Genomic DNA, 1153433 nt, shown 5'->3' on the forward strand with positions numbered 1-1153433 from the left:
AGGCTCTGAGCTGTCAGCACAGATCCCAAGGCAGATGGGGCTCAAACCCACAAGCTGTGAGATCATGACCTGGGTGGAAATCAGAAGCTCAACCTCTGAGCCACCCTGGTGCCCCAGGGAAGATTTTCACTTGATATCTGAAGGATGAGGAAAGTTAATCTAGGAAGAGGAGGGAAGTGTATTTCAAGCAAAGGGAACAGAATATGATAGAGACCAAATGAAAAGATGAGAATGGCAATTTGGGGGAGAGGAATTTGGGTGGTGGATGGAGAAAGAGAAAAAGAAAGAAAGAAAGAAAGAAAGAAAAAGAAAAGAAAGAAAGAAAGAAAGAAAGAGAAAGAAAGAAGAAAAGAGAAAAGAAAAGAAAAGAAAAGAAAAGAAAAGAAAAGAAAGAAAGAAAGAAAGAAAGAAAGAAAGAAAGAAAGAAAGAAAGAAAGAAAGAAAGAAAGAAAGAAAAAGAAACTGGAGAAATCTGCTCGGTAGATATGCCAAGGAGTTTTTATTTCATTTAATTTAGAAGCTCCTTTTCTGGTAGTTAAACATATCTTGATGAACTCCTTGAATGTCATAAAAAATAGTTAACATCGCAATATGGGCTAACTTGAGCTAGTTAACTAAGAATGTTCTAGTTCTGGTTCTTAATGCTAATTAATAAGAACTAAGATGAGGGGAGCCTGGGTGGCTCAGTTGGTTAAGCATCTGACTTTGGCTCACAACATGATTTCCTGGTTTGTGAGTTTGAGCCCTGCCTTGGGCTCTGGGCTGACAGCTCAGAGCCTGGAGCGTGCTTCACATTCTGTGTCTCCCTCTCTCTGTGCCCTTCTCCCACTTGCACTCTGTCTCTCTCTGTCTCTCAAAAATGAATAAACGTTTATATATAAATATATATATACTTCTTATTAAGAACGAAGATGAGCTAGAGTTTTCATAAGAATTATCTTAGTAAGGTATCTCATATTTATATTACTAATTTATTACTCATATCTGAAGAAATGATGAATTTCAACTAATCATTTTACATTGTTAGACTTTTCTCATAATTTAAGGTTCAAAATGATAACAAACCATGAGCCATCTTGGCTGTAATAGAATTTGGGTTTTTTTTTTTTTATAAAAACGTGTTCTGATATATGCCAGAATACACATAGAGTACACATGACAAATAGGTTTCATCATATGGCTTTTCTTCCTAGAAAAACTACTTAGCTTTATTTTATAAACTAAAACCATTTGGTAAGGCTTTTGAATAGCTGGACAAGATTTTTCTTCACTTAGTCTTGCATGCCTGCTCACTTAATCAGACCATTCTATTGTAGTTTACATGAATTTGCATAGGTAATCAGTGTATCATTGCTTGTATACCTTATATGTCTGTAATTATAATGACTGTTCAGCCTATTACAAGCATATTAAAGAGTCAAGTAAGGGGGCACCTGGGTGGCGCAGTCGGTTAAGCGTCCGACTTCAGCCAGGTCACGATCTCGCGGTCCGTGAGTTCGAGCCCCGCGTCGGGCTCTGGGCTGATGGCTCAGAGCCTGGAGCCTGTTTCCGATTCTGTGTCTCCCTCTCTCTCTGCCCCTCCCCCGTTCATGCTCTGTCTCTCTCTGTCCCAAAAATAAATAAACGTTGAAAAAAAAAAAATTAAAAAAAAAAAAAAAAAGAGTCAAGTAAGTTCTCCTATTGTGCAGTTCATTAGCAGTACTCCTGGTCCATCCAAACACAAGAAAAAGCAGTTTAGGTAAACGAACTAACTAATGCATGTGGATGTGGCCATTAGTTGCATAACAGGCCTAATCTTTAAAATGTTTTGTCAAAGCAAATGTTTCAAGTCAGTAAATTCTATTTCAAGGGAATTTTCCCATATAGAAATGTAACATTATACTTCCACCAGTGGTACCACATTTAGAGACCTATTTTGCCTCCTCTTAAATTAGTTTACGTAAACAAAGAACTAAATGTATTTGAATAGTAGATGAGCAAGAACATTTAAAGATAAACAACTCTATAATCTCTGAGTTTGTTTTATAAGGTCACATTTGTCTTTCATAAATTTTGCCTGGTGAATCAAGATAATTTGAGTTACTTCTATGTAATGCTTAGTAGAAATTTTGTTTTTTTACTTTTTTAATTTTGTCACATCCTTCCCTTGATATTCCCATCCAGCAGACCTTGGACTCTCAGACAACTCCCCTGAATGTTTCTCCTTCTACATATCTCTTCCGTGGTGGTCCCAAACTCTGGGATATTTTCCTCCCAAGTTCATACAATGCCAATTGGCATAACTAACTTATAATTAAAGGACTGATTTCTATGATGTTCCAGGAATTCATATATATTAGTAAGAACACAGACATTGTAGTAGAAAATCAGAAAAATAAAAAAAATGAGCAATTCATAGAAAAATTATAATTTTATTAAAAGAAGCTCAATGTTGGGGCTCCTAGGTAGCTCAGTCAGTTAAGTGTCTGATTTCATCTCCGGTCATGATCTTAAGGCTCCTAATTTTGAGTTCCTCCTCAGGCTTTCTGCTATCAATACAGAACATCCTTCAGATCCTCTGTCTCCCTCTCTCTCTGACCCTCCCCCATACACTCTTTCTCTCAAAAATCAATAAACACTTAAAAGAGGCTCAGCGTGATATATAATTAAGCAAATGCTCATTAGGACAACAGTATACTTTTTTCACCTACCAGATTGGCAAACATTCAAAAAGTTTAATAATAGCTGATACTGATGCATGTATAAAAACAATTATTCTCATAAACTGTTGGTAAATTTATAAACTAATGTTAACATTGTCTTTTGTTTCTTGGCTTTTACATCTTGTAAAACCAAAACTCTATACCCATTAGACAACAACTCTCCATGTCCCCCTTTCCCCAGCCCCTGACAGCCTCCATTCTTTTTTCTTTTGTTATAAATTTGACTATTTTAGATTCTTCATATGAATGGAATCATATCATATTTGTCCTTTTGTGACTGGCTTATTTATGCTATGCAGACAACTTCTAATTCTATATATCAAACCCTTAACTCCGTTACCTTTAAGCAATCAACGAAAATTGACAATGAAAGTGGTAATTAGAGTGGGATTTTATATATTACCACTGTTTGCCTTCAGAGAAAATAGGGACTTAACTGTGGGGCCAAGCGGAGGAGGAGTGAGGGAGGATCTTTTTATCCCAAGAAGAGTGAGCAGTCAGTCCATGGTTGGTAGCAACAGGTGTCAGTGAAATGAACTGTGCCTTCAAAAGGTGAGACTGTGAGGGATTTAGAGGGCCCTGCCACAGAGAAATTCCCACAAAATGAAGAATTCAAGGAAAACATGATGGATGCATCACTTAGAACATTAGGTGTACCTATTAAAGAAAGGATGAATTTAATAAATCACAGCAGGGGTGCCTGGGTGGCTCGGTCGGTTAAGCGTCCGACTTCAGCTCAGGTCATGATCTCACGGTCCGTGGGTTCGAGCCCCGCGTCGGGCTCTGTGCTGACAGCTCAGAGCCTGGAGCCTGTTTCAGATTCTGTGTCTCCCTCTCTCTGTGACCCTCCCCCGTTCATGCTCTGTCTCTCTCTGTCTCAAAAATAAATAAACGTTAAAAAAATTAAAATAAATAAATAAATAAATAAATCACAGCAGACCACTATATGATTATGCTGAAGAGCTATGGTTTCTTCTTTAGTCAGTACCTTAAGATTGCTGAACATTATCCCGTCAGTGTGTGCACATGAGTGTGTGTATGTGTGTGTGTGTGTGTGTGTGTGTGTGTTTGCTTGTTGAATTGAAACTTCTGGTAACTTCTCGACCATTTAATTTTTTACTTCTGTGGTGAAACAATGTCTTCATTGTCGAAAATAAGATGAAGTATCTGGGAGGAGTGAAATTTCTGGACACCCAGTCCAATTAAAGATACTTTTTTTGTGTACCTTTTCCAAACATCTACCTCATTCTGAGATGTATTCAGTTATAGGGATTAAATATTTCAGGTCTTAGGAGTATCAAAAAAGCAGAGTAGAAAAATAATAAAATAATAAAAACTGTGCTTTTGCCATTGATTATATAAGTAAATAAAATGATTATAAAAATAAAGGTGGTGGTAGAAAACTATATATACCACTGCTATATATAGCAGTGTTTCCCAAATATGCCTTATTATATAATCATGTGGAGCTCTTACTGAGCACACAGAGTTTTGGTTCCAGCCCAAACTGAGTCAGATCCTCTAAAATAGGGCAATTAATATGTTTAAAAGGTGCCTTTGGTGAATTATGTGATCAGGTCAGTTTTTAGTAAGTTTTATTCCACAGCAATTATTTTCAATGTATTTTTCCTAGTCCAGGGGCATTAACATCTTCTTAGGACTTGCTAGAAATGGAAAACCTCAGGCCTATTATTATATTCTGGGAGTGAGGTCCAGCAATTAGGTTAGTATAAGCCCTCCAGGTGATCCTGATTAAGGCTAAAGACTAAGAACCACTCTTCTACAGATTTCAGAATGATGAAGAATAAGACTTAGGTGTGTCTACAACAAATCTAAAGTAAAAAAGGTCAATATTGGGAGATGTTAGACTTTATGACAGACAACAGCTATTAAACAGGGACCTCTGTAAAGAATATATGAACACACAACTTACGGATTTTCTCCTTTTGTGAAGAGGCTGCTGTTCTGCCATCCAGTTGAATGGTTACCAAGTGCCTCGCACTGACTAAGCACTTTTCCTACATTGCAGTAATCATTGAACTCCATTTTCAGGTGAACACTTCATGGAAGAGTTGGCATTTTAGTGGGAACTTGAAAGGTAGTGTTTCCACAGGTAGAAGTTGGGAAGAAAATTAATTCTGGACAGAGGCAAGAACGTGAGTCAAAGCAAGGACAAAGAAAAATAAAGTTAATTTGGATAATAATGGAGTAGAGCAGTGGCTCTCAAACTTTATCTGCATGAGAATCACCTGGAGAGTTGATTCTGATGCAGAGTTTGTGATTTACTACACCTGGCGGTGGGCCTGAGAATCCGAACCACCAGTACATTACTGGGTTGTGCTGGGGCTGCTGATCTGAGGACTACACTTTGAGAATCACTGATACGGCGTGTGAGTTGGAGGGTGATGGCAAACAAATGCCGAGAAATGTTGGTTTATGAGGCCGGACTACAGAGGACCTGAATTCATACCAAGAAGTGGTGACTTATTTTAGGTATGTATGAATTTATTCATTTCTCTTGGTTTTGTTTAAGGGAGGAATGGTGACAGAGGCACGGTCATTCTCGACAACTCTGATGTAGTATGTGGGGCTGAGTCAAGGAAGGAGGAACATTTGTTCCTCAATTACTTCACTCCAGTCTCTACTGCTACTACTCCAACCCTTCAGCTCCATGTCTCCGTTAGAGAAGATATGAAATTCTTTCTGTTTTGAACTAAGTGAACAAATGAGATGACGGTGTGAATGACTGATAATTACTTAACACTTCTTAATTATTTGCATTTTAAAGGTGGTACATATTAATCTCCATGAACCTCTGTTTTGAACTTCAGCTACTATAAAGTGTTAAGAGAAAAATGTCAAGCAGTGTGCATGTGAGAGGAAAGGGAATATGCCTTTCTGTGTGTGGGGGAGGCTTTCTTGTAGGTTGCTCCGAAGCTTAGCTCTCTGTGGCGTTTCTGATTTTATATTATCTGCTTCCCTTTCTCAATCCACAGATCTCAAATAATGCCAAGTTTCTTTGTGGTAGATTAGTTTCTGACTGCAGTTCTATCCTGATCCATTGCTAACCAATCAGCTGTGCCAGCTTTGTGTGGTAATCTGACTTTAGTTAGAATGTGGGCTTTCTGAATCTATTTGGAGATTTTAGGTTTCTCTAGATGGTAAAGATTAAGGATATGGCATACCAAGTTTTGTTACTTTTGTATGTGAAAATATTCTCACATCTATATGGGTTTTGGTTTTCCTAAATCTCCTGTGCACATTCTACTTTTATGGTAAGTTTCATGAAATCATTTTGGAAGTTGGCAGGGATATAAATAAATAAAATATGGGAATATCGTCGTATTATTGTTGTCTTTTATGTGCTTCAATTTAAATTATCACTACAGTTCCATATTAGAGACATGTAAAAAACAGAGTTCACTGTATAAGATAATGTTATTTTCTCGGGTAATGATATAAGAAATAAAAGCCTCTCAGCAAATTAACTTGCTGGAGATATCAGGTGGTACTCTAATGAAGCTTCTCGTCTGCAGCCACATTCCTCTGCCTGTTGCCCACTTCAAGGAAGCCTGAAACATTTTAGTAGGTGAAAGCAAGCCATAATCAGAAGGACATTGGAAATTTATCCATGAAAAAAATATTGTCACAGACTTTAACAACCACCAGTGAAAAGGGGACAATAGATTGACAAAGAAACACATAAAATTACCAAGAATAGTAATAACTAGATGAAGATCAATAACTGAAAGACAGAGGTGACTAGAACAAGGCAGAAATGTGAGGCAAAATGGGTGGCCCAGAAATGAAAATAATACGTATCCATTTGGAAAATAGATTTAGGAATGCAATAAATGGGCAGTTTATATATAATTTATGCCCAATTGTAGTGAGACCAATAAATCTAAGACTAACCTTCTTGGCTTATGGTAGTAAATACCAGGGTCATGAAGCTTATTATTTTCTTTTCCCAACAAAGTCCATTGAAAACTACTCAGGAATATTAGTATATACAGAATAGTATTTTACATTGTGGAGAAACATGGAAATGAATAGGCTCTGTTCTTTGAGTGTGCTGTATTTTTTTTTTAACGTTTATTTATTTTTGAGACAGAGAGAGACAGAGCATGAACAGGGGAGGGGCAGAGAGAGAGGGAGACACAGAATCTGAAACAGGCTCCAGGCTCTGAGCTGTCAGCACAGAGCCCAACGCGGGGCTCGAACTCACGGACCGCGAGATCATGACCTGAGCCGAAGTCGGACTCTTAACCGACTGAGCCACCCAGGCGCCCCTACTGTATTTTTAAATGAATCAGAAATGGTGCTGATGATGGGTGGTTTTATTTCTCTATAGCAGAAAATGATATATGGGCTTTCCAACAACACCATCAGGCTGATTATGGCAGTGATAAATTGGACATGATTGAGATTTGAGTGTTTTAAGTGCTATTTTACAAATTCCATGTTTCCTGAAATGAAATATTGGTGATACTTCTCTCATGTCCTTTCATCTCTCAGTATTGGGGCAAATAAAGAAAGGGACAAATAATAGTTGAGGCAAGGTCAGTGTTTAAATCGGGGTGTAAATCTCAGAGGATTTCATATCCAGTATCACTTTTGGCTCTTGACATCAGGGGAAAAGGTTAAAATATCTACTTTTAGGTTACAGGGATCTGTTGCCCTTTTGTTTATGCTGATAACTCTGAGAATGGTGGCTGTGTCCCAGCAGACTAATGAAAAAAAGTTTTTAAAATTGCTATTGAATATTCAAATATAATAGTGTGTCTGTCTTTTTAAAATTGAGTTGTAATTGATATAGCACATATTAGTTTCAGGTATACAACATAGTGATTCAATTTTGTATATATTGTGAAATTACAGTAAGTATAGTGAACATTTGTCACCATACATAGTTACAACTTTTTTCCTTATAAGAACTTTTGAGATATTTCTCTTCGCAGCTTTTAAATATGTAAAACAACATTATTAACTATAGTCACCATGTTGTACATTATGTCCCCATGACTTATTTATTTTATAACTGAAAGTGTCTACATTTTTAGTCCTTGCACACATTTTCTTCATCCTATACCCCCTGTCTTTGGATGGCACTGATCTGTTCTCTGTATCTATGAGCTTGTTTTTTTGTGTTTCTGTTTTTAGATTCCACATATAAGTGAGATCATATGGTAGTTGTCTTTCTCTGTCTGACTTATTTTACTTATAATGCCCTCAAGGTCCACCCATGTTGTCACAAATGACAAGATTTCATTTTTTTATGTGAATAATATTCCATTATATATATGTCACATCATCTTTATATATCACATGATATATATATATCACATCTTTATCCATTCATCCATTGATGGACATTTAGGTTATTTCCATATCTTGGGTGTTAAAAATAACACTGCAGTGAACATGGGGGTGCATATATCTTTTTGAATTACTGTTTTCATTTTCTTTGGATAAACACTCAGAAGTACAATTGCCGGATCCTATAGTATTTTATTTAGAGGTTTTGAGGACCTCTATACTGTTGTCCACACCTGCTGTGACTAATTTACATTCCCACCAACTGTGTACAAGGGTTCCCTTTCTCTACATCCTTGCCAACACTTATTATTTGTTTTTAGTTTTTTGATAATAGCCATTCTGATAGATGTGAAGTGATACCTCATTGTGGTTTTGATTTGCATTTCCTTGATGATTAGTGATATTAGTGATGTTGAACATCATTCATATAGTTTTTGGCTTTCTGTATGTCTTTTTGGGATGTCTGTTCAGATATCTGCCCATTTTTAAATAAGATTGCTTTTTATATATTGAGTTTTACAAGTTCTTCGTATATCTTGGATATTAACCCCTTATCAGATATATGAACTGTAAATATTTTCTCTCATTCAGTAGTTTGCCTTTCCATTTTGTTAGTGGTTTCCTTTGCTGTGCTGAAATTTTTTAGTGTGGTATAGTCCCAGTTCTCTACTTTTGCATTTGTTGCTTTTGCTTTCCATGTCAGATTCTCTGTCTTCCAGTTTATGTAGGGAGCATATTCAGAATAGAGATAGTATTGCCTTTTTTCTCCTGCCATTTATACCTGTAATGGTACTAGGCACTCAGTAAATGTTTGATATTGAAAACATAATACAAAAGGGAGAAAATGATGCATATTCATATGTATAGATTCAAAGATTATTAGAACTAAACAGAGACTCAGCAATCATCTGAAGTGGTGCAACATCAAAGCATGAGATGTGTATCTTAGCAATTAAGTTTGCCATTATGGCTCCATCATTTATTGGCTGTGTGGCTTTGGACTGAGTTTCAGCTTCCTTAGATAAAATAAAATGAAATTATTCAAATATACTGGCTTGAGGGTGGGTTCCTGCAAAAATAGAGACTGAGTCAACTTTCATTTATGTAGCTTATTTGACACATGATCCTAGGATACAGGAGTAAAAAAGTAGGAAAAATGAGACTGGAAAGGAAGTTAAAACAACAGCCTAATAGTTTATTATTGAGTTAGCTATTCTGGGTAACAGGGTATTGATTCCACCAGGGTTTCTGAGAAGAGTTCAGAATATCTTCTAGAAATGTTGCTCCAAAGGAGCATAGGCATTTGTCCTCCACTGGATGCACATAAAACTGTCTACCAAAGCTACAGCAGAAATCAGAGATAGGTTGAAAGGATGTGGGGCATCATAGGGATATTAAATTGTTGAAATACCCAATATGATTATGTAATTAAGGTACTTGATATTTTGTAAGACCTAGGAAATGCTTCTTTTTCTTTCATTTTAAAATAAGAGAAGACATTAGGAGAAGTATTATTCAATTTTATGCAACTATTTAACACTGGAGTGGGCTGGGTCCCATGTCACCTGACTCCCATTTACTTCAATCCCCTTTTTGGCATACCATAAACTTGGTTTTAAGGTACAGTGTTGTATATTTATTATCCTATCTTTAATCGCGCTTAGAATAAGTGCTAGACATCTTAATTGTGTAATGTTTAATTACCATTTGTAATGCTATGAAATTTCTACTTAGTCTTTCCAAAGGAAAGACAAGAAGGGTGGCATTAATGCATCTTATACCTTATATAAATGTGATTAGCTTATCATATGGCTGAAGTCCTGAAGAAAACCTGTTTTTAAGATAATTTTTGAGGGGCACCTGGATGGCTCATTCGGTTGACTGTCTGAATCTTGATTTCGCCTTAGGCCATGATCTCATGGTCATGAGATCAAACCCAGCATCAGGCTCCCTGCTGAATGAGGAGCCTGCTTGGTATTCTCTCTGTCTCTGTCTCTCTTGGTTCCTCCCCCTTCATGTGCACATGCATGTGCTATTTCTCTCAAATTAAAAAAATAAAATAAAATTCTCTTATAAAAAGGATAATTTTTGAAAACTCTTTTGTTATCTTTTGGACATAAGGTAGCAGTCCCCTCCCCACTCCCCCACCTACCACCCTCCCTTCCCCACCCCAAGAACAGGTGGCTTATCAAGGCTGGTTTACTGGGAGCGGGGGAGGGGTAACCATGCCCCTTGGCAAGTAAAGACAGTTTTTGGTTCATTGGTTTTGTTTTTGTTTTAGAATGGCTTATAGCTTTGACTGTTTTTCAAATTTTTGTTTGCGTTTTTTGAAGTTCACTGGTTTTGCATTCACTTACTGACTGTTCTTTATGTTTATTTTTCAAAAATGTGTTCAAAAATAGCTCTTTTCCATCCCACGGTTGGATCCACAGGCTGCCTATATGCTCCTTTGCTCTACCCCACTGCCAACTTGCTTACCACTACTTGGCAAAGAACAACTTCCAACCTTTCTATTAGGATTCCATTTTTACTGAGTTAAGCTATATGGCAGGCAGTTACCTCTTGGTTTTCTGTTTATTCACGTTAACTTGGTCCCATTCTCTGAAGTGACTTGAATGCAAATTCAATGGTTGTGTATAAAATGGGACATCTAAGGTGATCAAGGAAATAGCTTTAATATTGTGGTGCTAGCATATCATTAAAGTGATTTTCTTCTCCCTGGGCATGCAAGAAAACTATATTTCACAGCTTACTTTTAAGTTAGGTATGTTGCCAGGGAAATGCCAATACCTAGAGGAACTTGGGGAGCCTTTTTTTTGATATCAGAAATGACAGTAGCAGGGGTCACTGGATAACTGCAGCAGACCCTCTGCTCTCACCAACCGAACCCAGTCTAGTCTGTTACATAAATGAGAAATAAACTTGTTCTGTTTTAAGTCAGTAAAAGCTTAGGGTTTGTTCGTTACAGCAGTTGTCCAACCTCAACTTATATAGAAATCTTACCTTACAGTTGAAATTACTTCACAAAACATATTTATTGTACTCCCTTGATAGTTACAATTTGTATGACATATTTTTTATACCTATTTCCTAATAAAGGAATTGAAGTAAATAGTGTTATCCGGGGCTTAGGGTCAAGTTCAGAATAGATTTACAAGACTTGAAAGATTAGCAAATACAAACTATTGTGACAGGTTAAGAGATTGAGCGAAAGCAGTAAAGTATGACACAGGAGTCCACAGTATGTAAATATTCATTCAGGATACATAAAATATAAGGGCTGATCCTGGGCCAAGGATGGAGTATTTTCTCCTGTGTATTGGAACTGCAAGTGTTTTCAACAATTTGCGAATGTATAGCTGAAGGGAATGAAGCATCCCCAGAGGTGTAGCTCATTCCTGCTTAAATTAGGTTAGAAGGCTAGACCTTCAGGGAGATGCTTGCACTAACCAGACACTATGCTAACACACACTGCATTCCCAGCTGCTAGACCTCACTCAACTCTCCCAAAGTTTTCCCTTTGTAAGTGCTTCTGAGGAATCCCTATAAAATCTGCCCTCATGTGATAATTGGGGTTCAAAAGTTTTAACAGTATAAAATAAGAGATCATGTTTTTGTAAGGGTAATGAAATCTCTGGGGAGCCAATTACAGCTTGCTGGCAGGGGTTTGGAGGTCTTGATGTGTGATCCAAAAGTGTCCCTTCTCAGGTGTCATTTGGCATCTGTGGTTGCTGTTGTCCCCTCCACTTAATTTCCGTGGAGGTAATATTGGGTCCTATGGTTGGCTGGAACCCCTACAACAGTGGCAGGTCTATTTGTCTAAGTGTTAATGCAAGAATATCTTAATTAATATGGTTTTATAATAATCTTCATGTTTGGTAAAACATGACTGTCTTCTGTGTTCTACCTCAAGAATGTCTTATTCTTCTTGGCCTTTTGCATTTCTACATAAATTTTAGAATAAACTTGTAATTGGTTGGGATTGCGCTGAATCAAGAGACACATTTCAGGAGAATTTACTCACATTTAATATGCAATTTTCCAATCCATGAATATGTAATATTTCCCCATGTATGTACATCATTTCTAATTTCTCTCAATAGTGCATTATAGTTTTCTGTGTAAGATGTTATGTTTTTTTATAAACAACTTTATTAAGATAAATTTATATACTATAAAGTTCAATCCTTTAAAACAGAACTCAGTGGATTTTAATATATTTAGTATAGTCATCTAGTGCCATTGTTTAATTTGGAATGTTTTCATCACTCCAAGAAAAAAAAATAACCCTCCATAGGAGCGGTATTCATACTGCATTTTACAGTCCCCTCAGCACTGGCAACCACGAATCTACTTTCTGTCACTATGGACTTACATATTCTAGACATTTCATATAAATGAAATCCTAAAATGGGATCTTTTGTGATCAGTTCCTTTCACCATGTTTTCAAGGTTCATCCATGCTACAGCATGTATCAGTATTTCATTCCTTTTTTTTTAATGTTTATTTATTTTTTGAGAGAGAGGAAGACAGAGTGCGGGTGGGGAAGGGGCAGAGAGAGTGGGAGACAAAGAATCTGAAGCAGGCTTCAGGCTCCAAGCTGTCAGCACAGAGCCCGACAAAGGGCTTGAGGTCACAGACTTGAGATCATGACCTGAGCCGAAATCAGAGGCTTAACCAACTGAGCCACCCAGGTGCCCCAGCATTTCATTCCTTTTTACAGCTGAATGATATTTCATTGTATAGATGGATATTCCAATTTTTGTTTATCCATTCATCTACTGATGGACATTTGAATTGCTTCCACTTTTAGGCTATTATGAATAATTCTTCTATGAACATTTGAGTACATGTTTTTTTGTGAATATGTTTTCAGTTTTCTTGGGGTATACATCTAGGAGTCCAACTGCTGAGTTTTATAGTATGTCTCTTTTTAACTTTTTGAGGAATTGCCAGATTGTTTTCCAGAGAGTTTGTACTGTTTTGCATGCCCATCAGCAATATATGAGGTTTCTAATTTCCCTATATTGTTGCCAATACTTGTTATTCTTTGTCTTTTTGATTATAGCTGTCCTAGTGGGTATGATGAGGTATCTCATCATTATTTTGATTTGCACTATTAAATTACAAATGACATCTGGAATATTTTTCATTGGCCATTTTTATGTGTTCTTTGGAGAAATGTTTATTCAGATTCTTAGCCCATTTTTGAAATTAAGGTGTAATTGACATATAACATTATCCTAGTTTTAGATGTACAACATGATTCAATATTTGTATACATTGCAAAATGATCACAGAATTGCTAATCTTTAAGTCGGGGTATTTGCCCATTTTTGAGTTGTAAAAGTACTATTTTTTAATTAAAAAAAAATTTTAACGTTTATTTATTTTTGAGAGACAGAGACAGAGCATGAGTGAGGGAGGATCAGAGAGAGAGGGAGACACATAATCCGAAGCAGGCTCCAGGCTCTGAGCTGTCAGCACAGAGCCCGACGCGGGGCTTGAACTCACGAACTGTGAGATCATGATCTGAGCTGAAGTCGGATGTTGAAATGACTGAGCCACCCAGGTGCCCCAAAAGTACTTTCTATTTATAAATATTTCTAGTGATTCTGTGTGCCATCTTTACACTTTCTTGATAATGTCCTTTGAAGGGCAAAAGTTTTAAATTTTGATGAAATTCAATTTATCCTTTTTTTTTTTTCTCCTTTACTTTTGGTATCGTATCCAAGAAAGTATTACCTAATCCAAGGTCACAAAGATTTACTCTTATATTTTCTTCTAAAAGTTTTTACAGTTTTATGCCTAACAGTTAGCTCTCTGGTCCATTTTTGAGTTCATTTTTATATATGATTTGAGGTTGGAGTCCAGTTTCATCTTTTGCATGGGGATATCCAGTTGTACCAGCACAATTTGTTGAAAGTTTTCTTTCTCTGTTGAACTGGTTGGACAGCCTTGTCAGAAATCAATTCATCATAAATGTATAAGTTTATCTCTTAACTTCTTATTCTATATCTTTGATCTATATATCTATTTTTATGTCATTACCACACTATCTTGGTTACTCTAGCTTTAATGTTCATGACTAGTGTACATAAATGGAGATATTCTTTGCATACTGATCCTGCAACCTTACTAAACTTATTAGTGCTACTATTTTTGTACATTCTGTAAAAGTTTCTCTATTCAAGACCAGGCCAACTGAAAATAAACATAATTTTACTTCTTTCCTTCCATTCTTGGGTATCTTTTATTTCTTTTTCTTATCCAGTTGCCCTAGATAGCATCTTTAGTACAATGTTGAATAGAAGTGATACGAGTAGACATCTTTGTCTTGTTCCTGATCTTGGGAAAAAATACCCAGTCATTCAGCATTCAGCAAGATGTTAGCTGTAGGTTTTTCATAAAAATGCCCTCTATCAGGTTGCAAAAGTCCCCTCTATTCCTAGTTTGTTGAGTATTTTTGATCATAAAATGGTGTCAATTTTATCCATTGCTTTGCTGCATCTGTTGATGGGTTATCATGTGGGATTCCCCCCCCCCCTTATTTTGTTTATATGCTCTACTACATTGATTTTAATATGTTTGCTTAATCTTGAACTACTGATAAGTTCCACTCGATCACCAAGTACAATCTTTTTTCTTTGTTGCTGGATTAACTTTGCTAGCATTTTGTTCACAACTTTTGTGGCTATATTCAACAAGAACTTTGTTCTATAGTTTTCTTGTCTTATGATGTGTTTATATGGTTTTGGTATCAGGGTAATACTTCTGGCCTCATAGAATGAGTTAGGAATCTTCCCTTCTCATTTTTTGGAAGAATCTGTGACAGATTGGTCTCAATTATTCTTTAATATTTGGTAGAATTAATTAGGTAAGCCATCTAGGCCCAGGTTTTTCTTTGTGGGAAGTGTTTTGATTAATAACTCAATCTATTTACTTGATATACACTTAATGAAATTTCTCTCTTTTTAAAAAATTTTTAAAATGTTTGTTGAATTATTTTGAGAGAGAGAGAGAGAGAGAGAGAGAGAGAGAGAGAAAGAGAGAGGGAATCCCAAGCAGGCTCCACACTGTCAGTGCAGAACCCAATGCAGGGCTTTATCTCATGAACCAAACCATGAAATCATGATACCAGGTTGGACACTAACTGCCTGAGCCACCCAGGCTCGCTCATTCTCTCTCTCTCTCTCTCTCTCTTTTTTTCTTTTTGAATCAGTTTCTAGGAATATTTCCATTTTGTCTACTTTATCCAATTTGTTGGCATACATTAGTCCATACTTAATACCTTTTAGTTCTTTTTATTTCTTTAAGGCCAGTAGAAATGTCTACTCTTTTATTCCTGATTTTAGTGATTTGAGGCTTTTCTCCCTTTTTATTTGGCAATTATAGCTAAAGTGTCAATTTGTACACCTTTTTAAGATGAAACCTTTTAGTTTCATTGATTTTTCTCTGTTGAATTTTTATCCCCTATTCCCTTAATTTCTGTTCTAATCTTTTTTATTTCTTTTCTGTTTCCTTTAGTCTTATCTACCCTACCTCCTTTCTTTAGGTTTCATAAGGTGGAAGGTTAGGCTATCATTTAGAGTTCTGACTCCTTTTTCCCCCCACCAGCTTTGCTGAGATATAATTGACCTATAATATTGTGTACATTTAAGGTGTACAATGTACTTACTAGATATATTATATATATTGTGAAAAGATTGCCACACTGAGGTAGTTGTTAACACACCCATCACTCACACAGTTTATAAGTACATATATATGTATGTATGTGTGTGTGTGTGCGTGTGTGTGTGTGTGTTTTGTGAGGAGAACTTTTAGGATCTACTTTCTTAGCAACTTTCAAATATACAATACAGAATCATTGCATATAGTCACCATGCTTACATTATATCATTATATCTTCAGAACTTCATAACTAGAAGTTTGTACCCTTTGCTCACCTTTACCCATTTCCCCATCTACTCTTGCTCCCACCTCTTGGCAAGTACCAATCTGCACTCTGCTCTGTTTCTATGAGTTCATTAAAAAAAAATTCTACATACTAATAAGGTCAAACATTCTTTATCTTGCTCTGTATGACTTATTACACTTAGCATAATGCCCTTTAGTTTCAATCATGCTAAGATTTCTTTCTACTTTATGGCTAAATAGTGGATATTTATATAATGTATATATGTATTTCTGTTCTGTCCTATTCTATTCATCAGTTGAAGAATACTTAGGTTATTTCCAAGTCTTGGTTAATGTAAATAATGCTGTAATAAACATCAGGTACTGATACCTCTTTAAGGTAATGATTTTATTTGCTTCAGACATATATCCAGAAGTGGAATTGCTAAATCATATCGTTCTATTTTTAATTTTTTGAGGAACCTCTATGCTGTTTTCCATAGTGGCTTCACCAATTTATATTCCCACCAACAGTGTACAAAGGGTTTTCTTTTCTTCACCTCCTCACCACCACTTGTCTCTTGTCTTTTTGATAATAGCCATTCTGACAGGAATTGTGCTTTTATTTGCATTTCTCTGATAAGTAGTGATGTTGAGCATTTTTTCATGTAGTTGTTGGCTATTTGTATATCCTTTTGCAAAAATGTCTGTTCAGGTCCTTCGCCTATTATTAAATTGAGGCTTTTTGTTTGTTTTGCTAGTGAGTTGTACGAGTTCCTTGTATATTTTGGATAGTAACAACTTTCCACATATGTGGTTTGCAAATATTCTCTGACATTAGGTAGGTTACCTTTAGATTTTGTGAATTGTTTCTTTTGAGGTACAGTAACTTTTTAGTATGATGAAGTCCAAATTGTTTATTTTGTCTTTTGTTCCTTGTGTTTTTGGTGTCTTACCATGGAATTATTGCCTTTTACCCTATGTTTTCTTCTAGGAGTTTTATGATTTCACGTATTATATTTAATTCTTTAATCCATTTTAAGTTAATTATTGTGAGTGCTGTAAGATAGGGGTCCTGTTTCATTTTTTGGCATGGGTCCCAACACCACTCAGTGAAGAGATTATGTTATCCCTATTGAGAATTTTTGCCTCCCTTGTTAATATTAGTTGACCATATAAGCATGGGTTTATTTCTAGGCTCATTGGTGTATATGTCTGTTTTCATGCCAGTACCCTAATGTTTTGATTATTACAACTTTGTAATATAATTTGTAATCAGGAAGTGTGGCTAGTGTTAATGAGGAATTAAATTTGTAATTTAATTTTAATCCATTTACGTTCAAATTTAAATAGGCATGCATGTGGGCAGTAGCTACCATGTTATGTAGTACAACTCTAGTGGACTCACTCTGCTTTCTCTCTTTACTCAGTTTGTGTGATACATTCGATAGCAAGTTTCTTGGGTGGCAACATCTACTTTATCCTTGTTTAATTTTGATACAGGATTTCTTTTATGATTTCAAAAATGATGCTTAGTGCCAGACATACACACAGTCACATTGTTTAGAGGTTCTGCCACTTCTGGAGTGCTTCATGAAGAGTGAAGTGCTAATGGGTCTCAAACCTTCTCCAGTTAACATTAATACTCTTACTCTTCCCTCGTTCACAATGCCTTCTGAATCCTATATTTATAAACACAAAGTTCTCTACTCTAGGACCAAGGACACCCTGATCTCTAAGACCCAAAGCCCTGGCTCCTCATTTTGAGGAAATGACGATTGAAAACCTCTCACATTTTTTCTTTTTCCATGCTGAGATCACAATAGTGAAAACAAAGACATAGTTAATTTCTCAGACAAGCTGTCTTGCTACATGTAGATCAATGTGACAAAAAATTAGGAAAAACCAACAAATGAGGAAAACCATGTGCATTATACATTATATGCTCCTATTTGTCAATGCTAGTAATGTTCTTAGTGCATTACAGAGCACATGGTAAGTGAGGAAAAAAAGTGCTTAGAAATACTCTTTGCAGGCATGAGTTTTGCATTTTCTGGGAACCAAATGCAAAGTAATAACTGTGTAATAATTTGTGAATTATTTTAGAAGTCTAGCAACATTTCTATTTGAGTACATTTGAAACATAGAGAGATTGTAACATAAGTGGTCATAAAGATTCAATGATGATGGTCTTAAAATGTCCTCGTTTCCATGGCAATTCGAAAGTAATTATCTTCTACCAAACATATAAATTTGGGTTTAGTTAGAAAATATTCTGATTATATGTGTATGTCTTGCTGTAATACAAACAACCTACCTTTTTCTATGTTAATGAAAATGCTGTCATGTGACTATTACAGTTTACTTTGGATTCTTTGCTAACCAGCTTTTGCAAATTAGCCAAATAGAATTTATTTTAAATGTTGTATGTGACTTATGAATTGTAATAGGAAATAAAAAGTAAATATAAGCCATAGTAATTCTTGTTAAAATTATGTTGCACTCTCAAAGTACAAGTTTTCTGTGGAGTGAGTAATATTAGCATATTGGTCACAATTAACTGGTAAAAATAGGGAAATCACAAAATCAGCTTGGCTACAAACATAAAAAATAATATGGCTTCGTCTTTAGGAAACATTCAGAATGTAGATTAAGATGGTAGGATTTCTTTGCTGTTATAGAGATGATGCCTCACTTAATACATATTAGAACCATTACTACTTACTTTGAATTAAATATGATATAGTGTAAATAAGTAATATATGAGATGCTGGAAATGCGTTTTATAGAATTTAGAAATCATCATGTGTTAAAATGCAAGATTATTATTTTCTGTTCCATATAGGTCTTTGTTATATGTAGATGCTTATTCTGATGTATATTAGTATAGTAGACACATGCAGCAGGAACCAGAAACCCGACTTTATAATTCTGATTGTATAACTTGCCAGCCATGAGACTGTGAGAAAATAATTTTGGTATTTCTTATTCATAGTTTGTTTACTTACTGACTTGCAATAATTTCCATTCTGTCCACTTTTAATGCCTGATAGAAATGATCAACTGATACTAATAGAGTATTGAGAGTTTGGGATGCATTTTGATTAAATAGAGAGCTACTAAGTAGCCAAAGCACAGATGATTTCAAAGCAAACGATAAGTATTCTGGTTCAAAGAGGCCTTGGGATAGTGATGACATACAATCAAGGTAAATTTATTACCTATCCATTGGGTTGGGAAGTATGTAAACTGCATAAATGTGTATAAAAGTTTTAGTGGCTGCTTAGTATGTATATCCAAAAGCCATATTTCAGAACATAATTCCTTCCCAGTAATGTTATAGAATAGTCCAACTTGGAAAATATGAATATGAGGTAACCAATATATTGGAGGATGTTATGGGGTTGATAGTATTGGGGATAGGATATAAGAAGGCTTAGGGATCAAGTTAAGATTTAATTAGTCTTTGTATAATAGAAAGCCTAAAATAGTGGCTATACAAAATAGAGGTTTATCTCTCTCTCAATAACAAGAAATCCAGAAGCAAACAGTACTTAGCTGGTTTGGCTGTTCCATTGTCATTCAAGACCAGATTTCTTCAGTCTTTTATTTACTATCCTTAGTTAATGACTTTACTCCCCCAATTTGACACATTGTCCAAAATAGCCACAAGTCTTTGTTCCAGGAAGTGGGGTAAAGGGTAGTCAAAAGTTTTTATACTAATTTTTTTGCAAAGTTTTGTAAACCTGAATTCATTTCAAAATGAAAAGTTAAAAAAAAATCACAAAAAAATGGAGGGGGTTCTTAACTGGAGGAGTGGGGACCATTATGATTTGACATATACTACACAATGGCCAAGAGAATGTACTAAGTTTTAAAAATAATAAAGATTATTTAGAGTAGTAATTTTTAATCTTAATATGAGGGGAAGAATTAAATGTGTGTGCACTTAATAATTTTGAAGGGCAAGAGAATTCATTACTTACATCAAAATTTCAACAGAAAGTAATTTAGAACAAATGAGAAAGTTTTGATTTTCTCACTTAAACAATTTCTTCTTATTCAGTTATTCAGAAATTCTGTTCTCAAATATGGGTCAAAACAAAACCCATGGGTTCATGTTATACAAAAAAGAGAAAACCAAAAACAATATAAATAAAAATACAAGATAAAATCCATCTCCTCACTGGTCACAGGAACTAACTAGGACACACTCCTTATTATGAAAATTGGTAATTTGAAGGAAAACAGTTAAACATTTATTTTGTTTTTTCTTATATAAATTACATTGTAGGATAACCAAGTAGTTCATAATGGTAAGAGAAAGTTATTCTTTACAAAAGATTCCATGCTAATAAATGTAGAAGAAATGGTAGTTTTTATAAAATCATGATTTTCCAATTCTTAATGATATTATCCTCATCATATAATACCCATCAAGTTGATGGGTAACTTTACAGTAGGGGGATTCGTTTTCTAACAGATAGATAGCAATTTGAGTTTCAAGCAGCGCTTGTGAAGTATTTTTGCCAAAAGTTTGAATCTTAGTCCACCGAGCCTTCATAAGTAACTTATAGTTTATTAAGAATATGAAGAATAAAAAAAAAAGTTAAATAACACCACAAAGCCAGATAGTCTATACGAACATTGATCCAGTTCTTTCATTAAGTCAGTGGCATAAAAAAGAGAAAAAAGGGACTTAAAAGATACAACTGTGGCAGACAGGTTCCCCTTCAAGAAAACGCTTGTTGCCTGGCTGTGAGCAGTGTGGCTAGTTGACAGCTTCGAGTTGTGAGTTCCTGTAGAATGTCCTCAGCTTGTCTCTCTGCTAATGACTTGAACAGGAATGTGGTACAAGGGCCTGGCCATTTCTGCCAAGACAGGGCACCTCTAAAGGGCAGTCTTTGCTTTGGAGCTTCCTATTGGGTTCACAGAAATTTTGTTACAGTTGCATCATGGCTCTGTGCCTCCCCCTGTCCAATCCTGCTCTCTCTTTTTCTAACTTCCAATAAATTCATGCACACTTAATGCCTGCTGGCTTATATTCTTTCATGAGATGGTCAGTCAGGCGGGACCGCAAGAGGGGACACCAGAAAGGTGCAGGAAAACAGTTTATTATATTCATAATGCTAAAGAGAGAGAGCGTGACCACACAGCATTAGGGGGTTACGCAGGCAGCAGGGGGAGTGCCCAGGAAGCAGCCTCAACCAAACAGGTGGGGAGGACAGTGAGTGGGGAGAGGGCAAACCTGTGGGCAAGTGCCTTCATTAAGGATCAGGGTAGAGAACACAGCAAAAGATAGGAGGGTATTTCATTGGTGCATTTGAAGTCATTAGGTCACAGTCAGGAGAGGGAGAGGAAGGGGGCTTGTGGCAGGAGCCAGCCTTCTTACACTGGGCAGGGTGCTCATAGCCTGTTGGTGGGTATTTGAAGCAGTAGGGAAAAATGAAGTTTTAAAATTTATTATACACCAACTTCATGCCGACTTCATGCCAAATTAGTGCTTCCTCGACCTATAAACTAATATAATGTCCAAGTGGCAATGTGAGGACCTTATGTAAGTTGGGAATCAAACTAAATATGATAACCAAGGGGATGAAAAAACTGTACTGTGAAAACTGTAAGATGTTGGTGAAAGAAACCAAAAAAGACACCAATAGATGGAAACAGATTTCATGCTCATGGATTGGAAGAATTAATATTGTTAAAATGTCCAAAAACAATGTACAGATTCAGTGTAATCTTTATAAAAATGCCAATAGTATTTTTCAAAGAACTGGGACCACCAATTCTAAAATTTGTAGGTAACTACAAAAGACCCGAAACGGTCAAAACAGCCTTGAGAAAGAACAAAGCTGGAGGCACATGCTCCCAGATTTCATACTACACTACAAAGCTATAATAATCACAACAATATGGCACTGGCATACACACACAAAAAAACAACACAAATAAACAAACAAAAAACCCCACAAAGATCAGTGAACAGAATAGAAACCCCAGAAATAAACCCATGCTTATACAGTTAAGTTATTGACAACTAAGGAGGCAAGAATATGCAATTGGGAAAATATAATCTCTTCAATAAATGGTGTTGGGAAAACAGAATGGCTATATCCAAGAGAATGAAACTGGACCACTTTCTTTATATCATACACAAACATAAATTCAAAATGGATTAAAGACCTGAATTTGTAAGACCAGAAACCATAAAACTTCTGAAAGAAAATGTAGGCTGTAATCTCTTAGACATCAGCCATTAGCAACATGTGGAGGGGTATGTCTCCTCAGGCGAGAGAAACAAGCAAAAATAAACTATTGGGACTACATCAAAATAAAAAGCTTTTTCATGGCAAAGGAAACCATCAACAAAAAATCTGCCTACTGAATGACAAAGTATTTGCAAATCATATGTCTGATAAGGGCTAAATATCCAAAATATACAAAGAACTCATAAAATTCTATACCAAAGAAAAACAAAATAATCCAATTAAAAAATGGGTGTACGACCTGAATAGACATTTTACTTTTTCCTTTTTTTTTTTTTGGTTTCTATTTTTTTAATTTTAATTCTACCATAGTTAACAGTGTTATATTAGTCTCGGGTGTACAATATGGTGATTCAACAATTCTATACATTACTCAGTCCTCATTATAAATGTATTCTTTAATACCCATCATCTATTTCACCCATCTCCCCTCTACCAACTAACCATTTGTTGTCTATAGTTAAGAATATGTTTCTTGCTTTGTCTCTCTCTCTCACTTTTTTCTTTGCTCATTTTTTTTGTTTCTTAAATTCCACATATGAGCGAAATCATATGGTATTTGTCTTTCTCTGACTTACTTTGCTTAGCATTATACTCTTTAGCTCATCCATGTTATTGCTAATGGAAAGATTTCATTCATTTTAATGGCTGAATAATATTCTATTGTATCTATCTATCTATCTATACACCACATCTTCTTTATCTTTTTATCAGTCAATGAACACTTAGGCTGCTTCCATAATTTGGCTATTGTTAATAATGCTACAGTAAACATAAGGGTACATATGTCCTTTCGAATTAGTGTTTTTGTATTCTTTGAGTAAATACTCATTAGGGTGATTTCTGGATCATAGGATAGTTCTATTTTTAACTTTTTTGAGGAACTCTTATGGTGTCTTCCACAGTAGTGGCACCAGTTTGCATTCTCAACAACAGTGCATGAGGGCTCCTTTTTTTCCACATCTTCACCAACACCTGTTGTTACTTGTGTTTTTGATTTTAGCCATTCTGACAGGTGTGAGGTGATATCTCTTCGTAGTTTTGATTTGCATTTCCCATGTAATGAGTGATGTTGAGCATCTTTTCATGTGTCTGTTGGCCATCTGGATGTCTTCTGTGGAGAAATGTCTGTGCATGTCTTCTACCCATTTTAATTGGATTTTTAGGGTGTTGTGTGAATTTTTTATACATTTTAGATACTAACCCTTTATCAGATATGTTATTTGTAAATATCTTCTCTCATTAAGTAGGTTGCCTTTTAGTTTTGTTGATTATTTCCTTCACTGTGCAGAAGCTTTTTATTTTGATGTAGTCCCAATAGTTTATTTTTGCTTTTGTTTCTCTTGCCTCAGGAGACATATCTAGAAAGATGTTGCTATGGCCAATGTCAGAGAAATTATTGCCTGTGCTCTCTTTTAGGATTTTTATGGTTTAAGGTCTCACATTTAGGTCTTCAATCTATTTTGAGTTTATTTTTATGTATGGTGTAAGAAAGTGGTCCAGTATCACTCTTTTGCATGTTGCTGTCCAATTTTCCTAACACCATTTGTTGAAAAGACTATTGTTTTCCTGTTGCATTTTCTTGCCTCTTTTGTCAAAGATTAATTGACCATACAATCATGCATTTGTCTCTGAGTGTTCTGTCTCATTCCACTTATTTATTTTTGTGCCAGTTCCATACTTTTTAATTACTACAACTTTGTAGTATAACTTGAAATCTGGAATTATGAAACCTCCAGTTTTGTTTTTCCCTTTCAAGAGTGTTTTGGATATTTGGGGTCTTTTGTGGTCCCATACAAATTTTAGGATTATTTGTTCTACTTCTGTGAGAAATACTATTGGTATTTTGGCATAAGCTGCATTAAATCTGTAGATTGCTTTGAGTAGTACAGACATTTTAACAATATTTGTTCTTCCAGTCTATGAGCATGGAATAGCAGTCCATTTGTTTGTGCCATCTTCAGTTTCTTTCATCAGTGTTTTATAGTTTACAGAGTATAGGTCTTTCACATCCTTGATTCAATTTCTTCCTAAGTATTTTATTATTTTTGGTTAAATTGTAAATGGGATTGCTTTCTTTTCTTTCTGTTGCTTCATCATAAGTGTATAGAGGCCCAACAGATTTCTGGACATTGATTTTATATCCTGAAATCTTACTGAATTCATTGATCAGTTCAATAGTTTTTTGGTGGAGTCTTTCAGGTTTCCCATATAAAGTATCATGTCTTCTGTAAATATTAAAAGTTTTACTTCTTCCTTACCAATTTGGATGCCTTTTATTCTGTTATCTTGTTTGATTGCTATGGCCAGGACTTTCAGTAATATGCCAAATTAGAGTGGTGAGACTGGACATCCTTGTCTCGTTCTTGATGTTAAGGGGAAACCCTTCAGTTTTTCACATTTAAGTATGTATGATGTTTGCTGTGGCTTTTTCATATAAGGACTTTATTATGTTGAGCTATGTTCACTCTAAACCTACTGTTTTGAGTGTTTTTATCATGTATGGATGTTGTACTTAGTCAATGCTTTTTCTGCATCTGTTGAAATGACCATATGGTTTTTATCCTTTCTCTTATTGATGTGATGTATCACAGTGATTAATTTGCAAATATTGAACCACCCTTTCATCCTGGGTATAAATCCCTCTCAATCATGGGGAATGATTTTTTAAAATGTATTTTTGGATTTGGTTAGCTAATATTTTGTTGAGAATCTTTTCATCTCTATTCATCAGATATCCTGGTCCATAGTTCTCTTTTTTTTGTAGTGATTTATTTTGGTTTTGGTATCAGGGTGATACTGGCCTCATAGAGTGAATTTGGAAGCATTTTTTCCCCTTCTATTTTTTGGAATAGTTTGAGCAGAATAGATATTAACTGTTCTTTAGAAGTCTGTTAGAATTTACCTGTGAATCCATCTGGTCCTGGACTTGTGCTTGTGGGGTTTTTCGATTACTGATTCAGTTTCATTGCTGATAATCACTCTGTTCAAATTTTCTGTTTCTCCTTAAGTCAGTTTTGGGAGGTTATATGTTTCTAGGAATTTATCCATTTCTTTTAGGTTGTCTAGTTTGTTGGCACAGAATTTTTCTTAACATTCTCTTATAATCCTTTGTGTTTCTGTGGTGTTGGTTATTATTTCCCTCTTTCATTTCTGATTTTGTTTCTTTGAATCCTCTCTTTTTTTGATGAAGTCTAGCTAAAAGTGTATCCATTTAAAAAAAATTTTTTTTAATGTTTATTTATTTTTGAGACAGAGACAGACAGAGCATGAACAGGGGAGGGTCAGAGAGAGAAGGAGGCACAGAATCTGAAACAGGCTCCAGGCTCCGAGCTGTCAGCGCAGAGCCCGACGCGGGGCTCGACGCGGGGCTCGACGCGGGGCTCGAACTCACGGACTGCGAGATCATGACCTGAGCCAAAGTCAGCCGCTTAACCGACTGAGCCACCCAGGCGCCCCAAATTTTATCCATTTTTTTTATCTTTTCAAAGAACCAGCTCCTGGTTTCAATGATCTGTTCTATTGTTTTTCTAGTTTTTATTTCACTTAATTCTGCTTTGATCTTTACTATCTCCTTTCTTCTACTGGCTTTGGGTTTTATTTGTTTTTCTCTTTCTAGCTCCTTTAGGTGTAAGGTTAGGTGGTTTATCTCAGCTTTTACTTGCTTCTTGAGTTAGACCTGTATTGCTAGAAACTTTCCTTTTAGAATAGCTTTTGCTGCATCCCAAAGATTTTGGACCACTTTATTTTCATTTTCATGAACAGACCTGTGGTTTGTTGTGGAGAATGTTCCATGCACTTGAAACACTTGAAAAGAATGTGTATGCTGCTGTTTTAGGGTAGAATGTTCTGAATATATCAACTTTAACCCATCTGGTCCAGTGTGTCATTCAAAGCCATTGTTTCCTTGTTGATTTTCTGTTTGAATGATCTGTCCACTGATGTCCTACTATTATTATATTACTATCAATTACTTCCTCTGAGACTAGTAAATAACTCCCCCTCTCATATGTCCCAGGCACCTTTTAAACCACTGCTTCTATGCTGTATCTCCATAGGCTGTTTGTTGTACTGTGTCTTTAAGGGTAGGGTCTTAGTTTCCTCTTGTCTTCCTCAGCTTCTCCAAGTGGAGCCTGGTGATTTTTTAAAAATATCCAAGGTTTTAAGTCTCACTGGTTGTAAGAACTCACAAAATTTGACCTGTCTGGTTTTCAAAGCCAAACTCTATGGGGATTTGTCTTATCCATTTTTGTCATCAGCTGTGGGAGTCTGTTTCTCTCCCCTCTCTGTGCCCATGGTGTCCCTCCCTTCTGCTGATGGTCCCGAGAATCCATTTAGTCCTGATCATGTCTCCGCTCTTCTACCCACTTCGTGTGACTTCTTCACCACATTTGGTTGTGGAATATATTCCAGTAGTATTTAGTTCCTTTTCTGGGTTATTTACACAGATGTTAGTGCTATCTAGTTGTATCCGTGGGACCCGGAGAGCCTCGGGTACTCCTCCTCTGCCATCTTCCCTCTGACACTCTGAATAGACATCTTTCTAAAGAAGACATGCAAATGGCCCAACAGACACATGAAAAGACGCTCAACATCACTAATCATCAGGGAATATGATGATTCTCATTTTGATTTAAACCAAAACTGGAATGAGATATCATCTCACCTCAGTCAGAATGGGTAGTACCAGAAAGGCTGGAAATAACAAGTGTTGACAAGGGTGTAGAGAAAAGGAAACACTTATGCACTGTTGCTGGGAATGTAAGTTAGTGCAGCCACTATGGAAAAAAAAGTATGAAAGTTCCTCAAAAAATTAGAAATTGAATTACCATGGCATTCCAGTAATGCTACTTTAAGGTATTTATGTGAGGAATATGAAAATATTGGTTTGAGAGATATATGCACTGCTATGTTGATTACAGCATTATTGGTAATATCCAAGATAAATGGAAGCAACTTAAGTGTCCATCAGTGGATGAATGGATACAAATTATGTGGTATATATTACAAGGGAATAATACTCAGCTGTAAAAAATAATGAAATCTTGCCATTCATGAAACATGGAAAGACCTTACACTAGGTGAGATAAGTCCAACAGAGAAAGACAAATACCATATAATTTCACTTATATGTGCAATCTAAACATAAAAAACAGAACACAGATGCATAAATAGAGCAAACTGGTGGTTGCCAGAGGGGAGGATTGTGTGGGGATGGGTGAAATAGGTGAGGAGTTAAGAGCTACAAACTTCTACTTATAAAATAAATGAGTTATGGGGATGAAAATTACAGCATAGTGAATATAGTCAATAATGTTATAGTAATTTTGTATGGTGACAGATGGTAAGTACCCTTATGGTAGTGAACCTTTCATAATGTATAGAATTGCCAAATCATGATGTTGTACCCCTGAAACTAATATATTATATGCCAATTATACTTCAACTAAAAAAATCAAATGTGAAGCACATTTGTTAGTCAATCTAAGAAGTTTGAATATGACCTGAGTATTACACTTACTATGGTATTTTGTTAATTTCATTTTTTTATGATAATGACATTATGGTTATATGAAAACATTTGTATTTTGGGGAAATGTACACTAAAATAAGTGGTGAAATAGCATGACACTTGGAATTTGGTTTAAAATATTGTTGGTAAGAATATGGGACAGATAAAAAAAATAGAGAAATAATCTTTTTTTCCCCAACATTTATTTTTGAGAGAGTAGGTGCAGGAAGGGCAGAGAGAGAGGGGACAGAGGATCTGAAGCCTGTTCTGTGCTGACAGCAGAGAGCTGGATGCTGGGCTCAAACTCACAAAACCTGTTAGAAGGACAGACAGAAATCATGACCTGAGCTGAAGTTGGAGGTTTAATTAATTGAGCCACCCAAGCACCCGAAATAATCTTAATCTTGGTGATGAGATCATTCATTATATTGTTTGTACTATGGTGTAGTATGTATGAAACACTAGGACTAGTTTTTAGGCATTGAATATGTGACCTTGGGTGAATTGATGATGAAGGGATCTAGCACTTGTGAGAGTGCATGAAATGGAAAAAAGAAATGAGAAGATGGGTAGTTTATAAAGACAGAAGAATGATAGGAAACTATTGGAAATCGGAGCATAAGTATTCTTATTCATTACACTAACATTTTGAAAAGGTGAATTGCTATATGGAGAATACATATCTCTTCAAATTAAAGGGCCTACACTTTATTATTACCTACAACACTGGCAGATTATCTCTCTTAGAATAAATTATTTAACTATATTGAGTTTCAGTTTTTAAAAATATAAAATTGGAAGAATAACTTCCATTCTTCTCTTTTATTATTGATGTTTATAATAAATGGATCAATATGCATGATATGACATATACTAAATGAAATTGAAATTTTTGTAGGTCTAAAATTTGAGTATTGCCACCTCATAGGCTTTAATTTATTATAATCTTGAGATAAAAATATGGACAGAATGTAAAAAAAAAAAAAGGAAACACTCAAAACTATAGTGATTGTCTTCAGGAGTTTTGGGTAGTTTGGTTTTATTCACATTTTATTCCTTCCTATTTATTTCTTCTATTACTATTATATTCTCTAGGTAGTTAGAATGGACATTATGTTGATAATTAAAAGAGAGACTGTAGGAAAAAAAAATCACATTCCCTTAAATTTAAAGGTATCTCATGTGATAATATAAAAAAAGTTCTTTTAAAAATGGAAAATACTATACAATAATAATAGCTAACATTTAACACTTACGTATGAGTGCTTTCCGTGTATTACTTTATTTAATCTCTGCAAGAACACTGATTTTAAGATGATGCATGTAAAGACTGAGGCACAGAGAGGTCAAGCACGTGTTCAAATTTATCTGGCCTGCAGCATAGTTAGAATTCGAATCCAGGCATTCTGGAGCCCTAATCTGTCCAACTAAATGTAGACTAGAATGGCACCCTAGATGTAGACTAGAATGGACAAAGGAATGTGATCGTGGAATGATAACTGTTTGTAATTGTCATACATACATACTGTGATATTCGCCTCCTTCTCTGGAAGCACGAGCATCATTTAAACCTCATTTTTGAGCAGAAGAGAAAAGAAGTATAAACAAACGGAATTACACTGCTTTTCGGGACTCTCTGAAACCTCTCACTTCATTGGCAGGTCTCAAAGTCTTATAGCTACTCATTTAGCCAACAAACATACTTGGATTAGCCCTGTCCACTGTAAACATGCTGGTAAACTTTATTTTTCTGGTTCCATGTAAGCACAATGAAATCCTGTTCTAGCCTCCTTACTTTTTCTCTCACTGTGAGGAGTGAACAGAGCTATTAAGAAGTCACGGTTGGTTAATACTAATCCCACCTCTTCCTTCTGATGCCTACTCTCAGATTGAGTGCTAACAAGCCCTGGAAGGCAGAGAGGGAGACAGCAAGAAGGTGACCAGAAATGCAAGCTCCATAATCAGGTCCTCACAACTTGAGAATTGGAAGAATTTTTTGAGAGCTTAATTCCTTGAGTTATAGATGGCCAGTCACCTTCTATATTTTATTTAACATCATTTATCACACTTTCCACCATCCTAACATTTGCAAAAATAGAAACAGAAAGGCTATCTAGATTGTCTGAAGCCATGAAATTAAATTGGAATATAATTCAGATATTTCTGACAATCATAACTGTATTTGGAGCATGAAGGTCACTCTTGTGAGACTTTTTGTGCTATTTTCTGTATATGCACTTTACCATCTTTTGAAAAAACATTTAATAAAACCTGGAGCTCTGCTTGATAAGTAAGATAAAACTTACTTATAAAGCATCTTAGAATATCCAGTATGGGTCAAGTCATATTTTCCAAGAATATATATACTCAAGAATGTATATAAATATATAATCTAAGAATATGTTTCTATTATCTACATAAAATTTAGAACATATTAAAATCATCCGACATGCTTATTCAAAGGCATATTTTGAAACTTCACCAAGAGATTCTGCTCCAGTATATGTGATGTAGGGCCCAGGAATGTGGGCAGGCAGTTTAATTTCCATTACTTCCCTAAGGAAACCTCATTTCTATTAAGCTATCACTCTCCATTCCCTTCCTCCCTTTAAGCCCTGGCAATCACTAATCTGTTGTCTCTATGGACTTGCCAATTTTGGACATTTCATATAAATGGAATCATATAATGTGGATTTTTCCATTGGGCTTCTTTCACTCAGCATAATGTTTTTAAGGTTCATCCACATTCTAGTATGAATCAGTACTTCTTTCCTTTTTTACGGCTGAATAATATTCTATAGCATGGATATAAATAAAGCATTTTGTTCATCTGTTCATCAGTTGATAGACATTTGGGTTCTCTCTACATTTTAGCTATTAAAAGCTAACTACTGCTATGAGTATCAATGTACAAGTTTTTGTATATACATGCTTTCAGTTTTCTTGGGCAAATATCTAGAAGTGGAATTGCTGAGTCATATGGTAACTCAATGTTTAACTTTTTAAGGAACTGCCAAACTGTTTTCCATAGAGGCTGCACCATATTCCATTCCCACCTGCAAGATATAAGGGTTCTAGTTTCTCCACATCCTACCAACACTAATTATTTTCCACCAAAAATAATTATATCCATTCCAGGGGATATGAGATAGTATCTCATTGTGGTTTTGGTTTTCCTAATAACTAATATTATTGAGCATCTTTTGATGTGTTTTTTGGCTATTTACATATCTTCTCTGGAGAAATGTCTACTCAAGACTCTTCTCCCTTGTTAATGGAGTCATTTGTCCTTTTGTTTAGTAGTGAATGTTTTTCTTTGTTGTGTATACTATACTCCTATCTGATATATGATTTGTAAATATTTTCCCTTGTTCTGTGGGTTGTCTTTTTTCAGTGATACTACTTTTTGATGCAGAAAGTTTTAATTTTGATGAAGTCCAATTTATTTCTTGTTGATTATGCTTTTGGTGTCAAATTAAGATTTAAACCTATGATTTCTTTAGAGAGTTTTATATTTTTAACTCTTACATTTAGATATTTCATCCATTTTGAGTTCATTTTTATATATTATTTGTGGTAGAGACCAGCTTTCTTCTTTTGCATACAGGCATCCTCTTATCCCACCAACAATTATTGAAAAGACCATTCTTTCCCCATTGAATGGTCTGTGCACCTTTGTTGAAAATCAATTTGCTGTAAATAGATGGGTCTTTTTTCTTGACTTTCAGTTCTATTTCATTGATCTATATGTCTATCCTTATGCAAGTACCACACTGTTTTAATTACTGTAGATTTGTGGTAAGTTTTGAAATTGGGAGAGTCCTCAATTCGGTATTTATTTTCAAGATAGTTTGGCTTTTCATGGTTCTTGAAATTCCATATGAAGTTTGGGACCAACATGTCCATTTCTGAAAAAGAAGCAGCTAGGATTTTATAGGGGTTGCTTCAAGTCTATAGATCAACTTAAGGAATATTGGAATCAGGGCAATACTGGCTTTAAGGAATGAGTTAGGAAGTGTTTCCTAATATTTTACTTTCTGGAAAAGTTTGTGAAAGATTGGTATTGCTTATTTAAATACTTGGTAGAATTCACTAGCTAACCCACCTTGGACTTGGCTTTTTTAAGTTTTTAAATTGCTCAGTCTCTTTACTTGAGATAGGTCTATTCAGATCATCATTTTCTTCTTGAGTTAGCTTTAGTAGTTCTTATGTTTCTAGGAATTTGTCCATTTTATCTAAATTACCTAATTAGATGATATACACTTGCTCATAGTATTTCCTTATATTCTTTTTATTTCTGCAACATTAGTAGTAATGATCCACTTTTATTCCTGATTTTTAGAGGCTGAATCTTTCCTTCCACCACCCCCCTCCCCCAGGTTAGTCTATATATTGGTAAGAGAAACTAATTCTAAAGACATGTTACCAATACTGACTATATAGTAAGACCTGGATTAGTATTCATGTTTAATTAACACTAATAGTTTAGCCAAATTGACACATGTGACTATCAGTCTAACTAAAGGTTTATCAATTTTGTTAATGTTTTCAAAGAACCTACTTTTGGTTTCAAGATTATTTGTCATTATCTTTTAAAAGTATTAATATTATACTATTTATTTAAATATAGAAATTTCTTGGGGTACATAGTGGCTCCATCAGTTGAGTGCAAAACTCTTGATTTTTGCTCACGTCATGATTCTAGCGTCATGGGATTGAGACCGCATTTGGCTCTGCGCAGAGCGTGGGGCCTGCTTAAGATTCTCTCTTTCAGAGTCTCTCTCTCTTTCCCTCAGCCCCTCTCCCCTGCTTGTGCTCTCTCTCTCTCTCTCAAAATAAAAAAGAAAAGAAATCTCAGTGAATTCTACTGTTTATTTCCAAGTTTTTTAAAAATACTATTTATATGAGTAATAACCACCATTTTAGAAAATGAGTAAAATTTTTTTTGCAGGTACTTTGGAAGGAGAGTAATCTCACTTTAAAGTAGTTACTGGCTGGCTCAGTCAGGGGACCATATGACTCTTGACCTTGCAGTTGTAGGTTTGAGCTTGGTTAAGTGTAGATGTTACTAAAAACTAAATAAGTAAATAAAGTAGTCACTGATAGGGAGGGACTGACTTTGCCATTTTTCTATGTGTTTTCTACATCCCTGACAGCTTTTTCTGTCTCTCATTTCCTGCATACTATCGTCTTTAGTGTATGGTTGATTTTTTTTTTTTGTAGAGAAATGGTTAAATTTCTTTCTCATTTCTTTTTGTGTATATTCTATAGGTATTTTCTTTGTGGTTACCATAGGATTTCATGTCACATTCTAAAGTTATAACACTGTAATTTCAACTTATACCAACTTCAATAGCATACAAAACTCTACTCCTTGAACACCTCTGTCCCCATCCTTTTGTATTGTTGATGACACAAAATTACACCTTTATAAATGTGTGTCCAAAAACATAAAGTAAGAATTTTTTGATGCATTTGTCTTTCAAATTATGTAGAAAACAGAACGTTGGGGGTGCCAGGGTAACTCAGTTGGTTAAGCATCCGACTCTTGATTTTGGCTCAGGTCATGATCTCTTGGTTTGTGAGTTTGAGTGCCACATCGGGCTCTGTGCTGACAGTGTGGAGTCTGCTTGGGATTCCCTCTCTCTTTTCCTCTCTCTCTGTTCCCCCCTGCATTCTCCCTCTCTCTCTCAAAATAAATAAATTTAAAACAACAACAAAAATGTGGAGTTACAAACCATAGTTATAATAATGCTAACTTTTAGATTATTATTTGTTTTATTCAACTATATTAGTTTTCTCTTTTTTTAATGTTTATTTTATTTATTTTGGGAGGAAAAAGTGAGCATGAGTGAGGGAGGGGCAGAGATACAGGGAGACCGAGAACTGTAAGTGGGCTCCACACTGTCAGCACAGACCCTGACATGGGACTCCATCCCATGAACTGTAAGATCATGACCTGAGCCAAAATCAGGAGTCAGAAGCTTAACTGGCTGAGCCACCCAGGCACTGCAAATGTATTAGTTTTCTAAGTTACATAGCAAACAAAAAGTTGAGTCACACAGTATTGTTACAATAATACTTGTTTATATAATTGCCCATGCCTTTACCTCTGCTGAGGCCTTTATTTCTTCATGTCTTTCAGTTATTGTCTAGTGTCCTTTCATTTCTTGTTGAGAAGTTCTCATGGCAATGTATTCTTCATCTTTTTAAGTTATCTGATATGGCTTAATTTCTCCTTCACTTTTGAAAGACAGATAAAGAATTCTTGGTTGACAGGTTTTTTGTTTTTTTCTTTCTTTTTCTTTTTTTTTTTTTTTTTTTTTTTTTTGAATATAGCAACCCAATACCTTCTGGCCGAGAAAGTTTCTGATGAGAAATCTGTGAATAATCTTATTGAGGATCCTTTGTATGTGACTAGTTGTATGTCTCTTGTGGTTTACAAAATTCTCTCTTTGTCTTTGGACAGTTTGTGATGTCATGTCTTTCATTACATTTAAGATGTTTGGGGCCATTATTGTATCAAATATTCTTTTTGCTCCTTTTTTTCCTTTCTTCTCATTCTGGAACTTTCATAATGTGTATTTTGCTTAGGTGTTAACTTTTCTTCAGTCTTTTTGCTTTGTTTCTCAGACTGTCCTATCTTCAAATTTTCTGGTTCTTTCTTCTGCCTGTGTAAATCTGCATTAGAATCCCTCTAGTGAAATTTTTATTTCAGTTATTGTATTTTTCATCTTCAGAATTTTTTTTCTCTTTAGGTTTTCCATCCCCTTGTTGATATTTTCATTTATTCATACATCATTTTCTTGACTTTCTCTGCATCTTCTTTTAATTCTTTGAGCATCTTTAAGACAATTGTTTTTAAAGTTTGTGTCTAATAGGTTGGCCATTGGGCCTTTTCCAGAGACAGTTTCTTTTTTTTTAATTTTTTTTTTAACGTTTATTTATTTTTGAGACAGAGACAGAGCATGAACAGGGGAGGGTCAGAGAGAGAGGGAGACACAGAATCCGAAGCAGGCTCCAGGCTCCAAGCTGTCAGCACAGAGCCCGATGCGGGGCTCGAACCCACGGATCGTGAGATCATGACCTGAGCCGAAGTCGGACACTTAACCGACCCAGCCACCCAGGTGCCCCCAGAGACAGTTTCTATTGGTTTATTTTTTTTTTTTGAATGGTCTATAGTTTTTTATTTCCTTATATGCCTTGAGATTTGTTAATTGAAATCTGGACATTTGAATGTAATAATGTGGTAACTTTGGGAATGAGATTCATCCCCTTCCCTGGGGTTTGCTGTTTTTGGTTTTTGATTTTAATGTTGTATTTTTTGTTTTTGCAAACTGTCTCTGTGCCAAGGATCAGCCTAAGCTGTAGACTTCAGTCTACTCAGATCTTTTCTAAGCCTGTGCCTTCCCCTGGGCGAAAGTGATGGCTTTCTAATCTCCCCTATACATATGATTGCTTTTGACTGTCCTATTCTTCAATGCCTGGCTCCCAACAGCAGAAAAGAGAAAAACTAGGGGAAAAGCATCAACCCTTTAAATCTCCTGTAAGTCAATTCAACCAGAGGGGGAGGGACTTACAAAGGGGAGAGGTGCATCAGTAGTACCTCTGTGATCAGAAGGAGCAATCTGCAGTCAGACCACAGATTCCCTGTATTCTCTTTATATAAAGAGAGTCCTTTTTGCCCGCCATGGCTCCCATAAGCTGTATGCAAGCTGCTTCAGGAATAATTGCACAGATGTATGCCCTGGAGCTGGGGATGGGAGATGGGTGGCTGCTCCTGTACTAAAAGCTGAAACTGACCAAAATTAACCATGATTTACCATCCCAGGCTTTCCTTGAAATGTGCAAGCCTTCAGTAGAATACAGAGTTCCAAAATGTTACAATATACAGATTCTGCCTCTGCAATTGTTGCCTAAGTAGGCAGACTTCCTACTCTGGATGTTTCTTACTCTGCCAGTCTTCCCAGAATCCTGAAAGGAACCATTGTTTTTTGGCAGTTTGATTGTACTGTGTCTCTGTGTATATCTCTTTGATTTTATCCTAGTTGGCATTTCTCGAGCTTCTTGAATTCTTAGACGTGTAGATTAATGCTTTTCATTAGGTTTGGGAAATTCTCAGCCATTATTTCTTCAAGTATTCTTTCAGCCCCTTTTTCTTTCCTCTTCTTCAAGGACTGCCATTTGTGCATACATTAGTAATCTTAATGGTGTTTCACAGGCATTTTAGCCTCTCTCTGTTTTTATTCTTTTTTATTTCTGTTCTTCACACAGCATAATCTTAAGTAACCTCTCTTCAAATTCACTGAATTTTCTGCTTGCTTAAATCTGTTCCTGAGCCCCTCTAGTGAATTTTTAACTTCAGTTACTAAACTTCTTAATTCCAGAATTCCTATTTGGTTCTTTTACATAAATTTCTGTTTATTAATATTCTTTATTTGGTAAGACATTGTTCTTATGGATTCCTTTAATTCTTTGTCTTTGATTTTTTTTTTTCTGTTTAACTCTTTGAACATATTAGAATAGCTGGCTTAAAATGTTTTCTAGTTAGTCAGTGTCTGGGATTCCCCAGGAATTATTTTGATCAATTGTTTTATTGATCAAGCATTGTCATGCTTCCTTATTTCTTGGCATCCCTCAGAATTGTTTTTCGAAAAGAAGATATTTTGAATATTATAGTGTGGTAACTGTGGAAAATAGATGCCCTTTCCCCAGGGTTTATTGTTGTTGCTTATTATAGTAGTAGTTTGTTTAGTGACTGTTCTCAAGCAATTTTCTAAAGTCTGTATTCTTTGTCACGTGTGGCCACTGAAGTCTCTTTTCCATTAGTTTAATGGTCAGCTAATGATTACATAGAGATTTCCTTGAACTCCTGGAACAAAACAATTTACCACTCTGCATATAAGCCACTTTGTAGATGGGCGCTGTGCCTGTGTGTTGGAGCGTACCTTCAACACTCATCCAAACAGTTTATAACTCTCCTTACTGTTCACTTCTTGCTTGTGCAGAGTCTGAAAGTCAGAGGTGGGAGGTTAGGGCCTTCTCAGGTCTTTCCTGAGCATGCACACAGTCCTGGACATGAGTGTAGACTTCTAGATTTCCAGTAACATATCAGAGTTTTCAAAGTCCATATTCCCTTAAGCATCTCATTCCCCAGACTTTCTTCCCAAGGTTTTGGTTTAGTCTGTCATCTGCCCCAACTCTTTGCCAATGCCCCAAGCAGCAGTGACTTTGGCCGATATATTTTCATGTAAGTGTTTTTTGTCAAATACCGCCTGTGCAGCTGACTCAGCACTGAGAGAGTTCAGAGTTAGGGAAGATACAGCTAAGCCCTTTAGGGCTGGTCTTTCAGGCAGCCACCTAATAGGTCAAAACAAATAACCGCAAGTTTTTGCAGCTGCAGTCCCCTCTGTTCTCTGTAATATGACGTTTATACTGGCAATGTGAGCTGTTTTCTTCAAGGCCATAATCAAGTTGGGCAGTAGAGGAAAGAACCACAAAGGTAATAGTGAGATTTTGCTACTTTTCCTTGATTAATTATTCCTTTGGCTGCTGAAGGCTTTTAGTTAGTTTCCAAAATTGTAAGCAAACTGATTCTGATGGTTTTGCCAGTTCTTTTGTTGCTTTAATGAACTTTTGCAGTTCATTACTCACTCTGTTATTTTTGCTGATTTTACTTTCAAGCTCTCTTTGATTGATATTACCATGTTACATATTTTCCACCACTTAAATTTTAGCCTGTTTGTAGCTTTATATTTAAGTGTGTTTCATGTATACAGCATATAGTTGGTTCTTGTTTTTGTTGTTGTTGTTGTTGTTGTTGTTGTTGTTTGGTCCTGTCTTACAATCTGCCTTTTAATTGGGCTATTTAGACTATTTATATTTAATGCTATCAGTGTAAGAACTATATTTAAATCTATCTTGCTATTGTTGTCTATCTGTTCTGTTATCTTTGAATATATTTGTACTCCACTAAGGGTTCTTTTTTTTTTTTTAATATTTTTAGCATTTATTCATTTTTGAGAGGCAGAACAAAGCATGAGCAGAGGAGGGGCAGAGAGACAGGGAGACAGAATCCAAAGCAGACTCCGGGCTCTGAGCTGTCAGCACAGAGCCCAATGCAGGGATCAAACTCACTGACCTCGAGATCATGACCTGGGCCGAAGTTGGACGCTTAACCAACTGAGCCACCCAGGCGCCCCTCCACTAAGTGTTCTTGAGCTATGCCCTAGAATGAAATTATTTGCAACCCATTTTATCATTTTGTCTCTTGTTTTTATGGTTTCTTAGATGGGTCTGGAGCAGTTCTCTATCTGGGCCTACTTATTCCCCATTACTGAGCCTAGTTCCTTCTCTTTATTCTACACAGTGTCCATGAACTGTGTTGTTTATTTCATTTAGCTTTTGGAAACAAACACTATTCTAGGCCCTTGTGAGCATCAGGCATTGTTACCTCTAATCATCTTGTAAATTTCTTTCCCTGGCCTAATTTCATTTTTTTACATGCATGTGATGATTAGTACTCAACTATCGCACAAGAATATGTTTAGAGCACGCAGAGTGCAAATAATTTTCTGTAGGTTAATTTTTTTTTTTTTTTGCATCAGTCCACATCCCACAAATCTGGGAAAATCAGCCTGCTAGACAATCTAGTGCTCTGCTTTCAAAGCAAAACATTAACTCATAAAATATTTTTTAATAACAACAATAAGCAGCATTTGCTGTGGCCTCAAAAGTAGCAGTGTACTTTCCTCTCTCCATCAGTTTCTGGGACTCTGAAAAGTCGTTTATAGCCAGTGCTAGGGTCCATCACTTGGTATTAAAACCACCTCTCTTTACTTGGTTTACTGGTATTTTTTATTTGGCCAGTGCTAATGGCATGTTAGTAATCACAACAAACGTTATTACTGATTCTCTTTAATGTGTATGTTGGTATCCTAAGGATTATGCATACATGGTTTTATTTACTCCTCAGAAGCCCTATTTTAAAGTTGAGAAAACAGAGGGGATAAATGACTTCTCTAGGGTCACATATAGATGGTAAGAACTAAAACATAGTTTATTAATTCTAGAGTGCTTACATAAAGCAATCGTAGAGTACTACCTTAACTGCTACAAGAAATAATAATGACAGTTAATACTTGTGTGGTTGTTACTACCTGCCAGAGTCACTTTGAAATGAACCCCAGTTATTAAATCATTTAATTCTTAACTACCTTATGGGTATGGTATAGGTCCTATTATTATCCTTATTTTAGGTATGATGAAATGGAGGAACACATAGGTCAGATCCCTAAGAAGTGACAGAACTGGGATCTGAACCCCACACTCTGTTTTAGGACTTGATGATCTTAACCTTTAACCTATGTTGGTTATATTATATGCTACAACATGATCTGCTGGCTTCCAGTTTAGCTTGTATTTGTCTCTATGGTTTTTGTGTGGTTATCCTGCAACCAGTAACTGGCTAAGGAAACAAAAGTTTTCATGTTTTTCTATCCTTTTAATCTTATTATCTATTCTATTGACTTATTTGGGAAATGGCAGATAGCTATAAGGTCATTTCAGTTAAGGTCACCTCTGACTCACTTTAGCTTTGTGTTATCAGAGAAATCAGGCTGTCACTTCCCTTGTGTGTTATAAAGTGTTTTGTTTGCCCTCTATTTATGCTAAGAGATAGTGGGACATGTTTTTACAAATGAAGCACACACACATCATATACACGCATACAAGCTCCTCAACAAATCACAATGAGATGTATTAATAAAGAGTATAAATTATAATGTGTGTATGTGTGTGAAAAATGTCACCTAAGAATGATAACACATCAGAAGGTGTTTTTGGATAAACTAATTCTTTCAAAAGATTTATTATATTCCCCTTTAATCTAGTTTATCTTTCTTCCTGAAATGTATTTATGCCTTAGCACCTTTTATAGACCCTTTCTGGACCTACTTCCTCCTGTCAGATGAGTGTAATAGCTCTTCCTGTGATCCCTCATTTATTTAGTCTCTCCTTGTTCCTCTTATTAGACTCTAAGCCTCTGAATACAAGGAGCTTTTAAACTAGTGCAATAATAGAAGTTAAAAGCAATCTTCAATTCACTTAGTAAAGTCTCGGGAACTTTAATGTTTCTGAGACTATGACTTTGATCTATTTGCAAATAAATTTCTGACAATTCTTTCTCTCCCATACATCATCCCCCGCATCCTGCCATCCTGCCACAGTTCTTTCCTTTGAATTTCCTCCTTGCCCACTGCTTTATTTTCTCTTAGTGATGTGTTTGGAGCTTGCAGGCTATTATTTGTAAGTTAGACATTCTACTTGTGTCATAAGACTTTCAAGCTAAAAATGCTGTTGAATTCCAGAGATAATTCCAAAAGTCAAGTTTAAAAAATAAACAATTCAGTGTGATTCAAACACCTTCACTATGGGTCTCAATTAGTTCTTGGTTATAAGACATGTTTAGGATCATCTATTAGATTCTTTGTAACACAGAGACTGAATTTACTCAGCTTCTATTAGCAAGAGGGAATTCAGGGAGAATGGGAGCTTTGAACTAACTCTAGAGTTGGAAGAGAATTTAAGACCTCTCAACTTTTGCTTCCAGGCAGAAACAGTCCTAATCCTTACTAGACAGCTGGGTGTATATCCTGTTTTTCAAGAAAAGGAAACTCAGATCTTATAGCTCATTCTAACATTTATTAAAAATTCTCCAGGCTTGATGGTGGAGAAAGATGACAAACATTAACACCACCATGTAATCTAGGTCAACATCAACAGTCATGTTGGTTACATATATCTGGATGTGTTGAGAATGACATTTTACCTGTGTGACCTTCCTCCTCCAAACCCATAACCCAACTCTAACCATCAGAAAAACATCAGAGAAACCCAAATTGAGGGACCTTCCACAAAATATCTGACCAATACTCCCCAAAACTGCCAAGGTCATCAAACACAAGGAAAGCCTGAGAAACTGTCACACCTGGGAGAAGCCTAAGGAGACATGACAATGAAATGTAATGTGGTATCCTGAGTGGTATCCTAGAACAGAAGATGGTCATTAGGGAGAAAGTAATGACGTGCAAATAAAGTATAGATTTTAGTTAATAATAATGTATTGGTATCGGCTCATTAATTGTGACGAATGTACCATACTAATATAAGATGTTAATAGTAGGGAAAACTGAATACAAGGTATAGGAGAACTCTTTGTACTTGCAACTTTTCTATAAAAAACTGATCTAAAATTAAAAACTTATTTAAATATGACAAAAATCATCTAATTATAGGAAGGCATTTTTTCATTCAGCTTTAAGAATACTTTAATGCAAGCAGACATGCATGTTTGTCCTGTTTTACTATAATGACTAAGGCTGTTATAGAATTTTGGATTGTGATAAATATTAGTGTTTGAGTTCATTACTTTTTCAGACCTTTGAAAATCCAGAAGGTGTTAATTAGCATCTTAGTCTTTTAAAACTGAATCAATTATACCTTAATTTTTAGCAATTTCTATGAAAGTAAGAGTCCACTTACAGTGAAAAATTTCTTGTTCATGCTCAATTTGTTGCAGAGAGAGTTAACATCAGTGGAAAGGATAATTACTCCTAAAAATTTTGGGAAACAATATTGATATGGTCATTTAACATAGGTCAGGAATCCTGGCACTTCTTGAAACAATGTCCTAAAAATAGCACCGTACTTAATTTTTACATAATCAGAGCAATGGTTATATTTTATCCTATGTTCTAAACTCTGTTTTTAGGACTTGTGCCCTTGTACTTTTAAAGTTTGTATAGAGAAAACACTTCTGCTTTGATCCTATTTTATTCCTAGAACGCATGTAGCTTACACTGGTTGATTGAAGAGTCTACTTAGAAAGCCATCCTGAGACATTATGCTTTCTCTGCACATAATGAAAAGGATAGTGATTTTATGTGTTATATGTTAGGACTCTGTGCCTATTTCATTTAAGGGTTAGGATTGTCCTTTGAACTTTGTCTCTCTAAAAAATGGATTAGTAGCAACTTCAATACTTTGTATGCAATTTTCTGCTATCAGAAATACATAAAACCATTTATTTGACCTTCATAATGAGGCAGAGTTGATATGTAAGGTTAATGAGGCAATTACTCTTACAGAGAACATCAGTCATGAAAGCAGAGTTTCTTCCTCCCTTTAATATGCACATTAATTAAAATAATTTTTTCTTTGCTATTTGCATCGATAAGTGATCATCAATGACGGGAGAGATAATTAAGATTCTAAGTATCTCCATTGTAATTTGGAGCCTTAAATTCATGGTATGGAACTTTTTCTAGTAAAAATATGTACTTTTGTATTTACCCTTAATAATTGTATATAAATACTTTCTCCCATTCACTACAGAGGCAGAAGCAATCGATGTTGGTATGGCTGTCTGTCAATTATGTGGGGAAGAACACACTGAAATTATTTTCAGAATCTGCCCTTAACTACTACCTCAAATACAACACACTTGTTTAGGCATGACATTTAATCATAAACTAATAGTTTAAAATTATTTATTGAGTTTTCTTTCAGATTAACTTGTAGAATCTATCTTAGGGAATAGTAAACATTGTTTTCTGTTAATATGAAAATATACTTTCATAGATATACCGATCAGAACACAGATCATTAATAAATTTTGTACTAACACAAGATGATTCTATCAGTAATGGACCAGCCAAACCTGTGGGTATATAAGTCTATAAAAAAGTGTTGAAAATATTACTTGGCTTGTGCACAATAACTTCTTATATTAAACCCAAACCAAGGGTCATCAGTTAAGCGTCTGTTGGTTTCAGCTCAGGTCAGGATCTCCTGGTTGTGAAATGGAGCCCCGGGCGGGGCTCTGCTTAAGATTATGTCTCTCTTGTGGTGCCTGGGTGGCTAAGTTGGTTAAACCTCTGATTTTGCTCAGGTCATAATCTCACAGTTAGTGAGTTTGAGCCCCGAGTCGGGCTCTGTGCTGACAGCTTGAAGCCTGGAGCCTGCTTCGGATTCTGTGTCTCCCTCTCTCTCTGCCCTTCCCCTACTCACACTCTCTTTCTTTCACACATAAATAAACATTAAAAAAAAAAAGTTAAAAAAGATTGTCTCTCTTCCTCAGCACCTCCCCCACTTGCATTCATTATCTCAAAAAAAAAAAAATAAAATAAAAACTAAACCAAATTTAATTATTACCATTTAAATATACAAATTTGTACCTATCTATATATATTTAGAAATATATTTATATACACATATTGAAGAGAAAATGTAAATAATGTATTTGCATTTGTAATTTAGAGGAATAGAATAATTTTTCTCGAGTTGATATTTTTTATTTGGCAAAATGCTTTGATGAGGCATTTGCTTGTGAAAAATGGGGTTTAGATATAGCTGGGAGGGCTAAGAAGAAAGACAAGTAAACATTAAATTTCTCTTCATAGATAAAATGAGACTTTTCAAATTTCCTGTAGAAGGTTAAGAAGGGGGAAATGGGGCAAGGGAGAGGATCACTGAAAGGAAAGTGGAGAAAGGAGACCAACAAGCCAAGGAAAGCTATGCAGTGGGATGGCAAATGAGTGAGGCAGAAGGATGATTTATGTACATGAATGTCTGCTTTCTAGTAATAAGCTCTTGTTCATGTAAACTCCTGATTGGCTCTTCCTCACCCCACCCTCACTATGTAACTTTCAAAACTTCATCAACAACAGTCTGAGCAGGAGCACACCCACTTGGGGAATGGATGCAGAAGGGTGCTTTTCAGGATTGGGAAGACTGAGAAGAGCAGCCAGCAATCTTGGATAGAGACAGGATCCCCCTGGGTAGAGCAGAACTGAGAGCTAGAAGGGTTCAAAAGCCAGTGAATACGTTCTCTCCTGTGGTTTACACATATTTCATTTGAATGTTAAAGTACATTCAGTACTTCCAATATACATAGTACCTTAGCTATGTCTGGTTATATTTGGATTGTATTTAATCCTCTGTGTACATGATCTGTTAGACTTAGGTTACCAACAGCATCACCATATTCCCAGAGAATATTATCTAAGGATTCATTAGTGAATACCCTGACCTCTATAGAAGTGAACTCTGATTTTGAGAAAGGAAATGGCCCACAGAGTAAAACCTCAGGCCATCTCCCTCCTATATGACAACTTTGTGAGATGAAAGAGCCACATTTCTCTAAAGTCACATAACCTTAACAGAAATCTGGGAAGGAGGGTGTGTTAGTATTCATAGCCTCACAAACTGGATGGAAGGAAGTTGGGCTCAGCTTTGATTTTTTCCATTGGAAGGCAATATTATAAGTAAACCTAAATTTTATTACTTAAATTTTTTAAATGTTTTTTGAAGGGCAGAGAGACAGAGCATGAGTGAGGGAGGGCAGAGAGAGAGGTAAACACAGAATCTGAAGCAGGCTCCAGGCTCTGAACTGTCAGCACAGAGCCTGATATGTAGCTTGAACCCACCAACCATGAGATCATGACCTGAGCTGAAGTTGGATGCTTAACCAACTGAGCCACCCAGGGGCCCCTAAATTTCACTATTTCTTTTCTTAAGATATAGAATGTAAGAAATTATTTAGGGTCATAATTATAAACTGATCTGGATAAAAATAATGTTTAATCCTTGCCCCACATGGCTGGCTATCAACCAGAAAGTCTGTTAACACTGCTAATCAGGTTGGTTGCCAATTGTTATCATTTGAAATCAATATATTTTTGTTTATATATTTTGGGAAAAAAAACTTTTGAGAAGCACAATATACAGTATACACTGAGGGCTGGGTAATTTTTCCCCTTATCAGATTAGAAAGAAAACTGCATTGGATTAAAATTTCAGTCTCTCCCATTAGATTAAGATCCCACAATTTAGAAACTCAGTTAGTTAATAACTGACATCTTTTAAAATGGAAATGTGTGAGGGAGCATTAGTCTTTCATACTTTAGTGTGAATTGTTTGTTAGTTGACCTTTCTTGTAACTTGTCGGTAGAATCAGCCACAATGAATACTTGAGAGAGTTGACAGAGCCAAAGAGAGGTAGGTTAATTTTTGCATAAAGGCCGATGGCAATAGTATCCCCGATAGTGACCCTGCAGGAGAGTCTTTGGGGCAATGAAAAAGATGAAAGCTAAATAAGAATGTATCAACGTAAACTGTGTTCTTTACAGTTTGCTTATCATAGTCCATATGCTAATAATACTCAGGTATTAAAACAAACACATAGATTTAAGATTAGCAGAGAGAATATGGGGAAAGTGGATTCTTCTTTTCTAAATAAAAGTAATGGAACAAGAATTTTAAAATCTATTTCTGTCCAACACTCCTACATTAAAAAAAAAAAAATTGCACTATTTCTGTGTATCTCCCCTCTAGACACCTGCATCTTCCAACAGTAAATCATTAGCAACCTTATGAAGTGCCACAGAGAATGGGCTTTGTGGTAGAAAGATGAACATAAAAGGAGAAGCTGAGAGCAATCAAACATCCACTTAGGAAGCAGTTTTACCTATGGGAATCTTCATTGGGTGCCTTTATTTCATTTTGATTACTGCCTTTACTGTTTCCTGGAGAACAAAGCCCTGATTTCTAGAAGTATGCTTTCTCTCCTGAGCACATAATTTCTGAGCCCATGGGTATCTTGTAGACATTAACTACACTGATTCAATGGACTCAGACAATTTTGTATTTCGGAGTTTTTTTTTTCTAGGTGGATTCTAAAGATTTAGGATAGTTTTTTTCACATATCTATATACAACTGTGTAAAAATAAATTTGCATCACTGACTATCTTGTAGGATAGTTTTCTTTCAAGAAGCTCAACAGGATTTTTGGTGTGAGTCACATTCATTTGGAGCCTCAGTTACAAAGTAGACGCAGTATGTGTATTGGATTTTACTGTGGTACTCCTGAATAGTGAGTGCTGTCCACAAGATTGTGGAAAGAATCACTGGGGGGAAAAAGAATCATTTAAGTATATGAGATAAGATATATAAAGATACCACAAACTATAAAGTGCATATAATCACGATTATCCATGGAATCTTTTCTCATCACCTGATAAAACACACTTTGCCTTATACTACGATACAGAATACACTAAGATGTGGAAAGCATATCAGCGTAAAGAGATTATGGACACATTGTGGTATAAAAGGTGGTAACTATTTCTCACAGTAAATCAGGTAACCCACTTAACCTATTAACTGTTAGGAATTAGATTTGAAGTCCTGGGCTTGGGTGTAGGCTGTCATTTAAGTTTTCTGAATTTCAGTGTCCTTTTCTGCTGCACCAGAGCAGTAGTATCTGGAAGAGCAATTAGAATTGATAACCTCCTGGGTCCTTCCAGTTCTAGTGTCTTATCATTTGAGGACTAGCATGTATTGTGTAATAAGTAGTGAGCTTCCACACTACAGTATAGTTAGGTTTGGGGAAATTTCCCTTATTCTAAATATCTTGGCGTTTCTGTTCGGTAGTAGGGCAAACTATTTTTAGTTTGGGACGTGTCTGTTTATAGAAACTAAGTGTGCAAATTTGCTCATGGTTATGCAGGACTGAGTCACAGAGGAAATGTGTTGTTTTTGAACCTTTTCTTAACATCTTTACATTTCGATTGGGTCAGGATTCACTAAAGGAAACAGGAACCACTCTAGGAATTTTAAGTAGAAAGATACTTATGTGCTTGTGAAATCATTAGAAGGGCTGGAAGAAGCAAGGATTGTGCTGGGCCTATAAGTGTGATCCCCTCCCCCCCAACGCGTGGAACTGACCGATCAGGGGAGCTACAATGGCTGCCAAGCAGTTAAGTCGAGGGTGCAGGAGGCCATGTGAGAATCTCCGTGCTGGTGCTGTGTTCCAGGGAATAGGAAGCTGAAACGAGGCCACTTTTGTAGCTATTGCTGCTGCCAGTGCCACTGCAAAGGCCTGTCGATACCCAGGGGCCACTGCTGCTGGAAGCTGTATGTTACTGTAGAAAAATCCTAGTTCTCTGTACACTTGCTTGCTAGCAGAAAACAACCAGAATGAACATGAAATTAGCTTCTGCCTTTTGTTCATTCTCCAAATCAGAGGAGATGGCATCTAATTGGTGGAACCTGATTCACATGCAGATCCTTAGCTGCTAGCAAATCTGAAAAACAGTTTTTGCTTTCCAGTCTGTGCAACACAAGGAGACAGGGATTCTCAAAGTGTAATCCTTGGAACAGTAGCATTAGCATCCCCTTGGAACTTGTGGAAAATGCAAATTTTTGGCCTATCCATCACCTACTGAATCTTAAACTCTGGGGATGTGGTCCAGCAGGCTGTGTCTTAAGCCTTCCAGATGATACTCATGCCCATTGAAGTTTGAGAACCACTATAGTAAGGCAAACTAGAAACAACTGGAAAAGGATGCTGCTTGCTCTTCAACCATGCTCAAGAAATACGTTAAACACATGCCGTAACACACAGGCAGTCCAAAGAAGGAAAAAGGAACGTTAGTTAGGAATGCTGAAAATTTAAATCCTAGCTTTGTTTATATTAGCTAATTGTAGTATTATTAGAGGTATGGGGCCTTACATTCTTACTCCTAAAGTGGGGTGTCTATTTTTATGGGAGTCGATTCTGCTCAAAAGGAGTAATTAAAAAAAAAATTTTTTTAAATGTTTATTGAGTATTGAGAGAGAGAGAGAGAGAGAGAGAGAGAGAGTGCGAGCAGGGGAGGGGCAGAAAGAGAGGAAGACACAAAATCTGAAGCTGACTCCAGGCTCTGAGCTGTCAGCACAGAGCCTGATGCAGGCCTCGAACTCACAAACTTTGAGGTCATGACCTGAGCCAAAGTTGGATGCTCAACCAACTGAGCCACCCAGGAGCCCCTGAGAAAAGTGATTTTTATGTTTTATTTTCACCCTCCATTACATCAGTACCTTTGTTAATACACCATTAGGTGCACATGCTCCAAACCCCTGGCAAAAGAATCAACAAAGCTTATTAGCTTTTACATACTTTTTCTGGGAAAAAAAATTTTTTTATTACAAAGATATTTGTGTTTCTTTTCAAGCCAAATCAATAAACTTTCTTGAAAAGTAGTTCTGTTCATAGTAAGTCATAAATTTGTTTGATATAATATATTGTTTTCAAAGAAAATGAACTTTTATTGTTGGAGACTCATATATATTTACTTAATTTCCAGAATGTGAAAATTAGCAAAAAAGTGAAAATCTCCTCATAATCTTACCACTTAGAGACAAAATGAAGTTAATCCTCCTCCCTCACCCTTTTCTTCTAATCCTCTCCTTAAAAAGGAACTACTGTTAACTAGATTTTTTGATGCTTATCAAGACATACATATTACGATAGTAATTGAAGTTAATGTATTCATTTTGAAAAAAGTTCTTATTTTTATGTATTAATTTACTTTTTTCATTTGCCAATTGAATAGTGGATTTCTTTATGAACCAGTAATTGTGATGGCTGTATGATATTACGATTGTATGAATGTAACCAATTAATTATTCATTCTATCACTGAATATTTATATTTTTCTGTTTTTTTATATTGAGAACAGCAATGCATTTAATATCTTATACATAATATCTTGTAGATACGTACATAAAAAGTGCTCCTTTTATTTTTTTGGCTAAATATTTAAAATATATTTATTGAGCATCACATTAAAAAATTGAGTAGGTCTTACTAAGGTATCCTCCAAAAAGATTGCTTCAATTTAAACTTTCAATAATAACATACCCTTTGAAACTTTATTACTAGAATAGATTTAAAATGAAATTTAATGGTGTTTAATTTTCATTTTCTTAATTAGATGTAAGGGTGAACAACTAAAAGTTTACTGGTTATTATTTTGTCATTCTCTGTGAGTTATTGGTTCTTATCCATGACTCCTTTTATTCTATTATACTGTTTTCCTTTTCTTCTTTGTAAAATGGAAGATTTTTGAACGTTTGGGATGTTAGCTACTTGTTGAATATATTGCAAATATTTTCTGTTGGTGCAGCACTTTAAAAATTTTTTGTTTTATTTTTTACCATGAATTAGCTTTAAATTTTAGAAATTCATATTTGTTAAGATATTTAATGGTTTTTGGGTTTCATGCCTTGCTTAGGAATCTGTTCCCATCTAGAGAATATTTTTAAAAACTATTTAATGTTTAATTAATTGTAATTATTTATACTTTGGTAGCAGTGTTTCGTACATTATATTTTTAATCTGCCAGTATTTTATAGTGTATATTTGTTTATATAAATGGATAGACAACATCATTTATTAAGTAATCTATTTCCCTTTAATTTAAAATGACATTTTAGAAGATACTCAGTTCTCATATACTCTTGGTCCTGTATCTTATTTTCTAGTCCAGTTTACTTACCTTGTGTTTATTCTTTTTTTTTTTTTTTTAATTTTTTTTTTCAACGTTTATTTATTTTTGGGACAGAGAGAGACAGAGCATGAACGGGGGAGGGGCAGAGAGAGAGGGAGACACAGAAGCGGAAACAGGCTCCAGGCTCTGAGCCATCAGCCCAGAGCCTGACGCGGGGCTCGAACTCACGGACCGCGAGATCGTGACCTGGCTGAAGTCGGATGCTTAACCGACTGCGCCACCCAGGCGCCCCCCTTGTGTTTATTCTTGTCAAACTTATTGTTTTAACGACCATAGCTTTTTAAAATGTTAAATTTTCTCCCCTTGTGATGACTTTTAAACTGGTAGACCAGTAGAACCAATCTCATTCCCCTTATCTTTCAACAGCCTTTAAGAATTACATGTATATAACAATTTCTAATGTATCTGAATTGTCATTTTTGAAAAATTATTTGATCACTGCTTTTGCAGGGTTCAATATAAATATTAATTGACTTTTAATCAGATGCAGCATAAAATCCTTGTATAAATACTTGTTTGTAAATCCCTGGGAGTACTTCTATTATAATGCTTTCAATTTAACATTGCTTATATATAAAGACTTTTTTCGGCAATGTATCTTCTCAAGGAAAACCAAAAAAATCAATAACATTTCAACTACCTAAGAGAATGGAGTTGTCCTTGTTAAATTCTAAGCTGTTATTTAGTAGTGTTCAGTCTTATTAAGAACAAGTCAATAATAGTAACTTATAACAAATGTATATTGAGCACCCAAAGGATATGTGTACACTACCAGAATTCTCTGGAGAATAAAGTAATTCTCTAAAGAAGTCTCTGGCTTCAAAATTTTTCAGTGAGATCATCATGTATTTCTGAAAAGCTCAGAGTAAAACTACATTGCCATAGATTTTTCAAGAGGAGGGATTCAAGGGGTGGGACTGGGGAATTCTAGGACTGGAAGTTCTTTCTTGCGATAGTCTTCTGCCTAACTGAAATATGGGTCTTTCTGCTTGGATCTGATCCATACTGAAATTCATTTTAAAAATTAGCATAAATCCTTTAATAAAATAACAAACATTTTGTAACTTCCAATTCAGTGGACATGCTCAGTGAGTCAATGCTATGGGTTAGCAATTAATCTATTAGGTTGCAATCACCTTTTCAATTGATTTATATTAGAGGCTTCTAGTTTTCTAGCATTTACATATTTCATGTTGTTGACTTTTGCATGATTATTTACAGTTAATTATTTCTTTCTACTATTTTATGTGTATAATTACTTAGATTGACAGTGTCATAATTAGAATGATGATATCAGGGGAATATTAATATTGCCTGCTTTTGAAAAAGGCAGAATATAAGATAAATTATTTCATTTAAAAATAAATGGATAAATGTAACTAACTCATTTTTAAGGAAGATAGTGTAGTTTTTGTATAACAATATGCCATAAAAAATCTTTAATTAACTTTATATCTGGAAAAAGATCTAAATAAATTTAAATTTTTGTTTAATGTTTATTTTTGAGAGGGAGAGTGAGAGAGAGACAGAGTATAAGTGGGAGAGGGGCAGAGAGAGAGGGAGACACAGAATCCGAAGCAGGCTCCAGGCTCTGAACTGTCAGTACAGAGCCCAACCAGGGGTTCAAACTCACGAACTATGAGACCATGACCTGAGCTGAAGTTGGACTCTTTGCCGACTGAGCCACCCACGCACCCCATCTACATAAATTTTAAATCATCAGATAAAAACTATTCTGTTATTTGTTAATCAAAATGCCTGATTTTATAAACACTAATAGATAAATAAATAAATTCCAACCATGATTTATGCAGTATACATGAACTTTCTTTGATTTGCATATCTAAAGATGCTGGTATGAATCACAATATTTTTTTAACTTCTATTTTTATTCAACTGGTGTTTTCAGTTATAAAATCACACTTTCATGTCCCTTGCTTATATATGTCTTCCTCTATACTCTTCACAAATATAAAACGTCATTAAAATGCTGTTTTACAAAATCAGATATACTGCAGCTCAGATCATGTCTCCTAAAACATAAGTACACACAGTGAAATCTTGATGTAAGACAGCTTAAACAAATGGGTGTTTTTACTATTCTCTTGACAGCATCATAAAGAATTTCTGTGAATATCCATGTATAATCCAAGGGTGGGGAGACAGGGGAGATGAATATTTTGTAAACAACAGAAGTTTCTTAATAATCAGTCCTTTCTTTGGTAAGTAGCTTGAGTAGCGCTGGGTGAGCTCAGGACCTTGGGTTAGGTGGCAATTTAAGGTCTGTTTTACTGAATTGTGTTTATTAAGCATCTACTATCTGCCCATCTTCACATTCTGTTGTTCTTGGGGAGGTTTCGAACAGAGATTAGGAGAGAATACCTTCACCTATTCCAACCCAAGTCAGTGATTTTGTCCACTTTTCTAGGCGGTGATTCAGAATTCAAAGAGAAAAATTAAAACAGTGTTTCTCAGACTTTAATGTGTGCAGTAATCACCTGGGTAACTTGTTAAAATGAAAATTTTGATGCAGTAGGGGTGGGGCAAGTATGAGATTCTGCATTCATCTATGCCCTTTTCTACTCAAAATAATGAGTGATAATCATATACTATATTACCTTCACTGGTGTCTCGGCCCACTGCTGCTGAGGTTACTGTCTTGCATAAAAAGTAGTTCCAGTGGACGCCACCCCTCTTCACCACGCTGTTCTAGGAATTGTGGTTAAAGAGATCCAAGTTTTAGAAATGAACTGGTCACTGCTTCCAAAGGGCAAGTGATTCTGTCTTTGTGACCAAGATAATGAAAGTCTAACAGACAAATCTAATATTTCTCTTCTCATTTGGGAAGCCAGTGGATTGGCTTCCTCTGTTTCCTAATGGACGTATTACAAACTAGAAGCCATGCGTAATTTTTCAGGGCAGAGAAAGATACAAGAATGTTTGACATGTCATACTTTCACTTGCTGCTTTTGTTGAAACTTGAGGTAAAGGTTTTTGGAATTAAATGTCGAAGGCTTGAGCGATCACAGTGTAAGAATTTTAGTGGGCGTTTACCTCACAGGTTAAAGAAGGGTGACCAGATGGCAAATGGCCACCACATCACCTTTGTCTACAAGTGCAGGATTTTCAAAGGTCTCGGGATAAATGGCAAATGGAAAAACAAACAAAAGAGAAGTAATCAATTCTACGTGAGGTATTTACAACCTAGCGGTTTTCAAAAATCTTAACTATAAGATAAACTATATTTTATATAAATGATTAGGGTCCGAGTTAAAGGACAAAGCATGAACACACATAAAGTGTGTCTATTTCCAAAAAAATGAGACTTTAAATTGATCTTATTTTAGTTCTTGCCTTGTGATTTGCTTGAAAATTGTCATTTTGTCAAATCTAACAAAGGCTAAGATTTTCCACTTATTTGATGAAAAAAGAAGTGACATTTCCTGAATAGTATATTTATTACCCACAGTCCTTTCTCTCATTGATCCTGACCTTTCTCTATTAATCACATAAATAAACTTCTTTCCAGTGTCTCTGTAACTGTGTCCTCGTAAGATTTAGCACTAGATTCCCTTTGAATCTATCTTAGTCATAATAATTATCCTCCTCCGTGCAGTGGCCATCAGTCTTGTTCCCCTCTTCTCACAATTATCCTCATCTTACCTCTTGCCTTTGTGTCTCTCCTTTACTTCCTATTTTACTATTTTACCAATCAAATGACCCCCAGGTCCTTATGCTTTTTCTCAGATAATCAGATTTTGTTTTCCAGAAGTAACACAGCATTTTGCTTCATTTGTATTTCTATCTATAACTTTTTCACTTTTTAGATTGTTGGTGGAGATTTCCTTTGTGTCTTCCCATATCTCATTCTAGCATAAAATGATTATTGTGACTATTACCTTCTGATTTTTAGTAAATTGTTTCCTTCAGAAATACGATACCCAGAGCTTTAGCAGATTCGTCTCTGGTGCCATAAAGGAATCTTTGTTTTCTTGCTAGAGATTTTCTTCTCCACAGGTAACATCTAAATCTGTAAAAATTGGGTCAGTTTTTTAAAAAAACAACACAAACAAATGAACTTACACCAATTTCTCCCATACAATTGAACTGAATTGTCATCTTTGGTAAAGTCTCAATAGGCCATTCCTGCCACTAATTGACAGGTTATGAAATCGGCCTCCTTTATGTAAGAAAGATTCTAGATTTTTCAGTCCTTTCATATATGAATTGACTTCATATATGATTTGAGAACCAGCATTTATGCACAATTCATATGTCATTTTCTTCCTAACATAGTTTTGAGTTCCTTTTTAATAAAAGACATCTAAACAAGATAATTAAAATCTGTGGTTAAAAGCCAATGAAGAAACAAGTATAGGAAATATAGAGGAATTAAACCTAATATTCCATTAATTTATTCATCAAACATTGTATAATAATACCCATGGTGTGGTAGGTATTCATTAGGCACTGGATCAGAAAATAAAACAAAAACAAGGTTTATGTTATATAGTTCCCAATTTTAAGAAGATCAAAATCTAGAAAAAAAAAAAAGACAGACAAAATTAATTAAATGCCAATATGTTGAATACTGTACCATATATATATGAATATTGCAGTGCATGGAGTCAGAGGACTTGATTTATGCTTCATTTAAAAAATAAGTCAACTTACCTTGATTCTTCTATGGGACAATGGCTGGCTTGGCTGTATGTAAAGGTGAGGCCCGTCTAGATACTTCAAAGATAAAAGAAAAAAATACTTTTACTACATCTTAAGAAAAAATATCCTTAGTTATTTGTTTTGAGCCTTTTTGTTCCATATTATGAATACATATGTGCCATATATTTCAATTAAATGAAGGAAAAGTTAGGTTCAGGCTTCTAGTGCTCTTAAAGACTGATGTATTGCTTTAAGTCACAGTCACAAATAGTTTGTCACCATTGTGCATCCTGAGGAAGTTAGTTGTTTCAGAATTTTATCAGATTTGAAGGAAGCTTGTGATAACCCTTATTCTGCTATAGGATTGACCCATAAGTAGGCTGATGCCCTGGAAAGTCAGGTGTGGATTAAATTTAAGAACACAACAGCAATAATGTTGGAGACAGAATTGCCAAATTGTTTCTATTTGAGAAGAAAAAGAGTTGAAGGATGTGATTATGGAATATCAGGAGACACTGAATCAGATGGATAATGTATACTCATCTGTGGATACCGCCTCTCTTGAATTCTAGAAGTGGTCTGCAGTCCTACTAGAGTTTTCTTTTCATCTGAGAACAAGACTCCAGGCACATGCATGTAATTGATTAATTCAACTCCGCATTATTGCCTTTTGCCTTAACTTTTTGTAAAAACTACCTAACTTGTTTTTAATCCTTGCCTTTATTTTTTCCATTCTAATTCATACTTCCAACTGATGCCATTATGGTATCTATGCCCAGTTCTAGATATTACCACCCTGTTTGCCTTCTGAAAGCCCAAACCTTCTAGCCGGTCCTTAATAACTCTTTATGTTTTGAAATTAACTTACCTTTCCAAATTAGACTTCAAGTGCCCCCTCATCACCCACTGGATGTTCTGTCTTGAACGTACCTACTTAACACTTAGCATGTCTGCACTTTCACACTTACGTCTTTGTTCACGCGATTTCCTCTGTATCTATCTGTATGTGTATCCAAACTGTATATCTCTTTCAAACTTTAGCCAAAAACTTTAGTCCCCTGTGCAGACTTCTGAAATTTCAAGTTGAATACCAACTTTTTATTCTTAACAGGTAAGCATAGCACTGCACCTGTATCTCTTTACATATACCTACTGCTTTCTGGATAACATTAAAAATGAGTATATAAGTTCCTTTAAAATTCATAGGAAAAAAATCTGTGTCTTATTCATTATTGAAATGGTAATAATAATAGTTAACATTTATTGAAGGCTCACTCTGTTATTTTAATATGTTTAATGCAACTGGGCAGTAAAGCTTACTGAATAAAAAGAGAGTCTACTTAAGAAATACAACTAAAAGATGACTAAATTAACTGTTCCATTCAATGTGAGACATACATTATTAGTGCTTGTAACAGTCCTATGAGACAAATATTACTATCCCATTTTAATTGGGGAGAACCAGGGGCGCCTGGGTGGCGCAGTCGATTAAGCGTCCGACTTCAGCCAGGTCACGATCTTGCAGTCCGTGAGTTCAAGCCCCGTGTCGGGCTCTGGGCTGATGGCTCGGAGCCTGGAGCCTGTTTCCCATTCTGTGTCTCCCTCTCTCTCTGCCCCTCCCCCGTTCATGCTCTGTCTCTCTCTGTCCCAAAAATAAATAAACGTTTAAAAAAAAAAATTAAACCGGGGGAACCGAAATCTCACAGAACTCAGAAACTTCCCCAGCATCACATGATCTGACTTTAGATCCAAACCCTTGACCATTCTTCTATGTTGCTGCTTGTGCATTCCCACCTGCATTTTTGTTACCTTTGGCTTCTTAGGTTACATATGTACCCCCCTCCAGAAAGCATTCATAAAGATCTATTGGATAAATGAATGAGTGGCTCAATTAAGAACACATATTTAAAAGTTATATATGTTTATTTATAAGCAGGCTGCAAGATAGAAAAAATTCATTCTTTGTGCTTAGAAGATAATTGATATAGGGACATCTGGGTGGCTTAGTCAGTTAAGCATCTGTCTTCGGCTCAGGTCATGATCTCGCAGCTTGTGGGTTCAAGCCCCCCATCAGGCTCTGTGCTGACAGCTCAGAGCCTGGAGCCTGCTTCAGATTCTGTGTCTCCCTCTCTCTCTCTGACCCTCCCCCGCTCACACTGTCTCTCCCTCTCTCTCTGCCCCCCCTCTCTCTCCCTCTTTCTCAAAAAATAAACATTAAAAAAAGTTTTAAAAAAAGAAGATAATTGATATAAAAATTTCTCCCTGACATGTAAACTGCTAAGATTTATGCCAGAGTTCTGATTTGTGCTTTTTATCACGTAAAATAGGAGAATTACAGTCTTTCAAAATAAATTTACTTCTTTGAAATTTTTAAGAGCCGCAGGAAAAAGAGATGTAGGGGTTCATTCATCAGAAGAAGGATACTAGACAAACCTAAATTTTTATGAAAAGCTCTTTCCTTTAATGTCTGATCTAAGCCTTGACCTATTTGCCCTCAGATCAATTTCTTCTTTCCTCCTCTGTTCTAAATCATAGAGGTGATCCCTGTAGGCTATTTTTCTTAGGCTTTCATGTCATTGGGTTCTAGGTGTGTTTGGACAATGGGAAATACTTGAAGAAAGGAGGAAATGAGAAAAGGAGAAGCTAGGGTGTTTCCTGCCCTATCTGTCCGAAGTGGCATTGTCTTGCTAGCTACATCTCCTCTATGGCTCTGGGTTGATCAGACAGTCCCATTAAGTTTCAGCTTCTACCAGGTGACCCTGGTAGTCATATAATTAGGAGCAGATACTCAAATTCAAATTTTGAGAGAAAGTGGTGGAAAGAGTATTAGATTATAGTATCAGATGACTTGGATTTGAGTCTTGCATTCTGTTTCTTTACTAGCTGTGTGACTTTGGGCAAGTCCTTTAGTATATCTGAGTTCAGGTTTTTTTTTATCAGTAAAATTGGATTATTACTAGTGCTATTAGGCCAACAGTTTATTCCACTAAACATATTCAATATCTCTAAGGAGATTCAAAGATTTGCTGAGGTTTCATGAGATGGAATGGGGGTTATTTTATCTTATTTTCTTTGTAATATATATATAGAATTATGTGTTTGAGGCTTATTGCATTCTCTTTCATTTTCTTTTTTATTCTGAGGATTACGCTTTATGAGAATGAATGGAATCCATGAACATATCTGCTTTCATTACCTTGTTCTAGTTATACTTTTTTTTATATAGTCATAAAGGTGACTTTGCAAGAAAAGCATACTGCATTTCACATTTGGGAGATAATCTATTGTCTTGAAAAAAATTATCGGGACCAGAAAAACAGTGTTCATTTTCTTCCTGAATCTGAGAAATGTTAAATGACAAGATTTCTCTTTTGATTTCTTTCTATTTGTTTCTATTTTTTAGCAAACACAATGATGTAAAGGAATTATACCAAAAATAACCCAGTTTTATAATTATAATTTTTTTATAATTTCTTACATTATTTCTTTGGAAACATCAGAGCTGAATTCAAGTTTCTTTTAATGATGTGTGTGTGTATGTATGTGTGTGTGTGTATATATATATATATATATATATATATATATATATTTATCTTCACAACCATTTGATCAAATTTTAAAATGTTTCTGTTTTTTTAATGTTTATTTTTGAAAGAGAGAGAGCAGGGGAGGGGCAGAATCTGAAGCAGGCTCCAGGCTCTGAGCTGTCAGCACAGAGCCCGACGCAGGGCTTGAACTCAGGAACTGTGAGATCATGACCTGAGCCAAAGTCGGATGCTTAACCGACAGAGCCACCCAGGCACCCCAAAATGTTTCTCTTCTAAACAGAATGTTATAACTCTGAAAATATGACCTATACCTTTTCCAGATATACTTTTAACAAAAATGCTAGTTTTACTTCCTAACTGTGGAGTATAGTTGAATGTATTCATTAATTTTCACAAGGATTCTTAAAAAAAGATTTGTTTTTTGTAATATTAATAATTGTGTTAGTATTGTTTGCACATTTGGATTATATTTTTCTTAAGACAGGGAAAGTTGGAATTATACTTATTTGTAAATAATAGTTATTTTTATACCAGCATTACATGAATATTTTTAGAAAAGTCAAAAAACACAAAAAAGTTTATAACCAAAACCATTTCATCTGATTCACTTATACTTGGAGGATGGGAATGGGTCCTTTCCAAGGTCTGTGTGGGGAGCTTTTAATATTCATATTTCTAAATAATATAGACATGACCAGTAGTTCTAATATCTTCATTTTACACGTTTTGCTCTCTCTCAATGTGGTACTTGAGGATTTTGTTCCTTTGAATTTTTTTTTAATGTTTATTTATTTTTGAGTTAGAAACAGAGCATGAGCAGGGGAGGGGCAGAAAGAGAGGGAGACACAGAATTAGAAGCAGGCTCCAGGCTCTGAGCTGTCAGCACAGAGCCCAACGTAGGGCTTGAACTCACAAACTGTGAGATCATGACCTAAGCCGAAGTCAGATGCTCAACCAACTGAGACATTGAGGCGCCCCTTGGATTTTGTTCCTTTGTACTGTAACCCTTTTACCTCCTTCTGTAAAACTTGAAGTTTTAATTGTATTTTTTGCAGTTTACTGTGCCTAAATAAATATTGTTAATTGCTGAGCCAAACAACGTATTTTTTTAAATAATTTTTTTCCTGGGCATTTGCTTCTTTCTTTACATTTACTAATGTTTCATGTACTCAGTTTTAATTTTTTGCACATTCTCTAACAACTTTTTAAGTATAATTTTCTATAGAGTTGAATCCATCATATAATCTATCAGGCAGAGTAATTTATCATTTTCTAATGAGTAAGTTACTCATTTTCCTAGAGGTCATGCTCCTGGATTCCTCCTGCCTCCTGGGCTAGTCTGCACCACTTATTCTCTAGGCCTGTTTTACAACTTTGCTTTTCTTTCCATGCCCTGGGAATTCCCTTTACCTTCCTCTTCTGTTGAATCCATCATTTCCTAGATTCCACTATTTTTCTTTCTTGGTTTTATACTCTCAATTTGAAGGTAGATACTCTCCAATAGCTTCCACCCAAAGGATGCATCAGGGATAAATGTTTGGAGGCCATTTATGTCTAAAAGTTTTTTTATTTTGCCCTCACACGTCATTAACAGTTTATCTGCATAAATTTGGCACAGTCTCAATTCCTGTCGGAGTTTTTTTATTCCTAAAATCCCAGAATATGCCCTATTGTCAGTCTTTTTATATTCTTATGGGCCCTCAATGGACCTTTTAAATTTGGAAAAATTTCTCATATAATTTTTTTACCTTTTTTTTTTTTTTTTTTTTTTTTACATTTTTTCCTGTATTTTTTCTCAGAGACTTCTACTGGTCAGCAGTTACATCTCCTGGAATAATTCTCTATAATTTTTGTATGTTTTTCTTTCTTTCTGATTTTTTTTTATTTCTTTCTTTTTATTTTGCTTTTTAAATGAGATTTTCTCAAAATCTTCTACCTTTTATCTTCTAATCCTTGTATCAGATAGTAAACATATTTTACCTGTGCTTTTAAAATGTCTCATTTTACCTATGCAGCATTCCATTTTGCTGCATAGATGTAGTAGTTTATATTTTGGAAAGTTAATTTTAATTTTTGACTAATTTCATCTGGTCACTCACTGTATGATTTTAGTAACCTCATATTTCCCCGTTTTGTTGCTATTGTTGTTAATTTTGGTGTCTGTCCTTCATCTAGGTGCTTTCCTTAAATGTTTGGTATCTTTGGATGTCTATGAATGGGACTCTAAGAAGCTAGTTGGAGATTATATACCTAGAAAGGGCTGTGTACTAGAGACCATGGAAGCCATGTTGGCAAACTTGCCAGATTTTGGCCTTTGAGAAATTCTCAAATGCCAGTATCTGTTCTTTCTGTGATTTTTCAGTTCCTTTAGAAATGTTCCTCCATTCTGCTACTTTAGGGGCAAGCTGGAATCAGGCTCAGAATGTGGTAGGCGTCTTAGCATTGATATACAGTCATCTGCTGAAAATCACATTTTCTTCCAGAATCTGGCCACAGTCCCCACGGTGCTTGGTATCTCTGATACCAAGTAACCAGCTGCTAGATGGGATTGAACGGGGTAGGGGCAAGATCAGGGTACTGGGAAGCCCCTGAAATCATTTCTGCTCTTTCAAGCCCTGTCTCCTCTTTCCTTTTGTGGTATCTGACACTCATCACATTTGCCTCTTTGGGTTCTGAGCTGCCAATGACTTGTCTTTTCACTGTGTGCTGCTTTCTTCAGACACTTGATTTTCAAATTCCTTTGCTGTGCTATTACAGGTTGTCTCTTAGTTTTCCATCTTCCACAGTTTTCTTGATGTTTCTTGTTCTCTCATCTGGGGGGGTTTACATGCCATGGAACTTGGGGAGAGAAAGAGGGATAGGTTGCTGAATTTAATGAGAAGTATTTTTACATTTATGATACTCCAATCTTACATTTTTTGAGCACAAAAAGGAGATAAAGAATCTCCTCAAACACAGCAGTATATTTTATTTTATTTTATTTTATTTTAATTTATTAAAAACTTTTTTAATATTTATTTATTTTTGAGAGACAGAAAGAGCACGAGGGGAGAAGGGGGAGAGTGAGGAGGGAAAACACAGAATCTGAAGCAGGCTCCAGGCTCTGAGCTGTCAGCACAAAGCCCACTGTGGAGCTCAAACTCACGAGCCCTGAGATCATGACCAGAGCCGATGTCACTAAACTGACAGAGCCACCTAGGCGCCCCCATCAGTGTATTTTAAAATTGCATTATTATTGTTCTCCTAGTTCAGAAATAATTTAAATAATGCATATATGAACATTTTTATTTCAAAATGTAGCCTGCTAGTTTATCTTCAGGTATTGAAAAAAGGCCATAAGTCAAAACATATGATAATGGATGTTTGTAACCAATGTCTATAGCCATAGTTTGTAATTTACAAAATGAATCAATAAGACATTGAAAAAAAAATGTCTGTTTCTCAGCAAAGATTGTAGATTTCTTCTTTAAAGGATAAATATTTCATGAACTTTAGTCTCCTGATGTCAAAATCAGTACTAACTTTGCCAAGTTAGTTCAGTAACAGCATTTAGTCTTGGATGATTTTATCTAGCTCTCATCTTCAATTGGCCTCATGAGCTTCTTGATTTTGTTTCTTTCAGTCTTATCACTTAGTTTAGGAAGTACAAAGACTTCATTCCGGTATTGAAGTGTGAAAGAATGAGATAAAGATCAAATTACCTGTACAAGAAAGAGAAATGGATGACTTATCATGTTTTCACATTCCTAAGGTTTCTAGGTGAAATTTCCTACCATAAATGTCAGTTAAATAAATGTCTGAAACAACGTGACTTTTTTTTTTTTTATACTAAGAATGGCATTAGAATTGCTATGAATTTCTTTGCTTGTGGGATTAAATTACAGACAGAGCCCTGGAGTTTGTTCTGCCATCACAGTTATACTTTTAGGAGTGAGATTTATTTAATTAAAATAATTGGAAAAGGCTCACGGAGGCATTGGCCATATAAAAAATAGTGAGGAAGTTATAAATAGTCTCTTACAAAAATTGTATTTCTGGAACCAATCATTTAATTTTGTTTCATGACTTTTTATCCCTTCCGTGAAGAAATGGCTTATATAATTTCCTGTGATGAGTTTTAAGGCAGTGTTTGGGGGGGAGAAAAAGGTGGTAATAGGTAGACACAACACATATTGTTGCCTCTCTAGCTGCCCATTCCATAGACTATAAAGGCAGGTATATCATGCCAGATAAGAAATACACATAAAGAAGAAAAGAACCCACACATTTAAAATAATTTTAAAACTAAATCATACATTTGTCCTTCTCAAAATGAGTTCTCCAGATACATATTCTGTACCTATAAAAATGTGTATCTCTGTTCACAAATTGGTTTTGATTCCTGTCAGAGTAGTGAATACTGCCAATTTAACATAAGGAAAAAACCTTTTGTGATTAAGGCTTTGAATGTCTGTCTTCATTCAGATGCATTTGTACGTGTGCTCCTTATACTAGGAATGGGAAAGAACACATATAGGTGGACCCCAGCCCTTGCCCCACAGCATCCCAACTTTTTTGCCATGGAATGATCTTGAGAGCATGCGTGTGACACAGATGTCTTTCCTGGATCTCTCACCGATAACTCACAATCCTTCTGGGCTTATAATAAGATGTAGTGTCGTGTGTGTGTGTGTGTGTGTATGTGTGTGTGTGTGTGTGTGAGTGAGAGAGATGTGGTGTCCTTGATCTTAAAGTGCTTTTGGTAGTTTTAGGGTTTGTAAATCAGAGAATCTTCTAGTCCACACTTTCTGACTGACAAAACTAAGATCTTGGCAATTGGGCTCTGCTCCAGCAAGGTTTATCTGCATATTCAAACCAGTCTTGAATAGCCAAAGTACTGACTTACATGCCTAAGGCCTAAAATAAATGAGGAGAGGCCCACAAAAGGGTGAGACAGCAAAACTAATGAGGCCCAGACAGGGAGCCTACAGAAAAGGGTAATATACTCTACTTCCCCTTCATACTCTTTTGATTAGCTTTTTATCAGGCTCTGGGGAGTGAATTCTGGAGTGTATATGCACTCACTCCAAGAAGATACTTGTTCTCTACAGACCGGCATTATGGGAGCAGTAGCTGGAGATCGTTAATGTGAATGGGAATAATACGAACTTCGCAAGCTGTATAAAACTTTGTGAATCTATAGAGTTTTTGAAAACTCTGTATGGTCTTATTACAGCAGGAATCCATCATTATGGCCTAGCAATTTAAGTTAGATTATATAACCTCTGAGGCAAAGGTCAGCATTTGGCATTTGTGGTTTGTTTTTTTTTTCTCAACATTCCAAAGGTAATCCAGTTGATATTGTTTGAACTGTTTCTATAAGATGTAATTTCTTTATTTAACTGGTTAGTATAAACAAAGATGGAAAGATTTAACTTTCCTAAAATTCCCAACAATTTCAATTTTACATCAAATTATATAGTTTGGAATGAAAATAACCTATCTGCAGATGGTGCTGAATTGCATAAAATTAATTACTACATGTGCAAGTTTTCAGTAATTAATTCCAGTGAGGCCTGTAAAAATCTATTGTGAGCAGAATTACATGCTTCTTAGCCTCTTCTTTTCCAGCCTGATGTGTTGCTCTTTCACTTTTGAGAAGAATTTAAAGTGACATGGAAGCTTAAAAGTCATTCAGGGAGAATTTTGATTTAGGCTTCTTAGGCTATGAAAGAACCAAACTCTTGGGGGATGGCTAGTTCCCACAGTTCCCATAGGACTGTAGGTTTTTGTTTGCAGAGTGATTTTCTCTAAGTGAGGGGGTGGGAAAGTCAATATTGGCAATGTTGGTGCTAGGGCTTTATGTATGTTTTCCAGCCATGCCTGGACATCGATTGACAGTGGCATTTGTCCAGGGTTTTAGTCCTTGCGTTAGTACTGGTATGTAATGTTCATTTTTCCATCACTTTCTGTGGTCTTCATGAGTGACTGTTTGTAATACAAAAACTTAATTCATGCAGTTGAATATTTCGAATGTAATACTAAGTGTATTTTATGAATAACAGTGAAGTTTTGGGGATCACTAAAGAGGGTACTAATATGGGGTGATGAAGAAACAAGAGATTTTCAGACTAACAGTATTTAAAAGTGAGAGTTTTAGGGGCGCCTGGGTGGCTCAGTCGGTTAAGCAGCCGACTTTGGCTCAGGTCATGATCTCGCAGTCCGTGAGTTCGAGCCCCGCATTGGGCTCTGTGCTGACAGCTCAGAGCCTGGAGCCTGTTTCAGATTCTGTGTCTCCCTCTCTCTGACCCTCCCCCGTTCATGCTCTGTCTCTCTCTGTCTCAAAAATAAATAAACGTTAAAAAAAAATTAAAAAAAAAAAAAGTGAGGGGCGCCTGGGTGGCGCAGTTGGTTAAGCGTCCGACTTCAGCCAGGTCACGATCTCGCGGTCCATGAGTTCGAGCCCTGCGTCAGGCTCTGGGCTGATGGCTTGGAGCCTAGAGCCTGTTTCCGATTCTGTGTCTCCCTCTCTCTCTGCCCCTCCCCCGTTCATGCTCTGTCTCTCTCTGTCCCAAAAATAAATAAACGTTGAAAAAAAAAAATGGGAGTTTTACTAGGCATTTAGATTTTATTTTGAATTGTGTGTCTTCAAAATCTTCAAGAAGTTTGGGAATTGTGGAAACTTGTAAGCCATTCTCATCTTAGCCATATGGGATAAGGCTGTCTCTGTTATGAAATTTGATGCTGGATTTTAAATAGAGACATTTATTCATTTGAATGAAATTAAGTGAGATAGATTAAAATACCTTAAATATAACCTTGGAAGGCCCTTAAAGACCTACTGCTCTTAAGAAGTTATAATGGTACTTTTAAGGGCCAATATTATATTACTTTAGGCACACATATAGCTATGATTCTCCACCCTAACTTTGCATCAGAATTAACTATGGGGCTTTTCAAAATAAATGTAATGCTTGCATCCCACCCTTGACAAATGGCACCCACACATACACTCATTCACTCTGATACACATTACTAAGCTATTTCTTGGCTATTATGCTTGAAGAAAAGTGCACACATTTTTTGGGGGGGGCATGGAATTGCTTAATTATTTTGCTTTCTAAGTACATGATTTTCATTCTGGAATCCATGAGGCATCCCCTGCCCTAGGGAGAGATAAGAAAAAAATTACAGAAAAATTTCAAAGTTTAAAAGTAATTAATATTCAGTGTCTACACTCAAAAATTTAACTTCTCAATAAAACAATAGGTTCTATACCAAACTTTTCTTTTGAGGAAGGATTGTCTAAATTTCTTTAACTCCCATTAAACTTATCCTACGTGGTAGGCGACACGTTAGAGTTTTACATGAAAAGTTCTACACATCAGTAGAAAGAGGAAAATTTTGCTCTTTCTGGCTCTGAGAGAATTATGAGCAAAAGAAAGAAAGAATTAGGAGTGCCTAATGAACTTTTTTCTTTTCTTCTCCAAGCTTTGTTCCTCAGAGGAAGAACATTATTTTCTTCCTACTTGCTGTTTGGTACTCTGAGAAGAGGCTGCTTTGCAATTAACAATTTGGATCACAGCTAAATCAAATACAATTGGCATCCTAGAAATGCTGGAAAGGTGAAGGTCCTAAAGTGAAGCTTTACTAAATTCCCCTGGGCTCCTAAGTGATACTGAATGAACCCAGAAATAACTGGGGAAACTTGACAGAGGAGGAAACTATGTTGGTGTAGAATTACCCTGGGGTGTGGCAAATAGGAGACCCCTTGATCTGAGAGTGAATGGAAGTCAAACATAGATGACAAAATTTAAGTTAAATTCAAGTTCAACACAGAGCCACCAGGAGTCTTGCCTTAGCCAAAAGAATGAGAAATCAGCTAAAGACTTCAGCAGAGGAGGCCAACATGGCATTCAGTCACTTGGCAGTCAATGGACATTGTCTCAATGACCCATGCATGCTGGCCAGCACACCCTGAGGAACCATGCAAGGCTGAAGACCCCCTTGTACCCACACCATGAAGACATGTATGTCACACTCTTCTCCTACCGTGTACCTGAATGACATCTTAGGAAGACATCTCCTAGGGGGAGAGAGAGGTGATGATCAGAAAAAAAACAAAACAAAATGAAAGTATGCTAAAATTATTTCAGACTAAACAATTAAGCTTCAAATTTATTAAGACTAACTGGGTTATTTATTTATTTCTATTAACCAGCAGAATAGGGCTGGGGAGAGAAAAACAAATTTGTCCCATATGAATATTTTCTCTGAAAATTTGGGTGACAACGTAAGATATATTTGATACATAGTCTTAGAAAAATTAGCTGACAAAAAAGGGAATCTCTGTGTTTTCACTTATACCACATATTTTCTTAGAATGTAATTGAGAAGCATTCACTGAAACAGAAAAATTCTTTTAAATTTGAATTTTAGCCACCTCACAGGTCTATTTCAGATATAAATGAAAATTTTTGGAATTTTTGCTAGATGTAAATGAATAATGAAATACCATTGATTTAGGATCTAATTAGCCACTGTATTAGTCATCTCTGGCTACCATAGCAAAATATAATAGACGGGGTCGCTCAAAAAATAGAAATTTATTTTCTCACAGTTCTGAGACTGGAAGTCCAAGAGCAAGGTGCCAGCAGAGTTGGTGTCTGGTGAGAGCTCTCCCTTTGGGTAGCATGTGGCTACCTTCTTACTGTGCGCTCACATAATCTCTTCTTTGTGTATTCACAGATCTCTACCACTTTCTCTTTTTATAAGACAACCAATCCTTTTGGATTAGGACCCGATCTTTATGATCTCGTTTAATTTTAATTACTTCCTGAAGGCCCTTTCCCAAAATACAGTCCCACTGGGGATTAAGGCTTCCATATATAAATTTTGAGGGACACAGTTCAGTCCGTAACATCCATGAAACTCAAATGTAGTATTTTTAACACCGTTCTGTCTAATTATACTTTAAGTATATAAACATGACTTCAGGCAGTATAGGACACTGAAGTACCTTATGAAGCATAAGCAAAGAATTAAATGATATCCAGTATATCTCTTACGTTAAATTGCTTTCTAAACTGGTAATTCATGTATAGAGCATATGGTAATATTTGATAACTAGCATAGATAACAAATTGGCCATGCCACTTCACTTTTTATTAATTCTGAGAATATCAAATTCATCGTGTTTTCAGTTTGGGAACAGATCTAACTTATGAGCTGTTTGAATGTGCTGTAATACAGGCATTCATTTAAGCTAAAACTTTTCTAGTATGTAGAATAGCTAGTAAATATGAAGCTACTTTATTTAGCCATACCCCGAGTCATAACCAATAAATTAAGTATACATAATTAGCATAGTATATTCAAACCACTATAATTATATGGTTTTCAATTCTTGTCTTTATAAATCACATTCCCCAGCACTCTACTGCCATTGCAGCCACAGCAATAGGGAGAAAAAATGCTTTGTTCAGAGGCAATAGTCTGTAGTTCGGGGCTGCCACATACAGTTATACAGGTTGTATACTGCATAAGTGTGCTGCATTTAGCAAGGCTCTATTCACATTATAGACAACATAGTTTGCATATTTATTTTAACAAAAATTTCCCAGCAGATGGCAGTCAAATGTCTTATTCTGAGGAAATCGACATAAAGCAACAATTTTCTGACAGATACTAATAAAGTTTTTTTGGGTAAGACCACCTTTTTTCTAATTTACAAAAAGTCACAGAATAGGCTAGCTCATGGAGGATATACCTCATGGGGGAATTTTAAGGATTAATCAAGTCACAATAGTTCCTGACTCATAGAAAGCTCTGGGTAAATGTTAGTTACTAAAAATCCACAATTACTACTGTGTAGACTGCTGTCACCATTTTTGTTATCTCTGTGAGGGCAAGCAAAGAATTTTCACACATATAGTCAGTATCATTTGGGAGAAGAGAGATGGTATGGAATTCTATCTTACCTAAAAATACTGAAAGTTCCATAAGATATTATTTAAACAAGCCCAGCTGAGGACTTAAACTTTAAATAGAATGAATATTCAGAAGAAAAGATACTTAACAAGTTTTAGTTGCCCCCCTCCCAGTATGGTGGAAAGTGAGGGTCAAGGATTTGTAAGGAAGATTATATCAGTTCTGGAAAAGTTGCTATTTTTTCCTGCTTCTGAATGAGGTGCTGTGTCAGTTCAAGTCTTCTGAGAAGAAAACTCTAAGACAAGATAGCAGGACAGAAGATTCAGTGAGTAGAACCCCTGTAGGGATAAGGAGAGAGAGCGCAAGGAGGGAGAAGATTCAGATCGTGATACTCATGGAAGGAGAAACAGAAGGATGGGGACTTGGATAGGAATAGCTCCAGAGCAGAGTGCACTTCTGAGGAAGCCTCAGCCAAACCAACGGAGAGTTCCCAAGCAAAATTTGCCCACTGAAGGAGTCCCACATTGGACAGGAATAGCTTAGGTCTAGAAGTCTCCATTCTCCATGTTCAGTTATTGGCTGTAGACAGCCCAGAAGAAGTGTGTTCTCTGAACACAAGAGTGGATCCAAAGGTTCAGCAGCTGGGGCTGTCAGTCGACTATGTTCCTTATTGGCAGGTTCTCCTGAAGGGACATCTGAATGAGACACCTACATGGCTGCTATGTGAAAATTTTCTGACCCTGCTTCATATGTTTAAAAGCATAAATAACCCACCTACACACACTTTAAAAAATACATAGGAGGGGCGCCTGGGTGTCTCAGTCGGTTGAGTGTCCGACTTTGGCCCAGGTCATGATCCCGCGGTCTGTGGGTTCGAGCCCCACATCGGGCTCTGTGCTGACAGCTCGGAGCCCGGAGCCTGTTTCGGATTCTGTATCTCCCTCTCTCTCTGACCCTCCCCTGTTCATGCTCTGTCTCTCTCTGTCTCAAAAATAAATAAACATTAAAAAAATAAAATAAAATACATAGTAGTATGAGCAGTCATTTACAGAATTGAAGGGGGAACTAGTCAGCTATTCAATAATAATAAGAGACTTCCACATCCTACATCCCATTTTATTTTATTTTATTTATTTTTATTTTTTAAATATGAAATTTATTGTCACATTGGTTTCCATACACCACCCAGTGCTCATCCCAACAGGTGCCCTCCTCAATACCCATCACCAACCCTCCTCTCCCTCCCAGCCCCCATTAACCCTCAGTTTGTTCTCAATTTTTAAGAGTCTCTTATGTTTTGGCTCTCTCCCTCTCTAACCTCTTTTTTTTTTTCTTCCCCTCCCCCATGGTCTTCTGTTAAGTTTCTCAGGATCCACATAAGAGTGAAAACATATGATATCTGTCTTTCTCTGTATGGCTTATTTCACTTAGAATAACACTCTCCAGTTCCATCCACATTGCTACAAAGGGCCATATTGCATTCTTTCTCATTGCCACGTAGTATTCCATTGTGTATATAAACCACAATTTCTTTATCCATTCATCATTTGATGGACATTTAGGCTCTTTCCATAATTTGGCTATTGTTGAAAGTGCTGCTATAAACATTGGGGCACAAGTGCCCCTATGCATCAGTACTCCTGTATCCCTTGGGTAAATTCCTAGCAGTGCTATTCCTGGGTCATAGGGTAGATCTATTTTTAATGTTTTGAGGAACCTCCACACTGTTTTCCAGAGCGGTTGCACCAATTTGCATTCTCACCAACAGTGCAAGAGGGTTCCTGTCTCTCCACATCCTTTCCAGCATCTATAGTCTCCTGATTTGTTCATTTTAGCCACTCTGACTGGCGTGAGGTGGTATCTGAGTGTGATTTTGATTTGTATTTCCCTGATGAGGAGCGATGTTGAGCATCTTCTCATGTGCCTGTTGGCCATCCGGATGTCTTCTTTAGAGAAGTGTCTATTCATGTTTTATGCCCATTTCTTCACTGGATTATTTGTTTTTTGGGTGTGGAGTTTGGTGATCCTATTTTAAATAATACAACAACCAGGAAGAAGATCAATGAGTAAATAGAGGACTTGAACAAGACTATAGAACAATGGGACCTAACAGACATATCCAAAACCCTCCATCCAACAACGGCAGAATATCCATTTTTTTCAAATGTACGTGGAATATTTTCTAGGACAGATCATATTTTAGGCCATAAAATAAGTTCTAATAAATTTTAAAAGATTAAAAGCATACAGAGTATAGTTTCTTATCAGAAAGGAATGAGACTAGACATCAATAGCAGAAAAAAAAATTGGAAAATCCACAAATATGTGGAAATCAAACTACTCCATTACAATAGCATCAGAAATAAAAAAAAAAAAATTCTTAGGGATAAACTTAACCAAGAAGACAAAAGACTAGTACAGAGAAGTCTACAAAGCTTTTTTGAAAGAAATTAAAGAAGACCTAAGTAAATGGAATGATTTCCCATGTGTGTGTGTTGGAAGACAAATAATGTTAAGATGTTGGTATTACCTAAAGCAATCTATAGATTCAGTGCACTCCCTATCAAAACCGTAGTACTGTTTTGTAGAAATAAAACAAACCTCCATCCTAAAATTCATACTAAATCTCAAGAGACTGTTACAACCTTGAAAAAGATAAATAAAGTTGGAGGTCTCACACTTCCTGGTTTCAAAACTTATTAAAAAGTCCCATTAATCGAAAAAGTGTGGTACTGGTATGCTGGGTGGCTCAGTTGGTTAAGTATCCAATTCTTGATTTTGGCTCAGATCATAATCTCATGGTTTGTGGTATCGAGCCCTGTGTCAGGCTCCATGCTGACAGTGTGGAGCCTGCTTGGGATTCTCTCGCTCCCTCTCTGTCCCTCTCCCACTCATGCACATGTACTCTCTCTCTCTCTCTCTCTCTCTCTCTCTCTCTCTCTCTTTCTCTTAAACTTTAAAAAAGTGAAACATGTTTAAAAACAATGCAGTACTGGTATAAAGAAAGAAATATCGATGAATGGAATAGAATACACAGTGCAGAAACAAACCCTCACATATATGGTCAAATGATTTTTGACGAAGACAGTAAGACTGTTTAATGGTGGTGGGGGGGCAATCTTTTCAACAAATGGTGCTGGGTAAACTAGGTATCTGTACATGTAAAACAATGAAATTTGGTCCTTACATATACAAAATTACATATACAAAAAATTACTAAAATTAACAAAATCATATACAAAATTTACTAAAATTATATACAAAAATTAACTATACATATACAAAATTAACTGTATAAAATTAACTAAATATACATATACAAAATTAATTAAATATACATATACAAAATTTAACATGTACATATACAAAAATTAACTAAAAAATGGATCAAAGACTTAAACATGAGAGCTAAAGCTATAAAACTCCTGGGAGAAAAGATAGAGGAAAAACCTTATGACATTAGATATGGCAATGATTTCTTGGATATGATATCAAAAGCACAGGCAACAAAAGAATACATAGGCAAATTGGACTCCATCAAAATTTAAAACTTTTTTGCATCAAAGAACTGTCAACAGAGCAAAAACACAATTCATGGAATATGACAAAATATTTGAAAATTATGTACCTGTTAAGGGGTAAATATCCAGACTGTATAAAGAATTCCCATCCCACCACCACCAAAAGCAGACTTCTTGATTAAAAAATGGGCAAAGGACTCAAAGAGAAATTTCTCCAAAGATATACAACTGGCTAATAATAAGCTCATGAGAAGATGCTCAATATCAATAAACATTAGGGAAATGTAAATAAATATCATAATGAGATACCATATCACATATTACAATAGGATGCTATGGTAAACAAAAAAAGGAAATAACAAGTGTTGTCAAGGATTAGAGAAATCAGAACCCTTGTGCACTGTTGGTGAGAACATAAAATGGTACAGCCATTATGGAAACCAGTATGGTAGTTCCTCCAAAAATTAAAAATAGAATTACCATATGATCCAGTGATTCCACTTCTGGGTATTACCCAAAAGATTTGAAAGCAGGGACTCTAACAAGTATTTGTATATTTTCATATCTATTAATTCACATCATTATTCATACTAGCCAAAAGGTAAAAGCAACCATTTTGTATCTCTGCGCCTTTATGTTTTCCCTTTCTCTCTTTTTGCTTTTCTTTCTTACTGTTCTCTCTCCCCCCTTTCTTTCTCTGTCCCTATTTTTATATCTCTCCCCCACCTCTTCCCTCTTCTTCCTTCCTTTTTCCTCCCCCTCTTCATATTGGCATTTCATTGATATTCTCATCGCTGTCCTGCCCATTGGTTTATAAATGGGTAGGCAAAATGTAATATATACATAATGAAAAATTAGTCTAAAATGGGAAAGAAGTTCTGATATGTGCTCTAACATGGATGAGCCTTGAGAACATTATGCTAAGTAAAACAAGCCAGCCACAAAAGGACAAATACTGTATGATTCCACTTACATGAGGTACCTAGAATAGTTAAATTGATAGAGATAAAAAAATGGCTGTCAGGGGCTGGGAGGAGGAAGAAATGTGGCATTTTTGTTTAATGGCTATGAATTTTTGGTACAAAAGCTGAAAAAAGTTCTTGGGAGAGATGGTGGTGATGGTTGCACAATAGTGTGAATGTACTTAATGCCATTGAACTGTACACTTAAAAATGGTTAAAGTGGTAAATTTTATGTTATATATATTTCCACATCTTAAAAAAACGTTTAACTGAAAATATATTAAAATTCATAGAAAAAACCCAACTCACTTCAGAAAAATGCATAATAGTTTAACAGTATGAATCATAAGTAATTTAAGCAATGATTATTTGGTCAGTAGCAGTAGGTTGGATTTTAAAATATCAGTTTAGGGATGCTGGGCCGCTCAGTTGCTTAGGTGTCTGACTTTGGCTCAGGTCATGATCTTGTGGTTCATGAGTTCAAGCCCTGCGTCAGGCTCTGTGCTGACAGCTCAGAGCCTGGAGCCTGCTTTGGATTCTTTGTCTTCCTCTCTCTTTTCCCCTCCCCTGCTCATGCTTGCTCTTGCTCTCTCTCTCTCTCTCTCAAAAACAGATTATTTTTTTTATGTTTATTTATCAGTTTAGTCATTAAGTTGTCAGGTAAAGGAAGAGCCTAAACATTCAGTTTCTTTCAGGCCTCTTGGATATATTTGTATTCTAAGAATGAGAAAAGCAAACAAACAAAAAACCCTTCAAACTTAGTATAAGGAAATGTCACTTGGGTGAATTAATCCCAACATTCCGCAAGGAATTTTGGTGAAAGAATTGAAGATCTAGTGTTAACCTATTTTCTAGGCTAAAACTTCGTTCCTATTTCAGAATACCTCCTCTTAAGTGCATGATAGATATAATATTAAAGTTTTATGGCTAGGATTTATTCAAACACTTCAGTAAAGTGGGAAAAAAATAGTACCATCATTAGGTGATTATTTATTTTACTCCTTGCTGAGGAAATTTCCCTATATCCCAGAATATTTGAAATCAATATGTGGCTAAAGGAAACACATTATTGAAAAACCACTGACCCCAACAATTGTCATTATTTAAAAACCCAAAGTGTATCTGGTCTCAGTCTTCACTATTTAACTGTTTTGTATTTTGAGGAAGTCTGTTAGACATGATTATTTTCTACTCTAATATTTTCAGAGCATTGGATAAGTGATAAGAAGAGATACTTCTCTCACTTCTCTAAACTTTCACATCTGTAAAGAAGAAATAATTCCTCAAATTTCTTTTCTTTTTTCAAGAAATAATAATTTTTCTTGATGAGAAGACAGTAGAAAAATATATGTATATACATATGTGTACATAAAAAATAATGTTAATAACTCTTTTAAAGGAAAACCATATAAACGATAGTGACATTTTAAATAGTTTATATAATGACAATGAAAGACTGCTGAGTCCATCTGAATATTTTAGAGAGTCAAAATGGAATTAGCTTTTGGGTCTCTAAACTGCATAAATCTATACATCTTCTCCCAAAAAGTTAAGAATCATGCATTGGAGAGGGGCATTAGAGAATGTGTGCTTAGAGTACTTAAAATAGCTTCTCACACATGAAAAAGTCATTTTCATCATCACTGTTATCATTTATACCAGTGATTTTCAGCCAGTGGTGGTTTTTGCCTCCCAGGTGACATTTTGTAGTACCTGGTGATAATTTTGGTTGTCATGACTTAGGGGATACTACTGGCATCTACTGAGTTAGAGGCCAAGATTCTGCTAAAATTCCTACAATGCACAGGGCAGATCCCATACAAAGAATTAGCAGGTCCAGAATATCAATAGTGCTGAGGTTGAGAAACACTGACTTAATTTATTCTGTTGTTGAAGATGGAGTTTAAAGGCCAAGAAACATTTCAAAATGTTGCAATTAATGCTGATTAACCCTACCGTTAACTCTATATTTTCTAAGCTTCTGTTAAGCAAGCTGTGAGTTACCAAGAATCAGAAATCTCCATGAATATACAACTATGGGATAGGGAAAAAGTTTCTGAGGGAATAATAAAATAAATAAGATAACAAATGTGTTCCTACAACATAAAGTAAGAAAGGTGAAACAAAAGACACAGGGGGAAAACTAAAGGGAGCAGGGATTGCCCTGTGAAGAGGGGAATCTCAAGAACATGATTTTAGGGCTTCTGTTCCACCACCCTGCCCCCTAGCATCTGATGTGGGTTTATAACGTTTTAGTTAATTTCAAACTTTGAATGAATGAATGAAGTACCTGATTACAACTCATATCCCTTCACTCTCCCCAAAGTTCCACAGTGCTCTATTCTTTCTCCTAATAATCAGCAAAATGAGGAGAGACTTGGTGCTCCCTAACTACTTTCCACTGAGGAGGAAAATTGGGTTGAGAAGGGATTGGCAGGACTAGGTATAGGAAATGTTGAGATCAAGTGGACCCAGTCCTACCCATATGTAAAGCTCCCTTCAGCCAGCATGTTATTGCATCTCCTCTATCTACTGAATTTGCATACTACTTGACCTGATTTTGGTAGCTGTTTATTGGTTTATTTTTATGGAAATATTTCTTTTACTATGTTCTAAATCAAATCACCGTGAATCAAATCACAGATGGTATGCAATACCTGTGGTTGGAAATCCCTACCATCTTGCAATTCTGATGTAATTTTGTGTATGGGGGGCATTTTTCTTAATATAATGAAATGCTATTTTAAGTTGGAGGTTTTACTATATAGTATATTAAGAAAAATACTAAAAACCAGAACCGAAGGCATTTTCTGTGTTGAAGGTGCTCCGGTTGTGACTCAGTGGCCATTACCATGTTTGCTACACCAAGATGTATGTTTTGTGGGTACTTTCGTTAGAGTTGTAAATCAGATTTCATTTCATAAATACCCAGTAAGTCATCTGGTTTCTAATCAAAAGACATGTAGTGAGCCAGAAAGCAAATATAATTTATATATTTTTTTATCCTATAGTTGTGCTTTTATTTCAACCAACTAAGTATTGATTTGATTTTGAAGTTTCTTATGTTATAAGAAAAACAATTGTGTTTTCTGGAAGTATTCACCCTGTAAAAAGTAGTAAGAGCAGAAAACTATGGAGAAGGGTAGGGGGTAGCCTTTAGGAAAGCAGTAGACTGTAGAGAAAGAAAGGAGGTGGGGGAGGGAGAGGAGACGGGAGGGAGGGATAATAAGGGAGAGAGATAAAAATAGGGACAGTGAAAGAAAGGCAGAAAGACATAGAGAGGGAAACAGATATTTCACAAGATAGAGCCAGAAAACAGGCACTGAACATCAGAAAGAGAGAAATTTGGCAGTTCTGAAGGGTTAAGAAATCTCCAGAAGAGAGTGATAGCAAACAAAGAGAAGTAGAAAATGTGAAATGTTAGATGCTCTGTTAGACTTCCTTCTGTTTCTCTAAGTTTTCTGAATCTTTGATTCTCTAAGATTTCTGCAAATAAATGCTTTTGGAGTTGGATTTTTAAAAACGTAGCAATGTATGTGACTGGCCCCAGAAGTGGCAGAAATAGCCAAGTTATATTTGAGTTACACTTATATACCCCTAACTTAATGGTGTATAGAAAACTGGGAATCATTTTTGAAGACTAATAAAATAATATGCCCTCTAGTATTGTTATTTTTACTTACTTCGTTCCATCTGATAGTTTGAGATCATTTAAAATCAATCTTAAGGGTACCTGGTGGCTCAGTTGGGTAAGCCTCGGATTTTGGCTCAAGCCCTAAATGGGGCTCTGTGCTGACACCTCAGAGCCTGGAGCCTGCTTTGGATTCTGTGTCTCCCTCTCTCTCTCTGCCCCTCTCATGCATGTGTGCGCAGGCACACGCACACACACACACACACACACACACACACACACACTCAATCTCTCTCTCTCTCTCTCTCTCTCCCTCTCCTCTCTCTTGCAAAATAAACCTTAGAAGAAAAAAAGCTGGCCTAATAAAATCAGTCTTACAATTTTGAAGACCCATTGCCAGGTTCCATATAGTGCAGTATATACTTAAATATCACCATTAACCCAACTTTTTCCTAATAATTTTATGCTCTTTCAGCAAAGAGCAGACCCATTTAAAGAAAGAATTTCTCAGTCCTTTTCCCTTAAATTACCAATGAGCAAATTTTCACAGATTTCCATAATTACATAAACCAAAAAAGCAAGCCAGCTTCACAAAGCACAGTTGTTTTTAGGGTACAAATATGGGCAATATTTACAAGACATAAAAATTTTAAAATAGCATATGAAAGCAATGGTCCAAGAGCCAAAACAATGGAGTCCCAGGAACAGTTCTGCCTCAAATTAGTCTTGGGACCTTGGCCACTCTGTTTACACTCTCTTGGTTTTTGTTTTCGTATCTTTTATATGAGAAATTTTATCAAGATGCCCTTTTAAATCTCTTCCAGTTTTAATCTTTATGTGTATTTTGAGGGTTGGTCACTTGCAAAATCAGGAGTCAAAGGGTATGATCCCAGCATGTGCAGTGAGGACTGGTGTTGATGGTTTGCTATAATTTTGATATTTAGCTGTAAAATAGTTAATATTATATAGTATAGCCTGTTTCATAAATTATTTTTAAAGCAGTATGAACTGTCACTGTCTGTATACATTGCCAAATATAATTTTCTGAAAAGATTTCTAAAATTTTTGTGTTCATATAAACTTAAGCATTCATGGAAAGAGAGGAAACCCATATTTTTCAAATTATACTTTGTACTTAGAGATAATTATAGATTCATAGACAGTTGTAAGAAATAGCACAGAGAGATCCGGTGTACCCTTTATCCAGTTTCCCCTGATGGTAACATCTTCCAACACTGTGGTACAACATCATAACCAGGATTTTGACAGTGGTGCACCCAAGATACAGGACATTTCATCACCACTTACTGCACATTAATAATTACCCACCTTCCCTTCCACATCCACCTTAGCCTTCAGCAACCACTAATTGTTCATTGCTATAATTTTCATTTCAAGAGTGTCACATAAGTGGAATTATAATATTTAACTTTTGGGGGTTGTATTTTATCACTCAGCATGATTTTCTGGAGTTTCATCCTGGTTGTTGCCTATATCAATAGTGCATTCCTTTTTAATGCTGAGAAGTATCCTACAGTATGGATAGGTCACAGCATTTAGCAGTTCACCCACTGAAGGACATTGTGTTGTTAACCAGTTTTGAGCTATTATGAATAAAGCTGATATAAATCTTTGCGTACAGGTTTTTGTGTGAACACAGAGAGAGGGACAGATTGAATCCCAACCAGGCTCTGCACTGTCAGCTGGAAACCCACGCAGGGCCCCATCTCATGAACTGTGAGATCATGACATGAGCCAAAATCCAGAGTCAGTCACTTAACCAACTGACCTACCCAGGTGCCCTTTAAAAAATTTTTTTAAAGAGAGAACAAGAGAGTGCATGAGTTGGGGAGAGGAGCAGAGGGAGAAAGAGAATCCCATGCAGACTCTGTGCTCAGTGTGGAGCCTGAAGCGGGATCATGGCCTTAGCCGAAATCAAGAGTTGGATGTTCAACCAACTGAGCCACGTAGGTGCCCCACTTGTTTCATTTTGTAAGAAACTGTGAAACTGCCAAACTTTCAGAGTGGCTGTAGCATATTACATTTATACAATGTATGAGTGATCCAGTTTCTTCACAACCTCCCCAACATTTAGTATTGTCACTGTTTTTTTTATTAATACACTTTTTTTAGAACAGTTTTAGATTTATCTAAAAGTTGAGCAGGTAATACACAGAGTTCTCATATATTCCCTCATACAAATTACCCTATTATTAACTTTTAATATTAGTGTGCTATATTTGTTACAGTTAGTGAACCAATATTGGTACGTTACTATTAACTAAAGTCAGTAGTTTATTCAGATTTTGTTAGTTTTTACCTACTGACCTTTTTCTGTTCTGTGATAACATCTGAGACACCATATTGTATTTAGCTGCCATAGCTCTTTAGGTTCCTCTTGGCTGTGACAGTTTTACTGATTTTCCTTGTTTCTGATGGCCTTTATCTTGATGACTTGCTGTTGTCATTTCACTGATTCAATTTAAGTGTAGAAACCTCTAGGGGCCCCTGGGTGATTCAATTGGTTAAGCATCTGACTTCGGCTGAGGTCATGATCTCACAGTTTGGGGTTCGAGCCCCTCATCGGGCTCTGTGTGGACAGCTCAGAGCCTGAAGCCTGCTTCAGATTCTGTGTCTTCTTCTCTCTCTGCCTCTCCCCACTTGTTCTCTCTCTCTCTCTCTCTCTCTTTAAAAATAGTAATAATAATAATAAAAAATAAATAAAATGTAAAACAAATTTTTTAAATTAAAAACAATAAAGAAACCTCTATTTGCACCCCGTTACCCTTCTCCATTTATAATATAATTGCTTTAAACATTTCCTCTACATACCTTTGGAATCACAAGATAATTCTCAAGAGGAGAAGGAAAGTCTATTTAAGCTACCTGTATTTTTGCTTATTCTGTTCTTTCTTCCTTCGTAATCCTCCAACACTCATTTTATTGTTTCTTTTCTGTTTAAGGAGCTTTCCTTAGACACTGTTTTAAAGAAAGTCTGCTGATGCCCGATCTTTTCATTTTTCGTTCGTCTGAGCAGGTCTTGGTTTTCCCTTCATTCCTGAAGGGTCTGGTGACTGGATGTGGAATGTAAGGTTCACAATTCTTTTCCTTTCAGCCTTAGAAACGATTACTCCACATTTATTGAACTCCATGGTTTCTGATGAGAAATTCCGTATCATTCAGATTGTTTTCCACTATAGGTTGTAAGATGTTCTCTCATTGTTTTCAAGGGTTTTTCTTTGTCTTTGTCTTTCAGAAGTTTGACTATGAGTTGTGTTCGGGTGAATTTCTTTGATTTTTTCATGTTTGGGGTTTGCTCAGCATCTCTAGGTTTATGTTTTTTGCCAAAGTTGAAAGATTTCCAGCTATTATTTTTTCAATAATTTTTCTGAACTTCATCTTTTTCCTCTCTTCTGGGACTTGGATACCACAGGTCCCTGTACTCTTTTTTTTCTCGAGTCTATTTTCTCTTTGTTCTCCAGATTGGCTGATTTCTCTCTCTTCAAACTTACTATTCTCTCCTCTGCCTCACTCCCCCACCCATTCTGCTCCTGAACTCATCCATTAAGTTTTTTATTTGGATTATATATTTTTCAGTTCTAAAATTTCCTTTTGATTCTTTTGTTTTGTCTTCTATTTGCTGAGACTTTCTGTTTCATTGATGAGACTTCCCATTTTTTCATTATTTCAAGCATGTTCATAATTGCTTATTGAAGCATTTTTTTTGTTGGATGCTTCTTTTTGCCAAATCTCAATAGAAGATCTCAGTTATCTTGCATTGACATCTATGATTGTATTTTTCAATTCAACTTGAAATTTTTCTGATTTTTTGTTTCTGATTTTCTGATTTTGACTGAATGTTTATTTTTCTTGTTGTTATGAACGCTACTTCTTATTTAAACCTTATGTTTTAGCTGGCTTCCTATAATGGGAAGAGGAGGTGCTGCTCTTATTATTGCCAGGTGGGGATAGAAGTCCATATTCCCCACTTGTCCTCTTCTAGGGAGTTTTCTTCTTATTGCTGAGTGGAGGTGGGAGTCCCCGCTCCCCATTAGTCTCTTGTTGGGGAGGATGCAAGGTGGCATTATTAGTACTGGGTGATGGTGAAAGTTCTGATTCTTCATTAGGCCTTCTTTGACATCACTGAAGTGAAAATAGGGTGAGGTGTCTTGTAACTGTCAGAGGAGAGTGAAGGCTCCCTACATGGTCTCCATGCCTTATTACTGCCTGGTGGGAGTGAAAGTCCCAACTCTCCTTTTGGTCTCCCTTGATACCAAACTGGAGGGAGGGCTAGAGTCCCTCATTACTGCCTGGTAGAGGTTAAAGTCAGACTTTTCTGGCATGGGTTGAGGTGGGCCTAACAGATTTTTTTTCTGTGCTTTGGGGGATAGATTAGAGCAGTTACTGTCTAAAATTTTATAGTCTCATTAGGTTGCCCCTTTCCTAGTTCTTTGGCTAGAAAGAGCAGGTTTTTGTTGTTTGTTTATTTATTTGTTTTAGTCTTTAGTCATTGGTGTTTCTGGGTTACCAGCTTTTTTCTTTTCTTTTTAGTTAATTTATTATTATTATTTTTTTTTAATTTACATCCAAGAAAGTTAACACATAGTGTAATAATGATTTCAGGAATATAATTTAGCAATTCATCACTTATGTATAACACCCAGAGCTCATCCCAACAAGTATCCTCCTAATGCCCCTTGCCCATTTAGCCCATCCCCACACCCATAACCCCTTCAGCAACCCTCAGTTTGTTCTCTGTATTTAAGAGTATCTTATAGTTTTTATCCCTCTCCATTTTCTTATTATTTTTGCTTCCCTTCCCTTGTGTTCATCTGTCTGGTATCTTAAATTCCACATATCAGTGAAATCATATATTTGTCTTTCTCTGACTGACTTATTTCACTTAGCATAATACACTCTAGTTCCATCCACATTGTTGCAAATGGAAAGATTTCATTCTTTTTGATTGCTGAATAGTATTCCATTATATATATATATATATATATATATATATATATATATATATATATGTATATACACACACACACACACACACACACATACACACACACATATATACATACCACATCTTCTTTATCCATTCATCAGTTGATGGACACTCAGCTCTTTCCATACTTGGGCTCTTGTCACTAGCACTGCTATAAACATTGGGGTGCATGTGCCCCTTGGAATCAGCATTTGTGTGTCCTTTGGATAAATACCTAGTAGTGCAATTGCTGGGTCATAGGGTAGTTTGATTTTAAATTTTTTGAAGAACCTCCATACTATTTTCCAGAGTGGCTACACCAGTTTGCATCCCCACCAGCAGTGCAAAAGTGTTCCTTTCTTTGCATTCTCACCAACATCTGTTGTTGCCTGATTTGTTAATTTTAGCCATTATGACAGGTATGGGGTGGTATCTCATTGTGGTTTTGAGTTGTATTTCCCTGATGATGAGTGATGTTGAGCATCTTTTCATGTGTTGGTTGGCCATCTGTATGTCGTTTTGGGAAAGTGTCTATTCATGTCTTTTGTCCATTTCTTCGCTGAATTATTTGTTTTTTGGATGTTGAATTTGATAAGTTCTTTATAGATTTTGGATACTAACCCTTTATCTGATACTTCCTTTGCAAGTATCTTCTCCCATTCCATCAGTTGTCTTTCAGTTTTGCAGATTATTTCCCTTGCAGTGCAGAAGATTTTCATCCTTATGAGGTCCCAATAGTTCATTTTTGCTTTTGTTTCCCTTGCCTTGACAGACATGTCTAGTAAGAAGTCGCTAAGGCTGAGATAAAAGAGGTTGTTGCCTGTTTTTTCCTCTGATGTCTTCCTGTTTTACATTTAGGATTTTCATCCATTTTGAGTTTATTTTTGTGTGTGGTGTAAGAAAGTGGTCCAGGTTCATTCTTCTGTGTGTCGCTGTCCAGTTTTCCCAGCACCATTTGCTGAAAAGACTGTCTTTTTCCCATTGGATATTACTTCCTGCTTTGTCAAAGATTAGTTGGCCATATGTTTGTGGGTCCATTTCTGGGTTCTCTATTCTGTTCCATTGATCTATATGTTTGTTTTTATGCTAGTACCATACTGTCTTGATGATTATAGTTTTATAATACAGCTTAAAGTCTGGAATTGCAATGCCCCCAGGTTTGGTTTTCATTTTCAACATTGTTTTGGCTATTTGGGTTTTTTTCTGGTTCCATACAAATTTTAGGATTGTTTGTTCTAGCTCTATGAAAAATGCTGGTGTTATTTTGATAGGGATTGCATTGAATGTGTAGATTGCTTTGGATGGTATAGACATTTTAACAATATTTATTCTTCCAACCTATGTGCATGGAATGTTTTTCCATTTATTTGTGTCTTTTTAATTTCTTTCATAAGCTTTCTAAGCTTTCTGTAGTTTTCAGCACAAGTTCTGATTAAAATGAATACTTGGTCTCTTAAAGCAGTCTGCGCCCCTGGCTATTCATTTGTAGATGTAATATGCTTATCTTGTACTTGCTTTGAGTTACACTGAACTCTCATCCATGGTGGGTCCACAAGTATTATGTGTGCATGGCAGATAGGCATATTGCACATATGTAAATTCTGTATTCACATGCATGCTCTACTGTCCCATTGGAATTCTTTTATTAAAAACAAGTATAAAAATAAAATTATTGAGATTTTCAAGACATTGATGGCAGAACATTTAAGAAAACATAGTTCTGAGCACAGAAGTTTGGCTACCTGCATAGCTCATGAACCGTGAAACTTGCCCATTTGAGTCAGAAGCAAGTTTTCTTGTAATTTTTCTTGTAGTGCCCTACACCTAAATTGTCTTATACTTTTTTGCTTTTCACACCTAAATACCTAGTTTTCCTATAAGCTGTGAAATCTGGCATTTCAATTTCCTATTACCTAAAGGATTTATTAGTTGAGCATTTTTGCTTAACCAATTTTTGTTCAAATATTTACTTGGTTCCTATCTCTCTCACATATATTGGCCCTTGTTGTCTCTGTGAGTGCAGTTGTCTTTTTTTTCTCCTATTCTAAGCTTTCTACTTCAACTCCGCTGCATGTGAATTTCATGCTTTCTGCTTTTAAGATCATTGTCTAGGTTAAGACTCATACTTTCTAAATGTGCCCTAATTTACCTGTTTTTTATTCCTTGATTTTTATGTGAAACCTAGTAATGCCTATGGCTTGGTGCTCATGTACTCTAGAGGTATGTTTTTTCAAACTGTAGCAACATATACACGTGTAGATATTGCTTTTTAACACACACATATAAACACAAAGTTGTATGTTGGTTCACAGGATTAAATGCATTTATTTATTTGAGAATTATTTTTTTGTTTATTTATTTATTTTGAGAGAGAGAGAGAGAGAGAGAGAGCAAGCAAGCACACATGCACCAGCAGGGTAGGAGCAGAGAGAGAGGGAGAAAGAGAATCCCAAGCAGACTCCTCACTGTCAATGCAAAGCCTGATGCAAAGCTTGAACCCACGAACCTTGAGGTTATGACCTGAGCCAAAATCAAGAGTTGGATGCGTAACTGACTGAGCCAGCCAGGTGCCCCAAGACTAAATAAATTTACTAATGGGCAAAATGTCTGAAGTCTGGTCTACTATAAGCACAAATTATTTTAATATTGGAATAAAGACTGAGTCATTATATAATTACAATGTATTATAAATTAAGTGTATAATTCCTGATGTACTGAAGGGATACTGGAGTGATCATTGTGCCATAAAGGAATAATCATTGTGCCGTAAGTTTCATCAGGGATACTTGTTGTTACTGTAATCTTCAATGTGGATAACCAGCAGTACTGAAGAGAAGGAGATGGGCCAATAAGGAGAGGAAAGCACATGTGATGGATATAGATGGGATGTGCACATTAGTTTGACTAGAGGATCCAAGGCTTTATGGAAGCAGAGAACAATGACACATTTTCGTTCAGGAAATACAAAAACATTCTTTGTTAGACTATGTTGAATGCTTGGATTCTGAATATGATACAGTCATTTCATCAGAAGGCTACTGGAGATTACTGAATAGAGGAATGATGCTATGAAAGTGGAGTTTGGGTAATTATCTTGATAATAGTTTATATCTTGGATTATAGAAGAGAAAAGCTAAACTTTAAGAGACCATCCAGAGCTGTGCTATCCATTATGGTGGCCACTGGCCAAATGTAGCTCCTGAGCACTTGAAATATGTACATATAACTGAGGTCTCCATCTCTTTTCCATCTGTAAAAACAGTGATAATTGTATCCATGTGAGAGAAGTGTGTGCGGCTTAAATGACTCATCCATGCAAAGCCTTTAGAAAAGTAGCAGGTATGCAATAAGTATTTATAAATAGTGTTTTATTCTTGAAAAATGCTGTGTATTTAAACAAGTGTCTAAATATGTTACAGCCCCAGAAGTATTTAGCATGAGTACTGCAGGTGAAGAAATTCTAAGTATCCTTTAAAAAAATATTCATCTATTGCCATCAAACTATTTCTTGATCTTTTTTGAGTTAGAATAAGTAGATATTTATGAGTCAAATCTCAGAAGTCAGATTATATGGACTTGAAGTTTAAGCAGATCTGACTGCAGGCAAATTACTTAATCTCAGCAAGTCTGATTTCTCATCTCTCGAATGAACATAAAAATGCTCGCTCCATCTGTGTGCCCATTGTTAGGAGATGATGAATGGAAATAGTTAAGAATAGTGTGAGAGACATGTGATTTTACTATTATTCTTGTTTCTTGAGAAGAACCCCTTGCAATCCTGTAAATCTAGCACTTTTTATTTTAATCTCATTACAAGAATATGTTTTTGAATCATGGCCTCAAAAGCTGAAAGACAAATATTTCAATTTTCTTTTCATTTTCTCCCTTATCATTTAAGGCTGCATTTATTATGAAAAACCTATTTGTGTGGGTCTTTTAACCTATTGACTGGCTTATAAAACTGCTAATTGGTTATGGAAAACAGACAGATGTGTGCAAACCTATTTTTTAGCTCAGTAACCCCATTTGAATCTTTTTTCTGCAATGATGTGTTGAGATTTATGTAATTTTAACTTTTTTTCTCTGTATATATAGTTTGCTTAACGAACTCTGTTTCTGTTGACTTGGCTGTAATGACCTTACATTTGGAGGTTTGGGGCGAAATAACTGAATGAGAATCATCCTAAACGATTTTAGTATTTGTTACTCCTTTATATAACAATGCATATTTGCCTCCCAATCCAAGGTCAGCACTCTAGGAAAAGGAACTTTTTAAAGATTGCTTCTCAAACGAACAATTATTTTCTATGTGCAAACACGAGGAGATATTTTGTAAGGAACACTTATTCTGTCGTTGATTAAATAGCTATTCGTTTCTCCCTGTTATATAGAACAGAGCTCCAAAGGACATGCTTTTCCCAGTCATTGCATAGAACTCTAAAGGACATAAATAAACACTGTTCTCTCATTGATTAGATAGCTATTCTTTTCTGCCTAGTTATAGCATAGAACTCTAAAGGAATCTGGTATGTAAGTTCTTTTTACTAGGATCCTGAGATGCTGACCAACAAAGGTTAAGAAGTTTAAAACATTCTTAAAGTCTTACTCTTGGTGTAAGGCATTATAGGGCCTCTGTCAAAATGGGTTGAATTATTTGATTTATCTAATGACAAATTTTACCCTTATTTATTACGTGATCTGTCCTCCATACGATCTAAATGGGATCACAAAAATAACTCTAAGATAGGTCTATGTATTTGTTTACAGAGATTCTGGCCTAAGGATGAGGGCTGCTTTTGGAGCAGAGAGGGTTGCCTTAACCAGAAAAGGTGTTAAAAAAAAATTTTTTTTTTTGAGTATAGTTGATACACAATGTTACCTTAGTTACAAGTGTACCACATAGTGATTCAACTTCTCTACATATTATGCTATGCTCGCCACAACTCTAGCTACCATCTGTTACTTTACATGCTATTACAGTATCATTGACTATGTTCCCTTGCTCAGCCTTTTATTTCTGTGACTTAAATTCATTCCATAACTGGAAGCCTGTATTTCCCACTTCCCTTCCCCTGTCTTGTCCATCCCCCCTACTCTCCCCTCCAGCAACCCTCAGTTTGTTCTCTGCATGTATAGGTCTTATTATGCTGTTTGTGTGTATATTAATTTGTTGTTGTTTTTTTTAGATTACATAAATGAGTGAAATATGGTATTCATCTTTCTCTGTCTTATTTCACTTAGCATAATAGCCTCTAGGTCCATCCATGTTGTCACAGATGGCATGTTCTCATCTTTTTAAGGCTGCATAATATTCTGTTATAGACATATCTTCCTTATCCATTAATTTATCAATAGACACTTAGTTTGCTTCCATATCTTGGCTATTGAATAATGTTGCAATAAACATATGAATGCATGTATCTTTGGGAAAGGCTTTTCAATTTATGTGTCTCCTCATTTTACACACAAAAAAATATCATCCAGGGGTGCCTGGGTGACTCAGTCAGTTAAGCATCCTACTCTTGATTTCGGCTCTGGACATGATATCCTGGTTTGTGGGTTCGAGCCCTACATCGGGCTCTGCTCTGACAGCGCAGAGCCTGCTTGGAATTCTCTCTTTGCCTCTCCCTCTTTGCCCCTCCCCAGCTTGTGCTTGCATGCTTCCTCTCTCATATATGTGTGTGTGTGTATATATATATATATATATATGAGTGTGTGTGTGTGTATGTATATATATGAGTGTGTGTGTGTGTGTGTGTGTGTATGTGTGTGTGTGTATGAATGATGATCCTTCCAATTAGAGTTAGCTTGAGAATTCTCTGTTGTAAGATTAAGTTAATGGTGAGTCCTCATGGTGAGTCCTCAAATATTATATATTTATTATCCTAGTAAGCTTGGGAGGTAATAAAGTTGCCAGGAGAAAAGAGGTAAAGTAAGAAGCAGAAGATTATATAAGGTTAGAAAAAAAAAGTCATGGACCTAAGTATAAGAGCAAGGCCAAAGATAAACACATAAGAATGTGTGTAAATGGAAGAGGAACTTAAACGAGGAGGTCAGTTGGATGAAAAGCAAGGAGTTTCTTCATGTCTAAAATGGACCTTGGAGCTAGTCATATCTTACCTTTAGGTTTTTGAGTTTCACAGTATATTTTTATTAATGTTCCTAACAGTGCCTGGCATCTAGTAAATGCTCAGTCAATGACAGCTATTATTATTATCGTCATTATTTTTATTTGAATTGAGGAATCTGACCCTGATGATATTTTCCAAATATGAAAATATAGAAATGGGTTCTTGTATCCCTTTTCAAACTTAAATGCATATCTGGTGCATGGAATTCAATCCTAATGCCATTGGAGTTCATGTCACATGTGTTCCTTCTTCTTTATTTTTATCACAGAGAGATGCAGCTCCCCTATCCTCATGATGAGTTTAGTGATTTAGAAATCAAGCCCTGTAGCTATATTACCTATTCAGTTGCTGAACTGTGACACACTGTTTCATTAGTCATACCAGGTTGTTTTGGAAACATGTCCTATCAACCTATAAATTATGGAGCTGCTGTTATAAATTCATAACACAACTATATGGGAAGTTTTAGATTAAGTTCATATTCTGTTTAGCTGAATTAAAATATGAATGAGCTACTTTGCATCCCAGACTTCACTGAAAGTCTGAGGTGGGAGGATGATGTTAGAAAAAAAATGAAAATACAGTATTATTTGAAGTCCATATCCAACCTGTCATTTTGACAGATGCATGTTCTTGGCTTATTTTAATACTTGGATTGAAAGAAAAAATTAAGAATTCTAGCTTAGTCTTCTATGGCTTTTCAAATACATAAAGATTTTCACTCCCATAGGGAAGGGGAGATTATAAGATTCTAAATAATAGGAAGTTTTATGTTTGATGATAATTTAAATTAATCCAGGATGTTGTTTATGGCTCTACTAGCTTATTATATTATTTTGCCCAGTTCCTAATTCAATCAGGCAACAAGAATAGATTGATTGAGTGCCAGGTTATATAGTTACCATGCCTGACACCTGTCCTCCAATAGTATGCAGTATAATGGGACACAACATAGGTACAGGAAAAGACAACAGTGGCAGAGAGTCTGTTGTATTGTTAAACAAATGATACCAATAGCAAGTGCTGTCAAACTGCAGAGACTGTCTTTTGCAGAGATTTCATTCTTCGGCTGGAAGTAGCACTTCTTTATGACTCCAGCCTTGCCTCCAGCTCTGACCTCTTTACCACACTCATGTTACTCCTGTCTTATCACTAGCGGGCATACCCTGAAATAGGATTTAACCAGGTTCAGAGAAGAATTTATAGCAAAGCCATATAGTCTTTGCATTATCCTAGGTAACCCGTAAGTTATGGTCCCCCCAACATGTGTTGTCAGATGATGTCAGTTTCCCTTAGTGCTTGACACATAGAAGAAACTTAACTGGTATTTGTGTAATTAGTGGTTTCTAAAGTTGTTTTAACATGCATTCAGATGTCATTGTTTATAAATTTAAAAATATATAATTACAGGTTTTTGAACTGCATTTCAGAGAAGCCCCATGACCACAACTCCTATTTACAGAAGTCTACTTATCATGATCACCTGTGGACATTACTCAACTACCACATCGACTCTGATGTCCCTCAGAAAGGGCCTTTGCATGCACATTCTGTATTTATTCAGGTTTTCTTTCATGCTACATTTATGAAGTCCCAACAATTCTAAGATTCTAGCACTAGGGCTACAGTGGTGGACAAGACCTATGAAGCTTCTGTCTTTGCATTCTGTTAGAAAAAATGAACAGTAAGCTAATAAAGGCATAAAATATCACTAATCATAAGGGCTAATAAGAGAAACAAACCAAAGTAAAAGGATGTGGACAGATTGGTAGTAAGAGAGGAGTTGGTCCCAGTAGTTCTTTCTGAAAAGATAGTGCTTCAACCGAGACTTAAGTGAAGGAGTAAGGTAAGAGCATTCAGGGAGAGAGAACAACAAGTGTGTAGGTACTGAGGCTAGAGCATACCTGGCATGTCTGAGGAACGGCAAGGAGCCCACAGGGCTGGTTGAGATTAACTGATATGGTATGAAGTTGCAAAGGTAGTAAGGACTTTTTTGGAGAAGGACTTTTAGACTGTCATAAAGACTTTGGAATTTCTCTGTGTGAGACAGGAAAGACTATTGACAAGCTCTGACTTTTCCTGTAAAAGGAAATATCTGATGTGTTGAGATTATTACTTAGGAAGTCAAGTTAGAAGCAGGGAGAACATTTAGAAAGCTCCAGCAGTAAACCTGGTGAGATGTAGTGACAGGTTGAACCAGAGGGTAGCTGTTAAATGGGAGAAGTGATGAGTTTTCTTGATTAATTTCAAAAGTAGATCTGAAAGGATTTGTCAGTAGGTTAGGTGTGGGTTGTGATCAAGAGGAATCAAGGGGCACCTGGGTGGCTCTCAGTTGTTTAAGCCTCCGACTTCGACTCAGGTCATGATCTCATTGGTTCATGAGTTCAAGCCCCGCATCAGGCTCTGTGCTGACACCTGGAGCCTTGAGCCTGCTTCAGAGTCTGTATCTCCCTCTCTCTCTCTGCCCCTCCCCTGCTCATGCTCTGTCTCTCTTTCTCTCTCTCTCTCAAAAATAAGTAAACATTTAAAAATGAAAAAAAAAGAGAAATCAAGGATATCTCTTAGATTTTTGTAAGCATGGAATTTATACTTAGCTAAGGAGCATTGAGCGGAGAGCAGGTATCTGTGTGTGTGCAGGGGGGGTGCAAAAAGTTTGGTTTGGGATGTATTAATTTTGAGAGCTATCCGACATAAAAGTTGAGAGGTTGAATTGGCAATTGAATATATGGGCTTAGAGATGGGAGCAGTCAGGGCTGAAAATATAACATCAGGCATCTTCTGCATGTAAATGGCATTAAAGCATGGAGCTAGATGAGCTCACCTATAGACTGAAGACTGATGGAGAAGGGGGTAAATGAGAGGACTAAGTCCTTAGGGCACTCCAAAATGTCAAGGTAGGGGAATTCAGGAGAAATTAGTTATGGTGCCAGAAGAAGCAAGTGAGGAAGGAAGAGTCCCAAGACTTCATGAAAGGAAACATATTCAGGAAGGGGGAAAGTATTAGATGTATTAAATGCTGCTGAGAGAGTGAGTAAAATGAGAACTGAGAATTAAGCAAAAGATTTTAGAATAAGGAGAACACCGGTAACCCCTTTCCTAAAATACCCTTTTCTCATCTTTACATCTAGCTGGTTACTACCCAGCCATCAATCCCCATGGTACAAAAACAGTTATCCCAAAACAAAACAAACAAAAACAGATGAGGAAAGGAGAGAGATAGGGGAGAGGAGGAAAAAATGAGAACATGTAACTGATTATTATATAAATGTATACAAATGTTAAAACAATGAAATGGAGAGTTCTAGATAGGGGTCAAAGCTATATGATAGTATTGACAGATACTGTTGTGTTGCGGGGGTGAGCCCTAGGCTATGCATGCCTATTAACAAACCACGTGAGAGAAAACATCAGTAATATTTTGAGCTTGCTAATGGTAGAGCTTAAACTAACACATAGAAGTGTGTAAAATCAGAGCTTAGCTCTCTTTGTATCATTACCTAACCTGATGACAAATGAAAGTCGATCAGTTTTCAGAAATCTTGTTTTTGCTCTACCAGGGAAACACCTGTTGATTTCACTTTGTTTTTTTGTTTTTTTTAATTTTTGGAGACAGGGGAGAAAGAAAGACAGACAGAGGTGAGGACGGGCAGAAGTGGAGAGAGAGAGAGAAGAGAGAGAGAATTCTAAGCAGGCCTCACACTCAGACCTGGGGCTTAATCCTTTGACTCTGAGATCATGACCTGAGCTGAAATCAAGAGTCAGACACTCAACCAACTGAGCCACCGAGGTACTTCTGTTGATGTCACTTTGTAAAATGTTATTTCTTTTTTACACAAATATAGAAAATATTTTCTGAAAGTACAGTGTATAACCATTTTGAATTAGGAAATAAAATATTTGAGATACAGTGTTGCTTTTTTAAAATGAATTTAATAAGGAAACTAGTAAGTATGAATGAAAAAGGAAGTAAGCGGGGCTTCTCCAATGAAGGAGTAATCATGCAGAAGCTCACTAGATAGCTCAGTGTATTAAGTAAAATACAGTTATCACTTAGAGGTATTAAGTAATCGATTAAACTAAGCCATTTGACAATTGTTTTCTTAAGTCTTGTATTAGGAGAAAATAGAATTGAGATTAAAAAAAATTCTTTGACTTCAACATAGAGCCAAAGAAAGAGAGATGCATAAATAACATTTGGAACACAGATCCATAGCGCAAGAGAAAACAGGGCTAACAGAAAGCGGGTAATGAATAAAAAAAATAGTAATTCATTTTTAATTGTGTTAATTTTTCATGGGATATTATTATACTTTTATCAAGTGAGGAATGGTGATTTGTACTTGATTCTTTCTCAGAGTGAATCTCTTTGGACCTGATTACACCTTAACAGATTAGCTTCCTTTCAGTTTGCACTTTTTCTCATAGATGAACATCATGTTCTTGACTAATAACTGAGCATGTTTTTGGTTTTTTTTTTAAGTTTATTTATTTTGAGAGCAACAGAGACAGCACGAGTCAGGGAGGGGCAGAGAGAGATGGAGGGAGAGAATCTCAAGCAGACTCCATGCTGCCAGCACAGAGCCCAATCTGGGGCCTGAACTCATGAAACCTAGAGATCATGACCTGAGCCAAAATCAAAAGTCTGATGCTTGACTGAGCCACCTAGCGCCCCCAAGCATGCTTTCAGTTAGTGATCAATTTGCAGTTGTCTGTTCCTGTTCATTACCCAGACTTCTTTATGGCCAAGAGGAAACATTTTGACTGTTGGGGAACATTCTGTGGCCATGGGATAGAATGAAGTCAGTAGTCCTATGTAAAGATTGAGACCATGGCCTCATGAGCCCTGTGTTCTAAATCTCAGTTTTATTCAGTTTGTTAATGAGTCAAAGTTTTTGGCTAATGAAGCAAAGAGTGGAGCCAGTGCTCTTTATCCTGTTTCATGAGAGAGAACTGTACTCCTAAACCAAACTATTCAGAAATATGGGCCATTGTTGCTTGAAGAAGGGGTATATATATATTTTTAAATTTAAAAAAATGTTTATTTATTTTTGAGAGAGAAAGAGACAGAGAGAGACAGAGCATGAGCAGGGAGGGGCAGAGAGACAGAAACCCACACAGAATCTGAAGCAGGCTTGAGGCTCTGAGCTGTAAGCACAGAGCCCAATGTGGGGCTTGAACCCACGAACCACAAGATCTTACCTGAGCAGAAGTTAGACGCTTAGCCAACTGAGCTGCCCAAGCACCCCTGAAGAAGAGGAATATTTAAGAAAAGTAGCACTAATACCAATACTGATAAAAGCAACCCCAAATTAATTATTTACATAGAGTAAAACACTGCCTCTTCCTCCTGTTTGTAGCAAGGACAGTGGCTCTCAACCCTGGCTTCCCATTAGTATCACTTGGGAAGTTTATAAAACATTCAAACCTTGGACCACCACCTCTAAAAGTTCCTTTTTAATTGGTAGAAAGGGGTCCTAGGTATCAGCATTTGTGTTAAAGATCCCTGCTTGTTTTGATGTGTAGCTAAGGTTAAGAACCACTGTTTTAAGAGTTAGAAAGGGAAAGTTTACAGATTTCTCTTTTTCAGGCAAAATATAAGCCACACAATAAATGGCATAAAAGCCTTAAGCATTCAATAGATATTTAATAAATAAATGCTGTTTAAAATTGAGAGTATCTCTGCTTAATTGATCTGTTTACTCCCCCAAAAAAGATACAGAAAAAGAGTAATTGATGACATATCTGAAGTTCACAACTATTTCTTTTTTCATCTCTAAACTTAGAAACAAATCTCCATTAATTTTTTAACTGTTTTCTCAGTACCTAATAATACATTTACACCCCTGCTGAGGGTTGTTCAGGGAATTGGATAAACCCCCATTCTCCCATAATATAAATGAAGAGGGTATCATTTTTTGGAACATATTGAAACATATCTTGTTCTGAACTACCTGGAGTAACACTTTCAAGAGTTTTGTCTCTCTCTGAGCAAGTTATGTCTACATATAGCTACTACTCAAGAATTCCAGTCATCTTGTATTTTCTCACTATTTTGCCTTTACTCAGTCTTAGGATTCCTACTTTCATCTCTCACATCCTCAGAAACATAAATTTGGGCATTCCATTCATTTTCTAGGCTATTTTGAAATGATGCTTATCCTATGAAGCCTTCTTTTTTCCTCTGGTCAGAAAAGTTCTCTCCTACATAAGATATTAATTAAGAATTATCTTTAGTAGCCTATCACACCTTTCCTAGTAGTTATTTATGTGTGTTATTGTTACCATCCCCTCAAAAATACAAGCAACTTGAAAGGTAGGACTATGGCTTATGGAAATTTTATTTTTCATTAACTCATATATATACATACATGTATGCATTAACAAGCTAATCATACATTGATTGAATTAAACAACTAATTCTGAATATTATGAATTAATTAATTTTCAATTCAGAATTTTCTGACCTCATCATCAAATTCTTAAACATTATACTTTTTCTTTTATGGACCGAGCACATTATTCAGAATACAGAGGGATTTAGCTAAATCTCAACTCAGGAAGCTAGGCAAATAAAGAAGAATCGGTGAAACACAGAAAATTTCATACTGAGTCTAAATTACAGACAAGGAGGAAAAGCTATAAGAAATTACTGAGTACTTTCTTAGACTCTCATACAGTAGTGAAGCAGCCTAAGTAAGCCCTGAAGAATCTCACAAGTATATTCAACAAATGCTCATTTTTATAATGATAGGGAAGAAACTGAAGAAATTTTATTGAGAACATAACCTAAATTGAACAAATTGGAGCCCTGGAAAAGAGACCAGAAGAGAAAGACCTTAGGATATACAATAACCAAAATATAATTTTTTGGACATGAGAACACTGATGTGAAAGGCTCAACCTCTCAGAAGTAGAGCCAAGACACCTTCCTCCCTCCCTTCCTCCCTCTTTCCTCCCTCCCTCCCTCCTTCCTTCTCCCTTTCTTCCTCCCTCCTTCCCTTCCCTCCTTCTTTCCCTTTCTTCCTTCCTTCCTCCCTCCCTCTCTCCCTCTTTCTTTTCCTTCCTTCCTTCCTTCCTTCCTTCCTTCCTTCCTTCCTTCCTTCCTTCCTCCCTCGATTCAAGGGAAGTTATATTTATTTTTTTATTTGAGCATCGTTGACACACAATTTGGCATTAGTTTCAAGTGTACAACAGAGTGAGTCAACAACTCTATAGGTTATGCTATGCTCCAAGTGTAGCTACCATGTGTCACTGGCAAAGTGATTAGACAACTTTTTGAATCAGGCTTAGCCTCCAGACACAGAAACGGAAACAAAAAGAAGCTATATTTCTGAATGCATCATAGTAACAGCAGAAAAAGGAGCTCTTGAGCCATCTGACTTTTCTCTGCTCCCTATGTAGGAACACTCTTCTAATTCGTTTGTAAAAAACAAACCCAAAAACCAACTTCTTTCAAATACAAAAAACAAAATTATTTACAATCTAACCCCATATAAATTGAAATTTATAAATAAACTGTAAATAAATGTTCCAACAGATAAGGAGAAGACACCAGAAAATGTAGGCAAATTAGACAAAACTACTCTCAGATTTTTAAATGGTCTAGAACATAAAAAAAAGATCAAAGTTTTGCAAGAAAAGCGTAAATCTCTAATACAACAGCTTTGAAGTGAGGTAGCTAGACAATCATTGAATCTGAAAAGACCACAAGAAATAAATAGTGCTCTAGTAAAATGTAAAAGAAAGACATTTTAGAAATAGATATTAAAAAAGAAGACATACAGAACATATAGTTTTCACACACAAAAAGAGTAGTATAAGATACTAGATATAGAATAAAAAATTCAAATTAATGAACAACAGTAAGAACAAATACAACAAAATAAGATCAAAATATTTCACAATTGTTAAGTATTGAAAATAGGCTATATATATACAACACATATTGGTCATATCAATAATTTGAAATTGATTAACTCATCTATTAAAAATAGAATTTTAGCTTGCCAATAAAATAATATTCAATGTTATTGCTTTAATAAGAGACACACATAAATGACTAATAAATATTAAAAATAAAAAGGATGATGGGGCGCCTGGGTGGCTCAGTCGGTTAAGCGGGCCGACTTCGGCTCAGGTCATGATCTCACGGTCCGTGGGTTCGAGCCCCGCGTCGGGCTCTGTGCTGACAGCTCAGAGCCTGGAGCCTGTTTCAGATTCTGTGTCTCCCTCTCTCTGACCCTCCCCCGTTCATGCTCTGTCTCTCTCTGTCTCAAAAATAAATAAATGTTAAAAAAAAAATTAAAAAAAAAAAGGATGGGTAGTGATATATATCAAAATGAGTAATGTTTAGAAGGTATTTAAAATATAGACATTGGAAGTGGCAGGAATACCCACTTACCATCTTGAAAACTGATCGTTAAAAAAAAGAAATAAGCAGTTATCCTACCTCTACAAGAAAACCTGTATTTCAGAGTAACTAAATAACTTCAATAGGTAAGTTCTTCAGTACATAAGCTTTCCAGGTAATTCATGCAGAAGGAAATACAGAATTAGAAATATAACAGTTTTGTGATGTCTAATGAAATAAATGTTCAGACCGAGGTCATAAATAGATGATAAAGCTGTTAGGTTAAAATTAATGGAGAACTTTTCAATGAAGAGATCAAGCTGTCACCATTGATCAGTTTATTTTCAGTAAAAATGAGGTGCTTAGACATCATGTGCCTCCTCATATGATGTAATATGGCGAATACCGCCACCTATAAACTGTTCTTATCACACACACACACACACACGCACGCACACACACAACTTAAATCTACTCTTTAGATCTAGTTTTTAGTCTGTTGAAATTATAGGGGATAAAGGAACAAGTTAACTGACATCAATAGGAAGCAATCAATCAAATACAGAATGGAAATATTTTATAGGAAAAAAACAATCCCCCCAAAAAAATAAGTAAAAAAAAAGGGGGAAAGAAAAAAGGACCCAGTTTCTCTAATGACATTAAAAAAAAAAAAAGATGATGGTGGTGATGCTCTGAATTAAAAACAACTTAAAAAAGACTCAGAGTGAGGAGATTTTCTAGTTGGCTGGGACAGTCATGGTTTGCTCTTATTATCCCACTATAATTATTTTTAATATCCTTCTTTACTTTTACTCCAGAAGTATTAGGGTAAGGTTTAGATTATATGACCACCTTATTCATTAGATATACAATCAAATACACTGAGAAGATCTAGCTTGGATCCTGATCCACACAAACCAAGAAAAAAACTCAAAAACCTCCATGTGCAAAAAATACACACACAAATAGCATATGTAATATATATAATATTTATACATATAAATTAAAAATCTGGAGTTTTCAGTTTATACTGTCTTTTAACAATTAGGGGAATTTGAATATAAATTGGGATTTAGATAACATTATGGAATTTCTGTTAGGGAATTCTGTGTGCAATGACACTACAGTTATATTAGAATATATCCTTTACTGTTGTGAAATGACATGATGTTTCGGATTTCCTTTAAAATAGTCAAGCAAGAGGGGCGCCTGGGTGGCTCAGTCGGTTAAGCGGCTGACTTCGGCTCAGCTCATGATCTCACAGTCCGTGAGTTCGAGCCCCGCGTCGGGCTCTGTGCTGACAGCTCAGAGCCTGGAGCCTGTTTCGGATTCTGTGTCTCCCTCTCTCTGATCCTCCCCTGTTCATGCTCTGTCTCTCCCTGTCTCAAAAATAAATAAAACGTTAAAAAAAATTTTTTTTAAATAGTCAAGCAAGAAAACAAAAGAGGGGGTACTTGGAGTATTGAAACACATATAACAAATATGATAGTTATGGAAACTAAGCAATAGGTAAACAATTATTCATTTTCTCTCTGCTTTTGTGTATGTTTGGAAATTTTCAAAATGAAAGGTTGAAACAAAATAGTTGTTTTTATAAAATAAAAATTACAGTATTGATCAAGCTTGGTATCAACTTATTATCATTATGAATTCTAAATGTTTATGTACCCTATAACAAAAAAATTAAAAAAAAGAAAAAGAAATACAGTAATTCACAATATTAGAGGTTTCAATACCAAACTCTCTAAAAATTGATAGAACAAGCAGACAATCAGTAAGGATATAGACTATTTTAATATCTCTATCAACCAATTTGACCTAATTGACAATTATAGAATACGCCACCCAACAAAAGTATAGTATACATTACATTCTTTTTTCAGTAGATATGGAACATTTGCAAAGATATACAGTGTCTTGGGCCATGAAATAAGTCTCAATAAATGTAAAACAATTCAAGTCATACATCATAAATCCTCTAAGCAAAATAAAATTAAATGAGAAGTAAGTAATAGAACATTTTCTAGAAAATCCCCCAAATATTTGGAAATGAAATGACCAAAATTTCTAAATATTCCATGTGTCAAAGAAGAAATCAAAGTGGAAATTTAGGAAATATCTTGAACTGAATGAAAACAAAAATATGACATATCAAAATTTGTGGCATGCTATTAACTACTTGGAGAGTGGCACCTGGGTGGCTCAGTTTAAGCGTCCGGCTTCGGCTCACGTCGTGATCTCACAGTTTGTGGGTTGGAGTCCTGCATCGGACTCTGGGCTGACAGCTCAGAGCCTGGAGCCTGCTTCAGATTCTGTCTCTGTCTCCTTCTGCCCCTCCCCTGCTCATGCTGTTTCTCTCTCTCTCTCTCTCTCTCTCTCTCTCTCTCTCTCTCTCTCTCAAAAATAAATAAAAATTAAAAAAAAAGAAGTATTTGGAGAAGATTGATAGCCCTAAATATTTGTATTTGAAAATAATAAAAGTCTCAAGTTAATGACCTCAGCTCTACCCAAAGAAATCAGAAAATAAAGGTAACTTATATCTAAAATATGTAAAAACAACACACACACACACACACACACACAAATGATAAAGATCAGAGTGGAAATTAATGAGATAGAAAATGGAAAAATAATAGAGAAAATCAGTGGAAGCAATATCTGGTTCTTTGATATTACCAATAAAACTGTTAATTTTAGCCAAGAAAAAAGGGAGAAGTTACCAATTACAGGAATGATAGAGGTACCATTATTACAGATTCTACAAATTTTGAGATATTATGGAATGCTTATAGCAATATATTCAATAATTCTGATCAAATGGAATAATTTATTGAAAGACAAAAGCTGTCAAAGCTCATTCAAGAAGAAATAGCTAGTGTGAACAGCCCTCTATCTATTTTTAAAATTTAATTTTTAATTAAAAGCCTTCCCACAGAGAAAGTACAAAGCCCAGATGTCTTCACTGGTGAATTCTACCAAACACTTAAGGAAGAAATAATATCAACTCTATACACAACCTTTCAGATAGTTAAATAAGGAATACTTCAAAGTCATTCTATGAAGCCAGCATTATTCAGAGTCCAAAACCAAATACTATACAAGAAAACTGCAGTCAAGTTATGACCAGATCATAAACATAGATGCAAAAATGCTGAACAAAATTTTAGCAAATTGAATTCAAGAGTACAGGAAAAGGGTAAGACATCATGACCAAATGGGCTTTCTCCCAGGAATAAAAGGTTGGTTTAATATTTGAAAATCAACCAATGGAATGTACCACATTAACAAACGTGGGAGGAAAAAAGATGCAGATAAATCCTTTGATAAATTCAATATACATTCCTGATTTTAAAAGAAACAGAAACACTCTCAGCAAGTAGGTATAGAAGGTGTATTAGTTTCCTGTGCCTGCTGTAACAAATCATCATAAACTGGTTGGCTTAAAGAAACAAAAATTTATTATCAGACAGTTCTGGAGGTCAGAAGTCTGAACTCAAGGTGTCAGCCAGGACTGCACTCCCTTTGGAGGCTCTAGGGGAGAACCCTTCTGTGCCTTTTCCAGTTTCTGTTGGCTGTTGGTATTCCTTTGCTTTCTTGGTTCATCACTCCAACTGCCTCCATCTTTACTTCACCTTCTCCTCTGTGTACCTGTGTTGTCTCCTTTTCTATCTCTTATAAAATGCTTGTCATTGAACTTAGGCTCACTTGGGTAATCTATAACACTCTTATCTCAAGATCCTTAATTATATCTGCAAAGATTTTTTTCCCCCCAAACAGGGTAACATTCACAGGTGCAAGGATTTGAACATGGGCATCTCTTTTAGGTGGCTACCATTCGGCCCACTACAGAAAGAAATTTCCATATTTTCAAAAAGGGTGTCTATAGAAAAGCTGTAGGTAACATCATACTTAATGGTGAAAGACTAAATGCTTTTCAGCTAAGAACTAGAACAAGGCATGGATGTGCACTGTCAATACTTTTATTCATCACTGCACTGAAGGTTCTAGTCTGTGCAATAAGGCAAGAAAAAGAAGCAAAAACAGCCAATTTGGAAAGGAATATGCAAGCCTTTTTTTTTTCTGGTGGAATCTACAAAAAAACTACTAGAATGAATAAGTGAGTTTAGAATGGTTGCAGAATGGGGGCACCTGGGTGGCTCAGTCAATTGAGCATCCGACTTCATCTCAGGTCATGATCTCATGATTCCTGAGTTCCAGCCCCGTGTTGGGCTCTGTGCTGACAGCTCAGAGCCTGGATCCTGTCTTCAGATTCTGTGTCTCCTTCTTTCTCTGCCCCTCCTCTGCTCATGCTGTCTCTCTCTCTCTCTCAAAAATAAATAAAACATTAAAAAGACTTATTAGAATGGTTGCAGATGAAAGATCCGTATACGAAAACCACTTTTCTATATTCTAGCAACAAACAACTGGAAACTGAAAAAAAAAATGACCCCCCGGTTGGATTCTTCACCACAATTATTAGTATTAGTGTTTGCTCTAAAGGATGCTTTTTTAAAAAACAAGTGCAAAAGAGGAATAAGTCAGTTGATTATATAGTAGCATTATATCAATATTGATTTCCTGATTTTGATAATTGAACTATAGCTAAGTAACAGACTACTCTTTAGGAAGTACACTGAAATATTTCAGTGTTAAGGGACATTTCAAATAGTTCTGAAAAAAACCCATAATATGTATATGAGAGTCAGAAAAGATAGCACAAATGATAAAGGTGATAGGGAATATGAATAAAGGCTATATAGGACCTGTTTGTACTATTCTTATATCTGTTCTATAAGTAAACCTGAAATTAATTCAAAGTAAAATATTAGAAAATAGAATTTAGGGAGGGAATTGAAAATAGTGTGTATATACCATTCTTCTGAGGAATTTTGCTGAAAATGGCCCTATAACTTATTGGGCACATGAAGTCAAGAGGTATAAAACTTTATTATAATATCTGGCACAGAGAGATGGTCTTGCTATAAGAGGCATTAGCTCATTGAGACAATGCTCAGAGAAAGGCGTATCCAGGTCTTCGTATTCTGATGTGGTGAACAGAAAGGTTAGCAACACTATTCTCTTCTCGTTTCCATTCTTTCGTCTCTCTGCCTCATGCAGTTGAGTTTGTGTAAGTCAAATACCATCATTATACGTTTTATTATCAATTCTTATAACAAGATTAGATGTACACACACTTAATTTAAAATGTCAAAAAAGCAACAAAAGTTGTAATAGAATACTTTTTCTAGTACTTTCGTTACAAAATCTTCATAGATTTCCAAACAAGGATGAGGCAAAGTCAATCACTATCAAGATGTATTGTAACAGCATCTACCAAAACAGATGGAGATGAAAATGCATTTTTATTTTTATTTTTATTTTTTTTTTTCAACGTTTATTTATTTTTGGGACAGAGAGAGACAGAGCATGAACGGGGGAGGGGCAGAGAGAGAGGGAGACACAGAATCTGAAACAGGCTCCAGGCTCTGAGCCATCAGCCCAGAGCCCGACGCGGAGCTCGAACTCACGGACCGCGAGATCCTGACCTGGCTGAAGTCGGACGCTTAACCGACTGCGCCACCCAGGCGCCCCTGAAAATGCATTTTTAAAACTGAATGACTGACTCCCTTGTGAGGAAGCTTCTCCTATTTACTGTCCTCCAAGGAAAGGAGGACAAATGAAAGCTCTTCTGTAAAAGACCCTGATCCTTCATCAGGTTGCAAGGTGCTACTTTAACGCTCTCAAACCATTCTGGGAACTGTGGCCCACAGAATCTTGTTGCTAGTTCTTTTCCACTGCTATGCAAGAAAGGTAATTAGACAGGGAAAGGGTGGTGGGAAAGCTTGTGCTATGGATGCTGCAGTCATTATTTCAATTAAAGTTATGTATTCAGATAGAAAAATACTCTATCTACTCTGTCTATATGACAGTTTTTCTAAAGTTAAGTCAGATCATCACCCTTCAGTAACCAACACACATTTATCTTTGACACCTTACAATATTATTTAGTAGGTGGCAGATTTTTCAAAACTGTCCTGTCTCTTCTTAATAAGATTCTCTAGAAACTGTGGTTCCATTAAGAACACACACACACACACACACACACACACACACACACACACACACAACCCTTCCCTTAGGACTTTTCCCCCCGCTGCAGTGGATGAGTCTTTTTCATTAGGGTAGGTTGTTTTGTATTGTTTTGTTTTTCAGTTTTAGAGGATGCCTGAAGTCTAGAAATACTTTAATATATCTATTACTTACAGTTCCCAAATTCAAGTTCAGTCTTCAATAAATGATATTTAATGTATTATTAGAAGGCAAAGTATAGTGAAAAGAATATTATATTTGTTTCCTGGTGAGGTGGGTGGAGGGAGTGTGTGTGTGTGTGTGTGTGTGTGTGTGTGTGGAAAGGAGAGAGAGAGAGAGAGGAGAGAATGTCCACAATATCCATTCCTGGGGCTCAAAGAAGTAATAGAAATCAATCATAGACTTAAGATCCAGGTTAACTAAGGTAATAGATGTGGAAGTGTACACATTAGAAAGTATTATACGCATATTAAGAGGGGAAGGCTTCTTCCTATGAGTGAAGTGGGACTGTGACAGTGACAGCAGGGTTGGTGGACCAGTTCTGGTGTCCTTACCTTCTCAGCTCAGCGGGGCAGTAGCCCACCTGCCTGCTAGGTGGGCTTCTGCTTAGTCCTTCTAGCTGGAGCGAGTGATCCCCCACCAGCCTTGGAGAGCTTGAGCTGCCTGCTGACCTGCCGGGGAAGGCAGGGCGCAGGGTCCTGGGCACAGAGGGAGACCAAACCAGCAAGCCTTCTAAATTAAAAAAGGGGAGAGAGAAAAAAAAGGAAAGCAATATTTAGCAATAAGGATCTTTGAGATTAGAGATATTTATTTCAGATATATTTTTGTTCTTTACAACCGGTTACACCATAAAATTAGGCAAATTTGTCTATTTATTTGATGTTTACTGGTAAATTGTGACCTATTAAAAGACATGCGGGACACAAAACACTAATGTGATGAAAAATAAAAACTGAGTAAGAGAAATCAAAATATAATTCATGGAAAGATAATTTGAATAATGTCAACTTTTAAAACCTATATGTACATGGAAAAGATGTAGGCAGTGCAATATACAGCCATCATGATATTAGCTGAGTTTCTGCATTCAAAATAAGAAGGCAATACTGTTTCCTATCCTTATCTGGTCAGGCCATTCTTAGTAAATGGAAGTCTTCTGACTATCATAGTAACAGCCAGCAGCAAGGGAATTTGCAGAATATCAAGCAAGTAAACTAGAAACAAAAAGTTTGACTTCTAGTAGAAACAACAAAAACAATCCAATTTATAAAGCTTGGCCAAATTGAAATGGTCCTAGACAAGAATCTGTAGGGTATAAAGGAGAAAGAAAAATTGTTTAGAATGTAGTAATGGGATGCAATTAGGGAAAAGAAAATGTAGGCTGAATATCAGAAACAATTTCCTAACAGTCTATTAGACTGTACATTAGTTTCCCAGGGGAAGAAATGGAAGCCTCATTGCCTGAATCATTTAGAGCTAGACTGATTCCCAAAGGGTGTGGCAACCCAGAAGGAAATGAAAAATGTAGAGTCATGAAAGTCAGTCTGAGTTAATTTTGTAGCACAGTGAAATGCTCTTCTAGGTACTGGAACCTGTCTAAAACCACCGCAAGGAACTTATTCTGTCACTTTAAAATGAATGGTTTACCTAGCTACAAAACATCACCCTCATCAGACGGAGTCAGCTCTCACGTAAATCCAGTACTTTCCCTGGGCCGAATCCTAGGACAGACAGCAGTAGGTGCAATTAAAATGTGAAAACAAAACAAAACAAAAAAAAACCCCACAGTCTGTCTGCAACTTGTTTCAATCCAAGAGGCAATAGAGTTGATTTAGATAATCCAGCTGCCTAAGTATTTATTCACTTCTCTCCTCTTTGCCCTTTGTGTCTCCTCCAAAACTTCACTGAAGAGGTTGGACTCTAAACTAGGCTGTTTTTCAGTCAAGGATAAACACCTTCAAGACTGAACTCCAGACTTGGAAGTGCTTTGGGGACCAGCTTGTACTATTATATTAAAATATATTAGTGACCTTGCTTTTGTTGTTTTTAGTGACATGGAACTTTGCATTGTTTTTTAGTCTTTTGTACTTCTATCTTTCTTCGTCTTACCACCAAAGTAAGGTTCTGTATTTCTGATGAACAGCTTATCTTTCGCACACCAACCCCAAGATTTTCCAGGTAGTTCAGGATACCAGTCAACATTAAAATAAAATAGAATGTAAGTTTATTAGTTTAAGACACCATTATGACTCACAAAGAAAACACATACTTTCCCTTAAACTGTGACACAGTTTAACCCTTAGAACTTTTATCTTAAGCTTATTGAAATCGCTTTTTAAAAATTTTTTGTTACAGATGTTTGTGCATTTTTTTTCATCACACTTGTGCATATTTTAAAATTGGTAAAATAAGTTGTTTAGCATATCTTTAAAACAATTTCATATTTAGAATGCCATTTTTCTGCATCTTTTTTTAAACCCCATAGTTGTTGATCTCTATCTGTGTTTTGTCACAAAATATGGTCTTCTGTGCCATCAAGAGCACTACCAATGCAGCATTTTTTTAAAGAGTGCTCCACTCTGGGATTTCCTCATCACCTGCTGACACCTGTTCTGCAGATTTTTTTTTTTTTTTTTTTTTTTTGCTGGCACTTTCTTGTTTGGCATGTGATAGTCAGTAGAAGCAAAAGATAACACATCTTTATCTTCTTGTAGAGGCTTTCTCCTTTAGTGCCAATAAATCACTTTGTTTTTGATGTCCAAGAAAAGAAATAATAGAATTTGTTATTTTTGGATGGAAATTTGCTTCTCGACTATTAAATATATGTCCTGCTGCATGATTTCTGTGCCTTTCTGAACACACACAACTTTTCATTTCAGTGTAGAATCATAATGTAATTCTTAAAGACATTTTAAGTGGTAATTAAATGCAACACCTGTAGTACTAACATAACTCAACTAAAATGGCAATATGAAAGCCATGACCAAATTTCCTTATGTGCAAGGCAATGGCATCTGTGTCATTACTGCCACCTGGTTGAGAATGACAGTAAGATGTGAAAAACCATGTTTTCCTGAAAAATAAATCCCCTGGTCTTTTTTTTCTTCTGTTTTATGTTATTTTAAGAATTGTTGTTATTGATATAATGGACATACAATGTTCTGTTAGTTTTAGGTGTACAACATATTGATTCAACAATTCTATATATAATCAATGCCAAACATGATAAGTGTAGACATCAGTGTAACCTTACAATGTGATTATGGTATTATTGACTATATTTCCTATGTGGTACTTTTTATCCCTGTGACTTACTTACTTTATAACTGGTTTGTACCTCTTGATTCCCTTGACCTATTCACACATCCCTCAATCTTCCTTCCCTTGGTAACCACCAGTTTGTTCTCTATATTTATGAGTCTGTTTCTGTTTGTTTGTTCATTTGTTTTGTTCTTTAGGTGCCACATATGAGTGAAATCATATGGTATTTGTGTTTCTCTGTCTGACTTATTTCACTTAGCATAATGTGTACATCCATCTTATTGCAAACAGCAAGATCTTCTTTTTTATGGCTGAGTAGTATTCCTTTATATGTGTATACCATATCTTCCTTATCCATTGATGGACACTTAGGCTGCTTCCATGTACTGTCTATTGTAAATAATGCTTCAGTAAACTTAAAGGTGCATATTTATTCTGAATTCATGTTTTTGTTTTCTTTGGGTAAATACCCAGAAGTGGAATTACTGGATCATATGATATTTTTATTTTTAATTTTTTGAGGAACCTCCACTCTGTTTTTCCACTGTGGCTGCACCAATTTACATTCTTATTACCAGTGCACAAGACTTAGCTTTTTTCTAATCCTCACCAGTTCTTGTTAGTTCTTGCTTTTTTTGACTAGTTATTCTGTCTGATGTAGGGTGGTATCTCATTGTGGTTTTGATTTACATTTCCTGATGATTAGTGATGCTAAACATCTTTTCATGTGTCTGCTGACCATCTATATGTCTTCTTTGGAAATTTGTCTATTCATGTCCTCTGCCCACTTTTTAATTGGATTGTTTGGGTTTTTTTTTTTTTTTTTTTTTTGGTGTTGTGTTGTATACATTCTTTATATATTTTGGATATTAGCCCCTTATCAGATGTACTGTTTGCAAATGTCCTTCCCATTCAGTAGGTTTCCTTTTCCTTTTGTTGATGGTTTCCTTTGCTATGCAAATGTTTTTTATTCTGGTGTAGTCCCAATAGTTTATTTTTGCTTTTGTTTCCTTTGCCTGAGGAGACATATCCATATGTATGTTGCTAAGGCCCATGTCAAAGAGATTACTATGTTTCCTTTTACAAATTTTATGGTTTCAGGTTTCACATTGAAGTCTTTAATCCATTTTGAGTTTATATTTGCGTATGGTGTGAGAAAGTGGTCCAGTTTCACTCTTTTGCATGTAGCTGTCCAGTTTTCCTAGCACCATTTATTGAAGAGACTGTCTTTTCCCCACTGTATATTCTTGCCTCCTTTGCCATAGATTAACTGACCATATAATCATGGGCTTATTTCTGGGCTCTTTGTTCGATTGATCTGTGTCTATTTTTGTGTAAGTACCATCCTATTTTGATTACTATAGCTTTGTATTATACCTTGAAATCTGCAATTATGATACCTCCAGCTTTGTTCTTTTTGCTCAAGATTGCTTTGGGTATTTGGGGTCTTTGTGGTTCCATATAAATCTTAGGTTGAATCTCCTCTTCTTCTAGCACTTTCCCCAGGCCTTATTCATGGCAACTGGAAAATTTTACCTATCCCTGAAATTTTACCAAGTTGTGAAAAAAACCCACTTGTATCTTTCCCAAGGGAAATTGCAGGGCTCCTTTGTTTCCTGCTCATGGGAAACATCCTATTTGATGAAAACTCATCCTATTTGATGAAAACTCACGTGTTATAGTACTTGAATCTGCTTGCCATTCTCAGAATTTTTGTTGTTTCTTGTCTGAGGGCCTCTGATCCTATAAAATTAATAAACCAATAAAATTAATTTTCTGTATAACGGCTTTGAAGCAGTTCTTCAGAGGATTTTTTTTTTCTTGCTTTACTAGCTAATAAAGAACAACCCTCCATTCCTTCAGATGTTGGTGATTTCAACAAGTATCATTAATTTTAAGTTGATTTCTTAATTTAGAGATGATAAATTATGGGAAAATACATATCTTAGCATTCATACAATAAAGTATATGTCACTAGACAGTTTTCCTTTCCTATTCGTTTTACTCCAGCTGAAGTTAGGTACCTACGATGTCTGTACTGGGATTCTGTTGTCACCTAGTGAATGTTACTGATCTCACTTTTTTCCTATGGATAATCCCTAACTACTTCAGGTTAGTGCAGACACAGTTCTTGTTTTGTTTTATTTTGCTCGTTTGTGACTAGGTATCATAACCTTTATTCTTCGAAGTATTTTTGAGGGTTACTAATATTGCCAGGGAGTATATTTGCTCTCGGTCCTATAAATCTACGCTACTTTTTCCCAGTGAACAGATGTTTATTAAGCACCTACCAGGTACCATATTTAGTACCAGACACTAGATAGAACAGTGAACAAGGTAGATAATTCCTGACCCCACACTGTGTACAGACTTATTCTGTACAAAGCCTCTATGGAATTCTGAGGGGCTGTGGAAAGCTACTGGATCTGGACAGCTCTGGTATCCCAAGACATGGTCTTAGAATTGTTAGGAAAATAGACCCAAAACAATCCCAAATAAAATGCACTGGAATGACTGTGGTCTGTATCACAGCAGCTTTGGAATTTGTGCATGCACGCGCGCGTGTGTGTGTGTGTGTGTGTGTGTTTTACTGTGGTAAAGGATAGAGAATACATCCGGAATTTTGATTGAAGAGCAAAGAACCCAAACAAAACCTTTAGAAAGAAAGCACTATAGATTGTATGTGGGCACATCTTAATACTATGCAAAGCCTTTTCTTGAAGTGAAAAGAGCCAAACTTTGAGGTCAATAGAATCATTTTGCTGGCCTCTGTACACTTTAAAGACATTAATGGTGAGGAGAAAAGAACTGTTTAAATTTACCAGGAAAGTGCTTTTAAGAGACCCAAATAATCCCCTTCAAATCATTTTAAGTTTCAAAAGGACAAGCAAGTTGTTAATTGAATGTTTAATTAACACTTATTGCTAGCATATTAGTTTTACATGACTCACATTGAGTACTACAGTGGAGTTGTGTTTTTGCTGCCATATGTGCACTTTATAGCATATTCAGTTCCCATACATAATCAACACATATGGTTCATTTATACCCATTTTGTAACACTTGGAATATAATTTCCCTATATTAAATAATTATAAAGGTTTATAGTTCTATCACTACTTTCACCAAATTCAGCAAGAATTTATTGAGAAAACTAAAGTTCTTTGCTAACCACACTATGAGAAGTATAAAGATGAAGTAGATATAATTTCTGATTCTGCTTAAAGAATTCAGCATCTGAAAGGAAGGACAGGTATTATTATGTGCCTGTATGTGCCTTGTGCTATGCTAAGCACCAGAGATACAGAGAAGCCTAAGAGATGGTTTCTGCTCTTAAGCAGTTTGGCTTTAGTGGGGCATTAGAATAGTCAGAAGGAAATAAAAGGATGCTAAAAGGACCAGAGGCAAAAGAGATAAAGCATATGTGCAGAAATGGAAGTGGGTTCAATATATATTAAAAATAGAATGCAAAAGGTGAGAGAAATGCCTGTAAATTAAGCCAAGTAAGTAGGCCAGGGTCTGGCAGTCATAAGCTTCACATGTTATGAAGTTCGGAAGAGAATTATGGATAGTTATTAATGGATTTTAAACCAGTGAATGACACAAGGACATAGTGGCAAAGGGGATAGAGAGAGATTTGAGAGACATGGGGCCCCAATCATTGAGCTAATGAGTATAAGAAGTAGGAGCAATGGGGAGAGGTGAGGATTATGAACTTTTCCTAACAATCCTGTCCTTTTGTTGTACCCTCCATTCTCTGTCTCCAGCCCAGACAATGTCATCTCTGCTTTTTTGTGTTGTTAGGCTCCATTATTCCCTCATATAACAAAGTTATCCTTTCCATACTCCATATTATGTAGTCCAAATCTTGGAAGAAACTGGTCTAGCTGATGAAATTAATGTCTTGGTACAAGTTCTAGAGCAATCTATCAAACTGCATATTGTTACCTGGATATCCCAAAGGTTGACCTGAATTTGAAATGGCCACCTTCTATAAAAAACAGATACATAGATTAGTGGAACAGAATAGAGAGCCCAGAAATAAACCTACATGTATAATGTCAATAAGTTACAATAAAGGAGCCAAGAATATGCAGTGGAGAAAATACAGTCTCTTCAATAAATGTTTTTGCGAAAACTGGATAGCAAAATGCAAAAGAATGAAGCTGTACCATTATCTTAATCCATTCACACAAATTTAACTCAAAATGGATTAAAGACTTGAATGTAAGACCTGAAACTATTTGAATGTAAGACCTGAATCTTCTCCTAGAAGAAAACATAGGTGGTAGGCTCCTTAACATTGGTCTTGGCCATGATTTTTTGGATTTGATACCAAAGGTACAGGCAAGGAAAACAAAAATAAGCAAGTAGGACTTTTTCAAATTAAAAAGCTTCTGCACAGGGGCGCCTGGGTGGCGCAGTCGGTTAAGCGTCCGACTTCAGCCAGGTCACAATCTCGCGGTCCGTGAGTTCGAGCCCCGCGTCGGGCTCTGGGCTGATGGCTCAGAGCCTGGAGCCGGTTTCCGATGATTCTGTGTCTCCCTCTCTCTCTGCCCCTCCCCCGTTCATGCTCTGTCTCTCTCTGTCCCAAAAATAAATAAACGTTGGGAAAAAAAAAAAAAAAAAAAGCTTCTGCACAGCAGAGGAAGCTATCAACAAAAGGAGAAGGTAACCTACTGAATGGGAGAAAATATTTGCAAATTGTCTCTTTGATAAGTAGTTAATATCCAAAATATATAAAGAACTCATACAACTCAACACCAAGAAACATACAATCTGATTAAAAAATGAGCAGTGGGTATGACTAGACATTTTTTCAAGAGAAGACACACAGATGGCCAATAAGTACATGAAAAGATGTTCAACATCACTAATCTTTAGGGAAATGCAGATCAAACCCACAATGAGATATCATGTCACACCTGTTAGAATGGCTATTACCAAAAAGACGAAATAATATGTGTTGGTGAGTATATGGATGGAAGGGAACCCTTATGTATTGTTGGTAGGAATGTAAACTGGTGTGGCCACTATGGAAAACATTATGGAGGTTCCTCAAAAATGTAAAAATAGATATACCCATATAATCTGGCAATTCCACTTCTGAGTATTTATATGAAGAAAATGAAAACACTAACTTGAAAAAATATATGCACCCCCTTGTTAATTGCAGCATTATTTATGAAAGCCAATACATGGAAACAAATTAAGCATCTACCGATAGATGAATGGATAAAGAACATTTTGTATGTGTGTCATACACACAGTGGAGTATTATTCAATCGTTAAAAGAGAATGCAATCTTGCCATTTGTGACAACATGGATGGACCTTGAGGGCATTATGCTAAGGGAAATGACTCAGCTAGATAAAGGCAGATGCTACAGTATCTCACTTATGTGTGGAATAAAAACAAAAACTGCAACAATAACAACAAAACAATCTCATATATACAGAGAACAGATTGTTGATCGTCAGAGGCAGGAGCAGGGTGAGTGTGGGTAAAATGGGTAAAGGGAGTCAAAAAGTACCAACTTCCAGGGTGCCTGGGTGGCTTAGTTAAACGTCCAACTCTTGATTTTGTCTCAGGGCATGAGCTCACGGTTGTGAGATGCAGCCCTGCCTCAGGCTCCATGCTGGTCATGAAGCCTGCTTAAGATTCTCTCTGCCCCTCCTCTGCTTTCACATGCAAATATATACGCATGAAAAGAAAGAAGGAAAGAAAGAAGGAAAAAGAAAGAAAGGAAAAGATAAAGGTACCAACTTCCAGTTCTAAGATAAATATGTCATGGGGATGTAAGTACACTGTGAAAATTGTAGTTAATAATACTCTATTGCAATCTGAGAGTTGGTAAGAGAGTAAATCTTAAGCTTTTCATCACAAGAAAGTAGGTTATAGTTAAGTATGGTGACAGATGTTAGCTAGACTTATTGTGGTGGTCATTTTGCAGTATATACAAATTTTGAATCATTACATTGTAGCCCTGCAACAATATAATGTTTTATGTCAATTATACCTCAATTAAAAAAAAATATTTAAAAGTGATAAAGTGGCCAACTACTGATCCTTGTATTTTGTGCATTTAGTAAATTCCAGGAAATGTGCTAAGCAATTGATATTCATTATTTCATTTTGAAAGACCATGTTGAATGTGTAAAAGAACTAGGAGTAGTGGGACTCCCTAGTTCTGTCTGGGTTCCTGCATCCATGCTGCCCCAATTTCAGGTCTAGTATATCGTTATCACAAACCATAAACTTCTTTGTCTTAAGTTGGTGTGATGGTTAATTTTATGTGTCATTTTAGTAGCAATTTAATCCAACACAAATCTAAGCATTGTTGTGAAGGTATTTTGTAGGTGTGGTAAACATCTACAATCAGTTGACTTTAAACAAATTAGATTACCTTTGATAATGTGTGTCAGCCTCCTCCAATCAGCTGAAGTTCTTAAGAGCAAAAACTAATTTTCTTGGAAAAGAGGGGATTATGCCTCACTTCCAGCCTGCTGACCTGCCCTACAATTTCCTGACTCAAGATGGCAGCGATTCTTGCCTGAGGTTCTAGTGTGCTGGTCTGCCCTACAGATTTTGAATGTGCTAGCCCCTACCATTACCTGAGCCAGTTTCTAACAAGAAATCATACCTTCACCTATTGCTTCTGTTTCTGTGGCGAACCCAGAGACTGACTGATACAGTTGGACTTTAGTTTTGTTTTATCTAAGAAGGTGAGGGGTAAAATGGGAGGGCTACTCTACCTACTCCAATCAAAGAGTGGCTGTGGGACCCAAAGATTGAAAAGATTTGGAATTAATTTCTCCTGACAGTGGTTCCTGTCCTTTTGCTTTCTTTCTTTTTTTTTTTTTTTTAATGTTTTATTTATTTTTGAGAGAGAGAGACCGAGTATGAGTGGGGGAGGGAGGGGCAGAGAGAGAGAGGGAGACACAGAATCTGAAGAAGGTTCCAGGCTCTGAGCTCTCAGCACAGAGCCCAACGTGGGGCTTGAACTTGTGAACTGTGAGATCACAACCTGAACCGAAGTGGGATGCTTAACTGACTGAGCCACCCAGGTGCCCCAATTTGTGTTCTATTTAATACCTGAATCTTCTATTACTTTTATTATGTGGCCTGTCTCGTGTCCTCCCATTGGATGTAACTCTCCATGGGAAATACAATCCATTTGCATATGCTAACTACATTATATGTTTTAATGTTCTATTTGTAACACTTTTCATTAGTTTAATGACAAATGACTTTAGCTGTGCTTAGGTACAGAAACATGAGGTACATAGCTCCTCATGTGTTTCACATGCATACACTGCTTACATTCGTTGAATTCTAAATAATAGGTATTCAGTGTCCCAATAGCCATATGACTTTTTTTTTTTTTATGCTTATTTAGTGTTTTATTTGTAAGGTCAAAGATTCACAACCATCCCTGAATAAAAACCATGGAGGCCTTTATCCCCCTCTATGACTTTCATCACGTTGCTAGCTTCAGAAGCAGGAAAATCTTTTTATATTCACTGAAACACTGTGGGTAATGATCCTTAAAAATTTAGTCATTCCCTCTAATTAGTGCCTCCCCAGGGAGGAAGTAGTGACGGTGAGGGAAAAATTGACTGTATGGGTATTCTATTGATTAATGCTGCTGTAACAGGAACAGACAACAGGAAGACAATTTTAAAATTACTAAATTACTTAAATGGAAACCAATCAGTTGACTCATATTCTATTCAAAGGCAGCAGAGCCACTACCCTTCATAAATGATTCAGAATGTCTATATCATTATTGATACAGTTATAGATTTTTACAGTAGCAAGAGGCATAAAGGCAAGTGGAGTTTTGAGTTCTAGTCCTGACTCTTCCATGAGCTTTGAGCACTGATTCCATGGGCATTTCAGAAACTTCTTATGGTATTTATAAAGATATAAATACAATGACTGGTATAAAATTGAAAAGTAGAATTGAAGAAGTAGAAAGCCTTAAAGTTAGAAGATTATGTGGTATAAGGTGCAACTCAAACCCCACTCCCTGCTCCTACTCACCTTTTTCTGGAAATAATAATTCTTTCTGAGAACTGAAATTTGCATATAGTTGAGCAGAGCTTTGTAAAGTCACTTTAAGGGGGAAAAATGGCTTTAAATTAAGATTTCCAGTTAAGAAACCTTGACAGTTGGGATGCCTGTGTAGCTCAGTCAGTTAAGCATCTGACGTCAGCTCAGGTCATGATCTCACAGTTTGTGGGTTCGAGCCCTGTGTCGGGCCTGGAGCCTGCTTCGGATTCTCCCTCTCTCTCTGCCCTCCCCTGTTCATGCTCTGTCTCTCTCTGTCTCTCTCAAAAATAAACATTAAAAAAAATTACAAGAAACCTTGAGTGTCAACTTTCAAAAGGTGTGAAAATTTCTAAAATAAATGCATTATCATCCAAAAAAAGGTTTAAGTTGTTTTCTTTTTGTTACTTGAACTGAACGCTATTAAAAGAAAAGTTCCTGAAGCTAAAATGTCATCACAGCTAACTTCATGGGTATGTGACCCGTGCTGTTGGGCCAACTCAGTGCCATGTTCAGAAGAGCCCTGCACTTGGTTTATTGCTCTGATAAGAATGTCCTGAAATTCTTAACTGTATCTTTGAATGTGCGTTTTGTAAGTGAAGTCCAATGGGACAGTGAGGAATATGGGTCAGTAGAGGACATACATTTCTAGCAAAATGAGTGTTCTCCATTCCTTATTGCTCCATTCAAATGGCATGTTTATAATGCCCCATGAGCACAGAATTCTTGTGGTGTTAGGATGCACAGAAGTTCAGAGAGATTACAGCAAGTACAAGGTAAACATGTGAAATCAACAACTGAATAAGTGGGAGCACTACTGTCCAGGGAAGCCAGGCTTTCTGTCTGATCCAGAGCTTGCTTCAAATGCATAAAGAAGGCAATAGCATTCTAAGAAACACTAATAATAATGAAAAGCTGCCATATCCTTTCATATGCTTGTTACTTTCCTAAATTAGTCAACCACCTATGATTAAAACCATATAAAGAGCAACCCATAGTTCCTTTTCCTTTCAGTCTTAACTTATCCACCAGTAAGCCTGAAGTAGAGAGTGTTAGAATCTATGCATATCAAGAACTGAAATAAAAACAGTTGAGTCATTTCTATGTCACGTTTCCTTTGTTTACACTTGTAGGAACTGGTATAGAAGTTGTGAAATTTGGGTGCATATGAGATCAATGGTCTTATATTTGCATTTAGGAATGGAATTGTACTCTTAAAAATGAGAGTGCAATTCACGCTAATAGTAAACATTTTTAGTTTTTCTTTACTTAGAATGACATTAGAGAGCAAATGTATAAATCCACAAAACACCATGACAAGTTGTGGAAGAGACCATAGAAGAAGAAAAAAAAAAAACAAACCTCATGTCATTTTTGGGTCTCACTTTTTTCCTGCTTTTGAAACAAGAAGTCTCTTATTTCCATTTTTCCCTGGGTCCTACAAATGATACAGACTGCCCTGGATGCCATCTGCTTTTTTCATCCATCTCTACTCTTGGGTAATACAAAGCATATAAGGAAAGCTCTTCTCAGCTTTCATATGAATTGCTTTCCTATTGGTCTCCGTCCAGTCTCCCATTCTGATACCACGTTCTCAATGTTTTGCGGGTTGCTTTGATTTTCCTTTCTACCTAAGTATAGGATACCTCATTCAATTCTCTTAAATTTAATCATGTTACACTTCCTATTGGCAAAATTGATTTTCTATTAATACCTGCTATCAAAATAGAATTGAGCCCTGAGCCAGGCCGTCTCATTTGGGCAAGGTATCTGTCCTCTCTTCAGAAAGATCTTTTACTTTAATTTAATGTTTGCTCCTGCAAGAGTTATTTCTCTCTTTCTCTTGTATCTTTTTTATCCCCCACTAAGACTGAGAATTTTATTCATAACATTTTGGATTACTCCAGTGACACACGTGGTGGTTATTACGTGTCTCTTTCAATCACCAACTAATTATATGCATGAAATATAATTGATCAGTTTTCCAACTGGGCACACCAACCTAAGATGCTAATCTTTAAGGAGAACAAATATGGTTTTTCCTGCTTTAGTCCATTTAATAAAAAACTCCAAAATTATTTCCAAATAATATTAATAAAATATGTATGTGCCTAGGGGCACCTGGGTGGCTCAGTCGGTTGAGCGACCGACTTCAGCTCAGGTCATGATCTCGCAGTCTGTGAGTTTGAGCCCCGTGTCAGGCTCTGTGTTGGTAGCTCAGAGCCTTGAGCCTGCTTCGGATTCTGTGTCTCCCTCTCTCTCTGCCCTTCCCCTGCTCACGCTCTGTCTCTGTTTCTGTCTCTCTCTCAAAAATAAAGATTAAAAAATATATATATGTGTGCCTTTACATTGTAACCGGACATTAACTGCCAGGTGCTTACATATATATTCTCCACATCTCTTTTTCTGGTACATCCCTATATTTTTACTTATTAAAGAAGTAAAAAATGTCCCCAGTTATATAAATGTCATTTAGTAGTTTCTTAATAGTTAAGTAACAGGTGAGTGATGAAGCACCGACGCTAGAGAAGTAACCTTTGCTTAGTTCTAAACATAATCAGGGCAAACTGCTGAACTATGGGCTCAGCTCTCCTCATTTGCAAAATGAAGGTAATAATAGAACCTAATGTAAACCTCAGTTGGAGGAATGCCTGTACCCCCTCTAAATGCTCAACAAAAGCCTTCTCATACTGCAGTTGTTATTCTTGTTGTTGTTACTGTTGTAGTTAATTGTTAAAAAATTTTCCCCTTCCTCTTGGCTAACGGAAATTGGATTTGGAATCAAAGTGGTGATATTTTCAGCTCAGGTTTTGGGCTGTGATTAGTCTTAGGCAACAATAATGATCCTTTTTCTCACTCTTTCTTAATTTACCTGTATCACTCACAACTAGTGCAGACAAAGGACCTCAGTTAGGCCAGTAAGAGCTAAGCAGAAGTTTTTTCATGAGGTTTCAAAGAAGGCATTTAATTACCTTGTAAAAGGGGACAAATGTGTTTGAAACAGACCCATAAACCCTGCCTCTTCTCTCCTTCTGCCTTCTGTGAATATGGACCTGAGGCAACAGCCATCTTTTGACAAGGCCTTAGGAGAAAAGCCAACACACTCGACCAGGGCAAGCAAAGAAGTATAAAAAGTCTATGTGTCAAATTACAACATTGAACAGTGAGGCACAGTTTGGGGACATCCAGTGCCTGCTGAAGAATGCAGAATGGCTACTTCTAATAGCTTGTCATTCATGACTTTTTAGATAAATAATTTTGCTCTCTGTATTTTGCAATAACCTATAGTGCATGGGGTGTAGAATCTTAAAAATAATTTCAGGAGAAAATGAATTATATCTAGTCTATCTTCTGGATGAAGGTAAGTGGATTTCCTGAAGAATTGGCTAAGTATAACCTTAGAGAAATTTCAAAACGCTTTGACTATTGTCTGCTCATTGCTGGATCTGCAAATGTCATTTAATTTAAATGATTACACATTATTTTAAAAAGTGGTCTTCAAACATAGAGCATCGGTTCTCTACTGAGGGCAGCTCTCAATTGGCAACACATGGAGATATTTTTAGTTGTCACACTGGAGAGTGTGCTACTAAAATGTATTGTGTAGAGGCAAACATCGTGTAATGTGCAGGATTTTATAATACACAGTATACTCCTCCCCTCCCCCGACAAAAATTATCCTGCCCAAACACCAGCAGAACCAAAGTATTTGCAAAGGATTTGGGAAGTGTCTGTTGGGAATGTTAAGGGTCTGCTTAAAAGATATTTTAATGTTAAGGGTCTGCTTAAAAAATAATAAAAAAGTATTTCTTATTACTTAAAGGCCAGATTTTCTACTTGTGACAATGCTAGTGCCAAATTTCAGATATTTCAGTTTCTTTAACTGAAATGATACAAATATATTTTGATTACATGGCTGTAGATGAGAGTAAAATATTAATCTGTAACTACACTCAATAAAAATCTGAGATAATACACATAGTGAGACCATCCTGATGTCATAAAGGGCCTTCATTCTACTAACAAGTGAAGAACTAATGCCATTATTTTTGCAACTTTATCCCTTCGCAATTTCATATACTCCGGTTCAATAATATGTGTAAAATTTGAAAAATTAACTTCGTGTACTTTGAATGTATCTGTTGCCACATACATTTTCTATTAAGTAAATGGTTAGTAAGAGCTTTCTTTGCAGCCAAAAATTAAAGGAGCTACCATAATCTAATGCAGCTCCAGAATTAGAATCCCAAGCATGGGGAGTCCAGTTTTCTAATTAATTTCTAGTGCTTTCTAAGATAAACATGTTTGGACACATATTTTTCAAGATTAAAATTTTCAGTATGTTCCGTCAATTTTTGTACTTTGCTTCTGGAACACAATATCCTATTTTAGTTCTCCAGAAAAAGTGACGGTATCATACAAAGTATAACTGCTTTTTAGTAAGGAACTGGGCTACATTCACAATTCATTATTTTATGACCCTGGAGGCACTCTCTTAGAATTTTGTTTAATGGAGATTGCAATAAGGACTAAATGAGATTTTGCAGGCAAAAAAGTGCTTCACCCCCTACCTGGCACAGAATGAGGTTCTCGAGAATGCTGTTACTTTTTCCCCTCTGCTTTGGTATTCTTGCTCCAACAGAATGCTTGTGATGATTCATGGCTAATGGTCATGCCATAAAACTTACCTTGTTTTGGTCAAGCAGCATCTGTTTCAAAAGAGAGCATAGATCCCTGATGTTCTTTATTATTATTTTTTTTAATTAAAAAAATTATTTAATGTTTATTTACTTTTGAGAGAGCTAGAGACAGAGCATGAGTGGGGGAGGGGCAGGGAGAGAGGGAGACACAGAATCTGAAGCAGGCTCCAGGCTCTGAGCCGTCAGCACGGCGCCGGACGCAGGGATCGAACTCGCTGGCCGCGAGATCATGACCTGAGCCAAAGTCAGACACTCAACCGACTGAGCCACCTAAGCACCACCTCCCCTGCTGTTCTTTTTTAAATCTATCAATTTTGACGTTATTGATTTTGAATATTCTGCTCGTTAGACACAGACAATTTACTTTTAATTGTCTGGACATGCTCTGGATTAAGCAGTGGATTAAGACAAACAGACTTTAAATGAAAAATTGGAATCCCACAACTTGAAATAACATTTATTTTTTTATTTTTTTATTTAAAAAAAATTTTTTTTTTCAACGTTTATTTATTTTTGGGACAGAGAGAGACAGAGCATGAATGGGGGGGGGGGAGGGGCAGAGAGAGAGGGAGACACAGAATCGGAAACAGGCTCCAGACCCTGAGCCATCAGCCCAGAGCCCGACGCGGGGCTCGAACTCACGGACCGCGAGATCGTGACCTGGCTGAAGTCGGACGCTCAACCGACTGCGCCACCCAGGCGCCCCTGAAATAACATTTAAAACAAACAGCGAGTGAAATCCTTTTTTAAACTCTGAAGGTCTTTTTCTTTACCATCAGTGTGAAGCATAACTGTTTTTCCTGCTTTATATTTATAAGAAAAGATGAACTTTAATATTACCAAGTCCATTGCAATCTGTTCAGAACAATTTCTTTGTATTGTTGACTTCAGAGGTGATAACAGAGATGGAGTTAAATAGGCTATTTAGGAAAATGTCTGCCATTTTAGATTGCAACCTACCACTTTGCTTTTCATTGGAAGCCGAGCAAAGCCATATGTGGTGGGGTAAATTGACAGAAGCCCAGCCAGTGTTAACCTGCTTCATGAAGATCTAATGATGTACTTGCCTCTTTGCTGATGACACTTTCGTTACCAAGAAAAAACACAGTTAAGAGATGTAGGTACACAATGTCTGCCTGACAGCTAATGTGAATCTTTCCTAACAAGTATGTAGCAGCAAACCTTTAAATAGAATCCAGTAGCTCTTAAATTAAGAACAATAATACTTATTTTATTTTTTCTATAGTCCCATTGTTTTGAGATTCAAACGTTAACTTATTCTATATTTTTTTAGAGGTTTTTTTTGATGTTTTTATTTGATTTTTGAGAGAGAGGGAGAGGGAGAGAGCCAGGGAGGGGCAGAGAGAGAGAGAGGCAGACAGAGGATATCAAACTCACTAACTGTGAGCCGAAGTTGGACACTTAACCGACTGAGCCACACAGGCACCCCAATCCTATCTTATTTTTAAGCTATAGCTGATAAAGAGCAAAATTTTCCTACCATCCATAGGGCTTTGGAAGGTTCTAGCCTGATTGAACAGATTGAGCTCAGACAGTTTATTCAGATCCCTTCTTAGGAGTAGAAGCTGTTTTGTTTTGTTTTTTTCTTTCCCCCTTTTAAAATGAACAGTTTTAAAGTCCTATGTGTGTCTTTCAGGTGTAAACAGGCACAATCTCTGAACAGAACTAGGTTGGAAATAAGCTTGGAGATTTGTCTAGATTAAACTCAGATCTGCTTTTAGATTCAAAATGACCCTATACATTCAATTTCAGAATCACCTTCTTTGTTTGCTGTGATGTGGATTAGAGACTGCCTTCCCTGAGATTTTCTTTTTCCTTTTTGAGTATGCAAGTGACATTTTCCTGTTCATCCAAAGAATGAAGTAAACCCGATTAGATTTGTTCTCCATCTGGGAGCAGGAAATTAACTTTGAAAATGATTTAAATCTCTTGCCTGGGGAGGGACTTTTACTGCCCTGAGTTCAATAGTTCAATTTGACAGAAGCCTCTGCCAGATTTCTAATACATAGTTGTGTTTAAAAAAAGGATGAAAATAAGGCTGTTTTAAATTTCATTAACTGACTTCTTGTATTAGGCCAAATTTGGAGATTTGTCAGATTGAAAATATTAGCCCAGTAAACCTTTTAAGTAGACATGTATTATAGTTTCAAAGGAGAAGAAATACAGTCTTTTGTTATTGAGAGAAAGTCTTCAAGTCTGGAAGTTATCCCTTGTAATTTTTTATTATGTTGCAGCTGTAAGAATAGGCGGTTGCTTGCCAGAAACTATGACAAGTGGTTGTGCACATTCAGCGTATATTTTGATAAAACAAAACAACAGTTATTCTGACATATTTTAATGATATGCATAATAATTGTGCCGAAAGGTAACTAGTCAAAGATGGCAAGATGTTCACCGAAATAACCTTATTTTGAATTTTTATATCCAAACAGGTGCCAATCTTAGGATTTTTTTTCTTCTCATTTGTTTATTTGCACATATTCATAGTTAACATCCATGATCACAATATTCTGTTATGACTATTCATTACACTGTCACGTACACATTTGTATTTCTATATGCCTTATTCTCTATAACTGGTTTTTCTTTGCTTGGGACCCTTTGTCCCATGTCCTAGGAGTAACATTCCTACTGCTTTCTCCTCAAACCATGGCATTCTTCTTCAGTACCTGTCAATAGTTGAGGCCAAATTGTGGCAGCAAATGACCCTCAGGTTTCTGTCTTTTTTAGAAAAAAGCTTTGATTTTTGCTCCTATTCTGTATCAGTTGGGGGTTGACTACAGTTCTACTGTATTCTTTTTTCATTCCAAGACCCAGGCTGATGGGTCAGTTTCTAATGAGATAGTATCAAATTTATGGCAGAGAAAAAAGAGCAGGGGTGGACTGATAACTTTTAAACTGCTTGGAAGATCACACATCATTCCCCCTCAGGTTTAATTGGCCATGTTAAGTCATGTGGCTAAACCCAACGTCTGTGGGGCAGGAAATATAATTCTCCCATAAGGAGTGGCTTGACAGGGAAGGATCTTAGATATTTGAAATAAATGCGACTAAACCACAAATAGAATACATTTTACATGACCCAGTATGTACATGTGCATATAAGCCAGTGCAAGGACTATAGCAGGTACTCGACAAATATTTGTTGAATGGATAAATGAGTGAATATATTCCTTGATGACACATTAGTATATGATGTACTCGGATATTTCCATTCCATTATATTCTTTTGTATTGGATTTGATTTCATTTTGCGAAGTGCTAATCATGACACACTACATTGATTTCATGATCTCCAATTTAGAAACACTGATTAGCAAATGTCAGACTGAAAGCAATATTATTTTCAACCCTTAAATCTTTTCCCCCTGAAAACATAATAAACCATTTATTAAATATGTTCTCTGTGTGAGGTGAGTGTTAATATTGGTGCTATGAAGTAATTATAGAGAGTTTAATTGGACATCTCAGAAGTCCAAGGTTAATACCTACATCATGAATATAAAAGAAACATGGAGATAGCTCTTAAAAAGAGCTATAAAAATTGAGGGAAACTACAAAGTTTTCCCCAAGGAAGTTATACTTAAAGAAGTCATGATAACAAATAACAGGATTTTGAAACGAAGAAAGAACTGCATGAGAAAATTTTCAATGGCATGAAAATTTATGGTGAATTTGAAGAAGGCCAAATAGTCTAAGAAAAAAGTGGTCAGAAACATGAGAAAATTATGGCCCATATATGACCACCTATGGGGCGCCTGGGTGGCGCAGTCGGTTAGGCGTCCGACTTCAGCCAGGTCACGATCTCGCGGTCCGTGAGTTCGAGCCCCGCGTCGGGCTCTGTGCTGGCAGCTCAGAGCCTGGAGCCTGCTTCCGATTCTGTGTCTCCCTCTCTCTGACCCTCCCCCGTTCATGCTCTATCTCTCTCTGTCCCAAAAATAAATAAAAACGTTGAAAAAAAAAAATTTAAATATTCTTCCTCTACTAGATATATCAGGAATCTCTGATCTGTAATTCTACCTTTTTTAAAAAAGCTAGTGAAAGGAGAGCAGGAAAGTTGTGGAAATGAGAGTTTTATTTCATAAACTGATCAGATTAAAGGTTAACAATTCCTTGTCTCACATATCTATTAGATGAGATTTTTGTGCCTCCATGTGTATGGGCTGATTTTTTTCTTCGTTTTCACGTTTTTTTTTACTTGTAATTTGTCATGTACCAATTATACAACTGTAAAACAAACTGCCCTCAACTTTCCTTATCTATATAAATAAATTCATAATATTTACCTGCTGTGTCTATTAAGAAATACATTTTGCAGCATGTAACCAAAAAAGGGTATAATGTTTTAATCACATAAGGACTAAAGGATAAGTCAGCGCAGATAGAGTGGCCCAAGAATGTGGAGGCCAAGATTGCTGTGCCACTGTGTTATTCCTTCATGCTTGCAAGATAATTGGTAGACTTTCAGTTAAAACTTCCATATGGCAGGCAGGAAGGATGAGAAAGAGACAATGAAGAAGAGACAAGCTGACATCAGTAATCCACACTTTTGCAGAACTCCCCAGCAGATTTTGAATCACACTTCAATGACCTTAGATCATATTCATATCACATGGCCAGTTCTAGCTGCAAAGGAGGCTGGGACATAAACTGTGATATTGCTACCTTGAATAAAATTAGAGTTCCTGATAACAAACAAGGGGAGAATAGTAACTACCACATCCTCTTACCTTTTAGGGTTGTTGAGGATATCGAATGAGAATATAGATGTGTAAGGACTTACAAACTCTCAAATAATCATGCGCAAGTAAAACAGTATCTAGAAAAAAGTAAGAAATGTACAAGATTAAGCTTAGCTAACTAGCTGTTCCTGACATGAAAATCCTTAGGAATTCCAGCAAGCAGCCCAAACACACTCACACAACTCCTCCTATACATAGATGCTGCATTGGTATACATATAAATGTTTAATCATCTATGTATATATGCCTAGATGTATTTTTACAGAAAAATTGTATTAATTTATAATGAAGTTTCACACTTATGTGCATGTGCCTATAAATAATACATACACAATAACTATGAAAAATCAAAAGTACTAATTTTCCTTTTAATTTTAAGCGATTAAGAACTCAAAATCTTCCACCGTGTGATATTGCAAATTTATTGCAAAACCCCCCACCAAAGCACTTGTCATTTACATGGAAATTTTATCTTTATCAAGGAGAATTTCTAACTGAAAACTTGGAATGCACAGATTAATGAAGGGGAGCAGATATATACACATTCACCACAAACTTCACAGGCAATTTGTGAAACACAGTTCTGAAAATGTGAGTAGAGTTTAGGAGCATTGGCTCTCTTGGACAGAGAAACAATGCTGAAGGAAGGTACCATAGCTCACAGGTCCATGAAGGTGTGTTATACAGTTAAATGGCAATATTTTATTGGTTGATAAGGATATGACATGGTATAATGGGTTGAAGCTGTAGCAAAGAGTGTTTTTTAAATAATAGGGGAAAAGGCAATAGTGGCTTCCAGAAAGGTACCTTATGCTCGCTGGAGATATTTAAAGAATAACATTATTGGTATTTTAGAGTCTTTCTGACATAGTGAAAGAGCTACCATATATATATACACACACATATTATTATTACGATGATGATGATGATGGTAGTATAACACAAAATCCTGGGCTGATGTACCATAAAATAGTAGTCTTCTAAGTATAATTGTGGGTTCCTGGGGGCCCCAAGACTATTTCAGGTGGCATGTGGGGTTAAAAGATTTTCACAAGAATGTGAAGATGTATTTGCAATTTTTTACCATGTTGACCCTTGTACTGATGATGCAGAACAATAGTGAACAAAGCTTGGCACTTTAGCAAGAATCAAGGTGGTGGCACCAAATGGTAAGAGTAGTTGTATTTTTCATCAACATGCGCTTGCAGTGAAAACACACACGCACACACACACACACACATACACACAGTGGGTATTAACTTCATTAAATGTTGACCCTTGAGTTCTATGTCTTTTTAATATTCTGTATGATAAAATTGCAGGGTGCGGGGAGGCTCCTGTAGCACTTCTGCTGTGCAGCCAAGTTCCTGGTCTGTTTTGAGGAAGACACATTGTGCTATTACCTGAACTAGCCTCTTTTTTTTTTTTTATTATTTTTTTAAACGTTTATTTTTGAGACAGAGAGAGACAGAGCATGAACGGGGGAGGGGCAGAGAGAGAGGGTGACACAGAATCAGAAGCAGGCTCCAGGCTCCGAGCCATCAGCCCAGAGCCCGATGCGGGGCTCGAACTCACGGACCGCGAGATCGTGACCCGAGCTGAAGTCGGATGCTTAACTGACTGAGCCACCCAGGCACCCCGTGAACTAGCCTCTTTTTAAATTACACTTCTTCTTTTCTCAAAAGAAAAATGACAAACTATGGAATTAAGACTTGGGGCAGACATTTTTCTCAAAAATGAATGAAGTGAGCCTGTCACTTCAAAGAAAATCATTTAAATATGTTTGCTAATGAATATATTTGGAACTTTAAAAATGAAAATTAGAATTTTTAAAAACTTGCATTTGCCACCATGTATTTTACTACTTTTTTTTTTTAATTTTTTTTTTAACCTTTATTTATTTTTGAGACAGAGAGAGACACAGCATGAACGGGGGAGGGTCAGAGAGAGAGGGAGACACAGAATCCAAAACAGGCTCTAGGCTCTGAGCTGTCAGCACTGAGCCCGACGCGGGGCTCGAACTCACAGACTGCGAGATCATGACCTGAGCCGAAGTCAGATGCTTAACCGACTGAGCCACCCAGGCGCCCCTGTATTTTACTACTTTTTAAAAAAATGTTTATTATTTATTTTGGAGAGCGAGAAGGGGGGAGGGTTACAGAGAGAGGGAGATGCAGACTCTGAAGCAGGCTCCAGGCTCTGAGCTGTCAGCACAGAGCCTGACGCAGGGCTCGAACTCACGAATTGTGAGATCATGACCTGAGATGAAGTTGGACGCTCAACTGACTGAGCCACCCAGGTGCCCCTGAATTTTACTACTTTCTAATTCTTATTGACTTTTCTGATGAGATCAGGAGTGAGATTAATGAATATGGTTTTGTTTTGTTTTTGTTTGTTTTTTTTTTTATATTGCGTAATGAAAAGGCAGCATTTGAAAGCTGTGTATAACTCAGTGAAACAATATTTTCCAAATGACCAAGGCAATGAGTAAGAGATCCCTTTAACCTATAAGATAGACCAATGGACTTTAATGTAACAGTACAAGAAGATCATTCATACATGGTTTCTTAAAGGTTAGTTCCAAGGTTGGACCTGAAACCTATCACTTGTCATGTTTTGGTAAAGAATCAAAGAAAAGCATCCATAATGATCTAAAAAGGTTACTAAAATACTTCTTTCTTCCAACCTGTGTATGGCTAGACTTCCCTCATATGTTTCAACCAAAACAATGTGTGATAATAGAATGAATGCAGAAGCAAAGAGGAAGATCCAACTGTCTCTATTAAGTCAGTCATTAGATTTGTAAAAACAGTCATTAGATTTGCAGTGAAAACACACACACACACACGCACACACACATACACACAGTGGATATTAACTTCATTAAATATTGAAGTTAATTAATTAAATATTATATTTGGGTTTTTTTTGAAAACACATTGCTATTTATGAACAATAACTATGAACATTGTCATGGGTTTACTACTATTATTTGCAAGTAGCTCAATACATAAAAAGTTTCAAATTTTTCTATTTTAAATTCAAATATGGTAAAACATCAGTTGATGTAATCACATAAATAAATGCTCATTGGTGTATACATTAATGTTTAAGATGATCAAGGGGTTCCAACACCAAATGTTTGTGAAACAGTTACAAAGAAGCCATTAAAACACATGGTTTAACATTATACCGTTATTTAATACATTTTAGACTTTGATCCGTTTGTTGCTTTTGTGTTCTTCATTATGTCACAAACTTCAGTTTTGTTTTCCAATATTTGTTTTTACCATTCAGATAAGAAGCCTATCTCCTTAAGCTCCCATGCTTTTTAAATCGTGATGATCCCCAAGGCCATTGCATTTCTCACTGCGTTCCACGTTATGCTTATATTTCTTTTCTTCCAGAACTATGTGGTAAGCCAGAAGCCACATACCATGGTGTGCTGGTAAATCCACCCTGAGGGGAAAAAAAACCCTGATTTGAAGCGCTTGCTGATGCCTTTAAGCTACCAAGCTAACATCACACTCCACACTGAGCAGGAGTTGGGAAGAGGTATGAACAGTCGTCTCTCCAGAACGGTAGGAACTGATTCTAGCACACCCTTGGCCCCTGTCAGCATTAGTGGCAAGCGTTTCTATTTTTCATCTTTAAGAAAAGATAATTCCACAGTTTCCTACTTTCGCTCAGAACATATCTATTCTGACATCTCTGTCAAAAAAATAGAGTCTGTTTTTTTTTAACCTCTCTCCATTCAGCAGTCTGCCATTTAGACCCTCAGTGTGGTGTGGAGACACCTGGCATTACACAGAGCCATAAAAGGTATCAAATGTTCTCTGCTCTGGAAGAGCCAAATTCACATAATGCACTTTGAATTGTATAAAACTTTTTAAATGTATATTTATCTTTTGAGAGAGAGAGAGAGAGACAAAACATGAGTGGGGGAGAGGCAGAAAAAGAGGGAGACAGAATCCAAAGCAGGCTTCAGGCTCTGAGCTGTTATGACAGCACGGAGCCCAACATGGGGCTCGAACTCAGGGACCGTGAGATCATGACCCGAGCAGAAATCAGGTACTTAACTGACTGAGCCACCCAGGGACCCCTCAACTTTGAAATTTAAATTTGTCGATTACCTGGGTAACTTTCTCAGTGAGAACTTTAAAGATGAATAGTTTGCCTTGCTACTCAAAGTGCAGTTCTTGGACTTTGACTTACACATCCCCTGGGAGCTTGTTAAATATACAGAATCTCAGGCCTCACCTCCCAACTTCATCAAAATCTGCATTTTAACAAGATCTCCAGGTGATTCTTGTGGGCATAAGGCTTCCAAGTGCTTGGTTTAGGGTAATTTGAACCCTAGTGATCTCAGTTTACCACCTTATATTGGTAAATGGTTACTACAAAAATTCAACTGTCCTAAAATGTGTTATGTTTCAGAGTATTAACCAAAATATTCCATCCACCCTGTTACTTAGTTTATCCTTAATGTTATTTTTACCTAGTTAGTTGAAGTTAAGTCTCTTTCAAATGCTGGAAAGAGCATTTCTGTGTATTCTGTGTTTCTGTATTTTCATAATCCATTTTCTTTAAAACATAGAATTTCTGTTCTTTTTTTTTTTTTTTTTTTTTGGGAGCATCAGATTCATCACTTCAGTTTCCATTAGGTTTTTGTCTCCCTGAAAATATTTAAGTATAAATTCTCTGCTTTGTTGAATGATTACTCAGAGTTGTTACATAATTTTTCTTCCCTTTTGATTTGAAGATTCATTTCTATGTGTTACTAAATTAGTAAAGTGTTAAAATGCTGTGCCTTTGAATTCTGTGAATCATTCCCAGCCCCTTGGCTATAAAGGCTAATGTAATTTACTATCATATAGTTCAAGAGTTTGACAGAGAAATGGACATTTTTTGGAAGAAGAATACATATACCATTAACATATTTCTAGGAGTTTAAATAAGTCTCTCTAAAACAACTGATCCCACTCTGGCTACACTTTAGACTCATCCAAAAAGCTTTTAAGAAACCTAGGACTGAGGCACCTGGATGGCTCAGTCGGTAGAATATCCAACTCTTGACTCTCATGATTTCAGCTCATTGTCATGACCTCATGGTTCCTGGGGTCGAGCCCCACATCAGGCTCTGCGCTGGCAGCACAGAGCCTGCTTGGGATCCTGTTTCTCTCCCTCTCTCTCTGCCCCTCCCCTGATTGCACTTGCTCTCTCTTCCTCAAATAAATAAATAAACATTAAAAAAAAAAAAAAACAAGAAAAAAAGTCTTCCCAAAGACTCTGGTTTAATTTGATCCAGTGTGGTTTTTTATGTGTCAGTATTTTTAAAAACTCTCCAAGTGGTGTAAACCAGGGAGAGTCTGGTTTAATCTGTTAGAGTCACTGCTCTACAGAGTGCCAAAGCCAAGAATAAACAGGCCTTGGCCAGGCACCCTGCTGACAGCATTCTCTTTCCTTAAGGGGTCTACTTAGCCTGTGTACTAATGTGGTGATTAAATTTGTCAGCTAGGTCCATCAAGTTTAATTACGTATCTTTAAGAATTACTGGAATTTTTCTTTTAACTTAGCTTTGTGAATAAGGCAAAAACATTGAACGATGATCAGGAGGTTACACTATCATAAAGTTTAATAAAAATTGCCAATTTAAAGTGAAATCTGCATGCATCAAACTAAAAAGAATATAAAGATGAATATACATGGCAATTTCCTCAAACCTGTTCTCCAAGTAAAAGCAGAATAAATACATAATTTCAGGTGAGCCTGAAGGTATAAACACAAACTAGCCTAATACAATTACCTGCAGTGATTTGAAGTTTTGTTTTTTTCTTCATTTCATGTCAGTTTTGCATTACAGTTCATAAATATATTTCATCATATCTGGTCAATATTATATATGATGAAACGTATATCAATATATTGATCTATTTGATGAACTATGCATATTCTAGTTATTACATATACTTCAAAATACAGATATTTTAATATTAATATGTTTAAAATTTCATAAGAAAACTTCCATTAGAAAACTTTTTGTCATCACCTTCTTCAAGTCAGAGGGATAATAGATTAAACTGTTTGGCTCAATATCATATATCATTATACGTTGGGTAAAGTACAAACATTTAGAGAGAGTTAATGAGTCAGCTTGGACTGTTATAACAAAGTTCCACAGACTGTGTGATTTAAATAACAGAAATCTATATTCTCACAGTCTGGAAGCTGAAAGTCTGAGATCAAGGTGGCAGCTTGGTAGTTTTCTGGTGAGAGTTTCCCCCTTGGGTTGCACAAGGCTACTGCCTTCTCTCTGTGCGCTCACATGGTATTTCCTTGGTGAGTGTGTGCAGGAGAGAATGAACTTTTCTGGTGTCTCTCTTATAAGGTCACTAGTCCTATCAGATTAGGGCTCCACCCTTATGACCCTATTTAACTTTAATTAATTTTTTGAAGCCCCGTCTCCAAATATGGCCACACTGGGGGTTAGGGCTTCCACATATGAACTTGAGTAGGACACATTCAGTCCATAGCAGAGTGGTTCTCAATTGATCATGTATCCCTTTTTTCTCAGACAGCGTTTGTAATATTTTTTCTCAGACAGCATTTGTAATATGCTAGAAATGTTTTTGAATAGGGATTGATGTGTATGTATGAGAATTAGCAAGAACTTTATACTGAGCAGGAGGGAGAATGGGGACCAGGGAGGGAGAGAGACAGAAACATTAACTATAAATGATACATATTACCTGTGGGTTGACATAATCCCCTGTACCCCTCACCCCCACACCCTTCCCAGTGACATGAAATAAATACTATGTCAGAAATACATGTTGAAGCACAGGATCTGTAATACCAAGAATGAGGTTTAGGAAGCTCCTCCAAAAATTTAACAAGAGTAAATCCACCTTGGGAAAGGATAAAGCAGCTGGGAATGATGATCTAGCTCCTGGCTGCCACTTTTTAAGCTTGACTTACGTTCCTGCAGAGGAGCTAAAACATTGAACAGCTTTCACCTCAGCTTTCTATGAGAAACTCATTACTTAGCTTCTTGTCTAATGGAGTGTTTAGAAAATCTTCTGGAGTATCAATCATTCAACCACACCTGGAGAGTCAGGAGCTAAGAGAATAGTTTAAGACCTTCACCCTATCACCTTCCCTAAATAAACACTGGGGAGAGGAATAAGCACTTTCAACAAGGGACTGTCTTGCTTAAAGGTTCTTCGTAACTATTTTAGCCTTGAGGCAAAGTGCTTCTTACTTAAAAAAACAGGTGATTAATAAATGGTAAACGAGGGGCGCCTGGGTGGCTCAGTTGGTTAAGCATTGGACTTCAGCTCAGGTCATGATCTCACAGTTCGTGGGTTCAACCCTGCATCAGGCTCCGCACTGATGGTGCAGAGCCTGCTTGGGATTCTCTCTCTGCCCTTTCTGCGTGCACTCTCTCTCTCTCTCTCTCAAAATAAAAAATAAATAAATAAATAAATAAATAATAATAATAAATGATAATAATAAATGATTAATAAAGGATTTTAAAATTCAAAGGCAAGCCAAGTTCCACTTACGAGATTTATATGAGAATTAAGGGAATTCTTTGGAATGATATGCTAAGGTGCACTACCGGAAGCACTCCTGAAGTTAGTTATTAGTTGACTTAGTTAGAATGATGGTGTTGATTCAGGCTACTAATCTATAGTTTTCCCTTACCAGAGATTTGGTTCTTGCTGTATGTACATCTGTATGTTGCCTCAACCTCTGTCCCAGCCCCTTAAATACCAAGAGACACCGGTAAAAACTCACTTCTCTTGCCAATAAAATATTCCCAATTATTTCATGGCGACACACTTTATATAATGTCTTTATAGATGAAATCATTATAAACCAAACAAAATAGCCAAATTCACTATAATCTAACCAACTATGAGGAAATCTTGAGATTGCTGACCTCATACAAGCATAAAATTCCCATAACGTCATCTGATGTGGTATACTCAGATGATTTTTCTTACATATGTGTAGGGTCAAAAGAATTCAAAATTAAATTTTTTTTTTCTCAAATTTTCCAGACAGATCATGAGTTTGGGAAGATGTGTCAGGTTTATCCTGACTTCAAGCAAGATCAGGGACTACCTTAGACTGAGAGGCAAAAACGGGGAGGAACTCAAACTTACCTCTTTTGGGCTTTAGTGGATCAAGCAGCTACTTTTCACTAATAAAAGTGTTTTCTTTCTCTACTAGATTTGTGGAGAGGATTTCTGGGTTGGAAGAAGATTTTGCTTTTAATCCTATCTCCCCAACGTTGGTTCCCCAGAAATCTAGTTGATCCATTAGTGACCAGTCGGTGACACTGGTCACTTTCTTGTCAATAATAACTATTCTTAGGTTCTGTCTGAAATTGCTCAAAATGCAATCTTAAAAGTTACCACTTTCTCAACCGCATTTTATTGTTTTTGCCACATGTTTGATGGGAATTTGTTTTGCAAATGCCATCTATGAAATCCCATCGTCCCTACATTCCTCAGTTAGAAGGTGTTCTTAAACCTTGTTAATTTTAGGTAGAAAACTTCTAAAGTTCTCTGATTTCAGTTTTAAGGGGTAAATGTTAATTGCTAATCTTGGATTGGATTTTAACTAAGATTGCTGACCTTTATTAATATTAACACTCATAGGATCAATTTAGCTTACTAACAAATGGAAGGAAGGAACAGGCATTCCAAATAAGAGTCATGGTCAATAGAATATGGATTTATAGGAATCAAGGGTAACCTAAGCCACAGCCCTTTTTACCTCCAAAAAGAAAAAAAAAAAAAAAAAAAAAAAAAGAAAGAAGAAAATAAAAAAAAAGGTGTCCTTCTAAAAAGACTTGGAGTTGTACTTTCCAGACAAAATATGCACAGAAAAAAAAAATGTCTGTTAAAATAGATTCTAAAACTATTACTACTGAGACTCAGTCATAGAAAATACATCATAGAGCATCTGTTAGAGTCAAAGAGGGATTGGGATAGTTAACTTGAATGAAAGGAGCCCTCTATAGCACGTGAAACAGCATTTTGAAGGTCATTTGCACATAAATGAAGAGCTTGCTTCTCCACTACTGCCTGTTAAACTTTTGAAACATGCAGCAGGAGAGGAATGGGAGTCTGATTATGCCTTTGGATGGTCTGTTAGAGTCTGCAGTCCATTTTATTCTCCGTGTGGTGTTCAGTAAAGTCAGGTCAAGTAAAAAGATTTTCTCTAGCTCTGTGATTACTACTATGAAATCATCAGCTTGGAGAAAACAAGCTGTCTGTGTTAAATACCTTGGCCAAGCACAAAACAAATCTTTGTCAAAACCCTAAAAAGCACTAATCAGACCTTTCCTAAGTCTAGCTTAAATAAGCATGACAATTCATTTAAATCCAATTTAATGGGCATTTTATTAAGCATGTACTCTATGTTCTTGCCAAGCGCGCTGAAAACTATAAAGAAAGTGTAAGATACAGTTCCTGTCCTTAAGAGAGTGCAGTATTCACACAGAATTGGAATGAACCAAGCACAAGTGTAGAAATAATTTTCCAACCTTTCTTGGTGTACAAAGTAGTGATTTACATTATCTCCTCCGGGTGGGACCCTCTTTAAATGGCTTAAATTTGCATAATGGCCTTTTCTTTTGTTTCTTCTGTTGTCCCAAGTAATTGCTTGCTTATAGCATTATATGGCTCTTTGATGAGTACCTCCCTCTTTCATGAAAAATATAGGTGATCTGGTTTCTTCCAAAGCATAATGCTGACATTGATATCTGCAAGTTGAGGATGGTGTCACATCCCTAGGATACATGACAGAAGAAAAATTTAAGACAAAAGCAAGAAGTGTCCACTTGTATGTCTTTTGTTCTGCTTATTAAGGAAAAAGGAGGCTATGGAGATGGATATAAACCCAGCAAGTCTCAGAGACTACTGTATAAATATTTTAACATTGAATGGGGGCTTTCATTTAGCCATGGTACTTTTCCTTTTTAAGTCAGGCTTGCCTCTGGTGGATACCAAGTAGTCAAAAAAAAAAAAAAAAAAAAAAAAAATCCTGATTCTTTGAGCCAATCAAACTATGTCTTTACTAAGTTATTAAGAGATCTAAGGAACCATAGCTATGATGGGTGGGGAGGAGATAAATGGGTCATTTATTTAGAGCTTTCATTAAAGATGTGCTAAATATAGAGTAATGGTAAATCTAAAAGAAAAGCAGCAGATCAGTTAATAATCCAAGGAAAAAATACTAGATCAGTTAAATATGCAAGAATAACATTATTCAAGACTATTGCAACAGAGGAGAGAAACTGAACTGAACGCAATTCCTCTGAAACAAAAGATGGGAATATTTTAAACAAGGGTAAGGTTGGTGAATGTGATTAAGGCATCAGTGTTTGCTAATTGGTGCTTATCGAGGTTAGATTTCCCCTACCCCCACCCCAGAGACTGGGAGAAAGGGGCCTTATCTCCTTCCATGATTACATTTCAAAGGGAGTCATCCCAGGTCCTTGAGAAAGACCATTCCAGGTTGTACATTTGCATCTCAAAGGATCAGAGAAAGAATTATAATTGCAAGTTTTCTAAAAAGAAATGCTCTAAGAAAAGAGAGGTCAGGAAATATAGTCAGGGGGAATCCTATCTAAAGTTCAGTCAAGCTGAGGGGAATGGTAATGTTGGTCACAAAGATAAAGATAAAGATAAATGTGACTAAGACATATATATGACTTAGACTTTACCTCTTTTTCTTTCCCTCCCTTCCTCTGTTGCTTTTTCTCTCCTTCCCTCACTATCCCCTTCTCTCCCTCTGTCTCACACATCAGACACATATTTCTCACTCCTTCCCTCTCTCTCCCTCCCTCTCTCCCTCCCTCCCTCCCTCCCTCTTCTTTCTTTTCAGTCCATGAAGCCACAATAATGTACATTAACCTTTACTTTTAAGCCTGAGCTGACAGTGGATATTTAGAGCAAGTTATCATATTAATCATAGGTTTAGCAATAGTCAGTTAGAGTGTGATGGACTATAGCAATCCCCAGGTAAAGTGTGATGAAATGTATTCATCACAACGATACAAAATATATTTGAACTTATCATTTATGAAGTGTGGTTTGTGTAAAATCACCATTACCTGTGTAGTTTTTAAATGCGGTAAACCAATTTTGGTTATTTTATAATAGTAACGATTTTGAAATAGAATGTACAAAATAATTTTCATTTTGGTAACGTAATTGATGAAAGCTAATGTTATAAAATAGGCCTATATTTCTAAATGTTATATAGAAAATTTGATACTTTCTCTGTTAGTGTTACTATAAGAGACTAAAGTATTTTTAAAGTATAAAAATGTGATTGAGATTCCAAACGAAGATAATATTATGGTGGTATTTCTATAAAGTATATTCCAAAGATATTCATTATATTAATTTTTTTGACTTGCTCATTCAAATCCAGGTACATTCTGAAACAATATTTTAGACTAGCTTCTGCTTCTACTGATCTTCATAATCAGAAAATGTGATAATCCATGATCAGCCAAGGTTGTTAACTCTGTTTTCTAGAGTTGGCAAAGATAAGCCGATTGCCTATGATTCTCTTTGGTTCTTTTAGGGCTAGTCCTGGGTTACTTGTTGTCTATTAGTAATGTTTTAACCAGAAGGAATCGAAACAAAGAAATGCTATGGTCAAAACACTATTGTCAAAAGCTGAGAAAAACAAGAAAGAATAAATCAACAATTGCTGAAGGGAAAAATAAGGTCAAGATCATGGAGTAAGTAGAACTGCTTTAGTGATAAACCCCATGTTAGCAGGCTGGAATTTGCTTCTGTAATGCGTTCGCTGACAGAACTAGGCATTGGCCTGTCCTCTGGATCTCAACCAGTCCCTTCTTAAAATGGTCAGTGGTGTGTGCCAACATGAATAATGCAGTGCAGCTTCCTTTTTTTCCAAAATTAGATCAAAGAAGATTCTGATACTTTCACATCCTAATTTTGCCTTTCATTTGGATATTGGGGAGACAATATAATGTGGGCATATGAGCACAGGCTTTAGAGACAGCCTGCCTGAATTTGAATTTTAACCCTCCTTCTACTCACTAACTTTATGACCTGGGCAAGTCACCTCACCTCAGTTTGCCGATCTCTCAAAATGGAGTTAAGAGTGTCCATAGGACACGGTTTGTATGAAGACTAAATGAAAAAATAATGGTGTAACAAGATACCACGTTGGAAATCTCATCTTGGGCACCAAGAGAGAAAAGAGATGCTAAAGTGATTTTGTAAAATAGAACGTTCTGTAGAAATTTCAAAGTAGGTTGGATGATGACATATGATAGAAGAGAGTCAGATTATCGGAGATAAGGATATATGTGAGCAGAATTTTCTTTAAGAGAACAGCTGCCATTCTTTATTCGCCTTTCACTACCATGCCAAGGTGTAAGAGTGTGGATGCTTCCACAGTTCTCCCAGTCAGGGGAGAGGGCTTCAATGATAACATTCACAGAATTTACTATATGTGCTATAATTTTGGGCATACAGTAGACTAGTGTCTTATTCCTGCCCTAGAAATCTGGTGAACTTGGGTGGCAGAGTGGAGTAAAATTAAACTCCTTGGCTTTGCCCTGCACTACTACATTACTGACACTTATTCTAGAAATAAATAGATGAATGTGGACTACATGTGTGTTGAGAGATATGTTCAAAGGGGATTCTTGGAGGACCATCAGGCCTCAACATGGTTGAGAAGCTGAATATGGACCATAGGATTTCTAGGAGCTAATTAGAGAGGATCTTATAGAGTCCATTTTCCTGGAAACCAGGGGTCTCTGAGAGAAGGGTCAGATGTGGGGCTTTGGTTGGCAAAGAGAAGAGGACATCATTTTATGAGACCTCTGTTCATGTAAGAATTTTCCTGCCCTCCCTACCCTTCTGTGCTATCTCCCTCCGCTATTAAATTGGGAAATTTGATTGTTATGTGGAAGGGAGAATTTTAAAATTTACTAAACTGGGAATGTGTTTATGACATAAACAGATGGCAGGGCTTTATATTGCCAGTGACAGAAGACTCATAGGGCTTACCCAAGTTTTCTTCCAGAGGAGAGGAAGAAATTTCCCAATTGAGTACATTTTATGGAGAGAGGGAATAAAAAAATAAAGTTGCATTCTGATTATATCCCAGGAGTCAAGTTTGTTCAGTACACACAGTACAAATGTAAAGCATTTGGAACTGTGACTGGCCTATAAGAAGCATTCAGTAAATGTGAGGGCTTGTTTTTGTCAGTTTATTTTGCTTTATTTTAATTTAATGATTCTACTTTCAGATTTTTACCTGGATCCCTAACATTTACCATGTCTGGGATTTGTTTCAACTTTTGCATGCAGGGCATAAAAGCTCCTTTGACAATTTCAGGTGTTGCCCCTAATTTTAAAGGTCTTTATATTTGGTATCCTGCCTTCTTTGTCTTGTCTTTTTGGGTTTTATAGGTTTCTTGGCCATTGATTATTTATCTGAAGTTTTGAAGTCTCACTCTGCCTAATTCTTTTGTATCATCATGGTTTCTGTCTGCCAAACTAGTTTCTTTTTAAAAAAAATTTTTTTTTTCAACGTTTATTTATTTTGGGGACAGAGAGAGACAGAGCATGAACGGGGGAGGGGCAGAGAGAGAGGGAGACACAGAATCGGAAACAGGCTCCAGGCTCTGAGCCATCAGCCCCAGAGCCCGATGGGGGCTCGAACTCACGGACTGCGAGATCGTGACCTGGCTGAAGTTGGACGCTTAACCGACTGTGCCACCCAGGCACCCCGTGCCAAACTAGTTTCTGATTCATGGTTGACTCTAATATCAAGTGTTAAGATATTTTTGGACTTTTTCATGATTTACTCTCATCTTTCAACTCCTACATGTGTTGGGGTTCTGGCCCCTGGACTAGATCACACTGGGTCACAGCTACTCCTGGCTGCAGTGTGAGCACTTTAATCTTACAGAAGTGTGGAATTCATCCTCCCTTCATAACCTTTTTAGTTATTTAATAAAATTATATCTTTTGAGGCCCTTTTCCTGTTCTAGTAACTCAGTTTTGGCATAGGTGAATAAGAAAGTATTGCTTATATATTTTTTCTATATGTGAACATCTATATTGTTCTACATTGTGGCTATGCTTATTTTTCCACATATATACCCCCAAAACCTAGAAGTAGAGAAAAATTCCTTGTGTTAATAGAAATTCAGCTATAACTTACTTTTCTTTTTCCGTCTTGGAGAATTTAATGTGCCAACAGGGAGGGAGAAGGGCATAAGATTTGGAGGCACAAAGCATATAAATTGTAGTCTTGACTTTCAATGGAAACATGGAGCATAATAAAACTCTTCTTCCATCAGAAAGAAGAGAAGATGGATGTTCTTTCCCCTTGTGTGAATTGCTATACAGTGATTGCACTGGAAACAGAATTTAGAGCACACACACTGATAATCAAAGTGTACGTGTCTCTTGCTCAAAGAAGCTGCTGTAATAAAAAGAAATGGGGGAAAGCACAGAACTAAGGATATGATAGAGGATGATGTAATTATTGCTGACTTGAGTCCTACATATTTATAATGTGACTGGTAGTGATCCCTTTGGGTCAGTTGGTTCCTGAGCCTGTTTATTTTATTCATGCCGACAGGAGCACTGCTGACAAACTACATGTGGGTCATCAAATATTTACTCATTATTGAATTGATATAACACCTCTTCTCTTAAGAGCTTACTGTGCTCCACATGAAACTTTTAAATTGTACAACTAACTTGCAGATAAATACTTATGTATGGAAACTGCAAAGCACAATATAGAGCCTGGGGGAAAAGAGATGAACAGTGGAAAGACAGGGCTAGTACTTGAGTCTCTGTGACCTTGACCCAGCTGTGTTCTAAAAGAAATAATAAAAGGATGTTTAATTCAAATGCACAATCTAATAATTACATGAACAGGACCACTGCCCAAGAATTCTGCTTAGATTATCCAGGGAATGGGGCTAGGCAGTTAGAAGGGAATCTTTTCCCTCCCCATCTATCTCCCTCCTCTCAGAGCAGACCCAAAGCAGGCTTTGAGGAGTCACCTCACAATTGTTTCTTCGTTGGTTCCTCTTAACAGCTCAGATTTAAAGATAGTGTCCAAATCTCTAGCCCCAGTATGTACTTTCTTCAGTCCCATCATAAAATTAGCATTTTGTGTAGAGGGAGTGGAGAAAACAGAGGTTGGATAAAAGCTGTTGTAGTTCTCCATAAACTCCATAAGCAAGCTAGTGCAGCCTCCACCCCCTAACAGTGTGGGCAGACAGGTGTCCGATGATGTTATTTATTCATTCATTTATTTCTGTGACCCTACAAAGTGGATGTTGTTCTCTCGCCTTCATTTCTGTTCATTGGAGGCTCTTGAAGCCTTCTTCTAGAAGGTGGTCGTCCTCCAAGTCGAGATGGGTTCAGCAGCTGCCAGGTTAATGGAAGAGGGCAGCCTCATATATAATGGTGACAGTGGTACATGTAGCAGCATAAGAGAATCATCTTAACATAGGGACTTTGCTGACGTCTTCCTAGTTCCTAGCATAGTGCCTAGTATACAACAGATGCTTAGTAAGTATTCACTGAATAAAGAAATGGATACATAGTACATTTATACATACACAAATACTAAATTATTCTTTTTGGTTCTATTTTTCCATGTGAGACTCAGTTCTACAAATGCTGTACATAGAACTTCTTATTTTGTATAATAACCTGACCATCATGGAAAGAAAATCTAGGACCTGGTTCTGATACCTACCCGCATCAGAGTTTTTGGGATGAACATCTTGGCGAGGTGGATTCCACCAGCATATTTTCCAGCACATCTTTTCTTTAACTGCATTTTGTCAAGATAGCTGTTATAACAAAATAAAGATGTTTTGCCCTTGGCCTACAGATGCTAAATGGGGCTTCTAGCAATTCTAAACCACCTAAATATGCAATTAGGGCATCAGAGGACCTAGGGAGTTTGAATATTTGGTATCAGTACCTCCATTCCTTAGTTAAATTCAGGTTTTGTTACATTTTGGTCCAGTTGGAGAACAGTGGCTCCCCATTGGCTGTAGGACAATGTCTATGCAACTAAACCGGACCCATAATTTCTCTCCTCACTCAACTGCTAGAAAATGTATCATGATTATTTTTAAGAGTTTATTGACCAATCAGTGTTACAAGCTATATTTTATTGATGAATATGTGAATACTATAGTAAGAAAAATTTTATTCACTTACTATATCTTACTAAACAGTATAAAGATATTAATATTTATAACTATTAAAAGCTCACATCTGTGATCCCACATTTTGGGAGAAAAGGTTGAAAAAATTAAAAATACCTGGTAGCTGTAATCATCCTTAACAGTGACCCTATGGTCTTAAATTACCAGATGAGTCAATGCTTCCTTCAAGGTAACAGAAAAAAGTAAGTGCTTAAAGATGATCCTTGCAGGTAGATAGGATTCAAATAGTGAGGAAGGCATTTCAAGAGATGTATGCAATAGCACAGAAGCTGGGTATGTCTGACTTCCAGTGGCAAAGTGGTAGGAGATTTGATGGAAAGATGTAGTTTAAATTAAAAAAAAAAAAAAAAAAGGCTTCAGAAGCTAATTATGTCTTAATGTACTTAGGACAAAAAAAAAAAAAAAAAAGACCCTGGCTCTCTAAATTACACAAAAGTTTCTTTCACACATTCTTACTGAATTGGCTCTAGAATAAAAATCTCTTGCCATATTTCTGCAACTTTAGCTGGCAACGAAGTCACCAAGATAAAAGACGTCGCATTGATACTAGTGACATTTTTAGAATTATTTTGTATGTGACTCCTAATATCTTTGATTAGAAGGTTAATGCAAAACTTTATTTAAATTCTCTGTCCATTTCTGAAGCATCTTTACAAATTGTTTATTTCTAGTCATATTTGTAAATACTTATGGTTACATTCATTGTAATACAACAAGAGAATTATTCTTCTTTGTGAAATAAAATGACTTTCTTTTTTCCAGCATAATGAGTTGGGGTTAATGACTGCTAAAATTGCATTTTATGCTGGTCCATTGTTTTTCTTTTTATCATTGTAACATTTGTTAATATTTAGGATGTTCCATAATTTGAGAATGTGCAGAATAAAATATTAATTGCTATATAAACTAAAAGACTGCTCCCACATACTTAACATTTATTTTTAAAAGCCCAGATGATTCCAAAAATAATTCTTTGACGTGCTTTTTGAATAAGTAATACATACAAACTAAAAATAAATATTCCAGTTTTAAATAGTGTACATCCTTGTCTCTTAGCAATACATAAATTTCCCTCACAGCCATATTCTAAGCATTTATAGAGTTTATATAATATATACAAATATACAAACACATATACACACGTGTGTGTGTGTGTGTGTGTGTGTGTGTGTGTGTGTTTCTTGACAAAATTCAAATTTTATTGATTGTGAGCAAGTTGCTTTCCAAGGAGTTGTATCAATTGCACTTCTATAATAAAGCAGCAATATATGAAGATCCCTGTTCCCTTACATCCTCTACAACACTGTACACTATCAAACTATCTGCTTGTTACTGCTTTGTAATCCTAATTTGTATTTTTCTATTATGACAGAGGTGGAACATATTTTTATTAGTTTAACACACAAATTTATTTCTTGTTCTTTGCATGATGTGTTCATATATTCTTGCCATTTTATATTGTTTGTCTTATTAATTTATAGTTGCTCTTTATATATTAAGGAAATTAGACCATAATTTGATATGAGTTGCATACACTTTTTAGAAATTTAGAGTTTCTCTAATTTTGTTTATGGCAAGTTTTTCTAAGGACATTTTTTTATCCTTGTATAATAAAAAATGTTTTTTCCATAGCTCTTTTGAGGTATAGTTGACATTCGGTAAAGTGCACATATTTAAAGTATACAATATGGTAAGTTTTAACATATGAATACACATGTGACACTATAACTTCAGTCAAGATTGTGAACATATTCATTACTCCAAAAGTCTCCTCATGTACCTTTATAATACCTTTAAGTACTTTTTTAGCAGCTTTACACAAAATCTGATTGATTATATATTAATTTTCATTCCATTAAAAATACTTTCTAAGTTTACCTTTGAAGAAACTAAGGCTTGCCTAGGTTGCTTCCCATTCCTTAGCCATCACCATTTGTTTAAAGTAGTGATTTGTGGCCTGATTCTAGTGGCCAGAAGCATGTTGTTTTATATGTCATGTCTAGCTTTTTAGATTAAAAGATAAATCTGGTCCCTACTACTCTATCTTGGGTAGAATCCTATGTAATCAAATTTAACAATTTCTTTTTTCCTGTGGCATCTGGTATTTTGTGTTCCACTTAGCATGGCCTCCAACACTCAGGGTTGTTTTTTGTTTTTTTCTTTTTAACCATCAAGTTTTTTCTAGTATTTTTTTTTGTTTTTGTGGAATTTATATTGAGGTAAATATGAAGTGTAGAGCCAGCATCCTTACCATCACCACCCCACACAAACACTCATGGCTCTCTAATTGTCCCAACATCATTTACTAAGTAATATAGGTACTTGTCATATACTAAATTCAGGATGCATTTGTGTTTATTTCTTGGCCTCTATTTTTCAATTGCTGTCTAATAATGAGCCAGTTCCACACTGTTTTCATTTTTATGACCTTGTAAAATAGAGTAATGTTGGATAGAATTAGTCTTACTTTGTTCTTAATTTTTCAAAAATTCTTTATTTTGCTTATTTATTTTTCTATATAGAATTTAGAAACAGTTTGTCAATTACAAACAACAACAACAAATAAAATTCTGGCTAGAATCAAATTGGATTCTGGGGCCCCTGGGTGGCTTAATTGGTTAAGTGCCTGACTCTTGATTTCAGTTCAGGTCATGATCTCATGGTTGTGAGTTCAAGCTTCATGTTGGGCTCTGTGCTGGCAGCACTGAGCCTGCTTGAGATTCTCTCTCTCCCTATCTCTCTGCCCCTCCCCCACTCTCTCTCTCTTTCTCTCTCTCTCTCTCTCTCTCAATAAATAAACTTAAAAAAAATCTAGTTAGATTCATAGATTATCTTTGAAAGAGTTGATATATGTAAGATGTTGAGTCATCATATGCAAACTGTAGTATCCAAACCTTTTCAATTTGATCAAGAGTTCCTTTAAGTTCTGTGGTAGTGTGTTATGTTTGCTTTATTTAGTTTTTGAATATTTGTTAAGTTTGTAGTTGCATTACTTTTGTAAATATGGCCTTTTTCTTCTATTACTTCTTCTAATAAGTTTTGGTTTTGTGATTTGGTTTATTATTAGTATAAACTTTGTAGGTTGATGTATCTAGTACCAAGTACTCCATCCAAACAGTCTTCTTCCTTGCCTGCCTGCACTATAAAGGTTGTATAAAGTTAAGTACTTGAGTTCTCAGCCTCAATTGGAGGAATAAACATTGACACGTAGCGGCCATATTGTGGCCATGAAGAAAAGGTCTAGAGAATGCCAGAGACATAGCATGCTGTTGTGGAGACACACCCAACACCAGAAACCACATTCTCCCTGCCTGATTTCAAACTTTTGATTTTGAAGAAAAACAAAAACTAAAACTAAAAACTTCTTAGCACTTTTTTCAGAAATAATATATTGAGAGACTTACTGTGTGAAACTATAACCCTTTAACCAGACTATACAGATTAATAATACTAAACTCAGAATTATGCTAGTAACCAAAATGCTCTTTATACAATATACGTGTTTCATAGAATTAAGAATATATAAATAGTATTCTTATAGTAAAATATCTTTAAACATTGTAGAATAACTGTTCTGGGGCAGCTAAAATACTACTTTTTGTTTGTATGTTTAAATCATCTTAACATGACAAATATGAGAGTTGTAAAAATCTTGGTCAAGGAATGAGAATATTTCTTACAGAGCTTTTAATTCAATGATTATTTCACAAAAGGTAAACAGGAGAGCAAAATTAATATCATCGAACATAATAGGCAGACATTTGAGAAGTACTTAAAAAGAAATGTCTATCTTCTTAACTAAAACACCACTCTTACTGTTTTACTGAACAAATATATATATTTTTACTTATGAAATCATGAAGGTAGAAGATATTGGACTCCTGGAAGAAAAAGGCTGAATGTAGAGTGTCCTCAGCCAGGTTAAACCAATGAAAGCAGACCAAGATAGTAAAGGTGGGGTTGGGGGGGGGGGTCAGTGTATCTTTTGAGTTCACTAATGGCACATTGCATCAACATTTTGTCAAGTGTATTTCGGTCGCTTATTTTCACCTTAAAATTTATAGTGACCATTCTCCAAAATAGTACAGTAGTCAAAGATTTGTGCGTGAGTGATAATAGTGACAATTATATGTCATGATTGCACTTAGAATTGAAAAGGCGGTGTGTCTGTAAGAGCCCTGATTTTTATAGAATGAGTTTTGAAAGTCTCTGGTTTATTTGGTCAGCTGCTTGTATCTCCAGACCTGTAAAGCTTTCAGTCAGATAACACATTCCAGATACCATTGCCCCTGCATTCTACAGCTCACCTAAAAGTGCTTTTATTTGCCAGTAAAATTTGCCTTATAAAAACGAAATTGTATTCATCAAATAAGAAGTTGGCTGCTCCATTGCATCTGTATTATAGTTGTAGTGATAAGATATTTTTAATGTGATAAAATTATCCTTTTACAGATTTGTGGGTAGTAAAGCTATTATAGTCAGATGCTGGGACAATGAAACTATCCTGACCAATTAAATAAAGGGGATTCCAATTTATTGAAGGCAATGAGAAAAGGATTTTCTTTTTCTTTCCTCTTTGTCCTCTTCATCATGTAGCTAGCACTATGCATTTGCAGTGAACACCTTGTACTTTTCGTGGGATTTACATGTTACTAGTAATTTCCTCTCTCAGCCTAGGAGGAAGGTCGGTAATAGTTTTATTCCTATTTAAACAAGTGCGGAGTGTGACAGCATGCCACAAGGTATTAGTTTTAGTCAAACCCTGAAGCAGGGAAAGAGGGAAGTGGGCTGCCAGTGCCAAATTTAAATGTAGAATAAGGATGAGGGTGGGAATGAGACTGGAAAAGAACAAGTATATCATCGTTCTATCCTTGCTGGGAACCTCAGTCCTTCACCTTACCTTCTTCGGAACTTCCTCTCATGCTATTATTTTTGTGTGCAGCTCGTGGGACTTTGACCTCAGCTAACATTCCTTGGTAATGAAGGATAGACCCTTCAGACTCAATGTTTGGAAATGCTGGTTCTTCTTCCACAAACTGTGAATGCCAGCTCAAGAAGACCATTGTTAGCAAACGTGTGTGGGTAAAGTCCAGAGATAACGGGGAGGCCAGAGCAAACCTTTTCTTAGAAGGCTGCCACAGACCTGAAACACAAGTCTCAGCCTGAGACTCAGAGAATGACCTATGATCCCTATTTTCCACTCATTCCTAACTCAAACTCTCCTCCTCAGGCAAGCTACTGAGCATGTACTTTCCAAATTATATGCTGTATTCTTCTCTCCATGTCTGTCTCTGTTCTGTACCCTCAAAGTGAGACGTTTGCCTTCCTTCCTTCCTTCCTGAGGTTTGGGGTTTGATTCCTCTATGAGAAACCTCAGTATCACCTAATGAACTTTCTTTTTTGATTTATCTCATTCAGTCTGTATCTGACACCAGCAACTATAATTTGTAAATAATATATATCCAAATATATAAAAGATAATAGAAGTGGCAAAATAAATGTCAAATTTGAATTAAAAGCCAAAGACATTCAGAAGGACAAGTAGTGAAGACATAAAATCTGTGAAACTTAATGGATGAAGTAAAACATAATAAAAAATATAAAGTGAACATACAGCTATAAGGAAAATTAACAAATGTAATTGACCTGGGAAATCTGAAAACATGATTTTCTTTTTATGACAACTAAACTAAACCAGAATACATGTAAATATAAAATATGAATAACATTAAGAAGGTTAATTAAAAAGATACATGGGAAACTTTACACCCAAGAGTCAAAAAGGGTATACATTATTTTCAGATGTCCATGGAACATCTTCAAAAACTTATCCTTTAAAAACTCCAAATGAAAATTAGAAACTGTGGTGACCACATTTTCCAGTTCTGAATCTAGACATGAATAGCAAAGGTATAGGGAGAAAATGTCCTAAAACTCATTTTAAAAAATGGAATTTTGATTTTTTTAAAAAAAGATAATATACTTATGATGAGCACTGAGTAATGTGTAAAACTGTTGAATCATATTTTATGACTGAAACTAGTATAATACTGTATGTTAATTAAAAAAAGATAATACCGGGGCGCCTGGGTGGCACAGTCGGTTAAGCGTCCGACTTCAGCCAGGTCACGATCTCACGGTCCGTGAGTTCGAGCCCCGCGTCGGGCTCTGGGCTGATGGCTCAGAGCCTGGAGCCTGTTTCCGATTCTGTGTCTCCCTCTCTCTCTGCCCCTACCCCGTTCATGCTCTGTCTCTCTCTGTCCCAAAAATAAAAATAAACGTTGAAAAAAAAAAAAAAAAAGATAATACCACAATGTATGCAAGTAAAAACCACATGAAACATTTATTGAATCAGTGGTAAATTCATCACCTAAAAGCTTTTTATAGTAAAAGAGAAAAAGTGAAAATAAGTAGCTAGGCATTCAGCTTCAGTTAGATGAAAAAAGGAAACATAAGAATAGTCTGTAGAAGGAAACAAGAAGAATAAAAGCAGAAAATAATGATTTCACGTGGACAGTGTAATAGGATGAAAAAATCCAAGAGTTTTGTTGTTGCTGTTGTTGTTTTATGTTTTTTAGAAAATAATACATGAAAAGAACCTAGAAGTCCAGTGCAGGGGAAAAGAAAAAAAGAAGAAGAAGAAGAAAAACACAATGATACATGCAAGATACAGCAAATATTAAAAATAAATTATATGCTTTTGGGAAAATATAAATGGCCTAAATTTACTCAGAATAAAGTATAATGCCTGAATAGGCCATTAAGCAGACAATTAACTAAAATAGTGTTCAAATACCAGTAATAAAGTGATTCACAAAAGAGGCAGTTTAATAGACAGTTGCTTCAAACATTAAGGAACAAAATTTCTATATCCTATAAAATGTTCCAGAACCTACAAAAGGAGAAAAAAACTGCTGCTTTTTATAACTTTATAGGGCTAGTGTAACATTTACAATCTGACAAAGATGAATTCTTCATTTTCCTTATGATAATTGTATAACTCAGTATTTTACTGGGCTTTCTAGAAGCACAAAGATAAATTTAAAGTTCAAATATACATATGGTTGTATATTTGTAATCATCTTTTCTTGGTCCTGTTTCTCTCTAGGCCACATTTTTCACTTCAATTATAATTTATTTTATGCATTCTTTCTGTACAATTACAATTTACACATACTCTTGTTGTAAGTCTTTCCAAATACTTTGAGATGAGGATTGGATAGAATTACTTTCTTTAAAAAAACCTTTTTACTTAAGGGCACCTGGGTGGCTCAGTGGGTTGAGCATCTCACTTGGGCTCAGATCACGATCTTGTGGTTCGTGAGTTGAAGCCACACACTGGGCTCACTGCTGTCATTGCAGAGCCCACTTCAGATCCTTTGTCTTCCCCCTCTCTCTACCCCTCCCCTGCTCCTGCTCTTTCAAACATAAACATTAAAAAAATCTTTTGACTTAAATTTCAAGTCCACAGAAAAGTTGTGCGAATACTAATATGAACTTCTTGTGCCTTTCATCTAGATTCATTAACCTTTAGCCACATTTCACACTTTCTCACTCTTATATGAGAGAAGGTTGCCCATCAAGAATCGGAAATTTTCCGTCATCTCACATAATTCCTTCATGCTCTTTTTCAGTGAACCCCTATCCTTGAGAAGTAAGCACTATTCTGATTTCTATCACTATTGGTTAATATTACCTATTCTGGAATTTCATGAAGTTGAACAGTATGTACTCTGTGTCTGGCTTCCTCCATTCAGCAAAATAGTTTTGTGATCCATCTGTGCTGTTGTGTGTATAATTTATTCATTTCTTTTGTAGTCCTGAGTAATATTCCACTGAATGATAACACAATTTGTTTGGCTACTCTTCCTTTGATGGACATTAACATTGCTATTTCTAAGTTTTTGGATAGTAGGAATTCAAATATAAATATTATGAATGAAATTAGATTCTTTTTCTAAAAATGGATATGTTTGTTTCAGTGTCATTTTAGAGATTTTCATTTCCCTCATTGAATTACTTTGACAACACTGAAAATCATGTGACCAGATATGTGTAATTCTATTTCTTTCTCTGTTTTGTTCCATTGGTCTATTTTGTCTATCCTTTGACCACATTTACTTGATATATATTTATAGTAAATCTAGATTCAGGGTAAAACAGATCCTTCAAGTCTATTCTTCTTTTATTTAATTGTTTTGGTTATTTTAGTTCCTTTGTCTTTCTTATCTTTATCTTTATCTTTGTCTTTATCTTAAAAGATAAACTTTTAAATAAGCTTTTAAATTTCTAGAAAGAATCCTGCTAGTATTTTGAGATTTACTGACTATATGGATCAATTTAGGGAGAATTAATGTCTTAACAATATCAAGTCTTCCAATCCATAAATATAGTATATTTCTTTTTTTTTTTTTAAAGATGTAATTTCTAAGGGGCACTCGGTTAAGTATCTGACTTCAGCTCAGGTCGTGATTTCAGGGCTTGTGAGTTCGAGCCCCACATCGGGTTCTGTGCTGACAGCTCAGAGCCTGGAGTGTGCTTCAGATTCTGTGTCTCTGACGCTTTCTCTGCCCCTCCCCCACTCATGCTCTATCTCTCCTTCAAAAAAAAATTTTTTTTTTAATTAAAAAAATAAAAAAAGGAATCTCTACACCCAGTGTGGGGTCGAACTCGCAACCCCAACATCCAAAGTTGCGTGCTTCATAGACTGAGCCAGCCAGGCACCACAATATAGTGTATTTCTCATTTACTTAAGTCTTTTTTTTAATGTTTTTTTTAACATTTATTCATTATTGAAGGAAAGAGACAGCATGAACAGAGGGGCAGAGAGAGGCGGTGACACAGAATCCAAAGCAGGCTCCAGGCTCCGAGCTGTCAGCACAGAGCCTGAAGCAGGACTCGAACTCACAAACCGTGAAATGATGACCTGAGTCAAAGTCAGACGCCCAACCAACTGAGCCACCCTGGTGCCCCTACTTAAGTCTTCTTTAACTCAGAAATGTTTTGTAATTTTCAATGTAGATATGTTATACATATTTTGTTAAATTTATGCATCATATCTAATGTTTTAAATGCTATTATAGGTGGCAGTTTTAATTTCATCTTCAAATTTTTCATTGCTAATATATAAGTACAACTCATTTTTTGTATATTGATATTATATCCTGTGATATTGCTAAACTTACTTATTCTAGTTATTTTCTGGAGAATTCCTTAGGACTTTCTAAATAACACAGTCATGTCATTTGCATGATGAAGATAAAGATGATTTTACTGCATCTTTTCCAGTCTTCATGTTTGTTATTATCTTTTCTTGTTCAATTACACTAGGTAGTAGTCTAGCATAATGTTGAATAGATGAGATGAGAGAAGACATCTTTGTCTTGTTACTGATTTTAAGGAGAAAGCATTTAATATTTCACTATTAAATATCATATTAGCTGTAATTTTTTCGTGGATGCTCTTTATAGTTTAAAGAAGTTTTCTTCTATTCCTAGTTTGCCAAGAGCTTTTAATGGGTACTTATTAATAACTTGTATTGAAATAATTAAATGATGCTTGTATAACTTCTTTGTCTCAAACTGCTAATGTGATAAGGCATAGTGACTAACATATTAAACTAATCTTGCATTTGTGGGATAAACCCCATTTAGTATGAAGTTTATTGTTTTTGTATATTATTGGATTTGACTTGCTAACATTTTGTTGGGAATTTTTGCATCTATAATTTCAGGAATACTTGGGAGAGCAGATGGTTTAACAAACATACTGTCTAATTACAGAGGACATTTATGATTATTAGCATGGGAATATAGCATTGGTGTGAGTGTATGCTTCTTGTTTGGCTTTCTTAAGTAAAAGAAAAGTACCTCCAGCATTATTTGATGACTCCATGGGAAGTAAATCCAAAATAGGGTATTGGGAATTTGCATTGGTACCAGAGATCACAGTGTAAAAATTTGCTCTGAGTTGTGGTTTCTTTTTTGTGAAACCTTTAAAACAAATTTTATAATTCTGTTGAAAAATTTCTCTTCCTAGTTACATTTATGTTTGGGATTTTTCCTCTATTGCTATGTAAATTTTTACCAAAATTATCTTTGAAACTATTCTTGTATTTTTTTTTTAAATTTTTTAAATGTTTATTTTTGAGAGAGAGAGAGAGACAGAGTGCGAGCAGGGGAGGGGCAGAGAGAAAGAGGGGGAGACAGAATCCAAATCAGACTCCAGGCTCTGAGCTGTTAACACAGAGCCCGAAGTGGGGCTCAAATTCACAGACCACGAGATCATGACCTGAGCTGATGTCGGTTACTTAACTGACTGAGCCATCCAGGTGCCCCGATTCTTGTATTCCTTTGATTGGAAAATAAGCAATATAAAATAGAAATGATAACTCATGTAATTTTTATGGGAGCATTCAAAAGAGTTGTAGCAAAGTGACTCTAATGCAGTGTTATTCTACACATAACTGATCATTTCTACTTCAAAGTCATTGCGGATTTCTTCCTGGGGCCAATTTTAATTCATTGCATAAAACAGTGATAAAAAAAAAAAGTACATCAAAAGTAGAGAAACCATCAGACAGAACCATGGTTTTTAAAAAGGCTTCTAAAAAGCACAAAACAGAGAAAACTGGTATTCCATCATTTATAAGCCTTCATCCAGTGATGAAAGCATTTTATAGTGTCACAAAATTCATGCAATAATAATTCAGTAGTCGGGGCGCCTGGGTGGCTCAGTCGGTTAAGCGTTGGACTTTGGCTCAGGTCATGATCTTGTGATTCATGAGTTCAAGCCCCGCATAGGGCTCTGTGCTGACAGCTCAGAGTCTGGAGCCTGTTTCAGATTCTGTGTCTCCTTCTCTCTCTCTGCCCCTCCCCTGCTCATGCTCTGTCTCTCTCTCTCAAAAATAAATATTTTAAAAAATTAAAAAAATAATAATTCAGTAATACTAGCTACCTTCATGATGATGGAAAAGAAATGCAAGGAAACTTTTACAGAAATTATAATTCTGGCATACACTAGCTATAGCTTTGGAGAAGTCATTTCACCTTTCTGAATCTCTTTCCTGTTCTTTAAGATAAGAGACTCAGAAAATATTAAATGGTTTGCAAGATCTTTTCCAGACCTCAAGTTAACTACCACACCTTATAATAATTAATAATTGTCATGATGAGTCTGAAACATTATGAAGACATGGAATGTTTTTGAGTCCTCAAAGAAATTATATTCAGTTTTTTTGTGTGTGTGGACACTTACTGCTTTTTTCCACCTAGCATCTATTCCTTCTTCTCTTGGGACTAGCACTCAAATATTTGCTTGATACTGTTTTCTTCCCCTGATAGTCCACTGCTTCAGGAATGATGCACATGCTTCATTAGGGGTGCCTGGGTGGCTCAGTCAGTTGAGTGACAAACTTTGGTTCAGTCACGATCTCATGGTTTGTGAGTTCGAGCCCCGTGTCATGTTCTGTGCTGACAGCTCAGAGCCTGGAGCCTGCTTTTGATTCTGTCTCCCTCTCTCTCTGTCTCTCTCTCTCTCTCTCTCTGCCCCTCCCCCCACTCATGCTCTGTCTCTGTCTCAGAAATAAATAAACATTAAAAAAAATTTTTTTTAAATTACTGGTATGATTCCATTTCCTGGATTTCAGTGGTTCTTTGGGTACGGTAAAAAAATAAAAATAAAAATAAAAAATAAAAATCTAATTGATTAAATCAGATTCTGCCCCAGATCTCTTATTTAGAAATTAGAGAAAGATTTATTTCTGTGCTTATAAGTGAGAAAGCATCACATCCTGGGAGCTACCCACAACCATCTCAGGACCATGAAGGTGAAACTTGCTGAAAATATAGCCAATACTAAGAAAGAACTGAATAATAAATGAGAATCAAAGTCATAATCACTTTGTTTAAGCTTTCAAATGAAGCCTGTCAGGCGGTGGGAGGGTGTCTTAGTTGAGTGTCAGACTTGGTTTCAGCTTAGGTCATGATCCCAGGGTCGTGGGATCCAACCCCGTGTTGGACTCTGTGCTGAGTGTGGAGCTGCTTGGGTTTCTCTCTCTGTTTCTCTCCCTCTGCTCCTCTCCCCAACTTGTGAACTTTAACTCTCTCTCTAAAATAAAAATAATTTTTTAAAAAATTTAAAAATTCAAATCACGCCTGTCAGAAGACACCAAAATCTTTAGATTTTTTTAGTTACTTACATTCCTTTATCTTCTAAGCCAATTTGGTTTGTGTGTTTTTAACTTATAATCAAAAACATTGCAAAATTTAGAAGAAAGAAAAAAAAAAGGGGGGGGCGCCTGGGTGGCTTAGTTGGTTAAGTGACCGACTTCAGCTCAGGTCATGATCTCACAGTTTGTGAGTTCGAGCCCCGTGTCGGGCTCTTTGCTGACAGCTCAGACCCTGGAGCCTACTTTAAATTCTATGTCTCCCCCTCTCTCTACCCCTCCCCTGCTCGCGCTCTGTGTCTCTCTGTCTCTCAATAATAAATAAACGTTAAAAAAACAACAACAACAAAACACATTGTGCTCATATTGGGGAAATGTTTTGTTTTAAACATAGCTAGATAGGCTGCAAGAAGCATGTATCTCCCCATATGTGTATTTGTCTTCATATCAGTGCATTGTCCTGTTAGTAGTGATTTCTCTTCCTGCTCAGTACCTTTCCCCATCCGCTTCTTTATTAAATAGATCCAATTCCTTTGGGAAATCTTCCATGTTTTCCACCTCGACCAGCTCATACTTTACTTAGGGCTCTCCGTAACTCTCTCCATGTGACAATATCCAAGTCATTTGTGCTAGCCTGGACCAACGGAAGAATTCAGTATTCTTGGCAGAGTAGCTAACATAAGGCTGTACATGTGGCTCAATAGAACTGGAAGTTTTCTTTGTTATCTGTCTATGACATTTAGAAAGAAGAGCTACCTTTACCTGCTTGGGTATCTAGGCTGGGGGGATTTGAATTTGGGCTCCCAATAGCCATGTCCCCAGTCACTTGAAGGAAATGCATATGCAGTAAGAAAGGAACGTAGCCAGCTCAGAAAAAAGCAAAAATCAAGGAGAGAGGGAGCCCAGAAGATAGCATTCAAGACCAATATTCCCGACATGCCTGAAGCTAGGCTTCAAGCTTGAGTTCTTTGTTCATGTAGTCAATAAATTCCTTTTGAGTTTAATATAGCATGAGTAGAGTTTCTGTACTTCTCAAGACCTAGCTTATAATACATAAGAAAACCAGGTGAAATGTCTGTGTACATAAAAATACCTCCTGACTTAATTTAGCTGCATACCTACTCATTTCATTTTCTTCTTGCCATTTATCGTCTGTTTTCTCAGCATTTGATTCTCTCATAGGGTTGGGGAAACTGAGCACTCTCTCCCTGCTCCCCACACTCCATGCTGTGCACTCAGGTCTCCATAATAAGCCTCCTAAGGAGGAAGCAGCCACAGCTGGCTTTTTGAGTCACCGCTTGAGGCCTCATGGCAACTAGACTTAGCAGACACTCCTTTTGGAACTGCCAAATTAAACATACTGGCCTGTGTATGAATTGATTAACTGAAATCTCACCATCATTTTGCTGACTGTGTGCCCAGTGATGGTCAGCTGAGGCTAGGGAGACTATGAAGAGACAGCATTTATATCTTCCTCTTTCTGCAAACTGGTTCGGGGTGGGGAGGGGGGCAGACCCAGCCATTAGAACATATCCCCAAATCAATGGAAACACCCAGTCTCAATCATCACTTTGAATAAATCCAGTTTAGTATTGCATTTTATTCTTATTTTTGTTTGTTAATGGTAAATCTACTTTTTTTTTTCATATTTAGATATTAAGAAATGACCTAAGGTTGGCATGGATGTCCCTACCTTCCTCAACCTGGGGTCAGATTTATGTAGTACCAGTGCTTAGCTGCAGTTGAGGCCACATGGATGGTGTATTTTATTTGACAAATTGTGGTTCTTTAACCATGTCAAACAATGGGTTGGTTAACTCTCAAAATGTCATTGGTTACAGTACATATATTTATACTAAAATGTCCCTGTTGGGGCGCCTGGGTGGCTCAGCTGGTTTAATGACCAACTTTGGCTCAGGTCAGGATCTCGCAGTTTGTGAGTTCGAGCCCCATGTCAGGCTCTGTGCTGACAGCTCAGAGCCTGGAGCCTACTTCAGATTCTGTGTTTCACCCTCTCTCTACTCCTCCCCTGCTCACGCTCTGTGTCTCTCTGTCTCTCAATAATAAATAACATTAAGAAAATTTTAAAAAATAATAATAAAATAAAATAAAATGTCCCTGTTCTTTTATCTCACTGTATCTCTCCTCCACTGCCCTATACACGCATACCATTTATGTGATCAGGTCTCTCCCTTCTAGAGATTGGTATTACCATCCAGTCACAGGTGCTTAGAAAACTAATTGCACATAGTGTTGTCATTCTTGCATTCAAATTTATACTTAAGAAACTGTATTTCAGACAATGGATTGCTTCATCCTTTGTCATCAATTTCTAGTTCATTTAATCTGCAGATACTTATCGAGTGCATATTCTGAGCCAGATACCATGGTAAACAAGAGAAGGCCACACCCTATTGTCGACAAGGTAGCTAATAAAAGGTGAACTGGGGAGCTCTTCACTTCCATTTTCATTTAGTCAAGTGTCCATTTATTAGGGTTTTTAATGCATCATCCAATTATACTTAATATAACTATTGTTTGTGCATGCTTGGTAAATTATACTGTATGCAAATATAAGTAATTAATTGTGTCAATAACTCTAAAAATGACAAGAAGATAAAGAGGGCATTTATTGCAGCTGCTGCTGTTTGTTTTGTATTCTTGTCTCTCTTCTCTCCACATTCCCTTCTCTGAGGTGCCACAGATTTAGAAAAAACTAAAACTTCTTTAACAAGTACTGTGGCAACTTGTTGCATTGCCTGAGGATGTAAGAGTGATCATTTATGGATCAGTGTGATTTAAATTGGAAATCTCCATAATTATACCCAGATATAATAGTTAAAAAAATAGATAATGACATTTTATAGATAACCTAATTAATTTCATGATGGTAGTTAGGTGATTCAGATAATTCTAAACCTGTACTTCTAGTTTGTCAAAGAGAATGAGTGTCGTGAGGAGACCTCTTGGGAGACAACTTGCCTATCTTGAGGCATCACCTAAATACTCACCTGTAGTTGAGAATGAATATGTATTCCAGCATCTAAGTTCTAGTTAAGTTTTTTCTTAATTTTCTCATCAGTAATAATATTTTCATTTTCTTTTCTTAGGATAATGCAGCCTGAAAAGCCCTCTTAACTAGCTTTATCATTCAAATTTATGCAGAAGTGCCTTTTTTATCATTTGGATATAATTTGACAGCAGGCTATAAACTGAGTAGGAAAGAGTTAAGGAAACAAGGCCTCTCAACCCCAGAAGCTGATGATGATCACCTTGTGTCTTCCCTGCAGTAAGCTTTTAGTAATAGAAGAGGAGAAATTTGTTTACCAAAGAGAAAGGTTTGTAGATGTTGGGAAATAATCTTTTTAGTTACATATTGCTTGGAGTTTTCTTTTCCCTACAGAGGACTATAAATAATCCCTCCCACATTCCCTACAGGGATTATAGTCAGTCCCAACCACAAACAGTGGAAAGAGTACAAATTTTGTTATCCTTTCAAATTTGCGAATGTTCATCCATTCAAAAATACCCCCACCATTGTAACAGAAAAACTTACTATCGGATGTGCCTCCTTTTGGATGTGGGCAAGAAGCATGTGCTGAAAAACCGAGTAACCACTACACTAGAAACAAATATTTACTGAGTACACCAAACAGTGTAACCTACTAATATTTTTTTTTGTAATCCACTTTTTGTTGTTTCTGGGTTAGTTATTCTCCTTATAAGGGCTGGGGGACTGGGATTTAAAAAAATAAGTTGTGATGTGGAAAAAGATGGGGACTTTTACAAGTATGGAGTGCTTGTGCTATGCAGAATTTCTAGTATGGGGTATATACTCTAGAAAACTATGGCTACTAAAAACTCATTTTTACTAGACACATGGAGATGTCCTGGGATTGTCTCTTGGACACATAACAGGCCTGTGGTCTCTCAAGGGACCATCAGGGTGACATTTCCCTTTGGTGCACCTTTTCACAAAGTATTTTCTGAGGAAATAAATTCTGTGAGTTACTCCAAAATAAAATAATTTTAGAGGCACCTGGGTAGCTCAGTCAGTTAAGTTTTCAGTTCAGTCAGTTTCGGTTTCAGCTCAGGTTATGACCTCACAGTTCATGAGTTTGAGTCCCGTATCGGGCTTAATGCTGGCAGTATGGAGCCTGCTTAGGATTCTCTCTCTCTGCCCCTCCCCTGCTTTCTCTCTCTCTCTCTCTTCCCCCGAAATAAAAAATATTATATATGTATTTGGAGTCAACTAAGTTTATATCAATCCCACTATGAAAGACTCAAACATGTTGCACATAACACATTAAGGGATCTGAGAAACCGTAAATTAAAGTTTGTTCAATTTCATAGACCCTCTCTTCGTTGAAACAAGTCATATCCTGTAGGTTTACTTTGGATAATAGGACCTTGTGTGAATTTTCCTTCTGATGTTTTCTGTTTACACTTATAAATTTCTGTTTGTCAAGCTACTTTCTTAGATGAGGAAGCTGAGACAACAAGATCTTATGGTTATTAAGTGGCAGAACCAGAATTCAGACACAAACAGCTTGGTATCAAAGTCCAGGCATTTGATCACTACACATCCAGGGTTTAACCTTAAACCTTAAGCTTTTGAAACTTGATTCTGCTTACAAGTCGTGGAATGCTCCATCCTGTAGGGTTGGAGACACATTAAACAAAATCCAGAGACTGGTGTTTCAATCCAAAATGTCTACTTTATAATTATAATAAGAAATTGCCGTGATAAAGATTGGAACATTCAAAGGCATCATTTATGCATTTTTCCTGTGGGAACCAAGAACACATACAAAATGTTGCTGGATGAGAATGGGATCAAAATAAAGGGAATTAATTAGATCACTGTTTCTCATTCTGTGCTTCAGGGACTTAAAATTGGGGGAAAATATTATTTGAAGTTTTTCATCACTGATATAGTGAAGTTTAATTGTTACCACAAAAACTGTCATTAGTAGGGAGATTGCACCAAAAATGAAAGACTGCAAACATGTACCCACTCATCTTCACCTCAAAAAGCCAATGGAAAGAGAAGATTCATTTATTCAGTGAATAAATCCATGACTATGGAAAAGTTATACGGAATGTCATTAGACAACCAGAACTATCAGAAACTTCCTGGAAGATAAAAAGCAAATATGAATAGATTATTGAAGAGTAAAACTTTAAGAAAACAAAATATAAAACATGATCTAAATATTCCTGAAGTAGCACAGATACTTCCTGATTGATCCAGGCCCAGTGCAATGAACACAGCCTGTGGGGTGGAACTTGGGACACTGGGCAGGTTGATGTCATCACTGAACTGCATCTTACACACTTAGAGCAACCAACCCCCCACTTCTCCCCTCTTTAACCCAGCAGTGGTCTGGATGTTGTTATTTGGCTACAGGATAAAGCAGAGAGCCAGAACAGAATTGATTATAAAAGCTAAGCAGGATGATAGGGAGCTGTTAGTTTCCAAGAAAGACAGGGTTGCTTCTACTCATTAGACAATTTAACTCACATCCCAAAATTACCACAGCCTTGCCTTCTCCTCTCCAATAAGCATCAGAGGCAAAATGTGGTCATTGAAGTAGTCAGGGGTTGTCTAATTTAAATATGATTAAGTAGCCAAGAATCACTAAATATCTGAAGGAAATTAACATTATGAAGGAGTCACTAAATTAAGTACATAACACTTGACAAAACAGTGGTAGCAAAAATAGTAAAAAAAAACAAAAAACAAAACAAACTTAGGATAAGAATAATTAATATATTTGAGCAGAGTTGCAACAGAGTATTATGCTCATGAAAAAGAATAATGTAGAAATTTTGGACATTCAAATTTTGTTGAAAGAAAATAAATAAATAATAGAGGGACTTGATGTAAAACAAGCACAACTAGAGAGCCTATTTGTGAGCTGGGAGTTTAACCTAGGGATTTTCCCAAAATCTTAACAAAAGTAAGAGATGAAAAAAAAGTACAATAAAATAAACTCCTAAAAATAAGAGAGAAATTAATTCAGCTAAAAAAAATAACAAAATGTAAAGACCGAGAGGAAAAAACTGGCTGGTTTCTGGAAAATTAATGAAATAGACAAGCCTCTGTAATAATTCATCAAGAAAAAGAAGGAATATGGAAATAATAAATTATATTAAACAAGAGAAAGAGGACATGAACACAGATTCAGAGGAGATTAAAACGTGCAAGAAATTCTGTATAACTTTATGCAAGTAAATTTGAAAATATAGACAAGGGGCGCCTGGGTGGCGCAGTCGGTTAAGCGTCCGACTTCAGCCAGGTCACGATCTCGCGGTCCGTGAGTTCGAGCCCCGCGTCAGGCTCTGGGCTGATGGCTCAGAGCCTGGAGCCTGCTTCCGATTCTGTGTCTCCCTCTCTCTCTGCCCCTCCCCCGTTCATGCTCTGTCTCTCTCTGTCTCAAAAATAAATAAAAACATTAAAAAAAAAATTAAAAAAAAAAAAGAAAATATAGACAAATGGATGACTTTCTAGATAAAATTTGCTGAAGTTAATTCAAGAAGATGCAGAAATTATGAATGGACTAATAACCAATTGAAGAAATAAAAAATATAGGTAATAAGTTACTCTGAAATTGATCTTTAAATTTAGCACAACCATACCTAAATCCCAATAAGCTATTTTAATGAAACTTGATACACTGAGTCCATATGGAAGTAAAAAATTCCAAGAATAGCCTGGAATTCCCTAAAGGACAAGGGAGAAAGCACTTCATCATGAGTTGCCAAAGCATATTATAGCTGTAACAATCTAAAAAAATGTACATCAGTATAAAAAGAGTTAAAAAGCAGTTCAGTGGATATATGAGAATTTTGTTTGAGATGCTACTTAAGTTTAGAGGGGAAATGAACTAGTCAATAAATGATGTTCAAATGGCAAAGAAATAGGGGCATGTGTATATTCACATAATATAGTTAGGATAGATTAAAGAGCTAAATGAAATTCACAAAAAAAAAAAAAAAGCCTCTAAAAAGATTCTAAAAAGATTACAAATACTAGCAGTTTTTCTTTTATTTTTTTCTCTTATTTGTTTGTTTGTTTGTTTTGAGAGAGAAAGTGCACTTGTGCATGCATGAGCAGAGGAGGGGCAGAAGGAGAGACAGTATCTTAACCAGGCTCTATGCCCAGTCTGACACAGGGCTTGATCTCACAAGATCATGACCTGAGCTGAAATGAAGAATCAGATGCTCAACTGACTGAGCCACCCAGGTGCCCCAGGAGTTTTTCTTTTAGTAATGATCTCATGATGCAGAAGACTTTTGTTTTGTGATGATGAACCTCATAAACATGGTTAAAAAAAACTAACAGAAAATATTATTAGTTCCTTTGTTAATAGGTAAATATTTCCTATCATGATATTTCAAACACTACCAAAAATTTATTGGAAGGTAATCATCCCATTGGAAAAAAATGACCCTGCTGAATTCCCTTTCATATGTTATTTTTCTCCATAGTGCCCGACATATATATATATATATATATATATATATATATATATATATATATATATATATATATATATAAAACTTACTTGCTTTATAATGTCTGTCTTCTCCCTAAGACTGCCATATTTTTTTTTTTTTTTTTTTTTATGTTTTGGTCAATTCTGTACTGAACAAAGGGATGCCATAAAGGTTCATGGGCAATTCATAGAACCAAAATACAACTAACCAGTAAACATGTGATGGTACTCTTCAAGAATTAGGGGAGAACAAATTAAAACAAATACTAAATTTTTGTCAGTCACATTGGCACATAAGGGAATAGAATTTTAATATACGTTATTGGAAAGGATATGGAGAAATAAGTTTTTTGTGTGTGATTTTAAATAAAAAGCAAGTTTAGAAAGCAATTTGAAATTAATTATTGACATTTAAAATGCTTAGCCTCTTTGACCACAAAATTTTGCTTCTATGAACGAGTTCTAGGGAGTACTTGCACATATGCACAAGCTATGTGAGCAAGCATATGTTACTGCAACATTGTTTATAATGGTACCCGACTGGAAATAAATCTGTCAATCCATATGAAGTAGATATATATGTATTAATATAGAAAGATCTCAATGATATGTAGTTAACTTTAAATAGTTACAGAAAGATAGTTATAGTTTCCCTTTGTATAAATATAAAATAAAAAGGCATTTAACTGAAGGAAGAGAGAACCAATAGGTTGGGTACACATCCAATTATTATTAGTGGTTACCTCTGGGTAGAAGATAGAAGTTAAAAGAGGATTTAAAAAACTCTTCTCTTGGGGTGCCTGGGTGGCTGAATCAATTGAGTGTCTGATTTTGGCTCAGGTCATGATCTCACGGTTGGTGAGTTTGAGCCCCGCGTGGGGCTCTGTGCTGACAGCTTGGAGCCTGGAAGCCTACTTCTGATTCTGTGTCTCTCTCTCTCTCTCTCTCTCTCTCTCTCTCTCCGCCCCCCCCCCCCCCACTCGTACTCTATTTCTCTTTCTCTCTCATAAATAAATAAACATTAAAAAGAAATTAAAAAATAAAAAATGAACTCTTCTCCGTATACTTTTTTTTTTTTTATTTAAAAAAATTTTTTTTCAACGTTTATTTATTTTGGGGACAGAGAGAGACAGAGCATGAACGGGGGAGGGGCAGAGAGAGAGGGAGACACAGAATCGGAAACAGGCTCCAGGCTCTGAGCCATCAGCCCAGAGCCCGACGCAGGGCTCGAACTCACGGACCGCGAGATCGTGACCTGGCTGAAGTCGGACGCTTAACCGACTGCGCCACCCAGGCGCCCCCGTATACTTCTGTATGTTAAAATAAGAGCAATGTCATGTATTACTTGTACAGTTAAGTATGTGCATATAATTTTCATGTTGTCACAACTGTAATATATTTTAAGTCCTTAAAAACTTTACATTATGTTTGCTATAGGCTTCATAATTACCATTTGTAAAAGTTGTAGGCTCTTTCAATATTCTGTAAAACCAGCTGGTCACTGGTTTTAGGTAGGTTTAGAAACTTGATCAGTGGAAGTAGAAAAGGATTAATGAATTATTTGTTAAGTTAACTTTGGTCCTTGTAGGCAGGGGACATACACATAACTCTTAAAAGCTTGTGAACCCCAAAGCAATCAGCTCTAACAGTGAGAACAGAGAAAATTTGCTTTAAATATGCTTTCTCAGAATGTTTTAAGCAACACCAGTCTTCCAGGGCATTCCAATGGAAAGATTTTGAAAACAAAATTTTGAAAAAAGCAACAGCTACTATATTTTTCCATTATATTGCATTATATTATTACCAAGTATTCCACAAATAACATTAAAATTCTAAGGGGAAAAATATATATCTAGCATAGCTTTAAAAAGTTTTTAAACAATATATTTAACAACGTTATTAGTTTTAGATTGCCTCGTAACAAACTTATCCCAGTAATTTAGCAGCTGAAATTGACAAAAATGTATTATCTCACAATTTTTCTGGGTCAGAAATTTGAGGGTAGCTCAGCTGTATTGTTTTTGGTTCAGAGTCTCTGGCGAGTTTGCAGCCAGCATGTTGCTGAGGGTGCAGCCACCTGAAGGCTTAACTAGCCCTGTAGGATCTGTTTTTAAGTTGGCTCACCTACTTGCTGGTCATGGTCAGTTCCTCACAATTGTAGACCTCTCCAGAGGGCTACTAAATTGTCCTCATAACATGGCAGCTGGCTTCTCCTAGGGCAAATGATCCAAGAGAGAGAGGAAACACAACGTGCCTCCCTCCTTTTTCCTTCCTACTGCTTTTTATGACATTGTTTCTTAAGTTATGTATTGTTTAAAACAAGTCACTAATCACAACTCATGCTCAAGGGGAAGGGACTTCGTTTCCACCTTTTGAAGAAAAGAATATCAAAGAGTTTGTGGACATAATTTGAAACCACCACAATATCAGCATCCATTCTTTTCCCTTGATAATACCTATTAACATTCTAAGGATCACGCTGGGAACACTTGGCAGTAAGGCCCTAACCCTGAAGAAGACTCCTTATGTTTTCTCTTCGATGGAGAGAATAGGAGAAAGTGACTAATTCTGTTTTCAGTATCTACATGGTAATGGCATTTTGCATCTCCTTAGGAACAACATATTTTAAATCATGTATAAATGGGTTGCCTATGATACTTTTCTTTAAACAGAAAATAAGTGCAAATTAGAACAATCAACAACATGTAAATCCTATAGAAAAAATCAAGCAATAGGGGCACAGCATGTGTTATTTTATCTTGAACTTCTCTCTCGTAATCACTCATTCTTCCATCCACCCTTCCATCTGTCAACCTATCTTGACAGCTTAATGTTCAGCGGAACTGTGTTGTAAACTGTCTGTAAAATCTAGGGGCGCCTGGGTGGCGCAGTCGGTTAAGCGTCCGACTTCAGCCAGGTAACTATCTCGTGGTCCGTGAGTTGGAGCCCCGCCTCGGGCTCTGGGCTGATGGCTCAGAGCCTGGAGCCTGTTTCCGATTCTGTGTCTCCCTCTCTCTCCGCCCCTCCCCCATTCATGCTTTGTCTCTCTCTGTCCCAAAAATAAATAAACGTTGAAAAAAAAAATTTAAAAAAAAAATCTAGAGAACAGAAGCCTCCACTCACCTTTTGAAAAAATCATAGTTTTGTGGAAGGAAACACACATGGAATCATTTGTCAAGAAGGGACTAAAGTAAAGACCCTCACAGAGGTAAGACCAAGGATTTGAGAGGAAAGAGATGGGATGAGTAATCATGCCTGCGGAATATGTAGAATGAAACCTTAAATTGTTCTCTCTTGTTAGTTTCCTTTTAATTTGTTGTGAATCCTAGTATCTTAAACCTTTGTTAGAAGTAGCAATTCAGTGTGTGAGTAGTCTACATACACTGTGGAATTTATTCAACCAGTGAATCCTATATACACTCAATAGATTCTGTTTTTTAAAGTATTTTTTGTACCATTCTTCATTTAGGAACAATTTACTACATCAACTATATAGGAGAAAACTAATAGAATCAGATCATAAACATGTGTGCATATATGTATGTGTATATAAATTAGATACATGAGCATACATAACATCAGGGTCATATTCAAAAGTAAAGGATTAGAAAAAAGCTAAATAAAATCTTGATGATTTTCCATATATTTTATTTTTCATAATTTGCTAGAGAGAAACACTTGGCGTATGCTTACTATCTATACAAAATCTCTCAATTGCTCTCCTTATTAAGCTAATGAGGACACTTTAGCCTAGACCCTCAAAATTGTATATTATGTCTTATTTTTTAGCACTGACCACAGGTCTTGTTATAAGACTAGAGTTGAAAAAAGAGCATATAGTCTAAGTGATGGCTTTTTGGGAGGGAATAGGGCCTGTTTAGCATAATTTCTAACCAGCTCAATATTGCTATCAATGTAGTCTAAGTTATTTAAGTTCTGTAAACCTCAATGTATAATGGGCATTATCTTATCTACTTCCAGTATTGTCATGGGAGGATAAATAAAATAATGCCTCTGAATTCCTATCATAGTGGCTGGCACAAAAGAGTTACTCAATGAATAATAGATAATGTCCTTATATGATTATGGTATTTTTAAAACATTTTTGTACCATTCTTCATTTAGGAACAATTATTATAGCGTGTTATTATATAACATATCATTATCATATAACGATAGTATCTTTTATTTATTGAGCACTTATTTTATAACGGGAATGTTTGAAGCACTTTATATACATTTTAAAAATCCTATTAATTTATAGAAAGGGAACTGAGACTGAGAAAGTTTTAGTTTGGGGTTTACCTTGCCCCAAGTCATCAGCCGGTAGTAAATTAGCATAGCATTCAGACTCGAGTGTGCCTGACTGCCCTGTAGTCAGTGCCTTTTCCAGTACTTTAGATGAGACGGTATCAGGCCCATGAAATATGCTTTTTCTCCCTTTCATTTTGGTAAAACATCCTGGAAAAACATCCTGTCTTTGAAAATTGTCTTAGAGGTAAGTGTTGGTCAATTGGGGTCATGTCCTTTTTTTCTAAATCATGTTTAGCTGTTAAAAAAAAAATTTTTTTTTATTAATTTTTCACAAAGAGAGAGACAGTGAATAGGGGAGCAGCAGAGAGAGATGGAAACACAAAATCTGAAGCATGCTCCAGGCTCTGAGCTGTCAGCACAGAGCTCGACACGGGGCTCAAACTCATGAACCACGAGATCATGACCTGAGCTGAAGTCGGGCGCTTAACCGACTGAGCCACCCAGGTGCCCCTCGTGTTTAGCTATTAAAATCAGGAAAAATGATTCATGTCCCTATTGGCATCACCCCAGCCAAGCTCCAAGGAGAATTCCAATTATAGAGAAAGGAAAAGAGGATGTTTCTTATACTCCCTGAGTAATCTCTTACGGATCAATTTTGGCTCTTACCTCCCAGTAGTCACTTATCTCTGTACTTTCTGTTCCTAACCACTCTTTCATGAACATTTTTAGGACACTGCAAAATAATGTAGAATGCAGCACATTATCTGATACATATTGGGGTTCAGTGGCTGTCATTTGATTGAATAATTTTTATAGATGAGTGGATAAATGAATAAAGAAGGAATGGCTGAGAGGCAGAGATGTGAGGGGGGTTGAGCATGAGGTTGAGAGATGATTCTGATACTAGTCATGAGCCACACCTTTCTTAAAAATGCATTAGTATTTCTCAGCTTACTTGTGATGAGCCCCTGGAGTGAGGAAAGCACTCAACATCACTGTGTATTGTGGAGCAGGAACACCTGTGTACAGCATAACAGAACACCTCCAAATGGAAAAGTCACATGCTCCCATCACCCTCCAGTGCTCCGGATTTCCCATCCTTTCCATTTTTATGGACCTAAATATTACAGTTGCCACTGCCACGTTATCTCCTTCCCATAGGTAAAGCAGTCTAAAGCAATCTAAAATGTAGGTTTTTGCCTATTTGTTCATTGTTTCTTTTTATGATTTCCTCCTCTAGAATATAAGGGTCATGAGGACAGGAACTTTATCTGGCTTATAGGCATACCTTGTTTTACTGTGTTTCACTTTATTGCCCTTCGAAGATAATGCATTTGTTATAAATTGAGGGATTGTGGCAACCCTGTACTGAGCAAGGCCCTTGGTACCCTTTTTCCATTAACTCACTGGGTGTCTCTGTGTCACATTTTGGTAATTCTTGCCATATTTCAAACTTTTCCACTATTATTCCATTTGTTATGGTTCTGTGTGATCAGTGATCACTCACTGAAAGCTCAGATGATGGTTAGTATTTTTTAGCAATAAAGTATTTTTCAACTAAGGTAAGTTCATGTTTTTTAGAAATGATGCTATTTCACACTTAATAGACTACGGTGTAGTGTAAACATAAGTTTTACGTGCTCTGGGAAACCAAAATATTTATTTGACTTTATTGTGATACTTGCTTTTCTTTACTATGGGAGTCTGGGACAAAAACCACAATACCTCCAAGGTATTCCCTGTATTTCCTGCCGTAACCTCCCTTCATAAAATAATGTCTGACAATAGTTGCTCAATTAATGTTTTCTGGATGCTTAAGTGAGTGAATGTACATGGTTGGTAACATTTAATTTTACAGTAGCTCTTTTCAACACTTAACAGACTCTTAGGATGCTTTAAGTCTTTGGGACTCAACCTAGAGAGTTTGTTTCACTCATTGTTTAGATACGGCAGCTGTGTTCCAGGGACATTACATCAGTTGTGCAAAATCACATACCAATCGTTACAGCACCGAGATGAGTCAGGTTCTCCTATCTGTCAGGCTGAGGCATTTCTCACTCTTCTACATTTCTTCCTGTTTTTCTTATACCCACTCCTTACTATTATCTTTGTAAAGTCACTACACTCTTACTTTCTTTAGTTATAAGAAACCCTCAGTGTGTTTATTTTTTAATGTTTTTAACTCTACATAAAGATGTTCTTTGACTTTGTCAGTATTCATTCTACTGGATAATGCAAATTCATGTCACAAAGAACTAGAGGAAAACTATTGCCACCAGAAGGTATTTGGCATTCCACAGACCCATGGTATAAACTCTTCCCTTGAACTTGCAAACAAATAAGCAGACAGTAGTATTTGGGTTTTTTTCTACTCAAACAATTTACCACATGATGTTTTGGGTCATCTTTTTGTATACTAGATTAAGGGTAGCTAATTCATCAACTTGACCACAAGTAATAAAGGAAATTTATACTCCAATTAGTTTTGATTCAAATCAGAAGTATTTTAACCCAGAAGCAGTGCTTGACACCTTAAGATGCATTATTTCATTCACTTCTTCAATAGTACCATAGTTCCATTTTATTTTTTTTTTATTTTTTTTTCAACGTTTATTTATTTTTGGGACAGAGAGAGACAGAGCATGAATGGGGGAGGGGCAGAGAGAGAGGGAGACACAGAATCGGAAACAGGCTCCAGGCTCTGAGCCATCAGCCCAGAGCCCGAGGCGGGGCTCGAACTCACTGACCGCGAGATGGGGACCTGGCTGAAGTCGGGCGCTTAACCGACTGCGCCACCCAGGCGCCCCCATAGTTCCATTTTAGACATGAGAGACTGAAGCTCCCAGGTCGCAGCTTGCCTATAATCACATATTAAGAATAAAATTAAAGGGGGCACCTGGTTGGCTCAGTCTGTTGAGCGTCCGACTTTGGCTCAGGTCATGATCTCACGGTTTGTGGATTTGAGACCCATGTTGGGCTCTGTGCTGACAGCTCAGAGCTTGGAGCCTGCTTCGGATTCTGTGTCTCCCTCTCTGTCTCTCTTCCCCTCCCCCACTCACGCTGTGTATGTCTCTCTCTCTCTTTCTTTCAAAAATAAGTAAACATTAAAAAAATTTAAAAAAGAATAAAGTCAGGATTTAAAGTCACTTTGCTGTGTTTATTTACTAAACATGTTGTGACCTCTTTCCTGTAATCTCCCATGGTAGTGGGATGGTGAATGGGAAGCAGACAGACAGTAATGATTATTGATTCTAGTGATAGCATAAGTAATTGGGCTGACTCAGCTGTTCATTTGCCTGCCATGATGATTATCAGAATAGATCTACAATCTGCTTTTTCCTCAATGTCCTTGCTAGGGTTAATAATGCTTCTAAAGATCTCCTAGTGTGACAGTCTCAATTCACTACAAGATGAAGGACTTTTATCTTTATTTCCTCTGATTAAATATAATGCTTTAATCTGTGGAATGATAATAGTTTCATCTTCTCAGTGCCTTCCTGTCCAGTCTCTCAGGGTAGGACTTAAATTATCTTGACCAATAAAGACATTCTAGGTTACATACAGACACAAGGAATGGTGAGATGGGGACCACTTAGTCTCCCAACATTTTCATTTGACATAGAGGTATCATTGTGAATATCAGATTCCTTTATTGTCTCAAAAGTGTACAATGAAGTTTTTGTTTTCTTTTAAAATCATGAACTCAGGATTTTGTTTCTGTGTTAAGAGCTTCAGAGACAGCATGACCTTGGTTTGGATATTAGCTCTGTGACATTGTAGCTTTGTGAACTTTAGCCTGGGAGAACCTCAGTTTTCTCATCTTCAAAATGGGAATGACAACCACAATAATAAAATATTTCATATGCTGTATTTCAGTATTAAATGAGTTACTGCAGATAACAGTTCATAGCTCATAGTAATAATTCAGTATATATTATTATTTGGTAAACTTCACCTAACCAAGACTCTTCTGAGCCTTCTCCTTTGCTTATATTATTTGAAATATTATAGGTGAATATCATTCACAATTTAAAAACATGAACATTCAGAACTAAAAACAAATGAAGAAACAAGCAATAGTGTTGACAGACTATGGTCCATCCATTCCCGTTTCTAAAGTGAGATATCTTCTTTTTTGGGGGGGAATCACTGAATCCCTAGATGTTATTGATTGATAATATCCTACACACAATACCTACCTACCAAAGAATGAAATCAGAGGAATGGTCCAAATCTGTCTAGCTTTGCTGTTCCATCTTTATCAGTACTTATAATGTCAGTTGGACAGACTTAACGTTGACCAATCCATAAAAATCTATGAAAAGTACGTATAGGGTTGTTCCAGGTTTATTATGAAGGATAGTAGTCATTTTCTTCCTCTAAATGTCACTTTTTACTTCTGTTAAGAGACAGAATCCTAAAAGAGAGAGAGAGAGAGAGTGAGAGAAGGAGATAGAATCCTGAGTCGAATAGATTATAGTCTGTCTCAAAATGGCATTTTCTTCCTGGGGTGCCTGGGTGGCTCAGTCTTTTGAGCATCTGACTTTGGCTCAGGTCATGATCTCACAGTTGGTGAATTCGAGCCCCACGTTGGGTTCTGCTCTGACAGCTTGGAGCCTAGAGCCTGCTTCAGATTCTCTTTCTCCCTCCTCTGTTTGTGTGCGTGCTCTCTCTCTCTCTCACAAACATTTTTAAAAAATGGCATTTCTTCCTGAAAGAAAGTGGCTATAGAAAAATGTTTATGTTCCTGTGTCCACTGTACTAGCAGAAGAAACATTGGGCATCAATGGATAGGATGAGCATGAGAGATTTAGGTACAAAAAACTGATGACTTAAAAATCTGACCAAGCATACTGTTTGCTTTGAAATACACTAAAGCTTCCCCATTTGAATGCCTTTCTGGAATATTAGGACACATTATATTTTAAAACTATTGAAATATTTCATCTTGAACTCAATGGCCATGTATGTGGGGTTGAGGGAAGGATTATTGGGGAGCAATTAGCTAGAAGAATGGAATATGATGATCCTATAGTAAGAATGTTTACATTTTAGTTATGAGATGACAGAATATGTATGAAATATTATTAGATTCTAAACCATTCATAGCCTAAGCTATTTTTGTAATATTTGTAGTTGATTAAGTGACTTAGTTAATTTGACTGATGCACTAGAATGGACCCTTGGCATTTGCTAAGGCCAAATATGAGTGATAGGCTTACATACATCAAACATGTACAGTGTCACCTGTTATTTCATTTTGCTTTATCCTAACACACCTCGTGAAAAGCATATTAATGAGAAGACTGAAGTCTAAAGAGTCAATTGTCTTATGTCTTACAAAGTCTGGTTAGCTAGCTTTTTTTTTTTTTTTTTTTTTTTTTTTTTAATGTTTGTATTTGAGAGAGAGAGAGACAGAGTGTGATTGGGGAAGGGGCAGAGAGAGAGGGAGTCACAGAATCCAAAGCAGGCTCCCGGCTCTGAGCTGTCAGCGCAGGGCTTGAACTCACAAGCTGTGGGATCATGACTGGAGCTGAAGTCAGACACTTAACCGAGTGAGCCACCCAGGTGCCCCAGCTAGCTTAGTTTTAATACCAGGCATAGAGCAGACCAGCTACTTGCATTCTCCAGTTGAGCTTTCCTCCCTGACTTCCCAACGTAGGTGGAGAAAACTTTAAAACATTTAGGAAAAATCTCTTTATTAGGCTAGATCTGAACCTACTAAAACCATCAATGTTATGATGACCATTGTAATTCTTAGGGACAAGTTATTTTATTGAGTAGCTGTTTATTTTATTCATTCATTCATTCATTCATTCATTCATTCATTCATTCATTCATTTTAGAGAGAGCACAAGCAGGGAAGAGGGGCACAGGGATAGAAAGAGAATCTTAAGCCGGATCCATGCTCAGTGCAGATCCTGACATGAGGCTTGATCCCATGACTGGGATCATGACCTGGGCTGAAATCAAGAATTGGACTCTCAACCAACCAACTCAACCAGGCACCCCTGTTTTTCTTTTCTATGTATACAGAAAATAGGAAATAGATCACAGCTGATACTTAGTGCTAGTTGAAGCCCATGTCAAAATAAGAGAGATGAGAATTTGGATGCAGATGTGAAGCAATTAAGTATTTTCACCAGAAATAATTGGACTACTGGGATTGAAAAATACATTTAAAATAAACTTATCTATTTGGACATATGTAATTGTTGGGTTTTGTTTTAAATTTGGAAACAGTAAAACTAGTTTCAGACCACATTTTAAACTGTAGTCACTCTACAGGAATTTAAAGACTGATGCATGAAACATTGATTCATTTCAGCCTTCTCAGTGATCAGTGTGGCTGTCTGCATATATTCTGGATATTGATTTTGAAGGATAGCTATGCTTTCATCCAGATTATCTATTTCATTGCCTCAACCATCATCTTATTTTGATGATTTTCTTTCTAAAACACTACCTATTATTAAAGTAATTACTTCTGAATATTTTGTTGCAGCAATGCTTGATAACATTTCGGTATCTTACAAACCACATTTATTTTGATATGTTAGGCAGCCAGAGTGTGTGATTAGAATTAAATATTAAAAATACAAATTAAGAAGAATGTTAATTTATTTTGTTCTGAAAGCTTATTAACTGAAGTAAACTCTGATTTTTTTTATCTATTTTTGAGTATCTTGTGTCAGCAATATCATGTTCATAGCACACCTCATTAAGTAAAGTAATTTAACAAAAAACTATACCCAAATGAATGCTAATAACTTACAAAAGCACAAATAAAATTGAATTTGTTTGGAGAAGTGTTTGTGTCTAGACAGTAGGTAATCATTAACTTCCACATATTTCCTAGAAATAATTAAGAAAATGTCACTGTTTTTGCTTAACCTTGGGATTTTCAAGAATATCATATGAAATTGAAGACAAAAAGATAAGCAATAAATCTTAACTTTTTCCCCAAATTTCCATCTTTTCCAAAAAAAATTTAACACTATTTCAAATCAATTTGCCATTTATTTTCTTATTCTTTCCATGGGTTTCATAAAGTTTCATTTCAAGTTGTTCTCCACATGGATACAGATGAGTTTTTAAAATTTGGAAGGAATTTCCAAAATCTACAAAGAATTTATCAAACTCAACACCCCAAAAATAAATAATCCAGTGAAGAAATGGGCAGGAGACATGAATAGACACCTTTCCAAAGAAGACATCCAGATGGCTAAGACACACACGAAAAGATGCTCAACATCACTCATCATCAGGGAAATGCAAATCAAAACCACAATGAGTTACCATCTCACACCTGTCAGAATGGCTAAAATTAACAACTCAGGAAACAACAGATGTTGGTGGGGATGCAGAGAAGGGGAAACCCTTTTGCACAGTTGGTGGGAATGCAAACTGGTACAGCCACTTTGGAAACAGTATGGAGGTTCCTCAAAAGTTAAAGATAGAACTGCCCTATGACCCAGCAATTGCACAACTAGGTATTTACCCAGAGGATACCAAAATGTTGATTTGAAGGGACAAATGCACCCAATGTTTATAGCAGCACTATCAACCACAGTCAAATTATGGAAGGAGCCCAGATGCCCATCGACTGATGAATGGATAAAGAGGTGGTATATGAATACAAAGGAATATTACTTAGCAATCAAAAAGAATGAAATCTTACCATTTGCAACAACGTGGATGGAACTAGAGTATATTATGACAGCGAAGTAGGTCAGAGAAAGACAAATATATCATTTCACTCATGTGGACTTTAAGAAAGAAAACAGATGAACATAGGGAAAGGGAAGGAAAAATAAGATAAAAACACAGAGGGAGGCAAACCATGAGGTTTTTAAATACAGAGAACAAATTGAGCATTGCTGGTGGGTTGCTGGAGGGTTGCTGAAGGGAGTGGGGGATGGGCTAAGTGTGTGATGAGCATTAGGAGGGCACCTGTAGGGATGAGCCCTGGGTGTTGTATGTAAGTGATGAATCACTGAATTCTGCTCATGAAACCAATACTACACGATATGTTAACTAACTTGAATTTAAACTAAAAAAAAAAAGTCAAAAAACCCCTGAAAAGTAAAAGCAAACAAAACAAGACACAAAAGCAAAAGCAAAAACAAAATAGAATAGAATAGAATAAGGAAGAAAATCGAACCTGAGTAGAAAGTCACAATAAGGGGCGCCTGGGTGGCGCAGTCGGTTAAGCGTCCGACTTCAGCCAGGTCACGATCTCGCGGTCCGTGAGTTCGAGCCCCGCGTCAGGCTCTGGGCTGATGGCTCAGAGCCTGGAGCCTGTTTCCGATTCTGTGTCTCCCTCTCTCTCTGCCCCTCCCCCATTCATGCTCTGTCTCTCTCTGTCCCAAAAATAAATAAACGTTGAAAAAAAAAAAAAAAAAAAAAGAAAGTCACAATAATAATGATGACATTCTGTTAGCAATTACAACATGTTTGAAGGCAAATATTTCCTATAGATGCTCCCAAATCAATCCATTAACAAATGTTGACACCTACATTGGTGAATCACTATTTTGAGACCCATCCTATCAGGGGCTGTGCCTTTGAGAAATCGTTTTGTCGTGTGGTGGTCTGCTTGATACCTAGAAGTTCTAGAATTCAGTCTACCATTATACATGGAATATTCGTTAGGCCACATGTATAATATGGGCAGTTTTCAGGGAAGAGAATGGTTTTTAAAGGAATTTTTAAAATACTTTAATTTTCATGTGACATTTTTCGCTAGACAATTACTGGCCTTAATGTGGATAAACCTTTGAGTATACCTCACCCCTCAGGAAGTTGTAGCTCCTTCATTGGTCATCTGCTGACCTTTATATAACTGATTCCCATTCTTTTTACACATACAGCTTTTTCTTTAATCCCTTACCTTAATTGTTTATGTGTATTTATTGTTGGTTTCTCTAGAATATAAGCTCCATAAAGGCAGAGGCTTTTGCCTGTTTTGTTTTATGCTATGTCATTTTCAGCAGCACACTGAACAAACATTTTCTCTGTCCTTAAGGAATTCAGTTATTATTCTTTTATAGTGCTGAAGAGTAAATGAGCTAAATTTTTTCAATTTGCGATTCAAAAAATATCGTAGTTTTAATCAAAGTCAGTCATTTTGTATTAAGACCTCCAGTCCCTTTAATATGATTACTGTGCAAAGTTTGTTGTAAATATCAAACATATAATGATTATGGGTCACTTATAAAAATTCTTGCTACATTCATTCCATTGCTGTTGGCTCTTTCTACCCCCCCCCCCAAAGTAGTATTATTTTTTGATTTGGGGATTTATTTTCAATTTTAAGAAACTGCTTAATTTAAAAATTACACAATATAGTTATATGTATCAAAAGCCAAAACTATTTAAAAATTTATACTTTGCGAAGTTTGCTTCATTCTTTCTTACCTACTTTGGTAATTATTTTTATAATTTCTCTTTTTTTCTACTAGTGACTATACAAATAGACTCAAAGGCTTATTTTATTAGTAATATTATTGATTCTTTTGAGATCTCATATATGTTATTCATTTAAGACAGTATCTATTCTTTCCAAGGTTCTTATAATGAACAAGAGTGTTAGTCATTATAGTCTGTTATTGGAGAGGCAACATGGCTCTGGAACCAGACAGTTTTGAATTATCGTACCAGTTCTGCTATTTATAGGATGTGTGGTTCTGTAAAGTTAGTCAATGGCTCTGAGCTAAATTTCATCATTGCAAATTAGAAATAATAATAGTTACCTCAAAGATTAAAATAAATGTGGTAGCCATGGGGCTGTGAGACTTAGATATCTCTTCAAGAGAAACTTTGCCTTTCTTTTCTTTTCTCTTCTTTTCTTAGTAATCTCTACTCCTAACATGGGGCTTGAACTCATGATCTTGAGATTAGGAGTAGCATGCTTTACTGACTGAGCCAGTCAGGTGCCCTGAAACCATCCCTTTCTATTAAGGGATAGCATGTCTGCATCAGTAAAGACACCATGAAGGTCTCCTGGAAAGCAACAGATGCCCCTTGAAGTGAAGCCCACATCCTCTCCTGGCTTCTAGGCCAATAACTTGGGTTACTTCTCAGTATAATAGGAATGGAGATGAGCTAAGCCTGGTAATGGATGAAAGATTTTATGTCCAAAGAAGCTATAAGATTGGTCAGCATGTACCAGCTGAACCCAAGGGAATGGATTGGATTTTGAGGCAGATTGATCAAGTAGGTTGGAATGTAAGTCTAAATACGCAAGAATTCAGTGACTTGCATGTCTTTCTTGGAACATAGGATTTAACACTATACCAAGGATCCCAGGGGATAAGATAAGATAAGATAAGATAAGATAAGATAAGATAAGATAATGAATAAAATGAATACTCAGAGAAGAGAGCATGCTGGAATTAATATATTACGTAAGACCAAAAGACCAACCAGAGGATTTTGTTGCATGAAAGATCCTAAAGGACACATCATTCATTAAGGTGTCAAGAATGCATCCATGGTGGGTGATTATGACATGTCAGTATAGGTTCATCCTTGGTAACAAATATACCTGTCTGGTGAGTGATGTTGATAATGGGGGAGGGTATACATGTGTAGGGGCAGGGACTATATGGGAAATTTCTGTGCCTTCCTCTCAATTTTGTTGTGAACCTAAAACTGCTCTGAAAAAATTAAGTCTTTACCAAAAAGAAAAAAAAAAATATGTGCCAATGATGGGAGCATCAGCATCACTAAGAACTTCAATGGTGGCTCTCCTCTGCAGGCCACAGATGATGATAGAAGAAGTATTCACAGAATGGGGTTCAAAAAGAAGCAAAGGGAATAATGGGGCTTGAGAGAATAGAGCCCATTTGGAAGTTCTTAACTGCCTGAAACTAGGGTATCACAGTTACTAGAATGACTGGCAAGGATGACTGACAGCCATGGGACCTTGATTTGCAAGGGGTATGGGGATGGTTAGTGGCATTTCTAGGGGCAGAACAGATGGACAGTAAATAAGGGAGGAGATTAACATTTACACACAGAAGAAGGCAAAAATGAGGAAGGATGCTGTAACAGTGGAGCAAGTGTAGACTGTGAAGATTCCTTCGGTCTCTGGAGCAGATCCTATAGTGTAGGACTTGTCAGTAATGGATAATGATGCAGTGTGGGGCTTATAAGCCCTAGTGGGAAAATTACAACACAGACCCCTTGGGTTCTGGAACAAGGCAATACCATCTGCAGCAAAGGAGTATATGCCTTTTGAGAAACCACTCCTGCTATGTTACTGAGCCCTGGCAGAGACAGAACTCTTGTCCATGGTGTAACAAGTGACTATGCATTCAGAACTACTCATTGTTACTGGGCTTTCTTGGACCCACCAAATCATAAAACTGAGCATGTCCATTAGCATTCTATCAGAAGATGGAAATAGTATATCTTGAATGAGCCTCAGAAGGACTAGAGGACATGAGTATGATTCATGAGCAGGTATCCCAAACCACCATGTCACCCTCCACAGTTGCAGCAGTGTCCCCCCCCCCACACCCACCCCAGCTTACACCTAAAGGCCTGAGGGTGGGGGTTTGGGTCAGATATTGGGATTCCAAATGACCACCTGAAAAAAGAGAAAAAAAATCCTGAGTTTGACTTTTGGATAGGTTAATTTGTATGTGGATATAAGCTGAAAATAGATGTTGACTGCATTATAGTAACATTCAGGGGTGATTTAGAAATTCAGTGGAGAAGATAATCTTTCCTTATGGGTGGAGCTACAAGAAGTGTACATAGTTACTTCTTTATGGGGAAAGAAGAGTGACCTGAGGTGAAAATATATACAGATTCCTGGGGACCAATGACCTAGGACTGGAAAATAAAAGGATTAGAGTAGTGAAGACAAAGCAGTCTGGAGTGGAAATATGTGGAAAGTCATATGGTAGGGAGGCAAAGGTTTAGAGATTTTTGTATCCTAAGTCAATGCCCACAGCAAATCATTTTCCATTGCAGAGGTATTGTATACCTAGCAAAATGATTTAGCTAGTGACTATAGCCAGCTTTTGTCATCAACCACCCCAGAACTGGCATAATGGACATATGAATAGAGTAGTTACAGTGGCAGAGATGGAGGCTACAATTGGCTCTGAAGCATGGATTCCCAAGGCTGATCCAGCTACTGCCACATCTGGAGGTCTGATCACCCAGAAACAGATATCAAGTCAAAACTTGTTAACAATTTAGTTACACTGGGGATACTCCATCTTATAAAGGCCAGAATTCACTCTCACATGGATAGATATCTATTATGAATACAGGTACACTTATGAATTTGACTTTCCTTCCAACAAAGATTTAGTTAGCACCATTACGTGGAGGTTTACTAAAAGTCTGATACATAGGCATTGAATCCTTCACAGCACCATCCAACAGAGAAACCGTGTAGGAATGGATCCACTGATTGGATCACGTACCACACCATTCAGAGGCAGGTCTTCTTACAGAATATTGGAATGGTCTTTTACTGGAGAGCCAGCTTGATGGCAGTACTGTGTGAAGAGGTGTTGCCATACATCAGGACATAATATACACTAACTCAGAGGTCTAAACAGGAGGAATATTTGGGCCCAAGAGCCAAGAGGTTGGAAAGGAATGGTGCCACTTACTGACTACTGTTACTCCTAATGACCCACTGTGGGACTTTCCATTAGACATCCTTGTCTGCAAAGGGGCAAACTCTTGCCAAGGAAAACAGCAGAAATCCCATTAAACTAAAAGCTACAGCTGCCACCTAGGCAGTTTAGACAAATTTTGTCCAGAAAATACCAGGTAATTTGCAGGAGTAATGGATCTGCTTTCCAGAATGACATAAGGCTACTATTTCCATGAGGGAGGCAGAGAGGAATATGTCTGGAATCCAAGTAATTCACTTCACTCTGATATCCTGTGATATTCTCTTATTCAGTTTTAACAGTGAATGGACATCCTAGTCTGAGCAATCCTAGTCTGAGAAAGGATATGATTGCCTACAACTCAGAATCCTCAAGAATGAGTTTTTGGTTATATCACCCGGTAAACCAGCAAGACCTACAATTATTACTCAAACACTAACTGCAGAGACAGGGCTACAATTTCTCCTCCTAATATCCCACTTTTAAGTTTTCTCTAATGAAGAGAGATCCACAGGAATGAAGGGATACTTTCTGAAAATCTGTGGCAGAGAGACTTTATCAGACATGCAAGGAGTGGACTGTGGTGGCCATGGAAGTATACCACTCAGATATCCCTTCTAGGAAACCTGTTGTAAGAAGAGTAGTTGGCAAATGGCGTCTAGTGGCTATACTTTTAGGATCCATTCCAGTACTGGTACTGGTTCATGTAAATCCCATGCTCTCCTGGGCTGCCCCAAATCCATAACTGAGTACAACAGTCAGGTAATTCTCACCTGATGTAACACTCTACTTATAGGCAGTTTTTGCTTTGATGCTGTACTACGCCCCTACCCAACCTTTCTTCTTTCCTTCTCTCCTTTCACAGATGTCAGACCTGCACCAGAATCTGAAGGCTCTTCCTGATCTTGCTCCTTCCCTTTATCCTTTGTAGGCATTTCTCCCAGCAAATCACTTGCACATCTAATTCTTGGCTTCTACTTCTCATAGGAATGAAACTGAGACATTAGATAATGCTGCCTATGGAAGTCTAATCATTGTGATTCAAACTAAGCACTCAAAAATTTTTAACTCCTTATCAGTCAGTGTATATTTTTAATATGTTATAGAAATTGCTTATTTCTTAAACCACAGAGGAGTGAATATTTTGCATGCATATAAGATTTGATTACGTTAAAAAATACATTGTACCATATTTACTAATTCAAAATAACAAATATTCTTTTATACTATTTGCTATGTCCATAATCTATTATAGAAGTATAAAGAAGCAAAATCCAAATATAGTGTATTTTATAATATATCCCTTTTCTGCTCATGAATATCTTTTAAGTAAGGCACATTCTTTCTGGAATCCATTTCTGATCATTGTAAAACTGAATAATAAAGAGTTGAAATGGAAAAAAAAAATCTTTCACATAGTTTTTGTTTGTGCCACTGTCACTGAATAAGAGGAAAGATAATGCTTTTGGATACAATCATCCTCAAAGGCAAATGCATGTAGGTATTGTTCCAAGTATAGGGACTGGGTTGGTTGTTCTACTTCTTAGCTGATAACTGCAGTAATCTGTGGCAATGAATTGAACTGAGGACATGCCAAAAGAGAGTAATTACAGCTAAGTTTATGCTGGTATGCAGTGCACAAAATAAAGGGGTATTAATAATGCTGACCTCATGACTTTTGCATTTGTGTAATAAAAATGAAGTATTTTAAGTCACTGCTACATCAACTTCGGCTCAGGTCATGATCTCCTGGTTTGTGAGTTTGAGCCCCACAACGAGCTCTGTGCTAACAGCTCTTCCTGTCTCCCTCTCTCTGCCCCTCCTCCGCTGGTACTCTGTCTCTCTCAAAATAAATAACATTAAAAAAAAAAAGTTGAAGTCACTGCTATGTCAATTTTAGATTTATATATTTTTAAGATCACAATTTCCTTAGGGATTTGTTTTATATGCTTGTAAAAGATACATATTTTAGACATCTGGTTAAAAAAGAAGATGCAAGAATTAGTTTCTATTCAAACTAATGTTATCAGCTAAAGTATCAGGCTTAGGGTTGTTTTCTTTAGAAAAATATGCTGTGTTTGTTTGGGTTGCTTTTCCCATAAATATCCTCTTGACAAGGACTGTAGACCTTGCTGAGTAGCTGTGAACCCTGAACTATACCATGGGATTCTTTGTGACCAAAGTCACAACTCTACTCCTCTTTTCTTTCTCTCCAGTTTGTTTTGGAATTTCAACTGCCAGATCCCACCTAAAAGAGCCTAGAGTTACTTTCAGTTCATTCTGTTGTGTAGTAAAGAATGTGGCTGGCCTTTGTCCCTGGTTCTTGAGAGGGATCCTATCCTCTAAATCCTTGGATTTCTCAAGATAACAGTGTCTTTGTTCTTTAAGGTGGGGCTCTTGATCCATGCCTGAGTTTATGCTAATGAGATAGCTCCTGAAGTGCCTTTATATAATTTATGCTAACCAGATGAGTCTGGATGGGGGCTGGCCAGGCAGTAAAGAGCAGTAATGTAAATAGAGGTTTGGGGCTTTGAATCCTGTGATATCAGCCTGATCTCTGGGGAGAGAAAGAGGGTTAGAGATGAAGTTCAATTTTATAGCCAATGATTTAGCCAATCATGCCTATGTAATGAAACTCCAATTAATAAAAAAAAAATCATGTACAGTGATGCTCAGTTCAGCTTCCTGAGCTGCTGACTCTCATCAATATCCTGAAAGGCTGATACATCTTGAGGACACAGAACCTTCATGATTGGGAACTCCCACATCTTCCTTTAGGTTTCTTCATTTAGCTTGTCCTAAATTTTATCCTTTATAATAAAACTAGCACTTTCCTGAATCCTGTGAATCATTCTAGTGAATTATCAAACCAGAAGGCATACTGGGCACCTCCAAATTTGTAGCCACTTGGTCCCAAGTATGGATAGCTTGGGAACCCTAAAGCTTGTGGCTAAAGTGGGAGCAGCCTTGTGGGGGACTGTGCCCTTAACCTGTGGAGCTATGTGCTTAACCTGTCCAGTCTGACCTAATTTGGATTGTTAGCATCAGAACTGCATTGCACATTCTTTAAGTCCTAAAGCATAATTTCCTTTAATAGCGAATCCTAAGGCATAATCTACTTTCAGCCAGTTTATCTGCTGAACTTTCTAATCTTCCTCCCATATTATCTACCATTCAGTCCAATTTCTTCTTATTTCATAACATTATTCATTTGCATCTCCTTCATTTCATGTTCTCTTATCACATGTGTATCCCTTTTTCCTTCGGCTAATTCAATACAACTTAATCTGGCCTATCCTCATTGTAGTCTTTTCTGCATTGTTCAGTCAAATTTGTCTCACTTGCCTTTTCCTCAAGCTCAAACCCCTTTTTCAGGATATCTGTTTAATGCCCACTGCAATACCTCTCACATAGCAGGGGCTCATTTATTTGTTGAATAAATATCTCCCTGCTATTCAAACTCCATTGCTCTAAGGAACCCCACATGTTGGTCCCTACACATCTCTTCAATTCTGTAGTTTCTTACTTTCATAAGGGAATCCTTTGTTCCAACCCAATTATTTGCTCCCAAACAATGTGGGTCCATCTCCATTCCACTGAACAAACTGCATGTCTGAAATGCTCTTTTTCCTTCTCTACTGGTCTAAATGCCACCTCCATGAGCCTTCTTGGACTCCCTTCCCCAGGGATTGCTGTACTTCTGAATTCTCTTAGCACACATTGTATGCATATTGTGTGTATTGTATGCAGTTCTAATTTGGATCTTTGTCTAGACCACCTGGAATTTTATATTATTCCAGGTTCTTTTAAAAACCATACCATGGTCTTTTTAAAAAGGCAAATGTAATATGTTTTAGATCTCAAGGACTAATGCATGTAAAAGTGCATAAGATTTCCAGTTTTCCTATAGCTTTTCCTTTGTTCTGTCTAATCAGCACAGGCAGTCAAGTCTGATCTGTAAAAACAATGAAAATGGGAAAATACCTTAGCTACTAATTCTGAAGGTGTTCTAATCAACCCAAATTTTAATGTCTGCAATATTAGAGGTAATATTGTCCATATGGCCCTCCTTGTAGCCGGAATTACAGAGAAACTAATATTTGTTTGTTGTCCTTCAATAGGGCATGTGTGAATTTTCACTTAGTTGTTCTAATCTGAACTTTTCTCACTGGAATCCACTCCAAAGTCAGCAAAGGGTCACATTTTCCACCATGGAACCTAGCTAAAAATACACTTACATGGATAATAGGGTAGCCCTTGCTGTTTCTAAACAGGCAAGGAATCATGCTCCAGACTTTATTTTACAGTGTTTGTAGGCAATTTTGCAGTCCTGACTTTGGCATATCTTCTTACATCACCTGCATGCCCATATATAACTGAAGACTACATATTGGTATTCTTTGTTATTTTGCGGCAAAGAGAAGAAAAACAAGATTCCATTCTCACTAATCAAAAATACACACATACATTGAATGTACACATTCAATAGAGACACACCTTGAGAAGCAATGGCCTTTTTGTGAGAAAAACACAACTTAAAAAAAAATCAAATCTGAAAATGACTGGAGGGAGTTTACTAAACCTTTTGGGCAAGTGGGTTCTGGGGCATTAGGTCTACATTTGTTTTAAAGAGCTTTATATGTTCTGAAACTGACTGATCAACAATAATACTGAAAAACTAGGGTGTTATAAAGCTGAATTTTAAAGTACAGCACGTCCAGTCTGTGAATGAAGATAAATGTGTTTGAAAATAAAGATAGAAGGGACAGTGAAAACTCTGAAAAATATTAGATGTTAGATGTATTAGATCTAAATTTATTAGATAAATTTTAAATTTCCTCATAAGATTCCACATTATTTTTACTTACTGTCAGTGGAAATACATTTTTACAGGTCTTGCTTTGTCAAATATAATCTTGTAGTGATTTCGTAGTCCTACACCTGTGAGTTAATGTTTTCCCTCACATAGTTTTTTCAACCATTTACAGGTTTGTGGGTCACTACACATTTAAAGATACGCAGTAGGGAATTTGAAAATGAACTCCTTAAAGCTCAAAGGGATAGCAAAATTATGTATTGATATAATGGTCTTGTAGAGAGCAAGATGGAGTCACTCATGTCAAGCAGGGATCTGTGTCAAGCAATGATGCAGGCAGTTAGGGGTACTGAAGCTATGAAGTATCATTGAGACCAGCATCAGCTGACACCCTACAACTTACAACAAGCAGAAAGACAGGAGGTCTGCAGGGGCCCAAGAATGATTAAATCCCTTTAAAAAAGGAGGATTTTTGTAGCAAACTGTCAGACTCTTCAACCATGACCCCTCTATGTCTGACCACTTAAAAAGCAGCTGCCGCCGAAGGCTCTGCCCAGTTGATCTCTGAACAGAACTGAGATCCTTCACTGCTTGAACATAATAAGCAGTAAGTGCCAAGAGCTCACTCAGACCCAACTGAGGCCCTATCTCAACTGTGTGCTCACAGACTAACTTCGTGTTTAGTTCATTATCTTCTTAACCCTGGGGCTGTTGTTTGTTGTGTACTTGTCTTGTGTTCTGTTCCGTATGCTGTGTAAGAAGCCAAGTTAATCACGTGGTGAAATGTCATTGAGTTTGGAATCCTGAACCTGCTTCATAATTATGTTAACCTTGCTTTATGACTGAAATAAAGCTGACATTGTAGAAACACACAACTCGTGTGTGCTTTCATAGTGTGCTCATGACAAGTCTATAAAATGAGATAGTGACTGAAAATTTCATTTATTTTTACTTTCTTACTCCTGTTTTTTGAACTACTTGTTAAATATTATACTGAGCTAATAAGAAATCAGACGAAAGAAATGTAGATATGCACATATTTTAAACACCTGTTTATTTTCAAATTTCATAGATGTATGATAGGGTCTGATAACTGAGGATCATACTTATACCAAAGTTGATTTCAGGAGTGAAAGGTAGAGCAAAAACATGAGTAAAGGACTGCTTTCTGGTGAAGGCCTCCAGTTCCGACTATTGAAGGTTCCAATGTTGTCGGCAGTGACTAAGATTATCTTTGGAGGAAAGTACCTAGAACCAAACCAGAGGTACATATTGAGAAAGGCTTCTTGGGAAATTTCTCACATACAGTAAAGGGTTGTATTATGGCAACAATATGGTGTATACTTACAGAGCAGAGTCAATTCTGAACTAATGCCTGAAATGAAGAAGTGCATAATAAGTACCAATGGAGTGAGTTTTCTGTTTTAGGGGTCCTTAGACATTGGGCAAGAGAGGAGAGTGGCCAGGAGACAGTGGCAAGAGGGATGAGCAGGGAATGGATTTCATCATATCACTAAAAGGGAAGAGCTGGGCTCTATGTATGGGGGATATAAACTACCCCAAAGAATGACATCTTGGAGTTTGGTGCATGTGTCTAGGGCTGAGTTGAATGCTGAAGACTTTTGTCAGGATTCTGCATATACTAGCTATTGGTGTCTTTTGGTTCTGTGGCTTTTTAAACTCCTTAGTGAGAGGCACTATTGCTTTAGAAAGAAGTTATTTTAAGTTGGGAGCTCAAGTCATATCTCCGTTTCTTTGATGAACATTTGACTATTTCCAAAGAAGTAAAATTTTATCCAAGTTTAGGAGGTTGGAAAAAGAAAGAAAGAGAAAGAGGTAAAGAAAGCATTTTACCTGGAAGAGATACATCAGTAAGTTTTTGGAATCAGAAATATAGTACCTTATTTAGGAAATGTCATTCTTTCAATAATCATTTTTTAGCATGCCAATACTTTGCCAATACATGTCAATACTTTGGTAGATATTAATTAGAGCTATAAAGATGAATAGGAAATGTTTCTGCCCATTAGAAGCTTACATTCTAATGGAGGATAGAGACAAATAAGCAAAAAATGACAATGCAGTATGTTCCATTTTCTGATGGATTTTCTGGAGGTAGACTGAGAGAGGAGGTATACCTCACCCAAATCAGGAACAAGGGGGAAGGATCAGAAAATATTTTCAAGACAATAGTGCTGAATGAAATTTAATTATCAAATATATGTGCTCATGACTTTGTGTACAAGGCTGTCTGTTGAGTTTTGACGATGAATATATCAGTGGCATTCAAAGATGAGTTAGTATTGGGCCTTAAATGGACATAGTTAATTTTGATTTGATAGAACATTTAAGTTTTCAAACTGGGAGCAACAATATGGTGGAAATGCTTCTAAAGCTTTCTTTCAGTAGGGCAATCAGGTGAAAGGGGATTGGAGGAGGGAGGTAAGCAATGTCAACCACTTTTGTGTGAAGCAGTGGAGACCTCACTGTAGGATGGTGGTTGTGGGGATAGCACAAATTGTCAGAATGTGAGTCTGGAGTCTGAGTTTATTTCAATATTTCTTCCTCAAGAATGGACATTTGGCTGAAACTGGAGGAGAAAAGAAAGCCATATATCAGTCAACAGGAGCACCCAACTGATAATTGGTTTGAAGACTATGAAACTCTCTGAAGATGTAAATACAGGGTTTGAAAGAGATATGGAAATAGATTATATGGAGAAGGTAAAAGTTGGTTGCCAGATGTAGGTATTAGTGTCCACTTACATGCCCATTTATTCCTCTAACAGGGCTGGTGTTGTTTTTCTAGCTTTATGAAAATGTTCTGAAAGAAAATGGGAATGATTGTGTTTGTGAAAAGACTGGCACCAAATAATTTGAGGATGGCTGGTAGAAGTGTGCAAATCGAAATAAAGTTTAATATTACCTGGTAATTGGTAAATATTATTTTAATGCTAAATGATCTTCAGGAAAAAAAAAAGTGTGTTATGTGGCACTTAGAAATGGACCTAATATGAGAATTAAACCCTCTCAAAATAATTTATCATGATAAATATGGAGAAATAGAGGGAAGAAATACTTTATGAGCACTTGTGATATTCCAGACATTATGCTGGGTGCATTATTAGAACAAAATACATCTTAAATTAGAATGTATACATATTGCAGGGCACCTGGGTGGCTCAGTCAGTTAAACATCTGACTCTTGATTTCACCTCAAGTCATGATCTCATGGTGACTGAGCCCTGTGTTGTTGGGCTCCTTGCTGGGTGTAGAGCCTGCTTAAGATTCTCTCTCTCCCTCTCCCCTTCTCCCACTTGCTCTCCCTGTCTCTCTCTGTCTCTCTAAAATCAAAAAATTATTTAAAAAAGAATATGTACATATTGCATTTTATCATTTTAGTGGGAGAGTTTGATGGAATATTGGTTCTTCCGTAAAGTTATAGCATAAACAATTGAAAAAAATAGTTTGGATACAAAAAGTGAATGTTCAGATTCAACCAAAAATGTTTAGGCAATTGATAGCAAAAGGCATATTCTTGATTATACATATTTTCTACCTTAGTTAATATGTAGTTATATTTGGTGGTGCCTATGCTTTAGGGTCAGTCCCTATGAGGACAGCAAATGTTGATCTCCCTGTTGGTAGAAGCTACTTTCTGACAGGGCCATTTTTCTTAGGGATGGATTGCATCAAATTCATCACTGCCACAAGAAAATTAGCAAATCAGATATCTTACAGATCTCAGTTTGAAGTAATCATCTCCATATATGAAGGGCAGCATGCAATTTCACAAATATAAATGAAAACCAATATTCTCCTTCTTTAAACATTCTAATTTATCTGAGTTATCTTGTTTGAAGTATTCATGATTTGAAGTAAAAAAAAAATGAACTGAGTAAAAGCCTACTTAGAACAAAATAAATTACCCTTTGATATCCAGTGTAGCAACCTAGTATTTGAGAAAAACAGAACTTCACAATAGCTTAATATATTCAGAATTTGACAAAGTGTGACCCATTTACTGAAGCAGAAAATGCACCACAGGTTTTTCAGTGTTTCTTTTTTTTTTCTTTCAAAAGCAGATAAATCATATTTATCAGAGAAATAAAAGAACTGCTTTTAGACTTATTGAGGAGAAAATTGGGAAAGAAACAGAGACGGGAAAAAAAACAATTCTGACTCAGAAAGATAGTCCCCAAATAAAATGGGGTGGGTTTTAAAGATTTCATAGGAATGTCAGAATATGGGAAATGTTTAATGAATTTATATAAAAGAAACTACTAGTTAACTTTAGATTTCTTCAAACTCTTTAGATGCTCTGAGGATATTGAACAGTTTATAGAAGCCACACGTTCATGTTGCCATTTTCATAGGAAAATTCTGAGATTCTTGTTGTCAGGATTTTAAATATACTGGAAAAAGGATACAAAACTTGTATTCTGACTTATGTATTCTAAGTACTCATCTCAGTGACGGCACTTTTTACATTTTTCTGCATGTTCCAGTTTGTCAATTCCTTGAAAATGGGGAGCTACGTCTAATATGCCCTCACATACCCAGTTCCTTGTACTGCATTTAACACAAATCGGTTGTATCAACAAATGTTTGTTGGCTATAAGATTGAAGAAATAAAAATAGGAGCCCACGGACATTTCTTCATCCAAGAGTATATATTAACACATAGAATGAAATACTTGTACATTAATCAAGCATTTAAAATAGATGAATATGATCACTGATTATGTTTAAATATTTTATCCTTCCAAAAAGAACTTACATAAAAGAAAACTCATTTCATTTATATCACTTAACAATTTTATAAAATACTGAAAAAGCATCTAATTGTAATTACTATTACTTCAAAAATTCCAAATGGTGAACATTATGTTGACAAGCTAGAGGAATGACTGAGAGATTTCACTTTTCAATCATATTTTTAGATTTCTTGGGTCATTCAGATTTTTTTTTTTTTTGATTCATACTTTAAGCAAAAGTCAAAAGTGGGACTAAAACTGAGTTGTCTAATACTGCGGGTAAATTTTAAATTATACAGGATTAAAAAAGTCTCTTTGTCAAAAAAAAAAAAAAAAGTCTTTCAAATGCAGTTTCTTTATTCATTAGCAGTTACTCCAAGTGGCCTGATGGTGCAGATCAGATGTGGCTGGAATGAGTTGAGTCCACAGTGCTGCAGATGAAATTAATTAAAAAAATTGGAAATCGCTTTTGGGACCCTTGAAAACCATTTCCAGTCTGAAGCCACAGGGCTGAAGTGATCAATAATGGTGGCCATTTGGCACATTCATTGCGTTTAGTGAACACAGTCACAACTCACTAAAAGCATTCTTATAAGATTGGGATGGATTTCAATTATCTGGTGACTGACAGAAATAGAGCTTTTCATGAAACTTGGAGGGAGTTGCACTGCTCCCCACCAACTCTCCTCCCCCTCATTTTTACAACTTGGTGCTGTTTCACAAAGAAAAAATATGTCATCTCAGTACAGACTACAAGTAGTTGATCAGCAACTATCAGCAAAATTCTCCCCATGATTCTTAATGCAGTTTATTTTAGGAAAGCATCCCCAAATTGTGGATCCATTTCAAATACATAAAGTCTAATAAATGTAGGAATAAAGGCTTCATGAAAAAATGGACAGTGAGCTGGTTTAATCATTTTATTAATATTCAGTAGGATCATTTCCATCTCTGCAGTCACTGCCCGAGTTCAAGTAAGCATTAATTTGTATCTAATAAAGTGCCATTAATACTGAGGATCCTTATAAATTGTTTTTGATAAATGAGCAACATCTGGATTATTGCCTCAGTCTCTTAACTTGTCTCACTTATTCAAGTTTCTTCCAATTATTACCTATTTTATATCTAACTGCCAGGAAAAAACAAACAAACAAAAACCCTCTCTTCAATTTCCACCAATATTTAATTCCCTGCTTATGAAACTAGAGTTTGCTTTTTCAAAATTCTTGTGCCTGAGATTAAATTTTTTCCACTGATTTTCCTAAATCCTTATTTCTTCTTATTCAGTTAATCTCTTACTGAATCTATATTCTTTTTTAAAAAAGAAAACAACAACTACGTTTTAATTTTTTGGTGTCATAATCTCAAATAGGGTAAGTTTAAGAACTTCTACAATGAAAATACTAGCCTGTTGGCAAACAAAGACTAGAAGGTCTCTGTGACATCAGGAAATGTCCCTTTCTCAGATCTAAGTCAGTGGTGACTTGGGCAAGGACAGAAGGAGATGTGGGGTTGCAGGTAGAGTGATGACTAATGAGGCCTTTCACTTTGTTGCTTCCTTTACTCCCTCTTTGTAACACTGTATCATCTGAACACAAGAACTTTTACTATTCGGAGGGACAGTAAATATTTTCAGAGCAAATGAACCATGTAGTTACGAATCAAGAGTAATACTGAGTATGTATTTTAACCATTTAGATGGGGTTTTCTGAGGTTCTAGTGTCACAGTTGCATATCACATGGAATTGAATTATGTCTTGTCTTAATATTTCATGTTCCAAGTGGGGACATGAAGATAAATTTCGATCAAAACTCTCTAAAGGCATGAGAGAAATGAGGAGACTTTCAAAAGTCTGTTTGTGTGGTGTGAACCTTCATGTGGGTAAATATTAACTTGAGCAGACAAATTTCAGGCTTTGGAATTAAAAAAAAATTGTTTTAATGTTTATTTATTTTTGAGAGGCAGAGTGCGAGCAGGGGAGGGGCAGAGAGAGAGGGAGACACAGAATCCAGAGCAGGCTCCAGGCTCTAAGCTGTCACCACAGAGCCCGATTTGGGGCCGGAACTCACAAACTGCAAGATCATGACCTGAGCCGAGGTTGGACGCCCAACCGACTAAGCCACCCAGGTGCCCCAATAGGCCTTGGAATTTTAATTGAACACTTTTCATCGCCAAGATTATTTAAATGCCTAGATTCGTTCATAGTTTCTATGTCACTAGAGAGTTATTTCTGAGAATAATATTGTCTTTGTCTTTATACTCTTCGACATCAGTTACAACTTTCCACTTCATGGAATCCCGGAGAATCTGGGCACATCTGCCAATCAGCTCTGTCATGAAGTGTCAACTCTATTATGAGAAAACAATTTCAACAACAATTTATGAGATCAAATATAGAAGCGAGCTATTGAATTTACTTCTTCCCTTGTTTTGCTTCTGTCATCCCGTGTTGAGAAATACATCTCCCACAAATACATTCTCCAATTTCTGCCAAATTATGCCCTTAACTGAGTCTCACACCTAAAATGGACTTTCTCATTTGCCCCAATCATTCTGCTCAGAACTGCCATTTTAACATTTCCAAATGATGCTTTATTCATTTCACTTATATTTTCCAATGACATCCCTACAAAATGAAAAAGAGTCTTTTTATTTCATATAATCAAGGACCTCCATGATTTGATTGCTTTTTACTTGCTCAGTTTTTCTGTATTAACCACCTCCTGAACACTGACTGCTGCATGTGACTCTGGAACATAATTTATACTTATCCACTTGGCTTCTCATCTCCAGTTTGGCCATTTTCTCACTATCTCTTCTATTCCTGAAATGCTCTCCTCTTCTCAGCCTACATCTATCAGCCACCCTCCCCTCTATGGACTTTCCTGGATTTCCCCAACTGCAAGTTCTCTTCATTAACAACACACACATAAGACTTTTTCCATCTAATACAGAGGTTTAAAACTACAGGTGATTTTTCAGTCTTTAAAGATGATATCTGCACATATTTTTGGTTGTCACTAATAAGAAGGTGTTATAGCTCTAATGGGTAGAAACCAGGGATGTTGCTAAACATCCCACAATACAGGACAGCTCTCCACCACTAAGAATGATCGGGTCTAAAATGTCAATTGTGCTACTGTTGAAAAACCTTAACTTAATCCAATTTGAAACCTCTATTTCAATCCTGCTTATAATTTTACTTCAATAGGTATATGTTTAGTTATGTGTATTAGGATATAAGCCTCTGGAATAGCAGGACAACACCTTATGCAGAATTTTATTTCCTCACAAGTCTAGCACAAACTCTGGTATATGAGTACACTCAAAAATATTTTAAAATTTATGTGATATGGAATACATAGAATCAGCATGCAAGAAGAAAATACTTACCAACCAAGCTACAAGTTCAATATATACTTTCTTTGAAAGCTTTGAAAATTCAACTGTCCATTTGAGGATCTTTTAATGATGAAAACCCATTGGCATTATGCTAGTAAAGAGAGAACGTACGGGTCAGTATGTATTTATTGTCGATAAGCAAAAACAAAGACATATTACAAACATTACTGTATTTTCACAGTAGATGAAAAAGGTAGAGTCTGAGGTTTTCAGGGCTAGTATATTTATCCTTAATGGTTATCTTCTATTTCTCCTATGGTAGATTTGTTCAGCTGTCGTTGTTATTGTTGTATACTATGCCACAAATAATTCATCCTTGCTTCATGAAGGTCTCTCAGCTTCTGGGAAGTATGTGTTGGTTAAATCAGCTCCAATTTGTTTGTATTCCTCTAAGTAGTGCATCTAGCTGTTGGGCAAAATAAAACATTAAATTATCTTGCCAGCTTGCTATAAATATTTGAAAATGATTGCTATTGGAATACATAAACAGTTTTTTAAGCTTCCTTATGAAATAAGCTGATGCATGTTGCTTACTAATGGAATATCTATGTTTACATCATGTCCCACATTCTCCAATATATAGAAAAATGAGTGGAGCCGATGTCTCCCTGTTCTAGAAGACATGTTCAAGCAATCTGCCTGCCATTCAAAATCTTCCCAAATCTGCCCCCTACTTACCTGTGTCTCTTTCACAAATGTCCTGAATCAGCTGAATTATTTCACTTATAATCTCTTGAATGCTATTTCTTACTTCCTCCACCTCTAAGGCTTTTTTTTCCTTTCCCCTCAAGTTTTTCAGTCATAGGATGAGTTTCTCTTTTTAGCTCTCTCATGCCTGTTGAATTGCTGGCCGTTCGAAACCATCCATGTCACATGCCAACTTCCCTAAAAAAATCCTTTTATCTTCTAAATCCTGCCTCTGCCTTTAAAACATAGCATCTTATACAGCTTAATTAACTTCTACTGACATGTTGTTGCCATTATATTTGTGCATTATTATTTTTGCTTTTCCTTCAGATTGTGAAGCCCTGTAGCAGTAGGGACCATGATTTACAGACATCTTTGAATCATATTCAGCACTAGTATACTGTCCTGTACATAGTAACTATTCATTATACAGTAGTTGAATGGATGTTGAATGAATTATGGTTTTGCTTTAGAAGTAGAAAATAGGGTGGCAACCCGGCTATAAAATATGAAATGAAATGTGTTTTTCCAATAAATATATGTCAAGAATAAATGAAGGGAGGACTGTTACAGGCATAATAATTAAAAGTGATGTCTAAATCATGTTTGGATGTTGATTTGACCAAACTAACTACAAAGGAACATCTTTGACATAATTGGAGAAATGTGCATATAGAATAGGTACTAGATGATATTAAGGAGACATGATATGACAGAAGTGTGTTATGTCAGAAATAGATTTTTAAAGATAGAAATGTGGGGCACCTGGGTGGTTCAGTTGGTTAAGTGTCTGACTCTTGGTTTAGGCTCAGGTCATGATCTCATGGTTCGCGAGATCAAGCCCTGTGTTTGGGCTCCATGCGGACAATGCAGAGCCTGCTTGGGATCCTCTCTCTCCCTCTCTCTCTGCTCCTCCCCTGCTTGAGCATATGCTGTCTCTCTCAAAATAAATTAATAAACTTAAATAAAATAAAATATTGTAATAAAAAAGTACTAGAGATAATGAAAGAGTTGGCATCAACTGGCAAAAAATATTGATAATTATTGAAGCAGAGTGAAGGCTACATAGTGTTCACTATACAATATCACTCTAGTTCAGTGTAAGTGTAAATGTTTCCACTGAGAGTTCAAATAGATATATAAAGTTCTATAGAAGAACCATAGGAAAGTAATCTTTCAGTCATTTTATATATTTATTCTAAGGGACTCCAGTGGCTTGTCTAAAATTTCATTTTACAATGTTTAACCCAACACTTAGGAGCCAACCGAACATGTGAAAACATTGCACTAGTAACACAATGTCCTACTCCTTTGGATGGCACAGAAGACTATGGGGAGCTTAGTAAGTCATTCTGGCATTTTATCCTTCTCTAAGGACCCCCTTTTTATTATTCATAACTATCTGGCTTGAAGAATGTTAGCGTCAACATAATAGCCAGCTGCTGCCCCCAGATGACTTTACTCTCTTATGCTGAGAATGACCAGCAGCCCTGTAAAAAGCAAAGAATACATTTTTGTCTTTGCTGGCTGAACTGGATCCAGTCACCCTTAATGTCATGGAAGAGAAATGATAAGAAAACTTTTCTTTAACAGACATACGAGGGATCAGGTAAGTCGATACAGAAGCTGTGGACATTACCAAGTAGCAGATGCTATAGGCAGATGGCAAAGACAGAACACATATGAATGTGTGATTTGAACACTAGACTTGGTGTTGTCAAGTCTTTCTCTCATACTCATTCTTGTCTTTCCATCTTTGTTGCCACTTTCCGAAACAAGCTCCTCTTTACAACTCCTTCAGGTGATGATACAAAAGCTGCTAACCTTATCTCCAAAAGCATGCCCAAACCACCCCCAAAAGCATAAAACCTGTTAGAATCTTGTGCTTGATAAAGAAACCCAGCTTCCAAATAAGTCCTTCAGCCTTCCAGCTTTCAATCACCAACATGCCCTTCTTTCTATTGACAGCTACGCACCTCCATTTTCCTGGGGGCTACTTCAACATCTTTCCTGGTGGTCTTTTGGCTTCTAATCTTTTCCTCTTCAACACACACTATCAGATGGTTCTAGATTAGGCTTCCTAAAATATGGCACTTAGACCAGTCTCATGTTCAAAAGCTAGCAATGGCTTACAAATGCTATTACAAAGTCCACTTCCATTCACTCAGCATTTCAGGCCTCACAAATGTGTCTGGAGTCTACTTTTAAGCACTTGAAACTGTAAATCAACAGAACAAATTGCACTTCCCTGAAAATACTCTACTTTTGGGTCTCCACTCTTAGGCTTATAAATGTTGTAATTACATAAAACCTCTCTTTCTGTATATTTCAGCTTGAGACCCTCCAAATCTTCTTTCATCTTCCTATAGAACTTTAGTCTTTCTTGTCTCTGTCAGACTCCACCTCTTTCTCTGTAAGTTTCTTCCAGCTCTTCATGTGTTTCTTGGACTGTTTCTTCTCACTGGTATTGCAACATGGTATGAGCTTCACTTTTTTAATCAACCCTAAGTTTTTTTGTTTTTTTAATGCTTATTTATTTTTGAGAGAGAGAGAGAGGGAGAGAGACAGAGAAAGAGAGAGACACAGCACGAGTGGGGAAGGGGCAGAGAGGGAGGGAAACACAGAATCCGAAGCAGGCTCCAGGCTCTGAGCTGTCAGCAAAGAGCCTGAAGCGGGCTCAAACTCACGAATGGTGATATCATGACCTGAGCCAAAGTCGGATGCTTATCCGACTAAGCCACTTAGGACCCCCTCCAATCAACCCTAAGATTTTAAGAACACAACTTATTCATTTCACCTTTGTATCCCTAGTCTCTGGCACAATGCTCTGTGCTTAGGATATGTTTAGTAAATATTGGTTAAAGGGCTGGTAGAAAGAATACTAAAAATTCTATGCAAAGACAGAGATCAAGGCAAAGCAGTGTTTCCACATGTTTAAATATTAAGGTATTTAAATTCTAATTATTAAATAAATTATTGCCATTTATTTGAGGCTGTAACAGTCATTAGTTTAAGTGCATCTTTACATTGTTACATTTAATCCTCTCGGTTTAATAACTTGCTGGATGAGAAATGTGAGACTTGGAGAGATTAAGTAACTTATCTATACATGGTCTATCTGATTCAAAATCAGGTCTGTTTGAAGTCAAGCCTAGTCACTTTTCTATTATTATGTCTGGGAAGTCCTAGGGTTTAGCAGATATAACTCAAAGGATGCCTTAAGAGATTAAAAAAAAAAAAAGACTTATACAGAAGATATTCCCTTTACCCATCCCTTACTTCAATAACAGAAGCTTTTGTTTTTTGCAGTGAATTTTTTTAGTTTTTATTTTTATCTGCAAGGAGGGACATACACTTTCTCATTTTCACTAATTCCTTTGTTAACTATTGTCTTATATACTTAAGGATTTCATATAATTAATTAGTTTGGAGGCACTGAAATATATAACCCCTCACATAATGTAGCAAGTTGCATTTGCTTCCCCAGAGCAGGCGTGTCATCAGCCTATGTGTGTTTAAACCGTACCATCATATTCTAACATCTATGTTCTAATCCACTTTTGCATCGTTCTCAGAACCAATTTGTAAGTCTTGCAAGAAAATCAATTTCATTACTTGACATTCTCAATTTCATTTTGCTACAAATAGTTTTAATTCTTTGCAGAAATTCTTCAATTCTGAAAGGATGAGGACAATCATGAGGATACTTAAGATGTGGTTTTCAATTTTTATTTTATATTTATTTATTTATTTATTTATTTATTTATTTATTTATTTATATTTTTTATCTTTACCTAAAAACTTTTTTTTAATCTTTATTTTTGAGAGAGAGAGACAGATAGAGCGTGAGCTGGGGAGGGGCAGAGAGAGAGAGAGAGACAAAATTAGAAGCAGTCTCCAGGCTCTGCTTCAGCACAGAGCTTGATGCGGGGCTGGAACCCATGAGCTGTGAGATCAAGACCTGAGCCGAAGTTGGACGCCCAACCAACTGAGCCACACGGGTGCCCCAAGATGTATTTTTAAAGCCAGTTCCCCAAAGGAATTTAAAAAATTATTTGGGTGATGCATGGCTCCCCATGGTGGCCACTTAAAAGATAGTTCACTTGAATGTGTAAATTCTGGTGTGTGTGTATTCTGATCTGTATACGTATAGACATATATGTGTTTTTGATATATATATATATGTATGTGTGTGTGTGTGTGTGTATATATATATATATATATATATATATATCATTAGAACTTATATTAACTACTACTGTATCAGACATTTCAAAAATTTTAAAAAGATATTTCTTGTAGGGATGAAGGTGATAGGAAAGATTTCTTGAAGGAAATGTATTTGAATAAGTAGTTCATGGAGCTCTGGCATGGGAGATGGATAGCCTTAGGATTTGGCATAGCATTTCCTGGAATGCAATTGTATGTGGAAGGGGGTGGTAGTGAGATGGGTGGTCAGATGTGTTGGGAAAACTACATGCCTCCCTGGAGGCTTATGGAGCATAATATTAAAGGCTCAGAAATATTAGAAAAAAAAAGTTTAGCTTTATGTTTCCAACTCATGTGATAATGGATCACCCTTACTTTCTCTATATAACCTCTGATAACACCCCCATTTCCCATGTCAATAGAACTGCTTTTTAGGCTGATGATTATGATGGTGGTAGCACTCATATTTCTTCCAGGAAACACATATTTTGTGTGTGTGTGCCTTGAACAGTTTAACATCTACAAGTTGTATGATTATGGAAAATTATTTAATCTCTCTGAGCCTAAATCTCCTTATTTGTAAAACAGAGATAGTATAACAGCTATTCTTAAAGTTGCTGAGAGGATTAAATGAGTCAGTCCCTGTAAAGTGCTTGGAACCATGTTTAGTTGCTCAGTAATGGCATGATCTTGTCAATTCCCTAGCCTGCAAGAAAGCATTCATGTTTCCACACAGTGGCAATTTTTCCTTTTGGTAGTTTCCAGTTACAGGAATGTTATACAAATGAGCACACAGTGCTGTAGATAGAGGTATGTTTTTCCATAATGAACAATAAATAAACGCTTGGAGCAGCATGTGCAGTATAATAGTTTGTGTTTAGAGAGCACTTTTAGATTTAAACAAAGTAGGTAGGGCCAAAAAAAAAAAAAAAAAAAAAAAAAGAAAGAAAACACAAACTCCTCACCTCTACAGGACCATTTATTATATTAGAAAAAAAATTATAGGAGTGCCTGGGTGGCGTAGTCTGTTAAGGTTCCGACTTCAGCTCGGGTCATGATCTCCCATTTCGTGAGTTTGAACCTCGCATCAGGCTCTGTGCTGACAGCTCAGAGCCTGGAGCCTGCTTCTAATTCTGCCCTCCTCCCGCCCCTCTCATGCTCTGTCTCTCAAAAATAAATAACTATTAACAAAAAAAGCTATATGGGCATTATTATTGGTATGCAAATGTAAAGAACTGGGGAATTGTAGAAAGAGGCCTCAGTATATATTATTGATCTGTCCATCATTAAGAAGATCATTATTCTGATTTCCTGAGCTTACAAAGTTGTAAAGGCTATGGTCTTTGTACTTTGGCTTTTGCCTATGTTCAGAACAGTCCCTGCGGTTCCTTGACGATCACAATACCAGAAAAACACCTTCCAGAAAAACACACTTCATCACCTATGCAATCAGAAAGATTTATTAGGTATTTGGACTCTTGTATCTAACTTTTATCAGGAAAAAGCTCGTAGAAAACGAGTATATATAGGGGCGCCTGGATGGCTCAGTCGGTTGGGCGTCCGACTTCGGCTCAGGTCACGATCTCGCGGTCCGCGAGTTCGAGCCCCGCGTCGGGCTCTGGGCTGATGGTTCAGAGCCTGGAGCCTGCTTCCGATTCTGTTTCCCTCTCTCTCTGTCCCTCCTCCGTTCATGCTGTGTCTCTCTCTGTCTCAAAAATAAATAAACGTTAAAAAAAAAAGAAAGAAAGAAAACGAGTGTGTATATATATATATATATATATATATATATATATATATATATGGTATGTATTCAAATGTACAACCTCTAATCTTCATAACCTCTAATAGTATAGATCTAAGGATAAAATAAGATTACCGAGAAATGATTGTGAAAGCATCCTATAAATGCTAAAACATTATGAAAATACGTTTACTGGTAGCAACAATAATAAATTAGTGTGTGGGATTTTCATACTTAGGTCTAAATTTTACTTATTTCATATCTCAAAGGAGGTACCAACCTCAGTCAGTATTTTCACCAACAGATATCAATAAGTCAATAAAACATAATGTTTATATAAGTTAACATGTAATTATCTACAGTTATATATAATCATAATTACATAAGTTAAATACTGAATTCTAAAACATTTGCTAACCATTTCTCCCTGACATAGAAATTAATTCAGTTCCGTTTTTAGTTGTGACACACAGAGCTTTTAAAAATCATTTATAAGACACACTTTTTAAATTTTGAAATCAGGGTGCTTCTCATAATATCCAAAAAGTTGCTGATTATTTATTTTTTTTACTGAAAAGCTTTCATTAACTATGTCTTACAACTGATTCTGTTTCATAGTTCAGGAAGTAGAGGATATTGTACCACCATGTGTCTAGAGACCTTTTGTGAAGATAAACGCATATCACTCAATTAGCCTCCATCATCTTTTATGCATTTCCTTTATTTATTATTTGCTATGAAGTATTTATGACTGCTTATTCTACATCATTAAAGGCTGTGATGTGTGTCACAGACTTCTCTAGTATTAGTTTTTGTTTTCACAGGCCAAATTGTGAATGATGTACATGTATCTTAGTAAAAAATATACGGAAGCAATGATCTAATGCCGCCATTGCATTCTGAGACCAGCCTTGCCCCTCTAAATGAGAATCAAAAGCTATGGCAGTGAAATCACAAAAAGGGGTTCCAATTAAGAGCAGAGAATTATCTCAGAGGTAACTCATATTCAGATCTTATACAAATTGACCTAACATGCCACTTTTTATTTTAAATTTCATACAAAGAAGCAAACCCGAATTAATATAATGATATTGTAAGGTATACTTTAAAAAGGCCTTCTGTATTATGCCAGCTTGAGTCTTTGTGAAATTAGCTGCCTTTCTAATTACTTACAATATTTTCATGTTATTCTGTTATCTCTACATAGTCCCTATGGTACAGCACTGGGGAGCCCAGTGTCCCAATATCTTTATATTAGGGTAAGAGTGGAATCTGACTTTGTAATGAGAAAGAGAAGTGGCCAGTCATACCATCATCATGGAAGCAAAAGATGTCCTAGTGTTCCCCAAACACTTGAAGCCCTCTGCCACTACATTAGCAGCACGACCCTTTCCTATACCCATTCTAATACAGTCAGATTGTGCAATTCATTCATCTGTGCAGTCAGAAAGTCTGTATTTTGCACTGTCAGGTGGTGTGGTAGATCCTTGGAATTTAGAGATGAACACACATTCTGCCTCAAGGACAGCCTCATGTGGAGACAAATACTAACCAAGAATATGTGGTATAGCAGAAACATAGAAAAACCACAGGAGCAGAGAAGAGGGCGGTCATTCCAATGCAGCTTGGCTTGATGGGGGAAGAGACAGGGTTTTGTCCTGAAGGAGCCAGTGTCTGGCCTGAGTGATAGAGTAGGAGTAGGAATTAACCAAGTGGTTATATTTGCATGCTTTTCCTCTTTACTAGATCTCACATTCTGAAACTTCAGATTTACTCCTGAACCCTCCTGCCTTATTTCTGTATACTCCTCTTGAGGTAGTATCATTGACACTCGGAGGCCTTTAGTGCCATCTCTATGCTACTTATATCCAGGGAGACATCTGAGGACACATCTTTCCTTGGAGCTTTAGGGGGTATTCAAGGATTTTGTGGCTGATCAAGGAAAAAGATGTGACCACAAGGTGGCAGTAGCACTCACAAACTTTATTGGGAGCTGCTTTGGTAAATTCTTTGGGAAAATCCCTCACAGCAGGGGTCTGTCCACTGATGTTGGCCCAGGGCTGCTGCTCAGAAGGGGAGGAGGACAGGGGAAGTCCTGAGGGGGGGGTTGGAGAGGGGGCTTCTGTATGTAGGCACTGTGGCTCAGCAGCCTGGCAGGCAGTCTTTGGGTCAGAGAGCTCAGAAGGGCAGCCAGGGTTGGAGTTTCCATGGCCCTGGGGTCATCTAGTGCTAGCAGATATGGGATGAAATTTTACAGGGGAATGCAAAAACAGGAAGGCTCTAAATGGCTAAAAAAATCTTCTTGTTTGGCCTATTTTAAAAATAAATGGATGTGTAAACATTTGATTTTGTCTCTGGCGGGCTTTTGAGCTAATGGGTCTCAGCCTGCAGTGAAGAAATAAATGACCTAGGGGCCATCTCTGGCTCATTTATATAACAGCTTCACATCAATATAATCAAATGCTTATTTAACATCTCCATTGGGGTGTCATGAAGGTATCATGAAATTGACCCAATCAAGATGGAACTCCTTGTACTTCTTTAGTTTTTTCTTTTCAGTAAATGGAGCTATCAGGCAGATCTGAAGCAGAAAGTTAAGAGTCATACATGGTTCCTGTCTTTCCAGTCTCATCAAGTTTTGTCATTTCTACCTCCTAAGCATCTCTCATAATTTAGTCATCTACATCTCCATTGACATATCTCCAGTCTAAGCTAGAAATCTCTCTTGCTTGGTTTACTCTAATATTCTGCTAGGTCGTCTTCTTATTTTTACTGATATCCCCTTTCGATGAATTCTCCATACAGCAAGCAGGATTATTTTGAAACATAGATCCTGCTTACCCTAGCTCCTTGTATATATACCTTTTAGCAGTGTCCGGAGAATGTCCCAATCTGAAAACCCTGAGTGATCCCACCTATACTTGCCTTCCTAGCTCTTGTCACACCATTGCTTCCCATTGCTCACTGGTGTCCAGTTACAGACCCACTGACTTGTGCACGTTCTTTTTCACACTACGACCTCTGTCCCACTGTTCTTTCTACATGAAATGTGCTCCTCTCCCAGCAATTTGAATGGATGTTACCTTTTCTTCCTTCAGGTGTAGCTTAAATGTCCCTTCCTCATCGAGGCCTCCTGTAATTGCCTCAACATAGCTCTCATCCTCCGCTCTACCCACCTTCATTATTCAATCTCAAGCTCTCCATTTATTTCTGGGGTAACAATGATCTTAATTTATAATTGAGATATATCAAACCCTCTCTAGACTCCAGGCTTCATGAAAATACTTTGCCTTGTTCACTGCTTTTGTTTGTTTTTTTTTTTTTTTGGTTTTTTAAAAGAACTCTAGTTTCTAATATAGTGCTTGGCACATAATAGAAACTAAATAAATATTTGTTAAATGAAATACATTTTATACTTTCATAAAGAACAAATAAGCAGGGAAAGGTGCAGTCAAGTGGAGAAGGATTTTTTCCTCTTTTTTTTAAGAGCTAAAGGTGTTATTGTATTATGTTATACTGTTAACATGGAAAATTTGATGCCTTTCTTGCTAAGGTGAAGGAATTCAAAGAACTATGGGGAATATGAATTGCCTTTAAATGATTAAGTTTGAAAATCATTGAAGTAAATTACTTGTGAGGCCTTAACAAGGCTGGGGTGTTTTTGTTTGTTTTGTTTTTTGTCTTCATTTTTGTTTTTGTTTTTGCTTTTTGGCTGGGGGTATTACAAAGTAGATTGTGATCAGCTATTCTCCAAATTTTTTAGAACAAGAAACATGAAACAAGAGTAATCTTCGTATTTGGTATTTAAAAGTTATATAAAGGGACATTTTCTATCAGGAGTAAGAATTAAAGAAAAACTGTTCAAGAGGACATAACAAAACCTTAAGAATTCTTTCTAGCATGCCATTTTATACCTCTAATGCATCTATGGCAATCTTCCCTTTTATACTTACTGTTACTTATATGTACATTCTCTCTTTTTTTCCTTATTCAGTCTTAGTGGGAATTAATCCCTTCTGCATTAGAAATAAACCTGCTTTAATTTGGAATTGTTCACAAAAACAGTAATACAAAAACTAAGAATATGATTAGTGAGCATTTACTGTGTGTCTACTATGTGCCAGGCATTATGCTAAGGGCTTTACATGTTCTAACTTATTTAATCCAGTAAGTAGCCCTATGAGTTAGGTGTTATTATAATCTCCATTTTGCAGATGAGGAAACAGAAACAAAGCAAGGTTACCTACTTGCCTGTGATCTCACTGTTAGGAAATAGTGGACCCAGGACTTGAAATCAGGCAGTCGGGCTCACTGTCCTTGTTGTCAAAAACCATACCCTGCTGCTTACTCCTGTAATTATGTCCTGCTCTTTCTTTTTAGTGATCAGAAATTTAGGTAGGGGAATGGGGTGCGCATAGTGTCGATATATCCTTAAGATATCAGGACTGTGCTCATAGAGAGGAAACAGAAGGCTGCAGTGGTAAATGTAGGAATGTCCAATTCGTTTTTGTTACGCTATTTGGAAACTGTTAACTTTTTGCTGAAATATTTGTTTTTATTAGTGGGTAGCACCAACAGTGAGCAGCAAAGACTTTCTTGTCTTCCTCTTTCTTCTTTCCAGATAAAAACAAACTGAGAAGTCTGGGAGGCTCTTTCTTGGAGGAGACATTATTGCAAGTCTGTGAAATTTTGGAGTAGAGAGAAGAACATTGACTCCTTTTCTATGCTTCCATTTCTTTCCTCCTTTCACTTTTTGGCCAGTACAGTGTAAGATCTGATGTGACGAAAGTTGGAAAGAATTCTTTGCTCTCATAGCTTCATTCATTCACATGTTATTTATTCAACAAATATTTCTGAGTATGTACTATGTGCCAGGCTCTGTGTTAGGCTTGGGTGTTAAGTGGTGAAGCAAGTCATGGTGAAGAAAACCTGTAGAGGGAAAGAGAAAAATGAAAACATAACACACACATGTATACACCAACACAAATGTTTTTTTTTTTTGTGTGTGTGTATATTACTTACACATATACATGCTTATACTTACATCTATATTTTACACATTTATATAAATCTAACTTGTTTACTTTATGTGCTTATTCTTATACATATATATGTACATATGTATATATACTTATGTATGTATCTCTATATATGTATATATAGCTAGATACAAATTATCCTAAGTGCTATGAAAGAAATGAACAGGTTCCTTGACAGAGAACCAGTTATGGATTGTGGGAACTACTAGAAGGGCCGTGGTGAGTCCTTAGGGGGGAAGTAGCTTAGGGATATAAGGCTTTAAAGAAAAGTGGCAAAGGGGGTCTTGTCCCCCTGCTGCCCAGCCTAGTCCACAGACTCTCTGACCTGGAATAATGGAACAGCTCAGAGCTGTGTTCTGTGTGGTTGACCAAATGCCCATGGCTGTAACACACCGACATGTTCATTTGACAAGGAACTAAAAATACTAGCACAGATACTGGTGAAATCGAGAAGACATTTAGTTCATAAGCCTATGTTGTGAACATGCTGTGAGGACATATAAAAGAAAAGTACCTCTGACCACAAAGATCTGAGTCTAATTGGGTAGAATAAACAGATGCATGAGGAATGGCACCAGAGGCAATGGACCAAAATGTGCAAAGAGAGCCATTATAAATGGAAGAAACAGAGCATGGCTGAGCTCATCCTTTTCAAAGGAAATGAGTTAGAGGCATGGCATTTATTTTATTGATGGTGGAGGCAGTGGGAATATAGTTAGATGGACACTGAAAATTAGGGCTTAAATTTAGGAAGCCAAACACAGAGGATGCAACTTCTACTGAAGGAGACTGTAAACAAGGCAAAGATTTGAGAAGCTCCGTTCCAAAATTGTTACAGTACTTGTGTGCCTATTTCCCTATTTATCAATGTTGCTTATCGATAAAACATAGCACTTCCATATGTGGGGCACAAACACCAGGCAATTTGTGGAATAATCAGTGTCTCTTCTATGTTTGTTAGTAAAATATTCCTAGTACAAAAACGAAACAAACGTTTCATCCCACGATTCTAAAATTAATTTTTTGTCCCGCGTGAGAGGCCTTGGAACTTTCAGCAACAGTTCAACAAATCTATTTTTGAATAATCCCTGAGTGCCAAGGAAGTTATGGAGCAGCAGGACTACAAAGAGGAAACATAGTTCTTTCATTTTGGAGCTTAAAGGCTAACTCAAGACAGAGAGACACAGGCATATATATATCATACAGTGCAGTCTGGGGACCCGAACAAGGGACAACCAGCGTCACCCTGATGATATGTAGGAAAGTTTAGAGAACACTCCTAGAAAGATGGTTATTTGAGAATTGATAACACAAGAAAATAGGAGGAAGGAGGGTCCTTTCAGGATGGGGGAGAAGTGTGACGATGCAGTAGGATGAAGTGTAGGAAAAACATGAAAAGCCTTTATAAAATACTATTTTTAGAAACTCAGCATTAAGGTATGTTTCAATGTTCAAGTCCAAACTAATTTTAGCAAATGCACGGGATGTACAACCTTAGTTTGATACTTTTGGATTGAGATGATATTCATAGAACTAATTTAAACTCCTTAAAACCATTTTAAGATACAGAGTTATTTTGTGACCCAAACTTCCTTTCATGGAAAGAAAGAAGAGGGGCAGAATTTTAGAATAACAACAGCTGATAGATCCTATTCCAATCTTGTCATTCTTTTTCAAATATTTATTTACTTTTTTTATTATTGGGCGAGTGCAAGCAGGGGAGGGGCAGAGGGAGAGGGGGACAGAGGATCTGAAGCAGGCACTGTGCTGACAGCAGTGAGCCAATGCAGGGCTCAAACTCAAGAACCACGAGATCATGACCTGAGCCAAGGTCAGATGCTCAACTGACTGAGCCACCCAGATACCCCTCCAATCTTGTTGTTCTTATATGTGGGAATCATCTGCGGATTCTGGCATCCTTTTCGACTTTCTTTGAAAGGTATTAACATTTGTGAGAATCACAACCGATAGGTGAACTTGCAAGGTGTGGCCAGAAAAAGGGGTCAGACTAGGCTGACAAGTGTAAGGGGTCAGACTAGGCTGACAAGTGTAATGGCTGAGAGTCTTGTGACACTGAGGTTAAAAGAAACAAGGAAACATACTTTTTCTCTGCCTCCATCTCAGGGATACAGCAGCATAGAGCAGGCTCCAGGTAAGATTTATCATGTAACTAAGGGGAAGAGCTGCAAAGGGAACAGTGATTGCAAGAGTTCATGCTCAAGAAGGACCTCTGAGATCTTCATGATGAGTACAGATGAACTGTACTTCCCACAGTGTTATTTGCCTAAGAATTCAGTTGACCAGGTTGCCTTTGTTAGATCTTAGGTCAGTCGGGGTCCAGTCAAGGAAAATGGGATCTACCTGTGATATTCATTAAATGAAGGATTCAAATGCAGGGAACTGATTAAAACATGAAGGAGGTGATAAAAGAGACAGAAGAAGGGAGGGAGGGGAGAGTGGGTGATGGGTATTGAGGAGGGCACCTTTTGGGATGAGCACTGGGTGTTGTATGGAAACCATTTTGACAATAAATTTCATATATTGAAAAAAAATAACAGAGCATTACAGATGAATTAAAAAAAAAAAAAAAGAAGAAGCCAACCAGAGAAAAGTGAGGCAAAAGGAATGAGCTGTAACCAACCCTAGCTTCAGGGACACAGGTTAAGAAGAGGCTGCTGTAAGGCAGGAGGCATGGGTTACCCAGGTAAGAACTGGAACTGTGGCAGGCTTCGTTGTTGGGAGGCGGGCATGGAAGAGACACAGCTGCTGCCTGAGAAGGTGCAGGAGACAAACGATGTGGAGAGAAGGGCCCTGACTGCTCCCTTCTTCCCCATCTCCTGTGTCCTCCCAGTGTCCCCATCCTCAAGTCTCACTGGCAGAAGCCAGCTACAGTTCCCCTGAGACTGCCCTCTTGGAAGGGAAGCCTCAGGGGTCAGAATTTCCCGTCCCCTAGTGAGCCTGAGAGAGGGCTCTCTTAAAACCACTCAAGGCACCATCAAGAGAGTTAAGTTCTAGAAATCACGGGACTATCTTGCTGACAAAAGGAAGCCTTCACTCCAAAGAATGGGTTCTTAGAAGTTTTGAGTATAAGAAAAAAAATGTTTAAAACATGTTTCCTCTTTCTCTGCTTTTCATGGATAGAAGGTCAGCATAACATCAGAACATCTGCATGCACACCCCCAAACTTAGTTCTAATTTGGCAAAAACACTCATCAGTAAAGAACGCTGATTTTTTTTTTCCTCTAAAAGAAATTGCATTTTAATGTCCTATTTTGTAAAACTTAGCCCGCATTGAAGATTTTCTGTTTGTTGTGCTAGTACATTCTACAAATCAGAAAATCCCTGAATTATCAAACAAAGGCTTATTTGCCTAAATTACCATGCTGGCCTGACACTGAGATGTAGGGTTTGTTTTGAGTCTTTGCACATTTAGTGACCTGCGGTATTTTGATAAATGCCATTGCCTAGAACTATTCAGTAGGAGGTTTGGGCACCATCTGTGTTTGTTTCTGTAGGAGCAGTAACTGCCTAGAGAAAAATCTGATGCTCATTTCAAAGATGCAGTATAAACAAAATTCAAGATGATGGCTTTAACATAATTATTCCACCTTTCATTTACATAGTACTTTATGCATTTCAAAGTGATTTGATATGCTTTCATTTAACGGATCTTCACAGAACTTACGGAAGTTAGGTATGGGCTTCTAAAACATGTAAAAGCTCAACAAGGAAAATAACACTGAAAATAGGCAGTCTTTTCAGAGAAGACTATAAAATACCATATAGTTTCATCTCCTGCTGATGGTAATAGAAAATACTTATTGAGCACCTACATGCCCTGTGCCAGGTACTTTAAAAATGCATCACATAGATTAACTCATTTAATCATCAGAACAATCCTATGACGTAGGTATTATTATATTCTTATTTTAAGGAGAGAGGGACTAAAAGAGATGGGGAGGTTAACTGACATAATAAGAGATATGAGCTTTAGCAGTGTAACAAAATACTGTCTTTCTTAAGCAGTGATTTTTTAAATATACACCTAGCAAGCAGTGTTCTTAATTACAGACATACATTTATATTGGGTTTCTTCTTTAAATTGTGCAAGTAACTCAACAGTATGCTGCTGAACTGGCTTTTCTTTCTGCCAAAGAAAAAACAAAGCCGTGATTTGTAGCATGCTATGGTTTGAATGTTTGTTCTGCCCCCACCCCCCAAATTCATGTATTAGAATCCTAACACCCATGTGATGGTGTTAGAAGGTGGGGCCCTCATGAAGGGGAATGATGGGCCTCATGAAGGGAAATCTCTTATAAAAGAGATTTCACAGAGCTCCCTAGCCCTTCTGCCATGTGAGGATAGAAGAAGTCTGCAGTCTGGAAGAGGGCCCTCACACAACCATGCTGGCCCCCTAATCTCAGATGCCCAAGCTATGGAACTGAGAGAAATTAATTTCTGTTGTTTAAAAGCACCAAGTCTGTGGTGTTTTTAAAAAGAACAACCTGAATGGATTGAACTAAGACAAAGCCCTGGACAATTTCCATGGTATAGGTAGTCCCACCAGAGTCCACTTGAAGCTACCAAAGTGAAGTCACTGAAGAGATGCACATATATGGATCATTGGCATATGGGTCCAGCATCCCAGGGGCTGACTGAAATTACTGTTGTACTCAAGACGACATGTAGGCTATGGATGTGATGATCCACTCTTGAAATGTTCTTAAAACACAAATTCATTTTATTTTCAGCTGTTTTATGCAACTCAATATGAATTAAACTGTTTCAGATACGTTCACATTCAATCACTGCTTATAATGAATTTTGTAATCATGTTTATGCTGGAATGTTTTTCGCCGATGATAATCAGGCTTGTCTGGGATAAGGCAGTCATGTGGCAGCTGGAGAGGGGAGAGGAGAGGCCGGAAAAGTGCAGCTATTTATATGATGATCAGTAGATATATACCTTGAGCCAGGTACCAGTCATTTTTCAAACCACAGATCCTTAGGTTATTTTGCAGCCGGTATGGTTACTAAGAGTCCAGTTAGCAATCTGGAAGTTCTGGGTTTGGGTTAACCTAAGAATTCCATGTGTCTATTACAGAATATAGTCACCTCAAGAGTCCATCTAATGGTCCTTTAAGGAAGAGTGGCCATTTGTTAAAGCCCCTCTAGCCTAGAGCCATGTCTGAACCAGAAAAAATGGGGATGGACAATCAGGACTTTCCTTGAGTGGTACCAAGGCTGAGCTCACAGCCATCCTGTTCTGTGAGAGCTGCTTCTACCCAAGCTCCTCCTTCTGGATACTACCTGTCCCTTCTCTAATACCAAAAATAAATATCTGCCCTTATTGTCACAGCTGTCTCACGTTAAAAATGTTTTACAAATACATGTCCACAACTAAACACCATGTAATGCCTTCACTTTCCTTTTTATTCTCCAAAACATACGTGAATAATAAATTAAAAGCTTTGTCATCATGTCACCATATTCTTTTCTCATCTGTGTTTTGTTTTCTGTTTATTCTTTCTTCTTTCTGTTATTTTCTCCCCTAGGAAACTGTTTCCAAAAGCATTATAAAAATTCCACTGGGGGAATATAAATATCTTCTTTATATATGTATATATATATGGAGGTTTGGCAATTTTGTCCTCCGTGGAGAGCCTGGTCTGAAAATAGGGGTTTACCAGTTGTTCTGGGTACAAACATACATGGACAATGCCTCCTGCTGCCAAGATGCTTACAACTCTTTTGCCTTTTAAACTTTTCTTCTTTCCCTTCCATCTTTTTAATTGCTAAAGAAAAAGCCTAAAAGCTTACTCTTATAAAGTAACGATTGTTGAAAGTCTTTGCCAGATCACTGGTTCTGGGTCAAGAAACAAAATACCAAACTAACCAAAACCTTCATAGATCAAATGCTTGATCCTTCAAGTGGAGAATATTGGAATTTTCCCCACAAACAAGGTGGAATGAATAAACTGAGTAAACCTAAATACCTCACTCATTCAATAGACAAATATATGTTATAGGCATATTTTAGATACCAACGTCTATGATAAAGATTTAAGAATTCATATTTGAATAAAATATAGCTTTTGTCCTTGGCAGTTTGCAGTCTAAACTGCATTTACTAATTATGACAAAAATTCTTTATTAAAGGTAGCATAATCTATAATCTCTATACATATATATATATATATATATACATATCTTTCTCTCGCTATATATATACATATATATATATAAATCAATACATAATCCATAATAATATACAAGCTTTCAAGCAAGACTTTAAACCTGAATTTCATATCAGAAGATAATGGAACATTTCCAGGTGTTACAAATTGTATTATCTCTTCCAAAGTAATCCAATAGGAATCTCAAATGCAGGAAGAAAACTTTAAAGGCAAGATTTCATTTTGAGCTAAAAGAAAAAAAAGTTCCGGTTTACCTACCTTCTGTCCATATCTGACTTTTCATCCAAATCTCACCTCTTCTATGAAGCCATCTTTTAAAATCCCAGCCCAGATTAACCTCTTCTTTATTAAGCTGCATAATTAACATATTAATATGTTCCACATATATTTTAATCAGTGGTTGTTATTCATAGTCACTTCAGAATCACCTGCAGAGTTTAAAAAATACACATTTCCAGGCTCCAACCTCAGAAACGTATTAAATCAATGCAAATATGGTCCGGGCATTTGTATTTTTAAAGCACACCACACATAATGTACTCCCAGTTAAGAAACACTGTTCAAATTACACTATATGATTTGGTATCTTATAATAGCATATAATCCATATAATCCATATTTATACATTTATATTCTTAAATCCCCAAGTGAATTTTAAGCATCTTCTGGGTATAGGCACAGACTTCTATTTACTTTGTTCTCTGCAGCACACAGAACCTATTCTGCATGAGGAAGAATTTCTACTTCTTTTCTGAAAAAGGAATTTCCTTGCAACAACCTCTATATAATACGCTCATATCTGCTTTTCTATTCATATTCTTTACACAGTGGTGGAACAAAATTGATTATAAGCAAATATTATTTATTCATCTTTATTTAATATTGGCCTTCAGAAAAGTGTCTGAATTAGGGCAAGCCCTAGAGAGTTTCATAAAAAGATACTATAATTCTAGCATAGTGGAGTTCAAACTTACATTTGTTCAAATCCAAATCCTCTTCTTATTTGGCCTATGGTGAGGAGAAAAACAAAAGAAACAAGTTTATAAAGTGCATGCCCTTAGTAAGCACTCAATGCATGATAGCTAATATAAATATGAGCTATTAAGGAAGTCTCTTCACCCTCCCCCTCCAAATTTTCTTCAGCATACAGATTTCATGCCTTATAGCCTGATAACCAGTTGCTACCAGAGACATCTAATCTAGTCATAGAATGTCAGAGGTGGGGAGGCCTGCCGAAATGAAATGATCCCCCAATCTTCCTTTTAACCTCTGAACCAATTTAGGGCTCATAGCTAGAGCAATCCATACGCATTTGTGGGGTTGAAATGTTCTGCCTCACAGAGCTATTTAAGAGTCAGAAAACACAAGGAAAACCCTAAGTACAAAAACTAGTCACTGAATAAATAATTGTTACTATCATTAGTATAGTAATAGTAATATCCTGAACTATAACCTAGTTCAGTGCTCTTTTCTTGCATCCTAAAATGCACATTCCTTATAAAAATATAGTTTTATAACATCTAGGAAGAATAATAAATTACAAGTCTTGATAATCTTTGACTGTATTCAGTAAAACCAAGTTACTCATATCAACCAGCAAATAGGAAGACAGTGTACCATCGTCTGGCCTATGTTGTTAAAGAGTCAGACCTTTGTCTAGTTTCAGGTTTCCCCACTATGACAGGAGGCCATGCTATTCAGTCTCTCTGTCTCTGTTTCATCAGCTGTAAGATGGGAGCGATAAAATATCTCCCTCATTGGGTTGTTGTGAAGAATTCACTCTACATGAAAGCATTTCAGTATTGGACAAATGACAAGCTTCCAATAAAGGTTATTTTATTATTATTAACATTTTATTATTATTTATAAAGTTAACCATAATTAGTCATCCATACTGGGACACATTTGAGAATGAAAGGTGGTGCTATTAATAATTACACTGGAATAGGGGCGCCTGGGTGGCTCAGTCGGGTCAAGCGTCTGACTTCAGCTCAGGTCACGATCTCACGGTTTGTGAGTTCGAGTCCCGGGTAGGGCCCTGTGCTGACAGCTCAGAGCCTGGAGCCTGCTTTGGATTCTGTGTCTCCCTCTCTCTCTGCCCCTCCCTCACTCGCACTCTGTCTCTGTCTCTCAAAAATGAATAAACGTTAAAAAAAATAATTACACTGGAACAACAGCATAAACCAGGGTGCATGGTCACCTTATCTACACTATATTTTCTAGCTGAAAACAAATTCCTAAGTGAGTGTGAGACTGTGCAGAAGAATTTACATGGAACTCTTTGAAAAGATTGTATGTTTGGGTCAGTTTCAAGATGGGCACAAAATAATGCTGCTGCCTTCTCCCAAACTCCTGTGAGACAAAATAGGAGTCACTGATGTTTGCATTGTATTTATAACTTAGCTGAAGAATTTCCTAAAGTCTCTCTGGCTAGGTCAAGGAAAATGAACTTTAATGTTTTTTCTTTTTTAATTTAATTTATTTTTTTTTTAAATTTTTAATGTTTATTTATTTTTGAGAGAGATCAAGAGACCGAGTGCGAGTGGGGGAGGGGCAGAGAGAGAGAGAAGGAGACACAGAATCCAAAGCAGGCTCCAGGCTCTGAGCTGTCAGCACAGAGCCCAACACAGGGCTCAAACCCACCAGCTGTGAGATCATGACCTGAGCCGAAGTCAGATGTTTAACCGACTGAGCCACCAAGGTGCCCCTTTAAATTTTATTTTAATTACTTTCAAGAGAAACCTTCTGAAATCTCTTATGTAGTTTCCTGTCTCATTAAAAAAATATATATACACTGTAATTTATACTCTTGAAACAAATGGCTCTTTTTAAAGTTTATTTATTTAAGTAACCTCTACAGCCAAAATGGAGCTTGAACTCAAGATCCTGAGATTAAGAGTTGCATGCTCTTCCAACTGAGCCAGCCAGGCACCTCACAAATTATTTTTTTAATAATAATAATAATAAAATAAATACAATAAGACAAAAAGGTGGTATTGGGAAGGATGACTAAGGTAACTCTTCAGACACAGGCTCCATAAAGATGTGTCATGTATAGGGGATGACATTTCCTCTCCTCAGGAACTTTCTGTCCCCCATCTCCGTATTAACAAAGATTGTGTGACTATTCATCACAAGCTCTCAACAAAATATATTTCCTGATTGATTTTTGTTTTAATTTTATTCTGGGACACAGAAATTCATAACCTCAAGCTCTGAAGGTATAAGGCACATGAAAATTGTGTACCCAAGACAATCAGCATATCACTGCTATGCTGCTACAATGTAGGAAGCCCTAGGTAAAAAAAACGAGTCACTGAATAAGTAATTGTTACTATCATTACTATGGTGATAGCAATATCCTGAATTACAACCTAGTTCAATTCAGTGCTCTTGCACCTTAAAATGTACACTCCTTGTAAAAAGATAGTTTTATCATAGCTAGGAAGAATAACAGATTATAACCCATTGAATTATAACATTCATTGAATGTCCCACTTAGCTTCTATCAGATGCAAAGAACTGCTTTATCTGTTTAAGCACTTCTTTTTGGGCACATAACAAAGTGTTCTGTACCTGTCTTGTAAGCAGAGTGCACAAATGAAATCACAAACAGATGAGGGGGCTCACCTCCATCGTTTAAAACATTGAACTTCAGTGTCAGATTTATTCCTTCTTTTGTTTTCTCTATCATACATCTTCACCTATAGTCGCAGATGAGCAGAACAATTTAAAGCATTATGCAGTCGCACATATAGGCATCTCTAAGGCACTCCCATATGGTATATCAATTCAGTTCATGGCAAATTTAACAGCAGCAGCAGCAGTTGTCAGACATACTCAAAACAAAATAAATTACCCATCCAACCCGTTGTCCTTAAGTGCTTTTTATATTCTGTGTTTTAGAAAACCAGTTTAACTTTAAGCAGCATTGTAGCTATGATCAGTCTCTCCTGAGGAAGTTTTTTATGAGATTGAATGAAGATAATGACAACCATTAGTCATTGCCATTAGCATAAGGCATGAGGCACACTACAATATTTATAAGCAGCTAAGTCATGACAGTAAAAATATGACTTCCTATAACTTGGGCAGGCTTCTAACTATGGCTGACTGCCATTCTGTAAAGTGAAACTGGTCTAAGTCTGGTAGTAGTATATTTAATGGCGTGTTCGTCATAAGACCTAATTGTTTTCCACCACAGGGTATGGAACTTTATGTCCTCTATCAACCAAAAACAAACAGTCATACTGCTTAATGGCTGTTCAATTAATGTTTATGTGCTACTTTTACACCCTGAATTATTTGATGAATAAACTCTAAGAAGCTATTTGAGAACTAAGTTTAATGGAACCTCAACTACAATAAAAAATTCCTAGAATTCTAACAGTAGCTCAAATTATCAGCTAGGCAATATAGAACATATATTGATATTCAAAAATCTTCTACTTGCCTGGTGAAGTGACAGAAAAATCAAACTTTGGAAGGAAATGATCTATGTAGCCTGAGCCTTGCTGCCTTCAAATTGAAGATCAAAATAGGATTAAAATTAAAAATGACCAGGTCAGACTAGGTCAAAAGTGAGATGGTTTATTATTCTAAGAAAGGCTCAGCTTTTATATTTCAAGGACTTTCTTACTTTATAACTTTTTACCTGCTAATATTTCTACTTTCCTTACATAAAGACTTAGCAGAAAGTGCCGGTTGATTAAAAATGTGTTAGGTCAGCACCCTCTTTTGTTAGAAGTTTTGTGAAATTACTAAAAAGACACTTTCACTGAAAGATTGGCACTTTAGAATTTATGAGAAAAAGTGATTTCTGACTTTTGTAGTTATTTGGATATAGCAGTGTTATATCGCTCACTTGTTTTTCTTCTGATAAGAGTCCTGATTGGTCTCCAACTCTAGGGCAGTTAATTAATAGTACTCACTATTGTTCCAAATTGGTTGGGCACCATCAGACACAGGAAAAGGAAAAAAAGACAAAAACAACAAAAAACAAGAACCGAGGACATGAAAGATATTGCGAATTTCCTTTGCAAATTACAGATCCTTGAACCCTACACACAGTATTTGTAAATGCTGATGTATATATTTTAATAGAACTGTGGCTGTCCTCTTCTTCCTGTCCTGTGGTTTAAACAAGGTTCATACACGAGGTTCATAACTACATGAGGTTCATAAACAAGGACACGAGGTTCATAAACAAGGACAAATGAGATAGCAAGTTCAAGAGATGTTAAATGTTCTTGACAACTTCCTACTAAAAACACAAGTGAAAAATGACAAACTTCTCACCTGGTTGATTGAGGATTAAATCTCACTGCTTTTGATTACAAGGCAATGAACCTTTCATTTTTAGTTCACTTTGTGTTTCTTAAATAGTGTTTCACTGAAACATATGTAATTGAATTGATTTGAATTTGATTAGTTTAGCACTACAGTCTCATTATTTGTAATAAATACATCTGTGTGGTGTTACAGCACATTAAGAAACATTTTAGCAGAGCGACTGACTTTTATTATGATTTTTAAATGTATCATTACCTGATATTAAAACTAAATTCATTACAACTTAACTGGATACACCTTTTCAAACTCTACATACTGTTAGAAACTAATTAATATTCAAATTCATTTCTAGTCTGTGTTGAAGCTATACTGAGCAAGTAACACGTGACATAAAAATCTGAATGTGTTGGGTGGGCTTGGTAGATTAACTGATAATAAATCCTCAGTATAACTTCCAATGAAAAATTCATATAGTATGTTTCCCCAGTTATTTTATAGCTGATTTTCTTTTTTTTTTTCTTTCTTTTAATGTTTTATTTATGAGACAGGGAGAGACAGAGCATGAACAGGGGAGGGTCAGAGAGAGGGAGACGCAGAATCTGAAACAGGCTCCAGGCTCTGAGCTGTCAGCACAGAGCCCGACGCGGGGCTCGAACTCACGGACCGCGAGATCATGACCTGAGCCAAAGTCGGCCACTTAACCGACTGAGCCACCCAGGCGCCCCTATAGCTGATTTTCATATGTCAAAACTTAGAGTAGAGGAAAATATTTTTAGGAAATAAAATGTCAGGAATAAACTTTGTGTGTCATTATGTTAACATATAAATATTGGTGTTAAATGTAATCAGAGCTACTGGATGGTACTTGAGTGTTTTATGTTGTACATTTTTTCTATTAAGTACATTATAAAGACATATTTTGAAATGTGAAAGGAATTGTGTCACTTAAAAGTGATGATTAGATTCTCCATAAATGCAAAGTAGAACAGAAAGTTAGTAGTTTGTTGGCTGACTTTGGCAAATGTCCTAGTTTGGACTGATTATCACTCAACTTTCTAAACTTCACTGTCTTAAAGTAGAAAAGAAAAGAAACTTTCACAACGGCCTAATCAGTAATATTAGGTGCTGGGAAATGTATGACATGGAAAATAGAAAATTTATATAAATTCCATTACAGTTTGCAGTAAGAATCTTACTCATTTACTTAAGTTCTGGTAAGATCTGAATATCTTTTGAAGGAACCAGTATACCCAGAATTAAAGATTGTGAAATCAGTCTTCTACACCAGTCAGCAAGACCTTGTTTTGTTTTTATATTTTTAATCATAAAGATCATTCACTGCTTCTTTTGTACTCCAATAATTTGATTTTGAAGTTTAATTCCATTACAATGCATAGTCATTTACAAATCAATGAACTACTCCTTGTCCTGAAATTTTTGTTCCCAAATTCTGATTTCAATATTTTACATTGAAGAAAATAAAAGATAAATAAAACAAGTACTATATTTAGGAATCAATAGCCTGATAAGTTAATTATATTTTGATGTTGTCTATGGTCCTTATATTAAGAATAAAAATATTAGTTACATATGTAAAGTATTTGAGAAAGGAGGTATGTGTCCTTTCTATAAAATTGACGGTAACTGTAATATATTGTTAACAACCAAGGTTATTGTGAGAAATAGGTATAATACTATTGTAATGAAGTCTAATTAGAAAATCAATCAAATAAAGTATTTATGGTATATTTTAAAATCACTAAAAACAAATCTAGCCTCAGAAGAGTAGGAAATAATGTTTATTTAGATATTTATCAAACACTATAATCAAATAATTTCTCTTTATAAATATATGCATAATCTAGAAATACTCTGTAGCCTGTCAATATCTTAACTTTTTTGGTGTGGACATCATAGACATAGTTAAAGTCATCTCTCATTTATATTATGTTCCTAGACCCTTCCTTCTCCTACCTTGGGGAAGGGAGGCAGCAAGGATCATTTCATCATCCACTACATGTATTTATTTTACTATTTGCAACTTAAGGTGCTGTATTATATTTATATAATAAGCCCTAATATTTTAATTAGTCACATATTCTTTTTCTTTCTTTTTTTTTTTTAAGAGAGAGAGTGTGAGAATCGGAAAGAGGGGCAGAGAGAGAGAGAGAGAGAGAGAGAGAGAAAGAGAGACAGAGACAATCATAAGCAGGCTTCATGCTCAGCACAGACCCAGACATGGGGCTCCATCCCACGACCCTGGGATCATGACCTGAATGGAATCAAGAGTCAGATGCTCAACCAAGTGAGCCACCCAGGTGTCCCTAGTCACACACATATTCTTAAAAAAAAAAATAAATAAAAAGTGCATTTCTTGATCTTGGTACTTATGGGCTAAATACCCGAATCCCTTCAGATGACTGTACTTCTATGAAAGAAGCCCAAATCTTTGCACTGCTAAATGAAATTGTTTAGTAAATTAAATCAAGATCAACTGATGATCTGTATAATTTAGACTCAAACCTTCTGGGATCTTTTCCTTAAAACAAGAGTGCTTGATTTAAAATTAGGAAATTGCAGTGACTCTTTTTGGCCTTTGCAAATTGAGCCAAAATTAGATTTTGAAACTCACAGAGCATTTAAAATCTCAATTATCTAGTAGTCATAAAGTCCTTTTTTTTTTTTTAAAGATGGGTCTGAACGTAAGTACTAGAAAAAAAATGGCCAAAGTTATGCTAATTCTTGTCTAGTGGTAGGATAATAACCCATTTTGTTTTCTTTTGAAATTCTTTTAATCATAGATGCTAAAGAAATGGAGTTGCAGTTTTGATATGTTATAAATCAAGTTAGAATGCTTCCATTAATTTCTTAGTATTTTACATTTTTAATTAATTCCAATTCCATTCTCTTCCAGCTAAAATCAGAAAAAAATATTAGTTTAGATTTTATAAACTCAGTGCACAGTTCTGTAATCATTAGGGTCTCAATTTGAGGAATTTAATATGTAGCTGACACCAATAGGCTATTCCTTAAAGTATTCAATATTATGGCATGTATTTAGGGAGCATCTAAATATTAATTAGTAAGTTTATGAGAAAATGTTTATGTATAGGTAAAAGTAAGTCTCAATACTTTGGCCATATGTTTTATTGTAAAATGTTTTAATAATTACTGCACACGAACTGTGTTCTCTCTCATTCACCCTTGATTGGTCTTTCCTCTGCCACTGGCTACTAATATGGTTATTTTGGAGAGATTATTGTCTCCAAGATGGTTATTTTGGAGAGGTTAATGTCCCAGCCCAAATCCCACCATTTAGACTTCATGCAATTTTAGACAAACCTTTCAACGCTGTGAAATTTTGTTTTCTTATCTTTAAAACGAGGATAAGGAAATTTGACCTGCTTTCTTCATGGAGCTGTTATGATAAATACAATATTATTGTAAATGTTTTTAAAAGTATCAAGGCATAATAGATAGGTATATAGATAAAAATATGTTATGTGTGAACTTATATTAGCGTTTTACATATAAATATAACTTACATAATCATAAATATTACATAAGAAATACAAGGATCAGAAACAGATGAAGTATATTGATAAATATTTATTCATTAAGTTATACTTGATAAATATATCCCATCAGTCTGGTCCAGTATACTATCTAAGTTAAAAAAACCAACAACCTGATGCCTTTTTCCAAGAGGGCACAGATTTTTCTTTTTTAAAAATTTTTTCAGTATTTATTTTTGAGAGAGAGAAAGAGTGTGAGCACGGGTGGGCGGGAAAAAGGGAAACACAGAATCTAAAGCATTCTCCCAGCTGTCAGCACAGAGCCCAACACGGGGCCCGAATTCATGAACCGCGAGATCATGACCTGAGCTGAAGTTGGACACTTAACCGACTGAGCCACCCAGGTGCCCTGTTTGTTTTGTTTGTTTGTTTGTTTTAAAGATTTTTGTTATAGAAAGGTAAGGCCAGGGTAGTCTTTCTCAAAAGACATCTTGAATACCTTTAAACCAAGATGCTGCTCTTGATGACATTTTTTCTTCTGTGACAGCTAGAAAGGATTTAGCTCAGCAGACTATATTTGCATACACTGAATATTTTTTAGCTGTCAAGTGTCACGAAACCACTTTCTTTTGACTCTATTTCATTTAGTCACAGGCTATTATTTCTAGGCTAATTTGTAGGTTAAAGTGTTTCCTTGAGTGATATAGTGAAATGAGTGATGGAAAACTATGTGGATTCAATAAATAATTTGAATATTACTATAAATATATGAATACCTTGGCCTTAAATCCTGAGATAATTAATTAGTGGTCCTCTCCTACTTCTGGGCAATCAAATCAACTCATTATCAAGTTTTACTTACTAGTAATTAACATTTGATAAAATCCTACATCAGATGTCTTCCTAACAATCTAAATGTAACAAATCATAAATTCTTACTGAGAATCTTTATGGAGTTAATACTTCCAACAAAGCTATATTTTTTATTCAATATGCTCTTTCTCTCTGTCTCTGTCTCCATATGTAAATGTATATAATACCAAATGACAAGATTTTTAATAGATTGGAGGACAGTATCTCTGAAACATCAATATGATTATAAAGCAGTGTAATAAATATTACTTTGGCATATCCTTGGAATTCATAGATTTAGTACTATTTTTTAACATCTTTGAATGATTCAGAAGTTACATGATACGCAATAATTTGTAATGTTCTTTTGCACAAATTTAAATTAACATATGCTATGAAAGACTGGTACACCTGTTTGTTCTTGACTCAACACTGGACACACAGAAATTTTCCAAAGTGGTGCAACACTCTTCTGGTGAAAGTGAAGGGCAAGTGCAATGGTCTATGAGAATCAGATACAGAAGCTAACAGATAATAGAAGTCCCAGATACATTCAGTAGAGAAATGTTCTATATTTGCTCTAAAGGGAAGGCATGTTTTTAATTTCTGAAGTTATTGCCTTATATGATAAGTTGCACATGATGATGATTTATGAAAATTTTAGATCTCAGGACATTACGTTCCCTGAAGGATATAAGGAGGGCCGTATCTCATGTTTCATGCTGCTACCTCTTTCTTCCCCGTGCTTCTAATGGGTCTTTCTCAGCTTTCTAGCTGCACTCCTGCTTTTTCTAAATCATTTTTGTCCTCAGGTCCACCTTCATCCAGTGTCCTATCATTGAGTATAATAAAATATAAAAGACATTTCAGTAGTGTTTATCATCGATATATAGATAAAGGAAAACTCCATATATTTTTGCAGTTGTACAGATTGAGACAAATCAATACAATGGAGCATGCCATTAGTAAACAGATAACTAACTGTTACTATTTTTTATATAAATACATTTTTCCAGTTTATTTTCATTTTTTGTTGAAGTTTTATGTTGTGTTATTTAGGACATCTCAGTCTCCCTGAAGGCTAACTTCTAAACTTAGATACACATGATTCCATTTAAGTAAGGTGAGCAAATAAATATGGTCAGGGTCAACATATATGGAATTTAGGGTTATCATACAAGACTCACTTTCTAGAAAACTCAGGGAAAAGAAGTATTCTGAATATTTTGGTTTATGTATATAGAAATTGTTTAGAAATTCCTAATAGAATTTCTTCTAATTCCTTCTTCCTAGCTTGAATGAATTACACATCTGCATTTTGGTTTCCTCTCAAACTTAGTTTACTATAAAATTTATCATCAAAGACAGAGAGGGAACAGTAGAATGCAGAGGTTAAGGATGAGGTCTCTGTGACTGCCTGGGTTTAGAGTCTACCCCACTGCCCAGTGATGTGAACTTGGGGAGATGACTTATTTTTCAGGCCCAGTTTTCTCATTTAGAAAATGAAGATACCCTATAACTTCAGTTAGAGGGTTGTTGAGAAAAGATATAAAGTTATTCCTCAAAATACTGCCTCTTTCTTCACATTATTATTATTATTATTATTATTATTATTGAAACAATGTACCAAATTATCACTAGTCTCACTTTCATTTTTACCCCTATTTCAATGTGAACTACATATTTGCAACATTATTATAAGATTCTTGTGTATAAATATGTAATACCTGCTGTGAAGATATCCAATACATGTTTGCTTATGAATATAATGACAAACTTTTTTACATCTGTAGTCTAAGGCCTACACTAGTTGATTATTTTAGTAAAGATTTTATTTTTAAAGTTTATTTATTTTGAGAAAAAGAGAGAGGGAGGGAGAGGGAGAGGGAGAGAGAGAGAGAGAGAGAGAGAGAGAGAGAGAGAGAGAATCCCAAGCAGACTCCATGTTATCTGCGCAGAGCCCAACACAGGCTGGAACTCACAAACCGTGAGATCGTGACCGGAGTCAAAACCAAGAGTTGGACACTTAAAGGACTGAGCCACGTGGGCACCCCAGTAAAGATTACTTTAGAAACATCTAAGTTACAAATTGATTCGGATCATACAAGTATTGGTATTGGATCAAACTAGCTTTTATTTACACATTTGATACACAGCATGAAGATATCTTAAAGTTAAATTTTTTAGTTAAGGAAAAATAATTTGGGGGAGAATATTAACTAAATTTGGGGAGGATATAACCACACCTGTATGACTTTACATACCTCACCATACTATGAGTAGTGGTATTATTATCACCTTTTTAGTTCTAAGAACACTGAAGCTTGGTAAGTTAAAGTAACTTTGCTTACAATGTACAGCCTCTATTGTGATTTAAAGTTTCATAATATAAACTATGCAACTTTAATCCTCCACAAACAAATCAGCCCTATGGAAATAGGTATTAGCTCACTTTTTCACAAAGAACCAAATTCAGCTCTCTACTGAAAATTAAAATTACATGTGTATATACAGCAGAATCCCATTTCAAATGAATAAATAAGTAACATGCAGGTGAGGAATAGAGGAAGGAAAGAAGAATAGGAAGAGAAAGGAAATCAGAAGGAATATAAACTGGGTGCCTGGGTGGCTCAGTCGGATAGGTGTGTGACTTTGGCTCAAGTCATGATCTCGTGGTTCGTGAGTTTGAGTCCTGCATAGGGCTGTGCTGATAGCTCAGAGCTTGCAGCTTGCTTCAGAGTCTGTGTCTGTCTATCTTTCTCTGTTCCTCCCCTGTACACATTCTGTCTCCCTCTCTCTCTTTCAAAAATAAATAAAGGTTAAAAAAAAAAAAGGCATATAAACCAATCTATTAAAAGAGTGGTCTCTGAGGATTAGGATTATAGATTTTGGATTTTTACATTATATATTTGTATCATACATTCTAATTTTTTTAACCCTGAGCATGAATTACTTTGTTAAAAAAAAGAGAAAAATATATAATATATATATATATTTCTCTCTCTCTTTTATACATATACACATATATACACATATATGTATATATATATATAAATCTCTCTATATGAACTCATATATAAATCTCATATATATATGTGTATATATATATATCAAAAAACTCTAATTCATTGGCAATTCTGCTATATTCTAAGATACCATTATTTTTACCTGAATGATTTATTTACTAGAAATGAAAAAAGGTCTTTAAGAAGTTAAACCAATTTGTACTTTGGGATTATTGATGATAAAAGGATTCCAGAGAAGTTTCTCTGATGGAATGTGGTATTACTTATTTTAAAAATTAGTGCTTTGGGGGCGCCTGGGTGGCTCAGTCAGTTGAGCGACCGACTTCGGCTCAGGTCATGATGTCATGGTTTGTGATTTCAAGCCCCACGTCAGGCTCTGTGCTGACAGCTCAGAGCCTGGAGCCTGCTTCTGATTCTGTGTCTCCCTCTCTCTCTGCCCCTCCCCCACTCATGCTCTGTCTCTCTCTCTGTTTCAGAAATAAACATTAGAATTTTTTTTTAAATTAGTCCTTTATAAGAAAGCATAAAGCAGCAGATATGTTCTGAATATTAGTTCTAAATACTATATAGTGGTCAGTAAGTCAACTTGTATTCTTAAACCTCCAACAGGCAAGTTGAAAGAAACAGCTTAAAAATTCAGCATTAAGAAGATGATCTTTATGCAACATGTAAATATAATCTTCCTTATTTAAAGACATTAAAACTAGCTCCATTCCAGTCACAGATATTATGCACTGATCTTAGTAAATTCCATTAGTATGTTTATTTCTAATATTAAGGTTTGTATTTTGAAACAGAGAACTTAGACTAATTGGAGACATTTTCTCACCTATTGCCTCCCCTTTATAGCTAAGAATGCAAGATTTTGTGACCAGTAGGTTATATATAAATCCTAATGGTCATTATTTATCTGCCTTAATTAAATGTGATTTTTTTTCTTGGCATACTTTTTGGTTTACAGTGGGCATACTGGTTTTGTGATAAAGACAACATTTCTTAACATGGCAATCTGCTGAATAGGTTGGACAGTGCTCTTTCCCTAGTAGTCATCAACTGCCTTTCTTTTGTTTTCTCATGTTCCCATGTATAATTGGGAAAGTGATGAAGGCATTGGGAAGGAAGGGGCAAGATGATATCAGAGAAGGTGAAAAATGTCCTAATGTCAAAAATGGCAGGCTAAGAGACTAGAATATAGGAAATATGGTATACACGTGGTAGGGCAGACAGAGAATGAGACAGAGGGGAGGAAACATTTTCCTACTGATAGAAGTCATCCTGAGAGGCACTGAGGTGACAGAAAATCTATGTCTAGTGCTGACATTTGCTTCCAGAGGCTCTACAAAGATCTGATCTAAGAGTCTCCAAATTTCTCTTGTGAGTAGACCATTCACTGTATCCTCCTGCAAAGTATGAAACATGATGGAACAGAAATGTTAACTAAATTAGTGCTTAGAAGCTCGCTCCCAATTTTTAAGATAGCTCATTCTGCACTTACTTTTTTGATAAAGTCAGATAAGCTGGCTATTGTTAAGGCATCCAGTGGTATATGAATCAGAGAGCTTCCTCTCCTGTTTTCTCCACTTGCCCGACTATAAAGTATAAGAGACTGAGATATAAAACAGCATATTAAGTAGAGTGACCTGTTTTCTCTCACTGTAAGTGATCTTTCAAGTACCAATTAATAAATTCTATGTAACGAGACTAGGAAATTTATCTTTCTGGTGAATATGGAAGACTAGTGCCTGCCTGTCAACAAGAACAGGTGTTTTACTGTTAACTCAGATATTTTAGTAGGAAACTAGAAATGCTACACATTATACTGGCATCAGGAAATACTTCATTTTAAAATATTTAACAATGAGTGATACCTTCACTTGTGTTAACACATGACCTCATGGATTATACAAAGATATTTCCGATTTGAAACTGACTCTCGTACTTTAAAGCTGAGTCCTGATTTATAGATTGAATAATAAAAGCCTGAAATTGCTTTCATGCTTATTTAATCATGTGAGTGTTTTTTAAAATGTCAAATGGAATCTAGATTATAAATTAATTCATTTGTACTACCGAAGACAGTAGCCATGCTTTACAACAAATGTGGTATGCTTTCATCTATATTTTTCTATGATGGAATCAGAACTTTTGAAAGAATGACAAGCTTGAGGAAAGATCCAAGTAAAGATACATTTCAAGTTAAAATATTTTATCATAATGTTTATTTTAAGTCAATGTTTATCATATTTCTATAGAATAGAAATTATGTTAAGGTTATCAGATTTTAGATTCTCTTTTCAATTAAATTCATTCAAAGTTGGAGATCACCACACCATTTTGGAAAATGTGTGGGTTTTCAAAGTTTGTTTTAAATATTGGCTTTGCTATGTGTTATTAGTGTGACATTAGTTAAACCTCTGGACTTCAACTTCCTGTTCTATAAAATAGGGGTAATCTTGCTGTAAGGATCACAGATATTTCATGTAAGTTTTTATGTGAGAATGATAGTACCTTGCCTGGAAGATATGCTCAGAAAACACATAAATAGGATATTTTCATCATGTACTACACACTTTTTTTGCAGTAAAATATTAAACATTCCCATAGAACCTTCAAGAGTAGCAAGTGAATGGAGTTTTCAGTAACAGGTGGTCTCTTGATACTGACACTAGTACCTGACACTCGGCCAACTCAGGTTACTGATCACTGTTCTCTATTCCCTTAAAACCATAAACAAACCTATACATTTCTTTTTTTTTTAATTTTTAATGTTTATTTATATTTGAGAGAGAGACAGAGTGTGAGCAGGGGACAGGCAGATAGAGAGGGAGACACAGAATCTGAAGCAGGCTATAGGCTCTGAGCTGTCAGGACAGAGCCCAATGTGGGGCTCAAACCCACCAACTGTGAGATCATGCATGACCTGAGGCGAAGTCAGACACTTAGCTGACTGAGCCATCCAGGTGCCCCAGAAACATATAAACTTCTATATTATGTTAACCAATAGACATAGAGATAATGAGAGAGAATGCTGTAGAGTTAAGGGACATTTGTGGTTTTCACAATGGTTTATTTATTTATTTATTTTTAATTTTTATGTATTTTTGAGACAGAGAGAGACAAAGCATGAATGGGGAAGGGTCAGAGAGAGAGGGAGCACAGAATCTGTAGCAGGCTCCAGGCTCTGAGCTGTCAGCACAGATCCCGACGCAGGGCTCGAACTCACGGACCGTGAGATCGTGACCTGAGCCGAAGTCGGACGCTTAACCAACTGAGCCACCCAGGCACCCCACAATGGTTTATTTTTAAGTGAAGAACTAAAGGCACAAGAATAATTTCTTAATAATACAGTTTGAAAACAAACTATTTCCCTGAGAAGAATTCATGGGAACCTTTAATATGTCATTTGTGTCAAATTTATTTAAAAACTGTTAGTGCTTCAATTGTTATTAAGCTAAATGGCCTTAGTTCCATTAATATACTGAAAATAAAAATGATCTAAATAGTACAATTAAGACATAAAAGCACTATTTGGTCTCTTAAATTGCATCAGGTTGATTCTGATTGAATCATACTTGAGTGTAGTAAAACTTTCTTTTGGACAAATAGCAGGCACAAAGACCTTATTCCATATTAATGCTATTATTACTATTTATAATATTTTGTTTAGTGTCCAAGCTAGCTACCTTTGGTGTTTTGGTGAGTTCTTACCTGTCATAGGATCATCACTGTTCCAAGAGTTCCAGCATTATCTGAATAATGCTGGAACATACACAGGGATAACTTCAAGCTGCACTTACATGGAATGCACTATCATTTATAAACCTTAATTTGCCATGCAAGTTTATATGACTTGCAGAAGTGAATGTCAGACTTGAGAATGTTTGTATATCAATGGCAAGGTAGCTCTTTCCTGCCATCTTTGGGTGCCAGCACTCTGAAACTAGTAAGAGCAGACGTGATGTCATGAAGGGATGACGTTGGGATGGGGCATCACTGTGGGATACTGACAAGAGAAGAAGGCACCCTTTGGGCACTCTGAACAGTTTCATTCTATCAAAGGTTTCTGCTAAAAGGCCACTAACTTAGGGAAATTATCATTCCCCATTGCTGGAGAAACCTACTATATTCACTTCTGATTATCTTAAGAGTCAAAGTTTGGTGGATGAATCGCTGATTGATTGATCGATTGGAGTCTACTATTAACACATAACTTTATGTGCTAGTTAAAGCCTACTCAAAATGCAGGCTTTTGAAACTCAAAATCAGCTTTCTCACAAATCATGTTTTTTTGTGCTTTACAAACTCTTACTTTTTAATTCAGCAGCCAAGAATATTCTCTTCTGTTGATCAGCACTGATGTTTCTGCTGTGACAGCCCTGCCCTGAGTTAATGCATTCAAAGATATAGCCTGAATGGTGAGAAAGCCACAGGGTGATGAAACAACAACAGCAATAATAAAAGAATTCCAGTGGACACAAAAACATATTGATTAATATATCAAACTAATAACAGACAGTGACTGGTTTCTCTTTCATTGCTTTACAAGATCAAGCCTATTGTTTGAAAAGCATCAAAGGAGAATACTATGCAGGATATCTGGATTAGAGATTCTTTCTCCCCTTGGTTTATAAAAACAGTAACATTTTTAAAGAGTCAAATCAGGTATGGAATGTTACTGAGAAAGGAAATTTCAGAATTGTATTCTCTGTAACTTTTGATCTTTCATTCTGCGGCTTAACAAAGGGACTTGATTAGTTGAAGCACCTGCAGTTTTAAATAGTTATCTTAACAGTTTGAATTTTTAGAAAAGTTCTCCCAGATGAAGAGGCAGTTAGTAATTATAAAAATGACTAAAAAGTGTGGTTTGCCGTGGTTCTTTGGGATACTTCCCTTAGCTCTGATTATTTACTTCAAACCAAAAGTGGCTTCCTTTTATTTTTCACATAAAATCTGAACAATTTAACATAGCACTCAAGGACAGCCATCTGATTTGACCTTACCTCTGTGCCTTCATGAATCTGGATCTCAGGGTCCATTGCTTTCCTTTCAAACACTTCCTGAACTTTTTGGACTCCATGAAGTTACACAGCCTATTCTCTTCACCAGGTGGCGCTTTGATCCTCATCAATGGACAGGCTACCCCTCTCATCTCAGGGTCTAACCTTAGTTTCTGTCCTACCTTTAGTCGTAAAGATATCTCCAGGCTCTCTCATACTGCTCCTATGGCACTTGTTTAAGGCTACATGGTATTATAGATATTTGTGCAGTAAAAAGAAGACCAGGCCCAGAAGGAGAAATTTGGGGTTTTACCCCTATTTTAAACGCTGTGGCAAGGCCATTTCAATTCTCTGAGTCTCAAGTCAGTCTGTGGATTTCATAACTGCCCTTACATTGTTTTCAGTCTGAGGTTTATTGGCTAAAGTTTTCTACTTGTGCACAGAAATTAAGTCTCAATTTCCTATAACGCTTTGAGTTCAGTAAATATTTGCTGAATCAAATAGAATGGCAGGTGAGAAACAAGAAGTTTATTGACAAGTCCAGTGAAATAACTGGGGAAATTAAGAGCAAGTTTAGTTTTTGTATTTGACTAAATAAATGTTCATGTTGATAAATATTATCTCATTGACAAAAGGTAGGCGAGAGGCTGGTTATGGGGTTCCCTTTCCCACTCCCTCCATCTCAGCCAACAATTGTGATTTCCTTCTCTTAAATGCAGATTAAAGGTTTGAATACTCTTCCTTCGTACAATTAGGGAAAGGCAATATACAGTAATTCGTAGCAAAGAAAAAGACTGAAGATTAACAACTAATTCACGTTTCATTTGACAAGCTTCTGAATAAGCTCAGAAAGCCTTGCCAGGAAAATACCAAGTGAGATCACTTTATTTCAAAGAAGATAAAAATAACTCCATTCCTTCACAACAGTCTCAACCTTTTCAGTATTTCAACAAGTGGCATTTTGTGTCCCAGCTCACTGCCATAGCTCCGTGTTGGTAAAGATTATCTCCCTATTTCGGAGAGGATAAAAAATAAGCTTACCTCTATCCTTCTTAGGCCATCACATCTGCTATTCAATTATGTGCTCTTTGCTTGTGGATACCTGAAATAGTGAGAAAGAATAAAAAAGGAAAATTAAATATAACTCAACAGCATTTTGTGCAAGGCAAACATTTACAATTTTAATCAACGACAGACACACACTTCATAAAACTATTAGCATGCAACTCCAGCTGCAAAAACTGAACAGCAATATGCCTAAGCTGGTTAGCAGCAAAAAAGTAAACCAATCACATCGACAAAAGCCACCATAAACAAAAAAACTGTATTTAAAAGATGAACAGTTTTGGCATTGGTCCCTACCATCAAGTCTTTTGCTTTCTTTTTCCATCAAAATTTAGATTACGTTTGATGTTAGCAAGAGTTGCATTACTATTATTGTTAATTTTAGTTCTGTTTATTACCTTGAGGGTTATATATTGTAAAATAATTTTGGTGCCTCTAGTTAATGTTAATTAGTTGTTTTAATAGCCTATAGACCTATTTGTTAAGTTTTTGTAGGTTTACTTTTTTAACTATCAGGAACTTAATAACTGAGAATATTTAACATTACTGTTGCATAGGCAAAATTACAGAGTTACTATTAGTGTTACCTGTTTAACGTTTAGTCATCCTTTGAGTCCTGCGACATATTTCCTTAATAATCATCAGCCATCAAGTCTGATAGTCTCAAAAGAAATATCAGCCCTCTAAACTGCCTTCAAGGGCGGTGATATTTAGCACTGAAAATTACAAATAAAGTTTTTGAGGTTGAATAGCAACAACTGGCCAGTGACACTGATGATTTGTTTGTCAAAACAAATTGTTATAAACTACGCAAATGAAGTCCACGCACTCCTTTGAGTGAAAACAATAAAGTGAATCTACGCAATGCTTACATGTTGGATGGGATATTTAATGTGCGGGGAAACTCAAAGGTTGAAGAACTAGGCATTTAGACAGTGGTAAGTGGTACTCTTACCTCTTTATACTCCATTACTCTTTCTCACGAGAGACATGCTAATGCAAACAAGTCAATCAGAATTTGTGTTTAGCAAGATAAAGCTTAGAGGATAGTTTAAAATCCATTTATTATTCTAAATCCATTTTTTTCCATTAACATGTTATACATTAGTGTTTACTAACCATGATTCATGTAACAGTTTAGTTTGTTAACTTTTAAATTATTTAACAACCATAAGTTATTAATACAGTTTTTAAGTATTACACAAATATCTTAAAACAGGCTTGGGTTCATTTTTGTAATTTTTAAATAGAAAACATTTTAGGCATCTCTTGAAGAAGAAATAAAGCAGGCATTTAAAGCTAGAAAACAAGTAATTCCAAATTTAGTTTTTACAAAAGTTTTCAGCTTTATTGACAAATTATGGCAAACATATTTGACAAATTGTGGTTTCCTATTTAGAGTAGCTTACACATGGAACTTTATGTGTGTGTGTTTTTTTTCTTTTTTAACAAATACAGGTTAAAACACTGAACAAATTCAGTTAGCTACATACATACAGTAGCTGCTTGTTTTCAACTCCATTAAAACAGCATTTAAAATTAAATTTACAAACTTAATATCGAACATCTTCATCTAACTAACAGATATTAAAAGACAGGTTAAAACATCTTATCTACAACTTTATTATCAGCTAGTTCAAAAATCATATTACAGTCTTTTAGCAACCCTAAACAAAGTTTTTGCTAGTTGATTGAGACTCAAAATCTATTAACAGATTCATGCTCTTTCTTAAGAAAAAAAAAAAAAAAAGGAAAAGAAAAAAAAGAAAAAAAAAGATTACACACAACAATGAAAAACAACCAAGAGAATATCATCCTACTGAATGGTTTATAGACAGTGCTTGCCAATGTCTTTTTTAGTCCGTTTTGTAAAATAATACTAGTGTCAATGTCACGCCAACAGTATAGGGGGAAATACAAGAAATATATGGGAGAAATCATGAGCAGTTATCCCTAGAATAGGAAAAAAAAAAAAAAAAAGGACTATTACTTGTCTTGTTGCTGTTTATGTGGAGACCACAGGCTATGAATTGTCTTTGAGGTGAGGTCACGGGTGAGAAGGACCTTCAATATCTACCATAGGGGTGCTCCCTGTATCCCCCTCTGGCTGACCTTGGCGGTGGTGCCTTCAGGCTGGAGCGGGTTGTGGCCCATTCTTCTGGTGCTATGAACAAGAGAAAGACAATAACATTCACGTGGTTTCAGTTACCAAAAACAGTCATTTAAGACACAAGAGTTGACCCAGAAAAAGAGAAAAAAAGATCTCAACACTAAAGGCTAAAGCCTTACTATGTTTTCCACATGGTGAGATCATCAAAAAAAGTGTATACTTTGAAATGCAGCCATGTGTAATTAAACTTGCAGGGCGTTCTTCAAAGAAGAGAAAGTTAAAGTCCTTGGATAATTCCACATTTATTATGTGCAAAATTTTGTGCCACAAAAGAGAAGAGTATCTGTGTAAACCACTCCATATTTTATTCTTTATGCAGGCATCTAAAAGAAAGTGGATATAGGAATCTAGGGGTGCTTAGCCTTTGATTAACTTGAGAAACAACCTGTGAATCTTAAGACACTACAAAACCAAACCAAAAATGACTAATGCCTGTTCTCTGTCGACCAAACTTAATGATTAGAAAACTACAGGGTGACACCTGGGGCTTGCTGTTTTCCAGTGATCCCCTAGAAGATTCTTAAGTGGTACAGGATGAGATCCTTCTGCTAAACTATCTTAGACAAAGTTAGTGACAGTAGAACAGAGTAAATTTAAGCAGTAAAATTAATAAAGAATATGCTCATGTCAGTTTTTACAAGTACTTTGAAAATAAAGAGGTATTACTACACTAAGAAAACTCCTCATTTACCTGTTAATCAGATTTTCCAGTAACTTTGTGTTCTGGAACCTAGCCAAACAACAACAACAACAACAACAACAACAACAACAACAACAAGAAATAAGATGGCAAGCTTTTGAGTATTGGGGAAAATAGCCTTTGTAAAGTCCATGTTCCCAGAAGAGGAATGTAGGCCTCCCTCAAAGGGCTGTGGACTTAATACTGTGCTCATGATTACTTCTATGTAATTCCTGAAGCTAGGTTATGTGGGTCTTTCAATCCTCATTCAGTTTTCAGTTGAGAGCTGACTTCATGCAAGGAGCTCTGGTGAAAGGAAGTAGGGACATAGAAGGGATTAGTAGAAAGAGACACACTGACATTGACAGCTAATATATAGGATAATGATGGTAATGGACATATCAACTGGAAAGAAACTGCAGATTGAGGCCAACTGATGTAGGGCATGTCCATACATAGTTCAAGTGACCCTAAGAATATTTTTGTACACAGTTCAGGGAGATTAAGGAAAAGCAGTAAGAAAAATTTAAATTGTACTCACTATACTGTATATAAAACAAAGGAGAGTGATATACAATGTAGAACAAGGATTAAAAGCCTATCAACATAGGAAAAAAATAGCATTTAAATGTTTTTTTGGGGGGATATTCTTCATCAGAACTTCTTTATTAAAAATAATACCTAATGAAAAATTTATCTTTTTCATTGTTTAAGGTATATGCTTAAGTTTATCTCAGTATTTGATAAGACATAAAATAGAAATGAGAAACTAAATAAAAATGAGAAATATTACATTTTCTCAGAATACAGATCTACTTAGATCATGGGTTGGCCAACTATGGCCACATGTGGCTAGCTGCTTGTTTTTTTTTTTTTTTTTTTAATAGTTTTATGGAATGCAGTCATGCTTATTTATTTGCATACTGTCTATGGCTGTTTTCACTCTACAAAGGCAGAACTGAGTAATTGTGAGGGAGACCGTACTGTCTGCAAAGCCTAAAATGGATGTGAAGGAGTCTGGGTTTTTACAGAAAAGATTTTCAGACCCCTGCTCTAGATTATGTTGTTTCTTTTGGTTGGATACTGTGGATGTTGGTCTTTCTGATGTGATCTCTTGAGGACAGGATTTCCTAAAGCTGCCCTAATTTCTCAGTAAGACACTGTGAAAAATAATTGTATGTATTTATTTTTGGATTAAATAAAACTTTTTGATGTACTAGAAGGGAAAACCAATTCTACTTCCAGAACTAGCAAGTGCCTTCTTGGTCTTATGTAATATGAGTTTTATACTTTGACTATGAATATCAAGAATATGTCAATGTCCTTGTCTTCTAGTGGTAAAATCTAAGCAGTTCTTTTTTTAATTTTTTAAGTTTACTTATTTACTTAGAGAGAGAGAGAGCACAAGTAGGGTAGGGGCAGAGAGAGAGAGGGAGGGAGAATTTCAAGCAGGCTCCACACAGTCAGTGAAGAGCCCAATGTGGAGCTTGAACCCACAAACCGTGAGATTGTGACCTGAGCTGAGATCAAGAGTCAGATGCTTAACTGACTGAGCCACCCAGGTGCCCCCAACTCTAATCAGTTTTATTAATGAATTTAATAAAAGGAATATAATATGTTTTGCTTCATTCTGTGCTAGAGTGTTAGAGATCCCTGGGTTGTAGTCTATGGGATTCAGAAACTGAGATAATATAAGTTTCAAGTTTTCCCAGTCCTGGATCCTTTGTCAGATGCTTAATGTTCTTGGTAGTTTCTGCAAAATAGTGAAACAACATAAACAGAGTGATAGCAATACCTGCCATAGCTACCTTAGATTTGTCAGAACTTTTAAACTGACATAATCTTGAGAACCGGCCCCAGGGCACATTAAGTATTTAATAAGAACTCATTGATTTAGGTGTACTTGATTTTATCTAAAGCTCTAGGGCAGCTAATGTATGGGCTAAAACCTTTCATTTCCTAACTTTTGGCTAACGTTAAAATGGGGAGTGTCGCTATTCACTGTTGTATCCTCAGTGCCTGGAAAAAGTGCCGTGCCTAGTAGGGGTTGAACACAATGAAAGATGGCATGAAAGACAGGATGAATGAATGAATAAACAGAGGATGTATGAGGCAGAAAAAGCTCCTAATGACAACCTTAAAAACATAATATTTGAGTGGAAGACATTTGATATTAATATGAAAAGCTTCAGAACTAGAAATATTAAATATTTTGGAGTTAAAGTCAGACTTCTTACTCAAGAGGGTCAGGTAGCTAAACAGCAAAAGTATTTCGTGACTGGATTCCATAAAAAATGATAGTAGAATCCCATTACAAAAAAGTATAAAAGCATGTGTCATTGTACAAAAATATGCTCTTTTAATTCTCTGTATGTAAGTTCGTACTGTTCTTTCTTCCTTGCTGAAGTCTTGGAAGGGGAAATACTGTTAGTCTAGGACAACTGTGACCAGAAAGGCAGCCAAAATGTCTTCCTACATAAATCAAAGTTTTAGATTTTCTGAGATTCCTTCCCATTAACAGAGGAATCAGGATATATTTCACTTAATTCATGTTCTAATAGTGAATTGAGATCAGGAAAGGTATTATTTCTATTTGTGCCAAATTTCCTTGGTCTACATTTTTTTTCTAATATCAGAATGTTTATAGATGGCCAAATGTTTACAATCACCTGATAATACAAGCCAGCCTCTTTTAGTGAAGTTATGTTCTTTGAATCTGGACTGGAGAGCACCGACTCAACTTTATCATCATGTAGTGTGTCATTGAGCCTTACAGAGTCAGCCAGTCCCCTCATTGCCTACCATTGGATTTCTTCACTGCAAGTATCAGAGATAAAAGTGATGCTTAGACATCTAAAGAGATTCTAATGTGAGGCCACCATAGAACCTTGCACATGGAAAAGACCCAAGCATAGGAAGAGACAAATCATTGTAAGGTTTTTATGATGGGAATTCTCTAAAATTTGAAGTATAAAGAAAGGCCCAAGAATAGACTTAGAAATTGCTGGTCTTTCTTGGGGTTCTACTATTCTGCAGACAAGATGGACTTAAAATATTTAGAGATTCATACAAATTTTGGAGTCCTTGCCAGTGGTTTCTATTCCCATGATATGGTCTAGGATGCCATTTTAAATATAACACAGACAATGAAACTTAGAGGTAATCTTTGTCCTTTTGGAAAATAATAAAGGATGTAAGATGCTCTCAGTATCAGGATCATTGTCATATGAGAAGCACTAGCTAGACTATGGATGTGAATGAGCAATTAGATAACAAATAATTCCTCAGAGAATGTGCAAAATAGCTGCCTAACAAGTTGAAATTACTGGAATGGTTTACCGAATTGGGGATGTGGAAATAGGAAATGAAGATATGAGAAATAGGCTTCAGTGACTTGATCAAATTCCCACCATTTCTAGGCTTACCAATTCAGATTTTAATGTACCATACAGTATATGAAATAAAGAGGGAAGGAGACAAATAAAGCATTCATGAAATAATTTTTTTTTCTTTACTAAAGATCTCCTATAGGCTAGTCATTGTACTGAGCCCTAAGTATGAGGATACTTTAAGGAGCCTTTAGGAGATCACAGGACAAAACTGGTATGAAATTTCATAGATTATAGTACATTTATAGTTGAAGAGAATGCTGAGGAAGGCCTAGAGGAGAGAGAGCTGCTAATTTCCATTATTCAGTTGAACTTGGATTGAGCTCTAACATCTAATCATCTCAAAGAAGTAATTTTCTGAGCAAATATACAGAGTAACTAAAAATTGAGGTACTGTTTAACCTATTTAAGAGAACTCACCTTCTTTGAAGACTTTCTTATGTTAATTATTTTGTATCACCTGGCCTTGTTTCTTAAACTGGATTCTAAGATCTAGGAGGGGAGAGCCCTTCTGTTGTGGTAGATACATAGGAACAACACCGTAAGTATCTGTAAACTACATTTAAACAGGTGATGTTACTAACCAAAAAGGGATTTTAAAATCAATTCTGTAAAATAAGTAAAACAGAATTCTTACAGACACATTGTTAGCAATTAGGGGATAGTGTTGCATATATTTGAAATATATTAATATATCTTTTAAAAATTACTTCACCTCTGTTCTTTTAATTTAGACTGATTTTTCCCCCCAGTTGAGTCAAGTGTTACAGAATTCCATAGAATGCATCTCCATTACATGCTAATAAGCATCATTGAGGAATATTATACTTTGATAAAGGGGTGTAAATTACCCAGGTAACTCTTCTTGTGCTTTCCATGTTATTCTAGTGACTTCAAAAGCTTCTGCATCTCAAATATTCTGCTTTCAGCAGAATCAGATTTATTAAGTAGTGTGCATTTCTTTTTTTTTTTTTTTTTTTTTTAAATTTTAACGTTTTATTTTTGAGACAGAGAGAGACAGAGCATGAACGGGGGAGGGGCAGAGAGAGGGGGAGACACAGAATGGAAGCAGGCTCCAGGCTCTGAGCCATCAGCCCAGAGCCCGACGCGGGGCTCGAACTCACGGACCGCGAGATCGTGACCTGAGCTGAAGTCGGACGCTCAACTGACTGAGCCACCCAGGCGCCCCAGTGGTGTGCATTTCTAAATGTGCTCTCATTCCTGCCCTGTGACCACCTAGTTTGGGGAGCATTGAGAGCAGGAAAGAAAAATCTGGATGATATTTAAAGCTACAAAGCTGTGTTCTCTGTTCCAGAAGTGCTATCAATATTGAGTTGAAGTTCTTGGTGGGGAAATTGAAGCATTGGAACAAGGCACCAATTTAGGAAAAGTCAGCATCATTTAAGTACCTGGAAAGCAAACTTTTAATGTTTATTTTTACAGAAGTAGGTTTAAAATGCCACCCTCAGAGTACATTAACTTTAGGAATCATTTAGAAAGGATATAGAATATCATGGAGATTATTGAGAGCACCGATTTTATGCTCACAGTTTGCTAGACCCTACATAGCTAGTTGTTTATAGTTCTGATATCTTAAAAAGAACCTAAATTTTTTTTAACTCACCACATTAACATACCATACCATACCATACCATACCATACCATACCATACCATAACATAAAATAAGGGGTGTCTGGGTGGCTCAGTTGGGTTAAGCATCTGACTCTTGATTTCAGCTCAGATCACGATCCCAGGGTTGTGGGATCAAGCCCCGTGTCGGACTCTGTGCTGACTGGGGAGCCTGTTTCAGATTCTCTCTTACTCTTGTTGTCGCTCTCACTCTCTCTTGCTCTCTCTCAAAATAAAACCAACAACACAACACCAACAACAACACCCCCAAAAATCAAAATAAAAATAACTCACCACAACAAAAAGGGAGAGCTCATGCTATTTATTTTTAGTATACTAGAAACCAGTATGTAAAAACCACAAGGAAAGTGGGAAATCTAATTTCTATTATTATAAACCACTGGCGTCTGGTTTGTCAGTCATACAAGAACATTACAAGGTTGATTAAAATTCACCTGGCTCTAAGCCACTCCATTTGTTGGTCTCAGTTAAATTTCTCATATTTCTCTAAGGCATATCTTTCTACTTAAAAGCACGTTTCAAATATATTCTTACATGTTTTGTTATTGCTATTTATTCCCAAAGAGAATATGCTAGATTAGATGTTTTGTTCTTGTAACTCACTATAACAATGTGCATTTTCTTTAATTTTTAAATACCTATCGTTTTAAAAAAAAATTGAGATATTCCCTGTCATCACATCTTCCAAGGGCCAAATACAGTGTGGGGCATTTTATGTGTATTATTAGCAAATCCTCACAACTTCCTGTAAGGTGTGTACCAATGTTGTCTTCCTGTTAAAGATGAGAAAATTATAGCTCAGAAAGTTTGTCTGGAAGACCCAGAATTTTTATAATCATCTTACCATTTTCTACCACTGCCTTCATCTGAAAGAAGCTCCTGGCTTCCACTCCCTTTCTCCTTTTCTTGCCTAGGAAATAGGACTTCATTTATTCTAATCCCCTTGATTTATTTTATAACTAGTGGTTCCTACAACAAATTATTAGCTAAATGAGTGAGAGCATAGCTTTAATTTTGTTAACAAGAGTGTGGGCTGCTTGAACTGAATTTGTTAAGGTGCAAATCTAGGTGTTCATTCCTCTAACATAGAAAGCATGTCTGCTCTGCCCTGAGCATTTTAAAATATTAATGAAACGTTGGCACCTAATGGTTCAACAATTTTATCTACATAGTTTGTATTGCCACCATGTGTAATCGCAGAGTTTATTGTTACAAAATACAGAGGGTAAAATATTATAGTGCAGAAGGGGAAATATGAGTGACCAGCATCTGTTTTCACAGATGAACATACTGAATTATGTTCTAAGAAGAGTTAACTTTGAGTTCACCATCAGTTATGCTCTCAGGAAATTCAGTCAGCTTCTGAGAAGCATTTACAGCTTTTATCACTATTTCAAATTTTTAATTAGATATTCCCTGTTAGAAAAAAGTAACACTTGGAATATTCCATCTAGAGAGTATCAGAGGGCTGGGCCTTTCTAAGCACTCTCTTCTCAACTCCAGAGTTTTGTGATGCACATGGCAGGCACTTGGTAATTATTTATTGAATAAATTAATTCTACTTAAATATTTTACACATTCATTTATACCCATAAAAGAAGCCATAGCCTTCCCTCAGATCTCTTCACTTCGAATGGGAGTCTCAGGGCTCTCTAGCCAGGTCTGCATTTGAATTCTGGTTCTGCCTCTACTTGAAAGACTTTTCTGGCAGGTGGTAAGTTTCTTAATCTGCATACGGATGATACATTTTAATTGTCACAGACCATTCTGAGCTTCTGACATGTATATCTAACTGCCTGAGGGGCATCTCCTCAGGTGTTTCAAAGTCAGTGTTTCCCAAAACTAAACTCATCTTTTTCTCCAAATACTTAATGTTCTTCCCAAGTTTTGTATTGCAGAGACTGATGCTACCACCTACAACTTGTCTAGTTACTCATCAAAACCCTTGGCATCCTCTCACCTTTGCTCAGTCAATCTAATCAATCATCAAGCTTTGTCTTTTCTTCCTTAATGTGGATTATTATATTTTCTTCCTTAATATGCATTTAACTCATCCATCTCTTTCCATCCCTACCAACCCTATTCCATGCCAAGCCATTCTCATCTTTGCCCAGAGTGCTCATGTACCTAGTTCTATCTTTTGGGTCTTTCCATGATTTTAAATGTGTGTGTGTGTGTGTGTGTGTGTGTGTGTGTGTGTGTGTGTGTATATATATATATATATGTGTGTGTGTGTGTGTGTGTGTGTCTACACACACAATATGATGTGATATGTTGTAATATGTTATACATAGGTATATCTTTGTGTGTGTAGACACACACACACACACACACACACACACACACACATTCCCCTAATGTGTGTATGTGTACATTCCTACTCTTCTTCAGCTTCTAGCCAGAGGGACTTTTCTTAGTACAAATGATGAGGCCTGCCTGGTCAATTGCTCTTGTAGCATACTCAAGGTCAAGTCCAAATTCCTTACCAAGGAATTCCATGCACAGTCTAGCATGATCTGACCCTTGATTTTAGAGCATTGGAGTTGATGACTTTGATGATCAACTAAAGTACAGGTATTCTACAGTATTCATTGAAAAAAAATGTCTTGGGTCTTGAAATACAATGAGTGTTGTTGGTATAGTTAAGATTTTAAACTCTTTTTCTCAAAAGGAAGGTCATCTTGTTGTTGCATGGAAATGGACCAATTAGGGGAAGAAACCAGTAGAACGAACCAATCAAAGGTTTCAAGTATAAGACACAAACTTTAGATACCTGTTGTATTTCAGCAAATTAATGATTTCATTTTGCTTAATATGTTGAGAAAAAACTTATATTTCCCTTAGCAACTAGTAAATATTTATAGATTAGTTTTTTTATTGCTTATTTTGATTCATCCTAAGAATGATAATGATGATTTCTGGTAGTGATTCCACACTCCAGAGATGGGCTGGGTGTTTTGGGGCTTCTTAAAAGCTTCTCTTAGCTACTGGGGAACTTCTCCTAAATACCAATAGTTCCTCGAAAACACTGCAATTCATTTTAGTCTTTGAAGAAGCTCTTAGGTGAAGTCCCTAAGTGGTTTTTGAAAGCAGGTGTTTTCCATTGCCCACGTGGACGATGAAACAGATAAGTAAACTGACTCCAAAGTCCATTTGTTGATATAAAAACAAATATGAATTTTTAAAATGTAGTACACACTGAAAATATGCATAGGGGCACCTGGGTGGCTCAGTCAGTTAAGCATCTGACTTCAGCTCAGGTCATGATCTCATGGTTCTTGAGTTTAAGCCTCACCCTGGGCCCTGTGCTGACAGCTCAGAGCCTAGAGCCTGTTTCACATTCTTTCTCTCTCTCTCTCTGACCCTCCCTTGCTCACATTCTCTCTTTCTCAAAAATAAACACTAAAAATGAAAAATAGAAGAGAAAAAATATGCAAAATATTCCAAAATGGAAGGTACAGAAAAAAAAATGGTGGCTGATAATTGGACACAACGTAGAATCTTTTGTGACTTGAGTTTAAAAAATACTTTTACTGTTGTGAAATAAAATCCTGAATCAATCAAAAGTCTGCAGAATTCAGCCACAGACTTTTTTTTGTACATAAGAACTTTATGAAAAATAATGGAAGGATAAGAATGATGATACAAAATACTATTTTATGATTCTCTTCTCTAAGAATTCCAATAATGCCCTCAACTCAGTGAAGAAGGTACTCTAGGTAGCATAGCTTCTTAGACAAAGAAACTGAATTTGTAACAGTTTTGATTGCCTTACTCCCCTCACATCTGTCATTTCTATACTTGAGAACAGAAATGAGCCCAGAGTATATTCTTAGACCAACACCAAGTTATGGGAGTTACAGAATACCAGGTTTTAAGCTCAGCAAAATGTTGACAGGGACCAGCTCTGACTCTGCTTTCCTCTCAGCATGCCTCTGCCTGCTTTCCCAGGTGGGTGCTCACGTTGTTACCACCACCCCCTCCCTCCGGAAACAAACATTTTGACAGCCCTTTGTCCCTGGTTACTGTGAAGTTAAGTCTAAACTCTGGAATGTCCTGGAGTGATGGGAAGGTCTTTGTTATCAGTGGTGGCTCCTCAAACCACACAGGATAGTTCATGCTAATGAGATGACTCAGGATGTGGGCTGGTCCCACTTGAAAGACCAACCAGGAGGTTAGAGGATTTGGGCATTAACCAAGTGATATCAGCCCAATCTGGAGAGAAAAGGAGGCAGGAGTTGGAGATGATTCAGGCATTCATGCTGCATCATGGAGCTATAATGAAAACTCTGGGCACTGAGGTTTTCAAGAGCTTGGCAATACCTTGTGTGTTGTTACACATCAGTATGCCGGGAGGGATAGTGCCATCCTGAAGACTTTCAAAGCTTCATATTTGGGATTCACCCAGGCCCTGCTCTATGTATCTCTCTCTTTGCCTCCTTCTGCTTTCTTTCCTTTTGCTCCAATAAAATTAATTGTAAGTTAGAGCCCTTTCTTTACAGAAGCCCTTTACTTCTGTGAGTCATTCTGGAAAATTATCAAACCCAAGGGGGTAGTGGGAACTCCAAATCTATAGCCAAATGGTCAGAAGAGAGCGTGGTCTAGAGTCTCCCAAACGTGTGACTGGAGTGTGAAGTAGGGGCAGTTTTGTGGACACTTGTGCCCTTAACTTGTGACATTTGGGCTAACTCTAAGCACTCACCCTAATTTCTTTGTTTGCTCTCCCCAGTCTTCTCAGCAGCCAAATTCTACCTAGCTCTTGGCCCATAACTGGACCTATCCCTGCTGGAATTTCCAAATGCTAATGGCCTCCAGGGGTATCTGTCTATCTTTTGCTGCTATACTCCCCTGATCACAAGGGGATTTCTGGAATCTTCCTGCACAGTTGCCAGGCTCCAGAGAAACTGACCTAAGTGTTCTAGATCCATCCTCCCCATCCCCTGGCATATTTTGTTACCAGCAGAACTAAAGGTTTGACAAGATCTTCATATGGTTAGGTCATTTACAAAAAGACACTGATATTAGTCATCAATAATCATAATTATATTTTCAACTGGCATACTTTTTTCAGCATATATATCAGTTCCCACTGAATCATTCAATAAATTATGACGTATTTGATAAATGTATGTTACACATTTATTTCAGGACAAGGTGTCCTGGTCTTTTTAAAATTCATATCCTCTTTTAATAAACATAAAAATCTCCCCAAACTGTGGAAATTTATTATAAAGATCCCCTAAGGTGGTAGGCCTCTAGTATATATTTTTTCTTTGCTAGTGTATTTCTAAGAAAATGTTTTCCCAGCTTTATATTTTGTATTCTGTACTTTGTGTTTTAAAAACAGCTCGTTTTGTATATTCTAAATGAAAATCTATGTCATATTGAATATACTTTTTGTACATGATCTGTTCACCCCAAGATTCTGACAATAAATCACTCAACTCCTCCCTCCCCATCAGTTAAAATGATTGCCCCATTAACTCAGCAGAAAAGAAAGTGATAAAAGAACTTTCCTATGGCTTGGTTTATTGTCTCAACAAGAGAATTGTTGGGTGCTTGTGGGCTATAATTTTTTGTGGACTCTCTATCTGTTGGGTGTATTTTAGACAACGTCAAGTTTAAGATTTAACTGTTCAGCACACCATTGTTCATAAAAAGGACAAATTCTATTTTCCATTAAACTTACAGCTTTTTTTTTTTTTTAAGGTGAACTGAAAATGTCAGGTCCTATAACACAATATTTGCTTTTAACGTACCCAGTGTTCTAAAGGCAGCCTGTGCATAACTTGTGTGGTGCCTTTAAGGATGCAAGTGCCCGGCACAGTTTTGACCATTCATATTAAGATCATTGGCTACTTTTCATCAAGTTCCCATATGTATCTAAAACTTATTCTCAACTTTAGCTTCGGATAGGACCTCTGAGACCACTATTCAACTGATGCCCAGTTCTTATGTCCAAAACTGTGATGGAGCTGATCTTGGGTAGTAACTGGAGTTTGGTATTTTTTTCAAGGTTCACCAGGTGATTCTAAAATCTGTAATTAATCTCATAGAATCTCATGCATTGTGAGTTTGAGCTCCACATTGGGGTCTAGGCTGAGGGTGTGGAGCCTGCTTGGGATTCTCTCTCTCTCCCTCTCTCTCTGCCCCTGTCCTGTTTACTGTCTCTCTTTCAAAATAAATAAGTAAACGTAAAAAATACTTTAGAAGCACCATTTCGTTAATCTTTTTGGTTAAAAATAGAGTTTAAAAATCTGTATTAAAAGTTAAATAGAATAAATAATAGTGGTATTTTTCTCAGTAGCCTATCATGTAGCAATTTCAATATTAATAAGTCCTAGGAAAAATAAATTGGCTGTATACATTAGTTTTTAAAATGTCTGGTAAATTCTTGCCCATATTAAGGAACTCATCTTCATTTGTAAAATCAATTTCCTCAAATTTATATTTCCACTTACTCTTAAAAATGGACAGTCTTTGTTCTTGAATCACATGGATGGCATGATTGCCAGTTAGCTTCATTTTCTTTTGCTGTTTTCACAGATTAATCAATTCAGGGCTTATTTTCATACTGGGATAATAATCATTCCTGCCTCTGAACACAAAATGGGTTTTGTGTTCTGCAGTCGTCTTGAAGTGAGGCACTCAAATACCCTAGAATATAGCACAAAATTCTTTTTGCTTTCATTCATTTCAAGACAGTGTATTAATATTATCCTCCTTGCTTCCACACAGCTGTCATCTTAAATGCCACTAAAGAATGGATGCATAATTAGCTCTTCAGTTCATACATTAAATACATTTTAAAATATTTTTTTTTTAACGTTTATTTTATTTTTGGGACAGAGAGAGACAGAGCATGAACGGGGGAGGGGCAGAGAGAGAGGGAGACACAGAATCGGAAACAGGCTCCAGGCTCTGAGCCATCAGCCCAGAGCCTGACGCGGGGCTCGAACTCACGGACCGCGAGATCGTGACCTGGCTGAGGTCGGACGCTTAACCGACTGCGCCACCCAGGCGCCCCGTAAACACATTTTAATAAACAGTTCTTTTCTCTGAGAAGAGAATCTTGCCGTCCATTCTTAGCTGTCAGTCTCAGAGAGAATTTAGAGAATGTTTCCTATGTGAAATATTGTTTAGCCAAGCTAATCTATGCACTATATTTAAAATGCACCCTTATTGAATTATGAACTATTCAGACTTAACCAAAACAATTATAATGACTCTGATAAGTTAGGAAATATTTTTAAAATGAAGAAACTGATTTGGATTCCTGTAAATCAAATATTTGTGATCCAAAGTAAATTCAAGTTATCAGAAACCTAATATTTAAATATTAATTTAATTAAAGATCAATGAAATGTTTAACACACATGAAACATTAAGTATTAAATATAATAAATAATATATGTTGTAATTTAGTACTAATATTGAAAAGATTTAATATTTAAAATTTTATATTTATAGTGTTACCAGAAGAGTTTAATCGGTAATATTAAATTGTATGCAAATATCTTAAATAATCTGTGATGAAGTCCAAAAGGATGTATGTTTTTCTCTGAAGTGAACATATTTGCCACTTCAACATGAATTATGGGCCTGAAAGAGGCAAATACAATTTTAATCTGGTGATACACACAATTTATGAAGATTCAGAGTGAAGCATCACACTGAATGATTGGATTTTTACTTCCAGTGGTTTATTTCAAGTCATTTCTAAAGGAATCCTAAATGAGAGACTCCATCTGTGAGTCTTTTGAATGCAGGATCCAATTATCCTGAAGAACATTCCTTCCTCCTTTCCCAAAGCTGTTAGCCGCACAGGTCTTTCCACCAACTTGAGCAGGAGAGGCAACTGATTCTGAGCCTCCTCACTTACAGTTCAAATCTGCAGTGTTGCCAGGAAAGTGAGAAGCGGGGCTATTTAGTTTATAAAAAATACAGACTTCCCATTGAGATTTAATATCTGTACCAATGATACAATCAAACTGTAACAAAGAGAAATTACTAATTCAGAAAGGAATTGAACAAATCAGTGGAGATGCAAGGTTTAAGTGTTACTGATTTAAGACTGTGCACAACTCATTAAAGGTCAGCTATAAATGGATATGAGTTAATATGTAAGGAATGGAAAATTAATGAAAAAACATCAACCAATCTGTATTTGAGATGAATAGGTCCTCAAATAACTGTTCCACATGCATATTTAAATTTTATCATCTGCCCATTTGGATATGATAGGATAAGCAACCTATCAGGAAGAAACTTGTACTTGAAGCTCCCTTTGTGTAATAAGCTAACACTAAAATCTGGATGTATATAATGCATGTTAATTTATTAATTAGACTTTAAGATTATGATGCTGAGCGCTTACTATTTCTCAGCTTTTGACTTGGCCCTTTTACTATTGTCTATAGAATATATGAGCATATTGTGAATTCTCAAAATTTAAATCTCATTACTATATGAGATAGTAATAATATGGGTAGACTGCAAGTATTTATTTCCTGGTTATACAAAAGCAGGATCATTTTCAACTGATCATAGTAGTGGTTAATTCTGATACTGCATGTGAAAGTATATTACATTGTGCATTTTGTCAAGGTATAATTGTAATGATTCAGAACTGAAAACAAACTATTTAATGATAGGAAAATCTTAAAAGAATTTTTATTAAGTATCCTATTTTGTGTTCTCTTTTTAAATGTGTATCATGATGGATTAAAAAACTGGCAAAATATATAACAAAAAGTAAAGAATGAATATAGTAGTGTAATTCAGGATGGTTTGAAAAATTTCTGTCTTCTTCAAAACTAACTTTCTATAGTGGAAGTGTATTACTTTTAGAATAAGAAAAAAAATAACTTATTGTTAGGTTAATCAGACCTACGTATCTGCTTAGATTTCTGAACACCTGTGGCAAAAAAAAAAAAACCCACAAAATCTAGAAAAATAAAATCAATTTTACATGTGCATCATTTAAAACAGAATTGCTTTTGTTCAGTCTCTGATCCCCCTTCTGTGGCCTAATGTGTACCAGAGATAGGTTGTAGTGAGCTGAGAGGGTTATGGGGTTGTGGAATGGACCTTGGACAGCTTGAATCCTGGCTTGTGAGCAGCTCCTCCTTCAGTTCCACTGCACTGCACACATATCATTTTCTATGAGATCTACACCAGGAAAGAAGGTTGCAACATATTAGCTAGATTTCTCTGCTTCAGCCCCTGGGATATCACTTCTGACCTCAATAAATAACTAAACTCTCTCCTGAACAATTATCCTTCTGACATGAAAATCAAGAAGCACTTCCTAAATTAGAATGCATAGAGTGTTGACATACCAACATTTTCAAGCAAAGAATAAAAACACCTTGAATGTGAAGTTTATTCTTGAATTAATGCTTGCTCAATAATGTCACAATATGGCAACAGATCCTAGTGGTCAAAGAAAAAGTCATGGCCCTAAACATCAGTCTGTTTTTAGGCACATGTATATACGTAATCTTCAAATGCTAAGAATATGGTCAATTTAGCTGACATTTTAGTTAATAAAATAGGTTAGGTTACTATGTAAAAATTCCTACTTAATAACTTTCTTACTCTGTCCAGTCAAATCCTTTTCTGCCTTTTCTTCATTACTTCATTAAAAAATAATTTATCAACTGTTTCTATGTGCTGAGAATTGGTTATTGGTAAATTGTAATTTGACCCAGGATGAAATTTAGTGCTTTTGGGTAGGTGTAGCTTTTAAAATAAAAGGGGTTGTCTTGAGACTTTGCTGCAGAAGAATCAAATAACCAAGAAAGAATCATGTAAGGCCTATAGGTTACAGAGGTGAGCCCCACTCTCCTGACCATGGCCCCCTTCGTGTCCCTTATAAGATCTGAGAAGCAATAGTTTGTGTTCACACCTTTTCTCTACTACCTTACATGGTGGTAACATTTTAAAATGTAAAAAACTGAGAAAGAGAAAACCCATCTCCTATTACCCAACTACACCGTCAGATTCATCCCTGCCATTGATTTTACTACATGTAATTCCATAAAATAAAGCTCATAGGTGTGATTTTCTTCAAATTGTTGTGCTAAGTATAAAAAGCAATGACTGCATTTTGCAATGAAGATTCCATTTTTTAAAAAAGTGATTTATAAATAATAATGTAAGTGTGAAGAGATTGTTCACTACAGTATCTCCAGAATTGAGAACAATGGCTTACACGTGTTAGCCACTAAATAAATATTTGTTACATAAATAATGTTCTCTGACGTTCTCTTGTATCATATGGTTTATAATCTGGTGCATTATTTCTTTAAGTTTATTTAGTTATTTAAAGAGAGAGAGCTCACACAAGCAGGGAGGGGCAGAGGGAGAGAGAGAATCCCAAGAGACTCTGTGCTGTCAGCACAGAGCCCAGTGTGGGGCTTGATCCCATGAACTGTGAGATCATGACCTAAAATGAGATCGAGTCAGATGCTTGACCGAACAAGGCACCCAGGCACCCCAATATGGCACGAGTTTTTATATGTACCCATCTGTTTCTCAACAGTAAACAGTAGGAACTGAGGAAGGAAAATGTCTATTGTGTACAACATCATGTTCCTACAGCCTGGTGATACCTATATGCACAAAGTTGAATGAATTAAAGAAAGGCCCATGCTGTATCTTATTCATCTATCATCCTTAGTAACTAATTATACAAGGCATATGGCTTGAATCCTATTTGATTAAGAATATGCTTGGAACAATGCAGACTGACTTATTGCTCTGTTGAACTAAGCGAATGCTGTACCAACTGAGCCAGACCTGTGCAAACTTGTCTATCACTTATTTTTTCTGTGAAATAATTTCTGAAAATGTGTTTAAGTTATTTTGGAGAATATGCCTGTCTCTCACAGCAGGGAGATTAGGTTCATTTGGTGCTGGAGAAGCTGGAATCTGAGAGAGAGTGAGCCTAGTGCTCATTTTAGACTATTTTCCTGTAAAATACTGTAGACAACCTTAGATTAGTGGGAGAACAGCTGGAAGGATTTAGAGAAATCTCACTGAGCTCAATTCCCTTCCTTTAAAACAAAGTCAGGTTTAAAGTAGCAGATCCTGTTCTTTCTCACTAGGTCGACTGAACTCTGCCCCCCACTTCCCAACAACAAAATCAGACACACTTGAATTCACATTCTTGCTCTGTCATTTGCTAATTGTTTAACTCAGGCAAGTTGCTTACTGCTCTGAGCCTTAGTCCCTTATTTATTTGTCAAATGCAGATGGCAACAGGAGTGTGTACCCTGTATGTGTCTAATGGGGATTAGATTATATAGATATACATATAAGGTTGAATGAGGATTATTTCTGTTATCTCTAATCCTCGTTATAAATTGCTCAGTACAGAGACATAATAGGTAGGTACTTCATGTGTGGTAGCAGCAATTAATAGCGTTCCAACCACCGATGAGAATATAAAAACCGAAGTCGAGCCTCACGGCTGTACTCTCATATCGGCTTAACCTCTGTTGTTCCGTTTCCTCATTATAAAATGGAGCTCAAAACACTTAATAGTTCAACTTATGAAAAAATAAATGATAAAATATATGTATGTAATCAGCTTATGAATGGCAATCATTGTGGGGGTGCTTTATTTTTCTACTATTTCTGAGCTTGGCCTCATGATTGCCTTAGAGAATTGAGTCTATTTGGTAACTCTAGTTCCAAGGAGGGTGCACTTCCTCCTTTCCCCCTGAGCTCTGGACCTTCCCTTCCGCATCTTTATGGAGCACCGCAACCTTCATAATGTGGAGCCCCAACACAGAGGCAACATTCATGATCTCTTTTACTGCTCCCCATAAAGAGAAATGGAGAGGCCTTGGTATTATTTCAATAAAAATTGGGGGCTGAAAAAATTACATGAGTGTTTTCAAGGTGGTTAACTGGTGATACTGCATATAGATTTTAAGGGATGAAAAACTACGTTTGAAAAGTGATATACTATATTGATATGTCACAGATACTCAATAAATCTTACTGAATTGAATTACAATTAACTTTAAGTATTTTAATTAAATGGTGTATTTTTTGAAATTAATAATTTTTATAGACTGACATGCTGTTTGATTAATTCTCATGCCAAGCATTATGTGGCACTTTTAAGAACTATGCCTATGCACGCTATAAAAAAATAACTTGAAAGCCACATTTTCTGCCCTTAAAAGTTGTAAAATATTTTAACTGTATATTGCCCTGATGATCTTTGTGACAGCAGGAAAGACACAGCATTGTTGTCAAATCAACGAGTCAGACAATGGGCACAGTAGAACATGTAAGACACTATTCAAAATGCTCACTGTTGCTGTTGAAAACGATCTATGATTGTGATTAATTGCTTTTGAAATTTTGATCAAAATTGATCTGTCCAGTTTTCTGGGACTGGCTGTTGGACGTCAGATCTCACCCTGGAATTACATAAATCAATTTAGTCTGGACTTCTGTAAAAACTTGGGGTAGAAAGATAGAAGTAATTTCTGAGTTGTCAGTGACTGATGGATGTTCTGATTTCACAGTTTTAGTAAAGAAAACGTCTTACCGTAGCTGTCATAGGCATCCTCACTTACTCCATGACCGTAGTCATAGTATTCAGGCACACTGCAACAGATTTAGACAGCAATCAATGCTACTGTAATAAGGGGGAATCAACCCAGAAACTCATATGGAATTTGAAAGCAAAATGTGTGCTAAAGTAATATCCCAAGAACCTCTAGCATAAAACACAATCCTAAAAAATACTCTGTAAGACATACAGGTTACTAACAAGGAGTGCTATGATTTTCTCATGCCACCTCAGAACTTTTTTATCTCTAACCTCCAATTTTATAAATCAAATTTTCCTTAAAACACAAGTATCATACTTCAAAATTTGTCAAGAGGAAAGTTATAAAGGTCTATTTCCAAGAAAAAGTGCTATGCTATACAAGATGACAATCTGGTCAACTGTATGTGGCTTTTAATGCTGTTACCTTAAGCATCAATTTCATCTTTACTTCCAAACACTGAAATTATATTTATGCCCCCCTCTAGCCCTTCAACGGCATGTCCATGAACTTCTCAAATATATAAGCTGTTTATTTTTACTTAATATTTTGCTACATGTTTCTGTGTTTCAATAACTGACAAGAAGGTGTCCTTCCTTCATTTCTTACTCAAGTTACTAACAGGCTTCCCCCACTACAGTTGTCATCACTTTGTCCTGCAGTGGTACTTCCCCCTTTAGGGTACCATTCTCACTAGCATCCAAGCATTTCATATATCTCTCATTCCCAAAAAAGTCCTCCCTCACCCCTACATCTTCTTCTAGTGACTTGCCCTTTCTCTGTCCCTTTACAGAAAAATTTCTTGAAAAGAGGCAACTGTTCACTCTCTTCACTGCTTTCCACATGCTTCTGAAGATATTCCAATCAGGCTGTTTTCTCCACTGAAACAGCTCTTGTCAATATCCTGACATTTTCAAATCCAGTGGTCAAGACATGGTCCTCATTTTACATTAGCACCATTTAAAACAGTTGGCCATTTACTGTTCCTTTAGCCATTTTAGTTACTTCTGAGATGTCCTCAGAATAAATTACTATATTAATATATTCACATTTATATTTATATTTACATTTATAATTTATGATATATGATATTTCCCCTCAAAAAAGCTCCTTCATTTTACATCCTCTGCTTGAATCTTCATTTATAATTTTAAATATTATATAAGATAAATTAATAAATAATGTCAAGATTACTAATTCCTTTAAGTACAGTAAAACCTTGGACTGCAAGTAACTTGTTCTGCGAGCGTTCCACCAGACAAGCAAACATTTCTAATAAATTTTAACTTGATAAATGAGCGATGTCTTGCAATATGAGTATTATGTGTTGCCAATGTCACATGATCACAACTGAGGCAGTTGTTCTTCTCCTGCTGTGGAATTATGGGTGATTGTCTCCTCTATTCAGATGCTCAGTCTCAGGCCATGGTGTTTGGCAGAAATCAGTGATTTTTCAGAACACTGGAAGGTGCCCAGAAATGACACTAGTGGATTTTTTTGTCACTTCAAAGCACCTATGGGCAGCCCTTTGCTTTTCCATATAAGAGTAAGCTTAGGAATGCTTTGCTTCATTCTAGGTCAGGCTGCCTGCAAATAAAGACCCTTTCCTCTGCTGCCTTATTACCAGCTACATTAAATACAGGATATGACAAAAGTTTATTAATACTATACTATAGTCAACATCCGTGTGAGCAGATACAATGGCCCTCATGCAGAAAAAGATCCATTGAGCCAATAGATAGCAGTGATTCTGTTAGTGATAGTGAAAGTTGTCCTACAATAATCTTCTCTCTCATCTCCCTCACACCAGCCACGAAGGTTTTCCAAAGTAAGTACAGGTTAATTTATTTTTCCTTATATTTTTTATTTTCCTTATTATTTTGTATTATATTACAGTATTATCATTTTTATATGAATATTTTTGGGTTTTGGAATGAATCATCTGAGTTTCCATTATTTCATATGGGGAAATTTGCTTTGAAACCAAGTGCTTTGGATTACAAGCATATTATCAGAACTAATTATGCTCACAAACCAAGGTTTTACTCTACCTTGGAATATTCAGATCCTCATTTATGTTTACCTAGGAAGCAACACCTCCATACATAAAATAATCCTCTTCCCCAAGTGTTCAATAAAAAGCAGAGATTTTAACTTTGGAGTTCCAGTCTCCTCTAAGAATTTTATTAAATCTATGGGCCACTGGCCCAGTGATGAAGTGTGGCAAGAAAATGGCTTAAGATCAAATACCAAATTATATAACGGCTGAGGGTGGGCCACAGATACCAAAGGGTTAGGTTGAAAGGAGAGATAGGCCTAAAATGTTGTGGTTGTCATTATCCCTCAAGGCAATCTCGTAGGTCTCGTTATATTAAATACTTTAGATTTCATTGATAATAAGGAAAGAGAAGCAAAAAAGAAAATACAAGTCTATGTATTAGAGGTGAAAATGAGAGAGAGAAATTAGGGAGGCAACTGAGAATTCACTTACTCAGTTTTAGTACAAAGTAGTTGGGAAAAAGAGATTACTGAGTGCAGCCTTCATTGCCCAGAATATCTATACACAAATTATCTAGAAAAAAATGTATGGTAGTATGTGTTTCTTCCCACCCTTGGTCTAAGGCCATTGGCTAGTGGCTGGATGTTTCTCTCTTCTTTCACATACTTAGCTTAAAAGGGGTGATACAGCCTCATTGAGAACCCTCATGCATGTGTCGCAAATTTCTGAGAGATGTTACATTGATTTCCTTGATGATTAAGAGATGGAAGTCATGAGAATATGATTTAACAGGCAGCATTCCCATTTATATGGATGAAGAGAAAATGAGGGCATCGACAGCAGCTTCTCTTTCCCTTTGTCACAATCAATCATGTTTCCTTGAAAAAAACCTATGTTTCGCAAAGTGCTGTATGAAGACCACTAGCTCCAAACTCTGTCTAGTGGCATTATTATGTTTCTCATTGGATTTCAATTTGAATTTTTTAATATTTACTTATTATTTTGAGAGAGAGAGAGCAAGAGAGAGAGAGAGTTAGTGGTGGAGGGACAGAGAGAGAGGGAGAGAGAGAATCCTAAGCAGGCTCCATGCTCAGCACAGAACCTGACATGGGGCCCCATCTCACAACTATGATCATGACCTGAGCTGAAATCAAGAGTCAGATGCTTAACTGACTGAGCCACCCAGGCGCCCCCTCAGTTTCAATTTTAATTGATGAAGGTAAGGGATGGGAAAAAGAGAGAGACCATGACAAAGAAACTACAGTTATTGTCTGTCCTAAATGATACATCCACAACAAGAGGGAGTTTTAACTTTTAGCTACTCTAAAAAAGGGAATGTGGAACATATCAGATATTTGTAAAATAATGGATAATGCAAAATAACAGATAATAAGCATAGTGGTCTCTGTCAGAGTCCATACCTTTGCTTGTCTAAACATTACTTCTCATTTCTTCCCTCAGAAAACATTTGCATGGACAAATGGCTGCACTGCGAATAAATACATCCCTCACCTATCCTTACAACTAGATGTGTCCTTGTGACTAAGTCAGGAAGCACAGGGTGTACACATAAGTCAGAGTGGCAACCCTGAGGTTATTTCCAATTCAATGACAAGCTCATCTTGGACTTGTGCAGTCATCTCCTTAGTTGGTAGAAGGCACTCAAAGTAATGATCTGGCAGTTACCATGCAAATAAAGACAGTGCTTTAAGAAGTCATGGGTGGCAACATGAGAGGAACTTCTGTCTCTAAATGATCATGTTGGAGCAGACTTAGTCTAAACCACTGCCTACCTTAGGGATTGTTGTGGGGGAAAAATGGTTTTTATCTTGTTTGAGCCACTGAACTTTGAATCTCTCTGTCACAACAATTGGTCAAAGAAATGAGTATGGAGAAGTGTAGAACTGCCATTAAAATCCCCAAATACTGGGCATTAGCTTAGTGGGAGAGTGGAGAGTGCAAGGAGAAAAATTATAGTAGGGTAGAAAGCTAATAGGCCTTGTTATGCCATTGCCTGTGAACTTGGAACAGTAGGCTGAATATAGGTCTGCATATATTTTGACACTACAGGAAAAAGCTGAACAAAGCCCAAATGTTCTTAATCCTGCTGTTTTTAGAAAGGTTTACAAAAGTCATGAGCTTAAATAAGAATGGGCCATTTTTCCAGAAGAAACAGAAGTGAAGAACTTTGCTAAGAGAAGTTATTTCTGCCTGATTTATGTGTGAGTTCTATAATTTAAAATGAAAGAGTGTTCAGAAACTTGTGGTTTGGCAGGATTAGAGAAGTCAGCTGTTTCTGTATGACAGAAAGAAGAGATGAGGGTTGCTCAAAAATGCCCTCACCCCTTCCCATTAGACTTCACTGCCACGTATGATCCTTAGAACATTCCTCAGGTTCCTGAACATGTACAAGCATGCTGGCTGTAAAAATTATGAAGTCCCCAACGAGGGCACACTATACTTGACTCAATACAGATGCGGCTATGGATTAAGACCATTTATCCATTAGGATAAAGAAGAACCTTCTAGTAAATCTGGTATAATCTCCAGAAAAAAACAAACAAACAAAAAAAACAAAAACAAACACGAAAAAACCCACAAGGTTGCCAGATGCACTACCCAAAAAACTTACTTCAGCGTGGTTGCTTAGGTGTCTTTTAATGTCTACTTGGCAGATTTTATAATTGTTATTGCCTATGGAGCCTTCAGTGTTTCCCAATGAAAGTTTCTATTGTGGTGATTCTGTTCCTTTTCCACCACTTTATATTGGGTATTATGTATGGGGAAGAAAGTTGAGAGTGGCAAAGATAATCTGCTCATCATTTTATAGGTTGTTAGACCTCAAAGAACCATATCAAAACCTAATGTTTTGTATATTTTCCATAGTTTCTGGATTTTGAGCTGGCTGCAGTAATTGGAATTGAACTTGGATTTTCTCTCTTGGGTAGTAGGTAGGTATCTTTGTTTTAATGAGAAGAAGTGTATTCACTTGTATGTGCATAGCTAGAGGGTTGGACAGAGAAGACTTCTAGTTATCCCTTCCAAGTCCATTTGTCTTTTGTGTAAGGAAGACTATCTCAGAATTATATTTCCTAGCATAGATGTAGAGTGATGTGTAAAAATGTTTTAATGATCTGCATAAAAGTAAATTCCTTTGTCCTCTACTTCGTTTCAACTTTATGTAACTGATTGGAAATGTGAATGACTTGGAACTATTTTGGAAAACTGTGTTAATGATGGTGGAGTGAACCAAATCTTTTTGTCTCCCCAAATTTGTATGTTGAAATCTTAACCCCCCCATGTGATAGTGTTAGGATGTGGAACTTTTGGGAAGTAATTAGATCATGAGAGTGGAGCCCTTCTGAGTGAGATTATGCCCTTGAAAAGGGGATCCCAAAGAGCTCTCATGCTCTTTCTTTCTTTACCATGTGAGGATACAAGAAGAAGACAGAAGTCTACAACCTTGAATAGAGTTCTCACTCAAACCCAACCATGCTGGCACCTTGATTTGGGACTTACAGCCTCCAGGACTTTAGGAAATAAATTTCTTTTTATAAGCCACCCCATGTATGGTATTGTGTCATAGCAGCCAAACTAAGACTGATGACATTCCAGTAGCCTAGATCCCTGAATGGCGCCATGAAGCAGAGCGCACCTACTTGTGCATGTCTGTTATATGTGAGGGAGATAAACTTTTTTTCTTGTTTAGGCCACTGAATTGTGGATCTCCTTACTAAGGAAGCTATGCCCCATATCCAAAATAATATGGTGGCAATTAAAGCAGTCCCTTGAAGATAAACAGGCATCCAGTAAACATTTGTTGAATGAATAAATAGAATTCAAAGAAGACATGACTGTGTTTGAACATGAATAATCTTAGTATATCTTGCTATAAATATCTTTGTAAAACTTTGTGTATGCTTCAGAAGGAATATCTAGTTATAGTGACAGTAATGGGAGCAGTGAAAAAAATTTATTTCCTGATATGAATGAAATTCAGATTGACAGCTTAAAAATATTGTAACTCACCAATGCATCTGTGATTTTTATATTGTTATATTATTTTTGAACTTTAAAATCATACATGATTTAGCTAGAGAAAGTAGACTGTAGTGTTGGCTCTATACTTTTCATTATTTCAGAAACTATCATTTCATTACATTTGTTTCGTTTACATGTTCTTAATAATGTTGAAATGTGAATAAAGTGAACAAACAAATTCAGTTTAAACACAACCTGGTTATTTAATTTTCAGTTCACTGTTATTCCACCTTATATTTTAGAAAATTTAGCTCTCAAGGTATCTAAACACATTGCGACAATTGTGGAAGTGTTCATTAAAATGACAATTATTGGTGGTTTGGAACTTAATTACTGTGGTGGTTATAGCATATATAACTTTCCTAGGAATGGGGACGTATATAAAATCAAGATATAACATGTTAGCTAAAATGACTTATTAAACAATATGTAATTATTAGTAAAATTGTGCACAACATTTTGGCCTTTTGATATCAAGACTGTAGACTTCCAATATATAAGGAAGTGAAGTAAAAGAGGTAGGAAAGAGATCAGATTAATTTATTAATGATCAATTGTAAAACGAGAAAGAAAATCAGGTATGGAAAATTCCAGTTCTTTTTTGGTGGACAGAGGAGCATTTTACCCTAAATAGACTATGTTAGCAGTTTACTAAGACAGTTAATCAAGTGGCAGTGAGCACAATAGACAACATTAGGATAAAATGCAGTTTCTAGAAAACCAAATAGTATCATCACCACAATCAAACTATTTTTCCAAGCAAGTTCTTAGTGCACCCACCTGTGACATAATAACACATTTCTATGGTGCTTCACAATCTAGCAGTTGGTGTCCGTGTTTGTGTGGTGGGAGAAACCACACTGATGGTGGATCAGGCTAGTTCAGGAGCTACCGAGACTAACCAAGCTCATAAAGGAAATGTGCTGGACATTCACTTGTTACAAATAGAGATACTGGCAGTAATATAAGTGAGAGCTCTGCTCTAGAAGATGTGTTCATATCATCAAACCAGTTAGACTGGTATAAGTGGGAAAAAAAATAGGGGAGGCAGTTTATTAAAAATCCACACATTGCTTAATTTTCCAGCTGTTTACTTTGGTAGGATATAAAAATTACCAGAGATCATTAAACACGTTACAAATACACCATTGCTTTTTGTGGTCCTCCAAAGATTAAAGCTTCCACATTTATAAGTTTTAGTTGCGTTTAGTTTATGCTATGTTGTCTTTCAGTTCAATCTTTTCTTGATTCTGGAGTAAGATCTGTGTCTATGAAGTAGGACAGATAGATGAGGATGAGTTTTAACTAAAGCTTTATTAATTATTTTCCAAATTGAATAAAAATAAATATATAAAATAATGTTTTAGGGGCACTTGGGTGGTTTTCAGTTAAGCGTCAGACAGCTGACAGCGCAGAGCCTGGAGCCTGCTTCAGATTCTGTCTCCGGCTCTCTCTGCCCCTCCCCGACTCACACTGTCTCTGTCTCTCTCAAAGATAAAAAAAAAAATTAAAAATATTTTTTTAAATATGTAAAATGATATTTTAGGAGAAGAGATAGAGGGGTTTGATTAATGTATTAATATGAGAGACTTATCACTACCTATTTTTAGCCCTTAAGTACTCTTAAAATTTTTACTCTTAAAGAAACTGCTCTCCTGGGGCACATGGGTGGCTCAGTCATTTGAGCATCGGACTTTGGCTCAGGTCATGATCTCATGGTTCCTGGGTTTGGGTTTGAGCCCCAGGCTCTGTGCTGACAGCTCAGAGCCTAGAGCCTGCTTCAAATTCTGTGTCTCCCCCTCTCTACCCCTCCCTGCTTACATATTCATTCATTCATTCATTCATTCATTCTCTCTCTCTCTCTCCCTCCCTCTCAACAATAAATAAAAACATTTTTAAAAAATATGGGGCACTGGCTAAAGGGATTGGATCTTGTACTCATTCTCTTAGCAATGCATTGGGGAACACTGTGGCTTATTAGGTTGTGAAAATGTGGGGGAAAAACTGCTCTCCTAAGCATTTTCGCTGAAGCCTTGTTATGTTGTGCATTTATGCTGTATTTCCAGAAATATTTGTCAAGTAAAGGTTAAGTTTTCAGCCCAGATCCCACCCTCAAATTTCGAATAGGTAGCTCTTTATTTTTATATCTACTTACATGATGATTAAAGCCTTCTGTTAAGTTTCATAAAGCTCCATGAAAGTACTACTTACAAACCTGTAAACCTAGTATGTAGATTATGATTGCAACACACTGATACATTTTGAAAAGCAACCAAATGTACTTGAATTTGGTAACTAATTTGTACAAATGAATGGTGGCCTCTGAATGCACTGCCATGATTAATGCTACGAGCAGATAGAAATGAAGACTCATAATATTTATTGGGCTGCTACCAATTAATTTCAAGGGCTTAGAAATGAAATATTCTGAATTATTAAAACAGATAGATATAAAACACAACTACGATACATCCAGTTATACAGGAAAAACATAGGAAGGAAAACATACTATCACTGCTAATTATGAGTGAATCCACCTATGTATAGTTTAAAATTCTTAATCTCATGTTTTTAGATTAAAATCACAAATACTAATACCACTGTAATTAATAAGAGGTTTAAATATGAAAAATATATAGCTTAAATTACTTAACCACCCTTATGTGTTCATTTTTTATACATTTTGTTTTCCATTCAAGAATTTTCCATTTAGAAATTGGCCTTTATTTTGAGGGCAACTGGAGAATTGAAACATACAAGTTAACTATTATACTAGAAATCAGTGCTCACATATATGATCATGTTCTCTTTTGAGAATTCACTATCGTTGAAATTATTAGTAATAAAAACTTGGTATAAAAATAAACCACATGAAACACTTAAACTTAACTGCATAACTTATACATTCCTAATGCATAAATAAATCAAAAAAATTTTAAATAAATGAAACTCTTAAACATTGAAAATATGTTGATAATTTTGTGTGTGTGTGCTACAAAATATTATATGAAATACATTACTTTTTAAATGTGTACATGTTTCAACTAAAATGCAAATACCTTTTTTTCATGCTCAAATGTCAGCATGGAAATGTTGGCTTTCACAGAGTTCTAACAAGGGAGAAGATCAATGCTTTAGATACATATGTATTTCTAAAGTATCTTTGGAATTCCATCAAATTTGAATAGTTTAAAATATTTTTTGAAATTCATTCATTGATTTCATTCATTCATTCAATCCAACCAATAGTGTTACACAGAAAAGTATTGTGTTATAGAGTGGCCGTATTTGTTTATAAATAGAATATAAATTTGTGCCTTGCAAGATTAACTAGTAAACCAAATACATTGAGCATGGATGGATGGATGGATGGAGAGAGGGAGGGAGGGAAGGAGAGAGGGAGGGAGGGAGGGAGAGAGAGAGAGGGAGGGAGGGAGAGAGAGAGAACACAACCCTTCGCAGTTATCCTGGACAATTTATTTTAAGAAAGTCAAAGATATAAATCTCTCACTCAAAGGTAACTTGTTATGAGACAGAAAAAGTCCACAATCCATTCTTGGATCCATTTGGAGGAAAATCAGTATTTCTTATAGAAATGATACACAGAATACAGAAAAAAAAGTATTTGAACTGAACACTGAAAGCTGTTATTTTCCATTTTCATTGACTGTGTCATCTTGGACAAATCATTTAATCTCTCTGAACTCCAGTTTCTTCACCTTTCATATGGCAATAATAATATTTACCTCAAGTATTAATGAGATAACCTGAGACAGCCCCATGATAAGTGCCTGGTACATATCAGGCACTTAGTAAATATTAATAATGGGTAATTGTCCAATCAATAAAGGCACAGACATAAAGTTCCCCTTTTTCATATTCATAAAGGTTGCAATGCTGATAGAGATTTCATCTTCTTGAAATACTCTGAAACATGAAATAACCATACATGCCCTCTTAAGTTTCAGTTGATGGTATTTAATGTTCACAGGATGAAATATAGGCTGATTATTCATGAGGGAAGTGACATATTTGTTCTGCTCATAGATTAATGATCAAGATAGATGGTCCATATAAGGCATCTAGTGTAGAATTATGATCAGCTTTGCAATGATCTACTTTATAGAAAATGGGTATTTTGAGAGTACAACCTCATGCTCCAAATGAGAGAGAGAAATACATTTAGATATACTTTTGCTTTCTGGATTCAACACTACACATACATTTCTGAAAATGGTCTATTTTTATAGACTCTCTTTAATCATTTTTTTCCAATTCAGCTTGTATTTTTTGCTTACTTTGACCCTTTATTACATAAATGAAGGGTGAGCAATTTTATAACAAAAACATTAATCTTCTGGGGTTTTTTTGCATGGAATTATCATTAGAACATAGCAATTATTTTCTATAAATAAGACCTTCAAGTGACTGATTAATTAGGCTCAGTGATACATGACATTATTAAATGAGCTGTTACATGCTTTTGGTACAAATACATAGAAGTTATTGAACCCTAGTTTGAAATGGACATAATTCCAACTGTATACACATTAGTTTTTTGGCTGAATCATAATTCATGAATATCAGTAAGATTTCAGCTCTGTAAACATCAGTATAATTTCTAATTATTTCAGTACTCTATTCTAGTTGACTTTGAGACTGAATTCATTGGTGCAAACTGCACTATGGCTATGTGTTAATGGTGATTTATATTCTTCCCCATTCAAATTGGAAATGGAATCTCACCTCTATTGCATAATGTTCCAGAACCACTTTTTACTTATTAAAGGATTATTTTCATGTACCAGAGTTTGGAAATTTAAATAAATAAAACAAAGTCTGGGGAAAGTATATAAATTAATAACAATGATTCTGTTTTGACAAGTCTTTCTTTATGTGAGGAAACAAAGCCACATTCTTCCAGAAACTCTCAATATTTAACTAAAGTCAGGTGAGGCTGTGTCTCTGTGCACCATCCTTGTGGCATGCTGTGAACTGAATTGTAATTGTGTATTTTCATGTTTCCCTTTTCTCTAATCCCAGACTGTGAGTGGTAATTCTTTAGTATGGCATACAAGTCCCTTTTGTATCCACATTTTAATGACCTATCTAGCCTTTTCCTTATCACTCCCCTGTTCCCAAACCCTACACCCTGACATGGTAGAATGTCTCCCAAAATCATGAATCATTTCATCACCCCATTCCCCTGACCATGGTATCCTTCAATCTAGATGAACTTCCTCTACTTCTTCACTAAAGAAGGTATCCATCATCCTCTTGGGGTCTAGCTCAATGGTTGGCTTATTAAAGCATTACCTGGCCTCCCAGGCAAGGTGTTACCCCTTCCCATTTGCCTTGCTGACATCTTCATGTAGAGCAGCTCTCATTGAATGAGGATTTTCTTTAAATTCTGTCTCTTCCTTTAGCTCAAGCACTCTCAATACCTAGTGTGCATAAGCATCACAAAGACGCAAGACCCCAAGATCTGCAATTTCATTTGCAGGTGTTTCTCATGCAGAAGTCCAGGATCATATTTTGTAAAAAATAAAATTAAAATAAAATAAAATAAAACAAACAAAAGACAAAAAAAAACCCAAAAAACAAACTGCACCAATTGTGTATAAATCAACAACCGGGCTATGCCTTTTTTGTTTTGAATATATAGGTGCAAAATAGTGACATTCAATGAATGCTTGTTGAGTAAATGAATAGTTTTAAAATACTACATAATTTCTTTGTGAATAGTTTGTATGCTGCCTGACAGTACAGCCATGTAGATTTGTGGCTATGTTTACAACTATTCAAGCAGAATTTTAATTAGTGGTCAATGTCAATTTAAAGGTTGCTACTGAAATATGTCCTTGGTACTCTGTCTTTCTAAAAAATTTTTTTTGAAAAGTACTTGATAAAGAAATATAAGATGTGCTAAGAAATATAGCTAATATTCTGACTTTCAGAATGAATATTCAAAAAAGTAGTTCAAAATCAACAATAGAAGGACTCAACAACAAGGTGAAATGTCACAGAGATGTACACTTCTGCGTTTAGGTTAAAAAAAATGAATTGCAATGATGCAGCATGGTGTGAGAACTGGCTTGACAGAAGTTCATTTAGGAAGAACCTAGGTTTTCAGTTGAAAACAAATTCAATAAAACCCAATGATATGACAATGGTCAGATGATGTTGAAGTGCTTTAAAATAAGAAGCATTATTATACAGGATGTAATCATGTCACTGCTTTGCACCAGGCAATTCTCCTCTGATGTAACGTATTGAGATCACTGTGCCACACCTCAGGATGGATACTTGGACAACTGGAGTCATTGGACTCCATACTTGGAGTCAACCGGAGACAACAGTTGAGGAAAACCATTCTATGTGAGTACTGACCTTGGATACTACATGTTACTGGTACAATAATGTAGCTTAACAAACAATTACAAAACATTAATATCATGCACTAAGAGACAATTGTTTAGGTCGTGTGTTTTTGTTTGGCTAGAGGTTTCCCAGAGGCTGGGATCACTGGGGGCTCTGTTTCAAGCTTGGATAGAACTGGGATTGGACTCCTTGAGGTGCAGACTCCCCATTTCATTCTGGAGCCAAGACTAAGGGCCTAATAGCTATCTAGAGAAGTTATTCTGGCAACAGCAAGAGAGCAAGTGGGAAATGCATAGTCCTCTTAATGTGTAGGCTCAGATGTGACATTATTCCATTAGTCAAAGCAAGATACAGGATAATGAGGAGGCAAACACTCTGCCTCTTTTATGAGAGACACTGAAAAATCACAGAGCAAAGGGTGTGAACTTAGGTAGGGTGCGGAATCATAGCCAAGAATGCATTCTATCACATTCTGGATATTGATAGAGGGACATTATCTTCATAAAGGCTGGTATGTGGACCAAAATGATTTATTATGTGTAGCTTCACAAGCTGATTACTGGTCAATATATATAAATGGAGATTACAGGGGAGAAGATATTACTTCAGTTTAAGAGTTTCCTAATAAGCTGAGGTGTGAGCACTATGGTATTAGTACAAAGTACCCAGTCTTTGGAATTGTACACAAATCAGTTTGAACCTTGTCTAGGCCTGGGCAAGGTAAACATTGGAAACCCAGTTTCTTTGTGATCTGAGGATTAAGCTGTCTACCTCATGTGATAATGTTATGAAATATTCAGTATAGGCCTCTGCATATAGCAGCTGCTCTGTATTATTTTAGAAATGGCCAAGTGTTTCCTAACTAGCCCTTCACATGCCTCTCTTGCTTTTTTCACACATCTATAATTTGGTCTTACTGAATATTATATAATACTAATTCACAATTACTTATAGCACTTGAATTCTAAATACGAAAACTCTGAACTCCCAATTTTTCTTCAACTGAATGTTGAAATCATTAGGCAACAAAATTCTTATCTAAAATGATTTTAGCTATTTATAGCTATTTATGTCCTGCCTACTATAGTCACTCATTTATTTCAATACAATGAGATGAATATATATTTTTGGCCCAGATGCAACATATAATTTATGTGTTGTACTACCTTTATAAAATATAATTAGTTCTGAATATGAAACATCTAGTCCACAGTATTTTAACTATGGAATAGTTATATATACCTGTACTTACATATACCATATAGTTCACTGTTCTCCTTCTAGCCCCTAGAAAATAGCTCTATAAACAGCTTTAATGAAACAGTAAAATAAGGTGTTGAGATTATAAAGGGGAATCTAATTATGGGGAATTACTAATATATGTATCTTATTTTGGCTCTATTCCACATGCATCTGAGATAAATTGTTTCCTTTTCTGAGGTTCTCCAGGGATCTAAAGTGTCCTGTATGTTTTTTTTTCTCTCCCCTACTCTACAGTTTCAAGATCACAAAGTCCATATTTTTCATCTTGACCATGGGTGTTTCAAGAAAAATACCTCCCTTCTCTCATTACCAGTGTTCTAGTGCAATAAAGTAAGACCGTTTTGTTGTTGTTGTTGTTGTTGTTGTTGTTGTTGTTTGTTTGGTTTTTGTTTTTTTGGTTAATTTAAGTGCAAACTGATTGAAAAACAAAAGACAGCAATGAAAGCACAGGAAGATCATTTAGAAAAAGGATGGAACAGCAACTAATAGAGAACTTGCTGAGCTCAAATGACCAAATCTGGCTGACGCAAAAAAAGGATGATCATAACCGTCACCAAAGATGAATTTGGTTTTGCCAACTGTTAGATATGATGACAACCTCAAACTCTATCCAAAAATCATTCTTTTTGTACATCTGAGTGCTATATCTAAGCTTTCCTGTTCCTTTCCTATCATTTCGGCTAAATGCTCTACCATTCTTGAGTATCCTAGGTCACCTGAAGGACATGTAGTTCTTTAGTAATTAATTATATTCTCATATCTTTGTCTTTGTACATACCTTTGTCTGGCTAAATTTTATTTACCCAGTTAAATCACAGCTTGGCATCAGTTCTTTTTAAGAAAACTTCTGGGGGTGTTTGGGGGACTCGGTTGGTTGAGCGTCCAACTCTTGATTTTGGCTCAGATCATGATCCCAGGGTCATGGGATTGAGCCCCACATCTGGCTCCACACAGAGCGCGGAGCCTGCTTAAGATTCTCTCTCTCCCTCTTCCCCTCTCCCCCACTTGTATACGCTCTCTCTCTCCCTCCCTCCCTCAAAAAAAAAAAAAAAAAGAAGCTTCTGGTACTTTCTTGTAACTGTCTACTTGATGGCTTCCTATGTTCTCTCATATCCTCTGGCACCTCTTTCTAGCATAAGTACTTATCACATGCTACATGTTTATTTGCATGTCTGTCTTCTTCACTAATTGTCTCCAAAGAGTCTACTCCTGGACTTTAGGACATCCTTCATGGACCATATAGTGCCCTCAAATAGCCATTTAAAAAAAATATGTTTATTTATTTTTGAAAGAGAGAGAGAGACAGAGACAGAGAGAGAGTGTGAGCAGTAGAAGGGCAGAGAGAGAGGGGGAGACACAGAATCTGGAGCAGGCTCCAGGCTCTAAGCTGTCAGCACAGAGCCTGATGTGGGGCTCAAACCCACAGACTGTGAGATCATGACCTGAGCTGAAATCAGTTGCTCAACCGACTGAGCCACCTAGGTGTCCCCAAATAACCATTTTGAAGGACTCTTTTATTACTGTGCCCTTGGAAGCATTTTCTGGATACTGACTTCTCTATCTTGTTTATTTTGTGTAGAACAGAATTTAGAAAACAATGACCTGGCTACCCACAGTTATATTTGCTTTAGTCTCTATAGTGTTTAACTTTCAAAAATTAGTTGCCAACATTTAAAACATCAGGGCATTGCACTGAAAAACTGATGTGGCAAGTTCCATTTTCCAAAAATGGACACAACATCATTTTCTATCCTTGAACCATTCCCATTCCCCAGTGACTGGTGAGGTCTCATATCCTTTCTCTTGAATCTGGATGGACTTGACAGAATGACGCTAAGTCATGAAAGACAATGCAGCTTCTGTTCTGTTCTGTGGAGTACTCAAATCTGGCGCTTTAAGCTGCCATGCTGTGAGGAAGCTAAGCAATGTGGAATACTACATGAGCATTCTAAGCAGTGGTCGCAATTTAGGTATCAGCTAATATCCAGCATCAGCTGCCAGACAGATGAGAGAAGAATCTCCAGATGATTCCATATCCCAGCCATTGAGTTATCCTTACCTTTTGAGCCTTCTTGCTGAGAGGCTCCAGATGTAGGGGAGAAGAAACAGGACACCCTGCTGTGCCTTGTTAGAATTCCTGATATACAAAATCCTCAATTATAAGAGAGCATGGTAAAGATGGTTATTTTATATCACTTGGCTTTTGGATGGTTTGTTATGTAGCAACAGTAACTGGAAAACAGGATTTCATGGGGAAAAACATCTAACACCCCTGTACCCTTTACTCTACATGAACTATATGGCCATGATATCCTAAACTTGAACAGAAGATAGTTGCCTTCAACAGAGCATGCACTTTCCAGTTTGCCAGTCTCCACCACTCCTTATTGTTGCACCTTGACAATTATATACATTTGTGAGCATTTGCGACCCCTAAATATGTTGATAACTACCTGTTAAATATGTTTTTATTTTTTAAAAAATGTTTATTTCTGGGAGAGAGAGAGAGAGAGAGAGCAAGTGGGGGAGGGGCAGGGAGAGAGGGGAACAGAGAACCCAAAGTGGGCTTTGTGCTGATAGCAGCAAGACCCATGTGAGGCTTGAACTCATGAATGGTGAGATCATGATCTGAGCCAAAGTTGGATGTTTAACCAACTGAGCCACCCAGGCGCCCCTAAATATGTTTTTTTTTCTTTTGGTGGAGCTAAGTATCTTTAATTACTATTGAAGTCAGAATTTCATCTTAGGCTCTTTAACTGGCCTTAATACTAGACTTTTTGCAACACATCAGGTTCTTCAAGAGTCTACGATGATCTAACAGCTCCCTTTTCCAAAGCTCTCACTGCAGATGGTTTGCCTAATACTTTCCTGTTTCTAGTTGAGGTGTGTCTCCATTTATAAAGTAATCTGCTGAGAAGAAATGACTGACATGCTGACATATCATCGTCTCAGTAAATGATTAAACAGGTTTCAGTTACTAAATGGGACACTTCCTTAAGTTTTCTTGGGAGACTCATCATTCAAATGACTAGGGAAAATAGTTTTCTAGCTTTTCTTATTAAAGTCTTGCAAAAGATATCGCGTATTAAAAAAATTTTTTTATGCTTATTCATGTTTGTGGGAGACAGTGAGAGAGAGGGGCAGAGTGCAAGAGGGGGGGGGTCATGGAGAGGAGACACAGAATCCGAAGCAGGCTTCAGGCTCTGAGCTGTCAGCACGGAGCCCAACACGGGGCTCGAACTCACAGACTGTGAGATTGTGACCTGAGCCTAAGTCGGACACTCAACCAACTGAGCCACCCAGGTGCCCTTTATTGCCCTTTATATTTTAAATACAAATTGACTATTTAGAGAAGTAGTTATCAAAATTAATCTTATAGTAATAAAAAATCAACAAATGCAATAAATGGATAATTTGCGAAAACACATTCTTCCTTAAAATCAACAGCAAGTATCCTAGATGCCTAAAATAAGTATTCCAGATGAGGACAAAAAAAAAAAAAAAAAATAGTGTGTATCAATAGCTGGATTCTCACTTTGTTGAAGTAAATCCAAGCAGTAGCCAATCCACTGTTCATGCATGCAGAGGTCTGTAGATGGCATGAAAATACAACTAACTTGTAGAATAACTGGGAAAATATCTCAAATCCAATAACCTTTTGTAAATTCAATCTCATCATTGACTATAGTTTGAAACATAGGAGAATTGAATTACAAAATGAGGGTGAGTCATTTTATAGTGAATAGTACCACTTAAATGAATAGGAAAAGCTGTTATATACTTAATATGATAACTTTTATTAAATTACTGGATAACTGCAGTGACTTACACTTAAATTTTCATTAGAAGGGCTTCCATAGACTCTTAGTATCAAATACAGGGATCGCATTAAATTTACAGCCTAAACACATGGTTTTTCTTGCTTGAAATTATCCTTTTGTCAGAACCTTTTGAAAAGCATGCAAATGACTGACTACATTTTTATTATATTAAATGCATATTCTCTGTGGCTTGTTCAGGTAATAACAAAATCTGTTGACTCAATGAATTGATTTAGTATTTTCAGACACTATTAGTCTTTATGTATAAGGCGTCTAGAGCTAGAAGATGTGATTTTGAATCCAACATTTACTACCTGAATGAACTTGGGAAAATCACTTGACATTTTTAAGCTTCAGTTCTTTCTGCCTCAAATGTTACTGCAAGGATTAAATGAGACAAATTGGCCTAAACAATTAACACAACGGCTAGGCCAAAAGTAATGTTAGTTATTATGAATCATTAGTTTCAAGTAGTCTCTGAACAACACAGCACTGGTTCCCATTGTGTGGGCTCTGACCCTTGAGGAGCCAAGAAATTATGCGAAGGAGTCCGAGAACCCATTGGTTCACCAAATGTACATTTGTATGGTCACTGTGTATTCTGACTTTTTTTTTTAAGTATGTAGATGCTTTCTCATTAATAAAATACGAATTCATTTAAAAGCATTACTGTTTCCATAATGATTCAAGTCATTATTTACATCTTCAAGCAACTGACATTAATATGTACAATTATTAGTTGTTGAGCGTATGATACAATTTTTGTATGCTGTGCTGGCTCTCTTCCCTTTGCCTACCCACTTCCATTCTTCCCTCCAGCCTGCTCTGTACTCTGGGGATGACTAACAGCAACTCCATATACTAGGTTTCTTGTCTTCTGCCTCCTAATGTATTCAACCAATAAGACCAAGAGTAGGAGACTGGAAGGAGGGAGGAAAGTGAGGTCAGGGCGTTAACTCCCTGAACTTTTCTCTTTGTGGGATGACCAGAGCTACCATTCTGAATCAGAAGTCTGAGTTCCTGTCAGGAGGCCTCTCCAAATAGTATTCTCCGTTTCCTCTCAAAACAAATTTTGGTGACAAACACCTTGCCCCAAGGATACTAGTGCCAGGGCATCGTATTGTCTCTTGTGGTTTCCCTATACTCTGCTATTGAAAATAGTTCTCTTATTAAACTTTTCTCAAATTATCCTAATTTAAGAGTAATTTCCCCCTCTACTGTGTGGACCCTGACCAATACAGGTATTCAAAAAAGGGTCTTCATTCTAGAAAACTTTGAGAACTTAAATATCAGAAAGAGATGTATATTTGCTCTCCTAGCACAGTCACTTGGAATTTACAGAAAATAAGATTCTTTTCCTAGTGAATTCCTCACCTGATTCATGAATTAAGGAAAGCAAAGTCTTCCATTTTGATATTTTGCCTATTATACAAATCTGAAGTTAAAGATTTACAAAGGAAAAAAGACAGTCTCTGCAGCAAATGGTGTTGGGAAAACTGGACAGTGGCATGCAGAAGTTCATTAACTTGGACCACTTTCTTACACCATACACAAAAATAAATTCAACATGGATGAAAGACAGGAAATGTAAGACAGGAAACCATCAAAATCCTAGTGAAGAAAACTGTAGCAACCTCTTTGACCTTGGCTGACAGCAACTGGCTAAAAGGCAACTGACAGAATGGGCAAAGATATTGGCAAATGACATACAGGATAAAGGGTTAGTATCCCAAATCTATGAAGAACTTATCAAACTGAACACCCAAAAAACAAAGAATCCAGTGAAGAAATGGGCAGAAGATGTAAATAGACACTTTTCCAAAGAAGACATCCAGATGGCTAACAGACGCACGAAAAGATACTCAACATCACTCACCATCAGGGAAATACAAATCAAAACCACAATGAGATACTACCTCACACCTGTCAGAATGGCTAACATTAACAACTCAGGCAATAACAGATGTTGGCGAGGATGCGGAGAAAGAGGATCTCTTTTGCATTGCTGGTGGGAATGCAAACTGGTGCAGCCACTCCGAAAAACAGTATGGAGGTTCCTCAAAAAATTAAAAATAGAACTACCCTATGACCCAGCAATTGCACTACTAGGTATTTATCCAAGGGACACAGGTATGCTGTTTCGAAGGGACACATGCACCCCAATGTTTATAGCAGCGCTATCAACAATAGCTAAAGTATGGAAAGAGCCCAAATGTCCATCGATGGATGAATGGATAAAGAAGATGTGTTGTGTATATATACAATGGAATATTACTCAGCAATCGAAAAGAATGAAATCTTGACATTTGCAACAATGTGGATGGAACTAAAGCGTATTATACTAAGCAAAAGTGAATCAGAGAAAGACAATTTGATTTCACTCATATGTGGAATTTAAGAAACAAAACAGATGAACATAGGGGAAGGGAAGGAAAAATAAAATAAGATAAAAACAGAGAGGGGGGCAAGCCATAAGAGACTCTTAAATACAGAGAACAAACTGAGGGTTGCTGGAGAGGAAGTGGGTGGGGGGATGGGCTACATGGGTGATGTACATTAAAGAGGGCACTTGTTGGGACGAGCACTGGGTGTTCTGTGTAAGTGATGAATTACTAAATTCTACTCCTGAAACCAATACTACACTATATGTTAACTAAATTGAATTTAACTTAAAAAAATAGAATAAAGGGAAATATTCCAATTAGGGTTTAAGCACCTGTAAAGAAAATATATAGTTCCATCCCAGGTGCAAAGGGTAGATGTAATATTCAAGCAAAACGAACTATATTGCTATCACTTCAGAAGGACTATAAATACTAAACCAAAACAAATAAACAATTTTTTAATTCAGAATTAAATGTAGAAATGAAACAATAAAAAAAAAGCTCGACTATCTAAAAAAAAAAAAAAAGATTTACACTGGAAAATTATAGTTTCTTAACATTTCACTCCCAAATTAAATTGCCCTTAGAATCCATGATCAAAATTGGTCTTTTGATTTTCATTTGCAATATTACTATTTGAGCTTAAGTGCATGCCAATAAATTTTTTTCCTACATCTATGGCTTTGGTTTGGTATAGATTCTTGCTGAAAATTTGGGCATTGAGAAAAGTCAATTGGTTGGTAAAACCTTATGAATTTACATAATTTCAGAAGATTGATCTCTGAAAATGTTAATGACTTTGAGGAGTACATAAAAAATGGGGTTTGAGAACATGGACAGAATTTAATATTTAGTCCAATTAAAGTTGTTAATCACAGGATGTAACTTGTCTTAATCCAAAGACTTCAATAATTGAGTTCCCCTGGAAACTGCAATACTAATACTGCAAGTTGATGCTTGCATAATAAACTCATCAATCCATATTTTTTTAAGCTTTTATTCTCACAGACACAGAGCAAGAGAAAAAGATGGTCCAAGACCCGTGATATCATCGTCCTCTTTACCAGTCCTTAATATGTCATTTATGTTGAGCTGCCTCCTAAGGAATCTTCAGAGAAGTCCCTTTTCTGATCCATTTGAAAATTTCCAGAACTAACGACACCTTACAAGACAACTGGGGATTAATTAAAGTTGTTATAGCTTCTGAACTCCAGGTGAACCTTTCTAGTGTGTTACCTTGTGAACTTCCCTTAGACTCTCTATTGAAGATGATATAATTACTCCATTTAGGTACCTGCCACATTCTACTCTATAATTTCTACAAATTCTGTATTCACCTGTGCCGACTAGTCACTTAAAGACCACTTTCTGTAAAGATTTTTATTTTTTTATATCAATTCTGCTAAGTCACACATAATTCGCTATTTTGCTTTCAGAATCTAAATTGGAATTTCTTCTAATTTTGGCCATGACAGTGCCAAAATAATATTCACATTGTTTATAAATGATGGAGATGTTTTATGCTCATATATTTCTCTTTGGTCAACTTTAGAAACTTTCTCCATTTTCCTCCATAAATCCAAATCATAATTTTAAACAATTTTTTTTTCAACGTTTATTTATTTTTGGGACAGAGAGACAGAGCATGAACGGGGGAGGGGCAGAGAGAGAGGGAGACACAGAATCGGAAACAGGCTCCAGGCTCTGAGCCATCAGCCCAGAGCCTGACGCGGGGCTCGAACTCACGGACCGCGAGATCGTGACCTGGCTGAAGTCGGACGCTTAACCGACTGCGCCACCCAGGCGCCCCCAAATCATAATTTTAAAAGTCCAATTAAAGAACCACCACTTTAAAGAGAAATAGTTCTATACTGATTCTTATAAAAATAAACTTTCTCTCACTTATAAGTTCTAATACTTGGTTACTCTATAGTTGTTTCACTTATAATATGGTTATTTTAATATATACACAGCTCATAAATGACTCTTCAAACAAATTGTTAGGGGCAAATATTAAAATATAATTAAAAATTTCAAAAAATAAGTGTTGTCACTGCATGGCGAGTATACTCTCTGACACATATAATCATTTAATAAGTTCTTATTTAACTAAACTGTTAATATTCCCTTCTGCTGGCATAGTTGGATTGAAAGAAATAATCTAAATATAGGAATTTAATAGATCATGTCATGAATTTTCTCAGTGTTTATCCATTTCTATTACAAATTGGTACTATATTTAAAAATTCTTCTTCACAGAGTTTTCTGAAATGACATTGTTAATTTCATTCATTCATTAATGCATTCATTTATTTTTTGTTCATTTATTCAACAAATCTCTACTGAGAACCTCTAGTGTGCCAGATACTCTACCAATATCGAGGATATGTTTTGACCAAAATAGATATTTTATAATTATTGTATCATAGAATATTAGTATCATTTTAATTAAGTTCATGACTTGTTTTCTTTATCACTTCTGGTTAAACACTAAGATATCTCAGAAATATATAAATATTTTGTCAATAAATGTATTACATAGAATCTTGCATGTTGTATTCTCTTTTGAGGGGAGAGGCTCTATTTTTTTTTAAGTTTATTTCTATATTTTGAGATAAAGAGAGAGATAGGGACAGAGAGAAAAAGGGAGGGAGAGAATCCCAAGTAGGCTCTGTGCTGAGAGTGTGGAGCTTGATGTGGAGCTTAAACCCACAAGTCATAAGATTACGACATGAGCCGAAACCAAGACACTTAAGTGATGGGGTCACCCAGGCACCCCAAGAGGCTCTTATTTTGTATCTTCACAGTGTAGGTAGGCATTAGGTCTGACATTCATGTATTCAACAATCATCTATGCAGTAATACCCTATGAAAGACTCAACACTAGATACTGTGAGGGACATGAAGGTATGAGACAAAGATTCTAGGAAAGTAGTAAAAGTGATAAGTAAAATGTAAGACAGAGAGAGAAAGTGCCATAGAGAAATAAATGTATGGTGCTGATAGAGCAAAACCAGGTTATTCCCAAATAAAGGATTAAGAAAAACTTTTTTGGATGAGTTGGCTTTGAGCAGCACCCACGAGGTTGGGATGAATTTAGCCATAGGAAGTGGAATATATAGGAAAGGGAAAAAATGAAGATAGCAGAAGTGCATAGAAAATATATTTTTACATATAAATTATAGTTCATTAAGAGAAATTTTTTCTGAAATTATTCTATTACTTTTTATGCATACTTAGTTCAATTCTTCTAACATTCACTTTTTAAGTGTTCAAAAATAAGTTATTCTAATCCCCAAATTTTCTTCTTCCTTGTGTCTTAGGGTCAGTTAAGCCCATTTAAGTCTCACCAGAGAAAGATGCAGAAAGTCTCTCACTTTCAGAAAATTATTTCAAAATCTCTATCAGCTGAATGTAGCTCTATAGAGCTAAATCAAGAAATTATTTTACTCTGTTCTAGTTGTGTTTTTAGTGAGTGGTAATTGTTTTTTCTACTAAATCATTTCTGAAACAAGCTATAGAACTTTATTACCACCATTTTTATGCACTAATATACAAGAATGAGCTAATAATTTGACTGAAAATATTAGCAGATGCTATATAAATATATAGCCAGTTTGCATACAATATTTCTGTAACATGATGCAAAACTTTCCCCCATCCTAAATAATTGTGCTGTGTTTCAATATGCAATTGGGACAATTAAGATATCACCCATAATATAAACCCTTAGCTCATGATAGCCCTTCTATTTCACATACTTTGAATTAACCAATTACTCAAAATTGAAGATGGTCATTTCTATAATGATATGTTATGCTTAGCTTTAAAAGTATCAGTTCACACTCATCTTTTTCCTAATTGCCCACAATATTCTAAGTAGAATTTCCCTTCATGCCTTTCACTATGTTGTCCTTCAGACCATACAAAATGCACCTTATGCAGTACATGTAGATTTCCTCCACTCCATAATGACCTTAAAGTTGTTTCTTTCTTTGTCACCTCCCCTCCAAATATTACTTAATGAAGCATACAGATCTCTGTGAGTCCAGTAAAGTTCATCAAGAAATGGACAATGCTATGATTTTGCAACAATTAATTTATTGGTTTCCATCAATTATATGTAGTGAAGACTTACTTAACTGTCATATGGACTCCTACTTTCCCATGATAATTGTAACTTTTTTTTTCAGAAAAATATTTAGAAGATTGATTTTTCTAAGAATGAGTTTGTTAATGCCAATTTTTTTTACATAATTGGAAAAAAAAAAGTAAAACAGAAACAACCTATATATCCTTCAACCCATGAATGAAGTAACTATAGCACATCCTAACAATGAAGCACTACATAGTAATGAAAAGGAAGAGAAATTTGATACATGTAAAAACATAAAATAAATATCAAATACATCATGCTAAGTAAAGAAGCCAGACTCAAAGCCTACATACTGTATCACTTCTACTTAAATGACATTCTAGAAAAGTCAAAAGTGTAATGGCAAAAAACTGATTGTGGTTTCCAGGGCCTAGGAAAAGTTGGCTGTACAGAGCCATAAAAAAACATTTGGGGCTGACTAAATTGCCCTATAACTTAAGTTTGATGTTGGTCACTTGATAGTTTGCATTTGCCAAACTCATACAAACTCTGTACCCTAAATGGGCAAAGTTTAATGTATGTAAATACTACCTCAAAAAAATGACTTTAAAGAAGTAAAAATCCATTGATATTTCAAATTTAATCAATCTAAAGAGATATAGTCAATAATGATTTAGAGATCCATCAAAATAGGAAAGAAATTATTCATTCAATAAGATGTTTTACAAATTTTCCCTTTTCAGAGCACTAAAAGCATTCCTGTATCTTTTGTTTTACAAATAAAAATTACAGGGGTGACTGGTGGCTCAGCTGGTTAAACATCTGACTCTTGATTTCAAAGTTCATGTAAGCTCAGTTCATGATCTTACAGTTCTTGAGATCAAGCCCCACATCTGGCTCTGCTCTAATTGCACAGAGCCTGCTTGGGATTCTCTCTCTCCCTCTCTCTCTCTGCCCTTCCCCTGCTGGCATGCATGCTCTTTCTCTTTCAAATAAATACATAAATATTTTTTAAAAATTACATTTAGGAGGAAAAAGCTCCATTGAGCAAGTCCTTTGTGTTTCATTGTTGTGTTAATTATGAATTTACTAAAATAATTTCTAAAACAGTATTTTGTTACATAAAACTTACTTAATGAGTTTACTGGTTATGATAATCACCTAGTCTTAACACACTACTATTATTTTTAAAAATTTTTTGAGAGACAGAGAGGACACACACATGCAAATGAGTTGGGGAGGGGCAGACAGAGGGAGAGGGAGAATCCCTAGCAGGCTCTATCTCAGAAACCCTGAGATCATATTTGGAGCTTAAATCAAGAGTCCGTAGCTGAACTGACTGAGCCACCAAGGCTTCCCAACACACTACCATTATTAACAATTGCTAGATTATTTTCTTTTACCTCAGTCTAGTAAGCAATTTAGTAATTTAGAGAGACAATGGAGAAAAACCACTGCTAGAAACTCTCACATAATATAACTGGTACTCTGATACAAGAAACAAAATAGCAGGATTAGAAATAATCCTGACAAGGATGCTTTAGACAGCAAATGCCTTACCTTTGCGTTTGGGTGGCATAGCTGTTATCATAAGTCTCATAGGTCTGGTCATCATATTCACCCCCGTAGCCATCATCATACCCCTGAGGCAGAAAATGGTAGAGAGACCTATTAGCAATCAACTTGATTAACTTTGGTCTGTTTTTGCTTAATGAGATTTTATATAATGTGACCTTAATTTAGTTTTTATGTTTGCTTAGTTACTCTGCATCAGATTTTACTAGATGAACAATTTTTTCATAACCTTGAATAATATTTCATGGATCAGAATATGTTTACTAATTAAACTCAGCACATCATTGAAGTAGCAATACCTGCTCTAGGATTTAGCCAGAATTTTGATCAGTAGTACTGAAGAAAATGAATGAAAAATAAATTTTTTTTTGAAAATATTATAGGTAGATAGTGTGCTAACATAATGGTGGTTTTATTTTTTACAGCCCCACTGGGAGTTTTTTTTTCTTACCCTATAAAAACGGGATCCTTAAATTGTGATCAACTTGCAGTGAGAAAATGATAGTCATCATTGCAAAACAAACAAAAAGAATAAAGGGAGGGGGAAGAAAAAGGAAAGAAGATGGAAAAGGAAGGGAAGAAGGGAAGATGAGGAGGAAGAGAAGGAAGAAAGAAAGGGATGGAAGGAGAGAGGGAGGATAGAGGGAAGGAAGGAAGGGAAGAGAAAAAAAAAGAAAGACCATTTATTTGGCTGTGCATTCTATACTTTTTAAGTCTCATGAACAAAATGATGTTGGTGGTGAGCCTTATTATCTAACTAAAATGGTATCAAAGCTAAGGCAGACTTGTCATTGCAGAATGTGAAAGCAAGCTAGCAGTTATCCGATCACTTAGTGAGAGATTTAGTTTTATTTCCCTTTGTAGTCACTGACTTTATTCGAAACCCTAGCCATCCACCTGGACTATTCCCTACTTCTGAAAAAACCTCTAGTTTTTCTGCTTCTGAACCTTTGCTGGTGTGTCTCTTTCCCTGGAATGCATTTCCAACCCATCCCACAGGTTCATAACTTCATTTCAGTCTGGAGGATTATAAATCTCTCTATTGTGTTCAGAAACTTAAAAAATGTGTGGATATGTAAGTTTCTACTTCAATCTTGACTAAGATCATTGATCCCATTTAATCTGAAAACTAATAATTTTCATGAATTTAAGAAAGTTTTAAAAATATTATGACTTCTCCATCTGGTTTACCATTTATATAATGCTATTATTTATAAATGGGGTTTTCGGAGTCTGACTTCAATTTCTTTTATTTTTCCACTTATGGTTTCCATCTCATCATATTTTTGCTCTGCAGTATGCAATAGTTTCTCCAGTTGATCTTTGAATATTCTAATTAGATTCCTATTGAATTAAAAAATTAAATATTTGGAAGTTAATTTTAACGTATAAGATTATTTAAAAATAATACTAAAGGGTTTATGGCCAAAAAACAGCACTTCCTTGTCCCTCTCTAACCCCTGGTTCTCTTTAAGTTTTTTTCATCTATTATTTTAGTATTAATTTTTGTGTTATTAAGTAATATGGTTAAATTAACATTCCTTGATTTATGAATTTTGATTATTTCCTATTGGCTAGCCCTTCAAGTTGTAAAGGATTTAGTTCTGTTATAGACTCTTCTCCATATTTTCCCTACACATTAACATAGTTTTCATCATAACTTTCATTAGTCAATATCTACATTATCATTAAATAACAATAAATATTATTCACTAAGATTCCAAATAGATTAACACACTTATTTTTTTATTCTCACATACTTTTTGTTTTTACTAATGTTAATAATTACTCATTCATTTTATTTTCTTGATTTTCTATATAATTCAAATTATTTGTTTTTAATTATCCCAACAGTTATATCAAACTAGCAATCATATTTTAAAATATTCAACAATACCAGATAACCTATTATTTTGTTTTGTGTTACCTGGAGAGTCTCTCTCACAAGGCCAACTTATTGCACTCTGGTCTGGACTGAGAGCAGAGTGGTTTTCCTAAGGACCACCCCCCCACCCCACCACCACTGTTTGTATATGAAATCTTTTACCAAATTCCATTTTCACTAGTTCTCTTTTCTTCCTGAAATATCTCTTTCAGTAACTTTTACTAAGTGGTATATTGGAAAGTGATACTTATTCTTTCTCTCTCTTTCTCTCTATCCATTCTGGATAGCTGATATTTCATCCCTAAATACTTCAGCTTGGATCTCCTGAGTATAAGGATATTCTCCTACATAAATACAATGGTATTACTCCCACCAAAAACACTCCTAATAATCCCCAAATATCATTTACTGTGTAGTCCATAGTCAAAATTCTGCTATCGTCAAAAACATCTTTTACAGCTACCTTTTAAAAATCAGAATCCAATCAAGATTTGTGAATTGCATTTGGTTATTATGTCTGCTTAGTATTTTTAGAACTAATGTAGTCCTCCAGGTTTTTTGTTAAGTTTTTATTTAAATTCCAGTTAGCTAACATACAGTGTAATATTAGTTTCAGGTGTACAATATAGTGAATCAATACTTCCATACAACACCCAGTGCTCATTACAGCAAGTACCCTCCTTAATCCTTGTCACCTAATTTACACATCTACCCCCCCACCCCAACCTCAGGGGTGAATTAACAGTCTGTTTGTTTCTTGGTTTGCCTACCTCTCTTTGTTTTCTCCCTGGTTTGCCTCCCTCTCTTCCCCCCCCCCCCCACTCCCCTTTGCTGGTTTGTTTTTTTCTTAAATTCAACATATGAGTGAAATCATAGTATTTGTCTTTCTCTGACTTATTTCACTTAGCATAATACTCTGTAGCTCCATCCATGTCATTGCAAATGGCAGGATTTCATTCTTTTTTATGGCTGAGTAATATCTCCCCCTCTCTCTATACAGATTATATATATATATACACACACATACCATTATATATATATATATATATATATATACATATATATATATATATATATATCTGTTATTTATCCATTCATCAGTTGATGGAACTTAGGCTGATTCCATAATGGTACATAATGGCTGTACATAATGGTGTTATAAATATCAGGCTGAATGTATCCCTTCTAATTAGTATTTTTGTATCCTTTGATAAATACCTAGTAGTATGATTGCTGGATCATAGGGTTGTTTTCTATTCTTAACTTTTTGAGGAACCTCTACACTGTTCTCCAGAGTGGTTGTACCAGTTTGCATTCCCACCAACAGTGTAAGAGAGTTCTCCTTTCCTGCATCCTTGTCAACACCTGTTGTTTCCTGTGTTGTTAATTTTAGCCATTCTGACAGGTGTGAGGTGATATTCATGGTGATTTTGATTTGTACTTCCTGACAATGAGTGATGTTGAGCATCTTTTCATGTGTCTGTTAGCTGTCTGGAGGTCTTCCTTGGAAAAATGTCTATTCATGTCTTCTGCCCATTTCTGCCTATTTATTTTATGGGGGTTAAGTTTGAGAAGTTCTTTATAGAGTTTGGATACTAACCCTTTATCTGATAGGTCATTTGTAAATACCTTCTCCCATTCTGTAGGTTGCCTTTTAGTTTTGTTGACTGTTTCCGTCACCGTGCAAGAAGCTTTTGATCTTGATGTAAACCCAATAGGTTATTTTTGCTTTTTTTCCCGTGCGTTAGGAGACATATCTAAGAAAGAAGTTGCTATGGCCAGTGTCAAAGAGGTTACTGCCTGTGCTCTCCTCTAGGATTTTAACTAGACTTCCTAATGTCTCACATTTAGATCTTTAATCCATTGAGAAGTTATTTTTGTGTATGATATAAGGAAGTGGTGCTGCCTTCCAGTTTTCACACCATTTGTTGAAGAGACTGTCTTTTTCCTGTGGGATAGTCTTTTCTGCTTGGTTGCAGATTAATTGGTCATATGGTTGTGAGTTCATTTCTGGGTTTTCTGTTCTGTCCTACTTTATCAATGTGTGTGTTTTTATGCCAGTACCATACTGCTTTGATCACTACAGAAGTCCAGAATTGTGATGCCTCCAGCTTTGCTCTTCTATGTCAAGATTACTTTGGGTATTCGGCGTCTTTTGTGGTTTCATACAAATTTTAGGATTGTTTCTTCTAGCACTGTGAAAGATGCTGTAAAGTTGCAGGATACCAAATCGACATACAGAAATCAGTTGCATTTCTGTGCACCGATGATGAAGCAGCAGAAAGAGAAATTAAGGAATCAGTTCCATTTACAATTGCACAAAAAAACAATACTATACCTAGGAACAAATCTAACCAAAGAGGTGAAAGACTTGTATTCTGAAAACTATAAAACACTGATGAAATAAATTGAACATGACACAAAGAAATGGCAAGTCATTCCATGTTCATGAGTTGGAAGACCAAATATTGTTCAAATGTCTATACTACCCAAAGCAATCTACACATTTAATGCAATCCCTATCAAACTCCTCCAGGCTTTTATTGGTTTCCATTACACTGCCTTTTTGAGTTTTCTAGACCAATTATTTGTAGACTGTCTCACATTCTGAACTTGTTTGATTATTCTCATAATTACATTTTGCTTCAATATTTTGGAAAGGATACTACATATGTGATATTGTTGGCATACTGGACATTTGTCTGGTTATAGATTTTTAAATTCTAATCCCACACTGGATCAGTTAACTGAGTGTAGAAGTTTAGACTGAAAAATGATTTTCAATCAGAATTTTTGAGAGCTTTGATTCAGTGTTTTCATCACTACATAATGGTGCTGAGAATTCCTGCTACTTGTATGTGACCTAGTTTTATTTTATTTCATTTCACTTTTTTTCTTGCCTTTATGGATGCTTTTACAAAGTTTACCTCTAGCATTCTGAAATTTTATAATGCTGTGCCTGTATGTGTGTATCTCTTTTCATTCAGTATGCTGGGTACTCAATGAGCTCTTTCAATTCTGGGAGCTTATATTCTCCAGTTCTGGCAAATACCATTGTACTTTTGTTCTCTCTTTCTAGTACTCTTACTAGTGAGATATTGGATCTTCTGCATTGGTGCTTTAATTTTACCTTTGTGTCTTATGTAATATCTCTTCTTCTTTTTTTTTTTTTTTTTTACTTAATAGGAGGATTCTATAAATTAATCTTCCAACCATCCTATAAAACATATAGTTTTATTTACACAGCCATACCCCACCAACACACATGCATGTATACACACACATTAACAACCATTAGAGTGTGGACATGAGGTTCCTGCGTTCTCAGGTGACGTTTAGGCATCCTTATTCTCAATTCAAGGCTTTATCTCCCCTTGGGTGGAACAACAGTTAACATCATAGCTGGAATTTCCCATAGCTGCAACAGACAATTGAGCTTTCTGTCTTGGGGATCATGAGGTCAGTAACTAGGGGATTAATTGAATTTGCCACAGGTGTTTCCGGGACTGCACCATCTTTTCAAGCATCCATGCTATTGTTCTCCATCAAGATTATAAAAATATGGCTTCATTCACCCTCCTTTGTTACTCAGGACTCACGAGCTCTGACTTCCATGAGCAACAAGCAAACAAGCGAGTTTTATTTTGTTTAGTTCCATTTTGTTGTTGTGTTTGTGTCCCAAACTAGAAGAGCCAAGGAGGGGGAAAGTACATGTCTTCAGAGTTTCTAACCCCTAAACTTCTTCTGCTTTTCTTGTTTCTATCTGTTGAAATGCTACTGATGTCTAAAAGTTATTATATGATCTTTAGGAAAATTTTCCTGCTTCTTTCAAGCTTATGGTAACGCTCTATTCTCTGAATTCTATTTTTTATGTTTATTTATTTATTTTGAGAGAGAGAGAGAGACAGAGAGCATGAGCAGAGGAGGGACAGAGAGAGACACAGAATCCAAAGCAGACTTCAGGCTCTGAACTGTCAACACAGAGCCAATGCGGGGCCTGAACCCACAAACTGTGAGATCTTGACCTAAGCTGAAGTTGGACGCATAACCGAGCCACCCAGAGGCCTGTATTCTCTGAATTCTAATAGCCTGTTGCTTTTATCTCATCAGTACTTAGGATATATTATATGTACAGTACTAAATATATACTGTATATTTATTTTTACAATTTTATTTTATTTTTTTTAGAATTGAAGCTCCTGAAAAACATGGATTCTATCATAATTACTTTTTTAGATACCTTATGGTGCTTAGCATAGTTTATTCCATAGAGTATTTGCTCAATAAATATGTATTGAACTGTTAAATTAGCACAAAGGAGAGTATTCTCATCTATCACCACTAAAAGAGAAATATTTCAAATGATGATTACACAGTAGTATTATCTCTGTTTATGAAGAATAGCTTTACCATTTAGTTTGTGGAAGACTAATACATTTTCCCTCCTCACTTACACTTTATTTTTTTAAGTCTTACACAGAAAATCCATAGAATATATAGAGATCTTTCCTGGCAACCCATAATTTCATAAAATATATGGTACAGTAGTCCCCAAATAATTCTCCTTACTGTAAAAGAGAAAGTAAATGTGGATACTTGTATATAATCTATTTTTGTTTTCTAACACTTGATATAAGTATTTATGTAATTTTCTTAGGACAAGTAAAATTATGGATCATGCTGGTAATGTTCTGAGATAAATCAGTAAAATAGACATGCACCCTAAAAAGTCAGTTGGTATCCGCAAGAGATTCAAATTAAATATGAATATTCAACTAAGAAATCAAAAACATTTTTCCCATTTTTGCCCTACTGTTTCTGCTGTTACCTTTGAAGAAATTGCTATCTTATGTCTCAGCCTATTCACACATTTCTACTAAAAAATTAAGACTCTTTCAGATGCTACTTATCAGGGTGTCAGAGTAGCATTTCCTACATTTCCTACTCGTGTCCCAGTAAAAGCAAAAACACTTCCTGAAATTAAAAGTTTTAACTTTGGGGGCACCTGGGTAGCTCAGTCAACTGACTGAGCATGACTTCAGCTCAGATCACGATCTCACGGTTGGTTCATGAGTTTGAGCCCCACATCAGGCTCTGTGTTGACAGATCAGAACCTGGAACCTGCTTTGGATTCTGTGTCTCCTCCTCTCTCTTCCCTCCCCTGCTCATGCTCATGCTCTGTCTCTCTCAAAAAATAAATAAACATTAAAAAAGGTTTTAACTTTATTTTCTTCTAGCTGACAACAGATGATTTGGCATCTCTCACAAAAAACCAAAATGCCCAAAGAAAAAAGATTCATTTTTTTCTGGAACATGGTCATGAAGAATATCTCTTCTATCTTGAATTCCTTCATATTTGTGAAATTATAAGTTCTTTAGTTTTCTGTTCTTTGAACCAAATAAAAGCAGATCCTTAGAAAATGCAGTCTTGACTGTTTTCCAGATCCTCACCATGTCCTCTACTATTTGCTTAAGTTACAATGTGAAGTGTAGCCTGACAGGAAGGCCTGAGCGCTATGAGGAGATGATGATTTCTTCATAGTTTCTTATGAATTATAGGTCTCATTATACATACACTCTATGAGTACTGGCTAAAGCAGCATACAGGACAGATGTGTATTACTATAAATACATAGCTGTACAAAGCCAGCCCTTTTCAAATATACTTCTGTATAATATACTTCTCTGCCTTATTATGTTACTAATTCAGAAAAATATATTCAGAAAAATATACTTCTCTGCCTTATTATGTTACTAATTTTTCAATTTGATTTAAACACTCCATCTTGAACTATGATTTCTTCACCAATTTTGGGTTTTCAAACCTAAATAGTATTAGCTCTCTATATAAGCTTAAAATAATAGTAATTCACCAGACTTTGTATCAGCTACTGAATTTATTATCCAGGCAATAAAGATAGAAAAACAAGACCTAATTCCTGTCTTTGAGAGGTTCTCAGCCTGTGGTGTTCTGATAAATGATTAACAAATGGCTCTTCAAAAAATTGCATGTATGTGTTTATGTGTGTGGTGTGTGTGTGTATGTACATAATTTCACTGTAAATTTTACTGACATAACCACACATTTTACAAATAAAAATCAAATTTATAAATATGTATAATGTATAAATTACATTTATACTCTAAGATTATGTATTTTATATTAAAGTTTATAGCACAGAACTTATAGATAAAATATATAATTTAAGTTTTATACACATACAACTTCAGTGTGACATGCTATCTCTTGTAAGATAAGTTTTATAATTCTGCTATTGCAGTGATACCACAATAAATCACAACATAGATAAAACGTGATTACTTCTTTTTTCAAGATACTCTATGAACATTAATTAGCATAAATACAAAGAAAATACACCTGGGAACATCCTAATAAAACTGCTGAAAATTGGAATTTTAAAAGCACCAGGAAAAACTGGTACATTATCCCTGGAGTGCAACAAATGGAGACAAAGCAGAATTTTTCAACAGAAATGATGGAAGGGAGAAGACATTGGAATGGTGTCTCCTACATATTACTGTCTTATTCAGCAAGTAAGACTCCTCTATATCCATGAACATTATAATTCTGACATAAATGTCATTTGAAATTTTCATTAATGTTGGCAAGTAAAATGAAAAGAAAACCTCAACTATGTATGTCAGAACTTTACTCATTTGTCAGTTATGTGAGCAGCTCTGTTCTAAATTGGACCATGGTTTTCATATACTAGAAGAACATTTCCTCAATTTTGTGTTTTGTTCACAATGCAAAGGCTATAGGCATAACAAATTTTAGTTTATTTTTTTAAGTTTTTTTTTTTTTGAGAGAGAGATTGTGTGCACACACACATACACACTTGCATGCACATGCTGAAGAGGGGCAGAGAAAGAGGGAGAGAGAATCCCAACCAGGCTCTGTGCTGTTAGCACTGAGTCTGACTTGCGGCTTGAACTCAAGAACTGTGAGACCATGACCTGAATTGAAATCAAGAGTCCAATTTGACAATAAATTTCATATATTGAAAAAAAAAAGAAAAGAAATCAAGGGTCAGAAGCTTAACCCAACTGAGCCATCCAGGCATCCACCATAACACAATTTTAAGTTAAATCTGTATTATTCATTTTTTTCTCCATAGTTTCTTAAATCCAAATAATCAACATAATAAAAGATCAAGTCCTGGCTTTTAGGATTTACTGGTACTATGGTATAAATACTTATACTATGGGTGATGTCAAGCTATCAGCATGAAAAACAATAAATTTGGGAAGAGATAAACAGTAATACACTATTATATATTATTTCCACCATACAAAAACAACAGACATAAATAATCTAGAGCATAGATTGTAACAAAGTAATCACATATTGATGAAAATATTAACTATCTCTGTCTTTAATAATTTTTTTAATGTTTCTTTATTTTTTGAGACAGACAGAGAGAGAGCGAGCATGAGCAGAGGAGGGGCAGAGAGAGAGAGGGAGACACAGAATCTGAATCAGGCTCCAGGCTCCAAGCTTTCAGCACAGAGCCCAATGCAGGGCTGGAACCCACGAACTGTGAGATCATGACCTGAGCCGAAGCTGTACGCTTAACCAACTAAGCCACCCAGGAACCCCTAATTTAATTTTTAATAATAGCTCTGTTTAACAACCAATTCACAAAGTCCCTAAAAATTTTACACAGGGTCTTGTGAGCTAGCACAAGTCAGTTGTAGCACACCACTGCTCTTGGCCTACTGTAGGAGACCAACAAATATATAAAAAAAAATTGAAATTCTTGAAATGGAAAAGTGTTTAATAGAGTATGTAATGAGTGCTATGGAACTACAATGGAAGGAATCAAAGAATTTCTCAGGAAAGGTATTTGGGATGGTTATTTGTGGATAAATAAATTATTTCTAGGTGGACCAGCAAGTAGTATGAGAGCATTCCAGTTTCCAAGAACATCAGGCGTGAATGCATGACACCATAAAAGAAAGAACTGTGTTTGGTGAACTGCTAGTAGTTGGATCTAACTAAAGCAGAAAATATCTATGAAATGGTAGGCAAGTCTGGTTAAAGAAATAGAAGGAGTAAAGTTTGAAATTCTTCCTATGATATGGTAAGGAGTTTATTTGTATCCTGTAGAGACGGGGGCCATGGAAAGGTTTCAAGCAGTGGAATGACAAAATATACATCTGCATTTTGTAACTTACTTTTTTGACTCTTAAAAATGCCAAGTCTTTTGGGACTAGGCTCCATTTTCCCCCTCTATTTTCTTGAATATGTTAATCATAGTTACTGAAAATCCCCTGGATGACAACTCCAACATTTGAATCATCAGTGCCTTTATTTTTTCCCCTTGGTTTGTATTGAATTGATACTGTTTTTAACAATGTCTTGTAATCTTTCAGTGAACTCTCCTCAATACTGTATACGGAAACTTGAGAAAGCTTTGGCTGACGGTATTTCCTTCCAAAGGAGATTAAATGTTCCTCTGGCAGGCAGTTAGAAAAGCTGCAGATGACCTTGATGTCATGCGAGTTGGTTTCAGGTAAGTGGACCTAGGGGGTTGAGGCTTAGGTAGTCTGGACTACAAATAGAGCTCTGGAAGTCATCAACAGATAGATGACCATTGAAATAACAACCACCAGAGTATCTACTGAGATGAAAAGCTTAGGCTACTTCATGTTCTACATGAACAGGGTGTTATAAGCCCCACTCCTCTCTTTAATTGGTCTTCATCTCACTAGGAAATGAAGGCAAAACACCCAGTATAATAAATATAATCATGTTTTCTACAAGAAGAACCCACACTAAAAAGAAGATCAGTCTTGATTTAATAGAAAGATGTTATTTGTTGAAAATCCTGTTGTAAAAGATGCCCACGCCGATGTGTTTTCTTAACATTGACCTGTACCTATGAGAATCTCTGGCTGTCCCTGTGTGCACATTACTGCCCCCACAGACACCAAACCAAAACATTTTGACAATAAGGGAAACATAAATAGATTATATATTGAATTTCCTCTATATAGAGAGATTTTTCTAATCAGCACTCATTTATGGAATTTCTGAAGATTTCTTATAACTCAAAAAGGCACTCATCATTCAAAAATAGTTGAGACATCTCAGAGCATAGTTTAGGCATGCATAAATTTGTTTCCGAAATATTAAATTCTGTTACTGACAGTGTGGTTAATGATTATTGTAATGAATTTACTTATCTGGAAAGTTAAGTTGGATCATATGAAATTGCCATGTTTGTAGGTCAAAAATGTCAAATATTGGCAATTTTCTACAGTGCAACCTAATACTAATATAGAAACTATAAAAATGAACATTTTTTATCAAATAAAGAGAAGCAAAAATGTCTTATGATGCTAGTAAATTATTGTGACTTCCAGAAGAAAATCATTTGGAAATTTAAATGATATGAAATGTCATCTTCACTCTGTTATATACCCCCACTTTCTTTGAAGACTTTTAAATTTAACAAGCATTAGTGACAGATTTAGCATTTGCTATTATTCTCATTTCAGATTTTATTTTCTGTAAAAGGTCAGTGGATATTAAAAGAAAATAAAAGGAAATAACATTGAATTTTCTAGTACAATTGAGAGAAAAAGAGAATAAAGACAAGCATGCAATCAAGAACCAATAAATATGTTAGAATTAAGTAATTTAATTATTAGGGTCAAGATCATAATTTTGTCACCAAACACTAAAATACTAGGCACAGAAGCAATTTGCAAACGCTGCCCTTTAATGTTATTGAATATAATTAACAGGTCAGATAGGAACTTGACATTTAACTTTCTTTATGAAGTGTGGTTAATTCTTATAAACATATGTTCCTTCTTTAACTTAGTGAGTTAAATCATAAAATGCATAGAATGTCCACTTCATATATGATCTTTTGTTACTATAATAACACTTCTTTATAATTATACAAATTAAAAAAACATATCATGAAATATTATTAAAACAAAAACTAAACACAGAATCCCAATGTCTTAATAGGTAGTATTCCCACAGGATGTAATGATCAATGCTTATGACAAGTATCTCCTAAATTATGGATTATTTATAATTTCTCATGTTTCTTTTCTTAAAAGTTTTATTTTTATGTGAATATCTCCCTACTGCTTTTTTTTTTTTTTTTTTTTTAAATCATGCATTCCCTGTTTGGTGCTGTATAGAAGGATTTCTTACAATACAGAAAGGATTTTAATAGTATCTTCCATTTCTTTTTTCCCACTGAAAGAATGGCTGCCTATTAGAGATTGCTGGTTGGTTTGGAGCAGCATGGCTATGGATACCCCCCAACGTGTAGCTTTTGTTACTGATGCAGTAGGTCAGCTCACTCACTCACCGTGGGAAGTCATTATTTCTTCAAAACCATCCTATAGCATAAGGGTCCACATAATCGGTGGGGAGTCACCACACCTAACAGTCTAGTTCTGCAATGAGACAAAACCTTGAATTTTTGGAAAGTTTTCTATGGAAATCAGTGAATAAGTCCCTAATAAGAGCTACTCTATAATACCTTCATTTCCTATGTAGATTGTGGCTATTAATCAGTTTTCCATATATATGTACACTCAGTATGAAGTTTAGAAATTGCATGTATCTGAAATCTTTGGAAATTAAAAGCTCCCAAAGATCTATAAGACCATCTCTGACAGCTATATGCACATGCATATCTACACTACAAAATTAATCTCTGGGGAGGCTAATTCTGATTTAGATAAGCCCAGTAAAATCAAATAACAAACTTCAGTAGGTACATCTGGAGGTTATGTACATTTCAAGATAAAATTGATAATATCACATTCACGTGAACAGCATTTGGATTTGTATACAACCAGCATGTATGAGAAGACCCTTAAGTACCAGTACATGAAGTGCTTATACACACAGAACTTCCTTAAAAACCTACATCAACCCTATAAAGTATGTTCTGTACCTTTACACATCCATTTTACAGATTAGGAAACAAGTAATTTCATGAGGTCACAGCCCATCAGCAAATGGCCCGTCTAGAATTCAAACCTAGTCTCTGACACTGTCTAGTGCTTAATGTCTATTTATTTTACTAAAAGCCTAATATTGTTAATGGAAAAATATAATTCTCATGACTATTTTAAAATCATTATGAGTATGCAAGTTTTAAATAATAATGAAAATATAGTTTGAGGTTTTAGCTGTTAAAAACATATGGGGAGGGGAGCCTGGCTGGCTCAGTCGGTAGACATGTGACTCTTGATCTCGGGGTTTTGAGTTCGAGGCCCACACTGGGTGTAGAGATTACTTAAAAATAAAATCTTTCAAAGAAAAAACACATGAGGAAATAATTTCAAAACATGCTGGGTTGATAATTTTTTTATTATATATTTTAAAAACAGTGTTATACCTTTAAATGTCAATAACCCTGCAGGGTTTGAGATTTTGATCTACTTTTAAGTTAATAAGCTAACCTATTACTGTTTCATGGATGCTGGCAGAAAACATGAGGCAACTAGGGACTTCATTACTCACAGTAGAGTAATAGCCAGAGCTTCATATTGGATTGTGCCTGTAATTCACGCATCCCACCACCCAGGGGGCAGTGCAGGTGGAGCCAAGTTGGATTCTTGACAGTCATTGGGCTGCATTACAGGGGCGGAGTAGCGAGTTGCAGGGATCTTAAACTAAGCAGAAGCAAACCTACTCTTTGTCTGTGGGAGGTGTTACCTCATTCCTCAGTGTTTCTTGTTCAAAACAAAGCCCTGAAAAACAGCATGGATAATAGGGCCTTGTATTCTTGGCATGCCCAGGCAGAAAGTGCAAAGGCAGTCAGGGTCCACAGTAGATTGCTTCTCCCAAGAAGAGATAAGCAAAATACATGAAATCTAGGAGTCCTTTAAAAGTAATGTTTGATATTGAAGAAAGATAGATAGATGATTATATTGTTTCCTTGTTTATTGAATATCTAAAGGCTAGGTTAGCAGCTCATACTGAGTGCATTTAATTTTATCTCTTCCGAAAAATTGAAGGTGCTTTCTCCTTTTTTTTATTCTGCACTTCTTTTGCTTCCTAGACCTCTATAGTGTTTTAACCAAGGGGAATGGTTAAAACAACCGTTTTCTGTTACTAGCAATAAACATTGTGAATTGTGACATACAATCTCCTAAAACATAGATATACATTTTTAGTGAGACTCCCTGCTTCTTCTGAATATTAACATTTTCTACCATCCTGGTTTCACATTAGCTTCTCTTTATTGGAAAGAATGACTGAAAATTAATTTCCAAGATTTTACAAGTTTCAAAGCTATGTATCTATATTTTTGGTGATCAATACTATTAAATGTGGCTTAAGTTTCCAAGTAGGTGATTCTTATACATGAACACATTTTTAAGTTTTCTGGTAAAAAAGTATATAATAAACCAAAGTACATCACAAGCTCTAGATTAATAAAAATAGTAATTCCTGGTGTTTGGTGAGGACAGACAGAAGTAGTAGCTATTTAAAAAATTCTTCCATGGTTTAATTTAAGTTAGATATCCTGTAATATTTTAGTTATTTTCCATTAGTTATGCCATGAAAAGTTGTTAACTTTACGTTTTTTGAGAAGATTCATTTATTAGTAGGATTCTCCTACTTAATTTTATAAATGCCTTTTATTTTTATTTTATTTTAAATTATCATTTTATTTCAGAAAGAGAGTGTGTGTGTGAGCAGAGGAGAGGGGCAGAGGGAGAGAGAGGGAGAGAGACAATCTCAAGCAGGCTCCACACTCAGTGTGGAGCTTGATGTGGGGCTTGATCCCATGACCCTGGGATCAAGACCTGAGCCAAAATCAAGAATTGGATGCTCAACTGACTGAGCCACCCAGGTACCCCTTTTAACACTTTAGGAATCAGACAGCAGTATGTTCAATCTAGTTAATGAATAGAACAATGACTATCGAAATTGGAAGTTTAAAGTAATATACTAATGAGTGCTAGTTTGCTAATGGATTCATTTTAAATGTGCTAATTAATGCTTTATGTACTTTGCATCATAAGCATCAGTCCTACTTCAGAATACAATCCAAAGCAAATGTTTTAAATCAGTGTTACAAGTGTCTAAGTCCTTCTAATTCACTCAACAGAAAAAAAGATAAACACAGTCATGACTAAGAACAAGATCAAGTTTTAGAAAACAATTCATCTTTTTCATTCATTAAGTACCAAAAGGTTAAAGATGAATAGAAGGGCACTGTCATATCTTAATATATTTCTAATCGTAGGAATTCAGTGAGCTGGCCACACAAGGGGAGTGGTTTTTGTTTGTTTGTTTGTTTTTTGTTTTTTTAGAATTTATTTTTTTAAAGGTCTTTTTACCTCCAATAATCCATAAAGGGCCTTGAGGTTGCTGCTGTTTTAGGCTATAAGAAACTAAAAAAGCCGTTGTAAGGAATCTGATGCAAATGATTTGATTCAACCTGTGTATAGCAGGGAATAAATTAGAAAACAAAACAAAATAGAATCCTTAAAGTTAACACACCATATTGACTCCTGTCATACTTCTTGGCAATAAGATTTTGGTTGTGGAAACAGGGATTTTAATGGCTTGCAAAACAAGAGTATGATGGCATGATGTATCTGTTTAATATTTTTCAGTATTTCTTCCCCAAAACTATTTGAGCTATGATCTTTAGTAACATTTTTTTCAATTAAAAAACAATTTAAGAATCTATCATTTACATTCATAAATAAAGCAATTTTGATATTTTGTTTTATACAATAATCACTTTCTAATAAATTATTCATCAGGCAAATGCAAATCAAAATGAAATAATGATTTCATATAAGCCAGTTAAGTAATCTTCATTTTTATGGTGACTTTTTTCAGTTATACGGTACTATGTGTAACAAAAATTCCTGTATTATCCAAAGGGGAAGGCATTTCTAATATTTACAGATTCCTATGATTAGAAATATATCAAGATATAACAATGCCCTTCTATTCATCCTTAACCTTATGATACTTTGAATGAAAAACATGAATTGTTTTCTAAAGCTTGATCTTGTTCTAAGTCATGAGAGCATTACCAATTTTACTTTTCTGGGATATTTTGTTTCAGCAGTGCTTATTTTCATGGAGAAGATGTAAACATTCAAATTAACTAAGTTAATAATAAAGTATATTGACACTGAGTAGGGAGGAGTCTCACTGCTGAAGTAGGTTTAGTCCTGATCTTTAATATTTTACTTTTTATTTAATGGTTATTTATTTTTGAGAGAGAGAGAACACAAACAAGGGAGAGGCAGAAAGAAAGGGAGACAGAAAATCCGAAGCAGGCTCCAGGCTCTAAGCTGTCAGCATGGAGCCCAACACGGGGCTTGAACTCACAAACTGCAAGATCATGACTTGAGCAGAAGTCAGATGCTCAATGGACTGAGTCACCCAGGTGTACCTTTAACATTCTACTTTTAAAATTTCTCTCACCTACTCTGGTCAGAGTTTACTTTTTTTTTTTTCTTTTTTAAAGGGAACTCAGGTTCTTCTTGGGGCTTGTGATTCAGAAGTATCTTGGAAACCCTCAGCCTGGAAGACTGAGCAGGCAGGGGCCCTCTGTCTTCACTGTAACCAGACTGGCTGTGGTTTAAGTTTTACATGAGATTTCTTTAAAAAAGTCAATCTAAAAAATTTTATAAACCATGGTATAGAGCATTTTGCTTTATTAAACATCTTTACATGTTCTACTATAACTCACAAATGTTAGCTATATGGGCTAAAAATATCAGTTTGTCATATAGAAACTCAATTCGGTATCGAAAGATCATTCAGATTGCTATATTTTTTTATTAACTATTCATTTACTCTGTGGTGATTAATTTCTTTCCAAATTTATCATTGCATTGGCTTATGTTAAAATGCCTGTTATATTTCATACGGGGAGACTTTATATAAGTGCAGTGCTCTCCAGTAGGTATTTCTGTGATACAAGTAGTAGCCTCCTAAGAATTGTGCTGTCCAATATGGCGGTCATAGTCAGATGTAGCTGTTGAGTACATAAATGTGGCTAGGGTGACTTAAGAACTGAATTTTTAGTTTTATTTAATTTTAATTTTAAAAATAAGTGGCCATATGTGGCTACTTGGTACCATATTGGACACTGCGGCACTGCTGAAACATACATATGAAATACTCAGCTCCCAAAACCTTTTTGATGTGTTTTCTTTTTCAGTTCAAACTTAAGGAAAGAGGGAGACAAAGCCAAAGGATTTAGATTTTATAAATGATTTCATTTTGATAGCAAAAATAATATATTTTTTGAATCTGCCATCCACTCTCTCTTCATCTTTTCTGTCTCACTGTATAACGTATGTTTGATTTTCTTGTGATTTTGAGTGATTTTGCTTTCTAGTGAATGAAACGGATTGGGAACTTGGAGGGCATTTTCAGTAAAGTCAATAAACTGACTTTTTTGGGAGTATCCAGAAATAAAATGAAGATACTACTAATGACATAATAATCTTTGATAGTTCTGAGAAAATTTCAATATGCAAACATCCAAACACAGCAAGGAGAAATAAGCTTAAGGGAAATGAAAAACACTTTCTGATTCTGCACTTATCCTTCTTATAATCATTTTAAAAAATCAACAAAAGAGACAAATAGACCCATATGCCTGAATCTTTGATGCTTTCAAGACTGCTATTTTAAAACAGAATCTAATGTTGTCAGTTCTATATTCTTTAATGTTTCCTTATAAACTAATAGAATGACCTCTGGGTTTTGTACTTAAGGAAGCTTTCAACATTCACAAAATTGAAAATGAAAGGTTATTTTTTTCTCAAAATGAACTTTTTTTTGAAGTTTCAAGTTTTTATTTAAATTTTAGTTAGTGCATATACAGTGTAATATTAGTGAAGTTATTTTAAGAATACATAAGATTACTGTGTGGAAAAGGGTAGAAGGCACCAGAAACATGTTATGTGTGATATTATCCATTTTTTTTTTAAACAACAAGAACAGCAAAAGAACATTCTTGCCACAAGGAGATATAAACACAGGGAGAAGAAAATAGGAATTGAGAAAGGCATCATAAGATTTGAAAGGTCAGTTTTGAAAAGTCTGTGCTATGCTTAAATCTGAGACCAGTGAATAAAGGCATACTTTTGTTCCAGTGACAAATGGTAACAGAAGAGAAAGAAGCAGGATGGTGGTAGGGAGGCTTGTGCCGGGGTTGGTAAATATAGAGAACCAAAGGGAACAAGCCAGGCCAGTCTACAGGGTTCTGGCTCATTCTGTCTAGATTTCTGTTAAATCTCCTTAAGACTCTTCTATTAAAAAATAATAAAAATAAATAAATAAATAAATAGATAAATAAATAAATAGGTAAATAGATAGATAAGACTCTTGTAGCCACATAGCACATACTGGGCATTTCTGAACTCCCAGTGTTCCTTTTTATATGTCCTGGACAGTTATGTGCGAGCAATGTCGGTTATAACCATTAGCCTCGCTAATCCACCTGTGGGGGGCGGGGCGGGGCTCTGCTCATGAGCTCCAGCCCATTTCTTTGGAAAGCAATCAAGTGTTCCCAGACAAATCCATCTTCTGATCCTATGCCCCTATACTATTTCCTTTCTAAACTTTTAACATTTCTTTCTTTCCCTCTCATTTTCCCTGTTTACTGCCTCCCTTCTCATTTATGACCACAAGAAGAAAAAAATAAGAACCAGGAAGCAATTAATCATCCCAGGGATTAGTCAAGTTTGACAAATGTTATAGATCTTTCCAAGGATAAATTCCTATGTTTCTGATTTTATCTTGCACAGCCTTCCATATGAATGGTGTCATGATATGCCCGTAGTAAAACTATGGTAGTGATTGTAATGTTATTGCTATTATTAGCATAACAAATAGAAATATACAAATATGGAATTTTATATTATAATATGTCATAGTATAGTAAAGAATTTTGAATGACATATTCTGGGACCTGGTAAACACTTCCCATAGCTTACTCCATTCATTCTTAGGAGGCTACTACTTGTATCATCCTCATTTTACAAGTGAGGATATCCTTGTATGATTTCTTTTATGTTTATTTTTGAGAGAGAGAGAGAGAGACAGAGAGAGAGACAGAGTGAGAGCAGGGGAGGGGCAGAGACAGAGGGAGATACAGAATCCGAAGCAGGATCCAGGCTCTGAGCTGTCAGCACATAGCCTGATGTAGGGCTTGAACTCACAGACTATGAGACCACACTGGCTCAACTTGTTAAGTTCTTGAATAACCATGCATTTTCAATTATACTTTTTTTCAAAATTTATACTCAATTTCCTAACCCCTATAACTACTAATAGTTTCTCTATACTGATTCCTACATAGGGGGTAATGTATGTGTATTTTTAATCATTTGAATTCCAGGGAACAGCCAGCCAATTTGGCAATAGGGTCTATCTATGAAGAAACAGTAAGAATTGGGCATGAAATAAACTTCTCAAGGGGTCACACACAGCAGGTTGTGTCCTACTGCAAGAATCCAAACTTTATAATGCGACACATAGATGGGAAAGATGCTCAGAGAAAAGAGGGCAGAATGATCAGCTAAATGACACAAGGCTGAATTGTCCACGATGCAATCCATCACATTTTTGCTAAATAAACATAATACCTAAATGCTGAATAGTGCTGGATTTCACCTAGAAAAGGAGTAAGGAGCTATTAATTCAATTCTAGGGATTAACCAAATTGGCACACTCTGATGGAAGGGCCTGTTGTCAGAAAAAGCTTGGGGCATGTGTATTTAGTTTGCTAGAGTTGCCATAACAAAATACCACAGACTGGGTGGTTTAACAGAAATTAGTCTTCTCATTGTTCTGGAGGCTAGAAGTCCAAGATCAAGGCGTCAGAAGGTTTACTTTTTTTCTGGTCTTTTCCCTTGGCTTGCACATGCCTACCTTCTCATTGTGTCCTCAAATGGTCTTTCCTCTTGGTTTGCATTCCTGGTATCTGTGTCCTAATCTCCTTTCTTATAAGGACGCAAGGTATATTGGATTAGAGCCCACCCTAACAATCCCATTTTAACTGAATTACCTTTTTCAAGGCCCTGTCTCCTTATAATCACAATCTAAGGTATCAGGTGTTAGGGCTTCAACATATGAATTTAAGATGGGTGAGACACAACACAGGCCATAACAGAAAGTAAGGCACCAAAAATCACAGGCAAGAGTGGGAGGGCCCTCATACATCACAGGTCTGGTCTGGGGTTTAGGCTAAGTCTAGTCAGATTGCCCTGGGTCTGAAAGTCCCATTCAACATTCTGATAGTACTAGAATAAGTTTAATAGGGTATGTCACTCACTCAAGATCTCATAGATTAATAAATAGCAGACAAGACTTGACCTAGCTTTAGCTGATTCTAAATCCTAATCTTTTTCCTAAATCTGCTTTTCTATAAGCCAAATATCCAACACAATTATAACTAAAATACAAAAAGACATGTTACTCAACTGCATTATTTTTAAACCTTCATCTCATTAGCTTTCTCTAATATTTGTCTCTAATATTACAGAATTCAACAAACTGAAAACCTAATTATTTCACTTGACAAATATATCTTGAGTGTCTGCAAGGTGCCAGGGACTTAATCCAGTGATTGTGATACACGAGTAGATAAGACAACAGTCTCTCCATAAATAGAGATGATATTCTAGTTGATGGTTAAAATGAAAACAAAGAATAAACAAAGTGATTAAATGTAGTTTATATTATGCTATGTGGAGATAGATATCTGGAAAAGAATAGAGCCGAGTTTTTGGAACAGGGGCAGTGGGCGTGTAAATTTTAATAAGGTAGTCAGGGCAGGCTTTCCTGAGAGACTGAGATTTATAGCACTGTCTGAATAAGATGTATTTTTGACTGAAATAATATTAGTCACTTAAAAAGAAGACTTGCATAATTCACTGGGATCTAAGTTCTTACTTAACTTTCATTGGCTATTTTCTTCATGGCCATGTATGTGTCTGAAAACCAACTGGAAGTACTTGGATTTGGTAGTTCACAGACTGGAAGGAAAGGTAGCTCTAGGAATGCCATGAACACACCATTTGTGTCATTCTTCCTCACTCTCTCCCCTCTCTCTCCTATTTTTTTCAATTTCTCATCTCTCTGTCTGCCAGGCGTCTCCAATTTGTGGGGAATAAAGCCACCAGCTGTTCTGTAGTCACATTATTTAGCAGCTAACCAAAGAAAGAAGTTTTTCTTTTAGCTTCAGTTTTCAAACTTCAGTGATCAGTGAAGCTCCCATGCTTCTCTTTGTACCTATCATTATTTCTGGGGGATAAGGAATCATGACTTGAATGGTCTGGTACCCTCAAAACTATATGAACACTTCTCAGAAAAAAGACGGTGATAGTAACTGTTCAGGAGAATGTATGTAAACTTCTTTCTTTCTTTTAAAAGTTTTTCATATTTATTTAGTTTTGAGAAAGACAGAGGGCGAGTGTGGGAGGGACAGAGAGAGGGAGGGAGACAGAATCCGAAGCAGGAGCCAAGCTCTGAGCTGCCAGCACAGAGCCCTACACAGGGGCTAGAACTCTCGAACCGCTAGATCATGACCGGAGCCTAAGTTGGACACTCAACAGACTGAGCGATCAAGGCGCCCCTAAACATCTTTCTTTAAGCAGAGATTATAATTTATAGTCAGCTCCACTGAGTGACTCAGTAATGGTTATGCTGAACAAATTGTGGATCATTTGTTTATATTTGTGTAGTGTTGAGATTTTTCTTTTCCTCCCCAGGGTTAAATGAAAGAGAGGAAAGTAGGGAGATGAGAGGAAGTGTGGAGATCTGGCCAGACATGCAGAAAAAGCTTCGAATCTGTTATCCACGTCTACAATTAATGTGTGTTGTGACATGGTGTGGTTGACTGATACTTCCCAAAATATGTCCATGTCTCAGTCCCAGGAAACTGTAAATGTTACTTTATTTGGAAAAAAGGATTTTGCAGATGCAATTAAGTTAAGGATCTTGAGATGAGATTGTCTTGTATTATCTGAATGGGCTATAAATACCATCACAAGCGTCCTTAATAGAGAGAGGCAGAGGGAGATTTTACACACACACACACACACACACACGCACGCACGCACGCACACACGCACGCACAAAGACAACGTGACCACAGAGGCACAGGCTGGAGTGATTCGGTCGCAAGCCAAGGAATGCTGCTAGCTACTAGAAGCTGGAAGAAGTAAGAGTTTCTCCAGAATCTCTAGAGGGAGTACAGCCCAGCCAAGACCTTGATTTTGGACTTCTGGATTCTTAGAACTCTGAGAGAATAAAGTTACCTTGTTTTAAACCACTAAATGGGTGGTAATTTGTTACAGCAGCTGACGGTAGTTAATGCAGATGTGGAGGAGTGAAAAGGCAACAATTTAACTGGGATTCTCAGAACGTGGAGAACCTAGAAGTTGTCTGCATTAAAACAAAGCACCTGAGGAGCACCTGGCTGGCTCAGTCAATAGAGCATGTGACTCTTGATCTCAGGGTCATGAGTGCAAGCCCCATGTTAAGCAAGGGGACTGCTAAAAAGAAAAAAAAAAAAAACAACAACCCTTAAAACAAAACACCTGATCCAGGTCCTCTGGCGAGCGCCTCAAAAAATAAAGTGATAACCTGTTCCATTATTCATAAGTGGGGCAGGATAGCTTTGCGAGGTCCCCAAGCGTGAGGCCTATGTGTGCTGCAGACTTCATGCTCAGTAAGTGAAAGGTGAGCTTGTTACTACTTCCAGAACTTCTGTCTCCCTCTAAATTGAGGTACAGTTTTGAGAATCAAGGATTATAAACCCAGATTATGTTTAGAGGCACACAAGGACAGGTTTTTAGGAAGTCATGAAAGTAATTGTTTTTCAGGTATGGACTAGATTTTATGCTTCTTTGCATCAACCTTCCCACTTGAAGCAGGACCTTACATAGGACCTTGCTCCTGGTTTTACAAATCTTTGTAATTGATTATTGGAAGAAAATGCTGCATCAACTGTGAATGGTACTTATTGACTGTGGAATGAATGTAAGCCAAGAAATAACAGAAGCAAGAAAAAGGAGTGTGTAAAGGCATCAGTAACAAGCATGAAGTTAAGAGAATGTTTCTTAAACTGTAACTTTGAAGGCCAATGTAAGGTATTGAAATGATAGCAGTGTTTTTCAACCCAGTTAACAAATGAGACATTTTTCAGTGTCAAGTTTTTCCTCCAGAAATTGTCATTACAATTTTGACTTTTAATACCAAATTTACTGTAGAATTTAGTATAACAATATCTGCTTGAGCCCAAATGGATATACTTAACTGTTTTACATCTAACAAGTTAATATTTCATGACATTTTGCAAGGATTCATTCTAGGCACTCTCTTCTCGGAATAGTTTGACACGTATGTTGTCCTATGTATCAGATCTTATTTTTATATTCAAGGATGTGTGAAAATAGAACACCAAAAAGGACTAGGTGTAACATATTTTCTAAAGAAATGCTTTAGAAGTTAGATATCAAAATAAATTATTTAATAAAATCTCTTGATATTTTGCCTGGCCCCCCTCCTGAGATTCTAATTTAATTGCTCTGTACTAGGGATGGAGCATTGGTAAATTCTTAAAGTTCTCCAGATTATAGTAATGAACAGACCGATTTGGGGACCACTGTTTTGGAGCCTTATTAGCCCTAGGCTATGGATGAAAGTTCCTAAGAAGGCTGAAGGTTCACCGAAACTAGTCTACAGAGAAACAAACAAAAAAGCAACACACAAGAAATAAAACAACCCCAAGCCCCCCAAACACAGAACCTATAAGAAAGTATCTGTCATAAGAACCTAGGCAGTGCCTGAGGTCATTAACTTGAAATCATGCATAAAAATCAGTAGATTCTTTTTTAAATTTTACTTTAATAATTAATTGCATTTATCAACAAATAACTCCTATCTGGAAATGGTGATCAGTAAATAAACAGCAGTCCATTTAACTGAAATGTGAGACCCTAAAAAATAATAGTTATTAGATAATTATCTCTCCTCCCTGTCACTTTTAGATCTTGCTATCTGAATTTTTAACAGCTTTATTCAACTATAATTAACACATGGCATACCACACAAAACATTTTTCAAATATACAATTTGACACAGGAATGCACAATCCAGATGAGAAACATATCCATCAGCCCCTGTCTCCAGGGAAACATAGTCTGGTTTTTGTTACTATAGATTAGTTTGCATTTTCTAGAATTTTACATAAATGGAATCATATAGTTGTACTCTTTTTCATTTACCTTCTTTCACTTAGCACAATTATTTTGAGATTCATCCATGCTTTGGCTTTCCCTAAAGTTCATTCTTTTTTATTGCTAAATAGTAGTCTATGAGATAAGTCTTTATCCGTTAATCTGTTCCACATGAACTTGAGAAGAATGTGTTTATTCTGCTATTGTAGGGTAAAGTGTTCTACAAACAACAATTAGGATGTGGTGGTAGTGTTGTTTAAGTCTTCTATATCCTTGCTAATTTTCTGTTTACTTGTTCTGTCAATTTTGAGAGTAGTATTGAAACTCTCACTTTAATTTCTGATTTATCCATTTCTCATTACAATCTTATCAGTTTTTACTTAAAATATTTGAAGTGCCATTATTAAGGGATTAAAAATTTAGGATTGTCATATTTTGTGATGTTATGTTACTGCTAATTGGCCTCTTTATCATAGTGAAATTTTCTTCTTTCTCCCTTTTAATATGCTTTGCTCTGAAAATTACTTTAATATTAAAATAGCCACTCAAGCTTTTAAATAGCTTTTTTGACATATTATTTACAACCATCAAGTTCCTATGTTTACAGTTTACAAGGCATTGTTTTTTAGTATATTTATGAGTCAGGGAGCTATCAACACGAACTAATTTTTAAATTTCATCATTTCTTTAAAAAAGCTTGTGTCTATTAGCCGTCACTCTTCATTTACCCCATTCCTGCAAATCTCTTAGTCTAGCCAACTATTCTCATTTCTATCTCTATAAAATCACCTGTTCCAGACATTTAGTATGGGCAGAACCACACATTCTGTAGTCTTTTGTAATTGGCTTCTTTCACCTAACATATTTCATCCATGTTGACACAGGTATCAACACTTCATTCCTTTTCATTACCAAATAATATTGCACTGTATGGATATACTCCATTTTGCTTATCCATTCATCTGGTGATGAGTATTTGAATTGTTTCTACTTCTTGGTTATTATGCATAATGCTGCACTGGATATCTGGCTATCAATTTTTGTATGGACATATGTTTTGTTTCTTTTTGATATATTCCAAGGGATGGAATTGCTGTATGTATGTACTGCTATGTGTAGTTTTATGGAAGTGGCAAACTGTTTTCCAGTCTATGCATATTTTACATTCCCACTAATAACTTATGGAGGTTCCAATTTTTTCACATACTTCCCATCAACTTCCTTTTGATCAGTAGAATGGTCTACATTTTTACATCCTTTTATATGTAACCTATTTGTATTTTTATATTGAAGGTACATTTTTTGTAAGTTGCATAAAGTTGGATCTTTTAAAATCATTCAGTGTGACAATCTTTGCCTTTTAATGGGGATATTTAGAACCATTTATATTTTGTGTGATTATTGACATGGTTAGGGTTAAAACTATCATTTTGCTATTTGTTTTCAATTTGTCCCATCTGTTCTTTGTTCCCTTTTTATGTCTTTTCTGATTTCTCATGAATTAATTCAGTATTTTTTATCATCCAGTTTAATTTCCCTTGTTATCTTATTATTATTGTTATTTTGGTGGGATCTTTATAATTTATAGTATAAATATTCAAGTTGTCACAATCTACATTCATGTGATACACCACTTCATTACTGTGTAAGAATCTTATATTTGTCTACTTCCATTTCTCCCCTGTGCTGTTACGCTATTGTCATACAATTTATTTTCATATATCTTAGTCAAATATGTTTTTTTTAAGTGTATTTATTTTGAGAGAGAGAGCATAAGCAGGGGAGGGGCAGAGACAATGAGAGGCAGAATCCTAAGCAGGCTCCATGCCATCAGCACACAGTCCGATGCAGAGCTCGAACTCACGAACCTGTGAGGCCATGACCTGAGCTGAGATCAAGAGTCTGATGCCTAACTGACTGCACCACCTAGGCACCCCTTAGTCAATTATGTTTTTAAGCAATATAAGTTCTAAGAAAACCATTTTATGTATTTGCTCATGTAGTTATCATTTCTGATGCTTTTCATTCCATATGAAATTCAGATTTTCATAACCATTTTACTTCTGCCTATTAAGTACCTTAATATATATTGTTTTGTAGTTTGAATGTATTGTTGATGAATTATTTCAGATTTTCTATGTCTGAAAAAGTGTTTATTTCACCTTCATTTTTGAAAGATTTCTTTTTTTCTGTGTATAGAATTCTAAACTGACAGATTTTTTTTCCCTTTTATTTTCAGACTTTAAAAATTGCTCCACAGTCTTTTTGCATGCACTATTTCTTATGAGAAATCTGCTATTACCCTTATCTTTGTACCCCTGCACATAATGTGTCCTTTTTCTTTGTCTGGGTTTATAATTTTCTCTTTGTTGTTAGTTAAATCAGTTTAATTATGATGTGCCTTAAAGTAGTTTTCCCGTTTCTTGTTTTTAGTGTGCATTGTACTTCCTGGATGTGTGAGCTTAAATAGTTTTCATGAAAACTGAGAAATTCCGGGTAAAATCTTTTAAAAATAATTTTCTACCCCTCCCTTTTTTTTTTTACTCCTTTATACTTAGCTTCTTGAAATTACTCCATAACTGTGTTCTGTTTATTTTTTTATTCTCTGTGCTTCATTGTGAATGGTTTCTATTATATTACTAGTCTTCAAGTTCACTAATCATTTCTTCAATGTCTTATTTGCTATTAATCTCATTCAGTTTCTTTTTCATCTTACATATTGTAATTATCATATCTAGACATTTGGTAATTATCATATCTAGTGTCTTGTAAAAATATTCTCCATGTCTCTGCTTAATATTTTGGACAATTAGAATATAGTTATAACAATTATTTCAGTGTCTTTTTTACTAATTCTAATATCTGTGTCAAATTCTGGGTAAGTTTTAATTGATTCTTCTCTTTATGATGTGGGTTTTCCTACTTCTTTGCATGTTTGGTATTTTCTGTTGGATGCCATACTTTGTGAATTTTACTTTTTTCAGTGTTGGATATTTTTGTTTTCATATAAATGTTCTAGAGCTTTGTTTTGGGATGCAGTTTAGTTACATGGAAACCAAATTTTCTTTTCAGCCTTGCTTCTGATTTTTAGAATCTGTTAGGTGGACCACAGCAGTACTTAGCTTAGGGCTCATTATTCCCCACTCTTGAGACCATTGTATGTACTCTACTCAATGCCTCATTAATAAATGATGTTTTCCAGTATGAAAATTGGGATTGGGACCTATTCCTAGTCCTGTGTAAATGCTGGATCCTGTTACTATTGATTCTTTTAGGCAGTAATCTTTTCCCCAAACTCAGATATTTGTTCACATATGTGTGCTAATCAATATTCTGCAGATTCTGGAATTCACTGTCTGTGCATCTCTCTCCTATCCAGTACTCTTAGAATCTCTATCTGCCTTGGCTTCCCTGGATTCGCAGCTCAATTCTGGGAGTCTGGTGAACTCACCCTGAGACCCTCCTTACTATATCACAGCCCAGAAACTCTCTCAAGTCTGTAAGCGGGGGCAATTGCTGGGTTCATCTCATTGGTTTCCCATCTCTCAGATACTGCTGTCCATCAATGCCCAGTGTTCAGTGTCATAAAGCTGTTGTTTCATGTGTTTTGTGTGTTCTTTGTTGTTTTAGGTGAAAGAGTACATCCAATTCATGTTTGCTCCATTTGGCCAGAGCACTTGTTATCTGAACTTAATATTCTGCTTGTTAGTATAGCCTTGTATCTCTCTCGTTCAGTAGTTCATGATTTTTTGACAGGTAGATTTTTTCTGGGTGTTCATCTTAATATCTGTCCCTATTGCCAGCTTGGTGTATATATTAAACATTTGATAAGTGTTTGCTGAATTTGAACAATTAAACAAAACTCCAAGTATACATTAGTTCAATGTTGTATGTGGTATTTGCCATAACTTAGTAACATGAAAAGTTAGCCTCCTCCTCCTCCTAGCCTTATTTTATAGCTGTATCAAATATGGCCCATGAGAATTAGTATATTTCCCAAAGCTAGTTAGAGTCCAACATAAAATGCAGTTCTGTTATATGACATTAAGCAAATTCATCAACCTGTAGTGGATGATTTCTATCCACTTATAAAATGGATATAATACTACTGGCTCTAAATAAATGATTGCTGTGTTGCTGAAATGAAAGCTCGGTTTGTGTGTAGTAGATAGTATTCCATCAGCAGCTATCTAAAATATTAATGAAAGCAGTGGTTTTGCATAGAGATAGTTTGATGTTCAAAGGACTCCAATCCTTTCAAAGAATTCAGTGGAAAAAGCATAAGAGAGTAGTCACTCTATCTGTATTCAAAAGAATAAAGCAAAACATTCTTAACTAGACATCTGCTTGTATAGATAGGTTAGCAATGCTGATAACTCTGATGGATACCAACCCATGGCTTATCTAACACTGCCCCACCAAAAGTATTGAACTTTCACACTGCCTTATTCATTTATTTTCTGCATGACGCTTTACATGCTTCTTAAAAACACAAAAGTCAAAATGGTGTGTCCATTCCTCTCTTACAGTACTCTTCTAAATGTATAACAAAAAAGCAGTTGTAATAGTTCCAAACCTTCTTATATCTCATAATTAAAATATTATGAAAATATAATTAAAGTGGATTTACTGTTCTTGAGTCTCTTTTTCCAGTTTTTTTTTTTTTGAGATTTAAGAATTGTGTTTCATCTGCTAGGTTTTAGTGGTACCCCAAAAGTTAGCAAGCTCTCCTTCTAAGTACAGATGAAGTAAAGCTCATGAAGTCACTTGCTCCAAGTAGGTGATTCATGCCTTGGCATTTGTAAAACACCAAACTATTTTAGAAAATATAAGAGCTCTTTCATTTTTCCCTGGTAGCACATTTTAGCCTCAAGTTATGGTGAACAGACAGGCTGCCTGATACAATTGATGGCCATCATAATGGTAGGATTTGGCTAATCAGCAAAAATTAAATGAACACTAGCAGCCTAAAGGAACCAGAATGTGTGTGAAGGACTGTGGTTTCAGCTTTACTTTTGTCTTCTTCCAGAACATGCTGTCTTTTAAGCCTGGCCTAACTTTTTTAAAGGTCTGAACCTGTGGGCAGGCACTAAATGGCAAACTTAATTTACTGGAGAAGACTTCAGTTTGCCTATACTTGTTTACTTATTCATAAAATAACTTGAAAAAGTAACATACGAAAAATATGCGCTAATGTTAAACTACATCCAAAAAAAAAAAAAAAGAGATGAACTATTTAAAATGCATGCTGTATTATTTTTAATTGGAAAATTCAATTATATATGGTCTATCTAAACATTCTAAAGTTCTTATTGGTGAGAGAAATTCAATAAATTTATAATTGTTCTTCTAAAAGCATCTGTATTGTTTTCTTAGAGAAAGTTTGCAAACAAAAGTGGAAATCACAAAGAACAAGATTCCAAAGTGTCCTTGGTACCACTAGACCGGTAGCACTCTGGAGAGGACGATTTGTAAAAAAACAAAAACACACACAATGAAAAACACAAAACCATTACCAACAGAATAGAAAATGATACATTTTGAATATTTTATGACACTCCTGATTTTAACTTATTTGAAACAGAAATAAGGAATCATGGAAACTTATAGAATACCAACTGTTTGGCAGGGTGCCTTCACATGAAATATAAAATCTAAATATGTTAACAGACGTAACACAAATAGTCTTAGTAAGTGACACTTTGGGAAATGCCATGGAGAAATTCTTGAGTAGTTTTGAAAATTTCTTCCATAATTGAGTGTCAAAGATAATTGTTTTTTTCTATCACATGTTGTTTATTATTAATATTAAATATATTTTTAGTTGTAAGACTCAGGCAAAGAGTCAAGATTGAAAGGTGTTGGAAATGAAATTTGTAGCGTCTTTGCTTTCAGCATATTTCCTCTAACTGTATTTTTACTGGACTGGTTTCAGATGCTCTAAGGAATGGCTGTTTCTGTTGTCTAATTTTAGGCAAGGCTTTCCAGAGAAACGGTTCTCAAGCTTTAAAATATGTGGTCAGTGAAGAGATGTAATGCTTGTATGATGCAAATAAGGATGCAGATTAGAGAAAGATGCTGTCAATCACAGGTGTTGCCTCCTTTGGAATTAATCAAGGTGGTTGGGTTTGAATTTAACTGACACTTTTGACTATTACATACTTTAGAAGACAAGTACATGTTTGCTTAGCAATTCCTATAAACACCTATTTGATTTTGTGCCAGTGACAGTCTTTATGTTTCCTATTATAGCAATAATATGCTGGTGATATCAGTTTACAAAATTCTAATGGTTCATTTTAATCTGGAAGATTTTGTACACATCAACTAATATGCCCCTGAATATTTATAAAACAGAATTGCAAATCATTACATTAAGGTATTTGGTACTATTTATCTGGAGACTAACACCATAAATGTCAAATAAAGATCGCCTAGCACAAATTCTTTAAAGCCTGCTGATGGAAATTCTCTGAAATAAATACATATGTATTAAATGGATCTGTCATTACAGAGGAAGGTTATAAAAAGTTTGGGAGATTAGTGTGATGCAGTAGAAAACTATGAAGTTTGAAACCAGATTAACTGCTATTTGCATTCTGCCTTTAACACATCTCCATTTTGTAAATGGTGATACGAATATATACATTGTATTTGGGGGCAGAGAGAAATTTATCTGCACAAATAAACATGGGTGCCTTGGTACCATAAAATTACACAAGACCTAATTTTTACTACATTTGTGTTGTCTCATTAGGCTTGCAAAATACTTCTGTAATCTCTGTTATTACTAACAAAAATATAAGTTCAGTTATAATATCAAATAATGTAAATACAATATCAAATATACTATGAATGAAGGGTGGGAACAGGAAGGAAAAGTCGGTATTTTTCATTGCAAATGAATAATTTGTAGATGTCAATACAAAATGATTTAAACTGAGAAAGGGTTAATTTTCACTAATTATGTTTCATATACTTCAGTAATAAGACTAGCATAAATCAAGGACATAATCCGTAAGAATAAAAAACATTGAGCAATTTGGGGAAATGCCTTAGAAAAATGAAATGCTACACAACCTCTCTGTAACTATTTCTCAGGTTTCTCTGTGGAGAAACTGGTCACTTTTCTCCCCAATTTTTTTTTGTCCTGGAAAGAATCCTTTATGGACTTGTGTATTCCAATAAAATAGGGCAGACTCTTAGCCAGTCTCAGCATGGTGTCACAGAGGAAGAAGCTCAAGTCCAATGCCAATAGCCCTAAACAACAAGCAACATTTAAAGTCTCTCAAACAGGTAGCAATAGGGCTATAACAAAGAGCAAAAGGTCCTCCCAAATCTTATTTACCCGCCTCTCTTCTCACAGTCCTCAGGTAGTAAGCCAGCCTGATCCTCCTGTTCCCCAAATCCTCAAACACTCCAGCCAGATGCAGGGGTGGGGGGTTGGAGGGAGGCCTCTTCCTTGGTTTTTGTAAATCTCACCTCCTCACTCCGTGTTGTGCCTTTGGGATCTATTCTATTGGGATCTATTCTATCTTCTTGTTCATTAAGATCTCCAAGTTATTTTTAAATGTATATTAACATAGCCTCCTCCCAATGTCCCTTCTCACCTAGGAACTCAGAATAGAAGAAAGCCTAGGAGTGGAGAGAGAAATCAAAGGCAACTCCTAGAAGTGGGGAGTGGAAATTGAGAATGGGAGGCAACATGGTGGGGTGTTTGTTTTGCTCACTCAGATATTCTTCTGCCCGTGGCACAAAGGGCTTGATAAATATTTGTTGGATAACTAAACATATGAATAAATGAATATTTAAACCTTTTAATATGTTGATTCCTAATACTCTTGTATCTCTAAATGCTATACTGTGGAGGCAGTGTATGTAGGTTTCTTGGATTTTATTGCGGAGAATTTGGAGCATTGTCTGAACAGTGATGGAAAAGGGGAGTATAATGAGAGGCCCAGAGTCCCTGGAGGATTTATGCCAAACAGCAGTAAACATGCATTGCTGACCAGGTTCAGCTAAGAGATCATTAAGGAGCCTTTTCAGAGTTGAAAATGGGGCAGTTTCTAAAATAAAAATTAAAAAAAAATTAAAAAGGGGGATTTTTTTTATACAATGAAAGCATATGACTGATATAGTATTGAAATCAAACCAATAACAATAGACTATCCCAAGTTTCAAAATGAAAATGAAGAGCCTTACTCAGCACTTTTTAGACTTACATGGAAACCTTACATCATTTTATGATCATCCTCCCAAGGCAGGTGCAGTTTGTGAATTTCTATTCACAATTTGGGTAGATAGGGACTATCTTTTGGTTCATAATTTCTACATCATATTCCAGGTGTGCCTTGATTTACTTTTTCCAAAAAATTCAAAAACTTAAAACTCATGTTAAATTTACAAAAAACTAGATTAAATATAGATTAATAAAATAGAACTATTAGAGGTAATTGTTTAAATTATAAAAGCTATTTCTCAGTTGTCAACAAGAGTATAGAGAATTGAAAATAGTGAACTCATTGATTTTAAAATCTGATTTAACTTACAGAGAATTTAGAAAGAACCTACTTTACTTTTAATTCAAAATGTATCTGTATCATTTTCACTGAAAGTGAAAAAAATCGTATTGTTGACCTTCTCTGATTGTCTTTCTTCAGTGTCTTTGGTGTCTTTGGCCTTGTTTCAGTGTCTTTGGTGATTTTGTTTATATCAAAAATGCATTTTAATATAAAGGTCATGTTGTATGTGACCATTTTTACAGTCTGATATGCTGTATTTTAGGCTGTTAAGTGGAGGTCACCTAAAAATATTTATGATTTAAAAATTACTCTGGATTTGATAAAATATAAATTTCCGGTTTTATATTTAGAAGAGGACCTGAATAAAGAAGAGAAAAAGTGCATTTTGCCATGCTGTGCTATTAACCCATTGACAAAGAGCAACAGTAGAAGCTGTTGTGAAAAGCAGTGAAAGAGTAATGAAGCCATTTTGCTCTTCATTTGCAAATAAGTATTGAAGCAGAGAATGCCAAGAAATCATGGCAAAACAATGAGAAAATTCATTCTCACTCTTACTTACTCACTTGGGAGAGAACAGAGCGGAATTATAAACTGACACACAATGAAAGTGTCCAGAGAGATCCATGTGTAGAAGGAAAAATATTACCTAGGATGTCTATGTTCTCTGGTGATAGAAACCTCAAAGGAAATACCCTCTTTAATTTAGGAAAGAACATAACAGCATATGTTTGATATCTTTCCAGGATTTCAGCACTCATATTAAGGGTATGAAATACAATAAGACATAGCCATAAAAAGAAAAACATTAAGATTTTAATATTATATCATCTACCATACTGTTTAATAAAGTTACTTACCAGAACATGTCTTTGAGACAATGAACAACTACTAAAATATATTAATACCAGCTCTAACAGTCATAATTTCAAGGATTTATTAAATTCCATGCACAACATGGTATTTGGCACTAAAGTATTTAAGTTGGCATTGCTATTATGCCCAGGATTGTGCAAGTCTCTTTCTCATCCTTAATCTCATGTGTAAACCCCCCATCACAATTCAGTGAAACAAGTATTTCTTTCCTCAAATTACACATGAGGAAATTTACAGAGGTGAGGATAATTTACCCAAGACCACATAGCTGGTTAATCTGACAGCAAATTCAAGTACCATGTGTCTCCAAACAGAAAGCATAATAAACATGACTTACAGAGGAGAATAAAATAAAATAGGGAGCTACAATAAAATCTAAAAATACACAATCTATGGATAGAGGTGTCATAGCATAAAGGACAGTTTTCTAAAGACAGCACAGATGACTGACTGGTCTTTGCCAGGACCTAGTGCCACCACACTACAGTTGCTTTTTTTGTGTCTTCCTTCATTTCTTCACTCCACTGTCAGTCCTAAATGACATACTCCACCCCCTAATGTCAAGAGACATTAGATTTTGTTTTTTGATCTCTTTGTTCAGTCAATTTAAAGGACAAGATGTCACAAAGAATAGATTGACTATTGACTGGAAGCCAAACCTCTCTGCCTTGATTTTGGACCCTTAGCAATTTGGTTCCACTTACTTCAGTAACCTTGTTTCCTAGTGCTTTGCTCACCGACAATCCACCACTCATTTCCTGCCCAATCCCTGTTGTGTGTTGTGCATCAGACTCTTTCCACAATGGTATTTCCTTCATTTCTATTAAGCTTATCGTCCAAATGTAGGCAATTTGTAACTGCTTTCAGGGGAGGAAAGGGAGTACTTAATTTACCAGACAATTTGGAATATTAGTAGACATTTTCTCAGTCATAACCCCAACTTCTAAACTAAATATCCTCCTATCCTGCCATCCATCAACAAGAGTAGAACAAGTCTACTCTTAATATTTAATAATATTTAATGATATTGATTTAATAATATTGATTTAAATATTTAATAATATTGATTTAAATATGTAAACGTAGGAGTGCCTGGGTGGCTCAGTTGATTAAGTGTCCAACTCTTGATTTTGGCTCAAATTATGATTTCACAGTTCATGGGATTGAGCCCCATGTCAGGCTCCACACTAAGCATGGAGTCTGCTCAGGATTCTCTCTCTCCCTCTGCCACTCTCCTGCTCACACTCTCTTTGTCTCTCTCAGAATAAATAAATAAATAAATAAATAAATAAATAAATAAATAAATAAATAAAGTAATTTAAGAATGTTTATTTTATTTTAGTGACAGAACATTTATATCATCTTTCTTGGGTTCACTTCTTGGCACCCCACTAATATCTGAAATCCCCCAACTTAGAACTCTTCTCCCATGGATGCCATAAGAAATACACCTCTTAGAGTTGCTACGATGTGGGATAATATAATAGTAAGAGCTAGATGTTTGTCTTAACAAATGTAGCAATAATATAAGGATGAAGACCATATGGGAACTGTGGAATTAAAAAAATACCGATCTTTAGTGTGTTTTTCAAGAAAATTGTAGTTAGCATCACAGGAAGAAAAAAGTGGGATAATATGTAGAAAATAATGGAAAATAATATACTTCTCTTGAATAGTTCAAATTGGGAAATAAAGAGTGAGAACTTTTGACCAGGAAGTATGAAAAATGCCATTATTTTTTAAACCACCCAATCAGAAACCAGCCCAGTTTGAAAATATGACAATGCACAATGATAAACAAGTTACACTTAAAATTTATGTGAATACCAATAACAACATTCAATAGATATGACACTGTAGGCACATTTTTTACATTAAATGTCATAATTTGTTCTGATTACACCCCCAAGAGGTACGTAGTATCCATCCCCACTTTACTCCTCATAAGATTGAGGCATAAACTCCAAAATCACACAGCTAGAATGTGTCTGGGCTGGGAATGAAACCCACATCTGTCTGACACTAAAGCTGATTGCTTAGCATTCATAGATAGAGCTCAATCATAAAATACTATAAAAGTAGAAGAAACTCACCAAATTACAGTACTTTATTTCCTCTCTTGGGTTGCATATCAGTAGAATAACTCTCTGTGCATCTTATAAAAACATGGTAGAGATGTTTTTAAATACATGATGTAGCCTCAGCACATTTTTATCCATGAAACAGACAGGCTTTATTTAATCAATGACTTGAGTAGTGGTCTGAGAAGTTTAATTTAGCTAAACTTAAGACACATTTTTTTTTCAGAAAAAAATTGGAAAAAAATATGTATCTTCAGTACCAAAATGTAAAACACTTGTTGACTTTGGGAAACATGTAACACTATGTTTTACCACATGTGACTTTTATTTCTCTTCTTGAATTCCCTGAATCTATTCAAGATCATCTTCCTCCTGTGCAAAAAAATCCAGCTATGTCTCTCTAGTAATTTCCTTCTAACAAACAACATTCATTTAAACCTAATTGCGGATCCTTCTGAAATCTATAATTTAGCTATTTGGGAATAGAATAAACCATTGATAATAAATATATACCTGCTACCCACTGTTGCCTCTATAAGAATCAACTTGCCTACAGAGTATCTGCTTCTGAGTTTCACCTGGGGGCTCTTCTTTGAAACCATTTTGTATTCTCTCAATGGCATAACCCTGCATATGAGGCACCTATGCCTCTCCCTGTACCTCAGATTCATTTATTATGGAAAACCATGGCATTTTGTTTTGAGGCACCTGGACGATTGTGTGAGCCTCTAGCCAATATTTACAAATAGAACATCCCAAACATATGTCCCAAATTTGAGGAAAATATGCCCAATCATTTTTATATGATGTAATGACACAAAGACAGGATTTAATTTTATTTACATAGATTACCTAACTCCCCTTTTATTCTAGCTGGAGACACTGAATGATACTGAGCATTTTAAGACAAATGTGTATATAATTTATCCATACAGGAACTCTTAAGTCCATGCTTATATGGAATGACTTTGCAAAACAAAGAATGAAATAAAAACTGATTAAATGCAGATATTATTCCCAGGTGGCTCAGTCAGTTGAGCATCCAACTCTTGATTTTGGCTCAGGTCATGATCTCATGATTCGTGAGACTGAGCCCTGTGTTGGGCTCTGTGCTGACAACCTGGAGCCTGCTTGGGATTCTCTCTCTCCCTCTCTTTCTGCTCCTCCCAGCTCTCTCTCTCTCTCAAAATTAAACATTAAAAAAAATAAAAATAATAAAAAAAAATCAGTGTTAAGAAATCCAACTTTCTAAACTCAGGCTAATATTTTTCTACAAATTTCTTTTTCAAAATCACATGAAGTGTAGATACCTCAATGCCATCAGTAAGACATATTTTTCAAAACAAATAAGTAAAAAATAAATAAAATGAGCAAAACTAACAATATCCAGATTAGAAATTTCCAAATATTTCCCTTTTCCCAAGCTTTTAAAAATGGAGAGCAGATGCTGCTGATGTTCCTGGGACAAAGAGAAGAGAATAACAAACCTTGTTATGAACGGTCTTTAAATCCTCTTTGGAGATTCACTGTGAAACTTTGGCACAACAGTAAGAGAGGTCAGTTTTATCCGGGGAATGTAAACATGATCCTGAGCACTGATGATTCCTGTGTGCAAATTAAGAATTCTGAACTCCTGGCGGGAGGAGGCATATAGACGTATACATATCCAGGAAGAGAAATTGAGACGTATTTTGTGGTTGGTTGGCTTGTTGTTTTGCCTGTTTGTTTATTTTTTGTTTTATTTTGATTGTTTTATATTTTAGAATTAAAAATTCAGAGTTTCTATCACACATTAGGAGATCAAAGTCTCTGGCTACTACTGACTGAGCCGTGTTGTGTTTGGGAATATCCGGGCCCATTTAAGTTTGATGTTGTGTAGGCAATGAGCTGTCTGTGCTTGTTTTTCTAGAAAGTAGTCTTGCTGTATAAACAAAGCACCAATTCATTATTTTGGCAGGATTCAGATTTGTACCCCTGTCGTTAGGTCAGTGACCAGTCCAGGATTTATCACCTCATGAGTTTAAGATCAATCAGTTGGTTTTAAATGTTTATTTATTTTGAGAGAAAGAGAGAGAGAGCACACAGGGGAGGGGCAGAGAGAGGGAGAGACAGAATTTCAAGCAATCTCTGTGTGCTGTCAGCACAAAGCCCAACACAGGGCTCGATTCCTCGAAGTGTGAGATCATGACCTGAGCCAAAATCATAGTTGGCTGCTTAATGGACTGAGATACCCAGGCACCCCCTAAGATCAATCAGTTGGTTTTAGTTGCTAGTTTTATTCTATTATAAAACATAAAAGGCCATTTCTTTTTTTAAAATTTTTTATATGTTTATTTCATTTTTGAGAGAGACAGAGACAGAGCGAGAGAGAGACAGAGCGAGAGCAGGGGAAGGGCAGAAAAAGAAGGAGACACAGATTCCGAAGCAGGTTCCAGGCTCCAAGTTGTCAGCACAGAGCCTGATGCAGGGCTTGAACCCACAAACCGTGAGATCATGACCTGAGCTGAAGTCAGATGCTTAACCCACTGAGTCACCCAGGTGCCCCAAAAGGCCAATTCTGAATGGCTCAAATACAATATAGCCCTTTCTGTGCCACAGTCCTGGTTTGTTTTTCAGTTCCAGGGGAGTTTGTGAGAGTTTAATATGATTTAAAATTTTTTTTCAACGTTTATTTATTTTTGGGACAGAGAGAGACAGAGCATGAACGGGGGAGGGGCAGAGAGAGAGAGGGAGACACAGAATCGGAAACAGGCTCCAGGCTCTGAGCCATCAGCCCAGAGCCTGACGCGGGGCTCGAACTCACGGACCGCGAGATCGTGACCTGGCTGAAGTCGGACGCCTAACCGACTGCGCCACCCAGGCGCCCCTAAATTTTTTTTTAGATAAATGTAATTCTCAAAAAGCAGTAACAAATAAAACTATCTCTTCCATTCAGAAAATGTATGTTGATTGTCAACTTGGCAGCATTTACACTCAAAATTCTGTATTAGTCAGCTATTACTGCATAACCACCACAAAACTTTAATAGCACACAAAAATAAGCACATATTCTTCAGTCATGTGTCTATGAGGTGTCTGCAGTTGGGCTGATCTAGGCTGGGCATGGCTGAACTTGTCCTAGGCAGGGGGTTGCATCCACATGTCTCTCATCCTCCCTGGACTAGAGAGGTACTCAGGATATATTCTTCTTATGGAAATGGCAAAAGCAAAAGAGGACTCAAGTACATTTCATGCCTTTTCTTATTTTATTTTCACTGTATCACATTGGCCAAAGCAAATCACATAGGCAATCAAAGAGTGGAGGAGTATACTCTGTCCATGGTCAGGTTATGGCAAATATATGGATGCTGTACCATATATAATATATACCAAATATATAATGCTACTACATGGGAGTGAGAACTGTGCACAAGACTTAAAAGCTGCCATAACTTGTAAGAGAAAATGCAATATTTACACAATGCAATCACTTTGGAAAGAATAAAGTGTGTTGGAAAGAATAAAGATCCTCAGCCTTCCACATCATACAATTTATTTGTAATTAGCTTCCTCCCATCACCCATTTCCTGTTCATTCCTATACCTTGCTTCTTCTTCTAGAATGTCTTCCTCCTTTTTCTTAACCTGATCCATTTGTATTCATCCCTTTAGCTCAGCACATACACTACTCTTTACGGAAAGTAATTTCTGACCATTCTGATTTAGGTCAGAAACACATGCATGTCTAGGTCAGAAACACATGGATGTCTCCCTAGCCCAGCACTTTCCATGTTGCATTGTAATGATCTATATGTCAGTCTCTCCAGAAGGATAAGAGTTCCTTTAAATCTTTTGTTTCTAACACTGCATGTAGCCAGTACTAATTTATATTTATTGAAGGAATACAAATGAAACAAAAGAAGACAAAAAGATACAGTCTCTGCCTTCAAAACTCATGTCCTATGCCCTAAAAGTACATTTCCTTAATAGTTTTATACAAGTGAATTTGAAAGATAAAATCAAATTTATTTCCTTGATGAAATGAAGCCACATAAGTAGTTATCCATTAAAAAAGTAGTACTCTGTTATCTTCTTTAAAATGATGTAACACGTATTTATTCTCCAAAACTAATTGCATTTTTCTTTTACGTAGAATTATGTGTGGGAGATTAATAAGTGTAGTCATTACCTATACAAGCTTGAGCTTAGTTGTTAATCATATGTAAACTACTGAACTGCTATATTAGAAGGAAAATGCAACATTTAATTATTATGAATGGTTGTTAAAAATTACTTGATAATATCAGGCATCACCCTTTTAGATTAGAAAATGTGAATCATTGAAGCAATTAAATCACAGCACTCAAATCTCATTAAAGGCATATGAAAACAAACCTTAGAATGACTCTACCAAGTATGTTTCTTTTATTCAGTTAAAAAAAAGAAACCTGAAATTAAATCTAGCAATATGTGTAGACTTCCCAGAAGTATTTTTTGAAAATACTTATCTAAACCAGAATTACTTTAATATTTAGCTTCAGATATTTAATTAATTATAAATTATTTAATTCAAAAACACATACATATCCCTAAAGATTTTTAGTGTTTTAGCAATCTTAGCCTCATGTTCTGGTATATAGCTTCTAAATAAGAACCTGAAGAGTATTTATTACTTTAATCATTATAGTAATCGACTGATAACTTTTTAATATAGTTTACTTCATTTAACGACTTTTGTCAAGACTGTACTTTGTCATTCAGCATTCTATAAAGATTCTTTTTAATTATCTTGAAATAGTAAATTAAAAAATCTATACCAAGAGTATAACATGTGTGAGAAATCACTCAAGATATGAGTAAGAGTGCTTTTTTTCCAGAATATGATTCCTCTCATCACATACCACTTTTGTGTTATAAATCAATTTAATCTAGAAATTAGCATGGTATCTGGTACATTCTTCAAGTAAAGCACGGTGTGAATTTTTAATACAATTAAATGCAAAAATATGAAATATTAGGTGAATTATTAGGTTGAATCATATGAAGATGACAATATCTATTGATTTTTTTTTAACCTACAAAAGTGGAAATTGCACATGGGTCAACCTAATAAAAATAACAGAACACTGCACATGCATCTGTGTCCTTACAGGAATCTTAGTGCTTCATTTTTAAATTATTGTCAACATTAGAATTTTTAAGTTAACATAAATTTTATGTTTTTAAAAATATATGCATTAACAGACAAAATAAAAACTATTAAAAAGAGTGTAAGGCATGCTACTCAGAATCTAATATTCAAACTTAGGCAAATTTTATAAAATGAGAAGCTATTTTTCTATATCTCTCACTTCAACAAAAATTGCAAATAGCTATTATTCACAATGCAGGAAAAGTAATATTCCTGTTCTTTGATTGTGGGAGTACAGATTTGTATAACCACTTTGAAGAGTAACTGGACAACATTTATCAAAATTTAATGTTCTACATACTCTAGAACCTAGCAATATATATATTGAACTTTATCCCACAAATATACTAGAGTGAAAGGGCAACTGTGCAACTGGACCCTTTCTGAGAAAATGAAATGTGTCTATATGTGTATACATACAAAGATCATAAAGACTTAAAGTCTATAAAAATATTTTTCTGTGGGATTGGTTCAAGGAGGAGGTCTGCTTTTTAAAATTATATTTCCAACAAATGGGGAATAAAGCATCAGGATCACTTTGCTCCTTACTTTCATGTTTACAAACTATTGTATTAAAATTGCTTTAGGACAGGGTGGGGTCGGGGAGGGGGAAGAAATGTTACCTCTCCCTCACCTCCACAGCCAAAGAAGGAAAAACACTGCATACAAGTCGTGACTATATAATAACAGTAATAATGTGGAATGAGCTTCCATTGTCTAATGTGGTGAACCTCTTTTATACTTTCTTCTCCCAGTTTTTTTCAGTTGAACTTATTCAGGCAAATACAACCATTAATTACTTATATCTTTTTTCATGCTGACTAGATCTTTGGCTAAAATGAAACAAAGCCACACGTATATACATACAGACAGTAGGAGTCTCTGTATCTGCCTCTCTCTTTTTCACACACATATACACACACATGTACCCCCTGATCAGCCATGTAGCAGGTACTAAGCACACCTCTAAGACAGTTTGAAAAGTGTAAACACTGCTAGTCTTTAAATTATATTCATTTATTTAATTCTCCTAATGAAGTGATGAAAAGAAGGAAAGGAAGAAAGAGTGAAGAGAGGAAGAAAGTAAAATGGATGCAGAGTGGAAAATTTGCTAAATCAATTAAAACACATATTCATTGGAGAAATTTGCGAAATATTTTGAAAATTAAAATCACTTGTGGTTATGTAGAGACTGCTAGAAAAGCAAAGATCAAATAACCTGCTAGATCAAGCAAAGCTACATTTATTAGTGCCTTCAGATGGGAATCAGAACAGACTATGTATGTATAAAGTCTCAAAACATGAGCTGAGTGATTTTGAGGTGGATCTGGAAAGTAAAGGAATTAGTTGAGATCAGGCAGAATTTATGACATAACTCTGGATTGGTGAATGTGAATAACAAGGCAGAAGATTCTGAATTCTGCCTTTATGCTTAAGCACTTAGTCTTGGCAAATAAACTAAGGTTCAATCTTAATTTCCAGGAGTAGGAACAATAGCTTAGATATTTTCACCTGTTCTCTGTACTGCTTAGCAAACACACACACACACACACACACACACACACACACACACACACACACATGACACCCCCCTCCCCAGCACAGAATTTGTCATAGAATTATTTAGCACAGGGATAGGAAATTATTTTGGTTTTTGTCTTAATATCGTGATCCAAAAATAATCCCAATACAAAATGTTAAATAAATTTCATTACTTACACTTTACATAAGTCTCTATATTTTTACATAACTGTCAGTAATATATATGCATATATATTACTTATTATATATAATAAATGCATTTATACATAAATATATATTTAGACATAATATTATATTAAAAAACTATTTTCCTTATTTTTAAATATTCTCAAAAGTATACTATTTTGGTACATAGAATTATGGTGTAGTTAGGAATGTACAATGATTTATTTTACCAGCTCCCTTTTATTAGACTTTTAGTTTGCTTTTAACATTTGGCTATTATAAATACTGCTCTAATGAACATCTGTGCATATAAATCTTTGACCTCATCTCTCATTATCTCCTTAGGACAGATTTGTAGAAATAAAGTTAATTGCCAAAGAGTGTCCATCTCTGTTTACAATAAAATTATGAGTGAAATGATTTGCAACTTTACCATGATCACAGTTTCAATCTTCCTGAAACTTTTGAGAATATTATATGATAGATGCTATTATAGACAGTGAATGATTTACATATTTTAACTCTTGTGGTTGTTTATTACAGATGCAACCACGGAATTATTTTCTTTAGAAAGTGAAGACTCAGTTTTATCTATGCCTCTCATTAAAAAAGAAAATCAAAAGTATTACATTAAGCACTTCATCCTTTCTGTTACTAAGATTTGGGGGTTTTGTTTTATCTTGTTTTGTCTACTTTGCAAATTGGTTTGACCTATTATCAATCTAAATGTTCTGGTATTCTTCACTAATATCAAGGTCTTAACTTGTCTTCTGGCCCAATGCCAATTTGAGTAATTGCATATTTCCAGATTTCTTCCAATCAGATTCATTTAGGAAAGTTATTCTCTTCTTCCTTGGAAATGACAACAGAATGTCACTTTTACTGTAAAAGTGTGAGTTTCTAAAAGCAGACTGGATCTTAAGCAGTAAAAATTTACCATAATCTTACCCTCAGCTCAAGAAACCTGCAGTCAGTCTTCTCCCTAAAATTGCATGCCTTTCAAAAGTTGTTTTATGTATAGCTCTGAATAACAATACACTGGTGTGCACAATATATCATGATGTTTGATTGTTAGAGAACTCTATTGTCTAAGTACTATATTTTAGTGAACTTGCATTAGTACAAAAAAATTATTTTTTTCTACATGTGTTCCAAATCAATGTTCAATAATTTGGGTAGTTTGTACTTACAGATACAGGCAAAATAGTGACCTCATAAGCTATAAGAAACAAAGTCCCCAGTGAGATATTGTTGGAAAAAAAAATCCTATTCAGCCACTTTGATGCTCTGAAATACTGGCAGTTTTTGACTCTGGCCTATGTTATCTGTGACTAAAGAAAGAAGTATCAGGAAAATTACTGAATTTTCAAATTACTGAAAACTCCTCTTATTTATAGCTGTTAGATGAGATTTGAGTGGTTATTATTTCTAGGCTTATTCTCAATTCAAACAAATCATTTGTAATAAGAGTAGAAGAATAGGCTTTTTTTTCCCCCCAGCTGGAACTCAAATGTTGCTTTATTTTATCATATAAAATATCAGTGGATATACATTTGACATCTAATCTTGAGATATTTATGTAGTATCACACATATTTTTATTTGGCTTTTTAAAAATAAACTTGCATATCTTATGCAAATGTAACATCCCCTTGTTATCAAATGTAGACATCACATATCTAAGTAAACAAAACTCTACTGTAAACTAGATTCATATAAGCTAATTTTATTTAAACTTAAAACTCCCAAGTCTGTTTTTTTTTTAAGTTAGCATGCTGATTTCTGGAGAACAGTTTTGAATTAGAAGTTTTATTAAGGGGTACCTGGGTAGCATAGTCAGTTAAGTGTTCGACTCTTGATCCCGGCTCAGGCCATGATCTTACGGTTAGTGAGTTCGAGCCCCATATCAAGCTTTGGTGCAGAGCCTGTTTGGGATTCTGCCTCTCCTTCTCTCTGACCCTCCCCCAATTGTTCTATCTTTCTCAAAATGAATAAATAAAAACTTAAAAAAATTAAAAAATAAAAAAAGTTTATTAAAAACAAACTGAGTGAAGTTTATACAAAATTTGCCATTCCTAAGAAGTTATATGTTCACCAATTAACCGATTATATTTATAGAAATCATATATATCATAATGTTTGGAAAGATAGACACAGAATTTTCTCTTAATTTTTATTTTTACAGACTAAACCCAAGAAATGTGTAAAAATGATGAATTGTAGATGCAGTAGATTGAAGTTAAGAGTGGGGTTTCCAAACTCAAAATTCTTGGGCTCCAATCACACATTCTCCGCTTAGTTACTTGGGCAAGTTCTTAACCTCTCTGTCTGTTTTCTCATTTGCAAAGTGGTTGTGATAATAGTAGTTATCTTGTAACCTGTATAAACCCAACAGTGCCGGGCATCTAATAATCTTCAATAAACATTAATACCATATTTGTAATTATTTTTAGACATTACATATTCAGTAATTAGTCAGTATTTGTTGAAAACTTAATGGATGCAGAGTATGTGTAGATAATTAGCAATTGGCAAAGATAAATTGAAAAGTCAAAACTTGAGGATTGAAGACTGTAAAAGGTGTAGGAGAAAAGCATGGACATAGTAAGAGAGTGCACAGTTACTAAAGCAGCTGATAGTGAGGGCAAAAGACAAAATTACATACACAGGTTTATGATTAAATATGAAAGAAAAAAGAAGCAAACTGAAAAAGTGCAATCACTAAGCACACAAACATAAAAAGAAGGAAAATATAGTTTTAGTTTTTTGCAAGGAACTATCTGCACAGAGGGTAACATATGTTTTAAAGACCAACATATGGTGATTAGCCAAAAGAAAACTCAGAACAATCAAATAAATTACAGACCCTGTAAATTATGTTTCTAAAATTTTATTTTGATGCACAAAGACCAGACTTTTAGGCTGCTCTAAGAATGGTGCTAGTTTGCCATAACTTCTTTGGCAAACTATATGTCTCATGACCGGGAGAATAGTTTTCAAGATATTACTTTAGGGTTAGAATTTCATAATTTAGTTAGTAAATGGAGCACCTTTAAAGGATGCATGATCACACCTACAATGTTAACCAGTACAAACCTACCTAAGAACATTTATGTCACAAGTATATAGTAAAGGTGCTCTCATGCTTACTTTATTGTCAAAAACCCATGTGGTCAAAGTCCTACAGCACGTAAGTGGCAAAGAAGAAGAAGAAGGGGAAAAAAAACAAAAAAGATCTGGTGAAGTCCTGCCTAAATTCTAAGTTGATTCTTTCCTCTGGAAATCACACTGTTTTGATAAAACTCAAAGAGAGATATTGGACAACAGAAATTGTAGAGGATTAGAAAGAAATGAGAAAAGGAAAACATTGTAGATCTTAAAAACACTGTTCATTTGAAATAAAAGCACAGATAAAGAAGCAGGTGATAGAGGAACATTTGTTTTCAGACTGAAGAGAGGGCTCAAACAAAACTTAGCCAACATAGCACTTTAGTGGTCAGCTGCTTTCACGAAACAAAAGGGTGAGTCCTATTGTTAATTAGGGATTGTACACTTTTCCATGAGATTATTATTATAAAGTTAATTGAAATTCTTGGGAAATGATATTTTAGAAGGAGGTAGTATAATTATCTATTATACATGTTGATTCGGATACTATTGAGTTGATTTCAATGAAATCAATGGCAATTCTATATCCAGAACAAGACTATAGATTGTACTGCCCAAAATGAGTAATGCATTTTCCATATTAAGGGTGCTTGTCAAAAGATGTCTTTATTAGAAACAGAATGAAGATCCTTGTAAAAGTAAAATACTACCAGGATCTCCTCATTAGGTGATCTTCTACCTTCCCCTCTTATTTTGAAGCATTTCCCCTTCAGTTTCATCAAGATTTCTAATCCATTAGACTTGAAAGATGTGTAAATGAGTGAAATGTAAAGCAGCCATTGCTAAAGAAATTAATCAAGGCTCTCACAATACACCTTACTTGCGATTTTTTTTCCTTTAAATAAAACAGAAGCAGACAACAGCAGCCTGAGCCAGCAAGAATAATTCTTTAACAGTTCAACTTACAAACAAATAAAACCCCAAAACAACAAAACAACAACAACAACAAAACCTCTTCACCTGCACTGTTCCACTTGGTACTCAAAATAACTCTAAATTAATCATTTGAATTTCTTTTTAAATCCCTTATTCTGATGAGTTCATTCACTGATTTTTAAATTACACTATCTTGGGTTTGGGGATAAACCTAATTTTCCTATGGTATATTTTCTTTTGTTAAATTATCATTATCAATGCTGCATACAGTTTACTAATTTTTTGTTTAGGATTTTTTTTTTCATCTGTGCTCATTATGAGACAATTTTATCATGTTATATTTTTCCTGGGAATTTGTAAATTGAATCCAAACTCTCACATTTATTACAATGATGTTACTTATAATAAACTTTTGTTATATGACTCTCCATAACTGAGTCTCCATTGTGAGTTTTGGTAATTTGTGAATTATCTCTTTTTGTGATTATTTATTCAGAGGTTTGCCAAATTTATTTTTTCTTCTTTCTTAACAAAAAGAATTAACTTCTGGCTGTTTTTTCTTTTTGAGTCTCTCTTGCAAATGTTTCTATTTCATCAATTCTCTTATTCTTCTACATTTCTCTTTGGGACTGTTTTACTTTTCTCTTTGTTTCACTTTGTTTCCTAAAATGCTTGCTTGGATCATTAAATTTAAGCCTATATTCTTTAATAATATAAGGCTTTAAGGCTCTTACTTTATTTCTAAATACTACTTTAATTACATTTCCAAGGTTTGATTTGTAGCATTTTTAATATCATTGAATTATAAATATTTTCTAATATCCACTATGGTATTTTCCTTAAAGCATTGGTTATATAACATATGTTTCTTATTTCTTTAAATACATTGATATCAGAGAAAATTCTCTATGTGCTCAGAGTTCTTTGAAGTAGGATAGATTTGCTTTAGAGTCTTTTTATGATAAATTTTCCTAAATCATCTCCTGTGTCTTAAAAGAATGTGAGTGTAAAGTTCTCGAATGCACTGCAAACAATTTTAAATTATTACAAGTTATAGATGTGTCGAAGCTTTTAGCATTGTGAAGTTACCATGTTTCTAGTATTTTTTTTACCTGTCATTCTGCTTAGATATTAAAGTCACTAAATGTTTTCTTTTTAAAAAATTCCTTGATATATATTTCCATCCTTTTACTTTATAACATTTGTCTTTTAACTGAGTCCATTAATAAGTTTTGTTAATTACTGATATGTTTGGATTTAATTCCTGCCATCATATCTTGTTTCTTGATTTGTCCTTCGTGTGTTTTATTGTTTTGTTTTTTCCTTCTATTTCTTTAAATGTTTACTTATTTATTTAGAGGAGGGGGAGGGGCAGAGAGAGAGGGAAAGAGAATCCCAAGCAGGCTCCACACTGTCAGCACAGAGCCTGATATGGGGCTCTATCCCACAAACCCTGAGATCATGACCTGAGCCAAAATCAAATTAACTGACTGAACCATCCAGGTGTCCTTTTTCCTTCTATCTTAAATCTGTTGAAAAAAAAAATTGTTTTCTCATTTCATGTTTTGCTTTCTGCTAGTTTGGAAATTGAACCCTCTGTTTCTATTCTTGATTTGTCTCCCTAACTCATTAAAGTCTTTATTTTGTCATAGTTAGCATACTTAATTTATCAGAGTATAGTATAAGGTTAATATCTGTATGAACACCTTAAAAAATAGGACATTAGAACACTTTAATTCCATCCACTGCCCCTCTGCCCTGAGTAGCACATGTTATACTCATTTATATATAAATTTATGTTTACATTTAAACTCTATATTATTTTATTCATATATTATCATTTTATCTTATATAGTTAATACTTGTACACTTTAAAAAACATATTTTAATATTTTATTCATTCTTGAAATTTATAATTGCCATCTGGAATCTTTTTTTTTTTATAAATTCAAAATTTTCTTTAATGAGGATCTGCTGGCAGAATGGCAATTTTTTGGTTTTGGTACTTTGAAAATATCAAAGTATTATCCTATTTTATACCAGTATCCTATTCACATTCTTTCCATTGTTGCTCATGAAAAGTCAGAATGACAAATGATTCTAAAATGTAATGAAATTTTAAAAATACTCTCCCCCCAAATGAATGTTACGTAGCAGTGAGTATGATTTTGGTATGGAATATTCTGAATGGAGAAATGTATCATGTTCTTGAATAGAAAGACTCAAAATCATAAAGGTGTCAGCCCTCCTTAAATTAATCTACAAGTATAATGAAGCTTCAAGAAAAATCACAAAAAAATTATATATATGTGTGTACATCCTGAATTTCATATGGATGTAAAAACAGTAAATAATAGCCAAGAAAAGTATGAAGATTAGGAAGAGTGGTGTGGGGTTTTCTCTACTTAATTTCAAGACTTGTTACAAAGCTTTGGTGACTGATATCCTTGAATTTATATGGGGATAAAAACAAAAGAAGAGAAAGCTGAGAAACAGATCATGCATATATGTGAATTTAGCATATGACACTGTAGACATTATAAACAATGATGAAACTATCAGTAGTGAAATATGATCTATTTGATAAAGGCGTTGGGACAGTAAGCTTAATAAAATAAAATATGGAATCTACCTCACCACATTTATAAAACAGATTTCAGATAAGTAACTAAATCAAAAAAGTGAAATGTAAAAAAAAGTAGGTAAACAGAATAATATATGTATGCCATTGAGTATGGTCAATGCCATACATACCTTGTAAAGTAAGACATGGCATGTGCAAATCATTCTTTAATGTATTCTTTAATGATGTGTATATGCCATGTCTTAATTATATGGATATATAAAAATGTAGTAGAAGTATGAAGATAAAACATGAACTCACCAACATAGGTAAACTAATTACCTCTACGTGAGGAGGTCAGGATAAAGAGATATGGAAAGGGAACTCTAGAGAACCTAGAAATTGACCCACAAATGTATGATCAACTAATCTTCGACAAACCAGGAAAGAATATCGAGTGGAATAAAGACAATCTCTTCAGCAAATAGTGCTGGGAAAACTGGACAGCGACATGCAGAAAAATGAACCTGGACCACTTTCTTTCACCATACATGAAAATAAACTCATAATGGATGAAAGACCTAAATGTAAGACAGGAAGCCATCAAAATCTTTGAGGAGAAAGCAGACAAAAACCTCTTTGACCTTGGCCTTGGCAACTTCTTACTCAATACGTTTCTGGAGGCAAGGGAAACAAAAGCAAAAATGAACTATTGGACCTCATCAAAATAAAAAGCTTCTGCACAGCAAACAATCAGCAAAACTGAAAGGCAACTGATGAAACTGGAGAAAATATTTGCAAATGACATATCAGATAAAGGATTAGTATTTAAAATGTATAAAGAACTTATCAAACTCAACACCCAAAAAACAAATAATCCAGTGAAGAGATGCACAAAAGACATGAATAGACACTTCTCCAAAGAAGACATCCAGATGGCCAACCGACACATGAAAAAATGTTCAACATCACTCATCATCAGGGAAATACAAATCAAAACCACAAAAAGATACCACCTCACACCTGTCAGAATGGCCAACATTAACAACTCAAGCAACAACAGATGTTGGTGAGGATGTGGAGAAAAAGCATCTCTTTTGCACTGCTGGTGGGAGTGCAAACTGGTGCAGCCACTCTGGAAAACAGTATGGAGTTTCCTCAGAAAATTAAAAATAGAACCACCCTATGACTCAGCAATTGCACTAGTAGGTATTTATCCAAGGGATACAGATGTGATGTTTCAAAGGGGCACATGTACCCCAATGTTTATAGCAGTGCTATCAACAATAGCTAAAGTATGAAAAAACCCAAATGTCCGTCGACGGATGAATGGATAAAGAAGATGTGGTATGTATGTATATATGTATGTATGTATATATGTATGTATATATGTACACACACACACACACACACACACAATGGAGTATTACTTGCAATCAAAAAGAATGAAATCTTGCCATTTGCAACTACATGGATGTAACTAGAGGGTATTATGCTAAGCAAAATTAGTCAGAGAAAGACAAATATATGACTTCACTTATATGAGGAATTTAAGATACAAAACAGATGAACATAGGGAAGGGAAGCAAAAATAATATGAAAACAGGGAGAGGGACAAAACAGAAGAGACTCATAAATATGGAGAACAAAGTGAGGGTTACTGGAGGAGTTGTGGGAGGGAGGATGGGCTAAATGGGTAAGGGGCACTAAGGGATCTACTCCTGAAATTGTCGTTGCACTATATGCTAACTTGGATGCAAATTAAAAAATAAAATAATCAATTAAAAAATTAAAAAAAGCAAGGGAGTTTTAACAAAACTATGTTTCATTTCTTTTTCTTTCTTTCTTCTTTCTTTCTTTCTTTCTTCTTTCTTTCTTTCTTTCTTTCTTTCTTTCTTTCTTTCTTTCTTTCTTTCTTTCTTTCTTTCTTTCTTTCTTTTTCAGAAAGACACACAAGTGGGGGAAGGGTAGAGGGAGAGAGGGAGAGAGAGAATCCCAAGCAGGCTCCATGCTGTCAGCGCAGAGCACGACACAAAGCTCGAACTCACAAAACTGTGAGGTCATGACCTCAGCTGAAACCAAGAGTTGGACGCCTAGCCAACTGAGCCACCCAGATGCCCGAATAATATTTTCTTTAAGACAAATTGGGGGGTGCAGGTGGCTCAATAAGTTAGGCATCCAACTCTTGATTTTGGCTCAAGTCATGATCTCATGGCTTGTGAGTTCCAGTCCCACATTGGGCTCTGTGCTGACAGTGTGGAGTCTGCTTGGATTCTCTCTCTCCTTCTCTCTCTGTCCCTCCCCCGCTTGCTCTCTCTCTCTCAAAATAAATTTAAAAAAAGACAAATTGGTTAAATGCCAAATGTTAATATTAGTTGGTGAATATATGGAGATGTGTTACAATATTTTGAATATCTCTTGGTATGTTGCAAATATCACATAATTAAAAAAAATAGATTCAGAAATACCAGCTTGCTTTGTAAATTACAACAGTTACCACAAAACAAATCAAACAATTATTTTTTAATGGCTATATGCATACAATATTTGTGTTCCTAATGAATTCACACTGATTTTTCCAGATGTTACTTCATAAAGAGATGATAATCATCAACAAGTATAGCATTACCTTTGAATTATGAGGGAGTTGATATCCCATGTTATAATAAGAACAGTTCACACGGCAATGGGCAATGACAATTTACCTAAGTGATGATGATTTCGGTATTGCTTTATAGTTCATTTTCAGCATGCTGCCAGGATAGTAACACACATATAGTATGCCTTTGGTCAAAAAAGCATTATATATATATTCAATGTAAAAACAACTTGTAAGAGTAGTCAAAGGCTGAAGAGTTTTGGTAGTACAGTATTAAGACAATGAAATCTTTATATACTACATTAATTATTAATTAATTAATTACATTCATTAAGTTCAATTTACTGACCTCTCACTATGTGCTGAGCAGAGTATCAAAAATTTTATATATTTTGTTTGATAATCACAATAACCCTGGGATGTAATTACCCATATCACTGATGGGGAAACTGAGGTTTAGTGATCCAGTAATGTGCCTGAGAGCAGAGTAAATGACAGAGCCCGGAAAATGCAGCCCAGAATGGTTCAAAAGCCCTGGTCATTAATGACACCTTTATAATTATCAAAGAAGTTGTTGTTTCCATAAAGGAGAATGATGTTTTCTATGGCATATTAGCTAGCATTATTCTAAGCTGTTAAAGTATCTGTACATTTTAGTGTTGGATAATTTTTATCTAGCATCAAATTTAAAATGAATCAGTTAAATGTAATACCTTTTGATTTGACTGGATGAGAATTAACTAATAGATCAAACATTTTTTAGAAATATTGTTTTTATGTCAGAAAATATTTGGATCTTATCCAATGATATAAAAGAACATGGAATCAAAATGGTGGACGCTTTGCAAATTATGAAAACACTGGAAATTTGAAATATAATCAAGATTTCCTCATAAAGTGTGAGGTAAAATATTTCCTTACAAGTTTTAGAAAGTTGTTGTAGTCACATATACATGGTTTTAAAAAGTATGTCCTCGGGGCGCCTGGGTGGCGCAGTCGGTTAGGCGTCCGACTTCAGCCGGGTCACGATCTCGCAGTCCGTGAGTTCGAGCCCCGCGTCGGGCTCTGGGCTGATGGCTCAGGGCCTGGAGCCTGTTTCCGATTCTGTGTCTCCCTCTCTCTCTGCCCCTCCCCCATTCATGCTCTGTCTCTCTCTGTCCCAAAAAAACAAATAAATGTTGAAAAAAAAATTTAAAAAAAAAAAAAAAGTATGTCCTCAAAGACTATTTAATCAGAGAATTTTAGTGAAGCTGACAAATTGTTACAAATTAAGAAAATTTAATATTTTTGTTTGCATATTTTTTATTTTAATTATTTAAGGCTTATTTATTTATTTTGAGAGAGGGAGAGAGAGAGCACGAATAGGGTGGAGGCAGGGATAGAGGGAGAGAGAATTCAAAGCTGACTCCATGCTGTCAGCATATAGCCCACACAGGGCGTGAACTCATGAACCGTGAGATCATGACCTGAGCCGAGATCAAGAGTCAGACACTCAACCAACTGAGCCACACTGGTGCCCTTGTTTGCATATTTTCTATACTATCTTGTAGTTATGTAGTGAGTCTTCTTATGTATACACTAGAAATGCTGTACTCAAAGTACTGAAAGGCACGCTGTTAAGAAATACTAGGGAGGGGGGCGCCTGGGTGGCGCAGTCGGTTAAGCGTCCGACTTCAGCCAGGTCACGATCTCGCCGTCCGGGAGTTCGAGCCCCGCGTCGGGCTCTGGGCTGATGGCTCAGAGCCTGGAGCCTGCTTCCGATTCTGTGTCTCCCTCTCTCTCTGCCCCTCCCCCGTTCATGCTCTGTCTCTCTCTGTCTCAAAAATAAATAAACGTTAAAAAAAAAAAAAAAAATTAAAAAAAAAAAAAAAAAAGAAATACTAGGGAGGGGCGCCTGGGTGGCTCAGTCGGTTAAGCGTCAGACTTCGGCTCGGGTCATGATCTCATGGTCCGTGAGTTCGAGCCCCGCGTCAGGCTCTGTGCTGACAGCTCAGAGCCTGGAGCCTGCTTCGGATTCTGTGTCTCCCTCTCTCTCTGACCCTCCCCCATTCATGCTCTGTCTCTGTCTCAAAAGTAAATAAACATTAAAAAAAATAAAAAAAAAAAAGAAATACTAGGGAAAGAAGGATGATTGGGCATGGCTTGTAATCCAGCACAAACTCAACACAAAGAGTACTCGAAGGGAGGCATGTCAGCTTACACACAAGATTAAATCTCCTGCTGCAAAACATTTTGCAGGTAATAACTTGATGGGGGCCACATACACTCAAAGCTATACTTGTAATACACAAGTACTTGCACATCTTTTTTTTTTTTTAATTTTTTTTAAACGTTTATTTTTGAGACAGAGAGAGACAGAGCATGGAGGGGGGAGGGGCAGAGAGAGAAGGAGACACAGAATCGGAAGCAGGCTCCAGGCTCTGAGCCATCAGCCCAGAGCCTGACGCGGGGCTCGAACTCACGGACCGCAAGATCGTGACCTGAGCTGTAGTCGGACGCTTAACCGACTACACCACCTAGGCGCCCCAGTACTTGCACATCTTTAAAAACTGCTTTACCTAAGGCAGACATATTGAATTCACTGATAGAAGTTATATTTAAAAAAAAAAATCAATGTTTACTAATGTAAGAAGAAAAAGATGGTTTTGATACCACTTTATTCCAATTTCATTTCTCTTCCTTTAGTTTCATGGAAGGTTTTATTTGCCACAATTTTCTTATTTGTGTAGTACCTTTCCAGATCAATGCAGCTTATCATTTGTTCTTCCCCAAAAGATCATTTTTATATTTTACCTCTTTCTTACTGTAAATTATATATTTGAGAAGTGGATAATACACTATACTCTGGTTTGTTTATTGGTCTGCTCTACTTCAATCATCTTTTTTTCAGTTGACTTGAGTACTTTTTTCTGAAATAGTGGGTGGTTATCATCATTGTACTATCATAGAATCCTTGAATGCTAGGATGTTCAAAGGGAAGTGAAGGTCATGGGGGAGAGAAGGAAAAAAAAAAAAAAAAGAGGTTAGAGTAGGAGAGAGCCAAAGCATAAGAGACTCTTAAAACTGAGAACTGAGGGTTGATGGGGGGTGGGAGGGAGGGGAGGATAGGTGATGGACATTGAAGAGGGCATCTTTTGGGATAAGCACTGGGTGTTGTATGGAAACCAATTTGACACTAAATTTCATATATTAAAAAAAAAAAAACAAAAAACAAAAACAAAGGGAAGTGAGGGAAATGAACAAATAACATGGCCTATGGTTAAGAGCATGGGATTTGGAATAAGGTGGAATGGGTGTTAGTCTCAACTTTTGTCATTTTTAGCTAAGACAATTTTGTTTCCTCCTTTGGAAAATGAAAACATTAATAAAGTTATTCTTTCTACCTTCTAGATCATTGAAAATACAAGTCTTTTATAATTTCACGTATTGTCTGAGGTCTTCATAATTTGGCTTTTTATTTGAGAAGTTATGTAAGACAGACAAGCACAAAACATGTTATTCAACTCTTTTCTACTAGTATAGAGAGCTGGTTTTCTTTGGAATGCCTCAATAATTTTCAACTTATGTAATTTTTGATAGGTAACGTATAAAATTCAACATATGTTTCAGTGTTTTCTTGATTCAACAAATATTAACTTCCAATTAAATATCACTCAAGCATGATTCAAATGATGAGAGTTTGGTATTAAACAAAGGAAGCATTATTTTATATTTGCAGAAGTTACTTTTGAATCCATTCCTCTTAAATGTTACATTAAAACCTACCAGTAAGTGGCTTTATATAAGTAAATATAATAGTTGTATAATTGGCAAAATAATATGGTATATAATAACAAAAGAACCACACACATTCTTATGGAATTTGAAAAATATTTAATGCTTTGCATGGTGGTAATTTTAGCTATGTGTGACATTTCTATCATACTTAAATTATATTTAAAAGGGGCCATATCCTTAACTTTCAGACTTTCAAAGGATGTAATTTAACACTATATATTGTGTGCCACAGCAATTGTTTATAAGAACAGGTGGTTTCATTTGAAAATATGTCATGGAGTATGATGACTGTCCATTATTTAATGAGAATTCTTTATTACTCTATAAAATGCTGATAATGAACTTGAGTTTCCAAGCTACCTGTATTTTATATTTCCATATAAATGCAAAACAGAATGTGCAGAACAAATACCACCACTGTTTTCTAAATTATTTGAGTGATAATAGAGAATAAAACTAAGAAGTCTGATCTTTTATAAAAAGAAGCTTCTGCTTTAACAGAGCATCTCTGGATGCATTTTAGGCTTTCTCTCTCTTTTTAAAAATGATTTGGAAGCCTTTTTTAAAAAATATTCATTTATTTTGAGAGAGACAGACAGCTTGAGTGGGGAAGGGGCAGAGAGAGAGGGAGAGAGAGAATCCCAAGCAGGCTGCAAGCTGCCAGCATAGAGCCTGATGTGGGACTTGAACTCATGAACCATGAGAACCTGAGCCAAAGCCAAGAGTCAGACACTTAACCGAATGAGCCACCCAGGCACACTTTAAACAATTTCTTAGTAAATTAAGAGAATGAAAACACACACACACACACACACTAAATAGCACTGAAGACACCTAGCTGAACATACAGTTTTTTAACACAAAAAGAAGGAAAAATGAGGGTCCGGTTTCATGTTGCAATTAGGGGAAGGAATAAATAGAACGGGACAATGTCTGTCCAGCATGAGATGACATACTATGCCAATCACAGGGCTACATGGTTTCCTATCCATGCATAACAGCATCCTAATACCTCATTAGTTGCATCTGAGATATATCTTATTTCATTAATTTTCATAACAACCCAGTGATATAGGTATTGATATCTCCATCTTTATCAACATGGACCCATAGGATCAGAGTTGTTAACTTGGAAGAGAGAAGCATGAGCAGGACCAATAACAAAGAAAAATAGTAACTGATCTTCAAGTCTCCATCATGTTCATTTTACAAACATCTTTATAAGCACTTAGAAGTACTGGGCACTCTCCCAAATATATTAGTGTGTTTTCTTTTCCACTGCCAACTTCTGGGCTGTCAGGCCCTTTCTAGGAAATTCCAAGTTCTACCCTCATTGGTTATACGTCACATGCATTCTCTAACATTGCCCCATTTTAACATAATAGTCTTCTAAGGAAGAGCAACTCACTGACCTCATAAAATAGTCTGATAATAGCATGTCAGTATGGTATAGAAATACACACATGCACACAAACACAACTACTTTAGACAAAAATACATGCATTGGTATAAGCAATTTCAGTGTTTTGACTGAAAAAATATTTATTTAAAATTTTTTTAATGTTTCTTTATTATTGAGAGAGAGAGAGACAGAGCACGAGCTGGGGAGGAGCTGAAAGGGGGAGACACAGAATCTGAAACAGGCTCCAGGCTCTGAGCTGTCAGCACAGAGCCCGATGCAGGCTCAAACTCACAAACCGTGAGATCATGACCTGAGCTGAAGTCAGACACTTAACCAACTGAGCCACCCAGGTGCCCCGAAAAAATATTTCTTGATCTGATTAGTGAAACTATCTCTAGGTAGAGTGGTCATTTTTTTGAAAACTGAAAAGTAATTGACATATAACATTGTGTAGCTTTAAGTTTTACAATGTATTGATACATGTGTATATTGCAGTATGCTTCTTACCTTAGCCTTAGTGAACACCCCTTTATCATCACATAATTATCATTTCTTTTTTGTTGTAGAAACAACTATGATATAGTCTCTTAGCAATCTTGAGATTTATAATACAGTATTGCTGAGTATAATCACAATGCTATGTGTGTACTGGATTTTCAGGACTTACATATATAGTAATTCCCAATTTATACTCTTCAACATCATATCCCCAATTCTCCCCTAGCCCCTGCCAGCCTCTGGTGGAAAAAAAAAAAAAAAAAGAAAAGAAAAAAGAAAAAGAGAAAAAAAAATGAAAAACCTAAACTAAATAACCATCATTCTACTCTCTGTTTACAGGTTTGGCTTTTTTAGATTTTACATTTAAGTTATATCATACAGTATATGTCTCTAACTTATGTCACTTAGCATAATGCCATCAAAGTCTGTAAGTGTAGTTGCAAATTGCAGGATTTCCTTCTTTTTCATGGCTGAACAATATCCCATTGTACCATAAAACTTTTTTAAGTTTATTTATTTTGAGAGCGAGAAAGGTGGGGGGGGGCACACAAGCAAGTGGGGGAGAGGGGAGAGATAGGAAGAGAGAGAATCCCCAGCAGGCTCCTTGCTGTCAGCATAGAGCCCTGATGTGGGGCTCGATCCCACAAACTGTGAGATCATGACCTCACAGCTGAAATCAGGAGTAGGATGCTTAACTCCTTAATTTCATTGATCTTTTCTCTTGTTTTTCTCTGGTCTCTACCTAATTTATTTCTACCCTGATCTTTGTTATTTCCTTCCTCCTACTAACTTTGGCCTTATTTTGTTCTTCTTTTTTATTTCCTGGAGGCGTAAAGTTAGGTTATTTATTTTACATCTATTTTCTGATATATGCATTTATCAGTATAAAGTTCCTTCTCAAAACTGCTTTTGCAGCATCCATAGGTTTTACACATATTGTGTTTCCATTTTCATTTGTTTTGAAATAGTTTGTTATTTTGCTTTTGATTTTTTTCTTTGATCCACTGGTTTTTCAGGAGACTGTTATTTAATTTCCACATTTGTAGATATTGCAGCTTTCCTCTTGTTTACTTCTAGTTTCAAACTATTGTGACTGGAGAAGACACTTGGTATGATTTCAATCTCCTTAAATGTGATAAGACTTTATTTGTGTCCTACAATAGTTCTAACTATTGTTAGAGAAGTTGCATGTGCACTTGAGAAGAACCTACATTCTACTTCTGTTGGATACAATGTTCTAAAAATGTCTTTTGGATTAATTGGGTCCAATGTATGGTTCAAATCCTTCATTTTCTTGTTGATTTTCTGGCTGAAAAATGCCCTAACCATTGCTCAGAGTTGGGTATTTAATTCTTATATCATTGTATTGTTGTTTGTCTCTTCAAATCTGTTAGTAGTTGCTTAATGTATTTAGGTGCTCCAGTGTTGACTGTATACATATTCATGATTTATATATTTTCTTAATGGATTGACCTTTTTATCATTATATAATGAGCTTCTTTTCTTATCATTTTTGGCATAAAGTTTATTATCTCTGATATAAATATAGCTATCCCTGATTTCTTTTGGTTTCCACTTATATGAAGTATCTTTTTCAATCTATTCTCTTTGAGCTCAGGAGTGTCTTTAAAACTGAAGTGAGTCTTGTACACAGCATATAGATAGATGGGTCTTGTTTTTTTAATCCATCCAGCCTCTCTTCAAAATCTACATTTTGATTGGTGAATTCAATCCATTTTCGTTTAGAGTTATTGCTTTGTGAGGGCTTGCTAATGCCATCATATTGTTTTTCATTTCCATTGTTTCTTTTCCCTTTGTTTTTGCTTACCTTTGTAAATTGGTGATTTTCTCTGGTGGTGTATGTTCTGTTTCCTTTTTCCTTATCTTTTATTCTAGTTTTTTGCTTTGTGGTTACCATGAGGCTTACATAAGGCATCTCATAGATAAAATGGTCCATTTTAGGCTGATAGAACTTAACTTTGATCATCTATAAAAGCTTCACCCTTTTACTCCCACCCTTTTTATATTTTTGATGTTATAATTTACCTCTTTTATTTTGTGTATTTCTTAACACACTACAGTAGCTATAATTGCTTTTATTACTCTTTTCCTTTGATCTTTATAGTACGGTTAAGTGGTTAACACACCATCTTGTTACAGATTTGGAGTTTTCTTTTTTTTTTTTTTTCCAACGTTTATTTATTTTTGGGACAGAGAGAGACAGAGCATGAACGGGGGAGGGGCAGAGAGAGAGGGAGACACAGAATCGGAAACAGGCTCCAGGCTCTGAGCCATCAGCCTAGAGCCCGACGCGGAGCTCGAACTCACGGACGGTGAGATCGTGACCTGGTTGAAGTTGGATGCTTAACCGACTGCGCCACCCAGGCGCCCCCAGATTTGGAGTTTTCTAAGTCTGACTCTATGACTGCCTTTCCCAGTGTGCTGTAAACTTTCATATGTTTTCATTTACTGACTAGTGTTTTTTGAGTTCAACTTGAAGAATTCCTCTTAAAATTTCTTGCATGCAGGTCTAGTGGTGATGAACTCACTTAGCTTTTGTTTGTCTAGGGAAGTCTATTTCGCCTTCATATCTGAAAGATAACCTTGCTGAATAGAGTATTCTTGGTTGGCATTTTTTTTTTCTTTCAACACTTTGAGTATGTCATTCTACTCTCTCGAGGATTTCTGTAGGATTTCTAGGCCTGTGGGATTTCTGATGAGAAATCCACTGATAGACTAATGACGGTTCCTTTGAGGATTAAAACCTCCCTCTCTCCACCCCCCAACTCTTTTGCTTTTAGAATTATTTACTTATCCTTGATCTTTGACAGTTTTATCATAATGTGTCTTGGAGAGGTCTTTTGCACTGAGATAATAATGGTAATCTATTAGCTTTGTAAACTTAGATGTCCAATTTTCTTCCCAGGTTTGGAAATTTTCAGCTATAATTTAAAATATTCTGCTCTTCCTTTCTTCTCCTTCTGGAATCCCAATTGTTGCAATATTTGTTCTTTTGATGATATCCCATAGATAAAATAGGTTTTCTTCACCACTTTTCATTCTTTTTTCCTTTATTCTCCTCTAACTGGGTTATTCTAAAATTCTTGTCCTCTAACTGACTTACTCTATCTTCCATTTGCTCTACTCTGCTGCAAATGCCTTTTTATTACATTTTTCATTTCATTTATTGAAGTCTCCAGCTCTAGAATCCCTATTTGGTCCTTTTTTTATGACTTCTGTCTCTTCAAAAAAATCTTATGTTGATCATATATTTTTTGTTCAAGATTTAGTCAAAATGTCTGAGTTTTCTTGTAGCTTGTGGTTTCTCCAAAACAGCTACTTTGCTTTTTGATGGCATGTTTCCTTGATTTTCCATGTTCTTTTAGTTTTGTGCTGCTGCTTTCATATTTGAAGTGGAAGACACCCCTAAACCATTGCTAATTGCTTCTGTTTGCGTATTCTGTTCAATGATGTTTTTATTGGATGGGGGTTTCATCTGTCTCTCTGTGTGGGCATACCCGCTCCACTGTACTTGCTCCCTCTTGTGGCAGGATTCTTCCTTAAGCTTTTATGTCTTTGGTTCTTGCAAGTCATCAGGCTGGCTACTGGAAACCTTTTTTTTTGTTTCCAGAAGATGGCACTATCGCTCAAGTTTGTGACTTCTTCCTTGCTTTGGAGAGCCTGGCCTATTTTCTAGGTGTGTATCAGTTTATGAGCTCTCTTGCCACAGCACTCAGGAGTGTATACAAAGAACCAGCCAGAGTGGGGGGAGGTATGATTTTAGCCCCTCCAGACAGTGTTTGCAGGTCTATGGGACCTAGTTGAAAGGTCCTAGGGTATGTTACTCCTAGAGGCTAATGGATGGACTTTCTACTGAGTACAGTCAGCAAAAAACCTTAACTGTCTCTTTCTCAACCTCCTCCATCCCCCTAGTCATGAAGGTACCACCTCAGTACTCTGGGTATTGCCAGAAAGAAATGGGTTTATATATGTGTCCCACATAACTGGGGGAAATAGGCAATCATTCACTGTTCTCCTTTCTCCCACAAGGGATAGAGCAGTCCTATGCAATGTTTCCTTGTTGGGGAGAGTAGCATTAGGAATGTTTTACAGCTGCCTTCTCTGTGACCAAACTTGTATTTTATTTATTTATTTATTTATTTATTTATTTATTTATTTATTTATTTTCTCCAGTGGTGTCCTAGAATCTCCCCTAGGGAGGGCTGAGCTTCAGAAAATTCCCTCTTATGTGTGGGTATGTGCCCAGGTCAACACTCTCCAGGGTTTTTCCCAACCAGGGCAAGAGAGATCTGACATGTAGACTGTCTCCTTTGGTTCTACAGCTTAATACCTAGGTCATTCTGCCTATTATTGGACACACAGGTGGGTGAGCCTCCTCCTGGAACCCTTGGTGTATGGTGCTAGATTCCACAACACACACAAAAGTACTTTTTGTTTGTGGATGGATATCTGTTTCATTGTTTAAATGGGGGGATAAAAAAAGGAATATTTTACATTGCCATGATGCTGACATCACTCCCCAGAGTAGTCATTTTGATGCATCCATCACACTGTTATCAGACTATATGCACAACTCATTCTGCATAAGAGTGGAAACACACAAATGGAGAAACAAAGAACCCTATGCAATGTGAGTTATTTCATCTTAATGTTCCTGAGCATGAAAGTGCATGATCTATGTTTTTACTGCCAAAGCAGCAAAGAAAATGCAAGACAACATTTTGTACCAGTGAAATTTGTTTAAAGGCATGTAACATCATTAGAAAAGACTGATTTGTTATGGTTAGTTTGGTTAAGGAATACTATAGTTAGTTTATAAGTATACAACATAAATGTTTTCTTCGTACAAATGCATTTTATATTGTCTCCTAAGGTAGTCTAAAAACTACAGAATTTTATGATATTAGAATGAGTTCTACATTGTAAATTTTATAGTTATTCTGCTTGGCCACAACAATCATCATAAAAGCAAATAATTATCTTTTCTTTCTTATTACGTTAATGCCTTGGGTAATGAGGCATTTTGGCTTATTTAATATTTAAACGATATAATTAGAAAGATACTTTTTATGGTTTCCCAGTTATTCTGTAGTTTTCTCTTAAGTAAACAACAACCAAAAAACCCCTATACATTTTTATAGTAGTATATGTCTATAGTATAGATAGTTAGGCATATACTAATATACGTATAAGACAAAAATACTGTTCAAAAGATTTAATTAAGTGATTATTTAGTGACATGTTAAGTTGTTAAAATACTCTAAAAATAAATAGAGAATTAAAGACTTGATAAAGACAGATACCCTCCATTTTTGTGGAATATTTAGCAGCCATCAGATACAGAGTCAAAAGAACAAGCCAAAAACTATCCTGCACTTGAAACATCGATGAGCCCTGTGTTTCCTTCACTAGGTTTTGCAGCATCAGTCATGAATTACAGTACAGTAAGCTTTAAATGCTGCAGTTTTTTGTCCCCAAGGTTTCTGTTCGAAGACATTACACATTTTTTTAAGAGCATTAAATAGGCAGTCAGAGATCTAAGCAGGCACAGATATATGCTATATAAGTGTCTTTTTCCCCCCTTCCATTTAATCATTTTGAATATCTTGAGGGCTTTTCACTGAAGAGTCCTGCTGTTCTTAAAAAAAAAAAAAAGGAAAAGTATTTTATTTCTAAGCTTACTAGGTCTTTCTTTCATCGTTTTGTGAATAATGTATATGTTCGATAAAATAATCAAGAGATACTGCCATCATTATGACACATTAATGAAATGAAGTAATAACTTAGAATATCTAATATGAAAGCAAAAAAATTTTAGAGCACATCATCACAGAACCTCCTTTGGTAGATTATTTTTAGTTAGTTCCCTTCCAGTTCTAGTTTCTCAAGTAAATCCTCCTGACATAAAACCAAAATCTTTATCAACACTACTATGACTCTGGACTTCTCCATTTTGTTATACCCACTTAGGCATGGAATGTACTAGTATAATATTTAGAAGAAGAAAAAATAGGTAGATGGGCAGTAAGAGGTTTGAGGTATAATCTTTATTTGTCCCTCTATATTCATGTCCTTCTATTTGCAACACTATATTTTCCACTGTGGTTCAATAGTATTATGAAAATGGTATATTGGAATATTGATTATTGCATGTGAAAGTTATAAAGTAATAAGTTACATGTATTAATAAAAACATGAGTATCTAAGTTATGTTTATGCCAATGTAAACATACACACATCTCTCAGTGATAAGATTTTCAATATAATATGCCTATCAGAAAGACTGCAAGAGGCACAGTTTTTACATCCTAACCTCAAGTTTAGAATTGTAATGATGCTGCCTGGACCTGTGCTAGTGCCTGAAGGTTCTTTATCCTGTTAGATAAAAATCAGAGTTCTTGGTCCTGATTAATGCTGGCACAAAACTCTTGCAAGGAAAATGATTAAGAAGCTGATTTCATATTTTTGTGATTCAAATCCTTTATAAATGAACTATATTCTGCTACATTATTATATTTTTAGAATAGTAAGTCAGGTGATCCTGTCTAAAAGTACTTTTTTTAAAAATGTTTATTTATTTTGAGAGACAGAGCATGTGTGAACGAGTGTGGGGGGTAGGTAGAAAGAGAGGGAGAGAGACAGAGGAAATCCCAAGCTGACAGCATGGAGCCCCACACGGGGCCCCATCCCAGGACTGCAATCATGACCTGAGCCGAGATCAAAAATCAGAAGCTTAACCCACTGAGCCACACAGGCACCCCTGAAAATATGTTTAAACATAGTTTTTCTCACTGTTAACACAAGGATCTTTAGTTAGGTGGTCACAACTGTCCTTTTTACTGTGCCTTGACTCCCCTCGTTCCTTCCTCATGAGCAGCAAAGCAAATGCTACATTATATTCAAATACCGTAATCTGGTTCTACACTGGAGAGTAGTTGCATAGTAGTGTAGGCAGTGCTACATTTACCTCCTTTAACGTAAACTAATTGGGAAAAAAATCCTACTCTTAGGTGCTGTTTTCAGAATCGTCCTGATTCTGGACCTTTTTCAACTTAATGGCTGGATCTACTTCTTTCGTCAGATACGGGTCCCATCCTGGCTCTAGGAAGGGGGCACAGCTTTCATGTGTCCACTCTTGTTTCTGACCCAGGCATCTCCATCCCATACCCTCGTATGGAAATTCATTTTTTAATTTATTCACCTTTGCGAAAGTTCCTCTTTTAGTTTTACTTATCTTCCCTTTAGAACTGGGATACCATCTTGTTCTTGTGGGTCCTTCACACTTGAATAGTCCTCTTGCTTCTAAACAACTGTAACCGTGGCCCTTCCCAATGCAGATTAGTTTTGTGGATATCTAAATATCATCAGCTCCTAGATTCTGTGCTGCTGTACTTACCTGTCTGTTAGGACATCCTGGGTGGATATGCTGGATTTCCCTCAGGTCAACTACCTGTTTGCATGAATACAACTATGTAATGATGATAACAGGAGTGATAACAACAGTTATTCTCATTTTTACCATGATTCTAATTCCTTTACATGTTTTGTATATTACACTACATCAACAGTTTTTCCTTATTTTCATTTTAGATAGCATGTTATATATGAGAGCAAATGTTTTCTCAAATTTCCATTCGCTATTTTTTATTTAACAAATAATTTTGGAGCATCTTTGTTGTGCCAGCACATTTCCTGGGAATTTTAGGCACTATTTTTTAACCCTAAAGAGTCAAAATACTACTTGGAGAACGAAGTACGATAAAAAAAAGATGATTCTAAAAGAGTATAAAAAGGGTTCCTTAATTAAGCTTGGATGGAAGTAGGGAGGAAACAGCATTAGTGAGAGTTTTCTAGAGGAGGTGACAGCACTTATGTTGACCATCAATGATTCAGTATTATTTAAGACAATGTCTAATGGAATTATATCTGTTTCCACATTTCATTCTAATGAATTGATAATTCATTAGACATATCTGGTAAAGAAAGAAGACCAATGAGCAACTCTTTGGTCTAATTCATTTTGGCTGCATTTAGTCAAAACTTACGTAAGGTGTCACTGCCTCCCTACTTCTGCAGATGATGACCATTGTGACAAGACTGGTGATAACAAACACTTGAGTGTTTATTTATTCCAGGAAATTTGCTAAAATGGCTTTATAACTTTTATGTTTGATTCCACTTGATCCGTATAGTAAGTAAAATTTTAAGATGGCCCCTTAGATTCTTGGCCACTGGTCTACACAAAACTTCTCCTGGTATTCAGTGAAACACTAACCTATGTACCGCTGTGAAGGGATTTTACAGATGTAATTAAGGTCTCAAATTAGTGGACGTTAAGATAGGGGTATTATCCAGGTGGACCTGAATTAATCACATGAGTCCTTTAAGTCTGGTCACAGATAGCAATTGGAGACAGAGAAAGTCAGAGAGATCCAAAGCATGAGAAGGATTCAATGTGTCATCACTGGCTTTGAAGAAGCCACATGGCAAGGAAGTGGGTGACCTCCAGGATCTGAGAGTCAGCCCTGGCTGACAAGCAGCAGAGAATCAAGGGCTGCAGAATCTACCCTGCTGAAAAAATGTATTCTTCCATGACCACATGAGTTTTAAGGAGGACTCCAAGTTCCAGATGAGATTGAAGCCAGGCTGATATCATGGTTTCATACTTGTGAGACCCCCAAGAGAAAACTCAATTGAGCCCACTCAGAGTTCTGACCTCCAGAACTGTGAATAATAAAGAAACAAGTTTTGATCTACTAAGTATGCAATGCAAAAATAGGAAATTGATACAATTCTCTTAACGAATACAGTGGTAACATCACTATACCCAATTGAAGACGAAGAAAGTGGACTTCTGCTCACATTTCCCATGTTATCAGCATGGTTGATAATGTGAAACAGAACTTCAATATTATGCAAATAACACTTTCATATGACACTAGTTAAACTTTTGATGACTAAAGACTTTTGCTAAATCTGTACAGAAGAAATTACAATATTTTCACCCTGAGTCTAGTTCCAAACATGGGCAAAGAAGTCTGAAATGACTCTTGTATACCTAAGAGCAAGAGGCAATACTTAGAAAATGCTTTAAGTTTTATTTGAGGTGAGGTAGGGAGATATAAATGCCCTTCCTTCACTATTTTATCTAAAATTTTACACAATTCTCTGGGTATAATTTGTAGTCATGGGCTTCAGAAAAGCCATTTCTCATCTATTCATTGCCAGATCTTTCTCCTCAGTTAAAGCCTGGATGGGGGTCGTGGAAGAGAAACCTAAAGAGAGCTATATCCATGCCTCCACCCTCCCCATCTTGGAATGGCAGAAGGATGGCAGGGCGAATCAAATGTGTGTGTGTGTGTGTGTGTGTGTGTGTGTGTGTGTGTGTGAGAGAGAGAGAGAGAGAGAGAGAGAGAGAGAGAGAGAACAAGAAAGAGAAAGATGGCATAGAGACAGAAAGTATGGATCCTGATAAAGAACAGATATAAAAATTGAAAGCAATTATCTCAAAAGCTTATGGGGACAAAAGAAGGGAAATCAGAGAAGTTTCCTGAAATGAGCATTTTTGACTACAATACTGACTTTATTTTTTAAAAAAATTTTTTTCACATTTATTTATTTTTGAGACAGAGAGAGAGCATGAACAGGGGAGGGTCAGAGAAAGAGGGAGACACAGAATCTGAAACAGGCTCCAGGCTTTGAGCTGTCAGCACAGAGCCCAACGCAGGTCTCGAACCCACGGACCGCGAGATCATGACCTGAGCCGAAGTCAGACGCTTAACCAACTGAGCCACCCAGGCGCCCCAATACTGACTTAATTTAAATCTTGACTTTGTTTTCATGGACTCAAAATGTATTTTCTGAATCATGAACTGAGTCATACTGCTCCTCCTCCTCCTTATAATCAATTCTTTGGTTGTTAGATGTGAGTGAGAATTGGAAACAAAAATTTTGTCAGTTGTTTGCAGACACAAAGAATTCTAGGCAGCCCTTTTACCTATGGAAACAATGTTTATTAAGAAGGATAAGAATCAAGGTCTTTCCCAGCAACCCTTCTAGAGAGGGACTGAATGTACAGGGGCATCCTTGAAAGGAAAAATATTAAAAGCCTACTGACCCTGGAACTTTAGTGATGACTTAGACACACTATTTGTTATCAAGAATCCACAGACTCATATATGTTCTTATACTTTCAAGTTTATCCGGACAAATACAATTGAATAATTATAACAGCAGACACTTAATCATACTTACTACATGCCAGGCACTGCCAATGGCATTTTTACACATACTATCTCATTTAATCTTCATAACAACACTTTAGGGCAGGCAGAACTATTATCCCTGTTTTAGAGATAAAAACATTGAGGTATATGTTAAACACTGTGTGCACAGTCACTCCTGTAGATTATGGTAGAGCTGGGACATGAACCTAAGCAGTCAGGTTTCAGAGACTATGTCTAACCACTGATGCCGTGGCAGACATTAGTTTCCAGACACATATGCAACAATATTTCCTATTCCCCTATTTTTCTTACAATGTGATATGGGCACACTTTCCCTTCAAGAGGTGAAATCTAGGCCTCTTTTTCTTAAATCAGAGCAGGGTTTGGAACTAAGTTAGAAATGAATGTTAGAAACTATGTAACTTTCAAAGACAGGTCATAAAAGGTGGTATGGCATTCACCTGATACTCTGTTGGGCTACTCACTTTGGGAGCCCTGAGCTGCCATGTAAGCAGTACAATGTCCCTGGGGCCACCATGGTGTGAGGAAGTCCAAATTAATCCACAAGAAGTGAGAACACATGGAGAGCCTTGAGTCTATGTGAAAATGGGAGATGCCCAAGAAGCCCCCAGTTGCTTAGTATCCCCACCAATTCCAGCTTCAAATACCATCTGACTTCAAATACAGGAGAGACCTGAGTCAAAACTGCATAGCCAAGCCACTCCCAAATTCCTGACCTCCCCCCCCCCCCAAACCCCTGAGAGATAACAGAGCTGTTACTGTTTTAAGCAAAATTGTTTGGGGGCAATTTGTTATGTAGCAATAGACACAGATATAGATATTTCTGTAGAAAAGTGAATTTGGTTACAATGAAGTATATACAAACATGTATACTAATTAAACATGTGTTTTAATTATAAGTTTATATTTTGGTATGTGCATTGGTTTCCCAAATAGAAAGTTTCTTACTATGATAACATTGTTTGAATCTCACAAGTCGGTTTAATCCAGTTACCAGTTTTGTTTTTGTCTTCTATTATTGCAAAGGGTAGGTTAATTTCTATAGAAACGACAGTCACTAGATTCTAACACTTGCGACTTTTTAAATTAGTGTAATTTGCTTCCTGTCTTTTCAATGTCAAATAATTTCTTCATGATGAAAGTACTCTACATTCCTGTAAAATATCCCTTTTTTTTGTGAAACATATTTGTACTTTGTGAATAAGGTACCACACATCACTATAATAATCCAGCCAGAGGACCCCTACTGGATAACAATATTAAATCAACTGTCATGTTAGGGGGAGACTTGAAGAACAAATTAAATTCCCATTCAGGCATTCAAATAAAGCAACTGCTTGAATGCTCACTCAGTAGGCCTCATCTCATCACTCGGTGGGCATCGTATTTGAGAAGGAATATTCCCACTGGCAAGCTTATTTACTTCATTTTAAATACACACGTCAAGTAAAATGTGAGAGCATTAGCTCAACTCCCATTAGTAGTTTAAATCTATAAAATTGATTCTTCTTAAATATTTAAAGGTAGAATTATTTCCAGGGAACAATCACATTAAGCACCTACTTTCTATGTATGTCTGCTAGAGAGATACAGAAATTAATATTAATCCATTAATAGGAACTTGGAGTATTCAGATGTGGCCTAAAACAAAATATAAAACTGAGAGTCTATGTGATGCAAGGTTATAAACCAGAATTCTAGTTCTAGTTCCATTAAGCAAGTTTTTTGTTTTTTGTTTTTTGTTTTTTTTTTACTAGGAGTCTGTGTAATTACAGCGAAATTGGGATTCAGCATTAGATTTCTGAAGAAGTATTGACCAAAGGGCAAATGTGATTTCTCCCAGTGACATGATCTATTTTCTCCTAAATATAATTCTGTAAAATGGCACCAGGGGAGTCACGGACAGAGTCATATCTTTGGAGTGTGCACTCATTAAAGATAAAACACTGAAAAGAGATGAATGAGAAATGTGTTCTTCGCAGAATTTCTTAGGTTGAATATGAATTACAGCCTAAAATTCTGTATTTCAATTACTGTAATTGCCACAAACAGAAAAACAGGACATTTTAGGATTGGAAATGAGGTAAGACATTAGGAGAATATGAAAAAATATTCAGATTGCCATTTCATACACTCTTAGCTGTCTTTCTAAATTAAATTCTAATTTTCTTTTTTCTATTTCTTCTGGTGATATCTATATAGACCAAAGCAATGTACAAATTCCTCTTCTCTAAAAGGAATGAAGAAAAGAGTAGAAAAATGAAGTGAAATTTAATTAAATTTGGCGTAAAATGTGTTTAACACAATTTGTTAAATGCAACATCCATTTCTTCATTTCTAGGATTGAGATAAAAATAATCTGTAATGATTTCCTGAGCACAAGTTTCTTATCTTAGTAGTAGCCAGTGGGCTACACTGGAAAAAAGCTCCAAGCAATGGTGTCACTTTTAAGTACTAGACTCCTTTTACTGTATTTGTAGAAGTCAAAATGCACTAATATGAGACTAATGTTTTGTAGTCCCTTCATGTAGATGGTGGCAGAGCCGGCATAATAAATCAATAGAACAAATTGTCAGACCAGTAATGTGGCTTCTGTTGTTCTGCTTCTCATTAAAGGCAGTGGCAATTGAAGAAAAGCTATTACTGCATCCAGAATTCTTAATGAGGTTTGCTACCAATTAGTTTACTGCCCAAGTATATGCTTTGACATTTGGTTAGCTAAAAACTTGGGCAACTTTTCATTTAAAAGGGTATTACTACACATAAGCCTGAAATGCTTAGCAATTCTAATGCTGAGCCAGTTAATAGAATAGGTACATGCAAAATATCTTAAAACATTGACCTTCAAATTCCTGCTTTCTTCTCAGCTCATGTCAAATCAATAAAGAAACCTAAAGCCAATGTTTTATTGATATCTGAACTAATGTGGTTTGCAAAAATTTTTATTAAGCTTTGCAAACCAATGTCAAGTTAAACTATTGTGCCCAGAAAATGTCAGCCTCAAAAAATTGTCTGACAAATGTGATGGAGCTTCTTTGACACATTCTCATCAAGACCCTACTCTGATACCCTCTTCTTTTCAATCACTTCAAGGCTATGAATAAATATTGCAGCAATTTTTATTCTGTAACTAGAATTTTAGCTGTATAAATCATGGGGGAAATCCTGGTACATTGGTTATTGAATATTTTTAGTTTTATCATTGTAAAGAAAGATTTGTAGTGTAAAGAAAATTTTGTAATATATCATAGAAGAAAAATCTATGGCTTGTGTCACAAGATCTCAGGAAAATTCATGTTAAAAAGAATACTAAGGTTCATATACATAAGAGATTTTGGATTATTAAATACCATTTATTACAAACTTTAAAAGAACATAAAGTTATGACAAAAATATTGACTCAGCTACAAAAACCTAAAACATTTAGAAAGCGTCCGAGAATTAAATACAATAAGCTACCTATTTTAAGTCAGAATAGAGTAAAACAATGCAGTACGCCCTGAAGAACACAGTGAAAGTTATTTGGGGGTACGGAGGAAAGGGCATCTAGAATGAACATGCTTCCTGATACCTCAGTTTCAATACCATTTGCTTCATCTGGTTCTTCTTTACTTGGATGGTTTATTTATTCCCAGGCTTAAATCCACTGGACATTTTTCTCATTGCCTTTCTTTCATATTGCTATCATTTTCAGATACCTAAATGTCACAAAACTCCCAACTTTCACTTCTTTGAGATTTATATTCAGCCCATGATCAAATCTGAAGTTTCTTCATGTATAGTTTAGGTTACATTTTCTTACTCCAGTTCCAACACCATTGCATTAATAGCCTTTTAGCTCCTATATCATAGTCTTTAAGTCTTTTATATAATGAAAAAAAAAGTTAACTCCTTTAAGCATTGTTCTGAAAAGTCAATAAAGTTCATATCTTCCTGTCTTAGAGTATGGAAAAAAAATCTTTGCATCTTTCATGATTCTGTATGAATTAGTTTTTCATTCTACTTTGTACTGCTGGATATCATGTTAATGCTAGAGACTGCCTTCCTTTATAATCACAATGATGAATTTCTCTTGCCTTGCTTTAAACACATTTTTATGCCGAATTTAATTAAATTTCATTTAATTTTCTACTTTTGGCTTCCTTTTTTCTTTGTAGAGGAGAGGAATTGGTATGTTGATTCAGTCCAAATACATACCACTAAGAGAGAAAAAAAGGAATGTAATTTTAAAAAATAGCTTAAAATGTATGAAATGTCAGTCTGAATATTTTTTCACATTCCTATAATCTGTTACCTCATTTCAAATCCTAAAGTGTCTTATATTTCTTAGTTACAGTTATAGTAATTGAAATATAGAAATTTAGACTGTAATTCAAATTCAACTTAAAAATTCTGCAAAGAAAGCATCTGATCTCTTACATCTTTCCAACCATCAAGACGCACCAGCCTTTTAGCACTCTCTAAAATAACCCATGGGATTTTGTGTCCTCCAGATTTTTAGGGCATGAGTTGTTCATTAATAGTATCCTATCCTTCTTTGACTTTCCAGTACTATGTACAGTGCTTGGTACATGGTAGGTCCTCAAAAATGTATGAGAAATGCTCCGAGGACAGTGCTTAATAAATGCCAGACCCTTAATGAGGAGTTTTACAGAAGTCACCTGATTTAATCTTTCTAATAACTCAGGAGAAAACCAAAGGCCATAAATACCAAGTAACTCATCCAAAGTCAACAGTATGTGGCATAATTAGTATAAATATATTACAGTAATGCAAAAAAATGCCAATCAGCTACCTTATAACTTAATGGCTAATGTACTTGAATATTTTTTACTAAAGAAACTGTTAACATCACAAAGATCGATAATCGATTTTATATAAGTCAACCTAATCAATGAAAAGATAAAATATAAGATAAATCACTACTTTGGAAAACAATAAATACACATGTAATGTAAAATGTCCTTACAAAGAGAAACAAAAATTCAAAAAATATACATTACAAAACCATAGTTTTAATGTTGAGATATGAACCTGGTTTTTCTAATATAGTCACCCTTGACAATAGCATACTTTCACATGCTTATACAAATATTGAATATTCTTTTTTTGCAGAAATTACATTGAATCTGCAGGTAAGTTTGAGAGGCATTATCTTCGCAATATCAAGTATTCTGATTCATATGCATATATTTTTACATCTTTTTCACATGTATGTTACAATCATATTAAGTTGCCAGATGTCTACTGTTTGATTTTGATAACCACTCAGAATCCAACGTAGCTTGGAACCAATGGGATTTATGTCCCTAGTAAAAGATTTTTAGTCTACCATCGAATATCACGTGTGCATGTAAATGTACTGGGGTGAATTCTGTTTAAAATCAAAATGTAATGGATAAGGAAATGAGAGAGAAAGAAAAGTTGCAAGAAAATAAAATCTAAACCCAAATGCAGGGCTTAGAATAAAAAAAAAAAGCATTGTGGTATTTTGATCATCATTTCATCATGATCCAAGATGAAAAGTTAGTGAAGTTAATGAGTCAGATACTACTCAGATGGAAGACATGATAATATTGTGCTTATAATTATTCTTGCTATTATATTATTATAGCCCACTGACCACCAAGAACCCAACTACAGGCAAACAAAATTGTTTTTTGTTAGTTTGTTGTTGCAAGAAGACACATAACTAGGCAGACAACTGAACTGGCAGGGATTGTCAGAGTTTGTAAACTAAGAAATTGTTGGGACCACATGAGTCTGTGAGGAGTTACTGTTTGCTATAGTTTTTGGATCTGAAAGGTGTGAATGAGCTAACACTAAAAGAGTTTGAGATTACATAATTTATCTTGCATATAATATTTTGGTACAGTTTATCTGTTTTGCAAATCATAGTACTATCTTGCAAGGTATGGTTTCTTTTCTTGTTTTTCTTTCTCTCTTCCTTTCTTTATCTATTTATCTATTTATCTATCTATCTATCTATCTATCTATCTATTTAGAGAGCATGAGCGGGGTAGGAACAGAGAGAGAGAGGGAGAGAGTACTCCAAGCAGGCTCCATGCTGTCAGAGCAGAACCTGATGTGGAACTCAAGCCCACAACCACGAGATCGTAACCCAAGCCACGATCAACAGTTGGATGCTCAACCGAGTGAGCCACCCACATGCCCCACAAGGTATGGCTTCTATTTGAATGCTCAGTTCCCTGCTCATCACTAGCTACTAGAAAGAATTGCTTTTACTTTATCAATATCAATGCAGTCAAATCCCATAAGGGTTAAATGAAATTAACTCATGTTCTGGAATGAAATAGATTATAACTAATTATAACAAAGAAATATTTCTTTCCTCCTTGGTGCCTTCCCAGCTCACAGAGGTAGTTCTGTGGCACTTGCTTGCCACTATCCCTCCATTATTGCTTTGTGTTTTTCCACCTCCCACTGCTGTCCAGAATCTGCTGGACTGTCTATCCTACTCCTACCCCCATGCTGAACAAATGGTTCAGTCCTGGGTTTAGTTTAGTTGAACTCCAGTGAGATTAATGAAAGAAACCACTGAATTTATTTATTCCTTTATGTAGATCTTGCTGAAAATGTACACAAGATGACCTTCAAGTTCCATTCAATGGAGAGTTTCTATGATTCTTTGAAGTGGTAAAAATATGTCAGATGGATTCTTCAAGGCAAAACAGCTGTTTACTTATTCAACAAAAATCATGACTTTGAGCTGCTGTTGGCTTCTGTAATAATATAATGTAACAACCTGCCTTGATTGAAATTAAAATAAACGACTACAATCTAGTCCATGGGCTAAAATAAATATTATTAAAAACTGTGTGCATGATGTTAATACAGTTTAGTCTTACCTAAAATTTGGAATTATAAGCATTTGTTTGTGTTTTAGAGACTGGGGTGGGGAGTGAGAATAAATAATATGATGAAGATAATAATGTTCCATTCCTCCAAATGACATTACTTGCCCTTAAGTAGCTAAGTGCATACTTTAACTTGAAGTTTTAGCAAAAGCTATGTGTTCTTGTTCATCTATTCATATATTTACAGTGTCCTGGACTTTGCATTTGTAAGAAGTTAGCTGGGATTATTCTTAGGGTCAATGGCCATGGACTTGAGAGAAAGTAACTGGTCCCTAGGGTCCATGGCCTCGGTGTTAATAGAAGCCTGGTACAGACTTGATCTCCATGAACATTTCTATCCCTGAAGTAATTATTGAGGGGAAAAATTTTTTGCTCTTGCTTTTAGCGAAAAAATGTGGAATTAATTTACTCAACAGAGCAAATGAGTTCTGGATTCTACTTTCACTTTGGAGGCCTTCTTCCTCTTTGGCTAGGTTATATAACTCTAGGCTATGTACAACGTATGCCTGAAAACCCACCATAAACCCTATGTTGATAATAACTAGTGCATTAAAAAACCCTGCAGAGGGGCGCCTGGGTGGCTCAGGTCATGATCTCACACCTTGCGGGTTCCAGCCTGCATCCGGCTCTGATAGCTCAGAGCCTGGATCCTGCTTCTGATTCTGTGTCTCCCTCTCTCTCTGCCCCTCCCCCGCTCACGCACTGTCTCTCAAAAATAAATAAATGTTAAAAAAAAATAAAAAAAAAACCCTGCTGAATGCATTGTTAAATAAGTTCTACTAGAATATTTGTTAATATTAAAGCAGAATCAATAAAAAAAACCAGATTTTATTATAGGAAGGATTTTTCAACTATGCTCTTCAGTTAAACAGAGAAACAGTTAAACAGCTTACAGTTAAACAGTTAAATAGTTAAACAGAGCTCTCACAAATATCAAAACTTCCTTAGTGAACTGCATCTCACCCTCACCACCCCCCACCAAATCCAAGGTGGTGGAATAATACATTTATCAGACTTATCACTTGCCAAAATAAATAAATGAATTTGAGTTAAATAATTACACACAGTGCTTCTGATCTAGAAAATATTTCCCCCAAACAGTTATGGGCTGAATTGTGTTCCTCAAAATATACGTGGAAATTCCAGCCCCTGTAACCTGTAAATGTGACCTGATGTGGAAATTGCCAGCTATCACTAGCACCTAGGGAGAAGCCAGAAAGGATTCAACCTATCTTCTCAGAGTGAGCACAACCTTGCCGCCCCCTTGACTTCAGACTTCTAGCTCCCAGAATCATAAGAGAATAAATTTCTATTGTTAAAAACCACCCAGTTTGTGCTATTTTGTTACCATAGCCTTAGGAAACTAATAGAACAGTGTTCTCTATTTTTACAATTAAATTTGCCAAAGAAAGCCTAGTTTTCTCTTAAAGAATAAATCTATTAAAATGTGAAATGCCATGATGTTATGTAACGAAACAAAATTAACTCACCATATTCATATAAGGTGACATTTAGAATCCTCCTACATGAATTTTCTTTATATCAATATTTTTATGCATAAAATATTCTTCTTAAATCTGTGGGAGTTGTCCTAATTTAAACCGTGTATTTTCTACAATTGATAACACAGCTAGAAGTTAGTCGATTTCAATTTTGGTGTTCCTACTTAAGACAGTTTACCTGACGATATTTTGGTCATGGTCTCCAGAAACAAAGAACATGGCGGTGGCCACTAAAACACTACACAGAGGTGCCGAGGTATGAAATCAGTATTTATTCCCATATGGCTTTTCCGAATTTTTTTCCCAAACCAACCTGAGATCTCTTGCATCTCTACAAAGAATGTAAATGCTGCCCCCTAAATAATTAACTGTTCTGCAAAGAGATGATGATATTTCCTGAAAATTACATTTAACAGTAATGAAAACAGCATTACTGCTGATGATATTGAAGTTATTATTTTTTTAAGGCACTTATTTTGGAAAATAAGATCATTGCTTTATGATTTTCTTGTGCACATGTAGAAGTCTAAAACTGTTCTAATAGGCCCATTGCCTTCTTTTGTTGAATCCTCTATTTGTTACTTATGGTCAAAATACCACATTAAATGCATTGCTGTGCTATAGAAGAAAGGCAATTATAGAAATGCTAAGCAGTATATTAAAAACCTCACAATGTGCTAACTCTCTACTGGTAAATAGACTTTTTGCTTCTTTTTTTGTTTTCTCTTTCTTTCTTTCTTTCTTTCTTTCTTTTTCTTTTTCATTTTGCTGTAGGGAAATTCTAAATGTTTCTTCTGGAAGAAAAAACATTAGATTTGAAAAAGAAAATGCTATGTTTTTAGATAGTCTGTTTGGTAAATATATTTGGTTTGGGGGAAATTTCAATTCATAAAACCTCTATTTTTACCAGCAACTGTGGCTTTCAATACTTATTAGTTTTTAGCCATATTAGTACGAAGTCAAAGCTGCAGTTTTGTACACCGCGCCCAGAAAGCTTACCCTACTAACCTTTACATAGACTTACAGGTCACTGGTGCATAATAAGTATAGCCTCCACTTAATGAAGCTAGATCTTTATATTTTTAACACTCATTTGGAAAACCAATTAACTCTGGCTCTATTGAACAAATTGAACAGGAAATAAATCAAGTGTTAAAACATTGGTGACGAGCCAGAGTTTCTATAATTAGAGTGTTGATATGCCCAGGGCTGTGTATGCGTAGTTCTATGTTTTGACTGACAACTTCCACATATTAAAGACATTTTTTTTAATATACTACCTATATTCCCCATCTCAAAACCCAGAGACCTGAATCACAGGGAGAATTCCTGAAAATGCCACATGATTTACAATAGGAATTCCACCTGCTGTTTCATATTCATCCTGCCAAGATAATATCTTCTGTGATAAATAACAAGCAGTTCTATTGTTCTTCACATCACTTGCAATTCAGAAAGGACATTTTATTGCCAGGTTTTTAAAAAATAAGACCTTCCCGTTGTTCAAATGCGACTATTAGCCTGAGGAAACATAATGAAGTGAAAAAAAAAAATGGATAGCAGGCATCAGGGTGGAAGAAAGGTTGAAAGAAACAATGATGTCAGGGACACTCAAGAGGTTATTATTGAAAGTTGTTATAATAGTGTAAGATGATGAAAGGAGGGAGTGACTAAAAACAGAAGTGGGAGCTCCAACAATGAGAAGCTGGGAATGTGAACTCTCTGCACTCCTCCTGAGAGACCAAGTAGTTAGCCCCCAAGTGGATGGAGAACCCCACTCTCTGGATGGATGCATTTGGTTTTGGCTACAGGGAATTAATATAGTATTATCAGGGTCTAGGGTCTACCTACTTTACTTTTGCTGTTGTTCCATGTTCACCAGACAGCTTGGATAATGGCCAATGAAAATGATATGACATTCATTGGAAATGTATATAGCAAAACTGCTATATTGACATTTTTATTATACTCATCCATTTCTTGTGGGTTTGGTTAGTATAAGCCATTTCTCCAGAACCTGCTAAGTCTAGAAAGATAGTAGAGCTGTTTCTAGGTTGACAAAGTGAAAATCTGACTTTTTTTTTTTTTTAAGCAATTGTTGTCTAGGATAATGTCCCAGTAGGAATATGCACATCCTTGTACATGTTACTGTGAATTGCTTTACTGATTTGGGAAAGTCTATAATATTCTCAATAGTAACTTTAGTACATAATTGAATTAATTACATCTTTTAAATTTCTCTCTTCTCTCTTAATTTTCCCCAATATCTTTTTCTTTAATATTTTAATATTTGAGAAACCTTTAGCCCTTTTGTAAGGCAGGCCATACTTAATTTGTAAAATATAAAATAATAATTTCATCATACAAATAATCTTAGGGAAATGAATGTGACTGATGAGGCCAAAGAACATGAGGTAATGAGGGATTGAGGGCAGAGTTTTTTTCCACCCAGTTTTAATGGATAATTTAAATTAAAAATTTTATATTAATTTATTCAAAATATTGTATAATACAATGTAACTTGAGGAAATAAAACAACATTGTGAAGCTCACTTTGTCCTTGCTGTGATTCCCACCGCCCCTTCTTCCTGCAAGATATCCAAAGTTCTGGGTTTGATATGTCTCTTCTCTGCCCGTGCTGGATACAGAGATATCTATAGATAATATCTACATTGTGTTTTCAGCATTTTGTTTCTTGTTTTATTGATTTAGTAACTGAGGACACTGCTTTTCCTGAGATTAAATGAAATCTACAAACACTCTTCACTCTTCCAAATGGGACTTTATAGTAAATTTGATTCCTGCCTATAGATATTGTTTTGGGTAATAGGAACAGTAAGTTCCCACTCCCCTATAACTTAGGTGAAGAAATACAGGAAAATTAAAAAAAAAATGGACATTAAAATCATTGAAGTTAGGAGACATGAGGGAAATAAGCAGGCTGATGAGGGCAGCTATCCTAAGGACCTATCTTCCAACAGCCCAACTGATGAGGAAAAGATGGCCAAGCCAAGACTTAGGAATTGGCAATTCTGGTAAAGGAAACAGCAGGTGTCAAAGTCCTGAAGAATGAACAAGTGTGAGAATTTCAACAAACATTCTCAACAAACTTTCTCCAAACTGTCTCTGAAGTACATTCCATTTCATTATTTATTTTTAGGTGAGGCATAGGAAGATACATTCACTTGCCCCAACTAGAAAGCAGTAAAGCCTAAATGCAAGCCTAGATAATGTTTGTTTCCAGAAACTTGTTCTCAACACATATACAGCTAATTGGCTAAGCAAGCAAGGCAATTAATGAAGAGAAAAGGTAGCAAGAGGCCTTGGTTTCCTGTGAAAGGTAACTGCATTTGTTTGTTTTGTCAAATAGCAATGGGAAGACATTGAAGAATTGTAAGCAGTTGAGTGATATCTGATTTATATTCGAAGAAGGCTGATTCCTGCTGCTGGGAAAGAATGGGTTATTGGTAAATTATTGTAGGGAGTTAGGAGTGAAAGCCATTAGAAGACTTTCATGAATTTCCAGGCAAGAGAGGGTAATAGCTCAGATCAGGCCATACTATGGATGGGAAGATCTGGATGTGGTTTTAAGTGCAATCAACATAACTTTCTGATCGATTTGACATGAGAAGTGAAAAAAAAACTCTACATTTTTTGCTTGAGCAATAGGTGAATGGAGGTACTATAAGGAAGACGAAGAATACTGGATAAGGGACAGTTTTGACAGGGCCTGAGGTTACAGAACAGAAATTCTGTTTTAGCTACTTTAAACAGGAAGTTAGATTAACAAATCTCTATCTTGGGGAGAGTTTAATTCTGGAAAATCAATTTAGGTTTGTTGAGAAATGGAGAATCAAACCAATCCATGCTTCCTGTCTGGAATAACTTTGCCCTTAGGGACTCTCTGGCAGTCACATTCATATCAGTAACCATTTTTATGGAAATCTGTATATCACAGACTTCTACAACCCACTTTTGCAAAAGTGGGCCATCATTTCTGATGGCCTCTTCTGTGCATGTGCAACACATTTAATAACAGTGTTTACTAGGGATGTGGTTTTTCATAAGTTTTTGGAGAGAAATTGACATTAAACACTAGATAACCGGGGCAAGCAAAGTGCTACCTGCACAGCCATCTTTATCTTCTTCCTCTCAAGTTTGTAATGATCAACTTTAATGGGGCTGAATAGAATCCCAGTGGTTATAAGGAGAATTTTACTCAGAATTGGGATATCTATATACACTGACTACTTGAGCTGACTGAACCTGGATTTAAACCTGTGAATATTATTATTTTTTCCCTTGGTTTCCTAAGATTAAGCATGATTAAAGACCTCTATGCTTCCTTATCATTAAACAAGTTCACCCCTCAGTAACTTGAATCATGTCTGTCTTGGAATATTTGGTTTTCAATTTCCCCCTACTTCAGAGGTTTTCAAAATGTAGTTTGCAGACCACCTTTGTTAGAATGTACTGGGGCACTATTTAAACAATATAAAAACCCAGGACCCTTCTGGATGCTTATCAGTGCTAATGGACAGGCATCCATGAACTAAAATACCGAAAGCATACAAATGGTAAGATGACATTTCTAAGATCACTTATCTCCGAGTTGAACGTGACACTTTTATTCCAGCTTGCTCTTTCCACCTCTCCCTGATTTCGCTCCTACTCTACTTCCACAGGGTGCTACAATGATGAGAGGCAGAAGCTCCTTTATTGCCACGATGAATTTTTTTCTCCCCCCACTTAAAGCTTTAGGGAAAAAAACCTTTTAGCTAGGTTTTGGGTGTCCTATAGACTGCTTCCATTATTGGCAGGTTTTTTCCCCTTTCTAGCAGAGCAGTCTCTTCATCTTTATGTAACTCTAGAAGCACACTGTGCCACACCTAAGGACCAAGAAAGGGGATTCCTGGTAGAGTAAGCATTCAGTTCAAGAAAGTCTAGCTTCAACAGGTGTCTAGAGTAGTCTAAGGTTTGAACCTGCTAGGATATTCACTCCACATAAAACTTTCTTCATTTATATAGTCAGAAGACACAGTTGGCCCATTGTATGAAATTTCTCAGAATTTTCAGGAATTCCCTTTGATGTTTTTATTACTTGACGTGCTTTCTTGTTTTTTCTTAAAATATCCTCAAACCCAAAATAACCTTAATGATTTAAATTATTTCAGTACCTATTTCTATGGATAAATCCCAATTGTATGATCCCAAACCAGGTTTTTCTGATGAACTTTAGACCGTTATTTCCCACTGTTAATTAGTTACTATTATTATTTTTTTGGATGACCCACAGGGTCCTCCAAATCAGTCTACCTAAAACTAAAATGGAGTTCATTTTCTTCCCCAATATTTGTTCTTCATCCTGTATAACCTATGGCAGTAAATGATACTAACATTTATCCAGTATCCAGAGTCAGAAAGCTGGGCATCATCCTTGAACCATCTGTCCTCCTCCTTTCCCATATCTGGTTGACCACTGAGTCCTGTCAGATTTAGCCTCTACATGTGTCATGAATCTCTCCAATTCTCTTCATCCCCAGTGCCATTGGCCTCATATTAGATCACCACTTTTTCTCACTTTGATTCGTGCTTCAGCCTCTTAACATGGTTCTCCCCCATCTTCTCATTCTTTCACTAATTCTCCATACCAAAGTCAGAAGTTTCTCCAAAATATTTAAAACCCTTAATGGTCTCCCATTTGTCTTAGGGTAGATGTCTAACTTCTTAAAATCTCCTAAAATTTTCTAATTTATGTAGCCCCATGTTAACTCTGCAGGCTAACCTATTTGTACTCCATCCTCCTGTTTTCTTGTTCAGTTCTGTGAGTGTACCAGGTCAGTATTGTTGTCTCCCTCTGAGAGCTCTATCTCAGACACTATCTTCCTCCTCCAAAGTGTCATAGGACTGTAATCCAGACCTACATTATTCTCTCTTTCCCATCCCCTTTTGCAGAGATCTGTATTTCTGTTCTCTGTTATCCATGGCGGCCTACATTATTTCTGTTGGAATCCTTGAAACAGTCTACTACTATTAGCTGTTTTCACAACTGTATTCCACAAGTTGGTCAGCTCCATGAGAATGACTTTTTCACTGTTGTATCTCTAGTGCCCTACACAATGCCTAGGTTAACACTTATGTGCTGAATAATTAATAAGTGGTCATTCTAACCAGTTTACTGAGTTGAGGTAGATTCTAAGCCTCTGAGGATCCAGTAGCAAAGGGGCCATGAGGGTGGATTGGCCATGTCTTCTATAGTCAACAAGTGACATATACTGCACTGCTGCCATACCACAGCTGTCACTAAGGGTTCCCTCTAGCACTTTAGAGAGAAGAAATTAGAAATTTATATTGGAATCTTTCATAAGAGTTGCATACAATTTTTCATGTTAGGCTAAAAATATCTTAAATACATTTTGTTCCGATAAAGCATGTGAGTTGTTTTTTGGAATATATCCTTGCTATTATTCCTAAAATTCTCATTTAAAGATGCTTTTTCTAGATGTAAAGTTTGGCCAGAACTTATCGAGAATAGCCTAGTGCCCCGGGTGAGCAAGTACAGAAACAAAATATCTTCCAGAATGTTGTCCTAACAGAGGTTTATTTTTCTCAGAATGTGATCACATTATAATCAAACTAGTTTTAATGATTGTATTCATCAGTGGGGTAATAGCATCAAAGTGATTTTCCATTATTTGTTTTCCTCACTATCAGGAGGTATCTCGGAATAGTCACTTCCACCATAACATGGTTTGCCTTCAGAGTATTTATGTGTGTTTTGGATGACTTTGTGTTGGAAGTAAAGGCTGCTCAAATTTACAGTTTTCAAAAATGTGTGGCTTCTACAAAATCTGGAGATTACAAAATAAAACTAGGAGGAACTAGGGACCAGTAAAACATGTATATGTGTCTCTTACTGAAGAAATACTGCCTGAAATAACACACTCCAAAATATCAGATCTTTAATCCAAGTTAAATCATGTAAGAATGTTGACTATTATTGATCCTTTCTTAATTTGGTGATAAGAAAAAGCATTTAGTTTTACCTTCAGAGTATCCCCAAAAGACAGTTTTATTTTCCCTCTTCATTTCAATAATACAAGAAATGCAAGACTTTAAAAGTGCAAAGAGTATTTTGAGGTCATCGAACACCTGTGTTCATGGCCAGTCAAGCTCTGAACTGAGTAAAGCTTGTGTTCCTATTCATACGTCTTGTCTAGTCAACATCTACTGAAAGCATAGAACTCTACTTTGCCCTAGGATCTGAGCACCGGGAGGCATGTATTTTAGAACTTCCACTTTCAAATACATTAGGGAAATTAAGGTACCCTGAAAATTCATACAATACACAGAAGTAGTGGTTAAAGTTGCAATAATAAGACATCAAATCATATGTTTCAATAATAAGTTTGTTTTAGGTGATACTATGATGTGGTCCTTGTTCACTTGCTAGATTGTCTGCAAATGACTGCCAGACCTTTACTGGAAACCTAAACTTCCTAAAAATAAAATTTACATATTTTTCAAATGAGAGTAATGCATTAATCATAGTCATGTCACTCAAATGGCTGATTGTCCACTTTGCCGATATTAAAACTGGGTAGATTTAATGTGCTAGGGGGTTTAAAATCTATTATTTCACAGCTCTTATCTGGAAAATTTTCATAGAGACTCATCTTTTTATTACAAATTTAATTCAGTATTCACTTTAATATTAATTTTATTTTAGTTGAAATCAAGGGATAAATTATTTCATTAGCCAAAAGCATTTGGAAAAGGATATAATTTAGGTTCTGAAACTAGAATTCATTTCTGTTAAAAGGGTATTTCTATAAAAGTTATTGAGGCCTCTAAAAATTGTATTTGTCAAATAATTATCATTTAACAATTCATACATTTTTTTTCTTAGGAAAGTAAATGAATTATCAACTTAAAATAGTGCTTCCATATTGGGAAACACATTCTGAGTGTTAGGGATTAACAACATTCACGCTAGATTCAGTCACATTCATCGTTGCCGTAATTCTGCATCTAATCCCGCTTAATCCTCTAAATCCCAGGCTCTGACAAACAGCACCCAGTCTGTGTATATTTACACCAAAATTATCTTGGTTTTTGCTGTAGGTTTGACCGTGAGTAGAAAATGCATTTTTCCTAACAGTCTTACAAACAAGCTAATATAGTTGAGAGGATTGTGAAAATTCACGGGGGAAAAAAATCACCATCTCTGATCTGTTGACGTGGTCACCATTTAAAATTTATTTGTGCTGGGAAATTGGTCTTGCAACAAGTCCCCCATAAAAGCAGCAGCAGGCTGTAGCAGTTAAGAGTATGGACACTGGAGCCCAAGAGCCTGGGTTCAGACGGCAGCTCCCCCACCTGTTATCTGTGTTAACCAGGGGCGCAAGCCACTTCCCTTTCTTTGCATCTTGTTGCCCTTAGCACACTGAATGCGGATGATGAGAATACAGTCTACTTCATATCATTGGATCCAGATAAAATTAAATCAGCATTTGTAAAAACAAAAAAATTTTTAAAGCAGCACCTGCCATACAGTAAGAGCTACAAAACTGATTCTTAAATATAATATTTTAAAACAACAGTGCTAGATTAGGATGTTACCACCTGAATGATCTCTCCCTTCCAAAACCAGAAGATAAGGCCTCCTTAACCTGATGAAATAGATGTAAGGTTACAAATGATGAAATGAAGGGGTATTTCCAAACATTCTGCTTTTCTCCTAACTTGTTTTCAGATGTGGCCCTGATCTTCATAGACAACTTGTGGCATTTTTGGGTTTTTTAATGGTTATTTTCTGTTTCCCTTTCTACACCTATTTCTTGCCTCATCCACTCTGCTATGTGTCCTGGAGGCTGACCTCTACCGGCTGTGTCATGTAGGGTCTTTTCGCCTCCAAGAATTCTCTTAAATTAGGCCAAGGGAAGGCACTGAGAGAAATCTGAGGACAGGAAGAGAAAGACAGGAGGAGGATTATCCTCCACGACCATGTCTGCTGTCTGCTGCTTGACCAAGGTTTGACCGTGGCTCTTGTGGGGCAGCCCCTTTGCCATTGTGTGACTGCTTTCACAGATTCCATAATAGTGCCTTCTGGTTGTCCCCTCATGGCAGAATTCTAAAGGCTCCCTGCTGTCACTAGGCTCTGGCAGCTTCACCATTCCTAAGTGAGACAGTCCCTTCACTGGGGTCTCTCAAATTTTATCTGGGAGTGTACTATCTGGTCCATGCTGGCAACCTGGCCCATACAGGTAGTATACAGGTATTCATTAATTAGCAATGAATTTAATCTTCCTACCCTCTCAAGAAACTCATGTTGAATTTTCAAAATAAGAGGACAATTCATTTGTCCTATCTGCCATGAAAATGCTTATTTGCTAGAGTCAGTGATTCTTTGGAGACATATTTTCAACTATTTTTATGAAAAGCCTGTATTCTTTTCTTCAATTACCCTAAATCTACAAGAATATAATTTCAGGAAATAGTTTGGACTACACAAATTTGGCCACTTGTTTGCTTCACTAGAAAATACAGTACAGTCAGGGGTGCCTGGGTAGCTCAGTCGGTTAAGTGTCTGACTTCAGCTCAGGTTGTGATCTCACCATTCATGGGTTCGAGCCCTGCGTTAGGCTCTGTACTGACAGCTCAGAGCCTGGAGCCTGCTTCGGATTCTGTGTCTCCTCTCTCTCTCTCTCAAGAGTAAATAAAAACATTTAAAAAGATTTAAAAAAAAAAAAAGAAAATATAGTATAGTCAGTTCAATGATGAATCCAATGACCAAGTACTAAAAGTAGAATATACTTCTTGGGGCTTAAAGAAGCGTATTGAGAACAAGTATAAGTTAAAGTTTTACACAGTAGTTAGTAAGCATCATTAATTCACTCATTCTTTTAATAGCTATGTGCTAGGCAGTATGCAAAGTGCTAGGTAAACAGCAGTAAACAAAAGAGTCACTGTCCTCAAGTTTACAGTTGGGATGAACATAGTAAAGCATCCTGTCTATGGTCCCTTCACTCCCTTTGAGGGAGCAGGTGTATGGGTGTTGTTCTGGAAGAAAGAGAAGACAGAAAACCCAGTCTGTTTTCTTGGTCTACTGGACCTCCCATGTCAGCAGACACATCATACTTGCTAGGAGGAGGGATCTTTTTCTATTGAAAGTGCTAGGCAGGATGACCCTGGCTAAAAAAAATTCCATATATAGTCCATAAATGAGTGTATGGATTATAAGGCATAGTTCCCTGGTGAATATACATAATTGGACAACTCTCCAAGAATACTGTATTAATCTGTGTGGGCTGTCATAACAAAATACTATTCACTGGGTGGCTTAAACAACAGACATGTATTTTCTCACAGTTCTGGGGCCTCAGAGTCCAAGATCATGGTCTGGTTCTGGTAAGAGTTCTCTGTGGATGGTGCCTTCCCACTGTGTCCTTACATAGCAGAGAGAAGAGAGCAAGTTCTCTGGTTTCTCTAGTTATAAAGTACTAATCCCATCATGAGGGGCCCACCCTCATGCCTTCATCTAAACCTAATTAACTCCCAAAGGCCCCATCTCTAAATACCATCACACTGGGGGCTAGGGCTTCAACATACGAATCTTGAGGGGCCACAATTCAGTTCACAGCTGATACAAAATGGAGATTTGCATAATCTAAGTGTTCCTTTTTCTGTAAGGTAACCATGAGGACTCACCTAGAGACATCACTGATTTTTCTGGGACATGTCTGATTTGGGAAGGAAGGATCTGGAAGAAGTTTTTGATGCTCCAGAACTCTGTCCTTTGCCAGAGTGTCTGGACTGCCTATATCCTTAACGCTGGGTAAAATCTTTGATGCATGTATCCAATTTGGCAATCTGATCCTGCATCTAATGAGGAAGCAGTGCACAAATAAGCACACAGACAACATCTAATTACAAATTGTGATAAAAGCTATAAAAGAAAAGTGTGGGGTGTCGTAAGAGACTATAAAAGGGAGAACCAAATCTACACTTGGTGTCAACTAAGGTTTCTCTGAGGATGTGACCTCAGGGTTACCACCTAAATGTTAGATTCAGATTAGCAAAGGGGGTTACAGGCTGAGTGTGGGGGTGGGGGACTATAAATGCTCTTTCATTATTCTTTGTACAGTTGTTACCAATTTTCCTTTGTTTTTCAATGTTAATCTAGCATTTTATAAAACATCAAGAGCTCATCATAATGTATGATTAAGTCACTAACTGTATTATTCATTCTCTGTCTTAGCTCAAAAGTCCTCTCTTCTGTGTATCTTGTCTGTGTTCCCCAGGCAGCTGGGAGGTAACTATTTCCACATTTTAGTGGGTGTCTCCATTCTGCTTTGCTCCTCACCTGCCCTTTAATGAGCTTCTCTTACACCATTTCTCATATAGATCCTCTTTGCCCAGCCAGGAGACCCTCAATGTCAGATACAATATTTTATTTATCTTTGTACGTTTTTGCTATCTTTCATGTGCACTTATGTTTATTTGTATGATATCTGTATATCATTGTATATCTGGCACATAAGTGAAACTCTGCAATCTGCCAAATAAATAAATGAACCTCAAGTTGCAAGTGAAAGCATTTGAAACATTTATATTTGTTAGTATGCAATGGATTAGGATTATTAACATATATCCTGGAAACCATTAAGTGCAAGTAAAATGAATGTTGAAAAATTTAGCCTTTGACTCCGAGAGGTCTATAGGGCTATTCTCTATTCACTTTAATTTGGTAATAGCTGTTCATATAACAATAAGAGGCAGAAAGAGAAAGAGAGAGAGAGAGAGAGAGAGAGAGAGAGAAGGAATGCAGTTGAGATTGTATGTGTGTGTGTATATGTTAGTTGAGACTGAGGATTCTAAATAGTTCCTTTTATTATTGACTTTAGATAAATAAAAGAAAGTAAAATGAGTTAAGGAAAAATAAACCCAAGAAACTTAGAAATCAAAAGGATCTAATAAAAGAAAATATAGGGGTGCCTGGATGGCTCAGTCAGTTAAGCTTCCAACTCTTGATTTCAGCTTAGGTCATGATCCCATGGTCCATGAGATCTAGCCCTGCATCAGGCTCCTCTCTCTCAACAGAGCCTGCTTGGGATTCTCTCTCCCCTTCTCTTTGCCCCTCCTCCTCTTGTGTGCACATATGATCCCTCTCTCTCTCTCTAATCTTTAAAAATATATATGCATTTATCATGTTTATTAAAACTATATATCTATAGGTCTGTTAAGCATAGTGGGAAACATAGTTTCATTATAAGTAAGGCTGGAAGTATAAAATAATCTCCATACCCCAGACATCAAGCTATACTGCAAAGCTGTAGTCATCAAGACAGTATGGTACTGGCACAACAACAGACACTCAGATCAATGGAACAGAATAGAGAACCCAGAAATGGACTCACAAAAATATGGCCAGGGAATCTTTGACAAAGCAGGAAAGAATATCCAATGGAATAAAGACAGTCTCTTCAGCAAGTGGTGCTGGGAACACTGGACAGCGACATGCAGAAAAGGAACCTGGACCACTTTCTTACACCACACACGAAAATAAACTCAAAATGGATGAAAGACACCAATGTAAGACAGGAAGCCATCAAAATCCTCGAGGAGAAAGCAGGCAAAAACCTCTTTGATTTTGGCTGCAGCAACTTCTTACTCAACACGTCTCCGGAGGCAAGGGAAACAAAAGCAAAAATGAACTACTGGGACCTCATCAAAATAAAAAGCTTCTGCACAGAGAAGGAAACAATTAGCAAAACTAAAAGGCAACTGACAGAATGGGAGAAGATACTTGCAAATGACATATCACATAAAGGGTTAGTATCCAAAATCTATAAAGAGCTTATCAAACTCAACACCCAAAAAACACCCAAAAATAATCCAGTGAAGAAATGGGCAAAAGAGACACTTCTCCAAGGAAGACATCCAGATGGCCAACCGACACGTGAAAAAATGCTCAACATCACTCATCATCAGGGAAATACAAATCAAAACCACAATGAGATACCACCTTACACCTGTCACAATGGCTAACATTAACAACTCGGGCAACACCAGATGTTGGCAAGGATGCAGAGAAAGAGGATCTCTTTAGCATTGTTGGTGGGAAGACAAACTGGTGCAGCCACTCTGGAAAACAGTATGGAGGTTCCTCAAAAAATTAAAAATAGAACTACCCTATGACCCAGCAATTGCACTACTAGGCATTTATCCAAGGGATACGGGTGTGCTGGTTCGAAGGGACACATGCACCCCCCTGTTTATGGCAGCACTATCAACAATAGCCAAAGTATGGAAAGAGCCCAAATGTCCGGTGATGGATGAATGGATAAAGAAGATGTGGTGTGTGTGTGTGTGTGTGTGTATAAATATACATACATATACACACAATGGAGTATTACTTGGCAATCAAAAAGAATGAAATCTTGCCATTTGCAACTACATGGATAGAACTGGAGGGTATTATGCTAAGTGAAATTAGTCAGAGAAAGACAAAAATCATATGACTTCACTCATATGAGGACTTTAAGAGACAAAACAGATGAACAGGGAAGGGAAACAAAAATAATATAAAAACAGGGAGGGGGGACAAAACAGAAGAGACATAAATGTGGAGAACTGAGGGTTGCTGGAGGGGTTGTGGGAGGGGGGATGGGCTAAATGGGTAAGGGGCATTAAGGAATCTACTCCTGAAATCATTGTTTCACTATATGGTAACTAATTTGGATGTAAATTTTTAAAAATAAAAAATAAAATTAAAAAAATAATCTGCATAAACTCATATACTGAATAATTTTCATAAGAGCCAATAGTAATGTATCAATTTAAAACTGGAAGCATACATGATATCCAATCTTTAGTGCAGTAAAAAATGGTGAGGGCAAAGATTGGACCCATAGTGTGGGACTTTAGAGAGAGTTCAGGCCAGAATGAGAAAACAGGTGCTGTGACTTGATGAGCCCAACTAGAAACCAACATTGGAAAACAGGAGCCAAATTTTAAAATCTGCTTTTATCTTCTTTTCTTATGCCCACTCATTAATGTTTCAGAATAATTGCAAGAAAATTTTTATAATGTCTACTCAACTTACTATTTTGAATCTATTCTTAAATAAGTTGAAAAAAATGGATGTTTTTGCTGTACATAGATAACATCTTGAGAAACTTGAAAGTAAAGAAATATGGCAAATTTGCAATGTGAATCCACACTTTCCATGTCCTTTCTAACTTTTGAAGCAGATAACATCAGAAGCTCAAGGGCATACTGATGTGGGTGAAGCCAATTCTTAGAATACAGGAATGTGGACTCACCTCAGCCTAGTCATGTTTTGAGTGGTTAGAATTTGTTTTTTTTTTTTCCTGTTTAGGACAAGTCCAGGATGAAGTGCAGGAAAGTTATATTGAGATCTATAATTTTGGCAGTTGTTGTTACAGAGCTTCTCTAATGCCGATTATACAAGTCTCCCCCAAATTTATCCTTTTCAAACTGTCTATAAAAGACAAAAACAAACAAACAAAAAAACTGAAGGAATAACTGGTGAGCAATAGAAAATTCTGTCAGCTTGTCTGCAATTTTCCCTAATGTGAGGGAGAGAGATGAATGTTGAAATCTCCATTTATTCTCGAATTCTGCATTTCTGTGTCCTGTACAGAAGTTATTTTTTGAAGCTTTTGATTCATTTTCTTTTTTTCCTCATTGACAAAGAACTGGCAGTCCAATCTTTTCTCATTAGTCTGTCTGCTTTAACTTGGCACTTGTGTCTCTGGCTTCCCAATGTAGGTCTCATGCTATGGCCTCGGTCCCAGGGAAAGCTAGCTTACCATTCTACCTCTGAGCCAAGGGTAAAGTAGAAGTTGAAATAAATATATGCTTGCTTACTGGTAACAGTGTACTCTAAAGACTTTTTACTAGTCATGATCATAAAATTTAAAAATATTAGAGACGTAGATAATTTAGACATTTGGTAACATTGCATTTCATCAAATCTAAGATGATTATAAGACAGGCCATCATTTTATATACCATTAAGGATGTAAAAAATGCTCTCAAATTCTTGACTCTAACATATACCTCTTTTTCAGAGATATGAGAATATGGGAAAAATACTTCTGACAATTTGAGAAAAAATGTAGTTAGATCAGATACTTTTTTTTCTTTCCTTAAAAAAGTGCAATGAACACACTGGCAGGTCTAAGGCTCAGTGATTTCACTCTTTATAAAGTTGGTAAATCTCTGTTACTAGCATCAAGGCTCCTTAAGCCTTTGTATGACATGTTCAGTAGTGTTGATACCAAATGAATTCTTAGCCTTAAAGAACATCTAGCAATATCTTTTTGCTGTTTTAATTCTGGAATATTATCGAATGACTGATTTGTTAGTAATATCTTATTACATTATAGATTTTAAAAATCATAAATAAAAAGTAACATTTCTAGTTACACTTAATGTATCAGCATTGCACAATTCCTGAAGACAGCAAAAGGAAAAATGTGTGTGTGTGTATTAAGGTTGATAATGTACCCTCAGTTTTAATTTATAAAATATTATAGGTTGCTACTAAATATTACTATCATTTGTTTCCTTCATCTATACTACGATTTGTAGGAACTTTTGAAGGATATTGAGATCACAGTCAATATTTATATTTTTTCCAGAGAAGAATTCCAAGCAACTGATTAATATAAGAAACTTTACAGTGTAACTCAGTTACACTGGTTGGGAGTTTCCTATATTTTTTTAATGAAAGTAATTAATCTGTTCAGTCACATTAAATGTACATAATATAGTCAATAGGTTTATCTATAATTTCTTAAATATCTTCTTAAATCTTACAGTGATAACATATTTAAAAAAATTCCTCATTGGCAAACAGATGAAATTATCTAGCTGTTCAAAATATGCTAATAAAGAATAACTTAAGGAATAATTTGATTACATAATAATTTTCCATAAGTTTCCAAGGGCAATCTTAACTGTAATAAACACACTCTGAGCATAATTAGGGATAAGTCATTATATAAAGTGAATATATTTGTATCCTAATAAAGTGGGAAAGTATTAAATGTTTGAAATTTTCTAAATATTATAATGAACAGATATTTCACTCAAGGCTGGCTTTAGAAATAAGGCTATTTAAATCATGATTTGGAGTTTGGCCTGCATACCTGCTTATTTAAAAGTCTCTTTCTTCTATGTGTGTCTCAAATCCTCAAATAACTTCAAAAATGTTAGTAATAGGATAAAGTTAATAAAGGCTGCAATTTGACATCAAGAAATCTGAAATTGGCTGCCACTTCTGCCTTGGGAAAGCCCCGGTTTTGTTTTCTTCAAACCAGATTATAAGAATACTTCTCTCAAAGGATTGCTAGGGAGAGCACATGAGGAAATGTTTGTAAGAGCCTATTTTAAGCTGTGAAGTATCTGGTCAGCAGCAAGCACTTTGCAAGCCATTAGGGGCAGCTGATGGTAACCAAACTACTTTAGAATGGTCCAAATGGAGAAAGATAGATGATGGAACCCAGTCATAATCTGGGTGCTGCTGACCTTTGGTATATTTGGAAACTAAAAGACTTGTGGGGTGGGAGTGTCAAAGCCTTTTGTGTCTAAATGGGTTTGTATGATTGAATTGTAACTGTTTTCCTTTTAAGTCAGAGCAAGGAATGTAATTCCTAAATGTTGTTGAAGATCAGATTTAGGCTTCATATTTTTATCTTTAAAATAGTAAACTGAGGAGCGCCTGGGTGGCTCAGTCGGTTAAGGGTTTGACCCTTGATTCAGCTCAAGTCATGATCTCACAGTTGGTGAGATGGAGCCTTCATTCGGCTCTGTGCTGACAGCACGGAGCCTGCTTGGGATTCTCTCTCTCCCCCACCCTCACTCGTATGCACACATGCACAGGCTCTCTCCCTTTCTCTCTCTCTCTCAAAATAAATAAGTAAAATTTAAACTTATCACATAATAAATTGAAAGTAAATTTTGTATATTTAGGTCAGACATATGCAATTTACGCTGATCATCACTGATACACACGAGTCACCATCTGATTTCTTTTCATTACAACTTTCCTAAAAAACACCACTTCTTTTTAAACTTTTCAATGGATTTACCAGAATAGAACTTAAAAGACAAAATAGGCAGGCTGTTTACATTAGATATCTCAGTATCTATGAAATTACAGGTTGTGGAGCTATTATTGACATTGGTATGAATGATTCCTGTGGCACAGAATCACGACAATTTGTTAGCAATGCTTTCTGGTCTGAGTGACATTTTTCACATTACCTACATTCTTTGTCCTGGAGTCTTTTCAAAGCTCTTGCTGTTGATTAAATTCTAGGCCAGGCAATTGCTAACATCTCTAAAATGTAATATTTTTGAAATAGCTTTGAAAATGCTATTTCATTCACACATTCTGGAAGAGATTCTTTTCCTATATAATACCATATGTTCAGCTTCTATCATATATTCCCAATTCAAAAAACCTTCTGTCTTATGATGCGTCACATCAATCAACAAGGTGTTTATTTGAAAGACATTTGGTCGTGAGCTATAACATTCCTTCCAGATACAAATTAAATGAAACCCTAGCATATAGTTCTCCATCATTCATCATTCGAGGTAGTTGGACAAGACAGGCTTTAATGACTTGAAAAGCTCTTCCAAGGGCAAGTGCAGCTCCAGACATTTGGTGTGAAAAATACTATGGTTACACTGAACTTGTGCCCAGTTTGTTTCCAGCAAAACATTTCTGGGACTTTTTGAGAAAACCTATTGAAAGAACATAATATCCCTGAGCTACTCTCAATTTCTTTAAAATTAAAAAAAAGTAGAAAAGAGTTTATCTTTTTCTCCACCTCTCTCTCTCCTACCTCCCTCCTTCTCACCATTTTTCTGTCTCTCCTATCTCCCTTTTTCCCTCTACCCTTCATCTGAAGCTTTTTCTCCCCCACCCTTTTTAAAGTTTACTTATATATTTTGCAAGGGAGAGAGAGAGAGAGAACGAGTGAGCAGGGGAGGAGCAGAGAGGGAGAGAGAGCATCCTAAGCAGGCTCCACACTGTCAGCACAGAGCCCAACCTTGGGCTCAAACCTACAAACCTTGAGATCACATCCTGAGCTGAAATCAACAGTTGGATGCATAACTAACTGAGACATTCAGGCACCCCATTTGAACATTTTTCAAGTGACCATTACAACCAGAGTTTGGCTGTAGACTATACATGGACATAGAATAGAAATGGACAAACATTTGATAAATAGTAAAAACTTGATCTATATCTGTGGGTAGATTTTCTAAATGGAAGATCATTTTACTTTCATTTTACATGCAAACAAGCCTTCATCTATATTTCCATTAACCTCAGGAGTATTTCCATTTTACTTCTTTTTAACCATTCATACTATTTCTGTATATATTACAAAACATTAATAGCTTAAAAAAAAAAAAAGAAATGCTCTTAAGACAGAGTGAATCAAATGATGAGAACTATTTCGTGCGGCCAACTGTACTTTCTTCATTTGGGGAACCCAAAAGTTTTTTCAGTCTTGTTATTTAAAAACAAAAATATGTGTTTAATCAGCATATGAAATACAAGACACAATGAAACTACATAATGAAGTGAACATGTAAATGTAATCACTTAGCATCATAAAACTAATTAACAGCAGAGAGGATGAGTTTTTTTTTCACCTTTGGTAGTTCTGATTCTGTTTTAATTTTCTTTATCATAATTACAGTAAAGAATATTTCCAAAAGTTAATTCCTTTTGGTTTAAGGGCATCTATTGTATTTGCATTTTTTATGTTTGTTACTCTCGAAGCAAATTCAAAGATGTCACTGTGCCAACATCCTTAGCAGCCTAGAATCATAAGATAGAGACTTGCTTCCCTCCTCCTAGTGATAGTTAGCAGAGTTTTCCATCTAGCTCTTCTCATTAGGAAGGGTACATTGAAAATAGGGCAAGTTGATGAAATATTCTTAAAAATATTTTTAAAAAATTATTTGAGAGAGAGAGCACGAGAGGGGGAGGTAAAGATGGAGGGAGAGAGAGGGAGAGAATCCCAGGCAAGTTCCATGCTGTCAGCACGGAGTCTCATGTGGGGCTTGAACCCATAAATTGCAAGATCATGACTTGAGCCGAAACCAAGGGTTGAAAGATTAACTGATTGAGCCAGCAGAATTTTAAAATAATAAATATATAAATTGTTGATAGAAAACTTACCTTTTAATTCATTTTCTTCCTCCCTCCCTCCATTCCTCCCTCCCTTCCTTCCTTCCTTCATCTCTCACTCTCTCTTTATTCCTTTCTTTTTTTCAAACATTAAGCACCCACGCTTAGCAAAGCAAAGGGATGCAGAGTACATTTCAGTCTTTCACTGGAATTCTTTCTGCCAGAATGATGCCCTCTCTATCACAAATTTTATTCTTGTTAGATTTTTTAATTTGCCAATTTGATTAGGAAAGTGAGAAACGCTAAGGTCCATCATTGGAATTTTGGAGATTAAAGTCTGTAGAGATGCAGCCAAAATCTGTTAACATTCTGACTAATGCAGATGGAGATGACAAGTTCAGACTGTATCACTTGCAGAAGGTTCCTTAAAAACACTCCTTTCATTTCTACACAGTAATTCTGTCTTAAATGTTTCTTATTAATGTGTTTTAACTGCAGTAGCAGTGAGGTGTACAAGGAATCATTGAGTAAGTGTCAGGGGTCTTTTACTAATCAGTTGTGTGTGAACCTTGGGCACAGCTCATTAATCATAGTGTTGCATTTCTCTCTTCCATGGCATAGAGATATTGCCATCAGCGTGAGCCATCTCACAGTGCCATTGCCAGGATCTACTGAGATAATGAATATGAAAAAGCTTTGAATAAAACACAATACTGTAGAAAAGACAAGGACTTAATATTTTAACATAGAATGTACATGATGTTTTCCCAAACACTTAAGAAAATTTTTGGTTTACTCTCCAAGAATAAAGCAATATTGTATTGACATCGTTTCTAGATTCCAAAACTACAGACATAAATGTACCGTGTCATCACTGCACATAATATATATAACATGTCTAAGACAAACTCTAATAGGAACAGTCAAGCTACTAAGAAAATGAAGTATATGCTGCAGGTTCTGAAGGGATTAATTAATCAGCTTTGTAAATCTAATGACCATTATTTATTTCCTCAGCCTTTCATGCACATAGTGAAAATTTGTTATATTTGTTATGTCCGTGGGAAAGTTTCCCAGGATGATAAACACTGATTGTGAGCAATTTAATAAACCACATTACACTATACTCCTTATATTTTCAAGTGATAATCCTGAGGTTCACAAAGGTGTAAGTGCTACACACAAGTCATCTAAATAAGGAGTAGAGCTGAAATAACAATGTCTTCTGATCCCCAATCTGGCTTCCTTTTCACTCTCTACTACATGGAACAAGAACTGTTTAGGTAACTTATGTGTCTGCCCAATAATATCACCTAGCATGGTCTCTTCTTTGCCACCATTTTGTTTGACACAACGTGGTTATTCAAACCACTGTGGGACCCTCTTCTTCCTATGTGGCTGTTTCGGTAGTCAGTGCAAAAACCTTAGTTCATTATACACAGACTCCATATAAGGCAGATTTCATAATTTTTCCATATGAAAGACACATGCATCATTTGATGAACCTGAAAAGCCGACAAACGACAGGAAGATCAGGCAGCTGGCCTTTTTTTTTCTTTTTTACTTTATGAAATTTTTCATGTTTTATTATCTATCTACTCAGATAAAATTAGGTGGGACACATTTTTAATGCTTCCAATAAATAAGAAAAATGTGCCTGCAGCATGAAAAATCCTGTGACTGCCTTGTGTTATTTGCAACAGACGAATCTGATTTGTATTCAGACACCAGTGCTATAACTAACTAGAGAAATAAAATGGATGTCTATGACCTCTCTTCAATTATTTAGTAAGGATGAAGTGTCAAGTGACTAAAAATAATGATGCTGTGACTAGATATAGTGTTACACCTATTAGATAGTGTTATACCTATAGTGTTACACCTATTAGGTAGAAATTCAAGATGGAATATGCACATATACACACATACATATGATAGACTAATAGCATTGATAGTTTAGTAACCCAAAACCACCATATTACTTTTTGGAGACCAAAGTATTTACACTTTAATTTGTTGGTATTGACAAGAGGCTTAACGTTCTTTTTTTCATAATATGCAGATAGAATGCTATTTTTTTTTTTTTTTAATTTTTTTTTTCAACATTTATTTATTTTTGGGACAGAGAGAGACAGCATGAACGGGGGAGGGGCAGAGAGAGAGGGAGACACAGAATCGGAAACAGGCTCCAGGCTCTGAGCCATCAGCCCAGAGCCCGACGCGGGGCTCGAACTCCCGGACCGCGAGACCGTGACCTGGCTGAGGTCGGACGCTCAACCGACTGCGCCACCCAGGCGCCCCATAGAATGCTATTTTTAAAGTTTATTTATTTATTTTGAGAGAAAGAAAGAGCAAGTAGGGGAAGGTCAGAGAGAGAGGGAGAGAGAGAATCCCAAGCAGGCTCCACAATGTCAGCACAGAGCCCCATGTGGGGCTCAGTCTCCATGAATCCCGAGATCATGACCTTAGCCAGTCAGACGCTTAACCAACTGAGCCACCCAGGTGCCCCTATAATGCTATTTTTTAAAGGATTTATATAGAAAACAAATTATTTGGACTTTAAGAATTTATCTACTGAGAAGGAGTAACAGAATTCATTCCTCCATGACACAGCCCTTCTAGACCAGGGGTATAAGGAGTTTTTAAAAGATCTTAAATGTGTAAGAAGGTATACTAAACATAGAGTACCATTCTGAGTTAAACTGAAATGCAGGAATCTTTTTTATCCCTTATGCACACACTCCATATAAGACATGTTTCATATTTTTGAAACTTACATACATCAGTAAATATGCTGATATTAATTATAACTTTTTTTAATGCTTATTTATTTTTGAGACACGAGGGGGCACGAGGGGGAGGGGGCAGAAAGAGAGGGAGACACAGAATCCAAAGCAGGCTCCAGGCTCTGAACTGTCAGCACAGAGCCCCAGGTGAGGCTTGAACTCACAAACTGCAAGATCATGGCTTGAGCCGAAGCTGGGATGCTTAACCGACTGAGGCACCCAGGAACCTTTAATTATAACTTTTAAAAAGCAACAAGAAAATATAATTCAAAAATCAGAACATGTTTTATTCTATCACTAACTCAAGACAAAGCATTAGTATTTGAGTGTCACATACCTATTCAAAGTGTACATTATTCCACATTTTAGAAACTACTGAAATAATAAGGAATATGTGGGATATAATTTTAACACAGGGTCCTGCATTCTTTTCTGCAACTGTTGTCACTAAACATTTTACTCTGGAGATAATCCCTTCCTTAGGCACCAACAGCTAGACATGACTAGCCAACTATTTTGGTGGAGAAGATGGTCACAATAAAACCACAAATCAAAGGCAATGGATTCGTGACTATGAACTAAAAAAAGCAGCCAGCATTAGAGTAAGTCAGAAACATTCAGACACTTACTTTAGAATGACTATTCCTGCCCTATTTCTCCTTTTCTTCAGTGTTATGATTATATGATTGGTGGGAACAGGTAAGGAGAGATTACACCAGCAGGGATGGCTCCTGACTCAAAACTTACAATGTTAAAAAGACCAACTGCCATTTTTTTTTAACCAGCCCTAGGTACCATATGGAAACTGAGCTAGGGACCAGTTACCACTTGTGTTTTTGGGGGTTTTTTGTTTGCTTTTTTTTTTTTTTCTGGGACAGTTAACTAACAGCTTCCAGCAGACCATCAACTGTTGTACAGGAACATTCTTTCTCACCAATTTCTGTGATCACCATCCTTTAGAAACTCAGGAACCAATAGCATGGAAACCAGAAATGGAGGTGAAGAACCTGGACACAGTTAGGAGTAATATGATGCAGATATTCCTTTAGACAGCGAAGAAGGGAAATATATAACTGAGAACTCCCATTGATCCTAGACAATTACCAGAAGAGGATCTGGTACAAGTGTAAGTCAGAAAGAATTTAAACACAACACACTTTTCTTTAGATCTAAGAAAAGGGACAACCAATTTGGGAAAAGCACAAAGGAAGACATTAGTTTGATGAGATTCTTTCTGCCTGCATGTGGATTTTTCCAAAGGGATTAATGACGGATGGTCTCAGTTCAGTGTTGACATGTAATACTTTTCACGCATATAGGTTACAAATGTCGTCAAGTAAAAATTTGGAAATACACAAGTAATTTTGTTTTAAAAAGCTTATGTTGTCTGGCCACCTGGGTGGCTCAGTTGAGTGTCTGACTCTTGATCTAGGCTCAGGTCATGATCTTACAGTGCATGGGTTCGAGCCCCACATCGGGCTCTGTGCTGATAGCACGGAGCCTGCTTAGGGTTCTCTCTCTCCCCACCCCACCCCGCCCCTCTGCCCTACCCTGCTCACTCTCTTTCTCTCAAAAATAAATAAACTTAAAAAAATTAAAAAACTTATGTTGTCATACATATTATATAAATCTTAATTTCTGAGATGTTCCCACTAAAACAGTCCTTAAATCAAATTTCATTTATAGTTGAACAATGATTAAATGCACAGGGGGCACATGGGTGGCTCAGTCAGTTAAGCATCTGACTTCGGCTCAGGTCATGATCTCGTGGTTTGTGAGTTTGGGTCCTGCATGGGGCTCTGTGCTGACAGCTGAGTCTGGAGCATGCTTTGGATTCTGTGTCTCCCTCTCTCTCTGCCCTTCTTCCCCCGCTTACACTCTGTTTCTGTCTCTCAAAATTGAATAAATGTTAAAAAACTTTTTAAATCAAAGATACAAAAAAATAAGGAAACCATATCATATTCCTAACCCTCTCATAAACAAATAACATGATAATGTTTTTTATTTTTTCTTCTTATTATTTCATATATCTTGGAAATATGTCTTTATATATAATTTACCTCAAAAATAATTATATATGCCATTGTCATGATACAATAATGAAAGCACCTGCTGTCTTTTCTAAGGAATCAAAACTCTTTATATTTCCTTCTTCAACCTGTATTCAGTATAAAATCCAGGAAAGATATAAAGGAGACACTGAAGCCCAGGATGATTTGTGATGATTTGTGATGATTTGTGATTTATCCAGGCTCCAGTATTGTTTGTAAATAGAAACATACTTGAATCCATCTACTTTTCTCCATTCCCATCATCACCACAGCAAGCCAAGCCAGTATCATCCTTCACTTGGACTAAGTAATGGATTCATAACTGGTTCTTATTTGTTCATTTGCTTACCTCAAATTCTATGTACAATTAGGGCAATCTTTTAAAATATCCAAATGTGTTCACATATTCTCTTGTTGAAAAGCTCAAAGATTTCTTTTTGCATCAGGTTAAAAAATAGTTAACATGAGTAAAAGCTGCTGACTACTCTAACCATGCCTACCTCTCCAAGGTCATTTCTCACCACCCTCCTACAATGTTCTAGTAACTCTAGATTTCTTTGACTAGGCTAACCCTTTGCCCACCTGAGGGATTTTGCGGACGCCTTTCCGTTGGCTGGAATGGTGTTCCCCTTGACTGGCTAATTTTTCACATCCTCCAGATCTCATGGTAAAGCCTTTTCCCCAGGAAAAAAAGCTCCTTTAGCCTCCAATCTAAAAGAGTCACTCATACTGTCTCATGGCAAAATCTACTTTTCTTACTAGCAATTAGAATATAAAGTTATGTATTTATTACCGTGTAATTTATCTATCACCTCACCCTACTTCGCGGCTGTTTCTAGTTGCTTTGCATTGAATATCCTGTGCCTACCAAGAGCATAGATAGTAGCAAACCACTAAATAATAAACATCTGTGAAAGAGTGAATAAATGAACACACAGATGGCTAGGTGGATGAATGGGTAGAGCCCAATGCTAATCTCTAAAGAGGTGAAAGTATTTAATAGTCAAATGTACAGGGTCCATGGTTGGCTAGGTTTAAATCCCAGCTTGGCTACTTATTTTTCATGTGAGATTGGACAAGTTAATAAACTTTCTAAGTCTTTTAATAATTTTTATGGGGCTGATTTTACTAGAATAGTAAAATTGAAATGATTTATAGAATAAGGATGTTAGCAAAGAGGTACAGAGTGAAGAGAATGAAAGGAAAACTGATATGTTAATAAGTTACTGAAAGCTGATGAAAGGTCAAGAACATGGGTGTTCAGACAGATGAGTAAGAAACAAAAATACTGCCTGAAAGGAGGAGCATGCATAGCATGTGGGATCTGGAAGAAGGAAGAACAAATGATAAAGAGAGATGGAGGAGAAAAGGAGTGCAGAAGTTCATGACTAATGCATTTCCTCCTGAGCAAATATTTAGTTTAGTATGAAAATATCCATATAATGACTGTGCATTAATTCTAAGCAAAATGTTTTCAGTGAAATTACCTATCTAGTCTTTTTTGTTACCTTTATCTAATGATATTTATTCTCAATTACTACTAGTGCAAGAATACAAAAACAAAAATAAAAACAAAAAATCATGTGAGCAAAGAGAAAGGGCCATTTTATACCATGTCATTTCCAATTTAAACAATAGAAGCTTGAACAAAAAAAACTAAGATTTACATTAAAAATGATACTGATATTGCACATATTTAAAGATGTATGCTTGCCTGTGTCAAACTAGTAGTAGGGGACCTTTCTTTCTTTTTTTTTTTTTTTAACATCACCAAAAATAATGACTTTTGACATTGTAAAAGTAGATAACCTAAATATAATTTTGTTTGGTTGCTTGCAACATCTCAGTCCATATATATCAACTGTAGCACATACTCTAGTACCTTTAATAATAGCATTTTTTTTCCTTAATAATTGATGTAACACATAAAAAGTTAAAGTTACTTTCAGTTCTTTGGACCAGAGCTTGCTAAAAACAAATAAACAAACAAACAAACAAACAAACAAAAAACAAAAAGGAAAGAGAGGAACAATTTGAAGCTTACAATTTGCTGCATCAAGAATAAAATATGATAATAAATCATTCTAATGGATTCTAACTAGCTTATGCTAAACTGGCTTTCTCTTAGGAGTTCTGGTCAGCAAGAGAGATAAAAACAACCACAGGTGCCCACTGAGACAAAGGGAGAAGTCACCTTCTAATCCAAAATGGCATATTGGGATGGCACATGGTGATGCCTGTCATAATCGGTGACTTCTGTGCCAGCTTCATTCCATAGCAAGTCCTCAATGTCAGCATCCCAACTGAGCTCATTAAGCTCGGGTTTGAGTGAAGGAGAACTGCAGTTCTCATCCTGCTGCTCTGTGGGCAGAGAATACCTCCCTAACTCCAACCTCCCCTCTTTCATCCCACTAACATAGAAAATGTTCTTTATGAACTGAATAAAAGACATGCAGCCCAAACAAGGGGCCTCAGTGACTGCTGGGGGCCATCTATTTCACATGTATTTATTATATTCTGGAAATAAGTGTGAAGGTTAAAATTTTTATCAAAATAAATCTGAACTTGTAGTCTTACAGTAGCCCTTAAAACAACCTGGGGTCCTAAAATCTCAGGCCATTTGAGCTCTGCTAGTACTAATCAAAAGAAAAGGTAGTTCCCTTAATGTCAAGGTAAACTAAGCATCTAATAAACTCTAACTGGAATATACCAATCTTTACAGCTTCCTTTCCCTTACTGCTATTTAAATACTCTGAAAATAGGTAATAAAATAAAAGCACTAGGTATTGTTTTGCATGGTTACTAGATTGTCAGCCCCCCCAGAAGGCAGGCTCCATGTCTTTAAATTTTCCTCCTCTCCTACAAAGGTGCTTCACAGGTGGAGAATATTCAGTAAATACTTCTTGAATATCTTTGTAACATAAAAGAATTCAACCTCTTAAAATTTCATCATTATGTTTAAAATAAAGCAGCCAAGTAGATATAGAAAGTAAACAAAATCCAGAAGATTAATTTGGCTTTGCAAAAATTAATGTTACTCTCTGATTTTAAAAGCAACCTCATTAATAAATATTTATTGGGTCCTGACTGGTGACATGGCCCTGGTCTTGGTACTATGGATTAAACACTCGTTATTTCCATGCTCTCTGACGAGACAGGATTGACTGCATCTTCCTAAATGAGCCCCACACTCACTTCCTGGGAACAGTATGAATCATTTACAACAGTTAGCATTGAAAAGCGCAGTTGATGTGGTAGCATTTATTATAAAACATACTCATTTGAAGCAGTAATTGTTCTGCTACCAGGGCACAACCCTTTATAACATCCCTTAAACAGTTTTTTTATGAAGATGGAACTTTAATTTTTTCAGTAGCTACCAAGTGCAATGCTTGAGTACCTTTCCTCATTTGTTTTTCATCATGTATCACTACCCAGAGGCAATCATTAGCTAATTTGCTGATTTATGGTTGCAGTTTATGAGCTTTAAACAATGCTAACCCATTTTTGTTCCTTTCTCGGTGCACTGGCAGATGAAGAATGTCTGTCCTTTATATTCTGAGCTGTGTAAAGAAAACGCACCTCGCCCTATGTGTTCTTGGCTTCTATGACATCTGAAATTGCTGCCTTATTGCTTTCCTGCTGGATCTTAACTGAAAGCAATGTTTACCTAGCCACCCAATCCGAAAGCTGCTAAGGTGCTTTGTGCTGCTACCCATGACAAAACAAGGTCAGAACACCAGTTTAGCATTGGGAATCTAATAGCTATTACTTATGCAGGATTACAGTGACATACATACTGAAGAGCAAAATTGGTTACCGCTGTGTAGGCTGACAGGGCCTGGCATCCCAGCTGTGTGAGACATGTTTTCATTATTCAATGAGATACAAACACTCACATCCAAACCTTGTTTTGAATGATGACAGTCTATATTACCTTTACACGTGTGACCCAAATTCCCCAGTAAAGAGAGGAGAGATTCCTAATGCTTCCGAGTACTGACAAAGTAGCTGTGTCTCATATGTCTAAAGAGCTAAGAAGGCCCCGGTGTTCAACTGCATCAGCATGCTTCCAAGTTTGTTGACAAAATACATGTATCAGATGGACAATAAAAAGTGCTGGTGAGAAGGCGGAGTAATTGGAACCCTAATGCATTACTGTTGGAGGGAATATAAAATGGTGCAGTTGCTTTGGAATACAGTCTGGCAGCTCCACAAAGAGTCAAACGCAGTTGTAATATGACTCAGCAACTCCACTCCTCGCCATATACCCAGAGAATTGAAAATATATCCACACACAAACTTTTACACAAATGTTCATAGCAGCATCATTCATAATGGCCCCAAAGTGCAAACAACCCAAATTTCCATCAACTGATGAATGGATAAACAAAATGTAGGATACTCATACGAGGGAATACTGTTAAGCCATAAAAAGGAATGAAGTACTCGCACAAGTTACAACATAGGTGAACCTTGATACATGCTAAGTGAAAGAAGCTGGACACAAAAAAAGCCACAGATATGATTCCATTTTTATGAGCTATCCAGAATAAGCAAATCCACAGAGACTGAAAGTAGACCAGCACTGGCCAGAGTCTGGAGGGACAGTGGAATGGAGAGGCAATGACTGATAATGGGCATAGAGTTTCACTTTGGAATGATAAAAATGCTCTAGAATTAGTTTGTGGGCTTGGCTGCATGGCTGGAATTATACTAGAAACCACTGAAATTACACTTTAAAAGGATTTATGGTATGGTATATGAATTATGCCTTTTAAAAATGCACATTATTGATGTTTTCATGTGATAAGCATCTTCATAGTAGACATTGTTAGGTTGTTATTTTTCCACATGCTCATAGAAAGCTTATGTGGACTAATTTAGGAAGCATTTCAAGTATAAAAACCACTATCCTACATTTTCATTAAGATTCCAGGATTAGTTTCAAAAATATACTTGTTAAAATACCTAATTATCACTTGATCTATCACATTTGATGTATATTACCACTTTTTGCATTCAGTGAACCTCTCATTCTCTTTGAATTTCTTCAATGTGCTTAATCTGGCAATCTTTTCTTTTTAAGATGAGAATTAAATTTTAAATTAAAAAAAATTAATAAACATTAAATTTAATAAACATTAATTTTTTAATGTTTATTTATTTTTGAGAGAGAGAGAGTGAATGAGCCAGAATGCGAGTAGGGGAGGGGCAGAGAGAGGGAGAGACAGAATCTGAAGCAGGCTCCAGGCTCTGAGCTGTCAGCACAGAGTCTGATGCAGGGCTCAAACTCAGGAAGCTGAGATCATGACAAGAGTCGAAGTTGGCTGCTTAACCAACTGAGCCAGACAGGCACCCTGAGAATTAAATCATTTTAATATTCACACTGCATTAAAATCTGAGCTGTTTTTGTTTGTTTGTTTTTTAGTATATCCTATTGCTTTTGGGTAGGGGGGGAAGGAACAGGATTATGCTGTTTTTACTTTTGATTCAGTTTTTGGAAACTATAGAAACAGAGTTCTATCTTTCAAACAAAAATAAATACCTTTTAAAGGCCTCGGATACCATATTTCTCAAACTTTATTCCATGATTTCAGATACTTTATTACTTTTCGCTGGGACTATAAAAATGATCTCATAGGTGGCATCACCCAATCTAGCCCCACCCCATTAACTTCTCCACAGTTAATCTTCACCAAAGCACATTGTTACAGTGCTCCTCTTCAAAAACCTTGAATACCACTTTCCTTTTGATCTTAGTATAATTTCCAGTCTGATATTTTGGCTTTTCTTCCTACCATATTCTACTAATTCCTATATGCACCTCATATTCCAGCCAGATATATTCCTATTTCCTCATATATTCTCGACATGATCCTTGTGTTAGCCCACTGCCTAGACTGATTTCACTTCACCTACTCCTGTTGATATTCTATCCTTTTCTTAGGGTGTATGTAAATCACAGGTAACATGGAAATTTCATGAAAGCAATAACTTTGTCTTAACCCCATTGACTAGAACAGTGCTGTATGCAAAGTAGAAATTCCAGCAACAAATAAGTAAATAAAATTAATTTATGGTTAAATGAAGGAAGTAATAGCTTCTATTGATATCCCAGTTCTCTCTGAAATCATGTAAAACTTTCTCATTGAACTTAATATTCTACTATAAATTTTATTTGAGTATTTATCTTTATCTTCCTTATCTCTCATTCATTTCATATTTCCAGCATTTTATCTTACCCCACCTTGAACGTGGTCTCTGTTCAGTGAACATTTGCTCATTAAATTAATCAACAAAGCTCAGTTTCCCTACTCCAGGAACTGTACCTGCTTTGCATTTTTTCCTCTTAAATTAAGGCTGGTTTACATAAATATTACATGGTTAGAAAGTGAAAAAAATATTTAACAACAAATAAGGTAAATTCTAGGAATTTTAATTATTTAGTTTTTATTTAATATATGTCATGATATATTTCTTTGGGAATTTTGGATTTTATAGAATGTGTCAATTTAAAACTAAGTATGACTGACATGAACCCACACAAATAAAAATCATTCAAAAGACTTGTATAGCTTTTGAATGCAAACATGTATATGATGAGCATTTTCCTACTTTGCCAATAGTATGTGATGGCAGAGGGTATATTGCTTCCCTGTTCTGGTTCACCTTTGGGATCAGAGTTGATGCCAAGGGAATTTTAGAAAATTTCTCAGTTAACTGCTATTGGTTGTGGATGTGGGGAAACTAAATCTGAGATATAAATCTCTATTCATCACTCTTAATTTTTTTTAAACATTCTTTTATTTTTGTGAGAGAAAGAGAGAGAGAGACAGAGTGTGAGCAGAGGAGGGGCAGAGAGACGGAGACACAGAATCCGAAGCAAGCTCCAGGCCCTGAGCTGTCAGCACAGAATCCGACGCAGGGCTCGAACCCACGGACCACAAGACCATGACCTGAGCCGAAGTCTGACGCTTAACCGCGACTAAGCCACCCAGACACCCCATATCCATCATTCTTTCAAAGGAACAGTAGTAGTGTTTCATAGAAGCTATACATCCTTCATTTCCTTAATATTAGCATTATTACCATTTCAAGGCAAGTGTAACACAGAAGTCCTAGACTACTGGTAAAATTATATTCTGCATGCATAATACTTTATATGTCAAGTTATAAGTGAATTTCTCATGTAATAGGAAATCTAAGTACAGTTGCTACCCTTATTTACCCCAAAGTGGCTATAATTTCCATAAAATGAATCATATTGACATGTCCTGTACATTAATCACTACTTTCTTGATTGGCTACACAGTGCCTGGTTGGTATCTACCTGTTGTTAATGAGGTTAAAAAAAAAAAAAAGTCTGTTTGAATTGAGTTTTGCCCTATTTTGAATATTTCTAGATTTAAATATATTTCCATCTCAGAAACTAGAGTTAAAACTTAATACTAATAATAAATTGCTTGCAAATTCAGTTTTCTCTATCCACTAAGAAGTCCTGCAGTAATTACAGAGATTTATAATTCAATTCTCATGCTAGAAGATATTTCTTATAGGCTTTAAATACCTGGAGCATGGAAGTTTTTTTGTGTGTCTCACGTCCATAAAATACAGCCAGACCAACACTAAACCATCCTACACACCTAGCAAGCTGATTGGAGGATTAACACAACAATCTGCACAACCTGAACCACAGAATTCAGCAGGTATGCAGCGCGGACAAGTGAACTTGGGGAGCGAGAAGGCGCAGGAAGGAAGGTGCTTTCGCGAGCGGAGAGAGGACGGAGACTGGGGGTGGTGGGGGGAGAATACAGGAAAAGCACCCCTCCCCAAAAGCAGCTGGATTGAAAGTGGATAATTGGAAAAAGCCGCAGGGACTAAATTAAAAAGGGAGAAAGGAGAGGGTTTAAATTCCATTAAGACTGTAAACAAGGGGAGCGCAAAGGCTACAACTCCACAGCTCCATACCTGGCGGTGCTCTGGTGGGAAGGGCGAATCCCCAGGAACAGAGTGGGGTCCAGGAGGTTCTCGGGCCACATGGGGAAAGCAGTTCCACTGCTGGAAGGACATTTGGTAGAGACTGTTGAAGCCACCTGGTCTCAGCAGACCCCAGAAAATGGCCACATTTGCTGGTGCTGGAACAAGGTCATTAAGGGTGAAGCCTGGTGCCAGATGTGTGTTGTGATTTTCCATAATCCCTGAAACGCTGCTGCTACGCTATCTCGCGAACTTTTTCTGGGGCGGGCTGGCACCTGGCCGCAGTCTCAAGGCACTGGCAGCAGTAGGGTTCAGTAGGCGTTCCTGGGTGCAGCCAGCATTCGGCTATTGCTCGGTGAGACCCTCCCACAGAGGAGCAGAACAGTCAAAGCCGCGGTCCTTCAGAAGTAAGGGGCCGGGGAAAACAGCCACATCTGAGACAAAACTTGAGAGAGAGGTTCTGCCTGGGGTCTGGTCATGGAGAGTGAAAAAGCGGGGAGTAGATGAAAGCTGAAGACAGGACGGGTGCGCCATTGTTGATCCAGGAGAACAGACTGGGTAGGGGGTGAGGCCATTTTTACCTCGCACATGCGCATCCTCCCGTACCGGCAACACAACACTCCACCTCAGTAGGCTAGCAGCGCCATCTATTGGAGAGCGGAGCTGTTACACTGAGCCTAGCCCAACTGGACCAACTTCGCTCTTAAAGAACACAAGTCTCACCGCCTGCTTAGTTTATGGACTATAAAGTGCTACATAGACTGACTTCTAGGGGAAAACGAAGTAATTTCAGTCCTACTTCAATCTGTTAGCAGGTCATCTATTCAATTTTCTTTCTTTTCTTTTTTTTTCTCTTTTACACTTCTTTTTCTTGAATACAGAAAGAGAAAAACATTTTTATTTTTAATTTTTATTAAAAATATTTTTAATTTTATTACTGTATTTTTTACTTTTGTGTAATTTTTTTCAGATTCTATTTTACTTCCATCATTTTATTTTAGTCTATTTCAGTGTATCCACCTTTTCAAATTTTCAAACGATTTCCTTTTTTTTCCTTCTTTTTCTTTTTTTCTCTTTTTCGTTTCTTTTCTTTTTCTTGAATGCAGGAAGATACAAAATTCATGTTTTCTTTCAATTCTATTAAAAATATTTTTCTTTACTTTTTTCACTATATTTTTTGCTTTCATGTAAATGTTTTCAAATTCTATTTTACTTCCATTTTATTTTAGTCTACTACAGTGTATTCACTTTTTCAAATTTTCAAATGATTTCCCTTTTTTCCTTTTTTTATCTTTTTTCTCCTTTTCATTTTTTTCTTGAATACAGAAAAAGAAAAAAATCATATTTATTTTTAATTTTTATTAAAAATATTCTTCTTTAAATTTTTTCTACTATATTCTTTACTTTTGTGTATATTTCTTCAAATTCTATTTTATTCCCATCATCTTATTTTAGTCTACTTCAGCGTATTCATTTTTTCAAATTCTCAAACGATTTCCTTTTTCTTTTCTTTCTTCCTCCCTTTGTTTTCTCTAATCTGTCAAATCATTTTCAATACCCAGACCAAAAGACACCTAGGATCTAGCATCATTTATTCGATTTTTTTTGTGTGTGTATGTGTGTTTACTTTTAATATTTTTAATTTTATTTTTTTAATTTTAATTTTTCTACCTCATTAATTCATTTTCTCTCTTCAAAATGACAAAATGAAGGAATATACCCCAAAAGAAACAGCACAAAGAAACAACAGCCAGGGATTTAACCAACACAGATACAAGCAAGATGTCTGAACAAGAATTTAGAATCACAATAATAAGAATACTAGCTGGAGTTGAAAATAGATCAGAATCCCATTCTGTGGAGATAAAAGAAGTAAAAAATAGTCAGGATGAAATAAAAAATGCTATAACTGAGCTGCAATCATGGATGGATGCAGCGGCGGCAAGGATGGATGAGGTAGAACAGAGAATCAGTGATATAGAGGACAGACTTAGAGAAAATAATGAAGCAGAAAAAAGGAGATTAGGGCAAAAGAGCATGATTTAAGAATTAGAGAAATCAGTGACTCATTAAAAAGGAACAACATCAGAATGATAGGGGTCCCAGAAGAGGAAGAAAGAGAAATAGGGGTAGAAGTGTTATGTGAGCAAATCACAGCAGAAAACTTTCCTAACCTGGGGAAAGACACAGACAGCAAAATCCAGAAAGCATAGAGGACCCCCATTAGTTTCAACAAAAACTGACTGTCAACAAGGCATATCATAGTCAAATTCACAAAATACTCAGGCAAGGAGAGAATAATGAATGCAGCAAGGGAAAAAAGTCTCTAACCTACAAGGGAAGGCAGATTAGGTTTGCAGCAGACCTATCCACAGAAACTTGGCAGGCCAGAAAGGAGTGGCAGGGTATATTCAGTGTGCAGAATGAGAAAAATATGCAGCCAAGAATTCTTTATCCAGCAAGGCTGTCATTCAGAATAGAAGGAGAGATAAAAAGTTTCCCAGACAAACAAAAATTAAAGGAGTTTGTGACTACTAATCTAGCCCTGCAAGAAATTTTAAGGGGGACTCTCTGAGAGGAGAGAAGATGAAAAAAAAAAAAAAAATATATATATATATATATATGGAGAGAGAGAGAGAGAGAGGGGAATCAATACCAAAAGCACCAAAGATTAGAAAGGACCAGACAACACCACCAGAAACTCCACCATTATTGAAAGTAAGGGATGGAGAACCATCTATCATGCTAATGGTCAACAAAAGAAAGCCAGAGTAGCCACACTTGTATCAGACAATCTAGACTTCAAAATAAAGACTGTATCAAGAGATGCAGAAGGGCATTATATCATAATCAAGGTCTATCCACCAAGAAGACCTAACAATTGTAAACATTTATGCGCCAAATGTGGCAGCACCCAAATATATAAATCAATGAATCACAAACATAAAGAAACTCATCCATAGTAATACCATAATAGTAGGAGATTTCAATACCCCACTCACAGCAATGGACAGATCATCTAATCAGAAAATCAACAAGGAAACAATGGCTTTGAACCACACACTGGACCAGATGGACTTAACAGATATATTCAGTACATTTCATCCTAAAGCAGCAGAATATACATTCTTCTCCAGTGCACATGGAATGTTCTCCAGAACAGACCATATACTGGGACACAAATCAGCACTCAGCAAGTACAAAAAGATCGAGATCATACTGTGCATATTTTCAGACCACAACATTATGAAACTTGAAATCAACCACAAGAAAAAATTTGGAAAGGTAACAAATACTTGGAGACTGAAGAACATCCTACTAAAGAGTGAACAGACTAAACAAGAAGTTAAAGAGGAAATTAAAAAGTATACGGAAGTCCATGAAAATGATGACACCACAACCCAAAACCTCTGGGACGCAGCAAAGGTGGTCATAAGAGGAAAGTATATAGCAATCCAGGCCTTCCTAAAGAAGGAAGATCTCAGATACACAACCTAACCTTACACCTTAAGGAGCTGGAAAAAGAACAGCAAATAAAACCAAAAACCAGCAGAAGACAGGAAATAATAAAGATTAGAGCAGAAATTAATGCTATCAAAACCAAAAAAAAACCCAGTAGAACAGATCGATGAAACCAGAAGCTGGCTCTTTGAAAGAATTAACAAAAGTGATAAACCACTAGCCAGTTTGATCAAAAAGAAAAAGGAAAGGACCCAAATAAATAAAATCAAGAACGAAAGAAGAGAGGTCACAACAAACACAGCAGAAATAAAAACAATAATAAGAGAATATTATGAGCAATTATATGCCAATAAAATGGGCAATCTGGAAGAAATTGACAAATTCCTAGAAACATACACACTACCAAAACTGAAACAGGAAGAAATAGAAAATTTGAACAGACCCATAACCAGTAAGGAAATCGACTTAGTAATCAAAACTCTGCCAAAAAACAAGAGTCCAGGGCCAGATGGCTTTCCAGGGGAATTCTACCAAACATTTTAGGAAGAGTTAACATCTATTCTCTTGAAGGTGTTCCAAAAAGTAGAAATGGAAGGAAAACTTCCAAACTCTTTCTATGAAGCTAGCATCACCTTGATTCCAAAACCAGACAAAGACTCCATGAAAAAGGAGAACTACAAACCAATTTCCCTGATGAACAATGGATGCAAAAATACTCAACAAGATACTAGCCAACCAGCTCCAACAATACATTAAAAAAATTATTCACCATGACCAAGTGGGATTTATACCTGGGATGCAGGGCTGGCTCAATATCTGCAAAACAATTAATGTGATTCATCTCGTCAACAAAAGAAAGGACAAGAACCATATGATCCTCTCAATAGATGCAGAGAAAGCATTTGACAAAATACAGCATCCTTTGTTGTTAAAACCCCTCAAGAAAGTAGGGATAGAAGGAGCTAACCTTGAGATCATAAAAGCCATATATGAATGACCCAACGCAAATATCATCCTCAATGGGGAAAAGCTGAGAGCTTTCCCCTAAGGTCAGGAACAAGACGGGGATGTCCACTCTCGCCACTGTTATTCAATATAGTATTGGAAGCCTTATCCTCTGCAATCAGACAACACAAAGAAATAAAAGGCATCCAAATTGGCCAGGATGAGGTCAAACTTTCACTCTTCGCAGATGACATGATACTCTATATGGAAAACCCAAAAGATTCCACCAAAAAACTACTAGAACTGATTCATGAACCCCAAAATGGCCCCACAAATGTATGGCCAACTTATCTTTGACAAAGCAGGAAAGAATATCCAATGGAATAAAGACAGTCTCTTCAGCAAATGGTGCTGGGAAAACTGGACAGCGACATGAAGAAGAATGAACCTGGACCACTTTCTTACACCATACACAAAAATAAACTCCAAATGGGTGAAAGACCTCAATGTAAGACAGGAAGCCATCAAAATCCTCGAGGAGAAAGCAGGCAAAAACTTTCTTTGATCTTGGCCATAGCAACTTCTTACTCAACACGTCTTCGGAGGCAAGGGAAACAAAAGCAAAAATGAACTATTGGGACCTCATCAAAATAAAAAGCTTCTGCACAGCGAAGGAAACAATCAACAAAACTAAAAGGCAACTGACAGAATGGGAGAAGATACTTGCAAATGACATATCAGATAAAGGGCTAGTATTCAAAATCTATAAAGAGCTTATCAAACTCAACACCCAAAAAACACCCAAAAATAATCCAGTGAAGAAATGGGCAAAAGACATGAAAAGATACTTTTCCAAAGAAGATATCCAGATGGCCAACCAACACATGAAAAGATGCTCAACATCACTCGTCATCAGGGAAATACAAATCAAAACCACAATGAGATACCACCTCACACCTGTCAGAATGGCTAACATTAACAGCAACAGATGTTGGTGAGGGTGCGGAGAAAGAGGATCTCCTTTGCATTGTTGGTGGGAATGCAAGCTGGTGCAGCCACTCTGGAAAATGGTATGGAGGGGCGCCTGGGTGGCGCAGTCGGTTAAGCGCCCGACTTCAGCCAGGTCACGATCTCGCGGTCTGGGAGTTCGAGCCCCGCGTCAGGCTCTGGGCTGATGGCTCAGAGCCTGGAGCCTGTTTCCGATTCTGTGTCTCCCTCTCTCTCTGCCCCTCCCCCGTTCATGCTCTGTCTCTCTCTGTCCCAAAAATAAAAACGTTGAAAAAAAAAATTTAAAAAAAAATTAAAAAAAAATGGTATGGAGGTTCCTCAGAAAACTAAAAACAGAACTACCCTATGACCCAGCAATTGCACTACTAGGCATTTATCCAAGGGATACAGGTGTGCTGGTTCGAAGGGACACATGCACCCCCGTGTTTATAGCAGCACTCTCAACAACAGCCAAAGTATGGAAAGAGCCCAAATGTCCGGCGATGGATGAATGGATAAAGAAGATGTGGTATATACATACAATGGAGTTTTACCTGGCAATGAAAAAGAATGAAATCTTGCCATTTGCAACTATGTGGATGGAACTGAAGGGTATTATGTTAAGTGAAATTAGTCAGAGAAAGACAAAAATCATATGACTTCACTCATATGAGGACTTTAAGAGACAAAACAGATGAACATAGGGAAGGGAAACAAAAATAATATAAAAACAGGGAGGGGGACAAAACAGAAGAGACCCATAAATATGGAAAACAAACTGAGGGTTACTAGAGGGGTTGTGGAAGGGGGGATGTTCTAAATGGGTAAGGGGCACTAAGGAATCTATTCCTGAAATCATTGTTGCACTATATGCTAACTAATTTGGATGTAAATTTTAAAAAATAAGAAAGAAAGTTGAATTAAAGAAAAAAAAAAGAAGATGTAGTACATATACACAATGGAATATTACTCAGCCATCAAAAAGAATGAAATCTTGCCATTTGCAATGACATGGATGGAGCTGGACTGTATTATGTTATGCTAAGTGAAATAAGTCAACCACAGAAAGACAAATAGCATATTATTTCACTTGTGGAATTTAAGAAACAAAACAGATGAACATATAGGAAACAAGCCACAAGAGACTCTTAATGCTAGAGAACAAACTGAGGGTTGACAGAGGGAGGCAGGTGGGAGATGGGCTAGATGGGTGATGGGTACTAAGGAGAGTACTTGTTATGATGAGCATGGGTGTTGTATGTAAGTGATAAATCACTGAATTCTATTCTAAAACCAATATTTCACTGTATGTTAACTACCTAAAGTTTAAATTCAAAAAGGGGAAAAGAAGAAGCAAAGAATAAAGAAATTGAAATGATTAAATAAATAAATAAATACCTCTATAAGGAAAGAATTCCAAAAATAAACACTGAAGAATCTGGTGGTTCTGAAAATGTAAGATAAAGCCCTTGCAAAAGAAATATACCTGATAAATATAGGCCATTATTGAGTAATTTATAGCATGAAAACACCAAAACATTGAAAAAATACATTTACTATAATTTTTCCTTCAATGTATTTTAAAAATAGAATAAAAGTGTTATTTTGTTCCAGTGAAATGACAGCTATGGCAATTCATGTATGATGGTTTTTAGTGCAGTACAGACAGAGAGCAAATAAATTATAACTATCACAATTTTTCCTGAGAAATGTACCTTCGTTTCAAACATTTACTGAGTGAAAATTTCATTTTATATAAAATGTATTATGGTCATTTAAAACAAACCACAAAAACTTACCTAGATGAAGAAATTGGTTCTAATTTTTTCTTCTGTTTTATAAGGTCACACAGTGCTTCTCCCAGTATTTACCTTCTACAGTGTAAGGACAAATATAAATTAAAATAAGAGATTAACTTCTCTCTGGTGAAAATAAGGGATTTCCTTTCCCTCTTTTTCTCAGGGTATTTACTTGAGAAAACTTGTGACTCTAAATACTTTCTCCTCTCTTTGAATTTATGTAAATCCTTTTGAAGACTAGATAGGCTTTTTGTCATCTTATGACCCAGGGATGTTTTTCTCAAGGACTTGGGAGTCATCTCTTTGAGATGTAAACATCAAGGGAGATAGCACCCAAATCTTGTCTCCCACTTTCTGTGGGAGGGTAGGAGTCTAACATTGGTGAGTGCCTTGCTCCAAGTAGCAAAACTACCTGTGCTTATAAAGATATGAGAAGTTTGTTTTTCCTCTGGATGAAGCCAGTTAGCAACATGGATGGTCACTCCAATAACCAGATAAAGTTAGGATAAACTATGTGTGACAAATAGGGCTGTCAATTTCTCAACTCATTGAGGACTCATTATTGTTTACCTTGAAAACATGTGGAATGGGTTGCATCAACTTTGCTATATAAAAGGGTGAGATTTCGTTCTTTATTCTTGTAGTGGACTGACTGCCTGTGATGCACATCACATCTGGTGTAATGCTCATTCAATAAAAGAACTTGGTTTTTTTCCTATATTATGTTTGTGGAAAGGATTTCTGTGTTGGGAGAGGATTTTGCTTTTAATTCTATTTCCGCAACAATTTGGAAGTTATTAACAGATATAGGTATGCTATTTCACAGCAATGTATATAATCAATTAATTATATTTCATAGGTTAGAAAACATTTGAGAAAGTCTTCTCAAGTGGTTGCTTCTGCTTATTACAAACTGATTTTATTGTTGTTACATTGAGAAGTCACTGCCTGCCCATAACTGGGATTCATTCAATACTTTTGCATTCTCCTCTCCTTCCTTGGTTTACTGACTGGCACACTTTTGGTGATCTCTAACCCCTAACTAGTCATCTGTTACCATACTAGCTCCTAAAGTTCAGGTTAGTAAGCAACTGCGTGAATATCATTATGTGCCAGACTACACACAGGAGCTACAGGTACAAGATGGTCCAGGGCAAGTGGTTTCAGGAAACTGGTTTTTAAACAACTCTCTTAATTTTTTTAAATTTATTTTTGAGAGAGAGAGACAGGGAGAGAGACAGAGTGTCAGCAGGCGAGGGGCAGAGAGAGAGGGAGACACAGAATCTGAAGCAGGCTCCAGGTTCTGAGCTGTCAGCACAGAGCTGCACAGAGCTTGACATGGGGCTTGAACTCATGAACTGTGAGATCATGCCGTGAGCCGAAGTCGGTCGTTTAACAGAATGAACCACCCAGGCGCCCCCATAAACAAGTCTCCTAATTCTGATGCAGATGGTCTGCAGTCCCCATTTTACAAAATGTCATTTATGAAATATACTATTCTATTTCCTTCTACATGCAATCTCTGACATCTTAACATAGCTATAGGAAATTGCTTAACATATATGCAAGAGAACAAGCAGGTTGCAGTGTTGTATCAACAGTGCTAACATGTAGAGAACTCTTCATCTAGAAATGAAGACAGAAGGAAATGCAACCAAAATTATATATTAAGAAGAGATGGAGGTATATCTCCTGGATCCCAGGAGGTTCATACATCTTATCTGTTCTTCAATGCATTATAGCTCATGTCATCCCTTTAAGGAATTTCCCTGATCACTGAATGTGAAATCCCTAGCCCACTTCAGAATTCCAGTCGTTACTCATTCATATCTCTTTTATTGTGTTTATCATAATACATCGTATACCTCTGTATTTCCCTTTCATGCTGTAAACTACCTGACGATAGGGTAAATTTCTTATTTATATTTTCAACCCAAGTGAAATTGAAAAGCAGACACATGATGTATAATTTTGAATAAAGAAATGTATCTCCACATAAATTTGAATTTATGCATTTTGTCACCAGAAAAGTTATTCAGAACTTTGAAGAAAAACAAAAAGATGGACAGCACAATCTTTAAATATCACACAGAAGTAACAGCTACCCAAGGATAGTCTAGGGAGGAATTTGGTTCATCTCACTGTTTACTTTTCATTAAAGGTCCCAGATTTTGTTTGCTAACTTGTAGATTTTCTCCAGGAGAAATGCAAATGATTTCTGTCTGGGGCAACAGACAGTCATAAAGATTGATGGCCTGTTAGATACTACCCAGTTTGTATCTAATTAACCAGTTTGTATGCTGTTTTGACATTTCTTTGTCAAATTACCTACAAATACCCTAACTTCTTAAATTCTCCTTGAACTGATCACAGTATTACTTCTCCCCTCAGTAGTTAATGAGTTAAATAGAAACTTTGGCATGGATTCCCATATTTGCCTGGAACGTAATGATTTTGTTTCTTTGAAAATTAAACTTCAATAGTAATACTTTTCTTTATTAAAATAGCTATTTTTGTTTTCAAACATCACTTAAAAGTTGCTTATGTGTTGGGACACCTGGGGGGCTTCGTAGGTTAATCATCTGACTTCGGCTTAGGTCATGATCTCATGGTTCGTGGGTTCGAGCCTTGCATTGGGCTCTGTGCTGACAGCTCAGAGCCTGGAGTCTGCTTCAGAGTCTGTGTCTCCCTCTCTCTCTGCCCCTACCCTGCTTGTGCTCTCTTTCTCTTTCAAAAAAAAAAATAAACATTAAAAAAATTTAAAAAACAAATAAGCATAAAAAACTATAAAAAAGGAATTGCTTATACATTAATAAAAGGCATACTATTTTGAAACATTTTCCTTAGAAAAAAACCTACAAAGTACAAAAATTTAAGTTTTATTAAACTAAAAATCTCTTGAGCTCTAAAATAAAGAATTTAGCAGCCATTTTTGGATAATTAATAATGGGTTTATTTTAACCACTAACTTGCTAAGTCCAATAAAATGTTTCTGTCCTTAGCACTGATTTTGGATTTCAATGGCCTGATAAGTAATGTCCCTCAGAGAAATAAAGAGGTTTTTTTTATTTTTTTTTAAATTTTTTTTTTCAACGTTTATTTATTTTTGGGACAGAGAGAGACAGAGCATGAACGGGGGAGGGGCAGAGAGAGAGGGAGACACAGAATCGGAAACAGGCTCCAGGCTCTGAGCCATCAGCCCAGAGCCCGACGCGGGGCTCGAACTCACGGACCGCGAGATCGTGACCTGGCTGAAGTCGGACGCTTAACCGACTGCGCCACCCAGGCGCCCCAAAAGAGGTTTTTTTTTAAACTAAATCTTTCCCCAAAACACAGAAGGAGCTTTCAATGAGATTCATAGAATGCTATTAATATGAATCACAGACCATGATTAAGCCCCTTTAGGATTTCATAGTGGATAAAGATCTTTTAAGATCTTCCTTGTGCTTAAAGGTTTGCCAGAACTAATTTTAGCCTTATGGTGGAAACAGAGAATTGCATGCGGCACAGCTGTTATTGTGGAAAGATCCGTAGCTCACTGACTAGGATGGAAGTACCAATATCCATGGACCATCTTAATGTCCATGAGAAAACTAATATAAATACTTAGTCCAAAATCTGGTACCCATAGGTTAGACTTCCAACATAGCTCAGTTACTATTTTAATAAACTCCCTTGTTACCTACCTGCTTTTTTGGCCAGCCCTAAGTCATTATTATTAAATATGTAACTAAATGTGGCTACTTAATATTTGGGAAAACAATAGTCATTTTTATTGTACCATTAGGAAATACATTTGCACTCGTGAAAAATTAGTCTATTCTAGTTTGAAGACTTCTGTTAATATTTCCAGCTTTCTCTAGCCCTGTGATGTCAATTTTACCAATCACACTTCCAGAAAGGATTTTAGGCACCTGCTCTTTGAAAAATTCAGAGTCAACCATCAGGGTCATTTGACCCAAAATTTATTTACTTATTACTTTTATTTTTTTTTTATTAAAAAAAATTCAAGTTAGTTAATATATAGTATAGTATTGGTTTCAGGAGCAGAACCCAGTGATTCATCTCTTACATGTAACACCGAGTGCTCATCCCAACAAGTACCCTCTTTAATGCCCAGCACCCATTTAGCCAATCCCCCTGCCCACCTCCTCCACAATTTTTTGTTTGTTTATTTATTTATTTTGAGAGAGACAGAGACAGCACAAGTTGGGGAGGGGCAGAGAAAAGCCCAAGCAGGCTCTGTGCTGCCAGTGCAGAGCCTCACGCAGGGCTTGAACTCATGAAACCATTAGATCATAACCTGAACCAAAACAAGAGTCAGACACTCAACTGACTGAGCCACCCAAGAGCCCCAACCCAAAATTTATTTAAAATACACAAAAGTTTTCTATTAAAATTGAACTATTGTAATTTCAGGCATTAGTCTGATTTCAAATTTTGAATTTCTCCTGTCAGTCTAGTGCAGACAGTTGCTAGGGGTAAGGCTAACACAGTGCTTCTGGAGGGACCAGTAGTGGGTTCCCCAGGGGTGGGCCTAAGAGAAGGGCAGGGCAACAAGGATGCTTTAGAACATGGACCTACCTCCTCTCACCTACATCACTGTTGTCATAAGCCATTACCATAGGCATTTTGTTACATGCTCCAGGCCCATTCTTGTTGAAGAAGGTTGTAAATCACTTGTCTAAGAAACAGAAAATGCCTTCTGAATGTTCTTCATTCCCAGTACTCTGGCCACAGTATGGTTGAGAACCTCAGGGTTTCCCTCCTAGGCTGTTTCAGCAGCCTTCCAACTCATCACTCATTTCCATTTTTTCTCTCATCCAGTCTACCCTCTGCAGTATTGTTAGGATTAACTACCCCCAAACAATATGATTATTTTACTTCCTTGCCTAAAAACCTCTTCTGGAAAACTGAGCTATATATATATACACACACACACACACACACACACACACACATATATATATATGTATATGTATATATACATATGTATATATGTATATATATATATTCCAAATAGAATATATATATATGTATATGCATATATACATATGTATATATGTGTGTATATATATATATGTGTGTATATATATATATATATATATATACATATATATATTCCAAATAGAATATATATCCTATTTGCTTTAATACAATGTAAATCCTGCCTTTTGGCATTTGGATATTATGGGCTGAACTGTGTCTCCACAAAATATTTTGAAGTTCTAACCTGTTCCAGTACCTTGGAATGAACTGGATTTGGAGATGGGGCCTTTGAAAAGGTAATTAAGATGAAATGATGTTATATGCATGGTGCTAAACCAAGATGACTGGTGTTTTTTTTTAAGTTTATTTACTTATTTTGAGAGAGAGGGAGTGCATAGAGTGGGGGTCAGAGAGAGAAAGAAGAGAGAGAATCCCAAGGAGGATCTGTGCCATTATGACCTGAGATCATGACCTGAGCTGAGATCATGACCTGAGCTGAGATCAAGAGTCAGACACTTAACCAACTGAGCCACCCAGGTGCCCCAACTGATGTTCTTACAATACAACGAGATTAGGACATAGACAACACTCAAACTGAGGGGTGTCCATGGGATGACAGCAAGAAGACAGCAAATGGGAGAGGCCTCAGAAAAAAACCAAGCCAGCTGACTCCTCAGTCTTAGGCTTCTAGTCTCCAGAATGGTGAGAAAAGAAATTTCTGTTGTTTAAGTGACCCAGTCTGTGGTATTTTGTTAAGGCAAATCTAGCAAACTAACATGTATGTCTTAAAGACATATTCACCAAGTTTCATTCTTTATGTACTACTACATTAGTGAAATAGAATATAGTATATGTTTGAAAGATAGGCAAAAGATATTAATATACAATTTACTGAAGAGAAACTGAAAATTATAAGAAAATGTCTACCTTCTGTATTAATCAAAGAAATGTAAACCAGAGTAACATTGATTTTGTCACCTATCAAATCAATATTTTTTTCCTTTAAAGTATTTGATAATACCAGGTGTGATTAAAGATTACTGGTGGAAGTCTTATTTGCTAGGACTTTTATGGGAAGTGATTAAGAAAATTTTATAAAGACATTTAATAAAACCGTAAAGTAAAATCTGGCCCAGCCATTCTACTCATAAATGATTTATGGAAGTAATCTCAAAAATTTATTGTGTGTGTGTGTGTGTGTGTGTGTACATGGTTGTGTTTACTTTTCTTTACTATTATGTATAATGAAAAATTAAAAGCCACCTACAAATGTGACTATGCTTTATTAAGGATCACTTTAATTAACTTTGCCTGCCACATCCAATCATTTAAGGAAGAACAACCTACAGAAATGCCAAGGCCCTGTTTTCTCCATCCTTGTACACACATCCACACATTCACACAAACACACACAGTTTTGGGTATTGTGCCTTTAGGATGTTCCCCTTGATCTATGAGCTCTTGGCTCTGACTATAGACTGTCCTTCCTTTGGCCTTTGCAAAGTGGTATTTGATATCTTTACTTTCCTTGGCCTTAGATTCAGCCCTTATCTATGGACTCAGCTTTGGTTTTCTCTGCTCTTTGGGCCTTATGTTATTTCAGGGAGTTCTTGCTTAAATTACAGCTTTCTAGCGCCGATCTCTGAATCTACTCACTGAGTTTGTTGCCTAACAAAGCTATTTTTAGTTATCAAGTTTACAGTTCGTAACCATTAAATGCATTTGCTGTGTACTTTAACAACTTACAGCTATTAAAATTTATGTATTAACACTGTAGTATTGTGGAAAAGTAACAAAAATTTGCATAAACATAAATACATTTATGTGACCAAAAGCCTAGGCACTGGAAGAAAGACTATGAAGAAAAGAACTAAAATATTTACAAAGTCTTTTGTCTTCTTTCATCCAGCTGACATTCTGGAATCTACTGAATGTAGAAATGTAATAGAAAGCAAAGGTTACTTAGGCAATTGGATATACACCAGTATATGTCAAAAATATATATCAAATGTAAATCAATATATACATCAGATATATATATATATATATATCAAATATACAAGTCTGTATCTCTATCTGTACATACACAATGGTAATTGATATACATCTATAGCAAGAATAACATTTTATAATTGCTGAATTTTGTCTCTGTATCCAGTAGGATGAGGGTCAGGAAACATAAGCCCCCAAATAGGGTAGTTTAAACAAGATGAAATTTCATTGCTTTTTTGCCTAAAAATCAAGGTCGATGGTTGAGGATTGATGTGGTTTTCTAAATGTCAGCTCCCTGTATTACTACTGCTCTATCCTGCACAACTTTGACCTCAAAGTCCATGTGGTAGCATCTCCTTTCTGACAGCTGGCTGAACGGACAGGAAAAGAATTTTTTACACTGCCTTAAGAAAGATTTTTAGAAACTCCCACACAACATTTTATATTGGCCAGAACTTAGTCACAGGTCTGCACCTTGCTGGGAAGGAAGACTGAGCAAGCTAGTCTCTCTTCAGGATTTCCCTGGTCACAGCTAAATATCAATATTCCTATGGAAGATATAGAGAAGAATTATTAAAGATAAAATTCACCATTTCTGGCACAGTCTCAAGAATTCTGCAAATTTGGAAACAGTTGTCAAATTCAAGTCGTGGAATTTTGTTCTCTCCTTGGCAATTTTACCATATACTTTAAATTTTTCTTCTGCTTACTTATTCTATCAACATCTCCTTGGTTTATGTCATCTTGATTTGAATTTCCTAATTCTTTTCATCTTTTCATTTTCTTCTCTCCTAATCTTCACCACTAGCAAGGTAGAAAACAAGTAACTGATTTGTCTGAAAACTGCTGGCTATCGTATTTTTCTGCTAATAACAAAAATGAAGCTCCTCTATTTTTATTTCTTTGTTAAGAGTCACTTACTTATTTTTACTCAGCACAGATGACTGAGTTTGAAGGAAATTTGCCCAATCTTTATAAACCTGTTTAAATGTCATGGTTTTAACTTACCTGAAATATAGAAGAATATTGTGGGGCATCATGAAAAGTCCATTTGATAGTTACTTTATTTTGAAAAATAACTGTATTTTTTATTTTATTTTATTTATTTTTTTTTTTAAATTTTTTTTTTCAACGTTTTATTCATTTTTGGGACAGAGAGAGAGACAGAGCATGAACGGGGGAGGGGCAGAGAGAGAGGGAGACACAGAATCGGAAACAGGCTCCAGGCTCTGAGCCATCAGCCCAGAGCCTGACGCGGGGCTCGAACCCACGGACCGCGAGATCGTGACCTGGCTGAAGTCGGACGCTTAACCGACTGCGCCACCCAGGCGCCCCTGTATTTTTTATTTTAGACATAAATTTTATTTAGAGAGTTTCTTGTGCTTCTTAGGTCTTTGGAAGGAGACAGATTTAAAAGGTTTTTTCTCGGGTTACTTGAGTTAGTGTGACATTTTGTAAAACCACCATATGTATATGTATATATATACACACATACGCTCTTCCATAGGTGGATAGGTGCATTTTTTTGCTAAGACTTCAATAGCAATGACTTTTAAGATTTGCAGGCACTTAAAGAGATTAAGGCACACTCCTGGGACTGCTGGAGGTAGAGTGAGGACAGCAATACAATGCAGTAGTTTTGTTTATCCTTCTGTGTTTTTACACACAGTGCTACTGGAACATTTTGAGAAGAAGCAGTTTTTCTATCTAGAATGTGAGAACAATTATAAGAGGCAAGTCCCTGACCCTCTTTAAATATTGTGCTGATGAGCATGGCTCTAATCTTGCTATGGGACACATTTAATAATATAATAAACTAGTTCAAGTAATGCTAATAGTGCCAAATAAACTTTCAATAAATGACAACCCTTACTAAACCCCCCCTCCTTTTGTTTTGTTTAAGACTCATGGGTTCCAGTATTTTCTAAATTATGTATTTCAGAAATATATGGGAAAATGTATGCTAGATAAAACTTGGATATAACAGCATACTCATTCTTTTTTCAACTTATATAGTAAAATGACTATGTAAATTGAGTAAAAAGAATTTTAAAATATAACTTTCACTATATAGGTTAAAAGAATGCTTAGATATTTCTCTTGGATTTCCATGACATTTTATGATATTCTATTTTATATAGCCATCAGCTTAATTATAGCTATAGCTTAAAAATTGTCACAAGTAATCAATTAGCATTCATGTAAGGAATAAGGCAGTGTTGTGAAGAAATAAAAAAATTTAAAAAAGGCTGTCGTTACACCTTATTTTCTTTTCATGTCTCTTCAAAATAATTTTCTCTGGATTCTGAAAGAATCTAGAATCAATCTTTCCATGAATAATGGAGGATATAGCTATTTATTACATATTTAAATTTTTTTATGTTTTAATTTATTTTTGAGAGAGAGAGCCAGAACATGAGCAGAGGAGGGACAGAGAGACAGAGAGGGAGTCACAGAATCTGAAGCAGGCCCCAGGCTCTGAGCTGTCAGTACAGAGCCCCACGCGGGGCTCAAACTCACAAACTCTGAGATCATGACTTGAGCCGAAGTCGCATGCTCAACCGACTGAGCCACCCAGGTGCCCCTATTTATTACATATTTTAAAAATAACCATTGAAATTGTCACAGCATCTTTAAGAAAAAGCCCATGTTCGTAAGATACAGATATTGTTGCCAGAGTGAAGCCCAGAAACTTATATACGTATAGCGCCACACACACTGACCTTCCCTTGTAGCTTTAGGAAGTGATCAAATAGCATGTTCTCATAAACCTCAAATAGGGCAATGCCAATGTGATGATAAATCATTTGTGGCAACTCCTGCTCTCTGTAAAACTTTGAAACTCTTAGTATCCAATAACCTCCTTCATCAAAAGACAGACTACAACATGATGTGGATTTTTCACTGACAATATACTTCTGTGTATATGTTAAACCTATTCAACTTGCTAATTGTATTATTTAAAGTTTGCATTGTACCATATTATGATACATCTCATATTTAATATCATATCGCACATCATGTTATAATTGTACAATATCCGAAAAATGCCAGAGTCAACAAATACTCAAAAAGTCAAGTAACTGGGACTCACCATAAAGAACTAAATGCATTCAAGATTGGAATCAGGGCATGGGTTTAAATTAGCCATACTGTCAAATAACCAGACCTATTGAGTTGATTTTTCTATTTTTGATACAGCCAAATGAGGATTTCAGAAGCATGTATTCCTAGTCTCTATCCTATAATCCCTGTAACACCCATTTGTTTCTGATAGACTTAATACTGTACTTCTAAGAAACTTCCTTGCAATTAATACAACAAAAAACAATATAACATCATCCAAGATTTTGCTTATTATCTGGAAAGGCCAAATTTACTCATGAGGGAATAGATTACTCAATACTGAATTTTTAACTCTAATCTTCTATTTTTATCAGCTAAGCAATTTAGAATCTCACATAATATAGACCCTTTATTATTTTTAAATATTAGTTTTTTCTATATCCTACCTTTAACACCTACGCTATGACTTTGAATTTTGTTTCAAATTTTGATTCTTGACACTTATAAAAATGTAATCACTTGAAATTTTATGGAAAGGTATACACTTACAATATTTGGTTTATTGAAATAAGTGATATCAAGACCATCTCTTACCTTACAAACACCAATAGCTTCCAGGGGAAAAATATTTGCAAACCATAACTGATCAGGAATTAATATCCAAAATATATAAAGAACTCACACAACTCACAGCAATAATAACAATATAAAATAATAATCCAATTAAAAATAGGCAAAGGACCTGAATAGACATTTTCCAAATAAGATATACAAAAGGCAAACAGGTATAAGAAAAGATGCTCAACATCACTCACCTTAAGGAAAAGCAAATAAAACCAAAATGAGATATCACCTCACACCTGTTAGAATGACCATGAAAAAGAGAAGAGATAACGAATGCTGGCATGGATATGGAGAAAAGGGAACCCTTGTGCATTATTGGTAGGATTGTAAATTGGTACAGTCACAATGGAAAACAGTATGGAGGATCCTTAAAACAACAACAACAACAACAACAACAACAACAACAACAACACAACCTACCATACGATCCCTCAATTCCACTTCTAATATATCCAAAGGAAATGAAAACACTAACTTGAAAAAACATCTCCACTCTCATGTTCAGAGGAGGATTATTTACAATTAGACAAGACAGGAACACGACTCAAGTGTCAACTGATGGATAAGTGGATAAAGAAATTGTGATATAGGGGCGCCTGGGTGGCTTGGTCGGTTAAGCGTCCGACTTCGGCTCAGGTCATGATCTCATGGTCTGTGAGTTCGAGCCCCGCGTCGGGCTCTGTGCTGACTGCTCAGAGCCTGGAGCCTGTTTCAGATTCTGTGTCTCCCTCTCTCTCTGCCCCTCCCTGTTCACGCTCTGTCTCTCTCTCTCTCTCTCTCTCAAAAATAAATAAAAACGTTAAAAAAATAAAAAAAAGAACTTGTGATATATATACAATGGAATACTATTCAGTATAAAAAAACGAGGAAATTGTACCATTTGTGACAACACGGATGGACCTTGAAGACATTATGTTAACTGAAATGTCAGAAAAAGAAAGACAAATATTATATGATCTCACTTGTATATGCAGTTTAAACAAATTCATAGATAAAGAGATCAGACTTGTGATCACCCCAGGCAGGGGGTGGAGGGGAACTGGAAGAAGCGTCAAAAACTACAAACTTCCAGTTACAAGATAAATATGTACAAGTATGTAATGTATGACATGAAGGCTATAGCTAAATTGTTAAGAGAGTAAATCCTAAGAGTTCTCATCACAAGGAGTTGTTTTTACTTTTTTTTCTTGCCTTTTTTTTTTAATTGTATCTATATGAGATGATGGATGTTAGCTGAACCTACTGTGGTAATCATTTTACAATGTATGTAAATCAAATTATCATGCTTTTTGTCTTAAACTGGCACAATGATATATGTCAATTATTTCTCAATAAAACTAGAAAAAAAAACCCAGTAGCTTCCTATCTTACTATACCACTTTTACAACATGTTGGCCATATGAGTTTCCTAAAGGTCGAAAATCTTTCCTTTAACTGAAGTCTACAAAGAAATAAAAATTTCACAATTATATTGTCTGAAAATAAGAAAATCAGTGCATATAAAAATTTGAGATTAAGTTTTCATGTTCAAAAGGTATCTTCTCTAAAGTACTAACTTTATAATGTTACATACAATAGCTAGTTCCTACATAAGAGTTGTATATTTGTCACATTCTCTGGGAACCCATAAAAGTGCTATAATCTAATTAAGTATTCAAGTTACTATATAGTTGCACATTACTGGAATTTATAAATTTAAAATTATGTCTAGATGTGGATAAAGATGTAAAAAAGAGGAAAAAAAAAACAAAAGTTATTCCCAGAAAGACCATGAGTAAGAAATTCAGTGAAAATGTTTTTAATATATTAGACCTGAGCAAGAAGGATAAAATATATTCTGAAATATGTATTTTTAATCATATAAATGAGCAGATATAAAATAAAGTGTGATTCCATAAAAGTTAAAAAAAACTGTATGGCCCAAGTTTCTTAGAATATCTACTTACATGCATGTTGCCTAATGTTTCATTTTGAATAGGAGGCATGTATGTCTGGGGCAGGAGATATAGTGCCTTTACCACTAACTAGAAAGGAAAAAAATCATGTTAAAAAAATCCCACAAGATATTGGAACTGCTTTATAGGATGAGACATTAGCAGATAAGTAGGAACAGTCATCCAGCAGAAAAAAACAATGGAAATACCTTCCTGAAAGGGTGTCATCTCTGAAAGAAACCAAAAAGAAAATGTCTCTCATTCACAAGGGGTTTAGACCTATATTCATAAAACCAACTGGTCCAAGGACCCTCAAGCTGAAAATCTGGTTAATTAGTTCTGTTTGGTAGTGCTCCCCCAAGCCTGGGAATTATGAATCTGTATATCTTTGGACTTTAAACATAGTCTTAATATGGTTCCAAGGATTCTGAGCTCACACTTCATTAAACACATGAGAAAATCAGCCATCATGAATATGAATCAACATAAACATCAAAGTATAAAATAATATTCAGAGACTGCATGTATCAGAATGACAGCAAGGATGTATGTGTGTTTAATATGTTTGCATAAATGGAAAGAGGGTAATCGAGAAGAATGAGCAGGCAGTAATAGAATTTGACTGAATTGAGATCTAGAACTTCTATAAGTTAAGGTTATAATAATTAAACCAAACCAAATATCAGATTGAATAAAATATACTGGAAGAAAGATCTGAGAAATTACACAGATTCCTGCAAATGACAGGAATTAGGGATAGCATTTAAGAAACACAAAGAAGATAATGAGAAAGTTTAATGTATTATAATCAATGTTTGAGAATGACATAACGGAATGGATGAGAAGAGGAAATTTTTGAAATTACAAAAGCTTTGTAGAATTGATGAAAAATGCTAGTTCACAAATTTAGCAAAGCTTAAAAATTCACAGAATAAATAAAAATGAACCCACACTTAGACACTTCATAGTAAAGAATAGTAGTACATCAAAGATGAGAAGGTCTTAAAAGCAGAGAAACAGATTTCCAATAAGCAGAGATTAGAGTCAAGCTGAATTCTCAGTAGTAGAAGCAGGCTGAATATCTTCAACATAATGAGGAATATATATGGTGACACCAAATTCTATATCCAGTGAAAGCATCTTTCAATGAACAAGAAAAATAAAGACATTTTAGACAGATAAAAATGGAGAGAAATACTGTTAACAGACTGACAAAATGAGCTTCTAAAAAATGCATTGTAGGGGCTCCAGGGTGGCTCAGTTGGCTAAGCATCCGACTTCAGCTCAGGTCATGATCTCAAGGTCCGTGAGTTCGAGCCCTGCGTCCAGCTCTGTGCTGACAGCTCAGAGCCTGGAGCCTGCTTTGGATTCTGTATCTCCCTCTCTTTCTGACCCTCCCCCGCTCATGCTCTCTCTCTCTCTGTCTCAAAAATAAATAAACATTAAAAAAAAAAGAATGCATTGTAGATAGGAAAAAACACTTATCCAAAGAAGGTTTTAGAGCAAGAAAACACAATGAAGTCAGGAAATAAGAAATAAATGGATAAACCTAAAAAAAAGGCATATAAAACAATAAATTCGATCTTTAAATTCAGAAGTAAACTAAAAAATTACCCAATAATAACATACTATTTGAGAAAAACACTAGAACAAATTCATTCTGCATTCATTGTGCTATTCAGGAGGAGGCTTAAAACATTGACAGACTGTATGTTTTATTAGGTTAAATGTAATGCATGAAGGTCCAAATTTATAGGTCCAAAGAATCTTCAGACTTCTAATAATTCTAAATTATTAGAATTAGAAAGAAATTTCATAATATCGCTGGAGATGATAATACACACTAATTAACTGCTATACAACAAAATTAAACATGTAGAGTAATTATGTTAATGCTTTTTTTTAAATGTATCATGTATTAAAGCAACAAAAAAATGTAAGACACCTAAGCTAAAAGATGTGAAAGATTTCCATAGAAAAGCATGAAACTTTTTAAAGGGAATTAAGGAAGAGTTAAATAGAGAGATATGCCATGTACAGAATGGGTACTCAGTCTCATGAAGACATTAATTCATTTCCAAAGAATATATAAAGTAAACTTATATGAAGAAAAAAGAACCAAGGGAACCCAAGATGGTCCTGAGGAAGAAGAGGAAATAGAACCCTTGTGTGATTATGTATCAGAATTTAATTTAAAAGCTATGAAAGATAAGCAGGTGTTAGGCAGGCTTGCAGAAAGAAAAACTAGAGACCAGAGAGCTTGCAAAGTGATTTACATACATATAATAGCTTGATACATAAAAGAACTAGTATTGCACACTTATGGGCCAAGAATAGGATACCCAATATACTGTACTGATTTGATTGGTAAACCATGAAGGGGGTAAAAAAATGAAACCTAAGTCTCTTCATATACCATACATAAAATCTGTTCCTGGCCAATTAATGTGGAGGGAAAAGACAATACTTTTACAAAAGAAAACTTATGCAAGGATTTTTAATACTTCATAATAGGAAAGGATTTCTTAATTAAAACACAAAAATCACACTTTATGAAAGGTAAACTGATAAATGCTACCACATTCATGGAATAACCTATATTCACTAAGCATCAAAAAAGAACACAGGATGAACCACAAACCAGAGGGTGATTTAAGAAACAAATATAAATGACAAAGGGTTAGTATTTAGAATATATAAAGAACTCTTACAAATAAATGCAAAATACAACCCAGTAGAAAAACAGGAATAAGTCATGCAAGAATATCCCAACAGAGAAAATAGCAATGGCCAATAAATATGCAAAAATATAACAAATCTCATTAGTAATCATAAAAATGCAAATCAAAAGCACAATAAAAGTTGATTTCATATTTAATTAGTTGGTAAGAATGTGGAGTAATAGGGACTATAATAACATACCAGGTAACATAGTATATTTTCTGCTTAGAAAAACAACTTATCTCAAAAAGTTGAACATTCTCATTCCCTATGGCCCAGCACCAGTAAGTAAGCACAATGTTCTTGGCAGTGTTGTTCATAAAAGCAAAAAAAAGAAAACCAAAAACCAAAAACCAAAAAAAAAAAAAAAACAACAAAAGAGAGAGAGAGAGACTGAGACTTTCCATTTTGTTTGTTTATACACAACAAAATGGATTTTTAAAATTCTGCTATATTTATTAGTGAAAGTGAATAAGGTACAGCTACCTGCATTAATATGAATAAATCTTCAAATTAAGAATATGCAATCTTGGGTCCCTTTTTATAAAGTTTAAAATAAATAAAACTAAACAATACAAATATAAGTGATTTTGAGCTACATGTTTAGGCGACGAAAGCAAGGTGATGTTATTATTCAGCTTAGGATATTATATCTGAGATGCAACCATGGACAGATGATTGAAAAGAGATGTATAGGTGGCTTGAGACTGGTTACATCTTAGTTTTTAATCTGTGAGCTTTATGCATGTTTATTTTATGAATATTATTATTTAACTGTCCCCATTAATGAAATAAACTCTCATATGCATAAAACTTCACGGCAATAAAGAATAATGAACAAAACTGTTAGGATAGTGGGATTATTGAATTTTTAATTTTTGAAAATTGCCTTTGATTATATAATATTGTTTTCATGCTAAATATCAGAGGAATTAATTCATTTTTAGGACAATTTTCACATAAGAAATAGTAACCATCATTCATTACACACATGCATAATAAATAACTTTAATAATAATAAATGTCATCAAAAATAAATGCTGAGCATTAATTTTTTTCCTAAGAAATCTAATAATTGACACCTTTTTTCACAAAGTACCTCATTTAAAATATTTGTCAATATTGTATAAGAATTCATACTGACAAAACAAAATAACTAGCAGAACAAGTACAAAAGTAATCTCTAATTTAGATCCAGAACTGATGTCACTGAGCCCCCTCCTACCTCAATGTGCATACTTTCCCCCCGCTTCTCCACCAAAACTAGTAATTACTGCTAAGCAAATACTTTATTTACCTAATCAGTAACTAGTCAATATTTGGTCGGGTGCCTCTTTTTTAATGTCTCCACCACAACGTTGACCCCGGTAGAGGAAGCTGCGGTTATACGAATACACAGCTCAACATAGGTGATGGGATAAGCACCTCATCTAAATCTGTCTGAAAGATCTCAGTGATGAGAATCAAGCAGATCTGCACAAATGAGAAAACTAGGTGGAGTTTAGCCTGGATGAATATGGCACAGCCTCCTTTGACCATACCCCCATCCTGTATTAGTCTGGGAGTCTAGTCAGAACTCATGCCATGATTTAAAACCCTCCTGGGATTTCTTATATCCTTCCATCTCCTGGCAGGGGTTCCACATTTCTTTTTAGCTATCTGGCCAGACTGATAAAAGTCATTCGCTTACTTCATTTTTATTGACCACTTATTATTTGCAAAATAATGCAGAAAATAAAGAAGAATAAGCCTGAGATTGCCCTCAATAGGGCATACAATCTAGCGAAAGAGACAGCAAATATGTCATTAACCACATTAAATGTAGACTGAACCAAGCATCACTTTTTAAGGTGTTCAAGGAAAGGTGGTGTGAATTCTGAGTTGGGGATCTGAAAAGTTGAGTATACCTGTCATATATAACAGAGAGAGAGAGAGAGAGAGAGAGAGAGAGAGAGAGAGAGAAACTGTGTGTGTGTGTGTGTGTGTGTGTGTGTGTGTGTGTTTAAAAGATGAAAAGAATTACAGAGTAAAAGCAGGGAGGTGTGAAAATGTGAAAATGCAAGTAATGTTCCGGGATAGGTCAGGCTGAAGGTAGGGTTTATAAATAAAGCAGGATGTCAAGCTTGTCCATAAAAATCAAGTTCTAGGGGAAACAAGAACACCTTATAAAATATGCATGTTAAACGTGCCAAAAAATGAAGTCCTTCCTATCAGTTTTACTCAGACTCTATCCACTCTTGCCTGAAGGTGGCACTCTTCATAAATTGTACAATTCATACTTTGTTAGGATTGAGGCAGGTGTAACTCTAAGAAATGAGTTGCAATTACATGAGTTGTAACCACCTGTCCTTCACAGACCAGAGGGAGCCTGGAACAAGGAACTTCCCACATTTACATGCAGGGTTACATCCACCCTTCTATTGAGTTGTGTCATGACTGTAACATATGTCACTAAAATCAAGCTGCCAATGAGTATCAAGGACAAATATGACTTTTCACCTTCTCTTATCAACTTGATAATTACTCTCCATGCCCATAATGTTTAATTTTATATCACTTTATTTCTGAAGTCAAACTAGCATATTGGTTATGACTCTGCAAATTTAAAATTATCCCTTTCTTGTATTTATTAGATTATCATATTCTTTTTTTTTTTGTCATTTGCTGCTTGGGTTCTGATTTTTCTTGCTGATTCTCTGTGATATTGAAGCAATCTTAAAAGACTCCGGTTTGTTCTCGTCAGATTTAAGAAAAATGACAGAGAGCAAGCATTATTTATTTATTTGTTTGTATTTGTAGAGTATCCTAGAGCTGGAGTAGTTGACAAATAAATGACCAACTTGAAAGATTGGGTTTTGTAACCTGTTCCAATTTCTCACTTTATGGCCTCCTAACCATTACCTTGAAATTCAGTTGTTCCCTCTCTGCCTTACTGATTGCTGAAGTCTCTAAGTGGCCTTAATGTCAAATCTAAGGTGCTAAATTTTATAACAAGATCAATTTTCACAACATTTTTACTGCCAAATACATTTTTTAAAGGATGCATTAAACTTGAGTCTGTCTGAAGCACGATGGCTAACAGGTTCTTTCAGAAGAAAACAAGTAGTACACTTGTGTGAATATTTATCTGCCAGCAGCTTACAATACTAGATTATTACAAATGGCGGGGACATAGCACTACCAGTGAGGTGACACAGGAGAATTTATCATCAGAAGTATGTAGCTATATAGAATATTGGTATTACTGTACCTACATTCTTCTAAAAATTATGAGGATCCAAGCTCATTTATCATTTAGCAAGACACTCACCTGCACGGTGCCTCCATCACCCAGCCTTCAGAAGCTCTGCTGAAAATGAGATTTTTTTTTCCTTAATGGTATTCAGCTGTTTTAGCAAGCAATTTGGCAGTGTGCTACATCACATATGTATCTTTAAATTAAAAGGGCGGGAGGGGCTGGAGATGAAAATAATTCTATGCAAACCACCATCTCTGGCAGTTAGTGATGGAGTGAATTTGATATGGTTTTATGTAATGTTTTAGCCCTCCTCTTTGACATGCAGCTCCTATGAGAAAAGGAGAGGCCTTAGATAATTCACATAAGCTAAAATTCCAGGGTCTTTTTTTTTTTGCCGTCATTGCAGAAATATGTTCCTTGTAAATTTGATTCTGGTATCTGTCATGAGATAAATACAAAATACAGTGGGTGCTACACGTTAGGCCAGGGGTTGGCAAATTATGGCCCCTGGACTAAAAATGGCCCTGTCACCTGTTTTTTCCCGAATAAAGCTTCACTGGAACATTGTCACTTCCATTCATTTGCATATTGTGTATGGCACATTTGTGCTACAATGGCAAAGTTGCATAGTTGTGACACAGACTGTATTTCCCGCAAAGCCAAAAATGTTCACTCCAGGTCATCTGCAGGAAAGGTCTGCTGGCTGACTTCTGCACTGGACTAGCAGTGTCATGTACTCTCTAGAAGTCTTGATTCCAGCCTGTCTGAATGACCAGAAGGAATGGGACAGAAGGCAAGAAACCAGAAGAGATAGAAATGACCAGAAAACATATTGGGAGAATGACAATTCCACCATTCCTATAGAGCATCTTCTAAACACTCTCGTAGGAGTGCAAATAGAAAATTCAATGGAGGATATATGGAAGAGGAAGAGAATCTTTCTGGTAATTGGAAAGCCCTGGTTTTTCTTCCCTCTGTCTCACCTGCAATGCATTTGGGCTTTGTGCCCCCCTCTTCTGACTCAGCCCCGGTTAGCTCCCTCAGGGGCTAACAGCTCTTCCAGACCCTACACTCCTCCCTTGACGGGCTGCTGAGGTCCTGCAAACAGATCTCAGTAACTTCTGAGATCATAAATATAAAACTACCAAGGAAAACAAAACAAAACACTTGTTCCTCACTATTATATAACTGGAACAAGGGCTAAAATTGCCTTTGACAGATGGATGCTTCTAAAAAAAATAGTGTAAAAACCACTTTGTTATGATATTATGTTTAAAACATCTCTTTAGAAAGTGGTTCAAGCATTTGGCTGAAAAAATCCACAGTCATGATATGACTACATTATATTATTTTATTTTTGGTAAAAAAATAAGTATCATTTTTCTCTTCCAAATCTTTTAAAATCTCATTTAAAGACTGTGGATTTCATAAACAATTGTCTAAAATGTTTCCTAACTGATGCTCTTATCATGACATGGATACGCCGGAAAACATTTATAGGAAAAAGATGTGTGATTAAGAAAATAATGTTGAGAGGGTGGGGGAAATGAGGAGATATTGGTCAAAGGGTACAAAGTCCCGCCTATAAGACAAACAAGATCTGGGGATCTAATGTACAGCATGTTGACTATAATTAATAATACTTATTATATACTTGAAAGTTGAGAGTAGATTTTAAATGTTACCATTACACACACAAAACAAATGCAATTATGTGAGAGGATAAAAGTGTTAACTAGCCTTAGTATAAACATTCTGTAATGTCCAATTAATATTTAAGCCAAAAATAAATAGTATTGGATAATTTTCTATTTTTTAATTACCTAAAGTCTTTTGCACAATGATCAGAATTCTGGAATTACTTGGTTTAATTAATTTACTACATCTTCCATAATGCCTCCCATATTGTCCCCTCTTAGCAACTGCACTCCTACAGATATTATTACATAGGCTTTCGATGATGTTTCCTGTCTTCGGTGTCTACTTGCGTCAGTCCCTGCTGATGTGCACAGTTACATTCATTCTTGGATGTCTCGGTAACATTCAGCCAGTTCTCACTAACCATCATCTTACAATTAAATTCTCTTCGAGGCATTTTTTTCCACAACTCATTTTATCACTTTGCCCCAACTCATCTTTCAAGCCCCCTCCTCCACCAAGTCCTTGTTTTTATTTATTCACTTTAGACCAGGAAGATTTACTAGGTGGTTCCTTGAAATACCCCACTCATTTTTTTCTACTGGTATCATTTGCAACTAAGTATCCAAATGATATTTTTGCTAAGCTTCCCTATAGACACCAGAGCAGGGTGGACTGGAGCCAGGTTGTTTGGTTGGAAATCTGCAGCTCATTACCTCGATAATGTTGGCTTAGCTACTAAATCTTTCCCGGCACTTCTCCCTACATATAATCCTTCCTATCTAAGAAAGTAATAGCACTTTTTTTCACAGAAGTGCCAGGAAGGTAACTTGAGTCTATGTGTAGCACCTAGGCAAACACCTGCCATCTGTTAAGTACTGTACTGTTATAGCTTGGAGACTATGGGCAATGCCCTTGCAATCTTATATATATACTAGCTCTGCCGCTCTGTGGCTAGCTAATTTTGGGCATACTGCTTAGCCTCTTTCAATCTCAGTTTCTTCAACTGTAAAATGGACATAATACCAACATAATAATGTGGTAAAAATTAGATGTTGAAGGTGAATAACTTTGCATGGTGTCTGGCTCAAAGTAAGTACTTAATTATATTAGTTGTTTCCATTATCAATATCATTATGATTATAATAATGATTATTATCATTGTTGGATTTTCTGGCTACTTTTAATATTCTAGACTTCCAAAGAACTTCAGTATGTGTATAACTGCTTCAGTCTTTTCTATCCTGACTACCATAAAGTTGAAGATTATTGGTTGCTTTTCCTGTAAATGCCTATATTTGCACTATATCAAATAGCATTATAACTGATTAGTTCTTCGACCTGAGTGGAAGCAAAGCAAATACAAAATATTACAGATAGGTTTAGTTTAATGGAATTTCCAGCAGGTGTCATAACTACTTTATACTGGTTGAGAGGTAGGTCAGGAAATTGTCTAACAATGAAGTCTTGAATCCTCCCTCACAAAGTATACTCTGCCCTGAACCTGTAAGCTTTGTTTTTTGTGCAAGTGTGTTACCTGTTGCCCTTTTAAAGCCAGGAGCTTTGCCTTTACATCTTTATACCCAACAAGGTATTAGCTTTGAAGACAGATCTGTCTGGCTCTTGTATCAGACAGGTGACTGGCAGATTTACCTATTTCTTTGACCCCAAAATTCCTTAATGGAAAAACAAGAATTATACCTCTTACTTTTCATTATTGTTGTGAGATTATGTATGTAAAAGCCCTAACGTACAATAGACATGCATTAAAAATGACCACCATTTTCATCCATCATGCCTCTTCCTACAGAAATTAATATCATAGAGAATGGGCATTCAATAAATATTAGGTAAAACTGAATCAACTAGCACAACGTATTTTAATATTTTCAGAATATATATGAATTTAGTATATTAAGAATTATAGAATTATAATATAGTAAGAATGTATTTAATATGTATTAAAGTTGCTGTTAATTATTGGCTATATAAATTTAAGATTTTTCTCTCTTGCTTTTAGATTTATTTTGTGTTTATTCTTGGCTAAACCTCATTTGAAAATGAAACTCAGTTAACAATAAGCTTGTAAAATTACTGCTCTTCATCTTCTCATAATATCATGTATGTAAAATTAAGAAGTTGAAATTTTAGATTTTAGGTAATGGGAAGAGATAGATGGATATTTCCTAACAAAGGAGTGACATGATAAAGTTAGCATTTTCGGAAAACTAATCTGAGTTTAGCATTTGAAACAAAAGCAAAGAAAGACTCAAAAAATGACTTTTACATTTTTGGGGTTCAACTAAACAGAAGTAGACAAATCAGGAGGAATCCTAACTTGGGAGATGTTGATGAAAGGTTTAGATGCACAAGTGTAGGAAAAGAAGTACTGTTAGAATGGAAATAACTGGAGACTCTCAAACAAATAGGTCAATAGGGAGAGTCAAGGTTTAAGACAGCTTAAGAAATGAAAGCTGAAAATGTGGTGTTATGAGAAAATATGATGTTATATTAAGCCCTGTAAGGAGCTTAGAATAGAAAAAAGGGGAATATAGCTGGATGAAACCTGTTATTTTGGAAGAAATTTTAATGGAGATTGCTTTCTGGGAGGAAGAAGATTTGGTAGATTTATTTGGGCTGGTTATTTGCTGCCTAAATTACAAATGAAAACTATCACATTCTGTTGTCTAAATTTTAAGACTATACTTTCTTATGTAAAAGAAAACCTTAAATGTGATCTAGATAGGAAATTTTTTTTTGTTTCATTACATTTGGAGCTTTATGTGTATAATTCCATTCTGTAGTTTATTGCTTAATATGTTTTAACTTACATTTGGAATGTAGAATGGAATAGATATGTTTGGTAAAAATCTGGTTTCAAACACAGGAGTCTGTTCCGGCTTAATGGCCAAGTACTTTTTACCTACTAAATCCATAGAGATATCTCCTCAAACCTTTTCCTACCTCACAGGTATGTTTTCTACATGACAGTAAACTACACTTCTGTCTTCACAACTAACTCTGTACTGTCGGGTAGAGTTTTACAAAGAAGTAAGAGAGAACATGAGAAATGCATATTCTTACATTTCTATAAATCCTTTTTTTAACAAGAAAATATTTTGATAAGTAAAGGAAAACTGGAATTCCCCTTTTGTTTATGTTTGCTTTTGGTTTGTCAGTCACTAAAAAACATAAAATAAAGACGATATGTACCTGTGTGTGCTTGCCTACCCACACACACGTGTGTGTATGTGTGTGACTTCTAGAAGGCTTTCAGGTTCCTGATAAGGGACGACACAGTCGAAGGAGAAATTTGGGCCCCATAAACTTCACTGGTAAATCTGCTTAGCATGAGGACTCAAACATTTTCTTATGTCATCCTCTCGATCTATTCCTTGTAAATTTTAGAAAAGTTTAAAGCTCAACATGGGTGCCGATGATTAGTCTAGTTAACTGGAAGATACATAAGCAAGTTCATTTGTGATTTTCTTGCTCTTTTTGTAATGTCTGTTAGAAAAAGCACTGCAAGAAAAGTCATGAAACCTGTGACTGGCATTACCAGGTGTATGACTTTAGTTCAGTCATTCATTTTCTGGACCTTAATTTCTTCGACGTAAACTAAAGTAGTGGACTAGATAAGACTCTGTGACATCCAAAAGCGCATGGTGGCTTTTTGCATTCAGAGGACTCTATGTATATGATGAAGTAAAGTGGGTGAGGTAAATTAGATTATGTCCCATTCTCTCTAAAGATGTGGGACACATTGTCCAGGAAAGAGACAGTGATGAATTTCAGCATGATGACAGGCAGAGCACTGGGAATTCTGAAGTCGCAAGTGCCATCAGCTGTAACTGTGATCAGAAGAGGTTTTGGTGCAGTGCAACCATCTGGCTTGGACAAATGCCCCAATGGCTTGGCTAAGGAATCCTAATCTCTAAGCTTAGTTGACTTAATTTGCCTATTTGTGAAAATCTGTTACATTGTATTTCTACTAGAATTTCACCAACGTGGAAGTGGTACAACATTTAACAGCCAGAAAGACTCGGGCCCCAACCAATCAGATCTGAGGTTTGACCAAGCAGAATGGACACCAGCTGGTGCTCTGTACCGATGCAGACCAGATGAATATATCAGTGGTGGGTTCCAGTTACTCTTCTGGCTAGTTATTTATTATTCTGCAAATGCATAAATTCCAGGTACATTATTTAATAAAAAAGACTGCCATGTAACAGAAATTATAACATGGGCTGAAATTACAGCAAAGGACATTGGCTTTTATTTTCATGTAGTTGCATCTAGTAGTGTTACAAGGGGAAGAACAATAAGAACATTAAAAGCAAAATCTCTTTCACTCCCTATGACACACAACCCCCATGACTCATATCAAATGAGTTTGTTGTTTTAATTATTTTCTTACATCAAGAATAGAAGACACACAGGGAAGATTTTGGACTTATTTGTGGAGGTTGAGAAGAAAGGAAAGATCGCCTGAAAGAACAAATTGCTCATCCTCTGCACCCTCAGCTTTCACTCCAGCCCTCATACCAGCTGTATCCGCAGCTCTCCAGCTCCATTAGTATCCATGACAGTGTAAAATAGAGAACAAATTACCTTACATGGATATTTATAGGTCAGAGGTTCTAAGAAGGGCTGCAGTTACATGAAGGAATATGGAAAAAAAATTAAAAGCCCATTAGTGGTATATTCTCTATTTTGTTTCTAAGAAATATAAGACAGAAATAATCCACAACATAGTTTCATATAAAGGGAAAGTAAAGTTTCTCATCTCCAAAAAGGAAGAGAAATTGTCTTAATTCAAATGTTGAGATTACTAAAAGTTATTGCAAAGAACATCTGTAGTTTCCCCAGTAGAAGCCTTTAACTAATAAGATAACACAGAAAATAATCACAAAGATATGTGACTGATGGCAAGATTTAGCAGCCACTATTTTCACCTAAAAGGGGAATCCATAATGAAAGAGGGCCAGAATATGGACAAGGACTCAATGCTATTTAACCATTCCTATTTGGTTTTCTGCAAAAGCCACTGACAATCAAGGCACGTTGTATTTAACCAAGTTTTGTTTGTCAGAGAATGTTAAGGGTGGTGTTGGCAAGACACATAGAATATTGCTTTGTGACCAGCAAAAGAAAAATGACTTTAGGATTCTTAGGTCTGATTTGTCACTTTCTTTAGGGTCTTAAATTTTTAGTGGGGATATCGTAATCAAAATCATAATGAACTCAGAAGAAAAAAAAATGATATACCCAGCACAGCCTTTCAAGAACATATCTATAGAAAGAAATTAGGGCTCAATTCACTTTTATTACTGATCCTTAGACCACGTGTATGGAGCAAAGATAGAAAATAATATGACCTAAAATACACTAATAATTTTAAAAACAAAAAATGGTGGAACTGAAGGCAGAAGTGGCAGTTTGGGGGCATTTTTGCCACTGTTCTCCCTCCCTGTATCTATACCAGACACTGTAAAAGGACCATAACAACAGAGCCTAAAGGAAACTTTAAATACTTTATAATGTTTTCCATCAGCTAACAGTCATCTCAAAAAGGGACGGAGAGGAAACACTATGTTCTTCCTTGTAAGTGTTACAAAAGACATTAGTCATCATGGTAATTATAAGGTAGAGGTTTGGATACAATCCTATGTTGTGGCCACTAAAAGAATCTGCATCTGTTCTAAAATGACTTAAAACCTAAAACATAATGCTAGAAGAAGGATGGTTTATTCAAGCTTCAACTTTAGATGAAAACTGCACACAATTTAAAAAGATGCTACCTTATATTTTGGGGAAATAATTTAATATTTTAATAATCCTTAAAAAACACTACCTATCTATGGGGATTTAAAGCACTGAAGTATTATGCCTATCCGATAGTTTAAAAAAATATTTCGTTAAGTTCACATGTTTTGTTTAATTTAAATATTGGTTACATTTCAAAAAACAAAATCCTACAATGCATTCTAGTAAATTAGTCTCTACTAAGGGGAGACTAGAGCATGAAACTCAAACAAGAATGTTTAATGGAATACAAATATCCAATCTAGAAACTCTAATAAAAATCTCCCTTCGTTGGGTGAAGGCTCTTGACTATTACACAGAAAATCACCACATGTGGCTCCCCTCGAAATGCATTATAGATCAGGCTCATAATCTTTCCTTCCACAAAAATGGCACAAGAATTGATTTCAATTATCATTTAATACTTATTTCCCTCTCCTGTCAAAAAATGTTCCATACACATGAAATTGAAGGTTGGCAGCCTGAACTCATTTATGGAAATTTTAAGGACTATTGATTTACCAGTGAATTTTCTAGTTCTCTCATTGTTACTGAAAGGATGCCTCAGAGTTGTAATCAGTTGATAGGATGAGCTTTAATGCTGATAGGTTTAGTTAAGACTGATGAAGGGAAAAGCTTTTCAAAAATTTGTCAAAATGAATTTTATAAATTCGGTTAACATGATTGATTATACATGGCCAAATTTGTCAGGTAGCATTGAACTGATATTTTCTCTTCCTTTGTTGTGCCCCCATGCACCATTTTGATATCTGGATATTAACTGTTGGAAAAGATTTGAGTTAATTTAAAAATTAATTGGATCTATGTCTTTGGAAGCAGGAAACTATTTTGTGTACCTGAGGGTTTTGTTTTCATTTTTTTTTTTTTTTTATGTTACACCAACATATAAGCCATAAGAGAGTGTTTACTTAAGCAAATATTTATGTTGACAGTATGTTTTCGGATGGACGCTTCTGGAAGTTGTGTGTCTTCAGCTGCACATTTAATTCTTCCACACAACCTTTGTGAAAAGGATAGCATCTCCACAAGGAATAGCATACTTATCAACAGCAGCAACATGGCTGTAGCTGAGCATAGCAGAACAGACTTTCAGTACTGGAAATAAACTCTGGTTACACGGTCAGGTTTTTTCTTTAAACAGTACCCACCCCACTGTACCAGCCCTATATATACCATCCATTTTTTTGCAATTTAGGGGCGCCTGGGTGGCTCAGTCGGTTAAGCGTCCAACTTCAGCTCAGGTCACGATCCCGCGGTCCGTGAGTTCGAGCCCCGCTTCGAACCTATATATATACCATCCATTTTCCTATAAATATTGCCATTGTTTTCTTCTATGGGGGACAGACTAAGAGATTGTGGGTCCATTTTCCTATATATATATATATATATATATATATATATATATACCATCCATTTTCCTATAAATATTGCCATTGTTTTCTTCTATGGGGGACAGACTAAGAGATTGTGGGTCCTGGGGCATCTGGGTGGCTCAGTCACTTAAGTGTCCAACTTCGGCTCAGGTCGTGATCTCACGGTTTATGAGTTCGAGCCCCATATTGGCACTGTGCTGACAGCTTGGAGCCTGGAGCCTGCTTTAGATCCTCTGTCTCCCTCTCGCTCTCTGCCTCTCCCTGACTCTCTCGCTCTCTCTCTCACTCTCTGTCTCTCAAAAATAAGCATTAAAAAAATGTTTTAAAGGAGCTTGTGGGTCCTGAAGATATACAATTTTGCATCTATCTTTAAGAAAAAGGTTACAAAATTATGTATATTAGGCATGAAAGTGAATATTTATTTTGAATGAGAAAAGCAATCATGGCTAAATTGCAAAATTAAAAAAAAAATTAATGTTTTATTTATTTTTGAGACAGAGAGAGACAGAGCATGAACGGGGAGGGGCAGAGAGAGAGGGAGACACAGAATCAGAAGCAGGCTCCAGGCTCTGAGCCATCAGCCCAGAGCCGGAAGCGGGGCTCGAACTCACGGACCGCGGGATGGTGACCTGAGCTGAAGTCGGACACTTAACCGACTGAGCCACCCAGGCGCCCCTAAATTGCAAAATTTTAAAAACTGAAAATACAAACATGACAAGCTCCAGACAACAATACAGTATTTTCATTCACTAGTTGCCTAATACACACCTAGATTATTTTTCCTATTTTTTGAAGGCATAATTTTTGATCACCTCTAATATGACAATGACTTTATAATATTTTCTATAGAGAGGAAAGGAAACTGTTTTGATTTTTTCTTCCTCCAGCGTGGTTGATAGAAAAACACTTATTATTATTGGTAGTTTTGAAAGTTTATCTCAGTTTTACAACTCATTACTGGTTACATTAGAGACTATGAGGATTACTGTCAAATTTGGGGAAGGCTCTTTAACGTTTCTTTCATATCTATCATGTTCTGAATAATGTGGAAAGTTCTCAACAGAACATTTCTGGCTCCCATACAATTCAAACTTGTTTTTCCACCACTAACCAAATACTTCCAGCACTAGTGCCTGAGTTCCCAACTTAAATAAGTCAGATCTGTGTCCATAAACACTTGTGTCATGACACCAGGCAAGATGGGAAGAATATTTCTGGAATTATTTCTATAATAGAACATTAGCAATATGTGATCATGCAAATAAAAATATCCTATTAAACTCGAGATGAATGAACTCCACTGAGCACAATTTCACAAACAACCTTGTCCTCTGGTATCACCTTACCCAAGGGGAAGTGTGACAGGTGGGGAAGTGATCTCAACTGATAGCAGGTGAAAGACCTTACCTCTGCAACTCAGAGACATGGCCCCATGAGGTCATTTGTAAGCCTTGGAAAGGACTTTGTTTAGCTTCAAACTCAATTCTTCACTGCCCACTCCTCCCCATTATAGCCCTTCCTCCTCTCTCAATCTTACCCCTCATACAAGCATACCTTTGAGCCCTGACTGGCTTTTCCTATTCCTCTCACATTCACTTGTCACAAACCCTATTATTTCCATTTTCAGTGTTATATTTGGCCTTGATACTTTTAATCCCATTCCTGTGCTTCCATAATTCAAGGCCACATCTCAGGAAGTCTCACTGCAGTTGATTCCCTAAATCATCTCTCCTTTCTTCACTCTGTTCTCCAATCCACCCTAATAATTGAGAATTATAAAACTGCAAATTATGAACAATTGAGGATCATAAAATTCCTTCAAATCTTTGTTTAATCTCCTGCTGAAAAACCATCAGGTGGTTGTTAATGACAGTCAGTAAAGTTAGAACCTCAGCCTTTAAGGTCAACTGTAATCCTATATTATGTTCACTGCTATCTTTTTTTTTTTTTTCAACGTTTATTTATTTTTGGGACAGAGAGAGACAGAGCATGAACGGGAGAGGGGCAGAGAGAGAGGGAGACACAGAATCGGAAACAGGCTCCAGGCTCTGAGCCATCAGCCCAGAGCCCGACGCGGGGCTCGAACTCACGGACCGCAAGATCGTGACCTGGCTGAAGTCGGACGCTTAACCGACTGCGCCACCCAGGCGCCCCATATGTTCACTGCTGTCTTAAATGAATCCTATTTCCCCAAATTGTTCTCCTAGCTTCTTACAATTTCCTTTGAAAGGTCCCTCTTCTTGCCTTCCCCCTTAGCATTCCTTTTTGCAGGGAGCTTCCTACCCCCTCTCTCTACTTTTCCAAGTTACACTTACTTTTCTTGGTTTGCTCTTGCTGTCTTCCTTGCCTTCTTAGAGGTTTTCCAAAACACCCGTTGCCATGGTGATAATTCTCTTTACTGGAAGCAGGTGTAGTCTCTATTTGACACTTAAAATATGCTGTGTTTTACTTTCATTCATTTAATATTTATATAAAATATGTATATGTACGTGAGTGTGCATAGATATAACACCTTTCCAACAATATCATAAATAGGTTCAATTCAATTGCTAATACTCAGCACTTAGAACTGCAAAGATAAAATAAATGTAAGAAACTCTCTCAGCCTTTAGGATGTTTAAGTTATGGGCGAGAAGATAAGAGCAAAACTTACTTCTAATAGAAGGTAGAGTAAGATAAGAGCCTAAAGCAATTACATATTCTATGTTAATTGTTAGACTAATTCTTTGTCTCTCCCACTAGATGGCATGCTTTTTGAGAGCAGAGGTAGTGTCTCTTTAACCACAGTTTGTGTATGTCCAGCACCTAGCTTCTGGAGGTACTGAGTTCTCCATAGTTGGAGGTGTTCCTGTAGAGGCTGGTAGATGTCCTAAATATTGCTGAGGGGATTCAAGCCCGGACTAGTGGTCTGGATGGGAGGTGTGAAGAACAAATGGTCTGTATACGTGCATGTGAGTTCTCTGTGAAGCAAGTACTATGTAGGATATTTTATGATGACAAAGATACAGAGGTTTGGAGACAGAAAATTGAATGCAAGTCTTAATTCCTCACCTACTAAAATCACTCATCGATAACTGGTTGTTGAGTTATCATGAAATTAAGTTAATTAAAATACTGACTGGAACCTAGTAGGCATTCAAAAGTTTATGTTTCGGTTTACTCGCTCTTAACATATTACCCACTGATACAGATGATCAACTTCATATTTTGTTATGTGGGAGATTTTTTGAACTCTACTTTTCAATTCTGCAAATCTATTTTGATCATGATGATGGATCTGTAAAATTTAAATGTACTTGTTAGTAGAAGGTCAGCGCAAAGAAACTTTAAAATGTTTAAAGTCTGGATTAGGATGTATAACAATTAAACCAAAATTCACATTTTTTTAGACTCTGCTAACACTAATGATGGTTTTAAACAGCAATCTCATTTACTGTAAGCTGTTGCTTGTCAGGCAGGCTGCAAGGAGTGGATTTGATTACCTATATCCATTCTGTGTGGTCAGAAATGTAATGCTGGGACCCAGCAGGGAAGAAAGAGAAGTCTGAGGAGTGAATTGGCTCACAGTGTCATTTATAATAAAGGGAACCTTTTCTAGAAATTTTATCTGAAAGTTAAGAACTCCTTTGAGATTTTCACCATCAACTCAGCATGGTGCTGTTATTTTGTTACGGAAACACTTAAACTTTTGTTTTCCTTACCCCTTACAGAGGAATCAATAGTTTAAAATTAGAGCAGAGAATAGCAGCTCTTGAGTGTTAATCTGAGCTTGGTCTGAGACTTCAGAGATGCTGACAGCAGCTTATCAGCCATGTATTAAACTCTGTACATAATCACTGAATTGTTTACAGGGGAAAAAATTAAAATATGACATATGACAGGTTTTTATAAAACATGGCATAAAAGGGCATTTAAAGGACAGTTATCTACTTTTGCCTGTTATCAAGAGAATGTTATCATAGATATATTTTGGGAAATCTGCCAAGTTCAAAATATATTCTCCTTCTCTGGTAACTAGTGTCTCCCCATATTATCCTTGGGGCTGGGCCCCCAATAACCATGCTCATATTGTGTGAACTTGACTCTTACTCTTCCCTTGCACTGCTGGTTGGTAAGTAGTAGATCCCAGACTTAACATCCAGAAACTGTCCCTAGTCATGGCTGACTGACTAGTGTTGGACACCTGACAAGCCTGGGTGAGTATGACTCCCTCACCTGGGGATCTAGACTGGGACTGAGAGACAGACAGCCAGTCAGTGTCTGTAGGTGATGAGAACTGGACACAAATGTGGCAGCCCTGGGGTGGACATATGTTGATCAAGAGAAGCCAAAAATCCAGTAGATTGTAGACTAAAGTGAATGGAAACATATATGCAGAGAACAGAGATGAGATAGGAAAAGAGATTCTTGACAATTTTCTAGTTCCTCGTTCTAGAACTTTCTTAAGGCCTGATGGTATTGCTATTATTGGACTTCATGACTCTCTATTCATATAATACCCCGCCCCCCCATCTCTGCTGTGGATTTTTAGTTCATTCACTTAACAAGTACTTATTTCATACATACTGTGTCTCAGGAAAGAGATAGCAGAATCAAGACAGGGCTCTGTGTTTCCTGATCTGTGGGCTTGTTTACAGGGTAGAATGTATTTTTGTTTCCAATTTTGCACGTTTAAGATTGTCTAAAATTTTCAATATTGGGGCGCCTGGGTGGCTCAGTCGGTTAAGTGACCGACTTCAGCTCAGGTCATGATCTCAGGGTCCATGAGTTCGAGCCCCGCGTCGGGCTCTGTGCTGACAGCTCAGAGCCTGGAGCCTGTTTCAGATTCTGTGTCTCCCTCTCTCTGACCCTCCCCCATTCATGCTCTGTCTCTCTCTGTCTCAAAAATAAATAAACGGTAAAAAAAAAAAAAAAATTAAAAATAAATAAATAAATAAATAAATAAAATTTTCAATATTGACACCTCCTATTGTATAAAAGATACTTTAGATGAGCACAATTCCCCTTTCCAGTAGAAAGGAAAACCCAAGTTGACAGGAAATCCAAGCCTCAGTGTTTATAAATTGCACCGCTAGTGACATGACAAGAATGCAAACCTCCGGCTGCTGCTGTATGTTTCAAAAGTCAGGTCCTGTCCCCCCAGCAACACAGCTGACTTTCCCGCAGGCCAGACTTTCCACTTCCCTCCCCAGTACTCCTCATCTCAATAAAGGACATCTGGATTTAACCCACTTGCTCAGCTCAAGGTTCAGTTTAACCTGCACTTCACAGAAACGTTGCAAAAATTCCTTTTACTTTCTTTTCTCACACATTACATCTATTTTATCATCCAAAACCTAACAGATCATTTTCCCATGCTCTCACACTCTGATCTCTCTTCTCATCCCCTCCAAGCCATCATTTTGCCAGTGGAGGATACTGCAATGAGTCACTCAGCAGTCTCTGTTTCTATTATTGGCCCACTCCTACCCCATATTCTGTTTTCCATGATGTCAACGGAGCCTCTTAAAACATAAATCTGATCATGGCACTGTCCTGCCCAAAACTCCAAAAGCCTCATCTACGTGACCTCATCTACAACCTCTGCCTCACACACTCTGCTCCAGCTTTAATGTTCTGTTTGCTGCTGGCCCCCAAATGTTCCAGGCAGGTCCCATTTCAGGGCACCTGTGCTTGCTGTTTCCTTTACCAGGGATGCCCTTTATGGAGGCATCCTCTCAGCCTGGACCCTTGCTCCATTAGGCATTTGTTCAAGTCTTTATGGCAGAGAGACCTTCCATAACAGCCCATGCTACTGTAGTGTCCTCCATCCACCTCTCTCCAGAGCACTTATCTCTACCTGGCATTACTTCATTCATTTGTTGACATATGTTTGTTTTCTGTCTCCCCTCACTAAAACGCAAACTTTATGAAAGCAGATATTTGGTCTGTTCTGCTCACAGCTACATCTCCAGGACCTTGAGAACAGTGCCTGAAATAAGAGTGAGGCTCAGTAAATGATTGAGTGAATGAATAAAAGGACTGGATACCTTAGAATCTAAATAAAAAATTCAGATAGTATGGCTTTACATATTTTCTTTTACTTACTCTAAAAACCACCCTCTCCTATTCAGTATATGACCCTTTCACTCATGTTTCTATAAACTCTTCATGCTTTTGTAGTTTACTCTTATTTGGCCTGCATTCCAGTGATCTATCCAACTTTATAAATTGGAATGCATGTGAAAGGCTACCGTGTGTTAGTAGCTACACAAAAGCTTACAATGTTTTGCCAGTCTTCTTCTCTTTCACAGTGCCCTCCATGCCCTGTAACTTCTCTGATTAATAACAATGTTGACCACTACGACCTGAAAAGGTTTTCTCTCTCTTTTAATTTTTGAAATAGAGATCTGACTGCTTAAGCTTCTGTTTGGAAGACACAAGTACCATGGTAACAAAACAATGCACATAAAAATGGCAGAGATAGAAGGTTTCTGAGAGGTTTAAAAAAATTCCATCATCCCATTGTGGATTTTTAATTCATTCATTTAACAAGTACTTATTTCATACCTATTCATACTTATTTCATACTTATTTCTCAGGAAAGAGATGGCAAAATCAAGACCTGGCTCTGTGTTTCCTAACTTGTGGTCATATTTATAGGGCAGAATATATTTTGTTTCCAATTTTGTAATTTTCAGATTAAGTTTTTCAATATTGATGCCTGATATTGATATCTAACTTTTTTGGTATCAAAAGATACTTTAGATGAACACATTTCTCCTTTGCCAGTAGAAATGGATTTCTAAACATAACTTTTCTTCCCTCTTGCAAATATTAGTCAATGTTTCATACTAAGCAGGAACGTCATTCCTAAACACTAACATACTCTCAGCACTAATACATTCTTAGTGATACCTATCAATCATGTTCACTATATTTTGGATTGAGTTTTACTTGGTTATTAACCACGTCATTGAACATTTATGTGTTTTGAGTGCCCCACATGTGACAGTAACTGTCCTTGAAGAGTTTATGCTTAATAAGTAACCATTTACAGAGGACATTTAAGAAGACAGCATGTGTGTGGGTGGCTGGATAAAATAATACCCTAGACCAGGGATGAGCATGCTGGAAAGGTTAAAGACAAAATGAATCTGTTTCATAAGATGACGATTGGCTTGTATCAATTCACTTTAACATTTACAGTGGATTTACTGTGGTTACACAAGTGAATAGGAAACTGTGCCTTTTTATAATTTTATAGTCACAGGGACTAGAATACAATGTGACCAGTAGAATATTAACAACTTGGATGAAAGATCAAAGGGTGTATCAAGTGACAGAGTGCTTGGGAAACGAGGGGACTGCTTACAGACACTACATGTCTTCTGTTCATTCTGTATTTTTTGAATTCTTCATATCTGCCAATTCCATATGTTTCATATGGTGAAAGACAGAGCAAGGATATTTAAGTGAAAGACAAACCACATGGTCTTACATTATTACCACAGTTTATAATACAATAATAGTCAAATACTGCCGAGTGAGTTTTATGCTAGTCTTTAACATGTTCCAGAAGCTTCTGAATATTCAGACATTTTACATTATATTCATAATTATTTCCCTTTTGAGATTGATCTTCTAAAGATAGGAAAATTCTTAAAATGCAAGCTACTTAACTGGTACGAACAATCATGGTCCCTGTAAAATAAAAGCTTTTCTCAAAAAAAGCTCTTGTTTAAATGCACTGATTAACTTCTGATGCAAATGACGTTTGCCTTCTGCAGCAAACATCATCTGCTATATTCATGGTATATGAATGTCTTTGAGGGTTAACTTGTTACCCAATGAATTGAGATCTTCCTAACAATGGGTTTCTCGAGGGTACTTACATATTCTTCATAAGCTTCGTGGGCTGGAGGAGGGGGTGCCCTGTATCCCGGCACTGCCGGTGCTCCGCGGGCTCGTGGAGTAGGGACACCTCTTGCTACAGGAGGCACTGGAAGAGCTCCACGAGTCACAGTAGTCCCTCGAGGGGTGAGGACACCCCGTCCAGGTGGGGGGGGAGGAGGAATGGCGCCCCCACGGCCCCTAGGAGGAACAGGTCATGTACAGATGAGAATCCAGTGATGAGAGAGACTGAAACAGACAGACTACAGTGATGGAAAGAAAACCAAATCTATTTCTGTACGCATGTGCGTGTGTGTGTGTGTGTGTGTGTGTGTGTGTGTGATTGAGACTCTTGAGGATGTAAAGCATTTGACGTCTATAGTAGAATAAATTTTGTAAATGCTATCTATGACTTACTTATAATGAAAATCATATCAAATACTTTACTATAGAAAACCAACCAACCAAACAAACAAACAACCAAATACAAACTAACGCACTCTCATTTTATTCCAGATTTGCCAAGAAGACCCAAATCAGAGTTTCTGGTAACATGTAAGTATCCTCTGCCTTTTAAAAGTTCACCTTATGCCACTTTGCTTTTACAAAAGACTGACTTTAGCACCTGTTTTCGCTAACTGAAAGATATCAGAAGGGGATTTCTGCTTTTATGAAAAAGGCGAAAAACAAAAATAGAGTTTAGTATTTGTTTTTTAGCGAGCCATTATAGGGCCAGTGTGCACCCCAAGCAGCGAGAGTGGAGTCACCAAGCTCCTTCCCCTGGTACTACACTCAGCATCTTACCATCAACTTGCCAGGGCTTTGAACTGTGTGAGCATCTGTGCTTTATCTCCATTTACTTTGTGCATCCATTAGCAAGATGTATCCTAAGGTATCAGAAAAGCCTGAGGTCATTTTTTGAGGGGTCTGAGAGCACTCAAAAATTTTGCATATAAATTAATGGCAATTGCTTCTTTGCTTTATTTCATTTCAGCTTATGAAATATTTCATAGGAATATTCTACTTTTGGATAGCAGGGGAAACCTGTATGGCTCACTGGACCATCTATGAGACTGAGCTGCTAAATGTCAATGTCTCCTGCATGTTGGAGGTTACTGACAGTGAGTGCAACGTTGTAACTTACAACGAAAAAATCTGTGTGCGCTTTCATACTTTAATAAAATGTGGAACTCTAAGCATGGTGATATCATTCTGTTTATTATAGTAGCTTAAGCTTAAGGTCACTGAAATCGGAACTCATTATCACTGATTTGTCATCATGCATACAACCCCCTGAACTGGTATAGTCACTAATATAATTTATTTTCCTATGGTAACTACGGTGTTAGAGAAATACATTAGGATTCTGCAATAAAAGAATAGACTGAATGCTCTGTACTACAGTGATTGACACAAAAGTAACTTGTATTAAAAGCCTAAGATCAAATGGTTGCAGCCAACTTTTATGGTTTTCCAAGGCCTTTGGAAAGGTTGAGTGTTTGAAGTCTTTGGGCAAAAGTGTGGTTATTTCACTTTTTATTATGTCTGAAAGGCTGGCCTCCAGAAAGCACTGCTTTCAGCAGGAACACTAAAGCTTTGGGAAAAATGATGATCATTGGGATGTCAACAATCACACTGCTTGGCTGTACCCACAGATGGGGGATGTAGGTTAGGCTTTCTGCTATGAATAGCAGTCAGCTGGCTCTTTCTTGCTTGCAGAAAATGAGCTTTTGTGACTGAACAGTAAGAATGCTGGTAAAGCTTTTAAACGTTTTAAATAGATTATAGAGCTGATGAATAGAGAAATTATCAGAGAACTTATTGTAAGTCTAATGTATAGAGAATGCTCTCCTAGATTGGGGAAGGTGAAATACAAAAGACCCAGAAGGCCCAGTGCCCACTTCAACCACAACAATAGCTGAGAACACAATATACTATATTATCATCATAATATAAAACACATCTATGAAAAATGATGTAAAGACCAATTTTACCTTCACTGGGCCTCCAAGGGTCTGTTTCCTCAGCAGGGTGAGCATACATCCAGGTTTGCCCAGAATAATTCTGATATACAACTGTTGTCCTAGCTTCCTGTTTAGTTTAGCATTTTAACATTCTCAAAAGTGTCCAGGTGTGGGTAGTAAATGATGTTCACAAGTCTTATTTTAATGAATAATCACAAGGAAGGACTGTAACTCCCCGGGTTTAAGGTGGATTTTTTTTTTCTAATGGGTAAAATCAGATCTCTCAATCTGTAACAACTGTTCCTGCTTTAAAATTATATGATGCTCACATCAAATCTAATTTCTCATCCTATTCCTCCGTCAGTTGTGTCCCAGACACAGCCCTAGAAAACCTGTTTCCTGAATCTGACTCATCACCTCCGTACACTATGTTCTTTCCCTGGAATTTTAATCTCATATCTCTTTTCTCCAATTCAGCTGAAGTTTCACATCATCTATTTTAGGATACTGTCCCCGGCGGAGTCTACACTACAGTATTCTTCATTTTTCTGACTTCTCAAAAGTTTTCCGTCCTCAATACTCCACCTCCTGCTCATTCCAGAACTGAATGCAATCTAGTTATTGCTTCTCCACTTTGCTGAAAATACTCTTTCTGAGATTACCAGTAACTTTTCATTGGTAACAAATCCACTGGATTCATTTACAGTCCCCATTTCACTGAACTTGTTATATTTATCACTGTGGATTACTATTTGGAAAATGCCCTCTTTGGACCCTTGCATTCTCTAAGGCTAATGACGACTGTTACCTGTTTCCTTCCTGACACATGCTATATCCTGGATTATATGCCTTATATCAGAGGTTCCTTAACTTGTCTGCATTTCAGAATTTACCTGAAGACCTTCAAAAAATTCCAAATTCCAGACCACACCCCAGGCCAATTAAATCACAACCTCTAATGGCAGGAAGCCCTCAGTGATTCCAGTATGTAGACCAATTTGGGAACCACTGCCCTATATGTATCATCTAATTCAAAAATCTTGACAAGGTTGTCATGTAGACATTTCTAAGAAACTTTGAAGGTTGAGTAACAAGTCACAAAGTACAAGTCACCTGCTCAAGGTCCTACTAGATCCATAGATCTTGGATAATTATAGGAATAACTATAGTCTTTGTTTAACTTGGTCCCTCACCAAATCTTATTTGATGTCATTAATCTCTAACTAAGCTAGATGTCAAAGAGTTATCCTTGTGTGGGCCACTCTTTCTTCCCCAACATCTAATACAGTACTAATTCCTATAAATTCTTATCTCTAATCTAGCCCTGTATCTCTATACAAGGGCTGTGCATTTCTGTCTTGGATAATGGACTTGTCTCCTCACTGGCTTCCTTGCCATAAATCAGGGTCTTTATGTCTGTCTCTCTTTGATCGCTCTACTTCTCTATCACTCACAGTAATGACTGAGCAGTCTTTCTTAGAAACAAATATGATTATTCCTTTCTTCAACAAACTCCATTTGTTCTCCGTATTCTCATTAATGAACAAAAGCCTTCAAAATCTGCCCCTAATGTTTTATTTTCCACAGTTTGCTCTCAATATATAGTGATGAAGTGCATCAGAGATGTCAAATATATTAATTCTTCAAATATGTACTATGAATTATTATATAGATGTAATGCTTTGTTCTCTGGTATGCATAACGATTGGAGGATTAGGTAGTTTTCATAGATACATTTGCTGCAATGTAAATCGTTTTAATTAAACAAATTATTACAGAAGTTTTCAAATACCCCAGGCACCATTCTTTTTTAATATAAATATAACTGAATAACTTAATAAAGTCATAATTTCATAAGTATGTACAAATTAGCATCCATTAACTCATGTTTTCAAGAACTTTCTAATCAATATGATTTTCTGTTTTGTAAAACTGTTTCCTTATTCTTTTTTTTAACTGTAGATACATTCCATCATGTGGTTTGAAATAAAAGACAACAGAGTTCTGGTCCATTTACTTTCATTAATGTTAATACATTAATGATATCAATATTGCACTGAAGTGAGGTTTAAATTCCAACATTAATTTTATCTTTTTTTCCCATAATACATATGTAGTATTAGATTTGTATGATATATATGGGATATTAAAAACCAAAAATGTTCAAAGAAATTTTTCTTCTAACATTTAAAAATTGGGACCACAAAGCACTATTCTTTATTAAATCATTAAAGAGACTAATATGTTAGAATAAAGCTTTACTGAAATTGAAATCTTATAGGGTTCACTCAAATATGCAAATATAATATTACATTAAAGAACTTCAATAAAACAAAACCTAATAATATGAAGATTTTATAATCCTAAAAAGAAGGTTAATGCATTATTTTAAAAAGATGGTCCCAATTTCAAAGAAAAAGAATAGAAAAAAACTTGTCCCCTCTGTAGATTTTCTAAATATTTATTAGTTTACTTCATGTAAAACTAAAAAATTTGCTATTTTTGGAATCACAAAAGTGACAGCTATGTTATTTAAAGCAGATGATTTAATCAACTTAAGATTACCTGCAATGATGTCATTTCACAACCCATCATGATGAGGTTAGAAATGTACAAGGTTTTATAAATGACTTATTCCATAAAAGTACGTCCACAAAAAAGTATGTCACATTAAAGTTTAGCAATGAAAAATGTTCTTTATCAGCATCAGAGAGCTCTTTTTTTCATTTTTAGAGATAAAAATGTAATAATAAGCTCTCACAGATTTTCAGAAGTTTTTCCTTTAGTCAAATGTAAATTTCAGAATTGCCAGAATTTACCTTTAAATAGTTACTGCCTTGATATATTTTTTTTGGAAATTTATCATTTTTAATTTTTTCCCCCGATTCACTGTAAAATGGAGGCATTTATGACTTAAATGTTAAAACAGTGTTTTTTTTTGACACTGGTGGTCAACAATAATTAGGACATAATTTACTAAATAAATTGAATCAGCAAAGTATCCTAAAATCTCATAAGATGATTTCTATGCAATGTATGAATTAATATTCTAGACCTATGTCTTTTAGAGATTTGAAGGCCAACTATAATCAGGTAAAGAGAATGAATTACACAGTCTGTGCATGAAGGCTATTAGTATATTTTGCTTTACCTCTTTGCAAACCAATGCTTTCTCTTGAAAGCTTGACTAATTCAGAATCGTACAAAACAAACTCTGATGCAGAAAGATGCCAAATTTTTGGAAAGTGAATATCAAGTAAAATCTTCTCTGTTGACCAAGGACATTGCAAAGTCAAACGTAACTGAATTTTAAATACTCTTACCATCAGCCATACAAGAAGTGTGCTCTGGCTTTCTGGACTGGTGGTATAAGTATTATCTACCTGTCTATCTAAATGTCTGTCTATCTGTCATCACCTATGTCTCTACCTATCCAGAAGGACTATCAATTCAAGGGCCACTCAATGCACAGACCAATGTATAGCTTTCTCTTCCTGCAAGGTCATCCTGGTTGAAAAAGACAAAAAATTGTATCATCTGCATGCCCTAATCCTGGAGACAGAACCACAAAGAAGAAAGTCTCAGGTTTGCGCCTCTGATTTTCTTAGGATAGCTGGTTAGAGTTCCACTTGTGAATTCTAGAGTCAGACTGCTTGTGTAACCTCGGGCATATTCTTAACACCTTTCTGGACCTCAATTTCTCACCTGTGAATAATACTTAACCCTGCATGGAAGATTTGATAAGTTAACTTATGAAAGTTCCTATGTGTTATATAAGCATTCACTGTCCTTGCTTTTGTTGTGGTGGTTGTTGTTGATTATGTTGTTTATTCCTAGCTATGATCATGGCACAGAGCAGATCAGTAAAGGCTTGCCATCCTTGATTACAGTTAATTTATTTCAAGTAAGAGCTAATGTACCTTGAAGGGGTTGTGGGGGCTATTCTGATCCCTCTGCCTCTAATACCTCTGCCACGACCAGAGTCCTCTGAGCCATTTAAGTAAGATAATTCACGTAGCTGTTCCTGACGAATTTCATCATTGTAGTCCTAGGGAAACAAAAACAAAAAACATGACCCGATCAGTTAAAATGGGGCATGGGGATCTTAGACCTGAGCAAACACAGTATGAAAGGACATTTTTCATCTATTTTCTGGAGTATTGTCTATGAAAATCTGAAATGATGTAAAAGTGTATATACTTTAAATTCCTATTTTTATAGAGAGAAATGGGAAGTTGTTTCTTTTATCAAGGAAATACTCAGCAGGAAATCAGATGAAATGTGCTGGGATATCACTTGATGTGTTAACCAGAAAAGGAAAGACAGCAATATAGAATGAAATCTTGGAATGTACCACAGTTGTGATTAACATGAAGATTACTGAAAAACAACTCTACTGGGGTGATATGTGTAAATTCGAATGACTGCGTGACATTCAAATAGCTCCTGGTGCATAAACCAAAAAGGTGCAATCTCAAGGCCCGAGGTAGACACTGTGTTAAAATCATAAAGAAGTGCAAATAATATAGCACAGTTTCAGAAAACTGAGAAGCTGTGCAATCCAAGAAGCTTGATGGACAATATTTAAAAGTAAGGAATTTTCTATGTGTTCTAGCATTGGGCTGATAGAAAGATAGCCATAGCAAAAGACAAATTTCGCAGTGATAACCAGAGATTTAGCAAAGTCAAAGGGATTACCTTTATCTTTTGTCAGTGTGGAAATTTATCAGTCATTTCAATGGGACCAAAGAATGGATGTGAGGCACTAAAGATGAATACTCTTTAAAGACAAATATCAGTCTTACCTGTTTCTCCAAACACACACACACACACACACACACATACACACACACACCTGCTTGAATAGTACAAAACTGAATAATTGGTTATTTTTACCAAGTGGCTAATCTGATTAAATTCTTTTTCAGCAAACATATGTTTAAGTGAAATCAATCTGCTGAATTTTCTAGTGCTGGAGAGGTGACTAGAAGTGGACACTAGAAATATTTGTGAAGGGCAGGCTGACAGAAACCATGTTGGAAGTCTAGCTGTGGACCCAAAAAACAAGTGTATTGTTTCACCAAATGTTGCCAGTTTACCTCTGCATATATACGTTAACAGTAATATTACATGAAAACTGTGCTACTCACCCACACACCTCTGTTTAGAAAAAGGCAGGGATGCATTCAACCTATAAGGATTTCTAATGTACAACTTTATGTCATGCTCCAAAAACTGCCTTGATTACAAGAAAAGTACTAGTCACTCCAAAGCATAAATTTTCTGATTTTTAACATGATGCTTTCACATTCATCCTCTTCAGCACCTCATAAGGGGCTGAACACAGCTGGCTGACAGAAGAACTATACAGCAGAAAATTACAGTTTCTAAGAAGTCACATATATTCAATTTATACCTCTTAATTTTCACATGCAAGTAACCACCAAACGGAAGAATATACATGTCCGTTATTTTATTAGGATCAGGAAGTGTGATGAATTGCCACTTCTGAGTGAGCTGACCAGCCATTAAATTCCATAATTAAAATGAAAAATTAATTCCATAATTTTCCCACATAATATTCCTAATTTGCAAGAGAATCTTTGTGTGATTTCTTATCTGAGGAAAACCCATGAATTCTCAGGGTCTTTAAAAATTGTAAAAAGAGAGATCATTGTTGGAAACAATGAAACTTAAAAATTTAGAAGTTTTAGGGGTGCCTGGGTGGCTCAGTCGGTTAAGCGTCCGACTTCGGCTCAGGTCATGATCTCACGGTCCGTGAGTTCGAACCCCGCATCGGGCTCTGTGCTGACCGCTCAGAGCCTGGAGCCTGCTTCAGATTCTGTGTCTCCTTCTCTCTCTGACCCTCTCCCGTTCATGCTCTGTCTCTGTCTCAAAAATAAATAAACATTTAAAAAAATTAAAAACAAATAAAAATTTAGAAATTTTAGATGAATTCAATTTATGTAAAAATTTACTTTTATGTCAGAATCAGAAAATGTAATAATGTGGATGTGGTCTTATTCGTTGTGTAATCTTAAAGAAGAGGAAGATGAGGCTGAGAAGAAAATAGGGAAGAAAGAGGAGGAACTTATTCAGAGAGCAGGAAAGAATAATTCCCAATTTGGTCAGGCCTCCCTGAATGCATACCTTGGATAGGTCGAATCACACTGACTCTGGAATTATTCATGTGATTTGCCTTAGTCAATTGAACAAGAAATGTAACAAAAGCAAAGACTTGAAAAGTCCTTCCATACTGGAGCTTGTCCTTTCTTGTCACTGGAGACTTATGCTACCAGGTGAAGAAGCCAGGCTGGCTTCCTGGATAATGAGAGACCATGTGGAGAGAGGCTCCAGTCACCCCTTCCTTCCCACCATCCCATCTGTTATCCCAAACATAAGAGTGAGGTCATCCTAGGCCATCCAATATGAGTCAAGTTGATGAAGACCATAAAAAAATCACTTACTTACCCCCGGAACTGGTAGAAATAAATAATAAAGTGGTGCTTTAAGCCAGCATTGTGGTCATTTGTTTTGTGCAAAAGCTAACAGAGAGGGGACTGCTCAGCATGGAACATGAGAGACCAAAGTCAGAGGGGCATACTTCAGCAGTCTTTTCCCTGTCCTGTCCAAAGGAGGGTGCTTAGACCCAGATGTGATCTATATATTACCTGGGGTATGTGTAGCCCTGCTATGGAGGGAAATATAACTAATGTCATACCCTGGTGTCATTAAAGTTTGAATTGTCCACTTAAAACACTTTATTCAGAGTCTATGCTCACCAATCCAAATGCAGATTGGAATTCAGCTCCTAGACAGAAATCTGCTAACATGCAGAGAATCTATTTATTTTTTAACAAGAATATTTGACACTGCAGGTTAATTCTTAGTGTAAGTAAAACAACTATCATTGATATGTAATGATATACAATCAGGTTTTCTATGAGCTTAACTAGATATTCTGTTTTGAGAAATGGATCATCTTCCAGGGTTGTGGTGGTCAAGAGAATACAAACCTCCAACTACAGATGTAATTGACTAAAAATTCCAGTTGCTCTGTTCTGAAACCTCTTGTCCCCAATGCCATGCTCCCCATGAGTGACTCTTAGTCAATGGCTAAATGTGGTCAAGATGCTAAAATAGGCCCATTCCTGGGAGTCACAAGACCCATCTTCCTATACCTGAAGGATTCCCTGATAGCCTTGCTGAACTTGTTTTAATCTCATTGCACCAGGGCAGTCGAGGCCCCTCTACCTCTCTTTCCTTTGGGTCAGATATCGTAGTGTGAGGGCTCTCCAGCTTTCTCTGGCTCCCTCCTTATTTTTGTGTTAAAGATAATTTTCCCTAACAAAATCCTTATGTGTATAATCCCAACTTGGCATCTGCTGCTTGAAGGACACAAACCAACATACACAATGTTAGCAAAACCAAGTTGCTAAGATTACAAAACTGAGAGCTTTGGTAAATGCATTAATGTCAATGCTGGTGGAGCCTGTTCTGTTCAACACACCTTATGCTCTGATTAAATTGGAGTGCTTGCCATTCTCTTACTTAAAAATGGTCATATACAGATTAAATGTGAGCTGTGAACTGATTATTGATTACCAAAAAGGGTGGTGATTGATATTTTTTAAGAAAATGAATTGTATGTTGCCTAATTTTTTGTAACACTTCACTTAGTAAGACAATATGAAAGAATCATCAACATATTTTGGGCCGGAGATCAGAACAACTTGGTAGGTGCAGATAAATTGCAGCAACAATGAAAAACTGTGGGTACATGTGTGTGATGGGGTAGCGGAGAAAGAAAATGGGCATCCATGAAAAAATTTAGTAGGAGTCCTCAACTGGGAAGTATATGATATATTTGGGAAAGGTAGGGACAAAAGACATTTAAGGTGCAGAGATGGCTAGAAGTAGAACATTAACAAGATAAAAGAAGGAATGAGGAAAAAAGTGTAGAGGTGGAGAATTTATATTTGGTCTTAATCAGCTTAAATTTAAAATGCCAAAGTGACAGTAAGGGTTATCTTAGAAATTCAGATCTGAGTAGGGAGAGTAAATATGAGAGTCATCTACACATATTTATGATAATAGAAGCACAAAGATTGTATAAGAGATTAGTAAAAGAATGTAGTGATTAGAATTTTCTAATCTACTTTTAATGCAAATTTGTATCCTTGAAGATGTCACTTATTAACTGCAGTATTTGGATCATTAAATATTAAATGACCAGGCCTTTTAATAAACTCAGGTTTGTCTAATTAGACAACCAAAATATACACACTTCTGTATTTATAGTAATGAAGCATCTACATGTTTCAAATAAATATGGAAAAGAACTTTTTAAATGTCTGCATGTAGGAATAGTTGATACTAATAACTTCCTAGACTGAATATATTCTGTGTATTGTTTTATAACATAAATATAATTTTCTAAACCCTAAAATCTGTAATTTTATATTATAGTGCTTACTTCCAGTCTTCATTAAGCACAAACCTATTTTTGAATTAATCTTTCATAACTAGAACCTGAGTCTACCTGAAGCTAGTATATCCAGCTGGACATTTAACTGTGGTATGAGTTGCTGATACTTTAGTTATATAAAATCTTAATGACACGAGTAAACAAAACCTTCCAAGTTTACCTTGTTAATGTTATCTTATCAAAAATATATCACTACCTAGTTCACCTGGTGTTATTGAGTTCTAAGGTGCTGGGGTCATGAAATATGTATATATACGAATGTGTGGTTGTAGTTTTATGGCATTTACAATTTTTATGCCCAATTTGCTAACAACATATTCATTGAGATGTAAAAATATAAGTTTATAAATAGTAATTATGAAAACTTTCATTTTATGATATTATTTCATTTATTACTATAATATTAAGAGATCTTTGAGAGATAAAGACATAAATATAGAAAAATAATTACCTAAGCATGTGATAAAGTTCATAAAGGACAAAGAAAGGTACAATTATGACAATTCAGGATGAACAAAAGTGGAAAAATTAATTTCCAGTCACTTAAAATAAATAAATAATAACATAGATATTTTAATAAATAAAATATAAAATATTATTTATTATAAATGATGAGATAATAAAATAATAAATATTAAATATAAAATATTATATGTTTAACTTGTATGCAAAAGCAGAATATTTCAAAATTTTTGAAATAAAGCTAACCCTCATATTATAAAATTGTTCTTGTCAAGAAAAAATGAAAGTTATACTTACAGATGAAACTTACTATTATTTTAATTAAGATTCAACTGATGAATGGATAAAGAAGATGTGGTTTATATATACAATGGAATACTACTTGGCAACGAGAAAGAATGAAGTCATGCCATTTGCAGCAATGTGGATGGGACTGGAATGTATTATGCTGAGTGAAATAAGTCAGTCAGAGAAGGACAGACACCATATGTTTTCACTCATAAGTGGATCTTGAGAAAGTTAACAGAAGTCCATGGGAGAAAGAAAGGGGGGGAATAGTTACAAAGAGGGAGGGAGGCAAATCACAAGAGACTCTTAAATAGAGAACAAACTGAGGGTGGATGGGGAGATGGAGGAGAGGGGAAAGTGGGTGATGGGCATGAGAAGGGCACTTGTTGGGATGAGCACTGGGTGTTGTATGTAAGCCGATTTGACAATAAATTATATTCATAAGAAAAAAAAAAGATTCCAGTCCTGGGATTCCACACTTCAAATAATAAAGAATGCTTTACTACTTTGGCTATACCAGCAGTAAATAAATCATACGCACTCTAAAAATACTCTTTACCTTGAAGACAAACTAAGTTGCTTTAAAAATGCTGATTGGGTTGATCTGCAGCTTTGGGTTCAGACAGAAGGGGTCATAACAGTGAACTTTTGAATGAATCTATTAAGGCTTAAATAACACATGCATATCATACAAAAACATTTTTAGAATTGATTCAAATTTTAATTTTATTTTCCTACAATGCCCAAAAATTTCGGTTGTTTGCTACCAAAATCAGTTTTTAAAAATTGCTGTCTTGAAATAATAACAAAGATATTCACAATACTTGTTCTATATTCCTTTTGCTTAGGGTGAGGCAAATTAGCCCTATGAAACAATTTCCATGAAATTCATGAGTGCTCCTTTTCGCATCTCCGACAAAGCCCTCCCACCGTGACGGCATATGGTGTAAACAGTATACACAAAAGCTCAGAGCAGACAGATGTTTGGATGTTCCTAGAAAGGACTCATGCTCATAGTCTGCATATTTAATGTATATGCATAATTTCCCAGTTACATACACTCATGTCCATCTGTTATGATGGCATTTTGCCCACATACAAATTGGGAAGATTATTTCACTTGCGTGTTGATGCCAGGTGATGACAGGTGTAGATAGGCTACCTGGGGGCACAGTGAGGGACCATTTTCCTGCCAAATTCCCTCCTCTGAGACTCTGATGGGCATTGGCGTGCACATTTAAAACTGTGATTATAACCACTGGTAACATGTGAACGTATATTTGGCTCTACCAATGCCAAGACTGTCAGACAACGTCAGGGGAGAATGAAATGCAGACTGTAACCCGTCTGGGCCATGACAAAGAGATCTGGGATTTCCTAAGCCCCTACAAACAATTAGGTTAGGGCACTTTCACTAGAGTAATAAACAAGAAAGTGCGGGAGGTAATGGGTCCTGTGCCAATATCAAATCTGTAGCTGGATTGGAATGGGTAGGAAGCTCTTTCAGAAAACAACTAGTGCTGTGCTGGATATTATTTAGAAAAACATCTTAGGCTATTAGATAACATCTTTTAGCCAACACAGGATGAGTTTTAATCAGCCCGGGCGTGGTACCAGAAAACCTCATTAACAAAATGTGGTCAAAGAACAGTCAATTTAGATTTATTAAGAATCTGTTTGGTGCATGACTCTGCATAAGGTCTATATAAAGGCTTTATAAAGCTTATTCACCAAAGGACATCAAATATCACAAAGTAAAAATGTGGACTTTGTATCTTGAACCACTATGGATGGCAACTTCTGTTATTCAAGATTTTTTTCTTTTTCCCCATTATAAAGTAATTTTGCACACTATATAAAAATCATCAAAGAATAAGACAATAATTATACAGATTTTAGGTAGATATTTTGCAGGATTATTGGCTTATTTTCTCTCTTGTTTTATTTTACCTTAGCAAACATCAGCCACAGATATATGAGGTCTAGGAAGCAAGACCTTTTGAATGAGCACCAAAGGATTCATGTAATTGGGTGTATTTGACTTACGTATTTGGTGTCATTACTTCACCCATCCCGGCATATAAGAATCAGCTACTACCTCAGGGTGGATTTAGGGTCATAGATAAATATTTAGATAACAGTAAATGAGAGATTTGGGTTGTTATTCTAAAGATACCAAGTTCCATTTGTTTAAACAGAGCCAAAATGACATTTTTTTCTGCAAATTTCCTTGGCAACTTTACTTGCACACATGATACAGGAGTTCTCTCTCAATTTTAAGTTAAAATAGGCATTGATTTAATACTTTGGCATATCATATCAACCTTAATTTAGGGATGCAAAAAAAACCCCCAAACTTTTGGCTAACACAGAATTGGTGATAGTTATTGGTACATTGATCAAATGGGTCCAAATTCTTCTTAACAAAGAATCAGCATGACAGGTATATATTTAGAAGAGAGTACAAATTCTGTGCATGAAAAACGTTGATAGAATATGGCACATGTGGGTGATTTTTATTAATAACCTTGTAATTCTGGGCCTTCCTTGGACATAGAAAATTTATATATTCAAGGTAGTAATAATGCATCTAACCAACCAGATTTTTTAAAGTGCTTAAAGGGATTTTGCTAAATAAATCACCATTTTATTTATTTAATGTCTTTTTGAGCAGCAAGTACATGTCAGACATTGACGTAGGTGTTGGAGACACAGTAGAGGAAAGCCCCTGAACCAGCAGAACTTAAGTGAATACGGAAAACTAGATCCCTACACCTGTTCATGAAATGTTCTTCTTTCTAGGCAAGGATAGATGCCTTCTTAGACTTGAAAACTGATTTATTCCCAATATTATAATGATGTTTTTAGTGGCTACTACCTTTCTACTTTGTTTTATTAAAAAATGTTGAACTCTACATTTCTGTTTTAGAAAGAAAAGCGTTAACTGAGAAGACCTATCTGGGTGCCCCATGAGAAAATCTCTCCTAGAAGTTCTTTGTTTTTTCCCAAATGAAAACATTGTGATGATTCCTTCTGAGTGTTTTAATCAGGAAAACAACAACCTACTCAGTCATGGCAACTTTTTTGAAGCTCTTTGAGAAGGGTATAAAATATGCTGCACATGCCTTTTTGTTTAAACTTGCCCTTTTATTTGGCTTGCAGTTACCAGTTCCTTCCAAATGTAATCTTTAAAAAAAACCCAAAACTTTGTATTCTTCCTGAACATTTAATCACATTACAGTAGATTAGCCCTTAAAAATAATTAAAGTGCTACTTTTTCAACTGTTGATTAGAAGAGAGCAGGGGGCACCTGGGCGGCTCAGTTGGTTGAGCGTCTGACTTCGGCTCAGGTCATGATCTCACAGTCCTTGAGTTCAAGCCCGATGTCAGGCTCTGTGCTGTCAGTTCAGAACCTGGAGCTTGCTTCGGATTCTGTGTCTCCCTCTCTCTCTGGCCCTCCCCTACTCACACTCTGTCTCTATCAAAAAATGAATAAACATTAAAAAAAAAAGTTATACTAGAAGAGAGCAGACTCATTTAGTAGCTGGGAAAGGTGAATGTAGGACAGAAGCCGAGCAGAGGCAAGCAGGAGTGAGAGTATCCAGCTAAGGTGAAGGATGCTAACTAAAGAGTTCAGCTACTGAAAACTCAAGAAAGGAAAGCAACAAACACCTGATGAAAAACTTTAGTTCCACGATCAGTAACTGAAGAAATGGACTTGTGATATATGAATGTAATACAATGAAGAAGTATTTGAAGACACATCAAAATGTGATGTGAAAGTTCCCAAGTAGAAAGAAATTAGAATTGCAAAGTGAAAAGAACACTGATTTGAAGTTAGAGGAATTGGGTGTACATCCTTTCTTCCTTTCCTTGCTTCCATTAGTTCTGCCTCAATAGGAACTGTGTGTTGAATTGTTCAGCTGGATTCCTCTTCCTCAATTTACTACGGTCCTTTAATGGACTGTAAATCATATTTGTTTATTTGTGGGTGGGTTTGTTCAGCCTCTGAATGGGTCTTGAGTTAGAGCCTCTTCATCAGGTGAGGAAGACTTGGGTTCTTTGCTGTCATGGGCTCATGCAGAGCAGCTGACATGCTGGGCTTCTCTGAACCGGGACAGCACAGCTCTCTGTCCTCAGGCTTCTCCTAATATTCCCTAGTCCCACAGGCCATGTGTATAGCTCTCCTCAAGAGCACTAAAGTCAACTGAATCAGGCAGCCCCCATTCCTTCCTCCACATAATGAACATACATGGCGGTCTGTCAGAATCAATTATTCTGTAGAAAAGGTTCACTGCAGGAAGCCACCAGATCCCCTCAAACATGGGATTGATGGTCTGTTTTTAGGGCTCCTTTCAGGCCTTGGATCTCTTCCTTCTTTAACTCTGCATCTCAAAGAGTAAAGATAATGTCTGCTTTCTTGGAATCACATACAGTATCAGGTACCTCAAGACCATTCAGTTTCCCTACCAAGATACTTGTGTCTGTCAAGTCTTTTCATCAAAGCCAAGGGAGAAATAGTATTGAGAGTTAGCACGCAGGTCACAAACTTTTCCCTAATGCCTTCCCCACTCACTTTTAAGATTTAAGATTTATTCTGTAAACTTTGATTGAAAGAAGGTAACCATTTAAATGTTCTATAAAGAACATGTTTTAGGATTCATCAACATCAGTTCTATGGTCCGTGATGAAGGTTATACTTTGATTTGCTTTTATCCCAACTGGAGAAATTATGGGCTCTCAAGAGGTGGGGAGACCAGTCAAAGGAACTTCAGTTTTCCTTCATTTCCTATGAAATGCAAGATCAAGCAACATCTGAATACTATCTACAGTGTTCTTGTCCTTTGCTTGAAGGCAGGATTCTTATTTTGTTCTAAAGATCTAGAATACTACCAGTGCAGGCTCATATCATTCAGAGCTAGGGATAGAAAGCAGAATTTATATTGAACCTGAACAAACATAATAAGGCCAGGAGCCAGGAAGGGGCATGTGGGACAATTGCATTCCTCAGTGAAAAAATATATTATTATTAAATATAGTAACACTCTCTATATTAAATACAGCAAATATACTTATTTGTTTATATATTTGTTCTAGGTGCTACAAAAACAGTAAACAAATGGCCTTCATTGAATTTACTTACATTCTAAAGCAGGGAAACAGAAAAGAATCCAGGAAGATTTAAATGTCATAAAGTCAGGACAAAAAGCAACAGGGTAGAATAGTCAATAATCCAATTTTCCTAAAACATCATGTCTGAGGTGGATAGTAGAAGGGTGTATGGAGAGAAGGTTGGGAGATTGGAGGTTTGTGTTCTCAAGACAATGAGTATTCACAGAATGGTATCACCATGTACAGGTTTTGGAAGGATCACTCAGGAATGTGGATGATGGACTGGAGTGGCAGGGATGTTATTCGCTTCTTCTGCAGAAACTCAATTGCTGCAGAAGACTTTTAGAGCAGTCCAGACATGAGAAAATAAAGATTGGATTGAGGGCGGAATTCAAGTTTTGCTCTTAAACGAGATTTGGGCCTTTGAACGAGTCATTTCTGGCTCTATTTCTATAGCTGGAAAATGAAAATGTGGTCATAATAATCCAACTAAATAATCCCCAAGGTGTCTCCATACGATTTTCTCATGAAAAAGGATTCCATAGACATCCAAAGGAGGATAGGCTACTGAATTTTTACTTTCCTACTCTAGCACTGAAATACAAATGATTAGGGTGCTATGTGCACATGGAAATGTGGTGGTGTACTTATCTATTTATATAATAATTTCTTCACAAAACACATACTTAAATGACACTTTGCTTTGCAAACCATCTCATTTCACATACTTCTTTACCGCAAAGTCACTGAAACAAAGAGGAATTAAAAAAAAGATTTAAAAAATAGTATCAGCAAATCCTCTTGAGAAGAAAGAAAATGCTATAAAAAGAGATTTATACTTTGGTTTGTTACACCAGTTTTAGTGCTGGTATAGAATATGAATTGCAATTGGAGTCTTAGGACTCTAGTGGCAGTAAAGGGCTTTTGTGGTTATTAAACATCTCAACACTTCAGGCATTTAGCAAACCACAAAAGCCATTAATTGGCTGTCTTCTGCAGTATTACGGATATTGCTTCCAAAGCATCAGTAAGTACAGAGCAGACCTATGGTTCTCTTTCTTTTATCACCCTCCAGACAATTTATAGATTAGAAATACAAACCCAAATCTTGATTTTATAATGAACAAAAACATTCTTCCAAGAAGTTTGACTTCTATAGGTTTCTAAAATATACTTAATTCTAAACTTAATTAGCCTCATGCTTGCAAATCAGCCGTTGAGACTTTGAATTTAATGTGAGTGATTTCCATATGGCCTTGTTCTAAAAAGCTAAAAGGATATGTGTAAAATTTTGTTGGTTTAAGACCTATAATTGTGCTAAGTAATTGATGTTTATATAGGTGAAGGTGTGCATGTGAAGGCAGAGAATTCAACTCTCACAAAATTACTTTTGCTATATCTCTAAATTATTTGCAACACAACTAGAATTTTGAGATTCCACCCAAACTTTCTGGATATCACATCCTCTGATTTATCACTATTTAGAATATAATTATAGTATATTACATATACAAATCAATATGAGAAGAATTGCCAACTCCTGCTTAACTAAGCTTTACAAAGAAAGTTCTACACTCAGCATCAAATGCAAATACGGATTTGTGAAGCCAATAAACAACCTGAACAATAATGTAGGATAAATTTTAAAAATCAATCGGGATTTTAAGACAATGAGAAGACAAGTCAGACTGGGTAAAAATATTTGCAAACAACACATCTGATAAAAGACTATTATCCAGGGGCGCCTAGGTGCCCCAGTTGGTTGAGCATCTGACTCTTGATCTCGGCTCAGGTCATGATCTCATGGTTTGTGAGTTTGAGCCCCACATCAGGCTCTGCACTGATGGTGCAGAGCTTGCTTGGGATTCTGTCTCTCCTTCTCTCTGCCCTCTCCTTGCTTGTTCTCTCTCTCTCTCTCTCTCTGTCTCAAAATAAATAAACTTAAAAACAATTTTAAAAAGACTATTATCCAAAATATACACTTGATTCTTAAAACTCAGCGATTAGAAAATGAACAACTTGATTAAAAAATGAACAAAAGATATGAACAGACACTTCACCATAGAAGACATATAGATTAGAAATAAGTATATGAAAAGATGCTTCACATCATAGGCCATTAGGTAACTGCAAATTAAAACCATAATGAGATATGACTACATACCTCTTAGAATGACAAAAATTCAAAACACTGACAACACTAAATTCTGACAAGGATGTAGAGCAATAGGAACTTTCATTTATTGCTGGTGGGAACGCAAAATAGTACAGCTACTTTGAATGACAGTTCGTAAGTTTCTTACAAAAGTATATATACTTTTCCTATATAATCCAACAAACATACTACTCCTTGGTATTTACAAAAGGACTTGAAAATGTAGATCAGCCCCAAAGTCTGCCCACATACGTTTATAGAATCTTTACTCACAATTACTAAAACTTGGAAGAAACCAAGAAATCTTGCAGTAGGTGAATGGATTAACAAACTGTGGTATATATCCAGACAACAGAATATCATCAACGTCAGAAAGAAATAAGCTATCAATCCATGAAAAGACATGGAGGAAACAAATATATATTATTAAGTGAAAAAAGCCAATCAGAAAAGGCTACATACTATATGATTCCAACTATATGACATTTTGGAAAAGGCAAAACTATGGAGATGATAAAAGGATTAGTGGTTGTCAGGGGCAAAAAAGAGAAGGAAGGGGTGACTAGGTAGAACAAAGAGGATTTTTAAAGCAGCCAAGCTATTCTGTACAATACCATAATGGTGGAGACGTATCTGAGTCTGTTCTGGCTGCTGTAACAAAATATCCATAGGACTGGGTATAAAAAACAGAAATTTCTTTCTCTTGGTTCTAGAGACTGGGAAGTTCAAGAACAAGAAGCTGGCAGAATCAGTGTCTGGTGAGGGTCTTTTTAGTTAATAAATGACCTTTTTTCCCTGGAGTCTCTTTTATAAGGGTATTATTACCATTCATGAGGGCTCCACCACCATAATCTAAAGGTCACCCAAAGGTGATCCCACCCACCTCCTAACACCATCATCTTGGGGTTAGGATTTCAACATATGAATTTGGGGGGAAGCAGGGACAAATGTTCAATCTATAGCAACACATGAGGTTATGCATTTATCAAAGTCCATAGAATGTACAACATCAAGTGTTAACTCTAATGTAAACACTGGACTTTAGATGACAATTATATGTCAATGGTGGCTCAGCAATTGTGACAAACATACTACTCCAGTAGGGGGTGTGGAAAATGGGGGAAACTATGCATATGTGGGGGAGGGTATAAAAGAGAACCCTTTGTACTTTTTTCTCGATTTTTTTGTGAACATAAAACTGCTCTAAAATATCAAATTTACTAAAAAATCAATCAGGAAACTATTCTGATAGCATGATGCTATGAAATAAAGAATTTTCATCAAGTTGAAACAATTTACACAAGCTTCAAAAATCATGGTGCTACCCAATTATTTCTTTGCTCATTGTCAGAGGTAGGAGACTACTGAAAACTCCTCCAATATGCACTGCCAATCTCTAAGGAACTCTAAGTGCATCAGAAGTAGACCAAATTCATCTTTATGGCACCTTGGTGAATGATGAGGGGTTGGAAGATTATTACCCCCATTTGCAGACTCAGAGGTTAAATGATGAATGTGAAGCAAATCAGAAGCAGGATTTAGCAGCAGAAAACATTTTAAGTGCCTTACATTTCTCATTTCTATCCCAGTTAAATTACTCCTTTTTTATTTTCCTCTAGTTCTGAGATCCTGTCAGCCTGGACATGCTGCAATCAAAATAGCATAGCTTTCTGAATCAGAGCTCCAAGTCCTTGCTCTACACATGATATAATGTGCTGTATGGGGGCTGTCCTTCTAAATCACTGTGTTCTTTTTAAAAAAGAAATGGAAATCAAAGAGCACATTGCCCTTGTTGCCAAGCTGATATTATCGCTGCTCCTGTTGTTGGTGTTGGTGGTATATGGCTGTGTTTGACACGTATGTAAAACAAGCATGGTAGCTGTTTGACTAATCAATTGCCACTAGATAAGCAGGTGATATAAATAAATTTGTCAATTGAAGAGGCTACTTTCTAGGCCTGGAAATAGGAATTCTGAGCTCTAGTGTGGATTTTGTCTGTGTGACGTAACAAAATCACCTTTTTTCTCTCAACTATCTATTTTCTTATCCCCGAATGGAGTTAAATAAAACCAGACTCCGTTTCTAGAGACATGAAGACAACTCAAACTATCTGGTGAGCCTCTACATGACCATATGTTATTTTCACACATGTACGTTTACACTCGTGTGTCTGTGCAGTATGCATTTATGTGTCTGTGACGTGTAAAATTATAAAGAAAATTAAAACTGAGGGCAAGGATCAGTAAATAGAAAAGCAGAACACACAGCAGACCAAGGGTGATATTAAAATATGTGATTGTGCAATAATTTTTAAAAATACAAAAGATATGTAAAGGATTCAAGAAACGGTTAACTAGAGCAACAGAAGTGTGGCTCAGGGCACAGAGAAATGGGGCTGAGTAGCTTGCATTATAACAAAATGGGCAATAAATGACAGCATAGTCATTTGTTGATATGCTGGAAATTGACTGTACAAAGCTTGATGAGATCTAAATGCACAATGTGATTAGATGAAACTGTTATGTCAAAATTATTCACGTAGACTAGCTAACTTGTAAGACCCTCCTTGTTTCCTCCAGCCCTGATATACTGGCTAGTTTTTGCATAATTTCAGTTTGTAGAAACACAACTATAACATGATCTTTCATTTAGTGTTTGCCTTCTGAAAAGTAATCTTTTGTTTAATTTCCTCATTATCAATTATTTCTGGTCATGTCCACAGTGGCTTAAAAATCTAAAAAGAATAACTACCAAACCATCATACCTTTCCATATTTTGAAAACTACTGGCCTACTTACAAAATAAGAAAAGGGACACTGGGGTGGCTCAGTCAGTTAACCATCTGACTTTGGCTGATCTTATGATCTCACCATTCGGTTCATGGGTTTGAGCCAGGCGTCGGGCTGACAGCTGGGAGCCTGGAGCCTGCTTCGGATTCTTTCTCTCTCTCTCTCTCTCTCTCTCTCTCTCTCTCTCTGCCCCTCCCCCACTCACGCTCTGTCTCTCTCAAAAATAAATACACATTTAAAAAGTTAAAAAAATAAGGGGGTGCCTGGGGGGCTCAGTCAGTTAAGCGTCCGACTTCAGCTGAGGTCATGATCTCGCAGTTCGTGAATTCAAGGCCTGCATGGGGCTCTGTGCTGATAGCTCAGAGCCTGGAGCCTGCTTCAGATTCTGTCTCCCTGTTTCTGCCCCCCCACCCCCCGGTCACAATCTGTCTCTGTCCCTCTCGAAAGTAAGTAAACTTTAAAAAAAATAATGGAAGACAAAAAGAAAGAAAGAAGTAAAGATCTTCCCACTCTCTGGGAGCTGTAAGACTGGTATTTTCCATGTGGATCCTATCACTGGGTGTTTCAGTTTCAGCGGGTCATGCGGGTGAAATATCACTTCAGTACCTTTCTGTCCCCTTTTACAATTCTAAGAGTTGTGTGAGAAAATCCATTTTTATGTATTTTTAGTTGGAACAAAAATCAATTTCTACTTAAAAAAAATGATACAAGACCTCAAGAGCTTAAAGGAGATAAAAACATGATTGTAACATTACCGTACAGTGGTAGCATTTAGTTGTTTGATTTCACGATATTTTTAGGTGCCATGACAGTTTTTAGGAGAGTTAAGTTTTAAAACTGTGAGAAAAAAAAATAGAATTATCTTTATTGGACTCTGGACAGACAATGTCATGTAGTAATTATGAATGTGACTGTGTGGTCCCACTACCGGGTCAGATTCAGACACTGACATTTATTATCTGTGTGGTTTAATGTAAATGCTAAGCCTTTCAGGGCCTAAATGTTCTTTCTATAAAACGAGATTAATAACACTAATAAACAAAATAATATGGCTGTTGGGAGGATTAAATAAATAAACATATGTAAATTGCTTGAGATGGTGTCTAGCACTTACTGAGCATGTGATGAATGTTAGCTATTATTCTTCCCATGCAGATTACTGGATCCCCTATTCTGATGTACCACTCATTTGAAATGATAAGGCAAGTCTGCCATATCAGTTATTTCTCAGACAAATTTTAGCTAAAAGAAAATACTCAAGTGTTAAATGTAGGTGAAAACATTTTATCCTGTATTTTTCTAAAGTGGTAGACAATCTTAGGACTATAGTAAGTTATGAAATATAATAGATATGTTTTTGGCTATTTATCCTTAGAAGGTTAAGGCCTTGGGTGAGAATGTGTAGGCAAACCCTGATTTGATGAATTCAGGAAGATTCATAGCCATGAATCAGTTTAGGGTTGTTTCTTCGTACAGTACATTTAACAAACAATCAAGTCTGAAGCTATTCTCGACTGAGTATCTGGAAAAGATCCAATTCTAAGAGTTTGCAGCCAGAGCATAATTAGACTTAGTGAACATAATATCACTGGTATGAAATGAAGGTGTAAGAAAGACCAATAAAACATCAATAACAAAAAATGTCTTTCAAAAGGTTTTGTACAAATGCAGCTGGAAAGAAAGGAAAGGGAAACACTTGCAATGAAATAAGAGACTCATGCAAATTAATCCATAAAAGGGAAAATTAATAAAATGTCAACATAAGCCCAAGCAAGTTTTTTTTTTTTGGGGGGGGGGGTTGGGGAGCAGCTAAGGCAGTGTCATTACCCATTTCAAAACCAGACATTTTTTAACTTAACAAAACTAAAATGCAAAGAAAAGTTTAAAAGAAATAAATGTTCCAGACAAAAATTTTAAATTCGATTCATTCAGGAAAGATGCATAAACAAGGAAAACATAAAATACCAGGTTATTACTTCCAACCAGTAGTCTCACCTTAAATTGCATGGCAAGATCCTTGTTGCTCATTAGCAACACAGATCAAAGCTAACAGGACATGTTAGCTGTCATTTCCAGTGCCTTGTCTTTATAATGTTAAATGGCATTTCTCAGCAAGTGTTCTTATATCATTTATTGCAATCCTAGACAAACAGTATACTCTGTTAAATTCTTGAGTTGCATTATATACACATTAAAGCAGCCTTCTTTATTGATTTTCTTTCAATATGTATGTGCATATTTTAGCAAGTTATATTGGAGAGTAGTTGGCAACATTCCTGGGATTTTTAAATTTTTTTTTTATTTTTAAAGTTTATTTATTTATTTTGAAAGAGAGAGAGAGAGAGAGAGAGAGAGAGAGAGAGAGAGCACAAGTGGGGGAGAAGCAGAGAGAGAGGGAGACAGGGAATCCCAATCCCAAGCAGGTTCCACGCTATCAGTACAGAGCCTGATGCTGGGCTTGATGTCACAAACCATGAGATCATGACCTGAGCCGAAATCAAGAATCAGATGCTTAACTGACTGAGCACCCAGGTGCCCCTATTTTTTAACTTTTTAAGGAATATTTACTTAGTATAGCAAGTAATATGATAGAAATATTAATAATCTTTTAAAAATTAATAACCTATCCATGACACCTCTTCAACACATCCTCAAGGTTAAAATAAATAGGATGGAATTTATCCTTTCACTTTTTCCATTGTTCTTTTCTTTTTTCTATTTAAATTTTTATTATTATTATATTATTCTGTTGCTTGTCAAGTTTCTCTTTTACCTGAATGATATATCATGGCCATTCCTCAGGGTCAATGAGACAGAACTCAGTGTTTGTAAACTGGTTAATTAGTTTTTCATAGGATACGTGTAATTTAATAATATATTGACCATTCTCCTATTTATGGATGTTTAAGTGTTTTCCACTGTTTTGCCGCTACAATGCTATGATTATCATTCCTTACATGGTTCCTTTTGATTCCAAGTTTAGAGTCTCTGAAAAGGAATAATTGTGTCAAATGGTGTGTTATTTTTTAGAAAATTTTTTATACACATTACTGGACTTTTCAAAATGGTTTGTGTTATTCACACTACTGTCAACAGGATATTAAAGTGCTTATTTTGGGGCGCCTGGGTGGCACAGTCGGTTAAGCGTCCGACTTCAGCCAGGTCACGATCTTGCGGTCCGTGAGTTCGAGCCCCGCGTCGGCCTCTGGGCTGTTGGCTCAGAGCCTGGAGCCTGTTTCCGATTCTGTGTCTCCCTCTCTCTCTGCCCCTCCCCCGTTCATGCTCTGTCTCTCTCTGTCTCAAAAATAAATAAACGTTGAAAAAACAAAATTTAAAGTGCTTATTTTGTACAACTTTACTAATAATATTAAAGTCATCATCTTTTTTATTTGTCATATATACGGATAAAAACTGCATCCCATGGTGAATATTTTTTAATAACCATTAGAATATCCTCTTTTCAGAACAGTCTATTCATTTCTTATTGGTTATTTGTAATTTTTAAGAATCTATTTGTAGAAACTTATGTTTCAAACCAAGATGGGATCACTGGTAACACAATTACACCCTGATCTGAAAAAACAACAATAGTAGCAGCAACAACACCAACACCACCACCACCAACAACAAAATAGAAAAATATATCCAAAAATATCTACCAAAAAACAACAATAGTTTCAAAGGGACTCTAGGTAATTAAAGATTGTGATACCTGAGTGATGGGAAACAAATGAGGTAAGCGCTATGGTTTACTGCCTTGAGAAAATCTCCATGCCATTGCATAGAGAGGAATAATCCAAGAGAAGCTCAGAAAACTCCTTGAGTTATAAAGACACTGTTGAGAATTCAGGGAGACCAACGAGTATAAATCCTAGGAAAGAGTAATGAAGAGCTACAAAAACAGACAACTCTGAACATCTGAAGAGGATCCCTTTTTGGTTTTCAACAGAGTTATCTACAGTGCCTGTGTGTATGGAAATTAGCTAAGGCCAAGAAAACAACCACCAGAAGACTACTGGGAATAGTCTGTGTTGCTTACATGAGACAAATAGTGAAGGACGACCAACTATACTAGAAACTCAATTCACACAATTCACAGCAATTTAGGGTGCTCAAAAGGGTCTTGTGCCAGTGGTGGGGAATAATTAGCCCTAGATTAAACAGTTCTCTGGTCTTGACTAATAAACAAGTAAGACACAGCAGGATCAAACAGTTTACAAGTAACTTAATAGCATTCCAGAATAAAGTTCGACAATATGTACAGTAATAAAAAAAAATATCCAGCACTTATTACAATAAGATTCACAATGTCTAGCAATCAATCTAGAATTACCAGTCAAGCAAAGAAGCAATAAAATATGATCAATAATCAGGAGAAAAATCAATGAATTGAAACTGATCCAGACATCCAATTGTTAGAATTAGCTGTTAAAAATATTAAAATAGCTGTTACAAACTACATTCCATTTAATGAAACACTTAAGTAGACATGAGGGAAATAGAGGCCTAGAAATTGAACTTCTAGAGATGAACATTACAATGTGTGAAATGAAAAATGTATTAGGACTATTATAGATTAGACACAGCAGGAAAACAGATGGGTGAACTTGAAGACATAGCACGAGAAACTTTCCAAAATAAAGAGAGATAAATAAGAATTCAAAAAATAAAATGAAGAGAAAAAGAGAAGATATGAGTTACTAATATCAGAAACAAGAGAGGTAATACCACTACAAATTCTATATATATTGGAAGTATAATAAAATATTATGACTAACTTCATGCCAACAAAGTAAACCACTTAGGTGAAGTGTACAAATCCAAAGACAAAAGCTACTAAAGTTTACTTAAAATGATACATTTAACAGCTCAAATATCACTTTGTCTATTAAAGACATTGAATTTATAGATTAAGAAAAAACGTTCTCACAAAGAAAAATCCAAGCCCAGTTATCTTCACTGATGAAATTTACCTTTTACAAACGAAATTCTCAGTCTCCACAAACCCTTTCAGAAATATGAAGAGTATGGAATATTTTTCTGACATAAATAAATAAATAAATAAATAAATAAATAACCTTGGCAAAATAGGAATAGAAGCAAACTTGTTTACCATAATAAAGAGTATCTCTGGAAAACCTACAACTAATATATTAATGTTGAAAACTGAGTCATTCTCCTTAAGATTAGAGAAAAGGCAAATCTGCTTGTACCACTTCTATTCAATGTTATACCGTAGGCTCTGGCTAATGGAATAGGACTAAGGAAAGATAAAGGGCATCTAAATTGGAATGAAAAAAGTAAAAGTGCCTTTGTTTGCATATGACATATTTATCTATGTAAGGAATCTAATGTAATTTACTACAAAGTTAATAAATGCCATTAATGAGTAAATTTGGCAATGCCATAAGATATAAAATACATATAGAAAAAATAAACTGCATTTTTATCTACTACAATGAGCAGTTAGTAATTGAAAATATAAAACCATATCCTTTACAACAGAATAAAAAAGTGAGAGAAATAATCTTGCAAAAGATACAAAAAGACCTGCATACTGAAATTTACAAAACTTTGCTAAGAGAAATTAAAGAAAACTTAATAAATTAAGTAATTAATTAATTAATTAGGACATATGCCATGTTATGGGTTGGAAGACTCAATATTGTTAAGTAGGCAATTCTTCTCAAATTGGTTTATTTAATGCAACCTAATCTGTAGTGTGATCCCAGGGACAGTAAGTAGGCTGTGGGGTAGCTGGGAGGAAAGGACCATAAAGAAAATTTTTGTGGGTGATGAAGATATTCTTTTTTTAAATGTTTATTTATTTATTTTGAGAGAGAGAGACAGAGAGAGTGAATGGGCGAGAAGCAGAGAATCTCAAGCAAGCTCTGTGGTGTTAGTGCAGAGGCTGACTCGGGGCTCAAACTCATGAATCGTGAGATCATGACCTGAGTCAAAATCAAGAGTCAGATGCTTAACCGATTAAGCCACCCAAGAGCCCCACAGATATTCTTTATTTTGAGCACAGTGATTGTTTCACAGATTAGGCATATACCAAAACATCAAACTGTCCACTTTAAAATAGGTGTGAGGTTTTATCACTTGGTTTATAATAAATCTAATAAAAATTTACATATAGCTTTTTATTATATTAATCCTTAAACTGTGATACACATGATAATTTTTTCAAGTCTAACATTGATCTTAAGGTTTTATTTATATCTTTTCTTCTATTTGTTTTTATTCTTATATAGATGAATATGTCTACTTGGATAACCACATCTAGTCTTTAACTTATAAAATGTGGGATTTTGGAATGCATTAAAATATTAACAAAAAATAAGGTTATGTAAATATTCTACCTAAATTACTTATATCCACAGATTTTATTCAACTTAGAATTTACTATTCATTAATTTAATTCTAGGTAGAAAAGATATATCAATTATTATACATCAATTATTATTACTAGTGGTTATACAGAAATATATGATAACTTAAAATGTGGAACACAATAAGTTGGCTTAATTATCCTTGCATTTTGTTTTTATTTATGGATTGAATCATTCATTCAGTGTTTACTGAGACCCTATAATGTTATCAGCACAGGAATTCTGAAGTGAACTAAATTGACAAAAATCCTGGCTGGAAGTAAGCTAAAATTTTTGTGGTGGAAAGTGACAGATAATAAAAAAGTAAGATAAGTAATGTGTGATGACATGTGCTATATTAAATATTAAATATGTGATATGTGTGCTATATTATAAACATAATAGGGAAGGGAAATAGATAATCCTGAAGAAGATGGTAGTAATTTCAATTTTTAAATAGGGTTTACTCAGGAAAGTCTTCATATGGCCATTTGTGAGCTAAGACTCAAGGGGGTGAATGAAAAGATCTAAATGAAGAGCTTTATGGAAGCAGAAACACGAAGACAGAGACCTGGCAGTGGAAATACGCTTGTGATGTTTATGGAACATCAGGGAGACCGGTGTGGCTGGAGCAGCCTTTGGCCGTTATCCTCAGTGCACTAGGAATCATTGGGAAGTTGTAAATGGAGGGGCGCCTGGGTGGCTCTGCCACTTAAGTGTCCGACTTCAGCTTAGGTCATGACCTCGCAGCCCATGAGTTCAAGCCCCGCATCTGGCTCTGTGCCAACAATTCAGAGCCTGGAGACTGCTTTGGATTCTGTGTCTCCCTCTCTCTCTGCCTTGTACCTGCTTATGCTCTCTCTCTCTCTCTCAAAAATAAATAAGCATTAAAAAAAGGAAAGTTTTAAATGGAGGAGTAATGTGATATGATATATGCTTTAAAAAGATCCCCAGATCTGTAGTGCAGAGAGTAGTGGGCAGGATGGAGGCCATGGCAGAAGTAGCAGAACAGTTGAGGCATTAATAACCTCTTTGCTGTAACCTATCAACCCAGTACCCAGACAGACAGATCAAGCACATCTGTCTTGAGAAGGAGAACTCTTTCTATGTATTTAATAACCACTCATTGTTTTTCTGTCTAGCTGAAATTAGACCATTCTCCTTAACTCCATAATGGTAATTGGAGTAGAGTGGTCAGACATTAATGGGACTGATTAATTAAACCAAAGGTATAAATAATACGGGACTGGGTTTAAAACTGCTATTACTAATGTTAGGCTATTGAATTCTTTCACTTAAATGAGCATCTTTTTTGTAACGTGGTGACTCTAACAACGTGTAGGCTTTTAATTGAATTGATTGTATTAGTACTTGCAAAATTAGTTTGCTAGAAGAGTGATCACTAAGATTTCCAGCAAAAGGCAGAACAGTGGAGTGGATCTCTGTTTCACAGGTATATACCAGGTACAGAGGGTTCCGATGTGTTTTAAATCACTATTTAGTAACATTATCCAATTTACTACTGATATTTGTGCAATCTGCACTTTCAAAAAAGAAAAATGCAAGATTGAAAATTAATATCATAGAAGCATTAAAGAGTAATAATTCACTAATTTGTAAGAATGTATTGAGTACATACTGTGTGCCAGTCATGAAGAATTACAAAGATAAATATTGCCTTTTCTCCAAAAAATTCACAGTTTTGTGGAGTAATAAAATTTCTAACAGACGTAAGTAAAATAGTATTACTTGGAACACTTACTTATTGAGCATTTACTGTGTACTAAGATTTTTTTTGCATGTATCGTATCTCTAATCTTCACAAACCTATAAAGTAGGTAGTGATATTATTGCTATTTTAAAAAATGAGAAAACTGACACATTAAATGACATGTCTATAATTACTTATGAATTATTAATAATTATTAAAGTGTAACTGTTTATATAAAATGATTGTGAAAAATGTTATGGCATTTTATAAAAGTACAGTGGGTTTACAGAGTGAGGTCCAAGGGTATGTAGAACTATAGCAGAGAAAAAATGACATGTAGTTGGATTCTGTGTGACAGAAAAGAGGCAAAGAGCATCACAGGAGGAACCATATGTGCAAAGGCAGAAAGTATTTTGGTTTTTTTAAAGAACTGTGTAAGCAGTATCAATTGTGGCTGACTTGAGGTGTGGGAGTGGGTAGGCTTAGATGGAGCAAGGAATGGGCTTGGGAAGCAGATTGTGAAAGCATCATTTGTAGGAGTAGGAAATTGATCCCGTAGACAAAAGAGTTACTGAGGTTCCTTAATTTGTTTGTATTTTGTTTTGTTTTTAAGTACAGTGTAAGTGCTATATGAGATAATAGACTGAAAAGGTGTAGAATTCCCTACTGATGTACTAACCGTATACATGCTGGAGATGGGCAGCAAGCAAGTGTGAGTTCCGAGTACAGATTTGGAAACACGAAACCAGGGACAAGTGGTACTACCAGATAAGTGCTCGACTCCAAGTCCCTGCACTCAAAGAGCTACAGGAAAACTGGAGTGTGACTGGGGCCTGGCACAGTCTGTGAGATGGATCTCACGAGGCAGCAGGGTTCTGGGATTACTGACCACGGAAGATCTTGGTATCCAGCAGGATGGGTACTAAGCCTGTGGGTTTGAAACTCAGGAGAGAATTTGAAGCAAGAGTTTTTGATGTTGTCAGCAAGAAGGTGGGGGAGCAAAGCTAAGAAAGTGAAGGATGTCATCCAGAAACAAAAGTTTGAAAGAGACACAAATGGGCCACAGACTAACCACCATTTTCCTGGATTCATATATTAATGATCTCTAATTTGCATATAAATGAAAATTGTGGTAGAGGGTTTCAAACAAGTCTCTGGCTTTCTGACTTCATTCACTATCACTGTCATGCTTATAGCACTCATGCATCATCTAATTCTTTTTTCAGAAGTATCTAGTTGACACAATGTAGCTCAAGAGAAGATGCCTAAAATGTGGAATAGGGCAGACTTTAGATTACTGACTTTGTCAACAAATAGCTGGGTGAACAGAAAATGTGCTTAAGTTTTCAGAAACAATAAAAACAATAACAATAGTAAAAATAGTAGAAATGTTTACTTTATAGACTTGTTGGCGGATGACTGATAGCAAACATAAAACAGCGGGTTGGCCTGTGGTAGATTAACAGATTTATTTTACAAAAAATGATGTAGTAACTACTACATGCTGACTATTGAGATTATTATTATGAACAAGTCACCTCTTTACCCATAAGAAACATAAAAATCTCAATTATAAGCTGCCCTAAAAAACATAAAGAAAGTCACATCAATGGGACTCATTAAAATTTGAGAAGTACTCTCCACTAGGTACTGACAATTTCCAAAGAGTGTGCTTACTACCCAGGGCATTATAGAGAATAGAAAGCATCTTCTATGAAGTCTCCAAGTCAAACCTCTTGGGGCTACCACATCTTTTTTAATAAATGAATTCCATTCCCCCCCCCCAAAAGTAAAATTTCCTCAAATGCCAAAGGTAAGGAAGTGATTGTCCAAACTCCCTAAACGGTCCCTTGAACACCCTAACAATTTGATGGCTCAAGAAAGTCCTGAGACTATATTCATAATGTATCACTTTGAAAATTCAGGTTGATTAAATTCATAAAAACAGATAAAATACGCTGCAATGCATAACACTGTATAATGTACATCTGTTGCAGAGAAATGGGAACATAAAAGGATAAGATATTTATTTTAAATCTTATAGCTGAGTTTTTCAATCAGCTACAAAATTGCAGCATGTGATAGTTATGTATCTACAAACAAAACGGGCTATGACAACAGATAATTATTGGGATTTATTTCACGGGTGAAGAATTTGACATTGTTGACTTTTGTTACTGAACTCTGCCCGATCTTGGATACCCCCTATACTGATCTTGGATACTCCCTACACTTGGAGAGCTTTCTGGTGTCAGAGGAAATACTGGCTAGGTTCTACGTACTGCTTGATTGGTGAGCAAACCATGTTCTTGTGTTTACCTCATTATATAAATGTTAAAATTTCCAGAGACAAATGGAAGTTTCCTACAGAAAACAATGTGGTTGTTATCAATTCACATTTTGATTGCCTATTCAAATTCAGTATATAATACAGCCATTCTTTTCGGCTTCTACATTCAAATTCATACTTTCTCAGTAATTGTAGTCCCTGGAACTTATTTAGTGTAAAATGCTAAGCAAAGCTGAATGAATTCTAGAGGAAATCATTGCTTTTTCCTCCTCCTTATTTACAACTCTCCAATCTCCAGAGGAGAAAAACACTGTTTTCATGATAAAATTATAAAATTGCTATGTGGAAACAGGTTAGTGAAGAGGAAATATGAGTCTGCTATTTGTATAATTCCCATTCTGTTGAGGCAAAAATATTTCAAATTCTAAATTATTCATACTGTTATTCACAATGATCAAATATCTCATACAATTACTTCATTCATTTTAATCTGACTACTCACAAAATGCTTTCTAGTATATTTAAGATTGTGTAAACATAACAAATACACATTATAGTAGGATGCTAGTATTTGAGATGGATTTAAAAGAGGATAGCAAGTGGGTCATTATATTTTTACACTATAGGAAGAATAATTATTCAAACAGATCATCTATGCTTTCTTAAGTTTTATCATGCTTGGTATTTCTACTTACATTTTTAAGGCAAAGGCAATTTATGATTATACCACATTAACAGTAAAAAACAGGTTTCATGATGCTTTGGAAAGATTATAAAACCAGGATTGTTTGTTAGACCATAACATTTATTTTTTTGTATGAGTCTCCTTTTTCCATTGTTGACACTATTTTTAAACACTACTGGCAGCTCTTTGGCAGTGAAATTTGAAAATAAATATTACTACTAATTACAAAATAGGATATTTATTTTATTTTTTGTTGTTGTTTCTCTTTTTAGAGACAGAAAGTGCAAGTGGGGGAGAGGGGGAGAGGGACAAAGAGAGAGAATCTTTTTTTTTTTTTTTAATTTTTTTTTTTTTTAACGTTTATTTATTTTTGGGACAGAGAGAGACAGAGCATGAACGGGGGAGGGGCAGAGAGAGAGGGAGACACAGAGTCGGAAACAGGCTCCAGGCTCTGAGCCAACAGCCCCAGAGCCCGACGCGGGGCTCGAACTCACAGACCGCGAGATCGTGACCTGGCTGAAGTCGGACGCTTAACCGACTGCGCCACCCAGGCGCCCGAGAGAATCTTAAGCAAGTTCCATGCTCATCACAGAGCCCAACATGGGACTCAATCTCATGACCTGAGCTGAAACCAGGAGTCAGATGCTTAACCGACTGAGCCACTCATATGCCCCTAAAATACCATCTTTTTTTTTTTTTTTTTTTTAATTTTTTTTTTTCAACGTTTATTTATTTTTGGGACAGAGAGAGACAGAGCATGAACGGGGGAGGGGCAGAGACAGAGGGAGACACAGAATCGGAAACAGGCTCCAGGCTCTGAGCCATCAGCCCAGAGCCTGACGCGGGGCTCGAACTCACGGACCGCGAGATCGTGACCTGGCTGAAGTCGGACGCTTAACCGACTGCACCACCCAGGCGCCCCCCCATCTTTTGTTTTTAAGTTTATTTATTTATTTTGAAAGAGCGAGAGTGTGCATGAGCAGGGGAGAGGTAGAGAGAGAGGGAGAAAGAGAATCCCAAGCAGGCCACACATTGTCAGTGTGGAGCCTGACCTGGGGCTCAACGCCACCAACCATGAGATCATGACCTAAGTCATTCAGAAGTCAGGCGCTTAATTGATTGAGCCACCCAGGCACCCACAGAATATCATATTTTAATGCACATATTTACATATAAAATTGCATAAAAATTTCAAGTCTCTTACAAGCAAATATTTTTCCTCTAAAGGTGGCTGAAAAAGAATCCAAATTGGGCAAGGAAGTGTAACACCAATCTATCGGAACATTGAATACAGTGAGGTTTTATTCCATGTGGTTGTCCACATTGCCATAAAATAAAGTGGAAAGAAGTGCTAATATGGGAAGCCATAAAGAAATTAGTCATGGAGGATTAGAAATTAGAACTCAAGAGTTCTAAGTTTTTTTTTTTCATTTTTAAGTAATCTCTACCCCCAACATGGGGCTCGAACTTACAACCCCAAGATCAAGAGTTGCATGCTCTACCCACTAAGCCAGTCAGAAACACCTCAAGAGTTTATCATTTTATTAGAATAACACATGTCAGCTCTGTGCTTGAGTGTTTAACAGCTTTCCCCTCCCCCTTTGTCATCAAATTATACCTTAGTGAAAGGTAATGGTTTATTGTACAGTGTTGTAATAGTTCTACTTAACTAGTTAATCCAAAAGTACTGGCCAACATTTTTCTTTTCATTTGCTTGGTTATTTCTAGAAGGTATTTAGTTTTAAAATATTCTAGAATAATAGTATTTTGGACATCCTTGCAAAATCAAACTTTCAAAAAGTGATGCAAATTCTAAATGCCAGTGACATTTAGTTTCCATTGTTTGGATGCCTTATGGATCATTTTGTAATGCCCAATTGTGTTTGTTATTGTTAAAAGTGTTAACAATTTAACAAGTTTTGAACAAGTTTTTGAACAAGTTTTCAAAGCACTCATAAATGTTAAAAGAAATGTACCCAACTGATGTCATATTCTGTCTGAATCAGATGAATGTAAGGTCTTTTTCTTTCAAGTAATTATCAGAAAAACAACTTTGGAAGAAGATTCTTATTTTACTGATAGTTACACCTTAAAAGCAAATTCTTCAGATTGATTCATCATAGCTGTCTTTAACATGTGTGGGTGTAGGCCAAAATCAAAAGCTCCCATCAGTTTTTTTTTTAATCTGCATTAAAATGACTTGGGGAACAATTTATTCCAGTATCTAATTTCCATCACTTAGTCATCTTAATAGCAATATAATATGAGTCTGCCCGGAGGCCATTTTCTACCATCTGGATATCTAAGGGTTATTAAGACCTCTTCAATCATTCACATTCAACTTACTCAGAAGTGGGGAGAAAAAAATCCAGTGATACAGGGAATATTTTAGCAATCTGGAATATATTTCAGGGAGAGATAAAATAGCTTACTCAAAATGGATCAATTGAGCAGGACTCTTTGATGTTATTAAGTTCTTGAGGATTATCATGAAATATAACAAAACTGTACTGTGGATGCAAATTCAATCATAAGCAGAAAACCAACAAGCTGGAAAGGATGTAACTATCCTTTAACAAGTGTTTAAACAGAGGAAAGTTAATCTAAAGATATATATAATATCTTCAAAATTGCTGGATGAAGCTATTGTTTATATTTGCTTTTTGCATGAACTGAAACATATCATCTCTCTACGTTTCCTTGGTCTTCTCATCAGGTAATAAAAGATCAGGATTATTCGATTACTTAATTCTCTCCTCCCCAACCCTAACATTCCGTGGCTTGCCATTTCTATTTATAAAGGCAATTAAAACAGAAGTATTGAGAAATGGCTAAGTTTTCATAACTGCCAATTTTTTTAATGTTTCAATTTACTTTTGCCGGGGGGAGAGGCAAAGAGAGAGGGGACAGAATATCCGAAGCAGGCTCTGTGATGACAGCAGAGAGCTCGATGCGGCGCTTGAACTCACGAACCAGGAGATCATGACCTGAACCAAAGTCTGATGCCTAACGGACTGCGCCACGCAGGCGCCCCAATAACTGGCAATTCTTACAGAAAATGCTCAACGAGTGTAACCTGCACCATTGTGTGCTAATGGTGGACTTTCTGAATTGGCATGTGACAATGTACTCCATTAATCTCCTAAAGAAAGATGAGTAGTGACTATGAGTTTAATGAGAATAGACATAGAAAAAAAAAAGGAGAATCATAATAAAAACAAGTAAAGGGGGAGTTAACTGAAGTTAAGTTAGTTAATGAATAAGTTAAGTACCAGGCTTCAGTAGACTTTTATGTCATTTCAATGTCCAAACCTAGTAATATATTCTGTACTTAAAGAAAGGTAATTCAGAATGAACACATGCATTTTTTCTACTCAGGTGGACAGATAATTTGATAATTTTTGTTTCAAACCAACAACTCTTTTATATATTTGAAATAAACACTCCCAATGTACATAATAAGAATTCAGTCATATTACACACAAGCAATGAATATTTTCTATACATCTTTATAATGGGCAAAAAGAAATTTTAATAAAAACATTAAAAAGTTGTGTGTAAAATTACCACCCATATGAATGTTTAATGGAAATCACTGTAAAAAAATATGGTTTGACTCCTTTGTATATTGTCATATAATAAAATGTAAATAAAGTTAATTTTGAGTGTACGATTATGGATCTATAAACCTCTGATAGTCATTTGCTGAAACTTTCAAGTAACTGAAATTTTTACAAAGTTTGGAAGTTTATAAAAGCTAAGAGAGGGGCGCCTGGGTGGCTCAGTCGGTTAAGCATCCGACTTCAGCTCAGGTCACGATCTCGCAGTCCGTGAGTTTGAGCCCCGCATCGGGCTCTGTGCTGACAGCTCAGAGCCTGGAGCCTGCTTCCGATTCTGTGTCTCCCTCTCTCTCTGCCCCTCCCCATTCATGCTCTGTCTCTCTCTGTCTCAAAAATAAATAAAAACGTTAAAAAAAAATAAAAAAAAAGCTAAGAATAATATTTCCAAAAACAAACAAAAAAATCTGAATATTGGATATAAAAACTTTTATTTGAAATTGTAAGGATATATGTAGATTTATCTAAAATCAAAGAATATATTTTAACAAGATATTATATTATATTATATTATATTATATTATATTATATTATATATATACTTTAAAATTTCTTTATTGTTTATTTATTTTGAGAGAAAGAGAGAGACAGAGGGTGAACAGGGGAGGGGCAGAAAGAGAGGGAAACACAGAATCCAAAGCATGGGCTGTCAGCATAGAACCCGACGCCAGGCTTGAACTCACAACCTGTGAGATCATGACCTGAGCCCAAGTCAGATGCTCAAACGACTGAGCCACCAAGGTGCCTATATATATATGTATGTGTATATACACACACATATATATACACATATACATAAGTATATTATAATTTCATGCTTTTGAAAGAGCATTGCAGACTAGCCAATTCTTGAATCTTACAGAAAAGTGAGATATCACATTGGTACAAGCCACCGTAAAGTGTATACTGGTTACTATCTACTCTCTTGGACATAAAGAAACACATCCAACAAGTATCATCTAATTAAAGAGGCAGATTATCTTTTCTGTATAAGTTGCACAATTCTGGGGGCACCTGGGTGTCTCAGTCAGTTAAGCGACCGACTCTTAAATCTTGGCTCAGGACATGATCTCACAGTTCATGGGATGTAGCCCTGTGTGGGGATCTGTGCTGACAGCACGGAGCCTGCTTGGGATTCTCCATCCTTCTCTCACTCTTCCCTCCCCTACCCCCAAATAAATAAATAAACTTTAAAAAATTACACAATTCTGTGTAGGATCTATTCATTGAAATTTACTCTTGACTTTAAAAAGTCAGTTTTCTTAATAGAAACCTGATTAAGAATGCCTGAATTTATTGTCTTAGAAACTAAAAGAAATCTCATAAAATTGCCAAAGGTGGTATTACTATTTTTTTTTATGAATGGGAAAATGCACTTATAATTCCAAATTGGGTGATAGAATTCTCTCAGATTTATAAGGGCAAAGACTCAGAAAATTTAGAAAAGGCTAAGAGATTCAGTAAACTCATGGTCATATCATACTTCTCTTGTTTTCTAAGACCTTATTTTTTTCATTAAAAGAATTCAGGTAGACTCTTGAGGATTGGGGTTGAGAAACAGATCTCTAAAGAGAGGACATGAGACACTCAGTATTGCCTGAGAGTTATCATCCCTGGAACTTACAGAAGTTAGTAGATTTTGAATGAGAGATGAGTATGAAGTTTACTTATCTTTCTTTTTCCCCTTTCCCATTGTCAGTCTCACCTCTGTCCCTTGTGTCCCTGACTAGCAACTGGACAAGTCAGGAAGGGAGATAATGGCTGCAATGCAACAAAAGGATGTCTCCCGTGGGGATCAGGCAAAGAGGTGAGTGAGAGCAAGGGCAGGGGCAACTGGAGAAAGGGAGATTATATATGTATCCAACCAGGCAGTTCTTTAGAGGTCATTCCTGCATAGCACTGTGTCGGAGACTGTCAGAATGGGTATGAATACTTACTATTTATCAACTAGAAAATTACAGTCACAGAGTATATTATCTGAGGTTTTACAATGCCATAATAGAAATTATGCACATTTTTCTGCAAAAGGGGAGCAAATTCCCCTGAGTGAAACTGTTTGACTCAATGCTGCTAAATCCTCGATATTATTCATATTCTGCACAATGTATTAAGATTGAATGGGACAATTCAGTGCAGTCCGCTCATTTTAAAATTAATGAAATTTGAGGACCAGTAAGGTAAAAAACCATTTACCTGAGGCCAAAGATGGAACAAGAATGCATGGCTCTTCATCCATCTTTATTTTTAGAAACAAAATTTAACCACAGACAATTTCAGAGAGTAACATCTTGATTACTTAACTACAGAAAACTTCAGAAAATCGCAATCCTATCATATTGATTTCAGCATAGGTTATACAATAATAATGTTAAAGTGAAAATTTCCAGCTTCCAGTTTCATTTTATGGCTTCCTTTCTTCCATGTGCATTCTTCCAATTTGTGGGACTAAATTTTTAATTTTCTCTATTCTATCATTCATGCATTCATAAACAAGAAATGATGTATACTCTGCTAATGTTGTAGTAACTTGCTGGTTCCAGTCAATATTGTTTTTAAATATCCATTTATATCGACACATATAATTGTAGTATATACATATATTTTATTATATTTATTCTTTGCTTTTATTTTTTATTCTGTTTTTGTTGTTTCCCAACTTCCCCATTTTTTTGCCTTCTAATAGATTGATCATTGTTCTCTTTCTTTTTCCCCTGTAATAATTTGAAAAATATATGTTCTACTATACACTTTAAACATGCAAAATGACCAAAATATTCCAATACCGTGTAGGATTCATCAACATCAGTAGCCTACCCCATAGGGACTCTTTCACAGTTCTTCTTCCTGAAAATGTGTGCACTTTACTGTGAAATGCCACCTATTTTTTGGTTTTCATTTTAGTGTTAGCCTATATTTTAATGCAATTATTTTAACATCCCCATCCTCCATATATTCTCATTATTATTTTTTCAAGTCAATGAAGTTGACCATTATGCTTTCTCAATATTGGGTCCTGTATTCCATTATTTCCTTTTATGTTAATTTTCCTTTGGGCCGAAGTATGTCTTTGGTAGTTCTTTCAGTGAAGGTCTGCAGCTGATAAATTTGTTGTTTATAAGTCTGAAAAATACCATTATTGTCTTCTGACTTGAATGACAATTTAGCCAGGAATTGAACTGAAAGTAGGTAATAATTATTTTTCTGTCAGTGCTTTGAAAATGCTATTCTTTTATGTTTTTATCTAGTTTGGCTAATGAAAAGTTTTCTTCCATAAAAACTTTAATTTTTAAAAATTGTTATTTTTTAGTCTATAATATGACAAACATATGTCTAATTTACTCTTTCCAGGACTTTTAGTTCCTTTTTACAGACTTAATTTTCTTTTCAGTTCTTAAACCATTCTCAGAAAATATGTTTTCAAAGAGTGCATCTGACCCACTTCCTTGATCCACTTTGAACTTCTACTAAACATGGTAGGAACTTCTCATTCTTTCCTCCATGATTTTCTTATCATCTCACGATGCTGCATTCTAGGTAATCACTTGAAATCCATTCAAGTCCATTCATATTCTCCCCAGTTGTATTTGGTCCACCCTCATAACCCATTCCATTGAGTTTTTTTTTTTTTTTTATTTTTAGTTTAGTTTATTTAGTTGTCTAGAATTTATATGTGGGTATTTTGCAAAGCATTGTATCTTTTTTAACATTTTTTTCATGCCTTGTGAACCACATTTCTTATTTTATTGATTGCCCATTTAAAAATTCTTATTTTAAAGTAACTTTCAGATTCCTCCAATATCAATGGCTCCTTAGCTGTTACTACTCTGCTGCATGATGTCAACGTATCTCATATGTTTTGAAATTTACTGACTTATTTGGGGATCTAATGTGCCCCATGTTTCTTGAACTTACTGGGTGCTTTTAATCTTTTCCTTCTTTGCGAACTTCTGCTGTAAATGCATAAGGTAAGAATTGAGATCACATACCTAGTTCTATTACAAGGCTAGAAATCACAGGCTTTCCATCTGATTTTGTAGTTACAGCTTCAGCCAATAGACTGGTTTTCCACTGGGATTTCCTTTGCTTGGTAATTATATTTATAAAGGAAGCTCAGGTTCAGTACCTTTTAGATCCACATGGCCTACTGTCTTTATTCTGACCTCTAAGCAGAATTAAACTCCATCCTTTATAACAGCGTTATACCCAGGAGCTACCAGGACATCCTCCTAGGTAGTACTGAAAATTTTCTCTTAACTTCCAGCACCTGGAGACTTCATTTTCTTCCTTTTAATTTTAATTAGCCCCCCATTTTTCAATGCAGTAGTTGCATATGAGTAGGGTAGTAGATGTTGTTTTCCTTCTCGGCTAATTTCACCATCTTGGCCAGATGCTCTCAATGCACATTCTACAACTCCAAATAATCTATTCAAATCACTAATACATTGCTGCATTTTTTCTGTGTTAGAACACTGGGGTCTGGGCAAATGTAAGTATAAGTTTTACTATTTCTCTTCAAAGAGTTTATAATCTAGTGTTGACTTAAATGAGATAAAATATTTAAATTTTAACAAGTTAATACACACATAAAATCACTGTGTATTAGACAGGGTCTGCATCACTCTGAATAAATGACATGTGAAGGTTTCATGGAAGAGTTAATTCTCAATCTTATCGGAAAACAGATAGATCCAGAAGACATAAATAAAATAAAAATGCAATTTACCAAAATTTGTGGCATATTGCAAAAGCAGTACTTACAGGGAAAATTATAGCACTTAATGTATATGTTAGAAAAGCAGAAAGAATAGTATACATTAGAAAAGTAGGAAAACTCAATCATCTAAAGTTCCACGGTAGGAAATTAGAAAAAGAAAAGCTAATTAAATCTAAAGTAAGCAGAAGCAAGGAAAAAATGCAAAATAGGACAAAAATCATGAAATTGAATATAGGAAATCAAATAGATAAAATCAATGAAAACAAAAGGTTCTTCGAAAGGATTAAAAAAAAAATAGATAAGCTTTTAGCCAAACTAGAAACAAACTAAATCAACAAGAAAAGGGAGGATATAAATTACTAATATCAGAAATGAAAGAGGGGACATCACTATAGATGCCCTGGACATTACAAGGATTATAAAGGAATACTATGAACAATTCTGTGGCCCCAAAACTGATTATCTCAATGAAATGGACCAACTCCTTGAAAGACACAATATGCCAAAACTCACATAAAAAGAAATAGACAATCTTAATAGGCCTATAACCACTAAAGAAATTGAATCAATAAGTAATAACCTTCCCAAACAGAAAGCACCAGGCCTACATAGGTTCACTGATGAATTCTACCAAACACTTAAGGAAGAAATTATACGAATTCTCTGCAATCTTTTTCAGAGGACAGAAGCAGAGGAAATACTAACTCATTCTATGAAGCCAAGTGATCCTAATACCAAGCTACACAAAGATATTACAAATAAAGAAAACTACAGATCATTATGTCTCATGAACACAGATGCAGAAAGCCTCAATAGAATATTGGCAAATTGAATCCAACAATACCTAAAAAGAATTAAACAGCATGACCAACTGGGATTTATCCCAAGTATGCAAGGGTGACTCATTTGAAAAGCAATTAATTAATGTAATGTATCACATAAACAGAATATTTTTTAAAATCACACGATCATATTAATAGATCAATAAAAAGCATTTCACAAAATCCAACACCCATTCATGACTAAAAAACAAAACAAAAACACAACTCAAGAAACTAAGAATTCCCTGGAAATTCTCTGAGCTTGATAAAGACTATCTTTAAAAAACCCTATAGCTAATATCTATTCAATGGCGAGAAAGTCAGTTTTTCCACTGAAATCAGGCATAAGGCAAGCATGACTCCTCTTACCGCTTCTTTTCAACATTGTACTTGATACATGCGGTAAAATAAGAAAAGGAAATAAAAGATACACAGATTGGGAAGGAAAAAATAAAATTGTATTTGTTCACAGATGAAATGATCATCTATGTAAAAATTCAAAAGAACTGTCAAATCTCTCCAGAAAGCAATTATAGCAAAGTTGCAGGATACAAGGTGAATATACAAAAGTCAAATGCTTTCCTGTACATAAGCATTGAACAAGTGGAATTTGAAATTAAAAACACAGTAGCATTTACATTAGCATGCCCCAAATTAAAATACTTAATGCATAAATGTTAACAAAATATGTACAAGAGTTATATGAAGAAAACCGCAAACTCTGATGAAAGAAATCAATGAATAACTAAATAAATGTAGAGATATTTGATGTCATGGATAGATAGACCCAATTTTGTCTAGATGTGAATTCTTTCCATTTGATCTATAAATTTAATGCAAAATTCAATCAAATTTCCAGTAAGCTATTTTGCAGAAATTGACAACATTTCTAAAGTCATAGAGAGAGGCAAAAGACCCAGAATAAGTAACACAATATTGAAGGTGAAGACAAAGTTGTAGGACTGATTCTATCTGCATCAAGATTTACTATAAAGCTATAGTAATCAAGACTGTGTGGTATTAGCAAAAGAACAGAAAACCAGATACATGAAACATCATTAAGAGCCCAGAAATAGACCCACATACATATTATCAACTGTCTTTGATAAACTAACAAAGATAAGAAAATGGAACAAAGATCGTCTTTTCAACAAATGGTGCTGGAACAATTAGTCATCCACATGCAAACAGACAAACAAACAAAAATAAAAACAAAATCTCACAAACACCTGAATCTAGACACAGACTTAATCCTTTACAAAAATTAATTCAAAATGGATCACTGATGAAATGTAAAATGTGAAACAATAAAATTCCTAAAAGATAACCCTGAAGGAAACCTAGACTACCTTGGGTATGGTGACGCCTTTTTAGATACAACACCAGACATGAACCATGAAAGAAATAATTAATAAGCAATGTAAAAAGAATAAAGGACAAGCCACAGACTGGGAGAAAATATTTGCAAAAGACAAAGCTAATAAAAGACTCATCTGAAGTACAGAAAAAACTCTCAAAACTCAGCAATAACAAAGCAATCTTATTTAAAAATGGGCCAAAGATCTTGCCAAAAACATGGACAGATGGCAAATAAGCATACACATCACAATTCTTGAGGGAAATGCAAATTTAAATAAGAGATACTACTTCACACCTATTAGAATGGCCAAAATTTGGAACAGTGATTTGCTATGATATGAAGCAATAGGAAGTATATGCATTGCTGATGGGAATGTAAAATGGTACAGCCACTTTGGAAGACAATTGGCAGTTTCTTGTCTAACTGAACATAAAAAACATATTCTTACCATACAATCCAGCAATCACACTCCTTGATATTTACCCAAAGGAGTTAAAAGCTTAGTCCACACGAGAAGTGCACATGGATGTTTATGGCAGCTGTATTCATAACTGCCCAAACTTGGAAGCAATCAAGATATCCTTCAGTAGGTGAATAAACAAGTATCTACTGATAAATACATACAGGATAGATATCATGGTACATTCAGACAATGGAATATTATTTAGTAGTAAGAAGAAATGAGCTATCAAGCCAAACAAAGAAAGACCTGGAGTAACCTTAAATGCATCTTACTAAATATTGAAACCAATCTGAAGAGGCCACATACTGTATGATTCTAATTATATGACATTCTGGAAAAGGCAAAGCTGTGGAGACAATAAAAAAATTGGTAGGTGTCAGGGGTGTGGGTTAAGGGAAGAGTAGGCAGAGCACAAGGGATTTTTAGTACAGTGAAAACATTCTGTACAATATGATGGATATGTCATCACACATTTGACCAAACCCATAGGATATACAACACCAGAATGAATCCTGAGGTAAACTACAGATTTGGGGCATTATTATGTGTTAATGTAGGTTTATCTTTGGTTACAAATGTACCATTCAGGTGAGTGATACTGACAACGGGGGTGGGGAGGGAGGCTATGCATGTGTGGGCTGTGGGGTAAATGAGAATTCTCTGTATCTTCTCAATTTTGCTGTGAACTAAAACTGTTCTCAATAAATAACATAAATCCCCACACATTTAGGAAAACTGAAGTGTTAGAAGTATTTCTAGTAAAAAAAAAAAACAAAACCAAAAACCAAAACAGGTTATGCTATGGAGGTAAGGAGGAACAAAGAATATTGTGAGGTAATAATTATTATAGCTTCACATTGAGCAGACTGATGGGCAAAAGACCTGGAACAGACTTTGAGAATTTGAACTTTCTTTACTGAGGATACATATTTTTAAGTTTATTTATTTTGAGAGAGAGAGCATGCACGTGCACAGGGAAGGTGCAGAGAGAGAGGGAGTGAGAGAATCTCAAGCAGGTTCCACACTGTCAGTGCAGAGCCCAATACGGGGCTTGAAATCACTAACTGGGAGATCTTGACCTGAGCCAAAACCAACAGTCGAGGATGCTTAACTGACTGAGTCAACCAGGTCCCCTTTACTGAGGATACTTTAAGTTAGAATGTTATGTTGTTAAATCGTTGGTCTGAGAAAGTTAATCTGTCAGTGTTGTACATTATGGCACGGGAGAAAAGAGGCAGGAAGGCATTGCAATAACTCAGTTGTAAAAGGATAGATGCTCAGCCTAGTAGATTGGTAACGGAAGTGGAAAGAAAGGGAAAACTGACAAAGGCAGCTTAATGTATTTACACCAACTACTTTCTACACAGGATTTAGTGTCTCTGAGAAAATACAAAAAGATGAACTAGAAATATAAGGAAAGATTTTATAAAGAGAAAAAAAAATCTTGCTCTTTTTTTTCTAAGTTTATTTTTGAGAGAGAGACAGAGAGAGTGAGCAGGGAAGGGCAGAGAGAGAGGGAAAGAGAGAATCCCAAACAGGCTCCACAATGCCAGTGCAGAGCGTGACGCGGGGCTCAAACTCACAAACCATGAGATCATGACCTGAGCTGAACACTTAACTGACTGAGCCACCCAGATGCCCCCTAAAATTGTTGCTCTTATGGTTGGCATTGCATATTTGAAAATGTGGTAAGTGTGCTCCTCAAGAGAAGCAAGTTTTTTTCTAGATACAACTTCTGGAAGAAAAAAAAAAACTTCCCTTATTCATGTTGTTAAGTGGTTTTCAACTGGGTACTATTTTGCTCCCTAGGAGACATTTATCATTGTCTAGATGCATTTTTGATGGTCATACTGAGTGAGGAGGAGGGTGTGCTACTGCCATCTAGTGGGGAGAGGTGAAGGATGTTGCTAAATAGCTTCCAATGCACAGGATGGCCCTCACAACAAAGAATTCTCTGGTTCAAAATGCCAACGTGCTGAGATTATGAAACTCAGTAGGGTTAATCTGGCCATTATATGTAAACACATGAATGTGAATCTGAGGAGTGAAACAGTTCTATGAGAGGCACATGCAATTGACCACAACCTGCTCTTTTTTCATTGCACAAAATCAAAATCACTTACTCTTCATGTCAAATTCTAAATTACTTATTTTTATTTCATATTTATCTTCTACGCAACCCCCAGAAGTTGCTTGAACATAAGCTCCATCAGTTTAGGGATAAATTTTGTGCACTGACATTTCCCAATACCAGAACTTGGTACAAGGTAGAACCTTAATAAGTTCTTTTTGCATATATGATTGAATGAAGCTGGTTAAAAATGCACAGATATCTAGTGGTCTAACTAATGCCACAGAAATTTAAAAATTAAAATACGTAGGGGAATGGGGTGTATGTATGACTATAAGTTATCTTTCCCACATCTTACTTGGTTCTTTATACTTCCAAAGGAAGCTACATTTTAGACTTCAAGAATATCTTTTCTTTGAAGAACGGATGTGGTGGATGGAATTCCTTGATGCCGATTATAAAACTTTGCAAAGAAATCAAAGGACCTACTGGTTCATTAGATATTGAAAGAAAGACAACAGGTGTCACAGAGTATGTAGCTGAAAAAGTATAGATTTTTCTATCAATGGGGAACTATTCTACTACTTCCCTAGGAAAAAAGTGGTAGCAGAATGTTTTGTTCCCCTGACATTCAACACAGAATCAAATCCACCCCTTTTTTCTCTTGGCACTTCCTTTCAAACAATATTTTTAATTTTTATTTTTTTAAGGAAGCTCCATCTCTAACATGGGGCTTGAACTCACGACCCCGAGATCAAGAGTTGCAAGCTTTACTGACTGAGCCAGCCAGTAGACCCAGAATCAATATTCTTAATCATAAGTGATATTGTTCTTAATGATATTAAGTCAAAATAACAAAGAGAAAAATTATTGGCAAAAATCTCTTCATATATTTAAATTTATAAGTCTTGGGGTTAACGATATTAACTCCATTATTCTTCAAAGGTAAAGGTAATAATACCATTTAAAATGTTTAATAGATCAATAAAAATATTTGATATTATAAAATATAATAGAAAGGTCTTTGACAATAGTGTACTGGCAAATAAATGTTCCAAAAATAAATGAATTTAGTACCCATACTAAACAACCTACATGGAATGATATAGATCATAAAAATACACCAATGATGATTTGTCTGGCCCAAGTTCATTTTATTAAAAATTAATATTTCATTAATTATAAAAAAACTATTACTAAACATCTCAATACTTTAGAAACATATTTTTAAGATGAATAAATTTAATGAAAACAAAATAATTGCCTTTTTGGAAGGTCCTTTGTTAAAATTTTACTATAAGGAAACAATTATGTTCAAATATTTATTGTACTAAAAAAAATGTGCTTAGCATAGCCAGAGGGCTGAATGTATTACCATTTCTCTTTCCCTTTCAGCTTCTCAGTTCCTACAAACATTTTTTAGTTAGCAAGATACAAAAGACACACTTGAACCACATCATTATTTTTGACTGAATTTAATACCCAAGTACACATAGAAATATCTACATGTAAAATTTTGTTTATTTAGAAGCATTTTTTTTGGTAACGTGTTAGTATCTATTCCCTGCACACTGAATTTCCATGGATTTAATTTTAAATGTCCTTCATTGATTTTTATCTTCTTTCTATTACTTCCACATAAAATTAATCCAAATAACACCTTTCAAAATAAACAGAAACATGATAGGTATAAATAAAAATAATCGACACTCTCAAGCACAAAACACAAAAGAATAACCGGTTATTCATACTAAAATGACTTCTCACTTAGAAAAAGGAGTAAGACTGCACACAGAATGCCAAAATCCAGGTAAATAAAGAACTGGTAATTATGCCTTTATGAATCACATTAATGTTCCGTGTGTTTGTGGGTGCGCGCGTTTGTGCATGTGCATACATGTGCATGTGCTTAAGCAGGCTTGCACACACAAACTCAGTGAGGTGAGAGATAGAGAAGGGGAAGGAAAGGAGGGGAGGGGAGAGAGAAGAGACACAGCTAACCCTTGCACAAAGGTACGAGTAAATAAACTGGGCAGATAAAAGGACCAGGCATAGATATCAGATGATTCAGAAACGTACTCAGAGATCACAGGATCAAGGCTCTCCGTTGCATTTAAAACAACCAGATATTATAAACATGTTTATATATCAACTCTGTACTCCTTATTATAACTTAGGTCCACACTGATGTCCACTAGACTAATCATATAGTTTAAATTCCTTTAGCAATATCATAATGGAAATGTTCACTATTCTAATGGAAATTTCACTATTCTATCCTCCCCCTTCATGTTTTAAGATAGAGTGGTAAAGAGAAAACACATTCTCAAAATAAAAATAAAGACTCCAATCACCCATGCTGTTGTCACGCTTGACATAAGACCTGTGTGTAGGACATGTTCTAGCTCAGTGGCTTTCAAACAGCTCAAAAACTTATACTAAAGTCAGGCCTGTCCCAAATGCTTTAAACCTATCTTTTTTAAGCTAAAGAAAAAAAAATACTATGTTAGTAAAATCTTAGTAAGATTTAATATTTTTTAAAAAACAAAAAATGTTGCTAATCTAAAAAAATACATTGCTAATAGTATAAAAAAAAATCTTAGCAAGAATTTAAAGTCACCCAAAAAGTTCATAGAACAGATTTTAAAGAAAGGGCTACTTGGAGACTTAGGGGTTAGAGACGATAAGCCATCCTGAATCCAGCAGCACAGCAAGACACGACCATCACTGGCACTAAAGGAGCAAGGGGAGGAAATGGTTACAGGAATTCTGGGATCATAAAGGAGAGACTAGGGGGATGTCACTACTCCTAGACACATAGGTCTGAAACAGGAAGGACAGCAGGGTGAAATACCCAGACCTCTCACTCTCTCTTCTCACCTTCTGCATCCCTGATACTGCCTCTCATTGGCCAAACCCAGGCACCCCACCTAAGTCAGGTTAGCAAGTAAGATAGGTACCAGATTCAGGGGTCAGCCTTTCTGGTATTAGAAGAGAGAAGAAAAGAGAGGTGAATGCATCTGAGCTGGGCAAATGGATAAAAATTCCACAGATATCCAGTCTTTTAAAACTGTATTCTCATTTTCACTCTAGAAATATATATCAGATCAAATCAAAGAATCAAGAATCAAGAAGGAAGATTTGCCCAAAACTTCTAGCTAAAACTAAATGTCAATCTTGTATATTACAACTTACCCATTGATATTAGCCTACAATCGTCCATTCCCTACCACTATCTATTATAAGACAACTGCAAAATCAAGGTAGGTACTCGTGTGTCAGTTAATGTGGATTAACAAACACAATCTCAGAGCACAACAGACCCAAAATAATGATTCAGAATAGACCACAAAGTGATCCATTTTCACTATTAACAGCACTGCACAATTCATTACTCAATTCCAGGGCACAGACAATGACATTCTTTTTTTTTTTTTTTTTTAATTTTTCTGATGTTTATTTATTTTTGAGACAGAAGAGAGAGAGAGAGATAGAAAGAGCATGAGTGGGGGATGGGTAGAAAGAGAGGGAGACACAGAATGTGAAACAGGCTCCAGGCTCTGAGCTGTCCGCCTAGAGCCTGATGTGGGGCTTGAAACCACGAACCGTGAGATCATGACCTAAGCCGAGGTCGGACAGTTAACCAACTGAGCCACCCAGGCACCCTCAGACAGTGACATTCTGATACATGCATTCCTGGCACAGTCCCAACAAATATAAAGAGCTCCCTAAATATTTGTTGAAATGAGCTCTGTAGTATGAAGCAGATGTGTAGTATGAAGTACATATTCCAAATGAAAAAACAAGTTTTTGACAAAGGGGAGCAAAACAGGGATGGAAAGGCTAAGGAAAATGTGGCATCTGGCTTTGTAGCCAAAAGTCCCTGACAAAGGAATTAAAAACTGCGGTCCAGGACAGTGTGGGTCATACTTTAATAGTGGCTCAAAGTACAATCTAGTGGGTCTTTAAAAAATATACATTGAAGTATAGTTAACTCCATCTAGTGGGTCTTGACAAACATTTTAAAGAATGAAGAGAGAAACAATGTGAAGTTTCGGTGTATAGTGCGAGCGATGAGGATATGTACTACGAAACTTTTAGTTCACATTTGTAAACGTGAGTATGGTGAATCACAATATGAAATGCATATCTTACTGTAGTTCTCAGTTAAAAAATTTTGAAAACAACTTGTATATGGCAGCAGGACAGGCACACCCTTGATTTCAGATACAGACAACAAACAAACAAACAAACAAACAAACAAACAAACCCTTTACACTGTTATGACAAACCATGAGAGAATAAGGTCTAGGGTAGCTATAGAAAAATAGATATCTTAAAAGTACATAAAGGGAAAATTAATTTCCAAGAATTCGCCTAAGAACAATATTTAAGAAACTGAACTCTTTGAAGACTGGCATTTAAAATTTAATGCCAGTTAAAATTTATTTATACAAAATTTATTTATATAAAATTAAAATTTATACCATAGATACTTGGGAAGAAACTATTCTGGGAAGGCAAATGATTATAAGAAATGCAAATTACATAAAATTCAAGCAAAGAACAAGGCATTTGTACAGAAAATTATATACGTAGCTAACTAATTATAAACTTAACTAAAATTCCTATATAGGAATCTAATTTTGTATAAAATTATTCATTATCCTTCTGTGTGATTTATATCACAGCATTTTTAAATTTTTTCATGTTTGTTTATTTATTTATTTATTTATTTATTTATTTATTTATTTGAGAAAGGGAGTGAGCTTGCATGCACGGGAGCAGGGGAGGGGCACAAAGAGAGAGAGAAAGAGAGAGAGAGACAGAGAGAAAATCCCAAGCAGGCTCCGTGCTGTCAGTGCAGAGCAGAGCCAGATGATGGCTGCATCTCACCGTGAGATCATGACCTGAGCCGAATTCAAAAGCCAGACTCTTAACTGATTCAGCCACCAAGGCGCCCTGTCATTGCATTTTTATAACCAATAATTGTTGCATAGAAAGAGTGATTTGAAATCCAGAGTTCTCTTTTTTAGCTGAAGAAAATCTTAGTTAAAATACACATTTATACTTTTGCCATTTGATTGCCATTTCTGGAGGTTACAGAAGTATCATTCTGGTAACTGAAGAACAGGAGGGATGAGTATGGCATATCCAACAATCTGTGTATTTCTATGTAGGTTTCCTAACTCCAATTTCTTTTGTTGTAAAATGGAGATCCTAATTCTTGACGTAAAGTGTCATTGTGAGGATGATTTTGAAATAACGCATGGTAAGCAGTTCACATATCATGTATTACAAGCCCTTACAAATCAGTGGTCATGATGTTAGTGTTGCTGGTGGTGAGAATAACATTGTGGCAAAGCCCTCCTGCCCCATTTTTCACTTTTCCATGTGGAATGCCTTCACTAAGAAGAAAACTCCTGGTCTTTCCATCTTCTCACAGGATGCATAGCACATTAGCTGATTTATGAGAAGAAATTAGACTATTTGGCTCATCCCTTTGTTCCCTTCCTTTTTTGAGAGCCAAGCTCTGACAGGAAGACATTCTCATTACCCCTATGGTATAGATGTCCAGGAGGAGTATCTGGGGAGTAAGTATGTGACTGTCCTACTTCCCCACTGAACAGGTGGTGCTTCCGTTCAATTAGGGGTGAGAATTAATACTGGCTCTTGGTTCATTAATTGTAACAAATGTACCACACTAATGCAGTATGTTGATAGGAGAAACTGTGGAGAAAGGGGTTATATGTGAATTGTACTTTCTGCTCAATTTTTCGGTGCACTTAAAACTGCTCTAAAAATTAAAGCCTATTGATGTAAAAAAAATTAAAGCTAGTTGATTTATCTTAAATAAAGCTGGTCATATTTTGACTTGTGACTTGATTCTCAATCTGTTTTGAACTCAGTAGGAGGAGAGAGGTTTGCTAATCCCCTATATTTCTAACAAGTCACAATGATGAATATTCCTGTGCTGTTTTTGCTATATGTTTCATGTTTTTTTAAGGTTGACACACAGAATGACCTTTTATTAGTAAAAGACATTGTCTTCAATAGGAAAGTTGAGATCTATTAGGAAGAGGAAGCTACAGGTCTTATTTCACAATTATGCTGTTCTATGTATATTCTGTAACTCAAATGGCACCCATATTCATTTATGCTAACATAGTAATTTTATTCACAGATTTATGTTCACAGGCAAAATAGATAATTTTTATGTATTTATATTAAATTGAGACTAAATTTTAAAAGAATAGCCCACACCCCCTAACAATTTATTTACATTCTCATTTACAAATATTTTCCAGATTTATTTTATTTAAAAAAAAAAATTAACGTTTTATTTACTTTTGAGACACAGAGAGAGACAGGGCGTGAGCAGGGGAGGGGCAGAGAGAGAGAAAGACACAGAATCCAAAGCAGGCTCCAGGCTCTGAGCTGTCAGCACAGAGCCCGATGTGGGGCTCGAACTCACAAACCGAGGTATCATGACCTGAGCCGAAGTCGGATGCCCAACCAACTGAGCCACCCAGGCGCCCCAGTATTTTCCAGATTTCAAGATACCTTCCTAAAGGCAAAAATACCTACAAGTTGTTTTATCTACCATTCTCTTACCTGATATTGCAATTTTGAAATACAAATAGATAATACTACCTAGAGCTAGTTTAACTGTTAAAAAATGATGTGTTTTTCTTGGGTTAGCAGTAAGTTTATCTGCATAATATTCAAAAACAAAATGTGGTATTCTATTACAGTTCAAAGTTCTCAAAGGAATCAAATATACTGGATGCTGTTAATGCTGTCATTTTTTTCCCTTAAAAAAAAAAAACCCTAATAACAGAATCAACAGGAAGGTGGGTGGCTCTGTGACTGAAAATTTTTGTATCTTACAGAATAGCTGTCTTTGGCAAGCTTATTGGATGGCAGCTGATATATTGTCGGAATAGACTCTCCGTGTGAAAATTTTTTGCTTGTGTCTTAATGCTCTTCCCTTGGATACAATACAGTTCCAAGAGTTGAATGGCTTGCTATTTAACAGTAAGTGCTGATGTGGAAAATTCAATATATTACTCTGGTGTAAATGATCCTATAGTAATCACTACTGATATCACCAACTTCCTTCTGAAACAGATGCTAGGAAATGAATTTCCTGAATTAAGACAGTAGAGTGTTGAAATGCTCACTAAAAGTTAACATTCCAGATGTTCCAAGACTCTTTTAATCCTAGACTTTTTTTTTTCATATAGATAGACCTACCGTCTGTTTCCCCATTAATCAATGATACTGATGTGATTGTGGATTTCGTGTTAATATTCTTTACACTGAGTATTAGGAAAGTGTTTAATTTCTATGAAATCCTCTTAACTTGATTCATTTCAACAATGCTACCTTTTGGTTTATTGCCCTTCCTGGAGTAGGATTATTTATCTTTACAAGATTTAAAATGTGTAAGATAAGATATCCTTTGAGGATTTGAAGTGATATTTGCTTTAAGTTGATTTTCCTTGAGGTAAGGCTGAATGTCAAGCTACCCTTCAGAGACGGAAGGAATTTGAAACCCCACTGCCATTTTTTCACGTGATTGTAGTTTTTGTTGTTGTTTATGAGTATGTAACAAACTTAAATATGCTATTACTCTTATTAATTCTCATGATATTTATAGTGATAAAATCTTACCAATATTATTTTCCTGATGAGAGAATATTTACTAGGCACAAATCTGGGGTGACTGAAGTAACGATTATCGTAGGCATATGCCAATACCAATAGGTAAGCTTTCTATATCTTCTGAACTTTTTCTCTAGAGAAGCATGAGGTATGAGATGGCGTGGAGACTGGTCGCAAATTCATGCTATTTTCTGCTCTGTTCTAAGGTTCTTTCATCTCGAAGTACAAAACAGTAAGCACTATTCCAAAATGGACAAGAATAAGAGAAACTTTGATATCAGTGAAACTGTATTAGAGGAAGATTTTTGAAAGACAATTATTGTAGACAAAATGTCTTTGCTGTTCTAAAAAGGTAGAGCTGAAATTGACAAATGGTTCTATGTGCAAATGAAGAGTAAACTCCTTTGGAGAGGAGGGCTTTGGTGTGGATTTAAAACAACTCTCAAAAATATTGGGGGTGAGGAAGCAACTGCATAATTTATAGTTATCAATCAACCATTTTTTTCTACCAACTATTTTTTTTTAATTTTTTAAAATTTATATATTTAGTTTTGAGAGAGTGAGTGAGCGTGTGCATGCACACAAGTGGGGAAGAGGCAGGGAGAGAGGGGAGAGTCCCATACAAAAGTCCCTCTTGCGTCAGCACAGAGTCCTATATAGGATTTGATCCCACGAATTCTGAGATCATGACCTGAGCCAAGATCAAGAATGGGATGCTTAACCGACTGAACAGCCCAGGTGCCCCTCTGCCAACTATTTTTAATTGACATGCAAAACGGCATGTTTTGGTTTTTAAAAATCAACTTTTTTCCCCCCTGTATTAGCACTGTACTAGAAATAGTCTAGTATTGCTACCTTTTTTTTTTTTTTTTTTTTTTCCTCCACAGTATTTCTTAAGAGGCTTGAAAACTGGCCTTCCAACATAATGGTCAGGAATATAGGGCACTTGTACAACATCCTGCCATGCTAATATGTCTTGATTGCTCAGTCATCCAGTTCCTTTAAATGTATTAGCTTGACAGTAAGGTACTTTAAGACATTCAAAGGCAGGATTAGAAAATCAGCATACAGTGTAAATTACTGAATACTTTTATAGGATGCACCAGTCTTGGGTTAGTGGCCATAAAGTGACCTTGACAGAGCTATTTACAGCCATGTTTAAAATGCACAACTTAACCTGAAGTGAATAAAAGGTGTTTATCACATCAGTGTCTGCATAAGTAATCTCTCATTCTCTTGTTGAGGATTTTTTTTTTTTTTTGGCATACTGTCAGAGAAGTTCAGAAAACACATTAGAAAGGTTCTATAATTATAGTTTTTGCAATTCAAATAGCCTTGCTAAAGTGAAGTAAAACATTATCTGTACAATCAAAGAAAACCACTCCTTAGACCAATTCTGTTTACCAGAATTCTCTAACTATACCCAAAACACTGTATTGGAGAATAATGATGTAATTGCCATTAATGATACTGTATATTTTTGACGATGATGAGGCAAAACTCAGAAGATTCCATAAACATTTTCTAGTTCATTTTCATTAACAACTAATCATAAGAACACATAGCAGAAAACTTTGTTCCATTTTTTCATTTTTGATTGATGACTTTAATTATTTTTAAAGCATTGATTAGAAGAGCTTCTCAGTTAAAAACTCTGTATTGAAAAAGCAAATTTCCAGATACGTAAGTCAGAATCACAATAAGGGAGACCTGACTAGGGACAATGGCTTTGGTGTCCCTACACTGAAGACTGGAATTACAAAACATTTCTAGATTCTCCACCTAATCTTTTTTTCCATTATCTTGCAATAATAATATTTTTATTTTCTCAGTTTGGACTGTTAAGACTATTCACTGAGTACACTGAGCATAAACTCACAGTTAGTAATTACCAGTTAAACTTGTTTTTTAATAAATTTATAGATTATCCCATGACACACATCTGCCTTCTTTTATACACTGTATCCTCAAACCAAGTACAGGTTTCCCACCTATTTATCAATATAATTAAAGCAGAACTGTGGAGATTATATAATGCTTACCACAGCCTACGGTGTCACCTGCATTACACATGTTCCTGATGCATCACCATGACTTGCAACCAGTTTAGTCTCCCTACTAATCATTTTGCTCCATTTCAACTCACATCATCAGTGTGGACATCCCACTGTCCTCTCCAGGGGGCTGTATTGCAGCCGTATGGCTATGATGTTTACTCTGGAACATATACTTTAGAAGTTACTTCTTTCTGTTATATTTGTAAAAACTGTGAATAATGACACCAACTCCAAGGTTTTTTTTTTAAATGTTTCTATCTAGTTCAACTTAGAAAATTCCCAAAATGTGTTATGTATTTCATTAAATGTGAAATCTTATGTTTATCTAGGATCTTCAAAACATTTTCATATATATTAGGTAACTGGATATACATAACGGTCCAGTGCAAGGCAGGGAAGCTATGATCCTTTGTTTTTAAGATGAGGGAATCATGGCTTAAGTGATACCATGCAGACTCTGACTCTGACCAATCAAGCATGACTTTTCAAACAATGTTATGGGTTTTGCAAACTATAATAAGTCCTTGGCACACATACTGATAAGCATTAGAAAGATAAAGATTGGAACAGCAAGCATTTTTGCAATTGACCCAATGCTTCCACATTCATGCACTAACATATGCTGAATACAACCACATAAACTGAGAAAGGTAAATTGGAATTTGGGAATATCATTACAATTCTTGAAGTGCTTTAAGGAAAATTCTTGTTATGCCAACTCAGCTTTGACAGAAAGGGCAGAATTTCACTTAATATTGCTAGCATTATGGCATTGCTGCTCTCATGCCTGGTGACAATGATGCCCTTCAGCCACGAACTGAAAAAGGAAGCTACTAGAACGATTTAAGTACTGCTCTCAGCCACAAAATTGTAAAAAAACAAAGCTCTCTCTTTGTGTTCATGAAATCCATTCTTCTATAGGAAAATAAAAAGTATATGACCCACCCATGCTCTAGAAATCAAAACAATTTGCTGATACTGTTGGAGAGATATAGTGCCATGACCTCTCTGCCTTCTTAGAAGATACAAGTGCAGCTTGAGACAGAACAAATTTAGAGGCTGACTCAGAAACAGCGAGTGGAAGGGCATGGGCCACAGCAAATAAAACCCAAGCAAGATACTACAGTTAACTTTGCAGCTAGCAGAGAGGAAAGAAAGCTGTGAGTAAGTAACTTAAAGAAGACCTACGACAAGTTTCTAAACTGAAAAAGAAAAAGAAAAATGGGCCGAGAAAGGAAACAGATGGGAATGGAAACACCACAGTGAATCAACAGACATCAGGACAAAGTTGCCACAAAATCAAGGTCTGTCAAATAGTTACAGAGAAATTCTGGCAGAGGGATGCTCCACAGGCATCTCAGAGAGCCACCAGGCATAATACTGAGAAACATGCTTCAGGGGTATGTCCTTGTTTCCGGAAGCACCTGCCAAGTTCTAGCACTGTCTTCAGTGCTTACTTTTTATTTTAGTCCGAGAACTCAGTCCATGGGGGTGTGTGTAGATTACTAATAGATAGATGATAAATAGATAGATGAAGACATAATGTAAATAATAATCATTAGTATTTACTGAGTACTTTTAAGTACCAATTACCTATCTAAATGCCTAGAAAGATCCTATGAGATCAACACTATTTTTATCTTCAATATACAGATGATGGAGCTGTGTCACAGAACAATTATGACTATGTCCGTAGTCACAGCCTGTAAACAACGGAGCAAGGCTTTCTTTGAATGCAGGCAACCTGGCTCTAGAGTTGATGCTCTTAACACACTCGTGTTATATACTCAAAGCATACTGTATCAATACATGTCATTTCCATTACATATAATTCTGATTCTCATAAATCTTTGCTAATGACTTTTAAAACTGTGTAATATCAACTAGTGCATTTAGAGGATATCATAGGATGTTGTAAAAATTAATAAAGGGAAACCTCACTAGAGTCTGTAATTGATTCTTCTTCCTGTAACTGATGTTGAGTGGTAGCCTCTTCTTCCGAGCCTCCCTCCTCCAATTTAGTGAGGTTTCCCTTTATTAATTTTCACAATGTAAACTGATGACCATCATATGGTTCACCAATGAAAGTGGAATAAAACAGCCTGTCTCTTCTATCTTCTTGATTTTCCTGGGTCACTGTTGTGGCATTCTTATTTAGAGATCTCAGACACTTTCCAACAGTACATCATCTGCTACTTCCCCAGGCTGCTAACCACCATAGCCACTACCGAAGCCACAGGGAGGGAGCACTCAGGAAACAGATCACAGAACTCCACCAATCCCCTTCCCACCCTGTTTACACACAGAAAGAAAAGTCCACGAGGAGTCAATTAGGCTAGTACTTAAAAAAAAAAAAAAAAAAAGGGACCAGAAAAATTCACTGTTCTCCACATATACCTATAACTTGATTGCAAATAAAGATATTCTCCACCAATCTTCCTGGCTTCTTTACATATTAGCTGTGTGCCTAAAGTCTCTAAAACACTCTGTGCCTCAGTTCATACACATTTAAAGTTCAAAACAGTAATACATCATCTGATTGTTTTGAAGTCTGAGTTAAGTCAATTAAAGCAGTACCTTACAAATGCAAGCATTCAATAGGTGTTAGCTGTTTTTGTCACCATCATTACTATAATCTACCTTTATCCCCCCATTCTCATTCATAAATGTTCTTACGGTTCTAGTCCTTAACCCAATCTCTGACCTCTCTATTCACACCTAAGCCATTTGATTCTGTTCTCTGTAGTCAACTTCTGTGATATAACAAAAGACACAACAGAACAAAATACTTTACATTCTCAGTCTGTTGGTAGACAGAATTCACATCTTAACTACAGCCTGGCTCTCCTTTACCTGCAATCCAGTTAGCATAGACTATTTCTGTACATCTTGTATCTGTCTGGGTCACAAAGAGAAGTAGGTTTCCTCTACCCTCGTCAACACTGCTTATAGTGATTAGATTCCTGTTTGGTGGGCAAAAAATGGTAGCACTCTTGAAGAAAAGACCATTTGGCTATGCTTCTTCATATACTATTTTCTGTAAGACGTCCAGATGTCATTTTCATTCCTGACTTTAAAGTTTGCTTGTTGGGGCGCCTGGGTGGCGCAGTCGGTTAAGCGTCCGACTTCAGCCAGGTCACGATCTCGCGGTCCGTGAGTTCGAGCCCCGCGTCGGGCTCTGGGCTGATAGCTCAGAGCCTGGAGCCTGTTTCCGATTCTGTGTCTCCCTCTCTCTCTGCCCCTCCCCCGTTCATGCTCTGTCTCTCTCTGTCCCAAAAATAAATAAACGTTGAAAAAAAAAATTTAAAAAAAAAAATAAAGTTTGCTTGTTTTTTTTCAAACAAACCATCCTTAATATAAAGAATTCAAATAGCCATATGGAGACCTCATCCATTTTTCTAGTTCTCACCGTAGTGGTATTTCCTTCTATTCCACTTCAATGACCCATTGAATGGCCAGACTCTTGAGTCTTAAATTTTCCACATAAGCACCACCATCTTTGTTTACAACTGTATTCCTATTCTATTTTAGGTGTTCTTACCTCTACAACACTCATTCTTTTCTTCAGTGTAATACATAGTCTATCTAATTTCTTTTCTTGACTGCAGCACTCCTGTCTTTTGTCTTTTGTTCCCTCCTCTGTTGAGCTTTGACCCCATGATCTGTAATTCAAACCATGCTCTTGATAATGCCTTCAATTTTCTTAGCTCTTGTCCCTACATCAAACCCACCTGACACAAACCCAACTGTGAGTCAGTCCAAATCTCTGCTTCTTAATATCCATACTCAGGTTACTGTGGACAGCTGGAGGGACAGACAATGCTGCAGAAAGATGCACCCCACCATCAGTGGCACTGTTACAACCTTAACTGATGCCACCCCAACAGCATGTGATTCTTCAAACATTTTAGGGTTTGCCTGATCGCTCCTATTGTCCACAAAAATTTAAAAGCTTTTTACATCTCCCTAGCCTTCTGACCCAGCATCTCCGCCCTTACACTTAGCAGCAAATAACACTGCCTCCTACTTCACAGAAAGTTGGCTGAGATCTTTAAGAATGGAAATATTGATTTGGGTTAAAAATATAAGGGAGTACTCTTAGTTACCACATCGATAGCCAAAGTTTTCAACAACCTGCATTAAAGGAATGCCTACTGAAAAGAATATTTAAAGTCATATTTAAAGCTATCAGTGATTCCTTTAAAGATTTAATCTTAGATGTAGTAAAATTTTAGTTAATGCAAATGGGAAACACTGACTTGTGAAAGTTCTTGAATTTAAATTTTATGGATACATCAGACACAAGTAAATCAAGTCTGCTAGCTCTTAATAAAGTTAGAGAATACATTAAATGGAAAAACACACACATTTCAGCCAGATTTCTTTTGGCATTAACAGACAGTAAAATGATCCACCACACATTGCCAAGCTGCAGAATTTTGTAGACCAGTTCTGAAATGTAGTGTGTAGTTTGTGGCAACCATCTGCTGAAATCGCTTTACTTCCTGTCATTTGACTCACATGAAATTAAAATATCGATAGAAACAATTTCTGCAGGGAAACTGGAAAAGTTAATAGCAAAGTCAATTAAGGGTTTCATGAGATTATACAGTCTGGTTTCTTGATGCTTCTACTATTCTTAATTATATAACAGGACTAAAAACAAAAAATACAATGTAATAGAAAGTAGACTCTGCCAAGTGAAAGCAAAAATACGAAGACAGTTATGGGTTAGGTAAAATGCAATACAGTTTTAGATTCACCTCAAAAGTCAAGTCTTTTATTCAATGGCAGCCATATTAGAAGACAAATAAAACAAACAAACAAACTAACTAAACCTTACCTTAATTTTTTTTAATTTGTTTTTAATGTTTATTTATTTTTGAGGCAGAGAGACAGAGCACAGGCAGGGGAGAGTCAGAGAGAGAGGGAGGCACAGAATCTGAAACAGGCTCCAGGCTCCATGATGTCAGCCCAGAGCCCGATGTGGGGCTCGAACTCATGTACTGTCTGATCATGACCTGAGCCAAAGTTGGAGGCCCAACAGACTGAGCCATCCAGGCGCCCCTAAAACTTACCTTTATAATAAAATATTAAATATGTTTACATTCCACTGTCAGGAGTTTCTTGACTCCCTGCCTCTGTGCTCCTAGATTCCAGCTGGGTATATGTTTTTTCCTTTTCAATTGACTCAAGACTTGATTCTGATTTCATTTAAAAAAAATAAGGATCCCTTGTCTCAGAAAACACTGTTGCTACCAAGACTGGTCGACGAAATATGGAGATTAGAATCAGTGCTTAAATTTACTGACCTTTGTTGCTAAATGTGTCTCTGCAATCTTCAGGCACCTAATATGGCTTCAATGGCTCTCTGTGGTGATTCCCAGGGCTCAGCAGGCATCCTCCTTTAGCCCCTCTATTAATTTTTTTTTTTTTTCTGCAGCTGATCTCCTGTACTCTGAAATCTGCTTCACTGCCTGGGTTTAGAGAATATACTTGCTTTCACTTAGTCTAGCAATCTGCCCTACCCTTAACTCTATAAACCTTGGATATCTTCCAGACCTTTTGCCCCTGATCTCTTTAGACCCATATCCTTCTATTGATATGAAGCAGCTAGTAAGAAAGGATTAATGGTCCTTCCAAAAAGGATTAATAGTGGCTTCCATTAATGGTGGCTTCACCCAAAAACTTTTGTATTAGTCCAGAACAATCAGCAGATACCAACTTAATTCTATGCCAGGGTAAGATTTAAAAATCTGTGACTTAGAATCAAACTTCAGTTCATTAAACTAGAAGACTAATTTAATCCATTTCTTTGCATTAAGTCCTTAAATTTCCAGGAGAGTAAAAATATATTGTTATTTCCTTTTTGAATCACACAGATGGAATCTAGACCCAATCAACATTTTCACATATTTTGAATTGCAATCCACACAAAGCTTTAGGCAAATGATACATATATTCACATAAACATTATCAGTAGTAAATGACTCTAGTTTGCTAATTGTTACTTCATGCTGTCAATAATAATTTATGGAGAAAGAATATGTTTACATACACATTGGACATATAACATTGCACAGCATTCCTGGAGATTATCTTCATAATTTGGAAAGTAGTTTTAACTTTTATTATAAGTCAAATTCAGAGCCAAAATAATGTGCATAAACTCCCACTGAATATGTATTTTTAAAAAGAAATATATAATTTAAATACACAGTTGCTAAAAACCTTGAGATCTTTATAAGCCGATGTTTCTTGAAAAACCAGACTGAAGCCACATGATAATTTTATGTCCTGAAAAAGCACTATACAAAAGAAGAATAGATGTCTGGAAGTCAGTTGTGGTTCACTATTATAAAGATATTAAAGCATAGCTCTTTAAAGGATATTAAAAAGCTCATATGCATTGATTCCCTTCTACTGCTTTTTGGAACAATTACAAATAAGAAAATAAAAATGCTATTTTAATTTACATTTGTGAAGCAACACAGGGAAAAACTACATTCAAGTAGAGTTTTTTTGTACTCAACTGATTGTTAATAATTACAATTATGTGTGGTTTGATGTTTTCCACAATACTGTGGTCAAATAAGGTGGGATAATTCAGAAGCAATAGACACATTGAACCTCAGATCAATAAAGCCATGACTAGCTTATACTGACGGGTTTTATAAAATAAATAAGAAAAGTCAGATCTGCACAATGTCAACAAAGGAGCAGTATGTCTCCACCAAAATAAACAAAATTCAGCTGCAGATAAACTGTTCTAAGCATTTTAACAGACTTGCCCTATGAAAATAACCAATTGTCTTTCCTCTATACAAATTCATTTTTGAGAGAAATTATAAACATTTGACAGTAACTTTTGAGTAAAATTTAAAAAAATTAATGTTTATTTTTTGAGAGAGAGAGACACACAGAGCGTGAGTGAGGGGGAGCAGAGAGAGAGGGACACACAGAACCTGCAACAGGCTCCAGGCTCTGAGCTGTCAGCACAGAGCCCGACACAGGGCTCAAACTCATGGACTGTCTGATCATGACCTGAGCCGAAGTTGGAGGCCTAACCAACTGAGCCACCCAGGTGCCCCTAGAGCCTTAATCTCAATAAAGTAAAGAATAGAAGCAACATTGGAGAGATTCTGAAGAAAAGCAGAAGAAATTGGAGAGATTTCAACACAGGGTAAGATGTAATAAGCACATTCCACACTGTTTCTCCCACTGAATGCATGAAGGAATTTTTTGAAGGCTCTAAAAAGTATTAATGCAGATAGGGGAAGAAGACCAGAATTTGAAACAGCACTGGAACTGGTGATGAGTTTACTACTGTTTTTCCTTGGACTCACAGTAGTCCCGAACTTGGAAGTGGGCATTGTCAAGGATAAGGAGAAACCTGAGAGAAATTCTCCCTGAGTTCCCAATAAGGTGAGCATTACATTATGCTGGGACAACAGACCTACAATAAGCTTTCATTCATTGATTCATCCAACAATTATCTACTGAGTGCTTACTATGAGCCAGGCATTTTTCTTAGCTTTGGTGATAGTCAATAAACAAACCAGAAATCACTGGATCTCATATTGTAGTAGAGAGAGACAGACAGCAAACAAGAGACCCACTAATTAAGCAAATTATGTGGTAGTTTAGAAGGTGATGAGTGCTATATAAAAAGATAGGCCAAGAAATACAGCAGGGTAAGGGAAATCAGGAGTGCTGTCAAGGGAAGCAAGATGAAGTTTCAAGTAGGGCTTTGGGAAGGACTCTTTGGGAAAAAAAAATGACATTTGAACAAAGATTTGCAAAAGATGAGGAAATCTACAATACTGAATCAAGGGGAATGGGTTTCCCACACAGGAAAAGCCTGTTTACAGGCCCTAAAGTAGGAACGAGGCTGACTTGCTCAAGGTTAGGTGAGAAAGTTAGAGTGACTGAAGCAGAAGGCACAAAGGAAACTCACAGAACCTGAGACTGAAGAGAAACTATGGGCAAGCAATTCATGCAGGGTCTTGAAGGCCACCATCAATTCTTTCAGTCTTATTCAGCATGAAGTAGAATGCCTCAGAGCCAGAGGGCTTTGAGCACAGGATTAATATTATCTGATTTGGTTTAAAATGGATCATTCTGGCTACTATGTTGAAAATAGACTATGTGAATGCCATGGAATAAAAACAATAGCACCTTTTATAGGGCTATCTTAGAAAATGTCAGTCTGTAGGGCAATGTGATCATGCAGAAATGTGTGTGTGTGTGTATGTGTGTGTATGTGTTCTTCTTTGACAAGTATCTCCCAGGCCCTCTGATCTATGGAAAATACCCTAGGAAATGTAATTCATACATTTATTTATGATCTAAAGGCACACATATCTAATAGGCAATCTTCAGTAAACATTATGTCTCACAAGTAAGCTTTGATAGGAATTGGGCAGCTGAGCATTTGAGTTTGTAATCTCTGGCAGAATCTGAAGGGCAGGTCTTATTGTGTTGCCAATCAAATGTATAACCATATGCTTTGAAAGTTTACAGTTAAGTGAAAAGAGCTAGTCTTTGGACTGACTGACACAGAGATAGTTTTGGTTATCACTGATTTACAGAACTGGTAGGGGTGATAAATGGTAGTAAAAATAGTCTCCTTCGGATGCCTGTCTTGGTAAAAGGAAACGTTACCATCTTACCATTGGCTTGAGGTAAGGCTGTGACTGTGGGTATATCCAAGAGTATTCTCAGAAAACTGTTCTAACATAGATAAAATAACGTGTGTGGCCCCCAGTTCTCTGCTTTGTTGCAGTCATTCCCAAACCATGGGCTGCAGATACTGGGAGGTCTTTTTTTGTTCGTTTTGTTTTCTTGTGTTTTGTGGGCAGCATCAAGGTTTCACAAAGGTGTCTGTTCATCTACATTTGCATGTGAATTTTACCTTTCAATTAATATAAAATGTATGGCTACTATGCTGTGCAAGAACCACTAAATTTCCCAGCATGACTTAAAATTTGTGGGTCTCTTTTTATAGTTAGAGAACAATCAGTAAATTGTGATAAATACATTTGGAGGATGTATACCAAAAATTATGGTTTTCATTATTGATTGTCTTTTCTTGTTCTTTTTTGCTTCAAAATCTCCTTTTAATTAAAACCTGATTCCCTTCTTATAAGGATGACTCATTTTTTTGCTATTGAGATAAAATTGGTTTAAGAAGTGATGTAAGTTACAGGTTACAGCATTATAATTCAACATCTGTATGCACTTCAAAGTGATCACCACTAAAAGTTTAGTTAGCGTCCATCACCATATAATTGTTTGTGACAAAAAAAAGATAGTAATGCCAGTTATTTAGGCCAGGTAACTCTCAGGTTGTGACAGTAAAATTTTATACAAATCAGATGTGCAACCTATATTCCACCCACTCTTTATACGGAAAATTGACTCTGAAGGCCAAATTTTCAGCTTATCAAAAGGGAGACTAATTTACATGTTAGATGTGATATGAAATGTGTGGCTTAAGTCTGTTCTTCTGGAACCAGATATGATTAAAGAGAAACGACTCAAGTTAAGCCCGTTAATCATTCTGTTCTTATTTCTCACAAAGATAACAGCAGACTTGTTAATTACCAAATATTACTTACGTTGGTTACTATTTATTAGTGACATAAAACATGGCCCGTAAACATGACGGGACAGGGCATTGGTGCAAGCAGATACTATTCTGTGTCAATTTGGCTCTGTAAGACTACGTCTGGAACATGAGGTGAAGCTTATGGTTTAAGGTTATTATAAATTTATGGCATTTAGATTTACGTGATATGTTATGAGAAGATGAACAATGGCATTTTACTAATCTAAGAGAACACCCGAGGATACAGAAAATTTAGGATGAGGTAAACGCCATTATTTTAAGTTAGTTCCACTTCTTTACTTCAGGACCACTCAGAGCCTTTAAAATGGTAATCGAGGTTATGAATCTCTAAAAAGGTAATACAGACAGGAACATTTTCTAAATTTAATTGACCACAGAGACCCTCTAACTTTTTCTTTTCCCACAGACCACAGTGTAGAATGAATGCTCCACACAATATTTTGGGAAATGATGTTCTAACTCGTTCCAAATTAAGAAAGTTCCCTAATTCAGTTGGACTGGGGCACAGAATCTGCAGAATCTTACAGGTCCCCCCTCCTCCTCCACATTTTGATGTGAAAGTCTGTATATGGGCCCAGATAAATCCAAGTAAAAGGTCTCTTCTTGATAACCACACCTGTGATCTATACTGGAATGATAATCTTAGCAATATTGTAAAAAGTAAGCCTGAGGAAATTTTATTTCTTCCTTTATACCTAACTATATAGGCTTTTCCATAAATTAATACACCTGTTAAGAATCTCATATTGTGCCCTGTGGATGGCCAATTTTAATTCTGCTTTCCAGCTGCCTTTATGAAGTGTAGTGATATCTAAAGATAGACTATAGACACATAAATGTACTCCTTCCTTCTGAATATACTGCAATACAAAGTATCAAACTCCCTTGTACTGCAGTCCATTACCTCTTACATTTATGTGGAATAAAACTCAAGAATGAAGCTAAAAGGACTATCATTTATGGTTCATTGTAACAAAATTGATGCTATGGTGGTGCTACGGAGGAATCATGTTGCTCTTTAGAAACCCCAAAATATCATATACATATATTGTTGTAGAAAATTTTCTGGCAAGTGTAAAAATTCAGTTAAACATTTTTAACCTTTTCACATTGCGAAGAGGCCACTTCCATCAATCAATATTCATTGAGGCCAACAGTGTATGCAGTAATTTCAGGCAGCAAGGGCTTGTAAAGTATAATCTAATTCTGATGTTTTTTTCTTTTTAAAGTTTATTTATTTTGAAAGAGAGAGAGAGACAAAGAGAGAGAGAGAGAAAGAGAGAGAGAGAGAGCGAGCATGGGAGGGACAGAGAGAGAAGGAGAGTGAGAGAATCCCAAACAGGTGATGTGGGGCTCAAACCCACGAACCATGAGATCATATCCTGAGCTGAAACCAAGAGTCTGATGCTTAACCGAATGAGCCACCCAGGCCCTCCTAGCTCTGATTTTTGACTTCAGAGGGCTGGGCTTCAAGGAGAAAAGAGGATAGAAGGATGGGCAAATAGCACCTTCACTGTCAATTCATACGTCTTTCCAGCATATTGGCTCTGCACTAGCATACTGATCAAATTAAAATTTCTGAAAAAGGATGAACTATTTCTATAAGATAAACTTTTTTTCCTCCTTAAAATCAACAGACTATTATTACTTGCTGTGATTGGATTTTTGAATTTTTTAAAAAATAACTTCTGAGGAATTTAATTGGTCAATATGATTTAAAGGCATGGAGTTATCTGAAAAGAAATTAAGAAATCATTGTCTTAGTCAAGCTTTCAAGTGTTTCTGACATTCGAGTTGTAACATAAATAACAGATGAATGAGCCAAACAGCAGTGGCAGGAATGTGCTTCAAAAGAAAACCACTTAAGCAGATTTCCACACAGGTGTTTAGACAAAAATAGTGTCTGTCAACAGGATAAAAAAAAGTCTTTAGTCAAATATGTGTACATTTTGTTCAGCAAATGGGGAAACATCTGGATACCTAGAAATATTGAGATATTTTAATGTTTCACTGTATATTGAATTATAGATGTCATTCGTGAATATCGATGTATATTTTGGAGGATTTATTAGTCCTAGCACTTGGATGAAGAGGAGGGTTAGCTAAATTTTGTTGCTGTTTGGAAAAGGGTTCTGACATTGACTTAATAGAACTGAGATGGAACAAATAAAGGGGAAATGCTGAAAGAAAATGATAGGGGCTCACAGGGTTTTTCTATACCCCTTGGCAAGGGTTTGCTATGTAGCAGCAACCAGTTTCAGGGCACTTTAAATACCTGCTCCCAATATCAATCATAGCGCTTATGGGTGTGAAAGCCTGAAGGACTTGAAAAGAGGCAAGAGGGTCCAGATTCCGAACTGTTGCAGGTATGGCCCAGAACCAGGCCTGGGAGGAGGACAGAAGGACATTAGACTTTCTGATCTTTCTCAAGCTCTGATTATTTAAACTCAGATAATAAAAGTCAAGAGGGATTTGGGGAGATGTTTAGTTTTCAGATTAAAATTATTTCCTGCAGTTACTTTTTCCCCTTTAACCGCATGTCCAATGTGTGCTAATGGAGAACACAAGGTGAGGGAGGATTGGTATTTTCCAGATCAGTTGGACATGGGGTAGTGGAAAATCTGTTACCTAAAAACAGTCACCTGGGTCACCAATATGAAAAATTATTTCTTCCATGATAATATTCTACAATTAATTTTATTCCCCCCAAATCAGAAAGGAATAATAGTTACAATTTACAGATAAGGGTATTCTGGTTTATGGTAAAGATTTTCTAGAGTAGATAATATTAAGGCATTCTCTTGTAGGGGAGAGTAGAGAGCCATGGGGCTACTGATATTTTGATGGATAATATTTAGTGAATCACTTCAATTGGAAGTGGAAATCTGAATGACTCCAATAAATTAATCTAAAATGGAATAAATAACCCACAGTCAAGTTTCTTCAAACTTCCATCTATTTTTTATAGTGAGTTCCACTTCTTGATTTTAGAAGTGTAGGGTCAGTTGGCAATAGAAAGTAAAGCTTCATATTTTTTCAGCCTATATAGAATCCTTTTCCTGCTCAATCAGACAAATCTTATGATTGATATTTGGAGGAAGAAATCTCTAGATGAAATATATTCTAATGTACTATAATTGATATGGTACTTGTATCCTGCTTAAAATGAAATTTGGAAGTGAGAAAAGTAATGAATTACAGTTTGGTGACGAAATTACCTCATCATAAGATAAAAAATTCATTCATTTAAGACGATAACTGTAAGAAAACCTACTTTTCTATTATAATTATCTTCAGGTAGTTTGAGGCAAAATGACCTGTGCTTTTCAACATAGATCATTTAATTTTCTAATATAGAATAAATTTAGCATTTTAATACAGTGTCAGTCATGCATTTTTGTATTTCCTTCTCCCATACTAAAGTTTGATGCTTCTAATGCAAGGCTCTTAATCTTGGATCCATGAATATGAATCTCCCTGGACTTTTGTGTAACATATTAATGTACCTGCACATTTTTCTTGGCAGAGTATCTGGAGGTTTCATCTGATTCTGAAGTGATCTCAGAGTGATCAGGGATCTATATGGTGGGAGAAATTAAGCGTGACACAGTGTGGTAAGAAGCCAAAGTCTGTTTGATATCACATGATGTGATAGTCCAATTCTCTGTCTGGTTTTTGTATTTTTTTTTGTCTTATGAATAACATAAAGTTTATTTTTTCCAGCTTTATTGTGGTATACTCTATATTATAAAATTGTAAGATATTTAAAGGCTATAATGTGGTATGTATACATTGTGAAAAGATCCTCTCCTAACAAGTTAATTAACACATCCATCACCTCACATATTTATCTTTTTTTCCCTCCAAATTCTTAATGCTGTCCCTAGCTGCATGAGTACCTCATAAAAACTCTAACCCTGACTTCATCTTTTTGAAAGGTGGATTTCAAGTCCATGAAACCATTAGAATAAGGTGATATTTCATTTTTTCTTGCCTCTCCCTATCCTATATTTAAAGGAAATACCTCCCTGAATAGTAGCATCATTAGATATTTATTCATCCCTATATTTCTAATTTCTAAATATCAACCATTAAAAACTTATTTGGGCAATTTATCAAACAATTCCTAATACATATTTATTAAATGGATGGGATAGTGTTATGAACTAAGATCTGTAAACATTAAAATTTTTTTAAATGTTTATTTTTGAGAGGGGGGAGAGAGAAAGAGAAAGAGAGAGAGAGAGAGAGAGAGAAAGAGAGCACAAGCAGGGGAGAGGCAGACAGAGAGGGAGACACAGAATCTGAAGTAGGCTCCAGGCTCTGAGCTGTCAGCACAGAGCCCAATGTGGGACTTGAACTCACCAACTGAGATCATGACCTGAGCTGAAATTGGATGCTCAACCAACTGAGCCACCCAGGTGCCCAAACATTACGTATTTTTAGCTGGAATACATTTTAAAGGAAAATATGGTTCATGCTCTTTTAAAATTTAAAAAAAATTTTAGCCAGTTCAGATAAAGTCATACAATGTAGCAACACATGAAGTTAAAATTATAATATTATGCTATGTTTGAATTATTAGACTAGAGTAGAATTTCTTTCCCAATGTTTACAAGAAATAGATACATGCCTCCATTGAAATTTAAGAAAACAAAACAAAAGAAAATGAAGAAAGAAAGGAGAGAATGAAGAAAGGAAAAAAGTGAAGAAATTAATACTTGATGATGACACTATATCCGTGAAATTTGGGGCAGAGAAGATTTACATTTGTTTGAAAAGTTTTTTTGATATTTAAGCCAATTTTCCAAGCTGTTTGCCTTGAATCTGTAATCACAGATCAATACAAGAAGATAGAACAAAAAAGCAGCAGTGGGAGCTTTAGCCCAAAGGAGAGATCTCAAGGGCCTGGAGTGAGAGGGAGTGAGGCTCTGATGGCAAAACAAAGTTTGGAAGAGTCACAAAGCATGACTGATGTACAGGAAAGTGACAGAAGGATGGTAGGTAAAGAAGACAGTTGAGAAGAAGTTGAGAAATGAACAGACACACAGAGAAGTGGACCATTTAATGTTGAAGATACTTCTCAAGAGACCCTACTGTGCCTGGGACACCCAGGCTGTAGTTCTTTGTAAGACCTTTTATTACTATCTTTCCTACTCTTACGATTTCCATGAGAATCTGCCCCTAGGCTGTCTGCCTGTCTCATTTTCTCTCTCTCTCTCCATATGTGTTTTTGTGTGTGTATAACTATATAATATAATAATTATAACTATTAATATGAAATTAAAAAATATACCATTTTATTATTATGCCCTTCCCTCCATTCATGCTTATTTGACCTAATCTGAGTGAATCACTTTTCACTTTAATCAGAAGGGTCTCACTGAAATAGAACCACTCTCTCCATAGTGTATGGAATACTGGTTAAACCTATAACTTCGTTACCCAGGCGAGATGACCCTGAAACTCCAAAGTGGGCATTTCAAATGGCATTTTGTTTTTATTCCTGAGAATAACCATTATTATAGGTTCATTACTGTGTCAATCCTTTTTTTTTTCCTTTTGCAGTCTACTTTCTAAATATATCTTAATATGTTGCATTATTAACCATCACTGCTAACTGTGAGAATGGCCAGATTATAATGTAAGGAGGCATCAGCTTGCTGTTAGATGAAAGAGTATTCCTTAGAGTGCCTGGCAATGTATAATTTCAAAATATGTTATTTTAATGTTCCTACTCCTACCATAAAAGCTCTGTCACACATTCGTGACCTATGTTTAAAACAACCGCAAAGTAGTTTTCACCAAGGACAATGCATTTGTGCCATGAAAATAAGAAAGTAGAAGCAAGGAAGAAGTTACCAGGTAGAAGAGACTTATGAAGATATTACTGAATTAATGAGCATCTAAGAATGAGAAGGGAAAGCTGTGCCTGCTTTGCCACTAAAAATAATATTGGCAAACACTTACTGAAAGAAAATAAGTCAGAGTTGTCTGTGTGATAAGAAATAGGCATATAGGATGCTTCAAATACAGAGAAGCCTAATGCTAACTTAAACCATCGCCATCTGCAAGTGACTTGTTTTATCCTCTCCGATAGAACATGAGAGATCTTTAGCAATTGGGCCTTCATATTTTGATAGTTTTCCTGACAAGAAGGCATCTGACCCATTCATCTTTTGCTGCCTGACCTTGGACAGCTCAGGTAACCATGCTCACCTTTAGTATCTTCACTGGTAAAATGAGGGTCAGATTCCACCAGTAGTTTTCAAACTACCCTCTTTGGAAACCCATGGCTCTGAAATTTTTTTAGGGGATTGGCAAAAAAAAAAAAAAAGAAGTATTTTCAATTATTTTCTTCCTAACCATTAAAATTTAAATGGCTTTGGAAACTATTAATTGCCCTGAACTTAAAAATTCTTTCTAGCTCTACAATTAAATGAACGTGAAATGAATTAAATGAATATATAGGTGTGCGGATAAAAGCTTTAACATAGAAAATGCTTTCTAGGTTGGATTTAATTCCAGGGTAGCAGAGTATCTAAATGAAGAATTTTTGGAAAAAAAGATTATCTCTGCTCATAGAAGTTGAAGTTGACTATTTACTCATAGGACCCAAGGTTGACATGATCATTCTTATAGGCATGACCTGTGTTTTGCCCTATTTTGGTTAGGGCATCTACGTTCTAGAGAAAGAGCTACCCTCTTTATATCAGAAACTTGTGCACTTACTAGCTAATTATTAATTCTAATAATTCAGTATTTTTTAAGTAAATCATATTTCTTATACATGGTCTTTTATTTATTTCTTAGACAGTAGGTGTGTTTCATATTTAAAAATATGTTTGCCAGCATGGAGTTTCCTCAAAAAGTTAAAAATAGAACTACCCTATGATACAGCAATTGCACTAGTAGGTATTTACCCAAAGAATACAAAAATACTAATTCAAAGGGATACATGTACCGTGTTGTTTATAGCAGCACTAAAAACAATAGCCAAATAGCTCTTTCCAAATTGGGAAGAGCCCAAGTGTCCATTGACTGATGAATGGATGCTGAAGAAATGGTATATATTTACAATGGAATATTTACTCAGCCATAAAAAAAATGAAATCTTGCCATTTGCAATGACATGGAGCTAGAGAATATTATGCTGAGTGAAATAAATCAGAGAAAGACAAATACCATATGATTCACTCACGTGCGGAATTTAAGAAACAAAACAAATGATCATAGGGGTAAAAAAGAGAAAGGCTCACCAAAAAACAGACTTTTAACTATAGAGAACAAACTGATGGTTCCCAGAGGGGAGGTGGGTAAGAGGTTAGGTGAAATAGGTGATGGGGGTTAAGGAGGGCACTTGTGATGAGCACTGAGTGTTGTACTGAAGTGTTGAATCGCTATTCTGTATACCTGAAACTCATATTACACTATATGTTAACTAACTGGAATTTCAATAAAAAATAAATTAAAAAAATAAAAATGTGTTTGGAATAAGATAATGTCTGTACTTTTCATGCAGACTAATTTTAGCTAAAACCTTGTCCTACCTGTAGCTTAAAAATGGGTTTAAGGAGAGTAGTTGGCTACTTCTATTTATGGGCGGTCCTCCTTTCACTTTTAAAAGAATCTTACTCTGATTCTGAAATCTACTCTTGCTTATAACATGTCTTTTTAAAGCTTCTCAAACTTCTCAACTGAAACATAAATTAGCACTAAGAAGGGAAGAGAAGATAAAATGGACCTCACCCTGGGAAGTGGGCTAATACCACGAGGTGTTTGCTATCACCTTCAATGTGCCCTCGCTAATAGGACTGATAAGGTTGGGTAAAATTATTATAGGAATCTGTATGCTCAAAATTTATTTTGATCTAAACAAAGATAAATACTAGTTGGAGAATGTGGACTATGGGATCAAAAATGTGGTTGAAACAAACAGATTCTAAGATTCTATTATTCTTGTTATAATTTCAGAATAGAGAAAGTGAAAAAAGTAAAGAAATGAAGGGCATCTGGAAAATGGCAGCAATCTAAGAGTAAACTGCTCTTTTGGAGATTTTTAAGAATCTCCAAAGCAATTTGCCCTAAAAAGGGACAAGTTTCCATAGTTATATAATATTAATAACAATGATTGGTTCTATAAATAGAAATACCATAAGTGATTATTTTACACACACACACACACACACACACACACACACACACACACACACTTCGAAGCTCAAAACACCCAATGGTAAAAACCAAATGGAACTATGCAAAGGTGATATTTTCTGTGTTTTATTCAAGTGTAGTTTGTTGCCGATTAATAGCTTTGTAATTAAATGCAGAGGTCTACTGGATCAAATCTTAAACATTCTATTCTTTTATTGTCTAATGTGGAAAACAATGCGCTGTTGTGAGAAAATTAGGGCTTTAAAGTCAGGGGGGTTTAATTATGCCATGCTACTCAGGCTATTTATGCAGCTACACAATCTTGCTCAGGCTCAACCTCCTCATAAGCATTATACACCCTTAGGCTTGTATGAGGATCACAAAAGGTAATGTTGATAAGCTACCCACCAGAATGCCTAAAAGGTCATAGATTCTAAACAAATGCCACTGTTTCTTCCCAAAAGAAAAATCTCTGGTAAAAGATATACACAAAGAGAGTAGAAATAAGCTATTAGCATTTTATTTTTTCTATCAAAAACCATAGTAAAATGAATATTACACTCATAATTGACTATTAATGGCAAATAAGAATAGTTACTGACACATTTATCACTTAAGTGAATACTCTGAATTCCCAAATAGGTTTATCTTAATATTTCCACCATTAAGGAAAGGACTTCACTAGTATTTGTGCACATTAACTTGACAACATCTGTATAATGCATATGGAAATGACTGTGTATCTGGTCTTTATAGGGGTACATGTTCATAGAATACTCTGCTTTTTCTCTTGTGGAGTATATTATCGTATTGTATTTTAAATACGTAATTTCTTCATTACAAAACAAAATACTCACCTTGGAACTGTCACATGATATACAGAGTTCAAACTCCAATGTCTGGCACCTATAAAGTTACATTGGATTATTTCTTCCACATGCTAAATATAAAAAGAACTCATTAAACTAACTGTGGAAGACCTTAGTAATCCTGAGAAGATAGTGACCTAAATGCAGAGCCTTTCTCTTTCTTTACCCACTGTAACATACTGGCATATTTTGGCTGAAATAAAGGCTGAGACCCTCAGAAGCTCATGTGCATGATAGGCTTTGAGTTCTCTGAGAGACCTATGTAAGAAAACTGCCTGCCATAGGCCTTGATTGTGGGTGTGGGTTGAGTGAGTACATGAAATCCAGGGCTGGAAAACCCCAGAATGGTAATGGTAGAGTGAATATTTGAGAAAGAATTTGGCTTGCAAAGATATATACTTTATCTGAGTATAAAGTTGCCGCACAGACTTGCTTTGAGTAGGCCTATTCTCCCTGCCAGCAAGAGGCTAAGAAGAACCAGAATGAATGAGCCCTCGAGTCTGGGAAGGTCAAAAGAGACTGGAGAACACAAAGGTATTTTTCAAGTTCTCACCAAGTTTTTGGTGGCCTGCCTAGTTCTACATTTTTGGTCCAAGTGGGGAAGACTGATGTACTTTCTAACGCTTTGGAGGACTGGTGATTACTAACGGTACCTAAAAAACAGGCCTACATCAAGATAGAAAGAAAGAAAAAAAATGGAAAGAGCATCTGGAGAGAGTAAGAGCAGTCAGAAAACCTGTCCAGTGAAATAAAGCTGCCAGAGAGGATAGAAACAAACCTAGACAGAAGAACAGAAGAAATACCTAAGCCAATACAGTTATAGTATTTTCTAAAGATACAAAACAAAACAAAAAAAGTAAGCACAGTATCTGCATGATTCCATGTACACAATTCAAGGGAATGGAAGACAGCATCATCATTGCTAAATCCTAAATTTGTGGCTTAGAAGACCATATGGACACATGAACAAAATAAGAAGAGGATGCAAATTGATAGCAAAAGACAACTGAAAAAAAAAAAAAAGAAAAAGATTCAGGAGACTTGCCATAAGGTGTAGGAATTACCAAGGAATAAAAAGGAAAATTGTAGAGAAAAGAAAATATACAAATACTAGGGAGATAATTTCCCTGAAAGGAAGACCTAATGCCACTATCAAATGAAAGAGCTTACTGATTTCCAAGCCTAGATGATGAGAAAAGAGCCAGCTTCAGCATATTCTGGTAAAATTCTTCAACCCCAAGGACAAGGTACAATAATCCTTCAAGTTCTCAGAGAGGATGAAGATATTAGGTACACAGGACAAAGCTCACAGGCAACCCTGGAAGCAAGAAGATGGTAGAATAGCGTCAAGACACCTCTGAGAGAAAAGGACTGCCCATCAGATCCCTGCGCTCTTCCCAGACATACTCAGCTGAGAAGAAGGCAAGTTATTTGAGGAATGGCAACAATTCTAGTCTATCATCCATAAATCTCATCAGAGGAAAATAACAAATAACTCAAACCAACCAAACCAACCAAATTACCACAGGACCGGTTTTATAGCCCATCTTGCTCTAATTTCCTATCACTTCCTACCTCATCTCCAAGACCATTCACGGAGCTCTAGGAGCACTAGAAGTTGGAGCATGGAGAAAGTGGGAGGAGATAAACGAATAGACCATGCCTCCCTTCCCACTGCTACTCCCAAACTGTAAATTCAGGGAGGAGTGGAGGTTTGAACTGGACTTGAAATTGAAATCATAAATTAGAACTGGACTTAAAATTGTATAATTAAGACTCTTATTTTTTTTTTAATGCTTATATTTATTTTCGAGACAGAGAGAGACAGAGCATGAGCAGGGGAGGGGCAGAGAGAGACACACAATCCGGAGCCGGCTCCAGGCTCTGAGCTGTCAGCACAGAGCCGACGCAGGGCTGGAAGCCACGAACTGCGAGATCATGACCTGAGCCGAAGTGGGCTGCTCAACCAACTGAGCCACCCAGAAGCCCCAAGTTGAAACTCTTTTTATAGGAGGATGAGTGGAAAGCTGTGATTTGCTCCAACTGTTGGTAATGAATAAGAAATGATGTACTTACGGAAAAATAAAACCAATTCCTATTTGTACAATACTGAGGACAGAACATCCAGTAACCCACTTCTATTTGTCCTTTAAGGAGTTGTACAGTGACCCTTGAACAACATGAGTTTGAACTGCACAGGTCCACTTTTATATGTTTTTTTTTGTTGTTGTTTTTTGGTTAATACAGTACATATAAATGTAATGTAATTTCTTACATTATGATTGATATTTTCTTAATTAACTTTTTCTCTTCCCTGGCTTTATTGTAAGACTACAGTATATAGTATATAAAACATACAAAATATGTGTTAATTGACTATGTTATCAGTAAGGTTTCTGGTCAACAGTAGGATGCTAGTAATTAAGTTTGGGGGAGTTAAAAATTATACACAAAATTTCAACTACATGGGTGGAGATGACACCCCTCCCCCACATTGTACAAGGGTCACCTGTATATGCATCTTCACATACACTATGTAGAGAAATTGGGTGCAACAGACAGAGAAAGGACAAAAACCAAAGATTAGAGATGATATAAAAGATATATTTCTTAGAAGAGTAAGGATTCTTCCAAGTTCCCTGGATATCTAGTTCGAATATTCTCAACGGGAATCAATATATTTCCATTGCAGTTTGCTGAACATGAAATGAGATCAGTTAATCAAAGAAGAGTAATTTAAAATAAGCTTACATTGTATCTTATGTAGCTGCAAAATAAGCTATTTGAGAAGTAAAAACTAATTGTTAGAACAGAAATTGAAGATAATTTCAGAAATACATGATTTTGCAAAAACTGTAAGTTTTAGAATATGCTATTCTCTACTTTTTTCTTGTTGCATTTAAAAAATATCCATTACGAAATAGACTCTTTAACTGTGGGTCACCAACACCTTCAAGAAACTAATGAAAATGCGTTCTTTCTCTTTATTCATACACCCTTCACCTCAGACCCCTGTCCCAATTCTCTCTTTTGGACTCTCTTGGTCTCACTGAATAACCAACTCTTGTCTGTATGGTAGTATTCCTTGTATGCAATTGATTTTCCTTTTTTTAAAAAATTGAGATCAACTGGAATATAACATTGTATAAGTTTCAGGTATACAACACTGTAATTTGATAAATGTATATACTGCAAAGTGATCACCACCACAGGTGTAATTACCATCCATCACCATAAAACTGGCCCCCTTCACACATTTTTCCCACCTAACAACATCCTTCCACTCTGGTAACAATCTGTTCTATCTGTGAGTTTTTGTATTGTTTTGTTTGCTTATCTGTTTTGTTTTCCATATTCCACATATGAGTGAAATCCTCTGGTATTTGTCTTTTTCCATCTGACTTATTTCAGCTAACACCATACATTCCAGGTCCACCCAGGTTGTTGCAAAAGGCAAAATTTCATCCTTCTTTATAACTGAGTAGTACTCCATTATATATAAATATAATACATTCCCTTTATCCATTCATTCATGAATGAACACTGCAGTTGTTTCTGTGTCTTGGCTATTGTAAATAATGCTGCAATAAACATAGAGATGCATATATCTCTTCCAATTAGTATTTTCACATTCTTTAGATAAATTCTCAGAAGTGGAATAATAGCATCATATGGTAGATCTATTCTTAATATTTTCAGAAATCTCCTTACTGTTTTCCATATGGACTATACTAATTTACATTCCCACTAACAGTGCGTGAAGGTTCTCTGTTCTCCACATCCTCTCCAAAAGTTGTTATTTCTTGTCTGTTTGATAAGTCATTCTAACAGGTGTGACGTTGTATCTCATTATGGTTTTAATTTGAATTTCCTAACAATTAGTGATGTTTAACATCTTTTAATGTGCCTGTTGACTATCTGTATGTCTTCTTTGGAAAAATGTCTATTCGGATCCTCTGTCCATTTTTTGATATGGTTGTTTGTTTGTTTGTTTGTTTGTTTTTTGTTGTTGAGTTATATGAGTTCCTCATATACTTTGGAGATCAGTTCCTTATAAGAGATATGACTTGCAAATATTTTCTCCCATTTAATAGGTTGTATTTTCATTTTGCTTTTTCATTTTGATAGTTTCCTTTGCTGTGCATAAGTTTTTTTAGTTTGAAATAGTGCCATTCATTTACTTTTACATCTGTTTGCCTTGCCTTTGGAGTCAGATCCACAAACATGTTGCTTAGACTGATGTCAAGAAGCTTACCACTTCTTCTAGGAATTTATGTATATTGGTCTTACATTCAAGTCTTTAATCCATTTTGAGTTAATTTTTGAATATGATGTAAGCCAGTGGCCAGATTTCATTCTTTTGCATATAACTGTCCAGTTTTCCCAGCCCCATTTATTAAAGAGATTGCCCTTTCACCATTTGATGTTCTTGGCTCCTCTGTTGTAAATTAATTGTTCATATGTTTGTGGTTTGTTTGTTTTTCAGGGATCTCAATTCTATTCCACTTATCTATCTGTTTTTATGCCAATACCATACTGTTTTGATTACTACAGCTTTGTAGTATAGTTTGAAATCAGGGAGTGTGATACCTCTAGCTTTGTTATTCTTTTTCAAGATTGCTTTGGGTATTGGAATCTTCTGCAGCTCCATACAAATTTTAAAATTCTTTCCTCGACATCTGTGAAAAATGCAATTGGAATTTTGACAGGGATTGCACTGAATTTGTAGATTGCTTTAGGTAGTATGAACATTTTAACAATATTAATTCTTCCAATATACGAGCACAGGATATCTTTCCATTTATTATGTCTTCAATTTATCTCATCTGTGTCTTAGAGTTTTCAGTACAGATATTTCACCTCCTTGGTTAAATTTATTCTTAGGTACTTATTCTTTATAATACAACTGTCAATAGACTTGCTTTCGTAATTTCTCTTTCTTATAGCTTGTTATTAGTATATATAATTATATACACTATTATAAATATATATTATACATATACACTATTACATATATTATATTTATAACTATATATATGTAATTATATAATAGCTTATTATTAGTGTATATTGGTTTTGTATCCTACAACTCTGCTGAATTCATTTATTAGTTCTAACATTTTTTTTTTTTTTTTGGTGAAGACTTTAGGGTTGTCTATATACAGTACCATGTCATTTGCAAATAGTGAGTTTTTCCTTTCCTTTCTGCTTTGGATGACTTTTATTTCACTTTCCTGTCTTATTCCTGTGGCTAGGTCTTCCAGTACTATGCTGAATAAAAGTGGCAAGAACAGGCATCCTTGTCTTATTCCTCATCTTCAAGGAAAAACAGTCAGTTTTTCACCAGAGTATGATGTTAGCTGTGGATATGTCATATATGGCCTATATTATGTTTAGGAAGTTTGCCTCTATACCCATTTGTTAAGAGTTTTTATCATAAATGGATATTGAATTTTGTCAAATTCTCTTTCTGCATCTACTGAGATTGTCATATGATTTTTACCTTTTTTTGTTGTTGTTAACATGAAAATATCACACTGATTGATTTACAGATGTCAAACCATCCTTGCATCCCTAGTATAAATCCCCTTTGATCATGGTGTATGATCCCTTTAATGTACTGCTGAATTAGGTTTGCTAATATTTTGTTGAGGATTTTCACATCTATGTTCATCAGGGATACTGGACTGTAATTTTCTTTCTTTCTTCTTCTTCTTCTTCTTCTTCTTCTTCTTCTTCTTCTTCTTCTTCTTCTTCTTCTTCTTCTTTGTGTGTGTGTGTGTGTGTGTGTGTGTGTCCTTGTCTAGTTTGGTATCAGAGTAATGCTGGCCTCAAAAATTGGATTTAGAGGCATTGTTTTCTCCTCAATTTTTTGGAAGAATTTGAGGTAGATAAATATTAAATCTTTGAATATTGGGTAGAATTCACCAGTGCAACTGTCTGATCTTGGGACTTTTGTTTGTTGAGAAATTTTTGATCGGATTTTATCTCTTTGTTAGAAATTGGCCTACTCGTATTTTTTGTTACTTCATGGTTCTGTCTGGGAGGATTGTGTGTTTCTAGGAATTTATCTATTTGTCTGATTTGTTGGCAAATAATTGTAGTAGTTTCTTATGATTCTTTGTACTTCTGTGATAAAGTTGTAACTTTCACATCTGATTTTATTTGAGTCCTCTCTATTTTTACTGGTGAGTGTAACTAAAAGTTTGTCACTTTTGTTTATCTTTTCCAAGAACCATATCTCACAGCAGTATCAGGCTAGAGGAAAGTTCCAAAATGGTGCCTGCCAGTGCCAGCATTAGCAAGTTAGCATGAGATCACAAAAATGGCATATACTAGTGTCTCTGTCCCAGAGAGAGTTCCAACAAGCTCCTGCTTCGTCAGCAGACACCCCAAGATTAGTAAGTAGTTGTCCTTCACACATGGTCCAAGTGCTTATCCAGTTTGCATTTTTATGCTAAGTCCTGGGATGAGTCAGTCTATGTGTGAGCCCTTTAAGAGTGGGTTCTCCCCATTTCCTACAGTTCTATTGCTTTCTTGGACAACTGCCTATAGGTTTTGGGGGGCTCATCTGTCCTAAACAAAATCTAGGGGTGGGAGTGCTTGACGTGGAGCACAGACCTTCACTTCTCAAGGAAAATGTCTGCATTTTTGAGGTCTCTCCTAATTGTGGATTGTTATGCCTAGAGTGTGATTTTTCCTGGAAAGACCGTGTCTCTGCCTCTCCTATCCATTTTGACACCACCCTTTGTCCTTTGTTGTGGAGGCATCAGTCATCCAGGTTTCAGATATTTTTCTGAGTAAATTATTCCATATGTTGTGATAAATCTGTTGTGTCCACAGGAGACTGTGAGCTCAGGATCTTCCTACACTGTCATCTTGAGCTCCTCCTAGGAAACAATTCTCATTTTTTCTTGACTCTAGAATTAACACTTTCTTTTTTATCAACATTGCCTGGTCTGTCATTACTACTGTCCATATTGTCCTTATTATCCAATCTGGTCTCCCATTTTCCATTCTCTCTTAAATACGTCTCCATATTTATCTTTTAAATCTTGAAAATAGCTTCCATAAATTCCACAGGGCCAGTGACCGATGTGACACAAATTCCTAGAATCATGCCTAGCATATATTTGACATTCAAAAATATTTGTTGAATTGTATTAAAACAAACCTTCTGCCTTGCATTGATATTACTTATTTATACTATTCAGCTAAAAATTATATACTTTATTTAACAGATTCTGATTTTTGAGCTACTTTTCTCCCTGGATTCTTTTTTTTGTACCAAATTCTTCAATAGTCATGAGTCTTTTAAAGTTGTTGCCATCTCTAAAAGTATTTGCAGGTCAGTGTTGGCATATGTTTGTTATGTACCTGTGTACAAATGTAGGATTAACATTCAGTAAATGTTCTGAATATAATATAAAATTTTTATTTGATACTCTACAAATTTCCTTATACTAATAAGAATCAGATGAAGTTAAGAGGTAAAGATTTTTTGCCTTGGAGATTAAACCTGTATCCTTAGGAATCACATATCTTTAATAACACAAATAACCTTAGGAATGTTGCTAAGCCTTCATGTTAATGACTAAACTTGGAATTGCAAAAGCGATTATTGTGATTTAATGTCAGTTAATGGGGAAGAAGTAAATCATCAAATTGAAACCAAGGTGATGATAGAAACAAGAGAAGAATGCAGGGCATTTAAAAAATAATAAAAACTCCTAAAAAGAATGGGTTTGGAGAATTCAGATCCCTGACATCAAATGAGACCAGAAATAATTAGTGACAAATTGTTTCTTAAGATAGAAAGGAGATGATCACATCCTACCCTAGATTCATAAAGTGAACATTTGATTATTTGTATTATGAAGAGTAAGAAGATATTTGTATTAGGGTTTGTGGAAAATCAAACTCAAATAATTATCCACTCTTCTTTTTATCTGTCTTCCAGTTTATGCCAATCAATTAGCAATAGTAAAGTGGCCCTGGTTTCAGCAACAATAATAATAAACTGTGTTATTACAATGTTATTCTTATTAATTATGTTATTATAATTAATTACACAATAAAAATTATTAGTTCTGTTCTAAGAACAAGTAATAATTTTAATTATTTTCTAAGTCATAGGTCTGTATTAACTATTACAACTTACCAGATAAGGAAAAATACTTAATGTTAGATGATTATAAATTTCTCCAAATATAATCAGAATATGATCCTAGTACTACAGCAATACAGGAAACATTTTTTTTATTTTTTTTCAACGTTTTTTATTTATTTTTGGGACAGAGAGAGACAGAGCATGAACGGGGGAGGGGCAGAGAGAGAGGGAGACACAGAATCGGAAACAGGCTACAGGCTCCGAGCCATCAGCCCAGAGCCCGACGCGGGGCTCGAACTCATGGACTGCGAGATCGGACCTGGCTGAAGTCGGACGCTTAACCGACTGCGCCACCCAGGCGCCCCAATACAGGAAACATTTTGTGGGATCCAAGGAATTTAACAAAAATCCCCTACCCCTGGACAAGCAGAGCAAGACTAACTCCATTTTGTGCTACACCCACCATCTCATGTATAACCCCCACATGACCTGCTTATTGCTTAAGACACTCCCCCACCCTAGTCAAGCTGCTGAGCACACCCTTACTGGAAACTGGCTCAAATAGGAATGCGGAACACCTAACCGCCAAAGAATGTAAACCCCACCTTTTGCCTGCCAAACTTGTGCGCCAATTCTTAAACCCTGCCTTTTGCCCGCCAAACTTGCATGCCAATTCTGACCAGAGTGATAGGCTAGTTCAAACAGTTACTATAGGGTAAATTGTAATTCAATTGGCCACCTGCGTGTGGACTGGCATGACTATGCAACTTTCTGTGTGTGTTACAATCTCATTGGCCACTTGCCCTTATAAAACTGCTACACCTTTTAACCTAGGGGTCCAAGTCCCTGCTCCCCTGTGTCGGGTATACTTGGGCCCAAGCTCAAGCTTGCAAATAAACCCTCGTGCATTTGCATCGGTATCAGCTCCCTGGTGGTCTCTCGGATTCGAAATCGGGGGCATTACAATTTCTGAGCAAGTAATAATTACATAAATACATGTGGCTTTGTGCTTAGTGCTATCAGTTGCCACACTATTATGAGAGAGAAAAGAGAATTAACTGGTTTTGAAGAGAGTAATTTGAGGAACCTCTTGACAACATTTTAACAACCACCACAACAATGAAGAAATGATACCCAGGTGTGGACTCTGTTTCCTTCTCTGCATTGAATTTTATTTTTTTATTCTCTTACTGATCATTATCTTGCCTATAGGATGTTGTTGCTATACAAGCTGAACTGCTGTCATCAGCCAGGCAAAATGTAGCTGCCATCCCCCACCTTGTCTATAGGTCTTGCCAACTACCAATGGTACTTTTGTTGACTAGTGGGTTTTTACTTAATACATCGTTTTCCCTACATATTCACTTGTATAAAAGACTGTGACCAAATTACCACTTTTTATCAAATTATAACATGCTTTTCAGGGACACATTCTTAGGTTTATAATCTTTCAAAATTTTATAAAATTTTTTTCAATGCATGAAAGTTTTAGATATTCTATCTCCTAGATTGAAAAATGCCCTGCTTTTCTTTTCTTTTCTTTTCTATTTTCCTTTTATTTGCTTTCCTGTATGATTGTTAATATTAAGCAATCAGTGCCATTTTCCCATGTCAGAGCTAGGATTATAGTCTTTGAGGAAGAGAAGGCAAGAATATCCTCTCTTAGCTTTTACTACAAAGAGGGAATAAATTTATTTTTCCTCCATAGTCACATTCTTGAGAGGTTTCCTACACAGGTTTCTAATCTCAAACCATAAATGATAATTGCCCCATTTGGAGAATCATTACTGTCACCAAGACATACATCCAATCTGATGCAGGAAAGAAATAACCTGGAATGATGCACTTTTTTCTATGTTGAATTGTTTTAATATATTCTATTCTTTACTAATGTACAATATAATGTAGTCTATGTTGTAGTCTATTCTATCTATCTTTATATATATATGTGCATATATATATGTATATATAATGCTTTTTCTTTAAATGATACAAATTTCTAATAATGATCATTAAAGGCATATTCCAGGTATGACAAATACTTTTCAAATTCTGTCAGCTCTGTTAATATTATACTGATGTTTAGCATACTGCACTGAGAAAGATTCTGAGGCCATGACCAGGCTTGGTAGAAATGAATATTGTGATCTCTTAATTCTGCCAACAACTAACTCTTGAGCTGGTAACAAAGTAATCTCTTTATTACCTGTGACACAAATCTAATTTCCTGTTTGTGTGGAAACCCATCCTTTCATCTTTTCTATGAAAGAATGGGGACAACTGGGTAGCTTCATCAGTTGAGCTTCCAACTTTGGCTCAGGTCATGGTCTCACAGGTCATGAGTTCAAGCCCCACGTTGGGCTCAATGCTGTCAGTGCAGAGCCTACTTGGGATTCTCTCTCTTTCCCTCTCTCACTGCCCCTCTCCTGCTCTGGTGTGTTCTTTCTCTCTCTTTCTCTCAAAATAAATAAACATCAAAAAAACCCCAAAAAACAAAATATGAATGAATAAACTCACATTCAATGAGCAGAATTTGCTGAAACTTCATAAATTCTAATTATGAGACAATGTACTATGCTTCAATCACAAGTTGATTATTAAGCACAAGTAAAACTTCCTAATTCAACTTATTTGAAGGTGATTTTAACTGATTTAGGAAAATGAAATACAGCATCATTATTTTAAGGAAATCTGATGACTAGGGTTGGAAAAAGGGAAGTTGAATTCAAGGATAACAGGGGGTCTTATTCGCAAACTACAATGTAAATGTTGTCCCCTAGCATTGGGCAAGGCACAACCATACGTGGCAGTCTTAGTGCCTGAACATAAAAGAAAGTACTACTACTACTACTAATAATAATAAGGACAATATTTGTTTACCCCTTTATACACTATAAGGGAAGAGAAGGGCATTAACATTATTGAAACATATATTAGTTTAGGATTTTATATGCTTTTTGTCACTATTTGTCAATCAATTTAATTTGCCTAATCTGTATTTGTAAGAAAAGTTAGCAATAGATGAAAAATTTAACAGAGTATCTGCTCAAAGTAATAGAGACTTAAAATTAGGAAAATACAATTTATTGATGTTTTATTGACCTGCCTCTCAACTTGTTTTGATAAGACTAGTAACTAGATGGAAATCAACAAGTTAGAAATTTTCTCCCAAGGTAATAATAATTATTTTGCCTTTTTTTTTTTTTTTAATTTTTTTTTTTTCAACGTTTATTTATTTTTGGGACAGAGAGAGACAGAGCATGAACGGGGGAGGGGCAGAGAGAGAGGGAGACACAGAATCGGAAACAGGCTCCAGGCTCTGAGCCATCAGCCCAGAGCCCGACGCGGGGCTCGAACTCACGGACCGCGAGATCGTGACCCGGCTGAAGTCGGACGCTTAACCGACTGCGCCACCCAGGCGCCCCTTATTTTGCCTTTTAACAATTCATTTAAAGTACTAAAACTCTGTTGCTTTACAACATTTTACAACATTCAGACATTTCATGAGGAGCTGTATGTTCTCAAGTCAGCAGTCTTGGACAATTACAACCTCTGGATATAGGGCACACTGGGTAAATGTTGGGGTGGGGGGTACCTGGGTGGCTCAGTCAGTTGAGTGTTTGACTCTTGATTTTGGCTCAGGTCATGATCTCAGGGTCATGTGATCAAGCCTTGCGTCAGGCTCTGCAATGAGCATGGAATCTGCTTGAGATTCTCTCTCCTTCTCTCTCTGCTCCTCCTCTACTCATTCTCTCTCTCTCTCTCTCTCTCTCTCTCTCAAAATAAAAAAAAAGAAAAGAAATGTTGGGGTGGGGGAGGAATATAAAAACTCTGACCATGGAAAGACACTCCATTTCATAGAGAAATTAGATGGCAGTGGGACTCGAGTATCTTAGTCTACATTAGCTTTCTAGGTAGTTCTAGCATGCCTCTGACTGGCTATAATTCTTCACCTCCTATATTGGTAAATTTTAATGTCCTGATATGTTAGCACTTCTGTAGACTTTAATATCAAATGTCAAAAGAAACTTGGATCACCAAGTAATTTTTTATAATAACAAAAGAACTGGTTGTTCATGTTTGCCTCCTCTGGTTATGGTGAAGGATGAAGTAGACAGTCGCCATCCTTTGCCTGGTGCTAAGGCAAACAAGGCAAATGGGAAAAATTTATCAAGTAGAAGGACTTCCACTGATTGTAAAATCTGCTAATACAACATTGAGAGATATCAGAAGAGTTATTTATTTAAAAAAATTTTTTTAATGTTTATTTATTTTTGAGAGATAGAGACAGACAGAGCATGAGTTGGGAGGTGCAGAGAGAGAGGGAGACACAGAATCTGAAGCAGGCTCCAGGCTCTGAGCTGTCAGCACAGGGCCCAATGTGGGGTTTGAACCCACAACCTGTGAGATCATGACGTGACCTGAAGTCAGACACTTAACCCACTGAGTCACCCAGGAGCCCCAGGTTATTTATTTTTTAAAAGCTTATTCATTCCATCATTTATTCACCCATTCACCCATACAAAAATATCTATGTATTAAAATTGTTTTTTTATTGCCAAGTAGTATTCTATTATATATATAAACCACATCTTCTTTATCCATTCGTCAGTTGATAGACATTTAGGCTCTTTCCATACTTTGGCTATTGTTGTTATGCTAAGTGAAATAAGGCAGTCAGAGAAAGACAGATACCATATATTTTCACTCATAGGTGGATCTTGAGAAACTTAACAGAAGACTATGGGGGAGTGGAAGGGGAAAAAAAAAGTTACAGAGAGGGAGGGAGGGAGGCAAACCATAAAAGACCCTTGGATACTGAGAATAAACTGAGAGTTGATGAGGGTTGGGGAAGAGGGGAAAGTGGGTGATGGGCATTGAGGAGGGCATTTGTTGGGGTGAGCACTGGGTGTTGGATGAAAACCAATTTGTCAATAAATTATATTAAAAAATAAAAATAAAATAAATAAAATAAAAACTTAAGTTTATTCATTTATTTTTGAAAGAGACAGAGACAGCACAAGTGGGGGAGGCAGAGAGAGGGAGAGAGAGAATCACACTGTCAGCGCAGAGACTAATGTGGGGCTTGAACTCATGAACCTTGAGATCATGACCTGAGCAGAAACCAAGATGCTTAGCCCACTGAGCCACCCAGGCACCTCTAAAAAATATTTATTTACTTTCCACATGCCTGGCATTGTTCAAAATAAGAGAATAAAGCAGTGAAACTAGACAATATCTGCCCTAATGACATTTATATTTTAGCAGGAAAACCAATAATAAACAAATAATATATATGTGTGTGTGTGTGTATATATGTATTATATATATGTATTATAGTTTATAAGAGCTATGAGGAAAATAAGTAGGCGAAGAGAGCTAAAACATAACAAAACAGTGAATTGCACTGTTAAATCAGGCAGCCAGTGATATTGTGTACAAAATATAATAGGACTGTCCAAATGTAGGGAGGTTACTTTGGACCGTGTGGTCAGGAAAGAATTTCCTGCATTGCTAACTTGTGAGCTGAGATCTGAATGACAGGCGTGTCAGTACTCTGGAGAAGAATCTTGAAAGGCCTTAGTGAGGAGTGACCCTGGAGAGCCTGGAATACAGGATGAACAGAAGCCAGCATATCTGGAGCACAGAAAGTGAGCAGCTGGACAGGCAGAGATAAAATCCCAGAGACAGGCAGGAACAGGTCACGCTAGCCAATGTGAGATTTTTGGTCTTCATCTGGATGTGTACAAAGAGAGGATCTTAATTGTGAGGTACTATTCCCCCAACCTGACCTAAATAGCTATTTATATCTGCATCACTGCTGGTGCCTATTAATCAGCCATTCCATCAGTCAGACTCTCAAACAAATAATTGTTGTGCCATGCACAATGCTGAATGATGGGAATATAAGACAGACACTACCAGCCCTGCTCTCATGGAGTATATATTTCAGTGGATAAGTTATAAATGAAATGATTACAGGTATCACAAGGCTGAAAAGGTAAGTGAGATGTAATACTGGCTTTTATAGTAAAATAGGGTTAACCTAGTCTACAACTTAGGACCTATATATATGTAGCAATGAAATAGCATTTCATCTTACATATTTCATCAAATTTCTACATATAACTTCAAAAAGTTATCCCAAGATTCTACCTACTATAATACAACAGATTGAAAACATCCATTTATATAGTGCTTGATAATTTTCTGTCCTTTCATATGCATTACCCTATTTAATATTCATAAAAACTGTGATAGAGGGTCACTTATAATTACCTTTTTTTATTTTTTACTCTTTTATTATTTTTTTAATGTTTATTTATTTTTGAGAGAGACAGAGACAGAGCTTGAGCGGGGTAGGGGCAGAGAGAGAGGGAGACACAGAATCCTAAGCAGGCTCCAGGCTCTGAGCTGTCAGCATAGATCCCGATGCGGGTCTCGAACCCACGGATGGTGAGATCATGACCTGAGCCGAAGTTGGACGCCAACCGACTGAGCCACCCAGGTGCCCCTATCTTCTTTTTAAAGATGAATAAGCTGAAGCTATGAGAATTTAAATTATCTGTCTATAGGCATGAAATGAGTTAGTAATATCAGTAGTCTTAGCCTTTTCCTACACCACCTATATCACTAGAGGTCTGATCTGAACTAAATATAGGAAAGTTGTGTACCCAACAGCTAGGCATTTAGTTTGGAGGCAAATGGAAGAGAGAATATAGCATCCTTATGATTATGAAATATGGGATCTGTTTAGGAAGGTGTTTTGATAAGCACCAGATAATAAATTGTGCAGAAATTCTGTGTGCATATACAGTTAGGGAACAATCAGAGTGGTATGGGATTATTCTATAACCTTGTCTTGAAAGAAATTTTTACTGAGCATATAAATACATTATGTGGTTAGATATTGATGTTTTTACATTCTGAAATTCTGTTTTTCTTCTTCTCTTTTCCCATTCTCAAAATCACTGCCAATCAATGGATCTTACCCACCATTTCCTCTGAATTTATTGCTTACTTTAGAAATCTACAGTGTTCCTTCATTGAACAGATTAATCTTAGCTACTGTCTTCTTCCTCTGCCAAAGACTTCTGCCCAGGCACTCCAGAAAACTTTACTCAGCATTCTCTTCCAATTATCCTATTCCCAGCTCTAAGCCTGATGCCAAGATTTCTATTTGAATGACCTCTTCCTAGAATGCTAAATTGTCAACCTTTATAAAAGCTTCATTCATTTAACCTTCCTCTATTTCTTAGAAAATCAGTAGAGAATTCTATCCAATGTGCAACCCTGAATTTGCTGCCTTACTAAATGAATGCTCTCTGGTGTTCTCATAGAGCGCAATGAGTTTATTTTCCCAATTTTTGTTTGAAGTCAACAAATGTCTGGCTCTATTAATATTGATTATTTGACATGGTGTTTTATAATGAGTCAGCACCTGGCATAATGTCAGATAAGAATGCATTTGATATTTTCAAATAACATCATTGTCTTGTTACAAATATTACATATTTAATCTTTCCTGTCCCATTATACCTGCTTTCTCTATTAATTAAAAATTGCCAAGAATATATGTCAACTACCAAGTGATTAAGACACAAGAGAAAAGTATACAACTTCAATTATATATATATATATAATTATGTTAACTGTCTTATTCTTCATAACCATGAACTGGTGTATGGCATGTGATATACTGAGGACACTGTCAAACCATCATTATGTGATGACAACATGCCAGGTCCTACGCTGAGCATTTGTTGTATTCTATTTTTTTTTTTTACCTTCTTATCAACTCAACAAATAATTAGTTTGCAGTATGACTTTCTGTCTAGAAAGTCAGTGAATATCAAAGGCACATTTTAAAAAGCTTATGAGAAACAATTTTGCGAAAAAGGAAAGACACTTACAGGAACCAGGAATTTTTTAATCTCTTCCAGTGCATGACTCATTCGTGAATAAGCTTCCCCAGGTGGAGCAAACACTTCAATTAATACATGAAGTTCATCACTCAAGTGGGCATACTTGGCTTCCCCACTCTTCCTTAATTCTTCTTCCTGTGAAAGAGGTTATTTTTAGAAATACAAATCCACCCATTTCGCACTGATTTAACATTTACTTAGAATACGACAAAAGGGAATAATCTAAGCAAATTTTCTGTAAGTAGAAACCCTCTGAGAAATAAAAATCTGGTACATTTAAAGATTTTAAAATCATTTTTGAGTGTTTGAATGATTTTTTAAAAAAAGCTGGCATAATTATCATCTACAATAGATTTTAATCAGCTAAATGAAAATGCTAAGCCCCTGAAAAGAAGTTATAGAAATGCCATTAATTTTGCAGTGTACAACACTCAGTTGTGGAAGAAAAGGGTTATTTTTGTGTGTGACGAATAAAATTTTCAGAAAATAAACTAAAGATTATAACTGTTCTTTGAGAAAACCAGAACTTTCCAGCCAGTTTTTGAGAAGTGGTGAAAGGTTACTTGCTCACCATTAAAGTGTGGAAAACCAAGGTATATATCCCAGGCTATGTCCCCACTGGCCCAGATTGTCATCTAGCTTCATACTCACATCTTCTCAATCGTTTGCTGCTGCATTTTGGTCAATAGGAGTATATTAAAAGGATGGTGGTTAAGTACTATGTTGGCATTGATTCTGCATGAGCTATGTATCATCAGCTTAACCAACAACATATTTCTATTAGATCAGATTTTTTGTAGTACTGTACCCAAGCGATTATTGTATCCCGATTAATACAGCACAGGTTCAGAGCAAATCAGCACACAATTCCATATACTTTGCTAACGTGTGCCGGGTATTTGATGTGTATCATCTCTAATCTCACAATAACCTTACACATTATTCACAATTCAGATTAGGAAGCTGAGTTTAAAAGACCTTAAGCAGCTTCAGCAAACTTGGGATTCAAACCTGGCACCTTTTGCAACCAGATTTGTATTTTTCTAGGGTTTCAAGGAAGCAGAATTTCGGTTAAAATATGAACATAAATAATATTAATTATGTTTTACTTTTCTTGACTCCTATCCCCAATAAACTTGTAGTTGTTTCACTAAATATCTAATGATAAAAACTAAAAAGTAATTTTTAGCTTTACTTGGGGATTAATTAGAAAAGTAACATGGACAGACCTAAACTGGATAAATAAAGGCAAATTTGCTATTGATTTCCAATAAGTAACTGTATGACCCATGTTCATGTGCTTATCTGACTAGGAACTAACATCATTTCAGGGCTCCTGGGTGGCTCAGTTGGTGAAGCGCCCAGCTCTCGATTTCAGCTCAGGTCATGATCTCACCATTTGTAAGATCAAGTCCCAAGTCAGGCTCTGTGCTGACAGTGGGGAACCTGCTTGGGATTCTCTCTCTCCCTCCCTCTCTCTGCTGCTACTCCACTCATGCTCTCTCTCTTTCACAGTAAATAAAATACATTAAAAAAAATCTTAAAAAAAAAAAAAAAAAAGAAACTTCCATCATTTCAATACAGGGAAGCTCATGAAAGAGATGGGACAGTGTGCCTGCTTTTCTGTCCAGCCCCACCCACTCAAATCTAACAGTAACACCTTTCAGCCTAATAATCTACTCTCCAAGTGTCCCTGAGCACACTTTTTTTTTAATGTTTATTTTTGAGAGAGAGAGAGAGAGAGAATGAGCAGGGAAGGGACAGAGAGACAGGGAGACGGAGAATCCGAAGCAGGCTCTAGGCTCTGAGCTGTCAGCACAGAGCCTGATGGGGGCTCGAATTCACAAACCGTGAGATCATGACCTGAGCAGGTATCAAGAGTGCGACGCCTAACCCACTCAGCCACCCAGGAACCCCTCCTAAGCACACTTTCTATCTCTAACTAGGAGTTTTTACTTAAAGGGGTTTTCTTAGTGCCCATTTCTCAGTTTAGGGAGAAGTAGCGATTGCCTGAACAACTACACACTCATGGGGTATAGTACACATTTCTTTCCTCTTTGGATTCTGCTGGGAGGTAAGCTGCTCATTATCTCTGGGGTCAGCTTCATTTGTACCTAGGTATTGAGGTGGTTAAATCAGAGGATTCTTCATACTGCCCCTTTCTCCATACTTCCTAAGCTGATTTCCCACTGGGTATTAAGGACTACTTGTTAGCCACATTTAATACTAAGAGGTGTGGCATTCGTATATGAATTATAATATTTAAAAATTTTTAATGTTTATTTATTTTTGAGAGACATGGAGTGTGAGTAGTGGAAGGGCAGAAAGAGGGAGACACAGAATCTGAAGCAGACTCCAGGCTCTGAGCTGTCGGCACAGCTCAGAGATCATGACCTGAGCAGAAGTCAGACACCTAACTGACGAAGCCACCCAGGCACCCCAAAAATTATGATACTTATTTTCAAGGTTTTCAAATAAAGTGAGCCTAACTAGGTATCTCTGCAGTTGAGCCATTAGGCTGATGTTCACGAACAAAATGTAACTTACTATTAAAAAGCACATTTGCCTCTCACCTCCTCAATCACCCTTTATACAAGCAGATGAGGAAGCTGAGGTCCTTAGATATTAAGCAACTTCCTGGAGGTCAAGCATTAGGTTTCCAGGAGGGATCCAGTAAGGTAGGTGTTAGCAATGATAAAGACTTTAAAGGAGAAAAGTTAACACAGCAAAACCTATTGTGAGCTACTACTGGTTATTTTCAAAACTAAACTTTCTATCTTCCAGGTGTGTTATATTTGAACTCATGTATTAGGGTAACTATTTTTTGCTTAAAGTTTATTTATTTACTCTGGGAGAGAGAGAGAGAGAGAGAGAGAGAACAGGAGAGGGGCAGAGAGAGAGGGAAAGAGAGAATCCCAGGAAGTCCCCACACTGTCAGCACAGAGCTTGATCCCACAAACGGTGAGATTATGACCTGAGCTAAGATCAAGAGTTGGATGCTTAACGGACTGAGCCAAGGGTAACTTTTGATAGAGCAGAATTCCCCAAGCTTTAGTTTCTTTATCTGTGAGACTTATATAATAATAGTGAGGCCATAGGATTTTGTGACTTTTGAGAAAATTGAAGAACATCTGTACACTAAAAATGCTCCACCGGGGCGCCTGGGTGGCTCAGTCGGTTAAGCGTCCGACTTCGGCTCAGGTCACGATCTCGCAGTCCGTGAGTTGGAGCCCCGCGTCAGGCTCTGGCTGATGGCTCCGAGCCTGGAGCCTGCTTCCGATTCTGTGTCTCCCTCTCTCTCTTCCCCTCCCCCGTTCATGCCCTGTCTCTCTCTGTCCCAAAAATAAATAAACGTTAAAAAAAAAAATTAAAAATGCTCCACCAATTTATTTTAATAATGAATATTGTTTCTTATATTTTAAGTAGCATTTGAAATAATGTCTGACTGTTCCAACAGAGACCAAAGTAAACGTGACTTACACATGAAGAACAGTTATTTCTTTCTCAAGTAAGAGTCTAAGCTACAAGCAGCTAGAGGAATAGGTGGTTCATCTCTTCACTCATCCAGAGATCCTGGTTCCTCCTCTCTGAACTCAAGCAGCCCCTAACATGTTGCTCTCCTCTGTGCTGATGAAGAAGGCTGCCTATAATCACTTCTAAATTCCACTCCAGGGAAAAGAGAAAGAAAATGCAGACAGCAAAAATCTTATTCTCAAGGACATTTGCCAGACGTTTCATACGTCATTTCTGGTCACATTTCTTTGGGAAAAGTGTACTTACACCGTGGCCCTGGATGCTATGGAAGCTATAATTGTGGTTTCAGGCTGAGTAGCCTTGAGACTAAAATGTGAGGGTTCCATTTATGATGGAAATAAGTGAGAATGGATAGTGGATGACAACTAGCTGTCTCTGCATTCAGTCCTCATTCAGGGCTAGTTAAAATAACACTTATTTATTAAATCTAATCTTGGTGAATAGCTAGCCAATGTCTTCCAGAATGTTTAAATTTTATTTTCAAAAACAATACTATACCTCCAGTTGGATTTATAACATAAACCTCCAAGTTTCATTTGAATATGGGCAGACATCACAGCCATCCTGAATAACACAAGTGTCTAGAGACCGGTAAGTACATTTACAGTAATTTAATACAATCTCTTGAAGTATTTCTTAAACAAGAGTTCCAAATATATTTTGAAAAAAAGAAAAGTTTACCTTTGCAGTAAATTCATTATCTTATAAGTTGATTGTGAATGGGGCAGTGAGTAGTATTTTCATGTTTCTGCCCGATATCTTTTCCATGTTTTATAACAAAGAGCATTGTACCCTAGCAAGTTACACGAGATAGAACAGGGAACCAATAGCAAGAAGTGTAAAAAAAATAATATATATGTATATAAATAAAAAATTTTAAAAATTAAGAAATTAAAAATATTAGAAAAATCTTGAGTGTAAATTGACATATACTATTCCGAAGTTAACATTACAGAAGAGTGAATCTACATCTAATAAAAGCAAAGAAAAGGGCACAGGGAATAAATTAAAAGAATGCAAGATGCACACACTGGAAGGTGAATTGGCTTGACGTGATTCAGATTTCTGCTTAAAAGCCTGTGCACTCAGTTGATATTATTTAATCTTCTATGAAAAAGGTACATTTATTCCATTGAGGACATTTACTTTAACCACTGACCTTCAGAACATGGTTTGTGATGTTCAGCTATTACAAAGGTATCATGAGCTAATTATTTCAAGTACAATTATTAGTTGCTAAACATAAGAAATTCAAAACAAAGTCATTACAAATATCAAATCTAGTTTTACATATCCCCAAACATTCTATTCCCATGTTATACCCTAAGGTAAAATATAAGTAAAACATATCAGTTTTCACCAGTTATTTTATAGAGAATAGCGTGGCACGAAATAGAGTCTAATTTGAATTGCATTCATGTGTTTAATTGTTAAAAGGATTTTTAAGGAAACTTTCTCTTAGGAATTATCAATTGTGTTTTATCTTCCACAAAAGAATGCTTTTGACTGGGAAATAATTTGACAATTAGAAAATTTTCCTCTTAATTCAAAACAGCATGTTCACTGAAGAAAACTTGAAAAAAATCCCCAAAGTACAAATATTTTAAAAGATATCAACAACCACACAATTTTTTTTTTATTTTATTTTTTTTAATTTTTTTTTTCAACGTTTATTTATTTTTTGGGACAGAGAGAGACAGAGCATGAACGGGGGAGGGGCAGAGAGAGAGGGAGACACAGAATCGGAAACAGGCTCCAGGCTCTGAGCCATCAGCCCAGAGCCCGACGCGGGGCTCGAACTCCCGGACCGCGAGATCGTGACCTGGCTGAAGTCGGACGCTTAACCAACTGCGCCACCCAGGCGCCCCAACAACCACACAATTTAAGATAGACTATTAGTATTTTCAGTGTTTCCTCAAGTATCTCTATACAAGAATAGTAATGGAATTGAAGTCATAATTTTAATATTGCTTCTTAGGTCACGCGTATGCAAAGTACCTTCCATAGATTATCTAATTCTGTACGCACAACTTTACTTTATGCTACATAACGTTATTTGCTTCATTTTACTGATGAGGAGACTGATAGAAATATGTCCAGAGTTACACAGACTATAAATCATGGGGTTGGATTAGAATCCAGGTAATTTCATATCAAAGGTCAAGTTCCTAATCACTACAGGTATGTACTGGTATAGGTATGTTCAATGTAAGTAAACATTTTATACATCCAGATATTCCCATGGATATGTCTGTCTAATTTTGGGAATATCATGGCCAGTGGTCTCCCAGCAATTTCCTGGTATTAAGTCCCATGTCCAGGGTATCCTATGGCAGATTACAGGTCCTTATACACCAAGCACATCTGCCATGAATTTCTTCTTCCCTCTCCCAAAAGGTGTTGATTCCTTAGTAGCTGTATGTATGTAATAGGTGAAACCATTATTTTCAAGGTTCTCAGTACTCAGCCCCTACTTTATGAATGACTTACCTAAAAATTGCTAGTGTTCCTGCACCAACCACACTGTTTATAACTAACCCTCTGTTTGCAACCATCAGTTCCAAACAAGGCATTCACCCAAAGTTTTTAAGATTGAGCTCATATTAGTTCATACAACTTCTCATGGATATTCATATTGTATTCCTAAGACAAATGTACCTCATGAAGCATCATTCTCTATTTTCCTGCATAGCTTGTCCAATAGCAGGGGCAGGGTGGTTAGGACCCTCTGTACCCACATTATTGTCTGGAATAAGGACTTAAGTCAGCTTACAAGTGGATATATCATGTTGGCTAATGAAAAATTCCCCCAAATAGGACACAGAATCAGATGTCCCCTTGTGTTGTGGTCCTAAGTCCAGCCACTTGATCCCTGGATTTGCCAACTGTCAATTTTATTTATTTATTTATTTATTTATTTATTTATTTATTTATTTATTTATTTTTCAGTTATTTTTGAGTTATTTATTTATTTATTTTGAGAAAGTGAGGGCATGAATAGGGGAGGGGCAGAGAGAGACAGAGATAGAGAAAGAGAGAGAGAGAGAGAGAGAGAGAGAGAGAATCCTAAGCAGGCTCCATGCTGTGAGAGCAGAGCCCAATGCACTCACATTGGGTGCCCTGCCAATTGTCAATTTTAATGTAAAACTTAAAATTTCTTAAAATAATCTAAAATATCCACTCTTAAAATTATTTATCGGTGGCATAGACTTATTTGAAATAGCAGAGGGGTAAAAAGCAAAGAGGTCACATTGATAATCTCATTATGGACAACTCAAAAAATCCTCATTGTCACAAGTTCCTTTCCTGCTTCATTACACAGTTCCAATTTTTTCTTTGTTGTCTCTAATGTTTGTATTATTCTTTCTTCCCACGTGGAATTTCCTAGGAAATTTCAAATTATTTTCACCCCTATTAACCAGAGTAATTTAGTTAGTGACTGCTAATTTCCAACTGTACATGTCCAACTTATTATGGAGCTCAATGACATAAAGGGCATATCAGTTAATTGACCCTACTCTCTTTAGAAGTCACCGTGGTGATCATCATATGCTACTTGGAATGACCCTTTGGAATCTCTCTTTCTCTCTCTCTCTCTCTCTCTCTCTCTCTCTCTCTCACACACACACACACACACACACACACACACGAGACTCTAGTGAAAGAAAATGTTTCCATTTTGTTAAACTAAGAAGTATTCACCTACTTTGGGCAATTAAAAAAGTATGTTATAAATTGCTCACAACATGAGGTAGACCATGTAATCCTCCGCTATGGTACTCCAGAATTTGGGTTATTTTGTCCCCTGGTATCTCCTGAAAGGCATCCCATTACCAACAGCACCAGCAGAGAGAACACCTGAGTAACTGAGTTGATGTACTATCCATCATTTTTTAAACTATGTGTTCATCTAGATGTATATATGTGGTATCACATATATGTTATATATATGTTATATTGTTTCTCTTAAATATTTAGTCACATTTGAAGTAGTCTTTAGTCTCAACCACATAACTGACTCAACGGATTTGCCAAATATTTATTCCCCCATAAAATAGTGAAGCTAATGTCTATAATAATCTGCCTGCTTTCCAAGTTTTATAAACCATGAATCAGTGGTATTTGTTCCCAAACTTGTTTATACCTGCTGTATTTGTCATTGTTATTGTAATTTACATTTTTATTCTTCCTTTCTACTTTTAAAAAATTATCGAATAACTTTCAAATCAAAAACATGTAGGTAAAGAGAGATTTTACCGTTTTATAAATGCTTTCATAGTTACGTGAACTTACTTATGATTTTTGTACGATATTTTGTTCCTAGATCAATTACAGCATCTTCATTATATTTCACAATTTATCTTTATATATATCTGTTTCATCATTTTCTCACCTCCCAAATTACCCTTCATATATAAGTGTATCTGATAGAACCTGAGGAAGATACTCAATAAATTCTCATTGAATGAATTACTTAAGGGTGAAAATCATGCTGCATTTTTCTTCTGTCATCAAACCATATCTTTACTGCTCAGGCTAAGGTTTTCTTTAAGCGCTCAACCATTTATTGTCCTGAGACCTTGGAATGTAGTAATCTATCTTTACTAACATGACTATTTTCGGCTTAGGAGAACTATCTCCAAATTATTATTACATTCAATGTCTCCTATTAATGAACAATGTATAGATCATATATGTATATTCAATGATAATTTATTATGTAAGCAAATGATTTTGCAATTGCAGTTTATACCACATCAAGTATTTGTTCTGTTATTACAAGCACATAGTCTGGGTAAGTAAACAAAATAGAAGTTTATAACTCAAAAGAGTATTGTGGTGTTAGTCACAAACAAGTTAGAATAAGCAAACTTATTTACAACAGCCCCTCCTATCTAGTCCCTCCTATGGCTTGCTACCTTACTGTATAATGGGATTGGCAATTAGGTTGGTTTTTACTAGGCTACTCCAATTTCAGGAGAATCAAATAGCTGTATAAGTACAGTGCTTACTCTTTGCTCTCTAAGGAATGAAGCTTAGCAAGTTTTAGAGTCCATAGAGAAGATTCCAATGATAAAAACTTTACAGTAATATTTTATCGACAATTGCTTCCATCTTAGAGACTGAAATACATTTTTGTATTGTTTTCTATGTATAAGAACAAATATTTTCAAAAATACTATGAACAAATACCAAGCACTGTTTTTCTGTAGACACTTTTATGTAGCCCTAGGTCCAAGAAAGCGCATGGGACCAAGACTTAGAAGGTGTTGAGTATAACATCTCTTCTAGCCATGGCTCCTCCACCAACTGCAAATTTTAGCAGGTATTTTGCTCTTGTGGCTTCCTTCATATGTAAAAGAAGAAAAAGTTACTAGAGAAAAAAATTTCAAATTGTGCTCTATGCAGCTCTGAGGGTTGACCTCCTTGCTGCAAAATGATTCTCCTCTATGCCACTCAACCATATCAACCAAATTTAGACCTGTTTATGTATAAAAGTTCTGGGTAAGAGAATATTCCACAAGCTCACTAAACAGAAGACAATAGACAACATTAGATATGATGATGTCTAAGGTTTCTCATAGTTTTAAAGTTTCATGACTCACCATGTGACTTTCCTTCACAGCTATCCTCATTCTGCTACTTAAGACATTAGTAGTAGAAAATACTACTTTCCAAATAGAGTATCTTCTAAGATACACTACTAGGAAAATTCAAAACGGAAACAATTCATGTTACTCTTTCAGTATCTACAATGAAGCTGCTCCTGTGTATTTTATACACATTATGTCATTTAATCCTCATAGAACCCCTTGAGGTAGGTAATGGAAGCAGCAGAATGTAATGAAAAGTTAAAAAAAAAAAGAATTCTGGAGTCAGAATGACCTAAATTTAAACTAACGGCTCTGATATTTATTATCTGTAGTATAATAGAAAAGTACTAAATTTTTTTTGAGATTTAGTTTCTTCATCTACAAAACAAGTAAACTCAAGGTCTCTCATGTACAGTGTCGGGCATACTAAAAACCCTCAGAAAAAGTTAAAGGTTTTCTCTCAGAGGAGCTAAGAAACTTGGTTGCAATTATTCAAATATAAGAGATTCGAATTTAGTCTGCCTGACTATAAAGTGCACTCTTATGTTAATGGTTGTTTTTTTATGAGCATTAAATTCATTTGAAAGAATGTAATTATAAAAGTTTCAAATTAACTGTTGCCTCGATGTAAGCAAGAGTGCATCCATTCAATGCTGGTTTACTTATTATTAAGTTAATTTAAATGTATAACTTTAAGAGAATGTATATTTGAAAATTACTCTAGGCCAAAGAGCTCACGTGTTTTAGAAAGATAAGGAAAAATTAACTTCACCACATGTAATTCCTTGAATTTTAACTTTCAAATGAACCACAAATGTATTGTCTACAGTATGTCACATGGACCGTATAACATCGAAAGGCCACATATCATGATACTTAACAGCTCATGATGGCCAGGGTTAAAATCCCAGCTCTTTCAATTAATGGTGCAAAACTTGGGCAAGTGACCTTACTAATTCAGCCTTTGAATTCCTCACCTGTAAAATGATGATAGTAATAACATAGTAGGCACTAATTAAATATGACTATTGCTAAATACTATTATGCTAAATACCCAGGATTCAAAACAATATTCAAACATATATAAATCGAAAGAGTTAGTGTATCCAAAAATCCCAATTATTCTTTCAGAAGTAGTTCTGTCAGTGACAGGAATTTTTAAAAAGTTGAAAACATATAATATAGAGTACATTCAAGTTTTACACTGTGGTTTTTACATTAGCAATTATTTTTGTCATATTTTATCCTCAGAGTTATAATTTACTAGAGTGCTTTTTGCAGGCTTTTTCTTAATGCCCCAGGGAACTTTCTTTTAACATAAATCTTCAGGAATAAATAAGCCTATTGTCTGCACAGCTTTCTCCATCAAGAAGTTCACATAAACACACATTTATTATTTATACCTTGGTCTGAAGGGGATTTGTCTGAATTGTCAATTTAAAAGCAATTTTAAATACACATATGTGGAAATTCTTTTATGCTACTACAAATTAGTTGTCCAAAATTTATCCACACAAAGGGTTTTTGTACAAATGGAGATACATAAATACATGATAGAGAAGCAATGGTTTGATCCTCAAGCACACCCCTCAGGCTTTTATTGCCTTCATTTACAAATTCCGGCCCTCTTGAATTGATAGTGGCAAGAATTATTACAGATTATAGCTATCCATACTCCAAACTGTCAACTATGGGAAAGGAATCTGTTCTCTGCTAACACCATCTAGATTCATGAAGAGTGAAGAACCAGAAACATTGATGGACCCAAGGATGGTATTCTTTTCAAGTAGGTCAGGATTTTAAAAGGACAGAAGTGGATAGTGCCAGAATATTCCCTATGCTTGAGTTTGGTAGTTGAGGGTTTATTAGAGAGTATGAATCTCAAATCAGGACAATCGAATCATACATTCTATGTTACAACAAGAATGGTCTAGCTTCTCAAACTATGAAAGTGTGCTATTTGAAACAGTGAAAAGAGTGTCTAGACACAATAAAAGACCTACTTCACTATTCAAGGAAAATAAAGCAATCAAGCTTGACCAAATGGAACCTATAAGGTTAACAGGTTGTCCTGAATTAACACAAGAAAGGGTGGCTTGTGTCCCTGTATTTTATTTAAAAGTCATTTGCTTATGGGGAATCTGGATGGCTCAGTGGGTCAAGCGTCCAACTCTTGATTTCTGCTCAGGTCATGATCTCACAGTTCATGGGACTGAACCCCACATTGGGCTCTGCACTGACAGCGTGGAGCCCGCTTGGGATTCTCTCTTTCCCTCTCTCTCTCTCTGCCCCTCTGCTGCTGTCTCTCTCTCTCTCTTTCAAAATAAATAAATAAAAATTTTTAAAAATTAAAAAAAAATCATTTGCTTAGTAATTAAGGTACTCACAAACATTTGTTTTGTGGGAATAGAACAATCTGGGAATACAATTATGTAAATATGCTTCTTTAGACTCTTTTCCAAATTCAACTGGATATAAATGGGCTCCATTCAGGTTCAGAGGAATTGTTCAGGGGATGTGAAAGCACTTGTAGAACAGTGTTGGAGCCCAGTGGTGAGACAGAAAGAGGGAATGGATCCTCGGAAGTGTCTGTACTCAGAGATCTGAGCACTTTGAGGACATGGCAGAGTACTGGTTCTGCTTGACCTCAGAAGCTGAGAAGAAACCAAAAAGTAGGCTAGGCATGCCTTGCCTTTGAGGCCAAGAGAAACCAGGAAAACCAGGGACCAGAAGCCCACTAAGGTGGAAATCCCTCTGTCTTCCACTCAGTGTTTAAAGGACTTTATCACTAATCAATTTCAACAACCCTATCTAAGCTGACAATTAAAAGTAGCATACAATACTAGCACCCATAGTCAAGAAAATCAAGCAGAACATCTCAACATATGCTATTTGAACATAAGCCAATTGGACTTGTAGGAAGAGAAACATGAACACTTGAATAAACACATTTTAGGAAGCAGTGAAGGAGAAAAAAATGCAGACACAAAAATTGTATGGTTTTAAAAAATGTGACTTCTAAGGTAAGAACAAACACAAATTAAAAGGAAGAGGCTTTTAAGAGGCTTACTTCGCCCTGTTGGTAATTGATTTCCTTCCCTCCTTTTTCTCAAAGCACTTACTTTAGAAAACTTGTAATTGTAGGTAGGTCTTCCTCTCTTTGAAATGTACAAAGATCCTTTTGAAGCTAGATAGGCCTATTGTTAACTTTATTACCTAGAAATATACATCTCAAGGACTTGGAAGCCATTTCTTTGAAACATAAACATCATGATAGATAACACTCCTATTTCCCAGTTTCTGTGGGAGGCAGAAGCCTAACTTTGGTGGGTCCTTGCTCCAAGGTGCAAAACAACCTCTCATCATAAAAATATAGTAAGTCTGTTGTTCCCTGGGATGAAGCCAATTGGCTAACACTAATCACCCCAATAACCAGGTAAAAGGATGAATTCTGCGACAAATGGTGCTGTCAAGTCTTCTTATTGAGGATGAGTTACTGTTTATGTTGTGAACAAGTATGTAATGGGTTGTATCTGCCTGGATGCATAAAAGAGTGAGATTCCTTTCTATGTTTGCAAGCTCTTAGGGAATTGCCTGTGATGCCCATCACATTCTGGCTTAATGCTTATTCAATAATAAAAGTGTTTTCTTTACTACTTTTGCGGAAAGGATTTCTGGGCTGGGAAATTTTGTTTTAATTATATTTCCCCAATGAAGAAGTGAAAACAGCTAGTGAATTGGGTAAGGGGATCTCAGCAAAGCCATCTTTACCCTGATAGATATTGCCAGAATTGCTTCCAAGCCTCGTGATGCTGAAAGGGCAAGTCGTCACTGCCAACCCATAACAGAAAAGCAAATACTAATGAGTCCAAGCTGGCAGGGAGCAATAGGCCAGATGCCTGGTTCTGAAAGAAAATTTAGAGGTGGCATATCAATTTTGGGAAGGACATCTTGCACAACCAGACACGTTTGTAGAGGACACAACAAGGAGATGCCAAAACAGCTTTGACCGAGCGTGCTGGAGTGACTAGAGACAGAGAAGAGAAAACAAGAACCACAGCAGAAAGGCCACAAAAGCTGCTGAAGAAGTTCCTGCGGAGTTGTAGAGACGCTGCCCACTGGAAATGCAATGGCAGCAGACAGATCAATTTGGCCTTTGAAGATATGATATGGAAGACTTTACTTTGAACAAATGCATTATACTGTTCATCAAGCAACCAGACTGAGAAGCAAACATCATTAGGACCCATAAAGTGGCTAACCACTGACTAGAATATACCTGGTATCAGTGTGAAAGGGCATCCAAATTTACAGCATAAATTCAAGGTCAATAAATGCCATAAGAGAAGAATATTTATTGTTGCCACTTTTAGCTTTCTGAAAAAAAGGGTTTCCGGATCATATTAGTTCCTGCTTACAACTCTCTACCAATACACTATTTACCTAAAATGCAACAATTTCAACATGGCATTGCAGACCTTTTTAATCTGGCACTGGTTTAGCTCATTAGTTACCTCTTCTGCCATCCCCTTTGCAGACACTATTCTCCAATCACTAAAAAATCCTCACCTTTCTCTGAAATCATCATCCTCTTTCAAATCCCTGTGTTTCTTTGTTTTTCTTGCAAGGTTCAGATCACATATATTTATCTAGACTTCACACAGCCAGCAATGCAGAAACAATTGCTCCATAGAATCTTAACAGTAACATCTTCTCAATAATATTATATCATAAATATTTGGAATTGTATTATTAATATTGATTGAATCCTCCATCAGGATATTTGGTTCCATGGATCCATTTAAACATGGAGTATGTTTTTCTATAGGCATCTTGTGTGTGTGTGTGTGTGTGTGTGTGTGTGTGTGTGTGGGCGGAGTGCGTGTGAGAGACGGGAGGGGTGCAGGTGGATGAGGAAAGCATATACTTAAGTGATGTTTCTTAGAGCCTATCTAAATGTTAATAAGATGTATAATGTCTATATACTTTTGTGTTAATTGTTCTAATCAAATGAACACTTAAGCTTTGTTACACAGATAATAAATACTTCCCAGGGGGAATGGGAGACAGGAATTTGACCTCTTGGATATTGCAGTATCTTATTACATAATCATTTTCTCTTTCTATCCTTCACTCTGTCTTAGCAAAAATATATTTGATAATGTCTCAGAGCAAAGTGGTAGTAAGTAAATGCTAATTTTATACATATATTTTTTCCCGAAGAATTCATCTCTGCTTTGTTTTTACAGACTTACAGAATGTTCTGTCAGTGCTACAAAATACAAATCCCAAACCAGAGACACCCAAAACATGTAAGCATTAGAGCACATGGAAAGAGGGCTGTAGTGCCCTTTTTTTTTTTTTTTTTTAATTTTTTTTTTTCAACGTTTATTTATTTTTGGGACAGAGAGAGACAGAGCATGAACGGGGGAGGGGCAGAGAGAGAGGGAGACACAGAATCGGAAACAGGCTCCAGGCTCTGAGCCATCAGCCCAGAGCCTGACGCGGGGCTCGAACTCCCGGACCGCGAGATCGTGACCTGGCTGAAGTCGGACGCTTAACCGACTGAGCCACCCAGGCGCCCCATTGTAGTGCCCTTCTATAACTAACTTTCAAGCACCATTGTTTACCATCAATCTGAAACTGAATGTGTAAAACCGGAGGTACTACAAAATTTCTCTTGTGTATGGAAAGCCCTTTTGCAATTTTGTTTTCTTACAATCTGTGAAATCACTTTTTTGGATAAAGTATTCAGAAGGAGGAGCTATGGACCCAGACTCGGGCTCCTCATGACACTTTATATTTGCTGGTGCGTATCTTGCCTCATATCACCCAGAAAAGATCTTTCTAAGAGAGGAACTTCTCCCTCACCAACACTGACAACAAGTGTTCTTTTCATGCTATTATCTAAAAATCTTTCCATCATCACCTACCTATGTTTAAATGAGGTTTAGACTCATTCTTTTCTTTTTGTTTCAATGTTTACTTATTTTTGAGAGAGAGAGAGACTGAGTATGAGTGGGGAAGGAACAGGGAGACACAGAATCTGAAGTAGGTTCTAGGCTCCAAGCTATCAGCAAAGAGCCAGACGTGGGGCTCAAAGTCACGAACCATGAGATCATGACCTAGGCTGAAGTCAGACGCTTAACAACCGAACCACCCAGGCGCCCCTAAACTCACTCTTTTATTTTTTTAACCTCAGTGTTTTTCAGATGTTTTTAACAAACATCTTTGGATGCTGAGTAAACGGAAGGGAAAAGGAGAATCATTGTAAGGAACTAGGGTTTGTCCCATACCACTGATAAGATACCGTATATCAAAAAAAAAAAAAAAAAATACTAGAGTTTGCAAAGTTTTAATCCAGTCTTTTCTCAGGTTAGCCCCCTCCCTGCCATTGCTAGCCCAACAGCAAATGTGTCTGTAACAGTAGCAGTCAGCAATGACAGATATGTCTAGAGAACATAAGTCAAAAAGAGAAGGTCTATGACTGCCCTCCACTTTTCCACCACAAAAAAAAACATATACAGTAAAACCTCAGTTTGAGAGCATAATTCATTCTGGAAACATACTTATAATCCAAAACACTCGTATACTGAAGCGAATTTCAGGAACCATTGGCACAATTGTGATCATGTGACGTTCAGCATCACATACTACTTCTATTGCAAGACACTGCTTGTTTATCAAGTTAAAATTTATTAGAAATGTTTGCTCATCTTATGGAACACTCATAGAACTAGTTACTCACAATCCAGGGTTTTACTGCACATTATTTTTTGAAGTGAGGGTATATATTCAACTGTTTTGCCTTGGTGCTAACGTTGTTACTTAAGACTCAGCCAAAAACAGAATAAAAGAACATGTACTGACTATCCACAATGTTCTGGAATTATACTAGCATTTTTCTTACTTATGATATATTTGTATCTCACAATAGGTTAACATTATCTGCATTTTGACTTTTAAGGAAACAAAGCATTCTTTGAATAAACCAGACAAAATTTTAGAATATGAACTGACTCAAACATGTGGCTCAATGATAACTATTAAGCCCATATTGATAATCATATCTTATCCTATAGCATAAAAATAAGTAAGACAGGCCTGAGGCTGTATTCTGACCTGCAGGATGTTTTGCTGTTTATCTCAATGTTAGCTACTGGAAGAACTAGTTGGCGGGAAGTCCATGCCCTTTAAAAAAAAAAGGTACTCTTCTTAGTGTGCTAAAAGAGAGTTACTGGATATGTTTCAAGGCCCTCCTCTCAGTGGTCATAGGAATATTAAAAAGACCTTCTAATAAGGAATTCTAACAAGACCTTAACTTTCAAGCATTCTTAATTCTGCAAAGAGGAGTTTTCCAAAGGTATACCTGTCCCCATCTTAAAGACCCTGTTTGGGATGAGGGATTGACAGTGATTTACTTTTATTCCAGAGGCTACCTCTGGTCAAAGGAAATCTATTAATTCTCCTTTTGAAACAAACAGATTTTTTTCTGAAAAATAGGTATCTGGAAAGGCTGCATTGATGGTTGTGTTCTAAGTAATTACAAACATATATGTTGATTTAACTAATAAACATTTAAGATGCATTTTCATGTGAAGGCACTGTGCTATATAAGTTTGGGGAGTAAATCCTGATCTTAGAGAGCTCATTGTTTACATGGACAGATAAAGCATTTGTACAAAATAAATTCTTGTAAGTGACAGAAGTCAGAAGAAAAGTTATGCAAGTTTATTATTGGGCATACATATTCATTCAGCAATATTTACTGAGCCTCTCTGCTGTGGGAGCATAATTAAAATGTAGGGACACAGCAGCAACTGAGGCCAGTCTGCTTACATTTTAGTGGGAGAAGTCAAATAATAAAGGGATATGATTATATATATGCACATACATATATACACACATATATATTGTATATTATATACACACACATATTGCATTATGTATTTTATATATATATATATATATATATTAAATTATAATTGTAATAAATTAAACAAAAGACAAGGGTTGGAGAACCAGATGGACAGAGTATTATTTGGATAAGGTGGTCAAGGGGCTTCTCTGAGCTTAGTGCTGAGTAATGAGAAGGTGCTTATCTACACAAAGCCAAAGGAAGAGTGGGTAGGTGGGAGAGGTATTGTGGGGAAATTAAAGATAAGAGAAAATGTCTTTAGGCAGGAAAATTTTGTCATGTGTGAGGAACAGAGAAAAAAAAAAGCCAGTGTGGCTTGCTCATAGAGAATAAAGTGGAGGCAAATGAGACGTGAAATGGAATATGTAGACAACTATTATAGGGCTTTGTAGATCATGGTAAAAACTTTAAAACTGGGAGAGATGTTTTTGAAGTGCATATGTGTTGTCTCTTTGGGTGAGGGGAGGGACTGTCCTTGAATTGCGTGAAAGTAGTCCAACATAATGCAAAAGGTACAATTAACTGAGATGATTACAATGGTAACAATTATTCAGTTTTCAAGGGAAAAAAAACACTAATATAATATTTCAGAACACTAGAAGAAAAGTACTTCAAACTAAAGTGACTTTTTGCTTTACATTTCAACACATAAGGTCTACTTTCATAGTCTACAAAGTATTAAGGAAGAGGTCATTGGTTCAGCTAGAATTTAAGGATGACTGAGATTTGCAAATGATGAGGGAGTAGGTTAAGAAGAAAGAATCTCATGACTATAATATGTTTGCCTTGGGAGAAACCATGTTTATACCATTGTCTTTGCCCAATAATTAATAGTACCTCCTTTCATCTCAAATGTGGTCAGGTTTGGACACTAAATTAGATGGTCAGCCTTAATCAGCAGCAAGGGCATGGAGGCAGAAAACCATGCACTTGTGTCAGGAACAGCAAAAGCTCCTGCCAAGTGTCACTGGGCAGGTATGCATGGAGTGCAACATGATCTAATGTTGAAGAGTTAGGCTGAATCTGAGCATAGAGGTCCTGTGATCCCTACTGGGGAGTTGGACTTTAATGCTCTACCCTACAGAAGGATACCTGGAGATATGCAAGGAGGGTGAAGTTAATTAGTACCACAATTCAAAGGAAGAAAATCAGCAATGTATGAAAAACTGTATCTGTCTCATTTTCAGTTGACTCACCACCTTTTTCCCTGCCAATTACCTATCTAAATGCCTTAAATCCATGTCTTTCAAATTCACATATTATTTGGGGCTTTAGCAATTACTTCATTTTATTTTTTATATTATTTTTATTTATTTACTCACTTATTTTTTAAGTAGGCTCTGTGTGCAGCATGGAGTCTAACACAGGGTTTGAACTCATGACGCTGAGATGAAGACCTGAGATCATGACTTGAGTTGAGATCAAGAGTTGGACACTTAACAGACTAAGCCACCCATGCCCCCTATTATTTGCTCTGCTTTATTTGATTTATTTTATTTTATTTTATTTTATTTTTAAGTTTATTTTATTTTATTTTGGTGAGGGGAGAGAGACAGAACACTAGCAGGGTAGGGGCAGAAAGAGAGGGAGAGAGAGAGAATCCCAAGTAGTCTCTGCACTGTCAGTTCAGAGCCTGATGTGGAGCTCAAACTCACGAACCCTGAGATCAGGACTTGAGCCTAAGCCAAGAGTGGAATGAACCACCCAGGCACTCCTAACTGCTTCATTTTAAACACAAAGCTACTGTTTGTGGGCACTCAGATGGCTCAGTCACTGAAGCATCCAACTCTTGATTTCCCCTCAGGTCATGATATCACCTGGGTTGTGAATTCAAGCCTGGCATCAGGCTAACTCAGGCTAACAATGCAAAGCCTGCCTGGGGCTCTCTGTCTCTCCCTCTATCTCTGCTCCTCTCTCTCTCTCTCTCTTGCAAAATAAAACAATAAACTTAAAAAAAAAAAAAACTATTGTTTGTGAAAGGAACATTAGTCTATAAAGACTTCCATCAAGGCACACTAGCTTAAGATATTATAGGTAGCCTAATAATATTAGTTAAAAAAGGAAAGGACACCAAGCAATTGAGCACAAGTATATTTTTTTTCTGGGGAAATGACACCTCAATTGGCTATGTAAACAGTTTTTTTAAAAAACACTTTTAAAAGCAATATTATCATGTTTAATCTGCTTACAGGACAGATGTTAAAAATGTATTAATGCTTTATTAAATGGCATGTGTGATTTGGGGTGAAATTTTCAATTAGACATTCAGAAAGTTCTGTGTCACAAACAATTTACATGAAAATGAAAATGATCTGCTAAGGAAAGCTTTTAGATGACCCCAAAATTGACTAATGAAGATAGTGATGTCAAGACTATGATAAAAGTACTATATATATAAAATGAGTAGGAAAAATCACTAAATATATCTCTGTATCCAATTTAGTTTTATAAGTGTATATTTTGTTATTATATCTCTTTTCCTAAATGTTTTTATAATCAAGGTTGCTAAAAATCTCCACCACCAACCCTTGGCTTCTTATTAGAAAACCATTCTCTCTATATTTTGAATTGTAGGAGTGTCTGGGTGGCTCAGTCAGTTAAGCAACTGACTCTTGATTTTGGTTCAGGTCATGAATTCGCTGTCCATGAGTTCAAGCCCCATGTTGGGCCCTCCAATGGCAGTGTGGAACCTGCTAGGGATTCTCTCTCTCCCTCTCTCTCTGAGCCTCCCCTGCTTGTATTCTGTCTCTCTGTCTCAAAATAAATAAATAAACAATATTTTTTTAAAAAAATGTATATTTTGAATTGTATTACATCAAAGAATGGTTGGTAGACCACAAAATGGAAATATTTTCCCTTTGAGAAAGTAACTTACTCCAATCCAAAAGACCCTCATTTTTAAATTTTTTTTTTCAACGTTTATTTTATTTTTGGGACAGAGAGAGACAGAGCATGAACGGGGGAGGGGCAGAGAGAGAGGGAGACACAGAATCGGAAACAGGCTCCAGGCTCCGAGCCATCAGCCCAGAGCCTGACACGGGGCTCGAACTCACGGACTGCGAGATCGTGACCTGGCTGAAGTCGGACGCTTAACCGACTGCGCCACCCAGGCGCCCCAAGACCCTCATTTTTTTTTTTTTTTTTTTTTTAATTTTTTTTTTTTCAACGTTTATTTATTTTTGGGACAGAGAGAGACAGAGCATGAACGGGGAAGGGGCAGAGAGAGAGGGAGACACGGAATCGGAAACAGGCCCCAGGCTCCGAGCCATCAGCCCAGAGCCCGACGCGGGGCTCGAACTCACGGACCGCGAGATCGTGACCTGGCTGAAGTCGGACGCTTAACCGACTGCGCCACCCAGGCGCCCCAAGACCCTCATTTTTAATAAAGTTCTCCAAATTGAGTTGAAATCTAGAAATTAAACTTCCATACACTGCTGTTTTTGTTCTCATGTGTCACACTCAATTTTAGTATCTCTTCATTATAATAGTCTTTTTTTTAATGTTTATTTTTGAAGGACAGAGAGAAACAGAGTGCGAGTGGGTGAGGGGCAGAGAGAGAGAGGAAGACACAATCTCAAGAAGGCTCCAGGCTCCAGGCTCCAACCTGTCAGCACAGAGCCCGATTGGGGTTTGAACTCACAGACCGCAAGATCATGGCCTGAGCTAAAGTTGGCTGCTTAATTGACTGAGCCATCCAGGCACCCCCATTATGATAGTCTTTTAATTTGAAAATAAACATGTACACACATATTTTTAAGCTAAAGTATTTCCATCATTTGTTTTCTAAGTCAGACCATATTTTTGTACCTGTCACAATCCTGGACTCATTCTGATGAGTTCTAGTGTGCTAACATTCCTCTTAAAATGTAGCTTTTAAAATTGTGTACATTTTTTGAGTATTATTTTATCACAGTAGAGAGACAGTAATTATCATCTCATTGGTCTTGAGTGAAAAGGCACATAAATAGCAGCTAATATAGGCTGTCCCATCTTTGACTCCTCTTTAACTTCTAGTCAATGGACACCTTTAGAGCTATTGCATATGTATGTGAACATGTATGTGAACGTGAATGTTCAGAAGTAATATCACTGATATTTTGAAGTTAGCTGTTAAAATTTTTGATTGAAAGAATCAGATGCAGTATATTATTCAAGTTTATCTATACTTATTTGTCCCAAACATTTCTCCCCAAGTTCTCTGTCTTACAAATTTGGTGAACATGTTATTGACATTCCCATCTCAGTCCACTGATAAAATTGTCTTGCCTCAATTTAGGACCTTCTTCCAACTTAACACCTATCTGTTAACTTAGTGCTTTTAGGGTTCAACTAGCTATGAATCCTCCTAATCCTCAATAAAGCCCTTTAGAATATAATTAGAGACAACATATATCACTAACTCTGGAGGACATTCTCTCAAAGCCTTCTCCCAAACTAACTCCCAACCCAGGTTATATGTTCTTTTCCTAAGCACCAATGATATTCGGTTGCCATGCTCCAAAGATGAAGAGTACTCTTCCACAAGACATGCATAGTATTACAGAGAAGACAATGACTATAGCACATTCAGGAGGAATTAGGTGTTCCAAAAAATGTCTGTGAAAAATGCTTTGGACACAGAAGTTGGAGCCTAAAATCAACTAGAATCAACATGCTTGGTTTACTAATGTTTGACAAAGTAACTCAAACAGTATGAAGATGTATTAATCATAATTCATTTTAAAACTGAATTATAGGTGTAGATTAACTTCAGTTCAATTATTATGCATAGAGTGGCACTAGAAATGAAGTATATTTTCTCTTCAATATATTAAATTCAAAACCTGAATGAAGGAGACTCATTGAATACTTTACAGCATTCTGAAAGGCCATGATTGAAATAAAAATTCATTAAAGCAGTTTAACTGAGGCAATTTTGAAGAGTAAAAAGCAATTGGATTAATTCAGTGAATAAGTATTTCAAACAACAATTTTGTAATCATACTTCATTGGCAAAATTTTATCCATAATATACTTGTTGCTGTTTCTTATGCTCCTAAAAGAGTCTAATCTGCATAGTACAGGGTAGAATCAACATCCTTTTCCTTCTCTTGACCTCTCTTATGCCAAAGCTCACCTCAAAATCATACCAATTGCTATTGATTCGTGTAAGTATAACTTCATCCTGCCTTTAGATATAAACATGTATGTACATATTTATTTTTAAACTATATCTAACCAGCTTTAGACTTAGTCATGTTTCCAAATTCTGTTTCCTTGACTAATTCTTCTCATTTATTTTGTTTCTGAACTTTTTATATTTATACATCTATATGGCAAATTACAGATCAATTTGAAAGTTTTCCATTAATTTAAGAAAAAAAAAAAAAAAAAAGACTGAACTAAACCTATAAATAGGCCCAGAACATGACTGGACTCATTCACATTGGGGTAAATGGCCAACAATTTCTACAGTTCCCTTTTCCATTACAGCAAGATCAATCACCTCCTAACCAAATAAACGCATTCTTGAGTGACTTTTTTTTAACAGTCTCTACAAATGCAATATTTTCTTTCTCTATTAGCAAACTAGCAATCTCATAAAAAGATTCCAAAAAAGGATGCCAATTAATTCCAATTAAATTTGTGTAGTTACTGAAATTGGCATTTGCTACATTAATACTTATGTGTAAAACCTCTTCTATAAATTAAAGTGTGGTTAAGCCTCATTATTATGAGCATCAATGTTGACATAACTTAAAGATGTTTTCTCCATACTTTTCCATACTCTACGCACATGTTGCACTTATGAACTCAAAGGAAGGACCTCTCTTAAATTTCACAATTAGTTTTGAAAGTAGTTAGAATTACAAATATTTTTGGGGGCTCCTGGGTGCTTAGTTGGTTAAGTATCCACCTCTTGAAAGGTCATGATCTCATGGTTCATGGGATCGAGTCCCACATTGGGCTCATGCTGAAAGGGTGCAGCTTGCTTGGGAGTCTTCCCTCTCTCTGCCCCTCCTCTGCTCGCACTTTCTTTGTCTCTCTCTCTCAAATATAAAACTTAAAAAAAATTACAAATATTTTTAAAATTATTTTACGTATTGCACTGATTTCAGTCAATCAACTCATATAGGAAAATAAATCATTAGCCCAAGGAGGTTTCAGTAATAGTAAAACAAACTGAATTTTAAAGCCAGTTCAGGACAATATACCTATTAAATCATGGAAAGATATATTTTCTTTTTTGAGTTTTTTTCTGCCCATTAAACTTGCTGTGGTGTCTATTTGACAAAAACTTTATATTAATAAAATATAAAAACATATGTTCATTATAAAAAACAAAAATAAAATTAAAGATTAAATACTCCTTATAATATGGTGGAAATTAAAGGACATTATTTCAAATTTCTCATTAATAACAAAGACAAAAGCAAGATAGACATCAATGAAACTATAGCTGAGCCCAAGTGGATGTATATCTAAGTTGTAATAGGAATAAAATACAAACAAAAGCTAGAAACAATTGGGGTGCCTGGGTGGCTCAGTCAGTTAAGCAACCGACTTTGGCTCAGGCCATGATCTCACAGTTCATGAGTTCAAGCTCCATGTCAGGCTCTGTGCTGACACCTCAGAACCTGGAGGCTGCTTCAGATCCTGTGTCTCTCTTTCTCTCTGCCTGTCCCCCGCTCACACTCTGTCTCTCTCTCAAAAATAAATAAATACTAAAACATTTTTAAAAATTTTTTTAAAAAGCTAGAGAGAATTAAAATATCTGGGGAAAAAAAGCAGTTTTTAATTCTCCCTAAAACATACGATCCATCATTATAAGGTTTATAATAATTTTGTTCAACACTGTCTTGTCATCATGTAGCATGGCTTCTGTGCAAATTAATACTTCAAACTATTTTTTAATAACTAAATGCATCATTTAGACCTAATGATTTGATCCATAATATTTGCATTTATAGCAGGTATGCTTGTAAAATGAGATACATGACTTTGAAAGTACATTTTAATAGGCAGAGACTGAATGCTAAGAATTAAAAACTGAAAAATGGTGCCATTTTTAAAAAAAGTGGTAGAACTTATGAAGTGCCTGGGTGGCTCAGTTGGTTAAGCGTCTGATTCTTGATTTCAGCTCAGGTCATGGTCTCACAGTTCCTGAGACTGAGCCCTGAGTCCAGCTCTACGCTGCCAGGGCGGAGCCTGCTCGGGACTCTCCTCTCTTCTCTCTCTGCCCCTCCCTGGCTGTGAGTACTCTCTCTCTCTCTTTCTCAAAATAAATAAATACACATTTAAAAACTATATTAATTTAAAAAGTGTAAACCTTATGGATATAAAATTAAAGATTTATAATAAATTTTAAGATTCATTAGGATTTATAACAAAAAATGAAAAGAAAATAAAGTTAGACCAATGCTTTTCAAGTGCAGATCTTACTTAGGTCAGTTGGTGATCACTGGTCTGAGTGCCCCTGTTTTACATAAGGAGACCTTTTATTTTAGTTTAAAAGAAAAGTGTAACACAATAAATACAATAGAATAATAATATCAAAGAGTATGTCATATATTAATATTTGAGAAAGAAGTATACACATTTAGTAAGTATCATCTGATAAAACTTTTCTTTAGTTACATATTAATGAATTAGTTTTCTGTTATTGCTCTAACATATTACCGTAAATTTACTGGCTTAAAAAAATACAAATTTATTCTCTTATATTTCTTGAGGTCACTAGTCTAAATCAATGTATCAGCAGGGCTACATTCCTTCTGGAGACTTTAGGGGAGAAATGTTTTTTTGCTTTTCCAGTTTCTATAGGATGCTTGCATTCCTTGGCTTATGGCTCCTCCTTCCATCTTTCTTTTTTTTTTTAACGTTTATTTATCTTTGAGAGTGAGCACATGTGCCTGCAGCGCTCACACGTGCAAGCAATGGGGAGGGGGAGATAGAGAGGGGGACACAGGATCCAAGCTGGCCCTGTGCTGAGAGCAGATGCGGGCTTGAACTCAGGATCCATGAGAACATGACCTGAGCTGAAAGCTGAACAGACTGAGCCACCCAGGCGCCCCTCCTCCTTCCATCTTTAAAGCTGATCTCCAACCTCTGATTCTATCTTCAGATCTCCTCATTCCATCTTTACATATATTTTTTCTAACTGATTCTCCTACCTTCCTCTTAGACATTAGTGATTACATTCGGCCTATATGGATATCCAGCATATTCTCTCCATCTTTAACCTAATTAAATCTGCAAAGTCTCTTTTACTATGTAATTAAGGTTCTAGGATTAAGATGTTGACATCTTTAGAAGGCAAAACTCAACCTGTCACAATTGTGTATGTGCTTGTGTACCTATGTGTGTGTGCTGAGTCATGATGTAAAACATCTTACTGTGAGTTCTGGCTTAAAAGCACAAAACTCATTTAGATCCAGTGACAGCACAGTTATAGCAGAAATGTTACCATCTTCCCAGGTACAGAGCATAGTAAACATCACTAATTGATCTTAAATTTTTTTCTGCTAAGCTCAAATGCAACGTCAGAATCAGAATCATTCCCAACATGGATTCCAACAAGGTATCAATTGATTAGATTTGGAATAGAAACGCAATACTTTTAACTATCCCTGATAATCACACTATTGTTAAAAGAACAAGCAACAATGGGCTCTAGAATTAAACTGAGAGACTTACTGCAAACTTGGAATGGAATAATGGAAGGAAGGGGAAGAGAGATAGAAGTTTCAAATCAAATATCATACAGATTTGTGAGACTTAATCAGTATCCTTCTAAATGATCAATTACAGATGTAACAATTTTCAAATGATTCCTAAATTGGGAACATATGGTCCTTCAATAGCAAAAATAAAAATGAATCTGGTTATTATAAAAAAACTGTTAACTTATCTAAAGTTCTTCAGAAGCATGTTTAATTGATATACAAAGAAATAAATTTAAAACAATTCAAAAGGAATATTGCTTGGAGAAGTAACAACATTTATGTATGAAGAATGATGTATGGTGTTTGAGAAGTAAGCCTTCTTTTTTGCATCAGTCAAAATATTATTGGTGTAGCTCATTGTGTTTTGGTCACCTTATTTGAGAAGGTCAATTTAAATGGTTAGTGAAATGTAAAAGCAGATGAGCAACTGAAGGGCAAAGTCCTTAAAGAACATGCAAATTAGGTTTCAGCCTAATTAGTGGAGTTAATGGGTCAGTAATTTCTAGTTTAAAGTTTAAAATTGGTTAAATATACCCAGAGTTTCATCAGATAGGTAATATACTATTTTCCATGAATGGAGGATCACTAAGGAAATTTATTTCTTAAGCTGATGACATAAAATTGAAAACCTTACAATCATTTATTTTTTTACATATTGGGACTCCACTTACTGTAATGCTATGGTTAGAAACACTGAATATATTGGAAAAATTAAATTTTTTTTTAAAAAATAGCATTAGTTTTGAGAGAATTGTATAAAAATGCAAAAAACTTGAAATTGTCTGGGGTGGAAAAAGATTACAGAAAGCCAAGATTTATAACAAGCAACAAAGCAAGCTTCAGTGATAGTAAACCATAGTCTTAATAAGATTTAATTTGGGGCAGTTGGTAGTAATTGACTTCTGAGTGATAATGCAAGTCATTCATAGATTCTGCATGCATTGCTTTTTAAATTTGCTCAACACCAGGGAAATAGTTTGGCCTTTAGACAAGACACGACCAAGAGGATCTGGGCAAACATTAATGACAGATACAGGAAATGAACTAAAATGACACTAGGGTGGACAAATCTCCGGGGTGAAAAGGTACCAGATTTTGTTTCAGTTTTCTTTGTGCTTACTACTGACACATCTATTTCATACTGAGTTTGAAGAGAGGTGGATTATCTGGCAGGGCTTTTACTGAAAGAAGGTTATTTGAGAAATTATTTGAAAGAAGCAAGAGAACTTGCAAAGTAGATCAAAGAGAAAATTAAATTTGAGCACCTTACAGCACTGTACTCACTTCAGATGAAACATGGGAGATGCAATGTTCCCTGATCGCTGTAAGGCGTTTACCAAATAGTTAAGAGTGTTTTCCTTGAGTAGTCAGAGAGCGAAGGCTATCGAAACCATTCAATTTTGCTATTAAGTTTCCTTTGTGGGCATTAGGAAGCATAGTCAACAATGTGATTTTTTTTTTTAATTCAACCAAAAGTGTTTGATATCTTTCCTCTTGAGTCTCCAAAATTTTCTATTATTAAAGGATGGATCATGTGTGAAAGGCAATGGGGATTACACTGGATGTGAGTGCTTTCCTCGGCATGTTGCTATTGTTAAAATTATGAATAAAATAAGAGCTAAGATTTTTTTTTTAATATCTCTTATTTAGCTGGTGTTGGGGGACTTTTCTGATAAAACTGTCTCTTCAAATCTACTAATGAAATATAATACTGATCTTTTCTACCATTTCTATCTATAATAATTACTACATTGGAATATTTATAAAATCATAGTTGCTTCTTTTATATGAGCATCTTTCTGCTGTAACCAATTATATACTACATTTGTTATTTTGTTGTAAAATATGTATCTGAAAATTTAAATTATAATATATTATTCATCGATATAAAAATCATTAAAATTATTTTAAAATTTAATTGATTCAATAAAAATTACAAAGAATGTACTACAAATGGCTATCATAAAAAACATTTAATTTATGTTCTTTTTCCATAATTATACTTTAGTCACAAATGTCATTATACAAAGAAAGTATGGTATAGGTAAAATTTCTTACAATATTGTTTTCTGTTAATTTTATATTCTATACATTAAATTGAAATATGAGATTGTATGACATAATTTCAAGGTACATAAGTTGGAAAACTGAGACAATTAAGCTTCATAATTCCTGAACTTTTAACAGAACCATTTTGAGAATTAGTATATTTACTACTTCCCATCCTTTGCTTACATGTAGACATTTTCATAGATAAATCTAACGCATATAAAACATCATCCCTTTCCTTTTTGGCTAAATTACACAAATTTTGCAACTGATTTTCCAATGTGTTTTCCTTCATAATTTAACTAAGATAAGAGTCCTTGTCTATCTTCATAATACTATCTCCAAGTGGTGGCTTCCTCCAAATATTTGTGAAATAATTTTTAATTTATAAAATATATTAAAATATAAAGGCAATAACAACAAAACAAAATACCTTTAAAAAGAAAGTACCCAACAGTTTTACTAGGTGACAAATCTTATCTATCATATTATCGTTTTAAATAACATTTGGATAAAACTCAACTTTGACGATATGAAGAATAACATACTAATTTAACCTAAAACTCCACCCTGGAGAGAAAAATTTTTCCAGATGTTGTCAGGGAATAAAATAATAGGCATTCTGGCAGTTTCACTAACCTATCATTTATATTTATTAGTATTGATTATCTATAATACAACATTCATGGCACTAGTCTTCTGACTTAACCTCTTTATAAAAAATTACACATAAATTTTTTCATGTAATGAAGGCAATAGATGTAGTGGAGAACATTGAAAACCCTGTTTTATTACACATCACAGATACTCCATTTCTTACAAATTGAAGGTTTGTGGCAACCCTGCATTCAGAAAGTCTCTAGGTACCATTTTTCCAGCATCGTCAGCCCACTCTGTGTTTCTGTGTTACATTTTGATTATATTTGTTATGGTGATCTGTGATCTTCGGTGTTACTACTGTAATTGTTTTGGGACACCATGAACCATGTCCATATCAAGATGGCAAAATTGAGCAATAAATGTTGTGTATGTTCTGACTGCTCCACTGGCCAGCCATTCTCCCTCTCCCAGGGCCTCCCTGTTATCTGAAACACAGCAACATTGAAATGAAGGCAATTAAAATGGCCTCTTATAGTTCAAGAGAAAGGACATAACTACCGATGTGGTAGAAGTAGCAAGAGAACTAGAATTAGAAGTAGAGCCTGAAGACGGGCCTGAATTGCTGCAAGCTCATGATAAAACCTGAGACTTTGATAAAACCAGGAGAGTTTGACGGAATTGACTCCAATTTTGAACGAAGTTCTACTGTGAGCAAAATGCTGTCCAACAGCATTGCAGGCTACAGAGAAATTGTTCATGAAAAGATGGGTCAATCAATGTGACAAACTTCATTGTTGTCTTATTTAAGGAAGTTGCCACAGCCACCCCAAACTTCAGCAAACTCCACCCTGATTGGCCAGTAGATATCAACATTAAGGCAATGAAGGTATGTACATTATTTATTAGACACAATGCTATTGCACACTATAGACTACAATATAGTGTAAACAAGTTCTATATGCATTGGGAAACTGAAAAATTCATTTGCCTCCCCTCATCACACCATAGTGAACTTCCCAGCTGTCTCGTGGACGATGTCTCTGATGCCTCTTTTGCCTTCAAAGCCCCCAGACCCAGACCAGAGATTCTCCAGCTCACAGTGGACATGTTCCACTTTGCTAATGACCCCCAAAACGTGATCTATATCACCTGCCATCTGAAAGTCACTCCAGCTGACCAAGTCCTCTATCAACTAAACAATGCCTGTTCCTTCATCAAGTCTTCTAACAGGTGGTTCCCAGTAGAAGGCTGATACCTGTAACTGTTGTAACAAAGGTAGTTGTGGACTTCCAGGCCGCTCCAGGGGCTATCCCACCTAGAGAGACCAAGGCGCAAGTTGGTCTTCCTGAAATCAAAATCACAGGCACATGACTAAAGAAGTGGATATCACCATGGGGCCACTGATCTTCCTGGGAAAAGCTGCCGATTGTGGTGTAGAGTGGTCAACCTCTCCTCCCACCTCTGTGATGTGGGGCATAGGCCTGGCCATGGGGCTGTCCCTGACTCTGGCTACCACTGTCCTGGGTCTCCCCAGGAGGTATCACACGGCTTCCTGCCCTATGATCTGCCCTGTTTCTGCTTCCCAATAAAGGAAAAACATGGGGGGGAAAAAGCCACAGCCTTATTGCTGTGGTCTAGAACTGAACCGACTGTTTCTGAGGTATGTCTATATATGCAACGTGGAAAGAATAGTTTTCAAGAAATAATGTTGGCAAACCTGGAAGCCACACACAAAAAGAAGGAAACTAGAACACTATCTTATACAATGTACAAAACCCAACTCCAAATGGATTAAGGGCTTGAATGTAAGACCTGAAACCATAAAATTCCTAGAAGGAAACAGGCAGTAAGATCCTTAACATCAGTTTTGATGATGAATTTTTGGAAGGAGCCCAAAAGCAAACGTAAGCGCAAAAATAAACAAGTTGAACTACATCAAATTAAAAAGCTTCTGCTCAGCAAGCCATCAACAAAATAAGGTAACATACTGAATCAGAGAAAATATTTGCAAAACACACATAAACAGAAGGGTTAATACCCCAAAACATAAAGTATTTGCACAACTCAGTAACAAAAAGCAAAAATCCGATTGAAAAATGGGCCATACGATATGAATAGACATTTTTACAAAGAAGACATGCAGATGACCAACGGGTACATGAAAAGATGCTCAGCATCACTAATCATTAGAGAAATGCATAACACTACCAAATGAGGTATCACCTCATACTTTTCGAACGGCTATTATCAAAAAGACCAGAAATAACAAGTGTTGGTAAGGATATAGAGAAAAAAAGAACCCTTATGCACTGTTGGAATGTAATTGGTGCAGACTCCATGGAAGGCAGTGTAGAGCCTCCTCAAAAAGCTAAAAATAAATCTACCTGATGATCCAGCAATTCCAATTCTGAGTTTGATCTGAAGAAAATGAAAACAGTAACTTGAAATGATATATGCACCCCCATGTTCACTGCAGCACTATTTATAATAGCCAAGATATGGAAACAAACTCAGTGTCCATCAATGGATGAATGGGTAAAGAAAGTATGGTATATGTATACAGTGGAATATTCTTCAAGCATAAAGAAAAGAATTAAATCTTGCCATTTACGACAACGTGGATGGACCTTGAAGGTATTATGGTAAATGAAATAAGTCAGACAGAGAAACACAAATACCATATGATCTCACTTATATGTGAAATCTAAAACAACAGCAATAACAACAATAAAACCAGGCTCACAGATCAGAGAACAGATTGGTGGTTGCCAAAGTTGGGGGTAGTGTGTAAGCCAAATGGTGAAGGGAGACAAAAGCTACAAACTTCCAGTTATAAAGTAAGTATGCCTTTAGGATGTAATGTACAGCATGGTGATTCTAGTTAATAATACTGTATTTCATATTTGAAAGTTGGTAAGAAAATAGATCCTAGTTTCCATCACAGGAAAAAAAGAATTCTGTATATAGTGACAATGTTAACTAGATTTATTGCAGTGATCATTTTGCAATATATACAAATATTGAATCATTATGTTGTACCCCTGAAACTAAAAAATACTGTGTGTTAATTATATCTCAATTAAAAAAACAGATGAAATACATCTTAAAAGATAAGTAGAGGTTGAAGAAATTATAACAAATGTAACACATACATACAAGGAGATGAAACAGTGAAAAACAAGATTAAAAGAAATATAGAATGAGACAGTCTAGCTTATGTTCAACTGTAGTATCCAAAGGAGAAAATAGAGTGAAGAAGAAGCATTCCAAAAGTTGAGAATCTCCAGGAAATGATTCAGGTATCAAAATGAATCACATGTAGGATAAAGAAAAGAAGTTCGTCCTAGATATATAGTAGTGAAACTGCAAAAGAGAGAAAAGAAAAAAAAAGATGAAAGGACATAAAGAATCTGAAAAAATAGCCAGAGGAGCAGAATGAAAGATTACTACTTGTGTAAAAATGACAGTTAGACTGACACAGACTTCTTAAAGGCAACAAGAGAAGCCAGAAAGATGTGCAATGACCACTTTGACATTCTGTGAGTGAAAAACTGCCAGTCTAAAATTATATTTCCAAAAAAAATCTTGCATGAAGAAATGCAAGATAAACATTTTCAGGTTAATGAAAACTAAATGTTCAATATTTTTTCCAAAGAAATTATATATATATATATATATATATATATATATATATATATATATATATATACATTTCAAGGAGGAAATGATCTCAACATGAAGGCCAGAGATGCAAAGAGAAATGAGCAGTGAAATAAGTAAACATATTGACAAATCTAATCAGATACAGACTATATAAAAGTAACACGGTGATAATAATGCCTAAAAGATGGTTTAGAATACAGTCCCACATGTGCTCGCGTGTTTGGGCACACAGGCACTCACACACACACACACACACACACACACACACACACGCGCGCACACGCGCGCACACACACACACACGAGACAGACAGAGAGAGAGAACTAAAATACTGGAACCCATAAAATATAAATTCAGGAGGCATTGAAGTGTTCTTAATTTCTTCTATGGGTGGAGTTAAAATATTAACTTTATCCTGTAAATGGGCATAGTAAATATTTCAAAGTTAACAAAGTTTGATGCGGAATATATAATTTTCAACCACATTTGGGAAAAATTGAACAAAAAGGAGTTCTAACTGAAATTTGAAAGAAAACAAATGAAGAAATGTAATAAAGCAAAACAAATCAAGATAACTACGAATGATGGTAGAGAAATTTAAATATATCAATAAATATAATAATATAAAATCCTAAATTACAATTCAGAAGTTGTTGGATTGAGTTAAAAAATTCCAGCTTTGTGATCCTTAACAAGAAACCCAACTAAAACAAAAAGATACAAAGACATTGAAAGAAAAAAAATGGGGAAACTTACAGCAGGCCATATTAACCAAAATAAAACTTACATAAATGTAAGACAAAATAGAGGTTGCTTCCTTGATATGATAGGCTAGTTCCTGCTGCCATTTCCTGTCGCCATGGAAGCTGGAAAGCCTTCTCGATACTTGCAATTCTTTTCCCTTATAGTTGTAATTTTTGAGAATTCTCTTGCAGCTCCTCCTTATTTTTATAAGGATTCCAGTGCCTTTAAATAATTTCTTTTTTTTATTACTTTGTCTAGATTTAAAAAAAAATTTAATGTTTATTTATTTTTGAGAGAGAGACAGACAGTGTGTGAACAGAGGAGGGGCAGAGGGGGAGAGAGAGAGGGAGACACAGAATTCAAAGCAGGCACCAGGCTGAGCTGTCAACACAGAGTCCCTTGCAGGGTTCGAACTCACAAACCCTAACACCCTGACCTGAGGTGCAGTCGGACTCTTAACCAACTGAGCCACCCAGGTGCCCCTTTAAGATACTTTTTATTATATCTTGTCGAGGAAGGTTATACCCAGTTAATAATCTTTATTTATTTGCTTTTGGTGACCCTGAATGCAAGCGATATTTTGTCCTAAATGAGAACTTTTCTGATGAAGCAAATAGCAAAATTGTGTAATATTTCAATCAGAATGTGTTACTTTTTCAACTTTTTTATTTGAGGAGTTGCATGTTTATATATGATCAACGCTTGGCATATTTTAACATACAAAATTAGGAATTCATTTCTGCCTGGTATTTTCTTTACTTTTGCAGAATTCCTCTACTGGATTTTGTCATTCAAGAGTGGAGTTAGCAAAAAGTGAATCTTATAATTTTCTTGTTTCTCTAGTGTCAAAAATTCCTTTAAAACTATGACGAATATATGAAGACATAAAATGGCAGTTTTGTTTTTTAAATGTATGAGTAAAAGTTTGACTTAAAGAAAAGCTTTGCCTAAGAACAAATTGAGGGTTGATGGGGGGTGGGAGGGAGGGGAGGGTGGGTGATGGGTATTGAGGAGGGCACCTTTTGGGATGAGCACTGGGTGTTGTATGGAAACCAATTTGACGATAAATTTCATATATTGAAAAAAAATAAAAAATAAAAAAATAAAGAAAAGCTTTGCCATTTTTCAGTTATTAAACTTATTTGCAGTGAATTTTAGTTGATATACCTTAAAAAGTGAAAGACATGGTGTGTTTGTTCCTTGTTAAATAGCTGTATGTTTTAATGATTTTATACAGAATGCTAATTACACTTGAAGTTTCACATTCTATTTTTGATAGGTAATAATTAATTCAACAAATTAAAATTGCATGAGAATGTAAGCATAAATAAAATGTGGTCTGTGGCATTAATTATCATACATCTGATGGGTTAAGCAGAGAAATAAATTCATGCATAAATTTTAAAAATCAGGTAAAGCATGCACATGACAAAAAAATTTAAAAAATTAATAAATAAATGAAAAGCTTTGAAGAGCCAAACAATCTTTCTCTGTCATGTTGAATAATGGTGGCAAAGTAAAGTGGTCGTGAGGACTGTCCCATAGATATAATTATAAAATCTGGAAAAATAGGGGCACCTGGGTGGCTCAGTCATTTAAGTGTCTGACTTCATCTCAGGTCATGATCTCACAGTTGGTGGGTTCCAGCCCTGCATTGGGCTCTGTGCTGACAGCTCAGAGTCTGGAGCCTGCTTCAGATTCTGTGTCTCCCTCTCTCTGTGCCCCTACCCCTCTCACACTGTCTCTCTCTTTTCAAAAATAAGTAAACATTAAAAAATTTTTAAAGTATCGTATGCTTCAGGTTTTTTCCACATAAGAGGGATTTTTTTAAGCCTAAAGTTATCACACAAAAGACTTTTACTAGTCAGTCATGTGACTTTGAGTAACTTACTTTATGTATTGACACTAATATCCTTGTTGAAAATGAAGACGGTAATAGTAACTACCTCACTGGAATTATTGTAAGGAATTAAAGAAATATATGTATAGAATTTACCATAGGTCTCAGGACTTAAATATTATGATTATCATTATCTTTATTACAAGTCTATAAATTTTAACTATAATCAATACAGAGGAATTCCATATCCGTGTCGTGTATGGTATCTGATTTAAGGTATGATTAACATCAAATGTTAACCCCCTAAAGCTGAGGCTGATAAAAAATTAGTCTACATTTGATTGAATATTTTGCTAAAATCTCATTTTCTCTCAAATTCAGTTTCATACTACATGAAATGCAATATTGAAAACCACATTAGTAACTGTAGGATGACAGTGCATCAGAGAAATTTCACTTGGAAATTAATTTTTCCAGTTTGAAGTAATAAATTGACATTTTTTGTATAGAAGGAGCTCTGATGGCATGGCAGTAGATTAAGAACACAACCTCTGCGCAGTTAGACACATCTGATTTTAAGTCCCAGATCTGCCATCTGGTACTTATGACCTGATATTAGACAAGTTGTTTAATGTTTCAAAACCCTCAAATTCTTCCTCTGTACAATAGGACAAGGATTCCTACCTCAGAGGCTTCTTGTAAGAAGTAAAGGATGTGGCCTACACAATTACTTAAGTGCAGTCACTGCTGTTGTCATCATAATTATTCTCAACTGGGAAAACAGTTAAAGATGGTAGGCCTCTAAATAAAACCGCAGAGTTAACATTCTCTAACAGCCACCTGTTCTGTGACGCCAAGCCTATAAAAGGGAATATCTCTCTCTTCTTACACACATTAAGTACAGCTTCTTGTTTTGGATGAATTGCTATAGATCACACACACTTAAATTATAACTTCCGGGGGTGCCTGGGTGGCTTAATAAGTTAAGCCTCTGACTCTTGGCTTCGGCTTAGGTCACAATCTCAGTTTGTGAGTTTAAGCACTGCGTCAGGTTCTACGCTGACAGCTGCAGAGCCTGTTTGGGATTCTCTGTCTCTCTCTCTCTCTCAAAATAAAGAAATAAATCAGCATTTAAGAAATAAAGTATAACTTCTGTCATCTAGAAGCATACAGCTTTACTTTAAAAAATCACAAAGAATAATTGAGTGACAAAATTGTAACATGGAAACTATGTGACAGTGTCTGTAAGTGAACAAAAACCTATAGAAGGTACCTATAGAAGGACAATGTTGGACAAGGAGACATTAGAAATTGCAGTGGTTTGGACATGCGTTAATATGTAGAATAGCACAGAGTGGGAGGCCACAAAGACCAACATATTCCATAAACTATCACCTGCAAACCTGTTATTTCTGACACTTCTGACTTTATATGATTTTCCTCAAAAACAGTTTAGATAGATTCTATCAATAACTGTGCATTAAAATGAAAGGCATGGCCTCACATAATAATAAAGTAGAGGTTTTGAATCTTATGTGTATGAACTTTATACAAAACTTAGCAATTCCCAGGGGCGCCTGGGTGGCTCAGTCGGTTGAGCGTCCGACTTCGGCTCAGGTCATGATCTCGCAGTCCGTGAGTTCGAGCCCCGCGTCAGGCTCTGTGCTGACCGCTCAGAGCCTGGAGCCTGTTTCAGATTCTGTGTCTCCCTCTCTCTCTGACCCTCCCCCGTTCATGCTCTGTCTCTCTCTGTCTCAAAAATAAATAAACGTTAAAAAAAAATTAAAAAAAAATTTAGCAATTCCTGGACCTTTTATAAAGTAATCAGAATCTTTCTTAGAAGTTAAAGCAACATTTCTAATATAGCTGATTCTAGGGCTTATACAAGTGAAATGTTTTATGAAAAGAATTACAACAAAAATGTATACCTAAAATTTGACTGATAAGCGCAGATCAACACGAAGCACAGGAAAATGTGACAAAGGACAAACACGACCATTATTTTTTTACTAGTTTTCATTGACGTAATAGTAATTAAATTTTTGTTAAACTCTTAATTACACAGTGCATGTCCAAAATGTTTGCTTTTTGGAAATTCATCTTTTTTAAAATAATGATGAAAAATATATCAGCAAAGATAATTGAGGCCTGCATACCCCACCTCCAGTTTTCCAAAAACAAACAAATCTGTCTTAGTACAGGTTATCACTTTATTTTAAAAAGAAATTTGTAATTTTTTTAGTGTTTATTTATTTTTGAGAGAAAGAGAGATAAAGAGTGTGAGTGGGAGAGGGCCAGAGAGGAGGAAGACACAGAATCCGAAGCAGGCTCCAGGCTCTGAGCTGTCAGCACAGAGTCCGACAAGGGGCTCAAACTCAAGAACAGTGAGATCATGACCTGAGCTGAAGTGGAACGCTTAGCCAACTGAGACACCCAGGGGCCCCTAAAATTTGTTTTAAATTTTATTTATTTATTTGAAGAGAGAGACAGCACGAGTGGGGGCAGGGCAGAGAGAGAGGGGAGAGGTAGAATCCCAAGCAGGCTCCGTGCTGCCATTGCACAGCCCAACTGCAGGCTCGATCTCACCAGCTGTGAGATCACAACCTGAGCCAAAATCAAGAGTTGGACACTTAACCAACTGAGCCACCCAGGTGGCTTGGAGCCAAGAGCTCATTATTAAGTAATAAGTAGGTATATAAGGACGGTAACATTTTGATAACTTATACTTGCCCCTAAAAATGTACAACCAGGCTAGTGTGAAGGAAATTATCAAAACTGAACTTAACAGGATTCTGCCATCTGTCTAGAAGTGCAAATGCTGAACTCAAGGAGCATCTAGAATGCAAAATGAATCAGGTAGAAATAGACTCCATAATTCCTCCTGTGATAGGGACAAAACTGTCATGAAAAATCAAGTGATACTATTTACAATCATGAAGACTATACAAGAATCAACATTACAAAGGAGTAACACAATGTATATGAAAATAAAAACATAAAGTAAACGATTTCACAGCTTGGTGACATTCAACCAATAACAAACATTTCAGGATAGAGAGAATGCATTTTTTTTTTTCAACGTTTATTCATTTTTGGGACAGAGAGAGACAGAGCATGAACGGGGGAGGGGCAGAGAGAGAGGGAGACACAGAATCGGAAACAGTCTCCAGGCTCTGAGCCATCAGCCCAGAGCCTGATGCGGGGCTCGAACTCACGGACCGCGAGATCATGACCTGGCTGAAGTCGGACGCCTAACCGACTGCGCCACCCAGGCGCCCCTGAGAGAATGTATTTTTAACTATGATTTTTGAGATGCAAAGTAAATTTAATTCTATTCATATTGAAACTGAATATTTAATAAAGATCTTAAAAGTTAAAATGAATTTCTCAGCCAACCTCCAAAAATCTTGCTATCTCTCATATATTCTGTTATATTAAAAATCGATAAAATAATATTTTTTTTACCTTAGCACTGAAGTCTATTCAGTCATGTGAAACGAGACAGTGATAGTGAGGAATGCATGCTAATTAATTAATAATTAATGATTTTACTGTATAGAAAGTGATTGGCAATATTTATTGACTTAATTATGTGCAAGCCACAAAGCTATGTCTGATTAATCCAATGATATATATGAGATAGTGTCTGCTTTTCAATGTAAGAAACAAACAGGGAAATGATACAGTCATGTACTTACATGTAATATAAGGGTACTATTAATTGTAAGACCTACCTATATTTAATGAACCACGGAAAAAGGAAAAAAAATACTCAGTTTAACTTTAAAATATTGCTTTCTTCGTTATGACTTTTATTTTATGTTATTGACAGAACCTGTTTAGAATTACAGATGTTTAAAAATCATTATATTGTGTAAATGCAAAAAAATTAAAATATTAGCAAAATAAACTGGTTCATTTCTAAAACTTTTTCACATTCTGAGCATGAATTTTCAGAATCACTTTTCAACTCAAAATTACTGATGTTATTTTCTTCTGTATCAGCTTTTGCTGACTACCAAACTGCCCAAAACTCAATGGAATAAAGCAATAAACACCTGTTGCCCACGTATCTGAAGCCGGCTGGGTGTTGCGTTTGCTAACGTTGGTTAAATTTACTTAGATGTCTGAGGGTTAGATGGCTATTGGCTGGTGGAGTTGGGCTTTAGCACTCTGTCTCATATTCCAACAGGCTATACTAGGAAAGTTCTCATGTTGATGGCGTATATACATGAGCTCCTTTTCAGGCCTCTATTTACACCATGTAAACTAACTCTCCATTGGTCAAAACAAGGGTCCAGTGCCAAAGTATGTAGCAGTCCAACACACTCCCATCATTGGTGCTGGCACTGCGAAGTTGCATTGTAAAGAAATGAATACACAGAAGGGTGAAGAACAAAGTCATCAATGCAGTTTATCTCACAACACAATATGAACTTTGTGCCATGAGGAATATCTGATGAATCAGCATTTCTTAACAGAATGCCTCACCATTGTCCCCAGCACTTTCTTCCAAGTACATAGTCTGCAAGTTTTGAAGTCCATAAGCAATGACAACTATATCACAACTGCTGCTTGGTTCTTCATAATTGTAATATTCACCCCAATTTCAGATATGTGGAAATGTTAAAAATATGCATGTTAAAATCAATGAAAGATGGCAATGCAATACTCCCTAAGTAATACTGCATGTAGGAGAACGCTTTCATTATATAGTACTAGGAAAATATTTACCTCCCCTGAAGAGCTAGTATGTTTTCTCCTTTGCAACCACAAGAATTATGCTAAATATACTACAGGACACTTAGTTTCACTTTGGGCTCAATGACAGTGATAATATTAATACTCTTGGCTTGAACATTCGCTCCTTATCTTCATGGTCTTGATTTCCTATTTTTATTAGAAATTACTTTTTAGGGCTGTTGTGATTAATATTTTTTGATAACAGATCTTTCAAAGCACCTGTAGCAATGCCTGACACATACTACGTCTCAGTCAGTGTGAGCTATGCATCATTATTACTATTTGTTTTAGTTTATTATTTGCCTTCCTTTTATTATAAACTTTCTCAAATGTACCATGAAAAAATGGATTCAGCAAATATAAAGTTGTTGGAACTGTTTCCAAGAGCAGTACAGATTTTTAATGACCTAGAAACAGATTTAGGGCAATATTTACATAAACAAAAAGGAAGAAGCAGTATGAGGTGGTCACATAAAACAAGCAAATAGAAAATAGCATCTAATAAATGTTTCTTGACCTGAACCAAGGAACTGACTTCTCCCAGGATCTTTAAGCTCATATAAAAAATTCCCTTCTGGATGTGTCCATGTAAATGCCTCCTAGTCACCTACAACTAAACTTTATGAGTACAGCCTTACCAGACAGCAATTACTCACATTACCCCAAGAGTCCATGAGTTATTTTTGCTTTTCACTCTTCTTCACCATCTACATCATGTGTAACAATTAGCCCTGCAGATTCTGTTCTCAAAACACACTCGAAAGGCATGTGCTTCCCTCTCTCCTGGTCTCCTGTTCCATCTCACCACCATATATGTTGTGTGACCACTGCCATAGTTTTCTCACCAGTTACCCTTTTTCCACTCTTGTTCACCCACAAACATTTTTACTAAACAGAGACAGTGTTTTTGAGTATAAATCAGATTCTTTTCAAGTTCTTCTCACTTCACTTAGCATGAAACACAAACTGTTCTTTCTGGCTTAAATGCCCTACTTGATCTCAATCCTTGCTAATGTCCCTGACCCTGTGACACTTCCGTCCTTACCTACTACATTCCAGGAAAATTTCTTTAAGTGTCTCAAACACACCAAGCAAGTACCTTCCTCTGGTCTTTGCATTTGCTCTTCCTGCTACCTGACATGTTCTTCCTCTGATCTTGGCTCGCCTCTTCTTGATAGTCAGCTTGTTATCTCAACTTCAACATCACCCTCTCAGAGTGGTCTTTCTTGACAATTCTAACTAGAGCAGCCAACCAAGCATTCTTATCACATCGCTCTATTTCAGTTACCTACACGGCATGTACCACAGCCTGATAGGCTTTCCAGTCTGTTTGCCTGCTTGTCTCTTTTCTTTCATTTCTACAACACCCCTAAATAGAATTTAAGGTAAATGATGGTACACCTAGGTGGCTCAGTCGGTTAAACACTCAACTCGTGGTTTCAGCAGAGGCCATGATCTCGGTTTATGGGCTCGAGTGCCACGTCGGGCTCTGTACTGACAGCATGGAGCCTACTTGGGATTGTCTCTTTCGGCTCTCACTGCCCCTCCCCTGCTCTCTCTCTCTCAAAATAAATAAATAAACATTAAACATTTTTAATAAAGAGAGAGTTTGAGTCAAATGAAAGTAGGGAAAATGTTTTCCTTGTTTAGGTGATATCTCCAGTGTCTAGATTCTAGAATATTTGTGGATTACGGTAAGTCCTCAATAATTATTGGCTGAAGGACTCCTGGGTGACTCACTTGGCGAAGCTTCCAACTCTTGATTTCAGCTCAGGTCATGATCTGTCAGTTAGTGAGTTAGAGCCCTGCCCTGGGCTTTACACTAATAGTGCAGAGCCTGCTTGGGATTCTCTCTCTCCTCTCTCTGCCCCTCCCTCTCTTTCTGTCTCTCTAAACATAAATAAAAAACTTTAAAATTAATAAATACGTATCGACTGATGAAATGAATAGAGGGTAGTGTGGAAGGAGGACTTGGGAACCGAGAGGACACTAATAGGGAAGATCACATCACAAACCATACTCCAAGTGGTTGAATAGCTTCTTCATTCTAGAAAACGGTCTGGTTGCAGAACAGAAATTCTTTGGAATTCAAAGGAGAGCCTATGGAACGAATCTTAACTGATAAAATCTCGAAGGCCCTTTCATAGGGTGGGAGGTTATAAGCAGTTTATTCAGACTACCAGGCAGCCAATAGGGAGAGCTATGAGGCACAAAGAAACTTAGGAAGTAGGATTTCTACCTAGTAGTAAGAGTGAATAGAAATTATAGAAAGAGTATTTCTAATTTTGAGCCTACTTGAAAAATTCTAATTGATAATCTGGTTAAATTATTTCCAATATATTACACCCTGAATGCATACTCATAATTTATTGATACAATTGATTTATTGATACAATTTGACCAAACTGCAGTGGAAACAAAATTTTATTTTATATTCTCTACACTTTAACCTCTATTAGGTAACAATTTAAAAATCATAGAAGAAAAAATGTTACCAGAAGTGCAGTCATTATTATGTAACTACCCCAAAATGATACATTTAATATAATTTAAAATCTTAGCAAAGTTTATCTGTATTATTATTTTTTTTTATAAAAATGAGACAGTGTAAGATAAAAACTTTGTTTCATTTTTTGGGTTTTTTGTGTTGTTGTTGTTGTTGTTGTTGTTGTTGTTGTTGTTGTTATTGAAGTAGGTTTCATGCCCAACAGAGCTCAACACAGGGCTTGAACTCGCAACCCTGAGATCAAGATCTGAGCTCTGATCAAGAGTCAGATGCTGAACCAAGTGAGACACCCAGGTGCCTGTAGGATAAAAGTTCTGAAGTTTACTGCCCAGGGTGACATACATGTTCTACTGTTTACAGTTGGTGGCTATGGCTAACTTTCTTAAACTTTTTAATGCTGTTTTCACATGTGTACAAAAAGAACTTTTCAAATAACTTTGTGAGGGCTGAACTAGAGTACACACACAAATTTATTAGCATAGTACCTGAGACATAATAGTCATATAATAAATGTTCATTACTATTATTAGTGCATTACTTAATTGTGGGGAATAAGCTTAGGAATTCCCTGAGCTTGCACTCATGGGTTAACAAGGCATATAGGAATAGGAAGCGTCAGGATGAAAGCATCTAAGATTAGGTAATCAAGATAGCTGCCTGGGTGGCTCAGTCAGTTAGATGTCCAACTTCAGCTCAGGTCATGATCTCACAATTTGTGAGTTTGAGCCCTCCTTTGGGCTCTGTGCTGACAGCTCAGAGCCTGGAGCCTGCTTAAGATTCTGTGTCTCCCTTTCTTTCTGCCTCTCCTCTGCTCATGCTCTGTCTCTCTGTCTCTCTCTCAAAAATAAATAAACATTAAAAAAACACAAAAGATTAGGTATTCAGGGCAGAAACGCCCCCCCCCCCCCCCACCAATTTAGTACAATAGCAGAAAGCTGTTTTCACAGGAGGGAAGGCAGGAATAGGTAAACAGGTAAACCACTATAGACCACAGCAGGGCAAAGTTGCTCTGAGTGGAGCTTATTAGCAAAAGAAAGGTGCCTTGTTGACCCTGAGTAGCATGCTCTGTCTGTCTTATTCCCTAGGCAAGCTAAGATAAACAGACTTGGCCCCTCATACCTGCCATAAACAACCACTGGCTGGCACCAGGATTTTGTTTTGTATTGACCCAAACTCCTAACACCGCATATCTTCAAAACCCCCTTTCCGTCACACACACGAGTTAATGTTCACGGTTTCATTGTCTCTTTCTGCAGGTCCATCACACTTGTCAGCCTTCTGATCCTCATAAAAAGGAAGCAAGGACGCTTATTCAGGGCTCTTGTCTCCTTCCCGACATTAGCCTCTCTCGTATTTTAATCTTGAGTCAGCTCTCTTGCTGGGCAAGAGAGAACTCGAGACCCAGAGTCTATGACACTTAATGAATAGTTTTAATGATTATTTTTACAAAAACTAGTTTTTGTAGAATGTAACACTTTTTTGGCCTTTTAGGTTTTTGTTTTAATTCTAGTTAGCTAACATACAGTGTTACATTAGTTTCAGATGTATAGTGATTCAAGATTCCCATATATCACCCAGTCCCCCAAAATATAATATTAATATAATTTTAGAAGGAATTGATTAAAAGGCACAAACCAGAGAGGTGTCAGTGCTAGCAACCATGAGAAGGAGAGACGTTTTTCCCACTCCTGATTCTGCAGGATGTTTGTTTGCTAGGTCTCAAAGCTGTATGTGTGCCCAGAATCTTACTACAAAGTTTTGACTGAAACATCTGAATAATGTGTTTAACTGTTGCAATGAGACATGAATGACACTAATGATTATATTTCTAAGAAAATATTATGAAAACATAGTATTAACTATGTTCTGTGTGTATCAATTGAAAATGTATTTTAATAAAATACATATTACTTATTTCCCCATATATTTCTTAGGTTGTATCATTACTCCTAATGAAGTGTATACATTTTTTTTCAGCCTTCAAAATATTAGTTTCAAATATGTTTTCTAGGAATCAATTGTACCATCTTTCCTTTCGTACAGTTTTTCATAAATAACGTATATGTGTACTAGAAGATCTTGCTTCCTGTCTTCCTAGGGATAGAAAGGTTTGTGGGTTTGGGGGTTTCATTAGTTTGTTTTTTTCTAGCTTGGCTTTTTGTATTCAATATTTTAATTGAAGTTTTAGTTTTATCAAGGGAGTCCAACAACTTCTCAAAATGCAAGCTCCAAATTGTTCTCTGAATAACTAAATGACAGTTAAGTTACCTGGGAGTCTAGACATAACAAATTGTATCTGATTCCTTTTGAACCTTTTTATAATATTATTGGCTAGACAGAGTATGAATGACAGAAAAAAAAAAAGAGAGAAAAGGTAATTTAATTCATATTGTAATGCAATACCTGAAACTGGAATTTAAACAATATGAAATCTAACTATTTTTACTAGCATAACAAAGATTAACTGAATAATCTTTCATTCTTAACTAATATTCAACACTTAATTTGGATTCTAAAATTATTTATTTCCTGAACTGGGAAATCTTAGATTTTACTTCTGTCTAGTCATACGACACATGAAATATTTTTTGAATGCAATTATTTTTGGTAGCTGGTCATAAAACTGTCATATATTTAATGAATTATATAAATCACACTCTATAAGAAAACAATAAAAGTATGGTTTTATTTAGGAAGATTCTTAATTCACAAAGATAAGTCTAATCTCCTTTACTTTCCTAGCCTTGGTTTTCTTACTGTGAGTTTTTTGTCTTGGCAAAACATACCTAGCATGTATTCAAGGAAGACTAGAAACATTTTTTTTAAGTTTATTTATTTTGAGAGACAGAACATGAGCAGGAGAGGGGCAGACACAGAGGGAGAGAGAGAGAGGGAATCCCAAGCAGGGGATGGTGGTGCAGAACCAGAAGCAGGGCTCAAATTCACGAACCATTAGACTGTGACCTGAGTGGAAACCAAGAGTCAGACGCTTAACTGACTGAGCCAGCTGGGCACCACTAGACTAACAACATTTGTGATGAAAACCATAATCACGAAATGTGTTCAGGGTTGGACATGTTTGATGCTAACACATCAGGGGCACATTTAAAAGTGATTCTTTCCTGTTGCATCTCTCAAACCTACATAATTAAATAATAACTGTATTGCTAGTTCAATGATATTTAATGCTGCTAAAATTATAGATTAATACACAAGTAGAGTGCATATGACAACATTATAGAATTAGAAGAATTTCCTATTTATGCAATTTGACTTTTACAAATAAAGACTCTGAGTCTTTACACCACTGTTAGTGGTATAAAAAAACATTTCTGAAATGTCACATAGTTTGAAATGGCAAGAACCCAGGCTAGATCCCATGTCCTGGCCCACTTAGCTTTGCAAGATGTAGGGAAAAGTTAGGGAGACATCGGTGCATGAATTATGTCTACTGCAGTATTTTAACACCCCACCACTCTTCACCTTAATCAGTCTACCTTCTTCTAATAGAAACATCTTGTCAAAATCAGTCTAGTTCATGATCAGCCTTTTATCCAAAGGCCCTGTGATCCTCCTTCTAGTGCAGTGACAATTTCCAGCGCTCCAGACAAAACTCTGAAGCACTTTGTGTCCCCACTCACCTACTCCACCTCCAGTTTCATGGTTGGATCCAAGAAATACACAGAGGAGCCCACACAGATGGCAAAAATAGCAGTTCCATCTAGGTTTAAAATGTTTCAAATCACAGGGAAAGCCTTTATATTTTCTGATCCTACTAATGACAGCTAGAACTGTTCTCTCGAAAATTAGATACATTTAATGTCATTTCTAAGTCTCTCATAAAGGTGGTACAGCTAGCATTCCCTCTTGAATTACAAATGCTAAGCTTTTTGAGGATTTTCCTTCTTGCTGTGATGATTTCAGTAACTTCACTCAGCAAAGATAGATGGGGCCATTTATGCCCACTCACTAGCCTTCCTCCTGAACTCTCTCAAGCTGATCTTCCCTCACCCAGGTTTAGGCTTTCAAATATGCTTTTAAATCAATCATTAATCAATAGCCAGACCAAGACAGAAAAAAACACAAATAGTGGCAACTAAGGAACCCTTCTCAAAAAGGATCTTTTCTTTTTCTTTCACTGCCCCTTCCATGGTTCTATTAGCTTGTCCTTGGGAATTTCAACTTTCAACCCAAGGTTACATTTAATGATAGAATGAGGCAGGATGATCAAATCCAACCATTCTAAAAAGCTTTATCACATCAATAATTTTTGGAAATAACCTGGGATGCTGTTGTTTGCATCCATGTATTAGTAGAGAACACTTAATTCTGGTTATACTGGAAGAAATAAAATAGCATTGAACATGTTGCTGACTATATAGTAAGTGTTCGGAAAATACTTGATAACTAATATATTAAGAACTTATACAACACAATACCAAACCAAACCAAAAAAAAAAAAACACAAATTATCTGCTTAAAAGTGTATAGAAGACCTGAACAGACATTATTCCAAAGAAGACATACAGATGGCCAACAGACACATGAAAAGATGCTCAACATCATTAATCATTAGAAAAATGTACATCAAAACCATAATGAGATATCACCTTATACTTGTTTAAATGTCTAATATAAAAAAGACAAGAAATAACATGTGTTAGTAAAAATGTGGAGAAAAGGGGACACTTATGTCCTGTTGGTGGAAATGCAAATTGGTGCAGCCACTGTGGAAAACAGTATGAAGATTCCTCAAAAAAATTAAAAATAGAACCAACATGCCACATAGTCTAGTAATCCCACTACTGGGTATTTACTCAAATAAAATGAAAACACTAACTCAAAAACATATATGCACCCTTACGTTTACTGAACATTATTTATAATAGCCAAAATATGGAAGCTGCCTAAGTGTCCACCAATAGATCAATGGATAAAAAAGATGCGGTGTATATTTAATCGAATATTACTCAGCCATAAAAAAAAATCTTGCCATTTTGTGACATAGATGGGCCTAGAAGGTATGCTAAGTGAAATAAATCAGACAGAAAAAGACAAATACCATAAGACTTCATTTACATGTGCAACCTAAAAAACAAAACAAACAAAAAAACAGGAAAAGAATCATAAATACAAGGAACAAACTAATGGCTACCAGAAAGGAGGGCTTGGAGTACTATGCAAAAGAGGTGAAGGGGACTAAGAGATACAAACTTCCAGTTACAAAATAAAAAAGTCACAGTATGAAAAACAGCCTGGGGAACATAAATAATAATATTGTGATAATATATGGTAGCAAATTATAATTACACTTATTGTGGTGAACACAGCCCAATGTATAGAATTGTCAAATCATTATGTTTTACACCTGAAACTAATGTAACATTGTATGTCAATTATATTTCAATAATTTAAAAAAAGGCAATACTTGAAAACTGATAGCTTTGGCAAAAGTCAAATAAAGTATTGAGGTAAGAAGGAAATAGATATATAGATATAGATATAGATATAGATATAGATATAGATATAGATATATAGATAAATATCTAGATATATATTATATGTATATGTATATAGATACATATGTATCACACATATAGATATGTATATGTATATAGAGATATATGTATATATGTATATGTATATAGATATCTAGATATAGATATAGATATATATTATATGTACACATATATGTACATACATATATATGTACACATGTATGTACATATATATACATTATATGAAATCAGAATAGAACTGTAGTTTCTTATTTTCAAATTTTATTACCTGAAAGTATTAGGTCCCAATAAGAAATATTCAACAAATCATAACAAAACAATCAAATGAAAACAACTATATGTTGGTAGAACCAATTTACCCATTTTTTTCTATCAAATAATTTTCATTCCCTAACCAATAAGAAGTTGTGCCTAAAGTGACATAACAGTGGTGATTTTCAGTAGCGCCCTGAAATCTGTACAGGAAGGTAAGAAGTGCTTTAGACAGGAATTGATTAAATGACAAAGTAGAATAATCATATTTGGCACCAAACGATGATAAAATTCTATAAAAAAATAGCAAAAAGGAACATGTGTCATAAAATTTTAACTTAGAAAACAATTTCATAATTGAAATGTAAATCTGAATTGAATACATTTTAATGTTTTTCATCAATCCTCAGAATTATGCTTTTGTAAATAGTATGGTTTCCTAATTTAAACATCTGAATTATTTTTTATAAGAATTTAGAAAATGGTTTTTGTATGTTGATTGTATATCTTGCAATCTTGCTATGTCATTTATTAGCTTTAGTTTCTTTGTTTTTTGCTTTTTTTTTTTTTTTTTTTTTGACATTCCAACAGATTTTCTCAATAGCCAATCATGTTATCTGTGACTAAGGACAGTTTTATTTCTCCTTTACAATTTGGAGGCCTTTAATTCAACAGTCCTGCCCTACTGCGTTGGCTAGCACTTTCTGCAAAATGTTGACTAGAAATGGTGGGAACAGACCTTCTATCTTGTCCCTAAACTTGGGAGAAAATATTCAGTCTTTCAGGATTAAGTATAATGTTACCCCCAGGTTTCTCATTGATGCTCTCTATAAGGTTGAAAAAGTCTGTTTCTATTCCAAGTTTACTGTATTATCATTAGGAATCGTGTCAGGATTTTGTCAAATGCTTTTAATGCATCTAATTGAGATTATCATATGGTTCTTCTTTCTCTTTCTGTGTCTTGTTAATGTATTTATCTAATTTTGATATGAAGGTAATGGTGGCCTCATAGAATGAGTTGGAAAATACTTCCTCCTCTTCAAAATTCTGGTAGATGTTATGCAGAATTGGTATTATATTTTCCTTATTCAATTGGTAGAATTCACCCATGGAACTATTTGGGCATAGAGTTTTTAGGGAAAGCTTTAAGTACAAAGTTAATTCTTAGTTGATAAAAGGCTATCAGGCTACTTCCTTTAATGAACTGAAGTAGCTTGTATCTTTTAAAGAATATTTCTTTTTCACTGAAGTTGTAGAATATATTGACATAAAGTTGTTCATAACGTTTTCTTATTATCTTGTTAATATCTGTGGATCCATAGTAATGTCTCATTGTTAATACTAATAATTTGTTTCTTTTCTCTTTTATCCTTGAGTAGTCTGGTTAGAGGTTTATCAATTATATTGATTTTTCTCAAAGAACACTTTTTTGAAATTCTTCCTTATATTTCGATTTTGTATTTCAGCAATGTTCTCTCTGATATTTATTATCTTTCTTTGTTTTGTTTAATTTGTTATTTTTCTAGTTTTTGAGGTGGAAGCAAAGGTCATTGATTTGACATTTGTCCTTTTTTAATATATGTTTAATGCTACTGATTTACTGGTATCTCTTGCATTCTGATATGTTGTGAGCACCTGAGAGTAGAATATATAATCTGCTATTTATGTGGGGGAAATATTTCTATAAGTGTTCATTAAGTCACTTACCAAAAATGCCTTTTAACTCTTCCATATCCTTACTAATTGTCTGCATATTCTATATATTATTGAGAGAGGGTATTTCTCAAGCTATAACTGTGGATTTGTCTATACTTCATTGCAATTCTAACAGTTTTGCTTTATATATTTTGAAGCTGTGTTGTTATGTGCATAAACTTTAGAATTGTTATGTTCTCTTGATGAATTGACCCCTTTTATTATCAAATCCCTATCACTAACAATTGAGCATCTTTATCCTTGATAATATTCTTTTATCTGAAATCTAAATTATGTAATACTTATATAGCCCCTCCAACTTCCTTTGATTAATTTTAGCATTCTCTTCCTTTTCTTTTAACTATTTGTGCCTTATATTTAAAGTGTGCTTCTTGTAAGCATCATGTAGTTGAGACCTGTGTTTTTATCCAATTTGGCAATCTCTGCTTTTTACTTGAGGTGTTTAGACTATTTACATTGAGTGTGAATATTCACATGGTTGGGTTTAAATCTTATCATATTAATTTTCTTTTTTTAAATATTGTTTTCTATTTGTCCCATGTGTCACTTGTTATCTTTTATCTCTTTATTTCCTACATTTGGATTAACTGAATATTTTTTTTATTCTATCTTATATTCTTGGTTGGTTTATTGGCCCTACTCTATTTTGTTATTTTTGTGAAGCTTAATGGTGTACAGTATACTTCTTTAAGTACATATATTTAACTTATTAAAGCCTACTCTCAATTACACCTGGGGGGCTTAGTCAGTTAAGCATCTGGCTCTTGGTTTTGCCTCAGGTCATGCTCTCGTGGTTCCTGAGTTCAAGCACTGCTTTGGTCTCCACACTGACAATATGGGGATTCTCTCTCTCTCTGCCCTTCTCCTGCTCATATTCTCTCTTTCTCTCTCTCAAAATAAGTAAATAAACTGTAAAAAGTTAAAAAAAAAAAGCCTACTCTGAAGCTACAGCATACCATTCTACGACTTCTCACCATGTCATATCAATAGATCCTACTATCTATAATGCTTAGTTAAATAATTTCATATATGATTTCAGTGAAACAATTTGAAAACTCTGCCTAAATTTTTCACCCATGCCTCGTATGTTGTTACATAGACTAAAGTAGATTGAATCTGAGTAAGTGTAACAATCAGAATGTAAATTCTGAAAAGACAAGATATCAATATAAAATCGATGTAGTAGTATATTTAGGGTCATAAGATTATGTTTTGCATTGGGAAAATTTTTTTCATTACTTCTGATCACTGTACTGAAAAATGTTACTGAAAGATATTCTATCTCCATATATTTATTCTTTTTTAGCTATGGTATCACTAGTATACATAAATATAACTATATGAGTATATTGTCGCTTCAAATAAATATGGAGCTGCTCATTTACATAGGAGCTAACTGAAAGTGCAGGGCATAATCTAAAGATCTGGATAATTTAAACATGAAGATAAAGTCATTTTTGCTTGAATCAAATTTAAAAAAAAAATTATGTTTTTATTTATTTTTGAAGGAGAGAGAGACAGAGCATGAGTGGGGGAGGAGCAGAGGCAGAGGGAGACATAGAATTTGAAGCAGGCTCCAGGCTCTGAGCTGTCAGCACAGAGCCCGACGTGGGGCTCAAACTCCCGAACTGTGAGATCATGACCTGAGCTGAAGTTGGACGCTTAACTGACTGAGCCACCCAAGCACCCTTGCTTGAAACAAATTTAATGACTATTCACTGCATAAGCCTAAGTGGTCACATACACCTTTGCCCTTTCATAAATCCTCTTTTTACACTTATAAGCTATTTTGGTTAAACAGCCAGAGGCTATGTCCAGGTGAGTTAATAGAATTTACTTTATCTCTCTCCTGGAAGGTAATGAAGCCCTTGAGCCAAAGCTTATTTATTGTTTAATTTAGAATACTGTTTATAGTCATCAAGATAACCATTTTCTTATGTTTCTCAACCACATTCTTAAGATGAAATTTGTCCTTTTCAATTTGCTCATGAAATACAAAGATATTTTGATAGCATGGTCAAATTTAGATTTATGATTAAAGTCATGTCAATATTCAAGGATAATCTTTCATTTCTGCAAACCCCCTCAATATGAAAGAAAAACTTTACATCATATATTTTCCACTGACTTCTGAGACTAATTTGCAAAGAAATTTGATGTTTTTTTTCAAAATTGTAAAAAAAAAATGTAAACATTAAGGAAAACAAGAACACTAGAAAACTATAAATTCACTCCAATATTACCAAGTACTTATTTAAAAAATAATAATGCACCTTCCCAACACCTGAACAGGAAGAACTATGAAGTGTACTTTGTATAACTCATAGTTTAGCTATGAATAATAACCTCCTGCACTTTATAAGAAAATAAAATGAAGCACTGAAGAATGTATGATTTACACTGAATATAAAGAAGGAGTGAGGTTTCTAATCTATTGAAATAGCATGTATGTGACAGGATAATGAGTCATGACCAATAGCAGTCATCTACTTGCCAACCAAAGGCACATTTATCCTCCTTAATGTCACCAAAATGATGTCACCCTAAATGTATTAATATACTACACTTTCATTTTGAAGGTTAAAATGTAGGTGTAAAAAGTGAAATTCTAAAATGGATTAACATAGTACAACATATAATGCCTTCAAGAGTCAGTTTAGTCCTATTGATAGTACAGAAACAAAATTAGAGTCTGTGGAAGGGAAAGAAATCTTTCTAATGAATAAAATGGAAATAGCAACAAAATCTTCTGAAGAAGAGCAGGCCCTTGAAATAAACAGCTAAATGATATTTGGAAAAGAGTTAGTATGCACTCTATGAAGGAAAGTAAAATTTGTTCATGTGCTAAATCAAATATTAGAAAAAGTCTCAATAATTTGGTAGGATTTCACCTTGCAAACGGATTGCGTATAAAGTTGGAAAAGTGATTTCTCTTCATGAAGTGAAAATGTTTAATTAGCCAACTGTAGTGGGAATTTATCACATTCTAAAGCATTCTCAGGTTTGCCAAAGGCTATAGGCGTATTTGAGTTCATCAGTCCTGTATCAAAACAGTAAATCTGGAGAATCTGTATTCCATCCTGTGTTTCAATATAATCATCTTACTAGGAAAAAAAATTCTGGACAAATTATTTGTGTGCTGTATGAAAAAAATACCAATTAAGATTACTAGAACAATTATAACTTGTATGTTGTTTTGCCTATTTTCAGTTGTGATTTTTCATTAGATTTTTTTCCCTATTTCATTTTAACTAAGTTTACTGTCTTCCTTGGAATATTATCTCAGCTTCTAGTTTCTAATGCACCATAGGCAACCATCAAATTTTAACAGAAAGTCCACTTCAAAAATTTTCCAGATTCTCATTTCATCAATGCAATCTTTCAACAGTATATGCATGATATACAGATTTTTCCTATAAGATAAAATTGCTTTATTGCAGAATTTAAGTTCTTTGGTTTTTGCTGTTTTTCTGTAATAATCTTTATGTCATATGGCAGCAAAAAAAATTATTGGTGGTCCTCAGAGAGCTGGCACCAGCTTTTGCAATGAAGTAGCATAATGCCATCATCAAAATTAAGTTCCAAGAGAAACATTTAAAAGCCTGGATTCAAAAGGATAGGCTTCTATGAATTTAGAAATATTGCAAGATGCTCTGCCTGGAATATGTGAAAGAATAAATATGCAGTACCTTCAAAACAATATTTTGCATTTCATCTTAATCATGTGTCTAAGTAAGATTAGGAGAATTTATTTAAAAAAATTGTAATGTTTATTCATTTTTTTTTAAGTTTTCCAACATTTAGTCATTTTTGAGAGACAGAGAGAGCACAAGATGGGGTGCAGGAGAGAGAGAGACACACACACAGAATCCAAAGCAGGCTCCAGGCTGCGAGCTGTCCACACAGACCCCAATGCGGGGCTTGAACACACGAACTGTGAGATCATGACCTGAGCCGAAGTCAGACATTTAACTGACTGAGCCACCCAGGTGTCCCATAATGTTTATTCCTTTTTGAGAGACAGAGCATGAGTGGGGAAGGGGTAGGGAGAGAGGGACACATAATATCTGAGGCAGGCTTCAGGCTCTAAGCTGTCAGCACAGAGCCTGACGCGGAGGGGGGTGGGGGGGTGGGGGGGGAGGGGCTTGAATCCACGAACTCTGAGATCACAACCTGAGCTGAAGTAGGACACTTCACCAACTGAGCCACCCAGAAGCCCCTAGAACTTATTTTTTCAAAAGTTATTTACTAGTATGTATGTAAGAAAGTTTCATAAAAACTGAGTTTATTGAAATGTGTGTCAGATTTTCAAAAATATTAATTTATCAAGCAACTTCTGTCTACAAGAAACAACCTGGCCATGTGTTTGTGCATCTTAGTGGAGTTGGTACAAAACTACAAAGTCTGATTGTAAGAAAAACAGCAGGTTTGAGTCAAATGGTCTTGAGTTAATGTTGGTTTTGGAACAGATGCTCTTTATAAAATCTTAATTGATCATAATGACAAGTTTGCTTCCCAGTGTTCATTTTTCAGACTTAATTGACATTATCCACACTTTATTTTACTTTTTTAATATGAAATTTATTGTCAAATTGGTTTCCATACAACTTTAATTTCTTGTTTAGTTGCAAAACTGTGACTTAAAACAACACCCTACTTTGAAAAAACTACTTTTACTCAAAAATTAGTAGTTTTGTGACTATTATTTTTGGAATACTCCAATAAGTAAAGATCTGATAGTTTTAGAGATTAAGGGAAAATTAAGTTTATTATTATATTTATCACTAAAATAACAACAAAAACAGTGAAAAAAAACCTTATGGCTTCCACAACATTTTGGACCCTTATGTAAATTGAATTTTCAGTCGGCAATATATTTACAATGTAAGACTATAAACATAATAAATTTGAGATTATTTGATATAATTATTTTCTTTGCATACCTAAATAATTTCTTAAATTACTTACATATGCAAAGAATTTACTCTGCAAAATGTAAATATTGCTAAAAAAAAACAAAACCAATATTTTTTAACCTTATATCCATTGTTCTTTAAAACTAAACAATTACTTTTTCAGCATCTATGTAGTTATTTGCATCTTCAGGGCACTACAAGTTCCTTTTCTGGAGTTTATTGATCATATACCTTGACAAAAAGAATTTGTTGAAGGTGCACTTCTTATATAAAAAACACATCGGTGAGTTATATATGCACACAACTTTAATTAACATATTATTGTAGTAAATATTAATATTCTACAAAGTTTAAACATTTTTTAATATTTACTTTCCACTCCACCCATTTATCATCTTACATAACTGTGAAGGTCTCTGCACCTGCATGTAAGGAGCTAAAGCACAGACTGTGAAAATTCCTCTAAATATTTTTTTCTTAAAGAGAGAGAAAGAGACTGCATGAGGGACACAGGGCAAAGGAGAAAAGATTTTAAGCACACTTCACGCCCAGTGACAAGTCCAAAGTGGGGCTCGATCTCACAACCGTGAGATCATGACCTGGGCTGAAATCAAGAGTCAGATGCTTCACCGACTGAGCCACTCAAGGAGCCCCCTCTAAATAATTTTTTTTTAAGTTTATTTTTGAGAGAGAGAGAGTCAGAGAGTGAGTGGGGGAGGGGCAGAGAGAGAGGGAGACACAGAATTTGAAGCAGGCTCTAGGCTCTGAGCTGTCAGCACAGAGCCTAACGCGGGGCTGGAACCCACCAACTGTGAGATCATGACCTGAGCCGATGTTGGACACTTAACTGAGCCACCCATGTGCCCCTAAATAATTTTTTTAAGAAAACCATAAATTACTGCAGTCTTGTCGTATCTAAACTTATTTAAAGTCATAATTTTAAAATCAAAATGACTTACTATAGACACATTTTGAAAGCAAAATATATTATTGTAGAATTTATCAAGATAAAATAATTTATAGACATCAATCTTTCTAAACAAGACAATTAATCTTTAATGTTATATTACAAACCAAATCATTCTTTAGCTATTTAAATTCTATTTGTCATATTTTTGAATTATCAAGGGATCTAATTTCTCTGGGTTTTAAAAAATTGCTGCTTTGAGCTTTTATTTTTTCACCATTCTATTTAATTGTAGCCCTGTAAGGTAATTTAATGGAAATGTTCTATTGTGGCAATGCAAAATTTCTTGTAACAATTGTTAATTGTAACAATTAAAGTATATTAAAAGTATTTATCATGATCCTCACAAATACCAATAACACACAAATAGAAACCTGGAATACATGATCTGTACAAACAATTCAGAAAAATCTCTATTTGTCTACATATAAAAAAGCCAGAACAGCAGCAATTAAACTAAAGCATAAAACAAAAATTTATTTTACAAAAATCAATGAGTATTAAAAATCAATCATTTTCATATCTAAAAATCAGAAGAAAATTACTCTCATGATGAGCAAACATCTCTAAATTTGTCAATATTGTGAGATTCCTATACTAAATAAAATTGAAATTGAATTTTGATGGATACGTGTCCCAGTTTCACACTATAGAGATGGTCCGGCAATGGCATGCAATTCTGCTAAAATACTATGCTAATGATGATTTAAATTTTATTGTCTCAGACATTATGTTTAATTTGACATGTTTCCCTGAATCATTTATCTCAACTTTACTACTATCAACTGCTTACAAGTTTCCTCTTCCTAACTTTTATTACTCCATGAAGTACCTTTAAAGATATTGGGGTATTTCCATCTCTGGGAGGAATATTTTGTAATTACTACTTATTACTTTAGAAAATGCATTTTATAATTTTTTTGTATTGAAAAAACCGTTCTTCCATATATCTACATTTTTTTTTCTAAAAAAAAGTGTATCTGTCTCAATATGTATTTCTAAAGGACAGAGACTTATTTATTTACTTATTTACTTTCCTTATTTATTTATTTTATTTTTAAATTAAAAAATTTTTTTTCAATGTTCATTTTTGAGAGAAAGAGAGAGACAGAGTGTGAGTGGGGGAGGGGCAGAGAGAAAGAAGGAGACACAGAATCTGAAGCAGGCTCCAGGCTCTGAGCTGTCAGCAAAGAGGCTGAAGAGGGGCTCGAACCCACAAACTGCGAGACCATGACCTGAGCTGAAGTCAGATGCTTAACTGACTGAGCCACCCATGCACCCCCATTTTTTATATTTTTAATGTTTGTTTGTTTGTTTTTTATTTAGAGATGCAAGAGGGTCAGAGAGAGAGAGAGAGAGAGAGAGAGAGAGAGAGAGAGAATCCCAAGCAGGCTCTGTGCTGTCAGTGCAGAGCCCAATGTGGGGCTCAAACTCATGAACTGTGAGATTGTGAACTGAGTCAAAACCAAGAATTGGATGCTTGCCCAAGTGAACCACTCAGGCTCCACAAGGACAGTGACTTTTTAAAAAACATAGCTGCATTACTATCATCACCCACAAAAATCAACAATAAAATGTTAATTTCAATATTATCAATTTAGTGTTCATTTATCCAATTTAATTATTTGCATTTTGTTTCTTATTTTGAGGTTGAAATTAACTGCATGTATTGTGATCAGACTCGATGTTTCCTAAGTCTTTTTTTTTTTTAATTTCTAGGTTGTTCCTCAAACTGTCTTACTTCCTCACATTTTTTTTTTCTTTTAGAAGATACTAAGACACTTTTTTCCCCCCCTGTAGGGTTGTGAGAGAACAGCTTTTATTATATCATTGTTATGTTGCTTAACATGTTCTTCCTTCTCCTGTACTTTCTATAAGTTTTTCATTATATCTAAAGACTTGGTAAAAATTAGATACAACTTTCTAGCAAGTAGTTGTTATAGGTGGTATGGCATGCTTCTATCATGAAATGAAAAATATTGATGTATTCAATTCACTGGAATTATTGTCCTTACTGATGCTAAAATTGTCCTGTCTTTGAACAGGGGGAGCCATTTTGAGTTGGCTCCTAAGACTTCTGTACTTAACCCTGAAGTAAACAGATTTCCTAACTTCTATTGTGACAAGGAGCTTCAGGCTCACAGTTTTAATTTACCTACTTGTATTTACAGTTCTCATTTCTTATATAAATGATAGGATGATATACATAATTTTCTTGGCTATGCTTTGGTCATTTAACAATATAACATAAGGATAACACAGTAAACCCATTACATTTGTTTTGCACTGTAAATTACTCAGAACGAACTTATGAAAATATAATTTCATTAGTTCTTGTGTGTTACTTACAATTTAAGCTTTTTATGTAGGGAGGTAGTATGGCTGAATAAAAGTTCTTGGTTCACAGCATCTTATATAGGTTAGTTGATTATCTCTGGCAAAAACCATTGCTGAGATAGTCTGATTTTTTCCCCCTCTCATAAGTGACTTAGTATTTTTGCTTTCATGAACAAAGACTTTTTTTTTTTTTAATTTTCTTTTTTTCTTCAACGTTTTTATTTATTTTTGGGACAGAGAGAGACAGAGCATGAACGGGGGGAGGGGCAGAGAGAGAGGGAGACACAGAATCGGAAACAGGCTCCAGGCTCTGAGCCCTCAGCCCAGAGCCTGACGCGGGGCTCGAACTCCCGGACTGCGAGATCGTGACCTGGCTGAAGTCGGACGCTTAACCGACTGCGCCACCCAGGCGCCCCAAGACTTTTTTTTAAGTATTATTATTTTTATTATGGTATATCTAATACTTTTAGGGTAAATCTAATACAATTGTCCAGAATACATTGTGAACATTTTCTATATGTTCATATATGTTTCTATATGTAGTTTCTTTTATTTTTTTTAAGTTTATTTATTTATTTGAGAGAGACAGAGACAGCACAAGTAGGGAAGGGGCAGAGAGTGAGGGAGAGAGAATCCCAAGCAGACTCCATGCTGCCAGCCCAGAGCCAGATGTGGAGCTCAAACTCACAAAACCATGAGATTATGACCTGCACCAAAACCAAGAGTTGGACGCTTAACCAATTGAACCACCTAGGCAACCCTCTATAAAGAGTTTCAAGAATGCTTTTAGTTCCAGGAAAATTTTATTCATCATGGCTTTTTATTTTGCCCCTTTGCTTGTGTATTCCTTTTTGAGAACTCCTTCTGTATATATGATGGATTTCTTTGCCTGTATTCTATATACACATCCTTTCAAATTCTAATCATATTTAAATTTAAGAAATTATTATTTGCTTTTAGTTGCTCTTTTGTTTCTCCTTTTAAATTTCTTTAAGGTATAGTTGACATAAAATGTATTAATTTCAGGTGAACAACATAGTGATTTCACAATTCTATTTAAAATTCTATTCTTTTGTTTCTCTATTTTTAAGTTCATTTATTTTGAGAGAGAGAGAGAGGGTGTGCACAAGCAGGGCAGGGGACAGAAAAAGAGAGGGTGAGAGAGAATCCTAAGCAGGCTCTACACTCAGAGTAGAACCTGATACAGGATTCAATCCCACAACAGTGGAGATAATGACCTGAGCTGAAACCTAGAGTCGGACATTTAACTAAGGCCACCCAGTCACCCCTCTTTTGTTTCTCTTAATTTATTCTTTATTTCCAAAATTCATTTTACTTTTATTAATAATTCATTTTCTTTTACTTATTTTTTATATTCAAGTTAGTTAACGTACAGTGTAGTATTGGTTTTAGGAGTAGAACCCAGTGATTCATCACTTACATATAACACCCTGCACTTATCCCAACAAGTGCCCTCCTTAACGCCCATCACCCATTTAGTCCATCCCCACCCACCTCCTCTCCAGCAGCCCTCAGTTTGTTCTCTGTCTTTAAGAGTCTCTTATGGTTTGCCTCCCTCTCTCTTTTTATCTTATTCTTTCTTTCCCTTCCCCTATGTTAATCTGTTTTGTTTCTTAAATTCCACATATGAATGAAATCATATGATATTTGTCTTTTTCTGACTGACTTATTTTATTTAGCATAATATACTCTAGTCCCATCCGCACTGTTGCAAATGGCAAGATTTCATTCTTTTTCATCACCTCAGTGGATGGACATTTGGCTCTTTCCATACTTTGGCTATTGTTGATAGTGCTGGTATAAACATTGGGGTGCATGTGTCCCTTAGAATCAGCATTTTTGTATCCTTTGGATAAATACCTAATAGTTTAATTACTGGGTCATAATAATTCTTTCATCAGTCCTGTCATCTCTCTTTATGAATCTCTCTTTTCCCAATTAAATAATTTGAGGTTATTTCAATACTTCCTTTTTTTAGTTTGCTATTAAATATGAAACTACATGTTTTACTTGTTTGGTGTGCATCTTTCTGTTTTGATTTTCATTCTGATGCTTTATCATTTCTTAAAATAGCTCCCTATGTAATTCAGCCAAAATCCTTTCCTGTTGCTCATTTTTAAGTGAAGAGAGATTTTCTTTACTGTTCAGTATGTGGAGTAAACACTACCACCCCCTCTTTTTAGTTTTCCAAAAGGATAAAAAAATACAGCCTCTTGCCTTCTGAAATCTACCTTATCTGCTCAATGATCCATTTAATTTAAATATTCTATTTTTGCCTTTTTTTTTTTTTTTACTTCCTTGCTTAGTTTGGGGCTGTGCCCAGCAGCTTCTCATTGTGTAGCTCAGTCTTAGAATTTCAAGAGTTCATAGAACCTAGGCTTTCCCAGTATCTTCAGATCTTGAAGTGGACTCAATGACTTCACCCATAAATTCAGGTATAAAACACCTCTCGAGGGGCACCTGGGTGGCTCAGTCGGTTGAGCGTCTGACTTCAGCTTAGGTCATGATCTCAAGGTTCGTGAGTTTGGGCCCTGCATTGGGCTCTGTGCTGACAGCTCAGAGCCTGGAGCCTGCTTTAGATTCTGTGTGTGAGTGTGTGTGTGTGTGTCTCTCTCTCTCTCTGCCCCTCCCCCACTGCACTCTGTCTCTGCGTCTCAAAAATAAAGAAAAATAATAAAAATAAATAAAAATAAAAATAAAACACCTCTCAAGGGTCAGCTTCTATTCTTAGATTTACCTGACAAATATTATTACCTGGGCATCTGCCTGTACTTGTGCCATCAGAAACCACACTATTTTGTCTCTGCTTTCCCTCGACAAACGCTAATCTTGCAGCTTTCATTGCTTCATCTCTACCCACTTGCATTTTGAGGTTGGTGGAAGATAACTGTCATGTAGTTTTGGTATACATGCTGATTTGTTTCTAAGTATTTTGTGTTTTCTATCTTATTTGTACTGTTTTTAATTTATTTTCTTTCTACCTATATTACTTATTGTATTCACCATGTATCTTTTGTCAAAGCTCTCAGTCATATATTTTTATTGTACTTTTTAAAATATCAGGGTATGTTTACATGCATGTGGAAATGTATGTGCAAAATCAAACTAGTAATGCTCACTGGCAACTCGTTTTCTTAAAGACATTAGTAAAACACCTGTTTAAAGAAATTAATGTTCAACGGAGGGTTGCTGGAGGGGAAATGGGCAAGGGATGGGCTCAGATGATGTGTATTAGGAGGGCACTTGTGATGAGCACTGGGTGTTACATGTAAGCAATGAATCACTAAATTCTACTCCTGAAATTAATATTACACTATATGTTAACTAACTTGAATTTAAATAAAAACTTGAAACAATAAAATACATAAGTAAAAAATAAAAAGAAATTAAAAAAAATTAATTAACGTTCAACTCTTAACTAATCACTTTCGCAGAATGGGAAAAGTTGCTTGTCAACACATGGGATAATTCACAAGACTCTCTGCTTTAGAGTAATAAGATATGTCTGCAAGATAACCAAGATTAAAAAGTTATAATTTTTATTTTTCTCTTGTGTCGTGAAGTTACTTGCTCCAAGCTATAACTAGAATTCTGTTAAATTATTTGAACAAACAATAAAAATGGTAATATTTTATGTGGAGATGGATCTGGCAAATTTTATCCTTAAACTAAAGAGTTTAAGCCCTCAAAAAGTCAAATATGGTCACAAAGTACAGTATAATTCCACTAAGTATGGGTAATAGTCCCTTATATTTTAAATTTTTTTTAACGTTTATTTATTTTTGAGACAGGGAGAGACAGCATGAACGGGGGAGGGTCAGAGAGAGAGGGAGACACAGAATCAGAAACAGGCTCCAGGCTCTGAGCTGTCAGCACAGAGCCTGATGCGGGGCTCGAACTCACGGACTGCGAGATCATGACCTGAGCCGAAGTCGGATGCTTAACCGACTGAGCCACCCAGGTGCCCCTATATTTTAGAAATTTTATATAATAATTACCCAAATCTTATTATTGGTAGCATATACTTTAATAATATTAAAAATATAGAAAAATTCATAACCACGTTTTAGTTAAAAGACACAATAAAATATTTGGGATAGCAATAATACTTTTTATCAACATCAATATGACCAACTATCATTTATTACTTCACATTTGGGAGAGAAGAGTGTTTATTTGTTTGTTTGTTTATTTGTTTTTTAACATAGATGATGTATGGCACTAGACAAAACCTTCAAATAATTTATAAAACATGCCTGATTTATCTAACATCCTTCTTATGAAACTGTTTCATAAAATGTATCAATATTTTTAAGTAAACTACATCTATCACCTACTATAGTGTCTAAAAAATTTATGAATCACTAACATCATGAGGAAAGATAACTAGGGTTAGAAATTAATTTGTAACTTCCATGCAATAGGCCATGAAAGACAAACATTCTCCACATTAACGATCTAAGTACATCTATCCTCTATAACATAAAATAGCCGAGTGGTTCATCTGCATTCAATGCCTCTAATACGGCATGCAGGAGAAAAAGATCAGAAATCTAAGCAGCAAAGAGAAAGCAGGAGTATGAGATATTACCAGACTTGTGGATTTTCATAATAAATCAGTCTCTAAGATTTTCCCCTAGTAAAGCAATGATATGAGATATGATGTGACGCTCACAGATTACATCTTGGATAAAAATCTATTAATATTATACATAGATTTTGCATGTTTATTTATTTTTAGGTGAAAGTGCATATGCAGATATAAAATACTTATAGTAAGAAATAAAATTCTTTGAGTGAGAGAAAAACAGACATTATCTTTTGAAATAAGCCCTCCATCTTTCATTACAGGGAAAGACTCCTTACAGTCCCAACAGAAAGAGAGACATTGAACTTAATGCCCAGAGTTTAATTTTACAGTAGAAGAGAAAAGAAGAGAAAGCAGAATTTTTTTTTGGAACAGCCACAAGAGATTCACCACTAAACTGTCAGAGCTGAGAAATGGGAAATCTGTTTTAACATCAGATGCGAGGGAGGAGATGAAGACTTTTAATATCACCACTCCGGTGCACCAGCAATAAAACAGGGATCTTGCAGCATCTGTTCAAAGTCTGATGTAATTCTTTGGTGAGTATTCCCTTAGAACAATATAATTTTCTAAAGTATCAACCCTAGAGTGTGCAATTCTTCAGAGAAGGTTAAATTTTCCTCTCAGTTATAGAGATTTGAAAATGCCACTGCTAATTACATGGAAATATTAGACGCTTCATGAATCAATTTGGTAGAACTATTTAAATTGATGCAGATGGCTTCATTTATCTAACAAATCTCATCTCTCTGGCTTGGGAATCAGAATCTCCAGTTTGCATCTGAACTCTGGTAACCTAATTTAGGGCACTGTTGAAAAAAAAAAATTCTCCCAAACCTTAATTTAGAAATGATTATTTGCAGAATGAAAAATGAATAACCAATAAAATAGTCTTTCACGGAACTAATAGATGTCACGAGTGTCGAGTAAACCATACCAAAAATCAGAAAGTAAATTTATGACCAACACGTTAGGAATACTTATTTCTAACTTTCTAAAAAAATATATAGCCCTGTGGCAAATGTATTATATTAATGAAAAAGATTATATTAACGTCCTTGTTCTTTAACTTTCAAAGAATAATTCCCAAATCCTCTATTGTGAAATCATATCTCCATACAATGACATATATGAATCTTTACAGCAGCCTTATTCATAATAGCCTAAACTGTAAACAATCTATAAATAATCATCAAAAAATGGGTAAATTTTGGTGTAGCCACACAATGAAAAACTTCTCAGTGATGTAAAGGAACAAACTATTGATACATGCATCAACATGGATAATCCTCAAAAACATTATGTCAAGAGAAACAACGCAGAAGCAAGCTATATAGTGTGTAAATTAGTTTATGAAATTCTAGGAAAAGTTAAAAGATGGTAACAGAGAGCAGATCAGAGATCTCCTAGGACCAGAGTGTGAGGCAAGGCCCAAAGGACATTTTTGGTGTGACAGAAACATGCTCTATCTTGATTGTGATGGTACAAGCATGACTATGTACATTTGTACACTTAAAAGTGGTAGATTTTCGGGGCACTGGGTGGCTTAGTTGGTTAAGCATCAGACTTTGGCTCATATCATGATCTTACAGTTTGTGAGTTCAAGCCCCGCACTGGGCTTTCTGCTGTCAGCACAGAACCTGCTTCAGTTCTCTGTCCCCCTCTCTCTCTGCCCCACCCCCACTCATGCTTTCTCTCTCCCTCTCTCTCAAAAATTAATAAACATCCAAAAAATTTTTTTTTAAAAAGTGTTAGATTTTTGCATATGTGAATTATACCCTAATAAAAGGCAAAAAAATATGATCTAGGCCTGGTGGCTTTAAAAAACAAACAAACAAACAATGGCTAGAGGTAAAACATGTGCACTTAAATGACATTTTTGGTTTATAGCCTTAAGAATTCATAGCAATGTGGAAAAACTATTACACTTGCAACTAAACATACTGTGACCAATTTTCTGACCTATAAACCTAGAGGGATGAAGAAAAACTCTCTCCTCTTAAAGAGGAAACTCTGGGCTCCTAACACAGGCAGACTTCCCCAAAAGCTCATGCTGCTGTTCCTCTTGCCCTAAGAACAGGACTAGGGTTAGAAAGTGGTGACCTTCTTCCCTGTATGAGTTGTCATGAAATGCAGACAACTGTTACACCCCAACATATGGGCTGTTAACTCAGGGACTCCCGGCACAGGGTCCCTTTCCCCTTTTTCATCCATCTGGGGTGCATACTGTCTGTGATAAACAGCACACAGGTTGGATGAAAGCATTTTCACAAATAAATTATATCTAAACTACTCAGTTTTTTTTAATTAAAAAAATTTTTTTAATGTTTATTTTTTTTTGAGACACAGAGCATGAGCTGGGGAGGGGCAAAGAGAGAGACACAGATTCTGAAGCAGGCTCCAGGCTCTGAGCTGTCAGCATAGAGCCCAACACGGGGCTCAAACCCATGAACTGTGAGATCATACATAACCTGAGCCAAAGTTGGACGCTCAACCAGCTGAGCCTCCCAGGAGATCTTTTTATTTAAAAATTTTTTTTAACATTTATTTATTTATTAGTTTTTGAGAGACAAAGAGAGACAGAGCACAAGCTGGGGAGGGGCAGAGACAGAGGAAGACAGAATCCAAAGCAAGTCTATGCTACTCAGTTTTAAAGAGGCTAGATCATGATGAAAAATCATGGTCAACTCAATCTTTTATATCCTGCAGGTAATTTTATATTATTTAAAGTAATTTGGATCCATTTTCTTCTTACCTTGGGTGTAGCAGTTTAAGAAACAGCAAGATAAAATTTAGTAAAGTCTATTGCTTCCAACGTTATGGCTCCTTGAAATTAATCTGCCAGTTTAAACAAAGTATTTTCATGAAACTGGTCCTCCTATTTATGTTTTCTTTTTTACCTCATATAATTAAATATTTCCTAATAATTTCCCAGTAATCTCAAGCAAACTACTGTCTCTTGGGCAACAATATATTTTGGTTATAAGAATTAATGAACTAAATAAACTAGCATCTTTACTTTCTCTGCCAAGATTATATAAGCCAATGCACACGTGCATGTGTATGTGTATAATATGGAAACACATAGTTTACACCTCTGATCAATTCAGTAAAAATTAAGACCACACCACAGTCACCTTCATAATATTAAGGATTCCTCAAGTTTAATTATTACGATCCAGATTATTATGTTAAAGATATAGAATTGCCCATAAAACATAATTCTGCTTTATCCATATTATGAATTCTTCCTTAAGACAAATGATAATCAAAATAAAAGTTTCTACATGCTTTAAGATTGTTATAGTTATAATTATTTTTAAAATGTGGATATCACTTTTAATCTAAAATGTATAGAATTGAGATCCTAAAAATATTCTTTAAAATTATTTTAATGTTTATTTTTGAGAGAGAGAAAGACAGAATGTGAGTGGGGAAGGGGCACAGAGAGAGGGACACAGAATCTGAAGCAGGCTCCAGGCTCTGAGCTGTCAGCACAGAGAACCAAGTGGGGCTCAAATTCACAAAGCGAGCATGACCTGAGCCGAAATCAACTCTTGACCGACTGAGCCACCCAGGCACCCTGAGATCCTGAAAATATTAAGTCAGCCCAAGGAAGGCTGTGTCTGTTTAGTTGATGGCCTCTTATTCTTTACTGTTTATTCTCCTGGTTTGGTAGTGGTGACTGTTGACTTAGTTCGATTTAAGTAAATATGATGGTGGTGCTGCTGAGGAAATAAATATCTCTCACATATTTCAGTAATATTCAGGGAAGTAGCAATGAGAGCTATTCAGTATTCAAACACTGGAAAATTTTTCCTGATTTTAAATAATTTTAGCTCTAAAATTGTTTTAAGGTAGACAGGTGAAAGGAAGAAAATTAAGAAAAATGGGGGGAAATATCCCATAAAAGTGCCGAATAACTGAAATAATTTTTTTTCAAAACATGCAAAATATCAAAAGGAAGAGAAAACAGTAAGCCTACTATCGAGAAAGAAGCAGCAGCAAATACAGGGCTTAATAAACTTAGAAATGTGAACATAAAAACTGCTGCAGATATTCCAAGTTTTCTAAATCAAGGGTTACATTTTTTTGTTTTGTTTTTGACCCCATAGTGATGAGAAATTGTAGCTGTTTAGCAACTATATACCTATAGGTTAGGCATGCCTTATCTGGGGTAAACTACATGCAAGAATACTGGCATACATTCACAGTTCATCTCAAAACCCTGACCTCAAAAGCAAAAAAAATTAAATGTTAGTATTACCAAAATTAAAACAAATGCTGTTTGCACAGAAAGTATGTGACACAATAAATATCTATGCAAGTAACATTTCAACAATAAACATACTAACAAGAAATGTAGGGGCGCCGGGGTGGCTCAGTCAGTTAAGCATCTGACTCTTGATTTAGGCTCAGGTCATGATCTCGCAGTTTGTGAGACTGAACCTCACATCTGGCTCTGGCCTGACAGCACAGAACCTGCTTGAGATTCTATCTCTCCCTCTCTCTGACCCTCCCCTGCACTCTCTCCCTCTCTCTCTCTCTCTCTCAAAATAAATAAACTTAAAAAAAAAGAAGTTTAGGTAATTTCTGATATTTAGATATTAAGAAAGACATACATGGAAGTGTGTCCTGTACTGACTTGTGGTATGGTCACTCCTGTAACTAGGTTAAGTGCTGGTGACAAGCAGTATTGGACAATTAGAAGCACAGTTCACAGAGAATGCCTTGTGAATGGCATCCCGGGAAGTATATAAAACTTTGTCTCAGCCACTAAAAGTCAAGTGGTGCAATTGATTGTGTTCATAGCAACATACATAAAATTTCATTTGTATCCTGGCTTTTTCATTTTTCTTGGTCTTTTTATTTAAATTTTTTTTATGTTTATTTGTTTTTGAGACAGAGAGAGACAGAGCATGGGTGGGGGAGGGGCAGAGAGAGAGGGAAGCACAGAATCAGAAGCAGGCTCCAGGCTCTGAGCTGTCAGCACAGAGCTCGACGTGGGGCTCGAACTCACAAACCGTGAGATCATGACCTGAGCCGAAGTCGGTTGCTCAACCAGCTGAGCCACCCAGGCGCCCACCGCCTTTTTTTTTTTTTTTTTTAACATTTTTTTAATGTTTACTCGGTCTTTTTTTTTTTTTTTTTTTTAATTTTTTTTTTCAATGTTTATTTATTTTTGGGACAGAGAGAGACAGAGCATGAATGGGGGAGGGGCAGAGAGAGAGGGAGACACAGAATCGGAAACAGGCTCCAGGCTCTGAGCCATCAGCCCAGAGCCTGACGCGGGGCTCGAACTCACGGACCGCGAGATCGTGACCTGGCTGAAGTCGGACGCTTAACCGACTGCGCCACCCAGGCGCCCCTACTCGGTCTTTTTGATTTCAATTTTGGTGAACCAATACAGAAAGCAAAAGTGAACTCAGTAATATTATCCGTTAGACTAAGGAGTTTGGCTACTTTGTCCTTCTCTGGGCTCTGTTTAGCATCATGAACCATAACCAGAAAAAAGAGCTCTCTACTTTTTATCAAGGGTTGTCAAGAGCTCAAACAAAATTTCAAGTATTTATGACAACACTATTCAACTACGAATGATTCGTGTATTTATGGCTGATAAAACTAGATTACTATTTAACTTTTGAATGGTTTGTGAAATTAAAGAAAACAATAAGGAGAAAACAGAGTACAAAGTCAAAAACATCACTGCAACTAATGAAATTCAAAATCTGAATTAGTGCTGATAGTGCACTTAAGTGCAGGATTTTTCTCTTTAACATTACTCCGGTCCCATTATCCTCTTAATTGTATCTCTAAATTCCCCAAGCTGCACTAGAACAAGTAGTCCAAATTTCTCTTCAAAGAACATCTATTGGGGTCAAGTTCTAACAATTTAAAACAAACATGCAACACTATCTTTCTAAAAATGTACAAATAACAACCTTCCATCTAAGGTTTTTCTAAGAGTTAAAAACCATAATTTTTTTTTTAATTTTAGATCACCATTCTTACTTGGTTTGACATTAAAATTACCCATAAAACTAAAAATGTAGTAGTTCTTACAATGAGCAAAATAAAGTTATTTGGGAAATTTTTCTTTCTCATTTGACCTATTATACAGACCCAATATATTCATTGTCTATCTGTGTGGGTCTATTGCTTTGCTCTGGTGATTCTTATGTGTCTACTGGAATTTGTAATGTGTGGGCAGAGCGAAGATTGGGTCTAGTTTAAAAAAGCAAAGCAAATATTAATACTTAAAAAACATATGTTGAGAGGGATAAGCCAACTAAACATATATGTAGCACTAAATATTATAAAATATATTAATAGTATATGAATGCATATCAGTAAATTGAATCACCTTAGGATTCTGCTTAGAAATTCTTCCCTAACATAGGAAACTGGTAAAGAAAGAAGTCAATGGGTAAATAGATTGCAGGTAACCTTGATGGTAGTATACTGTATAACTTGATCCCTTATCTAAATTCCACCATCTGTAAGAAAGTTAAGAAATGATTGATGAAGCAACAAACTCAGTTAATGTTCTCAGCACAAAAATGCCACATGGTCCTTTTCTTGGCTACAACAAACCTTCAACAATCTGACCTGGTCGAAAGGAGGGACTAAGAAAGAAAACTATCCCAATCTTGGTTTGGGGCAGTACATTCCGTATGGTGCAATACCTTCCCCTTCTGGGATCTATGTAACATCCCTGACAAAATGCCATAGCACTCATTTTCGCAGGTTGTAATAAAATTAAGAAACCTTACAAAGAAATAAGAATTACCTAACCACTTAACCTTGATTGAGTCTCTTGGCATTAAAGTAGACATTCAAAGGTACAAAGGCCTTAAACCAGCTTTATGACTAGCTTAATACTTTTTAAGTCAAACATTCTGGAAATCTTTGAATTGTCTTTCTTGGAAGCCTTTTCTCTTACTGGCAACTTCGAAACAGAACTTTGACATATGCTTCAAAATAAGGTGCAGATAAATAACAAAATAATCAAAACACCAAATACACAAACTCACACAAATCCCCAGAAATTTTCAAAGTCTGTAGTAATTGCCATGAGAGGGCAGCAGAAACACAAGAGAACAAATCCAGTATTTGGAAAATTGCTCACAATGTTGAGAATCTTTTAATTTTATAAATAAAATTGTAGGAATATGTTCCAGTCATCTAATGTTATATAAGTAACCATGTCAAACTTAGTTGCCTAAAATAACAAGCATGTTACTATATGCATGGATTCTGTGGGTGAGGGATTTAGACAGAGGACAATGGGGATAATGTGTTTTGATCCCAGAGCCTGGGGCTACACATAGGACTCCAACAATCTGTGATCACTCAAATGGCTAGAGGCCAATACCATCTGGAGAGTTCTTTACTTGCATGTGTAATGCCTGGGCAGGGATGACTCAAACGCTGGGCTCCACTGGGATTCCCCACTGGTACCTACACAAGGCCTCTCCATTTAACTGGCTGGAGCCTGCTTTGGATTCTGTCTCCCTCTCTCTCTCTCTCTCTCTCTCTTCCCCTCCCCGGCTCGCACTCTGTCTCTCAAAAAATCGACATTAAACAAAAATAAAAATAAAACATATATATAATTTTGATTCACAACATGCAAAACACTGCCACCTCATGCTCTGTCAATGAAGCTTATGAAGACCAGAGCCTGGATAGATTTATGGAATTTGTTTTGTTTTGTTTTCATTCTTAGGTCAAAGCCCACTGCAATGAATGACAAATTATTTACACATAAAAGGGTTGAAGATGTTAATGTAAAAATTATTTCTCACTAGTGTGATGATATATTTCACTCTTCAACTCAAACCTGACTATATTAATTGTTTGGTCACTTGGAGTCGTAATATATCATAGGTTGATATAACCTTGTGTTGGTTCACCATTAAAACTGGTTTCCTTGTATTCTCATAAAATATATGTTTGCAATCCAGTGTTCCTTAGCACATGTGCCACTGCTCAGGTGTAACCGTTTAGTCTGTTAAAATCTAATTTCTCAAAATTCAGATCCAAGAAACAGACGAATGCAGTGAATAAATAAAAAATAAATTTCCACCTATCTGTAATTTCTGATATACTCTTTGTCCTTCACAAACTCAAGTGATATTTAAGCAAAGAATAATGCTTACTCCCCTATCTCTGTTTGAAAGTCACGATTGGGCTAAGCATTCTTTCCTGCAGAGGGGAGCTGAGAAAAAAATATTGTTGATCTACGGTGCAGTTTATTACGGGGCACAGCTAAAATTAAAATCATGGTGTCTGGGCTCTTGATTTTGTGGGATTACAAGTTGCTTTGTTGTTGGGGGTGTTAAAAAGTTGAAACAGGAGTCTACATAACCGATCCCAGCCTGACTGACAGGCAGTGAGCAGAGCCTCTCCCCTTCAGGATTTGAGAGACTAACAGTGCTGTTTGATGTGAGGCATAGCCCAGAAGCCAAATGAGAGAAGGATGATTGGTACAGGGTTCACACCCACCAGGCAGCAGCATCACTTTGAAGGTTTTCGGTTGATTTTATTGTTGATGAAAATCAAATTGCCATGAAATCAGAAAGGATTTAGTAAAGTAGCCATCACCCAATACAGAAGATACATTATAAAATAGAAACTGCACATGATATTAGCACATCAAAGAGAGAAAGGCTTGCCTAGAGAATTATCACACAGTTTCACATAAAACTCCACCAAATGGCACTTTACTTTTAACATATAATAACCAGCATGTTCTAAGACTACCTGCCAAAATTTCAACCAAGCTTATTAATAGAAATGCCAGAATACCTGTCATTACAACATCATTTATTTGCAACATGTCTATTTGTGATTTCCATTTAAGGACAATGGAAGTATGCAAGAAATTTGCTTTGATGCTTTCCGTGGTTTCTTCACTGTTATCGGGGTGACTGGCTTTTGTCTGATTTTCTCTAAACTCTCAAACCTTTTCTCTTGAAGATAATATGTTTGCTCCTCACTCTTTTCAAAGATAAGCCTGTAGACCACTGCTTCCTCTGTTCTCCCTCACCAATCTCTGCCATCAGCATCACTAAAAATAGCAACACTCTATCCGAAGCTACAGTAAGTTACCCCTGAAGATTGCTCAGAAGCAACCGCTAGTGAAGCCGGCAGCTGCATGGTTATTTCGAACTGGCTGGCCATATGGTGCATGAGGGACGTAGACTTTAAAGAAATTTCTGAACTGCCAGTTAATTTCCTGAGATATTTTGAAATATCGCAAACATGCTGTATATATTACCTCCTAATTTTCTCTAAGAATACCTTTATCATCACAATTTAAAAGCCAGCTTCTGTTCAAGCATTCCTGCATAGTTTTAGGTAAAATGTGAGTTCATATATTCGGTGATCTGACCACTACAGGAATAAATATATGGTAGGATTTTGCCACTGGTATTGCCTTGGATATTACCACATTTCACTTTGTTTTGGCTCTGTTTCCTTTCTTTGCTTATAGAGTTATTGGCTCGGTATCACGAAACTAAAAGGAATATTTCCCCCAAATCCATCAAAACCAAAATAACACAAATAAAAACATTAAACTTGGTAGAATCTCTTTACTACACTAAACCACTAGAACTATTTTCTATACCATGCAATTTTATAATGATCTTAGAATAAATCTTAAAATGTCATGCTTTGCTAAGGATGAAAACGTCTTATTAGAATTATAAAATTAAATGAGTATGTCACTCTTTCCACCTACTAATTCAATGATTGATGCTTTCTTAACTTTTTTTTAAAGGAAGTGTTAAACAGGGGTGCCTGGGTGGCTCAGTCAGCTGGGTGGCCGACTACAGCTCAGGTCATGATCTCGTGGTCTGTGAGTTCAAGCCTTGCGTCGGGCTCTGTCCTGAGTGCTCAGAGTCTGGAGCCTGCTTCCGATTCTGTGTGTCTCTCTCTCTGCCCCTTCCCTGCTTGCTCTCAGTCTCTCTGTCTCTCTCTCTCAAAAATAATAAACAATAAAAAAAATTTAAAAAAAAAAGAAAGCGTTAAACATATCAGGATATTTAAATTAAAAGTTTTGTGAGGGCTTGACTCATGTCTAATATTTATTTTCTATAGAGCATGATATTTAATCTACATGTAAGCACATAGCAGAAGTACAAGACTTTTGCATTGTTATTTTGTCCTGACTTAGACAACTACCCAAGTATCTCCTTTTTGTCGTGAAGCAAAGATCAAGTTTAGGACATACATTGTGTAGCATCTTAATACCAGAGTCAACACAGAAAAACAATCCGTATTATTTCAATCCATAATAATTATTAAATTGTGCTTATTCACTTATTTATTATCTGTCTCTGCCATTGGAATGTAAACTTTAGGAGGAGACTATGGATGACACTTAGTGTGACACATAGCAACAAATACTTCTGCAATTAATGCATGAATATATTCCTGTGTGGCTGGAATACATACATACATACACACAGAGATACTTCCACAGAAGAATCATATGAGTTTTATTTGTTAAAAGAATAAAATCACATATAAAATCTTTCTTCCTGATCAGGTCATGTTGGGAAGAGGTAAAACAGCAGCATAGTAATCAATGTTTTAACAAGGATTTATTTTTTTATTTTAATAAAGTGTTTACTAAGGTGAACTTTTGCACATCCACATCTGTGGTTTTATGTCATCTTTGTGCCCACCACCCTTGGCAGTTAAGATCTTATCTAGATTCTATAAAATGTAGCTTACAGTGCAATACATTATTGTTGTTCTTTTTTTAATATTAAAAAAAATTTTTAAATGCTTATCATTTTTAAGAGAGAGCACAAGCGGGGGAGGAGCTGAGACGGGGGAGACATAGAATCTGAAGCAGGCTGTAGGCTCTGAGCTGTCAGCATAGAGCCCAACGTGGGCTCTAACCCATGAACCCTGAGATCATGATCTGAGCTGAGGTCAGAGGCTTAACCGACTGAGCAACCCAGGCACCCCTATTGTTGTTCTTAAATGTTCTTATTTTCTTTCATTTTGTAGAAGAACAATGAAAATAGTTGAAGCATAGGCAAACATGATGGATCACCCAAAAAGTAAGCAATGAGAACGTGGATTTCAAGCAACAGCTAATGTTAGTAAATTAAACATAATGGAAACTTAATAGAACCAAATTTGTTTCCTCCTTGATTTTCAAATACTTATGCTGGTACCTAACAGGAAAAAAGGCATCCAATGTACAACTTTGTGAACAGAAAAAAAACTTCCAAATATATGGGGAAAAGCAATAAATACTCATTTACTTTGAAAGCTACGGAGGAAGGGACTACACAGATACTCTGAGTAGGCAAAGCTGACAAGGATATTTCTCCAGCTGGTGGGAGTGTACAGTTTAATGAGAGAAACCAAACATTTCAATAAAATACATTGTGATGAGAGGATTTAGCCTGTCACAGGAGTTCAGGAAATCCCTGTTGGGGAGATGATGCCTGATCTAACTCTTAAGAAAGTTTGAAGAATATAAAAAGCGCACAATATGAAGTTTACATTGTAAGATTATGAGTGACATTTCTCCCTATAAATTTATTCAAGATTTCACATTAACAGTTAAAAGGGAGAACTCCCAAACAATTTTCTAAGTAATTCCCATATTCAGAAATAAATGTTTGAAAATTATATTTTCCATGGTAACATACTGAATCAGAAAAGCATGGCCTGATCAAATAATACTACCTTAACACACCCACCTTTTCTCAATGAATCTTAAAGGATCCTTTATGAATAAATCTCTATAAATGGTTGTTATTTTTCCAAAACAGTGAATTCTAACACATTGAAAATTGCTTTCACTTTATAAAATGGGACGATGATGTCGTTCAGATATGAAGGAAATCATTTCAAATATCAAAGTTCATATATTTCTTAGCTTATTTGTTCTTTTGAGGTCCGGTGAATTGAAACATTTAAGAAAATAAGTGGAATTCTCTTAGATTTGCAGATGAGTATTTGAAATTGCTTTAGATAAGAGGGCCAGAGTGAAATGGAGCAAAGAGATAAAAAGAGACAATGATATAATGGATGTGATTAGGTGACATAGTTGAAGAGAGAAAGGGGATCCAGACAGGGAATTAAAGAAAATGGGCATAGACATATAGAAACATCCTACAGAAGACACAGAAAAAGTGAAAAGATTTGACAACAATTTACACAAAGGACTAAAGAGAATAAAGATATGGAATTACATGTTCTGGGGAAAAAAAGGCGGGTAATTGATTTTTACGAAAATAGAAGAATCAACAGGGAGTGCAATAGGGTGGTCCCAGAAGGTGAAAAATCATAGGAAATGATGGGACAACAGTGCAGATATGCTTGTAAGTTTGGCCATCAGTGTTACAGGTAACCTCCTGTATGTGTTAAATATCAAATTCAAAGTTCAGTACCTTTGCTTTATCTCTCATTGATCCTTTGCCCAGGATAGACATTTTAGCACCTGTTTCTTCCTGTAGTCTCTTCAAGGAGTTTCCTCTTGGTCCAAGCAATTTCCCCACAAAATTGAACTAGGAAACAAAATCAATAGAATTCTGTTTTAAAGTAGAAAAAAGTAATAATTTGCACCAAAAATAAATGATGGGCTGTGGGCTTTTCAAACCTTACCATGCAGAAGAGAGTTATGCCATTCACACACACAGAGACACACACACACAAAACTATTTCAGATCTTCTCATCTACGATCCATTTTAAGAAGGATGCCTCTTCCTAAAAGACTGCCAAAATCAATAATATATTGAACATACCATATACTTACATAATCAAATAAATAAATCACTTACAAAAAAGAAATTAGGGAGGAGCACAATGGTTACAAAATTACTAAAAGCTTTTTCTCTCCAAACAGATTATTGAAAACTACACATATACAGAAAAGTTTAAAACACTACTGATAGTGCATACATACAAAACAGTTTCTCTAAACAGGAAATTCTAGAGGGTCTATTCAGTATGTTATTCTTCCTAAAACATAGTTAAAAACAAGTGAAATAAAAGCAGTATATTGTCAGTTACTAACATACTCCACACCAAATGACTTGAATAATCTTTCACCTATTAATTTAAGAAATAGAAAGGGCTTTGGGGTGCCTGGGTGGCTCAGTCGCTTAAGTGTCCGACTTCAGCTCAGGTCATGATCTCAAAGTCTGATTCGATGGTTTAAGTGCGCATCGGGCTCTGTGCTCACAGCTCAGAGCGTGGAGCCTGCTTCAGATTCTGTGTCTCCCTCTCTCTCTCTGCCCCTCCCCACTCACGCTCTGTCTCTCTCTCTCTCTCTCTCTTTCCCTCTCTCTCTCAAAAATAAAGAAATAAATTATTTTAATAAAATAAAAAATAAAAAGGGGTTAGAATGCACCAAAAACCGTAGAATGCACCAAAAGCTGTGTTGGGTAAATGAAAAACAAAGATAAATAAAATTAAGTAACTTCTTTCTAAACGAGAGTTTTTCTCTATATATTTTAAAATCCATAATCCTGTAGTAAGAAATACACCCTACTGAGTGGTGAAAGACTAAATGCTTTTCCCCTAAGTCTAGGATAAATTCAAGGATGTCTGCTTTCACCACATTTATTTAATACTGTACTGAAGTGTGGATTGTTGTAGCTATAGGGAAGTAGATAAATAGAACAGTACAAAATTCAGAAAGACTACACTTACAAGGTAAATTGATGTTCAGAAAAAGTGCCGAAGTAATAATATTTGAAAAGCAAATCTTTTTAGCAAATGGAGCTAGAACATTTGGATAATCATATGCAAACAAAACAAAACACCAAAAGAAAACAAACACACAAAAAAACTTTTCTGTCCCAACTCGCTTTTAGGCAAACTTTATTTTGAGATCTACCGTAGATCTAAACATGAAATCTAAAATTATAAAAATTCTAGTTAGAAAGCATAGAAGAATGCCTTTGCAAAGTTAAACTGGGAAAAATTACTTAATATGAAGCAAACAGCACTCACTAAAGCTTCTGATGATCCCAAAACCACTAAGATACTGAATAGACAAGCCACAGATTGGGAGACTATATTCCCCGTGTATACATCTGAAAAATGATTAGTATCTAAATGTAACACTGTATGTTAACTGACTGGAATTAAAATACAAACTTTAAAAAAAACTAGTATCTATGGGGTGCCTACATAGCTCAGTCAATTAGCGTCTGTCTGACTCTTGACTTTGGCTCAGGTCAAGATCTCACGGTTCATGAAACTGAGCCCTGCGTCAGGCTCTGTGCTGAGAGCCTGGGATTCAATCTGTCTCTCTCTCTGCCCCCTCCCTGCTCTCTCTCTCTCTCTCTCAAAAATAAATAAATAAACTTTTAAAAAAAGATTAGTATCTAGAATCTATAAAAAATTCCATCAAGTCAATAATTAAACACACATATATCAGAATTACTAAAATAAACAAACAAACAAAGACCAAATATTGATGAGGATAAGGATGTGGAAGTACTGGAGCAATTACTGTTAGCAGTTTAAAATGATACAACTACCTTGGGAAGATTGGCTATTATGTATAAAGTTATACATGGAGTTCTGCTATGACCTAGCAATTCTACTTAGGTATTTAACCAAGGGAAATAGAAGCACATGTTCACAAAACAACTTGTACAAGAGTGTCCATAATATTTTACTCACAGTCACCATTAAACTATAAATAAACCAATGCCTATCCAAGGAGAAAAGATCAACAAGTTTATACATAAATAGAAAGGGATAATTCACTGATTAATATAATGGCATGGATATATCTCACAATTATGTTGAGTGAAAGAAGCCAGATACAAAAAAAGTATATCACATTAGATTCTATTAATACAAAGTTCTAGAGGCCAAAATAATACATAGTGGTAGAAGTCCTAAGAGTGGTTGCCTATGGAAAATAGAAGGCCAGGATTGGACTGACGGGCAAGTGATTTGAAGGAAACATCTGGGGTGATGGAAGTGTTCTATATTGTGTTGAAAGTATAGGTACATTCTTGTCAAAACTTATCAAGTTGTACACTGAAACCTGTGCATTTCACAGTACGTAAATAGTACTTTAATTAAAAATGGAGGCGAAATTAGAAGGTTGAAAACATAGAAATATTTAAGAACAGTATCATAGCTAATACTAATTGCAGGCACTTCTACATAGGAATTTCACTAGACTTTTAGGAAACACATCATTCCAATCTATGCAGATGTTGGAGGAGTCGTCGAGATATGACTGCCAATTGACCCACAACCTGGACTTTGGCAAGCAGAGGCTCTTTATCCCCTCCCTTATCCTTGGAATTTATGTTCCACCCACTGTTCCCACAATCGGAGCCACTTTAAGGACACAGCCTTTAGACCATCTGGACTGTAAACATGACTGAACCATATTAAGGCGTCTGTATAAACTCTTAAGATTGTGGTGGGCAGGTGCTGAGATCTACTCATTTTGCAGTCACCCAAGGCAAGTCTCATATAGAAGTTCCTTGCTTATTAAACCTTTCACCTACCAATCTGGAGTGGCCTACCTCTTTCTTCACTCTGTTCTTGCCCTGCGTGTACGGGAGCCAGTTTTGAAAATCACTGGGAAATTCCTATGCTTGTGAGCTAATAGCAGATTATCCAGAGGAAGAAATGGGGAAATATCCCTCAACTCAGTTAGCAGTCTAGTATAACCTTGATATAAAAGCATATCAGAAAAGAGAATTTATAGAGCAAATCCACTCATGAAATAAAAACCACTTAACAAAATACCAGCCTGCTGTATATACAAAAAACACATGATGATTGAGTTGTGTTTGTCACAGATACACAGGTAGTTTAAGATTTATAACCCCTAAGTTATAACCCTTAATTTATAACAATGGAGAAAAAATGGTTAACGTTTTATTTGGATGTGAAAAAAGGCTAACATTTTATTCAAACAGAAAAATAATTTTATGAAATTCAGTTCCAATCTTTGTAAAACTCCTATCATCTGAAAAATGAAGGAAACTTCCTTCATTTTAGTAGAAGCTTTCTACTAAAAACCCATAAGAATAGTGTATTTATGAGTAAAATAATATTAAAAACAAGGTAAAGATCCACATTCTTGTTTTCTTCAACAATGAATATTCAAGCCACTGAATAAATGTAATAAACATCAGAAAGTAAGAAACAAGGGGCGCCTGGGTGGCGCAGTCGGTTAAGCGTCCGACTTCAGCCAGGTCACGATCTCGCGGTCCGTGAGTTCGAGCCCCGCGTCGGGCTCTGGGCTGATGGCTCAGAGCCTGGAGCCTGTTTCCGATTCTGTGTCTCCCTCTCTCTCTGCCCCTCCCCCGTTCATGCTCTGTCTCTCTCTGTCCCAAAAATAAATAAACGTTGAAAAAAAAAATTAAAAAAAAAAAAAGAAAGTAAGAAACAAAATATATATAATATATGTAAAATGTATATATATTATATATATATATTATATATATATAGAGAGAGAGAGAGCTTAAAGTAATTTCAGAAAAATCATCAGAATAAGTAAAAGAGCTTAGCAAGGTGTTTCATACAAAATCAATATAAAAAATCAATTGTATTTTTGTGCACAAGCAACATATAATTAGTAATTTTTTTAAAAGAGAGATATCACTTACAGCATCAGTAAAAAATAAATAAGATTTCCTAAGAATAAACTGAATTCTGTATAATCAAAACATTTACAGAAAATATATAAAATACATTAATAAAGCTATCAAATGTATATACATAGACTGAGAGGCAGATCATGTTCATGGACATGAAGTCTCAATTTCTAGTATTTTCAATTACATCAATAGCTCAACACAGTTCTAATTACAATCATAATAGGATTTGGATCAACTTACCAATTGGTTGTAAAATTTGTATGAAAACATCAAAGTCCAAGAATAGTCAAAGCATTCAGAAGCAGAAGAACAAGTTGAGGACTATGCCTATCACATACAAAGATTCATTATCAAGCTGTATTAATTATGACAATGTGATATGTATAGTCCTGGAACACAGATAGAAAATGGAGCAGTGGAATCCAGAATCCAGAAACAAACTCCTCCTTATGTTAAAATGATGTATGATACCAGGGGCAGTACAGATCACTAAAGCAGAATAATGGCCCCCTAAAGATGCCCATGGCCTAATACCCAGGATCTGTAAATATGTTACTCTGCAAAAGAGACTCTGCAACTCTGACTAAATTAGGAATCTTGCAACGAAGAGATTATCCTAGATTACCCAGGTGTGCTCAATGTCCTTATACATTAAAGAAAAATGCAACAGAATCACAGGTTGGAGTCATGCAGTTGCTGGCTTTGAAGACAGGAGGAAGCCATGAGGCACAGAATAAGGATACCTTCTAGAAGCTAGAGGAATCAAGGAACAGATTTTCCCATAAAACCCCCAGAAGGAATGCAGCCTTACTGACATCTTAATTTTAGTGCATGAGAACCATTTCAGACTTCTGATCTTTATAACTGTAAAATAAGAAATCTGTTGTGTTTCGAGCCACTTAAGTTTGTGTTAACTATTACAGAAACAACAGAAAACTAATATGTTAGGGAAAGAAGGAACTATCTAATACAGAGCATAATTGGCTACCCATAGTAAGAATAATGAAATTGTTTCCTACCCCATAAAAAAAAAGATAAATAGAGATGGATTATAGATTTAGGAGTGAAAGGCAAAATTTTAGAATTTCTAACAGAAAAATAAAGGAAAATAATGCCTAAGAGTTCTAAGACAAGACGTAAAACATGCTAACAGTAAAAGTTTGATTAAAATTAAGAATATCTATTTATTAAAATAAACCACAAAGAAGACGAAAACATAAGTCACAAATTTGAAAACTATTTACATTATGTTACCAGTAAAACATTAGTTTACAAAAACAAGTACAAAACTGTAAGGAAAAGACAAACAGCTTAATAAATAAATAAAAGATAAAAGATAAAACCATTTTTATCTTTTTTTTTTTATTTTTTTTTCAACGTTTTTATTTATTTTTGGGACAGAGAGAGACAGAGCATGAACAGGGGAGGGGCAGAGAGAGAGGGAGACACAGAATCGGAAACAGGCTCCAGGCTCTGAGCCATCAGCCCAGAGCCTGACGCGGGGCTCGAACTCACGGACCGCGAGATCCTGACCTGGCTGAAGTCGGACGCCTAACCGACTGCGCCACCCAGGCGCCCCAACCATTTTTATCTTAATAAATAAAAGATAAAATCATGAATATGTCATTGAGGAAAGAACAGCAAAAGAAAAATGCATGAAAATTTCAACCTCATTAGAATTTAAATAAAAGTCAAATTAAGATGACAATAAGATGTCATTTTATACACCCAATGATGGTAGAGGTCAGAAACCAAACACGGGTCAGAATGTGGAGACACAAAGATTCATATACCCTGCTTACAGGAATGTAAATAGATTCAACTATTTTGCCATTGTCTTGTAAATCTGCAAATGTATTTAACCCATGTCTCAGCAATTCCGTTCTCAGGTATATTCTGCAGGTAAGTCTTGGTGCATGTAGAAGAACATTAAAAGTCTGAAAGCTTGTAAGAGCAAAAATAATTGGGAAAAGCCATCAATTCAAGAATGGTATGCTGTCAACTTGACCCCATATCAACACTTGTTTATATCTGAGATGTGTTTCCCAGATCTTCTACATATGTTTTCCTTTTGTTTTGGGATTTTGTCAATAACAGGAAGTTGCATGAGATGAGGAAGATGAACATGAATTGGCATCCATTATTCTTGGCAAATTATGGTGCTCAGACATGGCTGTTTTACTGACGTCTATATGAGCCCCACTCTGTGTATATAAAAGCTCCACAGACTGTCTACAAGCTTCCAGTTCTAGGTTCTGTCAGGCTTCAGACTCAGATCTTCACTGCCCATGGGTGACAGCTCTCTTAAGGTCCTGAAAGAGGTAAGGGTACCTCTTTCAACAACATGCTAGTCCTAAATTATAGCTTATAACAATTATCTAGAAAGTAGATCCTATTTATCTCCCAGAATCATGATGGTACAAATGATTGAATAAACTGCGACATATCCATAGTGGGATATTTATACCAGTGAACATAAATTACCCATAACTACATGAAATGTCATTATTAAATCCTAGAAATAAAATTATGAGTAAAAAATTCAAGTTCTAGACATATTACATTGTTTTTATAAAACCCAATGAGCAATAACAATGTTTTATTTATGAATAAATGCTTAAGTAATCTAATCCTCAAATAACAGGCATAATAATAAACATAAAATTCAAGGTTTTGGTAACCTCTGGGAATGGACAGTGGAGAATGTGATCAAAGGGAAACACAGTGATGTCAAAGTGATAAGTAATATTTTAGACTTTAGTTTAACTTAGGGGCTCATGAGTATCCATTTTATTTTATGCTCTACATGAAAAGCACACATATACTTGAATGCATTAAATACTACATAACTTAAAAAATCAAATAGATCAATTCCAGTTGAGTAAATTTTGACTGAACTTCTCTTTAATACTCTGTTGTAGAACTTTCTTGTCCCTTCACAGGTAGCAGTAAAACATCAGATAGAAAAATACCAAAGTGAGGCGCCTGGGTAGCTCAGTTGGCTGAGTATCTATCTGACTTTGGCTCAGGTCATGATATGACAGTTTGTGAGTTCTACGCCTGCTTTGGGCTCACTGTTGTCAGCGCAGAGCCTGCTTGGGATCCTCTGTCCCCCTCTGTCTCCGTCCTTACCCCACTCACGCTCTTTCTCTCAAAAATAAATAAACACATTTAAAAAAAAAGAAAAGAAAAGAAAAATCAAAGCACTTAAAGTGATGTCTCCACTGGGAATGCTTATGACTGAAAGGAAGAGATTGCATTTCACGCATTCCTGGCTGAGGACAGGTTATTAACAAAATATATATATGGGCTACACTCTTGAGAAATTTCTTTTCTTTGCCTTGATTATTGTGACACATTTCCCAACACTTCTTTCTCAACACAGTAGCTTCATTTCTAACCAGTGACCAATCTGAAACCAAATTGTCTAAAGCTGTAAGGGAGACATCCCTTTCAATTCTTTCCCAAACTCTACATTTTGAAATAGAACACATAGATTCAATGGAATGAAGATGTTGTATAATCAGATTTAAACTGATGGAAAGTATCTTTTATGAGTAACATTAATTATATAACATTATTTTAAAGATGCAGAACTTTTAATGTGTTTTTAAAATTTATAAACATAGTCTACCATTTGCTTTTGCAAACAAGTATTTATTTATAATACTTTAAGTTTGCTTATGTGATTTTATCTCTTCCTTAATATCTGCAGTTTTTGGAGCCAACAATGAGGAATGGCACGAAAACTTTTTTTCCCAATTATTATTTGGGTAAGTAAAATGCACCAACATCAGTGAACAATTAGAGCATAATAATTAATAGCATGGTTCTGAAGACCAATTACATGGGTTTGTAAATTTGCTAGCTATATACATTTAGCTACATTACTTAACTTCCCCTTAACTTCATTTTTCTTATCTGTAAATGGGAAGAATAAAGATAATAATACATGCACAATAAGTGCCCAGTAAATGCGGGTAGTTCAAAGAAAGCAAAAACACTAATTTGAAAAGATATATTTACTCTTATTGTTATTGCACCATTATTTACAATAGCCAATATATGGAAGTAATTCAAATGTCCACTGATAGATAAATGGATAAAGAAAATGTGGTATATGCGTTTGTATGTGAGTGTATGTATAATGGAATATTATCAGCAAAAAAAAAAAAAAAAGAGAGAGAGATCTTGCCATTTGCAACAACATGGAAGGACCTAGAGGGTATTATGCTAAGTGAAATAAGTCTCTTTCAGAATTTAAAACAAAGACAAATACTGTATGATTTCACTTATACATCTAATCTAAAAAGCAAGCAAAGAAACAAACAGACCCTTACTTTTTTTTTTTTTTTTAAGTGGGCTCCACACCTACTTAAACTGGAGCCTAATGCAGGACTTAAACTCTCGCCCCTGAGATCAAGACCTGAATTGAGATCAAGAGTCAGATACTTAACCGACTGAGCCACCCTGGTGCCCCAAAATAACAGACACTTAAATACAGAGAACACGCTGGTGGTTGCCAGAGGGGAAGTATAGTTGAAATAAGGGGATTAAGAGGTACAAACTGTCAGTTATAAAACAGATTAGTCATAGAGATAAAGAGTACAGATTAGGGAATATATTCAATAATATTTTAACAACATTCTGTAGTGACAGATGCTGAATACCCTTATCATGATGAACACTGAATAATGTATAGAATTGTTGAATCAATACTTTGTAAAACTGAAACTAATATAACATCATATGTTAGTTATACTTCAGTTTTATAAAGTGGGTTATTATTATTACACAATTATTATTTTTTTCAGTAGATTGTAATAGTATGACACCTATACCGAAATTTGACTTCGGTAACCCTTATTCTTTTATTTTTATATTAATATTTTTATTTTTATATGTTTATAACATATAATGATTTTTTGATTATTGGCTACTATTACTTGCTACAATTAACATATTTTGAAGGGTCACTCTGTGCTGGGCACTAAGTCCTCTACATGGATGATCTCACAGAAAGTGTGGTGACGAGAAGAAATGTTTACAAACACCTCCTCACATGGCCACTTCTATTGTAAAGGCAGGCACTTCCATCCAAAGAATGGATACCATTTCTGTTTCATATTTTAAAACAAGACATAATCATGACGCTGGTACATATTTTGTATACAGTGCTTAGTTTTGGGAAATTTATGTTAAGATAAATTCGGAAAACAAACAATACAAAAGTTGTTCTAATTAAGACTTGTTTTTTTGTGGTTGTTATTGTTGTTCTGCTTTCAGCCTATATTCAGTTCCCTTCCAAACAAAGTCAAATGACATAGTCATGACAGGTGAGTTATCAGTTCACTGAAAACAGTTGGTTCTAACCTTTCTTTAAAGCAAATCTCTTTCAACATGGAAAATAACTCAAACACTACACCATAGTGTCTTCAATATTTAGCTATAATTTAGTAACTTGGGAACCTCCAAGATTCCTTAGGCTTAATAGAGTGAACACAGCTGTGTTTTCAGTATGCTAAATATCTTCAAATAATTTGAAAGTATTTTATCCACATGTATTTAAAGAAAATTAAATTTGTGGATGTCAAATTCATTTATGCTTAAGTCACTGAACAGTTGTTTTGTAATAACTTTTATTTTCAAAAAGCCTTTTGAGCAATTTTAATCAGATTTTTAATTTTTTTCCTAAAAGGAAATATTTAAATCATGTCAAGTAAAATTAACCAAGAGAACACATTTCAATGGATTTGTAAAGCTATAAAATATAATTTGTGGCAAAGCAATTGCTTTTCATAAAAATGGGGACATCTTAAGCAAAATATTTCAGGGACATTTTTTAACACAGTAAATCCAGGAACAGTTTAAAATTAAGTGAAAATATGGGGGCTGGCTGGCTCCAAGAATAGAGCATATGACTCTCAATCTCAGGGTCATGAGTTGGAGCCCCATATTGGCTGTGGAGCCTATTTAAACTTAAAATAATAATAATAATAATAATAATAATAATAAATAAAAACAAAAGAAAATTAGGTGAAAATAAACTTAAATAATATTGGGTATATGTATTTCAAGGTTTACCAATTCACCCTTTAAGTATAGAGTACTCCAGAATCTCCAGTCTCTCATTTTACCCTTTTTTCTTGATTAATTCATTTCTTCCTTTTTAAAATATTTCATCAATACTTGTATAAAATAAACCTTTTTCTTTTTTTTTTTTACCATGTGGCATTTTCCTTTTTTTTTTTCTTTTTTTTAATGTTCATTTATTTTTGAGAGAGAGAGAGAGAGAGTGCAAGTGGGCAAGGGGCAGACAGAGAGGGAGACACAGAATCTGAAGCAGGCTCCAGGCTCCGAGCTGTCAGCACAGAGCCTGATGTGGGTCTTGAACTCACAGACTGTGAGATCATGACCTGAGCCGAAGTAAGATGTTCAACAGACTGAGCCACCGATATGCCCCACCATGTAGTATTCTTCTAATGAAATGTTTGTAAACTAATTCCGGCAGTTCTGTTTGTTCTCAAATAGAAGAGGCAATACACCTAGCCTTAGTTCTCCTTTTGTGGGCACCAAAATTACATCTGCTTTGCAATGAAAGGGCAGGGTTTATCACCAGGGCCACTTGTGAAGAATCTCTGAATTACTAGTCTCTGCTGTTGGCTTCATCTACTTTTTCATATGCCACAACTGGATTTGACCTCCCTCATTTCCTGATCCTCAAATTCCCCTTGTCCTAATGTTTCTTTATATTTGAACACCATTTTCATCTCTATCCTATTCCTGAATTGAGTATGAATCCCTTTTTTAATGAGTAGGAATTCATAGAGCTGCTTGCTGTTCTGTATTTGGGAATTCAACGTTAAGTCATCCTTTGGTATTCTACTCTTGTGTTTGTTGCCATTAAAACAAAGTTAAGCAAATTTGGGCAGACTGCACAAAGAGAGACCACAGTTACAGATTAAAAAATATTCTTTCTGTATAAACAGACAGGAAAAGACAATACTTCAGGTACTCCTCTCAGCAATCATCAAAGGACACTGGTGAGTAAAGGAACAGAGCTTTCTTCAACCACAAAAATATCAAGCTATGTCTGTAGAATTAAATAATACCACTTGGAATTAACAGAGAACTCTATAAAGAAAAGCACTTCCAATTTAACAAAATAGACAAGGATGAGTATTCAAGAAAATGGCAGGAGTAGGGGAGAATGTTTTAGAACCATTAAAGATAGTATCAATATATTATCATAAACTAAATGTTATTCAAAAACATACTTATATAAAATCAAGGATGGAATCAATTCAGTTGCTCACTAAACACATTGGTTTAGCACCTAGAACTTGTGAAATGTATGGAGGATACAAAGTGAACCACATAGATATAAATACTCTTTCAGGAAACTTATACTCCTGTAGGGGGAAAAGGGTATAGATAAGCTGTTAAAATTTTTAAAAGAAACTGGTAAATGCCATAAAAGAAGTACATTAAGTGCAACAAAAATTCAAAGGAAGAAGAAATCGTTTCCCTATGGGAAAGCTTAGGAAGTTTGATGTTTTTGTTAAACCTTGAACAAGGAGGCAGAAGCTGGGCATGGGAAAAAGGCAGGCACATAGCAAAACTCTAAAAGGGGAGGTTAGAGAAGATGTAGTGGAGTGGAGTTGGGGAATTAAAGATGGAGGAGCCTATCAGAAGTTGTTTGGTGTAACGTTGATAGTGATAATGGAACGTAAAGTAGAATGGCAGTCATAGAAAATATAAGAGGACAGGAAGTGAAATAAAGACTGGGGTGGTACCTGCAACAAGACCTGGCAATTTATTAAATTGGAGGAATATGAAGAAAGGATATTGAATTATTAATCAAAACATTCTAAATCTGGAGTGCTGCAAATATATTGTATCATTAATAAAACCGTGGAAGACAAGAATGAAAGTTTTAGAGGGAAACCTGGGTTATAATCCATTTCCCATGCCCTCCAATTGGAGAAATCCAGTAGCCATATATGGATAGACATAGAGAGAGAGAGAGTTAAGATAAAAATATAAGTCTAGCAATTTTCTACATAGAAGTGCTACTTAAAAGTCAAGAAATTACTACAGGAAAGGGATAAGGGAAAAGAAAAAAAAAGCCCAGGAGAGAAATCTGAGGAACACTTACATTTAGAAAGGAAAATAAGGAAGAGGGGCAAAGGACTAGGGTCTGGAGGAATACAAGAGAATGGGGAAAACAAAAGAATGCTAGATTTGTTTAATAAATCACTCAATCCCCAAATATGAATCAAGTGACAATTATGTTCTGAGTACTGTGCTAAAAGAAGATTAGGATTACACGGGAATGTAAAACTGGAGTCCTTAGAAAACTTTCCCTGCAACTTAGCATTTAAGCAGAGAGGGGATGTATAGGAAGCTGAGGCAGGGGCAAAAGATGGGAGTTCTGATGGAGACTTTCCAGGCAAAAGAAATAACATGAAAAAACCCCAGTATGACATTTGATAAACTGGTAAAAATTCACTTTGGAGGTGTAAGAAATGTGGCTGGAAGGGAGACAAACATAGAGAAAATATTCAGGTACTTATGACCCTGTTGAGAATTCTGGTCTTAGGTAAAAGCAGTATAAAGCCTTTGAAGCTCTGAACTGGTGACTGGTGGGGAGTAGGGGTAGAACAAGAGAACTGAGGCCTGATTAACTTACTTTATTATTTTAAAAAAATTTGTTTTAGTCTTTATTTTTGAGAGAGAGAGAGAGAGCACTAGCAGGAGAGGGACAGTGAGAGAGGGAGACACAGAATTGGAAGCAGGCTTCAGGCTCCGAGCCATCAGCACAGAGCCCTATTCAGGGCTTGAACTAACAGGCCATGAGATCATGAGCCGGGAGATCATGACCTGAGCTAAAGTGGGACACTTAACTGACTGAGCCATTCAGGCACCCTCCCCCCCCCCCCCCCCCCCGTTAACTTTCTTGAAAGGCATCTTGCTGCCTGAAGTGTGAGGAATAGAAGGAGTAAGCAAAAGAGGTGGAGAAATCAGGAAGCAATAATTTTAGCAGAGGCTACAGATGGAGGTAGCCTAGGAAAACAAACTGATCATTGAATTTGGCAATTAGGAAGAATTCTTATTCTGTGCTAAAATACCAATCATTACATTATATTTAAACTCAGAATTTAGATAACATTTCAAAATATAACAGTAAATGTCAACACATATATGAACTAAAAGTTTAAATAAGAAGACCTACCAAAAACATAAGCAGCAATTACTCATGCTTTCCCCATGAGATCATAAAATCCCATTTGGGATTGCTCACTTCAGAGGGAAATATTTGAATTTGAAGAAAGCATACAGAGTTGGAGAAGAAGAATCCATTTATACCAAGTATAAAAATGTGGATCCTTTAAAAATGTGGTGATTCAGTATATCTTGGGCTTAATCAATATTTGTCTCTGAAGTTTCCAAAAAGCATAGTCAAGGTTAAAAATCACACTGTCTTTTGCCATTGTACAGAATAGTCCATGTTTTACAGAAACAGCAAAAAACTTGGCAAGATGCTGATAAAAAATGATTGGACATGAATTTTAATAATGTAAATAATTTACCAGTTTTAAATTTTAATAATTTTAATAATGTAAATAATTTAATAATTTCAAACACATATACAATTCATGTCCTATTTGTTCTGCTATAAATAATTCTTTCCTATGTTTCAGCACTATGTGTGTAAATCATATTCTCCTTTTGTAGACAACTAAAGAGCCTTTGGTCATGTTTTAAATGTTTTTCATCCTGTGTGGAACATCCTTAAATGTCTTCTGAGCCCATCTATGTCATATTTATACAACTCTAGGGGCACCTTCTCCAAGCTCAAGTTATTTTTATTTGGGAAGATTCATTTAAATCACTATCATTAGGTGAAAAGTGTCATTAAAAAACAACTATAATCTTAATTATAACCACAGCTCAAACCCAAACACTAATTTGTTCAACATATACAATTGTCTGAATAAAAATGCTTCTAAAATACTATATGATGAGATTACCATAAAGTCATTTATAGAGGTTAATGATTAAGTGTTTACTCAGTACAGTGACATGTAGGCACATAACTTTTTTTTATCTGCATGTTTGCACTTTAAATACTTAGCAGATATTTCTTTGCTTTTCAAATAGTCACTATAATAACATCTTAAGTCAGTTATATTCGTATAGTTTGGAATTTTAAAAATCTTTAAATAAATCACAATGGTGCCATCATATAGAATCCTGAATTTCTAAGGTAAATCTTTTGGGGAACCTGGGTGGCTCAGTTGGTTAAGCGTTCAACTCTTGATTTCGGCTCACCTTTTGTGAGATCAAGCCCTGTGCTGGGCTCTGTGCTGACAGCACAGAGCCTGCTTGGGATTCCCTCTCTCTCCCTCTCTTTCTGTCCCTCCCCTGCTTGCACTCATGTGCTTTCTCTCTCTCAAAAAATAAAATACAATGAAATGAAATGAAATGAAATGAAATAAAACAAAATAAAATAAACTTTAAAAAAATAACTAAACTAAATCCTTTATTTAAATGTCACATATGTCCCTTGTAAACTGTGTTTACATGTCCAAATTAGAGATATTTGTCCTTTACAGGACTTTTTCTTCTCTACACAATGTCATGAAATCAATATATGAGCTTGTGCTTGATAACGACATAATCATTCAAGAAGTGTTTATTGAGTATTTACTATGTATCCGGCACTGTTCTAGACACTAGGAATATAGAAGCACATGAAACAGTGTTTTTTGACCCTAGCGAGCTTCATTCTAAATATAGATTTAGAGGTGCCTGGCTGGCTCAGTTGGTAGAGGGTATGACGCATGATCTCAGGTTTGTAAGTTCAAGCCCCATGTTGGGTGTAGAGATTACTTAAAAATAAAATCTTTCAAACAAACAAACATTTATTTACAACTTAAATCAAGTAACTGCTTTTCTGTTTCCTAAATGCTACCTACTTTTTCCAAGGTTCAGGCTGTGTAAAAAACAACTATTGTATTGTTTAGGATTTTATTGCATACAATATGGACAATTCCAACCATTCTAAAAGGATATCTTAATTCCTTAAGGTTAAATATCAATTCAGTAGTAGAGTAAGAAGAAAGTTGATTTGATTAGCTCATTTAAATATCATCAAGTTGATCAACACTGGTTAAAAGATTGGGTATTGTGAGCAGACTACTCAGGATGCTTTTCACCTGACTACAAGTAGTATTCCTACCTGCTTTTCTGAAATCCTCAACTGAAACTGATATGGATCTGTTAGAAGAGAAAACAGGAAATCCAGATTGCAAGTCCTTCTTTATACCCATTTAGTGATACTAGAAAATAAAAAAGGTACTATATATTTGAAAGGAAACTTCTTATACCAGAAACAGAAACACAATATATTAAACTCAATGATTCTTCTGCTTCGACTTGATTCTTTTAGGACAATGGACTCTGTCGAAACTAAAGATTATCCTCAGAGTTCTGCTGATAAATATAAAATTGCCATAGCTGCCCAGTCCTCATTATCTGACATGACTCCTTCACAAAGTGTCAGCTATTGATTTGAATATTTTGAACATATTTATTAAGGTATAATTCACATACTATAAAATTCATCCATTAAAAGTGTATAATTCATTCTTTTAGTATATTCACAGTATATTTTTTGGTATATTCATATTTAGTATAGTCACAGTACATTCACAGGGTTATGCAACCATTGTCAATACCAAATATTAGAATGCTGGTGTTCTCTTTGAAAGAAACCCCATATCCATTAGACTTACTCCCTATCACATCCCTAAACCTAGGCAACCACAAATCTACCTTCTCTACGTCTGTACGTCTCTACGTCTCCACAGATTTGCCTGCTCTGCACATCTCATATAAATGTGAAATACAAGTTTCACATAATACATGGCATTTAGTGACTGACTTTTTTCACTTAAAAAAGTGCACTTTTTGGTTCTTTCTTTTTATTGTTGGTTCTTTTTATTGTTGAAATATTCCATTGTATTATCATGTTAACTGTGCATTTTCCATAGTTTTCCATAGCTACGCTCTTTCATGTTGAGGACATTCCTTTATAATCCTAGCTTGGTGGGTAGTGAGAGAGGGTTGGATTCTGTCAAATGTTTTTTCTGCATCTGTTGAGATGATCATATGGTTCTACACTTTATTAATTACAATAATGTATTACATTAATTGATCTATAGGTATTAAACCAACTTGCATTCTTGGGATTAGTCCCACTTTTTCAGAGCATACAATCCTTTCCATATATTGCTGGATTTGGTGTGCAGTGTTTCACTGAGGATTTTCTGCACCTACATTCATACCAAATATTGACCTGTAGCTTCCTTTCTCTTTTGCTACCTTTGTCTAAAATAGACAGAATAATGGCTTTATAAAATGGTTGGGAAGTATTCCCTCCTTTTCTAATCTTTAGGAGAGCTTAGGAAAATTGAAATTAATTTTTTTGAATGCTTAGTAGAATTTACCAGTGAAGAATCTGAACCTAGGATATGCTTTGCGAAGTTTTTAATTACTATTTTTAATCTGTATTTGTCAAAGTTTTATTCAGATTTTCTATTTCTCCTTGAGTCCTTGCTAATTTGCATCCATCAATTTATCCGTTTCACTATTTGACTTGTTAGCATACAGTTGTTTATAATATTCCTTCATGATCTTTTTTACTATTTTACAGTTGGTAGTGATGTCCTCACTTCCTTTCCTAAGTTTAATAGCTTTGACTGCTTCTCTTTTTTTCTTTCTTAGTCAGTCTAGCTAAATATCAACTTTGCCAATCTTTGTAAAGAAACAATTTTTGATTTTGGTGATTTTCTCTATTGTTTTTTCTTTTATTCTCCATTTCCTTTATTTCTGCTCTAATCTTTATGATTTCCTGCCTTTTGCTTGTTCTGGTTTTAGGTTTTTTGTTTTGTTTTGTTTTTCTAGGTTAAGGTGGAAGGTTATTTTATTGATTTTGAGCTTTCTTCCTTTTTACTATAGGCATTTATTGTGACAGCAAAAGGGGTCTTCTTGGCTGTGTCTTTCCCTGTTTTTCTCAAACTTCTGGTTGCTGTGCCTTTTTGTTATTTTCATACAGCTCTAAGTTTCCTCTTTTTTAAAAAAAATTTTTAACGTTTATTTATTTTTGAGACAGAGAGAGACAGAGCATGAAAAGGGGAGGGGCAGAGAGAGAGGGAGACACAGAATCTGAAACGGGCTCCAGGCTCTGAGCTATCAGCACAGAGCCCTACGCGGGGCTCGAACTCACGGACCATAAGATCATGACCTGAGCGGAAGTTGGACGCTTAACCGACTGAGCCACCCAGGCGCCCCTCTAAGTTTCCTCTTAATTGCTCTCCACCAAGGTCTCCACTATTCATCAACACTCTTAGCCATGTACTTCTCCACTCTGTCCCAAATAGTATCTGTCCTCACAGGAGAGGGGCAGATCGCTTTGTACTTAAGGCCTTCTTCCTTCTGTAGAACTTCAGCACTACTGTCCCAAATCAGGTATAGGAGCTGGTAGCCTCCACTTTATGATTGTCGATTAGAATCAACTTTGAGGGCCAAAAAGGCTATGAACATGGGCTAGGCTGCATGTACCCTGTTAGAAGCAATCAGAGCAGACACAGAGCAGACCTGAAAGCATCACCCAAACCACACATAGACCCACCAGCATAAGGCTGAATCTTCACTGGCACAAAGGGCTTAAACACAAACTATGTCCAAATGCTAATTCAATAAAAAGCTAGTTTTCATTTAAGCAATGCATGGACTTATGATTCATAGAAACTGATATAATAACTGTGTTTTTTTAAGCTACTATGTTTGTGGCCATTTGTAACACAGCAATAGAAAACTACTCCATCCCATGTACACTGATTTGCTTTATCCCAAATTACACATTCAATAATCTGAGAATAACAATTTTAATAGAACCCTACCCATATGATTACTGTAAACAGTTTAAAGTATCATACCCTCTCCCCCTTATCCTCACATTTTGGAATGTTTCAGTTCAGTTACCCTCTTATAATGCAACCCACTGCTTATGCAGGCATTCAATAAGGTCTAATTTGTGTCACCTCTGAAGACTGGGGGACAGGGGAACTGATAAAAATGGGCCAATGTGTATGCTGCTTGTGTGTGTCTCTGACTCAAGAGTCGTATTTTCTGCCAGCCTCGATGAAATTGTGGCAAGCTAACATGTTAGTTTGGAAATGTGGCAAAACCCAGACCCCTCACAGTTCTTGACAATACTCTATGTATACGTATGTATCATTTTCATTCCTAGTATCGATTATTGGTCCCTAATATTTCTTGATCTGTATCACTAAAGTCTTTTTTTTGTTTGTTTGTTTTGAGAAAGAGAGAGAGAGAGAGAGAGAGAGAGAGAGCGTGAGCATGTCCAGGCGGAAGGAGACAGAGAGAGAATACCAAGCAGGCTCCACTCACAGTGCAGAGCCCTACACAGGGCTTCATCCCACAACTGAGATCATGATCTGAGCTGAAATCAAGAGCCCAATGCTTAACGGACTGAACCACCCAGGCGTCCCCCACCAGAGGTGGGGGTTTTTTTTGACAATTTTTCTCAAGAAATTTTCCTTTAGGGATTATTGACTCTCTTGATTGTTTCTTTCATTTTACTATGTTCCTTTCTGGTCCTAAATTTATTTTTTTATCTCCTACTTTATTTATATTAACTTTATTTTTCTATCTTCTTGAGATGAATATAAAACTAAATAATTTTCAGTTGCTTTGTTTTTCAATATATATATTCATAGCTAAGTATGTCTGGCTGTAGTTGTATCACATATTTTTGGTCATTATGTGGTCAAATATGCTATTTTGAGGTTTGTAAATATGTACAACCTTCTAGCTATAAGATGGCAAAGTCTGATGATCTCATGTAAAATACAGTGACTGTAGATGATAACAATGAATTGTGTAATTGAAATTTGCTGAGAAAGTAGAACTTAAATGTTCTCACACAAAGAAAAGATAAAATACATGAGGTGATGGATGTGTTTATTGACTAGATGGGGAGATCCAATGACATATATATATATATATATATATATATATATATACACACACACACACACACACACACACACACACACACACATACACACACACACACACACATACACATAATGATAATACTTAGCTTTAGTTCTAATAGCAGCTTTAGAAATAAAGCTAGGGCTCCTGGGTAGCACAGTCAATTAAGCGTCCGACTCTTGAACTCTTAATTTCGGCTCAGGTCATGAGCTCAAAGTTTGTGAGTTCGAGCCTCACTGTCAGTGCAGAGCCTGCTTGGGTTTCTCTCTCTCCTTCTTTCTCTCTCAAAATAAATAAATAAACTTAAATACACACACATATATACACACTTCTATATACAGAAATAAAGATATATATATACACACACATAATCTTTTCCTTCTTCTAAAGCTGCAATTAGAAATAAAGTTAAGTATTGTCATTATGTCCTCCAGGATTCTAAACACTTTGTCATAATTTCATGTCTAGCTACACCCTAGAAGATTTTCTCAGATAACCTAGGTAATTGTTTATGTTCAGCTATATCAATTTTGCTGTTTAACATCAAATTCAACATGAATTTGATTTTTAGAATCATTCTTCCATGCTTATTTTTTTTTTATTTTTTAAAAAAATTTTTTAACGTTTTATTTATTTTTGAGACAGAGAGAGACAGAGCATGAACGGGGGAGGGGCAGAGAGAGAGGGAGACACAGAATCGGAAGCAGGCTCCAGGCTCTGAGCCATCAGCCAGAGCCCAATGCGGGGCTCGAACTCACGGACTGCGAGATCGTGACCTGAGCTGAAGTCGGACGCTCAACCGACTGAGCCACCCAGGCGCCCCTCTTCCATACTTATTTTAAATTTCTGTTTCGATTACATATTTTAATTACTTAAAATAAGCTTATGTGTGTGTGTCTGTGTGTGTGTAAAGGAGAAAGTGGAGAGGAGAGAGAGATTGAGAGAAAAGTGAGAATCAGACTTGGATTTTATAAATATGAACATTTTTATGCTGTAATATATAAATATTTATACATCTTTACATTTTATGCTGATTTTAATGGCTTAAGATTCATATACCATATGGGAATATATATCTAGATCCCAACTTTTTTGGCACAGGATTGGGGTTTCAATTTCATGTAGGTGATTTTTCCTCTACCATAACTCCTATAAGGATAAAAACCTTTCTTGCCTGATTGGCGTAATTTTTCTGATCCCATTTTCCTAGTGGTAACTCTTCCTGGTTCCAGACTTTCTGTAGTGAGCATAATTCCAGATCAGCACTACGAGCATGTAAAGATAGGTCTGATTAAGGTAATCTATTACCTTTTTGTAGGCAATAGAGGCCCTGCTTTCAGTATCCAGACCCAAAAGACTATGTATGTGGTCCAATATCCATGCAACACCATGTCAGCAGCCTGACAGTAATTAATCAAATCTCTCTTTCAGTCCCTCTCTTTTCAGAACCTAACCATGACAAAACTTTGCAAGACAGGCTTCCTATGGAGAAGCCGCTATTTCAATATCAGAGTTAGTGCACAGCTACTGAATGGCATTTTACTGGAAGGAGCTGCAGTCAAAGACTCAGGCCCACCAGGCCAGTCATGCTTCTATACACACTTGAATTCCTAGTAGGTACCTCTATGAAGAACTCCTTATCTGGGGTCTTGAATGAGGCAATTTTCCCAGTTCTGATTTAGTAATTTCCACTCCTAGCCTTTCCCCACCTCCATGTCCTCAAAATGTCAGGAGTCTTTTGTTGGGACTCCTTGGTAGAGAGACAACTCCCCCCATCTATGCTACATCCATTTAGCCTTCACCCAGTGTCATTCTGTGGAGAAAAATGGCTGGCACCATTTTGGGCACCTTGATTGCATTGTCACAGTAAGTGAGTAAAAACATAAATGTTACCTTTGGCTTGACTCACTGCCCTAACTAACCACCTTGACATATTGCATCTCACCACATAGTAGGTGCTCTATTAATTAATGGATGGAAAGAATATATTGATGAATTAATAAGTGATGATCTAATAAGAGAAATGTTATAGGGAAATACGAGATTGGTGTACAAACGGAATACATTAGAAACGCACAACACAATAGGCATAATGTCTCCTTGATTAAAAAAAATTAGGAAATACAACATTTATCTTTCTAAGTGAAACATAAGGAAAAATGCATCTTACTACACATTTGAAAGTGCTTGTGTAATGTAGCTACAATGCCATTTTTGGTTGTCTTTAGCAAAGTGACTTAATAAATACTGCTAAGAATTTATAAGGTGTTGCATGACAACTTTTTGCAAAATCACCTAGTCTTCAGCAGTTTTGTAATTCAGTATAATCACGTAACATCTTGACATATTTTATGAACATAATACAGCCTAAATGTGAATTCCAAGTAGCAGAGAAATTTAGAAATTTCTGACTGTGCTTTAGAACTCTACGACCAATATCATAAGATAATATACAAGTAATGAACTATAATATAAAATACTCTTATTTGGGGGTGTGTGCGATTTCTTTTATTGAGGTTCTTAACATATTTATCAGATTTTCACAGATTTATCAGAGATTTAAAACATATTTATTTAAAACATATTTAAAAATCTTCAAATATGACTTCACTCTACGTACCTGCAGAATTTTTAAAAATGTTCCCCAAAATAAAGATGAAGTTTTTGATTATTTGACTTTTAAAGGCAGAAAATCTTAATTTATAACTTACTCTTTATCAGAGGAAGTGAAAAAAGGACACTTTCTTTGTGATTATTTATATCATAGAGTCATGACAGGAATTGAAAGAAAAATTTACTAAATTCATGAAAGTGTGTATGAAATGTAATAATTATTCTACACCTAAGATCTAATATTCTGAAGAAAATTACACCACAGAAAGCATACTTAATGTACTTCAGTTTCTACTTCCGTGGTGTTAAAAGGTTTTAAAGTGCTTTGATGCAAAATGGCAAATGACATACTTCAGAGAAAAATCAATATTTTTTGCATTTGCTACTAAAAGGGAACATTTTTGTATGTCATTGTTGGGAGACTCGCTCATAGAGAAGAAGTCAGCTATATTTTTAAATGATTTCTTCTCAAAATCTTTATAATTAATATCTTACTTCTCCATAGGCAAACTTCATTGCCAACTGATTTGCAAAAGGATGATAATCAATGTGGCAAAATCTATCATTTAATTCTGTGAGACACATCTGAAAACAATTGCTTTAAATCATGAACTAAGCACACAAAATAATTCACCATGGTCCCTAACTGTCTGTCCACTATGAATAAAGTAGGTCTTAGGTTTCTCAGTGAAATGATGCACACTTCACTATGTTTTTATTTAGTATGCTATGCTTTTTAATCTCCTATTGTAAATAAAAAGTGATTTTTCTATGAACTTGATATACTATTCTGTAGAGATTAACATATTAACCATACTTGTAAAATATGACCATTAAAAAAGGATGGCTTTATTTAAGTTAATAATCACCACAATACAAGTCAGGAATCATGTAGCAGCACATACAAGAATTTACAAATTTTTAACTGTCTTTTATATTTGCCATTGCAGAAAATTCTAAGAAAAATCTTCTGCTGCATGCATAAATTTAGAAAAATAGGTACTTTATTTGAGGATCTTTTCAATTTGATAAATATTAATTGTACTCCTAATGTTTACCCTAAGATGAATGGAGATAAGACAGGCATCTTCCCAAGTTTGCACATAACTAAAACCTTACTCTCAGAAGATGTATTCATTTATAGTTTCATAACTCCTTTAATTTTACAAAAAGAACTTTTACAAATAAAATCACACAATAAAATACTGTACCAAACACTACAAAATAGATTAAAAATTAGTGCCTACAGATGTGCAAGCATGGAGACACTATAAGGTTTCTAAGATAGCACTTCTGACCATGAGCTTTCTTGCGGCCAAAGCCCTATTAAAAAGATGAGTTATAAAATTCATAACATTCCTAATGTGAAAAAGGGTATACTTATAGATAAATACAGATGTACATGTACCTACAAAATATACTGAAACATGTGAAATTAATTTTTATGGCACTACACATAGAGAGATTCTCAACTACATGTAGAAATACATTCAGAGACATGTTTTATAATGCAGTTTATTGTAGCATTCTTCAAGGTGAGCCAAAAACACGTTGATCAATACTTACTGAATGTTTGTGATGTGCTAATAACCATGCTAAATGTTTTATATTCAATATCTAATTTTTTTTAATGTTTGTTTATTTTTGAGAGAGAGAGAGAGACAGAGCATGAGCAGGGGAAGGGCAGAGAGAGAGGGAGACACAGAATCGGGAGCAGGCTCCAGGCTCTGAGCTGTCAGCACAGAGCCCAGTGCGAGGCTCGAACCCATGAACCATGAGATAATGACCCGAGGCAAAGTCTGACGCTTAACCAACTGAGTCAACCAGGAGTCCCTTTATCTTATTTAATTCTTAATCCAAACCTACAAGGGGTACTATCTTACAGAGTGCTCATGTGGATTTGCTAAATGGCATACCCAAGCTTTCATGGCATAACATCAGAAAATATTTCAAGGACTGTTATTATATTACGCACAAGGATTTAAGAAAATATAGTCTCTCTAACTATGTGGGATAACTTAGAGATAACCTATAGATTTTCCAGATGTTTAAGTGAGCCAAAATGTAGCAAAAGATACTGTTTCCCTCAATCAAGTATGTGATAAAACTTGAGCAGTGCCCTGATGTCTGTGGTTCTTTTTTATGACAACAAACTGGACTGAGCTGTTGTACATTAACTATTGTTCTGGATAGTCTCCATTTGTCCGTTCAGATCTCCTATTTTTCTCCAACCTAGTCTGTGCCCCCGAGCTTCTCTGTGTTAGTCTGTGGAAGCTGATGTCTCCATGCTCTCTCCCTTTGGCTTCTGGTTGGATTTGGCCAATGAGAGACAATTCAAATAACTGGAAAATAAGACAGAGAAATCAGAGCACTATTTTTCTGGCTCCTTCCTTGATGCATATTTGTTTGCCACTGACTATGTTCCTCTATTATAGGACACAGTTCTTTTCTGTTAGTCCTCTTCTATAATTTAAAGTCTCTTTATCTTCCCTTGGCTTTTTAGGCTTAAGAGTAGTAAGGCTCTTCACGGTTACTATCCCTGGACATATCATTCCTTGTCAGCTACTCTTAACACTGACCATACTACATAGATATCCTCTTCAGTAAAAGTCTGTCAATCATTACCTTTGAGTGCGCTCTGTTTCCTTGGATGATCTGACCAAGACGGTCATGAAAAACAATTTTATACGTTTAAAGTTACTTTTAAAGTACATTTATACATACATAAAGTACCTTTATACATTTAAAGTTACATTTAAAGTTACTTGTTTCCCCCTTTTCTCTAGGTAGAATCAGATTTAAGTATCTTGTATAAGCAAAATATCAGCGATAAACAGAAATGCTATTGCTATTGTTGGCAATAATTGAAGAAATTAAATTTAAAAATTGCAAGAAATCACAAAACACCAAAGGGTATTCGTCTGATAATTTAGAATGAAAAAAATAATTTTACAGCCAGTGGGAATTGATAATTTGCCAGTCAAACAGCTACTTTAGGAGGCGGCTGGGTCAAAGTTGGACTCCTCTCATAAGAGGGGATAATGGTATTCCAGAACTGGAGCTGGATTATGGCCCAATCTCACTTCCTCTTTGAAAAAAGTTACTAAAAAAATTATTAAAGATTATGAAAAAGCAGTCTTCATACAAGGAAAAGGGCCAAAAACAATCCTTAGTTTATTGAAGAAGATAAGAAACAATACTGCATATTACAGGAATATTACTATGGAGATTTTGCACATTTATTAATAAAAGGTGTGTCTGTCCTGGTCTGAGTTGAGAAAAAGGGAATTTAAAGGATTAAAATTAAGAATAGCAAGTGAATTTATTCTGTGTTGGCCTTTTCCTTTTGGGGGTAACTATTTCATATTCTTTCATTACCACATCTACTTCCACACATTTAACTCACACAGCGGTAGACACATGACTTAATCCATGCAAGTCATTGCCCTTTCTTGGGATAGAAAAACAAAAAACAAAAAACAAAAACAAACAAACACACCAAAAAAGCTGGACAAGAGAGCATATCCTCTGCAATGAACTCTAAATATGAAACTAAGAGTTAACAGTAGCTTCTTCTCCGGTCATGTGCAGAAAGTAGATGTCAATGGAAGAGAATGAAGTTAAAACTTAAGAGAAATACAGACAGGAGATCAATAGTGAGCTCTCGCGCTGTCTGAGTCTTGCCTACTAGTTGTTTCTGAGGCCCAGCTTGATCCCTTAAGGTCCCCAAATGTGAATGCTCAATCCTTCCCTCAAGCATATGAGGGAGTCCTCACTCTAAATCAATAATCAATGTGGCAAAATCTATTATTTAATTCTGTGCGACACATCTCAAAACAATCTCCTTTTAAATCTCCCTAGGATGAAGCTAGCACAAATTGAATTTCTGTCACTTGTAATCAAAAGAATCCTGAAAAATGTAGATTCAGTGTTAAACTATTATATAGATGTTTGTATTTAATAGGCTTACAATAGGCTACACCAAAGTACCTAATCACATCAGTTGTTTGCCAAATTTAATATTATCTTCTTGGAAACAATTAAGAAGGTAAAAATGGATATCACCAAGAAAGATACAGAAATAACTAAATGTAACCATGGATCAAATTCCATGGTGAATAGAATACATTCCTAATTTTCATATGTTAGAGAAGTTTATAAGCCAAATATTTTGTTAGTCTCTCCTTGGACTCCTTCAATAAGTACAGATTTCTGTGTGGTCACATAGTCCTATAAGACGCAAATCTAAAGAGATATAAGAAAATGGGGATTGCAAAGGCTTCTTATCTACCTCTGGTACCTCTTTGCATAATGCCTGGCTAAAGGAAGAGGGGGGTATGATTTGTGAAAAAAGAGGAGGAAAATAAAGGAGATGATTCAATGTCTGCCTCTGCTCACCTTCATGGATTGACTTTTAGCTTCTGAAGAACAAGAGACCATTACAAAAGCCAAAGAGATATTTGGAGATTCACCACTATCCAATGATGCCGGAGAGCTCTGGTGATATAGCTCCAGCTGGTGCAGACATTTTCCCCATTTCTGGGTGGAATAAGCAGAGCTCCTAGGAGGCAGTCAGTAAAGAGAAAAAAGTCATGGCACTTTGCCATGTGTACCCAGGAATGAGAAGTTTGTGGAAATCAGCACTTTTCCAGAGGAACAATAGAAAGCCCAGGAGAACATACAGGTATATACTCAGATCCACTTCTGAAAATATGAAAGATGTTTATGTATATATCTCCTAGGCATGATTAAAATGACAAGAAGCAGAAGAAGTAATATTCAGTTAAAGGTTTCTCTGGAAACAATACAATTATTCTGAACTAGTAACAAAGATTAAAGAAAAAATACATGAAATTATTCATGTTGCATCATTAAAGATGAAAAATGTGTTTTCTGTAAATAGTCTTAATGAAGTATTGTGTGGATTTATAATCATGGTTTCTCACATTTCTCTAAATATGCTTCAGCTGTGAAAAGCTCTTCCATTAAATAGTTCATTAAACTTATTTCACCCATTACAGAAGCATGATTTTCATGACAAATTAAATTACAACTATTTTCCTTTTCCTTCAAGGAGGATACATGATTCAGTGAATTCCGAATTCTTATACCACATGTAAATTAACACTAGTGCCTATAAAAATCATTACAACAAAACATTTTAAGCACATACAAGTGAAGCTCAAACATCTAACAATCAAATGACCTCATAAAATTATCTGCATATTTTTAACTTTCTACAAATTAAAATTTAGATATTACTCTATACTTCAGAATTCTGAAGAAGTACTCTTCAGTACCTACTCATTCTCATATTAACTATCTATTATGTTTGATAAATTACAAATCTTAAGGTGCTTAAGAAATAATCATATTATTTATTGGAGATACAAAAGGTCATGAGGCTTGCCAGGTAACACTGTGTTAGCCAGATAGATGTTCTGAATTAAGGCAATGAAGAATGTAGGTGGAAAAAGAAAAAAAAGAAAAGTAAAATTCAATGGATAAGCCAGGAAGACCGTAGAGTAAGGAAAGACAGCTGAGGATCAGCAAAGTAGAGGAGTGGGGGATAAAAGTGGAAGAGAGCATGAAAGGGAATTCTAAAAGAATAGGGAAGATTACTGCTAAGGAAGCAAAGAAAGTTTCAAAAAAAAAAGGGAAAAATTAATGGAAAAACATGCTACAGAAAATCCCCGTTCCTTTTTATTTAATACACAAAGTACCGAATCCATCGTAGTAAAATCTTAATGTGATAAGTGAATAAAACCTTGTATTAAATACAAAGTGTTGTGAAGGAACAAAGTCCACGGAACTTAGTTCTCAGGAAACTGGGGGAGGTACTAAGGAAGGTATTTTCGCTAGAATGATGAGAGGTATAAGGCCTTATGTCAATGTATTGAGAAACAAACAGAAAATGAGAGGTAAGGTTAGAGTCAGGGTTAGGGTTAATTGTAGGGTTGCATGGTCATGGAATGTTATTATACACTGAAAATGCATGCAAGAGGGGATCTTGAAAGGAAGGGATGGTAAGGAATCCAACAAAATAATGAACTTGCATAAAGTTAGTGTTAGAAATACAGAAAGGGGACAGTATCTGATGGAGTCTATTTTCCTTGGGAATTAGTGAAAACTATGATCTGCTAATAGTTAAGAAGAGTGGCTAGAGGGCTTCTGAAGACTTCGTGGTGATTTAGCATTTGCTGCGGAAAATCTGAATAAGTGCTAAGTAAAGATAAGGAAAGTAACTCCCAACGCACATTAAAAACTCAATCCTTAATGTTTCAAAGAGTTTGGAAATTGTGTCTAATTGTGTCTATCAACTCCATTTGTCAATTTGAATGATGCTTGATATATATGAATAAATAAATAAACATAAAAAAACCCAGAAACAAGTCTTGTGGTCAAGAAATAGGGATTATAAGACGATGAATAATAGAAGGTGGGGTCATTGGGCATCGTGTTAAAGTCTTTTTACCACAAGAGATATTTCTGGAGAGCAAGCATTTGTGGTATGGGTGTTACATAAAAGTAATATAGACAAAGTTAAGTAAAAACCCCAAAGTCCTTAACTGAGGGTATCAGTGAGAACTCGATGCTTATACCTCTGTATTCTGTGCCCTGTCTTGTGTTCAGTGCTTGGTTACTGAAAAGTCCCAGAAACTCTGACCAATACATGGGAATCCCTACCACAGACTATGGTCTTGTATAACATTTTCCACTAAAATATAAGAGCTTATTGGACAAAAAGTACATTGGGGGTGGAAAAATCAACAAGGTGAGTATGGAACATTAGAATTGTTGCCATAGCAGATAATGAAAAATTATTAAATACTGTCATACTAAAATACACTAATGTGATGTCAAAAGAACTCAGAAATCAACTTAAAACTGAACAAAACTTCAACTAGCCTAAGATGGAATAATTTGAGTTTCCAAAAGGGTGAAAATTATAATGTATTGAAACCTTTCAAATATATTTCAACCTGAGTTCAGAAAGATACTTTAAAGTTAAGTGGATTTTCCAACTTTGGCAAATTGTAGGGAGTCAATTTATTATCTTGAAAGCTGTTACATAACTGAAAGAGTCATACATTTATTCTGCCAAATTGAAGATAAGTACAAGCATTTATTTGTAATGTTATTCTAGCTAATAAATAAAAAGCAATAAAAGATTTTACAAATTACCAATTTGTATCTCCCAAAGTATTACCAGATTCAGGCACCGGGTATCAACAACTGACGACATCATCAAAACAAGCCACACTACATACAGTAGGTCTGGTCCTGTCAAAAGGATTAAACCTAAGTGATAAAGTTTCTGGTTCTAGTTTCCAGTGTGTAAAAATAAAGGGGTCAGAGGAACGTATTAGACTATACCAGAAGCAATCACAGAACAAAATTAGGCTGTGAGAAACTTGACAAATCAAAATAGTCCTTCTAAACATTAAATAGTAAGAAAAAATCAGGGATAGAAAAGAAACAACAAATGGTCAAAGTTTTACGGTTGAAGAATTAACATTTGAGTGGTGAAACTACAAAGAATTGAAGAACAGTGTTTAGTGTAAAATAAATTAAAAGTACCATAAAAATCTGAAAGCTGGCTAATTTTTGTGAGAGGCAGGTGGTTTTGATTAGAATGGAGTACATGGAGGGAGTCAAGTAAAATTCTATTCCTTAAGCTACGTGTTAACTATAAGGTTTCAGTTTTATAACAATTCTTTAAGCTACATATTTGTTTTGCATACTTTTTTGAATCTATGTTTTATCTCACTCGTCACAGTGGTTATGTTTGTGTATAAAGTGTATGTAAAAGATAAAAAAAGGGGGGGGGATGAAGCAGTTCTAGATTTAGGCAAAACTCATAATGAAGCTGCAGACAAGAGTTCTGTGAAAGAGTACTCAACAGCGATAGTCAAGGAACTGAGAAGCTCTCATCTAACTTGAGTATCCACCCAGATGAAAATGTCTCCTACAAAGATTGTGGACTTTGGAGCACAAAAAAAAACTTTTCTGGGGAAAAAAAGCCTCAATAAATGTTTGGCAGATGCTTACGGTTATAGATGATGGTATAAGAGATGAAGAAATGACAGCACAGCAAAGACAATGACAAAAACAAAAATAAAATGATGTAATAAGAAGGTTTCTTTTTAAAATAATTTGGGACTTGAGGGGGTATCAACAAGAACTGTTTAAAGAAACAGCTCCTGGGGCGCCTGGGTGGCTCAGTCGGTTACGCGGCCGACTTCAGCTCAGGTCACGATCTCGCGGTCCGTGAGTTCGAGCCCCGCGTCGGGCTCTGGGCTGATGGCTCGGAGCCTGGAGCCTGCTTCCGATTCTATGTCTCCCTCTCTCTCTGCCCCTGCCCCGTTCATGCTCTGTCTCTCTCTCAAAAATAAATAAAACGTTAAAAAAAATGAAAAAAAAAAAGGAAAAAAGAAAAAAGAAACAGCTCCTTAACTGTACTCATGAAATTAATCCTTGAAAGAGCTTGGAATTATTTTAATAGGATCTTCTCACAGGTTTAAGTCCCCAGAGTGGTTGGCCCCAAAGAGAGATATTGTTTATTTATCTCAAGAAAGCAAAATAAACTAACAATCATTATCAATAATATGTATTAGTCAACAATTTTGTGTTTGGCACTGTTAAGTGCAGTATATTGGTAGATAATACAGTAGCAAAGCAAATCCCATTATGGTGCATAAATTGTATAATGGAGCAATGCTGTATCTGCCTGTAACCCCCAATGACTATAGAAAAGCTTCTGTTTAGCATTTACTAAGCAACAGTCATGCATGATAATCCAACGAGCCCTGAATCTGTTTATGCACCAGCGAGAACAGAGGTACCATGTATATTACCCAACAGTCTGATTTTAAAAGACATAGAAGTTACTGAAATGAAATGCACACTACAAACACTAGCCTGCATTTAAATGGAAAAATTCTCCAAGGAATTCAAAATTCAGCATTCCTGACGTCATTTTTATCCCAAACTCCTGTAAATGAAGGTGGAAGCATCACTGATTTGTGGTATATTTAGGTACATGACTTTAGCAAGTGTCACAAAAAATACTGACCAACAAGTACTCTAAATACCACTCTGTAGGGCTAGAGTGGCAGGTCCTCCTAGGAGAAATAAAGTTATCACAGGTATAATATCATTCCCACAACCTATGGGTGACACAGTAATTGGGAACAGCAGAACGTGTCCCATCCATCCTTCATTGCAACTCAGCTGCTGCTCAGCCATGGGGAACATAGTTACAGTACCATCTGGGCGCCTATTTGAAGCACAGCACCCTCCTAAAAGGATAGCACTGCCATACTCTATCTCACTGAACAGTACATGTAACTCTGTGTTACACTCAGTTATATTCTCAGGGCGAGGTCCTGATGAGTATATTCATAAAACCTTTGAGCTGGAATTGGCCTTAAAGGTCACCTAGTTCATACACAGAGCTGCTAATGGTGTAATTGCATCATAGTACTCTACGTGTTTTTTTTTTTTTTTTTTTTTTTTTTTTTTTTTAGTTAGGTTGTATAACATACATAAAAAACTATCAATTTCTAATAATTTTAGCATGAAATATCAATATTTATTTAATTACCTTAGTGCTACTCATGAGGAAAATAAAATAGTAATTTGAAACTATAATTCCATTGGTACTTATAAAATTATGAAATTAATCTACTTAAGTTGCTCACTCCATAGAAATGAGGTTGTTGACATTTTTCGTCTTCTTCTCAATAAACTATGTTTCTCTGTAATTACTTGATAGCCCGTATGCTTGCAATTCATAGTTGCAAGTGAGCTGCCAGAATTCCCACTTAATAATCCTTATGATACAAATTTTTTACCACAAAAAGTACCAAGTTTCCATATTATCTCATGGTTATCAGAAGGTAGAGACAGAGTTAAAAATTACAGATGCTAGAACCAGATGACCTAGGTCCCATCCTTGCTTTACTTCTGGAGTCCTTGGAAATATACTTCACTCTCCTATACTGCCATTTCTCTACTGATAAGGCAAGGTTGGTAATAATACTATGATTTATTATAAGGATTCCATAGAAAACATCAAGAATAGTGCTTATCAACCACTAGGTATTTATCCAAAGGATACAGGTGTGCTGTTTTGAAGGAGCATATGCACCCCGATGTTTATAGAAGTACTATCAATAATAGCCAAAGTATGGAGCCCACTGTCCATCGACTGATGAATGGATAAAGATGTGGTGTACATACACACACACACACACACACACACACACACACACACACATATATATATATAAAATGGAATATTACTCAGCGATCAAAAAGAATGAAACCTTGCCATTTGCAACCATGTAGATGGAACTAAAGAGTATTATGCTAAGCAAAATTAGTCAGAGAAAGACAAATATCATATGACTTCACTCATATGTGGAATTTAAGATAGAAAACAGATGAACATAAGGGAAGGGAAGCAAAAATAATATAAAAACAGGGAGGGGGACAAAACATAAGAGACTCTTAATTATAGAGAAAAACAGCATTGATGGAGGGGTTGTGGGCAAGGGACATTAAGGAGGACACTTGTTGGGATGAGCATTGGGTGTTCTATGTAGTGGATGAATCACTGGATTCTTTTGAAACCATTATTGCACTACATGCTAACTAACTTGGATTAAAAAAAAAGAATAGTGCTTTTCAAAGCTCCATACCATATTAATCATCAATTATAATTATTATCCAGGTTCTGGGTAATGAAACCTCACTAAATCAAGGAGCCTCTAGGTGGATGCACAGGGTCGGGCTTTTGTAGGGAGCAAACTTCAAAGCTAGTATAAAATTACCCTACTTGATAGCGAGGACTATTATTGTTGATCTCTAGTCACATCCAATTACACATCTCCTAAAGTCCTGCCTCCTATGTGCTCCAGGGTTGTTGTTGTTTTGTTTTGTTTTGTTTCCCTCTGCCATTCTGTTTCCAATAGTCCTTTACAGTCCCTAGCAATATAAGAATCCCTTATGCACATCCCCCACAGTCAGACTTAGTGGATTTGGAGTTTGGCCCTGGATATCTTGCTGCATAACTCATCCAAATGGCATTTACTGTGCTATGATAATCACAAAGAGGCCAATAAAATCATATTCTTGAGAATGATTTGATGAACACAACCTGGAAATAGGTAATAACTTTAAGGAAATAAACATCTCCAAATAGGTGATCAGCTCCAAATGTTTTCTCTCAGCACCCATTGACATCAGAAAGTGTTGGCACCAACATTACACAAAGCAACTTTACTAGATTCTAAAAAAGTTTCCTATAAAGTTGGATTGTTAAGAACTAATATATGTTATTTTATTTCCCTTATGGTCTCTGCTCATGGGAAAAACAGATACTTCATGCTAATCAGAATTGCCCTCCTAATGGGGGTATACAGGAACTCTCTGTTACTTTCTGCTCAGTTTTGCTGTGAACCTAAAACAGCTCTAAAAAAATCAACTTTACTAATTAAAAAAAATACCTACTTGATTCAAAGGAACATAATATTTCATTGCATTTCTGCCTCTCCTATTACATGTTTTCCTAAAACCTTCTTTCTCTGGAATAGATATGAATTTATAAATGACCTTTATCTTAATCACTCTTCCCTGACTCTACCTTATAGGTAAAAGTGAAAAAATGCACTAAACAATGAAAGGGCAAGGTAACCATTTAATTTCCATTGCTAAAAAAGGAATTATAGTTTTAGGATCAATTAGCAGTTCATTTGTAAGGCATATGAATGTTAGATAAGGATAATATAAAGAATATCCACCGTCTCGCCTCTAGCTTTCATTCAGGCATTAATTTAGATAAAAGCCACTATGGACTACCAGACAGGTTAATTTCGAAAGGGATGATAGCAAGATTTGGAGAGTTTTATATTACTGGTTTATTTAATATTGAGAAATCAATGGAAGGCTAAGTAGATGTTTAAATATTTGTATTTCACATTCAGTTATGAACAACTGACAAATTAAGGTACTCCACCTTTTATTCAGTTAATTAGGCACAAACTATTCAAAAAACCATAAAGCAACTTTCAACAATATATATTGTAAAACAGAATAAAAAATAAGTGGAGAGACTGCTCTGACCTTAGGTAAAGTAAGATAAAGTCAAGAAAAAGAACAATACGCAAAACACAAGTCTCAGGTGGCTTCCCCAAATCCAGGGGTAATATTTAGAGTTTCTACATGAATGGATAAACTTTAGGAAATTCTCTGTCAATGCCACTTCCCTCAACCAAGCTTTTGAGAGGTATTAGATATCAGTAAGTCTGAGGTTAAATCATCTGACGAATGCCTAGAATTCAGATAGTCTAGATTGCAGATTGAGGTAAGATCCATATTTTTTTTTTAAACAGGGTTAATGGCTGACAATAAGATAGACGTTCTCTTATTAAAGAAAGAAAAACAAATAACCTGGTTCTTACCATCTGAAGAGATGACCAGTACTTCTGTATAGAAGTAGATGGAAAAGGGATTTATGGCAAAGGTTCTAAATGCATTTCAACACAGTGACCAATAGTCTTAAATTCTAGGTCATAGAGCTCTGGTTTTCTTCAAAGTACCACAGCTATGACTATGGATGAAAAGGAGACATAAAAGGAACATTTGTGTTTACACAACTCTTTCTGCCAGAAGAGAACTGGGCCAATTATACAGTCGTCTATTAAGGCACCTATTAAATTTCTATCAACTCAATAACAAAAATGTAATATGAATACAAGAAAACACATATGTATCTGCTATCTATAGTAAATGTGGGTAATGGGGAAGAGATATAGGGTACTTGTTCACATCAGAAACTAGAGTCAAGTCATTAAAGCTCAAATTCAAAAGACAAGCTAAAACGCACTTCTGTTTTGCCCCTCTGAAATTTATAATTTTATGTGTACCACTGTCACTCCTTCCCCACACCAAAATCAAACCAAACAAAATTGTTCTGCAGACCATGACACATGAAAAGAATTAGTTAAGATTCTAGAAAAGCAGGTGTTTCTATCAAGTCGACACATCTTAGTCCAATACTAATTCTTGTTCGTATCTTAAAAGCCTAGGAAAAGCCAGGGAATATCACAAACCAGTTTATGATTTTCTTAAAATATTTTCTCCTTAGGGTTGTCGTGAGTATGACACTGATCAGTAACAGAACAGATGTGCCCAAGGCCTGCCTTTTCCTCACATAGGATATTATCTTGAAAGGCCAGATTTACAAACAACTGAGAGAAAAAGTTCACATTCTTAAAATGGAATATAAATTAATACAATAAACCCCTAAATTGAAAGAAGGGCAGTTTAGAGAGTTTTTATATTTAAAATAGAATAAACTACAGTGTAGAGGCCCCTGCGTGGCTCAGTCAGTTAAGTGTCTGACTCTTGATCTCAGCTCAGGTCACGATCTCATGGTTTGTGAGTTCAAGCCCTGTGTCGGGCTCTGTGCTGATAGCACAGAGCCTGCTTGGGGTTCTGTCTCTCCCTCTCTCTGCTTCCCCTCTGCTCACTCTCTGTCTCTCTCAAAATAAATAAATTAAAAAAAATACGCTACAGTGTGGATACTGTCTTTTTTCACTCAAGAGTAGATTACTTCATCGATGCCTGTGACTTTAATAACTGTCGATGTGCTGATGACTCTGTATTCATATTTTTAGGACAGGCATCTATTCAAACTCCATATATGAATTTCCATTTGCCAATGGCCATCACCAAGTTTCATCTGCAAGTATCTAAAATCAACATACCTAAATCAGAATTCACAATCAGGAGAACATGATTCTTTCCCAACATTCCCTAATTATAGTAAAAGGTCTTATACTCCACACTCCATGCAGTTGTGAAAGTCCAAACATACAATCTTCATTGACACAGCTCTCTATTTTGCAGCAATATCAATCCTGCTGCTTTTCCATCTTAAATATCCTCCTTTCACTTTTATCCATCTCCACTGTCACCACCCCAACCCAACAACCTCCATCTCCTGCCTGGCACACTGGATTGGCCTCCTAACCAGTTTTATAACATTCATTCTCTCCCTTTTTAAATCTGTAATACATGTGTATTTCAGTAAGACAACTTTTTAAATAATAAATAATATATTACTCTGATACTAAAAATTTTCAAAAGCATGATTAGAATGAAGTCGTCAATCCTTGGTTCAATTTAAGGTCCACAATCTTCATCTTCTATGTATTTCTAACCTCTTCTGGCACCACACCCTTCATTGCTCTTTGCTCTCCATACACACCAGCCTTTATTCAGTTCCTATCCAAAGATCTTCCTGTTTCAGGATCTCCACTATTGAATCTATCAGTCTATCAGTCTACTTCCACCTTCCTAGGCTTTGCAAACATATCCCTTGCACATTTCAGATCTCAGTTCAAATCTCACTTCCTTGGGGAAGTTATATCCGATTTTCTAGATGAGACTAGAAATAATGAGACAAGGTCTCTAGATGAGATCCTATAATAAAATCCATCAAAACTACCATAATTAAATATTTCTATAACTATTTAACTGCTGTCATTATCCCATAGGGATGTAAAATATCTTGGGGCAGGACTTTTGTTCATTTTTCTCACCCAGACTCTAGTTCAGTGCCTGTTTTACAATAGGCACAAAATAAGCATCTTTAGACTAAAGAAACATGAGTCTATTGTGTCACAGCTGTAGATTTTTACAAAGATTAACAAATTGATAAGGAGAGAAATTTACCAATCAGGGTAGTCCTCCAATAGGTTCATGGGTAGAAAAATGTATCTCTAGTGCCTGAAAGAGCATGAATTTTAAAATCATATTTACAGGAAGAAGAGAAGTAAAGCTCATTTGCAATGTGGCCTTGAGCTTAAAAGCTTCAGGTATTTGATCAGATAGTTCATTTTTTATTTATAATGTAGGGAAAGTAAAATATGCAAGGTATAAAAGCCTAGGCTTCAATAATCAAAATAATTCAAATTTTACCTAAGATAATCCTGTTCTAAAAGGTATCATTCTACCTAGCTAGATACAATAGTCCATCTCAGATTATACTAAAAAATGTCAACAAGCACGTCATTGAGGCAATGTACTCAAAGGAGGGAGTGAGGTTGAAACAGATGATATAGTACTTCCTAGGCAACTGCAAGGTCTTGGGCTTTTATGGAGTGAAACAGGGACCTCCACAGGTTTTGAGCAGATGAAAGTCACAGTCCACTTGAAAAGATCACTTTGACTGCTTCGTTGTGAATAGATATAGGCAATACAAAGCAAAAAGCAAGGAGATGAGTTGGGAAGCCACTGCAATGTCCTTGCAAGGGATGACAGAGGCTCAATCAAAGGGAAAGCCATAGTGGAATGGCAAGTGAGATTCCTGATACATACTAAAGGAGGAGTTCATGGACTTCTTGACTGATGAATATGGGGTCTGAGAGAAGGGGTAATCATAAAATTGTTTTGGTCTGGCAAAAGGAAGAATTAAAAGTAAAGGAAATTTGTGGGGTGGGTAGAAGACCAGGAATTGAGTTTTGACACACTGACTGAGGGGATGTTCATTTTTATATATAAAAGTTCATCATTAAGGACCCAAAATTCAATGCAAGGGCCACATGGCTTTTCTTCTTCTTTTTTTTTCTTTCTGCTTTATCCTTTTTCCACACATATTCATAAACTCAAAGAAACAATCATATTAGCATAACATGATCTTACACTCTTCGAGCACTATGACTCTACTATTAAGTTACTCATATTAATAGAGCCTTTTCCCCTGAGTCTGTAAGACCTGAAATGTAAGCAAATGCACTAATTGTGCCATTGTTTCAGGTACTCAGCAACATTCTTTAATTAGAATATCTAAATCAAATTTTTTGCCTATGTTTATTTTTACAGTTATATTGATAATAGTAAAGCACTATATTCTACAGTAATTATTTAATCGGTCCTAAAAATACATGATCCTTTAACCTCATCAATTAAGAAACCCACAAACTTTGAACATAGAGGGAGTCTCAAAAACCCATTGCAATATTTAAATATTTATAATAGAGTGACTAATATATTGTATATGCTCCTATTTAAGATTTATTTTTAGAAATTATATAATTAAAAGTAGATCATTTAAAAATGTAAATTGTTTTGATTCAATGTTTCCAAAATAATCAGTGATCACTAGAATAATAATTGAAACAAATAATAATCTAAGGATGTTAACAGAATAATAACCAAACACAAAAGCAGAGATAACACAAGTGCAAAATAATACTTGCCCATTTGCACTAGTTAATATTTTTAACCTTTTCCATTTAATTTAGTGCTGTTGTGCACAGAGACAGACTAGCAATAATATTTTTTTTATTTTTCTGCAAGTAAAAATGAAACTCCTCACTGCCTACAGTTGAAAGAAATGTAATTTTGAGATATACCATTGAGCATACATTAAGATATGCCATTGGGCAAATATTGAGCCACTGCATATTGCATACCAAAAACAGTTATGCAAATAAAATACAAAAATTATATACATTTTTTCTGGTGCCTCAAATGCAGGTTTTCTTACATACTGAAGAAAATTACAGGGGAACGACCGGTGAAAAATCAGAGCTAAAGACAGGTGGCTTTTTAAGTTCCAGGCCAAATAGAGAAGCCAGGATTAGATTTACCCTCCTGACTGAAACAACCAAAAATAAATCAGAAAAAAAAAATATATTAATTGGGCAAGGGGAACACTTTCCAAGATAGTGCTTATCAGTAGGTACTGCTTATCAGGTAATGAAGGAAAGCTCCCTAGAAATAGAAAACAGATGAGGTGAAGCCGAAGTCTACTCCAGTTTACTGCTTGACAAGAGTTTCTAGGCAGTGAGATAGGGAAGGAAATCACAGACAGATGCATTGCATTCTCTGAATTTAAGAGGCAAGCCTAGGAGTACAGACAGACCAAGGCATCTGGAGTCCATCTAAGAGTACCTGTGATCTCCAGGGTGTTCCCTCAAGTATTCAGCATAATACTGATTAGCAGATAAATATGAGGAAATTATTTGAGGTAGAAAAAACAGTCACCTGAAATGACTCAAGGGAAGAGTGCCTAGCACTCACACCGGGCTGGAAATAGTCCTCTTTCCCATAAGTCAGCTTGGAAAAACTAAAAATTCACATCTACTGGATATAGTGCCCATACACTATGGAAGGCTGTGTCTTAGTAGTGGGGAATAATTAGCCTTAGCTTGAACACTGCTCCAAGATTGCCTGGCATCCCATTAAAGCATGACCTGAAAGAGTCAAACTGTCTCCAAGTAGCTCAATTGCAGTTCAGAAAAAAACAAAAAACAAAAAACAAAACCAACTCATAATCATAGCAATATTTATAACGATGCAAAAGTATACAACACTCAACAATGTTAAATTTACAATTTGGCATTCAGCTAAAAATTTCCAAATGTGCAAAGAAGCAATTAAGTATGATCCACTATTTGGAGAAATATCAGTCAAATGAAATGGACCCAAAACTAATACAGATGATAGAGTCAATAGACAAGAACATGAAAATACTTATCATACTATATTCCATATATTTAAAAAGTTAAAGAGATATAGATTCTTAGAAGACCCAGATAACTTCAAGAGATGAAAGCTAGAATACCTAGGATAAAAAACAGACTGGATGGGATAAGTGACAGATTAAACATTGCAGAGCAAGAAATTAGTGAACTTGAAGATATAGCTAGAATATATATAGAAATATAGATAGAAGCTATCCAAAATGAAACAGAACAGGAAATTTTTTTTAATAAATGAAGAGTATTAGTGAACCATGGGACAACTTCATGTAATTGAAGCACCCACAGTGCACAAAAAATTTTTTTTGAAGATCCTTTTTCCCAAATCTGTGAAAACTATGAACCCAAAATGCAAGTTCATCACTTACCAAACACCAGAAACATGAACAAAACTACACCAAGGCACAACTTAACTGAACTGCTCAAACCAGTGATGAAGAGAAAATCTGAAAAGCAGCCAAAGAATAAAAAATATTGGAACAAACAACAAGGATGCAGCACAGTTTTCATCAGAGATTATTCTACTGAGAAGAAAGTGAAACAAGACTTTCCAAGTATTGAAAGAAACAAAACTGTCCATCTATACAAGGTAAAATATCTCTTAAAAATATAGGTGAAATAAAAGAATTTCAGACATACTGAAAATATTCATCAGTAGTAGATCTTTATCACCAGAAATGTAAACAATGCCCTTCTGGCAAAAGAAAAATGATACCACAGGGAAATATAAATCTACAAAAGAATGAAGAACATGGAGGGGCGCCTGGGTGGCTCAGTTGGTTAAGCATCCGACTTCAGCTCAGGTCATGATCTTACAGTTCGTGAGTTCGAGCCCCGCGTCAGGCTCTGTGCTGACAGCTCAGAGCCTGGAGCCTGCTTCGGATTCTGTGTCTCCCTCTCTCTCTGCCCCTCCCCTGTTCATGTTGTCTCTCTCTGTCTCAAAAATAAATAAAAAAAACATTAAAAAAAAAGAATGAAGAACATGGAAATAAAAGCATATAGGAAAACATATGAGATTTTATTTTTTAAAATCACTTTGAGAGACAAATTGATTGCTTAAAAATACTAAGAAGGAAGACAATCAGTAAGGAAACAGAAGCTTCAAGAAGACTATCAACCACTTTGAGCTAAGTCTTCAGAACACTTTATCCAACAATAGCCCATACACACTCTTTCCAAGTATACATAAAATATTTACCAAAATAGAGCCCAGTCTGATCGTTTTTTCAAGTCTGATTAAATTTAAAATGATTCTAATCATTCAAAGTATGTTCTGTAACCACAATGGAATTAAACTGTATATCAGTAATAAAAAGACCTCTTGATTATCCCAAAATACTTAGAAAGTAAATAACATACTTCTGTATAGCATAGCAGTCAAAGTATAATCCAAAGAGAAATAAGAAAGTCCTCCAAACTAAATGAAAATCAAAAATCAACAAGTCAACACCTACAGTTTCACCAAAACACTCTATAAGGGAAACTAATGTCAATATGTTCTTATATTAAGAGAGAAAGGTCTCAAATCTATCACTCTTGGCTCAAACTTAAATAACTGGAAAGAAAATAACAAATGAAATCCAAAGTAAGCAGAAGAGAAAAAAAGACTAGGGTGGATACAAATGAAATAGGAAATTAAAGAAAAATCAATTAAACAACTAAGTGGTTCTTGCTGAAGATGAATAAAAGTGATAAATATGCACAGACTGGTCATGAAAAACAAAGATACAAAATATCAATGACAGGAATAAAAGAAGTGACATCATTACAGAATCTAGAAATATTAAAAGAAAAAAATTTAATGTCATAAATAATATTGTTCTTATAAATTTGACAACATAGAAGAAATGGACAAATTCCTTAAAAAACACACTACAGCATATCTCATCAAAGAGAAAGTAATAATTCGTATAGTCTTATATCCATTTTAAAAATTTGTGTTTTAGTGAAAAAATTTTCTACAAATAAAACCAAGTCAAGATGGCTTCACTGATGAATTCTATCAAACATGTATGGGACACACATACATACAAACTCCTCCAGAAAACTGAAGAGGAGCAAACCCATTCAGTCAGGCTAGCATTACCCCAGCACCATAAACAAAAATATATAAGGAAACTACAGGTCAATCTGCCTCATGAACATAAATTCAAAAACTCTAAATAATATTTTAGCTAATAGAAATGAATATTGTATAAAAAGGATTACCAAGGGCTGTTTATCCAAAAGTACAAGGTTATCTTAAATATTTGAAAATTAATCAAACATTCATTGCATTAATAATCTAAAAAGGAGGAATTATGTAATCATTCTAATCATCTCAAGATAATGAAGAAATATTTTAGAAAATCCAACATCCATTCCTTTCAAAAAATGATCACCAAACTGGGAAGAGGAGGAAAATTCATCGGTTGTATAAAAGGCATCTTCCAAAATCCTACAGCTAAAATTATACTTAGTGGAGTAAAAGGTATTGTACAAGGATGTTTAGTTTCATCACTTCTATTCAATCTTACCCTGGATGTTTAGCCGATATGGTCAGGAAAGAAAAAAAATAAATTGGCATCCAGATTTGAAAATAGAAGTAAAACTCCATTCACTGATGATGTGACCAATTATGCAGAATAGTCCATGAAATCTACAAAATAGCTACTAAGAGGTAGATCAGCAAGGTTATAGTATATTAAGGTCAATATACAAAAAGAAATTGTGTAGTGAAAATAAATAATATAAATTGAAATTTAAAATACCATTTAAAATATCCAAAAATGTGAAGTACTTAAGTGTAAATTTGAAAAATATGTGGAGAACTACAAAATATTCTGAGTAAAATTAAAGAGGGTTTAAGTAAATTAAAAGATACACTGTGTTCAATAATCAGAAAACACAGGGCACGTGTGCGACTCACTTGGTTAAGCATCTGACTCTTGGTTTCAGCTCAGGTCATGATCTCACAGTTTTCTAAGATCAAGCCCCATTGTCTGGCCCAGCCCTGTGCTAAAGACACAGAGCCGGCTTGGGATTCTCTCTCCCTCTATCTCGGCCCCTCCTCCACTCATGCTCGTTCACTCTCTCTCACTCACTCTCTCTCTCAAAATAAATAAACTTAAAAAAAAAGAATTAGAAAACTCAATATTGTTAAGATGTCCTTTTTTCCCAAATCTACATCATCGGTATTCATTTATAGACTCAAAGCAATTCCAATCAAAATCCCAACTGGGTTTTTTTGATAGACATTAACAATGGATGCTAAAATTCATACAGAAACTCAAAGGAACTAGAATATCCAAAACAACTTTGAAAAAGAAGAACAAAGTGGAGGAGTAAGACTACTTATTTGAGTCTTATTATAAAGATAGATCAATAGAACCAAAAAGAGAGTTCAGGAAAAAATCTACACATATATGTACAAATGCTTTTACAACAAAGGTTCAAAGTCAACTTAGAGCAATCGTTTTGGCAAATGGTACTGGAAACATTTGATATATATATATGCCAAAAAAATGGAGGAGAGCAAGTAGAGAAGTAGGAGGAGGTAAGGGGAGGAGCAGAAGGAAGGAAGGAAGGAAGGAAGGAAGGAAGGAAGGAAGGAAGGAAGGAGAATAATTTCTAAGAACTTCACATTGCACATAGAAATTATCTAAAAATGGATCCACGCTGGGGCGCCTGGGTGGCTCAGTTGGTTAAGCATCCAACTTCGGCTCAGGTCATGATCTCGTGGTCCGTGAGTTCGAGCCCGGCGTCGAGCTCTGTGCTGACCGCTCAGAGCCTGGAGCCTGTTTCAGATTCTGTGTCTCGCTCTCTCTCTGACCCTCCCCCATTCATGCTCTGTCTCTCTCTGTCTCAAAAATAAATAAACGTTAAAAAAATTTTTTTAAATAAAAATAAAAAATAAAAAATAAATAAAAATGGATCCACCTTAACGTAAAACCTAAAACTTGAAAACTTATGGAAGAAAACATATGAGAAAACTTTGTGACCTTGGGTTAGGAAAAGATTTCTTAAATATGAAACCAAAAGCAAGTTCCATATAAAGGGAAATGTTGATACACTGATAAACTGGATTCCATCAAAATTAAAATTCTGATCTTCAGAGTAAGAAAATAAAAAGATAAGTGCCAGACTGGGAGAAAATATGTTCAAAACATATATTTAATACAGGACTTGTAATCAGAATACATTAAAAAAATTCTAAATTCGGGACACCTGGGTGGCTCAGTCAGTTGAGCATCCAACTCTTGATTTTGGCTCAGATCATGATCCCAAGGTCGTGGGATCGAGCCCTGTGTTGGGCTCTGCACTGAGCATGGAGCCTGCTTAAGGTTCTCTCTCTCTCTCAAATATAAATCTACATTAAAAAAAAGAAAAAAATAATAAAATTCAAAATTCAGTAATGAAAAAGCAATGCAATTTTTTAAAAAAAGGCAAAAAAAATCTGGACAGTCATCAAAAAGATGTACATGTGGTAAATAAGTATATGAAAGGATGTTCTATATAATTAGGCATTAGGGAATTTCATTTTTTTTTTTAATTTTTTTTTCAACGTTTATTTATTTTTGGGACAGAGAGAGACAGAGCATGAACGGGGGAGGGGCAGAGAGAGAGGGAGACACAAAGTTGGAAACAGGCTCCAGGCTCTGAGCCATCAGCCCAGAGCCCGACGCGGGGCTCGAACTCATGGACCACGAGATCGTGACCTGGCTGAAGTCGGACGCTTAACCGACTGCGCCACCCAGGCGCCCCTCATTTTTTTTTAATATATGAAATTTATTGTCAAATTGGTTTCCATACAACACCCAGTGCTCATCCCAAAAGGTGCCCTCCTCAATACCCATCACCCACCCTCTCCTCCCTCCCACCCCCCATCAACCCTCAGTTTGTTCTCAGTTTTTAACAGTCTCTTATGCTTTGGCTCTCTCCCACTCTAACCTCTTTTTTTTTTTTCTTTTTTCCTCCCCCTCCCCCATGGGTTCCTGTTAAGTTTCTCAGGATCCACATGAGAGTGAAAACATATGGTATCTGTCTTTCTCTGTATGGCTTATTTCACTTAGCATCACACTCTCCAGTTCCATCCACGTTGCTACAAAAGGCCATATTTCATTTTTTCTCATTGCCACGTAGTATTCCATTGTGTATATAAACCACAATTTCTTTATCCATTCATCAATTGATGGACATTTAGGCTCTTTCCATAATTTGGCTATTGTTGAGAGTGCTGCTATAAACATTGGGGTACAAGTGCCCCTATGCATCAGTACTCCTGTATCAGCATTAGGGAATTTCAAATGAAAACCACAATATGACTCTATGACGCACCAAGTACAATGGTTAAACTTAAAAAGACTGACCACATGAAGTATTGGTGATGATGTGGAAAAACATCTGCTGATGAAAATGTAAAATGATACCACCACTTTGGAAAATAATCTGACAGTTTCTTAAAATGCCAACATACACCTAACATATAATCTTACCATTCAAATCTTACAGAAAAAAATCTTGCAAAATAATTATTCTGGATTAAGGAAGCCAAAAAGACCTTCCCCTTAAAAAGAAACACCACATACTGTATGATTCCATTTATATCAATTTCAAGGGTATGCACATTAATATATAGTAACTGAAAAAGAACAGCAGTTGCCTTGGGCTAAGGTGGAATAGCGAGGGTAGGCGTGAGGGTCTACAATAAAATCTTTTGGAAAGGAAAACAGGCGTTATGAGGTCATCATCTTGATTTTAGTGATGGTTTCACTGGTGCACATACACGTAAAAGCTCCAGTTGTATATGTCATATATGTACAACTTATTGTCTGTATGTCAATTTTATCTCAATAAAACTGTTAAAAATAACAAAAAATGTAAAGTGCATTTTGACAGTCTACTCCGCTAATATATTTGTGTGTTAAAATTTAGAACTTGCTTCTAAGTATAGTGGACCTTTGGAATAATGCCATTAAATATGAAGTAACTATTTTATTCTTCTGTAATACCTAAAGAACTACAGTAAATGCTTCCATCTTTTGACAACAAAATTCAGTACCTGATCAGTTGTTGCAATTTAATTCTATTGTATTCTCATACAATATACTTTAGACATACTTTATGACTCTTTTGAAAGTTAAAGTATCCACGTATGTACCTAGAATTCATAGCTAGATCTGTTTATTACCATTTTAGGAAAAAATGTGCAATGTACTAAGTCTTGCCTGAAATAAAAATATGCCAAATATGCTGCATATTGGATCACATTTTTTAATTCTAAAATGAGTATACAATTATAAAGCCTAAATGAACTGGGTCTGCATAGAATTCATTCATTCATTCAATAAATATTTTTGAATGCCTCATTTATGTGTTACCTTTATCACAGCATACCTTATATAAAGTTATTTGATGGTGAGGTCCAACAAGTATTTTGTGAAAGTGGAAAGTGTGTTTTAAGAAATTTACACACTTCAGGAGCACCTGGATGGCTCAGTTGGTTGAGTGTGCAACTTTGGCTCAGGTCATGATTCTTGGCTCGTGGGTTTGAGCCCCACATCAGGTGTGCTACTGTCAGCCTGCCAGTGCAGATCCCACTTCAGATCTTCTGTCCCCCTCTTTGTGCCCCTCCCCTGCTTGTGCTCTCCCCAAAATAAGTAAATATTAAAAAAATAATAAATGTACATACTTTAGATATCAATTTAATTTTCCTTTGGCAAGTTAGATGATTTATTACAGTAGTTCTCAAACCTTAGCTGCACCTAATTCAACTGGGGAGAATGCTAAAAAACATATTGCTGAACGCCAACTACAGAGTTTCTGACTCAGAAGAATGAGCTGGGTACAGGGTATTTGCATTTCCAGTAAGTTTCTAGGTGAGGCTGGTGCTGCTGGCCCAGGAGCCATTCTTTGTGAAGCACTGATTTATTAGAAATAATTTTATAATTTCCATGTGAATAATTAAGAAAATAATTTGCTCCTGGGGAGTAATAAAGACAAGGTGCCTCAACAGAAAAAAAAATAGGGAAAACCTCTTACTTTAAATTTCACTTCACATATCATATCATGATTACAAATGTGAAAGTCTGTAGTTAAACTGAGCAAGCATTCCTATATGTGGCCATTTACACTTGCAAAATTTCTTAACAAAATTGGGGGGAAAATGTCTTTCTGACTGACTTCTCCAGTTAATGGGAAAGACGTATTATAGCAACTTTGATTGGACAAATGATTATGATTACTGTATGTTTGAGCATTCATATGGCTCAAGTCATCTATATCTCTACCCTGAGAATATTAAAATATCACAGTGGAGCAACAGAACCAGAAAAAACCTTTTGGGCACATGAGATTCAGGCAACACTGAATAAATAGGGCATCTCCACTGGGATTTATACACCAGCAAATCTGTTCACTGATTTCTCATGAGGAGAGTGAAACAGAAGACTGGAACTTAAATAGAAAAAGGTAATAAAATCAACCTCATATCTTATACAATAATCCTATCCAAAAATGAAAAGAGTTATATAATGAAGGGTGGTAGCAAAATCTAATAAAGATGCTAAATTACTGTGTAAACTTCCTGTGTATTTTTATCACACTTATATAAACTACTTTGTGGTGACAAATAAGAATGATTATCCACCAAAAAGTTCAACAGAAACCATGCCTTCTGCAAAATAGTGCAATACAAACATTTTTAGAATAACAGAGCAGCCAATGCATCAAAATCATCTTTAACCAGAGATCCTCCCTGGATTTTTCATGTAAATGGAAATATTTCACAGAAAAACTAAAATATGAGTCAAATTTGTGATAGCTATCTCTATATCCATCCATTCATCCATTCACACACCCGCGTTTCTATGTAGTTAGCTATCATTTCTTTTAAAGTACCATTTATTTCTAATTGATGGTATCCAAAATGCTTTGAGGTTATTTGGTTAAAAGCAACGAAGTTGCCGAGAGGATGGATTGCTTCAAATATCTCTTTTAATGGGATCTAATCTAAGGGAATTGTGCCACTACAGGTGTCGTACATTATGTACTAAAACCTAAAACAACTAATTGAATTAATGTTCTTTTTTAAAAATATTTATTTATTTTGAGGGAGGAAGGGAGGGAGAGAGAGAGAGAGAGAGAGAGAGAGAGAATATGAATCACAAGGAAGCTCTGCACTGTCAATACAGAGCCCTACATGGGGCTTGAACTCACGAACAGTGAGATCATGACCTGAGCCAAAATCAAGAGTCGGACACTTAACTGACTGAGCCACCCAGGTGTCCCTGAGTTAATATTTTTATGCACACATTATCTCACAGTATTCAGGCTCTTGTCTGAGCAGATGCTTCATGGAATATACAGACTGCTATATAAGCTCATGATTAAGTTAAGATCTAAAATTAAGAAAAAAAGGGCAAACTGTTCTAGTCCAAGTTTGAATTTCTAGGGACAGATGAGAATATAATTTTTCACATGGTTAAAATATATTTTTTACTGAGATAATATAAATTACAAAATGTTAATTTGGAAAAAATGGTTTCAGAAACATACCTTTAGGTTTAATATTAAATGTGGAAAATATAATAAAAATATTGCTTTGTTTTAACCTCTTTCAGAGAATTGTGGCATGGCATTTTTACGGAGAGATAACAAACCTTATCATCTTTCCATGTTTCTCCAAATGCTATTTTTAAAAAATTACACAGCTTATGTGTTCATAACTGAATAATACTGTGGACATTTGACTCTCTCTAGAGACTTTTTTAAATGTGTGAAATAACTTAGATACTTGGTATTTATCAATTGAGAAAAGCTATCTGACAAGTTAGCAGGAATAATCAGAGATCTGACAAAATATTTTCACTAACAGAATCTGTAAATCCCAAACTTTAATGTAATCACAATTTACACGCTCAGGAGCTGGCAAGATGGCAATATGCCCACTCTGTGGATCATCATGTCTGAATAAGACATCTTTCATCATATTTCCCCCTTAACAACAGCAATTTGGTATCACTACATGGACAAAAGTGCCCTTGTGAGAGTTGTGTGATCCAGTGCCATATGCCAAGAGACCCAGGAAGAGTCTTGCCCACCTGTGTATGGGCAGACTTTGGTTACAGTTGTGAATTCTGAAGTAGCATATAAACCGACTCCTACCCATTTGAGCCATGGTCCAGGATGGTCTGGAAAATTCTGTCTTAGACAATCACCCATGGATGAATGAGCCTTTGTGGAAGTCCAGGTTTTTCAGCAGAGAAGTTTCAACACACCACTGAAGAAAAAAAATACAATTTTGCTGCACTGGAGAGGATAGGAGAAACAGTTTGATTTTACTTGCACTATCCCTCCAAGGCAACTTAGCTCAGGACCAAGAAAGAACTTCTTATCCTGTGATTTCTCCCATGCGGGAAAAATGATAGCATGTGAGTGAGCATCCACTACTCGAGCTGTGCAGGATGCTGCCAAAGAAGCCCATTTCTCTCTTGCCACAACCAGAGTACTGAATCATGAGCTCCATAATTCGGGGCAAGAAGAGATTATAGATAAAACTCTAGGAGGGCATTAAAGAGACATGAATCCTACTAAATGTGTCATGGATTCCATCAAGAGCCAGCCCCAAAACTGCTGGGGATGCCTTGCTTGCAGACTCCCACCCCACCCCCCTCTCAACTGGAACTGTACAGGCCTTACCCACACACACCCCTATCCTGTGGCTACCTCTCTATGCCCATTCTTCATGATGGCAGAGAGAGAGCTTTGGCAGACAGCTTAGTAAACATGTGCAGAAAACTGGCCTGAATCTGAAGACCAGGAAGAGACCACAAACTTGAGCTTTAGTGTCAGCTGTGGGAAAATAAAAGGGAGGCGAGGCTGTGAGCACCTGGCCTGCCATGTTACAGGATCAAGAGAATGAAAACAAGCTAAAGACATTCTGCCACAAAAGCAAGAAAGAAGAGTGAAACAAATGTATCCAATAAAAGGACTTGCAGGATATAATGGATATTTCTCTTCCAAAAGTACTTAATAAAGATTAGAGAAAATGGCTACTACTTCAAATGCAAAGCCAGCAATACAAAACTTGAAAGAATACAAAAAATTAAGGAAGCATGACACCACCAAAAAAATCAAAACAGTTGTCCAGTAACTGATCTGAAAGACATAGAGATCTGCAATTTACCAGATAAAGAATTCAAAATAGCTGTTCACAGAAACTCAATGAGCTACCACAAGGCACAGAATGACAGTCAATGAAATCAGGAAAACAATACAGAAACAAATGAGAAGCATAACAGAAATCATAAAAAAGAACCAAACGAATTCTGGAGGTGAAGAATACAATGAATGAAAATTTCAAAATGCATTGGAAAGTATCAACATCAAAACGGATCAAACAAAAGAAAGAATCTGCAATTTAGAAAGTAGGCACTTTAGGCACAACTGAGATTATCCAGTAGGGGAGAATATAGGATTAAGAATGAAAGACAATGAAGAAAGCCTATGTGAATTATGCTATACCAACAATTTGTGACTTCTTAGACTTCCAGAAAGAAGATAGACGGGGGCGCCTGGGTGGCTCGATCGGTTAAACGTCCGACTTCGGCTCAGGTCATGATCTCACGGTCCCTGAGTTCGAGCCCCGCGTCAGGCTCTGTGCTGACAGCTTGAGCCTGGAGCCTGTTTCGGATTCTGTGTCTCCCTCTCTCTCTGCCCCTCCCCTGTTCATGCTCTGCCTCTCTCTGTCTCAAAAATAAATAAGCATTAAAAAATAATAATAATAATAATAAATTTAAAAAAAAGAAAAAAAAAGAAGATAGAGGGAGAGGAAGGAAGTAGTTAAAGAAATAACTACTGGGGCGCCTGGGTGGCTCAGTTGGTTGAGCATCCTTCAGCTCAGGTCATGATCTCACAGCTTGTGAGTTCAAGCCCCGCTCAGGCTCTGTGCTGACAGCTTGGAGCCTGGAGCCTGCTTCAGATTCTGTGCCTCCCCCTCTCTCTGCCCCAAACCACTCACATTCTGTCTCTGTCTCTCTCAAAAATAAATAAACATTAAAAAAAAAAATTTTAAAGAAATAACTACTGAGAATTTCCCAAATCTGAGGAAAGATTTAGATATCTAAATTCATGAAGCTTATATGTCACCAAATAAATTCAACTTAAAGAGATCTCTCTAAGAAACATTAAAATAAAACTGTCAAAAATCAGAGACAGAGATTCTTAAAGGCAACAAGAGGAAAGAAGCTTGTAACATACAAAGGAACCCACATAAAGCTATCAATGGATTTTTCAGCAGAAACTTCCAGACCAGGAGAATGTGGAATAATATATTTAAAGAGCTGAAAGAAAAACTAACAATGAAGAATACCTAGCACAGTTATCCTTCAGAAATAAAGGAGAGATAAATACTTTCCCAGACAAACAGAAGCTGAGAAAATTCATCACCACTAAGACGTGCACTACAAAAAACAGTGAAATAGATTTTTCAAGATGAAACAAAATGGTAGTAATTGGTAAAGAAAACATAGGAAACAGGAAAATACACAAGACACTGATAAAAGTAAGTGTTAAATTAAGAATACTCTACATCATAATATGGTGATATTAACCACTTAAATTTAGTATAAAACTTATAGTAAAAAGGCATTAAAAATAAATATAGCTACAAAAATTTGTTAATGAATACATAATATTTAAAAACAAGATAAACTGTGATATTAAAAACATACAGGGAAGGAATAAAAGAGTATTTGTATGCCTTCTAATTTAAATTGTTACCAGCATTAAAATAGATTATTGTATCTATAAGATGTTTTATATATAAGCAAAAATCTACGGTAGATACACGATAAAAACAAAGTAATCCAAGCACACCACTAGAAAATACCATCAATTCACAAAGAGAGGCAGGCAGCAAGAAAGGAGGAAACAACCGAGCTACAAAATAAACAGGAAAAAAAAAGGACGGTATTCCCACATCCTTACATATCAATAATTATTCTGAATGTACTTGGATTTAATGCCCTAATTAAAGAACACACAATGGCTGGATGGATTAAAAAAGAAGAAGAAGAAGAAGAAGAAGAAGAAGAAAAGAAGAAGAAAAGACAAGACACAACTATATGCTCCTTGTAAGAGACTCACTTCATTTTTAATAAAACGTCATTTTTTTATAATTTCTTAAATCTAATTTTATTTTTTTCATCATAAGTGTACTCTTTAATCCCCATCACCTATTTCATCCACCCACCTACCTCCCCTCCAGGAACCATCAGTTTCTTCTCTATAGTTAAGAGTCTGTTTCTTGGTTGTCTTTCTCTTTTTTATTCCTTTGCTCATTTGTTTTGTTTCTTAAATTCCACATATGAGTGAGATCATAGGTTATCTTCCTTACTCTGACTTACTTCATTTAGTATTATACTCTCCAGTTCCATCCATGTTGTTGCAAATGGCAAGATTTCATTCTTTTTTTGGTGACAGGATAATATTACTATATAGGTGTGTGTGTGTGTGTGTGTGTGTGTATGTATATATATGTATACATGTATGTATGTATATGTATACATGTATATATGTATGTATGTATACATGTATATATATACATATATATACCATTCCTTCTGCATCCATTCATCTGCTGATAAACACTTGGGCTGCTTCCATAGTTTGGCTATTATAAATAATGCTGCAATAAACATAGGGGTGTAGGTATCCCTTTGAATTATCATTTTTGTATTTTTAGGTAAATGCCCAGTAAGGTAATTCCTGGATCATGGGGTAGTTCTATTTTTTAACTGTTTTGAGGAAACTCCATGCTGTTTTCCACAATGGCTGCACCAATCTGCATTTCTACCACCAGTGCAAGAGGATTCCCCTTTCTCCACATCCTTGCCAACACTTGTTTCTTGTGTTTTTGAATTTAGCCATTCTGACAGGTGGGAGGTGATATCTCATTGTAGTTTTGATGGCAGTTCCCTGATGATAAGTGATATTGAGCATCTTCACCTGTATGTCTTCTTTGAAGAAATGTCTGTTCATGTCTTCTGTCCATTTTTTAATTGATTATTTGGGTTTTTTGGGAGGTGTTGTTTTTAAGTCCTTTATATATTTTGGATACTAACCCTTTATCAGATATGTCATTTGTAGATTCTTCTCCCATCCTGTAGGTAGCCTTTTAGTTTTGTTGATCATTTCCTTCACTGTGCACAAACATTTTCTTTTGATGCAGTTCCAATAGGTTATTTTTGTTTTTATTTCAATTGACTGAAGAGACAAATCTAGAAGCATGTTGCTAAAGCTATTATCACAGAGATTACTGCCTATGCTCTCTGCAAGGATTATTATGGTTTCAGGTCTCACATTTAGGTCTTTAATCCATTTTGAGTTCATGTTTGTGTATGGTGAAAGGAAGTATTTGTTTCATTCTTCTGTATGTGGCTGTACAGTACTTCCAAACACCACTTCTTGAAGAGACTTTTTCCGATTGTATATTCATTCCTCCTTAGTTGAAGGTTAGGTAAACATAGAATAGTCAGGGGCGCCTGGGTGGCGCAGTCGGTTAAGCGTCCAACTTCAGCCAGGTCACGATCTCGCAGTCCGTGAGTTCGAGCCCCGCGTCGGGGTCTGGGCTGATGGCTCGGAGCCTGGAGCCTGTTTCCGATTCTGTGTCTCCCTCTCTCTCTGCCCCTCCCCCGTTCATGCTCTGTCTCTCTCTGTCCCAAAAATAAATAAACGTTGAAAAAAAATAAAAAAAAAAAAACCATAGAATTGTCAGTTTATTTCTGGGTTTTCCATTCTAGTCCATTGATATGTGTCCTGTTTTTATGCCAGTACCATACCATTTTTTTTTTTAATTTTTTTTCAACGTTTATTTATTTTTGGGACAGAGAGAGACAGAGCATGAACAGAGGAGGGGCAGAGAGAGAGGGAGACACACAGAATCGGAAACAGGCTCCAGGCTCTGAGCCATCAGCCCAGAGCCTGACGCGGGGTTCGAACTCCCGGACCGAGAGATCGTGACCTGGCTGAAGTCGGATGCTTAACCGACTGCGCCACCCAGGCACCCCCAGTACCATACCATTTTAATTACTAACCCTTTGTAATATAAATTGATCTGGAATTGTGATACCTCTAGTACGAATTTTCTTTTTCAAGATCGCTTTCACTATTCTAGGTCTCTTTGTGATTCCATATAAATGTTAGGATTGCTTGTTCTAGTTATGTGGAAAATTCTGTTGATAGTTTGATTTGGATTACATTAAATCTGTATATTGCTTTGGATAGTATAGACATCTTAACAATATTCTTCCAACCCATGAGCAGGGAATATCTTTCCATCTCTGTGTTGTGCTGAATTTCTTTCATCAGTGTTTTATAGTTTCAGAGTACAGAGTACTGTACTCTGTCATGTCTTTGGTTAAATTTATTCCTAGATATTTTATTGTTTTTAATGCAATTGTAAATGGGATTGTTTTCTGAATTTCACTTTCTGCTACTTCATTATTACTGTATAGGCATGCAATAGATATCTGTACATTAATTTTTATCCTGTGACTTTACTGAATTCATTTATCAGTTCTAGTAGTTTTTTGGTGGAGTCTTTAGGGTTTTCTATATATAGTATTATTTCATCTGCATATAGTGAGAGTTGTACTTCTTTCTTACTGATTTGGATGCCTTTTATTTCTTTCTGCTGTCTAATTGCTGTGGCTAGGACTTCCAGTACTAGGTTGAATAAAAGTGGTCAGAGTTAACATCTCTGTCTCTTGTTCCTGACCTTAAAGGGAAAACTCTCAGATCTTTACCAATGATATTTGGCTATGGGTTTTTCACATAAGGTCCTTATTATGTTGAGATATGTTCCCTCTAGACCTCCTTTGCAGAGGGTTTTTCAGCATGAATGTGTGTTGTACTTTGTCAAATGCTTTTTCTGCATCTATTGAAAGGATCATATGGTTTTTATCTTTCCTCTTATTGATGTGACATATCACACTGATTATTTCGTGAATACTGAATCACCCTTGCATCAAGGAATAAATCCCACTTGATCATAGAGTATGATTTTTTAAATATTTCATTCAGTTTACTAATATTTTGTTGAGGATTTCTGCATTTATATTCATGAGAGATATTAACATGTCTTTCTCTTTTTGTGGTGCTATTATCTGGTTGTGGTATTGAAGTGATTCTGGCCTCAAAGAATGAATTTGGAAGTTTTCCTTCCTCTTGTATTATTTGGAATAGTTTGAGAAGAATGGGTGTTAACTCTTTTTTGGATGTTTGGTAGAATTTGCCCATGAAGACATCTGGTTCTGAACTTTTTGTTTTGGGGGAGTTTTTTTTTTTTTTTATTACTAATTCAATTTCATTGCTGGTGTTTGGTCTGTTTAAATTTTCTATTTTTTTCCTGCTTTAGTTTTGGTAGGTTATATGTTTCTAGAAATTTATCCATTTCTTCTAACTTGTCCAATTTATTGCCATATAAACTGGTTTTTATAATATTCTTTTTCTAAGGCTTATTTTATTTATTTTGAGAGAGGGAGAGAGAGACAGAGAATGCAAGCGAGTGTGAGCAGAGGGGTGGGGATAGGCAGAGAGATAATCCCCAGGAGGTTCTGTGCTGACCCTGGAGCTGCCAATGCAAGCAAGGCTCAATCTCATGATTTAGGTGTAAGGTTAGGTTGTTTATTTGAGACTTTTCTTACTTCTTGAGGGAGGCCTGTATTGTTGTGAACTTCCATCTTAGAATAGCTTTTGCTGCATCCCTAAGATTCTGGATGGCTGTTTTTCTATTTTCATTTGTTTTCATGTAATTTTTTATTTTTTCTTTGATTTCTTGGTTGACCCATTCATTGTTTAATAGCGTGTTATTTAACCTCCATGTATTTGTGTTCTTTCCAGATTTTTTCCTGCGGTTGATTTCTAGTATCATAGCGTTGTCATCAGGAAAGATGTAATAATATTATTTCAATCTTTTTGGATTTGTTAAGACTTGTGTTGTGGCCTAATATGTGATCTGTTCTGAAAAATGTCCTGTATGCACTTGAAAACAATGTGTATTCTGTTTTAGGACAGAATGTTCTAAATATGTCTAATAAATACATCTGGTTGACTGTGTCATTCAAAGCCACTACTTCCTTGATGATGTTCTGTTTGGATGATCTGACCATCCATGTAAGTGGGGAGTTAATGTTCCTTCTTTTATTGTACTGCTATCAATTATTTCTTTAATGTTTGTTATTAACTGTTTTATGTGTTTATGTGCTCCAATGTTGGGTGAATAAATATTTGCAATTGTTATACCTTCTTGTTGGATTGTTCTCTTTATTATTATATACTGTACTTCTTTGTCTCTTGTTAACAGTCTTTATTTTAGTCTATTTTGTCCAATATAAGTATTGCTACCCTAGTTTTCTTTTGGCATCCACTTGCATGATAAATATCTCTCCATCCTCTCACTTTTAATCTGCACGTGTCTTTTAGTCAAAAAGGAGCCTCTTGTAGGAAGCATATAGATGGGCTCTTATTTTTTTTATCCACTGTGTCACCCTAAATCTTTTAATTGGAGAATTTAGTCCATTTACATTCAAAGTAATTATTGATAGATACGTATTTGTTGCCATTTTGTTACTTATTTTGTGATTGTTTCTATAGATTTTCCCTGATCCTTTTTTTTCTCTTGCTCTCTTTAACAGTTTATTGGCTTTCTTTAGCAATATACTTGGATCCCTTTCTCTTTATTCTTTGAGTATCTGTTACTGGTTTTTGTTTTATAGTTACCATTAGGTGTGTATATAACATCTTCTGCATATAACAGTCTATATTAAGTTGATGGTTGCTTAGGTTTAAGCCTATTCTTCACTCCTCTCCCTCCTATGTTTTAGACATATGGTGTCATATTTTACATGATTTCATTTTGTCAATCCTTTGACTGATTTTTATATAAATATTTTTATTGATTTTGTGTTTTTTAATTCTCACTCTCAAAAACCATCTTCCTTTCCACTCAAAGTGTTCCCTTTAATATTTCTTGCAAGGCTGGTTTACCAGCCTTTAGTTGTAATGAACTCCCTTAGTTTTTGTTTGTCTGGGAAACTATCTCTCCTATTTTGAATGATAGCCTTGCTGGGTAGAGTATTTTGGGCTACAGATTCTTCCCCTTCAGCACTCTGAATATATCATGCTACTCCTTCTGGCCTGGAAAGTTTCTGCTTGAAAATCTACTGATAGCCTTATGGGGTTTCCCTTGTATGTATATGTCTTTTCTGTTGATGCCTTTAACTTTTTTTTCTTTTTTGTTACTTTTTACCGTGTTCATTACTATGTGTCTTGGTATGGACCTCTTTGGGTTGAATGTTTGTTGGGGATCTCTGTGCCTCCTGGATATGGATATCTGTTTGCTTCTCCAGACTGAGAAAGTTTTCAACCATTATTTCTTCAAGTAAATTTCTGTCTAAATTTCTGAATTCCTATAATGCAGATGTTAGTACACTTGATGGAATCACTGAGTTCCCCAAGACTATTCTCAATTCGCATAATTTTCTCTCCTCTTCTTTGCTCAGCTTGATTACTTTCCATGACTCTGTCTTCCAGGTCATTAATTCATCCCTCTCCTTCATTTGGCCTGTTACTTATTCCATAAAGTGTATTTTTAATTTCATTTTTTATGTTCTTAATCTCTCATTGGTTCTTTTTTATATCTGTGTTAAGGGTCTCACTGACATACTCCACTCTTTTCCCAAAACCAGTGGATATCTTTATAATTATAACTTTAAATTCTTTACCACACGTTATTTCTATTTGTTTCACTTTGGTCTCTTGCTGCAGATTGGCAACGATTAATACTATTAACGATAATAGCCGTATGAAGAAGAGGTCATGTAGTGCCCTGCTGTGCAGATCCCCCATTCCCCAGGGCCTGGCACTTCAGGGAATGTCTCCTAGGTGTTTTGCATGTGCTTTGCTACTGAGTCTTGGCCTCTTTTTCCTTCAGTCTAATTATCTGCAGAGGCTCTCTTTGCCTATCATGGGCAGTGAGGTGTTCAGTGGTCTGCTTGTGAAACAAGACCTGCCCCCACTGTTGCCAGAACTGAAGTCCCACAAAACACATGGCTCAGGAGATGCATTGTTGGCAGGATTTGTGCTGATCTTCTGGTGGAGGGGTCTGAAGTGCCTGGACTGGGGCCAACCTGACTGGGAAGGGCAGATATGCCAAAGCATGGGAGGCAAGGCTCAGTGCAAGCAAGTTAGGTAAGGAGTGCTGGTATTGTGCTGGCTGCAGCAGGTGGCTGTTATTTATCCTGGTGGGGAAAGGAAATGGAAATGGTACCTGCCAGCTCTTTGGTCCCTTGTGGTATCTTCCTGCGAGTCTGTCTCTCCAGGCTGTGCTCTGACATGAACAAATCATCCTTGCTCCCATCTGCCCCCATTGTTTTTCAAACTGCTAGTTCTAGGCTGTATCCACACAAGCTGTTTGTTGTTCTGCCTCTTTAAAGCCAGGGACTTTTGTTTTTCAATGCCCTCCATGCTCTCCAAAACTAAGCCCACAGATTTTTTTAAGATTCCAGACTCCCACTGGTTTTAAGAACTCACGAATTTCAACCCCTCTCAATTTCAAAGTAAATATTACGGAGATTAATTCTCTCTGTTTGTGGGTTCCTCAGCATGAAAGTCTATTTCCTGCCCTTTGTACAATGGGCTCCTTCCCCACATTGGATAGCCACAGTCTGTTTTGCTCCGAGGCCAAATCTTCACTCTTCTTAACTTCTTCTATTTGGTTTCTTCCCTGCTTTTAGTTGTGGAGTTTGCTCTGCCAGTCTTCTGGTCATCTTCTGAGTTATTTATAGTGCTCTGGGTCTTATCTAGTTGTATCCTTGGGAGAAGGTGACCTTGAGGTCCCCTAACCCTCCATCTTCACAGCTGACCAAAAGGCCTCCATTCTGATACTCACTTCAACTTTAATGAAGACATACGACCAAAGTGTAGGAATGGAAAAAGATATTCCATGCAAATGGAAACAAAAAGAGGGTAAGGGTAGCTACACTTACATCATACAAAATAGACTTTAGGCCAAAAATAGTAACAAAAGACAAAGGTCATTATACAGTGAAAATGGGGTTAGTCATCGAGAAGCTATAACAGACATGAGTATAACACACCCAACATGGAAGTACTTAAATTTATTAATCAAATACTAACATATTTGAAAGGAGACACAATACAATAATAGTAGAGGACTTCAATATCTCACTCTGAATAAAGGACAGATTATCCAGAGAGAAAACCAGTAAGGAAACAATGGACTTGAAACGTATTTTACCAAATGGACCTAACAGACATATATAGAACATTCCATTCAATAGTAGCAAAATAGACATTCTTCTCAAAGCCACATGGAATATTCTCCAGGATAAATCATGTGACAGGTCATAAAACGAGTCTTAGCAAATTTAAGAAGACTGAAATCATAACAAGTATCTTTTGTGATCATAATGGTATGAACTAGAAATCAGTAACACAAGAAAAGCTACAAAATTCACAAATCTGTGAAAAGTAACAACACACACCAAACTCCTGAAAACCCAATGAGTAAAAGAAAAAATAAAAAGGAAAATAAAAAATATCTTGAAATAAATGATAAAAAACCCACAACATACCAAACCTGCAGGATGTAGCAAAAGCAGTTCTAAGAGGAAAGTTTAAAGCAGCAAATACCTACTTCAAGAGAAGAAGAAGAAGAAGAAGAAGAAGAAGAAGAAGAAAAAGAAGAAGATCTCAAAAACACCCTAACTTTATACTGTAAGAAGCTAGAAAAAGAACAAAAATGCCCAAATTTAGCAAAAATAAAGGAAACAGCAAAGAACAGAGGAGACAAAAAATAATAGAAATGATCAATGAAACTAAGGGCTTTTTTTTAAAAAAAAATAAACCACATTAACAAATTTTTAGCTAGTCTAAGAAAAAAAGAAGAGTATACTGAAATAAATAAAAACAGATATGAAACAGGAGATATTACAACTGATACCACATAAATATGAAGGATCATAAGAAGCTACTATGAACAATGATATACCAACACAACTGGTAACCTAGAAGAAATGGATAAATTCCTAGAAACATGCTACCAAGATTGAATCATGAAAAAATAGAAAATCTGAACACACCAATTACTAGTAAAGAGATTGATTCAGTAATCAAAAACCTCCTAATAAAACAAAGTCCAGCACTAGGTGGCTTACCTGGAAAATTTTACCACATATTTTAAAAAGAATTAAGGCCAATCCTTCTCCAACTCTTCCAAAATTTGAAAAGAAGGGTACACAACCAAAATAATTTCAAGAAGCCAGCATTACCCTGATACCAAAGACAATAAATACATTACAGGAAAAAGAAAATTACAGTCCAATAACACTGATGTATATAGATACAAAAACTCTCAAAAATATTAGCAAACTGAGTTCACCACTACATTTTATTTTTTATTTTATTTTTTTAATTTTTTTTTCAACGTTTTTATTTATTTTTGGGACAGAGAGAGACAGAGCATGAACGGGGGAGGGGCAGAGAGAGAGGGAGACACAGAATCGGAAACAGGCTCCAGGCTCTGAGCCATCAGCCCAGAGCCTGACGCGGGGCTTGAACTCACGGACCGCGAGATCGTGACCTGGCTGAAGTCGGACGCTTAACCGACTGTGCCACCCAGGCGCCCCCACCACTACATTTTAAAGATCATACACCATGATCAAACAGGATTTATTCCTTCCTGGGTTCAACATACACAGATCAATCAAAGTGATACACCGTAAAAACAGAATAATGGATATAAGTCATATAATTATCTCAATAGATGAAGAAAAATCATTTGAAAAAATCCAACATCCATTCATGATAAAATCTCTCAACAAAATGGGCAAAGAAGGAATATGTCTCAATATAATAAAGGCCACATAAGACAAGCCCACAGTCAACATCATATTCAACAATGAAAGGCTGAAAGCTTTTCCTGTAAGATCAGGAACAAGACAAACTTTTCTTACTACTGCTATTCAACATAGTACCAAACTCCTAGGGAGAGTGATTAGACAAGAAAATGAAATAAGATGCATCTAAATTGGAAAGGAAGAATTAAAACTGTCTTCATTTGCACCTAATATGATCATATATATCAAAAAACCCAAACACTCCACCAAAAAACAGTTATAAGTAATCAACATATTCAGTGTTTTTTGTGTGTCTCGCGTCCATGAAATACAGCCAGACCCAACACTAAACCATCCTACACACCTAGGAAACTAATTGGAGGATTAACACAACAATTTCCACAACCTGAACCACAGAATTCAGCAGGTATGCAGCGTGGACAAGTGAACTTGGGGAGCGAGAAGCCGCGGGAAGGGGGGTGCTTTTGCAGGCAGAGAGAGGACAGAGATGGGGGTGGGAATATGGGAAAAGCACCCCTCCCCAAAAGCAGCTGGAGAGAAACTGGAAAATTGGAAACAGCTGCAGGGACTAAACTAAAAAGGGAGAAAGGAGAAAGAAGAAAGGAGAAAGGAGAGGGTTTAAATTGCATTAAGACTGTAAACAAGGGGAGCACAAAGTCTGCAACTCAGTAGCTCCATATCTGGCAGTGCTCTGGTGGGAAGGGTGAATCCCCAGGAACAGAGTGGGGTCTGGGAGGTTCTCAGGCCGCATGGGGAAAAGTGGTTCCACTGCTGGAAGGACAATTGGTAGAGAATGTTGAAGCCACCTGGTCCCAACAGACACCGGAAGGCGGCCACATTTGCTGGTGCTGGAACAAGGTCATTAAGGGTGAAGCCTGGTGCCAGATGTGTCTTGTGATTTTCCATAATCCCTGAAAAGCTGCTGCTACACTATCTCATGAACTTTGTCTGGGGCGGGCTGGCACCTGGCCGCAGTCTCAGGGGACCGGCAGCAGCAGGGTTCAGCAGGCGCCTGGGTACAGCCGGCATTCGGCCATTGCTCGGTGAGACCCTCCTGCAGAGGAGCAGAACGGGTCAAAGCCACAGTCCTTTAGAAGTAAGGGGCCAGGGAAAACAGCCACATCTGAGACAAAACTCAGGAGAGAGGTACTGCCTGGGGCTTGGTCACAGACAATGAAGAAGCGAGGAGTGGACAAAAGCTGAAGACAGGACGGGTGTGTGGCTGCTGATCCGGGATAACAGAGTTCTGCTACTAGAGATTGGGTAGCTGGGTGGCACCATTTTCACTGCAACTGTGCATGTGCATACTCACCTACAAGTGCCACAACACTACACCCCAGTAGGCTAGCAGCACCATCTAGTGGAGAACAGAGATGTTACACTGAACCACGCCCAACTGGGCCAACCTTGCTCCTCAAGAACACAAGTATCACTGCCTACTTAGTTTATGGGCTATAAAGCGCTACATAGTCTGACTTCTAGGGGAAAACAAAGTAGTTTCAATCCTACTTCAATCTGTTAGAAGGTCTATCAATTCAATTTTCTTTCTTTTTTTCTCTCTTTTACACTTCTTTTCTTTTTCTGAATACAGAAAGAGGAAAAATTCATTTTTATTTTCAATTTTTACTAAAAATAATTTTTATTTTTTTTTACTATATTTTTTTATTTTCTGGTAGTTTTTTTCAAATTCTATTTTACTTCCATGATTTTATTTTAGTCTACTTCAGTGTATTCACCTTTTCAAATTTTCAAACGATTTCCGTTTTTTTAATTTTTCTTTTTTTATCTTTTTCATTTCTTTTCTTTCTCTTGAATACAGAAAGAGAAAAACTTCATTTTTACTTTCAATTTGTATTAAAAATACTTTTCTTTAGTTTTTTAAATATAAATTTTTGCTTTTATGTAAATTTTTCCAAATTCTATTTTACTTCCATCATTTTATTTTAGTCTACTACAGTGTATTCACTTTTTCAAATTTTCAGACGATTTCTCTTTTTTCTTTTTGCTCTTTTTCATTTCTTTTCTTTTTCTTGAATACAGAAAGAAGAAATTCATTTTAACTTTTAATTTTTATTCAAAATATTCTTCTTTAAAATTTTTTCTACTGTATTCTATATTTTAGAGTATATTTTTCAAATTCTATTTTACTCCCATCATCTTATTTTAGTCTACTTCAGTGTATTCATTTTTTCAAATTCCCAAATGATTTCCTTTTTTTTTTTTTTTTGGTTGCATTCCTATATAGCAACAATGAAGCAACAGAAAGAAAAATCAAGGACTCGATCACATTTACAGTTGCACAAAAAAACATAAAATACCTAGGAATAAATCTAACCAAAGAGGTGAAAAACCTATACACTGAAAACTATAGAAAGCTTACGAAAGAAATTGAAGAAGACACAAAAAAATGGAAAAAGATTCTATGCCCCAGCAATTGCACTACTAGGCATTTATCTAAGGGATACAGGTGTGCTGTTTTGGAGGGAAACATGCACCCCCATGTTTATGGCAGCACTATCAACAATAGCCAAAGTATGGAAAGAGCCCAAATGTCCATCGATTGTTGAATGGATAAAGAAGATGTGATATATATACAATGGATATTACTCGGCAATCAAAAAGAATGAAATCTTGACACATGCAACTACATGGATGGAACTGGAGGGTATTATGCTAAGTGAAATTAGTCAGAGAAAGACAAAAATCATATGACCTCACTTATATGAGGACTTTAAGAGACAAAACAGATGAATATAAGGGAAGAGAAACAAAAATAATATAAAAACAGGGAGGGGGACAAACCAGAAGAGACTCATAAATATGGAGAACAAACTCAGGATTACTGGAGGGGGTGTGGGAGGGGGGAGGGGCTAAATGGGTAAGGGGCACTAAGGAATCTACTGAAATCATTGTTGCACTATGTGCTAACTAATTTGGATGTAAATTTTAAAAAAATTTAAAAATTTAAAAAAATGTATAAAATGACTCAAATTACAAACAAAATATCAAGGTCAAAAGCAAATGGTACTTCTATGTTAAAAATTAATAGACCGTTGGGCTCTTGGTTGTCTCAGTTGGTTGAGCGACCAACTTCGGCTCAGGTCATTATCTCACAGTTTGTGAGTTTGTGCCCCACGTTGGGCTCGGTGCTGACAGCTCAGAGACTGGAGCCTGCTTCGGATTCTGTGTCTCCCCCTCTCTCTGCCCCTCCCCTGCTCATGTTCTCTTTCTCTCTGTCTCTCAATAATAAATAAACGTTTAAAAAAATTCAAAAAATTAATAGACCGTAATGAGAACATGATCATGAATTTCTTGTGATTTTTAAAGAAATCTTAGTGAACATTAAAAAATATATAAAATAAAAATATAAAAAGCATCTGCACAGCCAAAGAAATAATGAACAAAATGAAAAGGAAACGGATTGGGAAAAAATATTTGCAAATCATTTACCTGATAAGAGGTTAATATCCAAAATATATACAGAACCATACAACTTAACAGGAAATAAATAAAAACCCCAATTAGTAAAATAGTCAGAGGATCTAATAGAAATTATTTTCCCCAGAAGACATGCAAATGGCAAATAGGTACTTGAAAAGATGCTCAATATCACTAGCAATCAAAGAAATGCAAATCAAAACCACAGTGAAATTTCATCTCACACCTCTTATAATAGCCATTATAAAACAGACAAGAGATAACAAATGTTGGTGAGCAGGTGGAGAAAAGGGAACTTTTGGGCACTGTTGATTGGGTGAAAATTTGTTCAGCCACTATGGAAAAGAGTATAAAGTTTCCTCAAAAAAATAAAAGTAGAACTACCATATTATTCAGAAATCTCACTCTGGGTATATATCCAAAGGAAATGAAACCAGGATATTGAAGAGATATCTGCACTCACATATTCATTGCAGCATTATCTACAATAGCAAAGATATAGAAACAATTTGTGTTGGATATAGTGGACATGTGACAGATACATATCTATATAGGGATATACAGATATACATACACATATACATGCATAAGTATGACATATGTATGTATATGTATACATACATACAATTTAATATTATTTAGCCATGGGAAAGAAGAAAATCCTGCCATTTGTGACAGTGTGGGTGGACCTTGAGGTCATTATGCTAAGTGAGATAAGAAGACAGAGAAAGACAATTACTCTATGATATGTATGCAATCTAAAAAACCTGAACACATAAAAAAAGAGTAGAATGGTGGTTGCCAGGGGCTGGGAAGTGAAGAAATGGGGAGATGCCACTCAAAGGGCACAATAAGTTCCAGGGTTAGTTAACAATACTGTATTACATATTTGAAAGTTGCTTAGACTTAGATCTTAAGTTTTCCCACCATTAAAAAAATAAATAAAAACAGTAATTACGTGACATGATGGAAGTCTTACCCAATGCTACTGTAGTAATCATTTCACAATACATAAGTGTATCAAATGAAAAAATTGTACAACTTAAACTTAAGGATATATATCAGTTATATGTCAATATACTGTAAAAACCAAATGCAACAAAAAATAAAAATTAATGATTCCGGGGCATCTGGGTGGCTCAGTCGGGTAAGCATCTGACTTCAGCTCAGGTCATGATCTCACAATTTGTGAGTTCGAGCCCATGTCGGGCTCTGTGCTGATAGTTCAGAGACTGGAGTTTATTTTTAAAATAAACATTTTTTAAAAATTACTGTTTCCCACTCTGTGGAATTAATGAGAGTCCATAAAATGCTTGAGTGACCAAATAAAATGTCACTTGCAAGAAACATTTACTTTCTATAAAGGAGCTAGGAGGGCTTTTCTCTTCAATTGTGAGTTTACAAAAAGGAAAAACAGCATGTTTTAGTGACCTACTTCTACAATATAATAGTTTTAAGATGTTAAGCAGGTCACTAATCCTTCCTGAGCCTATTTTTTCCTTATTTGAGAAATGGGATGGAAATAATATCAATCATAAAAAGTATTAAATAAAATAAAATGTAAAATATTTTAAAATCTTACAATTCTGTATAAGTATTTTTTTCATCAACTAATCATATTATGATCTAAGTGACAGAAGTTATAATCTTGGTATTATCAACAATGACAGCTTATATTTAATATGCATTGTCATTTACTAGGCATTATTCTAATCATTTTATCTATATTAACTCATTAACAGTCTTATTATGCCCATTTTACAGACAAAGAATCAGGAGAATTAAAGGGGAATCTAGCACACGTTGGTTCCAGAGTACACATTCCCAACTTCAATCTTATTAATCCTAATCAAACAAACAAGCAAAAGCCATGGTAAATTCATGTTGCAATATACATGTTATTTTTAAAATTTTTTTAAATGTTTATTTTTTAAAGAGATAGAGTGTGAGTGGGGGAGGGGCAGAGAGAAAGGGAGACACAGAATCTGAAGCAGGCTCCAGGCTCTGTGCTGACAGCTCAGGGCTGAACTCAGAAACTACAAAGTCATGACCTGAGCCAAAGTCTAATGCTCAACTAACTGAGCCACCCAAGCGCCCCTATGCATGTTATTTTTTTTAATTTAAAATAAATAAGATAAATAAAATTTAATTTAAAATAAATAAAATTATGTTAATTTTTTTAAATCATGTGAAAATTTGAAGAGTCTTAATATTGAAGAAACATCACATTCAATATTTAATAATTTCCAGATCTATGAATCACTTTACTGGCATAAGTATTTAGTAGAAGAAATTAATATCTGCCCATTAAAACTACTTCTCAGTTGTCCACCCATTTCCAATCATTTAATTTAGGAATGGTTCAGTTGATTCTGATTCTGTATGATAAAATGATTCTAAACTACCACAGTTTCTCCCTTCTTTTAAAAGTATCCAAATTGATGTAAATTTTCAATTCCAAAAGTATTGTTTTGATTGTCATTTATTTCAAAAGTCTGCTTTACTCCAACAAAGAATGAGTTTGAATATAAATCACAATTAATTTTTACATTACGGGTATCTACAACATGAGGCCATGGAGAAGAGAGTCAAGGATGATATGTTTATACTGTGCAGAACACCATACCCACTAATGGTCCAGTTCATGCCTGGCGTCCTGCTGTTGAAGTCAGAATTAGAATTTGCTGCTGGCTGTAGGTGCTACCATTATCTCATTACGAATTATTTCACAGACATGGAGCTATAAAAGCTTAGAGAGGGCAAGTAAATTTTCCAAGGGTAGAGCATCAAATGGCAAAGGTAAAATGAAAGGCACACTCCAAAGTCTTAAGCATCTGGATTAACTTAATCTTACAGTTGTGAGATGATCTTTCACTAAAAATAGAATGCTGACAGAATCAATCGGAGGAAAAAAATATATTTATGTGTGTGTAATGACTTGCTTTGTGCAAGCAATTGCTGAAGGTACATCAACTTTCAAAACTCCAGAAAAATTTTGTTTTCTAATTAGCAAATTTCTTATTTTGTGAGGTTATTTCCATGCTCTAATAATATACAACCTGTTCTCTCTCTTTATCCTCTTAAAACACCAGTGTCCACTACAAATGAGTGATAAGGCCATTTAAACAAGGTCAGCTTCATCAGCATTATCAAATTACTTGAGGACAAACTCCAAACATATTTTTTAATTTTTTTATGTTTATCTATTTTTTAGAGAGATAGAGTGTAAGGTGGGGAGGCGCAGAGAGAGAGGGAGACACAGAATCCGAAGCAGGCTCCAGGCTCTGAGCTGTCAGCACAGAGCCCAGTGCGGGGCTCAAACTCACAAATGGTGAGATCATGACCCGAGCCGAAGTCGGACACTCAACTGACTGAGCCACCCAGGTGCCCCTCCAATCCTATTTTTTAAAGTTTTCTAAAACATGCTACAAATTTATCCTAAGCCCTTAAATTTTGCCTTCTGTTTTTCAATACAACATTGCCAAACCTCTAATGCTTTCAAATTAGTGATTCCATAATTTTTATATTGCACACTATCCAATAAATTACATTTGCTCAAAGTTGTATCTAATTTTTTAAGAAGCATTAAGCCACAAAATAGAATGTTAGCACCTTGCAATGTGATGCATTTTATATGCTTGTGTTCAGATGGGCAAATCCTATGATGCTATTCGACAACATCAGACAGTGGTAGTCTCCATCCTGTGGACATTCATAAACACTGTTCCCTTTGTTATTGGTATGTTTTGGTTTTGGCAGTTTTGCATTTATCAATTAAAATACAAACAAATGATATGTTCTTTGTAAATAGCTGTCTTTTTGAGCCTTGATAAGATGTGGGTGGATAAAACAATATCACACTGATTCATCATTTTTTCCTCCTGTATGTGCCCGTCTCAGTGTGTGTTTAAACTGCTTTGGCAAAGGTTACGAATATTTCCAAATACTGCTAAATTTGATGGCCACTTTTCTGTTCTCGTCTTACCTCACAGCTTGTAAAGAGTTGGAGATTCTAAATACTGGTGTCCCCAGGCATCTGAACGTGGCCTTCTGCTCCTGCCTGCGTGACCTTCTTCACCTCTTTGGCTTCCAGTGTCACATAATAAATGTCTACTTGGAAACTCAATCTTGAGCACTAATCTCAAGCAATCTGCAACTTCTTACAAGATAGAGGCTGTCCCTGATTCCGCATCCCCTGTAAAATAAAGTCCCAAGTTTTTAGAGTTGGATACATGAGTTGGTGTTCATCTACTACTCTCTGAAGTGTTTCCCTCAACTTATACCACTTTGAACTGTGCTGTGGGCCACAAAACAATTAGAGTTCCTTCGTACACAAACCTGTTTCATACCTTATTCACATATTTCCTTTTTACTGGAATTTCCTTCTTAATTCAATGGAAACTTGCTCAATTTAAGAATCAGTTCTGGGGGCACCTGGGTGGCTCAGTCAGTTAAGCATCCGACTCTTGATTTTGGCTCAGGTCATGATCTTGTGGCTTATCAGATCATGTAATTCAGTATTACATACAGACATTCAGTAATTACAAAAAGTTATTTCCACTGTGGTTAATTTTAGCACTGATTTTTTTAGTCTTATAAACAGTGATATCGATATAAGCTAGAATATCCATAAAGAATTTGGTCTGGTTAAAAATGGCTTTGTGTAAGTCTAGTCTGTTACCTACAAATGCCATTTATCTTTATGGTTTCTTTTGCACCCTCCTCTTCTCTGACTCATAAACTTCCTAATCATAGTTCAAGGGTACTCATTATTACCCTAATCTTAACAACAACCATGCAATGAATCAATCCTTATTTGTAGATCTCTGGCATATTTTCCCTCCTTCCTTAGAAGAATACATCTTCTACAAAAGATTTTTCTTCTCCCACATCTCAAAGTTTTCCATTCTTCATAAATTTAAACAAATTCTCCCACTTTCTATTATTCTTTCTGGAGTCCCTAGGCTGCTATTTTGATGGTTCCCATTCAGAGAAAGAACCTGATAAACCTCACCTGAGCTTTAGAACCATGATTTCTTTAATTTTATATATGGGTTTCCCTGGCTGAACAACTAGAGACTATGCACACCCTTTATTTACTTGAGTTTTCCTGCTCCTAACCCCTCGTTTTGTCAATTTTAGCCTTCTTCCACATGGCTGAATGAGTGAGTCATGAAACAGGGCTGCAACATTTTTCACAATATGATGAGGAGGTATATGATAAAGTCCTGTTAAACTCAAGACCGAGAGATTTCATTTGGTGGAGTTTAGAGTACAGACCTTGTAAGGAGGAGTCACTTATCTTAATACAATTAAAGATTCAAAACTTAAGCTGCTGAAATGGAGACAAAAGATATGTATGAGGTATGAACAGATATTTTTCCAAAAAAAAAAAAAAAATCCAGATGACTAACAGACACAGGAAAAGATGCTCAATATCACTCATCATCAGGGAAAATCAAAACCATGATGAGATACCACCTCACACCCATCCGAATGGCTAAAATGAACAACACAGGAAACAAGAGATATTGGTGAGGATGCAGAGAAAGGGAACTCTCTTATATTGTTGGTGGGAATACAACCTGGTGCAGCCACTCTAGAAAACAGTATGGAGGTTTCTCAGAAAGTTAAAAACAGGACTACCTTATGATCCAGCAATTGCACTACTAGGTATTTACCCAAAGGGTGCAAAAATACTGATTCAAAGGGGCACATGCACCTCAATGTTTACAGCAACATTATCAACTATAGCCAAATTGTGGAGATAGTCCAAACGTCCATCAACTGACGAATGGATAAAGAAGATATACAATGGAATATTATTCAGCTATAAAAAGGAATGAAATCTTGCAGTCTGCAACAATGTGAATGAAAGTAGAGTGTATTATGCTAAGCAAAATCAGTCAAGAAAAGACAGAAACCATGTGATTTCACTCATATGTGGAATTTAAGAAACAAAACAGATGAACATACGAGAAGTGAGGGGGAGGGAAATGAGAAGAAAGCAAACCATAAGAAACTCTTAACTACAGAGAAACAAACTGAGGGTTAATGGAGGGAGGTGGATGGGGGGATGGGCTAGATGGATATGAGTATTAAGGAGCGAACTTGTTGTGATGAGCACTGGGTATTATATGTAAGTGATGAATCACTAAATTCTATACCTGAAACCAATATTACCCTATGTGTTAACTAACTGAAATTTAAATAAAAACCTGAAACAACCAAACAAAAAAAGATATGCACAATGACTATGTGTGAGCTGGAAATGTTGTTAAAATTAAAATATTCACAATACTATGTGTTACCAATGTTTCCTCGACTTGACCATTGAAACTTCCCAAGGAGCACAGGCTTTCAAAAGAAATAAAAAAAACCCTTCAATATCATTTGTTTTCATTTTTACTTCATTTAATCTTTTTCTTGAGTGTGAGAATATTTCAGTTCACTCTTTTAGCAAATTTCAATTACATAACAGTGTTATCAACTATAATCACCATGTTTTACATTAGTTCTCAGAATTTATTCATCTTATAGTTGATTGTGCCCTTTTATCAACCTCTCCTTATTTCTCCCTCCCACTAGCTCCTGACAAATGATAGATCTGTAGATCTGTTTCTATGAATTTGACTTCAGTTGTTTTTTTTTTTTTTTTTTTTGATTCCACATGTAAATGATACCATACAGTATTTGTCTTTCTTTCTCTCTCTGGCTAATTTTACTTAGCATAATGCTCTTAAGGTCCATCCATGTTGTCACAAAGGGCAGGATTTCCTTCTTTCTCATGGTGAATATTATTTCATTGTATACAGACCACATTTTCTTTATCCATTCACCCTTATGCAGACACTTAGGTTGTTTCCTTATCTTGGCTATTGTGAATAATGCCACTAAGGAACATGGGGTGGGGGGTGGTGGTGGTGCAGATATCTTTTCAATGCCATAATTTCATTTCCTTTGGATAGATACCCAGAGTGGGACTACTGAACCAGATGGTAGTTCTGTTTTTAATGTTTGCAGAACTTCCATAATGTTTTTCATGGTGGGCAAACCAACAGTGCACAAGGGTTCCCATTTCTCTATAGTCTCCCCCACATTTGTTATCTCTTATCTTTTTGATAATAGCCACTCTAACAGGTGTGAGATTGTATCTTACTATAGTTTTGATTTGTTTCAGTCTTATATTCACACCTTTAATCCTATTTGAGTTGATTTTGTGTATGGTGTGAGACAGAGGTCCAGTTTCATTCTTTTTAATGCGATTATCCAGTTTTCCCATCACCATTTATTGAAAAAACTATTCTTTCCCCATTATAAATTCTTGGTTCCTCTGTTGTAAATTAATTGGCCATATATTCATGGGTTTATTTTTGGAATATTTATTCTGTTACACTGAAATGTGTGTCTGTTTTTATGCCAATATTATATTATTTTCATTACCATAGCTTTTTAATATATTTGAAATCAGGAAATGTGATGTCTCTAGCTATGTTCTTCTTTTTCAAGATTGCTTTGACTATTCAGGATCTTGTACATTCTATGGGTTTGGACAAATATATAATGACATGTATGCATTATTATAGTATCATAGAGAGTATTTCTTACCCTAAAAGTCCTATGTGCTCCATTTATTCATCCCTCCCTCTCCTCCCAAATCCTTGGCAACCATTGATTTTTTTTTTTTTTTTTTTGTCTCCATAGTTTTGCCTTTTTCAGAATGTCATCTACTTGGAATTAATCCGATTTTGGAATGGCTTCTCTCACTTAGTAATATGTTTAAGTTGCCTCCATGTTTTTTTCATGGCTTGATAGCTCATTTCTTTTTAAAACTGAGATATATTGTCTAGATTTATCACAGTTTATTTATCCATTCATTTACTGAAGAACATTGCCAACTTTTGGCAATGATGAGTAAAGCTGCCATAAACATCTATGTGTAGGCTTCTGTGTGGATATAAATTTTCAAACCCTTAGGTAAATACCAAAAAGTATGATTGCTGAAGTATATGATAAGAGTTTCTTTAGTTTTGTAAGAAATTGTTAAACTGTCTTCCAAAGTGACTGAATTCTCCAACATTATTAAACTCCCTTTTATGAATACAAATATTTAAGCTTTGTGGGGTGGGGAAGGGTGAAATAAAGGGGACTAGAATAGAAGTATAAACTTTCAGTTATAAAATAAGTCACACAGATGAAAAGTACAGCATAGCGAATATTGTCAATAATATTGTAAATACATTGTATGGTGACAATAATGACCACACTTATTGTGGTCAGCAATTAAGGAAGGTATACAACTGTCAAATCAATATATTGTACATCTGAAACTAATATAACGTGTAAATTACACTTCAATAATTAAAAAATAGATCAAAATTTAAAATTCTTACTATAACATACTAGTAATCTAATAGGTTACAAACTAATAGTGTAAAATATATGGAATTTGAAAAGAAAATGAAGTTTTTATTAGACTAAGGTTTCTTAAATTTCATAAATTAAGATACAAATGGGAACAACTCTTAGGTAATTCTTTATTTTGTGTCAAAATTTACTGTGTTATAATTTCTACTAATTTTTGCCCTCTGTAACCATACAGGATGTATCTTCCTGGTCTTTAATTATCTGAAAAATTTTTACTAATATAAAGGCTATATTTACCTTTAAACCTAATATTTCTAGTTTCCTTATAACATTTTGAGATCCTATGAACACTTCTGGTTATGATTTTCTGTAGTTTCTCATTCACTGATTGATCCATTCACTGTTTGATTAATTCACTTATTCAATCATGCCATTATTATATGCCTAGAATCTTCCAGGCACCATGGGTTATGCTGAGAAGCCACTGAAAATAGACATAAAAAACAGTCTCTGTTTTATATCTCTCCCACTTTTTATAGAATTAATAACTTTTCCTTCTATCCTTTTGTATCAGCTTACTTGAGTCTACTGCAACCAGTAACTTTCCTGCATTTAAATGCTTACAAATCTATGCCCTCCTATTAGTCTACAGTTTCTCCAGGGCAGGGACAGTTAAGTAAGTGTTTACATAGAGTTGTAGTTCAGAGCATTCACTCTTGAGCCAAACGAGGCTCTGACCCTTACTCCTTGTAGGACCTCAGGGCAAATTACTCCCTGTTCCTATTTCCCCAGCTGGCAAATGGGGCTATTAGCAGTAGTTACTTCATAGGGTTGAGATGATTCTTGTTATTGAATTTTTCAGTTTATTTCCTTTGGTTTGTAGTTGATGAAAAGATCTCTATGATTCTGGACAGTTGGATTGTGAATTCAAATATTCACTGTGTAAGATTTTCTCTTTAAGGATGGATTTTAATAAGTATTTTAGTGGAAATGTAGGAGGGATGATTTTTAGGCAATAGATACTATTTAAAACAAAGAGTCCAAATTTCTCTTAAATATTGTATTTTATAAAGAAAGTGAGAGTGTCACAGTCTCTTAAAATAATAACTGCCTTTCAAATCTGTTCAGAATGAACTGCATTAACTATTTTCATTCAACTGATAAATTTAAGATTTATACCTTTCTAAATACATCTTTAATGTTGATATTCATAAGCATGACAGAATTAATAACTTCCTCCATATGAAGACTATTATAAGAACACATTAAAAACATCAACATTTTAAAACCACATCCCAGCCAATAAACAGATTAATATAAAATTAAAAACAAATTTAAAGTAGTTATTTTCTACTTATATACCTGACATGATTATAATTATATAATTACTATGGAGTAACAGAAGAGTTTCAGGATATAACTGACTCCGTTACAGACATGATAAATATAATGTGTATGACTATTACTGCATGATAAATAGGACCTTTTTTATTCATGAGGTTGGATGTCAGACTCAACTGAAAAATGTGTATCATATTCAATGTATTTATTCCAAGGCTTGTTAAAATTACTCTATTTTGCTGAAGATGGATAAAATAACAACCATTTTTCTATGTTTTATGGATTAAAACAGTATGAAATGATGGCTTTAAATTTCCTATGTTTACAACTTTATTAAAACCCCACAACAAGTTATATACTTGATTAAAGATTTATGGAAGACACATTGAATTGCATTCTTATAGGTAACTGTCATGATTTCATGGGGGATGACTGCTCAAATATTAGAGCACCCTGACAACATCCATCACAGCTACAGAAAGTAAAGTTCCAAAGTGCAAAAAATGCATTCATAAAAAATATATCACAGGAACAAAAAAGAATAAGTCATTAGACATAGAATACATAAACCAACTATATATTTTTGATACTCTGGGTTAAATTTAAATAGCAATAGAAATAGAGCTATTAATGAAGAAGATCTAAATCTTCTTAAGGACTTAAATATTGTAACTATTTGCAGGTTTTAAAAGAACCAGATTAGTACCCCAATGTTTATAGCAGCACTCTCAACAATAGCCAAATTATGAAAAGAGCCCAAATGTCCATCAGCTGATGAATGGATAAAGAAATTGTGGTTTATATACACAATGGAGTACTACGTGGCAATGAGAAAGAATGAAATATGGCCCTTTGTAGCAATGTGGATGGAACTGGAGAGTGTAATGCTAAGTGACATAAGCCATACAGAGAAAGACAGATACCATATGTGTTCACTCTTATGTGGATCCTGAGAAACTTCACAGAAACCCATGGGGGAGGGGAAGAAAAAAAAAGAGGTTAGAGTAGGAGAGAGCCAAAGCATAAGAGACTCTTAAAAACTGAGAACAAACAGAGGGTTGATGGGGGGTGGGGGGAGGGGAGGGTGGGTGATGGATATTGAGGAGGGCACCTGTTGGGATGAGCACTGGGTGTTGTATGGAAACCAATTTGACAATAAATGTCATATATTTTAAAAAATAAAGTAGAATAAAATAAAATGGCCTAGATAGCATAACACTTTCCAGTTCCATCCATGTTGCTATAAAAGGCCATATTTCATTCTTTCTCATTGCCACATAGTATTCCATTGTGTATATAAATAAGTCATAAAGAGAAAGACAGATACCATATGTTTTCACTCTTATGTGGATCCTGAGAAACTTAACAGGAACCCATGGGGGAGGGGAAGAAAAAAAAAGAGGTTAGAGTAGGAGAGAGCCAAAGCATAAGAGACTCTTAAAAACTGAGAACAAACTGAGGGCTGATGGGGGCTGGGAGGGAGGGGAGGGTGGGTGATGGGTATTGAGGAGGGCACCTGTTGGGATGAGCACTGGGTGTTGTATGGAAACCAATTTGACAATAAATTTCATATATTAAAAAAAAAGACAAAAAAAATAAATAAAAGAACCAGATTAAAATATGCTTTAAATATGTCAACTAAAGAATCAGTGACCAAAGAATGCTGTTTATTTGCTTTCTAGCATTGCGTTACCCAATATGATGGCCAAAAGTCACATCTCACTATTTTAATTTAAATGAATTGAAATTAAATAGCATTAAAAATTCAGTTTCTCAGTCACACTAGCCATATTTCAAATGCTCAAAGCCATATGTAGCTGGTTAGTGACTAATACATTAGATAGTACAGACAGAACATCTCTATCACCATATAAAGTTCTGTTAAAGAAAAGCAGTCTAGAGTTTTAAGAAAACACTACTCTGAAGAAATAGGAATAAGAACCAAATTGTTCTTATCATGTGAAGCCAATGTTCTAGACGTTATATATAATATTTCAAAATGGAAAAATTAGCTAGTATTCTTCATAGATGATTAGCTGAAAAAATGTCCATAGATTTTAAGAGTGGACATGTTATCTGTATGTAACTATTAAACATACACATACATACATATGTATGTATGTATGTGTATATATATGTATATATACATAAATTATATATATATATATATATATATATATAAAATAAAACTAGCTTCATTGCTCATGATCACTGTTTTTTAAAAATTCCAAAATCTTTAGTAGAGATATAACTCTGTCTGATAAAATTAACAGAGAAACCAAAACAGATGGTATTATTCTTTTCACAGTGTTGGCAGGAGGAGGTGAATTAGAAATACTAGGATTTTTTCAAAAATAAATATATTATTTTTAATTTTAAAAAAGGGGCGCCTGGGTGGCTCAGTCAGTTAAGCGTCTGATTTCAGCTCTGGTCATGATCTCGCAGTGTGCAAGTTCAAGTCCTGCATCAGGCTCTGTGCTGACAGCTCAGAGCCAGGAGCTTGCTTCAGATTCTGTGTCTCCCTTTCTCTCTGCTCCTCCCCTATTCACACTCTGCCTCTCTCTCTCTCAAAAATAAAGTAAAAAATAAAATAAATTAGAAATACTAGAATTATAATCATGATAGAATTATCTCCTTAGAAGAGTAATAAAGACATGTAATAAGGTGAGAAAATTGAGAGGCAGTGAAGTTGGGGACCTAGAGGTAGTTTGCTACAGTTCACTAAGAACGGCCCAAACGTCCCCTGCAGAGTGGGGTATGCAAGAGCATGGGCTCAGAATAAGATTCCTGAGCCACTGATCTGACATATATAATCTTAGTCAAGTTCCTTAAATTCTCTATTCCTCAGTTTGTTCATCTATAAAAAGGTAAGAATGGCATATTCTTCATTATGATTTTTATGAAGATACTAGCTAATAGGAAACATAACAAATGTTAACTAATAGTAGTATTTGTAAAGGTAATGAGATTACTATTAACATTAGTAGATCCAGAAAAACCTGTGCTTGCTTTTAAAATGCAGATTTCTAAAATTTATCCCATTTACTACAGTCAGAATTTCTGCCTATGAAGCTTACTGATAAATGTTTCACAAACACTCCAAGTAATCCTTATGTGTACCCACATTTGAGAAACTTTGGTAGTAGAAAGACTGCATTCTTGAACATTAGTACTCAGTTTGGATTGAGACACTTCTTGGAGCTTTAGCTTCCTCATCTGTAAAATGGTAAAATAATATTTATTTCATAAGCTCATTGTAAGGGTGTTATTATTAGTTAGGATCCCAACAAGATCCACTAAAATTGCAATAATTCAGAGGGCTTATTTACAAAAGATATATTTGAAAAGATAAAAGCAGCATATAAGGGTCGCACAAGTGAGTCTCCATGTGGGGCCTATAACATCAAGCTGTATCTTCATGAAGTCTAAAGACAAGAAGGAGCAGAGGTTAGCAGGAGAGGAAGTGCTGTAGAGCAGGATTCCACAAGAGGAACAATGAGACTGATAACAAATAGCCATCCTGAGAAATATCGGAAGTGAACCAGGGGAATAGATATCTTCACCTCATTCTCTATCCTTCTTCTCCCTGATTTCCTGCTGGAGTCCTAATTGGTGAAAACAGGAAGCCAGAGGCTATATAGGCCTGTTGATGGAGTCCATGTACATCACGACTATAGCAGAAAAGGAGGACAGCAGTAGGGATTGAAGAAGTAAATAGGGGGAACCTGGGTGGCTCAGCTGGTTAAGCATCTGATTCTTGGTTTCAGCTCAGGTCATGATCTCAGAGTCATGAAACTAAGCCCCACATCCAGCTCCTCCTTGACAGTGTGCAGCCTGCTTGGAATTCTCTCTCACTCTCGCTCTCAAAAAAAAAAAAAAAGAGATAAAAGAAAAAAATAAATGTAAATGGGAGATATATGTCCTACATATAAGGTGTCTCGTATGGTGTCTCATTTTAAATGAATGATTTATTATCTTTATGGTGGACAGTGTTCTGAGCAAGTACATAAAAGTATCTAATGATATAAATCACATCTGTTCATTAACAAGATATTGAGAATAAGCTGAGGTAAATAGTTATGGACAGAAATCAGCAAAATGATCCAGTTTATTTTGATGAATGACATTGCTAAAAACTAGTTAATATTTTTGAAATGTTTGTAAATGTCTTACATTTTAACAGTGATGTTCAAAATATTAAGCAATTACAAACACTTTAAAATAATCCTATAAGATAGATAGAAATTCATGTCCAGTATATAATTACAAGAAAACTGAGATTTCAACTGGCTGATGAATACAAGAACTCAGATTCAAGTCTTTATTGTAGTTTTAAAGTTTCTGTCCTTTGCTTGAATGATTAATCTACAGTAATCTCATCTGTGGTTTTGCTTTCCATGGTTTCAGTTACCCATGGTCAACCACAGTCCAGAATCAGATGACCCTCCTTTTCACTTATCATCAGGTCAATAGTAGCCTAAATGCCATGTCACAAATGACTAAGGCATTCACCTCACTTCATCTCATCACATAGGCATTTTATTACCCCGTATCATCACAAGAAGAATGAATAGAGTGCAATAAAATATTTTGAGAGAGATCTCATTCATATTCCTCTTATTACTATATATGGTTATAACTGGTCTATTTTATTACTGTTATTGTTAATCTCTCACTGTGCCTAATTTATAAATTAAACTTTATCACAAGTATGTATGTACAGGGAAAAACATAGCATATGTATTATTCAATACTATCTAGGATTTCAGGCATCCACTGGGGGTCTTGAAATACATCCCTCACAGATAAGGGAAACTACTATACTTGTCAGCTAAAATCATCCTAGGGGAGCCTGGGTGGCTCAGTCGGTTAAGTGACCAACTTCTGCTCAGGCCATGATCTCGTGGTTCCTGAGTTCGAGCCCCGGGTCGGGCTCTGTGCTGACAGCTCAGAGCCTGGAGCCTGCAGCCTGGAGCCTGCTTCAGATTCTGTGTCTCCCCCTCTCTCTGCCCCTCCCATTCTCATGCTGTGTCTCTTTCTGTCTCTTGAATTTTTAAATCATTCTTATAACAATGTAAAAGTGAATACGTCAAGTAGGATATCCTTTATTTTCTTATCACTGAATACTTTAATGTTGTGATTTTCAAAGTGTGGTCTCTTAACCAAGCTGCTGAATCAACATCATTTGGGAAATTGTTAGAATTGTAAACTATTGCCCCCACACTCCCCCACCCCCCGTTTAAAAACCACTCTTTTAATGGATTATCCTTAATCAACTGCTGGCAGCCAATATAGCTGAAACCTGAGTAGCTGGAAGGAAGCAAAATGGAGACTCTTCTACAGTTTTAGACTGATTTAATGTGATGAATTTGTCACCATGTTAACCTTTCAATCATTATGTTTGTTTCCAGAAAGGTACCCGGTAGAAACATACAACATGCTAATATTATGTTCATTATGCACCACTTTTAATGTGTTTAAAAAGGATCAGGTCTCTTATTTTCTTTCTTTCTGACGCATTTTAGAAAATCCCCATGAATTCCACCATCAACACCAGAAATTATGCCTCTTAACATGAGATGCATATAGTTTGAACCAGATTAACAAGGCCTACTTTGGTCTGATTTGTTTATGAAAATTAGTTGAGTATCTAAGACATTGGTCAAAATTGCTTGTGTGTGTGTGTGTCTGTGTGTGTGTAGGACCAGATAGTAAACATTTTGGGATTTTCAGACCATATGGTCTCTTTGAACTACTCTGCTATGTCATAACACAAATTAGCTGTAGACAATACATAATCAAAGGGATGTGGTTACAGTCTAATAAAACTTTACCAGGAAAGGCCAAGGATTTGGTCCATGGGTTTGTCAACTCTAGTGAACTAAGGAATCTATTGATAACACTTTACACATGAAAAATAGAACTAAGGAAGATGGATTTTTTTTTCAAATCATATATAGCTTAGTTAAGAGGTGGTTTCAGTAAATGATTTCCAATCTTCTTTAAATATGAGGAACTCATTAAAACTTAAGATTCAGCAGCATTCCATTACTATATAAATGTTTTTATCCATTATAGTTTATTCAAGATTATCTTAATTTTGTATGACTATCGCAAATGGAATAGTGTTTGCTTTTACTTAGATGATAGATTTAGTTTCTTGAAATTATGTTTTATGATGTTAAGGCTTTGACTTTTTTCTCCTTTATGAAAACAACATTAGAAAACCAATTACACTGTAAGACTATCACTAATGTTAAACTGTCAGTGTGAGTGGTTAGCTTGGCCTCTTTATCACAGCCAACAGTCACAATCATATGAGATTTCTGGCTTCTGCCTGGCAAATGCTTGCCAAGCACTTTAAAAGCACAGCGGTTTAGGCACACAGTCTTTTCTTCTGTTCCCTGAGGCAAGACTCATACATAGTTCTTTGGTGACATATGTACGAATTTACTAACAGCACCTGCAAAGTTGGCCTGGTATCCTTATCTGAAATGTGCTCCTTCCCATTCCCTACCGTTTGGTCTGAGCCTCTGGATGCCAAACCTCATTTGATTGACTTTCAGCTCTTTCTTAAATCAGTGTAATGCACAGATTCAGAGACTGCTTGTTTCATCTTCTAGATTTCTTGATGCTAAAGCAGATAGTCGTTGGGGATTACCCATATTAGGTATATAATTTCAAAATCAGTTTAATTAGAGCAAAATTGCAAACTCAAGATCTTCAGGGGCAATTCAGGAAACAATAATGAAAGCAAACTCCAGATATAAATTAAAAAGCACTGCAAGATTCATATTAAGTGACAACTGATAATTTGTCTTCAGTGTCAGTGAACAATAGAAAGGTGCTAGAGACTTGAGCAAACTCAAGTTTGCTCAAATCTGTTTTGAAACAGATTTTTTATGTGAAGTACTTAGGTTTTAAATGCTGTCCACTAATTCCTGTTTCTTAAATATTGTGACTATTGAACACACTGCATGGGCTACTACTTTAGAAACCCTGACTTAGGTTTAATAAATTATTTAAAATCTTTGAGTTTATATCCTGATGTTCCCAAAGTTAAATGAACAAAATTTCCTCTAAGCGGCTTAATTATTGTTCAGTGAGATTTATTTAGCTGGGATCTTCAAATCACATGAAAAAGTTCACAGTGTGTAACCTTTTAATGTTTGCAGCTCTGCATGTTTGCTTTGCTGCTGTGTTCACTTGCACATTTCCTATTCCTTCATTGCCTGGGCCCACCATTGACAGATGTTAATGACAGACTTGTGGACTAACTCTACTATATAGGAGCACAACCATGATTGATCACTACTATATTCTGACGAAGACTTAGAATCAATGCAATAGCCTGCAAAGGCACGCAATAACCTTCTGTCTTCTTGATTCCAAATACTGTATGCATAAAGGTTATCATATGCTCCTCTTCAGGCATCTAGGTGATCTTGACAAGCTTCAATTATTCGGTAATTGCCTCCGTTTTTCAACAGTTGTGCCCTTGGAATGCATTTGCTCTTCTGACTAATCAGATAACTTGAAGATGCAGTGCCACTTCTGCAATAAAACCAATATTGATAAGACTCGCCTGGTATTTTAAAGGATACATATTTCGGGAGAAAATTATACTATCAATTGTGATTTATGTGATATTCTTGTTATTTGTAAAGCAAGTAGGCCTCTAAATTTCTACTTACATAAAACTTACCCAAAAATGTTATCTCTTATTACTGTGACCAATTCAAAGGCTAATAAAAAAAAAGTGATTCTACAGTGAGTTGCTCATATTGCATTTTCACTTAAAACTAAAATGGTAGTCTGCTGCCAAACAAAAGGAACAATGAATAACTGAAGCTTGTCAAGATCATTGAGGAGGGTGATGAAACCTGGAAATGGTTCTGTGTGAAATTGACTGTGAACTAGAATTTACAACCCGTTATATTTTGCAGATATGACTTATACAGGTTACTGCCTTAAGAAATATTTAAGGAAAATAGAGAAATGTCACCAAAAACTACAAGTGCTGTCATTACAACATAGAATAAAGTTAAATATAAACAAAACTGCGTCTTTAATGTTTTATCTTATCAAACTGCCAGCATGTTCTTACAGGAAGAGTGTAAAACTGGGTATTTTAAACTACTCCAAGCAGTGTATAAAACAGCCACTGGTAAGTCATAAGTAATATTTCCTATACAATTTTCTCTTAGCAATGCTTCCTTTTTTATCCTGAAATGGGCAATGCTGAAAACAACTCTGACTTTTTAAAATGAAAAACAAACTTAAAACATAGCATTTTGAAACCTGTAGTTTAAGATTGTATTACTTTTCCAAGAGCAAAAATTTTCAGAAAAAAAAAAATGGATGCCAGTGGAAAGGCAAGACTGGAAACATATATTTTCTAAAAATGACTTTTTAGTTTGAGTTAATTTTTTTTATCATTTCTATATAATGACAAATCTCGAATAAATATAAATATATTCTGAGACTACCATTTATTACTCCATCTCCTAAATATCGATTCAATCCACATAGTTCTCATTATACAGCCCCTTTATCAATCCAACATACACTTAATCAGAGCTGCTTGATACTGATGAGAACAATGAGAAGGTCATTGACTTCTAAACCATTAGAGTAACATGACATAAGTCAAATCATTCACTAAATGACAATCAACCATAAGGGCTACCTTAGCAGTAATTAACCCAGCTTCTCTGCAGATGGTTTATGCTCTGCTACTGCCCCCTAATGCCAGGCCCACTTTCGACTGCGCCAACTGAGACTTGCCCTTTGCTGCTGCTATTATTTCACCCTCCCCATGGTATTTATTTTCAAAAAATCATTTAGAACATTTAAAATGTCTGGATATGAATAAAAATAATCCAAACCCTATGGTCTATTAATCTCTTTCCATAATTACAAAGACAAAAATTTTCCAGCCTTCCTAATTACATTTCTTCCATATTTCTCTCTTAAGCTCCTAGATTTCCGTACTTTCCATTAAGAATTCCAAATCTCTTAGCAATACTTTAAAAAGATACACATTTTTCAGATAAACAAGGTGAAATAACTGATATAGTTTCTGGCCAATAGCATGCACATCATGAAAAGTAATTCATGTGCAAGAGATGACAAGAGATAATGGCAGGAGAGACAGATAGTGTACAAATAATGGGAATAACCCATGATATGTAAAACCTTAAATTTTATAAATAGATTTCCTTTATAGATAATTCTGGGAACTGAATGGAAGATGCATTTGTTGGGGCAAGACTAGAGGCTGGTACAGTTGGGAGACCTCTGCAGTAAACATAAAGATAAATAATGTAAGTTTCAGAGACTTATCAATGGATAGTTAAAGAGAGTAGATGATTAAAAGTTTTAAATCAAAAGTCCACTAATGGGCTTCAGAGAATTCATTAAGTCCTCTGAAATATACAAATGCTGTGTCCTTGTGTAATATGTATGTTATCACCCACTCATCCCCCTTCTTGGAACAAAAAGGCCATAGCTATCTATAGAGTTTCAAAGAGATGTATAAATTAAAACCAAAAGCATTAAGGATCACTAGTGTGGAGTGTTACATGCAATGAATGAGGAATGAAACTCTGAGAAACACTGATATTTAAGGACTCAATAGAGAAAAGAGGCAAAGAGGAAAACGAGGGAAGTATAAGGGGAAAGTGGTAAATGCAGTGCTTTACAATCAAAGGAAATATAAAGATTTAAAAAGGAGAATGAGATTAATTGTGTACAATTTAGTATGGAAGTCTTGCACAGGAAGAAATTGTATTGGTGGTTACACTTAGAATGCCACTACGGCTCTTAAAGAGAACAGTTTTGAAAGAACAGTGATTTACAGTCAGTGGAGATACTATTACACAGGAGGCATGGAAAAATACATGAAGTATTTTCTGATTGTTAGAACTACTGAAATTTAATTCACAGGATCAGATGAGGCTAAACATTTTCAAAAATGTAGAACAGACTTGAACAATGAAGAAATGAGCATGAATGCCAGAATGGGGTGAACTTGGAAGTTAATGGCAGTGCAGAAGTGAACACGATGAGAATTATTTTTTAAAGTTAAAATTAAAAAGAGGGAAAAGATATTAGACAGCAGCTAAATATTTATTCTTCCTTTTCTGAATGGGAAAGGTTTAGATATTAACTTTGAGTAAGAAGAAAAAGTCTGCAGAAAGGTAATACTGACAAACAATACTAATAAGACAAGGCTCTAGACAAGATTGGCAGATGATGTAAGAATTGGCTAAAAAAAAAAAAACTAATTTGAAATTAAGTAGTACAGAGGAAACTTCATCCTATGTGACAAAGGAGCTGTCCTTAGGTTTTAGGGACAGGATAAATGAAAGAGATTCTGACATGGCCTCAGTTTTCTCCACAAAACAGAATTGAAGTTCAGTGTAGTAGATACTTATTTTTCTTCTGTTTACAGTAGCAATTTTTTTTTTTAAATATCATTTCCTGTGCACAATAGACACAATGCTTTGGTTTTAAATGAGATGAAAAAGTTTTGGTTTTTTTTAAAGGATTCTATCATTAGGCTTCATGATAATCATATTTTTATATAGCCAGTCTTGATATATCTATGCAATCTATAAATTTCTATTTACTTTTTTGTTTGTTTTTCTGAGCACTTACTCCTATCCCACACATTACTCTGGTACATGATAACATATAAGGTAGGTAGATTTCCTCTTGTACCTTACATTTACATAAGTGCTAAAATCACTGTACCCTTAGATCTTTCAGTTAGAAAGAAAGCTGATCTATAGAGCTTTTAATGAAATTTATTGTATCAAAAACATGTTTGTGAGTGTGACTTCCCTGAGCTAAAAGTTTTGCCTTCCCTAACGCTTTATCAAACAATACATGGAGTAGGAAATATTCCTGGGTGGTTTTAAATAGCCCATACACCTTAACTCACCAAAATTAGACAAAGACTTGAGTATATTATGCTACATGAAATAAATCAGTCAGAGAAAGATAAATACCACATGATTTCACTCATCTGTAGAATTCAAGAAACAAAACAGATGAACATTGGGGAAAGGAAAAAAAAAAGAGGGGAAACAAACCATAAGATAGTCTTAACTATAGAGAATAAACTGATGGTTGCTGGAGGGAAGGTGGGCAGGGGTATGGGCTAAATGGGTGATGGGTATTAATGAGGGCACTTGTGATGAGCACTGGGTGTTGTATGTAAGTGTTGAATCACTCCTGAAACTAATATTATACTATATGTTAACTAACTAGAATTTAAATAAAAACTTGAAATATTAAACAATAATCATAAAAATAATGATAAAAATAAATAAGTAGAGAAAGGGACATGACAACCATCAGTCCCAGGGCTCTCTCTCTGTATCTATACTACCCACCCTTCTGCAGAATTTCTACACTTTTCTACTGCTTACACTCAGTCTGTGGGAATTATAGGAAGAAGCTACTCATGAGGACAAGCAAGTAGGATTGATCTGTCAAGATATTGTAAAATAGCAGTGGGTAAACGCTAGCCAGTTTTCTGGAGGTCAAAGGCCAACGTCTACACAATGAGGATACAAAATAGGAATAGAATGAAAACCTGCTGCCTTCTTCCTGTCTAACTGCTGTTTTGCTTTAGATTTCTATTTCTGTTTTGATGGGTAAAAATGTGACTGGTAGCCTGAAAGACTGCTGGTTAATATTCCCCAAGTGTACAATTTTGCAATTGTGTATCTCTTTGGGTATATTTACATGGATATCAATGAGAACATTTGGGAGTGTCAATAACAGTTTTCTTAGGTTGGATTGCCCTACATGCAGACTCTGAGACAAAGTCTTTAGTGTGAATAGCTTAGTTGAGAGGGGATTCTGGGGAAGTGAGTAAGTAAAAAGGAAGAGAAGAAAGCCAAGAAAATGCTACTAATCATTAGGTTATTGCTATGAGCAACTGTGGGGACCTCTGTGAAACACTACAACATCCCTCAGGTTATCCACCCAAGAAGTGAAGAAACTAAGCAATAATCCCCCAATGCCATCTGTCATTGGCCAAGGGCTGCTACCAAAGCCAATACTTTCTTGGTACACCTGACATGATCTGTGTTTGGACTAAGAAAAATCCCTCAAACAGCTATTTGAAGGTATTTCAAGTAGGACAACATCAGCACATATCAGAAGGAATACAATTAGTGTCTGCTACAGCTGTTTTTGACAAGCTGCCGTTTTACTCACACACACTTGGATGGTCATGTATCCAAAATGTTTGCTGTTGTATGTTAGGCATGATGATCTGATTCTTACACTTTGCCATTCTATCTATTCATATTCATGTCACTTTAGCTAGTTGAAAGTTGACGCTATTGTTTACTTCATGTAGTTTTCCCTACAAGATAGTCTTTTTTTAAAAACTGTAGATATTATGCAGGTTCGGTTTTCAAAACATGAAAATATATTCCACCTGGGAACAGAGACAGTAAAAACTCACACCTTTTGCAGAGTAAGTAGTGATCCTATTTTATTACCATTATTACTATCGCATGGAGTAAATTAAGTTTTGCTTGAAACATAAATTTCAAATTGTAAACCTCAGCATTTAGCCTCAAATTGCACAGGCAAGTTCATTTGTATTTTAAACATCCTCCCAGAATATATCTTTATATATCTCTGAATATATCTGTTACTACTGACCAGAAATTATGATTTTATTCAGGTTCTAATAAACTAAACCTATACCCAGAGACTACATATGCACTATAAGAACACAAGATTATTTTAAAGAACACAAGTCTCAGGATGTAGCCTTATTCCAAAGAAGTAGTTGGTAAAGTGAACTCTTTAATACTAGTGTCCATAAACATAAGTGCCTAATCACCATGTTTGTTTTATATGTAAATATGGGTTTCTTTTCCATCTAAAAATATAATCAATATAATTATTCTAAAGTAAACATCAATAGCACTGTAAACTTAAGTAAACATCTAGAACACCACAATGGAATAAGCAACATGAATAGTAAAAAAAATTCATGTCAATGAGGAAATAGGACTACTCTAAGTCAGGATACATTATGTCCATAAATTTAAGAAGGAAGAGACAAATATTAAAGTTTCCATCAGCTATATGCTTATACCTTTTTAAAGAACTGTATTCTGAAGTTAAACATCTAATATTACAAACAAGCAAGTGGTGAAATGTATCCAGGAAAACACTTATGCATTATATTATAGATAGATATCAATTTATATATATTGATTTTACTTCATCAACATCTAAAGTACAAGGGTTTCTTATATTTTGGAAAGCAAAAGTATTAACTTTGTATGAATTATTGAGTTTTAAAGTCCCTTGTTTTAGCATCCACAAATTATTAAGCTCAAAAATAAGGTTACCTTAAAAGCTACTTACCACATAATTGACTTATTCTGGTTTGAAAAATATGAGAAATATATATCCAAACTTTTTGCAAAAACATGAGAAAATATACCCAAACTTTTAGCAAAGTTTCTGCATACACTTGATGTCTTATTCTCCTGACAATAAAATTTATGTGATACATTATAAAACCAATTTATTTTAATTAAGCTGATGGGTGTCATTCCTAACTCATCTACACACTTCCCACAAAGGCTTTCCTTTTCTGAAAAACTACTTACATTTTTTCATTACACTGAACTCAGAAATACATATGGCCTGTTGTTTTTGTAAGACACATGCTATTTTAACATTGATAAAATCATTTTAATGCATATATTAAACAGTTTAAAGACACCAGTCAATATCATTCACATTATTTGTACTGGGCTGAAATGCCTCTTTGTATTTGTTCCACATTCAGGGATCAACCTCAAAGGTTTGAAGATTGTTACTTTTTTTTTCTTTCCTGGAGGCCTCTCTTTTCCAAGGTAAATTTCCAGTTCCCCATGCACTTTTCTTCATAGGAGATGATTTTGAGCAACTGTGGATCATATAACAGTAATTCCCTTTTGCTAAGTCTCAGGGTACTTTTTTCCCTGTATTTTAGAATGTCATGTTTAGAACAAAATGTAATATTCTAAGAATCTGAGTAATGCAGAATAGGATTACTCACTTCTTCTGAATAGCATGCTGCTCTTAAGGCTGTCCTACAGTATGGATTTATATAGACAAGACTTATGACATGTGTTGGAAACAAAATACATATTCTTTTATTTACCTCTTTTGAAACTATCCCTTTTTAAGATGCAAAGCCTATCTTAATTCAGTTATTCAATATAAAAGCCATCCTTTGCAGTCTGAAACATCAAAAAAGTGTGATGAACCTACTCTTAGCACCACATTCAAGCCAGTGATAGAAGTAGTGAACATATCTCTGTAGCACACCAATAAACATGTCTTTCAAAAGTGACAATTAAAACCAGGCACATTATTTCATCCAGGCACCAATCCTCCTAAATACTTTTCCCTGTGACCTGTATTTATTATATCATGAAGTAATTGGTAAAATTCCTTACAAAGACAAGAATGTTAAGTCTACTGTATTTTCTTGCCTAAAAAGCTAGTATGGCATGATCTGCCTTTAGAGACCTGTGCTAGCTATTTCTAATTACACATTTTTCCTGTTTTAGATGTTAACAAAGTATGTATTTTTTAAAATAAATTCTTTTAAGATAGCAGTCTGGACTGATAGCAAGTCAACCAGTCAGTGGTTCATAAACTCTATCCACTAATGCTTTATAAAAATTAGCAGGCACTATATCCATCCCGGGTCCCTCAGAGTTCCTCCTAATACACATGTTTCTTTTCTTCAGCAAACACTGACAGTGGCTCAATAATCTTATCTTCAAGTTCCCTTAATACCTGGATATGTAATTTCTATGTTCTAGGGGACCCAAGCTTATGTGAAATAGCTACATGTTTTTCACAATTTTACTCAATTATTTGGATCTCACGTTCATCTTACCAATCAATATTTACTGTCATTTTCTGATGACAGGCACTACCTAATAGAGTTTGAAGGATTTAAGAAAGTCTCCTTTGCAAAAATAACATTGACCTAGTATCTCAAGGATAAGCAGTTTTCAGGTAGATAAGTAGCGTGCAAAGAATATCCCAGAAAGACGATACAGGGTATGTAAAAGCTCTGAGATAAGACTGCATGTGGCACAATGTACAGTGTATGAAGAATAATGATGTTAATGAAAAACAGCAGCATGTCCACAGTGTTAGGGAGGGAAACCATGTAACAGACCTTGTCAAACATTAAGGACATTTCTTTAGTGCACTGGGAAGCTATCAAGTTGTTTCAAGCAATATTCATGATTGGAGATATATTTTTTTAATTTTTTTCATGTTTATTATTTTTGAGAGACAGAGAGAGAGAGACTGCACATGAGCAGGGGAGGGGTACAGAGAGAGGGAGAGAAAGAATCCAAAGGAGGCTCCATGTTCAGTGCAGAGCCCAATGTGGGGCTCAATCTCACAAACCCATGAGATTGTGACCTGAGCTGAAATCAAGAGTTTGATGCTTAACCAACTGAGCCGGCCAGGCACTGCTTATTGTGGAGTTATAGATGTTCCTTTTATATTTTAGTTAAGAGTTCTTCATCACATGTGTCCTTTACAATATTTTTTCCCACTCTGTGGCTTTTCTTCTAATTCTGTGCAGAGCAGAAGTTTTCAATTTTAATAAAGTCCAGCTTATTATCTATTTCATAGATCATGTCTTTGGTTTCTTCTCTAAAAAGTCGTCACCATACCCAATATCACCTAGGTTTTCTCCTATGTGATCTTCTAAGAATTTTATAATTCTGTATTTTACATTTAGGTCTATAATCTATTTTGAGTGTAAGGTCTGTGTCTAAATTCATTTTTTAAAATGTGGATGTCCAGTTGTACCAGCACCATTTGTTGAAGAGAATACCTTTGCTCCATTTTATTGCCTTTGCTCCTTTTTCAAAGATCAGTTGACTGTATTTGGGCAGCTCTATTTTGGGTTCTCTATTCTCTTCCATTATCTATATTTTGTCAGCACCACACTGTCTTTATTATTGTAGTTTTACAGTAAGTCTTGATGTCAGGTAGTATCAATCCTCCAACTTTGCTCTTCTCCATCAATATTGTGTTGGCTATTCTGAGTCTTTTGCCTCTTGAAACAAACTCTATATAACATCTGTTGATATCCATAAAATAACTTGATGGGATTTTGATTGGGATTGCATTGAACCTACAGATCAAGTTGGGAAGAAGTGACATCTTGACAATATTGAGTCTTCCTATCCATAAACATAAAATATCTCTCAATTACTTCATTCATCTTTGATGTCATTCATCAGAATTTTGTAGTTCCTCATAGAGACATTGTATGTGTTTTGTTAAATTTATACCTACACATTTCACTTCAGAGTCGTAATCTAAATGGCATTGCATTTTTAATTCAAATTCCACTTGTTCATTGTTGGTAGATAGGAAAACAATTGACTTGTATACTAACCTTGAATCCTGCAAACTTCCTATAATTGCTTATTAGCTCAAGCTGGGGTTTTTTTGTTGATTCTTTTAGATTTTCTATAGAAACAATTGTGTCATCTGTGAATAAGGACAGTTTTATGTCTTCCTTTCCAATCTGTATACCCTCTATTCCCTTTCTTGCCTTATTGCATTAATAAGGACTTCCAGTACAGTGTAAAAAAGAGTGATAAGAAGAGACGTTGTGTTGTACCTGATCTTAATGGGGAAGCTTTGAATTTCCCACCATTAAAAATAATAGTAGCTGCACAGTTTTTGTAGATAGTTTTTATCAAAATGAGAAAGTTTCCCTCGATACCTAGTTTAGTGAGAGGTTTTTCATGAATGGTTTTTGAATTTGTCAAATGCTTTTTCTATGTCTATTGATATGATTGTGTGATTTTTGTTCTTAGGCTCTTGATGTAATGTATGACATTAACTGATTTTCAAATGCTGAACTAGCCTTGCATGCCTAGGATAAACCCCCCTTGGTTGTAGAATATCATTCTTTTTATGCGATTTTGGATTCGATATGCTGAAAGGGCGGGCCTACGCCGGCAGACTCCATCTTGTTCTGTGTCCTTCACCTTGACCACACCTCCTCCCCTTGAGTAAAACCCCCCCTCACCTGCCTAACAGGACTCGGACCCTTCCCCAGGACCCTTCCCCAGCCAATCGGCTGAGGCCATAGCCATTACCTCACCAACTGCCCCCAGGCCCCAATAAAACCTTTGTCCTTTTGAAACTCGCTCTCTCCCTGGTATCTCACCGCTGCGTCGGTGCAGGTAGGGGATTGAGCTCGAGCTAGCTCAAATAAAGGCTCTTTGCTTTTGCATCGGACTCGGCTCCCTAGTGGTCTTTGGGGATCACTAATTCTGGGGATAACAATGCTAATGATTTGTTGAGGATATTGCATCTATGTTCAGGAGAGGCAACTGGTCTGCACTTGTTTTTTTTTTTTCTTATGATGTCTTTGGTTTTGGTATGAAGGTCCTGCTAACCTCACAGAATGAGTTAGGAAGTATTCTTTCTCCTATCCCCTGAAAGAGATGACAGTCTTAGTTATAATTCTTATAATTTTTCCAACTGGATTTGAGGTTGGAAACCATTTTATAGGTATGTCCATTTTATAGGTACAATTCAGTAATTTCTAGCACAATGATAGACTTGCACAACCATTTCCATCCTCCTTTCCTTTTTTAAGCCCATACTCCACTCAGCACTCTCTGCAATTGCTTTGCTTCCATAACAAAATACCACAGACTGATTGGCTGAAACAACAGAAATTGATTTTCCCACAGTTCTGGAGGCTGGAAATACAAGATCAAGGTGTTGTCAGGGTTGGTTTCTCTTGATACCTCTCTCTTTGGCTTGCAAACTGGCCACCTTCTTGCTGAATCCAAATTTCCTCTTATAAAAACACCAGATTGGAATAGGGCCCACTGTCCTAGCTTCACTTTAACTTAGTCACTTCTTTAAGGGCCTTGTCTCCAAATATGGTCAAATCTGATGTGAGAAGTGTTAAGGGCTTCAACATATAAATTTGGGGGAGGACACAATTCAGTCCATAGAAACAGATAATACTTCCTTTGAGTGAAGACCATCCTATTTACTATACAGCCTCTGTGGTATAATGTTACCTCTTTTTCCCCTTCCTAACTTACACTTTTCCTCTCCAGCTTCTCACATCTGAGAATGAAAACTTCCTCTCACTGACCTGCTTTTGATTCTTGGAGTCAGTTTTGCATTAGTTCTTTCATTCTAGTCAGAAACTCATCTTGCCTTCAGCTTCCATATTTGGAAGTCAGCAAAGGATCCTCAAATGGAATTTGGTAATCATGTTGATGAAATAACAAAACCATTGCTTGTGTTTTCTGTGTCTCTTCCACATCTGTCTTCTCAGAGATTCCATATGCTTATTTCTCTCCTTGAGAATTATCATGTAATTTCGCCTTTATTCTGCCCACAAGGCAAAACTGCTTGGCCACTACACTCAGAATATCATTGATTATTATTAATTATCAGTAAATTAATTATTGTAAATCAATACCTCAGAAAGACAAAAAAAGGCCTCTAAAAGTCCTAGCTCCCTGTTTCCATAATCTCTACCCAAACTGTTTCTATTTGGGTGACCAGTGTCCCAAATCACCTAAACAAAAGAAAATAGTTTAAGAAATCACACGTTGCTGCTTCTTTTCTCAGCTATCCCTTACCTCATTATCTTGCTTTTAATTAACTACTTTTTAGATGGATTGTAAAATAAGAAAATTGAAAGGTTTACAAATTTCTTTATATACGCTGCATCTTGAAGTATGGTTTTTACATGAGTTTCTACAGATTTGATTCTCATTCCTATAAAATGTATTCCCTACTACAATGCTTTCATTCTACCACCAAGGTCTCTTATCCACAGAATAATAAATTATTTTCCTTAAAAGAAAAATAAAGGGAGCACATGCGCAAAAAGTCTATTCATGTGCTAACATCTATAAAGTGACCAAAAGAAAGCTGCCTCCTAAATCATAATTATACCTTTCATAAGTGTTTCCAGATTGATTACCACAATTAAGCACAGGACTAATTGCAGCACTGTGCCCCAATAGCAAAAAAGCAAGATTTATCTTCTTTGCACCAGCCCCAATTCAAGGGTTAAGAAAAAAAATGACAAGTGTACACGTCTATGACGATGCTAATTATTTGAAACACTGGCAGAAACACTCATCTGAAGATACAAAATTATCTGCATAGGCTCTTCTACTGGCTCTGAACTTTGACCTAGAGAATGTGTGGATGAGCAGCTCACACTGTAAAACTCTGCATGTTTCGACTCAAGTCTACACCCCCAGCACTTACATTTACCATCAGCTATTTAGATCTCTTACCATTAAAAATGTTCACAACATACAATCTACAAAAGGACATTCAAATGACCACACATGCACACACAATGAGTCTTCAGAATGGTTCTTCAGAAATTACATTTTGGATGTCTCATTATTCTTGCTTATGGAGTTGCCTAATCCCATGAGGTTAGAAATTTGCATTGTGTTGCCTCAATTTCCCTAGGACAATCAATCTTAGGGATTCAGACTCTGGAGATGGCCCAAACTGAAGTGAGCAAGTTTTTTTTTTCCCCTACCTCTTCCCAGAAATGCTCTACTAAGCAGAAGGTCTTCCTTTAAATCTGCCAAATAACAGCAATATGTTTAGTAAGCTAGTATTCTCTGATTTTACAAATCGCATTATCAATGTGTCTTTTACAGAGAGAAAGAGAAAATATCTTATTTCCCATAAGTCACTGGTCATTGGACACTGCTTAATTTCGCTTTGTTCTATTCCATCACAGGTTTTCTTTTCTTTTCTTTTCTTTTTTCCAAAATCATGTTAGGCTGCATCTATGACTCTTCCAGATCACTACCACAAAAAAAAAAAAAAAAAAAAAAAAAACACCTGCTATTCAAAGAACTTTTACAGAAATAATATGTTACAAGAGGGATGTGTAATAACAAAGAACTCAAATTAAACCCTAGCAATTGCCAACATTTCTGAGAGGTTTCCATGGGGTAGGTAATAGGGAAGTGCAGTGGCTGGAGGGGGATGATAAATGTAATCATTAAACCACTTACAGTGTCTTGTTAAGAAAGGGTGTGTATGTGTGTGATAATGCTGATTACATCTTTTTTGTTTACACCAAGGGTTCTTTCCCTTTCCCTATACCTGTGTCTGAGGAGGTCAAATAGCCAGTGACTAAATAATTTATTTTAGCACCCAAAAGTCTGCATATGAAAGGATAATACAAAGCTCCTACAAATGTTATCCATTTTGGAGCTAGGAGCAAATGAACAAGGACAGACATGGTCCATAGCTATAGTAAAAAGTTAAAGGTTCTGATACCAACAAACTAGAAATATAAGTGCTATTCATGGCAAATCGGTTGACATACATTTTTATCTTAATGCTTACAGAACAGATTGACTTCAAGAATTGACTTTGGAAATTAAAAAGAAATTGTCTGTAAATGGTTTATCTTTGGTCATATTTTTTTTAATTGATTAGGGCCAATATACAAATAAAAGGAAAGTCCTGGTATCCTCTTTTTAAATATTCTCTTTTCTTACCATAGAACAAACCTCTAATACTTGCTGTTTATCATTATAAAGAACAAGGTCCATAATATAGACATAAATGTTAATCTAACAAAGCATTCGCTGACTGCCCTTTATAAGCATGGCACTCAGCTTGGCACTAAGAACAAGGAGGTAAAAGGCAGTCCTTAGCTCTAAGACGCCCATTAGTCTCAGGAACAAGATACTGTGAATTAATACAGATTTATAGTGCAACATGACAAGCATGATAGTGTAGGTAAAGTAAGCACAAGGTCCATCCTAAGAACTAAAACAAGTAAGAAAAAAAAGTAAACACCCAGAATTCTTTCAATTGCACTCAAGTTACTTATAACAATACGGCAAAAACAGAAAGGGCAATGGGTATTCACTTTTAACACCTAGAGGAATCTTACCTCTTCATCACTGCCCTATTCCTTCCCTCTTCATGTAAGTAATTCCTAAATGTCTTAAATCTTTTCCAGATCCTCTGAGGAGCCTTTCCTTACTCTGGAGTTTTGGACAGTGACTGTCTTACTTGCTTTCAAACCATGGTGCAGTTCACTTCACAGGGTCTACTCATACTGTATTGTAGCAGTCTGCCTACTTGTCTATTTCCCAAGCTAAAAGGTCGTTGAAGGAAGAGTGAGCACTTAAGAAACAAGTATAACTACAGGTGTTTATAGTTCTACTGCCTAACATAGTGCATGACAAAAGGAATATGCTCAACAAATATTTATTAAACTTACAGGGAATATAGGTGATGATTAACTGATATAATACAAATAAAACACTTTCAAAGAATTCAACAAACATTAGCCCTCTTAAAATCAAGTATAATATGATTTAGCATGTAACAACTTAACTGAATAAGTCACAGTAAAAAAAAAGCAAGATGAAAAAAGATTTAAGAAAAATAACCCCAGTTAAAGATAAATGTTGGTTATAACATTTAATAACCCCAGATAAAGATGGTTACATTTAATAACCCCAGATAAATATGGTTATATAAGGATACGTATCAAAAGCTTTTTCATCCATATCGGCCTATGTAGTTAGACAAAGCTGTGTTCTAACCTTTTAACTAACATGTACTAACACTGGATGGTAAGCAATCTATCTAACCCAACTGAACTCAATTTTTCTTTTTCACATGTGAAGTAAAGTTTTTGTGTCCATATCATAAATTATTAAAGAGGATTAAATGAGATAACAGATGTGAAGCATTTAGCTCTGTGACTGGCATGCAGTACATCTTGAATTCATAATAATCTTCCTTTCTTCACTTTAAAGCCATGGCAAAATAGATCAGCAATGGGAGCCAGGGGTCATCTTGGAAAGTCACCCAGCCAAGAGGAAATACTACATCCAATCCCACTCTGTTGGGCTGGTTCATTTATTGCCACATTCCAGTCTCATCATATGGGGGAATAAATGGCTCTTCAGTAATGGCCCTGATAATATTTTTGCTGCCACCATGTGGTTGGTGGCAGTCAATACAGGGATCATTCTGAAGGGTTTATTTAAAAAAAAAAAAAAAGAAAAATATATATAGAGACACACACACACATATACACATATATATAGAGACACACACACACATATATATGTGTGTATACATATATATACATACATATATATATATATATATATATATATATATATATATATATATAAACTATAGCATACATTGGGACTTGTTTACCATGGTTCAGAAGGTGTGCTGAGTGTTTTATATTCATTATCTCATTAACTTTTAAAAAACAGAAAAGAAAAGAAAGAAAAGAACAGAAAAAAAAGAAAAGAACAAAACAAAACAAAACCCTATGGGGTTGGTACTCTTTGTATTCCTGTATTAGAGATGGCCATACATCACTGACATGGGAAAGACAGTACCTTGTTTGCACTCATTGCAAATAGTAAGTAGTAGAGCAATATTTGAGATCAGAGCAGTCCCATTACAGTGCCCAAACATCAAACCATAATGTTGTCCTTTCTTTCTAAATGGTGTTCTACTAAAGACTGAAATCTGAATTGTTTTAAAAAATATTTGATCCATGGGTGCCTGGGTGGTTCAGTCATTTGAGCATCTGACTTCGCCTCTGATCATGATCTTGTGGTTCATGAGTTCGAGCCTCGCGTTGGGCTCTGTGCTGACAGCTCAGAGCCTGGAGCCTGCTTCAGATTCTGTGTCTCCCTCTCTCTCTGCCCCTTCCCCACTTGTGTGCTCGCTCTCTCTCTCTCTCTCAAAAATAAATAAACATTATATTCGATCCAAATAGACTCTTTTCAAAGCACCCAAATGAAAAATACTATTTTTTTCTCTCTTCAGTTATTTGGATATTCTGCTTCAATGTAGAAACCATTTTTCCCACAAGGAGTTCGTTGGTCCTTCAGAGTCTAGGGCTGTGCCATAGAAATCTTTATTCCCAGAATCCAGTGAAATTTATAAGGAAGACATCAAATCAATGTGTTAATGATCTTAATGTATAGTTCTGTAAGCAACTGACAGATCTCTATCATGTTCTTAGATCAGCTCAAAAGCCAAAGATAATCCTTCTTTATAACTCATCCTTGGTCTTAATTGGATCTCATTTCTCCCCGGACAATCTTTCAGCTTCACTTTGTAACTTTCATCCCCCACCCTCCCAAGAGATTTTACCTGCATCTTTCGTTACAGGGCAGCAGGATGGAGAGAGGGAGCATACAGGGACTCTGGACTCAGCCCATGGAATTCTGGCTTAGCCACATACTATTGATGTAATCCTGAGGTATTGAAAAATTTCTGTTAACCTTGATTTCCTCATCTCTAAATTGGATATAAGAACTTATTATATCAGAACCTCCCCCCTTGTTGTACAGTCAATAGATATTACTTTCCCTTCCTTCCAGTTCCAAAACCAAATTGGATTCACATACTGTCACATAAAACCCATCTTTTTCTATGCTTCATAAGCACAGTCCCAGAATTAATCTTTTTCTCTCTGAGAATATTCCTGAAATGCTGCTTTCTTGAAAATTAAACAATAGGATTGCTTTTAGATTTAAGATTTTCCCCTTTAGTGATGAATATGGCTTTCTTTAAAGTTTATCTTAAGCAAGAAAAAGGCTTCTAAGAGTACAGAAAAATATGCTATTTAGTCTTCTTCAGACCTGTATAATCTAAGATGGATAATAACACATATCTTGGAGACACAAGTTAACTAAACAAACACCGAAGGAAGTGGCAGCAAGATATTCAAGCTGTTGGGTGGTGAACCAAACTGGGTATTAGCACAAGAAGAAGAAAGGTTATTCATGCATGCATGTGCACTTGCATACACACACAAACACACACATAGTTTCCAATACTGCAAGATAAATAAAAAATGTCAGTAGGCTATCCTAACAAAGATTCAGCACTGATGTTAATCTCAAATAAAGATGACACGTAACACATGGAGTAAAAAGGCTGTATCTGCAAAAGGGTATATTTTATGCAGCAAATATTAATCATATGGGCAAAAAATTTAAAGAAAGTAAAAATACATACAACAGAACAGTGCAGCTAATATTAAGAGCCAACTGTCTGGGTTGACCTAGATCCATATATTTATAGGTATGCAGATAGGCAATACACTTTTCTTGTCTAGGAGTTAGTGTCTTCTTCTATCAAATGGGAATAATAACAATCCTTATCACATTGCGGGGGCACCTGAGTGGCTCAGTTGGTTAAGCATCTGACTTCAACTCAGGTCATGGTCTCACAGTTTGTGAGTTCGAGCCCTGCACTGATTGGGCTCTGCACTGACAGCATTGAGTCCGCTTGGGATTCTCAGTCTCCCTCCCGCTCCACCCCTTCCCCATGCTCTCTCTTGCTCTCTCTCAAAATAAATAAACTTAAAAAAAATTATTAAAAAAAATAATACTGTCACATTGGACTTAAGTGAGGCTTAACTGAGATAATACAAGTAAAAAGCACAGTGCCTGGCACTCAATAAGATTTCATTAAATGTTAATCCTTATGCATATTAAGACAAATGGGGTTGGGTAACTCGCTTCAGAAAAGGCATTACTTTATTTACTTAATCCATTGACTCTTGAGAAAATACATAATTGACATAAAAGAGCTCTTAGTGTGGTATACTAGTACTCACTTAATCAAGTTTTTTAAAAAACTGAAGAGGTAGAATTTTTGTAGGAGACTGTCCAAAATATCATTAAAGATGATGATGGAAAATCTATATTCAAATCTTGACCCGACTAAATTCCTCTTTGCGGTTCATTTATCCCTTTGCCACCTGCTTGCTCCATGGAGACGGCTGGCATAAATTGGAACAGGTTGCTCTGTGGCTGTCATTCACACACACACATTACTCCTCTGGAATGACTGAGAAGTAACTTGTGCATGACAAGCAACCTCAGGGAACATAACTCAGATCTGAAATAAACAAATTAATATCTTCAGCCTGCTACAAGCTCTTTAAATTGCATAGTTAGATTCCATGAACACAGCAGGGTAAAGGTAGGGAGGCCTGGATCCACCTGATATCATCGGGGCTTGGGCCGGCGTGAGGCTCACTGGTGATTAGGTATGTGAATGAAGGGCTTGGAGGGGAAACCCTGGATTGTGAAACATTATTTCACAGTTTATAGCTTGCTCAATGGGATAAACTTTAAACTTCACATTTTAAGGTCATATCTCAAGGATTAGTTTCAGTCTCTTCCAAGACTTTAAATCATTACCATAAACTATGAATGAATTGAGCATTAGGGAATAACCTGCTTAGTGTTTTAAAAGGACATGCTGCACAAATTCCAAATCCAAATTTGCTTGTATAATTCTAATGCTGAGCAAATGGTGAAGGTCCTTAATGCTTATTTATTGTAAAACAAAATCTGGTAACAAAGAAAAAAATATGAGTACGGAGTCATATTTTTGGAATCTGTGCATACTTCATCTCAAATGGCAAGGGAGTACTTTCTTCATACAATGTGCTATGATTGGTGTTATGATAAAAAATGTAATGCATGGCCCTTGAAAAGAGGGAAGAAAAAAAAGATAAGAGGTTTTAGCCTTTATATTGTTAAAAATAAAAGAATAAGCACAATGGTTCCCCTTTTTACGAGTGTGCATTTAAAGATAAGTGATATAAATATTCATTCCAATATTTTTGTTGATATTTTAAAACATGAGGAGAAAATAATAAAATATGATCAGTGCATCCCAAGGCCATGCTTGCATCATGATGCATGGGCGGAGTGGCAGAGATTTAAGAACAGCTACTGTCAGACCCACTCATCTTTCCTTGATGCCACATTTTTCTTGGTCACTAAACCAAATGAAGAACATTCTCTTGCCCTTTTTTAAATGTCTGGCATAATTGAACTCCGTTCTCTTGGACCATGGGTATAAGGCAAAGGAGATTCTTTTGCAACCACCAGAAAACTTCCACCAAGATTTTGACTCAAGCGTTACTAGTGTGAAGTTAAAGGTAACAATCTCAAATATTTCTCATAGGCATCCTACTTAATCATCCCACACCCGCCTACCCTAAAGTCACAAAACAAAACAGATCCTTCTCAAGGAGTTTGGGGTACTAGAATCCTGGGTATTTGCTTTCTCTTTTTCACTAGCAGGAACTCTTTTATCACTGGATCAATCATCTTTGTAGTAGAATGGGCACAATACTTCCTAGACAAGACAAAAGGGGGGAAGCCAAGCAGGGTACTGATGCTGCATAATAAAAGGCTCCATCAGAGAAGGCTTGGCACGAGCAAGTGCTCCTTCAGAAGAGGTAGTCATAGAAGTGGAACAAATATGCCTGGGCTCCCGGGACACACCACCAGGTGTCACTGCAATTTCTGTCTCTGTGTTCTCTCTTGATATCTCCCTCTTCCATTCCTATTTTCTTCTGCCTTATTTCATCTGTTGCATTATTTTCTAACTTAGATTTGAATGAAAGAAAAAGGGAATGAAAAGCCCTGAAATGACTTCACTATTTAGTGACTTTATAGGACTTCTAGCCAGAATACTTCAAGAGTATATAAAATTTGAATTAAAAAAACAGCAAATAATACAACCTCTGTGTTTTAGGCTATATATTGAAGAAAGAAGAAGGGTTCCAACTTATATGCTCTTGCAATTTCAGCTAATGTCTCTTTGTGGAAGGATTCACTTCTTGGCATTCTCTCAGTTTCTTCAATCCATCTTAAGAAGTGCATGGAAATAAAACAAAAAAGCTAAAGGGTTTATACATAAAGTGGTAAAAGAATCAAGGAAACAAAAATGATAAAATAGTAAGAGTTATCACAAATGATGTTGAGGAGAAGAATATCAACTGACGGGACACTGTTTTAAAAATACAAGACCACAAAGGGAGGAGCCAAGATGGCGGAACAGCAATGGAAGTTTAGTGTGTATCTCGCATCCATGAAATACAGCCAGACCAACATAAACCATCCTGCACACCTAGAAAACTGACTGGAGGTTTAACACAACAATGTGCACAACCTGAACCACAGAATTCAGTAGGTACGCGGCACGGAGAAGTGAACTTGGGGAGCGAGAAGGAGCAGGAAGGGAGGTGCTTTTGCAAGCAGAGAGAGGATGGAGACCGGGCAGGGGAGAATACGGGAAAAGCACCCCTCCCCAAAAGCAGCTGGAGAGAAAGTGGAAAATTGGAAACAGCCGCAGGGACTAAACTAAAAAGGGAGAAAGGAGAAAGAAGAGGGTTTAAATTCCATTAAGACTGTAAACAAGGGGAGCACAAAGTCTGCCACTCTGCAGCTCCATACCTGGCGGGGCTCTGGTGGGAAGGGCAAATCCCCAGGAACAGAGTGGGGTCCGGGAGGATCTCGTGCCACACGGGGAAAAGCGGTTCCACTGCTGGAAGGACATTTGCTAGAGACTGTTGAGGCCACCTGGTCCCAGCAGACCCCAGAAAACAGCCACATTCGCTGGTGCTGGAACAAGGTCGTTAGGGTGAAGCCTGGTGCCAGATGTGTCTTGTGATTTTCCATAATCCCTGAAACGCTGCTGCTACGCTATCTCGCGAACTTTTTCTGGGGCGGGCTGGCACCTGGCCGCAGTCTCAGGCACCGGCAGCAGCAGGGTCCACAAAGTGTTCCTGGGTGCAGCCGATATTCGGCCAGTGCTTGGTGAGACCCTCCCACAGAGGGGCGGAACAGGTCAAAGCCGCGGTCCTTCAGAAGTAAGGGGCCGGGGAAAACAGCCGCATCTGAGACAAAACTCTGGAGAGAGTACTGCCTGGGGCCTGGCCATGGAAAGTGAAAAAGCAGGGAGTGGAAGAAAGCTGAAGACAGAGGTCAGGTGCGCGATTGTTGATCCGGGAGGACAGACTGGTGGATGGGTGGGGCCATTTACACCCCTCCCACACATACACATACACACCTACCAGCAGCTGCAACAATCCCCTGCAGTAGGACAGCAGTGCCATCTAGTGGAAAATGGAGCCATTACACTGAGCCCCGCCCAACTGGGTCAACCTCACTCTTCAAGAACACAAGTCTCACCGCCAGCTTAGTTTATGGACTATACAGTGCCACATAGACTGACTTCTGAGGGAAAACGAAGTAATTTCATTCCTACTTCAATCTGTTAGCAGGTCCCTCTATTCAATTTTCTTTCTTTCTCTTTTTATTTTACACTTCTTTTTCTTGAACAGAAAGAAAAAATTCATTTTTATTTTCAATTTTTAATAAAAAATATTTTTCTTTAATTTTTATTACTATATTTTTTACTTTTATGTAAATTTTTTCAAATTCTATTTTACTTCCATCATTTTATTTTAGTCTACTACAGTGTATTCACTTCTTCAAATTTTCAAACGATTTCCTTTTTTCCTTTTTTCTTTTTTCTCTTTTTCATTTCTTTTCTTTTCTTAAATACAGAAAGAGAAAATTTTCATTTTTATTTTTAATTTTTATTAAAAATATTTTTCTTCAATTTTTTTCTACTATATTCTTTACTTCTGTGTATATTTTTTCAAATTCTGTTTTACCTCCATCATCTCATTTTAGTCTACTTCAGTGTATTCATTTTTTCAAATTCTCAAACAATTTCCTTCCCCCACCTTTTTTCTCTCTAATCTGTCAAACCACTTTCAACACCCAGACCAAAACACACCCAGGATCTACCATCATGCATTTGATTTGTGTGTGTGTGTGTATTTAATTTTTTAATTTTAATTTTTATTTAATTCAATTTTTTGATTTTAATTTTTCTACCTCATTAATTCCTTTTATGTCTTCAAAATGACAAAATGAAGGAATTTACCCCAAAAGAAAGAGCATGAAGAAACAACAGATACAAGCAAGATTTCTGAACCAGAATTTAGAATCACAATAATAAGAATACTAGGTGGAGTTGAAAATAGATTCGAATCCCTTCTGCAGAGATAAAAGAAGTAAAAAATAGCCAGAATGAAATTAAATGTTATAACTGAGCTGCAATCATGAATGGACGCAGCGGCAGCAAGAATGGATGACGCAGAACAGAGAATCAGTGATATAGAGGACAAACTTATAGAGAATAATGAAGAAGAAAAAAAGAGAGAGATGAAGGCAAAAGAGCATGCTTTTAGAATTAGAGAAATCAGTGACTCATAAAAAGGAACAACATCAAAATCATAGGGGTCCTAGGGGTAGAAGGGTTATGTGAGCAAATCACAGCAGAAAACTTTCCTAACCTGGGGAAAGACACAGATATCAAAATCCAGGAAGCACAGAGGACTCCCACTAGATTCAACAAAAACTGACCATCAACAAGGCATATCAGTGGCAAATTCACAAAATACTCACACAAGGAGAGAATCATGAATGCAGCAAGGGAAAAAAAGTCCCTAACCTACAAGGGAAGACAGATCAGGTTTGCAGCAGACCTGTCCACAGAAACTTGGCAGTCCAGAAAGGAGTGGCAGGATATATTCAGTGTGCTGAATCAGAAAAATATGCAGCCAAGAATTCTTTATCCAGCAAGGGGGTCATTCAAAATAGAAGGAGATATAAAAAGTTTCCCAGACAAACAAAAACTAAAGGAGTTTGTGACCACTAAACCAGCCCTGCAAGAAATGTTAAGGGGGAATCTCTGAGTGGAGAAAAGATGAAAAAAAAAAAAAAAATATATATATATATATATATATATAGAGAGAGAGAGAGAGAAATAAATCAATACCAACAGCAACAAAGATTAGATAGGACCAGAGAACACCACCAGAAACTCCAACTCAACAAGCATCATAATGGCAATATATTCATATCTTTCACTACTTACTCTAAATGTCAGTGGACTCAATGCTCCAATCAAAAGACATAGGGTAACAGAATGGATAAGAAAATAAGATCCACCTATATGCTGTTTACAAGAGACCCACTTTAGGCGTAAAGACACCTTCAGATTGAAAATAAGGTGATGGAGAACCATCCAGCATGCTAATGGTCAACAAAAGAAAGCTGAAGAAGCCATACTTATATTAGGCAACCTAGACTTGAAAATAAAGACTGAATCAAGAGATGAAGAAGGGCATTATATCATAATCAAGGGGTCTATCCACCAAGACCTAACAATTGTAAACATTTATGCACCAAATGTGAAAGCACTCAAATATATAAATCACTTAATCACAAACATAGAGAAACTCATCGACAGCAAACCCATAATAGTAGGAGACTTCAACACCCAACTCACAGCAATGGACGGATCATCTAATCAAAAAATCAACAAGGAAACAATGGCTTGGAATGACACACTGGACCAGATGGACTTAACAGATATATTCAGAACATTTCATCCTAAAGCAGAAGAATACACATTATTCTCTAGTGCACATGGAACATTCTCCAGAATAGACCATATACTGGGACACAATCGGCCCTAAGTAAGTACAAAAAGATCGAGATCATACCATGCATATTTTCAGACCACAATGCTATGAAACTCGAAATCAACCACAAGAAAAAAAATTTGGAAAGGTAACAAATACTTGGAGACTGAAGAACATCCTACTAAAGAATGAATGGGCTAACCAAAAAGTTAAAGAGGAAATTAAAAAGTATATGGAACACCACACATGAGGCAGCAAAGGCGGTCATAAGGGGAAAATATATAGCAATCCAGGCCTTCCTAAAGAAGGAAGAAAGATCTTAGGTACACAACCCAACCTTACGCCTTAAGGAGCTGGAAAAAGAACAGCAAATAAAACACAAAAACAGCAGAAGACAGGAAATAATAAAGATTAGAGCAGAAATTAATGCTATTGAAACAAACAAACAAAAAAAAAACAGTAGAACAGATCAATGAAACCAGAAGCTGGTTCTTTGAAAGAATTAACAAAAGTAATAAACCACTAGCCAGTCTGATCAAAAAGAAAAAGGAAAGGGCCCAAATAAAGTCAAGAATGAAAGAGGAGAGATCACAACCAACACAACAGAAATAAAAACAATAATAAGAGAATATTATGAGCAATTGTATGCCAATAAAATGGGCAATCTGGAAGAAATGGACAAATTCCTAGAAACATATACACTACCAAAACTGAAACAGCAAGAAATAGAAATTTGAACACACCCATAACAAAGAAGGAAATCATACTAGTAATCAAAAATCTGCCAAAAAACAAGAGTCCAGGGCCAGATGGCTTTCCAGGGGAATTCTACCAAACATTTAAGGAAGAGTTAACACCTATTCTCTTGAAACTGTTCCAAAAAATAGAAATGGAAGGAAAACTTCCAAACTCTTTCTATGAAGCCAGCATTACCTTGATTCCAAAACCAGACAGAGACCCCACTAAAAAGGAGAACTACAGACCAATTTCCCTGATGAACATGGATCCAAAAATACTCAACAAGATATTAGCCAACCAGATCCAACAATACGTTTAAAAATTATTCACCACAACCAAGAAGGATTTCTACCTGGGATGCAGGGCTGGTTCAATATCCGCAAGACAATTAACGTGATTCATCTCATCAACAAAAGAAAGGACAAGAACCATATGATCATCTCAATAGATGCAGAAAAAGCATTTGACAAAATACAACATCTTTTCTTGATAAAAACCCTCAAGAAAGTAGGGATAGAAGGAGTATACCTCGAGATCATAAAAGCCATATATGAATGACCCAACGCTAATACCATCCTCAGTGGGGAAAAACTGAGATCTTTCCCCCTAAGGTCAAGAACAAGACAGGGATGTCCACTCTCGCCACTGTTGTTCAACACAGTATTAGAAATCTTCACCTCTGCAATCAGACAACACAAAGAATTAAAAGGCATCCAAATCGGCCAGGAGGAGGTCAAACTTTCACTCTTCGCAGATGACATGATACTCTATATGGAAAACCCAAAAGATTCCACCAAAAAACTGCTGGAATTGATTCATCAATACAGCAAAGTTGCAGGATATAAAAACAACGCACAGAAATCGGTTGCATTCCTATTACACCAACAATGAAGCAACAGAAAGAGAAATCAAAGAATCGATCCTATTTACAGTTGCACCAAAACCGATAAAATACCTAGGAGTAAATCTAACCAAAGAGGTGAAAAATCTATATGCTGAAAACTATAGAAACCTTATGAAAGAAATTGAAGAAGACACAAAAAAAAAATGGAAAAAGATTCCATGCTCCTGGATAGGAAGAACAAATATTGTTAAAATGTCAATACTACCCAAAGCAATCTACATATTCAATGTAATCCCTATCAAAATAACCAGCATTCTTCACAGAGCTAGAACACATAATCCTAAAATTTGTATGGAACCACAAAAAACCCTGAATAGCTAAAGTGACCTTGAAAAAGAAAACCAAAGCAGGAGGCATCACAATCCCAGACTTCAAGCTATACTACAAAGCTGTAACCATCAAGACAGTATGGTACCGGCACAGCACAAATAAATAGAACAGAATAGAGAACCCATAAATGGACCCACAAACAGATGGCCAACTAATCTTTGACAAAGCAGGAAAGAATACCCAATGGAATCATGACAGTCTCTTCAGCAAGTAGTGCTGGGAAAACTGGACAGTGACATGCAGAAGAATGAACCTGGACCACTCTCTTAGACTATACACAAAAATAAACTCAAAATGGATGAAAGACAGGAAGCCATCAAAATCCTCAAGGAGAAAGCAGGCAAAAACCTCCTTGATCTTGGCCGCAACAACTTCTTACTCAACATGTCTCTGGAAGCAAGGGAAACAAAAGCAAAAATGAACTACTGGGACCTCATCAAAATAAAAACCTTCTGCACAGCAAAGGAAACAATCAGCAAAACTAAAAGGCAACCGACAGAATGGCAGAAGATATTTGCAAATGACATTTCAGATAAAGGGTTAGTATCTGAAGTCTATAAAGAACTGATCAAACTCAACACCCAAAAAACAAATAGTCCAGTGAAGAAATAGGCAAAAGACATGAATAGACACTTCTCCAAAGAAGACATCCAGATGGCCAACCGACACATGAAAAATGCTCAACATCACCCATCATCAGGGAAATACAAATCAAACCACAATGAGATACCACCTGACACCTGTCAGAATGGCTAACATTAACAACTCAAGCAACAACAGATGTTGGCGAGGATGCAGAGAAAGAGGATCTCTTTTGCACTGTTGGTGGGAATGCAAGGTGGTGCAGCCACTCTGGAAAACAGTATGGAGGTTCCTCAAAACAACAAAAATAGAACTACCCTACAACCCAGCAATTACACTACTAGGCATTTATCCACAGGATACAGGTGTGCTGTTTCGAAGGGACACATGCACCCCTATGTTTATAGTAGCACTATCAACAATAGCCAAAGTATGGAAAGTGCCCAAATGTCCAGCGATGGATGAATGGATAAAGAAGATGTGGTATATATATACAATGGAGTATTACTCGGCAATCAAAAAGAATGAAATCTTGCCATTTGCAACTACGTGGATAGAACTGGAGGGTATCATGCTAAATGAAATTAGTCAGTCATAGAAAGACAAAAATCATATGACTTCACTCATATGAGGACTATTTAAGAGACAAAAAATATCAACATAAGTGATGGAAACAAAAATAATACAAAAACAGGGATGGGGACAAAACAGAAGAGACTCATAAATATGGAGAACAAACTGAGGGTTACTGGAGGGGGTGTGGGAAGGGGGATGGGCTAAATGGGTAAGGGGCACTAAGGAATCTACTCCTGAAATCATTGTTGCACTATATGCTAACTAATTTGGATGTAAATTTTAAAAAATAAAAAAATAAAAGTAAAAAAAAAGCAAGACCACATGTCTTTATTTTGTTTAAATTTTGGTTATATAATCACACAAACCTTTGATTTTGGAGGATTAGTCATACCACAAATATACCAAAAGATGGAGATGATTGATAGTAGGATTGAACGGACAGTGAAACCATTCAAATCATATAAAAAGTGTCATGGATATTGGATTTAGGTAGTGGGGAAACCTTGAAGGGTCTGAGGCAGGAGAACAACATTATGTAAAAATACTTACTCAAGATCCTTTATGAAGAATGCATCAGAAGGAGGAAGACTGAATTCTGCAAAACATGTCAGAGGCTATAGCAGAAATGTATGGTAGCCTAGAAGAGGAAGGGTTGGCAGTGGTCCTGGAGAAATATAAACGGATTTGAACTGTGCTTAGAAGGTAAGAATGTATAGGCTTTGGTGATTATAAAGTCAAATCAAGAGTCAAAAATGAACTCTTGGCAGTGGATCACTTGGCTCAAAAAAAAAATGATACCCAAATTTCTCTCCTTGCAACAAAGGGGATGATGTGCCATCCACTGAAATAGGAATGAAAGAGTAAGAGCAGATTCTATTAAAAAGGGAAGTAATTTGGTTCTGAACTTGCTGAGTTTGAGTGGCCTTAGGCACATTCGGATGAAGATGTCAACTAAGTTACTGAAAACATCTGGAAATCAAAAAAGATATCAGCTAAAGATTTGGATTTTAAAGTCATTAGCAAATACATGGTTCTGAAGATCATGGCAGGAGGTAGAATTGCCAGGGACTGATTCAGAACAACATAAGGGACCTGGACCAAGACCATAATCCATATATCTTCTGCTTTGTGTACAGAAGGCCACGAGGTTTGGCTCTCTTCTCAACAATGCCCAGACTAGAAAAATGCATATCATTATCTTATTCAACTTTATCGCTAAGCTATTATTTTTCCTTTAATGTACAAATGCTATTCACATAATCTAAAACTATTTTCTTCTCACATGGTTGTTTTTAGAATGCACAGAATAAGCTATTCCCAGATGTGTCTTCTATAGTTTACAAAAATACAAGAGTTCACATAAGTCATTTGCAAGAAGAATGGAAATGGGGGGAGGGGGGTAAAGTGATAGTTTCTGCATAATCTTTCCATTTTTGTGAAAATTGGAGTGCTCTATCCCACTGGTGTGTGTTGGGGGAAAAATCCCATCATAATTTCAGAGTATATAATGGGCTCACTCCTTTTCTCACATGTGTGAAATATAGTTGCAGCAATTTCTCTGTCTAGTTAGACAACATATTGTCTGGCAGCAGAATTGTGTATGTTAATTTAATGCACTTCGCCATACATTTCCCAGGTTGTAGTCAGAAACAATTCTATCCATACTAGAAAAATAAAAGGTTCTTAGTAATGCCATCGATCCAATTATATTTGATAGTTTAGGTAGAGATTCACTGTGTGTAAAGATGCTTTTAATAATTTCAAACCATCTGTGATACAAACATAAAAATGATAAACATATGAAAAACGTTTCCCAAGTTCCATTAAACTATGTGCTTTTTTGTTGTGTCTTGTACTATATGTTTTTTATCAACCAAGAAGTTACATTTTAATAGTCAATTTCATAGAGAATTTTTGAAGACTACATTAAGTCTTACAATAAAACATTTTTTTCACTAATTCAGTAGCTTTAGATTGTACTAAAGCAAGATGGAATAATGGGGATACATGAACAAATGTGGGTAATAAAGCCAACTGCATGGTTAGTGTGAAACTGTAAAATCAAAAATTATTTGAAGGCTTTAAAATTAGATCCCAACAGATAACCAAAACTATCAAAAGTTTTCCTAAACTGTTCTTTCTTAATTTGATGACAATTCAGATGAGCACTGACCACTTCAGAAATTAAACTTTCCTCATTACAACTTCACCATAAAATATAAATTCTATTTTGGACCTAATGTGAGCATTCTATTTGAATTCCAATAAATAAGAGTACAGAAAGGGAAATACTCTCCTAAGCATTTTGTTAGATTCCATCACTGAAATCATAAAACAAAAAAACTGTTATTACTTTTTCTCCAAAAAGTTAAACTTGTAGCTTTTTATGACACCATAAAATGAATAATTTTTCCATTAGGCTAAATATAATACCTGACTCTAAAAGAAGAAAATAAAAATGATGTAAGCTAAGCCCATGGGTTATGTCTTCCAATTTCACATTACACAGGCTATCATATAAATGAAACAAAGTTACAATTGGCACAAATGATAATGAAAAATTTTGTGAAGCTTCAATATTTGTTGCTTAGTTTTGGAACTCCCTTAAAGATTTCCAACTAAATGAGACACAGAACATTTCACTCTCCTTTAGTTGGCATATGTAATTAAAAATAAACTAGCAGCAGCATCAATTTCTGTCTCTAAGGATATACCTTCAGATAGGAATATAGGAAGTAAACAAAATATACTGTCAGAGTATGTACTCATGTTTTTATACAAAGTGGTATATAACTATGAGTCAAAGAATTAATACGTAAAATTCAGTAATAGCAACAGTTTATATCAACTTCACTTCATAATTTAATATTATATGCACAATATTCAATTTAATGAATACATGACAATTTATGACCATTCACAAACTTCAATTTTCAATTCCAAACATTTGAACAAGGAGGTAGAGACTGTATGTGAGAAATGTTTTATAGCTGTATTTAAATAAATAAGGATGAAATTTAGTTTGTAAATAAACATTGTAGATATTAAAGATAATATTTATGTGTAAGTTACCTTTTCTTCACTCTTATTTAATTATTAAATGTCTATATGACTTTGAACAATTTGATTATCTATGCCTCAATTTCTTTCTCTATATAGTACATATTCCACAGAGATATTAAGTGGAATAAATCAGGTAATACTATAAATCACAGATAAAATTGTTTGATACATAGTAAATAGTCAACAAATAAAAACTTTTATTATCACCAATTTAATCATTTTCCTCTTTCATTTACTTTATCTCTATTTTTATTAATTTCTTAATGTCTCCCTTTCAGGATATTATAGACCTCTTAGGGAAATAATTCCAATTATCTGTTCTATCACACATACACAGAACCTGGCACAGAGTAAGGTGCTTCCCCACCAAAAAGAGTGTTATTAAGTGGGAAAAATCACTATACTTAGGGATTGTACTTGTGCAAGCTTACACTGTATGCCGATACTTGCCAAGTATATGCATATATTCTCATCCCAGATGAAACTTCATGGCATATCATTATACTCATGTTGCAGCTGAAAAATGCTGAGGATGAAGGTGTTTATAGAACTTTCCACTGTCACAGCTGAATGAAGGGGGAGCTGTGACTCACACCTAATTAGGTCTATCTGGTCCAAATTTCTATTATTTTCCCTGTATATTATACTGTCTCTTCACAGCTCTCTTTAGCTTCTCAAAAACTCTACATCTTAATATATTCTTACAGATTTCTTTCCAAAAACAGAGAAGAGACCAGAACTAAAAATTAGCAGTTGCAAAAACCTCCATATAAATTAAAATTTCTCTTTGAGAGAACTTGACAGTAAAATAAACATTCCCCTGATCTTATCCCTCTGCTCCTCTCAGCTCTACATCCCAAATAATTTCCATTTTTTTCTCATCTGCTTTGTTTTTTCAAACAATGGCCTACTTTTCCTATATTTTTGCCAACTTTTAATGCCTCAGTCTCTTACATTTAAAAGAAATTGTTAAAGACAATCTGACTTCAGGCTTTTATTTAAACTAACACAATTCCAAAGCTTCAGGATCCACCCCAGAACAAAGCCATATTAGGACAATCGTTTAAATCTACTATAGGACGTCTTGAGACCCAAGAAAACATCTTTTTAATTTTCACATTTATAAGTCAAATACCAAGTGACTTCCACATAGATCCAATAAATATCTCCTGAATGAATGAACTGAAATTAATATTCAGAATTATGAAGTGAGGGCCTCATAGGCTCTTTTGTAAAAGGTCAAATGATGTTCAATATACTGCGCTTACTAAAAATGGATAATTAAATAATAAAATTATAACATGATATTCAAAAATGACTTGAAAGTAATTTGAGTTAACCTTTAACTTCATTTTAATTAGAAAATTTGGTTAAGTAAAGTAACCGATTATCTGGGCATTAGAATTGAGTAAAATTGTCACTGTAATTGCTTTCTTCTTGTACTTGGGTTGTCTGGAAAGATTACAGTAGCACTGGGATTTTGGTGAAGACAGCAACACTGGGGTTTCTTTTGGAAATCTGTGATGTCACTGCTACAAGTATGATAGGTCCCCTGAAAATTCTGTAAGAGGCAATAGGTGAGAATAGGGAAATCCTTGCTCTGAGTCTGTTCTATAGTAACTGTTTTTCCTCCATCAAGAGTGTCTTAGAAAAGAAGCTATGTAGTTCTTCTACATTCATTCATTCAGCAATTATTTATAAACCATCTAACCATGTGCTAGGCATTGTTCTATGTGATTGGGATACATGATTGATCCAGAAAGAGATGGAGACTTGACATTTTGCAGTTTATATACTAGTGTGGAGAAACCATAAAAATAACAAAGAAGTAAATCACAAAGTACGTTAGAAGGTGATACTTGCTACGGGAAAAAAAAAGAAAACTAGAGAAGGGTAAACGGACTGTGATTACTTGCATAGTGACAGATGAAGGCACTTGTAGAAGCAAAGAGGTTAAGAGGCCATCAAATTAATCCAGGTAAGAGAAGGTGATGGCTTAGGCCAAGGTAGTCAACAGTGGAGGTGGTGTGAGCTATTTGAGCCTTGATGTATTTTGAAGATAAGACTACCACATATTTGCCTGGCAAGTTGTTTCTCCCATATGTGGGAGAAAGAAAGGAGTCAAGGAAGAGTCCACAATTCCTGATTTGTCCAAATAAAAGGATGGTATTGCCAACCAGTGAGACAGACGCGTGGGGTGAGAGGAATATCAATTGAATATGACATGTCTAGACCTCCATGTAGTGAGGTCAAGTAGGTCCCTCCATATCTAAGTCTTGCAGAGAGGTCTTGGCTGGATCATTAGTTTATATGGTCTATAAAGCCATGTCACAGGTGGGATGATGAAGGAAGTGTGAATGTACATAGAGACGAGCACTGTGGATAATCCCCAGGAAACTCCAACATCAAGTTGTGTAAGAGGAGAAACCAGAAGAGGAGGCTGAGAAATGGAACCAGTTTTTAACAGGAGATAAAAATAAATTGTGGTGTTTAGAAGCCAAATGAAGACAATGTATCAAGGATACTTCAATTAAGACCATGGTTCAAGTGTGTCAAGTGAGTTTTTCAGTGATGCAAAAGGCAGAACCAGGACCAATGGCAACTTATAAGGATAAAGATGTATTTGAATGAGAAAAAAATTCAAAAGCAACATCTATTCATTATTAGATCCAGCTGTTTTATAATACAGTGAACTTTGTTTCTAATCACTGGAGGTATTCATAGACAGGCTGATGAGTATCAGAGATATTCTGGAAATGATTCCTAATTGGGTAGAAGATTAGACCATACGACCTATGAGATACACTCCAACTAATGAGTCTATTATTTCTGCCTCACTTAACACCAGAGGAGAAATACATCTGCTTTTCCATCTGTGGGTCTTTGCAATCTAAGCAATCTGTGTCCAGAGTTGTCTCATTGCCTCTTGACAGAAAAAGAAAATGAATCATAACTACGCTTCAATGCAAAGAGATGCTTTGGTACAAACATACCTGAATTTCAATGTTAACACTACTACTAAATCGTCTGGCTTTAGGAAAGCTCCTTAAATATTTTTAAACCTTAGTCTCTTCTTCAGAACTCTCACAGTATTCTTGAAGGAATGAAACAGTTCACTGTGCTTTGTTCAGTGTTTGATACACCCTGGGTTCTGACAAAAACCTTAATTCTTTAAGTGGGAGGTCCCAGATTTAAGGGTTATTTTGATGTTCTAAAGTTAGCTGTTCCTCTAACATTGAGTTTTAGAATACACTCTTCATTTAAGCAGTATACTTACTGATAAACCAGAAAAAGAAGTGTATGGTGTCTTCATTAAGACAGTTTTATTTGGTTTTGAAGTTCATAATAAATTTTGAGGAGTCATGTTTGGAGTCAACTTTTCTACTGTATGTTTTACGATGTCATTTACTTACATTATCGTAATTGAAACACATATTCCAAGGAGGTAAAGACAAGAAGCTCTGAAATTAGAGTGGCTGGATATAAATCCTGAATTTGTAATTTCCTAATAATGTGATTTTGGCAAATGAGCCCCTCTGAGACTCAGTTTCCTTATCCATAAAATAGGAAGGAAGCAATTATTATAATTTTTTGTGAAAATGAAATGAGTTAATATATATGTAAACTACAAAATAAAGTGTCTGATTTATAAAAAACAATAATCCTTATTTTTTCTTATTTGTTCCTCTATTCTAGGAAAAAATTCTAAACAGCACTGTTTCTATTTTAAATTTTTCATTAGCCCAAAAATTTTTAATTTTTTTGTTAATTTTTGAGAGAGAGAGAGAGAGTGAGAGACAGAGAGAGAGAAAGAGAGAGAGAGAGAAAATGAGAGCGCAATGGGGGAGGGGCAGAGAGAGAGGGAGACACAGAGTCAGAAGCAGGCTCCAGGCTCTGAGCTGTCAGCACGGAGCCTGATACGGGTCTTGAACCCATGAACCGTGAGATCATGACCTGAGCCGAAGTTGGAGACTTAACCTACTAAGCCACCCAGGCATCCAAACTATTTTTAACATACCTTTATTATTAGGAAGATGACATGTTAATAGTAACTAATTCAAACAGCACAAAGAGCCTACAATAAAAAAAGGGCCTTCTTCCTTACTTATAATCTATCATCTTATACATATACTATATATATATTTAAACATGTATGTGTATATATATATATATAAACATAAATGGATTCTTTCTATACTCAAGAGGAACAAACTATAATATTTTATGCTTTCACTTAACATTACATATGTGTGTAAATATATAATTCTTAATTGTTAGATATCCAACTGTTTCCAAAAGTCTGTGCCTTTGTGATTTTCATTGACTTTGCAAAATTGCTCCCCCAAATCTCAATGCTCTGAGCAACAGGTTATGGAGTGTATTTTTCCCCATACCCTAATATTATTTTTGGTTATAATCAAACTTCTTAGTCAGTCTGATAGAAAACAGGCATTTCAAATTCATCTGACTTGATTTTTCTAATAAGTAAGATTCAGGACTTTTTTCTATTTGCTTTAAATAGTACATGTGTCAGTATCATTAATTTCTTGTCCAATAGAAAAATTGAGCCCCTTACATATAAAGAAAATGCACTTTCTGTTATGTGTTTCAAATATTTCTCAAAAAGTCATACCGATACATTCTTCCCTGTACAGAAGTTTTAGTTTTATGTTACAAAATATTTTAATTGTTTACTTATGGCTTTAGTATTTTCCATTTCTTTTTGAAAAGCTTTACCTCAATTAAATGTTAGGAAATAAATTTCCCATAATATATTCTACTTTTTTTATTGCATTTAATCTTAGGCCAGTTGAGATTTATGTTGGTGTAAAAGATGAGTTAGGGATTTAGTCTTACTTTTCCCTTGCCCCTAAATGCCTCACTAGTTATTTTTCCAACATTTATTGAGAAAGGATTTCTTCACTCTGATTACACATTATACATACATTATAGAATATATGTCTATGTTTATTTCACAAGGAATGGGAAATCTATGTTATCAAATGATTGATGCTAAAATTCAGTAAATTTTTAAAAGTATGGTTCAGTACTAAACCAGTCTTGCATCCCTGAAATAAAACACATTTGGGTGTAATTTATTTTGCTTGTAATGTGCCATTTAAATGCATTTGCTAGTATTTTTATAACATCATTTTTACTGTGATAAAATACATATAAAATTTACTATTTTAATTATTTTTTAAGTTTATTTATTTTGAAAGACAGAGAGCAGAGGTATGCACAAGTTGGGGAGAAGCAGAGAGAGAGAGGGAGAGAGAATCACAGCAGGTTCTGCCCTGTCAGTGTAGAGCCCGACTCACGACCTGAGTCAAAATCAAGAGTCAGAGGCTTACTCACTGAGCTACCGAGGTGACCTAGTTTAACCTATTTTTAAATGTGCAATTCAGTGACTCTAAGTACATTCATGATGTTGTGCAATCATCACCACACCCATTTCCAGAACTTTTCATCATGCTAAAGACAAATTTTATATCCATTAAACAATAACTCTCCATTTTACCTCTCCACAGCCCCTGGTAACCGCTATTTCACTTTCTGTGTCTGAATTTGCCAGTTCTGAGTACCTCATATAAGTGAAATTATACAATATTTGTCGTTTTGTGTCTGACTTATTTTACTTAACATGCTGTCAATGTTCATCCATTTGTAACATGTAGCTCAATTTCATTGCTGTTTAAGGCTGAATAATATTGTTATGTATGTATATTTATACACACATATACATACATATATATATATATATATACATATACACATTTGTTTTTTGATTTATCTGTTGAGGATATTTGGGTTATTTCTACTTTCTGGCTATTGTAAATAATGATGATATGAACACAGGTACACAACATTTGGTAATAATTTAAAGCTCTTGCATTGATATTCATAACTGAATTCTTACAATGTTTTATTTTTTCTGATATCCTTGTGAAAGCTATATATTTTTAAGAACACTTCTTATAACATGGTAGACATTTAAATGTGTTACATAAATTTACCAATCACTTAAATCTGAAAAAGCCAAAAAAAGTCACAATTTTTCTACATCGATCTAAATTTCTTTCAAAATTTGGTTATAGTCAGGTTCTAACTTAGTATTACAAGTAACAGTAATCCCTTATCTAGATGTTTGGTTGTTAATTTTTAATTCCTGTATCCTTTCCAAAGAAAGTGTGCTTTTCTGCTAATCTTAATATATACAGTGCTTGAATTTATATCAAATTCACTTGCTTCTATATGTCAATAAGTCCTTCAAGGTCAGTAATAATATGGGAATCCATTTGATTGGTAATGTACTGTCTCTTAATTTTAAGTTGTCTTTCTTCTCTAGTCTCTTAAAGATCTATTTATGTAAGAAGCCACATCTACTGCAACAACAGAAGAAATGACAGAAAAACCATCTGTATTCTAATGGGTGCAAAGAAACTTACTCAAGGCTCACTGACTTAAACAAATAAATGAACAAATAAGCAAATGAAGAATGGCAAGATTACAGAAGGGAATATGAGGTGGATGATCTTTTCACCCTCAAGGAACCCTTGAGTTGGGATACAGGTTTGGATACATTTCAAAAGGCACTTGCATTTTAATGATCCTTTTGAAGTAGTTTTCAGTTTTCCATTTGAAGGTAAATGTGAAATAACCTGGCAGAAGGAAACAAGAAATTAAAACAGACTTACTATTCTCTAAGAGATCTAGATATAGTAAAGAAAGATTATTTCAAGGACAAATTTTGTGAGGTTGTGCTGAGCCCATAAAAAAAGGATGTGGTGAGAAGCACATAATTCAGGATTAGGAAGACACAGGTGTTGCACAGAGACAAAAAATATTTTAAGTACTAAATAGAAAATAATATTTAAACACATGGGAAAGGGGTGCCTGGGTGGCTCAGTCGGTTAAGCGTCCGACTCTTGATTCAACTCAGGTCATGATCTCACAGTCCATGAGTTCAAAACCCACATCAGGCTCCATGATGACAGTGCAGAGCCTGCCTGGGATTCTCTCTCTCCCTCTCTCTCTGCTCCTTCCCCACTTGCTCTCTCTCAAAATAAATAAATTTCGGGTTTTTTTCAATGTTTATTTATTTTTGAGAGAGAGACAGAGACAGAGACAGAGTGTGAGAGGGGGAGGAGAAGTGAAAGAGGGAGACACAGAATCCGAAGCAGGCTCCAGGCTCTGAGCTGTCATCACAGAGCCCAATGGAGGGCATGAACTCATAGACCTGAGCCAAAGTCAGACTGAGCTTAACCGACTGAGCTATCCAGGCGCCCAAAAATACATAAACTTTAAAAAACACATACATACATGCACAGGATAGGCATCAGTTAAAAGGTCATTGGAAAAGACAAGGACAAGACATAACATCACTGAAAATTTCTAAATTTTGCTAGAAAACAGTTATTTCACAGGCCATTCTACTAGAGAGAATGCAGTCCATAGCATTTTGGATTTTTTTTTTCTTGTAGAAAATGTGAATCTGAGTGTCATGTTATTTTCCAATTGAGATTTACATTCACAGGTGAGAGACTAGGAAACTGATATGAGTGAAATTGAAATCACAAAGCTCGATCAATCCTCTCTTCCCTTTCCTTTAGAAAAGCAAAAAGCAACACCATGCAGTAGTCTCTGTCTGGTAAAGATAAAACAGGTTTAGGATGTAAGCTTCTGAATGGCTTTTAGAAAACCACATTGCTTAGAAAAATAGAGAGGTGTTTCCAAGATCGTAGGTGGTGATACTGGCTTTGAAATACAGTCCTAGCTTCCACAGTTAGTAACCCTGGATCTCTACTACTTATTCTTAAATGATCTGATGATTACTTATAAAGTTAGAAAGATAACACTCATCAAGAATTTGGATTTGGGTTTTTGTAGTTTGGGGTATAAAGAAAGAAACAAGTTCTGTGAGAAGACACACCAGGTTTCAGAGACTGGTTCCAGACAGGTACAAAAGCAGTCCCTCTCTCTGGGACTGAGCAGAGTAAGATGAACTAGAGGGCAAGTGTGGTGCTTCTGAACATAGTTTGGAACTTTAATTTTCTGCATTAATCTACATAAGGAATTGATTTGAAAAGCAGTACTGGGGAACGTGGCCATGTTTGATCTTAAAAGGGGCCAAATTTGGGGCCGATTTACACTCCTGGTGATCTACAGCTTTAAAAAGTTGGCAGTAGCTCAAGTTGAGAACTAAAAAGTGGGCCTTGAGGCAAATTTAATTGAAGGAAAGGTCTGATGCATTTCAGAGGATTCTGAAGGCAACATCAAAAGATATTTTTAAAAGGCGTTGAGAGGTTGGATTGCCCAGGTGGCCAAACAGGTGTAGTTGCAAAAGCAAGGAGTAGATCCCCCACAAGCGGAGGCCGCCTTCCCATCCTCTCATGTGCTCTCAATTTGTCTACGCTTGTGATAGACGGTCCTTTTGCATGTCTAGCAGTAACAAAGCAGAATACAGACTTAGCCACTTATATGTATCTTTGTTCCTTAGGTCCTGTAAGAAACTTGCTTATTGAGAACCAAGAAATCATGGCATTTTTCTCATTCTTCCAAGGATGAATACTGCCTTCGTTAATATAAAGTTTATAGCCCAAGCTATGATTCTATTCTTTTCTGGTACATGTAATAGCTTGGCAAGTCAATACTAAATCATATTGCAATCTTTGAAGACATTTTAAGCAGCAACCAAAACTCAATCCACATTTTTCAACACAATAAACAACTGGATATGAGAAGGCACGGTCAAGTTTATGTGTGCAATGTTCACAGACAACAGTAATGAGTTATGACCACTGCTTTCCTGATAGAGACTGTAAAACGATTCTGATTATAATATGTGTACCTGTTGGAGATGTTAAAATTTTAAAAAACAAATGCGTATTGGACTATGAAATACAGTGTGTGTGGATTTAAGGAGAAAGAGTTCATGCTAAGGACGGTGAGTTTTCTGCATGAATCTCTCCAGGCCTTCTGCATGAATTGCTTAAGATGACAGAGAAACACACCGCCACATAATACCTCCTTGAAGACTTGACTATCAAGAAATAATTGCACTGATTCTGAAACATCTGTAAATGCAAACAATCGATGTGCAAAGCCTATCTCTTTGCTAATCTTGTTACAAACAAAAATATTGAAAACAAATAAGAAAAGCTGTTCATTATAATAATTTGGTAATACGACATATTTTCGCAAATTAAGTGATTAAACATAAAGCACTAGAGCTAGATAAAATCATTCTTAATGTGTTTGAACAGCATTCTTATATTTTCCATAATTCAAAATCTTAAACTTCTTTCAATCCCTTGTATTAAATAAGTCAGCAACTTGAAACTGGAGACTAATTGAAATAAAATCTATCCAAAAAAGGTCATGTCTTAAAGTCAGGATAAGGCCATTTCCTCAAGAATTCCCATAGTTATTTAATGCCCTTTGTTGGAGAGGGCTGTGTCATCGATACACTAATTACCAGTTCAAACAGACAGCAGGCATCAAGTGGAGAGATGGCCCTGAGAGAAGTCATGAAAAGTAGGTCTTTCTCCAATGTACCCCCCAAGGGATAAGTCACTTTTTGTTATAAAAGATTAAACTTTAAACCCATAAATATGACTGTGTTCTGCTCAACAGTTCATAGTATACACCACACACACCACACATTTTATAGCCCCAAATGTACATCAAATATGGCTCAAGTCTAGTGACTGTAATCTTAACCCCACTGATATTTTTGTGAGAGGTAGGCAATAATCACTCAGCAGGAGAGAATCACCACTTTTGAAACAAACACAGCTTTCAAAAAGTTGGTTTTAATCTATTATAGTATAAAAGCAAACAACAGCAAATGTAGGTCAACTTGATAGATGATTCTGTTCTGTTTCTCAGTACCTTTTTCTGTAAAAGGGCTCTTAAGAGTTCTCTCATTGTGATAACGGGGTGTATGAAATGCACGTCCCTTTAAAAATAATTTAAAGTGGTTTAGCATTCTATTCATCAATTAAAAATGGTAAGTTTTCTAAGGCATAAGTTGTTATTTGATAGTATTCCATAAAACTACTAACTTTAGGAGCTCTCATTCTTCACATTCTTCCATTCCTTTCACATGAACAAGTAATACAAAAATGTGAGCAGGGGCTCAGGTGGTGGCTCAGGTGGTTGAGCGTCCCACTGGTTCAGGTCATGATCTTAAGGTTTGTGAGTTCAAGCCCTACATGGGCTCTCTGCTGTCAGCACAGAGCCTGCTTTGGATTCTCTTTCCCCCCTCTCTCTCTGCCCCCCCCTGCTCATGCTCTCTCTCTCTCTCTCAAAACTAAATAAACAAAACAACAACAAAAAATGTGAGCATATCAGTCAAGTTAAAAATGCAATGACTCACAAAAAGTGAAGAAACTAAAATAACAGCAACCTCTAGGTATCTCCATCTGCAACAAAGATATGTCTTTGACTGATTCATAATTTCCCAATTACCTCATCTGCAAGATAAAAGTTTTGTATAGTCTGTGATTTTGAAGATTAGTTCCGGCTTAACCATTTTGTGATTCTAAAAATTCTAGGAGATACATGAATTTGCTGGTGAGATATGGTCTGTTTCAATACAAATAAGCAGTTTTGTTATTTGATTATCTTTCTATAAATCATGAAATTAAATCACACACAAAAATTAGACACTATACAGTATTCTTGTTTCAATATTTACCATTATGCATCAAATATAGACTATTGCAATATTCAGTATAAAATCACTCATACTGGGGTTCCTGGATGGTTCAGTTGGTTAAGGGTCTGACTCTTGATTTCGGCTCAGTTCATGATCTCACAGTTCATGGGATGGAGCCCCACACCGGGTTCAGTACTGTCAGCAGGAAGCCTGCATGGGATTCTCTTCCTCTCCCTCTCTCTCTGACCCTCCCCCACTGGCTCACACATGCACGCACACACTCTGTCTCTCAAAATAAATAAATAAAAACTGAAAAAAAATCACTCATACTGCCATTTGAAGAACCACCACAATTTGAAAAGCCTTTCACACCTTCCCAACCTGATTTGGTCAGAGATATACAGCTACGTTTTATTGAGAAGGAGATACTGAGTCTGTCACTGGCTTTCCCATATCCAGCGAACAGACAAGTGTTATTCTGAGAAACAGGATCAAGTTATATAATAGTTAAATATATGATATAAAGAACTGATCTTGTACTTCAAAATAGGTTAATTAATCAAATTCCTTTAAAAAAGACATTCTTAATACCCATATTTCTACCATATTTCATTACTAAGTAAACATATTCATGTACATTTTGCAACCCAATTTAATATTCATAAAAACATGATTATGAAATAAATCTAACAAAACTTAAGTGTAAAATATATATCTATTGAACGCACCTCTTCTGTAATAGAGTAAGTCTAGCTAAAACAAAAATAAAAACAAAACACAAAAACCAAGAACTGGTATGCCCAAAAACCTCACCTGAAAGTTAAAATTTTGTGGTTTGGTGGGCTACAACAGTTTATTCCTGTTTGAAATAATTACAAACACAGTATTCTACTTAATTATACTTATTAAAATTTATCATATTAGAAGACAATTGGTAAACTGGAGCATTTATTTCTGTAATCTTTACTATTAGGATAATTACACGGTCATTGTTTACGATTCACTCTTCAGAAAGTAAATTACCACCTAATCTGAGTTTCCATTGTTTGATATGTAATTTATTAAAAAAGAGAAAAGAAAAGAAAAGAAACTCCTTTTACCCAGTAGAATTTATGAATATAAGTGATGAAACCATGCCACTGAATGCTCTATCTTATAATCATGATTCTGGTGATACAAACGTCATATGATATGAAAATGTCTAGTGAAAAATTACTCTCAAGAGAGCAGTATCATAATTATTTTTATAAATGAACCCTGACTACAGAAGACTACAGGTTATAATCTAAGTGTCTAATAAAGACTAGATTGCTTTCCTGCATATAATAATTTCCTGTGGATTGGCTAATGCTGTATATTTAGTTTCATTAATTCTACTCTTTATTACAATAGGAATATGCACTGTAACATGAACCAAAACATAATCAAGTGAGCGTGCATATTTGGACAAATTGTTGAACCATTTACATGTTAAATGAATGATTAAAATATCTAATTATGTTTTACATATTCATAGAATAAAAGTGCTACGGTCTTTAGTTGAAAACTGTTTTCATCAGTGTACTTTCAAAGACTTCTCTTTCTTCTATATCAGTATCATTACTTGTGTATACTAATATAATGAAGCTTTAAATATTGATTTCATGAAAGGCAATGAATGAAACATCAAGTCTTATTTTTATCATTTTTACTTAATTCTATGGGAACAAAGCATATACTGTAGTACCTTTGGATATTGCTTGACAGGAATCAATACCCTTTCTGAGAGCTTTATGTTTTTGTTGCTGATGACATCAAGATATTTCTTTTCTTCATCTTCTTTTTTTCCATCAGAACCTTGAAATTTTTCAATTTCTGAAAAAAAATTCACAAGAAAAAAACAGTAAGTGAAATGAGAAGTCATAAATAATGCTGATTGTTCTTATTACTTGACTTCTTAAAAAAGATTTTGAAGAATCTTGGTAGGACTAAACACCACCTTGTTAACAGCTACGTGAATGCTACCATATATTAAGATGACCTCTGTCAAATGTAACTAAAAAGTTATCATTGAGGATGTGACTGCCTGCCATGAAACAAATGATGAACTTAATTTTTAACATCTACAACCGAAGAAGAAGGAAGGGAGGAAGAATATGCCATTTAATTATTTAAAATATCTAAGCAAACATAACTTTCCTAAGGACAATAAATAGAATAAAATATATTTTAAGGCTATATGTTTTATTTTTACTAAGAATTATTCCTATTCTCTATAATAGGATAGTAATGATAAATAGCATATTATTTTATATTCTAACAAAACTTCAAGGCAATTATAAAGGGGGTCATAGCAAAGTCTTCTAAAGGATTAAATCTGTAAATGCTATCATTCATATTCATCAACATGAAATTATCTGTCCATATGTTTAAGAGGAATTACTAATTTTGCCTTATGAGAATATTCCCAAAATGGATGTTTTTGAGCAAATGTACATTACTTATCTATTCTTTCATTTTAAAATTAATTTATTCCACAAAGACTCTTAAACCTCTATTGTGGGTACCACAGATAAAACAGAAAGCAGAAAATAAGAAAATGTCCCTGCCTTTATGGAATCTATATTCTGATGGGAAAAATGAGCAATTAGAAAGTGAATATATATGTGCATGCATATTTATGTGTGGGGGTAAAGGATAAATAAAATAAAGATATTAAGACAGCTTTTTAAAGTTTTGTCAGATGGAACAAGAAAATGTTGTTTCTGTAATTTTGGAGTAAAGGAAAGGTGGTGATATTTGTTAAGTATGGAAATTCTCAATTCATATTAATTTATATTGCTTTGAAACATTTTTTGAAGATCTGACTACTTCTGGAGGTAAAAGCAATACTGTATTGCATGTAAGAGCTTTGTTCTTTGTTGTTGTTTATAATTAGTATCTTTCCCAAAATGATTTCACATACATTACATAAAATCCCTGTAGTATTCCCAAAGATAATCTTTTAGCATATCGTTTACTTGGCTCATGTGGAATTATTAAAAAATCTTTCTGAAGTAAGATCACATTGCTTACCCACATAGTGGCTGAATGAATGCTATACTGCATGGTTTGCACAGAGTCATTTACAATCACTTTTTTCAGGTATATACTATAATTTCCCTGAAGACAATTATCTTAGAATAAACTGTACTGTTTGAAAAAAAGTTATTTGTAATATGTCTATAATTTCTATGTAGAATGAGGACATCAGATTCTCACTATTCCACTCCAGCAAGTCATTTTAACTGCCTGTCGTTTTCAACCAAAAAGCATTCTCTATTCAGGCTTTCAATCCCGTATACAATTATTACATACAGAACTATGACAACTGCAAAGAAATAATATTCATTATATCTTCTGATCCTGACAATGAACTGTTGATCACTGCCCTTTGGGTACATGCACCTACCTAATACCATACCTAGTTTGAGGCAATTGTAATGTGGGACACAAAGACTCAATTTCCAATCTATTAAATGTACAGTTTCTCCCTTATCACTCACTCCATCACAAAATAAATTGAATTTGTCTGACATTATTTGTTCTCTACAAAACTACTACTACCCTAGGCATTTTTAAACATTTGCAATTTGATCAATTATTAATTCCAATAAATTTTCCATCAAGAAATGGAGTTGAATAAAATACCATTTCCACTGCTTTTTCTGTTCATTTCTACACTTTCCTTTTAAAAATGTTGATATGTCTTTTGCCCTTCTGATACTTTCAGGGAGTTATCTTGTCTTTCCTGACACCTCTACATGACTAACAGCTCAGTCATTGCATTTGTCAACTGGGTAGTCATGGAAAGGTATAAGCCAAATATGCCTGATTTTAAAGCCAGGAAAAGCAATGTATACAACACCTTTCCTTTTTAAATTTTACTTTAAAATAATTCTTTGTTTATTTTATAATTAATGCATGTTCATTGTGCAACATTCAGACAATATAGGTATCCATAAAGATTTAATGGTATCCATGGTCATCTAACAATAACTAAACAGTTTTGTGTAGAGGAGTTGAATAATTTTTTATATTTGTTTGTATGGCCTCTCTTTAAATTTGCCTTCCATATTATTGGGAAAACATATTTAATATACTAGGGCAGGATTATTTTTTGTTGAAAATGTTAAATTACATAGATTTTAGTATCTTCTGTTCTCCTTTCACCATTTATCTATTAATGCCCATATTCATTCAAATGCCCAAATTCATTCAAGAATTTGCTTTAGCATTCATTGACTTATTTTTAGTGGCTCTCTCCATAGTACTAAAATTATGAGAAGATTACAACAGAGTGAACCTGTGGGCATCGGTGTATTCACCTTGTACCCAACTGGTTTTAGTCTGATGGAAGCTATAGTAAGAAATTATACTTTTTGTAATAAAAAAACACATAACCGTACTTCCTATTTAATAATTTCAAGTGTACAGTTCAATAGTGGTAAGTCTATTCTGTTGTTGGCTGTGCATCTCTAAAATGTTTTCAGCTTGCAAAACTAAAATTCTAGAACCATGAAACACTCATTTTCCATCCCCCTCCCACAGGCCTTGGCAACCATCTTTTCACTATCTTTTCTATGCTTGACCACTTTAGGTACTTCATATGAGTAGAATAACACAGTTTTTGCTTTTTTATGAGTGGAGTGTTTCATTTAACCTAATGTTCTCAAGGTTTATCCATGTGGTAGCATGTGTCAAGATTTCCTCCTCTTTAAAGTCTATATAACATTCCATTGTAGATATATACCACATTTTCTGTATCAATGGATATCCGAGTTATTTCTACCTCTTGGCTACTGTAATAATACTTCTATAAACATGGATGTGGAAGTGTCTTTGAGATCTTGCTTTGAATTGCTTTGGACATATACAATTTTTTGGACATATACAATTGTTTGGACATATACAATTGTTTTGGATCATATGATAATTCCATTTTAATTTTTTAAGGAACCTCCATACTATTTTCCATAATGACTGTACCATTTTATATTCCCAAAAAGAGTGCACATGAGTTCCAATTTATCTGCATCCTTGCCAACACTTGGTATTTTCTATTCTTTTGATAGTGGTCATCCTAACAGGCATGAGGTGATATCTCATTGTGATTTTTATTTTCTCTTATGTTTAGTGATCTTGAGTATCATTTCATATGCTGTTGACCATTTGTTTATCTTCTCTGTAGTATTATCTGTTCAGGTCTTTTGCCCATTTTTAATTGGGTTATGTGTTTTATTGTTGTTGAGTCGTAGAATTTCATTATACATTCTGCACATTAACCCTTTACATACATACGATTTGCAAATATTTTCTCCCATCCCATAGGTTACCTTTTCACTCTGTTGATTGTTTCTTTTGATGCACAGAAGTTTTCTTTTAGTTTGATGTAGTTCCCTTTATTTTTTACTTTTCTTGCCTATGCTTTTGATGTCATATCCAAGAAACCATTGACAAATCCAATTCTTGAAGCTTTCCCCCTATGTTTTCTTTGGAGTTTTATAGTTTTAGATCTTACTTTTAGGTCTTTAATCCATTTAGAGTTAGGTTTATGTATGATGTGAGACAAGACTCCAACTTCATTCTTTTGCATGTAGATATCCAGTTTTACAACACGATTTGTTGAAGAGACTGTCCTTTCCCCATTGTATGTTTTTGGACCCTTGTTGAATAACATCTGACCATATACACAAGGGCTTATTTCTGGGCTCTGTATTTTGTTACACTGCTCTGTATTTCTATCTTTATGCCAGTATCACACTGTCTGGATTACTGTTGCTTTGTTATTATATTTTTGTTGTTGCTTTTGTTTTTTGTTTTTTTTTTAAGTTTTTATTTAAATTCCAGTTAGTTAACATATAGTGTAATATTAGTTTCGGTGTAGAATACAGTGATTCAACACTTTCATACAACACCTGGTGCTCATAACAAGGCACTCCTTAATACCCATCACATATTTAACCCAAGCCTCTCCACTGGTAACCATCAGTTTGTTCTCTATAGCTAAGAGTCTTGGTTTCGGTTTCTGTTTCTCTCTCTCTCTCTCTCACTTTTTCCTTCTTGCACTGTTGGTGGGGATGCAAACTGGTGCAGTCACTACGGAAAACAGTATGGAGGTTCCTCAAATTTTGAAAATAGAACTATCATACAATCTAGCAATTGCACTAGTAGGTATTTACCCAAAGAATACAAAAATACTAATTCAAAAGGATACATGCACCCCAAGGTTTATAGTAGAGTTATCTACAACAGTCAAACTACAGAAACAGCCCAAATGACCATCAACTGATAAACGGATAAAGATGTGGCGTATATATACAATGTATTATATTTTGAAAACAGGATTGCAAATCTTCCAAATTTGTTCTTCTCTTTCAAAATTATTTTGGCTATTTGGAGTCTTTTAAGATTCCATATACATTTTAGAATTTTTTTTATATTTCTGAAAAACAAATGCCATAGGAATTAAACAGGGATTGCACTGAATCTGTAGATTGCTTAGGGTATTATGGAAATTTAATCAATATTCAATGTTCCACTTCACAAAGGATTCCTTCCTCTCACCTGCATCCTCCTTGATATTACTGAGTTATTTTTTATAGATTATAGGTAAGAAGGTATTTCGAAGGGAACTTTTAGTTCTGCTTTTGCTTCACTTTTTCATTTTATTTGGGCATATAATTTTAATTGTTTTTTCTTTTTTTTTTTAATTTTTTAAAACTGATTCATTTGCATATTTAATCCATTTACTTTTTCCAGCCTTTAACTTTGATATTAATTTCTCTTTTTATTTGCATTGTTTGTATTTTTATTTTATTTTATTTTATTTTACTTTATTTTATATTTTTTTATTTTAGACAGGGAGAGAGCACACAAGCAGGGGAGATGCGCAGAGGGAGAGGGACAGAGCGAGAAAGAGAGAATCTTAAGTAGACTCCACACTCAGCATGGAGCCCAACATAGGGCTTGATCCCATGACCCTGGGATCCTGACCTGAACCAAAATCAAGAGTCCGATGCTCAGGCCACCCAGGCGCCCCTGTATTATTTCTGCATTTTAGAATTCAATGAAGGATTTCGTAGTGGGTAAATTTTTGGTCAGGACTTATAAGCATTACATGGAAAGGGTGTATATTCTCTGTTGTTGGGTTAAAAGTTAGCTATAAATCAGTGAGATCTTTTTTAACCTATACTGGATCCATCTTGGAGTGAAAAAGGTGTGTGAGAATTTCTTTGGAATATGCATATGAGCTTAATTTTGCTTCATAAAGTATTCACATGCTTAATCTGACTAAACTCCAGTATTTTGTTCTATAAAATATACTAGGCACATTCCCACAAACAGAGCAGAAGTGTTTCTATGACTTGCATTTCCCCCCAATGGCTTAGATGAGTAACCTCACCTAATTCTCCTATAGAAACAAGTCAGAATGCCTAGTATAAAAAAAGAAAGAAAAAAAAAAAAACCCTAAACTCTTAAAATATCCCCACAATCCAGGCGATCTACAAAAACCCTATTTAAAAAGTGGGTTTCTGGGGCGCCTGGGTGGCGCAGTCGGTTAAGTGTCCGACTTCAGCCAGGTCACGATCTCGCGGTCCGTGAGTTCGAGCCCCGCGTCGGGCTCTGGGCTGATGGCTCAGAGCCTGGAGCCTGTTTCCGGTTCTGTGTCTCCCTCTCTCTCTGCCCCTCCCCCGTTCATGCTCTGTCTCTCTCTGTCCCAAAAATAGATAAACGTTGAAAAAAAAATTTAAAAAAAAAAAAAAAAAAAAAAAAAAAAAAAAAGTGGGTTTCTGGGGCGCCTGGGTGGCACAGTCGGTTAAGCGTCCGACTTCAGCCAGGTCACGATCTCGCGGTCCGTGGGTTCGAGCCCCGCGTCGGGCTCTGGGCTGATGGCTCAGAGCCTGGAGCCTGTTTCCGATTCTGTGTCTCCCTCTCTCTCTGCCCCTCCCCCATTCATGCTCTGTCTCTCTCCCAAAAATAAATAAACGCTGATAAAAAGTGGGTTTCTGAAAACACTGAACATAGCAGGAATTCTGCTGGGTCCTGTGTGGGGTAGATTGTGGAAAAAGGAAAATTCAGATGGTTCCAAGAGTCCTAGAACATAGGAATTTCAAGCAAGTACTTCTCAAAAGAATAGATGACCTCTAACATAGAATTCTCAATGATCTGAACAAAAGAAAGAAAAAAAAAACATAAAACTGGACAAGACTATACAAGCTTCAAATCATGAATGATTCTGAAATAAACAATGGAGACCATACAATGTCTGAGGAAAAAGCTGAAGGTACTACAGCAGCATAAGCACTCCAGGACCTCAGAAAGCAAAAGAGAAACAACAAAAATGTCCTTCTTTAAGGGTAAGTCCCTTCCTGAGAGGGGAAAAACTGCCTCAAGCAAGATCCTAATGGAGCATAAACCAAGGACACTACCCAAGCTGAACAGTCTATTCCAACAGAAACCTCTTAAAAGCACAGGCAAAACTTAATCATTTAAACAATAGAAAGAGAAACGGATTGTGTTGAACCTCATGCAAGCATACTAAATAAGAAAACAAAAAAGGAAAATGAACTAAATAATATATTGACAGAAAATGAAAGCAGGAGAGAAATATATGATAACAAAGCAGAAAAACAGAATATTAAAGTGAGTGGAAGAAAGTATGTAATTAGAAAAGTAATAAAAGAGGAAAATGTATCAGAAATAGAAATGGGTTATATAAGAATCAATAAATTAGAGGAGCATGTAAAAACTTCAGAGCTCAGGAATGAAGTGGAAATAGTTTATATCATAAATGAAGAATAAACTAGAAATAACACAAGACTAAATAGATAAAAGAAGAGAAATAGAAGCAAAGGAAAGAATTAAACACTACTATAAAATCAGAAAGTTGAAAAGTTTTGACAGAAAATGAAAGATGTAGAAGATAGGTAACATCTTCATCTCCAAGGGAGCTATACCTGGAGCTCTGAGAAGATGAAAACTAAAGCAATGAAACTGAAGAAACACTAAAAACAATTCAGACTAAAACCTGCTTCATAAAAAACTATATAATAATGTGACATGAACTGAGGACTGTGACCTAGGGAGAGGGAGAGGGAAAGGCAGAAGAAGGAAGAGAGGGAGAGGGAAGAAGGGTGAAAAAGAGAAGGAGATTGATATTGAGACCTGGAGGTGCAAACAATAATGCAAGGTTTAATGGACTAGAAATAATTGCTACAAAATTAGTTCCAGACAGTGGTTAAAGCTCTGGCTCTAAGAAAAAAAAAAAAAAAAAAAAAAAAAAACAAAGACAAAAAACACAATTCTGGCTTTGAAATATGACATGCTGCAAATACCTGCCTCAGTTTCACACCTGGAAATTAGGAAAGAACTCTCGGTGTATTATGAGGATTAACTAAATTAATAAGCAAGGTGTTTAGAAAAGTGTCTGGCAAAAGCATTGTTGTTTTTATTATTATTCTCGTTATTATACATTAGCTTTAAAAGGACCAAGTGCACTAGAGCGATATGGTAAAATGTCACTGAAGAGGGAGCCAGAAACTGATCTCTAGGTTAAGAAAGCATCACAGAGAAATAGGGAAGGTGACTGGCTGGACTCACGAATCATACTATATAATTTCTACATATCAAGAATGGCTTTTCATTTTGCTGATAATTTTTAAAAATATTTTAATATCTGACCTATGTTTGTAGTTTAGTACACTCTATAGCTCCAGGCATAAACAGTGTCAAATCATTTAAAGTTCGATTAAACTCATTCTGAAAATATGAATAAAATTTCAGTCAAGAGGATTCTATTTGAATATCTGAATTTATACCTCCATATTCAAGTCACTTTCTTAATACATGTGATTTTTTTCAGCAGTCATAATTCACACTTCCTAAACTGGGTGTGTTGAGTATTTAATAGTGGTCTCCCATTCACTTCTACTTAGCATTTTTTCGATCTTCAGAATACAGTTGGCTTAAGAATTTAGAAATATCAAAGCCTTAAAATTGATGTGTTTGGCTGTGTCTGTATATTAATGCTTTACACAAGTTATCATGATTATATTTATTTTTATAACTAGCACATTATAGAGATTCATATTTTTAAATATAAATGACATATAATTACACAATAAGAGAAATCACAATTATTTTGTTTCATGGAAAATCAGTTATTTAATATAAATTAACTTTTCTCTTAAAACCAAATTTAAAATTGTGCATTTGCATATTTTAAGCAATCTTTGTAAAATAAATTACTAATCTCCCAGTCATTTGAAAAAGAACATACTTTGCATGATTCAGGGACTTTAAGAATGTCAGTTATTCTAGCCAAGCTAATCGATGTGAGTAATGACTTTATTCTTTCATTAACTCAATAACTACTACTGAATTATAGTCTACCTCATGTGTGGAGGATTAATATAGAAGGAAATGAGTAAAAATCAGGAAATAATGAGGGAAACAGTGACTGAGGTTGAAGAGTCACTAATGGCCAAACTTCGGATAAATCCTGAAGGTAAGACATCCTCTCCTAACTATAGATAGAAAGTGAAGGGGGAGGGAAAGAAGAATAAAGGATAGTCCCTAGATAAGTGATCTTAGTGATAACATTGATCTTGTGTCTGCGTGTGTGTTGTGTGCGCGCACACGCTGACTTACTTCACCAAGAATGACCAATCGTGTTAGAACTATATACTAAATAATAATAAATATGTTCTTAGTCAAGCAAATTACATAGAGCTGTTTATGCCTAATTTTTTCTCTTCTCTTCTCTTCTCTTCTCTTCTCTTCTCTTCTCTTCTCTTCTCTTCTCTTCTCCTTTCCTTTCCTTTCCTTTCCTTTCTTGTGTGTATGTGTGTGTGTGCGCTTAAATTTTTTTCATGAAGTGAAATACATGGTCTTCCAAGGACTTATAATTCTAAAATTCAAATAGCCTGTAGTTCTAAGGAAATTTAAAAAAAATCAAGATACATTTAATTACCAAATAGACTTTGGAAATAATTTCCAGTGCGATATAAGAGAAAAGAACATTTATATGCAAGGTAAAATATATTGAAGCAAAGAACATGGAATTAGTCTGGGAAGAAAACAAGTTATTGTCAATGAAATATAAATGACCTTTAAATATAACAACAGGGAATGATGCCAGTATTGAGTTATTTTGAAATTTATGCTTGTCTAAAACCGAAAAGTCAATAAGAGGTTGTAAAAAATTCTTTTATTTATGGACATTTTCCGAATAGACTTTATAATACAAATCATGCTCAAGTGCCTAATGATTAGAAGCCCTTATTGTAAATGGAGCATGAGCAACTTAGATTTACATAATATAACTAAGCAAAGGCTATCCTATGTGTTCCACCTTCAAATTATACCCTTTAATTTCTACGTAAAAATGTTTTCTGATGTTCATATTTGAATAAGAACCAAACTTTTACTAATTAATGTTAATAGAATGAAAGAGTGCAATATAGAATAATTTTCATCTTCCTTTTAGAATCCCCCATGTAAAATTTCAGACATCAGTATTCTATAATATAGTATTATTCCAGCATTTCAAATTCTAAAAATTGGTCTAAAATGAATGGCTAATTGTACCATAAATAACAACTGCTGCTTGTGAAACATAAACTTAACATAATAATAAAAGTATCTGACAAATGATTTAACACAAATTTTACTTCATTGATATTGATCAGAAACATACAGACTTTCAAATGTCAGTCTCAAAGAATGGGTGAAGAAATACCAATGTTACTTTGACATATGAATTTTATTTTTAGCAGCATAACTCTGTGGGGTAACAATTATCTCCCTTTTCAAATAAATAAGCAGGAGTTCAAAGAGCTAATATAACATATATTATAAATACAAGAAGGAAAACAAGGGGGTAAAAAAGGATTTAAAAATTGGAGAAGAGCAATTCTCAGTAGAGAGAATTGCTATTTAATCAAAAATGATTTTTAAAAAAAACCAAGCCAGACTTTGCTTGAAAATATCATTTAGCAATTTATTCTTGTATAAAATATCTTCTGGGGAGGGAGGCATGAAGGTTTATGTCTTGCCTTACCTGCTTCCTGAAGCTCATGCTAAGTGTCTTTAAGGCAAATTTGCCTTGTTCTAACTTGCCTATGATAAGGATTTCTTGTGTAATTTTTTTTTCTTTTCACCCTCTTTACAACTTTTTGTTTATTCAATGCTGTGATAGCATTTTTAGCCTTAATTCACTCATGCTTTATTATCAGCTACCTCAAAACCATTTCAGAAATAAGTAATAAAGACTTTATTTTAAAATCATTTAATATTCTGTATTAATAATGAATTATTAAGCCAACAATCTCTACTAATACAAAATTTCTCTAAGTTCTGTTTGTGGTCTTAACTCTGGGTGTTAAAAGCAGCTTTGTCACTTGCTAGCTACATAATCTTAAGCAAATTAGCCTCAATTCCTTTCCTAAAAAAAGGAAAGTAAATCTATCAAATGATGACATTATGGGAATTAGCATTTTGTGTACACTTCACTCGCAATAATTATGATGTTTTTAGATAGTATAATGTTTCATATCTGTCTCCTTCTATATTTTAATGTCTGAGCAGATTTATTTTATTCATTTTCAAAACCCCTGAATTTAGCCCAAAGACTACCAAAGTAGAAGAACCTATGCCCTAAGTCTGTGTTTCCCACCATAGAAAAATGAAATCTGTTTCTTACAAAACAGCTTAAATAATAAGAAAGGAGCCTTATGTGTGAACAATGATCTACCAATAAGAGATGTTGTAAAAAGTGGATCTCTCAGACTCAAAGTCAGCAGGGATAATGGATAATGGTCTAATTCCAAAGCCTTTAAGGGATGGAAAGTTGTTCCTAAGCATTGAATGATATTTTTCTTTTATTGAAGACATGAATAACTGTTTCAGATTCACTAATGGTAAATCATAGTAAAATTTTGCAAATAGTATTAAGTACATACAAAGTAATCATTTTGATAATGCAAACAGAAATAGAAACTGCTAAACTTGATTTAAAAATAACCCAACTACTTGTTTTCAACAAGATTAACTGTACGACAACTATTTCAATGACTACCAATTCATTTTAGTACCCCGAACCTACAAAAACTGTGAAATTACTGATATCTACCTGCCCCTCTTTCCCTGGCTGCTTTCACTGTCTCAGCTCACAGGTCCTCTGCCCGGACGGAGTACAGAGTAACTCATGGGGATTTCTCTTTGTGAACTCCTACCATTCAATTCGTGTATTGCATATTCAGTCAGTACTACCTTTCAGTCATAACACAAGGCCACACCCTAGCTCAATGACCTTGGACGAGTCACGGTCAGCATTCTGGGCTCCATCTGTTCCCTCCTACCCACCCACCAACCCACCTTAAAATGGGAATCAAATTGTAGAAAGGGCATCCTAATATATTCTCAAACTCATAGCCTTCATAACATAGTATATAGTATCTGTAACTTCTCAGTTGTATAACACTTGACATCAAGAAGGATGATACCTAGTGTTTTCTAAAAATTTTCTATTTGCTAGGCGGTGATCCTGTACATGGACTAGTTGAGTTCACTTCGTTTACTTAAAAATTTTGTGATGCCTCAGATATCACCTCATACCAGTCAGAGTGGCCAAAATGAACAAATCAGGAGACTATAGATGCTGGAGAGGATGTGGAGAAACGGGAAACCTCTTGCACTGTTGGTGGGAATGCAAATTGGTGCAGCCACTCTGGAAAGCAGTGTGGAGGTTCCTCAGAAAATTAAAAATTACCTACCCTATGACCCAGCAGTAGCACTGCCAGGAATTTACCCAAGGGACGCAGGAGTACTGATATATAGGGGCACTTGTACCCCAATGTTTATAGCAGCACTCTCAACAATAGCCAAATTAAGGAAAGAGCCTAAATGTCCATCAACTGATGAATGGATAAAGAAATTGTGGTTTATATATACAATGGAGTACTATGTGGCAATGAGAAAGAATGAAATATGGCCCTTTGTAGCAACATGGATGTAACTGGAGAGTGTGATGCTAAGTGAAATAAGCCATACAGAGAAAGACAGATACCATATGGTTTCACTCTTATGTGGATCCTGAGAAACTTAACAGAAACCCATGGGGGAGGGGAAGGAAAAAAAAAGAGGTTAGAGTGGGAGAGAGCCAAAGCATAAGAGACTCTTAAAAACTGAGAACAAACTGAGGGTTGATGGCGGGTAGGAGGGAGGGGAGGGTGGGTGATGGGTATTGAGGAGGGCACCTTTTGGGATGAGCACTGGATGTTGTACGGAAACCAATTTGACAATAAACTTCATATATTGAAAAAAAATTTTGTGATGCATTGTTTGCTTGCAAAACAGGTGTAATATCCTCATAAAACTGTTGGCATTTGATGGCAGGGCATAGGGTTTCACTGAAGTCTTTTCCATTATTAACAGATCATGACAGCCAATGCTATCCTATTTCACATGATTACACCTAGTCTTTAGGTAGACTGTTAATTATTGAGGGCACATCCATGACTTACATGTCTGTGTTTTCTTTACCAGACTAATATCATTACGTATATGTTTGTAATATCATATGTGTTGATTTAAATGAGAAATAGGACAAAATGAAAAAGAATAAGAAAAATAATCCCATAGTGATAGTAAGAACAGGGTGTGGAATTAATTTGTTGAAACCTCATCAAAAATATGTTGCAGCTTTTGGACAGTATTGTCACCTAACACTAAACAGTGGTGCTTCACAAAACACGAGAGGTCAAGTTAATTTTTTTTCAACCTTGTAAAGTGTCAGACACAAAGTCTTAAGGTTTAAAATTAATACCTTTTAAAAGAAATAGAATATTTTATTACTACTCATTCCAAATATATCCATTCACATTCTTCCTGGTTTGGCCCTCTTCTCTGAATGCATTCAATGTTTTTATTTTAATTCTTGCTACATTACACACACACAAAGTTACACACAGGAAAGCAAATGCAGAACACATATCTCTGCTTGCTGCTTCTTAACCACAAAACCGATCATTCATCTTCTCACTCACTCACCCCTTCATTCAATAAATATTTACTGAGAGTCTATTGTGTACCAGGTGCCATTCCAGGAACTAGATACATTGCAGTGAAGCAGAGAGAGAGCATTCCTGTCCTCTTAAATCTTACAGATAAATAAGGTAGAAAGTAAGTGGATAAGTAAATTATGACATAATCTGGGTGGGCATAAATGTTTCAAAGAAACATAATGGCACAGAAAATGGTTAGGAGGGTGTGATATTTAGATAGGTGTGATTTAAAAAGGTGTCTTTGGGGAACCTGGGTGGCTCAGTTGGTTGAGCATCTGACTCTTGATTTAGGCTCAGGTCATGATCCCAGGGCCACAGGATCAAGCCCTGCAACAGGCTCTGCACTGAGCACGAAGCCTGTATGAGATTCATTCTCTCTCTCTCTCTCTCTCTCTCTCTCTCTCTGCCCCTCTCCCCCACTTGTTCTCTCTCTCTCTCTAAAAAGAAAAAGAAAGAAAGAAAGAAAGAAAGAAAGAAAGAAAGAAAGAAAGAAAGGAAGAAAGAAAGGAAGGAAGGAAGAAGCAAGGAAGGGAGGGAGGGAAAGGAGGTCTCTTTAAGGAAGTAATACTTGATCAGAGACCTGAGTTAAGTAAGGGGGTAAACTCATGAACATTTAGGTGTAGAGTTTTCCAGGCAGAGGGAACAGCAAGTGCAAAGCATCTGAGACTGCAAAGAATTTGACATACTTAATAAAGTGTCATAAGGGCCGTGTAGTTAGAGTGGTGGAAATATGGGAGAAAATGGTAGAGGATAAGGTGAGAGAGGTAGGAGTAATATCATGAAGGCCTTGTAGTCTGTATGTAGATAGAGTAACACAGTTTTTATGAATAAAATATGGCAGACAGAAGTGATGATGTATGACTTCTGAGATTAGGTCATACAAAATTTTGTGGTTTTTTCCCCCTTGTTCTCTTATATCATGTGTCTGGAGAAAGTAGCTGCCATGTCATGGGGACACTCAACCAGCCCTGTGTAGAGTTCCCATGTTCTGGATGCCTTTTGCTAATAGTAACCTATGGGAGCAGACGCTCTTTCCCTAGTAAAACTTTCAGATGACTGCAACTTCTTCAGAGACCCTGAGGCAGAACCACCCATTCAAGCTTCTCCCAAATTCCTTACCTGCAGAAACTGTGAGATAATAAATGTTAGTCATTTTAAGCTGTTATGTTTGAGGTAATTTATTATGAAACAATAAATAATGCATCATGATATAGAACTTTTATTTTCTACTAAGTGTGATGCAAAGAGTTTGAAGAATTTTACCACCATTTTGATCTGATTGATTTGTGTTCTCATGAGACTATTCTGCAGTCCTATGTAGAAAGGTCAGAGAGGAAGACCAGTTGTGAGGTAGTTACCCTGGATCAGGTGGGATACTATGAAGGCTAAGTAAGGTATTAGACGTGGAGATCTAAAAAGTGGTTGGATTATTCTGAAGGTAGAAGTTTGCTGTACATTGGAATACAAATTTAAGAAAAAGGGAGGAATCAACAACGATTCTCAGGTTTTTGTCATGAGCAAGTAGGTGAAGAGCAGCATTTACAGACATGAAAATGATTGGCAGACAGCAGGCTTGGTAGGTAAAATTATGAGTTGTCTTGTATTATTGTTAGGGAACATCTAAGTGGATATGTATGATGGGAAGTTGGTGTAATTCTGGAGCCCACAGAAAAGGTTGAGGCTTCACATATTGATATTTGAGACATCAGCACATGGTTGATGCTCACATTCATAGCTGTAGATTGGGATGGGGAAAAGAAGATTGCCCAGGACTAAGTCCACTGAATAGAAGAAAGGAGAGCAAACGGATTAAACAGATGAAGTAAGGGGCGCCTGGGTGGCTTGGTTGGTTAAGCGTCCGACTTCGGCTCAGGTCATGATCTCACGGTCCGTGAGTTCGAGCCCCGCATCGGGCTCTGTGCTGACAGCTCAGAGCCTGGAGCCTGTTTCAGATTCTGTGTCTCCCTCTCTCTCTGCTCCTCCCCTGTTCATGCTCTGTCTCTCTCTGTCTCAAAAATAAATAAACGTTAAAAAAAAACAAAAACAAAAACAAAACAAAACAAAAAAAAACAGATGAAGTAAGAAGGGGAAACCAGCAAAGGATTGCAAAGGTTGTGTTAAATAACAAAACTCAACCCAGTAAATTTGAAGGTCTAATTGGCTTTATTAAATTATTCATAAACCGGGCAGCACCCCATCTAGCAAGTAAAGAGTTATTGTAGTTGCTATTGCACATTCCAAGGAGTTGTACAAAATGGAAGGTTTTTATAGAAGGGTAGGGGCAAGTAAGTTATTAGCAAAAGAAAAGGATTGGTCCAGGGAGGGCTTTCTAGGGGAAAAGCAAGGTGTCTTATCATGGAGATAACCTCATCTTTCTTTGGCGGTGGAGAGGATCCCTGTGGCAGCCTCACTGGTGCAGTCTGAAAAATTCCTGACTTACCTATTAAGACTATCTCTGTGGGGGAGGTTAAAACTGCAGTTAGATTTTGTAGTAAGCACCAGTTTGGGAACTCGGTCAAGTAACACCTTTGGGGATTGTATGTTTTTGTTTTGTTTTGTTGAACAGTTGCAAAACCAGGAAAATGCAAAGCACAAAATTCAAGTGCAGAAAACACCTTAAGAATGGGAAAGAAATCAGAACCCCTGCATGGCTCAGTCTGTTAAGCATCGGATTTCAGCTCAGGTCACGATCTCATGGTTCACAAATTTGAGTCCCGCATCAGGCTCTGTGCTGATAGTTCAGACCTGGAGCCTGCCTCAGATTCTGTGTATCCCTCTCTCTCTGCCCATCCCCTGCTTGTACTCTGTCTCTCTCTGTCTCAAAAATAAATAAAACATTAAAAAAAAAAAAGGCATGGGAAAGAAATCAACTGATCCCACTGAGAAGTTTCATTAATGAAAACTGCATTTTGATCACTGGACTTGGCAAGGTGAAGGATGCTGGCGATCTTTCTAAGAATGATGAAAATCACTCACTGAAGTAGATTTATGAGAGAATAAGGTGGAGAGGATGTGGATATAGTAAGTAAGAAGTCTCCCCCGACAGCTACTCTGACTCATTGCCTTCCTGAACCCTGTTCTAAGCTTTCTGAGACCTTCCTGTAACGCAGCTCTTTCCACCTGATTTCCCCTTTCTATCCTTAGAATTAAATCACTTTCTTTGAGGTGACCTGAACTAAGCACACTTCCAGATGACCTTAGCCATGGCCACGATCTGTATCTACCATCTTTCATTTTTTTCAGATGTCAAGCCCAACCTACCTCCCTGAGTTTCAAATCTCTTCTTCTCCTTCTCTTTACTTCTTACTTTATATTTCCACTCTAAAATTATATACGTAAAACTCAGTGTACCTCAAACTGGGTTCCCCTTAGCTCTAAAGCCTATTCTCTCTCCGTCTTCCCTTCCACTACAATCTTTGCAGTCACACAAGAATGAGAACACATTCTTAACCATTTAAACATTGGTTCCTCCCTGCTCCTCACCATTCTACCTGCGGTAGTCACCAAGCCCTATTAATTCCATCTTCGGGCCTCCTCCCAAATCCAGCTTCTCCCCTCCTGGTGCTCCACCACTACTCCGATCCCTTTGCTGTCCATTCTCACCCATGGCAAGGGGCTTTCAACTAGTTTCCTTGAAGACCCACGCATAACTGATCTTTCACATCTGAGCTCTATTTTGAAAACACGGATTTGAGCATTACACATTCCCCTTTTCTGCTGGAGTGTGGTGTTTGTATTGGTTATTCCCTAGCTATATTGAGCATTCAGATTCCCTAGGTTGAATGAATGAGTGTCACTACTCTAACAGGTACCTGCATCTCACTGCCTGAAGGTTACATTCTTAATGTTTTCTGTCACTACAAATTGATAAACCATTCCTTTCTCCTCTCTTGCCACATTCTAGTCTTGGGTCTTGCCATCCTGAAGAAAGCACTGCATTCTATCATCACACATACCCTAAGCAAACCATGTGCTTTCAGAGTCCTTGGGCTTTCACTCACGATTTTTCCTCCTTCCTCTACCAGTGAAGAACTCCTCTTTCATGGAGGCCCAGATCGAACACTCATTTTGCAGGATTTCCCCAATCCTGGGTTACCCTCAGTACACTTTAATAGTGCTCCTATCACTTTGTAATGTGTTATTTATGAGTGTTTTCCCCTATTAAACTGTGGCTTCCTTGAGGCCAGGACATCACGTTTTTTCTTCACTTCCAGCACTCATTACAATGGACAAGGGACAATGAAATATAAGCTCAAAATCAGAATACTCACCAGACTGTGTGTCAGAATAAATTGTTCTAGAACAATTTTTCTTGGTTTTAATACAAAAATTTCTTAGAACATATGTGACTTTTGGGGCGCCTGGGTGGCGCAGTCGGTTAAGCGTCCGACTTCAGCCAGGTCACGATCTCGCAGTCCGTGAGTTCGAGCCCCGCGTCAGGCTCTGGGCTGATGGCTCAGAGCCTGGAGCCTGTTTCCGATTCTGTGTCTCCCTCTCTCTCTGACCCTCCCCCGTTCATGTTCTGTCTCTCTCTGTCCCAAAAATAAATAAACGTTGAAAAAAAAATTTAAAATAAAATAAAATAAAATAAAAAAATAAAAAAAAAAAGAACATATGTGACTTTCAAATGCACTGACTGTTGTTTACATGGGGAAACTTCTATTCATTTTCACAAAGCATAAAATATCCTTTTAAAATCCATATTTATTTCCACAAAATGTAATACAACATTTTTATATTCTGGAGTGGTTTTAATTTCATTTATATGTTTTGAAAAGCCTAAAGAAAGGGGGAGTAACATCTAAAAGAGAGGATAAAGTATTCAGCACAACTTTTTTACAGCCTTATCGTTTAGTGCTCAAGAGATATTTTAGGCATGTTACAACCAAATATGACTTCTTGTTACTTATAACATTGTTGTTTAGCTATAATTTGAGTTTACATTTTATAAAACAGGTTGAAGCTTTTGAGTTGATATGATGTGCATTATAATGTTTTTATGTAAATTATTGGAAAATAAGGTCTCAGCCTTTTTATTCAATGTATTTTATTTTTTAAAATGTATTACTGATGTTAAGTGGGAAGAGTCTGTAGTCATTACTAAGTTATTTCTGATTTTTTTCATATTCATATTCAACTATAGTCATTTCTACACAACGAGTAGAACATCTATCCTATGTTTGTGAGGGAAAGTATGAGACTTTACTTCTGCCATAGACACTTAGAGATATACTATCTTCATAAAAAGAAAACAACACATTTAAAATCAGCAGCTCAAGTTACATTCATTTGGTTCAAATTAAGAGACTTTTTCCTGAGTCTACTTTTACTGTGTTAATTATCTAAATCAGCATTTATTCACCATTTAGACTAATTTTACAGAAATACTACACCCAGATGTGCTCGAATTTGTATTAATTTATTTTCAAGATGTTCAAAAGTCTAATTACATTAGGCATTCCTTGTGCTTGAAAATCAATTTTCCTGAATTGAATAAAGGTGAGCTATTATTCACTGGAGTTAAAAATTCCTAATATGCCAATATCAGAAGGTATTTAAATAGAACTGAATATGACCCGCCTCACATTCATCATGTTGGGACACAATTTCTTTGTCCAATACTTTTACTCATTCAGCAAATGTTACCGAGAGTCTCTTATTATGTATGTCATTGGGAAGGAGAAAAAGAAGTAACATTCTGTCTTCAATTGCTAATTATCTGGGGACCAATAATTGCGAGTATCACGGTGAAACAATTCTTATTTTACTGCTGTTCATATCATGCCCAGTTTATTTGTATATTTCAGTAGTCAAACTATCAAAGGCAAATTTAGAAGTTTATTAAATATATATGCAGTATTTACGAATGGCATAACTATAATTCAAAGTCCTCTTCCTTAGCATCAACGCTATTGTTGAATATAATATATGCAAATAATATTCAATTACGACATTAGTATATAGAAGGAATTAAGAGATTCCATATATATAAATGTGTGTGTATTCCTAAATTCCTACTTTGGTATATATAAGTTCCTACTTTGGTGGATTGCTTTAAAAATTGGAGAGGGTATAATTTATGGACTTGGTGTTTGGGCTAATTTCTATTCTCCAGAAAAAGTTTGCCAACATTTTCTCTTTACCCCAATCATCTTTAACCAACTTTAAAGAGAGAAACTCATCTAATAAATCAAAGTCGAATAATCAGGGGCCACATTAGAAAACAAAGTTTCTATAGTGCTTAAAGATGATATTCTACTTTCCATTCGGTCTTGCTATTCCTTTTTAGTTATTCTTATGCAGATGAAATAATAATAAAACGGGCCTCTTACCACCATGGTGTGGTCCTGAACAAAATGCACGCTAAGGACCTGTCTTTGGTTGCTCTTCTTTAGATGTAGTGAGAAATGTTTTATTTTCTTTGAGCCTGCCCTCCTCTGCCTCTCCTCATCAACAAAGCAATAAATCCTTGAGAAATGAATTTAAGCCCTGGTCCTAAGGAAAAGGCACCAGTGTCTTGTTGGCACTCAGTCTGAATTTAATCTCAATAGATCCATACATCTCACAAATGGCACAGGTTTTCATATGATAAACCAGAAAGTGATTGTGTGGCAAAATCCCAGTTAACAATTTTCTTTTCATTGCTCACTCAGTAGCATGTGGGAACGGGTGGCTGATGGTAGACTTGGAAATATGGATCTTGAGATTTCTCTCCTCAACAGATACAACTGTACCAGCCACTCTGGAGGAACCCAAGAAGGTGCAACTGTCTGCTGTTTTCTTTCTACTGTGTCACATGTTTTGCACTCCCCTTGTCACACTAGACATTTTCCTTTTTTAAATATATGAAGACAAAAAAAATTAAATAAATAAATATATGAAGACATAAACAAGAGTTGAAAAGCTTCTCATTTCTTTTTGTTGCCTGTTACCATTTTGACAATGTCCTAGAACATGAAGTCCGGTTTTCATTACTATTCCCGTGACAAACACAGGTAGCCAAAATATGCCCATTTTATCAAACCCATATGATTATAAACTAGGAATTAACCATGACCATTATTACTAAGATGGCCCAGTACTTTACTACTTGACCTTGTGCAAGTCCATTTACACTTTTAGTACCAAGCTTCATTATCTACAAATGATATTTTTTTCCCTTCACAAATCTGAAGGATCTTCAAATTCTGACATGTGCTGAGTCTTTAATGCAAAAATAGAATGTGATGTCTACAGGGTAAACAGGTTCAATATAATTATTTGGTCTTCTATTTAAAGAGCTAGATGTTAACTTGATTTGAGATATTTTCTCTTTATGTGACTTAATCTTTTTCCCATTTTTACTTATCAAGTTTGCTATTGCTCGGATCCTATATTATAATGGTTAAGAGTGCCCTAACAAATAGGGCCCTATTTTCTTCATCTATCACATGCAGATAATAATATTATTACTTCATGCTGTTGTCTTTGTGCTAATGGCAATAACAACTAAATTGCTTACAATATTACTTGATATACTTTTATTGCTGTCATTGTAATTCTTGATGTCCATGAATCTACCTGTAGAAGAAAACATCATGCTTACATTGTAGTCCTAAACTGCAGACTCACTGGAACTAAAGTTAAAGGAAGAGTCAACAGGATAAGGGAGAACCTATGTCACTCTATCCTGCACAGCATTTATTTACGTTAGTTATTCACAGACTTAACCTGACTGTTTAGATAGCTGAAACTTGGTGTCTTTATTTCCAAATCTCAGCTGTGGTAAAAGAGGAAGTATTCCTGTGTCAAAACAATATTTTATAAATAAAAAGTGATTTGTGTGTGTGTGTGACAAAGTAGATGAGTTAGACAGGATTCCTTGAGTTACATTTTTTGGAAAGAGATATATCTAGGTATAGATATAGATAATTAGCTATATAGATACTAGATGTATAAATATTACATATAAAGATAGCTATCCATATATTTATAAATCTATATAAATCTATATCTCAAGCTTGAGATTATAATTCACACACCATAAAATTGACGCTTTTAGTTTTTTTTTTTCTTTTTAAAAAAAAGTTTATTTATTTTGAGAGTGAGAGCGGAGGAGAGGCAGAGAGATAGGAAGAGAGAGAGAATCCTAAGCAGGTTCTGCACTGTTGGCATGGAGGCCTATGCGGGGCTCGAACTCACGAACTGTAAGATCATGACCTGAGCTGAAATCAAGAGTCAGATGCTTAACTGACTGAGCTACCCAGGAGCCCCAAATTGATGCTTTCAAAGTTACAATTCAGTGAGGTTTTTTAAATACATTGACAGAGTTGTGAAACCATCACCACTATCAAATTGTAAAACATTTCATTCACCAAAAAAATAAACTCCATGCCCATTAGCAGTCACAACTTCTGCTCCCCTCACTGTAGCTCCTGGCAACCAGTAACCACTTTCTGGCTCTGTGGAGTTGCCTATTCTAAACTTTTCAGAAAAAATAGACTCCTACAACATGTACTCTGTTCTGCCTTGCTTCTTTCACTTACTGTGTTTTCAAGAATACTGTGTATTCTTTTATAGCATGCATCAGTCCTTTTATCAGCCAAATAATATTCAATTGTATGGATATGCCTCATTTTTTTTACCGATCCATCAGGTCAAGGGCATATGGGTTGTTTCTACTATTTCAATAAAATAGATAATGCTGTTGCGAGCATCTGTGTGCAAGTTTTTGTGTGGATATACATTTTCAGTTCTCTTGGATAGATTCCGAGGAGTAGAATTATTCAAACAGTAGCTATATCCTTAACATTTGAGGAACCCCCAAACTGCTTTCCAAAGTTACTCTATCATTTTAAAATCCCACCAGCAATGTATAGGAGTTCCAACTTCTCCACATCTTCATCAACACTTGTTGCCTTTCTTTATTTTAGTCATCCTAGTGTGTGTGAAGCTGTATATCATTATGAATTTGATTTCTTTTTTAAATTTTTTTAAGTTTATTTATTTTGAGAGACAGAGAGAGAGACAGAGAGAGAGACAGAGAGAGAGATAGGAGGAGGGGCAGAGAAAGAGAGAGAGACAGATTCCAAGCAGGCTCTGCACCATCAGTACAGAGCCCAATGCGGGGCTCAAACCGCAAACCATGAAACCATGACCTGAGCCGAAATTAAGAGTCAGATGCTCAACTGACTGAGCCACCCAGGTGCCCTTGATTTGCATTTTTAATAACTAATTATGTTAAGCATATTTTAATGTGATTAAATGTAATTTGCGTATATTCTATGGAGGACTGTCTAAAATACCTTGCACATGTTTGATTGGATTCTTTTTATTATTGAGTTGTAAGAGTTCTTTACATTCTTGGATACATGTTCTTTATCAGACAAGTAATTTTCTCCTAATCTATATGTTTTTACTTCCTCCATGATATCATTTGCACCCAAAAATGTGAATTCTGATGTAGTCCGATTTATCCTTTTTTTTTTTTTTTGTCATCTACATTCTGTGTCATATGTAAGAACCCAGTGCCTACCTAATTCATTGTTACAAAAGTTTACTCCCCATAAGAATTTTATAATTTCAGCTCTTAAATTTAGGTCTTTGTTCCATGTTGAATTCATTTTTTGGCATGGTGTGAAGTAGGAGTCCAAATTTATTCTGTTGCATGGATATCTAGATATCCCACTACCATTTTTTAAAAAAGACTATCTGTACCACATTGAATGTTCTTGGCACCCTTGTCAAAAATCAGTTGACTATACGTGAAGATATGTTTCTGGAATTTCAAATATATCCCATTGATCTGTATATCTTTTTATTATTATTATTTGAGAGAGAGAGAGAAAGAGAGAGAGAGAGAGAGAGTGGGGGAAAGGGCAGAAGGAAAGAGAGAATCTTAAGCAGGCTCCAGTGTGGGACTTGATCCCATGACCCTAGGATCATGACCTGAGCCTAAATCAAGAGTCAGACACTCAATCGACTTAGCCACCCAGGTGCCCTACCTGTGTAATCTTCAGTCAATATCAAACTGTCCTGATTGCTGTAGTTTTGGTTTTGAAATCATGAAGTATGAGTTCTCCAAATTTGTTCCTCCTTTTCATGATTGGTTTGACTGTTTAGGTCCCTTGGATTTTCTTATGAATATGTGAACTAGTTTGCCAGTTCATGCAAGAAAGCAGCTTAATTCTGATAGGGATAGCATTATTCGTAGGTCAATAAGGGAACATTGTCATCTTAATAATATTTACTCTTTCAAATCATGAACGTGGGATGCATTTACATTTATTTAGGTCTTTAAATCTTTCAACAATATTTTATAACTTTCAGTATGCAATACTCACATTTCTTTTATTAAACTTATTCTTAAGTGTTTTATTCCTTTTTATGCTATTGTAGATGGAGTTATTCTTTTCATTCATTTTTGGAACTTTCATTTCTGATATAGAAATAAGTTTACTTTTGTATAATCTTGTATTTTGCAAAATACAAGTAATATTATTAAAAAAGTAATAAATTATTAAAAATTTAAAAAATTATTAAAAAAGTAATAAATAAAATACTTTTTTATTTATTAGTTCTAATATTTTTGTGTAGATTCCTCAGAGTTTCTATTTCAATTACATTTTGACATTTACATTCTGTTTAACAATCTACTGAACTTGTTTCCTTCATAAACTCTTTGAACGACAGAGCATCAGGGGCGCCTGGGTGACGCAGTCGGTTAAGCGTCCGACTTCAGCCAGGTCACGATCTCGCGGTCCGTGAGTTCGAGCCCCGCGTCAGGCTCTGGGCTGATGGCTCAGAGCCTGGAGCCTGTTTCCGATTCTGTGTCTCCCTCTCTCTCTGCCCCTCCCCCATTCATGCTCTGTCTCTCTCTGTCCCAAAAATAAATAAACGTTGAAAAAAAAAATTTAAAAAAAGAAAGACAGAGCATCGTAACATTGTTCTTCCAAGTCAGCAAAGTTTTTAATAAAATAAATTTAAGGGAGATGCAATGCCTGAATGAGAAATTTCTTAGTCAGTATACAAATTTTCTCCTCTAGAAAAATAAACATTTGTTTTAAAGCACAGCATATTTTTTTTATTCTAGTAAAACTGAAATTAATGCTCTAAAATAATGACAGCATTCTGAGAATCTTTTCTGAGCTAAGGAATGAAAAAAAAAAAGTCCTTGGGTATTAGACACTCAACAAATCTTCATAGAATGAATGTAAAAATGAATGGTGTGTATAAAAATACATAAAGTGTGCACAGTCTACCTAAGAAAAATCCGTAAATTCCCATCCCTATTCGAAAGTCTCATTGCAGACACGATGGTTCCAGCACTGATTCTTGGCTTAGGCTGGACATAAGGGCACTGAGCTCTATTTCTTGTGAACAAATGGAGGGGAAAAAGAACTAATTAAATATTAAAAAATACTGTTTTTATTTACATTAAAGAAATAATTGGGAGTACTGTTTTGTAAACTGTTAAGATGCCGATGTCTAAACATATTAAAACAGAGGCAGAATAAAGCATCTGTCATGATTCTACAAAGTGACTTTCTATTCTAGGGGGGAGAAACAAACCAAATGATCTCAAAGTTGCCTGTAAGATCTATCATCCTATAAGTAAAAAGAATTCAGGTCTTTAATAAAATGTAAATATTGCCCTTGGAAAAAAGAATTTGGAACCACTGTCCAGACCAACTCCTACCATTTGTAGGGCCTGGGGTGGTCACCCTACAAATAGAAGGCCCTATATCATAAGTCGAAATATTTAAAGTTATAAACCAAGTTAAAAAACTGTTCAATAAAATAAGTTCTATTCTTTTACCACAACAAAGAGACTTTCCTACTTAATGCTGGTATCATCATTCACTACTCCCTAATCAGTATGCTTCCAATTAGGTTAATTGCCTAATAGAATTTAGATGTCTAGAACGTTCTCTGCCAAGTTCTCTGCCATAACAGTACAGGAAGAGCCAGGATCACTCTCAGCTCTACCTAGTACTGAAAAAGGCCATGCCCACATTTGTGTGGACATCCATCCCACATTACCAAATGCCATCTTTGCAAAGAGCCATGTATATCTTGGAATTCTTAAGCCTCGGGTGGTCACATCTGTAGTGTAGTCTATCTTTGGAAAGATGGATATCCAGCCCACACTTCTATGTTCCAGCCATACATCACCTGTACACATTCTTTTAAAGAGGCTCATGGGGTGCCTATGTGGCTTAGTCAGTTGAATACAGGATCTTGACTTTGACTCAGGTCATGGGATCAATCCCCATGTCAGGCTCTGCACTGAGCATGGAGCCTGCTTGAGATTTGAGATTTGATGTCTCTCCCTCTGCCATTCTCTCTCTCTCTCTCTCTCTCTCTCTCTCTCTCTCTCTCCCCACGTCTTTCAAATAAAATTAAAAAGAAAAAATTTAAAATTTTTTTTTCAACGTTTATTTTATTTTTGGGACAGAGAGAGACAGAGCATGAACGGGGGAGGGGCAGAGAGAGAGGGAGACACAGAATCGGAAACAGGCTCCAGGCTCTGAGCCATCAGCCCAGAGCCTGACGCGGGGCTCGAACTCACGGACCGCGAGATCGTGACCTGGCTGAAGTCGGACGCTTAACCGACTGCGCCACCCAGGCGCCCCCGAAAAAATTTAAAAGAGGCTCAGTGTATGCATACATGTGTTGTGGTCTGTCCACAGGAAGATGGAACACCCAGCCTATACCTCCAGCTTCAGTTATACATGCCCTGCACAGAGCCAACTCCTTGGAAACCTTCAGGCTACATTCAAACACTAGCAGTGAGATCTGCCCTCAGAAAGATGGACCTGAGGAATATATTTAAATAGGCTCTAGAAGTGGGTTTGGGCCAAACAGGCAGGAAGTTGAGGGTTTCAGAGTATGCTCTAGAGAATGGGGATAGAGGCTGTGACTCTATATGGGCACAACAAAATTTCTCCCCTGGAAAAATAAATACATTTATTATAAAGTGCAGCTTATTTTTTTATTATAGTAAAATTGAAATACTTTGAAATAATGACAGCACTCTTAGAATCTTCTCTGAGCTAAGAAATGAAAAAAAAAAAAACTCCTGGTTACTGGACACTCAATAAAGTTTTCACTGAATGAACGTAAAAATGAATCGTGTCTAAATTTCTAGCAGAGAAATTTTGTTTGGTCCTATGAGACTCCTTGCCCCATGAGGAAGGCACAGCCAGAGGAGAACAATAAGGTGTTTCCATAAAGCAAAGAGCTCAGAGCAGGGCCCTTCTGGCCCAGGGTTAGTAAGGATGGTACTATGTTGGTCATTCTATAATCTACTTTGTCATCTTGCATTTTACCAAGCAAGATAAAAAACCAAGAACAAAAGAATTTGTACAATAATTAAAGTAACTATATAAGCTTTTAATCTTGTGGGAAAAAATCAGAACAAGGATTCAGAACATGAAATCTTCCCTCAAAAAATGGAGTATTAGATTATAATAAATAAATCTGTCATGTATAAGTAACTTCAAGGTCCCCTGGATATGTAAGCAAATTTAACAGTCTTACGTTTTCCCTAAAATCCCATCATAACCTGAGAAAAATGTGATAAAGATATTTACCATAACATCAAGTTAAAACTTGCAAACTCAATTGTAAACATAGATCAGTAAACATAGATCATAAAGCAGTATTTCTGAAAACCTGTATTTTACTGAGGAAAAGATGTGGTCCAATCAGATCAGCATGAATTCTAACTGGTATCATATACAATACATCACCAATCATTTACAGAAACTGTTCCTTAAGATTACTCTAAGAACACTGCTTCTAAGAATAATGGGTCCTGAAGGAGTTTACTCTTCTAGTAAGACACGTACTTGCCAATTCAAGTATTTATCACACTAAGCATTAAAAATGAGCTTTCTTGAGCCCAGTCTTTCAGACTAATAAACACAAAAGCCCTCTAGTGTGTCTAGTAGAGACAAAGTCCATGAATTTATAAATATAGATTTTAGAGTAGGGATAAGAATTCTAATGCTTATATAAACAGATGAAAGAAGCTTACATAAAAATAGAACAGAAAAGGTGTAATTAAAATGTGGCAAATGTGGCAGACATTTGAAAGACATTTTGAAAGTTGTAAGAAAGCATTGTGAATTTTTAAAGATGCCTAGAACAATAGTGTGCAATTCATATTAAAATGTCCAAGATACTTTAAGACATCACATAAATGACATCTAGCTAGTATAAATAATAAAAGACAATGAGCTACCCATGGGGAAATACATGCATCTAACAAAACTAAATTAATTTATGAAACAAACTTCCAATTTTGCTTCAGAAAAATGGGTGAGAAGAGTAAAATATACTGTCCTATGACCTTAAAACATTAGTCACTGTTATAAAGTCATTTGTGCATAGTGACTTAAGCTAGTAGAGAGGAGTCTATATATAGTCTATATGATAGCTAACGTTCAGTATTATCGATGTTTACACATTTCAAACTTATGCACTTTAAAAAATAAAATTTCAAAAATTAAAGATGAAGATTTGGGGGATTTGTCATTTATCTCCTTAATTTTTTCTTGTGGATATCTAAAAAGTCATCTTTGCGGAGCCTGGGTGGCACAGTCATTTGAGCGTCTGACTTCAGCTCAGGTCATGATCTCATAGCTTGTGAGTGAGTTTGAGCCCCACATCAGGCTCTGTGCTGACAGCTCAGAGCCTGGAGCCTGGTTCACATTCTGTCTCCCTCTCTTTCTGCCCTCCCCCATTCACACTCTGCCTCTCTCCCTCTCTCTCTCAAAAATAAACATTAAAGAAATAAACATAAATCAAAATAAAAAAATAAAAATAAAAAGTCATCTTTAACCCTTAGGGTCAAATATTCTTTATAGTCACTTATTGGCTAATGTAGCAAATACTTGGGATTTTTTAAAAATAGTTTCTAAGCTGTATATGAAAATAAACTTACTTGAAAGGTTTGTTTATTCTGATTATACATTTCTAACGAATATACACATTCTATTACATTAGAAATAGTATTTTATAATGAAGTTATACCATTTCCCAAACTTTATAATCAGTGAACAGGAATTTTTGCTGTTAAATGTTCAGAAACTATGTTCTTCAAACTCCCATGCCAACTCTAATAACTGACCTCCCAACTCAACTTCATTATCTGTCAGTACCTCAAAAACATAGAAGTCCAGCAATTCCCCTGATCTCTTTATCCTTACATATCGAAGACATCACTCAAATCTTTCAGGATTTGAAAGTTTCAGGATACAGACATGTATATACGTGTATGCTTACATGATACATCCATATTCAAGTACGAAATAAGAAGCTATGCTATGCAGAGATACACAGAAATAGGTAGATGATTGATAGATGCACACCTAGATACACAGACAGAGATGGATGGATGGGTAAATGGCTAAATGGGATTTTTCCCTACTGACTTTGTGAGTATTCTTATTTCATATGTAGGCACACCGCTATTGATCTGTCTTCTCCATATTCAGCTACCAAGGCAGTGCTGAGGCAGTATACATCATTTAACAAATGAAGTCTAAAATTTCCACCTAACCATATTTATCTTTCTAGCTATCTACCTACCCACCCACACATACATAAAGCATTAATAAAAATGACATTGGCTAACTGGGGTGCCTGGTGGCTCAGTCAGTTAAGTGTCTGACTTCAGCTCAGGTTATGATCTCATGGCTTGTGGGTTGAAGCCCCATGTGGGGCTCTGTGCTGCCAGCTCAGAGCCTGGAGCCTGCTTCGGACCCTGTGTCTCCGGTTCTCTCTGCTCCTCCCCCGCTCACACTCTGTCTCTCTCTGTCTCTCAAAAATAAATGTTAAAAAAATGATATTGGCAGAAAAAGAATAATATACAAATAAGCAAAGAGCAGAACCAAAAATGTTTAAGGAATCCTACTCTTGGGATTGTTAAACTTCAATCTATGTATCCACGTTTCAGAAATTATTTGTATATTCAACAAATATTATCTATTAGTGATAGGCATTGTTCAAAGTGACTGGGACACATCAGGAAACAAAAAAATAATTGTCTTTTAACTCTGAAAGCCATAATATAAAAATTAAAGTATCATATATGTACATATATAAACACATTAATAACATCAAAATTAATCATTTTAAATGGGATGATTTGCTATTCAGAAATGTACTCCAATATGTGTTACAAATGTCTATTTTATCCACAAACTCAAAGACTAATTTGATTTATATGATTAGTAAGACAGCTGGATCTATCTACCAGCTTAATCTCAGACACTAAAGAAACAGGAACCAGTGTCCTCACATGACAAAACCTGGTATCTATTTAACCAGGAGAGTGAGTGGAAAAAACCCAACCAATTTATCTCCCAAATTACCTGAAGCCAAAATGAAAATCAATGGGAAAGTGGATTTTAAATTTGAATAAAACTTTGCAACAACAACAAAAAGATGTACATAGAAACCTAAAGAAATGTAAAAGGAATCCACAAAACTCTATTCTTACCTAAACATTATTATATGAAGCTAAGCTGTCTCTGACATCTGTGGCCCCCACTGATTGTCATATGGTTAACCATAATGCCATCTCTACATTTGGGGGAGTGTTCATGCAAAGATTATTTTATAAGGTACTGGATTTTTTTAAAGGAGGAAGTAGTAAGTGATTACTGGAAAAGGATGATATAAAAAGCAAAAAGTGCTTCTCAACATCTACCATTGTTCATCCTGGTATCTAAGAAGTGTAAGTCAAAAGGGAAGGAGATTTGAAGAGAAGAATCAAAGACAGAGTAAGACTGAGGCAGATCGTATTATTCTGTGAAAGTGGATGAGCTTCACTCTTGGTGCTTTACAGGCCACTCCTCAAAGTACACACTGTATAAAGTTCTACATACCTCATATGCATATGGCTGTGTGCCCATGTACACACACACACACACACACACACACACACGCACACACACACAGAAACACGCTTGCTACCATACTATCATTAGATACTGGGAAGAGTACACGATGTGCCATTTAGAACTAATATCTCATAAGCAAGAAATATTGTAAATAATTTGATTTGTATTTATCTGTTAAGAAAAATTATTATCAAAGAATACCAGGACATCTACTTTTCCTGGATAGAACAGCAGAAAATGAAGGCGATGTTCTTAAGAATTCTCTGGTTAAATAATAACTTCCTGATAAACACTTAACACATGCTAGTCACAATGGAACAATAAAAAGCATATTATTTTAGTCTTCTTTTTAAATTTTTTAATGTTTATTTATTTTGGGGGGAGAGAGAGAGAGAGACAGAGAGAGAGAGAGACAGAATGTGAGTGGGGGCAGGGGCAAAGGGAGAGGGAGACACAGAATCCAAAGCAGGCTCCAGGCTCTGCACTGTCAGCACAGAACCTGATGAGGGGCTTGAACTCACGAACCATGAGATCATGACCTAAGCTGAAGTTGGACCTTAATGGACTGAGCCACTCAGGTGCCCCTTATTTTAGTATTTTTAAAGTCAGCAGCAAATAATTACCTCTTTTTTAGAAAAGTCATATTTTTTCATGTGTTTCAATTCAAGCATTATTCATAGGACAAATTATTTTATCCGAGAAACCTGAACAAGAATGGTTCAATTAACACTGATTCAGTATAATACTAAATATCACTGATTTTACTTTAATGATTTCAAAGATAAGGTAAGAAACTCTCTGTAAAATATTCTGTAAAATAAAGATAAAAGAGAAAGCCCCAGGTATAGACCACCAAGCCAATGAATTTTTCTTAGTAACACTCTAATGTACTACAAACTTTCATCTGTAATGAATACTGAAAATAAACAAATAAAGCTACGCTAACCCCACCTGTTTCTTTCTCTAAATACACATATGTGCAAACACTCACACAGTTCTAAAAGATCCCCTCGTTTATCTCTTATATTAGGATATCTCTGAAAAAACAAACTTAATACCATAAATTAAGCATCTGAATTCTTGTAAACAACAGATAGTCCTTACCAAAACATATAATGTGTATTCCTTTTCAAGTAATATCATTCTGGAACATTAAATTTCTGGAACAGAAAGTACTACATAAATACGGGCACCTGGGTGGCTCAGTTGGTTAAGCGTCTGACTCTGGCTCAGGCCATGATCTAGTAGTTCGTGAGTTCGAGCCCCGCGTTCTGTGTCTCCTTCTCTCTGTGTCCCTTCGCCACTCGCATTAAACAATTTTTTTTAATTTTTAAAAATTTAAAAAATATTAAATTAAAAAACTACTATACAAACAAAATTCTCAGGAGAACTGACCCTTGATAGAACAGATTTCGTAGATTCAAAGGGGAAAAAAGAAGTCAGGTTGCATTCATAAGATTTCAAAGATGAAACAAGTCTGGGAAATAATATCCTTTTTTGTAATGGAAAATGAATACCTCAGACTTCCAATTCTAATGTATATGTGTTTGCTTTCTCAAATAGGTTTTATGCCAAGGAACACACATGATGATAAAACACTTCGGCATTTACTTTAAGTGTAAAATATATTTAGAAGATAACTGTCAAACTCCAAGATTTTGTCCGTGGCAAATTGGACAGCCTTGTCTTCTATCTTTCTCTCTGCATGCTCAAATCCCGTTTTATGCCTTTTGATGCTTCACTTGTTTACTTTTGAGATGTGATTTATATTGCAGAAAATGCATCCACGGCAAAATTCCCTGGTGCAAAATAAATAACTATTGTGACTGCTTCTCCCTTTATTTTTTGAACTCCACTACACACATTTTATACAATTCCACCATATGCAGAAAAGGATTGTCTATCATAATAGAACCACCGTGCGTGATTATATAAATGCAGGTACGGAATTTTAAGATATTATGATCTTCTTTTAGTGCTCGATAGAACTGCAACCCTGGAAAGCAGTCACAATATGAAATTTTAGAAAATAAAGCTTCCTAGATATAATAACATGCATGAACTATAAACCCATTTAAAAGTTGACATGTGGTAATGGCTGAGTAAGATCTTACCAGACCAATCTTCCCTCAGATAACAAAAAATAAAACCCAGTCATTATAAAGAAAATGAAGGCTTATTGAAGGCATCGAAAAAGGAAAAGAAGCATGCCTAGAAATAGTTGACATCATTTTCACTCACATCCTTTTGATCAGAACTCATTCACACAACTGGAGCTTACCTGAAAGGCATTTTGTTTTTTTGTTTTTTTTTTTCTTTAATCTGAGTACTCAGAAAGAGGAAATTGGCTGAGCAACATCTAGGACGTCTCTGCCACATAAAATGTTACCCACAGTAGCAGAATTTAACTGGACTATAGGTACTCCTCACATATATTTTCTTTCCCTCTCTAACAGATCACAATAATCAATTTCCTCTTATTTCCGCGCCTTTCCACTTCTCCCAAACTTGGCTGAAAGCTTTCATCACTTTTATCAACAGCCGCCCCGCAAGTACTTTTTCCTTCATGTGTTACTGACAATGTTTATTATTTCAGTGAATTTAAGGAAAGAAATACACATGCAAATCAAGACATAAGTGAAAGAAAATAAATTTAAAATATACAAAAATGTGGGTAAGTTCATTAAACTTGTCATTGTTCTCCTGGAAAGCAAAAAGGATTCCTGTAGACAGCATCTTTTATCCCTATGGAAATTCAGCACCAGCTGAGAAATAAAAGTGAGGCACTACTAAGACCAAAATACCCATGTTCATGTTATTACCAATAAAGGAGAAATTTAAAAACATAACCTAGTTATGCAAGGAAGTGCATTTTCCAATTCTTAACCCTAGAATCAATATAACTTTCCTCCTCACCTAGTCATATGCAGCGCTAAGGCATCTCCTCACTAGGAGGGTGGGAATGCTGCCCATTTAATTATAGAACAAGGAGAAGCAGAGAAAACACACATTTCCTATGGGAAAGAGACTTTCTGCAGAAGGAAGGAGATAAAGGATGGGTATCACTCAGTGCCTTCCTCAATCATATAAGCCACTCCTCCTCCTAGACAGAACTGACCAAGGGAAAACAGAGCAGTCTGGTGTGTTAAGTCACTGAAGATTCTTACAGATGAAAAGAAATAGTAGGTACTAGAAAGTAGCCATTCCCAAACAGAGTAAAAAGAAAATATCCTTTAAAAAAATAATACATATTAATGTTTACATTAGAAAATAAAGTCTTCTGGGGCACCTGTGTGGCTCAGTCAGTTAAACTTCTGACTTCAGCTCAGGTCATGATCTCACTGTTCATGAGTTTGAGCCCCTTGTCAGGCTCTGTGCTGACAGCTCAGAGCCTGGAGCCTGCTTTGGATTCTGTGTCTCTGTCTCTCTCTGTCCCTTCCCTGCTCATGCTGTCTCTCTCTGTCTCAAAAATAAATAAACATAGAAAGAAAGAAAGAAAGAAAGAAAGAAAGAAAGAAAGAAAGAAAGAAAGAAAGAAAGAAAGAAAAGTGAAGAAAGTCTTCTTAGCAATTTAAGCCATTCTGAGTCACAGATTTCAGCATTATCTTCCCAATCCAGTGCAATAACAATAAACATTTGATGTTTTTATAGTTTTGGTTCATCTTCCTTAAATTGGGATCTTCTTCAAACCACAAATAATATCTAAACAGTGTGAATTACTCAGCCTTTGCTTTGTAAATTAACACAGGACATTTGAAGACAAATTTTCAATTTTATGCTTATTTATATGCCATGAACTACATATATCTCCAGAAGGTTTTTTATCGCATTTAGAAAAAACACTGAAAAGCAGCACCTGGGTGGCTCAGTTGGTTGAGCATCTGACTCTTGATTTCGACTCAGGTCATAATCTCATGGTTCATGGGATCAAGCCCCACATAGGGCTCCACACTAACAGCACAGAGCCTGCTTGGGATTCTCTCTCTCTCTCTCTCTCTCTCTCTCTCTCTCTGCCCTCCCTGGCTTGTGTGAGCACCCCCCCCAAATAAATAAATAAACTTAAAACTACATAACAGTAAAAATATTTCGCAATGTAGAATTTTTTTTAAACTTCAAACATTTTGGACATATTAATATCTTTATCCATGCTGAGTTGATCAAATGGTGGTTGCAGTCAACATTGTAATCTCTGTTTAATCATAAGCTATATGGGTTGTACATGAGTTACAGAAATTTTTTTTTAATTTTTCTTTACATTTATTTATTTTTGAGAGACAGAGAGACAGAGCACAAGCAGGGAGGGGCAGAGAGAGAAGGAGACAGAATCTGAAGCATAGAAATTTTTATTTAAGACTCCTTTTGTATTTTACATTTAAATCCCCAAAGGAGTCAATAAAATCGACTTCCAAGTACTAGAATCACCATACATAAAAACATTTGCACTGCTACATAAAATGTTCAATGACAATTTGGAATCATGTGACAAAAGTCTGACTAATATGATCAAAATTATGGTTGAGTGATAATTTCTAAATTAAACTGGTGACACACCGATTTATTCTGTGGACCTTCAAAATCTCTCAAAAAAGCTTATATAATCTGTTTTGTTTAAACACAGAGTCTAAAAATTCTTATGAAATACACAGACATGTTTATATGACATAAAAGCAATAAACTACTTAAACGCTAGGGGTCTAAATGGGCTAAATAAGATACCCTAGCATTTAAAATATATTTATTTTAAAGGTCTCTGAGAGACTTTAGTTCTGTAAGATTCATTACAATTATGCATTGCAATGGTGGTGGGTTGGGAAGCAAAGCAAAGAAGTCACATAACTAAAGTTTGCTCCACTTTCTTCAAATAATTTGAAGATAATTTTTTTCTTTCCTTCTTTCTGTTTCTGTTTTGTTTTTTTTTTTTCTTAATTCAGTGCTTGTAGTTTTTCTCTCAATGGAAGAAGAACAAGTTTCAAGTAGAACAGGGTAGACTTGGGTAAAGTTAAAGCCTAGATCCCTAAACCTTGGCTGGATATTAGGAACCTGAAGCTTGCATATGGACAAATTTTCCAGACGTGTAATTTTCATTGCTGGAGAACCAAGTACTATTACTGAAATGAACTTAAGACATGCTAATAGTAGTTATAGGGTTTGGGGATCAAGGGCAAGTGGACTAACAGATTATAGAAGTTGTATGGCCTTAAGGTCTTCAGATCTTCTCAAAAAAAGACGATCTGATTAAAAACATTAGGTGTCAAAGAACAAAATTTGAGACTGTTCCTGTTATCACCAACATCTCCACTACATTTTTATTCTGAACACTGAATCAATTCAAAGAGAATAATACATGTTCTTCAATAATGCATGTGAAATGTCTCTGTGCCCTTTTCAAAAGGAAGCTGAGTCTCTCACAAATCTGAAATCACACATACACACACACACACACACACACAAATTTTTAAAAAGGGGGCGTCTGGGTGTCTCAGTCCATTAAGTGTCCGACTTCAACTCAGGTCATGATCTCATGGTTTATAGCTTTGAGCCCTGTGTCGGGCTCTGTGCTGACAGATCAGAGCTTGGAGCTGGCTTTGGATTCTGTGTCTCCCTCTCTCTCTGCCCCTCTTCCACTCGTGCTCTGTCTCTCTCTGTCTCTCAAAAATAAATAAAAATGCTTAAAAATTTTTTAAATCATATACTAAACTCACACTGAGATTCTTCTTGATCAATCAACATGATATTTAAAAAAAAAAAAGGTAAAAAAAGAATGGAGCCTTTAACAACTAGTCTGTGGTTTCGTATTTAAGGGGTATATATTCAATGCCATGTCATTGATTATTTTTTACTAATATTTCTGAGCATATTTTAAATTTATTTAAACATTTATTGTGGACTTACTAAATTACAGATGCTATGGTAGGTGCTGTGGATACAAATATTAATGATATTCAATCTTTATTTTTGAAGAACTGTTTACAAATGTATAATTGGCAATACCATGTGATAAGTGTGATAAGAAGAATTAGCCTAGTACCAAGGGAGTGGAGAATGAAAAATTAGTTAGAATATCAGAGATAGGCTCATAAGTAAAATGACACTACATTTTCTAGTAGAATGACCAACTGATATCTTGATTAGAAAAGTATGATTCTAAGAAAACGTCTCAAACTGTCTTAAATACATAATATGGAAGTATAATTTGCTTTTCATAATCATAAGGACTTATTTTTTAAAAGCCAAAGAAAAAATTATGGCAACATAAGGCATCAAAATGTAGAATCCTGAGGGGCGCCTGGGTGGCGCAGTCGGTTAAGCGTCCGACTTCAGCCAGGTCACGATCTCGCAGTCCGTGAGTTCGAGCCCCGCGTCAGGCTCTGGGCTGATGGCTCGGAGCCTGGAGCCTGTTTCCGATTCTGTGTCTCCCTCTCTCTCTGCCCCTCCCCTGTTCATGCTCTGTCTCTCTCTGTCTCAAAAATAAATAAACGTTAAAAAAATTTAAAAAAAAAAAAAAATGTAGAATCCTGAAAGTACAAGTAAATGAATTTTTAAAACTAATTACTGTTGGCATTGTACACAAATTCACATCTGATTATGCCAACATAAAATAGCACAAAGTAAAGATAAAGAGAATATATTACATAGAGAAACGAAGGGAGGAGGAGCATGAGACTGACAGATAAGTTCTAAATAACAGCAAGGCTAGTCAGAAGACAACTGAATAATGTCTTCAAATATGTGAAAGAAAACAACCAGAAACCCAGAATTCTATATCAAATAAAAATATTTTTAAAAAGAGAAATAAAAATAAATGCCAATCAGTCAAAACCAAGCTGAGAGAATCAGCTACCAACAAACACAAGCAACTGAAATATTAAAGAGTGTTTCTCAGCAGAAGAAAAATGATCTCAGATGAAAACACAAACATGCAAAGGCAAAGGAGAGCAATAGAAATAGTATCTATATGGGGAAATCTAAATGACTTATCATCTTTATAAAATGATAACAATAACAGGATCTTGGGCATATATAAGCAAACAATACATACACACACTATACAATAGGCACACATATAGGCACACATATTTGATATAATTATACGTATAAACACATGTGCAGACACATACATGAATAAATCATATATTAAGAATATCAGGAGTAAGTGAAATTAAAGTGTTCTACGGAGAAAAGTGGAATTAGTAATTAAAATTAGACTATTATCCTCCAACATCGGACATTATATATTGTAATCTCTAGGCCAATAGATGAAAGAATAGCATAAGACTACATAATTTCACAATGTGGTATATATATGTACAATAGAGTATTATTCAGTAATCAAAAAGAATGAAATCTTGCCATTTGCAACAACATGGATGGAACCAGAGAGTATTATGCTAAGCAAAATTAGTCAGAGAAAGACATATCATCTGACTTCACTCATATGTGGAATTTAAGATACAAAACAGATGAATATAAGGGAAGAGAAGCAAAAAAAATATAAAAACGGGGACAAGGACAAAACACCACAGATTCTTAAATATAGAGAACAAACTGAGAGTTGCTGGAGGGGGTTGGGGGGGATGGGCTAAATGGGCAAGAGGCATTAAGGAAGACACTTGTTGGGAGGAGCACTGAGTGTTACATGTAGGGGATGAATCACTGGATTCTACTCCTGAAATCATTATTGCACTATATGCTAACTTGGATGTAAACTTAAAAAAAAATTTTTTTAAGGAGTACTTAACTTCACAATATAGTAAAAATTGAATAACTAATATCAAATATAAGAAAAAGTATAGTGACATCAAACAAGACATACAGAAAGCATTTAGACTATGGTAAATTTAAAAGCAAATACATCAATGATTATTTTTAATGGTAATGAAATTAAAGTTCCAACTTAAGAAAAATGTTTGATTAGAAATATTTAATAATTTACTTTTTATAAAAAAATCTTTAGGTTAAGGAAAAAGAACAGTGGAAATAAAAGGATATACAAAGATATACTATGCATACACTAAAAGAAAAGAAAACTGTAATAGTCTTGTTAGTATCAAAAAGGTACACACAAAAACTAGCTTTTCTCAGGAAGATATAAAACTTCTTAATTAAACACTTAATTGCATGGCCTCAACATATATGAAGCAAAAACTGATAGCACTTTGAGAGAAAGTTTAAAAATCTATCTCAGTTGGAATTAAACTTGATCCTTACAAAAATTGATAGATTGAACAGAAAAAAGGAAATCAGTATTTTGAACAATTTGAAACTTAAATTCATGAACAGATAGCAACTACTTTTCATTAATGTTAACAGAGTAGTCTATTCAATAACACCTGAAAGTTCACAAATTTACAAAATTGTGTTTTGCTTATCTGAAAACTAGTTTTTGTGAATTTTAATAATTGAAATAATACACAGTCTGTAGTTTATTACATAATACAATTTAGTTAGAAACAAATTTAAAAATGATTAAATAAGTAGAATCCCTATATACTTAGAAATTAAGAAATATATTTCATAAACCATTGATCAAAGATATCACAGTGAAAATTAGAAAATGTTTTTTTTTAATTTTTTTCAATGTTTATTTATTTTTGAGAGACAGAAAGACACAGTACGAGCAGGGGAGGGGAAGAAAGAGGGGGAGACACAGAATCCAAGGCAGGCTCCAGGATCTGAGCTGTAAGCACAGAGCCCGACACGGAGTTCGAACTCATGAACCATGAAATCATGACCTGAGCATAACTGACTGAGCCACCCAGGCGCCCAGAAACTATTTTAAATTGAGTAATAAAATGAAGGAAAATTTAAAATTGTGTGAGAAGTAACAGAAATGGATTGAGTGTACTTCTCACAACATTAGTATTTTTCACATCTTCATGGGATGCAGTGTATACTCGTGTGTGTTCATTCTTTGTGTGTGTGTGTGTGTGTGTGTGTGTGTGTGTGTGTGTGTGTGTTATGTGTCTGTGAAGGGTATGAGTACACATGTGAATGTGACTCCATAAACATAACCTTCTCATGTGGTACTCAGAAACACTAGTTATGTAAACTTACTGACAGGTTCAATACCATTTTTCAACCCGGCACTATCCTATAGATTTCAATAATTACTTTGACATATATGATTTTCTCCTTACGTGCTGACTTTAGAATTTATCTGTATGTAATACTTAAACAAGAGTCAGTCCAATCCATCTTGGAAATTTTATATGAAGTATTTACGAATGAAATATTTAGGAGTGGAAGCATGATTTAAGTTTCCAATGTCTTTTATATGCCACTTTGTGACTTTCTGAGTTATAGGGCCACCAAAGAAATGGAATAATGACTCACTGTCCAAATATCAACAGAGAGAAAAGTTGCATGCTCAAAGATACCCACATCTGGAGCACCTGGGTGCCTCAATTGGTTAAGTGACTGACTTCAGTTCAGGTCACGATCTCACAATTCTTTAGTTCAAGCCCCGTGTCAGGATCTGTGCTAACAGCTCAGAGCCTGGAGCCTGCTTCGGATTCTGTCTCCCTCTCACTCTGCCTCTCCCCTGTTCGCACTCTGTATCTCTCTGTTCTCAAAAAATAAATAAGAATTAAAAATTAAAAAAAAATACCCATATCTGATATGTTAATATAAACACACACACACACACACACACACACACACACACACACACACACATTTCCTGGATGGCTTACCCATCCCCTCAAACTGGGCTATTTTTGATTTTGATACTCCTCTAATAATAGGTAATACATTAATTCTCAATTGCATGTGATTTTACCCCAAGGGGATATTTGACATTATCTGGAGATACATTTTTCCTTCAGAACTGAAGGAAACTGTTTCCTTCAGAACTGATGCTACCAGAATCTGGAGGATAGAAGCCTGTGAAGCTGTTAGACACCCTGCAATACAGAAAACAGTCCCTCACAAGAATGAGTTACCTAGCCCAAAATGTCAGTAGTGCCACACTGAGAAACCCTGGTCTAATCCAATCAACTCAGGACGGTTTTCTTACCTTTCCGAACTTTGTGTAACAGTAAATTTGTGTTGTTTTCTTTGATGTTTTCTATATTGGACAGAAACCATCCTTACAATAAGGAATTAAAAACTAATCTAAGGTATAAAGATTAGGATATATTTACCCTCATCATCTGTAAACTCAATATAATTTTAGTTAACTATTCACACTTCCATGAAAGAAACTTTTAATCACATATTTGATAGGAGGAAGAAATATGATTAGTGTATCAATTTAGAATATGTTCACTTAAGTAAGATTTAAATATTTAAATTATTTCCTATTTTACACACTGGCACGAGAAATACACTGATTCTCATAAAACCTGGAGATCCCCTTTATGCATATCTAGAGATCATGATTCTGAAATTGGCATGTTGGTGGAGGACAAACTCATTGTTTGCTGAAAATCTGAATGAATTACGTCCTTCAATATGCAATGTGCAGACCTGAAAGAGGCTAGTTTGCTTTATCTGCATATTTTACATTTATTTCAATACCCTTTTATTTTCCTCAAGTCTATAAATTATTAAAGCAAAAAATGTTTCATAAAATGGCGCAAGACAGTTTTTGTTTAGTTTTGGAGCAAATTTAGCAGGAAATTAAATGACAAATACAATGACAGACGGAAGAAGCCCAAGAATGAAATTTCTGCAGTATTCTACCATCATTAAGTGACTCACAGCCTCTCTAAGTTGATTTAAAAAAAAAAGCTATTAGAATTAATATCTAAGTAAACTATTAATAAAACTATGAGAGGGGCGCCTGGGTGGCGCAGTCGGTTAAGCGTCCGACTTCAGCCAGGTCACGATCTCACGATCCGTGAGTTCGAGCCCCGCGTCAGGCTCTGGGCTGATGGCTCAGAGCCTGGAGCCTGTTTCCAATTCTGTGTCTCCCTCTCTCTCTCTGCCCCTCCCCCGTTCATGCTCTGTCTCTCTCTGTCCCAAAAATAAATAAACGTTGAAAAACTATGAGATTCAGCTGGAATTTCCAGTTTGTAATAGGATAATGATCTTTTTCCCTTATGAAAGACTGTTTTGTACAAACTATAGCAATATTACACAGTAGTGGCTATCATTGAATTTACAGCCACACTGCTAGTTATCAAATCCTAGCCCTGCTACTTTATAGCAAGTTAAGAGGATTTCATATGTGGAAAGTGATAGTAGTTCCTAGCACTTAGCAGAAATTTTTAATCATTATATTCCAACTATTTAAATATTATTATATTACCCAATTTACTACCTTCCAAAACCTTTTGAAAGTAAGGAGAAAGAAAAATCAAATAAAAATTTGGAGGCCAATGAAAAACCCAAACTATGATATTTCAGCTTGACTAAATCAGACAATATTGCCAGTAACAGGAATTTAACAACTACATGTGCTAAGAATCTGACTGGTTTGATTATTTTCCTCTTTCTGAATAGCCTAGGGCCCGTCAATCACCATATGATCAGCAGCTCATATAAAAATGTGTGATGACTGTAAATGACAGGGAATTGCGTCAAGGCAAATGGAAAATGCTATTCTAGGTCATAGAATAGTCCTTGCCTCATATGGTCATGCCTCATAATCCAATCACTGTATAAGAGGTCCACATTTAAGCACAAATGTAAAACATCCCCAGAAATAAACATGCCAAGAATATTCAACAATATGGAAAATAAAATCACCAACAATACTTTGCATCAAGCCTAATAAATTATGCATATCTAGGTGCAACTAATTGGCAAAAATTATAAAATATTGGTTGTACTACATCTTAATTTCCAAAGAATACCTTTAATATCTTTCATTTTTTCTTTGTTTTAGCTTTCTGAAGAATTTGATTTCTCCGGAAGCATTACTCACAGTGTTTGAGATAAGGTGGAATAAATGGTCTACTTCGTTGTGATGGACTGCTCAAGACACCAATCTGTCTTGATTGCCTCCTGATGAATTCTTATGCAGCACTATTAAAATATTTCTTATAAATATTAATTTATCATATTTTATACTAATGAATTAATACAGGGTTTCCTAGGTTAATATGTTTTTAAATAATTTGCCTCTGTAATGTATTCATTTTCTGTATTCCATGAGGGCAGTTACACTATTGAATCTGAGTTACACTATCATTTTTAGTCACAAAAAACAAAATTATCAGGACAAATAATTTTCTTAGAAGGCAGAGAACATTTTGATTTTTACACAAATTTCAAACTGACATGAACATTACAGATGCTAGAACAGTGCAATATGCTAAAGTAATTCCAAAACAGGAAAAAGTACCAGTCACTTTCCCAATGAAACAAAACACATACCTGAAACACACATATGCACCCATGAGTCTGATACTTACACAAAGTTATCCGAAACACACACACTGAAACTCAATGACTGTACTGTGTTTAATACTTTATTTAAACATACCTTCATAGAGCCAGGTAAATAGATTCCTATCTTCTTTCGCTCATTGTTTTCTATTCTGAAACTTTCTCTCTCAAAATGTTTTACAAGAATCAGTTAGAGGTTGGTTTTAGCTGCTAAGAACAGAAAACAAACTCAAATGGGTATAATAAGGAAAGTGATTATTTGGCATACTAGAATTAAAGCACACCTACCAGAGAACTAGAGTCCATGAACAAAGTAAAACTGGGTCACAGAGAACTTGATTTTCCCTGCTCTGCCACCCCACCAAAGAGAAGTCATGGTTCCTTATCACATCTTCCATGAAGAAAGACCATTCTTGGAACCATGACCATAGTCCTTCCTTTCAGTCTTACTGGACTATATTAAGTGACCCACAGTTGCTAAGAAAATGTCATATGATGACTGCTTTAGATTAATTGGGACCTACTCTTGACACTAGTGGCAGGGGTAGCGCCCTCAGCACAGAGCTGGGTGAAGGAGGCTCAGACACCAGAGCAATATCTGGCTTCTAATGGAAAGGTAGAAAGAATAACTAGTAAGGAGTCATTATACACATCGAACAGTCTTCTTCTCAGTCCCTTCACCCCACTCCCGTCTCAATATTCCTAGTCTCTTGAAAGTATGAAATGGAAATTCAATACTTTTCTCCAAAAGCTATCAATATCACAAAACTGAAGATTCAATTTTCATACTCTACCAATAAAGTTAATTGCTGAGCTTTTAACATTTAAATTTGTTTAATGTTTATTAATTTTTGAGAGAGACAGAGACAGAATGCAAGTGGGCTGGGGCAGAGAGAGAGGGAGGCAAAGAATCTGAAGCAGGCTCCAGGCTCTGAGCTGTCAGCACAGAGCCTGACGCAGGGCTCAAACTCACAACCTGTGAGATCATGACCTGAGCCAAAGTCGGACACTCAACTGACTGAGCCACCCAGGCGCCCCAAGTTTTTAACATTTAAAAGAAATTTAATATATGGATCTTTAAGAATAGCACAGTTTTCAAACATCTTGATTTTTTATTTTTTTAATGTTTATATATTTTTAAGGGGGGTAGGGGCACAGACAGAGGGAGAGACAGAATCCAAAGCAGGTTCTAAGCTCTGAGCTATCAGCACAGATCACAACACAGGGTCTGAACCCACAAACCGTGAGATCATGACTTGAGCTGAAGTCAGATGCTCAACTGACTAAGCCACCCAAGTGCCCCTCAAAAATCTTTCAATGAAGTGAGATATAATCAGAAAATTAGGTTTCACGTTGATAGCTGCCTACAATAATCATGAAGTCAAGTCCTGTTGGGATCTGTATGGGATCCTCAAAAAATAGCACCTTTCTCCCATGCTCAGTTAAGATCAAGATGAGAGCTAAAATAAAGGCTGTGTGAAGGTCAAAATATTGCCTGCATTGATGATAGGGGCTAGGTTGGAGAATGCAATTTTAGTCTGTAAGCTAAATGTGTTCATTAACCCACATGGAGCCTCACAAAGATCTGCCCCCTGTGGAAATAGATCTGGATGTGTGCTTTCTCCTAATGTTCTTGTCTCTCAGGATGAAGCAGGTGGGGCTGAAATGAGTATTCACAAATTTATTAATCAGTTATGTCAGTCCATTTCCAAGGGTGGAGTTCACAAGTGGTCCAGGCTTATAGCAATAGACTACCATGACAAGAAGCAAACTACTGGAGTGGGAAAAACTGTTCTTTACTGTCAGTAAATACTGTTATGCACAAATCATCAGGATAAAAAGTTAAGTTAGAGATAAACGTCTTATATATAAGAAAGTAACTAAACACAGGATTTTATCATAACTCACACTATATGCATTTCAGTACTGTAGATTAATTAAATGGGTTTTGTGTTATAGAATTAAATAATTTTGGAGACAGATTTTTAAAGAAATTATGTATGTATTCCTAATTTTCAATTTTATGAATATGAAATAATGCACAAATGCAGTTAAGTCACATGCACTGCTCAGAACAGTCTGACTGATAAAAAGCAACATTAAGCCTGGAGCCCCAGGCCATCAAGCTCCTAAACTAGCCCCTATGGTTTGGAGAAAAAACAGTACCAGACAGACTGGGTTTCAGTCTCAGTTTGCTACTATCAGTTGGGCAACCTTAAGTAAATCATCTGAGCTCCCCCAAAACCCTGTCTCTCCTGTGTGAAATGAAGGTTTATTACTAACTACAACACCCTTTTCTGTGAAGATTAAGCAACTTGCATATGTAAGAATCAATGCAATTGAGTCAAATGATTTATTAACTCAGTGAAAAAATACTTACTGAGTACTTTTTATTTCCCAGGTACTGGGGACACCATGAAAAGGACATGAAAATATAATCATTACATAATATTTGATGTTCCTCTCATGTCTCAATTGGAAACTTAAACACAATATTTTTAAAAGCGTATCTTATTTTTTAAGTGAAAAGTATTAGTTTGGAAAGTCTAACTCAACAACCACAAAGTAATGAGAACAAGGTTGATAGAGAGAATAGCCATTAATGTCATCAAATTCCTTAATGTTCCTTTGGTGCTGAGTGCCTCATTCCCTGACGCGGGCAGTGAGTGGCAACCAGTTCACGGAATCGTTTCAGAATAAATCCTCCAGCAGAGCTCCTAGCACCACTACAAAATCATGATCTATTACCATCTCTAATGGCTAAAATAGATTTGACAAAGATTAAAGCTGAGTTTTTCGGTCCGGTGTATACCTCCATTTCTCCTTCTGCACCAAAACCCAACTAAATTAAAATTTCAACTATAAAATGATTACTTTTAAAATGTTAGAATACTTCATTTGTAAGTGGTCTGGTTGGTAATAATGAACACCTAATAAAAGATTTAACACAGAGTATAGAGTGGTTATTGTGTTACAAATTAAGGATGTTTCCATTTATGTTAGTTTTTGGGGGGCCAGCTCAACACAACAAATCAATGGACTAATGCTCACATGATCTGTTTCTATTTTAAGCTCTCCATTTAAAGATGACTCTATACTTAATTCACTGGTGGTAAATTATTAAAGAAATACAGCCTTTTCCTACTTTCCAATTCACACTTCCCTTTTATTTCTGTCTTATATGTATCTCCAATTGCTTCTTGATATTCTTATATTGTTAGGATTGTAATGTTGAATCAACTGGTACCACAACCTGCCCCTTGCCCCTAACTCACCTATTTACCAGCTTGCATTCAGCCTCCATTATACCAATCTTGAAAGTGGAAGTCACATTATCTTCTCATATCTTTCTGAGGATAATTAGCACAGAGAATTAGGATAATTATCACAGAGAATTTTGTTTATTTTTAAATTTTATCTTCTGGCCCCAGAATTGCATTTATTTCCTCTGGGACCAGATATTATGTGTGCTTTTCTTGTGTTTTCTTACTGAATAGTCCCAATGACTTTGCCAGGAAGACATTGGAAATGCAAAATTTCCCCAGAGAACTTGATGGAATAATGCAACATTTTCAGTGACACTCATTTGAAAGATTAAAATAGAAAAGCATTCTTAACCCATTTAAAATTTAACCAAAAAGATGGGGGGCCTGGGTGGTTCAGTAGGTTAAGTGTCCTACTTCAGCTCAGGTTATTATCTCACAGCTAGTTGAGTTTGAGCCCTGCATTGGGTTTTGTGCTGACAGCTCAGAGCCTGGAGCCTGCTTAGGATTCTGTGTCTCCATCTCCTCTCTGCTCCTCCCCCACTAACATCTCTCTCTCTCTCTCTCTCTCTCTCTCTCTCTCTCTCTCTCTCCCTCCCTCAAAAATAAATAAACATTAAAAACAATTTTTTTTAATAAAACTTAACCAAAAAGAATGGCAAGATCAGTGAAGTAGTTCTTTCATCACCATCTACCTCCCGAAACAAGCAACATGCCACAACTCTTCTATGGTGTATCTCAGAGCTTTATAAAATGTGAAAACCTATTACTTACTTTGAAACTCATTTGTAAACCTACAGAAAACCTGTTGCTTACTTTGAAATTCATTTGTGAACCTACAGAAATGACGGATCAAACATTGTGGTTTCCCCAGAATTTTTAATGTTTATTTTTGCCAGAGAGAGAGAGAGAGAGAGAGAGAGAGGCAGAGAGAGACGGAGGCACAAAATCCAAAGCAGGCTCCAGGCTCTGAGCTGTCAGCACAGAACCCGATGCGGGACTCGAACCCATGAACTGTGAGATCATGACCTGAGCTGAAGTCGGGCGTTTAACTGACTGAGCCACCCAGGCGCCCGCCCCAGCATTTTTTAAACTAAAACATGAATAGACACTTCTCTAAAGAAGACATCCGGATGGCCAACAGGCACATGAAAAGATGCTCAACGTCGCTCCTCATCAGGGAAATACAAATCAAAACCACACTCAGATATCACCTCACGCCAGTCAGAGTGGCCGAAATGAACAAATCAGGAGACTATAGATGCTGGAGAGGATGTGGAGAAACGGGAACCCTCTTGCACTGTTGGTGGGAATGCAAATTGGTGCAGCCGCTCTGGAAAACAGTGTGGAGGTTCCTCGGAAAATTAAAAATAGACCTACCCTATGACCCAGCAATAGCACTGCTAGGAATTTATCTAAGGGATACAGGAGTACTGATGCATAGGGGCACTTGTACCCCAATGTTTATAGCAGCACTCTCAACAATAGCCAAATTATGGAAAGAGCCTAAATGTCCATCAATTGATGAATGGATAAAGAAATTGTGGTTTATATACACAATGGAATACTACATGGCAATGAGAAAAAATGAAATATGGCCTTTTGTAGCAACGTGGATGGAACTGGAGAGTGTGATGCTAAGTGAAATAAGCCATACAGAGAAAGACAGATACCATATGGTTTCACTCTCATGTGGATCCTGAGAAACTTAACAGGAACCCATGGGGGAGGGGGAGGAAAAAAGAAAAAAAAAAAAAGAGGTTAGAGTGGGAGAGAGCCAAAGCATAAGAGACTGTTAAAAACTGAGAACAAACTGAGGGTTGATGGGGGGTGGGAGGGAGGAGAGGGTGGGTGATGGGTATTGAGGAGGGCACCTTTTGGGATGAGCACTGGGTGTTGTATGGAAACCAATTTGACAATAAATTTCATATATTAAAAATAAAATAAAATAAAATAAAAATAAATAAATAAATGGTTATCAAAAAAAATAAAAAAATAAAAATAAAAAATAAACTAACATAATCTCGACTAAGTCACATTACCTATATGGACTTTCATTTTTCATTCCAGAGGAAGAATATTAGATCATTTTTAAGGCCTTACCATAGTCTCTTTGTTTATAGAATTGTCTTAATGTAAGTAATCATCAAAATTGTTCCCTTTCTTGGCACAGGCAACTAACTCATTCTCAAAAGATATCTCTATTACTAATTATTTTTGACAACCCCTAATATGTGTGTGTGTGTGTGTATTAGTTCTTTATAAATTAGTTATTGGATAGCACTCTCTATACCTCCACAATGAAAGAGAAGATCATAAAAATATTTCACTCATAATATGCACAGGGCAACGAAAGGGGGCAAAAAATATACGAAAACATCAATCGTTGGCACTAGTGGGAAACATTCCATCAGTGCTCCATCTAGTAACAAGAAAAATGTTAGGGTAGTATCTTGTTAAAATCTAAATCAGAACTTCACAAAAAACAAAAACATAAATAGGAATGATACTAAAAAGAAAAAAAAACTTGGAGGTTTCTACAAACTTGGTGTGTGAATATGTTAGCCATGAAAATCTATGAGAAATAAAAGAAAACTGTGAAAGTACAATCTGAAGAGAAATATTTAAATGTTTCTTCACTGTTAAAAAGCTCAAATGTTACCTGAGATTGGAAAATTAGAGACAGAAGCAAAGGCTGTATATACGTCTTGGCTAAAATTTTACAATACCAATCTACTATTTTGCTCAACACTTTTTTTCCCCCTGATTGATCAATCGATAGATAGATAAAATAGTTGATACTTTCCACTATCACACCTCTGAGACTTTAGGCTAATGAACATATCTTTATGGAAACAAGCTTTATGTATGAATATATCTTTATTTCACCTTTATGAGACCCCATGTCTTTAAAATATCAAAGAGACCTAAGTACCAGCCTAATCTTATGTAATGAGTAGTCATAGGTGCCAAGATAAGTAAGTTCTGTCTTTGTCCTAACAATATCCAACTGCATGGTCTTGGACAAATCATTAATACTCTACAAAACTCAATTTTATAATGACTAAAATTTAAGGGTGTGATTAAAGAAGCTAATGTTCTTGTCAAAAAATAGAGGTTTAAAATTATGCATTTCCAATAAAATAGCCTTTTGTAAGAGAATGGCACACTCTTCAGAAGGAAGGGACACAAAGGAGAGCTACAGATATCTTCAGTTCCATCAAAACTGACTTAATATATATGAATAGACAATTTTTTTTTGATTTTGGATTTGTCCTATAGATACTAAAAAAAAAAGTCACTTGTCACTACTAACAAATATTTATGTAGTTTCAAAATGGTTGGGATTTCTACAATATAAATAAATACTGGTCTTATTAAATTTCCCAGGGATACTTAAATACATAAAAAGTGCATCTATATATATCTATATTTATATCTCTATATCTATACAAATACAGATATATTAGTGCTTACATTTTCAAATAGTACATAATCTAAGTAGTGAGTTCAACTACATTAGAGAAAAAGTTTTCCTTTGTTAAAAAAAAAAATACAGTTAGGTTCTTCAACTAGACCATTCTATGAACTTACTGGTTCAATCAACCCTTGCAAGTATTAAACGGAAATACTCATTGTTCCAACACAGTTTCAAGACATTGTTATATACATTGAACTCTGCAAGGAAGTGCCAAATTTTTTCCTGTTAAAGCAAAACAAACAAACAAATCCAAAGTACTAAATTTACTCTCAAAACCTAGGAAGTATTGTACACCAATCATAAATTGATAAAAGCATTAATAATTATGCCTTCTATACACGCTCACCATTACTGCTTAAATCTGAGAAAATAACAAACTCAAGATACAATGAGTTAGACAAAGAGCCAGTATATAAAATGAAAATATCATTAAAATTTATCTAAATTTCTTAAAAGTGACTTTCATACAGTAATTTGTATGCTGGTAATTCTGGTATACGTCATTTTGCATACTAACTCAGCAATACCCATGAATGAAAAATATGCCCCTTTGCGCTCCAGGATAGCATTCAGTACTGCTACGTGCGCATTCTGTAAGAGGCCTTAAGTGCACAGACAGACTGACCCAACTCGCATCTCATACATCAGTTCACTCTGGATCAGCTCATTGTACTGTTTAAATCTGTGTTAGTTTGGCTACTGTTTTTCCCTATCCTACCCACTGCGGGGACATTTAAATTTGCACTTATGATGAATTGCCACTGTTCTTTTGTGCAATAATCCCCAAAGTAAATCTGTCTTTAGAAATAAGACAAAATGAAAAGATGAATTGCAGCAAATGAAAATATCTTCAGGCTGAACCTGTTTGTATATGAAGTTAGCAAAGGTAAGAAAGTATAACCAAAACAAGCATTAATATTTCCCATGAAGGCACATATTTAAATCGAATATGACTGTTTCCAGGCAACTCACCTCTTTCTTCTACCTTTCTCTAACATGGCATCTAAAGCAAAATTTCATCTAGAAATGTTAGCATTGCCTATCGTCAGAATGTTATCTTTCTACTTTTCATTTCACTTTATCTTTTTATGGGCATTTCTCACTTTTAAAAAGTTATAGGTTTGTCTTTAGAAAAAAAGAGAATAAAGCCTTTTTGGTTATAAGTCCCAAATGAGTATGTCAGTAGAATTGTTTTCAACCTTCTCCGAAAAAAAAGTGAGTCATTTATTTGGCCTTAATTTTAGTTCTGACACATTTTCTCAGAAAATACAGTCTCATTTTATAAAAAGAAAAGCATTTTATTAAACATAGTATTTTTACGTCATCACCTCAGAAAGGAACAAAATGAGTAAGGTGCTTAAATCACACACACATAAAAAAAAACCCTTATCTGGAGAAGTTTGTTAGTTACTTCTAAAGTTAAAAATACAGTTACAATACAACACAGCCATCACACTTCACGGAACTTACCCAAGTGAAATGAAACTTACATTTACACAAACACCTATTGGAAAATACCTAGAGTGATTTATTCATAATTACCAAAAAACCAAAACAACCTAGGTGAATGAATAAACAAGCTAGGGTACATCGTATCATGAAACACAACTCAGCAATAAAAAAGGAACAAACTAACAATTCATGCAGAACACAGATGGAACTTAAACACATTTTCCTACATGAAAGAAACCAGAACCAAAAGTATTATGTTGTATGGCTCAATTTAGATGATATTCTGGAAAATATAGAACTACAGGAATCAGTGTTTTACATGGTTTAAAATAAATTAAAAATAAAAATTCTAAAATCACATACAAAGGGAAACTAATATGCCTCATTATGTATCAGATTAATAACATAAACGTAACCACACATACACGATAATTCTAACTACTGTAAATACAGTACTCTGATCATACTACTTTATTAGTTATTCTGTAGGAATAAAAAGAAATGTCAAGCAATCCTAACTTTAATTAGTAGAGCTTTTCAAATTAGTAGATAGTGACATCAGTGTAGAAATTCTGTAACTGGTTCATACATAACTAAGCATAGAGCAAATGAGGAAATACACCGATGTTTAGGGAGCCGGAATTTTCACTATGGGAGAAGGCATATACAGATTGAATACAGGAAGGTGGGAAAGAACTCCCAATTGCTGGATTTGAATTACAAGTATGAAAATGACTTCCTGATTATTTAAATGCACACACACGCACGCATACCTAAATAGGTACATGCATGCATATACACACACGTAGTTTAGTTTTGTTCTAACGTCCTTTGTTTCATGATCCCATCCAGAATAATACATTTAGTTGCTAATCTCCTTTAAGCTTCTCTTGGCTATGATATTTTCTCAAACTTCTTTGTTTTTAATGACTTTGACAGCTGTGAGGGCTGTCAGGTACTTTGTGGAGTATCTGTCAATGGGCATTTGCCTGGTGTTTTTTCTCCTGCATAGATGGGGGTAATATGTTTCGGGGATAAATACCAGAGAATTAAAATGACATTCTTGCTACATTATAACAAGAACACATATTATTAACATGACACCACAACTGATGTTCACCTTGACTACCTAGCTGCTGGGTAGCATCTGTCAGGTACCTTTACTGTAAGGTTACTTTCCTTCCTTACTTTACTATTCTCTTTGGAAGAAAGTGATTCTCCACAGCCCACACTTAAGAAGACAGGAGTTATGATTCACCTCCTTCCGTCTTGAGGGCAAAGTATCTACATAAATTATTTGTAATTCTCTTGCATAGGATATTCGTGTGCTTTCTCTATCTATCTATCTATCTATCTATCTATCTATCTATTATTTACATCAGTGTGGATTCATGGCTATTTATTTTACATTTTGGGTTAAAATCTAATACCAGTTTATTTATTTATTTTATTCAAATTGCTCCAGATTTGTCATTGGGAGTTTTTTCAGTGGGCTCTTGTGCCCTTTTGACATATTTCCATCATTGTGGGCTTTTTTTTTTTTTTTTTTTAAGAACCTCCTTACTTTCTAACACTACAAGATGCTTAGGCTCATTTTGTATATATCCTGCTCTCCGGTTCCACAATCAATGATTTCTACAAAGACACTGGTTTCTTTTAAAATAAGTACAAGTTTGGGGCGCCTGGGTGGCTCAGTCGGTTAAGCGTCCGACTTCAGCTCAGGTCACGATCTCGCGGTCCGTGAGTTCGAGCCCCGCGTCAGGCTCTGGGCTGATGGCTCAGAACCTGGAGCCTGCTTCCAATTCTGTGTCTCCCTCTCTCTCTGCCCCTCCCCCGTTCATGCTCTGTCTCTCTCTGTCCCAAAAATAAATAAACGTTAAAAAAAATTTTTTTAAATAAATAAAATAAAATAAGTACAAGTTTATTAAAAAGCAAGATCTGGGGCACCTGGGTAGCACAGTTGGCTAAGTGTTAGACTTCGGCTCAGGTCATGATCACACAGCTCATGGGTTCAATCCCCATGTCGGGCTCTGTGCTGACAGCCCAGAACATGGAACCTGCTCCAGATTCTAGATCTCCATCTCTCTCTGTCTCTCCCCCATTCACGTTCTCTCTCTCCCTCCCTCCCTCCCTCCCTCTCTCTCTCTCTCTCTCAAAAATAAACATTAAAAAAATAAAAATTTGTAAAAATTCAAAAAAAAGCAAGATCTGGTTTCCAAGTATGCCTATTGCTTGTAGAGTGTCATTGCTTCTAGGCTCTCTCAGAGGACAGAACAAGGAAATGTGTATATTAATCATGAATATATAATATACAGTGTCTATATATTCATGTGTATATTAATCATGAATATATAATATACAGTGTCTATAACCTATATATAATATAATACATGAGTTCATATTGATGTCTTCAACCTGAATCCTTGCTACAAGGATCATTCTAGTCTTCTTCCTTTGCTCAAATGCAGCCACTCATTCCAGCAATGAGAAAAGTGGCACCCACCATCCACCATACATTTACCTCATTGTTCAACTCCAGTATACATATACATAGTAGCTTTAGAACTATTAACCCTTATCTCCTTTATCGACACAATTTTATTGATAAAATACAATGCTTCTGTGCTGTTCCTTTTGCCTTTGATCAGATAGAATGCACTCATTCCCAAAGTTACTTAGATCAACATTTTTTCTCCTACACGGGTATTTTACTTGTGTCCTTTCTACTGGTTTGAAGTATTTTAAACTGAAAAAAAAATTATTGAAAAAATAAAGTAAAATTGTCCTATTTTGGCAAATTTATACCATCATAATAAACCATGGGAACACATTGCTAGGAGCCTTTCCACTACCTTTGAAGAGAACATATATCCTGAAGCTTAAGGTTGATTAACTTCTTGGTATCTTCATGGTTTAACCTTGTGAGGAAAAAGTAAAGACTATGAGACTAGACATCATAAGAGGATGCAGAGGCAAACACTCATCAAGAATTAATAGAAAACGCCCAAACTATCTTTTTTTCCTTCTTTTTTATCTATGACAAAAGATACAAGGTATATAATTGAAATTGGATAAACTTTAGGAAAGTGCTGAAGGCACTAAACAGTTCATCTGAAAATACAAAGACAAAATAAATTAATCACTAAGTAAGTCAGCTGAGGCTGGCAAATATATTTACACCTGTACTACTCCTCACAGTTCTGTGTGATTTTTTTTTCCCGACAGTGTTCAGCTATCCTTAGTAAGAGTGTTGAAGACAAGTATTTGCAACGAGCCAGAAAGGCAGCATGCCATTATGGGAACCACGTGGTTTGAATATCAGTTCCACCATCAACTATGAGTGTTACTTTAGATAAATCACTAAAATACTATATGCCTAATTTTTATTTGCAAATGGGGATGATAAAATGCTGTTATAGTGCCTGGTACATAGTTATTGCTAAAAAAATGTTAGCAATCATTATTATGATTATGCAAAGTCTCAGGTTTGTGAGCCCACTATAGTAGAAGAAAAAATGGGTGTTTATATATATGATACGCTGAAAATACTGCCTTGCTGTATTGGTCTTCTATTCTCTAGGAGAGGAGTTATTTTGTTGGAAGAGTTCCAAGGATCTCCCAAATGTCAGTTTGTAGCATTTCAATATCAGGAAGTTTAGACTATACTAACTTAACAGATTTTGGCATGACAATTGAAAACTTCTATTTTGTAGCCTTTATTAAATGAACTTACACTATTTTTCATCTCAAATAACAAAAACACATATTTAACATTCCATTACTAATATTTAGGTAGAAACTGGTGATCCAAGAGAAAAGTCGTCTTGGACAGGGAGAATGAGAGAAAATGTTAATTGACTTGAACCAGTATGAATGTTACCAGCCATTCTCCACCAGTTGCACAAGATTGAACTTTCTGAATGTTTTAGCCACATCTGCATAAAAGACTCCTATCAAAATCTTAGAAGTTAGGGTACCTATTTCCCTTGATGATCTCTTTTCTTACACTTACTGAAAATAAAAATAAGAATGCATTTTTGAGCAGGGTTTCTCAACTACAGACATTTTGGAACACGTAATTCTTCCTTGTGGCGGTTTTCCTGTCCACTGTAGGATATTGAGAAGCACCCGTGGCCTCTACCCACTAGATTCCAGCAACATCTACTCCATTATGACAAGCAAAAAGTCTCTCCAGACATTGCCAATGTGCCTTGGAGAGATTATCACCCTGGTTGAAAACCAAAACTTTAGAGGAATGGTATTTACTAAATTTAAATAGGAGAACTTTTGATACTACAGCAAATTAAAGTCTTAGTTTAAAAAAGCTTTTTTCCTGAAAGTTAATAGACTAAAATTTTACTCCAAAACAGAGTCAAAGTCAGTAGCACTGTAGACAAAAAGAAAAATACATCTGTTTTATAAATTGCATCCTTACAAGTAGAGTACTGAACAATGTACTCTCTCTCAGAACCAATGCTTTTCTTGTTTCTTTAAAGACATCTGTCTGCCCTTATGGCACCAACACAATTTAAAATCCAATCCAAAGCTGGGCTGCATGTTACACCTGCAGGACATGACTCTTTACTTTTATAGACTTTGCAGGTGCCACAATCATGACTCTCATTGAATGACAAAAGGTATGGAAGAAACAGTGTATGTATATACTCAGATCGTTTTAGAAATTCCTTCCCATCCTGTGAGCTTTGCATCACTATAGCCTCTGAGTATGAAATTAAAGGAAAGTGACACAGTGGACTAAATAAAAGATGCAATGCTACCTGTCTGGGCATGGTATAAGTTGCTCTAGTAATACATATGTATACACACCTTAATAGGATATTTGTTGTGAAAATTTCAGTGTTTTATCAGGCAAGAAACATTCAGTTTCTATGTGCTCCCACAATGGTCAGGGAGTCTCTTAATAAAGATTGACATGACGTAGTTACACGTTTTTGTGGGTCAATTTCAAATTTATAATGTAAAAAATTACTCTAATATAGTAGATACACTAAGATTCAGTGGCCTCAACATAGAAACCTAAAATGAAAACAATTATACTGCTATTCAGGTTTGTAAACTAACTGAAGACATGTAAAGGAATTATATTGACATGTCTACCCTCTAGGGTGATTTTCTTATACTTTACTTTTACTCTGAAGTACAGAGAAAAAGCACAATATTGAGAAGACATAAAAATAAGACATAAGGGGCACCTGACAGGTTCATTCAGTAGAGCATGTGACTCTTGATCTCAGGATCATGACTTCGAGCCCCACTTTGGATGTAAAAAAAAAAAAAAAAAAAAAAAAGACATACTACCTGAAAAATAAAAGTAAAAAACCAAAACCAAAAACACCTCATTGTTATGATATAGAAAAAAATCTAACTACAAGGACGCAGAAGTGCTGTACAAGGGGCTAATGGAAAACTAATGGAAAAGTCTGATTTGGAGTCAGACTGTGGATTCAAATCCTATTTCTCATAATCGTTTGGGTCTTTGTATATAAAGATAACACTGTTGACCTTGACTAACTTCTGAAAAGATGAGTTAGGTATGTAAAATGTCGAGCCAAGAGCCGGACACAACAGACCCTCACTGTTGTGAAGTGGTAGATATAATTCTTTAACAGATAAAATGTCCTACAAACAGTATATTAAGGATCTATTAGAATTTTTTAAATGCTTTTTTCGTAGTTTTCAAGAGCATCTCATGCCTTCTTTTCCCTTTTATCAATTAATGTGATAAATTATATGAATCACATTTCCAATTATTGAATCATGCTGTCATTCCTGGAACAAAACATTAATGTCCCTGTTATCTTTTTTTTTTAATGTTTATTTATTTTGAGAGACAAAGCCAGTGGGGGAGGGGCAGAGAGAGATGGAGACAAGGAACTTCAAGCAGGCTCCACAGTGACAGCACAGAGCCTGACAGGGGCTTGAACACATGAACCGTGAGTTCATGACTTGAGCCAAAATCAAGAGTCGGATGACCAACTGACTGAGCCACACAGACACCCCCGTTCCTGTCATCTTTTAAAAAGATTGCTCAGTTTGCTAACAATTTATTTAGGGTACACATAATTATTCTCTTTTACTTTTGTTTGCTTTATCAGTTTCTTTTTTTTTTTTAATGTTTATGTATTTTGGAGAAAGAGACAGAGTGCAAGTGCAGGAGGGGCAGAGAGAGGAGGGAGACACAGAATCTGAATCAGGCTCCAGGCTCTGTCAGCACAGAGCCCAACACGGGGCTCAAACTCAACGACCATGAAATCATGACCTGAGCCGAAGTCGGATGCTTAACTAACTGAGCCACCCAGGCGCCCCTTGCTTTAGCAGTTTCTTGTGTTGGGTTTTGCTGGCTATCATAAACACAAGTTTAAATATTTCCATATTCTTCTATGTTAGGGAAATCTTTATATATCATAAAGAGCTTAAGGTCAAGGAAAGCTGGATAGGATTTGCCTATTTTTTAAATAGCTTCTTCCATTGTCAGGCAACTGTAGTTTAAAAAAAAATTTAAAGCATGTTAAACTCCATCTGTCTGTAATGTCTCCTCATGGTCTCAAGCTGCTTGAAAAAACAAAGAAGATAGAGAAAGAAGAGAAGTGTAACAAGTGTCAACATTATGAGGTAATAAAGGAGGTATGTAGGCATTGTCAAGTGGTAATTAAAAGACTATTGTGAGAATAAATTAAGGACAATGGGCTGGACCTCAGGGAAGCATAAAGCTTAGGTATAAAGAAGAAATGCATTTTTTCTGATATCCAACATTCTTATCTATGTAGGTAGATGAATGGAGTCACCATGGTATCAATCCAGTGTCCCACCATAAATTGATACATAGAAATACATTAAACAATACATCTGTTTCTAAAGATCTCCATTACAGTTCTCTGTAAGCCTATTTGCGTCCAAATCTCATGTCTTTAGAAGATCTCTACCGAACACAGCAGTTTGCCTCTGCCTTGCCATGCTTCAGCACGTGCATCTGGAACAGCCAGTGACTATTAAGTGGATTACTGGGCAGAGCCAGCCAGGTAAGTATCTGCTCCCCACACCTCAGGGTTGTGGTCCTCTGAGCAACACGGTAGCAGCTTCAACCCTCGCTGGCACCAAGAAAGGTCACTCTCTGCCCAGGAGGAGAGGAAAATTATGGCATTTTACAAGTTCTATAGTTTCTTCCCAAGATCCTCATATACCAGAACACTAAAAACACAGCCAACATATTCACACAGCTGGGAGGGTTTCTGAAGTCTGATTAGTAAATATCCGAACACGAGGTAGAAAGTGCAATTCAAAAAAGCTCTTCATCTTGTTACTGCATACAAGAAGGTATAGTGCATTCTTTTTGTTTTTGTTATTCTTTGTTACTTTTAAACACATTTTCCGGTTGCTTTCCTACCATTTTAATCTCATTAATATATCATTTCTGTAGCCCAGATATCTTAAAAAGGAAATTATAATTGGATGTTTTAACCTTGTGCATATTACACAAAGAAAATCTTAGGGTCGCTACTCTAAAAGAGACTTTGTTGAATATTGTTTTAACCGTAGTTCCTCTGACTTCAAAACTGTGGCTAAAATCTTTTGAAAATTCAACATCAAATAATTACTTTGGATTTTATTTGTTTCTACTTTAAGCACTTTCAGCTGAAAGCAAAGCTCTAACCTAACTGTATGTGATTGTTGAAAGAGCTATTGGCAAGAATCAGTGCAAACAACGTTTATTTACATCTTTAAAAGCGTCTGTCTATATTTTAAACACAAAATAGAGAGAAATGATGTGCCAATATGTGCCTGTTGAGAATTTCTATAACTTGACAGTCATGTCACACACACATATATATGTGGACTCATGCCAAACAATGTGTTCCAAATGGACAATTTACAAATCTTAATGTAATTATTTGGTATATAAAAATCACCCCTCCTATAAGCTAATATTAACCTTATTCAATGTATGGGAGAATTTCATCAATGTGGAGGAATGTGTATTAAAATAAGGGGTTCTTATTATAGTGACCTATCTCTAAACGAGTAAAAGGGAGAAGGCACAGCCAGAGAACCAAGATAAAGAATCACAGCCAGGCTGAAAAGTTCCATGAAATGAACAAGATCTTTTTTGATTATTCAGCAAGTTATATAAGCCAGCTGGAGTTACACAATTTTGCACCTTAGAAAACATACTTTCTCAGCTAAGATACACCTGAGAGACCTAAGAAAAACCTCCACTCCCCTCTCTTGTCTACTGCTAACAATTCATTTTTCAAGTGCAGTTTCCCAGATTTTCTTATCAGCTGAACTGGGAGGATATATAACAGGAATTCTGTTCTTGTTCTTTGCAATCGACAGCATACAACTTTAAATATCCTGCTTTTCAAAATAAAAGAAGAAACTTTCAGTGCAGAGTATATAGGGCATTTAATCAAAGTCAGCTTTCAGAAGAAAGATATAGAGCCATTTTCAAATGCTGACAAAGTAGGAAAAGAAAAATGAACCCTCATGTATCTTTAATGAAGCTTTCAGGGAAATATATCTATACATATCTTAGTGATTTCTGATTTTTAAAATATTTTCCCCAATTTGGTAAAGCAAAATATTACACTGCCACGCCCCCTTTGATTGAGTTCAATTTCAAACAAAAGTATGAATCAAACAGAAAGCATTTTTTTAAATAAAAGAAACTGAATTTATCAGTCACAACATGAAAAGTGGTAACACTGAATAATTACCTGACAGTGAATTATTTTAGGTTTTTCTGAGGAAATCTGTAGATCACTGAGTGCTAGGCCGGTTGAAATAATGTTATCAACACCTCCTTATAAAGATGAAGGCCGTCTGATCAATCCTAAATACACTCATACACACAAACTGTCTCCTGAGAGAGAAAGGAGAGAAACTTCCTCTAAAAGCTTAAGAAGACAGCAACTCTTTCTGTCCTGACTCCTCTGGTAAACAGTACTATTATGGTTAACATTTCTGGTACATTTTAAAATACATCCACTAGGACCATGATTCCACATGAAATTTAGGTTCTACTTCCTTGGAAACTGTAGAACAGATGACACCAAAAGAACATATGCTTAGATGTGAATTCAGTTAACACATATAAGGAATTTCTAGCTTTGCAAGAAAAAAGAGATTTGGCAGAATTATACTAATATGGACTATTTTAATTTGGGAAAGAAACTGTTACAAATACAGTAAAACCTTGGATTGCAAGTAACTTGTTCTGTGAGTGTTTCACAAGACGAGCAAACTTTTCTAATAAATTTTACTTGAAAAAGAGCAGTGGTTTGCATATGAGTAGTACATGACACTAAATGTCACATGATCACAACTGAGCCAATGAGCCAATGGTTCTTTTCTCTCTTTCTCTCTCTTTCTCCTCTCTCTCTCCCTCTCTCTCTCGCTCGCTCACTGAGGGATTGTGGGTGATTGTTTCCCATGCTCAGATGTTCAGTTTCAGGTGCCGCAGTGTTTGGAAGAAATCAGTGATTTTTCAGAACGTCAGAAAGTGTCCACAACTGGCACTAGTATATTTTTTGTCACTTCAAAGCACCTATGGAAGTCCTCTGTTTTCCATACAAGACTAAGCTTAGGAGTGCTTTGCTTCATTCTAGGTCATTGGATAGGTTCCTTGTTAACACTCCACGAAAAGAAAAAGATTCCATTGTGCCATCAGATAGCAGTGATTCTGTTAGTGATAGTGAAATTCATCCTACACGATAACCCTCCTCTCTCGTCTCCCTCACACCAGTTGTGAAGGTTTTCAAAGGTAAGTGCATGTTAATTTGTTTATTTTTCTTTGTATTTGGTATTTTTAAAATTATTTTGTGTTATATTACAGTATTATAATCATTTTTGTATGAATATTTTTGGGTTGTAGAACGAATCATCTGAGTTTCCCTTATTTCTTATGGGAAATTCACTTTGATATACAAGTGCTTTGGACTACAAACATGTTTCTGGAATGAATTATGCTTGCACACCAAGGTTTTACTGTATTATCATGCATGACAAAGGTATTTAGAAGGTAGGTTTTTTGGTGTCTGGCAAACCTGCATTCTAGACCTTTCTGTTTCACTGACTGACTCTTTTCCTTACATTCTCTAAGCCTCAGATCTTCATTCGTCAAAGGAAGTAGAGGATAACTCCTGCTTCACTACTATGAAAAGAGACAAAAGGTTTAAATAGGAACTGATGCAAAAAGAGCTTAAAATTTTTCAGCTACTACTACTAAATAATTGTAGGCAATCAGAATATCATCATTCCTCTTGTCAATAAAGAGGCTATAGATATTAATTTCTTGTTATGGTGTCTATAAAAATAGCTCCATTTTTCAAATCCAATAAAGTTTCAGTGGGAATGAAGAAGAGTTTTCCTATAGTATTAGCAAATGGTCTTCCTTGACATTTTCTTTAACGGAATACTATCCTGAAACAAATATACCATTGCAAATCTCAGTGTCTAAATTATTTTCTGACAGATTCTAACCAGGAAATAAGTTACACATAAATTGATAATTCTCACTTATTGGCCTACATTAGATCTGTTAATCTACTTTATAGATGGTTTGTATACATGGTTTGTAGTCACATGATAAATTTAATCAAATTACCATAAATCATTGTTATGCCTGTGCTAGCTTCCATTATTTCTAGGATTCAAAAAAAAAATCCAAAAAACAAAAAAACAAAAACAAAAACAAAAACAAAAAAAAAAAAAAACAGAAAACCCCAAACCAAACAAACAACAACAAAAAAAAGAGGTAGTTACATAAAAGCATGAGTAATTAATAGAATTAGATACAATTACTAATACAAAGAAGGGAATTTTTAACTTGGATCCAGCAAGATGTTTGATCCAGTCTCATTTTTATTGATGGCATTATGTCTTCAACTTCAAAAGACTGGTGCAGAGCTCCTTTGAATTGTTTGATTTTAGGGGAAAACCCCAAAAGGCAAAAGACTTATTAGAAAATAATTGCAAAGTAAGCATGCTGTACCAATGCAACTGCAAACGGGAAAACACCACAGAGGAATTGAAATCTACTAAAATACATGATAAAGACTATGTCCAAAAGAGAATGGGGACATCTAGGGACTGGGATAGAAAGAGAAGACAGAACAAGACTAACTTAAATGCTATCATTCTTTATAAATGTAACATTTTTGGATAATCCTTTACGTTTTGACCTTGTACATTTAGCAAAAATGTCTGCGGAAGAGTCTCATCAATCTTTTATAACTCAGTGCTGAAAAAAATCTGTTTAAAAATCTATTTAAAAGATGTGTTAAACATGTTCATTCATCCATTTCTATAAAAATTTTCTGAAGTAATTGATAGGCTAAATGTGTAAAATTTCTCAAAGTATTCCACTATTGCTTAACTACCATAATTATTTATATACGTATGTGACATTACACATTTATTTACAGTCCCAATGAGCAAAAATACAGGAAATCCATATATCCTTAAGGAAGATCACAACCTGTATGTCTTCTTCAGTAGATTTTCTATACCGGAAAGTACATTTTCAGAAGTACTGAGAGCTTACCTTAACCTGAAAGTTATTTTTAAGCACCAATTTCTAAGGTAATGTATTAAATATGATAAGGTATTTGTCATGAATAAACATATCTGTGTACCAAAACCTCATTTAGATAATTATATAGTTAATGGTTACTCTAATTTTTCAAACGAAACCATGCAATGTTAAGAAAACATTAATTTGTCTAGTTTTCTCTTCCCTCAATTTATAACTCTTTTATAGAATAAGAGTGTATGACAACTACTAATAGGAGTAATACATACTAAAATAAACTAAAATAATGGGGCACCTGGGTGGCTCAGTCAGTTGAGCATCTGACAGTTGATTTCAGCTCAGGTCATGATCTCACAGTCTGTGGGTCTGAGCCCTGCATCAGACACTGCTCTGATAGCAGATCCTCCAAAGTTAATAGCTTAGGATTCTCTCTCTCTGCCCCTCCCCTGCTTGTGCTCGCTCTCTCTCTCTCTCTCTCTCTCTCTCCCTCAAAAATAAACATTTTAAGAAATAATAAACTAAAAGGAAAAAACAAAAAAAAATAATTTTCATTTCACCACCCCTATAATTTGTGAAATACAAGCTTCCATTTAACCCACACTGAAAACTGCCAGGTTGCTGCTTGTGTGTGAACCAATAACATTACATACGTTCAATTTCTCTATAAAGGGCTTATTTTCCATGTGGAATATTCAGAAAAATGGCTTTCATGTTTATGAAAAGTACACATTCTTCTACTGTCTACTAATGACTAAGTCCATGCTGCACATTTCCATAAAAAAGCCTTCCCTCAGACAACTAATATGATAAATTTATTTAATTAAAGTTCACATTTAAAGAGGAAGCTTCCTCATATGTTCAGAAGTTCCACTGAGGCACCTATTTTACCCACATATTGTCTCTTAATTATCTTTTTATTAACTGTAGTGCTCTGTTCTTTCACTGATGACTAGATTTAAATTAGAAGAAAATAACTTTTGTTATCACTTAACATGATAAATGGAAATAGTTCCAGGGGCAATAGTGTGCTATCCAGAGAGCCTTCAGAAGTCAACCCCAGGGAATATAGAATGCACACTGACTCCCCTGTGAGAAGAAAAAAGGCTTAGTTACAAAAGTGAACACAGAACTTCCTCTAGATCAGCTACTGTTGATAGCATACTAGAATTATAAATCATGTTTAGACTTGTTTGTACATGTACATAATATCCTTTCTTATTGATTTTTTCCTGTAAATAATACCATAAAATACAAACCTCGGAATACAACTAGCTTTGATCTGTGTGCATGTAATTAGACAAGTGTCTTAGACCTGTTTTTAAATAGATAACTTCTAATGAGAATTTCTATAACCTAATTTAGGAAATATATATAGATTTTGACTTCAAATGTGGAAAAACACAGTTCATATGAAAAGGAAGGCAAGAAAAAAGAAAGGAAAGGAGGGAGAAAGGGAGGGATCGAGGAAGGAAGCAAGCAAGGAATGGAAAAAGAGGGCTCTAGCTTTTAGTAGAATGCTGAAAGCTGGGTGGTAATGTGCAGAGAGTGCCAGAGTAGGAAAATGATCATTTCTTCATCATCATGGTAGAAACTGTATCAGGCATCAATTATCAATGGATGTTAATTCTAGAGGGATCTTGAAACATCTCACCATACATTGCTTATTGCTTGCAAGGGGAAAAATTATACAATAAATACAGGAGGTTCTATTTTAAAAGTGGGGGAGGGCTCAGTCCATTGAGCGTCCAACTCTTGGTTTCAACTCCAGTCATGATTTCAAGGTTCATGGGTTGGAGCCTTACATCAGGCTCTGCCATGGCAGTGCAGAACCTGCTTGGGATTCTCTCTCTTTCTCTTTCTCTTTCTCTTTCTCTTTCTCTTTCTCTTTCTCTTTCTCTCTGTCTCTCTCTCTCTCTCTCTCTCTGCTCTCCCCCACGCTCTCTCTCTCACACAATAAATAAATACATTAAATAAGTCAATAATAAAGGGGGGGGAGATGGTGGTACTGTATTCATCAAACATGTCAGTCATCAAAAATAAAGATAGGCTATGAAAATGTTCTAGATAAAAGAGGTTAAAGAGACCTAACTCTTCAATGGAATGCCTTATCCTAAGTTGGATCCTGCACTGGAGAAGTAAATGCTTTAGGACATCATTGTGTCAGCTGATACAACTGTATTAAGAATGATAGATTACATAAAAGTATTGCATCAAAGTTCAACTACTGAAGTCGACAACTGAACTGTAAATATGGACTAGGATGTTTCTATTCGTAGATAATACCTCAACTAAACTACTTAGGAGTAAAGACACATGATGTATGTTAAAACATGTGAATCTGGATAAAGGGTATACTGGTATTCTTTGTACTATTTTCATTTTTACAACTTTTCCCTGTACGTTTGGAATTATTTAAAAATAAAAAGTTAAAAGAATGTGTGGCAAGTGGACTAGTACTTTTAGTACCCTTTGTGCATCTTTTTTATTCATTTAACACTCAAAACATTTATCATGTGCTGTATGAATAACTTTATAACTAACCACCATTTAATTGTTAAGACTCACCTTTGAGATATGCACACTCTTTTTTACAAGTAAGGAAACAGAGACAAAGAGAGATTTACATTTGGGTCCAAATCACAGATTGTATATTGACAGAGCCAAGATTCAAACCTAGAGAGTCTGAATTCAAAGTGCCTACTCTTATGGCAAGTTTTCAAAGTTTCATTAAATAAATAGAGTATCAAGCTGGCGGAAATAGCCAAGGATGCTCAGAGATTTTAATAAATGAAGATGACAATGAAGTTGTACAATTATGCCCACAGATGGGTTAGAGGATACCTACTTTACAACAACTCTGGGACCTAAAACTTTACATATATACTTAACACTTTACTTTTCATGTAATCACATATTGTGGAAATAATGTTCAAAACCAACAAAAACTAGATGACGTTTCTTGCACCCACACATGGCATCATCTTTTTACTTCAAATTCATGATTTTAAAGAAAGAACACGGTAAATGTAGTTTTAGGGATAAGAAAATAAACAATATTTAAAGTTGGAAGAAGAGTACGAATTCTATGAAAGATTAAATGCTGAAAGTAATTTAAAATCCAATTCCATTACCATTTACAATATCTCAAAGCGGGACATCTGTGAACACGAATGAGTAGCTTACCTATTACCAAAGGAGGAGAGCATTCTTGCCATAGCACTTCACATAGTAATATTTATTGGCTGAACTTATAAGAGAAAGGGTATAATAAATTTCTTAGAGATGTGTTCTTTCCCTCAGGTTTTGATATTTTTAATAGACTTTGACCATAAAGATAATATTCATTGCTTGATGATACCACTCATCATTATGAGTGCTAGATTTACTCTAGGAGAACATTTCACGGTCGATGGGTTTGCAGCAATGCTTTGTACCTGTGTACTTCCATTCCACCATCATGCCAGCCAGAATAACATGACTGCTCCTCTCTATTCATCCCTTAAAAACAATCTTACCTCACATCTTTGCTAAAACTTTTCCTGACTATTTCAGACTCAAATGTTTTCATTCATTTAGCCATAAATACCAACTTTAGTATGCCTTCTCATTACTTTGAACAGCTTACTGAAATCTTATTGTAGAAGTTAGTTTTTTTTTTTACTAATGAATTATCTATCTTTTCCAACCAAACTTATTATAATCTCCTTGAAACCAGAGACTATGTAAAATGTCGCTGTATTAATCATAATGTTTAATAGCCTCTGAATGAATCAGTTCAATATGTATTTACTGATTTTATTTTTGATTTTTCTGAAACTTTCATAAAGTTAAAGTGTCTTTAAACCTTGTTTGACAGTACTTGTGACTACTTAAGAGAAAGCAAATAGCATCAATACTCTACCTGTTCTCTCTAGTTAAAATATTCAATTTCTTAAAAATCCAGTTTGAAGGAAAACTTCATAAAATTTTCAAGTTGTCTCGTGTCTTCTCCTGGTTAATCTGTTCACAGCTTCAATTTGAATCACAGATTTATACTTGAAATGTTAAGTAATAACAAACCAAAAACCTTGTATAAAATATAATAATGAGGGGCACCTAGTGGCTCAGTCGGTTGAGCATCCGACTTCAGCTCAGGTCACGATCTCATGGTTCCTATGTTCCAGCCCCGCATCAGGCTCTGTGTTGGCAGCTCGGAGCCTGGAGCCTGTTTCAGATTCTGTCTGCCCCTCCCCTGCTCGGTTTCTCCCTCTCTCTCTCTCTCTCTCTCTCAAAAATAAAATTTAAAAACAAATTTAAAAAAATTTAAAAAATATGATCATGACTTGGAAAAAAGTAAATTATAATATAAAACAACTAGAATGGCATACATAAACACATTATCAATAACAGCCTCAGAATGGAACGCTGGGTGTTTTTTCTCTTGTTTATCCTCCGTGGTCTCCTCTCCCTCACCCCAATACATGCATATATATACCATAAAGAGCATATAAACACCATTTTGACTTTAAAATTGTTATTTGGGGCACCTGGGTGGTTCAGTCAGTTAAGCGTCCGACTTTTGATTTCAGCTCAGGTCATTCATGATCTCACAGTTTGTGAGATCAAGCCCAGCAATGGGCTCTGTGCTGACAGGAAAGAGCCTGGTTGGGATTCTCTCTCTCTCCCTCTCTCTCGATCCACCCCCCCACACCCACCCCGCTCACACTCTCTTTCAAAAATAAATAAATAAAACATTTAAAAAACTATATTGTTTGTTTTATGTGTTCCAAATTTCATTACAAGATTTTTGAGGCCAGTGAGTACTCTCTACTTTTATTTCCCTGATGGCATTTCTAGCATTGTGTTTGGATCACAGGACTGCTTTCAAGTATCAAGACTGTCTCACATTATAAGCAGAGGAGATTTTTCTGGCTTATGTATGTTTACATATGAATTATACATAATTTATGCACATTCACACAAAATTATGGACACCCATGGGATATTTACTTTCTTTTCCTCTCTCTCCTGACCTGGAAAAGAGTTGGCTTAACCAAAGCTGGGTCTACAAGACTCTTCCCTGGGTTTTTTTTTTTTTTTTTTTTTTTTTTAGTTCTGATGATCAGAAAAGTCCTTAAGGTAATCTCTCTTTTTTCCTCCCACCCTCCCTCTCACCTCCTCTCTCTCGCCATTCCTTTCTTTGTCTCTAATAAAATTGCAAGATGTACAACTTGAAAGCTGTTTGACATTCAGGTTCCATTTTCTCTAAAAATATATCTATAATATAAAAAAATAAAGTTGACACACAGAAGAAGGACAAGGAAGAAAATAAAGAAGAGGAAGAGAAAAATAATCCTATTATCACTGTAATACATTTATAGTGACTCTTATAAATAAACATATCTTGTAATCATTTGTACCTACTGTAATAATTACTATGACAGCAATTCATGTGGCTGGAGTCCATATTTTCACCTGATCCTGATACCCAAATGCCTTTCTACTTCTTGAGAAATTTTAAATGACTTGAATGTTGGCCTTAGAAACTCCCGCAATTGACATTATAGTTCTGAAATACTAAAATTTTGCTGTTTCTGGTGTAACTGTGGGAATATTTTTCTCCTCCACACACATAGCCTTGGGGACCATATGCCAGAGCTCTTTTATTTGGGGAATTCTCCCTTTAGTTAGTAGCCATGCAGAACAACACAGGCAAGAATCTAACTTTTAAGAGAGATGGAAATGACTGGCCCAGAACATCACTGTTGACAGAAATTCATGCACATGGGAAGTAGAAATGCAATAGGAAGCAAAACGTGGCATTTCTTCCTTGCAAAAAGGTTGACAAAATAAAGCAAATGTCAGAAAACTATTACATCATAACTTTTATGGTTTTGTTTCATTGCTGCTCATGCATTTTATATGTCCTACTGCCTTAGAGAGCAATAGGTTTCCATTCAAATATACTGAATTCTGTCACTTCACTAGCTCCAAGATGATGGACACATTTTGTAACCTTTCCAAACTGCAGCCATTCATTCAACAAATATTTGAATGCTTAATATATGCCAAGTCCTTTCCTAGGTATAGTGAATCAGAGAGACAAAAGATGTTGCAGTCATGGAATTTAAAATGTGTAAAGGAGGCAGGCAATGCACATAAGTTAATAAAATTAAGTTAGTGACAAATGTTTTCTGTAAAAGAAAAGATGATAATGGGACAGAGGAGGGTGAGAAAGGAGACCACTTGATTTAAACCAGCCATGGGAGACAACTCTGAGCTGAGGCAAGAATGGTGAAATGGAATTCGCCATGCGAAATTCTGGGGGTGATGCTTTCCCAGAAAGGTAAACAGTCAGTACAAAGGGCCTAACACAGGATATGATCAACAACTGGCCAAGAAAAATAAAGGAAACCAGCACTGCTGGGACAAAATTAGTAGTGGAATCTAAGTGGTGTGAAATTAGATGGGAAAGGTAGACAAGACGAGATAAGGAGGAACAGAGTAGACCATGATTTATACACTGTATTTCATTCTAATTGCAATGGGCACTTAGGGTTTGGAGAAGGTTGACAACAGGCTCTATCTAATGTCTCCTAAAACAGGTGAAGGGGGGCGCCTGGGTGGCGCAGTCGGTTAAGCGTCCGACTTCAGCCAGGTCACGATCTCGCGGTCCGTGAGTTCGAGCCCCGCATCAGGTTCTGGGCTGATGGCTCAGAGCCTGGAGCCTGTTTCCGATTCTGTGTCTCCCTCTCTCTCTGCCCCTCCCCCGTTCATGCTCTGTCTCTCTCTGTCCCAAAAATAAATAAACGTTGAAAAAAAAAAAATTAAAAAAAAAAAAAAAAAACAGGTGAAGGAATAGATTATGGTTATAAAAGGATAATAATAGCTTATAGCAGCATTATCAACAAAGCCAAATTATGAAAAGAGCCCAAATGTCCATCCACTGATGAATGGATAAAGAAGCCATGGTAGGAGGAATTCAGATGGAGTAGGAGGACCCTATGCTTGCCTAGTCTCAAACATAGTTAGACAAATATCAAATAATTCTGAACATCCAGAAAATTTATCTGAGAACTGAAAGAACAAACCGCATAACTACACACATTGTAGAAGGTAGGAGGTGCAGATATGTGATTTGGAGGAGAAAAGAGTTGCTGGTGCTATGAATGGGAGGGAGCACTGATCAGGGAAGGAGGAAAGACAGAGAGAGAGATAGAGACAGAGAGAGAGAGAACAGAGTGCAGGGCATTGCACAAGAAAAACACTTCCCCAAAACCACAGATGGGGAAAAGAAGAGGACTGATTATTTCAAGTTTTAACAAGCAGCAGAGCCCAAAGTCTGAAGTCTGAAGTCCCGCCATTGCCAGGTGGAGCGTGGTGAGCACAGAGGTGCTGCTGTGGAGAAGGAAGGCAGAGGCCTGGAAGTCTCACTGGGAGAGACGGTTCTGCTTCTTGGAGTGCATTTGGGACAGGAGGCACTGCTTCTCTGGGGACAAAAGAGCCTGGTGGGAGAAACTGAGTTGCTCTGTTTATTATTCTGTTTATTATTCTGTATTCTGTTTATTAGCATACAAACAGACAGACACCTGCTGAGGGCAGCTAACCTGGACACCTGGTTTTTGCTGTACTTTGCCATAAACTCCAAGCCCCTGAAGGTTAGTTAGGGCAAATGCCCTTCTTGGACAAACTGGCACCAGCACAAGGCAATGAGACCCTTCCCCAGATGATCAGTGTGGGTCCATGCTGTCCCAGATCCCTAAAATTTGGAGTTTTGAAACCTAAAACACAAGAGCGCGGTGTCGCCAAGTGGGCAGAGGGCTCGGACAGAGTGAATGCAGGGACCTGAAGGATGCCGGAACAAATGAGAGGAGATCGTTTGCTCTTCTTGAGGGCTTCCTGAACAGTGGAGGGCATGGACTCTCTTCTCCAGGAATGAGAGAGTGACCTGATGCCATTTTTACCTGTGTCCATCAGCCCGGACAGACTTCAGTGAGAAGCACAGCACCCACAGTGGAGGACTGAGCTGCTTAAACGAAGCCCTGTCCCTCTGCGTTTTGCAGGTGCTTCAGAAGTAGGTCAAGTGTGCCCGAGAGCCAGAGCAGCAGTGGGCCTCTCCTGTAGAAGACCTGCATAAACCCTCCACTCACACCAAGTCTACTGACCATAGAGTGTTACAAAGCTTCAGCTCCAGGGTAAATAGGATCTAGCCTCTTTTAACATGCAAACCAAAACACACCTAGTTAAAACTCACCACACAGTGGACAAGGTCCAAACACCCCTCACTGCAGCCAAGGAGATGCTCTGCAGAGGACAGATCTGAGGGAAAGAGTAGCCAAAACACAACAGCATGCACCAGAAACACTTCCTGAAGCAACAGGCCCTGGACAGTCTATGACTTCTTCTTAACATAGCTATTACTCTCAGGAGCACAAACCATAACAGGCTTTCCTAACACAGAGAAGATAGAGACCTAGACAAAATGGCAGAAGAGAAATTCATCTGAAAAGAAAGAAGAGGAAGAGGTCACAGCCAGGATCTAATCCAAACAGATGTAAGTAATATGCCCGAACCAGTATTTAAAACAACAATCATAAGGACAATAGCTGGGCTTGAGAAAAGAATAGAAGACACCAGGGAGTTCCTTACCACAGAGATAAAAGACCTAAAAACTAGTCAGGCCAAAATGAAAATGATATAACCAAGATGCAAAATGAGTGGTTATAATAACTACAAGAATGGAAGAAACAGAGGAATGGATAAGTGATATAGAAGAAACATTATGTAAAATAATGCAGCTGAAAAGAAGAGGGAAAGCAATATATCAGATCATGAATGTAGACTTAGGGAACTCACTGACTCCATAAAGCATAACATTGGAATCATAGGAGTCCCAGAAGAAGAAAGGGGGAATGAGGGCAGAAGATTTGAGCAAACTAAAGCTGAAAACTCCCTTAAGCTGGGGAAGGAAACAGACATCCAAATACAGGTGGCACAGAGAATTCCCCCTCAAAATCAACAAAAGCAGGCCCACACCAAGAAATATTGAAATAAACTTTGGAAAATATAGAGATAAGGAAAGAATCCTGAAAGTAGCAAGGGAAAAGAAATCCCTAACCTACAAAGGAAGATAAAAAAAGATTTGCAGCAGCTCTGTCCACAGTAACTTGGCAGGCCACATGATACACTCAATGTGCTAAATGGGAAAAACATGCAGTCAAGAATACTTTATCCAGCAAGGCTGTATTCAGAATAGAAGGAAAGGTAAAGAATTTCCCAGACAAACAAAAACTAACAGAGTCTGTGACTACTAAAACAAGTCTTGCCAGAAAAATTAAAGGGGACTCTTTGAGCGAGAAAGACCAAAAGTAACAAAGACCAGAAAGAAACAGAGAAAATCTCCAGGAACACCAACTTTACAGGTAATACAATGGTACCAAATTCACACCTATCAATAATCACTCTGAATGTAAATGGACTAAATGTTTCAATCAAAAGACACAGGGTATCAGAATGGATAGAAAAACAAGACCCAAATATATGCTGGCTACAAGACACTCATTTAGACCAAAAGACACCTGCAGATTGAAAGTGAGGGGATGGAGAATGAGTTATCACACTAATATATGTCCAAAGAAAGCCAGAGTAGCCATATTGATATCAAACAAAAGAGACTTTAAACCAAAGACTATAACAAGGGATGAAGAAGGGCATTATATCATAAAAAAGGGGTCCATCCACCAACAAGATCTAACAATTGTAAATATTTATGCCTCCAACTTGGAACACCCAAATATATAAATCAATTAATAGTAAACATAAAGAAATTCATTAATAACAATACAATAATTGTAGGAGACTTTAACAACCCACTTACATCAATGGAAAGATCATCTAAGCAGAAAATCAAAAAGGAAACCATGGCTTTGAATGACACACTGGACCAGATGGACTTAACAGATATATTCAGAACATTTCATCCTAAAGCAGTGGAATACACATTCTTCTCGAGTGCACAGGGAACACTTTCCAGAATACATCATGTACTGGGTCACAAATCAGGTCCCAACAAGTACGAAAAGCCTGAGATCATACCATGCATATTTTCAGACCACAACAACCACAAGAAACTTGAAGTCAACCACAAGAAAAAATTTGGAAAGACAACAAATACCTGGAGGTTTAAGAACATCCTACTAAAGAATGAATGGGTTAACCAGGAAATTAAAGATGAAAGTAAAAGATACATGGAAGGAAATGAAAATGAAAATGCAACAGTCCAAAACTTTTGGGATGCAGCAAAAGAAGTCATAAGAGGAAAGTACATAGCACCAAGAAGCAAAAAAAGTCTAATCAAAAAGCAAAGCCTCCATCAAGAAGCAAGAAAAGTCTCAAATATACAACATAACCTTACACCTAAAGGAGTTGGAAAAGGAACAGCAAATAAAGCCAAAAGCCAGGGGTCTCTAGGTGGCTCCAACTCTTCTCCAACTCTTGCTGTCAATTCAGGTCATGATCTCATGATTCATCAGTTCCAGTCCCACATGGGGCTCTGAACTGACAATGCAGAGTCTGCTTGGGATTCTCCTTCTCCCTCTAAGTCTCCTTCTCTTTAAACAAACAAACAAACAAACAAACAAACAAACTTAAAAGGAAAAAAGCTAAAAGCCAGCAGAAGAAGGGAAATAATAAAGATTAGAGCAGAAATAAATGATATACAAACAAAAACAAAACAGTAGAAGAGATCAATCAAACTAGGAGCTAGTTCTTTGAAAGAATTAATAAAATTGATAATCCCCCAGCCAGATTTATCAAAAAGAAAAGGACTCAAATTAAAAAAATCACAAATGAAAGAGGAGATATCACAACCAACACCACAAAAATACAAACAACCATGAGTATTACGAAAAATTATATGCCAACAAATTGGGCAATCTGGAAGAAATGGATAGATTCCTAGAAACATATAAAATAAGAAACTGAAACAGGAAGAAATAGAAAATTTTGGGGCGCCTGGGTGGCGCAGTCGGTTAAGCATCCAACTTCAGCCAGGTCACGATCTCGCGGTCCGTGAGTTCGAGCCCTGCGTCAGGCTCTGGGCTGATGGCTCAGAGCCTGGAGCCTGTTTCCGATTCTGTGTCTCCCTCTCTCTCTCTGCCCCTCCCCCGTTCATGCTCTGTCTCTCTCTGTCCCAAAAATAAATAAACGTTGAAAAAAAAAAAAAGAAAATTTGAACAGACCCATAACCAGCGAAGAAATCAAATCAGTAATCAAAAATGTCCCAACAAACAAAAGTCTAGGACCAGATGGCTTCCCAGAGGAATTCTACCACACATTTAAAGAAGAGTTAGGGGAGCCTGGGTGGCTCAGTCGGTTGAGCATCCAACTTTGGCTCAGGTCATGATCTCCACGTTTGTGAGTTCGAGCCCCACGTTGGGCTTTGTGCTGACAGCTTGGAGCCTGCGGCCTGCTTCAAATTCTGTGTCTCCCTCTCTCTCTCTGCCCCTCCCCTGCTTATACTCTGCCTCCCTCTGTCTCTCAAAAATAAATAAATGTTAAAAAAAATTTTTTAAAAGAAGAGTTAATATCTATTCTTCTGAAACTGTTCCAAAAAATAGAAATGGTAGGAAAATTTCCAAACTCATTCTGTAAGGCCAGTATTACCTTGACTCCAAAACCAGACAAAGACCCCCCTAAAAAGGAGAATTACAGGCCAATATCCCTGTAATCTCAACAAGATTCTAGCAAATCAAATCCAACAGTGCATTAAAAAATTATCTACACGTTCAAGTGGGATTTATTCCTGGGCTACAGAGAGAGTTCAATATTCACAAATCAGTCAACATAATACATCACATTAATAAAAGGATAACAATCGTACGATCCTCTGAATAGATGCAGAAAAAGCATTTGACAAAATACAGCATCCATTCTTGATAAAAAACCTTCAAAAAGTAGGGATAGAGGGAACATACCTCAACATCATGAAGGCCATATACAAAAGACCCACAGCTAATATTGTCAATAGAGAAAAACTGACCTTTTCCTCTAAGGTCAAGAACAAGACAGGGATGTCCACTCTCATCATTGTTATTTAACACAGTACTGGAATTGCTAGCCTCAGAAATCAGACAAGCAAAACAATTATAAGGCATCCAAATTGGCAAGAAAAATTCACACTTTCACTATTTGCACATGCCATGATACTCTATGCAGAAAACCCAAAAGACCACCAAAAAATTGCTATAACTGATACAGGAATTCAGCAATGTCACAGGACATAAACTCAATATACAGAAATCTGTTGCATTTCTATACACCATTAATGAAGCCACAAGAGGAGAAATTAAGGAATTGATCCCATTTACAATTGCACCAAAAACCATAATAATATACCTAGGAATAAACCTAACCAAAAAGGGAAAAGATCTGTACTCTGAAAACTATAGAACACTTATGAAAGACATTGAGGAGGACACAAAGAAATGGAAAAATATTCCATGCTCATGGATTGGAAAAACAAATGTTGTTAAAATGTCTATACTACCCAAAGAAATGTATACATTTAATGAAATTCCTATCAAAATACCACCAGCATTTTTCACAGAGCTAGAACACACAATCCTAAAATTTGTATGGAACCACAAAAGACCCCTAATATCCAAAGCAATCTTGATAAAAGAAAGCAAAGCTGGAGGCATCACAATTCCAGGCTGCAAGCTATATTACAAAGCTGTAGTCACCAAGGCAGTATGGTACTGGCACAAAAACAGACACATAAATCAACGAAACAGAATAGATAACCCAGAAATGGACCCACAACTATGAGGTCTACTAATCTTCAAAAGCAGGAAAGAATATCCACTGGGAAAAAGATAAAAAGTTTCTGCACAGCAAAGGAAACAATCAACAAAACTAAAAGTCAACATACAGAATGGGAGAAGATAGTTGCAAATGATATATCTGATAAAAGGTTAGTATCCACAATATATAAAGACCTTATGAAATTCAACACCCAAGAAACAAGTAATACGGTTAAGAAATGGGCAGAAGACATGAATAGATATTTTTCCAAAGAAGACATCAAGATGGCCAACAGACCCATGAAAAGATGCTCCACATCACTCATCATCAGGGAAATACAAATCAAAACCACAATGAGATACCACCTCACATCTGTCAGAATAGCTAAAATTAATAACTCAGTAAACAACAGATGTTGTCAAGGATGTGGAGAAAGGGGAACCCACTTACACTGTTGATGGAAATGCAAACTTGTGCAGTCACTCTGGAAAACATTGTGAAGGTTGCTCAAAAAGTTAAAAATAGAACTACCCTACAAACTAGCAATCTCACTACTAGGTGTTTACCCAAAGGATACAAAAATACTGATTCAAAGGGCGACACGCACCCTGATGTTTATAGCAGCATTATCAACAATAGCCCATCATGGAAAGAGCCCAAATGTTCATCCACTGATGAATGTATAGAGAAGATGTGGTATATATACATATATACACACACACGATGGAATACTAGTCAGCCATCAAAAATGAATCTTGCCATTTGCAAGGACATGGATGGAGCTAGAGTGTATTATGTTAAGTGGAATGAGTTAGTCTGAGAAAGACAAATACCGTAAGATTTTACTTGTTTGTGTAATTTAAGAAACAAAACAGATGACCATAGGGGAACGGAAAAGAAAAAAACAATAGAGAGAGGGAGGCAAATCATAAAGCCAACTTTATCTATAGAGAACAAAATGATGGTTACCAGAGGGGAGGTGTGCTGGGGGTATGGAAGGAGTTAAATGGGTGATGGATATTAAGAAGGGCACTTGTTGTGAAGAGCACTGGGTGTTTTATGTAAGTAATAAATCACTAAATTCTACTCCTGAAAGTAATATTACACTATCTGTTAACTAACTGGAATTTAAATAATAACTTGAAACAAAGAAAAAGTACTGGAACAAAAACAAGAAAAAAATAATAAAAGGATAATAATAATACTATAATAGTTATTTTTGATTTGATAATGTATGCAAAGTGTTAATAAAGTACATAGCATATTGTAAGTCCTAAATAAATGTTAGTGATAATAATTTACTATTGTTTTTCCCCATGATTCCTAAAATCTGGGTAGTGAGTCAAAACCAAATCCTGAGACTCAAATGAAGGTAAACTTCAATTAAGGCCATGCACATGTAATCACTGCACATTGTGGCAGTTTATAAAATGAGAAGAATAGGCAGTTTCCAGTTGACAAGTAGATCAACTAAAAGTTCTCTCATATCTCCCTAAATGGAAATGCAGGGCACATGTTTCTCAGAAGAAAATGAATGCCAGTTATTTTCCCAAAGTAGCCAAGAGAGTTCTTTGTAATCTATAATGTGTTAACAATATTAGTCTACAGTGTGGTGTAAACATCAGAGGTCCATGTTGTATATAAGAGAAAATATAAACAACTGCTACCATTGGCTGGATGCTAAAATGAGTACCAACATAATTCTAAGTCTGTTGCAACATCATAAAGTAGATACTATTGGTGTCTCCATCTTACAGATAAAACACTGAGAACCCCCAGTTAACAACCAGTCCAGGCTGTCAGTTGTTTGCAGAGCAGGAAGTCAAATCCTGGAGGTTCAAACCAAGCTTGCTTTCTTTTAAACCCTCTTAACAACCAAACAATACTGTATTTACTCTCATCCCTCATGCTTAAAAAAAAATCGTATAGAAATTGTAATGTGAATTCTGTGAATTTGCCTGTGAATCCTGATGAAGCTCTTTTTGGAACTTATTAGTAAGTACGTCCTGGTGCTTCATCTCATAATAGAGGGTATCCTACCATCATATCCCAGGTAAAACCATCCTACACACTTTCACAGGACTTGGTAAGTTGGAAACTGAATCTTTAATAAAATTCTGCATTGAAAGAAATTGAAAAACAAACCCAAACAAAAACCTTCAACTCAGGGCCACAGAAGAATTTTAGGTAATAGCTACAAGGGTCACCTCCGCCCAGATACCTGACTCCAGGCTGGGTAATCCCAGGGAAACTTGTCATCTGTTACTGTTTGGCCCAGTACCTGCATCTTCTTACCTGCATCTACTTTTGAAGAATTGAAGTAATTTTTTTTTCTCAAAAACTGCCAGTGGGGCAGCAGTGATAATCAAGTAATCATGGTCAGGGGACCAAAGGAATCCTTTCTGTGCATTCAGGATGCAAAACAGGAGAAACCAACATGGAACAGAGAAACAGAAGATCTTGGATTTATATAAACTGTCTGACTTTGGGCTAGTTTTTGATGCTTTTTCATCTTCAGTTTCCACAAATGAAGCTTGAAAAGTATCTACCTGATAAGGTTGTTGTGCAGATGAATAATAAGAAGGTAGTGGGGGAGAGGAAGCTGCAATAGCTATTTCACTAAGTGCCTCCTGTATGTCACGAACTTTATCAGTGTACCATATGGATTTACTGTTAAAACTACCATAAAGGGTTAGGTTAAATACCATTTCCATCTTACAGAAGAGAAAAGGAAGTATGTGGAAGAGAACTTTTTCCAAGGCAACACACAGTGGAAGTGCTGTCACTGGGATTTGAACACTGGCAGACTAGATCCTCAATCTCAATCTTAATCACAAAGTTCAGCATTCTCCTGGATATACGGTAAGCAATAAAATGTCACTGCTATGATTACTATGGCCATTTCAATTATCAAGTCTATTATTGAGTTGTTAGATGGATTTAAGGAAATGTAAAGCACCAGGACCCTGACTGGCATATCACCAATGTTTCATAACCAATGCTAATTGCCTTCTCCATTCAACAAGGGTGTATTATCTGTTTGGATTTATTAAAACTATCAAAGATGAGAATATATGAAATAACTATAAAAGTGGATTAATTTTACAATACTGTGAGGCAATTAACCCTCCTACAATAGACACTGGAATCATTTATTACTACTTATTTGTCCTTTAATAACTCAGAGTTATTTTGAAAAACCACTGTGACTATTAAGTTAGTGTCACAAAACCTTTAGGCAGTTTACCTTCTACTATCCTTGGATTATTTTCCTCCACGGAATAAGAGAAGGTCCCCATTTTGCTTGCTTAGGATTTGAACAGGTAACTTCAGCCATTTATGCTTATTTCCCTCTTTTCCTGATGCACTTCAAGAGTTTATAACTCTCACTTCAAGAGTTTATAACTCTCACTTCAAGAGTTTACAACCTCTCACTCACCTTGTCTCTAACAAGTTTTTTGGTTTGGTTTGGTTTGGTTTTTTTTAAAACACAAAAACCATGGGGCAAGCACCTTGCTTTTATCCCAGAAGCATAAACTCACACCCATCTCCTAGTCTTTTACCTAATCACAAGAAACATGTTTGCCCTGCAGTCCCAGGGATGACCTGAGTTGGCCTCAAGCCCGAAGCGGGTTTAACTAGTTAGCAACTCATGGAAATGGGTAGTGTTCCCACTGGTGCCCCCTGGCAGGTAGTTCCAGTTCTGTCCATGTTTCCATCAGGGTGACCTCTCAGATAAGACAGCACTCTGAAGAGTGCCCAGTGTTAGTGCAGAAGTGTTATGTGCAGAGCCTTCATCGTACAGAGGAGAAAATGAGGAATGAGGAAATGGATCCCTTCTCAAGGTCCCAGTTAACCCAAGCACAAGGTCCCAGTTAACCCAGGAGCGAAAACAATCTTGTGCTCTAACAGATGAAGAAGGGAAAATGGATACCTTTCAATAGACAAAGAATGGTGCCTGTTAAAAGCATCAACCCAAAGCATGACAGAGTTTCTAAGAATACTTTTCTGATTCTAAAAGAAATAAATGCCATTGTAGAAAATCTGGGATTTACTAAAAATATAATGAAAATAATCATAGATAATTCCAGAATTCAGAGAGAACATATTCCAATATTTATGTCAGGATCATATTGATAATGAAGTCTAATTTTCAAAGTAGCTCTAAGTGGCCAATATTATACAGAGTATAATTTGTTACTTTTCTGTGTGGGTACTGCTCAGCTGCTGTCCGAAAGGCCCCGCGGTGCTGTGCACGGAACCTAGGCTTCACTGTCAGTAAGGTCGAGGTTCAAGCCGAGCTTGGCTACACTCTAGCTGCATGGACCTTGGCTCCATTATCAGCAAGAGGCAAATACTATGTACTCAATAAAGTTCTTTGAGGCTCAAATGAAGTAAAAATGAGCTGTAATCTTATAAACTTTCAGACCTAACATACAATGTGCTCACAGATCAAAGGAAGGAATGACCTCATCAAATACAATTCTTGGTCCCTTTAACAAAATCTAATTACCAGAGAAGCGTGAGTTAAGCTTTGTGTTTTAGATTGAATGGAACACAGTGGCAGCCGTCTTTGACTCTTCCTAAACCACACGACTTGTGTGTCACCCCCTCAGTGTTTCGAAGAAAATAAAAATTCCACATTATTCTCAAGCAGTTAACCACACAGTTGATTTCTGCTTCTCTTTTCCTGTCCAAAGAAAAGCCATCTGGCTTTTTTATCTGAAATTCCCAATGACCTCATTTAAGACTGGATACTTGCAGATAAATGTATCAGCCCTTGAAGTGGTGGGTTTAACCAAAACCGATTATGGAAACAGTTCTCCTCAAGTTTTAGGTCTAACCATTTCCATTTCTATTGCTTCATCACCTTTATTTTAATTATAATGAGTAAACATAATACCTAAGTAAATTTTTAAGAACCAGGCAAAACTAAGAAATATTTTTTATTTAAAAAAGTAATAACAGCTAGTAAAATTGTTAAATTTTGCTAAATTTGCTAAATTTTGCTAAAATTGTTTAAGTTGCAGTGTTTAAATAGATTCGAGCAAATACAATACTTTTACTCTTTACTTAGGATCTAGAATTCCTCCTTTTTTACCAAAAGGATAAATATTCAACTCATTAGGGCATCACTTTCTTTATGATTTTGCCCTAGTAAATTTTTCTAGTCTCAACTGTTCCATGTGTGCCCACATGCTTCAACTCCATGGAACTACTAACCAGTGTTGAGCTAGAAGATCAGAATTAGTAGCAGCATCAGTAGTGTTTTTCATACTGACAGAAGTCCACCAGTCTCAATGAGTTGAGGTAACTCCCATTTTATAGTATAAAAATATGTATTATTATTTTGCTAAATATAATATATATTATAATTATATTATATAATTTATATAATAATTTTTATATAATTATATAATATAATTTGCTAAAATTATACCAAAACTCATTATACGCAATGACTTAAAACTAAAGAGACGTATATATGTTCTTCACAATCCTACCAATATAGTATAAAAATAAGGAGACCGCTGAACAGGAGACAAATGAACCATTTTCCATGATGACAGAGTTAGCCAGCAAGCATTCTTTTTTTTTTTTTTTAATTTTTTTTTAACGTTTATTTATTTTTGAGACAGAGAGAGACAGAGCATGAACGGGGGAGGGGCAGAGAGAGAGGGAGACACAGAATCTGAAGCAGGCTCCAGGCTCTGAGCCATCAGCCCAGGGCCCGATGTGGGGCTCAAACTCATGGACCACGAGATCGTGACCTGAGCTGAAGTCGGACGCTTAACCGACTGAGCCACCCAGGCGCCCCAGCCAGCAAGCATTCTTAAAGCAGAAAGCAAGCAATGTTTTTCATTACCGCTCAAAGTAAATCAAATTAAATGCTAAGAAATGACTTTTAAAATCATGTATTATCCATCTGGTCCACAGGCAATCAGCTGAAAATATATTAATTTTTGGAATTTGTTTATTTTAATCCAATAAATATTAATTCTAAGCTCATGACCATTATCTTGTATTTGGGGGTACTACATAGCCCTTTGGATACTGGATGATATCTGAAAACACTTACCTAGCAAAGACATTCTTCTCTATCCCAAGTCCACATAAATAGCTATTGAAAGCCATAGGCACATACTAGGTGTTTTTCAACTGAAACTTTGATATATTTATTCAAAAACTGGAAAAATTAAACTTCTCTACATTTATTTTGTTTATTCTATGAAGAAGTGGCATGAGGCATACCCAGTATTTAGACACAAATATCTGAATAGCTCTGGAAATACAATACACTTTTAGTACAAGACACCAGATATGAGGACTCAGGGGTCCACTGTGCATTTCTAGCACTTAACCTTTATCAATTACATCATAAAAGTAATTCTAGTTTTGTTATAACCAGGTAAATTAACTTTCAGTGAAATTACATTAAAACATGTCTGTCAGTCATACTATTTGAAGTTATGTCACAGTGTTAATCTATCACTATCAGCAAAATCAAACATATATTAACTTATTTACATATTTAAACAATGAAAGTAGAAATAAAGTTAAAAACTAAATTGTTAATATACAGCTTTTTACAAAATTCACTGAAATTCACTAAACCTCATTTGGAATCTAACCTGATACACTATGTGAAATTCTGAAATGCTAATTCCATGGGGGTCGAGAAGCTTATTTTTAGCCAGGATTGTTTTATCACCTTTGTGTATTAGCATCTAGCGCAGTACTTGAATCAAGCTATACTCAATAAATATCTGCTAAGTTAAATTATTAGAATATGTTTAATGCACAAGAGTGTATATATATATATATATATATATATATATATATATATATATATGCACACCCCTGTTAAAATGAACAAACCGTAGTAGGGAAAAAAGCCACAAATATATAGAAAATATATTTAGAATATTCTCTAGAAAGAAAATGTTCTCTAAAATCAAATATACATAAAACTGGTGCCTTACTCAGCTTTACTGTGTCACACTGACATTCTATCATGCCTGCCTTTAAAACATTCAGGCAAGCAAACAAAAAGCAAGAGATCAAAGTTTGACTATGAGTATAAACACAAAAATTATATGAAACACACCTGATATTCAGACACTGCCATGCACTATATCTGCCAAGAAAATTCAGAGAAAGAGCTCATTAATAACTTAGAATTTTATATTTGCATTTTCTACATCAATTGTAGTAAGTATATTTTGTTCAACCTAATTTTCAAAAGCACATCCAGTGGTACAAAACTTCCATAGTAAAACTATTGCTTTTACTTTCTAGAGTAATTTTATAAATTATTCTTATAAATGTATAATTCAACATAAGATATGGAAGGTTTTTCATGCTTAAAGACCCAGCTTCTTTTTCAGGTATTTTGAGGATCCAGGAGGATCCTCAGTTGTAATAGCAACTCATTTTTTTCCATTACAAAAATTATCAACTATATTATTTTTTTAAGTTTATTTATTTTGAGAGAGGGAGAGAGAGAGAGTATGCACAAGCAGGGGAGGGGCAGAGGGAGAGGGAGAGAGAGAATTCCAAGCAGGCTCCACTCTATCAGTGCAGAGCTTGAGGCAGGGCTCAATCTTATGAACCGTGAGATCATGACCTGAGCCAAAAGCAAGAGTCAGATGCTTAACTGACTGAGCCACCTATGCACTCCTCAACTATACTATTTTCAATTTTTTTTTTTTTTATTTAGAGAGAAAGAGAGTATGCAAGTGGGGAAGGGGTAGAGAGAAAGGGACAGAGAGAGAATCCCAAGTAGGTCCCCCACTGCCAGTGCATAGCCCAATACAGGGCTGGAATTCACGAACCATGAGATCATGACCTGAGCCAAAGTCGGATGCCTAACCTACTGAGCCACCCAAGCACCCCTAAATATTTTTTTAAAATAAGAGTTGCTACATATTGTCTCAACCAAATATTATCCACACGTGATTAAAGTCCACTGCAATGAAAACAACAGAAGATTTCTGTTTAGCAGTGATTCTTAATTCCATCTGGAATATTATACCAATTGTTTTCATATTTTACTATTTTAAAACATTACTGGATCATTCATACCACTGCAAACACACACATATTTTTCTCAACCACACTCTATAACACAAAAATTTAAGAATCTCTTTACAAGTTATGTAACTAATGTTTCTTTTACTTATGAAATAGGACTTCTTTAAATAATAACATCTAGCTATTAGGTTCTCTTGATTACTACTTCATATGCAATAATTTACAAAAATGTGTGCCAAGCCTCAGGTAAAATGACCTCTATTCATTGGTTTTATACCAATGGCTACAGAATAATATTTACAATTAATTCATGCACTAAGTTGAGTTGCTCACAATTGTACAAGTTAGAAATTGCTTTAATTTCAGAAATGAGATCTGAGCCCTCAGGATAAAAACCATAGGACATCACTGTCCTTCCTATTAGCAAATAAAAGAACCACGGGAAGATTTTTTCTCAAAAAGTACAGTAAAATACATACCTATATAATGCAATCAGAAAACAACAACAATATACTATTTCTCATTTAAAGTAAATCTGACTTAATATGACAACTTAATTGAGTATCCAGCCAAAGAAATAAAAAGATATTGGGGCACCTAGGTGGCTCAGTCGGTTAGGCTTCCGACTTCGGCTCAGGGCATAATCTCACAGCTTGTGAGTTCGGGCCCACATGAGGCTCTATACTGACAGCTCAGAGCCTGCAGCCTGCTTCAGATTCTGTGTCTCCCTCTCTCTCTGCCTCTCCCTGCTTGCACTCTGCTCTCAAAAATAAATACACATTAATTAAAAAAAAAAAGAGAGAAATGAAAAGATATTAACAATACATACTCTATTAATCAGGTAGTAAAAAAAAATCATTGAATATAAGAAGTGATTAAGTCATCGTGCTTTTGAAAAAATATTAGCTGGAACCTGACTATATTTCCTTCATGTCCCATATTTTAATGTCAGTATTAGAAATAATAACTAACGTGTTTCAGGGACCTGCTCTCTTTGTAGGGACATGTCATGCCAAAAATCCTTATTACTCATTCCCATCAACAAAAATGCTAAGATCGAAAGAAATATCTCCCTATTTCTTTGACTCCATGCACCCTAATATGGTTGTTATATTAATTTCAGAAGAAAGACAGTTTACTTGTTCACATAGTAATCCTCAAATTCAACTTGGTGGATCTTTGAAGCTACACTTAAGGTGTGACATCAGGAAAGATCACAGGTTGGCTGCTCCCTTTTCCTTTGCTGTCATCTTCATCCTTTCATACGACTACAAAACTTTTTGCAAGGACTCACAGAGAACTGTGAACAGTTTCAAGTGATCTTACTCTCACTGTGAAACGTGAGAATGGATTGGCTTTGCAATGACTGAGATTATTATAGTAGAAGTTTATAGCCACATACTTCTGACCTCACTGATTGGCCATCTTGCCTTTTCCTTTTTTTTTTTTTTTTTTTAATATACATTTTTAGTTCATTATTTCCTTTATCATCTAATTTACTGGACCTATCTTTTCCTATTCCTTATTAGAAAAACTGAATTTCTAAGCTGAAAAGGAGCTCAAAGATTAAGTGGCATTCAAGGTTGTGCTGTCCTTCCAGAAATCCCACAAATACAATTTCTCATGACCGACAACTAAAGAGCGAGTGTTTCAGGTCCCTGCTCCTACCCACGAATCAGGCAATTCCAACTACCTAAACACAATGGATCCAGAGTAATAATAATAGGTGATTTGTACCTTGGCTAATATCAGTAAGGAGAAGGATATATATATATATATATATATATATATATATATATATATATATATATTTTTTTTTTTTTTTTTTTTTTTTTTTTGAGAGAGAGAGAGAGCATGCACGCACATACGAGCACAGACATGCAGAGGGAGACAGAGAATCTTTTACGCAGTCTCCATGCCCAGAGTGGAGCCCAATCTACAGCTGTGAGATCATGGAGATCATGACCTGAGCCAAAATCAAGGGTCACACAGACACTCAACCGACTAGCCCCCCAGGCACCCCACGAGGAGGATATTTTTAAATGAGCTCGGGTTCATAAACTAGTAGAGAACTAGTAAGCCGCAAGTTTTACCTGAAACGTTGTTAAGTCAGCTAAGAGAGAAAACAGGCATCCCTGGAAGCATTTGTAGCACAATACATACTAAAACATTATTTAGACAGAAAACGAACTTAATTGATCTTGCTCATACAACAGGTCATCAAATGATGCATAAGGAAAAAAGGAACCGCTGAAAAAGCTGTCTCCTGCATGCCACCCGAGCTGAATGAACAGTTGTCTCCTCCCAGCTACAAGCCAATTTAAGCTTCCACCTTGATGGGCAGAAATGCCAGGACTAGGGTAATGTGTGTGTGCAAGTGTGTGTATGTGCATACCTCCCCTCACATCATCCGTGCATGTACATACATGTGTTTATGTGTGTGTAGTTTTTGAGACATATCATTAGCAGTTAAATTAAATAGACTCCTCTAGATTTAATGTGTTGAAAAGGATCCAAAAGTATGGGATTTTTTTAATAAGAAAGTTAATTGAGGGGGGATTGAGAAAATAAATTAAATGCTGTATTTTCAATTACATTTAGTTTAACCAACCTGAAAGTCTATAAATATTACAATAGTCAAACGAGAGACCTTATGACTGCTCACAAAAATTCTTTTCTTATTTTCTTCCTCAATTAGGAGTATCTTCTATTCACCTGTTCACTGCAGGCTTTCAGCTCCAGCAGCAAATGGAAAGGCAAAGCGTGGCAATGGGCCTTTTGAAACCAAAAGAAAAGACTGTCACTCCCAAACTACCAGCTATTTCCCTTTTGAATACAAACATACTATTTGAAGTAATTCATTTAGCTTTTTCTAAAGGCACCTTGTATAACCTTGCAAGTGGTGATTTGTAATGTGGCAGGCTGTTATCAGGCAGCTACAATATTTTGCCTCAGTTCAATAAAGAGCAGCATTATTCTAAAGTTCATTCATATAGAAACATTACAGAAGAGGTACTCTCCAAACCTAGTTCATGTTTATCAATGTGTTGTTTGCAGGGGCAGGATGAGTTTGGGTAGACAACCATCTTCCTCCTTATTTAGTTGATTCTTTTCTAACTCACAAGGGATTCTTTCATGTTTTGTCTCTCTGACATAGACAAAAAAAAATGGATTAAATAACAATCCATTGCATTATAGAATCCGATGCATTGCAGTGTCTATGCTTACCTAGCTCCCCTCATCCTTTCAACTTCAAGGCACACCTGCCGATCTTCCAGCAGCCAGCACCTATACATATCCTGCCTAAGGGCTCTCCCTGGCTGTCAGAGCCTGCTTTTTGCCCCCAAGGGACAAGCATGACCTGTCAGGAAATTAATGCTAAGAGCTGCTTTCAACCAATAGCTAATAGGATTTTGTGTAAATACTCTAGCTCCCTCATCCTTAGCTTGTATATGTTTTACGCTGGCTCCCAAAATTTCCCAGTATGATTAAGCATCACTTGTCTGAACTAGTAATTTAATTGAAAATAGATCATTTTTTGGCTGCCTTTCCTTCATGTCTAACTTCCCCATTTCTTGAGATCACCTCCAATTCTTGAGATCACCTCCAAAATAAGTAACTTGGACTCCAATATTTGTTTCAAGGTCTATTTCTGGAGAAAACTGTAAGTCATTATGCACACAACTATTGATAAGTAAGTTTGGACTTAACTTTACCCCAAATGAATAGAAGGTAAATCTGAAATACATATTTACCCTCACATACCATCGACAGTGCAGATGTCGATACAGAGCAGGATTAAGTGATAACTGTATCCTTGCTCATTTATTTCCATTTCTTAGGAGTAATAGGGTTTGAAAAGAAACATTTTAAATAATGGTATGCATTATATAGGCCTTTTTAACTTACGTATAATTATATTAGACTCACCAGCATTCAAACAAAGAAAAATGCTAACTCTTTAGAGACTAATAAAGTTGCTTTGGCATTTTAGTTCATTTCAGGGCTGACAATTAGTGCTACTAAGAGTAAGTTTCTACACTCAAATCTTCATCTCGGGGTCTGCTTTATGAGAACCCAAACTAAAATATTACAAGAGATTCCTATTACCCTGGGACATGTTCTGTTTTTCCTTAGTCAAAGTTATTTTAATTGCAATTGGAGCTATCTTAAATAATTATCAGAAAGTGCATATCTTGGAAGAATTCTGAGGTCTCTCAAGGAACTAAAGTCAGCTGGGCTCCTTCGACTTTCTCAAAAGGAAACTCACGCCTCACTCTATAATCTGTTTTGTTCTGTCTGAAGATTAAACCTAGATTTCCTCTATTCTAGGACAGGAACCAGTCCAAACTGGTTGGCTTCCTCCAGTTTTAATGTCAATTTCTCACCAGAAAGAATTAGGTAACCACTCTTATCCATTCGATTGCAGTCAGGTGAACAAGGGTCTGTAACAGAGCTCTGAAGGGATTGTGGTTCTAAGAGAATAGGGATCAAAACAGACTTAAAGAAGCCCATAAAACATCAATATAATATCAGTTATTAGGGACTAGAAAGCAAATTGCATTCAAGAAAGTTGTACTTATTTTTTCAATTCTAATTGGGAATGATCAAAAAGAGTTACTAATGCTAAACATTAAATGCATCAGAGACTTTATTCCCTCTTATTCACCTATTGTGAATCTTTTATTTTTTTTATGTTTATTTATTTTTTAGACACAGAGAGAGTGCACACATGGGCGCTCACACACGTGCACAGGGAAGGAGGTGGTAAGGCAGAGAGAGAGAGACAAAGGATCCAAAGTGGGATCCTCGCTAACATCAGAGAGCCAGATGTGGGGCTCGAACTCACGAACCACGAGATCATGACCTGAGCCAAAGTTGGGTGCTTAACCAACTGAGCCACCTAGGCAACCCTCAGCCAATGCAAATCTTAAACTATTGTTGTAAAAGTTTGAGACGTGTATAAAAAGACAGTTTATTTCATAGATTTAAATATCTCTATGGACTACTATTTAATATAAGTCATACATTCTTTGTTTTTTTTTTAAGTTTATTTATATTTGAGAGAGAGAGAGATGGACCAAGTGTGAGCGGGGGAGGAGCAGAGAGAGAGGGTGACACAGGATCTGTAGCAGGCTCCAGGTTCTGAGCTGTCAGCACAGAGCCCAGCGTGGGATTTGAACTCATAAACTGTGAGATCATGACCTGAGCCGGAGTTGGATACTCAACCGACTGAGCCATTCAGGCACCCCAGTATAAGTCATACATTGTAACATATTGGTCAGATAAATTTCAAAAGCCATTTTCTTTTATGGTAACATAAAGAATTATTGTCTGATACTATGAAAATTTTAAAATACAAGATAAAATGAATATCCATAGGTCATCTCATCAAAACCTCTATTTCCAAGGATATAGCAATATATATCCTTTGGGAAAAACAAAATAGTTATTTTTTTCCTTTTCTCATAATTTTCTATAGGGGGTTCTAAATACCCCCATGGGAACACATTTCAGTACTTCACAATGTTATATCACCTGATGGCATCTAAATCCATTTTTATTCCCATCCAAATGCAAAAAGAAATTGTCCACTGCATCCCTACACCCCACAACATGATCATTTTCCTTCAGGGAGTTGCCTTCCTGCCTGTATAAACACTCCCCCAAGAATTACCTTGTCAGATGTCAGGACTGATGTATTCTGTCAGTCTGGATCATTGTTAAATCTTCTTTTTGGTTATTAGTGTTGACATGATGAGTACCTACATGTTTACTAAATGATAGTGGTTTGGTACCTGCTTTAGGGATTAATGTAAAGTCACCAGTCACTTATGCCCTTGGGCAATTTCAACAACTTTATGTTGCATTTTCAGTGTGATAGCGATGCTGGCAGTTAATATGACATTGAAGATCAAGAGATAATAAATGGGCTATCATTGTACATGTAGACGTAGGTCTCCACTGTTCGTTCACATGTGTATCTTTTTACCCAGGGTAAGGTTGTCAATTCTGTACAATATATTGTTTCGGTACAATACGCTTTTTTCTTATAAAAATAGAAAGAGCATATAATCTATTATCTAAAATTATATGGCCTTTTAAAATAAATATTTGCTGTGTACACTATTCCCTACTATTTTGTGATACCAGAACCTGCTGTGCAATTCAGGACAGTGCAAATGTTCAGGTTTTAATAGCTATCACTAGTGTTCATGACCACAAATACCTTCCTTCTTTATTGGTAGAATGCTACACCTGTCAGATTCAGTAAATGCCAAGGCCTCTAAGATGGCTAGTCTTCTCCTCAATTATAATAAGAAAAGTGTATTCATGTTTTCTTCAAAGATTCTGTTTTAAATTATGAGGAAAAGGCAAAAGTTTCATTAAGTTACATGTAATTTTAAAGCACATATAGACACATGTCATGCTTAATCATCTTAAGGCAGTCATTATTTCCTTTTATATTGAAATAAACACATGGAGGGTCAATACTGTAAGGTAGTTCACATATACTTAAACATTATGATCTTTATTTTTCTATATTTCATGTGTTTAAACACTACACATCCATCATATTTACACTATTATCTTCAAACATTTAAACACAACAATGAGCAAAGGAAAATATTTTCAGTAAATGAAACTAAAACAACTGGATATTCAAATCCTAAAAAAAAAAGGAAGCATTTTGACCCTATCTTGATACCATATACAAAAATTACTTCTAATTAAACTTAAAGGCTAAACCCATAAAGTCTCTGGAAGAAAATATTGAGAAGAACTTTGGGACCTTAGGTAGGCAAAGATTTTTTAGAGGGGACAAAAACAACACTAAGCATAAGGGGAAAAAATGATAAATGATAAATCAGACTTTACAAAAAGTAACTTCTCTTCAAAAGACACGTAAGAAAATTAAAAGCTAAGCCACATATTGGGAGAAGGTGTTTGCAGTAGGATGCAGACCCAGCACATACAAATAGCTCCTACGACAACAAAATGATCAACAATCCAATTAAAAGTTTGTCAACATTCTAACCAATCACTTACAATAAAAGAATATAAACAAATGGCCAAAAAGCACATGAAAACATCCTCAACATCATTAATCATCAAGGAAATGCAAACTAAAGCCTCAGTAAATTAGCACTTGAAACCACAAAAATAACTGTTGTTAAAGACTAAGAACTTCAAATGTTGGCAAGGAAGCGGAACAACCAGAGTTTTCATACAACACTGGTAGAAGAGTGAAACAGTGCAATCACTTTAGAACACTATTTGGCAATGCCATGTGAAAAGGCTAACTACATACATACATTCTAAGACCCTGCAATTCCACCCCAAGTAAAGAGAACATATGTTCGCAAAAATATTGCACAGGTACATTCATAGCAGCTTATTCATAATACACTAGCACTGAAAACAGCCCAAATATCCATCTTCAAGAGATTGGATAAACAAATTGTGACATTTTTATACAATGGAACACTACTCAGCAAGAAAAATATTAATTATTGGTAAGTACAACAATATGGATGACTTTCAAAAATACCCTGAACTTAAGAAGTGTACATAGTCTATAATTCTATTTATACAACTTGAAGAACAATCAAAGTAATCCATAACAGTAGAAATCAGAATAGTGGCTGGCAAAGGAAATGAAGATTAATGGGAAGGGGATATAAGGAAAGCATCTGGGCCGATGGAAATGTTATCTATCATGCCAAGAGTACTGCTTATACAAGATTACAGAATTATCAAAAGTCATTAAATTGTATACCTAAAAACTGCATTTCACTGTTCATAAAATTTGCCTCAATTTTTTTATAGTAAGCAAACCAAGCAAAGTGGGGTAAGAAAAGAATCTTTACCGATTTCTGCCATTAGATAAACACTGCACATACCCTTGCATAGGATTCATGAGGTGATTGGTTCATCTATGACATAATCGACAAGAGCCTGCTTATTTGATAAATGAGGAAATACAGGTTCAGAGAGATTTAGAAATTTGCCCACAGTTACAAAGTAACCAAATAGAAGATCTGGGACTCAATCACTAGTATTTTGACTTCACTTGATGTGTCCTTTCCACTATAATAGTAGCTCTCTAACATGTTTTACCACATTCCAGAGCAAGAAATATCATATAAACACACACATGATAAATGTTTCAAAAGGAATGTTGACCCTCAAAATTGATCATTCAAATTTTGCATAAGCACGTGTACTCTTTCAGGTCCAACATAGCCAATATTTCCTTCAGTCTGAAACAAACCTATCAAAAATAATCCATGTATCTTTTCACATTATAATGCTACTCAGCATAGAGAAATGCTCATAGTACAAGCTTTAAGGATATAAGAGCACAGAGACACCCATCTCATGCTCACTGTGGATTATACCTCCACTGATTAGAACAAAAGTGATAAATTCTTATATTGATGGTAGAATCACAAATTCAAGGGGAAAGTATATCAAGAAAGTGGCAACGGTCAACAAAGTCATATTGCCAACAAGTCAGTAAGAACCGTCAAGGAAAAAAACAGGTGCATGCAATGGATCTGGGATGAGGAAAGACTCAAATTCAAAGACAGTCTTAGAAAAGAAGTAGGGATTAATTTGACAGTTTTTGATTTGAGATGTAGTTTTGTATAAGGATGCTCCATGTAACACTAAGAAAGGGAGCAAGGTGGAAGCTGAGGGAATGGAGGGCAGTCTACGAATCACTATGTAATTTCAAGTGAGCAAAAGAAGTAATAATGTTTGGCTGTCATTTTCTTGTTAGTTTAGAACCATTAGGGTCTTCATTTTACACATGAGGAAAAGAGGCATATGGAGGTTAAACCAACTCACCCAAAATAATACAGATCTTTAATTATAGGAACAAAATAGAACCCAGGGAGTCTAGTTCCGCTACCTGTGCTTTTAACCACTACACTTAAACATCTCTCTTATATACGTTAAACCATATAAACTTGCTGGGTTTTAGGTCATTATGATTCAATATTATTGATTTCATGTGGTTCAACAAATTAATTACTCCTAGCTCTCCTCCTCAATGAAGCTGAAGTTGTTTGAAGAGTTTTCCAACCTCATTCTCTCACAGTCTCACTCTTCACTCTCAACCTAAAGAAATTTGGGATTTTCTCCAACACCTCTCTCAATTTGTTCCTTGTTGCCAAATCCATTAGAAATGTTTAATCTTTGCTTCAATTGGCCTATCTACAGCACTTGAAAATATTAACCAAATCCTTCATCATTCCAATACTCTACTAACCTGACACTGAACTTACTTGATCTTTCCTACCTATGTTCCAGGACACTCCTTTTAGTCAACTTCAAAGACTACTTTTGTCTGTCTCTCCTTAAGTGCTGACATTCCTCAGGGTTTTATCCTCAGTCTCCTTTCCGTTGTATTCCATATGTTCTCCCCCTCAATGAGCTCTTCTACTATCTAGGTCAATTTATCACCTAACTGCTAATGAAACCTTTACAGGTAGCACAGATCTTTCTCCAAACTCAACTCTCCAAGTGCATTTTCATGCCTTTTGATGTATATCCAACCGAACTCAGCATTAACCTCCTTTTAATTCCTATCTCAGTAACCAATACCACCGTTAAGCCATTACTCAACTGACAGCACCATTACTAAGGAGCAACTCAGACAACAGTCTTGACCACCCTTTATTTTTCATCCCCTCTGTGCAATCCAATCCTTTTTATTTTACTTGCTAAATTTCTATTATATCTGTCTACTTCTTCATGTCTGCATTCTCATTACCTGAACTCAGGTCACCATAACTTCTCTCTCTGATTGCTGTGCTGATGGCTTGCCCATGTCTTATAGCCGTTGAATTCATTCTCCAATAGTGCAGCCACATTATGCTTTACATGAAACTCTGACATCACACTGGCCCTTTTTAAGAGTTTTAAATGATTTAGAAGATTCATTTAAAAATCTTTAAATGAAAAGATTTAAATGATTCATTACTTTTCACATAAATCTAAACTTCTTAACAGTTTCCAAGAATAAGCCTCTACTTATGTGTAATAAGCCTCTACTATTCTCTTTAGACCCACTTTTCTTGATGCTTTCTCTTTCACTGTATTTTCCGAACATACTTAATCTTTTGGATTTCCAGACCCAATTCCAAAGTTGGACGGTGGAGGTGGGAGTTCCTTTCCACATAACACAAACAATTCTGACAGTATAACCAGAGATATCAGATTTCACAGGCTAGGGGTTCAGTCCTATAAGACTGTCCCCTCCCCACTTCAGACACCAAGTCCAGGTTGTTACCTGTACTTCTGATTGGCCAGTTATAGATTGGGGATTCCAATCATCCCTTCCTTGGACTTTAGATGTCAGTCACAAATCTAGGTTGCTACTTGTACATCTAACCCTCTGGCTGTAACCAGCGGTTCTCATGGCCTCCTTGAGTTCGATTAATTTGCTAGAGCAGCTCACAGAACTCACAAACCATCACTTTTATTAGATTACCAGTTTATTACAAAGGATATAACTAGGACGGCTAGATGGAAGATATGCATAGGGCAAGGCATAGGGAAAAGGCACAGAGCTTTTCCATGCTCTCCCTGAGTTAGTGCTCTCCCTAAATCTCCATGTGTTCACCAACCAGGAAGCTCCCCAACCCACTCCTTATGGATTTTTATGGAGGCTCCATTACATGATTAAATCATTGGCACTGGCAATTGATTTGACCTCCTCCCTTTCCCCTTCTGGAAGGTGGAGAGGTGGGGGTAGAACTGAAAGTGACAACCTTCTAATTATGTAATTGGTTCTCCTGACAACCAGCCCCATTCTTTAGGTGGGGTTGAAAAGTCACTTCATTAACATAACAATAGACACCTTTATGGCTATGCACACTTAAGAAATTCCAAAAGTTTTAGGATCTCTGTTCAAGACAGGGAAGAAGACCAAATATGTATTTCTTATTATAAAACACAATATTACACTTAATTTATACCTATTCAAATAAATGTTCTTTCTTTTCAGGCTTTGGAGATATTGTTTGCTGTATCCATGTGTAAGTCTTCTAGATCCTTCTTCACTGAATCCTGGTCATTTATTTAATTGTCTGTAACTCTTGTTCCCTCCTCAACCTAAATGTAAGTCTCAGATGGTAATACAGAGCACATATAATTAAAAAAAAAACAAAAAGCTGAACCAAGTCTGTACTGTTTTGCACTGATTAACCATGTGTAGTATATGCTTAACACACACACACACACACACACACATATTCCACTCATTTTACTCAAAGAGAAACCATTTAGCTTATTACAACTTACTCCAAACACTTACCACTTCCATCTAATTCCATTAAGTGGCTTTTAATTATCATAATGCTTTATTCTACCAGATTTTCCTTATGTGGATAGGACACAATTTCCAATCTTTCACTAATTTCAGAATACTAGCTTAATGCATAGCCATCTATCGTTCCAAAGTCCATTCCAAAACAATATCATATAATAAAATGCCATCTGCCTCAGCACACCAAATGTTCTTTCATCTTCACATAATTCCTTAAAGGCCCTCTCTTCCACCAGATCTTGGATGGATAAAAAGGCAGCTTCTCCCAGAAAGAAAATCTTAGGCTCTCTGGAGACATGGATGGTACTTAATTTAATTTAACACTTGCTTAAATTTCTGATTTAAATAACATTTACGTGCCTAAAAACATATAAGAAATGTATTCTATTATGTATTCATTCATCTACTGCTTGCATTTTATAGTTTCATTTTATACAATGAGTGTATTGTTGCATGTAAAGCAAATTTCTAACCAATCAAATTCATTAAAGTTATTTTAGAGGAAACAATAAATTCTACAGTAACAGGTATTTAACTCTTCAAAAACGGTTTTCAAACCATGTGCTTGGTATTCCCTTAAACAAGTAATATTCTTCAATATTCTTCAATGTTTGATGGCTCCTTTTGACACTCTTTTATACTACAAGTAAACGTTTACCTAACCTCTGACTTACTGCTTAAAAATCCCAAATTGGAGTATGCTACCCTCTAATCAGCTTCTTAATCTCCCCCCCCCCCCCCGCAAATAGGTACAATATTACCTGCCTTTGGGATATAATGTTAGGACCTGAGCCAGGGTGTATGTTCAATAAAAGTATTACTTCAGTCATCCCTTTCTTCTCAAATTAACAAATTCCTTCTCCTTCAGCCTCTTTACCGAGTTTCTGTCACAGAGGCTCCCTCTTCTGAGTTGTAGCCAGGGCCCATCATTTTCTGACATACAATTCCATGAACCTACTAAAAATATCTACACTCTAGAGAAAACACATTCATTCTGCTTTTCTATTAGAAGAGTAAAATCTAATCTTTAATATTTTAAAGGAAATGGGCATCAATTGTGCCATTTCTGATAACAGTGTAATAATACCAGCCAATCTGTTTCAAAGTTATTAAATTCTAAAACCTCGGAACCTATAGATAACATTTTAATCAAGCCATGCTGCTGAGTTATCTGTTTCTGACCACATGTGAAATCTGCTCACTTCCAAATTTTAAACAAAACCAATACCGCCTCAAGACACCAAGAGAGGACCTATAGTTGTTCTTTCTCCCTAGAAAAATTCGGCATACATAAGCAGTTCTCTAAAAGACACAGAAAGAAAAAATGCCTCAGCAAATCACACAAAGTTCTCCAATCACTTTTTGGATTCAAAAGGCAGTGGGGGGGCGGGGGGGAGGTTGAAAATGTTCTACTGTTCCTTGCCACCTCATCACCAAACTCCCTCAGAAACCACAGTCAAAATAAGTCATTCAGAAACATTCAGCTATCTCAATCTTTGACCCAATTCTGTACTTAGGAAAATTTCCCCATTTATGAATTTACTAACCTTTCATATATATCCTTATTGAAGAAGTTTGTGAATAATTCATTCAATACTTGCATTCAGGAACATATCTCAGAAGTTAATGGCAACAACCATGCCAATCTCCAAAACACACTTTGCGTATTAAAATCTGCCTTTCCATCAAAGCCTAACGAAAGTTGTGTCTCTTTCAAAATGGGCAACATGGTGTAATGGTTACACACGATCTTTGAGCAAGAAAGCCTGGGGTTCAGATTTACAAATTGACTTCTCTAATTCTTAATTCTTCTCATTTGTAAAGCAAGGATAATGGTAATAACTATGACATGGGATTGCTGGATGAATTGATTGTGGTAATGCATGCAAGACATCTAGTATAGTGCCTGACAAAGGAGTAATCTCCCAATAAATGTTGACAGCAATGACAAAGATGATGAAGAAAAAGAACCAATGATAACCATGACCAACAAGAGTCATGATCTTCTTTGAATTCCCACGATATCATTGGTTGTAAAACCTAGCAGACCTTCCCATAGACTGTTATTTATATCTTATGTATATGTTGAATTCCCCACAGATTATTTAAAAACCAATGAATTAAATATCTAATACCTCTTCAAATACCAAAAGCATACGTTGCAGACAAGTGTTACCAACATACAGTGAAGGGCATGTGTGATTATATAGTTAAATGTAGTAGAGCTCTAACCCAATGGGATTCATCCCACACACTAGCTAAAGTATAAAGCTATCTATAGTATATGGCCTAAAAATGTGTCATTCTGGTGTTCTCGAATGTTTATTATCTCTCTCTATTGCAGAATCTTTTTGGAAGTAGTGTTCAAGAGACAAAGATAAGCAATGGAGGATATGCTACAAATGACTTGTTTCCCAAAATCATTAATAATGATTGGGCAACAAGATGTTTGGCTATGACTTCTCAAGTTTTTAACAAATAAAACATTCAATCACGTTTATTAACAAAATATACAACATTGAGAAAATGAAGAAGTCATATAGCACAGGTATTTGCTAACAGTAATTTGGGAAATCAGTTATTAACCAGTACTCTGTTATTTTTAATAAATATATTTTCATATCACACTTATTTTATTGAAATTAACTATTTTTGTGAGAAAAGGGATCATTTTTCATTCTCTGAAAGTGTTAAACCGTACACTGTTTATAGCTTTAAAAAACAAACCGGTGCCAGAATATAATTCCAATTAAAATACATTTCTTTTATATTCAGACAAAAAAAAAAAAGATCAAATCAGATGACAAACAAATAAGGGCATAAGAAAAGCAGGCACTACTACAGAGTTCTTTCCAAGGGTTTCCAAAAACTACCTCTAAAACTTTTTTTCCCTTCTATAGCTGCTATGGGAACAAGGAGTTTCAATCTAGATTGTATACTCAAACAGAAACTAAGAATAATGGGGGCACCTGGTTGTCTCAGTCGGTTAAGTGTCTGATTTCGGCTCAGGTCATGATCTCACAGTTCCTGAGTTCGAGTCCCATGTCTTCAGGCTCTGTGCTGACAGCTCAGAGCCTGGAGTCTTCAGATTCTGTGTCTCCCTCTCTCTCTACCCCTCCCCTGCTCACACTCTATCTCTTTATCTCTCTCTCTCAAAAATAAGTAAACATTAAAAAAAAAAAAACTAAGGATGATGATCAGACCTCATTTTATTCCTAGTTTCATGTATCCTGTTACCAAGTCGCTTTGAAATAAGGTAAAGAAAAATATTGTCCCCATTATCCAGAAGGTTTATCCTGGTCATGCTCATTCTTATAAATGTAATTAATGAACTATGAATGTACAATGCATTCATAAGAAAATTTTATAAAGAAATAAATTAAAATTCACAAATGCATAGGGACTGAGTATCATATATAAACATAGAATACTTTGTGAAAGTGAGCTCAGGTATACGCTTCTTTATTCATGTAAACCTTCTCTGGGTTTTTCCTCCATTATAACCCCACACACTGCACATAGGTATATTCGTCCACAGCCTTGCAAGAATTATTAACCTTGTTCTTTGTTATGTTTTCCAGTACTACCTACAAGAACCAGGGAGGGAGGATACTTGATAATGCTTGTTTTGCAGACACAAGTGTAACACACCAGGACCCCTGGATAGAGTCCAACTGTCCAAAACAGCACACAATCCCAGAAATTTTGAGCCTCCCCGTGTCAAGAAGCTCCAAGGCCCATCCAGTTCCTGCCCTATCCCACACATACCTTGCTAGTCCCCGTAGTCCCTAGGCTCAGCAAAGACAGGGCAGATTTGGAACCGACCCCCTGCCTTCTCTGAGAAAAACTTTGTCTAATTTAACCAGGTGACTCAGAGATTGTCTTACTGAGATCAGACACAGGGATCAGTAACAAAAGGAGGAAAAAGGAAAGTAGGCTGTCTAGGTACCACAAGACCGAGGGCTGAGATAGGAGTAGTTTCTGTAGGGTTTTTTTGTGCCTTATATGCACCAAAGTAGATACTAGAGAAGCTGGCAAACTAGAAAAGTCAGTAGGAGCAGACAAAAAGAAAAAACAACCCTCAAGAAAAGCCTGCTAGCCAAAGGACTAGAAAGAGAGCAACTAGCAGGAAAGAAAACTTTTAGACAAACATCTTTCTCTAGCTAAAAAATACAGAAAGAAAACAAACAAACAAGCAAACAGTGTCTCATGTTCACCTCTGTCAGGAAAGTTTAAACAGGAAGCCTAGACCCAGCCTCATCCAGCTGTAAAGAGATATGTTTTCGGGCGCCTGGGTGGCTCAGTCAGTTAAGCGTCCGACTTCAGCTCAGGTCATGATCTCACAGTCTGTGAGTTCGAGCCGTGCATCGGGCTCTGTGCTGACAGCTCAGAGCCTGGAGCCTGCTTCAGATTCTGTGTCTCCCTCTCTCTCTGCCCCTCCCCTGCTCATGCTCTTTCTCTGTCTCAAAAATAAATTTAAAAATTTTTTAAAATTTTTTAAAAAAAGGATATGTTTTCCCCTGTGGCTGGAATCAGAAAAGACTAGATGGGGACTAGGGACTTCATTTCCACCCACGGTAAGGAGGCCTCCTGCAGCGGCAGCAGAGGCCACAGGGAAATCCTGGACTTCCTCACTCATGAACAGTTAACAAGGCCCTTCTCCCTCTACCAGGGTGGTATGAGAGGTCTCATTCTGCTGGAATTTTCATCATGCTCCTGCAGGAATGAAGCCTTCCCCCTACTACTGGTGTCCCTGGAGACCACAAAAGAAGCAGGGACAAGATGTTCCTCCCTTTCCTGGCCAGATGGTATCAATGAATGCCTAGTGGGGAGCCTGGACTTTCACCTCTGCCTCCAAGTATAAAGATGATGCCCCCTCTCCCCCTGCTGGCATGGTGTTAGAGGAAGCCTGGTAAAAGAGAATATAATTAAAAAGCGTGACACGGTCAAACTTTGATTTTGAGTGAATCACTCTGGCAGCACAGCTGGGAAGGGGAGAAAAGGGATAAAGGACGCTGAGCTAAGAACAGAAGAGTAAAACCAACAGTACTATAGTGCCTGGAAGCTAAGGCAAACACCAAGAAGTTGGAAAAAGACCAGCAGTGGAAACAGCCAAGAGACCTTATAAGAAGTCAGAAAACTTTTATTGGATTTCGCAATTAGGAGATGATTCTGTCTCCAGGGTCACTGGTTTTAGGACAATGATGAGGACAGAAGCCAGAATGAAGGGTTTTGAAGAGGTAAACTGAAACTATTTTATCTTTTTTAAGTTATTCAGATTGGATCATGCCTACAGGCTGCTACAATAAAAGAGTGGATAGGGAGGAAGAAAGTGGAGATACTGAAGAAGGGATATAACTGTAGAACAAGTCTTGAAGACATGATGAGCCTTAGGACTAAGGATACTGGTGTACATGAGTCACCCTAGAACAAAAAAGAAACATTTCACCTTCTGGGAATGGAAGACAGTAAGGAGGATTATAGAAATTTTTAGGTGATAGGAGGTTGAAAAACATCAGAAGAGATATATCCATTTCCTACTAAAACAGAGGACGAAATCAGCTGCCAAGAGTGAAGGATGTGTGGGTTTATGACAAGGCCTGGGAAGGTTTGGAATTACCCTAGAAACACACAGGACAAGGGCTAATCAAGCTCAAGTAAAGCAATGAATAAGTGACCAGTGACTGAAGGAACATGATATTTTAAAAACCCTCACTGGAACAATTTTTCATAAGATAATTTGTTTTATAATTTGGTCTCCGAGTTCAAATTTCACTTAGCAGTGATTCAGAGAGTAAAGGCAGTGCTTATCTTCTTACAAAGTCAAGCTTCAAGTTGAGGTCAAGTCTGCAATGCCATTAAAATGTTAAGGAAAATCTTAAAAGTATCATCTCATATTTGTGTAATTTCTGTTTATGTTATTTTTGTATAAAAATTCTATTTACATTTGTATAAAATATGGTTTATATTATTACAAACAATTGTTTTAACCTTAAAACACTCACGGGTGGTAGATATTACTTTTCCTGTTTTACAGATGAAGAAACTGAGAATCAGAGAGGAGGTAAATGACATACCTTACATTTCACAATAGACAAAAGTATCAACACTTTGTCCCAAGGGTTTTGTCTGTTAAAGCAGAATTTTCCCACTATCTCATAAATGTGTTTTAATTGAAAATCAAAACTATCTTGTCATTTTTTTTGCCAATTTTTGTTTTTTATTTAAGAAACATAAGCCAGATTATCCCAAATGTATTAGGAGAAAAAAAGGGGTTACATTAATCAAAAGGAAAGTCACATGAATATTTTTTTTTAACAGAAGCTAGTTTTAGACATTACATCAATACCTTTCCTGAATTTAAGAACTCTCCATGATCTGTGGAAAATATTTTGAGGAATACAATTTAAATTAAATAATGATCCTTACTGAGAATGTACGTGTAGTTAAGTCACTGCAAGTTAGCATTTGTGATAAATATTCCCAGTTTCTCTCATGGTTTTAAAGGTTCATTCCATATCTACAAACATGAAAGCCAATCCTAGATGGAAGGTCAAGCTTTTCACCCAAATTTTAAAATACCACCTAGTGTTCTTAAAAAAAAAAAAAAATTAACTGTTGGGATATTTGGCAATATTTGACTTCCTCATTTGATGAGTCAACCAAAACAATGATGAATCTACCAATATCTGTGAAAAATTCAGGTTAGGAAATCTTGCAAACCAGAGAACTTTGTAATTCTAATGAAGTCCGCGACTACAAAGAAACCTATACATCATCTAGTCCAATTCCTTAATTTCAGAGACAAAGAAACTGGGCCTGGAGGAAGGGAAGTTTATCAACATTCAGTTTAGGCAAAAGTGGAATTAAAATCCAGGTATCTGGATTCACAGTTTAGTGCACTTTCCAGAAGCAGCTTAGATAGAAATAACCTCATCTAATTTCACGTGGCAAGCAAATTCAGAGGCTGAGTGGAACTTTAAGGATCATGCTGAGTTTGCTGTTTTATCATATTCGAAAGCACCTTCCATAACAAAGGGATAATTAAACAATATTATAATCACAGAAGGAAAGTTATATTAATTAGTCAAACATATTATAAGCACTCTTCAAACCATATCATTCAAGATCTTTTCTAAGTAACAATCAAATACATAAAATGTACGGGCTCTTCCATTAGCTTTCTACTGAAAACACATAGCAGAAACAAGTGAAATAAAATTAACTACAATCCAAATAATTAAAATAATTAACAAACTACTACTTTTAACCCCATGGCCTTATGAAGTAGTTGCAAATGAGCACTGATTTGCATTTATCACCAATCAAAAATGCAAAACAAATCACTGTGAAAGCTCATTGGTTTACATCACTGACCTTATATATATTAGCTTCCAGAAAATCATTCCGAAGAACTGAATCATCTGGATCATTTTTATTGCTCACTCAGTCTTGAGACTGTCTGCACAGTACTGACTGAAATGTACTTCAGTGTGCACCTACTCTCCAAATGAATATCTATGTCAGGTTTATTTATAGCCACTGCCTTCAATCAGTGCATTTCCAGGTAAGAGAAATAAAATCATCTCAACATATTCTCCTATAGAGATCTGAAACAAAACCTGGAAATTTTGGCAAATGGCCCTGGATAAAACAATAAAAGATCCATACTGTAAAGTGTACATTAAGATTTATTAGAGATTCCAAAGGACACTCACCTTTTACTCTTCAATAAGTACATTTAAAAAACTTGAGGTACAAATAAAGAATTAATATAAACCTTATGCATCTTTTTTGCATAGCTCTTTATATACTCCGAGATTATAATCATCACTTCCTCCATTCTCTTTTCCTCATTGTGATTTCTCTGAAATTTGAACACCTCCCTTTGTTTCTTACTTAGATATTTTTCTATTTAAGAGCTTTTTCCTCCTAATTCTTTACAAAAGCAGGACATGCTTCCCCCTGCTGGGAAAAAATTAAATTACAAGGACGCTGGAACATGTTTCTAAATATCAAGAAATCAAGTTCCTGGGAAAGATAAAATGCTAAGGAATCAAGGGCATAGCCTTTTCTGACTGTTTCACCAGCCACAGAAACACTTATGCACTCTACTAAGAGTTTCTTATATGCATTTTTTTAGTTTGGCAGTTTTGAGATGTATACTAACTCCACTAACTCTCATCAATGACTTATGAATTAATCATTGAGCCTGCTGTCCCAAAGAGAACTCCAATTAGCAGGTCAGAGAAAATGATCAATTCCAAACTTTTTTTTTTCCATTTTAAAGACGTTATCAGCTTAATAAAGACACTTCTGGAAGATATACTGAAATACATGATTTGAGAAGGCTTAATTGCATTTTTAATCATTTTGAACAATCTTAACTTAAGCATTTATTAACTCATTAATTTTCAATATTCCTATCATTTTTATGCAGTCATCTTTATTTTTAATAAAGTAGAGTGAGAGTTTAATTTTTAAATTGACTTAACTTTTCATCTGAATTTCTAGTTTTTTCATTCAGTAACCAAGTAAGTATCATTGTTTTTTACCTTTCCAAATCCTCTAAAAAACTAACTTGTTCCTTGAGAAGCAGTTTAGCTATTTCACATGTTCAAGATTTTGATAACAAATCTTCCTTAATTGTTTAGTATGCAAAAAGGAAAAAATACCTTGAACTTTACTGTTGTTATAAATAATACTCCATCAATAAAATATTTAAACAAACCTAATGGCTATTTGAATCATACATGGAGGATTACAATTTTTCTTTCCATGTACAACTAAGTCTCAAAAAAGAAAACATTTCATTTAATGAAGAAGGGAAAGGAAGAGGAAGTTGTCACTTTCAGTTTTGCTATAGGTAAGTCCATAACAACCTAAGCTACAAAACTGCATTGTAGTCAATTTGATGATGAAGCAATTCATTATTAATGAAGCATTCATCAAAAAATAAAAAAAAAGAGTTGTTTTTAAAAAGGCATGTATAGATTATTACAGATATTGTATCTTTAGCAGATAGATGGCATTCTCTCAAGATGAATGGAGTAATTGGGCTAATATTTCTGTCATACATAAGTTTGCGTGCGTGTGTGTGTGTGTGTGTGTGTCTGTTTAAACAACCTTTCAAAGCAACACAAAAGACAAGACATACACGTTCCTCTGGGAATGAAATCTCCTTTAACATTACAGGTACACAAAAGAAAATGCACACTTGGTAAAACAGTTGATCAATTGTGGAGTGTTCCCAGGGGCCAGTATCTCACAGAGTACCCAATCATCACACTTCAAATAAATTGAAAAGCACTTTAGCCTTTGCCACATTCACTAACATTGACGAACATGCATAGTTTCATCTAGGTTAATTCTAAGTCTTTCCATAGGAAAGGCTATAATTAGATAAAGGGTATCAAAATCACTTCCCAAATGCAGCAAAAAATAAAATATAAAATAAAATAAAAAATAAATGCTGATTTGTAGCGAAGAAGCTCTTAGAACACTACACTCATCACCATTTACTTCCAAACTGATTTCCTTTTCCTCTGCAAAGTGAAAATATCCCTGTTGACCGCGCTACACTTTACGGTTTCTCCATCAATGATCCTAACAGGTCACATCACCACTGCCATTATATCTCGTAGCTTTGGTCTTCCCCAAATTAAGACGTAGAGAAGGAGCACTGCTGCCCGCCCCAAGAATGGGCTCCGTCCGCCCGAGCTCCGAAGCGAGCATCTTCAGGGGGACAGTTTCGGCGAAGGAGACAGGCGTCCCTCCCCAACTTCACTCCCCTAACCAAGCCGCGGGTGAGATAGGCGGCCAGTGATTTGTGCCCATCTGTGAGAGCAAGTCCTACCTTCCGCCAAAAGGCGCGATGCATGCACAAAAGATGGATCCAGGCTATCTTTCTCTGCCATCAGCTCAGGCAAATATTTCTCCTCTTCCATAGCGCGGACTTCGGACCGTCCCCGGGCGAAGCGCAAGGTTCCGCTCGCTCGGACGCAGGGTCGCCGGGCAGCGCCTTGCTCCCGCGCTGCTCCGCCTTCGCCGCGGCGCGGGGATCTCCGCGCGTCCTCACTGGCCCATGCACCGAGTGGCTGCGACTCCCGCCGTCGGGCTGAGCGGCCCCGCGCCCACACCTGCCCGTCCCTTCCGTCGTCCCTGGCTCGCGCCGAGCCCCGGCTCACACCAGCGGCCTTAACTGGAGAGGCGGGAACAGGGAGCGCCCCACCTCCGCCAACCATTCATTGGTGGCGGCGCATCGAGAGGCCGGGCCCCCGCGAAAGCTGCGGACTCTCATTGGGCCGCGCAGGACGTCGGATCGCCTGACTGGCAGGAGGCAGCTGCAGAGGGGAGGGGAGCGCAGAAGGTGCAAAAGCTTTCTTCTTGCAGCCCAAGCTTTCCCTGGTTATTAGGCATGCCCAGTTGTGTGGAGCACTCCGTCTTCGGCTGAGGTGCGGTGAAAGGAGAGAGCGGGAAAAACACCCGTTTAGCAGAGAAGCTCGGGTCCAAGACAGCAAGGGAGATGGAGATGAAGACTGAGCGGCTGAGGGAATGAGAAAGCACCAGGGAAAGTATCAGGTAGACGGGACTTCACCTGCGTCCCTAAGGTACAGGTGTCCCCCTCTCCATCGTGCAGCTCAGACGCACTCCAGTGTGCAAGAATCAGCAGCGCACCGGGTCTGGAAATATCATGAAGACTGCTTGTGATCGGCGGCTGATATTTCCAATGAGCCTGACCTACATCTCGGAGACGCAGCAGGATGTTCATTGATAAACAAAGCGGCTCTGGGGCGATATTGTACAGCAACATGCTTCCAGTGTACAATCATTAGCGTATTGACTTAGTCCTGGTTTCCTTCCCATCCATCCCGCCTCCCCTAATCCCTATCTATAGGAAAAGGTTCTGGGAGGGGCCTGAATTTTAAAACTAAAAAGCGATATAATCAGTTAACTAGAGTTTGTGAAGGAATTGGGAAAACAGTGGAAGGAAGAGTCCAGAAAATAGGTAACCACGGTTGCTCTAATTTCCCCCTTTCTCCTTATTTTAGATGTGACCGTGCGTTTCACCAGGTGCTGTGGCTGAGCTACTTTGTATCTATCCCACCTCTATTTAAAGGAGAGTTAAACCCTGCAGGTATCACCAACACTGGAAGCAGTGCCCATCCTTAATAATGGAGCCTGAAAATGCAGCTTGCATGCTTCAAGTGTTACAAAACAATCTTTCCACCGTCTTTTTTCAGACACATTCGTTTTCCAATTTGCCTCTCCTCCACTGTTTTCAGTGTAGAAGAATGGGGGCTAATTTCCCTACAAATAAAGCATGCTAAAACTTTTCCAAGTTCTCCTACTGTATTCAAATCTTTTCATTATTTTTCAAGATAAGGTTGGGAGAATATCTTTCACTTATATAATTTTTAAAATATCAATGTGACTTCACAGCCATTATCTCACTTTGCCTTCACAGAAGCACTCTGGAAAACATGGTATGAGTATTGCTTTCTCTCTTTGTAGGTATGGAAATGAAGGCGGAGACGGAGAAGTTCAGTGACCCAGAAGTTACAAATACAATCTCCTTGGTGCCATCCATGTTCATCCCACCCAGAGACTGAGTGTATGTTACCATGGGGCCATGGTAAGGGAATATGTGGCTAACAAATGTGATAGGACTGTTAAAAGTTCATGACATAAGCTGTGATGACTTTGTGATATCAAATTTCATGACGCTGATAATTTTGTTTTCTGACAGTAGGAAAAAAAATCACATTTCTTTAGGAATTTTTTTTTAATCAAGAGCTTTCCTATGTAAAAACCTAACACCTTAAAAGAGTCTGTGCTCCCAATAATGTTTTTTCTCTAGGTGTATAAATTATCTTCTGATAGAGGGATGGGTGAGATGCATGAAGGTAGTCAAAAGGTACAAACTTGCAATGATAAAATAAATAAGTCCTGGGATGTAATGTATAGCCTGATACTGTAGTTAATAATGCTGTATTATATATTTAAAAGTTACTAAGGGATAGATCTTAAAAATTCTCATTGCAAGAAAAAAAATGTTCAAAGCTTATAACTAGTTCATGCTAAAGTTGAGATTAAAATTAGAGTCCACTCAGCACCATTTAGCTCCAGATTGCACTGCTTTAGCCTACCTTTTTGTACATTAAATATTTATTTATGTATATATGCATTCAATAAGTGTTTATTGAATATCAAAAAGAGCTAGCCTATCAGAAAGATTATTTTCTAATGGGAAAAGAAAAATAAAACTAAATGCACAAGAGAACTGGTAATTGCTAATTGCTGACTGCAGTAAAGCCCAAGAGGGGACCAAGCAAGGAGTTAAAATATATAATGCAAGGAAAGACCTTTTTTTTTTTTTTTTTTTTTTGCAAGGTAGACTTGCAGTCTTGCTAAGGAGTTGACATTTAACGAAAAACCTAATGGAAAAGAAGAACCTATCTGTGTAAAATGAACAGAGAAAAGCATTCCAGGCAGATGAATTTGCCCATGCAAAAGCCATGTGACTAAAAAGAATTTGCCTATCCTCAGAACTGACTGGAGTCTATGTGACTGCAATGTGCTGGGTGAGAAAAGAAAAATATTAAAGGTGAGGGATGGAAGGGGACAAAATACCTAAGATTTGATGGTTGGAAAATAACTCAGATTTAATTTTAAGTGTTAGGGGGACCACAAAGGATTGTCATCACTCTGTATGTATGTGCTTCTCAAATGATCTCTTCTGGTTCATATTTTCAAAGAAGTTAAAATATAGAATTAAGGATATGTGTAGAGAGTACTTGTCATTTTAGATGAGTGTGGGTAGGATGTTTCATAGTTGAAGGAAGTTGTGCATTCTGCACCTGGTTTGTACAGAGACATGAAGGGAAATGTGCCACCAATCTTCAGAGAAGTAGCCAGGAACTACTATAGCAATGGAAGGTAGATAAGATGCTAACCACAGCTAATAAATTGTAAATATTTTGGAATGAATATAAATTAGAAAAATTATTGTGCAATAATTACAACTGCATCTTGCATTGTGCATGTCAAGAGATTAAAAGCCTATGACGTTGAGAGGGACATGTACAAACGCGATTTCACGAATCAGAAAGATGCAGTAACTCTTGCTATGTTCAGCAACAGCAACTACATTATCCATCAACAGTTGTTTTTTTTTTTTTATTCCATGATTAAAGGTGCACTAAGAAGGCTGTCCGAGGGCTGATTTTATTATACAATGTCTCTGGATATCCAGGTCATTATAAATATGGTAAGCTAACTTTTACTTTTAGTTATTATCAAAAAGATTTATAATTTTATTTTCCCAGGTAAACTCTCAGCAAATGCCTAAAAATATATTCTAACAGAAATAAAAGTGTTAATGTAGCTTTAAAACGATTTTTTTTTTTTTTTTAGTGAATGCTAACCTAATCTTTAGGATCATTTGTGTATTTAGCACATGACAGACATATAAAATAACAACATACACACTACATTGACCCTTAAAAATCAGTATGCTTCAGAATTGACTCGAAGGTATTGCCTGTTTCCAAACAGGATATGACTGAATAAAGGCAAATTTTTCAACTACCCTATGTATACACTTATCCAGCATCAGATCTATGTGTTTTAAATAAATGACTCTATGTCACTGTGTATTCTCCATTTATTTCGCATATAAATATTTTATAGATATAATTATTTAGTGGATATTCTCAGAGTAACATTATTAATGCAAAAATTGAATAAACATAAATGTAAATAAATTGAGATCCTTCTATAGATGATCGTGGAATAGAATATTATGCGCCAATACATGAATAAATTACAACTACTGATAAGCCCTCTTCTTCTGATGGTGTAAATAACTTAACCAAAATTACCATTGAATTGATTTGTATATCTTAGAAAAGATATATCCCATTTTCAATATGAGTTCTAGTCCTGACAAAAACATTTTAAGATATTTCATTTACTGTACTATTATTTCAATGATAGTATATTATGGAAAATTTTGCACCAACTAAATTTGGTTTTGAAGGATGATCAAGGTATGTGCTGTAGAATATGTCCTGCAGTTAATGTACAAACTGTGTATTCAATACTTTCACAAACCCTTATAAGAAAGGCCAAGTTAAAGGGCATTTACTCAGGCTTATTTTTGCAGACTAATAAAAAGTGCTCAAATGGTATTATTAAATAAAACACACAATTTTTATTTCGGAGTTCTAATCAACTTTAGGGATACCTCACCAGCCTAACTACTTACTCCAAGGATTTAGTAGAAGACACAAACAATAAGAATCATGGGTTAATAAAATTATAGTAGCTCAATAATTTATGTAATGATAATGGAGACTAAGGCATTAATATTTACTAAAGTTTCTAATGTGTTGGTGCCTAGGATAGAGTATAATAAAGGCCCAAAATATTGACTGACATGCTTTCACCTAGTGAAGACTCTGGCAGAGCCCACTAATAAAAGGTGCTGGTTTAATATTTCTATTTATTTTAGTTTCACTAACTAGATAATTGAAATCAGTTCCAGTTTCCTTTTTCACTTCCATGATATATTTTAGGGTTTCCAGGAAGGAAGAAGGGAATTGAGACTTGTCTGTGAAATAACCAATAGCAGAAGTAGCATGTGCCATGAGAAATCTTTCATATGTAATGCTTTCCGAGCTAGAATGTATATACTATATGCTAATATGCCACAGCACAAAATGAAAATTCACCACTCAAAGCTGGTCTATCTATATACAGGGGAAAAGTGTTTTCTGATTGGGAAGCTTTCAAATTAGCATATTGGATTTAAGCTGACACAAGTGTATAACTAAAGGACAGCAGAAAAGAGAGAACAGAAGTGATATATGTTGAGAGCCTACTCTTGTGTTTGGAATACTGCTTTTCTGAATCCTCACAAGTATAAGGAGGGAAGGCCAAGAACTGCAAAAGACCCCAAATATCCAAACCAATATTGAAAAAGAAATAGAGAGTTGGAGGACTCACATTTCTTGGTTTCAAAACTTACTACAAAGCTACAGTAATCATAAAAGTGTCAACTTGCATAAGTATTGACAGATAATGGAATACAGATAATGAAATAGAATTGAGAATCCATAGGAAAGTTATATATTTAAGGCCAAGTGATTTTCAAAAAAGATGCCAAGACCATTCAAAGAGGAAAGAATAGTCTCTTCAGCAAATGGTGCTGGGACAATTGTATATCTAAATGCAAAAGAATGAAGGTGGACCCCATCTCACACTATATACAAAAATTACCCTAAAATGGATCAACAGCCCAAGTATAAGATGTAAAGCTATAAAACCCTTAGAAGAAAACATAGAGGTAAATCCTCATGACCTTGGATTGGCAGTGGAGTCTTAGATATGACACCAAAAACACATGCAACAAAAGAAAAAATAGATGAATTGCACTTCATCCAAATTAAAAACTTTTGTACATCAAAGTACATTTGACTATCCAAAAAGGAAAAGACAATTTATGGAATGAGAGGAAATATCTACAAATAATATCTAATAAAGGCCTTGTATCCAGAATATATAAAGAACTCTCACAACTCATCAACAAAAAGACAACCCAATTTAGAATATTGGCAAAGGACTTGAATAAACATTTCTCCAAAGAAGATACGCAAATGGCCAACAAGCATATGAAAAGATGCTCAACTGCATTGATCATCAGAAAAATGAAAATCAAAATTACAGTAAGTACAACATCATACCCACTACAATGATTACTATTTCAAAAAAAAGGAAAATAATGTTTTCGCAATGATATGAAGAAACTGGAATTCTCATACATTGCTGATGGGAGCATAAAATGGTGCAGTAGTTTGATAACTTCTCAAAATTTAAGCGTAAAATTATCATATAACCCAACAATTCCACTCCTAAGGGTATATGCAAAGGAATAGAAAACTGGTACTCCAACAAATACATATACTCATACATTTATTGAAGCATCATTCACAAAAGTCATAAGATGGAAACAGCCCAAATTCATCGTTCATTGGATGGATTAACAAAATGTGATATATTCATACAATGGAATACAATTCAGCCACAAGAGAAATGAGGTACTGATATGTGTTACAATGCAGACAAACTGTGAAAATGCTACACTAAATAAAGATAGATGCAAAAATTCATATATTGTATGAATCCATTTACTTGAAATAGCCAGAACAAATAAATCCATAGATTCAGAATGCAGACTGAAAGAAATGTCAGTATTTGAGGGGAGATGGAAATGGGAGTGACTGCTTAATGGGAATGGGTTTCCTTTTGGAATGAGAAAAATGTTTTTCAACTGGATGGAAGTGGTGTTTACAACACATTGTGAATCTACTAAATGTCACTGAATTGTTCACTTTAAAACAGTTAATTTTGTTATGTGAATTTCAGCTAAACAAAATAAAAATGTAGAATATTTTTTAAAAAATTACTTAACCTTTATTTATTTGGGGGGGGGGGGCCAAGAGAGAGGGAGACAGAAGATCCAAAGCACTCCAAGCTGACAGCAGAGAGCCTGACATAGGGCTTGAACCCACAAACTGCAAGATTATGACCTGAGCCGATGTCGGAAGCTTAACTGACTAAGCCACCCAAGCACCCCTGGAATAAATTTGTAAAAATAAGTATAGAAGCAGAAAATGCTGCTGTAAGACCTCAAGTTTGGAAATATGTAGAATGCATCTTTATTTCACTTATTGATGGAGATCCCAGGGCTAATAAATCCCCCACGTTGTTCACTTTTTTTCTGGTTAAACACTGTTCTCTTTCATTCAATTCTTTTCTCAAAGTCACTACATAATGATATAGCAGAATTGGAGGTTTACTTAGTTGAAAGGGATTTATGCTTGTGCGTGTACATGTATAAAGAATAAAGAACTTAACTTCATTCATGACATCAAGCTATGCTTGCTAATTACATGAGAGGACTTGGAAAGTTTCAGGTATTTCTTAAAAAATATAATAGGAATGCAAATAGGACGGCAGCATAATCTGGTCAAATTGACCAGGGAGTTGAAATTTTAAAGGAGTGAAATCAATCTTGTGTTCATTGGGCACCAAATAACTTGAGACTTTTAGAAGCAAGCAGCATTATGGAAATGAAAAATAAATAAAATAAACAAGTCTATCAGTACTTTCCAATTTAATCCTAATTTGCTCTAAACCAAGAATAGACAAATACTTTAGGCCCATAATATTTATTAAATATTGGTTCCTTAGAAACCTAGCTCATCAAAAGCTACTTACACAGCAAATCAACCACGAAGAATTTTTTAAATAGATTTCACCGCAATTAGACATTTGGTAAATTTCGTTTGGATCTAAACTTGTTCTCCTATTTAATTAAAAGATTCTCAAAAATTTTTTGCCCTGAGTACCAATTAAGTAATCCAATTCTTCAACAAAATGTTGAAGCCTTACCGCACTCACTCACTATACACATGCGCGCATGTGTACAGACACACACTTCATCCTTCTCGCTTGTTAATTGTAAGTTTCTTCATGCAGCTTTCTGTTGGCCTCATCTGTCCACTTTCTGGCGAGCTAAACCAAAACAATCATAATCTAACTCTGCAGGCAGAGGTCTGGGACTAGGAGTGTGATCCTGACACTTCTAAGAAGCAGACAGGAGCAGAGCCCTAAGGAAATACCAGAGACATTAACGAGCAGGAAGGCTCACCATTCTAGAGTAACTAGATTTGACTATCCATCGCTCCTGATTTGGGTAATTCCCTTAGGAACAGGTAGATGAGATAAGACACATATATATTCATTTGCCCTTAAGAGAAGTATATCAATCGGGCACCTGGGTGTGTCAGTTGGTTAATCGGCCAACTTCGGTTCAGGTCATGATCTCATGGTTCATGAATTCAAGCCCAGGGTCAGTCTCTGTGCTGACAGCTCAGAGCCTGGAGCCTGCTTTGGATTCTGTGTCTCCCTCTCTCTCTGCCCCTCCCCTACTCGCACTCTGTGTTTCTCGAAAATAAGTAAATGTTTAAAAAAGAGAACTATATCAATACCAGTCATTTATGTAATTCTTACTATAAGCCAGACTTATATCAGTTTTTATATTACTTATCTACTATGCAATGAGTCAAGAATTTAGCGACTTATACGAATAAACATTGGTTATATTACACAATTTATGAGGTTCAGGAATCTGGGGTTAATTTAACTGGGTGGTTCTGGCTTAAGATCTAATGAGGGTGCAATCAAAATTTTGCCTAATGCTGGAGTCATCTGAAGGCGTGGCTAAGATACAGCACTCATCCAACGTAGCTGTTGGCCAATGGCCTCATATTACCACAGATTTAGTATCTTAAGACAACAAAAAGTCATTATCTTATAGTTTTGTAGTTCAGAAGCTTCACATGGGTCTCACTGGGTTAAAATATATGTATGCCATCAATGCTGTCTTTATACCATTTTTATGGGAGGTCTGTCTTTTCCATATTCTTTCTTTATCTTTAAAGACAGCAACAGCAGATTGCATCCTTCTCACATTGCATTACTCTGACCTCTCTACTTCCCTCTCTACTTTCGAGGACCCTGATAATTTCATTGAGCCTACTTATATTATCTAGAATGATCTCCCTATTTTAAGGTCAGTTGATTAACAATCTTAATTCCATGTGCAGTTGTGGGAGGCTGTATAACGCCCCCCTCAAATGCCCATGTCCTCATTCCCAGAGCTTGTGACTATGTTACCTTACATGGAAAAGGAAACTTTGCAAATGTAATTAAGTGAAGGACCTTGAAATGACAAGATTATTCTGGATTATACAGATGGGGACCTGGCATCATCACAAAATGGAGGCATGGGAGTCTGAGAAAAAAAGAGAAAGGGAGAGACAGAGACAGAGAGACAGACGTGGAGAAAGATAGGGAGGAGAGGGAAGGAAATTAATAGAGAGGGAGATAAAGGAAGGAAGAAAAAGAAGAGAAAGAGATAATGAGGAGAGCAAGAGAGAAATGTGAAGCTGTGTTTCTGAAAATGGAAGAAGAAGCCACCAGCCAAAGAATGTGGCCTCTAGAAGACTAAAAAAGACAAGGAAACAGATTTTGTTCTAGAGCCTTCAAAAACAATGCAGCCCCACAGACCCATTTTATACCTCTGACCTCCAAAACTATAAAATAATAAAGTTGTATTGTTTTGAGCTACTAAATTTGTGGTATATTGTTACAATATACTAATTCAGTGCAATCCTGACATATTCACAGGGTCGTGGGATTAGGTTGTAGACATAGATGGGAGGCCATTATTCTGCCTACCACAGCATCCATATTTTTAGGCACATGAATTTCTAAGTATACATTCCTGTAATTATAGTGGTCAATGAAGAATTGTCTTCTATTTAAATGAAAATAATTTTCATGCATGATGATGTCCATTATTTCAAAACTGTATTGACTTGCTGGTGGCAGGGTAATGGTTTTCAAAAGCTTTTTCCTTTCTTAAAATTCTCTGATAAATTCCCCATAAAAAGAAAAAATTATTTCTACAAAGCAGCCAAATGGAAATGTGACTGAGCTCAAAATATATAATATTCTCCCATGAATACTAATACATCCTTTCATTAAAAATAAAATACAGCTCAGCTAAAAGTATTGGCAGTGCACTGTTTCACCAATGTTTATGGAGTGTTCTTTGGCATAAGTTAAAAAAAATGTACTAAAGTCTCAAAGATGGCTTGTAGAAAGTAAAATGAGAGGAAGTTTTAATTTCCTACAAGGGAAACCAAAATAACAAGTAAAACCAGATCAATGATGAAAAAAAATAGAGAAAATCCAAATGGTACACCCACATCATGTGACAGAAAATCTTTAAATAAAACTAATCAAAGTACAGACTAGAATAGCTAAGAGCACTGAGAATAATCTAATGTTATTCAAGATAAACATTGATTTCAATTAGTTTTCTATATTCAACACTGAAGGCAAAAGTGTCGTTCAGGGAAAGGCAAAACAAGATATTGCTATTGACAATTAAACACAAACCAAGTTTAAGAGATGTTTAGGATTGACAAACTTTCATAAGGTATTCAGGGACACTTAATCCAACTAGATTGATTTCTAGGGAAAATATGTGATTTTATATTCAGTAGAATCATATACATTATTGTACAGGCAAAAGGCTTTTAATGTATTTTTACATCATTACAAACAATTACAGCAGCAGACAGGGCACTTTATAAGGCCTTCATGAATTTAATCCCTATATTTTTGTGCCTGGACTTGCAGAGAGGTCTTCAAGTCTTTATTCACCAACGTGATTGCAAAAGCTATTCAGACTATTTTCTTGGAAGGCAATGTCTAAACGTGAATTAAAACTTTTGGATTCAACCTTTTTCATTTTCACCTGGAAAGTTGAATCTGATGAAGATAGATTTTAAAACATTATTTCAAATCAGAGCATTTTAAGAACAATTCTGATTGTTTGCATATTTGAGATAAAGTCTAGCTCAATGGGTATTTGTTGAACTGAATGTATTTCTTCTGAACTGTAACTGAGACAAGAAAAATGGAAAAATGACTAACAGAAAGTGAATGCCAAACCACCAATCATTCCATAAAAATATTGGCATCCCTGGGTATTCAAAAGAATTTATATTTCCATCTCCTTTCCTTAATCCTTCCCTTCTTTCCTTCCTTTTTTTCCCCTTTCTAATGCTGATTGAGTGTCTACTATGTCCAGGCATTGTACACTGAGGTAAAAGAAATATGGTCCTCACTTTCATAAGACTTTCAGACTCGTGGATAAAGTAAGCAGATAGAAATCAAACAAGAAAAAATAGATAAATGTCATTGATAGTTAGTGTTATGAAGGGAAAATTTGAGTCTTCTGAGAAAGAACAGGGGGTTGATGGAAGGAGGCAGATTTGTTTGGATTATCAGGAAGATGTATCAAAAAAAGTGATATTAGGGGCACTTGGGTGGTTCAGTCAGTTGAGTGTCAGACTGCAAAGCTCATTTCATGATCTTGCTGTTTGTGGGTTTGAGCCCTGCATCGGGCTCTGTGCTGACAGGAGCCTGCTTCCGATTCTGTGTCTCCCTCTCTCTCTCTTCCCCTCCCCCATTCACACTCTGTCTATCTCTCTCCCTCAAAAATAAATAATTTTAGGGGCGCCTGGGTGGCGCAGTCGGTTCAGCGTCCGACTTCAGCCAGGTCACGATCTCACGGTCCGTGAGTTCAAGCCCCGCGTCGGGCTCTGGGCTGATGGCTCAGAGCCTGGAGCCTGTTTCCGATTCTGTGTCTCCCTCTCTCTCTGCCCCTCCCCCGTTCATGCTCTGTCTCTCTCTGTCCCAAAAATAAATAAACGTTAAAAAAAAATTAAAAAAAAATAAATAATTTTAACTGATATTGAAGAAAATCTGAAAGATAAGGAGTTATCCAGGGGAGGAATGGAGTTAGGACCCTCTAGGCAGAGAACATGGTGTGTGCTAAGACCAGGCAGTGGGAGAAAGTTTAGTGTAACCTTAGATAACTGAAGGCATACCAGGAGTATACTGCAATGTTACAGAGAGAGGCAGACAAGAACCAGATAAAAATTTTAGCTGGTCACACTGATTCAAAGATATTTTATAGGCCCTCTTTAAGTAGTAGGCCATGGGATTAATTTCTGCCCAAAGTTATGCAAACTTATGTATCACATGCATTTTTTCCCTCTTTCCTTTAAACAGAAGAAACATCCTTCTTGCTTCTTCCCTCCATGTGCTCCTTGTGATGACTGGAGCTCTAGCAGTCATCATGGACCATGAGCTTGAGAATCATACCAAATGGTGAGTGGGAAGGACTTAGGTTCTCTAACAGCTTCATAGAAACATCATACCATCTCTGGATTACTTAATTCTACATTTCTTTTATTTTAGGAAAGGCACACAACAAACTTTTTGAAGCAATGATTTTTGGGCGGATTTCTGTTATTGCAGCCAATACCTAATGCAGGAGACTGATGTAATCAAATAAGAGATAGCAATAGCCTGTACTATCACGATAGTGGATATGGAGAGAAAAGGACATGTTCAAGATGTATTTTGAAGGTCGAGAACAAAGGAGTTAACAATAGACTGGATATGGCAGGGTGAGGGAAATAGAAATGTCAAAAATTAATCCAAGATAAGTGACCTGAACCACCACGAACAACCATTTGATAGCTGGTGTCATCATTACTGAATGGGGACAAACTGAAGAGGCAAGACTTGAGAAGAAATAAAGACTTCACTTTGGATGTATTTCAGAAATATGAAGTCCTTCCATCATATTTGTTTTAAATCTGTGCTAAATCTATGAAGCAATGTATATATACCTTCAGAAATGAAGGTATTCACTAAATTCATTATAACATTCATAATTAATCATAATTTCACCAGAAGATCTATAACCATGAGTTTAGGGATTTTCACTGAACCTGAGCTGTTTCTTTTTTTATTTTTTTTTTTCCTTTATCTTACTCATAAGTAGATTAAGTTGCAGTGCAAACATGCCATTTCCTTTTGGTTGTTATGTATTCTAGAGGAAAAAAGAGAACACCCAAACAGGACCTATATTTAAACCAGAAGCTTCTCTCATTTTTCTCTAAAGGGAATACTAATGTTTTTGAAAGCTAGTGATTTACAATGTTATCTAATTCAAACCTTAGTCATAGGGCTTGTCATCATCATTTTCCAGATGGGTAACTTAGAGAAGTTAAGAAATGTCACCAAGGTTACAAAGCTGGAATAAAGCAGAACAAAAATTCAAAGCTAATCTGCCACATCCCGAGGTCTGTGTTCCTACTGCTAAAAATTGCTTCTCTCTTGCATGTTCATCCTATAAATAAAGCCAAACAGATTCCAAGATACTGTCTTCATGCTAATTAATTATAATAATGAAAATTCCTTTTGCAAATATATTTACATATGTATCCATACATATTTATGTATGTACACTCTGAACATTTTCTAATAAAGAACAATATATAAAGAGTTCAACCAGAGTAGAGCTTCTCATGAGAAACCCTATATCTCTTGGTCGCCCCTGGCATTGATTAAATTGAAGTTAAAAAAATTATAATTTAGTTCCATCTTCAGACAGTCCATTATCAAAGCATAATGCCTTTTAAATGAGTTGAAAGAAAAGCCCATAGGCAGTAAAAAGTAGTAAAATCAGGAATGATAGTCTAGTGTGTGATATTTAAATGAGAAGTAAGAGGAGTAAATAAAAGGGCACTGCCAATTCGAGCCAGGAGAAATTACAATACATCCACCAGGGAAAAGGGTGGAATACATTTTTATAGAAAAAATAATAATTTAGTGATATGGGCAATTCTTTCCCCTAGAAAATACCCTTCTTTTCCCTTAGGAAATGTCCTTCATTTTAAAATAAAATAAAGAAAATTATAATAATTTTCTTTATCATAACAATTATTCAGTATCCAGGAGTTTAGTTATTTTACTATCCACATAGTGTAAACCATCATGCAAATTGTTTGTCCTAAGTATTAGAATCAAAGGGAAAGGGTTTATATAAAAACACAAACTATATAATGTTTACAGTCATTGGAAACTCATTATATGAAAGAATTTGCACTTGACTGATAAGTAGATACAAAAGAGAAATAGTGTCTTACCTCAAGGAGTTCTCTTCTCAGTGAAAGTAATATATATATAAATGGGGGTGTATGTATATGTACATGTATATGCATATATATATATATATATATATATATATATATATATATATAACAGTATTTAAGTAAAGGCTCTCATTATAGGTATGCTATATTTATTTTTTTAAATTTTTTTAATGTTTATTTTTGAGAGAGACAAAGCATGAGCAGCGGAAGGGCAGAGAGACAGGGAGATACAGAATCTGAAGCAGGCTCCAGGCTCTGAGCTGTCAGCAGAGTCAGATGTGGGGCTTGAATTCACGAACCGTGAGATCCTGACCTGAGCTGAAGTCAGTTGCTTAGACGACTGAGCCACCCAGGCACCCCACGTATGCTGTATTTCTAAATCAGTAAGACAAGCTTCACTGCTTATGAACTTACTTGGTATATAGTTCACTACTAATGGTTTGTGAGAGGAATAAACAAATATTTAATATACATATAGATTATATTTTGTTATAAGTGGTCTTCAATTTGCACTCAGTTGGCATGTTTGAACATAGTATATTGACTACCCAATCATTTTAAGCTTTAAATGAAGACTTTCCAGCTGACTACCGAACAATTAGAGCAACACTTTACCCCCTGTCCTCATTCGGTACTTTTCCTTCTCAGTGATGTTTCCTAACTTATTTTGGGCTTCATCAGGCCACCCTCCTCCTAGTCTATGCCCCTTTTAAATCAGGAAACTGTACACTTTCAGTGACAGGCGATTTTTCTCTGGAGTCTTCTTTCTTTGCTGTCTCCAAATCACTTGGGCAAGTTCCTGTCTTGGTTCCCTCAGGTGTTGGAATAGATAAGACCGGACAATGGCTTGCCACCTGGGGGTTCCCAAGTTACCTGCTTGAACAAAGGTTATCCCTAGCCCTCTTCCGAATTTAACCCCTGGTTTGTCCAATCTTGCCCCAAAACTTCCAGATAGGCACTTTTTTTTTTTTTTTTTGGTATATTAGAAGTTACATTACTGTTTGATGTCAATTTTACATTTAAAAAGTATAGTCCTCGTAATATCTTTTTCTTAATAAAGACTTTTCTCCAACTTTCCACTTTTTCTATTAATTTATCTTATTAATAACTTTTTTTTTTCAACAGCAAGCATTTGTTTCTTAGTTCTGGAGGCCAGAAGTCTAAGATGAAGGTGCCGACAGATCTGGTATCTGATGAGATATACGTTTTTCCTAAAATAACTGTATCTTACAGAATGTATTATTTTGATCAAAACAGAAATTGCACTATTTTTTCAAATAAATAGTTAGAGCTTACTGCTATTTTAAGTGTATTTTAATGCATTGGGAAAAGAAATAAACTTTAAAAGACTTCTGTAAAAGTGAAATTAGTGTACATAAACACTACTTTTAAGTATGGTGGCAATTTAAGGCCAATAGCTATTTTAAAAAAAAATTTTTGTAGGGGCGCCTGGGTGGCGCAGTCGGTTAAGCGACCGACTTCAGCCAGGTCACGATCTCGCGTCCGTGAGTTCGAGCCCCGCGTCAGGCTCTGAGCTGATGGCTCAGAGCCTGGAGCCTGTTTCCGATTCTGTGTCTCCCTCTCTCTCTTCCCCTCCCCCATTCATGCTCTGTCTCTCTCTGTCCCAAAAATAAATAAACGTTGAAAAAAAAAATTAAAAAAAAAATTTTTTGTACTTGTCTGGCATTTGGACATATTTTTCTTCTAGTGCCAAAAAACTGCCTAATTGAAAATATAGAAATACATTTTAAAATCTCAATGAAAAGTAATTTTTAATTTAAAATTAAGTTTGTTGGGGTTCTTCAGTGGTTCAGTCGGTTGAGCGTTCGACTTTGGCTCAGGTTATGATCTCACAGCTCATGAGTTCGAGCCCCGCATCAGGCTCTCATTAGGAGCCAGCTCAGAGCCTGGAGCCTGCTTCGGATTCTGTGTGTCTGTCTCTCTCTGCCCCTCCTCTGCTCGTGCTCTGTCGCTCTCTCAAAAATAAATAAACAATTAAAAATTTTAAAAAATAATAAAATTAAGTTTGTTTTATACATAACATGTATAGCTTTAAAGTTAAAATTTAAAACAGTGGACTGATAGTAATATTTCCTTATGTGTTAATATAGAACACAAAGAGCAGATATTCTGGGGGGCTTCCATGTATAAACTATTTTTACTCTATGAAAGCAGAAGAAAGCTTTCTTGAAGCAGAACATTCTAGTCTCACACTGCATACCCATTCAAATAAGAAAAGATCAAATTACAGGTCAGATAAAAATTATCATTTTTCCAAAGGAAAAGTTTCTGGCATATTGGCAAACAAATTCTACTTTTTCTAGTTATACGAATGTAGGTTCAGAATAATTCTATGCGAAAATGTATTTTACCAAATGTGACACAAGAAAATTTTACAATATAAAGAGATTATGATCAGGTGAAAGAATGAAAATGATTGAAAGAATTACCTCCTGAAATCTCCAATCTGAGAGTGTTGTACAGTTGAGTTCAATTCAAATTTCTTAGCGCAGCCTTATTCATATTCCATACCATATGTTTCAGGGTAGGGAATTAAGCATTGCCATCATTTTAAGAAGTTAACATAAGTGAGCCAAAACTTAATTTTTTAACATTCCTATTCGAATTATAGATAAAAATGTAAAAATCGTAAGTTAAATATAAGCAAATATGCTCATCAGTATATTAAAATAGTTTCTAGTCATCAAGTGTGATTAATTCTTGGGAATTCAAAGGTAATTTAGTAAAAGAATATAAATTTACATTTAAGGGCAGGTTTGAAGACTAACTCAGCTACTTACTGGACATTTAACTCTGTCAAGTTAATGAAACTTGCCATCCCTCACTTTCCTTATTCATAACACAGGGCTAATGTTATGTATCTCAGACAGGTGTTGTGTAGGTTTAGGTTGGTTAATACTGTTAAACATTTAAGATAATGTCTGGAAAATTGTAAGAGTTCAATATTTGTTAGGTAGTAGTAGTAGTAGTAGTAGTAATTAAGTTAATATATTGATTAAAGGATTAATAACAATTTAACACAGTATACCAGTAGAAAAAAATAAACATAAATATAAACTGAAAAGGCACTCCATAAAAAATTCAACACCTATTACAGCAAACTAAAAAACAATAGGAAGATGAATTAATTTACTTAGGTTGGGAGAGTATATAAGGCTTAAACTCATGATTTATATAATATTATAATTTATAGACATTCTTATTTATTCCAACATCGTCACTCACCTACTTCCCCTGCTCATAAAACACTACATTCTAAATAGCTATGTACAGGTAGAAGAATGGAAGATTTTGAGGGAGAATTTAGAAATCAAGCACATCACTTTTGTGCACATTCCTTTGACCCCGGGACTCAGCCACCTGGTCCCACCTAATAATAGGCAGAATGATAAATGTAGTGTGACAAAGAGAAAAATAAGATAATATTGGTGAGCTCACATAATGTTGTGAGCACTGCCACACACCTACTAATGCAAATGTTGGGATGTTTTCAATATCTTAATAATATAAACAGGATAAGTTATGTCATTTTTCATGTATATGAACCCACCTCTAAGATAACCTTTTTACAAGCAGAGCATAAATATTTAAAATATTGAGAGATATTTCCAAATTAGCCTCCTTTTTTTCTAAATAAAGATTTTTTTTTTTCACAGAGAAGTTAAGGTCACAGTAAAATTAAGAGGATAGTATAGAGATTTCCCATATGCCCCATGGCCCCACACATTCATAACCTATCCCATTACCATCATCCCACCAGAGTGGTACATAAATTAAAGGATAAACATACATTGATGCATCATTATTACCCAAAGCACATAGTTATCATTATGGGTTCACTCTTGGTGTTGCATATTCCATGGGTTTCGACAGATGTGCAATGACATGTATCCATTATTATGCTATCGTAGAGAGTCACAGAGACTCTATGCTATCATAGAGAGTTTTTCACTGCCCTAAAAATCCTCTGTGCCCTGCTTATTCATCACCCTCACCCAACTCTTAGCAACCACTGATCTTTTTACTGTCTTCACAGTTTTGCCTTTTCCAAAATGCCATATAGTTGGCATACTACACTTTGGTGCCTTTTCAGACTGGCTTCTTTAACTTAATAATATGCACTTAAGCTTCCTTCATGTCTTTTCATAGCTTGATAGCTCATTTCTTTTTAGTGATGAATAATATTTCATCAGGTGAATGTACCACTGTTTACTCATCCATTCACCTACTGAAAGACATCTTGGTGGCTTTTAAGTTTCAGCAGTTATGAACAAAGCTGTTATAAACATCTGTGTGCAGGTTTTTGTATGGATATGTTTTCAACCCTTATGAGTAAATACCAAGGAGCATGACTGCTGGATCATATGGTAAGAGTGTGTTTAGTTTTCTAAGAAACCACTAAATTGTCTTCCAAAGTGGCTGTACCATTTTGCATTCCCACCAGCAATGAGTGAGAATTCCTGTTATTCCACATTCTCGCCAGCATTTGGTGTTGTCAGTGTTCTGGATTTTGTTCTGGTAAGTGTCCCTCCATTCCTTTTTTACTGATTTATGCTGCCATCAGTAATGTATCAAGTCCCTGTTTCTTCAGACTTTCATAAAGATAGTGTGTTGTCAGACTTTTGGATTTTTGCTAATTTGATCATAGATGAAACATATTAGCAGTGTTATTTGAATTTGTGTTTATTTTATTAGGAAAGAGATTGAGTATCTCAATATTTATGAGACATTTTTATTTCCTTCTTTATGAACTCTGCTCACGTCATTGGTGATGACAAAAAGATTTTGGTGGTGTTTTTTTTAAATATTCATAGGTACAGTTTATGTATTTTAAAAATGCCCACTATATTAGGAAATGAAAACACATTCCCAGTTGTTAGTGGTTGCTTTATATCTTAACCATTTATTGGTGTCCAATCTATATAGAAAAAAGGTTACAAATCTTAGCATATAGGTAAATAAGTTTCAGACTTAACACACATGTAAAACCAATATATAGGGCAAGAAACAGAACTGTAGAGAGATCTCAAGAGAATCCCTTGTTATTCACCCTCCTGTTCTCTACTCAGTTTCCAAAGATAACCATTATTCTGTTTTCTAATATTTTAGAGTAGTATGCAAGTTTTAAATATTTATGAAATTTAAGTCAAATTATATGTAATTTTTGTATCTTGCCTCTTATGTTTGTGATATTGTGTTTTTAAATTTCCTCCATGCTATTTGGGGTAGCAATTCATTATAATTGCATAATAATCATTATTATTACTATATAACATTGCATTATTTAAATTATACCACATTTACTTACCCATTTTGTTCTTGATGGACATTTGGGGAGTTCAGCTTGGGGCTGTTAAAAATAGTCTTTTGGTGAACATATGTACCAGTCCACCCAGGGACCTAGGAATAGACACATCCATCCAAGTGTCCAGAGTCGGGTCTACAGAATTCAGCCTTTTGTTTTTAAAATTATTTTTGTTAATGTTTATTTTATTTTTGAGAAAGAGAGACAGGGTGTGAATGGGGGAGGGACAGAGAGAGAGGGAGACACAGAACCTGAAGCATGCTCCAGGCTCTGAGCTGTCAGCACAGAGCCCAACGTGGGGCTTGAATCCAAAAATGCAAGATTATGACCGAGCTGAAGTCGGACGCTCAACCCACTGAGCCACCCAGGTGCCCCCAGAATTCAGTCTTGGCTGTGGAAACTGAAAGAGCCCTAGGGCTTTTTTCTAGCCCCTCTCATCCATGGCCCAGGGCCAGTTCTACATGCCAAGGGAACAAAATATATAAGAAACCCATACAACTCAGTAGTAAAAACAAACAATCCAATTAAAAAATGGGCAGAGGATCCGAACAGACATTTTTCCAAAGAAGACATACATACAGCCAATAGGTACATGGAAAAAAAAATGCTTAGCATCATTAACCATCAGGATAATGCAAATGAAAATCACAATTAGATATCACTTCATACTTATGAGATTGGCTATCATCACAGAAACAAGAAATAACAAGTGTGGGCAAAGATGTGGAGAAAAGAGAACCCTCATGCAGTGGTAGTGGGATATAAATTTACACTGTTACAGTGGAAAACAATATGAAGTCTCCCCTCATATTAAAAGTAGAACTACCATATGATCCAGCAATCCTATTTCTGGGTATGTATCCAAAGGCAATAAAATCTCTATCTTGAAAAGATATTCTTCGAGATATTAGCAGTTCATTGCAGTATTAGCCAAGACATGGAAACGATGTCTTGTTAAATATAAAGTAGATTTAAAATATAGATTTTAAAAATACATAATGGAATATTATTCAGCCATGAGAAATAAGGACATCCTGCCATTTGGGACAACATGGATGAGCCTTGAGGACATTACGCCAAGTTAAATCAGTTAGAGAAAGACAAATATTGTATGATCGCACTTATGTGTAGAATCTAAAATAAGCCAAACTCATAGAAAAGGAGACTAGAGTGGTGCTTGCCAGGGGCTGGCAGAGGGGAAAATGGGAATGGGGAAATGTTGGCCAAAGAACAAACAACCAGTTATAAGATGAATAAGTTCTGGGGGGTCTAATGTAAAACACGTGACTATAATTAACAATACTGTATTATATACTACTTGAAAGTTACTAAAAGAGTAAATCTTAAGTGTTCTCACCACACACACAGAAAAGAAAGTAATTATGTGAGGTGATGGATGTGTGAACTAATGCTGTTGTAGAGTTTAAATAAAAACTTGGAACTATTGGTGTTGTGGTAATCATTTTGCATTATATACATGTATCAAATCATCACATTGTACGGCTTAAACCTACACAATGTCGTATGTCATTTATATCCCAATAAAGCTAGGAAAAATAAAAAAATGAAAGCACAGTCTGAATCAATCCAATTCTGTGAAATTTGTTTAAGCTTTCCTTATTGCTTAGCTTAAGATTTTTTGGTGAGAGTCTAGGTATTCTTACAAAATCTATGAATTCTCATTGTTGCTTTCAGTGTTCTAAAGATACTAATTATATCAAATTTGTTCAAATCATTTGTATTTCTTACTTTTTTAAAATCACTTTGTTATATTAGCTCTTGAGAGAATTCTCATTGATTGCAGATAACTAAATTTATATTTCTAATTCTAGTTTGTTTTGCCTTTATATGTTTTGAATTTTATATTATGAAATTTATTGTAAGAATATAAATTTAGGATTATTACATCTTTCTGATTGATTGATGTTTTCATATCACACATTTCAATGTTTTTGTGTGGAGCGATTTTTTTTCTAACTGAAAAATTCCATTAGTTTCTTTTTTTTTTTTTTAATTTATTTATTTTGAGAGAGAAAGAAAGAGCATGAGCAGGGGAGAGGCAGAAAGAGAGGGAGAGAAAGAGAATCCCAAGCACGCTCCGCACTCTCAGCATGGGACCTGATGTGGGGCTTGAACTCATGAACCATGAGATCATGACCTGAGCTGACAAAGGGTCAGACACTTACTAAGCCAACCAGACACCCTCCATTAGTTTCTTCCAATGCAAATCTTCTGTATATGTTTATTTGAAACTATTCATTGTTTTTCTTCTTAAAAGATATTTCAGTGAATGTGGTACTAAACAGTGGCAGGGTTTCTTTTCCCCAGAACTTTAAATATGTCATTTCAATGTTTTTGTTGTTATTGCTTTAAATAAACATTATTGAAATAAAAATTATATGAAGAAAATTCACTCATTTTGAATATACAGTTTGATGAGTTTATTGTGTTTTCTAAAATGTTATATACATCAAATTATACATTACAAAATTCATTATATTTGGTGAACAGATTTTTTGAGGTTCATTCATATGGTTGGAAATATCACTAGTTTATTCCTTTTCTTATTTATTTTTATTTTTTGAAAGACAGAGAAGCACATGTGAGTTGGGGAGGGGCAGAGACAGAGGGGGAGAGAGGATGCAAAACGGGCTCTACACTGACAACAGAGAGCCCGATGCAGTCCTCGAACTCACAAACCGGGAGATCATGACCTGAGCCAAAGTCAGATGCTTAACTGAGCCACCCAGGCACCCCAATTTATTCCTTTTTTGTTCTTTTCCATTACCTGCAAGTTTATTACTCATCCACCTGTTGTTTGACACTTATGTTGTTTTCAATATTTTATTATGAATAAAGCTGGTATGAGATCCATGGACAAGTCTTAATATTGGCATATATCTTGATTTCTATAGGGTATATTCCTATGAGAAGAATTTCGCAGAAATATGATAAGCATTTGATTTTGTAAGAAAATGGCAAAGTATTTTATAAAGTGGTTTGTACAATTTTACATTCCCTCCAGCTATGTGTATGAGCTCTAGCTGCTGTAATTTCTTGCCAACACTAGATACTGCCACTTTTTACTATTAGCCATTCTAATGAAAGAGTAGCAGTATCTTATGCATTTAAATTTATATTAACTGATTACAAGTGATGTTGAACTTCTTTATAAATTTACTCACTATTTGTGTACTTTCATCTGTAAAGTGTATGTTCAAAGTTTTTGTTCATTTTTATTGATTTTGAAGCTTTATTTTTCTAAATGTTAAAAACTATAAATCCTACTAAACAATGCTTTAGCTGAATCTTACTGAATAGTATCATGGCAAATTTTATATGTTGTCATTTTCATTTCATTTCAATTATTTGTAATTTCCTTCAAAATTCTTCTATTCATGATTAAACAGAAGTGTGTTATTTATGTTCCAAATATTTAAAGATTGTTAGGAATTTTTTTTGCTATTCATTTTTAATTTTAGTTCATTGTTATAGAGCACATAGTATAAAGTAAATCATGTTAAACTTACTGAAACACATTTTATTTCTAATTATGAGGTCTGTCTCTGTTAATGTTCCTGAATTTTTGTGTGGAATATGATGTATGTATATGTGACATTGGAGATAGATGATAGGTAGGTAGGTAGATAGATAGATAGATAGATAGATCATCACATTTATCATGTACATATGATATACATAAGATGTAGTAAGTGGTTATATACATGATAGGTAGATAATGTGAAGAAAAGTGTGGTACATATATATTTTTAAGACACTTAACTGATACTTTTTAAGTGATATACTTTTTAAGATACTTTAAGATACTTTTTCTTCTATTAGTATTTGATGGAATAGAGTTGAAATTGTGGAATTCTATTATTTAATTTCTATAAATTTTCTTTGAAGCTCAGTTGTTAGATGCATACACATTTAGGATTTTTATAGTTTACTGATAAATTGATTCCTTTATAATCATGAAATAATTTTTTATCTCCGTAATATTTTTGATCTTCTATAATATTGCTATAGATTTAAAAAATTATTTTAATCTTTATTCATCTTTGAGAGACAGAGAGAGACAGAGCATAAGCAGGAGAGGGGCAGAGAGACAGGGAGACACAGAATCTGAAGAAGGCTCCAGGCTCTGAGAGCTCAGCACAGAGCCCCACGTGGGTCTCGAACCCATGAACTGTGAGTTCTGAGATCATGACCTGAGCGGAAGTTGGACGCTCAACCAACTGAGCCACCCAGGCGCCCCTAGATTTTTTATAATTGATGTTTTCATAGTTTATTTTTTACCAAAATTTCACTTTTAGCATTTTTTTTTTTTAATTTAAAGCTTGGTTACTTATAGACAGCATAAAGTTGGGTCTTATGACTTTGTGCTCTCTGAGAAACTCTTTCAATTGGAATAATTACACTAGATTTAATAAAATAATAAATATATATGGGTTTATATATATTTAGTTCTTTTTGTTTTTCCATATTCCTTTTTTCCCCTTTTCCTGCTTTTTTTTTTTTTCTTCTATAATTTATTAGGCAGTTCTGGGACCATTGCTCAGTCTAGGAATACCTATTTTCAATTACTGGGGTGACAATTCCCGAGTAGTCTACCCTGTATCCTGTAAATTATTAGGTTGTGTTTTGTGTTGTTTTGTTTTTTCAGTCCAGTTGGTTGAAACAGGTACTATTCCTGGCTCTCCCAGATGCTGGACACTGTTCCCTTTAATACTTCCAGATTGTTCTTTCCCCAGGCCCTGGGTAGTTTCCACGCACATATGAACGAATCAGTTTTTTGTTGAACACTTGAGGGAGATCCTTTGCAGGGGACTCTCTGGAGCTCTTTCTGTGTGCAGCTCTCTCCTTTTTGGTACTTTGTCCTGTGAAGTCAAGTTCCCTTGATGTCTCTTCACTGTCACCTCCATCTCCAGCTGGGTGCTTTCTCTGTACCTTGGCTTAGAGGTTTCCCCTCAGCAGTCAAAGCAAAGGAGTAATCAGAGCTCACCTTTTTTGTTTTCTATTTCTCAGAGATCATTGTCCATTATTATCTGATGTCCACTATTTTTTTTTTTATTTTTTCAGAAGATAGATAGATAGATAGCAAATTTCTACAATTACAATTTTAAAATAAAAGTGAAACATATCTGTTTCAGTCTGGATCCCAAACAGAAGTGAATATCCAACCAATTAGAAAAATGTAAAGAATGTTTATATTTAGAAAGGTTATTTGTGGAGATTTGGTTGTGCACAGGGAGGCCATAATAAATAGTATTACAATCCTAGGCTAATAGCGGCAAGATTATTGCTAATTCTGGTGCTTTTGGGTCTAGGACATAAGGTGTTTACTAGAACTCAGAAGCAGAGAATAAAGTAAAGAAGACTTCCTTGAGAAAATGCGTGACTTAAGGTAAAACTGAAGGGAGGAACCAGAGAGAGATACTGACCTCACTCTCTTCCATCCTTTCTTCTGTCTGTGGGCTTAATCTAAATCAGAAGCCAAAAGGCAAGAGGAAATATAGAATAGTTTACATAGGTCAGCTTCTTAGAGCACAGAGAAAGGTGTATTTGCAAAGGAAGTGGAAGAAATCCAGCACATATCCTTTTGGGCATACCTCTATCCATGCAGTTGTGTAAAGCCTGGGAATCATGTTTCATTCTCTCATGTGCCCCACCTCCGCATTCCAATAGGCCACCAATTGTGTAGATTCTACTTTTTAATATGTTACATATTTATTGCTTCCTCTCCAAGTTACTATTGCCAATGTTTTAACTAATGTTGTCACCATCTTCCCATGCACTTTGCCATAACCTCTTACTTGTCTGACCTCCCACTTTTAGTCCCTCCTCTTCAGTCTATCCATTCTTTAGAAATAATGGGATTGTCTTTTCTTTCTTTTTAATTCAAACAGAATCACACCATTTCACACCTTTATATTTTCCAGTTGTTCAAATGTTTCAGTGGGGATTTCAAAATAATCCATTTTCTGGCTTCTACCATTGTTGCCATCTTAAGCAAGAGTAAGTCATGATAAAATACAAAATGTAAAACTGGTTGTTTTTCATAAATTTCTCTTGACAACTCCTATTGTCCGAATCCTTCAAATGTCATCACTCTCTCATTATAGCTGTTACTAGGTTATCTTTTTTCCACAGTGCTGACCTAGCTTCCTATCTCAACTAATTGATGCCTCTTTAGCACTCATTAAACTAAGAATTACTTCTATTAATCTTTGTATTATTTCTCATAATAAAAGACTGGTTTTTATGTAGGGCATACCTTGTATCAACTTCAGATGTGAATTAGTTACTCATTCTTAAAGTATTCAGGATCAATACTTAATTCACTTTATCGCTTAGTGAGCTATCAATTAATTCAGTTTTTAATCCAGTTTTTATTTTATGTGCTCAATGAAACACTTTATATAGTGTGTTAACATTTTAAAATCTTGGTCACAGAGAATCTATTTGAGCCATTTTTTATTTCAAATAAATACACGGAAATATTGTTCAAATGACACTTCATTTATCTAAATCAGTCTACAATTGTAGAAGTTGTTTGCTGTGTTTAGAAGGGAATGTATAATTTGGTGAACAATAATGATAAAATTTGATGTGCACTTACAAGTCCCAGCTTCTCATTATAGTTCCTTCTTCACTAAAATTTTATCCCTTACAACATTACTCTTCTCTTTATATTACATTCCCTCAAAAGTTTAATCATTTCTGAAATGTCTGCATCTTCATCTGATTCCACCACTTATTAGCTTGTGACCTTGGACATGCTTCTTTTGGGATGTTTCCTCATCTGTGAAATGTGAATAATCACTTCTACTTTAGGGCAATTTTGTGAGGAATAACTAAGTTAATGCATTAAAAAGCTTAGAGCAGTGTTTAGAGTATTGGAAGAAATCTACAAGTGTTATTGTTGTTGTGAAATCAGATAGAAATGCTTAGTCTGTCTCCTCCTCTCTAAGGCCAATCAGTTAACCTGATTTGCACTATTGCTCCCCCTCAATTCACATCTCATTGAAGACTTCACTCTCTCAATTATCTTATTTTTCCTGGATCTTCCATTTCTCCCTGTCATTTGCTCTTTCTTATCAGCATTTAGACATCTTTAAATATTTGTTTGACTGTAAACATGCCACTCAAACATGTTCCGTGAGGACAAGTTCTTGTGCTCATTTCTTTTTTTATCACAATATCTCAGTGCCTGATATGTAGTTGCACTCAATAAATATTAAATAAATAAAGGAATTGAAAAATCACAAATTAATCATTTGAGGGCCTGAATGCTTTAGCAATATTGACCTATGTCTCACCCATGCTTCACAGACCAACATCTATGAACACCTACATCTATTTTCATTTCCCACTCATTTCTTATTCCTCAGCAAGCTGATCTCCACTTCCTGCATTTTACTTAAGTGGTTCTTATCAATTAAGTTAAAATATATGTTGTATCAGGGGCACCTGGCTGGTTGAGTCAACAGAGCATGTGACTCTTGATCTTGGGGTAATGAGTTTTAACTCCACATTGGATGTGTAGAGATTACTTGGACGTATTTGCTCCTAACATATGCCATGGAAACATTGGTTATTCATTTTGCTCTTAGCTTCCAAATCAAGTAAGACAAGTTCATCTTTTCTAGGAAGTTAAGTTTTAAAAATTATTTTGAGCTGTTTGAATTATCTTCCTAACAAATATACTTACTTCATTTTAAGTAGCTGCATTTGAATATTCACATGTATGTTCTTAGAAAAAAGTGTCATTTTATTACTTTATCCTCCCATCTGTAATTTGGCATTTAATATGCATATGTATATGCATATCTTATGTTTAATTAAAATATATAATTTAATTATATTATATATTTAATTAATGTATCTATAAATATATATATATATACCTTACTTCTATAAAATATATTTCATAGAACTAACATATACATAGTACTACAACTGACTCTTTGTAATGCACACACACAAAAATTACATTACTTATTCAAAATTTGTATTCAAAATTAACTGTCTGTATATATTTTTATAGTGTTATATGATAACTTAATGTTTTTTAATTATTCCAACATCTAAGCATTATGGATAAAGTAAAATCATGCTCACTATATTCACTAGCTGGGTCTCATTGCTGCAGATGAGAAATTTCATCCATCTTTGTTGGATTCTTATCTCCTTCCCTGTAGTAGATGATGTGGTAAGCCTATTCCTTTCTTTTTCAGTCATCAATTTGCTCTTTCTTCTTTAACCCTAGAAGATGATGGCTTTGTTGGCAATTTATTTATAAAATTGAGCCATCCAGTGTGAATCTCACATATTTCTGTTTTTCCCTCAAGGTATCTTGGCCCTACACTCTTTGTACTGCTATACAACATCCTGGTAAATTCACCCATTAATTCAACTTTTCCTCAGTCTATAACTGACATTGCCCCAAACTCTACTGGGATATGACTGTATTCTTGACCTATCCCTCTCTGTTTTGGAGTTCATATGTGACTAATGACTTCATCATCCTTTAAATGTTCCTATTTCCCTTGGCCCTGATGTTCTTCACCACTTCTCAGTTATTTCTCACATCAAACACCTTTCCTTTACCCTTCTGTCAGCTCAGTTTAACTCAGTATACAATTAATTAATCAATGTGTAAAATAAAAAATGGAAATGACTAGTGAGGCCAAGTTCCAATGCTAGGTAAATGTACTCTAATAAAATTGAATAGTACTCACACAGGTGCTTATCATGAAAGTGAATTAAGGGATTTTAGTGATGTACAGACCAAGTACAATAGGAGCCCAAAAGGCATAATGCCCTCTACAAGGTTATTTCAAAAACATACTAGGGAGGGCCCAAGACGGCAAGCAGCATGGATGTTCTCTGCTTCTCTCATCCCTAAAATGTAGCTATATCAGCACCAAACCATTTTTGCACACCAAGAAAATTGATCTAAAGATTAACACAACAATCTGCATGACTTGAGCCCCAGAACTCAGCAGGTACGTGGGGTGGAGAGGTGAACTGGGGGAGAGAGAAATCTCAGAGGGTAGGGAACTGTTTTGTGAAGAGAGGACAGAGAAAAGCACTCCCCCTGAAAATAGCTGGAGAGAAAGAAAAAGAGTGGAAACACCAACAAGTGACTGAGCAAGAAAGGGAGAAAGGAGAAAGAAAAGGGTTTCAATATCATTAAGACTCTATAAACAGGGGAGAGCAGAGTCAGAAATGTCACAGCTCAATACCTGGTGGTACTCTGGTGGGAAGGGTGAATCCCCGGGAGCAGGCAGTAAGGTCCAAGGGGCCCACAGGCCACACAGGGAGAAGTCGTTCTCCTGCTAGGAGGGCATTTGGTAGAGGCCAGATGACCTTCCCACAGGCAAAGGTTCCAGCGGACCCCAGAGAACAGCCATTGTTGGTGGTATTGAAACAAAGACATCAGGGGGCAGTAAAACCTGGTGCCGGTTGTGTGTTGTGATTTACTATAACCCCTGAACCACTGCTTCTACGATCACACTAACTTTTTCTGGGGCAAGCCAGCACCTGGCCACAATCTCTGAGTCTCTGCAGCAACATGATCACATGAATGTTCCTGGGGTCAAGCCAGTACCAGGCCATTGCTCTGCAACTGTCCACCAGAGAGACTGTGCGGGTTCAAGCTGCAGGGTCCTCAGAAGTGAGGGGTTTGGAAACACAGCCCCATCTGAGATAAAATTCAGGAGGGAGGTGATGCCTGGCGGACTGATGGCTTGGACATGGACAGTGTAGAATTGAGGAGCGAACAGAAGACTGAGACAAAAGAGGGGTACTTGATTGCTGGTTGGTGAGATCGCAGAGCTCTGGTGCTAAAGACTAGGAAGCTGGGTGATGTCATTTTCACCTCTCCCGTGCATGTGCACACAAGCACACAGGTGCCACACCAATCCACCACTGTAAGTTAAGCAGTGTCACCTAGTGGAGAAAAGAGTTGTTACACCAAACCCCCTCCAACTGTTCCAACCAAACCCTAGAGGACCACTACTGGTCTCTCCACCTGCTTAGTGTATGGATTATAAAATGCTTTATAGTTAGAATTCTAAGGGAAACTGATGTGATTTCATTCAGATTTCATTCTGTTTGCTGGTCCATCCTTTTGTTTTGTTTTGTTTTGTTTTGTTTTGTTTTGTTTCTTTTCTTTTCTTACTCTTGGATACAGAAAGAGAAAACATTATTTTTATTTTCTGTTTTTATAATTTTTAATTTTTTTTACTATATTTTTATTTTGTAAATGTTTTTATTCTATTTTACTCTCTTTTTCATTTTATTCTATTTTATTGTATACATTTTAATTTTTAAACGTTTTCTTACTTTTTTTCTTTTCTTTTCTTTCCCTTTTTTCTCTATCAAGCTTCTTTAAACAACAATACCAAAACACACCCAGGATCTAGCTTCCTTTACTTGATTTTTTGTGTTGCTTTTAATTTTTTAATTTAAAATTTTTATTTTATTAATAATTTTTTTTCTTCCCAAACGACAAGTTGAAGGAATTCACCCCAAATGAAAGAACACAAGAAATGACAGCCAGGGACTTAATCAACACAGATACAGGCAAGAACTAGAATTTAGAATCATAATAATTACGGTACTAGCTGGGGTTGAAAAAGCATAGAATTCCTTTCTGCAGAGATAAAAGAAGTAAAATCTAGTCTGGATGAAATTAAAAATAATAAATCTAGATGCAAACTCAAATGGATGCCATGACTGCAAGAGATGGATGAAGTGGAGCAGCAAATCAGCAGTATAGAAGACAAGATTATAGAGAATAATGAAACAGAGGGAAAAAAAAGAGAGAAACTAAGGAAAAACAGCACGATTTAAGAATGAGAGAACTCAGTGACTCATTCATAAGGAATAACATCCAAATCAGAGGAGTCCCAAAAGATGAAGAGAGAGAAAAAGGGATAGAAGCTTTATATGAGCAAATCATAGTGGAAAACTTTCCTAACCTGGGGGAAGACACAGAAATCAAAATCCAGAAAGCACAGAGAACTCCAATTAGATTCAACAAAAACCAACCATCAATAAGGCATATCACAGTCAAATTCACAAAATACACAAGGAAAGAATTATGAAAGTAACAAGGAAAACAAGTCCTTAACCTATAAAGGAAGATAGATCAGGTTTGCAGCAGACCCATCCAGAGAAACTTGGCAGTCCAGAAAGGAGTGACAGGATATGTTCAAAGTGCTGAATCAGAAAAATTATGCAGCCAAGAATTCTTTATCCAGCAAGGCTACCATTCAAAATAGATAAAGAATTTCCCAGATAAAAAAAAATACTGAAAAAGTTCATGACTACAAGCCAGCACTGTAAGAGATTTTCAGAGGGACTTTCTGAGGGGAGAAAAGACAAAGCAAAACAAAAAAGACCAAAAGCAACAATGACTAGAAAGGACCAGAGAACACCACCAGAAACTCCAAATCTACAGACAACACAATGGCAATAAATTCGTATTTTTCAGTACTCACTCTAAATGTCAATGGACTAAACACTCCAATCAAAAGGTAAGAGAATGGATAAGAAACAACAGAATGGATAAGAAAACAAGATCCATCTATATGCTGTTTATAAGAGACCCAGTTTAGATCTAAAGACACCTGCAGATTGAAAGTAAGGGATGGAGAACCATCTATCATGCTAATGGTCACCAAAAGAAAGCTGGAGTAGCCATATTTATATCAGACAAGCTAGATTTTGAAATAAAGACTAACAAGAGTTGAAGAAGGGCATTATATCATAATTAAGCGATCTATCCACCAAGATCTAATAATTGTAAACATTTATGCCCTCAATGTGGAAAATCCAAATATATAAATCAATTAATTACAAACATAAAAAAAACCTCATTGATAATAATGCGATAATAGTAGGGGAATTCAACACTCCACTTACAGCAATGGACAGATCATCTCAGCAGATCATCAACAAGAAAACAATGGCTTTTAATGACACACTGGACCGGATGGACCTAATAGATCTATTCAGAACATTTCATCCTAAAGTAGCAGTATACACATTCTTCTCGACTGCACATGGTACATTCTCCAGAATAGATCACATTCTGATACACAAATCAGCCTTCAACAAGTACAAAAAGATCGAGACCATACCGTGCATATTTTCAGACCACAATGCTATGAAACTCGAAATCAACCACAAGAAAAAATTTGGAAAGGTAACAAATACTTACAGTTTAAACAACATCCTACTAAAGAATGAATGGGTTAACCAAAAAGTTAAGAAGGAAATTTAAAAAGTATATGGAAACCAATGAAAATGATAACACGGCAGCCAAAAACCTCTGGGATGCGGCAAAGGTGGTCATAAGAGGGAAGTATATAGCAATCCAGGCCTTCCTAAAGAAGGAAGAAAGGTCTCAGATACACAATCTAACCTTACACCTTAAAGAACTGGAAAAAGAACAGCAAATAACTCCAAAATGAACCGAAAATGGGAAATAATAAAGATTAGAGCAGAAATCAATGTTATTGAAGTAAAATTTTAAAATAGTAGTAGAACAGATCAATGAAACCAGGAGCTGGTTCTTTGAAACAATTAACAAAATTGATAAACCCCTAGCCAGTTTTACCAAAAAGAAAATAACCCAAATAAATGAAATCAAGAATGAAAGAGGACAGATCACAAGCAACACAGCAGACATAAAAACAATAATAAGAGATATTATGAGCAATTATATGCCAATAAATTGGGCAATCTGGAAGAAATGGACAAATCCCTAGAAACATATAAATTACCAAAACTGAAACAGGAAGAAATAGAAAATTTGAACAGACCCATAAACCAGTAAATAAATTGAATCAGTAATCAAAAATCTCCCAAAAAACAAGATTCCAGGGCTGGATGGCTTTCCAGGGGAATTCTACCAAACATTTAAGGAAGAGTTAACATTTATTTTTTTGAAGCTATTCCAAAAAATAGAAATGGAAGGAAAACTGCCAAACTCATTCTATGAGGTCAGCATTACCTTGATTGCAAAACCAGACAAAGCCTCCACTAAGAAGGAGAACTGTAGACCAATTTCCCTGAGGAACATAGATGCAAAAATTCTCGACAAGATACTAGCCACCGGATCCAACAATACATTAAAAGAATTATTCATCATGATCAAGTGGGATTTATACCTGGGATGCAGGGCTGGTTCAATATCTGTAAATCAATCAATGTGATACATCACATTAATAAAAGAAAGAACAAGAACCACATGATCTTCTCAATAGATGCAGAGAAAGCATTTGACAAAATACAGCATCCTTTCTTGATAAAAATCCTCAAAAATGTAGGGATAGAAGGATCATACCTCAAGATCATAAAAACCATATATGAAAGACCCACTGCTAATATCATCCTCAATGATATTAATCCTCAATCCTCAATGGGGAAAAGCTGAAAGCTTTTTCCCTAAGGTCAGGAACAAGAGAGGGATGTCCATTCTCGCCAACGTTATTCAACATAGTATTGGAAGTCCTAGCCTCAGCAATCAGAGAACACAAAGAAATAAAAGGCATCCAAATCAGCAAGGAGGAAGTCAAATTTTCACTCTTCACAGATAACATAATACTCTATATGGAAAACCCAAAAGATTCCATCAAAAAACTGCTAAAACTGATCCATGAATTCAGAAAAGTTGTAGGATATAAAATCAATGCACAGAAATAGTTTGCATTTCTATACACCAACAATGAAGCATCAGAAAGAGAAATCAAGGAATCGATCCCATTTACAATGGCACCAAAAACCATTACATACCTAGAAATAAACTCAACCAATGAGGTGAAAAATCTATACGCTGAAAACTATATAAAGCTTATGAAAGAAATTGAAGACACCAAATACTGGAAAAATATTCCATGCTCATGGATTGGAAGAACAAATATTATTAAAATGCCGATACTACCCAACGCAATCTACATATTCAATGCATTCCTTATCAAAATAACACTAGCGTTCTTTGCAGAGCTAGAACAAACAATCCTAAAATTTGTGTGGAACCAGAAAAGACCCTGAATAGCCAAAGCAATCCTGAAGAAGAAAACCAAAGCTGGAGGAATCACAGTTCCAGACTTCAAGCTGTATTACAAAGCTGTAATCATCAAGACAGTATGGTACTGGCACAAAAACAGATACTCATATCAATGGAACAGAATAGTGAACCCAGAAATGGACCCACAAATGTATGGCCCACTAATCTTTGACAAAACAGGAAAGAATATCCAATGAAATAAAGACAGTCTCTTCAGCAAATGGTGTTGGGAAAACTGGACAGAGACATGTAGAAGAATGAACATGGACTATTTGTTTACACCATACACAAAAATAAACTAAAAATGGATGAAAGACCTACATGTAAGACAGGAAACTATCAAAATCCTAGAGGAGAAATCAGGCAAAAACCTATTTGACCTCAGCCACAGCAACTTCTTACTCAACACGTCTCCGGAGGCAAGGGGAACAAAAGCAAAAATGAACTATTGAGACCTCATCAAGATAAAAATCTTCTGCACAGCAAAGGAAATAATCAGCAAAACTAAAAGGCAACCGATGGAATGAGAGAAGATTTTTGCAAATGACATGTCACATAAAGGGTTAATATCCAAAATCTATAAAGAACTTATCAAACTCAACACACAAAAAACAAATAATCCAGTGAAGAAATGGGCAAAAGACATGAATGACACTTTTTCAAAGAAGACATTCAGGTAGCTAACAGACACATGAAAAAATGTTCAATGTCATTTATCATCGGGGAAATACAAATCAAAATCACAATGAGATGCCAAGTCACACAAGATGACAAGTCACACAAGTCACACAAGAATGGCTAAAATTAACAACTCAAGGGGCGCCTGGGTGGCGCAGTCGGTTAAGTGTCCTACTTCAGCCAGGTCACGATCTCGCGGTCCGTGAGTTCGAGCCCCGCGTCAGGCTCTGGGCTGATGGCTCAGAGCCTGGAGCCTGTTTCTGATTCTGTGTCTCCCTCTCTCTCTGCCCCTCCCCCGTTCATGCTCTGTCTCTCTCTGTCCCAAAAATAAATAAACGTTGAAAAAAAAAATAAAATTAACAACTCAAGCAACAACAGATGTTGGCAAGGATGTGGAGAAAGAGGAACCCTTTCGTACTGCTGGTGGGAATGCAAACTGCTGCAGCCACTCTGGAAAAAAAATATGGAGGTTCCTCAAAAAATTAAAAATAGAACTACCCTATGGCCCAACAATTACACTAGTAGGTATTTATCCAAAACATACAGGTATGCTGTTTCAAAGGTGCACACGCACCCTGATGTTTACAGCAGCGCTATCGACAATAGCATAAGTTTGGAAAGAGCCCAAATGTCCATCGACAGATGAATGGATAAAGAAGATATGGTATATATAGAGAGAGAATGGAGTATTACTTGGCAATCAAAAAGAATCAACTCTTGCCATTTGCAACAATGTGGATGGAACTAGAGTGTATTATGCTAAGCAAAATTAGTCAGTCAGAGAAAGACATATTATATGACTTATATGTGGAAAACAAATGAACATAAGGGAAGGGAATCTAAAATAATATAAAAACAGGGAGGGGAACAAAACATAAGAGACTCTTAAATATAGAGAACAAACAGTGTTGCTGGAGGGATTGTGGGTGGGGGATGGGCTAAATGGGCAAGGGGCATTAAGGAAGACACTTGTTGGGATAAGCACTGGGTGTTATATGTAGGGGATGCATCACTGGATTCGACTCCTGAAATCATTATATTATATGCTAACTAACTTGGATGTAACTTTAAAAAAAAATTAAAAAAAATACTAATCATTAAAACTTTATTTCAAAATATCTCTGAAGACCAAGTAGAAAAGCATTAAGGTGGCAACAAGGAACTTTAGGCACTGATGTATAATATCAGAAAAATTACAGAGATTGCATAGGAATTGTGATGTAGTAAAACAGAAAGTAATAAGGAGAAAACTATAGATTATGCTAAAACATAAAAATTCTGGAATTGCAGGGAGGAACTTTTTACCAACTTGTATGGGTAACGAACAGCCATTGAAGATTTTATGTGACACATAAGTGAAGTTTCACATTATTACATAATTTTTGTGACACCTACGTTTAGGGTAAATTAGTGTTGAGGGCACCTGTGTTGGAGGATGAGATTCAGGCAGGAGTCTGTTTGAATTGTACTTTAGAAAGTAACACATCTCCAATGGAAGTCAGATGAGCACATGTGTAATATTTTGGAATCTGGAGCCAGACTGTTGCTCAACTCCTGACTCTGTTGATAATTAGTTCAGTGATTTAAAGCAATACTTAAATCTCTTCGGGGATCATTATCCCCATCCAGAAAGCAGAAATGACAATAGTGCCTCCTTTTTAGATTTGTTGAGGACTATATAAGGTAAATCGTGAAAGGCCCTGGTGCACTGGTTACACCTAGTAAGTGTTTACTAAATAATCACAGCTCTTGTCATCATCAATGGTATTAACTAAAAAAGGTGGTTGGAGAAGTGAAAACAGAAAGCAGAGTATGGAAGTAAAATGCACTTGGGAGGTAGATGAGGACTTTTTAACTTATCAAGGAGATGGAGGAAAGAGTCAAAGATGTCTCAGAGGTTTCATTCTGGATAAGTTGGAGGCTGTGTGTGCCATTAATCAAAACATGCAGGTCACCAGGAGTTGCTGCTTTTGGAGCTGAAGTAATAAATTTGGGTTTGCTCATGCTGATTTCAAGGTACAAGTAGGTCATAGAGGTAGAGCAGTTATTATGCCGTTGAACATGCATTTTACAAATCAGGGATAGAAATATAAATCCTGGAATTGCACAGACAGGCCTGAAATCTTGAAAAGAAGGAAAATCCCTAACAGAATTAATCATCGTTTCTGGAATGTAAGTATCGCCACGCCTCAACCATTCCCTGAGGCTTCCTTCCGAATGTATTTCTCACACAGGTATCAAAAATGAATCCTCTTGGTTTCCATGTAGCGGTGCCACCACTGTCCGCCACATCTGCTTTAGTTTGCTCACTCATGACTCATCTTTCTCTTTTTTTTTAAATTTTTTAATGTTTATTTATTTTTGAGAGAGAGACAAAGCACGAGTGGGGGAGGGGCAGAGAGAGAGGGAGACACAGAATCTGAAGCAGGCTCCAAGCTCTGAGCTGTCAGCAGAGAGCCCCACGCGGGGCTTGAACTCACAAACCGTGAGATCATGACCTGAGCTGAAGTCGGACGCTTAACCGATTGAGCCACCCAGGCGCCCCACTCATCTTTCTCTTAACGCCAAAAACACCCACCCACCTGCATCATCTGTACGACTGTTTGCACAAAGCCACGGAAGGAACTGAGGACATCTTTCCTCTTTGTGACTGCTGCTCTGTCAGTGAAACAACTCTGAGGATTTGCTTCCCTTCACCCTGACGCTCACACCAAATCCTAAGGAGTTACACTGGACAATAATTCACATGATATTCACTCATTCAGCATACTCAGAACCTCCTCTCATAATAAATATTTTCCCAGGGGTTTCTGTAGTCCACACTATAATTTTTATCTATTCAAATAGACCCACTGGGCCAAGTGGAATTTTCCCGTTTTTTTTTTTTCTCTGTTTCCCATTTCTTATTCTTTCTAGGAATGAGCTCCCAGATCACTTCCACACTCTCTGAAAAAGAATGCATTTCTAAATTTTCATCTGTCCAGGCCTAAGGATTGTTATTTTTCTGTTCCCGAAGATGTTTCCTCAGGACTTCAGTCTGTCCAACAGTGTCTTTTGTCTCCTCTACTCATCTAGTCTATTACCCTTGAAGCAGCCTCTGGAATAAATATAGTTTGTTAAACTGAATGTCAAAGAAAACTATTATACAAGTTGTGTTTGGGACACTCTATAATTGAGGAGTAGCAGTATGGAGACTGGCTGCAAACTATCTTAGTAACTTGGGTGAGTAGCAAAAGCAGTGCTAGGAGACTGAAAGCATTAAAGCAGAACAAACAAACAAACAAAAAACAACACAAGAAAATTAAGACTATTTTGAGATCTTACATTTCTAAGAGATATACTAAGTTATTTTTAAATAAAATTGATTTGATAAGAGATTTTATAAGTCCCCTTGGTATCTACTTGAGAAATTAAACAGTCATCGTGAATAATTTTCCTTCTTTTTAATAAATTTGTAACTTTTGTTCATTACAATTCCAGCCAGCATTCATGTGTTATGGTGACATTGGTGTATTGATAACCATAATTTTCTTTTTCTATTTCTAAATATAAATTTGATTCATTTTCCTTCTATCCCTAAAGTTAGGTATTTAATCAAAGGGCAGCATGGGGTCAACTCCTGCATTGGACATTGTTGATATGCTGAGGTCAGGGTCATCACCAATGTAATGACTCCTTATAGATTTATGAAGCTCTGGTCCAGCTTCAACCAAAGAATGAAAACACAAAAGGAGAGACACGACTAACCATTGCCAGTATTTTGTTTAGTTCACTTTGAAAAAGTAGATACATTTCAAAGTTGTGCATGCTGTGTTCTTGTCTTGAGATTTGAGGGGCAGGAAAAAAATTTAAAAACAAGGGAGAAGTATTTCCAGATTCCAAAGAATGCCCCAAAAGTAACAGAGTGAATCACAGCATGCCACTGGGTACAAAGGCACATACGGTCCTAGAATCCCAAAGCAGTTAATTTGGGCCTTTTAAAATTTTTTTCCTTGCCAGTGCTATTGAAAGTGAGTAAAAGAAAAATAATCATTATGCTTAGCAAATGCCAAAACACCTGGTCAATAAGACTTTTAAGTAATTCATATGCTTTGTTTTAGCTTCACTGTAAAATACTTCTTTTGCTTTGTCTCAAGTGTATAATTCAATTTTCTACACAGAATGATGGCTCAATAAATGTCATAATGTGGTGATTTACATCTGATACATAGTATTATAACAGATGATATACACTGCACAATTATCTGTACTAATATTTTTATAATTTTGATGTTCTGCAAATATTTATTCAGTGCCTATTATATGCCAATGGTATACAAGGCCTTGAGTATACAATAATGACAAATATCAATCCCTCACTACTTGGAATTTTGTAGTCTAGCATGCCATTCATACGTGCATCTATACTATAGAATGATCTGTGGAGTAAAGTACATTTTGGTATCAGAGAGTAGCCCAGAGAAGCATAATCTGCAGTCACAGATCAATCATAGTTCTCAGTATTAAGAAATACACTTCCCACTGGGGGAGATGATACATAATAAAAGTTGAATGAAACCTAGCTTTTCAGTAGGATTTTACATTTACAAGGCAATTTTCAAATTATGACTTTTAAAGGAAAGGAAGAGATTTTCACAGACATGTAGCTCTATACTGCTAATCATTAATGATTACTTATTCTCTGATTTTGTTTCTGGATTTATTTTTAGTTGGGATACTGTAGTGTTTATAATCTAATATTATACCTCAAATATTCTGAATGTGGTAATTTATTGCCTTTAATGCAACTTACTAAATGTTTATTCCTATGTGCCAAGTGTCATGTGCTCAGTGCTGAGACTACAAACATATCAAAGACAACAGTCCAGTTTAAAGGGATCAATCTAATATGCACGTGGCCTTCTAAATGTCTCTAACGGTCCTTGGTTCCAGTAATAAATATTTAACCAATCCTAAATATAATGTTAAAATAAGACTTTAATTTATAATATCTAATGACCCAGTGAAAATAGTAAATTCATACTGTTTGTTATCTTTAGATTTGTAGGAAAAGAAAAAAAAAAGACCTATAGTGGTATATTATGGAAATTTAATTAATTTAGTTTATTCATTTCAATAACAGATTTGGAAATTACCTATAGATTGCTATCTACTTATTGATTATAAGCTACTTATTTTTGAAATGTTTATGTATTTATTTTTGACAGAGAGAGAGAGAGAGAGAGAGAGAGCGCGCACATGGGAGCAGGGGAGAAGCAGAGAGAGAGAGGGAGAGAGAGAATCCCAAGCAGTCTCTGCACTGTTAGCTCGGAGCCCGCTAGAGGATTGAACACACGAACCGTGAAATCATGACCTGAGCCAAAATCAAGAGTAGGACTCTTAACCAACTGAGCCACCCAGGTGCCCTGATTATAAGCTAATTACTAATAAAACTTAGAGTTGAAAGCTGACATTTTTGCTTATTTAGATTCAACTGTGAAAGATAACAAAGATTTAAGGAAACACAGACACACTAATTAACTAATTACTTGAAGACTACCTTCTGAAGCTTTCCTAAACTTCAATATATCATTGACAGTTCTGTAATCTCAGTAAGTCTTTTTAAATTACAGAAAGCCTAATATCAATGCTGGATTTTGGCATTAGAACTCTATTCTTGTTGTTTAAAGATAACTGTATCTGTGGACTTTAAAAAATTAAGCAAGAAATTAGGGAATTCCATTGCCTTGATAAGATTCTGGTTCTTTATTTTGCACTTCCAAGGGTTGCCCTAGGGCATTCTTCCTTAGGTTATTGCCTTAATAGAATGTTGAGATATAAAAACAGAAAATGCCAGTTGTGGTGAGGGTATGGGGCTCTTACTTGCCCTGTAATGGTTACAGCACACATCTCCCTCCATCCCTGTGGTATGGATGGACAAACTGTGGTAGGTATGGACAAAGCACCAGATGTGTACTCAATATGTTCTTGGTTATTTACTTAGTAAACCTCGACACATGTATTATCCTGACTTGCCAAAATGTTAAAATAGTGTAATAGCTATTTTTCCTAGATTACGGGCTATGGTGAAGATTAACTAAGTTTGGTTATGTGATTGTATGTGGTAAGCTCTCAAACGTAATACAAATACAAGGCATTATTATTATTTCTTTTCTCATGGAAATCTTATCCTTGCTTTGTAGCTAATGCTGATTTAATATTACATCACCCTTAGTCTCAGTGCATGCCTCACAAAAATTAGTGCAGACCTGTTACTGACAAATGTTTATATTATACTTATTTCCACTCCTAATACTATGCATCATATATATTGATAATATGAGTCTGGCAATGCAGTAAAATCTGTCGACCTATATGCTGAGCCATCCTTCACATCTAAGACGTATGCCAGAATCTCTAGGACTGACACGAGGAGGTAAGGAATGTACCTTTAAAAAGTCCTACCTCTGTTGCCATCACCACACCCCTCCCCAGGACCAGCCACTGCGGAAATGGCTGTGATGATTTGCATTTGGTCCCTTATATTCTCTTGGTATGAGCTATTATCAGCCTACAAATATATATTGAAAGCAGATTCACGTTAGGTATGCCTTTGAATCATTCCTGTCTTGCAAGACAATTGTGTCTTGTTAGTCTAGTTGACACATATAATATTACTTAAATTACCTTTCTCTTTCTTAACTTGGGAAAAAGAAGGGCTATCTCACATTCCTTCTCCTTTCATCCACTTGGCAGTTGCTCCTCACCAACTATGTGCTTCCTTCCTCCCCAAGATGAGCCAGGGAGTTAGTGCTCATCACCTGGTCTCTCTGTCTGTCTGTCTCTCTCCTTTCTTTTCTTTAGACCATTTCTCCCTCTGAATGAAAGCTTGTGAGATATCTTCAAACCTTTATTCTCCACATCAGCAAGCAACATCAAGGGAACCTATCATATTTTACCTAAGAGATGAGGTTGCTGTGGATAATTTCATGGTAAAGGGGATGGAAAACTTTCACACAAGTCTAAATACTACTTTTTCCCAAAGTACGAGAGAAGAGCATCCCCAAGTTAAACTCCATATAGATATCCCATTTTCTCTTCTTCCTACCCTGCTCTCAAAATGCAACTCTCTAGCACTTTGTTTTTCTGATCTCTTTGAGAGGAAACTTTATCTATTATCATTGGGGTGAGCTCACTGTGAAATCCATCCCTCTTTCTTTTTAGTACGTGTATCAGTCAGCTTGGGCTGCCATGGCAAAATATCTTAGATTGAGTGGCTTAAACGACAGAAACTTGTTTTCTCACACTTCTGGAGGCTAGAATAAGAGATCAAGCTACCAGGATCCTTGGGCTCTGGTGAAGGCTCTTTTCCTGGCTTACAGATGGCTGCCTGCTTGCTGGGCCCTCACATGACCTTCCCTCAGTGTATGCACTTGAAGAGAGATTTCTCTCTCCCTCTTCTTATAAGGCCAGTGATCCCATCATATTAGGACCACACCTTTTTGACCTCATTTAATTTTAATTACCTTTTAAAAGCTTTATTTCCAAATGTAGTCACATTAGGGTGAGGGCCTCAACATATAAATTTGGGGGACACAATTCATTCCACAGCAGTATGTTTCTCCTTAGGTGTCTTATTCATTTTTTTAAATGTTTATTTATTTTTGAGAGAGAGAGAGAGAGACAGAGAGCATGAGAATGGTAGGGGCAGAAGGGGGCGGACAGAGTATCTGAAGTGACTTCTGGACTGACATCAATGAGCCCAATGCGGGGCTTGAACTCACGAACCACAAGATCATGACCTGAGCCAAAGTCAGCTGCTCAACTGACTGAGCCACCCAGGCACCCCTCTTATTCAGTTTTAATATGGGTCCCAATCTCCTAGAGATTCTACGGAGAGTAGGCACTCTCTATCAGGGCCATTATGAGGTCTCCATATCAGTGAATACTAGTTAATGACTGCACAGATTTCCCTGTATTTTTCTGCTCAGACTCTGCCTTCTGACATTGTCTCTCCTCAGTGTCTGCCCCTCTCTTTATCTTTCCCAAACTCTCTCTCTCTCTCCACCTATCTCTACATCTCCCTTTAACATGCATACGCAGATATACACACACAAACTCTCATCTCCCAAGAACAAATATTAATTTCCAGAGACAACACATTTTAATCCAGAGGCTACAAATTCAAGTTCTGCCAGGGCCAGCTAGGTAATGTAAATATGGAATACAAGAGACAATATATACAATTTGGGAACATGGAGAACTGGAGAATGTATGCTTAACTAAATGCATCATATTCAAATGCACTGTGTGTAGAAAGCAAAATGTCACCCAGCTGAATTCAATCTGTGAATTGCTGCTTTGTGACCCTTGGTGTGAAAACATTTTTAAAATGGGAAATATCTGTGCAACCAACACACAAGCAATCAGGCTACCTATCTGCAGTGGGTTTGCACCTAACACCATCATGGATAGCAGTGTTCTTTTCTTCCTTCACCTTCCCTTACACTTCTTTCAATGGTGGCCCTTCAGGCCTGTGACAATAAAAACATGAGTTCCCGCTTCACTGGGTTCATCCTGACATCCTCAAAGTGGATGAACACTTTCATGTGTCCTGTTATATTCTCGACCAAGGACATTTCTCTACCCAGTCTAAGTCTCAGTGGCGGTTGGGTTGGTTTTCTTTTTCCCCCAAGGAATCCTTATCTGCTCAAGGAAACACACAGGAAGTCAGCCACAATCTTGCTCTGTTGAGAACTGCTTCAGAAGGCAAGGGTGGAGAGGTCACTGTGGAGTCCCTTATTCTGGTCAGCAGCAAATACCCTCTAATCCACTACCCTGACTCCTAGCTAAATGTGGCTCCATAAGGGCTCTGATCTTTGGACTGGGGAGCAAGTCTATTCTTTTTTCCTTTCTAGAGAGGAACTTATTAGAGAAATGTCCTCCATACAGCAGAATAATTTCTCCCAGACTGTATGCATAATATTTTAACCTCTAGTCTTCATGTAATGTATTTCCTAGATAGGATTTCAGTTCCCTAGCCTACTACCCACCATCCCTCAGGCCCTCACTGCCACCCCTGCACACTCATATCCACAGACATGAGTCTGCCCCAACATTAAGGATCGAAAACAAGAGGAGAGAGGAGGCTGCTGACCGTATGTCTCAATACATACTTATAAATTAAACTAACAATATGAAATAAGTGTATTCTATCCTCCTACTTTCATAGCAGCCTGGAAGTCCATATTCAAATTTGCGATTTTTGGACATTTTGGAATTGACTGTGGAAGTGTGGGGAGTACCCCCCTCTACATTGTATCCTAGTCCATGTTCTTGCTACTTCCAGCTCTGTGGTAAATGTGAAAGGCCCTATATACATGTGTGTAGCCATTTTGACAGGTAATAATACAAATGAGCCTCAGTTTTTCTAGTATAAAATCAGACCTATAATACTTAAGGGATAGGATTGTTCAGAGGCTTAAATTATGTTTGTGCTTTAAGTATTGAGTGTTGTACATAATAAGCTCTCAATAAATGGTCCTTTTCCTCATTTTCCCTTTCTTATAAACAATGTATTTACTATTTCCAGTAAACTTATGGTTATATAATTTTCACTTCTCATTCATTACTATTCCATGTCACATTGGACAAAATGGAAACAAGAATGATTAGTGGGTTTCAGCCCACATGGGGAGCCCTGCTCCTTTTCTGTTAGGCATAATGTTTGTGTGCAGCTGTAATGAAAATGCTCTATGTCCAAGTAAAGAGAGTCTTGTTGCATTAATTAAAAGCTAGAAGTACAGACCTGTAGGGAAACCTATACCTTTTTTTTTTCCCTAATCCTGCAGACACTAAACTGTTTTCCCATGAAATGTAGAAGAGGACAAGAGAAGAGATTGAAAAGTAAGCAGGGATGATGAGAACCCAGTCCCAAGGTGTGTATGCGGAGAACTTGCTATAAGAAGGAAACAGCCACATTCAGCCTTAGGTATGAGACTTATCTTTACCATTCATTTTTCTAGGAAAGCTGAGGTTTGGTATTGCCAATAGAGAAAAGTCACATTTCATGGAGAAAGCTGTGAAGGTAACTTCCAACAGCCATTCAGGACCTGCTGGTAATCCCAGCTGTCAGGCAGGCAGCTGCTGAGGTGAGAGTTAGTGGGAAGGGAGGGGAATCCCACAGGTTAACTTCCACAGGGCCTACTGGACCTTCTGAGTTCTGGCCTTGCCAACCCCTTCATCTGCAATTTATGTCACTCTAATTCAGCCATGATGCATTCCTTCTATTCTTTCCCAAAGACTCCTTAATTTCTTTAAAAAAATATAGCTTTGTTGAGATATAATTCACATATTACATAATTCACCCCTTTAAAGTATACAATTCCATGGTTTTTAGTATATTCACAGATATGTGAAATCACAACCGCAGGCAATTTTAGACACTTTTATCACTTCACAAACACCCTTGTACCCTTTAGCTATCACTCCACTGTCCTCTTGTCCCCCATCCCTAGCCCTCAGCAACCACTAATCCACTTTTATGTCTCTATATTTTCTTATTCTGGATTCTCATATGAGTGGAATCATATGTTGTCTTTTGTGACTGGCTTCTTTCACCATAACACTTTCAAATTTAATCTATGTTATAGCATGTATCAATTATTCATCCCTTTTTCTGGACAAATAATATTCTCTTTTATAGATATACCATATTTTGTTTATGCATTTGTCAAGTTAATGGATATTTGGGTTGTCTCTACTTTTTGGCTATTATGAATAATGCTGCTATAAACATTTGTGTGTAATTTTTGTGTGGACATATGTCTTCATTTCCCTTGGGTATGTATCTAGGAATGGAATTTCTGGGCCATATGGCAACTATATGCTTAATTGTTTGAGAAACTGTCAATCCATTTTTCAAAGTGGCTGCACCATTTTGCATTCCTATAAGCAGTATGTGAGTTCTAATCTCACATCCTTGCCAACTATTGTTATTATCTGACTTTTTAAAATGTCTATTTATTTATTTTGAGAGGCGATAGAGAGAGAATGTGAGTGGGGGAAGGGAAGAGAGAGGGAGAGAGAGAACCCCAAAAGGGCTCCACATTGTCAGCGCAGAATTTGACATGGGGTTTACTCCTGCAATCTATGAGATCATGACCTGAACTAAAGTCAAGAGTCGGATGCTTAACCAACTGAGCCACCCAGGTGCCCCTGACTTTTTTTTTTTTTTTTTTATAGCTATCCTACTGGATAAGAAGCAGCATCTTATAATGGCTTTGATTTACATTTCTTTAATGGCCAATGATGTCAAGCATCTTTGCATGTGCTTTTTACCTTTTGTGTATTATCTTTGAAGAAATGCCTGTTCAAATCCTTTAATTATTTTGTCTTTCGACTACTGAATGAGAGTTCTTTACATATTCTATACAAGCCCTTTATCAGATATATGATTTGCAAATATTTTTTTCCATTTCTGTATGTTGTATTTTTGACAGTCTTGATGGTGCTGTTTGAAGCAAAGGAGCTTTAATTTTGATGACTGCCAATTTATCTATTTCTTTTCATTTGTTGCCTGTACTTTTGATGTTATGTTTAGGAATCCTTTGTCAATTCCAAGGTCATGCAGATTTATTCCTATTCTTTCTTCTAAGAGTTTTATAGTTTTAACTTTTATTTCTTATTACCTTTGCCTGGGATACTCTCACTTGGCTTGTAGAGAGGTTGGCTTTTTTATTCTTTAGTTCTTGTCTCAAAAGTCAAATCTTCAGAAAGGTCTTGGCTGCCCACTTTATCTAATGTTGACTTTCCTCTCCACATACCATAATTATTTTCTTCATAGCAACTTCCATAATTGGAAATCACACCATTCATTCACTTATTAATTCATTCATTTGCTTGCTTGCTTGCTTACTCACTTACTTCCTTATCGTCAGTTTCTACCCACTGGAATATGGTCTCCCAAAGTGTTGTGTTACAGCTGGGTTAATAGTGCTAGCACTTTTTAGGTGCTAAATAAATAACACACTAATGAATGGCAAGTGATAAAAAGAAAATTCCCACAGTGTTCCAGATCAGAAACAGCAGAAAAATCTTGGCAAGTCTAAAAATGAGTAGGTGAGTCCATGTTGATATATTTATCTATTAATCAGATAGTAAAAATTGAATTCTACCTGTATTCACAGGTCAAGGTAAGACATTAGGGTCAGTATCAAAATCCAAGTTGAGGGGGAAAAATGTAAATAGCAGAAATCAAGATACAACCTGTTTTCATTTTCTAAGATTAATTTTCTAATAGTTAAAAAAATAAGTTGATTAGAAAGCTAAAGCTTAATATTCAAAAAGTGAGGCTGATATTTAAAGATCACCTTGAGACTATTGATCTAGTCACAAAAGGTCAACGATTTGAATACACAAGTGATTTACACAAATTAAGGGCATTTAAATGCATCACAACCTGAAATAATTTCCACGTTTTAATGTGTATGTCCCTAGAATTTTAATTTAAAAAATAAGCTACTATGAAATTTATCTTTGAATACCATTTTATTTTCTGAGAACTTAAGAAGTTTTCCAGCTTTCAGGATTGTGACTGTGAGTACTAATTTTTGATCTTCTCCCACAAAACCTACCATTCCATAAGGCCTGTCAATCTCCATATCCATCATCCTCAAACTTTTGGAAGTATTTTTGATTATATTTTATTGCGTCCTGACAGTACATCTTTCCATCCAATATCAATTTAGATATTATGTTTTCCTGTTGTTTCCACAACAATATTTTCAGAATAATTTTTAGCTTTACTTTGACAATTACCAACCTAGGCCGATATCAGTTGTATTGTTATATATTTCAGGCAGTATTTCTGCCTCTAGGTTTTCTCCACTATGCTCTCTCTTCACTTTCACCTGAAACGTCTTTCAGAAACACCATTTCATTCCTTTATTCCCTTATCAAGGACCATACATATCTCTTCCAGGTGTTCGAATTTAATCCTACCACCTTGGATAGAATTTGAAGCTGTCTCATGAACTAAGTCCACATTCTCTCTCTCTGCTAATGAAAGTAAATGACTTTACTATCTATTGGACCTGCCAGGATCAGTTCTTCTCTGCCCATTCTAACTCTTCATTCTAAAATAGCCCTCTCCTAAGGCACTTGGTTGGTTCAGTCAGTAGAGCATGAGATTTTGATCTTGGGATCATGAGTTCAAGTCCCATGTTGTGCATAAAGCTTACTTAACAATGAAATAGCCCTCTCCTTTCCTCTATTAATCTCACCTCCACTTTGTTTTTATGGCCTTTGCCATTTCAGGTCTTCTCCAGCCTCAGCCACAGTTGAGATCACAAATATCTTAATCTAAAGGTTCCTCAAAAAATTGAAAGTAAAGCTACCACAAAATCCATCAACTCAATTTCTGTGTGTTCTTTGGGAAAAACAAAAACACTAAATTGAAAAGATGTATGCACTCCCATGTTCATTGCAGCGTTATTTATAATAGCCAAGATATGGAAGTAACCTAAGTGTCCACTGATAGATGAACAGAAAAGAAGATGTGGTATGTATGTGTGTGTATATATTTGTATATACGTTTCTACACACATATATATGTATACATATAGATATGTGAAATTATGTGAAATCACAACCACAAGCATATTATATACATACATATATGTGTGTGTGTGTGTGTGTGTGTATATATATATCTATATATATATATATATATATATATAGATATATATATAACTCAGCCATAAAAAATAAAACCTTGCCTATTGCCACAACATGGATGGAACTAGAGGGTGTCTTGTTAAGTGAAATAAGTCAGACTGAGAAAGATAGCTATCATATGATTTTACTTACATGTGGAATCTAAAAAACAAAACAAATTAACAAACAAAATAGGAACAGATACATACATAAAGAGTACAAACCAGTGGTTGCCAGATGGGGAATGAATGAAATAGGTGAAGGGTATTAGAGGTGCAAACTTCTAGTTATAAAGTAAGTAAGCCACAGGGATATCTCCTGTGACAGTCACAGGGAAATACAGTCACTAACATTTTAGTAACCTTGTATGGTGACAGATGGTAACTAGACCTATGGTAGTGATCATTTTGTAATGTATAAAAATATTGACTCACTATGTTGTACACCTGAAACTTATATAATATTATATGTCGATTATAATTCAGTAAAAAAAGGCTCAGTCTCATTCTCACCACCAATTCGATCCTACAAAGAGTCAAAAAGTTTTAAAGGAATATAATCAGTTTCAAAATCGCATAAAAAAGAGAATAGGAGACATTTAAGCATGTTTTTATGTGGAAGGGAAGGAACCAGAAAAGAAAGCAATTAAGCTTACAAGCAAGAAAGAAAAGGATTCAACATAATGTGTATTAAAGGAGACAGAAACCATAAAGAATTGGTGGGTGGTAGTATTTAGCAGCAACAGGGTAGTAAGATGCATTTTTTCACTGCAGTAAAAAGAAGCCTCCGTATTTTTAAATCAAGAAAGACACTGAGGTCGTGAGAAAGCTACAGACATTCTTGTCAAAGTTGTAAAGCTTAGAAGCCCGGTGTAAGAAATGCACCAAGAATTAAAATTGAGAAGATAATGCGTGTCAGGCCCAAATGAAAAACATTGCCAGAGTGGTGCCAGCTCTGAAAGGCTGCCGAAATTAGGTTTGTCACATTGATTATGGAGATGGACAAACTTGCATTTTACTCTTACTATTGACTCTGTGGTCTTAGACGAGCTAGGCCCCTGTGCAAGCCTCAGTGTCCTCAACTGTTGATTGGGTGATTGTGAGGACTGAGTTAGGAAATGTATGTGAAGTTCTTAGCACAATATTTGGCACATGGTAGGTACACAATGGGTTTCTCTGTCATTATTAATCATGATCTGAAATGCTGACAAGTCTCTGAAAAAATTGCAGTTATTTTGATGAGATCCAAAGGAATCCAACAAATGTAATTAAAATGTAAAATTAAATGTAATTAAATTTAAGTGTAATTTAAAATGTAATTAAATGTAATTATCAAGGAAAAATATCCCATTTGACAAGAGGTGGACAAATAAGAAAAATATACGTTTCAGTTTAAACTTTTCCAGTATGTTTAAAATTGACTAATCTATTTCCTGGTAATTATATATATATATATATATAACACTTTCACATATAGTATTATCTGTTATAGGAATGTTTGTGAAATTCAGAGAAAATGTTTGGTGAAATTCTAAATTTCCTGAATTAAAAACAAAACAAAACAAAACATATGCAGGATATATTCATGACCAACAGCTCATGGACAAAATGTTACGCCAAGAAAGAAGACTGAATTTTTAAAGCAGATGGTTTTGAAATTTTATCATATTGAGACTGTGATTCAATAGACCATGAGAATTACCAACAATGATATCAGGAAAATAGAATTAATAGTTTACTTCTTAGAGAGAGGAACACTACAAGTTGACAAATAAGTTCTGGGAATTATCCAAATGCTGAAAACACTGTGCTAAGGCTCAAAATTAGCTAAGGCTGCAGTACGATGTATCAATTTGTTCAAAAGGAACAGAATAAACAGACATATCTGACAGAAGAATACCATAGGTATCAGAAGAGAGAGACCCTGCAGTCAGGAGCCTCAATGGGGAAACCATACTCTAGGCTGAAATAATGAATCCTCAGATGTTTAAGGGAGAAAATGAGGTCATTTGAATAATATATCTTTCCAGCCATTTAGTGTCTGTTTGGTCCTGATAGTCTACCAAAGCTAATAAGGAAGTGTTTGCGTTTGTTTGTGAGATACTAAAGATAATATTTTTAATGATACAGGTTTTCTACTGACAGTAGATAGACAGTGAGAATGACTTTACTGAACATGATCACAAAACCTAGGAGCATGTCTGTACGTCTCTGCATCTCTTATGTACCTCTTCATGACCTGCCCACCCACTTCTCAACTCCAGCCATTGCGCTAGCTGACAGCTCCCATGGGCACCTCACCTGAGCCTGCACAAGACCTCTCACTTCCTGCACCAGTCTCTTAGAAAACCATCTGACACCCACAGGGTGGCCACTCTAGACCAATGGACAATCTAAATTAATTCTGAGGCACATTTTTGGAGATCCCTCAGAAGGATTGAGTACTCATCTCATAAGGTAGACCTCAGCAGACATATGCTTGTATTTTAACTTCTATGTTTATTCACCCATCCCTCGCTCTTACATCCTAAAATTACATTCGTCAATCAACAGTCTAGAGCTTTGCTTTGGGGGAACCTAGGCTAAGGGACAGCAGTTGTTTCTGCCTTTGATGCACTAGTTTTTCTTTTTATTTATTTATTTATTTTACTTTAATTTTAATTAATTTTAATTTTAATTTAATTTAATTTAATTAATTTTTTTTTTGATGGAACTGGAGAGTGTTATGCTAAGTGAAATAAGCCATACAGAGAAGGACAGATACCATATGTTTTCACTCTTATGTGGATCCTAGTTTTTCTTTTTAATTCTTTTTCTTTCTTGGAAAATGACCAAAGCTCTTTTACCCATGTAGTTGTACAGCTCTAATATTTTATTTGATTGGTGTATTTGTTTGCTTGTTTAAAAGGCAAATAAGGGGCACCTGGGTGGCTCAGTCAGTGAGCGTCTGACTTTTGCTCAGGTCATGAGCTCACTCACAGTTCATGGGTTCAAACTCCACATTGGGCTCTATGCTGACAGCTCAGAGCCTGAAGCCTGCTTCAGATTCTGTGTCTCCCTCTCTCTCTCTCTCTACCCCATTCACGCTCTGTCTCTCTGTCTCTGTCTCTCAAGAATAAATAAACAAAAAAAGAATTCAAATCATACATATAAATATACCCCCCCCCCCTTCAGAAGGGTGGGCTGGGCTTAATGGCTCTCTTTCAAAGAATTGAATAGGGAAAGGGAAAAACAGTAGCTTTACAGTGGAGAAACCTAACAAATACTACGTTAACCAAGCTTAGCATTATCAGTGATATCATGTGTATAGAATGTACCCTCAATGTGATATGACAAAGAAAACACTTCCTCTCTTCCCCCAAAATCTAACCATAAGGAAAACATCAAACAAATCCAGATTGGGGGTAATTCCACAGGACATATGGATGGGGTTCCTCAAAACTTCTAAAACCTTGAAAAACAAGATAAGACTGAGAAAACTTCACAGACCAGAGGAGAGTAGGGAGACCTACCAGTTAAATGCCGGGTGGTGCCTTGAATTGAATCCTGGAAAAGAGAAGGGACATTAATGGAAAAATTGGTGAAATTCAAATAAAGCCTAGACTTTACTTAATAATAATATACCAGTATTCTTTCTTTGTTCTGAAAAATGTACCACAGTAGTGTAACATGTTAAAATAAAGGATATGGATGTGAGGTATATAAGAACTATTTTTATTCTCTTTGCAAATTTCTATATGTCTAAAATTATCTGAAAATAAATATTTGCTTTAAAAAGAGAAAATATTTACTTACACTCACTGTTTACGTAGTTTACTTAGTCATGACAATATATGATAAATTTGAGAAGCATTTCTGACATAATTTTTATTTCAATGGTAAAAATATTTTATTTAGTAAGAAAAACACTAGTAATTTAATAATAATGATAGTTACATTATGCAAAGAGAAAAACCTTCATATAAAAGTAAAATTTTACAGTAATTGAGTCAGTATTCCTCAACTTTTAGTAGAAAAACTTTAAACATGTTAAAATCAGAGACAAGAATATCATATAACATATATTATGACTTTTTTCCTCTCATTTCATCTTAGTTTACTCTGAAAAGTAAGTTCTAAATTGAAATGTTATGGATGATCATGTAAATTCTGTTATATTATTCACAATTTTCAAAGATGATCTATAAACAAACTTGGTATTTTTGACATATCTGTGCTAAATTTTGGTTGCAAATATTGGAAATAAATATCTATTTTGATACCACAAGCAGGTTCCTTGAAATAAAATAACACAAGCTAAAATTTAATAAAATGGTAGTTATGTTTGCATCATTGATAATTCAACACACATTGCCAGAGCATTATGTTCCACAAGGGAACTAAAAGTGTTTTTTGAAACATTTTCCTTTTTCTTTTATATCTTTATAAGATAGTAAGAACAATAATACATTTTTGGTTAAATAATATTTACTTAGCTTGGTTTATTTCACATTTTAATCATAATATTACTTAAAAATGTGTAGAAATAGTATAGAAATAAATCACATCATGAAAAATCATTTCCATTTTACTATTTTCTAAATTCACTGAGACCAGATTCTACATCCCACCCCTCCCACCCCTGTTCTTTCTTGACAGATCTTAACTTGTTTTTTAATTAATATCTTTGCTGTTTTTGTTTAGGGCAATATGCCCAGTTAAAATGCTTATATCCCTTTTCTCCTTGCAGTTAGGGGCGGATTTGAGACTTCACTATGTGCAACAAGATGTAAACAGATGTTTACTGAGAAGGGGCTTCTAAGAATACGGTATCTCTAATAAGGAAGAAAGTCTCATCTAGCATGTAACTTCTGCTTTTTGCATTTTTCCCTTTTTATTCTGCCAGGGACATAGAACTCAAGTTCTGGAGGTAGATCAGTTGTCTGGGAACCATTGCAACAATGTAACTAGGAAAGCAGAACAAAAATCTTGAATAAATCAGGATCCTTGCTTATTTACTTAAGCAATTTAATCAGCTCTGGATGGCCTACTTTAAGATGTCATATAACTGATACATATAAACTGCTATTTTTTCAAAATGCTATTGTTAAATTCCTGTTGTGTGCCAATTCTATCATACTGTATACTGACTTCTGTGTCAGAAATTTATTATGAATCCGTACGCTCATTCTTAGTTTGAAATTATACTCCGTTTGGATATCAAATCTCTTGATCATCCAAAAGGTGGAGAAAAGTTTTGTAGCATCTTTCATTGTAGTTGGTAATTTGAGAATTATAGTAATAATCCTCTAACACATGTATAATCCATAAGCGCCATTTCAGTGCTTTCTCAGTTAAAGAATGATTTCATTTCTCATGGAGAAATTTTTCAACATTATCATCTACATTAAAACGTTTTTAAATATTTGTTTGAGAGAGAGAGAGAGAGAGAGAGAGAGAGAGAGAGAATGTGAGTGGGGGAGGGGCAGAGAGAGAGACACACAGAATCCGAAGCAGGCTTCAGGCTCTGAGCTGTCAGCACAGAGCCTGATGCGGGGCTCAAACCCACAAACCGTGAGATCATGACCTGAGCCAAATTAGGACGCTTAACTGACTGAGCTACTCAGGCACCCCCATCTACCTGTTAACAATGTTTAATATTGGCGTATATGACTGCATTTTACTCCCTCTTCCAAAATGTTGTTACCTATTCCTTATTTAGTTGTATCTTTACATGATATTCTTACATTTGGATAGTTATACTATAGTTATACACGTTCATGCAGTCACAACAATTGCATATATTTTGATAAAAGTTGTTTTTTTTTTAAAGAAACTATCTTTCTTTCTTCTTAGGTCTTTCATATATTGTTAGGGCAAAGTTATAGAGTGCATTCTATTCTATGGGTTATCTGTTACATAACCCATGTTGGTTGTTTAGGATGATGTTTGGCTGAATATGGCAAAAAACCTATTCTACAAAAGTGACATAAATAAGGTAAAAATCCCTCACATTAAGAAAGTCTAGAGATAGGAAGTCCAAATACATTATTTTGGCTTCATGTTGTCATTAGAGAGTATAGTAAATTCTCTTAGTAGACAGTCTCTGTAATAAAGAATTTAACCTTATTCAAGGGGAAGTCTGGCCTTTGGCTCCTAGGAGGTAATTTCTAATCCCTCAGGATATCTTGTCTGTTAAAAATATTTTTGTGTACACCTCAGGGCCTTAGGTCAGTCATATGAAACAATGTGATTTGGGATGAGAACTTTGTGTCACAGCAAGAATGTGATCTAGGTTGGGGGCCTTGGGACGGACAAGGGGGTAACAAAGTGATTTAGGATGGGAGCTTTGGGTCACATGGCATCAGTGGAATTCGAGTAAAGTCAGGCTTATGGGTGTAGGACACCCTACAGGGTTTCCAATATTGAGTCTCTATAAAGACTCTGGACACTAAGGCTCTGGTGAGCATCCTGGCTGACAATAGTCAGTGCATATTGTCATACATCATTGCTGGGAAATTAATGCTGTCTACAACTCTGTCAGAAGACAAAAAACTGGAAGCTAGAAGCTAGATGCTCTGTGTTTAGAACTTTCCTGGGCTCTGCCCTATGTGCCTCTTTCCTTGGCTAATTTTAATCTGTATCTTTAACTGTAATATACCATAATCATGATCTTTCCGTGAGGTCTATGAGTCCTCTAGCAAATTATTGAAACTAAGGGTGGTCTTGGAGACTTTTCAATTTGCAGTTGGTATCAGAAGTGAGGGTGAGCTTTTGGACTGTTCCAACTTAGTAAATTTTTTGTTCTATTTTTTGTTCTACCCAAGGATATGGCTTCTATCTTCTAGGTTAATTTATGGCCCCCAGTGGCTGTTAGAATCCCAGATATGATATCATCATTGAACACTGAAAGAAGTATAAAAGGTATAAGTACAAGTGACAGTCCCTCCAAGCATGCATGAAGAGGGGGAAGGGGAAGGGAGAAGGAGAGAGAGAGAATCTTAAGTAGGCTCCATGACCAGTGCTGAGTCCAACACACAGATTGTGACCTGAGCTGAGATCAGGAGTCGGATGCTTAACTGACTGAGCCACCCAAGCACCCCTGACACCTGGTGATAAAAACCACTTACATGAAAATAAAAATTAAGAAAAATAAAAATGTTAAAAATGTCCACATAGATTGATACATAAATTACCACAGCATTATTCATAAAAGCCAAAAACTTGAAACAAGTCAAATTATCTGTGTACTGAAGAATAGATGTTTTTAAAACATGGTAAGTCCATACAATGGAATACTTTTCATCAATGAAAAGGAACAAATCACTGATAGATACATACTGTCACATGGATAGATCTCAAATCCATATACTTAATAAACGAGAGCAGACAAAAAAAGACCACATAGTGAATGACTGAAATGTCCAGAAAAGGTAAATATGTAGAGACAGAAAGCAAACACCAGACTGCAAAGGGGCATAAGGAAACTTTTGAAGCTACAGGACATATTTTAAAGTTGGGTTGTGATAGTGATTATACAATTTAATAAGTTTACTAAAAATCCTTGAATTGTATTCTTACAACAAATGCATTTTACTGAACGTAAATTTTTACCTCAATAAAGCTATTAAAAAAAAATAAGAGATATGAGCTTCCACGGAAGGCATGTCAAGGAGCTTCCCTAGCAAAAGTAGAGCTCTGAGAAAATGAGTGTTTTGTAGCAGGTCTCATGCAGTGATTCTGAAGTATGTCCTGAGGACGCACACACTGCATTAGTATCGTATAATGAAGCTTGTGACTGATGTCCTTGTACCCCACCCTGGCATCCTAGTTTGGAGCCAGATAATTTTCATTTTAACAAGTTCTTCAAGTGATTATTTTTCACACTAACATCTGAGAGCCACTGGTCAAAAAAGTAGGCGATTCACATTAAGGATATAGTGCATTAAGACTTTGGGTTGGGGCAAATGGAGAGCTGGATGTTTTTAATCTCCACTGAAGTGCTATTTTTACAGCACGATGCTATGATTTGTTCAAACATTGAAAGCAAATCACAAATTCTATTATGATAGAAATACATTTCTTTTAAGTTTTAAATCCACAATATTTTAGGAAGTAAAAACCTACAGCATAAGGTAAAAGCCTCACACATAACTATTTTTTTAGTTGAGAAATATTGAGGAAAAAAAAAGGAATTTGGGGTGAGACTGGTCAGGATTTAATTATAACAAATCAAAAGAAAGTTGCCTAAATTGCCGCAATAGTTCTCTCTTTAAGTGTCAGAAATATAATTCAAAGTTTCTAAAGGTACAAAAACAAGAACAATACAAATTCATACTAATTTTGTCTGAGCTCAAGGGAGAAATATGATACGGGGTAGATTCAGAATAGAAAGTTAATTTAATCAAGGTTAAGAAGTCACAGTATAGATGTTGTCTTAGCATTAGGTACATCATCTCCTTCAAAAAGCAGAAAAAGTACATCCATTTTTTGAGGGAAACTTGCCAGTTCATAGACAGAAGAGAGAACAGATTTAAAAATGTAATAACCATGATCTAATCCTGAATGACTGAATGGATAATTATAATTTAGAAAGTGACAAAAAGTGGGGTAGAGACTTAAAGAGCTTTGGGGAGCAAAAATAATTATTTCTCAAAGAAAATCAGTGACAAATGGGATCCTGTTTTCTTCCAGAGAAAATTCCACATCATTCTGGAGAACAGAGAAAATGACAAGCAATGCCTTAGAACAAAAACTTGTCACTTGAAAAGTTCTTTGCTTGAAAACGCAATTAGTGAAAGGTTAATTACTACCTCAAAAAGAGACAGAGAAATAAGTGTTCAGTGAGGGAACCTAAGATTATCTGGATTCCAATACTGGTAACAGTAAAATTTGGACAAGTAAGTTTATTTCTTTATTCTGTAAATTGGGGCTGATAACCCTACCTACCTCAGATGATTTGGGGAGGATAAAATTGGAGGATAGATGCAAAGGACTTGGCGCAATGTCTGGCACATAAGTCTTTAAGAAATCTTATTATATAATATATATATAACATATAATATGGGTTATAATTGTATATATAGTACACACATATTATACATATAATATACATATAATACATTCATACTATTATACCTAATACATATTTATCTACAATATCTAATTATATATTATATGATATATGTCATTATCATTTTACCTATTATGACTGTTGTCCTAAAAGTTCAGAATTTTTTTTTCTGTTTATTTATTTTTGAGAGACAAAGAGACATAGATCACAAGCAGAGGAGGGGCAGAGAGAGAGGGAGACACAGAATCTGATGCAGGTTCCAGGCTCTGATCTGTCAGCACAGAGCCCGACGTGGGGCTCAAACTCATGGACCTCGAGATCATGACCTGAGCCAAAGTCGGACGCATAACCGACTGAGACACACAGTCGCCCCTAAAAGGTCAGAATTTTTTTTTTAAATGTGTAACACAAAAGAGAAAGCAACCATAGTTTTACTTATCAAATTCTAAGATATTAGAAATACTGGTCACTCCTTTTATTCCACTTTGAGAATGGTTTATGTTTCAGCAACCCTGAACTGTCAGTAGTTTCCAGTTTTGCTGATTCATGCTTCTCCCTGCTTTAATCACACTTTCTCCTCTGCTTGAAATTTCCATTTCTTCTTCCATCTTCCCTCTCTTCCAACTGCCTAACTTTGCTTTAAGTTTTCATACAGTCTTCAATTTTTCCTGAAAGCCAACTCCACCCCTACTAGTACAGTTTAAGAGCTTCTCTTCAGGGTTCTTGTAATACTTGCGTCAAATTACCACTGGCTGTTTCATCATGCTCTTTTATAACAGTGTTTATGTTAGCCAACATTCTTAAAACAGAGTCTGCTGTTATGCCTTTGAATAACATTGATCAGAATAGAAGCTGGTTTATCACAGGCACTTGGTAAATATTATTTGGTTTGACTGGCTTGAGTCAGTAGGTAGAATCTGTTAAAGCTGTGATACAACTCAAAACGAATAATAGATTCAAGGAATTTTTGGAAATACATAGATGAATGACATAATGGCTTATAAAAATAAATAAAGTGCATGGATACATTTAAATATTTTCATGAAGAACATTGCCTTCCAGGCAAATGTCCCTGCCATCAAATGTATCTGGAACCAGCACACATGGTTTAATTAGATAAGCCATGGGTGTTTCTCATTCTAGTATTTCTTTATTTTTTTTTAATGTTTATTTATTTTGAGAGAGCAAGAGACAGAGCGTGAGCAGGGAAGGGGCAGAGAGAGAGAGAGAGGGTGGCACAGAATCTGAAACAGGCTCCAGGTTCTGAGCTATCAGCACAGAGTCCAACGTGGGGCTTGAACTCACAAACCATGAGATCATGACCTGAACCGAAGTCGGATGCTCAACCAACTGAGCCACCCAGGTGCCCCTCATTCTAGTATTTCTTAAGTCTGGTATACACTTGTACTCTTTTAGTTTTCCTCTATTAATTTCTCATTCATTAGCCAGAACCAATAATATTCAAACAAAAGTTTCTAGGGTTAAATAACCCCATTGATTCTTTATAAAATAAACATTTGCTTTGATAATAACATATCAGAAATTGCTCTTACTCTTACAACTTTCAATCCCTCCATAATTTGAAATATAAACTGTGTCTGACACGACACGAAACTTACAAAGTGATTTATGACTTAAAGGATTTTCATTGTAGTATGAATTTGCATAGCAAACCTCAGGTCCCCTCTTTATTTATAAAAATTCTTTTTGAAGCATTTTCCATCTCATTGGTGTTGAAAACAATTCAATTTATATTACCTTCAATCAAAATCAGCATATATTTATTGATTAAGGCAAGAGCAATCACAATATGGTCCTGCCTTTATCTAATGGGCAACCTAGAGGAAAAGACATTTTTATTCACTGACATAATTTTTTTCACCCCTAAAAAACATTTGAAGTACAACATCCATTCATGATAAAAAACCCTCAAAAAAGTCAACAAAGTAGGATTAGAGGGAACATACCTCAATATAATACAAGCTATATATAAAAAAACCCACAGCTAATCATCCACAGTGGGAAAAAACTGACAGCTTTTTCTCTACGGTCAGGAACAAGAAAAGGATGTCCATTCTCACCACTGTTATTTAACATAGTACTGGAAGTTCTAGCCATAGAAATCAGAAAACAAACAGAAAAAAAATAACCAGCCATCAAAATTGGCGAGAAAGAAGCAAAACTTTCACTATTTACAGACGACATGATCCTCTCTATATAGAGTTCTGTAAAGAAAATCTAAAAGATGCCACCAAAAAATTGCTAGAATGGATAAATGAATTCAGTGAAGTTGCAGGATACAAAATCAATGTACAGAACCCTGTTGAATTTCTAATGGTGAAGCAGCAGGAAGAGAAATTAAGGAATCAATCCCATTTACAATTGCCCCCCAAACCATAAGATACCTAGGAATTAACCTAACCAAAGAGGTGAAAGACCATACTCTGAAAACCATAAAACACTGATATAAAAAAAAAAATCAAAAATGACATTAAGAAATGGGAAGACATTCCATGCTCAAGGATTGAAAGACCAAATGTTGTTAAAATGTCTATAGTACCCAAAGAGGGGTGCTGGGTGGCTCAATTTGTTAAACAACCAACTCTTGGTTTTGACTCAGGTAATGATCTCATGGTTTGTGGGTTTAAGCCCTGCATCTGGCTCTGCACTGACAGGGCAGAGACTGCTTAGGATTCTCTGTCTCCTTCTCTCTCTGCCCCTCCCCCACCTGCATGTGGATGCTCTCTCTCTCTGTCTCAAAAATAAACAAATAAACTTTAAAAAAATGTCTATACTACCCAAAGCAATCTACATATTTAATGCAATCCTTATCAAAATACTGCCATCATTTTTCACAGAACTAGAACAAACAATCTTAAAAGTGTACAGAACCACAAAAAAAAAAAAAAGTCCTAATAGCCAGAACAATCTTGAAAAAGAAAAGCAAAGCAGAGGCATCAAAATTCTGAATTTCAAGTTATAATGAAAAGCTGTAGTGATCAAAACAGTATGGCACTGGCACAAAAACAGACACATAGATTAATAGAACAGAATAGAAAACCCAGAAATGAACCCTTAACTATATGGTCAAATAATCTTTGACAAAGCTGGAAAGAATATCCAATGTGAAAAAGGCAGTCTCTTTAACAAATGATGGGAAAACTGGACAGCCACATGCAAAAGAATGAAACTGGACCTCTTTCTTACATCAAACACAAAAATAAATTCAAAATGGATTAAAGACTTAAATGTGAGACAGGAAACCATCAAAATCTTAGAAGAGAACACAGGCAGTAACCTCTTTGACATCATCTGTAGCAACTTCTTTCCAGATATGTCTCTGGAGGTGAGGGAAACAAAAGCAACAATAAATTATTAGAATTTCATCAAAATAAAAAACTTCTGCATAGAGTAGAAAACAATAAACAAAACTAAAAGTCAATGTACAGAATGGGAGAAGATATTTGCAAATGACATATCTGATAAAGGGTTAGTATCCAAAATCTATAAAGAACTTATCAAACTCAACACCCAAAAAACAAATATTACAGTTAAAAAATGGGTAGATGACATGAATAGATATTTTTCCAGAGAAGATATACAATGACCAAAGACATACACATGAAAAGATGCTCAACATCACTCATCATCAGGGATAGATAAATCACAACTATAGTCAGATATCACCTCACACCTACCAGAATGGCTAAAGTCAACAACACAAGAAACAACAGGTGTTGGTGAGAATGTGGAGAAAGGGAAACACTCTTACATTGTTGGTGGGTGTGCAAACTGGTACAGCCACTCTGGAAAACAATGTGGAGTTTCCTTAGAAAGTTAAAAATAGATCTACCTTATGAGCCAGCAATTGCACTAGGTATTTACCTGAAGAATACAAAAATATTAATTCAAAGAGATACATGCACCCTGATGTTTATAGCAGCATTATCTGCAATAGCCAAATTATGGAAACAGCCCACGTGTCCACTGACTGATTAATGGATGCAGAAGAAGTGGTATACACACACACACACACACACACACACACACACACACACACACACATACAGACAATGGAATATTATTCACCCATAAAAAAGAATGAAATCTAGCCATTTGCAAAGACATGGATGGAGCTAGAGAATATTATGCTAAGTGAAATAAGTCAGACAGAGAAAGACAAATACCATATGATTTTACTCATTTGTGGAATTTAAGAGAAAACAAACAAGCAAAGGGAAAAAAGAGAGAGATGGAAGCAAACAAAGAAACACACTTTTCACTATAAAGAACAAACTGATGGTTACCAGAGGGGAGGTGGGTAGCGGTATGGGTTAAATAGGTGATGAGGATTGAAGAGTGCACTTGTTGTGATGAGCAGCAGGTTTCGTATGGAAGTGTTGAATCATGATATGGTACACATGAAACTAGTTTTATTACTCTATATGTTAACCAAAATTTAAATAACAATGTTTTAAAAAGGATTTGAAGAGTTCCTCAAGAAAAGACACTGAAATAGTTTCAAGACAAAGGGGAGACAAACAAGCAATTAAATGTGATGCAAAAGAAGAACGAAATAACACCATAATATACTAGGTGGTGTTGGAACACAGAACAGGAGATATTTCTTTCAAGGTAGAAAAAGATAAGGGAAGACTTCTTGGAATAGGTGGAATTTGAATATGAATTTGATGAACAAGAAATGAATATAAATAGATAAAGGCATGTCAATTCAAGGGAAAAGCTGCAAAATCACAAAATTCTTGCAGAATGAGTATTTTGGTGATGTGGGTATATAGTGTACATGGGAGGGATGTTGGTAAAGGTAACACTAGAGAAATCGACTGGAATCTCATATTGGAAAATCTTGGACTGCATATTAAGCAATTTAGGGCAAGGGAAAAATAGGAAAATTTTGAGAAGGGTGTGACAGGAGAATTCATGCAGCTTTGAAGGAGAAGGAAATGGATGAGGAAAGAACAATTACATAATTATTTTAACAATAAAGGTAAGAAAAGATGGCAATCAGAACAAGGTCAGTGGCAATATTCTTTAAGAATATTGGAGCTGCTGTTTCTTATACTTCATAGAACCTAGCAAACTGCTTTGCATAAAATCAATGCTTAAAGATTATTTGTTGATAGGGTAAAATTTTAAAGAATGCCTTCCTGACCCAAGTCTTTTTTTTTTTTTTCGGCATATGATAGAACTCACTTCATGATGTTATGAATTAACCTTTTTAAAAATGTTTATTTATTTATTTTGAGAGAGAGAGAGAGAAAGCATGCATGTGGGAGGGTCAGAGAGAGACAGAGGAGACAGAATTCCAAGCAGGCTCTGCTCTGTCAGCACAGAGCCCAACGTGGGGCTCGATCTCACTAACTGTGAGATCATGATCTGAACCGAAATCAAGAGCCAGATGCTTAACCAACCGATCCACATAGGAGTCCTGATGAAATAACTTGTAATCTCTTAATATTTTTAGGAATAAGGATTGATTCCTGGAAAATATGAATATATTAACTTGTATAAATTATTGGAAGAATTGCCAGTATGAATTTGAATACAAAATTTAAACTGTTAACTCAAAAAACTAAATATATCATAGAGAAGCAATTTATTCTAGTTGATTGATTTTTTAGAAAGACAAATTATCCAAGGGACTAATGTCAATAATAGAAAATATTTCAATAAATGGAGATTATTGGCCTCATTTGTTGCTAGACATAAGAAATATAGGAATCATATTACTGAAAAAATTGATTATAAGAAATTTTTCTGAGTGTAACATATAATCCTATTACCTTTTCTATTTTCATTTTATCTGTTTCTCCCTTATTCTATTCATTATTAAACAAACTTTATAGTCCAGAATATCCACATATTTATTTTGAGCTCTATTCTCAAGGCTGCGTTATCTTACTGTTAGATGTTTGAGTTAAAAGATTATTCTTCGGAATTCCAAAAATTACCTCGGAACAGCCATCCAGACATACCTCATAGTTTGGATGGTTTCCTTTATCTGCCTCCTTACTGCCAATATCTCCCATTTGTCCATTGTAGATAAGAGCAAGTGGGATTTTAGTTTGGATATTGGTGAATAGGAGCTGTCACAAAGAATTTGAACAGTTGAGTACTCCTGAAATGTAGTATTTCCCCCCTTTTCCTAGTCCTCATTATCTGTACTTCCCACACACACCCAGTGGCATATGTGGCCCAATTCTGAAGTAGGTTGTCTCCGTTTCCTACGAAGTGTGTAAACTGCAGGAATATCATCTACAATTCTTCCAGTACTCCCAGCACAATCTGTTTGGCCACGAACTCCTGAGAGCTTTTTAAGAAAAGTATGTAATTCTACGTTTATTTATTTTTACCCTTTTATCATCTTTTCTAATTTCATTTTTCTTCCTGATTTTTGTCAAGATTGTGGCTCTAAATTATTAAGCTTCTGCTACCAGGAGCTCTTTAAGATAAAGATCAAAGGCAAATATGAAAAAGCCTAACACTGAACTGTCTCTTCAGTTGGGAACACAGCATGCTGTAATATTAACATCATATACATGGAAATAATTAATTACATTTAAAATGAAAAGTGGGAAATCCCTTGTCAATGAAAACCTGAAGTTGCATATTAAGTTCATAGGAGGCTCTTGGAAATTATTAATCAAAGCAATGTGTTTTCGGCATTTCTTAAAAAATAAACAGAACACTTAAACTGAAGTATTCTTCTATAAAAAATAAGGCTCAATTGCTTTGTTATCATTCTCTGAAAGCCACCATTAATATCTAGGTTTGTTTGGAATAAAAGATGAATGCTACATTTCTTTTTGAGAAATATCATTTCTCAATTGAATGGTCCTTGGGAACTCTAGAAGTTAAGACTGACTCTAGAAGGTCTACAATTTATCTATCTGTCCTGAAGAAAGCTGCAGCCACAGAGAGGGGGTGGACATCCTACGACATTTTAAAATTCCTACATCATCGAAATTGTAAAAGACCAAAAGTAGAGTTATTTTACATTCAAGACCTTGAAATAAAGACTCACTCAAGAATACATGTAGTATATTTTATTTTCAAACATAAAATTATAAAAAGGAAAAAGAGTTAATATACTGGGTATGCCAATATTACTTATTTTCTCATGGTTTCTTTCAAGGGATTCATAAACTATAGCAAGACCACGTGGTCTCTCAAAATGGAGACTTTATATTCATCCATGGAGAATTGAAAACAATAGCAATTTTAATTCAGGAAATAGCTTAATGTTATGGCAAACTGTCAAATGCAAGGGATAATGCTACCAAGTTCCTCATTGTCTGGTTTTCTTCCTTATCTAATTGAATGCCAGTCAGGTTTTGGGAAAAATAATTCTTAAAATATAGTGACCATTTGTCTTGCTAAATTCCCCTCTTAGATTGACTTTTCCTTTGTATTTAAGTACAAATAAGATTGTTTAAATTATTACAGCACAGGGAGAGACTAATAAGATGTGTTTGTTCGGTTAGACTCTGAAAATTACCTTGAAATGTTCAAGAAATACAGCAATAAAGTCAGTTTTCAATCTAATCAAAGTAAAATAAATATAACCTAATATAGATTATGGAGAAATTTAAATTATTTATCCCAATATTGCAAAAAAAAGAGAAATATCTATTTAAAATTGCTTTGCCATGATTACGTGAGAGCCACCATTAATTTTAAGTTTAGTCTGGATAAAATATAAATGCTACATAATTTTTGGAAAATGCACTTTCCAAAAGACCTTTTTGGGACATATTTATGATGGATTTTTATCTGCTGATACATATACATATTATGTATGTGTGTATATATATATATGTATATTTGTAAATATGTGTGTGTGTATATATATGTGTATGTACATACACACACACACATACACACACACACACACACACACACACACATTAAGAGGAAATAAAGCCCACTGGTGCTCACAAAGAATACAGAAATATTCTGACAGGTACAGGTGAATATATTTACTAATAAAAGGAATTTTGTTAAAATCTATGATTTATCAGCCTAAGACAGATACCTAACAGATAATAAACCCAATGCTCTTATTATTTATAATTTTGTGTTTTAGAAATTTCAGTTCTCAGGAAGAATTTCATATGACATCAGTTTAGGTTAATTGGCACTGTCTTCTGAGTTACTGGAGCATCTGTATGTTTAAATTTTGCCCTTAATTTTGCCTAAATCCCCATTTGCAACACTTCAAGTGTTTTCTCTTAACTTTGTGTTATCTTTTCAATGAAAGTTATGGATATTACTAAGCAATAAAGATATTTTTGGATACTGTTAGAATATTTCTTTACATTCATATTTGAATAGCTTAGATGTCATTCAGCTAATTTTCACATTAGTTGTTTTGGGGTTTCCCAAATGCCTAGCCTAACGCTATGGAATAATACATATTTTAGTTTGGCATTCTATCCTTAGCTTGCCCCAAACTTTCTCATTCACCCACTGCCTCTAATGACTTCTCTTTTGCCTTTAAAATTTCACAAATCTCAAATTCAGATTAAAAACATCTTTACTTGATTTAAAGAGTTTCCACTGTGTTTCTCTCTTTTCTTTTCATCTCAAAATTCTAGAAAGAATAATCTACAAACTCAGACATTTTTACTCATACTATACCTTCCTTGATCTCTAATGTTAATTTTTTGCATATAAATGAGTCCAAATTGCTTTTTTCACCAGGTTTAGTGTTTTTTTAAGTTCTCTGACTTATGCAACAGTATTCCCTCATGTTTCTCTTCCAATTCCTCTGAGAAAAACTTCTACTTTACTTATTTTTCTTACCCTTTCCAACATTAAATGTAAAATGATATTTGATATTCTCCAAAGGTTAACCTTTAGACCCATACCTTTTATAAATTTTCCCCTCTAGATAATTCAATAATTATTATCATGGAATTAACACTTTTTTTAACTCTTAACTTAAAAAAAAATTTTCTAGTTTATTTATTTATTTTGAGAAAGAGAAAGTGAGAGAGAACATGTGTACTCATGTACAAGGGGCAGAGACAGAGAAAGAGAGAGACAGAGAGAGAGAATCCCAAGCTGGTGCCTCACTTAGCACAGAGCCCCACATGGGGCTTGAACTCACAAATCGTGAGATCATGACTTGAGCCAAGAAAATCAGAGTCAGATGTTTAACAGACTGAGCCACCAGGCCCCCCTAAACTTTTTTTTAGTTCAGGCAAAATTACCTCTTTACTTGGAAAATCCAAGATTATTAAGTTTAAAAATGTACCTAAAATAATGAGAAAATTTGGTGAGGTGCATGCTAAAAAGACTGATGGGTCATTTCAATAGTGACAACAGATTTTTTGGAAAGAAATATAAAGCTAAATATCATCTTCACTTCTATATTAAAATAAATTCCAGATGGAACAAGGATTGAAGTAAAAATGAACCCAAGATTTCTAAAAACAAAAGCTGGATAAATTTATTTGTGACTTTAGAAAATAAAATCAGGGGTGCCTAGGTCACTCAGTCGTGAAGCACTGGACTCTTGATTTCAGCTCAGGTTATGATCTCACAGGTTTGTGAGTTCGAGACCCCCATTGGGCTCCACGTTGACAGCCTGGAGCCTGCTTGGGATTCTGTCTCTCTCCCTCACTCTCTGCTCCTCCCCCACTTGTTTTCTCACTCTCTCTCAAAATAAATAAAAACTTTAAAAAGTAATCAAAAAAGAAAACAAAATCAGAAAAATTACAAGATATATGACAAAGCACCATCTTTTAAAAATTTTTTTTAATGTTTATTTATTTTTCAAGAGAGAGTGATGGAGAAGGGACAGAGAGACAGAGGGAAAGGCAGAATCTGAAGCAGGCTCCAGGCTCTGAGCTGTCAGCACAGAGCCTGACAAGGGGCTCAAACTCACTAACTGTGAGATCATGACGTGAGCCGAAGTCAGCCACTTAACCGACTGAGCCACCCAGGCACCTCTAAAGCACCAGTTGTCTTATAAAGAGTTTACAAGGAATATGAATATCACTGTTTTACAAATCAATAAAATTAAAAGGAACAAAGTATATGTATAGCCAATATACTGAAAGGGAAATAGAAACACAAAGATAAATGAATACATATGAAAAAATGTTCAACTCACTTGTAGCTAAATAAATGAGACACTAATTTTATCAACCGTAAGTAATACCTGGTTCTGACAAAGTTGTGTGTGTGCTATGGGGGGGAGCAATCGTGATGAGTAATTTAAGTATATTTACAAAAATTTTTAATGTGTATCATTTGGATACAATAGTTTCATTATTAGGTGTTTTTAAATATATATGTGTACATATATAAAGATACATCTATAAAGTTTGCAATAGCAAAAAGATCCATAAATTTTCATCAAAAGAGCATCAGTCAAATTAAATCTATTTATATCTGCATAATAATATTTAATCCAAATAAAGTATATTTTCTAATATAGTAAGTATACAATTATATTATTAGATTAAAAAAATAAGTTATAGAATCATATGGATTATTAGTTTGAGTCATAAAATTGCTGGTTAACAATTAGTAATTTTATATGGTTCAAATTAATACATTTCTATGTATAATGAAATGTAAGATAACATAAATTCTTAAAATGGCTACAGTTGGAAGAGAAAATATTTGCAGATTTGGAAGTTTTTCTTGCTACTTGTTAAATTTTCTAACTTTATGGATATTTTATTTTCATTTTAACAAGTTAATATAGATTGCTTATGAATAATTTTGTTGTTTTCATTTGTGTTTTTATGTATATTTACATATGTAAATTGTATAAATATGTATATTTACATATCTATGTATGTATATGTACTTACGTATTTTAAAAATAATTTTTGTCACTAGAATACTCCATGGCCACTGGAATTGTAAACCAGGTACTCTGTAGAATATTCACTTTGAATACAAAAAGATTTGTTAGCAAGCTTTACTAGTGCATTTAAATATCATTTTATTGTCATTAAGCATACTTAAAAGAAATTTGTGTATATGCAATACCTGTTAAAATAAATATTTTCTAGCTTGCTTATTTGTAAATGCTTTAATTATCTGGTTTATTGGGAAATGAATAGCCTTATTAAAAAGTAAATGTTAAAATATCTATTAAAATTATAGAATAATTTGAATTGGCATATTAATATAGAAAATTTTCCTCTACATAATACTTCTTAAAGGGATACAGTTAAACACTAATCTCTAGTACGTGAAGAATGCATTATCCATATTAGGAAAGTATAACTCCATATCACGGACTTTTCTTTTTTTTTTAATTTTTTTTAAGTTTATTTATTTTTGGGACAGAGAGAGACAGAGCATGAATGGGGGAGGGTCAGAGAGAGGAGACACAGAATCTGAAACAGGCTCCAGGCTCCGAGCTGTCAGCACAGAGCCTGACGCGGGACTCGAACTCATGGACCGCGAGATCATGACCTGAGCCGAAGTGGGACGCTCAACCGACTGAGCCACCCAGGCGCCCCTCATGGACTTTTCTTAACTCACTGTTTAGCTAGAGACTCAATTATAAATATTTGATAGTTAACTACCACTATCCCTACTTAACACATAATTACTATTTAAGTATATAGAATCTATTATTGCTGTTATCAGGATTGATACAAATCAATAAATTTGTCTGTTTGACTAAAGATGAATTAGGCATGGTGACAGTCTGCCTAAAGCAACAGGATATTTTTATAAATATATTTTAATTGGGAGTAAGATTTTCTTTTATCCAAAGTTTTTACTTAACGAGTCATGTAGAAGAAGACTGATTAATTTTGGAAATGTCTCATTTTTTTGTCAGAAAGAGGTTCTAGATTAGTTGGATCCCATTTGTTAAGAACTGAATTGTGTCCTCCATAATTCATATGTAGAAACTCTAACTGCCAATATGACCTTATTTGGAGATAGGGCCTTTAGGGAGGTAATTAAGGTTAAATAAACTCAGAAACATGGGGCCCTAATGTGATAGGATTTATAAGAAGAGGAAGAGACACCAGACATCTCTCTATTCCAACGCACAGAGGGAAGGCCATGTAAAGACACCATGAGAAAAGCAGCAGTCTACAAGACATGAAGAGAGATTTTACCAGAAACCAGTCCTGCTGGCATCTTGATTTTGGCACCTTGATTTTAAACTTCAAGATCCTCAAAAGTGTGAAAAAATAAATGTCTGTTGTTTATTCCAACTACTATGTAGTATTTTGTTATGGCAGCCTGGGCTGACAGACATTCCACAACTTTTTATTTTTTAAATTAATTTTTTTTATTTTAGAGAGAGAGAGAGAAAGCAAGTGGGGGAGAGGGGCAGGGGGAGAGAGAGAGAGAGAGAGAGAGAGAGAGAGACAGAGAGAGAGAAAGAGAGAGACAGAGACAGAGAGAGAGAGAGAGAGAGAGAGAGAGAGAGAGAGAATCTTAGGCAGGCTCCATGCTCAGCACAGGGCCCAAGATGGGGCTTGATCCCATGACCCTGGGATCATGACCTGAGCCAAAATCAAGAGTCAGATGTTCAACCAACTAAGCCACCCAGGAGTCCCAATTCCACAATTCTTTAAAAAGTTAATTAGTCATGGATATTGTTACTTAAAATATAAGCCAATTTTAATAACTTTATATTTGATTTTAGTATTTTTGTGAGTTTTCCATGAAGAAGTTGGGCCTACAGAAGTCCATTGTTATCCAAGAACTAGCAGATACTCACTTCAGAACTGATTAGGTCCAAAGCCACATAACAGTTGATCCTTAACATACAAACTAAAGTGCAGGTCACACCTAAGCTAGAGCCTGCAACATGGTCCTGTTTCCAGGTCGTCATGGTCCCGGATAATGTGGCAGGGGATACAGATGATCTGAGAGTAATGATCTGAGATGATCTGGGTTGATAATATAACAACTGATATTTGTTCCCTAAAACTCCTAAATTTGCACTGAATCTGCATGGAGCATGTCAGAATAATCTTGCCCTCCATGTATTCCTAAAAGTCCAGAACTTTGTAAATTGTTTATACTTAAAGCACCTGCCTATCATTCTTCACACTTATGGCACTACCATCTCCTTTCTATGCTCGATAGTATCTGAGATTTTGCCAAGTTTATTTTCTGTGCTTTTATTATAATTGGCTATTTTTGAAAAAGAAGAGCCCAATATACAACAAGTGTATAGCTATTGTGTTAGTGTGTATGTATATTTCACACATTATTAAATATTATTGTTACTTAATAAATAGAAAAATTCCCAGTAAAATCTCTTATACCATAATAATTTGGGCAACAATTTGCCTTCAAATAATGAAGTAGTTAATCCACATTTTCCTTACTCATGGCAAATAGATCCTACGTATGTGGACTTTCATAGGGCCATAGTGTTCTCAAATAAAACATTAACATTCTAAAGGATTATTTTTGTTTCCTGAAGCAATGTAATTTTGAAATGTGTCTAATGTTATTTATGGCACAGATTATTTGGAATAATCCCCAAAACAACAATAAAGGTTACTTGAAGTGGGATATATACAACTTGAGACACTTTGAAATTCCATGCATTTTGGCTTCTGTCTCTTCTGTCTCTACTGAAGTATGCTGAGTTTTGGTTACTGATTTCAATGATCTTTTATTAACGTTCATTTCATGTCTTTCAGAATTTTATATCATTGCCTTTTTTCCCGCTTCTGCCTTGAAACTCTCTTCTCTCTTGTCTTACATGACAGTGCTTCTTCCTCCTGCCTCTTAGACCTCTCTCTCAACTGTCCTTATTGTTTCCAGTTTCTCCTCTTTATCCCTAAATTTATTACAGGCATATCTCTGCTTGGCTTGTCTTTTGTTTTTTTTTTTTTGTATTTATTTTTACTACATTTCATGCACATTCACAGCTTCAACTGTTATGCCTGTCAAATCTACTTTCTGGCCCCTACATTTCCCCCAGATACTAGATTGTGCACCCCTCTTTCCAGAAATTGTTTTATCACTTCAAACTCAATGCAGGTGAGATTCGTGCACTTCCATCTGTCCCAAATCTGCCATGCTCCTTTCTTCTTTCTTTTATGAAGAGCACCACCAAGTGAGAGGCACACTCAGACACAAGAGCAAACACTCCCAGTGATGTATACACTAAAGTCTGATTTTTATCTTGGAAGAATTTTTCTTTTTAAAAAACTTTTATTTTAGAAAGAGAGACAGGGCAAAGGAGAGAAAGTGCAATCAGTGGGAGGGGCAGAAAGAGCGGGACAGGATCCGAAGCAGACTCCGTGTTAACAGCAGAGAGCCCAGGAGGAGCTTAAACTCAAGAACCAACCAAACTAACCATGAGATCATGACCTGAGCTGAAGTCAGATGCTTAAACGGCTGAACCACCCAGGCACCCCTCCATTTTTAGGTTAATGAAACAACTGGTCATTTTAAAGTTAAATAGACATTATGTCCTTACACATTTAAATAACATTCTCTAACCCCTTTTATGACCAACTGTAATTATATAAAATACAGACAATTCTTATAAGATACTCATTAGTAATAACCATAGTCTCCTTCACGTAATCCAGTATATTTTTTCCTGAGCTTTTCTGTAGCTGTGTGGGAGTATTAAGATATGTATGCATGCACTTCTGTGGAAACAAAAGACTGTTATATGCAAAGACAGAAAATTGTAGATACTCTAATTATCTTCCTATTCCTTTCCAGGAACACTATATCTGATGGCTCATCACTTCTGAGAGACACAAGGGTAAAAGCACCAGACAGTTTAAAAGAGCTGTGGTATATTCTCCAGGCACCAAAAGGATTTATTACATGCAAATTTCCATTAGTGCTAATGGAGTTATTATAGGTGATTCATACTTTAAAGATATAAACAAAAACTTGGTTTCATTTTGTTCACTTTGAATGAATCTCTTGTTTTGCAAAATTCATAGGAAAAGATGAGGAATAAATATCAACAATCGAAATATTTCAAAAATAACTATATGTGAAATGGTAATCTTTACGGTTGAGCAATTTCACATGCTAATATTTGAATTTTCAACAATATGCCCCTGACACACCTTTCTCACTTATCCCGGTGTGTAATTAGGCAATGAAGACCAATTTTAATGTTAAGTTGATATGCTGCTATTATCAGTCATATAATACATGACAAAGCCATATAAAAAAGGAATTTTTTGTTATTACTTTAATTTCGAGCATAATTAAAAACATGTTATTATCTAGCTATCATATTTTTGCAATCATATTTATTGGAAACATTCAACGTATTAAACTAGATTGGGATAAGAGCTTTCATCTCGTCTTTGAGAAACATGTGATTTGGTAGAAAAATAATGTAACTTGACATGAGAAAGCAGCTGTTCCCACCCTTTCCCCCCAATATTGCCTGATATCCTATGTATGGCCTTCCTTCTTCGAGTCATATAAAACCTCTAAGATACATCTTAATCCTGATATTGTGTAGTTTTATAATGATATAACCCTGAAAAATGAAGTTGAAATGCTAGAAAATCTATCCCTAGTAAAATCTATAGATTCACTTTTAAGGCCAGTTTAAAATTTTTTTTGTTTGAAAGGGCGCCTGGGTGGCTCAGTCAGTTAAGCATCTGACTTTGGCTGAGGTCATGATCCCTCGGTCTGTGAGTTCGAGCCCCGTGTCAGGCTCTGTGCTGAAAGCTCGGAGCCTGGAGCCTGCTTTGGGTTCTGTGTCTCCTCCTCTCTCTGCCGCTCCCTAGCTCATGCTCTGTCTCTTAATAATAAATAAACGTTTAAATAAATAAATAATTTTTATTTGTTTATTTTTGAGAGACAGAATGTGAGTGGTGGAGGCACAGAGAGAGAGGGAGACACAGAATCTGAAGCAGACTCTGGCTCTGAGCTGTCAGCACAGAACTAGACATGGGGCTCGAGCTCACAAATCGTGAGATCGTGACCTCGGCCAAAGTTGGTTGCTTAACTGATATGGACACATCCTCTGAATTACCCTTACTGATTTTGAAGACTCATTCCCATTCCATTTTGTTTTTTTACATTTTTCTCACATACACTAGGCTATATTCTCTATTATTTTATTATGTGAGCTCACAGAATGGAACTCATTCCCATTTATGTTGTTTCGGTGAATATTTCAATCTCAGGAATAAAAAAAATCTCTAGGATTTTTTGCTCCTATAATGGCATAATGCCAGGTTTATAGCTTTGTCGAGGAGCTTACACATGGCCTTTGTCTATGTGCAAATGAGCAAAGAAGCTTTTCAGAACACCAATCATTCTCACAGACTGCAACCTCCACCATTTCCTAACAAATCTTAAGTAATGGTTCAAAATGCCTGCTGATCTTGATGACATATGCAAAGATGAGTAAAATCAATTTTAGCACCACAGGTGCGGTTTGCAGTTTCAGATCAGTCACTGGTATATAGCAAGCAGACATGGCTTTTTGCAAATTTTCTGTTCTGAGCTCAGCATTTGTGATTTAACTGTATAGTTTCAAGAGATGTTCATAAAAAGTCAAAGAAAGAACTTTAAAGATAAAAAAGAAATTATGTGTGTTGGATCAAAAAAGCTACACTTGATTTTCAGGTGGGAAGATTAAAATTCCCTATAAGGACTGGAATAATCTCTTGGTTTTGGCTTGAATATGCATGCTACACTTACATGTTTTATCAGTCTTTATATTTGTATGTTGGTGACTGAGATGAAGTTCTTTTTTTTTTTTTTTTTAAATTTTTTTTTCAATGTTTATTTATTTTTGGGACAGAGAGAGACAGAGCATGAATGGGGGAGGGGCAGAGAGAGAGGGAGACACAGAATTGGAAACAGGCTCCAGGCTCTGAGCCATCAGCCCAGAGCCTGACGCGGGACTCGAACTCACGGATCGCGAGATCGTGACCTGGCTGAAGTCGGACGCTTAACCGACTGCGCCACCCAGGCGCCCGGAGATGAAGTTCTTATTAGAAATAATATGATGCAATTCCACAAGTATTTCTGAGTACTTTGTATGTTCCAGATACTCTGTTAAGCATATGAAGATGAATGACAGAGTGCCTGTCTTCATGGTTAAGAATGGTTAACAATGAAGTGGAAGATAGACATAATTAATACACATATGTTGTGTGTATGTATATATGTGTGTATTTATAAAATAAAGCACAGAAAGCATGATAATAAAATGAAGTGGAAACCTTAAAAAAAGGTAAGTGGGGAGTCAAATGAATAAAACTTGGCTATTTTATAGAATACAACTGACAACTCTACCCTTCTTGAAAACTGTTTTTTTGGGGCACCTGGGTGGCTCAGTCGGTTGGTCGGCCGACTTCGGCTCAGGTCATGATCTCGCGGTCCGTGAGTTCGAGCCCCGCGTCGGGCTCTGTGCTGACAGCTCAGAGCCTGGAGCCTGTTTCAGATTCTGTGTCTCTCTCTCTCTGACCCTCCCCTGTTCATGCTCTGTCTCTCCCTGTCTCAAAAATAAATAAAACGTTAAAAAAATTTTAAGAAAACTCTCTTTTCTTATTTTTAGCAGCAGCACATCACACTGGCTACTCCTTTCAGTTCGTTTCCCACTTATGTTACTTCTGTACACTCTAAATATTGGAGAACTTCAGGAGGGAATCCTAGTGTGTTTTTCTTCTCCCATCCCTGGTCTTAACTGCCATCCATATTTTAATGACTCCTAACTTTTTGTCTCCATGCTAGTTTTCTCCTGTTAGATCCAGGTTGGGATATCTTACTGTCTACTTGACAACTTCACACAGGTGTTATAGAAGCATCCCAAGTATATTAAAAACATCAACTTGGAGATATTCCTTCTCCTTGCCAGCAAGCATTGTTATGCCCTTAATTTCCCTGTCTCAGAGAATAATGCTAGCACTCACCATGTCTTCAAACTCCAAACTGTAGGAGTAATCTTTGATTTCTCCCTTCCTCCATCCTTCAAATCCAGCCTGGCATCAAATGTGGTAGTCTTCCCAACCAGAATATCATATCCACTTGCCTCTTTTTACCTTGCCACTATCAGGGTAGGAGCCAAATGATCAATTCACCAAAACTTTTTTTTTTAAATAAACAAATTAGTGTAAAACCAATTGTATAAAAACCAATTCATAAAAATGCAAGTTCTGTCAAACACAATTATATGAAATATTTATATGGTTTTCAGCATATTGTGGAGCATGCATGATTTCAAGAGATTAATAGTAGCCTTAATACTGCTAAATATTATTTATTTTAGTTGTTTTGCAGTGAATTTGTTGGTGAGATTTATTTAAATGTCTATTTTAAGAGTGATTCACATTTTAGTCCTTAAGAAATTCTCAAATATTAACTTGTTTGAGCTTAATGATAAATTTGTGACTCTAAATTTATTGGAGATAGAAATTCACTCATTTTAAAGTTCCAAAATTGAATATATGCCCAAGACTTGTCATTAAAAATACAGAAGACAGTCTCATTTCCAACCAGAGAATAGTAACAATCAGGAATACACTAGATTTTTGGCTTGCCAGTATGAAATTACTCATAATAAATTTAAAATAGATTGAATTAAAACTTAAATTATTTGATTAAAGCATTTCAGAAATTTTGAAAGTTTATTAAAACCATCCATTTCGGGTCACCTGGGTGGCTCAGTCGGTTAAGCATCTGACTTCGGCTCAGGTTATGATCTTGCAGTTTGTGGGTTCCAGCCCCTCAACTGGCTCTGTGCTGACAGCTCAGAGCCTGGAGTCTGCTTCAGATTCTGTGTCTCCCTCTCTCTCTGCCTGCCCCCCAACTCATGACCCATGTGTCTCTCTGTCTCTTTCTCTCAAAAAAACAAAAATTAAGAAAAATTTTTTTATTTTTTTTTTAACATTTATTCATTTTTGAGAGTGAGAGAGACAGAGTATGAGTGGGGGAGAGGCAGAGAGAGGGAGACACAGAATCTGAAGGAGGCTCCAGGCTCCTAGCTGTCAGCACAGAGCCCAAGTCAGGGCTCGGACTCACTGACCAGGAGATCATGACTTGAATTGAAGTCAGTCGCTTAACCGATTAAGCAACCCAGGCGCCCCATTAAGGAAAAATTTTTTAACCAAAAAAAGTAAAAAAAAAACCAACCCATCCAATCAGAAACCATTTCAATCAAAATATCTCTAAACTTTATGAATAAATAACATATTCCAGTAAATTGGTAAATTTGGCAAATTCACTACTCAACATATTGATCATTTAACATATTTATGAATTATTTGCAGAGAGTCAGTAATTTTGGAATTGATGTATGCTTTTCTTTTGGACAAATTGAACTAAAATAGTTCATTCATTATATCTTCATTGGAATAATAGAAATGTTTCTAACTAGTCTTCTTCCTTTTTGTTCCTGTGCATTCTACTTACCCTTTCTGTTCACAGAAGCAAGAATAGTTATTTTGAAATGCTATGATGATCATATCACTGCCCGTTTAGAGTCTATTAATGGAGTCTCAATTTACACAGTAAAATCTAACCTCCCTGTCAGAAGCCTACAATCTCCTGGGTGATCTGACTCCTGACTACATCTCCAACTTCCTCTCAGGCCACTCTTTTCCTGTTTACTACACTTTAGCCACCTGGAGCTCTATTCGACTCAAGAAAAGAAAAAAATATTGTTTTGTCTTTGGGGTCTTTGCGTTATTCTTTTTGCCTGAAATTTTCTTTACCTGGTTCTTCACTCAGCTGGCCCCTTTTAATCTAAAATATGAATCCCTTACGTAGTCATTCCTTAACCTTGTATCTATGAAAAAACTGTCTCTATTATGCTCTATCATAGCAATCTAATCCAATAGATTTCCTTTCTAAATCTACTTCCTTCTAGATTTCCTTTGTTTATGTATTAGGTGATGCAATTATTGCCTATCTAACTCCTTATAATATAAATTTCATGAGGAAAAGTAACTTGTCTATCTAGTCCAACTTTTCATCACCCCTGGGCTTAACACATGGTAAGTGCTCCCTATATACTTGTTATTCTATAAAGTAAAAACAATAATATGATATTTGAGGCAATAAGAATAAATTAAATGGAAATGGATTCTTTAATAGAAAAAATAATGGAATCTGGAATATCAAACCAGTATGTTCGATATCAAGATAAAAATTCTACAGCAGATTAAATTACTGATTTATTAAGGAATACACAAGTAATACTGATAACTGCCACCCTTGCTAAAAGGCATCATGTAAAAATTAAATTGACTTACTATGCCCTAATTGGGTCTTTAGACTAATAGATAAAGTGACTGCTCTATAAATAGTATGTTTTTATTTTAGTTTACATTAAGCAAAATGTTCATAGTATTATGGATAAGGTGGAAAAACAGACTCTAGTTTATGGTATAAGCATATGACTAATGGCTATTTGAGCAAGTCTCTCAAAAAATGAGTATTTATTAATTAAATGTCAACCTGAAGAAATTGCTCTAGGGGTATGCCATAGGATTACATATTAGCTTTATTCTATCTAACTTTTTTTAAAAGTCAAGGCATTTCTAAAGACATATAAAGCATTCCGTCAATGTTACAAAGCAAGAAGGATTGTTAAAATATTTGACGACAGGATCAGAATAAAGGTGTATGAAATTAGGCTAGAGTAATGAGCTAAAAAGTCAGATAAAGTTTATTAAGAGTAAATATAAAATTTTGTATTTAAATTTTCTATTTAGAAATATAGATATTAGACGGAAGTTCTTTGAGGGGTGGCAAGTGGAACCCTCTGTAGAACTCAAACTTAACCAGAAGTCACTCTCTTGTGGTCTAAGAATGAAAGTGGAAATTGGAAAAGAAGTTCTATTAATAGAAATATATCCAGACAAAGAAAGACATTAGTTCTATTCTAATAATCACCATTCCAACCAGTTAAGGTATGGTGTATTTAATTCCGGGGTCCACAATATGAAAGTGAAATTAAGAAACAAAAGCTTATCTAGACAATAAAAATGCCTGGAAACTGTTATTTAAACAAAAGTAGTATAAAACTATAAACTAAGAGACTAAGCAGGCATGTAACAAGAAGAAGGAAGGCTGGAGGATTAATAATCTTTGCTTTTTTTTTCAATAGTTAATTTTTCAGATTTTATTATAGCTAAAAAGTACTTTTTAAACCTTAAGCAAGGAAATAATGTAAACAATAGTTCCATAGGGAATGGGAGTCTTATGATAAAAGCTATCATTTTTAAGCTCTTAGGTGCCATGTCCTATAGCACTCACATAGAGTATCTTGGAAAAATGGCATTATTGTCCTTATATAAGTAGCAAATCAAGGCACAAAATAATAAGTTCTCCCAAAGTTCATATTAAGAAAGTGGAAGTATTAGAATTTGAGCCCAGATTTGTTGGACTCTCTAATCCATACTCTTTCCAATGCAACAGGTTGTTTTTATCAGCATAATTACCCTTTTCTATATATTTTATGACAATTATAATAACTGAATTACTCTGATGAGAAATGTTTTGAAGCTGAAATAATAAAATTTCTGAATGTATTGAGTCATGTTCCAAGCCTGGAAGTAAAAGCAGAAAATGGCTTGCAACCAAAGGAAAATTTTTGAGGAAAAAATATTTTTCTCATAAAACATTTATATTCACTCACTTCAATTTTGTAACTGGCTAGTGACAAGGAGGATATTTTTTTTGTATCTAAAGTAAAATAAATACGGTTCTGTGTATTTACAGAAAACAGTTTCAACTTTGGAATACATGCCATTCTCAGAAATCCATGAAATAGGCCTCTACAGCTGCTAACTTAACAATTAACATTTGTGTTATTTTACAGTTCAAGATTGTTATCAAAAACTTCTCCCATTTGAAAAAGAGAGAGAGGCAGAGACAAGCCAAGAAACAGATGCTTGCCTATAGAGAACACACTGGTGGTTACCAGAGGGGAGGCGGGTAAGGGGGGGGATGGGTGAAACAGGTGTTGGAGATTAAGGAGTGCACTTGTTGTGATGAGCACTGGGTGATTAAAATAAAAAGTTAAAGAAAAAATGTTTTTCTACCATTTGATTCTCACAAAACACCCCTTCATTTTACAGATAAAGGAGAATCAGAAAATTGAAGTGACATATTTGAGGCTACAGAGAAAGCAAGTGATAAAATGAGATCACAAGCCAGTAGGCCCAAAATAGCTGAGGAAGGGAAGCACATATAAAATAATACACAACGCTGTCCATAATAAAGGTAGCGTTATTGACAGGAATTCATCAACAGTAACAGTATTAATGCTAAGATTTTGAGGGTTGGAGAGCGTAGTCCTCTGTTAGTACTCTTGTCTTCTCAAAATCTGTGTGATCATGAACTCAGAATCTGTATAATTTTTAAGACCATCTTTATTTTACTTAAGTTTTTTATCTTGCTAGTAACTATAATCTAGGTTTACCATGTTCCTACTGGGAAGAAATTCTGTACTGTCTTTTTATGCAGATTGGTTTTGTTACAGATAAATTGAGTTAATTTGTCACCGAAGTCATGGTGAAGATGCACTCTTTTTAGAAACATGCTATAAAGCTTTAAGTGAGTGAATATGATTTGACATAGAAAATACCCTAATAAATGCTATTTCTTATGACTAGCAACTTCTAGAGGTTAAAATCCACAGGTTACAAATCAATAATCCTTGATAATACACATACCAATGTTTTCACCACTCCAGGAAAACTCTTTACCCTAATTAACAAGTGGGCTTAGATGAAAATTCAAATTTATGATGCTAAGCTGCAAAATACATTGAATTTAACTTAAATTTTAAGGTAATATGTAAATATTACCTGTAAATATGCTGTAACTTCCTTTTAACTGTCACAGAATAAACTGTCTACCTTATGGGTTGTCCTCTAAAGGCTCCTACATCAAAAGTCTACCATTCTTTCAGGGTTTTTATTAACCGATAAAACTGCCTAGTCATTTGACTATCTAGTCATAGTCAAATTAAAAAACACAGAGATTGTAATTTTGTCTTTCCACATCTAAAATTAACCCTGTAAATGTAATTCTAAGATATTCCTGGGCAGTGACTGAGCATGAATTGGAGATAGATGTAGTTGATAATACATAAGTGTCTTAGCAGATCATTTATAAGGCTTTAATATAAATGTATGTGTGCAATGTGAGTGTATAACTTCATATGATATTTAATTATTCTATCCAGACCAATTATGCCAATGGTTGGTCTGAATTTATTTCCCTTGTGTCCTCCCTGTTTTCTCTCTTTATTCTCTACTAATTCTCTAAAAGTATCATGTAAAAAATAACTTTAAGTAGAAAAAAATCTCCAAAAAATTGATGATTCAAAAAATCAAAATAAAATTCTCCTCTTTCCTTTTGATTCTGTACTTCCTTTTAAAAGGATCTTACTTTAATGAATGTTTAATAATTGTTATTCAATAACGTTAATAACTATAATGAATCTGAAGTCCATCTAAGTGGGAGATCGCATCATAGCATAAGAACATAAAAACCTTACTGGAGATGGAAAAATAAAAATTGATTATTGAATTTTCTATTTTGGCAAAATATTAAACAGTATGATATTCAGGAAATAGGGAACAAAATAAAGAAAGCCAGTATGTTTCCAGAAAGCCTAGCTAACAAAATATGATACCAGTGGATCAAAATGCTCCTAGACAAGCTAATAGCCCATAGAATAGTGGTAGTATACAATGTGTAATTTGACCATGAGGCCTACATTTTTACAGATGCTGCTAAATGTCACTACTTCTACCATGTCACAATGGACAAAAGGGTAAGCCCTTAGATGAAACCAACAGCTGTGTCACCATCAAAACTCATCTTAGGCAAACAGTATGCCAGATTCATGAGGGCATTAAAGTCCATCCAGGGACCATGCCATTTGTTCAACTCCATGAGCAGTAGGGATATTACAAGTCTAGGGTCTGCCACTAACAAGACAAGCCCCCATAAATCCCGAGCCAACAAAATCTTTGAGACATTCAATTCTGTTGCAGTCAAATAAACTCAGTGTAAAAATGGATTACAAAAAATGGATTACTGCTCTATGCAAAACTGAGAACAACCAAAATCACAGTAGAAAGATGAAATTCTATGAGGACATGCCTAAGCATAATTTCAAGCAACAGGGCATAGCCAATGACTGCTGGGAAACCATAGCAACAGGCAGACCAAGCTGGCATGTTAGTAATATGAGATGGGATGGTTCTTGTAAAGGGAGGAAGCTAAGCTGTAAGCAGGATCAAGCCTGTAAACACAAAACAAGCGTACTTCTTTTCTCACAGAAAAAAATGTGGCCTTATTAGTTACAATATTCTAATGGATATTAGCAATAATAGCACTGCCATTAAATAGGAATCACACTGGAGTCTCCTATACCTTTAGAATTCATGTGCTAAGAATAATGAAATAATTTTGGTAATTTGGTAATTTATCCATCCTGGATGTCGTCTGAGAAAAATTTATTATTATTATTATTATTATTTTAGAAAGAGTGAGAGTAGGGGAGAAGGGCAGGGGGAGAGAGAGAGAGAGAGCGAGAGAGAGAGAGAGAGAGAGAGAGAGAGAGAAAGAGAGATATACAGAGAGAGAAAGAAAGAGAGAGAGAATCTTAAAATTTTTTTTTTCAACGTTTATTTATTTTTGGGACAGAGAGAGACAGAGCCTGAACAGGGGAGGGGCAGAGAGAGAGGGAGACACAGAATCAGAAACAGGCTCCAGGCTCTGAGCCATCAGCCCAGAGCCTGACGCGGGGCTCGAACTCCCAGACCGCGAGATCGTGACCTGGCTGAAGTCGGACGCTCAACCGACTGCGCCACCCAGGCGCCCCAAGAGAGAGAGAATCTTAAGCAGGATCCATGCTCAGTGCAGAGCCCAGCACTCAATCCCAAGACCCTGGGATCATGACCTGAGATGAAATGAAGAGTCGAATGCTCAACCAACTGAGAAAAATATATTTAAATCCAAGCAATAATAAAGCATTCTAGAACAAGGCCCCAATATATACTATCTGAATCTAGTGACAAAGAATTTCATTTGGTATTCTACATTTAGAAATTGAGGTTGTACAAAAAATGCTATAGGTGATAGCTTTTTCTGATGGAACATGGAGAATCAAAATATTTAAATAGTCCTGTGTGTCAAAAATGGAACATATCATTTTTTAAACATAAGTCCCGAGAACACAAGAAACATACAAATATGGGGGAATAGAAGCATTAGGGATTCATTTTATATTTCTGCAAAGGAAAACACTTTCTTTTTTTCCATGTCTAATATTCGGTATTTAATCTATAGCATAATGTAATGAACTACTGACCACTAATAAGATATAAGGTAATCTCTATATTTCTTTCATTATTACTGTCTTGAATATTTATAAAGCTGGACTACACATTTTCCTGCATGAATTAGCTGTAAATCTCAAGTCATATTTTAGTCAAGCAAATACATCTTCAAGGAAAGACCTTTAAAGAAGAAAAAACTGAGACTTTGAAGCCAAATTTTAAGTACAACTCCCTGAATAGTATTTTATTTGAGACACTTTGCTGTGCTATCAGTATGACAGAAAATCACATTGAAGATGAGAATTTTACGAATTGAGATTGAAAGCAGATGGATAAGTTATCTCCAATAGGGTAAAAGAAATTTTGTAAAAGCCTAAGTATTATATATATGGGTTTAATCACATTAGTTTAAGAAAATCAGTACTATAAAAATTATTCTTAATAACTGGTACCAATAAGTAATTACAAATGCAGGTCTAAACTCATGACAATGTGAGGGTATTTGGACTTTATTACTTCCACTGATTCGTATCAGAGAAAATAAAATGAACAAAATATAGACAAAGACACCTTTCATTAATGAAGCAGAAAAGAGATCACAACTTCAATGCATAAATTCCATCAAAAAACTGTCAAGAACTCTGAAATTTGAACGAAAATATAGAGGCACATGACGAGCCTACACGTACATTCTTAGATACAAGGGGATGAGAGAGGGTTAAGATATTCCTAAAAGTATGAATCAGTTTCCTAAAAGATACATCCAGCAATTCTCTAAAATGAGTGGTCATAGAAGAAATATGGGTGTCGCCTCAGTTCAGCACATTACAAGTTCAGGAGAAATTAGAACTCAAGGAAAGGCTATAATAACTATAAGTTTCTTTCCATTTGAGACAGGTTTTTACCAAAGGAAATTGCCAAAATTAATTGCAACAAACAAAGGAGAAAAACCAGTTCTCATAAGACAGACACCATGAATTAAGGGGTTTAATTATGTATTATATCAACCAACTGAATGTAAATAACTAACAAAGCCATGTCTTGAAAGATAATGGACATAAGAGACCTATAGTGCTCCAGACAACAATCCTGAACCAAAGTTGTGGCTATCCCCAAATGTCTTTCTTCCACACCAAACCACATTAATATTCAGTAAATGGCTGGATTGAGTCACAGATGGATAATAATAAGGAAGGAACCACCATGGTATTTATGTAAGGATATGAACAAAATTCAAGGGATGGAGAATGGGAAATCAATACAATTAAGGTGAAGAATATAGTAAATCTTAAGAGAAAGGGGAAAAGTTTAGATAATCTAATTCTCATTAAATCTTTAAAAGTTTGTTTATTTATTTAGAGAGAGCACACACATGTGGGGGAGGGGCAGAAACAGGAACAGACAGAACTCTAAGTAGCTCTGGGCTATCAGCACAGAGCCCAACATGGGGCTTGAATTCAGGAACCTTGAGATCGTGATCTGAGCCAAGATCAAAAGTGGGACACTAAACTGACAGCTACCAGGTGCCCCTCTGGTTAATTTTTATGTAACAACACACAACATGTTCTCCATAAAGAATGGATACTACAACTGCAACAAACAACAACAAATAAATTTGACAACAGCAACAAAATAGAGAAGAGCTGCTTGAGATAAAGGGCAAGGAATGATAGTTAAGAAAAGCAAGAGCTGATGGTGGCTTAGACTAATATAGTAAAGGTGGACAGAGGGAGATATATTTAGATAATGATAGATATTGGGGGGCAGAGTTTTAACAAATCCAAACCACAGGGGAAAAGAATAAGTTGAGTCCTTTTGATAGTTCATAGCTTCTGTTTTACAGTCTTCCTGGTGTTAATATGCTGCTTTGATTTATATATTTATTTCTTCCCCAACTAGCCCATCTACCTCCCTGGAAGCTGGCTCTGCTTTCGCTTTTAGGACTGACACTAGTCATAATTAATCATGTTAATATGCTACTCTTTGCAGGATTCCAATGTTAAGCAAATCAGTACTTAAACATTTTCCCAATTAATGATATTGGACACATGACAAAATTTGGTCTAATCATACTAAAACAAACAAAAACAAATGAACAACAGCAAAAAAAAAAAAAAAAACACTTTTGTACAGATTAACAAAGAAATTTGTCTTCACAGGATGTGCCTATCCTGTATATGTTGTTTAGGCAGTTGAATAAATGAGTCTTTTTTAATATCAAGGTTGATTATATTAAATTGAGAATTGATTGCTTATAGACAACTGGCATGTTGAATAAGAAGAGCTTATAGAATTCATTTGTAAAAGTAACTTTGTTTTAATTCTCAGTATCTCTTTACTTGCATACGATGACTTTCCTCATCAATGGTCAACAGTAGAAAAGCCTACAGTTATTTAAGACCAAATACAATCTCAAAGCAATTATTGAAAATACAGAGTCTCAATGACAATCAAAACTCTGATTTAAATTGATTTAAATTTAATGATAAATTTACTGCTTTCCCTCCTTACTCCTCTGCTGGCTGGCCTCTTGATGTGGGATAAAGGAATGCCTGGTACTTCTTTCACTCTGTAAGCCTGCTGGCTGTGGTTTCATCACGTCCAATCAGGAAGAGGGGGTTGAGTTAGGTCAGAAAGAATGTTCTTACACAGATTGACAACTTTCCTAGATGGATTTGTGTTGTCTGTGTCTGGTGTATATTTAAAACTTTCTTTTTCTTTCATGGATATTTTCAAAAGTTCTTCAAGGACCCCTACTGGTGATATTTGACTACACTTAATAGATCATGGGACACACATTTTCCTTGGATCCTCCTTTTTAATAATCTCACTCCACTTTTAGCTTCCCATTCCTCTTCTGGCCACTTTTTAGAGGATTTAAACTAGGCTCAGGTTGTCTTTCCTTCCTGCTTCACTCATCTCTCTGATCCATGGAAAATGCTCACATATTTTGTCTGAACAGTTTCCAAATGTCAGGCCAATTCCAATGTAGAAATAACTCTTCTTTAGTAACTTACTCAAGTAGCCAACCAAATCATCTTATCCTTCCAATCAATCCCTGGATGGGAATCAAGCACTTGGCCATACTAACTTCACCAAACAGATAAAACTACTAAACAGAACTAATGAAAAGTGCTTCTCAGATTCAGGAAACCCAACAAACATCAATCATTAAAAATAACAAGAAATACATATCTATATAACTCAAAGTGAAATTGCTATCTCTTTCATATATTTATCCCTTTGTCTCAATATCCTATCTTCTACATGATTTCTTCAGATATAAGTTTGAAATAACTAATTCTCTTTCAATGGTGTTTAATGAAAGTAGAATAAAGTAAGAATGAGGGGGTACTTCTCTGAGGCCAGGATGGCGGAGTTAAATACTAAATCTTCTACTTACTAATCATACAGTCTTAGGGGGCAAATACTCAGTTTTTCTGGTTTTAACCTTTCCTGTTGTTTCTTGTCAGAAATGTTTTCCTTCTTTTTTTGCTAACTCAGCTTTGCCTAAATATCTAGGATAGATAGATAGATAGATAGACAGATAGATAGATGATAGATTAATATATTGACAGTTAGAATTGGAAATTTATATTTAACTTTAGGAAGTGGGAAGACCTAAAGATATGTAAGCAAGTTAATAATGTGATTAGAATCATATAGTGAAACGTTAATCTGCAAGGAGTGTATTGGCTGCATTGGTAGGTTGGACAGTATAGCTGGTGACCTCAATTAGGATTTAGCCTATGCTTAGGAATATTTTCAAATCCAGACAAAAGATATTAGAAACTGTTGTTGATTAGAAAGGATACAATTGGAAATGAATGTTGTAAAAATAACTGCATATAAGGAGTGAGGTACCAAATATTAATATTTGGAACAAAGGAACCTAAGAAAGAAATGTGCTTAGTTGGGTCACACTATGTTTGAAGACCCAAGATGATATCCGGGATGGTGTAGTCAGCATGACATTATTTATTTAGATTTGTAGCTCAGACTCAGATAAAACACACATAGAAATAATAGCTAACTCTGCTAGGAAAGGGAGTGTCAAGAGAAAAGAGTAGTGGACAAACAGTACCCACATATGACAAGAAGTTAATGATGTTACATAAAAGCTAGATATGAACAGTGGGAGGAATGCGTGGAGGAGCCTTCATCTCTTGACTGAAAGATTTCAGAGTGCCAAGTGCTTGAGGGGAGAATGATAGAGTAGGGAGTTAGACATGGGCTAAGGAGAGGATGGTTGTGAGTACATTACACATTAGAAGCCTGAGGGCAAACATCCTGACCTTGTGGCCCCCAAGACCCTGGGGCTAATGTGCCCAGGAGCCACAAGCCCATGCTCTCCTCTTCTACCTCTGTCCCAGGATAGCCCCTAGACTCATTATAACTCATTTGCATTGCTGTTATAGCCACCACCACTGCCCCACCCACTGGAGGAAAGCTGTCATGACAGTTCAAGTAGAAACCTTGTAGGGTCAGAAACTCTTCCTCCCAAAATGTGGGAGGAGTCCCCCAAATGATTAGAAGCAGCCTCCATTAGAGACCACCCTATCCATGATGCAAGACCCTCTCACATAAGAGGAAAGGACACCCGCTCCTCCTATACCTCTCCATAGCCTCAGGGCAGTTGCCACCTCTGTGCCTGTCTGGTCTCCCACACTGAGGGTGTACTGTCCTTAATAAAACTGTTCTCTGCTTTCACTCGGCACAGATGTCTAATTCTTTACTGCATTGGTGCCAAGAGCCTAGATACAAGGCTTTTTGTGCTGACGGTGATACTTATAATGATACTGGGCCCATCACTTGTATGTGCCCCTTCCAAGGCCATGGGAGGGTCCCTAGGAATAGCTTCATGTGGTCATATGATTTTTTAAAATTCGTAAAACAAACATTTTTTTATTCTTTTCTTATAAAAGAGACCCCCTCCCCAATTTTGTAAGTGCTAGGACTCACATAAAAAAATTTATCTGCTTACTTAGTTTGCATACTCATGAAAGTAGGACTTGAGACAAAGACTAAGGCAGGTCATTTATTTGTAAGATGACCCCAGGAAGCAGGAGAGAGGGAGCAGGAAAAGTTGGACCCAGAGAAATGAAACATCTAAATATAATGATGCATTATCAAGGTCGCTGCTGTAAATAATTGAGCTCAGTGCCACCAGGACTTGCAAAAGCATGAAAATTATCTCCTAGAACTGTCCACCTAAAAGCAAGAGGCCAGGGCATTTAGCCACCAGTTCCCATAAGCCATTGGTAGATGACTGCCCCCAGAGATTAATTCTTGCTGAATTTCTGGTCTGCTCCCTGAGTTAAATAGCCAATTCAGAGAATATGCTGGGGGCAGAATGCTGAAAGACATTATGCCCTTGAAGTGGGACACTGATAGCCAAGATGAGTCTGAGCTTGCTCTGAACTGTCTATCAGAATGCATGCTTGAGTCAGAGTTGCACTGAGGGCACTGGATCTTTTATGAGAGAAACCTGTTTCAATCCGACGGGTCAAAGCACAAACTTTAGAATGCTCTTATTCAAGGTGCAAGAGAAGGAGAGTAATAAGAAAATGGGAATGTTTAAATAGTACAAAGATAAGAAAAGAACTAAATCAAAGCAATATCAGAGAAGCAAAGAAAGGAAAGAATGTCAGAATGAAGTCTGGTCAAATATTACATTTTACAGGGTGCTCAAGAACGATATGCTTAAAAGCTACCATTGAATTGGGTTAATGAGAGAAGATAATTGACTTTATAGAAGAATTTCATTGAAAAAGTGGGTCAGAAAATCACATTAAAATCCATAATTACTTTCTTTTCTTGCATTTGTAACAGCTGATCCTTTTCCTGAAAATCTTCCCACCCAAATACCTTTATGTTTCTGTGAGGATTAAATGAGTTAATATATGTAAAGTGCTTAGGACTATGTCTGGCACATTGTGGGCACTATGGAACCGTTTTCTTTTATTATTTTTATTATTTGGAGGATTGTAAAGACATTGTGGATAATGTAATAAGAAGTCAAGTAAAGATCAATGTAAAGATTTTTAAGAAAACAGGAGGTCCTCTTAAGTCAGAGAAGATTATTTCATGGTGGTCTCCAGAGGGCGCAAGGAGTTCAAGATCAAAGGGAAAAAGAGATGATGGGGGAAATCCAGGTTAGGGACAAGAAAAGTCAAGAAGGTCCAGAAGAGGCTCAGAATCAGAACAATAGGGACAGGTAAAGGCTGCTTACAGTTGATCAAAGAACAAATAGGCAAGCGGTTAAGAGATGGAGCTACGGAGATCATTTTCAGAGAAGAATTGTAGAAATGGAGATATCAGAAGTAGAACAATTCTAACCTCCATAGGCACAGGTATAGCTACACCTGATGATATCCAAGTAGAGTGAACATTTCAGAATTAATATAATAATAACATAAAATTATACTTCATAGCTTACAGAAACTTATTTTTCTCAAAACAATGCATGCAAACACACACAGACACATGTATGCAAAATATACATGTATATATAAAAATGTACTATTTATACATGAGGATATTTATTATCCTAAATTAGTGGGAAGCTAAAAATTTAGAAAGATAATTAATAAGACAGATTTTTAGGTTCCACTAGCAAGTTCCCTGGTGATTGATCCTCAATCCTTTATTCTAATTAACAAAATGTGGCAGTGATTTACAGATATCATTTTCCTATTAAAAGCATTTTAATAAAATACTTTTCACATCCTCTTATAATAAAAAATACAAAGTATCTCTTTTTATGTTAAATATAATTTATTGTCAAATTGGTTTCCATACAACATCCAGTGCTCATCTCAACAGGTGCACTCCTGAATGCCCATCACCCACTTTTCCGTCTTCCCCCCATCAACCCTCAGTTTGTTCTCAGTATTTAAAAGTCTCTTATGGTTTGCCTCCCTCCATCTCTGTAACTTTTTTTTCCCTCCCCCTTCCCCATGGTCTTATGTTGTTTCTCAGGATCCACATCCACATATGAGTGAAAACACATGCTATCTGTCTTTCTCTGCCTGACTTATTTCACTTAGCATAATACCCTCCAGTTCCATCCATGTTGTTGCAAATGGCCATATTTCATTCTTTCTCATTGCCAAGTAGTATTCCATTGTATATATAAACCACATCTTCTTTATCCATTTGTCAGTTGATGGACATTTAGGCTCTTTCCATAATTTGGCTTTTGTTGAAAGTGCTGCTATAAACTTTGGGGTACAAATGGCCCTACGCATCAGCACTCCTGTATCCCTTGGGTAAATTCCTGGCAGTGCTATTGCTGGGTCATAGGGTAGGTCTATTTTTAATTTTTTGAGGAACCTCCACACTGTTTTCCAGAGCAGCTGCAGTAGTTTGCATTCCCACCAACAGTGCAAGAGGGTTACAAAGTACCTCAATGTCCATGACTAATAGGTTATAACTAACATTTATTTTTACATTTCTTGTTAATTTTCTGCTTATGCTGTTCATGTGTATTGATGACGTCACTTTTATAGTTTTACATGTTCAAAGAGACCTCCCTTAGTTCTCTCTTTTATATACACACATTCACTTTGTACTTCGAAGTAACGAATTATCTGTCACAACTTACCCCTTTTTGATCTTTACAGCAGTCATTTCCATACATTCCATCTCTGCTTAAGAAATATATACTACCTTTTTTAATCCCATCAGTAGGCAAATATCAGAATATCTAAGATGTCTCTAATTTTACTACACAAAATATTTTTGAGACTATAAGAATCGGTCACTTTTTTCATTAGCACAGAACATTACACTCACAGCTACATCCACCTCAATGCCTTCTAGTTTTCTGAAAAGATTATTTCAAAGTGTAATTGTTTTATACGAAAGAGTGAACACTCATACGTTACCATGGTATTGACTGTTGCAAATCAATATGAATATATTCTTACTATCCAAGCAGGAATATAGAGAAAAAGCACATTATGCTCCATGTGGGTAACAATTCCAGGATAGATCTTTACGGTAGAAGATTAATTTCACACGAGGAGCAGCCTTCTTTGAATTAGTGTATGAATCAACTAGTTACTATCTTCTACTAATGCAGAATATTTTATGGAAATATCTGTTCCATGACCTATGAGCATAAATTACCAAAATGATGAGTAGAAAGACATCTATTTTATTTCACGAGCAAAAGAAGAAAATAAATCTTTCTTATCATTTAGAGAAATTTTTGACAAAATATTGTAAAGCCCTTTTTGGAAAGTTATTGAATTTACTCTATTTGTTTTATCAAATTAGTAGCAAAATAAAAAACTGTACTGGTAAGAAAATACCTTTCAACTTAAAGATGCAATGAGATGATCATTGTTTAATGGCTTCATAAGAAGGGAACTCAGCATTAATTTTTTAATAAGGTTGTAATTTGAACTCAGTGAAATTACTATTGGTAAAGGTCCTCATCTAATTAAACACAAACAAATGTATCTTAATTCATGTCCCCAAAAGAAGTGATCCCTTTATATTACAGTCAAGTTCAATGCTTCCAAAGGATTTAAATAACTGAGAAAGGTGCTTAATCAAAAATAGCTACTTATTTCAATTAAGTTTCTGTTAAACATGAATGATGCTTCATTTCCAATGTTCTGTGCTATAAATGGTGACAATTACTTTATTCATTCGTTTGTGGTCAGTCAATAAATATTGAATAACCACTACATCCATAGAACTATTCAAAACTTTAGAAGTTAAAAAAACTTTGTAGTAATCAAAGAACATCAAATCTAATAGGAAATAGTCATATACTTATATATAAGTAACTAAAATAAAATGTGACAGATTTTAAATTAATGATTCTACTCCAAAATAAAAAATATTATAATGTTATGCCTTTCTTTTCTCCATCAATGGAACTTTGATTTTGGAAATTTTATTTGATCTGTTCTTGACAATATCCATTCCCAATAATGGTGATGGTGGTAGTGATGATGGTGGCGATATTAGTTAAGGGTTATTGGACATTATGTGCCAGTCACTGCCCTAAGTAACTAATATGCATTTTCTCGGTGAATCCTCACAACATCTCTATCAGTGAAATGCTATTATTATAGTCACATTCATAGAGAGGAATCCTGAAAGACACAGAGGTTAAGTATTCTGCCCAAATTCACACAGCTAGTATGAGCAGATCTAGGAAGCAAAATTAAACTACCTGATTCCAGATGTCAGGTTGTGAACCATCACACAAAAGCATAATATAAATCATCATTACATATACCATAAAATATCACAAAATATGCTCTATAATAGAGAAATCATATCTCTACACAAAATTATAAAAAGTATTCTTTCACCTCTTCAGTTAGTTCCATGGAATTATTCCTAGTCACCTCTAAATTCTTGATTAATTGCCTCTGTTCTACTTGATGTGTGACCTTAGAAAAATTAAGATTTAAAAGAATATATGAACTTTTCGAATCTGTTAAATGGAGCTAATAATTGTCCTACCTCCCAGGTTTCTAGAACCTCCTTTATAAGACCAACAGTCTCCTTTAAATTTTGCTCCTTTCCAGGACTGGACAGTTTTGGGGGCCTTGCCAGCCTGGTGGTGTAAAGCAGAAGAAGTGGTCGATCTAGTTTCAGTCTGAAGCAGATGCTGTGTCCATACGTCTTCATGGTGGGACTTTTGAAATAATACTGTCCTTCCTCCAGGTGAAGAAAATTTCTAATGGTCCAGGCTGAGGACTCTTTCTCGTCCCTTTCTGAAGGATAGAGGGATTTTTCGTATTTCCCTTCTTTCACAGTGGATCTTCACATGGTCTTAGGGTCAATATAGTTCGCTCTTCTTCGCCAAAAAGATGAAGGCTTTTGTTCTGTAGAAAATAAGGGTCCAAGTGGGGCTTTCTGATTTTCCCAAGGTGGTGAACATTCTCCTCCTCTAACCTGCAAAATTGAGGTGGTTTATTGGGTCAACAACTCTACTTTCACTTTGTTCTTGAGTATTCAAGTGAAGTTCTCTGTAGAAGCGCCAATGAATTAATGCAAACATCCTTTGGGTCAGCAGCTCTTAAGGCTTCTAAACTCTCACATTAGCCCACACAGAACCTTTAGCATTCATTAAAAGTTTTAGTTGAATTATTTTTCCCACTTGTATGGAATCTTCATTTTCCTCCTGTGGTCTGCCCTACAGAAGTCAGGACTCATACCCCACTTCTACTTGAAAGTGCCTGCCTGTCCTTGGATTACAGACTGGTTAGTTTCTCTGTGACCTAATCTCTCTTATGGTTTGAAGGAAAGTTATACTTTTTGTAGATTATCTGTTTTCTGTATGCTAGGTAGAAACCAGAAGTCTTGCATTTTGATATACATTGTTATTTAATCTATACTAAAGCATTGAATCTTACATATTACTATCATCTCCATTTTGTTCATAAGGAAACCTAATTGTAGAGAACTTAAATCACTGCCCAATAACATTTAATTACTAAAGGACAAAAGCCAGTTCTTTTGACTTCAAGATCAGTTTGCTGTATACAGTTGGCTATGCCATAGGTCAGAAATGTTACAAAAATGAAAAGAAAATTCAGGAATATTCTACCATAATCCAGGTTGTCACCTGGGTGGCTTGTAACTCGGTGGAATTTCAAAAAGTGCATATGTCAGTTTTCCTCCCACGTCGTGCTGGTGATAATGAGAAATTATGCTGAGCAAAATAAACCAGGCACAAATGAGTATATACTGTATAATTGCATTTATATCAAGTACTAGAATGGGGAAACTAAGCTCCGGTGATATATAGGGATGTTAGTAGCTTCTGAAAGGGGGATGTGGGTGGAGATTGTAAAAAACTGACACAAGGAAACTATTCTTTTTTTTTTTTTTTTTTTTTTTAATTTTTTTCAACGTTTATTTATTTTTGGGACAGAGAGAGACAGAGCACGAACGGGCGAGGGGCAGAGAGAGAGGGAGACACAGAATCGGAAACAGGCTCCAGGCTCTGAGCCATCAGCCCAGAGCCCGACGCGGGGCTCGAACTCCCGGACCGCGAGATCGTGACCTGGCTGAAGTCGGACGCTTAACCGACTGCGCCACCCAGGCGCCCCCACAAGGAAACTATTCTATGACAATATCCTTTATATTGATTTTGGTGGTGGTTAAATGGTATAGTTTTAAAAACTTATAGTACTGTACATTTAAAATATATTTATTTTAGGGGCGCCTGGGTGGCGCAGTTGGTTAAGCGTCCGACTTCAGCCAGGTCACGATCTCGCGGTCCGGGAGTTCGAGCCCCGCGTCGGGCTCTGGGCTGATGGCTCAGAGCCTGGAGCCTGTTTCCGATTCTGTGTCTCCCTCTCTCTCTGCCCCTCGCCCGTTCGTGCTCTGTCTCTCTCTGTCCCAAAAATAAATAAACGTTGAAAAAAAAAATTAAAAAAAAAATATATTTATTTTATTATATCTAAACTATACCTCAATAAATTTCAGCTATAACCAGACAGAAAGGAAGATGAAGTTAAATTCATTAATTTAGAAATTTTGTGAGTTCCATGGGAAGTTAGGTATAATTTTAAAATATTTTAATGTGTGTTATTTTATTTAAATTTTACTATACTGGGAAGTATGTATTATTATTATTATGTCCATTTTATACATGGGTTTGAACACAAGTTTGAATCTGTTGAAAGAGTTGGCTACATCATGAATTAGAAATGTTACAAGTAAAATAAATGCAATAATATCTTACTGTAATCCACAGCATCATATGAGTTATCTTGAAACTCTACATGGTAGGAAAAGAGAATATATTCATTTTTTTTTCCATATTACAAAGGTGACAATGAAGCTCCCACCTTCATCATGGAAACCTCCACACCCTAAATGAAAATGGAAATGGTATTCTTGAGTAAATGTCTGCAATCAAAATACATTATTATCATTTCCTTTTTCAAGTTAACCGACAAGAACATTTTTGGCCAAACTGACTGACTGTTTTCAGAACATGTGCAGACAATGGGCCCACCCTGTTAATAGGTTAATTAAAAATAGCTAGTTGATTGTTACTATTGTCATTTGCATACCACATGTTACCAGCATGTTTGGCATACTTTGATAAGACTGTTTTCACACAGATTATAATGAGAAAAATGAAACATATAATTATCCAAATAAAATATAGCATCAATAAAATAGGACCATTTTTATAAAGCTATATTTCATAAAATAAATATGCCTATCACACGTGTCAGGAAATGCTTCACAAAAATTGAATAAATTCCGTGTATACTGTAATAACAGTATATAATATGGCTTAGTCCTGACCCTCTATAAAGACAGGTTGTTATTGCTTATTATGTTCCCTTTGATTCAATGTTCTCATGAAGCCCTAGCCCTTAATAGTGACCTTAGGTTCAAATATTGTAATGGTAGTCCATTTGTAATTTCAAAGGTACAGGACCACATCTAAATAGGTGCTTACCAAATGGAACAGGCATTTAATAATCCAATAACAGTCACTATCACTAAGTATTTTACAAGACTTACATTCTTCCCTGTCTACTCAGTAGTATAACTGCACAGAGATGTTACCTAATGATGGAAATGACTAACATAGTTTGAACTTCAGATGTGGACTAATAATATGCCTCAAGAATGGCTTGATAATTTAGATCAAATTGAGCTTTCTCATCTCCAGTTTCTGTACACACTAGTCCTGGCTCTCCACTGTTGTTATTTCCTAGTTATCATTTGCTCAAAATGTACTTTCTTTGCCATTTGCTCTTGTCTCTGCCTGCCGGGCTTCTGATTGGCTTGAGTAAGGAAAGGCCAAGTGGATGTATTTGTTTAGTGACAGAATATTGACTACCTCCCAGGACATCATTATTTCAGGATTTCCCTAGCATTTGGTGCTGATTATAGTGTCTGGAGCTACTAGTGAATTATTTTCAGGAGGACCGTATGGCTTTATTGTCAAAGTAAAGCTTTATACTATAATTGGGAGGTACCCTTAAAAAAAATTGCAGGGCTGAAAAAAAATGGCTAAGTAGATGCAAATTTTCTCTCTGACAACATTTCTTATGTCCTATTGACTTAAAAAAATCTGTCTTCTATTCTGATCATGCAGTATAATAATAGAGAGGAAATTAAGGGGTGGTTGTGACTCTTGAGATCATAAAGTTGGTATTCACTCTCATTGGTCAGACAGCAAGTAGCCAGTGCTCACTGAAACCTCAAAGCCACTCTCTTCTGGTTTAGTATTTGGTAACAGCACTTCACACCAGAATCATCTTCCTCTCTTTTGAGTTTCTTGATTCCTATTTTTGCCTCCTCATTAGTCAGTGCAATGTTGCGAGTGCCAATAAGTCAGTAAACTAAATGATAATTTCCCTTTCCGACTTGCCAGCTTAGACTGTTACTTCTAAGAGACAGGTGTTTGGAGTTCTATAGCTAACTTGAATTACATATTAAATTAAAGAAAAAAATTCTTAAGTCTCTGCAAGCAGAATGTATTTTCTCTTGCTTTTTTTTGGAGACATAATAATCAGATACTATAGGCCATAAGTCACAATGACAAAGCAGAAATAGAGTTGTCCTAAAAGAGATAACCACCCACACATCTGAAAGCTGACTTTAGAGTGTGTTTTAGTCTCCGTTCCTGCTCTGTGCAATGAATAATGAGTATGTATCTAGTATCCACCTTTCCGCCCTTGTTTTTGTTGATGAGTAGTTCATATAGTGCCTCCATAATGAGATCAATATGTAATTTTTCAATTTTTTGAAAACATTTGTTCAAAAGCCAATATATTATATGTTTTCCAAATCCAAGTCCTATATCCATATTTCACTGAAACCTTAAGAGGTATGTCCTCTTACCACTTCACCCCTTGCCCCTTCCATGCTATAAAGACAATTGTGGCATGTGAGAAAACATATTGACCTTGAAGTGGACTTAATTTCAAGTTCCATGCCAAAGAGTTACTAGCTATGTGATCTGAAATAAGGCAAATAACATTTGTGTGTCTCCGTTTCTTTTTTATAAAATGGGAAAACCATTCACCTTACAAAGGCTTTTTGGGAGTTGGAATGATGTGAAACAATGCACTCTGTAAGTTATATATCAACAATAAAGCCCTTTATAACAGAAGTCAACTTATAAATAAAATACTCTCATTGCAATGGAGTTTTAACTACCTATTCTTTGTAACTGTAGGGATGTGATTGATAATAATATAGCATATATTATGATTATAGATTTTGCTTTCTAAGAAATGTAAAGCCTCCTTAATACTCAAATGTCTCTATGTTTTTATTGCTTGGTTTTTTTTCCACACATAGAGTATTGAAAATTTCCAGAATTTTGAGTGTTGACAAAGATCCCATGCAGTCATCATGAGAGAATTTCATCTCCAGCTTTGCCTCTCTCGGCAGTAAGCCATCAGTTCAGGGAATAGAACTGACAGTAATTTAAGATGGTGTCACATCTCTGGTGCCACTTTTTGGAAAATTATAGGATGTTGTGTTCCATTTGTGTCAAATTTGGTGTTAAGAGATGGCAGAAATGCTAGTGTTGCTACCAGAAAACCACTTCTGTGCTCTGTGACAATGAGAAAACCAGCCATGTTCCTTAGAGGCATAGGTGTGGTGATGACAATCTGTCAATCTGAGAAGTTCAGAAAGCACTACAAAACCGAAAATGGTATGTTTTCCTTCAGTTTGATTTAAACTTCTGAATACTTTTCCTTTGCTTAACTGTTGGCTTGATTTATTCAAGAGTTACAGTAGATGAAATAAACTTTTTAATTTACTATACCTAAGTATTTCTAATTAGATAGTTACAACTACTAAAATATTCACATGGAGAGCAATCATTTCAAGAGCCATCACAGGAAGCAATTGTAAGATGCCTATATTTTGTGTAATTATATAGCTCATTCTTTGTCTTTCTCGAGAGAATTTTGTATGAGATAATAACTTCAGAAAATGATATTAATATATCTGATACCAGAGCTATTACCAATCCTAATTTGCACCTTTCATGCTACTTTGAATATTTTATTTATGCCGAAATGTCAACTATGCAACTGAAAATGGCCTAAAAGGAACATTAGCCATTCATCTCTGTGGGTAGAATGTACCCATATCATTCTTGACAATACAAAATGCTCTAAGACACAGGTTTGCATACATTTTGTGTTTATAGATGATCGCAGAGGATCAAAAAGCCCATAGATAACTTACCCTATTTTCATAAATCTCCATCACAGAGATATACTTACGAGGTACTGATTAAGATCTATATTTTAGGTGGGTGCAGGAGGGTGGCTAACGCAAATAATGCAGTCATTAAAGTGGAGTTACAGAAAAGATGATAACTGCTCCAGAGTCAGAATACCTGGGTCTTCATATAAAATCCTTATGCTCCCTGGTATTAGAGGAAAGCCAAACTCTTTTAGTGAACTAATAAAGAGATATAATAAGTGGACCAGGAGAGAGAAAGTATGGTCTTTATAACAATGACGTTCTGCAGCAACAACCAGTCTGTCTCTTTTCTTTCCAACTTCTTCACTAGAAAGTGCCCCAAACATGCTTTTCTTAAGCTCTAATAATTGATGCCCTCTAACCGGAAAATTGCAAGTCATGAAGACAGCTCAGTTTCTTCTGCTACTAGGGCACAAAAAGGGCAGAGGAGAGGAGGCAGAGCTAAAAGGTGAGCCTAGATCTCCTTCATTTAACATAATGGTAAAGTAAGTGCCTTCCCATGGGTCCAATAGATACTTTAGATGGTTGTAGCATCTTAGGTATTCTTGCCAATCCCTCCAAGAAGACCACCTTCAGGGAGAGGGTTTCACTGCACAAAGCTGTGAGGTAAATGGTGGCATGACTTGGAGAGGGAGAAAAGGAGGAAGTTGCATTTCATGTGGCTCTCCCATGCCAGGAGATCATGTGAGAGTGGGATCCAGTCCTTTGATGAACCAGCAAATGCATAACTAGGAGATGGCTTTAGAGCACACAAAATACAGAAAGCACAAAGAGCCGGTTGGTATTAGGCAGAGAAGCCATGAGGACTAGCAGCACCACACCACTGTACCCAATCTTGACAGGAAGGATGGGATTACTCACATTGTCCTGTCCAATAAGGGTAAGCCTAAAGAAATGCCTTTACTCTCTGTCCTCCTTGTCCCAAAATGAGAGGAGGAGTACTTGGAAGACCACAGTATGACAGGGCAGACCACTTTGCTCTCTAACTTCCATAGCTAGAACTCTCAGCCGAATGCTGCCAGGAATGGGGACAAGGAATATTTTGACTCCTTTTTAATTTTTTTTCAACGCAATTCCATTTATTCACTGTTTTATAACTTAGAATTCTGAAGAGTTTACAATGTAGCATTTCCTAACTTGTTTGTTGGTATTATAGCTTTATTAGTTCAAATCAAGAAAGAGCTCACATGTTCTAATCCATCATGATGATGTAGGATATTTAGCTCTTCTTTGGTGGTGGAACTCAGCAATTTGCTTCTTCTATCTGCTGGGTATTTTCTAAATATTTCAGCATTTGCCTCATATCTCTGTGTTTACTTGTTAATTTGTAAGATACCTTGGTGTTTTGATCCCTCACAGTTACGTTGTAATGATCAATGAGAGGCTCTCCTGGACTCCAATCCCTGCTGTTTGGCCATATATATTCCCTTCGGAGGTTGCCATAGCCCCTTCATTCCAAGCTGTTCTGTCCCTTCGTCTAGTAAATCATAGGGATCCTCTCATACTCACCATGCTTTAACTTGTACTTATTTCTGGTGGGCTTTGAATTAAATGTGAAATTGTTCACTTAAATGAACAAGATCAAGTTTTAATTACTGAAATGAGACTCTCAATAACTAAAATAACTAAAGTTTTATGGACTGAGACTAAGATATCATTAAGGGACATGTCAAACACAGGAAAGGGGAAGTTATAGAGAGCTTAGCAGAAGCAGTTCACAGAAAAATAGAACATAATTGTTTTCATCAAGTCAAGATTCCTAATTTAAACTGGTAATAGATTTTTAATATTTCCATTTGGAATTTTCAAAGGTTTTAGAACAGCAAAATAATTAGTGTGTCTTTGTGCATAAACCTAGAAAAAAATTTTGGCAAGTTTCTTTTTTTTAAAAAAACATTTGTTGATAAGACATTTTCAAAGAGAGCAGCTTATGTAAACCTTTATATTAATACATTGTGAGATATAATCACATTGGTATTTTTTAAAGTTTATTTATTTATTTTGAGTGAGAGAGAGCATGCAGGGGAGGGGCAGAGAGAAAGGGAGAGAGAGAATCCCAAGCAGGCTCCGCGCTGCCAACACAGAGCCAGATGCATGGCTTGAACTCCCAAATCGCGAAATCGTGACCTGAGCTGAAGTCAGACACTTTAACAACTGAGCCAGCTCCAACTCATAAACTGCTAGATTATGACCTGAACAGACATTGGACAGTTAACTGACTGAACCACCCAGGCTCCCCAATAAAATTGGTATTTTAAGACATGAGCTTTAGGAGTAATTTGCAATGCAGCAATATTTTGTAATAATATTTTCGTTTGTTTTATTTTCCAACTGACACAAGCCCTTTTCTCTGTCAAGTAGTTAGGGTAACAGCTGGTCTTCCTCAGTTCAAATTGATCTGAACTTGGAGTGAGTTCACCTATATTCAAGCCCAACTTCCACCCTCTTGGAAGTACAGTAAAACATTGGTTTGCTAGCAAATTCGTTCCAAAAACATGCTTCTAATCCAAAGCACTTGCATATTAAGGCAAATTTCCCCATAAGAAATAATGGAAACACAGATGATTCATTCCACAACCCAAGAATATTTATATAAAAATGATTACAATACTGTAATATAATACAAAATAATAGAGAAAATGCAAAATAGAAAGAAAAATAAACAAATTAACCTGCATTTACCTTTGAAAACCTTCATGGCTGCTGTGAGGGAGACAAGAGAGAGGAGGGTTATTGTGTAGGATGACTTTCTCTACCACTAATGGAATCACCGCCATCTACTGGCTCAATGGAATATTTTCTGCATGGGAGCCATTGTATATGCTCACATGGATGTTGACTACAGTACAGTATCAATAAACTCTTGTCATATACTGTATTTAATGTAACTGGCAATAAGGCAGCAGAGGAAAGGGTCTATATCTGCAGGCAGCCTGACCTAGAATGAAGCAAAGCATTCCTAAACTCACTCTTGTATGGAAAAGTAAAGGACTGTCTATAGGTCACTTTGAAGTGCTAAAAAATACACTAGTGCCAGTTGTGGGCACCTTCCAATATTCTGAAAAATCACTGATTTCTGCCAAACACCATGGACTGAGACCAAGCATCTGAGCATGGGAGACGATATTCCACAATCCCACAGTGAGAGAGAGAGAGAGAGAGACCATTGGTTCAGTTGTGATCATGTGATGTTTGGTGTCATGTAACTCGTATTGCCAGACATGGGCTTGTTTATCAAGTTAAAATGTATTAGAAATGTTCACTCACCTTGCGGAACACTTGCAGAACAAGTTACTCGCAATCCAAGGTTTTACCATATATAGTATTGGTCTTACTAGTAGTTCAGCTGGATTGTGTTGGGGCAGCAGTTTGAGATATTTTTTGTGTATCTTACATTTCAATTCTGTCAGAGCCCTGGACTCTAACACCATGAGAATGTGTATAACTATGCAATTACTCTTTGTTATCTGACCTTCCTCCATGGCACTGTCTTGGTTGAATCAGAGTGTGTATATAAGGGAAAAATTGTTTGGTCATATGATTTGCTTCTGTATTTGGGGTTTCCTGATTTTATTCCATTCTATCTACCTTTACCTCATCTAAGGCTCAGCTGAATTCTGTTTGTCCCTGCAAATATTCTCTATGTTAGGGCCACTCCTCAATTTACCTGTCCCAGACCAAATGCCTGCTCTAGGTATGGTAGTTGTTATGTTACTCATGTAAGAAAGGCTTGTTTTTCTCTGGAATTTAGTTTTTCAAGGTTTTATTTCAAGGTTTTACCTTATGTCAAGGTTTTCTAGCTCTTTGCTAGCCACACAAAATAATATAGTCACTATTTGCTCATATTTTTCTTGTTATCATAAAACAAATGTCTTTCATATCTTATATCCTAATTAGAAGAAGTCTAAGCATTTAAAATTAGGGCTATTATTAGCTATTTCTTGTTATAATTTCTCTTACTAAAATAATCACTTTTGCATTATAACTTCTAATTGAATAATAATTTTGTACCTTCTTTAATTCTAAAAGTTAAATCACATAATTCAATATTATGTCTGTTGCATTGAATAGAACTTCTAAAATGGAACAAAACACCTACGAATAAAATACAGTGCTGGTAGTATTAAGACCAGCAGTTTCACCACAAAATATGATGTTGACAGAAAACTTACATCATATTAAAGACAGATCTTGCCATTACTAATTTTTAAGAGTCCTTTACCAGGAATATTTGTTAAATTTATACCATCATTTGAGAGACTTATATGTTTTTCTTTTTGTATCTATTGATGTGATAAATTATATTAATAGATTTCCAAGATAATATCATTCTTTGACTCCTGGCGTGAACACATCTTAATCATAGTAGCTGATTATTTTCTACTATGATGTTGAAATCTATTCTAATGATGTTATATGGGAATTTATATCTACATTATTTCAAAGTAGTTTTTATAGCAAGAATGGAAAATGCTTGTCATCTGTAGAACCACATGTGTTCATGGCAGATATCATAATTGGTGAAAGCAAATGAGGCTAATGATTCATTATTTACATAATACTTGTCAGCAGCTACTACTAATGAGTCAGAGTTGGAATGAGACCTGAAACTGCTATCATTAATCTATGCTTTTCATTTTTTATGTTCTCATTGTCAGTTTTAGCATTAAGTTGCATAACATTCTCTCCTTTTATGTTTTGCCACAGGTATCATAACATGTAACTTTCTGATTTCTAGAAAGTTTAAAATAATTCAAGCTTAAAAATGTCTGGTCCAGAGATATTCTTTAATAACCTCTTTCAATGTCTTCTATGGCTGTTGATTCATCTAGACTTTTACAAATTCCTAGTAGGTTTATTTTTAGTAAGCATTATATTCTGAGAATATAGTTTGAGTCATACTTTTCCACTCCTAATATAGAGACAATCAATAAGAGGTACTAATTTTTTAATGTCATAAAATTGGATTATAGAACTATACATGCTTACAGTTATATACTTATACATTTCAATTCTGGCTAAATATTGCTTTTAACCTTATTTCAAATAATCATAATCTGTATTTACTTTTAAAATTACTTTTCCTGGGGTGCCTGGGTGGCTTGGTCAGTTAAGCATCCAATTCTGAATTTCAGTTTAGGTCAATGATCTCGTGGTTCATAAGTTCGAGCCCCATATGGGGCTCTGCACTGATAGTGTGGACCTACTTGGGATTCTCTCCTTCTCCCTCTCTCTCTGCCCCTCCCTGACTTGGGTGATCTCTCTCTCTCTCTCTCTCTCTCTCTCTCAAAATAAATAAATAAACTTTAAAAAGTATGCTTAAAAATTATTTTTATTTTTGGTATGATCTTGAAAATATATTGTCAACTTCTTCAGTGGAATTTTACATATGTCTATTAGATGAAGCTTGTGTGGTAATGTATAATTTTTCTAAATTCTTACTAAATTTTGTTGACTTAATCTGTTACTTACCAAGAAAGTATATTATTATCATCGTCTTATTCAGTCAATGCTTATTTGATTTGGCAATAAGCTTATCAGTCTTTTTGCACATTCTTCTTATTTTTATCATATACGTCCATCCAGGATTATTTTCTTTCTAGCCAAAGTACTCGTTTAAAATTTCTTTTACTGGGGCACCTGGGTGGCTCAATCGGTTGAGCGCCAGACTTTGGCTCATGTCATGATCTCACAGTTCGTAAGTTTGAGCTCCGAGTCAGGCTCTGTGCTGACAGCTCAGAGCCTGGAGCCTGCTTCGGATTCTGTGTCCCCCTGTCTCTCTGCCTCTCTCCTGCTCGTGTCCTGTCTCTGTCTCTAAAAGTGAATAAACATTAAAAAATAAAATTTCTTTTACTAATAATCTGTTACATACTCTCTCAATTTTTGTTTATGTGAAAATATCTTTGTTTTAACTGCATTTAAAAATAATTTTGGTGTTTTGTTAATTATGGATGGACAACTCTTTTCTGATATCATATTGAGTATTTTATTATGGTCATAAAAATGGTCACCCAGTGGATGATGCCTTTGAGCATTTATATTCTCATGTAGATGAACCCCTTTAAACTAGGATTAGCAACATGACTAAAGTTTTACTCAAAAAAATGAACCAATGCTGTGTGACTCTCAAGGTTATGTCAAAAAAAAAGCCTTGCAGCTTTCCTGTGGTCTTAGAGTACTTGTTCAGAGGGGTGTCGGACTGTTGTAAGAAGTCTGATACCTTGAGCCTACCATGTTGTGGACAAACCTAAACCAATTTCATGAGGAGAGAGATTCCAAGCTGAGCTCAATCTATCTACAAAACTAACAGTAAGGTGTTTTAAGTCACAAAATTTTGATCTAATTTATTATGCAACAACAGATAACTAGTATAAAATTAGATCCCTCCTTTTGGTGTTTATTTTGTTTTTTAAAAGTTTTTTTTACCAATTGAATTGATATTCCTTTATAGGTAAAACCAAATTGAGGGGTGCAGCTATGAGGATACAGACCACAGAAGACTTTCTTCAACTGCAGGTTTGGGAGGGTTCTCCAAATCACCTTCAATTTTGATAATTTGTTAGAAGGACTCACAGAACTCACTGAAAGCTGTTATCTTTATGGTCACAGTGCATGGGAAAGGATACAGATTAAAATCACCCACAGGAAGAAAGGCATAGGGCAGAGTCCAGGAGGGTTCCTAACATGGAGCTTCCAGATGTCCTTTCTCTATGGAGTCACAGACAGTTGCAATGCCTCTTGGAATCTACGTGTGACAACACACAGGGAGTACTTCCAACCAGGGAAGCTCACCCATGCCTTGAGGTCTGGAGTTTTTATTACGGTTCTATCACATAAGCCTCGTTGACTATCCAAGCGGCTTACCTCAGTCTCTAGTCTTTTAAGAGGCTGAGCTGAAATCCCATGCAGAACCCAAAGCCAAGACCCTACATTACTTTGTTGAAGTGGCTCAAAGCCTCCACCCTAAATCACATTATTACTATGTGGTTGGTCCAAAGCCCCCAGGCAAACAAAGACGCTCTTACTGGGCATGACATTCCAAAGACTTAGAGATTATCTCCTAGGATCTCAAAAGCAAAAATCAGACCAAAGTTACACTCTTTACTAATCTAGTTTTAGCATTTTAGCAGTTTTCCAGCACATTCCATTAAACTCCTGCCTCAAAGAAAAACAAACTATATCTACATAACCCTAACCTTAACCATTAATTCACTTCTTTTTTCTCTCCTGACTAATAATAAGACTCAATAATTTCTAAATATTCTGACGGCCATGAGACAGCTTCTCATATACTGAAATTTAGGAATCAATAAGAGTATGTGGTGCCTGATGTTCATACTTTTAAGAGGGTGACACTCTAAAGAAAGTAAATTATCTAGTATGTATCTATTTGTTATAATCCATTCTAAAAGAACTCCTATAACCAATGTTGCCACTTTGGCAACTAAAAACACAAGATTCTCACTTAAGTTTGAGTTTATTTATTTATTTTTATTTATTTATTTTTATTTAAAAAAAAATTTTTTTTTTCAACGTTTATTTATTTTTGGGACAGAGAGAGACACAGCATGAACGGGGGAGGGGCAGAGAGAGAGGGAGACACAGAATCGGAAATAGGCTCCAGGCTCTGAGCCATCAGCCCAGAGCCCGACGCGGGGCTCGAACTCACGGACCGTGAGATCGTGACCTGGCTGAAGTCGGACGCTTAACCGACTGCGCCACCCAGGCGCCCCTAGTTTATTTATTTTTGAGAAAGAGACAGAGACAGAGAGAGAGGGAAACACAGAATCCAAAGCTGGCTCCAGGCTCTGAGCTGTCAGCACAGAGCCTGACTCGGAGCTCAAACTCACAAACTGTGAGATCATGACCTGAGCCAAAGTCGGATGCTTAACCAACTGAGCCACCCAGGTGCTCCATCCCATCTAAATTTGAATGCTAAATGACAAATACCTATTTATAATTATGTCCCAAATATTACATACATACTTATCCTAAAAACTTACCCATTGTTCATCTGTAAATCAAATTTAAATGAATTTCTTGTATTTTATCTGGAAACCCTACATTCAGAAATCCTTTCAACCAGTGACCATGAGCTAAGAAAATATATGATCATTGGCTTTAGCTTGTAAAAAAAATTCTTGAAGATATAAAAAAATGCTAAATTAAATATATTCTTTTATCAAGTGTTGTCATTTATTATAGCAAATGTGAAGAGTAAACTACAGAGTTGGTTATTCCTTCAAAGTTTAGATCGACTATTCATTACAGCTAATTTCAAAATTGATTCATGGTTTTCTACTGTGATTTCTTAACACATAAATAAGTAAGAAAATTTCAACAAAGGATGAGTCCAGAAGCTGCCCATATTTGGAACACCTCACAACTGTTCTTAATTTTCTTGTACTCCCCTAAAAGTATCCACACAAACAAAGCTTTAGAAATTTACCTGATGATTTAGTGCTTGAATATCAAATACTATTCATGCTTCTGTCTGTGAGCTAAACTCTAGCCACTATAAGTGTTTGATTTAAAATAATGTGTAATTAACCTTAGTTTACTCAATAACATTATGCTGTGTTTTGACAACCAAATAGTGAAATTCACTGTGCTCAACCTCTATTTTATTGAAATCAACAGACAGAAACCAAAAATAATTGTTACAAGCCCTCTGATAGTAACAATTAGTTAACATCATAAAGAAATAGCTGTAAACAAGAACAGTGTTCCAGCCTGAGTTATGAATTATAAATTTACAAATTGATTTTCCTACACTTCTCCATTGACTTGAACCTTAAAAACATGTCATTGATTAAACAGGTCCTATATTATGTATGACGATGAGAAAGAAACCTGAAAAGACTGAAACAACAAAAAACACTGCAATGCATTTATCTTAACAAGAACTATTGGTTGGGGAATCTACTTATTCACCATTTTTCTAACCAATTCAATTATTGGAACTCTTCCTCTAGACTAAGCCATAATATACGGCGTGTTCCAAGAGATTTTGTGAAGGCAGGAAAAATCTTAAGAGGTAAGAGTGAACCATAAATTAGTTTATTTTTGTCTCTGCAAAACTTATAGACACATGAGGTCCTGAAAAATTCTCTTCATAAATACTTCCTGTGAGAAATGTGCCTTTCCATTATTTTCTCCTTTTACATTCATGTCATCTACTCATTTATTCATTATTTCAAATATGGATTGAATTCTTAGTACAATACCACACAAAATGTTATGTGCTGACTATTCCAAGATGAATAAGTAACAATAGCTCCTTTAATGAACTTATAAACTAGTAGAGAAAAATAGATGAGAAAATCAATTATTGTAACAAAATTTAAAAAGTGCTAAAAGCAGTGAAATGCACAGTAAGAATAGAGAAGGATGATTTTTCTCAGATTCTGTGTTGGTGACAAGAAAGTACATTAGAAAACATTTCCACAAGGATATCCATAAGCTAAGAAATTATCCTACATTATTACTAAAAACTATTATCCGAAATGTGTACCATGGAAAAGAATATTGATATGTAGACCTCAAGCATGGGATGGGATAAAGGTGAAGGAAAGGAAAAAAATATGTATGGGTGTTAGAAATTCCACCCTAGATTTCAACACAATTTAGGGGTGGGAGTGGGGGACTAAAAGTAGGCTAAAATGTAGGTCGTGAGTGAAATAAGCAAACTTATAGTTAGCACGTGAGCTCTCAACTACTCAGTCCAGAGATAAAAATATTTAAAATTCATACTTCTTAAATTCTTCTCTAGTTGGATTACCTTCAATAATATTTTCTCATTTATTCATTTAAAAGTTCAAATCAAGGCAAATAAAAAATTTTGTCCCTAAAACCATCCCTATCTCTTCTGTTAATTCTGATTCTTACCAACTCTTCCCCTTTAAATTAACTCTAAAATATGATCTCGACTGATAGATTCAACATATAGGCAATTTCATTTCAAAGATCCATTGAGCGATCCAGTTTTCACTGTGTAATTCTGGAGCTCTTTTATTTTATGACATCAATAAATTATAATCCAGGCTCTCTAATCCAATATTCTGCATGAAGAATAGGTAGGCATTAAACATGTTTATCCCTGTCTTAATCTCTGCCTGTTTTTTTTTTTTTTGTTTGTTTTTTGTTTTTTATTTAAAAAGGAACAAAGATTGTGGGCATATGCTTGGCCTCTTTTCAAGCTTTAGGATATGGACAAGTATGGTTGTGGGTCAAGATGTAGAAATTAATATGGGTTCAGTCTGAATGACCTTATGCAAGCTACATTTAAACAGCAATATGGAGTTAGAACATCAAGGGTAAGAGATCAGAAAACTTGATGTTCTTTCTTCTTTTGAAAATATGCTCAATTTTTTGAATTCAGCTTTGTAAATTCTAAGAAGAATCTTAGTATCACAACACAAGAGCAGCCTCAATTTTTCTTTCAGGTATCTATTTCTATACAAAATACTTTATGTCACATTTTATGACAAATATTCCAAAAAATGTGTATTTTTACTAAATTCCCTTCAAAACAAAACAGATAATTATGGCCAAAACTACATATAAAAATTCACCATTTTGGGGTGCCTGGATGGCTCAGTTGGTTAAGCATATGACTCTTGATTTTAGCTCAGGTCATGATCTCTCATGGTTCATGAGTTTGAGCCCTACATCCAGCTCTGTGCTGACAGCATGCTCACGCTTGTGTGTGTGCTCTCTCTCTCTCTCAAAATAAATAAATAAACTTAAAAAAATTCACCTTTCTTTATTTGGGGTTCATTGCAACTATTCATTGTGGTAGGCCCAGGGTTCTAAAATAAAAATAAAAATCTAGAAAAACAAGATTGGAATTTTTCAGTGGCTCTAATAGCTAGTAATCTCATTCAGTGGATGCTGGTAATATCTCCTTGGAAAGTTTATAAGGTTAAAATAATTTCAGGTATAATATTTACTGATCACTTGTCCACCTATTAGAGTAGATGTAAAGTTATTTCCTATTTATTTTGGTTAAAAATACTTTTTAAATACATAAAATTTATCATCTGATTAGAGCACCAAAGATTCCTATTTATCTCTTCTATGTGCTGTAGTAATAATCATAATAATCATAATTATAATAGTCTTTTAGCACTTAACTTATATCAGGTGCATTGCTAAGCATTGTACAAGCTATCCATTTATTATCACAGAAGAAGTGAATACTGTTATTTTCTCTGTATCACATATGATGAAACTGAGGTTTGGAATGGCTAAGTAGCTTTTCAAGGTCACATGGTTACTACATGGTGGAAATAAAATTACTGTCTGGTAGTCTGACTTCCGAGCCCATGTTCTAAACCACTATGCAATAGGGCCTTCTCTTTTAGGTGCCAGTTTCCAAGACCTTATGCCTAGCAAAAGAAGGGAAAAACTCTTTGCACAAATAGACATTTTGAGAAAGATTAATAAAAGATTAATAAAAGCTCCTTTTTCTTGCTTCTATCTCTCTGTGCCTCTCTTTGTTTCTGTTTTTTGTTGCTCTATTTCATTGCACTTATATCCTTTCCTGTGTGTGTCTTTTTCTCCCTCCCTCCCTCCCCCCCTTCCTTCCTTCCTTTGTTCCTTCGTTCCTTCCTTCCTTCCATTCTCCTTCCCTTTCTCTTACCCTTCCCCCCTTACTTACCCCCCCTTTACCCTTCTTTCCCTTATTCCTCCTTCTCCCTCTCATTCTCCTCTTTTTCTTCTTTAAAGTTTTACTTAAGTAATCTCTACACCCAACGCAGGGCTCAAACTCATGACCCTGAGATCAAGAGGTGCATGCTTTCTGACTTAGCAGGTTGGGTGCCACTAGTTCTTCTTTTTCTTACACACACACACACACACACACACACACACACATGATGTTCGGATCATGCAGCTGGGTATATAACAAGATCACATACAGGAAACTATAGAAGGAAAAATGTGTCATTCAATCCTCTAACTTTTTAAATTAAACAGGTCCTGGAAATGGGTGATGTCAAAGAGTATCTGTTCAATCATTATGTCTTTCTTTCCTTGTTAAAGTAATTTTGAATATCACACTGAGCCAAAGTCAACTTAAAATGCAAAAGAATACTAAAATTTTAAGACCAGATTAATTCATTTCCAATAAAGCTTCGAATAAATATAATTTCTATTTATGTAAATCTATTACTTATTTGGAATCTGCACATATCTGATAACTACAAGTCTGATTAAAATGAGATTAAAGGGGAGCCTGGGTGGCTCAGTCGGTTAAGTGTCCGACTTCAGCTCAGGTCATGATCTCACAGTCTGTAAGTTCGAGTCCCGTGTCAGGCTCTGTGCTGACAGCTCAGAGCCTGGAGCATGCTTCAGATTCTGTGTCTCCCTCTCTCTCTGTCCCTCTCCTGCTCATGCTCTGCCTCTCTCTATCTCAAAAATAAATGAAAACATTTAAAAAATTAAAAAAAAAATAAAATGAGATATTAAATAATCTATATATAAAAAGGGGGTTTCAAAACCATAGTCTTTTAGAAGAAAATAAATCTCAAACACTGTTAAAATATAGCAAGATATAATTCATTCTGAGAATAAGTACATATATTCATAAATATTTACATATATTATTCATGAAATATATATAGTGAGTCATTCATTGGTTGTTTCATGTTATTTAAGGGTCTTAAATTTATGTTCTAGGAAAATTCAAAGAAAATAATGGTCAGATCATTGTGGAGGTGCATAGGTCTGGTATCAGAAATAACACTGCTTTAAGTGATGGCTAGTAAGAAGAGCCTTACCAGTAGGAGCACATGTCCATTTTCTTCTCTTGTTTACATGGAAAATTGGATATTCTAGAAAAAATAAGGTGATTACTTTGAACAGAACCACAAGGTATCTGCTTCAGTAAGGATTTTAGATAAATCAATTTTCTGTTTAATTATTTCTCACTATAAAATATTCAGATCCCACTTAGAATCAGAACATGTCAGAATGTATTATTTTGATTTGCTACAACATAGAATTATAGCTCACATGAGCAGATTAAAAGACATTTGGGGGGAACATGGCGGCGTAGGAGGACGCTGGGCTCACCTGGTCCTGCTGATCCCTTAGGTTCCACCCACATCTGCCTAAATAACCCAGAAAACCGCCAGAAGACTAGCAGAATGGACTCTCCGGAGCCAAGCATAGACAAGAGGCCCACGGAAGAGGGTAGGAGGGTGGCGAGCCGGTGCGCATTACACGGATTGGCGGGAGGGAGCCAGGGTGGTGAAGGGGCAGTCTGCCCAGCAACTGAGAGCCCCTTGCAAAAGCGGAGGGGCCGGACTGCGTGAGTTCTGACAGCCAGTGGGACTTAACATTTGGAATGTTAAAAGTCGACAGCTCTGCTCTCGGAGAGCGGGGAGGGAGATTTGTTGAGCCCCAGAAGACACAGCTCAGCTTGGCAGGGGAACAAAGGCACTGGCAAGCACCATCTCCCTCTCCCATCCCCCAGCCGAAGCATGATGCATACACCCAATGCTGTGCTTCTGTGGATCCATCCCTCTGATGGTTCTGCCTCTCTCCTCGTGCTGCAGGGCCCCTCCCACAGGGAACCACAGAAGGCAAAGCGAGATAAGCCTGCCCCTCCTGCCCCTGTGCACCTTGCAGATCCACCCCTGCTAATATGCCAGATCCCATCAAAGCAGCACCACAAGCCTGGCAGTGTGCAAGTAGCCAAGACAGGGGCCACACCACTCCACAGTGAGTCCTGCCACTGGGAGAGGGGAAGATAAGGTACACACCAGTCTGACTGTGGCCCAGGCGGTGGGCTGGGGGCAGACATTGGGTCTGACTGTGGCCCTGCCCACCAACACAAGTTACCCAGACAGCACAGGGGATGTGCCCTGCAGTTTGGAGCCACTGCAGGGACTACCCAAAATGACGAAACAGAACAATTCTCCTCTAAAGAAACTCCAGGAAGTAGCGACAGCTAATGAATTGATCAAAAACAATTTAAGCAATATAATGGAACAAGAATTTAGAATAATAGTCATAAAATTAATCGCTGGGCTTGAAAGAAGCATAGAGGACAGCAGAGAATATATTTCTACAGAGATCAAGGGACTAAGAAATAGTCATGAGGAGCTAAGAAATGGTATAAATGAGGTGCAAAATAAAGTGGAGGCGACCACAGTTCGGACTGAAGAGGCAGAGAAGAGAATAGGTGAATTAGAAGATAAAATTATGGAAAAGAGGAAGCCGAGAAAAAGAGACACAAAAAATCCAGGAGTATGAGGGGAGAATTAGAGAACTAAATGATGCAATAAAACAGAACAATATCTGTATCATAGGAATTCCAGAAGAAGAAGAGAGAGAGAAAGGGGCTGAAGGTGTACTTGAATAAATGATAGCTGAGAACTTCCCTGATCTGGGGAAGGAAAAAGGCATTGAAATCCAAGACGCACAGAGAACTCCCTTCAGACGTAACTTGAATCAATCTTCTGCACCACATATCATAGTAAAACTGGCAAAATACAAGGATAAAGAGAAAATTCTGAAAGCAGCTAGGGATAAACAGGCTCTAACTTACAAAGGGAGGCCCATGAGACTAGTGGCAGACCTATCTCCTGAAACTTGGAAAGCCAGAAAGGAATGGCAGTCAATCTTCAGTGTGATGAAGGGTAAAAAATATGCAGCTGAGAATCCTTTATCCCGCAAGCCTGTCATTCAGAATAGAAGGAGAGATAAAGCTCTTCCCAAACAAACAAAAAATAAAGGAATTCATCACCACCAAACTGGCCCTACCAGAGATCCTAAGGGGGATTCTGTGAATGAAATGTTGCAAGGACCACAAAGTACCAGAGACGTCACTACAAGAATGAAACCTACAGACATCACAATGACTCTAAAACCATATCTTTCAATAACAACACTGAATGTAAATGGACACAATGCTCCAACCCAAAGACATAGGGTATCAGAATGGAAAAAAAAACAAGACCCATCTATTTGCTGTCTACAAGAGACTCACTTTAGGCCTGAGGACACCTTCAGGTTGAAAGTGAGGGGATGGAGAACTATCTATCATGCTACTGGAAGTCAAAAGAAAACTGGAGTAGCCATACTTATATCAGACAAACTAGACTTTAAATTAAAGGCTGTAACAAGAGATGAAGAAGGGCATTATATAATGATTACAGGGTCTATCTATCAGGAAGAGCTAACAATTATAAATGTCTATGCGCCGAATACGGAAGCCCCCAAATATATAAAACAATTACAAACATAAGCAACCTTATTGATAACAATGTGGTAATTGCAAGGGACTTTAATACCCCACTTACAACAATGGATAGATCATCTAGACACAGGATCAATAAAGAAACAAGAGCCCTGAATGATACATTGGACCAGATGGACTTGACAGATATATTTAGAACTCTGCATCCCAAAGCAACAGAATATATTTTCTTCTCAAGTGCACATAGAACATTCTCCAAGATAGATCACATATTAGGTCACACAACAGCCTTTCATAAGTATACAAGAATTGAGATCATACCATGCACACTTTCAGACCACAATGTTGTGAAACTTGAAATGGATCACAGGAAAAAGTCTGGAAAAGCTCCAAAAGCATGGAGGTTAAAGAACACCTTACTAAAGAATGAATGGGTCAAGCAGGTAATTAGAGAAGAAATTAAAAAATATATGGAAACAAATGAAAATGAAAATACAACAATCCAAATGCTATGAGATGCAGTGAAGGCAGTCCTGAGAGGAAAATACATTGCAATCCAGCCCTATCTTAAGAAACAAGAAAAATCCCAAATACAAAATCTAACAGCACACCTAAGGGAAATAGAAGCAGAACAGCAAAGATACCCCAAATCCAGCAGAAGAAAAGAAATAATAAAGATCAGAGCAGAAATAAACAATATAGAATCTAAAAAAACTGTAGAGCAGATCAACGAAACCAAGAGTTGGTTTTTTGAAAAAATAAACAAAATTGACAAACCTCTAGACTGGCTTGTCAAAAAGAAAAGGGAGATAACCCAAATAGATAAAATCATGAATGAAAATGGAATTATTACAACCAGTCCCTCAGAAATACAAGCAATTATCAGGGAATACTGTGGAAAATTATATGCCAACAAAATGGACAACCTGGAAGAAATGGACAAATTCCCAAGCATCCACACACTTCCAAAACTCAAACAGGAAGAAATAAAAAACTTGAACAAACACATAACCAGCGAAGAAATTGAATCAGTTATCAAAAATCTCCCAAAATATAAGAGTCTAGGACCAGATGGTTTCCCTGGGGAATTCTACCAGACGTTTAAAGCAGAGATAATACCTATCCTTCTCAAGCTTTCCAAAAAATAGAAAGGGAAGGAAAACTTCCAGACTCATTCTATGAAGCCAGTATTACTTTGATTCCTAAACCAGACAGGGACCCAGTAAAAAAAGAGAACTATAGGCCAATATCCCTGATGAATATGGATGCAAAAATTCTCAATAAGATACTAGCAAATCGAATTCAACAGCTTATAAAAAGAATTATTCACCATGATCAAGTGGGATTCATTCGTGGGATGCAGGGCTGGTTCAACATTCGCGATCAATCAATGTGATACATCACATTAATAAAAGAAAAGAAAAGAACCATATGATCCTGTCAATCGATGCAGAAAAAGCATTTGAGAAAATATAGCATTCTTTCTTAATAAAAACCTTCGAGAAAGTCAGGATAGAAGGAGCATACTTAAACATGATAAAAGCCATTTATGAAAAGCCCACAGCTAACATCATCCTCAATGGGGGAAAACTGAGAGTTTTCCCTCTAAGATCAGGAACACGACAGGGATGTCCACTCTCACCGCTGTTGTCTAACATAGTGTTGGAAGTTCTAGCATCAGCAATCAGACAACAAAAGGAAATCAAAAGCATCAAAATTGGCAAAGATGAAGGCAAGCTTTCACTTTTTGCAGATGACATGATATTATACATGGAAAACCCGACAGACTCCACCAAAAGTCTGCTAGAACTGATACATGAATTTGGCAAAGTCACAGAATACAAAATCAATGTTCAGATATCAGTTGTATTCTTATATACTAGTAATAAAGCAACTGACAAATAAAGAAACTTATCCCATTCACAGTTGCACCAAGAATCATAAAACACCTAGGAATAAACCTAACCAAAGACGTAAAAGATCTGTATGCTGAAAACTATAGAAAGCTTATGAAGGAAATAGAAGATACAAAGAAATGGAAAAACATTCCATGCTCATGGGTTGGAAGAATAAATATTGTTAAGATGTCAATAGTACCCAAAGCTATCTACACATTCAATGCAATCCCAATCAAAATTGCACCAGCATTCTTCTCGAAGCTAGAACAAACAATCCTAAAATTCATATGGAACCACAAAAGGCCCCGAATAGCCAAAGTAATTTTGAAGCAGAAGACCAAAGCAGGAGGCATCACAATCCCAGACTTTAGCCTCTACTACAAAGCTGTCATCATCAAGACAGCATGGTATTGGCACAAAAGGACACATAGACCAATGGAATAGAATAGAAACCCCAGAACTAGACCCACAAACGTATGGCCAACTCATCTTTGACAAAGCAGGAAAGAACATCCAATGGAAAAAAGACAGCCTTTTTAACAAATGGTGCTGGGAGAACTGGACAGCAACATGCAGAAGGTTGAAACTAGACTACTTTCTTACACCATTCACAAAAATAAACTCAAAATGGATAAAAGACCTGAATGTGAGACAGGAAACCATATAAACCCTAGAGTAGAAAGCAGGAAAAAACCTCTCTGACCTCAGCCGCAGCAATTTCTTCCTTGACACATCTCCAAAGGTAAGGGAATTAAAAGCAAAAATGAACTATTGGGACTTCATGAAGATGAAAAGCTTCTGAACTGCAAAGGAAACAATCAACAAAACTAAAAGGCAACCAACGGAATGGGAAAAGATATTTGCAAATGACATATCGGACAAAGGGCTAGTATCCAAAATCTATAAAGAGCTCACCAAACTCCACACCCAAAAAACAATAATCCAGTGAAGAAATGGGCAGAAAACATGAATAGACACTTCTCTAAAGAAGACATCCAGATGGCCAATAGGCACATGAAAAGATGCTCAACATCACTCCTTATCAGGGAAATACAAATCCAAACCACACTGAGATATGACCTCACTCCAGTCAGAGTGACTAAAATGAGCAAATCAGGAGATGATAGATTCTGGAGAGGATGTGGAGAAGCGGGAACCCTCTTGCACTGTTGGTGGGAATGCAAACTGGTGCAGCCACTCTGGAAAACAGTGTGGAGGTTCCTCAAAAATTAAAAATAGATCTACCCTATGACTCAGCAATAGAGTTGCTAGGAATTTACCCAAGGGATACAGGAGTGCTGATGCACAGGGGCACTTGTACCCCAATGTTTATAGCAGCACTCTCAACAATAGCCAAATTGTGGAAACAGCCTAAATGTCCATCCACTGATGAATGGATAAAGAAATTGTGGTTTATATACACAATGGAGTACTACGTGGCAATGAGAAAGAATGAAATGTGGCCTTTTGTAGCAACGTGGATGGAACTGGAGAGTGTGATGCTAAGTGAAATAAGTCATACAGAGAAAGACAGATACCATATATTTTCACTCTTATGTAGATCCTGAGAAAGTTAACAGAAGACCGTGGGGGAGGGGAAGGAAAAAAACAAAGAGAGGGAGAGAGCCAAACCATTAGAGACTCTTAAAAACTGAGAACAAACTGAGGGTTGATGGGGGGTGGGAGGGAGGGGAGGGTGGTGATGGGCACTGAGGAGGGTACCTGTTGGGATGAGCACTGGGTATTGTATGGAAACCAATTTGACAATAAATTTCATATTAAAAAATAATAAAAAAATAAAAGGCATTTGGACTAATAATTACTTAATACAAAAAAAATTTATTAAAGTAAAAATTTAGACTCCTCCCCAAAAGGATGAAAAGCATAGATTGCTTAAATAAATCAAAGTGTTTTTAATGCTCATTTATTTTTTATCTTTGTTTAAAATAAGGCAACAAGCCCAAAATGGAGTCAGTTATGGTAAGCCCCTTGTCCCCTAATTGAGACATAAATACAGTTTTGGATCTCCCAACAATGGAGCCTTAAACCACTCAATCAGGAATTCCCCGATAAGCTCTAGTTAGGTAATCTGCCTGATAGACCCTTTTTTTCCCCTAACGAAAACTGAACTTGTCATACCAATCTGCTTTTTTGTCTAGTATAACCTCTTTCTTCCCACTCCCTTCTGCCTATAAAAGTTCTTTGCACAGCTCCTCCTATATGCGCAATTCATGAATCATTGAATATAGGCCACAAGATCTTTAAAATTTACTCAGTTGAATTTGTTTTTTAACATCTTGTTAAACTACTTATAAGATATTTTTTAAAAATATTTTCAAATTTTAAAAGTTTAATTTCAAAAATTTATATGAAGCAAAACACCGGATAATTATGAACAATGTATATTTTAGGAGGTTTAAAACTAATCCCCTGGAAGTAGAATTAGGCAATTATGTGTATTCTTCCCAAAGCTATTCTATTCTACTGAATATTCATTCTTTTTTGGTAGCAAATATATGACCCTGGAAGGAGAAATAAAATTGCAGTAATTTATGCACATTGTTTTTATTTTCTCATTAAAGAAGCAGTTGTGGATATAGTGATATGGAGATATTTGAGCTTATTTTCCCTGTCTGAACATAAAGTTTGTAATTATTTACATGCTTTTATAACTGGCAAAAAAGTTTAGAACTAAACAAAATTTAAGTTAAATTAATAAAGGAAATTAATAAAAAGGAACTCTAAATACTCGCTGTCATGATTAACAACAGAATTTGTGCCATATATGTATGTAAGGTTACTGGGGAAAGCACAGTACACAAGGGTAAAGTTATTATGCAAATTTAAGTCTCCATGCATAGAGCTTCTAGAGGTTTAATCATCCTCTTCCTGGTACAGAGAGACACTCTTACTAATGGAGATTTTCCTTACAAATGTAAATATAAATGTCTCTTACAAAGGGTAACTTTTACTCCGTTTTCAGAGCTTCTTTGTCTTCTGTTTCTTAAAAATAATTAGCTTAAGATATTCCTTATCCCGTATTTTGGGGTGGATATATTCTGCTTCTCCTCATATACATCGTAAAAATTGTTTTTTTTGTAAATATTTATTTATTGTCCAATGAGTTATTAATTCATTTTAAAGGCCTGTTATTAGTAAAACCACAAAAGAAGAAAAAGTGGAAAATCTTTTAACATTTGAGATATTGACCTATCTTTTAAAAATTTCATGTGTGTATAATTAAATTGAAACACATCTTGAAAAGACTGGTAACAATAAATTTGGTATGGATGTTCTTCATATGTAAATTCATTAATCTCTAAGTACAACAGCAGAGAGCCCGGTAATTTGAAGACCATGGACATGGTAGTTCCACTTGGAGCCCAGCTTCATCTGCCTCTAATTCGTGATTTAGGACACAGAGTGTGTATCCACCCTTCTCTGCCTCTTCCTCAGTTCATGCCAGGGACTTACAATACCATTTCTCTTGCCCTCAGTGCACCTCCACCCTACTCTTTTCTCCTACTTTCCTTATCATCTCTGCTATTGATAGTCCAAACATGTGGGAATGTATTCCCTTAGTAATTACACCTGCTTCTAATGTGCATAGATGGAGGTCTGGCACTTCCAGAACTTATAACCGTTTCCTTGGGGCCACATCCAAGTTCATTACCCGTGTTACACCGAGATTTATTCTTTCATGCTCATGACAAACTACTGTCCCCAATTTAACCTTTATGTTTTTTGATTATTTCTCACTTGAGGTAACTTCCCTACCAGCATAAAATCTCTATGTTCCAGAAGTTGGGACAGGTGTCATCAAACTTCTTTTTCATAAATGCTTATGCTCATATCTGGGAACCTAAGAAACAATCCAAAAGACACCTTTTCCAATACATAGGATGTGTACTGTTAGACTCTTTGGTGCCCCACCTCAAGAACTCAACTTTCTTGTGTAGAAGAAGCAATTTACCTCTACACAATGACACTCCCTTCCCCAGTTATATAGGACCTTCTTCTTCATATACTTTATGGCACCTTTCTCCCATTTTCCTGTCATTATCTGCATCCTGTTAAGTGTCACCTTACTACTGGAAGCAAACTACATCCTTTTCATTATTATGATAAGAGGAGACAGGTGGATGTTGAGAGTCCTAGATTGTGGTCTAGATTCTGCTACTAATTACTTGTGTGAGTTTACAAGTTTGTTATAATTTCTGGCCCTTATGAAGAATAAAAATGTTGAAGATTCTGTTCTGACATTTTATCAAATGTATGTATTAAGCATCACTCTTTGTTCAGCTTTATTCTCATCATATTGTGTGACAGGCCCAGCTTAGAGAGTGACTGAAATAACTGGTATCTTTAGCTTTACTAGAAGAGAGAAGTCAGAAGTCCAGAGAGTAGACACACAGAGTTACTCTGAGAGAGCTGAAGGAATCAAGGCTTATAATCTTAGTTCATCTTTCCATTTAGTTCTATTAAATTGAAACCAGATCCTAAATTCCACTTCTGCCAAGCAATTGCTTGATGAATCTAGTATTTTGAGATGAGAGCTCTCTGATTTGAGTCAATAAGTCTCTTAAGGCTACTTTCAAAGCCTTCAAACTTATCAGTTTTTATGACACTCTTACTGTAACTTTGAAATAAACTTCCTATAAATTTATTTTTAACTATCACATACATCATAGGAAAAACGCCTTTTGTTCCTCTATTCCTGTCACTTGTAGGCTTACCTACTGTGGTATCTGTAAGTATCTCTTAGCCTCCCTTTAAGATGAAGAAATATCTTTCTTGCCTTTCATGGCTCAGCCTACTTTTCTTCTTTCCTCAGTTCCTCCCTCCCTTCCTTCCTTGCTCCCTCCCTTCCTTCTTTTCCTACCACCTTCCCTTTTCCCCTTGTCCCACTTAATCAATAAACATTGAATGGCTCAACTTTTCAGATACATTAATTGGGCAATAACACTCTAACCTCCTGAAAATTTCAGTATTTGATAAATGCATTACACACTTTAAATTTGCTTTCTTTTTCATGCACTTCTTTTGCTTTTGGATAATCCCCTTTTTCTACCCTGAAAATGCCTGCCATTTTTAAAAACTAAATCTGATAGCTCCTGTTCTACGAAACGACTTCCAGATCCTCTCTGAAAAGCTAACCACTCTTTTTTTAGGAGATATCTGTCTATACCTTATTCAAAAGACCAATCATGTAGTGCTTTATATGCTTCTTATTGCTCAGACTAATTACTTGAGACTCTTTTCAAAATGTGGCAACTACAGTTATCAGCTTAAAAAATGAAAATCATACTCTTTGTGTTACTCTCTTTAAAACTGTTTATACTTTTTTAACTATTTAAATTTTTTTTAATTGTAAGAAAATCTTCGCCAATAATGCATTTTTAAATAAGGGAAGTGCATAAAACCTCAAAGACTATAACAATGAAATATTTGTGAAATTAAGAGCATATGTCATAAGACTTCACATCAGAGAATACTGGTATTTTTATAAAGCTGGAACTAGCAAAGTGGTGAGTAGCATGTATGACTGTTGGTCTCCTTAAGCAGTAAAGGCAGAGGAATAAGAGAAATGGAAAGTGTAGTCATATCACTGATTCGTATTCATATATATCCAAGACAATCTAATATTAATGACACATTTCTAAGATAAAAGCTCACTTAGATAAACTATGCCCGATGATCTAGAACAGATTTCTATTTGATGATCTGAAATAGATGAAGGTAGGAATTTTCTGAAAGTTTGGGCCCTGAGATTAATGATGACATAAGAGAACAATAGCTAAGAGTAAAATGAACCACATGAAACATAAATTGTTGAAATCTTAGTGCAAAGAGCAAGAGAAGCACATTAGAAATAGCATGTTTAAAAAAAATGGGTAGAAGTCTTATGAATAATAAAGGTAAATTTTGGTTTAATATTTAAGAGTAGTTTCTTAGATATGAACAGATGACTTTCATAAGAAACATCAAAATAATAGCAGTATTACTTACTAATAAGAACAATAACTATTATTTTTGGAGTGTTTACCAATAGGTATTTTAGGCACTTTATGAATATTTTTCTAACATTCACAGTAACACTATAAAGTATATTTTTATTTCATAAAAAGCAGTCTCATTAAAGTTAAATATATATCTCAAGATTATAAAACTCATTAGTCACTAAAATAAAATCAAAGTACAAGTAAAAATTTCATCATTTTCAACATACCTACAAATGATAACAACCTTCCCTCCATATCGTTGCCCTTTCCCCCCAAAACAGCCACAATATATTGAGTAGCTTCTATGCATCAGGTTCTTGGCAGCTGTCATCTCCAGATTTGAAACACAATCTGAAGTCTCTCTGCCTTCATTTTACAAATGAGAAAACCATACTTCAGAAAGTTTAAATGACTTTATCACATTGAGAAAGTTAGGTAGGTAGAGCGGAGATTCTAATTTACTTTTATTTAAAAAGCCTGTATATCTATTATAAAACTGTACTTCCCTTACTACCATATCTTTCCTATTACTGTAAAATTATTTACTTAGGTCTTGAAAGGATAGAAAACTCATATCTATAAAGAACATTGACCTGAGATAACCACCCCCCAACACATACACATTCACATTTGCATGTGCATTTTAGAAATTTATCTTAAATTTGCTAATTTCAATATCTTTTTTCTATGCTTAGTTTTTGCTATTTTATATGTTTTTGACATTATAATTATTGCAAAATCAAAACCAATTTGCTGATTTTCACCTTTCTTTATTCAGAATATCATCATTACATTGTTTATTCACTCATTTCTTAATTCATTTAAATATTTTTAATATATTTAAATCATATTTTCAATGTTTCTTCAAATAACCTTCAAAATACTCTTTCATAAATCTCATGAGAGCTGTATTCTGTATGATTAATATTTTAAGAGATTTTAGTGGAAAGGTAGATAACATAAATTAACATAGGGAACCGTAGAAAGTGAAATGAATATACTAGCTAATTCTTTATTTCTGATATGTTTTACATTTCTAGTTATTTTGGAAACTGCTAAGGGAGAAAAATAGAACAGAACAGAACAACAAAAGTTGATAGGCAGTAGTAAATCATCTAATATACATGCAACTGAAGTCCCAGACAAAGAAGTTGAGAACAGATAGAAGAAATACTTGAAGAGATAACAGCCAAAAATCCCCAAAATTATTGAAAGAAAGCAAACAAAAGTTCCAAGAAACTTAGAGATCCCTAAGCAGGATTTTAAAAAATTATAAGGAAGATTACCATTATCTGATGAAAAGTAAAGACAAAAAAAAAAAAAAACATCTTGAAATTAGCCAGAGGCTAAAAAGCAACAAATATAACAGTAGACTTCTCGCTGAAACTATGAAGCTCTCACAAAGAATTTTTCCAGGCAAATAAGAACTTTAAGAAAGTTATTGCTATAAGATCTGTACTACTAAATGAAAAGTAAAAGGAATTTCTTCAGCCAAAAGAAATATTTTATCAATTGCAAATTTTTGTCTACATAAGAAATAATTATAAAAATGTATAAAATACCTATACCCCAAAGTTATTTATATTCTTAACTCTTTACAAGATAATTGAATGTCTAAATGAAAATAATAATTTATTATAAAGATTATAACATATATAAACATAAAATGTTTGACAACATAAGGAAAAGAATGAAAGGAAAAGCAGGTATCCTGTTCTAAGACTCTTACACTCTATACATGAAGTAAATTTTTTCTTGAAATTAGATTATAAAAAATTATAAATATATGGTGTGAATCCTAGACCAACCACTAAAAAGTGCAAAGAAGTATTACCAATAAGCCAATATTTTAGAAAAAATGTAATCATAAAAATGAATCACTTTAGAAGGAAGGAAAAAAGAAAAAAACTGGACAAGTAAAAAGGAAAAGAGTAGGAAACTATTTTGCTAATTACATTAAATATGAACACTCTAAATAGACTCAATGAAATGCAGGGGCTGACAGACTTAATAAACAAGATTCAACTATTTGCTGTCTCCATGAATCCCACTTTAAATATACAAGCACAGATAATGTTAAAAGTAAGCAGCAGGGACAATGAAACATACCGTCGACTTCCATTCAATGTCTAGTATGCTTTATTGTGCATTCATACTGAAGAATAAGCAATAAGAAATCTAATTCTATCTAGTAAACTAACTTTAAATGTTTATCTTTTCAATCCCTACAGGAAATTAGTTATCTTGAAAAATCATAAGAACTCTCTACTTGCAGACATAAAGTATGGAAAAGCATAAAGATGAAACACAGGGCTGAAATATAGCAGATAGAGAAAAAATATATACACTAACTATGAGACACGTGAAGCCCTTCTCTTGCCTTTCTTCTATAATGCAAGCAACTAGACAAATATCACTATTCCACCCATGCCCACCCAAACAATCAATCAATCAATCAATCAATCAAAACTTCCTGTTTGGGAGGGAAGAATATGTTCCAGAAGCAAAAATATTTTCTCCAAGGAAAGCCTGTATTACTATTTAACTTAGGTACACTAACAAATATTTATCAGCCAAGAAGTACTCCTTGTATTTGTACATACCTTGTAAATAGAAACACCACTCAAATTTTTAGTACCTCCCTCTGAAATAAAAGTAGGGAGTCAAAGATCACCAGAGGATTTAGGAAGAACTTCCAACACAGGAGAAATCAAAACAAACCACAAGAAAACATTATCTTAGAGAATATAAATCTAGTGCAGAAGGCTAAGAAAATTTCAAAGAAATATTCAGAATATTTTCAGAAAAATATTATTTCCATAAAAGAGAAAAAAAGCATACTATAAAATGAGAACAATAACAGGGCAAGCATTCAGTTGTGGAAGTTATTCTTGTGATGTAAAAAAATAAATATTTAATAGAAGAGTTTGAAGATAAATTCCAAGAAGTTTCCCCCAAAAGTAACCTCCAAAAAAAAATAGAGTGTAAAGTTAAAAGACACAAAACTAGGGATCAATAAAAGAAGTTCAATAACAAAATAGTTGTTACAGAAAAGACAAATAAAAAAAATAGTGAGGAGGAAATTATTAATATATAAGAAATAATACAAGAACACTTTTCGGGAGCACCTGGGTGGCTCAGTTGGTCAAGAGTCCAACTCTTGGTTTCAGCGCAGGTCATGATATCATGGTTCATAAGATTGAGCCCCCTGTCTGTACTAACAGCATGGAGCCTGCTTGGGATTTTATCTCCTTGGCCCTCTGCTCACCGTCCCCCAATAAATAAATAAACTTTAAAAAGCGAACATTTTTCAGAACTGAAAATGTCCATGGAATGCACAAATAATGAAAAATAATCCCATTAAAGTCACACTATCATGAAATCTTACACAACCAGCAGTAAAGGAATACTTAAAAGGTTTTAACAGGAAAAAAAAAAAGTCTGGATCATATGAAAATAAATGGGAATAAAAATGGCATCTACATTGTCAACAGATACTCCAGGTGAAAAATTGGGAAATAACACCTTTACATTTCTGAGGGAAAATAATTTTCCATCTGGAAACCTACAGCCTGTCAGAGCATCATTTAAATATACTTGTAGAATTAAGATATGTTTCAGATTTAAGGACCCAAAAGTATCCCTTCTACCTAGCATTTATTAGAAAACTATGTAGGGGCGCCTGGGTGGCTCAGTCGGTTAAGCGTCCGACTTCAGCTCAGGTCACGATCTTGCGGTCCGTGGGTTCTGCCCCGCGTCGGGCTCTGGGCTGATGGCTCAGAGCCTGAAGCCTGCTTCCCATTCTGTGTCTCCCTCTCTCTCTACCCCTCCCCGTTCATGCTCTGTCTCTCTCTGTCTCAAAAATAAATAAACGTTAAAAATTTTTTTTTTTAAAAGAGGTTAAAGTGGGAGAGAGCCAAAGCATAAGAGACTGTTAAAAACTGAGAACAAACTGAGGGTTGATGGGGGGTGGGAGGGAGGGAAGGGTGGGTGATGGGTATTGAGGAGGGCACCTTTTGGGATGAGCACTGGGTGTTGTATGGAAACCAATTTGACAATAAATTCATATATTAAAAAAAAAAAGAAAAAAAAATTTTTTTAAAGAAAACTGTGTAAATAATAAAGGAAAACAAAAAATAGTAAAAAGGAAAAGAAACACAGTTTTGTTATACTATTCGGTTTAACAGTGAAACATGTTCACATAGTAAAAATAAAATAAATACTGACTATTAAACAAAAATATAATATACTTATATTGGGAGCACTGAGATATTGGGTAGAGTACAGAGTAGCTAAATTTCTGTCATTATTGAATAAATAAATCAATATATTTTAGCTAAAATTGAGAAATAAGAAGTAACTGGTATCCAAATCATTTGGACACAAAGTTGTTAGTAATTTAGTTTTGAAAATATTTGGACAATTCTGATAAACATGAAAAAATAATTAAAAACAAAAGAGTAAGAAAATTAGTACCTTTTCACATCTGTATTGAGCTTGTCTAAGAGAATTTACTTAAAGTGAGCTGTCAGTGAGTCATTTTTACCATTGGAAGAGATCTAAATGATCTATAGGAACATTGGGTTGATGAAACCCTGGCTGGAGCTAGAAGGGAGTGAGTGGGGCACTTAGCTCTGGCACAGAGTGTGGATTGGTGACCAAAAACAAAACAAAACAAAAAACCAAACAAACAAACAAACCCCCCCACACACACACACTTAGTTATCAAGATAATTTTAAAACAATATTTTAAAAAATCAAAATTAATGCAAAAAAACATGGTGAAAAATGTCAATATTTAGTTTTTTTAATATTTATTTATTTTTGAGAGAGAGAGAGAGAGAGAGAGAGAGAGAGAGAGAGCATGAGCAGAGGAAGGGCAGAGACAGAGGGAGATGCAGAATCTGAAGCAGACTCCAGGCTCGGAACTGTCAGCACAGAGCCCAACGTGGGGCTCAAACCCTTGAACCGTGAGATTATGACCTGAGCCAAAGTTGGACGCTTCACCAACTGAGCCACGCAAGTGCCCCCAAATGTCAATATTTTAAATAAAGACAGGATCCAAACCTCTGCTTGCCTCCCTTGACCACACTCTCACCCAACTCACTCTAATTCTTGCCTTGCATAAATCTAAATGTAACTATCCTATCACTTCACTAAGAATGGGTTTAATTTCCAAAAAGAACAGCCCTTCATTTTTCCTCCTACGTTAACAGACTGCAGATGAAGATTTTGAGGAAGAGAATGTTATAGGGGTGGAGTGAGGGGGAACAAATTTTCTATTTAAGAATTATAGGGGTGCCTGGGTGGCTCAGTCTGTTAAGCATCTGACTTTGGCTCAAGACATGATCTCATGGTTTGTGAGTTCAAGTCCCATGTGGGGCTCTGCATTGACATTGTGGAGCCTGCCTGAGATTCTCTCTCTCTCTCTCTCTCTCTCTCTCTCTCCCTCTCTCTCTCTCCCTCTCTCTATCTCCCTCTCTCTCTGCCCCGCCCCTTCCCCACTCTCTCAAAATAAATAAATAAACTTTAAGAAAAATATAATTACAAAATAATAATATTTTTAGCCCAATTTCTCATTATTATTTTTAGTTATTATTTTCTCATGATCTGGAGCCTGTCTGGGATTTTGTCAGGTAAAATGGTATATTGGTTAGGTTGAAGCTAAGCTGTTTTAACAAAGACACTCCAAAATACAATCCTTCAGAGAAAGAGAAGTTAATTTCTTTCTAACATAAAAGACCAGGAGTTTGTGGGTAATTCATGGCAGATGGGTGACTCCACTCCATGACATTATCCATAGACTCCCAGCTAGGAGATTGGTTGTTGCCATTTTCCTGCCAATCTAAAAGGGAAAGGCGGGGGAATCAGAATCATCTTTCTTTTTAAGATTTTCACCCAGAAGTTTTACACAACAAATTCTGCTTGCATCTCATTGGTCTGCATTTAGCTACAGGGTTGCCTTTAGTTACAAGGAAAGCTGGGATATAAAATCTCTAGCTGAGACACATTCCTTGTTAAGAATGGGAGCTGGATGTCAGCGTCCTTTAATTACCAAGAGGAAGAAAGACAAAATAGATGTTGGGGAACATTAACAACCTTTGCCATAAATTGCCCCTTCTTTAAATGGATCACCTTTCATGTGTTCTACATAAGATTTCTATCCTTCTGCTTCAACAGTCAACATCTTCCATCAGATTTTCTTTTTCCAGAAAGTTGATAGAAATCTCATCCAATAATAACTCTCTCATTCACTTTTTGTTAGCAGTATATACCTTTTAAAATAGTACTTTTCTGTCATTATATTGAATTTTCATTATAGAGAAGAAACATATGTTCCCGATTATTTAAAATTTTTAATTTTTTAAATTCATTTTTGAGAGAGAGACAGAGACAAACAGACAGAGCATGGGGGAGGGAGGGGCAGAGAAAGATGAATACACAGAATCCTAAGCAGGCTCCAGGCTATGAACTGTCAGCACAGAGCCCCACGCGGGGCTCGAACTCATGAGCCTGAGATCATGACTTGAGTCACGAGATCATGACCTGAGCCACAAGATCATGACCTGAGCCGAAGTCAGACGCTTAACCATCTGAGCCACCCAGGTGTCCCATAAGTTCCCAATATTTAAGCCTGTATTGTTAACTCTACCATTTTTAACAGCATGTGGAATTCTTCTTTAATATTCATTTTATGAGAAAAACTATTCAATTGATGTGGTTATAATATAGAAACAACAGAACTAAAAGTATTGTATTAAATAGTGATACTTTTGTAAGTTCATTATAGTAAAATGAAACACTGTATGTACCTTTATTTATGTGCTTGGTGTGTATAAATGGGAAGAGTTGGGGAGGACTGAAGGGGTTAGAAAGTTCAGGAAGGGGATTTTGGCCAAATGATATGGTGAAATTATTCCATGTCTAAAAATTATTGTATTTACACTGAATCTAGAGTTCTGAAATAGAGGAAGTGGAAAACTTAAATTTTGTACATTAAAGGTACTATTACATAATTGTTATAAGTGACAATCATTTTTTCTCTGCTGAACTAAGATGAGCCATTAGGGAGTTTTGTTTATAGGATTTTCTAGAGAGCTGTAAATTTCTACTAGCTCTTTCATATACCCTTTCATCACAATCAGAAGTATTAATCACAGTACTTAACATTAATATGCTTCATTATGCTAATGAAGTGTTTTGTGTAGATCAATTCATTATTCTTACAAAGTAAATTACAAGATAGTTTAGTGCTATTATTGCTTAATTTTTTGAGGTGATAGGAAATGGGCACAGAGATGTGAAATACTTCAAATACAATTGATTACAAAGGTCAGCATAAAGAATTACACAAAGATTTTCCCATTGGGAATGTTGTGTCAAGCAGAGAAATGGTAAATGCATTTCTTAGAAAGATTAGAACCTTATATTCATCCATCCATCCATCCATCCATCCATCCCTTCAACCATATCTCACTGCCTTTGGGCCATGTGTGCAATTGCTTGTTTTATGGAAGTCATGATGTAAATTTTTCATTTAAATTATTAGAGTTTAGGGGCGCCTGGGTGGCGCAGTTGGTTAAGCGTCCGACTTCAGCCAGGTCACGATCTTGCGGTCCGTGAGTTCGAGCCCCGCGTCAGGTTCTGGGCTGATGGCTCAGAGCCTGGAGCCTGTTTCCGATTCTGTGTCTCCCTCTCTCTCTGCCCCTCCCCCATTCATGCTCTGTCTCTCTCTGTCCCAAAAATAAATAAACGTTGAAAAAAAAATTAAAAATTATTAGAGTTTATACTCTATAATTTCTAGTTTGTTCTTAAGATAGTTCCATTTATGTATGTATGTATGTATGTATTTATGTATGTATGGTTATTTCTTATTAGCCTACTGTTTAATTCTTTGAACACATTTATAATAGTTACTTTGATTCTTTTGTGAGCTAAAATCAACATCGGAGCCCAGAGTCAGCTTCTACTGAATGTTTTCATTTTCCTGAATTTTGACTACACTTTATTTCTTTGTATATTTACTAATTTTTAGTTGAAAACTACATACTGCAAATGACATATATCAGTGTCTCTAAATTCCGTGCTATTATTCTTCATAGGGATTTTATTTTTACTGACTTGCCTGGACTTAACTGCAGAACTATCTCCTTTACAGTCATTTTATACATACACACACATATATATGTGTGTGTGTGTGTGTGTGTGTGTGTGTGTGTGAGTGTGTGTACACATACACACACACACACACACACACACACACACACACACACACCAAATGTGAAACAGGTAAAAACACCCATCAGCTTTTGAATCTTGAGTCATGGGATCTATTCCCATAAAAAATTTGTGCAGATGTTTATTTGTTACTCTCTTCCAGACCCTCTGATCTCTGAACTTGTCAGATTCTGTTAGTATACACTCTTCTAAACTTCCTCCTTTCCTGTTATCTTCATATACAACCAATCAATACAAAAAATTCAAGAAAACAAAACTCCAAAGAAAACACTGCGGGTAAATAAGGCAGGCATTACGTGGTGACTATATGTTGTTTTCTTGGAGGAGTAACATCTTTATAAGCAAAGAAAGGCTGAGTAAAGAATAAATAAATGTGAAAATATTTTTATGATGGACTTCAAACATATGGCAAATTAGAACAGTATAGTGAACATCAGTGTACTATTACACAACTCTGACAATTCATGCAGGCCAATTTTGTTTTATCTACACACTCTCTCTCTTCCCTCAGCCCAGAATACTTTGCAAGAAATTTGAGATATCACATCATTTTATCTGAAAATATGCCAGAATCTTCTCTAAATAGATTTGCAACATTATTATCCAACCTAAAATAGTAATACTTTCTAAATATTATCTGTGTTCACATTCCTCCACTTGTCACATAATCTTTTAGTTTGTCAAGCAAGAATCCCACAAAAGTTACTAAAATGTGATTGTTGATATAAGTTAATATGCCTCTTGTCCTTTTAATCTATAACTTTATAATTATAAAATCTATACTCTCTAATTGCTTCCTTTGTTTAATTGCACTGGCTAAGATTTTCAAATGAATATTAAATAGTAGAATGTAGAATTGGTATCATTATCTTTTTCTTAACTTTAACAGGAAAGTCCCTGTTACTTTGCCTCTGAGTAACAGGCTAGCAACTGTACTAACTTATGCATATTTTATTATGTTAAGGGGGTATCCATAAATTTCTATTTTATGCATGATTTAACATAAATCAGTGTTGAATTTTGTCAAATGCTTCTTCTTATATTTATGAAGATAATCATATGATTTGGTCTTCCTAAATTGTTGTATACACTTCAAAACAATCCCAATCAAAACATAAAGAAGATTACTGTGGAAGTTGATAAATAATAGAACTTTAAAAAAATTAACTTATGGGGTGCCTGGTTGCCTCAGTCAGTTGAGTATCAGACTCTGGATCTGCAGTCAGGTCTTGATCTCAGGATTGTGAGTTCAAGTCCCATGTTGGGCTCCTCATTGGGCATGAAGTCTACTTAAAAAAACAAAAAACAAAACAAAAAAAAACCCAAACAAACCAAACAAAACAAATTATGAAAAACTTTTCATTTAGAAGCTGAAAAGAGTAATAATCAAGAGGGACAATTAAACTATGGAAGATGTTGAAATACATTTAAAAATAGAACAATTCAAGAGATTTCTTAGGTCTAGATAGCTCAATGGAACTGAATGAGAAAGTGCAAAAACAAATTTAAGTTAATATTGGAGTTTACCATATGATGAAGTTAGCATTTTACTAGCTGACAAAAGATGATTTTTTCAAAAAATATGGTATTGGAGCAACTGATTAGATCATTTGAAAAGAGTACAATTACTGGGTTGTGTATATTTAATAATACTTTTAATACTGATTGTTATTGATGATATTTTGTACACATCAATATTTTATATACTAATTAGTTGAAAATAATGTGATATTTTAGTAAATTTGGGGAATGGTTGGGGAAAATCTAACATAAAGAATTGGTACTAAAAAATGTTTCAGTTTTTTAGAACATGAGAGATTGATGTGAGCCAAGTTAAAATAAAAAATCTGACATGATATTTAAAGTAACATGAAACTGTACCCCTTAAGAATGTCCAAGTGATTGGACCCTGGTCCTCATGAGATTAACAATATAATGAGGAAAGTAATGGGTTGAGAATTGCTTGGAGGAAGAAATGAGGGGGAGGCAGAATTGGGGTGTATTGGTAAAAAATTGCTCAGTGAACTAACTATAAATTTGGTAATAAAGAAATGCAGTCAACACCTAAACAAAAAGCCCACAATACGCATAGAAACTTTAGGACTTATTGGTTAAGGCAGACCTATTTTATTGCTATGTGATTTAGCTGGAGTTAATGTAAATAAGCTAGGCATTTGTGTGTCCATATTGCCTCCCGTGCTCTGCTTAGGAGTGAGAATAGCTAGTACAATCATGAGGATAGATAGATCTGTGTGTGTCACAGTTATGCCTTTGCTATTTAACAAACCAATCCAGAAACTGTTGCTTAAAACAACAACCATTTATTTAGCTTAAGATTCTGTAGGTTGGCAATTTGGAATGGGTTCACTGGACAGTTAATTCCTCTGCTGATTTTCGCTGGGGTCATTTACATTTGTGTATCCAATGACAGTCTGTTATGTTTACAATCTCAAGACATTTTTGAGAGAATATGAGGTGAAATGTTTACCCATCTGTCAAGCCATTATTAACATCTCCTCCTCTTCCTCATTCCATTTCAATTTTCTTTCTATAGAGGCTTCTGTTTTGTTGGGTATGGTTGGTTAATTTTTGTTTTCATTCATTCATTCACTCATTCATTCATTTGGAAAGAGAATGTGTTTGTTCAGTGTATTAAACTTAAGATAAATTTGAGAAAATGAAATTTGAATGGGTTTCTGTAATATTCCAGACATTTCTTTGATAACACTATTTAATCAGTGCAACATGGAATAAATATTGTTTTAAAAAGACATTTAGCTTCTGATATTGGACTTTAGTTGTTTTTTAAATATTAAAATAAATGACATTCTGTCATTGAAAATGTTGAGACCATTTATTGAGAACAGGGTAGGACTTTAAAGATTATATTAAATAGATGAAAGAGTCACACCATGGTAAAGGAGTATAAAAATAAGATTGGTATTAGGGTACCATTTGTCTTTATTCTAAACAACAATGCCTCAAAAAATTAAGTAACTTTATAAATTATGAGGGCACACCTTTACAAAGTGTGGCCTATCATGTGGAGAGAACTCTAATGGTAGCACCTTGGTATTTTCAGAAATGTAGAGAGTTCTTCTTAATATATCATCATTACCCAATCAAATATTACAGATTTATTTGATTACTCATGTTCTATTTTAATATATGTGTATATTTAACATAATTTCTCCCAAAAGTAATATGGTACATTGAAATGTTAATAAATGGGTGCATATGTGATCATGTGATAAAAGGAAAAATAATGTTAGTTGGGGAGTTGTGTCACAGGACAGGTGGGGGTGGAACACCAAAGAGATCTTTGAAAGCTAGAAATTTGTTTGCATCAAGTTTAACAGAGACACTGCAAGAATGTAGGAAGCATATATGAGTTCACAAAAGGAGCTGACAATGAATCATAGACACTTTGGCTGCTTTAGAATTATGCTCTGGGCCTTAAAGTTAACTGGTATTTGGTGGTATGGTTGATAATTATCATGTGCACTAACTTTGGAATAATTACCATTCATTGATGCTTATTGTAATGAATAGTAAATGCCAGTTAAGGTGAATATGAAGGTAAACTTCTTCATCAATACACACACATGAAATGAAATAGTGGTAGACGTCCACTGCCTATCAGTTGTGCAAACCCAGACACGTACGTCTGTTATCTTGGCAAAAGTTAAACAGTACATCACCAAGAGTTGAGATTCAATTAGCTATGCGATTGCTAAGAGAGGAAGATTACCCACTCTGTGGCTTAAGTGTTTTCTTTCATTTTATAAATTTAGCTGCTTAGAGTCTGCTAGACTGATGAGCGAAAAATTATTGGGAGATAGGTCTGTGGTAGAAAAGAAAAGAAGTAGCTAAAATGAGTGCATTTATTTAACCCCATGTTGTTTTTAAAGGAAAAATTTGGTTTATTTTATTGTAAGACTCCTGTTAAGTACCAATCGAAATTTCTTCATCTGAGTCTGTCCTCAAAGAAATGAACAAAATCAAACTTAAGTTTTCTAGACAAATGGATTATTTTAGATTTTAAGAAGCACAACAAGGGGCGCCTGGGTGGCGCAGTCGGTTAGGCGTCCGACTTCAGCCAGGTCACGATCTCGCGGTCCGTGAGTTCGAGCCCCGCATCGGGCTCTGGGCTGATGGCTCAGAGCCTGGAGCCTGTTTCTGATTCTATGTCTCCCTCTCTCTCTGCCCCTCCCCCGTTCATGCTCTGTCTCTCTCTGTCCCAAAAATGAATAAACGTTGAAAAAAAAAAAAAAAAGAAAAAGAAGCACAACAAAATCTTTGTCTTCCTTAATTAAAATGATCAAATATAACTTAAGTTAGACATGGTCTCACCCCAAATTCATCACATGCTTGTGTAATATTTGGGAAGAACATGAACACATTAGCCCCCAGTATACTTTTTGTTTTTAATTTTTTTAAGTTAAACTCAATAACATTCAGTATTTTAAATATTAACTCTTACCTGTATCAGATAATTGAAATGATTAAATCTGTGCTAAGTTTATATACCATTACTGCCAAGTATTTCCCAGCATAAAATTAACACTGCTCCATAATTCTTCCAATTTGTATTATACTGCATTGATTTCGTACATATGTGGGTTTGAGTGTCTTAATATATGTGTACATCTGAATCCCTTGCAGGTGAAGTCTATACATTATTGCTGAACACGGAACTTAAAAACTCCAATCCTGTAAAATGTGGCATTGCATTTTTGAAAGATTAGAGAGATGACTAGAAAAGTCTGCTGTTGAAAAAAGATTGCAAGCATTAATATATTCAATTTTGCTTTATCAGGGTTTGTTTTGTTGTTGTTGTTGTTGTTGTTGTTGTTGTTGTTGTATGAAGAGACTCACCAAACTTTTTCTATAAAGGGCCAGAACATAAATATTTTTGGCTTTAAGGGCCACACAAGTTACAACTACTCAGCTTTGTGTGGTAACATGAAAATACCCATAGACAATATCCAAACAAATAGATGCAGTTATTCTCCAATAAAACTTTATTTATGGACACTGAAACTTTAATTTCATGTAATTTTTATGTAGCATAAAATATTCTTCTTTTGATTACTTTGTAATCTTTGAAAACTGTGAAAACAGTTGCAAAAACAGGTGGCAGGCTGGATTTGGCTCCCAGGGAATATTTCGCCTAGCCCTACTTAATACTCATTTCCTTATCTCTCACAGCGTTGGGGTAAAGTCACCACAAATGTAAGCTAATTTATAAGATAGGTATAAATAGTAGTAAATATCTATTTATAATATATCCTTACCTACATATACTTATTCAAGATATATTGATTAATTATCTTCCATGTGCAAAGCATGTGCTGAATTCAACAAATAAACAAAGAGAGTATGACACAGCTTCTAATTTCACGAGGCTTAAAAGTCTATTAGAATTTTTGAGTGATTTACTCTACACAAAGGTACTTGGGATAAATGCCCAAGTTGAGAGGTACATAAGTACTTTAGAAGTGCCCAAAATGGGATGATTGCTGATGTCTTAGCAAGTATTTTCATGATATAGAGTGCCTTTGTGCTAAGACTAAGCGGATGATAGTAGATTTACAAATGGATGGTAAAGACATAAAGAAGATGAGAAATTCTAGGTGAGGAAAGGCAGAATTATCAGCCAATATCTTACAGATAGGTAACTTTACGGATAGCCATCTCTTTTTTGTTTGTTTTTTGTTTTTGTTTTTTCTCTTTTGAGAATAGAGAGAATAAGACTAGGCAATTTACAGAGGGGAAATTCTCCAGTTCCAAAAGAAATACTATTCTCTTTAAGGTGAAGTTAATCAAATAATAATTTTATATCTACTATGTGCCTCTCACTGGGTTCAGTTCTGGGGTTACAAAAACTAATAACATGTGGTTTCTATCTCTGAGTATATGCAATCTAGTGGAGGGCTGTAAACTGTAAACCACAAGTTGTATCACAGCACAGGGCAGAGTAGATTATAATGTCTATAAAATGATGAGGAAACATTGCAGATATTGATATCTCATTAATTCTAATTAGGGAGTGGAGAGGTGAAGGAAGATTTTTTTTTAAATTAATGACACTAGGAATTTTCAAAGAGAAAGGGTAAAAGGAGAATAAATAGGGTACCAAAGGACAAATGCAAACTTACAGAGATATAAAGAAACAAGTTACTTTTTCCAGGATACGGAGATACAAAAGAAGGGAAGAGAATGTTAGCAGGAATGAGGAAATATTAACTTTTCAGGGCATATGTTGAAAGTAAATGTATTAAAAGGCAAAATTACTTTGTTCATTTTATTATTTTCTAGTAAAGTTACCTCAGCATTCTGAAGCATGTTAAGGGTGTTGCTAGCTCTGGAGAGTGGATCAGAAAAGTAAATGAAGATACTGCTTCAGTTCACATTTACAATGGTCAATATTTTCTATTCACATATGTAAGAAGGCAGGTGAGAGCTCAAGTAAGTGCAGGACATAAGATATTATCAGAAGATTCTTCTACCTAAAAGAGAATAAACGAACTCTGGCTGGCTGGATACAAATTTTATTGCTTTCCAGATTTTGAGAAAACCATTTTCCCTAATGATCCTGATTTCTACTGCCCATTAAAAATGGCAGAGAATTATTATGACTATTTTTGTAACCTCACAGTATTTAAACAAAAATATATAATGTTTGTCAACTGGCAGTTTACATCATTTGCATTAATCTTTTTCAGTCTTCTTAAGAATGAAAATAGAGTGAGGTTCAGAATTTAATGCAGATCAAGTTGAAAAGGGGAAAAAAATGGAGTCCAGATGAACGAGCCCAGTTCTTTCAAGAACTTTGTTCTTCAGAGCATAGAAAGTCTCTGTGGAGGTGATTTTCAGTGAAGAAAGGTGCTAGGTTCTCTAAGGAGTTTTAGCTAGTTAAAATAATTCAATGATTTTGTCCAATTTTTGAGTATTAATATCCTTCAGAATGTTTATTTTTTAATTTTTTTAATGTTTATTTTTGAGAGAGAGAGAGAGAGAGAGGGAGAGAGAGAGCGGGGGAGGGGCAGAGAGACAGGCAGACACAGAATCAGAAGCAGGCTCCAGGCTCCCAGCTGTCAGCACTGAGCCTGATGTGGGGCTCGAATTCATGAACTGTGGGATCATGACCCGAGCGGAAGTCGGATTCCCAAAGGACTGAGCCACCCAGGCGCCCCCAGAATGCTTTTTTTAGAAGAGAAGTTTATTCAATTAATTATCCTAAATATACATTTTTTCCTACGAGAATTTACCCTTTTAACTTTTTCTCTCTTAGTCAATGATCTTAATACAAGGTTTTCAACTGGAAAGTGAAAACATTGATCAAACACAGAGATAAAGCCTCAGGGTATGCAATCTGCTCAAGGTCATTAAACTAATAAGGAAATGAAATTTAATTCAAATCCAAATTTTTCTTACCTCCAAATCACTATATTGCATTACCATTGAGTATTACTCTGTGTGTAAAACCCTGTATACTAAATGCAATCTGAGATACAAGAAACCAAGGGAAGATAAGGCATGGTGGTCAGATCATTTCATGTTCTCTAAACATGTCTCCTTTAAAGCCCCATTGCTGGGGTGCCTGGGTGGCTAAGTCGGTTGAGCAACTGACTTCGGCTTAGGTCATGATCTCTTGTTTTGTGAATTCGAGCCCCGCGTCGAACTTGGAGCCTGCTTCTGATTCTGTGTCTCTCTCTCTCTCTCTGCCCCTCTCCCACTTATGTTCTGTCTCTCTCTGTCTCAGAAATAAACATTAAAAATAAATAAAATAAAATAAAATAAAATAAAATAAAATAAAATAAAGCCCCATTGCTAACGTCTTGGTGTTCTTCACTTGCCAAGTTCACTTCTGCCCCTAGGCTTTGCACTTGGTATTTCCTCTTTTTGGATCACTCCTTCCTCAAACAATGGCAAGGCTTGGCTCTCCCCTTTGGGCACTCAGATCTCTGATCATTTCTGTCATCTACACAGAGGCCAGCTACATAGCTTGTTGTCACTCTTTATTCTTTTAACCTGCTCAACATTTTCCATACATTTTCCATTTTGTGCAATGAATGAATGAATAAATAACTTAATTAGTTAATTATCTGAGAGAAATACATTAGGAAAAATAGGGCTTAATTTGTAAAACAGAAAGAAATACATACCATGATATTATATGTAAACAAAACCCTATGGGATTCCAAATAAGGAAGAAATTATTTCCAATTTAAGATTTATTGAAGGCATAACCAATGAGCTGAAACTTTAACTGTCTTGGCAGAGGGGTATTTCAGAATAAGAGGGCATGATGAGTACAGAGGCAGGCAGAAACAAATTCTGGGGGTACCTTTTATGGAAGACTATGAAAAATGAAACTGGAAATACAGGTCTACCTCAAGTTTCATAGAAAACTGTTTGGACACGTGCAAGCAGCGTGAAGCCAAAGAGTTTAACTGAACAGATGAATGCTCATCTAATCAACTGGTTCTATCCAGCAACAATGGGCAACCTGTTATTCTCAGACACAAATGAACAGCAGTGGGATCTTAATGACTGATTTCTTATTTATTCATTTGACTTTGGTGAAGTTCCTGGTCTTATCTGAAATATGTTTAATTAATTTGAAGCTAACTGATTCTATTCAGTAGATGTGCAGTGGTATGCTTGTAACTTACATATTGTTGAGATATGACCTGATTGAACAGAGATTTCGGCAAGTTCAAGACTCTATCGCAAGGAAAAAGATGATAAAAATAATTCTTCTCTCAGTCAGGAGATAGGAATTTTAGTAAAATATCTATTAATAATTTAATGTATGAAGTAAATTCTGTACCTTGATTTCAATTTTTATTTAAAGTGAAAATATTACTACCCTATACTTCTAATCCTAACAAAAGGAATCAGGTATCTTTTTGGTGTTCTTGGATTAATTCGACCATGACAATGTGTTCCCCACCCTACTGCAAGCAATTTTCAAACGCCAGTAGGTATTCAAGAATTCAACTCAATTCTGGCACAGTCTACTAGGAAATAACATCAAATTCCACAGGTTAAGGGTTCAGTCCTACAAGACTGCCTCTACTTCCCGTTTTCAGATACCAGTTGCAATTGCAGGTAGTTACCCACACTTCTCTTTGGGTTCAATTAATTTGCTAGAGTGGCTCACAAACTCAAGAGACTTGCTTACTCACTAAGTTACTGGTTCATTATGAAAGAATATCACTCAGGAATAGATGTATAGGGCATGGCAAGAGGAAAGGGCTCTAGGCTTCCATACCTTCTCCAGGTGCACAACTCTCCCAGCATCTCCACGTGTTTACCTACCCAGAAGCTCTCCGAACCCAGTCCTTTTGAGGATTTATGCAGGCTTCATTACATAGTCAAGATTAATTAAATCACTGACCATTGATGATTGATTCAATTTTCAGGCCCTCTTTTTGGCGGTCAAGGAGATGGGACTGAAAGTTCCAACCCTTGAATCACATGGTTGGTTCTCCTGAAGATCAGCCCCATCCTTAAGTGACCTAGAAGCATTCTGAAACTCACTCATCAACATAACAAAAGACACCTTTATCACTCTCATCACTTAAGAAATTCAGGGGTTTTAGGAGCTCTGTATCAGAAATGGGGATGAAGGAAATATATATAATTCTAATGAATCACAATATCCCAAATTATCTTATATAAAGTGTTATTCAAGTGTAAATATGAATAAAGAATACAGATGATAAAATATATAAACGCCAGATCAAATGCTTTTCTTAATGTTTACTAATAAATACATTTAATTCTCCTGTTTTTAAATGATCAGTGTTCATATTTGTTTTTAAAGATAAGAAGTCGACATCATAACTATGAAGATGAATAAAGCAGTACCTTGTCCTCAAAGAACTCACTTCTAAGGACAAAAAATGCATTTAGGTGGTAGGCTGAACTTTAAAATTCAAGCGTGTCTAGTTAAACAGGTCAAGGAGAAAGAAGTTCCTCTGTCCTTCAAGGTCCTTCTAGTTGGACTAAGAATCAAATTGACAAGAGACGGATAAATAGGAGAAAACAAAATTTAATTTTGTCCACACAGGGAATCCACACAGAAATCCCAAAGTTAGTCAGTCAAAATGAGGTATTTTGATCTAAGGAGGAGGACTTCAAAAGGAAGCTCTGCAATTTACAGGAAGTGGAAAAAGAGTAAATGTTTGGCAAACAAATGTTTGCTGCCATTCAGAAACAATAGGACATAGAAGACTGATCAGATAGGCTTTGCTAGGTTCCTCTGTGTTTACCATACCTAGTTCTTATCATAATGTAGTTATTTCTGGTAATAACTGATCTCTTTCTGATCAGGTCCCCTGTCTAAATTCTTTTTAGGAGTGGAGGGGGAAGTAAGGAGCTTTGCCTGAATCTACTGAGTTTTGATTGCCTTAATTCAAAATAATAATCTTCATGCCAAAGTGACCCATCTTGGGGCAGCCTGACCTTGTTGCCTACACATGCAAAGTAGATTTTTTCCCCAAAAACCTTATCATTGATATTTTGAATGGATATTTAAACTTAAAAGCATACTTTAAAAGAGAAAATTAATGAAAGTTCATCTCTAGCATGGCCTATATTCTTAATGAATAGAAATTAAGAATTGTTATGGAAAGGAGACATATAAATACTCAATCCTAAATGCTAAAAGAAAGTAACTATATTGTAAAAGTGCTGATGGTAGATAGTAAAATGGAAACTAATTTTTATTAACTAAAACATTGACTTCATTTCAGTAGCTTCTATACCTTGAATCTAATGCATGAACAGAGAAAGAGTTACAAGTATAAATGTATTAGCAAATAAAACTATGCATGGTTTAAATGATTTTTAGCATTTCTTTACTGAGACTGGCCCATATGTTCCAAAGATAGATCAGTCTTATTGTTTTAATCACTACTAGAATATCCTCACAGAGCAAGGACTCAAACTTGAATGGATACTTGCAGCACTCTAGTGGCCACTCTTTATAAGTGCAAAGACACTTTGTAGCAAAATAAATCACAGTGGATGACACAGATGTTCTTGAAAAGACAGTCTATGCTCATAAACCAGCATTGAAATTAAATCTGTTATTCTTACACTGTACATAATTAAATTTAAATTAGCAAATTTATCCTGTTAATTTTCCTCTTTTCTCCATGCTGCACATTTTGGAGAATAACACTTGAGGGATACCGAAGTGCAAAGTGATTAAGGAGGTGAGGAAATACAAAGGCTCAGGAGCTCATTCAAGTCAAAGACCATAGAGGGATCAGTCTGGAAATATTTTGTGGAGAATAATATTAATTAGAGTTGCAAATGAAGGTAGATTAATAACTTCACACGCTTAGAGTGTAAATCAATTTTGTGTCTGTAACAAATAATTTTCTTTAGCTAAGGTAGAGGTCCTCAAACTTATAAGAGAAAAAGTGAGTTGGAGGGAATACCATCTAACAGTTCAAACTGTTTACCAAAGTTTTTATTTGGCAGTATGTGTGAGCATTATAAGGACAGGGAAGGACAAGCAGGGGTTTTGGGGAATAAATTATACAAGGAACCAATTGGAGAGAAGTTGTATTGAACATGATAATGAATTAAATAAAAAGAATTCAGACTTAGAGATGTGAATGCAAGTCCAGCTACAAGATAAATCAACATAAATCTTTGAAGTCATGTATTTATCTATCAAAAGGATGTTTTTGGTCAACTTGTAATTATTTTCTTTCATTTTATCAATGACTGACTTTAGAATTCCCGAAAATAATAATTCTAGAAAAATATGTTTTAAATAATTCATCATCTGAACATAAAAATGTCACTCTTGCCATTTGATAAAAATTTGGTAATAAAATGTAAGCTGACAGTTGGGTAAATGAAATAGTGTTTAGATAAGCTTATCTGTTCTTCAGCAGAAATATATGCATAGAGTTGTCTTTACTTCATAAATGATATACATGTCTTTTAAAAATTCACTTAGCTGAAAAAGAGCTTCATAGATATCAGAAAAAATAAGATAGCATTTTATTTTAAATAGTTTTGTTTTCAGTCTACTCGTGCAAATTTTTAAAAATAGAGTTTAAAAAGATTATTTTACCCTTAAGAATTCCCTTTATTAGCATCTGCATGTGTATACATGCACAATTCAAATGTTGAAAACAATAATTCTAATGCCAAGGCATTAAAAAAAAATGAATCAAAGGTCTTCATCTGACATATACAAACACAGTTCAGATGAGATAATACTGAACTGATCCTCTACCTAAACAGTTTCCGAGATGTTTTTTTAATACAATAAGAGAAAAAGATGTAATGTTAAAATCTTTCCAAATAGTTGCCAAGATATAAATAAGTGGTTAAGGGAGTAAAATGTCGAAGTAAATGTGACTATATTCAAGCTCAGTAATATATTCATTATTTTTGACATTTAGGTAAGCCTTGTCTGTATATGATCAGATAAATGGGACAGTAGTCAGAACATGTGTTAAAAAATAATTTCTCAATTTGATTTCAGCACTCAGAAACAGGGAATTGGTTAGATTCAGTGGTTCATACTTTATTACAAATTGTTGAGTTCAGATTAAATATGGACACACAAATCATATATGATGTGTTTTAAAGCCACTTGTATTAGGTATTTACCTTATGTTAAATTAATTTTCATAGTAATAGAAAATATGCTATTTAAAACAAAGGAAATATCTTGTAATCTTAAATCTCATGATTTGGATTATTAAACCCTCTTCATTTTCAAGGGAGAGAATGGAAACGAAGCAGTAGGTAGAAGAGTTGCTGAAAGGCAATCGCTCATGTTAAAGAAAAAATTATTCTGACACTTATTAAAATGGCAAAAAAAGACCTCATTCACAACTATTGCAATAGGTGTCAAGGCTATTGCAATAAAGGTGAGAAATAGGGCTCAACTCCAAATGCAGCAAAGTCAGCTGGGGATTATAGCTAAAGAGCATAACGGGATCAGTGGATAAAAAATTACTAAGAGGAGACATCAAAGGTACAGGTACTCTTTATTATTATTATTATTATTATTATTATTATTATTATTTAGTATTTATTTACTTTTTTAAAATTTTTTTAACGTTTATTTTTGAGACAGAGAGAGACAGAGCATGAATGAGGGAGGGTCAGAGAGAGGGAGACACAGAATCTGAAACAGGCTCCAGGCTCTGAGGTGTCAGCACAGAGCCCGACGCGGGGCTCGAACTCACAGACCGCGAGATCATGACCTGAGCCGAAGTCGGACGTTTAACCGACTGAGCCACCCAGGCGCCCCTTTATTTACTTTTGAGAAAGAGACAGAGAGAGTGACAGAGCATGAGCTGGGGAGAGGCAGAGAGAGAAGCAGGCTCCAGGTTCCCAGCGAGCTATCAGCACAGAGCCTAACACAGGACTTGAACCCAAGAACCACAAGATCATGACCTGAGCAAAAGTCTGATGCTTAACCAACTGAACCACCCAGGTGCCCAAAAGGTATGGGTATTCTTGATAAGCTCACTTCACAGGATTCCTGCTGAAGGCAGGCCAGGGTGATCAGCTATCAAGAGTGTGAGATTCTTGCTAAACTGACTAGCAGGATTCTTGATACACTGAGCTAGGCAGGCTGAAGACAGGGCCCAGTGATGAAGAACAAATGGACTTGGGAGCAACACTTTGACTAACACATGGAAGAAAACAAAGACGACTGCTGACAGAAGGCCCCACTTACCTCAAAATGCTGAATTCCTGATGTCACTTTACTTCAGCCATCCAAATCTCTTGAGATATGAGAAGAGGATCCTAAAAGCATGCAGAGGGACACTCTTAGAATTCAAGAAAATACCAATAGACATCTTACCATTCAGGGCATGGACAATAGAAAGGAGAGGTTATTGGGGTGCCTGGGTGGCGCAGTCGGTTAAGCGTCCGACTTCAGCCAGGTCACGATCTCGCGGTCTGTGAGTTCGAGCCCCGCGTCAGGCTCTGGGCTGATGGCTCAGAGCCTGGAGCCTGTTTCCGATTCTGTGTCTCCCTCTCTCTCTGCCCCTCCCCCATTCATGCTCTGTCTCTCTCTGTCCCCAAAAAAATAAATAAACGTTGAAAAAAAAAATTTTTAAAAAAAAAAGAAAGGAGAGGTTATTAGGGAAAAAAATAAACAACAATAAAAATAACATTTGAAATAGAAGACAAGCACAGTTTTGATAAGCCTTAATAAAATAAGAAATCCATTTCAAGTATTATGTGCTATGTGATCTCTGCCAAATTAAAAAAACATGGATTTTATGAAGAATGCAATGAAAGGATGATAAAATATTTTACCTAGATAAAATGTCATTTAAAAGGAAAACTGAATGACGTAAGAAAAATTGTAACCACAAGTTATAGTGGTCCAATGCAAAACTTCTTTTTGTACTAATAAAGACAGAGCTGACACTGTGAAAAATAAAATACTTTATATGGGAATAAAACTGGGCAAATGACTGAAAGAAAATGACAAATAGATGAAAACAGTTGAAGGTGATAGCTATGAAGAAGGGGGGAGAAAAAATCTAATGAAGTGTTAACTAAGAACCTAAATTATCTAAGTTATCTAAGAAAGAAAAAATGGGATAGAAATGGAAAGTTTTTATAACAAGAAAAGTAATTTTTCCTTACTAAAGACTTAATTCTATACATCTAAAAAAATCCCTCAAATACTACAAAATTCCAAAAATAATATAAACTCTTAATTAAATCCTGCTGAAACTATTCATTTATAAGGTAGAAGAAAATATACTGCATAAGCATATAGATAGAATTTTTCATTAAAGAAAAATGTTACTGACTTGCTTTCCTTTCTTCTTATTATTCAACAGTAGAAGATAATGGAGAGATTAGTGGCGGAAACAAATTCACACCTCCCAAGACACGTAGGAATGCCAAGAGGGTTTAAGATGTGTAGTATCTATTCAGTCTATTCAAATGACAAATGAATTAAAAAAATTTCAAGAATGTAAATTTGTGGTCTAAAAAGATGGGGAATGTAATCATTACCTAAATAAGTGTTAAAAATATGCTTACACATTGGATGAAATTAATTGTTGCAAAGTAAGGAATATACAACAACAACAACAAAAAAAAAAAAAAAAAGAAAGGGAAACAAATCAGTTCTAAAAGACTGGGATGTGTAAAGTAGGCAATGGGGATTAAGGAGTGTACTTGTCATGATGAGCACTGGGTGATGTATGGAATTGTTCAATCACTATATTGTATACCTGAAACTAATATAATACTGTATGCTAACTATATTGGAATTTAAAATAAAATAAGATAAAACAAAATACAAATATCAAACTATACAAGCACAAATTTAAAAATTTTAATTATAAGTATTAATCCTTAGAAACTAACCAGATTCACATATAAAAATGTTTTATAAAACTATTTATTGCAAATTTATCATAATAAAAGAAAAACAAATGAAATGTTCTATTATATAATATTGATTAAATAAATTGTCTTATCAAAATATTTAATAAAATGTGAATATATTCATAATATTTGTTTATGACAAAGGTCGTAATACTAGTAATACTCTATTACAGTAGAGTATACTTGAAATTATTTCACTGACGAGTAAATGGCAAATTTCATACAGAGTCCATAAATATATTTTCACAGATAAACCTGGAAACATTTACACTGGTAAATATGATTTTCTTGAGGACTGAAAATATATTAAGTTTTCCCCAGAGGAGTTAAAAAGGTAATGATGAGGGGTGCATGGGTGGCTCAGTTGGTTAACCATTCGACTTGGTTTCGGCTCAGGTCATGATCTCACAGTTCTTGAGTTTAAGCCCCACATCCATTTCTGCACTGACAGTGCAGAGCCTGTTTGGGATTCTCTCTCTCTATCTCTCTCTCTCTCTCTCTTTCTCTCTGCCCCTCCCCTGCTCATGCTTTCTCTCTCCCTCTCTCTCTCAAAATAAATATATAAAACTTTTTTAAAAAAGGTAATATTGAAAACCATAGGTGCAAGTATATATAGCTAAAGTCAGAAATCAAGTATGTTTTCATATTGTAAATCAGTATTTAATTTTCCCCTTAGATTGAGCTTACCTACTGTTGATGAATAACTAACATTATTGTTAATATTTATAATATTGTACCAGAATTCTATTGTAATGATCAATAAGAAATATTATAAATCCGTCAACCAGGTAATTAGCTCACCTATAAATATTTTTAAACAAATAAGGAGTTCAAGAAAAATAAGATTATGTATTCACTCTAATAGTTGCTGTTTGTTTGCTATTATATGCATATTATATTAGGGAAAATGGTTAATCTTCTAAATGAATAAATATTTAACCTTGAGTTTCACCTTTTTCCACTTAAATTTATATTTTTAGTCTTGTAGCAAATTTTTTGCTACATTTTTTGATAATGACTTTACAGTTTATTTGTTTTATTTTTTTAACCATGAAAAATGATTTCTATAGAGAAATACTAATGTGTTTTTCTTCCAATGGAAACATAACACTTAAATAGAAAGGCTACAAATGTGAAGCTATATCTACTACAGTCATAAAGGCAGATGTTTTAACATCACATAATCTTCAATTATCTCTTAGCTATACCTATGCTCTAAGTATGTGATATTGAAGTGTTGAGTGCCTTTTATTCATTTCATATAAGTTTAATGGCATCATAATTGCTTCACCTTTTTTGATTCATATCATGTTAGTTTTGATGATGTTAGCATTCTACTGAATAAAAAAATTCTTTTGTTTGTACAACAGGTTCTCCAGGAAGAATGAAAACTGCTGATGCAGCCTGTTAGCTCTCTCTGCTTTCTTGGGGGCTTTCACTGTGAGTTCATGTGTATCTAGCTATGCAACCAAATTAAACTATAATTCTCCATAAAATCTCAAAAATTTCACCTAGCAAGAAACATGAAGAGCGTGCTAGGGCTTTCCACAATGCTAACTAAAATAAGCACCTAACTGCTAGACTCATCCCCATCTTTCCTTATGGTCCTATTTATCTCAGTTTGCAATTAACTGATTTTTGTGATTATGTGATAAACATCTGCCTTGAGTATTTTGAGTATGAGGAGAACAAAGACCACATCTGTTTTCTTCACCATACTACCCCCAGCGCATAGGATAGGGCTTGACTGCAGAAAATACAGAAAACAGAGCTGCAACAGGAAAAGATAGGGTGTTGGATGAATGGGAATTTTTTTGGCGGGGGGGGGGGGAGGGTCTTCTTGCAGTGGACAAATCAGCTCAACTAATCGGTGTTTTTATGTCCTTTGACTATAGATTAAAATGCCCAGGAAAGAGACTCAAATCATTCTGGTCTGGGTCCTTTGCCTATTTCTTGGAAAAATGAACACAGGCATCTTGATTGATAACTACTGAGGTTGTGCAGCATGGAAGAGTAGAAATTCCCCATGGAAAATTCAGGTGACACTACCAGACCATGGTAAGGAGAAATACAATGAATGCAAAACTAAAAGATTTTCAGTATAAGGAATAAACAGATAGTCTATACTCGTCACAGTTTCTTATAACAGAAACACCAGAAGATATTAAAGAAGTTACTAAATTCCTTTTAATGCCTGTCCTTAGAATAACCAACAGCAAATTAATCTTCTATTAAGAGTTATTTTGCCAACACACATTTTGGAAGAGTTATTTTGGACTATATATCAAGAAGGCACATAGCTATAAGTTTTTTTTTTTTTTTTTTTAAACATTAATTGTGAAGTGTGTTTTTCACCTTAGATCGCTACTCCATGAAGGCAGGAACTATGTCTGTTGTACATTTCTGTATTCCTGGCATATGCCAGAATCTGATATAAAATAGGTACTCAAGGGGTGCCTGGATGTCAGACTCTTGATTTTGGCTCAGGTCATGATCTCACATTTTGTGAGTTCAAGCTCCATGTTGGGCTCCACGCTGACCTACTTACTTGGGTTTCCCTGTCTCTTTCTCTCTCTCTGCCCTTCCCCTGTACTCTCTGTCTCAAAAATAAATAAATAAATAAATAAATAAATAAATAAATAAATAAATAAATAAATAACTTTAAAAAATAGGTACTCAAAAATTACTGAATAATAAATCAAGAAAGGACTATAACAGGTTTCTCATTTCTTTCCCTTATGAGAACTAAAAACAAGGCTGAAACTATTTTAAGAAGTGTTTACATACAAATATGGATTCCAAGAAAGCCAATCCTAGAGTTTCGCAAAGAAAATATCTCTATCACTTTTGGCTCAATTTGTGACTGTCACAAAAACATTTTAAAAACGTAGAAAATGATGTAAATTGAACTTGTGCTAGTTTATCCACGATCTAAAGCAGAAAAAGGAAACTCTGTGGATGGGTTTGAAGGCTTCAATTCCCACAAAATAATTCTAAAAGTATGAGGACTAGATCTTGACACTAATTCATCCAGTACAGTATTATTTTCCTGAAATAATCCTCTCTGGCAACCCGTCATTGGAATCTATCAGATGGACATATATCCTCATCTATTAAATCTTTCCCATTGACATCTCCATTAAGTGATATTATTCATTCTGCTCAAAAGTGTAATTCCTTCTCCGTTGTCCTATCTACTGAGGGCTGAGATATTCACACTGACTTTGGCTCACATTTATTTTCTGCTAACTATAGGATACAGTTTTCTTGAAAGCAAATAAGCTTTCGTGGCCTAATGCCTTGATGCACTGGTTTACTACTCTACAGATACTTCTTCAGCCAGGAATTGTTTGACTGCACTGTGTCCTTGGTCAGATGAAAACCTGTTCAACCTTAGTGTTGTTAATCATATAGCACCTAGGTAATAAAAAGAGCACGGTCCTGAATTAAAATTCTGACCTGATATTTATTGGATGTGTGCCCTTTGGAAAAAAATATTATCTTTTCTAAATATTTGAACTTTTGTCTGTAAATGAGCGTAAAAATATAAATAGCAAGTCTGGTATGTGAAATGGGATAGCACATGAGAATGACTAGCATACTGACTCATGGCAGTATTTGGAAAGGGTTCTTTTCTTCTTTATTTCTAAATAAGAGATGCCTACATTTTTTTTCTGACCTAGTATATCTACTAGTAACTGAAAAGTTTCCTTTCACTATAAGGTGCATATATGTTTTCTAATAAAGACACTGAGTGGTTAACCATTCATATAGAACATAAATGGAATGTTATATAGAAACCTAATGGAAATTTTACTTGTAGCTTCAATCAGGTGTTAACACATTAGTATGTCTTTGTCAATTCTATATCTGTAAATGGCTGCATTAGATCAGAAGAATTTTCTTTATCCTTATCTGGTATATATTGCCACTTGTAACTTGAATGGCAAGTTTAAAAACTATAAATATCATAAAGTCAGAAACATAACTATTTATGTAACTAGCATATAACCAGCAAGTAACACAGTGCCCAGCACCTACTGGATGTTCAATAAACATATATTGAATGAATTAATAAATGAATGAGTAAATGAATTAACAAAAATATCACAAATGATGGGGATTTTTCTGTGTCCATAACAAAATATCTAAACATACTTTTAAAACCATTCTTTAGACAGGTTCTCACTGCTAACTAACCACATGCCAAAAGATTGTAGTCCCTTAAACCCAGGATTAAATCACTAGTACTAAGTATTTTGTTCAATATTGCCTACTTTTTAATAAAGTACACCAATCATAAAATATAAATGTCACTTTATGGCATGTGGTATAAAATGCTATTATTCATTTTGTCTGATGTGTTAAAGATGTACGGTAAGATAACTAGCTTTATGTAAGATGTCTAAGACAAAACAAAACAAAATAGATCATTTTTATAGTTATCAATAAACTAATTTTGGAGAAATAAGGTTTGAATTTAACTTTAATGTGATCTTGGGAAAATGAACCTATCATCACCCCCACTACACAAGCAAATGCAAAGGGCAGTGTGTAAGCCCAACACTACAGAGCACAGAGAAGGGTATGAGACCCAAGATAGTCAACAAGAGGGTTGGAATAGGGTTATCCAGGCAAATGTTATAGATCAGGCAAAGCTGAATTACATACAAGAATTTTTCCAGGTAGAAAACATTTCAGACAGAGGAAGCCACATATACAAAGGCAAAAATGAAAAGAAAAACACACAGAAACAAATACAAGAGAATTTAAGACATATGAGAATTGTAAGGAGTTCAGTGTGGCTGGAGGGAAATTGAGTGATGAGCCAGACTCACAATAAGTCTGAACAGAGAAGCTAAGACATTTGGTTGCAAACAAATTAAAGAGAAGACATTGAGAATTTTGAGCAAAGAATGACATATTAGATCTATATTTTAGAAAGATCACTTTGGTAATGATACAGACAATGAATTTGGTTGGTAGTGGGGATAAAACACTAGGTATAGGGAAAGTACCCTCAAAGGCTAAAAATGATGAACTTATGTAGTAAAAGAGAAGATGGGACAGGTGAGAGGGATTAGAGTGATATTAAAAAGCTATTATCTGGAGATGAATTTGTCAAATTGAAGACAAGAAGGGGTGTCTTTTTCTTAGAGACTAAACAAAACAAAGGAATATTGTGACAAATTTGTTAACTTTGCTATTATGATTTTGAACTTGAAGGAGTTCACTGCTAATAAATTCAATTTAACCCATTCATTGAGAGTCAGAAAAGGCAGAAAGTCTATCAAACATGAATGTAGTGTATGCTGTGAAACAGGCTTAAGAAAAGGGCAAAGTTTGCAGAGATGACTGAAGAATGACTGCAGCAAGCTAGGTAAGACATATAGGAATTTTCAAAGGTCACTGAGGATGCAGCTGAGGTTGAAGTCCAGATGTGCAATGGCATTGATCTACATGGCTATGCAATTCTCCAGCAGTTACTTAATCTTTTAGGTACAGTACCACCCCTACCCCATTTCTGGGGGTGATACATTTCAAGACCCGAGTGAATGTGTGAAACCAGAGATTGTTCTAAACCCTATATATCTAAACACATATATCTAAAATAAAGTTAATTTATAAATGAGGCACAGTAAGATATTAACAACAATAACTGATAATAAAATAGAACAATCATAACAATGCACTGCAGTAAAGTTATGTAAATAAGGTCTCTCTAAGTATCTTAGGGCACTGTATTCATCCTTCTCTGAATGATGTAAGATGATCAATGCCTACTCGAAGTGAAATGAGGTGAAAGACACAGGCATCATGACAATGTTAGGCTTCTACTGACCTTCTGATGATATGTTAGAAGGAGGATCATCTGCTCTGGACTGCAGTTGACCATGGATCGTTGAGACTGTGGGTAACTGAAACTGTAGAAAGTGAAACCGTGAATAAGAGGAGACTACCATACTGTATGTGTTGAAGGCAGACTATCGAGTCAATCGGGCAGATTTTTCAAGTGAGTGCAGCAAGGTGAAGTGTGTGAGGTAGGTAGGTTTGAAGCACGAAAAAGAGCTGTGAAAGTGATCCAGGCAATGAAGGCAGGAAGAGAGGTAGGCAAGGTGGATAAACTAAGGGAAGATAACTAGGTTTATCAGAGAGAGAGCTAGTGATGGTGTAGGAGAGGTCAAATACAGAAGATAGAGATTAGAGTGCAAAATATTTGAGTGTACTCTTTCAGACATGAAGAAGTATGAAGCCATATGGAACATTAAAGAATCAGGATACGGGGGCGCCTGGGGCTCAGTCGGTTAAGCGTCCGACTTTGGCTCAGGTGATGATCTCACGGTCCGTGAGTTTGAGCCTTGCGTCAGGCTCTGTGCTGACAGCTCAGAGCCTGGAGCCTGTTTCAGATTCTGTGTCTCCTCCTCTCTCTGACCCTCCCCCATTGATGCTGTCTCTCCCTGTCTCAAAAATAAATATTAAAAAAAATTTTTTTTAAATAATAAAATTAAAAAAAAAATCAGGATATGATTCATTTATACAGGAGTGGTTAAAGTGGTTAAATAATTGTTCAGAAGGGGAAGAGAGATTCATGTGGACTGAAAAAGTCTTGGAAGTCCTGGTGGGGAAGAGAAACCTGAGCCGGAAGGAAAAACTTAAAATTAACTTGGGCAGAAAAACAAACTGAGAGAATATCTCCCCCCTCCTCTTTCCCCACAGAACTGCAAGAAACAGTGGTGACAGCACATTTGCAAGACTAGAAGTTTTTGTTAAAGCAAAGGAATTCATGAGAGACAAATGGAAGAAAATGAAACAGGAAACATTGTTAAAGGCAGAATTCAAGAATTTGATTGCCAAGACAAAGAGTTTAGTCTTTGTTGCTTAGGCAGTGCTGTTAAGTTAAAGTCGTTTAGATTGATTAATAAAATATTTAACAAAAGCTGCTCAAATATTTTATCTGGCCTTTAATAAACCTATTTCTAAAAATATACAACAAAGTTGTCAATTCAAATATAAGATTTCCCTGAGTTTCTCAGGAACTAATTTCACTGTCAGTTGGATTACTTTGTGCTATTTATGTTAGACTCAGCATCAACGTGGCCTAAGGGCCAATTCATTGTTAGTAAATTGAGTACAAATTTATATTCATTATGATATTTCAATTGGAAAATTTTCCTAAGAAGATATTACCCATCTCATCCATCTAATTCTCTGGATGAATGTGCAGCTAAAGTGGTAATATTCTACAGGAATATCACATTATCTGATGATATCTAATATAACTTTGCCAGTTGCTTTAAAGTTAAATATTTTTATTTTCTTGTTATAGATTATACCGTTATTTTGTAATATTTTACCAAGATTACATCTAATTAAAATTTATTTATAATATTTTAATTCATTTGGTAAATGATGTCTATTGAACTTAAATATCATAAAGGTGTCATTTCTTTTGGTAAATATTGTAGTAGAAAGATATTAGATCATATTTATTATTTTGTCCTCTATCTTAACTTAAAAGTACCAATATATCTTAATAATGTTTGAAGCAGACAAAAAACTAAAAACATAAAGATAACTTTAAATCTTTAAAATTAAAACAGAGATTCAAAACTAGAATAAATATCCACAGGGCAAAAGTAATAATTCAATAAAACTATGAAACCAACATTTTCTCAAATCACATGTAATGATATAATCAACACCAAGTAACCAAAGATTAATTACTATCATACTACTCTGAATCTAATTACACAAACATTAAGAATGCTCAAATTATACTGTATCTTAATAAATACTTTTGTTCAGGGGCGCCTGGGTGGCGCAGTCGGTTAAGCGTCCGACTTCAGCCAGGTCACGATCTCGTGGTCCGTGAGTTCGAGCCCCGCGTCGGGCTCTGGGCTGATGGCTCAGAGCCTGGAGCCTGTTTCTGATTCTGTGTCTCCCTCTCTCTCTGCCCCTCCCCCGTTCATGCTCTGTCTCTCTCTGTCTCAAAAATGAATAAAACATTAAAAAAAAAAAATTAAAAAAAAAAAATAAATAAATACTTTTGTTCTTATTTTTTTGTGACGAATTTGGTATTCTCTCTGTCCTCAATTACTTTATACACTAGTTGGATAATTTTGTCAACTTGACTTAAAACAAAAATATTAGACAGAAATCTAGGTATAGTATGAGAAGCATATTAAGTAATTTCTAATAGCACTGATGGCATTACTTTTTTCTGGGAGAAAGGGCACCATATAAAAAGGGGGAAAGGTGAGTTTTCTGAAGAAGAATTAGAAAATATGTCTTTCATTTTGCCTTATTTGGGGAAGTTTCATATTAGGTAAGTACAAGTATATACCCTTGAATTCCCTTGGCTAGAGAAGGGGAACATTGACTTTCTGCTGTCCATGACTTCTAAATTAGCTAGAGTAATTAGGATAAGGGGGAAACGGTTAATAAAAAAAATTCTTACCCATCTGAATAATTTCACTTTAATTCCAGGTATATGGATGGGGTGGGATTTAATACTGAACATCCAGTGTGACCCCAAATGCCATCCTAGTTAATCATTCCTGGTCCCAGAGAAAAACTACTTCATAATCTGAGCATTCTACTACAGGAATTTCTAGAGTTAGTGGATTCTTCTGTGTTTGAAATTATCCTCATTCGACCCCAGAGCTTCTGTTTGGGAGTGACAAGGTGGGAGAAGTTGTTCAGAGAAGAGTTAGAAAGGTGTCACAGAAGATGATCAGTTAGCAGCAAATCTAGGTTTTGCGAAGCATGACACTCCTACGATTTCCCATACTCTATTTAAGCAAAAGAACACATTAGGCACACGACTAAATATTTATTTACAATGAAAAAGAAGTCACAAATATAACAAATTTTAAAACTCACATGCATCAAAATCATTATGAAATTTAGGAAAAAGTTTAGTTTTAATATTTAACTGCCTAACCCATCCTATTAATCACACCTAATTTTTCTGCATTTTGTTGGCTGCAAACTCTGATAGCTTGTTTGTAAGGTAACAAGTTGAGAGAATAAAAAAAAAATAATTTTTCTGTAGCATAATGGGTCAAAATTTGTTGATTATTGATAGTTTAGAAAGTTACTTTAGCTTTACACGTCATTATCAATTATATTAGGTAAATATTTAGAATTGTCATCAAAATTACTTTTGCACATGATTCAGAAGGTGTTCTGAAGATCCACTCCAGCTCCAAGCATTTCAAACTTGTTTCTCTTCACTGCCTACATAATGAAAATAAGCATCTTTCTCTTGTAACGGACATAGATTATAATCATTTATACCTTTAGAAGAGAAAAAAAAATAAATGTTTACTTATTTATTTTGTGAAATACAGAGAGAAAGAGAGAGATTCCCAAACAGGCTCTGCATTGTTAGCAGGGAACCAAACGTGGGGCACAAACTCACAAACCATGAGATCATGACCTGACCCAAAGTCAAGACTCAGATGCTCAACTGACTGTGAGCCACCCAGAAGCCACAGAAAAGTAATTTTTTTATCAATTACCTAGTACAGTAGGATATTAATTGAATTTTTTCAAAATAATATCACTTTTAAATAATTAAGACCAATAGAACTGGGTTTTCAAACTAATGTTTTGAATGAAGAATAAACAAACTTTAAGAAATGTTTTTTCTATTTATTTATCACAGGAAAATGAGAAAAACTAAAGGCAATATATACTAATCTTTGATTTAATTGAGGGAAAACATCCATGGACCAAACTGTATATTCTTAATGTATGTTGAAAAGAAGCAGAATATAGCACCACAAAATATGCCATTTTGGCATATTGATTATCTTTTTTCCTTTAATTTATTTTAAAAAATTTAATGTTTATTTATTTTTGAGAGAGAGAGAGAGAAAGAGCACGAACAGGGGAGGGACAGAGAGAGAGAGAGACAGAATCTGAAACAGGCTCCATGCTCTGAGCTGTCAGCACAGAGCCTGATGTGGGGCTCACACTCACAAACCATGAGATCATGACCTGAGCCAAAGTCAGACGCTTAACCGACTGACCTACCCAGGCACCCCAACATATTGATTGTTTTGAATTAAAGTTAGCTAAGAAATGGCCAGTACAAGAAGGACACTCTGACCCTCCTTTCTCCCCTTGAAAGCAGAAAATAAATCTCCTTGTGAAAAGTATCCTTTCTGTACCAGCAGGACGGAAGGCATCCTTATCATCAGAAATATGAAATGTAGGGCTGAAAAAACTGGATAAATAAAACTTGTTACTTCCTCACTAATTACTTCCCCAAGCCCAAATTTCTTTGTCTTATCAATTCTTCACAAATATAGTTTCTTTGTGTAAAAGGTATAAGAGGTGCCTGCTTTGTTCGCTTCTTTGTCTCATATTTTTCTGGGGTTCTGTAAATACAAAATTAAAAATTTCTTTTCATTCTCTTAATCTGTTTTATATTAATTTATTAGAGCAGCCAAAGGAAAGTTTTCCACCCCATAATATCTTAGACTTCAGAGTACTTAACACACTGCTATTGCTAACATAGAATGAGAATAATTTCATTTCAGACACTCAATATTGAAATGTATCAAATAGTATCTTAAGACATACTCCTTAAATTGTCTTCATTTTGACAATTTAATGAATGAATTAGATGAATTCATTGAATTAGATGAATTTCCTTTCTCAGCAAACAAAAAAAAAGTGTTTTTCTCCATGTCATCTATATAAATTTATTATATCAGATGAAAAATAGTTTAAAACATTTGGCTCTATTGGATTACTGTATTTAAAAAAAATTTTAACGTTTATCTATTTTTTTTTTCAATGTTATTTATTTTTGGGACAGAGAGAGACACAGCATGAACGGGGGAGGGGCAGAGAGAGAGCGAGACACAGAATCAGAAACAGGCTCCAGGCTCTGAGCCATCAGCCCAGAGCCTGATGTGGGGCTCAAACTCACGGACCATGAGATCTGACCTGAGCCGAAGTCGGCCGCTTAACCGACTGAGCCACCCAGGTGCCCCTGGATTACTGTATTTAAAAAAGAGAAAGTTACAATTAACTTTACTAAATTTAAATTATTGCCTTGTTAGTAGCAAAGCTTTCTTTAACATAAATAACCTCAAGACAGGCTGAAATTCATGTTCTGTCTAGAAGCACATTTGGTAGCTAGGTTATCCTTAGATGTAATGAAAATACATACTTTGCAAGGGACAGGTCATACTACTGTAACGAAATGAATGCTTAGAGCCTCTTTAGCAGGCTGGTAGGGATGATGAGGACCAAAAATTAAAACTAGGGTAATAAGCCTTGCCGAGTGCAAATGGTAAATAATAGGATGTAAAGCTAAATTACAATCTCAATCTGGATGCATAGTAACAAAAAATATCTAAATGAGTCAGCTATAGTAATGGACACAGAGTAGCAGACTATGGTAATCTTTATTATCAAATTTAAAGTAATTGGTCTTTGGGCTCCTAGATGGCTGAGTCAGTTAAGCGTCTGACTTTTGGTTTCGGCTTAGGTCATGATCTCATGATTCGTGAGATCAAGCCCCTGCTTGGGATTCTCTCTTCTTTCCCTACCCCTCCCTCTCATATTCATTCTCTCTCTCTCTCTCTCTCTTTCTCTCTCTCTCTCTTTCTCTCAATAGATAAATAAACATTAAAATAATTACAGCAATTGGGTTTTTTAGTTTTTAATTGTCCTTCCAAATCCATTCTCTCCCTTTCCTCATTTTGCTATGCACAAGAGATGACTTCTATAAGCTGTATCACTCAGGCTCCATTCCCCTCTGTATTCTCATGGGGAATGCCCAATAGAAAGCACCAACAGGAGATGGACATGTGGAAGTAGAGACAGATTGGCGTTTCTTTAACTCTCTCCGTGCATCTGAATTGTGTTGTCTGAGGGGAAAAGACCAGCGGAGGATCAATGATTAAAGACTCAGGAGAGAGAGGAAATAATAGTGTAGGATCTACAGATGCATCCCATTGGATGGTCCCATTTCCAGGGGCTTTTAGTTTTCTATAGGTTCCATTAAACAATTTCTTCTCTCGCTCCTTTTGTTTCATATTGTAATGGCTTCCTAATATTCTCATTCCAGTGTCCTTACATTTATTAAAATTGGTTGTTTCTTAAAACTCTCCATACATTCATTATACTCTCCTCAGTTAATATCCTAGTTAACACCCTAGGATTAAGGGCACACTAGAATGTGCCATCTATCTCCTGCCAGAACCCTGCCTGAAACTTGGCAATCTGCCTGGTTTGAAGAGCCCAGATGCACGCAAGGGTGATTGAGCAGAGACTGACTTCTGGAGTAGAGTGAAGGATACAGTGGTCTTATTCCCTAACAAAACATTTAACTGGAGAAAATTATAAAACAAAAATAAAACAATTTGAAGTCTTTGAAATTTGAAAAAAAAAAAGGACATTCAGATCATTAAGGAAAGATAAAAAATTATCTCTATATCCCTATATGCAAGTGACACAATTTCATATACAGAAAATCCGAAGGTATCCCTTAAAAAATTATTGGCCCTAATAAATAAGTCCAAAAAGGCAGCAGAATAAAGGATCAATATACAATCAATTGCATCTGTATGCACTGGAAATGAACATTACAACTATAATATTTTTAAAACTGCTGTAACAATATCAAAAAAAGGATAAAATACACGTAAATCTAACAAAAGAAGTGCAAAACTTGTACAATGAAAATTTGGAAGAGATTTAAAAAGATGTAAATATATGGAAAGATACAAGCTCATGGATCAAAAAAATTGTGAAAATGGCGATATTCTCCAAACTTATCTACAAATTAAACACGAGCCCCATCAAAAATTAGTAAAATTTCCCAGATGTTAGCAAAGTTTTGTGGAAATCCAAGGTACTCAGAACAGACAAAACAACTTTAATAAAGAAAAATAAAGTTAGAGTATTAACACTTTCCAATTTCAAAATTTATTACAAAGTTGCTGTAATCATTACAGTGTTGTACTGGCATAAAGATAAATCTATAGATCAATGGAACAGAAATAAGCTCAGATATTTATGGTTTGGTTTTTGAAAAGGTGTCAATGAAGAAAGGAATAGTCCTTTCAACAAATGGTACTGAGAAACCAGATATCAACATACAAAGATGAAGTTGTACCCCTACTCCACACCATATACACATATTTACTCAAAATTAGTCATAGACATAAATATAAGAGCCAGAATGTTAAAACTCTTAGAAAAAAACTTAGGGGTAAATATCTTCATGAACATGCTTTCTTAGATATGGCATCAAAAGCATAAGTGATAATATATACCCAAAAAAACTGAAATCAGGATCTTCAAGAGATATCTATTTGTACCCTCATGTTCACTGCAGCATTATTCACAATAGCCAAGATATGGAAATAACCCAAATATCCTTACAGACAAATGGATAAAGAAAATGTGGGATACACATATGATGGAAATTATTCTGCCTTAAAAAAGGGAAATCCTGCCTTTTTGATAATATAAATGAACCTAGAGGACATTAAGTGAAATGACCCAATCACAGGAGAATAAATACAATGTGATTTCACTTATATGAGGTATCCAAAAAGGCCAAACTCATAGAAGCAGAAAAGAGGATGGCAGCTGCCAGTGGCTGAAAGGAAGGACAAATAGGAAATTATTTTCAGTGGGTACAAGGTTTCTGTTATGCAAGATGAGCAAGTTCTACAGATTTGCTATACAACACAGTACCTGTAATTAATAATACAATAATTTGCACTTTAAAATATGTTGACAGGATGGATCTCATGTGAAGTGTTCCAAAAGAAAGAAAGAAAGAAAAAAAGAAAGAAAGAAAGAAAGATCCACAAGAGAACAGAAGGAAATTGCTAGAGGTGAAAGATGTGTTTATTATCTTGGTTGTGGTAATAGTATCACAAATATATGCGTATGTCCAAACTCATCAAGAGCGTACATTAAATGTGTGCATTTTTAATATCAATCACACCTCAATAAAACTAAAAATAAGTGATTAGGACTAATGAAAAGAAAACCCATGCAATGGGAGAAAATATTTTCAATTCAAATATTCATAACAGATTGTATCCAAAATATAGAAAAAATCCTTATATCTCAGTAAAAATTCAAATCACCCAATAAAATATGGACAAAGGATTTGAATCAATATTACTCCAAAGAATTTATACAAGTATATACAAATGAAAAAGCACATGAAAAGATGCTAAACATCTTTAGGCAACAGGGAAATGCAAATCAAAATGCAGTGAGATGCCATTCTATATCCATTTAGATGGCAATAATAAGAAAGACTTATAATAATACTTCTTGGTGAAAATCTGGATAAACTAGAATCCTCATTCACTTGTGCGAATGTAAAAAACTATAGCCACTTTGGAAAAAAAAAAATCTTGGCATTTCCTCAAATTTTGGTACATAACTATCACGTGACCAAGTAATTCCACTTCTAGGTATTTACCCAAGAGAAATAAAAGCATATGTTCATACAAAGATTTGTACACCAATATTTACAGCAACATCACTCACAATAATCGAAATCACCAGGGATCCTGGGTGACTCAGTCTGTTGAGCATCCAACTCTTGATTTCATGAGTTTCAGCCCAGCATAGGACTCTGTGCTGACATCACAGATCCTGCTTGGGTTTCTATGTCTCCCTCTTTTCCTGCCCCTCACCTGCTCGTTCTCTACCTCTCTGCCTCAAAATAAATAAATAAACATTTAAAAAAATCACCTGAAACTTTCCATAGAAGTTCTCTTCTCTTGAATCAGTGCTGACCCTATGAACTGCTTTAATCAATACAGCATGGGGCTAAGTAATGCTCAGCTAATTCTGAATCTAAAGCTTAAAAGGCCGAGAAGCCTCTACTTTTATGCTCTTGGGACCCACTGCCATGATATGAAGTGGGATTAGAACCAGGCAGCCCCAGCTGAGCTCCCAGCCAATAGCCAACATCAAATGTCAGCTTACATGAGTGAGCGACCTTGGTTGGACATCTGGGCCCAGGAGAGCTTCCTGATGACTGCTGCTCCAGATTGCGGAGCAGAAGACTTCCCAATCAAGTCCATTCAATTCATAGGATCGCGGCATATAATAAAATGGTTGCTGCTTTAATTTACTAAGATTTAGGGTGTCAAACAGATACTTAAAATAGGGAGTTTGGCATATCTCAGACCTACTTGGTAGTGGGGATGAGGAGGGTCCAGCTCATTCCATGTTCTGTGTTCTGCTCAAATATGAAACAGATAAATTTGCAGTTGATAAAGAAGTTGGTTACTGGTTATCTATTCAATAATATACGGCATGTACCTTTGGGTTCTAAATGAAAATATTCAGGTAATTATTGAAAAGTTTCAAAATCCATGTTTCTTTTTGATAAAAATAAGAAAAATATCAGGTATACCTTTATTCACTTAGTTAAAAAAAATCTATGAAATTCTTGTTTTGTCCTGGGCAATGTGCTAAGAACAGAATACAAATTTGAACTAAAAAGGACAATGTCATTGACTATACAGAGCTCCTGGCTTTGGAGGTTTTGATAATCCTTATGAGCTGTGTTGTGCCTGATTTTGGTAGAAAATAGCATGGGAGATGGAAAGGATAGGTTTGAGAGATGTGTAACTTGGAGATGATATAAAAGTTTCTGTTTAACTAGATCTGGCATGAGGGATAGAAGGAGAAATCAAGGTTAGCTCTTGGGTTTTCAGCTGGGAAAAGTAGTAGAATTGGAAGTGAGTTGATTTTTTCTGTTTTGTTGACTTTAGGATTTCCTTAGGATAGCTAAGGGAGATATTTAGAATGAAGCTGGAAGTATAAGCCTGAAGCTTAGAAAAGAAACATGGGTTAGAATTACAATTTGCAGTCATAAGAATATACATGTGCACAAATCTATGGGAAAAGCTGTTTGTTCAGATATTTCAAGTGGGAAGACAAGATGGTTTGAAAGAGAAACATGGACATTTCAAGACCTGGCAGAGGAAGAAAGACCACTTAAGAGGATGAGATGAACTGGAGAAATATTACATTACAAACTGTCAAATGCATCTGAGAGAATATATGAGATAAGGACTATAAAATACCAATTGGATTTATAAATTATTCAATTATTGGTGACTGGAAAAAGTCAATTCCATAGCATAGTATGACTTCTATGAGGAAGCAAATACATTGAGCATAGAAAATACTTTCAAGATGTTTGGTTTAAATATTTATTACTTTTTAAAATTTGTTTTGAAAGAGAGTGTGCACACATGAGCAGAGTAGGGGCGGAAAGAGAGAGAGAGAGAGAATCCCAGGCAGGCTTTGAGCTGTCAGCACAGAGCCCAACATAGGGCTCTGTCTCAATAACTGCAAGACCATGACCTGAGCTGAAATCAAGAGTTGGATGCTTAATTGATTGCGCCACCCAGGTGCCCCTTAAGATGTTTGGTTTAGAGGGAAAGCAAGAAACAGGGGAATAGAGGCAGTGGTGTAAAGGGGTAGTAGGTAGGGAACGTGGGTGTTTTCTGCCAACATGCCTGTAATAAGACTTTGCATTATCTCTACAGAATTGTAAAACAATAATAAATTGACTAAATAAACACCTGTCTGTGTTTATTATCACCATGCATAGGCAATTCAATGATAAAATATTCTTCTTAGAGCAGATAACACATCTTCATCATTTCCTCCTTAAATCACTTCATAGCAAGAGAGAATAAGGGGTCAGAGAAAGATTTATGATCTATTTGTTTATTGTTTTAAGAGAAATACTTGTGCACATTTAGATAGCCATAGCATTTCTCCCAGTTTAATTAAACTTTAGGCAGATTTCTTCCACCTCTAGGCCTCTCTTTTCTTAGAGAATTTACTTAAAAAAAGTTATATCTGCAAATTCTTTCTCTGTACCCTTTGACATATAAATCTCTCAAAAAGCCTCTTGCTAGTTTTATAACCATGGACCGTCTTTTCTTTTTCTTTTCTTTCTTTCTTTCTTTCTTTCTTTCTTTCTTTCTTTCTTTCTTTCTTTCTTTCTTTCTTTCGAGACAGAGAGGATGTAAGTGATGGAAGGGTAGAAGGGGAGGGAGAATCCCAAGCAGGCACGTGGCTGTCAGCACAGAGCCTGATGTGGTACTTAAACTCACAAAAACCTGTGAGATTATGACTTGAGCCAAAATCAAAACCTGGACTCTTAACCATCTGAGCCACCCAGGCACCTCTGGACTGTTTTTCTCAAGAACCTGGGAATGTCCTTAAGAATGTAATCATCAAGGAAGGTAGCACCCTATCTCCCAGTGTCTGCTGAAGGGTCTATCTGATGGGCACTGCTTCAAGTTGTAAAAGTACCTCCTGTCGTGAAGGTATCAAAAAGTTTTTCCTTTGGGTAAGGTCAATCAGCAAACCCCAATGGCCTACAATCCCTCCACTCCAGTTACTAGAAACTATGGTGCCTTTTTTTTTTTTTTTTTAATTTTTTTTTTCAACGTTTATTTATTTTTGGGACAGAGAGAGACAGAGCATGAACAGGGGAGGGGCAGAGAGAGAGGGAGACACAGAATCGGAAACAGGCTCCAGGCTCTGAGCCATCAGCCCAGAGCCTGACGTGGGGCTCAAACTCACGGACCGCGAGATCGTGACCTGGCTGAAGTCGGACGCTTAACCGACTGCGCCACCCAGGCGCCCCGGTGCCTTTTTTTTTTAGCAGAGTTAACTGTGTTCTGCTCTCTGTCCTCTATTTCGATAGCCTTGAATAAAGTTTTTCTTACCTGTTTAACTTTGTGGGTGCAATTTTTACTTTGACAGTCAGGAAGGAATAAGTAGAATTTGTAGATTCAGGTGAGTGAAGAGATAATCAATAGAACAGAGTTTCTGAAAAAAAATAAGAAGATTAAAGATTTGATTTAGCCTAGAGCACAGCCATCTCATGGCTCATAATCTACACAATATTCTTCCAAATGACACCAGACTGAAGTGTATTGGCTTTCTGTTTGGGAGTGGGTAATGACACTCTTATTCTTTGACAAGAAAGTGACTATTTTGACATCTTTATGTTGGATATCTAAAATTAACCAACAGTACATACTGGGTATGTATAAGATTTTCAGTCAAAAGTTTTACTGTCACCCTAAATCTCTTCAAGGTTTAAGTTAGACAATAACTGAAAGGAAACACTAATTGATTGTTTCTCTTCTTACCTCTCACTCTTAGCTCAATTATTTTTGCATACTTCACAGCATTTTTTACATAGGCATACTTGGTATTCATTTCATTGAATTGAATTCCTACTTGTAGTTGAAATATCATGAAGTGAAGTACCAATACCATTTTGTCTCTGAATAGCAAAGAAACTCATTGAATTCAGATTTAATGTCATGTTTTTTATTCTTTAGTAATAGTCAATAAAAGACTTGTTCATTTACACATCTCCTCAATAAGAGGAAGAATTTTTTAATAATTAGGCTTTCCAACAATCCAAATAATGGGATTGCTTGCCTTTATTTTCTTTCTTTCTTTTTAAATATAATTTATTGTCAAATTGGCTAACATACAGTGTATAGAGCGTGCTCTTGGTTTTGGGGGTAGATTCCCGTGATTCATCACTTACATGCAATACCCAGTGCTCATCCCAAGAAGTGCCCTCCTCAATGCCCATCATCCATTTTCCCCTCCCCCCACCATCTACCCTCAGTTTTTTCTCTGTATTTAAGAGTCTCTTATGGTTTGCCTCCCTCCCTCTGTTTGTAACTATTTTTTCCCCTTCCGTTCCCCCATGGTCTTCCGTTAAGTTTCTCAAGTTCCACTTATGAGTGAAAACATATATGTCTTTCTCTGACTTACTTCACTTAACATAATACCCTCCAGTTCTATCCATGTTGCTGCAAATGGCAGGATTTCATTCTTTCTCATTGCCATTGTATATATAAACCACATCTTCTTTATCCATTCATCAGTTGATAGGCATTTAGGGTTTTTCCATACTTTGCCTATTGTTGAAAGCATTGCTATAAACATTGGGGTCCATATACCCCTATGAATCAGCAATTCTGTATCCTTTAGATAAATTCCTAGTAGTGCTATTGCTGGGTCATAGGGTAGTTTTATCTTTAATTTTTTGAGAAACCTCCACACTGTTTTCCAGAGCGGCTGCACCAGTTTGCATTCCCACCAACAGTGCAAGAGGGTTCCCGTTTCTCCACATCCTTTCCAGCATCTCGCCTTGCCTCTTGTTTCCTGTGTTGTTAATTTTAGCCACTCTGACCGGTGTGAGGTGGTATCTCAGTGTGGTTTTGATTTGTATTTCCCTGATGATGAGTGACATTGAGCATCTTTTCATGTGTCTTTTGGCCATCTAGCTATCTTCTTTGGAAAGGTGTCTCTTCAAGTCTTCTGTCCATTTCTTCACTGGAGTATTTGTTTTTAGGGTGCTGAGTTTGGTAAGTTCTTTATAGAATTTAGATGCTAATGCTTTATCCGATATGTCATTTGCAAATATCTTTTCCCATTTTGTCAGTTGCCTTTTAGTTTTGATGGTTTCCTTTGCAGTGCAGAAGTTTTTATCTTGATGAAGTCCCAATAGTTCATTTTTGCTTTTAATTGCCTTGCCTTTGGAGACATGTCAAGCAAGAAATTGCTGAGGTCAAAGAGGTTTTTTCCTGCTTTCTTCTCTAGGGTTTTGATGGCTTCCTGTCTCACATTCAGGTCCTTCATCCATTGTGAGTTTATTTTTGTGAATGGTGTACGAAAATGGTACAGTTTCATTCTTCTGCATGTTGCTGTCCAGTTCTCCCAGCACCTTTTGTTAAAGAGACTGTCTTTTTTCCCATTGGATACTCTTTCCTGCTTTGTCAAAGTTTAGTTGGCCATACATTTGCAGGTCCAATTCTGGGGTCTCTATTCTATTCCATTGGTCTATGTGTCTGTTTTGTGCCAATACCATACTGTCTTGGTGATTACAGGTTTGTAGTAGAGGCTAAATTCTGGAATTGTGATGCCTCCTGCTTTGGTTTTCTGCTTCAATATTACTTTGGCTATTTGGTGTCTTTTGTGGTTCCACACAAATTTTAGGATTGTTTGATCTAGCTTTGGGAAGAATGCCGGTGCAATTTTGATTGGGATTGCATTGAATGTGTAGATTGTTTTGGGTAGTATTGACATTTTAACAATATTTATTCTTCCAATCCATGAGCATGGAAAGTTTTTCCGTTTCTTTGTGTCTTCTTCAATTTCTTTCACAATTTTTCTATAGTTCTCAGCATACAGATCTTTTACATCCTTGGTTAAGTTTATTCCTAGGTATTTTATGATTCTTGGTGCAATTGTAAATGGGATCAATTTCTAGATTTCTCTTTCTGTTGCTTCATTACTGGTGTATAGAAATTCAACCAATCTGTACATTGATTTTGTATACTGTGACTTTGCTGAATTTATGTACCAGTTCTAGCAGCTTTTTGGTGGAGTCTTTTGGGTTTTCCATGTAGAGTATCATGTCATCTGCAAAAGTGAAAGTGTGACTTCTTCTTTGCCAATTGTGATGTCTTTGATTTCATTTTGTTGTCTGATTGCTGATGCTAGGACTTTCAATGCTATGTTAAACAACCGTGGTGAGAGTGGACATCCCTGTCGTGTTCCTGATCTCAGGGGGAAAGCTCTCACTTTTTCCCCATTGAGGATTATTTAGCTGTGGGCTTTTCATATATGGCTTTTATGATGTTTAGGTATGTTCCTTCTATCCTGACTTTCTTGAGGGTTTTCATTAAGAAAGGATGCTGTAGGGGCGCCTGGGTGGCTCAGTCGGTTGAGCGTCCGACTTCGGCTCAGGTCATGATCTCGCGGTCCGTGAGTTCAAGCCCCGCGTCGGGCTCTGTGCTGACGGCTCGGAGCCTGGAGCCTGCTTCGGATTCTGTGTCTCCCTCTCTCTCTCTCTGCCCCTCCCCGCTTGTGCTCTGTCTCTCTCTCTCTGTCAAAAATAAATAAAACATTTAAAAAGTTTAAAAAAAAAAAGGATGCTGTATTTTGTCAAATGCTTTTTTTGCATCAATTGACAGGATCATATGGTTATTATCCTTTATTTTATTAATGTGATGTATCAAATTGATTGATTTTCAAATATTAAACCAGCCCTGCAGCCCAGGAATGAATCTCACTTGATCATGGTGAATATTTTTTTTTATACGCTGTTGAATTTGATTTGCTAGTATCTTATTGAGAATTTTTGCATCCATGTTTGCCTGTAATTCTCCTTTATGGTGTGGTCTCTGTCTGGTTTGAGAATCAAGGTAGTACTGGCTTCATAAAATGAGTCTGGAAGCTTTCCTTCCATTTCTATTTTTTGGGGAACAGCTTGAGAAGGATAGGTATTAACTCTGCTTTAAATGTTTGGTAGAACTCCCCAGGGAAGCCATCTATCTGGTCCAGGACTCTTATTTGTTGGGAGATTTTTGATAACTGATTCAATTTCTTCACTAGCTATGGGTCTGTTCAAATTTTCTATTTTTTCCTGTTTGAGTTTTCATAGTGTGTGCATGTCTAGGAATTTGTCCATTTCTTCCAGGTTGTCCAGTTTGTTGGCATATAATTTTTCATAATATTGTTTGTGTTTCTGAGGGGTTGGTTGTGATAAGTCCAATTTCATTCATGATTTTATCTATTTGGGTCCTTTCTCTTTTGTTTTTGAGAAGTTTGACTAGGGGTTTATCAATTTTGTTTATTTTTTGAAAAAAACAGCTCTTAGTTTCATTGATCTATTCTGTTTTTTTTTTTTTTTTTTTTAATTCTATATTGTTTATTTCTCTAATCTTTATTGTTTCTCTTCTTCTGATGGCCTGGGGTTTCTTTGCTGTTCTGCTTCTAGGTCCTTTAGGTGTGCTGTTAGATTCTGTGATTTTTCTTGTTTCTTGAGATAGGCCTGGATTGCAATGTATTTTCCTCTTAGGACTGCCTTTGTTACATCCCAAAGGGTTTGGACTTTCAGGTTTTCATTTTCATTTGTTTCCATATATTTTTTAATTGAATTGAATTGATTTTTAATTTCTGGTTGACCCATTCATTCTTTAGTAGGATGTTCTTTAACCTCCATGCATTTGGAGGTTTTCCAAACTTTTTCCTATGATTGATTTCAAGTTTCATAGCATTGTGATCTGAAAATGTACATGGTATGATCTCAATTCTTTTATATTAATTGAGGGCTGTTTTGTGACCCTGTATGTGATCTATCTTGGAGAATGCTCCATAAAAACTCAAGAAAAATATGTTTTCTGCTGCTTTTAGATGAAAAGTTCTGAATATATCTGTCAAATCCATCTGGTCCAGTGTATCATTCAGGGCCATTGTTTTGGTTTTTTTTTTTTTTTTATTGATTTTCTGCCTAGATGATCTATCCATTGTTGTAAGTGGAGTAGTTATAGTCACCTGCAATTACTTCATTCTTATCAATAAGAATGCTTATGTTTGTGATTGTTTTATGTATTTGGGTGCTCCTAAACTGAGTGCATAAACACTCATAGTTGTTAGCTCTTCTTGATGGATAGATCCCATAATTATGACATATGATATAATGCCCTTCCTCATCACTTATTAAAGCCTGTAGTTTAAAATCTAGTTTGTCCGATAGAAGTATGGCTACTCTGGCTTTCTTTTGACTTCCAGTAACATGATACATGGGTCTTCATCCCCTCACTTGCAATCTGCAGGTGTCCTCAGGTCTAAAATAGGTCTCTCTCTTTTTTTTAACTTGTAACATTTATTTATTTTTGAGAGACAGAACATGAGCAGAGGAAGGGCGGAGAGAAAAGAAGACACAGAATCTGAAGCAGGCTCCAGGCTCTGCGCTGACAGGCTTATAGCAGTGAGCCTGATGTGGGGCTCGAACCCACAAACTGTGAGATTATGACCTGAGCTGAAGTCAAAAACTCAACCGACTGAGCCACCCAGGGGCCCCTTGTAGACAGCAAATAGAGGGGTCTTGTTTTTTTTTTTTTTTTTCAACATTTATTTATTTTTGGGACAGAGAGAGACAGAGCATGAACGGGGGAGGGGCAGAGAGAGAGGGAGACACAGAATCGGAAACAGGCTCCAGGCTCTGAGCCATCAGCCCAGAGCCCGACGCGGGGCTCGAACTCGCGGACCGCGAGATCGTGACCTGGCTGAAGTCGGACACTTAACCGACTGCGCCACCCAGGCGCCCCGGGGTCTTGTTTTTTTAATCCATTCTGATACCCTATGTCTTTTGATTGGAGCATTTAGTCCATTTACATTCAACGTTATTATTGAAAGATATGGATTTAGTGTCATTTTACTATCTGTAGATTTCGTGGTTGTAGTGATGTCACTGGTCCTTAGTAGTTTTTGCAACATTCTACTCACAGTCTCCCTTAGGATCTCTTGTAGGGCTGGTTTAGTGGTGATGAACTCCTTCCGTTTTTGTTTGTCTGGGAAAGCCTTTATTGCTCCTTCTATTCTGAATGACATTCCTGCTGGATAAAGGATTCTTGGCTGCATATTTTTTCAATTCAGAACATTGAATATTTTCTGCCACTCCTTTCTGGCCTGCCAAGTTTTAGTAGATAGGTCTGCTACTACCCTTAGCTCTTTCAGAAATCTCTCTTTATCTTTGTATTTTGCCAGCTTCGCTATGATATATCATGCAGAAGATTGATTCCTATTACATCTGAAAGGTGTTCTCTGTGCCTGCTGGGTTTCAGTGTCTGTTTCCTTCCCCAGATTGGGGAAGTCTCAGCTATGATTTGTTCAAGTACACCTTCTGTCCCTTTCTCTCTCTCCTCTGCTTCTGGAACTCCTATGATATGGGTATTATTACATTTCATTGAATCATTTAGTTCTCTAATTCTCCCCTCGTGGTCTAGAATATTTTTATCTCTCTTTTTTCTCAGCTTCATCATTTCCCAAAATTTTATCTTCTATCTCACTTATTCTCCCCTCTGCCTCTTCCATCTTCATTGTCACTGCATCTAGTTTATTTCCCACCTTATTCACAACATTTCTTAATTCCTCATGACCAGTTTTTAGATTCTTGATCTCTGAAACAATAGATTCTCTCTTGTCTTCTATGCTTTTTTCAAGCCCAGTGATTAATCTTATGACTATTTTTATAAATTCTTGATCAGATATACTGTTTATATCTGTTTTGAGCAATTCTTTAGCTGTCATTTCTTCCTAGAATTTCTTTTGAGGAGAATTCTTCCATTTCATCATTTGGCGAGTTTTCTGTCCCTTATGTGTTTTAAAAGCTTGTGATGTGTCCTGCACCTGTGAGCACTACTGTATTAAAGAGCAGTAATACACTGCCCAGGGCCTGGCACCTTCAGGAGGTGCTCTCTGTTGTTGTGATTCTAGTTGCTTTAACTCCCTACTTGTAGTGATGTTTTGGACCCTCCACCAAATGTGCTTTGATTTGTTCGTTGAAGTAGCTCTGGGAAAAAAAAAAAAAAATTAAAAAGAAAAAAAAAAAAAAAACGAGGGGGGCAGTGGTGGTGGAAGAGGCCTTATCCCATACAAAGAGAGAAATGACAGGGGCAGGGAAAAAGAAAAGAAAAGAAAATTGACCAGGCAGAAAAACTATATGGCTTAATCCAGAGAGAGAGAGAGAGAGAGAGAGAGAGAGAGAGAGGAAAATAAAGGAGATATAGAACAGGTATAAAGAGAATAAATATGTCTGTTTAAACAAATCAACAACCAGACTAACCAGACTAAAGGAAAGAAGAAATAAGGAGAAAAGGAAGAGGGAAAAATATATACCTATATGCACATTTTATATATGTATAAAATAAGAATTCTCCAAGAATTAACCAACGGCAGTGCTGGTCTGGAGGAGGGGCTGTCTGGTTGGTCAGCCTCTATCTCCAGAAGCTACCAGGTACCAGACATGGAGGGGTATGGTTTGCTATAGGTTCCACCTCCACTGTGGGCCTGCTTTCCCTTCCCTGAAGCCCACCTTGTTGGTGATGGGGAGAAAAATGGTGACACCCCAGTCTCTCCTCCCCAGACTGGTGTCTGAAACCACTTTGTTCAGGCAGTCCTTGTAGGGCTGCACGGGCGCCGTCCCCGCCCCCCGCTCCACAGTCTCCCGCAGTGCCTCCCTGGAGCTCATATGGGATTCAAGCCCAGGTGTCTTCAAGGGCCCCACTCCAAGTGCCCTGATTCCCCGGAAGTGCCAATCCGTCCCAACAAGGAAGGGCCTCCTCATATCCTCAGGTAGCTGCGCGCTGGTGTGAAAGATGCAGTTTGTCCCTCTCCGCCTCCTGTCGCGCATCCCTGGCGCACGGCTGGGATTTCAAACCCTGAAGTCTTAAAGGGTCCTGCTCCATCCGCCCCATACCCGGGGAAATGCGTGCCGCACCGCCGATATATGTCCTCTGGCTGGCGGGTGCAGGCGGTCTTTGTCCTCTGAAAGGTTATATACCTTCTTCCCACAGCACTCCAGGGAGGGGATTGCTTACTCCCACTGCGGACTGTGCCTCTGAACTAGTTACTGAGCCCGGGGCTGGTTCCCCTCCTCCCCAAGTGCGTGAACAGGGCAGCCGGCCCCAGTCCGGAGAAAGCGCCACAGTTAGAGACTGGATCTTTCTCCGTCCCTGTCTGTGGTTTTTCTCTCGTTCAAATACAGCCCTACACTTCTACAGCCTCTCCTTTCTCTTCCCTTTGTGCAGAAGGGGATCCCCACCTCTGTTCCTCTGCCGCCCGTTGTATCTCTCTCAGTTTGCAATCACGCACCTATGGCCTGTCAGGTAGGTTGTCCCAGTGGGTCCCGGGAGGCGTCTCTGTCACTTTGCCACCCGGACTCTTGGAGTTCGAAGTCCTCTGACCTCAAGACTGCTGTGTTTGAGGGAGGAGGGAACTTCGGTCGCCTCTTCTCCGCCATGTTGGATGTCCTCTGTTTGCGTTTCAAAGGAAGGAAATATCTATCCCTGGAAGTGCTCACCCAGCTAATGAAAGATCAGGATATGCTAGACCCTTATATTGACTGTGGCAACTTTTTTTTCCTTCACAGTGCTGCTGCAAGTCCACCCACCCTGACCTCATGGCCCCCAGGCAGCCCCATGGGGGCAAAATAGCTGAAACCTGCTGTCTAAGTCCGAACTCACCCTGTGGCGAAGCTGGCAAGGCCCTTCCTGCCAGTTCTGCTGAGTCCCGAGAGGGCACCTGGTTCTAGAGCTTTCTACAGCTTTCTAGATGTGTGAATCAAATCTATTACCTACATTTACTGGGCCATAGGTACCCCATGACTTTGGTCATAGGTAATTCTTAACATACTGTAAAGTTCAAATAAGCTACAAATACCTTATTTTGAAAATAATATAAATGTATTTATATATTTATATATATATTTATATATAAATGTATATATCATAAATGTATATATAAACAGTAAGTATTTAATCAATAGCTGTCACTGTAAGTTTGTTTATGCAAATAGACTATTTTATATGCTTACATTAGGCAGTACCCTAAGCATGATACCCGGCTTTCAAAAGATGCATGATGTGTATTTCTAACAAGTACTGATACCAGATACTGAGTGTGGAAGTTGGAGAGTGCTATCAAGTACTCATCCTCAACTTCTTTTCCAGTACTTTCTGAAAGTGCAGTCAAGTCAGGTTTTCAAGGGTTGCTGGGTTCTGTCATCAGTTGGTGTTTTTTCTGCAATCTTACATATACTATTCAGGGTTGACTTGAAGCAAGAGAGGGTATAGGTGGCCTCTTGCTTCTGGGAACAAGTTTTTCATCACTGAGAGTGGAAGTGCTGGCTGAAAGCAATAAAAGCTCATAAAAACAATGATGGGTTCATGCATTCTAATACATATACTAGGTTTTTACTTTGAAAACATACCACAATCTCTAAATAATTGGATTTCCCAGTCATGCTTTTGAATTAGGAATATGCAATTCTGGCAGGAGAGCATGAGTAAGGATTTTCCTTCTCTTAGTGCGGAAAGCATAGTATTGTTAAATTATTTCCACTGAAACTGTATATCCTTTCCACAATAGACACAAAACATGCTAAGACATTCAATTAGAAATAGTAGTTGAGAGATCTTAGCCTCATGAAAGTTCCAGGTGTTTGGTATTAGACACTCAAATAGTGTTGAAAGAGATGATCTAGTACAGTAAGAGAGGAGGAAAATAACTTGCTGAAGGATAAAATGTCCAACAGCCATTTTGTCCTTTAGGAGGAAGGTAACCATAAAAATTAATTACACTTTGGAGATCCAGGTGCATTAGATAACATATCTTAAAACCGAAGCTTGCAACTATATTTAAAGCCTTGTAATGAAGGACCAATTGTCTCACTTCTTTCCCCTTTGCTTCTTAGCTCTGAAATTTAAGGTGTGCTCGGCTGGTTTGGGTTCTAAAAACACTGGAACTCTAAAACGAAGTCTGATGGATGACAATCTGTGTTGAGGTAAATTCTGCTACATATCTCTAATGTAGCCATTTATGGATCCTATATGGCTATAAGCTCTTATGGATATTCTGTTCTTCCTTGCAAAGTAGTCACTAGGTGTGACCATACACTTGTTTCAATAATGGTACATCTTTAAATTTCCCTTATATACTTTGGTGGTTATAGTAAGAGGGGCATAATGTCCTGGGGTAAGTGCTAATGTTAACTTTGTAAAATAACACATTTGGAGGTAATTTCTCAAGTTTAAAAAAAAAGGAAGAATGTTAATATTGATGGATTTTATGAAGAAAAATTAAATAGATATTGTAATATCTAGTAATATCTTGTAATATCTAGTCTTAGTTCCCATTTATTTGAGAAACCAAGTAACCTAAAAATCAGACACTGTCGAGTTTGGAAAATTAATATTGATATCAAATAAACAACACTGTTCTTTTATTCCAAATATATATCTCTTTTATTCCCATTTTTGCCATGTTATGAGTCTACTCTGGTAGATATTTTCTTATAAGCTATTTGCAAATATATATTCTAGGCTTGCTTTCTGCTGTATTTAAATGCATGATTGAATTATTTTATGAGTATACAATCACTTCCAAAACTTTTTATTATGCTAATTTAAGACATTACTTTCTATTTAAATTGTGTAATTTGATACCAAATAGTCCTTGTCTTCTGTTTATTGGAGAGGGGAACTAGTAAGGAATATAAGATAGAATCCAAACTGGGATATGGTACTCGAGAAAAATTTGAAACATTTTTAAATGAAGGCACAAATTTCAATCCAGTTCACTATTTAAATGGCCTCATGAGCTTTGAAAGAGTCATCTCATATTAAGAGAGAGAAGAAGTACTATGGGAAGACTCTTGAATATGCAAATTAACCAGTATTAATTAGCTCCAGCAGCCATATATTTTAAGTTTAAGTGTTAGAACTTAGCTAAGGCAATAAGACCAAATCAGGTCTTAGTAATTTACATTTTTATAGTTCTTCCTAAAGCAATCCAGGATTGACTATTATTGCCAAGAGAGGGCATCAACTAGTATGTAAAATGCACTGCACTCTAGGCTATGCGTTTAAGTATGATCCCTCGTCGATTTCTGAAGATTTCTGCTTAAATGGATAATATTTTAATAAGGCATACTCTTTTCTAAGTTGTTAAATGATGGTAAATAGGATCTGTGAAATCAAGTGACATTTAAGAGTGACGAGAGTATTTCATTTTCTTTGGAAAATGTTCATTTTCTCTAGCTGTTTTCATTTTTATCCTTGCTGTCCCCTTAAGGCACACCAGAGTATCCTTTAAAAGCATTTTAAAATCAGTTCCAACATCAAAGCACACAAGGAGCCAGGACTGAAACCAACTTTAAATGGGTCTTCATATTTGTTTTTTAGCCATGTTGCTCAGAAGTTCTTAGTACGTCTCCCTCAGTCATCTCTGATGTCATGGTATCCTGTATGTAGACTTTGAAGCCACTGAAAATAGTATTTTGCTCTTCACTTTGGCTATTTCAAGGATTTAGAGAGAACTTACTTGAAGAAATTCATTTCACAAAGGTAAAAAGTTCTGCCTCGTTCAGTCCTACTGCATGATTGTACAATGTTTCATTTTCTTCTAGAGACTCCTGATGATTATACAGGGGCAATAATCAGCTATTACTTATCTCAAAAAGAGTGTTAAGAGGCTACACTGCTCTGTTCCAGACAGGCAATTTTCAGGAGTATAAGTTCCTTGTGGAGATTTCAAAGGATGGAGTTTTAAATAGTGTATCTTGAAAAGGCTTATTTCATCTCACATTATTTTTTATCATACTTTTTAAAGCAGACTCCTTCTATCCGAGGCCCCCATAAATGTGGGCTCATTTCTCATACATTCAGTCCAATTTATTGCTGATGGGATAAGGGTAAGCCAACGAGATTTCATAGAAGTGGACTTCCAAGGATTAAAATTAGTCAAAACAGAACCACAATTCTAGAAGTGATATAGAAGAGGAATTAGCAATGAGCCATGACTTCCATGTATTACATTATGCAGATTGTGGATTATGCTAACAAAATTACCAGGTAATTTCTTCTCAACATGCATATTTGAAACATACAGCAGAGAGACCTTTTCTACTCTTCAACCCACATTGGAGTTTTTCAGTGTCATATTACTCTTCTTTCCCAAGAAGGGATTTTTTTTTGTAATGGCTCAGATTACCATTGCATCTGGTTCTTTCCTAGTTAATATTGCTTTTCTCCCTCTTACTGAGGTAGGACAGACTGTTGGAAACTTCCTAATGGGTATTACAAAATTGGCAGAGCATCGAGAGAATATGAACCAGGAGGTCCATTAGGATGGTGAGCTTGCAGGGAGTGAAGCTTTGCTTCTGCTTTGATACTAGGTAGGTGAAGGCATCATGTTCTAAATCCAGTCATAGTAAAAACTGTCGTTTATTGGCTATTCTAAAGCCAGTTGCAATATTCCATTCCCAATTGTTAGAATACGCTAAGGGCACCTTGGTGGCTCAGCTGGTTAAGCACCCAAGTGTTGATTTCTGCTCAGGTGATGATTTCATAGTCATGAGATTCAGCCCTGCACCGTGCTAGGCCTGGAGCCTGCTTGGGATTCTCTCTCCATCCTCTTTACCCCTTCCCCACTTTTGCTTGTGCTGTCTCTCAAATAAATAAATAAATAAATGCACACATACACTGAATGGGAATGGGAAATTGAGATAGGAAAGAGAAGGCAGCCAATAAAGACATTTTTGCTTTATTATAAAGAAAACATGTCTCATACTTCAGCATAATGAGAGGTAAATAAATAATCCAACCATGTCTCTTAAGAAGAAATGACCATTATTTACTAAGAGGGACTCTGAGTACTAGTCTCAAAATTCAGTAATAGCTTTAAAATGTAAATACATATTCCTTTTTGGAATAAATATCTGCCTATTTTTCTCCAAACCAGAGGTTTCTGTATAGGAGCAATCATTTTTTTTTCCCCATAAGCTAAGAAAGCCTTAAGAATTTTAATTATTAAACTCCTTTTTAAAAAGTTTGCCTGTAAATAGGGCAACATTATTTACTTTTCTAAAAGCAGGTGGAGATTTTCTAAAATAATAAAATGAGGAAGATAAGTCATCTGTTAGAATCCAGTTACTTCATTCATTTATGAACACAATGAGACAATTCCTATATATTTTCCTTTTGCTAGTATAAGAGTCTAAAACATAGATGTGTCTTTTTTAAAAAGCTCCTTTGAGTACCACACCCTCTCTCCAACATGATCGCTAGGCTACTGGTTTATGTCAAAAAAGTGAGCTGCTTCTCTTCACATTTTAACCAGATTCAAATGTGATTTACTTGCATCATCTCTGACTTAGAACATAATTTCTGTTGCCAAAGTCTCTGTTAGGGGCACCTGGGTGTCTCAGTCCATTAAATGTCTGACTCTTGATTTCAGCTCTGGTCATGATCTCAGGGTTTGTGGGTTTGAGCCCTGCATCTGGTGTCCATGCAGAGCCTGGCTAGGATTCTCTTTCTCCCTCTCTCTCTGCCCCCCTCCCCCCTTCATGCTCACACTCTCTTGCTCTCTCTCAAAACAAACTTAAAAAAAGACTCTCTGTTAACATAATACTTTGAAACTGACCTGTGGATTCTAACACCAACATTCTAAATAGAGGCTCTGAGAATAATCTTACTTAGTCTTCCATCATTTTCTGTCCATATTCTCTCTTTCCCCACCTGCTTCATTTCACTGGCTTGTACTACTAGTATCAGAAGGCAGGTCACCTCAGTTGCCAAGTATACACTCAGCTAGAAGCTGGATATGTTTTCTTATTTAGGTATGGTACAAAGGAGGGAGAGGAGGTCTGATCTATGGAGGGCAGCTAGGTCTGTAACATTCAACAAAGAATCTTGAATGGCAAGTAAGGGTTCCTAATAGTTTTCCTCCTTCCATTCATGGACATTCCAAAAAAAATTCCTATTGTATTTCCATTGCTTCCTCTCCACTCACATGACTACTTTACAGTTTACCATCAGACTTAAAATTTGACAGCTGAAAAAACTCTCTTCTGGCCAATAATCACCTGAAAATTGTCAACTTTTGCTCCTTTCCCAACAAAGTCCTTACTGTTTATTTGCAAACTTTCTGCTACTTTGGTTTGGGTTCTTCTGGAGGTAGGTCTTGAGATAAGGATTTGAGTGCAAGTGACTTAGGTGGAAAGTGGAGGTAACACTAGCAGAGGAATGGGAAACTGGGGTAGGAAGGAGAAGGCAGCCAATAAAACCTACATTACTAACTCAGCTAATACTGTGGCAGTAACTCAAAAACATGGGGAAATTCTGAGAAGTAGCATCGAACACATGTCTTGGGGTTGTTCACCCAAGGGGTGAAAGAACTGGCATATTTATACACCAATCCACCAGCAGGTGTTGATTGAGGAGCGCTAATCAAGGAACCAAGAGAAGTGTTAATTCTGGAATTCTTCAGCCTATTATGAACACATGGAGAGTGGCTTAGGTGAAAGACTGTGGCATTGGAAATTCTCCAGCGGACACTGAAGTGACTATGGCTCAAAGATGTGGGCAGAGCCCATAAAAGTTTTATATCTGCAACTGATATCACTCCTGTAACAGGGAGAAACTTAGTACATCTGGCTCCATATTGCCTCTGTTTGCCTTGCTGCTGTGACCTATAGCTTAGAAACTTCTATGTAGCCAAGCTTTGCAAGAACCACTCTTTATCCCAAAACTACCTCACCTGAGGAGAACAGGAAGTAGATACAGAAATGACTATGCTATGATTAGCATATGACTATGCTAAGATTTACAGAACAACCTGACCATATTCCTGTGTGCAAAGATCAACTGACCAAGAACAAAGAAGTTATATGACCTTCCTCAGATCTACAGATGTCAGTCATCTTTACACTCCAACACCCTTCCGCTGAAAAAAGAAGCTGGAATTTCATGCCAAGGGGAGATGGTTCTTTAGGACAATATTCCATCATCTCCTTGAATTACTGGCTTTCCGAAAAAAGTAGCTTTCCTTACCCCAACATCTTGCTCTTGACTTACTGGCTTCTGGCTTGTCCTGTGGCAAACAGAATGAGTTTGTACCTGGTCACAATTTTGGTGACCCATCCAGAATCAATAGCATGTGACCAGCCACCAGCTGGCTCACCCCAGGATTCTTCCAGTAAGTCCTGAGGAGTTGTGGGGTCGGGGCAGGGAAGCGGGACCGTTTTTCCTGGGGACTTGCTCTGTGACTTCCTGGGGCTGCTGGCTGACCCTGTGCTGGGTCCTGGGGTAGACCTCTGAACGTTCACTGAATTGAAAGCAGGGTGAGTCACTCTGTGTGTTCAACTGGGAAGTCCCTCCCGTCCATTTGGACTTTTTCTTGGGGAGAAGTCACATTGTTTCCTTTCATGTCAGGTACCCTGTTGGAGAGGGCAGTAGTTGTTGGACTAGCCAGTTCATTTGAATTTGGTCTGTTTGTTGCTGCCGCTTTGGTAACTTTCGACAACACTGGCTGTGTTCTATTTGTTTCATAAAAGGGAGCTTTTGCAAGTTGGAACCTTAATGTTGTCTCTACAAATATTAGTGACTCTTAGCTTTCTTCTTCCCATTTGGTTGCCACCAAATAGGGGGTTTTGGTTTGACTCTCTTAGCTTGTCTAGGAAGCTGTTTGGTCTCATGAAACTCCTACTTTTGGGGAGGAACAGGGCTCACAGAGGTACTCTGGGAATTATTTCATTATACTTTTGTTTCTTCTGTGTTCTTTCTGTGAACTTTTGCCTGGGAAGATGGGGAATATTCCTTTTATTCCCCCCCAAAAAGTCCCTTAGGAACTCTATTATGAATAAATGGTGCAGAGGGCTGATGAGTAACAGAGAAAAGGCCTGTTTTGCAGGATGGATAGACAGAAGATGGAGATGGAAGAATGTTAGTCCAAACTTTGAACCCCTGCCAGCTTTGCGTCCACCACCCCCTCCTGTTCCTGCACTGCTACTGGTACTGCCTATGCAACTGGTTTCTACACCGTGGGCGATGCTTCAGTGCCCTGGGCTCCTGCTCCTCCTACCCTTAGTATCAAGGAGCCAAAAGCACTCCCCTTTCTGAGCTTCAAACTGAAGTACCTCCCAAATCAGCATGAATCAACTCCCTTGGACTTAAACTGCTCACTTCAGATTTCCCCTCAGAAGCCCCACGTAAAATTGACACTGGGGAACAAACTGATTGCCTTTTTAGTGGCCACAGGTGCAACATTTTGATATTAAAGCTAATTCAAGATTGCTGGCTTAATTAAAATAGAGTTTTTAGAGTTATCAGCATTAAATATAAAGCTTATTCCTCCAAGGTTTACTAAAAGTCAAATAAGCTCATGTTGTCTCTATTGCAATTTGTCAGAGAAAATGACTTAAAGTGGTGGTTAATTTTGTCTCAGAAGGTTTTCATGCATAATTGTTAAGAGCAAGTAGGTTAAATAATTAAAAAGGTTTATAGGTAAACTTTAAAACAGTGTTCAAAATCTTTGACAACCTAAAACTTTGAAGGTTGATAAATTGGGCTGAATTCATTGAATACCTAAGTCTTTTCCAAAAAAAAAGAGAAAATACCGAAACATTAATACTAAAATTGGTTTGTGTGCCTTTGTCTTGTTACAAAGAAACTAAAAATACCTTGGTCTGTTAGTAAAACACGTATTATGTTTTGTTGGAAGTTGTACTATAAAAAACATGTTTCTAAATATTATGAAATATATTTATAAGTTTGCCAACCTAAAAATTCTGGTATAAAAGTTCACAATTGGTTACTACTTAGTTTTCACTGGAGACTAAGGTTTCTTAAAAGTTTAAATTCTGAAAACATAATTAAGACTGTTAGAAATAATAAAGAAAACAAGATGTGTTTTTGGTTAAGAAAGGTATGAGGAATGAGAATACATTGTTGTTGAGGGGAAAAAAATTTTTTTGTCCTGAAATGAGACTGGTTGTTTACAAAGGGAAAACATAGGACAAAATCTGAATGAAAAAAGAAAGTTGTAGAAGATTTGGAAAATAATTTTACACATGGTCAGGACTGAGATTGGAATAATGAATATACTTCAAAAGTAAACTGGCTTAATATTGGAATTTGGTTTTCTCTCTGTTAAACAAAGTTTTCTTAGATTGTTGGACTGCTCTCAATAAGAAATTACAAATAAGTTTTTTTTTTCTTTATCATCCCAGGAAAACCAATGTTTCTGTTTTGTCTTCATCAAGGCTTTAAACATTAAAAAATTTAAAACTTCTCAAAATTAAAGGAGCTAAATTTTGTTAACAACTATATAACCTTATGTAGAATATCTTCTTGCCACTTTGGTTAAATAGGAAAATTAAATATTAAGTTTTATAATAATTTATAATCAATCCTATTTACGTATGTGCCTTAGAACCTTCTAAGATTTTTAACAGAATTCCCCCAAATTAAAATTCTAAATGAAGTCTTTTTGATTAATTAGGTTTTTTGACTAAATAAACAAATGATGATAAGCCTTCTTAGGTTATATTGTGTAGGTGAATGCTTATATTCTGTTCCAGAAATTACAATTCTGTTCCAGAAATTATACAAAATTGCTAAAGTTTTAATATGTCCTGGTATAATGTGATCATATGTAATTCTTACTATTGAAATGTCGTGTGTCACAAAAATAACCAGATTTCCTTGTCAACTGCATTATAATGAGCCCTTATCAGATTTTTACCCATAGTCATTTATGAGTCTTTCATCATTTACAGTTATTATTTCACTCTGATACTTTTGCAAATGTGTTTAGCTGCAAGGAGATTCATGAAAAGGACTTTTGACAAATACAGGTTTCTGCTATCTTTAAGATCATAAAACCGAACTAAGGATTTCAGGAACTAATGGAAAACCTGCATTCAAACAAAACAAGAATTAGTTACATGGAACTAAATAAGTTGAGAAAGATGATTATAGTTTTTATGACTTTTGTTTGAAACATTGCTGATTTTCTAATGTTTGCCCTTCCAGATTTAAGGAAACTTTTTCTCTCAAGCTATCTATGACTTACAGAAATTTGATAAAATGTTCCTTTGTGCACAAATTGAAACATTTATCTTTTCTTTACCTGAACTCTCCAGAATTCAGAAAGTCTCAGTGAGTATTCTTTCTTTCATGACAATTATAACTATTTGCATAAGTTAATAATCTGTTCTTGTAACAGGACATCATTGAAAACATTGGTTATATTACCAGAACTTTGACTGGAATGCCATATTTGAGAGAGACATGCATAGACTCAGAGATGACCAAACAGCTTTAAGGAACTAAGATGGACTTTATGCAGCCAATGAAGCTCCTTGGGAAAAAATCAGCCCGATACCTTGCTTACAGAGTTCCCAGCAGCCTTACCAGGTGAGTAAAGAATGTCACTTCCTGGCAGGCCCAGGGACCTCAGGATATTTAGGGGACCTCCAGAAGAGAGGAATCCATCCAAATCTACAGGTATTGCAGGAAAATCTGATGGCAAATATTTGGCTTGCTTGTTGGCTTTAAAAGGCTGTTAGAAGTCCAATCTGAAGTTCCTTGTAAAGAGTTCTAGCAAGGCAGATTTGAAAGAACCTATATGGTCAATCACTATTCTTGCTGCATTTATGTAAATAATTAGGTCAAATCTGTTAAAACTGGACTTATTTTGCCAACAAATTCGTCCTAATTTGGTTATCTCTGATCAAAATAATGGTGATTTCAGAGTGAAATTATGTTTCAGAAACACACCTTTGTGGATACTAGATTCTAGTTCTGATTGTCTTTAAGTATTGTTTAAATTTTTTTTTTTCAACATTTATTTATTTTTGGGACAGAGAGAGACAGAGCATGAACGGGGGAGGGGCAGAGAGAGAGGGAGACACAGAATCGGAAACAGGCTCCAGGCTCTGAGCCATCAGCCCAGAGCCTGACGCGGGGCTCGAACTCACGGACCGCGAGATCGTGACCCGGCTGAAGTTGGACGCTTAACCGACTGCGCCACCCAGGCGCCCCTATTGTTTGTTTATAAAACTAGTCTGGATCCTGAATTCCTGTTTTCCTCAATTATCTGATTAACTCTCCAAATTAAGTTTACAATTTTTTTCCCATTCTCTTCACTTGAAATCATTGAGAACTAAAACTGCCCTTTTTCCTAAAGCACTGAAAACTGAAGTTAGTCAATTGGAGGTAAACTTTAGAGAAACTGCCACAATAGCTCATACATAAACAATCTTCATGCCTTTCGTACAGGCCATTCAAAAAGATCACCAGAGACATTTGAACTACAAACTAGAAAAATCTATCAGATTATTGCTGCCTGCCCTCACTCCATCTGTGGATGCTTTGAGCCCAAGATCTAAAAATCTTCTCACTGGCAACACTTGGGAATCAGGTACTAGGGTTTATAATTTGCTTCAACCATTAACCTGTGTTTTTCTACTATATCCATAGAAATGCAAAAAAAAAAAAAAGTCTTACTTCTAAGACTCCAATACCAAAAAGAGGCACTGAGAAATATTTCATAAGTCAGGGGCTCCTGGGTGGCTCAGCCAGTTGAGTGCCTAACTTTAGCTCAGGTCATGATCTTGTGGTTCATGAGTTTGAGCCCCGCGTCTGGCTCTGTGCTGTCAGCTCAGAACCTGGAGCCTGCTTGGGATTCTGTGTCTCCCTCTCTCTCTGCCCCTCCCCCGCTCATGCTCTGTCTCTCTCTATGTCTCAAAAATGAATAAACATTAAAAAAAATGTAAAAATTTTTTAAGAAATATTTCATAAGTCAAGCCAAATTGTTCTATTCCACAATAGCCCCTTGTTGACCCTGTTTCAGCAGTAAATAGTCAGATGAGAGATGATGTCCCCTTGTCCCTGATTCCACATGATTATAGAATGGACCTTTTACATTGGGGAATTATAATGGAGAAATTAGGACATCTGGCTCCATATTGTTTCTGTTTCCCTTGCTCATGTGACATGTAGCTTAGAAACTTCTGCTTAGCCCTGCACACAGGTATGTCACAGCTAAAATTTGCAAAAACTGCCTTTTTTTTTTAAAGTTTATTTACTTATTTTGAGTGGGGAGGGGCAGAAAGGGAGAGAGAGAATCCCAAGCAGGCTCTGCACTGACAGCACAAAGCCTGACACCAGGCTCAAAATCATGAACCCATTAGATCGTGAGTCGGATGCCTAACCAGGTACAGAAATGACTATGCTGTTTAAAATTTATAGAAAGGACATGACCAGACCCTTGCACACAAAGATCTATTGATCAAGGACAAAGAAGTCTTATGACCTTCCTCAGATATCTAGAGATGTCAGTCATCTTTTGATTCCAACCCCACCCATTTCCCCCTTTTGCTAACATAAAAGAAGCTGGAATTTCATGTTAAGGGGTGGAGTATTGTCCACCATCTCTTTAGATTTCTGGCTTTCCAAATAAAGTTACTTCCCTTACCCCAGCATCTTGCTTCTTGATTTATTAGCTTGTCCTGTGGTGGGTAGGAGCTTGGACTTGGTTACACTCTGTGTTAGGTGGTCTGTTTTTCTTCCACAAAGGAATATTTTTCTGATTTTCTATATGTAACTTCCTTAGGGGTTCTTGATTTTGAGATTATCTAGGTTTTCATGTTTGGCTGTCCTCTTTCTGTACTCTCCTTTGGCAGGATCCATTATCTCTTCATCACAGGTGAGTTCCCAAATTTTATCAATGTCCCAGCTTAAATGACGCTTCTGGCATGACAGTTCCTCTAGTGTTTACTCTCCTTTCGTTAAGGAACTCATGTTTTTCAGCTTACAAGGGACTTTGCTATATTCTTTATATGTATATCACTCTCTGTGGTGATTTCTGGAACAGATAAACTTTAAAGTAAGATAAGTATCATTAGCTCATTTTCATGGGAACAAATTTTTTTTCAGAATGATGTAAACTGCTGTGCTTGTTATCAGCAACCATTTAAACACAATGATTGTTTTAGTTAAAAAAAATACACTGCGACATGATGATAAATATATTTTCATAGTACCTTTCAGGTTTTTGATTTTTGCTTTGCAATAGTGATGTTATACCTATTTTCTAGTTTCTAATTAGGTAAATAGCAAAAGTTAATTTATGAAAAAATTGAATATGTAGTAAAAAGAGAAAGTAAAATTCACATGAGATCTTAGCAGCTAGAGGTAACTACCATTAACATATTGAATGACCACAATCTTATATACATATTTATGTATATAATAATATGCATTTAAATAATTGACATCAATGGTATAGCATATATACTTTCCTTGATGATATCTTTTAAATAGTCTCTTTTCACACTCTGCAAATCTTACAAGTATGTAATTATGCTTAAGTAGAATGTAGACTTTTTCTCAGATATCCTATTATAAATGATATCCTATTACAATTGTATTTTCAGTTTAATTATGGTAAATAAAAACACAACTAGTTTCATATATTTTTTTTTCCTTCAGTAAACTTACTTAACTATTAATTTCTCAGTTATGAATTCCAATAATTTATTTTTAGGTTTTTTGTATTTTATATGTAAATAGCCAAAATGTCTGCAAATAATGAGAGCCTTTGGTTTCAAATCCTTGTTTATCCCCTTGTTTTAAGACTTCCCAGGTTGGATAAAAGTGAGGATCGTAGGCTTTTATTATTTTATTGATAATATTTCCAAAGGTTTTTAGTATATTTAAGTGATCGTATTTGCCTGTTAGAGTGGGAATGATGTATTTATTGTGGGACTGACATTTCCTAATTTGCTAGTACTAGACTGCTGAGTTTCTGCGTTAATTAAACTTTATCATGATATACTATCTCTATTAGATATGCATGGGTTCTATAAATGAATGCCTCAACATTTTCGCATTTATGTTCATTAGTCATGTTTTTCTTTTCTGTATCATTTTATCTGGTTTGGAATCAAGGTTAGATGAGTCATTTGCAATAAATTGTGAGAATATTTGCATGTTTGGTCCTAAACAGTGATAAGCTCCTGTGGTTTGGATCCCCTTTGACGATCTGATGAAATCTATCTAGAACTTCCCAGTTGGTAAACACACGAAAGTACTGGGAAAGTCAGCCACCCAGAGAGATCATGGAAGCTCCATGCCCCTTCCCACACATCTTGCCCTATGCATCTCTACCATCTGGCTGTTCCTGAGTTGTATCCGTTTATAGAAAATTGGTAATCCTGTAAAAAAAAAAAAAAAAAAAAAAAAAAGAAAGAAAGAAAGAATAAAAAAATTTATCTGTGCTCTCCCCAGGGGAGAGAGAGAAAAACAAACAACAACAACAAAAAAACAAGCACATGAACAAACACAAATATTTTCATACATTTTTGAGAGAATTTATTGGCCTGCTAGAGAGCATCCACTGGCCCTAAAGAGTGCCTATCATAATCCTAGAGAATTTTCTAGATTCAGGGATATAAAAGTAAAAGTTTGGTCTAAATTTTCCAGAGTTCATCATTATTATTAATGTCTGGCAATAAATGAATATTAAGCTTTAATTTTTCATTCATCATTGAATATCATGAGCTCCACAAATAGTTTAGGAAAACAAATTCTAACTAAAGACTAAACTAAAACTAAAGATAATTCTTAAAAAAATCAATAAGAGCAAAGTTAACAGCATTGTAGAAAAATGTCCTAAAAATTAAAAAAAATAGGAAAGAAAAGATGGCTAATAAAAATACTCAATCACAGGAAAATGCAAAGTAATACAACATAATATTGTCATGACCTTAGGATACTGAAGAGTTCTGCAGTAGTCAGTGCTGCGGAGAGAATGGCAAACAGTACCATTGAGGCTAAGGATGAAATTGTAAATCAGTTATCTTTTCGAAGTCAGATTTTCAATATCTATCAAAGCTTTTGACACTGCAGTTCACCTATACTAAAAGATGTAGGAAGCAGCAGTTCATTGCATCCAAGTTTGTATAGTAAAACTTGCATATAACTTAAATTTTTCTCAGTGGACAGTGATGAAATATATGTTATATCTGTAGAATAGAATATTGACCAATAATTTTAAGAGAAGGCATATAGAAAGAATTATTTCATGGCTATAAGGATATGTATGGCGTGGATATATTATTAAGTAAAAAGGTACTCTTCACTTTAATATTTAGTAGTTTTCATTAGGGGAAAATGTGTGAAACAAATATATACATATATACATACACAAATATTCATAAATAAAAGTTTATAACAATTTAGAATGTCTGGAAAAACAAAAACAAACATATTAACTATGTTTATATCTGGAAAAAGAAATAACGTAGATGTGGGGCTAAGGTGAAGGCAGACTTTCTCTTCTATATTTTCTGTACGATTTGACATTTTTAACAAGTACAAATTTAGCTATAATTTGTGTAATTCAAAACACATTAAAAAGTGAAAAAACTAGATAAACCTCACTTTATTAAGTTATAAGTCATCTTCTGCATTGTTCACATTTACTCTTGTTTAGACTGATGGTTTGACTTGTATACAACCGTATCTACAAGTAAATCTAAGTTAATGAACCTAATAACATTAAGGCTGTAGAACACCACTACCATGGTTTTCAAACTACAATCTTTAATTTGCAAGTTACTTGAAATATTAAACATACTTTATATATTGATAACAAAACATTGTTGAAAACATGGCTATCTAAATTAGAGAAAAGTATTCTTTTTAAACACTTTTAACACCTTTTAGAGAAAAGGTCTTCATTTTCTTTAATGTGCTCTCAGGGAGAAATCTGCTAACTTTAAGAATATTATTTTTCTATATTAGAACAACTTAACCTTTCTGTTTCATTGCTCTGCAGTTGTGTGTGTGTGTGTGTGTGTGTATGAATAAGTATGACTCTGGGCATAAAGTATAAAATTCAAGATAAGCAAAGGCTCTGCTTTGCAACATACTTGAGCAATCTGACCCAAATTCAGGCTCTCAATTCTTTTTTAAAATTAGCCAAAATCTCAGAAGCAGATTGGCCTAAATCTGAAAAAGTAAAGGTTTCAGGTCATTGACACACTGGAGGTGTATTTATTTAATATTGCTCAATAGAACAGCTTTCTGCATTAAAAATTAATTAGCAAATGCAGTTAATTTTTCAGAATCTATTTTAAGACTTAATTAAGTCTTCATCTTTGTTTTCAATACTACTTTGTCTTTGAAAATAAAGTTATGGAAAGATTAGTCTCTCTCTAAGATTATTATGAATGTGAATAATTAGCTCTGCCATCATGTATTATATACATGTTGGACTTTTCCTTAATTGAATTTTTAACCATTACTGTAAATACTCTAATTTAATTTGCTCTAAAGTGTCTTATTAAATAGCCCAAAGGTGTTGACTTATTATAGAGGTGAATCAGATGTTTAAACTGTACTTTAGTTCAAGGGAAGACAATAAAAGCAACATAAAATATTTTTCTTTGCTTTTAGTTCCTCTTTCTTTTTATGTAATATCAAGCTTATGGAGAAATTGCAAGAATGGAATAAGAAAATTTAAATAACCTATGCATCAACTGGCCAGTTGTTTATATTTTGTCTATTTGATACCCTCTTCTCACTCTCTCTTTCTCTGTGTCTCTCATCTTTGGGAATTCTAATTGCATATATATTTGACTGCTTGATGTTGCCTGACAGGTAGGCTCTATTCACTGCTTAAAAATTTTTTTTGTTTTTGGGGCACCTGGGTTGCTCAGTCAGTTAAGTGTCCAACTTCAGCTCAGGTCATGATCTCACAGCTCGAGTTCAAGTCCTGTGTTGGGTTCTGTGCTGACAGCTCAGAGCCTGGAGCCTACTTCAGCTTCTGTGTCTCCCTCCCTCTCTGTCCTTCCCCTGCTCATCCTCTGTCTCTGTCTCTCAAAAATAAACATTAAATTTTTTTTTTTTAATAAATTTTTTTTTGTTTTCCTTTGTGGTCTTCAGGTAGCATAATTTTTTTCTTAATTTATTTAAATTCAAGTTAGTTAACATACGGTGTAGTATTGGTTTCAAGGGTAGAACCCAGTGATTCATCACTTACATACAACATCCAAACCAGAGTGATGTGCTGAGCAAAATAAGTCAGAGAAAGACAAATATCATGTGATTTCACTCTCACGTGGATTTTAAGGTAGTATAATTTCCATTGCTCTGTCTCAGGCTCACCATGTTTGTTGGCATCTCCACTCTGCTTATTAAGGCCATTGAGGGATACTTGATTTCTTTTAATATACTTTATTTTTTAATTTTAGAATATCTATTAGTTTTTTAATGCTTTATAATTCTCTTTTAAGATTCTCCATCTGTTTCTTTTTTATGACAATATTTTCCTTTAAGTCCAAATATTTTTAAAATAGCTGCTTTGAAGGTCTGGTTTCCTAATTTCAGCTTCAACATTTGAGTAACTTTAGGTTTGGTTACTGCTGATCACTTTTTCTTGTATCTATCTAATGGTCCTATTTGCCTTCCAGTTCACACAGTTAGTATTTTGTTTTGTTTTGGTATTTTGGGCATTGTGACTATTACATTGTAGACACTGAATTCAGATAGCTTCCTCTGAAGATCTTGAGTTTTGTTTTTGGGTAGTTAATTTTGTTGGACTTAAATTCTAAACTCTACCTCACCTTCAGTAAGGGAACATTTGAAATCCCTGCTCAGTGCTTCGATTTTTCATCTATTGCTATCTGTAGGTCACCTTCAATACTCCTCTACATATACATAATGTATAGAAGAATCAAGGGTATAGGGAAAGTTTATAGACCGGTTTTGGACGATCCTCTCTGTGGATACTCCTTTTGCCAATATTCCCCTCATGTTTTAATTTCTCTGGTATTCCTGAACTCTGGTCTCACCTTTTCAAACTAGTTAGACTCTGACTTTGCACTTATATTCAGGCTACCCAACACTGTATGGAGAGAAAAGCCGTATAAATTCAGATACCACCTAGTGAACATTGTTTTTCCAGAGATCATCTACCCTCCAGTTCTGCCTGATTTAGATTGTTTTCCAATATCTCATCGAAAGTTACTTTTTCAGATTTTTCAGTGTTTCATTTCTGTATGTGAGAGGATGAGTCTCCTACACATCACTACAGTGTTATCAAGAGTAGAAATGCTTTGTCATTAATTAATCATATTTGTTTTCAACTGTGCGTGCATTGCCATTTGAGGCATAGAATACTGATTCTATAAATATTACACACAAGATTTTATCTTAATATTTAAATTATAAATCATCTTTAAATCCTTTCACCTACCCCCTCCCCAAGTAGTAAAATAGAAGTTTAACATAGGAATCATTATTGCACTATTCACTTTGAAATTATTAGCAAGAACCCTATGAGGGGAGTACTAATATTTTAATCATGAGCAATTGAGGCTCAGGAGTTGGAAATTTTGTACAAGGTCATAAAATTGTTAGACTCTACCAAAAAACAATTAATTCAGAATTCCAGAATAACCTAAACATGCTAAAACTTCATTAAAAAAAATAGTTCTTTGAGAAGTACAACTTTATTTATTTAATGGTAACTATACCTCAAAATTAAAATCCTTTAAAAATTCTAAACAAAAACATTGTTATTGACTAATAAATAAATACATAAATATTTATTGACTAATAAAGAAATGCTATAGTTTTTGTTTCTGTTTTTAATCAGAACACTGTGGAAGTCATATGATATATCCTGTGGCATTGAAATCAATGACCAAAAATACACTGTTCTTAATTCAGGATAAAGTTTTTATTCTTCTAAATTCAGTCTAAAGCAGCCCACAGCTTAAGTCATCTTTTTTTAATGCTTATAATATTGGTGTCAAAGTGAAAAAAAAAATTAATGAGGTGACTCATTACCAAATAGTTCTTGGGCTAATTCTTATCAAAGTAGTCAGAATTAATTGTGACTTACTTGAACAACAGTTTTGTTGAACATTTGAACTAAATCTTATATCAGCATATATAGGATATGGCTAACAACAATCTCTAGATTTGCACACCTGCTTAGCACAGGAAAGTTACCATTATAGACGTCAACAAAGACATGGTTTCAGAAGATCAAGTTATCACCTATCTCTTCTACGTGAGCAAGCAGAATTGTTCGTAGTTAGAAAAGTTTAAATTTGAACATCTCCCGCCTCAACTCAAATCTCTTGTATTATATTGGAGATGAGGGCTCGATGGAATGATAACTAATTTTATTATCTTTTTCTCATTTATTTTCTCTCTCTCCCTCCTCTATCTCTCTCTTTCCCTTCCTGTAGTACTCTTCCTTTGCACTGGACACTTGATCTCTCCTCCACTACCTCCTCTTCTGGCCATACCCTCCAGTGCTTTCCCAAAGCGTGCACACACACACGCGCCTGCATACACACACATGTTCATGCTACACAGTGTCATATAAGATATATGCATTTAATTCCATTATCAAAGAAATCAGAGGAGGTAGTAATTCATTTTACCTGCCAATATCACTAAAGTAACATTGAAATGAATTTTTTAGTTTATTTTTTTAATAAAAGACTTTTTTTTTTTTAAATGTTTATCCTTGAGAGATAGAGCGTGAGCGGGAGAGGGGCAGGGAGGGAGGGAGACACAGAATCTGAAGCAGGCTCCAGGCTTGGAGCCTGTCAGCACACAGCCCGACCCTGGGCTTGAACTCTTGAACCATGAGATCATGACCTGAGCTGAAGTTGGATACTTAACCGACTGAGACACTCAGGCAGCCCTTAAATAAACTTTTTAAAATGAAGGGGTGGAGACTCATTAAAGGAAAGAACATTTATTCTATGCAGAAAGAACGACATGAAAAATGGCATGAAGTTATCAATAAACCATGAAAATTTGGAGTCAGTTCTTTGCCTGATACAAAGTATGTGAAGCAGATAAGGCAAGCACTAATGCTGGGAATATGAAATGGGATGGTGTTGTAAAGAGCCTGGAATGCTACACTAAAGAGTTTACAGTTTTTCTCAGAAGCATGGGACACCATCTCAGTATAGACTTGCTATTATTTTCCAAAATGGAGAAAGGCTTATAGTTGGTGTTTCCAATTGTAAGTGTGATCCATACTTTAGGTTAAAACATAAAGTATGGTAAGATATAAACAAGAAATATGTGTTATCTAAAATCCGACTTGACAGAGATAACAACAGCTAATACTTTGCAGTATGCCTTCTATGTATGTTTGCACTTACTGAGAATATCTATATAAAGCAGTTTTACAAACGCTTTCAGTTCTTGTTAAATATGTAATAGGTTTTATAGGCAAATGATAAAAAATTTAAGAGAAAAGTAAGTCTCATCCTACTATTTCCTCAAGTTCACTGTCTAAAAATTACAAATTCTAATACATGATTTCAGAAATGGCTGTGCATATACAAGAGTATGTATATAATTATAACTTAAATATATAATTTTAAAACATACTATAGCATATTATGTTATAAAATGTGAAAACATGCAAAGTAAAACACTATATTACACCTTGCTGCTCCATGTCATAATTTATCCTGAAAAATATTAAATGTAAAAACGTGTTTTAAAGATATAAAGTGAGAAGTAATAGAAGTATATAAATTAATTCATTTTTTCTTGTCTTACTGATTTTCTGTTGTTATAACAACAACAATTTGTTGTTATATTATAAACAAAGCATAATGTTTCTAGAATTTTTACTGTTTTCAATTATTGAGCGTTTTTTGTCAAATACTGTGACTGTTTTATGTGTACGTAGAAAATGTAACTTCTTTGCTCAGTTGAGTTATATCATTTAGATCAATATAAGTAATAAAGTTATTTAGCTCTTTTCTTTCTGATTCAATCTATTATAGGTTGAGAGTGGCCCATACTAATGAATTTTTCTTCTTGATTTTGATGAAATTACTTTGTATATAGATCATGATAATAAAATTTTCATTGTGGATCAGTATTTATTTTATAAAGTATTTTTGATTCAGTTTTTTTAGAACTATGTATTATCTGATAATATGCTGAGAAATTTTAAATCTTCAATTTCCTTTGTCTTCTCTTTTGTTTCAATCTTTCTGTGTTATTTTATTTTTTATCTCCTATATGTGACAAGTAGTTGGGTTTTACTTGATTAATCAACGTGAGCATATTTTTTTCTTTTAATAAACCTTATTTATTTATTTATTTATTTATTTATAAATGTCTTTATTTTTGACAGAGAGACAGAGCAAGAGCAGAGGAGGAGCAGAGAGAGAGGGAGACACAGAATCCAAAGTAGGCTCCAGGCTCTAAGCTGACAACACAGAACCCTACGTGGGGTTTGTACTCATGAATGGTGAGATCATGACCTGAACCAAAGTCTGACACTCAACTGACTGAGCCACCTAGGTGCCCCAAACCTCATTTATATTTATGGAGATAAAATTAATGCTTGTTTTAATTTTGTCATCTTAATTTATGTTATTTTTTTTAGATTTTATATTTTATTTATTTTCTTTCTCAATAAGGTCTGTGTTTCCTTTACTGTATGTTTACCTTTGTTAATTTTAAAAACTTATGCTCTCTAAATGTTATTGTGGTCCTTTATAATTGTGATTTTCTCAGTGGAATTAATCTATTTTTTTACCAGTGCCTATTCATTTCCTACTGCAAGTAATGTTGAAATTTCTATCCATCTACTTTCTACCACCTCTTTATTCTCCATTATTCCATAGTGTTCTGAATATTATATAATCCCTGGCTTTGCTAGAGGTTATCTCCATACACTTAAACACACATATATCTCTTAATTGATTTTCAAGCCATTCATAGTACATCTTGCCCCCAGCACGTGCTTTCTTTAGCTGAAAACTGCTTCTCACCCACAGGGTTTCTTCCACTTTGCCATGCAGGTGCAAAGATGGTGGATTTTCTCAGCTTCCCTTGCAAGATCCTAGTATGAAGTAAATGTGAGGGAAATTTCTGCAGCAGTTCTCATCCTTGAAGCAAATCTTCTTTTTCAAGTAAGAGATCATTGGCCTTACCACTTAAGGTAGTCCTCTACCCTTGAAAAGCCGGTATCCCAACCCTTTTGCATGAAATCTGCACCAGCAGGCATGCTTTTAGGCATTCATCCTCATCCCTGTGTTATTTTTTACTATTATGGGAAGCATATATATATGCATATATATATGTTCTGTATCTATTTTTTTGGTCATCAAGACATATTTCCATTTCTCTTTCTCATTTCTTTTGTTATTAGAGTTAGACAAGAAAAGAGGGAGGTATCTTTTTTCTGTCTTTTTTTTTTTTAATTTTTTTTTTCAACGTTTATTTATTTTTGGGACAGAGAGAGACAGAGCATGAACGGGGGAGGGGCAGAGAGAGGGAGACACAGAATTGGAAACAGGCTCCAGGCTCTGAGCCATCAGCCCAGAGCCCAACGCGGGGCTCGAACTCACGGACCGCGAGATCGTGACCTGGCTGAAGTCGGACGCTTAACCGACTGCGCCACCCAGGCGCCCCATCTTTTTTCTGTCTTAAAGCCAACAGTCCACTTAAAGATTTAGGGTTGAGGGTTGTCATACACATGATTGGATTTTAAAAAGATAACCACAAGAATATAAAATCATTACCATGGATATTAACTCAGTTGTGATTTTTTTAACATCTACAAGTACTTCAGATATCTGAGTTGATCTAAAGACCCTTCTGTCACAAAACACCTAACAATACATAATTCAATTGTGTATTTCACACGATAATTGACTTAAGAAATCCAAGAATGATAACCTAAAAACCCATGAAATCACCGCATGTTTTGTCAATACCTGAGCTTCTACTTTAGAACTTAACAACCTATGCTTATTATTTGGATTATTTTTAATCTAAAGATTATCACTGTTACTAATAACCCTGTAACTGACAGTCATTTATTCACACCTTAGTATTAATAAAAAAAAAATTTTTTTTTTTTTTAATTTTTTTTTTCAACGTTTATTTATTTTTGGGACAGAGAGAGACAGAGCATGAACGGGGGAGGGGCAGAGAGAGAGGGAGACACAGAATCGGAAACAGGCTCCAGGCTCTGAGCCATCAGCCCAGAGCCCGACGCGGGGCTCGAACTCACGGACTGCGAGATGGTGACCTGGCTGAAGTCGGACGCTTAACCGACTGCGCCACCCAGGCGCCCCAATAAAAAAAATTTTTTAATGATGAATTCGTATTTATTGAAAGACATCCAGTTGAGAAATAGAGAAATAATTGTTAGGCAGGCATATGTGGCACATGATTATGATTAAGTTCCACTAATTCATATTTCCAAATTATACTTTCTGCTAAATTCCAGAGCATTCTATTCATGCAGCAGTGGTAGGAAGCATTGACTTTTTTTTAATGTCCATCCTCTTGATAAAGCAATGCAACACCAGGAACATTTAGTAAAGTCATTTTCTACTATTTGAATATGTGATAGTCTAATGTTAAGAAATCAAGTCAAAGTCTAGGATATTTAGACTGATTATTTGTGATATACAAAACTCAGTTAAATCCAGTAGCTGTACCTGGCTTTCTCACCTTCTTTGTGTTGAAACCTTCCATCATTTATGGCTTGTCCCAAGCACAAATCCTGAGCAATGGGATACGAGGTGATGAAATAACATGGTAGAAGGAGCACAGTTTGCTTCTGCACACTTGTTCAGGAGGCCACAGATTTATCTGAAAGTTCATTTTTCTCTCCTGTAGTGTCATTATACATTTCATCAGGTATGTTATCCATAGGAGGCGTACTCTGGGGAGTCACAGTGTGTGCAAACCCTTGGTAGTGACCCATGGGTGAAGGTGGTACAGAAGAGGCAACAGAAATTGCATCTTGTGATGATGATGGTAGCAAGCTTGTATGTTCATTTTGATCTTGGTCCTCAGGAAAGAACTTCTTCCTAGAATGTCCCATGACTGTCCATCCAACATGCCTTACTTGCTCAGAAATATCATCCCTAATATCTGAACCATCCCACATGGCAAGAAAGGAATCAAAGCATGACCCTCTTCTGCTTCTTAGACCTATGGTTGATATGAGAAAGTGTAGTGATGAGCAATAGTAGCAAGGAACATCTCAATACAGATGATAAAGTCCTGGAGTCCTGTAGCCACAGCTTCTACAGTTTGCCATTCCCATGTATGCTTTTCAGAAATAACGCCAACTTTAACCAACAAAGCGATAACGACTGCTTGCCAAAAGGAAACAAAAGCCACCAGCTTTACAAAAAGAAATTTGCCAACAGGTTGAATTGGACCCAACTCTTCCTTCAGTACTTTATAAAATAGCAGCAGAAGATACATGGCAAAGAATTGTGACATGTTGTTTATTATAACCAAGTAAGTCCAAGCATTTGAAAAGCTAGTTTCCTTCATCATATATACCAAGCAGCTCACAGATTAAAGCAACAATGGTGGTGAATGGTTTGGTAACTGTATACTGCAGTACACCCAGTTTGCACCGAAACAGCAATACTTTTCCCATAGTCCATGGTGGACCACAACATAAAGGAGGGAAATGTTTCTGCTGATCTTTGGCTTCAAGAATTAATACCCGATTTGGATACCAGTTAGTTAGATAATTGGTAAGGAATCCCATAAAGTTGTAAATGACATAAGCTTCATAACATTCTCTGCAGGTATCTACATATTGCAATGCTGAGATATTTCAAAGATATTTCATAGCTTTGAAATATGTAACGTGTATATGGGTACCATCCAAAGAATCCTTTTTATTGGTTTCTGTAATTCAGGTTGTGTATAATGCACTAAATGTAATATCACCCAGAGCGATATAGGTATAGTCAACAGCAAAAAAAAAAAAAAAAAAAAAAAAAAAAATGCCAGCAATAAACCAAGCCTTTGTGTGTATTCCAACCTCCAGCTTCTGTAATTCCCACACGCACAGAGGAACCGCAACCGCTATGGACACCAGGTAGATGACCACCGCTAAAGGTCGAATCCACTGTCTCCAGTTCCTCCAGGTACAAGCGCAAGGCATGTTTCCGCATAAATGAGCTCCAGATGGCAAGGAAAAAGAGCTCGATGGGTATTGTAACGGGGAGCCCTGTTCTTTGGTTGTTTTGTCAACTCGAATGCTACAGAGAAACAGCTGTTGGGGGACATTACCAGCAGTTCGAGCCGCCCCCTCCGCCCGCGTTGTGCTTTCTGCTGCTACTGCTGCGGCAACTGCGGCCGCTCAGGGTGCTACCAGGGAGAAGTGGCGGCAGCATCCTTTCTTCCCCACCCGGCATCTACGCAGTTCGGGGGTGGAATACCCTGGTGGAGCCGCTGCCCTCACCTGGGTATCGCCCAGAGCACCGCCTGCATCATGGCCTCGAGGTGAGCGGCGCCGACCAGGACCGGCCTCTATAGACCCTGCAGACAGTTCGGTTCTGCCCCGCCGCTGCCTGCCCACTTGCTCTTTTCTTGGGCGGTAGAGCTTTCTCCCTCCCGCGTCTGCAGGCGTTTCTTCCCCTGATTTCGCTGGCAGATTGGAGATGAGGACTCAAACCTATCGGCCCCAGGATTTTCTCACTCACTCCCACGGGGCATCCCCACAAAGGAATCCCTTAATAAAAAATTAAAAACAAATTGTTTTTGGAAAGGAATCGATTAAACATAAGAAGGATATGTATTCTGGGTAATAAGAGGCATTAAGATGCTTACTGAAGTGTACATTTTGCAAGTTCAAGTTTGAAGGAAATCACCAGCTATAAGCACACAGAGAAGTTAGACTGCAACTATGAACTAAGAATAAGGAAAACTTCACTTATTTTAGATGTGATATTTTAATATTAAATTGTACCTAAGATGTTTCAAGATTGTTAAGACTTATTTAAAGACAGTGAATTTCAGGCTGAGGAAAAGAGATGCTTTAATTCTCACAATGTGTTGAAAATATGAAGTATGAGGATGCTTAAACACAATGCAAAGATGGGTGGGTAGCAAGACACCTATAGGTGGGTCTATCTGTCAGACAGTTTGGATGCCAATGATAGAAATTCAATTTAGAAGAGGTAACTCTTAAAAGGAGAATGTGTCATCTTTTAGATTTAAAACACAAGGTCAAGAGTGAAGCTGGCCTCAGAGTCAATAAGAATACCCCTGCTTAGGCAAGAATTTTGTTCTTGGTTCAGATAGCTTTGCTGAGGTTAGATTGTAGGTGTCAGTCACCAAAGGAAAAAGTGAAGGTACTATATTCAGTTATGAATGGGACTATGAATTAGCCTCCCTGCCCTGTCAGGGCAGCAGGATGGGACCCAGGGACTGTAGGACTCATTGTTTGGGGGACCTGAATCCATCAAGAAGAGTGTGCTGAATTCCCTGATCAGGTGAAGCCACTGGTTTCGCTAGGTAGAAAAACCATCTACCCAGTTTCGCTGTGTGCTCTGGAGGCTGTATTCAGTAGTGGGAAGGACTATGGATTAGTTTCTCTGTCCCACTACAGTGTGAGAAGCAGCTCTAAGGCTGGTAGTGCCGTTTGTTGTCTTAACTCAAACTGACTTGCACCCCAAGTTCCTTGCTTGAACAGGCCCACTGGCGTTGCTCTGCAAATTATCAGCTCTGCCAGCCCTTCTCTGGGCTTGAGTGTTACCAGTCTAGACTGCTTCTAGGTGTTCCCCGACCAGCCTTTCTGGTCACATGTGGCTGGCAGACACTCTCTACAACTGTGGGGCTATGACTCAGCTCCTTCCTAGGGTGTGTGCCAACCCGGTTCTAGGACTGGCTAAATTCTTCATTTGAGGATTCAAATCAAGCAGATCTTCACCTTGTCGAGTTCCCTGGTGAGAGTGCACCACTGACTTGGTTCTACAGATGAGCAAAGCTGATGGTTGGGATTACCATTTGGGTACTGCAGGCATGAAATCAGTCTGCCAAGATAGGAGTGCTGGTTGTTGTAAGCCCCACCTCCCTCCTCCATCATGATAAGATTCCCAGGGGCTAGGTTCCACAGATTACTCTGCAATCTCAGTGGGATGAGATCAGACTGGTGCTTCCCACAAAGAGACAGACCCACATTGCTAGGGATGGGGTGCTGGTTGTCCCAGTTCCAACTGGTTTTCTTTTCCCAGTAGAGAAGCCAAATGCTTAGGGAAGACCTCTCCTTATGGTGCTGTGCTGGCCTGGGGGAGGGTCAACATGTAGCCACTTCTCTTACCCTTCTAATGCAGTCTGCCTTGATCTCTGTGTTATAGGATGGTGCTTCAGCCAGATCCCTGTGTTCTAGAACTCTCTAGGACCTCTCAGAGATGTCCTATTATTGACTAGTTGTTAGTTGTTCTTCTTGTTAGAGGTAGAAATTCAGGAATGACATGTTACATCTTGGTTGTCTTTTCTAGATTTGAGGGATGCATTCCTTGCATTATTTGACTCATGGTCCTTTCCCCCATCTTCAGATCCACAAATATCTGTTCCATTTTTACTTCACCTCCTGTGCCTCCCTCTTATAGGTCCTTCTGATGATACCAGTTCTACCTGGATAATCCAGGATAATCTACCCACTCAAAATCTTCATCTTAACCATATCTGCCAAGTTCCTGTTGCCATATAAGGTAGCATTCACAGGTTCTAGGAATTAGGACAAGGACATTTTGGGGAGCTGTTATTCAGCACCACATATAGTTTATGCTTTTAAACTGTGTATACTATGGTTAACTGAATAAAGTTTAAGTAACCTCACTTGAAAAAGATGTATTTTTTCAATGAGAGAGCACTGAAAAGCTTAATATAACTTTGCAGTCACCAAATATATGACATATAATTATTAGTTTTCCTCTGAAACCAAATGGTCAGGTAATTAACATAATACAAACATCAATATATTAATCTGCCATTAATATTTATCAGTCATTAAAGAGCTTATTGACTGTTTATAGAGTAGTTAGCATTCCATTATAGTTTTAATATAAATTTTATTTTATTTTTTATTTTATTTTTTTGTTTTGTTTTTAAGTTTATTTATTTTGAGAGAATGAGAGAGAGACAGAGAGAGGGGGGGAACAAGCAGGGGAGGGGCAGAGAGAGAGAGGTGGGGGACAGAGGATCCGAAGCCTGCTCTGCTGACAGCAGATGTCCGACACGGGGCTCCAACTCACAAACCATAAGATCATGACCTGGGCGGAAGTCAGACACTTAGCTGACTGAGCCAACCAGGTACCCGTATAAAATTTATTTTAAATATAGTATTTACAAGTATTAGGCAAACTAAAACTTAGATTTATTTTTAGAAAATTATGTCATTGGGACTGAAGTTGATTGGCTGTGCTTGGTTCATGATTTCCTACACTTCTTCGAAGCCTCAATGTTGGGGAAACAAGAGGATGCAAAGCCTATAACATTGGGGAAATGTGCCAATTCTTAGAAGGAATTATCTTCTGCTACAACACAGATGTAAAATTTATAGTAACTAAGTCATGACTACAAGACAACTGTGTCACATTTTCCAAGAATAGCACTATCTAGTATCTTCTGAGAAAATCCAGTTGTCAGATGATGCTCAAAATAGGGAGTGGCACAAAGCCACACTGCTAAACCCATGCCTGATGACCTATCCCCAGAATCTAGAAATAATTTTCACAGCTTAGAAGACCAAAGGTGTTAGATTGAGAAAATTATCAGTGACATATATTTTTTACTTTTCCAAGAGCTATGCTAGCTTTCTGAACAAAAGTTAAGAGGATACACTATAAATTCCCTATTCTCTAATCCCTGACCCAAATATTGCATCTGGCATGTGAATAACATTTTTTTTAAAGAATTTGAAGTATGTTAGTAACACCAGCAACTTTCTATGCTTTACAACATTCTGGAAAATCATTGGCAGATAGTTGGGAGAGTGATCTAGTAAATCAGTGCTTCCCAAACATAAAGTCAGTGCTCAAAATGTAAGTGCTAAATGAATGAATGGATGCATTTATTGTCATTATAAGTGAAGCATTCCTGTAGAAATAGAAGGAAATGGTCCTCAAGCAATATGTAACCATTAGGACTTCATTCAGCTTAAAATGTAAGAAAACCCAACTTACAGTGTTTTTTTTTTTAAATAGGAGTTATTTTTCTTGTAAAGGAAAAAATTCAGGAGTCAGACTCCAGTGCCTCTTATGCCAGGGACCAGGCTTCAGGTAGCTTTTCAATCTGTCCTCTCATTTTGTGGCTTTCATTTCTAATGCTTTGTGGTAACACTCATCCCAATATGGCCATTACATTTGCATACTTTGCAACTACATTCAAGAACAATCAAAAGGAAAGACCAATCCTATGTGACCCTTTATTTGAAATGCAGAAACTTTCCCAGAAATCCTTGCAACAGACTTGTCATTAGGTTTCATTGGCCAGAACTGGGTATAGGTGAGCATCAGATTTTACAAACACAAATATAAGGCATATAGTTACATTTGAATTTTAGGTAAACTATTACTAATTTTTACTCTATGTCCAATGCAATATTTGGGACACAAAAATTAGTCATTGTTCATCTGACAGTCAAATTAACTGGATGTCTTGTACTCCATCTGGCAACCCTAACTGGGTCACACAGCTACCCTACTACCAGGGAAGTTGGGAAATCAGTTAATACAGTCATGACTATCTTTTTTTTTTATTAAAATTTTTTTAATGTTTATTTTTGAGACAGAGAGAGACATAGCATGAACGGGGGAGGGTCAGAGAGAGAGGGAGACACAGAATCTGAAGCAGGCTCCAGGCTCTGAGCTGTCAGCACAGAGCCCGACGCGGGGCTCAAACTCACAGACCCTGAGATGATTGACCTGAAGCCGAAGTCAGATGGTTAACCGTACAGTCATGACTATCTTAAGCCAATTGTGATTTATAATTTAGGCCTCAGCACATTGCCTGTATGTAAAAAATAATAATAATAATTTATTTTTGCGAGAAGAAGAGAGGAAATGGAAAACAATTAACAGTGGCTGACAGAGGCCGCTGCAATGTATTTCTCATCAGTTCTAAGAAGTGGAATAGTATAGAGTGTGAATTTCAGAGGATTTGGATTCAGATAATTTAATCTGCTGTCCTCATATAGATCTACACACAGCCAAGTGCACAATGACTAAAACAAAAAGAAAGAAATCCAATAACCTACCTTTTGATCTATTAAAGAAAATACAGAATTACATTTGTTTTCATTTTATTTTTTACAAAATAAAAATATAAATGAATACTTAACTGATGTTGAGGTAGGGGAGATGTCCCTTCAATTAAAATCAATAGGAAAAGTTACAAAAGTACCGGAGCAATAGGTTTAACAAAATATATAACTTTAACAGATTAAAAACAATACTTAAAGGAGAAAGACAAACTGGGAAACATTTTGCAACAAATAAGACAAAGCTTCTCTTTAAAGAATTTCTACAAATTAATAATTAAAAGTATCACTAATATCCTAGAAAACATGAGCAAACACACAAATCAATGAGACATAGAAGAAAATGTGCACAGCTAAAAACATGCTTAGATGAAATCCAACACATTGATACTGAAAAAAACAAATATCAGGTGAATAAAATGTAATTTTTACCTATCATATCGTCAGTCTATGATAGCATTTTATTTATTAAAAATTTTTTAATGTTTATTTTTGAGAGAGAGAGAGAGGAAGAGACAGAGAGAGAGAGAGCACAAGCGGGGAAGGGGCAGAGAAGAAAACAGAGAATCCGAAGCAGGCTCCAGGCTCTGAGCTGTCAGCACAGAGCCCAAAGGAGGGCTTGAACTCACAAGCCATGAGATCATGCCCTGAGCCAAAGTCAGACGCTTAACCGACTGAACCACCCAGGCGCCCAGCAAAGCATTTTCTTATTGAACAGCCTTGTACACTAATGGTAGAGGCAAAGATTGATGCCGAACTCCTGGAAAGCAATTTGAAATACATATGGAACAATTAAAAAGTATGCCCACTGAATAAGTAATCCTGAATCCAGAAATCACTTCTTAGAAAATAATCATTTTGCAGATAAATAATTTTGTGAAAACCTCACTTCTTAATTTGAAACAATATGAAAACATTTAAGATGGAAATAAAAATTGTGTCACCCATTTACTTGATATTCTGGAAAAGGCAAAGCTGTAGGAGCAGAGAGCAGATTAGTGGCTGCCAGGGATTAGGGATAGGAAGAGAGTCTGAGTGCAAAGAAGTAGGAAGAGGGAATTCTTTGGGGTGTTGGAATTGTTCTGTGTTCTTTTGGTGATGGTAGTTACCAGAATCTCTGCATGAGTTAAAGCTCATAGAACTGTATATCAAAAGAAATAAAAGGAGGATAGGGAGAAAGAAGAGGAGGAGAAAGTGGAGGAGGGAAAGGGGAGGAGAATGACTTCCTTCACTGTGTGCATATTTTACAAAGTATTGTCATCAACATGCATAATATATGCATGTTGAAAAAAATTAGAAAAGAAATTTCGAAACACTTCTTAGTACTCCTTGCTCAAGATAGCACAAATAGCTGTTAACAGCTAGATTAATTTTAAAAAGCCTTTACCCTCTATTTGTGTATCTTTTTAAAAAATTTTTTAACGTTTATTTTATTTTTGAGAGAGAGAGAGAGAGTGTGCGCGAGTAGGGGAGGGGCAGAGAGAGAGGGAGACCCAGAATCTGAAGCAGCCTTCAGGTTCTGAGCTGTCAGCACAGAGCCCAATGCAGGGCTCAAACTCATGAACCTTGAGATCATGACCTGAGCTGAAGTCGGATGCTTAACTGACTCAGCCACCCAGGAGCCCCATATATTTGTGTATCTTTATCTATAAATGAAATATATATTTGGAGTATGCTATATTTGTATCTTGCTTTATCACTTATAAGATAAGCATTTTTCTATGTAATTACATATTTTATATGCACATTGTGGAATAACATCTGCCACTTAATTTAGTTAACCATTTTTATATTACTGAATAATATAATGATTAAATATGATCTTTGTATATTATATTTTTATATACACAATAAATACACATATACATACAAAACTTTTAATCAAAATGAGATATAAATATATTTTTTAATTTTATTTTTTATTTTTAAAATATTTACATCCAAATTAGTTAGCATATAGTGAAACAATGATTTCAGAAGTAGATTCCTTAGTGCCCCTTACCCATTTAGCCCATCCCCCCTCCCACAACCCCTCTGGTAACCCTCAGTTTGTTCTCCATATTTATGAGTCTCTTCTGTTTTGTCCCCCTCCCTGTTTTTATATTATTTGTGCTTCTCTTCCCTTTCGTTCATCTGTTTTGTCTCTTAAAGTCCTCATATGAGTGAAGTCATATGATTTTTGTCTTTCTCTGACTAATTTCACTTAGCATAATACCCTCCAGTTCCATCCACATAGTTGCAAATGGCAAGATTTCATTCTTTTTGATTGCCGAGGAATACTCCATTGTATATATATACCACATCTTCTTTATCCATTCATCCATCAGTGGACATTTGAGCTGTTTCCATACTTTGGCTATTGTTGATAGTGCTGCTATAAACATGAGAGTGCATGTGTCCCTTCGAAACAGCACACCTGTATACCGTGGATAAATACCTAGTAGTGCAATTGCTGCGTCTTAGGGTAGTTATTGTTTTTAGTTTTTTGAGGAAGCTCCATACTGTTTTCCAGAGTGGCTGCACCCAATACAAAAGAGATCCTCTTTCTCCTCATCCTTGCCAACATCTGTTGTTGCCTGTGTTCTTAATGTTAGCCATTCTGACAGGTGTGAGGTGGTATGTAATTGTGTTTTTGACTTGTATTTCCCTGATGATGGGTGATGTTGAGCATTTTTTTATGTGTCGGTTGGCCATCTGGATGTCTTCTTTGGAGAACTGTCTATTCATGACTTTTGCCCATTTCTTCACTGGATTCTTTGTTTTTTGGGTGTTGAGTTTGATAAGTTCTTTATAGATTTTGGGTACTAACCCTTTATCTGATATGTTGTTTGCAAATATATTCTCCCATTCTGTCTTTTGCCTCTTAGTTTTGTTGATTGTTTCCTTCGCTGTGCAGAAGTTTTTTTTATTTTGATGAGGTCCCAGTAGTCCATTTTTGCTTTTGTTTCCCTTGCCTCTGGAGACGTGTTGAGTAAGAAGTTGCTGTGGCCAAGATCAAGGAGGTTTTTGCCTGCTTTCTCCTCGAGGATTTTGATGGCTTCCTGTCTTTCATCCATTTTGAGTTTATTTTTGTGTACAGTCTAAGAGAGTGGTCCAGGTTCATTCTTCTGCATGTCGCTGTCCAGTTTTCCCAGCACCACTTGCTGAAGAGACTGTCTTTATTCCATTGGATATTCTTTCCTGCTTTGTCAAAGATTATTTGGCCATCTGTTTGTGGGTCCATTTCTGGGTTCTCTATTGTGTTCCATTTATTTGTTCTTGTGCCAGTACCGTACTGTCTTGATGGTTACAGCTTTGTAGTATAGCTTGAAGTCTGGGATTGTGATGACTCCTGCTTTGATTTTCTTTTTCAAGATCACTTTAGCTATTCAGGGTCTTTTGTGGTTCCATACAAATTTTAGGATTATGTGTTCTAACTCTGTGAAGAATGCTGGTGTTACTTTGATAGGGATTGCATTGAATATGTAGATTGCTTTGGGTAGTATCGACATTTTAACAATATTTGTTCTTCCTATCCAAGAGCATGTAATCTTTTTCCATTTCTTTGTGTCTTCTTCAATTTCTTTCATAAGCTGTCTATAGTTTTCAGTGTATAGATTTTTCACCTCTTTGGTTAGATTTATTCGTAGGTATTTTATGGTTTTTGGTGGAACTGTAAATGGGATAGATTCCTTGATTTCTCTTTCTGTCGCTTCATTGTTGGTGTATAGGAATGCAACTGATTTCTGTGCATTGATTTTATATCCTGCAACTTTGCTGAATTCATGAATCAGTTCTAGCAGTTGTTTGGTGGAATCTTTTGGGTTTTCCATATAGAGTATCATGTCATCTGCGAAGAGTGAAAGTTTGACCTCCACGTGGCCGATTTGGATGCCTTTTATTTCTTAGTGTTGTCTGATTGCAGAGGCTAAGACTTCCAATACTGTGTGGAATAACAGTGGCGAGAGTGGACATCCCTGTCTTGTTCCTGATCTTAGGGGGAAAGCTCTCAGTTTTTCCCCATTGAGGATGATATTAGCATTGGGTAGTTCATACATGGCTTTTTATGATCTTGAGGTATGCTCCTTCTATCCCTACTTTCTTGAGGGTTTTTATCAAGAAACGATGCTGTATTTTGTCAAATGCTTTCTCTACATCTATTGAGAGGATCATATGGTTCTTGTCCTTTCTTTTATTGATGTGATGAATCATGTTAATTGTTTTGCAGATATTGAACCAGCCCTGTATAAATCCCACTTGGTTGTGGTGAATAATTTTTTTAATGTATTGTTGGAGGTTGGCTAATATCTTGCTGAGGGCTTTCGCACCCATGTTCATCAGGGAAATTGGTCTGTAGTTCTCCTTTTTAGTGGGGTCTCTGTCTGGTTTTAGAATCAAGGTAATGTTGGCTTCATAGAAAGAGTTTGGAAGTTTTCCTTCCATTTCTATTTTTTGGACACTTTCAAGAGAATAGGTGTTAACTCTTCCATAAGTGTTTGCTAGAATTCCCCTGGAAAGCCATCTGGCCCTGGACACTTGTTTTTTGGCAGATTTTTGATTACAAATTCGATTTCCTTACTGGTTATGGGTCTATTCAAATTTTCTATTTCTTCCTGTTTCAGTTTTGGTAGTGTGTACGTTTCTAGGAATTTGTCAATTTCTTCCAGATTGCCCATTTTATTGGCATATAATTGCTCATAATATTCTCTTATTATTGTTTTTATTTCTGCTGTGTTGGTTGTGATCTCTCCTCTTTCATTCTGGATTTTATTTATTTGTGTCCTTTCCTTTTTCTTTTTGATCAAACTGGCTAGTGGTTTATCAATCTTGTTAATTCTTTCAAAGAACCAGCTTCTGGTTTCATTGATCTGTTCTACTGGTTTTTTGTTTTGTTTTGTTTTTTGTTTTTGGTTTTGATAGCATTAATTTCTGCCCTAATCTTTGTTATTTCCTGTCTTCTGCTGGTTTTGGGTTTTATTTGCTGTTCTTTTACCATCTACTTAAGGCGTAAAGTTAGGTTGTGTATCTGAGATCTTTCTTCCCTCTTTAGGAAGGCCTGGATTGCTATATACTTTCCTCTTATGAACACCTTTGCTGCGTCCCAGAGGTTTTGGGTTGTGGTGTTATCATTTTCATTGACATGCATATACTTTTTAATTTCCTCTTTAACTTCGTGGTTAGCCCATTCATTCTTTTGTAGGATGTTCTTCAGCCTCCAACTATTTGTTACCTTTCCAATTTTTTTCTTGCGGTTGATTTCGAGTTTCATAGCATTGTGGCCTGAAAATATGCACCGTATGATCTTGATCTTTTTGTACTTACTTAGGGCTGTTTTGTGTCCCAGTATATGGTCAATTCTGGAGACGTTCCATGTACACTGGAGAAAAGTGTATATTCTGCTGCTTTAGGATGAAATGTTCTGAATATATCTGTTAAGTCCATCTGGTACAGTGTGTCATTCAAAGCCATTGTTTCCTTGTTGATTTTTTGATTAGATGTTCTGTCCATTGCTGTGAGTGGGGTGTTGAAGTCTCCTACTATTATGGTATTACTATTGATGAGTTTCTTTATGTTTGTGATTCATTGATTTATATATTTTGGTGCTGCCACATTTGTCGCATAAATGTTTACAATTGTTAGGTCTTCTTAGTGGATAGACCCCTTGATTATGATATAATGCCCTTCTGCATCTTTTGATACAGCATGATAGATGGTTTTCCATCCTCTTATTTTCAATCTGAAGGTGTCTTTAGGTCTAAAGTGGGTCTCTTGTAAACAACATATTGATGGAGCTTGTTTTTTTTATCCATTCTGTTACCCTGTGTCTTTTCATTGGAGCTGTGAGTCCATTGATGTTTAGAGTGAGTACTGAAAGATATGAATTTATTGCCAGTATGATGCTTGTAGAGTTGGAGTTTCTGGTGTTCTCTGGTCCTTCCTAATCTTTGTTGCTTTTTGTATTTATATACATATAAAAGATATATATATCTTTTCTCCCCTCAGAGAGTCCCCCTTAAAATTTCTTGCAGGACTGGTTTAGCAGTCACAAACTCCTTTAATTTTTGTTTGTCTGGGAAACTTTTAATCTCTCCTTCTATTTTGAATGGCAGCCTTGCTGGATAAAGAATTGTTGGCTGCATATTTTTCTGATTCAGCACACTGAATATATCCTGCTGCTCCTTTCTGGACTGCCAAGTTTCTGTGGATAGTTCTGCTGCAAACCTGATCTGTCTTCCCTTGTAGGTTAGGGACTTTTTTTTCCCTTGCTGCTTTCATGATTCTCTCCTTGCCTGAGTATTTTGTGAATTTTTCTATGATATGCCTTGTTGATGGTTGGTTTTTGTTGAATTTAATGGGGGTTGTCTGTGCTTTCTGGATTTTGATGTCTGTGTTTTTCCCCAGGTTTGGAAAGTTTTCTGCTATGATTTGTTCACATAACCCTTCTACCCCTCTTTCTCTCTCTCGCTCCTCTGGGACCCCTATGATTCTGATGTTGTTCCTTTTTAATGAGTCACTGATTTCTCTAATTCTTAAATCATGCTCTTTTCCCTAATCTCCATCTTTTTTTCCTGCTTCATTATTCTCTATATGTTTTTCCTCTATATTGCTGATTCTCTGTTCTGCCTTATCCATCCTTGCCGTGGCTGCATCCATCCGTGATTGCAGCTTAGTTATAGCATTTTTAATTTCATTCTGGCTATTTTTACTTCTTTTATCTCTGCAGAAAGGGATTCTATTTTCAACTCCAGCTAGTATTCTTATTATCATGATTCTAAATTCTGGTTCGGACATCTTGCTTATATCTGTGTTGGTTAAATCCCTGGCTGTCATTTCTTCATGCTCTTTCTTTTGGGGTGAATTTCTTCGTTTTGTCATTTTGAAGGGAGAAAAGGGATTAATGAGGTACAAAAATTAAAATAAGAAATAAAATTAAAAAATATTAAAATTAAAAAATTAAACACACACACACATGCACACACAAACAAAATCGAATAAATGATGCTAGATCCTAGGTGTGTTTTCATCTGGGTGTTGAAAGTGGTTTTACAGATTAGAGAAAAAAAGGGGGGGGGGAGAAAAAAGAAATCGTTTGAGAATTTGAAAAAATAAATACACTGAAATAGACTAAAATGAGATGATGGGAGGTAAAATAGAATTTGAAAAAATATACACAAAAGTAAAGAATATAGTAGAAAAAATTAAAGAAAAATATTTTTAATAAGAATTAAAAATAAAAAATGAATTTTTCTTTTTCTATCTTCAAGAAAAAGAAAAGAAACGAAAAAGAGAAAAAAGAAAAAAAAAGGAAATCATTTGAAAACTTGAAACAGTGAATACACTGTAGTAGACTATAATAAAATGATGGAGGTAAAATAGAATTTGAAAAAATTTACACTAGAGCAAAAAATATAGTAAAAAAAAAATTAAAGAAAAATATTTTAATAGAAATTGAAAGTAAAACTGAAGTTTTTCTCTTTCTGCGCTCAAGAAAAAGAAAAGAAACAAAAAAGAAAAAAAGAAAAAGAAAAAAAAAGGAGATCATTTGAAAATTTGAAAAGGTGAATATACTGAAGTAGCCTAAAACAAAATGATGGAAGTAAAATAGAACTTGAAAAAATTTACCCAAAAGTAAAAAATACAGTAATAAAATTAAAGAAAAATGTTTTTAATAAAAATTGAAAATAAAAATGAATTTTTCTCTTTCTGTATTCAAGAAAAAGAAAAGAAGTGTAAAAGAGAAAAGAAAAGAAAAGAAAAGAAAAGAAAAGAAAAGAAAATTGAATAGATGGACCTACTAACAGATTGAAGTAGGACTGAAATTGCTTCTTTTTCCCCTAGAAGTCAGTCTATGTAGCGCTTTATAGTCCATAAACTAAGCTTGTGTTCTTGAAGAGCAAAGTTGGCCCAGTTGGGTGGATCTCAGTGTAATGGCTCTGGTCTCCAATAGATGGCGCTGCTAGCCTACTGAGGTGGTGCTGGCAGGTGCATCTGCGCATGTGCGTGAGAGGTAAAAACAGCCTCATCCACTACCCAGTCTGTTCTCCCAGATCAGCAATCGCGCACCCGTCCTCTGTCTTCAGCTTTCATCTACTCCCCGCTCTTTCACTCTCCGTGACCAGGCCCCAGGCAGTACCTCTCTCCCGAGTTTTGTCTCAGATGCGGCTGTTTTCCCCAGCCCCTTACTTCTGAAGGACTGCGGCTTTGACCAGTTCAGCCCCTCTGCGGGACGGTCTTACCGAGCAATGGCCGAATGCCGGCTGCACCCAGGAACGCCTGCTGGACCCTGCTGCCTCCGGTGCCTCAAGACTATGGCCAGGTACCAGTTCGCCCCGGAAAAAATTCGCAAGATAGTGTAGCAGCAGAGTTTCAGGGATTATGGAAAATCACAACTCACATCTTTCACCAAGCTTCACCCTTAACAACCTTGTTCCAGCATCAGCAAATGTGGCCCTTTTCCGGGGTCTTCTGGGACCAGGTGGTTTCAACAGTCTCTACCAAATGTCCTTCCAGCAGTGGAACCACTTTGCCCTGTGTGGCTAGAGAACCTCCCGGATCCTACTCTGTTCCTGGGGATTCGCCCTTCCCACCAGAGCACCACCAGGTATGGAGCTGCTGAGTTGCAGACTTTGCTCTCCCCTTGTTTACAATGGAATTTAAACCCTCTCCTTTCTCCTTTCTCCCTTTTTAGTTTAGTCCCTGTGGCTGTTTCCAATTTTCCACTTTCTCTCCAGCTGCTTTTGGGGAGGGGTACTTTTCCCGTATCCCCCCCGCCCCCCCCCCCCCGGTCTCCATCCTCTCTCCGCTCGCAAAAGCACCTCCCTTCCTGCACCTTCTCGCTTCCCAAGTTCACTTGTATACACCGCGTACCTGCTGAATTCTGTGGTTCAGTTTGTGCAGATTGTTGTGTTAAATCCTCTAGTCAGGTTTCTAGGTGTATAGGATGGTTTAGTGTTGGTCTGGCTGTATTTCATGGATGCGAGACACACACAAAACTTCCATGCTCTTCCGCCATCTTGGCTCCTCCGAGATATCAATATTTTTTAACGAAAGGCATGACAGTATTCTGGGAGAGAAGTTGCTATGGTGATTTTTGTGTTAACTTTAAACAGAGTTTTAGATTCTTATTATATTTCTTCTTCATACTTGTTATGGTGCTGCCAGGACAGCCTGTCTGGCATGATATGCTACTCTTTCTCTTCTTTTGCTATAAACTGCAAATGTAGTGATTGCAGCAAAATGGTCATCTTTAATACTTTTTTCCCATTCAGTGGATTTCGAAAGAATAATGAATCATTAGGAAGATTTCTTAGTCTCCGAACCTTATCAAAATATAGTATCTGAAAGCTCTAATATTTGCATATATGATATCCTTTTAGAAAATCAAACTCTGTGGTATATTTGTAAATTTCTCATGCTGCAAAAATTGTAAAAGCATAAAAGAACCACTATGCTGTTAAAAGAGGCAGATCTTTGAAATGTATAGTGTGTTTCATTATGATGTTAAAATAAGAGAGACTAGGAAATCAATGGATTTCCTAGAACTCAAAAGCAAAGAACTCACAAGCAAAGTTTGCTTAATGCAAGATGGAGCTCAGATTAGAAAACAGAGATAATTCATCTCCGTGCATGTATGCATGAGTATCTCAGGCAGTAACACAGATGTCAGAGAAAGATTAGGTTTCCACAACACATTGTCCCACCTGTCCTCCAAGATGTAGCTCAAGATCAGAGGGTCATGTTGTAATGCACAAGTGGGAAGGGGGTACATCAGAAATAGATATTGTTCGTTGGAAGGTTCAGTTTAAGTTCTATGACATTCCAAAACTCTATAGCCTGGTTACCAAGTCCAGAAGGGGCTGGAGACAAGGTAACTCTCTTCCTGAGTATAAAATATTAAGTCATGAGACAGTCACTAGGCAGCAAAATGGTGCCTACCAGGGCCAAAAGGACCACTATTCAGCTGCTAGTTTGCCTTGTCACAATTCAATGGACCCAGCTAGTAAGGAGACAGTATCCCATATGAATTCAGACAATTTATTACTTACACAGCTGGTAGTGGCAAGGTCAGCATTTTGTCAGCTTCTGTGTCCCAAGACCCACAGGAAGATACTAACTCAAAAAGGCCAGGAAACATGCAGCATGCTTGGTAGTTTGCTCTGACATTGAAGAGTCAACTCTGAATACTAAGCCAAGAAGTTTTTTTAAAGCATTAGAGAAGGATAAGGTGAAAGTCTTGAGTTCAAATGAAACTAGGGAGATGGACCAGAAACAACTTGTGGCAGTTTCCTCGAGGTAAAGAGGTGGATGAGAAATGACCTCGTGGCAACTCCTCACCAAGCTCGTTATCTTTCCCTACCTGTTTCAGAGAAATTACAAGGTATTTTACAGACTTGGGGTAGACTGCAGTCAATCCTTGCCAACGTGGTCCATGTGAACTTGTACAAACTTTCTGGTACACCAAGGTGGAATTGTTCCTCTGCGTAGAATGATTGATGGGATGCTGGGCACTAAAAGTACAACTGCAACTAACTACAAGCGCCTTGTTTACGGTTTTGTTTTGTATTTTTTTCTAAGTCAAAGATATGCACATATACTAAACTAGTGAGTTTTTAATCAGTACACTGCTGTGTCTTGACATACCAGAAAGCAACACGTGGAGAAAATTAATTTGCAAAAACAACATGGTTTTTAATCAAATTAATTTAGGCTCTGAGCTGTGATGTATTAACCAGGCACTGTTGGCTCTAAACCACAATTAACCTCCAAATAAATTAGTAGACTAATCTATTTTTTTTGTCATTCACCCCCTACTAGTGAACACACTACTTAGATGCAGCCAAGTCTCTCAGACTATATGAAAGTTCTCTTATACATACCAGACATCTGATCTCTGCTCAGATATTTATATGTCATGACCTCATAGAAGACTTCTTAACATTGTTCAATAATTTTAAAGATCAGGAATGTTTTGCCTCTTAGTTTGTGACAAACCTTGCAACTTTCAACTTACCTTGAATTGTCAAGTCTAAGTTTTGTTTTTCTTTTTGTTTTGTTCCCTATTGGGAAATGTTGGATAAATATGCTACCTCTTCTACAGAGTTTTTCTCAACAAAATAAGACACACTTACCTTCTCTTTCTTAGAATAAAGAAGTTTTTAGAAATGTTGGGGGTCAGAGAAAAGAGTGTTCCAAGGTTGATAGCTTTCTCCAGGACAGAAATATAATTCAGTGCTGTAGCTTTCAAACAGTAAGTTTGGGCAACACCAGAGAATCTAAATAGGTAAAGATATGGACATCTTTAAAATTTATGATATTGCATATATGGGAATCAGTCATCAAAATAACATTTTAGTGATAAATATTTGCCAGGGGACATGGTGACTTTTCTAACCTCATTGAGTCCTGACCTTGCCTCTTTTCCTTCTCACAATTATCTACTTAAATTTATATCATGAACTTCTGAATCCATCTATTTAGTCTCTCTCTCTCTCTCTCTCTCTCTCTCTCTGTCTCTCTCTCTCTCTCTCTCTCTATATATATATATATGTGTGTGTGTGTGTGTGTACATATATACATACATATATTTAGTAAACATGTATTTATTGAGCAATGCTGAACACCATTGTAAATTTCTGCCTTTGTTAAGTATACATTATGTAGGAGACAATCAACGACTTAATAATGATAATTTCAAAGAGTTTGAACTGTAATGAAAAAATGAAATAGGTGATGTGACAGAGAACAGGTGGAGAGTTTCCACAGAGGTCTTCTGTGTCTGGAGCAAGTTCTTCAACATCAGCAACTAAATATCTTCATGGGGAAGATCAATCAATGTGAAGATACTTTTATACAACTGAATTTTCTATTTAAAGTTACTAATTCAGTTTATCCATGATCCATTTTAGGAAATATTGTGGGTCTATTGAATACAAAAAAATCTTGTGGAAAGGACTAATTCTATCTGTTGGATCAAAACACAAACCTGTTTGAATTTGGATGCTTTCAATGTGTATTAAAATTGCCTCCACTTTATAATCTTACAGAGTGATAATGGCCTTCCCCTTTTCTTTAACCTTGAAAATTTGTACAAATCTTTCCATATGCAGTTCAAAACGCATGTTGCAAGAAAAGCCTTTCTTGTTCTTCCAGTTGTGTTTAAACCCCGGGCTACCTGAACGTTTCTCTCTTGCTTTACTCTTCTCTGGGAATTTCCATATCCCTGACTAAACTATGAACTCTGGGAGGGCAGCAGGTCTGGTGGTGCCAGGGATAAATGAAAACACAAATCAATGACTGACTGGAGGAGGTTACATGCCGTGTCCTGGCTACAGATGGAAATAGTACTGGAGGCAACTGCATGTGTGACAAATGACTTTTATTTCCAGTTCCAGATTTAAGTTACAACTCAAAACTTAGATGTTCCTTATCTACATAAGAAATCTGTTTTAAAATGCGGTCCAGGAATAGGTTTCTTTCTCCCAAAGGTCTGGATTTTTTTCCTCCTCATAGATAATGAAAACAATGTAACTAACAGCATTTCCCTTTTTGCTTTGATTTTTTGGATATCAGACACAAATTTATGTTTCAATTATAACAACCATTTTGGACCTTATGTCTGCTTATCTGTGTTCTCTTTTCCCCTTGGTCTGTTCCTTCTGTTCTAATTTATATTTTCCCTGGTCCTGATATTTTATTTATGTTTTACTATTTTGTTGGTTGTGTTTTTCTAAGTCATCCCAAATCCTTCGTGGATTAACTCAGGGTATAAATAAACTACTTACTTAAAACTGTTGTGAGTGCATTACCTGTCCCATCTCTAAGCCACATGGATTCTCATAAAAAATAAACCTTTTACTCTTAGCTTTTAAAGTTCTATTTAAGGGACTTTTTAAGAGACTTAAATGTCTCCACAAGAAATAGTAAGCTTGTTTCAAGAACATTTGTATGTAATTTCATTTATGAAAAATGCACTGAAATTTTAGACAGTACTAAATTTCATTCTCTTATTTCTAAACGATATTTATTTATTTATTTATTTATTTATTTATTTATTTATTTGAGGGCATGCACACACATATGAGTGGGGAACGGCAGAGAGAGAAGGGGACATGGGATCTGAAGCAGCTCCATGCTGACAGCAGAGAGTCCTAAGTAGGGCTTGAACACACAAACCATGAGATCATGACCTCAGCCCAAGTGGGACATTTAACCACTGAGCCACCCAGATACCCTTCTAAAATATTTTTTAAAACTCAATGCTGTTTTAAATGTTAGTAAAAATCATTCTTTCAAAGGCTTACTACTTTCATCTTATTTTCTTTTTAATTTGCAGCTTCACATTTATGACTTTTATTCCAAGATATGACTGTGGATTTCTTCATCATCTATGTATATCATTCTTACCTAATATTTTCAGGAACTGGTTTGACTCTAATGAAATCATTTAAAACAAAACACTTACAGGAAATGGATAATGGCCTAAAAGCTATTGATAAGTTTGCCCACATAAATTTTAAGCACTTGTGTGGGAAAATATCATAAAAGAATTTTCAAATGCAAAGGAAGATCTAGAAAAATTAGTTCACATAGTTAATTAGGGAAGAATTTCTTTTTTTTTTTTTTTAAGTTTATTTATTTTTGAAAGAGAGACACACACACACAGAGCACTAGTGGGGCAGGGGCAGAGAGAGCGGGAGACACAGAATCTGAAGCAGGCTCCAGGCTCTGAGCTGTCAGCACAGAGCCCGATGTGGGGCTGGAACCCACGAACCATGAGGTCATGACCTGAGCCGAAGTCAGAGGCTTAACCAACTGAGCCACCCAGGTGCCCCAGGAAGAATTTCCTTAATGTACAAACATCTCATCCAAATTACTGAGAAAAAGACTAATAACTCATAAGATAAATGATTAAAGTATGTGAACGTGAAGGCCACCAAAAAATAAAATATAGAAAGATGTGTAACTTTTAAAAGTCTTAAATTTAATTTTTTTTAATTGAAGTGTAGGTGACATACAATGTACATTAGTTTCAGGTGTACAATGTAGTAATTTGACAACTCTATACATTATGCAATGCATACCACAAATGTAGCTACCATCTGTCACCATATAATGCTATTATAATATCATTGACTATACTCCCTGTATTTGTACCTTTCATCCCCATGAATTATTCATTCCATAATGGGAAGCCTGTACCTCCCATTCCCCTTCACCCATTTTGTCTTTCCCCCACCCCCTGTGGAAACCACCCAGTTCGTTCTCTGTATTGATGGGTCTGTTTCTGCTGTTTTTGTTTCTTCACTTGTTTTGTTTTGTTTAAGATTTCACGTACAAGTGAAATCATATAGCACTTGTCTTTCTCTGGCTTATTTCTCTTAGCACAATATTCTTTATGTCCATCCATGTTGTTACAGATGGCAAGATCTCATTCTTTTTGTAGCTGAGTAATATTCCATTATATATGTATACCATAGACAGATGTGAAAATTATCATAGTAAATCTACATAAATATGAAGACTATGAGATACAGTTTTATTTATTATTAGGCAGAGACTAGGTTTTTAATAACAATGAGTATTATTCAAGGTACTGAGAAATAACTCTCTCACATGCTATTGTTGAAAGTGCACATTGCTGTGAATTTCAGAAGGCAATGTTTATCAGCATTTTTAAATGTACATATTCTTTAATCCAGCAAATCAACTGGGTATATTTTTACACACATATTTGAATGAATAATAAATAAAAAATATCTTATTTCTAGTATTGCTTGTAATTTTGAGAGAACTAGGAAAAATATTTACCAAAAAGTGACTAAATTTGGTCATTTAGTCAATAAGTAATTATTGCCTATTATAGGCCAGGTTTAGTTCTAAGGTTTGTAATTCAAAGTGAACAAGATAAAAGCTTACATTTTAGTGGGAGTCATGGAAAATAAATAACAAATTTAAGATTACATATATGTATTCATATACATATTCAGATTGTGATACATACTATGAAGAAAACAAAATTAAGGAGCATGATAGAGGAGACGGGTGGCCTATATCAGATAGAGGGGTCAAGGAAGAGCTCTGAGGAGGTGACATCTGAAGTGTGACTAGAGGAGCAGGGACAAGCCACATAATAACAAGGGGGAGAGTATGGTGGCATATTCATACAGAGCTGCCAAAAAAGGTAAGGAGATGGGGCACTTAGGTGGCCCAGTCAGTTAAGCAGCTGACTCTTGATTTCAGCATAAGTCATGATCTCACAGTTGTGGGATCGAGCCCCTGCATTGGGCTCTGTGCTGAATGTGGAGGCTGCTTAAGATTCTCTCCCTCTCTCTCCCTCTGCTCCTACCCAGTTTGCACACGTGCACTTTCTCTCTCTCTCTCTCTCTCTCTCTCTCTCTCTCTCTCTCAAAAAAAAAAAAAAAAAGAGATAAATCTAAATGGACTTATAAATGCATTTTATTATCTTTCTTGTTAAGAAATTGTTAATAGGTAACAAATGTTACAGAATGGTATGTATTATGCAATCCTATTTGTTTGGAGGAATTTGGGCAATCTGTCTGTGTTTCTGTGGTGTGTGTGTGTGTACATACACATGTATATCCATCAAAAATTTCTAAAAAATATAACTCCCCCATCAACACTGATGGTACTTCCAAGGAGTAGGACTTGGATATTAGGGGGTTTTTAAATTTCATCTTATACCCATACATTTCACAAACATTTTCACGTAAGTGTTATTTTTTAAATAGCAATTTCAAAGTTAGAATATACAAAATATATTTAAGAAGTGAATAATAGGACTAGAAAGGAGCAATTTTAAAACAGTCCCTTCTGTATGACATTGCAGGTTTTCAAGTCTTTCTTAATCTTGGTTTTATTACTTAATGAAATTATCATCAGCCTATTTGTCAGTTTACACTTGGATGAATGTATTCCTAAAATCAAACTGATACATTTCTTCATTTATTTTACTGAAGTAATATGATATTTTTTGTTCCAAATAGCATATCATTATTGGTTAAGAATTCAATCTTCTTACAAATATTAGTGTGGGGGGCGCCTGGGTGGCGCAGTCGGTTAAGCGTCCGACTTCAGCCAGGTCACGATCTCGCGGTCCGTGAGTTCGAGCCCCGCATCAGGCTCTGGGCTGATGGCTCAGAGCCTGGAGCCTGTTTCTGATTCTGTGTCTCCCTCTCTCTCTGCCCCTCCCTCGTTCATGCTCTGTCTCTCTCTGTCCCAAAAATAAATAAACGTTGAAAAAAAAAATTAAAAAAAAAAAACAACAAATAGTAGTGTGGGTGTGGTATATGGATTACTTTAGTGATTCATAGCACTAAACTTGAGGAATAGTTATTTTAGTCAACTATTAATTATTTGTGTCTTGTTCGAAAGAGGACCATATGAACGTTCTTCAGAGCTTAGTATATTAATACTATTTTAGTAAACACATTGCCTTTTGCAAAGAACTTCTACATTTATTTCAATCTGGATGTCACTTCCTAGGTGAGTCCATTCTAACCCACCCAACCAGTTGTTCCCCTCTGTAACAGCATTTTATCTTGGCTCTGTCATTGCCCTTGCTCTATTTTTTATAATTTATATCGATTGTGTTGTCAGGCTCCCCTATAGTGAGCCCTCTGAAGAAAATTGATATGTCTCTCAAAAGAAAAACAAGTCATAAAAGAGTTTATTTCCTTAAACCAAAAGCTATTTGAGCCTAAAGACACACACAAAAAAAAAGACACAAAAATGGGTATAATCCCACAATGAAAAGAATTAGTTATTTTCTCCTGCACATTATTATTATCTTCTTACACAAGTATGTTATATATACACAAAAATGATTCCTAAAATATTACTTTGAATTTATTCTTTCATAACATGCATCTTTTGACCAAAAAATATATCATGTGTATGTTTTCATCATTAAGTATTACTCAACAGAAGCATTCAATAGTTATACCATTTCATTCCATATGTATCAATTGATCTTCTAACATTATAATTTTTGAGTAGTTTCTAATTTTTTTCCTGAAGAAAATGGTTATGTTATATAAAATAAAAAAGATAAATGTTGAGAATAAGGAGAAAACATACATGTGGCTATAGCAAAGAGTGGTCTTTCCTCCATTCAATATTTTGTATCTTCTGCACACCGCCACCCACACCCACTCATCTAGTCCACCCACTTGTCTTTTGGTGGGGTCAGCTCTGGGGTCTCGTCTGATGTGCCTAAGCTGGGATCTTCACTTCACTGCACTTCTACTCCTTCCTGCAACATCGTAAGACCCCAGTTCTCTTTTCCAGGACACAATCAAAATTGGGCTTGTCAAATTAATATTATTTAAGCCATACAGAAAGCAGTATTTGATACCATTGTCCTGTAGCTTGAGTAAAATCCTAGGGGAAAATTTCTCTTACCATGGCTTTTCATGGGCTTGAAATAACAGGCAATGTTGCTCCTTTCAGACGCTCACCAGACTCCTGTCTAGTAAAACTCTGTGGCTAAAAACTAATTTTGATCCAATGGTGAGAGTTGGATTAAATTAGAAAGTTTTAAGGTAATTGGGGTTTGAGGTAGCATGCTCAACTGATTGGGCTCTAACAGGAAGAGACTGGACCATTTTTCTCAAAAGCCCTCTCCTCAGAAAGCTGATGTAGCATGGACAGGTGCATTGGCTTTCTGATACTAAACATCCATTGGGATCTGATGACTTAAGGCACCTGATGAGGAAGATCCCACTCCTGGGGACCCACTGGCTTTCAGGGTTCACTTCATGTCTTTCTATGGTTAACTGCACCATCATATTGCGCCCTTCTGTTAGAAGCAATAAAGGAACCTTCGGTATGTGTTTGTTCCTTGTCATTAGATAAAATCTAAAAGCAAAGAAACCTGTAAATGGCTTCTGCTTACAAATCCAATTTATTCAAGTGCCAGCCTCTGATTTAGAATAGTGGCTTGAGTGCCTCTTCATGCAGAAATTTACAATTGGAAGGGACATACACAGGATCAAATAATGGAACAATGTATTTTTATTGTACCCCATCATCAGAGAGGATGAACAGATTTGAAAAGTGGTAACGGAGCAGAACAATATGCTGTGCCACCTGGAATGTTCAGAGAGAGAGAAGAGAGATCAGGTGTTTTGGACAACTGAATAGCTCACAACAAATTTCATATTTCGGAGAACTTTTGTTGAAATAACTGCTTATTTATTCTCTTTCTCTTGTTTTGACTCTACCAATCTCCATTAAAAATAAATATTCAAAGCTGATGTTTGGGCATTATTCTCACTGATCGTCAAAACTAGTAATAAAAAATTTTCCAGGAAAAGTTCCCCATTATAGTTTAAAAATGCATACCTGTAATTAATATTTGCTTCTTTCTATGTACTAGTCCCAAAGCTATGTCTTTCACCTGTATTTACGTATGTAGACCTCACTGTGCCCTTATAGAGCAGATACTCAAACTCACTGATTCAAACGTTCCTCTTACTGGAATAATGTACCATTTATGGTGCTTCTCAGAATTTTAGAAGTGCTACATTCTACATCTCTACCCCAAATTCTTCCGTTGGTGTTGGTGATACTCTTGTCTTAACAACTTGGCTGAAGCACAGGTTTAAGCTTCTTTGAAGAGGCTACTGCATTACTTTTACATGCTGCTGTATAACTTTTGCAGATTGAAAAGGCATAGGGACAACTTCATTTAAAATAAGGAGATGTGTTTCAGAGTAGTAACAAAGGGGGGAATGACCTTTTATCTCCTTGAAATCCTGTTCTGATGAGGTCTATTATCTCAGAAACACTGTAATAGCAAGAGATTTTTAAATGGTCAAGGAAATGCTTAAAGGGTGGTGGACATTTTTCCTTTTTCTATTTTTGCTAATTTTTATCTGTCCTCATATATTTATGGGCTTTATTTCCTTCCTAAAATATGTCTTTCCTTTGAATGAAATGTAGTTGTTTTCATTTTATTTTTTTTAATGTTTATTTAGTTTTTTTTTTTTTTTTTGGTTTTGTTCTTGGTTTTGTTTTGTTTTGTTTTGGGAGAGAGAGAGACAGACCACGGCGGGGAAGGGACAGAAACAGAGGGAGACACAGAATCTGAAGCAGGCTTCAGGTTCCAAGCTATCAGCACAGAGCCCGGCACGGGGCTCGAACCCACAAACTGTGAGATCATGACCCTAGCCAAAGTTGACGCTTAATCAACTGAGCTATCCAGGAGAGCCCAGTTGTTTTCATTTTAAAGTCAATATTTTTAATGAAATTAATATATATGAATAACATATATACAAATAATATGTTTAGAATGCAGTCTGGCTCCTGTTTGACTCAATTCTGGAACAACCCAAAGACTAAATGACAGTGAAGAAAACTTTCTCTACTTCAGGTAAAATTGCTCTATGATGAATAAGGTGTCCCAGGAAAATTTATGATATATGTCTTAGATTTATGATACATGTCTTCTTTTAAACATATTTCCCCCTTTTTAGACATTCCTTCCTTCTTTGTAGGCATATTATTCTCATTCTGTCCTTTTCAAAAAAATTTTCGACCCAGAAATCACTACCGGTTTCCTGTCTGGAAATACATTCATTGAATTCCTGGTTAATGCAGAGATCTTTCCTTTTTTCAAGAAGGGCTGCCAGGAATAAGACAAAGTTTAACTCAAAAGAGAGCATGTCATTTTGAAACCCTGGGACAACTTGACATACTGATACTTGGTGATAGGAAGTCCTTCTATTTAACCTGCAAATCCATACCACTTGTTTTCAAGGCTATGCCTTTCTTAAAGCATACACATTTCCCAAACTTTAAGATTTGCTTAAGATTACAGAGCTAGCTAATGAGAGAGCTGAATTTTTCCTTTGATTAGACCCTAATACCTCCCGAACATGAAATTTTATTGAAATCATTACTCTTTTATATCTAATTTTAATAATTTTGTTCTTCCTTTCTACCTATTTATCTAAAGATCTTCATTAAAAATAAATATCCAAGGCAAATGCTTTGACATCATATATATTGTTATTATAAGTTATTTGTTAATCCTTTATGTATGTTTTCTTACTTTGTCTACCTATTACAATGCTGAATGGATAGGCCTAAACCTAGGTTTCAAATATCCAAGGCATAATAAAGATTTTCATTTCAGAGTTAATATTTTCACTATAAAATTGTTAATCATTTTTTAAAAACTATCAATCCTTTTAAACAAAAAAATTTAACCTTTCCCAGAAAGCATACTTATTTAAAGAATACTTATTTACAACTACAATGACACTTTTAATGTGATTACCTTAGAGAAGATTAACATTCATGAATGCCTCCTGCACTGATTGTTTTATGTCAAGCTTTTATTGTATGCTGATATTAATCTGTGAATATAATTTGAACTTGGTGATATGATTCTGCAGGGTAGTAAGTTATGTCATAGTGAAAGTCTTACTATAATAAATTTTTCCCAACAGTAGATTTAAAAAAATCAATTCATTATTTTAGACTATTTGATTGGCTTTGGGTTTTACATAAAAAGAGATTTCTGATTTGCATACCAGTAAAATATGCAGTTAAATCATGCCATCCCATTTGTTCTCTACCTTTGAGCTTATTCTTGTTTTGTTTTTGTTTTTTTTTGTTTCCAGATCGCTTACATCTCTAGTCTTTGCTGAATTCATCTAGGCAATTATTACCTAGAGTATCATTATTTTCCAGGGTAAATTATTTAGTAGTGTGAGACTTAATGTATTCTGGAAATGAGGACTGAGTCTCAATAAACTCAGAAGTTCAGAGTAATTTGTCAAAGTTCAGAAGAAAAAAAATCTCACTGAGACATTGGAAATTAGCAAGGAGGAGTACAGCAAATTTTGCTGCTCTCTTTAGTACTGCAAGTCAGTAAGAATTTGGGGGAAACAAAATAAAACTTGCTGACTAGAGCACTTTTTCCTTAGGATCTTTCTGTTAAATTAGAGGGTAAAGTTTGTTACTATTTTTCTGAGGATAGCATCAGACTACTGTAATAAAAGTGGCCTATGCTTTTGTTTTTACCATTTGGAAGTAAACAGTGAAGGAAGTAAACATTAGTTTAAGAAATAATTAACCTAGAAAATCAGCATCTTGGGAATTAGAAAAGGGGACTGAATTCTCAACTATGCTTTGCCACTACCAAGTTTGTTCCTTTTTACAAGTCATTGATATCTCTACTCTTCAATATATTTTTCTTTAAAATGAAGGAAACAAAATAGGTGGTATCTCTAAACTTATTTTTTTCTTTTAAGTTAGGAGCTGGATTTGTATGTATGTAAAGACACATTAATTTAGACTAAAAAAGAACTTTAGAAACAGTGTGTGCAAAGGTTGGGCAGGAAGGAAGTTACCCTCAGGCATGAATGGGCTTCTTTGTGCTGAGGCAGTATCATGGCTCCTGCAGGAAACCTATCCTACGGGGAGAGTAAAATCTTTGCACTACAGGAGCAGCCACAGTGGCCTTAGTGAAAAGAATTATAGTTCCCTGAATGAAGGTCAGCACAGGCTGAATGGGCAGTGTGTGTTTACTAAAGAGGTCCATCTGGGCTTTTTCAGGCTGCCTATTAGAAACACTCAGGGAGTGATCACTACAGGGGTGCCCAGGTCGCACTCCAGAGTAAGGAAATCAACCTCTCTGGGTGGTGCACAGGCGGAAGTGGTTTTCAGGTGGCTGTCAGGTGATTCCAGCGCATAGACAAGGCTGAAAACCACTGATCTCATGAACAGTTGGCAAATTCACTTTCATTGTAATTACTTATCAATCCGGGTGTTAGTGGGGAAAAAATAATAGAGGTAGCTCTATCAAGACTGATTCTGAGATCATTCTGTTCAGCCTGAAGAGGAGCTGTGGTGTGTCAGTGAAGTCTATCATTGGCAGATGAGAACTGAGTGAGGACATGCTACCACATACTTGCCATCACTGTGTTAGGGTTTTTGTGTTTTGTTTGTTTTTGTTTTTGTTTAATTTTTTTAAGTTTATTTATTTTTTGAGAGAGAGGGAGTGGAGGAGGGGCAGAGAGAGAGGGAGACACAGAATCCAAAGCAGGCTCCAGGCTATGAGCTGTCAGCACAAAACCTGATGCGGGACTAAAACTCACAAACTATAAGATCATGACCTGAGCCGAAGATGGACGCTTAACTGACTGAGCCACCCAGGCACTCTGTTTTTGTTTTTGTTGTTTGGGTCATTTTTTTTTCCTGCATAAATATTTTCAAGGCAACAAGTAGAGTCTGCTCATAGACAGTGCTTTGAAATATCCATAAGTTCTTTAGAACCTGCTTTCTTGTACCTATTATAAATAATTTGGCTTTTCTTCTATATACTTAAGCCCAGGTTGCATAGATTTTATCCAAGGAAACTTTCCAGGAATGGCCAAATAGTTGAGAATGCACAGAAAAAGCAAAAACTCACAGTAAACACTAAAAAACTTCTCAGTTTTATGTGGCTTTATGGACATTGGTACATTGATTCTCATGAAACAATTTAAAAATAAGAGGTATGCTCATTGTGAAAGGCTAAAAATCAATGCCCACAATATAAGTGACTTTTACAGTCGTGGTAAAAATTACCTTTCCTTCTGAGTTCAAACTTGCATCACGCATATATTTTCCAATGTGAAAGCAAACAAAAGTTGTTTGAACTTGTTAATTTTCTTGCTTCAATTTTATTTCTTCTTTATAATTTCAAAATTATTTTTTAGGAAAATGAAAAGAAAAACAATAGCCTAATCTTTTGCCTCCATATCTTTACTACTGAGTCCTTTAGACCCTTGCAGTTAACTACTATGTTGTACAGATTATCAATTTAGGATTTCTGTGTACAGATAGTAGGGTGACACCAGATGACAAATCTTCCTTCTCCAATGCTTGATAACATGCAAAACTTAAAAAAAATTTGGCCAAAAACTCACCAGTATCAAACAAACAAGAAAAAGATTTTAATTTTATGCCACAAACCTCAAAGGTTATAACCAAGAAAAGAACTGGTATATCGTGGAGTAATTTTTAAGTACCCATAGCCCAACCTCAGAAGCTGTACTCTGAGTAAACAAAATGGCAGCAATTCTCACTTGGATCATCATGTTTGCAAGTAATTAGGCTTATGAATATATTATTTTTCCCCTTCTTGACTCAGGAATGAAGATTAGAAAAGGTGGAAAGACGTAAGACGGTTAAGTGAAAATAGAAATTGTTGCCGTAGAGAATCTGACTAAATATGGAAATGAAATATGGTATCATACTCTCACTGACAGAAATAGAGCCTGTAGGGTCTGTGGGTAAATTAGGGGAGCTATCAGAATTTATTTATCTCCTCATGATAAGTGGCTGCATCCCCTACCAGGTCAAGAATAGCCAGGCACAAGACAATTAAAACAATCTCAAAGAAGGGTACAGAAGTAATTCTAGCTGAATTCTCCCTATTTGGACAAAACTGCCTAAGTTCAACATGAGTGTGACATAAAGAAGAGGCATAGTGGCCCCTGCAAAATCTGCTACTGTAAGGAGGAAGTAAATTAAGGTGACAGAACATAATTTGTAAATGAAAAATGAAGTACTGATCTAGAGGAAGAAACTCAAAGATGAAAATTTCTCTGGGATATTTTATTTTTTAGAAAACTTAATGAAACAAGAGCTCAAAGACCAATGATGAAACAATGTAACAAGGTAGTTCTATGTTTGATCAGATTCATAAAGCCTATTGTCAAACTTGAAACTCCAAATGGATGTGTACTAAACATCTCAGAGTCAACAAGATCAAAGCTGAATTCTTTAATCCTAAATATGCTTTTCTTTCAGTCTTCCTCATTATGTTAAAAGTCACCACAACCACATATTTACTCAAGCCACGAATATACTCTCTTATTCCTTCTTTCCATCATCCCTCACAGCCAATTCATCATCAAATCTTATCTAGACATATAATCAATAAGAAGACAGTAGCTTTGAAGCACACTTTAGAACAGATGGATTGAACAGATATAAACAGAACACTTCATCCAAAAACAGCAGAACACACATTCTTTTCAAGTTCACATGGAACATTCTCCAGGATAGATCATATGTTAGGCCACAAAACAAGTCTTGATACATTTAAGAAAATTGAAATCATGTCAAACATCTTTTCTGGCCAAATGATATGAAACTAGTCATCAATTATGAGAAAAAACCTGGAAAAAAACCCACAAATATGTGGAGGCTAAACAATATGCTACTAAACAACTAATGGGTCAATGAAGAAATCAAAGAGGAAATAAGAAAATACATACACACAAACATTATTCTGATTTATCACACACAAAAAAAAAAAACAGGAAATGAGGTCCAACAAACATTAACTTTTGAAAATTTTGCTGAAACAGAATTGTCAAGCAGAAGAAACTGAAAGACAACATTCCATACGGAATAAATAGGTTTCAATAAACATTGGTTGATAGGAAAAACCATGCTGAATGAGAAACAAAACTAGATAACAAAACTAGAAACAGAAATAGACAAAAAATAAGAAATGAACAGAATTGTTAGAAGTCAGGAAATAGTCATAAAAGGAACAGAAATTATGTCCAAAAAAATGAAATTATAAAGTGCCCATGAGAAGCTTAACTCAAATAATAATTTAATAAGGATCCTTGAGAAAGGTAGAGTATCAACTAAGAGAACGAAAAAGCTTAAAGAAGAATCACTGAAACAGGAAATTTCAAAAATCATGACACTGTTTTTATATTTACTTTTTTATGAATACATTTGAAAACTTAATTGAAGCCAGTAATTTTCTATGGAAATATAGATGATCAAAGTTGATCCCATTGAATAAAGAAAATCTAAGCAGACCAATTTTCATAGAAGAAACGGAGATATTAATTAACTGTATCTATCCCCTTCCTTGTAAGAGCAACTGACCCAGATACTTTTACAGGAAAACTGTGTTAAATCTTCAGAAGACCAGATGGACTTAGAGCTCTATAAATGGTTTCAGGGAATTATAATGAATTATATTCCCTAATCATTTTTATGAATTCTGTATAAATAAACTCTATACAGAAATATTGTGATTATTCATGCAAAAATACTAGATAAAATGTTAGAAATCTAAATCCATACTAAGAAAATAATACAAGTTATTAGGTAGAATTTATTCTAGTAATTAAAATGTTGAATATTAAGAAATCATTTAATATAATAAAACTATGACAATGTGGCAAAGAAAAAAAAATAATTTATTTCCATAGATGCTGAAAACTGTAACAAAATTCAATACTTCTTCCTGATTATAAACAAAAAAACCAAACAACTCAAGAGAATAGGCATTCTTAGTTTTTGTAGAATAAGAAAACACTAAAAGATTCTTAATAAGACAAGGAACAAGGCCAGAACAAGGCCCACTATCTCCGCTACTATTCAACATTGTACTATATACATTTGTCAAAGAAATGTGTCTAATTTCTTTGACAAATCAATGAGGCAAGTGTTTTTTAAATAAGAAAAATGTATCTCTTTTGATGGTATAATAGTGAACTTTGGAAGCCCCAAAGAATCATTGTTAAAACTAACAATTAACTACTAATATTACAGTAGTAAAAACTAATAGAACAATAAAATAATTCAATAAGTTAGTAGACTAAAATATTATCATACAGAAATCATTAGCCTTCATCTTTGTAGACAGTAACCAGCTAAAGGACATAATATTTGAGAAAACTTATTTGTAATAGCAACAAAGATTAAATACTTAAAAAATTAACAAGAATTATGTAAAACACATATAAGGAAGGCTTCATTCATTTTAATATATATGTATATATTATATGGTATATATATGTTCATTTTATATATATATATATATAAATATGTTCATTATATATATGTTCATTTATTCATTTTAATATATATGTATATATATATATATGTTCAGGAATAGAATTTAGTGATTCATCACTTACATATAACACCCAGTGCTCATCCCAACCAGTGTCTTCCTTAATGCCTGTCACCCATTTAGCCCATCCCCCACCCAACACCCCTCCAGCAACACTTAGTTTGCTCTCTGTATTTAAGAATCTTTTATGGTTTGCCTCCCTCTCTGTTTTTATATTCTTTTTGCTTCCCTTCCTATGAGGAAAACTTGAAAAAACTCCTGAAAGGTACTGAAAAGACTTTTAAAAATGAGATGCCCTCTGTTCTTGCATAGGATGACTCAACATCATAATCATGTCAATTCTCCCTAAGGTAAAGTGAAAAGTCAGTGTAATCCTCATAAAAGTACCAGCAAGCTTTTAAATAAAGTTCAACAAGTCAGTACGAAAAATTGTGGTTCATTTTATTGCGTTTTGCAAAAATTTCATTTTTTACAATTTGAAGGTTTGTGGCAATCCTCCACGTGAGGAAATCTATTGGTGCCATTTTCCCAACAGGATTTGCACACTTCATGCCTCTGTGTTATATCTTGGTAATATTCTAAACTTTTTCATTATTATCATATTTGTTATGGTGATCTGTGGTCAGCTATATTCAGTGTTATTGCTGTAATTGTTTTGGGGCACTATGAACCACACCCATATAAAACAGCAAATAATCCACAAGTGCTGTTTTACTATGTTCTGACTGTTCCACTAACCAGCCAATCCCTGGCCTCTCTCCTTCTCCTTAGAATTATTTGTACCCTGAGACACAGCAACATTGAAATTAGGCCAATTAATAACCATACAATGGCTTCTAAGTGTTCAAGTGAAAGGAAGGGTCCCCTGTCTCTCATTTTAAATCAAGAGCTAGAAATGATTAAGCTTCGTGAGGAAGGCTTGTTGAAAGCCAATACAGGCCAAAAGTTAGCTCTTTTGTAACAAACAATTAACCAAATTGTGAATGCAAAGAAAACGTTCTTGAAGGAAATTAAAAGTGCTACTCCAGTAAACACACAAATGATAAGAAAGCAAAACAGACTGATTGCTGATAGAAGAAAGTCTTCATGGTCTGGATAGGAGATTATGCCAGCCACAATATTCCCTTAAGACAAAGCTAATCTAGAGCAAGGTCCTGACTTTCTTCAATTCTATGAAGGCGGAGAGAGGTGAGGAAGCTACAGAAGAAATGTTTGAAGATGGAAGAAGTTGGTTCATGAAATTCGAGGAAAGAAAACGTCCATCTCCATAACATCAAAGTTCAAGATGAAGCCGCAGGTGCTGAGGTAGAAGCTGCAGAAGGTTATCCAGAAGACCTAGCCAAGATAATTCATGAACCACAGATCTTTGATGCAGGTGAACAGTCTTCAATTGGAATAAGATGCCAACTAGGACTTTCATAGCTAGAGAAGAAAAGTCAGTGCTTGGCTTCAAAGGTTCAAAGGACAGGGTGGCTCTCTCATTAGGCACTAATACAGCTGCATACTTTAAGTTGGAACCAATGCTCATTTACTACTCTGAAAATTCCTAGGGCCCTTAGGAATTATGCTAAATCTACCCTGCTTATGCTCTATAAATGGAACAACAAAGCCTGGATGACAGCACATCTGTTTACAACATGTTGTAATATGAATATGTGAAGCCCACTGTTGAGAACTACTGCTCAGAAAAAAAAGATCCCTGTATTTCAAAATATGACTGCTCATTGACAATGCATCTGGTCACCTAAGATCTCCAATGGAGATGTAGTACAAGATTAATGTTGATTTCATGCCTGCTAACATAACATCCATTCTGCATCCCATGGATCAAGAAGTACTTCAACTTTCAGATCTTTTTTATGTAAGAAATACATTTCAAAAGTCTATAGCTGAGGAACTGCTTCTTATAGATGAACAAAGAAAGTCGTTTCTTGACATGAATCTACAGAAGATGCTGTAAAGATTGTTGAAATGACAATAGAGAATTTAGAATAAAATAGAAATGGGGTGCCTGAGTGGCTCAGTTGAAGCATCTGACTGTTTTTTTTTTTTTTTGATTAAAAAATTTTTAATCCTTATTTATTGTTTGGAGGGAGAGAGAGATAGAGTGTGAGCAAGGAGGGGAGTAACAGAGAGAGGAGACACAGAATCCAAAGCAGGCTCCATGCTCTGAGCTGTCAGCTCAGAGCCCAATGCAGGGCTTGAACTCACAAATTGCAAGATTGAGATCTGAGCCAAAGTCAGACGCTTAACCAACTGAGCCACCTGGGCTCCTTGAGCATCTATCTGACTCTTGATTTGGGCTTAGGTCATGATCCCAGGGTCATGGGACTGAGCCCTACATTGGGCTCTGTGCTGAGTATGGAGCCTGCTTAAGGTTCTCTCTCTCTCCCTCTGCCCATCTCCCCAACTTGGGTCCTCTCTCTCTCTCTCTCTAAAGTGAAAAAAGATAAAACATAAATTAGTTGATAAAGCAGAGGCAGACTTTGAGAGGATTGACTCCGATTTTAAAAGAAGTTCTGTGAATACAATGTTATCAAACAGCATCATATGTTACAGAAAAATTGTTTGTGAAAGGAAGAGCCAATCAATGTTGCAAAACTTCATTGTCTTATTTTAAGAAATTGCCACAACCTCCCCAAACGTCTGTGCAACCACCACTCCAATCAGTCAGCAGCCATCAGCATTGAGGCAGGACCCTCCACCAGCAAAAAGATAACCCGCTTACTGAAAGAGCAGATGATGGTTAGCAATTTGTAGCATTTAAGTGTTTTTAAATTAAGGTATGTACATTTTAAAGGCATAATGTTTGGGGCGCCTGGGTGGCGCAGTCGGTTAAGCGTCCGACTTCAGCCAGGTCACGATCTCGCAGTCCGTGAGTTCGAGCCCGGCGTCAGGCTCTGGGCTGATGGCTCAGAGCCTGGAGCCTGTTTCCGATTCTGTGTCTCCCTCTCTCTCTGCCCCTCCCCCGTTCATGCTCTGTCTCTCTCTGTCCCAAAAATAAATAAACATTGAAAAAAAAATATTTAAAGGCATAATGTTTTTGCACACTTGATAGACTACAGTATAGTGTAAACACAACTTTTTTTTTTTTAATTTTTTTTTTCAACGTTTATTTATTTTTGGGACAGAGAGAGACAGAGCATGAACGGGGGAGGGGCAGAGAGAGAGGGAGACACAGAATCGGAAACAGGCTCCAGGCTCTGAGCCATCAGCCCAGAGCCTGACGCCGGGCTCGAACTCACGGACTGCGAGATCGTGACCTGGCTGAAGTTGGACGCTTAACCGACTGCGCCACCCAGGCGCCCCTAAACACAACTTTTATATGCACTGGGAAACCAAAAAAAATCATTTGCCTCACTTTATTGTGATACTTTGCAAACTGAACCTGCAATATCTTCGAGGTATGCCTATATATCCCTATATGTGTGTAACTCAAAAAAGACAAATATTTAAAGAAAATAATTTCTAATACTAGAATTTCTAAAGCTAGGGCAAATTCTGATGATTTCTCATTACATTTAGACATGCCCCAAATGTTTATCTTTATTTATAGAGCTCTATGTGATCTGGTCCCTCTGTCTGTCATCTCTGACCTTACCTAATATCTCCATTTCTTTAGCTAAATAAATACTTTCTGAGTGTTTGGCACTCATGACCTCAACTGGTAAATTCAAGTTTTTGTTTTTTGGGTTTTCTTTTCTTTAGTTTTCTTCTTTTCTTTTCTTTTCTTTTCTTTTCTTTTCTTTTCTTTTCTTTAGTTTTCTTTCTTTTCCTACCTTTTCCTACCTTTTCTTTTCTTTTCCTCTTTTCTTTCTTTCTTTCTTTTTTTCTTTTTTTCTTTCTTTCTTTCTTTCTTTCTTTCTTTCTTTCTTTCTTTCTTTCTTTCTTTCTTAACTAATCTGTGATGCTGTGGCGTTTAACTCTGTGGATCACTTCTAAATTCATTAATTTCTACTCTTCCTTGGCTTTTGTGCCACTGTATCCCTAGTTTTCTTCTTACCTCTCATACTCCTTTCTCTTCTTCATGACTTTGACTTCCTATGATCTCCACTTAAATGTTTTCTACAGAATTCTGTTGGACTAGTATGGAAGATCATAAGGGAAAATGTCTGAATTTGAGAATATAATAAATGCTAAACCCCCCAAATCTTGCAGTGTGACATGTTCATCCTTGTAAAAGAAAAAAACCCAACAAAACCAACAAAAACAATCTGCCTTCATGTCTGTGCTGCAGGAAGTTTTCATTATCCTTCTATGCATTAATTAAAGTGACATTAGCTGTAATAAACAATCCTGGACATTGGCTTAACTGCGTAAGAGTGTATTTCTTATTCAGGTTGAAGTCTACTTGTGCATACGCCTCTGTTCACATTGGGGATCTGACATCCTTTAGGAGTGGAATCACTTATTTAGAGTTAGTGGATGGAGGGAGAGCATGATGGGAGATACTACACACAAGGGCAGGCCTGTGTTTTGCATCAAGAATGTCTGCTTTTGTGGCACTGACCAGTAGCACTGAGTTACATAGGCAAACTCAGTTGGAAGAAGTCTGAGAAATATGGGCTGGTCATGCTGTCAGGAGGAAGAGGACACAGGCTTTGTGAAAAGATAATAGTCTCTGTCATACGCTATATGGAAGCATGGTGGGCGTCTGCAAGGCAAACACTGTGATAGCATTTGATAGTTAACCTGATAGAAGAGGAAGCAATAAGACATAAATTTTATGAGCATGTTTTAGTGCTCAAGAACAACTTTTCTAGGACCTGATCTTTTAGTACTGCCTAGTAAGTCATCAACCTATACTCTGTATTGAGGATTTGAGAGCTACATTTATGAAGACTGTTAGCCTCCCACATCACATGGCTCCTTAGTTTAGAAATTATAGTACTGGGTTTCTCAAATTTAGAGTGCCCCTATGACTCCTTTCTCAGTTTTCAAAGACAGTTGGCTCTTACTTGTCCTGTCACTTTCTTCAGCCATGCCACAGTAGAGCTGTGATCTAGCTCCAAGTCTAAGAGACTCATTTTAGCAGGCTTTCTTTGGTCCTCTTATTTCTCTGTACATTCTCCCTTGGCAAACTCAGAAACAGGCCCAGTTTCAAATATTCTCTGTGCTCTTGTGACATGCAAATTTATACCTACAGTTTCTTGAGCATTATAATACAATTTACAGCTGTTTTCCAAATGTTCTCAGAGGTCATAGTTAAAAATGTGAGCTATGAAATCAAATAGATCTTGGATTCCTGACCTCTCATGTGAGAGTTGTGTGACTTTAGGGAACTTAACCCATCACAGCTTCTGGCTCCTCATCCAAAAAAACTGAGATGTGATAGAAACTGTTAACCTGATGTTGACATAATTTAATCATAATAAAACCTGTGGGTGACATTTTCTTTCTGTATTTCTTAGTCTAGTTAAAAGATGAGTACCCACTAAATTGCACAAGTGAGAAATCTGACTGTCAGCCTAAACACCTTCCCTGTCACAGTAATTAGTTGTCAAGATCTATTAATTTTACCCTTGTGACAGAGACTGCTGGCTGCTCAGGAAAACTGATTCCTCTTCTTTCTGGGCATCTGGTTAGATGACATTGTAGTTAGGTGTGGTCCTAAGACTGATCTCTAACCAGGCAAATATGGTGGAAGTGATATGTGCCACTTCCAGGAATTGGCTCATAAAGAATTACCGGTTTGATTCACCATATTCTTTCCCTTCTGCCTGCTGGGTCTGCACTCTCGGGGTAACCTTGGACATCACTTGTTGAAACATGGGTTTTACTTCACTCTGGGTCTGTGAATGACTGTGTGGAGCAGATCACTGTCCCACTGCTGTCTTTCCATCCAAAATTAATATAGACCTACTGTCAAGTTTTTGGGCTTTTCAGTTGAGCTAGAAACATACTTGTGTTAGAACTGTCAAATATTTGGGGGTCTATTTGTTATAGTGGTTTGGACACTTTTAGAATCCTTCAAAAATTCTATTACCTGTAGGATACTATTTATGGCCCACAAAGCACTTAACAATTATAAGATTTTCTTTTCATTCAAACTTTGCCTTCACCTTCCCTGTGCACATTGTGCTATGTATGTGTACTAAGCCATATCACTGATACTATGATGGAACGTGTGCCATTTTCCCTCTGTAGGTTGTTCCATGAAACTTAGATGTCTGACTTCTTTATCTGTATAATGGATTCCCATTAATATACAAGGTCTCAATTTAGATAACTCTCTGTGATTCTTCACCTCATCCCTAGTTCCCACTTGGAGTGAGATATGTTTTCCTCTGTTCTCCTCAACACTCTGTACATGTCTCTAATATTTCTCTTAGCAAATCTTTGTGCAATTATTTTCTTACCAGTTTTTATTGTCAGTACTAGGATGTGTTTTCATTTAAAAGTTAGGATCTTTCTTTTTTAATGCGGTCATTATTGTATTATTTTATGCAGTTATTTTTTGGAAGATATTTATTGAATAAATTATTCTGCTTTCTTCATTGTGTCACAAGAAACTATCCCAACATTTAGAGGCTTAAAACAACCATTTTATTTTGTTTACAATTCCAGAGGTCAGAATTTTGTGAAGGGATTGGTTGCAGTATTTGTATCTTTGATCCTTAAGGAACCAGCTGGGGCAATGATCTTCTTCAGGATCTTTTTCTACGGTGGCTGCTTTATTTGCAGTTCTGGGTCCCAGAGCTCCTTGGCCTCTTTGTACATCTCTATCTCCATCTCCATCTCTATCTGTCTCTGTCTCTGTCTCTGTCTCCTATCTCCACCTCCATCTCTATCCCTCCTCCCTCAACATGGTGTCTCATCCTCCAGAGAATCGCCCATGTCGCTTGTGCTTCTCACATTGTGGTAGCTTCAGTGTCACAAATCAAGGCAGCTGGCTTCCACAAGGATGTGCACTAAGCCAAATGTTCCAAAAAGTCTTGCTAGAACCTACAGAGCTGGTTATGATCTTGCCTCAGATTCCCAGGACATCACTTCCTCTGCATTTTATTAGACATGCAAGTCATAAAGCAAGCCTGGTTTCAAGGGAAAGAGTCCATCTGTCAATGGGAAGAATGGTATCTTAAATATAGTACAATAAATAAGTAGATATGCTGAGCATACTCTAAAGTGTTAAGATCTGAGTAGTGAATATATCAATAATTAGAAATAAAATCCCCGAACAATTCCATTATAAAGTTAAAATGTTATACACTCAAATGTGCCAGGTACCATATTAATTTAGGCAAACCAAATGATCTATGGGTTTTGGGGAGTCAAAATCTGAAAGTGGATATGTATGCAAGTGAATCATAGTCCCATTCAATGTACAAAGAGAGTACATTATTTTATCTAAAATAAATTCAATAAAAGACTGAAGTGAAAATATTCATAAAAGCAAAAATTGATTTTAACATTAACTAATGTCTTCAAGTCTCTACGAAAATGGGTAGCTTTTTAAATCATGGAAAACATGAGGATAAGTGTGTAGATAAAAAATGCTCACTTTATTTTTTTTTAAAGTAGGGTCCACACCCAGTGCAGAGACCAATGTAAGGCTTGAACCCACAAACCTGAGATCAAGAACTGAGCTGAGATCAAGAGTCAGATGCTTAATCGACTGAGCCACTCATGCGCCCCCCAAAATGCCCACTTTTGTTGTATTAGTAAGAACTACATTTTTTCTGGCTTATGATTTTGCCAGCAGGTATAAGATTATAATTACAGCTTGCTCTGATATGATAATTGTAAGTATTATAAAGCAAACAGAGACAAAACAGGATGTTTTTTTCTTTAGGGAGTGGGTATTTGTCAGTTGCTATCATGATTATGAAAACTTGTGAGTGGGGTGTTGGGGTTTCAACTGAAGGGAGGTGAGGCTGCCATTGACAACTATGCAGGGGGAGGTTATTTCTAGGACAACTGATGAAGTAGATTTTTGATCAGGGGTATGGGGAACTAGGGGACTTGCCTCTTTCTCCGGAATCTGGAGCTAATAGGTCCCTGATTAGAAGGCATTACATGTCCTAGAACTGTTTCAGGAATAATATCCAACTATCCCTCACCATGTGAAAGTAGTTGGGGAATAAGGTTACTAAAATGAGTGTACCATTCATCAACCATGGCAACAGCTGCAAATGTAGTGAAATGAGGCAGAAAGTCTCTGAAACAAGTTTGGGCAGCCATGAGAGAGACTCAAAATGAATATCTGTCATACTTCAGTTGCAGAAAATAGCAGCCATTCTTGTTATTTTAAGGAGAAAGGTCTTTAAAACAGGAAGTTGTCATAAGAATGATAGGCTGAGTGTTCAGGAATGAACCCCAAAAACACACTACTTAACTGGACTGCCAGAAAAGCCACTACCTCTGTCGCAGTGAGGATGGAGGGGCATCTTGAGGCTTTGGGGCTACACTTTGGGGCTTAGGTACCCACTTATGTAGCAGCAGTCCAGCATCCCTGCATCTGGGCAACCAAAGCTAGTGTCCACAGCACCGTATAGGCATGTCCCATTGCTCCCAGCAACAGCAGCTTAGCTGCAGACTCATGTCTGCCCACCTCATCTGGAGAGTGCATTTTATTGGCAGACACTAATTTGCATCCATAACTCTGGCTATAAGGGAGGTTGTGCAAAGTAGTTTTTAGCTCTCCAGCCCCTTGCAGTTAAGGAAGGCAATTAGAAGGAGGTTGAAAAGGCTTATGATTGCCACTTCCCCTCATTCACCAGGGGGTGCCCTGAGCATTAAGAAGAGCCAGAGTGGTACTTTGTAAGGAGGAAGGGCACTGTCCTCCTCTCCCCAGTGCTTTCCTGTGGCTGCCAGCATTCTTCCCACAAAGTCTGTGTTCTTGACAAGGCCGGGCAGTTGTAGAACTGGCAGCATGTGGTAAGATGCAAATTGTGGACAGAGGAAGGATTGAGGAAATACTTATCACACAGAGTTGGAGAAAGTATCTGGGATGTTTTTCTTCAAATAAGATAGTGCAAGGCTTCTGCTGCAATATGTTTCTATAAAGGAGATACAATGTGATTTGTGGTTATAGATTGATGAGGCCAGACATGTATGGGTTAAAGTATAGTTTCCATACTTAAGAAAAAATGCAAGGAGCAAATTTTGAGCCCAAACTTCAACATCTCCCAAATAAAATTGCGATAGAGCTTATCCAAGGACCCTAAAGCCCTGGCCAAAACAGGGCCATAAAATGAAAGCTCAGAAGTATTTTAAAAGTTATTTCCAAATATTAAGGAAATTATGTATGTTTATTATAAGCTTTATAAACTTCTTTTAGTGGTTTTGTATAAGAAAATTGTTATGTCAAGTCAGTATTGAAACTAAAAGGCACGATTTAGCTAACTTATGAGAAGATGAAGCATGTGATTTTTAATTAGGCAATATTGGATTGCCTTTTAAGTTGAACACTTGGCGTAAATGAACAGGGAAGATAAAGCTGCACTGAGGTTTGGTGTAGCTTGAATGAATCACATCTACAACTGAAAGTATGGGCCCACAGATTGTGCTGCTTTGTGGGTAGGATTAAAAGTAAATTGATAAATAAATCTGCTCTTGAAACAAAAATGGGCTCCTATTGCTGCTACGTTATTAGTTTTTCTTTTCATGAGAAAGCTAATACCTAAAAGCTCTCTAATTGTCCTCAACTGTGTTGTTGCAGTTAGTATAAATAGAGCTTTAACAATGAATAAGTTGTTCTTTCACATTGGTAAAACAATGTACTAAATGAGATTTATTACCAGGAAACCAGAGATTATTATACATAAATAAAGTAATCACATTAAATCTCTATAGAACTGAAGTGCAGACTCTAACCCTTACCACCTGTTCTCCCTGACTCTGCCCTACACATAATCTCCCCCCCCCTTTTTTTTTCTATTGCATCTTGTATTTTCCTTTACAGTAGTACTAGTTGCCTTGGATTTTAACTTTTCGTGTGATTTCCTTTCGACATCAATAGAGTGTGCTCCATGAGATCAATGTTTTTGTTTTATTCTGCTTTGAATTCCCAACATCAAAAGCATAGAGTCTCACATTGAGTAGATGCTCAATAAATGTGGGTTGAATAAATATCTACAATTGCTTATGCCTTTGGCTTAATTCACCCCCTGATGTTTCATTCAATAAGAAAATACGTTTTAGGTGCCAGAGGAGGTTGCTGAAGAACACAGCTAACATTTCTGCCTATAATTGTATTGGAGAAAGAAGCTAACAAACCAAAAGAAATTTGTGTAAAATACTAACAGTGGTGTGCAATCTAAGCTATGTGATAGATTCAGAGCTTCAGCATAACAACTAAGCCAATTTGCAGAAAGGAGAGATGGTAATAGGTATGTGTGCAGATGAACAATGAAAGTATCCCTGCATGGAGAGTTCAAACTGAGGTGACTGATCTGACTGAGATTTCTCAAATTTTTATATTGGTAAATATGTGTTGGGCATCCACTGGGGGAGGTGTCCTTTTTGGTTCCATACTAATGTCAAAGTGCAGAAACAATGGTTCTCAGCTTATAAGAGATAACTTTCTAGAATTCTCAAGGATAAAAGTAGGAAATAAAATTGGACATGTAGGGAGTGGGCTGAAATACCGTTGCAGTGTTTGTTTTAGTGAAGCCCTTTCCCATGAATTATGTATTGTGCCTGAGAAATATCCAGAGGAGTGCTCAGGTCATTACCAACACAAACAATCCCTGTCCTGACATCTGAGAAAACATTAGTCCCTGGTTGAAAGCAGATACCTGAAAAGCATATAATAGGCTACAAAATGTGAGGTAGAACCCAGGGTGGAAGAAGGATGAACATTGATAATGACAAAATTATCAAACTGGGTTTGTAAGAAATTAATTTTGTTATCTGAATTTAAGTATTTTTATTATTTAAACTTTAGATGTTTGACTCAAGTTACAATTATTATAAATCAACATAAACTAAATTTTAATTTTCTACACTCCATCTTTCTTTCACCTGCCTCCTGAAATAACTTGAAAATAGTATTGAGAAAAAACAAACACAATTAACTTATTCAAGATTATATATTAAATCAGATAAACAATGTATGGTTATTTTTTTCTTGGGTATTTGCTTTCAGGTGGTTGCTTCCTTCTGTTGATTTAGTAACATAAACAAAAGCCTTAAGTAGCATTAATATCATCACCAATAAATTGAATTTCATTGAGTATTTATGAGTTTGAATGAATTCAATCCTTACTTTATGATTAAAAGCGTATAGTTAAAGAAACCCTGGGAAGATACATAGCTCTAAAGCTTTCAACAGGATCTGAAAAAAGGGAAAATACTGCATAAAAACTTTGGAAAAATGTTTGATCTGTACTTTCAAAGAAAATCAAAACCTCTCCGTCTATCATATGCTAATCACTAAAGTGTTATCATACATAAGAAAATGATTTTTATTCCTCCTACACCAGAGAATTCATGTATTTCTTAGTTCATAATGCAAAAAGTTTTCCCAAATGAGTCAGTTTGAAAATAAACTGAATAAAATACAATGTTTTGTGGAAGATTTTTGAGTTATTATAAGCAATTTTGAGTGAATAATTTGCATTTAGTTTTATATTACTTAAAAAGTAAAATTTATGACGTTACAAAGATGATGTAGTATTCATGAACAGAGTGCTGTGTTTTTTGAAATTGCTCAAAACAAAGGACTATCTACTCATTTACTAACAGTCTGATTTTGATATTATGTGGCCATTTTAATCTTAGGAAGATTTTTGTTGTTTTCATTTCCTAGAAGTATAGTAAATGTCCCTATTACTAGGTAGGCTGCTTTTCCTTTTCTTCTTAGAGCGTATTACTTAGTTTTGTCTTGTTAGAAAAAATAATAGGGGTGCCTGGGTGGCTCATTCAGTTAAGCATCCGACTTCGGCCAGGTCATGATCTCACAGTTCTTGAGTTTGAGCCCTGCATTGGGCTCTGTGCTGACAGCTCAGAGCCTGCAGCCTGCTTCAGATTCTGCGTCTCCCTCTCTTTCTGTACCTCCCCCATTCTGCTCTGTCTCTCTCTCTCAAAAATAAGTAAACATTTTAAAAAAAGGAAAAATAATGATCAATGTTGAAAATGTATAGTGTGTCGATGGACTTCAGAGGGTCAGTGAGCCTTCTGAAACAGTGTGAGAAATACTACATGTGTCTGCTCATGTCCCTTTTTTCTTTCTTTCTTCTTCTTCTTCTTCTTTTTTTTTTTTTTTTTTTTTTTTTTTTTTTTTTTTTTTTGGTTTGGGTCTTCATTACAGAATCTCAGATTAGTTTGTGGGAGGAAATAGGATTCACTGGTACTCAAACCACTGATTAGTAAATATCTCTTCATGGTTAAGTATTTATGCTTTATGGTCTTCATGTTCGTATTCATCTGCATTTCTGACTCTCTCTCTTTGCACCTACCTACCTGTACAGTGATTAACATCAAAGATGGCTAGGTAACCATTTGTAGGAAAGAGGATAACATCATCTAAGCACATTTTCTTGTTTGCCTATTTGTGTATTTGTAATTTTAATGTATATTTATATGTAAGCATTTACGTATATTCATTAGTTTATTTCTCATTTCACTTTATCCCTTTTACTTTTGTGTAAGGAGTACTGGTAGTGTTTTTGACAAGTATGATTTGGTCTTTAGTTTGCTGAATACAGAGGATGGATATTGAATGAATTAGGAAAGAAATTAATGCCACACAGAAATAGATGTGGAGACTTCCAGGTCCTTGTATTTTCCCTCTTTCTGAGAGCAACTTAATTTGTACAAAGAATTTGTGGCCTTTTTAGGTGAACGTATGAAGTGGTCTTGTGTATGGTGTATAGAATATTAACACGGGTACAAAGGTAAGAATAGATGATCAAGAACCTTAGGGGTAACCCATTAGGCACTTGTTGGCTCTCTGATTCATTCCCATCCTTCCATGCTTTTTCTGAAATGTGGGGGCTGGAAGCCAGAAACTACACATCCCAGATTTCTTTGGCAACAGACTCCTAGCTACTTTCTGCTAATGAAAAGTCCTTTTCTGAGTATGAAAGATAGGAAAGAAAAGTGATTTTTTCCTGCTCCTAGAGTGCTCCCACCAGCAGCTGCAGCAGAAGTGGTGGCAGCTGCACCAAAGGGCAAATCTGGATTTCTTGGTCATTCTCAAGCGGTGGAGTCCTCTTCACAACCGTGGCAGGAGAGCTAGAGCAACCTTGGCCGTACCGTGTTCATGGCTCTGGTTGTGGCCGAGGCCATGCTAATTGTGGCTGATATCAGATCTTCAGGCTTCTGCCTGTGGCACACAGACTTCTGTGTGTGGGCACATTAATGGCTTTTATGTAGGATGCAGGTGGGAACATGTCCATCAGAGAACTGTGAAAATAAGAGGGACAAAAAACCATACCATGGGCAGCTAGCTTAAACTTACAATTATAACCCTTTTATGTTTGTTAAAATCATTTTGCTAGTTTTTATGTATGATTTAAACACAAAAACCCACCAAAAAGATTTTACCAAGCATTGAGGGTTATAAATTTACAAAAAGAAAGCTTCCATGAATGGTACGTGACATAAAGTCAGATTAACAGGTTTTATAATTGTGGGAATGAGATAAAAATTAAACACTAGTATGCTCTAATTAAGTTGAGGATTTAATTCAGAAGAATGCTACAAGAAGCAAAACAAGTTGCAATTTACCAACAAAGCCATTTCTCAAGAATGGAATCACAAAATGGATCATTTTTTAAAGTTAAAATTACCTCAGATCATCATGTTAATACCCTCTATTTCTAAGTAAAAAGGATAGTTCTGACAGTGATTTGTAAAAATTTACAGGACTGGTTGGTGACAGAGCTGAAGAAAGCACCCAAATTTCTCTCTGAGTAACAACATTTTGCTACAGGTACAATGGTCAGGATGAAAGACTGAACCTTTTTGGATTTGTTATACTAATTCTTTTACAGGCACATTGACCTTGAAACCTTGCAAGATCACCAGGTCAGCGGAGAGAAAAGGCTGATGCTTTGAACAATCTGGTTTTGGTATTTTTCAGAGTCTTGGTGAAATCACACAGATTATACTGAATGTCTTCATTTTATAAATGGCGTTAAGTTATTTTACATGTATGTGAAGTCTCACGTGCTTAACAGATGTTCTTAGGTGATATTGTTTCAGCTTTTAGGAACCTCTTTTTAATTTTTTTTTTTTATTTTGTGGGGGGAGTGGAGCAGAGAAAAAGGGAGAGAGAATCCCAAGCAGGCCCTGCTCTGTCAGCGTGGGACCCTAGTAGACACTTGAACTCATGAAGTATGAGATCATGATCTGAGCTGAAATCAAGAGTTGAATGTTTAATCGAGCCACCCAGGTGTCCCTAGGAACCTATCATGTTGAACTTTTTGAAATTGCTATTTTTTAGACCCCAAATGGTCAAATATCAGCAATTTCATATGGTTCAACTAAATAAAAAGGAGCTGGTATTCCCTTTAGATTTTTTTTTGACTTAACAATCCAAGAGATTTCAAGTGCATCATGTATCAGTAAGATTTTATCTTAGAGGTAGAAATTCTCTTAGATCTACAAAGACCTCTTGATTTTCATGCTTATTCTTTTACTCCAGCATCAGGCACAGCCAGTCAGTTCATTTAGTGAATAGAGCATTTTTATATTGGATCAATTATAGTAGAGAGTTTATTCATGATGAGTGGAAAAAACATCCTTATTAGATTTCCATTGAACCATATACTTTCTAAAATCCACAGGGAACTTGAATGATCAGGTTGGTATGGGCTTAGGCTTGGCCAAAAGTGACTGATGTGGTAGTCCCTAAGGTGAACCAACAATGTCCAGAAGACAAGACCAGCGTTAAGATAATTCTCAAAGTCAACAATCCACATAATTTTTCCTTATGTGTCATATAAGTTTATAAAGTAACACTACATAGAAAATCTCCATTTCCACTGACCTCTACTTTTTTTTTCCCTCTCCTCCCTCCTGTGTGTGTGTGTGTGTGTGTGTGTGTGTGTGTGTGTGTGTGTGTTAAAGATAGTACTCTTTATCATAGATGATGTTAGACTGTGCAAGTCTTGCTAAATGATAATGCTTGAATGCAGACTGTTCAGAAACACTGAGAAAGGTTACTTGTCTAGTCAAACGTATCAGTAGAGATCAAGATACAGATAAATGTGTTCATTATAGTTCAGTCTAAATGGTGAACATGAATCTATCTGGTAGATAAATCTGTATTTGGACAGTCCATTAAAAAAGGCATTAACAATTTTAAATGCATCATTGAGCATTTTATTACCCTTACCTATTGGCTTGAAAACTCAATAAGTACGGAAGAAAAATATCCAAATTAATACACATTTCTATTTTGCAATGTATATGTATTGATTTAGTTTTAAACTAATTAATAAATTTTTTAAATGTCAAGTTCAGCAGTATAGAATTAGTATTATATGTCTCTAAGTATAAATACTGTATATCTTTAACAATTAAACATGTTCTATGGAAGGGAATTTCTTGTTCTTTCTTAACTCACTTTTGCTATGATTTTAAGAACATGTTAATTAGAAATGTAAGTTAAAGGAAAAGAATATCGTTAAAATTGATAATAATTGTAATATATTAATTCAGGAAGGTGTTCTAAGAAAATTGTAATATTCATATTTTCTGAAAGCTAGATGTAAAGAAAAAAAGTGACATTGGTTTTTACATTATTTATCCTAATTCTATCAGGTAAGGTCCAGACAGGCGAATACCACTTTAACTCTTCAAATCATGATCTCACTATTCTGGGTTCGAGCCCTGTGTTGGGCTTTGTGCTGACAGCTCAGAGCCTGGAGCCTGCTTTGGATTCTATGTCTCCCTTTCTCTCTCTCCTTCCCCCACTCATACTGTCTCTCTCTGTCTCTCAAAAAATGAATAAATGTTAAAAAAAGAAAAGAAAAGAAGACTGAGGTCTTCAGCTGCTTCTCTTTTGGATCTATCCCTGCATTTGCACCATATTTCTGGAGGGCTGTACCTAGCGATTTAACAGGGCAGACAGGGTACTAATATAGGCTCCTTCCTGCAAGATGTGGGACTTTTGAAAAAAACGTGGCTGCAGCTCAAGGATCTCCCCATGGGGTTAGACAAACTTTCACAGTACTGCACTATGGTTTTACATTCTTCTGCTTAGAAGGGGCCAGACATGCATTAACATCTGAAGGCACTCTCCACCTTCTCTTATTTTCTCCTTTTTTTCCCTTTCATAGACTTCTCCCAGGAAATCTCTTTCATGTGTCTTTAGTAGCTTATTAAAAGGCCTTATCTCCTACAGTGGAATAGCTGATGCAACTAAGTAGAACTGAGGTTCTGGTAATTAGTCACAGAGCTCCAGTGACATTTAAAAGCTCATCCAAGTCTTGTGCTATAGTCAGGGTCCTGGTTGAGAACACCTGGGACTGTAAAGTGTGGGATGGAGACATTGATGTTTCTCTGAGCATGTTAGCTCTGCAGATCTCCTTGATGCCCTTAGCTTGCACAGTTGGCTCTCCATTCCCTACCACTCCCCATGAGGGAAGATGGCAGAGGCCTCCCTACTTCAAGGTAACAGGAATCTCCATTTCAGAATGGCCCCTACTCCTTCTTGCTGACAGACCTATAACTACAGTAAAATCCCTACATAACCTTTCTGAGTAGTTGCTGTGCTTAATAAGGAAGAAAACAGAGTATATATCAAAGGAGATATAAGAACTACCTAGCATGTATTGACAGGAACCAGAGGAGTACTAAGGGTGCTTGATCAAGGGACCTGGGACATTAGACTGGATAAGTGAGAATTCATTAACTTGAGGACATATCCTCAGGACATAGGACTTAATACCCTGGAAAATACTCCAGGGGATGGGATCAAATTGGCTCTTCAAAGCCTGGAGAAATCAAGAGCCAATGCTGTAATAAAAATGCCTGAGTTGCTCTGGTAGAGAGCAGAGGAAGGAATGAAGGGGCCAAGGGAAATGGGCATGCCTGAATGAACATATTATGTAAGGCCACAATGGATTATGCTCTGTTGAAGAACCCAGAGTGCATACTTTTCACCAAGGTCATCAGGAATGTGCTAGTTAGAGCAGCATGGTTATCACTAAGTAGTTCTGGGGTGGGTCAAGCAAGGGATGATAATAGGAGAGTTGATTACATGGTTTAGGCTCATAATATCCAGGGAAATGATGCTCACTCCCCTCACCCCTAACTCCTAGTAATAGATTGCAGATGATGATGACTAACTTCACCACTGGACACAAGGGGCTGTACTATAATAACTGGCAATATCGGAGGGACAGCCAAGAGGCTCAACCAGCATGGACTTGTGCCGATGGTTAAGAGAGCATGGTATACCTAGGGGTAAAGTGGACAGGCTGCATAAAAGGTTGCTGTTTAATATTTTCAGACAAAAGAAAGAGGAACAATAAAGCCCAGGAATATCTCCTCAGTAAACAGCTATGATAACTTTCTTTCATTTCCCAGAGCTGAGCCCACTTCCAAATCCAAATCACATTTGTGGATCCACCAGTTGTCATTTATAATTGGGATTGCCATATTTGGTAGTTAGAATAACCTCCACATTGTGTCATTAGCCTGTGAATTAATATTTATCATGGTAGAGAAGATCAAGTGGAAACCTCTGAAACTACTCTAATCTCCTTGGCCAAGAGCAAACTCAAAAACAATATTGTACCCCATCTCCTGACCCTGGAATCTACATGATTAAAAGTCCTGTTACCTGAAGGACTTCACTCTAAAGACCAGCAAATATACCATTGAAGTATAATTTATGCATGCCTCCAGAGTAATTTGGATTTCTTGTGTTAGGGATGACCATCTTGCAAGAGATAGTTGGCCCTGATCAGCAGAAAAGCTAGGGCTGCTATTACAACAATGTCAGGGAAGAGTTTGTGTGGATTGCTGGTGATCCACTGGAGAGCCTTCTGGTAATCCTTTGCAACATGGTAACTGTTGGATCAATACACAAAGAAACCCCAGCCTGCAAAGTTTATTACTACTGAAGTCTCAGACTCTGTAGGAATGACAGTCTGGGTCACATCACCAGGTAAGCTATCAAAATCTACCCAGGTGGTAGCCAAGTTTGATGAGAATTTCAAATGGATAGTAGAAGAGGGAGAAAATGAATACCATATATGCTCTGAGACTAATTCCGGGGGTGAGAGTGGTAGCTCATCCTAGTAACTTCTCTCTTCTAAGGCTGTCCTCTAGAAGAGAAACACACAAAAAAAAAACACAAGGGAGCTGTTCTTGCAGACTTTTTTTTTTTGCTACAATACATATCAAAGATGGAGAAGTGTGTGAATGGATAGTAGAGCAAATAGGTAAATACAGCAGAATTTCTTGAAAAAAATTAGGAAAGCTTTTAGAAAAAATTTGAAACTTAATGTTTGTTGTAAGCCATAAAATTACAGCTTTTATTTTCCCATTTTCTGCAAGAAATACAATTGAGATGTCTAGCATAACTATATATGAATCACCAAAATATAAAATTAAATGTTTGATTTGAACATTGTTAATTCAATGCCTGTCTTCCAAACTATAAATTTTTGTTTCCACTCATTTCAAACTCTTTCATCAATAAAAACTTCCTTAATTTTCTATTTTTCTCCAGTATTCTTAGAATATTTTGACTCTGTTGTTAAATTATATCATTAATAATTCATTCTATTTATGTATTATGGCATAAATTATGTATATAAAACATTCACAAATGAACCTGCTACACTAAAATAATGACCCAAACCATTGTAATCTATGCTGAAAAGTAAGTGGATATAAACAACACAAATTTCCATCAAGAATGGAGTTGATACATCAGTAAATATTCCCAGAACAGAGTAACAGTAATGAAAATGAACAAACTACTGCTACATGCAATAACATGGATGAATCACCAACATAATACTGAGTGAAAGAAGGCAGATACAAAAGAATACATAATAATTCCACTTATATGAGTGCAAACAGGCAAAAGTTAGACTTCAGAATGGAATTCAGCATAGCAGCCATCTTTTGGGAGAAAGGAAGGTACTTTATGGCATGAGAGGGGCTCCTGGGGTGTTCTTGATGCTCTAATTATTCACCTGGGTGGTGACTACATGGGAGTGGTCACTGTGAAAAAGGGGCTGCTATTTTAGGATTTGTGTGTGTATTTGTGGTATGGTTGGTTTAAAAGTTTTTAAAAAATGAACATTCAAATAAAGATTCTCATTGAAATTGTGAACAATCCCAGTATGCTATAAGTCATTATATATCTGAATTGACAAAAGAGTCTTGTCCCATGCAGACGTGTCCACTTTTTAAAAATTAAAAATTTTTTTTTAATGTTTATTCATTATTGAAAGATAGAGAGAGAGAGAGAGAGAGCATGAGCAGGGGAGGGGCAGAGAGAGGGGGAGACACAGAATCCAAACCAGGCTCCAGGCTCCGAGCTGTCAGCACAGAGCCCGATGTGGGGCTCGAACTCACAAACCGTGAGATCATGACCTGAGCTGAAATCAGACGCCCAACCGACTGAGCCACCCAGGAGCCCCAGACATGTCCACTTTCTTAAGAAAAAAGAGTACATGTATTTTCCTAAGCTAATCAATTGTCATATAATATGTAGATCATCTTAGAGGCTTTCATAAGAATCTCATTGCTATAAGGACAAATTTAGTACTCTGTATCCTACCCTACAGGTACTGAATTATCTGGTACCCTACTTACGTTTAACATCCTTCCCCACTTTGCTGTGTACTCCGGATGATCAGGACTTCTTTAGGCGCCAAATATTTGCCAAGATCTCTCACGTTGGAGTCTTAGCATATACTGTCTCACCTGCCTGCTATGCTCCCCCACAACTCTTTCACTTAGTTAATTCTCAGTCAACATCTAGACTTCCAGAAAGAAGTTTATATAACTGGTGTAAATCTCTGAGGCTATGTTTTAGTGTCTTGCTTCATAGCACTCTTACAGGTGAGATTGTTGTAATTGTTTACTTAATTGCTGTTTCATTTTGTATGCTATGACTTCTGTGAAGACAGCTACCTTGTCTGTTTTTGTTTGTTTGTTTAAGTTACTCTTTAATTTTGAAATAGTGTATCTCACAAGGGGTCACAAAAATGGCACATAGTTCCCCTGTACCCTTGATGCAGCTTCTCTCAATAATAACATCTCAAATAACTTTAATACAGTACCAAAGTAGGAAATTAGCATTGGTGCCATAGTTTAAACTCAAATACTCATATGACTTTTTATTATTATTGTGCATTACCTTCTACTAAAGTAGTGACACATAATTAGTTTTACATAAATATTTTAAAACAAACATTGATTGGATTAGAATATAAAGAAATCATATTTTAACCTAAATTGCCTCATCTGAGAGTGTAAGACTGTTTTACAAAATGTCTCCACTTCCTTGAGTTATATTCAATTGAATATAATTCCTTCAAAGGAATTGAAGGAATCCTTCAATTCCTTGAGTTATAAGACATTTCCACTGTCCTCCATGAAAGGAATGTACATTTATGTTAGTCTTTCCAAAGCTACAGTAATTCTCCTTGATTTCTCTACTCAATTCTTTCTAATCATTGCCAGCTAGCTAATTTTGAAGTTGAGGTCTTAGACTCTAGAAACTTGCCCATTAGAGGAGGGAATCAGCATTCATTACCACTCTATTTTATAAAGCAGAATTAAGCAGTTCTGTAGGTGAGCACAATTATTCCCAGAAAAAGGATATATTTGAGAAATCCCATTATATGAAAAAGAAAATCTTGGAACACTAATGTTAAGTTTGAGAGATAGAATAGACCCAGGAATCATTAGACATTGTTACAACATTGTGGAGAAAACTCTCATCCCTTGCCTTGATCCCCTACTATTTTCTTCTCCATATTCTTATAATAACGTCCAGTGCCTTCTCTATTTCCAAATAAAACTCAGAATTAAACAGCCCAGAACTAAATGTTTGAGATGTGACTGTTTAGTCATGACCACTAAGCTCCGAAGTGATATCCTGTGTATTTTTACTAACAACAAGACCTTAGACTCAATTGCTCAAGAAACACACCTTAGACTTTGTGTTATTTCGTAGTCATATTTACCCACAACACCTTTTACTCAGTCTTGTTTCTAAATAAACTTCTCATAAACTTAGTTTAAAGAACCAAAAGGACCTGGGGCACCTGATGGATTAGTCAATTAAGCCTTTGACTCTTGATTTCAGCTCAGGTCATGATCTCATGGTTCGTGGAATTGAGCCCCATGTCAGGCTCTGTGCTGAGAGCATGGAGCCTTCTTGAGATCCTCTCTCTCTGCTCTCCCTTGTTCGTGCATGTTCTCTTTCTCTCTCATTCTCTCTCAAAATAAATAAACATTTAAAACAGGCACCAACCCCAAGCCATGCTTTTATTGTCTTCTTTAAGGGAATGAAAACTAGCCTTGTGCATTAACCCAAAGTTAAAGGCTAAGACTAAAGTCTAGTTCTATTTAATGAATTCCTGTGTATTAAGTGTAGTGGGGAGTCCCTAGTACTATGCTCTGCTCATAATTTAAAATTTTCCTTATCTTGAACTGCCTTCAAATAAAGCCTGAGATAGTTCTGTCTCTTTAGAGGTGGTGTCCAGTCTAAGAAGCTTCCCTGAAGGTGGTCTGTGAAGTGAGTCCATTCTCTAGACTCAGGGAATACCTCTGCACATGCCTGCTTGGTACTTCCTCACATTAATTACACTCATCAATGATGGAAATAAAAAACTTGAATAAAATTTATTTTTCCTGAAATGAAAAAGATGCTATTAATTATCTTCCATTAAGAAAATACCAATTTCTCACAAGTACTAAATTTAAACAGTGATTTCAATAGATGGCAGAGAGAAAAATATATTCAATGCTAAAGTCTATTTAATCACCTTTTTATATCTCACAGCATGAATATGTTCATCATTGACTCTTTAAAAGTGACTGAGGTAATTATCAGGAAAAATTATTTCATTTTGATTACTAGAAAAACATCTTCTAAATTATTAAAATCTTCAGGCAAATGCAAAACCTATAATTATGCATTTAAAAACAGGGCAGCATTTTACAGCCATTAAAACACCTTCCCTGAAGGAAGTAAGCAATGTTGCTATTATTCAGGCTATAAAGCACAGCACAGAGATGGGACTCAGAGAGCTTTAAGAATTGAACACACACAAAAGGATTTTAGCATGCTCAATTGGAGTGTGGTCTAAATGGTTGATCCATAGTCCCACATGGCTAATTGAATTGATAGACACTCAATTATTAAAATGGTAAAACTTCTCAAATTATCTCCACCAAAGAGATGTAGAATCTGAATAATTCAAGCTAAATCAATTCTTTCTGAAGTTAAATGAGAAGACTAGAAGACCTACTACATACAGAATATTCTAAGAATTACATATTATATTTACTTGCAACACTTGTTCATGCTTTACATTGTGTATGGAAACTTATTTTCAATGAGGGAAAATGGTGTGGTATCCTGAGTAGGCCATTTTCTAGAAGGGCATTTTAACAATGTTTGAAGAGAGTGAGTGCTATAGAAAAGTATTATGACTCTGAGTGACTGTATATATTTACAAATGAGAAAGAAAGACACTAAATTAGGTAAGCAGCTAAAGAATATTTCAATAGCTAATGCAATTTATGTAGAAATTTTGCTCTCTTAATCAGAAAATTTTAAATATATTAGATAAAAATATTTTTTCAGTAGCAGAGCTAACAGAATAAGAGAAGTACACAAAACAAAACAAAACAAAACTGTAAGAAAGAAAGAGAGAGAGAAGTACAAGGAAAGCCTAAGTATGTATAGCTTAATTTTAGTTGAGAAATTGTGCATAGTCTTCCTAATGCTGAACATTCTTACTGTATAATTAAAAAACCAATAATAAACTATTTTTTCATATCGAGGCACCTGGGTGACTCAGTCAGTTAAGCCTCCAACTTAGGTTCAGGTCATGATCTCCCGGTTCGTGAGTTTGAGCCCTGTCCCGCGCATCAGGCTCTGTGCTGCCAGCTCAGAGCCTGGAGCCTACTTTGGATTCTGTGTCTCCCTCTGTCTCTGCTCCTCCCTTGCTCACGCCCTCTCTCTCGCTCTCTCTCTCAAAAATGAATAAACGTTAAAAATTTTTTAAACATTTTTTCATGTCCTGTTTTGGTCATAATCTAATTCATTCATCAAAATGAGTAAAATTCTACTACATTTTACTATTTCTTTTTAATTTTAGAAGCTAAAAAATGAAAAAAGACAAATTATTTCTCCTTTAAGCCAATGTAACATATTGAGAAGCTAGTAAAATTTTGAATTATTTTATAAAATAGACATAAACATTTTGACCACAGATTATGTTTTCATTCTTTCATACATACACCTGGGATCTGTTTGGTTTTTTTCTGGTCTATACTGGTCCATTTACCTGTGTTTTCTTTTATTCTAATTAAAAACCCTTTTGGAAGAATCAGAGATAATGTGAGAGTAGGACACTAAAAAAAATGGAATTGAGAGCAGGTACTAGATGATAGGAGTTGGGGTAGGGGATGTATTTGTCTGGGTCCCAGTAAGTAGTAGGATCTGCTACTTAGAGCTTTCCAGGGTTGAAAGAAGAGGCCGGGACAATTGGCAACTGAAAGTAGAGTCAATAATATGATTGGTAATAAACAATCTAATTCTATAAAGAAGATGTAAATAGATGTCAGGAAACACTTAAACCATATGGACTGAGGAAAAAAACCCTCATTTTCAAAATCAAAAGCATTAAAATCTTGCTTATTGCAAATGGCACTATACTGAGAGACATAATGACAGTTTTTATTTTAAAACAAGAATTGAGGTGTTTGTAATTTTCAAACTGTGAGAGGAAAATGTCTCTTTTTTATTAGAAAATCTTACTGAAAAAGTTTCAATTGTTATGCACGAAAAAATAAAAAGTATTATTCTCATTTCTTCTCCACAGGATATTTTATTGAGTCATGATCTGGAAGAACAAGTTAATAGTCAGTTAATAACATTTTCACATGAGCTAATTTAGAACCTTATTTAAAATACTATGAGTAAAAGTAGAAATCAGTTATGGAATTTTAAGTACACAGAGTAACAAAAAATAGGCAAACAGAAAGAAGTTGTGACATATTAAACACATACACTCAAGTGTGTGGACACACACATTACTCTGAGTTAAAAAGACAGCCTTTTACTAGACAGTTGTTATACTAGAATATAATGTTTTTGCTAAAATAAATCTACATCTCAATGCTATTTTATGTTACATGAGAATATAGAGAGAGTTATAATCTCTATGAATATATGAAGTGAACACTAGATTCAATTTTTAAATATAAAAATTGCTATTAGCTAAGTCATTCTTGAATATGTAAGTCTTAAGCTATAGATTAGCAAAGGAAATGTCAATTTCTAGATTCATGAAGTTGAAAGCTCATTGACTTTTGAGTCAGATACATTTATATCTAAATCTTAACTTTACTGCTAGCTTGTATGATGTTGGAGAAAGTACTTTATCTCTCTGTGCCTGCATTATGTTATCTGCAAAATAGGGATAACATTACCTATTTCAAGAACTATTATGAGAATTAAGTAAAATAATGTTTGAAAATGTTCATCATTCAGATATATGTTACCAAGTATACAAGAGATATACCATATCTCTGTATAACTATACACAAAATTAAATTAGTTGTGCTTTTGAGGACATATTCAAGAACTCAGAGATAAGAGCATTACAATGCTCAAGACAAAGCTGATGAAACTGGTTTTTAGAGTAAAGGGGTTGGTCTCACAACACAGATGTGCTGAGGAAGGAGTACTAAAGGTGGTAATTACTAACTCTCCTGTAAATTTTATTCAACACTCTTTCATTGGAACATAATGCATTTGCTGTGACTTCCAAAGACTCCTGGACAATGCAGGACGTGCAGCGGTGCTTTGAGGGAGCATTAGCGAAAAAGGTTGAGAGTTGGGTTTTGAGTACGTTGACTGTCAGGCAACTTGAAGACATTAAAACCAAGATATCAGATAGAGATTTAAGTACATGTATCTACATTTCAGAAAAGGGATTTGGGATGAGGTAAATTTGGAAATCATTATCATATGGGTATAGTTGTACACACAATCATGGATAAGTTGTCTAGGAGGAGAACACAGAGTGAGAGGAGAGGGGGCTTGGGGTTTAAGATTTACTCTTGTGAAATCCACCACGTAAGTACAAATAGAGGAGAATGGGCATGGCATGGAATCTGCACTGAGAGAGAAAAGCCAGAAAAGTGAAGGGAATCTAGAGAACTTAGGGTCAAAAAAGACTCCACTGCGATATCAGAGACATCTGAAACTAACATTACTGTGATGCTGAGAAATCACCTTTTATGATTTAATGTAAATATATCTCCTGAAAAATCTTTTATTTCATTTCCTGGTGCTGCACTCCACAGGCTGAAGTTTTTCCTGAGACAAACCTCAGGTCTTCTCTCCAGGCCTTAACAACTGATTGGGTGAGGCCCATCCAGATTGTTAGGAGTGATCTCCTTTATTCAAAGTCAGCTGATAATCATATGTACAAAATACCTTCAGGACAACATGTAGATTAGTGTCTGAGTGAATTGCTGGGTACTGGCCTAGCCAAGATGACATATAAAACTGACCATCACCCCTGGCCTCAAAAGCAATCATATAATAAATAAATGATGACGATGGTGATGATGATGATGATGATGATAGTAATAATAAATTTGCTTAGCTAATCCATTTGGTAAGCTCCTGCTTACCAAAGAAAAGAGCCAGATTTTTGTTGTTGTTGTTATATAACAAGGGATTAAAATTTTAGCATTAGGTTTACAATAGATGTCATATAGGTGTATATGCATAAAACTTCATTGAGTTGTACACTTAATGTTTGTACACTTTAGGTAGGCTAAACCTCAGTAAAACATTTTAAAAATGGGGGCGCCTGGGTGGCTCAGTCGGTTAAGCATCTGACTTCAGCTCAGGTCATGATCTCATGGTTTTTGGGTCCGAGCCCCGCATTGGGCTCTGTGCTCAGGGCCTGGAGGCTGCTTCTGATTATGTGTCTCCATCTCTCTCTGTCCCTTCCCCACTCACGCTCTGTCTCTCTCTCAAAAATAAACATTAAAATTTTTTTTAAATGCACCTATGCAATCTCTAAATGGCTTTTAAGAAATATTTTTATTAAAGAATATATGTATGACATACATATATACATATATATGACATTGAAAATTTAATCAAAGGCGGTTGTTTTTTGTTTGCTAGTTTGTTTTTTCCAGATATCTTGGAAAATACTTTTCACAAGCTACAAGTATAATTATTTTCCACCTATAGATTGGTAAAAATTCACATTAGTAATTGGTTGCAAAATACCAGTAAGACATCACCCCTGTCTATCACTCCTGTGATAGACATCACCCCTGTCTAAAACAGAGCCCCTGAAACCTCAATATAAAAGTATACTTCAGACTAAATAGTACTTTGTGATGAACTGAGCATATGGTCATTTTTAATAATATAATTATATTGAATAACATAATTATTTTTTGGATTTAAAATAATAAATTACTCTTCATAATGTCTATCTTTTTCACTAATACAGAGAAGTATCATAGACTAGTGTTTACAACAGGAAGATTATCCATGATCCCTCTGGGACACCATGGTATGAATAAAAACTGAACATTAAGTCCTGCAATGTTTTTGCTTTCAGATATTGTGAAAAATACAGTTAAGAACCAAAAGAGAATCCAAGATAGGCAATTATAGTTCTGTGAACACACCAACAACCGTTATAACCTTAACTGTCAAGCCATTGGCAATGAAATGAATTTATTGGTTTCTTTCTCAGTGTTTATTTTGTTTTCCAAAAATTTTGATCTTCAACATCAGCAAAAAAAAATTCACCCTGAGGGTTTGCTATTATTCTACAATTGTACATAAAGGATATTATAAGCATTTGGCCTTTGGTCCCCAACCACAAAACATATCTTGCCTTTATGACTCCAGGACAGTATTGTAGGTCCCAAGGAGTCCAATGCCACAGCAGGTGATTAAGTGGAAACCAAGCAATATCTTGCCATATGCCTTTGTATAGGTCTCATCTGACAGAATGGGGAAAGATTTTATATAGTGGGTAAAAATGCTATCTTTGCCATGGAACTTTAAGCATAATATGATGCTATATTTCAACCCCCCAGAATCTCCTAGAAAGGATTTCAATAAAATTTAAAGGGCTCCAAGTGTAGAAATATGTCATCAACACAATAGTCTGTAACACCTTTGTTTTGTTAGGAGGGAATCAACACTTGTAATAATCAATGACAATAGTGCAAAAGTCTTTGCTTCCTGAATCAGAGGCATCGACAGGCAAGGTGATGAAACTACTGTCAGTGTTTAAGAATAGCCAGATCCTACTCTATAATTTAGGGAAAAAAGAGTTATGTGTCTGAGTTTAGGTGCCATGAGATATTCTGACAGGTTTTAAGACATGTCTTTATACACTAATTATAACAAAAAGATTTACAAAATATCTTCTTTAAGATTTATGGGACAGACACATCAAGGCAATACTAATAGATTTTCCAAGAACAAAGCATGGCAATGAACAACTTTTTACCCATATTCCAGGCTTCTGATAATAATTGCCATAATCCCTGGAATGCTCTGAATTCTCCATAATAATTATATTTAAAGGAAGGGAATTCATAGAAATATAATAAAATACTCTTAATTTCCAATTTTAAAATGTAGATATTTAAATTTTTCTTTTGTGCATAATTTATGTGAAAAAATACGAATAGCAACATATGTTGATCTGGTAATTTAAGACTGAAATCCACATAGAGTTGGTCCACATCTGATTTATCTAGATTTTTTTTGGATTTCTGTAAAGATGTGCTTCACATCACAAGCTTCTCTAGTGGTTGCCACAATTTCCAAGGAGTGAGTTGTATTTTCTTTTTTTTTTTTTCAGTCCTATTACAGTAAAAGGTAACATAATAAATATAGTAAAAAATCTCTTTAAAAATTCTTAAACATTAAGAATTCTTATATATTAACTGAAATATTATAGCTTCTGAAAAACCCAAACAACCCCTTATTTTTCTTATGTCATTCCAAATAAATCTCAGGGTGTTCACCTGGAGAAAAAAAATCCAACTTCGATATTGTTTCCCAGAGTAGAAAAGCTGTCATGAGCACCAAGTTAGGAACACACATGGATACCACAGGGTGGGAAACGTTCCTGAGAATATGTTATTATTTAGGGACTCTCTAATCTGCATGCCCTTACCTTTTTAATTCTTAAAAGCATCAGAGTTAAAGACAACTTACTTGTCAATCTATCAAGAGAAGCAGCCTGGTTTTGTGTACATTGTCCTGGATCACAAGCTAAAGATTTGTTTTCTCATCTGAACTCAGCCATTTGCAATTTGAGCATTGCATTATATGGGTATAATCTGAATACTTTACAGTATCTGTAAAGCAAAGCATTTGTCAAGACAATGTCCCCTTTATCTCATATATTTTATGATTTAAGAATATAACATGCATTTAACCTCGAATGATGTGTAGCATTGTGTTAGCTTTTGTGTGGAGGTTAAAGAATGACACTACACAAAAATAATAATGTTATTGCCTTAAAAAAGTTAAAGTTAGCAAAGACACACTTGGAATAACTATACAATGTTAGAGATATATTTTAAAAGTAGAATGAACAGAAATTAGTCACTATTAGGATGGTTGTAGAAAAAGACAAGGAAAAGCCAGAGAAAGGGCCAGATGCCCTTTGGGGTGGATAAAATAAAAAAGTATCAGGGGCGCCTGGGTGGCGCAGTCGGTTAAGCGTCCGACTTCAGCCAGGTCATGATCTCGCAGTCCGTGAGTTCGAGCCCCGCGTCAGGCTCTGGGCTAATGGCTCAGAGCCTGGAGCCTGTTTCTGATTCTGTGTCTCCCTCTCTCTCTGCCCCTCCCCCGTTCATGCTCTGTCTCTCTCTGTCCCAAAAATAAATAAACGTTGAAAAGAAAAATTAAAAAAAAAAAAAAAAAAAAAAGTATCAAATATTGGGAAGGATGTGGAGCCACCGAAATTCTCATACGTTACTTGAAGGAGAAGAATAAGGGTAGAGTTATTTCTTTAGCTTTAAAAAAAAAAATTTAAATTTTATTTATTCATTTTGACAGAGAGAGAGAGACAGAGAGACAGAGACAGAGACAGAGAGAGAAAGAGAACAAATAAGCAGGGGAGGGGCAGAGAGAGAGGTGGAGACAAAATCCCAAGCAGGCTCCCTGCTGTCAGCACAGAGTGATGCAGAGTTTGAACTCACAAACTGTTAAGATCATGACCTGAGCAGAAACCAAGAGTTGAACACTTTACTAACTGAGCCACCCAGGTGCCCCATTTTGTCTTTGTTTAAAATGATGACACAGTAATTCTGCTTGTAGATATTTACTCAAAATAAATGAAAACATATGTCCTCAAAAAGATATGTAAACAGATATTCATAGTTGCCTACCTAATCACCCAAAATCGCTAACAACCCATGTCTATTAATAAGTGAATAAATAAATACATTTTGATACATTCATACAACTGAATCCTACTCAGCAATAAAAATGGATTAGTTATGAAAACATGAAACAATATGATTAATATCACAAACATTTTGCTAAGAAAAGCCTCTAAAAGTCCATATTAAATGATAACATTTAGATGATTTACAAGAAGAGGTAAAACTAATCTCAATAAATAATGTAAATATTGTATATACCTTTTTATAATATATTTAAATATAAATGCAATAATATAAAAAATAAGAACAAATAAGGGATTTTAGCTGGACTGTGGTATACAAGGTTAATATCGAAAAATCAATTGCTTTCCTTTGCATCATCAATGAACAAGTGGAATGTGGAATTTGGAATGAAAAACACAATACTGAGGTACCTGGGTGGCTTGGTCAGTTAAGCATCCAACTCTTGGTTTCGGCTCAGGTCATGATCTTGTGGTTTCATGAGTTTGAGCCCCACATCAGGCTCTGCTCTGGCAGTGTGGAGCCTGCTTGGGATTCTCTCTCTTCCTGTCTTCTTCCTCTTACCCATTCACACTGTCTATGTCTCTCCCAAATAAATAAAATAAAAACTTAAAAAAACAGAATACCATTAATATTAGCACCCTAAGTTGAAATATTTTGTTACAAATATAACAAAATATGCACAAGATCTATGTGGAGAAAACTATAAAATGCTAATAAAAAATCAAAAAAGAACTTAATAAATGGAGAGATATTCCATATTCATGGAATGAAACTTCCTAAACTAATAGGAAGACTCAATATTGTCAAGAAATCTGTTCTTTTCAACTTGATTTGTGGATTCAATGCAATCTCAATAAAACCCCAGGGAGTTATTTTGTAGAGATTGGCAAACTGATTCTAGTTTATATGGAGAGGCAGAAGACTGAAAGTAGCCAAAATAATAATTTAAATTTACTCTAAAATTTTAAACATACACAATTAAAAAGTTGTTTAAATTGCATATGTGAGAGAACTGGACAGGAATGAAATCAGAGATGAAAGAAAAAGTAATTTATTGGTCAGATTAGAAAAGGTATGCATTAGAATTTAAGAAGAAAGAGTAGAGAATAAATTCATGACTAGGCACAGTATCTAATTTTACAATCACACACACAGAGAGAGAAAAGGGTAGTGAATATATGTGAAACCATGGAGGAAGGGCCTCTGCCTCTATGATTGAGCTAAAGAAACAGGTGAGGGATCTTGCCACATTCATATATTTTCTAATATAAACCTATACTGATCAGACCTAGATCAGACACTTGGATATTACAAATTTAGACAGAATAAAGTTAAGTGGGCCAATAATGGCTAATCTAATCTCAAGAACTCAAGATTCTTCACATATATAGAACTATATTAGAAGAAATTTGAGATTTCTTATCTGAGTTTCCCTGCTTTTAAAGGAACTTTGATTTCTGCTGACATCACAAAATGTTTCAAAACAAGTCAGTTTAAGAATAATTTCCCCTTCTTAAATATGAGGCAAATATAAGCATTCAACTTCATCTGCATAGTATAATCAATCATCAGTGTAAGAATTTGTGCTTCTCGGGGTGTGTGGAATGCACTTTCAAATCTAGTCCATTCAACCTTAATAACTGACACCAATTATAGTTGAAAAAAACGGGTACCTTGTTTGATTTAAACATTGAATCACTGACAAACCCCATGGAAACAATGAAATTTAGCCATTCCCCTGTGGAAGCTTTGCAGCTGGGGGATATTTACTATTCAGTTTGCTCAAGCATTAATTATGGCTTTCCTATTTAATATCCCATGAAATCATTTGCAAAAACAAAAAAACTGAGATAAAGGATGTCAACATAAATTAACTATTCAAAAATATTATATATACATAAGATATATGAGGGGAGCTTTCAACATTCATTAGGAGTCCAATAGTTTTTATAGGCCCTAGTCTGTGATACTAATGGGTGGGCAATGAATAGTAGCGAATCCTACTGTAAGTGGCTATAGGACTGCCAGCTTCCTCTCTTTCCCCGCTTTTTATTTCCTTCTGTTTCCATTCCCAGTGGCCTAATTCAGTCAGGCCTCCCTATCTAACATGCTAGAACCACATTTCGTCTTTCTGTATTCAAGCAACCAAAACTATGCATAAAACCTTATATATCAGCATGTGATTTTTTGTGTTAATAATGTATGTACATTAATGCAAACAATTATCACATGATAAATTGTTGGACCTCTAAGACTTTATCTCCCCTTATTCTGTATATTGTTGGGTAAAGACCCCAGGACATTAGCTATAGGTAATGATAGGTTATTCCTGTAGTGTATTTCATTATCTTCTGGAAATAATGATAAACTGTGTCTCTTACAAATCTAATTTGCTATAAACCAAACATCACGTGTTCTTACCAACTTCTCTTTATTATTAATAATTCTTATATAAGCCTTTTTGACACACTTATACAGATTCTGCTTATTATTATAACAAAAGTCCAGCTAATGCCCACCCAGAGCCGTTCCTGCCCATTATCCCATGAATCTAGTAAGCAGTTTTATTTGTATCCTTATCTTTCAGTGAAGCTTTCAGAGCCATGTCAACTTGCTCTTTCCCAAATGTGTGAGTGTGACCTAAATGTCAAGTATAATTTCAGTGCTCTCAATCTTGGAGTTTCTGTTGCTTCTCTTTGAATATTGGGTTCAGCCCAGTCACTAGTCATCTTTTTTCTGTGACTAGAAACAAAATTGTTGGTACTCAGTCTGAGGATGGCCCTGTGGCATTCTTTAATATAAGTTTAGAAATATTTTTTTTGAAATGGCCTATAACTAATGATAATAATTTAAGCTACTGAAGAAAAAGAGATAGTCCTAATTCCCGCCAAGGTTCTCTGAGATGGACACTTATGGTCCCAGTTATTGAATATTTTGTATCTTCAGATGTTACTCTTATTACCTTGGATAGAACTGATCCCATAAAAAACTACCTACTTGTCTAACCCAAAATTGGAACATAGGAGCCTTCTGAACTCACTTCCTTCCATAGACACAACACATCTACACTGACACACAGAGCAATCCCGTCTGCAAGAAATTCAGAAACTAGGTAAGCAGCTCCTATGCCTCAGGCAAATGAAAAAATACTCACATCATTCATATTGAAATGGGTAGAAAAGGCCGAGGCACCCTCTCACCATAAACCTCATCACCAGCATAGTGCCATGCAATCTTGAGGTGATTCTCAACTCCCAGCTTTTTCCTGAGGAGAGAAGAGTTGGGACCCCACATCTAGCACCCCAACTTTTAAGACTGCCACCTCAGGGAAAGGTGTCCAAGACACCTAGCTCTGACAGTCAATGGGGTTTGTGTCCATGAGACTACAGAATAGAGCCAAAAAAGAAAGAATTCTTAATGGACTTATAAGGAGCTACCTGGCTATTCTTCCAGGTCTCAATGGAGAGGGAGCAGATAAAAACAAAACAACGAAACAAAAACATTTTCCAGTCTTGCTCTGAAAGAGACATATGTGCATACTTTAAAAGCTTCCGCCTAAGGGTCAGGCTTCTAAGTTAGCACACATCTAGGAGCTGACTGCAGTCTTCCCCAGAGACATTCCCCAGCAGAATGTACCTGGGCTTCTCAAAAGAGCCTGCTGCAAATCACCAGAATCTCCCTGGAAGAAGCTTGTGCAAAATTCATACAACTCAATAACAAGACAGGACAAAACAAAAAAAGCTCAATTTAAAAATGAGCAAAGGATCTGAATAAACATTTTTCCAAGGCAATCACATGAATGATCAACAGGTAAATGAAAAGGCGTTCTCCACCACTAATGTTCAGGGAAATGCAAATCAAAACCACAGTGAGATATCACCTCAAACCTGTTTATCGAAAAGATAAAAGATAACAAATGCTGATGAGAATGTGAAGAAAATGGAATCACTTTTTCACTCCTGATGGGAATGTAAACTGGTACAACCACTGTGGAAAACACTGTATTATGTAGTTGAAATATGCTAACAGAAAAGAACTTAAGTGTTCTCACCTAAAAAAAGAAAAATATGTGAAATGGTGGATGTATTAATGAACTCAATTGTGAGAATCTTTTCATAACGTATATGTACATAAAACATCACTTTGACACTTCAAGTAAAATTTTATTTGTCAATTATAGCTCAGGAAGGCTAAAAAAATTTGAACAGCACATAAAGCTAAACTACAGAGATATTTTTTTTTCTTACTAGGGTTCTTTTTCTTCTGTTATAAAGGACAAAGTAGCACTTTTCAAGCGAGTTGTTTATGGTTTTCAGATTTGCTCCAACAGTTTCTTTCTTTCCCTTTCTTTCTTTCTTTCTTTCTTTCTTTCTTTCTTTCTTTCTTTCTTTCTTTCTTTCTTTTTCTTTTTTTTCTTCTTCTTTTTTTTTTGTAGGCTCCACACCCAACATGGGGTTTGAACTCACAATCTTGAGATTGAGTCTCATGCTTTACCAGTTGAGCCAGCCAGGTGCCCCTGCTCCAACATTTTAAAGTTGAATATTTATACATAGCTTCCTGGCAAATTCATTGCCAGATTTATTTATCTTATTGACAATGTAATTTTAAACTGATATGTAATAAGTATGTACTTTGTGCAAAGTATCATCATATTAACCCATTTTACAGGTAAGAGATCAAACTGAGTGGGAAAATAAACTAATGGGCAGTATGTATACCAGAGAACTAGTGGGTACTAGTCTCCATTTGATTCTGTTTTTATGAATCTTAAAATTAGTTCTCTTAATGACTGTAATACAAAAGTAATAGAATAAATGGTGATGGTAGTTAAAAATGTATAAGAAACAACCCATAACTAATGTTTTTGCATTGCAATCCTGAGACCAATAAGGAGTAAAAAATACACGATGTGAGAGAGAAGTGTAAAGAATCATGCTAGGCTTTACTCTCTTGTAGCATGAAGTTATTTTGGGTAGAGGAGGAGCTGTCTAGAAATCCCATGCATTGGATGGAAAGCTAAATCCTGCTAATCTGGCTCAACTGGAATTTTCTTATTAAGTTATGCCAAGCTATGAATGAACTATTAAAGGATTTACTTAATGCTTTAACTTTAAGGAGAACTCTTATATCCATCTAATAATTTCAGGGATGTCATAAACACAATGAAAAAGATTGAAGTACTAATGTTCTCCTAATGTCAATACCAGATTTGGGAAAAGTCAAAGTTATTACAGAAGGTATATTAGGTTATAGTATCTGCAGAGATACTCTCAATTTATTGTATATTCAATTAACAATTTGGAAGGCAGAAAGGGCTCTGCTACTCATCTTCTAACTGACACACTAATCCTATGATTGTCTTGATTGTTTTCATGTGGATAATTGTAGGGAATTTTAAATGTTTCAGAGATAAATTTTCTTTCCATTTCCCTAAGAACATGATTTAGCTCAATCGAACCAATAATAATAGAGTATCATCTATCTATATCTTGTGGATATTGAAGGAACTTCAAAAGTAAATATAAAATCCCTGCCTTCAGAAAGCTTATACTTTAATAAGAGATATTTAAAAGGCATATAGATAATGAAAGCAGAAAACTACCATAAAAGAGGTAGAAATAAAGTATTGGGAAGGAAGAGAGGATGTCCAGTTTTACAGTGGTAACACAGGGTTTTTAAAAGTGAATGACAGGGGCGCCTGGGTGGCGCAGTCGGTTAAGCGTCCGACTTCAGCCAGGTCACGATCTCGCGGTCCGTGAGTTCGAGCCCCGCGTCAGGCTCTGGGCTGATGGCTCAGAGCCTGGAGCCTGTTTCCGGTTCTGTGTCTCCCTCTCTCTCTGCCCCTCCCCCGTTCATGCTCTGTCTCTCTCTGTCCCAAAAATAAATAAAAACGTTGAAAAAAAATTAAAAAAAAAAAAAAAAAGTGAATGACATTTGCTGTGGGCATGATGTGTTTAGTAATATTTCAACAAAATTAGAGGGATGATATTCAAGATGGATATATAAGTAAGCAAACAAGAAGGTAGGCACTTGGGGATGTTTAAGCTCTCAAGTTAAGTTTAATTAGAAAAAACTTTATGATTGTATGGTTCTTTATAGATTTCTGACACTTTTTAATGAGTAATACAAATATACTTATGCAAATAGATTATCTTCCATCCTGATAAGAGTGAATTCTCATACCCACTATGATTTGAACAAGAAGAAAAATACAAAATTAATCAGTTGTCATTTGATAGCTTAAAATACAAGTTAAACAGATATAAGGAAAAAATACTTTATTGGCTCCTCCAAGAGTATGATTGGATTTAGGAACTCAAGCAGTATCATTGGGCTCTGTCTCTCTCTGTTTCTCAAACACCCTTTCTTTGTATAGTGGACCTAATTAGCCCACATCTTCCAGTTTATCAATCACAAAAAAAAAAAAAAAAAAAAGAAAGAAAGAAAAGAAAAAGAAAAAGAGAGAGTCTTCCTTGACAAGTCAGGAAAAAAGCACCACCAAAGTCTCTGATTGGCCAATTTGTGTCATATGCATACCTTTGTCAATGTGATTGGTTATCCATCAACATATCTTTATATTATTATTAAAATTTGTAATTTAATTTTACATACATTATCCCATTTAATTCCAACAATTCTTTACCTGTAGCTAACTATTATTATTATGCTTATTCCACGGTTGAAAAAAATGAGGCTCAAAAAGATGATGGATATCCTGGGTGATGGAATTTATCTGAGATTTTCAAATTCCAGCAGTGAGCAGAATTGATTATTTTGGAGTACCTATATGTGAAGACTGGAAGGTGCTAAGGAACTAGTGAAATATACTAGAGAAGTAAAAAGAACATTCTAGAGCCATGGAATAGAAGGCATGGGGCAAATAACTTCAGGACAGAAAAAACAGTGATAAAATGTTGTATAATAGTTGAAGAAAAAAGCTGAAGACAAGACTACAAGAGTTTATTTATTTATTTATTTTAATGTTTTATTTACTAGAGCGCCTGTGTGTCCCAGTTGGTTGAATGTCCGACTTCAGTTCAGGTCATGATCTCCTGGTTTGTGAGTTCAAGCCCTGCATCCCGCTCACTGCTGTCAGCTCAGAGCCTGCAGCCTGCTTCAAGTTCTGTGGCTCCCTCTCTCTCTCAGCCCGTCTCCAATCTGTGTGCGCATGTATGTGCATGCGTGCACGCAACTCTTTCTCAAAAATAAACATTTAAAAAAATTAGAAAATTTAAAAATAAAAAGGTTTTATTTATGTTTGAGAGAGAACACGAGTGTGGGAGGGGCAGAGATGTTGGGGGTTGGGGCAGGGGGCGGGGACAGAGGATCTGTAGGGGACTCCTTGCTTACAGCAGAGAGCTTGAACTCTGAACTCATGTGGAGCTTGAACTCAGGAACCATGAGATCATGACTTGAGCCACCCACAGGCACCCCAAAGCTATGAGATTTTAAATATTTATGTAAGTGAGGAAAGTTACACTGCAATGAAGACGTGTTGAGGAAGAGTTAGGATTTTGGAAATTGACTTTTGTGTAGCTTAAGAATGACACTGAGAAAAGCAATGGAACTATAGCTAGAAAGTGTAGCAAGAATGAGGAATAAAAGAAATTTTTCTTTGAATTTAAGATAGCAGTTATCAATTTTTATAATATATAAGCATGAAATATAAAAATATTTATGAAAATAAATATCAAATGCATTGAAAATTTTTTTAAAGTAAAAGGATTATTAGAAAAAAATATGTATTCAAACTGGTTTGAATACTATATCAATTCAGTGTAAAAAATTCTGATAAGCTTTTTAAAAATCCATCTCATTTCTTGATGTTTGACTTCCCCCATCTTGTGATAAACCCAGGAATAGATTCAAAGTCTCCTATGCTTTTAGGTCTAAATAGCAGTGACCCTGTCTCCATCTATTATCATTTCCTGATTGTAACAGAATAAATAGCTGTTAGAGGTTATCAAAGGTAAATTCGTTACCTTTGCTAAACTGTCACAAGCTTGGTGATTTTATCGACTTTGGTCAATAGGTTGTCTTCCCTTGAATTGCCCAGCAGTATTTCTGGTGTCAGTCTGAGGCATTCCCTAAGATTTCTAGGTTCCAACATTCTAACTAGACCTTTTACTCTTTTTTTAAGTCTCTGACATGTGCTGAACACTCTTAATTAGCTTGAGTCCTGGGGAAGAGTAAAAGCACAGAGAAGTAAGTTGATGGCTGCATTGAGCTCCACTGTCTTTTTTGCTCTCCTTAGTGCTGGCTTTGGGCTGGTAATGGAAGTGTATTTGACTTCATATTACTTCAACTTTCGTACTGGCAATCCAATAAGATTGTGCCTCATTGGAAGCATTTTATTCAGGGACAATTCTGAGAGGTAGCACAAAGTAAAAAAAATGTTAACTTCGAAAGAAAAGGAATCCAATCTTAGATGAAACTTTTTTATTGCCTATTTCTATCATTTTTGTATGGGTCATTTTTGTAATGTACTGACTACATGAAATAAGTGTGTAAGTCGTGGAGAGAGCAACCACTCATGCCACAAGCCTGAGATTATTCCTTTAAGTTCCTTAAATGAATTTAAACAAATAGTGATATAGTGAAGTAAATTAGTGATTTTACACTTTTATAGAACCCAGAACTTTTTTTTAAACAAAATTTTACAGAGATCACTAGTCAGGTGTTAATTAGATATGAAGTCCTTTTTGAAAGTGACAGGAGCCCACAGTCCTGTCTGACTAGCCTTCATGGTTTGAAAACTACTGACTTGAGCTTGTAATAGCCAAGATAAATCTTATCTCTGAAATCTTCTGGGCAATACGCTAAAATCTTGGATTTTAGGCTGCTGTTAAGGGAGGAGAGAAGGAATGTGTGGTTTTAGCATGTATATTATAGTCAGTGCTTTGTTCTGTTGAACAGAGTAGCAATCAGTATATTAATTGATAATCCCCAAAATTTAGGATTGGCTCTGGTGTGGCTTAAGCACTTGGCCCTGGTGTAGCCAATGAACTTAAAAAAAAGGAAACCGCTAGCATGACAACTAGAGTAACAAGTTGGATAGTCTTTGAAAGTAAAATGTCCCAGTTTGGCATTTAGAGAAAACATGTTTTTATTCTGATGAAAATAGCTACTTATAAGCTATTAGCAGGAACATTTCTACACTTCTGTCAGATAATTGGAAGCTTTTCTAAAACTCCCAATCTAAATATTTCCCTTCTTATTATTCTTTCTCCTCTTACCCTGGGTTTTTCGTTCAAAGAGCATATCACAATTTTTCAGGATGTATTTTTTGGACTTAGGTATTGAATGTCTTGTTAGCCCACCCTTTGGTTCACCCAGTACAGAACACTTAGATGTTCTCAACGATTTGCTTTGAGTGAATGATTGAGTGGAAAAAGAGTGCCTATGAAGAGTTATAGAGCCATAGAAATTGAAGGAAACTGAAGGAGGAACTGATGAGTTTACAAATGGACCCACCAGTAGAGATCAAGGGTTAACATATTCACCTACTTTCCTACTTTCAAATTGATGACCTCATTTAATATAAACTTTCCTCCGGAGCAGGATTTTTTCCATGTCAACTTATTATAATACACATGAAGGTCCATGGCATGTACTTAACTTCTACTTCTGGGTAGTTGCAAACTTGGAGGGGCTGAAGAGAAAAAACAAGATTTTCTTTTAACTTTCACCATAGACCAGGCAACTGTTTTATACACTACAATGAAGGTTGGTTTTTCTCTAGTCATTGGTGTGAACACTTTAACTTTCATACTATTTTTGTTCATTTTATAAAGTTAAGCACAAAGAAAACAGAACTCTGGAAAGATGGCTCAAGTGAAATGCATTTAAATATGTTTATAAGTGACTTCCTTTTTCTCCTAGAATAATAAAAAATGTAATGGGAATCCACAGATACTTTCCAATTAGAGTTTACTTTGTGAGGAAAACTACCTACTATAGTGGTATTAAGGTATTTGAGGATTCCTAATTGATACATGTCCTTTATAAACATCACTGATTTATAGAACAATTTCAAAATTTGAGTTTTTCAAGATACATTAAAATCACATGCAATATCATTAGGGGAGCACATATGTGAATAGGAGTGATTTTATCACAACCGAATACCAGATTAAGCCATTATTTCTGGCTTTGTTTCAAAACCTGGACTTCCTAGCTGCTTTTACAACTTCTGTGCTTCATACTCCATTTCCATAGTAATTTAGGAAATGTTCATGTTGGAAAAATATTCAATAGGGAGAGAAAAGTTTTGGAGACAGAAAAATGCATCTAACAATGTACCCTGCAGCCTACAGTATAATTGCTTTAAAAATCAGGGAATGGAAAACAGTTTAAGTGTTACACCGCCATACATCATACAGGGATTAAAAGTTATCATTTTTCAGACTTGCACAGGCCAGTTTGCTTCAGCATGGCACTCTGCCACATGGTGATATATTTGCCTGCAGAGATCACGCTGAGGTGGTATAATACTCGGTTCTGCTTTGGATTTTTCCTAAAGGCAGACACAATTACTACAACAATTGTGACAAATTGTGTGGTGCTCTGTTCAACAGCAAGAGATTCCCCCCAATTTTGCAACTGTTTGAAGCAGGTTATCCATGCTGGGTTTTTGTTTGCTTTTCTTAGCTTTTTAATTATGTTATCCCAAGAAAATACTGATAGCAGGATTTAACTTTGCAAATGCTGATAACAAACATTTTGTTCCGTGGCCTGTAAAAATTTTAGCCAAAACATTTTGAGTTTTAAATCATGGATCAGTTAAAGCAATGGATAAGTAATTTCCTATTTAAGTAGAAATTGAACTTTGAATTATGCTTATTTCTTAGTGATATATAACATAGTTGACTATCTCAGTTCATTTCAGATCACCAAAAATGTTCAGTGCCTTCTCTGTGCCAGAAAATGGCCTAATTGTTGAAGAAATAAAAATGAACATGACACATTCCCAGTTCTCAAGGAATTTCAAATCTAGAAGGTCTTACTGTGAATTCAACGTGATCACATGATTTTCTTAATCTTCCAATGGCAATGCTCATGAATGAATCCAGACAACATCTAGCCTCTATTCTAACAGTCTGTGTTATAGTTGTACAATAGAAGGACTATCAAAAGTTAATGGTATTCAAGGACAATTTCTGTATCTGTATATGGATCAAAGTGGAAAAGGGTGTGAGAATGACCAGTGTATATGTCAAGTGAGGATAACATGCCTTTCAATAATCTAGCTTTATTAGACTGAACATTTGCTTCAAAAACTCAGAAGAATCCTATAAAATGAACATATCTGTACATAACAATCATAGCTGAACATGTAAAGAGGAATTATCTGATAACACAAAGAAGAAATTTATTTCCCATAGAAATAATGAGGAGAATGGGATAATGAATGTCCTGAAAACCACAGTCAAAGGAGATTTGTGAGGCTATCAAGGTAAGAAGTGATAAAAGTTTTCCATAAAATGGCAGGTACTAGACTTGATGACAAACTGGAAAGTATGCCTTGTAGCCAACATATTGAAAGAAGCCAAAAAGCATTACAAAGAAAAATTCTTACAAAGGTAATATTTTTTCCAGCTTAACATTCCCTTTGCTGGCATCTTAACCCTATATTTATGTTCCAATACTCAATTTTTGGATGTACATATGGAATCACTCTTCCAAATAACCTTTGGAAAATTTACACAGATTCTCAGCAGTTTAAACTTATTCTGTCAAAAAGTCAATTAACTATCTTTCCTTTCTTTTCATGGCGCCAATCTTTTCCTGATGACTCGAATTCAAAATTCCACATTCTTCTCCTTTGTATCCTGTATATAATACATTGCAAAATTAATTTTCACATTCTCTTTTTTTCTCTGTTCCTCCTGTAATCTGCTTTCTTTCATATTCTTTCAAGAATAGGCAACATAATGTTGTAGGAAGACTGTAGGTTTGCAGACAGATAAACCTTGTTTTCAATCCACTTCTTGTCACTGTTATATGATTCTGTAAAATAAGTTCATGTTTCTAGGCCTCGATTTTATCATCCTTAATAAGTACAAAGTGTAGTATAGTCTTAAAAAATGATTCTCCTGGATAAATGTGCTATAATTTCATTGGTCTATGGGCTCATTTATTTATTCTGTCAAAAATATGTATCAAGGGGCGCCTGGGTGGCTCGTCGGTTAAGCGTCCGACTTCAGCTCAGGTCATGATCTCACAGTCTGTGAGTTCGAGCCCCGCATCGGGCTCTGTGCTGACAGCTCAGAGCCTGGAGCCTGCTTCCGATTCTGTGTCTCCCTCTCTCTCTGGCCCTCCCCTGCTCATTTTCTGTCTCTCTCTGTCGCAAAAATAAATAAAAACATTAAAAAAAAATATGTATCAAGTGCTTACTATAAACCAGAAAGTGTGTTATACATTAGAATTGTTCCACCTGGGACCATATTGGTGTCATTAACTGGAATGGGGAACATAAGAAGGTACTTAGATTGGTGGTGACATAAATCAGGGAAGTACAGAGGAGAAATATACTTAATACAAGACATTTGCCTACAGGAGGAAGGGTACGCAGTGGGGAGAGAGAAGAAAGAGAATGTGAGAGAGAGAATGGTATAGTGTTACTCATAATGAATCCCAGAATTTCACTGATAGAAAAAAGTGAATCCACAAAGTAGATGGCAGAAAAATCAGAGGAAATAGGAGACTGTTGTGTCATAGAAATCAAGCTAAGAGAATATTTCAAGAAGGGAATAAGTAAACTGTGTCAATTGATGCTAAGAGTTGGCACCAGACTAATATGGAAGAAAGGCCTATTGCATTGTTGTTGTTGTTTCAAGTTTTTATTAAAATTCTAGTTAGTTAGCAAAGTGTAATATTAGTTTCAGGGATAGAATTTAGCGATATATATATATATATATATATATATGTGTATACATATATATATTGCTATATATATATATATATATATATATATATATATATAATGCCCAGTGCTCATCCCAACAAGTGACCTCCTTAATGCCCATCTCCTCCTCCTCCATCACCTATTTAGCCCATCTCCTCACCCATCTCCCTCCATCAACCTCAGTTTATTCTCTGTAATTGGGTCTGTTTTATACTTTGCCTCTATCTTTCTCGCCCCACCATGTTCATGTGTTTTGTTTCTTAAATTCCACATATGAGTGAAATAATATGGTATTTGTCTTTCTCTTACTGACTTATTTCACTTAGAATAATACACTCTAGCTCCATCAACATCACTGAAAATGGCAAGATTTTATTCTTTTTAATAACTGAGTAATATTTCATTATAATTGTATGTATACATATACCCACCTCTTCTTGATTCATCAGTTGATGGACATTTGAGCTCTTTCTATAATTTGGCTATTGTTGATAATGCTGCTATAAACACTGAGGTGCATATATCCCTTTGAATCAGTATTTTTATATCCTTTGGAAAAATATCTAATACAGAATTGCTGGGTTGTAGGGTAGTTCCATTTTAACTATTTAAGGAAACTCCATACTGTTTTCCAGAGTGGCTGTACTAGTTTGCACTCCCACCAACACTGTAAGAGATTTCCCCTTTCTCCACATCTTGGCCAACATCTGTTGTTTCCTGTGTTGTTAATTTTAGCCATTCTGACAGGTGTGAAGTGATATCTCTTTGTAGTTTTGATGTATATTTCCCTGAAGATCAATGATGGTGAGCATCTTTTCATTTGTCTGTTAGCCATCTGTATATATTCTTTGGAAAAATGTTCATGTCTTCTGCCAATTTTTTAACTGAGTTATTCTTTTTTTGGATGCTGAGTTTGATAAGGTTTTTTATAGATTTTGTAAACTAACCCTTTATCTGATATTTCATTTGCAAATATCTTCTCCCATTCCAAAGGTTTGGTTTCATTTTGTTGATTGTTTCCTTCACGGTGCAGAAGCTTTTTATCTTGATGACGTTCCAATAGTTCATGTTTGTTTTTGTTTTCCTTGCCTCCTGAGACATGTCTAGTAAGAAGTTCCTACAGCAAAGAGATCAAAGAGGTTACTGCTTGTGTTCTCCTCTAGGATTTTTATGTTTTCTTATCTCACATTTAGGTCTTCATTCATTTTGAATTTATTTTTGTGTATGGTGTAAGAAAGTGGTTCAGTTTCATTCATTTGCACATTGTTGTAGAGTTTTCTCAACACCATTTATTGAAGAGACTGTCCTTTTTCCTGTGGATATTTTTTCCTGCTTTGTTGAAGATAAGTTGATTATAGAGTTGTGGGTCCATTTCTGGGTTTTCTGTTCTATTCCATTGATCGAGGTGTCTTTGTGCCAATACCATACTGTCTTGGTCACTCCAGCTTTGTAATATACCTTGAAGTCTGGAATTGTGATACCTCCAGTTTTGCTTTTCTTTTTCAAGATTGCTTTGGCTATTTGAGGTCTTTTGTTATTCCATACAATTTTTTGGATTGTTCTAGCTCTGTGAAAAATGTTAGTGGTATTTTGATAAGGATAGCATTAAATGTGTAGATTCCTTTGGGTTCATAGATATTTTAACAATGTTTGTTCTTCCAATCTATGAGCATGGAATATTTTTTTATTTCTTTATGTCCCATCTTCAGTTTCTTTCGTAACTGTTCTATAGTTCTGAGAGTATAGATATTTTCCCTTTTTGGCTAGGTTTATTCCTAGGTATCGTATGGGTTTTGGTGCAATTGTAAATGGGATCAATTCCTTGATTTCTTTTTCTGCTGCTTCATTATTGGTATATAGAAATGCAACCGATTTCTGCACATTGATTTTGTAGCCTCTGACTTTACTGAATTTGTGTGTCAGTTCTAGTGAAGTTTTGTGGAGTCTTTTGGTTTTTGTACATACAGTGTCATGTCTTCTGCAAGTAGTAAAAGTTTCACTCCTTCCTTAACAATTCGGATGCCTTTTATTTTGTTTTGTTATCTGAGTGTTGAGGCTAGGACTTCCAGTACTGCGTTAAACAACAGTGATGAGAGTGAACATCTCTGAATTATTCCTGACTTTAGAGGAAAAACTCTCATTTTTGCCCATTGAGATTGATACCAGCTGTGGGTCTTTCATATATAGCCCTTATGAGGTTGTAGTATGTTCCCTCTATACCAACTTTGTTGAGGGTTTTATTAAGAATGGATGCTGTATTTTTTCAAATGCTTTTCCTACATCTATTGACAGGATCATATGGTTCTTATCCTTTCTTTTATTAATGTGGTGTATCATGATCATTGATTTGCAAATATTGAAGGACCCTTTCAACCCAAAGATAAATCCCACTTGATTGTGGTTAATGATTCTCTAATGTACTGTTGGATTTGATTTCCTAGTGTCTTGTGGAGAATTTTTGTATCCATATTCATCAGGGATATTGACTTGTAATTCTCTTTTAAATTGGGGTCTTTGTCTGGTTTTGGAATCAAGGTAATGCTGGCTTTGTAGAAAGAGTTTGGAAATCTTCCTTCCATTTCTATATTTTGGAACACTTTGAGAAGAATAGGTATTAACTCTTTGTTTAAATGTTTGATAGAATTCCCTTGGGAAGCCATCCAGTCCTGGACTTTTGTTTTTTGGGAGAATTTTGATTACTGATTTCATTTCTTTGCTGGTTATGGGTCTGTTCAAGTTTTCTATTTCTTCCTGTTTCACTTTTGGTAGTTTATATGTTTCTAGGAATTTATTCATTTCTTCCAGATTGCCAAATTGATTGCCATATAATTTTTCATAATAATCTCTTATAATTGTTTGTATTTCTATGGTATTGGTTGTGCTCTCCTCTCTGATTCATGATTTTATTTATTTGGGTTTTTTTTCTGTTTGATAAGTCTGTCTAGGGGTTTATCAATTTTATTAATTTTTTCAAAGAACCAGCTCCTGATTTAATAGATCTGTTCTACTGTTTTGTTTTGTTTTGTTTCTCTACCATTTATTTTTGCTCTAATCATTATTATTTCCTTTCTTATACTGCCTTTAGGCTTCATTTGTTGTTGTTTTAGCTCTTTTAGGTGTGATGTTAGGCTGCATACTTGAGATTTTTCTTGCTTCTTGCCGTAGGCCTGTATTACTATATATTTACCTCTTATGACTGCTTTTGCTGCAACCCAAAGGATTTAGACTGCCATGTTTTCATTTTTATTTGTTTCCATGTATTTTTTTTTATTTCTTCTTTAATTTTCTGGTTAACGCATTCATTCTTTAGCAGGTTGTTTTTAACTTCCATGTATTTGTAGCCTTTCCAAAATAAATTTTTGTGGTTGACATCAAGTTTCATAGCAGAAGCTTGTGGTTGGAAAAATATGCATGGTACGATATCAATACTTTTGTACTAGTGAAGGCTTGATTTATGACCCAGTATGTGATCTCTTATGGAGAATGCCCCATGTGCACTCGAAAAGAATGTGTATTCTGCTGCTTTAGGAGAAAATGTTCTGAATATATTTGTTAAGTCCATCTGGTATAGTGTGTCATTCAAAGCCATTGTTTCCTTCCTGATTTTTTAGATGATCTGTCCATTTATGTAAGTGCGATGTTAAATTCTCCTATTATTGTATTATTACTAATAGGTTACTATTTGTTTGTTATTAATTGTTTTATATAGTTTCCTTCTTTCAAGTTGGGGGCATAAATATTTACAATTGTTAGATCTTCTGTTATATAGACTCCTTCATTATGATATAATACTTTTCTTCATCTCTTATTGCAGTCTTTGGTTTAAAACATTGTTTGTCTGATATAAGTATTGCTACTCCAGCTTTCAATTGATGTCCATTAGCATGATAGATCATTCTCCATCCCCTCACTTTCAATATGCAGGTAACTTAGGTCTAAAATGAGTCTCTTATAGCAGCATATAGACGTCTTGTTTTTAATCCATTCTGACACCCTATGTGTTTTGATTGGATATTTAGTCCATTTACATTCAGAGTAATTATTGATACATATGAATTTAGTGTGACATTATTACTTGTTTTGTTATAGTTTTTGGAGATTTTCTCTGTTTCTTTCTACCTTTGTCACTTTTTGTCTTTCTTTCCCACTCAGAGAGTCCCCTTTAATATTTCTTGCAGGAATGGTTTAGTGGTCACCGACTCCTTTAGGTTTTATTTATCTGGGAAACTCTTTGTCTCTCCTTCTATTCTGAAGGACAGAATTGCTGGGTAGGGCAGTCTTGGCTGCATATTTTTCCCATTCAGCACATTGAATATATCATGCCACTCCCTTCTGGCCTGCCCAGTTTCTGTGACAAGGTCTACTGTGAACCTCATCTGCTTTCCCTTGTTTGTTAGGGATTTATTTTCCCTTGTTGCTTTCAGGATTCTTTCCTTATCTCTGTATTTCACACATTTTACTATTATATGTCTTAATTTTGGCCTGCTTTTGTTGATTTTGATGGGAGTTCTCTGTGCATCCTGGATTTGGATGTCTGTTACCTTCCCCAGATTAGGGAGGTTTTCAGCTATAATTCCCTCAAATAAACCTTCTGCACCCTTTTCCCTCGCTTCTCCTTCTGGGACTCCTATGATACAAATGTTATTACACTTTATGGAGTCACTGAGTTCCCTAAGTCTATATTTATGATCTAATATTTTTCTTTTGCTTTTTTTCCTAGCTTAATTATTTTCCATAATTTTGTCTTCTGTGTCACTGATTAGTTCCTCTGATTTCTTCCACCGTTGTGGTAATTAAACCTAGTCAGTTTCGAATCTCAGCAATTGCATGTTTCATTTCGTCCTGACTAGTTTGTAGGGTTTTTTTAATTTTTAATTTTAATTTTTTTATCTCTGTGGTAAGGGACTCCTGGTGTCTTCTATACTTGTCTCAAGCCCAGTTAGTACCATTATGATTGTTTCTTTAAATTCTGGATCAGACATATTACTTATACCTGTTTTAATAAGATCTGTGGCCATGACCTTTTCTTGGTCTTTTGGGATCAGTTCCTGCATCTTGGCATTTTGCCTAAGTCTCTGTCTTCTGTGTATTAGGAAAGCCTGTTATGTTTTCTGCTCCTGGGAGTAATGGCTTTATGAAAAAGAGGTCATATATATACTGTCCAGGGCCTGGCGCTTCAGGAAGTGTTTTGGTATATGCTGGCATACTCTGTTGCTGTGTTTGACTGCTCTTTCCCTCAGGTCAGTCCTTTGCAGAGTTTTTCATTGCCCGCAGTGGGGAATGCTTGGACCTTGATCAGAGTGTGGTGAGTTTTAACTAGGTGTGCTCTTGTCTGCTTGTTAAAAGGGACCTGATCTTATTTCCACCAGAGCTGAAGTTTTGCAAAACTGTATGGCCAGTTGCCATGGTGTGTGCAGAGGATCTGTGCTGGTCTTCTGGGGAGGGGCCCACTGTGCTTCTTCTCAGGCACACTTGGTGGAGAAAAAGAGCACCTACAGAGTGCAGAGAAGTGGGGCTTGGTGTAAGCAGTTTAAGCTGACACTGTTGCAGCTGTGCTACTTACTGAAGTTAGTTTATGCTGAGGGGCAGTGGAGAGAAATGGTGCCAGCCTCTTCCCTGGTCTCAGAGAGGGGAGTGTTCACCTGATGCTGTTCAGGAAGCCCTCCCCAAAGAGCGAACAATCTCCCCTCATGTGTTCCAGGTGTCCCTCATATTCCTGTCTGCACCTTGTCTGTGTTGAGGCCTCTGCCTGCACAGCAGTGCAATGCACCTTGGGGTCTATCCAGGCTGGCCAGCTGATTATTAAAACTCTAAAATTTAAGGACCTATGGTGGTGCAGACTCACACTGGTCCTCTAGGGAAGGGTCTTGTTGCAATGGGACTGATGCAGGTTTGTCCCAGGAGGGCAGCTGCACCAAATCGCAGATGCATGGAATTTGGAGGAAAATGTAGCAAAGAGCCAGTGTCCAGTTAGTCACCTTCAGCAGGTGTTTCTGCATCTACGCTGAGAATCTGGGGAGGGTAATGGTGTCCGCCGCCTCTTTTCTCCCTGAAGAGGCAATGCCACCTCTCCCAGATGCACTCCCAGTACTGGGAATGATCTCTCCCAGTACGTCCCAGGGGATCCGCAGATCCTGATGTCTGCCCTCCTTCTCCACTGGACAACTGCAGCATCTTCAGGGCTCCACACTGCCCACACTGTGGACTTCTAAACCCCTGAGCTCTGTTGATTGCAAAAACTCATAAAAATCAGCCAATTTTCCCAGTAATAGTGTTGGAGCATTGTTTTCCTTATGTGACCCCCTGTGTGTTTCTCTCTCTTTCTCCTCTTTCTGTGACGAGCTCCTTCCCTCTTCAGCACCCAAGATCCACTTCTCCCCCCAACTATGTCTCCAACACCCCTTCCCATGGTATGACCTCTTCTCTCCCTCTAGGTGTGCAGTTTGTTCTGTCAGTCCTCAAATCAAATTTTTGGGTATTCCAAATGATTTGATATTTATCTAGTTGTGTTCAAGGGAAAAGGCAAGACTAGGTTCCTCCTAATAATCTTCCATCTTAGCTTCTCAGGCCTATTGGAATTAAATTCATGAATATGATCATCAGTCTTAGTGGAAGTTATTTTGGATGAAGAAATATAAAATTGGAGTATTTGGTAGATTCTTTTGTGTTCCCCAATATCCATTCTTATCTTCTCCTCCAGAGTAACAGAACCTCCAATTTTTATCTGTACACCTGATCTCCAAAACTAAGCCAACATTTCTCAACTACCATCACAAGTAAATGTAGTCATATTTTAAATTTATAGATAACATAGCACAACTTCCTAGTAATGCTCTTTATTTCTCCTTTCCTTTCACCCAGTTATTGGAATGTGAATATGATGATAAGCTGTCTTTGACCATGATAAATGCAACACTTTATGGATATCAGAGCAGCAAGAGAGAAGGGACATGGGTTTTGAAAACTTATCAGAAAGGTGTTGCCACAACAGCTCCAACTTTTATAAGAAAAAGATAATTCGCTTTTTCTTAGTCTTTTGTTAATTTTGGATATCTGTTGTAGCAGCTGGGCATATATCCATACTAGCACACAGCAATTATAATATGAGAGCAAGATGCAAAAATAGAGAAGCTTATATAGAATACGTGTTTCTTAACAAAATAGAAGAGAAAGCTACCAAAGTAGCTGGAAAAGAATGAGGAAAAGAGTAATCATGCTGAGGTGTGTCTGTTGCCAGTGTTAAAGATACAAATATGTCTAAAATCCAATGGAAAGAATCCAGGTAGAGGTTGAATATAAAAGGAAAAAGATTATTATCTAAGATTATTGAATAAAAAAGAATACATTGGATTCATAGTGCATTCAATAATAAGGATCTTTCCTCTCTTATAATAGGAAGGAAGGAGGACAGGGTATTCACAGATATAGGTAATTTTGTATGGTTGCATTGAAAAACTCCTGGGCTATTTAATGCATATCTTCCATAAAGACCTGAGGATTTGATGGGAGGAAGAAAGACTTGAGATTTAAGAAGACTGCAGAGTTTGTATATGTGTGGGCATGCATATATGTGCCAATTATGAGAATGAGGTAAAGGAAAAACTTGAGTAGAATTGCCAGTTTGCTTCCATTTGATATTATTTCATCTTAAATTTATAATTAAACTTATTTCTCCAGCGGTGCTTGATTGCTGAGGTGAAAGTACAAGGAAATTAGATAGTTGGGTTAGCCAGCTTTACCATATTAGTGTGATGAAAAAACAGCAGCGAAAAAAGGATTTGTGATATCACTAAAAGTGCTACTGAGATGGTTAATTCTGTTTAGGTCAGACATGATGACTCTCCTGTGCTAAGTGGTAGACTGGAAAGCCTGCTTCATCCTGGTATGGTTAAAATGCAGACATCTAAGAGATTGATCAAGAGTCTGATATCTCCTCCATTCTGCTCATATCTCCCTTTTCTCCACAGAGGATCCATGCTCTCATTTTTTGCTTTTTGTGGGTTTTGTTTTGTTTTGCTATTACAATGAATTCAAGAAAATCAGATACGACATAGTAAGAATTCAACGTCTGTTTTTTGAATGAATGAATGAGCACATATTCCACGTAATCCCCTGTGTTTTCAGTTTTCTATACCTACATTTGTGCTAGTATATTGAGTGCTAAGTACCACAAAATATAAGTGTAATGGAAATAGATTGAAATAGGCCACAAAAGTTTTCCACCTTATGATTTCTTTAGGGGAATACACAGGTATTTCTGATCTATTTCATTTTACTGTACTTAGAATTGTCATAGAGATTTTTCACCCATCTGTATCTAGCTGATGAATCCATATTTGGTGATTGTATTTTCTATGCTTCGCTCACTATGTTATATTCAGATAGCTTAAATCCACCATTGTTTTTTTCTATTTCATGATTAAAGTTAAGATTCCACTTGATCATGATCAGTAGAAGTTTAGCCTGAAGATCTTTGTCAAATGGCATTTAAGTATCCGTTCCATTCTTTCCTTTGGGAGTCACCCATTCCTTAGCATTTCCATCAGCTGTGGCATTTCCTTTGCAATGAGTCTCTGGTGCAACATGGCTGCATATGTTTCTTTATGTTTTCCCAGTAACTGACACAAAAGAAAAACATCTGGAATGCAGTCTCTAACTGCCATTCAATCTATCTTTTTTGAGGGGAGGGAGTATTCTTAGATATTTTCACCCAAAGGAAATAAATTTTCTTTGAGCTACCAGAAAATAGCTCAAAGAAAGCTATTTGTGACTCATTGTTTAGGATTCCATGGGATTAGAACATTTGCACAAAAATAAAACTGAAATGTAGAAGTATATCAACCAAAATTTCATATTTCAGAATGTCTACACAGGGCTTTATAAACATCAATTAACAATCTTCTGTGAACAATCTTCTGTGAACACAAACAGCCCTGTTAGCTCTTTCAAAACCAGGCTGTAAGATTTCCAGCTTTTAAGTGCCAAAGCCATGGAAGAATTTAACCCCTGCCTCCAGAGATTTTAGATCATGTAAACAATTTTGAGAAACAACAATCAGAAAGCAATATTTACAATGTGTTTTGTATGCATATGGGAAGAGTGAGACCAAAGAGAACAGAGGTGTGGAACAAGGGTAAGAAGATATAAGCCAATTATCATTTGTAGAGTAAGCTTTCCTTTATTGTGCTAACTTCTGGCCACTTTGGGTTTCAGGTTTCTTTGAATGCCTCTCAGGATCTCATCTACAGTAACACTTTATATTATGATTATCACACAAGAAGTTGAAAAATACTATAAAATCATTGTCTCCTCAGTGTTCTGTATTACTTTTAAGAGGCTGTGCTACTTTAGGGGTGCCTGGGTGGCTCAGTCGGTCAGGCATCCAACTTTAGCTCTGGTCATGATCTCACAGTCCATGGGTTGGAGCCCTGCATCAGGCTCTGTGCTGACAGCTGGGAGCCTGGAGCCTGCTTCAGATTCTGTGTCTCCCTCTCTCTCTATGCTCCTCCCCTGCCCGCACTCTTTCTCTCTCTCTCTCTCAAAAATAAAATTAATAAAAAACATTAAAAAAAAGAGGCTGTGCTATTTTAATGAACACAATCCAAACTCTGACATTGGAGGCACCTAAAGTTACTATCTTACTTAATGATGTGCTGGTAAGGGGAACCAAAGAGTAAGCCAGGAAAATTGGAGGAATAGGAGAGAAGAAAAAAGAAGGAAAAAAGTCAGAGGAAGTCAGAAAATCAGAGGGAATAAATGGAAAACACTATGTGCAAAAAAATATGCGAAATAACAATCACTGAGACCTAATACAGTGAATCAATGAATGAACAGCATTCCTCCATGCCTAATTCATCTTCACTTGTGATGAATATTTACTGAAATCAGTTCTCTTACCTGAGGGATGTTCTCTTCATAACTTATAGCTACAGTAATGGTCAAAGAAATGTATAAGCATCCATTACCATCAGATATGTCTAAATATTTATTTGGAATCTGTAATTATAGGAATTGTAAGCACTGAAGTTTACAATACTTAGACAGCTGGGATGCATCACCCTTATGGTTATCAAATATGCTCCCTTAAACCCAATTTCAATTTTTCTGCTGGGCAAGTTTTGGAATAAACTGTGATCATGGGTAAAACTAGATGTACTTGGTCTGAAGACCTTGGAAATCAAAAGTTTATGTTTTATATGTATATATATTAATATAAATTGAGGTGTGTGAATTAAATACATAAGCAAATTTAATGAAATATTATGGCTAACAAGTAAAAAGCAACAATTTAACATGCCCGTTACCTTCTTTAAAATGTATGTTAAATATTTGAATTATATTCCTAGGTAGCTTCATTTTGGCCCATTTTAATTGTATGTAGATTTCCCCTTCCTTTCAGATGGCTAATTTTTACCGACATGTGAAAATCTTCTTCCAGATTCCACTGTAATAAAACATTAGATCAGTAGCTGCTAATGTCCATGCTTATTTCTTTTATTTCTCTGGAATCCCAAAAAACACATCAGGTCACTGGCTTTTAGCTTCTCAAAAAATATTTTAGATTAGAATTTTAAAAACTCAATTGGAATTTATATTATTATACACTTCACGTAATTAACATATGTGTAGCCAATTTGTCAAAAAGAGACTCTTGAAAAATGAGGAGAACAGATCTTTAAAAATAAATGAGTAAAAACTAAATTTTTTTATTGATTCACAACTATTTTTCCTTTTTCCTTTAAATAATGTAAATGTGGGCAGTCCTTGTCTTGCTCAGTACTGTTATCACATTATAAATGTAGAAGCTGAAAGAGTGCAAAGTGATCTTAATAGTAAATGGGAAATTTATGATTCTCCCATTATCTTCAATGAGTTTGGCAAACAATTTAAATGTCAGTTATAAATGTATGGAGATATTTAAAAATAGTAAATCACAATTTAATTTTATATAGTATAATTTCAAACATTAAAAACATTGAGCTTTGAGATGTTATATATCTTGGTAAAAAATACATGTCTGTGATAGTTTGAAAAGTGTTTGGCTCCTTGTCAGTATAACTTACAGTACACAGTGAGGATCTTTTCTATGCCTTGTGGAATGTCATACTCCTTTCTAAGTCTGGATCCACTTCCAACATTTTATCCTTTGTGCTTTCAAAGTCATGAAATAGCTCTGAGAATTGCTTTAATGTTAAGTTTTTGCCCATATCACTTCTGAGATATCTTCATCTTTTTCATCACAACCATTTTCTGTCATCATTTATGTCAGTAAGTGTACCTTCACTAAGTTCCTCTGGATGCATTCCTAGCATGTGTCAAACAGCTGCAGTGTCGACCATCCCACGAGCAGCTATTTCTTTTGCAACCCCATTTATGTTTGATTTAAAACCTGCAAAATCATTTTCACAGTGTAGTAAAAGTTTCTGCTGTACTACATGCATTTTATTCTGTTACTTCCTGTCATCATGGTTGAATATTTTCCACTGCATGCTTTAAGTCATGTTTTCCCAAAATTCATCTGAAGAAATTTCATGATCTGCCATTGTAGCATCAATAACTTGTCTATGATAATAGGTTTAAAATGTTGAAATATATATAGCTTGACTTTTTGTCCAAGCTGAAGGAGCTGAAATGACAAATAGTTTGCTAAGCAATGAACAGTGAATTCCTAGAGGTCAGTAACCATAAGTCACTCAACAATTCTCACCAGAACCTAACTGTGCATGTGTGGTAGACTCCAATATGTATAATGTATCCAATAAAAATATATTTGATTTACTAAAATTATGAAATATAATCTTTCATCTTTATATAAAATTATAGACTCATAAAATCTGTAATTACATTGATGTTATGACACTAACAAGATTTGATAGAATCATAACAGACACAGTGAAACTAAATTTTTTTTCTTTGAATATTTCCTAGAAAAAAACAAAGGTCATGTTTATGTGCCTTCTTCATTCCTTGGAATGTAAGTTGAACAGCTATTCTTCCCATATTCTTTCCTTTTAAGTATTTCTAGGAAATAAATGCCCTTTAGGTCTGAGAAAAATTATTTGTGTCTTTGACTCCACTCTTGCTTCCTGCCATCTCAGTTAAGTTTTATGATTTTCCTCTCGAATCCATTGTATAAATCAATAGTGGTCTGGATGTGTTTATTCTAACACTATAACATTTTTGGTTTAGTGATTAATATGCATTCTTGCTTCTCTAAAAATAAGAAACTTAGGTTGAGATTTTATTGTCTTTATGCATCCCACTTTGACAATTATAAATGGCAATATCTAACCAACAAAATCAGACAAATGAAAAGTAATGAAACATAAATCCAGGAAACCACAACACTATGGTGAATGAAATCTTTCCTCTAAGCGGAATGTAAATAATACTTGATTTTGTGTATAATAGACAGGTATATGGAGATAGCATTTCATGTTAAATAAGAAGTCTGATTAATTCTGCATCAGTAAGGTAAACTCTCTCTTCAGTGTTTATGAATAATTAGCAAGGAGTCATACTTTTTAAAGTGAGTATTGTGCCTGTGGCACTACCTAACATCAGTTGATATTTTATTCATCATAACTTATTTGAAGTATACAGATGACCTTCAAACAACATGGAGGTTAAGAACGCTGACCTGCACAATTGAAAATCTGTATATAACTTTTGACTCCCTCCAAAATTATCTACTAATACCCTACTGTTGACTGGAAGCCTTACCAGAGACATCAACAGTTGATTAACACATATTTTGTATGTTATATGCCACCTTCTTATAATCAAGTAAGCTAAAGAAGAGAAAATGTTATTCAGAAAATCATAAAAAGGAGAAATTACATTTAAAGTATTGTATTGAAAAAAAATCCACATAGAACTGGACCCACACAGTTTAAACCACTGCTGTTCAAGGGCCAACTATACATATTTTAGAAGCAGTAGTTTAAATAACTATGCAGAAATGTATCCAAAGTATTTTTTTCAAATCAAATCTCCAATATTGCTCAAAGAAAAGGGATTAATTCTTGTTTATCCAAGTAGAGGGAATCTTCTCTAAAAACTCTCTATTTGTCTTTACTTTTTATATTTATCAGTCTGAACTTGTTAGACAACAAAACTAGTGAAAACTGGTTCAATGTTACTTTCCAGTTTTCTCTCACCTGGTTTCCTTCAACTTGTGAAAAGAAACAAAAACAATATATAAAACAAACAAAAAAATGTTATGCTTCCACAAGCAATTAATACATTAAAGGGAATTAGAAAACAAGACTAAAACTCTAATCATGAAATGAATGTTTTTATTTATTTAATTTATTGATTTTTTCTGCATTAAGTATGAATAAATCTCAACATTTCTAATGGAGCAAATATTTTTATATTTAAGGATTGATGAATTCTTAAATTCTTATTTTTTAAGTTTATTCATTTATTTTGAGAGAGAAAGAGCCCACGTGCATGCATATGAGCGGGTGAGGGGCAGAGATAGAGGGAGAGAGAGAATCCCAAGCAGGCTCCAGACTGAGAATGCAGAGCTCCATGCAGGACTTGATCTCACAAACCATGAGACCATGTCCTGAACAGAAATCAAGAGTCAGTTTCTTAACCAACTGAGCCACCCAGGTGCCCCTGAATCCTTAAATTCTTAATTCTTATTGAGTTGCAAATTTTTCAGTTATTGCTGAAATTTTAATATCTGAGTTCTGATGCTTGAACTAAATTGTGGATAAATCTCTTGAGGTTGAAGTAATGGAAGGGAGAAAAGTAAAAGCACTGGTTGAAATTATATCAAGTAAAGCAAATCACAGTCCCCAGTATTTCCAACATCCAGAGTGAACATATCATTTATCTTTCCCATTGGAAAATTTCTGAGAGTCAAAGGAAGTTCTATTATAATTACATTGGGGAAATAAAAGTAAACTAGTACTGTCCTTTTTCTGGCACACCTGAATGTAAATCCTTCCTGTAAATGAAATGATGAGCTCACATGGGTATAGATCCTGCATTCATCCATCTTTGATTCATAGACCTTTGAATTCTTGACTCCTTGCACCTTTCAAGTATTTACTATATTAAAATACAGTGAAATATAAAGAAAATAAGGGTAAACCATGGCAAAGCAAAAAGAAAGAAAGAAAAAAGAAAGGATAGGAGAAAGGAAGGGAAAGGGAAAAGTTTAGGAATCCATGTACCACAAGGGGCATCTGGGTGGCTCAGTTGGTTAATGATCTGACTGTTGATTCCAGCTCAGGTCATAATCTCCTGGTTCGGTAGTTCAAGTCCCGCATCAGGCTCTGTCCTGACAACATGAAGCCTGCTTGGGATTCTGTCTCCCTCTCTCTCTGCCCCTCCCCCCACTCACTCTCTTTCTCTCAAAAGTAAATAAAGAATAAACTTAAAAAAAAACGAATCTATGTACCACTTATTCAAAAAATGAGATCTAGGATATTTGTATTTGAAGAAGGAACAGAAATTTAAAGAAATTTTTATTCGTATATAACCCTGTTTCCATTAATAAACACATTGATATATTTTAAATATGAGTGTAATGGGAAGTAGGGAGTGGATGAAAACCACAGTTCCTATATCACATAATTTGCTGGTACAGTGTACTATCAGTCAATCTATTTTTTGTTAACCTCCATCTTAATTCTGCCCTCATCAAAAATTCTTTATGACCAAACTATGGCTTTGTAAAATCACATGCATAATCCTGTGGTGATGCACACACCCTAGAGCACCTTGTAAACTGCTTTTCGTGAACATCTAACGTGGATCGACATTAAATTTGTTTAATTCTTTTCTTTATGAACTTCTAACATATTGTATCAAAGCTCAGGCAGGCGCTCTTATATCACAAAAGTGGAAATAAAGAGATAAAGGTTCATTTTATAGAAAAAAAAAGATGTTGAATATAAAGTTGTGAGATAGCCCTTGTAAATACAGATACTTTGCCTGTTATGTTACTTTTTTTCGCTGCAGTCTTAGATATATTTAGTTATTGCAACTAAGTGTGTTTCATTCATTAATATTTCATTTTCAGTTACAGTGACACTCCAGATTCACCACAGGCTTTTAAAATTACAGACAGTCATGAAATTGCCTCCTACTCCAAAAAGATAAAATAGTTCCCCCATTAACGGAAACTTGTTAAATGTCATTTCCGTAGCTTGCCATTGCATATCTAGCCATCTCCTTCCATTTCTCAGCAACAAATCATTAGCTAAGAACTGGAGTGAGACCTCATTATCACTCACACTAAACTATTTTCACAAAATGTGTTAGAAGAAATTTACTACTCTGCCCTGAAGCATTATCAAAGAATTGGTACTGAAATACATTTGTCAAGATAAAGCAGCAAAGTACATTTTCTGATATGGTCTCTATTTTTAATCAATGTGTGCCGGCTCATTCGCTAATCCATATAACTTAGTAATTGGCAGTAGTTTCTGTCATGTGTGCAAATTTGCCCTGGACTTTTGTAACTATAAAATACTAACGAGCCTACAATTTTGTGTCTGTTTTCAATATATAAAATATAAATATAGACAATCATTTGTCTATTGAGTAGTCTTTTATTATCTTTGCCATGAATTAGTAGAGGAAATGTTTATGATACAGCTTAAATTTATACTGAAGTTATAGTATAGCTTGTAAAGGAAAACATGCCATTTCTAAAAATGAATTGCTTGCAAATTTGATTATATAAATTAAAATTTTCTAAATAAAATAATTATCAAAAAGTCAAAGACAAACAAGAACCTGAGAAAAATATAAAAGTTAAATGGCTAAATTTGTTAACATTCAAAGAGTGCTTATAAATTAGTCCTTATTAGGACTGAAAACACAATATATAAATGGGTAAGGAAAAAGCAAAATATAAATGGACAATGAATTTGAAAGGTGTTTAAAATCATTATAATTAAATAATGCTAAATAAAATAACAATGAGGTAATATTATCCACCTAAGCAAAATCTTAAAATATACTTAAATATACTTAAAAATATAAAATAAGACAAAAGAAGCCATTAGACCTTATTAATAGAAGCACAAAATGATACTTTTTTTTTGAGAAATATTTTGGAAAATAAAAGTTGGCTTTCTCATTAACCAAGCAAGTTTATGTCAAGGCAGATAAAGATACAGATATATTTACATATATTCTGTGAATAAATATGTCTAAACAAATATGGAAGCCTAAAGCATAAAAATGTTACCAAGTAACTCTTTGTCATAGTAAAAAAGACCTAGGAATAATCAGTGCCCATAGCAGCAAATTTTGTCAGTTAATGATTTTGTTAAATAAAATAGGACAGAGCTTTTAAAATCAGATCATCTTGTATATATTCCTATGCAATTTTTTTTAAAAGTTGCAAATGTGTACATGTAATGCATGCAATATGAAAGTACATTTATGATTTGTACTTGTTTTCATGTGTGGAGGGTCACTACATGCTAATAATGGCCTATTCTGGAGAGTTGGATTCACATGAAATTCTAATTTTTGAGGAGGAAGACGACTGGAAATTTTGCTTTGCTTTAAAATTTTTGTTTCTTTATTATAATCTAAATATATTATTATTTCACCAAAATGATAAAATGATAAAGGTACTGAGATTTTAGGGACACCTGGGTGGTTCAGTCAGTTAAGCTTCCCACTCCTGATTTCAGATCTCATGGTTGGTGAGATCAAGCCCCAATCTGGCTCCATGCGATCAGTGCTGAATCCCATGGGATTCTCTTTCCCTCCTCTCTCTGCCTCTTCCCCACTTGCACTGTCTCTCTCTCTCTCTCTCTCTCTCAAAAATAAATAAATAAATAAATAAATAAATAAATAAATAAATATTAAAAAAAAGGGGGACTGACTTTTTAAATCTAAAATGCTCATAACGATCTCATGTTTATATGATCTCTATTTGATATTTAAAAATGTATAACATGGACATACAAAAGCAAAACTCAAAATTGTATCAATTACTAGCCGCAGGGAGAGAAATAATATGAAGAACACTCTCTAGGTGAATAAGGTAATCCTTTGCTGCAATGTCTTCACTGCCTGGAATGAATAATGGGTAAACCGTATCCTCACAACCTCAAACAATAAAGGTAAAATCGCCACCGGACGATCAGGCTTATTATCAGAGAATGTAATTAGACCTAATTACATCCCAGACTTATTTTCCCTAATATTTCATTCTCCTGGTACTTATGCATATTGATTATACCACATAATCATGGGCTTACTGATTTGTTGCCTTTTAATTGGTCTCCAGTGTTTCACTGATGTGTATTTCTCTTCCGGATATCACTGTGGGACTTTTTTTTTTTTTTTTTTAAATGCCTTCCTCATATTCCTTAGTACAATTGACAATCAGGAAATGTTTCTTTAATGAAAATAGAGTGAGGCAGGAGCTTTTCAGCATAGACTATTAAATCACTTAATTAAGAGGAGAAACCCGATAGGAAAGATGAGATTCTGGCTGTCAACTGGATAAAAATAAAAGAAAAGTAAGTGAAAGCTGTAAATGTAAGGATGAACGAAAGAATCTAGGTTCAGTAACTTAACTGGGAAATGAGGGATGGTCACACAAAATGATTTTGAATAAATTTTCTAAGTCTAGTCATGGGAAAGGGGTGAAATATCCTAGGTGTTCACATGGCTCATTAAAACATTTTTTAATTATTTATTTATTTACTTTTAAATGTATTTATTTAAATTCAAGTTAGTTAAATACAGTGTAGTATTGGTTTCAAGAGTAGAATTTAGTGATTCATCACTTACATACAATACCCAGTGCTCACATTGTCCATTTTAAAGCACTGATAACAGATATGTTTCATGACCTATAATAAAATGAAAAAAAAAAAAATTAAGAGATCCTCTTTTTGCAAGGACAACTTAGAGTCAACATCTCTAGATTATTTCTATGTATGCATTTTTTTCCTAATTAATTTTCTTTATGTCAAAAAACAGTAGGGATTAATTTTCTAAATTAGTTCTTATATTTTGATCACTGTGATAGAGAATATATTAATAAATCTCATACTTTGTTATTGAACAGGAATAAAAACCAGGAAAAATAAATTTCAAATAAAATCATGCATATATCTAAAGCCTTGTAAAATGCATTGGAAAATATTACTCCATAGGAAATATGTGTAACTCTTAAATATCTGGAAAAATAATATTATTTTAAAATTTGCTAAAGGCATTTGTTTATATACAGGTCTAATTCCATGCCAACATTAAAGTTTTAACAGATATGATACACATAGGCTAACACGTATTATGAAAAGCTTCCAGGACTTTAGTAACACTCATTGACAAACATAATTTTTATAAATATTTCATCAAATAACTTTAAGGTGTTGAACAATTGAACCTATATCATATTTCTTTTTGTGTGTAGTCAATAACAAAAACAATGCTTTTCTCAAGTTGTTTAACTTGTAAATACCTTTCCCTTTCTCTATAATAGTTGACTGTGATTTTTTTTTTTTTTTTAATTTTTTTTTTTCAACGTTTATTTATTTTGGGGACAGAGAGAGACAGAGCATGAACGGGGGAGGGGCAGAGAGAGAGGGAGACACAGAATCGGAAACAGGCTCCAGGCTCCGAGCCATCAGCCCAGAGCCTGACGCGGGGCTCGAACTCACGGACCGCGAGATCGTGACCTGGCTGAAGTCGGACGCTTAACCGACTGCGCCACCCAGGCGCCCCAGACTGTGATTTTTTGATACAGAAAAGGGTTCATGTAATGAAGTGTGAGTCAAGATGGTTATCTTTGTGAGGGTAAGGATTCATCTTTGTGCCTCATATCTTATTCAAGAACGTTTATACAATACTTACTATGTCAGGCACTGTTTTAGGCACATAATAAATGTTAACTGTCTTTAGTCTTCCTACAACTCTATGATACAGATATCATTATAATCCCTACTGTGCAGGTGAGGAAACTGAGACAGAGGGGTAATGTGTCCAAGGTTTCACAGGCAGTAAGTGGAGATTTAAATAGCAGTGCTTGTATTTCAGATTTTGTATTCTTAACCAGTATAAAATGTTTCATCCCTATAAACTCTGGTAACATGTTTAGATGAATATAACTGAATAGAACTTTTCAAAGTACTTAGTCTAGTATGTATAAAAAACCACATTGAACTCCAAATTTGGTAGTTTTGCTAAGCATTCTGTATATGATTTGCTTATTTCATTAAACAGTATCAGTTCTTAATTCAGGACTAGAATTCAGTAAAATTACTCCAAAGAAACTTACTTTGAGTAACTGTAAACTTATTATTGTGATATATCACAATATTTCATAATATATTTTTCACAAAATATATCACAATAATGAACTTAGACATATATAAATATAAATGTTCATAAAATAAAAGTCAATTACCCATTACTCAGTTTTTTAAAACGTAACTAAGGAATTGTAATTATCTGTCCAAAGACACATTACTTTTTTCCTGATATTCACTATGCCCAGATGCACCCTCAGAATCTTTCTCAACACAAAATTTCCATCACCATTGCCAATATATTCAAGGTGCTAGTACAAGAGAAATCAGAAGGCGTGTATAAATTATGGAGAGACTTATATAGTATGATTCTATTTTCTAAAACTAAACCAGACTATACATATGTATACATGTGATTATGTAAGATTGTATGGTTAATGAGAAAGAGTAGACTACAAGTTTTTAATATTGCTTATCTCAAGAGAAAATGGGGGAGACCATTAATTCTTTATTATCTTTGGATTTATTTCTATGGTGAAGCAATGAAGAAAAGGAAGAAAAAGAGAAGAAAGAAAGAAAGAGAAAGGGAGGAAAGTAAGAAAGGAAGAAAGAAACTTAAAATTAAAAAAAAGAAACAAAATAGTTGTGCCATGCTGCTTATAATTTTTATAAGATAAGAACTAAGCTTCCTTCATGGAATTTTACAAGGCAGTCCTTTGAAAGAGTATTTCAGGAGGGTCCAAAGGCATGATTAGAATGTTCAAAAGAAAATGAGAGGTGAGAAACTGAAAACAATGTGCATAAATCTACTTTTGAGTAATTTTGCTATACAGTTAAAATGTAATGCAGTTAGAAAGAGGGAGATGGATTTAAGGAAGGGAATTATTAAATTATTAAAATACAAAATTATTTTGTATTCTCATAAGAAGAATCCTGGTGAGGTAGAATATTGATGATATGGGAGGGAGGGGGAGAATTACAAAGTAAATTCCTTCAGGAAGTCAGGGTATGGTGTCAGGGTATGGGATCTAAACAGAAGGTGCTCGTCTTGACAAGAGAATGGACAGGAGTGAAGGGAGAGAGTGGAAGCACAGAGGCAAATGGATTGGTATAATTGGTAGCTGCTTATACTTGACCCTTGAACAGCATGAAAGTTAGGGGTGCCAAACTGCCATGCAGTAGAAAATCCAAGCACAACATTTGATTACCCTAAAACTCAAATACTCTCTACTGTTGACTGGAAACCTTACTCATAACATAAACAGTCAATTAACACATATTTGGTATGTTATACTGTATTCTTACAATAAAATAAGCTGGAGAAAAGAAAATGTTATTAAGAAATGTTAAATTAGGGAAGAGAAAATACATTTATAGTACTACACTGTATTTACCAAAAGAAATCCTCACATAAGTGGATCCATAGTTCAAGCCTGTGTTGTTCAAGTGTCAACTGTGTTCTATTTTCTCAGTGCAATGGAAAGTAAGGTCATCATTTAAGAGTTAGGAAGATGGAAAAGGAGATGGAATTTTGAGGAGATACAAGGAAATATGGAATCTGGAAGAGAAAGAGTGAATTGACTTTGGGAACAACAAGGGATTGCTGAGCAGTGTTCAACTTGAAGATTTTGATTATGTTTTAACATGAGTCTAGAATCAAGATGGCTTTGTGTTTCTAGCAATAATCACTTGTGTGGGCCTAGGCAAAGAGGTTAGGCTAGGTTATGCAAATACATTAGAGAATGTGCTAGAATATACTCAATTTTGTACTCAGAGTTCAGCAACCACATTTCTTTTGTCTTGTTATTGTTAGTTTCCCCTACCTTCTACTATAATAACATGTATGCAGCAGAAATGATGAGAGGTGTCACTTGCTGGTGTAATGGCTGCCTAGTGTCTGTGCATTCCCTTTGCTCAGGAATGCCTTCTGTGAGGCTAGGGATGTTTCATCGGCTTTTGTCATTTGGGGCTAAAGATAAATGATTTTGAGGCTAAATGCTTCTTGGAAGACAACTTCATAATGTAAGAACCCCACTGTGGTTTTTCATCTTTCAATATATATTTCCCTATTGTAAAGATACCTTTTGTCTTTAAGTTTTAGTAGCTCAGTGAGATGGAAGAAAACAGTTAATTTCATCCTCACTACATGAGGTTTACATTAATTAATAAAACACTTAATTAAAGCAATGCTTTGGGAATTCACCATGGCAGTACTGAAACAAATGTTTAATATAAAATGGCATCATGTACAATGTGCAGTCTTTCTTATAAATTGCTTGACTCCAGAGAAAGATCACTTTCTTAATAACCAGTGGGATAAGGCTGTAGCATAATTGTTAGAATTTTGCATTCATTTTAAATTGTGATGAAATGTATCACATGTTATGACCAACAAATTAAACTTATTTGAAGTATATGTTATGATAGCTTCTATTTTTGTCTGTTCGTATAACATAATGTATATAATATATAAAACCAATAAGTTTTAGCTAGCATATAACATTAATTTTTTTTATTTCTCACATCTCATCATGGTACTCATAATCATTTCTAATCAGGAAAATTTGAGGAAAAAAATTGTATGTAGAACTTTTGTTGCTAACAAGTTTCAAGTTATTTTGTTTCAGTAAGATACAATGGTATTTTTGAAATATTTAACACAATCAAAGCAACAAAATGTACATTTCTTTATTTGAGAATCCCATGTTAGGCAAGGGAAAACACATCACCAGAACAATTAATAATACTACATTTTTTTCTTTTTATAAATTGTGTATATACATATAACAAAATTTATTATTTTGGCCATTGTTAAGCATACAGTTCACTGGCATTAAATATATCCACATTGTTGTGCAACCATCACCACCATCCATCTCCAAAACCTTTTTCTTCTTCTGAAATTGGAACTGTACCACTTACACAGTAACACCTCATTCTCTCCACCCCCTCAACCCCTGGCAACCACCACTCTGTTTTTTGTCTCTATGAATCTGACTACTCTAGGTAGCTTATATAAGTGAAATTACATGGTATTTATCCTTTTGTGATTGGCTTATTTCATAGCTTTAAGTTACATTCATGTTGTGTCATGTGTCAGAATTTCCTTCTTTTTAAAAAAATTTTTTTTTTCTTAACGTTTATTTATTATTGAGAGACAGAGAGAGAGAGAGACAGAGCATGAGCATGGGAGGGGCATAGAGAGGAGGAGACACAGAATCTGAAGCAGGCTCCAGGCTTTGAGCTGTCAGCACAGAGCCCAACGCAGGGCTCGAACTCACAAACCATGAGATCATGACCCGAGCCAAAGTCAGACACTCAACCGACTGAGCCACCCAGGCGCCCCAGAATTTCCTTCCTTTTTAAAGCTGAATAACAGTCCACTATGTATATTCTACATTTTGTTTGCCCATTCATCTGTTGATGGACACTTGGATTGCTTCTACTTTGGGGCATTGTAAATAATGTTGCTATGAACATGGGTGTATAAATGTCCGTTCAAGTCCCTGCTTTAAATTCTTTGGGGGTATATACCCACAAGTGGAATCACTGGGCCATATGGTAATTCTGTGTTTAATTTTTTGAGGAACTGACATACCATTCTCTATAGCAACTGCACCAGTTCACATTCTGACCAGCAATACCTAGGGTTCCAATTTTCTTCATATCCTCGGCAACACTTGTTTTTGTCTCTCTCCCTCTCTCTCTCTCTCTCTCTGTGTGTCTCATAATAGCCAGTGTGAAATAGAATCTCATTGTGGTTTTGATTTACATTTCTCTTAATGATTAGTGATGTTGAGCATCTTTTCATGTGCTTATTTGTAATATGTACTTTGTTTTTTGAGAAATATGTACCCAAGTTATTTGCCTATTTTTAAATCAGATTTTTTTGTTGTTGAGTTGTAGGAATTCTTTATATACCCTGGATATTAACTCCTTCTTAGATGTATGATTTGCAAACATTTTTCTTATATTCTGTAAGTTGACTTTTCATTCCATTGGTAGTGTTCGTTAATGCACAAATTTCCTCCCTTTTTTTTTTTTCAACGTTTATTTATTTTGGGACAGAGAGAGACAGAGCATGAACGGGGGAGGGGCAGAGAGAGAGGGAGACACAGAATTGGAAACAGGCTCCAGGCTCTGAGCCATCAGCCCAGAGCCTGACGCAGGGCTCGAACTCACGGACCGTGAGATCGTGACCTGGCTGAAGTCAGACGCTTAACCGACTGCGCCAGCCAGGCGCCCCTCCTCCCCCTTTTTAACTACACATTTATGAAACTTTCTTCAAAGAAAAATAATTTAAAACTCAAGCTTAAAGCTAACTAAGAAGACACAAAGAAATGGAGAAACATCCCTGCTCATGGATTGGAAGAACATATATTGTTAAAAATGTTGATATACATTCAATATACACATTCAATGCAATCCTTCTCCAAATAACAACAGCATTCCTCACAGGGCTGTAACAAACAATCCTAAAGTTTGGATGGAACCAGGAAAGACCCCATAGCCAAAGTAATGTTGAAAAAGAAAACCAAAGCTGGAATCATCACAATTCTGGACTTCAAGCTGTATTACAAAGCTGTAATCATCAAAACAGTATGGTATTGGCACAAGAACAGACACATAGATCAATGGAATAGAACAGAGAACCGGAAATGAACCCACAAATATATAGCCAATGAATCTTTGACAAAGCAGAAAAGAATATCCAACGGAGTAAAGACAGTCTTTTTAGCAAATGGTGCTGGAAAAACTGGATGGCAACATGCAGAAGAATGAAACTGGATCACCTTCTTACACCATACACAAAAGTAAAGTCAAAATAGATGAAAAACCTCAATGTGAGACAAGAAACCATCAAAACCATGGAGGAGAAAATAGGCAGCAGCCTCCTTGACAGTGGTAACAGCAACTTCTTACTTGACATGTCTCCAGAGCCAAGGGAAACAAAAGCAAAAATAAACTATTGGGACCTCATCGATATAAAAAGCTTCTTCATGGCAAAGGAAGCAGTCAACAAAACTAAAAGGCAACCTTTGGAATGGGAGAAGATATTTGCAAACGACATATCAGATAAGGGGTTAGTATCCAAAGTCTGTAAGAATTTACCAAACTCAACACCCCAAAAAACAAATAATCCAGTGAAGAAATGGGCAGAAGACATGGGTAGACACTTTTCCAAAGAAGACATCCAGATGGCAAACAGACATATGAAATATGCTCAATATCACTCATCATCAGGAAAATACAAATCAAAACTGAAATGAGATCCCACCTTACACATGTCAGAATGGCTAAAATTAACAACTCAGGAAACAGCAGATGTTGGTAAGGATGTGGAGAAAGGGAACCCTATTGCACTGTTGGTGGGAATGCAAACTGGTGTGGCCATTCTGGAAAATAGTATGGAGGTTCCTCAAAAAATTATAAATAGAACTCCCTTATGACCCAGCAATTGAACTGTAGTAATTTATCCAAAGGATACAAAACTGTTGATTGGAAGGGGCACGTGAACACCAATGTTTATAGCAATGATATCAACAATAGCCAAATTATGGAAAGAACCAAATGTCCATTGACTGATGAATGCATAAAGAAGATGTGGTGTATACACACAACAGAATACTACTCAGCTATGAAAAAGAATGAAATATTGCCATTTGTAGGAAAGTGGAAGGAACTGGAGGGTATTATGCTAAGTGAAATAAGTCAGCCAGAGAAAGACAAATATCAGATGACTTCACTCATATGAGGACTTTAAGAGACAAAACAGATGAACATAAGGGAAGGGAAACAATGTGGAAGGATCTGGAGGGTATTATGCTAAGTGAAATAAATCAGTCAGATATCATATGATTTCATTCATATGCAAAATTTGAGAAATACAACAGATGAACATAGAGGAAGGGAAGGAAAAATAAGATTAAAATACAGAGGGAGACAAACCACATGAGACTTTTAAATACAGAGAATGGGAAGGGGCTTCTGAGAAGATGGTGGCATAGGAGGACACTGGGCTCACCGCATCCTGTGGATCACTTAGATTCCACCCACACCTGCCTAAATAAACCAGAAAATCGCCAGAAGACTAGCAGAATGGATTATCCGGAGCCAAGCATAGAGAAGAGGTCCACAGAAGAGGGTAGGAAGGGCGGAGAGGCGGTGCGCGCTCCACGGACTGGCGGGAGGGAGCCGGGATGGAGGGGCAGCCTGCCGGCAAAGCAGAGCCCCTGAGTCTGGCTTGCAAAAATGGAGGGGCCAGACGGAGTGTGTTCTGACAGCAAGCGGGATTTAACATCTGGAAGGTTGTAAGTTAACAGATCTGCTCGGAGAACGGGAGGGCTGGAGGACAATGGGAGGGAGAGTTGTTGAGACCCGGACGAAAGAGCACAGCGTGGTGGGGAACAAAGGCACTGGCCAGCGCCATTCCCTCGCCCATCCCCCAGCCAAAATCCCAAAGGGAACCACTTCCTGTCAGGGAACTGGCTTGCACCACGCAAACATCCAACGCTGTGCTTTTTTGGATGCATCCCTCCGGCAGGTCTGACTCCCTCCCGGTACCACGGGGCCCCTCCCTAAGTGGATCACCGAAGGTGCGAGCTGAGCCTGCCCCTCCTGCCTCTGTGCTCCTTGCCGATACACCCCAGCTAATATGCCAGATCCCCAGCACCACAAGTCTGGCAGTGTGTAAGTAGCCCAGATGGGCCACGCCACCCCACAGTGAATCCCGGCCCTAGGAGAGGGGAAGAGAAGGTACACACCAGTCTGACTGCGGCCCCACTCACCAACGCAACTTATTCAAGACAGCACAGGGGAAGTACCCTGCAGTTCCGCACCACTCCAGAGACTATCCAAAATGATGAAATGGAAGATTTCCCCTCAAAAAAACCTCCAGGAAATAATGACAGCCAATGAACTGATCAAATAGGATTTAAACAATATAACAGAAAATGAATTTAGAATAATAGTCATAAAATTAATTGCTGGGCTTGAAAACAGTATAAAGGACAGCAGAGAATCTATTGCTACAGAGATCAAGGGACTGAGGAACAGCCAGGAGGAGCTTAAAAAATGCTATTAATGAGCTGCAAAATAAAATGGAGATGACCACAGCTCGGATTGAAGAGGCAGAGGAGAGAATAGGTGAACTAGAAGATAAAATTATGGAAAAAGAAGAAGCTGAGAAAAAGAGAGATAAAAAAATCCAGGAGTATGAGGGGAAAATTAGAGAACTAAGTGATGCACTAAAGAGAAATAATCTACGCATAATTGGTATCCCAGAGGAGGAAGAGAGAGGGAAAGGTGCTGAAGGTGTACTTGAAGAAATAATAGCTGAGAACTTCCCTGATCTGGGGAAGGAAAAAGGCATTGAAATCCAAGAGGTACAGAGAACTCCCTTCAGACGTAACTTGAATCGAACTTCTGCGCGAAATATCACAGTGAAACTGGCAAAATACAGGGATAAAGAGAAAATTCTGAAAGCAGCTAGGGATAAACGTGCTCTAACATATAAAGGGAGACCAATAAGACTACTGACAGATCTCTCTACTGAAACTTGGCAGGCCAGAAAGGAATGGCAGGAGATCTTCAATGTGATGAACAGAAAAAATGCAGCCGAGAATCCTTTATCTAGCGAGTCTGTCATTTAGAATAGAAGGAGAGATAAAGGTCTTCCCAAACAACCAAAAACTGAAGGAATTCATCTCCACTAAACCAGCCCTACAAAAGATCCTAGGGGGATCCTGTGAGACAAAGTACCAGAGACATCGCTACAAGCATGAAACCTACAGACATCACAATGACTCTAAACCCATATCTTTCTATAATAACACTGAATGTAAAGGGGCTAAATGCTCCAACCAAAAGACATAGGGTATCAGAATGGATAAAAAAAACAAGACCCATCTATTTGTTGTCTACAAGAGACTCATTTTAGACCTGAGGACACTTTCAGATTGAAAGTGAGGGGATGGAGAACTATTTATCATGCTACTGGAAGTCAAAAGAAAGCTGGAGTAGCCATACTTATATCAGACAAACTAGACTTTAAATTAAAGGCTGTAACAAGAGATGAACAAGGGCATTATATAATAATTACAGGGTCTATCCATCAAGAAGAACTAAAAATTATAAATGTCTATGCGCTAAATACGGGAGCCCCCAAATATATAAAACAATTGCTCACAAACATAAGCAACCTTATTGACAAGAATGTGGTAATTGTAGGGGACTTTAACACCCCACTTACAACAATGGATAGATCATCTAGACACACGGTCAATAAAGAAGCAAGGGCCCTGAATTATACATTGGATCAGATGGACTTGACAGATATATTTAGAACTCTGCATCCCAAAGCAACAGAATATACTTTCTTCTTGAGTGCACATGGAACATTCTCCAAGATAGATCACATACTGGGTCACCAAACAGCCCTTCATAAGTATACAAGAATTGAGATCATACCATGCATACTTTCGGACCACAATGCTATGAAGCTTGAAATCAACCACAGGAAAAAGTCTGGAAAACCTCCAAAAGCATGGAGGTTAAAGAACACCCTACCAAAGAATGAATGGGTCAACCAGGCAATTAGAGAAGAAATTAAAAAATATATATGGAAACAAATGAAAATTAAAATACAACAATCCAAATGCTTTGGGATGCAGAGAAGGCAGTCCTGAGAGGAAAATACATTGCAATCCAGGCCTATCTCAAGAAACAAGAAAAATCTCAAATACAGAATCTAACAGCACACCTAAAGGAAACAGAAGCAGAACAGCAAAGACACCCCAAACCCAGCAGAAGAAGAGAAATAATAAAGATCAGAGCAGAAATAAACAACAGAGAATCTAAAAAAACTGTAGAGCAGATCAACGAAACCAAGAGTTGGTTTTTTGAAAAAATGAACAAAATTGACAAACCTCTAGCCAGGCTTCTCAAAAAGAAAAGGGAGATGACCCAAATAGATAAAATCATGAATGAAAATGGAATGATTACAACCAATACCTCAGAGATACAAGCAATTATCAGGGAATACTATGAAAAATTATATGCCAACAAGCTGGACAACCTGGAAGAAATGGACAAATTCCTAAACACCCACACACTTCCAAAACTCAATCAGGAGGAAATAGAAAGCTTGAACAGACCCATAACCAGCGAAGAAATTGAATCAGTCATCAAAAATCTCCCAACAAATAAGAGTCCAGGACCAGCTGGCTTCCCAGGGGAGTCCTACCAGACGTTGAAAGCAGAGACAATACCTATCCTTCTCAAGCTATTCCAAGAAATAGAAAGGGAAGGAAAACTTCCCGACTCATTCTATGAAGCCAGTATTACTTTGATTCCTAAACCAGAGACCCAGTAAAAAAAAAAAGAGAACTACCGGCCATTATCCCTGATGAATATGGATGCAAAAATTCTCAATAAGATACTAGCAAATCGAATTCAACAGCATATAAAAAGAATTATTCACCATGGTCAAGTGGGATTCATTCCTGGGATGCAGGGCTGGTTCAACATTCGCAATCAACATGATACATCACATTAATACAAGAAAAGAACCATATGATCCTCTTAATCGATGCAGAAAAGGCATTTGACAAAATTCAGCAGCGCTTCTTAATAAAATCCCTCGAGAAAGTTGGAATAGAAGGAACATACTTAAAGATCATAAAAGCCATTTATGAAAAGCCCACAGCTAATATCATCCTCAATGGGGAAAAACTGAGAGCTTTTTCCCTGAGATCAGGAACATGACAGGGATGTCCACTCTCACAGCTGTTGTTTAACATAGTGTTGGAAGTTCTAGCATCAGCAATCAGACAACAAAAGGAAATCAAAGGCATCAAAATTGGCAAAGATGAAGTTAAGCTTTTTGCAGATGACATGATATTATACATAGAAAACCCGGTAGACTCCACCAAAGTCTGCTAGAACTAATACATGAATTTAGCAATGTTGCATACAAAATCAATGTACAGAAATCAGTTGCATTCTTATACACTAACAGTGAAGCAACAGAAAGACAAATAAAGAAACTGATCCCATTCACAATTGCACCAAGAAGCATAAAATACTTAGGGATAAATCTAACCAAAGATGTAAAAGATCTGTATGCTGAAAACTATAGAAAGCTTATGAAGGAAATTGAAGAAGATATAAAGAAATGGAAAAACATTCCGTGCTCATGGATTGGAAGAATAAATATTGTCAAAATGTCAATACTACCCAAAGCTATCTACACATTCAATGCAATCACAATCAAAACTGCACCAGCATTCTTCTCGAAACTAGAACAAGCAATCCTAAAATTCATATGGAACCACAAAGGCCCTGAATAGCCAAAGTAATTTTGAAGAAGAACCCCAAAGCAGGAGGCATCACAATCCCAGACTTTAGCCTATAGTACAAAGCTGTAATCATCAAGACAGCATGGTATTGGCACAAAAACAGACACATAGACCAATGGAATAGAATAGAAACCCCAGAACCAGACCCACAAATGTATGGCCAACTAATCTTTGACAAAACAGGAAAGAATATCCAATGGAAAAAAGTCTCTTTAACAAATGGTGCTGGGAGAACTGGACAGCAACATGCAGAAGAATGAAACTAGACCACTTTCTTACACCATTCACAAAAATAAACTCAAAATGGATAAAGGACCTGAATGTGAGACAGGAAACCATCAAAACTCTAGAGGAGAAACCAGGAAAAGACCTCTTTGACCTCAGCCATAGCAATTTCTTATTTGACACATCCCCAAAGGCAAGGGAATTAAAAGCAAAAATGAACTATTGGGACCTCATGAATATAAAAAGCTTCTGCACAGCAAAGGAAACAATCAACAAAACTAAAAGACAACCAACGGAATGGGAAAAGATATTTGCAAATGACATACCGGACAGAGGGCTAGTATCCAAAATCTATAAAGAGCTCACCAAACTCCACATCCAAAAAACAAATAATCCAGTGAAGAAATGGGCAGAAAACATGAATAGACACTTCTCTAAAGAAGAAATCCAGATGGCCAACAGGCACACGAAAAGATGCTCAACATTGCTCCTCATCAGGGAAATACAAATCAAAACCACACTCAGATATCACCTCACACCAGTTAGAGTGGCCAAAATGAACAAAACAGGAGACTCCAAAACAGGAGATGCTGGAGAGGATGTGGAGAAACGGGAACCCTCTTGCACTATTGGTGGGAATGCAAATTGGTACAGCCGCTCTGGCAGTGTGGAGGTTCCTCAAAAAATTAAAAATAGACCTACCCTATGACCCAGCAGTAGCACTGCTAGGAATTTACCCAAGGGATACAGGAGTACTGATGCATAGGGGCACTTGTACCCCAATGTTTATAGCAGCACTCTCAAGAATAGCCAAATTGTGGAAAAAGCCTAAATGTCCATCAACTGATGAATGGATAAAGAAATTGTGGTTTATATACACAATGGAGTACTACTTGGCAATGAGAAAGAATGAAATATGGCCCTTTGTAGCAACGTGGATGGAACTGGAGAGTGTGATGCTAAGTGAAATAAACCATACAGAGAAAGACAGATACTATATGTTTTCACTCTTATGTGGATCCTGAGAAGCTTAACAGAAACCCATGGGGGAGGGGAAGGGAAAAAAAGGGGGGTTAGAGTGGGAGAGAGCCAAAGCATAAGAGACTCTTAAAAACTGAGAACAAACTGAGGGTTGATGGGGGGTGGGAGGGAGGGTAGGGTAGGTGATGGGCATTGAAGAGGGCATCTTTTGGAATGAGCACTGGGTGTTGTATGGAAACCAATTTTACAATAAATTTCATATATTAAAAAAATTAAAATATAAAAATAAAAGAAAAAATAAGATAAAAGATTCAAAAAAAATTAATAAATACAGAGAACGAACTGAAGGTTGCTGGAAGGGAGGTTCAGGGGGTATCAGTTAAATGGGTGATGGGAATTAAGGAGGACACCTTTTGGGACGAGTCCTAGGTGTCATATGTAAGAGATGAATAACTGGGTTCTACTACTGAAGCCAAGAGTACATAGTTGTGTGCCAACTAACTTGAATTTAAATTAAAATTAAAACAAAACAAAACCAAGTATAGCCCTGGTATTTCTCTGCACTATTGTAATTATGTGAATTTAAGCAGAAATGATACAAGTATAATCTGTGCTTTATCACTAAAGGTCTTCTAAAGACAACAGTATCACTTAATTATGTCATTGAAATGAAAATATTTGCAATCTTAAATACATTTGGATCATATTTTTTTAACGGAATTGTACTGAAATTAAAAATAAACAGATGTATGGCTTAAGAGTACAGCAGATGAAAAAATCTGTGATTTTTCTCACTTGTAGTATTAACGTTGTACCTTTTCTTGTGTGAGCACCAATGATAGTCCAAGCTTGAAACCAAAATTCAAATAACATTTATGAAACCCTAGGTGTTTTCTCCTCCAGGCTCTTTATACTTGATCTTCAACCAGTAGCACTGTTCTTTCATAGCCCAGCATTCAGAACTTAGCTCCAAACTGTCTTCTAGAGAGGTCTTCACTGATCTAACTGAGTAAAAAATCCCCACTCCCACCCTATATCACTCTTTATCCCAATCAGATCCCAGTTGTCTTTACTTTATAATATTGCATGTATAATTGCCTAAAATTATCTATGCACGTTTATACTTGGGCATTGTCTCTTTTCCACATTCCCACTAAATGTGTGCTTCAAGAAGAACCTAGTCTGGTTTGTTTTTCTGGATACCTAGTACCTAGTGACTGGAGTGTAAGTAGGTAAAGTATCAAATATTTGCAGAAGAAATGAAATAAAATGACATTTATGCTAGGAATTCTTATGAAATCATATATTTTCCTCAAATTATTGAAATCATGAGTTTTCGCTAATTACATAATCGTGTATGAAACTTGATTATACATGGACTAGTTTTCAATTATTTTACTAGAGCCATTTATAGGCTTGTGCATTCATCGGTCATTACAGAAAATACATTGTCCACATCTTATCTTTCATTGTGAATGGATATCTTATAATTAGTTGTATCTGAGTCCAGGCAAGATATATATATATTTTTACTTTCTTTTAGTTCTTTTTCCTACAGAACATATATATTTCTCTTTGATATCGAGAAAAATATTTTATAATTTCCTAAGCTTTTGAGAGTTCTTTTTTTCTCAATCCTTAGTTCCTTAACTCATAAATACTCAGTAGTAAATTAGTCCCTATTTCTAAGAACTGTGTATGAAACATAAATGAGACATTTAATAGCACACTAGCATTTTTCAAAATTTATGTAACGCTATTTTTAAAATTAATAGAAAACCTTATGATTTAAGAAAATGAGGTATTAATTTGAATTCTATTTTCTCAAGTCTCTTAAAAAGGCTACGCATGTATGAAATAATTTGCCTTTTGGAATACCACAATTATAGAAAGCTGTTGCTTTTAATACATCTCACAGCATATCAGTTTAAGGGGAAACTCTGGCTGCTGTTGCTTCAACTGCTTAGACATATTAAGATCTTTTTTCAATTTCTTGTTAAGAAACACCTCAGGTTCTTCTTTTTTTTTAAGCACTCTTTCATTTAGCAGAATGATACATTGGAGACAATCTCACCCATCTTGAAATACTAAATACCAGAGTGATTATTGAACGATAGAATGTTTCCATTACTTTTTGTCTTGCAGACTGTTCTTTGTATCATTAATATTTTAGTGCCAACAGAGTATTGCAATATTCTAAAGTGCAACCCCTTTCCCAATGAATCTCATAAATCTCACAACCACTGTAGTTGGAAAGCAAGGGGTTTTTATAATTGCAGATATTTCTGGCCCAAAGACAAATATCTTTCATAGGATTTGTTTTTGTTGTCATAAAGGAGACACTTCAGGAACAATTGTATGGCATGATGGGCTATGGTAGGTAAGTGGTCAGCAAAGCTTCAACCTCTGATTAAAACAAGGTTACTAGCTTGTCACATGGTTTGAAAATATCAGCTTCTTCCAGTAGTGGGTCACATTTAAAAGTGGAAATTCTAATAACGTATTCTAATTTGTATAATGAAATTAAATACATCAATATGGTATGATGTTTTTCAAAAAGGATGAACAAAACGTTTTCTCTAAAAGGAAACCATGACTTTTTAGAAAGACCCTTCATGAGCAAGCTTGATATTTCTAACTCAAGTAAAACAATCCTATCTAGTTTCCTAGTTTCCTTTTCTGAGAAGACAGAGTAACTACCAAAGTGGCATTCTAATATGGGGCCCTCAAATTTAGGTCTCCTTGAGTTGATAACACTTTAGACGCTCAACATGGAAAGCACTAGTTTGATGCACTCCAAATATAGATGCCTAAAGATTGAAAAAAATATTTTCTACCTCAAACAAAAGTTTTTACAAATGAAAGTCAGTGTCCTTGAAAGTATCTTCAGGAGGATCTGCCAAAAAGAGTTAATAATAGATAGCTAGTAATGTCACTAATTCACTATGTGATTTCCAACTGTAGGAGATAAGAGCTAATGGTAGGCATATTTTCATTACAGATATGTGCCCATCACCATTTTTCTAGAGCTTGAAACTATTCAGGTAGGTACTATGTAAGCAGATGATATTCAATAAGATCTTGAAACAATTTATAAACGCAGACAAAAAGTATTGGATTTACTAGGTAATCTTTCAGGATAAATAACAAATGTTATGTAATTTAACTTACAGATCATATTTAGTTCTCCATCCTTTTAATTCAGCATGTAAGATACCTATTTAATAAGTGTATTTATTTAATTGAAATAAAAAGCAACTGAGATTTTCTTTGATAAGAAGAGATGAAAATCTTTTGATAATATGTATTTTTAAAAGCTCATAATTTTGTTAAAAAGAATTACCATGCTAGCAATCATTTAAGACATATTTTTAAAAATATTTATGAATTGAGTTAAATAAGACATATGACTTTTAAGTTTTATACATTGATTCTGTGTGGTGGGCTTTGGATAATTACTTTCTTTCAGATTTCTTTTCATCATTAACATAATTTTATTTACTAAATAGACCACATTTATTATATTAACAGTGATGTTATAAATCTTTATCTTTTCTTATTCTTTTCAGGCAACCATCCATAATAGCCATTTGTAATGAAAAATGGTTACATTTTTTTAGGGCTTCAAAACATAAATGTATGAAATACTTTTCACAATGATTTAAATTTTTGTATTAAAATTACCTACCAGAAAGATGAGCATAGCAGGCTTCTCTAGAGGTATAGATTCTTCATCATGGAATAATGTAAAATGTTCATGAATACAAAGAATAATGCCTGAATACCAGAAAAATAACATAAAATTGTACAAAAAAGGATAACAGCATGAAAACATATATTTGTACATCAGTTATTAAACTTTGTCATTTTTATCATTTCTTTTGTAAATAATACACTGGTACTATTCACCTTAAACAGGCATTATGTCAACAGATAATTTTCTCTTTTAAAATTATTTCAAACTACTAAATGAATTAAATTCTTAAACACATATAATTACTCAAGTTGTACCCCTTGAGTTATATTCTTTGTCTATAAATGAAATATTTGTCATACATATTATGTCAACCTGAAGAAATAAAAGTGTTCTCTTGTATAGTTTTTGATAAATTTTTCAATGATGATTATTTTTTGGAATCCCTTGCTGACATTTATCTTTTTATATAGATTTAAATTTAAAGTATTTACTGCTGTGAAAGGATAACTAACTTTATCATATAACTTTAAAATTGAAAATAAACAACACAAATATGGTATTTGGTTAGAATCTAGAGTCACTTTACATTACCTTATCAGTGTATATAAAGCTTTTATAGTTTGCCTTTACCATGTACATATGCTTACATGTATATCCATGAAAGAGGTGATCTTTTTTTGCCACTTTTCTATACTTAAGATGTTATACAAACATTGAAAATTTATAAAGAATTTTGAATAAATTTAGCCTCTTTCTACTAAAAACCAAAAGGATATTCTTTGTATTGTGTCTTACCTATGAATTTTAAGAATGCCAAATAAAATAATTGATTACTTCTTTGTTTTCCCACAAGAGAAAACTTCCAAGTTATAATATGCATAGCTTTCAACTGCATACTTGGACCTAGTTATATGTATGTGCTCTGTTGTGCTCAATTTTGGCATGTCAACATTAAATGGCATCTGGGAATTCTTTCCGATATTTGAAATAACTCTCCCATCAAGGAGTATAATAATAGTGCAACTGATGATTAAATATTAAAATTATTAATGTGATAACTCTGTCATTTGTTCCTTCCCTTTTATGTTTTTGTAAATAGAAGTAAAAGATAAAAACTTAAAGGAGGGTCAAAGTACAGGAAGACAAAATTAGAAGAGAAGCCCTGTAACTAAGGTAGCAAGCACTCAGTAGGTAAATACTACTGGAAATCTTTTATTCTTTTTCAGGAATTAGGCTTCCAAATTAATTAGTCAAAAACATCATTGGATTATAATGAAAAAAAAAAGTCAAAGACGTAAGCCAACCATGTGGAATAAGAAATGCTTTTTACCTATTCTATAGACATTAATGTATGAAGTACAAGAAATTTGTCTCTCATAATCTTAGCCTTAGAGCTACTCTGCACCTATGAAAATTTGGTTTCTCATAATAACATTACCTCTGTCTTCCCTTTCATTCAAATATATTTTTTAAATGTGTTTTTAACCTTTTCATTAGCCTCCATGTTGCCAAAGTCAATGGCCACTTAGTTGCCCTCATGTTATTCAATCTCTCAGCACAGATGGCCACTGCTTCCCTGAAACATTTTGCATTCTTGGGTTCCATAAAATATGGTCCTGATTTTCCTTGAATTATTGGCATTTCCTCAATAATTGCCTTTCCTGAATGCTCCTGTTATGGCTGGCCTTAAATGTTAGATTACGCCATGGTTTGTTTTTTAAACTTTCCTTACATCATTTTCTTGTGATTTATGGCTTTAAGATCATCTGTATTTATCTGACTTGTAATTGTCTGCATCCATCTCAATGCATCCCTTGAGGTCCAGACTCAAATATCCAGCTGCCATCTACACATTTCATTATCTGATTAACAGTCACTTCATTTATTATGGTGAATGTAGGACACTTGATTCATCCCATTAAGTATCCCAAACCCATAACTATACCCTATTCCTAGTCTTCATTATGATAAGTGGAACTACCTGTAAGATTGGGTAAAAAATCCTAGAGTGCTCCTTTGTATTTAACTCTTCCTTCTTCCTTGAATCCAATTAATTAATTGGTGAATCTGTTGACTTGATTTCCAAAATATATCTTAAGTATGTTTCTCTCCATTTCTATTGGCAACCCCATGTTCCATCATTCAGTCATAAATAAATAAATAAATAAATAAATAAATAAATAAATAAATAAGAAATTGCCATCTTACATTTATACCTTTCTACACTTGGCCTCAATAATCCATTCTTCAAAGAACATACAGAATAATTTTTTTAAATAAGTTGAATCAAAATCTTCTTTTGTCTAAAAACGTCTTCCTATACTTAGAATCAAACCAGACTCCCTACCATGGCTCACAATATTCTACACACCTAGTTCTTGGCAGATCTATTTAATATTTTCTTCCAGACCTCTCTCTCTTCTCTCCAACTTTAAGCCTCACTGGCTTTCTTTCTATTCTTTAAACATGCTAAGATTGTTTCTATCTCTGTATCTTTGCACTTATTGTTCCTTCCACATGGAGCTCTCTCATTAAGACTTCTCACGTTCAATTTTCAGTCTAATTTCTCCACCCCAGAGAATCTTGGCCTGACCTACCTATGCTAGCCACAGTCTCACTCTACATCCTCCATGAGTACAGGACCAATCTATGTAGCTCATTGCTTAGGATGGTCTGGCCTCTAGTTATAACATTAATTAATTGACTTAATAAAGATTGTTAAATGAAAGCTCTCAGAAAATATCAGGAATATATTCACACTGAAATATAAACAACTGGTTAAAAAAACATTTCTAACCTATTATTAAATTCTCAAATTTAAGAAATAAAGTTTATTTTAATAGTTACTATTAAGATAAATTTAGGCACCCTTACTTGCACAGTGGCAGGATTTGAGGAGAATGTTGAAGACGATGCTGGGTACTTCAAGTAATAGTCAGTCCTTCTAACCTTATCTATAAAAGTATCCAAAGAAATTACACTTGTATTTTCCACCATTTTCATTTTCCAATTTGCTTCACCTTTTAATTCATTAAATTGGAGTAGAAAAAATCACATCAAGGAAAAAAGCCTATAATACGAACCCAAAAATTAATTTAGAAATGTTTGCATCTCCATGCTTTATAAACATACTTTAAATATACACTATTCAAGTATGGAAGTTACAAACAGTTAACCATGAATTATGGGGTTATAATTCCACTGATGAAATCTCAAGGCACAAAACCATGGGTCGTATCCTACTATGGATTTAATATGAAACTCTTTTCACAGTTAGGGGAGTTCCACTTGAAAATTGAGAAGACAGGTTGTGAATTAATAGTCATAAAATGCATTGTTCTATGAACCCCATATTGAATTAATAAAAGAAATATGAATCAGGCTCACGAGAGAGGAAGGTGTATTTTCTGGTTTAGTGAAAGTGTGCCAGCATCATTTTTTAGAATTAGAAATGAATGCTGTAATTTTTTTCAGGCTATAATAACTGTTTTCATTTTTTTTTTTTTTTTACTCAAATAAGTGAAACCTGTGCAGAGAAAATATTTTGGTGTTGGGGATTCTAGGAAGTGGGATGCTGCCACAGAAACAGATGGACAATCTGTTTTATCATTATTTTATTATTTCAGTCATTGTGCACATACTTTTTTAAACTAAACTTTTGATTTTTTCTTTGTCGTGTCTACAAAGTGGCATAGGCTAAAGGATTATCTGATCCTTCCTTTTTTAAAACTAAATAAACATATTGAGTCTGAAATAAGCTAAATGACAAATGGAAAGAACCTGGATTTGGAATCAGACTCCCTCGCTCTAACATCAGCCAAGCACTTACTACCTGTGTGACCTTTCCCAAATTACTTAACCTCCCTAATCCTGTTTCCTCATCTGTAAAGAAGAGAATAATATTTATCTTGGGTATAATTTTGTAACCAAATGAAGTAATATAAAAAATTTATGTAAAAAGTACACCTTGGAGATAGTTTGTAAACAAAGTAATGCATATAAAATATACACATTGGCTTAGAATCTATTTACTAAATGCCATGTTTTTCTGAGCAGAGCCCAGGATATAACCCAGGTCACTTTAATTCCTTGCCCCGGTTTTTTTTTTAAATACTATAACAATGTATTTCTTTCCATTTAATTAACTCTTCCTTTGTTAATTTCTCTGTTGACAGGCTTAGCTTTTTTCTGCACCCTTTTCTCTTAATTCTATATCTATAGAAAATACAATTAGAATTTTATGTAGAAAAGAAGTTGACACCAAATAATTAAACTAGGACCAAAGTAAGTACAAAACTATGTAGCAAATTAAGCTAAATAGTATTTTCAATTTTTTACCTTGCATTTAGCCTTTTTTATAACTTAACATTGAAGAATTAATTTCCCCAAGAAAAAATATTTTGAATATTTTTTAAATTTTTTTTTTTCAACGTTTATTTATTTTCGGGACAGAGAGAGACAGAGCATGAACGGGGGAGGGGCAGAGAGAGAAGGAGACACAGAATCGGAAACAGGCTCCAGGCTCTGAGCCATCAGCCCAGAGCCCGACCCGGGGCTCGAACTCGCGAGATCGTGACCTGGCTGAAGTCGGACGCTTAACCGACTGCGCCACCCAGGCACCCCTATTTTGAATATTTTTGACAATAAAATATAATGTTTGTTATTATCTTTCCAACTCTAGCCCAATGAGCTGCATAACCAAAGGGTGTGAAACAAATTCTCTGAGATTCATGTTAATTCAGGTCAATAAATTAATTGACATATTGATACATTATATGTATGCAAGGAATAATAACTTTTATGATATCAAACCTTGAGATAATCATTTTTTTTTGTTAGTTAGATGACAGCATGACATGTTTAAGGTTTAGGTTTAGAACCTATTGGATGTTATAAATGAACGCATTTTAGAAAGTAAGGAAGCATAGCTAATACAGTTGTTACAGCCGATAGGTATACTGGAGTGGTCAGTAAAATTAACTTTCCAGGTAAGTCAGGCAAGAAAGTAGTTGATATATGGTCATTTCCTTTGAAGTCAGACTTCACTAATTTTTACTTATCAGAAGAAGTTCAGACCATTTGATTTCTCTCTTTTTTTTTATCACTTTACATACAAAGACTTAATGAACTTAGCCAGCCTAATAATTTCACATTCATCTGCACTATTTACAGTTTATGTGATTTTATCCTACAATATAGCATTATCAACTAACAAATACAGACTCAGCATCTCCCAAGAACAGAGCTTGTGTTAGGCATTGAAGTAAGATACAATCAACTGTAAGACATAGTCTTTGGCCTACACGACCATATGATCAGTGGTAGAGAATGAAACAGCTAAAGCTACTCAAAAAAAAAAAAAATTGAGACTATGTTGCACTTCCTTAAGGAAAAAGAATATGAGTTATAACTTGAATTTCTGTATCTACAACATATAATAATAAAGTCCATGTCCTTATTAGGATTAAAGGACAAATGTGATTTATTATAGATCATGTAAGTAAATAAAAGAGGTAACTCTTTAAATTATCAGAAAAATATCTATATGAGTTCATGTCTGTTCTATTTTTAACCTTTTAATTATCAATATATACACTGATGCTCCTAGTACACCCAACTGGGGAAGAATAAAAGACCAAGAAGTGATTTGAATGATGTTGAATATCTTTTCATGTGTCTGTTAGCCAACTGGATGTCTTCTTTGGAAAACAGTCTATCCATATCTTCTGTCCATTTTTCCCTGGATTATTTGTTTTTATGAGAGTTGAGTTTGATAAGTTCTTTATACATTTTGGATACTAACCCTTTATCCTGTACGTCATTTGCAAATATCTTCTCCCATTCCACAGGTTGCCTTTTAGTTTTGTTGATTGCTTCCTTCACTGTGCAGAAGCTTTTTATATTGATGAGGTCCCAATAGTTTATTTTTGCTTTTGTTTCCCTTGGCTCTGGAGACATGTCAAGTAAGAAGTTGCTGTGGCCAAGGTCAAGGAGGTTGCTGCCTATTTTCTCCTCCAGGGTTTTGAAGGTTTCCTGTCTCACACTGAGGTCTTTAATCTATTTTGACAATTTTTGTGTATGGTGTAAGAAGGTGATCCAGTTTCATTCTTCTGCATGTTGCCATCCAGTTTTTCCAGCACCATTTGCTAAAGAGACTGTCTTTTCTCTATTGGATATTCTTTCCTGCTTGGTCAAAGATTAATTGGCCACACATTTGTGAGTCCATTTCTGGGTTCTCTATTCTATTCCATTGGTCTATGTGTCTATTTTTGTGCAGTATCATACTGTCTTGATGATTACAGCTTTGTAACACAGCTTGAAGTCCAGAATTGTGATGGTTCCAGCTTTGGTTTTCTTTTTCAACATTACTTTGGCTATTTGGGGTCTTTTCTGGTTCCATAAAATTTTAGAATTGTTTTTTCTAGCTCTATGAAGAATGCTGGTGTTATTTTGAAAGGGATTGCATTGAATGTGTAGGTTGCTTTGGCTAGTATAGATATTTTAACAATATTTGTTCTTCCAATCCATGAGCATGGAATGTTTCTCCATTGCTTTGTGTTTTCTTCAATTTCCTTCATAAGCTTTCTATAGTTTTTAACGTACAGACCATTACCTCTTTGGTTAGGTTTATTCCTAGGTATTTTTTGGTGTTTAGTGCAATAGTAAATGGGATTGATTCCTTGATTTCTCTTTTGCTGCTTCATTATCGGTGTATAGAAATGAAACCAATTTCTGTACATTGATTTTATATCTTGTGACTTTGCTGAATTCATGTATCAATTCTAGCAGGTTTTGGGTGAAGTCTTTCGGTTTTCCACTTAGAGTAGCATATCGTTTGTGAAGAATGAAAGCACGACTTCTTCCTTGCTAATTTGGATCTTTTATTTCTTTTAGTTGTCTGCTTGCTGAGGTTAGGACTTGCAACACTATGTTAAACAACAGTGGTGACATCCCTGTCGTGTTCCTGACCTTAGGAAGAAAACTCAGTTTTTCCCCACTGAGGATGATACTAACTGTGGGCTTTTCATATATGGTCTTTGTGATCTTGAGTTATTTTTCTTCTGTCCCTACTTTCTTGAGGGCTTTTATCAAGAAACGTGCTATATTTTGTCAAATGCTTTTTCTGCAGAGGATGATATGGTTCTTATTCTTTCTTTTATTAATGTGGTGTATCACACTGATTAATTTGTGAATATTGAATCAGCCCTGCAGCCCAGGAATAAATCCCACTTGATCATGGTGAATAATTATTTTAATGTACTGTTGAATTCAATTTGCTAGTATCTTGTTGAAAAATTTTGCTTATCATCAGAGAAATACAAATCAAAACCACAATGAGGTACCCCCTCACACTTGTCAGAATGGCTAAAATTGATAACTCAAGAAACAACAGATGTTGGAGAGGATGTGGAGAAAGAGGAACACTTTTGCAGTGTTGGTAGGAATGTAAACTGGTGCGGCCACTCTGGAAAACAGTATGGAGGTTCCTCGAAAAATTAAAACTGGAATATATATATATATGTATATATATAACAGAATACTACTTGGCAATCAAAAAGAATGACATCTTGCTATTTGCAATAATGTGGATGGAACTAGAGTGTATTGTGTTAAGCGAAATAAGTCAGTAATAGAGAAATATCATATGATATCACTCAGATGTGGAATTTGAGAAACACAACAGATGGACATAGGGGAAGAGAAGGAAAATAAGATAAAAACAGAGAGGGAGGCAAACCATAAGAGATTCTTAAATACAGAGAACAAACTGAGGGTTGCTGGAGAGGAGGTGGGTGGGAGGATGGGCTAAATGGGTGATGGGCATTAAGGAGAGCATTTATCGTGATGAGCACTGGGTGTTATATGCAGGTGATGCACCAGTGAATTCTATTCCTGAAACCAATACTACACTGTATGTTAACTAACTTGAATATAAACTAACTACTAACTAAATAAATAAAGAGGTGATTTGATAAATACAAATAAATGGTCAAGAGTTTTAAATGCAAAAGAGATAACAGGGCTCCATAAAGATTTAAAAAAACGGAACAAGGTAGGAATACATAAAATTTGTCAACAATATTATTTAATCTTGTTAGAAAATAATTTGTGCTACGTAGTAGAGTGCAAGTAACAAAATTCATCTGCTTTTGTTCATTATTTTAAAATCACCTTATTTATTTATTCAAAGGGGCTTTCTTTAATCAGGCCATGGATTTATTGACACAGAATGGATCTTAATTTGCTTATAGAATGATATCTTTCTTATATATTTGTACATTTTGTCTTACTGAGAAATTTTAATATAATACTTTTATTTTAACATTTTTCTTGTTGTCAATGATGTTTTTTCCCTTTGTCCATAAATTTCATGTAAAATTTAGAATGGAGGTTTCCATATTCAATGGAAAGTAAGATTGTATTTGCAGTTGAACATCAAATATAAGACATCTACATCCCCATTTTAATGACTATTGAGTAGTTTGTATCTTTTCTTCTTATTGTTTTTTCTCTTTTTGTCTTTATTATTTTCTTCTTATGGATACGTTATTTTAAACTTGAAGGTTTTACTTTAGAATTCTTATTTAATTTCAATTTAATTTAATAATTTATTTTATTTTATTTTGTTTTATTTTATTTTGTGGTTTTATAGACACAAATGCAACATGCACATAAGCTGTCTGAATATTCCTCTTTTTCGCTGTTTCGCTGTGCAGGCTGGCATTAGGGTTGGTGATGCCGATGGCCAGTGGGCTGCTCTTTCCACAATGGCTTTGCAGTTCCTGGAAGAGATGCTGTGGGCAATCTCTTCACAGTAAGATTTGTTGCACATTTGCTGCACTTCAAGCTTTTTGACACTGTGGATGGGGAACTTCAGGAAGCCAATGGACCGCATGTGCTTTTCTTATTGCTCCCATAATCAATGTTGGGCATCAAGATTTAGCCCTTGAATCTTCTACACACCCTATTGTCAATGCCTCTGGGTTTCTGCCACTTGCACTTAATTTTGACATGTTGGTATGACTGGTGCTGGATAAACACCTTGGTCCTCTTTTTAACAATCTTCGGCTTCACCAGATAGGAAAGTGGCCATGACGCTGAAGAAGAGATGGCTGTCACCTCCACAGGCAGTGCCAAAGTAGAGCTAGAATTTTTATTTTAGCTCTTCTCAAAATTTGGCTTTTGTGTCATTTTCTTGAGATAGAACTCCCAAACATGAGTGGACATGAAGGCTATTATACATTAAAACCATACTCTTTCCATAGGCTATTCTCTGGACTATTCTCAGACAACATGCTCATATTCATAGGGGATCTAATAGAATTTACAGAAAGGATACATACAAGGTATAAAGTCAATATATAAACACGGATTGGATTTCTTTTTTTTTTCTTTAAGTTAATTTATTTATTGTGAGAGAGAGAGTGAGCAGGGGAGAGGCAGAGAGAGAGGGAGAGAGAAAGAATCCCAAGCATGCTCCACACTGTCAGCACAGAGCCTGACGTGGAGCTTGAACTCATGAACTGCGAGATCGTGACCTGAGGGGAGATTGAGAGTTGGACACTTACCCCACTGAGCCACCCAGGAGCCCCTGTATTTCTTTATAGTAGTAACAAAACTGGAAATTGAAATTGCAAAAAATAGCGACAGCTACAAAGGATGGAAAAATAGTTAGTGATAAATACACATACAAAAAATGTACAAGACCCTTACACAGAAAACTCCAAAACATTGCTGAGAAAATTAAGGATGTAAAAACATGGAGGGATATACTGTCATCATGACTTGTAAGGCTCTTTATTGTAAATATGCCAATTTTCCCTAAATTGATCTCCAAAATCAATGCAATTCTACTTAAAATCCCACTAGGAGTTTTAGTAAAAATTGACAAACTGATTCTAGAATTCATATGGAAGTTCATAAGGCACTGAATAGGCAAAACTCCTTTGAAGAAGAAAAGCAATGTTGAAATTCTAACACAACACCATTTGAATATTTCCAATAAAGCTAGTTATAATGACAGTGTGGTTGGTATTGGCATAAAGTTAGAAAACTAGATCTTTGTAACAGAATACAAGGAAAAGTGACTTCTTATAAAGCAGATGTGAAGTATTTCACTAGAGAAAGAGTTATCCTTTCAGTAAATTGTACTGGAACAATCACTTGTCCATATGTGAAAAAAAAATGGATTTGGTTCCATCCTGTGTATTACATAAAATAATTATTCAAAACGGAAAACAGACTTAATGTAGAATCTAATAACAATAAACTTTCTAAAATAAAACTTTTGAGAAAATCTTTATAAGTATTTAGTTAGATAAAGATTTCTTAGCACACTCTATTAAAAAAGTATAACCCGGGGCGCCTGGGTGGCGCAGTCGGTTAAGCGTCCGACTTCAGCCAGGTCACCATCTCGCGGTCCGTGAGTTCGAGCCCTGCGTCGGGCTCTGGGCTGATGGCTCAGAGCCTGGAGCCTGTTTCTGATTCTGTGTCTCCCTCCCTCTCTGCCCCTCCCCCGTTCATGCTCTGTCTCTCTCTGTCCCAAAAATAAATAAAAGTTGAAAAAAAAATTTAAAAAAAAAATTAAAAAAAGTATAACCCATGAAACAAATTGATAAATTGACTTCATTAAAATTAAAAACTCTGCTCTTTCAAAAATATTAAGGGAATGAAAGACAAGCTTCAGATGGAGAGGAAATATTGCACTAATATATCTGATAGAGAACTTGTGTTTATAATGCGAAATAATAGGAAATTAAACTAATTATTTTAAATGGGCAGACTTAGACACTTCAGAGTAGTCAAATGGATGGCAAATAGGCCCATGAAAAAATGCTTAACAATGTTAGTAATTAGGAAAATGCAAACTAAAACCACAGTGTGATACCACTATATACCCATTAGAGGGTCTGCAGTTGAATAGATTCCCAGGATGTGGAATTAATGGAACTTGCAAGCAGTTCTTGTAGAAATGTAAAATGGTGCAACCGTTTTGGAAAAATATTGGCCAAAATGTCTGAAAATGTTAAACATATACCTACATACAGTCCAGCCTTTTTACTCCTAGATATTTACACAAAGAAGTGAAAGTATTTGTCTCTACCAAAATTTTTAATAGTCCCAAATTGAAAGCAGTCCAATTGTCCATGCATAGGTGAATACATGAACAAGTTATGCAATATCTATATAGTAGAATACTACTAAGCAATAAAGTGATTGAACTATTGATACACACATTAACATGGATAAACCACAAATAATTATTTTGCATAAAACAAGCCAGAAAAAGAGTAGCCAATATAAAATTCTAAAAAACTGCAAACAAATTAATGGGGCAAAAAAAAACAGATCAGTGTTTGCTGAGGGATGCAAGCAGTTGGAGTGAGGGAAATTTGGGGAGGGAGGAATTCCAAAGAGGCATGAGAACACCTTTAGCGGTGTTTGACATGTTCCCTTTCTTGATTGTGTTGATGGTTTCACAGAAACAGAGATATGTCAAAACACTACATTATACACTTTATGTGCAGTTTGTTGTATGTCAAATACATCTCGATAAAGCCGTTAAAATCAAATTTAAAAAAACATATAAAGACAGCATGAAGTAAAATTGCAGAAGGCAAATAAAAGTTAGAATATAACTGATATACATATTTTGAATATTTGTGTAGTGTTTTAGCAGGGAGCAGTGTCCAGAACTTCCTGCTCTCATTCATATCCTTAGTGATTTGTTCCTCTCTCACTCCATTGTGCTAATGTATAGCTTAACACCTCCAGTAAAAAGCACACTACTTTGGGATACAGTCATTTCAAATGTCATCCTTCAGGGGCGCCTGGGTGGCTCAGTGGGTTAAGTGTCTGACTTCAGCTCAGGTCATGACGGTTTGTGGATTTGAGCCCCGCATCAGGCTCTGTGCTGACATCTCAGAGCCCAGAGCCTGCTTCATATTCTGTGTCTCCCTCTCTCTCTCTGCCCCTCCCCTGCTTGTGCTATGTCTCTGTCTCTCAGAAATAAATAAACATTAAAAAATAAAAAAAAATTAAAAAAAGAAATGTCATCCTCCTAGTAAGCCAGAATTCATTTTATTTTGAACTCTATCAGTGTTGTTCTGTCCTTTTAGACCCCAGACTTAATTATCTTCCTTTCCCATAGATACACCTGAAAATAGTTGAAGGAGGTATATTGTATACTCTGAAGCCATCCCTTCTGTGATAAAAATATACCCAGTTTATTCTGTCATTTCAAGATATTACTTGACCCTATTCATCTCACTCAGGATTCCCTTGAGTTTGTTAGTGTCGCTCTTAAAGTATGGAATCCAAAACTGGAGGCAATAATCTGGATTTAATATGATCAGCACAGAGCACTAGGAGACTATAATCTTCTTTGTTCTGAGCCATACAACAGCCAAAGATTGGATTACCTTTTTTAGCAACAGTGTCATGCTGTCAGTTCCTATTGAACTTGAAGCTAAATAAAACTTCATGTTTTTCTTTTTCAGTAGAACTGCTATAAATCCTGTTTTTCCACTTTTTTAAAAATATAAAACCAACTGTTTGAACCTAAATGTAGGAATTTATATTTGCTCCTTTGAAATTACATTTTATGTTTCTCATTTCTGCCAATTGAGAACATTTTGAATCCAGTCTTCCCATCTACTATATTTATAGTTCCTGTTAACTTTAGGTAATTTACAAATATCATACATAACATTTTATTTCATGAGAATTCCTTAAGCTTTATACTCCCCTCTAGCTACCAATTTACCTTTCACCTTCATTTCATAATTGCAGTAGACATATATTATTTATTTCCCAATGTGCCTTTCTTTAAGGAATCATCTCTTCTATAGAACTGGGAAGTTTAGCAAACTGCTCCTTCTCCACTAAAAAACTATGATCTACACTAGTCAGTTCAAATATTCTATTTCAAGGCTACAGTGATTGGTTTGTGGATGGGCATATTACCTAATTACCTATCCTGGGCCCATCAGAATCCTCTGTGATATTTTTAGGCTAAGTCAAATATAAAATACACTTCTTTGCTATTGGGTTTGCATCACAATAACTGGGAGAATGTGACCATTCTATTTAGCATGAAGATGAAAATCTGTTGGGATTAGGACAGCATAAAACCAACTCCTAGCCATAGGCGGTTGGAGGGAGTGAGATAGCTGTGAAAATTTGTGTTAACCTTTGGATCCAACTGTAACTAGGTCACAATCGTGCCTTAACATCCTTGTAATGTTGACTAATTCTGTTTCTAAACAAACTACTTTGATTTGGATGTTATATAGCTTTACTTTTTGCTGTTAATACTAATAAGAGTAATATATTTTATTATGGAATAAATACAAAGTATGGAAAAGCCAAATTTATATATATACAGATATATAATACTATATTATCGATATAGATATATCTTTAAAATAGTACTTCTTATTCCAACAGGCCCTCCATGAATAAGCACTTTTTGTTTATTTACTCTGTTCTGTGGAGAGTCAAATGATTGTCAGATATAACAGACACTGCCTGCTCTCCTAGAACTTAAAATTCTAGGTAAGATTTGCTCATGGCACACCTTGAATATATATTTTTGCAATTCATTACTCAGGTGTTTTATTTTCTTTTTCTTTCTTCCTTCCTTCCTTCCTTCCTTCCTTCCTTCCTTCCTTCCTTCCTTTTCTTTCTTTCTTTCTTTCTTTCTTTCTTTCTTTCTTTCTTTCTTTCTTTCTTTCTTTCTTTCTTTTTCTTTCTTTCTTCTTTCTAAAAACAAAGTAACAATTTCTCAAAACTTATTATTTCCTAGTTTCTTTTTACTAAATTTTACTATCATCTATGCTCCTGAAGTTACTGATAACTGGATGATGGCAATATTACACCATAATATGCAAGGGTACATCTCTATCCAACTCTCATTCAGTGACTTCATGAAAGATGAGATCAGCCATGATGAGAGTATTTGCACCATAGACATTGGCAAACACTACAAATGAGGCCTCCCTCCAACCCCACCCACCTTGTTATGAATAGTTTATCAGTACACCAAGGAGTAGAGTAATAGAAACAGAAAGCATTAAATGCTGCTATGGACTTCTTGGTTCTCATGCTTTAAATATGTTACCCTATTTACATATTTTTTCAAGTATCATTAACTTACAGCATCATATTTGCTTCAGGTATATAATAGAATGATTCAACAATTCTGTACCTTATATGACCCTATTTAAATCTCACAATAACATTGTGAGCCAAGGACTATTTTTATTCTCATTTTAAAGGTGGGAAAATAAGGTACAAAGAAGTTAAATAATTCTGCTGAGGTAGTACAGTTAGTAAGTTACAAACTGACAGTGTAAAAAACTCCCATCTCTGTGTCTTGGCATCACACAAGAACTTACAACTTATGAACTATGAATGATATCTTACATTTTGTTAAAGGGTTGGGCAAAGATTTCTTTAGTTCAGATATTTGGAAGGACTCCCCAGGAAGGCTTTTTATTCCTTCATTTTCTAGCTTGAACATTCTTAAAAGAACAAACAATAAACAAAAGACTCTAGCAATTATCTTTAGCTTCTAAAGATATAATCCCGTAACACTGTAAGGTTTTCATATCGTTGAAATTTTCAGTATATTGTCGTATCATTTTTTGTTAGCATTGTCTTTGTTATTTGATGCTCACTTCAAATTCACATTTTTGCCTTTTTTCTTTTCTTTGCTTTTCTTTCCTTTTCCTTTTCTTTTTTTCTTGAGAGAGAGAGAGAAAGAGAGAGACAGAGTGTGAGTGGGGGAAGGGCAGAGGGAAGGAGACACAGAATCTAAAGCAGGGTCTGGGCTCTGATTTGTCAGCACAGAGCCTGATGCTGGGCTTGAATTCACAAACTGTGAGATCATGACTTGAGACAAACTTGGATGCTTAAGCTACTCAGCCACCCAGATGCTCCATATTTTGTTGCCTTTTTTCAAATCTGAGTTTTTTTTTTCAACGTTTATTTATTTTTTGGGGGACAGAGAGAGACAGAGCATGAACGGGGGATGGGCAGAGAGAGAGGGAGACACAGAATCGGAAACAGGCTCCAGGCTCTGAGCCATCAGCCCAGAGCCTGACGCGGGGCTCGAACTCACGGACCGCGAGATGGTGACCTGGCTGAAGTCGGACGCTTAACCGACTGCGCCACCCAGGCGCCCCTCAAATCTGAGTTTTTCATGGAGCTAATTGGTCAAACATGCCGCTTTCTTGGATATTTTCTATTTTCCATTTTTCTTTCTCACTGAGGTTATTCAGAATTATGTAGTCAGATTTGAGGGATGTTTTTCTGCAATTTGTATGGTTGTTGGGTCATAATGCTTCTTACATCTGCTGTTAGGACAAGCTTCCTTCTCTTGGGATATTCAAACACTCTTTCTTAAACTCTTTGGCCCTGTAGGACTATAACCCTATATTCCTTTCCTTTGGTTTTGCAAATATTAAGATGGTATTCTTTTTTCTGTGTGTAACCATTATTTCTATAAACATATGTTTTCATTATTAGTAAAACTGAATTTCAAAAGTAATGCTTTTCATCATTGTTTCTTATATGCTCTAAAATTATCAACAAATTAATTCAAATATGTCAAACCTTTTTTATATATTTTACTTTCTATATTTTAATTTCACATAGATTCAACCTCATAGATGCTTAAATATGTTGTCGTAAAATGATGAGTCAATCTTGAATGTGAGTACTGGATTTCTCTTTTACCAGGTTTAAAACCTTCAACAAATTAAGGTCTATTATATTAAAAACTAATATAAAGGATTGCATTAGCTACTATATAACTGTAGCAATATTACTTTATTTATTATTTATGCAACATCACTTTTATTAATTTTTTAATGTTTATTCATGACAACATGTATAAAGTGCTTAAATTATATTTCAGATTCTATGCATACAGACTTGCTATACATATCTGTAAATATAGAATATATAAACTGTTTCATTTTACACATTGTCAAATGGAGCTAAGAAAAGTTAAGTGATTTATCTAAGACCATCCTGTTGGTGGTAGATTGAAGATTCACATTTAAGTTTGTTTGATGCTAAAATCTTTTCCCACTATATTGTGCTAACTATTCCAGTCTACATCTGGGAGCCCAAATATTTTGAAGTCAAGACTTAGCTTCTAAGTAGGCATATCCATAACAAGATGTAACATTCTCTAGATATAAGTGTAAATCACATTCATATAATAGCCCACTGGTAATTTTATATTAAGTCATATACATGAATAGATGGACAAATGGATGGATGGATGAATAGATAATTCCAGTTCTTGGTACTTAGTCAAATTAAGAACTATGCCATCCCGCCCTGGCTATCCCAATATATTGATATGCAGAACATTTTCAACTGATCTGCTGGGGAAATAAGAAAGAAAAAGTAGTCAGCAAAAAGAAAAAGTGTCATCTCTTTCATGCATAAATAAAATTTAAATTGATGTGATACTAGTCAAGCCTTATTCACTAATAACTAGCATATTGCATTAGATTTCAGCTGGATTAATTAGTGCACTCTACTTGTTACAAGTATAGTTTCTCATATTACTTTTAATGACATTTTTAGGCTGTTAAATTGCCAGTGAATGCAGAACCTGAAATATCAACATTCTTTCAAAATATTAATTTTGCTGATTATGAAGGGAAATATTATTGTGTGAAAAGAATGTGGAGCCTGGGGTCTAAAGACCATGGATTAAATCCTGAATCTGACATTTACTCAATTTATCAGACAAATTATTTCATTTTTATGACTCAGTTTTCTCTTTACTGAAATTGTGGGAAATGATATTTCTAAAATGAGATTATGCAGGTGAAGGACTTTAGAAGCTATAGAGTATCCTGAAATGATACCATCACCGCCATCAAGGTACTAAACATATCCATCACTTCCCTAAATTTTATGGTGGTTTTGTGTAGTACTTGTTATCATGAAATGATACACCTATTGAGGAGATCAATTTGCATAGGAAGAAGAGAACGTACTGAGAGCTATGAGTCCAGACCTTAACTTCTTCACTTCTGTAGTTCATTAACAAAACTTACTGATAAATTAATGTCCATTGGCAAGAAAGGGAAGGAAAACTCAATATGAAGAAAGCTACTGTTACTCTGGACTGGTGCCCTATACTCCACAGAAGAGTTCTAAAGTTCTGAGGTGATAAATAATGCATTGATTAGCTTTCTATATAATAAACCATCCTAAAACTTAGAGGCTTAAGACAACAATCATTTGTTACTTCTCACATGTCTATGGTTTATGTGGTGATTTTGCTGATCTGAGCCAGGCTTAGCTGATCTTAGCTCATGTTGCTCTAATGGCTGGGTTCTAGTTCATCTCAGAGCCTTCACTCCCTATATGGTTTGGTGAAGGAGCATAATGTCACTCTTCATTCAGTTGGTTAGCCTGAGCCTGTTCAAATGGCAGCAACAGAGTTTTAAGACAATGAGAAGAAGGGTGCAAGGCCTTCTGAGGCCTCAGTTTGGAATTTGTATAGCATCACTTCCATCATATTCCATTGGTCAAAGCAAGAGACAAGACCATCCCAGATTCAAGGAATAGAAGAATAACCTCCTTTTTGATGGAAGGAGCTGCAAAGCCACACCAAATGGAGTTGGATTAGGAAAGGGTAGGAAATGGTGCCAGTTTCTGGAGCTAACTTGTTATAGTGGTATGACTGAGGGAAAATGGCTGCACAGGTCTTGATTAAAAAGCTGTAGCCTTAGGAACTAAAATCTGTGAAACCCACTGAACTCTGTGAAAAACAACTTTACAGGGAGAGTTTTCAGCAGAGGCAAATATAGTGAATCTGACCCTCCAATTACTTCTTCACATGATGTTTGGAAGCATGACTGACCTTTCTTAAGAGTTCTGACTTCTTTGGATAGTTTAAGCTCAAGTAGGGCCTCATCAGAGAGCTCTGGATGTCTTGATATAATTTGAGAGATAGATGCTATCGTATTATTTTATATATAATATATAAACTATATAATATATAACTATAAACATATATAAACTATATATTATATAAACTCCATGTTAGAACATATATTTAAAAAATAAATATGGCCATAAAGAGAATAGTAGTATATATACATACCTATATATAACCTACACATATATCTATACATATATATACATATATATTTACATATATATGTATTTACACATAGATATATACTTATCCTTACATATGTATTTTATATATAGTCTAGTTTTTTATATACAGTCTATTCTGTTATTGAGCATAGAAATGATGACTTTTAAGTGCCACATAGCTTATATATCGTTAAACTACACAAGCATACCTTCTGAAGCTAAAGAATTCATGCTTAGCTTCTCCTTTTCTGCAGAAAAACTATATTTGTGAATGTCCCCTAAGGAAAATTGGAGTTTCACATGTACCTTATAGTCTTTTTTGTTAAGCCAAACTATCCCAAGCGTGGTCTTCAAATTTAATTGAAAGCTTTTTATCGTTTTTTTAAATTTTATTTATTTTTGAGAGAGAGAGAAAGAGAGAGAGAGAGAGAGCGAGCATGCAAGCCGGAAAGGGGCACAAAGAGAGGGGGAGATAGAGTTTAGAAGCAAGCTCTGGGCTGATAGCATACAGCCCATGTAGGGCTTGAACTCAGAAGCCGTGAGACCATGACCTGAGCTGAAGTCCGAGGCTTAACCGACTGAGCCACTCAGGCTCCCTGCTTTATCATTTTTTTTTTTAATTTTTTTTTTCCAACGTTTATTTTATTTTTGGGACAGAGAGAGACAGAGCATGAACGGGGGAGGGGCAGAGAGAGAGGGAGACACAGAATCGGAAACAGGCTCCAGGCTCTGAGCCCGACGCGGGGCTCGAACTCACGGACCGCGAGATCGTGACCTGGCTGAAGTCGGACGCTTAACCGACTGCGCCACCCAGGCGCCCCCCTGCTTTATCATTTTTTGAGTAATTCTATAATAGATGGATAAGAGTGTCATTTTAATTTTGAGGATAATCAGTTTAGGTGATAATCTTTTAAATTCAGATTGTAAAACACTGCATTTTAATTTGCACGCCAGGGGCGCCTGGGTGGCGCAGTCGGTTAAGCGTCCGACTTCAGCCAGGTCACGATCTCGCGGTCCGTGAGTTCGAGCCCCGCGTCGGGCTCTGGGCTGATGGCTCAGAGCCTGGAGCCTGTTTCCGATTCTGTGTCTCCCTCTCTCTCTGCCCCTCCCCCGTTCATGCTCTGTCTCTCTCTGTCCCAAAAATAAATAAACATTGAAAAAAAAAATTTTAATTTGCACGCCACTCCAACTGCGAACATTTTATCTTATTTATTAAACAGGATTTTCAAATACAACTTTTCTTTCCTCAAAAGAGACTATGGAGGAAAGGAGCATGAATAGTCAATAATAAACTTATTTAGAAAAAAAATGCGATTTCTAAGTCCACAGTGTGTTTTTAGTTATATATGCAAGTATCTATATTTTACATGGTTTTGTGTATGTTGGACTTATACTAGTATTCAGGAAAATAAGGTGATTTTAATTGTCTTGTTTTTGTTTTTGTTTTCTTTGTAGCATTGATCCACGAGTCTCTTAATTATAACAAAATCTTTGTAAACTAAGGGCTGTAAATAACTATATGTTACAGCCTAAAGGACACATGGGCTGGTTATCTACTCTTTCAGTTACAGTAACTTCTTGCAGATTACCTCCCCACTGCATCTACCTCACTATTTATGACTCAGTTTATGAAAGGGCTTAGTCTTCCTTCAGAAGCAGATCACCAAAAGACTAAAGATTTAACCTAAAATATTCCATTATTCTGGACAGGAAAAGTAGATTATTCCATCATTAAAGCAAACTCATATACATCTGATGAGCCATATGTTTTTTAAAAAGACAGGCTTGTTTTTGCTTTACTTTATCATAAGGATTTACCAATTTTCACGGCATGTCTAGCTGTATTTTATAATAAATGACCATAACCTCTTGACTGCTATGGAAATTATTTCTCTGCATTTTTTATTTGAAGAAATTCTAGAAACAAGTACACCCACAAGAGATATGTAGATATGCAATAGTGCAAGGCTTACCAGGCTGCCTCACAAGATTTCTATGACGTGAAGAATTTGTTGATATTACCCAATAAGCTAGAAGAATATGAGCCATCAAGATGTTCAGTAAGACCATTGCTTTGATATTCCTTTCAATTGTTGAAGGATGTCTTGAAATGCATTTTGCTGTGTAAATGTTATTATGACATTTCATCCTGATGGTGGTACTGTGATACTTCACTCAGCCTAAGATGAATCAAGAGGACATGAAGTGAAAGGGATTGGTGAAGATCAATGAAGTAACATCTGGGCAGGAAGAAGGAAAATCAAGCAGAGCAAACTCTAAGAACTAAGCCAACAATTTTAGGGGGGTGGTTATCAGGCTGACCCTACTTCTGCTGATAATTTACATTAGTTCACCAGCCAGAGGGAGGAGCAGTTTGGAGAAATGGGTTATTTTCAAGTTCTTTCTGCATTCAATCTTTATTATTTAATTTTAACATGTGAGTAATTTTCATAATATTTGATATCCAAAATGCCCTAAAATATGAAAAGGAAGTGTTCAGTTACCTGTCAGTCTGCTTTGGTGTTTGACAAAAATGGTAGAAAAAACATTAGGATTTAAATAAATCTCTCATTCTTTCTCTACCTCCAGTTAAGTTCTCCAGATACTCATGTTTTCATCTAGTATGTGTCAGATTTGCACTAGCTCTTTGGAAAATGAATAAGGGGATTGCAGGGATCCTGTTCATGAGAACTTAAAAAGTTATTTCCATAAGAGCTTCCAACGTGGTAAATGTCCTATACTAATCAGTGTTGCACTTAGCTCTTGACTAAAATATCTGTTTTTAATGTAATGAAAAATATTTTAGAAGTAAATAGAGTGATAGGCCATTGACAGATAGTTATATAAACAGAGATATATAGAAATAAAGACAAATAGGTAAAGCAAGCATAAAGAGTATAACACCTTAGAAGGGTAAAGAGAAAGGAAATCTATAATTTATGTCCATTATTGTTGATGTTTCTAGATAAATCATCTTGAACTTGAAAATTATATTTTCTAAAATCATACAAAACCTCTAAGTCAGGTTTCTAAATATACTTTTTCTCATATGTAATTAATCAAGAGTAGATTTTTATCTGTTATCTTTACCTTAATAGGCACTTAATCAGTGGATTCAGCCCTAAAGGCAGCGGCAATCTGAGTGTGTCTAATGCAAATGCATTTGAAAGACTCATTCTTTGGTTCAGAATATAAATGTTACTGTTGAGAAGTAGACATTTTCTTTTTGAAGGTTTTTACACTGAATACAAAAAGTATTTGCATGGCTTGCAATGCTCAGAAGCAGTAGTTTTATGTGCTTGATCTATTTAAAACAATTTACGTTTTAACAGTTTTAATATTCTCTGGTCATTGCAATAAAGTGATAAGGAAAATAGCTTCTAGCAAGTCCAGACGCCTTCTCTGTAAATCAATAAATATGTTAGTGTTGATATTTTTATAACTGGACAAAGGAACACAATTTTCATCAACTATCATCAAAGCCCTGAATATTCAGTAGGGTATACTTCTTTTGAAGAAAAAAAATTATTTAATTCTTATTTGTAATTCTTTTAAAAACACATCATGTCTTAATTTTGTTTATATTACCTTTTCTATGCATAAAGTAAGACAAATTCTATTGAGTAAAATTCTACTGGGAATTAATATGGACTGAGTATTTCGGTATGCTATCTCCTTTTTTACCTGCACACCTGAAACTAAGTCATAGTAGGAAATATTTTTACTTTTTAAACTGTAGCCACTTAAAGCTTAACAAAATTTATTAGCTCTTGAAAACTGCTTCCCTTCATAATGATATATTAACCAGCAAAATGAGCAATGAAAGAATAAGCAACCAATCATGGCCACTGAAAAGAGATATTTATAATGTCATGCTTATACTAACTTATGTGACATTGCATAAAAGTGTGTCAGCTGATTTTTAAAATTAGTCAAGTGTCTTGAGGGTTTAAAAAGAGATAAAATGAGCCAAAATATTTTCTAAGGAAAGGGTATTTTAGAAAGTTTAACAAAAATATCTCGTAAAAATTCTATTTACAATACATTAGATTTAATTTAATAAAAATTTATATTTCAAAAATGACTTACTGAAGTGATGTCAGCACTGGTGCAGTGGGAGGGCCCAGGTTCACATTCCCCTATAGAAACACCGACCGACCTGGTAATAATATAGGACCAAAATTACCTTTGTGAGAACTCCAGAAGCCAGTTAAGAAGGTGAGCACCTCAGGTAAGAACAAAGCCAGAAAGAGTTGGATAGAAGACAGTAAGAATGTTCTTTGTATTTGCCCATCATAGTCCGTCTACTCCCTGGCACAGCACAGCATGATGTGGAGAGAACCCCAAACTCTCAGACTTCTCCCTCCACTCAGGAGAGAGAGAGAGAAGCATGGCCTGAATCTAATGATCTGCTTTATCAGAGAGCTCCCCAAGGGAATGGTTTCTGCCTTGACTGATGCAGCACACTGATATAATTGGCAGTTTAGTGTCAGACCAAGGGGCTCTGAGACAAAGGCAGGCATCCCTTCTTGTGGCTCCACTAGACAGACTACTTTACTGCACATAGTCACCAGGGGGCGGAAGAGATTACAAGATACAGAAAACAAGGGGGCAAATTCACCTGACTGGGAAATTTCATGGTCAAGTCCAGAAAAGGTTTAGACACTCCCCTAAATCTCTGACTGGGCTTATTAGCCAAGGTTTTCCTTTGTATGAAGATAGTAAAGACTGAAATATATGGCTTTTTTATTGTTCTTGTTGTTTTAATTTTTTAAAACTACTTGTTTAGAACAATTTTAGTCAAATATAATCTATTCTGTAAGTTGACTTCATGCTGTTGATTATTTCCTTGCTGTGTAGAAGCTTTTTATTTGATGCAATCTGAATTGTTTAGTTTTGCTTTTGTTGTCTGTTCTTTTGGGGTCATATTTAAAAAAAAAAAATCATTGCCCAAACCAAAGTCAAGAAGATTTTATCCACTGTTTTCTTCTGCTACTTTTCTGGTTTCACATTTTACATTTAAATTTTTAATCCATTTTGAAAGTTTTTTTTTTTTGTAAATAATGAGAGATAAGGGTTCAGTTTAATTCTTATGCATGTGAATATCCAGTTTTGCCAGTACCATTTACTGAAAAGACTATCCTTTCTCCATTGTATGTTCTTGGCAACATTGTTGATGGCTATTATCAAAAAGACAAAGGGTAAAGAGTGTTAATGTTTACACATAAATGAATATTATTTAGTCTTAAAAAAAATAGAGGGGGAGAGAATCTTGTTATTTGCAAAAACAATCAACAAAATGAAAATGGAAATGCAACCTACAGAGTGGGAGAAAATATTTACAAATCATATGTCTGATAATAATATCCAGAATATATAAAAAGAAATCCAATAACTCAAGAATCAAAGACAAAAAAAACTATTTAAAAATTGACGGACTTGAATAGATATTTCTCCAAAGAAGAAGTACAATTTTCCAGAAAACATTTGAAAAGATGCTCAATATCACTAATTATTAGAGAAACACAAGTTAAAATCACAGAGACATATTGCTTCACACCTATTTGATGGCTACTATCAAAAATACACAAAATAACAAGTGTTGGGAGAATGTGGAGAAATGAGAACCCGTGGATACTCTAGGTGGAGATGTAAAATGGTGCAGCCACATTGGAAAACAGTATGGAGGTTCCTCAAGAAACTAAAAATAGAATGATTTTTAGCAATCCAGCAATGCTTATGATCCAGGAATCCCACTTCTAGGTATATATCCAAAATAACTAAAAGCAGAATCTCTAAGAAATAATCTCCATACTCATGTTCATTGCAGCATTATTGACAGTAGTCAAGAAGTAGAAACAATGCAAATATCCATCAGTAGATGAATGGATAGACTCAATGTGGTATATACATAAAACACAATGTTATTCAGCCATCTAAAAGGAAGGAAACCCTGCCACATGCTACTACATGGATGAACCCTAGGTACATTGTGTTGAGTGAAATAAACCAGTCACAAAAAGACAATACTGTATGATTTCATTCATATGAAGTATCTAAAGTAGTCAAGTTCGTAAAAATAGAAAGTAGAATGGTGGTTCCTAGAGGCTGAAAGAGGAGGAAATGGGGATTGTCGTTCAGTGGGTATGGAGGTTCAGTTTTGCAAGATGAAAAAGTTCTAGAGTTTTGTTGCACAACAAGTGAATATAGTTAATGCAACTGAACCATGCATTTAAAAATGGTTAGATGATGGGGCTCCTGGGTCACTCAGTTGGTTAAACGTCAGCTTCAGCTCAGGTCATGATCTCAAGGTTTGTGAGTTTGAGCCCCACGTTGGGATCACTGCTGTCAGCTTATAGTCTGCTTTGGACCCTCTGTCTCCTTTTCTTTCTGCCCCTCCCACGCTCATGCTCTCTCTCCTTCTCTCTCTCTTACTCAAAAACTAATAAACATTAAAAAATGTTTAAGATGGTAAATTTTATGGTGTGTTCCTTTTACCACAATTAAAAACAAATTTTAAATGTGTTTTTCTGATAATTACAATGTTTGAAATCTAAGAAGTCATATTATGATTTACAGGATACTGTACTCTAGACTGGCAATTCCAAAAATACTTCCTGAGGACTTACCTGCATGAGTCCTTTTCAGGGCATCTGTGAGGTCAAAATTATTTTCAAGCATACTAAAATGTCACATGCCTTTTTTATAGTTTTTAGTTTTTCAGTTTCACATGCACAGTGCAGGCTACATGATGAATCCACAATTACCCGGAAAGGCTATTAAAAATTTCCTTTTTCACTTACATATTTAAACAAAGCCAGAACTTCCTCATAAACTTCACCAAACAACATATAGCACTAAGAAGAACATAGAAGTAGACATGGAAATCTGACATCTTCTATTAAGCCAGATATTAAAGAGGCTTACAAAAATATAACCTATGCAAATTTTACAGAATTTGGAGAAAAATCAAATTTGATTTTAAAAAATAAATAGTTATTTTGAATTACAAATATATTCTTTATGTCACTATGTGTAGTGTTTATTATTGTCATGTAAAAAAATTGATTTTACAAACAAGGTGAGTATATTTAACAATACTAAACTGTATACTTAAAAATGGTCAATTATAAATTTGATGTTAAGTGTGTTTTGCCACAATTCAACATTAAAAATGAATTAATAAATATTTTTGAAGTCTCTTAGTTTTAATTTCCAGTACTATAAATATCAGTAGTAAATATAATCCACACAAACAAAAACCTTCTTGAAATCTTCACTAATTTGGGGGTTTGAAAGTGTTCTGAGACCAAAAAGTTTGAGAAATTGTTGCTTTAAACATCCTTGCTATGTGAGCCTACTATTAAGTTAGAATTAAAATCTATTGTAAAAACAAACAGAAACACAGTTCCCTCAGAAAAATTTAACAGTAATCTTCTTGAGACAAATGGAGATAGGCTTTTTAGAAATTATGTATCAATCCATTTTCTCCAACACAGGCCGCAACAGGTGTGATAGCAGCAGCCAAAGTAGCAGGCGTGCTGAAAATCTGAAATTCATGTTTCCGTCATCCCATTGCACAGTGCAAGTTTTTCCCATGTGTTCATAAGTCACACTGTCCATTGAGTTTTCATGGATGAGATAGAAGTGATGTAAAGCTCTTCTCAGAAAAAGAGAATATGGATGCTCCCCTCAATAAACAAAACAAATTTCAGTCTTAAATAAATAGTAGTCCATGTGGTATGTAATAGATCTGAATTTCTCATCTATATTGCCTTTACATTTTGATCTCATCAAGTAGCAATTTTCATCCATATAGCCTCAAAACGACACTATCGCTTCTATAACAAAAGGGGCTGAGAATGAGAAAATAACAACAACCTCTTTTTTACTGCCTTGGTAAAGAAGCATAATTATTAACAACAGTGTGTTATATTGCATACTAGCTGTATTTGTAGTACTTCGGTGCAAGAAAAAGAAATACCTCCTCCTAAGACAGTGTTAGAGAATTTTGGGGAAAAACATTTTATTTTTATTTTATTTTGTTTTATTTATTTTTTGAAGTTTATTTATTTTTGAGAGAGAAAGAGAGAGAGAGAGAAAGCACCAGAGCAAGACAGGGGCAGAGATAGGGAAAGTGAGAAAGAGAGAGAGAGAGAGAGAGAGAGAGAGAGAGAGAATCCCAAGTAGGCTCCACACCGTCCACACAGAGCCTGATGCAGGGCTTGAACTCACAAACTGAGATCATGACCTGAGCCGAAGTCAGGCGCTTAACCAACTAAGTCACCCAGATACCCCACTTTTTATTTTTATTAAAAAAAAATAAAACACTGGATGATGTTGGAGTTCAAATAAGCTGTACATAGACAGTACACTCAAAAAAGTTGTTTCATGAGGCCCATGAGTTCTTTTACTGCCATGATTTCTTATCTCTGCCACTCATTTCTTTCCCAGTTTCCTTTGCTTTCCATTAACAGAATGTTTATGTTACCTTCCACTGGTGTGATAATCATAAGCAGTGACTTTCAGAATGGGAATGCCAAACTTTTTCTATAAAAGGCCACAGAGTAAACAGATGTGTCTTTGGCAGCCAGGCCATCTCTAGAGCAATACTCAACTCTGTCATTGTATACAAAAAACAGCCATAGACCATGCATATATCATGCATACGACCTACCTAAGCGTTTCAATAGATGTATCCAAAAAACAGCCACAGACCATGCATATATCATGCATACGACCTACCTAAGCATTCCAATAGAACTTTGTTTACAAAGAGAGTCTGGGGTACATAGATTTAGTCCAAGGGCCAGTTTTAGAACGCTTTTCTTAGAACATTGCTTCTTATTGCCTTGCCATTAGTAATACATTATGTGAGGCAATTAGGTCTTTTTGTGTTTCCATGCCAGAGTTGTCTCCTCTAAGACAACAAGAACAACAAACAAGTGTTGATATGAATAGATCACTGAAAATTTGTTAAACATAATAGAAATGCTGTTGTTCCAATATCATTGTTCATAAAACTCTCCTCTACCCCTTTTTGATGTTTGCCCAGGATCACGAACACTCAATCCATATAGTTAGGCTGATTCTGTTTGCAGTTAGTTTAACCACCCACTGGCCCTGGCAACCCAGTTATTGAAGATTATCTTGTAAACCAGTTAAGGTTGAAAAGAATTTTTCTCCCATCTTCTATACTCGCTAAAGGTCACATATAGAAAAATAGAATTTCACAAATTCCGAACCCACCTAAAAGTGTACCCTGTGGTAAGCAAATCCCCCACCGTCATAAACACCATTCTACTGTTGCCATCTAGAAATTTACTGCATTTCACAGTCCAATGGCTCAGTAAAAGCAATTTTTATTTTTACTTCCTGTATCAACCTGTGTGAAAATCTTTCTGTGTCAGAGAGGCAGTAGGAGGCAAACATTAAAGTACTTTTTTTTTTATTTTACTGTCAGAAAAATAGGCTTCAAAACACTGTCTATCTCAAAATGTTGACAGTTGAAGGACCAGTGAGAAGTAATCTAAAGATCAGGTTATGACACTGTAATAAATGTTAATACATTAAAACATTCTTAGTATCAAATTCATAAAAGCTGTTAATAGAACTCCAGTTTTTCTGGCTTACTCAAATATGTTTTCACTGATTTTCCTATCCATAACTCTTCTATCTTCATCTAACTTTCTTTACTTCTTCGTCTCTTCTATGATCTCGTACTACATTTCTTACATTATCCTTATCAGTGGTTCTTTTCACAAGGGCTTACAAAATGCTCCATGTTTACAAACCATAGGAAGAAATTCACGGTCCACTGAAGGTCAGGAATAGGAGTTTGATTGTTTAAACTGCCGGAGAAAACAATTTTCTTTTTCTCTCTCTGTGTCGTTTTATCTCTTGTTCTCCTCTGGTCGTTCTCCAATTTATTCAAACTCTGATGGTCAGAAACTTCCAAGATTGCCTATTTCTGATTTTATCATATATGAAATTCCTTTCATGTCTTTCAAGGTCATTAGTAATTTAGTTCCATCACAATTAGCCAGTCCCAGAATGTGTCCTCTACTTCAAGGCTCACTAGGGATCTTATCCTCAAGGACACTAAAGTAATTTTTTTTAATTTTTTTAACATTTGTTTATTTTTGAAATTACAGAGAGAGGCAGAGTATGAGCAGGGGAGGGGCAGAGAGAGAGGGAGACACAGAATTCGAAGCAGGCTGCAGGCTCTGAACTGTCAGCATAGAGCGAGCTGTCAGCACAGAGCCTGACGCGGGGCCGAACTCACAAACTGCGAGACCATGACCTGAGCCGAAGTCAGACGCTCAACCGACTGAGTCATCCAGGCGCCCCTAAAGTAATTTTTACTATGTTTTTGCTATTGAGCTATTCATCAGTAATGATACAACAACTCAGTCTATCTACCCATCGAAACCCCATTCAAATCTCAAATCCTGGAGACATCCTTTCTCTCTACCAAATTCTTAATTTCCTTTTCATCCCCAAACTCTCCCACTCCAAGTTAAGCCAACATTTCTTACAATGATCTACATATGTTTAATGATTTGGTTCCCCATTACCTCTCTTACTTTATCACCCAGTGTTCCCTCCCTATTCAAAACACTCTCACTCTTCTGCCCCCTTGAACATACATGATCCTGCCATGAGGTCTTTGTACTTGACCTCCCCTCTGCCTGGCATATGATGTTCCAGTTAACTGCATGGCCAGTCAGTTCAGCTCCTTCACTTCCTTCAGATTTATATTCAGTGAACCCTTCACTGGACACCTTATCGAAATTCCTCACCCCATCCTGTTGACATTCATACACTCCGTTCTTCCTCATGTTTCAACTTCGCATTATTTACTCTTTAATGTATTTCCTTCTTTATCTTGCTTATTGTCTGCTCTACTTCACTGTAAGTCATTCAAAAATACCTTTTTTAATGAGTTTTATTCAATACTGTATGCTCAACACCTAGAAGAGTACCTGAAATGAGGTGCTCCATAGATGTTTGCTGAGTAAATGAATATCAGGGGCAAGATTTAAGACTTCATATTTCACTTTGTTTTCCTGGCCTTTATTATTCCCTGCATGATACTAATCTGCCCCAACTAGATTGTCAGAATGTGAGGTCATGGCCTGGGTTTCATCTTTTGTGTTCCAAATATCTAGAACAGTGCTAAGCAGTATGGAAAGAATTCAATATACATACAGGCTTTGATATCTTATTAAAGTCCTGTAAGTGAAAAAGAGGATGTGAATTTACCAAAAATAGAATAAACTCACTGTTTGGTTAGAATAAACTCCAGAATAAGTTTCTGGAAAACGTTTTTCTGCTTAGAATGAAGAATTAAAAACCAAGTTTCATTTACTACCATCTCTCCTCAGTAATTCTCTATCCTTATTTAAACACTGAATATGGATAATTCAGGATATCTTAAAATGTGAGGAAGAGAAAGGTGAGCAGGCCAACAGAAAACTGAGGGATGGCTGAAGGGAGATTTCCACACACTCTAACAAAACCTTAGGTCAATATTTCCTCCAGAATAAAAATAACTTCATGAAATATTAATTTAATATTAAAATAGCCTCTAACCAGTTTCAGACCTACGGGTGTTACACTTTAATTGTATGCAAACTTACATTTTATTTTTGTTAAATATTTTGCTCCACCTAGAAGCATTATTACCTAACCAAAGCGCTTAAATTGTACACAGTGACCTCAATTTAGCAGTTAGAAAAATCTGTGACTTAATGCATGTACAGTAGCTTGTCCCACAATAAATCAAGTCCAATTAGTGTAGTAGTGACTACCAGGCAGCCTGCAGAAGTTGGAAATCTGTGGGGCCAGTTGAGAAAGTTCACTTGCTGAGAACGTCAAATTGTCTACAGTTTAGCTGTTTGGCTCATTTTGTCTTCATATAGCTGCATTGTGTATGAGAACCGACCCTTATCACCCGAGCTGAATCAGCTATCCAAGGAAACTGCTGCTTGCCTAACAGTCCTCCCCAAATCAGTTCTGTGATGGGGACACTGATGCTGTGATAGGAGTCTTTTTTTTTTTTTAACAGAAACGTTTTGAATCTAAAAGTTAAACATGAAATAATACAACATATATTTTGAAAAAAATTGGGGGCACCTGGGTAGCTCAGTCGGCTGAGCATCGGACTCTTGATTTTGGCTCAGTTCATGATCCCAGGGTAGTGGGTTCAAGCCCCAGATTGGGCTCCACACTGAGCATGGAGCCACCCTTGATTTTGGCTCAGTTCATGATCCCAGGGTAGTGGGTTCAAGCCCCAGATTGAGCTCCACACTGAGCATGGAGCCTGCTTAAGATTCTCTCCATCTCTCTGTCTCTGTCTGTGTCTCTCTCTCTCTCTCCCCTTCTGCCTCTCTCCCTCATTTGCACACACTCTCTCTCTAAAATTAAAAAAACAAAACAAAACACCAACAATTAGAATTATTACACAGAAGGTAAGATTCAGAACTGAGGAAAAGGAACCTGAAAAGAGAAACTACCATGCATGCTTCTGTTCTCTTGGACATCACTTCCCAGGCAGTTCCTTTCCAATATCATAACTCTGGTCCCTCTATCCCTCCATTTCACCTAATACATAAAGTGGTTCTGATCTCTCCTTTTTGTGTGCTCAGCCTACCCCTCTGAAGTATCACTCACTCACACTTTGAACTATCTTGCAGTCCTGCCTTTTCATTGCAACTGTATGGCGGTGACATTGCATTTGTGACTCAATCCCACTATCCCTTTCTTCATATCTAGGCAGTTTCCTAAGCTCTGCTAGATAAAACTAACCAACCATATAGAACAAGGATAATAATAATAATAATAACAATAATAATAATAATAATAATAATAATAATAATGTTTTTTTCTGACAGAGCTGGGCCCTCAAATCTACTTAATTATACATTTATTTATTCTTAGTTCCACCTTCCATTCCTCTCACTGAGGGTTCCATTTTTCCAGCTTTATCCTGCCATCTAATCTGGTAACTTAACTCTATATCAAGTGGAAAACTGAAGTAATTAGTACTGGAAACTTCCAATATCCCATTGCTTTTTTTATTAACATATCCTTATCCATATTTTCTTTCTTTCTTCCAGTCTCAGGTGAAGAAATTCCTCCTTCTGTTCAGGGCTAGCTTCCCCATTTTCACTGGACCAAAATGATCCAGTGTCCTCCAAGGCAGTGCCCATTAGGTATTTCTTCTTTTCTTCCAGTCCTCCTGTTAGCCTATAAACTTGCTCTTTTGAAACTCTGCTACTCACTTAAGCATATCCATCCCATAATAGCACACTTCATAGAAATATTACCCACCCGTACCACCTCCCATCGTCACTCTATCTTCCCTTCCGTCTTCAATCCACTGAGATTACCTTCTTCTTTCACCACTTTCCACTCCCTGGGAACTGTTTTGGAAATGAACATATGATCTTGATGTGCCAAAGCCAATGGCCACTTTAAAGATCTGAATTCATTCAGAGACAGTTTCTCTCTTGTCTCCCTTGGCTTCTATGTTAACACTATGTCTTTTAGATTTCTAGGTCTCCGTCTTCCTCACAAGATCCTTTTACACTGGTCTCATCGATCCATCCCAAATCTCTCTCAAAGCATGTCTTTCTTTAGGTTCCCTCTTCCACTGTTTTTTTCCAATTGTCTATTCCCTATTTTCATTCTATACTACCTCTTCCATAACTCCTTCCCAGTGAAAATATTCTTTCTTTCTCTTAGTCTCTCACTGTATTGTTACCTCTTCTATAGTAGTTACTGCAACACTATATTAAAGGTCTTTGTATCTCCCTTCACCAAATGATAAATACTTAGATGGCAGATACCTGGCTGCGTCCACTTCTGTTTATCCTAACACTTTAGACATCAACAGTGCTCTGTAAATTAAACTAAATTTAAGTCTCATACTCCTTGTAGCTTAGTCTGTATTTTTCAAAAGCCAGGTCTCACTTAAAACTACCAGGAAACAAAGTAATTACATTACATAACATTGATATTCTTGGATACCCTCAAGGAAATTCCCCTGCCATTACCATGTAGTAAATTTTCTCTCACACAGAAAGATTTCCTTCTCTACACTTAGAAATTATCCAGCATGCCAGTACTGTAGGAGAAGGAAGTTTAACATCTACAAAATTACTTGCTTAAATATTTTTGCTTTAGAAACCTACTTGTCTTTTATTTTTTTTGCAAATATTTTCTCTTTGTATTTCAAAAGAGAGGAAGGGAATTTGTGATTGAATATCAACAAGGGACCACGTATTCTGCCCTAGTTCCCTAGGATATACTCTGAATGGGTCAGAATGCCCACCTCACCGCCCCCCCCCCCCCCCCCGCCCCACTACCACCATCCCCATGCTGTACAGGACAGTTACTCAGGTGATCAGAGGTATATTCCATTGTGCCTGCTCCCCTACAAGTAATTCACCTCAGTTTTAGCTGAAGGAATTCTGTTTAAAATCTGCCTCATAGTATCAAGAATCTAGAATTTGGCCTTTGAATATTGCTGATCAAATTTCAGTTCTAGCTCTTTTTAGGCCTGTGTCTTTAAGCAAGTTCAATAACATTTCTGAACTTTATATGCAGCATGGCAATAAAAATAAATCCTTTTTGACACAATATGAAGATTAAATGAGATGAGGCTTCTGACAGTATTTTAGAAAATGCATTACTCACCTATTAGCAATTATTTCCATTTTCAAATTTGCCTCTCTTTCAGGCAAACTTCCCATTTAGCCCTCTAAGCCTTCCTATTGGATCCAATTAGCATTTCTTCACCATTACATGCTGATGATGTTTCTCCAGACAGACAGTACCATCGATGTTAAGTTTTTCCTATTTGGAGTCTACTATGCAGATCATTCTCTGACAGATTTAATTTTAAGAATGATTCTTTAAGTCTTTACTATGCTTTATATCTCACTACTGGAAAATTACCTTGGGGAACATTCTTGTAAATTTATCAATGACACCTCAGAGACTAATGCTGAACGCAAACTAATTGATGAAAATAAGCATTCACTGATGTAACATAATTTGAAGCCCTTGCCCTATTGCAATGATTCTGGGGCCTAACAAGGACCAGATTCATATTAGTCAAGTTGGATGGTCTCAGATCTGGAAAAATAACATTTAATTTGGCAGTACTCAGATTTTTAGGTGATTTCTCTGGCTTAAGCACTCAATGTTCAATGTCTGAAATGGAGTTTATTATTGCCATTGTTAATGACTTCTTCACATAAAACCTATACTTAAGGGATTCTATTAGTAATTACTTTTGTTTTCAAAAATAATAATACTATCCCTGGGAATCTTCAAAAACATCTGGTGCAATCTGGACATGCTCTGTGCATTCAAGTATTTGAATTCATTTTGGCAACATTTTAAATAATTGATCATTTTTTCAACTAAGGTCTTATAAATAAATCCCTGATATGTCAAGGAAAAATATGCTTCCTCTGACATATGCAAAAACATAATTTAAGCAAGTATATCTAAGGAAACAAATATCAGAGCCCTTAAAAATAAAGACTACATTGAAAATGTTGCTTTCCTTCCCATTTATATGTAGCTACTATTACATAGTCTGAGAACTAACCAAATTCTCTTTGACGATTTGAACACAGAAAATACCATGATATCATGATGGATGTATAGCTAGATCCAAAAAAAAAAAAATAGAGATCTATTTTAGATTAAAGGGAAAGATGGTTTTATTGTGATAGATTTAGGAATCTTAAATATATACTGTTAAATATAGGATTTTAGGTGACAGGATCCGTTTCTTTGATATTGATTTAATAAACAGTGTGTATTGTGGTACTTACATTCTAAGAAGTTTTATTCAGAAGTTAGGTGGTACCTCCTCTAGGAGTCCACTATGAACGCATTATCCTGTTATAGGTTCTCTTCTTTGGTGTTCCTATAATATTCCATGCACATCTCTACATTTGCATTTAATACATAGTTTCTATTTATGTGATTTTATCTATAGATATGAGCTTTTTTGAGTGTTTTTTTAATGTTTATTTTTAAGAGAGAGACAGGGAGACAGAGAGAGAGAGAGAGAGAGAGAGAGAGAGAGAGACGGGGGGAGGGGCAGAGAGACAGAGACACAGAATCTGAAGGAGGCTCCAGTCCCCAAGCTGTCAGCACAGAGCCCCTTAATTTCAAGACCAAAATTATTTCTTCATAGTGTTAGTGTTTCACATAACAGGTGGTTAACATGTGAAAACCTTCTGAATCACTTCTTTTAATGTCAATCTGGCCCTTAAATAATGCAACCGATTATCTAGCTTTCTTTCATCTTAATGTGTCTAGACTTTAGCATTTCTTATTATACCTATTTCCAAACTTATACATAGGGGTGCTTAACTAAATGAAAATGTGTTCAATTAAAATAATACAGAGCTGTCTGATGTGCCTGGGTGGCTCAGTTGGTTAAGCATCTAACTCTCGATTTCAGATCAGGTCATGATCTCACGGTTGGTGGGATGGAGCCCCGTGTCAGGCTCTGTGTTGACAGCATGGAGCCTGCTTGGGATTCTCTCTCTCTCTCTCTCTCTCTCTCTCCCCCAAAATAAATTGACATTTAAAAAAATAAAATAATACAGAGCTGTTTTAAACATTTTAAGTAACATACATATAAAACTAAGGGGGAAAATCACCAAAAGTTATTGGGCAACAAAAATTTCAAAATCAAAATTGTTCCTAAACAAATAATACCTATTTTAGGTTGTATTACATAGATGACATATATTATGAATTATATAATATATAATTTTGTGAGAAACAAATGGTAAATATATATTGTACATGTAATATTACATAGCATATATAATATAGAATCCAAGTGAGACAAAAGTGATAACATTTTTAAAGTTTATTGACTGCTTTTCATATGCCAAGATGCATTCTGCTAAGCACTTTACATAAATTATATAGGGTGATTATCTCAAATACTTTACAAAATAAGTATTCATATCATTTCCATTTGCAACTTACATATTTGAAGCACAGAGAAGTTAGGTAATTTGCCAAAAGTCACAGAGTTGGGAAAGAGCTGGGCCAGGAATCAAGCCCATGTTGAGATGCCAAAGTTCTAAGTTCCAAAACAGCACAGCTACCTCACTGATGTTTCAGTCACAATTTAAGCATTTATCTTTGAATGCTAAAGCTCTGTGCTCACTTCGGCAGCACATATACTAAAATTGAATGCTAAAGCTCAGAGGTCAGCAGACTATGGCCCATGCATCAGATCTAGCCTGCTGCCTGTTTTATAAGTTTTATTGGAACACAGTCACACCTATTGGTATCCATATTGTCTGTTGCTGTTTCGCTACACCGGAGTTGAATGGTTACAACAGAAACCTATGGCCTGCGAAGTCTAAAATAATCACTGGCTGACCATTTACAGGAAAAGTTCATTGACCTATGATCTAGATTTCTAACTCGAAATTTGAGGGACACCTGGGTGGCTCAGTCAATTAAGTATCTGCCTGGGTGGTTCAGTCGATTAAGTGTCTGACTTCAGCTCAGGTCATGATCTCACGGTTTGTGAGTTCAAGCCCTGCATTGGGCTCTGTGCTGACAGTTCAGAGCCTGGAGCCTGCTTCAGATTCTGTGTCTCCCTCTCTCTCTGATCCTCCCCAACTCATTCTGTCTGTCTGTCTCTCTCTCCTTCAAAAATAAATAAACATTTGAAATTAATATTCTATGTTTTTAGATATTTGCTGTATTTTCTATTTATCTAACTTTTTAATCAGTTGATATGGTTGAAATAATCATTGTATATTTAATAAATGTATCAACATTATATGATTAAACAGTTGCTCTAAAGAGAAACAAACAAAAAAGATGCAAATTGTCACCAGTGGTCACAAAAATCAGGATTTTTTGGTAAAGATTCCATCATAAAAACTGTTATTTTATATGAATGAATGATTTATAGCCATTATATTTCAACCTAACAAATTTCCTAGTTTAAAAGTGTGCATATTGGGACCAAAACAAAGCTAGTATATGTCATAAAATAAATGATATAACTCCAAAGAAATAAAGATAAAAATGTGATTTCATTGGCTTTGTTAAAATAGTATAAATCATACTGTCAACATTGACTTAAATTTTACTAAAGAAGTTAATTGCCTATAACCAATCTAGCTATTAAAAATGATGTTAGAAATAAGGTTAGTTACTTAGGAAATAGTGGACAAACAACTTTGATTATTACAAAGGATGAAGCACTGTAATCACTTTTGCAGAGTCATATATTCAAGATTAAATTTAAATATCTTAGCAGATTCCTTTGCAGCAGAAATTAAAGAAAAAAAGAGTACAATATAAAGTAACATCTCACCAGAAAACTAGCTGGGCCCCTGGGCCAGTTACATCGAGTGGCATTTTCTTGGTAGATTCACCACAACCTAAACATCTGTTCTTTTAATTTGATAGTTTGCTGAATGGGCTTCTGTCTTGTGAGTTGGCACATATTAAGTTCACAGAAATGGTTGCATAAAATAAATTGCTATTTTATTTATATTCAATCAAGAACTATAACTGCTGAGCAGATGAGGCCCTCGTTCATCTTCCTTAGTAGTTTTGGAAACTCTGCTGTGACACTATGATCTCCTGCAGCAGATTTTCCCACAAGTATAGGACATGCTGCTTTCAATGCCTATTGGATCTGTACTGTCCCTTTATTAACTTTTTAGAGCCCAACAGAAATACTCAAGTTCCTTAAGAACACATTGAGGTTGGTCTGATTCTTCTAACCAAGTGTATCAGAAGGACGGATCTTAAACAGACCTCTCTTAACATAATCCCACATAATGCTTCACATGATACAAGAGAGGGAGAAATAATTGTTTTCGTGTTCTTTTAAAGATGACTGACTGGAGTAATGCATCTAAACATCAGTAATTATTTAAATATTTAGAATAATAGAGTCTGCTTAGGTTCTGTTAGGGTAATACTCATAGGGTAATTTTGAGGTTATAAGCCAAGAGAAATACAGTTACTTCTTCCCCTTAGCCAGGTGGATCTAGTTGTATCCACCTCTTATCACTTGAAGATATCACCCTAGCCACACGGTAAATATAGGATGGTTAAAGAAGGCACAAACCAAGAGATCATTCAAACGTTGCAAGAGTTCATGTTATAGAAAAGAGCCCAATTTTTCTCTGGGCAAGTTGACTTTAGATTCCTTCATCATTTAACCTAAAACTTTCTTTTAAAAAAAATTTTTTTTTAATGTTTATTCATTCGTTGAGAGAGAGAAAGAGACAGCACGAGCAGGGGAGAGGCAGAGAGAGGGAGACAGAATCTGAAGCAAGATCCAGGCTCTGAGCCACCAGCACAGAGCCGGATGAGGAGCTCAGACTCACGAACTGTGAGATCATGACCTGAGCTGAAGTCGGACGCTCAACCGACTGAGGCACCCAGACACTCCCAATCTAAAACCTTCTTAAGTAAATTCTGCCATGTTTACATTCAGTGACTATACTATTTTTAATGATACTAAGTGTCCTTGACAATTTAAAAGCTGTTTCCCAATCATCATTCCACTTGATTTTAACAGCATTTAATATTTTAAATCACCTTCAGGAAACTGATTTTCAAATTCTACTATCTGATTCTCATTTCTCTTTTAAATTCGTGTGTCTTTGTCTTTCTATATTCTAAGTGAAATTTGAATATTCAGTTTCAAATTTATGCTAAATTCATACCCTCCATGATATGGGTATGATTAGAGAATTGTTTATTCATGGTCTGGCATGTTGTGTTTGTGTACTGGGTTCATGGGGTGTAGGAATCAGCTGGGGAGCACGTGGCCTCTCACTCATCTCACTCTTGCTGGCAATCAACAGGTGAGGTGTTGGAAGCTGACAAGATAAAATCCTCTTGATCCCAACTGGACATCAATGTTACAGTACGTTTAGCATAAGCCATAAACAAATTTTGTCTCCATGACCAGTTAAGTGGTTGACATACAACTCAGCTCCAAAGACTTCACTGTATCTGCTCACCCAGGTGTTCTAAGGGAGTAAAGTCTTCTCTACTGGGGTACAAATTCCTTAAGATTGGCTGGTTTCTTGCCTCCTTAGTCATACTCAGGTGATATCTCCTAATGTCTTTCTCTACTCAGAGATACAAGCTCTCCTTTCTATAAAGACAGAAAGGTCTTAACTTGTTCTCTTAGAATTGTGTCCCATTCTTTGTGAGTAGTAAGAAGGTGGGGGGAAAGAAAACAAAACTGCCTCCATATCTAAATGGTCTAAATGTTTATACTTCTTACCATATCATATTTACTTTCCATAATAATCTCATAAATTAGGTATTGCTTCTCTTTGTGTAATACGGAATATTTAAGTAACTTGTTCAGTGTTACTTTACTAATAAAAGTTGAGTGAAGAAACAAATTTGCATGTGGCTGGCTGTTAATTATATTATAACCACTACTGGTTTTGCCCATATATTCCTAGAAATAAACATTATGGAGGCATAGGACGTGAAGTGTTAAAGATTGCAGGAAAGCTTGTTTTATTTTTAACATATGAAAGTTACTTCTTTACCATGATGAGTCCACACCTATGTTCTTGGCGAGGAGAATCAAAAACAGGCACAATGCAGTGTTCCTTGGACATCTACTTGTCTAAATGACTCTGATTCAAGGTTAACTCATATCACCAAAGAATTTTTATCAAAATATGTAATTGTTTTAATCTGATCCTCCAAAATAACATCAAGGATTTTGTTTCCATATACTTAAATTCACTTTTCAACTGACAATAAGCATGAATCATTTCATTTCACCAGTTAATTAGTTTGGTAACAAGCTACTGAAAATAGAGACTTTGAAGTAGAAGTGCCTTTCAATCATATTCATATTAGTAGGTGCATTCCAAAGAGAACTGGAAATCACAAATTCAATGTGAATTGCTGCAAAAAGGACCTATGAGTAAACAACAAATGATTCTTTTCCTCTGTAAAATCCTTCTCAATAATAAAGTCAATTGGGAATCTGCCAGCAGAACTACCTGAAAAAGAAGTAGAAATTTTCCTCTGTTAACCTAATCAATAGGGTTTTTTATTTGTGGTTTGCAAAGAGTAGT

General features: G+C 35.8%; 1 protein-coding gene and 4 long non-coding RNA genes across 23 annotated transcripts; 1 reads left to right on the plus strand and 4 right to left on the minus strand.

Moving 5' to 3' along the window:
* Positions 1 to 180360: 180360 nt before the first annotated feature.
* On the minus strand, positions 180361 to 812213 carry KHDRBS2 (KH RNA binding domain containing, signal transduction associated 2). 18 transcript variants are annotated; one of them, XR_006717294.1, is made up of 15 exons: positions 811874 to 812213; positions 707531 to 707658; positions 585014 to 585130; positions 510368 to 510514; positions 426486 to 426613; positions 420604 to 420802; positions 270112 to 270194; positions 244563 to 244621; positions 226093 to 226266; positions 224079 to 224139; positions 206330 to 206363; positions 205614 to 205783; positions 198363 to 199048; positions 187474 to 187888; positions 180361 to 180571 (listed from the first exon to the last, which is right to left on the minus strand). XR_006717294.1 is itself a non-coding variant. In XM_045498647.1 (11 exons), exons 1-10 carry the CDS (start codon positions 811962 to 811964, stop codon positions 224115 to 224117), a joined length of 1029 nt encoding a protein of 342 aa, XP_045354603.1. In that variant the 5' UTR covers positions 811965 to 812213; the 3' UTR covers positions 221341 to 222448; positions 224079 to 224114. The 18 variants fall into 18 exon arrangements, 7 of the variants coding, with proteins under 7 accessions (XP_045354603.1, XP_045354608.1, XP_045354605.1 ...); XR_006717300.1 differs by lacking the exons at positions 180361 to 180571; positions 187474 to 187888 and adding an exon at positions 201261 to 201341 and having other exon boundaries at positions 195161 to 199048; positions 205614 to 205707; positions 226215 to 226266; XR_006717296.1 differs by lacking the exons at positions 180361 to 180571; positions 187474 to 187888 and adding an exon at positions 201261 to 201341 and having other exon boundaries at positions 195161 to 199048.
* Positions 248046 to 259140, plus strand: LOC123608557. Its single transcript, XR_006717304.1, has 3 exons — positions 248046 to 249516; positions 256855 to 256984; positions 258485 to 259140. It is a non-coding gene; the product is annotated as an uncharacterized LOC123608557 (long non-coding RNA).
* Positions 812214 to 954095: 141882 nt separating the features above from the next.
* Positions 954096 to 980814, minus strand: LOC123609745. Its single transcript, XR_006717948.1, has 3 exons — positions 980722 to 980814; positions 973538 to 973640; positions 954096 to 954167 (listed from the first exon to the last, which is right to left on the minus strand). It is a non-coding gene; the product is annotated as an uncharacterized LOC123609745 (long non-coding RNA).
* A 19609-nt stretch (positions 980815 to 1000423) lies between these two features.
* Positions 1000424 to 1005922, minus strand: LOC123609746. The gene is made up of 3 exons (XR_006717949.1): positions 1004930 to 1005922; positions 1004312 to 1004314; positions 1000424 to 1000463 (listed from the first exon to the last, which is right to left on the minus strand). It is a non-coding gene; the product is annotated as an uncharacterized LOC123609746 (long non-coding RNA).
* Positions 1005923 to 1096910: 90988 nt separating this feature from the next.
* Positions 1096911 to 1136560, minus strand: LOC123609747. 2 transcript variants are annotated; one of them, XR_006717951.1, is made up of 4 exons: positions 1136383 to 1136560; positions 1117030 to 1117109; positions 1114147 to 1114235; positions 1096911 to 1097493 (listed from the first exon to the last, which is right to left on the minus strand). It is a non-coding gene; the product is annotated as an uncharacterized LOC123609747 (long non-coding RNA). The 2 variants fall into 2 exon arrangements; XR_006717950.1 differs by having other exon boundaries at positions 1117030 to 1117225.
* Between the last annotated feature and the right edge of the window lie 16873 nt (positions 1136561 to 1153433).

This window comes from Leopardus geoffroyi, chromosome B2, assembly GCF_018350155.1.
Source record: "Leopardus geoffroyi isolate Oge1 chromosome B2, O.geoffroyi_Oge1_pat1.0, whole genome shotgun sequence".
Lineage (NCBI taxonomy): Eukaryota > Metazoa > Chordata > Mammalia > Carnivora > Felidae > Leopardus > Leopardus geoffroyi.

What these genes read in the sequence shown, in the direction of transcription:
- KHDRBS2 (XM_045498646.1), bottom strand. Translation starts at nt 811,964, where the DNA reads ATGGAAGAGGAGAAATATTTGCCTGAGCTGATGGCAGAGAAAGATAGC. An exon ending in CAATGAGAGATAAAGCAAAG is followed by an intron (nt 510,515 to 585,013) that starts GTACTGAACTTT and finishes CCTCTTTCACAG; the next exon opens with GAAGAAGAATTAAGGAAGAG. An exon ending in ACGAAGCTTATGAAGAATAT is followed by an intron (nt 270,195 to 420,603) that starts GTAAGTACCCTC and finishes TTTCTGCCTCAG; the next exon opens with GGGTATGATGATGGCTACGG.